General features: G+C 43.2%; 3 protein-coding genes, 1 long non-coding RNA gene and 1 pseudogene across 4 annotated transcripts; 3 read left to right on the top strand and 2 right to left on the bottom strand.

The window, feature by feature from the left end:
* Positions 1–19,981: 19,981 nt before the first annotated feature.
* Positions 19,982–93,623, bottom strand: LOC126100652 (polymerase delta-interacting protein 2). The gene is made up of 7 exons (XM_049911278.1): positions 93,365–93,623; positions 90,261–90,422; positions 74,237–74,333; positions 47,327–47,504; positions 33,919–34,082; positions 28,849–29,054; positions 19,982–20,904 (listed from the first exon to the last, which is right to left on the bottom strand). Exons 1-7 carry the CDS (start codon positions 93,457–93,459, stop codon positions 20,781–20,783), a joined length of 1,026 nt encoding a protein of 341 aa, XP_049767235.1. The 5' UTR covers positions 93,460–93,623; the 3' UTR covers positions 19,982–20,780.
* Positions 93,624–210,570: 116,947 nt separating this feature from the next.
* LOC126100483 (uncharacterized) lies at positions 210,571–742,886 on the top strand. Its single transcript, XR_007522182.1, has 3 exons — positions 210,571–210,940; positions 401,755–401,830; positions 742,802–742,886. It is a non-coding gene; the product is annotated as an uncharacterized LOC126100483 (long non-coding RNA).
* On the bottom strand, positions 715,141–715,259 carry LOC126102433 (5S ribosomal RNA; annotated as a pseudogene).
* Positions 742,887–742,946: 60 nt separating the features above from the next.
* On the top strand, positions 742,947–837,358 carry LOC126101251 (solute carrier family 35 member G1; the record flags this gene model as incomplete). Its single annotated transcript, XM_049911939.1, has 5 exons — positions 742,947–743,224; positions 778,869–779,068; positions 801,217–801,406; positions 812,833–813,009; positions 836,662–837,358. Coding segments are annotated over 5 exons (969 nt in total), but the record flags the coding sequence as incomplete, so codon positions are not given.
* An 89,882-nt stretch (positions 837,359–927,240) lies between these two features.
* Positions 927,241–1,046,321, top strand: LOC126101249 (brachyurin-like). Its single transcript, XM_049911936.1, has 7 exons — positions 927,241–927,358; positions 941,890–942,066; positions 985,530–985,698; positions 1,007,199–1,007,365; positions 1,015,980–1,016,078; positions 1,031,250–1,031,305; positions 1,046,154–1,046,321. The coding sequence occupies exons 1-7, from the start codon at positions 927,241–927,243 to the stop codon at positions 1,046,319–1,046,321; spliced, it is 954 nt and encodes a 317-aa protein (XP_049767893.1).
* Positions 1,046,322–1,057,644: the final 11,323 nt, after the last annotated feature.

Raw genomic sequence — 1,057,644 nt, 5'->3', positions numbered from 1 at the left:
TTGTCATTCCTTTTTGTAATAATATCTCCTCCTGCCCACTCTTTCATATATTGTGAAGAAGTAATCTGCCACTGTGAGTTGCACGAGGGGTCAAGGCTACCTGACATCCTTGAAACTCTTATTATGTTCAAGTGGTTCTTTCATTTACATCCATCAGATCAAGTTCACAGTGTTCTATTACACAAAATTCTTTAAAGAGCCATAGTTCAAGTGTCACAACTACAAAACTAATGTGCAGACTTTCATAGTTGGTTAAAATGCAATATGAAGTGCATAGTACATGAACGTAATGCAAACGGCTCTAACAGCACCACGGAAGGATAGAATAATTTATGGACAAACTCCTCAAATATAGTGCAGCATTGGCAACAAACTCCATTTTCTATTTTAGTAGTTTATTTGTATTGTCTCCATAGTCATACAGATTTTTTAAGGGGGGCTGTGCAGATTAATTGCTCTGCATCACCCATAATCATAGCTACTAATGCGTATCATGTTTCCTGTTTGTCAGTGCAAATATTAAATAAATTCTTTAGCGTGGGCAAAGGCCATGCCTTCTTCTTCTTCTTCTTCTTTTCCCAGGTATTGAAGGATTTTCAAACTCCTCCACACATTTATATTTGTAATACTTAGATTATAACAAAGGCAGAAAGCTTTAATTGTGTGAATCTTTTTATTGTGCCTGCCACGACTCAGCATCTCTGCTATATGGAGAGTAGCAACTTTCCTTCTCTGGTATTGTTACATTCCATCAAGGATTTTCCATTGTTTAATACTTAGATTAGATTAGATTCAGTTTGCATTCCATAGACCCAAAAATTGAGAAGATTCTCGTGGGTGTGGAACATGCCATAACATAAAAACACAAAACATTTGAATATAATACTTACTACCCTGATCATTTGTCAGGAGATTGTCAAAATAGGTGACTAAAATGCAGTAAACTGGAACAACTAATATTTACAGAATTAACATGCTGTCAGAATGAAACATTGTTATGCACTATTAATAAATTTATCATACAAAAAATACCTAATCTTGACTGTTGTGACCAAGTGCTGTCAAAACTGAAATCTGACAGATATTTTTACTTAAGCTGGCTTAACAGTCTCTGTTAAGATATTCATCTACAGAGTAGAAAGGGTTGCCTATCAAAAAGTCTTTGAAACTCTGTTTAAACTGTGCTTTATCTGAAACCAAGTTTTTAATGGTTGCTGGCAATTTATTTAAAATGTGTGTTTCTGAATAATGGATGCCTTTTTGGACCAAGGTAAGTGATTTTAGGTCTTTATGTAGATTATTCTTATTCCTAGTATTGATACTATGTATTGGGCTATTGGTTGGAAGGAGTGATGTATTACTTGCAACAAATTTCATTAAGGAATAAATATACTGAGAAACAGTGGTTAGAATACAAAGTTTCTTGAACAGGTTTCTACATGATGTTCTTGAATTTACACCACAAATGATTCTTATCACACACTTTTGCATCCTAAAGACTTTTGCTTCGTTTGATGAGTTGCCCCAGAATATGATCCCATGTGACATAATAGAAAGAAAGTAAGCAAGGTATGCAAGTTTTTTTTATATTTATATCTCCTACATCTGACATCATTCTCACTGCAAATAAAGACTTGTTTAGGTGCTTGAGCAATCCTGAATCCTGCCCTTCCCAAATGAATTTATTATCAAGTTGTAATCCCAGACATTTAACACTGTCAACCTCTTTCATCTGCATGTCTTCATATGTTAAACACATACTGGAAGGAAATCTCTCACAGGTTCTGAACTGCATATAGTGGGTCTTCTCAATGTTTAATGACAGTGAATTAGCTTTAAACCACTTATTAATATCAGTGAAAATTTGATTAGCAGTTATTTCTAAATCTGTACTTGACTTGCTACTTATTTCAATGTTTGTATCATCTGCAAACAAAATAAACTTAGCATCTGGCAATGTAACATATGAGAGGTCATTAATGTACGCAAGAAAGCAATGGACCCAAGATGGAACCTGGAGGAACACCACATGTAATTAATTCCTAGTCAGATGACTTACTGCTTACTGCACAGGTATTTTGCAATGACATCCTTTGTTTCCTGTTAGATAAGACTGAAACCATTTCACAGCATTGCCAGTGACACCATAATATTCTAATTTACTTAAGAGAATGCTGTGGTTCATCCAGTCAAAGGCTTTTGATAGGTCACAGAAAATGCCAGTAGGCTCTAATTTATTATCTAATGAATTAAATACATTCTCACTGTAAGCGTAAATAGCTTTCTCTATATCAGAACCCTTAAGAAATCCTAAATATATTATTTGCAGTCAGGTGCTTAAGGAGATGCTTGAACACAACCTTTTCAAATATTTTTGAGAAAGCCGGCAAAAGTGAAATTGGTTGATACAGAAAATTTTTTTTTTTGGTCTATCTTTGTTTACTTACCTGTTAATGTAACAAATGTTCCACGTGTAAAACTGGGGAGGGGAAAAAAAAACCACCCACCCACCCACCCACTCACCCACCCACACACACACACACACACACACACACACACACACACACACACACACACACATCATGTTTGGTACTTCATCAATAAATCAATAAGCTTTCCATTTTTAAGAGTAACTTACTTGCATGTGCACCCCCCTCCCCCCACTTCCCAGAGCGCTCTCTCTCTCTCTCTCTCTCTCTCTCTCACACACACACACACACACACACACACACTTTCGTTTGGTAAGTCACATCATCTTTATTTTTAGATATATTTTTCCCACGTGGAATGTTCTCCTCTAGATGATGTAACTTACCAAATGAAAGCGTTGGTATGTAGATAGACACACAAACACACACACAAAATTCAAGCTTTTGCAACCCATGGTTGCTTCATCAGGAAAGAGGGAAGGAGAGGGAAAGACGAAAGGATGTGGGTTTTAACGGAGAGGGTAAGGAGTCATTCCAATCCCGGGAGTGGAAAGACTTACCTTAGGGGGAAAACAGGACAGGTATACTCGCGCGCGCGCACACACACACACACACACACACACACACACACACACACACACACATATCCATCCGCACATATACAGACACAAGCAGACATTTGTAAAGGCAAAGAGTTTGGGCAGAGATGTCAGTCGAGGCGGAAGTACAGAGGCAAAGATGTTGTTGAATGACAGGTGAGGTATGAGCGGCGGCAACTTGAAATTAGCGGAGGTTGAGGCCTGGTGGGTAATGGGAAGAGAGGATATGCTGAAGGGCAAGTTCCCATCTCCGGAGTTCTGACATGTTGGTGTTAGTGGGAAGTATCCAGATAACCCGGACGGTGTAACACTGTGCCAAGATGTGCTGGCCGTGCACCAAGGCATGTTTAGCCACAGGGTGATCCTCATTACCAACAAACACTGTCTGCCTGTGTCCATTCATGCGAATGGACAGTTTGTTGCTGGTCATTCCCACATAGAAAGCTTCACAGTGTAGGCAGGTCAGTTGGCAAATCACGTGGGTGCTTTCACACGTGGCTCTGCCTTTGATCGTGTACACCTTCTGGGTTACAGGACGAGTAGGTGGTGGTGGGAGGGTGCATGGGACAGGTTTTACACCAGGGGCGGTTACAAGGGTAGGAGCCAGAGAGTAGGGAAGGTGGTTTGGGGATTTCATAGGGATGAACCAAGAGGTTACCAAGGTTAGGTGGATGGCGGAAAGACACTCTTGGTGGAGTGGGGAGGATTTCATGAAGGATGGATCTCATTTCAGGGCAGGATTTGAGGAAGTCGTATCCCTGCTGGAGAGCCACATTCAGAGTCTGATCCAGTCCCTGAAAGTATCCTGTCACATGTGGGGCACTTTTGGGGTTCTTCTGTGGGAGGTTCTGGGTTTGAGGGGATGAGGAAGTGGCTCTGGTTATTTGCTTCTGTACCAGGTCGGGAGGGTAGTTGTGGGATGCGAAAGCTGTTTTCAGGTTGTTGGTGTAATGCTTCAGGGATACAGGACTGGAGCAGATTCATTTGCCACGAAGACCTAGGCTGTAGGGAAGGGACCGTTTAATATGGAATGGGTGGCAGCTGTCATAATGTAGGTACTGTTGCTTATTGGTGGGTGTGATGTGAACGGATGCGTGAAGCTGGCCGGACAGATGGAGGTCAACATCAAGGAAAGTGACATGGGATTTGGAGTAGGACCAGGTGAATCTGATGGAACCAAAGGAGTTGAGGTTGGAGAGGAAATTCTGGAGTTCTTCTTCACTGTGAGTCCAGATCATGAAGATGTCATCAATGAATCTGTACCAAACTTTGGGTTGGCAGCAACCCATAAATAGGTTGGTGTACGAGGGGGCCATCCTGGTACCCATGGCTGTTCCCTTTAATTGTTGGTATGTCTGGCCTTCGAAACTGAAGAAGTTGTGAGTCAGGATGAAGTTGGCTAAGGTAATGAAGAAAGAGGTTTTAGGTAGGGTGGCGGATGATCGGCGTGAAAGGAAGTGCTCCATCGCAGCGAGGCCCTGGACGTGCAGAATATTTGTGTATAAGGAAGTGGCAACAATGGTTACAAGGATGGTTTTCAGGGGTAACAGGTTGGGTAAGGATTCCAGGCGTTCGAGAAAGTGGTTGGTGTCTTTGATGAAGGATGGGAGACTGCATGTAATGGGTTGAAGGTGTTGATCTACGTAGGCAGAGATACATTCTGTGGGGGCTTGGTAACCAGCTACAATGGGGCGGCCGGGATGATTGGGTTTGTGAATTTTAGGAAGTAGGTAGAAGGTAGGGGTGCGGGGTGTCAGTTGGGTCAGGAGGTTGATGGAGTCAGGTGCAAAAAAAAAAAAAAAAAAAAAAAAAAAAAATATATATATATATATATATATATATATATATATATATATATAATAGAAGGAAACATTCCACGAAGGAAAAATATACCTAAAAACAAAGATGATGTGACTTACCAAATGAAAGTGCTGGCAGGTCGACAGACACACAAACGAACAAAAAAATACACACAAAATTCAAGCTTTCGCAACAAACTGTTGCCTCATCAGGAAAGAGGGAAGGAGAGGGAAAGATGAAAGGATGTGGGTTTTAAGGGAGAGGGTAAGGAGTCATTCCAGTCCCGGGAGCGGAAAGACTTACCTTAGGGGGAAAAAAGGACAGGTATACACTCGCACACACACACATATCCATCCACACATATACAGACACAAGCAGACATATCTGCTTGTGTCTGTATATGTGTGGATGGATATGTGTGTGTGTGCGAGTGTTCGGTAATTTTCACACCTGTCAACACTTGCTTTCTGTGGGACTGCAATTATTATATTCTTCTTGAAGTCTGAGGGTATTTCGCCTGTCTCATATATCTTGCTCACCAGATGGTAGAGTTTTGTCAGGACTGGCTCTCCCAAGGCTATCAGTAGCTCTAATGGAATGTTGTCTACTCACAAGGCCTTGTTTCGTCTCAGGTCTTTTCAGTGCACTGTCACAATTCTTCATGCAGTATTGTATCTCCCATTTCATCTTCATCCTCTTCCATTTCTATAATATTGCCCTCAGGTACATCGCCCATGTATTGACACTGTTTATTCTCTTCCACCTTTCTGCTTTTCCTTCTTAGCTTTGAACTGGTATTCCATCTGAGCTTTTGATATTCATACAATTGGTTCTCTTTTTCTCCAAAGATCTCTCTAATTTTCCTGTAGGCAGTATCTGTCTTACCCCTAGTGATATATGCCTCCACATCCTTACATTTGTCCTCTAGCCATCCTTGCTTAGCCATTTTGCACTTCCTGCCGATATCATTTTTAAGAAGTTTGTATTCATTTTCACCTGTTTCATTTACTGAATTTTTATATTTTCTCCTTTCATCAGTTAAATTCAGTATCTCCTCTGTTATGTGAGGATTTCTACTAGCCCTTGTCTTTTTACCTACTTGATCCTCTGCTGCCTTCACTATTTCATCTCTCAAAGCTAACCATTCTTCTTCAACTGTTTTTCTTTCCCCCATTCTTGTCAGTTGTTCCCTAATGCTTTTTTTGAAACGCTCTACAGCCAACAACTTTGAAACTTGAGTTTCTCCCAGCGTATAAAATGTTCAAACAACTTACAGGAATGCAACTGGGTGAAAACTTAGACAGCTGCTGATATTTCAAAAGGTGATCACTCTGACACATTCAAGGAACAAATGCAATGAGAGAGCACTGTATAAGTAAATTTAAACCCGAGAGAGTGACACAACCAGTGTCCCACTCAACCAAAGATGACCTGTAAATTAATTACCACGTGGACAAGTAGCATCAATGCTGCCCCTCTGTTATTTGACCATAGACACAGCAGGACTACAAGCACAATTTAAGCCAAAGCTTATCCCTCTACTAATAAGGTAACTTGCTAATGTAATCTCAGCTGCTTCCTTAATAAACGATCCCAATAGCTGGAAATACACCCCAGAATCTCTGTGTTGCTATACTCCATAAGATGAACAGTGCCAGCGAAGTGTTCTGCATTAGCAGATTTGCTTGGTTGTGGTAAGCATGTGTAATGCTTATGCTCTATACACCAGCCCTCCATAGTCTGACAAATTATATGCCATAACTACAAGAGATACAGTAGATGTGGGCTTTACAAATACCGAGATCATCCTTTACAGATCCTGATCTTAGATGGTGATCAAAAAATGCACTTCACAATGCATTTCCACAGAATTTGACCAAGCTTGCTGGAAATTCTAACTGTGTAAGACTAAAAGGCCATGGGCTTAGATGTCACTTCATTATTTTCATCATTCGCCTGTTGCATGGAAGGTTGCTACTGCAACACACAAGTAATCTATCTTTCACTGTAACTATTCTGTGGAAATGTTTCTTTGAGGTGGGCTACCTCAGCTGGCAAACTTTTGAAATCAGAGATGATGTGAGCCCTATGAACCAAGGTAGAAAGTACTCCTTCACGCTGAGCTCAATGATGACAACTATCAGCTTGAAGTTACATATCAGTGTGAGTTGGCTCCCTTTAAATGGCATGTCCCGACATACTATCAAGCTTCCACCTGACCAATACGTCATGGAAGGGAAGGCAGCCACTCAGAGCACATTCCTCAAAATCTTCAATAAACAGATTGGTAATAATAGGTGACAAAGGGCTCCTTGACATAGCTCCATCTTTGTCTTCATAGAATTGTTCATTGAATGAAAAGTGGAAGTCAACACTTGTTGAAATAGGATAATTAGTTCAACCCCAATCCTATCCTCAATTAATTATAATGAATCAGACAGGAATGCAAGTGAAGAAACAGACCACAGCAAACTTACTAAAATGTACGATGTATTCACATGCAACTCATCTAACTGAGGTAAGAAGTTCTTAATGTGATGTACACACTGACCTACTAGTGAGATGAACTGAGTAGTGAGATATTTTGCTCCATAGTATGTCAGAGCAACAATGTTACTTGCAATAGATGAAAGAGGAATCTGTTCATGTGGATCTTTGGGAGGCAATATATCCTAGAAAAGACAGCATAATAAGAGCTAAGACTCTTGACAGTCTCTTGTGTCAAGAATACTTTCTTCTTTAATTGGTTAGTCTTCCTCTAAACCCCACCTTTTTTTTCCTGTCAGCACTGAGTTTGTGATATGCTGGATCATATAGTAAACATGGCATCTTTTGAAAATAATCCTCCTTGTCCACAGGTAAGATGACAATACTGGGATACAGCCCAAGTGAATGCAATGTACTTCTATCAGCTGCTGTTCAACAAATCTTACTAAATTGACAACTGGAAAATGCCTGGTTGTTAGTGCGAAGTTCAATCTTTTCCTTAGCATAGACAAAATGTGTCATCACAGATTTCTCCAAGATGTAATATCACACTCCAAGACAAGGAAATGTTCAAACTTAGCCAAATGCTGGGCAGTGACAAAACAAATTTCTCAGTCACTTTGCAACAAAGAAGCACCATATAGCCCACCCTGAGAAAATGCTGAAATTTTCAAAGCACCCATGAAACGAAGCTGAAATAATTCCTCAGAAACAAAATGCAACTTTCAGTGTGTATAACAGACCCTTCCACAAAAAAGTGTCAAACTAGCCCATTGCTTGAGGTGATTGGTGGCAGCAGAATTAATGTGACATGCAACTTTGGTAAACATTGGAATAACATTATGGTCTCAACACCACAACAAAAATGATAGTGTACATAGCAGTTGCACTCATCTACTGCACAGTTTATCTAACTTACACATGCAATGTCCATTTCCTCCCTGTAAAGGTAAACAATGTGCAATGTGTGTTTCTCCTGAAATGTAAAATGTTCAATCAATGTGAAGGAATGCAACTAGGTGATTTCTTCATCAACTGCCAATACTTCAACAGGTGAACACCTTGTCATTTTCAAGGAACAATACATAAGGAAGGCGGTCTTCTTAGACCTATTGTCAGTAACATTGGTGCTCTGACGTATCGTGGAGTAAGACACTTCACTACTCTGTTGAGCCCACTAGTAGGTTGGTTTGTTCATCCAGTAAGAACTCGGTGGGTTTCTTACACTGATTTAAGGGACTGCACTTGAATGAGTCTAATATTATAGTGAGTTTTGATGAGGTCTCTCTCTTCATTTACTTTCCTCTGTCTGATTCATTATAGTTAACTGAGGTTTGATTTGATATTTATTTAATTAGTGGCAAAGCTTTTGAGATTTAACCTAAGCAAAAATTTGAAGAAAACTTACAATTAGAGATTATAACAGTGCACTGGAAACAGTGTAAGTTTGTTTTGTATGTTACTACAGTTCCATTCGATCCATCAATGAGTTCAGAGTTCACTGCATCATGTGTGCTGTTCAGTTTAACATTTCCTTTTCTAGAAATAGTCTCATTTCCATGCAGCACCCAGAAGGGCAGCAATCAGTCAAGTGTCTCATAGGAGTGTGGCACTGAGCCTTGCCACAGCTGTGGAATTGTGTGTTATTTCACGCACTGTCCAGTCCTGATTTAACAAAACATCATGAATGCACGTGATTAACTGATTATATTATGGCTTGTGCAGAGGGAACACTTTCGCGAATTAGATGACAAACTATTTTTAAGCTGTACATATGAACAAAGCAGTCTTATAAAGATAAGTTATTCACACCACATTTCAACATTAAAATAGCTGATTGGAAACAAAACAGAAAAATTCAATTTCCTTAGTATAAAAAGTATCTTTGGCTTACAGGTTGTTCTGAGAAACTAATAAATTTTATTGTTGTCGTATTTTGTTTGGTGGGTCTGGTATTGAAAAAGAATGGGCATCAGCTTCTTTTGGAGTACTCTTAACAAAAAAATTGGACAGAATAGCTGAGAAACGCCAGAATTCAAGAAGGCACTTTCATAATCAAGAGAGTTTTAGTTGTTGGGTCATGGATGACTTGAATATTAAATTTCTGAATGAGCCAAACTTCTAAGTGTAGAACATAATGCAGCTGCAAAACAGAATATACTTGCAATCAAGATGCTAAAGTTTTTTTCTTGGGCAAGCAAGAGCTTGCATTCAGAGGACACTTTAAAGATGAAGGTTCTGACAACAAAGGGAATTACCTTGAATTATTGGAACTTTTGTCTAGACAGGAACAGTTTATTTGTTATCACTTTCAGAGCACTTCTGGATTCAAAGAAACATCAAACACAATTAAAAATGAATTAATTGAATCAGTAACCAATTTCATTAATGATCTTATTAAAGAAGAGTTACAGTCATGTGAGTTCATTGGAGTACATTCATATGAAACCCTGGATGTTTCTTGTAAGTCACAGATGAGGATTCTGCTCAGTTTTTGTACACAAGATGGTCCTACAGAAAGATTTATTGATTTTTATAATGTTTCTAGTGAAAAAGTTGCTCAGAAATTGTACTTGATGTTTGGGGAGTTGCCAACAAAACAGTGAGGTGAACAGATTATGGAGCCTCGGTTATAGCAGGTAAACACCGAGTGTCCAAAACTTTGTTAAACAAAAATGTCCGTGATATATATTTTTGCATTTTTGTGCTCATAAACTTAATCTACTGCTGTTACATTGTTCTAAAAAATCAAAGCAGTTGTGGTTTTATTTACAATCTTGCAGCACTCCAAGCATTTTCCAGCAAGTCCTCAAAGAGAACACAACTCATAGCAAATAAAGGATTCAGATTGCCTCAAACATGTACTAGATGCTAAATTTCAATTCAAAGCTGTTCAGACAGTATAAGAGGGGCGTTCAATAAGTAATGCAACCCTTTTTTCTCAAAGCAGGTTTTTTTTTTTCAGGATTTTAATACACCTTATTATTCCTCACTCTTTTGTGTACAAAACCCTAGTTTTCAACATAATCACCATTCAATGTGACAGCCTTGTCACCTTACTAGGAGGACATGTATGCTCGCTTGGTACCACTCTACTGGTTGACATTGGAGCCTATGTCTTGCTGTATCAATAGTCTCCCCATCATCCACATATTCCTTCCCACAGCGTGCATCCTTCATTGGACCAAACAGATAGGGATCAGAAGGTGCTAGATCCAGGCAATAGGGTGGATGAGAATGAACAGTCCAATGAAGTTTTGTAAGCTCCTCTTGGGTGCGCAGATGCGAGTGAGACCTTGCATTGTCATGGAGAAGGAGAAGTTCATTCACATTTTTGTGGCGATGAATATGCTAAAGTTGTTTCTTGAATTTCCTGAGGGCAGGACAACACACTTCAAAATTGATCGTTGCACCATGAGGGATGATATCAAAGAGAATAATCCCTTCAGAGTCCAAGAAGATATCACTATGACGTTACCAGCCGAGGGAGTGGCTTTGAACTTTTGCTTCAAATGAGAAGTGATGTGGTGCCGCTCCAAGCATTGGCATTTTGTTTCCAGTTGGACGGAACGAACCCACGTTTCATTGCCTGTGATGATGTTCAGCAAAAAAATTGTCACAATCAGCCTCATAACATGCAAGAAATTCTGCACATATAGTCCTTTGCTGCTCTTTATGATCTTCTGTTAGTTGGTGAGGAACCCAGGAGGCTCACACTGGTGGACGAATGTGTCAGCAGTACCGGCAGAGATATCCAGTTGTGCACTGAGGTGTTTGGTTGTGATCCATCAATCACTACAAATGAGACTGTCCACACACTCCAACATTGCAGGAGCCACAGCTGTGTGCACCCAGCCAGCACACAGGAGATCAGAAAGGTTTGCATGCTTGCTGCAATGATGACAGAGGCCTTGCCCAATGACTCGTTGTGCTTTTGCTCACTGCCAGGTCTCCACAGACATTTTGCAGGTGCTTATGAACATCTGCAATGCTCCTTTCTCTTCCAAAAGAAACTATGTGCTTGGGACACATCTCCATTACAGATGCCATTTTGAGGGCTACTTATAGTGCTGCCACCTATTGAAACTTCATGAAACTGAAGTGGCTGAAGCAGGAATATTCCACGATGTTCCCAATAAGATCTACCTTTTTTCAACCGAAACTGGCTGCATTACTTATTGAACACCTTTTGTTTCTTAAATACTATAAGTTTAAAGACATTTTCCAAAATATCACCACAGATGGTGAAAACTGAGATGTAGACTCATTCAGCAGTGCTTCTTGCTTGCTTGGCATTCTTAATAAAACTCAGTTCCTTTTCCTGCTTTGCCTTTAAAAAGACATATTTGTGTATGGTCACCATCTCTAAGCACTTCAACACAAAATGACATGCGATATTAGTATGTGCTATGCTGGAATCAAGAAGACCATCAGTTTGTTACAGGATATGAGATCAGCAAAAATTGTGATCTCACATGTTGAAAGCTGTAACAAGAAATTTCTCAGTGAAATAAGTTTTAGTGACTATGACTGTCAATCCCTTAAGATATTATCTTACGAGATTTTAGATAACATTATAGTGCAAATAAAAATGTTCAGACTATTTAGTTTGTAGAACTGCTTGATAAGAATCAGTTTGGAAATTACAATTCAAATTTTCCGACAACGAAACTGAACAGCCTTCTCATAGCTTATCCATTCTCCAACAAAGAACAAATGGAAAATGAGTTAGGAAACATTTGTATTGATAAACACAAATATCTACAGCCTGCAGATCATCTTAAATTTGTAATGAACAATGTTCTTCAAAATATTCATAAAGAGGTAACAAAGCTCACCAAATTGATTCTTACATTTCCTATTATTATAGCTTCTTCTGAAAGAAGTATAAGCGTCCTTAAAAGAACTAAAAATTGCCTTCACAATTCAATCACAAATGACAGGTTACATTCTCTCTGCACAATTACCATAAAAGCCTGTTCAAACAATTTACAAATGGGTTTTGGTGTTGCTGAGTAACAGTCATAAAATAATTTGTAAATGAACGAACCACCATTTGACAACATTATTGTCTATTTAATTATAACCCAGGTTTTGTCCTTTTATGTCACCTTTAACTGGTTGAGTTAATGTCATTAACATGAGCTCGATGTCCTGCAATATATGTCAATGACATAAACCCAATCACTTGAAAATAACATGAAAAGGGCTGAAACCTGGGTCATAATTAAATGAACAACAATACAGTCAAACGGCTACGTGCTCATTTGAAAACTTACAGATGATTAATTTAAAGATAATGTCATTGACAACTCTGCTACCAAGAAGAATTGATGCATAGATCTCCTTATAAAAAGAAATAAGGTAAGCCTACCCACAATTATTTCATTAGCTTCATCACTTGATTTAACTAACATATTTTGACATGTGTTGACTTCCACTTACTTTTTCTTCAATGACCAATTCTACAGACACAACATTGGATTTGTGATGAGGAGCTCTTTGTCACCTATTATTGCCAATATGTTTATGGAAGATTTTGAGGACTGTGTCCTGGAGTATGCACCATTGAAACCTGTATTTTTTTAGATATGCAGATGATACTTTTATTGTTTGGCTTTATTGTAGTGAGAACTGAAGCAGTTTTTTGGAACATCTCAATTCAATCTACATGAATATTTATTTTACTGTAAAGGCGGTAAGGATGTGTTGATCAGAAGGAAGCTTGATGATATGCTGGAATATCCTGCTTGTACGAAACCATCTCCCATTGGTTTGAATTTTCAGTCTGATAATTTTCACTGTCAGACTTAAAAAGGGGTACTTCTTACCTTGGTTCACATGGCCCATATCAACAACAAGCTACCTTTTGGTAGAAAATTGTAGTGAAAGACAGATTAGATGCACATTGTGCTATCAACAGCCTGTGAACCTCGTGAGTAATGAAAATTAATGAGGTGACACCTAAGTCTACAAGTCTACATAATTTCTAACAGGATGGGTTGTGTTCTGCGAAAACATGGTGCAATGCATGTTTTTCGACCACAATTTAAGATTAGGCTCTTTCAGGTCTGTAAAGGATGAACTTTGTTTGGGTAAGGCATCTGTCTACCACATCTCTTGCAGTTGTGGGATGTCATACATAGGCCAGACCATCAAGACTGTGGAAGAACAGTGTAGAGAACATACATGCAAGAGTCAAGGAAATCTGCTATTGCAGAACACTACTTTGGTACCAATCATTCTACAGAATATAAAAACTCAGAGCTTCTGGCATGCACTTCCAGTCATTGGGATGGTTTTTATTAAGGAAATGGTCAAAATTAAAGTAGCAAGTTACCTTCTTACTTACATTATGCCTGTAATCCTACTCTCCCTGTGGTTGTACAACAGTGTTTATGCTACTTCCTCACTTGGTAATTATTATTCACTATCAACAACTTCTCACTTTGTCACCCTTCAGTCAGTGTGAGTAGTTCTTTTTTTAATATTTCATGGTTGGCATAGCACTATCCAACAAGTGTTTAAATTAATTACAAGAAGAAGAAGAAGAAGAAGAAGAAGAAGAAGAAGAAGACCAAGGCTGGCATAACTTTGCAGGACAGAATTACATTCGAAGCAATAACATCACTGACAAAAAGAGTACAAGGAGAAAATAGCACTGCATAAGAATAAAGACAACGAGAAAAGAAGCTGATCCAAATAAATGTGGGCCTAATGTGGCTAAAACAAAACTAAGAGGAAGAAATAAAATATTGACACTTCTCAATGTCCATTGAAACTTAGTGGTACACTAAGCAAAAGTGTAGTTGTACAAAAAAGTATTGTGAGATAACAGATGAAATGAATTTTATCTAATCCTGTGGTATTACATGGTGGGCAATAACTGTACATGTAATATAGGCCATGTGAAAAATAGAAAACATTCATTATTATGGATTTCTAACCTCTTCAACATTCTAAAATTCCTTTTCCACCTCATAGTCTGAAGTTTGTAGGAAAGTTAGTGTCACGTTCACTGTCATGCAGGTTTTTATTTAGACTTGCTAGTGATCTGATACCCGAGTACCGAGGTCCATTTTTTCAAGCATTGTCAGTCAGTGGGGTTTCATTCGTACTTTCTCCGGTGTTGTGGATATGTACACTTGCATTTGTAATCCACTCTGTACTATATTTTGTGATGTGTATTATTGTTTTATATTTGTACAAAGATGTAGGAGTTAAGATGCCTAGATTTTTTCTGTGTGGTTCCAAAATCGTTCTCCTTAAAATTATCCTAATTACTTTTTTTCTATAATGTGAATACCATTTTTGTTTCTTGACTGTTTGAGTTTCCCCACAGTGTCACTCCATACTGCAGCAAGGTTCACAGGGCCCAAGGCATACCGTGCACAGAACCAATTTGTCTGCAAACTGCAAAGGTGCTTCATTATTAATATGACAGAGCTGAGTTTCTTACAGACAGAATTAATATGCTGTTTCGAAACAGCTTGTTATGTCACTGTAATATCTAAGATTCTAGTGGATTCTACTTCTTCCAGCTTTGTTTCATCCACCTCCAAACCCTTGTGCACAGCCTTCTCTCTATTTCTAAACACTGCATAAATAGTGTTTTTTAGGTTAATAACCAGTCCGATTTCCAAGCATCACTGAGCTGTGATATTTGTACTTCAGTTTCTGTACAGATTTTCTCAGTTTGTTTTCTGTGATAGGTTTCAGATTTTTTGATATGTTAGTAACCTTTTTGGATTATTTATTTCCAATTTTAAGTTCTCTACCACATTTATATAGTTATCATTGAATGTGTTAGCTGTTTCTCTACCCCCTTTAACCACTGTGTTGTCTTTTTTTATTGACCTGATCTGTTTTGTGTTTGATCCATTCTTTTCTTTTCTTTCAGCATAGATTACATTCCACGTTGCATTCATTCATTTTTGAGTTCATTATGGTGTTGTTAGTAGTTCTTGCTTTTGCCCCTCTATGATTTTTCTGTACCTCTCTTTTAATGTTTTACAGTTTTCAGCTTTGTCCATCTGTCTGTGCCTGCAGCTTCCTATGCAGATCTATTATTTCACTGGTAATCCACTGTGTGTAATCAACAGTGTTTCTCACCTCTTTACTTTGGGGAATGCTACATAAAAATTATACTTAATTGTTGTAAGAAATGCCTCATATTTATTTATGTTCTGTACTTGTAGCATTTCAGTCCAGGTCTCTCTACTTAATATTGTTCTAAAGATGTTACTATTTTGCTTACTGATGATTCTGATTTCTTTGGTTGTTCATTTTGATTCTGATACAATGTCATTATGTCTGCAGAAGCAGATCATGTGTCCATGATGATCAGATATTTCTGTTTGAACTACATTTGAGTCATAGTTATCCCTACTAATATTCTAAGAATATTGGTGGAAATACAGAGTTTGTATGAGAGAAAAATGAACAAGAGGTGGGACATGATTTGCTACATGAATGCAGAAACTGCATAAAATCACAGGTATTAACATGACTTTCTCACAACTTAACAAGTCAAAGTGTTTACAGTCTTAGAAAGGTAAGAAATGTATACAATAATGAATAGAACTACAGATTGTCCACAGCTGGAAGTGTAATTTCAAGCTATTTATAATGCTTTCTGGAAGCACAAGTTACACTCCTGTCACGTAAACTGACTGCTTATTTCACTTCATACCACATGTACAGAGAAGCCAGGTGAATAAGCTGGGACACTATAGAAGACTATATGTTCAGATTATAGCAAATGATGATGTAATTTGAGTACTTGAATCATGGAGAGACAAACAGATTAGAATATCAAAGTATTTGGGAATACAGTGTACAATTATATGTAGAGATAAGATGTTTACTGACAGAAGCATCTGTTGGTTACATCCTCACTGATCACTCCAGAACAACATTTCCTTCAAGAAGTATTGCATGTTGCAAATTCTGTTTACACTGCCTGCTGAAGAGCAGACAGACAGATGAGACAGACAGAGAGAGAGAGAGAGAGAGAGAGAGAGAGAGAGAGAGAGGTATGAAAAACTATAAAACTAAAAGAAAACGCAATAAGAGAATCCGTGGGAGTTATATCAAAATTTAAAGTGGAGAGGAGTGCAGTTAACAGAAAATTACCTTTTGAATATTTTTTTTTGCTTCATCTGTCTTCTAACTGCTCTGATGTAGCCCAACATGAATTCCTCTCCTGTGCCACCCTTGTTATCTCAGAGTAGCACTTGCAACTCATGTCCTCTATTTGCTGGATATTTCCCAATATCTGTCTTCCCCTGCAGTTTTTAACCTCAACAGCTCCCTCTAATACCATGAAAGTTATTCCTCGATGTCTTAGCAGATGTCCCTGTCATCCCGACTCTTCTTCTTGTCAGTGTTTACCATATATTCCTTCCCTCACCAACTCTGTGGGGAACCACCTCATTCCTTACAAGTACTGCAACACAAGGTGTTTGATGTTTTTGTGGTACCAGTCATCACTCCAAAGACCAGTTTGTTACCAATCTCCATTGTAGTCTATCTTGTACGAGTCTCTTCGCATTGTGTAACTACTGACTACTGCATCTATTTGAACCACTGTGCTATATTCCAGACTTTGTCTCCCTCTTCAATCCCCCCCTCCCTCAGTGCCTCTGGATGTGTCATGTCAACCTATCCCTTTGTTTAGTCAAGCTGTGTTATAAAGCTCTTTTTCTCCCCAGTTTGATTTGGTACATCTATTCATTAGTCTACCTGTCTAATTTCCAGCATTATTGTGACACCACAATTTGAAAGCTACTAGTCTCTTCTTGTCTGTGCTGTTTACTGTCAATGTTGCACTTCCATATAATGCTTCGCTCATTCTGTGCACACCTATGAATATCGGCGGTGCTCCGGTTTTCTGACAAAAGAAACTCAATGACACCTTAGTGCTTGGAATGCACCTCCGTTATAGATGCCATTTTGAAGGCTATGTGTACTGCCACCATGTAATGGAACTTCATTAAACTATAGAGACTGAAGCAGGAATGTTCCACCATGCCCTACAGCAAATCCACTTTTTTTCCCCCAACCAAAATTGGCAGCAAGAGGAAAAAATGTGTTGCTTTACTTATTGAAGGCCCGTTTAACACCACTGATGGTCCTTTTTTTCCACAATGCAAACTGATCTTCATAGCAGTGGCTTCTACAAGTCCTTCTGTTCTTGTATAAATAATTCATGTTAGCGTTTTGCAACCATGACTTGTTAAACAGATGGGGCAGTTAATAATCCTGTCAGCACCTGCCTTCTTTGGCATTAGGATGACAACATCACTCTTGAATTTCAAGGGTATTTCATCTCCAGGCATTCCTTACTTTTCCCCTAAGTGACTTCTGGATACCTATAGTCATCCATGGTTTTGCATTTATCTTCGAAGCCATTCCTAACCCTTCCTATCAGTTTCATTTTTCAGGCATCTATACTCCTCTTTGTCAGTTCATTTACTGCATTTTCTCCTGCCATCAACTAAATGTAATCTATCACATATTACTCAAGAATTTCTGTAGGGCCTTGTCTTGCCTAGTTTTTTTCCTCTACTGCCTTCACAATTTCATCTCTCAAAGCTACCAATTTGTCTTCTGTTTTATTCCATTCATGTTTCAGCCCAATGTTCCCTCTGAAACTCTCAACCTCTAATTCATTTAGCTTATCCAGGTCCAATCTAATAATTTACTATCTTTCTGTAATTACTTCAGTCTTAGTCTGACCTTCATTATCATTAGATTACAGTGTCTACATATCCCCCTAGAATGTTTTAAAATTTAAAATCTGGTTTCTAAAGCTGTCTTTCCATTATGAAATCAATCTCAGATGCTCTGTTGTCATCCACACATATAACCCACTTTCATGGTTCTTAGACCAAGTGATTGCAATGGTTAAACAGTGTTTTGTGTGAAATTCTCGGAGGCAGGGGGGTTACCCTCTTTTGTTACAGCCCTATGTTCCATGTTCTATTTTTTTCTTCTCTTCCTTTGCCCACTATCAAATTCCAGCTTCCCATTACAAAGTTCTATATCCCTTGACATAGTGAATAATTTCTTTTATCTCATCATACTTTTTTGTCTCTTCCTGACTTGTGGAGTTAGTAGGGATTTATACTTTTACTACTGTGTAGGACTGTACCTTCGCATCTAAATGTTTGGTATCTCATGCAAAACGGCACTACCTGGAGACCGGGGCAAGGGTGATCTGATCTGGGGCGGCTGAGAGGGAGAAGTATTTGATGGGGATGAGAATCAGGGCATGAAGTGGTTAGGAAAGATTGTGTAAATGAAGAACACCTGAGTTTGCCCTGTTCTTTTCTTAAATACAGTTGGAAAATCTTCCTGCAACACACCCCTCATTCCTGCAGCATCCCTGGCCATGATCTATGCTAAGCCCTGTTTAAAGAATAAGATTTAATATTACTTCTCAGTATACTTATCTCTTATTGAAATTTGTTTTAAACAATACAACCCTTTTTCCTAGCAACAGCTCAGTTAGACCAATTTACATTAAAACTTAAAGGCACTAACTTGGGTCCAAAAATGTGGACTTAATTTAGGGATACACAATACCTCAAGTTGGCAGAGTCAGTAAATAGTACAATAAAAATACAGTACAGTTAAGGAAAATCTGAAATACTTACTAGTGACAAACTCTCTCTTCCTCCATTGATGACTTCATTAGTGGGGAAAAAAAGTGTATTATGTCACCCCACCACCACCACCACCACCACCACCACCACCACCACAAAACGTTACTGCAGTAGCCCGGGAATTATTTTACATACTTTAGTATGTATATGCTTACTTGTCAATTACAATTTATTATTGTTATTCTGTAACTCAAAATTGAGTTTTTGTACTTGTTCCATATACTTGAGGATGATGTCAGTTTGATTTGTGGAACAAACATCAAGTTTAACCACTTAAGTTCCCATGTAAAATATACATTCTCAAAATTTTAACAACCATCTAAACGATTCCTGCAAGATGTGGCCAGTCTTCCTCAAGCAGCAAATACATTTTTCTTGAGGCACTGAGTTACTCTTTGTACTGGAAAAAAAACAGCACCACACAACTGATCATCCCCTCTTCTTTCTTCCATTGTGACAACCCATGACATAGCTAATCAACATCTGCAGCAAAAACTACTGAAAGGAGTTGCGTGCATGTCCTCTGTAAATATGCAACCTTTGTCAATAGGGTACAAACATTCGTTGAGCCTGACTCACTCACTCACTCAGCCTGTCATCACTTTCTCACAATCTCTTTTTTTCTCCCTATTTGCAACTCCACATCTCCGCTGTATGGTGAGTAGCAACTACCCTTTTCATAATACTGTTACATTGATATGAGCAGTAATATTTAAAAAACTGATGGTAAATACATTGAATATACTGGCTACAGAGTATCAATAATACTCTATTTCATCACCTTGACAAAAATAATAAATGAAAAATGAATGTTTTCACCTTCAATGGAAGTTAAACTGGATATAAGATTAAGCAATGCTGACAGCATAATTAGTTCACGATATAACACCTGTCACAAATGTTATGCGATAACTGAATGCAATGTGTGTCAGGTTTCAAAGGATAAAACTGTACTCCTCAAAACAAGGCATGTATGAGTAAGTGAATGCTGAGGTCATTAAAATTCAGTACAATTTTATTTACAAGAAAAAGTACAAAACATTACCATGATATGAACTTACATAAAATGTCACACTGCTTTTCTCATACCGTAATTACATTCGATGAGCAATTTATTCCAACTATGATGGAACTATTAAAAATGTTACCTATCAGGAACTGTGTACACTTTCATACTAATTATTAGTTGTAAATGTCTATAGCAGTCTCCACATTTATTCCTTAAAACAGAATAACAGTCACAAGAATTTCTGTAAAACTTAGGACATAAGCCTCTAGTTTCAGAAAAGCAGTTGTTTAAATGAATAAATTGGTGCAATCAAATTTTGCAGTTTTGAGAAACTGTAAAACATTTGACTCATCATTACCACTGGCATAAGAATTGTCACATTTTGAGAAATGGGTCAAAGCCATTGAGGATATCCACCCTCAGTCCTCCAATATCCTTCTATATATTCTATCCATTCAGGTCTTCATTTCTCCCGTTTCTTTTCTGATCTTTACTCCGTGATCTGAATTTCTCTCTCTTTAGTACCTTCTTCATTCTTCTTGCATCTCCAGAAGAATAAAATTACTTCCCCTTATTCTCCAGTAGAAAATGTTTCTTTTTCAGATTTCAGAAGATAAGGTTTTGTATTGTAGAATCAATAAAAGAGACCAACTTTCACAGGCTATCCACAGTTTCAATTCTTTAATTCACTTGCATCAGCAAGGACAGTTGAGAAATTACAACTTGCACAATTGTTTTTTCAAATAAATTACTGAAATCTGTACAATAAATACAATTAGTCTCTAATTCATTCTGCTCCCTGTGTAGGTGATGAGGCTGGTGGCTGCTCTTCTATTTTGCTCTCAAGTGGGAAGGGCGGGATGCGACAGTCGAACGAAAATCCATCTTCACGCTCCATACGGAAGGTGCCCCTAATAAAGAAAATTGCAGTATTCAATGCTTACACAGATATTCAACTTTCTTTTAAAAATTAACAGTATATAAGCCAAGCTCATGAATTTAATAACAAAGTCCCACAAAAGAGCCAGTAAATTTCATTGTGCTTTAATGCAAGTGGATTTTTTTGTCTAGTTATGCACACAAATTGCTTGGTAGGCAACCTGTTTAGCAATGCAATTAGTAATCCAAACATCTGGCATTTCATTCCAACTTTGTAAGAAAAGTCACCTCTTCCCCTCATCGGTACTAAATGTGGTTTTCCGGCAGAATTCTCTGCGTGCACATAGATATGTACATACATGTGTAATTCACTACATAGGGTCTTCATAAATAAACAGGCTGCGACTGTCCAGAGGTCGGTAGAAGAATGTATGGGCACACAAACTCATCCCCAAGTACCTCCCTCCCCATTAAATCAATGTGATGCTGAAACATTTCTTCATATTGATTATTTCCTTACTTTATTTTATTCACAAGAAATTAGCATATTCTACATAATAAATGTCAAAAGTAATCAGATGATAAAGGAAACAGTGCGATGGAAATAGTGAACAACGGGGACAGGCAACTACGCACGCACGCGCGCGCGCACACACACACGCGCACACACACAACCACCAACTCCAGCATATTGGGCCGGTATGCAACATCGCATGTGAAGCAAGCAGAGATCTGGTGGTGGTGGGGAAGGGCAATGGGAAGGGGTATTAGTGTACAGGTGGGGAGAGAGAAGAATGCTGCCTGGTGAATTGTTCAGGGACTAGAGTCAAACAGGGACAGTGTCAGGAGATTGTGGGGCAGGGAAGCGTGGGGGAAAAAAGGAACAAAATATCAGAGAAGTGGGGAAATATGGCTGGATGTGCTGGCAGAGGGCTGCAAATAAACTGTCATCTCACCATTCTCATCTCCCGAGTTGGCGGTGTGTGTGTGTGTGTGTGTGTGTGTGTGTGTGTGTGTGTGTGTGTGTGTGTGTGTGTGTGTGTGTGTGTGTGATGGAGTCTGTGGCCAAAAGCTACATATGAGTGAGTTCTCCTCCATCCAGTAAGTATAGAAGGATGGCTACACAGGATCTTGATACTTGGTACAATTTATTATATCAAGTATAAGTGGAGGAGTCTAAAATATATATCAGAATAAGGAAGATACGAGTGTAATTTTTCCATTTTTCTGCATTGGATACGAAATCTACCATCCCCTTGTTCCATGATCTTTACCGAGTCGTGCCACTTCTGCCTGACATGGTTGAGTAAGTAAACTCTGCTTGTGTGAGTGGTGAATATATGGAAGGGGGTGTGTGGTGTGGGATGAGGCAGGAATAACTAGCAGCCTCCAGGGTAATAGAGGACTGCTACAGGTATAAGCTCATTGAGAAAATACGGCAGGAGTATGGAGGAAGGTGGAAGTAACAAGAAGACAAAGAGGTAAGAGAATGTTCCACTTATGGAACTGAGAGTAGTACAAAAGTGTACTAAAACTCTTGTTGTTATTCTCTTACTGCTCTTATTGCTACCAAACCTGGCCTTGCTGACCTACAACACTTGCCACATAGCCAGATACATCATACAACATTCAAAGGAACACGAAATTATATAAAAAATCTGTAAAAAATATGTCGACCTGTTCTCTAAAACCATAGGTCCTGCAGAAATTTCAGTTACCTCCAAGTACATCACCACTGATCACAGGTGTGGAATGCAAAGTTCAGAAAAACAAAGAATTTCTGTGTAAAATGTATGTAGAATAAGACATGATTGGAAACTGTATAAGCAGTCACTAGCAAATGTTCAGCACCAGAAATATCTTGCACAAATCCTGAAGTATTGCAGTCCATATAGTCTTTAAGCCCATATTCTAAACTGTAGTATGGAGATACAAAGTATTTCTTTTTTGTGTAGGATATTGGGACAGCAGTGCAAAACAGTCTTCTGATAAAGCATTCAGTACAGCTTCGCAAGAATGTTTGTCCTTACCACTAATAAAAATGCACAGTTTTCACAGACAACAAAAGGTTAATGTAAGTCACCCCCTGACACTATCACGCGACTGGGTATCTCTGCACCGTCTGATTTAGGTTAGCTTTAGGTGACACTATTATGAGAGTGTTACAATCTTACATGAATATCTGAATACTGACTGAAGTCCACCACAGCTGCTTATTCTTACCTACATATCATTTACATTCTGCAAGCAGCCTTCAGAGTGTGGCTGATTGTACTTTTGGTACCACAACAATTTACTTTCTTCCCAATTGCAATCACTAACGATTTATGGATCGAATGACTGTTTATGGGCCTCTGTAAAAGCTTAAATCTCTCCGATTTTCCCATAATACTCACTCAAAGAGATGTACAAATTTGCAGTTAAAATTCATTTTGGGGCTCACTAGACCTAATGTTTCCATTCAATGCTATAAAGACACCACCGTTTAGGAAATATAAACTCTTTTTCCAATGCCCATTCTACTCAGCGAACATTTTATAACTTTCCACTTAATATTTCAATCAACTCTCAATTCCTAATATAGTATGGAGTGATTGCTTCCTAGCAGACACCCGAGACCGAGAACTAGGTCGCAAACATTATGACAGTTTAAACTTCCTGGCAGATTAAAACTGTGCCAGACACGACTCACGCCCCGTCCTCACAGCTTTACTTCTGCCAGTACCTCGTCTCCTACCTTCCAAACTTTACAGAACCTCTCCTGCGAGTTCTGCAAGATTCGCAGGAGAGGTTCTGTAAAATTTGGAAGGTAGGAGACGAGGTACTGGCAGAAGTAAAGCTGTGAGGACGGGGCGTGAGTCATGCTTGGGTAGCTCAGTTGGTAGAGCACTTGCCCGCGAAAGGCAAAGGTCCCGAGTTTGAGTCTCGGTCCGGCACACAGTTTTAATCTGCCAGGAAGTTTCATATCAGTGCACACTCCACTGCACAGTGAAAATCTCATTCTGGATTATGACAGTTAACAAGCAGTATTTTAATTTACTCTATAAACTGAGAGACTATTTCTGGCATATACTGAATATGTGACTTGTCAGGAGAGACTGTTACAAGTCTTCACAATGCACTGCAGATCAAGATATATCTATCGTCAAGACCATTGCAGAACTGATGAAGTGTCTGATTTAAACCCTCCATTCCAACTGTCCTGCGATTCTCATGAATGAAGCTAGCTATCCTTACCACTTCTAGCCATTTCCAAAATGAACTAATAATTGTCTCACACCCCAGGAAGCAGACAACATTGTCACTGTCATAAGCAATAATTTCCAGCCGACTATAACCTATTTGCAACTATGTCGAACAGTGACCCTCCCTACTCCAACCTAAGGGTATCCTGACAATCTTCAAAGAACTTCTCACCCCACCTTTCCTCCTCAAATCCCTGGCTTGATATTATGAACTCCACAACCACAGAGAGAAGTGCCATCCCTTACCACAAAAACTGATCCTTACTTCATCATCATCATCTCTATAGACTACGACTTGACCACTGCTACAGTGCTTGAGTTGCAGATTAAATTTGCCAACAGCGACACATATCTGTCCTTAAAGTCTGCTGCAGTGTCCGCATCACAGCAGTATGTCATCTCATCTCATATCACTGTCTTTTCCAAAATTGTTCTCTACAACTTCTCTCCTCATTCCTCAACTATTCAGTATATGGGCATCTTAAGATCTGTACGCCGGAACATATGGGATTCAACACTGTGGCTGGTTAATGGGTCCACTGAAAGTGGCTACACTTCAGAAGACCAACATCTTCAACCTAATGCCTGCAGCCTACCCTTGTATATCGAAGGCACTAACCACTTCCTCTCCACAGTTCCTATCCATTTCTAACCAGTGCTCTGTTTCTCACTGTCTGTGGCACCTCTCCTTAGATCAACATCCCAATCATTCTTAGTCTGACCACCATAGAACACATCTCTCCCAACACCTTCTCGATTGCAAATGCACAGCACCATTCTTGCTAACCATGGTTAATTACACCCTCATCCACAATTATTTCTCTTTTGAAAACAATGTCATGGACACTCAGATGAATGCATCATGTAACAACCTGTTGATAAACTACTTGGTAAAATCATTTCAAGCCACTTACAATTCTAAATCTCTTACTGGTTAGGATTCACTGAGGACATACACTGAAGGAAAAAACCAAAACACCAAAATATAATTAATGTACAGTAATGAAAATTCATGAACACATTTGTCTAGGCAATATATTTAAATTATTAACACTGCATGATCACAAGTTACACATGTTAATGTGTGGTTTCAGTTCTCTGAGACTGCAGACGTGTATGCAAGTTGCGTTTACGTGAGAGTGTGTGTGTGTGTGTGTGTGTGTGTGTGTGTGTGTGTGTGTGTGTGTGTACTGCTGACAAAGGCCTTTATGGCCAAAAGCTACAATTGTGTGAATCTTTTTGTTGTGCCTATTGCAACTCAGCATCTCCGCTATATGGTGAGTAGCAACTTTCCTTCTCTGGTATTGTTAAGTTAATGTATCAGTGAGTTAAGCCATTGCAAATGTGAAATGCTGGTACATTAATAGCTGGTGTAACCACCAGAATGTCAAGTGCAAACATGCAAATTTGCATTCATTGTGTTGTCAGAGGCTCTCAACAGACCTCTCCTAAAAAATACATGGCCATCACTGGCACTGAGGCAGAACCAGCTTTTATAAGGAAACAAAACAGACTTCCACCCCAACATCCAATGAGCTCTCACTTGACACCACTGATGACAGCAGTTTGGAATCAGTTGAATGTGTGCTACAGGGCATCTGGTGCAGAGTTGTCCTTGAAGTAACCCGATTTTTTAATAATTCTTTGTGTCACTGCAGTGCTAATTGCTGCTGCAAATGCAGTACAATGTGCAAGAGCCACACAACAAACATGATGGGCTTGATCTCAGCAATGCCACGTGGCCCTCTGGAGTCGTCCTTCAACCACACGTTCTTATGACCACTGTTGCCGCCAATCATGTATTGTGGCTACATTCCTGCCAAGTCTTTCTGCAATATCACATAAGCAACATCCAGCTTTTCGTAGTCCTATTACACGACATTGTTCAACCTAAGAGAGGTGTTAATAGTCGCATCTGTCACCTTATAAAGGCATTTTTGACTATCAACAACTCACTAAATCCAATCACAACTAACACAACTATTATAGCATGTATTTAAACCAAAGCTGATTGCATCCTCATAGTGTCACTATTAGCACAATTCTTATGAGACTGGTGTGAAATTTGAATAGAGATCATCTTTCAGATGTAGAAACATGCCTAGCAACTTTTGTACATGTTGCATAGCTGCTTCTTGGTGCTGCCATTTTTTTTTGTCAGTGTATTAATGATCTGAACACATGAGCACTTCCTATTTCTTTCTTCTAGAATCTCAGCGTCTTTGACCCCAAACAATTGAAAATCCAGGATAGAATAGTGACAATATTATGACTGCTACTCACCATATAATGGAAATGTTGAGTGGAAGACAGGCCCAACAAACACACTGCTCTTTCAGTCAAAAAGCCTTCTTCTGAATTAGAAAAACACAAACATAAAACACATTCACACAAATGTAACCCTCACACACATGACCACTGTCTAGAGACTGGCTTCAGCAGCCAGAGACAGCTTTGCCTAGGCAAAGGTCCAAGAATTCGAGACTCAGTCCGGCACACAGTTTTAATCTGCCAGAAGATTTTTTGGCCGAGAGCTTACTTATTCGGCAGTCTTTTTGTTGTGCATGTCTGCAACTCAACATTTCCACTATACCATGAGTAGTAATGTTGTCATCTTTGACCTCATTCATTTCAAATGAGCTCGTTCGTTACGTTCTGTGCTGAGGCTTCTTTTGTTGTGGTTGTATTGCTCTTCAAATGTTGGTGCCGGTGCTGAGAGAGAGCATTCCAGCCGATATAAAAACTTTGCATACAATTTTCTGAAAACTATTTGGTGAAAAAAAAAATTGATTTTGCGCATCTTACAGCCCAATATTTTCACTCTAAGAAGAACTGAATTTCTTTTCATTATCCACCATACTTACTGTGCTGCATCAAATTAAATAAATGACTGCACTAAATTTTAAAGAGGTGAAAATGCATTGGGCAAACTTTGTGCTAGGTTGATTTTAGTTCATACATTGCAGTAAATGAGATGCAGGTAAGATTTCAAAATTTTACTTAAAATTGAAAGCAGAATAATATCTGATTTCATTCTTGAGTTATTGGGTTTTATATCTGAAGGATGTTCGCGCACAATATGCCTATTCATGCCCTTGAACATCATAGATCAAGTGCTCATAAAAACTGTCATATCTCAAATGATTCAAGATATCAAAACAAGGTTTTCTGCAAATGACAGCACATGATGAGACATGTTCTATGATAAATACTCCAAACTTTTTTTATTCACTGAGATATGCAAGTTACTCAACTGCAGCAGTGAGAGGTCTGCAGCTCACGATGCATTTCGACATCTATAGCACTGTCGGAAAATCCAAGCGGTCATGCATATACACATCCACAACACCTGTGGAACAGTGGGGCAAGATGTATAAACATGCCCACAGCATTCAAAGGGTTAAACTAGTCACCTCAGTTCAGTAAGCCACTTCTCTGAGTGTTCACTTTCTCTTTGCTACTGGATCCCTGTGAATCTCTGTTCACATCAAACCTTCCATTTACCAATATCATCTCAACATTAACATCTGCAACCCACTGTATATCAGGAAGTTCCTACCATAAAACTGAGGCACCTACAGATGCCTCATTTGTAGCAGCTAAAGGTTTTGCCAAAATCTTTCCAGACCAGAATTATTCTCTCAATCTTGTCTTGTGCCCTACCTCTGAATACATTTAACACACTCCCCACACCTGTTGGCAAATCAGAACTTTAATGAGTTGATTCCTCTCTCTACATAGGCTTCAGTTAAGTTATGTCATGCTCTGAAATGAGGATATTCCTCATGGGACTCATTCATAAAAGTTGTTGTCCCCAAATATCCTACCTGCACAACAACCAATCTTGTCCTAAGGGCAATGTCCTTATGGAAGATCATGGTACGCGCGCGCCCGCCCGCCCGCACGCACACTTTGTTTGAGTGATACACATGTAATCTCCCCCCCCCCCCCCCCCCCCCACACACACACTTTTTCCCCAATCCCAGACTCCATTAGATCCTGTCTTACACTTATTTCTTCTTACCTTTCTGTCCCCCCCCCCCCTTCCACATTTCACAACCCATGCCAGATTCTCCCCCATCAGCTTAATGTTTTCTCCACTTGAGATGCCACAAGTGAAACCATCATACTCCCTCTCCCACTTTGAATATTTCACCTTCTCCCTCATACTCTTTCTTTTTCTTCCAATGTTCTTCTGGACAAACACCTGATCTGCCTCCACACAAAACAACTTTTGCATGGTAGCATAATTTTCTTCAACATCCCCTTAACTTTCACTTCATCACCCATTTTACATTCCTTCCATTTCTCCACCTACCACCCCGGCCATGACTGTATGTATTAGACATGTTTTAGTGTGATGGGGCAACAGAGACTGGTTTAAGAATAATTTTGGGGAGCGGAAGCCAAATAATTTTCAGCCTTTTCTACCTGCATGTCTACTGCTTAGTGTCTGTTTGGTATGTAGTGACCTGTTGTAATATATACTGTATTTAATCCTCGATTTTCTTTTAATGGAAAGTTACCAACTCCGTCCATATTTATCATTTTCTTCAGAGGATGGATACTGTGTTTTCTGAACTATGAAAGTAAAAGAAATAAAATTTTAAATTTTGTAAGTTATCCTATGTAACACTTCAAAATGGAGTACTTCCATCCTAAGCTTTAACTTATTGGAACTGAGTCTATGAAGCATTTTTTTAAAATTTAAGTTTTACTGCATAAACCTACCACATGTGGCCTGATGGTGCCTGCAAACTGACATGGCTGCTGTACTGGAAAGCTGGCGAAGTCCGAGAGAGGACAGGTTCCTGGCCAACCACTCCACGTCCACGCACTGTCTCCAGTGTACCCGACAGGCTGAAGATTCGCCAGTGCCGCTCCCGCAGCTGAACTGATAATTTTCCAAGATTCTCAAGACGTATGCAGTATCGCCACTGTGACAAGTAAATAAAATAATCAGTTGACTCTTAACTCATATACTCAAGAAAGATATTACCACCTTAAAAATCCTTAGAAGCCTAGATACAATTTGCCACTAGAAAATGGTTATTATTTTACATTCAAATCAGGTTTTCAATGTACTAAGAATTTCCCAGAGTCAAATTCTGGCTCTTACTTATAATTTATATAAAATTCAACATATGAATATTCATGCTACATATCACAAAACCAACCAATCTGAATCAATTTTTGAAGCTATACATGTAATTCCTGTACTCCCCCAATATATCACTTCAGAGCAACACTCTGAAGGATCTTTGAAATCTGAAACTAGCTCCTCCATCAGTGTACATAACTGCAACCTCACTTATTGCAGTTTTGCCTTCAAACAATACACCTCCAAAACAGACACTGGTATTTATGGGTCAGCTGTAGATGTCCTTACTTTTGTACCTATCAAACCTCACCCACTTTCTGGATAATGTGAACACTTACAAAGCTGTTTCTTCTGTTCTGTGAGACATTCATTCCTGCCTACCTGCTGGAAGATTTGTCATGCCATATCCTGAAAATATTGGGGGGGGGGGGGGGGGGACACAGTATAAATATCACTTTGCCATGGAAACTCTTAAAGGTACCCCACCCTATTTGTTTTTATTCCACTCCTGTCAGTAATATAATTTGTTTTATTTTATCTCATCTTGTGAAGAGCATATGCGCTACCGTAGTACAAAACAGCTTATTTTTATTCATGCCCTATTTCAATGAATTTTATTATAATAGTACATTTGATTTTCCTGGAAATATTTTATCTACAAGAATGTTCTTAACAAATGAAGAGTAAACACATGGATGTGAATTTTGCAGTTAGCAAAGATGTCTGCCTTTAAATGAGGGTTTTTTTTTTTTTTTTAAAAAAAAAAGTTCTAATGCTCCTTCTCAACAAACACATTTTTCTCAAAACTTTTTAAGTAATAAAGTTACTCATATTCAGATTTTTTTCCCGATTCCAAAAATGTCCACTTTCACTGGAATAAGTTGTTGGTTTGTTAATTATTCAATTTGTAAAATTTCGGCAAGCTTTGGGATTCCCCACAGAAGTCATTTTGATTAAATAGTGCTTATAATTTTACATTTTTCTGGGCATTCAACTCTCAGATCAATACATTTGGCCTTTTGCCTATTTTAATTTTATGACCTCTAAATTGGCTGTCTTGTGTTAATATTATGAAGGTAATAATAAAACAATGAAAACAATCAATTTTTGACAGAATAATTTAATTGGATAGATAAAAGATCTACCGTATTTACTCGAATCTAAGCTGCACTTGAATCTAAGCTGCACCTGAAATTTGAGACTCGAAATTCAAGGGGAGAGAAAAGTTTTAGGCCACACCTCCAAATCGAAACAAATTTAGTCCATTCTAATATGAGATACAATTTAGGTCGAATGAATGACGATACAGTACAGTAGTTTGGTTCGAGTCGTAAGCTTAGCAGTTAAGCTTTATCAGGTAGCCATTGCTATGCGCCAGGCGCTCCGTCCATATTTATTCGGGTACCCTTCCTTTTTCACGTGCTTCGTCTGGTTTGAATAGATTGCTTATGTTTCTTTGATCTGACAAGTGGCGTTTTCTTTGTTACAGGTGTTTACATCACTCTAAGCTGAAAATGCATTATTGTACTGTCATGCATTGTTTGTCGCATTCTGATACTGTGTGTTTACGAGCTGTCATCGCTCGCGGCATGGCTTGCTTCTGTGCGCACTACCGCCGCTTACAATAAAAGAAGAAAGGAATTATCTCATTAGCGAAACAATGGCAAGAGACTGCTATTTGTTGTTACTTACACTGCTGCTTTCTTTGATAATAATCAACAAGAACCAAATAATAGACTGCGTATGATAGAAGATGTTCTGAACGAGAGTTTAGCTAAAATTCTTCTCTGTTTGAAAATCTTTGTGCACAGAAATAAGAGTCATCTTAGATTTAAAAATTTAGTCATTTGCCGTGCTTCATTTCTGACTGTATCACTATTAGGCATAAGAATAATACGAATATAAACATGACATGATACGTACATTCTTCCGCGTTTGCTGTTGTCTCACACTAGTTTCGTAGTTTATTAGGCAGACAGGATTTAAATGAAATAGCAGCAAACACGAAAGAATACATGGCAAAATGTTCATATTCATATTATTCTTATGGTGAAGAGAATACTGCATGTGATTCACAGTTCATAAAAGTTCCTATTAGCAACCATCTCTTCTCACAGGTAGGAAAAAATTCAGAACGTAGAGTTGGCCATATTGACAAACATCCCAAACAGTCTTTCCAGTCGGATTTTCGTAGTACATTGAAATGCTGCTACATTCGAAGATTAACAATACGGAATTTGTATTTACTTCGTTGGATAATGTATGAAAATGCAGTGGTCGAAACTCGAGGCGGAGAAAAAAAGCTCGTCTTCCACCTTTTTTTTAATTTATTTACTGACACAGAGGTTTTGGCACCAGTATTTATCTTTGTGCCTGCAAAGCATGCCTGTGTATCGCTACGTATATTCGACGGCAGAAGTTGGTTGTGGCGGCACCTACCAACATTTTTCAGAACTTCCGCTTACTTTGCACTCGATCCTAAGCCGCAGGCGGTTTTTTGGATTACAAAAACCGGAAAAAAAGTGCGGCTTAGATTCGAGTAAATACCATAATACCATACTCACCAAGCGGCGGCAGTACACACACATAAAAGAAGGTTATAATTAGACAAGCTTTCGGAGCTAGTGGCTCCTCCTTCAGGCAGAAGGGTTTAAGGGGAAGGAAGAAGGGTGAAGGCAAAGGGCTGGAGAGGTCTAGGAAAATGCATAGATTTAGGGAAAATCACCCAGAAACATGGGTCAGGGGAGACTTACTGCAGGCTGAGAAGAAAAGACTGATTGTTGTGGACTGCATCAGATGAGATTTGAAAACCTGAGATCTTAAAGGTGGAAGACAGGGTAATATGCAGGACAGAGATTACTGCTTAATCATCATGCACAAATTAATAAGAGTGACAAGCTAAATGCATTGTACATAACAGATTTGGGAGAGAGGGGGAGGGGGGGGGTTGAAAAATAGATGGGCAAGACACTGAAAGATGTAAAGAATTAAAACAGAGTGAAGAGAAGAGTACTTATTGTGAAGAAATGCTGAGATGGAAGAAATTAACATAACAGAATGTATTAATCAGCTACTTCGACAGGTCCGTGACTTCCTAAAATCATGCCCTGAAACAAGATCCATCCTGTCTGAAACTTTGCCCACCACACCTAGAATAGTTTTTCGTCGCCCTCCCAATCTCCGCAGTATTTTTGTCAGATCCTATGCTCCTTCTGCACCCATCTCCCAACCCTATGGGCCCTACCCCTGAGACCGTCCTCACTGCAAGACTTGCCCTATGCACCCTCCTACCACCACCTATAGCAGTCCTGTAGCTGGCAAAACAATACTATCAAAGGGAGAGCCACCTGTGAAATGACACATGTCATATACCAGCTGTTATGTAAACACTGTTCGGCCTTTTAGATTGGCATGACTACCACCAAATTATCAATTAGGACGAATGGGCATAGGTAGAGGGTGTATACAAGCAACACACAATATTCTGTAGCAGAGCATGCTCTACAACATGACAATTGTGACCTCAGTGCCTGTTTCACCACACACACCACCTGGATCCTTCCCCCAGACACCAGTTTCTCAGAACTACACAGGTGGGAACTAGAGTTACAACATTTCCTTGGTTCTTGCTACCCACCTGGCCTTAATTTACGTCAATTTCTTCGATCTCAGCATTTCTTCTCTTCACTCCATTTTAGTTTTCTACATCTTTCATTATCTTACCCGTCTATTTTTCACCCCCCCCTCCCCCCTTCCACCTCTGTCATGTGCAATGCACTCAGCTTGTCACTCTTATTAACTCATGCAAGATGTTTAAGCAGTAATCTCTGTTCTGCACATTACCCTGTCTTTCATGTTTAAGCTCTCAGGTTTTCAAATTTTGTCCGATGCAGTTTCCAACACTCAGTCTTTCCTTCTCATCCCATGTGGTAAGTCTTCCCTGACCTGAGGTTCTGGGCGACTTTTCCAAAATCTACCACTTTTCCTAAACCTCTCCAGTCCTCTTCCTTCACCCTCTTCCTCCCCCTTCAACCCCTCTGCCTGAAGGAGGAGCCACTGGCTCCCGAAGCTTGCCTAGTTACAATCTTCTTTTATGCTTGTGTTCTGCCATTGCCTGGTGAGTAGATTTTATATTGAAGGTAATAATAAAATTGATTTTTAATCTTACAGGGATCTATAAGCAGGTGTGAAGGACAATGATTGAGCCCGTTGGAGGCTAGCATTCATTTAGCCACCATCATGTATACAGTATTTAAGATAGCCCATGTTAAGTGGCTTCTCTCCATTGCTGTTAGTCAGTTCTCACTTAACTATCAAAATGTGCATTATTCACTTTGTGTAAGTCAGTCAATTCATTAACATCTTGTAATCACACCATCTATTTATGTGCCCCTACCAGCCAGTCAAATCTTACTACGCTACCACTAGTAAACTCTGTCATACTGTAACAGCCCACTTGTTTTATGTGCTAAAATTAATGCTTGTAACAAAACCGATTATCATACAATGGGATTTATTATAAATAAACAAGTAGAAATATAAAGTTGATTACTGCAGTGTGGCATACATTATTTGGTGAACGTCTAAATTGTTTTCACTATGAGTATCAGTGCAGCTACCAAATGCAGTCTATCAGGTGGGGCATTGCTATGGTGTCTTACTGAACTTTGTTATCAACAATATCATTTACAGTTACTTACCCAATAAACAGAAGCAGTCTGAAATTCTCTAGAACCCATATAGAAAGGTATGACTGTCACACGAACATTTTCTGTTGTTTCCTTGTGAACATCTGACAATTCAAGCCATGGATGATTTTTTCTTTGCCATGCATCTAAAGTTTCTAGTCCTACAAATGGTGGATCTGAAACACGACCAGCAATAACCCTGTAACATCATTAATCAATATACTATTATAAAAATTTCATTACAGAACGTGCACACTGTCCCTGAATTATCATTCACCTTTGAATTAATCAAAGCAAAGAACACAAACTACTGTTGTTAGCTACGTAAACTGCAAAATAAATAATTCTTTTTTTTTTTTAAACCCAACCTACAGCCTCTAGTTTTTAATATGAACACAGGATAACAGGGTAAGTAATATAAGTTAATATAAGTTCATAAAGTATTGTTAGAATAATGTCTCAATAATAATGACCCAAACAATAAAAATTACTGAATTTTACTCCTTAGTTGTATTTGTTGCTAAAGATAAATTTACCAGGACATGAGTACAGAAATTCCATCTTTTAAGTGGCTTCAACCAAATGTATAGTTATCTACTTTATACAAGTATTTTCACACTGATCTAAAAGATAATTCTAATTCTATAAAGCAACGAGTATTGAAAGTATAAAATGTGCTACAGTAGGGAACGGTGAAAGTGGTGGCTGAAGGGGCAAGTAATGAAGGTTACACAGACAATTTCCTGACTGTTCATAGGAACACAAGTGAACAGAGTGACTGCACAGTAACATACTAATACCTTAGATTAGGACTGCTACTGCATTCCAGTACTCATGACGTAGAGGCATCCCTTCATCATGGCATATATCTAGAGACAATATCTGGGTTGGGTTGTTTGGGGAAGGACACCAGACAGCGAGGTCATCAGTCTCATCGGATTAGGGAAGGACGGGGAAGGAAGTCAGCTGTGCCCTTTCAAAGGAACCATCCTGGCATTTGTCTCAAGCGATTTAGGGAAATCACAGGAAACTGAAATCAGGATGGTCGGACGCACGATTGAACCGTCGTCCTCCCGAATGAGAGTCCAGTGTGCTAGCCACTGCGCCACCTCGCTCGGTGAACAACACATCGCAATGGAAAATTCTATATATTTATAAAACTTTGCAGATAAAATAATGAACAGCCAAGGTGGAAACAATAACAAAGATTCTTAGAATGTAGCAACATTAACCCAAAACAACAAAAAAGCACATAATATGTACATATGCACAAAAAACTAAATATCTACCGTATTTACTCGAATCTAAGCCGCACTCGAATCTAAGCCGCACCTGAAAAATGAGACTCGAAATAAAGGAAAAAAAAATTTCCCGAATCTAAGCCGCACCTGAAATTTGAGACTCGAAATTCAAGGGGAGAGAAAAGTTTTAGGCCGCACCTCCAAATCGAAACAAAGTTGGTCCATTGTAATATGAGACAATTTAGGTCGAATGAATGACGATACAGCTACAGTAGTTTGGTTCGAGTCTTAAGCTTTACCACGTAGCCATTGCTATGCGTCAGGCGCTCCATCCATATTTATACGGGTACCCTTCCTTTTTCACGGGTTTCGTCTGGTTTGAATCGATTGCTTATTTTGCTTTGATCTGATAAGTGCCGTTTTCTTTGTTATAGGTGTTTGCGTCACTCTTAAGCTGAAAATGCATTACTGCACTGTGTCATGCATTGTTTGTCGCATTCTGATAGCACGTGTTTACGGCCTGTCGCGGCTCGCGGCATGGCTTGCTTTTGTGCGCACTACCGCCGCGTAAAAAAAAAAGAGAGAGAGAGAGAGAGAGAGAGAGAGAGAGAGAGAGGAATCGTCTCATTAGCGAAACAATGGCAAGAGACTGCTATTTGTTGTTACTTACACTGCTGCTTTCTTTGATAATGATCAACAAGAATAAAATAATAGACTGCGTATGATAGAACATGTTCTGAACGAGAGTTAGGCGAAAATTTTTCTCCGTTTGAAAATCTTTGCGGCCGCTTCTTTATTACATCAAATGCTGCACAGAAATTAGACATCTTAGATTTAAAAATCTAGTCACTTGCCGTGCTTCATTTCTGACTGCATCACTATTAGGCATAAGAATAATACGAAATACGAATATAAACATGACACGATACGTATATTCTTCCGCGTTTGCTGTTGTCTCACTCTAGTTTCGTAGTTTATTAGGCAGACAGGGTTTTAATGAAATAGCAGCAAACACGAAAGAATACATGGCAAAATGTTTATATTCGTATTATTCTTATGGTGAAGAGAATACTGTATGTGATTCAAATTTCATCAGGTTCCTATTAGCAACCATCTCTTCTCACAGATAGGAAAAAATTCACAATGTAGAGTTGGCCATATTGACAAACATCCCAAACAGTCTTGCCAGTCAGATTTTCGTAGTACACTGAAATTGTGCTACATTTGAAGATGAACAATACAGAATTTGTATTTACTTCGTTGGATAATGTATGAAAATGCAGTGGTCGAAACTCGCGGCGGAGAAAAAAAGCTCGTCTTCCACTTTTTTTTTTAAATTTATTTACTGATGCAGAGGTTTTGGCGCCAGTATTTATCTTTGTGCCTACAAAGCATGCCCGCGTAGCGCTACATATATTCGACGGCAGAAAATTTTTCATAACTTCCTCTTGCTTTGCACTCGATTCTAAGCCGCAGGCGGTTTTTTGGATTACGAAAACCGGAAAAAAAAGTGCGGCTTAGATTCGAGTAAATACGGTATATTTTTTAAAAAGATAACAATTGAAAATGGTCACTGCAGAAAAGGCAAATAGGAGTGGCAAAAAAGTGCAGTTAGCAGCTTTGTGAATCAAGTACATAATGCTACACCAAGGCATTTTATATGAATCTATGTGGCAGCTGTTTCCTTCAAATACTACCTGGGCAGCAGCCACAGTAGAAATGACACTGTGGCAGCTGTTTCATGGATGAGCTACAGAGTTCTGATTCTCAATTCCAAGAGAAGGGAACACGAGAGGTAGGTGGACCAATCTTCTTCTGCTGCTTCCAAATGATGAACATGTCTCTTCATGACGACACAATGTGTAATACAAATCCATCTGTGAAAACTGTCTGATTACACTGTTTAAACAATGGAAAATCAGTGATTAGAATTTTGTGGCCCGCCTATTCAAAGGCATTGCTGAAGTCATAAATTATATGACCAGGGTGAACTTTGCAGCTTAGTTCCACTGCTAACTTTTATCAAAATAATATATGTCAACTTCCTCTGTAAAGTATACTTAATGAAAATCAAAATAAGGGGCAGCTAACTTTTATGCTGTCAAAAATGAATAACATTTTGCACAGCATCTCCTTCCCAAAATGTAAGATTTGAAGTAGTGAAAATTATCTATGATTAAATATGTATACACTGAAAATATCACAAATTCAGTGAAGAATTGTCAGAAGACAATTTTTAATGTGATTAACAATTTATGGGAACTGAGAAATGTTCACATAGGCAATTTACAATGCAAGTCTAATGGTGACATTTCACGAACAATGCAGGCCTGTGGGCATTATGTGGTCCCTCAGACAAGCATTGTTAAAGTTTTGAAAAGTACCTGTTTCTGAGCATACTAGTAACTTCACCAAACTGATAAATTGCAAAAGTTGGTAGATTTAATTCATTTGAAATGCATGTACAATCCATGTGGGGAAAATTATGAATCAAATAAACAGTTATTTCATTACATCTAATGTTCATTATCTAGTGTGAAAAGAACACGAGCGTTGATCAGACATGCACAGGACACTATATGGATGTCACATTAAATAGCAATGAAGAGGTATGAATTATGATTATCTATAAATGGTGAATCACAGCTCATCGAAAAGAGACTGTGAGGAGCAGTCTACAGGCATGAAGAACTTTCCAAGTAACAACCTATACATGTATCTGCAGTCATACAGGTACTTATGACACCTCAGATGAAGGCTGAATGAGCCTACAAGTGGTTCATAACTAACAGTTTATGCAGTTACAAACAAGGAATAATGACCTGGCATCAGAAGTAGATATAGTCATATATTGAATGACACACAGTTTCTGTAATTCCTCGTGGTCCAGCTGGTTAACAAGTTTCAATCGTACCAAAACATGGGTAAACTAATCAAAATGTTCAGCTTTGCCTGTTGTCCCCTAAGAGGCCTCTGTCATTGTGTCAATCTGAAGACAACAATGGTGGTTAATTTCGTATATTTTCATTCCCTGTGTGGGAGTGAATTCTGTGGAATTATCTTTCAGGACACTGCACCTGAAGTAAAAGTGCTTAGTCAGCACAAGTGAACAGTAAGAATATTGTGTAAAGCAGATAACCATACATCTTGCTGAAGCCTTTTAAAGGATCTTTGATTTCTTACATTTACTTCTCAATAAATTTACTCCTTAATGGGTTTTGTAACTGACAAAAAAACCTTTTCAGCTGAACTTACATGTACACAAGCACAATAAAAGACACAAAAAGTCTTCATATAGACTTTGCCTCCTTGTCTACAGTTCACTTAAGAACTGAATTATACGAGGGCCGTTCAGAAAGTAACATCCGGTTGATTTAAAAAAAAAACACCAAGTTAAATAAAAATATTTTAATATATACATCTTACAACTACATCTTTGCACTATTTTTCTACATAGTCTCCATAGCGATTGAGGCACTTATCATATCTCTTCACAAGCTTTGAAATTCCTTCTGCATAAAAATCACCCGCTTGTGCCTGGAGCCAGCCTGTGACCGCATCTTTGAGCTCTTCGTTGTCATCAAACCGCTGTGACCCGAGCCATTTCTTCAAATGCATGAAGAGGTGATAATCACTTGGCGCCAGGTCTGGGCTGTAAGGTGGATGGTTGATAATGTCCCACTTGAAGGACTCGAGAAGGGCTGCTGTTCTGCGAGCAGAGTGAGGACGGGCGTTATCGTGCAAAAAAACGATACCGGAAGTCAGCATACCACGGCGTTTGTTCTGTATAGCCCGTCTTAACTTTTTTATTGTTTCACAGTACACGTCTTGATTAATGGTCGTACCACGTTCCATGAATTCAACCAACAACACCCCTTTGGCATCCCAAAACACCGGTGCCATCAGTTTTCTGGCAGAAAAATCTTGCGAGGCTTTTCTTGGTTTGGTAGGCGAATTTAGATGTGCCCACATCTTTGATTGTTCTTTTGTCTCAGGGTTCACGTACGTAATCCATGTTTCGTCACCGGTCACGATTCTGTTTAACAATGGTTCTCCTTCGTCCTCATAACGTGACAGAAAGTCTAATGCAGAGGCCATTCTTTGAGTTTTGTGGTGGTCGGTAAGAATTTTGGGCACCCATCGTGCACAGAACTTACGGTAACCCAATCTTGCTGTCACCATCTCATACAAGAGAGTCTTAGAAATCTGTGGAAAACCAGTAGACAACTCCGACATTGAGAAACGTCGATTTTCACGAACTTTTGCATCAACTGTCTGAACAAGTTCGTCAGTCACCAATGATGGTCTACCACTCCTCTCTTCATCATGAACGTTTTCTCGTCCACTTTTAAATAAACGTACCCATTCACGGACAACTCCTTCACTCATAACTCTTGGTCCGTACACGGCACAAAGCTCATGATGAATAGCTGCTGCACAATATCCTTTGGCTGTAAAAAACCTTATGACAGCACGCACTTCACATTTGGCGGGGTTTTCTATTGCAGCACACATTTCAAACTGCCACAAAAACTAAACTAGCGCAGGTACAACGTTCACTCGACCACGGCTTGATGCCGACTGACCTGTTGAGTGCGTGAACGCACAGATGGCGTCGCTACTCCCCCCACAACCCGCACTGTGACCGATCGGAGGTTACTTTCTGAACCGCCCTCGTATGATCGAGTGCAACTGTGTTCAAAATTCTCCCTCCAACCTATATAACAGAATTAATGACCTCACTACTCACTCCTTCTACAAAGTAACTGAATATTTAGATATAAGTCATTCTGAAGATGCCTGCCAAGGATAGACTAGCATGGGGAGTTATCTCAAACTAGTCTTTGGTCTGAAGATCAGCAGCACATTTTAAAAAATCTGATTTTGGATACTTTTGGTTGTTGTTTACAGTAGTACAACTAAATAATTCTGCCTACAAGTCTAATAAGTAAAACTGTGGATTTCCATTAAACATGCCAGATATTTTGTTCATAACTTCTATATCACTCGTCTGTCATTTGATGTTCTGTGTAAGGAAGACAATAGATACCAGTTCTTTTACAAAAACTATACACATTATCTTGAAACAGAAGGACACAAATATTACTATAGTGTGTGTTGATTACAATGAAAGGGCAGTACATTCTAAGATAGCAGACATCAGCATCAAATGAGATGCAAGCCACTGTCATTAGCATCATTAGTGTCAACAGGACAGCATGGAACTACATTATAGTTACCTGTGATAACACAGACATTCTTTTTTATGCAGCAGAGGATCATTTTTCGAACAATGGAAAATCCAGGATGAAGTAATTATGATATTATGGAAAGAATAGATTACTATTCACCATACAGAGAAGACGTTTAATTGCACACCAGCAAAACAAAAAGACTGCTACACATTTGAGCTTTAGACCACAAGGCTTTCTTCTAAGGTAGAAGAGGTGCACGCACGCACACAAACAATGTGTCCAGTGGCTGACGTGACAGTGTATAGAGCAACTGCACCTGATGGGAAAGTAATCTGTGGTGGTGTGGGTATGGAGGAGGCTGGTGTGGGGAGGGATAACAGGATAGGAATGGAGAAGGCGTAGTGCTGCTTGTGGGAGCATGCAGGCACATGATGGGGGCAGGGTAGCGCCCCTAAGTGCAGTCGGGAACTTTGAAGGAAGGAGAGAAGTGAGGGGGGAGGCTAGTGGGTGTGTTGGTGGTGTAGAAGGCTGTGGTGTTGGAATGGGAGCAGGGAGGCAACAGCACTTGAGGGACAGAGAGTAGTGAACGTCCAGGCCGGGGGTGTTACAACAGCATAGAATATACTGCAGGGAAAGTTCCCACCTGCACAATTCAGAAAAGATTGTGTCAGTAGGAAGGATTCATATGACGCATGCTGTGAAGCAGTCACTGATGTGAAGACTTCTGTATTAGGCAGCATGCTCAGCAACTCCGTAGTCCAGCTGTCTCTTAGCCACAGTTTGGCAGTGACCACTCATGTGGACGGACAGCTTGTCTGTTGTCATGCCTACACAGAAAGCAGCACAATGGTTGCAGCTTTTGTAGATCACCTGATTACTTTCAAAGGTGGCCCTGCGTTTGATGGGATACGAGGTGCCGGTGACAGGACTGGAATAGCTAGTGAGGGGAGGTTGTATGGCACAGGTCGTGCATCTATATCTATTGCAGGGATATGAGCAATGAGGCAAAGAGTTGGAAGCAGGGGTGAAATAAGGGTTGACGAGGATCAAGAATATTGCACAGGTTCAGTGGACAGTGGAACACCACTGTGGGAGGGATGGGTGGATGTTTTTGTTGTGGTCTTCAGTCCTGAGACTGGTTTCATGCAGCCCTCCATGCTAGTCTATCTTGTGCAAGCTTCTTCATCTCCCAGTACCTACTGCAACTTACATCCTTCTGAATCTGCTTGGAATATTCATTTCTTGGTCTCCCTCTACGATTTTTACCCTCCACGCTGACCTCCAATACTAAATTGGTGATCCCTTGATACCTCAGAACATGTCCTACCAATCGATCCCTTCTTCTAGTCAAGTTGCACCACAAACTCCTCCCCAATTCTATTCAATACCTCCTCATTAGTTATGTGATCTACCCACCTAATCCTCAGCATTTTTCTGTAGCACCACATTTCGAAAGCTTCTATTCTCTTCTTGTCCAAAGTATTTATTGTCCATGTTTCACTTCCATACATGGTTCACTCCATACAAATATTTTCAGAAACAACTTCCTGACACTTAAATCTATATTCAATGTTATCAAATTTCTCTTCTTCAGAAACGCTTTCCTTGCCATTGCCATTCTACATTTTATACCCTCTCTACTTCGAACATCAGTTATTTTGCTCCCCAAATAACAAAACTCTTACTACTTTAAGCGTCTCATTTCCTAATCTAATTCCATCAGCATCACCAGACTTAATTCGACTACATTCCATTATCCCATTATCCTCGTTTTGCTTTTGTTGATGTTCATCTTATACCCTCCTTTCAAGACACTGTCCATTCCGTTCAACTGCTCTTCCAAGTCCTTTGCTGTCTCTGATAGAATTACAATGTCATCAGCGAACCTCAAAGTTTTTATTTCTTCTCCATGGATTTTAATACCTACTCCGAATTTTTCCTTTTCTTTCCTTTACTGCTTCCTCGATACACAGATTGAATAACATTGGGGATAGGCTACAACCCTGTCTCACTCCCTTCCCAACCACTGCTTCCCTTCGTGTCCCTCGACTCTTATAACTGCCATCTGGTTTCTGTACAAATTGTAAATAGCCTTTCGCCCCCTGTATTTCACCCCTGCCACCTTCAGAATTTGAAAGAGTATTCAAGTCAACATTGTCGAAAGCTTTCTCTAAGTCTACAAATGCTAGAAACGTAGGTTTGCCTTCCCTTAATCTAGCTTCTAAGATAAGTCATAGGGTCAGTATTGCCTCACGTGTTCCAATATTTCTACGGAATCCAAACTGATCTTCCCCGAGGTTGGCTTCTACCAGTCTTTCCATTCGTCTGTAAAGAATTCGCGTTAGTATTTTGCAGCTGTGACTTATTAAATTGATAGTTCGGTAATTTTCACATCTGTCAACACCTGCTTTCTTTGGGATTGGAATTATTATATTATTCTTGAAATCTGAGGGTATTTCGCCTGTCTCGTACATCTTGCTCACCAGATGGTAGAGTTTTGTCAGGACTGGCTCTCCCAAGGCTGTTAGTAGTTCTAATGGAATGTTGTCTACTCCCGGGGCCTTGTTTCGACTCATGTCTTTCAGTGCTCCATCAAACTCTTCATGCAGTATCGTATCTCCCATTTCATCTTCATCTACATCCTCTTCCATTTCCATAATATTGTCCTCAAGTACATCGCCCTTGTATGGACCCTCCATATACTCCTTCCACCTTTCTGCTTTCCTATCTTTGCTTAGAACTGGGTTTCCATCTGAGCTCTTGATATTCATGCAAGTGGTTCTTTTTTCTCCAAAGGTCCTGTAGGCAGTATCTATCTTACCCCTTGTGAGAAAAGCCTCTACATATTTACATTTATCCTCTAGCCATCTCTGCATAGCCATTTTGCACTTCCTGTCGATCTCATTTTTGAGACGTTTGTATTTCTTTTTGCCTGCTTCGTTTACTGCATTTTTATATTTTCTCCTTTCACCAATTAAATTCAATATTTCTTCTTTTAACCAAGGATTTCTACTAGCCCTTTTTACCTATTTGATCCTCTGCTGCCTTCACTACTTCATCTCTCCAAGCTAACCATTCTTCTTCTACTGAATTTCTTTCCACCATTCTTGTCAATTGTTCCCTAATGCTCTCCCTGAAACTCTGTACAATCTCTGGTTTAGTCAGTTTACCCAGGCCCCATCTCCTTAAATTCCCACCTTTTTGCAGTTTCTTCAGCTTTAATCTACAGTTCATAATCAACAGATTGTGGTCAGAGTCCACATGTGCCCCTGGAAATGTCTTACAATTTAAAACCTGGTTCCTAAATCTATCTCTAACCATTATATAATCTATCTGATACCTTCTGGTTTCTCCAGGCTTCTTCCATGTATACAACCTTCTTTCATGATTCTTGAACTAAGTGTTAGCTATGATTAAGTTATGCTCTGTGCAAAATTCTACCAGGCAGCTTCCTCTTTCATTTCTTACCCCCAATCCACATTCACCTACTATGTTTCCTTCTCTTCCTTTTCCTACTACCGAATTCCAGTCACCCACGACTATTAAATTTGTGTCTCCCTTCACTATCTGAATAATTTCTTTTATCTCATCATACATTTCTTCAATTTCTTTGTCATCTGCAGAGCTAGTTGGCATATAAACTTGTACTACTGTAGTAGGTGTGGGCTTCGTGTCTATCTTGGCCACAATAATGTGTTCACTATGCTGTTTGTAGTAGCTTACCCACACTCCTATTTTTTTATTCATTATTAAACCTACTCCTGCATTACCCCTATTTGATTTTGTATTTATAACCCTGTATTCACCTGACCAAAAGTCTTGTTCCTCCTGCCACTGAACTTCACTAATTTCCACTATAACTTTAACCTATCCATTTCGCTTCTTAAATTTTCTAACCGACCTGTCAGATTAAGGGATTGACATTCCATGCTCCAATCCGTAGAACGTCAGTTTTATTTCTCCTGATAACGATGTCCTCCTGAGTAGTCCCCGCCCGGAGATCCGAATAGGGGACTATTTTACCTCCGGAATATTTTACTCACGAGGACGCCATCATCATTTAAGCATACAGTAAAGCTGCATGCCCTCGGGAAAAATTACGGCTGTAGTTTCCCCTTGATTTCAGCCGTTCACAGTACCAGCACAGCAAGGCCGTTTTGGTTAGTGTTACAAGGCCAGATCAGTCAATCATCCAGACTGTTGCCCCTGCAACTACTGAAAAGGCTGCTGCCCCTCTTCAGGAACCACACGTTTGTCTGGCCTCTCAACAGATTCCCCTCCGTTGTGGTTGCACCTACGGTATGGCTATCTGTATCGCTGAGGCATGCAAACCTCCCCACCAATGGCAAGATCCACAGTTCATGGAGGGGGGGGGGGGGGCGTTGAGTGGATAGTAGGCCCTTATTTCGGGACATGACAAGATGTAGTTGAAACCCTGACAGACAATGTGATTCAGTTGTTCCAGTCCTGGTCAGTACTGAGTTATGAGGTGAGTGCTTCTTTGTGGCCGAACACTGGGTATGTGGGAGGTGGCAAATGACTAGAGTGACAAGGCACAGAAGATCTGTTTTTGTACAAAGCTGGGAGGGTAATTTCAGTCTGTGAAGGCCTCAGTGAGACCCTTGGTATATTTGGCTAGGCTGTATGGAAGGGGCTTCTTGGTGTGAAATGGGTGGCAGCCGAAAAAGTGGAGGTACTGCTGATGGTTTGTAGGTTTGATATGGATGGAGGTACTAATGTAGCCATCCTTAAGGTGGAGGTCAATGTTGAGGAGGTGGCTTGTTGGGCTGAGGAGGACCACATGAAGTGAATGGGGGAGAAGGTGTAGAGGTTCTGGAGACATGTAGATAGCGTTCCCTTACCGTAAGTCGAGAACGCAAAGTGTTATCAATGAATCTGAATCAGGAGAGGAGTTTGGCATTCTGGGTGGTTAAGGAGAATTCCTCCAGATGGCATTATTTCCATTTATCTCCAGTGTCAGTAACCTAAAAACTGAAAATAAAAATAAATGATTTCCGCATAGGAACTCAACCCCACAAGCCTCACGTTACCGTTCTGTACTCTTTCCATTGTCTGGAAGCTAAGCTAACCTAAATGGCTCAAGCTTCACCCGAGCTGTCAAAAATGCTATTTTTTTCTAAACTCTGTGCCATCTGGAGCTCCCACTTCTGTCATTTTCATTTCTGGTCAACCCCTGTTTTGAAATCTGAAGAGTAGATACGGTCCCCTTGTAAGTTAAAAAAAGAAACAACAGATTAATGTTCTCTAGCACGTTCTCAACGAAATTTGATTTATATATAAAACTGGAATGATCTAAGTGTCCATGTAGTCTGATGAGTCAACTTAGAAAATTTTCATCAAGCAACATATGGTATCAGCTTAACCAGAACACAGTAACTCACAACTCAACAACAAATCAAATAATAATATATAGTGTGTCACGCATCAAAAATTCTAATAAGAATAATTTTGAAAAGAGTTGAAAACCAATTGAATAGCACTCTAAGTGAAGACCAATTCGGTTTTAGAAGCGGTGTAGGGACGAGGGAAGCAATCTTATCTTTAAGACTAATAATTGAGAAACAAATTTCCAAAAACAAACAAGTATTTATAGCCTTCGTAGACCTCGAAAAGGCATTTGACAATGTTGTATGGCCAGAAATGTTTAGAATTCTGAAGAAGGCTGGTCTGAAATATAATGATAGAAGGATAATCTTTAAAATATACCAAAATGAAACAGCCTTAGTTAAGAAGGAAAACAAAGAAGAAACAGCAAGAATAAGGAAAGGAGTGAGACAGGGATGCCCACTATCTCCAGTAATTTTCAACGCATATATCCAAGAAGCAATAGACAAAATAAGAGAGAATATTGAAGTAGGAATAAAACTTAACGGAATGAAAATAGATATGTTGCGATATGCAGATGATATCGCCATAATTACAGAAAGGAAAGAAGATTTAGAAGCCGCACTCAATGAAATGGAAAACACCTTAAAAGAACAGTATGGAATGAAAATAAATAAGAAAAAGACTAAAGTGATGGTGAGTGGCGCCCTGAACTACAATGAACCCATACGAATAACAATAAAGGGAGAGAAACTAGGGCAGGTTACAGAATTTAACTACTTAGGTAGCAAAATAACAGCAGATGGAAGGAGCAAAAGTGACATTAAAAACAGAATACAACTTGCCAAAATAGCATTCAATGGAAAAAGAAACTTACTGACGAGTAGAAATGTTAGTTTAGACGTAAGAAAGAGAGTCATGAAAACCTATGTGTGGAGTACAGCCCTTTACGGATGTGAAACTTGGACTTGTGGAAAAGAAGAAAAGAGAAGATTAGAGGCATTCGAAATGTGGTGCTACCGGAGAATGGAAAAAATCAGCTGGCGAGACAAGGCTACAAACGAAGATGTCCTCAGAAGAGTGAAAGAAAACAGATCTCTTTGGCGAAATATACAGAAAAGAAGAATAACCTTCATAGGTCACATTTTACGGCATAACAATTTCATTAAGAGAATATTAGAAGGAATCATTGAAGGAAGAACTCGCCGAGGACGACCTAGATTAACCTACATTCAACAAGTAATAAATGACATCGGGTGCCAGACCTATGCAGATATGAAGAAGAAAGTTGACAAAAGAACGGAATGGCGTGCTGCTGCCAACCAACCTGTGGGTTGATAACCGAAGAAGAAGAAGAGTGTGTCACATGTCACTTTTGTAAGTACAGCAAGCTTACAGGAGTTTAATCACTGGTTGCAAAATTTAACATGATCTTAATTTATAATAAAGGCAAGTTGCAGTTGCTTTTAAGAATCAAGAAAGGTATTATTCTAAATCATTATTGTTTACCACAATGGAACAGTGCATTTCAAAAACTAACATTCCATCTCAATGCCAGAACCTGTATAAGTGCAACCAGAAACAATGTAATACTTCAAACAGACCTTCAAACTTATTCACATAATTAATATAATTTACCTCTGTCTGGCACATGAGACAAGAATTTGTCCACCAGTTCATGATGCAGTGGCTGCTTTTCAGTAGTTGTATATGGCAGTACATCCTCATGGGCTACATAGTCCAAGCCTGGTATAGCATACAAGCTACGACTGCTGTCTTGGTTACCAAGAAACGTAACTGCCTCTGTTTGTGCTCGCTGAAACAAACCAGTGACATATTATTAAACTGAAAATAAACCATGTCTGTGAACTCAAATGACAATCTGTTACCAATTCACAATCATAATCAACTAAACAGTGAGCCAACTGCATCTGCGAACATGCTCCACTATAATGACAAAGTCTGAATAAAAACACATTAACTGACACCTGTGGGCTAGATAATAAAGTACTGGGGTTTTCTTGACCTTGGAATTTCTTCCTTTGGGACTAGTAAGCCTTACAGAGAAAAGCAAGGACAGGGAAGTAATGCATAATGGAAAATTTCAGATGTGTGACAGCAGTTAATGGGACCATTTGGTGCACCATGTGTCACCCTGTTTACAATAACCAAAACTGATTAAGTCTATCAAAAATCTGTTGTTATAACCAAAATGCTGAAATACAGAAGCATTGAAAAAAGTAGAGGCATTAGACCTGCAGCTGTCAAAACATAGTAATATAGCTTAAGTATAAAGAAGCAAATTATGTCATTTTTGTGATTTTACAAAGCTCAACAAATTGGAAACCTTGTAGATGATCAGACTGTGTGATTATTATTTGTATTTATCATTTCCTATACCAATCTGCAAGAATTATTTTTAAATTAACACATTTTAAAAAATCCTTACTTTTAGTGAATTAGTATGTCTTCTTATCTAACTTCTGAGAAGATACTAAATACTGCATCATCTCTAATTGTTATATGGCATAGGTTACAAGCAAATTTTAGGGATGGGGAAATTGCACTCATTCGCATAATAATTGAGATCAATGAGACCCAAAACAAATATAAAAATGGTGAACAAATTTGCAATTTGAAGTTAAATTATAGACACCCAAGTTTTACATGTGCAAGTGCAGTTTTGAGAGCTATATGACTCCAAATTGAGAATGCCTGTACACATCGTCACATACATTTTACAGCTGTGGATTTTGCGTGGTCAGGGAGCTTTTTCTTAAATGTTTGCCTCTATAGATGCTGCATGCTGCTATGCTTAGAAGTACAGAATGACATTTGGAAAAACACAGGCACTGGGAACCTGCTAGAGATTATTCAGTGAGAAAAATAATCACATGCAAGAGGTTTTGTTGTCTGTTGTTCAACATAATCCTCAATTATCCCAACACATGGGAATTTGCATAGGAGACCAAAAGCTGTCACATTGCTTTATGAATGCTGAATTTTAACAGAAAATAGAATTATATTAACACCGATCACCCTCAATAATCAAGTCACTGGTCTCCACAACATACACTTTTAGACTATAAAGAATCTTCCTTTGATATGTCAGATGGATTTCAGAGAAAGTATGGTATAAATGCTCTGTGTGGCACCTCATCAGTTCCAGTTGCTTTCACAGGCATCTGACTCTTGCACACACTTGTAGGTGCTCCAGCATACATTCCTACCATAGCTGGAAACTGTACCGCTGCAGAATGTGACTACAACATGACAGAGCCTATCGCATTTGGCAGTGGCAATTTGCTGTAATCCGCAGGCTGCATTTTCTGGCAAATGGATAAAGAGAGAAAATTTTCTCTGGATCCTGTTGGAGGTGCCGGATGTTGCATACTTTTAATCATCTGTGTTGCATTCCATATCACTACCCCACCCAGGTAGTCTGCCGCTCTGGTATGGTGGTGTATCAGTGTAGCCTAAATCTAGGTGAAGCCAAGAGTGGTGAGGATTTCAGCAGGGATCCACAGATATCACCAGTGCCAGTCCCACTGTTTTTCCATGCCTTCTCATGGGTACCAATAGGGCAATGTACCCCCTGGAGTGACCAACAAGCAAGTCATAGGTTATCAACATAGGTCTCAGCCATCGAGCAGATTAGTTGTATCAATCCGTATGGCTTTGTAACTGATGGCCCAGCAAGTCAGCTGCAGCAACGGTGTTCATCAAGGATGTATCAACTAAGCAGTCCAGAGTCAGCACTTAGCAGCAGTCTGAAGCAAGAAGTCACCATTCTAGAAGCAGCGGTCTATTGTAAACATCTCACAAGGATAGGAACTGCCACTGCTCTTAGTGGTAATTGGTAATGGACATAGTCTCTGGACAGGTTTTTATTTCTGGAAGTGATTGTAGTGTTCTGCCAGTTATCAGCATGGACAGATTCATGTACATGTCTAACCTGGAACATATGTTTTTGTTTGCATGTGTGTTACAATGAATAAGCATTCAATTACACTATATTAATTATGTACTGGTGTTCCAGAATCCAGTCACAACTGAGGTTATCACTGACATAAGTGATGGGATGCCGTTTACCAAGCCCCTTAATTGCATATCGTAGTATTTGTGGCCTACTGTCCCAGCTCCACAACATATGACATGGCAAAAATGACCCTTCTCAGGGCCAAATAAACAAATCAGCCTTTGGAAATTAATATGCAACCTAACCTCGGGCTAGGTAATGTGCAATGATGACGATTAATGATGTAAGAAAGCCTATAACCCCATCCCCTTTTTTTGTCAGCTACTTTGTTTCTTATTGTCCTTCACTCTGCCCTGCCCCCCCCCCCCCCCCACACACACACACAAAAGCGTGTAATAAAATCATCCTTCAATTACTGCAATTACTGTCAGTTTTACAGAGAGAAAGAGGAGGGGATATTACATTCAATGGAAACATCATCTGATACCAAAACGACATTTACTGTTAACTGAGTGTTTCTATAAGAATTACAAAATTGGAAAACAATTACCTGCCAATCATTTCAAAGCACGATATTTACAATGTACACCCACAATGCCCAAGATATAATAGAAGCTGTGTGATTTATCATTACAAATCCTACTCATTCAGTTCTGCATTATGCTACTATGTTGGAAGGAATGCCGGTGACTCATTTATTCCATTAACACATGTATCCTTTCAAAGCGTTAGAATTTAAGTTCCATGATAATAAATGGAGTCTTGTTTGGCCAGATTATGTACTGTCATTCAACAAAAGGAAAAAAAAAAAACAGAAAACAAGGAAACAATTTGAGATAGCTTAATTCTTTATGGATGTCACTTTGTTAAAATAGCATGAGTTTTCATTTTAACAGACACTTTTGATACTCACTACCAGAGACAGATCATTACCATAAAATAATATAAGCAGACTGTGTTTTTCAGATAACGCTGACTGACGCTCTATTAAAACATTAGTTTAGTGTTCTAACAATGGAAAATCTGGGATGGAATAACAACATACAAAAATTGTCGAACAGTCCACTGGTGTACTGCTGGTACGCAGTGTCCATGGGCACAATATGTCAGCGATTACAACATGTCACTGTCATCAGGTGTGCTGATGAACTGAGCTCCTGAGGACTTGCAGCCAACTAATATCCCTGCCCTCAGGAACCTTTTCCCCCCTCAGGAGACACCGCCTTAACGAAACAATGTCCGTGTGGGCGAGGGGGTTTGTGTGATCCAATGAAGTGGAGGGCTATGCCGGCGGTGGTGTAACTACCGGCAGGGCCTCCCAAGCCGGACAGGTCTCCATAGAGGATCCAGACAAAGTGTGTCTCACAACGTCCTGTCTAGTGTCCTGTCCTATCCTATTCTGTTCTGTCCCATCCTATACATTCCTTTCATTTCCTTTTCCTCCTTGTGATTGTGTGGCAGCAGACAGTCCCCTAATGTGGACAGCGGGAGATCCTTGGAAACCAGAACAACGTTGATGCACATAGGCCTTACTGCGAAGGGATGGATAGCGTTCTGTAGTCGTGGTGAAGACAAGCTATCTAAGGGGTAAGGCCTTGAAATAAAACCTTGGCAGGTGTCCAGGCCATGAGGTGGCAGCCCCACCAGGACACTCGGGGGCTGTGGGCTGATAACCCGCACCACCAAAAAACACATATCACAGAAACTAAAAGGAGAAACAGCCGGATGGATCTTAAGGATATGACCTTTGGCCTGAAAAGGAAAACCCGTATCAGTTTTTGGAATGTAAGGACGTTGAGAGAGGCAGGAAGGCTAAGACAAGTTGAAAAATAGATGGAGAACTATCGACTAGATATATTGGGACTAAGTGAAGTAAGGTGGCCAGAATCTGGGGAATTCCAAACACAAAATGGTGGAGTGTTGCTGTATGCGGGTCAGACCAGTGAGGACGCGATGCACAAGAATGGTATAGGGCTCTTACTATCTAAAAGCAGCAAGAAGAGCTTACTGGAGTGGAAACCAGTCTCAGAACGGATAATAACCGCACGCTTTAAAACAGATGTGCGATATGTCACTGTAATTCAATGCTATGCACCTACTGAAATAGCTAAAGGAGAATTAAAAGATGCATTTTATACAGAGCTTAACGGAGTTCTTAGACAGATAAATTCTAGGGACATAAACATTTTAATGGGTGACTTGAACGCAAAAATTGGTTCAGAAAATGAAGGGCTTGAACATATCATGGGCGTGCATGGCATGGGGATCAGGAATGTAAATGGTGAACTGTTGATAGATACATGCGCTCAACATGACCTAGTCATTGGAGGCACATTGTTTCCACATTTTAACTGCCATAAGATAACATGGGTTTCTCCAGACCATGTTACTGAAAATCAGATAGACCACATAGTCATAAGCCGCAAGTTCCGACACTCTCTGTTAGATGTCAGAAATAGAAGAGGAGCAGACGTTGGAAGTGACCACCACCTAGTTTTGGCGGAATTCAGACTGAAGATAGTGGCAAATAGAACCAAGCTCAATCATAGGTGCAAGAAAATAGAGGTGGCAAGATTAAAAGACCAATAGATCAAAGAAACATTTGCACTTGAACTACAAAACAGATTCCAGGTCCTCTCTGAAGAAAACTTTATGGAAGAGGGAATTGAAACGTGCTGGCAAAAAATCAAGAACTGTTATTTAGATGTGGGAGAAAAAATCCTAGGATTTAAGGCACATCAAAGGAAGGAATGGATCTCTGATGCCACGTGGAATGAAATCAGCCACAGGAAAGAACTAAAACTTAAGTTAAATTTTTGTAAGACAAGAGCACAGAAGAGCGAAGCGCACAAAGAATACATGGAGGCAAACAAAAAAGTGAAAACATTGCTACGTCGAGATAAAAGGAAATGGATAGATGAGCAAGCAAAATTAGCAGAAGAGGCAGCAAGACAAGGAAATATGAAAGACCTCTACAACATTACCAAACGGTTGTCAATGAAGAACTTCAGACATGAAGGACCAGTTAAGAACAAGAATGGTGTGATGCTTACAACTCAACAGGCACAGTTACAGAGATGGGAGGAGCACTTCAGGGAACTGTTAAATTGTGAAGACAACCAAGAGAAACAAGTAGGAGATGTTCCAGAGGAAATCGAAGAAGACCAAAATATAAATTTGCAGTGCCCCACAATGTACGAAATTAGGATTACCTTGAAAACACTAAAAAATACAAAGGCCCCAGGCCTAGACAACATAGCACTGGACCTCTTAAAAGCTGATACTGAAAGTTCTGTTAAAATGCTCCATCCTTTGCTGAAGCATATTTGGCTTGAAGAGAAATCTCCAAAGGAGTGGAAAAATGGCTTGGTGGTAAAGCTCCCAAAAAAGGGAAATTTGTCAGACTGTAACTGGTGTGGTATTACATTGTTGTCAGTGCCCAGTAAGGTCCTCACCAGAATTATTTTAAACAGAATTAAAGAATCTCTTGGAAAGCGACTGCGTAAAGAACAGGCCGGTTTTAGGGCACAACGCAGCTGTGTTGATCTTATTAACACTCTTAGGATCATCTTAGAGCAAAGCAAAGAATTCCAAGCAACCATGTACCTGGCATTCATTGATTTTCAAAAGGCCTTCGATTCCGTGAAACATAAAGTGCTCTGGCAGGTGTTGCGGAAGTATGGCATACCACAGAAGATCTTAAACATCATAAAAGATCTATATGATGGCTATGAATGCTGCACACTCCACAAGGGAAATATGACAGAGCCCATAAAAGTAACAACTGGAGTCCGGCAGGGTTGCATTTTGTCACCAACACTTTTTCTACTCATTCTAGACTCTGTTATGAGAAGAGTCACAGCAGGCAGGAGACGAGGAATCCAGTGGGGGATCCACGAACGTCTGGAGGATTTGGATTTTGCAGATGACATAGTTTTATTAGCTCCAAGGCTGACTGATATGCAAGCTAAATTAAGCTTGCTGAAAGAAGAAGCAGAGACTGCTGGCCTCAAGATAAATATAGGCAAAACAAAGGAAATGAGAGTAAATTCAGGTAACATGGAGATGCCCCTGTTAATAGGTGAGCAGCGAGTGGAGACTGTCAACTCATTCCTGTATCTGGGTAGTATAGTGGTGGAAGATGGTGAAGCTGGAGATGACGTGAAAAACCGCATTAAAAAGGCAAATGCTGCCTTCATACAATTGTATCCAATATGGAAAAATAGAAATATCACATACAAAACAAAAATCCGTATTTTTAATACAAATGTGAAGGCTGTCCTTCTGTACGCCAGTGAAAGCTGGAAAATGGATAAAAAGATAACAACCCAGTTACAAAGCTTCATAAATAGATGTCTTCGACGCATCATGAATATCTGGTGGCCAGAAAAAATATGTAATGAGGAGCTCTGGCGAATAACAAACCAGATACCTATAGAAGACCAGATACGAGAGAGAAAGTGGGGCTGGTTGGGGCACACCTTGAGAAAACCAGATGGAGCCATCGAGAAAAAAGCATTGGAATGGAATCCCCAGGGAACAAGGAAGAGAGGAAGACCAAGGGGCACATGGAAGAGGACAGTGGAAGGGGAAGCAAAAAGAGTTGGCAAGACCTGGGCAGAATTGAGGCAAATGGCCAAAGACAGAGACGGATGGCGAGTTCTCCTGGATGCCCTATGCCCCCATAGGGGCCAAAGGAATTAAGTCAAGTAAGTCAAAGTCAGGAACCTTTTACTCCAGAGTCCACACCCACCGCCACGTGACTTTAGCATTCTACATCTAAATCTACATACATACTCCGCAATCCACCATACAGTGTGTGGCGGAGGGTACCTCGTACCACAACTAGCATCATCTCTCCCTGTTCCACTCCCAAACAGAACGAGGGAAAAATGACTGCCTATATGCCTCTGTACGAGCCCTAATCTCTCTTATCTTATCTTTGTGGTCTTTCCACGAAATGTAAGTTGGTGGCAGTAAAATTGTACTGCAGTCAGCCTCAAATGCTGGTTCTCTAAATTGCCTCAGTAGCGATTCACGTAAAGAACGCCTCCTTTCCTCTAGAGACTCCCACGCGAGTTCCTGAAGCGTTTTCCATACCACTTGCATGATGATCAAACCTACCAGTAACAAATCTAGCAGCCCGCCTCTGAATTGCTTCTATGTCCTCCCTCAATCCGACCTGATAGGGATCCCAAACACTTGAGCAGTACTCAAGAATAGGTCGTATTAGTGTTTTACAAGCGGTCTCCTTTACAGATGAACCACATCTTCCCAAAATTCTACCAATGAACCGAAGACTACTATCCGCCTTCCCCACAACTGCCATTACATGCTTGTCCCACTTCATATCGCTCTGCAATGTTACACCCAAATATTTAATCGACGGGACTGTGTCAAGCGCTACACTACTAATGGAGTATTCAAACATTACAGGATTCTTTTTTCTATTCATCTGCATTAATTTACATTTATCTATATTTAGAGTTAGCTGCCATTCTTTACACCAATCACAAATCCTGTACAAGTCATCTTGTATCCTTCTACAGTCACTCAACAACGACACCTTCCCGTATACCACAGCATCATCATCAAACAGCCGCACATTGCTATCCACCCTATCCAAAAGTTCATTTATGCAGATAGAAAACAACAGCGGACCTACCACACTTCCCTGGGGCACTCCAGACGATACCCTCACCTCCGATGAACACTCACCATCAAGGACAACGTACTGGATTCTATTACTTTAAGAAGTCTTCGAGCCACTCACATACTTGGGAACCAATCCCATATGCCCGTACCTTAGTTAGGAGTCTGCAGTGGGGCACCGAGTCAAACGCTTTCCGGAAGTCAAGGAATATGGCACCCGTCTTCATCCATGGTTCGCAAGATATAATGTGAAAAAAGGACAAGTTGCATTCACAGGAGCGATGCTTTCTAAAGCCGTGCTGATACACGGACAACAACTTCTCTGTCTCAAGGAATTTAATTTTATTCAAACTGAGAATATGTTCGAGAATCCTGCAACAAACCGATGTTAAGGATATTGGTCTGTAATTTTGAGGATCCGTCCTTCTACCCTTCTTATATACAGGCATCACCTGCGCTTTTTTCCAGTTGTTCGGGACTTTACATTGGGCAAGAGATTCGCGATAAATGAAAGCTAAGTAAGGAGCCAATGCAGTAGAGTAGTCTCTGTAAAACCGAATTGGAATCCCATCAGGGCCTGGCGATTTATTTATTTTCAACCCATTCAGCTGCTTCACAACCCCAGGGATGTCTATCACTATATCCTCCATACAGGAATCTGTACGAGACTCAAACGGCGGTATGTTTGTATGATCCTCCTGCGTGAAAGATTTCTCAAATGCTAAATTTAAAATTTCAGCTTTCATTTTGCTGTCTTCCATTGCCAGGCCAGATTGATCAGTGAGCGACTGGATGGAAGCCTTCGACCCACTTACCGATTTTACGTAAGACCAGAATTTCCTTGGGTTTTCAGCAAGATCTTTTGCTAAGGTATGACGGTGGTAGTGCTTGAATGCTTCGCGCATCGCTCTTTTTACAGCAGCACAAATCTCTACTAACTTTTGCCTGTCCTCATTCTCCCAATCTGTCTTGTACCACGAGTGCAACTGCCTTTGCTTCCTGAGCATTCTCCAAATTGCGCTGTTAAACCACGGTAGGTCTTTTCCGTCCGTAACCCACTTTTTCGGAACATACTTGTCCAATGTGCGATTTACAATGTGTTTAAAATTTGCCCATAATTCTTCCACAACCATCGTACCAGAAGTAAATGAAGTCGATTCATTTACTAAGTGGTATGCTAAGAACTGCTTATCTGCTCTTTCTAGTAAGAATACTCTCCTAGCCTTCTTGACCGACTTTTTAACTTTCGTAAACACAGTCATAATGACAACATCATGATCACTAATCCCTGTCTCAATACTGACACCGTCAATGAGGTCTGGTCTGTTCATGGCTACCAGATCTAAAATATTTCCATTACGCATTGGCTGTCGATTTAGCTGCTCAAGACAGTTTTTGGATAATGTGTTAAAAGTAATTCACACGACGGTTTGTCTGTACCACCTGTAATGAATCCATAGACATCCCAGTCTATACTAGGAAGGTTGAAGTCGCCTCCGACTAATATAGCATGATCCGGGTACTTCCGCGATACAGAATATAGACTCCCTTTGAATGACTCTAGAACTGTCACGGTGGAACCTGGTGGCCGGTAATAACACCCCACAATTTACTTTATTCCCCCTAGCCCTGTTAAACGTGTCCAGATAACTTCACAATCACACTCTACTTCGACCTCAGTAGACAAAATTTTTGTCAACTGCAATGAAGACACCACCTCCTACAGTGTCTAATCTGTCTTTCCGATACATGTTCCAACACTCACTAAATATTTCAGAACTTCCTATCTCAGGGTTCAGCCAGGTCTCAGTCCCAAGAATAATTTGCGCGCCACACGCTTCCTGGAGGGCAATAAATTCTGGAACTTTATTCCAAACACTCTGAGAATTTACTGCTAATATCTTGGTAGCTGAAGAGTCTTTACACCGAGCGTGCCCTGATTCCCCTGCCTGCACGTCGACTGGTGAGTGTTCATCAGGACACCTCGCACTACTGCCTAGCCTAAAAAACTCCCATGTGCATGCCACAAGTACTCTGCTACCCGAGTAGCCGCTTCCTTTGTGTAGTGCACCCCTGACCTGTCTAGGAGCGTCCTACAATTCCCCACTCAATAGTGCAAGTCTAGAAATCTGCAGCCAAGACCGTCACAGAGTCGACGAACCTCTGGTTGAGACCCTCCACTCAGCTCCAAACCAAAGGACCCCGATCCACTCTGTGAACAATGCTGCAAATAGAGAGCTCTGCTTGCACCCCGCGTGCGAGTCCAGCAGTCTTCACCAAATCTGCGAGCCGCCTGTACAAACTGAGGATCGCCTCAGAACCCAAGTGACAGGCATCACTGGTGCAGATGTGAGCAACTACTTGCAGACGACTGCACCCCGTACGCTCAATAGCCACAGGCAAGGCCGCCTCCACATCTAAGATGCAGACAAACCGAGTGCACGTTGGATTTCTTTCCAGCCTGTATGCTATTTCCCTAAGGGGCTCCATCACCCGCCTAACATTAGAGCTCCCAATAACCAGCAAGCCTTTGCCCCCGTGTGCCTGCTCGGGCCCTGCTGAAGGAGCGGCCACCTGCCCACTGACATGGCGAACAGGCGAGGTCAGCCGGACAGCCTCCATATTGACCCTCCGCCTCGAGTGAAGCGAACGTGTTGCAGCCCGCCACTCACCCTGAGGGGAGGGCGGCCCCAATGCGCCGGGTACATTTAGAAGGTGCCTCGGCAGCTGAGTCAGCGGACGTAGCAAGCGACACCTGGGGTGTCGCTAGCGATGCGCCAGACCCTCCGCCGTCGCTGCACCTTGAGGCAGCAGCCTGAAGGTGGCCAACCGCACGCTGAGCTGCTTGCGAACCGTGGCCAGCTCCTCCTGCGCCCGCACACAGCACGCACACACCCTATCCATCCTGCTGCTAATATCTAACGACTCTGCGAATTTATACTCTACAGCTATCAATAAGCAATATTACTCCTCTGAAATACGAGAATACGCAAGGATTTTATGTAATTAAATATGCAAGCGCACAAACACTCAGAAAGAAATTAAGAATTAAACTACAAAACAAATATGAAAGCTAAATACGTGACTCGCTACTGCACTGATACTTCACTAGCGGCTGCTCAAGGCTCACTCATTGGTGTCGGTGGTAGCATTGATGAAGGTGCTCTGTTCGCCCTGTTCACCAGATCATTTTGTTTGCTGAGAGTCTTCTTAATTAAACTCAGTGCTGGTTCCCAAACCTTACTAACATTATAGCTGGAATCTCCGTTGATGAGATAGTCTCTGGTACGAGTTCCTATGGCCTCTCTAATGACACTGTTAAAGTACATGGAAGTCTGTGCTAAGAGCCTCGCCCGTTCACACTTCATCACATAATTCTCGAATAAACAGTGCTCTGCAACTGCTGACTTGTTGGGATACATCAGTCGGTGTGACTCTTGTGTTCTCAGCAACGATCTTCAATGGCGTGCACTGTCTGCCCTCTATGTCTTTCCACACTGACATGCAATATGGTATATGCCAGCCTTCTGCAAACCAAGATCATCATTAACGCTCGTGTTTTATTGGGCGGGCAAAACACTTTTACTTGGTGGTTTTTCAATAGGTGTCCAATTTTTCAAGATGGTGCACCACTGTATGGTATAAAGGTTGTGTCTGCGTTTTTCTTCATGATTTCTATTGTTTGCAATAGAAATTGCAAATTGGGTGGAGAGCGTGCAAATGTGCCATTCTGGATGCCCACTGTGTTTATTTTATTTTATTTTATTTATTTATTTTAGTACAATTCCAAGGTGTTCCCGCTCCTGGGGCAGGCTCTTTGCATCTGAAATGGTGCGCACACTGTGTACTAATGTTTCTGGTACCCTATTCCTCTCCAATGTTGGACTTCATAGGCTTGGTTCTTGTCAGAACACAGCAGGTTTCACAACATTTTTCTTCATCTGCCTCAGGAGGTAGTCATGCCATAACCTGGTCAGAGCAAACTTAAGTCCCTTCTCCAGAACTGAAACTGCATCATGAACCAGTTCTATGTCAGTCAGATTAATACCATATTGTGTGGTGCCTCCAGTGATGGTTTGTCAAAGAGACATGAGAATTTTGATATCTGATGTCTTGTGGCCTTCCTAAGGGCAGAATTGGCTGCATGCAGGTAACACCATCAATCTGGTTCCAGTTCCAGGAATTAAAATGATTGGCCAGTTGTGAAGGTAGTCTAAATAGTTCCTGGGAGTTTTTCTTGGGCCTTGTCTTGGTATGTGAGAGAGTGAGCTTTATGCGCTGGAGCATTGAGTACAACTCCTAGGAACTACTGAGACTACACTTTTACACTTGGACCCCAGGGAAGTGTATGTGATCTCTTATATTCTTAACGTACATAAATTAATTATCAAATAATATCAAGTATACTGATCGTTTGGAACTGAGGAAGAGAACTACATATGTACACTGACAGCCCAAGTATGTACAAAACGGAAGAGTGGGAAATATTTGAATAATAGAATCCAGTATTAACTAGCCAATCATTTTAATTCCTGCTGTGCTCTGACGAGAACTAAGCCTACGAAGTCTACCATTACAAGCAGAAATTTGTCGAGAAGACCACCAATTTTTTCATGCCTGTCCTGAGCTCCATCTACATTCTGTTCAATGGAGAATACTATTGTGGACCTGATAGAATGCCCCAAGTGTCTTTCCTGCTGACAAAGGCAATGCTACAGTTATTCTTTCCCACAAGGACTACGATGAAGATGCAGAGCATGCCAGATAATGAATCCTACAGAAAGATCAAAGCTGATAACCACAAAGAAGGCGGAGAGAAAGACTAGGGCTCTTCTCAAGGATGCGGATTTACCAGAGGGGGTTGCCAAGAAACTGTATCCTCAAGGATCTGTACTACCAAAACTTTATTGTCTTCCTAGAGTGCAACAAAGATGGGATGCTGTTACACCCCACTCTCAGCAACATTAGGGCACATATGTATTTGCTGGCAGAATATCTGATGGATATACTAAGCCCTCATGCAGGTAAATACACTCATCACATCCGTAATTCTGTGGATTTGTAAAATGCCTCGACAACTTGAAGGTGAAAGACTCACATATCTTGGTGAGCTTTGATGTTGTCTTGTTACTCACCAGTGTACTTCTGAAAGAATTACTAGAGATTATTGGTCAGAAATTTGTCAAGAAGACCACCGATTTTTTCATGCATGTCCTGAGCTCCATCTACATTCTGTTCAATGGAGAATACTATGAACAAACAGACGGAATCACAAATGCCAGCCCACTCTTGCTTGTGGTCATGAATCTGTATATGAGTACTTTGAAGAGAAAGCCCTGTTATCATAATGGAAACCTAACTTTTCCATTATATGAATTACCCATTTATCATCTGGCCCTATGAAAGGGACAAATTCCTTGCCTCCCTTACCCATTTGAACTCCATAAATTCCAAAATCAAATTCACTATGGAGACTGAAGCAAAAGGAAGATTACCATTCCTGGATGTCATGATGAAGAGAAGAGCTGATGGCACCCTGGGTCACAATGTGAACTGGAAGAAAACTCACACTTACCTGTATTTGCCTGCAGACAACAGCCACCACCCTTTGCAGAGGAAAGGGTTACTAAAAACACTAGTACTCAGGGTGCACTCCATTTCAGACACACAAACTGCTCCAGGAGCTGGAACAACTAAGAACTGTATTAAAAAAAAAATTGGTACCCAGAATGGCAGATTAGGCGTGTGTTATGCCCCATAACAACAATACAACCTGTGGAGATCAAAGAAGTCATGGACATAGTATTAGCCACTGTCTTTATACTGTACATTGGCGCAACATCAGGAAAAATTGGACAAATAATTGAAGAAGCACTGAGTAAAAACTGTCTTTTTCCTGTCCAATAAAACATGGGCATTATTGGGAAGCATCAAAGATGATCTCAGTTTGTGGAAGGTAGGTATATACCAGGTTCCATGTTAATGTGGAAAAAAATACTGAACAGACAGTGCACACCAACTAAGATCATTGCTGAAGACACCAGAGGCACATACTTGACTGATGTATCCCAACAATTCAGCAGTTACTGAGCACTGTTTATCCGAGAATTATGGGGTGGAGAATGAATGGACCAGGGTCTTGGCACAGACTTCCATATACTGGGGCAGTGTCATTAGAGAGGCCATAGAAATTCATACCAGGGATGGTCTCAAGCTGTGACTGCAGCTATAATCTTAGCAAGACTTGGGAACCAGCACTGAGTTCAATTACGAAAACTCTCAGCAAACAAAACGATCTGGTGACCAAGTCGAACAGAACTCCTATATTAACACTATCACAGCCTCTTAGCCCGGAATTTTCAAGTAATGAAGACACCAGCCCTGAAAGCCGACACGTTATGACTACTACAGAAGCCAATACTAGCAACTCCTCAAACACCTATGCACAGCCACGAGTATGGACTGTGGAGGGAACAGCTTGTGGGATCACGGGATAATAGATGGCCGCACGGCCTCTGGAGCTCAGTTTGTCAGCTCACGTTCGATCAACAAATACGCCATGAGAAATTGAAGAATCACATCATACAAAAGATTGACTGCTACTTAACACACAGAGGCTGCATTCAGTGGCAGACAGGCATACAGTGGTGCATGCATACACACATGTACACTGGAGACAACAAGTGTGTGTGTGTGTGTGTGTGTGTGTGTGTGTGTGTGTGTGTGTTGCCTGTCTGCCAATCAACACCTGAACTATGTGGTGAGTTGCAATCTATCATTTTTCTTCAGCAGAGCATTGGGAATACAAATTTTTTTATTTTTATTTTTTTATTTTTGCTTTGTTGTGATGAAGCCATGAAAAACTTTATGGTCTAATAATCACACACACTAAGCTCTGCCCTCCTTATGGAAATATCCGCTTGGCTGACAGCTATTACAGTTTGTTGCGAGGCATTTGTTTGTTGTTACTTTAGGGCACAAAACAGCTGAGCTCATAAGTGCCCATGTAATAATTTAAAACGGTCAATTTTTTTTTGGTCATTAGTCTTCTGACTGGTTTGATGCGGCCCACCACGATTTCCTCTCCACCTGCAACCTACATTCTCAATTATTTGCTGAATGTATTCCAATCTCTGTCTTGCTCTACAGGTTTTGCCCTCCACAGCTCCCTCTAGTACCATGGAAGTCATTGCCTCATGTCTTAACAGATGTCCTATCCTCCTGTCCCTTCTCCTTATCAGTGTTTTCCCCATGTTCCTTTCCTCTCTGATTCTGCACGGAACCCCCTCATTCCTTATGTTATCAGTCCATCTAATTTTCAACATTCGTCTGCAGCACCACATCTCAAATGCTTCGATTCTCTTTCGGTCAATTATCGAATGAATTTGAAGTCAATAATACTCAGAGCCTAACTGAGTGAAGTAGAGGGATAGCTAAAGTTGATTACTTCGCCTTTGAGAAGGTTCCTCAAACAGTTGAAAATTAAATTTCCTTCATCATATCACCACAATGAATAAAAAGTAAAACTTGATCTACAGCCTGTGCTGTATCTACTAAAATATCTTATAACTCAGATGGGAAACATTTATTAAAATGTAAACAGTTATAAAATCGGCATTGGGTCAGAAAATGGCACACTGTCAATAGCTGGTTGCAGTAAGCAGAGTGGCATAGAGTCTCCACACAGAGGCTCTGGAGGGCATTAAGCGAACTGGAACATAACACACAACTGAGAAGCCTATATTGTCACATGTACTGGGTGGTCTGATAGAAGATGTAAAGTTCTGCAGTAAAGATCAAGCACTGTTTTGAAGCCAATATTGAAAATGCTTATTGCCAATGACAAAAATGCATCCGACATCGTGGTTGGACTCAGATGTATCAGTAGACAAAGGAACTGTATCCAAGTTGCAAGCAAAGCTCAAGAAACTTACAATGATAGGTTGAACCTAGAGTTGTGTCTTTGGGAAGTGAACTAAATCCAAGACGAATGTCAATCTCTGCACAAAGCCCAGGTGCTGAAGCACTCTCATCCACCGGGAAGGTTGCAGGCAACTTAACTTTAAGTTTCTGTAGCAGTATACAAAAGCGAACTCTGGGAGGCAACAAAGAAGTTGCACATCCCAAACTGATGGTCAAGGGAGTCATCAAAAAGGACCCATAGGATTAATAGTTGGGCATAGAGGACAGATGGCACACATATCTGCTGAGGAGAACAAACATCACGTTGATCTGACAGTGGTAGTTCCACAGAGTCTGCACAGAGACAGAGTCATAACTGGGCTAATGTAGAAAGCTCCAGTGGCCAAACTTATGCCTCAGAAGTGGACTGTGTTGCGATGGCATAAAAGAGACTGTCAAACAGATGAGTAAATGAGACACCCATAGTCCATTTTTGATCTGACAAGGGAGAGGTATAAGCAGAGGATGATTTTCTGATCTGCTCCCCATGAATAACAATTTAAAATACAATGGATATTTAGAGATCAAGTACAGTGTACTACCAAGTAAAAGATGTGGGAGAACCAACAGAGCTTCCTATTGAGCTTAAGCCCCAAAGATTTTGTGGTTTCAACGAAGAGCAACAGGACTGAGATGTAAGAATGATGGAAGAAACTCCTTATGCCACCAGAAGTTCAGACAGACAGTTTTCTCAGTGGAAAAGTGGCAGCCGTTGTCGATGCTCCACAAATAAAGACAACCGAGACATCACTGAATTTGTCGCTCAAGTAAACAGGTTCACTGAGAGCTGCTAGATCACAAAGTCGTCTATTTCTTTATTTATTTATTATGCCATCCATAGACATTTTAAAATGTGTGGATGTTGTCAGTTTGTGTACATTTACATACTTACACAATTTTTCATTACATGTAGTTAATCATTGTGAGATAAGTTATTTACAATCATTTTTACTAAGGAATTCACTTATAGTGTAAAAACAGTGTTCCAGCAAATAAAATTTAAGATTTTTCCTAAAGCAGTACATGTTATCTGTTTCTTTTATTTTCTGCGGCAGTTTATTATGCAGTTTTACATCTTCATACAAGAAACTATTTTGAGTCTTTATGTTTATTTTTCCTGTCTAGGTGAAGACCGACTTTTACTATAGTTATGAAAACTGCTATTTGTACTATAATTTTCTATATTCTTCTTGATATACACTATGGTTTGACATATAAATTCACAAGGCACAGTTACAGATTCTAACATTTTGAAAATTTCTCTGCAATGGGCCCACTTACTGATTTCCATTATAATTCTTACTGCTCTCTTTTGCATTTTAAATAATGTTCGTAAATTCCGAGCACTGTTTCCCCAGAACATTATACCACAACTGATTGCTGAATGAACAACTAAAGTATACAGTTCTCAGACATTCACCACTGCATGCTGACGCAAGGACTCTGAAGTGCATAACATTTCGTTGATATCTTTTTTGAGAGTTTCAGAACATGTTCATTCCACTTCATTTGGCTGTCAATGTGCAACCCTAACAATTTTGTTGTAGGTACATCATCTATGAATATGTTATCTAGGTTTATATTTAAGAGACTGTTTCCTATTCATCCTAAAGCATACTGTATTTGTTTCTTTATGTTGAGGGTTACTTTGTTTTCCTGTGACCATTTGTAGACATCCCTCAGCACTTCAGTACAACTTTCCAGCATTTGTGCTGGTGTCTTACTGGTGATTAATATGCTACTGTCATCAGCAAACAATATCTTCTCTCCATGGCTGATACATCGTGGGAAATCTTTTATATATACCAGAAACAAAACCGCGGCTAGCACTGTTCCTTGAGCGGCCCAATATATTGTGGCTCCAATATATGTTTCCTAATGTACTTTGATCCACTAAAGACGTGTGTGATATCTACTGACTGTACTTATCTAAAATATGAATGAAACCATTTGTTAACCAATCCCCTTACTCCTAGTGCCTCTAACTTGCGCAACAGTTTCTGGTGACTGACTGTCAAATACCTTCAACAGGTCTAGGAAAAGGTCAGTTACATAGCTGTTCGCATCTAATGCTTCTCAAACTGTTTCTATGAATTGTGCTATTGCAGATTCTGTGCCTCTGCCAGGCCTGAAACCATACTGGTCTTTGCAGAGGAGGTCGAATTAGCTTAGATAGCTCATAAGCCTGCTTTTCATTATTGTCTCTATCACTTTGGAAAAGGACGACAATAGGACTATTGGTATGCAGTTTTCAATGTTTTCTACATTATCTTTCTTGTGAACTGGTAAAATTTTTGCATGTTTCAGATAGTTAGGAAAGCAACCAGTTTTGAAGTATTCATTTATGATTTCTGTTAGTGGAACTTTGATACCATTTATGCATTTTTTCAGCACACACACTGGGATTTCATCTAAACCTGTTGAGTTTTTTGGTCTTAATTGCCTTACAACATTCCTTACTTCCTCCTCAGTGGCTGGAAGCAATACCATTGAGTTAGCTATATGCTTCTGTGTTGGTTGATTAACACCTTTTGGAAAATTTTTCTGTAACTTTGTTGCAATGCTGCTGTCTGAATTAAGACTGAACCGCTTCCCATACTTCTTCATACTTATCCTCAACATGTTCAACAACAAACTGATGCTTCGTAGGTAGAAAGGAATCCCCGTCCATTCTGCTACAGACTAAATACCGAGGCGAATATGGCTCTTCTTTCTGTAGCCCTACATTCCTCTCATAGTGTAGCAGGGGAGGGAAACAATTTACGGTCATATCTGTCAGCATTGTACTCGATCTTGCACTTTTTAGAGGCTGCTGGCACAGTATGGTCACCAGCAAGACATGACCTAGTCCGCTTCAATGTTGGTCATCCACCCTGATGACACCCACTCCCATCAGGGGCTGTCCACACACGTGCCACCCAGCCACACCAAAAGCCACCTGGCATGATGGCCGTTGCCTGGAGTCCTGATGCCCCAGGAAGACAGGCATCTAATCGTTGGCATCAGCAGTGCGATTGCTGTGTTGTCAGAGGTCTACCACCAAACAGGTACACGACAGCCCCACCACAATGGACTGGCTGCCGTACTGGATATTGGGCACAGAGAAATCCAATATTGAAATGGGGGTGAAAGAGGACAGGGGATGATGGAAGAAGATGACATACCCCGGAAAGTGTCCTTGCCCAAATACTTTAATTGCAGGTGGAGATGCATAGCCATGACAAGAAGTTCTGGAAATCAAATCTAAGGGCACTATGGATAACTCGTGCACCACATAAGGCGACCTTCCCCATATGACCCGCACTTCTGTAGAATTTGGAAAGTGGCAGGTCAAACCATAAAATGGGACTTAGTTGCCTCTTACGACAGGCAGGGATACCTCGGACCTATTTTAACCCCCGGAACCGCAGAGGGAGGGGTGGGAAGGGGGTAGGAAGGAACAGGAGTGGCCCCAACACTGATCCCTGGGGCACTTACATTTGACCGTACGCCACTCAAACCCCTCATCACAGCCATTCTCAACACTGTGAATAATGACCTTTTGCTGTCTGTTACTAAAGTGAGCTACTCCCCATATTCCGTAATGGTCCAACTTCTGGAGTAATATTTTGTGGTTAACACAATCAAACGCCTTAGTGTGATCAAAAAAATGTATCTAGCATGAAACTTCCTGGCAGATTAAAACTGTGTGCCCAACCGAGACTCGAACTCGGGACCTTTGCCTTTCGCGGGCAAGCGCTCTACCATCTGAGCTACCGAAGCACGACTCACGCCCGGTACTCACAGCTTTACTTCTGCCAGTATCTCGTCTCCTACCTTCCAAAAGGTCCCGAGTTCGAGTCTCGGTCGGGCACACAGTTTTAATCTGCTAGGAAGTTTCATATCAGCGCACACTCCGCTGCAGAGTGAAAATCTCATTCTGGAAATGTATCTAGCGTTCGAAACTTTTTATTTAACCCATACAGTACCTCACAGAAAAAATAGAATATAGTATTTTCAGATTTTAAACAACTTCTAAAACCGAAACGTACATTTGATAGCAAATTATGATCAATTATCCTTACATACACAGCCTTTTCAATAACTTTAGCGAACACTGATGGTATAGAAATACATCTAAAATTGTCTACATTACCCTTCTCTTCCTTTTTATAAAGCAGCATTACTATTGACTACTTTAATCGTTCAGGAAACTGACCATTCCTACAGGAAAAATTACAAATATGGCTAAATGCAGGGTTAAGACATGCAGCACACTACTTTAATATTCTGCTAGGCAATCCATTACATCAATTAGTCATCCTTGTCTGTATCACAGAGGAGTATTTCAGATATCAATCTCAGAAATGGATTTGGCAAGACAGTTATATGATTCCCTGTAGAAACTAAATTTATATTTAATTCACCAGCAATGCTCAGAAAATAATTGTTAAATACTGTACATGTATCTGATTTATCAGTGACAGAAATATTTTTACTATGAACTGACTTTATTTCATCGACCTTGTGCTGCTGACTAGACACTTCCTTCACAACTGACCATATGGTTTTAATTTTATCCTGTGAATAAGCTATTTTATTTGCATACCACATACTCTTTGCCTTCCTAATAACATTTTTAAGCACCTTACAACACTTTGTAATGGGCTACAGTAGCTTGATTGTGACTACTTCAAACATTCTGATATAATTCCTGCTTCGTTCTACATGATACCCCTATCCCACTTGTCAGCCACCTAGGCTGCTTATTACTGCTAGTATCCCATTCAGGATGTTCCAATGGAAAGCAATTCTCAAAGAGCATGAGAAATGTGTTAAGGAAAGTATTATATTTATCATCTATGTTGTTGCACTATAAACATCCTGACATTCTTGTTCCTTGACAAGGTTTAAAAAACTTTCTATTGCTGTTGGATTAACTTTACTAAATAGTTTGTAATTATATGTTACAGTTGTTCGAGTCCAAAACCTTTTAGTGTCAAAATTTGTGCATCATGGTCTGAAAGGCCATTCACCCTTGTACTAACAGAATGCCCATCTAGTAATGAAGGATGAATAGAAATATTATCTGCAGCTGTGCTACTGTTCCCCTGCACCCTAGTTGGAAAAAAATGCATCAGATCATATGAATTTAGGAGATCTACCAACATCCTTTTTCTTGCACCATCATGCACAAAATTTATATTGAAGTCACCACATATAAATCACCACATATAACTAATTTCTGGTACTTCCTACAAAGTGAATCAAGAACCCTCTCTAGCTTGAGCAGAAGTGCACTGAAGTTAGAGTTGGGGGACCTATAAACAACAACAATTAAAAGTTTAGTTTCACTAAATTCAACTGCCCCTGCACAACATTCAAATATCTGTTCAGTGCAGTGTCACGATACGTCTATGGACTCTAAAGGAATACTGCTTTTTATGCACATTGCCATTCCCCCACTCTGCAAGGAACTCTTTGAAAAACAGCATGCGATGAATCAAAATGCCATCATTTTCGAACAAACAGAAGCTAGATTCACCTGAAAACACTATCTGATGCCATTCCTGTCCCCAGTGACATTGTTCCATACACTACTGCCATCTAGCACATTTCTGCACATTTGTCAAAGGTAGACGGAGAAGTGGATGACGCGCATGTAACCCATGCCGTAATAAATGGCTAAGGACTGTCACCTGTGATAGTGTATGGTATGTTCCACTGTTGCACCAGAGCCAAGGAGGACACACATCTGTCCTGCAATGCCATTCGGATGTGGTGTCTATCTTTTCGGGGGTGGGAGGGGGGGGGGGGCGGGGCGGGACTGGTGTCGTGGCCTGATTGATCTCGTCGTTTTCTATAGGCCTTCCATGAACCATTCTGCACACATCCACTGCACTGCTGCAACACTTCACCACACACTAGCAGCAATGTCCCAGATGGATGCATCACATTCTCTCATGCCAGTAACACGTTCTCTTTCAAACACACTGATCTGACAGTACAGTTCGTAAATACATCTGCGAGGCACCCTGCACATCTGCTCAAGTCACAATGATCCATTACCTTTGGTTTATAGTGACAACAAGAGCCGCAGACACATTTTACCAGTAGGTGGTGTTGCACCGTGATATTAATGTCGATCTTGAACCCGCCAGTTCACGGTTCAAATGCTAATCATTTTTGCAGAACATACTAATGTATACGTTCTGCGAATATGAACGTCTGGTTGTTCAAGATGTTCTGGTTTTTTCTGAACATGTGTGTATTATCCACACACAAAGTGTGTCCTTTACTTAGTCCTGACTTCGATAACTCCATCTCAACAGCTTCAGACACATTGCAATCAAAATCTGTTTTGTTGTTTTGTGAATGTATTTCAAAGTTATAGCAACACTCCAATGCTAACTCATATTTTATAGAAGTTTAGGCCTATATCAAATCTCCCCTTAAATTTCATCAAAGACTCATAAATCACAGTGCTCTCTTTCATTACATACACTACTTTGAAGATTTTATTATAATAGTTTATCACAGATGTGACTTTACATAATTTATCATGTCTTGTCAGACATATCGTTATTTGTAGATAAATAAAAACCTAGTCATTTGCAAATATTTTCAGTGGCATAGCTTTCCTAAATATTGGTGTTGTTATGCTGGCTGTTGCTTATCAGTAAATGTGAATTTTTTTGTGTTTTTACTGAGCCATTATTATGCATAACGCAAAAGTACATTTTAATTTCATTACAATGTACAGGGATCCATGTTTTATCTGTTTTCTTTTGGGCCTTTTTCACTGATTATTGTTCTGTGCACCAAGACAATATTCGAAAACACACTGCCTAATAGTATGTAAAAAAATCTAACTGTCTTGTACTTCTGCCTAACAACTCTAAAACCGGTGCTCTTGTGCCAGGAGTCTGCGTATACATTCATTTTTGGCTAGTTATTTTCTTCTTTCAAAACAAACTGCTTCAGTGACTGATAATGTCTTCATCATCGGTGTCATTTTCAATGATTTAATCTTCTGAAATGTTTTCATACGGGAAAAACAATACTGCTCCCATCATTATCGACAGGAGCTACTGAAGAATTGTCTACAATACCAACATACTTTTCACCATCATCAGTATTCTTTTTAACTGATATGACAGGTGTATGGGTTGTTTAATTCTTTTGAGGAATTTCAACCAATACATGTGAATACCATGAAGGAGCACATATTACTGGGGTGAGAGAATACTGAGAACTGTTTAACCACGAGTCCAGTTCATGTTGCTGTCGTTTGTCTCTCTTGTTTACGTGTGGTCCACACAAAATATCACAAGGCATATTCATGCTCCTTAGTTAAGGCCCAAGTCCATTCCTGTAAGTCTCACACATTGTTGTAGGCCAAGGGGTTAACCCTTAACAGTTTACACCTTTTTTTTTTCACACATACTTAATTAGACCTCAAGATCAGGAAAGACACTTTCAGCAAACCTGTTCTATCTAGCCATACCTTAGGTGCAACCACAACGGAGGAGTATTGTTGTGAGGCCACACAAACATACGGTTCCTAAAGGGGGCAGCAGCCTTTTCAGTAGTTGCAGGGCCTACAGTCTGGACAGTAGACTGATCTGGCCTTGTAGTATCAACTAAACAGCCTTGCTGTGCTGGTATTGTGAATGGCTGAAAGCAAGGGGAAACAGTAGCCGTAATTTTTCCTGAGGGCATGCAGCTCAACTATATGGTTAAATGACAATGGCATCCTATTGGGTAAAATATTCTGGAGGTAAAATAGTACCCCATTCAGGTCTCCAGGCAGGGGCTACTCAGGAGGGTGTGTTCAGGAGAAAAAACTGGTATTCTACTCATCAGAGTGTGGAACGTTAGCTCCCTTAATCGGGCAGAAGGTTAGAAAATTTAAAAAGGGAAATGGGCAGGTTCCCGTTAGATATTCTGGGAGTTAGTAAAGTTCAGTGGCAGGTGGAACAGAACTTCTGGTCAGTGGAATACAGGGTTATAAACGCAAAATCAAATAAGGGTAATGCAGGAGTAGGTTTAATAATGAATAAGAAAATAGGAATGCAGGTAAGTTGTTATGAACAGCATAGTAAACGCATTATTGTGGCCAAGATAGACATGAAGCCCCACACCCACCACAACAGTACGAGTTTCTAAGCCAATAAGCTCCTCCAATGATTGAAAGATGGAAGAAATGTATGATGAGATAAAAGAAATTATTCAGATAGTTAAAAAAGATGAAAACTTAATAGTGATGGGAATTCGATAGCATGAAAAGGAAGATAAGGGAAAATAGTAGATGAATATGGACCGGGAGAAATGAATGAAAGAGGAAGCCACCTGGTAGAGTTTTGCACAGAGCAGAGATTAATTATTGCTAACACCTGGTTTAAGAATAAAGACAGACATGTGGAAGAGACCCAAAGACACCGGAAGGTTTCAGATCGATTTATATAATGCTAGGACAGAAATTTAGGAACCAGATTTTAAATTTTAAAACATTTCCAAGGGCAGATGTGGACTGACTTATTTGTTATGAACTCTACATTACAACTGCAGAAATTTCAAAAAGCTAGGATATATTGACAGAAATAGATGTTGGTGAGAATTTCAGAGGAACCATTAGGCAACGTTTGAGAAGAACGGGGGAAGGAATACAGTAGAAGATGAATTGGTAGCTTTAAGAGATGTAGTAGAAAGGGCCACAGAGGATCAAATAGGTAAAAAGACAAGGCCAAGTAGAAATCCTTGAATAACACATAAGATGTTGAATTTAACTGACAAAAGGAGAAAATATAAACATGCAGTAAATGAATTAAGCAAAAGGGAATACAAATGTCTAAAAAAGGGTGTGACAGGAAGTGCAAAATGGCTAAACAGGAGTAGCTACAGGACAAATTTAAGGATTTAGAAGCATATTTCACTACGGGAAAGATAGATACTTCTTATCGGAAAATTAAACAGGCCTTTGGAGAAAAGAGAAGAAGGTATATGAACAACAAGAACTCAAACGAAAAACTAGACATGAGAAAAGACAAGAAAGATGGAAGGTGGAAGGAATACATAGAGGTCTATATAAGGGAGCTGAACTTGCATGCAACATTATAGGAACAGGAAAGGACACAGATGAAGATAACATGGGAGACACAATACTGAAAGTAGAATTTGACAACACACTGCAACACCCAAATCTAAACAAGGCCCAGGAGTAGCCGACGTTCCGTCAGAAATACTGTTAGCCCTGGGAGAGCCAGCCATGACAAATCTCCTCTATCTGGTGTGCAAGATGTATGAGATGTGTGAAATACCCTCAGACTTCAAGAAAAATATAATAATTCAAATTCCAAAGAAGTCAGGTGCTGACACATGCGAATATTACCAAACTATCAGTTTAATAAGGCACGGTTGCAAACTACTAATATGAATTATTTACAGAAGAATGTAAATACTGGCAGAATCCGACCTTCAGGAAGATCAGTTTGTGTTCCAGAGAAATGTAGGAACACATGAGGCAATACTGACCCTATGACTTCTCTTAGAAGATAGGTTATAGTATTTGTAGCCTTTGAGAAAGCTTTTGGCAATGACGACTGGAAAACTCTTTGAAACTCTGAAGGAAGCAGAGATAAAATACAGGGAGCAAAGGTTATTTACAACTTGTACAGAAATCCGACAGTAGTAGCAAGGCTCAAGAGGCATGAAAGGGAAGCAGTATTTGAGATGGAGTGACACGGGGTTGTAGCTTATCCCCTATGTTATTCAATATGTACACTGAACAAGCAGAGAAGGAAACCAAAGAAAAATTTGAAGTAGGAATTAAAGTCCAGGGAGGAGAAACACAAACTTTGAGGTTTGCTGATGACATAAAATTCTGTCACAGACAGCAAAGAACTTAAAATAGTTTAACGGAATGGACTTTGTCTTGAAAGGAGTATATAAGATGAACATCAACAAAAGATAAACCAGGCTAATGGTTGAATTAAATAAGGTGATGCTGTAGAAATTAGATTAGGAAATGAGACACTGGAAGTAGTAGACAAGTTTTGTGATATCGGCAGCAAAATAACTAGTGATGGCTGTTGTAGACAAGATATAAAATGTAGACTGGCAATGGCAAGAACAGCATTTCTGAATAAGAAAAATTTATTAAAACTGAATATAGATTTAAGTGTCAGGAATTTTTTCCTGAAAGTATTTGTAAGCCCTGTAGCTATGTATGGAAGTGAAACATGGACGATAAATAGTTTAGACAAGAAGAGAATAGAAGTTTTTGAAGTGTTGTGCTTCAGAAGTATGCTGAAGATTAGATAGGTAGCTCATGTAACTAACAAGGAGGTACTGAGGAGAAAAATTTGTAGAGCAACGTAATTAGGAGAAAGGATAGGACACATTCTAAGACACCTTAGGATAACCAATTTAGCACTGGAGGGGAGTGTGGGGAGTAAAAATCAGAGGGAGACCAGGAGATGCATACAGTATGAGAATTCAGAAGGATATAAGTTTTAGTAGTCATTCGGAGATGAAGATGCTAGTACAGAGTAGAGTAGCATGGACAATTGCATCGAACCAACCTTAGAACTGAAAATCACAACTAGCAGTTACAGAATCAAAAGCTACATTAAACAAGTGATTGCATTCAAACCATAGGGTTAAAGATGACATCCTAAACTGAATTTTAACAAAACATGAAGAATGGAAAGGTTGAAACTGAAATGGCCAAAGTTTTATTTTGTCAAGATATGGATTCACACACATTAAACTGTGAATAAATGCTAGAAAACTGACAGTGTGAAAGTGTTGTTGAACAAATACATTGATCAGTGGCACCTGTTGCTAAGTGTTTAATGCATATCCGTGTTCCATTTCTACAAGTGAATCCTCTATTTTTTTTTAAATAGTTATACTGAAAAATCAAAAAAGCCAAACAATAGTTATCTTTCATGTACTATCTGTTATGTACTCACAATGAATGGGCAATCCCTGGAGTCAATTAGAACTTGATAGAAGGTCTGTGTCTGACCTTTTACATCTGAAGATGGCGATCCAGGAGATGGCACACTCCTGTATAGACAAAAAATTACTTTATTACATAAGCGCCCATGAAATTACTTCTTGAACTATATTAACCCACTAAAGAAGAGTGTAATGGATACATCACAGCAAACATGTGCTGGCTTACTGCTGCATGTGGATGTTTCACTGATTTCTATTGTTGCCTTTAGTGGAAGGTTCTGCTTGTTCAGTTCAGCAATATTTGATTCACAAAAGATAGACTTACAATTTTATGCATTCTTCTAAAAGCAAATAATACTGTCAATGAAACCTTAATATGAAACAGATCTAAAAGCCATTGGAGTATTTTAAATAATGATATAGTTGATTTTTCCTACAGGCTGCACATCATTCTTTAAGATGGCCTAGCGGTAGTGGAAATAGTCCACTTATTTAAGGAGGGCATTGAGTGGTACTAGTCAGTAATGACTCTTTCTGAATGTTGTGGTAAGTAGTGCCTGGCAGGCTTATAAGATGATGGATAGGAAAATGAAAAAACTTTACTACAGGAGAGAAATAGTTCTGAAATACCTCACTATGTACAATACTTGTGTAAAATCTGCGAGATCGATGATGATGATGATGATGATGATGATGATGATGATGATGATGATATATTTGATTTGTGGGGCACTCAACTGTGGGATTATCAGTGTCCATACAAATTCCCAGTCTTTACACAGTCGACTCGCCACTTTCTTGAATGATGATGAAATGATGCAGACAACACACACATCCAGTCCCCGAGCAGAGAAAATACCCGACCCGGCTGGGAATCGAACCCGGGACCCCATGATCCAGAGGCAGCAACACTAGCCACTAGACCATGAGCTACGGACAGTGAAACCAATGGTGCTGTGACAAATAGATCAAAGACTCAGGATGGCATGCACTGCGATCAAAGTGGTAATCTCCTCACAGAGGTTAAAAATAAGAAGAGAAGGGGATTGCAAATGAAGGTTGTGAAAGCACTGATGTATGCTCCTGATGGAGGCTTGTGTATGAAAAGTAATATTCCTTCAAAAACAATAATTATTTATTATCATGTAACTACAATTGTCATGTTTCAACTTTCATATCTACTGTGCTGTAAAAGTGTGGTGTTGTTGTTGTTGTTGAAGCGTGTTACTGAATACTTATATTCACATACTAGCCATAAATTTACACTTGATCATACAAAAGTGTTTATGGTTGAAATTTAAGTTGTGATTCTTGAGTTTCTCCCAGCGTATTTGATAATCAAAATATCCACGGGTGCACTGCTGGTCTACAGTGTCCAACGGGCACAATGTTTCGGCTATCATACATGTCGCCATCATCAGGTGAACTGACGGATTCTTGAGTTTCTCCTGGCGTATTTGATAATCAAAATATCCACGTGTGTACTGCCGGTCTACAGTGTCCAACGGGCACAATATTTCGGCGATCATACATGTTGCCATCATCATCAGGTGAACTGATGGCGACATGTATGATCGCCGAAATATTGTGCCCGTTGGACACTGTAGACCGGCAGTACACCCGTGGATATTTTGATTATGAAATTTAAGTTGTCCACCATGTTATGCTGGAGTCAATCGTATTACTGCTCACAAAAATAAAGGACACTTTCAGTGAGAGTGTAACTGAGCAACGTACATCTTACTAACACTCAGTACATGCCTAAAACCACACAAGAAAATGTGCTCTATGTTATTCCTAGGATTTCAGATGTGGAAGAGGCACTCTAAGCTATGATGTTGAGTTAAGGGCAGACCACAAGTAAGAAATACCTAAATATTGCAGTTCTTTGTATAGTGACTTCATAGTATAGTGGCTCAAGCAACTGCATGATGGCTTTTTTTTTTAGTATTTTTATTTGCTTAAGCTATCCATTTAATATCTGCCTATATACCTCCAAAGGAGCTGAGGTGTCATACAGAATGAGGTCAGCTGAAAAGAGAAATCTCACTCTGTTCTGTATACCACTCGTGCACCATAAATGACGTGTACTGGAAATTGATCCTGCTAGAAATATTGATCCCTCACGACGTGAATGCTGCACTGATGGGATCATAATGTTACCCAGGATAGTGAATGCTGCACTGATGGGATCATAATGTTACCTAGGATATAAGTATGCAGGGCAGCATCATGTCAGCCATCTATCCTGTGAAGCAACCTGAGTCCCCAGGAACACACGCAGTCCAAACTGACAGAGACGCATGGCCAATATGAGATGACTTGCACAAAAAATTGTGTTTGAAATGGACACTGTGCAGCCTATACACTCCTACTGGACAATTATTCACTAAGGGAATATATTTATTTGTTAACAAATATTTCATTACACTAGTCATTATAGTTATTTTCTTCAGAAAATGCTGATCAGTAGAGTCTATAATCATCATCATTGTGGAGTTTCCCCTATGATGGCCACATGTTTTCTTTGTAGTCTAGCCTCCTGACGCAGACACTAAACATTGTCAACTGACCCATGAACTGGAGCAGGCTTTCAAGTGTGCCACATTTAAAAAAGGATTCTGCTGCAAAGTGTTTACAAATTCGTTAGACTGGACTGGTGGCTTCACATGGCAACATCCAGTTTACTCATGTCCATTGTATTCACTAGGCTCACAGTGCACTTAGGAAAACCATACTGTGCCTCTGTCTCTAACACTACCACATTTCCTTACTTCACTAGAGCAAAGACGCACTCACAAAAAGCCTGCTGACAAGGCACAGCTCATGAATAAAGCAGCTGTGCTCAAAGCGAGACAGTTTGGGCATCTAATCTGGAACTGAGTACTATCAATGGCTATTGTAGAACAAATGATGTTATGACAGACATAATTCACTACATCTGACTGTTATTCAGTGCAGTAATGTGATAAATTACTCCATAATGACACTACCCTACAGGTAATGTAATCCTATGAAGCAGTTAAGCAGTCTAGTCTCTAAATGTGTCCCTATATAGGGAACATATAACTGGGCACTGGTGTTTTTAAAATTTGAGCACTATTACCTTCAACTGGTGAATTGGCACAGCAACTAGAACAATAACTTATTTACTAGGATGTCAAGGGTTCGACTGCCTCCACTCTTGTTTTTTATTTGGATAATTACAATTATTTAATAAAACTGAGGATTGACTTTACCATGTGTAATAATTACAGGATTGGTTGGTTGGATTAAAAGAGGAGGAAAGGGACCAAATTACGAGGTCATCAGCTCCTTGTTCCAAATAAAACAATGACAAGTGTGAGAATAAAACAAACGAGACTGACAACTCGAAACGGAATGAAAAGAACGATGAAGGACAACAAACATGTAAATGGACAAAAGGAGACAAGAAAACCACAGAAACAGGATGAAGAGATTAAAACAACAAAGCAGATTATCATGGTTGGGTGACCATGAGAATAAAAAAAAGGAGAAGACTGTCACTCTACAACACATTAAAACCTCCACCCTAGAAGCACTAGGGTAGAGGACACAGAGGGACAAAGGACATGGGTTAAAACTTAGATCAAATCATAAAAACTCACACTCACGAATAAAACGTAAAACTAAATAAGCGACGAGGTGGTGTCAGATAAAATTAGCGGCAACGAGTACGGTAACCCAAGATTTCGTCGCTGGGCAGTCTAAGTGGGACAGTGCACTAGAATATGGGCCACTGTCAACCGTGCTGCACCGACACTCAGGCGGGTCTTCACGGCGCAGGAGGTAACCGTAGGTCGCCCAAGCGCGACCAATGTGGAGCTGGCAGAGGACAACTGATTCTCTGCAAGAAGCCCACATGGAAGTCGTCCACACGTTCATTGTCTCCTTAATAACACGCAGTTTGTTGTGTGTACTATTATGCCATTCCATTTCCCAAAGCACAAAAACCCTACAGCATAAGCCACTATGCAGGTGATGTTCAGAGATTCCCATCTCCAGAAGTGGTTTCAACGTAGCCTGCTTGGCCAGCCTGTCAGCAAGTTCGTTGCCTGTGATGCCGACGTGCCTGAGGTCCACGCAAACACCACCAAATGACGGGACTGGTCCAGGGCAGAGATGGACTCCTGGATGGGTGCCAACAAAAGATGGCGAGTGTAGCGCTGGTCGATAGCTTGTAGGCTGCTCAAGGAGTCAGTACACAGAAGAAACGATTTCCCAGGGCATGAACTGATAAATTGAAGTGCACGAGAGATGGCCACCAGCTCTGCAGTTAATACACTGCAGCCATCGGGCAAGGAATGCTGTTCAAGACAGCCTCTGTGGACGTGGGCGAAGCCAACATGACCATCAGCCACTGAGCCGTCGGTATTTTCACTTCAGAGCCCCAGAACACATCAGGAATCAAGAGGAAGTGACAGCAGAGAGCAGCATGAGTAACTGAGTCCTTAGGGTCATGTGGAAGATCCAGATGAATCTGCGGCCTAGGTGTACACCATGGAGGTGTATGTGGACAGACCTGGATGGGAGGTGACAAAGGGAAGGACTCCAATTCAGACAGAAGGGATCACACGCAAATTGCAATTTTTAGCCTTGATCTGAGCCGCCGATGCAGGAGATTAACTGCCACGGGTAGAAAAAGGAGACGGTAATTCGGATCCTCAGAAGAACTACGAATGTGTGCAACATAACTGGCCAGCAGTTGTGCACGTCTGATCTGCAATGGAGGGACTCTGGCCTCCACCGGGACACTGGTCACCGGATTCATTCTAAAAGCTCCCGTCACTAGGCAGACGCCACAGTGGTGCACTGGGTTGAGTACATGCACTGCTGAGGGCACCGCTGAAGCATAAACCAGACTCCCATAGTCAAGGCGGGATTGAACAAGGGTTTTGTAGAGCTGCAGCAGAGCAGAGCGATCTGCATGCCAGTTGGTGCTGCTCAGGCAGCGGAGGGCATTGAGGTGCTGCCAGCACTTCTGCTTAAGCTGACGAAGGTGAGGAAGCCTAGTCAATCGGGCATCGGAAACCAGTCCTAAGAATCGATATGTCTCCACTACAGTGAGTGGATCATCATTAAGCAACATATGACTTAGCGGCCGAAAACTGGAAGCCGTGGGTGAGAGCCCATGAATGCGTGTTGTGGATGGCTCCCTGTAGGTGCCGCTCGGTAACACCAGCACTGGTGGAGCAGTACGAAATGCAGAAGTCGTCTGCATACAGTGAGGGGAGACGTATGACCCTACAGCTGCTGCTAGACTGTTAATGACCACTAAAAATGGTGATACACTCAATACAGAGCCCTGTGGGACCCCATTCTCCTGGATATGGCGGGAACTATGGGAGGCACCAACTTGGACACGGAAAGTATGGAGCAACAGGAAATTCTGAATAAAAATCTGGAGTGGGCCACAGAGACCCCATCCGCATAATGTGCCAAGGATATGATGTTGCCAGGTGGTGTTATACGCTTTGCGTGGATAAAAAAAAAAAAAAAAAAAAAAAGGAGACAGCAACAAGGTGTTGGCGTCTGGAAAAAGCTGTTCGGATGGCAGACTCAAGGGACACAACATTATCAGTGGTAGCAGTGGTAGAGCGCCCCTGGCAGAAGCCGCCCTGACATGGAGCCAGTAGGCCACATGACTCCAGGACCCAATCCAACCGCCAACACACCATACGTTCCAGCAGCTTACAAACACCGTTGGCGAGGCTGATGCGCTGATAGCTATCCACATCAAGTGGGTTTTTTACCAGGTTTGAGCACCGGAATGATGGTGCTCTCCTGCCATTGCGATGGAAAGAAGATATTGCACCAGATCTGGTTGAAGATGACGAGGAGATGGCGCTTGTAGTCAGACGAGATGTTTAATCATCTGACTGTGGATCTGTTCCGGCCCATGAGATGTGTCAGGTCAATGTGCAAGTGCCCTGAGGAGCTCCCACCTCGTAAATGGGGCATCATAGGATTCACTGTCATATGTAGTGAACAAGAGAACTTTCCTTTCCATCTGCCGTTGAGGGTACGAAAGGCTGGAGGGTATTTCTCCAATGCAGAGGCTCAAGCATAGTGCTCAGCAATCGCTTTTGTATCAGTACATAGCACGCCATTGATGGTAACGCCAGGGACACCTGTTGGTGTCTGGTACCCAAAAAGATGTCTGATCTTTGTCCAGACTTGGGAAGGTGACATATGGCACCCAATGGCTGACACACCTCTCCCAACACTCCTGTTTCCATCATTTTATAAGCTGGCATACATGGGCACGGAGCCACTTCAAGGCTATCAGAGGGTGCCACTTATGTCACAATAGAGCTCGCAGACGATCTGTAATTACCTCAGTGCTTTCTGGCGACCACCAAGCGACTGTCTTTCGCAAGGGGTGCCACATCAATGTTACCATGTGGGGGACAGTGAACAGTGACATCACAGGTGAAAGTTTCCCAGTACGCCTTGTTTAAAGCCCATCTGGGCAGGCGTGTTTGGGCCTGATGCTGCGGCAGTGACAGAAAGATGGGTAAGTGGTCACTATCATACAGGTCATCATGTGCTCTTCAGTGGATAGATGGGAGAAGTCCTAGGCTGCAAATTGATAAATCAATGGCTGAGTAACTACCTCGAGCCACAATAAAATGTGTGGCGACCCCAGTACTTAAGAGGGTGACGTCGAACTGAGACAGTAGAGTTTCAACATTTTTGCCTTGGCCAGTAAGCACAGTGTCAACCCACAAGGGGGTTATGGACATTAAAATCTCCCAAAAGTAGGAAAGGTTTAGGGAGTTCATCAATCAGAGCAGCTAATACATTCAGGGGTACTGCACTATCTGAAGGAAGATATACATTGCAGACAGTTATTTCCTATGTCATCCGTATTCTGACAACCACAGCTTCAAGAGGGGTTTGAAGGGGCACAGTTTCACAACAGACAGTTTAGGACATAAAAGCAAACTCCACCTGACACTAGTATAGTTGCTACGGTTCCTGTGATATCCATTATAGCACGGAGGGCAGGTCTGCATTGCTGGGAACCAGGTTTCCTGGAGGGCAATGCAGAAAGCAGGTGTAAAGCTTAACAGTTTCCGTAGCTCAGCCAGGTGGTGGAAAGAACCGCCACAATTCCACTGGAAGACATCATTATGAGACGGGGAAAGTATGGAACATTCACTGATGCAGTTTACACTGTAGGGTCACCTGCTGCTGACCTTTTGCCTGAGCAGTCTATATCCATTGAATCTGAGGGTCCCACAAGATCCAGGTCCTCAGCGGATGACAGAATCTCCACCCCATCCTCAGACGCAGAGCTCGTAGGTAGCAGTTGTGTGGGTGCCACCGCAAGTTCCTCGTTCTTGGGGGGTCTTCTTTTTCAATTTCTCACACTGTTCCTTGGGTTTCCCTGGCTGGGAGGCCTTCACTGAATCCGTCTCCGGGACTGAAGCCCTACGACCAGTTGCTTTTGGGCTCTTCAGCCACTGGCAGGTGTCATCTTTCCCACTAGTAGAAACCTGGGAAGGGAGTGACTCAAGAGACCCCTTTCTAGTGAGAGGAGCTGAAGAATACTTATGCTTCTCTGGTTCAGAAGTGGGGACTTTTCATTTATTATTTAAGTTAAAAGTATCATCAAAGATAAAAGTGTCATCATCAGTATTAACAAATCCTAACGTCATCTGATAATCTGAGAATTTCTCATTCTAATTCTTTGGAATTTAAGCCAAACAAACCCTTCTTCAACTAACAAAGTATCTGCGCCATCGTTGAATTCATCAAGATGATTGACTTAGATCTCCTCCTGTAGATTACTGTATGGAAATGCTGGCTTTACATCACAGGTAGTTGTTTGCATATTTGTAGGGCAAGAATAAGAATCAGTCCAATTGATTTATAACGTGCTACAGAACTAAAAGTTTCTGAATAGTCTTGCCATTCTTCTTGTTCAAATCCTGTTGCAACTAGTCTGGCTTTTAAAAAGCCAGACTAGTTGCCTGGTGACAAGTTATAAAGGTTTTACATTCTTTAGAAGTTCTACAAGACAGTGTTCAATTTTACTAGCAATTTGTATTTCTCTATAGTTATTGTCTTTCAAGGCATCTCAAAGAAAAACGTCTTATCACCACCTACTATGCCAAAGTTTGCATCATTACTATGTTTCACAGGATCCATGTCTTTGTAAATCTGACAGGCTGCCTAAGGTTTCATTATCACATAGTTTTAGAGGTGAGCTTCTCTTTTGTATTATATAATCAGAAGACATAACGCAATTTTAAGGAACATTATAGAGTGAATCATCAGATATATGTTTCTCCTTTTGTCTAGTGAAAGTCTGAACTAAGCAGCTTCTGCTTTATTTCCTATTCTTTTGTCAAATATGATGTTATCAGAGGTAGACACTTTCCTTGGGTAGGTAGACTCTGTAGGAGGGTGAATCCAAATTGTATTTGACAACAATTCCTTTCTTTGATTTATTTTCAGTCTTTCTTTATTTGTCATCCTCAGTCAGAACATACCAATCATATCCAAAATACCTGAACTATTTTTTGTCCAAACATCAATTCAAGAGGACTTTTTCCTTTGATTTAGAGTAAAGACTATATAATTTACTGCTTGAGCCCACAGTTTCTCACTCAGGTTTCATGCACATATTGCTGACCATCCCAACTAGATAACTGTGCGTGTTTCTCTTTCAATTCTTCCATTTTGTTGAGATGTGTACATTTTAGTCTTGATGTGAAGAATTGCAACTTCATCTAGAAGCTTTTTAGTGAGAATTTTCTCCATTTTGGTCCTGTTGTCTGACTTTTAAACATCTTACTTTCTTCCCAAAATGGTATAGAATCATTTTTATTGCAGTTTCTAATTTAGAAACAGTTTAATCTTCACTTTTGAACAATAAAAAATCTTGCTGCTTCTAATGACAAGATTCATTTCACACAAATCAACTCTAATTACATCCAGAGTATTTTTCAACAAAATTCTAATTTTTTGGATGGTATTTGCCACAAAAACAGCCATCACATACATATTCATTCCCATTATCAATAAAATCAATGGTATTTCCTTTTAAGTACATGTCTGACAAATGTGGCTTTTTGATGTGATAACTTCGCAACACATGTTAATTGAGATTGCTGTCATACATTTATTGGACTTTTTTGTATGAAAAAACATTTTGTGCAGCTGTCGTTGGCTTCCTACAGTTTCCAGATTGTCAGCGGTTTTGAAAACAGATGCTCACATTTGCAATCTGAACACAGCCTTTATTTAAGACTTGATTAAAGAAAATAATTTGAAGTTTATATTTAATGCATATACTGTAAAACACCCTCCAGAACTATGTTGTACCACTGTTTCCCATAAAAAGCCTCTAATTTGACATTTCCCATTCCAAGTTATTCTAATTCAGTAGCATCATAAATCAACACTTTCGTACAAAGATTTAATTTTACTCAATTTATTATCTGTCCCACCTAAATGTCACCTGTTCTGTGGTGCCGCAATTGTTGTACCAAAGATTTTCTTGATCAGATTGCAAATTTATGTCCATTTACATTGGCAACAGATAATCCAACAGTGACCAGTGCTTTACATTTAAAATCTTTCAGTTCTCTACTGTATGGCTTTTCACTTGTCTTTCATACAACTGAAGTTGCATTTGGACATTCCCTGGCAAAATTACACTTTTGTTTGCAGTTGTTACATAAAAAATTTTCTCTACAATATGCTAAACATTTAGCATGTGGTTTATTTCTGCAATGTTTCTTTACAGACATGTTCTTGCTACTTTTGAAAGACTGAATTGTACAGTTTTACTGCTGAACTGCTCTGACATAGTCTATTTTGATCTGAAATTAAAGCATTTTGAAATATGTTTGACTGCTCTAACCATGTAATTTAGTCACTTTCAGATGCAACCTTTCTTATAACATGTCGAGATTTTTGCTGGCTGCTGCTATGTTATCCCATGCAGTACAGAAGCGGTGAAGTTTAGCAGTAACACTCCACGAATTCGCAATACAATTCAACTCTGACAGCATCACCTTCTACTGCTAAATTTTCCACGTACTGTATCTGCAATCAGTTTTGAATACTGTAGCTGACTTACTAGTATCACATTTTAACTGAAGAAATTTCTCTGCAAACCTTTTGTCAAATCTGGTTTCTTGTCATACAGTTTTTCTAATTTTTGAAGCATCTGATTGGTCAACTTGCAATTTTCTATTTCCCTGTGTGTTGTTGCTTACATTCAAATCTATAACAATTTGTGCCTTAAGATCTTTCTCAATCCAGGATTTTACAGTTTGATTAGTATCTCTTCCTCTTTGTTTACTTTCTTGTTGTGTTGTTACTCAATAAAACTTTTCTTACTTAATATCTAAGTTTAGTTTAAATTGCCAAGACACACTGGTAGTTTCATGAAGATCTTCTGATGCAAGGTGCAACTGTTGCTCAACAAAAATCTACTATCTGTGAAAATAAAGCATGTAACTGAATTTTTTGACTGTACTTTGACAATGATCGAAACAATTCCACAACTTTCATTTACTGACACTAACTTGCTGGCAGAAGCTAGTTATGACTCTCTTCTGATATGAACTACATCATGAACTTGTTTGTGTGCTCCTTTATAATAGCTGGCAAATATTTATGTATCCAGTGTTCTACTAGTGTGTACCTGGGCCCATAACCTCTTTATAAAGATTCTAATTTCAATGCTAATTAACTATTTTGTAATGTTTAAAGGAGTATACTTTAACATAACTTTTCACAAACAACATATTTTGATGTAATAAGTGATTGACTAACATCTGTCATCATTCATTAGAGTCTGAAAGGATTCAAACCATTATATATTCCTGGTCCTCCGGTAACTTACACCATTTACATTCTTGCCTTAGGATGCAAAGTTTCAATTTATCTCCCCCCTCCTCCCTTCACTGAAAATTAAGGTATAGTGACCACAAATTTTTTATAAGAGCTACTTCAGAATGGCCCCCAATCAGCATGTTAAAGTGCATAACAATTAATGGGTCATCAGGTGTAGCCTCCCCTTGTCAGAATTCAGTACTATAATCCTGAGAAAAGTGTTAATGCTGTTGCTGCTATGTAAACTGAACAATCAGCTTTGGGTAATTTTCACTCTTCTCCTGGATTGTGATGGTATCATCATCATCATCATCATCATCATCATCTGCAGAAGTCAAAGCCATTGTATGCTGGTGGGCTAGCATCCTATGTGGCTGTCAGTCTTATTGTACTTCCCACCACAAGTGTCTCTCATTGATGTAAAGCCTCAGAACTGTCACATCTATTGTGATAAATGAACTGTGTAACATTGGAATAAAAGGATGTATTCCATATCACACATGTAATAAAAACTGTTGCAACTTAACACAGAATTTAACCCCTCCAACTTTAGAAATAAACCCTAAATAAGAACTGTAATCAACATACCGAAAGATACTTTCTTTAAAGCAAAACTGTTCATGACAAACTGTACTTAAGCAATCAGCAGTTGTCATGCACTTTAAAATATCTTTTCAAAATCTGAACACAGTTTCTCCTCAGGGAAAAATATCTATGCTGATGGAATGACGCGCTCTAATGCAGTGGCAGCCAGTGGTATCTGACAGTGCATGTTGCACTGAAGTTTCAACATAGCATTTTTATATGAGATGCTTACAAGGGAGACAATTCTTTATTGTTGTGCCTGGCTTCCTGGCATTGGTTACAATGTACACTCCCCTAGAATTTCTGCTTCATGAATGTCACAAAATTCAAATTTTTAAATCCGATTTAGTATCCTGCAAGCTACTAAAAAAACTATTAACGAGATTACATAACAAGTTATATTCCTAGTACAACTGAAATACATTTGTCACATAAAAGTCTGGAAATAAGAGACAAATTATACACTATAAGTACTCTTATTCTTGCCTTACTTATTTTGAAAGTTTGCCCTCCCATTTTTCAGTGATGCAAAAATATCTGACAATCGCTGGTTGAATCACGAGAACTTTTCCAGTGGAAAACATCACCAAGGCCGACAATCCTTCCTGGTTCATAGTCGCAGAAGAAAGATTTTATTTGTTTCATAGCTGAAAAGCACCTTTCTGCTTCTACCCACGGTCATGGGAATTGTGAGAATTAGCTTCAACCATTTAGAGCACTAAATGAACGTCTTCCCTGTATTCTTCATCATTATAAACTCCACTAGACCAACAGCAGCATAAAAAAATAGTAGTCATCAATCCAAAGATTGTTTTGAACACCACAGTGCTTTACTAGGCATGGTCCTCTTGGAGGTGGTATGCTGTTGCCTACCTTTGACCTTTGAATGACCAGTTATTGGGGGAACTACAGTTTAATGTGGATTCCGAACAACTGTGCAATTTGGAATTTTTCACAGCAAACAAACATTGCCAGAAATGAAAGAAGTGACAAGTGACAGATAAATATCCTAGGATTGGCCAGGAATCAAAACCCACACATTTGGATTCTTAGCCTTGCACTTTACCACGGAACCAAAAAGCTACAACAGAACCACACAATAATTTAAATTCTTACGTTAGGTAGATATAAGCAGTTTCGGCTTATCCAAAAATGTATACATTGAATACTCTTCCTTTAAGATAACTTCAGGATACTTAGAACAGTACAAGTGTAACTTTTCTGGAATAGACAATGAAGAAGCTTTCAACATGACCCGAGAAATTAAATCAGTCTTTCATCTCCAACATTATGGCACTGCACACCTCATTTGCTTCTCTTTTCCATTCAGTCTTGTCCTAGTTCCTTTTCTTCACTGAGCAACCAATAGATTCAGTCAGTTTCTTCTCGGATCATGATAATAGTTTCTTTAATTGTTGAAATAGCCTTATGGGCAGAGCACGAATTAGTGTCTATGCTGTAGCTGATTGAAGAAATGGTTCAAATAGCTCTGAGTACTATGGGACTCAACTTCTCAGGTAATTAGTCCCCTAGAACTTAGAACTACTTAAACCTAACTAACCTAAGGACATCACACACATCCATGCCCGAGGCAGGATTCGAACCTGCGACCGTAGCGGTCACGCGGTTCCAGACTGTAGCGCATAGAACCGCTCGGCCACCCTGACTGGCAGCTGACTGAAGAGAACTGCAACTAATGGTATAATTTTCTGATGAATTCTAACTAATAATTAAAGATACAACTAGAAAGAATTTAGTTTATGACCAAGAGTATGGCAAATTATATTTTCACTTATTATTTTAGTCACCTTTCTGTAAGCAATTCTTACACGCAATGATTTCTTTCTTGCAGTCATGAACTGTGTTTATGGATCGAGATTGAAAATTCCATCTTTGAGCATACCATTGCAGCAAATGCTTTCTCATCACCTGATTAGGGATCACAGTCCGCTGTGGGGTGCTTAAGAAGAATGCACATATTCCCTAAAAACTTGAAAAAAATATTTTCACATCACAGTTGACCAATGCTGCCTTCATCACTTGATAGGCATATCAGTGTACATACTCTGTATTTCGGCAAATTTTTTTCACAATAGCTTGTTCTTCATCAAAGGAGCCAGTCATAATGGAGGCCCCATTTTAAGTCTATGCAATTAATTTTTGGTGAGTCTCATTCACTTTTTTGTGTCTAACTCTTCTAGCAAACTCTCCGCTAACATCTGTGTGTCGTGTCTGGAACTGTACCACCTTTCTATTGGTTTACCTCTACATATGCTATGCTACACAACAGCTGTCTAAAATACACTTGCTGTGTCACTAGTTTCATCTGCTATAACACCTAAAAAATCTTATTTACTTCGTGATGTTTAGCATATCTCTCACATAATTCTCAGAAGTTCATTTCGAACTGTTTTGGATGTTCTTTTGAAAACAGCTGCCTTATACAAATAATCTTTTAGTGCTTGATCCATTTGAGTGCTAAAATTAATCCATCCCCTGAGAACACCAGGGTTTAATGATGATTCACTTTCATCATGCCCCTTAAGGCCAATTCAAAGGACTGACAAAGTAATATAATTTACCAAAATAGTTAACACAGACCTATTATGCCCAACTTCTTTACTACACTCCATTATTTTCCTTCTTTATGCTCTATTTAATTGTTCAGCTATGTTGACAGTTCCAGAAAGTGCAAATATCAAACAATTTTGTGTGTGTGACCATGCTTCTTCACCTCGGTATTAAGATTACTTGCCCAATTCTTGAGTATTGTTCATCTATCTGGGATCCCTATCAGGTAGGACTGATAGATGAGAGAGAAGATCCAACGAAGGGCGGCTTGTTTTGTCACGGGATCATTTAGCTGGCAAGAGCGTTACGGAAATACTACAAACTTCACTGGCAGACATTACAAGAGAGGCATTGTGCACCATGGAGATGATTTACTATTGAAATTTTGGAACAGCACTTTTCAGGACGAGCCAGATGACATATTACCTCCCCCCCCCCCCTCCCCCACACACATATCTATCTAGTGTATTGACCACGAGGAGAAAATTCAAGAAATTAGAGCCAATACAGATGCTTACCGACAATCATTCCTCCCACACACTATTAGTGAATGGAACAGGGTTGGAGGGATCAGATAGTGGTCCTGAAAGTACTCTCCGCCACACATCAATAGGTGGCTTGCAGAGTAGATGTAGATGCACATAATTTATGTCTGCAGCTCCCAGTTTCATCCACGAGGGTTCCCCATCAAATAATAGGTATACAAAGCAGAATAATGCATGTTTAACTTCACAGCCTTTATAAATATCCATTTTAAATGCCCTCTTAAACCATCGATTTCCAGTTTTAATATTGATGGTAGGAAATGAAAACCTCGTAACTCCGTTTTCTACATTTTACAGGATATGCAAAAACAGTTTCTTAAAAATAATATAAAGTGATACAGATAAAGTTGCTACATATGTAACTACACAGAAGAAGCCTAGTTATTGATAGATTAGACAAAAGAGGTTTTCACACACAGATTGAATCACGAAGTTTTCATTGCCTACCATCGATACTCTGCTTCATATTTGAAATTGGTACCAACAATCTTAATCTCTTTACACCAAAATTTAAAGAAGTGAGAAACATGTGTACCTTGTAAATTATTTGCATTATTTATGTGCACTCACATTCCACAAACCAGAAACTATGTGACAAGCTAGTTCTCACTGTACAGGACATACCTGATACAGAACACACAGAAAATCAAGAGCCAAAACACTCCATCACCTTGAAACATATATAGACATGGTTCTTAGAAATAACATTAACACACTTGATAAATACATACATTAAAGCCGCAGTAACACCAATAATCACAATATACTAGCCACTTTCCCATTTGCCACAATGTTACCATTAAATATGACTGATGTGTTCATGACTGAAATAAATAAATAAAAATGCAGTTACGCTGATGAGAAAATATTTCCTCCATATTTTTACCCTCAAAACTAATTTGTGAATGAAACAAAATTATTATGATTGCAGCTGAAATGTCAATATTGATGATATTGTGGGTGGCAGAATGGCGTATCCTTGTGGCTTGGATAAAAAATTCAAATTGGTGGAGAGGAAAAAGCTTAGAGAATCATCCTCTCCCTGGAGAGGAGCCGTTTCTAGTCAGGGAGTTTGCACATTTACTATAACACACTGTAATGACAGGGGGGGAGCACGACACCTACTGCTATTGACAGACATTGAATCTTTGATGGTTTATGAATGATGGGCCAACTTCCTCCAGGGAGTTGCCTTAGGTGTACAAACCCCACTTCTGTTTGAAGCCTGCGAGCATTTTTTGTACTCTTATGAGGCAAACGGATGTTGTATGACCAAAGATAGTCGACTGTATGGTATCTCATTGTGTGTATCGTAGACTCCCTAAACCAAAAGATATGAGAAAACGGAGGCATATGAAGTTTAAAATTACTGGGAATTGTGCAACACTGCAATTATACCACACATTGCCAATATTACATCTACATACTTTTTATTGACAAAACCACATGAACAAACCTGTTTCCTCTCTTCCTGACAGACTCATCTCTATCGTATACTCTGGCAAGCCATGGAAAAAGAACGACGCCACGGTAGCCAAATACTCTGTGAAGAAACAGTTGTCCTGTGTCATATTTTCCATCAGACTTTGGTTCTTCTAAGCGGCCAACCTCAGCTAGCCTGCAAAATTAATTAAATGATTATTACACCTCAACTCTCTGGTTTAAGATAAATAGGCATGTCACTACAACAAAAAAACCAACCAAGGTAGCAAATTTAACTGTTTTTATTTACTCAACCACTAGTTCAAGCCGGCACCCATTTTACAAACATTATAATAGATAGTTGAAAAAGTCTGTCCAAAACTGTACAAACTCTGTCAAAAATATTTACATATTATGAATTGCAAATGAACAGTTACAGTGCATACATACATACACACATACATACATTTGCATTTTTGCATCATTTTGACTACCTGCTACGATGATTTGAAAATGGATCCCAGTATGAAACTGGTCACTGAGTAAATAAAGTGAGGTTTGCAACGTGTGTGTGTGTGTGTGTGTGTGTGTGTGTGTGTGTGTGTGTGTTCCTATAACTTCATAATTTTTATACTTCTTACAGAATAATTTCTAAACTCTATGTACACATGATGTGTCCAAGTGTCCAATACCACTGTACAGAGTAGGTCCATGGAGAAATAAAAATATTACTATTCCTACCTGAATGGCCCCACTGTTGTTTATCATAGAAAGTTACAGTATTTATAACACCACTGGCCTGTTAACAGTTAACATTTCTCGTATCCTGTAGCTTACTGGATGCTACTATGACACTTTAATTTAGATAACACAATAATTTACAAACATACTGGTTAACTGAGTATGTTTCCAAATTTCTTTTCAGCTTATAGAATTGCCAATGTCTTTAGGTCTGCAGGAAGTCACTGAATATTTTTACAACAGATTACTGGACCTCATCTGAAACCTGGCAAGACACCTGAATTCTGTGTGTTTTGTAGTGGTTGGGAAAAGAAGGAAAATTCAACTGGAACATTTTTCCCCCATCACACACACCAACAAATAAATGCAATGGGTACATAAGAACTGTAAATATTTTAAAAATGCTTCAGCAAGATACACAGTTATTTACTTTGCAAAATATTCTCACTGTTCCCTTTCACTACATGAATACTTTTCAGTTAAGGAGACATCCCATAGATTTTTGGGACTCATACCAAATATGACTAATATGGAATAATGAACACACAAATGAAGGACAGCAAAAATTGCCTCAGGTTTATCTGCCCACAACAGAGCCTCAATGAAATGCTCAACAACCAAAACTGGCAGATGCTTGAAGACAGATGTCAACTATCCTGCAAAAAAACTATGGGCTAAGTTGGCTGATTGATTTGTATATTTATTCATCCGTAGAATGATACAAATTGTTTGGATGTCATCAACTGCTGTTTCTTATCACATAAATGTACATAGATTCTTATAGTTTTTGCAGTTATTATAATTAGCCTTACAACATTTACAATTGTGCCATACAGTGTTAGCTAATACATGAAGTATTCATGAACATTAAGTAGCTAGCCTATCTATAATTATATTAAATATTCATTTACAGTGCAACACCTTTTACTTAACAGATATGTTTTTAGCTTTCGGATAAAGATATGAAGTGCATTTACACCTGCCTACGGCAGCCTTTATACAGTTTTAGGCCACTGTCTACCACACTACTCGGAATTTTTTATTTTTTTCTCATTTTTGTATAAGTCTTAACAATATCTAGTTCCATGGTCATGTAGTGAACTGTATGTTGTATACATATGTAAATTTGTTAAAACTTCAGGATCAATATCACAAGAAGAATCTAGAAACACACTACAGCCGTCTTCTTATAACACCCACAGCGACCGCAAAAACCAGATCAGATTAATCGCAATGTGCATTTAAGCAGCCACTTATTCCATGCTCTATGAATGAAGCAGGAAGAAGCCCTAATACAAGGTATCATGGGAAGCACTATCTGCCATGCACTTTCTAGTTGTTTGCAGAGTATCATTGTATGCATAGAGTAATATTTAAGACAACACAGAATGAAAGTACGCCTATACTAATAACACACGTCTCGAAGACAAAATAAGAGAGAGGTAAACCTCAATGAAAAACATGGCAAACTGATCTTATTGATTGGTTTATCTATGCGTTTCTGCTTCTTATGCCTCAAAATCTCAAGGAACTTCAACATACTGTGTTTCACTTCGTGTATGACCATTTAAATATGTTTGTGGTTCCAGATCGTTAGTTTTATTTGATTCAACCTGTATCTATGAGTGATTCCGGTCTAGGCAGCAGAATTACTGCCAGAATGCAGTAATGTGGTCAGAAACATTAATATTAAAATTTAACAAAATGAGCCTTCAAAATAAGCCCCACATCATGTGGAGTTCTTGTGTTATTAATTACATAGCTGTCACCATAATCGAAATAGGAAAGTATGAATACTCTTTGAGCTCTAGAAGAAGCAAAAGTGATTTGTGTATGGCTACGTATTGGAATCTGAAATTCTCTGGGAACCGGGGGCCATTTCGTACTCTATGAGCAATAAAAATTCACCGCGTTTTACATGTATTGTTTTTCAGACCAAAGAAATTTCTGTGCCGTATAAACGCGAAAAAATAAGGGTTGGCATAGGTTATAAGTGTCCTCCAGTTAATCACTCACATGAAATGTATTTTATTACATAAAAGAGTATGTTTTCTTCAGTCAGACCAACACACATTACTTAGATTAATTAAAAATGCAATGCAAAGTACAGCGACATTCACTATTACCGGTATCTCATGGTAAAAGGTCTTACCATCCAAATTTATATATCAAACGAAGTTATTTTACTGCCGATTTACGTAAAAGCTTTTAACCAAAATAATAATATCAACAGAAAACTTAGAAGCCGATAATCTTTTGAGGTTATTTTAAACCGCCTTTACGTCGCTCGCATTTTTGTAGTCAGAAAGCAACAGCAACACTAATGCGCAACTGTGGCAAAGTCGAATCTCTATAATTACCAGCAAAAATATAAATTAAACAATTGCGTTCACGTACCTTGTGTAGTTCACGCAATGTAAAGTTACAACACGTACAGGAACTTCTAAAACCTTTCGCCGCAAATACCTTGACAGCCCTACCATTACTTCCATTATGCTCTTTAGTGTTTGCGCTGCCAACTACACGTACTAAATCACATTTTTGCAGTTAATTTACTTGGAAAAGTCATATTTTTACTGGAATTTTGATGAAGGTTGATCAAAACATTGCATTAAAAATTTACTCTTTGGGCTTCATGCCAATTTTGTCAGCTTTCCGAAATTGCCCTCACACGTCATTAATTTACCTGTTACATGTACAGTGTTGGTTAAAAATTGCAGAACTTTTCTGTAGTAAATTGCTGCTAATTTCAGTTACTCATTAACGATATTTTCACTCAATAAGCGTACCATTTATTTTGGTGTAATACAGCACCCTTTCACATAGATTCTAGAGTTTCCGTGCACTCTTATAAATTAATTACGAAATAATAAAGACATTTCTAATTTCTCCGTACTGAAGGATTCAGTATCTCATGATTAAATCATTGTAGTGGTAATATTTAAGGGTTCTCAACATTAGCATGAGAAATAGATTTTTAAATCCCGAATTTTGGTGGGCTGCCACATCGTGAATCAGAATGTGGTAAAACTGCAGAAGGTTTCGGGTAGGGTTAACCGTAATGGTTCAAGACAATGCGCATGCTGCAGAAACTCTGCGTGAAACAAATACTCCAGAAATAAATTTCCAGCAGTCAAAATTGTACACAAGTATCGTATGTTATTGAAATGTTTGTGGGGGTGCAAGGAAGCACAAAGTTGTTCATGTAATGTCCAAATTGGCTATGAATTAACAGATGGGTTGAGAGAAGCCAGATGAAGAGAATGATTTATTGCAGGAATACCAACAGTAGTACAAAAAAGATTAATGTATATTAAATACGGTGTGGTTCATTATATTTCCATGCCATTGTACCTTGTCTGTACAGTACGTTTAATTGCCAGATTTTGGTCTAAATCGTGTTGACAATACGCTATCATGCACAGGTATTTCTGTTTGTTATTTTTATTTGTCTCACAATAGCCGTTGACATGACTGATTACAGCATTTTGCTGCAAGTGATTTATTCCCATGGAATAAGAGTACTGCTCATGGCTGGTTTAAAATTTATCTCAAAGACCGAGAACAATATGATCAAACAAATGAGATCAAGCCTTCAGGAAGTGCCAGTACTAAACATTCTTCCATAAATATCATTTAAAAAATATGAATGTCTCAAACCTCAGTCTTGATTTCCATATTGTTCTTATTTCACACAAATGAAATTGTTTTAAGCCTATTCAACAACAAAACATTTCTTTTCGCTGATGACGCCACAATTCTAATATATGACACACAAAAAACAGTCTTGACAACGGTGGGTTAAAATCAAATAGACAGTTCGTTAACACAAATAAAACAGTCGGATAGACTTCTTGCATTCGCTGAATAAAACTCCACTGGTCACCACTGTATCACTGAGTAATGCTAATGGCGATGCTGAATCTGTTGATGAAACCATGTTCCTGGGGTTTTCAGCACTCACGCAGTTGCGTGGAAATGTCATATTGACATAATAAACGCTAAACAGGATAAAGCACATGAACACACGCGTTCAATATTTGTACAAGAGGAATCAAGCATGCAACTTCTAAAACTCTCAGTTGACTGCGAGACACAAGAAATAATATACACATCTCAGCAAAAGTATCCAGACAGCTATTAATTTTGAAGAGATATATAATTGACTGAATATATATGGAGTATATAGAGGGTCTGTACAAGGGCGATGTTCTTGAGGATAATATTAGAGAAATGGAAGAAAATGTAGATGAAGATAAAATAGGAGATATGATAGTGAAGAATTTGACAGAGCACTGTAAGACCCAAGTCGAAACTAGGCCTTAGGAGTATACAACATTCCATTAGAACTACTGACAGCCTTGAAACTTCCTGGCAGATTAAAACTGTGTGCCCGACCGAGACTCGAACTCGGGACCTTTGCCTTTCGCGGGCAAGTGCTCTACCAACTGAGCTACCGAAGCACGACTCACGCCCGCTACTCACAGCCTTACTTCTGCCAGTATCTCGTCTCCTACCTTCCAAACTTTACTGACAGCCTTGGTAGAGCCAGGCCTAACAAAACTCTACCATCTTGCGAGCAAAATGCATGAGACAGGCGAAATACCCTCAGACTTCAAGAAGAATATAATAATTCCAATCCCAAAGAAAGCAGGTGTTGACAGATGTGAAAATTACCGAACTATCAGTTTAAGAAGCCACGGCTGCAAAATACTAACACGAATTCTTAACAGACGAATGGAAAAACTGGTAGAAGCCAACCTCGGGGAAGATCAGTTTGAATTCCGTAGAAATGTTGGAACACGTGAGGCAATACTGACGCTACGAATTATCTTAGAAAATAGATTATAAAAAGGCAAACCCACGTTTCTAGCGTTTGTAGGCTTAGAGAAAGCGTTTGACAAAGTTGACTGGAATACTCTCTTTCAAATTCTGAAGGTGGCAGGGGTAAAATACAGGGAGCGACAGGATACTTACAATTTGTACAGAAACCAGATGGCAGTTACAAGAATCGAGGGACATGAAAGAGAAGCAGTGGTTGGGAAGGAAGTGAGACAAGGTTGTAGTCTATCTCCGATGTTATTCAATCTGTATATTGAGCAAGCAGTGAAGCACACAAAAGAAAAATTCGGAGTAGGAATTAAAATCCAAGGAGAAGAAATAAAAACTTTGAGGGTCGCCGATGACATTGTAATTGCGCCAGAGACAGCAAAGGACTTGGAAGAGCAGCTGAACGGAATGGACAGTGTCTTGAAAGGAGGATATAAGATGAACATCAACAAAAGCAAAACGAAGATAATGGAATGTAGTCGAATTAAATCGGGTGATGCTGCGGGAATTAGATTAGGAAATGAGACGCTTAAAGTAGTATAGGAGTTTTGCTATTTGGGGAGCAAAATAACTGATGATGATCGAAGTAGAGAGGATATAAAATGTAGACTGGCAATAGCAAGGAAGGCGTTTCTGAAGATGAGAAATTTGTTAACATCGAGCATAGATTTAAGTGTGAGAAAGCCGTTTCTGAAAGTATTTGTATGGAGTGTAGCCATGTATGGAAGTGAAACGATAAATAGTTTAGACAAGAAGAGAATAGAAGCTTTCAAAATGTTGTGCTACTGAAGAATGCTGAAGATTAGATGGTTAGATCACATAACTAATGAGGAGGTATTGAATAGAATTGGAGAGACGAGAAGTTTGTGGCACAACTTGACTAGAAGACAGGATCGGTTGGTAGGACATGTTCTGAGGTATCAAGTGATCACCAATTTAGTATTGGAGGGCAGCGTGGAGGGTAAAAATCGTAGAGGAAGACCAGGAGATGAATGCACTAAACAGATTCAGAAGGATGTGGGTTGCAGTAGGTACTGGGAGATGAAGTAGCTTGCACAGGATAGAATAGCATGGAGAGCTGCATCAAACCAGTCTCAGGACTGAAGACCACAACACATATATTGAAAGCTCTTTTTTTTAGACATCAGTCTTCTGGCCGAACTGATGCCGCCTATCATGAATTCCTCTCCTGGGCCAACTTCTTGATTTCTTGATCTCGGACTAGCACTTGACTGCACCCTACATCCTCTGTTATTTGTTGGATGTATCCCAATCTTTGAATCTTTGACTTCCCATTTAGCTTTTACCTCTGTAGCTCCCTTTAGTACTATGGTGTTTATTCCATGTTCTATCACCTTTTCCTTTGTTCTTGTTAGTGTTTTCCACGAATTCCTTTCTTCGCCGATTCTGCAGAGAATCCTCACATTGCTTATCAGTCCACCTAATTCTCAATACTGCTAAGTAGCATGACTTTCAAACACTTTAATTCCCTTCTGTTCCATTTTTCCACTGTCGGTGAATCACTACCATACAGTACTGTGTTCCAAATGTACATTACTAGAAATGTCTTCCTCAAATTAAGTCCTAAATTACACTTCTCTTGGCCAGGAATGCCCCCCTTGTCTATGCTATTTTGCTTTTTATGTCCTCTTTGCCTCGTGTGCCATAGATTACTTTGCTTCCAAGGTAACAGAATTCCTCAGCTTTGTCTAAAATCATGATCACCAATTACAATGTTAGGTTTCTCGCTGTTCTCATTTCTGTTACTTCTCAATCCTTTTGTCATTTTCGTTGCAGGATGTGCATAATGACAGCGATAGCGGCATATGATTTACCCTGTATGTGTTTAAGGTTTCTTGTGGTACATTTCTTTTGGCCATCTTTTCTTTGCACCATTCTGTTTTTCGACACTGACTTTTGCGTACCATACCAGTACCGAAAATACAAAACTTATACAAGTATGAGAAAAAGTTCAAGCAGTTGACAAATTCGATAAGTATTTACAACAAGATGCCAGAAACTGCTTCCATTAACTTGTAGAAGCTACTTCTGCAAGCTGACAAAACTTGCAGACGACGACTTGCTGAGGGTGCTTCCACATGAAACAACTCGCAGAAATTTACTTTCTAGTGGACATTCGTCTTAATGTCCAATTGAGGAATATTGAAATTCGTGTGTCGATTTTTTTAGATTTGTTTTTGGAACTAAAGAAAAATATCAAAGTCCACGCTCCAGTTGTTTTCCCGAATATTCTATCCGAATTTTCTAAACACATGCACACATTCTTCAACAGCAGACGCTCCTTCACTAACAAGCATCGCTACATGCTGAGTGTCATGCTGCAGTAGGTCTACGATGTTTACACAATTTCCTGCATCTTCAAAGAATGAGATGTAAAGAAAAACGTAGCGAATTTAAATTAATTTTCCTCTCTTAATTTCAGTTCCAACCTCCTACAAAGTTGTTTATTACCCTAGTTGATTTTCTGACTCATTTTACATACGAGGTGCATTCAAGTTCTAAGGCCTCCGATTTTTTTCTAATTAACTACTCACCCGAAGTCGATGAAACTGGCGTTACTTCTCGACGTAATCGCCCTGCAGACGTACACATTTTTCACAACGCTGACGCCATGATTCCATGGCAGCGGCGAAGGCTTCTTTAGGAGTCTGTTTTGACCACTGGAAAATCGCTGAGGCAATAGCAGCACGACTGGTGAATGGGCGGCCACGGAGAGTGTCTTTCATTGTTGGAAAAAGCCAAAAGTCACTAGGAGCCAGGTCAGGTGAGTAGGGAGCATGAGGAATCACTTCAAAGTTGTTATCACGAAGAAACTGTTGCGTAACGTTAGCTCGATGTGCGGGTGCTTTGTCTTGGTGAAACAGCACACGCGCAGCCCTTCCCGGACGTTTTCGTTGCAGTGCAGGAAGGAATTTGTTCTTCAAAACATTTTCATAGGATGCACCTGTTACCGTAGTGCCCTTTGGAACGCAATGGGTAAGGATTACGCCCTCGCTGTCCCAGAACATGGACACCATCATTTTTTCAGCACTGGCGGTTACCCAAAATTTTTTTGGTGGCGGTGAATCTGTGTGCTTCCATTGAGCTGACTGGCGCTTTGTTTCTGGATTGAAAAATGGCACCCACATCTCATCCATTGTCACAACCGACGGAAAGAAAGTCCCATTCATGCTGTCGTTGCACGTCAACATTGCTTGGCAACATGCCACACGGGCAGCCGTGTGGTCATCCGTCAGCATTCGTGGCATCCACCTGGATGCCACTTTTCGCATTTTCAGGTCGTCACGCAGGATTGTGTGCACAGAACCCACAGAAATGCCAACTCTGGAGGCGATCCCCCAAAACAATTCTCTCCACTTTCTCGATCATGTCGTCAGACCGGCTTGTGCGAGCCCGAGGTTGTTTCGGTTTGTTGTCACACGATGTTCTGCCTTCATTAAACTGTCGCACCCACGAACGCACTTTCGACACATCCATAACTCCATCACCACATGTCTCCTTCAACTGTCGATGAATTTCAGTTGGTTTCACTCCATGCAAATTCAGAAAACGAATGATTGCACGCTGTTCAAGTAAGGAAAACGTCGCCAATTTAAGTATTTAAAACAGTTCTCATTCTCACCGCTGGCGGTAAAATTCCATCTGCCGTACGGTGCTGCCATCTCTGGGACGTATTGACAATGAACGCGGCCTCATTTTAAAACAATGTGCATGTTTCTATCTCTTTCAAGTCCAGAGAAAAAAAATCGGAGGCCTTAGAACTTGAATGCACCTCGTATGTTTTATACCATTTTTACGTTGTTTTATCGATGTTTTCAGGTAGTTCTAGTGATAATTTCTTAGTTATGTTGTTTTATAAAAATCCAGACCTTGTGGTTAAATGTTCTGTTTCGTTCTCGTAAAGTAAAATACGAGTAATTCTCACTAGGGACAACTGATCTCACAAGACATGTCTGAAAGAACAGACACCACTCATATCTATAATTCTATGTTGTGACGGCTTTTGATGAAAAAGTTTCAGTGTCGTTGCACAATCAACATCCAGAGTCCTCCGGGAATCAGAAATCTGTGAGAAGGGGGTTAATAGATGGAGGTCATTACGGTGCAGCGAGTGGGAAGCTGGGAATTTGGGACTGATGGAAAGTGTGTTCAGATGGCCTAGGCGGTTAAGGAAAATGTTAGAGAGAAGCAGACCATCTTGGTTCGATTCTTGATCTGGCACAAATTTTCAACTCTCTCTGTTGCATTGTTGCAATGCTGTGTGCGGCTGGAAGTCATTATTTCCTTCCTATAATTTTCCCATCCCATTTCCTTTCCGTCCCTTTCACCTGAATTATTCATTTCAGGTACACTATGTGATCAAAAGTATCCGGACACCACCCAAAACAAACGTTTTTTCGTATTAGGTGCGTTGTGCTGCCACGTACTGCTAGGTACTCGATATCAGCGACTTCAGTAGTTATTAGACATCGTGACAGAGCAGAATGGGGTGCTCTTCGATCACACGGACTTCGAACATGATCAGGTGCTTGGGTGTCACTTGTGTCATCATACGTCTGTGCGGAGATTTCCACACTCCTAAACGTCCCTAGGTCCACTGTTTCCGATGTGATAGTGAAATGGAAACGTGAGGGACACGTACAGAACAAAAGCGTACAGGCCGACCTCGTCTGTTGACTAACAGAGACCGCCGACAGTTGAAGAGGGTCGTGATGTGTAATAGGCAGACACCTATCCAGACCATCACACAGGAATTCCAAACTACATCGGGATCCACTGCAAATACTATGACACTTATGTGGGAGGTGAGAAAACTTGACTTTCATGGTCGAACTGCTGCTCATAAGCCACACATCACGCCGGTAAATGCCAAACGACGCCTCGCTTGCTGTAATAAGCGTAAACACTGGACGATTAAACAGTGGAAAAACGTTGTGTGGGGTGATGAATCACGGTACACAATTAGCGATCCGATGGCAGGGTGTGGGTATGACGAATGCCCGGTAAAAGTCATCTGCCAGCGTGTATACTGCCAACAGTACAATTGGGGGCGGTGTAGTTATGGTGTGGTCGTGTTTTCCATGGAGGGGGCTTACGCCCCTTGTTGTTTAGCGTGGCACTATCACAGCACAGGTCTACATTGATGTCTGAAGCACCTTGTAGCTTCCCACTGCTGAAGAGGAATTCGAGGATGGCGACTGCATCTTCCAATATGATCGATCACCTGTTCATAATGCACGGCCTGTGGCGGAGTGGTTACACGACAATAACATCCCTGTAATGAATTGGCCTGCACAGAATAAGAGGACTAGAGCAAAAAAAAAAACAACATACACCTCCTCCTCCTCCGTAATTTCCGTAATTATAGTTGTCACTCACTACCGTAATATATTGATTATTCCTTGCTACTGTAGTGTTATCTTGAAGCTTTGAGAAAGGAGGACAGGCGTTACAAGGCGCGGATGCACAGACGATGCTCAGGGCAGACGAAACTAGGAGAGATATTGTTACTTGAAGTAAACAGTAAGGGGAGAGCCTTGCGAAAATGCAGACGCCCCCAGACGCGTTCCCAGGGCGTTAGTTACTCTTCAAGGAATTAACGTGTAATTTCATATGTCGTCTAGACGCTGTAGTAGGTTGTCACAGTAGAACTTTGTAACCAACAGGCATGTACTATTGTATAAAGCCAGCTTTATACCAGCCCTGAGAACAGAAACGTCAGTAGACTCACAAGGGTTAGAAAGAGAGTGAAAACACCAAAAAACTGTTGACCTAGCAGTCCCTACTCCGGGGAGCCCTAGGAGCGGAGCTAAATGACGTATAACAATAATGTTACAAGCCTTATTTGACAGAGCAGTTACATTTAGCTTTCAGCTGAACAAAGTTGATACCAAATATGGACTTAGTGCAACTGCACCAACATCCCCGCCTTAGGAGCAGTAGAGGGGACCTAAGTAATCCATGAGTGGCAGTCACCTGCAAGAGACCTACGGGATTGACTGGGAGGCTTTAAGTGGGAAAAACAGTGCCCCCACTCGACTCTTTAAAACCCCTAGATTCCGCATTTTGGCGGAGTTCTCAGTCAGACGATCAGGGCGCCGAATCCGCGTCCGTCGACTCCAGCCTCGGTCCAGCTCCGCGTAAGTCTGCTCTCTCTCTCTCTCTTGGAGCGCCTCAGTGAACAGTGTCACATTCATTATGCTTTGTTTTGCAACTAAGTTGTTGCCTTACGAAGCTGCTAGTGTTTGCTACTGTGGTTAGGATCCACTCCTGGGACTTCTGCACTGGATTCTGTTGTAATAGTGTTTTTCATGCTTTTTCTAACCCTAGAACTAGCCTCCAGTGTATTAGTCAGTCCAGTCTGGAATAAACAACTATTTCAAAACCCTGTTTATCCAAGAGTCTCCACAACGAGTTGCCTACCGAGTCTCACCACCTGCATTTCTAGTAAATGCGTGTACCAGTGTTGGCTCAGAAAGAAGAAAACAATCAAATGCCTTCACTGTGAATCGTTCTTCTGCCTTCTACTCTGTACCGCTCGGGAGCACAGATTGACCAGTAACCCCTTTTTCCCTCTCCCACCTATGTCAGGACATGACACTGCATATTACGGCAGGTAACATTCTCCATGCATCCACCAAACCCAAATCCTTCCATTTGGTTGACACAGGGCATAGCTTGATCATCACTCCAAATCGTTCGTTACTGGTCGTCTACTGTACCTTCAGCGTCGCTTAATACTGACTACAGAGATATGTGGATTATGAGCTGCTTGACTATTGTACCCCATTATTTTTAACTTCCTACGCACAGGAAGAGTGCCGCTCGTGGTCTCGCGGTAGCGTTCTCGCTTCCCGAGCATGAACTCCCGGGCTCGCATCCCGGCAGGGTCAGGGATTTTCATCTGCCCCGAGATGACTGACAGTTGTTGTGTCGTCTTCACCATGATCATTCATCCCATTACGGTCGGAGGAAGGCAACGGCAAACCATCTCCATTAGGATCTTCCTAGCATGGCGGTGCGGACCTCCTGCATCGTTCCCTTATGCTCTGTCAAGAAGCATACTTCATTTCCATGCTCAGTAACTGTGCAAGCTTGACTGCTGGTAGCATTTGGGAACTTACAAGTGATTGCTCCAGCTTATTTCATGGAATTTATTATAGCCACCCTCAGCAATACTGGATGGTCCCTGTGTAGCAATAAATGATGTCTGTTTGGTCTAGGTTTAGCTTTGATTGTTTCTTTGCATTTCCAGTTCATAATCACATCACTAACAGTTGACTTCAGCAGCTTTTTACCCTTCTGGTAGAAATGTTCCTGAGAGATGTGTTAATAGGGTGACAGCCAATGACTGCCCCACATTCGAAGTCACTGAGCCCTCCTTGACGGACCCATTCTGCTGTTAATGCTCTGTAACAGATAACGCAGCTCCCTCCACCTCCATTTTTACTGGTTGGTCTATTTCTTGTGACATCTGCTGCACAAATTCCTCATTACATAGGGGTGTACATATACTTTTGATCAAACAGTGTACCTTTACTTGAAACTAATGTAAAAATGTACTGGTTTCTACTTAACACCCATCTCGTACAATGGAAGAACTTTCACTGGTAGAAAATAAAACCTTTTATATGATGCTCTCTTGTAATCCACTAAATTGAAAATTCCTGTTAATTATGGTCCATTATATATATATTTTAATGTTAAGTAACAAATAAAAAATACTGAAGAACACACAAATGTTTGTTAACTGGCCGGCCGGAGTGGCCGAGCAGTTAAAGGCGCTACAGTCTGGAACCGCACGACCGCTACGGTCGCAGGTTCGAATCCTGCCTCGGGCATGGATGTGTGTGATGTCCTTAGGTTAGTTAGGTTTAAGTAGTTCTAAGTTCTAGGGGACTTATGACCACAGCAGTTGAGTCCCATAGTGCTCAGAGCCATTTTGTTTGTTAACTTTTTTCACCACTGCTGCATTGTTATTATTATTGCATTCTTTGTCCATATTTATATTTATATGCCATTCATTACATTGTGTGGATTGATATTAACAATTCATGCATTGATTCGTTTCACATCAAAGTGACTTACTCACATGTATGAAGCTACAGAACAAGTCTAGCACAAATAAAATAATAACAGAATAAAAATATTTGTTTTATGATTAAATCAATAAGAAATCTAGTAAATATCAATACCGAGACATCAATGGCGTTTGATCTCTTTTATTCAATACTTTGAGCCCAAAATTGAGTACATTTAGGCTCCTATGCCACTATTTACTGGAATTACTGTTTTACAAAGAAAAAGTCATCAAACTAGACATGAAATCAGATTGTGACCACTATGACAAAAACAGAAAACCATTACAGCTAAGTTTTAAATGTAATGGAATAAAATTGTACAATGATCTCCCAACAGAAATAAAGAACACATCACTTCAGAATAAATCTGTCACTTCTAAAAGGTTACTGTATTTACAGTATACAAAAATTCCTAAACCCTGACCTGCCAAGTTTGAACAACATGAGTCATACAGGGTGTTTCAAAAATGACCGGTATATTTGAAATGGCAATAAAAACTAAATGAGCAGCGATAGAACTACACCGTTTGTTGCAATATGCTTGGGACAACAGTACATTTTCAGGCGGACAAACTTTCGAAATTACAGTAGTTACAATTTTCAACAACAGATGGCGCTGCAAGTGATGTGAAAGATATAGAAGACAACACAGTCTGTGGGTGCGCCATTCTGTACATCGTCTTTCTGCTGTAAGCGTGTGCTGTTCACAACGTGCAAGTGTGCTGTAGACAACATGGTTTATTCCTTAGAACAGAGGATTTTTCTGGTGTTGGAATTCCACCGCCTAGAACACAGTGTTGTTGCAACAAGACGAAGTTTTCAACGGAGGTTTAATGTAACCAAAGGACCGAAAAGCGATACAATAAAGGATCTGTTTGAAAAATTTCAACGGACTGGGAACGTGATGGATGAAAGTGCTGGAAAGGTAGGGTGACCGCGTACGGCAACCACAGAGGGCAACGCGCAGCTAGTGCAGCAGGTGATCCAACAGCGGCCTCGGGTTTCCGTTCGCCGTGTTGCAGCTGCGGTCCAAATGACGCCAACGTCCACGTATCGTCTCATGCGCCAGAGTTTACACCTCTATCCATACAAAATTCAAACGCGGCAACCCCTCAGCGCCGCTACCATTGCTGCATGAGAGACATTCGCTAACGATATAGTGCACAGGATTGATGACGGCGATATGCATGTGGGCAGCATTTGGTTTACTGACGAAGCTTATTTTTACCTGGACGGCTTCGTCAATAAACAGAACTGGCGCATATTGGGAACCGAAAAGCCCCATGTTGCAGTCCCATCATCCCTGCATCCTCAAAAAGTACTGGTCTGGGCCGCCATTTCTTCCAAAGGAATCATTGGCCCATTTTTCAGATCCGAAACGATTACTGCATCACGCTATCTGGACATTCTTCGTGAATTTGTGGCGGTACAAACTGCCTTAGACGACACTGCGAACACCTCGTGGTTTATGCAAGATGGTGCCCGGCCACATCGCACGGCCGACGTCTTTAATTTCCTGAATGAATATTTCGATGATCGTGTGATTGCTTTGGGCTATCCGAAACATACAGGAGGCGGCGTGGATTGGCCTCCCTATTCGCCAGACATGAACCCCTGTGACTTCTTTCTGTGAAAGACCTGGTGACACTTGAAAGACCTGGTGTACCGCCAGAATCCAGAAACAATTGAACAGCTGAAGCACTACATCTCATCTGCATGTGAAGCCATTCCGCCAGACACGTTGTCAAAGGTTTCGGGTAATTTCATTCAGAGACTACGCCATATTATTGCTACGCATGGTGGATATGTGGAAAATATCGTACTATAGTGTTTCCCAGACCGCAGCTCCATCTGTTGTTGAAAATTGTAACTACTGTAATTTCGAAAGTTTGTCTGCCTGAAAATGTACTGTTGTCCCAGGCATATTGCAACAAACAGTGTATTTCTATCGCTGCTCGTTTAGTTTTTATTGCCGTTTCAAATATACCGGTCATTTTTGAAAAACCTGTATGTCCAAGCTGTGGATTTTGTGGACGGTGGTAATGTTTTTACGACAGAAAAACTGTTTTCTTCTGTTTTTCTGTCTACAGTAAGGGTGTGTTATTCTCCCCAATAGTAGGTCCTGCTGTCACTATTATTTCAGTCGTAGAACAGTTTCGTTGTTTCACCAATGATGCAGGATTGCAGGTACATTTATAGATGCAGGTTTTTGTGATCTGTTCAGCTGTCAATGACTGCGTGCCAGCAATAGTCTTTTGTTAAGCTAGCTTAAATTCTGAGGTAAATGATTTCATGAAAGTAGGTGGCTTTGTGGCTTTACTCCTGCCTCACCTCAGAGTTTGAGATACGTGGTGTAGCTTTTACCTCTTGTATTTCCTTCTCTTTCTGAAATATTGCACATTCGTTACCAGTACTTGAAGATGGATAGCTTTTGGAGCAATTGAAACACATGAGTGAGGCAGTGCATTGAGTACTAGCTTCATGGGAAGATGTGCTATTTCTTCCCCACGTAGCCTGACCTCTGAAAACAATTTTGGTGTAACCGAAGCGTTGGCATTCAAGGGAGCACGTTGGTATACGTGTATAGAGTCTAACTTTAAGTCGGATAAAGCCTGCTGCAATTTATTCAGGCTTAATTATTAACTTACAACACGTCTCTCTGGTGGACAGGAATGTTGGTAGCTCTAACCAACTTCTGCTTCTCCGAATCTCTAAGACACAGAACCATCACTTCAGTGACATTACTGTGAAAATTATACGCAATAAACTGCTCCTATTATTTCTCACTTAAGGGGCTCCGGAAAGGCTCAAAATCATGAAAAGTTCAATTTTTACTTTTTTGCGTTTTCTGAATCTGCAGACTATTACCTTTTAATAGATATATAATTTATTCAATTCCGAAGACTACAACTATTTTTAAATTTTTTTTTGAAATGTGTTCTACATGGGCGTGACCCACTGTGGCGCTGTTAAACTGCTGTCAAATGGTGTTATTATTAACGTCCGTGTTCATCAGGTACATTTTAGTGATGTGAGATAAAGTATGTGTTGTGGCTAACCTGTGATGGTTCAATATATATCGCTGGTGTGATTGTCGATTGTTTCATGTTTATTTACTCTGTCGTTATCTCGAAAATATTCGTAATTAGTTCTGTTTCTTGAGTCTCTGTTTTGTTGAAGTATAATAATGAGTAAAAGTAAAGTTGCTGTTGCGACTTTCAATGATGGCAACATTGTAAGGTGCAAGGTATTTAGAAATATGGGAATGAAGATAGGTTCTAACATGGTACGAGCGATGCTTGCTTTAGACAAGGAACGCCTTCGGGCTGCAGACAGGGCTGTAAAGAGTCTAGAAATACAAGCAAGAGTAAACAGGAGGAGGAACAAGAGGAAGCTGGAGGAGGAGTTTGCAGAGGATGAAGATAATCCATCCTATGGACCTGGAATGCACTAAAAAGTTAATCCAATCTTTGTCGCTCGATTCCCAAAACTTTTATTTTCTCATACTAATTACATGTTTTCTAAGGATCTTCCAAACATATTTGTTTCAAACTTTCAGTAAATGTTACACAGTACCTTCTGCATAATTTAACACAGCCGTTTTCCAAAAAACTGTATATTTTTGAATATATAAATAAAAAATTGCAAAAAAATGTTGTGAATTTTCATTACAATTGAAAAAAAATCATCTTTAATAACTGAACTAAAATTTTGTAAAATCCCTGTGTTAAGTTGTAGCCCATATTCCAATAAATAATCTGTAAAAAGTTCAACTTCCTACCTCAAATATTTTGTGAGGAAAGATGTAATTTATAAGCGTTATTTTAACATTGCAAGTATAGGGCGTTCCGGAGCCCCTTAAGAAAGTGATGTTATTAAAGGTGAACAAGATCTATTGTCTACTTGAATAACAGATAGAAAGCAATATCATGACAGATTTATGCATAAAAAAACATGAGTTAAACGGAATATACGCCAACTTAACACAATGATTGTATTTCCCCTTGTGTTCGTAAAGTAAGCTGTTCTAATAGAGAGTTGCCAGCGTTGAGCCACAGGTGGTGGCTCGACTTTAATTGTGACTGTAATAAATTGATAACGCGATCTGACGGTGGTTAATAAGTATGGCAGTGATTGTGAACTGAACTGTGAAACAAACTACCACAACGCGCTTCAATTGGACAAGAACTCCTGCTGCAGGGAGCACTCAGTAAAGTAAGAGAAATTCACTCGAAAACGGTGGTTGTCAACCTGGTCTCACTTTTCATGCTGATGGGTAGGCAGTAAAGTTTTTAAAAAATTCCATTAAGTTTTCATAACACTTTGACACAAAATATTTGGTACGCATTTATCATTGTATGTTTTAACCTGCTACAACTCTGCTTTAGAAATTTTATAAATTAAAATTACTTCCGTACTTTGTAAATAACTAGTACTATGGAACCGGTGAACAGTTAGAAAGTTTTGTATTAACAACATACAAAAATGGGCGATAGATAAAAAAGACTGACGACACTTTCTCTAAAAATACCTAGTGCCAGTGCTGTAAAATGTTCAGCATAAGCATGTAGAAAATTCGAGATGACGTACCCATTGCGCCTCGGCGTCGGGTCGGACAGCAGACTTCCAAAGAAAGTAATATGGCTGGATGAGTCTTCTGTCACATTCTTTCCAACTTGTGGCCGAGTTTACGTACCAAGAGTGAAACAAAAGAACACATTCGAGGATTTCGCTTTGACGCGGGGGAAAATTTAGCTGTTAGCCGTCCCTTGGCAAAGAAAAATATTTCCACCTCTCATTTCGACGTAAATGTACCACCAAGTAACTTAAATCTGTACGTAACTGAATACTGGGGTTACTGCTGCTGCTGCTAATAATAATAATAATAATAATAATAATAATAAATGTAAGCGTATTGAACTCATTTCACTCAAGTCAGACAAAACTATTTGTGGCGTGTTTTCTTAGTAACAAATTTGCCGATCACATCTTCATAGACTAGTTGTCGTGTTATTTTAGAATACACCGAGAGGACGGTAAGATTAGATTAGATTAGTACTTGTTCCATAGATTATAAATACGACACTTCGTAATGATGTGGAACGTGTCAGGTTAATAAAAGGTCTCTATACAAGATATTACATTACACAAAATATTACATGACATTTAATATTTTTATTTTTTTGGGGAAATTACCCACTTACTATATCCAAAAATTCATCTAATGAGTAGAAGGAGTTGCCATTAAGAAATTCTTTTAATTTCCATTTAAATGCTATATGGCTATCTGTCAGACTTTTGATGCTATTAGGTAAGTGACCAAAGACTTTCGTGGCAGCATAATTTACCCCCTTCTGAGACAAAGTTAGATTTAACCTTGAGTAGTGAAGATCATCCTTTCTCCAAGTGTTGTAGCCATGTACACTGCGATTACTTTAGAATTCATTCGGATTGTTAATAACAAATTTCATAAGTGAATATATATATATATATATATATATATATATATATATATATATATATATATTGTGAGGCAACAGTGAAGATCTCCAGCTCTTTAAATAAGTGTCTGCAGGATGATCTTGGATGAGCCCCAGCAATTATTCTGATTACACGCTTTTGTGCAATGAACACTCTTTTACTCAATGATGAGTTACCCAGAATATGACGCCATACGAAAGCAGAGAATGAAAATTGACATGGTAAGCTAATTTACTCAGATGTATATCGCCAAAATTTGCAATGACCCTAATAGCATAAGTAGCTGAACTCAAACGTTTCAGCAGATCCTCAGTGTGTTTTTTCCAGTTCAACCCCTCATCATTGCATACACCTAGAAATTTTGAATGTTCTACCTTAGCTACCAGTTTCTGATCGAAGTCTATATTTATTAATGGTGTCATTCCATTTGCTGCGTGGAACTGTAATTACTGTGTTTTGTCAGAATTTAATGAGAGCTCATTTGCAGAGAACCACTTAATGATTTTCTGAAAAACATCGTTTACAATTTCACCAGTTAATTCTTGCCTGTTGAGTGTGACAGCTATACTTGTATCATCGGCAAAAAGTACCAGCTTTGCATCTTCATGAATATAGAATGGCAAGTCATTAGTATTTTGAGGAGTGCAATCTGCAAATAAAGAAATTGAATTGAGTATTCAATGAACTGTGGATGAAGCCCGACCAACAGGCATTACATGCATTGAGCATAAATAATAGTGCCTTGACAATGGCTAGCTTCTAGCTGAAATCTAGACCTGCCAATAAAATTAAAAAAGGACGACTGATCGCTCAAATTTATAATTTACAAGCCAATATAACAGTCGCTGAGTGCAACAGCTTTCCCAATGGAAGGTAACCTGATGAGTCCAGTGTTGTCTCATCCAGGAAAATAACCTAGGAATTACAAATTGCTAAAGAACTCTTCCAACGATTATTATTTTCTCCAATGCAGATATCAATATGTCTACAAAGTCATGGGACAGCGATATGCACATATACAGACGGCGGTAGAATCGCGTACATAAGGTGGCAGTGCATTGGTGGAGCTGTCACGGTCACTCAGGTGATTCATGTGAAGTTTCCGATATGATTATGGCCGCACGACTGGAATTAATAGACTTTGAATCCGAAATGGTTGTTGGAGTCAGACGAATGGGACATTCAGTTTCGGAAGTCGATAGGGAATTCAGTATTCGGCAATCAACAGTGTTAAGAGTGTGCCGAGAATATAAAAATTCAGGCGTTACCTCTCAACACGTCCTCCTACCGTCCCATCAGCCATCAGCCTTACCTCGGTCTTCAACGAGGTCCTGGAATCCATCCTTACCCGACGCATCCACCAGCACCGCCTCCTTCACGCTACCCAGTGTGGCTTCCGACCGTCTCATTCACCTCACTCATCTCCTCTCTGAACAGCTCAACTCCCGTCGGTCTGCCATCTTCCTCTCCCTCGAGCTTGAGCATGCTTACGACCGTGTATGGCATTACGGTCTCCTCTTCAAGCTCCAAACCTTTGCCCCTCCTATCAACTACGTCCGTCTAATCGGGTCCTTTCTTTCCCAACGTCCTTCCCATGCCACCATACATAACATGGATTCCTACACCTTCTACCCTCCGCTGGTGTGCTCCAACAAGGTTCCGTCCTCTCCCCTTTTCCCTACCTTCTGTATACGGCGGACATTCCACTGCCTCCACCCCCCATCCACCTTCTCCAGTATGCCGATAACACCTCCTTCCTTGCCCTCGTCCCCACGCTGCAACGCTCCCAACACCTTCTCCAATCACATCTTGACTGGTTCACTACTTGGTGCAATCAGTGGTTGCTCAAGGTCAATCCTTCCAAGATACAGGGGATCATTGTAGGCAAAACAACCCCTTCCTTCCGTCTCCTCGACTTCTATATCGCCATTTATGGCCATCCTATCACCCTCACCTCCACCCTCAAGTACCTTGGCATCACCCTTGACCATTGCCTCTCCTGGACCCCCACCTACGGACAATCCAAGCCAAGGCACGCTCCCGCCTCCGTCTCCTCAAGCTCCTTTCTGGCCGTACATGGGGTCTGGACCCCACCACCATCCTCCACACCTATAAATCCCTCATCCCCCCTATCCTCTGCTACGTCCACTCTCCATGGATCTCCGCCCCTCCTACCTTTTACAAATCCCTTCAAATCCTAGAACGCCATGCGCTCTGCCTCGCCTATCACATCCGTCTCCCTTCCCCCATGCGGATCCTGTATGACCTTATTCCGTTCCCGCACCTCCTCCTTTTCCTCGAACAGATACAGATCCTCTACACCTCCCGTAAACTTGATCCCCCTCTCCTACTTGACTCTCCCATCCTCTCCCACCCCTGTCCGCTGCTATGCCTGTATTCCCACGTCCCACCTGCTCTCCATCTCTCCACTCTCCATACCCTCACCCAAGGTGGCTTCCACCAACTCCCCCTCCCTGATGATGCCCTAATCCCGTCCATCTACCCCTCCCCTTCCACACCCTGTGTTTTTTCCTTAGGGCACCCTCTCTCCCTTCTTTCCCTCCTCCCTTCCTCCCCCACCTCCCCCTGGGCTTCCCCTATCCCCCGTACCTTCTTTCCTTCCCCTCCCATCACCCCTGTCACTGGCGTCTACACTGCCCCTCTCCCTCCTCTCCCACCTTTTCCCCTTTTGGCAGGTCCCCGGACTCGTACACGTCAAGTGAAAATTCGCGCGCCGGAGATCATCGCCATCGGTTCTTTGTGTGTGCCGTCGTGTTAGTGCTTCAGTGTTTTCACCGCCCACGCTCCATCATTCACGTGTGTCATTTCAGTCTTCAGTGTTCGTGTACAAGTGCTGAACGTTTTTTATTTTACTACATCTGTGAATGGCTTCGTGTTTTTTACTCATGTGTCTACTGTTTTCTGTCCACCATTAATGTTTTGTTTTTCTGTATCTTCCTTGTTTCTAATTGTACTATCTGTGGTCGAAGAGCGGCGTAATATTGCCGCTGCAAGCTCGCCTTTTGTATAACAATAAAGAAAAAAAAAGACCTCTCACCACGAACAACGCAGTGGCAGACGGCCTTCCCTTAAATACCGAGAGCAGCGGCGTTTGTGTAGAGTTGTCAGTGCTAAAAGACAACTAATACCGCGTGAAATAACCGCAGAAATCAATGTGGGACGTACGACAAGTGTATCCATTAGGTCAGCGCGGCGAAATCTGGCGTTAATGGGCTATGGCAGCAGACGACTGACTGAGTCCCTTTGTTAACAGCATGGCATCGCCTGCAGGTCCCCTTCTGGGATAGTGAGCATATCGGTTGGACCCTAGACGAATGAAATACGGTGGCGTTATCTGATGACTCCCGATTTCAGTTGGTAGGCTGATGGTAGTGTAATAGAGTTCTGCAAACCCCACGAAGCCATGGACCCAAGTTGTCAACAAGGAACTGTGCAAGTTGATGGTGTTTCCATAACGGTGTAGGCTTCTTTTTTTTATAGGGTATGGATTGGGCGCTCTGGTCAAAATGAACCGATCATTTACTGGAAATGGCTATGTTCGGGAGCTTGGAGACCATCTGGAGCCATACATGGACTTCATGTTCCCGAACAACGATGCGCCATGTCACTGGGCCACACTTCTTTGCGATTGGTTTCAAGAACATTGTGAACAATTCGAGTTAATGACCTGGTCTCCCAAATCGACTGACATGACTCCCATAGAACATGTATGGGACATAATCGAGAGATCAGTCCGTGCAAAAATCCTATTACGGAACGCTACAGAGGCAGCGTGGCTCAGTGTTCCTGCACTGGACTTCCAGCCACTTGTTGTGTTCATACCCATACCACGTCGAGTTGCTGCGCTACGCCGGGCAAAAGGAGATTCGACACAATATTGGGAGGTATCCCGTGACTTTTGTCATCTCAGAGTGTAATAACCAGGAATGTATATATCTCCTTCCCTACAAAACTATAATCCGTTCATCACAAAAATAAACCTGATATAAACAAACACAAATGCGATGATTGGCCAAAAGTCGTAGCACACGTACACTGGTGTTATTACCCTCTTGGAAGTAGGTCCAACTTATGTATTACATATCTTATTACTAAGTTACGTTAAATGAAACTTTAAGACATTCAAATGTATTAGCCGTCAACACTTTTGTTAATTACGCTTTAGCAATGTAGTTTTTATTTCAAAAATCGTGTACAGTCGCATCCTCTGCAGCGTTGTGTTCTGATTGTCGCGCTGTTAATGCGCAGTATGAAAATGGTTAAGGCTGCTTTCTGTTCCGTAGTGAAACACGTGCCTGGAACACGGCTGAAAAGTGCAGAGAGATAGGCTGTTCTTAATGTTTTTCATAAATTTACGGAGATGATCGGCTTCGAAGTTTTCCCAGAGCGCTACACAATGCAGTTAAATACCATGTTCCGTTGATCGGGTAGCGTAGTTGGTAGCGTGGTGAACTGTTAGTGAACTATAGTTATTCGTGCGTTGGGTTCATCTCTCCACACTTTCAATTTTTTTTCTCGTTCAGTTTGAGATATCTACGACCCATAATTATAAAACTCATCATTTTTATGAATAATGCACGTCTTCTTGTTCCTAATTACATATTGGGCGCGAAATTCCTGTTTGCATTTCAAATACAAATTCTTAATTATCGATGTTTTATGAAAGATCGTTAATAAAAGTTGCTTAAATTAATTTTTAAGGCGAAAATGAAAAATCAAATCCTCTTTATTTGGACTATGTCCATTGTTTTCTACCACAGAGGTAATTAAGTATCGTAGAAACATGAAAAACAATCATTTTCACAGCATGGAGCACGTCATACAAATGCTGCATTTTTGCATGTGCTGCTGTACCACTACAATATGAATCCAACAGAACTGATCTGCACCCAAGCTGCGGAATTTGGCCCGAGAAGTAACAAATCTGTTAAGCTGCCAGTCGCAGTGGAACAGATGCACGCAGCTTTTTCACGCGTCACTGCCGAGCACTGGCGGGATGTAGAACGGTTCGTCATAAAAGAACAGAAAATGCTGCACCTGGTTGGCATCGTCGATTATGTTGTTGATAGGCTCGTTATCAACGTAGCAGGTGACACTTCCAGAGCTGAAATGTATTTCTCGGATTCGGAAAAGGAAGCAGTTAAGAGATTACCAGATGACTGACCGTAAGCAATACCTTCAGTGACTTCAATATTTAACTATGAGGGGGGGGGGGGGGGGGGGGAGCGCAAAAGAAACCGGATTGTTGTCATAAAAAATTTATTGATGAACCTTTTTACAAAATTACTTCAGTCACCAAAATACTCTCCATTACATGCGATGCACTTGTCAAGTCTCTTTTCCCACTGTTGGAAGCATGTTTGGAACTCTTCAAGTTTGATATTGTCCAGTGCCCTTTGAGAAGCTGTTTTCACCGCCTCCACATCGTCATAACGCTCCCCCTTTAGCGTTTTTTTCATTCGTGGAAATAGGAAAAAGTGGCACGGGGCTAGGTCCGGCGAATACGGAGCATGGGGAACGACAGACCACCTGTGAGATGCCAAATAGTGGGTCACTCGTAAGGCCTTGTGTGCTGCAGAGTTTTGATTCAGAAACCAGTCACCTGATCGCCAAAGTTCCGGGCGTTTCCTCCTCACATCCTCTCGCATACGCCTTAAAACATCCAAGTAAAAGTGCTGGTTAACAGTCTGGCCTGGGGGTACGAATTCCCGATGCACAATTCCACGAACATCAAAAAAGACAATGATCATCGTCTTCACATTTAACCTCACTTGCCTTGCTTTTTTTTGTCTGGGAAAGTTGGGAGTCCTCCACTGGCTTGACGCTTGCTTGGTTTCTGGGTCATACCCGTAACACCAACTCTCATCCCCCGTAATGACTTTGTTCAAGAAGTTTGGATCACGTGCAATCTCTGTTTTCAAGTCCTGACACACATTCGTGCGGATGGTTTTTTGCTCCTGTGTGAGAAGGCGCGGAACAAATTTAGCAGCAACACGTCTCATGTGCAAATCTTCACTCAAAATCCGCTGGCACAAGCGCCAACTGATTCCTGTCTCTGCTGAAATTTGGTTGATCGTTTGGCGACGATCCTCGTTGATCTTTTGGCGGATCTTTTCAATGTTCTCCACATTTCGCGATGTTGAAGGGCGTCTAGAACGAGCTTGGTCTTCAACACACATCTCACCACGTTTAAAGCGCCTAAAGCACTCGAAAACCAGTGTGCGGCTCATAGCGTCCTCCTGGAAAGCTTCCTGAAGCATTTGGTGTGTCTCCGTTGCAGTTTTTTAAGCAGGAAACAAAGTTTCACACACGCTCTTTGTTCTTTTAAAGTTTCCATAACGACTTCGCAGAAGCAACCCGCCAACAGTCAGAGAAACACAATACCACACTTCCACGTTCAGCTCTACATTAGCGCCGTCTGCACAGCTGTTTCATGAAGGTCTCTACTAACTCCATCTAGCATGAGAACCTTGCACTACGTCTACGAGTGGCTGCGACCTCGGAGTCCGGTTTCTTTTGGATCCCCCCTTGTATACGGCGAAATCCTTCAATACTCTCTTACTTTACCCACAGCTTTTGCAGGAAAATTACCCTGTGGTTAAGTCAGGAATTTTCATCATTCTTGTTTTTAAGTACAATAGTACGTTAGCTAAAAAAGATAACGTGTTGTGGATTTCAACTAGTCGTCTAAGGAGTGTATTGTGGTAGATTTGCAGTGTATTATTTAATTCTACTTAAAAATCAAATGACGTTTGAAGCTGTATTGCTCCTCTGCTCGTCTCGTTTTGCGTGTGTACTGCAGCTGGCCACGCCACTGCACGCTACCTGTACCAGCTGACCGTCCAGCGCCGTCCAACCTAAATGAACCAGTAAAGCTGTTTTCGTGTATTATCGCTAAGTCGGTGTGCGCGTAACGCACAGCACAAAACGTATCCTTATTATCGTACTTGACCTTACTCGAGACAGCTTGGCTGCAGTCCCACGTGAAACGGAAATCCAATGAGGTTCCAGCAAACGCGGAAGAATACATACTGCAATGTTTACATTAGGTTTATTCTTATGATGAACGTATTATAGTATCAAGCTCGACTGTTTCGTCCATTTTCAGTTTTCTTGACTTTTTCCCGTTTATGGCCGTTTTGAACATATTTGTCTCACCGTTTTCGATGCCAGCGTTTTCCTGTGTGCTGTAAATAGAGCGATTCTCTCGAAAGTATTCAAGTAAAGAATCGCGCAATTTTATTACAATCCAAGTATCGGTATCAACACTTTGCAATAATTTACTTGTTGCATTAAATCTCTTCAGTATCGGTGACCAAAAAATTGTTATTATTGCAATTTCCAGACTCTGCATACTGCCCAGAATTCCAGCCACCTCTCAGCTTACTGAACCTGTTTAAGTTTCATCATCCTGAACAACCTCCAAAGCTGATATTATTTCTAACTACACTCATGATCATAAATTAAGGATAATGCTGATACATGGTGAAACAACGCTCTGGTGGGAGGTTTGCGGGTTTAAATCACCTCAGGGTGTGACCATGCGGTGCATTTGATCTGCGGTCGTCGCGCGGTGGCGCTGGAAGCAATCCACATATGCAGAGGTGTGTTGGTGCATGACAGAGAACGGTGCAGCGGGTAAGTGAGCAGACGTTTTCAGACGTGCTAATGGTGACTGTGTGTTGAAAATGGCTCAAAGAACACATATTGATGACGTTATGAGGGGTAGAATACTAGGGCGACTGGAGGCTGGTCAAACACAGCAGGTCCTAGCATAGGCCCTCTATGTGCCACAAAGCGTGACCCCAAGATTATGGCAACGATTCAAGCAGACAGGAAACGTGTCCAGGCGCTACAATACGGGACGTCCACAGTGTACAATACCACAAGAAGACCGAAAGACCGATATCTCACCATCAGTGCTTGCAGACGGCCACGGAGTATTGAAGGTAGCCTTGCTCGGGACCTTACCGCAGCCACTGGAAGAATTGTCTCCAGACACACAGTCTACAGACGACTGAACAGACAATGTTTATTCGCCCGGAGACCTGCAAGGTGCATTCCACTGACCCCTGGTCACAGGAGAGTCCATAACGCCTGGTGTCAAGAACACAGTACATTGGTCATTGGAACAGTGATCCCAGGTTATGTTCACAGACAAGTCCAGGTATAGACTGAACAGTGATTCTTGTCGGGTTTTCATCTGGCGTGAACCATGAACCAGATACCAACCCTTTAATGTCCTTGAAAGTGACCTGTATGGAGGTCGTGGTTTGTTGGTGTGGTGTGGGATTATGATTGGTGCTCATACACCCCTGCATGTCTTTGACAGAGGAACTGTAACAGGTCAGGTGTACTGGGACGTCATTTTGCACTGGTATGTCCGTATTTGAGGGGTGCAGTGTGTCCCACCTTCCTCCTGATGGATCATAACGCATGGGCCCACCGAGCTACCATCGTAGAGGAGTACCTTGAAACAGAAGGTATCAGGCGAATGGAGTTGCCTGCTTGTTCTTCAGAGACAAATCCCATCGAGCACGTTTGGGATGCTCTCGATCGATGTATCGCTGAACGTCTTCAAACCCCTTGGGCTCTTCAGGAGCTCCGACAGGCACTGGTGCAAAAATGGGAGGCAGCTGCCCGACCACCTGATCCAGAGTATGCCAACCCATTGTGCGGACTGTGTAAGTGTGCATGGTGATCATCGATGTCAGGGAACATGCGCAGAAAACAGTGGAGTTTTGTAGCACATGTGTTTCGGGACGGTTTTCTCAACTTATCACCAATACCGTGGACTTACAGATCTGTGTTGTGTGTGTTCCCTATGTGCCTATGCTGTTAGCGCCAGTTTTGTGTCGTGCCACGTTGTGTGGCACCACATTCTGCAATTATCCTTAATCTATGAGCATGAGTGTAGTTAACATTGAGACTATACCAGACCTCATGACGCCCTGGCCTTCATGTTTCTGAAGATCGTTTTACAAACAACGAACTACACTCCTGGAAATTGAAATAAGAACACTGTGAATTCATTGTCCCAGGAAGAGGAAACTTTATTGACACATTCCTGGGGTCAGATACATCACATGATCACACTGACAGAACCACAGGCACATAGACACAGGCAACAGAGCGTGCACAATGTCGGCACTAGTACAGTGTATATCCACCTTTCGCAGCAATGCAGGCTGCTATTCTCCCATGGAGACGATCGTAGAGATGCTGGATGTAGTCCTGTGGAACGGCTTGCCATGCCATTTCCACCTGGCGCCTCAGTTGGACCAGCGTTCGTGCTGGACGTGCAGACCGCGTGAGACGACGCTTCATCCAGTCCCAAACATGCTCAATGGGGGACAGATCCGGAGATCTTGCTGGCCAGGGTAGTTGACTTACACCTTCTAGAGCACGTTGGGTGGCACGGGATACATGCGGACGTGCATTGTCCTGTTGGAACAGCAAGTTCCCTTGCCGGTCTAGGAATGGTAGAACGATGGGTTCGATGACGGTTTGGATGTACCGTGCACTATTCAGTGTCCCCTCGACGATCACCAGTGGTGTACGGCCAGTGTAGGAGATCGCTCCCCACACCATGATGCCGGGTGTTGGCCCTGTGTGCCTCGGTCGTATGCAGTCCTGATTGTGGCGCTCACCTGCACGGCGCCAAACACGCATACGACCATCATTGGCACCAAGGCAGAAGCTACTCTCATCGCTGAAGACGACACGTCTCCATTCGTCCCTCCATTCACGCCTGTCGCGACACCACTGGAGGCGGGCTGCACGATGTTGGGGCGTGAGCGGAAGACGGCCTAACGGTGTGCGGGACCGTAGCCCAGCTTCATGGAGACGGTTGCGAATGGTCCTCGCCGATACCCCAGGAGCTACAGTGTCCCTAATTTGCTGGGAAGTGGCGGTGCGGTCCCCTACGGCACTGCGTAGGATCCTACGGTCTTGGCGTGCATCCGTGCGTCGCTGCGGTCCGGTCCCAGGTCGACGGGCACGTGCACCTTCCGCCGACCACTGGCGACAACATCAATGTACTGTGGAGACCTCACGCCCCACGTGTTGAGCAATTCGGCGGTACGTCCACCCGGCCTCCCGCATGCCCACTATACGCCCTCGCTCAAAGTCCGTCAACTGCACATACGGTTCACGTCCACGCTGTCGCGGCATGCTACCAGTGTTAAAGACTGCGATGGAGCTCCGTATGCCACGGCAAACTGGCTGACACTGACGGTGGCGGTGCACAAATGCTGCGCAGCTAGCGCCATTCGACGGCCAACACCGCGGTTCCTGGTGTGTCCGCTGTGCCGTGCGTGTGATCATTGCTTGTACAGCCCTCTCGCAGTGTCCGGAGCAAGTATGGTGGGTCTGACACACCGGTGTCAATGTGTTCTGTTTTCCATTTCCAGGAGTGTATTTAATTTTGACTGTAAAACACCCTCCAGCTCGCCGAATCAGAAAAGAAAGTGTAAATTTATTGCAACAAACGGAAAATGAAGCCGCTTGAGAACAACCCTCTGCTGCACACGATCTCACTAAGTTAAGTGATTGAGCCTCAAACGTAATATACACAGCAAGAGGTTTGATTTGTTTCATGGTGACCATATTGTTTGCATTGTCATATGACTAACCCCTACATAAGTGAATTTCCAAATCATATTTACTTAATAAATTTGTAGATGGATCAGCTAATTGTTCTGATATGTACCATGAATTTGGGGCAAGATGTAAACCTTTCAACAGGGAAACAATCTTTTGATAAATACCTTGTAACAAAAGACAGCTTATCCACATGTGGAATATTGCGGTTGGAGTCCAATATAGTGCAAAAATATCCCTTTTTTTTTCACTTCACTTGCAGTATACTTCACCATCCTTTCTGCCGGGATTGATATAAACTCTTCACACGTTTGAAAAGAAAGGTATGATGTGTTCCCTTTTCTTTTGTTTTCATAACGTTCAATATGTTTAGCTAGCAATGGATCGAATTCTGCAATTAGTGGTAGTATTATATGGGAATTTCCGCAATGTTTTGCTTGAAACCCTTAGTTGAGACTTTAAAAGATAGGCCTTGTGTGGGAAAGTTTTTGACCTCAGCAACAGGTCGTTTTAACACGTCCTTCTAATACTTTACTTCTGTCTCAAACTGAAATGTTAGTTTTTTATGTATTGTCTGCGTGATTGTCCCAGTTTTTAAAGGCGACACACATTTCCTATGTTCATCTGTATTTATATTGGCACTTAATCGGGACTGGCCATTTTCACTGTAATTAAATCCTTCATTAGGTTTTGCAAACTGTGATGTTCATTAAACAATAAACATGGGACACAAATTACACTACCCGTACTTTGAGAATATACCGAAAATAGAACTTGTTGTTCCTCGTCATTCCTCATGGTTTCGAAGAAAGTACCTCGTTAAGTCACTAAATCGCCTGCAGAAATGCTAAAATCACAATCCGTATTCGGTGATACAACACCTTGTTTAGCGATACGATCATGAAGGAATTCATTTGTTATCCAGTACAGAGAATCGTCAGTAGCTGAGTCAGTATCAACATTCGCTTTATTTTCGTCATGCTGGTCAACTCAAAAAAATGGTTCAAATGGCTCTGAGCACTATGGGAATTAACATCTGTGGTCATCAATCCCCTAGAACTTAGAACTACTTAAACCTAACTAACCTAAGGACATCACACACATCCATGCCCGATGCAGGATTCGAACCTGCGACCGTAGCGGCCACGCGGTTCCAGACTGAAGCACCTAGAACCGCACGGCCACACCGGCCGGCATTGGTCAACTGAAATGATAGTTTCTGCGCAGTTGTTATTGTTTCTAATATCTGAAACGTGTCACTCAGATAAACCTCCTGCTTCAGTATTTTCGATACTGTACACCGCATTATTACACTAACGTTATTGCGTTCTGGTGTTTCTAGACTCCAGCTAGAGCTGTAACTAGCTGTCTGTGTTTGATTTTTAAACAACTCGTCGATTTTTTCACTCATAGCAAGAATTTCATATTTCTTTATCGCCTCATTTTTCGCGAGTTTCGGTACCGAGAATCACTTTTCTTAACGACCGTCACTCAATTAATATTAAAATATAAATCACAGACTACCAACTAGACAGATGCATTCTTTCCCCAGTTTCAAATGAAACTGAACTGCCAGCCAAGCGGCCGGCTGTTAGAATGACAGGCGGTATTTTATTATTTGACTTTGAAGTTTGAATGGGCATCGTTGAGTATCGACACTGGCTACTCCTATGACGGTGTTGGCGGCGTTTCCCATCACAAAGCCTTATCGCGAGCAACGAGATTGCCTTCCTAACGTTTACCGCATTAGAAGGCACGACACTGAATAAAGCGAATAATGGTCACATCTTTACGGCATGACGTCATTATAAAAAAAAGTTCTTTTTCGTTGACTGACGAGACTGTTCATCGTCCATAAAATTTGAACTGATTGTTACTAATGTTATTCACATCCATGCCGTTGTAAATTAAGTTCGCATTCTCTTTTCAAGAATTGTGAATAAAATGTAAAAAAAAAAAAAAAAAAACAGTAAGAACTTATGAGCTGCCCCTTAAAATCCGCCACCCCTTGAAATCGGCCGCCTGGGTAACTGCGTAGTCTGAATAGGCCTAAATACGCCTCTGGAGTTTGGCGGGGACGCCAGCAGGTTTTCATGTCGGTAGGGGGAAAATATTTTCCTCGTATATCTGATTTATAAATTTTGGGGACGTTGTCATCTGCTTTTCAATAGTTTCGATCGGTTTCTACGTTTTTCTGTCGTGCGGTATGGTAACTTCAAATCTACTGAACCGATTGGCATGATTCTTTGTTTCCGACGAAGCTAACTAAATTGTCTAGGAGCTGTACCACTTTTATTCCGATCCATCAACTATAAATATTTTTACTTGGCCCACGAAGTCGAAAAATCGATGAAAAATACCCTATTTTTTCAAATGGTCGCCATTTTGTTTCCTATGGTCCAAAAAACTTAAGGGAAGTACAACTCCTAAAGAATCTTATATACTTCACTAATGTCAACTCAGTTTTGATTTCAGACTAGCTGGCTGGCGTGTGACATACCGCACGTGCAGGTCTATATCGAAATTTTGTTTCGTTCCCATGGCACTTTCGCCTTTGCTCTTCGACATTTCCGATTGAAAAAATTCCTGTTTGTAAAGGAAATATCAATAAACATTTTGACCAAATTTGACACTGATATCTATAACACATCCCGAAAAAAAATTCTCAAATAACATGCTTTTTCGGGCCAAAGATAGTAAACCTTCCCTTAAAAGCTCCAAAACTAGCGTGGCTCTCTTAGCAAGCATGGTTCCGGTCTGCGGTTCCAAACAGTAGCCAACTAGTCAGACATCAGGTGCGTTGTCATCCAGCCCTTTCCCTGACAGCGTTTTCCAAGACATTCAGCTGAATAATTTCTCGTGAGACAGGTATCCCACCCTTCCTCATATTTTGCACGTAGGAAAGAGCTTTAGCTTCAAGTTCCAGATACTGGCCACGTTTGGGTCCCCTGAATGATTTTCTCGTTGAACCTGCCTACTTCCATTCTTTCTTCTGAAGCAACCCAACAACGCACATTAGATTCGTCCAGTCCATAGTTTCTTCCGTTCTCTCTGTTGGTTGGGGTTTTGGCATAATGCACAACTGTAATTTTGAAGCTTGCACCGTATCTACGTCGAATTCCTTAGTTTGATGCTGTTTTTCCCTCTAAACGGTCATTCATATCGTCATAAATCAGACTTTCGTACCAGTATGTAATCGAAACTGAATTATAAGCTAATGAAACAATACTGGTACGTTATTTTCTTTTCATATTGAACTTGCCACTGATATGTCCACTGACCGATTATCGACGGCCATGCAATGCTTTGCAGGGCGTAGGAGCCTACCAGTCACTGTCTTCTCAGACAATGCTACAACATTCCATGCAGCCAACTCAGAACTATCAGAGCTTTTCAAAATCATGCAGCATACTGACGTACAGCTGTACTATGCCCACCATGGAATCACTTGGAAATTCATACCGTCACGTGTGGTTTGGTGGGAAGGCTGGTGGGAACGCATGATAGGATCTGTCAAGTTCTTGGTCGCTTCCAGGTGGATGAAGAGAGTTTTAACGCCACCTTGATCAGCATAGAAGCCGCAATAAACTCACAACCCACCACTCAAGGAGAGAGCGGCACTGCATTGACGCCAGACCACTTTCTACGCTACTGGCCATTAAAATTGCTACACCAAGAAGAAATGCAGATGATAAACGGGTATTCATTGGACAAACATATTATACTATAACTGACATGTGATTTCATTTTCACTCAATTTGGGTGCATAGATCCTGAGAATATCAGTACCCAGAACAACCACCTCTGGCCGTAATAATGGCCTTGATACGCCTCGGCATTGAGTCAAACGGAGCTTGGATGGAGTGTACAGGTACAGCTGCCGATGCAGCTTCAACACGACACCACAGTTCATCAAGAGTAGTGACTGGCGTGTTGTGACGAGCCAGTTGCTCGGCCACCATTGACCAGACGTTTTCAATTGGTGAGAGATCTGGAGAATGTGCTTTCCAGGGCAGCAGTCGAACAGGACCTGCAACATGCGGTCGTGCATTATCCTGCTGAAGTGTAGGGTTTCGCAGGGATCGAATGAAGGGTAGAGCCACGGGTCGTAACACATCTGAAATGTAACGTCCACTGTTCAAAGTGCCGTCAATGCGAACAAGAGGTGACCGAGACGTGTAACCAATGGCACCCCATACCATCACGCCGGGTGATACGCGAGTATGGCGATGGCGAATACACGCTTCCAATGTGTGTTCACCGCGATGTCGCCGTAAACACGGATGCGACCATCATGATGCTGTAAACAGAACCTGAATTCATCCGAAAAAATGACGTTTTGCCATTCGTGCACCCAGGTTCGTCGTCGAGTACACCATCTCAGGCGCTCCTGTCCGTGATGCAGCGTCAAGGGTAACCGCAGCCATGGTCTCTGAGCTGATAGTCCATGCTGCTGCAAACGTCGTCGAACTGTTCGTGCAGATGGTTGTTGTCTTGCGAACGTCCCTATCTGTTAACTCAGGGATCGAGACGTGGCTGCACGATCCGTTACAGCCATGCGGATAAGATGCCTGTCATCTCGACTGTAAGTGATACGAGGCCGTTGGGCTCCAGCAAGGCGTTCCGTATTACCCTCCTGAATCAACAGATTCCATATTCTGCTAACAGTCATTGGATCTCATCTAACGCGAGCAGCAATGTCGCGATACGATAAACCGCAATCGCGATAGGCTACAATCCGACCTTTATCAAAGTCGGAAACGTGATGGTACGCATTTCTCCTCCTTACACGAGGCGTCACAACAACGTTTCACCAAGCAACGCCGGTCAACTGCTGTTTGTGTATGAGAAATCGGTTGAAAACTTTCCTCATGTCAGCACATTGTAGGTGTCGCCACCGGCGACAGCCTTGTGTGAATGCTCTGAAAAGCTAATCATTTGCATATCATAGCATCTTCTTCCTGTCGGTTAAATTTCGGGTCTGTAGCACGTCATCTTCGTGGTGTAGCATTTTTAATGGCCAGTAGTGTAAATGGTGGGAAATTAGTAGCAATTCCATGTGGGCCAGAGTCAGCAACTAAAAGGGACTTTAGAAAGGAGTTCCGACTTAGACAAAGGGTCAATGAGGACATTTGGCGTAGGTGGAAGGCCGAATACCTCCTGCTGCTAAGACAATACCATGAGGGGAATGGATACCCTTCGCAAAGGAAACCGAGAATTGGAGAGGTTGTTCTGCTCCAAGCAGACAGCAAACCACGGCACTTGTGGAAGAGGACTGTGGTGGAAGAAGTGCGGCATGGCAGTGAGAATAAAATACGGTGCATCGTCCTCTGCCAGCCATGTGGTATGAAGATCTGTCGACTGGTCCAGATGGTTATCCCCTTCGAGATGGACCATGGTGGGAAGGATGTCGGGGAATAAAGACTCTTATGCCATCTGTTGATGTTGTGTTAAGATTGTAGATTGTGCTGCCCTCTGCAGCGGATGCATAACTTCTTCGCTGTAAATGGACATTGTGAAAATAAATATGGGTGAGCGGAAGTTTTACTGTGTCGATTGCTTGATTTCACTAGTGTGTAGCAACACCAATTGACAAGCTAATTGAATTAGAGGTCTGAAAACTCGACAATTCCAAGCAGAGCGGTAACTCGACCCCAAGTCCCTGCACATCGCACCCATATGAAGCCAGATGGCAGATGACGGCACTCTCCCCCCCCCCCCCCCCAATCCTGTTTTTCCACGCCTACCCTCTCTCTGCCTCCCTTCTCTCCCCCGAGACCTTTTGCGTTTCCTTCGTCTGCCTTTCCCCATTCCCTCTCGCGTCTGCCCTGCTCCCCCCTTCTGAGTCCTCTCCCTTCGTCGCCCCCCCCCCTTCCGCCTTTCGTTTTTCCTCTCCTCCCCCCCTTTTTCCCCCTCATCTGTCCAGGTCCCCCCTCCCATCTCCCTTGACTGTGGTGTCATATTCGTGCCGACTTTTTAGTGCAGTGTTCCCAGTGACTGTTAAGTGTTGTGCATCTTTTCCAAAGTGTTGTGAACAGACATCATGCTGTCGCAGGGTGTGATTTTTATATCTCTTGCGAACAGAATCCAGAATGTCGCCGTGTTTTTTAATTGTGTGTCTACTATTTTCCCTGTCTGTTTCCTGCCTGTGTATTTTATTATCATCGCCCACCATTTGTTTTATGTTTTAACTTTCCACAATTATTCGCCGTTTTACATTTTACCTCACCGTTTTATCGCCTGTTTTTTTTTATTTTTTCTTATGTTTTAAAAATTCTGTAGGCTGACGAGCGGCGTACTAAGCTGCTGCCAGCCCGCCCCCTTCAGGAGGGGGGGGGGGGGGGGGGAAATCGAAATTCAATAAAGGAAAAAAAAGAAGATGACGACACAGCGGCTGGTCGACATCGCGTGGTTTTATAGAGTTTAGTTTTCAGACAACGTTTTCAAGATTTTACTTCATTTAATACGTTTGTTTTTGACATCCATTTAGGGCACAGCAATTCATTCACTCAACGTTGGCAAAAAAGTGAAAATGGAACACTGTTTCTCAAGAATGTATTTCTACATGTGTAAAACAAAGTGATGGTCCATATGCTTGCAGTAATTGGCCCGTCACTTAGTGTTGCTGACTTGTACCAGGTGAGAGAGAAATATAGATACTGTACGAAATGTAGTTCAAAAATGGCTTTGAGCACTATGGGACTTAACTTCTGAGGTCATCAGTCCCCTAGAATTTAGACCTACTTAAACCTCACAAACCTAAGGACTTCACACACACCCATGCCCGAGGCAGGATTCGAACCTGCGACCGTAGCAGTTACGCGGTTCCAGACTGTAGCGCCTAGAACCCCTCGGCCACCACGGCTGGCCCGAAATGTAGTGTTCATTCGTTTTTGAAACTAAAGGAAAATATTGTAGTGTATGCGCTAGTCGTTTCAACATACGTTGAAGAAGATTTTGTAGCTATAAGCACAAATTGTCCAATAACAGATGTGCCCTCACTTTGGAAAGACTTTGCAATTTGTCATTCGCTAGAATAGCTCTGAAATGGTTGTAAAACATTTTTAGTACATCGTCAAAGAGTGAGATTCCTTGAAGTGAAACAATGCAATTTTAAACTAATTAATCTTTCTGCAGTTTCAGTTCCTATAAAGATTTTCATTATTTTGATTCATTTTATGACTCACTTTACATATGTTTTATATGACTTTTACGTAGTATTATCGATATCTTCAGGTCATTTTAGTGAACATTTTTCCAGGTTTTTAGCTCATAAAAATCTAGGCCCTGACCTTACAGACGCATTTTCATATTCGTTACTCGTAAACTAAATGCATTCCCACTGGAGGCAGTTGCCCCCACTGGCCGCCCTCTTTGGGAACCCCTGTTTCCACCACAACAAACACAGTACTCACGTCTCGACACACCCTTAGCAAGTTTTTAAACTGTCGCAACTTGTTCAGAAATGGGGAATTCAGTGACCCGTCAGAGACAGGAGACGTTTCGGAACGCTCCTCTGGTGCCGCTGTCTATCGCATGGCGATGAAACCAACAGCATGTTCGCGAGAGGATACAGAAATTAATACTACACTAACACAATCCGGCTCGGACACTCAATGTAGACACACAAAAAAAATAGGAGACACTATAGTTTCGGAATGATCCTCTCTTTGTGGGGGAGCGTTCGGAAAGAGAGATCAGTACTTTACATTTTCCTTACAGTCAGGCTAACGGAAGCCTCAATTTCCCAAACGTCTCATATTCTATTCTCGCCAGTTGTGTATTGCGTCAGAATAAGTTCTTAAATCTGACGGCAGATTAAAGCCATCTTTAGCGTCCAGTGCTGTCCTCCGGGACTCACACCTAGTGAGTACGTGGCTGGCAACCATGGGGCCCCGAGATGAGTCCTGGCATTGCTTCCACTTACTTATGCCAGGCTCCTCACTTTTATCTTTCCTATCTGGTCACCCTCGGCCAGCTCTTGTTCTTTTCCGACCCTGACGCTATTAGGTTTCGGGGGCTAGGGGTCTTTCATTTTCCAACCTATACTTCTCATGCAGCGTCTGACCCGGAGCGAGCGGCTGTGAAAGGCGTCTGTATCCCATGTTAGGGGCGGCCTCCAGAACTGCGGAAGGCAACGGAATACCACCAGATTATCTTCCCTGCATAATGCAGTCTTCATTTCATGCACAAAAATGGCTTCGTCTCATGTTAAATCAGTATCCGGTGGTAAAATAGTCCCCCATTCGGATCTTCGGAGGGGGACAACCTGAAAGGAGGCAAAAAATCAAAACGAGTATTGGTACCTGGAATGTAGGAGTTGCTGAGGTAAGATGGTATGGATGTGGAGAGCTGCAGTCAGATGAATATTTATTCTACCTCTCAGGAGGGAAAGTAAAAGGAATGAATGGAGTAGGAATGATTTGTGACAAAGGAATTGGCTGAATATGTGGAATATGTGGACTATTGAAATGACTGGGTTATTGATGTAAGACTGAAAGCAGCACAAAAAGATTTACTGATTTTCCAGGTGTATATGCCAACTTCAAAATATGATGACCAAATTATAGAGGAAATGTGCGAAGTAATAGAATAATGGATGAAAATAAAAAATGCTGAAAAATAGTAATGGGAGAATGGAACGCCATTGTGGGGAAAAGGCAAAGAGGGAAACATAGTAGGCAGTCATGGTCTTGGAACTAGAAATGATAGATATCTTATATGGATATGGTGTCTGTTCTTTCGGACATGTCCGAAAGAACAGATACCATATCCATATAAGTTTATAGTTCTGGCAATACCGGCCATGACCTTCTTCTTCTGTGTGGATGCACACATATTTCCTGAACTCTTACGGTACTTGGTGAGAATGTCTTCCACGAGTAATGAGTGTGTTGGGGTGGGACACTATGAATGTAGTGTGTGGACTTACAAGGTGAAAATGTGGGGCGTGCGCGAGATTGGCCCTGCAGTCGCACTATCTTCTGTGCCCTCGGTGGCTCAGATGGATAGAGCGTCTGCTATGTAAGCAGGAGATCCCGGGTTCGAGTCCCGATCGGAGCACACATTTTCACCTGTCCCTGTTGATATATATCAACGCCCGTCATCAGCTGAAGGTATTAATATAATTCTAATTTCAGAAACGGCTAATTGACTTCTGCAGGGAAAGGCAGCTGATAGTGGCAAATACATGGTTCAAGAACCACAAGAGGAGGCTCTACACTTGGAAATCACCAGGGGTTAAATACAGAAACCAAATCGATTTTATACTGGTAGAAGAAAGATACAGGAATGGAATCAAAAAGGTGCACACATTACCAGGTGCAGATATTAATAGCGACGACAACTTACTTATGGCAGAAATAGAAATAAGAATGAAAAAACTGAAGAAGGCGGCCATGGTGAAGAAGTGGGATCTAGAGAAGATAAGAACCAACAAAGAACAAATTACCGAAATGCTGTCACGTGAGTTTCTAAACACATTAAGAGACAAAAAACGACCTGATAATGCCAATGAGTACTGGAATATGCTGAACGAAGGAATCATTAAAGCAGGATAGCAAAATATAGGATATCTAAAAGGGAAAAGGGCAGAAAACCATGGGTCACACAAGAAATGATTTCCAAGATGGAGGAGAGAAGAAAATTTAGAAACAAGAACACTGAAGATGCAAGAAAGATGTACCGAAGGTTAAATAATGAACTGCGAAGAAAAACAAAGCAGGGTAGGTAAAAAATGGCTAAAAGAGGAATGTGATGAAATTGAAGAACTGGACAGGAAGGGGAGATACGACTTACTTTACAAAAGAGTAAAGACTGTGACATGGGATCAAAACAGAGCAGGAAGTGTGAAAGGTGGCTACACTGTATGAAAGGTGGCTACACTGAGCCACAGCGCCAAAAATCGCGCCAGAGAGAGTATTGTTCCGCCGCCTCCACTGGCAGTGCTCATTGAGAGGTAGCGGCAGGCAGTCCTTGCCGAGCAGTTGTGGTGGACACTGCTTGTATCTGAAGTTGGAATGAGATGGGGTAGTAGTGAGTGTTTGATCGATGTTTTATGCAGCTATGTGATGGGAGAGATAGTAGATGTTGTTCCAATGGAGATATTGTAATGACCTGAGTGCTTTTCGTCAATATAAATTAAGGTAACTAACTACTGTTCCTTATTTTCTTATTATTTGTGTGTCCTGAATAATGCTTCATTACAGGTTCAGTCAACAAAGCATCTGGCGTGTGTTCTTGTATTAGAGTGTAATTCTGGGTTTCTTGCACAATTATAGTATTTCCAATTTTCTTTTATCACGTCAGTATAAATGATATTTAAAAATTCTTGTCTTGTTGAAGAAGAACCGTGCCAGATGTGCGTTGAGTCACACTCCCACACACAGAACAGTTATACTTGTGCTTTGGTTTCGTAGGTTTTATAGTTGCTGGGGACTTAATTAATTAATTGTGTTAACGAAAATTTTCATTTCATTCTTTGTTGTCATTCTATGCAGTCAGATAGCGTAACAATTAGTTGTCAGGGCCAGCCGTTTACGAGACTTGCGTAATCGGACATACAGCGACAGGAAATTAAAAAAGTATTTGCATTTCATTTTATTAAGCCCCCATGCACGTGGCGACCGCTGCTTCGGATCGTCCCTTGGAATTCTTCTGATTGTAAAAATAGTAGACAGTAGTATTGTTGTAGTAATTTGTAGTTTAGTAATTGTAGTCTATTTTGCATGTGTAGATTTGGTAATTGTCATTCTTCTAATGGTATTTTTTTTCTCATAATTTTTTCTTTGTTGTCTTGTATACGCGTTTGACAATTTAGTGCAATTATTTCAATTGTTCGTTAATCGTGTTTGAGGGAAACATTTCGTGTGAATGATATTGTTGATGATAAAGTGTCATTGTGTGTAATTTTCATATAGTGACGAGTTTTGGATATTTTGTAAATGATTACGCGATCAATGAAAAAGGCAAAAATGATGAATAGTGAGAATGACGAAATTGTTGACATGGCGAACTCGCCAACACAGGACAACAGTATGATGGATAATGAAGTGGAAAACAATGTAATAAGTCGGGAAAATAGTCCGGAACCAGTTCAAGGTTTTTCTCAATCAGAAAATTCACAGAATACGAGAGTAACGATAGAAGATTCTGGAACAGTATCGAACACAGATAGCTTTACAGCTATGACGAGGGAAACTGGTTTTGTGGGAAATGTTAGGGGCGAAAAGAATTTCGAACCGGCTGATATGGAGCAGTTGATGGGTGCTATATTAAATTTGGGAGCACGAATGGAAACACAGTTTAGATCTGAATTAAAAACACAGATGGGAACAATGGAAGCACGGTTAGACTCACTGGGATCACAAATGGGAACAATGGAAACACGGTTAGACTCATTGGGATCACAGTTAGGATCTGAATTGAAAACGGTGGCAACACGGCTAGAAACAGAGATGGAAACAATGGAAACACGGTTAGATTCACGAATAGGGACATGTTTCAAAAATATGAAAGATGAATTAAAGAAAGAAATCAGAGAAGAAGTACAACCGATTTTGAATTCTCACAATAATAGATTAATTGCAGTAGAGATTAGACAAAGGGAACAGGATAGAGAACAGGAGGAAAGAGATCGCGTGATAGTACAGAAATTTTCAGAGTTAAATTTACAACGTGCAAAAGATAAGGAAGAAATATTTGAGAGAATCGAGGAATCTGTACCAAATGACAGATTAAATAACCTAACACAACAGTATGAACAGTTAACTACTAAATGTGACAATACTGAAACCCGAGTCGCGACACTTGCGGAAGACGTAAATAAACAGAAAGAACAAATAGGTGACTTATCGGAAAGAGTTGAGGAGATTTCAGATAAACTGACAAGTCTTAGTTTAAATGGGGACAAAGATTCAGATGATACAGCACCATTGCCATTTGCAGAAACCGAAGAGTACCAGAGCATAAATAAACATGTTGAAAATCAGGGAAAATTTAATGAACGCGTGAAAAGGGAAGTTGAGGCTTTAAAAAAGCAAGTCAAACAGATTGAAGGCGAAATCGTAGGAAAAGACGGCACAAGAAATTTAGAATCACAGATACCAGAGGGGTTTGAAGAAAATAATTTGTTTCATTTACGGGATGCAACAAGAGAGCGCCAGGCGCGCGAACTTGACAATAATCGACATTCGTACTGGGACAGACGCGGTAGGTCTTTGTCGCCACGAGGCGAAAACTTTGACTATAAACACTTTTTGACTGTTCGGAAATTTAAGATCTTTCGCAATACTAAGAATGACATACATCCATGTTCATGGTTACATCAATTTACGTACGTACTTCCGCCAAATGTGCCACTAAGTCACAAACTGAATCCGCTAAATTTGCCATTAAGCCACAAACTTGAAATTATGTGCGGCTATTAAAGTCCTCAGGGGATTCACTACTCTAAGTGAATATGTGCCGTAGCGAGCATAGGGCCCCGAGCTGTAGTGGTGCTATTTCTCTTTTAGTTTTCTGTACCGCTGCCTACTCTTTTACTATTCTTTGCATCTATCAAAACAACTCTTCGACTATCAGTCTATCTAGAGAGCGTATAAAAAATAACCGGGTATGACTATTTTACCCAAAAGTGACTTCAGAAATTACCGTTTGGACTTACTGTATTTTCAGCAGCATTCATTCGTAGTTTAAATGAAATTTTACCTGTTTATCTTCGTGACAATATTACTTCATATGTTGACGACATTCTTATTGCTAAACATTCTTGGAGTGAGCACAACAAAATTTTGGATTCATTGTTACGTATCTTTGCAAGAGTTGGCATTACTGTGAACTTGGAGAACTCTGAATTTGGTCGTTCACAGGTGAAATTTCTCGGTCACATTATTTCTACAGAAGGTATTCTTCCTGATCCAGAAAAACTTGACGCTATTCGTAATTATGCTGTTCCTACCACAAAACGTGATGTTCGTAGTTTCCTTGGTGTCTGTAATTTTCTTAGACGCTTTGTTAAATTGGACAATTTGGCCACACCTCGTTTATGTGAACTATCTGGAAAGATATCTAATTGGTGTTGGGATGAGGAAGCTCAGTCAGAATTTGAACAACTCCGTGATGCTTTAGTTGCTGCTCCACTTCTTTCACATCCAGATTTATCTAAAGATTTTTGTTTGGCGACGTACTCATCATACAAAGGGCTAGGTGCACATTTATTTCAAGAGATAGAAGAAAACGGCGTTGTAGTACAAAAGACGATTGCATTTGGAAGTCGTGTTCTCTCGAAATCAGAAAAGAATTATTCGATTACGGAACTTGAAGCTTTGGCTGTTGTTTGGGCTTTTACAAAACTTCGCACATTTTTGTTTGGCAGACATACTAAGGTTTACACCGATCATCGAGCTCTGGAATTTCTTATGTTAACAAAATTAACTCACGGCAGATTGTCACGATGGGCGTTGTACCTACAGGAGTTTGATTTTAGTATTGTTTACATACAGGGTTCTTCAAATATTGTTGCTGATGCTTTATCACGTGCACCTATGGGTTTGAAACAAAGTGCTGAAGAGGACTGCAAGGAAAACAATTATTGTTTGATGTATATTCAAGGTGTTGCGTTTGAGAACTTTATTTCGTCTTCGCTCCAGGACATCGCTAAGGAGCAAAATAAGGATCCAATCTGGAAGGACATTAAGGAGAAGTGGAGGAGAAAGGAAAGCGTAGCGATTAGACAGCATTATTTAATTCGCAATGACATTCTTTTCAAACGAAAATCGGTCGACAACTCTGTTTGGTTAGTTTGTATTCCTGATGAGTGGGTTAATAAGCTGATTTGGTATACGCATTTCAGTTATGCACACTTTGGTCCCAGAAAATGCTTTCATAAATTACGAGAAAATTGCTACTTCAATAATATGGAAAAACGTATTCGATTTGTTCTTGCCAAATGCAAATTATGTCAAAGGGCTAAGCCGCCGACAGTTTCTCACAGAGCACCGTTGTTTCCTATCATTCCAGCGAAATTAAAGGACATGGCTGCAGTTGATTTGTTCGGTCCAGTGGTTCGATCTACTAATGGTTTTGCGTACATTTTCGTAGCAGTGGAGTTGACATCAAAATATGTGTATTTTACACCGTTACGCAAAGCAACAGCTCGTTCAGTATCTAATGCTTTCATCAAACATTTTCTTAAAGAAGTGGGTCATGTTGATAAGGTTATATCAGATAATGGATCACAGTTTCGTTCTAAAATTTGGCTTCGTACTCTACGGCGTCGTAAAATTAAATCAATTTTCATTTCACTTTTTCACCCTCAATCTAACGCTTCAGAGAGATGGATGAAGGAAATCAATAAATTGTGTCGTCTTTATTGTCATCAGAATCACAGAACGTGGGATCAGTATCTTCATACTTTTCAAAACATTCTGAATGAACTTCCTAACGACTCAACTTCTTTACCACCTATACTGATATTAAAAAACAAAGCACCGACAAATCGCATTTCTGAAATCGTTCCTTTTCCGCCTTCACGGAAACTGCGGCAGTCTGAAGTTGTCAATCTGGCTCTACAAAATATTGCATCTGCGGCTGCTAGAAGAGTGAAATCAGCAAAGCGTCCTGGTCGTATAAAAATCTTGTCAGTTGGTCAGAAGGTGTTAATTAAGTCTCATCGATTGTCTCACAAAGGAAAAGGCTTGTGTCGCAAATTTTTTCTGCTTTATAACGGTCCATATAGAATTCGCAAAATTATTCATGATAACACTGTCGAAGTAGAAACTCTTAAATCACGACGCTCTAAGGGAATACATCATATATCTAACGTTAAAATTTTTGTGGAATGATATACTTTTGAAAAATTTTTTGTAGAATGACATACTTTTGAGGAACTAACAGCTACATATAAACATGCGGAGAGTACAAGGATACCGCGCTGTGTTTTGGCGGCGGCACATACTCAAAGCAACAGTCAAGTCTGCGCGCCGCACAGGGCAGTCGTTGACCGCAAACAATCACTTCCTACGTCACGCGCCTACAGCTGATCGAGCGCTCAGTGCGAATGCACTGACAGCCGTAAATAAATACACAGTCTAATTTCTCCGATTAAAATCAGTATAAAGCTATAGTGACTTGATGAATTCTGTTATTAACATTCAGTATTTTTCAGGATACGGTTCTGTAAAATATTTAAGAACTTCAGGTAAATTCTGTGCGTGTCCGACGTTAAGACGACTTGCTATCGAGAAAATTTCAGGAAAAATGTCATTTCGAAGAAGAAAGTAATAAACTAAAAAGGTAATTATTAATTGAGTTTATTTTTCAGGTAACATATTTCCACTTAGGTACGTACTTTAGACGTAATTTGCTGCTCGCGATTACGTGATTCATACTTTGTGCTAATTACATGTTCTATGAATTTGCTGGTGAAGCGACGTGCTTGCGTACGTTAACTGATTTTGACAATGATTATCCATGAATTGGGTTGTAACTTGTGTATATTATGCATCGCTTGGCTGCACTGCTTTTTCACTGATGTCATATTTTTAATTATGTGCCTGCTGTGCCTATTTATTTAAATTATAATTGTCACCTGATAAATTGTGCTGATGTGGTTAGGTATGTAAGTTATACTTTGTGATTTAATTGCTTGCGCCTTCATGTTTATTTATTAGATTACATATGAACATTTATTTGCTTACGGTTATACGATGCTGATGACCTGTTTAGTACGTAAGATATATGTTTACTGCTATGCGTATGGATTGCACATTTACACATTTCTGTTTGTTGTCACAACTACTCTTTAATTTTGTATATAGAAATGCTATTATACTGTGTATGAACATAGAGTTTAGGTTACACTATGGTACTATTTACAGATTGTTCGCTTGGCAGAGCCTCGTTGTAAGATTTGTGCTGCATCCACTTGTTGACATTCTGTTCTCTACTGGTATATTTACTCGCTGTTGCTTGTTTTGCTTACGCTCAGTGCTTTATATTTTAACATAAGAAAATGAACTGCAATAATTCGACGAACGACATTAGTACAAGAAACATCATAGAAGTCACATGAGCTGGAGGTTTTATGAAAGCTGTATAAATGTATGCCAATAGGAAGGAAGCTAACGACATGACATACCAACACAGTTATTACACTGCATTTTTCGTGAGCAATTGAAATAGGAAGTGACACTCGATACAAGAAATACTCCACATGTTTGCTTCTGTTTGCCATAATTCTTGAAGTGGTGTACACACTGTGAAATATTAGCATCATTCACACTCCGTAATCGTACTTAATTACTGAGAGTTATTCGAACTAAGTCTGTTAGAGGTCATGTATGTATTCTTTGTTTATAATTCATAATGAGTAGAAGATTTTGGTCAGATGGATTACACAGAGGTTGTGTGTTGACAGTGTGTCTTCGGATTGTATGGGATGAGGAGGTTTGCATTAGGATTTTATCTGTACTTGTTCGACGAAACTGACTTGAGGAAAGAGTTGTTATGGAAGTGAAATGATATTGGTAATATTGGAGTTTTTGTGGACAAGCGGTAAGGTAAATGATACTGGCAATAAGGTTTATATGTATCGACGTATTGAAAAGGTATTATGGAGGTATTGAGATTGTATGAAGTTGATTGGAGTATGGTGTATAAGAGGTAAAGTAAGTGAGGTGCATTTTTTTTTTTTTTTGTTGTTGGTCTATATGGAACAAGGAGGATGAAGATAGCAGACTAGAACACTAAAATGGAAGGAAGATTGTCTACACACACTTTGTTAAATCACTAAGCAGTAGGTAATTTTTTTTTTTGGAGAGAGGAAGTTGCATATCTTGGCACACTGACAGTTGTTCAGTAACAGTACATTTTGATCTGGCTTGGCAAACATTGGTCTTGACATGATGACTATGACGTTGACTTAACTATTATTGACTGTTATACATTGCTGCCACTACTACTTGATACACATGATGAACATGAAATTTGACAGAAGTGGATTCAGACAGTTAACACTATACAATTACACAGTAGTACTTAATGTGGATGAAAGATGAGTGAGTGTGTTTTGTGTGTTTTCCTTTCCTAATCCTACCCACCTATCTCCTAAATATTATTTTATTTGTTTGTAGTGGCTTGCACTGACACCCATAAATATTATAGGTTTACTGATGTTTGTGTATTTGTAATAGTAATATGACAATTATCTGATATCATTTGTGTGTTTGTTATGATTTGTATGTTTAGTGTAAGAACATTGTAAAAGCATTTGTATGTGCATTCAAACTATTGTTCATGCTTGAACTGTCTAATTAGTGATGATGAAATTATGGACTGTTACTTGTACTTTTTCTACATGATTGGTGCCACTAGGACATGTTTAATTTGTGCTGAGGAACAGTGTGATCAGTGATAGTTGTTTAATGTCATTTGTCGGTGTCTGCACCTACTCAACATTGCTGGGTGCCACTGATGGACTGCTTCTACTGCAATGATGTTACTTCTTGCTGTCTGCACCTACTCAACTTTGCTGGGTGCCACTGATGCACTGCATCTATTGAAATAATGTCACTTGTTGGTGTCTGCACCTGTTCAACATTGCTGGGTGCCACTGATGGAACTGCTTCTACTGAACTGGTGTCACTTGTTGCTGTAGTTCCTGTTCAACATTGCTGGGTGCCACTGATGGACTGCTTCTACTGAAATGAAGTCACTTCTTGGTGTCTGCACCTACTCAACATTGCTGGGTGCCACTGATGAACTGCTTCTACTGAAATGAAGTCACTTCTTGGTGTCTGCACCTACTCAACATTGCTGGGTGCCACTGATGAACTGCTTCTACTGAAATGATGTCACCTGTTGGAGTCTGAACCTACTCCACAATGCTGGGTACCATTGATGAACTGCTTCTACTGACATAATGTCACTTGATGGTGTCTGCACCTATTCAACATTGCTGGGTGCCATTGATGGACTGCTTCTACTGAAATGATGTCACCTGTTGGAGTCTGCACCTACTCAACATTGCTGGGTGCCACTGATGGACTGCTTCTACTGAAATGATGCCACCTGATGGTGTCTGCACCTACTCAACATTGCTGGGTGCCACTGATGGACTGCTTCTAATGAAATGATGTCACCTGTTGGAGTCTGCACCTGTTCCACAATGCTGGGTGTCACTGATGGACTGCTTCTACTGAGATGATGTCACTTATTGCTGTCAGCACCTATTCAACAGTGCTGGGTGCTACTGCTGGAACTGTGAACTATTTGTTGTGAATATTTGTATTAACTGATTTTTTGTGTATTACTGTTTGTGAAAAGTTATAAGACTCTTACCTGCTCATATTCGTCATTGCTGACGTTATCGATTGAATTGTTTAACCACATGATATTTCTGTAAACTATTATGTAAAGTCACATGTATGAAAGAATTTGTATTGCTTAGTGTATTTTATATATTAGGCTATTGAAAGGCCAGTGCAAAGCCAAAATTTTATCTAGTTATATGATATTTACGTATTAATATTATCTTTTATTTTTGTCTGTATTTTTTTTTGACGAATTTGGTGGTATTTTCACCACCAATGCTGGCAAAAATACCATCAAATTCTAGCCCGTGGAGGATGGGCATATGAAAGGTGGCTACACTGTATGAAAGGTGGCTACACTGAGCCACAGCGCCAAAAATCGCGCCAGAGAGAGTATTGTTCCGCCGCCTCCACTGGCAGTGCTCATTGAGAGGTAGCGGCAGGCAGTCCTTGCCGAGCAGTTGTGGTGGACACTGCTTGTATCTGAAGTTGGAATGAGATGGGGTAGTAGTGAGTGTTTGTTCGATGTTTTATGCAGCTATGTGATGGGAGAGATAGTAGATGTTGTTCCAATGGAGATATTGTAATGACCTGAGTGCTTTTCGTCAATATAAATTAAGGTAACTAACTACTGTTCCTTATTTTCTTATTATTTGTGTGTCCTGAATAATGCTTCATTACAGGTTCAGTCAACAAAGCATCTGGCGTGTGTTCTTGTATTAGAGTGTAATTCTGGGTTTCTTGCACAATTATAGTATTTCCAATTTTCTTTTATCACGTCAGTATAAATGATATTTAAAAATTCTTGTCTTGTTGAAGAAGAACCGTGCCAGATGTGCGTTGAGTCACACTCCCACACACAGAACAGTTATACTTGTGCTTTGGTTTCGTAGGTTTTATAGTTGCTGGGGACTTAATTAATTAATTGTGTTAACGAAAATTTTCATTTCATTCTTTGTTGTCATTCTATGCAGTCAGATAGCGTAACAATTAGTTGTCAGGGCCAGCCGTTTACGAGACTTGCGTAATCGGACATACAGCGACAGGAAATTAAAAAAGTATTTGCATTTCATTTTATTAAGCCCCCATGCAAGTGCTACTATGGAAATTTTAAATAAAGACGAAGAGGTAGTGTACAAAGATCGTGACGATGTTCTCCAGAATATCTAAAAGAGCTATGTGGCACAGATCGCAAACCAGAAACTCTGGAACTTGAATCACTCAACAGTGTAAGTGATGACGAGAAAGGACCAACCATTATCATGGAGGAAGTTAAGTCTGCCATAGCTGCAATGAAAAATGGCAAAGCGGAGGTACAGTGCGATACTGGGAGAAATATTAAAATTCTTGAACCAAGATGGAATAAGAGAAATACTGAGGTTATGTAATAAAATATATGACAGTGGTGAATGGCCTGAGGACTTTCTGACAACAGTAATGATTCCAATATCGAAAAAACAAGGAACTAAGAAATGCAGTGAGCACAGGACAATCAGCCTCATTTCACATGCAGCCAAAGTGATGTTAAGAATAATTAATAAGAGACTTGAAAAAGTAATGGAGGAGAAGCTTGGAGAGGAGCAGTTTGGCTTTAGACGGAATACGGGCACCAGAGATGCAATAGGGCTCCTACGAATCTTAAGAGAAAGGTTTATTGAAAAAGGAAGAGACCTATATATGTGTTTCATCGATCTAGAAAAGGCATTTGAAAATGTGGCTTGGGGCAAGCTGGCGACTATAATGAGGGAAAAGAGGGTGGACTGGAAAAGCAGAAGACTTGTAAACTCATTCTATCTTAATCAAATATTCTCAGTTAAAGTGAGAGGAGAAAGTACAAACTGGATCGAACTAGGAAAACGAGTAAGACAGGGATGCTGTCTATCACCTACCCTTTTCAACCTCTACTTGGAAAATATGATTGAGCAATGCTCATTAGATGACAAAGAAGTAGAAATAGGAGGAAGAAGAGTAGGGTGTTTGAGGTTTGCTGATGACATGGTCCTTTTCGCCACAGGGGAAAAAGAATTACAGGATTTAGTGAACGCCATTGAAGCTGACGGAAAAAATTATGGAATGAAAATTAACACAAAGAAAACAAAAGTATTGGCGAATGGTTCAAATGGCTCTGAGCACTAAGGGACTTAACTTCTAAGGTCATCAGTCCCTTAGAACTTAGAACTACTTAAACCTAAGGACATCACACACATCCATGCCCTAGGCAGGATTCGAACCTGCGACCGTAGTGGCGCGCGGTTCCAGACTGTAGCGCCTTTAACCGCTTGGCCAAAAGGTATTGGCACTAGGAGGAAATAAAGGAATAAAAATTATGCTGAACGGAGAAATATTAGTACAGGTACAAAATTTTAAGTATCTTGGAAGCAGGATAGACACCGACTGGAAGTGCAGCACAGAAATTAAAACAATTATAGCAATGGCAAAAGAGGCGTTTTATAAGAACGGGAGAATTTTCTGCAGCAGTCTGAACAGAGAATTCAGGAAAAGACTCATAAAATGTCTTGTCAGGGATGTTCCTCTGTATGGCGCTGAAATATGGACTTTGAGGAAGAAAGACAGAGAAATACTGAAGGCTTTTGAGAAGCGGAAAGAATAAGTTGGATGGACAGAGTAAAAATTGAAGAGGTACTGAGAAGAGTGGGAGAGAAATGACAGTTACCAGATTAATAAAAAGAAGAAAAAGTAATTCGATTGGGCATATATTAAGAGAGAATGACGGACTGTAAAAACAGTTTTAGAACGTTATGTAGAATGGAAAAGGAAGCGAGGAAAGAAGAGATCTCAGATACTGGATGACGTGATGGACGGTACAACACACAGCAGCCTTAAGGAGGAAGCAATGGATCGCAGAAAATGGAAAGGCAAAGGACCTGCTAATGTAGCAGAAAACTGATGATGATGATGTCCTGATGAGCTAACTTCTATTACAAATTCGTAGGGGAGAGTTTTGCGTCTGGGGGATAGTGCGCCTAGGAACACATGCCGTCCTCGTCGGTGTTTCAATCTAGCAACCGATTTTAGAATCACTTGAAGGAACAGGCACAAGACACCGCCATAAGCAGTCTCCGCCATTTTGTACTGTTTCTGTTGTGAGATACTAGGTTGTGTTTTGTGCAGCGTTTGTAAATGTTACAAGTTCTACATATTTGAGTTCTGTAGCGTATATTAAACCTATTTGGAGAATATTGTTAATTTTTCAGTTGCAGAGTTTTATGGTGAGTAAGATGTATATTTTTAAAACTACACTCCTGGAAATTGAAATAAGAACACCGTGAATTCATTGTCCCAGGAAGGGGAAACTTTATTGACACATTCCTGGGGTCAGATACATCACATGATCACACTGACAGAACCACAGGCACATAGACACAGGCAACAGAGCATGCACAATGTCGGCACTAGTACAGTGTATATCCACCTTTCGCAGCAATGCAGGCTGCTATTTTCCCATGGAGACGATCGTAGAGATGCTGGATGTAGTCCTGTGGAACGGCTTGCCATGCCATTTTCACCTGGCGCCTCAGTTGGACCAGCGCTCGTGCTGGACGTGCAGACCGCGTGAGACGACGCTTCATCCAGTCCCAAACATGCTCAATGGGGGACAGATCCGGAGATCTTGCTGGCCAGGGTAGTTGACTTACACCTTCTAGAGCATGTTGGGTGGCACGGGATACATGCGGACGTGCATTGTCCTGTTGGAACAGCAAGTTCCCTTGCCGGTCTAGGAATGGTAGAACGATGGGTTCGATGACGGTTTGGATGTACCGTGCGCTATTCAGTGTCCCCTCGACGATCACCAGTGGTGTACGGCCAGTGTAGGAGATCGCTCCCCACACCATGATGCCTGGTGTTGGCCCTGTGTGCCTCGGTCGTATGCAGTAGAGTTGGGCAACACGATTCTTTTTCCCGATTCGATTCCCACGATTCAATCTGACATTGCGAATCGATTCCTACGATTCGTTCACGATTCATTCTAGTCTGCGATGCTACGATTCCTACGGAATACAAAAAGTTCTACATCTTACTCACAGATGGCAGGACATGTCTGAAATTGACAATGGGGTTAGAATCGAACAGTGTCATGATAAGATACGACAGAAAAAGTTCATTTATGAGTAAACATGCGTATGACGTTACAAGTGTGATTCTCGATTTATACGTGTAATGCCTTAATTGATGAAAGGTCACGTTTGATTTGATTGCATCTATTGTTTTATTTCAGTATGCCAGGAAAGAGGAGTTGATTTGTGCGAAAGGTGGTGCAAAATTACGTGGTATGCCAGTTTGGTTGTGTGACTTGAACGTATCTAACTACAGACGTCTGTTTTATAGTAACAAAATCTAACAGTGAGGCAGACGTGGTTTGGCTCATATCGTCCTATGTTTTTCTGTGCTAAGATGTCTTTCCAAGTCCACATCACCCTTGTAATTCATGACGCAGCTAACAGCCCTCTCACAAGGCAAATTTAGCTTAACTTTCATTTCTTCTAAATTCAAAGCATAGGTATTTTGCTTTTAATTTGTCTGAGAACTTGCCGCTGTCACTACTATTTACGTGAGAAGACGACACCGCCAAGTGTCATCTTGATTTTCACGAGTAATATTACGGCCCACGAACTTCGTTTGCTCGTTCTGAGCTTCATTTGTTCACACGCATCCTCCACTTGACTGCCATCTGGCGGTCGTAATCATTCGGCACGACTCGGCATGATTCGGAAGTTGCCTTCGAAGCATAGCGTACCAACTTGTAAGAATCGATGAATCGTTGGAACTTGGAATTGTCACGGCTCGGAAACACACAATCGTTCTTACGATTCTTTTGAACGACGATTCGTCCGTATCACGATTCGATTCTTGCGATTCTTTATTTAGAGTCGTTCAAATGAACGACTCATTCACGAATCGCCACAACTCTAGTATGCAGTCCTGATTGTGGCGCTCACCTGCACGGCGCCAAACACGCATACGACCATCATTGGCACCAAGGCAGAAGCTACTCTCATCGCTGAAGACGACACGTCTCCATTCGTCCCTCCATTCACGCCTGTCGCGACACCACTGGAGGCGGGCTGCACGATGTTGGGGCGTGAGCGGAAGACGGCCTAACGGTGTGCGGGACCGTAGCCCAGCTTCATGGAGACGGTTGCGAATGGTCCTCGCCGATACCCCAGGAGCTACAGTGTCCCTAATTTGCTGGGAAGTGGCGGTGCGGTCCCCTACGGCACTGCGTAGGATCCTACGGTCTTGGCGTGCATCCGTGCGTCGCTGCGGTCCGGTCCCAGGTCGACGGGCACGTGCACCTTCCGCCGACCACTGGCGACAACATCGATGTTGACCTCACGCCCGACGTGTTGAGCAATTCGGCGGTACGTCCACCCGGCCTCCCGCATGCCCACTATACGCCCTCGCTCAAAGTCCGTCAACTGCACATACGGTTCACGTCCACGCTGTCGCGGCATGCTACCAGTGTTAAAGACTGCGATGGAGCTCCGTATGCCACGGCAAACTGGCTGACACTGACGGCGGCGGTGCACAAATGCTGCGCAGCTAGCGCCATTCGACGGCCAACACCGCGGTTCCTGGTGTGTCCGCTGTGCCGTGCGTGTGATCATTGCTTGTACAGCCCTCTCGCAGTGTCCGGAGCAAGTATGGTGGGTCTGACACACCGGTGTCAATGTGTTCTTTTTTCCATTTCCAGGAGTGTAGTTATGTAACTTCTGAACAGTTAAGCCACACTTCCACAGTCGTACGCTATCTTGTATCTTGAAACGAAAGGTTTTTAACCATGTAAAAAGTGATATTCCCAAATGAACTGAGGTTTTTAATGTCTTAATAGTTTCCCTGTCTTGAAAACGGAATGTGTGCTAGTTGCCAATACCTTCCAATTAAAAATCTTTTAAACTTGCAACTTGTTTTTAGTAATAATTCTTCTTAATTTTATTTTATTTACTGCCTGTGTGTGTGTGTGTGTGTGTGTGTGTATGTGAAGCAGAATAATAATGTAACGCATAGACTATTAAATACAGTATGGATAAGCTTTCCTCTACTGCAACACATTTCAATTTGAATAGAATTCTCTCTAAGACAAGAGAAAACGACTCACCTCGAAGGAATTATCCGAGTGAGACGTAAATCGGCAGATGTGATGTTCGTATAGAGATAATCAAATGATAAAAGTTTCAGAAAAGTTGGACGATGATTCATTCAAGAGAAAGAGCTTCACGGTTTGAGCAAGTCAATAACGCGTTGGTCCACCTCTGCCCCTTATGCAAGCAGTTACTCGTGTTAGCATTGACTGATGGAGTTACTGGATATTCTTATGAGGGATATTGTGCCAAATTCTGTCCAATTAAAGCGTTAGATCGTAAAAATCCAGAGATGGTTGGAGGGCCCTGCTCATAATGCTCCAACTGTTCTTACTAGGGGAGGCCACGACGTTTGGAACGCGGATTTGCTGCTAACTTTGTACACTCGTAGTACTCAACGAGGACGACGAAATGTGTAAGCAGTAGCGCGTACTTCTCAAGCGTTACTGAGAAAATAGCAAGATAATTTCGGTCGTCGAATATATTTCTGTGCATGGCCATTTTAACCATGAAGCGGCTGCAGCCGAGTGGTGACGGCACGGTAGCTCAGGGTGTTCGGTCAGAGCGTTAGCTTCCCTTTATAATAAAAAAAACTGAGCGAACGGATGAACGAAGAAACTGAACGGCTGTCATCGCACGTCCACCCTGAAGAATTTCAGCGAAGAGTATAGAACAAAATGTATTTTTAACAAAATTAAAAAAAGTGTTTGGCGTTCAAGCCGCTGGATCGCTGGATCGAGTTCCGTTCGTCAGCTTTTTTTTTTATTTTCAACGCAGTCGTTTTCTTTACTATTTATATTACAGTTGTAAAAATGGGAAAAATACGTGTTTTATTAAATTTACAATGTTACTTTGCAGTCTACTAATTTTTATTATCACAAATAATATAATATTCATAACTATTGACTAGTAAACGACCAAACGCATAAAGTGATACTGAAAATGTGTGCTTGTCCGTGTCTTCAAAACTGTTCGTATTTAATCGAAACTGCCGTCCGCTTCACATCTGCTGTGCAGCGAGCTACCTAAATTTAAGTATTAACTGTATTTTTCTTACTTGTCACTTCTTCTTCCGGGTGTTGTTACTTTTAGAAAGCTTTAATTGTCGAGTGCTTGTAATAGTGTTCCATAGATTTCGTGTTTGTTTTGAATACAGTCAGCGAGAGTCCCTTTAGTCAACCATAGTGTCAGTAGTGCTAGTGTTTGTTTTCAATACAGTCCAGAGACAGGTAGTGCCTTTTTTCATAGTTTTCTACAAGAAGTGGCTAGCAACTACAGTTTAGTCAGCCGCCTTTAGTGAATTAGCAGTCTAGTTAATAGTTGATTAACTCTCTACAGTAAACTGATTTCTTAGGATGGATAGGATGTGTGACTGCTGTGTACGGACGGAGGAGGAGCTGGCCACTGTTCGCGAACAGCTGAATGTGTTGATGGCCGCGGTCAGCCGTCTTCAGGCTGCTGCCTCGGAGTGTAGCGGCAGTGGGGAGTCTGGTGCGTCGCAAGGTACACCCCAGATGTTACATGCTTCACCCACTGTCCCTGCTGTCGAGACATCTTCGCGGGTACCGGGCGCGGTTGGGCCACCCTCTCCCCGAGGGGAGTGGCGAGTTCAGCTGCGTTCACGGCGCACGAGGCGGAGGGTCAATGTGGAGGCTGGCCGTGTGGCATCGCCCGCTCTGCCTGTGAGTGGACATGTGGCCGCTCCTTCAGCAAGGTCCGAGCAGGCACACGGGGGGAGGGGTTTATTAGTTATTGGGAGCTCCAACGTTAGGCGGGTGATGGAGCCCCTTAGGGAAATAGCGGGAAGGTCGGGGAAGAAGGCCAGTGTTCACTCTGTCTGCTTGCCGGGGGGTCTCATCCGAGATGTGGAGGAGGCCCTGCCGGCGGCGATAGAGAGCACTGGATGCACCCGACTGCAAATTGTTGCTCATGTCGGCACCAATGACTCCTGCCGTCTGGGTTCAGAGGTCATCCTCAGTTCGTACAGGCGGTTGGCGGAATTGGTGAAGGCGGAAAGCCTCGCTTGTGGGGTGGAATCGGAGCTAACTATTTGTAGTATCGTTCCCAGAATCGATCGCGGTCCTCTGGTTTGGAGTCGAGTGGAAGGCTTAAACCAGAGGCTCAGACGATTCTGCGGAGATCTGGGGTGCAAATTTCTCGACCTCCGCTATCGGGTGGAGAAATGTAGGGTCCCCCTGAATAGGTCAGGCGTGCACTACACGCCGGAAGCGGCTACAAGGGTAGCGGAGTACGTGTGGAGTGCACATGTGGGTTTTTTAGGTTAGAGAATTCCCTCCCTAGGCCCGACAAGACGCCTCCTGAGACGCGGCAAGGTAGGAGTAGGCAAAATGCAACAGGGAATAACAATATTAATGTGCTAATAGCAAACTGCAGGAGCGTCTATAGAAAGGTCCCAGAACTGCTTTCATTAATAAACGGTCACAACGCCCATATAGTACTAGGGACAGAAAGTTGGCTGAAACCAGACGTAAACAGTAATGAAATCCTAAACTCAGATTGGAATGTATACCGCAGAGACAGGCTGGACAGTGAAGGGGGAGGCGTGTTTATAGCGATAAGAAGTGCAATAGTATCGAAGGAAATTGACGGAGATCCGAAATGTGAAATGATTTGGGTGAAGGTCACGGTTAAAGCAGGCCCATACATGGTAATTGGATATCTCTATAGGCCCCCTGGCTCAGCAGCTGTTGTGGCTGAGCACCTGAAGCATAATTTGGAAAATATTTCGAGTAGATTTCCCCACCATGTTATAGTTCTGGGTGGAGATTTTAATTTGCCGGATATAGATTGTGAGACTCAAACGTTCATAACGGGTGGCAGGGACAAAGAATCCAGTGAAATTTTTTAAGTGCTTTATCTGAAAACTACCTTGAGCAGTTAAACAGAGAACCGACTCGTGGCGATAACATATTAGACCTTTTGGTGACAAACAGACCCGAACTATTTGAAACAGTTAAGGCAGAACAGGGAATCAGCGGTCATAAAGCGGTTACTGCATCGATGAAATAGAAATATTAAAAAAGGTAGGAAGATTTTTCTGTTTAGCAAAAGTGACGAAAGGCAGATTACAGAGTACCTGACGGCTCAACACAAAAGTTTTGTCTCAAGTACAGATAGTGTTGAGGATCAGTGGACAAAGCTCAAAACCATCGTACAATATGCGTTAGATGAGTATGTGCCAAGCAAGATCGTAAGAGATGGAAAAGAGCCACCGTGGTACAACAACCGAGTTAGGAAACTGCTGCGGAAGCAAAGGGAACTTCACAGCAAACATAAACATAGCCAAAGCCTTGCAGACAAACAAAAATTATGCGAAGCGAAATGTAGTGTAAGGAGGGCTATGCGAGAGGCGTTCAATGAATTCGAAAGTAAACTTCTATGTACTGACTTGGCAGAAAATCCTAAGAAATTTTGGTCTTATGTCAAAGCGGTAGGTGGCTCAAAACAAAATGTCCAGACGCTCTGTGACCAAAATGGTACTGAAACAGAGGATGACAGACTAAAGGCCGAAATACTAAATGTGTTTTTCCAAAGCTGTTTCACAGAGGAAGACTGTACTGTAGTTCCTTCTCTAGATTGTCGCACAGATGATAAAATGGTAGATATCGAAATAGACGACAGAGGGATAGAGAAATAATTAAAATCGCTCAAAAGAGGAAAGGCCGCTGGACCTGATGGGATACCAGTTCGATTTTACACAGAGTACGCGAAGGAACTTGCCCCTCTTCTTGCAGCGGTGTACCGTAGGTCTCTAGAAGAGCGTAGCGATCCAAAGGATTGGGAAAGGGCACAGGTCATCCCCGTTTTCAAGAAGGGACGTCTAACAGATGTGCAGAACTATAGACCTATATCTCTAACGTCGATCAGTTGTAGAATTTTGGAGCACGTATTATGTTCGAGTATAACGACTTTTCTGGAGACTAGAAATCTACTCTGTAGGAATCAGCATGGGTTTCGAAAAAGACGGTCGTGTGAAACCCAGCTCGCGCTATTCGTCCACGAGACTCAGAGAGCCATAGACACGGGTTCACAGGTAGATGACGTGTTTCTTGACTTCCGCAAGGCGTTCGATACAGTTCCCCACAGTCGTTTAATGAACAAAGTAAGAGCATATGGACTATCAGACCAATTGTGTGATTGGATTGAAGATTTCCTAGATAACAGAACGCAGCATGTCATTCTCAATGGAGAGAAGTCTTCCGAAGTAAGATTGATTTCAGGTGTGCCGCAGGGGAGTGTCATAGGACCGTTGCTATTCACAATATACATAAATGACCTTGTGGATGACATCGGAAGTTCACTGAGGCTTTTTGCAGATGATGCTGTGGTGTATCGAGAGGTTGTAACAATGGAAAATTGTACTGAAATGCAGGAGGATCTGCAGCGAATTGACGCATGGTGCAGGGAATGGCTATTGAATCTCAATGTAGACAAGTGTAATGTGCTGCGAATACAAAGAAAGATAGTTCCCTTATCATTTAACTACAAAATAGCAGGTGAGCAATTGGGAGCAGTTAATTCCATAAATTATCTGGGAGTACGCATTAGGAGTGACTTAAAATGGAATGATCATATAAAGTTGATCGTCGGTAAAGCAGATGCCAGACTCAGATTCATTGGAAGAATCCTAAGGAAATGCAAACCGAAAACAAAGGAAGTAGGTTACAGTAAGCTTGTTCGCCCACTGCTTGAATACTGCTCAACAGTGTGGGACCCGTACCAGATAGGGTTGATAGAAGAGATAGAGAAGATCCAACGGAGAGCAGCGCGCTTCGTTACAGGGTCATTTAGTAATCGCGAAAGCGTTACGGAGATGATAGATAAACTCCAGTGGAAGACTCTGCAGGAGAGACGCTCAGTAGCTCGGTATGGGCTTTTGTTAAAGTTTCGAGAACATACCTTCACCGAAGAGTCAAGCAGTGTATTGCTCCCTCCTACGTATATCTCGCGAAGAGACCATGAGGATAAAATCAGAGAGATTAGAGCCCACACAGAAGCATACCGACAATCCTTCTTTCCACAAACAATACGAGACTGAAATAGAAGGGAGAAGCGATAGAGGTACTCAGGGTACCCTACACCACACACCGTTAGGTGGCTTGCGGAGTATGGGTGTAGATGTACATGTAGATGTAGATGTAGAAAGAAAACGAGAAATTGCTTCTCGGAAGATTCTATTAAAATACTCTCGATACTGCATAACCAATTATCAGCCCCGATTTTTAAGGAAATACTTCGTTATGTATGGTTTGCTTCCAAGCTATTGTCTGAAAGAGAGGTTTCTGAAAATGTGAACAAGGTCGGTTTTTCCACAGAAAACGTCAAAAGACCTTGCGTATGCGGAAACATAGCATTTATTGAATGCAGCTTGTGCCGTTTAACTTTACGTTTTCCAATTTTTTACGAAAAATATCATCCTGCAGTTTGTACTCGTAATGTCTAAAGCGATGATTGATTGTACATCTTTCGAAAGCCGTCTGTGCCGGTCAAAACTTGGAGGTAACAAGTCGTTTCGGGCTGCTTCCAGGTATAAGGGATTTCTCAAATCACGGACAAGCATAGATGTTCAGTATGACTTTATGCATTTGGTCGTTTACTAGTCGATAGTTATGAATATTACATTATTTGTGATAATAAAAATTAGTAGACTGCCCAATAACACTGTAAATTTAATAAAATTTTATCCGATTCCACGTATTTTCCCCATTATATCAATTGTAATATAAATAGTAAAGAAAACGACTGCGTTGAAAATAAAAAAAAAAGCTGACGAATGGAACTCGATCCAGCGATCCAGCGGCTTGAACGCCAACCACTTTTTTTTATTTTGTTAAAAATATATTTTGTTCTATACTCTTCGATGAAATTCTTCAAGGTGGACGTGCTATGACACCCGTTCAGTTTCTTCGTTCATCCGTTCGCTCAGTTTTTTTTATTATAAAGGGAAGCTAACGCTCTGACCGAACACGCTGAGCTACCGTGCCGTCACCACTGGGCTGCAGCCGCTTCATGGTTAAAATGGCCACGCACAGATATACACTCCTGGAAATGGAAAAAAGAACACATTGTCACCGGTGTGTCAGACCCACCATACTTGCTCCGGACACTGCGAGAGGGCTGTACAAGCAATGATCACACGCACGGCACAGCGGACACACCAGGAACCGCGGTGTTGGCCGTCGAATGGCGCTAGCTGCGCAGCATTTGTGCACCGCCGCCGTCAGTGTCAGCCAGTTTGCCGTGGCATACGGAGCTCCATCGCAGTCTTTAACACTGCTAGCATGCCGCGACAGCGTGGACGTGAACCGTATGTGCAGTTGACGGACTTTGAGCGAGGGCGTATAGTAGGCATGCGGGAGGCCGGGTGGACGTACCGCCGAATTGCTCAACACGTGGGGCGTGAGGTCTCCACAGTACATCGATGTTGTCGCCAGTGGTCGGCGGAAGGTGCACGTGCCCGTCGACCTGGGACCGGACCGCAGCGACGCACGGATGCACGCCAAGACCGTAGGATCCTACGCAGTGCCGTAGGGGACCGCACCGCCACTTCCCAGCAAATTAGGGACACTGTTGCTCCTGGGGTATCGGCGAGGACCATTCACAACCGTCTCCATGAAGCTGGGCTACGGTCCCGCACACCGTTAGGCCGTCTTCCGCTCACGCCCCAACATCGTGCAGCCCACCTCCAGTGGTGTCGCGACAGGCGTGAATGGAGGGACGAATGGAGACGTGTCGTCTTCAGCGATGAGAGTCGCTTCTGCCTTGGTGCCAATGATGGTCGTATGCGTGTTTGGCGCCGTGCAGGTGAGCGCCACAATCAGGACTGCATACGACCGAGGCACACAGGGCCAACACCCGGCATCATGGTGTGGGGAGCGATCTCCTACATGGCCGTACACCACTGGTGATCGTCGCGGGACACTGAATAGTGCACGGTACATCCAAACCGTCATCGAACCCATCGTTCTACCATTCCTAGACCGGCAAGGGAACTTGCTGTTCCAACAGGACAATGCACGTCCGCATGTATCCCGTGCCACCCAACGTGCTCTAGAAGGTGTAAGTCAACTACCCTGGCCAGCAAGATCTCCGGATCTGTCCCACATTGAGCATGTTTGGGACTGGATGAAGCGTCGTCTCACGCGGTCTGCACGTCCAGCACGAACGCTGGTCCAACTGAGGCGCCAGGTGGAAATGGCATGGCAAGCCGTTCCACAGGACTACATCCAGCATCTCTACGATCGTCTCCATGGGAGAATAGCAGCCTGCATTGCTGCGAAAGGTGGATATACACTGTACTAGTGCCGACATTGTGCATGCTCTGTTGCCTGTGTCTATGTGCCTGTGGTTCTGTCAGTGTGATCATGTGATGTATATGACCCCAGGAATGTGTCAATAAAGTTTCCCCTTCCTGGGACAATGAATTCACGGTGTTCTTATTTCAATTTCCAGGAGTGTATATTCGACGACCGAAATTATCTTGCTATTTTCTCAGTAACGCTTGAGAAGTACGCGCTACTGCTTACACATTTTGTTGTCCTCATGGAGTACTACTAGTGTACGAAATTTGCAGTAAATCCGCGTTCCAAACGTCGTGGCCTCCCCTTGTTAGTTGTGGAGAGGTCCGGCGACATTGATCTCCATGGTAGAGTTTGGCAAGCACGACGATGAGCAGCAGAAACTCTCACCGCGTGCGTGTGTGCGTTATCTTGCTGAAATGTAAGCCCAGTATGGCTTCCCATGAACAGCAACAAAACGGGCAACTGTGCTGTAAGGGTGCTGCGGATGGCAACCAGAGGACCCTGCGGTGAAAAGAAATGGCATCTCAAATCATTACTCCTGGTTGGCGGGCCATAAAATGAGCGACAATCAGGCTGGTATCCTCCACAGTGTAACGCGCCAATTGGACAGAATTCGTTATGATATCCTCATGAGGGTATACAATAACCCTGCCAATCAATGCTAAGCCGGGGCGTATCCAGCCATATATTTTGCCTAGAATCTCACTGCCTGACGAATCCTGCTTCGAACGGAGCCTCGGCGACCATCAAAGACGTGTCTGGAGACGCAACGCACAGTGGAGTGGGATACAAAGCCGACTGTAGCCCTCCATACGGTCAGAGAACCTAGAGTGATGGCCTGCGGTGCCTATCTTGACCAGCAAGGTCTCCGTATCTATCCCCAAATTATCGGCAAGGCCGTCCAACCATCATCCTCAGAAGGATATCCAACAACTCTGTCCATCAATGCCAATCGGAATAACTGCTAACATAAGGGCCCTACTTGAACCACTGCTTTGTTGTTGTTGTGGTGGTATTCAGTCCAGAGACTGGTTTGATGCAGCTCTCCATGCTATCCTATCCTGTGCAAGCTTCTTCATCTCCCAGTACCTACATCTTTCTGAATCTGCTTAGTGTATTCATCTCTTGGTCTCCCTTTACGATTTTTACCCTCCACGCTGCCCTCCAATACTAAATTGGTGGTCCATTGATCCCTCAGAACGTGTCCTACCAACCAATCTCTTCTTCTATTCAAGGTGTGCCACAAATTTCTCTTCTCCCTAATTCTATTCAATATCTCCTCATTAGTTATGTGATCTACCCATCTAACCTTCAGCATTCTTCAGTAGCACCACATTTCAAAAGCTTCTATTCTCTTCTTGTCGAAACTATTTACCGCCCATGTTTCACGTTCACGCATCGCTACATTCCAAACAAATACTTTCATAAACGACTTCCTGACACTTAAATCCATACTTGATGTTAACAAATTTCTCTTCTTCAGAAACGCTTTCCTTGCCATTGCCGGACTACATTTTATGTCCTCTCTACTTCGACCATCATCAGTTATTTTGCTCCCCAAATAGCAAACCTCATTTACTACTTTAAGCGTCTCATTTCCTAATCTAATACCCTCAGCATCACCCGAATTAATTCGACTACATTCCATTATCCTCGATTTGCTTTTGTTGATGTTCATCTTATATCCTCCTTTCAAGACACTGTCCATTCCGTGCAGCTGCTCTTCCAGGACTTTTGCCGTCTCTGACAGAATTACAATGTCATCGGCGAACCTTCACCAGAAGTTTTTATTCCTTCTATATGGATTTTAATTCCTACTCCGAATTCTTCTTTTGTTTCCTCTACTGCTTGCTCAATATATAGATTGAATAACATCGGGGATAGACTACAACCCTGTCCCACTCCCTTCCCAACCACTGCTTCCCTTTCATGTCCCTCGACTCTTATAACTGCCATCTGGTTTCTGTACAAATTCTAAATAGCCTTTCGCTCCCTGTATTTTCCCGCTGCCACCTTCAGAATTTGAAAGAGTATTCCTGTCAACATTGTCAAAAGCTTTCTCTAAGTCTACAAACGCTAGAAACGTAGGTGTGCCTTTCCTTAATCTATTTTCTAAGATAAGTCGTAGGGTCAGTATTGCCTCACATGTTCCAACATTTCTACGTAATTCAAACTGATCTTCCTCAAGGTCGCCTTCTACCAGTTTTTCAATTCGTCTATAAAGAAATCGTGTTAGTGTTTTGCAGCCGTCGGTTATTAAACTGATAGTTCGGTAATTTTCACATCTGTCAACACCTGCTTTCTTTGGGATTGGAATTATTATATTCTTCTTGAAGTCTGAGGGTATTTCACCTGTCTCATACATCTTGCTCACCAGATGGTAGAGTTTTGTCAGGACTGGCTCTCCAAGGCTGTCAGAATTTCTAATGGAATGTTGTCTACTCCCAGGGCCTTGTTTCGACTTAGGACTTTCAGCGCCCTGTCAAACTCTTCACGGAATATCATATCTCCCATTTCATCTTCATCTACATCCTCTTCCATTTCCATAATATTGTCCTCAAGTACATCACACTTGTACAGACCCTCTATTTACTCCTTCCACCTTTCTGCTTTCTCTTCTTTGCTTAGAACTGGGTTTCCATCTGAGCTCTTAGTATTCATACAAGTGGTTCTCTTTTCTCCAAAAGTCTCTTTAATTTTCCTGTATGCAGTATATATCTTATCCCTAGTAGTATGCGCCTCTACATCCTTACATTTGTCCTCTAGCCATCCCTGCTTAGCCATTTTGCACTTCCCGTCGATCTCATTTTTGAGACGTTTGTATTCCTTTTTGCCTGCTTCATTTACTGCATTTTTATATTTTATCCTTTCAACAATTAAATTCAATATATCTTCTGTTACCCAAGGATTTCTACTAGCCCTCGTCTTTTTACCTACTTGATCCTCTGCTGCCTTCACTACTTCATCCCTCAAAGCTACCCATTCCTCTTCTACTGTATTTCTTTTCCCCATTCCTGTCAATTGTTCCCTTATGCTCTCCCTGAAACTCTGTACAACCTCTGGTTCTTTCAGTTTATCCAGGTCTCATCTCCTTAAATTCCCACCTTTTTGCGGTTTCTTTATGTTTAATCTACAGTTTATAACCAATATTGTGGTCAGAGTCCACATCTGCCGCAGGAAATGTCTTACAATTTAAAACCTGGTTCCTAAATCTCTGTCTTACCATTATATAATCTATCTGAAACCTTCTAGTATCTCCAGGGTTCTTCCATGTACCTTCTTTCGTGATTCCTGAACCAAGTGTTAGCTATGATTAAGTTATGTTCTGTGCAGAATTCTACCTGGCGGTTTCCTCTTTCATTTCTTACCCCCATTCCATATTCACCTACTACATTTGCTTCTCTTCCTTTTCAAAAATGGTTCAGATGGCTCTGAGCACTATGGGACTTAACATTCGAGGTCATCAGTCTCCTAGAACTTAGAACTACTTAGACCTAATTAACCTAAGGACATCACACACATCCATGCCCGAGGCAGGATTCGAATCTGCGACTGCAGCAGTCACGCGGTTCCGGACTGAAGCGCCTAGAAACGCTCGGCCACCGCGGCCGGCTCTTCCTTTTCCTACTATCGAATTCCAGTCACCCATGCCCATTAAATTTTCGTCTTACTTCACTATCTGAATAATTTCTTTTATCTCGTCATACATTTCATCAATCTCTTCGTTATCTGCGGAGCTAGTTGGCATATAAACTTGTACTACTGTGGTAGGCGTGGGCTTCGTGCCTATCTTGGCCACAACAATGCGTTCACTATGCTGTTTGTAGTGGCTTACCCGCACTCCTATTTTTTTATTCGTTTAACGCTTTATTGTCTTGAATTTGTGATGCTCTCTCTCGAATAAAGAATCCAGTTTTCCTGAAATTTTAATCATTTGTTTATCTGTACGTGCACATCACATCTATCGATTTCCGCTCCATTCAGATAATTGCTTCCTTTGTTTCTTGTCTTAGGGTGTATTTGCTCCTAGGTAAACGACCATGCTATACGTCAGAACAATTATTCACATACTTTTCCGAGGTCATTTTTGCAATTTCAGAAAACGAGTGAATGATTTTATTTCAAAATGGAATGTGAAAATATGTTTAACTCTTATTACATGAACGGGTAAAGGCGGAAATATGAAAGGTGTTCCAAGGCACAATACCCTAACCAAAATGTCAGGGGTTCAGCTTTTCTTATGGAGTGGACACAATTCTTCAGGCACCGACGTATGGATCGAAATTCTGGGGTGCACCTAAGATCATTTATGACCAAAGCCTCTGCCTATACTTAAATAAACGATATTTCGATTCCTAACGTGACATTGTAACCTCCCAAGAAATAATAAAAATGAAAATATTTAAATGTGAATACTCATCGTACTAAGTGTAACCTCCCCACAAAATTTTGAAAAGACAATAATTAAATGTTAATGGGAATCGTTTTCGCCAAGTGTAACCTCCCCAAAAAAAAAATAAAAATAAAAGGAAAGTATTTTAAATGTGAATAGCCATCGTGCTAAACGTAACCTCCCAGCAAATTCTTACAAGACAATACAAATGTTAATGTGAATAGAGCCAAGTGTGATTTCCCAGCAAAAAATAAAAAGAAAAGTCTATGATAATGAAAACGTGCCAAAAGTTATTTCCCCACAAGATTACTGAATAATAATTACCCAAATGTTGCTGAGCTCCCACAAAACATCGTTAAATTGCAATAAAAGCGACTGTATCTTCGCTACAAAAATATTGAAAAATAATGGCCCAATGTAAACTCGACACAAAAATTGAGAAATGAACATTCAGCTGTAATGATTTTCTTCTTTTTAATAACGATTGCTTTGAAAACAGAATTATTATTGGGGCATTTCTTGAACAAATTAATTACAATTACAATACATTATTAGCTGAGCGCAATGCTGCTTCATTACCTTATTTAACAATATACCTCGTCCTGAATCGTGACCAGAGACCCATGTCGACCCCCGCCGACTCCTCACACACTACTGTACTGACTGACTACTACTCTCCAACTGCTAACTCACAACTGAACTACATGCTCTCGCGATTCGCTATGTACCACAACTGTTCCTGCCGGCTCGCTACACGCAACAGAACTACATGCTCTCGCGACTCGCTACGTACAACTACTGCGTCCAACTCGGAACTGCACACTCGCGCGGTTAAGCGCAGACTAGCAACGATAAATAACTCTCTGGTCAGAGATTCTGTCATGCCTCGCCATCGCTGTACTGAATACACTGAACACATACGTGTTTCAACATCTGTGCATAAATTCCGTTTCAGTGTGAAGTTTCGTAAAAAGTACACAAGACGAGCAGAAATTGACATCAACGGAAATCTGTAGAAGTGAGGCAGTATCCAAGTTTTAGATTTCAACTTATATTGTAGAAAAGAAATGTACAGGGTGGCGCACGAAATGTGTTACCATTTTGTTTTTGAATATAAACTTTATTGTCAATACAATCTGAAAGGAACATATACTACAATGAAGAGCCGTCCGTGGAAATTTGTTCTAACTCAGCACATGCTCAATATGTCCACCATTTCGTTTCCTAACTTCCTTCAAACGAACACTGAAGTTAGTGAGTACCCTACGGCACACGTCTTCCGTAATTTCATAGCAAAACAATTTAATAGCAAAACAGAATTTCTTTGTCCTCAAGGCAGAATCTTACAAAACCTTTTTTATTGTTAAAGCTAGCACGGACACAGAAAGTGACATTTCAAAAAAGGAATACAATTTAAGATGAAAAGTTCTTACGTTCTCAAATCAGTCTGAAAAGTTAAGGAGGGAAACAGAACAACCTGGAACCAGCATATTGCAATCTATCAAACTAAATTTGCTAATCAGTCCCTTCTGTTCATACAATATGCCAAGAGACATTATAATATTTCGTCATTTGTCTGCTTTCTCGAAGTGTGTTTAGCTGAATTTTGTGAAAAATTTAAGTAATCTAAAGGAAATGAACAGTTTTACGTTTTGTTTGAGGACAATTATCGATAAAATGACTGTCAGTAAAAAGAACATCTTGTTTCGAGGGACAGGACACAATGTGCATTGTTATTTGATCATGGAGGTAAAAATAGAAGGGAGATGGCACTATAGACTTCGCTGCGCGTTGTTTTGAAGTCCAGAGTGAATGGGGCCTGCCGCCCTCTTAAATAGCCCAAAACATGAGACTACGATTTACAAATGCAACTTGTTCATTATTTCTGCCTTGTGGAAACAACAGCTGCTTTAAATACTAAAAATTACTGTGCTTACATGAATAACGTAGTGTCAGGAAGGTAACTTTGGAAGTTTTTCTGTTCTTAAATGAGTACATGTTTAAGTAATACAACAAATTTCACCTCGTTGATGTAACTTGGTTTTTGTTGATATGTTTCGAATAACCAAGCAGAGAAGGAAGTGATGTGAAAAGCATTATTTCGTAATCCACTTAATTCCACTTTTACTATATTTGTATCGACAGCAACTGGATCCGGCACTCCGAAACCAGTGCATGTTTGCGTACTGGTACTGCTTCTTGTTCATTACATTTTCAGCTTTCAGTTCGTACGCACAACATTTTTAGTGTTTATTTTTGCAGAAAATTTGGCTACGTGCACTTTGCTAGCCCATAAACGTGTGCAATTAGGAAAAACTCAAGGCAACAAAGTGAACGATTACTGTGATGTCAAAGAAAGAAAACAGGTGTACCTCCACGCAGAACAGAGCTGTTGTTTTATTAGAGTTTTCGCTGCTATAGTTCCACTGTAGTTTACACATATCCTTACTTTCAAGTCTTACCTATGACGCGTCATTCAGTGACTGACCAATAACAGTATTTTACAGGGTAAAAAATGATGTAAACTTTTTAAAGATGTTGCAGCGATACTATAAATACGGTTGGTTGGTTTGTGGGATTAAAGGGACCAGACTGCGATGGTTATCGGTCCCTCTATAAATACGCTTAGAACCCGCAAAATAGATATGTTGCTTTAACATGTATGTAAGGCATTTTTTTTAGTAATGATTGCCTAACTTGTGTAACAATTTGGCTTTCCTTTCCAATACTAGCCTGTTTGCTTCTCTTACCTGAATGTTTCTCGCCAGTAAATGTTAGTTTTTCAGGAATTAACAAACATATAACAACTGGAATGTACGTCTATTTTGATCATCTACTTCATTTTGCTTTTGATTTTCATTTTGAGGTTTTCAAAATGTAGAAGTCTGCACCAAGCTTTGTGATATACCAGTAGTTAGTTAATTTCATCTTCCACGTATCATTTGCACGATAAATCTGAATGATGTGGAACGAGTCATTTTCTGTATACATCATTTTTTTAATATGCCTTTTTCGTTTTTTAATTAAGGACAGAGAGATGCTAGTCAGTAATACCTAGTCATCACTATTTACACATTCAAATAATAGATAATCTTCTGTGGAATAAGAGGAGTTGTCAAAGAGAAACGTTTTCATAATTTCGAATTTTACATTGCTGTCTATCAAGCATTTTATATTACTGGGTAAGTGATGAAAAAAATGGCTCTGAGCACTATGGGACTTAACATCTATGGTCATCAGTCCCCTAGAACTTAGAACTACTTAAACCTAACTAACCTAAGGACATCACACAACACCCAGTCATCACGAGGCAGAGAAAATCCCTGACCCCGCCGGGAATCGAACCCGCGAACCCGGGCGTGGGAAGCGAGAACGCTACCGCAGTGAGAGATGGAACTTTTGGTGCAGCATTGTGCTACAGACTACCTCAATGTGGCGCAATGAATGTCCTTTTTCTCTTCATCATTGTTCCTGTTGAAGTCAAGGGTTATTTACAACAAACTTCACTAGAGAATAACTATAATTTGATGCTGTTAGATTGCTACACACACACACACACACACACACACACACACACACACATACACACACACCGAACTGTAGGCAGGCATGACGGAAAGTGTGTTCACAGCCAAAGCCGTCTTCAGAAAGGAAACAACGCACACACACACACACACACACACATTCCTATGTCAGAATCACTAGTGTCCCTAATATATCCAATGTATAATGCTTACGGCTTAGATACCTGAAAATGGCCTAATACCGAAATTGTATAACCGTACATGAAATAAATATAATGGCCGCTGTAGGCATCACGAGATTATTCAAAAAATCAGTCACACACACATGGACGCTATCTCCGGCCGTTCAGACAGAATCTTTTTTAAAGTGGAAGGAAACGTGAACCATGAATAATTATCGGCGGGAAGAATTTAAGGCGTGAGATACTGCACTAACGATCAGCTCGGTCACTTAGCTGTGTTTTGCGCAGGGACGAGGCCGTTGATGCGAGTGTGACTCGGATGTTTGGGCGTTTGCAGTTTGGAAGACAATGAAGAGCACAGCTAAGGATAAAAATAAACAGTGCAACCATAATTCATGTATACAAAAGAAAACATTGCTTGAACGGCTCCACTTACGAATGAAATGTGGTTCCTTTTAACATTAGATTACGATCGGATTGATTATTACACCAGTAAGCGATGCAAGCTGGCATTTTTGACGAAACAACTACGTCTCCACACAATCAAAGTGCCGGATTCTTTTTGGGATACGACCGCGAAAGTCAGCAGACACAGGAAAGTATCATCACTGTGAACCATCGAGGTACCAATGCGGTGAACCTAATGTTTTGGGCTATGTAAGATGGTGGACTTCGGCTTCAAGTTTGTGACGTAATGACAACTCCCTTCTTTTTTTACCTCCATGTATATAATCTATGAAAGATAGGCTTTGTATACTCTGTTTACAGAATCGTAGGTGACAAAACAACTGACATGTGTTCGGTAAAGTTCTGCGTTACTCTGTAGAATATGATTAAATGATGTTTTACTTACGATATTTTCATGTTTTCGGGATATCGGCTGTTTGATAACAGCGTAATCGTATTTCCGTTTCTACGTTTTCATGTCAATCTCCCCCTTGCGTTAAAGTGGTATTAGTTTTTTTTTACCATGCTGTTGTTGTTATGGAGGAAGCACTGTTCTTTCTTCCTGTTTATTCTCGTGAAACATTTTTTTCCTGTGACAGCAAGTAAAGTATCTTTTACTATTTATTTGTTTTTGTTTTCCTAGTTGTTTATCGTAAGTTTTACTAATAACGACTTACCACATTAATGTAAAACTATTGTTTTAGCAAGCTATTGCTACAATGGAACAGATTACTTCAGATGCGAGTTTTACCAAAGGTGTTGTGTCAACAACACCAGTTGCTGTGTGAAGTGAGTATTTAGACAGTACATAATTAGAATGATTTCGAGTTTTTCGCTGTTGTTAGTTGAATTTAAGCAGTAGTTGCTGGTAAAAGAGCCTTTCCTTGGCTAGCTACTGTTGATAACGGTTCCCGTGGTGAACTACGGGAAGTGCACACGACGAATCATTAATCGGAAGTGGATAGCCAGTCACATTGTTCTTCGTAATTTTCTGTGCTTCGTAAGGATGTTCGATTGTGTTTTAGTTCATTCACAGCTATTTAAGCTGTGCTTTACGTCCCATACTAGCCACAACCTCGGAAATCGCTATGCATTCGGGAAAAAAATTTGGTTACATTGAGCTACTCTCATTGGATACCGTATACTACCCCCTGTTGGCTACGACGAACGACAACGAGTTGTTAACAGCAGCATGTAACAGATGAGGTGCTGACACCTTTAAATGCAATTTAGGTTTAACTTTCGTTTCCGAAGTTCATCTTATTACTTTCAGCTATATGTACATTGTGTAATTAGACTACGTTAGATTTCGTGAGTTAATTTTCAGACCTTATTAACACGAATTACTTAAAATAAGCCTCATTCAAGTCTTGATATTTTGTTTAGTGTGTTGTTATCTATAACTGCACCTACTACAACTAAATGGTGTCTAAAAGATAACTATTCCAAAGTTACTGACGTAGACGTAGTAACAGATTTGATAATGTGTGCAGACTAATATAAAAAAATGTTCTTGAAATTAATTAGGGTTTGTACTAAGAACCACTACATGTTTTTAAGCTTACGTGTGTAATTTAAACTGTTAAATAAAATATAGACCAAAGATGAGTAGACAGCGAAAGTAGTCATTACGTGAAAACCAAAGTCCCGATCAGCTTACGGATAATTTCAGCAGCAAACTGCGTATGGAAAAACAATAATCTTCCTTGTTAGTGGTGTTTCCGGTCAAGATATTTTTGATCAAGTTGTGAATTCGGGTGCAGTTTTTGTTTACAAAGAAAAATATGCGAAATTTTGTGTTAAAAATACTAGAATTTGCCAAACACGTGCCTATCTCTGTTTAAGATTATGATTTTATTTATGTTAAATTTGTATTGATAAAAATCGTTTCATGTTTCTCTCATAAATATACGCGCAGAAATTTATGAAGTATTAATTACATTACCTCGCCTGCTACTGTTCATGATACGAACTTCGCAAGTTCTTACCGATAACAGTTTTTTCTCTGATGAAGTGCCAAGGAATCTTAAAACCTATGCCTTTAAAAGGAAGAATTTTTAGATGACGTCGACAGAAAACTAAATAGCCAACATTTTTTGACACTGAGGCCTTTGGTGTAGGAAGGAAAGTAAAGGTTGATGTTAGAGAAATACGCAGGACTTGTTCCCTGCAGGAGAAATGAGATAAAGAATGAATTTTATCTGTGCTGTTATCGATGATTTCAGCTTCTATTGCGTCCGTACACAAATGGTTTGTCTCAGTTTGTCAACAGCTCCTCATGAGGCTAAAAGTTATTTCCTGTGAGACGAATTAAGGGTTATAGTTTGCATGGCAGCGAAGAAGCGCTATTCACTTCCCACCACACTCTAGCTTAAAAAGCCCCGGGTTCTTCCTTGAGAAAAATACTGAACTGCAGACACTCTTCGAGCACCCAATCTTCATCGAGCCAAGTTTTTTGGAGAAGTCACTTTTAATAAGTCTAGGGCTGAGCACTGTTTCTTTGTGAATGAAAATGATTTGATAGCTTGGTACACGTTTTCTTCAAACTGAAAACGGCAGTCAAATAGCACGTTGCCGAGTGACAGGTCACTCCTCGTCTGAATGACTTAACATAGTCACGTGATCATCATTTACTAATCTCAATGCGACCGGGGGTGCCCACAGAACTATAAAAATGGGTTGTACAGTTCCAGACCGTTGAGTGCACATTTCTCAACTTAGCTCTCATCTGAATAAAAGCTGATTTTTAATTTCAGTTACGTTCACCCGACTGCCTCTTAAAACTCATGTAATGAGCAGACTATATTATCTGAAATATTAGTTGTTTTAGTGTTTATTGAACTTTTACTTATCCCAATATGGGTTAATCGCGAATCGGATATTCAATAGGAAAATCCTGCTAAAATAAGGATACGTGGCGACCCTGAAAAATAACTACAAACATAATATTTCATAATTTGATTATTACGCTTCTACCCGAGCGAATGTTGAAAACGATAACATCTACAGCTATCTACGTTTGTAGTCAACAAACCAGCCTGAGGTGAAAGGCAGAGGTTACAACTCATTGTACCAATTATCAGGGTTTCTTCCTGTTCAGTTCACGTATGGAGTGCGGGATGAATGATTGTCTGAATGCTTCTTGCGTGCACTAATTATTCTAATCTTATTCTCACGAACCCTATGTGAGCGATACCTAGGCGATTGTAGTATATTCTTAGAGTCGCCATTTAAAGCCTTTTCTTGAAACTTTGTTAATAGACTTTCTCAGGACAACTTCCTGGCAGATTAAAACTGTGTGCCCGACCGAGACTCGAACTCGGGACCTTTGCCTTTCGCGGGCAAGTGCTCTACCAACTGAGCTACCGAAGCACGACTCACGCCCGGTACTCACAGCTTTACTTCTGCCAGTACCTCGTCTCCTACCTTCCAAACTTTACAGAAGTCGCAGGAGAGCTTCTGTAAAGTTTGGAAGGTAGGAGACGAGGTACTGGCAGAAGTAAAGCTGTGAGTACCGGCCGTGAGTCGTGCTTCGGTAGCTCAGTTGGTAGAGCACTTGCCCGCGAAAGGCAAAGGTCCCGAGTTCGAGTCTCGGTCGGGCACACAGTTTTAATCTGCCAGGAAGTTTCATATCAGCGCACACTCCGCTGCAGAGTGGTAATCTCATTCTTTCTCAGGACAGTTTACGTCTATCTTCAAGAGTTTTCCAGTTCGGTTCCTTCAGTACCTCTGTGACACTATCCCACAGAATAAACAATCCTGTGACCATTCGTGCTGTATTTCTCTGTATACGTTCAATATCCCCTGTTAGTCCTATTTGGTACGGCTTGCATGCATTTGAGCAATATTCTAGAATGGGCTGCAAATAAATCTTATTTTTAGACTGATTGTACTTCCCCAATATACTACCAACAAACCGAAGGCTACCACCTCACTAACCATGACTGAGCCTATGTGATCATTCCATTTCATATCACTACAGAGTGCTATACACAGTTATTTGTATGAGTTGGCCGATTGCAGCAGTGACTCATTGATATTATAGTCATAGGATAGTATGGTTTTCGTTTTGTGAAGCGCACAGTGTTACATTTCTGATCATTTAAAGCAAGTTGTCAATCTTTGCACCACTTTGAAATCTTATCAAGAGCTGATTGAATATTTATGCAGCTTGTTTCAGATAGTACTTCATTATGCATAACTGCATCATCTGCAAAAAGCCTGGTGTTAATATTAACACTGCCTGCAAGGTCATTTATCCCATCACACTTCCCTGGAGTACACCCGAAGCTGCTACTACATCTGGCGAAGAATCTCCATCCAAAATAACGTGCAATGTCCTCCCTATCCATTCACAAATTTCACTTGATACGCCATATGATGGAACTTTCGACAATAATCGTAGATGTGGTACTGAGCCAAATGCTTTTCGGAAATCAAGAAATACTGCATCTACCTGATTGCCTTCATTCCAAGCTTTCAGTATGTCATGGGAGAAAAGTGCGAGTTGGGTTTCATATGATCGATGTTTCTGGAATTCATTCTGGTTGGCATTGGGGAGGTCGATCTGTTCAAAATACCTCATTACATTCAAGTTTAGAATATGTTCAAAGATTTCGCAACAAATCGATGTCAAGGATATTGGACGGTAGTTCTGCGAATCGCTTCTACTATCCATCTTATAGACAGGTACGATCTGAACTTTTTTCCAAGGACTGCGTACGGTTTTTTGTTCAAGGGATGTACGATAGACTATCCATCACGTTACTATCGTTGTGAATTTCCAAAAATGCTGTCAGTTTTAATGCTATACAAACATTTAACCGATTCTTTAAAGATTCGAACTCCCATGCGTAAAACAGCTTCCAACTACTGATTACTTTAGAAACGAGTTAATATGTTAATTATGTATGTAAGATAAAGTTTAGGAAAGGTTTGAAATTATACTTAAAGATTGCTGGAAGTTGCTAAGTGGTCTTATTATGAAACACTGGATGAATACAGTATGGGTAATTTGCTCTCAGTTTTAACCAAAACCAAGTCTTCTATGCATCTCAATGTTTATGACGTTATCTCAGCTTAACTGTGTATCGTACAATGATATAATTTTGCAAGTACATTTGGTGATGTATGCAGATACTCTCTGCAAAGTGTGTTGCTAACAAAGTTAGTAGTAAATAAGTAAAAAATTAAAATGTCGTGCCTGATGTTGAAGTTCAGCTACTCGCCATTTTAAACAGAAGGTAGTTTTTCACGTATCTAAATATCTATGACGTCATAGCTCCTGAACTACAGCTCGCAAAATGGTATAATTTTGCAGGTACATTCAGTGGTATATGTAGATATTGTCTGCAGACTATGTTCCGAACAGTAAAAAAGTAATAAATTAAAAAGTTATGTCTGATGCTGAAGTTTTACTGCATGAACAGCGAAAATGTAGTAAGCGATATTCTTTTTTTTCTTTCATCGTTTTTTGGAGGTGTCAGCGTGAAAAAGTTCTGTAGAGATTTGAAATTGAGTATAAGGTTTGCTAGAAGTAAGAACGTAGGCTTCCGCGACCGGTGTCATAGTGATATAAATTCTTCTGGCTATTATGCCACGTCATTGCAAAAAAGTAACAACAATAATAAACTAAAACCTACGTTTCGGCCGAATTGCAATGGCCTTCCTCAGGGCACGACTGGTTTTGCATCCCCGCACTCATCTTTTGCTTTCCCCTCTTTGGGGAAGTGTGAGGGGGAGTCTGTAGCCTTTAGGCTTTTACTCCCCTGCGAAAGTGTGTGTGTGATTTTTCTGTAGTTTTTGGTGTCTGTGATTTGTGATGATTGTTGTGAGTGTGTCTGGTACTTGCCTGAGGTGGGCGAGAAGTTTGTTGTTATATGGGAAGGAACAGGATGATGGATTTGGTGTAGGGATTTTCTCTTCGACTTAGTCGTCGAAGATCGTCATAGGGCGCTTGTGCTTATCGCGGGACATGTCATACCGACCTAGGGAGTGGATGAGTGTGTTTCTGGATCTGGAAGAACCCTCATAGAAGGCCCCTGCCAGATCCTGGAAACGCTCTCTCAGGAGTGGGATTTCGGCTGCGGCATGCAAGTCGTCTGTAGGGAATCCAAGAGGTAAGCGCAGTGCCCTTCTGAGGGCGCGGTTCTGCAGCCTCTGGAGTTTGTCCAGGTGCTGCTTCGCCGCGTATCCCCAGACAGGGCACGCATACTCCATTACTGGCCGGATCAGGGCCTGATACACATTTAATGCTAGTGGGCAGGGAAGGGAGCTTGTTGAGTTCAGGATAGGATATAGGATGGACATTCTGGCGCAGGCCTTCCTGTGGACCTCGTCTATGTGGGGTTTCCACGTAAGACGAGAGTCCAAGGTTACGCCAAGGTACTCGGCGGTTCTGCGCCAGGGGAGTTGCGTTCCATTTAGGTGAAGGTGGAGGGGGGGACGTTGAGGAGGATCGCGCCTTCCGAGCCTGCGGGTAATCAGCATTGCCTGCGTCTTCTCAGAGTTAATGGTGATGCGCCAGCGACGGGCCCAAGTTTCTGTGTTATCTAAAACCTTTTGTAGCCTACGGATGACCAGGTCCTTGTTCGCGTTTCTCGTGTAGAAGGCTGTATCGTCAGCGTACTGTGCGGTGTGCACCAGGGGGGCCGTTGGTGTGTCCGCAGTGTACAAACTGTACAATACGGGCCCCAGGACCGATCCCTGTGGCACCCCAGCACGAATACGCCTTCTGGTTTTGCATGGGGATGGGTGCTTCTATTTATTACAGACTATCGATGTCTGACGTCACTGTTGTAAAACTTTTAATTGGCCCTGTAATATGATTGGCTAGTCATGACGTAAGGGAAGATGGGAGGAGAGAGGCTATTCGTGGATGTCCATGTCGTCAACGATTGGTAGCTGTCCGCCAATCAGCGTTCGGCTTCTGGTCGGCAAGTTTTCCTCCTGGTATGCGCGGAAGTGGATTGACAGTTGCTCTACAGCTACACAACAAATAGAAGCACCCATCTCCATGCAAAACCAGTCGTGCCCTGAGGAAGGCCGTTGCAATTCGGCCGAAACGTCGGGTTTAGTTTATTATTGTTGTTAGTTTTTAGCAATGACGCGGCATAATACCCAGAAGAATTTTAATCACTTTGCTAGAAGTCTTTAAGAGCTCTCATTCTCAAATACTAGATGAATGAAGCCAGGTTATTTGCGTGCCGTCAGTTACACAGCGTCAAGACAAACACACAGTTTCTAAATATTATACCTGTCTTTTGTGTATCTTTTAACATAAGATAAGTATGTTATTACATTTTAAATTCAGCCAATAATTACTCGAAATACTGAAAATACGATTTTTGTTGACTCTGGAAGCCCTTATGAAGGCAAGCTGCAGCTCGCCTCGAGCTCCAGGGCAGTCGCTTAATAATGCAGTTATGTTTAGAGATATGCTATAATAATAGAAGAGACCGCTTCGTTGTTAAAATGAATGCTTGATTTCGGCTATGAATAATACAGCGGTTGTCATCAGCAGGTGCGGATCCTGGGAGAGGGGGGAGGGTAGGGAGGTCGCATTTATATTTTTACCAGAGACATTTCATAAATAATTCACAGGTTGGTATTACTGTGGATTGTATGGTACAACAACAATGAAAATTACGTCAGATGTAGTTGGGAGCTTGAGGAAGAAGCATGTGTTTTTGTTTTTTCGCTATATGCTCTAACATAAAGTTCCAAAGAGGAGAAATGGACTCTGCAGGGGTGTCGTGTACTGTGACTGTTTAAGGCCAGAAGTCGTACATCAAGATCGAAACTTAACGCGGCAAAAACCCGACAGAAAGCCACAGTGCGTTAAGTAAAGTTTGTAGTGAGTTTATAGTGGACCGTACTACAATTTCACGTTGGGGTTATCGTTTTCGTGGTGCGTATGAGCATGGACGATAATCCAAGACCCGGAAGGCCAAAACGTCCACAGATGAACGAAGTGTGAAACTTGTGACACATTCCCTTCAAGAATATCGCTGTGTGACTTGTGAGGAACTCTCTGAAGCGAAGGGAATTGCTCCAACATCAGTATTCCCTATTCTGACAAACGGTATGTAAAAGAGAAAAAAATCTGTGAGATGGGCCCCACACTGTTTGACTGCTGAAGAGAAACAGAAGCGCCTGGACATGGCAACCATGCTCAGATAACGATTCGACCGTGAAGGTCAGGGATTCTTGTGTCGAATTGTCGCTATTGGTGAAACGTGAATTAGAGACTCTGGACCCGAGTTAAAATCACAGTCCAGTGAGTGGAGAGCTTCAGATTCTCCACGTCAAAAAAAACGCCCTCACTCAAAGTGCAAGCAAATGATGATTTTAGCTTATGAGCACCAAGGAATCATCATGACAAATAGAGTAACATGTGTCAAAACAATGTATATCGTAACTTCGTGCAAAAGCTGCGAAGTAAAATACACGAAACCCGACCTGTTGCTCGATGCAGGGCCACTTATTCTCCCCGACAATGCTCACTCTCATATTGGCAATGCTGTAGCCCACAAACTGCGCGAATGCGGATGGGAAGTGTTGCCGCATCCTCCCTACAGCTCGGACGTGAGTCTACCAGTCTTCGACTTGTTCCACAAGTTGAAAAAAAAAAACATGCTTGTACGTCGTTATCTTCCTCTGGAAGAGGTTTCTACCACAGTTGCCCAAGCCATTCGACAGATAAACGGAAGTGGTGTCTTGGATGGAATAATAGGGCTTCCGAGACGTTGGGATTCAGCCACAGAGAAGCAGGGAGACTATACTGAAGGACTGTAAGAGATACGGAAAAAAAAACTGTAAGAAAAAATTTGTGTGCATTATTTATGAGATGTCCCTCGTACATATGTAAATCTCCAAATTTCACGACTAACTTTCGGAATAAAGTAGCGTAAAATCTAAGACTTTTAGAAATAACAAGGAATTCTAGAACTTAAAGCTACTTTTAGCACAGGTTTCTTTTCAGTTCCATGCATGAAGGCCTGTTCACATGGATGGGCTCGTGGCCTGACCGGTAACATTCCAGCCACGTAATGGTGTGTTTGTGTAGGCTCGCCTACATACCGTCAACAGCAACAACATACCTTGTTGAGCACGGAAAGACAGGAAGCCAAAGCCCCTCCACCTTCTTTTTTTAAAAATTTCTGCCTTCAAAAGCTAATTAATGATCACTTCGATTTTATATTGTTTAAATCATGACGTTATCAGAGTTGTGAAAGGTTTTTGCTATAAAGGGTGACCAAAAAGTTTCCGTTCAACGGCCGTATAGCCCGAATCGGTATGCCAATCAGGCAAAACCGCCATGAGCTTTTAGGCAATCATCCCACCGACACATCCAGGTTGAAGATAATGCTTTCATAAAACACCGTATCCTGCTGCGTCAAGAAGTTCGTAACTGTCTGCTGCACATCGTTGTCCGACAGGAATAGTAGACACCTTAAGGCCTTTTTCAAGGGACTGAACGCGTGGTAATCTCATAGGGAGAGATCAGGACTATAGGGCGGGTGCTCAAGTGTCTCCCACTAGAGTTGGCGTAACTTCTGCGTTACATTATTTGTTATATGGGGGCGTGCGTTATCATGAACTGAGCAGCACCCCTTGTCGCAGTTTTCCAGGACGTTTCGTCTTAATTGCACTCCGTAATTTCTCCAGCGTTGCACAGTACCGTTCCCCAGTGACTGTGGCACCATGTTCCTTGAAATCAATAAGCAATGGGCCCCAGTAATCAAAGAACAGGATCAGCGTCACCTTTCCAGCACATGGCTGGCTCTTGAACTACTTGGGGCGAGGGGACGATGGATGACACTACTGGTGCTACCAGCTTTCGTCGCTAGCAACAATGCGGTCAAGAAACGTGTTGCTTTTAACATTGAAGCGCATCAGGTGCTTCTGGAAAACAGCCAAACGCTTTGTTTTTTAGAATGAGATTTTCACTCTGCAGCGGAGTGTGCGCTGATATGAAACTTCCTGGCAGATTAAAACTGTGTGCCGGACCGAGACTCGAACTCGGGACCTTTGCCTTTCGCGGGCAAGTCCTCTACCAACTGAGCTACCCAAGCTCGACTCACGCCCCGTCCTCATAGATTTAATTCCGCCAGTACCTCGTCTCCTACCTTCCAAACTTTACAGAAGCTCCAGCGAACCTTACAGAACTAGCACTCCTGAAGGAAAAGATATAGCGGAGACACGGATTAGCCACAGCCTAGGGGATGTTTCCAGAATGAGGTTTTCACTCTGCAGCGGAGTGTGTGCTGATATGAAACTTTTGTTTTTTGTTCGGCATTCAACACCCTGGGTTTCCCCTGGCTGTAGACCTTACGAAACCCTGACTCCTGCCAGATAGCAAGCTACATGCTACCAACGCTGATGTCGAGATTCTTTGCTAGCGCACGAATGGTTGTGCGCCGGTCCGCGCTAATCGCATCTTCAAATGCCCTCTTGCTGTTAATCCTAATGGACGAAGCCGTCCTCCCAGATCGACCGGCATCTTGTGTCGAATTGCAACCAGCACGGGACTTGAAGCACCATTCCACAACGGTGCTTTTCGAGAGATATGCTGCCACATACACATTCTTCATTCTCCAACAGATGACTGCCAGTGTTTTTGGTCTTCGTCTGCCAAGAACAGAATTATAGCACGTTGGTCCTGTTCGGGCACATTTGGTAATAACATCGCCATATTTCACAGTTCCGCATTTACGTCAGAAAGACATGAATGCCACAGTATTCCCTTGCGTACGTGTACTGGCATCGGAGTCGCGCTATTTTACATATACGCTGCAGCAACACCCTCAAACAGAAATTTTTTGATTGCCCCTTATATTTCAGTTCTCAAATTTTCGGATGTATGCTTTCAAAAGACTATTTTTTCTGAAATGCATTTTCATGGGCGTTACGCTGAAGTAGTGCTAGTTAACCCGGTCCCTACCGCCCACTAATGGGTGTTCCAGCTTTCGTGGTGGGCAGTAAGCGATAGGGGTTTCAAAAACATTTTCATTAGGTTTTCATAAAATTTTGACATAAAACATTTCAAAATATATGGTTTGTAATTATTATTATATCTATTAACTTGCTATAATTTTGCTTTATAAATATCATAAACTTACTTCCCTGCTTTATGAATTACTCTGCTGTGGAACTGATGGGCAATTTCACAATTTTACTGCTAACAGAGATACAAAAAGCGTGTGGTAGGTAAAAAAGGTTGACTACACCTGTGAAAAACAATGTGCTATACACTGATGTAAATAAATTATTATTGTTACATTCGTATAATTTATAAGTCCGCTGGCAATAAAAGATGTGGCTTAGTGGCAAGGTGCAAGGCTTCAGATTCCCAAATCTTGGGTTCCATACCCGGTCAGTTCTAGGTTTTATATCTGATACTGAAGAAGAGAAATTTGTTAACATCGATTATAGATTTAAGTGTCAGGAAGTCGTTTCTGAAAGTATTTGTATGGAGTGTAGCCATGTATGGAAGTGAAACATGGACGATAAATAGTTTGGACAGGAAAAGAATAGAAGCTTTCGAAATGTGGTGCTACAGAAGAATGCTGAAGATTAGATGGGTAGATCACATAACTAATGGGGAGGTATTGAATATAATTGGGGAGAACAGGAGTTTGTGGCATAGCTTGACGAGAAGAAGGGACCGGTTGGTAGGACATGTTCTGAGGCATCAAGGGATCAAAAATTTAGCATTGAATGGCAGCGTGGAGGGTAAAAATCATAGAGGGAGACCAAGAGATGAATACACTAAGCAGATTCAGAACGATGTAGGTTGCAGTAGGAACTGGGAGATGAAGAAGCTTGCACAGGATGGGGTAGCATGGAGAGCTGCATCAAACCAGTCTCAGGACTGAAGACCACAACAACAACATCTGATACTTATCGCTTCTTTCGTCTAAGGCAATTTTTCTCGTTGTGAAAATTGCCGAGATCCACCATGGTTCGGGATCGGCGTTAAACTGTTGGTCCACCTATAACCGGCTGGGTAATTCAGCTCAGAGGTCGGAGGAAGGCTATGGCATACCACCTCCAACAAGGATCGTGCCTAAAGCACGTTCAAAACAATCTTCGGACTGATTACTATTTTACTTAAACATTTAATTATTAATATATTAAAACATATTACATATTTTATTCTTATTATAATTTACATCGTACACATGGTAAAAGGGGGAGGGTGACAGAGACAGTAAGAAACTGCAAATAATCCCCCCCCCCCTTCCACCGCACCGAACCCGGGATCTGCCCCTGGCCTTATTCTTTGCACGTCATGAGATTTTGAGAGAACATTGTTGCAGAGTTCAGTATAGCAGAAATAAGACATAAACGATCTGTATGCATCTGTGGTTATAATTAAACTTCCGCTACTTGCGCCAGTATAAACGGAAAACTAGTTACCATATGAGTACACGCTTTACAAGAATGATGTTCATACTGTGCGCTGCAGGATTTACGTTGTTAGTAGTGTTATGTTAGGACTTAATGTTAGGCGCCGATACTGGCACGGCGATGTAGGGTAGAAACACAAGCACCACTGTGCATTATAGTTGCAGACAGTCAACATAGGTCTGGACAAGGTCAGCAGGGCTTTACTAGTAAAGCTGTCTTATTAAAACAACAACAATAGCGTTGCTGCCATTCGTGAGTATTGGCGCATTAAAGGAATACGAAGAGGTCCTCTTTCCGCACCAGGGTTGAAGAACATGATTTGAATATTCGCATTAACTGGCGGTTTGGGAATTGCTTCTGGGGGGAAACTGACGGCCAATTGCGCTACGAATCGTTCAAGAAGTTATTGTTGCCCTGGCCTAAAATACTGAACGCAGTGTAAGACCTTCAAGCAATGCTCGAGCTATGTCGCGACAATTGAACTTCCATTGTCCACCGTTCGGAAAGTACTGCGAGCTGTTGTGAAGTGATATCACTAGTGCTGTTCCACGCTGTCGTTGATACACTTGGTCGTCACATTGAGCAACATTTGTAACCCGGAACGTAAACATGGTACGCAGTTAACAAATGTTACCCTCCCATGTGGAAATTAAAATGTGTTTCTTTCAATGGTTCATTCGTTATTTCTCTTCCGCGTATCATTGCAGATGTTTCCACAAACCTTCATTGTCCTACGATGACTCCTTCGGACCTTTTCAAGTAGCGAAAGTTTAAGTTAACCAACCTGTACTTTGAATATTTTTCGATATAGGTCAAGTTGATTAGACTACATACATAAAGTTGAGTTTATAAGACAGCCTCGCGAATATTTACTCATTTTTTCTTGTGAATACCATATTTTTCATGTTATGCTTGTCATATGAAGTTTACAATTCCTTCTTGGGAATGATCAGTAAAATTTTTTGATTTAGGTTCGATGTGGCAGATTCTTCAGTTAACCCGTTGGACTATCCTTTCAGCGCTACCAGATCATTAAACTTAGTTGCGTAGGGTTGCTGAATTCTACAGGGTGTTTCCGTAAGAGCGAGGAAAAATGTAACGGGGCAGGGAGAATGCTCCGCTGAATAATTTGAGGTAGAGAACCTGGGGCTGCAGAAGCCAGCTTAAGGAGATATGGAAGTAAACTTATCTACCACTTTGTCTAGCATTACTGTTTTCCTGCTTATTTACAACTAACATCCGCACAAGTTTAACGTACTGTTCTGTTTATTTACATGTAAATACTTAATTTCCTGAAAGGAAACAAAGAAGACGAGCCCGATTACTAGGAAGTCATAATGTAGGTTTTGTTTACTTCTCTTGTCCATAAGGTGAGTATTGTTCTATAGCGTTTACATTGTCCCATGACAGAACGTGATGTGAGTCAACGGCAGATCCATTCATTACTCAGTGTTATTCAGACACTTACAGTAAAATACAATGGAGCAGTACCTATACAGTGTCGCCGAACTCACTGACATGCACCTTGTGTATGGGGAAGTACGTTGCAATGCTCTCACTGCTGAAAGGCTGTACAGGGAATGATTTCCTAGCAGGCATCATCCGTCACGACGAGTGTTTATTTCTCTCGATCGACGAGGCCGGGACACTGGTTCATTGGAGAGAAGAAACGGGGGACCTGGCAACAAGAGGACCACTCGCACACCCGATTTTGAAGAGGAGGCGCTGCAACGTGTTGCAGCGGACCCCACTGTACTCGTCGTATTGCACTGAAATGGGCGCTACACATGCTAGCGTGTGGCGACTACTCCGCAAACAATTGCGCCCATATCACCCACAACCAGTCCACGCAGAGCTTGTGACTGACCATGGGTCGCTCTGTGTGAGTGGTTGCTCCAACAATGGATTGATCGACCAGATTTCTTCCAAATCGTGCTGTTTACTGACGAGGTCTCATTTGGTCGTGATGGTATTTTGAACAGCAGGAATAGCCATGTGTGGGATGAGGAAAACCCACACGCTTTAGTAGAGTCACACCACAAGTATGTTTTGCTGTGAATATCTGGGCCGGCACTGTAGGTGACAATCTCATTGGGCCATATCTTCTACCAGGCCCTCTGGATGACCACCAGTACTTGGGATTTGTGCAAATACACTCCTGGAAATTGAAATAAGAACACCGTGAATTCATTGTCCCAGGAAGGGGAAACTTTATTGACACATTCCTGGGGTCAGATACATCACATGATCACACTGACAGAACCACAGGCACATAGACACAGGCAACAGAGCATGCACAATGTCGGCACTAGTGCAGTGTATATCCACCTTTCGCAGCAATGCAGGCTGCTATTCTCCCATGGAGACGATCGTAGAGATGCTGGATGTAGTCCTGTGGAACGGCTTGCCATGCCATTTCCACCTGGCGCCTCAGTTGGACCAGCGTTCGTGCTGGACGTGCAGACCGCGTGAGACGACGCTTCATCCAGTCCCAAACATGCTCAATGGGGGACAGATCCGGAGATCTTGCTGGCCAGGGTAGTTGACTTACACCTTCTAGAGCACGTTGGGTGGCACGGGATATATGCGGACGTGCATTGTCCTGTTGGAACAGCAAGTTCCCTTGCCGGTCTAGGAATGGTAGAACGATGGGTTCGATGACGGTTTGGATGTACCGTGCACTATTCAGTGTCCCCTCGACGATCACCAGTGGTGTACGGCCAGTGTAGGAGATCGCTCCCCACACCATGATGCCGGGTGTTGGCCCTGTGTGCCTCGGTCGTATACAGTCCTGATTGTGGCGCTCACCTGCACGGCGCCAAACACGCATACGACCATCATTGGCACCAAGGCAGAAGCGACTCTCATCGCTGAAGACGACACGTCTCCATTCGTCCCTCCATTCACGCCTGTCGCGACACCACTGGAGGCGGGCTGCACGATGTTGGGGCGTGAGCAGAAGACGGCCTAAAGGTGTGCGGGACCGTAGCCCAGCTTCATGGAGACGGTTGCGAATGGTCCTCGCCGATACCCCAGGAGCAACAGTGTCCCTAATTTGCTGGGAAGTGGCGGTGCGGTCCCCTACGGCACTGCGTAGGATCCTACGGTCTTGGCGTGCATCCGTGGGTCGCTGCGGTCCGGTCCCAGGTCGACGGGCACGTGCACCTTCCGCCGACCACTGGCGTCAACATCGATGTACTGTGGAGACCTCACGCCCCACGTGTTGAGCAATTCGACGGTACGTCCACCCGGCCTCCCGCATGCCCACTATACGCCCTCGCTCAAAGTCCGTCAACTGCACATACGGTTTACGTCCACGCTGTCGCGGCATGCTACCAGTGTTAAAGACTGCGATGGAGCTCCGTATGCCACGGCAAACTGGCTGACACTGACGACGGCGGTGCACAAATGCTGCGCAGCTAGCGCCATTCGACGGCCAACACCGCGGTTCCTGGTGTGTCCGCTATGCCGTGCGTGTGATCATTGCTTGTACAGCCCTCTCGCAGTGTCCGGAGCAAGTATGGTGGGTCTGACACACCGGTGTCAATGTGTTCTTTTTTACATTTCCAGGAGTGTAGTTCTACCTGAATTGGAGAACGTACCCTTGGCTGTTCGTGAGAAGATGTGGAGACGTCATGACGGTGCACCGCCTCACTTCAGTGTGGGTGTCCGCAACTATCTCAGTACTGAATTTCCTTGTCGTTGGATTGCAACGGGAGGTCCTATTCCATGGCCTGCGAGTTCAGCTGACCTGAACCATCCTGATTATCTCCAATGGGGATATGCAAAGTCACTTCTGTATGAGATCCCAGTGGAAATGGAGATAGTATTAGTTGCCAGAATTGTAGTTGCTTGTGATGTGATTCGCAAAACACCAGGGATATATGTCAGGGTGCGTCAGTATCTTGTTCGCCGACGTCACGCTTGCATTGAGGTTGATGGCCGTCAATTTCAACACATCCTGTAAGATGTGGTACAAACGGTACGTTTATTGTGTCAATGATGGTATTTGCAAAAAGAGGGCTCTGAACACTATGGGACTTAACATCGGAGGTCATCAGTCCCCTTGAACTTAGAAATGCTTAAACCCAACCAACCTAAGGACATCACACACATCCACGCCCGAGGCAGGATGCGAACCTGCGACTGTGGCAGTCGCGCGGTTCCGATGGTATTTGCAGTTAACTAACTAATATAAATAAAAAGTATACAGTAATGTGATTTTATTCCTATTATCTCTGTAAGATGGTTTCTCCAATCCCAGGTTCCCTACCTCAAATTGTTCAGTGGAGCGTCCTCTATGCCCTGATAAATTTTTGCACGCTCTTACAGAAACATCGTGTATAACATAAGCCCACGAACTTGATACTTGATTAGATCTGCCTTAGATTATATTTTGCCCCCGTTACAATACTCAGATTTGCCGTGGCTGTCTAGTTAACTGGATGTGGATGAGTAAATACTTTACTGTTTACTTTATTTTTGTGATTTTTGTGCATTTGGGTAATTATGTTCTTATAAAAAACGCCATCATTCGGGCACTTGAACAGCGTAAATGCCGAACCTTCTGCCTTGTGCGTCAAGTGCGATTCTTGAGTGAGGTGACAAACTATGTCAGGTGTATGACATCATGTTTTTATGTTAACTAAAATGTTCTAACAACATTTCGCTGGCGTCTTTGGCCAGCGTAGAGTCTCCGCTTCTTATAAATCGCCGCACTTACTTGTCGCTTTCTCTGTTTGCTTTTCTCGGGTTTGTCAAAAAAGACACACATAGAGTTTAATTTTATCAACATTTTGGAGCAGCTCCTTTATAGTGTTGTTTCGTGTGCCGCGTCTTAAAGTATTTCGACGGAAATGTAAATGGCCATTAGAGCAGAGAGAATATTACATGCATTACCTCTGGTACTGTTTGTAAAGGCGAGTGTCCCCTAGCAAATAAACTTCCGCAAGTTGCTTCGTGAAGCTGCTTCTGCAAGTTCTTTCACGAATAAGCATGAGCAGCAAATCAGCTTCCGCAAGTTTCGTCAAGTTGCAGAAGTAGTGGAAACAGTTTCTTGCACATTCCTGCAAGTACGAGTAGTAGCCCAGCTTGCTACTTGTTGGAACTTTTTTTCAAACTTGCAGAAGTTACTGACACATTCACGCAGTACAGAGATTATTCACGACGTGGATCAAGAAAAGGAAAGAGGCTGCTGATGTGAGTCACAAATAAAACAAATTTGTCCTTACGTATCTTCTCCCTAAACAGAAGATAATAGCACAATAAAAGATAGCAGAAATCTAAGCTGCTAGGATGACTGCAAAGCAAAAAAAGTATAATAAATGATATTGATACGAAAATAAATTGAAACAGGACCCTTTAAACATATCCTGAATTTTTACGCGTACCTACTCTTCCAGAGTCGAATCCCGTTCATACTGTATGTTGAATACCATGTTTGCATAGAATTACTGCTTCATATCCGGTAACTTAACTAATTTTATAAGTGACTGCTTCCTGTGCCAGCATAGTTTCTATATTTGTCACGTAAAAATTTTGTTTGAAACATCTTACTTTCGTCTCCGGTCGTACTTTATTTATCATAGCACTTGCTATTTCATAATCTACTGTAGCTTCATTTGTTATACACTGTAGAATTTTCCTCAGGTTCATGTATCTACCGCCCAGTTTTCACTGGTGCGTCTCTGTTCATGTTTTCCATTAATTCTGGATCTTATCTTTCATTTCCATTTCTTCGTCCCAGCTGGACATTCTCGATTTTTTTTTTTTGCTCGTGAAGAGTTGTTCTATGTTCTTCTTTTGTTAGTATTTTCTCGGTTCCGTTTAATTGAACTTACAAGTCGTGTATTCCTCCTCCTCTGTCAGACTCCTTGCTTGTTTCTTGAAAATTGCTGGTTTGCGTTGTGGTCGTGAAGAAATCGTTAACGGTGACCACTGGATGTCCTGTGATCTGTATTCGGTCATTCCTTGCGTGTTATTCAGAGCTCCTTTTAGCTGTTTGTGCTCGTGTAGTCTTTCAGGTTCTCCCTGTCAGCCAGCTCCGGTAATAAATTGTTGTTCCGTGCTGTTCTATCCGTGGTTGGTTCCTCTGTTTACTTAATTGGGAATACCCTGATCTTGGTCATCAATCGTGATATGGTTCGGTTCCGTTTCATTGTCCGTTTCCTAACGGTTCGTTCATATTGATTATTAGAGTTTCCCTCAGTTTTGATGCATGTGTTGTATGTCCAATGAATCATGTCGCTATGTCCGTCTTCTGCAACCTCACTCCTGAGCTGAATGGCGCAACATCGCCGAACTACCCCGTGCTGGCAGCATGTATCCGAAATCTAAGGGATGTCGAAAGGGATGTATGTCACGCTGGCGCTCAGAAATCGATAGCGGTCTGTCTGTACAGGAAAATTTTTAAAGTGACCAACAAAGATACGCGGTTGGCACCAAAACTGTTGCCGAAATGGGGGTCTTAGAGGAAACCTTCGTCATTTTATTGACGCATGTTTCCATGTCACCCTCCTCGCCCTCTCCCTCCCACCCGTGCTCACGCCACAGGAAGACGCGAAACAGAAGGGCTGAAAAGCCATAACCACCCTTTGCTGTTTCGTATCACGTTCAAATTCGTCGATAGGTTTTGAACGGTCCTTAGTGGTTTCACTCTGTACACCACTGCAAAAATTGCTGTTGTGCTATTTTCCAAAGAGTTGCGATCACATTCAGTGGGGTTGCAGATGCACGATGCCCTTTCAGAAGGGATGAGTCATCCGGCAGCGTCAGTAGTGTCAAAGGTTGTCAAGAACGTTGTTCTGTCTCTCACTGTGCAGAGAAATATTGGTTTCGATCGCAAAATGTGTAGAAATCAACGCCTCAGGGGAGGAATGGTTTCAGTGACACCCTTCTGATATTGAGAAGGCTATCTACACTTCCAGTGAAAATGTGCTTAATTCATTAGATAAAAAATTGCAGGCAACTGGTATATTTTGTGATCTGTCAAAGGCATTTGACTGTGTAAATCACAATATCCTTTTAAGTAAATGAGAATATTATAGTGTAACAGGAAATGCTGCAAAATGGTTCAAATCTTATATCTCTGGCAGGAAACAAAGGGTGTTATTAGGAAAGAGACATGTATCGAGATATCAGGCATCATCCAAATGGGAACTAATTACATGTGGGGGGTCCTACTTTTTCTTGTTTATATCCAATGTCCTTCCATCAGTAACATTACCAGATGTCAAGTTCGTTTTGTTTGCCGATGATACAAACGTTGCAATAAATAGCAAATCAAGTGTAGTCTTAGAAAGATCAACTAATAAAATATTTGTGGACATTAATCACTGATTCCTAGCCAATTCCTTGTCATTAAACTTTGAAAAAACACACTACATGCAGTTCAGAACTTGTAAGGGGTGTCCCATGAGTATATGCCTGGCATATGATGACAAGCAGATAGAAGAAGTGGACAGTGTTAAATTCTTGGGATTACAGCTTGATAATAAATTCAACTGGGAAAAGCACACCACAGAACTGCTGAAGCGTCTTAACAAATCTCTATTTGCAATGGGAATTGTGTCTTACATAGAGGATATAAAAATGAAAAAGCTGGCATACTGTAGGCGCCCTGGTGGTCCGGGTCGCCTACAGTGGACTGGAAGCGGAGCGGTGACCTCTCCAGTTGTCAGGATGCTAGGAAATGACTGTGGACACGTCAGAAACGCCAAAGAAACATTATTAATTCATGACACTTTTATTCCTGCCAAGTACAATGTGGCCTGCGTAACACAGGCTGGCTGAGCTTGGTGATATCAACGACCTTCCCCGAGTTCTCGCTGACTCATAGCGATGACACCAGTTCCGAGCCGCACCGGTCTTGCTAGCACAGCGCCACGTGCTGTGACGTAGCGTGGAATGCCCTTACTTCGGCCGCGCGTGGCTGACAGCGTCGGCTGGCCAGCCAGCTCGGCGGCGGACAGCAGGCCGCTGCGCGTAGGAGGCTCCGGGTTGGAGTCCCAGTGCTGTCGGCTGGTTGGTTGGTTGTTTGGGGAAGGAGACCAGACAGCGTGGTCATCGGTCTCATCGGATTAGGGAAGGATGGGGAAGGAAGTCGGCTGTGCCCTTTTAGAGGAACCATCCCAGCATTTGCCTGGAGTGATTTAGGGAAATCACGGGAAACCTAAATCAGGATGGCCGGACCCGGGATTGAACCGTCGTCCATGGTGTTTCGAAAAAGCGGATTTTTAATTGTGTGCGCAGTGTACACTGATAATCCAAAACATTATGACCCCAGACCTACTATCGGTACAAACCTGTCCAGGTGATAGTTGCGCCAACTGGCGAGGAATGATTGCTAGCCAGACACACGCAAGGTCCATGTAATATCAGTGAGAGTGCAGTCCGTGTGTAGAAAAGGGGGAAAGCGCGCCATATATCTGAGTTCGACTGAGGGCAGATTGTGATGGCCTGGAGGCTCGGTACGAGCTTTTCGGAAACTGTGCGATTTGTCGGGTGTTCGAGGAATGCTGTGGTGAGTGTCTTCAACAAGTGGCGAAACGAAGGTGAAACCACGTCCAGACGTCGTGGGGTTGGGTGGCCACCCCTCATTACAGATGTCGGACATTGTAGAGAGGGCAGACTGGTAAAACTGGACAGGTGGAGAACTGTGGCGGAACTAACATCAGACTTTAATGCTGGGCAGAGTACAAGTGTGTCCGAACACACAGTGCACCGACTTCTCCTAACGATGGGCCTCCGCAGCCGACGACCCATGCATGTATTAATGTTACCACCATGGCATCGGCAACTACGACTGAAATGGGCACGTGGGCATCGGCACTGGACATTGGCGCAGTGGCAGAGCGTTGCATGGTCTGATGAACCCGTTACCTTCTTCATCACGGCGATGGGAGGGTGCGAGTCCGTCGTCTTCCAGGGGAACAGTACCTTGACGCCTGTACTGCAGAACAGAGATAACCTGGCGGCGGCTCCATTATGCTCTTGGGAACTTTCACGTGGGCATTCATGAGTCCAGGGAGCTCGTACAAGGCACCGTCACGGCCAAAGAATATCGTCACTGGTTGCGGACTACGTATACCCCTCCATGACGATCATGTTTACCGGCGGCAGTGGAATTTTTCAGCAAGATAACGCGCCATGTCACAAGGCCAGGATTGTGATGGAGTGGTTCGAGGAACACAGTGGCGGGTTCCAGTTGATGTGCTGGCCCTCAGCTTGCCAGATCCGAGCCCCATCGAACAGGACTGGGATGGGATTCGACGTGGCGTCAGAGCTCACCTTCCATGCCACGACGCGTCGCCACTGCTACTCGTGCCAAAAGTTCACATGCCGGGTATTAGGTAGGTGGTCGTAATTTTCTGGCTCATCAGTGTATATTGCTTTAGCATAACTTGCAAAGAAACTGCAGTTCGGAGAGGTACAGCTTGGGGAAAGCGTTCGTCCAAACATTTTAGAAGTACATGTTCCTTTCAGTTATTTTGAGAGAATTACGACAGCAACATTTTGACAGTATTAAACTGTGCACGATATAAAAGCAATGTGCACAACCACGGTTATCAGTATTTCACTTAGCACTTCGATTGTGAACAGTGGTGTGCTGACTATAGTTGTACGAGCGTGTGAGTGAGTGGGAATTCTGTTTCATTCGTTCTTTCCTGCGTGCGCCCGAGGGAGCCAGTCTTTCTGTGTTTTTTTTTTGTGGATGAATTTTTTCCGTTGTTTTCTTGGATTACTCAACTTCCTGTGGTTTGTCGATGCTACTCTCGAATCGTGTCGGATTTGTTGTTGACGCCTCTGCATGGGGCATCGTTTTCTAAATGGAATGTTCTCCACAGGCGGTAAGGAGACAAGCTAGTCGACGTAGATAAGAAACTGAAAAATACTCTGTCTTAAACATAGCTAGTAGCCTTCTTGAAGGGAAAACAGTTTTCATTGTTTGCATCAAAGCTGATAATTATTTATTGGCTGACTAGCCCCCTATTACATGAGTGGAGGACGACGGTTCAATCCCGCGTCCGGCCATCCTGATTTAGGTTTTCCGTGATTTCCCTAAATCACTCCAGGCAAATGCCGGGATGGTTCCTCTGAAAGGGCACGGCCGACTTCCTTCCCCATCCTTCCCTAATTCGATGAGACCGATGACCACGCTGTCTGGTCTCTTTCCCCAAACAACCAACCAACCAACATGAGTGGATGCGTTGCATGTGGATCACAAATGTATCAGTAATAACACGGATTTTTTATTTGGGGTATACTTGGTGTCAAAGTTATATTTAAATCATCAGACTTCAGATGTAGCTCAGATCTGCGTAAAATATGTCGCAATTTGTGGTACCTTCATTATCCAGCACAATCTGATCCATGTAGCAACGATATTGTATATGCAGGGTGGTTAGAAACAGTCTGAATAGCTTGTGAGGGTGTTGTAAGGGAGATTGTGCTGAAAAATAGTCGTTAAGAAAAATCTGATACGTTGCGCCGTTTTCGACTTATTTTGCTTTGAAGTTAGCCAATCAGGATGTCGCGAGCACAAATTATACAGCCTGCCAGATGCAGTGTCACCGAAAGTGTTTCTCGTTTGTTTTACTCTAACCGAAAGCACGTAGCTTAAATGTGTCACTTCGGAAAAAAGGCACATTTTAAGTGGTAATGAAGATTGGAACAAGTGGTTACTCATGGACCGACAAATAACTGAGCATTATCGCATTTTAGCACGGGGAGTTGCTTGAATTTGCGCGTGCAGCCACCTAATTGTCTAGCTTCGATGCTAATTAACTTGGAGACGATGCTACGTATGGGATTTTTTCTCAACAATTATTTTTGAGCACAACCTCTTCTGAAATATCCTTACAAGCTTTTCAGACTGTCTCTGACTACCCCGTGAATGGAGAGTTTATTCTCGTTCGAGTTCACTGTGAGCATGCTGACTGATTTCTGTAGGTGTTACCGCAATTTTAACTGATCGATGCACATAAAAATGTAAACAGTTTTAATACAATAATCCACAGAACACCCCCCCCCCCCCTCTCCCCTAACCCTTTAACCCTGTCTTGGAAGCGCGTCTGATAATAATTTAAAGTAGGGTTAGCCACGGTGTGCAAAACTGCACGCACGCACAACGTGCTGTTCGATGCTCGGCCTCTTTTTGCTTTGCTTTGCTTTTTTGGAAGTACGCGGAATAGTGTGACCTTTCATTTGGCAGCGCGGTGCAGCATTTTTCAGTTGGTACGACATTCATCACTTAGGCGGGATCGCGGTGTCGGTGCTGGTTGTCGTTCGCTATTTGTTTGTGGTCTAAAGGACATTCACAGGTTCAGTGGCTGTTTGCACAAAAATGGACAATCTAGTGATCTATGGTTGCAAACCATAAAAATGAATAGGAATGGAAAAAGAGAGGGATGAGACTTCTCAGTATCTATTACGCAGTTGCATGTCGACGGGTATCTCAAATTTGCCGTGGAATGACATTACAACACAACGAAGGAAGAATTTATGGATTTATTTGACAACGACAGGGCAAAAAATTACAGTGATCGATAGACAGGAGTCATCCGGAAGAACCCGTTCCACGTCTGGAATGACTCCACCCGGTATACACATGGAGTGCACAGTGGCTTTCTTCCCCTTCTGGGCAGCCATGTCCCTAAGGGGCCCCATAGCACGCCTTACATTGGAGCTCCCAACTACCAATAATCCCACCCTCTGGGATTGCCTGGATCTTGCAGGCTGAGCGGTTTCCTCTGAAACAGGACAGGCGACTGCATCTGGCTCAGCGACAGTGTCAGCCACAGACAGCAACTGGAACCTGTTTGTCAGACTAAGCGGGGAGGCCTTACGTGCGGTCCCTGGGAAGCCATTCGCTGTCTGCCACGCCCTGAAGCGACCTCCCACTCGACCACAGATGAAGGGTCAACCTCAGTGTGAGCAGTGACAGGGTTGGCCACCGGTGAGGACCGATCGGGGGACTCGGACGTGCTGGACGTCCATTGGATCCCTACGGAAAAAGTTACAGTCATGCGGATAAGATGCCTGTCATCTCGACTGCTAGTGATATTAGGCCGTTGGGATCCAGAATGGCGTTCCGTATTACCCTCCTGAACCCACCAGTTTCATATTCTGCTAACAGTCATTGTATCTCGAAGAACGCGAGCAGCAATGTCGCGATACGATAAACCGCAATCGCGATAGGCTACAATCCGACCTTTATCAAAGTGAAACGTGATGGTACGCATTTCTCCTCCTTACTCGAGGCATCACAACAACGTATCACCAGGCAACGCCGGTCAACTGCTGTTTGTGTATGAGAAATCGGTTGTAATCTTTCGTCATGTCAGCACGTTGTAGGTGTCGCCACCGGCGCCAGCCTTGTGTAAATGCTCTGAAAAGCTAATAATTTGCATATCACAGCATCTTCTTCCTGTCGGTTAAATTTCGCGTCTGTAGCACGTCATCTTCGTGGTGTAGAAATTTTTATGGCCAGTAGTGTATAAATCGAAAATACGTAGCTCTTGTCTTATTTATTTGTTTCACATTTTCTGTCAGTTTGCAGCCTTTGACTGCTCTGAGAAATTCCATCTCAGCTGACCTAATTCTCCTTCTGTCTTTTCACGAGAATAGCCACGACTGCCTTTCATATAATACTATAAGAACCGAAATTGTTTTATAAAACTTCAGTTTAGTTTCTTTTCATGTTCTATATTTCATAAATCTATGAAGTGTTCCAGTTTGAAAATTATTATTTTCTTGTGTTATTTTACAACGTTCACTCCACAAATCACATTTGGTTTCTCTTTTTTCCCTCAACGCATCAACGTATTCCCACACTACTTAACTCCACGAAAGCATGAACTGAATGAACAATGGAAGACATGTCTCCACACTTGGCTTCAACGATAGTCAATATTCCTGCCCAATATGTTCGAAAATATAAATGTGTTACACTCGTGTCATTATGAGATATGTTCTGAAAAAGATTCGTTTAAATGATTGAAGGAAATATTAACAGTGGTAAGAACTGACAAACCAATATCCTCAACACCAGTTTGCTGCAGATTTCCTAAGCATATTATGAGATCGAATGCAATAAATTTCTGTGAGACAGAAAAGAATCTGTCCACAAATCAGCACCGATTTAGAAAGGATGGCTCGCGCGAAAGTCAGCTTGCTCTGCTGTGCACATCTCTGTCCGGCACATTTTAACAGACTACATTTTATACCGTGATGCAAGGGCAGAAGCACAAGTTGATGGGGATCTGCCCTGTGTGTCTAGGGTTTTAAAGTTTTGTGATGTGTCTGGGTTCTGGCCTAAACTTTTAGGCTGGAGGTTTCAGTGTATTGCACAGTGGCTGCCTCCTCCCTTTTTCTTTGCGATCAGCCAGCCACTTCCATCTGCTATATTGTTTTAGCTCCCTCTACCACTTTCTTCCTGTGTTGTCCATGTTTTACTGCTGGCGACATGCTTCGTCCCACGCTTCGGTGTGGGTAGGCCCATATTTTTCCAAGCTTGTTACCTGTGTTTTACTTTCTGTTTTATCTTACTGTTCTGCGCCTTTTCTTGACACTCGTCTCTATCTGTTACTGAGCGGGCGCTGAAGACCTTGCCGTCGTGCGCCCATACAACCCTCTCCATCCATCCACATCTTTTCTCGCACGATATTCTGCGAACCATGGATCAAGTGCAACAGGCAGATTCGACGTTTCTAGATTTCCAGAAAGTGTTTGACACAGTGCCACACTGCAGACTGTTAACGAAGGTCCGAGCTTATGAGATAGGTACCCAGAAATGTAAGTGGCTACAAGACTTCTTAAGTGATATGTATGTTGTCCTCAGCGGCAAGAGTCCTTAAAAGACAAGTGTATCATTAGGAGTGTCGCAGCGATTTTTTTTTTAATTTGTGGTAAGTTTTTATGGGACGAAACTGCTGAGGTCAGCGGTCACTAGGCTTACATACTACTTAATCTAAATTAAACTAATCTACGCTAAGGACAACACACACGCTCATGCCCGAGGGAGGATTCGAACCTCCGACGGGGGCAGGTGCGCGAACAGTGGCAAGGCCCCCTAGACCGCGCGACTATCCCGCGCGGCCAGCGAAATGTGATACGACCGTTGGAGCTGAGTAGGAAAAACTGCCCCGTATTGTTCGAATTCAGAATTAGTAGGGTGGTGCTTGACCATGCACGTCGATGAAACATCTAGAAGTAACGTTGCAAACCGATATGGAAAGGACCGAGCACATACGGACAATAGTAGGGAAGGCGAATGGTCGGATTCGGTTTATTAGTAGTATTTTAGAAAGTTCAACTAATCTAAAAAGGAGACCGCTCGTAGAAAACTCGTGTGAACAACTCTTGAGTACTGCTTGAGTGTTCTGGATTCCCAACAAGTCGGATTAAAGGAAGAAATAGTGTTGCCGGGAGATTCGATCAACACGTGAATATTACGTTAATGCTTCGTGAACTCAATGGGACCCCCTGGAGGGAAGACTGCATTCCTTTCACGAAAGCTATATTGAGATAATTTAGAGGACCGGCATTTGCAGATGACGGTAGAAAGATTTTATTCCGACCAACGTACATTCCGTGCAAGTACCGCGAAGTCAAGATAACAGAAATTAACAGTCGTTTTTCCCTTGGTCCATTTGCGAGTGCAATAGGAAGGGGATACAAGGTACCCCTTCCGCATGAACCCTCTGGTGGCTTACGGAGTATGTATGACGGTAATACAATAAGTATCTGCAATTTTGCTCTGATTACCTTTAGGTCGGCTCTTCGCTTTTGTGTTCCCACCAGCCGGTAAACTGCATAGTTGTCTTTTGTCTGGCCGGCCGTAGTGGTCGAGCGGTTCTAGGCGCTACAGTCTGGAACTGAGCGACCGTTACGGTCGCAGGTTCGAATCCTGCCTCGGGCATGGGTGTGTGTAATGTCCTTAGGTTAGTTAGGTTTAAGTAGTTCTAAGTTCTAGGGGATTGATGACCTCAGAAGTTAAGTCCCATAGTGCTCAGAGCCATTTGAACCATTTGTCTTTTGTCTGTGGTGGGCTGCAACGTTACCACATCAGTACGCCTTCCACTGTTGCTACGTTGGCAGCACCACTCACTGATTGTACCACAAAAGAACACGGTTGTGTAAATTGTTTTTTTGTGGTCTGGGAGTATACCAAAAATTGGTAGTTCATAGAAGACTTCAAGCACAATACAGAGACAACGTTTGATCACAGTGAAGTGTTTACCAGTGTACTGAACAGTTCAAAAGTGACCCATCAAGCGTGTAGGATGAGGAAAGAGCGGTGCGGCCAACTACAGCCACAACTGATCCCAATATTGAACAAGTCCGTCAAACTATATGCAGATTAGGCGCGGTTCAGCATATCAAAACGTGCATAACAGGCTCAACCTTCACAAAATCTGTGCGAGATGGATTCCAAAACAAGTCATCAAAGAACACGAGAGCAAATTGTCAGGGACTGGAATGGAAAATCCTTGAAATCTCCAGTCAAACAGCAATGGAGATGTTAATTTTTTTTTGGAACATTACCTAGAAAAGGGGCCAACAGTAACCAGTGAATGTTGTTGTGAAATGCTGTTGAATCCTGCATCAGCAATAAATTCAGAGGTCGATTGTCGGAAGGCGTTCTTACTTAGCATGACAATGCGCGTTCACATACCTCCCCTCACACTCTTCAGACGCTGTTTTTCGAGGTGTTGGAGCATCGTGCATACAGTCCAGATCTCGCCCGTCGGATTACCATCTATTTGGCCCGCTTAAAGATGCTTTAAGAGACTGTCGAGTGAACTCAGATCAACGAATTCTCACGAAATTCCAATCACCAACTTTCTCCTCCCAATGCGAAAATATTTTGTTGACACCGATCAACATAGGGCGAAACGACCACCACGATAAAATAAGGGAAATCAGAGCTCGTACCGAAAGATCTAGGTGTTCATTCTTTCGCGCGCTATACGAGATTGGAATAATGGAGAATTGTGAAGGTGGTTCGATGAACCCTCTGCCAGGCAATTAAATGTGATTTGCAGAGTATCCATGTAGATGTAGAACAAGCGAAGGAAGGGGTGCTTACGTGGTTTACTGCGCAACCAATAACCTTTTTATCCTGAGTGTATTGGAAAGCTTGTGCAACGCTAGACCAAATGCACTGAAAAGCAGGGTGACCACGTTCATATATGGTACCAATAAAAAATTTGTACTCTTGTTATGACCAATACGCTTTATGGAAGTGAATGTATGTATGTGCGAAAGTGTGCTGATTAGTAATGCGTCCGAATTTATTATGGGAAAACTCTTAAAACTTTTTAAACAAAACATTCTATAAACCCTCATATGTACGTATACATCTATGTATGTTCCACATCTCCTCCTAAACCACTCTATGGATTCCAGCCAAACTTATTACACATACCACTTGCTTTCTGGAAAGAAGCACTGTGGGGGTAATAACCACATACCTCTCAAAGAGTAGTGTAACTCACAACATTCAAATTGCCAGACTTTATCCATCCAGTTTTTTAGAATGAGAGCACATAGTGACTTCCAACTTTACACAAAATTTCAAACGTTTACGAGATTTTCTCTTGCTGACATCTCCCCCCACCCCACGCCTCCACAACACAATCACACAAAATAACGAAAAAAGTTTGTAACTTACTACAGTTTTACTGTTCATGTAGTAAAATTGCTACATCAGGACGAATTTTAAGATTATTACTTCTTTGCTACTAATTCATTTCGCAGCGAATTTTGCAGATAATGTCCATTTGCCCTGGATCTATATATCCTGGCTGTAACTGCAACGTTATGTCACTGTACGACACACATTTCGGGAGATATGACGTCATAAATATTGAGCCGCGTGAAAACGACACTGCAGGGCAAAATTCGTTAGAGTTGCGGCTCAAATACGTATAGAAATACGTCTTAAATATAATAAATAGCTGTGACATGTGCATATGTGGCCATAATGATGGGCAAAAAGCTCTTCCTAATTCTTTTGGATCGATTTCAACCAAACCTAGTACACCTGTTGCTTACTGTCTGGAAAGAAATACTGTGGGATAAGAACCAGCAACCTGTTACTGGAGAGGAGATCATACCATGAAGAGAGAACCAGGTGGAGAAGATGTACATAGAGGGGATGGACAAATGAAGGGTAAGAGGGAAATGGACAGAAAGGTAAGAGGAGGGGATAGACAAAGAGAGGGGGAGAGAAGAGATTGACAGAAAGATGGGGAGGAGATGGAGAGAGGGGGGAGGAGGGAGTGGACAGAAGAAGGATAGAGGAGGTGATGGACAAGGAGAGGGTGAGGAGGAGATGAACAGAAAGCAATGAACAGTGAGACGGGGAGGAGGAGATGGATGCAGATAGGAGAGAGGAAGAGATGTCAGAGAGGAGGTGAGGAGAAGATGGAGAGAAAGGGAGGACGAGGAGATGGACAGAGAGAGCGGAAATGAGGAGATGGACAGAGAAAGGGGAGCAAGAGAGGAGTGGAAAGAGGGGGAGGAAGAGAAGGACAGAGAGAGGGCGATGTGTAGATGGGTAGAGAGATGAGGGAGGAGGAGATAGCCTTAGAATGGGTGAGGAGGAGATAGAGGGAAATGTGGAGATAGAGATGATGGACAGAGGGTGAAGGAGCAGATGGACAAAATGCAGACAATTAGATGGACTCAGAAAGGGACGGAAGCAGATGAACAGAGAGTGGAGGGTGGAGAAGCTGTGTAGAGAAAGGAGGGAGGATGTAGTATCGAAGGAAATTGACGGAGATCCGAAATGTGAAATAATTTGGGTGAAGGTCACGGTAATTGGATGTCTCTATAGGCCCCTGGCTCAGCAGCTGTTGTGGCTGAGCACCTGAAGGATAATTTGGAAAATATTTCGAGTAGATTTCCCCACCATGTTATAGTTCTGGGTGGAGATTTTAATGTGCCAGATATAGGCTGGGAGACTCAAACGTTCATAACGGGTGGCAGGGACAAAGAATCCAGTGAATTTTTTTTAAGTACTTTATCTGAAAACTACCTTGAGCAGTTAAACAGACAGCCGATTTGTGGCGATAACATATTAGACCTTCTGATGACAAACAGACCCGAACTATTTGAAAGAGTTAACGCAGAACAGGGAATCAGCGATCATAAAGCCGTTACTGCATCGATGATTTCAGCCCTAAATAGAAATATTAAAAAAGGTAGGAAGATTTTTCTGTATAGCAAAAGTGACAAAAAGCAGATTTCAGAGTACCTGATGGCTCAACACAAAAGTTTTGTCTCAAGTACTGATAGTGTTGAGGATCAGTGGACAAAGTTCAAAACCATCGTCCAATATGTGTTAGATGAGTATGTGCCAAGCAAGATCGTGAGAGATGGAAAGGCGCCACCGTGGTACAACAACCGAGTTAGAAAACTGCTGCGGAAGCAAAGGGAACTTCACAGCAAACATAAACATAGCCAAAGCCTTGCAGACAAACAAAAATTACGCGAAGCGAAATGTAGTGTGAGGAGGGCTATGCGAGAGGCGTTCAATGAATTCGAAAGTAAAGTTCTATGTACTGACTTGGCAGAAATTCCTAAGAAATTTCGATCTTATGTCAAAGCGGTAGGTGGATCAAAACAAAATGTCCAGACACTCTGTGACCAAAATGGTACTGAAACAGAGGATGACAGACTAAAGGTCGAAATACTAAATGTCTTTTTCCAAAGCTGTTTCACAGAGGAAGACTGCACTGTAGTTCCTTCTCTAGATTGTCTCACAGATGACAAAATGGTAGATATAGAAATAGACGACAGAGGGATAGAGAAACAATTAAAATCGCTCAAAGGAGGAAAGGCCGCTGGACCTGATGGGATACCAGTTCGATTTTACACAGAGTACGCGAAGGAATTGCCCCCCTTCTTGCAGCGGTGTACCGTAGGTCTCTAGAAGAGCGTAGCGTTCCAAAGGATTGGGAAAGGGCACAGGTCATCCCCGTTTTCAAGAAGGGACGTCGAACAGATGTGCAGAACTATAGACCTATATCTCTAACGTCGATCAGTTGTAGAATTTTGGAACACGTATTATGTTCGAGTATAATGACTTTTCTGGAGACTAGAAATCTACTCTGTAGGAATCAGCATGGGTTTCGAAAAAGACGGTCGTGTGAAACCCAGCTCGCGCTATTCGTCCACGAGACTTAGAGAGCCATAGACACGGGTTCCCAGGTAGATGCCGTGTTTCTTGACTTCCGCAAGGCGTTCGATACAGTTCCCCACAGTCGTTTAATGAACAAAGTAAGAGCATATGGACTATCAGACCAATTGTGTGATTGGATTGAAGAGTTCCTAGATAACAGAACGCAGCATGTCATTCTCAATGGAGAGAAGTCTTCCGAAGTAAGAGTGATTTCAGGTGTGCCGCAGGGGAGTGTCATAGGACCGTTGCTATTCACAATATACATAAATGACCTGGTGGATGACATCGGAAGTTCACTGAGGCTTTTTGCAGATGATGCTGTGGTGTATCGAGAGGTTGTAACAATGGAAAATTGTACTGAAATGCAGGAGGATCTGCAGCGAATAGACGCATGGTGCAGGGGATGGCAATTGAATCTCAATGTAGACAAGTGTAATGTGCTGCGAATACATAGAAGGAAAGATCTTTATCATTTAGCTACAATATAGCAGGTCAACAGCTGAAAGCAATTAATTCCGTAAATTATCTGGGAGTACGCATTAAGAGTGATTTAAAATGGAATGATCATATAAAGTTGATCGTCGGTAAAGCAGATGCCAGACTGAGATTCATTGGAAGAATCCTAATGAAATGCAATCCGAAAACAAAGGAAGTAGGTTACAGTACGCTTGTTCGCCCACTGCTTGAATACTGCTCAGCAGTGTGGGATCCATACCAGATAGGGTTGATAGAAGAGATAGAGAAGATCCAACGGAGAGCAGCGCGCTTCGTTACAGGATCATTTAGTAATCGCGAAAGCGTTACGGAGATGATAGATAAACTCCAGTGGAAGACTCTGCAGGAGAGACGCTCAGTAGCTCGGTACGGGCTTTTGTTAAAGTTTCGAGAACATACCTTCACCGAAGAGTCAAGCAGTGTATTGCTCCCTCCTCCGTATATCTCGCGAAGAGACCATGAGGATAAAATCAGAGAGATTAGAGCCCACACAGAAGCATACCGACAATCCTTCTTTCCACGAACAATAAGAGACTGGAATAGAAGGGAGAACCGATAGAGGTACTCAAGGTACCCTCCGCCACACTCCGTCAGGTGGCTTGCGGAGTATGGATGTAGATGTAGATGTAGATGTAGGAGGAGATTGAGAGAGGGGGGGGGGGGTGAAGGAGGATATGGATTAACAGACGATAGGAATGAATACATACGGGGGCAACACCAGGTTCTCTGCTAGTAGCTTACAGATACTTATTCACTTACCCTCGTTTATAAACGTAGGCGTAGAAGTACCTTGTTCTTTTGCCAACAATGAATCTTGACGATTGATCTTTAACATCGATGTTGCAATGTTTCTAAGCTATCAGCATAGATATAGCAACGTCGATGATTAAATTCGCAACATCTACGTCTTGTAAATAACTGCGGTCAACAAACACCCGTAACCAGAAGCGCCTCTGTAGACCAAAGAGTAGCGCGAGAGCTGTCACTTTCCGGGCTGGCATCTGCGCAGGGTCGGGACGGTGGCGTGGTGCGTGGGCGGCGTGACGGCGCTGCTGGTGGTGCTGACGGTGTGGTGCCGGCGGCGGCACCAGGCGGCGCTGCAGGGGCAGCTGAAGCGCGCGCAGCCCGCCATCCAGCGCCACGAGCGCTGCTGCCCGCTGCGAGCCAAGGACCCCTCCATAGACGCCGAATGCTGTTGCCGCCGGCGGAGGGAGGCGCAGGCGTGGCTGGCCGCCCGACGGCCCACCGCCGTGCTCCCTTGAAGCTCCACGCAATAAAGCTGTACACCTTTTCATCGTCTATTCATTTCTGTCCCACTGGATCTCTACATCTGTGTCAACCGATCACAGAACACGTCATTACTCACCGACAGCTTTTTCTAAAGGAAATACACTGCCGGAAAAAATTAGTACACCTGCAAAGACGTCGTATGGCATAGCTACCAGAGCGTCAGATGTGTCTACCCTTTAATAGGGACTGCGCACAGCTAGAAGGCTCAGTGTGGTGCAAACGTGTGAAGCAAGCAGTCATCCAGGCCACAGAGACGTACTCGTGCTTCCTACAACCAACTGAGTGAGTTTGAAAAAGATAGAACTGTGGCCCTCCGACTGGTGAGATGGTCCTTTTTGAGAACTGTCTCACAAGTTAAACATGCTGCGTCAGTTGTGCAACGATGGTGGTGTCAGTTGTCGCGCGGACATTGTCACACCCGTAGACGAGGTTGTGGATATCCACGCACCGCAGACACCTGTCATGATCGTCGTATGGTAAGGTCAGCAATGACAGATCACATGGCCACCACAACATACACTCCTGGAAATTGAAATAAGAACACCGTGAATTCATTGTCCCAGGAAGGGGAAACTTTATTGACACATTCCTGGGGTCAGATACATCACATGATCACACTGACAGAACCACAGGCACATAGACACAGGCAACAGAGCATGCACAATGTCGGCACTAGTACAGTGTATATCCACCTTTCGCAGCAATGCAGGCTGCTATTCTCCCATGGAGACGATCGTAGAGATGCTGGATGTAGTCCTGTGGAACGGCTTGCCATGCCATTTCCACCTGGCGCCTCAGTTGGACCAGCGTTCGTGCTGGACGTGCAGACCGCGTGAGACGACGCTTCATCCAGTCCCAAACATGCTCAATGGGGGACAGATCCGGAGATCTTGCTGGCCACGGTAGTTGACTTACACCTTCTAGAGCACGTTGGGTGGCACGGGATACATGCGGACGTGCATTGTCCTGTTGGAACAGCAAGTTCCCTTGCCGGTCTAGAAATGGTAGAACGATGGGTTCGATGACGGTTTGGATGTACCGTGCACTATTCAGTGTCCCCTCGACGATCACCAGTGGTGTACGGCCAGTGTAGGAGATCGTTCCCCACACCATGATGCCGGGTGTTGGCCCTGTGTGCCTCGGTCGTATGCAGTCCTGATTGTGGCGCTCACCTGCACGGCGCCAAACACGCATACGACCATCATTGGCACCAAGGCAGAAGCGACTCTCATCGCTGAAGACGACACGTCTCCATTCGTCCCTCCATTCACGCCTGTCGCGACACTACTGGAGGCGGGCTGCACGATGTTGGGGCGTGAGCGGAAGACGGCCTAACGGTGTGCGGGACCGTAGCCCAGCTTTATGGAGACGGTTGCGAATGGTCCTCGCCGATACCCCAGGAGCAACAGTGTCCCTAATTTGCTGGGAAGTGGCGGTGCGGTCCCCTACGGCACTGCGTAGGATCCTACGGTCTTGGCGTGCATCCGTGCGTCGCTGCGGTCCGGTCCCAGGTCGACGGGCACGTGCACCTTCCGCCGACCACTGGCGGCAACATCGATGTACTGTGGAGACCTCACGCCCCACGTGTTGAGCAATTCGGCGGTACGTCCACCCGGCCTCCCGCATGCCTACTATACGCCCTCGCTCAAAGTCCGTCAACTGCACATACGGTTCACGTCCACGCTGTCGCGGCATGCCTCCAGTGTTAAAGACTGCGATGGAGCTCCGTATGCCACGGCAAACTGGCTGACACTGACGGCGGCGGTGCACAAATGCTGCGCAGCTAGCGCCATTCGACGGCCAACACCGCGGTTCCTGGTGTGTCCGCTGTGCCGTGCGTGTGATCATTGCTTGTACAGCCCTCTCGCAGTGTCCGGAGCAAGTATGGTGGGTCTGACACACCGGTGTCAATGTGTTCTTTTTTCCATTTCCAGGAGTGTAGATATGAGGGCTTGTGAGCCCGGACATGTCAACACTAACTGTTGCGATCGGTTATTATCAGTGGGACTACGATGAATGCAGATACCTGCTGCATCCTATTGATGGTCGTTTGCGCATACGACGTGGACTTGGTGAGCATGTCTCGTACAGTGCATTTGTCCAAGGCCCACTGGCCCCTCCTCGGGCCTTATGAACGGAGTGCGATAAGCTACAACTCTCATTCACTTTTGGTGTTTCTGGAGGGGACTCAACCAGTGCTCAGTATATGCAGAATGTTGTTAGAGTCGTTCACATGCGACACTCACTGCCTGTGAAACTTGACGCGCTCTGCAAGATGGATAGGAATTTTCCTGACCAGCACTGTTTCCAGACTGTCTGCATTCGAGCACGTGTGGGATATGATGAGACACACAAAGTATCCCAGGACAGTATCACCATCTGTATGATCGACTGGATGCTGGAGTCAGCGCCTGCATTGCAACCCGTGGTGGCTACACCGTATACTACCATGGGTATTACACTATAGGTCGATATTTGGAACCTCAGAACCGCTTGTGTTATTGATCTGTAAATGTAATCATTTCATGCACTCCACATGCACAGTTACAACAATAAAGCTTCAGTGAACTGGAAACCCCAGTGTAAAGGCGCGTACTAATTTTTCCGGCAGTGTAATTCAAAATATCAGACTATAGAACAATAAAACGTCAAAACGAAAATGAAAGTGACGATAACAATAGTACACTCGTGCCCACAAGGATGCGGTCGCAGTCGCACTGGCATTGGGAGATTCCTCTTACTGCCGATCTTTTCAAATCAGTACACCAGTATGAACTGCAGATTCCATTGCAATCGATACCAACGCCTAAACACACAGACTTTATACGACAATCGATGGACTTCAAATCAATACATGTTTTGTAAATAAAATTGCTTTTTCCTGCTGCTGCCAGTTACTTTATTTATCCCAAGTCAAGTAAAGTAACTAGCAGCAGGAAAAGACAGTTTTATTTACAAAACAAGTATTTATATGGCCACACAAACAAACTTGACTTCAAATCAGTTCGTTTTAATCAGTCGAATTGGTCGACGTCCCCACACGCAAAAGGTGGATTGAGAGAAATATGTAAGTTTAGCACAAGAAGGAGCAGCTAGTGGCGCCCTGAGGGTGAGAAAGATAATAACAGGAATATGCCTCGGAATCTATGGTCTGAAAAAGCTGATTTATTGGAAACCACAAATTTAGAACAACCTAAAAATATAATAATAAATTGTCTAAATGATGGAACCATTTTAAATATCACAGGCTGTTACTTTTATTCCTGAATACATCAAGCATATAAATTACATTACTGGTCAGTTTCGGAGTTAGTCCATTTTCAAATGTATGATTTTGGTGATGTGCTTGTCACAGTTGTGTTTTAAGCTGATTAGTATGTGCATGACTGTAATTGTAACATTCGACATAAACATGTTGAATATTACAATTATAGTCTTGTATGTAGCAATCAGGTTAAAGCACAACTTCCATAACACGTCATGTAGGCAAAAAGCTTACCACAAGATAGCTTACTAATCCTTGGACATTTGTTTGACAGCATACCATCTACTTTTCCGCACTCATACATAAACGTAACTGTTACAAACCGCAGGAAGAGAGATACGTGTTTCCCGCAGTATGATACATCTACTACCTTCTGTGCGGATGGACATTTACGTTCGACCTCCAGCGGGAACCTAAAATTAGCGAGTATGGAGGACACGGACGTGGACTGCCGATAGGTGGCGGTAGGTGGGAATGTGTCGGCCGGCGAGTGTGCCGTGATAGATCGGGAATTTGAGATAGACATCGTATCCCGGTGGCGCAGTGGTTAACGCAGCTGCATAGTAAGTGATAGGACACAGGTTCGAGTCCTTGTCAGGCACACGTTTCCAACCGTCGCTGCTGATTCCTCACGAACTCCTTTTGCCGCTGATATCATTAGTTCCATCCCTTTCCTTTACTTTTCCCCCTCCCTTTAAATTTACATAGTATTTAATAATAGACGCATTACACTTTTCAAGACGGCGACCACAAGATAGACCATTAAGTAGAAAACAAATGTAAAAACAGGGCTTGTTTTTCAGCCAGCAAATGAAATTAATTTAATGGGACAACTGCGGGAATGAGAGTGTTTTTTGTGGAGAAAACTTAAAAAAAAAACAAAAAACAAAACTCATTCTAGAGCAACCAAAAAACCGAAAAAATTGGACACCCGAATTCAACTAGGAAGAACAATACGAAACTATGTGGAAAATACATAATTGGAATCGAATAATTTGCTTGACATGAAGAAGTAAGTTTGGGTTAAGGTGTTATGAGATGTGTTGAGAAAAAAAATTGATTCAAAGATCTTTTCCACCGTCACGCTGATGAGGGGGTGGGAAAAGGTCTCCCCACTTCATTTGTTGGATTCAAGGGAGGGTAGAAGTCAGGTTTTTCACAGCTGCAGAAGAACCCTACTGATGTTCAAGGTTTAAAGAAAAGTATATTTTAAGTGTCCGGTATTGTTGTAGGCACTCTCGACGTCTATGTACGTACATAGCACTTCAGGTGTATTGAGAATGTCGCCTCGCCCCCTCCCAGAAAATAGTGGCTCATGGATTGGACATTCAGTAGAGAACACCTAACATCCACCGTAAGAATGCGCTTCCATCATAGAAATATAAATTCAATATCTCCAAAGATAGGCATCAGAGACACCACAACTTATTTCTATTGCTAAACATCAGAAGGTTAAATAAATATACTACGAGTAATTCACAAAACGAGAAGAAACACTATTTCTTACTGCTGTCACCAGAACCCCAGAAAATACAATAACTTGCAAATTCAGCATAAACTTTTTAAAGGCCGATTGTATAAAACAGGGTGGCCAACTGGTCGATCGCGATCGACTGGTCGATAACTGCTGTTAGTCCAGTCGATCGTTGCAAGGCCAAGAACATGGAAGTTTAATGTACCTAATGAAAAAATGAAATCCTTCAGTTGACAACAGGGACTAACGGAGTTACATCATCTAAATTTAGATAGTATTTTTAATATTATATGACCCGGTGGATCAAGCGAAGTGCCTACCTACCAAGTCAAAAATGGTGATTTCGTACGGTTTTGAGATTATTTTCACCATAACTTTCGCATTTGTTGTTGGACTGCATTGTTTGTTACAGAAGTAATAGCGTATAATGAAATCACCCCACATGGTACACAATTTTGTAAATACCTTTGTTATTTTATAACATTACATGAAAATCTTGAAAACTTGTACAGCAGTTGTCACAATGTCGTTGGCTACTGACCTAGTTGACAACTGCAGCTACCCTTCCACCGGCTGAACTATAGAAAGCTTCCGCTTCATAATATTGCGTGAACTCTCAACAGTTAGACTGTTCGTTAGATAAATACGAAGTAAACAATCGAGCCAACATACAACACGCTTCAAATTAGCAGCGCGCGGAGGCGACAGAGCAATTCGCTGCTATACAGCGGGAGAGAGGAGACAAACCATACTGTCCGAAATTCCCCCCCACCCCACCCCCCACCCTCTCCCACCGGTGTCCGAAATTATCCCAGTTGACCAAAAGTCTAAATAAATGATAACTTAGAAATAATGTTCACTTCCGTATTTTTTGTCATCATTAAGAAAATAAATTTAATGCATATTTAGTGGTAGGATATCTCTACTTTTATTATTGAAAGAATTATGTTCCTGACATTTTGATTTTATTTTTGTAGATTCTCGAAAACTGTGCTCCAAAGACACCTAAAACTTATCACTTTCATCAAGAATGGGAACGTGACTACTTCTTTACTACGGTGAAAGAGAACTGTTGCTGCTTAATATGCAATACGTCCGTGGTAATACAGAAAAAAGGAAAATCAGGGCGACGTTTTAACACAATTCATAGTACATATCAGACAGACTTTTCACCAACAGTGAAATAAGAAAGAGTAAATTGCAGGCATTGAAATCGCAACTAACAATCCAAGAAAAACTCGTATAGGTCTATTGAGAAAAGTAAGGCTGCAACAGAAGCTTCTTTCCGAGTAAGTTACAAAATTGCACTAAATAAATCAAGGAAATTTTCGAAGAAGTGCAGATTCGCTGTTGGTCAATTTAAAAAATAAAAATGTAATTAAAAAAGCTATTCATGGTTTACAGCTGTCTCGAAATACGTGATACGCCGCATCGAAACGATGAGTGAAAACATAAGCGAACAACTACAAAGGATATCGTCCGCTGCATTGCTTGTTAGCTACAGCTTGACGAGTCAACAGGTATCACTGATACGGCGCAATTATTTATTTTTATTCGGATGGTCTTTGAAGGTTTGATGACGAAAGAAGAGCTGCTAAGTATGATTTCCTTAAAAGAAAAAACTTGTGGCTCTGATCCATTCACGGAATTCAAAGCATATATTAGCAAGATTAAGGTATCTTTGTACAAACTCGCATCAGTGACAACTGATGGAGCTGCTGCAATGACAGGTATTCATAATGGTGTTATTTGTCACAATTGCGAAGACTTTCCAGACTTCATTAGCTATCACTGCATAATTAATCAATAATTAGTGGCTAGTAAGAGACTAAACACAAAACATGTAATCGTCATTTGTTTCAAGACTGTAAATTACATAAAAGGAAAGTCTCTCCAAACGCGGCTCTTTAAGCAGAAATGAGATGAGAAGGAACCAGATTTGACATTGCGCACTGCCGTGACGTGGGTTGAGTCGAAGCAAGTTTTGCAAAGATTTCGAGATCTACTGGACAAAATAATAAAATTTCTTGAAGAGAGAAGTGATGATTATCAGCAACTGTGTGATCTAGACTAGTGATGTGATTTAGCATTTTTTGCGGATTTTACCGGAAAACTGAGTACATTAAATCTGACATTACAAGGCAAGAATAAAACAGTAACAGAAGTGATGAGTTCTATTGCAGCATTACAAAGTCAAACAGCGCCTATGATTCTTGAGACTGAAAAGAAAATACTTCAGAAATTTGTGAACATCAAGGATTGTATGGAAAAACATCCTATCTACAATTTCATTCCTGTCAAGTACATGGCAGAAATTAAGGCAGTTGTATCAGACATCTAAATGCGCTTTAGTGATTTGAAAAACAAATTGAGAAGTTGGTGGAAGTCATCATTTATCCGTTTAATAGTTCCATTAATAATGTGACATCTGTGAAAGGCCTGAAAAATTTGCAGATACATTTCTAATGGACCACGTGGCAGTCATTACTCTGCGCTGCGATATATTTCTAAAGGCAAGGACATCTTTTGGTCTATATTTCTGAGCATTAGTTTTCAACGAGGAATATCCAAATTTGAAGAAATCTGTTGAACAACTGCATTCAAGTTTTGGTTCAAAATACTTATATGAATCGGCATTTTCCTACTCAAAATAAACAAAAAGTAAACACCGTTCTCAACTGACTAACGCTCATATATTGGATTCTCTAAGGCTGGCAATTTCCAACTACAAACTTGACTTTGCTAATCTAGCAAAAGGTGCTCAAAAATGGTTCAATGGCTCTGAGCACTATGCGACTTAACTTCTGAGGTCATCAGTCGCCTACAACTTAGAACTAATTAAACCTAACTAACCTAAGGACATTACACACATCCATGCCCGAGGCAGGATTCGAACCTGCGACCGTAGCGGTCGCTCGGCTCCAGTCTGTAGCGCCTAGTACCGCACGGCCACTCCGGCCGGCAAAAGGCGCTCAGACACAGAAAGTTTCTACTTCCTCTTCGGCATTGGTCGTAAAGATAATTATAACAGCATTACCATGCCATTCTATACCACTGAAACCATACCATACCCCCCATTTTCCGAGCGTTCTGGACCACTATTGGGCAAAATTCTGTGTGCAGTAACCCTACACGATGTGAATGACATGCATTCAGATGTATCCACAGAGGAAGACAATGACGAGATCCAACGAGCTCCCCACTCATTCTGTGAAAGGGTGAATTCACCCTTAGAGTTAAATAACACGTCATATAACCTGAGATTTCATTTGGAGAATACTGGAGAGCATTTGGAACTGAGGCTCAGAATCGGTCTGATGAAACCAATCAAAAGAAACCAACCACTATCTGCAATGTGCATTTTGCTATTAACCTTAAGATTTTAGGCCACAGGAACCTTCCAAATAGTGGTTGGTGATCTGTTTAAAGCAGACATAACAACAGCTTGTGACGTCACAAGTTATTACGGGATAACATTTATTGCAATAAGATACCTATACGTGGAGCTCGGTGAACGTACAGGAGGTTGCAAACTTGTGTTTCAGCCATGACTCATAGAATATCTGTCGCTACTAGCCAGCGTGAGAACGGGCTTCTGTGTCACTTAGAATGACCATACATTCATACCCCATATGAATCTAAATAAAAAAATAAATATTAACCGATTATTTTCCAACTTGGTATACTATTTTTTGTTATTCAGAAGAAGATCTCCTCCAAATTTCAAAGCTGTACATATTCAGAAAATTACCTAAAACCCACCAAACCGACCTCGGGTGAAAAATTCAGTTAGGAACGATTACAGTTTGTCTTTTGTTACCATTTGAAATCATTCACAGAGGTCTCAATATATCAAATCAATTAATTTGGATTTTTATTTTCAAAACTTTAATTATTCTTCATTTTGTAGTATAAAAATTCAGAAAAAAATAGTATCTGTTTATTATGTTGTTGCGTGAATAAACGAGAATGAGTGAGTGTGTGTATGTTGGACACACGGAAAAGTTCAATATTATATTATGTACAACATTACGTTATTGAAATGTGGGAAAGATGTAATTTACCCACATTGCTGATAACGTATTTCTAGGGGTGATTGCTTTTGTAAGAAGGCACCCAGAATATTAGTTTAAAATGCAATTTGCATTTTGGGATGATGTAAATTACTTTCTGAACAGTGATTGGCTTAGGCGAATTTTGCCGCGAGAATGATCTCGAAGGATTGTTCTGATTGGTCCGTCAGACTGATCAGTCAATAAGGATTAAGTAGTTCCTGCACAGCTAGTTAGATATGCTGTGAGTGAGCCAGTATCGGGAGAGTCGCTCCCCAGCTCCGGACGCGTATGGACATGTTAAATGTGATGATTCTCATTATGTTTAAAATGAAGGAATATTGAGTTCTTCGCGTTTAATACGTGTCGTGACTAACTCTGATGTAGTTACGAACAGTTTGATGAAAGTTTGAAGTTTCCGGAGGGTTTTGTTGGAAAGTTGATCGCCTGTGAACTTTCGGCCTTTATGAAAATTCCACGTGGCTTATTCTGTATTCAGTTATGGAATATTTGGCGGGCAGTTTCTTTTAAAGAAACCCACTGAAAAGGACCGAATGTGAAACTCATTTATAGTAGCTGATCTGTGACTGTGAGATCGCGTCATCAATCGGATCCGACTTGGCTGAAATTGGTTGTATGAACTGTGAACAGAGAACTATAGATACATTAGTTAGGTAAATGCGAACATGATAGCCCATTTTCATGTGAGCTAGAAGCAATAAAAAGTCTTATCTACAAATTTTTTGAACATTTACTGTGAGAAAAAAATGCACCGTATCACTGCCCGAAATCTTGATATATGTCAGATTGCAGGAAGTGAAATACTACTAGAGTTTACGCGGACTTTGCAGGTCAGATATTGGGCGGCATGTTCTTCAACACTGCGTTTTTCGCAGCCTAGTAAGTAGCCAGGCTTGCAGAGTGAAGGGACGTCGAGCAGAAAACCCTACTGAGGTAGGTGGACGTTTATTTTGAACAGTACGACGAACGATATTTTTTTTAACCGGCCCCTCCTCAAGTTTGCAGAGCTGCCCATAAGGTATTGGCCTTCCGAGAGAATTAAAGTCAACAGCAACTTCTCTCCATGCCTTTACCGTGTTGGTCACAGTTACTTTATCTGTTTCTTTTTTTTTTTTTTTCAAAATGGCTCTGAGCACTATGGGACTTAACATCAGTCCCCTAGAACTTAGAACTACTTAAACCTAACTAACCTAAGGACACCACACACATCCATGCCCGAGGCACGATTCGAACCTGCGACCGTAGCGGTCGCGCGGTTCCAGACTGAGGCGCCTAGAACCGCTCGGTCACAACGGCCGGCTTTTTTTTCACCCAATTATATCTTTATATTAGTCCTACACAGTTTCAAGCACCAAACCTTTCTCGTATTGAAAAAAGTTTGGCGATACTTCCTTTTCCTGCTTACTTGCTCCCATGGTTCGATGGTAAATACCGCGTATCTACGATGTACGATAAACATCTGTGGTGGAAAGCACAATAATCGTGTCGATAGCCGTTTTTAGCCTTGATGACAAGCATGAACCTGCTTCGGAGGATCCAAGTTTAGCGTTATACAATGGAGCTGAGTTCTTAACTTGCCCGCGAAAGGCAAAGGTGCCGAGTTCGAGTCTCGGTCCAGCACACAGTTTTAATCTGTCAGGAAGTTTCATATCAGCGCACACTCTACTGCAGAGTTCAAATCTCGTTCTGGAAACATCCCCCAGGCTGTGGCTAAGCCATCTCTACACAATATCCTTTATTCCAGGAGAGCTAGTTCTGCAAGTTTCACAGAAGAGCTTCTGTGAAGTTTGGGAGGTAGGAGACGAGGTACTGGCAGAATTGAAGCTGTGGGGACGGGTCGTGAGTCGTGCGTGAGTAGCTCAGTTGGTAGAGCACTTGCCCGCAAAAGTAAAAGGTCCCGAGTTCGAGTCTCGGTCCGGCACACAGTTTTAATCTGTCAGGAAGTTTCATATCAGCGCACACTCCACTGGAGAGTGAAAACCTCATTCTGGAAACATACCCCAGGCTGTGGCTAAGCCATGTCTCCATAATATCCTTTCTTCCAGGAGAGCTAGTTCTGCAAGTTTGGCAGAAGACTTCTTTGACGTTTGAAAGGTAGGAGACGAGGTACTGGCAGAATTGAAACTGTGGGGACGGGTCGTGAGTCGTGCTTGGGTAGCTCAGTTGGGAGAGCCCTTGCTCGCGAAAGGCAAAGGTGCCGAGTTCGAGTCTCGGTCCGTCACACAGTTTTAATGTCAGGAAGTTTCATAGTTCACGTTTCTGATCTAATGTCAATTTTGATCTCCAGTCAGCGATGTTTATACAATCGGCCCTAAGATTTAAAATTGCTCAAGTAACTGAGTGTATTTCTTCGGAGAGCTTCTGTATCAGTCCTAGTACTGCCAGGCGGTATTGCTGTGTCTACGTACTGCATGATCTTTACCTTACGGAAGCCATCACATTACCTGGATTTCAGTATTACAACATACACACTAGCTGCTGTGAAAATTGCTACCTTCTGACAGTGGGAACGATGCTAGCGCCCCTAGTGACGAGGAAGCCGGCTATAAGATTAATGTTGGTTTTCAATTACTATTCTAGTTAATCAATGAAATAGTTATTACATTTTTGGTTCCAAGCATTAGTAAATTATCATGAGACGTGAATGATCGTGAAATAAATGAAAAAAAAACAAGCTGTATCTCAGTGGTTCAGTGACATAAATTATGACATATTCACGAAGTAATACATCAGAATATGTGAATAACAGCAATTTAACCCGCTGAAAGCAAGAGTATATAAACACAAATTTTATCAAGGAATCATATACTACTATTGTCTGTTCTTATTATGATAGCCACTTCCCTTGACAAGTAACAATTTTCTGTGAAGTCTAATGATTCGCACACACTAACACTTCACTCAATTTTATAATGTAATTACATTTGCATCAGAAGCGAATATGCTGGAAGATTCTTGCAGTTGGTGGGTCTGATGTAGCATTTTTCTTTTAACGTTTTATTGTTACGTCTGTGCGGTTTTCCTTTCGGCTGTAGTTGTGGATTATTTGATACATTACATAATGTAGATGTTGCATTCCACACAAGTTTTCTAGGTTCCAAATTTACAGATTTGACTGGAACTGTGCTGAAGTAAACTTTACTTTGTTGAGTAGGTAGACTACACCTTTCTGCAAAAGGTCAGGTCTTCTGCTGTTTACTACAAATTTTTGTCTGAAAAGAAAACAACTTTCTTCAGTAAATAACGATAAATTACAAGAAAACCGTAGATAAGCCGTCCTATAATGCACGGTTTCATGCCCGCCTCCCCCCCCCCCCAGCATCCTTCGGAAATTAACGAGAGACAAACATGGTGTCATTTTTTGGTTAGTGAAAATGTTTGTGGCGATACGTACGGTCCCTATTGTAAAAACTGTGTTACAAACCAACGTAAACGATCCTAATCGCAGTTATCCGGTTTTGTACTCACAAGTGTACCTTTCTGTCCGCTCACAGCGTTGCTGTCTCAGTGTATCACTTACACGAGGAAAGAGAGAGAGACAGAGAGAGAGAGAGAGAGAGAGAGAGAGAGAGAGAGAGGTGATACATGTGTTAGGGTGTGGTATTACTTTGGAACAAATTAGTGCTTTTGTCTTGTTCTCTACCTTTTTCCCACTATGTAATCTAAAAGAATTGTAGATAATTCTTGCCAGTTATCACGATCTGATATGATTGTTATCAACTAGAATAAATGTCCTCTGTAAGTCGTTATACAATTATTTTTGGTCAAGAAGAATTTTCGATACTAGCTCTCAGCTTAGGGCAGTGATGTAATGATGATGGTTGTTATGATGTAACTTCTTGGTGCATATTTTGAGTTTATTTTATGTACAGCGTTATTTGTCGCCATTTATTGGGAAAATTTTTTTTTACTCTCGACTGTGTATGAGAGAAAATGTTAATTCTTCTTTGGTTTCAAGGAAAGTTATTTTTTACTCTCTACTGTGTATGAAAGAAAAAAAAAATTGGTCACGAATTTCAATATTCATCAACTAATCAGTCTTTTTTTCTTTACGATAATTATATTCTTTCATTCATGCTGTATATTTGGTCTACAGCTGGAGAGCTTTTGTTAATGATACTTGATCCCTTTTATTTTAGACAAATAAGTACCCAATGTACACCTCTTCTGATAACCAAATCGATGTACTCCTGATACATACATAATTCATAACTGCGTATTCCTCTTTCCAGCTGAGCTATAACTTTTTGCGATACTAGCTTCGAATTCATGACAATAAATGTGTTTTTTTTTCTACGGTGTGTCGTGATATCTATTACAACTGCCCGGCTTTAATGATAGTCGATTTGTTTTTTTCCCAATAAAAGCTTTCTTTATTAATCTATGGCTGAACATTTTAGTTGTCACTCGAAATATTTCTTTCCTCGCTGCAGCAAATACTTCTGATCAAACTGGTTTTTATTTACGTTCGAAAAATGTCCAAAGATATGGCACTGAGGCCACCGAATACGAACAAACTTGTTTGTCATATTCGCTCTTTCCTGTGCACGGGTCTCTCAAAAAAACCCTTACACGTACGAGCAATGTTTGTCAATTTAACCTCAAATTTTGTAGAAGACACTGCATCAAGAGGTATTCTGACACAATTGGGAATGTCTACCAATGCAGACAAAGCATTTCATGCATTCATGCATTCAGGACTGTGTATGAAGAAATATGGAAAAACAGGACGCTGGTCCAGGGAATGGTTGTAATCGAGAAAGAAATACGAGGGAATTCTGAAAAGTAACGCTTCCGAATTGTTTATGTGTAAACTCTTCATATTTTTAAATAAAACAAACGTTATTAGCATTCTACATTTTATTCTTCATGTCAATATACACTACTAGCCATTAAAATTGCTACACCAAGAAGAATTGCAGATGATAAACGGGTATTCATTGGACAAATATATTATACTAGAACTCACATGTGATTACATTTTCACGCAATAACGGCCTGGATACGCCAGTATGGAGATGACGAATACACGCTTCCAATGTGCGTTCACCGCGATGTCGCCAAACACGGATGCGACCATCATGATGCCGTAAACAGAACCTGGATTCATCCGAAAAAATGACGTTTTGTCATTCGTGCACCCAGGTTCGTCGTCGAGTACACCATCGCAGGCGCTCCTGTCTGTGATGCAGCGTTAAGGGTACCGGTAGCCATGGTCTCCGAGGTGATAGTCCATGCTGCTGCAAACGTCGTCGAACTGTTCGTGCAGATGGTTGGCTTGCAAACGTCCCCGTCTGTTGACTCATGGATCAAGACGTGGCTGCACGATCCGTTACAGCCATGCGAATAAGATGCCTGTCATCTCGACTGCTAGTGATACCAGGCCGTTGGGATCCAGCACGGCGTTCCGCATTACCCTCCTGAACCCACAGATTCCATATTCTTCTAACAGTCATTGGATCTCGAAGAACGCGAGCAGCAATGTCGCGATACGATAAACCGCAATCGCGATAGGCTGCAATCTGACCTATATCAAAGTCGGAAACGTGATGGTACGCATTTCTGCCCCTTACACGAGGCATCACAACAACGTTTCAGCAGGCAACGCCGGTCAACTGCTGTTTGTGTATGATAATTCGGTTGGAAACTTTCGTCATGTCAGCACGTTGTAGGTGTCGCCACCGGCGCCAAACTTGTGTGAATGATCTGAAAAGCTAATCGTTTGCATATAACAGCATCTTCTTCCTGTCGGTTAAATTTCGCGTCTGTAGCACGTCATCTTCGTGGTGTAGCAATTTTAATGGCCAGTAGTGTATTTACAGCCCTCTGCCGCTAAAGAGCTCCGAAGCGTGTAACATGGCAGTGTGTAACGTAACTATTTCGGCGCATGAGAAACAGTGCTGTAGTCGAATTCTGATTTTGAAAAGTTCGGCCACGCAATGTGGAATCTCTTCTTCAACTTGTCAATGCCAGAGCACGCTCACGAGCCCAGCGACATGTGCGACAATCCAACGTCTTTGGTTCGCTGTCATCAATAATCCTCCATACAGTCCCGACTTGACTCCATTCGATTTTCATCTGTTCCCAAAACTTAAATAACACTTTCGAGCACTTAACTTTGATAGAGATGACACGGTGCAAACAAATGCGAGGTTGTGGCTCCGTCAAGACGTCAAACATTCTATAGTGATGGTATCAAGAATCTGACCTCTAATTGGGAGCAATGTGTTCATCTCCAAGGTGACTGTGTTCAGTAATAAAAGTTAGACAAGAAGAATAAAGTTGTTGAATCTTAACGAAGATTGTTTTACCGAAGGAGGTTAGGACGGCAAACGGGCCGACTTGGAGCAGGAGAGCCACCACAGGCCATTTAATTTTCGCTGTCTATACTTTTACAAATAAATTCATAAACGTCGTCAGCATGGCCAGGAAGGATTCAGGATTCACACTCACAACAGTGGAAGTTCAAAAACATAACAAAATAATTTTTTTACATGTGTAATTTCATCATTTTTACGCGTACTGTTGGCTGCATTTGTTGCTATAGATACACTTTTCTTCATAAGTAAGAAGGATTCTTTGATGAAGTTTGCACAGCATGCGAACCGTACTTACAGGTGTATGAACTTTAGTATTTTCCATATCTATTAAAAACTGTGGTAATAATTGAGATAATTAACTATAAAATTTGAGTTTTCTCTAAACATGAAGTTTAAAATGTAACAGCTCATCCATTTATTCATAAATTAAATAAATTCTACAGTTTCATACACCCATAAGTGTGGTTTGTATGATGTGCAAAATTCATCGAAGAATCTCTCTTACTTATGAAGAAAAGTGTACCTACAGCTAACAAATGCAGCAGTAAGTGAAAAAATGATGAAATTTCACGTGTAAAAAAAATTAATTTTGCTATGTTTTCGAACTTCCACTGCTATGAGTGTCAATCCTGAGCCCTTCCTGGTCATTCTGAGAAAGTTTTATGAATTTATTTGTTAAAGTATAGAAAGTTGCAATTAAAATGTCCTGTGGTGCCTCTCGTGCTCCAAGTCGGCTCGTTTGACGTCCTACCCCACTTAAAAAGCTTTAAGAGTTTTCAGATAAAAAATACTTTTCAGCACGCCCTTAGCCAAGAAAATCTGCTAAAGGGAATATTAAACCCAGAACCTGATGATTATATCAACTTTCTCAGAATGCACAGTCAGACTTTTAATAGCAGTTACTTCGCACTCACATTGAAAAAGAAGATATTAGTACAGGAAAATTTATTCTCTTCTTCTTGGTCCCATAATAGCAGTTAAATACAATTTCAGAACGTGGGAATACATACGTGATCTAAGGAAGAACCGGAGAGCTTCGTGTTTTTTAATTTTATTGCACTCCTGCTTGTACACTGTGCGCAGAACACCGATTTTCTTCTTGACCTTTTCCTTCCTATTGGTAATATACAGCTGGGAAATGTGGCGTACCTCTACCGTTTTCAGTGCTATTTTGTTTTAATCCTTGATCGTAGTTGCGTAGTTGTGCAAACTCACGATACAATGAGATAAATTGTAATGAAACTCTTTTTTTTGCTAAATATGTGCAGAGAAAAATCAACGCAAACAATGTCCATCAGTTTGCCAAATTCCTCTCAAAATTGCTCTAAATTTAATTTAACAATGAGTCAAACAGCGCCATACGTGGTTTAATATTTGACGAACATCGTAAAGTTTGCCAAATTGCTTGTTCGTGTACAACCGCCTATATAGTCGCTATGTTGTTTACGTCCTCTGATATATTTCTGTCACTGGTCAAAGCCGATAGCCAGTATCGCTATTTGTACTTTACATAACAGTTGCACATCAAAATACTGGCTATATAGTGCGACACTGGACACCAATAAAAAGAATCAGAATAAACGTCGCTGTGGTCTATGGATGCTAAAAAGCTTTTGATTGCTAATAGTGGGCGCTTATCTTTTGTTTGAAAATAAGTCTCGCTGTAGAGGCGGCGGTGAATCGCAGAGGGCTCACTGGCGCTGCCGCCTGCTGGGCATTCAGCGAACTACGGTCATAGAGATGCGGCAGTCACTGCTTCGTCTGCGGTGATCGATACAGCCCGCAGCTGGCCATGTGACGGCCGACAAAAGCAGGCGAGCCGCAGTCTCCGGTTTTCAGCGTCCGCGGGGAGGCGGCGGTAAACACACGACTGACAACCTGATCGAAATAACGCTTGATCCCGTAATACACGTGAGTAGGGCGCTAGCGCGTCTGTCGTGACGAAGGTAACGGTCTTTTGAAGTATTCGATCGTACGAGGTGGGCAGAGATATGAGGAGCTGTTTTTAACCTACAAAAGTAGTGTCGTGAAGTTTCATTTACCGACCGACGTCTGCTATATGTGATTAGGAACAAACAAACACTGGGCTCTGACAGCTCCAATTTTTTATTGGCTCCCTGCAGCTGTCTGTCCTGAGGTAAGTAACGTAGCTGCGGGAAGGAGCCTGTTTCTGTAATTAACTGCGTGCGGCAATGTTGCTGTTAGAGCAATGCAGACTTGCACAGAAACTTAGACTAATGTTTGGGTGGTGCTTCACAAAAATTCACCTCCCCTGTGCGCTGTCAATGCTGTGAATGTATTATTGGTAAGGTATGCAGATGCCCGTGTTTCACGCCATACATAGCTGGAGCGCAGTTGGCTTCTGATATTCTGTTTTATTAACTCGTGTTGTAGACAAAAAAATTCGCCATTGCCTTACAAAGGGAATTACCGTACCATTCTGTCACAGAGGTGGGGACAAATAACAGAACACGTTAAGGGCTGGTCTTGGATTTGAACTCACTTCCCCTGCCTTCAGCTGTGTATCAAGTTTGGTACGTATATGTCGACGTCAGTATTGAAAGACCGTATTGCAGGACACATGTAATTATCCTGATGCTGGTGAGAAATGAGTGTGTACGCGTGTCATTCACCGCACTATTTAGTATCAAAATAGTGAACATTTATGGTATTTAGACGACTAAATGTATACTAATACGCTACAAGCTGTTGTCGGAGGATGACTGCTACAGCGTTATTTGCTTTCCTTGCATTCCACTCGCATGTGCCCCGATGGAAGGATCGAATTCACAAGCTCGTGACATCTTCTGTTAGCTAATTATCTCGTTGTTTGCCACTTAAGGTTGCTAAAGAGGCAACGTGACACGTGAGTAAAAATAAATGTTACCTTATTTTAGTTTACTAACGTAATACAAACTTCGTTTCATATAGTGAAGTGCCCAAGAATGTTGACTGCAACCTGTCAACAATATAGTAAATTACAGAAAACCACATTACCTGTTACCGTATTTAAAAAGTGGGAAACAGTAATATTTGATTCAGTGCGAAACTTCTTGAAAGAATGTTTATGCGAAGTAACGCAAACAGAACACGCCTTACGTTGGGAATGCAAATGTAAGGCTCCAGCAAGCCAATCCTCTGCACCTCGCTCTGATCTTTTTTTAGCACAAGCCGTTTCTGGCACCTGGGAAGCGTGTACACGAGGCGGCAGTTTATATTCCGCTAGACTTTCCCTTGCGGTTGACATAGACGACACTCAGCAACTATTTTGACTTGTATGGTTCTTGCCAAGTTTCGATAGAGGAATCATTATTGTCGCCCTTCGAGTGTTAGGATACTGTCTTTGAGTCCAGAATTTAAACAGTCTAAGGCTACAAAACTCAGTTATATATTTTGGCCAGTGAGGTTTTAGTTGATTTAGTTTTGCTTTTCTGTTGTTCTTTTCTTTCATCCTATTCCTCTACTTCACTTTCCGAATTTACTGTGATGGTGATTCTTTTTCCAGAATGAAACAAAATATTATTGGAAATATAGGTTTGGCCTAAACTGGCTGTTAGTTGTTTATACACGGTTACAATTGTTGAACTATATGAAAAAAACGTAAATTAGTTACAAACTACGGCGTGCATTCAACATGCAAATGTTACTTCAGATATTCGGATTTAGGTTATGACATGTTCGATGTGCCTGCTATCATTGGCGCCGATATGGCGCGCAGACGAATAGCGAAATTCTGCATGACTCACCGAAGTGTCGGGATATCGATGCTGTCGATGACCTTCTGAATGGCTGTTTTCAGCTCAGCAATGGTTTTGAGTTTACTGTTGTACACGTTGTCTTTATTATAGCCCCACAAAAAAGGGGTCGCACGTGTTCAGAGCCGGAGAATACGGCGGCCAATCCAGGCCTATGCCTGTGGCCTCTGGGTACCCAAGAGTCAGAATGCGGTCCCCAAAGTTCTCCTCCAGGGCTTTCCTGCTTCGAAGGGGTCGAGCTCCGTCTTGCATGAGCCACATCTTGTCGAAATGAGGGTCACTTTGGATAATGGAGATGAAGTTATCTTCCAAAACCTTCACGTACCGTTCGGTAGTCACCGTGCCATCAAGGAAAATCGCATCGATTATTCCGTGACTGTTCGCCCCCGGTAGCTGAGTGGTCAGCGCGACAAAATGTCAATCCTAAGGACCCGGGTTCGATTTCCGGCTGGGTCGGAGGTATTCTCCTTCAGGGACTGGGTGTTGTGTTGTCCTAATCATCATTATTTCATCCCCATTGACGCGCAAGTCGCCACAGTGGCGTCAAATCGAAAGACTTGCACCCGACGAACGGTCTACCCGACGGGAGGCCCTAGTCACACGACATTTACATTTTATTCGGTGACTGTACACTGCACACCACACAGTCACCCGTAGAGGGTGAAGAGATTTCTTGATCGCGAAATGCGGATTCTCAGTCCCCCAAATTCGCCAGTTTTGCTTATTGACGAACCCATCCAAATGCAAGTAGGCTTCGTCGCTAAGCCAGACCATGTATGCATATACTAATTCCCATCACGTCCCGCGACCAACAGTTCAGTTTGAACGTTCAGTTGTTACGATGATTTTATTTCATACAGTTCAATAATTGTCGCCCTGTAGGTCTGTGAAATGTGGTAGCTGAGATCCAATGCGTCAAACATTATACATACATGAAACTTCCTGGCAGATAAAACTGTGTGACGGACCGAGACTCGAACTCGGGACCTTTGCCTTTCGCGGGCAAGTGCTCTACCAGAGTGAAAATCTCATTCTCCATTATACAACCAGTAATACGGAGTTCTGAGGGAGTAATATAAAAATTCACTTGATTTACTTTGGTGGAATTGGGCTCAAGGAACAGTTAACATTTTAGAATTCTTTCAGAAGAAAACCTTTACTGCACAGCTCAGAAACCGATTGTTACTAGTTGCTCCTGAGAACTGTCGGTTGTTCTGAGAATGAGAACAACTGCGATGGTCGTTCTTCATAGTGTAGTCGGCATTCATATGATGTACGGCCCATGGATAAAAATCGACTACAAATGAGGGAAACTGCGCAAGAGACGGGCAAACCTATTTCTGTGCACAGTTCCTAACACTTCGGATTGGCTGAAAACTTGCCAGTTCTGAATGTTACCGTCTACATCACTGCCAATAAATTTTAAATGAATAGCTAACAGTTTTGAGCAATACTCGCCCAGTTTAGTTTTCAGTGTTAAAGTGTTGACAGAGATTGTTTAAGAAAATGTTCCCTATTCCTACAGAAGACAATACATGTCAAAATGAAATAAAATCTCTGAATAATAAAATCTCCGTTTATTTCCAATTTGTTGTGTCCGCACTTTGTCTTTTTACAATGATTATGACATTCATCATACTCAAACGTGCAACAGTACGCTGAAGCCTCCATTCATTGCGCATTCACAAATCTGTATTCTTGTAGATAATGAACGAAACTCTTTGCTTTTCCGCGATTCGAAACGTAAAATGAATTAGCACGAGGACAAGCGATAATATATCACAGCTGTATGTGTGTTTATGAGTCTATCTAATAACATGTCACTCACGAATGTAAACAAATACTGATAACTCGTGCAATGTCAGTCCAAAGTCCGGAATAATAGGAGAGAGGAAATAAATATCAATGCAGTGCCAGAGGCGTTTAGCCCCAAGAAGCAAGACTACCACGTATCATCCACAGCAGGCAAAATTGTAAATAAGTGAAACTAATGTGCGGATCTCGATGTCTGATCGCACTTTGCTAGTATACGTAATGATGCCCCATTCACGTTGCTAATTGACTGGTACAAAATGGTTCAAATGGCTCAGCACTATGGGACTTAACATCTGAGGTCATCAGTCCCCTAGAACTTAGAACTAGGTAAATCTAACTAACGTAAGGATATCACACACATCCATGCCCGAGGCAGGATTCGAACCTGCGACCGTAGCGGTCGCGCGGTTCCAGACTGAAGCGCCTGGAACCGCTCGGCCACACCGGCCGGCGATTGGTACATTCATTGTAAATTTAAATATTCAGTATGATGTGAATGTCTTCGCAATTCGTCTTAACTGTCGAAGTTTTGCTTTAGGGCTACAGTCGGCATAAATGCCTGAACATTGTCCACAAAAGACAATGTTCTTATTCGTAATAAAATTATAAAATTTCAGAAGCGTATTCCTACAGCAATGATAGTATTTCAATGGCAGTGAGTTAATTCCTTTATGACTTGCACCGTGTGTAACGAATCGAGACTGCGTGTTAACAGCGCCATGGACTTTGTATTAATGAATAAACTTTACGAAAACACAGTCGAGTATCGACCTGAAATTCTGACAGGGAGTAGTGATGGAGTTTTTCGTCTTACAATTTAAGTTTTCAGTCGAAATTTGTTGTTCGTCTGCCTCATTACTAACTACTTCAATTTATGAACGATCTTTTGAATAATTCTAATGGGTGGACTTTCATATATGCCGGTGTTTTCCGGCTTCGAACATTAAATAAATACTTTTCCTTTATTGTGAAGACACGTTATACAAAAATGGAAAATGAGCGGCTTGAAACAGTGATGTTGCATGAATGAAATTTTATTCGCTGGCATGCAGGTACAATTGCGCATTTTCACATAGCCAGTTAATGAAGAAGATATCGAGAACGTCTGGAATTAACTCAGCTCCAATTTGTGAAATATACAATCGCATGTAGTTAACAATAAGTAATGAAGTATGTCTGGAGTAATGGAATTTACCTGGAATACAATACAAAAAAATCATGTACAGAGATTAAAAACTGGCGATGCAGGAAATGGAGATTTTAACAGAAAACAGAGTTAAATTTACGGAAAAGTGCAGTGCTTCCTTTACGTTTAGTTTATATTTGTGTCACAGAATCTGGCAGAAAAGGATAAGAACTACATTCACAGTGTACGTATCGCTACATACATGGCTGCTTTATGAGCTCATGACCAAGTAATAATTACTGATAGTGTGCAATAATCATAAAGCCGCTGATGGGCCCCAGGGCACATCCTTAGTATTGGTTGGACATAAGCAAATAGAGTAAATTCGTTCACCTTCTTAGGATGCGCCTTAGGATTCCGAGAAGAAAATGACTCTGTAAGTAATGTAGAAAGATTTACTTACATTAATGTTTCACTTTGCAGAAATTATAAAAAAGAAGAAGTATGGAGAGAGACCACGAAATTTTACAATAATACACTCCTGGAAATTGAAATAAGAACACCGTGAATTCATTGTCCCAGGAAGGGGAAACTTTATTGACACATTCCTGAGGTCAGATACATCACATGATCACACTGACAGAACCACAGGCACATAGACACAGGCAACAGAGCATGCACAATGTCGGCACTAGTACAGTGTATATCCACCTTTCGCAGCAATGCAGGCTGCTATTCTCCCATGGAGACGATCGTAGAGATGCTGGATGTAGTCCTGTGGAACGGCTTGCCATGCCATTTCCACCTGGCGAATCAGTTGGACCAGCGTTCGTGCTGGACGTGCAGACCGCGTGAGACGACGCTTCATCCAGTCCCAAACATGCTCAATGGGGGACTGATCCCGAGATCTTGCTGGCCAGGGTAGTTGACTTACACCTTCTAGAGCACGTTGGGTGGCACGGGATACATGCGGACGTGCATTGTCCTGTTGGAACAGCAAGTTCCCTTGCCGGTCTAGGAATGGTAGAACGATGGGTTCGATGACGGTTTGGATGTACCGTGCACTATTCAGTGTCCCCTCGACGATCACCAGTGGTGTACGGCCAGTGTAGGAGATCGCTCCCCACACCACGATGCCGGGTGTTGGCCCTGTGTGCCTCGGTCGTATGCAGTCCTGATTGTGGCGCTCACCTACACGGCGCCAAACACGCATACGACCATCATTGGCACCAAGGCAGAAGCGACTCTCATCGCTGAAGACGACACGTCTCCATTCGTCCCTCCATTCACGCCTGTCGCGACACCACTGGAGGCGGGCTGCACGATGTTGGGGCGTGAGCGGAAGACGGCCTAACGGTGTGCGGGACCGTAGCCCAGCTTCATGGAGACGGTTGCGAATGGTCCTCGCCGATACCCCAGGAGCAACAGTGTCCCTAATTTGCTGGGAAGTAGCGGTGCGGTCCCCTACGGCACTGCGTAGGATCCTACGGTCTTGGCGTGCATCTGTGCGTCGCTGCGGTCCGGTCCCAGGTCAACGGGCACGTGCACCTTCCGCCGACCACTGGCGACAACATCGATGTACTGTGGAGACCTCACGCCCCACGTGTTGAGCAATTCGGCGGTACGTCCACCCGGCCTCCCGCATGCCCACTATACGCCCTCGCTCAAAGTCCGTCAACTGCACATACGGTTCACGTCCACGCTGTCGCGGCATGCTACCAGTGTTAAAGACTGCGATGGAGCTCCGTATGCCACGGCAAACTGGCTGACACTGACGGCGGCGGTGCACAAATGCTGCGCAGCTAGCGCCATTCGACGGCCAACACCGCGGTTCCTGGAGTGTCCGCTGTGCCGTGCGTGTGATCATTGCTTGTACAGTCCTCTCGCAGTGTCCGGAGCAAGTATGGTGGGTCTGACACACCGGTGTCAATGTGTTCTTTTTTCCATTTCCAGGAGTGTATATGGCTATCTCAACATAACTGTAAAAAAGTGTATCGATTTTAACGTAAGAGAGAGAAGATTATAGGCAACAGAAATGAACTTTATTGAGACGGGCAGGGAGTAATCAGGAAGAAAATAGTGCAGCCCAACTGTCAGCGCAGCGAGAATAAAACTTTGTAACAACGGTTCAACACAAAACATATGCAGCATCCACACCCCCACCCCTCCTTTTCATGGGACTCAAAGTTGTTTTGTGGTTACGTGCCTGGCGAGCAAGGGACTACTGTAGAATTTCTCCCCTTTCCGTTGTTTCAATTTAACTCTCTGACTATATGTTTTCTCAGATTTATTCTCCAGGACAGATTCCCTGTTGATAAGACGTCGAGTATGGATTTTCCTACTTCGTTGCCTTTATTTTATGAAACCATATTTCGGTTAATTATGTTCTGTGCCACGTATGGGTTTGACTTCCTCCATTTCAAAATTTGTTTACAGAATTTGCGTAGGATGCGGGGAATGTCGCCCAGTAACTAGCATGGTAGCCAGTCCATGTAGGTGGACGTCAGATACCCGTCCGTTTGTAGCCCTCTGACCACTCAGGGATCACATTATTGTTGTCCGAGATGTCACCGCCCTACGTGTGCCGAGGAGTTGGTGCCTGCCTCCTTGGGGGCACCCGAAACTCTGGGCACTGGCCAAGACGCCAGGTGGTCTTTGGCTGCGTGTCCCCTGTCGGGAGAAACCTCGTTCGGAGCAGGGGTATCGTGGCGGATACCTGGCACCATGAAACGACATCAAGCTCTTCAGAAGGATCACAATTCAGTGCAGATCGTTACGACCCAAGGAACTTCCCTCAATTAGTCGCACCATAGGAAGAAAACAAAACCAGAGACTTCCAGACACTTACTCCCCTCAATTTCTGATTTCTGCCCAAACAGATAGAGGATCCTTTCTCTCTTCTAAGTCAAAGTTCTTTGTAGTCTCTACAAAGAAACTTTGGCGAACTCTCTTCCCTTAGTAAATGAAGAATTGGTTCCATCTTAATTAAGACAAATCCTACCAAGTCCAGGTGCTACTCTCTCATATACAACTTGGTGATGTACCTGTAACTGTAACACCCCATAAGATCTTCTACATGGTTCGGCAATTAATTTTTGACCGAGACCTAAGGTTGCAGATGGATGAAGAACTACGCGAACACACAGAGAGGACGGGTCCTCTTCACACATTGTGTACATCGCGACCAACCAGACAACAAGGTTGACGCGGGCGCATTCATCCTTGCTTTTGAGGGGCATTCGCTTCTAGAGGAGGTCAAAAGCATAGTTTATCACTACGAGCTGCAACTACTACTTTGCCTATTGTTCTGCGATCTGTGTTGCTCTCCAAGAAACTCACTTTACTGATAACCATTTTCCAACTCTTTGAGGTTACCGTGCATTCCTTCAGAATCATGCTGACTCCAAGGGTGTGTCTGGAGGGATGTGTGCATTTTAGCACAGTTGTCGTCACTGAGCGGACATACTTGGAAGCAATAGCAGTGCGAGTGCAAACGACCCCGCCAATAACCATTTTTAATATTTATTTACTTCCAGGCAGGGCATTTACTTATCTTGAGGTAACCACTTTAATCCAAACACCTTCTCCACCCCGATCTTCCTTACTTGGGAATTTCATTGTGCGCTAAGCTCTGTGGGTATGTACCATTTCATGTGGTATGGGTCTTCTGACTGCCCAGCTTGTTTCTGATCTTGATCTGTGTCTCCTCAGTTACATCGCTGCTACAGACTTTGGTGCCGCCCTGGCACCTTTTCGGTTATCAGCCATATGATCTTTTCCCCCAGTCTCGTGGCTTCATTACAATGGCCACTGAACGACAATATTTGTGACAGTGTCCTCTTTCTGGTGACCCTATCATTTCCTTGTCACCATCCAACAGGCCATTTACTATGTTGGGCTCTTCGAAGAGCTGACATGCAGTTGTATACCTCTGCCATCACCGCCATCCCCTGTCTGTCAGACGGCATCGACAACGTAATGGGAGACGTTTCGAACGCAATCATCCACGCTGCTGGAACTGCTATCCCTCTTTCTATGGGACCACTCTGTTTCTGGCCAGTGCCATGGTGGACCAAAGACATTGTAACAGTTATTTAGGATCGACGAAGCGCCCTGCAAAGTCTCAAGCGATACCTTTTAGAGACCACACTCATCATTTTTAAGCGATCCGAGCTAAGGCTCACTTTTAACTGAACGCGGTAAGGAGTGCTGGGGGCACTACGTCTACCTCTTCGGTATGTGTGCTTCTTGATCCCGGGTGGGGGCTAAGCTCCATATTCTACTGAACTGGCAAAGATCAACAACTGCCCCAGGTCTCCACCTTCATGGTGGTGCATCTACCAATGTGTCCATTCTTACTAAACGACACGTGTGTCACTACGTGACAGCATCAGTAGTCTCCTCTTACCTGGTTACCTTAAAGACCACGTATATGCAATGGCGGGAAGAAATCGCAACACCAAGAAGGAGTTGTGCGACATAAAAAGAAAGTTGGTGTGATTTTGTTTTTACATCTGAAACATGGTGTCAATTCCAGTTTAGCGCCAGTCGCACAAGTGTGCCGCTACTAGCATCACAAGAGGATGTAGATCAAGTTTGCTTTAAATACACGCTGTAACAGTCAAAAGCGGTAATTACCTTTGATACTGGACGTGGTGAGTTGGTGTTAATCAGGAATGCCTTTAAAGTGACAAAGACGCCATTATCACTACATCACTGAATTTGAACGAGGTCGTGTAACTGGCTACGAGAAGCTGGATGTTCCTTCTGCAGTACTGCAGAGAGACTTGGCAGGAATGTAACCACTATACATGACTGGTGGCAGCGGTGGTCACGAGAATGTTTGGTCGCAAGAAGACCGGGCTCTAGACGGCCATGTGGCACTACCGAGACGGAAGACCACCGTGTTCGGCATATGACTCAGGCGCATTGTACTGCATCCGCAGCAGGAATTTGAGCAGCAGTTGGCATCACAGTGACAAAAACTGTTAAAAATCGGTTACTTCAAGGACAGCTCTGAGCCAGACGCCCTGTAAAGTGTATTCCACTGACCCAAAACACCGCCGTGCCAAGGGAGAGCTCTCTGGAGCGCAGGGTGAAGGCCTGTTGTGTTTTCTGATGAAAACTGGTTCTGTCTTGGCACCAATGATGGCCGTGTGTTGGTTAGAAGGAGGCCAATTGAGGGCACCCAAAAATCCTCTCTGCATACTAGATACACCATATCTACACCTTGAGTAATGGTCTGGGGTGCGATTTGGTGTGATAGGAGGAGTACTCGCGTGCTAATCCCACCCACTCTGGCTGCAAATTTCTACTTCAGTCTGGTACTCGACCTGTTGTGCTACCATTCAGGAACAGCATTCCAGGGGATGTTTTCAACAGGACAATATTCTCTATATACCGCTTCTGTATCCCAGCATGCTCATTCACCAGATTTGTCTCCAATTAAGCACATGTGGGACATCATCGGGCGACAACTCCAGCATCATCCATAAACAGTATAACCATCCCTGTATCAACGGATCAATTGCAACAGGCATGGAACTCCATCCCACAAAATGACATCTGATACCTGTACAATGCAATGAATGCACGTTTGCATGCTTGCATGCGCGTGTAGGACATTATTGGGCGACAACTCCAGCATCATCCACAAACAGCATAACCATGCCTGTATCAACGGATCAATTGCAACAGGCATGAAACTCCATCCCACAAAATGACATCCGATACCTATACAACGCAATGAGTGCACGTTTGCATGCTTGCATGCACATGTGGGACATCATCGGGCGACAATCCAGCATCATCCACAAACAGTATAACCATCCCTGTATCAACGGATCAATTGCAACAGACATGGAACTCCATCCCACAAAATGACATCTGATACCTGTACAATGCAATGAATGCACGTTTGCATGCTTGCATGCACGTGTGGGACATCATCGGGCGACAACTCCAGCATCATCCACAAACAGCATAACCATCCCTGTATTAACGGATCAATTGCAACAGGCATGGAACTCCATGCCACAAAATGACATCCGATACTTGTACAACGCAATGAATGCACGTTTGCATGCTTGCATGCGCGTGTAGGACATTATTGGGCGACAACTCCAGCATCATCCACAAACAGCATAACCATGCCTGTATCAACGGATCAATTGCAACAGGCATGAAACTCCATCCCACAAAATGACATCCGATACCTATACAACGCAATGAGTGCACGTTTGCATGCTTGCATGCACATGTGGGACATCATCGGGCGACAATCCAGCATCATCCACAAACAGTATAACCATCCCTGTATCAACGGATCAATTGCAACAGACATGGAACTCCATCCCACAAAATGACATCTGATACCTGTAAAATGCAATGAATGCACGTTTGCATGCACGTGTGGGACATCATCGGGCGACAACTCCAGCGTCATCCACAAACAGCATAACCATCCCTGTATTGACGGATCAGTTGCAACAGGCAAGGAACTCCATCCCACAAAATGACATCCGATACCTGTGCAACGCAATGAATGCACGTTTGCATGCTTGCATGCACATGTGGGACATGTGGGACATCATCGGGCGACAATCCAGCATCATCCACAAACAATGAATGGGGCATCATTACGTACACTAGCAAAGTGTGATCAGACATCGAGATCCGCACATTAGTTTCACTTATTTACAATTTTGCCTGCTGTGGATGATACGTGGTAGTCTTGCTTCTTGAGGCTAAACGCAATGAATGTACGTTTGGATGCTTGCTTTCAACATTCTCGCAGTTACACCTGTTGCCGGCCGTGGTGGCCAAGCAGTTAAAGGCGCTACAGTCCGGAACCGCGCGGCCGCTACGGTCGCAGGTTCGAATCCTGCCTCGGGCATGGATGTGTGTGATGTCCTTAGGTTAGTTAGGTTTAAGTAGTTCTAAGTTCTAGGGGACTGATGACCTTCGAAGTTAAGTCCCATAGTGCTCAGAGCCATTTGAACCATTTGAAGCCAGTTACACCTGTTTTTATTGTACCACCATTTTACATTTGCAATTGGTTGTCTCGCGCTTATATTACCCTGTGTGTTTGCAATGTTAATCGCTGAAATATGTTACCTAGACATTTGTACTCCTGAAATTTCATTAGTTTACATCTTTACGTTAATTATTTATTGCATTTTTTTCCGTCAGTGTATTTGAGTGGTGTCTGACACGTCCGACGTGTTCGACAGAATACATCACCCAAATATACAGCTATACATCTAGCTACTTGACGTTTGTTTCAGTGCGGATGCACAAATATCCGAACACCTACAGGAATCAATTATTTGAGAGTAGGGGGTCAATGGACAAGGGGCGCTGCATTGCACTGGGGGATAAGTTGGAAATTTGAGACGGATCATGTCCGGACGGCCGAAGCAGTTGATGCAACCTCTCATGAGCAGCAGTAAATCTGATTTCGAGTCCGGGTCCAGCACAAATTTTCAACTTTCGCCATTGTATTAGCACAATGGCCTGTGCTGCTGGAGGTCACAAATTTCCACCCATCCCTTCCATTTCTTTCTTCATTCTCTGTTTCTTATAAAGATAAGAGACAAGTCGAAGACGTCCCCCTATCCTTTAAACCCCTTCACACCGAATTTTATAATGACTGTTAACTGTTTCAGGTTCTTGACTCGTCACACGGTTCTACCTCAGGCCCTGACTCGATTCATGATCGGATTATCCAGTGTCTAGTCAAAGACTCCGTCTACTCAGGGTATTCAACTGTAGTTGGCTAGAAGGTGTTTTTCCTTTGCAGAGGCAGAAAGTATCATAGACGCAGTCCTTAAACCAGACAAGACGCAACGTCCATCGACAGCTACCGATCAATTAGCCTCACCATCGTGCTCGTCAAGGAAAAAGTATGCACTGCACAAAAGCGAGTAATTAGAACTGTGTGTGTTTACACTCACAAATCTTGCAGATGTGAGATTTAAAACTTTCCCGGCGTACAGTTCGTTCCATAAAACTCCGGGCGAACTGCCAGATGTCTGCAACTTATTGCCGTGATATTTCGGCTCAGAGTCTTCCGGCCATCTTCAGGTGAATACTGACAGGAAGGGCGCCGAACCCACGTATTTAACCCCGCCGGCACATGCGTGGTGTGTAGAGTTGGCGTTGCGCATGCGCTGTTTGTCTGCAAGTGTGTGCGCTGTGCCGCGCGCCATGCGTGGTGAAAGCTGGCTTCATCGATATCAGATCGATTGCCTTCGCATGGCAAACGACGTCGACTACGCAGGGCACGAAGTTTTTCTATGACGGAATTCTGTGCAGAATTTAACTGGAAACCGCCGACTCGATTAATAAAGGACTCAGACATTCGTATTTCCACTGATTCATTGACGTTGGAGCTCCAAAGGTTTGACGTATGGGCCACAATTTTCGTTTGGTCGTGTTTCATCAAGAGACCAGTGATAATACAATGTTCGGCGATAGCTTCCTTCTTGGGTTGGAGGAGGCGAGTATGCCGCTGATGTTCTATGATGCATTTTTGCTCTGTACATAACGTTGTCCTACGCAAGATTTGCCGTACTCGCAGGGAATTCTGTAAACATCTGCCTTGAGTAACTCTAAGTCGACTGTAACAGATCCCAATAGCGCCGAGATTTTAAAAGAAGAATAAGCAGTCGTTTTGAAGGCCTCATCCTCTCGTTTATACTTTCGTTCGTACGTCTGTAGCGCTCTCTGTGCTTGCTGGGACAAATATCCATTGTTCTGGAACAGCTTGCAGGCGGTCCAGTTCCGTTTGCAGAGTTTCTGCATCCGAAATGCTATGAGTTCGTTAGGTTAAGGTCACAAACGCCCATCATTTTTAGCGGATGGTGACAACTAGTAGCTTGCAGATACAAGTTTGTATGAGTGGACTTTCGAAACACCGAATACCCAGGTGTGCCGTCGCTCTTCCGTCGCACCAAGACGTCTAAAAATGGAAGAAACCATCTTTCTCCATCTCCATAGTAAATCTTATGTTTTCATGTACGGAGCTCGAATGTTGCAGAAACTCTCTGAGACTGTCCAAACCATGTCCGACAGATAACAGAAGTCTTTTCTTATGCACTTCCTTAGCAACTCTTTCTATTCCATAGAGGAACTCTTGATCAGAGAAAATTAGTCACAAAGAACCTGTAAATGACTGGCATGGAGCAACAGACACTGAGGTGACAGAAGTCACGAGATATCTCCTAATATCGTGTCGGATACCCTTTTTCCCGGCATAGTGCAGCAACTCAACCTAGTATGGACTCAGGGAGTTGTCGGAAGACCATTGGAGAAATATTGGGCCGTGCTGCCTCTATAATTGCGAAAGTGTTGACGGTGCAAGATTTTGTGCACGAACTGACCTCTTGATTATGTCCCATAAATGTTCGACGGGATTGACATCGGGCGATTTGGGTGATCAAATCATTTGCTCGAATGGCCCAGAATGTTCTTCAAACCTATCGCGAACAATTGTAGCTCGGTGACATGGCGCATTGTCACCGATAAAAATTCCGTGGTTGTATAGGAACATGAAGCCCACGAATGGCTGCAGAGCGTCTCTAAGTAGCCGAACATAACCATTTCCAATCTGTGATGACCAGAGGACCTAGTCCATTTCATGTAAACGCAGCCCACACCATTACAGAGGCACCACCAGCTGGCACACAACTCGCGTCCATGGCTTCTTGGGATCTGCGCCATTCTCGAACCCCACCATCAGCTCTTACCAACAGAAATCGGGACTCTTCTGACCAGGCCACGGTTTCCCAGTCGTCTAGGGTCCAGCCGATATCGTCACGAGCTCAGAATAGAGGCGAGAGGCGATGTGTGCTGTTAGCAAAGACACTCGCGTCGGTCGTCTGCTGCCACAGCCAGCTGACGCCAAATTTCACCGCAGTTTCCGAACGGATGCGTTCGTCGTACGTCCTACATTGATTTCTGCAGTTATTTCACTCAGTGTTGCTTGTCTGTTAGCGCTGACTACTGTATGCAAACGCCGCTCCTCTGGGCCGCTAAGTGAAGGCCGTCGGCCACACCTTTGTGTGTGGTGAGAGGTAATGCCTGAGATTTGGTATTCTCGGCACATTCTTGACACTGTGGATCTCTGAATATTGAATTCCCTAACGATTTCCGAAATGGAATGTCCCATGCGTCTAGCTCCTACTGCAATTCCGCACTGCCTGTTAATTCCCGTCGTGCGGCCTTAACAATATATCTGAAACCTTCTCACATGGATCATCAGAGTACAAAAAGACAGCTCGGCCATTGCACTGCCATTTTATGCCTTGTGTGGACGATTGTACCGCCATCTGTGTATGTGCACATCTTTATGCCATGACTGTTGGCTCCTCAGTATAAAAGATACTAAAACAGTCTAAAAGAGGATTGGGCGAGGCAGCTGGCAGAGTTAGGGGCGGAGGTCCCCTAGACTCAGCATGCGGCGGGAGATGCCCCACTCCCGTCCCTACCCTGAAACTACTTGAAAACGTTATATCTGAGAACAAAGGAGAAGGAGAGGCCATTCTACAAGAATATGAGCTACTGTGTGTAAGGCGTCACAACTACAACGTACCGAGCGAGATTGCGCAGTGGTTAGCACACTAGACTCGCATTCGGGAGGACGACGGTTCAAACCCGCGACCGACCATCCTGATTTAAGTTTTCTGTGATTTCCCCTCAATCGCTTCACGCAAATGTCAGCATGGTTCCTTTGAAATGGCATGGCCGATTTCCTTCCCCATCCTTCCCTAAATCGATGGGACCGATGACCTCGCTGTTTGGTCCCCTCCCCCTAATCAACCAACCAACTACAACGTGGGGGTGGCTCATTACTTAAGATAAAACTATGGGCTAATCTGGTATGACTGTAGCAGAGGCGACACGGGAAAGTGGCTTCATTCTGAGAGAAATTGAAGGAGCAGTACCATGCAAAATACACTCCTGGAAATGGAAAAAAGAACACATTGACACCGGTGTGTCAGACCCACCATACTTGCTCCGGACACTGCGAGAGGGCTGTACAAGCAATGATCACACGCACGGCACAGCGGACACACCAGGAACCGCGGTGTTGGCCGTCGAATGGCGCTAGCTGCGCAGCATTTGTGCACCGCCGCCGTCAGTGTCAGCCAGTTTGCCGTGGCATACGGAGCTCCATCGCAGTCTTTAACACTGGTAGCATGCCGCGACAGCGTGGACGTGAACCGTATGTGCAGTTGATGGACTTTGAGCGAGGGCGTATAGTGGGCATGCGGGAGGCCGGGTGGACGTACCGCCGAATTGCTCAACACGTGGGGCGTGAGGTCTCCACAGTACATCGATGTTGTCGCCAGTGGTCGGCGGAAGGTGCACGTGCCCGTCGACCTGGGACCGGACCGCAGCGACGCACGGATGCACGCCAAGACCGTAGGATCATACGCAGTGCCGTAGGGGACCGCACCGCCACTTCCCAGCAAATTAGGGACACTGTTGCTCCTGGGGTATCGGCGAGGACCATTCGCAACCGTCTCCATGAAGCTGGGCTACGGTCCCGCACACCGTTAGGCCGTCTTCCGCTCACGCCCCAACATCGTGCAGCCCGCCTCCAGTGGTGTCGCGACAGGCGTGAATGGAGGGACGAATGGAGACGTGTCGTCTTCAGCGATGAGAGTCGCTTCTGCCTTGGTGCCAATTATGGTCGTATGCGTGTTTGGCGCCGTGCAGGTGAGCGCCATAATCAGGACTGCATACGACCGAGGCACACAGGGCCAACACCCGGCATCATGGTGTGGGGAGCGATCTCCTACACTGGCCGTACACCACTGGTGATCGTCGAGGGGACACTGAATAGTGCACGGTACATCCAAACCGTCATCGAACCCATCGTTCTACCATTCCTAGACCGGCAAGGGAACTTGCTGTTCCAACAGGACAATGCACGTCCGCATGTATCCCGTGCCACCCAACGTGCTCTAGAAGGTGTAAGTCAACTACCCCGGCCAGCAAGATCTCCGGATCAGTCCCCCATTGAGCATGTTTGGGACTGGATGAAGCGTCGTCTCACGCGGTCTGCACGTCCAGCACGAACGCTGGTCCAACTGAGGCGCCAGGTGGAAATGGCATGGCAAGCCGTTCCACAGGACTACATCCAGCATCTCTACGATCGTCTCCATGGGAGAATAGCAGCCTGCATTGCTGCGAAAGGTGGATATACACTGTACTAGTGCCGACATTGTGCATGGTCTGTTGCCTGTGTCTATGTGCCTGTGGTTCTGTCAGTGTGATCATGTGATGTATCTGACCCCAGGAATGTGTCAATAAAGTTTCCCCTTCCTGGGACAATGAATTCACGGTGTTCTTATTTCAATTTCCAGGAGTGTACTTGAAAACGTTATATCTGAGAACAAAGGAGAAGGAGAGGCCATTCTACAAGAATATGAGCTACTGTGTGTAAGGCGTCACAACTACAACGTACCGAGCGAGATTGCGCAGTGGTTAGCACACTAGACTCGCATTCGGGAGGACGACGGTTCAAACCGGCGACCGACCATCCTGATTTTTCTGTGATCGCTTCACGCAAATGTCGGCATGGTTCCTTTGAAATGGCATGGCCGATTTCCTTCCCCATCCTTCCCTAAATCGATGGGACCGATGACCTCGCTGTTTGGTCCCCTCCCCCAAATCAACCAACCAACTACAACGTGGGGGTGGCTCATTACTTAAGATAAAACTATGGGCTAATCTGGTATGACTGTAGCGGAGGCGACACGGGAAAGTGGCTTCATTCTGAGAGAAATTGAAGTAGCAGTACCATGCAAAATAGTCTCCTTGATAGTGTGGAGTTTATCAGAGGGGATAGTGGCCTATCAAATGCTGTTCCAAGTAAGGAGAGTATTGTAACCGGGATCTGACACGACAGGGAGTCGCTGGCCGTCAATGCGAGGGCGTCGACGGTGAGTCGCTGAGAAACACCAAAGACAACAGCGATGAACGAACAGCAAGGCAACACGACAGAAGTCCAGAGCGTAAACCAAATCGAGAGCCTAGACTTAGGAATACGTGAAACCGAGCAATGCTGCATACGAGGAACGATACGAGAGTGCAGTTGGAACACGACTGAGGTCCAGACCCCTGCCCTGCTAGCTTTCTAGCGCGGCCGCGTGCGCCAATAGGCTGGGACGTGGCTGAGGCGGCGACAGCTGCGATGTCAATTATTAGGAGCGCCCCTTAGCGGCTCTCATCTAGGTCTACGCTTTCTGACGGACATTCGAACTCGTCTGACTCGGATACCAGAGACAGGTGTTGTTTGTACCCGCAAACCTGATCTGGGTTCATCAAAACGAATGTTGTGGGACGTACAACGAACGTATGCTTCACGACAGTGCAGTGAAATCTGATGTCAGTTGGCTATGGCAGCAGGGATCAATGCGAATGCCTATGCTAACAGCACGACATCGCCTGCAGCGCCTCTCATGAGCTCGTGACCATATCGGTTGGACCGTAGACGACTAGAAAACAGTGGCCTGTTCAAACGAGGCCCGATTTCAGTTGGTAAGAGCTGATGGTAGGGTTCGAGTTTGGTGCAGACCTCACCATGGCATGAACTCAGGTTGTCAACAAGGCACTACGCAAGCTGGTGTTGGCTCCATTATGGAATAAACTGGGTTCTCTTGTCCAACTGAACCGATCATTTACTGGAAAAGGTTATGTTCGGTTATTTGGAGACCATCTGCAGCCATTCATAGACTTCATGTTTCCAAACGACGGCGGAATTTTCGTAGACGACAATGAGCCATGTCACTGGACCACAATTCTTCGCCATAGAATTGAAGAACATTCTGGACAATTCGAACGAATGATTTTGCCACCCACCAAAAATTTATGCGACATTATCGAGAGGTCAGCTCGGGCACAAAATCCTGCGCCGTCAGCACTTTCGCAATTGTGGACGGCTATAGAGGTACATGGCTCAAATGTTTCTGCAGGGGACCTCCAACGACTTGTTGAGTTCATGTAAGGTCGATTTGCTGCACTACGCCGGGCAAAGCAGGTCCGACACGATATTAGGAAGTATCCCATAAATTTCGCCACCTCAGTACAGATGCAGGTAGCCTCTTTTACGGCCACATTCTATTTTACCTTTAAGAAGTAGCAGTCTAATAAAGCCAAGTGCTTAAGGATTCATTATCCTTGATAGTAGTTGATGACGAAAGGACAGTTGAACAGGTTTTTATACTTCATCTTAGGTAGTGGATGCTGTTCCCATCGTTAACACTTTGACTGTAATGGATTGGGAGCGGGATCGTTTGGGGGTAGGGCTGAGCCTTCAACACACCGCTGTGGCTGTCAGAATGACCAACATCAGTTGGACTGACAGACAGTTAGATCGCTCGCCGCGGGCTCACATGCGTTTAATAAAAAGGGTGTTGCACAGCGGATAAGTTACGGGACAGGGGTAGCCCTAGCGAGCACGAGACATGGATACTGTACCTCACAAAAGATTAGAAATAGAGTGTTCATCTAACTATGAGATGAAACAGTTTTTTCTGTTCGTTATAAAGTTCTCTAATGACATGCATGAATAACAGTTTATAACAGAATCATTTCGATCACAAGCTGTGCACGGAATAACAAAACAATTCGTAAATGAGGGAATATAAATGTAACGCAGGAATACCTAGGTAAAGTCTGTATAATTTAGGTGTATGGGAAAAGAGTATAATACATGATCTATCGAGATGTAAGTCTGTGATGATCGCGCACTGATTGCCTGTGTTCCACCAGAATAATGAAAAACTCTACATGGAACTAACATTTCCAATTGATTCGTAATAGTCTGCAGACACTCGCTGAATTATGGGATTCCGAAATGTGACTAGCCTAACAGCGTGCTGATAAATGCAGTCGAATTCTTATACCATGCTCGTCAATTTTGTAGTCTCTCATCATACTTAGTTCTCAGATGCGAGAACCAAGCCGGCCATTGTGGCCGAGGGGTCTAGGAGCTTCAGTCCGGAACCGCGCTGCTGCTACGGCCGCAGGTTCGAATCCTGCCTCGGGCATGGATGTGTGTCATGTCCTTAGGTTAGTTAGGTTTAAGTAGTTCTAAGTCTAGGGGACTGATGACCTAAAATGATAAGTCCCATAGTGCTCAGAATATCGTACCAAAGTCCTCTCTCCCATGCCTGCAACAGAAGTGCGGAAGTTTTCTCTCTATAGAGAAATGAGTTCTTTCTGCACTCTGGCTGTCTGTGCAATTCTCGTTCACCAATGGTTTCGCAACATTAATCAGACTTTACATAGACTCAGGCTCGCAGCTCTTAATCAGTTCTTAGGTACCGTTTTACTCTTCGATCAGTTTGAATGTTTGATCCAATAAGGTCACCTATAAGTACGCAGTTCTTGCAAGTTGGCGTCTTGACTTCCCCTAGTTTGCTATTAGTTTAGGTTAGCCAATAGGAAGGCGTCTTACAGCTTTTTAGGTCACCCACCTCGCGTAAAATGACGACAGAGAATGGACTCTGTGTTCTACAAAAGAAAAGTAATTTCTGTTCACAAAGCAGGCCAGCTGCTTCTCACGACACACTAAGGTCTTCACACGAGGGACGTACAAATAATGCAACACTTTTTTTTTCTGAAAGCTGGTTGATTTTATTCAGAATTCCAATACACCATATTATGCCCCACCCTTTATCGTACAACAATATATTTTTCAACGCAAACTCCGTTCAATGCGACGGCCTTACGCCACCTTACTAGAAGGTTCTGTGTTCCCGCTTGCTATCACTCTACTGGTCGCTTTCGGAGCCAGCGTCCTGCTGCATCGATAACCTTCCTATCATCCGCACACGGTGTGCGTTCTTCATGGGCCAAAGAGATGAAAGTAGGGAAGTGCAGGATCCGGGCTGTGAGGAGGATGAGTTACACTACTGGCCATTGAAATTGATACACCACGAAGATGGCGTGCTACAGACGCGAAATTTAACCGACAGGAAGAAGATGCTGTGATATGCAAATGATTAGCTTTTCAGAACATTCACACAAGGTTGGGGCCGGTGGTGACACCTACAACGAGCTGACATGAGGAAAGTTTCCAACCGGTTTCTCATACACAAACAGCAGTTGACCGGCGTTCCCTGGTGAAACGTTGTTGTGATGCCTCGTATAAGGAGGAGTAATGTGTACCATCAGTTTTTCCGACTTTGATAATGGTCGGATGGTAGCCTATCGCGATTGCGGTTTATGAGATCGCGACATTGCTGCTCGCGTTGGTCGAGACCCAATGACTGTTAGCAGAATATGGAATCGGTGGGTTCAGGAGGATAGTACGGAACGCCGTGCTGGATCCCAATGGCCTCGTATCAATAGCAGTCGAGATGACAGGCATCTTACCCGCATGGCCGCAACGGATCGTGCAGCCACGTCTCGATCCCTGAGTCAACAGATGGGGACGTTTGCAAGACAACAACCATCTGCAGGAACAGTTCGACGACGTTTGCATCAGCATGGACTATCAGCTGAGAGACCATGGCTGCGGTTACCCTTGACGCTGCATCACAGACAGGAGCGCCTGCGATGGTGTACTCAACGACGAACCTGGGTGCACGAATGGCAAAACGTCATTTTTTCGGATGAATCCAGGTTCTGTTTACAGCATCGTGATGGTCGCATCCGTGTTTGGCGACATCGCGGTGAACGCACATTTGAAGCGTGTATTCGTCATCGCCATACTGGCGTATCACCCGGCGTGATGGTATGGGGTGCCATTAGTTACACGTCTGGGTCACCTCTTGTTCGCATTGACGGCACTTTGAACAGTGGACGTTACATTTCAGATGTGTTACGACCCGTAGGTCTACCCTTCGTTCGATCCCTGCGAAACCCTACATTTCAGCAGGATAATGCACGACCGCATGTTGCAGGTCCTGTATGGGCCTTTCTGGATACAGAAAATGTTCGACTGCTGTCCTGGCCAGCACATTCTCCAGATATCTCAAAATTGAAAAAAGTCTGGTCAATGGTGGCCGAGCAACTGGCTTGTCAGAATACGCCAGTCACTACTCTTGATTAACTGTGGTATCGTGTTGAAGCTGCATGGGCAGCTGTATCTGTACACGCCATCTAAGCTCTGACTCAATGCCCAGGCGCATCAAGGCCGTTATTACGGCCAGAGGTGGTTGTTCTGGGTACTGATTTCTCAGGATCTATGCACCCAAATTGCTTGCAATTGTAATCACTTGTGAGTTCTAGTATAATATATTTGTACAATGAATGCCCTTTTATCATCTGCATTTCTTATTGGTGTAGCAGTTTTAATGGCCATTAGTGTAGAATCGTCCAGAGAAGTTTTATGAGCTCCTCTCTCGTGCGCAGACTTGTGTGAAGCCTTATTGTCATGGAGAAGGAGAAGTTCGTTTGCATTATCGTGCGACGAACACGCTGAAATCATTTTTTTCCTATTTCCTCTGGGTAGAAGCGTCGCGGAGTGGCCGCGCGGTTTAAGGCGTCATGTCACAGACTGCGCGGCCTCTCCCTCCGGAGCTTCGAGTCCTCCCTCGGGCATGGGTGTGTGTGTTGTTCTTAGCATAAGTTAGTTTAAGGAGTGTGTAAGTCTAGGGGCCGATGACCTAAGTAGTTTGGTCCCTCAGGAACTCACACACTTTTGAACGTTTTTTGAGGGTTGCTCAGTGCACATCAGACTTGATCGTTTCACCACGGCAAAGGGCGTCAGATAGAATGACGCCTTCAGAGTCCCAGATGACCGTCGCCATGAGTTTACCGGCTGAGGGTGCGACTCTGATGAGGAGAGGTGTGTGTGGCGCCACTCCATGGGTTGCCGTTTTGTTCCTGGTCGAAGTCATGGACCAGTGTTTCATCACCTGCGACGACGTTCGACAAAAAATTGATACGTCTATCTCTTCATGGATACTCTTCAAATCACATTTAAGTGCCTGGCAGAGGGTTCACCGAACCATCTTCACACTTCTCTGTTATTCCAATCTCGTATAGCGCGCGGAAAGAATGAACACCTCTATCTTTCCGTACGAGCTCTGATTTCCGTTATTTTATCGTGGCGATCGTTCCTCCCTATGTAGGTTTGTGTCAACAAAATATTTTCTCATTCGGAGGAGAAATTTGGTGATTTTAATTTCGTGAGAAGATTCCGTCGCAACGAAAAACGACTTTCTTTTAATCATGTCCAGCTCAAATCCTGTATCATTTCTGTGACAATCTCCCCCATATTTCACGATAATACAAAACGTGCTGCCCTTCTTTGAACTTTTTCGATGTACTCCGTCATTCCCATCTGGTAAGGATCCCACACCGCGCAGCAATATCCTAAAAGAGGACGGACAAGCGTAGTGTAGGCAGTCTCCTTAGTAGGTCTGTTACATTTTCTAAGTGTCCTGCCAATAAACCGCAGCCTTTGTTTAGCCTTCCCCACAACATTTTCTGTGTGTTCCTTCAAATTTAAGTTGCTCGTAATTGTAATACCTAGGTATTTAGTTGAATTTACGCCTTTTAGATTAGACTGATTTATCGTGTAACCAAAGTTTAACGAGTTCCTTTCACGACTCATGTGGATGACCTCACACTTTTCGTTATTTAGGGTCAACTGCCACTTTTCTCACCATTCAGATATCTTTTCTAAATCGTTTTGCAGCTTGTTTTGGTCTTCTGATGACTTTATTAGTCGATAAACGGCAGCATCATCTGCAAACAACCGAAGACGGCTGCTCAAATTGTCTCCCAAATCGTTTATATAGATAAGGAACAGCAAAGGGCCTATAACACTACCTTGGGGAACGCCAGAAATCACTTCTGTTTTACTCGATGACTTTCGGTCAGTTACTACGAGCTGTGACCTCTCTGACAGGAAATAACAAATCCAGTCACATAACTGAGACGATGTTCCATAAGCACGCAATTTCACTACGAGCCGCTTGTGTGGTACAGTGTCAAAAGCCTTCCGGAAATCCAGAAATACCGAATCGATCTGAAATCCCTTGTCAATAGCACTGAACACTTCATGCGAATAAAGAGCTAGTTGTGTTCTACAGGAACGATGTTTTCTAAACCAATGTTGACTGTGTCTCAATAGACCGTTTCCTTCGAGGTAATACATAATGTTCGAACACAATATATGTTCTAAAATCCTGCTGCATATCGACGTTAACGATATGGACCTGTAATTTAGTGGATGACTCCTACTACCTTTCTTGAATATTGGTGTGACCTGTGCAACTTTCCAGTCTTTGGGTACGCATCTTTCGTCGAGCGAACGGTTGTATATGATTGTTAAGTATGCAGCTAATGCATCAGCATACTCCGAAAGGAACCTAATTGGTAAACAGTCTGGACCAGAAGACTTCCTTTTATTAAGTGATTTAAGTTGCTTCACCACTCCTAGGATATCTACTTCTACGTTAGTCATACGATCAGCCTCGTAAAGCGCAAGGAATTCCTCAGTGATTTCGTTGCTCTTTATGGTTTACTGTTATGCGGTGAGCAACCCAGCGGGGACACATCTCTGAGTACCTCAACTGATGGATTAATTTGTCAGCACTATCAACAGAGACGAGAAGTTGAGCAGCGAGACGTTTGATTGTGATCTGTCGATCCTCGAATGAAAGTGTCCGCTCGTTTCAATAGTTGCAGGAGTCACAGCTGTGTGCGGCCGTCTGGCACGCGGGAAATCAGACAAAATTGTGCGAACTTGTTGTGATTATGACAGACGCCCCGCCCAACCACTCACCGTGCTTTTGTTCACTACCAGGTCTCCATAGTCATTCTTGCAAGCGCCTGTGTATATCTGCGATGCTCTCAGCTCAATGACAGTTCTGTGCTTGACACGCACTTCCGTTATAGACGCCATTTTGAAGAGTACGTATAGCCATATTGGGGTTGAAGCTCTTTTCTTCTGTGTTTGCTTTAACAATATGTTTTTACGCCATCAACTGTTCTACTGTCCCCATGTTTGTTTTACAGTGAAACAGTGACTGACAGTGACAGTGGCAACTCTCTCTCTCTCTCTCTCTCTCTCTCTCTCTCTCTCTCTCTCACACACACACACACACACACACATATATATATATATATATATATATATATATATATATATATATATATATATATATGGTATAGAAATAACAAGTTTTCATATCGTAATTTTGGCTTAAAAAATTTATCTACTTTGAGGTATAAGTGGTTGCAGATGACAAAAAATGGTTCAGATGGCCCTGAGCACTATGCGACTTAAATTCTGAGGTCATCAGTCCCCTAGAACTTAGAACTACTTAAACCTAACTTACCTAAGGACATCACACACATTCATGCCCGAGGCAGCATTCGAACCTGCGACTGTAGCGGTCGCGCGGTTGCAGACTGTAGCGCCTAGAACCGCTCGGCCACACAGGCCGGCTTGAACATGACAAACTGTGGAACAAAACGTTCACTGTAGAAACACAACACATCAGAAAGACTACACCATTTGGTAAAAAGGTATGAATTCATAATTTATGTGTTTTTTCAAATATATGTAATTACGATTTAAAAATCAATAGCTACACGTATACAAACAACAAAGAACACTCTTTGTCTTTAACAGATGAAAAATAAAAGCCCACTGAAGATGCTGCAACTGCAATGAAACATGTTTGGGTTAAAAAACAAAATTGTGTTTTGCTAAAGGCGGACCCTATCCAAAAACAAGCACGTATAGCGCCGCCAGCCATCGGAACTTTATAAAACTATAGGAGCTGAAGTGGGAATATTCCACGATGTCTTACAACAAATTCCGCAGTTTTTCAATCGAAACTTCCCGAGAAAATAGAAGTGTTGCCTTACTTACTGAACGCCCGTCGTATATCACTGATTGTTCCTCGCACAACATTCCCATAAAGCGAGTTTGTCGTGCGAAACAAAGTTCTTTCGAAGTGTGTTTGGCTCGGATGTCCCTGCTTGTACAAATTGCAACTCTCTCCTGAGTGAAGAAGTTCATCATGTCGCGTTAACTATTTCTGTAAACACAGCCCTAGACCCATATCACATAGTGCAAAGCGTTATGCAAATCTGGGAGGAAGGCGACTGTCTGTGGCCAGCACTGACAATAGCATGTCAGCACCCAGTACCTGCGGGTTGCAGTCGCTGAGGCTTGGGCTGTCCACTGAAAAGGCAGCTGGCAGCCCCCAAAAGAGGTCGTTCCTGACACTGGGTCACTGGCCTCACCTGTCTAGTTTGGTTCATCACAAACCCAACTGAGCTACAGAACAGAGAACTACATGTAAAACCCCCACCTGGAAAATAAGGAATTGGTGTAGAGGTGTCCGCCCCGATAGCTGAGTGGTCAGCGTGACTGATTGGCGTCCTACGGGCCCGGGTTCGATTCCCGGCTGGGTCGGAGGTTTTCTCCACTCAGGGACTGGGTGTTGTGTTGTCTTCATCATCATTTCATCCCCATCCGGTGCGCAGGTCTCCCAATGTGGCGTCGAATGTAATAAGACCTGCACCGAGGCGGCCGGACCTGCCCCGCAAGGAGCCTCCCGGCCAATGACGCCAAACGCTCATTTCCATTCAGTGCAGAGGTAGAAACGGCTTCTTGTGACCACTACTGGCATTAATCACAACAACCGTTAAATCCTTTCTTAACTGACTGGAATTGAATTCTGATATTAATGATTATAAATCAGATTATGTTTAGCACGTGACACATGCAGGCGAGCAATAGACTGCTGCGTGTCACTGGCTGTGGGCTGGTCAGCCACGGACATATGCTGAGTCCTGGGAGACATGTGCCTTGCCCACCCCACCTCTCACCTCACCTCATTTTATTGTCGTCTGTCCAACTGACGTTACATGCTTTAGTCCATAACTGTCTTAGCTCTTGATCGGTTTGGTGGGAGACAAATGCAGGTGAGATTTCTCACACCACATTTGAGACCTGGGGCAGCCCTAATGAGCCTGTGCCTTGCATTGTATACTTCTACCTCACGTAATTATTTATCATCTCTGGCTTCAATATTGCTTTCAATGCCTCGATCCGACCACTCCTACAAACAGTACTGGCCATTAAAATAGCTACACCAAGAAGAAATGCAGATGATAAACGGGTATTCATTGGACGAATATATTATAATAGAACTCACACGTGATTACATTTTCACGCGATTTGGGTGCATAGATCCTGAGAAATCAGTATCCGGAACAACCACCTCTGCCCATAATAACGGCCTTGATACGCATGGGCATTGAGTCAAACAGAGTTTGGATGGCGTGTACAGGTACAGCTACCCATGCAGCTTCAACACGATACCACAGTTCATCAAGACTAGTGACTGGCGTATTGTGACGAGACAGTTGCTCGGCCACCATTGACCAGACGTTTTCAATTGGTGAGAGATCTGGAGAATATGCTGGCCAGGGCAGCAGTCGAACATTTTCTTTATCCAGAAAGGCCCGTACAGGACCTGAAATATGCGGTCGTGCATTATCCTGCTGAAAAGTAGGATTTCGCTGGGATCGAATGAAGGGTAGAGCCACGGGTCGTAACACATCTGAAATGTAACGTCCACTGTTCAAAGTGCCGCAAATGAGAACAAGAGGTGACCGAGACGTGTAACCAATGGCACCCCATACCATCACGCTGGGTGATACACCAGTATGGCGATGACGAATACACGCGTCCAATGTGCGTTCACCGCGATGTCGCCAAACACGGATGCGACCATCATGATGCTGTAAACAGAACCTGGATTCATCCGAAAAAATGACGTTTCGCCATTCGTGCACCCAGGTTCGTCATTGAGTACACCATCTCAGGCGCTCCTGTCTGTGATGCAGCGTCGAGGGTAACCGCAGCCGTGGTCTCCGAGCTGATAGTCGAGACTGCTGCAAACGTCGTCGAACTGTTCGTGCAGATGGTTGTTGTCTTGCAAACGTCCCCATCTCTTGACTCAGGGATCGAGACGTGGTGCACGATCCGTTACAGCCATGCGGATAAGATGCCTGTCATCTCGACTGCTAGTGATACGAGGCCGTTGGGATCCAGCACGGCGTTCCGTATTATCCTCCTGAACGCACCGATTCCGTATTCCGCTAACAGTCTTTGGATCTCGACCAACGCGAGCAGCAATGTCGCGATATAATAAACCGCAATCGCGATAGGCTACAATCCGACGTTTATCAATGTCGGAAACGTGATGGTACGCATTTCTCCTCCTTACACGAGGTATCACAACAACGTTTCACCAGGCAACGCCGGTCAACTGCTGTTTGTGTATGAGAAATCGGTTGGAAACTTTCCTCATGTCAGCACGTTGTAGGTGTCGCCATCGGCGCCAACCTTGCGTCAATTCTCTGAAAATCTAAACGTTTGCATATCACAGCATCTTCTTCCTGTCGGTTAAATTTCGCGTCTGTAGCACGTCATCTTTGTGGTGTAGCAATATTAATGGCCAGTAGTGTACTATCACAATTCGATCAAGTATCTGATAGTCACCACTAACTGAAGATGATCTGTCTCTTAACTGAGCGACTGATGAGCTCTCTGTTCAGTCCCTTAATCCTTTAACCAACCACGCAACCAACGTAACACATGCAGGAAGAAGAAAAGAATGATGCCGATGATTTTTCTGGCACTGATGGTTTTTCTTTTCCTTTCACCAAGTAAATGTCAGATGACAAAGTGAGACGTTCTGGACTCTACCGGATTTCGCTCTAATGGTTTTCGTAAAACTTGGAGTGAGTTTGATGTCTCCTGATGCTTTTTGTATGAAAAAATTGCAACTTATACCATATTTGACACTCTGTGTTAAGCTCAAGGGTCCCATTATAGCTGACTGGTTCTCAGATAGGAGGAAGACAAGAGCACACCAACTGCTATAGGAGTACGCCGAGTATAGCACGGTACAGCATATAAGCCAGCGGTACAGTATGATGCTGTACAGAAATGCGATATGCGGATGGGTTAGTACAACGCATTAGCTCGACAGTGTAGTCCAGTGCTGTATTTGGTGTGTGGATGTGTATAATAAACACATGAATATTGCTTATCGTTGCTGGATCCACTCCCTCACCATACCCATAGCACTGAGCAGTCCATGATGCAGCACACTCAGAGTAGTGTAACTGGACTAGAGTTCACTACTGCATACCAAATAGAAGCAGGTTTAGAGGGTATGACGGAAATATCACATGGCCAGAAGGGTTACCATCAGGTTCTTTATCCAGAGGTTTTTGCTTCTGATATAAATAATGATGAACAACAAAAAAGGATTTGCTTTTGGTAGGTATTCCGATCACATTTTTATGCTAAAACATTTCATTTGTCCTACACACATGAATATACTAAGGTAGAACCATATAGGATCTAAACCAGCGTCTACAGGAGAATTAAAGTAAATACGTACAGGTTGGTGGTTGACTTGTGTAGAATTACAAGCATTCCAGGCAATCAGGAATGTAAATGGGCTCTGTATATCTATAGTATTAATTATTTAACGTGGAAATCGATTACACAAACTATTAAACAGCAATACTGACAGTTGTATTATAGAGTCTTGGTGGAATTCTCGGTTGCACATCTGGATGACTATACAGGGTTATTACAAATGATTGAAGCGATTTCACAGCTCTACAATAACGTTATTATTTGAGATATTTTCCAAATACTTTGCACACACATAGAAAAACTCAAAAAGTTTTTTTAGGCATTCACAAATGTTGGATATGTGCCCTTTTAGTGATTCGGCAGACATCAAGCCGATAATCAAGTTCCTCCCACACTCGGCGCAGCATGTCTCCATCAATGAGTTCGAAAGCATCGTTGATGCGAGCTCGCAGTTCTGGCACGTTTCTTGATAGAGGAGGTTTAAACACTGAATCTTTCACATAACCCCACAGAAAGAAATCGCATGAGGTTAAGTCGGGAGAGCGTGGAGGCCATGACATGAATTGCTGATCATGATCTCCACCACGACCGATACATCGGTTTTCCAATCTCCTGTTTAAGAAATGCCGAACATCATGATGGAAGTGCGGTGGAGCACCATCCTGTTGAAAGATGAAGTCGGTGCTGTCGGTCTCCAGTTGTGGCATGAGCGAATTTTCCGCGGGCTACGCGTGAAACTTGCCCGCACGCGTTCAACCGTTTCTTCGCTCACTGCAGGCCGACCCGTTGATTTCCCCTTACAGAGGCATACCATCGCCGAATGGAGTTAGCAGTTGGTGGATCTTTGTTGAACTTCGTCCTGAAGTGTCGTTGCACTGTTATCACTGACTGATGTGAGTGCATTTCAAGCTCGACATACGCTTTCTCGGCTCCTGTCGCCATTTTGTCTCACTGCGCTCTCGAGCGCTCTGACGGCAGAAACCTGAAGTGCGGCTTCAGCCGAACAAAACTTAATGAGTTTTTCTACGTATCTGTAGTGTGTCGTGACCATATGTCAATGAATGGAGCTACAGTGAATTTATGAAATCGCTTCAATCATTTGTAATAGCCCTGTATAGTCGGTCTAAGTAAATTTCATTTCAAAATCAATGTGGTACGCACAGGCATTACAAAAAAAGTAGGTTTAATGGAACATTTGTTATGGAAATGTGTGGATGACTTGCTATTTGTCTACGTGGAAATCGATTCATCAGCCAAATTACTGGGACCGCATGATTGCAATAAAACCAAGACTGGGTAAAATAATGATACTGGGAAACATTTATTATTTACGGTTACCCACTTAAAACCGTTGCTGGTAAAAGCTCCACTTTCCCAGAGGCTTTTGCTGGTGTTATGGATATGAAAAAAATTTGGTGCAAGTTATTCTCTCCGTGACAGAAGATTCGAAAATTCACAAAACAGCTTACTACTCTGTAGCAAAGGAGAGGCCCGACTGTCTTTCTGCAAAGATATAGAAGAAATATTCTCTTCTAATTCCTAAAGGGACCAGTTTGTCGAGCAGACTTAAGACTACCTATACATATGTATACATATCTGCAACCTGACTACAGGCAATTAATTCGAGATTGTAAGCTGGACACGTGATCTTGACGCCACTTCCAGTCGTGATTCCAAAAATTAGAAATCGTATTAACACTACAGATAAAATTCGCGTAATGTGGTGCACGTTCGTGATGTTTTTGATTTGTGCTAGGCGCTGCTAGCCTAATACCCTAACGCTACAACAAATAACATTATATGTGTAAATGTGTTACAGTTTCACCATGCTAATATCAATATGCACTCGCAAAGTATCCACCATAACCTATCACGTTTGATCTAATCTATAATTATCATTTTCACAACAGCATTCAGTAATGATTCGGATTTTCAAACGCGTTTTTCGTGGTGTATTATGTAAAAAACACACGTCAGGTTGTAGGATCTGCTAGTTAGCTTGAGACCCTTACCATATTGGATTAATAGACTTGTTACGTAATTATCGCACAACCTACCTCAAAAGTATACCCATAAACAAATTACACAGTTGATTTTCGCGAGAACGATGTTGTTGCGCTTCCACTGTGTTAACGAGAAAAACAGTCCAGGATTTACATGCGCAAACACTGATCAGCCAGAACATTAGGGCAACCGACCTACTATCGATATAAATCCGTCTAGGAGACAGCAACGTCACCTAGAGAGGAATCACTGCTAGTCAGACACATGCGTGGTGCAGGTATACTACTGGCCATTAAAATTGCTACACCAAGAAGAATTGCAGATGATGAACGGGTATTCATTGGACAAATATATTATAATAGAACTCACACGTGATTACATTTTCACGCGATTTGGGTGCATACATCCTGAGAAATCAGTACCCAGAATAACCATCTCTGACCGAAATAACAGCCTTGATACACCTGGGATTGAGTCAAACAGAGTTTGGATGGCGTGTACAGGTACAGCTACACATGCAGCTTCAACACGATACCACAGTTCATCAAGAGTAGTGACTGGAGTATTGTGACGAGCCAGTTGCTAGGCCACCATTGACCAGACGTTTTCAATTGGTGAGAGATCTGGACAATATGCTGACCAGGGCAGCAGTCGAACATTTTCTTTATCCAGAAAGGCCCGTACAGGACCTGCAACATGCATTCGTGCATTATCCTGCTCAAAAGTAGGGTTTCGCAGGGATCGAATGAAGAGTAGAGCCACGGGTCGTAACAAATCTGAAACGTAACATCCACTTTCAAAGTGCCGTCAATGCGAACAAGAGGTGCCGAGACGTGTAACCAGTGGCACCCCACATCATCACGCCAGGTGATAAGCCAGTATGAGGATGACGAATACACGCGTCCAATGTGCGTTCACCGCGATGTCGCCAAACACCGATGCGACCATCATGATGCTGTAAACAGAACCCGGATTCATCCGAAAAAACGACGTATCGCCATTCGTGCACCCAGGTTCGTCGTTGAGTACACCATCGCAGGCGCTCCTGTCTGTGATGCAGCGTCAAGGGTAACCGCAGCCATGGTCTCCGAGCTGATAGTCCACGCTGCTGCAAACGTCGTCGATCTGTTCGTGCAGATGGTTGTTGTCTTGTAAACGTTCCCATCTGTTGACTCAGGGATCGAGACGCGGCTGCACGATCCGTTACAGCCATGCGGGTAAGATGCCTGTCATCTCGACTGCTAGTGATACGAGGCCGTTGGGATCCAGCACGGCATTCCGTACTATCCTCCTGAACCGACCTATTCCATATTCGGCTAACAGTCATTGGATCTCGACCAACGCGAGCAGCAATGTCGCGATACACCGCCACACACCGTCAGGTGGCTTGCGGAGTATGGATGTAGATGCAGATGAAGATACGATAAACCACAATCGCGATAGGCTACAATCCGACCTTTATCAAAGTCGGAAACGTGATGGTGCACATTTCTCCTCCTTACACGAGGCATCACAACAATGTTTCACCAGGCAACGCCGGTCAACTGCTGTTTGTGTATGAGAAATCAGTTGGAAACTTTCCTCATGACAGCTCGTTTTAGGTGTCGCCACCGGCTCCAACCTGGTGTGAATGCTCTGAAAAACTAATCATTTGCATATCACAGCATCTTCTTCCTGTCGGTTAAATTTCGCGTCTGTAGCACCTCATCTTCGTGGTGTACCAATTTTAATGGCCAGTAGTGTAGTATCAGTGAGCGTGCTGCCTGTGTCAAGAATGGGGAAGGGCCGCGATCTCTCTGAGTTTGGCCGAGGGCAGATTGTGACGGCCCGGTGGCTGGGTAGGAGCATTTCGGAAACTGCACAATTTGTCGTGTATACGAGGAGTGCCGTGGTGAATGTCTTCAACAAGTGGTGAAACCAAGGTGAAACCACGTACAGATGTTGTGGGGTTGGGTGATCACCCTCCATTACAGATGTTGGACGTTGTAGACTGGGCAGACTGGTAAAACAGGACGGGCAACGAACTGTGGCGGGACTAACATCAGATTTTAATGCCAGGCAGAGTAAAAGTGTACCTCAACACACAGTGAACCGAAGACTCCTAATGAAAAGTGGAAATGAGCGTTTGGGGTCACTGGCCGGGAGGCCCCTTGTGGGGCAGGTCCGGCCTCCTTGGTGCCGGTCTTACTACATTCGAAGCCACATTCGGCGACCTGCGCGCCGGATTGGGATGAAGGTATGAAGAAGACAACACAACACCCAGCACCTGAGCGGAGAAAATCTCCGACCCAGCCGGGAGTGGAACCCGGGCCCGTAGGATGGCTATCCATCACGCTGACCACTCAGCTATCGGGGCGGACGAAGACTCCTAATGATAGCAGCCGACGGTCCGTGCATCTACCAATGTTAACACCACGACAACGGCAAATACGACTGAAATGGGCACATGACCATCGGCACAGAGCGTTAGCGCAGTTGCAGAGCGTCGCATGGTCTGATGAATCCCGATACCTTCTTCATCACGTCAGTGGGAAGACGCGATCCCTTCGTCTTCCAGGGGAACAGCTCTTTGACGCCTGTGCTGCGGAACGGAGATAAGCGGGCGGCGGCTCCATTATGCTGTTGGGAACATTCACGTAGGCATCCATGGGCCCAGTGCAGCACGTGCGAGGCACACTGACGGCCAAGGAGTATGGCACACTGGTTGCAGACAATGTGTACCCCTTCGTGACGACCATGTTTCCCGATGGCAGTGGCATTTCTCAACAAAATAATGTGCCAGGTCACAAGGGCAGGAATGTGATGGAGTGATTCGAGGAACACAGTGGCGAGTTCCAGTTGATTTGCTGGTCCCCAAACTCGTCCGATCTGAACCCGATCGAACACATTTGGGATGTGATTGAATTAAGCGTCAGAGCTTATCGCCCCCCTTCCCGGAAGTTACGGGTATAAGATGAATTGCGTGTTGCAGATGTCGTGGCAGCTCCCTACAGCGACCTACCGACACCTCACTGCTTCCATGCCACGACGCTCCGCCGCTGTTGTCAGTGCGAGAGGTGGACATACCGGCTATTATGTAGGTGGTCATAATGTTCTGACTGATCAGTGTATGTCCGAACAACTATCGGACTGAATCGCGAAGGAGACAGATGCTTGCTAATCCCGCACATCTCCTCTGATTATCTCTCTGAAATTTTTAGAACATTTCTAGGTATATACTCCACAAGTTATCGTGTGTTACGTGGTGGTGGGTATCTTGTGCAACTCACAGAGTGGGGGAAAGAAGACTGTCTATATGCCTCTGTACGAGCCATAGTCCTCTTATCTTCATGATCCTTGTGCGAAATGTATGTTGGTCGTAGAATCATTCTGTACTCAGCTACAATGCCAGTTCTCCAAATTTTCGCGATAGTGTTTTCACGGAAAGAATGTCGTCTTCTCTACAGGGATTCACATTTAAGTTCACGAATCATCCCCATAATACCCACATATTGATCGAATTATCTCTAACAGATATAACTGACATATCATTACGTGATTGATTTCCAGAAACCCTTCTATAAAGTTAGTCATCAGTGCCTAAAGAGTGTGTTACACATCTCCGCAAGCAACGAAACATTTAGTGCCAGCAAATAGTTTCCAAAGTGCAGATTATAGATGGATGCCAGAGTAATCTTACGAACCACAAACTAACATAAACATCAAAAAATTGGTTCTAAGCACTATGGGACTTAACATCTGAGGTCATCAGTCCCCTAGACTTAGAACTACTTAAACCTAACTAACCTAAGGACATCACATACAGCCATGCGAGGCAGGATTAGAACCAGCGACCGTAGCAGCAGCGCGGTTCTGGACTGAAGCGCCTAGAACCGCTCGGCCACAACGACCGGCTAACATAAACATCAGCAAGTTTATTATTATAAACGAGGGTAAACGAAATAAAAACGAGAAAATAGGGGCTTCCGGCCTCCTGGACGACAGCATTTTCATAACTTCCGTAGACTTAGGAAGGTAAATAACAAAGAACGTTTAACACAGCTTTAATTTTACTATGCTGCAGCATTCTTCGCTTGGCCGAGTACAGGCCGCCTTGTCAAGTCTCTGCTTACGATGATCAAAGGTGCTGGTTGTGTTTGGGCGTTCATTGCTATGTTAACAAAATTACATTGTCTTGTGCAAACGTCACAGATTTTATTTATTCTCATTGGACTATAATTCCCTTTCCAAATTTCTCCTTGATCTCCTTTACTGCTTGCTCATTGTACACACTGAAAAACCTCGGAGATATGTTAACCTTTTTTCTCGACTACTGCTTCCCTTTCACGTCCTTTGATTTTCATAACTGCAATCTGTTTTCTGTACAAGTTAAAGATAACCTTCGCTCCTCATATTTTATCCCTGCTAGTTTCAGAATTTCGAAGAGAATATTCCAATCAAAACAGTTCTCAAAATCTAGAAATACTATAAACAGAGGTTTGTTTTCTCTAATTACCTTCTAAGATTAGTCGTAGGGTCGGTGGCCGAGCTGTTCTAGGCGCTGCAGTCCGGAACCGCGCGAGTGCTACGATCGCAGGTTCGAATCCTGCCTCAGGCGTGGATGCGTGTGATGTCCTTAGGTTAGTTAGGTTTAAGTAGTTCTAAATTCTAGGGGACTGATGACCTCAGATGTTGTCATATAGTGCTTGGAGCCTTTTGAACCTCAGGTGCCAAGCAGGTCTTCCAGGAGGGCGCCTTCTACCACTTCTTCTACTCTCTTGAAAATAATTTTTGTTGGTATTTTGCAACCAAGAAGTATTAATTAATGGTTCTGTTCAAAAATGGCTTCCCGCCTCCCGCCTACACCTCCACCCCCCACCCCCACCCCCACCCCCTACCCTCCGTCTCACACAATATTCGTAGTTTAATTGGACCGAGGAACGGCGTGAATTGTAGGGCTACCAGAAGCAGTTTTCGTTACAACGAACAACAAAGTTTCGTGATGTTTTTTCTGAGATATGTCACAATTTTAGAGATGCGCTGCACTGCTGGTTTTTTACATGTGTGTGTGAGGGACACTGCTGCACCCTCTGGCTGCTTGGCCGTGACCTTGTAGCGCCGGCGCAATTCACCCCCTCTCCCTGCCCCCTTACTCTCGCAGCCTGGCACGCCCTGCAGACTGCTCCGCCACCCCCACTTCCCGTCTGTATTGATTCACCGGCTCCACCCCCGCCACCTGTGTGCCCGCACACCAGCCCCTGTGCAGCGTGAGTCCAGCTCTCACGTCTGCCGCTGCAGGCTAGGGACGGGAAAAACCGACCAGTTAAAACCGATACCGGTATTTTAGTTCTGAATAATCCGTATATTTCGGTATTTGTTGGTCTCGGTTATGACAGATTATTTTTACTTTTTACTAATAACTGGGGAAAAACGAAATATGAATCAGCCATAGCAGCAGTGCTAAAATTTTTCGTTTTAAAATAAACCATTTTTGAAGAACGAATAAATTTTAATCGTAAAATTTGCATTGCTTCGAAATGTTGCATTATTATAGAAAACGCTAGAAGCGATCACTACTGTTTTAATAACAATTACGACAGAAACGAGCAGCAAACACATGCCATAAGAACTTGTAACTTTCCATATAAATAAAAAAAAAATATATAAATAATGATGTGTAAGCTTTCCTGTATAAATAAAAAAATGAAATTTGCGTAATTAAGTTTGTAACATCCCCTCAGTAAAATAATATAAATAATATTCACATTTAGTGTAACCTCCCAAAAAATAAATTGCGTAATCTATCAACAATAAAATGTGACTAATCTCTCAATAAAAAATTATGGTTCACTTATAACCTTTCAATAATTGACTGTGAATTTAAACTGGTAAATTTTGGACGTCAGCAGCGCTGCGTCATGGCCCTGAAAGATCATTTCGAATAAAAAAATGAAATTTCTTACCTCAATTAGGTCGCAGGACAACGCATATATATCTGCTCCTATAAGAAATTTTTCTGGCACAGCCCAGTGCAATGCTGGCCGATAGATCTGTCATGTATAAAGAGAACAACTGATTTTTTTTTTTTTTGCAATGATCGGGATGACCATGGATTGGAGAAATTAGTAAATTCTTTAAATTGAGATGAATAATTGTCAAAAGTTAATTTTTATAAGAAAGATTATTATTAAGAGATTTCTTTTTAAAAGCATTTACATGGGACTTAATATAACAATACTACATATGCGCGAGGCTGCTTTTACCTTATATTATATCGCTCAGGCTCCGCCATGGCTCCCCACGACCAGCCCAGCTAACTCGACACACACGACTGCTCGGAGTGCGCTAGCAACAAATTCTTTAATGCTGGGCCTCTTACAAGTTCTGACGTATGAAAACTGATAAATCTTAATTCATAAAAAACTGATAAATTTTGACGTAAGCAGCGCTATGTCATGGCCCTGTGAAATCAATCAGAAATTGTCCGTGAGAATGAAACTGAAAAATTCTTACCTCGTGATGGTGTCGCCGGATAAAGCTGTCTATATATCAGTTCGTAAATGGCACAGCTTAGTGCAGTGCTGGCCTATCTACTAACACTGGATAACATTCGTCTGAGATCTGAATTACTAGAAAAACTGATATTTACTTAGTGACGCAGCTGCACAGCTGGTCGTCGGATTACTAAAGAGCTCATGACTATGATATGACAAAAATTCTGGACTATTTTAATTTAAATAAATGACTGGATCGGGACCGGCAATGACTTAAGGGGAAATAACACTATTATAGTTGACCGGTAATAACAATTACACTCTGAAAATTTTTTACGTTATTGATAAAGATCTACAATCCATTACATGTGAAAATTGAATATATTACAAATCTGGGTCAACTGCTGACGAATCACAAAAGAAAAGATTGAAGCTAATTCATATTAACATCTCAGACAAGTGAGTTAACTACGCGCATGCCAATAAAAATAATAAAATTTACTTTACGATAGATGGTTGACTTAATTACACTGTTGATTTTTCATTATATTAACAATTATTCATTTGTTCATCATCATCTCATTCCATGGTATCATTTAGCTCTGCGGCTGATCACAATTATTATTCAGTTCAATATTAAAAAAAATTACACTTTGGTCTGCACTGTGACTTTAACAACTACTAACTACAAACTGCGCTGTACGAGCGACAGACTACAACTACACCGTAGCAGCGAGCGACTGCAACTACGGAAGAGACTGCTCTCGGCGGTCACTGTGGCCGAGCGGTTCTAGGCGCTTCAGCCCGGATCCACGCGGCAGCTACGGTCGCCGGTTCGAATCCTGCCTCGGGCATGGGTGTGTGTAATGTCCTTAGGTTAGTTAGGTTTACGTAGTTCTAAGTCTAGGGAACTGATGACCTCCGGTGTTAAGTCCCATAGTGCTCAGAGCCATTTGAACCATTTGAAGACTGCTCTCACCTGCGACGCTATTGCAGCTCTCTTTTAACAGGGGCAAAGATATTTTATGTCTTAGGCAGCGCCTGTGAATTGTCGTTCTAGCAAGTGAGCAATACATCGAGATTACGTTTGCTCCAGCAGGGTGGTGAACCCCTTACAAACTGGTACAGCAATGCTGAGATAATATTTTACCTGTTACCATGTGGCGTGGCCTATTAAATGGCACGCGTATACATGCAGGGTACAAGACTTGCTCCCTTCTGCTATATACTGATGAGCAAAAACATTACGACCAGTGCCCACCGCGAGGATGAATGCCTCTTGGTGGTGTTGCGGGCAGCTGACGCAGTAAGAAAAGAATGTGGACGAATGAGTAGTCATTATGGCGAAGATACGGGCAGCAAATGAGAAAATCCACTGATATAAACGGTTTTGACAAAGGGCACATTTACATAATGAAAATTTCACTCTGCAGCGGAGTGCAGAACAGTTCTGCAAGGTCCGCAGAAGAGCTTCTGTGAAGTTTGGAAGATAGGAGACGAGGTACTGGCAGAATTAAAGCTGTTAGGACGGGGTGTGAGTCGTGCTTGGTTAGCTCAGTTGGTAGAGCGCGCACACTCCGCTGTAGAGTGAAAGTTTCATTCTAGAAACATCCCCTAGGCTCTGGCTAACCCATGTCTCCGCAATATCCTTTCTTCCAGGAGTGCTAGTTCTGCGCCGGCCGGCGTGGCTGAGCGGTTCTAGGCGCTTCAGTCTGGAACCGCGCGACCGCTACGGTCGCAGGTTCGAATCCTGCCTCGGGCATGGATGTGTGTGATGGTCTTAGGTTAGTTAGGTTTACATAGTTCTAAGTCTAGGGGACTGATGACCTCAGATGTTAAGTCCCATAGTGCTCAGAGCAATTTGAACCATTTGCTAGTTCTGCAAGGTTCGCGGAAGAGCTTCTGTGAAGTTTGGAAGGTAGGAGACGAGGTACTGGCGGAATTAAAGCTGTGAGGACGGGGCGTGAGTCGTGCTTGGGTAGCTCAGTTGGTAGAGCACTTGCCCGCGAAAGGCAAAGGTCCCGAATTCGAGTCTCGGTCCGGCACACAGTTCTAATCTGCCAGGAAGTTTCAAAGGGCACATTGTTGTGGCACTGCGGCTGGAAACGAGAATCTGTGGAATGGATAAGTTGGTTGCCTGTTGGCGTACTACTGTAGTGAGAATGTAAGAAAAGTGGTTGTGGGATGCTGAAATAACGAATAGGCCATATGGTATTGGACGAAGACGTCTCGTCACAGAACGTAGAGGTTGGCGGATCTCCCACTGTGTCATCCAGGATAGGAAGCGATCTGTGGCAGACCTGACGACAGAAAACAATCCTGGTGCAGGCACAAGTGTTTCGAGGCACACAATTCAAAGGAATTTGTTGAACAGAGAGCTCCCCATCACACGACCCCTACGTGTTTCTGTGTTGACCCACCGACATCGTCAGATATGATTGCATTGGGCACAGCATCACTGAGTTTGAAACCTTCCCGTCTCCTCTATATCTCTTTTGTTACGCAACCTTCCCTTCTACAATAACCTATGAAATCTTCCCTTAGGATTTCTATCTCTTGTTTAATAATAACAAATGAAATCTTCCCTTTGAAATTAATTCTCTTTCCCAATCTTCGCATACAAATTTAAATGCTGCTTATTAAAAGTGATTTTCTGACGAAACATAGAATGTGTCGTCGTCGTGGGCCTCAGTCATTAGCTGCAATAACTCAAAACTGTTCCTTACCTCTTTTAATTACTGGATCGCCATCTGACTGCTACATCGAACTGCGACATGAATATACTTACTCTGTTCTACTATACTCTATTAGCTGCTGGTGGGCTGTCATAATAAGTGGTTGTATTTATTACCAAATCTGACGTTAATCTTTAATAGCAAAGCTGACGTTATTCTTTAATTAATTTGACTGAATTTACGTAATTTATAGTTAAACTTTTTCTTGACAACAATAAAGTTTTGCAAAGTTTTACGTTGATGGTTTTTGGAATGGATTATAATCATTAATGCAATATTGCTGTTAAAAATTAATTATATTCTGAATGAAATGATTTTACAAACTTTCAAATGGGACTTACTTTTTACAATAATCTTACAACTAGCATTGCGCAAACATACCTTCAGTAGCGTTGAGTTTCTCAAAAAAAAAAAAAAAATTCAATAATATTAGTTCCTCTTATGATAATAGCTGATGTCTCTGTGCATCCGTTTATAATCTCTTGTAAATCATAGCTAGTGGCTGGCAGGCACACCGCTCCTCTCTGTCTCTCGCTTCAGACCTGCTACCGACTCGCTTCACTTCTCGCTTACTACTGACTTCCTACGAACGCTAAAGTGCCGTCTCTCCCGCCAATAATGCTTTCTGGTGCAGACAATCCCTGCTACCATTACAAAATGTATCAATGCGCGGTCTTCCTGCTCTTTTCTTAAAATGTATCCATACGCGGTCTCTCCCGCCCTTTTTAAAATTATGTCAATGTGTAGTCTCTCCTGCCAACAATACTTTGGTGCAGACATTCCCTGCTACCACAATTATTTCCAACATGACAAATATTAATTATTCCTACTTAATCCTATCAATAAAATATTAACATCTTTCATAAATTGTGGTTTGACAATAGCAATATACACGTCTTACAAGTTTTCACCGTGGATTAATAGAAACTTGTCGCCTGTGGAACGAATCGCATTTCTTGTCAGACCAGGTCGATGAGTCGGTCCTTAAAAAGCCGTCATCCTGGGGAATGGCTGCACGAAACAGGCATCGCGCCACAGATTCATGTCAATGAGTGCAGAATTATGATGTGGGGTACACTGGGTGGGGCTTCCGTGGGATCTGTCGTCGTTATTGAAGGCATCATGACAGCAATGAACCACGTGAACATCACTGCAGACCACCTGCATTGCTTCATCTTGAAGTCTCCTCATATTTCGCCGCTCGGAATGGCCGCGCGGTTTGAGGTGTTATGTCACGGACTGCGCGACCCCTCCCGTCGGAGATTCGAGTCCTCCCTCGGGCATGGGTGTGTGTGTTTTCTTAGCATAAGTTTAGTTTAAGTAGTGTGTAAGTCTAGGGACCGCTGACCTAAGCAGTTTGAACATTCTCCTATTTCGAAGACATCTTCCAGCAGGATAACTGTCCGTGTTGCAAGGTCAGAATCGTGCTACAGTGGTTTGAGGGGCATTATAGTGACCTCGCATTGATGTCTTGGTCAGAATATGTGCCCGATCTGTACCCGTTCGCCGGCCTGTGTGGCCGAGCGGTTCTAGGCGCTACAGTCTGGAACCGCGTGACTGCTACGGTCGCAGGTTCGAATCCTGCCTCGGGCATGGATGTGTGTAATGTCCTTAGGTTGGTTAGGTTTAAGTAGTTCTAAGTTCTAGGGGACTGATGACCTCAGAAGTTAAGTCCCATAGTGCTCAGAGCCGTTTGAACCAATCAGCACGTTGTGTGAATGCTCTGAAAAGCTATCATTTGCATATCAGAGCATCTTCTTCCTGTCGGTTAAATTTCACGTCTGTAGCACGTCATCTTCGTGGTGTAGCAATTTTAATGGCCAGTAGTGTATATTACATTGATGTAGCAAATGTCATGGGATAGTGATATGCAGTTATAGAGATAACAGGTGTATCGCTTACACAAGATATAAAACGGCAGTGCGTTCATGGAGCTGTCATTCATACACAGGTGATATATGTGAAAAGGCTTCCGACGTGTTTATGGCCGCACGACGATAATTAACACACATTGAACGTGGGAGGGTAGTTGCAGCTGGACGCATGAGACATTCCATTTCGGGAATCGTTAAGGGAATTCTGTATTCCGAGACTCACAGTGTCAAGAGTGTGGCGAGAATACCAAATTTCAGGCTTTGCCTCTCACCACGGACAACGCAGTGGACGACGGCATTCACTTAACGACCGAGAGCAGCAGCGTTAGCCTAGAGTTGTCAGTGCTAATAGGCGAGCAACACTGCATGAGATAGCCGCAGAAATCAGTATAAAACGTGCGATGAACGTATCCGTTAGGTCAGTGCGGCGAAGTTCGTCGTTAATGGGCTATGGCAGCAGACGACCGACGCGAGTGCCTTTACTAACAGAATCACATCACCAGCAGCGCCTCTCCTGGGGTCGTGACCGTATCAGTTGGGTCTTAGACACCTGGAAAACCGTGGCCTGGCCAGATGAGTCCTGATTTCAGTTGGTAAGAGCTGATGGAAAGGTTCGAGTGTGCAGCAGACCCCACGAAGCCATTGACCCAAGTTACCAGCAAGGCCCCATAATGATGTGGACTATGTTTACATGCTATGGATTGGGTTCTCTGGTCCAACTGAATCAGTTATTGACTCGAAATGGTTATGTTCGGCTACTCGGAGACCATTTTCAGCAATTGATGGACTTCGTGAGCTCAAACAACGACCGTATTTTATGGATGACAATGCAACATATCGATGGACCACATCCGTTCGCAGACTCGCGGATCGCGCGAGGGAAAAACGACTGTGTGAACGCTTCAGTACGAGCTCTAATTTCCCTTATCTTTGAATGGTGATCATTGCGCGATTTGAAAGTTGGTGGTAATAATATATGCTCTACATCCTCGGCGAAGATCGGATTTCGGAATTTAGTGAGCAGTCCCTTACGTTTAGCGCGCAGTCTGTGCACGTGTGTCCCACTTCAAACATTCTATGAGATTTGTAACGCTTTCACCATGGTTAAATGTACCAGTCACGAATCTTGCCGCTCTTCTTTGGACATTCTCAATCTCTTGAATCAGACCCAAGTGGTAAGGGTCCCATAGAGACGAACGGTACTCTCAGACTGGACGAACTAACGTATTGTAAGCAATTAACTTTCTTGAAGGAGTGCATCGCTTCAGGACTCTACCAATAAACATCAATCCAGAGTTCGCATTGCCCGTTACTTGTGTAATCTGATCATTCCATTTGAGATCATTTCGAATAGTCACACCCAGATACTTGACTGATGTTACCTCTTCCAAAGACTGGGCATCTATTTTGTACTCTTTGTTATACGTAGTAGGTTACACTTACTAATATTGAGAGATAACTGCCAGTCATTACACCACGACTTTATTTTCTGCAAATCCTCATTGATTTGTTCACAATTTTCGTGTGATACTACTTTCCTGTAGACAACAACATCATCGGAAAACAGTCTAATGCCGCCGTCAATACCATCAACCAGATCTTTTATGTAAATCGTAAAAAGCAGCGGACCTATTACACTGTCCTGGGGCACACCTGAAGCTACGCTTTTTTTCTGTTGAAGTCACTCCATTCAGGACGACATACTGCTCTCCGTCTGTTAGAAAATTTCTATCCAACCGCATATGTCATCGGATAGACCGTAAGCGCGCACTTTTAGGAGCAAGCGACAGTGCGGAACTGAGTTGAACACCTTTCGAAAGTCGAGAAATATGGCATCAACCTGGGAGCCGGTATCTAGAGCCTGTTGCATATCATGCACAAAGAGGGCCAGCTGTGTCTGGCACAATCGCTGTTTCCTAAAACCGTGCTGGTTTCTGCGAGTGAGTTTTCTCTGTTAAGATTATAATGGAATTCATGAGTAGGTGAGAGCCAGTGTAATGGGATATTCGTAGCCATCAAGATAGTTAGCCAATGTTCCACTTCGATCTCCATGCTTCCTCCGAATTTAAGGGTCTGACACTTCAACAGATCATAATCTCTCGTGGGTTGTGACACTTCTGGTCAGACTGCACACGGTACTGTTCTTTGACATGAGGTATAAATCAAAGTGGGAAAGGCTAATCGTGACCCAGAAGCCTATGGGTAAGATGTCTCGATGGACAGAGCATTTGCCACTTAAGCGATCGACAGGCCTGCCCGTTCCCCCGACTTAAATCCCATCTAGGACGTGTGGGGTGCGTTGTGGAGACCCATTGCAGCAAGTCCACATGCACCAACGACCATCTAGCTGTAGCTTACCAGCACAACAACTGCTCATCAACCTTGTGGTCGGCATGGGAGCACATTGCAGAACATATATTGCCTCCTGTGGTGAGCACACACTACATTAAGAACCAAGTCCCGCCTTTTGTAATGTCCTGAATCGCGGTGACTACAGTGTAATTATTGAATTTAAATAAAATGGTCATTTGGGTTCGTCTCATTGCGTATTTCTCTCAATTACTTTCTGTACTATACTGTAGCTGTTCTTTCTATGCGTGGTGGAACTTCATCGAGATATGTTACTTGGCAGTAACACATCGTGCGGAAGTTACTTCGTCCTTAAGTTTTTCACACAGTGAATATTGAGAATATTAGAGGCCCTATTACTATTTCTTGAGGAACCTCCGATGTTACTTTCGTTTCTGTTGTAGATTCGCCGTCCAGAATAACAAAATTGGTTGTGTAAGTCACATACCTTCTGGGTTCTCCGTTCTATGGTATCATGGTTAGCAGTGCACCATGTGGTACGGCATTAAACGTTCTCGGAGATCTAGCTGTAAACTGTTCAGCGGCTGGCCGGCTGGGGTGGCTACAGTCTGGAACCGCGCGACCGCTGCCGTCGTAGGTTCGAATCCTGCCTCGGGCATGGATGTGTGTGATGTCCTTAGGTTAGTTAGGTTTAAGTAGTTCTAAGTTCTAGGGGACTGATGACCTCAGAAGTTAAGTCCCATAGTGCTCAGACCCATTTGAACCATTTGTTCGGCGGCTGCATTAGCCGCATGCGAGCCCGCTTGATACGAGCCTGCCAAACAGACGCCACGGACGGCAGCAGCACGGCGCTTGGGTACGTGTAACAGCTATCCGATGGATGTGTGGAGAGAGGGCAAACGCTGGGTCTGCGGAGTATCAATAGCTAGCGCTATCCAGTATGATATGTGTGGTAGAGAGATTTTGGCAGCACTAATCTTGTTACATTCTCTAACGGCGACCACTTCACGTATCAAATCTGCAAGAAAATGGAGCCAAGGTTCTATTACAAACTTTTTTAGCCTTCAAGTCAGAATGCAGAGTGACAAATTTAGGTAAACATCTATCGTTTTAGTGCATCACTGCACAATATTTTGCTGAAAATTAGGTATCTGCTGCGGCAAGTTATTAAGCGCACGAGACAAAAAATTCGTGAGGAAACATCATACTAAGACCCTGTAACGCCGCATCTTGGCCATGCAATGAGTGGCTTAAGCAACTGAAGCTACTCATTGATTTCAAGAAGGCATCAACACCGTTCCGCACTGCCGTTTAGTGAAAATAAAAAATTACGAGCTTACCGGGTATGGGGGAAGATCTGCTACTGGATTCAAGACTTCCTTGCAGATAGAATTCAATACGTCGCTCTTAACGGAACAAAATCTACAGATGTAAAATTAATTCCCGGAATACCCCATGGAAGAGTGATAAGACTGTAACGTCCCCTTAGAAGAATTGTATACGAGACTGTGCTTAAAACTGACACACAATATTTTTAGCGCAACGCAATCTGACTTTCAAAAATCCCTGCAAAAGAATGGCCCTGACTAACATTAATCTATACCTTTCAGAAATCACTTACCTCACCAAAATCTTCGTTACTCGAACTACTGCAATACAGCGAGCGCCACTACTGCCAGCTAAATAAAAGATTCAAACTACGGAAGGCACTAACTACTGATAGGCATAGTTAGCAAATGAAAGATTCTGATAGAGAACAAACAATGTATTTACCTTAATAGTGTTGAAAAAGCATAATATACATAGCAGTTCATAATATCCATTCTGTACTCAAAAATCCGCCATCTCATTTCCCACATCCACCACTGCTGGCGGCTCACCTCCAACTGCGCAACGCTACGCGCTGTTCACATCCAGCTGCCGCTGCCAAACAATGCAAACTAACCACAGACTGCACACAGCACAGCCAGTGATTTTCATACAGAGCGCTACGTGGCGTTACCAATAAGAAAACATAAACAGCCTACTTACAAGACCGTTAGTGTTTTAAATAAATGATCTAGTAGAAAGCGTCGGATACACTTTGAGGCTGTTCGAAGATGATGCGATTGTCTACACCAAAGTAGCAACGCCATAAGGCAGTAATGCTTTGCAGAATGACCTCCAAAGAATAGATGAATGGTGCAGCCTTTAGCAGTTGACCCTGAAAGTACCGGGTGATCAAAAAGTCAGTATAAATTTGAAAACTTAATAAACCACGGAATAATATAGATAGAGAGGTAAAAATTGACACACATGCTTGGAATGACATGGAGGTAAAAATTGACACACATGCTTGGAATGACATGGAATATTAGAACAAAAAAAAAGAAAGTTCACAAAATGTCCGACAGATGGCGCTGGACAGCAGGTAACTGCTACCGTGACGGGTGAGAGGTACGCCGATATGTTACAGAATCGCATCATCCCTAGCCTAGCTGATAAACACCTGCTGGAACGTACGATGTTTATGCAGGATGGCGCTCAACCCCATATTGCTAGCCGCGTGAAAGATCTCTTGCGCGCGTCGTTTGGTGATGATCGTGTGCTCAGCCACCAGTTTCGTCATGCTTGGCCTCCCAGGTCCCCAGACCTCAGTCCGTGCGATTATTGGCCTTGGGGTTACCTGAAGTCGCAAGGTTATCGTGATCGATCGACATCTCTAGGGATGCTAAAAGGCCACATCCGACGCCCAATGCCTCACCATAACTCCGGACATGCTTTACAGTGCTGTTCACAACATTATTCCTCGACTACAGCTATGAATGTTGGTGGACATATTGAGCATTTCCTGTAAATAACATCATCTTTGCCTTGTCTTACTTTGTTATGCTAATTATTGCTATTCTGATCAGATGAAGCGCCATCTGTCGGACATTTTCTGAACTTTTTTATTTTTTTGGTTCTGATAAAGCCCCATGTCATTCCAAGCATGAGTGTCAATTTGTACCTCTCTATCTACATTATTTCGTGATTTATTCAGTTTTCAAATTTATACTGACTTTTTAATCACTCGGTAAATAAATGTAGCATATTGCGCATACATAGGAAAAGAAATCCACTAAGCTTGCTACTGATGACAAGCCGATGGAAACGGTATCTGCCGTAAAATGGGAGTAACTATCCAGAGCGACCTTAGGTGGAATAAACACGCGAAACAAACAATGGGAAAAGCAGTTGCCAGACTCAAATTCACAGGAAGAATCTTAAGGAAATGTAACTCATCCACGAATGAACCGGCTTAAAAGGCGCTTGTTCGACCGATTCTTGAGTGCCGTTCACGTGCCAGGGATTCCTACCAGTTAGGACTCAGAGCTGAGATAGAGAAGATCCAGCGAAGCGCGGCGCGTTTCGTCACAGGATCGTATAGCCGGAGCGAGAGTGTTGCGGAGATGCTCAACAAACTTCGTTGACAGACCTTATGAGAGAGGCGTTGTGCATCACGGAGAAATTTACTACTGAAATTTCGAGAGAGCAATTTCCTGAAGAGTCGGACAGCATATTACTTCCCCCCACACACGTCTCGCGTAATGACCACGAAGAGAAAATTCGAGAAATTAGAACCAGTACAAAGGCTTACAGACAATCATTCTTTCCATGCGCTCTTCGCGAGTGGAACACGGTTGGAGGGCTCACTTAGTGGTACAAAAAGTACACTCCGCCACACACCATTGGTTGGCTCGCATTGCATTATGTAGATGTAGGTGATTGTATCCTGTAGAGCTGGCAAATTATGGGGATGCAAATTGCTACGTTTCAGCCGCTGTTCTAAATGCTGGTAGATATTTTATGTAGGATTAATACTTGGTGATTCAGTGGGCTCGTCAAGGTGCGGTCGGGTATCTGAGTGTTCGTCGAACCAGGAACGTATGTGTGCATCTGTGCGAACACGACTAATGTCATTTTGGAAGATAGGAGTGTCCACAGAACACTAATAATGAATATTTAGAAGAAAGAACGCTAAAATGGACATCCTGTTCCATGCTCGCGGTAACCTGAATGAGCGGCCCCAGGCCATGATACGAAAAACACCCGCAAAACTTGACAGTGCCTCCTCTGGCCACATCCGACACCTTGCATCATTTGAAAAGAGGTAAAATAGCGACTCGTCGGACCACAGTACACTCCTCTACTTAGCTACCGTCCTCTTTCCGTGCTGTCTGACCCACAGAAGGCGCACAGCGTTATGTGGCGCTGTCAGCATTGGCTATTTGCGAGGTACCCGAATCCAGATGGTCACTGCATGCAGTTCCCTCGTGATATTCGTTTGTAAGCTGGTTGAGATGGACCTGCATTCTCCGATAAAATTTCGTCTCATTTTAGAAACTGATTCTCACTGACAGGGCGTGATACTCGTCTCTGATTAGAATCATTTTACGATGACCGTTCTTTCCCTGTGAATGATACACAATTCCTTGTAGATGCGTTGAACAGCCCACGTGGATTGTTGTTGTTGTGGTCTTCAGTCCAGAGACTGGTTTGATGCAGCTCTTCATGCTACTCTATTCTGTGCAAGCTTCTTCATCTCCCAGTACCTACTGCAACCTACATCCTTCTGAATCTGCTTACTGTATTCATCTATTGGTCTCCCTCCACAATTTTTACCCTCCATGCTGTCCTAAATTGGTCATCCCTTGATGCCTCAGAACATTTCCTACCAACCCTCTCCCTTCTTCTAGTCAAGTTGTGCCACAAATTACTCTTCTCCCCAATTCTGTTCAGTACATATTCATTAGTTATGTGATCTACCCATCTAATCTTCAGCATTCTTCTGTAGCACCACATTTCGAAAGCTTCTATTCTCTTCTTGTCCAAACTATTTACCGTCCGTGTTTCACTTCCATATATGGCTACACTACATACAAATACTTTCAGAAACGACTTCCTGACACTTAAATCTATACTCGATGTTATCAAATTTCTCTTCTTCAGAAAAGCTTTCCTTGCCATTGCCAGTCTACATTTTATATTCTCTCTACTTCGACCATCATCAGTTATTTTGCTCCCCAAAAAGCAAAACTCATTTACTACTTTGAGTGTCTCATTTCCTAATCTAATTCCCTCAGCGTCACCCGATTTAATTCGACTACATTCCATTATCCTCGTTTTGCTTTTGTTGATGTTCATCTTATATCCTCCTTTCAAGACACTGTCGATTCCGTTCAGCTGCTCTTCCAGGTCCTTTGCTGTCTCTGACAGAATTACAATGTCATCGGCGAACCTCAAAAGTTTTTATTTCTTCTCCATGGATTTTAATTCCTACTCCGAATTTTTCTTTTGTTTCCTATACTGCTTGCTCAGTATACAGATTGAATGACATCGGTGAGAGGCTACAACCCTGTCTCACTCCCTTCCGAACCACTGCTTCCCTTTCATGTCCCTCGACTCTTATAACTGCCATCTGGTTTCTGTACAAATTGTAAATAGCCTTTCGCTCCCTGTATTTTACCCCAGCCACTTTCAGAATTTGAAAGGTAGTATTCCAGTCAACATTGTCGAAAGCTTTCTCTAAGCCTACAAATGCTAGAAACGTAGGTTTGCCTTTCATTAATCTATCTTCTAAGATAAGTCGTAGGGTCAGTACTGCCTCACGTGTTCTAATATTTCTACAGAATCCAAACTGATCTTCCCCGAGGTCGGCTTCCCACGTTGATACGCAGTCAAATAGGGTAAATTCACTCACGGCGTGGTTATAGTCAGTCCAAAAACCGTAGCGTCTTTCCGACATTCTGCCGGTCTCCACGTCGTTCCATATTACTGTACTGGCTCCGTACAACCGACTGCCACATACATACTACTTCACTGCCATAAGCGGAGGGTCACGTGACAGCGTAGTACCGGCTCTATAGAGCCTAGCAGCCAGTTTGGTCTCTTAAGAGGATGACTAATAAAATCTCACAATCGTGCCCGATGCCTCGTATCTGCGTATGGTTCTCAGTCTCTTTTTTTTTCTTTTTTTCTATGTGTTTATCGGCCTCCGCTTGCACCCATACAGCCAGTTCTAACATACAACATCTTAGCGCAATACTGAAATAAATGCATCTGACCTATGGCGTATCGTCTCAGTCGCGCAGCTGGATCCGTGAGTTCATGTCAGAAAGGTCAAAGTTCGTAATAACTGATGAAAAGTCATCGAGTAAAACTCTCAGCCGCACAACTGGATTCGTGAGTTTCTGTCAGAAAGATCAAAGTTCGTAATAACTCACGGAAAGTTGTCTAGTAAAACTGAAGAAATTTCTCAAAACTAGACATAGTTGCCGTTCTCCGAGGAAATGTTATAGGCTCTCTGCTGTTGCTGATCGACATAAACGATTTAGGAGACTATCTGAGTAGCACTCTTAGACTGATTGTAGATGATGCTGTCATTTACCGTCTTACAAAATCATCAGATGACAAAATCAACTGCAAAACTTATAGATATCTGCATGATGCGAAAAGTGCCAATTGACTGATTTATCACGAATGGTGTGTAGTCATCCACATGAGCTCTAGAAAGAATTTGTTAAATTTCTGTTACACGATAAATCGTACAGATCTTAAGTCTGACAGTTCAGTTAAATACTTAGGGATTAGGGCTACAGATAACTTAAACTGGAACTATCACATAGATAATGTGGAGAAAGCAAACCGAAGACTCTGACTTATTGGTAGACCACTTAGGAAATGCAACAGATCTTCTAAAGATACTGCTTACACTACGCTTGTCTGCCCTCTTCTGGAGGGAGTATTGCTATGCGGTGTGGGATGCCCAGCAGATGGAATTCACTAAGGATGTCGAAAAAGTTCAAAGAAAGCTCGTTTTCTATTCTCTCGAAACAGGGGAACGAGTGACACGGATATGATACGCCAATTCGTGTGGCAATCATTAAAACAAAGATGTTTTCCGGTGCAGCAGGATCTTATCATGAAATTTTAATCACCAATTTCATCCTCATAGAGTGAAAATATTTTATTGGCGCCAACCTACATAGCGAGGAATGATCATCATAATAAAACAAGAGAAATCAGAGCTCACACGGAAAGATTGAAGTGTTCCGTTTTTTCCCGCTCGCTGTTCGACAGTGGAACGGAAGATAAATACACTACTGGTCATTGAAATTGGTACAGCAAGAAGGAATGCAGATGATAAACGGGTATTCATTGGACAAATGTATTACACTAGAACTGACATGTGATTACATTTTCAAGTAATTTGGGTGCATAGATCCTGAGAAATCAGTACCCAGAACAACCACCTCTGGCCGCAATAACGGCCTTGATACGCCTGGGCATTGAGTCAAACACAGCTTGGATGGCGTGTACAGATAGAGTTGCCCATGCAGCTTCAACACGATAACACAGTTCATCAAGAGTAGTGATTGACGTATTGTGACGAGACAGTTGCTCGGCCACCATTGGCCAGCAGACGTTTACAATTGGTGAGAGATCTGGAGAATGTGCTGGCCAGGGCAGCAGTCGAACATTTTCTGTATCCAGAAAGGCCCGTACAGGACCTGCAACATGCGGTCGTGCATTATACTGCTGAAATGTAGGGTATCGCAGGGATCGAATAAAGGGTAGAGCCAGGGGTCGTAACACATCTCAAATGTAACGTCCATTGTTCAAAATGCCGTCAACGCGAACAAGAGGTGACCGAGACGTGTAACCAATGGCGCCCCATACAATCACGCGGGGTGATACGCCAGTATGGCGATGACGAATACACGCTTCCAATGTGCGTTCACCGCGATGTCGCCAAACACGGATGCGACCATCATGATGCTGTAAACAGAACCTGAATTCATCCAAAAAATTACGTTTTGCCATTCGTACACCCAGGTTCGTCGTTGAGTACACCATCGCAGGCGCTCCTGTCTGTGATGCAGCGTCAAGAGTAACCGCAGCAATGGTCTCCGAGCTGATACTCCATGCTGCTGCAGACGTCGTCGAGGAGGAGGAGATTGGTGTTTAACGTCTCGTCGACAACGAGGTCATTAGAGACGGAGCACAAACTCGGATTAGGGAAGGATGGGAAAGGAAGTCGACCGTGCCCTTTCAAAGGAACCATCCCGGCATTTGCCTGGTGTGATCTAGGGAAATCACGGAAAACCTAAATCAGGATGGCCGGACGCGGGATTGAACCGTCGGCCTCCCGAATGCGAGTCCAGTGTGCTAACGCGTCGTCGAACTTCTCATGCAGATGGTTGTTGTCTTGCAAACGTCCCCATCTGTTGACTCAGGGATTGAGACGTGGCTGCACGATCCGTTACAGCCATGCGGATAAGATGCCTGTCATCTCGTCTGCTAGTGATACGAGGCCGTTGGGATCCAGCACGGCGTTCCGTATTACCCTACTGAACCCACCGATTCCACATTCTGTTAACAGTCATTGGATCTCGACCAACGCGAGCAACAATGTCGCGATACGATAAACCGCAATCGCGATAGGCTACAATCCGACCTTTATTACAGTCGGCTCCTCCTTACACGAGGCATCACAACAACGTTTCAGCAGGCAAAGGCGGTCAACTGCTGTTTGTGTATCAGATATCGGTTGGAAACTTTCCTCATGTCAGCACGTTGTAGGTGTCGCCACCGGTGCCAACCTTGTGTGAATGGTATGAAAAGCTAATCTTTTGCATATCACAGCAGCTTCTTCCTGTTGGTTAAATTTCGCGTCTGTAGCACGTCATCTTCGCGGTATAGCAAATTTAATTGCCAGTAGTGTAGCTTGAAGGTCATTCGATGCACCATTTACCATGTTCTTAATTGTGAAATACAGAGAAATCATGTAGATGTACAATAAAGTGAACAATCAGATTTCAAATGGGGTGAAAGAACGCCTTTATCGGCGCACATACACACACACACACACACACACACACGCGCGCGTGCGCGCGCGCGCGACACAAGCCAAAACTCAACGGTTATAATTTGATTCCAACTTTGAAATCAGATTCCACTAATAATTTGTATATATCTTAAGTCTTCTAGAGGAGAAGATTAACACATGGGAAGGAAGTGGTTGACGCATGCGAATCAGCTCTGTAATGAGCCAGTCGGTTTCCCTTCTGTATCGAGGGCAGCCGAAGAAGATGTGATTAATGTTCTGGAGCTCCGCACAGCCGCCATATGGTGAACCCTATAGAGGTGGTGACGGTGCCGGCCGTGGTTAAATTTAATGCTGGCAGTGGTCCTCACAAACTGTATCGCTATATCGAGTCCAGGTTAAGATGCAGTTCAGGCCCATCTTTGCAGCATGCCGTTGGACTTTCGATAAATGCGGAAGGAATCGCTTGCCCCAGGTGCCTTTGGGTATTTGTTCAGTCTCCCATGCCTCGTTCCAGTCACTGTTAGTCGAGCTTCTAACCGCAGCAATGAGGCTTCTACGGAAATGCTTAGATCTTGTACGCCAGTCGTCTTCGGGTCCTTAGCCAATTGGTCGTCATTTCGTTCCACACAATCCCGGCATGGCCTTTCATTCACACAAATGAAATCCCCTTACCGGTTCGGTACAACTACGACACAGCAGCAGTTTTTCGATACGTAAAACCCGACTTGGTCGTTACAAGGTCATCTCACCGTGGAGAAAGCGAGTCCGCTAGATAAAATATAGACAGCTGCTACCGTTGTAAGTAGGCTGTTCAGGTTGTTATATTGGTAACGCCACGTAGCGCTCTGTATGAAAATTACTGGCTGTGCTGTGTGCAGTCTGTGGCTAGTTTGCATTGTTGTCTGCCATTGTAGTGTTGGGCAGCTGGATGTGAACAGCGCGTAGCGTTGCGCAGTTGGAGGTGAGCCGCCAGCAGTGGTGGATATGAGGAGAGAGATGGCGGAGTTTTGAAATTTGTAATACTGGATATCATGAACTGCTATATACATTATGACCTTTGAACACTATTGAGGTAAATACATTGTTTGTTATCTATTAAAGTCTTTCATTTGCTAACTATGCCTATCAGTAGTTAGTGCCTTCCGTAGTTTGAATCTTTTATTTAGCTGGCAGTAGTGGCGCTCGCTGTATTGCAGTAGTTCGAGTAATGAAGATTTTTGTGAAGTAAGTGATTTGTGAAAGGTATAGGTTAATGCTAGTCAGGGCTATTCTTTTGTAGGGATTTTTGAAAGTCAGATTGCGTTGCGCTAAAAATATTGTGTGTCAGTTTAAATACAGTCATGTATAATTGTTCTAAGGGGACGTTTCACCATCATAACTTGCTGTTCTGTGAACTGCTGGGAGTTCTGATGAGTAAATTGACGCCTCTTTCGGAAGACGAAATAGTTCACTTTTGTTATTTTTAATATCAAAATAGGCAAAGCCGATGAAGTCCTTGTATTTAGACCCGTCGGTATATACACCCATGGCAACTGGCTATTTCTGGAGAAGGCTTTTTAAATTTCTGTTAGTGATTAATGGTTTCTCAGAGTAGTCTAGATTATAGTGTACGTCGAGTACCTGGTTGGTAAGTTTGTACTCCAGTTCGAAATAGGGTAGCAGTTGCGTTCTCTGAATGTAATGTTCGTATTTGCTTAGCGATGAAATGCCTCCACAAGTGGTTGTGTTGATTTATGCATTCAATAACGGTCTGTGTAGCATCTTGCTGTAAGGCCGCAGATTTTGTTTGTTAACAAGTTTATTTTTGCCAATTTCTTTGCCTCGTTGTTTGTGATATTTAGTTTTGAACATCTGGCACTAAGTAACAACTACACAAGCTGTGTGCTGTACGCGCGGTCTGAAGGCGTATAAATTTGGGGCCAAGCTTCGTATTTTGAGGCAGCGGTTCTCAGCCGTGCTGTTAATGAGGCGAGGTCACGGCGAGTAGGCGGGGCTTAGCACTGTGGCAGCTGGTAGGGCCCTGTTGCTGCTGGATGAGGGTTGAGGGGAGAGGGCTGAGAACTGAGGGCTGAGGGTTACCTCAGACCGCAGAGCGCCCCGGGCCCGCTCATAACGAGCCACTTTGCAGCAGTCAGCCTTTGCAAGAGGACACGCCATTTTGTGAGATACTAGGGGCGTGCCTCCTGGACGCGTGATGTTAGGTAGCGTGCACTGTAAAGCATTAAACACTCTCACAGTGAAAGAGCAGGGCAGACTATTACAAGATATACCATATGCTTACTTTCACAATGACGCAAACTGTAGAGCTGTTGTAAGCTCTCGACTACCTGTTTATTACATCTGTATTACTAAACGGCTAAAACGTCACGTGGTCTCAGTTGCAGGTTGCCTCTCTAACGGCGTCTGGATGCAACAAAAACTTGATTTTCAATATTTCGTATAATTATTGACTGAATTTAAAAATTCAAACTTCTGTCCTATTCTGGTCATTAAGAGGTGTAATTGAGCCGTGGCTGGCTCATACTATGCGTTGGATTAAACCTTGGTTGCTATTGTGTGTTTAGTCTCTCACGGTTATCGCGATTTTGCTGTTATCCTCTTTCTCCGCGGGTGGCAGCAGCGGTGTGTATCGATATTCGCACCTTGGACTATCTTTTCCCTGGCTCTTACAGTTTCCGGCTGGGCTGTGTGCGGGCAGTTGGTCGGTTGGCGTGGAGCAGCGAGGAAATCTCTGCAGTGCGTATTTTGGCCAGGCCCGCTGGCGCTCTCTATGCGGTGTCGGAGTGTGTGGTGCTGTTCCCATTGCTACGAGGTTCACGGATCACCGATCCTGGACATGAAAGTTGAGTTTTGACTTAATCTACCAGCAAGTCACGACTGTTCACATTGTGTCGTTTGGAGTTCGTTGTCGGCTGTTGAGATATTCCCGCGAGCAACAACGTGTGTTTTCAAGTTGGCGAATTTTAGCCACCCTCCAGTAATTTGAGTTGAAGTGCACCAGCGGAATCTTCTGCCTTGTGGCCGTTAAAGTTCCGGTTACCTGCCCTGGCCGTTGACGTAAATTCAGGTAGTGTAATTTTCTCATCTTGTTGTCGCTGTCCAGCACAGTGTGTAATTTGACAGCTCAATGTATAATTGGTTGTGGGCGCCAATACCTTCTACATTGTTCGATTGAACTCCCTGTTGTGTGCTGGTCGGGTGAAACGGAGGTTATCTTGTCGGTGGGTCCGTTGACTGTCTGTCGGTTGGGTTGTCGTCGGATCGACAATGGTTGGGCCGACTGCCTGTCTCACCTAAGCGAGCGTTTGAATTCCAGGCCGACCCTCGGAACTTCTGTTCGCCCTTGGGTGTATTGCCTTTTCTTGTTTGTTCTTGTTTTTTGTACTTGTATGGCTTCTAGCCGATTTTTAGATTAAGGTTGTTTTGCGCTTAAGGCGTCAGATGGTTTGGGCCTTCAGCCTAATTTAAGAACTGTTGTACGTAAAGCCTCTGGCATTTTTAAAATTAATGTTATTGAGTCTTAAGTGTTGGGCGTTCAGCCGATTTTGAATTTATGTTGTTTGCTCTTAAAGTGTCACATTCTTTGGGCCTTCAGCCTAATGAAGGAACTGTTTTAAGATAAAGCTTTGCCTTTTAAATTTCTGATTTTGTTGAGCTTTAAGTTATTGGCTTTCAGCCATTTTCAAATTAAAGTGGTCTTGGCCTTAAAGGCATGAGATTGTACGGCGCATTCAGCCGCTAATTAAGTTCCAAAACTAACGCTGTGGTTTTTTTTTAATTTCTTGGCTCTTGTAATGTTTGATCAAATAAAAGGTTGTATGTTCGAGTGTAATTGACAGCCGCTTATTTTGGCCCCTTTCCACAACTTAAACTAACTGTCCTGTCCTGTGGGTTTAGCAGGGCATCTCAATAATCTTACGTAAGAGATTTGAGATTTAACACAATAAACCAGTGTTAAAGTTAGAAGTCTGTTTTCATCCAGTGTGTTGGAAGGCAGTTTTCATGTGACTGTCACATTGATCTACGATTACTTAATTTAAAAAAATTAACATTAGATACTATTGATACATTTATCAACGTAATAGTACTGCTTTGACAAAGCCTAAAATAAATTATTTGACGCTAGGCACTATTTTCCAAAAAATTCTTACCTGAACATGTATTGTCCAGTCATATCCACCTGTCAAGCGCCTGAATAACCACCTTTCGCAGTGCGAGAAGTGCATGTAAAGAGTCAGTGAAGTTGTGGAAGGTACTCACAGGGATGTAGAGCCATGCCGATTCCAGTCCCGTGACCAGCTGTGCGACGTTCCTCGGTTGAGGATCCATGGTACGAACGGCTCGATCGAGATCGTCCCACGGATTCTCAATTACGTTTAAATACAGGTCGTTTGGGGTCTGTGGAGTACGGTAAAGTGATTGTGGTGCTCTTCGAACTACGCATGTACAGGGCGACCTGCTAGATGCCATTTTGCCAACGAAAGACAAACTGCTTGTAGGGGTGGACATGGACCCCAAGGATAGATGCACACTTGTGTTGATTCTTTGTGCCTTCCAGAATGACGCTATCACACAGGGAATGCCACGAAAGCATTCCTCAGACAATAACGCTCCCATCTCCCGCCTTGGCCCTTCCGACGACTGTTGCAGGGCCTTATACGCCAAGGACCATCTGTCTGATGGAACATGGAACGTGATTCATTTGAGAAGTCCTCCTGCCGCCACTAGTGGACGTCCAGTTGTGACAATGGCACGCAAATTCCAGTCCGTCGCCAATGAACAGTAGTTAGCGTGGGCGCATGAACCACACGCCATATGCGAAGACCCAAATGTTCGCTGAACGGTCGTTGAGAAGCCGCTGTTGGTAGCCGCTTGGTTCATCTGGGCGGTCAGCTGCTCAACAGTTGCACATCTGTTCGCCCGTACGCCGGCCGGGGTGGCCGAGCGGTTCTAGGCGCTACAGTCTGGAACCGCGCGAGCGCTGCGGTCGCAGGTTCGAATCCTGCCTCGGGCATGGATGTGTGTGATATCCTTAGGTTAGTTAGGTTTAAGTAGTTCTAAGTTCTAGATTGTCTGATTTTTTATTTTTATTTATTTATTTATACAGGAGTGCTAGTAGATCTACTGGTCGTCACTAGATGGCAAACACACTTTTTGAATACCAAAGAGAAATTGAGTGGAAAATATGTTCTGCGCTAATTTAGACGTTCGAATGGCGTCATTTCGTCATACATGAAATAGTGTTGATTTCTAAAGTTGTGAATGTGTATTTGTTGTTTGTTTTAATTCCGTCAATGTTCGCCAGTACTGTTTTTGATTGCCTGCCGTTGTGGCCGAACGGTTCTAGGCGCTTCAGTCCGGAACCGCGCTGCTGCTACTGTCGCAGGTTCGAATCCTACCTCGGGCATGGATGTGTTTGCTGCCCTTAGGTTAGTTAGGTTTAAGTAGTTCTAAGTTCTAGGGGTCTGATGACCTCAGAAGTTAAGTCCCATAGTGCTCAGAGCCATCTGAACCATTTTGGTTTTGATTCTGATGCGTATTTAGGAAATATGACGTGATAGAGAAAATCTGATTTTACCAATGAATTCAGCACCACAAATTACGCAAATCCACCCAATTACAAACTGCTCACAGAACAAAGTTTAAACATGTTTACTAGTGTTATTAGTACCGAAATGCTAATTTTAGATTTGTCGTATATGTAAACTTCGGTCCATTGTATTCGTTATGCGGCGCACAAAATTTCTTGGTGTATATGTTGTTTTTGTTTTAGTTGTCGGTCCTTTTTTCAGTGTTAAATCCTCATGTGTGGCCTCTATTTTAGGTTCAGTTTGATGGTTGTACATACTGAACACTATACAGGGTGTTACAAAAAGGTACGGCCAAACTTTCAGGAAATATTCCTCACACAGAAATAAAGAAAAGATGTTATGCGCACATGTGTCCGGAAACGCTTAATTTTCATGTTAGAGCTCATTTTAGTTTCGTCAGTATGTACTGTACTTCCTCGATTCACCGCCAGTTGGCCCAATTGAAGGAAGGTAATGTTGACTTCGGTGCTTGTGTTGGCATGCGACTCATTGTTCTACAGTACTAGCATCAAGCACATCAGTACGTAGCATCAACAGGTTAATGTTCATCACGAACGTGGTTTTGCAGTCAGTGTAATGTTTACAAATGCGGAGTTGGCAGGTGCCCATTTGATGTATGGATTAGCACGGGGCAATAGCCGTGGCGCGGTACGTCTGTATCGAGACAGATTTCGAGAACGAAGGTGTACCGACAGGAAGACGTTCGAAGCAATTGATCGGCGTCTTAGGGAGCACGGAACATTCCAGCCCATGACTCGCGACTGGGGAAGACCTAGAACGATTAGGACACCTGCAATGGAGGAGTCAATTCTTCGTGCAGTTGACGATAACCCTAATGTCAGCGTCAGAGAAGTTGCTGCTGTACGAGGCAACGTTGACCACGTCACTGTATGGAGAGTGCTACGGGAGAACCAGTTGTTTCCGTACCATATACAGCGTGTGCAGGCACTATCAGCAGCTGATTGGCCTCCACGGGTACACTTCTGCCAATGGTTCATCCAACAATGTGTCAATCCTCATTTCAGTGCAAATGTTCTCTTTACGGATGAGGCTTCATTCCAACGTGATCAAATTGCAAATTTTCACAATCAACATGTGTGGGTTGATGAGAATCCGCACGCAATTGTGCAATCACGTCATCAACACAGATTTTCTGTGAACGTTTGGGCAGGCATTGTTGGTGACGTCTTGATTGGGCCCCACGTTCTTCCACCTACGCTCAATGGAACATGTTATCATGATTTCATACGGGATACTCTATCTGTGCTGCTAGAACATGTGCCTTTACAAGTACGACACAACATGTGGTTCATGCACGATGGAGCTCCTGCACATTTCAGTGGAAGTGTTCGTACGCTTCTCAACAACAGATTCGGTGACCGATGGATTGGTAGAGGCGGACCAATTCCATGGCCTCCACGCTCTCCTGACCTCAACGCTCTCGACTTTCATTTATGGGGGCATTTGAAAGCTCTTGTCTACGGAACCCCGGTACCAAATGTAGAGACTCTTCGTGCTCGTATTGTGGACGGCTGTGATACAATACGCCTTCCTCCAGGGCTGCATCAGCGCATCAGGGATTCCATGCGACGGAGGGTGGATGCATGTATCCTCGCTAACGGAGGACAGTTTGAACATTTCCTGTAACAAAGTGTTTGAAGTCACGTTAGTACGTTCTGTTGCTGTGTGTTTCCATTCCATGATTAATGTGATTTGAAGAGAAGTAATAAAATGAGTTCTAACATGGAAAGTAAACGTTTCCGGACACATGTCCACATAACATATTTTCTTTCTTTGTGTGTGAGGAATGTTTCCTGAAAGTTTGGCCGTACCTTTTTGTAACATCCTGTATACGAGCGGAAATTATTTTTCTGTGCTATGTATTGTAGTGGTTTTTTTCGTATTGGATGCTGCTCTATGAGCAGATTTACAATGCTGTTGATCACTGTTGCGCATTCGCTTGTATTCACGTCGGTGCAAAAGGGGCTTAATATGAATGAAACAAAGGCTGCGGGAGAAAAGACGTGTTTCAAGACAAGGTATCGATAATTCTCTTTCGGTGGTTTGAGTACCGTACTTTTTTTACGATACTATTCACGAGAAAAAGTATCGACACTTTTCGTTCGATACTGTGTCGTACACGCACGGCCAGCTACTTTCTGCAAGTGTGTACATGTAGGACGGAACCGGCGCGGTGCGACCGCAGGCACGGAGCGGTTGTCGACCGCGCTCTCCTATCGACGCTGCGGACCTGACCTAGGCAGCGGGCCGGGCCGCGCGCCGTCTGGCGCAGCGTCGCGCCGGCGCGCCGCCGCGACGCCGGCGGGCGTCCTGTTGCGTGGCCGCCCCTGGAACTACCCCCTGGCGTGACCGCTTAGCCGCCGGGGCACCGTCCCCTCCGACAGGCACTCGCAGGGCTTCCATCACCTCCAAAAGAGGGCATCTGTTCTGCGTTACCAAAACTCTCCACACACCGGACGGAACATGTGCTGTGACTTCAAGCAGCCCACGATGTACGGGACGAAGAGTCTATAACGCCTTCACCTCAGATAACAACATCAACTTTATGACCGTGTTACACAATTCTGCTATGATGTTCTCAACGGCAGAACGCGGCGTTTTGGCTAACATACACTACTGGCCATTAAAATTGCTACACCACGACGATGACGTGCTTCAGACGCGAAATTTAACCGACAGGAAGATGCTGTGATATGCAGATTTCAGAGCATTCACACAAGGTTGGCGCCGGTGCGCGACACCTATAACGTGCTGACACGAGGAAAGTTTCCAAAAGATTTCTCATACACAAACAGCAGTTGACCGGCGTTGCCTGGTGAAACGTTGTTGTGATGCCTCGTGTAAGGAGTTTCCGACTTTGATAAAGGTCGGATTGTAGCCTATCGCGATTGCGGTTTATCGTATCGCGACATTGCTGCTCGCGTTGGTCGAGATCCAATGACTGTTAACATAATGTGGAATCGGTGGGCTCAGGTGGGTAATACGGAACGCCGTGCTGGATGCCAACGGCCTCGTATCACTAGCAGTCGAGATGACAGGTATCTTATCCGCATGGCTGTAACGGATCGTGCAGCCACGTCTCGATCCCTGAGTCAACAGACGGGGACGTTCGCAAGACAACAACCACCTGCACGAACAGTTCGACGACGTTTGCAGCAACATGGTCTATCAGCTCGGAGACCATGGCTGCGGTTACCCTTGACGCTGCATCACAGACGGGAGCGCCTGCGATGGTGTATTCAACGACGAACCTGGGTGCACGAATGGCAAAATGTCATTTTTTCGTATGAATCCAGGTTCTGTTTACAGCATCATGATGGTCGCATCCGTGGTTGGCGACATCTCACCTCTTCTTCGCATTGACGGAACTTTAACACTGGACGTTACATTTCAGATGTGTTACGACCCGTGGCTCTACCCTTCATTCGATCCCTGCGATACCCTACATTTCAGCAGGATAATGCACGACCGTATGTTGCAGGTCCTGTACGGGCCTTTCTGGCTACAGAAAATGTTCGACAGCTGCCCTGGCCAGCACATTCTCCAGATCTCTCACCAATTGAAAACGTCTGGTCAACAGTGGCCGAGCAACTGGATCGTCACAATACACCAGTCACTAGTCTTGATGAACTATGGTGTCGTGTTGAAGCTGCATGGGCAACTGTACCTGTACACGCCAACTAAGCTCTGTTTGACTCTATGCCCAGCCGTATCAAGGCCGTTATTACGGCCAGAGGTGGTTGTTGTTGGTACCGATTTCTCAGGATCTATGCACTCAAATTGCGTGAAAATGTAATCACATGTCAGTTCTAGTATAATATATTTATCCAATGAATACCCGTTTATCATCTGCATTTCTTCTTGATGTAGCAATTTTAATGGCCAGTAGTGTATCTTGTAAATCAAATCATTAGAAGAAGTCGAGAGCCAATACATTTTCAGCGGTAGATGACTTCACATGAAAGACAAGAAAACGGTGTGTGGAATATGGCACACGTACTGCTGTGCCGTAAGAATGTCTCGGATGACAACCAAAGTGTTCCTGCTATGAAAGGAATTGACATCCCAGAACCATCACAACCGTCTGTCGGGCAGCAGGGCTGGTGGCAGTCAGGTTCGTATACCACCACAGTCTGGGGTGTCTCCAGACAAATCTTCTTCCTGGAATCTCATTGCCTGGAGTAGAATTGTCTTCAGTGATGAGTTCCGCTTTGAAATGAGCCCCGATGTCCAGCGAAGACGCATCTGGAGTCAACCCTGTCTGTGGTGGTGTAACTATGCTTAGATCTTGCACAGAGTCTGCACTATCAACATGACCTAGGACCCGTGGATCGGTATGCTGCTTTTAGTACCTTGGGGCATTCAGATTTACAATTACGAGTAATATGATAGAATTTCAGGGTCGCCACCAACCTGAGCCGACACTTAAGACAAGAGAGACGACCGAGCTGGAAATTGTTTACAAAAAAGGGATCAACAATTGTTTCCCCCTTTTTCCTTGATCATTTAATTAAATTGCTCTGGTGATTTTCACCTTCTCTTTTATTACTGCCCTTATGCAATGACTCGTCGAAAGATATAAAAATGAACAGAGCATTCATATTGATTTTACAATTGCTGCCGGGTGTCAACCTAACGATTGGGAAATAATACGCAGGATTGATAGTGTACGGCTTATCACTGGTTTATTCAATTAATAGTGCTCAATAATGGAGGGAATCAATTACATTTTAAGAGAAAAACGGTTGCCTGTTCTTGGAACAAAATAACCTTCTTCTCTTTAATGGGAAGATCGTAGCACTTGTAAAATTCAACGGAAGGACAAGGACATGTAGAGATAAGGAAATGGGCACACACTCAGTGACTCAGTTCGGACTCAGAAGATGGACTCAAGCAAGAAACCACCACCAGCACTCGCATGCAAAGGAGGAAAAGTGGACAGAGAGAGTGCATTTCCACCACAGAATAGCAGGCGTATAAACGAAATGGATGAGGAATGATCTGGTCCGGCTGAAGGCCTCCACCTATTCCTCACCCACGTCGTTCTCACACAATAGATTTGTTCCGCCAGATTTCCGCACTTGCATGAAAACTCCGAGAATTCACAAATAATATCATAAACTTAATTACTTAAAGTCACACCGAAAGAAATTTATTGTACATGAAAGGTTGAGTAGGTGACTTCAAATAACGACAGCCATTACAGTTGGAATAAAAGGTACGACGATCAGTTTAAAAATCAAAGGTGTAAAGAAATTGAAAAACGCATACGCATGAAGAAATAATCACCCTTACTTTTCACACGAAGCATGGGAAAGTTATCCTGACTTAAGCACGCTGGAAAGTTCTGCGGTGTGTGAATTGCACCACGTTATTCTACTGGAACAAAGCCAAGTCCGATGAGTGCAAAAATTGCTCATAATCGTCAGCTGTTACTGCTACCTCACAGCACAAAGGCACTGGGAGATCCATAGCGTTTCATATGAAGCGAACTTAAATATTTAAGGCTGTTTACAACGGATAAAACGCGAACTTCGGAAGTTCCTAGCAGAGCAACATAGGACTACGTCTGTAGTCATCAGTAACCAGTAGCAAATTGCCTTCCTCTCCACAAAGGTTTCCCCAGCTACAACGTGAGAACGGAAACCAGAGAGAGCGTCTGTCACCAACCTGACAAACCAATAATACCACCTCTAGAAAGAATAGACCTCTCTGCCCAGGTACTGGGATCCTTAGTTGGTCATCCTGCTCTCCCCTCCAAGCAGGGAGCACCCAGCCCTCGCTCTAGCAGACGACGACCAACTCAACTTCCACCACAAATTGATAGAAAAGACATTCAAATGCTCATTTGTTCACGTTCACACACATACAAGACGAATCAGGGAAAGGAATGGTTATACAGGGTGGTCCATTGATAGCGACCGGGCCAAATATCTCACGAAATAAGCATAAAAAGAAAAAACTACAAAGAACGAAACTCGTCTAGCTTGAAGGGAGAAACTAGATGGTGCTATGGTTGGCCCGCTAGATGGCGCTGCCATAGGTTCAAATGGTTCAAATGGCTCTGAGCACTATGGGACAACTGCTGTGGTCATAGGTCCCCTAGAACTTAGAACTACTTAAACCTAACTAGCCTAAGGACAGCACACAACACCCAGCCATCACGAGGCAGAGAAAATCCCTGACCCCGCCGGGAATCGAACCCGGGAACCCGGGCGTGGGAAGCGAGAACGCTACCGCACGACCACGAGATGCGGGCGCTGCCATAGGTCAAACGGATATCAACTGCGTTTTTTTTAAAGTAGGAACCCCCATTTTTATTACTTATTCGTATAGTACGTAAAGAAATATGAATGTTTTAGTTGGACCACTTTCTTCGCTTTGTGACAGATGGCGCTGTAATAGTCACAAACGTATAAGTACGTGGTACCACGTAACATTCCGCCAGTGCGGACGGTATTTGCTTCGTGATACATTACCCGTGTTAAAGTGGACAGTTTACCAATTGCGGAAAATGTCGATATCTATTAATTTATGGCTACCGTGATCAAAATGCCCAACGGGCGTGTGCTATGTATGCTGCTCGGTATCCTGGACGACATCATCCAAGTTTCCGGACCGTTCGCCGGATAGTTACGTTATTTAAGGAAACAGGAAGTGTTCAGCCACATGTGAAACGTCAACCACGACCTGCAACAAATGATGATGCCCAAGCAGGTGTTTTAGCTACTGTCGCGGCAAATCCGCACATCAGTAGCAGACAAATAGCGCGAGAATCGGGAACCTCAAAAACGTCGGTGTTGAGAATGCTACATCAACATCGATTGCACCCGTTCCATATTACTTTGCACCAGGGATTGCATGGCGACGACTTTGAACGTCGTGTACAGTTCTGCCATTGAGCACAAGAGAAATTGCGTGACGATGACAGATGTTTTCCACGCGTTCTATGTAGCGACGAAGCGTCATTCACCAACAGCGGTAACGTAAACCGGCATAATGTGCACTATTTGGCAACGAAAAATCGACGATGGCTTCGACAAGTGGAACATCAGCGACCTTGTCGGGTTAATGTATGGTGCGGCATTATGGGAGGAAGGATAACTGGCCCCCATTTTATCGGTGGCAATCAAAGTGGTGCAATGTATGCTTATTTCCTACGTAATGTTCTACCGATGTTACTACAAGATGTTTCACTGCATGACAGAAAGCGATATACTCCCAACATGATGGATGTCCAGCACATAGCTTGCGTGCGGTTGAAGCGGTATTGAAGAGCATATTTCATGACAGGTGGATTGGTCGTCGAAGCCCATACCATGGCCCGCACGTTCACCGCATCTGACGTCCCCGGATTTCTTTCTGTGGGGAAAGTTGAAGGATATTTGCTATCGTGATCCACCGACAACGCCTGACAACATGCGTCAGCGCATTGTCAATGCATGTGCGAACATTACGGAAGGCGAACTACTCGCTGTTGAGAGGAATGTCGTTACACGTATTGCCAAATGGATTGAGGTTGGCCCGCATCTCGTGGTCGTGCGGTAGCGTTCTCGCTTCCCACGCCCGGGTTCCCGGGTTCCCGGGTTCGATTCTCGGCGGGGTCAGGGATTTTCTCTGCCTCGTGATGGCTGGGTGTTGTGTGCTGTCCTTAGGTTAGTTAGGTTTAAGTAGCTCTAAGTTCTAGGGGACTGATGACCATAGATGTTAAGTCCCATAGTGCTCAGAGCCATTTGACCCATTTCATTGAGGTTGACGGACATCATTTTGAGCATTTATTGCATCAATGTGGTATTTACAAGTGATTGCCGGCCGAAGTGGCCGTGCGGTTCTAGGCGCTGCAGTCTGGAACCGTGAGACCGCTACGGTCGCAGGTTCGAATCCTGCCTCGGGCATGGATGTGTGTGATGTCCTTAGGTTAGTTAGGTTTAACTAGTTCTAAGTTCTGGTGGCCTAATGACCTCAGAAGTTGAGTCCCATAGTGCTCAGAGCCATTTGAATCATTTGAACAAGTGATCACGCTGTAACAGCATGCGTTCTCAGAAATGATAAATTCACAAAGGTACATGTATCGCATTGGAACAACCGAAATAAAATGTTCAAACATACCTACGTTCTGTATTTTGATTTAAAAAACCTACCTGTTACCAAATGTTCGTCTAAAATTGTGCGACATATGTTTGTGACTATTACAGGGCCATCTATCACAAAGCGAAAAAAGTGGTCCATCTAAATCATTCATATTTCTTTACGTAGTACACGAATATGTAATTAAAAAATGGGGGTTCCTATTTAAAGAAACGCAGTTGATATCCGTTTGACCTATGGCAGCGCCATCTAGCGGGCCAACCATAGCGCCATCTAGTTTCCCCCATCCAGCTAGACGAGTTTCGTTCTTTGTAGTTTTTTTCATTTGACGCTTATTTCTTGAGATATTTGGCCTGGTCACGATCAATGGACCACCCTGTATATGTGGAAACGTGGAACATAATAAATTACATGATATAATCAAACACTGATGACCTTTTGCAAAATACTTGCTTTTGTGGCAAGAAAAACCACTTTTCTGCCGTCAGTCCACCTACTCAGGCCTTCTGGGGCGGTTCATAAGCTCAACCACAGTTACACAGTGGGCCACATAACACATAATCGGAAGTTCTTATGGAACATCTCTGTTGAGACGTTTCAGTGGGTTGCCAGCCTGACTGGCGCCTGCCAAACGGTCCTGCAACCAGGAGTGCCACTCCATTTCATAGCAAGATCCGTTTGGTTGTCATCCGTGACACCCTTACAGCACAGCGGTACGTCGACGATATTCTACGCCCTGCTTTGTTGTCCTGCATGGGAAACCACCCTGGGCTTATATTTCAGTAAGATAACGGCCGCACGCGAGAGTTTCTACTGCCTGCCTTTGTGCTCGCCAAACCCTACCTTGGACAGCAACGTCGCCGGATCTCTCCTCAATGGAGAACGTTTGGAGCATTATGGGTAGGCCCGTCTGACCATCTCGAGGCTTGGACGATGTAACTCGCCAGTTGGACAGAATTTGACACGATATCCCGCAGGAGGACCTCCAACAAGTGTATCAATCAGTGCCCAAGCTGAATAACTGCTTGCTTAATGGGTAGAGGTGGACCAAGAAATTCAGCACTAACTCTGAAATCTGTCGCTATTCAGTTCTTTCTGTTATAGGCATTATTTTGTATTTATCTACCTTTAAAAGTAGCTACCATTCATTATAACAAATGGAAGTTTTGTCCAAGTCTATCTGAAATTCCTTACGAAAGTTGAATGACGATACTTTCTTGTAGACAACAGCATCCAGAGAGAACCTTTCTACATTATTGTTGAATTTGTTTGATAAACCGTGTACATATATTGAAAATGTTAGATATACTGTTATGCCTGTTTGAGGCACAGCCGATGTTACCTTTCATTCCGTACAATATTCGCTGTCCACTACAACGTACTGGGTTCTATTAACCAAGTGCTAATCCATCCTATTCAATAACTATGATCCTGTACACTAATAAGTAGTTCGTGCTTCACACGAGTGGTATTTCCTGAAACCGTTCTTGTTCTTTAAGAGAAGTTTGTTTTCCTTCGAAAACATCAAAATATTGCTCTTAGAATGCGCCCTTGGATCTTGCAACAGACGTATGTCAGCAACTTTGGTGTGTAATTTTACGCATCCTGTATCTTACCTTTTTCTTTGTAACATCAGTGACTATCTTTTTTGCCGTCACGTGGGACTATTCATTGCGCCAGACGTTCTCGATAAATGCGAGCAACTACACGTAACAGGTCATAACCACGAGAAAGTGATTTAATGAGTCGGAAGATACCAGTTTTATACTAGATTCAAACGAGATACAGGATTCACGAAGCTATTTTCAAAATTACGTAAATTTCAGGTTTGTTTATGAATTCCGACAACAGTACATAAATTGAAAATACAGTAGCCATCCTAATAATTATGTTTATTTTCAAAGAAAATCAGCAATATTTTATTATTCATTAGTTAACATTTGATTACTTAATTGTAAAACTGTACGTAACTTCACTGAAAATTTAGTCACATGCATAAAAATTACAATTTGGTAAAACATAAACAACATTTCCGAGTCAAATATTTTGTCTATAAATGTCATAAAAATTTGTTTTTTTACTGTTATGTGACAGTATGCTTCATTTCTAATTATCATCGACAAGTACCATTGCTTTTAATGCCACCAAACGACCGCATTGTGTTATTTAAGGCAGGCTGCCTGACTGAACACGTGTAACTGACGAGGTACAGTGTATCGAGTTTTTAAACAATGTGTTGTTGAAAATTATTCTAGAAATATTACTTTCCAATCGTTCTGTTTATCTGACAGATTCTGATGATGGTGCTGGTCGAAAGGCAACAAAGTGCAATTCTTTAAACAAATAAACATATAATAGCGATCAAGACGAACAATTATTTGGCTCAAACATTTTACAACTATTTATTCTTGTTATGGTATTATTTAAACTTTTTACCATCACAAGCATGATTTGTAGACTTTTTAAGAAGCAGTAGTGCCTTGGTTCATGTATATTCACAGTTTGGAAGTACTGGATATTAAATATGTAAATTAATTTGATAGGGCTACTCCAGAATGTTCTGAAACAATGCAAATTATTATAAATACTAACGCTTGGCGCCAAAGGTATCTTTTTCGTATTCCCCATTTATCCGAGTGACAAAATATGCGCTATACTGTGTTGTTATTGACTTTTTGTTATGCAATTGTTTTCGAGAGTGAAAAGCTTTCAAATTGCAATGGAAAGAGGTTCTGTAAAATGGTGGACGACGAAATGCTGTTTAACTATGTTTTCATCTGCGTACCTCAATAAATTCTGAAAAAGATCAATTACCAGTTTTCTCATTCTCTATAAAACAATCCAGGACCCCAAGAATCACCCTGAAGGCGGTGAGTGTCACAAACGGATTCGAAAGGTGAGTATTTCATTTCCTACATTGATATGATGCTCTTCCCCGTGTCAAAAAATTGTTCAAATGGCTATAAGCGCTATGGGACTTAACATCTGAGGTCATCACTCCCCTAGACTTAGAAGTACTTAAACCTGACTAACTTAAGGACATCACACACATTCATGCCGGAGGCAGGATTCGAACCTGCGACCGTAGCAGCAGCTCGGTTCCAGACTGAAGCGCCTAGAACCACTCGGTCACAGCTGCCGGCTCTTCTCCGTGTCCATAAGTGTGTGTGTGTGTGTGTGTGTGTGTGTGTGTGTGTGTGAGGAAGGACTCGAACCTCCGCCGGGATCAGCCGCACAGTGTCCATAAGTGTACAAAATCTTAGATGATATACTGAGGGAGTGTATAAGAGTCAACGATTTAACTGACTTAATTTAAACTACTGGTTAAGGGCCCATTTCACACATGAGATACATGTGACAGACGACCAGAATGCGTGGCTCTTCAGTACCGTTCCGCATCTAAGGAACAAGGAAACCAATCTGAACTGAAAACCGTTTCATACAATCCGTGCCATCTTCATATAATATATCTTTTCATGAACAAGTCACGCTATGGAGATTGCCATTTTTGTAAATGACAGTGGCGGATCACGAGATTCTCCGCATGTATCACTGATATCATTATCGAGTGAAGGTTACACAAATTTGCATGTAGGTATTTAATATCAAGAGGAATAACATTCTATTTGAAAATCACTCCAAGCAGTGTTACTCTCATTTCCATAACTCCACAAATTTTTTTTCCAAAAGATTACAGTATGTTTTATACGCCACTTGCATATAGACCCGCTATCTCTCTGGAATATCCTTTCACAGTTGTCTATCGAAGCACACGTGCTTTACACTCTACATTAATTTTGGGGATATGGGATGTTGAGTAATTAGCGTCTATCCATCCATTCGCGGTGTTAGGCCCAGTGCTACAGAATAGCACTGCTATGTCTTGCAAGAGTTTGATGTATTAAAACAACGAGTCTATTCCATGAAATGCGTGCACGTCCAGCCTAGACGACCATGAGACACGCCAAGTACTCAAAATATTCTCTCCTCGCGTGCAGTGAAATGCACCGACAATTTCCTGACGAACTGATGCCGTCTGGCGATATGTGGGAATACCCAGCTTACGTCACTCAGTAATCAGACAAGTCACGGACAGCTACCAGATGTTTGCAAGGGAAGCAAGAGTTAATCATGATGCCCTTCAGGGTCGCGTTTTTTTGTGAACTTACCAATTCGTAAAAACATTGCAGTCCCTTTTTGCTGGAGCTGTCATCTTCGCTCTCGTTTGATAAGTCGTAATCGTTGCAACAAAGCTTGTTTTTGTTCACCACTGCTAAATTAAAACATAAATTGCCGTCAGTAGGCCTATATACACTCCTGGAAATTGAAATAAGAACACCGTGAATTCATTGTCCCAGGAAGGGGAAACTTTATTGACACATTCCTGGGGTCAGATACATCACATGATCACACTGACAGAACCACAGGCACATAGACACAGGCAACAGAGCATGCACAATGTCGGCACTAGTACAGTGTATATCCACCTTTCGCAGCAATGCAGGCTGCTATTCTCCCATGGAGACATCGTAGAGATGCTGGATGTAGTCCTGTGGAACGGCTTGCCATGCCATTTCCACCTGGCGCCTCAGTTGGACCAGCGTTCGTGCTGGACGTGCAGACCGCGTGAGACGACGCTTCATCCAGTCCCAAACATGCTCAATGGGGGACAGATCCGGAGATCTTGCTGGCCAGGGTAGTTGACTTACACCTTCTAGAGCACGTTGGGTGGCACGGGATACATGCGGACGTGCATTGTCCTGTTGGAACAGCAAGTTCCCTTGCCGGTCTAGGAATGGTAGAACGATGGGTTCGATGACGGTTTGGATGTACCGTGCACTATTCAGTGTCTCCTCGACGATCACCAGTGGTGTACGGCCAGTGTAGGAGATCGCTCCCCACACCATGATGCCGGGTGTTGGCCCTGTGTGCCTCGGTCGTATGCAGTCCTGATTGTGGCGCTCACCTGCACGGCGCCAAACACGCATACGACCATCATTGGCACCAAGACAGAAGCGACTCTCATCGCTGAAGACGACACGTCTCCATTCGTCCCTCCATTCACGCCTGTCGCGACACCACTGGAGGCGGGCTGCACGATGTTGGGGCGTGAGCGGAAGACGGCCTAACGGTGTGTGGGACCGTAGCCCAGCTTCATGGAGACGGTTGCGAATGGTCCTCGCCGATACCCCAGGAGCAACAGTGTCCCTAATTTGCTGGGAAGTGGCGGTGCGGTCCCGTACGGCACTGCGTAGGATCCTACGGTCTTGGCGTGCATCCGTGCGTCGCTGCGGTCCGGTCCCAGGTCGACGGGCACGTGCACCTTCCGCCGACCACTGGCGACAACATCGATGTACTGTGGAGACCTCACGCCCCACGTGTTGAGCAATTCGGCGGTACGTCCACCCGGCCTCCCGCATGCCCACTATACGCCCTCGCTCAAAGTCCGTCAACTGCACATACGGTTCACGTCCACGCTGTCGCGGCATGCTACCAGTGTTAAAGACTGCGATGGAGCTCCGTATGCCACGGCAAACTGGCTGACACTGACGGCGGCGGTGCACAAATGCTGCGCAGCTAGCGCCATTCGACGGCCAACACCGCGGTTCCTGGTGTGTCCGCTGTGCCGTGCGTGTGATCATTGCTTGTACAGCCCTCTCGCAGTGTCCGGAGCAAGTATGGTGGGTCTGACACACCGGTGTCAATGTGTTCTTTTTTCCATTTCAAGGAGTGTATTTTGACAGGACTTTGCACAAACTCCAAAAGGTTATGTAAGCATATTACAAGTAATGTATTCATAACGTGAGGTTCAGCAGCCGTAAAATATTTTATAAAATGCATTTTAACTGTCAGCTGTTTCTTTGTCCCATTAATCAGCTGCTACCGGTATCGATTATTAACTATCATCCAGGGCGTACGGTACAACAGACTAGTTAAAAGCATTTCATGTTCCTTTGAATTTCGATATTGCTCAGCTTCAAAGGAATATGATATGCTTTTAACTAATCTGTTGTACCCTACATCCTGGATGATGGTTAATAACCGAAACCATTAAATGACTAATGGAACGAATAAACAGCTGATGGTTAAGACGCATTTTATAAAACATATTGCAAGTGTTCCATTCGGCCAGCCGGACTGGCCGAGCGCTTCTAGGCGCTACAGTCTGGACCTGCGCGATCGCTATGGTCGCAGGTTCGAATCCTGCCTCGGGCATGGATGTGTGTGATGTCTTTTGGTTAGTTAGGTTAAAGTAGTTCTAAGTTCTAGGGGACTGATGACCAAAGAAGTCCCATAGTGCTCAGAACCATTTGAATTTGTTCCGTTCGTGCCCGCTGCTCATTCTGCAGATATCAAGTCGATAACCAAGTTCTTCCCACGTTCGGCGCAGCATGTTCCGATCAGGCTATTCAAAAGCACTGTTGATGCGAGCCCGCAGTTCTGGTCCGCCTATTAGTGAAGGAGGCATAAACACTGAATCTTTCACATAACCCCGCACAAAAAAACTCGCATGGTGTTAGTTCGGGAGAGCGTGAAGACTGTGAGACGAATTGCTGATCATCAACCTCGCCACGACCGGTTCATCGTTTTCTTAGTTTCCTGTTTAAGAATTTACGAACATCATGATGGAAGTGGGGATGGAGAACCATCTTACTGGTAGATGAAGTCCACGGTGTCGGTCTCTAATTGAGGTCTTCTCGTAGAAGAAAACTGGACCGTAAACTTTAAATCGTCAGACTGCACAGAGCACATTAGCTTTTGGTGTTCTGGATTGTGCTGTATAATAATGTGGGGACACACTGTCCCCCAAAATTCCTACACTGTGCCTGTTCACTGCGCCATTTGCAAAAAGATGTTGCTTCATCCCTGAAGATGAGTTTCTCACAAACCCATCCCCTTCCATAAGCTGTTACAACAGGGCGAAAATTCAAAGCGACTGACTTCGTCATTGCCAGTCAAGGCTTATACCGACAACAAGCGGAAAGGCTTAAGTTTCAGTCGTTTCCTTTACCTCTTCAGTCCCACGTAATGTATTTGGTACATCGAAATTTTATTTTTTCTAGCTCAGGGAATAAAACAAACTTTCTGTGCATAATTGTAACACATACTTTACACCATGAAATTTCACTACGTCACCTGTTTTCGGTCTCTGCATGTTCACAGTAGGTTGCATCATATGCCTGACAAAGCTGTTCATAGCAGTGTCAGCACGGTTTCGAAAAGCAAAGGTAACCTCCGTTCATTTTTAGTCATTTTGCAGTAGAATGATTTTAGACCCTGCTGTAATATGCTAACAGACTCTATAGTACCGAAAAAGCGATGGTTTGTTTCGTCACAACAATATAGCAACCGAGCGAGGCGGCGCAGAGGTTTGCACACCGGACTCGAATTCAGGAAGACGACGTTTAAACCCGCGTCCGGCCATCCTGATTTAGGTTTTCCGTGATTTCCATAAATCGCTTCAGGCGAACGCCGGAATAGTTCCTTTGAAACGGGACGGCCGATTTCATTCCCCATCCTTCCCTCATCCGATAGGACCGATGATCTCGCTGTTTGGTCCCTCTCCCAAATCAGTCGACCAACCAACAATGTAGCGAGATATTGTTTCCGTTGTATCTCTGGGATTACAATGGGCAACTACTTATATTTTCGTATTCCAGTGACGCTGTTTTCCTAACCTTCAGTCGTTTATTATAGAATTTTCCGGATACTGCACAGGTTTTAATTGTTTTCTGACATATTTGTGAAGCAGACTAATTTTTTAGTTGGAATATTTCAATCTTATTTTTAAGTGTCAGGAAGTCGTTTCTGAGGATATTTGTATGGAGTGTAGCCGCTGAAGATTAGATGGGTAGATCACATAACTAATGAGGAGGTATTGAACAGAATTGGGGAGAAGAGGAGTTTGTGGCACTACTTGACAAGAAGGACGGACCGGTTGGTAGGACATGTTCTGAGGCATCAGGGGATCACAAATTTAGCATTGGAGGGCAGTGTGGAGGGTAAAAATCGTAGAGGGAGACCAAGAGATGAATACACTAAGCATATTCAGAAGGATGTAGGTTGCAGTAAGTACTGGGAGATGAGGAAGCTTGCACAGGATAGAGTAGCATGGAGAGCTGCATCAAACCAGTCTCAGGACTGAAGACCACAACAACAACAACAACAACAACATTTTGTCCAAGAACGATGGAGTGAACAGCAATATAAACTTACGTTCACAAAGTCTAAGCTCAGGACTGAAGAGGTTAAGACCTTCCAAGCGGTCGATTGTCGTAGTTCACCTGTCTGCTTTCCCTGTTCGTCGACTTCTGTGGGCTACGGGAGAAACCAGCCCCCACGCGGTCAACCGTGTCTTCTTTCTCTGCAGGCCGATCCGTTGATTTTCTCTTGCGGAAACATCCTGAAGCTTTAAACTACACAGATCATCACCGAATGGATTTTGTAGTTGGTGGATCTTTGTTGAACTTGGTTCTGAAGTGTCGTTGCGCTGAAGAAATGAAATGATCGCATAACACCGATGGCCGGGAATCCGTACCTGGGGAAGTTCGGCAGCCGAGTTTCACGTCTTTTGAGGTGACGCCACACTGTGGCTTGCGTGTCGATGATGATGATGTAATAATCAGGACAACACAACACCCAGTCTCCGAGCGGAAAAAAATCTCTACGTCGGCCGGGAATCGACCCCAGGCCCAGTGCACGGCAGTCCACTTTTTTGTGTGTGTTTGGTCGTAGCGGACGTTACATGACATCCGTTGAAGTTCGTTGTTCATCCCTTGTAACCTCCCCACAAAAATTTCGTATGACTATTATTTAATAGAAATGGAGCCAAGTCAAACTTTCCCACAAAATGTTGAAAAACTATAATTTGAATGTTAACAAGAATACAACCTAACGTAATCTCCCAGCAAATAAATTTACTGACAATGACAATTAAACAAAAATTAGCAATCTGACTCACAAATAAAAAATGAAAAACAATTCAGTGCTAATGAAATCAGTGGCAGTGAAAATTCAATTAAACCGAAATATCGGTCTTTGGCCCTGTACAAAAATCAGAATTAAATTCTTACCTCATTGTAACTGCTAGTCACATTTCTGCTCTTATTCTTGCGCACAGCTTGGAGGAACTGCATTGCAAATAATAATATTCCTTTTTTTTTTTTTAAATTTAACTGAGACTTTTGTTTAAGGGAAGTGGAACTTCAATTAAATAAATTTTTCTTTGTAAAATTGCTTTTGAAATCAAAATTATTATTGGGGCACTTGTTGGAAATTAATTACAATAAATAAACTTTACATTATCTGATGATTACCTTAATTAACAATATACCTCATTCAGCATCTTGACCAGTGTTGCCCACAGACTGCTCTGCATGACGACTACTAGCGTACTCCACGACGACTACCACTGAACTGCTCTCAACGACTACTAACAGAGTACTGCTCGCAACTAGACAGAGCTACAGACTCGCAACGACTGACCGACAGACTGAAAACCGCTCGCAACACTCGCGCGGTCAAGCGCATACTCTCTGGTCACAGATGCTACAATGCCTCGCCATCGCTGCTATGTTACATACGTGTTTCATAACCCTCCACTGGGGGGGCAAAAATTTGGCAGCGATGGTGAGTCATTTGGACTTGCCAAGCGCGGCAAAATTTTTCTTTAATTAACAAACTTCTACAACTTACAGAATATTTAGATGTAGTACATGAATTAAATGTTGTGCACACGCACTAAGTACAAAATATATCAGACAAAGACAAAATGTGAGTACAAAACATAGTAGCAAATCAGAAAAATGTATATACAAATTATTTGACAGATAACAAAGTGCACAGGCACTGAAAAAATTCTTTAGCATATTCAGAACAAATAAACAGACTGGCAAAAAATATTATGTTGACAAGTGACATGAGTGCACATGCACTGCAGTTGAGAACATATCAGTAAATGATGAAATGTATATACAATTAGTAACAAATGACATAAGTGCATACGCATTGAAGTATTGAATATACAGAATAGTACAAATCATATTGAAAAATGAGAAAAGTGCACAGGCACTGGAGTTCAGTAGAAAACATATTAACACACAACATAAGTGCACATGCACTGTAGTTCAGAACATATCATTAAAATAAAATACTAAAAAATTGTATATACAATATAAAAGACAAGAGTGCACATACTGTACTTGAGAACAAATCGAAAAAATGTCTTAGGTATTTTTGCAATAAATAAACATAATGGCAAAAATCATATCGACAAGTGACATAACTGTACTCGTACTGGAGTTCAGCGAATCAAAAAAAAATGTATAGTCATGAACATAAATAATGTTAGCAAAAAATTATTTTCACTATGTGACAAGAATTAGGATAGGAAAGGGAAGGATTGCATCATGGTTGTAGCACTTTAGATTGCACACAGCTGTTCTGAAAGTCCATATCTTTCCACAGAAGTACAACACCAAGTGACACAATTTGCAGTTCTTTTCCCATCAGAATTCATCAGTGTAGCCAAGACACTGAACTCTCGTAGTAATATTTCATGTTCTCATTTTGGCAGTACATTAGGTACACCAAACAGTGGGACCATAATAACGTCTTCATCGCTCATGGTGGTGGACAGCATGTCGTGTCAACACCACGCTTTTACAAGGCACACCAACGTAGAAGTAGTGCAAACCCAAAGGTAGTGCTCCATGATCACTAGGATAGACAGGACAAATGGACATTGCAGTAATTCAGGGTAGTTAGCTCATGAGGTGAAGGACATTAAGTCACATAATATTGACAATTACAGTTTTCATTTGCGGCATTCATAGCCCAGTGTTGAACATTTCTGTACCATGAATGTAGTATTACAGAAAATGTTCATTAATTGTTTTACATAGAATCAGTAACCTTCTTTTCCTAGTTACAAAGCATTATTAAATAATCGCATTCTTTTCCAGTTACAAAGTATAGCATAGTTAATTAATTGTGTGTCATTCCAATATAGTAATAATCATTAGCCTTCTCCTAATTACAAAGTATTATTAAACAGTCACATTCTTTCCCAATTATAAAGCATAGTTAATCATTTGTCATTTCAATATAGTAAGAATCATATTCTTTTCCAGTTACAAAGTATGGCATAGTTAATTAATCATTTGTCATTTCAATATAGTAAGAATAATTAGCCTTTTCCTAATTACAAAACATTATGAAACAATCATATTCTTTTCCTGTTACAAAGTATCAACATTGAAAACAAGAGCTAATTAATGGCATAATTAATAACCTAATTCATTGATTGTCATTAATTATTGGCACTCAGTGGCCATCAAGTATTGAATAGAATAAAACATTGTTCATCATTCAGTATTATTCAGATCATTAAGAAGTAATAACAATCCATTGAGTCACATTCAGATCATTATGAAGTCATTATTAAAAATCAGCTAATTACAGTCATAGCATTAATAATCATACACATTATAAGTAGTCTCATTACAATAAACAGAGGCAGTTATTAGCCAGTTATAAAGTATTATTTTATATATATATATATTTTGTATCATTACGAAGTCATTACTGAAGTGACATACTATTCAGAGTTGATCAGTATTATTCAGAACTTTCTCAAACTGGTATCACTATTTGGGACTGGTAATACATTTTTTTGTTAGCAATGCATTGCGTTTGGTAATTATAAGAGAAAGCCAGAAGAGAAAAAGAGAGAAAAAAAAATAATTGGTAGTGGGTTGTTCCTGTAAATGAAAAATGTGTAACGTCATTCGTCATGAGTCAGCTGTAGCAAGATTGTGAAACAAGGCAGTAATGTGATCACATGTATAAATGATAGACACAAATGGGTAAAAAAAATAAATGCAAGTACTAGAACAGGTATAATAAGTAATAGGTTTAGTATGTATCATGAAGAACTTCTCCTGGAAAAAATACAAAATGGATTATTGACCTGAAAGAAGAAACGCACACTATGCTGAAAAGTAGTGAACTTCGAATTAACAAGTAGTGAAATGTGTATAAAATGTGCTCCATAGCTGTCCTTTCCAAAACTTTCCGTCATCCTACTATGCAATATAACACCTGCTGTCAAAACAAACTGCAACAAATACTTAAATAACTACGTAGCATAAATACATAACTTCAACATTATCCTCATCTGTAAAGAAAAAACTTCATTGTCAATCACTTCATTATTCATAACTCCATCATTATCATTACCTGTAAAGAAAAACTTCATTATTCATAATAGCATATTCTTCATCATTGTTCATCAGTATTCATTATCATCTGCAAAAATATCACTTCATTACTCATTATACAACTATTCCTTATCTCTAGCATATTTCATCACTAAAACTAAGACGTGCAGTTCAGTCTGACAGCCTGCATCAATCACCTTGTATTCTGAAAGAAAAAATTAGTTAAGACTGCTATTCTACGATAAGTATAGTATATTCTTGTTAATGCTTGTTAATCCTGATCCATTTACTCTTCCTCATAAGGTTATTGCATCTTCTATCGTTTATTCCGTAGGTGAAATTCCCATTTCTGTTTAATTTATTTTCTTTACACGTTATTTCTTTCTGAAAATGATGAACAAAGATTAATGTCTTGCATTTAAATCATATACCCACTAAATAATTACTGATTAACGGTAACAGAATCAAGCATACAGCATAACGTGACAGAAAACGTAATATGTCAAAAGCATAGACAGTGTTCAAAGGCAAAAAATGTACACGGAATATCACAATGCAGCAGCAAAAAAAAAAATGTAAAAGTCACGATGTTGAGATGTCATAAGCCCAAAAAATGTCAAAGTCGACTGGTGTGTGTTATATCTTAACTATTTCACAGTGCATATAGACAAAACTGGAATACAATCGTACATAAAAAGTGGAAAATGTGCATGGTCTGATTTGTAACGACAAGAAAAGCGACCTGCTAACCTTACCTTGCCGGGCACTTGCCAAGAAAAAATACGATAATCATCAGTAAGTATTCATGAGAGTATAATTGCATACGTGATCATAAAATTAGCAAATGGCATTATAGCTTGTTAAATCATAAAGTGATTTCATTCAATAAACGGTTTAATGTTTGAGATATGGTGGTTGCCTTTCGATTTTCTGGTTCTCAAAGTTTCGACGTGTACAACATTGGGGTGAGGGATGCTGCGAATCCGATATGGACCTGCGTATAGAAGTTCAAATTTACTGCACTTACCTTTTAATTTGCTGGATAAATAGTGTGTACGTACTAATATTTTCTGTCCAACGTGAAAGTCTCGGCGTGTACAAACCTGTTTTTGCTGTCTTCTCCGGCGCTCTGCGGCACGTTTGATGTTGTTCAGCGCAATGTCAATTATTTCGTGGTGTCGTAAGCGACGAGATGTAGGGAAATTTATTAATTCTTTAATTTTGTTTGGTGGTTCAACGTTTTTCAGTATAACAGACGGAGATAGCATAGTGGATTCATTTGGAATGGAATTAATTACATCTTGGAATGAGAGTATGTGTGTGTCCCAATCAATATGTCTTTTGTGGCAGTATATTCGGCACAGCTTACCAATTTCTTTCATTAATCTTTCACAGGGGTTCGAAGAAGCGTGGTACTTGGATATATAGATCGGAGAATTGTTTCTGGCTTGTAACATGCGTGTCCATATGCTACTACGAAATTGAGATCCATTGTCAGAAATTACTTTCATCACATGCCCTACATGAAATAGAAAATGTTTTACAAATGCTTTTGAAACAGTTTTAGCAGTAGCTTTGCGTAACGGAGTGAAAGTAACAAATTTTGAAGTGAGCTCAACAGCGACAAAGATGTAGCAAAAACCTCTGTTAGTTCTCGGAATCGGACCAAAAATATCTACTGCGGCCATGTGTCTTAATTTAACAGGTACAATCGGATATAATGGAGGAATATGTGAAGTGGTGTCTGATTTAGCTTTCTGGCAAATTTTACAAGACGCTAAAACTCGTCGTATACGTTTCTCCATGTTGTTAAAATAACAGTTCTGTCTCAGTATAAGAAAACATTTTCGTGCTCCGTAATGTGCGTAACTTAAATGAGTGTACCAGATCAATTTGTTAACAAGTTCGTCAGGGATGCATAATAACCAATTGTTGCTGTCAGGATGAGAGCGGCGAAACAGAATGTCATTGCGTACAGTGTAGTGGTTCCTAATCGTAACATTTTTCTTATCTTGCCAAAGGCGTTTAATTTCTTTCCACACGTTGTCTTTACTTTGCTCTTTTGCTATGTCCTGTAATGACGACGAAATAAAATTTTCAAATGCAACTTGTTGGATGTACATGACGCTGAAATTTGCTTTGCAGAAGTTGGTTGCGATGTCTTGCTGATTGTTGCAAAGAGAACGGGATAATGCGTCTGCTACAACATTTTGTGTGCCGGGAATGTGAACTATTGTAAAATTAAATTCCTGTAAATATAGTTTCCATCTACTTAATCTGTCGTGCGTGAATTTGGCCGAAAGTAAAAATTGTATCGCTCTGTGGTCTGTGTAAACAGTGGTATGTCTGCCATAAAGAAAGTGCCGAAATCTCGTGAAAGCCCAAACAACACATAATGTTTCCAGTTCTGTGACGGAATAATTTCGTTCAGCGGGTGACAAAATGCGGCTTGCAAATGCGATGTTTTTAATTACTGTAGAACCATCTTCTTCAATTTCCTGAAAAATATGTACGCCTAAAGCTGTGTTGGAACTGTCGGTGGCAATGGAAAAATTTCTGGTAAGATCTGGGTGCGATAAAAGTGGTGCACTCAACAAAGCGTATTTCAAATAACATTTTCGTGGACAAGATTCTGTGATTCAAAAGTATTGCTTACATTATTGGAATATGCAACCTGTACTGTATTTAATCATATTCTATCTGACGTGTTATTGAATGTACGCTGAAAATTATGCTAATTAATTTTACGTATGTCGTGATAGTCATTTCCATACGGCGCATTGCGATAGAGATTGAAATACTGTTTTTTTTTTTTTTTTGTACGTAGTTATTTCCTCGTGGCTATGCGTTACTATTTGTTGTAGCTGGGACTATACGTGCACGCGGCGAAACATTAAAGCTTGGTTGACCTTGTAGACTGCATTGTTGGTTACGTCTGCTAAGCGGCTGACTTTCATGCTGTTGTGGTGGAAAACGTCTATTGTTACTAAAATGTGTTTACTGTTAATGATAATTTTACACATACTGATGATTAAAATTTTGTCAGTCATTAAAATTACGCTGGTAGTTGTGGAGTGCCTAATGAAAATTGTCACTTTCGGTATAAAATTGTCTTATCGGGTTTTCATTATTCATTCTTCTTAATTCTAGGTAGAGCAATAGTTAAAGAGCGGTTTTGACAGATATAAAGGATAGTAGAAGAGAAGGCAGCAGTGCAGAAAACTAAAGATGAAACAGCACTACTACAGCTCGGGGCCCTATGCTCGCTACGGCACATATTCATTAAAGTGTAATGAATCCCCTGAGGTCTATTACGCACTGCAAATACTTTTCAGCTTTTGCCTTACAGGCAATGCCGGTAAAAATTCAGAAATAAATTGCTGTATCCATACTAATTCAAGTTTTTGCATTACACGAAATGTTGGTAAAAATTCAAGAGCAAATTGTCGTATCCAGTTCAAAGCTAGTTTCTGCGTTACAGGTAATAGCGGTGAAACTACAAAAATAAATCGACGTATCCAGTTCAAATCGTGTATCTGTGCTCTGTCATTATTAAGTTCCTTAGTTTTTCTTACGGATAAAAACTGCTCGTAATCAACGTTATCGTCTCTGAATTTGTGAACACGTTCAGGTTTGTGCGAGAATCTGTTTTTCTGTGTCAGTTCGGATTTCAAGTTGCGTAGCTTTTCAGATTTTAAATCGCGTAGCTTTTCGGATTTTAATTCGCGTAGTCTCTGTAAATTGCTCATATTATACGCGTTGCGCGAGTCTGACAAATGCTCATAAAGTGGCGTCTGTTGTGGTATGTTATTAACTGAAATGTTTTTCATCTCTGTTACTTCTTGTTGCAAACTCGACAATTTTCTACGCAACGTGTTGTTAGACGAGTCGATCTCATTAATTGTCTGCTGCAAATTTTGAAATTCAGGTGTTTGGTTAAATGAAATCGGTGAAGTATCGTCTGATTTATTGTCATTAGCACTTTCGATAGCATCAATACGACTGGCCAATTCATCATATTTTTCAGTCAGTATTTTTGCCTGATCATCGGTTTTAGAATCGGACGCATTAATCTGTTTTTGCAACTTACGCGTAGTTTCGCTCAGTTTTTTAACATCAGCTTTGATGACATCGCAATCCTGTGTCAGTTCTAATTGTTCGAATCTGTCTGTTACTGTTTGAATATCTACTGTGTGTGTATCTGTTTTTGATTTAAGATCAGAGATTTCATCCCGTAATTCCGCGTTCAACTGTTCTATGGTATTAATTTTGTCGGACACTGTAGTAATATTATTGTCTACATACGTCTTCGCTTTCGCGAACATTTTACGTTTGTCTTCTTGTCTTTGTGCAGTGATTGTTTCCATGACCTGACGTTTGACTTTATTTTGATCCTGAATAAATTTGCGGAAACGCGTATTATTGTTTTCTATGTGCTGATTAAAGCGCTCGTTAATCTGAGTGTTCTGTTGTTCGAATTTCGCGTCGATCTTTTCATCCATTGTGCGCGAAAGTTCTGCTGTCATTGCTTTAAACTCGTCGCGTAATTGTGTAGCTTTTTCAGAGCATTGTTTAGCGACTGTACTAATTTCCGCTCTAAGTGTTTCTGTTGTGGCTGTTTGCATTTCCCTTAATTCCTGAGCGACAGACCTAATTTCTTCGCTGCTTTTCTTTGAACTAGCCTCAATTTCCACGCGCAACTGTTCCTTAGTGTCATGGCACTGCGCGGCAACGGCTCTAATTTGTTCACTAAGCTGTCTGGAATTGTCGTCTAATTTTTTATTTAACTGTCTGGAATTGTCGTCTAATTTTTCATTCTGTTGTCTGACCTGTTCACTAAGTTGTTTGAGATTTTCGTCATTATTGTCAAGTTTTTCATTTAAGTGTTTGTTATCTTCCCTCTGTTGTTTAAAATTTTCATTAAACTGTTTGAAATTTTGCTGCAAAAATGCCATAATTGGATCCGATTCAAAATTAGCATTTCTATTCTCTGTGCTATTCAATGGTCGATCTGGAATTGTCTCGTTTTGCGTGACCATTTGGTCATTCTGTATTTTACAAAAAGGTTTGCCAGTTAAACATACACTGTCAGTCCCTATTTCGGAATTAAATAAATCCGTCGTACTTTCAGTATCCTGTTCATTTTCATTAGACAAATTTGTCTGTACGTTACTTGAATTTTCCAAATCGGGTATGTTAGGCTGGCCATCGCTCATTACAATAGAGCGTTCCGCATCATCGATTGTCGTCAAATCAACAGAAGACACAATCGAGTTCGTTCGTTCATCATTAAGACAAAAGTCATCATTACTGTTTGGAATGCACTCATTGTTAGTGAACGCAGGACTGTCATCATTACACTGCGTGTCACAATTTCTATCGGTTAAGTTGTTTGAGTCAGTAATTTCGTTCACAATACCTCGCGATACACTATTCACAGTCTTTCGCGGCATTTTTGCAATAGTCACAATTATTCACAAAACAATAAACAAATGCAAAAACAACACACAAATACAACAGAGCAACGAATTGCCGTTGACCTGTAGAAAGAAAGTCACAAGATTAGTAAAAGCGTAGCGCCAAATCCTAATTATATCTAAGCAAATAAGAGCAGATATCTGACTGTTTTTCGGAAGACTCCCACGAAATACGATCCTGGACTGGGTGTCGCCAAGTGTAACCTCCCCACAAAAATTTCGTATGACTATTATTTAATAGAAATGGAGCCAAGTCAAACTTTCCCACAAAATGTTGAAAAACTATAATTTGAATGTTAACAAGAATACAACCTAACGTAATCTCCCAGCAAATAAATTTACTGACAATGACAATTAAACAAAAATTAGCAATCTGACTCACAAATAAAAAATGAAAAACAATTCAGTGCTAATGAAATCAGTGGCAGTGAAAATTCAATTAAACCGAAATATCGGTCTTTGGCCCTGTACAAAAATCAGAATTAAATTCTTACCTCATTGTAACTGCTAGTCACATTTCTGCTCTTATTCTTGCGCACAGCTTGGAGGAACTGCATTGCAAATAATAATATTCCTTTTTTTTTTTTAAATTTAACTGAGACTTTTGTTTAAGGGAAGTGGAACTTCAATTAAATAAATTTTTCTTTGTAAAATTGCTTTTGAAATCAAAATTATTATTGGGGCACTTGTTGGAAATTAATTACAATAAATAAACTTTACATTATCTGATGATTACCTTAATTAACAATATACCTCATTCAGCATCTTGACCAGTGTTGCCCACAGACTGCTCTGCATGACGACTACTAGCGTACTCCACGACGACTACCACTGAACTGCTCTCAACGACTACTAACAGAGTACTGCTCGCAACTAGACAGAGCTACAGACTCGCAACGACTGACCGACAGACTGAAAACCGCTCGCAACACTCGCGCGGTCAAGCGCATACTCTCTGGTCACAGATGCTACAATGCCTCGCCATCGCTGCTATGTTACATACGTGTTTCACCCTTCAATCAGTTTTTTTACTACAGAGAGCAGCCAGCAATATGTCAGCTATTGTAAGTACAGTAGGTTTATGTAATCGCTTCAATCGTTTATAATGAGCTTGTAACGTTCATACAGTCCGCCACTGGTTCGTTACACAGTTATTGCACTTCGTTTGGCTTCTCGCCCCAGTTAGCTTTGTATCTGTATTGTACTGAAAATAGTGCGCAGCAATGCAAATGACGGTTTGCGTTGTGGGTCTTGTTTCCATTCGCTCATGGTTCCTGTTGTTGACAACCTCATTCTACTCACATTTGCATTTATTACTGGTCGGTTCAGCTTAGGGTTTTGTTTTCTGGCAGTGTTAGTTGTGGGTTTACGGTGATACACAGGAGTTCTATGGATAAGTTTATTGATGAATAGTTGATCGATATGCACCTCGTGCACAAATAGTCATACCAACAATTGATTGAGAGGAGGTCAGTAATAGGGTAGAATGCTCCAAATTTGTGAGTGTCCATATTCACGGAAGGATCATGTTACTGATCTTCTTAAACATTTAAGTTCAGATATTTTTGCTCTTCGTATAAGTGCTAATCCTGGAAACAAGGAATCAACCTCCTGACATATTTTGCATATTTCCACTCAATAACGTCGTGTGGAATAATTTTCTAGGGTAACTCATCACTCAGAAACAAAATACTGTACTGATAGCATAAAAGACAACAGTAAGAATAATATGTGGTGTTCAGCCATGGACGTCAGGTAGGCATGCGCCGCCGCAATACATATATTCGCAAACGAAATTCGTCGTAAACAATCCATCATGACTGGAGAAGTACAGTGAAAAAAAAATGGTTCATATGGCTCTGAGCACTATGGGACTTAACTGCTCAGGTCATCAGTCCCCTATAACTTAGAACTACTTAAACCTAACTAACCTAAGGACATCACACACATCCATGCCCGAGGCAGGATTCGAACCTGCGACCGTAGCGGCCGCGCGGTTCCAGACTGAAGCGCCTAGAACCGCATGGCCACCTCGGCCGGCGCTAATTAACGGGTAATTCGTAGAGTACTCTCTTGAACCGAATTAGGATTCCATCCGAACCTAGCGACTTATTCGTTTTCAGTTCTTTCAGCTGCTTCTCTGCGCCAGGGATGTCTATTACTATGTCCTACGTGAGGGAACTTATGCGATGATCAAATGACGTTATCTTTGTACAGCCCTCTTGCGTGAATGATTTCTAAATGCGAAATTTAATAATTCAGCATTCCTTTTGTTGCCTTCTATTGCCACACTGGGCTGGTGAACGAGTAACTGCACAGAAGCCTTCGACCAGCTTAGCGATTTTATGTATGACCAGAATTTTCTAACGTTTTCGGCAATAGCTTTTGCTATGGTACGACGGCAGATAGCGAAAAGTAATTTACTGGATGCGAGTTCCGTTCCAGCACACAGTTTTAAACTGCCACATACTGTCAGTGTCCGTGTATTGTCGAGTAAGACACGAATGACTCGGAGCATTTGCCAGTACCACGCGTAATTCGCAGCGGACTGGAGTTTCTGCGACTGTCCGAAGCCAAGGGCGTCGCGACGCGGCAATCGATGTCAATAAATAGTTAACGAGCCGGCGGTGGCGGCGGCGGCGGCGGGTGTCGCTCGATACGGAGGCTGCGGCTGCGGTGTGCCCTGCGGCTGCGTGGGCGGCTGCCAGGCTGTGGGGCGGCTCTGCGAGACAATCTGGGCAAGGGGACAAGTGGCTCTCGCCTGGGACGTCCCATGCTGGATCATCATCACTGAAATCGCTAATTTTTGCTCTTTCTGAGCTGAATTGTGGAGGGATTCCATAATGATATATAATAAGAGGTTCTCAAGGTACCCTCCGCCACCCACCGTCAGGTGGCTTGCGGAGTATGGATGTAGATGTAGATGTAGATAGGGATGCTGACTCAGTTTTTCAGGATAGAAGATGGGAAGCTGCGGTACAGAAAATGGCCTAGAGATCACCTGTGTGTGTGTGTGTGTGTGTGTGTGTGTGTGTGTGTATGTGAGTAATGAGTGAAGAGTTATGAAACAATGTCTGTATAGTGTGTGCAGTGACTCATAGTGAGATATGAGTGAACAATGTGGCATTACATTATTTAATAAGTTATTTTTAAAAATAAGTATTGTATACCACGAGTGAATCTAATGATTGTCCCTAACCAGAAGTCTGTAAATATATGTGTAAACGACAAAGCTTATTTGAAATTGATCTGAACTTGTAAATACTTTGACATGTCCTATATCCTTGTAAAAAGAGATCTACGGATTAATGAAGCTACTACTATTACTACTGCTGCTGTCGTCGACGTCGAAAAACCGATGGTAATTAAAAATTAATCCGAAAATACACTGACATGCAAAGAAATTGCAACACGAAGAAGGAGCTGTGCGGCGTAAAGCGAAAGTCGGTAGGGGAGTTTCTACACCTGAAAGATGACGCCTATTCATTCGAATGAGAGTGACGGCAATAGCGCCACTACGAGAATGCAAATCAGGTCTGCTTTAAATCCGGTCGTGAGCGTTAGTTACTCTTGAGATTGGACGTGGTGAGTTGATTGTTAGACAGGAATGCTTATAAGGCAACAAAGATGCCGTTATCAACACCTCACTGATTTTGAACGAGGTCGTGTAGTAGGATTACGAGAATCTGGATGTTTCAAAAAATGGTTCAAATGGCTCTAAGCACTATGGGACTTAACGTCTGAGGTCATCAGTCCCCTAGACTTAGAACTACTTAAACCTAACTAAGCTAAGGACGTTACACACCTCCATGCCCGAGGCAGGATTCGAACCTGCGACCGTAGCAGCAGCGCGGTTCCGGACTCAAGCGCCTAGAACCGCTCGGCCACAGCGGCCGGTTCTGGATGTTTCTTCTGCAATATTGTTGAAAGACATGGCAGGAATGTAACCACTGTACATGACTGCTCGCAGCGGTGGTCACGTGCATGTCGGTCGGAAGAATACCTGGCTCCGAATGGCCACGTCATACTACCGAGAGAAGACCATAGTGTTCGGCGTATCGATCTAGAGCATCGTCCTAACAGCTTCCGAAGTAATTTGAGCCGGAGTTGCCACCACAGTGACACAATGAACTGTTACAAATCCATTACTTCAAGGACAGCTCCGAGCCAGATCCCTGTAGGGCGAATTCTACTGACCCCAAACCAACGCCATTTGCTACTTCGGTGGTGTCAAGAAGGGTGAAGGACTGTTGTGTTTTCTGATGAAAGCTGGTTCTGCCACTGTGCCAGTAATGGCCGTGTGTTGATTCGAAGGTGGTCAGTTGAAGGTCTGCAATCAACTTGCCTGTCTGCTAGACATACACTCAACAGAGGAAAGTCCACTGGACCTGACGGGATACCAATTCGATTCTACACAGGGTACGCGAAAGAACTTGCCCCCCTTCTAACAGCCGTGTACCGCAAGTCTCTAGAGGAACGGAAGGTTCCAAATGATTGGAAAAGAGCACAGGTAGTCCCAGTCTTCAAGAAGGGTCGTCGAGCAGATGCGCAAAACTATAGACCTATATCTCTGACGTCGATCTGTTGTAGAATTTTAGAACATTTTTTTTGCTCGAGTATCATGTCGTTTATGGAAACCCAGAATCTACTATGTAGGAATCAACATGGATTCCGGAAACAGCGATCGTGTGAGACCCAACTCGCTTTATTTGTTCATGAGACCCAGAAAATATTAGATACAGGCTCCCAGGTAGATGCTATTTTCCTTGACTTCCGGAAGGCGTTCGATACAGTTCCGCACTGTCGCCTGATAAACAAAGTAAGAGCCTACGGAATATCAGACCAGCTGTGTGGCTGGATTGAAGAGTTTTTAGCAAACAGAACACAGCATGTTGTTATCAATGGAGAGACGTCTACAGACGTTAAAGTAACCTCTGGCGTGCCACAGGGGAATGTTATGGGACCATTGCTTTTCACAATATATGTAAATGACCTAGTAGATAGTGTCTGAAGTTCCATGCGGCTTTTCGCGGATGATGCTGTAATATACAGAGAAGTTGCAGCATTAGAGAATTGTAGCGAAATGCAGGAAGATCTGCAGCGGATAGGCACTTGGTGCAGGGAGTGGCAACTGACCCTTAACATAGACAAATGTAATGTATTGCGAATACATAGAAAGAAGGATCCTTTATTGTATGATTATATGATAGCAGAAGAAACACTGGTAGCAGTTACTTCTGTAAAATATCTGTGAGTATGCGTGCGGAACGATTTGAAGTGGAATGATTATATAAAATTAATTGTTGGTAAGGCGGGTACCAGGTTGAGATTCATTGGGAGAGTCCTTAGAAAATGTAGTCCATCAACAAAGGAGGTGGCTTACAAAACACTCGTTCGACCTATACTTGAGTATTGCGCATCAGTGTGGGATCCGTACCAGATCGGGTTGACGGAGGAGATAGAGAAGATCCAAAGAAGAGCGGCCCGTTTCGTCACAGGGTTATTTGGTAACCGTGATAGCGTTACGGAGATGTTTAACAAACTCAAGTGGTAGACTCTGCAAGAGAGGCGCTCTGCATCGCGGTGTAGCTTGCTCGCCGGGTTTCGAGAGGGTGCGTTTCTGGATGAGGTATCGAATATATTGCTTCCCCCTACTTATACCTCCCGAGGAGATCACGAATGTAAAATTAGAGAGATTAGAGCGCGCACGGAGGCTTTCAGACAGTCGTTCTTCCCGCGAACCATACGCGACTGGAACAGGAAAGGGAGGTAATGACAGTGGCACGTAAAGTGCCCTCCGCCACACACCGTTGGGTGGCTTGCGGAGTATAAATGTAGATGTAGATACTGGACCTACACGTTGAGTCACGGTCTGGGATACAGTTTCGTATGACAGTAGAAGCACTCTCGCGGTTATCGCACTCACCCTGACTCCAAAATTCTACGCCAATTTGCTATTCGACCTGTTGTGCTGCCATTCAAAAATTGCATTCCAGGGGATATTTTCCAATAGAATAACGGCCGTCCACATACCGCTGTTGTAACACAATGTGCTCTACAGAGTGCCGACATGTTGCCTTGGCCTGCTCGATCACCAGATCTCTCTCCAATCGAGCACATATGGGACGTCATCGGACGACAACTCCAGCGTCATCCATAAAGAGCATTAACCATCCCTGTACTGACCGACCAATTGCAACAGGCATAGAGCTCCATCCCACAAAGTTGCATCCATCACCTGTACAACACAATTAATACACGTTTACATGCTTACATTCAATACGCTGGCTGTTACACCAGCATTTCACATTTGCAATGACTTGTATCACGCTTAAATTAACCTGTTACCTTGCAATGTTATTCACTTCAATATGTTACCTAGACAAATGTACTCCCGAAATGATTGATCTACACTAATTACTTTTTGCTGTTGGGTTTTTTGCTTCAGTGTATAAAATACAGGGTTATTACAAATGATTGAAGCGATTTCACAGCTCTACAATAACTTTATTATTTGAGATATTTTCAAAATGCTTTGCACACACATACAAAAACTCAAAAAGTTTTTTTAGGCATTCACAAATGTTCGACACGTGCCCCTTTAGTGATTCGGCAGACATCAAGCCGATAATCAAGTTCCTCCCACACTCGGCGCAGCATGTCCCCATCAATGAGTTCGAAAGCATCGTTGATGCGAGCTCGCAGTTCTGGCACGTTTCTTGGTAGAGGAGGTTTAAACACTGAATCTTTCACATAACCCCACAGAAAGAAATCGCATGGGGTTAAGTCGGGTGAGCGTGGAAGCCGTGACATGAATTGCTGATCATGATCTCCACCACGACCGATCCATCGGTTTTCCAATCTCCTGTTTAAGAAATGTCGAACATCATGATGGAAGTGCGGTGGAGAACCATCCTGTTGAAAGATGAAGTCGGCGCTGTCGGTCTCCAGTTGTGGCATGAGCCAATTTTACGCGGGCTACGCGTGTAACTTGCCCGCACGCGTTCAACCGTTTCTTCGCTCACTGCAGGCCGACCCGTTGATTTCCCCTTACAGAGGCATCCAGAAGCTTTAAACTGCGCATACCATCGCCGAATGGAGTTAGCAGTTGGTGGATCTTTGTTCACTTCGTCCTGAAGTGTCGTTGCACTGTTATGACTGACTGATGTGAGTGCATTTCAAGCACGACATACGCTTTCTCGGCTCCTGTCGCCATTTTGTCTCACTGCGCTCTCGAGCGCTCTGACGGCAGAAACCTGAAGTGCGGCGTCAGCCGAACAAAACTTTATGAGTGTTTCTACGTATCTGTAGTGTGTCGTGACCATATGTCAGTGAATGGAGCTACAGTGAATTTATGAAATCGCTTCAATCATTTGTAATAGCCCTGTATCTGCTCAAAAGTATTCGAACACCCTATTTAATGCGTATTTGACCACTAACGCCACTATCGGACACTAGTAGCGCCACTCGTGGAGTCACAAAGCGCTTATGCAACAGTTCGCCTGCTTAGCTGGGTGGTAACGTCCCATGCAAGTGGGTCCGGGTTCGATTTTCTCCGTTCGGGGACTGGGTGTTGTGTTGCCTTCATCATCATTTCATCCGCATCACCGGCGCACAAGTCGCCCAGTGTGGCGTCGAATGAAATAAGACTTGCACTTGGCGACCAAACTTCCCCGAAACGGGGCCTCCCGGCCGACAATGTCATACGCTCATTTCCATTTTTTTCTTATGAAACTTGCAACTTGTGGCGCCACTTTTTAATTGCAGCTCAATTCTCATCGGGAAATAATCAGATGAGACAATGACGTCGTAAACAGAACTACTCCTCACTATTCTATCAAAAAGGAAAAGCCGAGAGGGTAGGAAAATCAGAAAATATTCAATGTATGTTGGTTGCTCGATTGACCAGAGTATTGTATTACACACTTGAGATTTAAGTGCGGACGACACTATATTTTTCAGCTGTCTTCGAACGTCTAAATAGTCGTTTAACGAGTTGTTTGGCTATATAAAAGATGATATAACTGGAATCGATAGAGAAATAAACAAGTGTTTTCCAGTAGATGGGGAATTGGTCCTCACAGTGAGGAAAGTAATGCTGTAGTCGTTACTTTGTTTCTCATGATATACCATCAGAAATTTTCTGTAATTCTAAAAAGCAATTTCTGTCACCAGTAACAGTAGTAAACTTGTGGTAAATAAGGAAGGCAGAAGCAAACAACTAAATAAATCTTTGAACATCTGAATTTATTTATAAATCAAGAAACAGTTAACATTTATGTGGTAACAGTATCACTGAAACTGAACATAGTTACTTGTTACAGAAGTCAATACTTTTGAGAAACAAAAGTCAATACTGAAAGATTTTTTCTTAAATTTAATATTCGTATTCTCTTGTAAAAATTTAAAAAGATATAATAAATAGTTTTCATGGTCTACAATTCAACTAATTAAAACATTACTGCTGTATTTCTGTACTCGCATTGTTAGAAATAGAACATAGTGCCTCAGTGTTAATGGCACATGAAACAAACAGTTTCTTATTGGCGCTTAGAAGCAATCAGTTCCCTGATATGGCACTTATAACGTTCTTCATAAATAATCTATTTCGAAATTTGCCTTTCTTGCGCTTATGAAGAGAACAGCATAATTCTGTGATATCAGGACACTTTTCAATTTCTAGATACAAATAAGTCAGTTACTAAAAGAGATACATCGTTTTTGATTCTCGTGGCCAACGTGAGTTTTGGCATTTAGAACTTTTGACACTTCCATTCTTCAGTCATCCTCATTGCCGATAAGTAAAAGGATACGGAAAACGTCGTCAGAACACTTCAAAACATCAACATTCATTTGCTCGAGAAGAAATATATCAGTAAAAAGACATGAAACGATATTCAGAAGGCAATGCGTAGGGCGTTGTTAATGATTAATTATTTAAACCAGTATATACAGGCACACAGATACATGCCGTGTTCCTTGACTTCCTTAAGGTGTTCCATACAGTTTTGCACTGGCGCCTGATGAACAAAATACGAGCGTACGAAAGACAGACCAACTGCATAATTGGACTGAAGAGTCGCTAACAAAAAGAATCCAGCATCCCATTCTCAACGGAGAGAAGTCTTCAGACGTAAAAGTGACTTCGGGCGAACCTCAAGAGAGTGTTAAAGGATCTTTGCTTTTCACAATATGTACAAAATACCTTGTAGGTATGTCGAAAGTCCCGTGAGGCTTTTCGCGGATGAATTTGTTATACTACAAGTTGATTCCAAAAGAACGAACAGATTTTAATTGTTTATTACAGACAAACTATGAAAGATAGAAGCACATTGCGCATGTTACTGGATAGAGAAAGAGTCAAAGTCTTATGTTCGGACAGACACTGTACCATACGCTAAACATGAGCACCATGCGTTGCTCGAGAAATATGGAAACGGTAGTCCATTTCATTACACACACAAGTCAACAGGTCCCTGTTTAGTGAATAGACAGCTTCAACGATTTCTCAACTCTTGAAGAGTAGCTGCCACAGGTGGGGCAAAGACTCTGTCTTTTATATATCTTCACAGAAAAAAAACCGCAAGGTGTGACGTCTGATGACCTGTGAAGCCAAAAGCAATGAACAAGATCCTTTTTTCTACCTCTTGCAGTCCAGCGCTTTGGGATGGTGTTGTTAAGATGTCGCATCTCCAGGTGAAAATCAGGCGGGGCGCCGTCATGAGTAAAAATGAAATTATTGGAATCTTCTTGAAGTTGAGGAGACAAGCAATTTTTCAGCATGTCCATGTATGACAGTCATGTCATGTCACAATTTCCTCTGCAAAAAACGGCAGAAAACACATTCAGTTTCAGTGGGTCTCTTTCATGTTCGTAGACGACGCAACGAGTTTGTGACCCTCAAATTTTTGTATTACGGCGGTTTACTTTACACGTTGGATGAAACGTCGATTCCTCCGAAAAGATGAGTCGTTCGGAAAAAGTGTCCTCTGCCATATCCTGGAGAACTGACATGAAAAATTCGTATCTTCTTTTCTGGTCCCCAGGATGAAATTGCTGCAACGACTGCAATTTGTAAGGCATCATATGCAGGCGTCATTTCAGAACACGCCACACCGTTGTTTGAGGAAGTTGAAGTCCCTGGCCCGTCCACCTTCACCAGTGCTCTTCCCTTTGCATGTGCAACCAACTTCGTGGAATTTTGTATGCCAGTCATAAATCTTCTTTTGCAGAAGCGGCTTCTTGCTGAATCGACGGCGGAATGGATCGCTTGAACAATGGGCTGACTTCGCACGGATTCCAACAAACAGAACGCTCTCTCTTGTGATGTAGTCGTCATGTTGCTACAAACATGCTGTCTTTTCTAGTTTATCTGTAATAAACAACTGAAAAGATGTTCTTCCATATTGTATCAGCCGGTGCAGAGAAGTCGCAGCGATGGAGGACTGTAGCGAAATGCGGGAGGAGCTGCAGAGGATCGACGTAATGTGCAGCAGGTGGCACCTGTCCCTCAATATAAATAAATGTATTGCGTATACATAGACCTTAAGACCCATTACCGTATGATTACTCAACTGCGTACCAATCGTAGGAAGCAGATACTTCCATAAAATATGTAGCAGTATGCGCACGGAGCAGCAAACATACGCTGATGATGCACTACCCCGTGCAACAGTGTTTAGGTGGTTGAAGGACTTCAAAAAAGGTCGACTTGTCTGTGTGAAGCAAGGTGGGCCTGGTGTTTCTGATTCTGCTGTGAATGAAGTCAGCTGCTCTGATTGTCCGTGAGGATCGTCGGATAACATTACGTAACCCCAGTGAAGTGTTGAGAATTTCACGTGCCAGTGTCTTTACGATTATGTGTGATCAGTCCGCCCCGGTAGCTGAGTGGTCAGCGTGACAGACTGTCAATCCTAAGGGCCCGGGTTCGATTCCCGGCTGGGTCGGAAATTTTCTCCGCTCAGGGACTGGGTGTTGTGTTGTCCTAATCATCATCATTTCGTCCCCATCGACGCGCAGGTCGCCGAAGTGGCGTCAAATCGAAAGACCTGTACCAGGCGAACGGTCTACCCGACGGGAGGCCCTAGCCACACGACATTTCCATTTTACCTCCACATGACCAGTGTTTGCACCACTTGAGTGCCATGTGCGAATGGAGACAAGCCGTGGGCTCCTGCGTGTCTTTGCTAATGAAGGGGATGCGTTTCTGGAATAGATTATCACCGGTGACGAGTTATGGGTGCTCCATTACATGTTGAAGGAAAACGAGGCAGTACAGTGTGGAAATCGCCATGTTGTCCAGCATAAAAAAAGACGAAAGTTGTTCCATCTGCAAGGAAATTGGTGGTGATCACATTTTTGAACTCTCAAGCAATGATTTACCAGCACGTAGTTCCCCCTCACACCAATGTTACAGCAGCATACTGCACCTCGGTATTGGCTAAGCACATTATAAGGAAACGACCAGAACTTCCTCGAATTGTGTGGCAACTTCATCATGACAATGCGCGGCCTCTCGTCGCAAATCAAATCATGTAGTTTCTGGCTCAGTCCAACATTACCTGTTCACCGCATCTGTCAGTCTGCCGCCGGCAGTGCTGCGAGGCGGTCACGCGCCAGAGCGCTGCGGGCGAGGCGCGCGCGGTGTGTTTGTGTTTACTTCGGCCGCTGTAAGTGATGTTTTCCTTCTAGACCACCATGGCGCACAACTATCGGAAGAAGACATTACGTTTCAACTTTTGTTCCGACTTCGCCCGACTCAAGGCCCTGGAGGTAGAACGATTTATACGCGATGAAGTTAAAATACCACCAACGGGTCTAATTGGTATCCGCTTGTCCATAGTTAGCAGTACCGTCTGTGTCAAAATGATCAACGATGCGGCGTGCGACAAGGTGCTTCAAGAGGCAAAACGTGGACTGCGCTTCTGTCATTCCGACGGCAACGTCGGACCCGTTACCGTCGATCACGCAGGTCTCGGCACACGGACGATAAGGATCTTCGAACTGCCGTTCGAACTACCTGCAGACGTCGTCATCGAGGCGCTCCGTCCCTATGGCAACGTTCTGGAACATGTTGCCGAACGATGGGTCCAATTTCAGACCTATCCAGTTTTAAACGGTGCTAGACAGGTCCGCATCGAGCTGCAGAAACACATCTACATCTACATCTACATCTATACTCCGCGAGCCACCTTACGGTGTGTGGCGGAGGGTACTTATTGTACCACTATCTGATCCCCCCTTCCCTGTTCCATTCACGAATTGTGCGTGGGAAGAACGACTGCTTGTAAGTCTCCGTATTTGCTCTAATTTCTCGGATCTTTTCGTTGTGATCATTACGCGAGATATATGTGGGCGGTAGTAATTTGTTGCCCATCTCTTCCCGGAATGTGCTCTCTCGTAATTTCGATAATAAACCTCTCCGTATTGCGTAACGCCTTTCTTGAAGTGTCCGCCACTGGAGCTTGTTCAGCATCTCCGTAACGCTCTCGCGCTGACTAAATGTCCCCATGACGAATCGCGCTGCTTTTCGCTGGATCATGTCTATCTCTTCTATTAATCCAACCTGGTAAGGGTCCCATACTGATGAGCAATACTCAAGAATCGGACGAGCAAGCGTTTTGTAAGCTACTTCTTTCGTCGATGAGTCACATTTTCTTAGAATTCTTCCTATGAATCTCAACCTGGCGCCTGCTTTTCCCACTATTTGTTTTATGTGATCATTCCACTTCAGATCGCTCCGGATAGTAACTCCTAAGTATTTTACGGTCGTTACCGCTTCCAATTATTTACCACCTATGGCATAATCGTACTGGAATGGATTTCTGCCCCTATGTATGCGCATTATATTACATTTATCTACGTTTAGGGAAAGCTGCCAGCTGTCGCACCATGCATTAATCCTCTGCAGGTCTTCCTGGAGTACGTACGAGTCTTCTGATGTTGCTACTTTCTTGTAGACAACCGTGTCATCTGCAAATAGCCTCACGGAGCTACCGATGTTGTCAACTAAGTCATTTATGTATATTGTAAACAATAAAGGTCCTATCACGCTTCCTTGCGGTACTCCCGAAATTACCTCTACATCTGCAGATTTTGAACCGTTAAGAATGACATGTTGTGTTCTTTCTTCTAGGAAATCCTGAATCCAATCACAAACCTGATCCGATATTCCGTAAGCTCGTATTTTTTTCACTAAACGTAAGTGCGGAACCGTATCAAATGCCTTCCTGAAGTCCAGGAATACGGCATCAATCTGCTCGCCAGTGTCTACGGCACTGTGAATTTCTTGGGCAAATAGGGCGAGCTGAGTTTCACATGATCTCTGTTTGCGGAATCCATGTTGGTTATGATGAAGGAGATTTGTATTATCTAAGAACGTCATAATACGAGAACACAAAATATGTTCCATTATTCTACAACAGATTGACGTAAGCGAAATAGGCCTATAATTATTCGCATCTGATTTATGACCCTTCTTGAAAATGGGAACGACCTGCGCTTTCTTCCAGTCGCTAGGTACTTTACGTTCTTCCAGCGATCTACGATAAATTGCTGATAGAAAGGGGGCAAGTTCTTTAGCATAATCACTGTAGAATCTTAAGGGTATCTCGTCTGGTCCGGATGCTTTTCCGCTACTAAGTGATAGCAGTTGTTTTTCAATTCCGATATCGTTTATTTCAATATTTTCCATTTTGGCGTCCGTGCGACGGCTGAAGTCAGGGACCGTGTTACGATTTTCCGCAGTGAAACAGTTTCGGAACACTGAATTCAGTATTTCTGCCTTTCTTCGGTCGTCCTCTGTTTCGGTGCCATCGTGGTCAACGAGTGACTGAATAGGGGATTTAGATCCGCTTACCGATTTTACATATGACCAAAACTTTTTAGGGTTCTTGTTTAGATTGTTTGCCAATGTTTTATGTTCGAATTCGTTGAATGCTTCTCTCATTGCTCTCTTTACGCTCTTTTTCGCTTCGTTCAGCTTTTCCTTATCAGCTATGATTCGACTACTCTTAAACCTATGATGAAGCTTTCTTTGTTTCCGTAGTACCTTTCGTACATGATTGTTATACCACGGTGGATCTTTCCCCTCGCTTTGGACCTTAGTCGGTACGAACTTATCTAAGGCGTACTGGACGATGTTTCTGAATTTTTTCCATTTTTGTTCCACATCCTCTTCCTCAGAAATGAACGTTTGATGGTGGTCACTCAGATATTCTGCGATTTGTGCCCTATCACTCTTGTTAAGCAAATATATTTTCCTTCCTTTCTTGGCATTTCTTATTACACTTGTAGTCATTGATGCAACCACTGACTTATGATCACTGATACCCTCTTCTACATTCACGGAGTCGAAAAGTTCCGGTCTATTTGTTGCTATGAGGTCTAAAACGTTAGCTTCACGAGTTGGTTCTCTAACTATCTGCTCGAAGTAATTCTCGGACAAGGCAGTCAGGATAATGTCACAAGAGTCTCTGTCCCTGGCTCCAGTTCTGATTGTGTGACTATCCCATTCTATACCTGGTAGATTGAAGTCTCCCCCTATTACAATAGTATGATCACGAAACTTCTTCACGACGTTCTGCAGGTTCTCTCTGAGGCGCTCAACTACTACGGTTGCTGATGCAGGTGGTCTATAGAAGCATCCGACTATCATATCTGACCCACCTTTGATACTTAGCTTAACCCAGATTATTTCACATTCGCATTCGCTAATAACTTCACTGGATATTATTGAATTCTTTACTGCTATAAATACTCCTCCACCATTGGCGTTTATCCTATCCTTGCGGTATATATTCCATTCTGTGTCTAGGATTTCGTTACTGTTCACTTCCGGTTTTAACCAACTTTCCGTTCCTAATACTATATGCGCACTATTTCCTTCAATAAGAGATACTAATTCAGGAACCTTGCCCTGGATACTCCTGCAGTTTACCAATATTACGTTAACTTTTCCTGTTTTTGGTCTCTGAGGACGGACGTTCTTTATCAACGATGATAATGTCCTCTCTGGTAAGCCGTCAGGTATTTTATCGTTTCGCCCAAGGGGGGGTCCCTCTAACCTAAAAAACCCCCGTGTGCACGCCACACGTACTCTGCTACCCTAGTAGCTGCTTCCGGTGTGTAGTGCACGCCTGACCTGTCTAGGGGGGCCCTACAGTTCTCCACCCAATAACGGAGGTCGATGAATTTGCAACCATTATAGTCGCAGAGTCGTCTGAGCCTCTGGTTTAGACCCTCCACACGGCTCCAAACCAGAGGACCGCGATCGACTCTGGGCACTATGCTGCAGATATTAAGCTCAGCTTGCACTCCGCGTGCGATGCTGGTTGTCTTCACCAAATCAGCCAGCCGCCGGAAGGAACCAAGGATGGCCTCAGAACCCAAGCGGCAGGCGTCATTCGTTCCGACATGTGCTACTATCTGCAGCCGGTCACACCCAGTGCGTTCAATAGCTGCCGGAAGGGCCTCCTCCACATTACGGACGAGACCCCCCGGCAAGCACACCGAGTGCACACTGGCATTCTTCCCCGACCTACCCGCTATTTTCCTGAGGGGCTCCATAACCCGCCTAACGTTGGAGCTCCCTATAACTAATAGGCCCGCCCTCTGTGACTGTCGGGACCTTGCCAGAGAATCGGCCACTGGCCCAACAGGCGAGGCATCCTGTGGTGGCTCGGAAACGATGTCATCACCACTAGGAAGCACCCCGTACCTGTTGGAAAGGGGTAAGGCAGCTGCCACGCGGCCAGATCCCACCTTCGCCTTTCGGCCAGGCACGCGCGAGCCCACCACTGTCCGCCATTCACCCTGGAGTGATGGCTGACCGGTAAGATGCTCACTGCCGGAAGACGCAGCGACATCAGGGGCTCCATGTGATTCCAAGGCCACCGAAGTAGGCATAGGTCTCACCACAGTTGCCCCAACGCCACTACGAGCCGACGCCTGCGCCTCGAGCTCGATGAGCCTAACAGACAAAGCCTCCACCTGCCCCCGAAGAGTGGCCAATTCTCCTTGCGTCCGCTCACAACAACCACAGTCCCTACACATGACTATGTTTACCCTACCCTATACGGTGACAAATTCCCAAGATAATCTTCTGATGAGCTACTCTGATAATCAAGAAACACTCACTGAAATACGAGACGCGAAAACTACGCTAGGTTTTCCCAGAAAAACTATTTAAAAGCTAAGCGCAGCAAATAAGTACAAAAACGCTTTATACAAACACTACTCGCTGCTGCTGGTGCTCTCGCTCTGGCTGTCACAAGACAACTGCTGATTCAAGTGACTAGTGGCTAACGGCCGCGAAACAAACAAAGACGGTTTTAGAGCGCTTTCTGTTCTAAACGATCAAGAAAACACTAAGAAATCTAACACGAAAACTACGTAAAGTTTTATCAAGAAATGTTAGTTACTATGCAGAGCAGATAAACACAAATAGAATCCCTTCCTTAGTGGAAGGTCGTAAACAAAATGCAAAATAAACGCTTTATACAAACAGTACTCGCTGCTGCTGGTGCTCTCGCTCTGGCTGTCACAAGACAACTGCTGATTCAAGTGACTAGTGGCTAACGGCCGCGAAACAAACAAAAGACGGTTTTAGGGCGCTTTCTGTTCTAAACGATCAAGAAAACACTAAGAAATCTAACACGAAAACTACGTAAAGTTTTATCAAGAACTGTTAGTTACTATGCAGAGCAGATAAACACAAATAGAATCCCTTCCTTAGTGGAAGGTCGTAAACAAAATGCAAAATAAACGCTTTATACAAACAGTACTCGCTGCTGCTGGTGCTCTCGCTCTGGCTGTCACAAGACAACACGTGCCTTCCTATCTACGTATCGGAGGCTGCCGTGCCATTATAATGTACGACGGCCAACCTCGGACCTGTTCCGGTTGCGGGAAAGAAGGTCACCTACGGTCCGAATGCATTCAACGACGTGTCGCGCAGCTCCCGTTGTCGGAAGCGTCCGTCACACCCACGATGACCGCCCTACCGGTCACTTACGCAGCGGCTCTCGCCACGTCTACAGTTTCGTCCAGTCCGTCGCCCGGTCCTTCCGATCGGCACGTCCCACCGTCCCAGTCACCAACGGAAGGTGCAGACGTCCCACCTGACACCCTTGCCGCCGAACAGGCTCCCGCACCGGACGCTGAGGAGACCAGTACATCTTCACAACACCTGTTTGACAATTTCATTGTACCCACCGACGCCTTCGAACCAGGTCGACGCTCCTCCTTGCCGTCGTCCGACACTGAGGAACACGTGCGCAAACAACGCTCGCCACGTAGGCGCAAACGCCGTCGCCGTTCACCCACGGGCTCTCAGAGCGTTGCCACCCGCGACGACGAAGACGACACCCAAGCAGCCGACATTTCCACGCAGAGGTCGGCGGACAACTTTCACGATGAACAAGACGTTTCGCAGGACGGGACCACTATGGAGGTCGCCACGCACAATGTAACGATCGGTGCGCCGGTTGAGACGCCTGTCTCCCCGCCGACAACTCCAGATCTCTCTCACCACGACGCAATTCCCATGGACATTGGACAGACCCACGGCACAGGAGCATGGGCCGACGACATTGAGGAAGGTACGCCCCCTCCTCCGGATGAGTTACCTCCGCCGGACGAGGCTGCCTGTTAACATCAAAAGCGAGGAATTGCAGCTGATGGGACGGGACTTCCGGTCGGTGCCCTCCTCTTACTTCCCTTGGTGATGGTAGATGCGCGTCCACCACCACTGAAACAAACATACCGGTTTGCCACACTGAACATCAACATGATCGGCACTGCACCCAAGCTGCAACTCCTATGTGACATGCTTCGGGCCTCCGACGTCGACGTCGCCCTTCTTCAGGAAGTACGCGTTGCCACACTACCACCAGTCTACGGCTACGACTCATACACGTCCACATGTGATCAATCAGGGCGTGGAGTGGCTTTCTACATACGCGAAGGAATCCCACTCACGGACACGACAATCCTTCCCTGTGGAAGAGGCATGGCTGTTACCATCTTCGACACGCGCGTCATCAATATCTACGCTCCGTCTGGCTCCACGAACCGTCGGCAGCGGTCCACTTTCTTCGGGCATGACGTGGCGCCCCTGTTTTCTGGACGCTATGATCGCCTTATCATGGGAGGCGATTTCAACTGTGTCCTCCATCCGCAGGACCAAGTGCCTGGTTATTCGCCATGCCCGGCGCTGCTAACCTTAATCGAAGATTTTCATCTAGTGGACGTTTGGGAGAAAATTCATGGCAATACCCCCGGTTTTACCCATTACACAGCACATTCTGCGAGCAGACTGGACCGGTTTTATGTCTCTGCTCACCTCGGCAATGAAGTCGCCCAAGCTGAACGATGGCCCCTTGCATTTTCGGACCATTGCGCCGTCATTTGCTCCCTGGCTCTGCCACCTCAATCAGTGTGGCGCAGCAGAGGTTACTGGAAGCTTAATACCTCCCTCCTTAATGATCCACACTGCCGACAATGTATTGCCACTACATGGGCGTCTTGCGAAAGACGCCTTCCGCAGTACACATCCACGTTCCATTGGTGGCTCAAATGTGCCAAACCTGCGATCAGAAAGGCCTTCATACAATGTGGCAAGGAAGCAGCAGCATGGCATCGAGACACCACAAATTTTCACTACGCCGTCCTCCGTGAGCTCGAAGCGCTCCCTCCATCACTTGACACCCACAGGGAACGACAACGTACTAAAGCTCGTCTCCTCTCTCTTCAGCGTGCACGACTGCATGGTGTCGTGGTGCGTTCCCGACGACAAGACCTCCTCCACGACGAAACCCCATCCACAATCCATGCCGCATCCGACCATAGTCGTCGACGTCGGCTTTTCGTCCCCAACATCACGACCTCCGATGGTGTTCACCACACAACACAGGCGGCAGTCGTGTCCGCCTTCGCTGAACATTATCGCCAATTTTATGACGATGAACCGATGGCGACGCCCATTCCTGATGATCTCCGTCCTTCCCCTGCTCGGACCCTCACCGTAGCGGAGTCAACGTCCATGATGTCTGCAATCACCGCAGAAGAGGTGGTAGATGCGATCAACAAAGGGGCCAAGAACAAATCACCCGGACCAGATGGTCTCCCAGTGGAGTTTTACCGGGCGTTCACCACGTTAATGCTTCCTCGCTGGACGAAAATGATTCAGGAACTCTTTACTCCGTCCTTCCCAATTCCACCTGAATTCGTCACTGGCATTCTTCTACCTGTGCCTACACCGAAGGGAGGGTCTCATGTCTCTGCATATCGCCCCCTTACACTACTGAATGCAGACTATAAAATCTATGCACGCCTCTTAGCAGCGCGCATACGCACCGTCTTACCTACGGTCCTTTCACCTGAGCAGACTGCACGTGGTTGTGGGGCCACCTTACAAACAGCCCTAGGGGAATGCCGTGACCTCATTGCACTGGCGTCGGTTTGTCGCCTTCGTGCAGCACTGGTATCCGTCGATTTCGCGAGTGCCTTTGATCGCGTTCGACACCCATTTCTTCTCATGGTGGCGACACGTATGGGGTTCCCATTGCTTTTTGTCGATGCCATTCGCCGGTTACTACTTCCCGCGGTCTCGATGGTACAAGTCAATGGGAGGCTTGTAGGACCGATTCCTATACGCCGCTCTGTGCGTCAAGGATGCCCTATGTCTACTTTGCTATATGCCATTGCACTTGAGCCCCTCATCACTGGACTTACCTCTAGACTGCAGGGCCTCACTTTGCGTGACCACACCTTCTACTGTAGGGCTTATGCGGACGATCTCCTCTTTCTCACCTGCTCCTCCACGGAACTCAATGACGCCATCCAATGGATCCACCAGTATGGACGTCTTTCTGGTAGCATTCTTAATGTCCGTAAATCGACTATGATGCACAATGGGCGCGGCCTCCCGGCTATGGTGCCGACCCCACTCCCAGTCAGTGCCACCCATCGTTACTTGGGTATCGAATTTACGAGCTCCACACACCGCACAGTGGCCCTGGCTTACCGGCGGCTTTTGCAGTCGATTCGGCATTATGTCCGCGGTCAAGTGCACCGTAACTTAAACCAACTCCAACGTGTGTCCTATGTCAACATCTATGTCGCCCCTAAACTGGTACACGTCGCCCAGATCCTCCCAATGCCGTTACTCCTTGGCCGCCGCATCCAATCAGCCTTTGGATATTTCGTGTCAGCAGGGGCACTTTTCAAAGTCCGCTACAACACTCTAACACTGCCTCCTGCAAAAGGTGGCCTCGGACTCATCAACGTGCGGGCACGCTCTTCTGCACTCTTTGTCCACACTCTGTTGCGGCACTGGCAGGGGCCGGTCCCGTCCTTAACACGCAGTCTCTTAGATATCCTCCGACCAGCTCCTCTCGATCCACCGATCAATGTGGCACCTATTTCTCCATTATTGTACTACGTCGCCAATTGTTTCATAGAAATCAGCTACGTTCGGGCCGATCTTCCAGTCACCCGTCCTCCCCGTACAAAAGATTACTATCGTTTGTTTATGCTGTCCAACCCTTGCGACCCAATGGTGCTACAGCATCCTGACATTAACTGGCGCACGGTTTGGGGGTGTGTGCATGCACCCTTTTTACCGTCGTCTGTGTCTGCACTCTGGTATGTTTTAGTCTATGGAAAATTCCCGACTACTAGTCGACTTTATCGCATAGGACTGGCCACCTCCCCACTCTGCCCTAACTGTCAGCTCGAAGACACCGACGAGCACCGTCTTACGTGCCCCCTGAAACAAAACGTATGGCTCCTCATCCAAAGAATCGTGGGCTTTTACCTCCGTGCCCCGCCAACGACGGTAACCCCGGATTTCCTGTTGTTGCCCCCAGACATTTCACTACCCTCTTGCTAAGCACCATACCCTAATCTGGTTTCGAGGACAGGCTTTAGAATATCTCTTTCAGAGTGGTCCGCATACAGTCCTTGACTTCTGGTACAAAGTTGTGACCGCGCATAGCACCCTCACTAGAAAACCATCTTACCGACAAACTTTTGCCGGTTATCTCCGCAGCGTCTTCCTTGACCCCCCTCAAAGTTGGGGTGTATCATGCCCACCTGTCACATGATGCAACACCCTTATCCGCGTTCTTATGCATCGACCAAAAACAACAAACACAAATTTAAAAAAAAAAACAAAAAAAACAAGGAAGAAGACAGAATATGTTATATTTTGTTGTATTTACTGTTTTTCTTTTTTAATATTTTTTTGTTTAACTAACAGTCATTTGTATATTTTTTAAATGGTACCTTGAAGAACTCTTGCATAGTGAATATATATGTACTTTTATTTTGTTCAATACAAATTTTTAAACAAAAACAAAAAAAAAGGAACACAGGATATGTTCTATTTTGTTGTATTTCATGTTATCCTAATAATTTGTTTACCTAACACTCATTTGTATATGTTTAACTGGTACCTTGAAGAACTTTTGCTTTGTGTATATATATATGTACTCTCCGTTTGTTCAATAATAAAAAAAAAGTGGATACACCGGTTCCAAAAAAAAAAAAAAGAAAAGATGGGAAAAAAAAGTGGTCAGCGTGACAGACTGTCAATCCTAAGGGCCCGGGTTCGATTCCCGGCTGGGTCGGAAATTTTCTCCGCTCAGGGACTGGGTGTTGTGTTGTCCTAATCATCATCATTTCGTCCCCATCGACGCGCAGGTCGCCGAAGTGGCGTCAAATCGAAAGACCTGTACCAGGCGAACGGTACACGACATTTCCATTTTACCTCCACATGACCAGTGTTTGCACCACTTGAGTGCCATGTGCGAATGGAGACAAGCCGTGGGCTCCTGCGTGTCTTTGCTAATGAAGGGGATGCGTCTCTGGAATAGATTATCACCGGTGACGAGTTATGGGTGCTCCATTACATCTTGAAGGAAAACGAGGCAGTACAGTGTGGAAATCGCCATGTTGTCCAGCATAAAAAAAAGACTAAAGTTGTTCCATCTGCAAGGAAATTGGTGGTGATCACATTTTTGAACTCTCATGCAATGATTTACCAGCACTTAGTTCCCCCTCACACCAATGGTACAGCAGCATACTGCACCTCGGTATTGGCTAAGCACATTATAAGGAAACGACCAGAACTTCCTCGAACTGTGTGGCAACTTCATCATGACAATGCGCGGCCTCTCGTCGCAAATCAAATCATGTAGTTTCTGGCTCAGCATCTGCTCTATAGAACCGATCTTGCGCCCTGTGAGTTTTTTATTCCCATAAGTAAAGCAAAGCTAGGGGGCGTTCGATTTGAGAACCGATTATAGAACCGATCTTGCGCCCTGTGAGTTTTTTATTCCCATAACTAAAGCAAAGCTAGGGGGCGTTCGATTTGAGAACTCTGAAGCAGTGCTCAGGAAAAGTGAGAGCATTCTCAAGGACCTGACGAAGAACGGCCTGCGCCATGTGTTCTTGGGCTGACAAAGACGATATAAAAATTGCTTTGAACAAGGAGGGGAGTACTCCGATAAAGATCGTGTAAAGACTGAAATAGAGTAATAAAATCTTTGTTGACCAGCCCCCGAAGTAAGTGCGGAAGGATCACCGAGATGATCAATCAACTCCAATGGTAGGCCGTTCAAGAAACGCGTTCTGCTTCGCGTCGTGGTTTACTGTTAAAGTTCCGAGAGCGAACATTCTTAGAATAATCAAACAAGATATTCTTGCGAAAACACTATCAAGATAAACTCAGAAAGATTCGAGTTCATAGGGAAGCTTGCGAGCAAACGCTCTTCCCGCGAACCGTCGCAGCTGGAATAGGAAAAGGGGGAAGAGGCATTGGCAGGTACACAAAGTACCCTCCATCACACACAGTGAAGTGGCTTTCGAAGTACAGATGTAGATGCAGATGTTTTGATTTCTTTCTCGGAACTAAATAACGTCCAGACCAATCGCATTTTCCTTCTTCAGTAGGCGCATTCGGCAGGACTTCGAATAAAATCCCCGCCGAGCCATCCAGATTTAGGTTTTATGTGACTTCCCTAAATCGCTTAAAGCAAATGCTGGGATGGCTCCTTTGAAAGGGCTCGGCCGATTTCCCTCGCTATCCTGCCGTAACCCGAGCCTGTGCGCCGTCTCTAACGACTTCGTCGTCGACAGGACGTTAAACTCTAATCTTCCTTCCTTCTCTCCTTCGTTTCTTCCTTCCCTCCTCCTTTCCTTCAATCGAAATGACGTTTATCTTGTTTAAAAAAAGTTATTTTAGTGAAAACTGTTTCGTTTAGTGGTTTTTACCTCTATCATTGTTTCTAGCTGCGTGATCGGGCCCTGTGCAGCACAGAGCTGCAAGTATTGTGTTTAAGTTGGTTCAATGGAGGAGAAAATAAAGAACAGCTGGTCGATTCGTCACGGATTTGTTTAGTGGGCGCGAGAGCGCCGCATAAATACTCGGCAAATTGCAGAAAGAAATGTTACTACAAAGGCGCTGTGCATCGCGCAGAACCTGACAAAATTCTGAGAGCAATCCCGAATTATGAAAAATACTACTACCTCCGGATTACGTCTCTCTATAAGACCACGCGGGTAAAATTACCAAACTACTGGTTTATAGAGAGGAGCAACGATAGCCTTTCTGCCTGCTCACCGTCCTCGAATGAAGCAGGAAGGAGAGAAAATAATTCTGATCTAAAGTGAACCCTCCGCTACACATCGTACTTGTAGGTTAGCCTGCAGGAATGCAGATGCAGAGCAACACTTAAAACATTAATATCATAGCCATAGTTCATAACAAATGCTAGCAATAATACGTTATTGTTTTCTGTGGTTTTCATTCCGAAGACCAGTTTGATACAGCTCTCCATGCTAGTCTGCATGTTTCTTCATCTCTGAATAACTGCTGCAACCAACATCCACATTAGCCTGCATACTGTATTCATTCCCTTGGTCTCCCTCCACAGCTTTAATCTCCCCCACCCTACCCAACCCACACTTCTTCCATTGCCAAATTGACGATTCCTTGATGCCTCAGGATGTGTCCTGTCAAGCTATCTCTTCTATTACACAAATTACGCCACAAATTTTTTTCAATCCCAGTTTGATTCAATACCTCCTCATTAATTACTCGCTCTACTCATCCAATCTTCAGCGTTCTTCTGTAATGTCAGCATTATCCAAGACTTTAGAGTAGGTAATTCACGAACAGCTTACTAATTATTTAACATCAAATAACCTTTTAGAAGAATACCAATCCGGTTTCAGGCAAGAATGCAGCACGACGACTGCTCTTATAAAAATGTTTGACGTCCTTAAACAAGCAAAGGATCAACAACAGGCGACTATTATGTCCTTCCCGTATTTCAGCGAAGCTTTCAGCTTCGACATTCTACTTGCAAAATTCTCAAGTAAAATTTGTTTTTCATGTGCTGTGCTGTGGTTCCACTCATACCTTACATCTCGCCAACAGAGTGTAATTATTGGAATAAAAAGTTCATAATGAGGGGATATAATTTCAGGGATCCCACAAGGATCAGCGTCGGGCCCATTAATCGCATTATATGTAAAGGAGTGTCAAATATTTTATCCCACTGCAAATATCACATATACACTGACGACAATCAGTTACATCTAAGTGCAAGTCTAATAAACGTGTACACAGTCATCTTGCATGTAAATGCAGATTTACTTGCCCTATCAGTGTGAGCTTGGAACGTAGGTTTGAAACTTAACCATCTAAAACCCAAGCAATCGTAGTCGCTCAGATAATACTTATTACTTCTCAATCCAAAAAATTTATTCCACCTTTTAGGCACAGAAATAACCTTTTCTTGTTCCGCAAATAACTGGGGATATTTCTAGACCATCATTTAGACTGGAATAAACACACCACTGCAGTCTGTGGGAAAGTGTCACCCACTACAGAAATATGAAAAAAGTATTTCCTTTCGAGACTAAAAAGAAGCTCCCCATACTAGACTATGGTAATGCCACTCTACAAGGAATTTCGTATGAGAGCACACGTCTGCTGGAACTGGCGATGAATGCCTGTGTACGATACATTTGTTAGTTTGCTTTTTCGACCACATCGCACTAACCTACGGACAATTGTCATGGCTACGTACCAATAATCGTAGAGACTGTCATACTGATTGTACTCCTTAGAATTTGTCTCCAATTCTTACTATAGTATCTGAACAGCACTGCAGCAATGCTCTTTCTCAAGAAAATAAAATTCTCTCTATACAATAACGTAGGACTGGCATGTTCTCTAAATCATTTTCCGAATAAGGCATCCGAATTTGGAACAATCTTCCTTAAAATATTAGAGAAATTAAATTCCTTCGAAACTTCAAAATACAGCTAATGGTCCATCTTCTATCACAACAGCCGCTTTAAGACCCTAATCTGGTCAGGCTAAATAAGCAATAAATAAATACTTTCTAAAGCTTCTATTCTCTTCTTGTATGAATTGCTTACAGACCACGCTTCGCTTCCGTAAACGGCTGCACTGCATTAAAGTACTTTCGAAGAAGGCTTTCTCACAACTAAATTTATATTCTATGATAACAACTTTTTTTCACGAATACCTATCTTGCTATGCCCAATATATCCCCATCATAACATATACTCTCTTTTTCGGCCATCGACAATTATTTTCTGCCCAAATACCTAGACACATTTACTACTTCTAGCGTACCATCTCCTAATCCTCTTAGTATAGCTTGATTTAATTTGACTGCATTCCACTATTCTTATTTTCTTTTTATTAATCTTCATCATATGATCTTTTTTCTCAAGACGCCATCTTTTAGTTTCCTCTCTCTGAACTTTATTTCCCTTTCCAAATTTATCCTTGGTTTCCTTTCCTGCTTGCTCAATGTACAACTTGAATAACATCGGGTTTAGGCTACAAAGCTAACTCCCTTCTCAACCACTGCTTCGTCTCCACTGCTCTTCGACTACAATTACTACAGCAGGGATTCTTTGTTTTATCCCTGCTACCTTCAGAATTAAAAGAGTGTATTCCATTCAGCATTGTGAAAGATGCTAAAGACGTGGGTTTGCTTTTCTTTTAACACTTTTTAAAATGCGTATTTACTAGTTCTGCGCAGAAAGCGAACAAATAACTGTATTATGTCACTTTTATATAATGACACCTGTGTTTGACAGATGATTCTTGAACCTCAGTTATCTATGCCGGGTGACAGCCAAATTTTTTCGATGTCGATCGTGCGACAGTAGTTTGTTTTCGTACTAAATACTGAGTTCTTTGTTGGCTAAGCTATCGTTGAGGAGAAATATAGAGACCTCTGTCTTTGTGGCGCTTAGAACTTGCAACAATATCTGGCTGTAGCTTGCTGGCATTTCGTGGGGATCTTCAGGCCTCATGCAACGGACTTAGCATTAGATCTGGCGTATCCGGTAGCGCAATACTGTGCACTAATTTGGGCCAACAGCACTCACACTAGTCGCGTCGATATCCAACTATATCACACTCAACGCATTACGATAAGCACAGTAAAGGTGACTCGAATCTACTGACTACACACACTAAGCAATATCGATCTTGCTGTCTGCAACGTCACTCGTTAGAGAACTCAAAAAGACCGAGAACAACGCTCTTCTACAAATCCATCAGACATCGACAGTGGGGGGACCAGATTACGCTCTAGAGATCCACCCTAAGTAGAGCAAGAATTTTGGATGAAAACGGATTCAGCCTAGTGGATCGCTGGAAACAGGTACCTCCTGCATTTCATAATATGCCTTGCCTCACAACCACATCACCTGACTTCATCAAGCCTCGTAACATCATGTCTACCCTAAACAGAACACGAACAAAGCGTGATAGAAATGCTGATTCGTTGTGCAGATGGGGAAAATAGCTTCTCGCAGATTGCGATTAGGCGAACTGTAAAACGTGTGCCGGCCGCGGTGGTCTCGCGGTTCTAGGCGCTCAGTCCGGAACCGTGTAACTGCTACGGTCGCAGGTTCGAATCGTGCCTCGGGCATGGATGTGTGTGATGTCCTTAGGTTGGGTTTAAGTAGTTCTAAGTTCTAGGGGACTGATGACCATAGATGTTAAGTCCCATAGTGCTCAGAGCCATTTGAACCATTTGTAAAACGTGTAGTTGAAGATCGCTCATTGATAGCCTTCAGTGGTGGCCACCCAGCATTTTTGCAATCCACCGCAAAGGCGGCGGAATACATTCGGCTGTAGTTGTGTTCCCGTAAACAAGAGGTGGACGAAAGTATGGAAACGTCAAAAAACGCAACACTGTACCCTGACTATTGAGGTGTAGGATAACCGTTGTCTTCAAAGACAGCTTCCAGTCGTCTCGGAATGGGTAAATACAGGTCCTGTATAGTTTTCATGGGAATCCTATACCATTCTTCTTGCGAAATAGTGGCAAGTTCAGGTAACGGTGATGGAAGTGAATAGTGATCACCACCCTTCACTCCAAAGTAGACTTCATCGGCTTAATAATATTGAGTTCTGTTGACTCTGGCGACCAGGGTAGATGCGACAATTCACCCTGGTGCTCACAAAACCAGTCCTGGACGATGCGAACTGTGTGAACAGGGAGCCCTATCGTCTTGGAGCACAGCATCGCCTTTGAGGAACAAACATTGTGCCGTGATATGGACCTGATCAGTCAAAATGGTCACGCAATCCTTGGCAGTAATGCGACCTTGTACAGTTAACATGGAATACCACTGTATGGCTATCCAAATCAACACCGAACTTGCAACGTACTGAGTTCATTGCACAGGTGCCGCCCGTGGTCAAATACAACAGCGCACCTGCAGGCTTGACTAGCATCTACGGACACTTTCCGCGGCGTTCCCATATTTTTCCCAATCCCTGTGTTCTTTGGTTTTATACACTCCTGGAAATTGAAATAAGAACACCGTGAATTCATTGTCCCAGGAAGGGGAAACTTTATTGACACATTCCTGGGGTCAGATACATCACATGATCACACTGACAGAACCACAGGCACATAGACACAGGCAACAGAGCATGCACAATGTCGGCACTAGTACAGTGTATATCCACCTTTCGCAGCAATGCAGGCTGCTATTCTCCCATGGAGACGATCGTAGAGATGCTGGATGTAGTCCTGTGGAACGGCTTGCCATGCCATTTCCACCTGGCGCCTCAGTTGGACCAGCGTTCGTGCTGGACGTGCAGACCGCGTGAGACGACGCTTCATCCAGTCCCAAACATGCTCAATGGGGGACAGATCCGGAGATCTTGCTGGCCAGGGTAGTTGACTTACACCTTCTAGAGCACGTTGGGTGGCACGGGATACATGCGGACGTGCATTGTCCTGTTGGAACAGCAAGTTCCCTTGCCGGTCTAGGAATGGTAGAACGATGGGTTCGATGACGGTTTGGATGTACCGTGCACTATTCAGTGTCCCCTCGACGACCACCAGTGGTGTACGGCCAGTGTAGGAGATCGCTCCCCACACCATGGTGGCGGGTGTTGGCCCTGTGTGCCTCGGTCGTATGCAGTCCTGATTGTGGCGCTCACCTGCACGGCGCCAAACACGCATACGACCATCATTGGCACCAAGGCAGAAGCGACTCTCATCGCTGAAGACGACACGTCTCCATTCGTCCCTCCATTCACGCCTGTCGCGACACCACTGGAGGCGGGCTGCACGATGTTGGGGCGTGAGCGGAAGACGGCCTAACGGTGTGCGGGGCTATAGCCCAGCTTCATGGAGACGGTTGCGAATGGTCCTCGCCGATACCCCAGGAGCAACAGTGTCCCTAATTTGCTGGGAAGTGGCGGTGCGGTCCCCTACGGCACTGCGTAGGATCCTACAGTCTTGGCGTGCATCCGTGCGTCGCTGCGGTCCGGTCCCAGGTCGACGGGCACGTGCACCTTCCGCCGACCACTGGCGACAACATCGATGTACTGTGGAGACCTCACGCCCCACGTGTTGAGCAATTCGGCGGTACGTCCACCCGGCCTCCCGCATGCCCACTATACGCCCTCGCTCAAAGTCCGTCAACTGCACATACGGTTCACGTCCACGCTGTCGCGGTATGCTACCAGTGTTAAAAACTGCGATGGAGCTCCGTATGCCACGGCAAACTGGCTGACACTGACGGCGGCGGTGCACAAATGCTGCGCAGCTAGCGCCATTCGACGGCCAACACCGCGGTTCCTGGTGTGTCCGCTGTGCCGTGCGTGTGATCATTGCTTGTATAGCCCTCTCGCAGTGTCCGGAGCAAGTATGGTGGGTCTGACACACCGGTGTCAATGTGTTCTTTTTTCCATTTCCAGGAGTGTATATATTTATACAGGTGAGTCATGTAAGACGTAACACCCCTTTTATTTTGTGAACGGTTACACATAACGAAACGCCGTTTTCGGAAAATACTAGAGCGTCGAGGAGCACGTTTCATTTTTTTTTTTTTTTGCTTGGTTACTTTTTTAGCACTGGAATCAACAGATATATTGAAGAAAGTACGTTTTTTTAAAAATCGAAACGTATAATTTTTATAACTATATTCGATCGCACTTGAGAAGACGATTACAGTGATACAGCGTTCGTTTAGTATTGACGTTGAAACCTGTGGTAAAAAAAAAAAAAATCGAGAAATGTCGTAGGATGTGAGAGCACAGTGGCTGGTAACGGTTTCTGCGGTGCAGACACTGCCATGCAGGCGTCAAGGACCAGGCTGCGTAGTTGTATACCGGTAAGGTAGGCCTCCGCTACGAGAATAAAGCTTTATTACCCCTTGAACCAACTTACGACCTAGATGCAGGTTCACCTACGAATGTTGTATATGGAAACACGACACAGGCTAGAATCTAGCGTATCACAAAGGGCTTAGGAAAACTACTTCACGCTTGTTTATCTTCCCAGATTTACGTGAGATGAGACAGAGAAACCAGCTGTTCATTCTTCAAAAATAAAGAAGTCTTATACGCTGCAAAAAGCGAGTACTGTATTAAATATCTAAATGTTAGAAGGAAGATTTGACCTATCTTTTCCTGTACGTGGTTGTGTGTGCTTCATAGAGGTCAAATACATGCTGTTGGACAACTGACTCTATCTACATTCCTCTAAATTATATTACATTAGATACATTCGTTGAACTAAACATTCTATTATAGATACTTCGGTGACCACCTGTACAACGCAAAGTAAATATTCTTCTTAACGAAACGTTGTTTCCTGCTGAACGTCAGCGCGTAATGGCAGTGTACCAGCTACGTGCAATACACGATGTCGACTTATTTGAGATTGGAATTCAATTCCGTACACACGTATAGGAAATAAACAGTTTACTAACAATGATTTGGTAACAACCTAAATCATATAGCATACAATATGTCTTTCAAAAAATAACTTCATCCTTTATTTAAGTATATGTTCAAAATGTTGACGATGGACTGACAGGCATATTTGGCTCAAATGGTTCAAATGGCTCTGAGCACTATGGGACTTAACTTCTGAGGTCATCAGTCCCCTACACTTAGAACTACATAAGCCTAACTAACCTAAGGACATCACACACATGCCCGAGGCAGGCTTCAAACCTGCGACCGTAGTGGTCGCGCGGTTCCAGAACGTAGTGCCTACAACCGCTCGGCCACCCCGGCCGGCCAGCATATTTGCAATTGCCGTTCGAAAGAACGATGAACAGATCTAATTACTGTGGATGATATGGTACAGCATGCACTGGCGATTCGACGAGGCATATCGTCTGGCGTATTTGGGGCTTCGTCAAATACTATGTGATCAAAAGTATACGGACACCGTCAAAAACATACGCCTTTCATATTAGGTGCATTGTGCTGCCACCTACTGACAGGTACTCCATATCAGCGACCTCAATAGTCATTAGACATCGTGAGAGGGCAGAATGGGGCTCTCCGCGGAACTCACGGACTTCGAGCGTGGTCAGATGATTGGGTGTCACTTGTGTCATACGTCTGTTCGTGAGATTTCCACATTCCTAAACATCCCTAGGTCCACTGTTTCCGATATGATAGTGAAGTGGAAAAGTGAAGCGACACGTACAGCACAAAAGCGTACAGGCCGACCTCGTCTGTTGACTGACAGACCGCCGACAGTTGAAGAGGGTCGTAATATGTAATAGGCAGACATCTATCCACACCATCACACAAGAATTCCAAACTGCACTGCAAGTACTATGACAGTTTGGCAGGAGGTGAGAAAACTTGGATTTCATGGTCGAGTGGCTGTTCATAAGCCACACATCACGCCGGTAAATGCCAAACGACGCTTCGCTTGGTGTAGGGAGCGTAATCAGTGGACATTTGAACACTGGAAAAACGTTGTGTGGAGTGACGAGTCACGGTACACAATATGGCGATCAGATGGCAGTGTGTGGGAATGGCGAATGCACACTGGACGTCATCTGCCAGCGTGTGTAATGCCAACAGTAAAATTCGGAGGCGGTGGTGTTATGGTGTGGTCGTGTTTTTCATGGAGGGGGCTTGCACCCCTTGTTGTTTTGTGTGGCACTATCACAGCACAAGCCTACGTTGATGTTTTAAGCACTTTCTTGTTTCGCACTGTTAAAGATCAATCCGGAGATGGCGTTTGCATCTTTCAACACAATCGAGTACCTGTTCATAATGGACTACCTGTGTCGGAGTGGTTACACGTCGATAACATCCCCGTAATGGACTAGCCTGCATTGAGTCCTGATCTGAATCCTACAGAACACTTTTTGGGATTTTTTGGAACGCAGACTTCGAGGCAGGCCTCACCGACCGACATACCTCCCCTCAGTGCAACACTCCATGAAGAATGGGCTGCCATTCCCCAAGAAACCTTCCAGCACCTGATTGAACGGATGCCTGAGAGAGTGGAAGCTGTCATCAAGGCTAAGGGTGGGCCAACACCGTATTGAATTCCAGCATTACCGGTAGAGGGCACCACGAACTTGTAAGTCATTTTCAGCCAGATGTCCGGATACTTGTGATCACATAGTGTAAACTGCATCTTTGAGTGCTATCCAAAGAAAGGAATCATGAGGAGTCAAATCGAGGGATTCGCAAGCTAGGCCATTTAACAACAGAATTTCGTCCTATCCAACGTCCATGAAAGTTCTCATTCAGTATTTGCGTTGGAACACGGGACGAGTTATCTGGTCAACCGTCTTGTTGCAGCTACATACATTGTCGAATATCCAGTGGTACGTCTTCTAGAAGAACCGGTAGAAAGTTCGTCAGAAAGTGTGATTACGAATTTCCATTTAGGACACTCGAGATGAAGTAGGGCCCAACAGTGTAATTTCCTATGATGCCGCACCATAAGATTACGCTTCAGGGCCATTGATGTTCCACCTGACGAAGCCAATGTGGACTTTTGGCTGCCCGGTAGTGCTTGTCATGCAAATTTACATTATCGTGGTTAGTAAATGCTGCTTTATCGGTAAAGAGCACACGCTGGTAAAACGTAGGGTCGTCACTCAGTTGCTGAAGGACAAACGAACAATACTCTGTGCGGCGTTCGAAATCGAGGTCGTCGAGTGCCTGATGTAGTGACAAATGATAGGCGTGGAAATTCTGTCGATGTGGGATGCGAATGACACTCGTCTGGTTGATTCCGTATTTCTTGGCAACATGTTTAAAAAACTGGCTCTAAGCACTATGGGACTTAACAACTGAGGTCATCAGTTCAGTAGTTGTAAGTCAGACTTAGAACTACTTAAACCTGACTAAGCTAAGGACATCACACACATCCATGCCCGAGGCGGGATTCGGACCTGCGACCGTAGCAGCAGCGCGGTTCCGGACTGAAGTGCCTAGAACCGCTCGGCCACAGCGGATGTCCGATATGTTTCGTACCACTGTGTGGATTCATTATCGTCCTAGCCAGAACAGCTTTTTCGTGATCTCTGTCAGCTGCAGTCTTTTTTCCCGTCCTCTTTTTGACGTTCAAGCAGCCTGTCCGCACTAGCGCCTTAGTAATTCGTGCATTTGCCAGGCGCGTGGGACACTGGCGATCCGGATAGGTAACTGTAATATATTTGTGACATTTCTTTCACATTCTCCATATAAAAACTAGTATATCCAACTTCTCCTCATTTGTGTACATGTCTGGACGTAACGAATGTTGAAGCAGAAACGAGTGGCCTGCAGAGCAAATAAGTAACCACGCAAATGTGTTGACATTCTCACACAGCGCAGCACTAGAGCTCTGTTTGGCGGTGTTTACACCGCTAATGACGATTCCGGGAAAATGTGCTCTCAAATTCTAGGACTTTTCTCGAATTTCGTACGACAGGTTTCAACGTTAACATTAACTTACGCTATATCACTGTAATTGTCTTCAAAAGAGCAATCGAATGCAGTTATAAAAAGTACACAGTTCCATTAAAAAAACGTACTTGCTTCAATGTCTCCGTTGACACTAGCGCAAAAATCATTAAACAAACAGAAAAATACGTGCCCCTCGACGGTCTAACATTGGTGGAAAACTGCATTTCCATAAGTGTAATCGTTCACGAGATAAAAGCGGTGTCACATCTTGCATGTCTCACTCTGTATATTTTTGTACGTATTCTTTTCTCTCTTTAAATAACCTATACGTTTCATATGCGTACTTAATGTTTGTATTGTAGACTATTTATATGTTATTAATTCATGTGATGTACTGCACCATACGCTAAATAAATAAGTATAAACGGTGTTCATAAACAGACAGAAGAGCTTATAAGGGGATCGGAGGGTAGGTTGTGCTGTGAAATTGTAAGTAGGCTGTTTATATTTTCTTATTGGCAACGTTACGTAGCGCTCTGTGTGAAAATCACTGGCTGTGCTGTGTGCAGCCTGTGGCTAGTTTGCATTGTTGTCTGCCATAGTAGTGTTAGGCAGCGGCAGCTGGATGTGAACAGCGCGTAGCGTTGCGCATAGAGATGGGTCGAACTCGTTCATTCCAGTGAACTACTTCATTCATTTCACTCTTTGCCGTGAAGCGTTCAAATGAAGTAGTTCATTCGTGAAGTACGGAAGCCTGCCCAGTTGCCCAGTTCGCCGCTCAGCCGCTGCTACGCTCGCTTCGCCTCGCTCGTACAATGAAGCTTCGTAATACTTCATAATTTTACCAACAGATGGCCGAACTATGCAGTAACATGCACGCAACGTTTTACGCTCTTACAGCGTCTGAGTTAACTTAAATAGAGCATAGTCGAAGGGGACAAAGGAAAGATAAACAGAGAAGCCTGTCACATATAAAGAAGGTATTACATTTAATCTTACTCGAAATTTTCTCATGAAGCGTCCAAAAAAGTCTTTATCTGCCAAGTGAAATATTATTTGTTGTATTCATGAACTGAAAAATAGGACTACCAACGAAATGCAGTCCAATTTTAATGTTCCTTGTACAATTTAATCCAAAATAGAATGAGTATGTTTACCACTGTCACAGTCTATATACCTACGTTAAGTAATTATTCAGAAGTTTTCCTGTAGATTTTATTTTTGTTGAGAATTATAACCCTCCAGATTCAAAACGTAAACTGTCACCTGTAGTCATTGGTACGATTTCACGTAAAGTCCATCTTTCAGTGTTATTAACAAACCTTTTATTTTCATGTTGGCTGTGCGTGCTCACACAGCCAGCCCCTTCGTTTATATCATGGAGGTAGAATAACCTCCATGGTTTATATCTTTACTATTCATTTGTCTGCAAGCGCTGCCAACGGTAGGCTACCCGTAGACGCGAAGTATAACTCCACAAATAGTCACGAGTAATGTCAGCACTGCACCTAGCAGCTGACGCTGCCTTCCCCTCGCCCCTCACCACCCCAATCCCTAATAAACCTATCGTTCCCCACAAACACCGCGCGATTCGTCGACAGGCAGCAGAGGGAGGACTGAAGTGAAGGGAGGATGAGTGACGTAACGCCGATGTAGTGGGGGAGGGAGAGGGGAAGAGAGTGAGTGAACTAGGAAAAAGTGTGGAGTGTGCTATCTGTGAAGAGTTTGAAGTACCAGTTCATTGAAATTGAGTGGTTAGTTCACACTTCACTGAAGTGAAGCGTTCATTTGAACGACTCATTCACGAGCTCCCCATCACTAGTTGCGCAGTTAGAGGTGAGCCGCCAGCAGTGGTGGATGTGGGGAGAGAGATGGCGGAAGTTTTGAAATTGAACTGCTATATATATTATGACTATTAAGGTAAATACATTGTTTGTTCTCTATTAATATCTTTCATTTGCTAACTATCCCTATCAGTAGTTAGTGCCTTCCGTAGTTTGAATCTTTTATTTAGCTGGCAGTAGTGGCGCTCGCTGTATTGCAGTAGTTCGAGTAATGAAGATTTTTGTGAGGTAAGTTATTTGTGAAAGGTATAGTTTAAAGTTAGTCAGGGCCATTGTTTTGTAGGGATTATTGAAAGTCAGACTGCGTTGCGCTAAATAATATTGTGTGTCAGGTTAAGCACAGTCTCGTGTAAATTTTTCTAAGGGGACGTTTCAAAATAGTCGTTAAAAATTGGGTTCCTTACACCATTTCCGAGTTAATTAGCATTGAAGTTGGCCGGAGCCATTGCGCGCGCAGATTCTAGTGGCCCGGCAGAGACAGTGTCGCCAAACGTGTTCTTCGTTTGGTTCCCTAATCAAAAACAAGAGATCGATATCAAAATTGGTCTTGGGACGGTAGTAAGAATCGAATCCAAGACAAAGGCTGAGCAGTCTCTTGCCCTGTTGTCTACGCTGACACTTAATGTATCTGGTGGGTCGCTTGAATTAGCGCACTCAGCTGCCAGATTGTCTAACTTCAGTGCTAATTAACTCGGAAACGGCGCAACGTATGGGAATTTTTTTCTTAAAAGTTGCTTCTCAGCACAAACTACCGTTACAAGCTTTTCAGACTGTTTCTGACCACCCAGTATAATGACCTAATAAAAAATCTGTGATTACATTTTGTAATAGTCTCCAGTGTCAACAGGGGGACTTACTACCATGTTGACGAGTAGACTTGGGGAGCCTCATTCGAAGCCGTTTGAAACTGTGTGTGCAGGAATGTTTGGGCAGCTGCTGTTGGTGGAGCCGGGTCAGCACATACAGTAGTAACCAAGTACACTAATTAGAGTGCTGCAGACGCCATTCCTGCGTACGTAGTACTGACAGAGATCTGCTGTCAGTATACATGCAAGCAGTGTTGAAATCCACTTTGTAAGCACGCGCCTCCGTCCCTGTAGTTATTGCCTTATATTTGCCTGGATGTTATGTGTGTGCTCTGAGTACTCATTTGTAACGTGTAAACCACCGTGCGCTGTTTGGCGACTGGTGCCCGACAGGAGAACAGACTGATTCTGTGCATGTTCCGCTTCTGAACTGGAACGCATGCTTCACTGATGAAGCAAAGCACTATGGCCTCTGCGTAGTGCGAGACTGGATACTGCCTCGTGCCTTTTACGGTCGCGTAACGCGATAAGGAAAGTATGTAAACGGAGCAGAAGCGAATCGTGAATCATTACAACGACGAAACGAGCCGTAAATCGGGAACTCCAGTGACAGAAGGGCAGAGAGCTACGGGCCGTCGCGGCTGTTTGCGCGCTGCTGTCGTCAGTATCTTTGGAAAGTGGTTGGAGGACGGCGAAACTACGAAAAGCCACGACTCATCACAGAACTTCAATGTCGGAGACTTTCCCGCTCTGTAAAGCAGGATAGGCGGCGATCTGTGACAGATCTGAAGACAGAGTACGAACCTGTTATAGCCACAGGGGTCCACAGTAATTTTTCCAAGAAAGGACAATATTCTGAAACTTCCATTTCTTATGTAACTAATGCGGTGAGTTCGAAAACGTGTCGTATCCTTGAAACTAAATTTGGCAAGGGCTACAAAAAGTTACGAGGACCTGCTGAAAAATAATGCCTCAGAATCCTTTATGTGAAAGCTCCTACAAATTTTTAAATAAAACACACTGTATTAACATTTTACACCTTTATTCTTCCTGTTCACATACACTACTGGCCATTAAAATTGCTACACCAAGAAGAAATGCAGATGATAAACAGGTATTCATTGGACAAATATATTATACTAGAACTGACATGTGATTACATTTTCACACAATTTGGGTGCATAGATCCTGAGAAATCAGTACCTAGAACAACCACCTCTAGCCGTAATAACAACCTTGATACGCCTGGGCATTGAGTCAAACACAGTGTGGATGGCGTGTACAGGTACAGCTGCCCATGCAGCTTCAACACGATACCACAGATCATCAATAGTAGTGACTGGCGTATTGTGACGAACCAGTTGCTCGGCCACCATTGACAACACTTTTCAGTTGGTGAGAGATCTGGAGAATGTGCTGGCCAGGGCAGCAGTCGAACATTTTCTGTATCCAGAAAGGCCCGTACAGCAACATGCGGTAGTGCATTATCCTGCTGAAATGTAGGGTTTCGCACGGCTCGAATGAAGGGTAGAGCCACGGGTCGTAACACATCTGAAATGTAACGTCCACTGTTCAAAGTGCCGTCAATGCGAATAGGAAGTGAGCGAGACGCGTAACCAATGGCACCCCATACCATCACGCCGGGTGATACGCCAGTATGGCGATGACAAATACACGCTTCCAATGTGCGTTCACCGCGATGTCCTCCGAAAAAATGGCGTTTTGCCGTTCGTGCACCCAGGTTCGTCGTCGAGTACACCATCGCAGGCGCTCCTGTCTGTGATGCAGCGTCAAGGGTAACCGCAGCCATGGTCTCCGAACTGATATTCCATACTGCTGCAAACGTCGTCGAACTGTTCGTGCAGATGGTTGTTGCCTTGCAAACGTCCCCATCTGTTGACTCAGGGATTGAGACGTGGCTGCACGATCCGTTACAGCCATGCGGATAAGATGCCTGTCATCTCGACTGCTAGTGATACGACGCCGTTGGGATCCAGCACGGCGTTCCGTAGTACCCTCCTGAACCCACCGATTTCATATTCTGCTAACAGTCATTGGATCTCGACCAACGCGGGCAGCAATGTCGCGATACGATAAACCGCAATCGCGATAGGCTACAATCCGACCTTTATCAAAGTCGGGAACGTGATGGTACGCATTTCTCGTCCTTACACGAGGCATCACAACAACGTTTCACCAGGCAACGCCGGTCAACTGCTGTTTGTGTATGAGATATCGGTTGGAAACTTTCCTCATGTCAGCACGTTGTAGGTGTCGCCCCTGGCGCCAACCTTGTGTGAATGCTCTGAAAAGCTAATCATTTTCATATCACAGCATCTTCTTCCTGTCGGGTAATTTTGCGTGTGTAGCACGTCATCTTCGTGGTGTAGCAACTTTAATGGCCAGTAGTGTATTTATTTCTCAATATCATCACCCTGGGGACGAATACATTTCTCCCAACGACAGACCAGTTTGTTGGTACCATCGCTATTGAGTGTTTGAGTTTGTTGACGGATCCACAACCACACTTCCGTTAGGACCGCTTGATCACTATCCAAACGATCGCAGAAGGTGTTCTTTAAGTTTTGTAAACAGATATAAATCGGATGGGGACCAAGTCGGAACTGCATGGAGGACGATCGACGACTGTGAACCCAAGGCGTCGGTTTCTTGCAGATACCGCTGCACTCGTGTGTGTTCTGGCATCGTGATGCTGAAGGACGTGCTCCGGGTGTGGACGAACTGTTCGAATTTTTCTAATGGTCTCGCAATAACCTGAAGCGTTTATGGACGTGCGTTTAAGCATGAATTCCAAATGCACCACACTTTGGACACCCCAGAACACTGTGAATATGACTTTGCCTGCTGTTGGCGTGGTCTGCAACTTTTTTACATACATACTTACATACAGTAACCCTTGTTCCACAGATCATGAATTCGACATTTCGTAATGATGTGGAACGTGTCACTTTAACATAAGTTTTCTTTACACAGAATAATTAATCTATTAATTAATTTTTTTTACAGTTACTACTTCATATCTAAGAATTCATCTATTGAGTACAATGCGTTATCATTCAGAACTTCTTTTAATTTGCTTTTAAATATTGGTTGGCTATCTGTCAGACTTTTAATACTATTTGGCAAATGACCAAAGATTTTTGTGGCAGCATAATTCACCCCTTTCTGTGCCAAAGTGAGATGTAATCCAGAATAGTGAATATCATCCTTTCTTCTACTGTTGTAGCTATGCACTTCGCTGTTGTTTTTGAATTGGGATGGGTTATTAATAACAAATTTCATAAGTGAATATATGCATTGTGAAGTTACTGTGAATATCCCAAGTTCCTCAAATACGTGTCTGCAAGATGATCTTAGGTGGGCTCCAGCTATTATTCTGATTACACGCTTTTCTGCAATGAATACTTTCTCTCTTAATGACGAATTGCCCCAAAATATGATGCCATATTAAAGCAGTGAATGAAAAAAGGCAGAGTAGGCTAATTTACTGATATGTTTATCACCAAAATTTGCAATAACCCTAATAGCATAAGTAGCTGAACCTAACCGTTTCAGCAGATCATCGATGTGTTTCTTCCAATTCAATTTCTCATCAATGCACACACCCAGAAATTTTGAGTATTCCGCCTTAGCAGCACACTTCCGTTCATAGTCGATGTTTATCAATGGTGTTATACCATTTACTATACAGAATTGTAAAAGCTACGTTTTTTCAAAATTTAGTGAGAGTCCATTTGCAGAGAACCACTTAAGGATTTTCTGAAAGACATTATTTGCAATTTTCTCAGCTGATTCTTGCTCCTTGGATGTGACTGCTATACTTGTATCATCAGCAAAAAGAACTAGCTTTGCATCTTCATGAATATAGAGTGGTAAGTCGTTAATATACATTAAGAACAACAAGGGATCCAAGACTGAACCCTCTGGGACACCATTCTTTATACCTCCCCAGTTAGAGGACTCTGCTGGTTTTTGCAGACTCTCTGTACTGTTAATTTCAACCTTCTGAATTCTTCCAGTTAAGTTATTTTGGCGTCAGTGTTCCTTTGTGGTGGAACTCCATTGATGATCACTTGTTTTCTGGGTCAAAATGTTGAAACGAGCCTTCACCACCTGTTACAATGTTGTTAAGAAACCCATCACCCTCACGCCGAAAACGCAAAAGGAGTTATTGACAGATCTTCCCTGTTTCAAGTCAGGAATGGGCATTCGAGACACCCCACCTCAAGCACCGACATAGTTGCCTTACACGCCGCCATGTTGCATGGCGCACTTCGGAGTCCTCCAGTGGCAGAGGGCTGCATCTTGTCTTAGCGAAACGGGGAAAAAATGGTTCAAATGGCTCTGAGCACTATGGGACTTAACGTCTGAGGTCGTCTGTCCCCTAGACTTAGAACTACTGAAACTTAACTAACCTAAGGTCATCACACACATCCATGCTCAAGGCAGGATTTCAACCTGAGACCGTTGTAGCAGTGCGGTTCCGGACTGAAGCGCCTAGGACCACTCGGCCACAGCGGCCGGTTGAAACGGGAAACTCGACTGAGTAATATGCGTGACATGTAATACATCAACTGATAATGAAAACAGAATAAAAAATTCGGAGGCAACACTTTTCAGCATACCCTCAAACGATTGATGGCTACCCTCTCAATATTTTTGAGATTATTATTGTAATACCTAAATGGTAAGCATATTCACTTTTATATGCAAAGCATATCTTTTTATGTCATTAATATAAATACGAAAGCAATCTTTTCGGATCCAGTGATCTAAAATTTCATCCTCATATAATTAAATCGAGCGTTTGCACCGAGCTACGAAATAAAGCTAGAAATTATTTATAAAATATTATGTATAGCCTCATTTACATGATATGAAATTAAAATTAAAAATTTGAAACAGAAAAAAAGCCAGAAACGTTTAGAAAATTCTGTTGCATATCAAAAAAAGGTAATCAACATTAATAACAGGATTTAAAACTTGAAAAATGTTAGATTTTCAGCCATCTACAATACTTCCTTTGCTTACAAGACACATCTGACCGTGTTAATGGATTTTTTCATTAATTTCGTTGTTATCTCCTGGTAGCTGAATGGTCAGCGCGACGGAATGTCATACCTAACGGCCCGGGTTCGATTCTCGTCTGGGTCGGAGATTTTCTCTGCTCAGGGACTGGGTGTTGTGTTGTCCCTATCATCATTATTTCACCCCCATCGACACGCAAGTCGCGGAAGTGTCGTCAACTCGAAAGACTTGCACCAGGCGTCTACGTGACGGGAGGCCCTAGCCACACGGCATTTCCATCACTTTCGTTCTTTTTATTATTTTTTGTTCACGAGCGTAATTAAAATTATTGCGTATAATCCAAACGGGTAGATAAATGTACGAAATCTCAAATTGTCCGGTAGAACAGACTTTTGACCGTCTAAGACTGAACCAGGTCAGTCCTCGTCTCTGCAGTTTGTCACATTATTGTGGAGCCATACTAACGCGACTGCTGAATTCGTAGCCCTATGACTGCATGTGGTGGTGTTTACACCGCATGAAGTTGAGAAGGTTCCAATCCCTGGCGCGGGCATCTTTCGGACCTTGAAAATTTCACACACAGTCTTGCTTTGTTCTAGAGCGTATAATGAGACTTTTCTGTTTCGACTGAAGCTTCTGGACTCATAGGTTAAGTACAGACGGCTGTGTTATTGAGAATCTAATGCTTATAGCTCTGCCATGTAAATCTCGATGCGGAATTTGCAGGCCGTCGTGGATCTTCTTTGTCCACATGTAAACGGTAAATTACTATTGAGATTGCGTCAGGTTAGTTTAAATAGTGTGTAAGTCTAGGGACCGATGACGTCAGCAGTTTGGTCCCTTAGGAATTCACTCACATTTGAACATTTTCTGAGACTGCGTTGTGCAGCAAGGGGACGGGGCCTTCTTGAAGAAACTGGGAACGGTCGAAGGGCACGTGTATACTGCTGCCACGTTGTTGTGCCAGGAATCCGCGCGCCAGGCTGGTTGGGTTAGTGGTGTTTAACGTCCCGTCGACAACGAGGTCATTAGAGACGGAGCGAAAGCTCGGGTTAGGGAAGGATGGGGAAGGAAATCGGCCGTGCCCTTTCAAAGGAACCATCCCGGCATTTGCCTGAAACGATTTAGGAAAATCACGGAAAACCTAAATCAGGATGGCCGGAGACGGGATTGAACCGTCGTCCTCCCGAATGCGAGTCCAGTGTGCTAACCACTGCGCCACCTCGCTCGGTGCGCGCGCCAGGCTGTTGGACCGGTCCCTTTCTTCAGCCTTGTAAAGGCTGTACGAGGAAGACATAGAGAAAAGATTGAGTACACTATATCAGCACTATTCTGTAAATGTTCACGTCCATCTTGACTGCAAAATAGCACTGGAAGTGTCACAGCGCCACGGATCAGTATAATTTCTCGTGAACGGCACGAAAACCAAAAAAAATCCCAAGACAGGCAATCATCGCTAAGGTATTAGTATTACCCGTCGCGCAAGGCAATGTTAATCTGTAGTTTAGTAGCGTCACAGGAAATCATTGCTAGAAATTCGAGAGAATTCTGAAATGAATAACAAGCTACACCCAGGTTCCAGGAGCAGGCAAGTGTCCCCTCCTGCACTCCTTCCTTCTGCTGTTGTAGGTACAAGTGTTTCCGAGACCACTGAAGGGAGGACATGGGACTCCATAAGAGACAACCCCTATGTGGTCTCATGTTAACCTAAAGATGTCGTCAGTTACGTTGCTGGGACTGGTCCGTGGATCAATGAAAACATGTCTCCAGGTCGAATGGATCCGCCACGGACGCAGGCCGGTGGGGGCAGTATTTTGCTGTGGGAGACATTCACCTTTCATTCCATGACGTCTGCGGCAGTAGTCAATGGCACCAATATACACTCCTGGAAATTGAAATAAGAACACCGTGAAGTCATTGTCCCAGGAAGGGGAAACTTTATTGACACATTCCTGGGGTCAGATACATCACATGATCACACTGACAGAACCACAGGCACATAGACACAGGCAACAGAGCATGCACAATGTCGGCACTAGTACAGTGTATATCCACCTTTCGCAGCAATGCAGGCTGCTATTCTCCCATGGAGACGATCGTAGAGATGCTGGATGTAGTCCTGTGGAACGGCTTGCCATGCCATTTCCACCTGGCGCCTCAGTTGGACCAGCGTTCGTGCTGGACGTGCAGACCGCGTGAGACGACGCTTCATCCAGTCCCAAACATGCTCAATGGGGGACAGATCCGGAGATCTTGCTGGCCAGGGTAGTTGACTTACACCTTCTAGAGCACGTTGGGTGGCACGGGATACATGCGGACGTGCATTGTCCTGTTGGAACAGCAAGTTCCCTTGCCGGTCTAGGAATGGTAGAACGATGGGTTCGATGACGGTTTGGATGTACCGTGCACTATTCAGTGTCCCCTCGACGATCACCAGTGGTGTACGGCCAGTGTAGGAGATCGCTCCCCACACCATGATGCCGGGTGTTGGCCCTGTGTGCCTCGGTCGTATGCAGTCCTGATTGTGGCGCTCACCTGCACGGCGCCAAACACGCATACGACCATCATTGGCACCAAGGCAGAAGCGACTCTCATCGCTGAAGACGACACGTCTCCATTCGTCCCTCCATTCACGCCTGTCGCGACACCACTGGAGGCGGGCTGCACGATGTTGGGGCGTGAGCGGAAGACGGCCTAACGGTGTGCGGGACCGTAGCCCAGCTTCATGGAGACGGTTGCGAATGGTCCTCGCCGATACCCCAGGAGCAACAGCGTCCCTAATTTGCTGGGAAGTGGCGGTGCGGTCCCCTACGGCACTGCGTAGGATCCTACAGTCTTGGCGTGCATCCGTGCGTCGCTGCGGTCCGGTCCCAGGTAGACGGGCACGTGCACCTTCCGCCGACCACTGGCGACAACATCGATGTACTGTGGAGACCTCACGCCCCACGTGTTGAGCAATTCGGCGGTACGTCCACCCGGCCTCTCGCATGCCCACTATACGCCCTCGCTCAAAGTCCGTCAACTGCACATACGGTTCACTTCCACGCTGTCGCGGCATGCTACCAGTGTTAAAGACTGCGATGGAGCTCCGTATGCCACGGCAAACTGGCTGACACTGACGGCGGCGGTGCACAAATACTGCGCAGCTAGCGCCATTCGACGGCCAACACCGCGGTTCCTGGTGTGTCCGCTGTGCCGTGCGTGTGATCATTGCTTGTACAGCCCTCTCGCAGTGTCCGGAGCAAGTATGGTGGGTCTGACACACCGGTGTCAATGTGTTCTTTTTTCCATTTCCAGGAGTGTACATAAATGACCTGGTGGATGACATCGGAAGTTCACTGAGGCTTTTTGCAGATGATGCTGTGGTGTATCGAGAGGTTGTAACAATGGAAAATTGTACTGAAATGCAGGAGGATCTGCAGCGAATTGACGCATAGTGCAGGGAATGGCAATTGAATCTCAATGTAGACAAGTGTAATGTGCTGCGAATACACAGAAAGATTGATCCTTTATCATTTAGCTACAATATAGCAGGTCAGCAACTGGAAGCAGTTAATACCATAAATTATCTGGGAGTACGCTTTAGGAGTGATTTAAAATGGAATGATCATATAATGTTGATCGTCGGTAAAGCAGATGCCAGACTGAGATTGATTGGAAGAATCCTAAGGAAATGCAATCCGAAAACAAAGGAAGTAGGTTACAGTACGCTTGTTCGCCCACTGCTTGAATACTGCTCAGCAGTGTGGGATCCGTACCAGATAGGGTTGATAGAAGATATAGAGAAGATCCAACGGAGAGCAGCGCGCTTCGTTACAGGATCATTTAGTAATCCCGAAAGCGTTACGGAGATGATAGATAAACTCCAGTGGAAGACTCTGCAGGAGGGACGCTCAGTAGCTCGGTACGGGCTTTTGTCAAAGTTTCGAGAACATACTTTCACCGAGGAGTCAAGCAGTATGTTGCTCCCTCCTACGTATATCTCGCGAAGAGACCATAAAGATAAAATCAGAGAGATTAGAGCCCACACAGAAGCATACCGACAATCCTTCTTTCCACGAACAATAAGAGACTGGAATAGAAGGGAGAACCGATAGAGGTACTCAAGGTACCCTCCGCCACACACCGTCAGGTGGCTTGCGGAGTATGGATGTAGATGTAGATGTAGATGACAGCCGAGGAGTTTGTGAACATTATTATGGACCACATTGTAACACTAATCGGCCCTGCTCACTGCGAAAATCTCGTCGATGTATGCAGTTAACTTGTTAGTTTTCTAGGGGTTATCACTTATTTCCTTGACAGTTAAAAACGGTGGCTCGTTTTATTTTACTGGTTACTGTCCCTTGCGGTAGGGGCTGTAATTTTGATACTTTTTCTAAACCAGTAAGGTAACAGAGGACACTACTTCCACTACGCCGGTCGGTGTGGCCGAGCGGTTCTAGGCGCTCCAGTTTGGAACCGCGCGACTGTACGGTCGCAGGTTCGAATCCTGCCTCGGGCATGGATGTCTGTGATGTCCTTAGGTTAGTTACATTTAAGTAGTTCTAAGTTCTAGGGGACTGATGACCTCAGATGTTAAGTCCCATAGTGCTCAGAGCCATTTTTTTTTAACTTCCACAACATGAAGTGGATTTAGTGCTCACGTACTCACACTGAGCCGTGAACACTTCCCAGTTTATCAATGGGGGATGATTCAAAATTATTATTACTATTATCGGTATCATGCATGCAATGGTCGTGCCAGGCTCGCGATATTGAGTCTTTATCCTATCATTCAAGGCGCGAGACCTGCACGACCTTATAGCAACCGTTATAGTTCTGCATTATTCTACTGTGTCACTAAGGGTGATTTCACGTAATGAAAGAGAGAATGTAAAGATTAAAGCACTCATTTATTTAACAATTGAAAATTGAATAATAAGACAATCAAATGGGGGTGAGGGAAGAAAGAAATGAGTTCAGCAGCCTGCCCCAACGTACGTTCATAATAAGTCACGATGGCAGGAGAAAAGGAAGGAACGATCGCCGTATTATCAAATGGAGTTCAATTTACTAAAGGAAGGGGTTGCAGGTATGCAACGAACACCACCATAAATCACCCTAAGAAAGATGCTGCTGGGGATGAATCGCTAGGTAGCCTCCTGTACTAAAGGAATAAAACCAGCAAGACGTGAAACTATTCATACAGGCGATACTATATAGCTTTGGCTCGCGGTCCGACTACGTTAACGAACATGAAGGGGCGCCAGACACCACGTAGCGTAGGACAAAGGGCACAAGTTTTCAAGCTAGGAAGACCTAAATTCTGAGTCAAATTTTGCACGGGAGAACTGAAAGAGCTACGGCCAGATATTGCGGAGAAGTGAACATGAAAGTATACACTTTAATGCCGAACTGCAAGCTACTGTGACTAACCAACACATCGCGCACATTATGCCCAACTGTGCAAGGAAAACCTACAGTCTTATAACACGGAAAAATTGCGTAAACCGTAATTTAAGGGACGCACATCAGTAAAATGACCTATAAGGGTTCCTCTGGGCCGCGGGGCTCGAAGCTACAGTGCACGTCGGCGCTCATGCTTACCGAAACTTCATCTCCTGGAAGCAGCACCTCCAGTATCAGGCACGGTCACACTAGAACTGACTTACTGCCCCTTTGTCCACTATCCACCCGCGGAGGGCGGTTGGCGCCCACCCGCGAAAAACGGGCGCGCACCTGAACTGGCCAATCAGAGGGCCGGAATCTCACTGGGAGGCGACCTCGCGACGTTAAAATCGAGCAGAAACAGTAGTTACAAGGTTGGTAAGGCAGGTTGGGGAACTGAGAACAGGAGAAACTTTGGCCACTACTGAACGTTCAAACGACACCACATGCTACCCTGGCGATCGGAAAAAGAATGGGAAACAGGAAGCCATCATGGCTGCTAGGAAGAGTGCTGCCCTCGCCCATAAATAAAGAAAATTCCTAGCGCCAAGCAGTTCTCACAGATCAGTATGAGACAAACTGTAAACGTAGTCAAATAAATTAGGCAACCCATAGAAATTATTAACAGGGCCTGAACTATTATATTACCGAATACCGGAATGCTGGGATTAGAAATATGAAATACGAGCACTGAATGGTGAATGAAGTGCACTCTTTCACAGTATTAGCGTTATTTAACTATTTTTTTTAATGAATGCAGCTGGTTGAGCCGAATAAAATCACAATTTAAGACACATATTTCTTTATTCCAGTCAGGGTTCACATCCACACTACAGCACTGTCGCAACGGGAAAGACCCCTAACCACTTTCGTTGCTTCCTCCACGTTGCCGTTGTACAAAGTAGTCTCTCCAAAGTAACAACAGTAACCACAACTTTCGCACATTCTGGCATTCTGAGATTATTGTTTTATGCTAAATTTCACTGTTCTTAAGAAAATATCCTTACTTTGTCTTACTGCTATTCACAATCTCTTCAAGGCATGTGGCGCATAGTTACAGCATCTGAGAATAGAGATTGCCGCCGAATACAACCGACTTGTGGAAATAATATTTCTGAATTATTTACAAAAACTTTCGAGGATGTCGTCTGCCACTAACCATCGATGTTATTGTAATGTTATACCATCTACATCTACGTCTACATGACATGCAATTCACACTTAAGGGGAGGTTCTAGTCAAGAGACACCACAACGGATCGGGCTCAGAACTTTTATCAGGATTGAAAAAATAGGGTACCTAATTCAGAACCAGAGTATATCTGAGGAAGAAGAAGGATGCCTCTATGGTTCTTGGATCGCAGATTAACCATAAGTTTTGAAACAATGTTGTTTCTGTGACTCAAAACTTTAAACGCATTTTTCTCGAAACAAAATTTTTCAGCGCGCGAAGCGCACTAGAGCCTCGACATCTCATCGAGTTGTTTGCGTTCTTTTAAATGAAAGACAGTTAAACGTAGGGGGCCTTAGCGAAAGCTTTTTTTTAATTCGAATTTTAAATATTTTTTAAACATTTGAACTTAGAAAAACATGCCAAGAAATGACGTATCTTTCAAGCAGCTGCCGTTTTTCTTCGAAGTATTTTTCAAAACCTCATCGTGATGGCCCCCAAAATTCATTCCAATTTAAGAATTTCCTATTTTTATGGGTTTCAGAACAACGCATCGGCGAACCAGTACGTGCCGCTCCATGCCTACTTTGAGAAGGCATGCAGCCACTGTTTTTGTTATGAGACGATTTTTCTTATGCACGGGTGCGTGTACACCGAAGAGCCAAAGAAACTGGTACATCTGCCTAATATTGGCAGGGCCTCCGCGAGCACGCAGAAGTGCCGCAGCTCGACGTGACACGGACTCGACTAATGTTTGAAAAAGGGCTAGAGGGAATTAACACCATGAATCCTGCTGGACTGTCCATAAATCCGTAAGAGTACGAGCAGATAGAAATCTCTTCTGCAGGGCATCTCTGATATGCTCAATGATGTTCATGTCTGGGGAGTTTGGTGGCCAGCGGAAGTTTTTAAACTCAGAAGAGTGTTCCTGGAGCCACTCTGTAGCTATTCAGAACGTGTGATGTGTCGCATTGTGCTGCTGGACTTCCCCAAGTCCGTCGGAATGGACAATGGACATTAATGGATGCAGGTGACCATACAGGATGCTTACGTACGTGTCACCTGTCAGAGTCGTAGCTAGACTTGTTAGGTGTCCGATAGCACTCCAACTGCACACGCCCCACACCATTACAGAGCCTTCACCAGCTTGAATAGTCCTCTGCTGATATGCAGGGTCCATGGATTCATGAGGTTGTTTCCATACCCGTACACATCCATCCGCTCGATACAGTTTTAAACGAGACTCGTCCGACCAGGCAACATGTTTCCAGTCATCAACAGTACAATGTCGATGTTGACGCGCCCAGGCGAGGCTCAAATGATCAAATGGCTCTGAGCACTATGGGACTCAACTGCTAAGGTCATTAGTCCCCTAGAACTTAGAACTAGTTAAACCTAACTAACCTAAGGACATCACAAACATCCATGCCCGAGGCAGGATTCGAACCTGCGACCGTAGCGGTCTTGCGGTTCCAGACTGCAGCGCCTTTAACCGCACGGCCACTTCGGCCGGCCCAGGCGAGGCGTAAAGCTTTGTGTCATGCAGTCATCAAAGAGTACATGAGTGGGACTTCGGCTCCGAAAGTCCATATCGACGGTATTTCGTTGAATGGTTCGCTCGCTGACACTTGTTGATGGCCCAGTTTGAAATCTGCAGCGATTTGCGGAAGGGTTGCACTTCTGTCACGTTGAACGATTCTCTTCAGTCGTCGTTGGTACTGTTCTTGCTGGATCTTTTTCCGCCAGCAGCGATGTCGAAGATTTGATGTTTTATTGGATTCCTGATATTCACGGTACACCCGTGAAATGTCCGTACGGGAAAATCCGGACTTCATCGCTACCTCGGAGATGCTGTGTCCCATCGCTCGCGCGCCGACTGTAACATCACGTTCAAACTTACTTAAATCTTGATAACCTGCCATTGTAGCAGCAGTAACCGATCTAACAAGTGCGCCATACACTTGTCTCATATAGGCGTTGCCGGCAGCAGCGCCGTATTCTGACTGTTTACATATCTCTGTATCTGAAAACGCATGCCGATACCAGTTTCTTTGGAGCTTCAGTGTATAATGAAGTGATGATCTCTATTTTAACAAAAACAAGGCAATGAGACATTCGTTTCTCCGTGGTAGCAATACGAAGTTTTCGCTGTTCGTCCCTATGACGATCCCTAACACGTTCAGAGTAGATAAATAACCTTCGTTACGTATACCTGCAGCTACATATACTTCTATTTTATCAGTTTTTGTATCACAATGAAGATGTTCCCGTATCAGTGTCAAAATTCACTCGTTGAAGCTCTGATTGTCATTTTGTGTGTTTCCACCGGTACATCTTTTAAGCAATCCTTCATTGGACATAAATTCGTGTACTGGTAGAATCGTTTTTTGAAATAATTCGTTGAGCGCGTACTGCCCTATATTTCTGTCGGCGCATGGTACCATTCAACACACTGTAGCTCCTAAAAATACTTTCACAACCGAAAAATCCTTTACGGGCATAATCTATATACTTCAAGAATGCTAATTATGTAAAAAAAAAATCTGTTCATTGGTCTGGAGCAGGACCTCCCATTAAGCGCTTGGCAGACGGTTCATCAAGCCACCTTCAGACTGAAACTTCGTGCCAGATTAAAACTGTGTGCCGGAACGAAACTCGAACTCGGGACCATTGCCTTTCGCGGGCAACTGCTCTACCATCTGAGCTACCCAAGCAGGACTCGCACCCCGTCCTCACAGCTTCTATTCTGCCAGTACCTGGTCTCCTACTAGCCAAACTTCACAGACGCTCTCATGCGAAACTGTGAAGTTTGAAAAGCAGGAGACGAGGTACTGGCAGAATAGAAGCTGTGAGGACGGGCTGCGAGTCCTGCTTGGGTAGCTCAGATGGTAGAGAGAGCACATGCCCGCGAAAGGCAAAGGTCCCGAGTTCTAGTCTCGGTCCGGCACACAGTTTCAATCTGCCAGGAAGTTTCATAACACCGCAAACTCCGCTGCATAGTGAAAATCTCATTCTGGCACTTTCAGACTCTTTCTCTACTGTTCCATCCTCGAACAGCACGCGAGAAAAACAAAGTCAAAATTTCCGTGCGAGCTCTGTTTCTCTTATGTTATTACGATGATCATTTCTCTCCATGAGTCTCTTCAAGACGGCGATGACATCTTTAAGCAGGACGGTTGTTGGTGTCTCAAGACTAGAATCGTGCCACTGTGGTTTGAGGGACACCATAGTGAACTCACATTAATTTTTTGGCCGTCAAATTGGACTGATCTGAACTCGATGGTCAGGTCTGGGACGCAGTCTGGAAGCAGCTGTACGTCCGCGAACCTCCGACTCGTAATTTACGGGTATTGTGTGGCCTGTGCGTTGATAGTTGGTGCTACATACCTGCGGATACTAGCTAAGGACTTGATGAATAAATGCCGCGCAGAGCTGCAGTGTACTGCGTTTCAAAGGGGACCCACATGGTATTTAGCGGGTGCTGATAACGTTTTGGCTCACCCAGCAGGGTAGCCGCGCCTGTTAACGTGATAGCTTTCGAGACGGTGGGGTAAACCGGCGCCCCGTCTAATCTGCCCGGCGGGTTAACGACAAAGGGTCCCAGTGCCGGAGGACGTCGGTTCAATCCCGCCTCCGGCCATCCTGATTTAGCTTTTCCGTGATTTCCCTAAATCGCTCCAGGCAAATGCCGGGATGGATCCTTTGGAAGGGCACGGCCGACTTCCTTCCCTGTCCTTCCCTAATCCGATGAGACCGGTGACCTCGCTGTCTCGTCACCTCCCTCAGACCAATCTAATCCGAGTGCCGGCCGGACTGGACGCGGGTTTTAGGCGGTTTAGGTGAATACCGCGCTGGTTCCCATGTTCCAGCTGAAGCACACGCTACGCAATCATTTAGTACACTTTCTCACATTTCCACGCAGAATTTGCTCTGCACACACGTATGTTGAGGTTTACTGCTTTTGTCCAGGGGGTGAATAGGAGACTGTTGACCTTCGTTGTTTGGTCTCCTCAAATACTTACTCAGAATCCGCTTGTTCGGCTCATCAATCTAGCTAACGCCTGTAATATTCGCATAAGATACGAGCAAGAGACGGACATGGTCGACACGACAATTTTGTAGAGGTGGACGAATTTCACTATTTCGAAAACAAACTTATAGAGAAGGCTACATGCCAAACATAATAACAGTTATTGTGATGGTCCAATACAGTTACCTGCTAACACCCAAAAATATAAACCGACAAGAAACAAATTCATAAAACGGAGTCTTATGCAGTCCAGGTCAGCATGGGTGTCAAAGGAGGATAAACTGATCCAAGAATGGACCCCATAATATTTGGACAAGCCATTTTGATGTCATAGTTCTTCGTACCGACATAGATTACAAAGAAAGTTGTGCCGTATAGATCAGTGTGAAGTTATTTAGATATGCATTTCCGACTGGAGTTATTGAAATGTTTATCGAACAGTTTCGTGATAACTAAAAAGCTAATTACTGATCTCTCAGCTTTCTGGACAGAAATTCTTAAAAGAGGTTTCTTCCTCTGGAGGCTGAAACTTCTCCTTCAAAAATTAAGAATGACTGTGCTGGTAAACTTCTACGTTATTTGATTTTCAAACAGCTGAGCAAAACTGAACGTACCCAGACAGTTCTCTCTCTACTTATTCTGATCATGAGTAAACTGACAGACAATATTTTTTAGCGCAACGCTATCTGACTTTCAATAATCTCTACAAATAATGGTCCTCACTAACAATAACCTATACCTTTCATGAATCGCTTACCTCACAAAAATCTTCGTCACTCGAACTACTGCAGTACAGCGAGCGCCAATACCGTCAGCTAAATAAAAGATTCCAACTACTGAAGGCACTAACTACTGATAGAGAACAAACAATGTATTTAACTTAATAGTGTTCAAAAGTCATCATATGACATCCATCTTTATAAAATTCCTCTTTCTGACGGACACACGTCCAGGTCGTCCGCTATAGAAACTCTGGCATCTCTCTTCCCACATCCACAACTGCTGGCGGCTCACCTCCAACTGCCCAACGCTACGCGCTGTTCACATCGAACTGCCCAACACTAAACAAGCGAATATTTCAGTGCAGTCTGTGATTTTCATACAGAGCACTACGTGGCGTTAACAACGTAGAAACCTAAACAGTCTGCTTACAAATTCACAGGATAAATCGCATCCCACTACAGTATTCATGTGTTTGCCACGTGTCACATATAAAACTCGTCTCTAGGTTAATAGTGGTTTGACTAACTCTATCAAACTTATAGGCAATGGTGTACTCGGACGACATTGTCGTTTCTTGAATAATTATACTTGTTATGGAATCAGTGCAAACGTTAGTTAGGGATAACAGACAATAATCAGAGAGAATGGAAATTTACATTACTGCAGGAAATGGGAAGGATAATAACCTGTAGAGCCTGCTTTAAAGGACTTCTGCTGAAACTACTGTAGCAAGACATCAAATAGCATTTTACTATAGTCATGTTTTACTATATGTCATAAGCATTTGATTTAAGCATATCAGCCGGCCGGTGTGGCCGATTGGTTCTAGGCGCTTCAGTCTGGAATCGCACGACCGCTACGGTCGCAGGTTCTAATCCTGCCTTGGGCATGGATGTGTGTGATGTCGTTAGGTTAGTTAAGTTTAAGTAGTTCTAAGTTCTAGGGGACTGATAACCTCAGATGTTAAGTCCCATAGTGCTCAGAGCCATTTGAACCATTTCATTAAGCATATCATGATGTTTCCTCAGAAAAGTCTTTAACTTTTATGTAAGTATTGGCTCCTACAAAATTCATTAATAGTTCATAGAAAGACTCTAAAAAGTGGCGACAAATCGTGTAAACAATGCAGGAAGGAGAAAAAATTTTGTGATCAGTGAGCAGTGGTCACTCGAGAAGCACCTCGTGTTTCTTTGTTTCTTCAGTCAGTGGTTTCGATAAACTAAGTCGAAACGCTTATGACAAAACATGGGTGCATTTATTCAGCTGCTCACACAAATAACCTCCACATCAGTAATGGTGTATTTACTAGCAATTGAGGACAGGCTGTTTCTTTCGTAGATGATACAAGTGTCACAATGAATGCTGTTGGAGGGGCAGTAACAGAACAAACTGTCAATAATGTTTTCAAGGAATAATTAAAGGATTCTCTGCAAATGGACCCTGCCTTATCTGTGTCTAAGAAAACGTAGCCCATGATGAGCAGAGATCGGTGAAGAGGGTACTGCATTATTAGGCGTACAAATACTGGAACACGTGAGGCAATACTGACCTTACGACGTATCTTAGAAGAATGATTAAGGAAAGGCAAACCTACGTTTCTAGCATTTGTAGACTTAGAGAAAGCTTTTGACAATGTTGACTGGAATACTCTCTTTCAAATTCTAAAGGTGGCAGGGGTAAATTACAGGGAGCGAAAGGCTATTTACAATTTGTACAAAAACCAGATGGCAGTTATAAGAGTCGAGGGACATGAAAGGGAAGCAGTGGTTGGGAAGGGAGTAAGACGGGGTTGTAGCCTCTCCCCGATGTTATTCAATCTGTATATTGAGCAAGCAGTAAAGGAAACAAAAGAAAAATTAGGAGTAGGTATTAAAATCCATGGAGAAGAAATAAAAACTTTGAGGTTCGCCGATCACATTGTAATTCGTCAGAGACAGCAAAGGACTTGGAAGAGCAGTTGAACGGAATGGATGGTGTCTTGAAGGGAGGATATAAGATGAACATCAACAAAAGCAAAACGAGGATAATGGAATGTAGTCGAATTAAGTCGGGTGATGTTGAGGGTATTAGATTAGGAAATGAGACACTTAAAGTAGTAAATGAGTTTTGCTATTTGGGGAGCAAAATAACTGATGATGGTCGAAGTAGAGAGGTTATAAAATGTAGACTGGCAATGGCAAGGAAAGCGTTTCTGAAGAAGATAAATTTGTTAACATCGAGTATAGATTTAAGTGTCAGGAAGTCATTTAGAAAGTATTTGTATGGAGTGTAGCCATATATGGAAGTGAAACATGGACGGTAAATAGTTTGGACAAGAAGAGAATAGAAGCTTTCGAAATGTGGTGCTACAGAAGAATGCTGAAGATTAGATGGGTAGGTCACATAACTAATGAGGAGGTATTGAATAGGATTGGGGAGAAGAGAAGTTTGTGGCACAACTTGACCAGAAGAAGGGATCGGTTGGTAGGACATGTTCTGAGGCATCAAGGGATCACCAATTTGGTATTGGAGGGCAGCTGGAGGGTAAAAATCGTAGGGGAAGACCAAGAGATGAATACACTAAGCAGATTCAGAAGGATGTAGGTTGCAGTAGGTACTGGGAGATGAAGAAGCTTGCACAGGATAGAGTAGCATGGAGAGCTGCATCAAACCAGTCTCAGGACTGAAGACCACAACAACAACAACAACAATTCTTGAAAATTGAAGAAAACTGTTATTAAAGTTCTCGAACAGCTCAGTTTCGAAACATTTGCTCTATTTATTCTTGGAACTCTCGGATACAAACAAATCGATATCCTGATGTATTTTGCAGATTTGGCTCATTAATGCTTTAAATACATTCTTTGAGGGCATCGCAACACTGTTAGAAGAAAAATATTTCTCGGACAAAGGAGATCAATGAAATCAATATGCACTTTTCGCTCACCGTCGTCGTATAGACATCTTTTCACTGACTCAAACGCTGTCTTCATACACAATAAATCAATTGAAACGTGTTGTAATTCTCACAGTACAATATTACAAGAGTAAGATCTGCGTTTCACGTAACATGCAGCTACAAAAATATTTGGCCATTTACCTAATAAACTACACGACAAGTAGTAAAGGAAATAGAAAATACCAGTAAACGCCTGATTCCTTAAAGAATCGAACTCCCACGTAAAAAAAAGGGGGGGGAGGCTTCAAAAGTCTGTTGCTTTACGGATGGGTTAATGTAATTTATGTCAACGATTTAGGAGACAATCTGAGCAGCTCTCTGAGATTATGATGCTGTCATTTACAGTCTAGTAAACTCGTCGGAAGATGAAAACCAGTTGCAAAATTACTCAGACACGAAATAGGTATGGTGTGAAGAGTGACAATTGACTCTAAAGAAAGAAAAGTGTGAAGTCGTCCACATGGGTACTAAAAGAAATCCGCTAAATTTTGCTTACACGATAAGTCACACAAATGTAAAGGCTGTAAATTACAGTCACGAATATCTTAAATTGTTACGGTTACGTAGATAATGAGGAATGCAAACAAAAGACCGTTTTATTCGCGAACATTTAGAGGATGCAACAGGTCTACGAAAAACGCTGTTGTTTTAGTTATTGCCACCCCGATTCGATTATCACACTAGTGACACTGTATCTTAATAAAATAAGAGAAATCAGAGCTAGGCCGAGGCTAGAACTTTTCACGAAATTTCAATCACCAACATTCTCCTCCGAATGCGACGATATTTTACAGTCGCCAACCAACATAGGAAGAAACGATAATCGTAATAAAATAAGAGAAAATAAGAGAAATCAGAGCTCTGATATAAATATTCAAGTATTCATTTTTCCCACACGCTGCTGAAGAGTGGAACGGTAGAGAAATAGTCTGAAGGTCTGCCAGGCATCTAAATATGAATTACAGAGTAGTCATTTAGATGTGTTAAATACTTACCTTTAAGCATCTAAGATTGAAAAAGTTTAAAAAAGATTTGAAACTGCGAGTCTGGGAAGTCGTGTTCTATTTTTAGCTTTTCACCCATCATAGTGTTTATGAAAACATATCTTCAGAATTATGTATCGTACAATGATATAACTTTGCTGGTACATTCAGTGATATATGCAGGTACTGTCTCAAAATGCGTTGCGAACAGTTAGTTGTAAAGAAGTAATAAATAAAAACGTCGTGCCTGATGAAGAAGATTTACTGTGTACCATTTTAAGTGAAAGCTAGTTTTTCACGCATCTAAAAGTTTACAACGATATATACTTGACTGAACAGTACGGTTAGGCACAGATTTGCGAACCAAATACTGTACGGCACACAAATAGGCGCGGTGGTGTATTCAAATATTAAGATTGGCAGGTACTGGCAGAATTGAAACTGTGAGGACGTGTGAGTCGCGCTCCGATGATGCCGGCTCGGTAGCTCAGCGTGTTCGGTCAGAGGGTTAACGGCCGTCTCTAATAAGAAAACTGATTCAACGGATCAACTATAAACTTGAACAGGTGTCATGGGACGTCCCCCCCCCCTTGAACAAATGCAACGAACAAAACGAAATCAGCACAAAAAAGATGGTAGAGCATTTGCCCGCGAAAGGCAAAGGTCCCGAGTTCGAGACTCGATCCGGCACACAGTTTTAATCTGTCAGGAAGTTTCAGGTAATTCATGTTTCACGGATATCTTTCGCGTTTTCTATTTTAATGATGAGAGCTAGTCATTTTAAAGACTACGCGTTCGTGTTTTGGTAGTGCTTACGGCTACCCTCTGACCATTTACATGTTATCGACTACCAGAATGGCTTATATTTAATAACACAAATGACTGCACTATTTATCGTCATTACACAGGCTATTAATGAAACATGCGTAAAAACAAATATAAATTTATTGCTTTGTTACATTACATAAATTAGTAGATTTTACATCGTGTGTAGAAAAGGAGCATTTGACCAGAAGATATGACTTTAGTTAATGATTTCACTTGTTACGAAATGATATAGTTTGTTTTGGTTTGTTACTTGTCGGACGGTTTATATTGCAATTGAGCGAAGTTTTTTGTTGGCGCAGTTTTGCTCCCATTACTGAGCCATAGCCAGCTTTAGTGATACGTAATTGAGGAATTCTCTCTTGCAATGTTATAGCCATATACAGTACAGCTTTTTCAAGTACAGAATGGTTGTTTATTATCGCCTAACTTTTTGAAGACGCATTCTCGAGGTATCTGTGAGTGAACAATAGTTATCGTTTTGACTGTTTACGTAGAAACGGTCTTTGCAGCTTTTCTAGAGGGACCCGACCTGTTACAGCCGTTTCCCATTCTTTTTATTCGCTTTTCTTTGGAAGCTACCTGGATGAATATAATTCGTCAACATCCAGTCAGTATTTGGTATTTGCCTAGCTTGACAGACGCTCTTCAAGAAATATCTGTGGCTTGAAATCTCCATGTGACGGGATGGTTGGCGAGTTCCTCAGTGGACCATCTGCGTCTGCTCTCGGGCGTGCTCTCTTCTGTCCTGGGGTCAGCTGCCTTGGCAACACGCCGTCCCCTCTCCTCCCCCCCCCCCCCCAAATCCATCCTCACGAACCTCTCCTCCCCACACCACGTAGTATTTCTGAGAGATGCTCTATTTTGGGACAGGCTCTCTAGCGGCCAGCCAATATTTACAGGTTGTGTCTCTTGCTACAAGTGAACAAATTTACTGAGCCCGCCACTGCACGCAGCATAATCGGTACACATTATTCTAGCATCTAGAAGCAGCTACAGGACACTCTCAAAACTTCCGTTCCGGTCAAAAAGTCAATTTAGTTCAAATGGTTCAAATGGCTCTGAGCACTGTGGGACTTAACTTCTGAGGTCATCAGTCCCCTAGAACTTAGAACTACTTAAACCTAACTAAACCTAAGGACATCACACACATCCATGCCCGAGGCAGGATTTGAACCTGCGACCGTAGCGGTCGCGCGGTTCCATACTGTACCGCCTAGAACCGCTCGGCCACTCCGGCCGGCGTCAATTTACTCCTGACGTTTCAGTCGGTCCCATGACCTTTCAGTACTTGTTCCTTTCAGTTGGTGTTATAGTCATCTATATTGACAGATCTAAAACCATGGCTAAGACGAGATATCGTTTTCTCTTTCCTGCGGGTCACGTGTGGTGTTTTCGTGCCGGGAACGCCAGGGAAACACCACATGTCACATGTAACCGGTGGTGTTTTCACGGAGAACCTGACAGCGATTAACGAAGCCCTAAATTTTATCTAACAGACCTCCTACGAACGCATTTTAATTCGTAGTGACTCAGTGCTTCGGTAGCTCAGTTGGTAGAGCACTTGCCCGCGAAAGGCAAAGGTCCCGAGTTCGAGTCTCGGTCGGGCACACAGTTTTAATCTGCCAGGATGTTTCATATCAGCGCACACTCCGCTGCAGAGTGAAAATCTCATTCTGGAAACATCCCCCAGGCTGTGGCTAAGCCATGTCTTCGCAATATCCTTTCTTTCAGGAGTGCTAGTTCTGCAAGGTTCGCAGGAGAGCTTCTGTAAAGTTTGGAAGGTAGGAGACGAGATACTGGCAGCAGTAAAGCTGTGAGACCGGGCGTGAGTCGTGCTTCGGTAGCTCAGTTGGTAGAGCACTTGCCCGCGAAAGGCAAAGGTCCCGAGTTCGAGTCTCGGTCGGGCACACAGTTTTAATCTGCCAGGAAGTTTCATATCAGCGCACACTCCGCTGCAGAGTGAAAATCTCATTCTGGAAACATCCCCCAGGCTGTGGCTAAGCCATGTCTCCGCAATATCCTTTCTTTCAGGAGTGCTAGTACTGCAAGGTTCGCAGGAGAGCTTCTGTAAAGTTTGGAAGGTAGGAGACGAGATACTGGCAGAAGTAAAGCTGTGAGACCGGGCGTGAGTCGTGCTTCGGTAGCTCAGTTGGTAGAGCACTTGCCCGCGAAAGGCAAAGGTCCCGAGTTCGAGTCTCGGTCGGGCACACAGTTTTAATCTGCCAGGAAGTTTCATATCAGCGCACACTCCGCTGCAGAGTGAAAATCTCATTCTGGAAACATCCCCCAGGCTGTGGCTAAGCCATGTCTCCGCAATATCCTTTCTTTCAGGAGTGCTAGTTCTGCAAGGTTCGCAGGAGAGCTTCTGTAAAGTTTGGAAGGTAGGAGACGAGATACTGGCAGAAGTAAAGCTGTGAGACCGGGCGTGAGTCGTGCTTCGGTAGCTCAGTTGGTAGAGCACTTGCCCGCGAAAGGCAAAGGTCCCGAGTTCGAGTCTCGGTCGGGCACACAGTTTTAATCTGCCAGGAAGTTTCATCCCGTACTCTTCAAACAACGCACATAGATTGAGGGCTACACGACATGTTTCATCGTCCTTCTGGTAGATGAAATCGTGTTGAGGAAAAAAAACTGCATGTAGTGTGTGGTGACGCTGACGGTGCCCAAGGACAAATGCATACTTGTATTGACCTACTGTACCTTCCAGAATGACGAAATCACCAATGGAATGCCACGAAAACACTCCCCAGGCCATAACATTCCCTCCTTCGGCTTTCGTGTTTACATCTACATGGATACTCTGCAAATCACATTCAAGTACCTAGCAGAGGGTTCATCGAACCACCTTCACAATTCTCTATTATTCCAATCTCGTATAGCGCGCGGAAAGAACGAACACGTATATCTTTCCGTACAAGCTCTGATTTTCCTTATTTTATCGTGGTGATCGTTCCTCCCTATGTAGGTCGGTGTCAATAAAATATTTCGAATTCGGAGGAGAAAGTTGGTGATTGGAATTCCGTAAGAAATTTCCGTGGCAACGAAAAACGCCTTTCTTTTAATGATGTCCAGCCCAAACCCTGTCTCATTTCTGTGACGCTCTCTCCCATATTTAGCGATAATACAAAACGTGCTGCCTTTCTTTGAACTTTTTCGATGTATTCCTATCTGGTAAGGATCCCACACTGCGCGGCAGTATTCTAAAAGAGGACGGACAAGCGTAGTGTAGGCAGTCTCCTTGGTAGTTATGTTACACTTTTCTAAGTGTCCTGCCAATAAAACGCAGTCTTTGGTTAGCCTTCCCCTCAACATTTTCCAAGTGTTCTTTCCAATTTAAGTTGTTCTAGTTGTAGTACCTAGGTATTTAGTTGAATTTACGGCTTTTAGATTAGACTGATTCATCGTGTAACCAAAGTTTAACGAGTTCCTTTTAGCACTCATGTGGATGACCTCACACTTTTCGTTATTTAGGGTCAACTGCCAGTTTTCACACCATTCAGATATCTTTTCTAAATTGTTTTGCAGTTTGTTTTGATCTTCTGATGTCTGTCCTAGACGATAAACGACAGCGTCATCTGCAAACAACCGAAGACGGCTGCTCAGATTGTCTCCCAAATCGTTGATATAGATAAGGAAGAGCAAAGGGCCTGTAACACTACCTTGGGGAACGCAAGAAATCAGTTTCGTTTTACTCTATGACTTTCCGTCAATTACTACGAACAGTGACCTCTGACAGGAAATCACAAATCCAGTCACATAACTGAGACGATATTCCATAATCACGCAATTTCACTACGAGCCGCTTGTGTGGTACGTGTCAAAAGCCTTCCGGAAATCCAGAAATGCGGAATCGATCTGAAATCCCTTGTCAATAGCACTCAGCACTTCATGTGAATAAAGAGCTAGTTGTGTTTCACAGGAGCGAAGTTTTCTCAACCCCTGTTGACTGTGTGTCAGTAGACAGTTATCTTTGAGGTAATTAATAATGTTTGAACACAATATATGCTCTAGAATCCTGCTGCATATCGACCTTAACGATATGGGCCTGTAATTTAGTGGACTACTCCTACTACCTTTCTTGAATATTGGTGTGACCTGTGCAACTTTCCAGTCTTTGGGTACGGATCTTTGCGATCGGTTGCACATGATTGTTAAGTATCGAGCTACTGCATCAGCATACTCCGAAGCCGGCCGAATCCTGCCTCGGGCATGGATGTGTGTGATGTCCTTAGGTTAGTTAGGTTTAAGTAGTTCTAAGTTCTAGGGGACTGATGACCTTAGAAGTTAAGCCCCACAGTGCTCAGAGTCATTTGAACCATACTCCGAAAGGAACCTAATTGGTATACAGTCTGGACCAGAAGATGGCTTTTATTAAGTGAATTAAGTTGCTTCGCTACTCCGAGGATATTTAGTTCTATGTTATTCATATTGACAGCTGTTCTTGATTCGAAGTCTGGAATATTTACTTCGTCTTCTTTTTTGAAGGCATTTCGGAAGGCTGTGTTTAGTAACTCTGCTTTGGCAGCACTGTCGTCGATAGTATTTGCCTTCATCAGACGTTTGACACAATACACGTCAATGGAGAATAAAACTTGATTAATCTGAGAAGGCCACCTGTCGCCACTCAGTGGATGCCCAGCAGCGGTATTGGCGTGCAAATTCCAGCCTTCGTCGGCGATGAACAGCAGTCAGAGGCCTATACGCAGCAACATTCACTAAACGCTCGTTCAGGAGACAGTAAATGTTCAAATGCGTGTAAAATATTATGGGACTTAACTGCTAGGTCATCAGTCCCTACGCTTACACACTACTTAACCTAAACTACCCTAAGGTCAAACACAGCGCCTGAGACCGCTCTGCTAATCCCGCGCGGCGAGGACACACTGTTGGTAGACCTTTGATTCATCTGGGCGGTCAGTTGCTGAACAGTTTCACGCCTATTCACCCGAACGCGACTCTGCATTCTGACGTTCACCGCTGTCACCTACAGTCCGTGGTTCACCACAGCAGCCTCGGCGCCGGTTTTGGACAGCGCAATTTTGCCATGCATAGAATACGTTATCCACCGCGGCTCACGAACAGTTTAGCCGTTCCGGAAATGCTTCCTCCCTTGACTCTTAGGCCAAAGAGTATGCCCCTTTGGACGTCAGATATTGCCTCCCGTTTCCGCACTGCGACAACGACTGCTCTGTTTCCCACGTCTTCCCGACATTCTTTACATACCCTTTACAGCTACTGGTGCCACCGTGCGTCTGTGAGTAGTTATAGGACGATGACGAGGAACATAGGCGGTGGTAACATTAATGTGTCCATGTCCGCCGCTCGTGGTCTCGCGGTAGCGTTCTCGCTTCCCGAGCACGGGGTCCCGGGTTCGATTCCCGGCGGGGTCAGGGATTTTCACCTGCCTCGAGATGACTGGGTGTTTGTGTTGTCCTCGTCATTTCATCATCATCCAGGAAAGTGGCGAAATTGGACTGAGCAAAGATTGGGAAATTGTACGGGCGCTGATAACCACGCAGTTGAGCGCCCCACAAACCAAACATCATCATCTCATTAATGTGTCCAGCCCGCGAAGTCTTTCTGCCCCCTCGATTCTCACACTCCGGCTCCCAGATGAAGTGGGTTTGAACGAGCCAACCGTTCGTCTAGAGAAGAGAAATGGTTCAAATGGCTCTGAGAACTTTTTTTTTTTCACTAGCTGCTTATCTTTTATGACCCACCGTCTAATTTCTTATGGTGGGTCGTATATTGCCACTTAGCCGCTGTGACTGGATCCGGGGTCCGCAGTGACTGAAAGTAACACCACACCGGCTCCCGTCCCCACTCACACCGTTGCCCGTGTCCCGCCACGTGGAGGCGGGCTCTGTTTAGATCCATTTGATATCTTTTTTTTTTGTGCAGCATTAGAAAAACGTATAACTAATACAAAATCAAGTAAGATATTAATAAACAAAACGAAATTACATATTAGAAAGAAGGAAGGAAGAGAACTGAATAGAGAAGTTATAGGTATAATATTGCCCGTCACCTGGTTGTAGGCGGCGGCCCGGGTCTTGGAATGAACCTCAAGACGCTGGCCGTTGCTCACCATGCCTTTAACATCTACTATCCTAAAAACTACCTTAACTAGAAGAGATTAGGGTACGTTAAAGCTAGAAACTAAGACTAAGACCTCCATGTCCAGCCTACTAAACTATTTACGATATACAATAGAGAGGTAACTGATTTTGTGCTTGGCTCAAAGTTGCTAATGAAAGGGTACTCGTAGTAAAAGTAATAAGGTAATGACGCTAACAGCATCTCCATGTTCAATAAGAGCTTAAAGCTAGGTGCCTCTTCAAGGGACCTACGCCTTCCGTTAAGAGGCAGCGCACAGTCTGAGAACTATAGGACTTAACATCTGAGGTCATCAGCATCTAGACTTACAACTACTTAAACCTAACTAACCTAAGAACATCACACACATCCGTGGCCGAGGCAGGATTCGAACCTGCGACCGTAGCAGCAGCGCGGTTCCAGACTGAAGCGCCTAGAGAAGAGATTACTCGCACAGCATTCATTTTGACGACCCGATGTGCGGAACTGCAGGGCACAATAAGACCTCTCTTCACTCGGAGATGTAACAACGTTTGGTGGGCTGCTGCGCCCTCTAATAAACTCCACAGTGTCGAGGAGACTACGGCTGCACGGCTCTCCTTCCGTTCTTTCCGAAAGGAATCCACCGAGTTTTGTCGCCTCCCCATCGTCATACTAGAGTACTACTACTACTACGAGATCAGTCCCAGTGGACCGCACGCATCTACAAGTTTCGTTCTCCACTGTTTTCTGTCCATTGCTGCTATCCGCCATCCGATCACATCTATTGACACTTGGTTTAAATCTTCATGGATTCCACCCGTCCAACGCTCCTTGGGTCTCCCTGGTGGTCTCTTTCCTGTAGGTGTGAAATCCAGGAGTTTCCGAGACCATCTGTGATCCTCCATCCGGCCACATGGCCGGCCCACTGCATTCGTTTGCCTTTGACAGTTCCCGCTATGTTGGGCTGCTGGTATAGTTCCTCGAGCTCTTGGTTGTATCTGATCCTCCATTCCCCTATATCTGCATCCAGAACCGGACCGAAGATCTTCCGAAGCACTTTTCTCTCAAAAACAAGGAGCTTGTGGAAGTCGTGTTTCCGGATACTCCATGTCTCACAGCCATATAGAACAACAGGGTTTTGTACAGTCGAATGTTGAACTGTCTGGAGAGATATCTGGACCGAAGAAGTTGTGCTAGGCTGTGGTAAGATCGGTTTCCTGCTTGTATTCTGGCATTGATCTCTGCTTCTAAACTAACCTTTATTTTTATTTTATGTAGCGAGTCATCCCAACATTATCGTTGCGAAACCTTACAGACTATGTCTACTATCCTGGTGCAATATCTACATATAACTACACTCCTGGAAATTGAAATAAGAACACCGTGAATTCATTGTCCCAGGAAGGGGAAACTTTATTGACACATTCCTGGGGTCAGATACATCACATGATCACACAGACAGAACCACAGGCACATAGACACAGGCAACAGATCATGCACAATGTCGGCACTAGTACAGTGTATATCCACCTTTCGCAGCAATACAGGCTGCTATTCTCCCATGGAGACGATCGTAGAGATGCTGGATGTAGTCCTGTGGAACGGCTTGCCATGCCATTTCCACCTGGCGCCTCAGTTGGACCAGCGTTCGTGCTGGACGTGCAGACCGCGTGAGACGACGCTTCATCCAGTCCCAAACATGCTCAATGGGGGACAGATCCGGAGACCTTGCTGGCCAGGGTAGTTGACTTACACCTTCTAGAGCACGTTGGGTGGCACGGGATACATGCGGACGTGCATTGTCCTGTTGGAACAGCAAGTTCCCTTGCCGGTCTAGGAATGGTAGAACGATGGGTTCGATGACGGTTTGGATGTACCGTGCACTATTCAGTGTCCCCTCGACGATCACCAGTGGTGTACGGCCAGTGTAGGAGATCGCTCCCCACACCATGATGCCGGGTGTTGGCCCTGTGTGCCTCGGTCGTATGCAGTCCTGATTGTGGCGCTCACCTGCACGGCGCCAAACACGCATACGACCATCATTGGCACCAAGGCAGAAGCGACTCTCATCGCTGAAGACGACACGTCTCCATTCGTCCCTCCATTCACGCCTGTCGCGACACCACTGGAGGCGGGCTGCACGATGTTGGGGCGTGAGCGGAAGACGGCCTAACGGTGTGCGGGACCGTAGCCCAGCTTCATGGAGACGGTTGCGAATGGTCCTCGCCGATACCCCAGGAGCAACAGTGTCCCTAATTTGCTGGGAAGTGGCGGTGCGGTCCCCTACGGCACTGCGTAAGATCCTACGGTCTTGGCGTGCATCCGTGCGTCGCTGCGGTCCGGTGCCAGGTCGACGGGCACGTGCACCTTCCGCTGACCACTGGCGACAACATCGATGTACTGTGGAGACCTCACGCCCCACGTGTTGAGCAATTCGGCGGTACGTTCACCCGGCCTCCCGCATGCCCACTATACGCCCTCGCTCAAAGTCCGTCAACTGCACATACGGTTCACGTCCACGCTGTCGCGGCATGCTACCAGTGTTTGCGATGGAGCTCCGTATGCCACGGCAAACTGGCTGACACTGACGGCGGCGGTGCACAAATGCTGCGCAGCTAGCGCCATTCGACGGCCAACACCGCGGTTCCTGGTGTGTCCGCTGTGCCGTGCGTGTGATCATTGCTTGTACAGCCCTCTCGCAGTGTCCGGAGCAAGTATGGTGGGTCTGACACACCGGTGTCAATGTGTTCTTTTTTCCATTTCCAGGAGTGTACATACTCCGCAAGCCACTGTGCGGTCTGCAGCGGAGGGTATCATCCTTCTGGTTCCCCGCAGTAAGCAAGGTCTTTTGTTTGCTCCGTGAAAGTGGTTTTTACTCTCAGCTATAACATTTTAAGCCACCTTCGGGACGGGGGTGGGGTAGTTGGGTTTGGGGCGACTTCCTTCGCATACTGGGTCTGGGAAACCCTCGACGCTACCTCTTTCACCAGTTGCTTCTGACTTCCCTCATTTGCTCTGTTTTAATCGCTTTTCGATGTAATAGGACCCTTTTTCTTCCGCGTCCTGTTTTCTGTCTTAGGAGTAACATTATGTTGAAAAGTGGTTGCTGTTCCCCTCTTCAACGTTTTCATTATAACAGAACGAGTCTGACACGGCTGTGGGATGGGCAGCCCTCGTCTCATGCGGAGCCACTGGGGACAAAATTGTTCAAATGGTTCTGAGCACTATGGGACTTAACATCAGAGGTTATCAGTGCCCTACAACTTATAACTACTTAAACCTAACTAAGGACATCACACACATGCATGCCCGAAGCAGGATTCGAACCTGCTACCGTAGCGGTCGCGCGGTTTCCAGACTAAAGCGCCTAGAACCGCTCGGCCACAATGGCCGACACTGGGGACACTGGAAAAGATGCAATGCTGGTTCTTTATTTAAATGGTTTTTAATTTTTTAAGATACTTATATGCTTTTTAACATTATTGCTTTTCTGCTTTAGGGTTCTAAAACTTACTGATTTTATTCCATCTGTGTAAAAATGATCGGAACGGCCTGTTGGGACCGATGTCAAATGTAAAAAACAGTTTCTGGAGAAAGGCTGTCAGGTCGAGGCCTTTCTGTTTATCAGTTACTCCCAGAGGATTTTGGAATAAATCAAACGTTCTAATTTAACCTGTCAGTGGAAGCCTATTGGAATTAACTTCTTCCTTGAGCCTTTTAATTGAGATTTCAATGTTAAACTATTCTGAATTATTATTGACACCTTTAAAATTATCTTTGAACTATGTATATACTTAATTTAACTACTGGTATTTTTAAAGTTGTGATGCTCAGTGTCTTTTAATTTAATGCTTAGTTCCTTTCAATTATTTTTCAATCATGTTTGGAAGTGCATTGTCTCTGACTTACTTTTTATGGCGCTTTTATATGCCTTTTGATGTGACTTTGTTTAATTAAATCCTTAACGCCCTTAATCTATTTTGGAAATTCATAACTTTCATTTATCTCTGTAGCGCTTTCAATTAATATTTCGTGACCTTATGTAATTGTAGTATGAGTTTTTTACTTAGAGATTAAATGTGTTCAAATTATCAGCGTATGCCTTGTGTAAACTGTTTTGTGAGGCAATAAAGTTCTCAGTGCTGACAATGAGTATGGGTTCGCTTGTTTACAACTCCCAGATCCCCGCATCCTGTACCATTTCAGTGACTGATTTTTCAGAATATCTTAGTGTGAGGGGTTGTATAATAAGAGGTGGGCAATCAGAGTTGTTGTGCGTCAAGTTACGTAGCCAGATCATAAACTGCTACATATGCTGCAGTTGACAAGACAATTGAGCAAACGTCGGTGGAACACGTGAGATGTGTGGAGAGGGGGAGGGTGCTTATTAGAGGTGGGAATACGTAACATTGACTAATGCGGTACACTCACCGATCGATTTTATTGTAACACTGCATTTCCTCCTCATGTCCGTCTTTTGAGGAGTGCATTCTGTCCTGACTTCATTTCTATAGAATTTTCGTGGATTGCGCGACCACATTGATCACCACAGGCGGAAGAGATCTTGGACCGAAAGAACATTCGGCCAATGGGCTGGTCTGCCCGTTCTCCCGATTTACGTCCCACCGAACACGTGTGGGAGGCGTTGGGAAGACGTACTGCTGCGTGGCATCCAGCAGTGGTCATCCGCGCTGCCGGAGGAATGGAAAGCCCTACCACTTGAACTCCTCACCATCCTCGTTGGAACACGTTACAGAGCATTCACTGGCGTCCGTAGTGATCACACATCCTATTGCGAAATATACTCTTCTTTTATGATGTCCAGAGGACCACCAAACAGCGCGGTGCCTGCAAGTTAATTATTGTGTTTGGTTAAAAGTGTCATTTATCTTCGTCTCATTGCGTATTTCTTTCAATTACCTTCAGTACTGTACTGTGCTGTAGCAGTTCACTCCATGTACGGTGAAGGTTTCATCGAGTTATTTTACTTGGCTGTGACACATCATGCAAATGTATTAATTTACAATGCGTAGTACATATATGCTCACGGAAAAGACGAATTCGCAGGTGTAACGAAACGTAATTGAGCATTAACGAACAATAACATCGATACCACCGGTCCTCCTAGAGTGAAGAACGAGCTGGATGTGGGAAGGGCCGGCCGGGGTGGCCGAGCGGTTCTAGACGCTACAGTCTGGAACCGCGCGACTGCTACTGTCGCAGGTTCGAATCCTGCCTCGGGCATGGATGTGTGTGATGTCCTTAGGTTAGTTAGGTTTAAGTAGTTCTAAGTTCTAGGCGACTGATGGCCTCAGAAGTTAAGTCCCATAGTGCTCAGAGCCATTTTTTGTGGGAAGGAAATATTCCTAAACGGTGCTAAAGATAGTACGCTAAAGACGTCTATTATTGTTTGTACATGTCATTATAACACTTCACGGATACAAATTAAATGACATATCTAAGTTGGTAAGTACATTTGTTGTTGTTTTGCTCTACAGTCTGGCTTGATTCCGTTCTCTACGCCGGGCGTTGTGGCCGAGCGGTTCTAGGCGCTTCAGTCCGGAACCGCGCGACTGCTACGGTCGCAGGTTCGAATCCTGCCTCGGGCATGGATGTGTGTGATGCCCTTAGGTTAGTTAGGTTTAAGTAGTTCTGAGTCCTAGGGGACTGATGACCTCCGATGTTGAGTCCCATAGTGCTCAGAGCCATTTGAACCATTCTGAACCGTTCTCTACGCTAATCTCTCCTATCCAGACCTCTTCAACTTTGCACAAATACTGCAAACGATATCCATTTGAATGTGCTTCCGGTAGTCAAACCTAGGTTTTCCCCCCGATTCTTGTACCCTCCCATCCCCTCCCGCCACAAACTACACTTCTCTCAGTTGCCAAACTGACGATTACGTGATGCACTCTGTTAATTGACTCGTTCCTTCTTTTCTATCCTCCCTAATTATTTTTAGTACCTCTTTATTAACTACTCCATCTACCCACAAAATCTTCAACAGTCTTTTTTTCTTGTCTGCACTGTTTATCATCCACATTCCACTATCCCAGGAAAATACTTTCACAAAATACATGAAAACGCTTACATTTTCCTTTGTATTAGATTTTCGAGCAGCTCCAGCTTCGTGCGGGTATAAGCACTAAGTACCTACGGTCGGACGACATGTTGGCAGTAATGAATTACATACACAAACCTTCCTCCTGATCAGCCGAACTATTAGTGAAAAGTCTATCAAAATCGCTACAGTAGTTCCCGATATTAGCCTTCTCACGCAGACAAAGAAACGCGGCGGGGAACTTTATATACACGTGTATAGACATTGCATGATGTATAGGACAGGCGAAATACCATTAGACTTCAATAAAAATGTAAAAGCTTGAATATTGCAGAATTATCAGTTCAAAGTCATGGCTGTTAAACGACGACACGAATTCCTTACAGAAGCATGGAAAAACTGGTAGAAGCCGATATCGGGCAAGATCAGTTTGGATTCCGGGGAAGTTCTCGGGGCATCAGGGGTAAAATACAGCGAGCGAAGGCTATTTAAAACAGAAACCAGGCTGCAGTGATAAGAGTCGAGGACCACGGAAGGGAGTGAGAGAGAGTTATAGCTTATCCCCGATTTTACTCAATCTGCACAGTGAGCAAGCAGTAAAGGAAACGAAAGAAAAATTTGAAGTAGGAATTAGAATTGGGGGAGAAGAAATAAAAACTTCGAGGTTTGCCGATGACATTGCAATTCTGTTAAAGAATCCAAAGGACGCGGAAGAGCAATTGAACGGGATGGACAACTTCTCGAAAAGAGGATATCAAGCCGGCCGCTGTGGCCGAGCGGTTCTAGGGGCTTCAGTCCGGAACTACGGTGCTGGTACGGTCGCAGGTTCGAATCCTGCCTCGGGCATGGATGTGTGTGATGTCGTTAGGTTAGTCAGGTTTAAGTAGTTCTAAGTCTAGGGGACTGATGACCTCAGATGTTGTCTCATAGTGCTTACAGCCATTTGAACCATTTTTTGGGGATATGAGATGAACATCAACAACAGCAAAAGAAAGATAATGGAATGTAATCGAATTATATAAGATGATGGTGATGGAACTAGATTAGAAAACGAGACACTAAAAGTAGTAGATGAGTTTTGCTACTTGGGCAGCAAAACAACTGATGATGGCCGAAGCAGAGAATATATAAAATGTAGGCTGGCAATGGCAAGAAAAGTGTCTCTGAAAAATAGAAATTTGTTAATTGGACTATAAATTAAGTTTTAGGGAGTCTTTGCTGAAGGCTTTTGTCTGGCTTGTAGCCTTTTACGGACGTGAAACGTGGGCGATAAGCAGTTCAGACAAGAAGAGAATAAATGTTTTTGAAGTATGGTGCTACAGAAGAAATCTGAAGATTATATTGGTAGATCACGTAACTAATGAGGAGGTACTGAACAGAATTGAGGAGGCAAGAAATGTGTGACACAGCTTGACTAAAAGAATGTAACGGTTGATAGGACGCATTCTGAGAAACAGGAGATCACCAATTTAGTACTGGAGCGAAGTGTGAGAGTTAAAAGTTGTAGAGGGAGACCAAGAGATGAATACAGTAAACGGATGCAGAAGGATGTAAATTATTCGGAGATGAAGAGGCTGGCACAGGATAGAGTAGATGGAGAGCTACTTTGGGCAACGTTTGCTAATTTTGCTGCCTAGATGGCAAAACTCATCTACTACTTTTGATTCATATTTGACTAAAAAAAAGTAATTCCCTCAGAATCGACTGATTAATTTCGACTTCACTCCATCACTGTTGTTTTACTTCAATGATTTAAGTTATCTTATGTAAGAGGTGATCAAAAATATCCGTTTGAGGGCGTTGATATAGTGTATATGCAACGAAACGTGAATGCAGGTTATAAGCACTAACATGTAGGCAAGGAATTAGTGTGGCATTCTTGTCTCTCTGACGTGCATGTGGTAAATGCGGAACTGTGAACTATGGGGCTGTTATTACCAAATGCGTCCAAACAGGACCGACGTGCAGTTATTCTTTTCTTGGCTGCCAAAGCACACGCACCTGTAGACATCCATTGGAGAATGAAGAATGTTTTTAGGCTGCATGTCTGTCGAAATCGCCATTGTGGAATGGTGCGCCAAGTTCCGTGCTGCTCGAGAATCGACATAAGAAGCCGGTCGACATGGTAGGCCAGCCAACTCAAGTGAGATACACTCGAGCACCCGCCCTGATCTCTCCCCACACGATTATCACGCCTTCGGTCCCTTGAAAAACGTCTTGAAGGGCTGAAAAATTCTGTCGGACGAGTAAGTGCAGCAGGCAGTTCTGGTCTTCATCACACAGCAAGACATGGTGTTCTATCAAACGGGTATGTTCAACCTGGTGCATCAGTGGGACGATTGGCTCAACGTTCAAGGCGATTCTATGTCATTGGCATATTGATTCTGGACTGGACGGAAGCTTTCTCATTGCCCCTTATAAATTGTTTTCAAGAGGTATTGATTCCTTTCATGTTATCTTTCAAGTCGTTTCCCGTCTCTGACAGAATTACAATGTCATCAACAGGCCTTAAACTTTTTATTTCTTTTTCCTGAAATTTAACTCCATTTCCTAAATTCCCCATGGTTTCCTTTACTACTTGCTTGATACACAAAATCAATAATTTCTGGGGTAGAGTCCAACACTGTCTTCTCAATTACTGCTCATTCGACTCTTATTAACGCAATCTATTTTCTTTGCTAGTTGCAGACAGTCTTTCACTCCCTGAATTTTACCTCTGCTACCTTCCCAAAGGTCTATTATAGTTAACATTGTCAAAAGCCTTCTCCAGATCTACAAATGAAAACATTACCGTTAACACATTGATGTTGTTGTTATTTACAGGATAACAATAGCAGATGCTATCGATCCTCGAATAAATTTTTACTACAAGAAATACCGTATCATAACAAATAATTAATATTTTTACGTCCTCTAGATATAATATCTAATTGAAAATGGAGAGGCAAGACCGGTAGATTTTAAGCAAAGGAAATAAGTGCTATAACTTTTCGTGTCATATGTTAACGAAAATTAGATTAATTCTAACTGAGAAATGAGCGCCCATTTGACTCGAAACAGCTTAAGTCAAGAATACGTTTATCACTAAAGGGTCGAGTACTGTTTTGCATTAGAGACATCTTACTGCTTACTGAACCCCGTGTTAACTATCCTGAAATTCACCTGTCTCTCCCAAACCCACACTCGATGCTTCGCGCAGCACACCATTCTTACCGTGGCTCTACCTGCGGCTGATGCAGCGGACGGTGTACTGAAACTGCAAACTGCACCCACCGATGGTCAACGAGCAACATACGGAAATCGCTCGCTAGGTGTGTCCATCTCCACGTGTCCTCGGTGATGCGAGGTGGAGTCCGTAGCTCTTCGCAACGGAAACGACAAACTTTGGCTCCAAACATGACAAGTTAGAGTTCACTCAAAACTCCTCTCAAGCAAAGAAATGCTCGAACTTGAAGTGTTCGAGACAAGTGTTAACTTGCAGAAGCCCAATTGGAGAGATCTCTCTGCAAACTGAGGAAAAGTGACCTTTAAAAAGTTCGGAAGCAAAGGGATCTATCATGAAACATTGGCTATCCTCGTAACCTCGGGGCACAGCCTTAAGCCTTAAGTGGTGTCCTAATTCCGCGAGGCTGGGAATGCATTTATTTCGGCCGAGAGTTCTACACTATTGGCCATTAAAATTGCTACACCAAGAAGAAATGCAGATGATAAACGGGTATTCCTTGGATAAATACACGGTTATTACAAATGACTGAAGCGATTTCACAGCTCTACAATAACTTTATTATTTGAGATATTTTCACAATGCTTTGCACACACATACAAAAACTCAAAAAGTTTTTTTAGGCATTCACAAATGTTCGATATGTGCCCCTTTAGTGATTCGGCAGACATCAAGCCGATAATCAAGTTCCTCCCACACTCGGCGCAGCATGTCCCCATCAATGAGTTCGAAAGCATCGTTGATGCGAGCTCGCAGTTCTGGCACGTTTCTTGGTAGAGGAGGTTTAAACACTGAATCTTTCACATAACCCCACAGAAAGAAATCGCAAGGGGTTAAGTCGGGAGAGCGTGGAAGCCATGACATGAATTGCTGATCATGATCTCCACCACGACCGATCCATCGGTTTTCCAATCTCCTGTGTAAGAAATGCGGAACATCTTGATGGAAGTGCGGTGGAGCACCATCCTGTTGAAAGATGAAGTCGGCGCTGTCGGTCTCCAGTTGTGGCATGAGCCAATTTTCCAGCATGTCCGGATACATGTGTTCAACCGTTTCTTCGCTCGCTGCAGGCCGACCCGTTGATTTCCCCTTACAGAGGCATCCAGAAGCTTTAAACTGCGCATACAATCGCCGAATGGAGTTAGCAGTTGGTGGATCTTTGTTGAACATCGTCCTGAAGTGTCGTTGCACTGTTATGACTGACTGATGTGAGTGCATTTCAAGCACGGCATACGCTTTCTCGGCTCCTGTCGCCATTTTGTCTCACTGCGCTCTCGAGCGCTCTGGCGACAGAAACCTGAAGTGCGGCTTCAGCCGAACAAAACTTTATGAGTTTTTCTACGTATCTGTAGTGTGTCGTGACCATATGTCAATGAATGGAGCTACAGTGAATTTATGAAATCGCTTCAATCATTTGTAATAGCCCTGTATATTATACTAGAACTGACATGTGATTGCATCGTCAGTGGGAACAAGAGGTGACCGAGAGGTGTAACAAATGGCACCCGATACCATCAAGCCGGGTGATACGCCAGTATGGCCATGACGAATACACAATTCCAATGTGCGCTCATCGCGATGTCGCCATGCGCTCATCATGATGCAGTAAACAGAACCTGGATTCAACCGAAAAAATGACGTTTTGCCATTCTTGCACCCAGGTTCGTCGTTGAGTACACCATCGCAGGCGCTCCTGTCTGTGATGCAGCGTCATGGTTTACCGCAGCCACTGTCTCCGAGCTAATAGTCCATGCTGCTGCAGACGTCGTCGAACTGTTCCTGCAGATGGTTGTTGTCTTGCAAACGTCCCCATCTGTTGACTCAGGGATCGAGACGTGGCTGCACGATCCGTTACAGCCATGCGGATAAGATGCCTGTCATCTCGTCTGCTAGCGATACGAGGCCATTGGGATCCAGCACGGCGTCCCGTATTACCCTCCTGAACCCACCGATTCCATATTCTGCTAACAGTCATTGGATCTCGACCAACGCGAGCAGCAATGTCGCGATACGATAAACCGCAATCGCGATAGGCTACAATCCGACCTTTATCAAAGTCGGGAACGTGATGGTACGCATTTCTCCCCCTTACGCGAGGCATCACAACAACGTTTCACCAGGTAACGCCGGTCAACTGCTGTTTGTGTATGAGATATCGGTTGTAAACTTTCCTCATGTCAGCACGTTGTAGGTGTCGCCACTGGCGCCAACATTGTGTGAGTGCTCTGAAAAGCTAATCATTTGCATATCACAGCATTTTCTTCCTGTCGGTTAAATTTCGCGTCTGTAGCACGTCATCTTCGTGGTGTAGCAATTTTAATGGCCAGTAGCGTATTTTCTCATTCTTTTGCGAGACGGCACCTACCGGCGCCAGGCTGCCGAAAGTCCCAAGTGAGGAGCCCAGTCTGATTACGTGCTGGTCAGCATGGCACTGTTGTCCGCTATCTCCCGAACACAGGCGCCCAAGCAAAGAGATTGGACCCGTCAGAAAAGGTCCTATCGCAGAGAGCGAAAATTGTCTTCACCTCCTTCGGTCTACCAAAGCTACCTGCCTGTCCTACGGCCTTTCCTCGTCTGACAGCCCACCCACAAGAGGCTCGTAACGTTCTCCCTTTATACCAGCCCAAGAGAAGACTTGAACTTCTACCCAGAATAACAGGAACTCATGCGACGCAGTAAATTCCAAACACCTAGGGAAATAAGAAATAAAAAATCACCCTAACATTCCACTATGTCAGTCTCTTTGACACTCATTGTGCGGTACGTAAGCAATATTATATCAAAAATTAGCATAAAAAACCATAAATCGAGTACAGTTTATGTGGCACTTGATATAAAACTGGGAGGAGGAGGTCGCAAATGGATTAATGCCTCACAAAGTCACGGTAATTGTGATATGTATCTGACAGTAACTGACGGAACTACGTTACCTTACCATTTCTCCAAGAGACGGATACCAACCGTGTTTGGGAAGGAAAACGGTGGATACCTGATGCTCTGAGTAACCACTGACAAATTAGGTTCAAAATGGTTCAAATGGCTCTGAGCACTATGGGACTTAACATCTGAGGTCATCAGTCCCCTAGAACTTAGAACTACTTAATCCTAACTAACCTAAGGACATCACACACATCCATGCCCGAGGCAGGATTTGAACCTGCGACCGTAGCGGTCGCGCGACAAATTAGGATCAAACTGCGATTGGCGAAGAACACATGTATCGAAATACCTCGTCTTGCTCGTGAGTTCCGACACATCGATACTCCAGTGTTCATCCGCAGCTGTTTACTGCATGTTTTTAAAATATAATGTTCTAATTGCTCATTGCTCTCGTTTAATTCACCTGAAGTTTACGAATCATTCTCAAGTGTGCAGTATATCTATTTAACACAGATTACTGGCAGCTGGAGCGCTTTATCTTAAGAAACGTGTTAGGAATTGCTGATTCGATAATTACACCCAGTGGAACAGCACTACTTAGGAACGGCAGCTGTACGTGTCTGCTGACTGTTTTGGTGCAACCTGCCACGAATTTCTCTCCCGCGCCAACGACTTCATCTCAGAATAGCACTTGCACCTGACGTCCTCAGTTATTTCCTGCATGTATTCGATCTCTGTCTCCCCCCGACAGTTTCTGCTCTCTTCAGCTCCCTATAGTACAGTGGAGGTCAGTCCCTGATGTCTCAACACATATCCCATCATCTTGCCCCTTCTACCTGATGTTTTCTATGTGTTTCTTGTTCGCCTATTCTACTGAGACTCTCCTCATTTCATATCTTATCAGTCTGACTAATTTTCAACATTCTTCTGTAGCACCATATCACAAACGCTTCGATCCTCTTCTGTTCCGGTTTTTCTACTTTCCTTGATTCACTGCCATACTATGCTGTACAGAAGTTTCTTCCTCAAATTAGCGCCTATATTTGACACTAGAACATTGACGACTGCTGTGGAAGAGTACAACAATACGTGAACACTCTAACTTTTGACATCTTACGGATTTTCTGGTTGTTTTTCTTTGAATACTGTTAAATATAACGTAGCTGCAGTAATCTGAAATACACGGCACTTAATCTACTACTCTACCCAGCATTGCTACTCCGTTCGTCATCATTAGTCGTTTTACTCATTGCTGAGTCTCGTGACCTCACTTCCTCATTCATTCTTACGTAGTTGAAACTTCAGATGTCTCCATCCACAGCGATCTTCGGCCTTTCTTAATATGACGTGAAGCGGCAGGCTGGTAATCTTCTTCGCTTGATCCAACCATCTGTTTGCTGCTCTCCCGCGTGGTCTTCTGCCCTCAATTTTTCCCTGCACTGTGGTCTTCTCTAAATTATCCCCTTTCCTTCTCAAGATGAGCCCAAGGAACTGAAGGTATCTTTGATTGACACGATAAGATAACCTTCTTGTGATTTTAAGTTCTTCTATTATTGAAACATTTGTTCTTTTTTGTGTCCACGGTACACATAGCATCCTCCACCAACACCACGTCTCGAAGGCATCAATGCGGCTCTTATCACTACCTTTCACAGTGCAGGTCTCGCATCCGTATAAGAATACAGGAAACACCAAAGCTTCTACCAAGCGCATTTTCGTTGTCTTGGATATTGCCCGACTCTGCCATATCTTAGAGAGTTTGACCATTGCGGCTCGGCCAAGAATGATTCGTTGTCTTATCTCTTTATCACACTTTCCTTTGCAATTGATCAGAGAGCCTCGATGTACATAATCACTCACTATCTCCAGATTCCTTAAGCATCCTGTAAGTTGGTTTTGATCGATGCCTTAGCAATTTATAACCATTAGTTTTTTTTTCATGTTTATCTCTAGGCCAAGGTTTAGACTAGTATCTTTCAGTGTTGAGAACAGATTACCAAGTTCTTCCTCATTCCTGCTATGAGTGTAGCATCATCTGCGAAGCGTAGATTGTTGATTTTCCTGCCGCCAATTGAAATCCCACCGTCCCAGTCATCTAGCACTTTCCTGATTACACACTCTGCATAGATATTGTAGAGCTGAGGTGACAGTACGCAACCTTGAAGTTTCAGTATGCAACCCTGGCTGAGGCCATTTGTCACATCGAAAAATTCCGAGTATTCACCATCTACTTTTATGGTTGCAGTATGGCTATTATAAAGACCTTTTAATAAGGATACCAGGTGTTTTGGAACCCCAGACTCGTTGAGCACATGCCACAACTTGTCCCACATGACACAATCAAAGGCCTTTTTATAATCTAGGAAGCAAATGTAGGCAGGAACACAGAACTCATAACATTTTTCAGTTATCTGCCTTAAATTCAAGACTGCCTCTCGAGTACCTTTACCTGACACGAAACGCGGTTGTTCTGCGGAAATCTGAGACTTAGTGAAATTTGGCATGTGGATCGTGACCACACCTACAGTTGTGCACGTTTTAAGCAGCTTTTGCGCATGCGCGACTGGCGATACGTAATAGCCTTATGGGCCAAATACCTAGACATTTAATAAATAATGTGCATGGTTCAAGGCGTGCACAGCTAGCCCTTACCACTCAACTACAATTTACGTCAATGCCAACAGGTGGTAACACACTTGGCATAAACTCCGCTAGACAGTAGCACACTTCTCAGATATGCCGATTCACTCACTATATAGTAAAATTAGTTCGGATGTCTGTATACGCTACAGTTATACTAACAGAAAAACCTGTTTTGTGGGTTTCTGAATGAGGTATAGCATATTAAGTTTTGAATTTTATCATACAGTAATTAAGTTGAGACGCTGAGAACCATGAAGCATATCATCGTCGATTGTGAGATCGTAGCATTTATTCATGGTTCTGAAATCTCTTTTATCTTATGGCGAGTCAGGTTTATCTGTGCTGTGGGCCCACACTGTATATATAAACATTCACGAAAAGCAGTCTCACTGATTCGTCAGATATTCACTGAAATGTTGGATCGACGACGGGTCCATTTGATCCTTACGGTTTTCAGCGCCTCATTTTTATTCTAGTAAAGAGACCAGGGTGTTAGACATCACAAATGCAAGTTTGTTTGAAATTGGTTGTTTACTGTGCTGGAATCAGCTTTCGTGTGCAGTGTCAACGTGAACTCTGCTGAATCTGTTTTAAAGAACGAGAAAATTAAGAGGATAAATTAGTTGCAAAGGAGCTAAGGTCTTCCAGACCAGATACATTGACTCAGAAAGTGGCGAAATCAAATAAGCGTGCCTATAAGCGAACATTTAACAAAGAAGAGTATAATAAGCATTAGTTGTTGAGTAGGTGCAACGGAAGAATATTCCAGAGGTTAATGCGTGGACTAATACGCCTGTGAAGGATCTTGTACATTTGTCCGAAAAAATAAAAAAAGCAAAATATCTTTCCTTACACAAAAATGTGAAATGGGGAGTACGGGGAGCTTCAACATTATTTCGTTCTTGCCCTAAACTGTACTTATTTATGTACAAAACATGAAAATTCCACGAAAACAGCCGGCCGCTGTGACCGAGCGGCTCTAGGCGCTTCAGTCCGGAACCACACGGCTGCTACGGTCGCAGGTTCGAATCCTGCCTCGGGCATGGATTTGTGTGATGTCCTTAGGTTAGTTAGGTCTGAGTAGTTCTAAGTCTAGGGGACTAATGACCTCAGATGTTAAGCCCCACAGCGCTTAGAGCCATTTGAACCATTTTTGAACCATAAAAACAATTTTTTCTTTTTAATTATTATTATTATTATTATTATATGCATAACTTGCCTTAAAAAGAAAAAATTGTTTTGTTCCGAATCTAAACATGTGTGAACACTCACAATGTACTCTGAAGAGCCAAAGAAAGAGGCACACCTACCTAATATCGTGACGTGCCCCCGCGAGCTCGTAGAAGTGCCGCAACACGACGTCGTATGCACACGTCTAATGTCTGAAGTAGTGCTGGAGGCAACTGACACCGTGGATCCTGCAGGGCTGTTCATAAATCCGTAAGAGTGCAAGGTGGTGGAGATCTCTTCTGAACAGCACGTTGCAAAGCATCTCACATATGCTCAATAATGTTCATGTATGGGGAGTTTGGTGGCCAGCGGAAGTGCTTAAACTCAGAAGAGTGTTCCTGGAGCCACTCTGTAGCTATTCAGGACGTGTGGTGTGTCGCATTGTCCTCCTGGACTTGCCCAAGTCCGTCGGAATGCACAATGGACATTAATGCATGCAGGTGACCAGACAGGATGCTTACGTACATGTCACCTGTCAGAGTCGCATATAGACGTATCAGGGGCCCCATTTCACTCCAACTGCATACGCTCCACACCATTACAGAGCCTTCACCAGCTTGAATAGTCCTCTCCGTGCATTAATGAGGTTGTCTCCATACCCGTATACATCCATCCGCTCGATACAATTTGAAACTAGACTCGTCCGACCAGGCAACATGTTTCCAGTCATCAACAGTCCAATGTCTGTGTTGACGGGCCCAGGCGAGACGTAAGGCTTTGTGTCGTGCCGTCATCAAGGGTACACGAGTGGGCCTTCGGCTTCGAAACCCATATCGATCATGTTTCGTTGAATTGTTCGCACGCTGACACTTGTCGATGACCCAGCATTAAATCTGCAGCAATTTGCGCAAGGGTTGCCGTTCTGTAACGTTGAACGATTCTCTTCAGTTGTCGTTGATCGTGTTCTTACAGGATCTTTCTCCGGCCCCAGCGATGTCGGTAATTTGATGTTTGAAAGGATTCCTGATACTCACGGTACACTCGTGAAATGGTCATACGGGAAAATCTCCACTTCATCGCTACCTCGGAAACGCTGGGTCCCATCGTTCGTGCGCCGACTATAACGCCACGTTCAAACTCTTTAAAATCTTGATAACCTGCAGTTGTGGCAGCAGTAACCGATCTAAAAACTGCGCCAGAGACTTGTCTTATATAGGCATTGTCTACCGCAGCGCCGATTTCTGCCTGTTTACATATCTCTGTATTTGAATACGCATGCCTATACCAGTTTCTTTGGAGCTTCAGTGTATAGTCACAACCCGCCACTGCACTAGTAGCACTAGTAGGCTTCTCTTGGCCCCGGACACCTTCTTTGCCAATGATAGTCTGCTTCTTATATGTTTCTTGCTTCGTTCGTCATGGGTTACTTTCGTTCCAAGGTAGCAGAAATCCTCGATTTTGTCTACTTCATGAGCACCAATTTTGATGTTAAGTTTCATGCTAATCTCATTTCTGCTGCTTCTCATTACTGTCGTCTTTATCCAGTCTACTCTCAGTCCATATTCTGTACTCATTAGACTGTTCATTCTATTCAACAGATGCTGTAATTTTTCTTCACTTTCACTGAGGACAGCAATGCCATCATTGGTGTCCTTTCGCCCTAAATTTTATTCCCACCATTGAATCTTTCTTTTATTTCCATCACTGCTTCTTCGATGTATAGGTTGAACAATAGAAGCGAAAGGCTGTATTTCTGCCTTACACCCTTTTTAATCCGGGCACTCCGTTCTTAGTCATCCAATGTTATTGTACTTTTTTGGTTCTTGTACATGCTGTTCGTTTCCCGTCTTTCTCTGTGCCTTACTTCTTTTGTTCTCAGAAGTTTGCCCATTTTGAACTATTGTACATTGTCGAACGCTTTTTCTTCGTTGACAAATCCTATGAGCGTGATTTGATTTTTCTTCTGTCTTGCTTCAGTTATGAAAGAAAACGTCAGAACGATCTCTTGTGCCTTTATCTTTTCTAAAGCCAAACTGATACTCAACTAACTGATCCTCAATTTGACTTTAATACTGGACCCACCGTGTCTTCCATATCGACTCCAATTTCTTCTTTTATCACATCGCAGACAGGTCCCCTCCCTCATACAGACCTCCAGTGTAATCTTTCCACCTATCCGCTCTCTACTCTGCGATTAACAGTGGAATTCGCATTGCATTCTTAATTCTACCAATTTTCTTTTTAATTTCGCAGAAGGTTATTTTGACTTTTCTATATGCTGACTCAATCCTTCCGACAGTCATTTCATTTTCGATTCCTTCTAGTTTTTTCTGCAGCCATACAGCTTTGGCTTCCCTGCGCTTCCTATTTATTTCATTGCACGTGATTTATGTGATGTACACCTGTCTAACCCTGAACATTTTTGTACTTCCTTCCCTCATCGATCAGTCGAAGTATTTCTTCTGTTGCCCTAGGTTTCTTCGCAGTTACCTTCTTTGTTCCTATGTTTGTCTGTCCATCATCTGTGATTGTTCATTTTAGAGATGTCCACTCCACTTCAGCTGAAGTGCCTACTCTGGTGTTAGTTATCGCAGTATCCGCAGCTTTAGCGAACTTCAAATGCGCCTCATCGTCAGTACCTCAGTACCTACTTCCTTCCACATCGATTGTTCCTTATGATTCTGTTAAACTTCAGTTTACTCTTCATCATTGCTAAATTGTGATCTGAATCTGTATCTGCACCTGGATATATCTTACAGTCCAGTATCTGATTTCGGAATCTCTGTCTAACCATGATGTAATTCTTCTGGAATCTTCCTGTGTCTCCAGATCTTTTCCAGGTATATCTTCTCCTCTCGCGATTCTTGAGCAGAGTATTTGCTATTACGCTCTGAAATTTATTGCAGAACTCAATCCGTCTTTCTCCTCTCACATTACTCGAGCCAGTCCGACCCGGTAGCTGAGCGCGACGGCATGTCATGCCAAGGGGCCCGGGTTCGATTCCCGGCTGGGTCGCAGATTTTCTCCGCTCAGGGTCCTACCCCCATGAACCATGGACCTTGCCGTTGGTGGGGAGGCTTGCGTGCCTCAGCGATACAGATGGCCGTACCGTAGCTGCAACCACAACGGAGGGGTATCTGTTGAGAGGCCAGACAAACGTGTGGTTCCTGAAGAGGGGCAGCAGCCTTTTCAGTAGTTGCAGGGGCAACAGTCTGGATGATTGACTGATCTGGCCTTGTGACACTAACCAAAACGGCCTTGCTGTGCTGGTACTGCGAACGGCTGAAAGAAAGGGGAAACTACAGCCGTAATTTTTCCCGAGGGCATGCAGCTTTACTGAATGGATAAATGATGATGGCGTCCTCTTGGGTAAAATATTCCGGAGGTAAAATAGTCCCCCATTTGGATCACCGGGCGGGGACTACTCAAGAGGACGTCGTTAACAGGAGAAAGAAAACTGGCGTTCTACGGATTGGAGCGTGGAATGTCAGATCCCTTAATCGGGCAGGTAGGTTAGAAAATTTAAAAAGGGAAATGGGTAAGTTGAATTGTGGGAATTAGTGAACTTCGATGGCAGGAGGAACAAGACTCTTGGTCAGGTGAATACAGGGTTATAAATACAAAATCAAATAGGGGTAATGCAGGAGTAGGTTTAATAAGGAATAAAAAATAGGAATGAGGGTAAGCTACTACAAACAGCATAGTGAACGCATTATTGTGGCCAAGATGGACACGAAGCCCGTGCCTACTACAGTAGTACAACTTTATATTCCAACTAGCTCTGCAGATGATGAAGAAATTGATGAAATCTATGATGAGATAAAAGAAATTATTCAGGTAGTGAAGGGAGACGAAAATTTAATAGTCATGGCTGACTGGAATTCGAGAGTAGGAAAAGGAAGAGAAGGAAACATAGTGGGTGAATATGGATTGGGGGATAGAAATGAAAGAGGAAACCGTCTGGTAGAATTTTGCACAGAGCATAACTTAATCATAGTTAACACTTGGTTCGAGAATCATAAAAGAAGGTTGTATACATGGAAGAATCCTGGAGATACTACAAAGTATCAGATAGATTATATAATGGCAAGACAGAGATTTAGGAACCAGGTTTTAAATAGTAAGACATTTCCAGCGGCAGATGTCGACTCTGACCACAATCTACTGGTTATGAACTGTAGATTAAAACTGAAGAAACTGCAAAAAGGTGGGAATTCAAGGAGATGGGACTGGATAAACTGACTAAACCAGAGGTTGTACAGAGTTTCAGGGAGAGCATAAGTGAACAACTGACAGGAATGGAGGAAAGAAATACAGTAGAAGAAGAATGGATAGCTCTGAGGGATGAAGTAGTGAAGGCAGCAGAGGATCAAGTAGGTAAAAAGACGAGGGCTAGTAGATATCCTTGGGCAACAGAAGAAATATTGAATTTAATTGATGAAAGGACAAAATATAACAATGCAGTAAATGAAGCAGTCAAAAAGGAATACAAGCGTCTCAAAAATGAAATCAACAGGAAGTGCAAAATGGCTAAGCAGGGATGGCTAGAGGACAAATGTAAGGATGTAGAGGCTTATCTCACTAGGGATAAGATAGATACTGCCTACAGGAAAATTAAAGAGACCTTTGGAGAAAAGAGAACCACTTGTATGAATATCAAGAGCTCAGATGGAAACCCAGTTCTAAGCAAAGAAGGGAAAGCAGAAAGGTGGAAGGAGTATATAGAGGGTCTATACAAGGGCGATGTACTTGAGGACAATATTATGGAAATGGAAGAGGATGTAGATGAAGATGAATTGAGAGATACAATACTGCGTGAAGAGTTTGACAGAGCACTGAAACACCTGAGCCGAAACAAGGCCCCGGGAGTAGACAACATTCCATTTGAACTACTGACGGCCTTGGGAGAGCCAGTCCTGACAAAAACTCTATCATCTGGTGAGCAAGATGTATGAGACAGGCAAAATACCCTCAGTCTTCAAGAAGAATATAATAATTCCAATCCCAAAGAAAGCAGGTGTTGACAGATGTGAAAATTACCGAACTGTCAGTTTAATAAGTCACAGCTGCAAAATACTAACGCGAATTCTTTACAGACGAATGGAAAAACTGGTAGAAGCCGACCTCGGCGAAGATCAGCTTGGATTCCGTAGAAATGTTGGAACACGTGAGGCAATACTTACCCTACGACTTACCTTAGAAGAAAGATTAAGGAAAGGCAAACCTACGTTTCCAGCATTTGTAGACTTAGAGAAAGCTTTTGACAATGTTGACTGGAATACTCTCTTTAAAATTCTAAAGGTGGCAGGGGTAAAATACAGGGAGTAAAAGGCTATTTACAATTTCTACAGAAACCAGATGGCAGTTATAAGAGTCGAGGGACATGAAAGGGAAGCAGTGGTTGGGAAGGGAGTGAGACAGGGTTGTAGCCTGTCCCCGATGTTATTCAATCTGTATATTGAGCAAGCAGTAAAGGAAACAAAAGAAAAGTTTGGAGTAGGTATTAAAGTCCATGGAGAAGAAATAAAAACATTGAGGTTCGCCGATGACATTGTAATTCTATCAGAGACAGCAAAGGACTTGGAAGAGCAGTTGAACGGAATGGACAGTGTCTTGAAAGGAGGATATAAGATGAACACCAACAAAAGCAAAACGAGGATAATGGAATGTAGTCGAATTAAGTCGGGTGATGCTGAGGGAATTAGATTAGCAAATGAGACGCTTAAAGTAGTAAAGGAGTTTTGCTATTTGTGGAGCAAAATAACTGATGATGGTCGAAGTAGAGAGAATATAAAATGTAGACTGGCAATGTCAAGGAAAGCGTTTCTGAAGAAGAGAAATTTGTTAACATCGAGTATGGATTTAAGTGTCAGGAAGTCGTTTCTGAAAGTATGTGTATGGAGTGTAGCCATGTATGGAAGTGAGACATGGGTGATAAATAGTTTAGACAAGAAGAGAATAGAAGCTTTCGAAATGTGGTGCTTCAGAAGAACGCTGAAGATTAGATGGGTAAATCACATAACTAATGAGGAGGTATTAAATAGAACAGGGGAGAAGAGGAGTTTGTGGCACAACTTGACAAGAAGAAGGGACCGATTGGTAGGACATGTTCTGAGGCATCAAGGGATCACAAATTTAGCATTAGAGGGCAGCGTGGAGGGTAAAAATTGTAGAGGGAGACCAAGAGATGAATACACTAAGCAGATTCAGAAGGCTGTAGGTTGCAGTAAGTACTGGGAGATGAAGATGCTTGCACAGGGTAGAGTAGCATGGAGAGCTGCATCAAACCAGTCTCAGGACTGAAGACAACAACAACAACAGACAACAACAACAGGGTCTGGGTGTTGTGCTGTCATCATCATCTCATCCACATCGACACGCAAGTCGCCGAAGTGACATCAACTCAAAAGACTTGCACCAGGCGAACGTCTACCCGACTGGAGGCCCTAGCCACACGACATTACATTCATTTCACTAGAGCCAAGCCCATATTCTCCTGTGACCCTATCATCTACTCCTTCCGCTACAAAGGCGATCCAATCCGTCATGGTTGTCAATGTTTCATCTCCCTGCACATGCTAAGTTACCAGTTCAGTTCCCTCATATACTTTATCTCTTCATCCTCGGCTTGCGATATCGGCAACTGTACGTGAACTATCGTCGGCGTATGGTTGGTATCGAATCTGATGAGAACGACCCTATCACTGAACTACTCTCAGTAGCTCACTATCTGCCTTACTTTACTATTTATAACGAATCTCACTCCGGTTATACTATTTTCTGCTGCTGTTTATATTACCCTACACTCGTCTGACCAAAAATCCTTATTTACTTTTCATTTCCTTTCACAGACCCCCGCTGAGCTTTTGAATTTTACCAAGAGAGGTGGCGCACTAGTTGGCACGCCGGACTCGCATTCGTGAGGATGACAGTTCAGACTCGCTTCCGGCCATCCTGATTGAGGTTTTCCGTAATTTCCCTAAGTCATTTCAGGTAAATGCCGGGAATGGTTCCTTTTAAAGGGTACGGTCGATATCCTTCCCAATCTTCCCTAATCCGATTGGAACCGGTGACCTCGCTTTTTGGTCCCCTTTCAGAAATCAACCAACCAACATTTGTATTTTTTTCAGATTTTCTAGCTTTCCTGCTACCATTTACACACTTCTAACCCTGCCACAATGATAAATGAACTTACATTTAGGTTCAGCGTAGTGCATGGCAACAGCGAGTACACTGCTGCCATTAAAATTCCAATACCATGACGAAGACTTGAAACAAATGTCAAATACGCGTGCTAGAATATGCAAATGATTAGAATTTCAGCGTGAGAAGAGAAAATCGTGTTGTCTCATATAACAAGAAGCAACTTATACGACTACGTAATGGAATTGAACAATGGTAAGGTAGTGACCTGTGATACTGCTGCTCACTTTTGTCAGGATCCCATGACTGTATGCCAATACGATATTAGTTGTTCCAGGATGGCCATCGTCAACACGATGTAAGATCTCGATGGCCCCATCAGACTGCCACTTAAGACAACACAGTAGTTATTCCCTCAGCAGCGAAAGAGCGTACAGCCAGTTGAGGTACCTTGAAAATCTTCGGGTGCCTGGCCTCTTTGTATTCCGGCGATACGTTATTATGCTAATTGGCCACATTTCAGATGTAAATTAGTGTCAATCTGGTATGCAAATCAATTGCATTAAAACTGATTACAGTCGAAATCGGAGAGATTGTGGAAACGCACGTTTCTTTTCAATTGCAATACAACAGCCGCGCCTATCACGCCTTGTCACGGTCCGGGCGGGTCCCCCCCCCCCCCCCCCCCGGTCGGAGTTTCGAGTCCTCCATCGGGCATGGGTGTGTGTGTGTTGTCCACAGCGTAAGTTAGTTTTAGTTAGATTAAGTAGTGTGTAGGCTTAGGGACCGATGACCTCAGCAATTTGGTCCCATAAGACCTTACCACAAAATTAAATGCAATACAACAACAGTGATTGCGTAGGTGATTTCTTCCTTTTCTTCCTTCTGGACACTTGTAGATGTTCCACTTTGCATACTGGGTGCAGACTAAGAAGATTTCTGTGACCTGTGCCAGCCACGGAGCAACAAGGATGCGTCAACAGAACAATAGTTCGAACCCCCAAGCTGCTGGCAGGGAGGTAGGCGTCAGCCACTGGTGGCGAACTCAGGGGGAGAGAGGACGGATGCTGGAGCTAGCTGTGCATTGTGCTCTGTCTGCTTCCTTCAGAGACTTTGTCCGCCAGGTGCACTCTGCAACATTTTCGTGCTAAGAACACCTGTGAAGAGTTTCGCTGTTGGAACGAGGATTTGTTCAATAATATGGCCAGTTTTTTGTGCCATTCTTAAGGGAAAATTTTCAAGGAGGATACCGATCTCGATAGTTTTCTAACAAATACGGGCAGTCCTTGGAAATGACGGTCACATGCTTCGACCACCTGTTCGTCATCTATCCCAACATTTTTCGCTTTTCTTTTCTTTTTCTCTTTTTATGTTCCCACGTTAGAAAACAGCGCATAAAGGGCACCATATATAAGACATCTGAATTAGCTGCAGCATCGAGACGAAAAATTTTTAGGCATAAGTTTCCGGAAGAGGGGTTCTCGTACACTTGATTGGAAGGTCCGAATTTTTGCTATTATGGTGGGAGAATAATGGCATCTGCTTAATATTTTCATTGCCGGACTTTTTGCTAGACGGTCCCTAGTTTTTGAAAAAATCAAAATCAAAGTTGATGACAGAAAATCATATTTACAGTGCTGTACATCGAGAGATCGTCTAAAACCAAACGTTCTTTTATTAACATAATATGGCGTCCAAAGGTGATAATGTTCGGTTTATTAACGTGTTTGTGTTTTCATGCTATAGCTTGGGTATCCATCATTCTAGGCGTCTAGCGATGTGAGGTCGGCGAACGAGCAGTTCAGTCGGCTCACAGCCGTAACACGAGGCGCACGTGCTCGGAGCTCAAAAATATGGTTCAAATGGCTCTGAGCACTATGGGACTTAAGTTCTGAGGTCAACAGTCCCCTAGAACATTTTTTTTAAATTCTTTATTTCCAAAAACATATAAATTATACAATGTAGCCCACTGCCTTACGTGATTAGTGGGCCAAAGGTACTTATACATTTATGTAGGTTGCAGCTATTCTAAGTGTGATTAGTAACTAGTTAGTAGGCAAACTATGTGAATACTACAATGGGCAAATTAGTATGTTAAATGAGTACCAAGTAGTAACCTAACTAATTAACTATAAACTAGTCACTAAGGCCTGCAGCTTACAAATGTGTCAGCTGAAAGTATAAACCTACTATAAGGCCTTGCTCATTGAGCTAACCCCAATGAGCGTGCCCCTGACACTGGGCAGGCCATGGAGCTAGTCGCTGCAGGTTTCTAAGGTTAGTACTTAGAACTTAGAACTACTTAAACCTAACTAACCTAAGGACATCACACACATCCACGCCCGAGGCAGGATTCGAACCTGCTACCGTAGCGGTCTCGCGGTTCCAGACTGAAGCGCCTAGAACCACTCGGCCACCACGGTTTAAGTAGTTCTAAGTTCTAGGGGACTGATGACCTCAGAAGTTAAGTCCCATAGTGCTCAGAGCCATTTGAACCATTTTTGACCGAGACGTGTACCAATGGCACACCATACCATCACGCCGGGTGATACGCCAGCATGGCGATGTGAACATACGCTTCCAATGTGCGTTCACCGCGATGTCGCCAAACACGGATGCGACCATCATGATGCTGTATACAGAACCTGGATTCATCCGAAAAAAATGACGTTTTGCCATTCGTGCGCCCAGGTTCATCGTTGAGTAGACCATCGCAGGCGCTCCTGTCTGTGATGCAGCGTCAAGGGTACCCGCAGCCATGAGCTCCGAGCTGGTAGTCCATGCTGCTGCAAACGTCGTCGAACTGTTCGTGCAGATGGTTGTTGTCTTGCAAACGTCCCCAACTGTTGACACAGGGATCAAGGCGTGGCTACACGATCCGTTACAGCCATGTGGATAAGATGCCTGTCATCTCGACTGCTAGTGATACGAGGCCGTTGGGATCCAGCACGGCGTTCCGTATTACCCTCCTGAACCCACCGATTCCATATTCTTCTAACAGTCATTGGATCGCGACCAACGCGAGCAGCAATGTCGCGATACGATAAACCGCAATCGCTATAGGCTGCAATCCGACATTTATCAAAGTCTGCATCGTGATGGTACACATTTCTCCTCCTTACACGAGGCATCACAACAACGTTTCACTAGGCATCGCCGGTCAACTACTGTTTGTGTATGAGAAATCAGTTGGAAACTTTTCTCATGTCACCGCGTTGTAGGTGTCGCAACCGGCGCCAACCTTGTGTGAATGCTCTGAAAACCTAATCATTTGCATATCACAGCAACTTCTTCCTGTCGGTTAATTTTCGCGTCTGTAGCACGTCATCTTCGTGGTGTAGCAATTTTAATTGCCAGTAGTGTATAGTGTATATTTAGAACAACAGTGACAGCTGATATCTCCGGAAGAATTTATGGAGTTAGATATTGACAAGTACGTGATATGAAAAGAAAAGTACTTCATAACAACTGAGTTTAGCCACTTCTACGCTACAGATCATTACGACTATTGGATGGTACAAATTGGTCAAGTAATATACGTTATTTATTTTCGCTCGATTATATCCTACTGAACTGTACTGTGCTGCAACTCGTTTTTAAGAAAGAAGAAATCATCTTGCACACTACTGTTATAGGCGTACATGTATTTTCACAACCACAGAACCTATATTATCCCAATTTGTTATAAACCCTCGATTGTAGTTTAGAAGGAACGAAAATACTCAAGATAAAAGTTACCAACAAGAACAAAGTGTCCTTCATTGTTCTTAATTAAAACTCAATTTATTTCAAAGTGGTAGAACTACTGATGTTACAGAAAATATTCTACGGAATTTAGGCGATTAGGAAACATTTGCTGGTTATGGTTTTTTAGATGTTCCACAGGTCATTTCTAAAAGTTATGTAAATTCTGATATATAACTGATGACAAACAGGCTGACCGATACCATACTCAGATCTAAAGACGACTGGGAAAATATCTTCTGTGACATCCTTTCAATTAAATAGAACAGTTTTTATTGAAGAAGGTGAACCTTTCGTAGTGCAACAGAGTTGCAAATATACTTTTGTTACTAGACCAATTTTTATGTTATCGAAACTCGTCTGTAATTGGTGTGTGTGTTACAAACTTCATTAAGAGCCTGTAAACTGAAATTACATAACTTTTAGAAATGACCTGTGGAACATCTAAAAAACCATAACCAGCAAATGTTTCCTAATCGCCTAAATTCCGTAGAATATTTTCTGTAACACAACAAGACAACCGTACGTCGAAAAAGTCTTGAGTGCAGCCGCCACCATTTCATAAGGAAAACTTACGTTCAGAGTGAAGCTTACACGGCAGTCAACCTCGTAAAAGCAAAGATGAGTCTTCGAATATTCTACAAACAATTATTTTCTAATGTTTCTATAAGAATAAAGCATTTTAATTTATTTGTCATTTCTGTTCTCTGACTGTACTGATAGCATTTGCACAGTTATGATAATATCGACAAACAGTGCCATCGAAATGTGGTATGCGCAGAGGCACTAGTTCTTCGGTTCTCTTTCATTTGTAGATAAATGACTTCCAAAAGAAGGCATTTTTCTAATAAGGATGAATCTCTGATGTGAAAATATGGAAAAATTAAGATAGAGACCGACAGTTTAAAAATAACTGATTAACCATATGTTGATGACACCTTTTTGTCCTTATCTCCAAACAGAATGGTCATACTACCTCTTAATATCACGTCGGTATGTACCACAGAGGCAGCAGCCGTTATGCAAGCTCTTCAGTTTGACAGCGTGCTTAGCCTTAACATTATCATAATAGTACAGCGCATTTTACTTGTATTACAGTGAGTTGGTGTTCAAGAACTGTAGTACATAATAAGTAGACAAACTGTTTTATATTTTCCTGACAGTTACTTTCAAAAATAGGAAACAAAAATAGGTTATTGATTTAGTTGTGAAAATAATTAAAATATGAAATAAAGTCAACTGGAGTGTAATGCTAGCATGTGTTTTCAATGCCCCCAAGGTCTATACACTTAGGTTTAGAAGCATACTGTTTACAACAGCTATATCCAAAACAGAAATCGAACAAGATCAGTCAATAATATCCTCTCAAACTGGTCATAGTATAATGTCCCAGCATTTTAATGTGCCCAGGGCGTGGAAAACGAAAGAATGTTGACAATGGCGTAAATATGTCTCACGCCATGCATATATTGTCGAATTACGAACACCGATCGAGATTGATTTTATATCCATCCATCTTTGCCGCAAGAAGTTCTTGGATTGGTATGTTTCCAAAACCGCGGCCGTGACTCAATGAAAAGTGAGAAATATGACTGGACAGTAAAATACTGAACTGTGACTGGGCTCTCTGACTTGCCTGTTTCTGAAAGAAGGGGACTGGCTTAGGTAGGAGAGAGAGAGAGAGAGAGAGAGAGAGAGAGAGAGATGAGAGAGAGAGAGAGAGAGAGAGAGAGAGAGAGAGAGAGGCGTGGTTTAGGAAGAGGGTGTGGCTGAAGAGAGCGGTGAGATATGATGACGTCATGTGCTTGCTCTGATTCTGCTTGTAGGCAACCTGATGGTCGGAGACGAAATTTTATTCCTGCTAGTACTCCACAAACTTAAATAACTTCTTCATATGTATGTAACCAGTTCACTAAATTTCATAATAGATACAACTGAAATTATCTACTTCTGTGGCGTACCGTATAAGGTAGTAGGCATCATTCAAAGAATATCAGTTATTTTACATGTAACACTTCCATATGGTTTATTTCCATCATCGTTATACAAATGTTGGTTACCTAATAAAATATCATAAATCACTCCATAAAAACAACTTGATTCGAGAGTGGCTAGGCTGTCGTTACTCAACTCATGCGCAGCTTGAAGATCGCACATTGCGTCCAGTGTTCTCAGCCATGGCAACAGTAACTTCTATAATCTATGGTCAGTTGACCTTTGGCCTCTCCAAGGAGCAATTCCCAAATCGCCTGGTCATTCGAACTTCCGAATCACATTCTTCAACCCCAGTGCGGAAAGAGGACCTCTTCGTATTCCTTTAATGAAAAGGTTCTCAACCTTTGTTAGACCACTACCCCTGAGTGCAATCAGACGTTAGCTAGTATCTCCGCCCATCCTCTGCTGTCTGTTGCCCCCCCCCCTCCCCCTCCCCCCCAACATTATCACCAGCTTAAGCACCTACCTAAACTGTAGAATGAAAGACTTTTATTGGAATACTTTTACTTTCAAAATTGTGAAAGATGAATGGTATTTACTTCTTTGTGTGTGTGTGTGTGTGTGTGTGTGTGTGTGTGTATTAGTGTATTAGAATGGAGGATGAAGGAAACTTCCTGTCAGATTAAGACAGTGTGCCGGACGGTGACACGAACTCTGGACGGGCCTTTGCCTTTCGCGGGCAAGTGCTCTACCAACTGAGCTACCCAAGCACGACTCACTATCCGTCCTCTAAGCTTCAATTTCGTCAGTACAAGCCAGAATTGAAGAGGTGAGTAAGGTTCGTGAGTCGTGCTTGGGTAGCTCAGTTGGTAGAGCACTTTCCCGCGAAAGGCAAAGGTTCCGCGTACGAATCTCGGCCGAGCACACAGTTTTAACCCGCCAGGAAGTTTCATATCAACGCACACTCCGTTGCAGAGTGAAAATTTCATTCTGGAAGGATGAAGGAATTCGTGGTGCATCGTAAGTGCTGCTCACAATTCCTTCTCAGATAAGAACGCTATCTACAGTGAAGACAGACACTTGTTACTAGACATACTTATCCTTTATTACTCCTCTCTATTGCGGCGTTTCTTCGACCTGCCTCTGCATCCCCATTTAGAACCAAACAAGTTCAGATGTGTGCACTATACCGCCTGTTTGTAAATCGCTTGATTGCTGCGCTCCTTAGTTCTGAACTGGCAGAAATTGGACGACTTCAGGTTGTTAATCTTTTGTGTCTAACCACTCTAACAACAACAACAACAACAACAACAACAATAATAATAATAATAATAATAATAATAATAATAATACTATGTACAGCACTATAGTAGCCCTTATGCAGTTATTGTTGTGTTGTGCTGTCAATTAATTCATTTATATTTTTCGAAGCTTGTAATGAAGCTATTTCTGAACAACTGCAGGTACTGCCTACAACTTATGGAAGACGTTTATTTGAGTTGTTTAGCATTGTTACGTATATGCCTCACTTTTATAATGAGTGATGTATGGGACAAAGCACATGTATGTAGTTGGTGGACTATGTGACGAACCTGTAACCTCCACTGCATTAATGCCAGTAATTGAGAAAAAGTAATTATTGATAACTTACATAATCGAAATTAGTCTTACAAAATTGTGATAATAGTAATGATCTTTTGATAACAATTGCCAGAAACACAATCGAATCGCTTAGTTTTTCCCCCTCAGAAAATTTCATTTTACCCCTCCGGTTGGGAACCACAGGTTTAATGCGTCGATTGCCGCGAAGAGTAGCAGCGCTATTTTGTGTTTTGATACAACAGCTTTAGGATTAAAGCCCTGCCTAAGTTGCCCAGACCCATCTTGACTGTCTGCAAATGCACTGACGCCTATGTTTCCGCATCTCGTGGTCGTGCGGTAGCGTTCTCGCTTCCCACGCCCGGGTTCCCGGGTTCGATTCCCGGCGGGGTCAGGGATTTTCTCTGCCTCGTGATGGCTGGGTGTTGTGTGCTGTCCTTAGGTTAGTTAGGTTTAAGTAGTTCTAAGTTCTAGGGGACTGATGACCATAGATGTTGAGTCCCATAGTGCTCAGAGCCAATGCAATGCCAATGCCTATGTTTCAACCTTGCGTCGCGGCAGCAGTGCCGGTGCCTAAAAGTAAGTCATAACAGTAGACTACTAACAACGCAAATCTAACAACGCTCAGTCTGAACATCATCCCGATGAAATCTATACTAGCTCAAGGAGTGAAAGTTTTATTGTAACCGTTCTTTATAGCCATCAGCGTTCGTCAAACCTCTGCGCCGTACAAAACAAAATACTTCGTGGTTTACATTAAACAATAATACTATTATAATAAACTCATTAGCTTAATTATATACAGAATCATACATCGTGAACGCTGCACAACTGCGGTATCACTTCATTCGACATCACCTAGGTTTATGGACTCAATTTCATAACAGAGCTGCCTGTCCCTTATAAATATTTAATTTTAATTGCATACATGATTCACTAAAGCTCTTTTTCTCCACAAATCGCTTAAGTGCATAACAACATATGTCAGTAAATCTCTCAGAATTTTCGTGCATGAAGTATGAACTACAAAATTTTCAGTGAATTAATTATTGTAATTCTTAAATTACTTCATAAAAAATTGTTTTAAAGCTGGTTTAATAATAAAAAAATCCTGCTAATTAACATTGTAATTATTTCATGTCATGTCATAATTAAAATCTTTATTGATAGAATTTGGTCGTTTTGGCATTTTTGTAAGGTAATGTATCAGCAATGTATTTTATTACTTTTATTCAGTGAACTAATCGGTTAAGAGAAATACAACAGAAAATCTGGGCTTTGCTCCTAGACTTTTTGTAAGCGTTACAGCCTCTGTCTTACTGCTTTCACTATCTTCCCATTTAGTTTCCAGCTGCTGTCCGCTGGGTTTAAATTCCATTATCCTTCCTGATTCATAAGTTAGCGAGTGACGCTGTTTCATCGCTTACTGCCATAATGAGTAGGAATAGCTATATAGTACGCCTAAATGAAAGAGTCACATCGAATTTGGAGCTGTGAAATGCAAATTAGCGATTTACCATCGCGTACATTGAAATATTTGTAGGGGAAATTTTTTTCCGTTTTTACTATGTGGTGCCAAATCGCAGACATCTGAACACGTTCGCACTGTTGCATGGATTACACTAGTCACAGACAGCAGGGGTTCACTAATTCCGTCCCGGGGGGTACGGGGTGGCGGCAGGAAGGGCATCCGGCCACCCCTTTCCACTAACCTTGCCAAATCCGTTCCTATCAATGCCGACCCTGCGCCAGCGCGGGACGGTGTGCAGACATTTGCGACGCCGGACATTTGCCACGATTTTACCTGCTCCGAAGGGCTGGGTCCCGTGTCTCCCCCGCCCCCTCCTCCTCCTCCTCCACGCCCGTCGCCCGACCCGCAGTAAAGGTAATTACTGAGCCTTTCCGCTGGTTTACTTAAAATAGGACCAGAATCTCTATGGATTTTCCGCCACATTCCTAGAGAGAGTTTCGTTGTGGAAACTATTAAATTCATCTCCCATTGAAATCAGCACCAAATTTCGAGCCTCAGTAAAACTTCGCCAATCTTGGAGATTTTGCATTCGTCTAAATTATACGTGTCTTTTTCAGTGCTCCTGCAGCAGCTTTCTGTCGTGTTTTGTGTTCCATGGGGGATAAGTGCCGTCTGTTATTAATTTATTTGGTATGAATCTCTTGAGTGCTGTTGATGCTATTTCTTTGAACTTAAGCCACATATGGTCTTCACTTACGTAGTTTGGTTCAAAATGGCTCTGAGCACTATGGGACTTAACATCTATGGTCATCAGTCCCCTAGAACTTAGAACTACTTAAACCTAACTAACCTAAGGACATCACACACATCCATGCCCGAGGCAGGATTCGAACCTGCGACCGTAGCAGTCGCGCGGCTCCGGACTGAGCGCCTAGAACCGCTAGACCACCGCGGCCGGCTTACATAGTTTGGAAGGATTGGAGACTGTCTCTTAGAAAGACGTCAACGGAATTTTTAGTTGCTTGTGTAAATAGATATATTTCGCGTTTAGTTTTAGTGAATTTGTTTGTTACGGAATTGAGCCTCACTATGAGTGTGTGTTCACTAATCCACGTATCCGTCGTGATGCTCAGGATTATTTGTGGCTAAGAGGTCAAGTGTCTTTTCGTAACCATTTACAGTTTGAATGGCCTCGTTAACTAATTGTTCAAAATAATTTAGAAAAAAGCACTTAGAACAATTACGGAAGTTCTTTTCTATCACAATAGGGTCTGAAAATGTATTTTTGTCAACATACGAAAGGCAGATTGAAGTCACTGCCAACTATAATTCTATGAGTAGGGTACCTATTTGCGATGAGACTCTAGTTTTCTTTGAAATGTTGAACAACTGTTTCATCTGAGACCGGGGGTCGGTAAAAGGAGCCAGTTATTAATTTATTCCGGTTGTCGAATATAACCTCTGTCCACACTAAGTCACAGGAACTACCTGCTTCAATGTTGCTTGTGAGCTGAAACACACATTACAGTATTTTTCCTTAAGTTGTGCTTCTTGTTTCTGTTGTAGTGCAGATCATTACATTTACGGCTTTTCCCTCCAAAACCTAGGATGCTTTCTCTGTGACCCTGTAAATACCAGAGCTAAACAATGTAGAACAACAACGTACGTTATAAGCACAGCATTCTGTATTACTTCATTTCCGTATTTCTAACATTTTAAAATTGTACGTCGACTTTAGATGACATGTCAGTCATAGATGTTCTTATCTCTATTTACGAACGTACTTTCAGGTATGCTTTGAACATTGTCCCGCTACACTTTATTAACTAATGTTTCGCCGCAAGGGATATCGGATTTTATAGAGTACATTAATATGGAGTATGTCGTTCTTCTTTTCAAACATTCACTTACCCAATTCTTCTTTCCTTATTGTCTTCCGGGCATGCAGTTGTAGTGATTAAAATAGGCACAAACGCAGTGATCAAAAAGAAATGATTAATGTACATTCGCATTCTCTTTAGATCGTTCCTTTCTTGTTGCTCTCATGGCGGTGGACTGTTTCTATCGCAATCAGTAAGCGCGACAGCAAGCTGCCGTACAGACAGAGGGATCTATATTTATACTTGGCAGAACTAATTACATACTGACATAATCGTCGGAATTGCTTTTGTTTCCCAAAAGTTATAAATATTTCGATTTCGGAAAAGAAGCTCTGTATTTCGTCAAGATGTCGAAGAAGAAGGTCCTTTACGCACTGGTTGTATCGGGTAAGATGTGGAGACGGCGGTTAGAAGCGGACAGAAGTACGAGGAAGGGTGTCCCTTATCTGAAGGATCGCTACTCAAGCTACCTGGCGAAGGGGCAAGTGTGGCAAATGTCCACCGTGGCAAATGTCCTTAGGGGTAAATGTCCGGCATTCGCACAGGACGTGGCACCAGTGAAAGAAAGAAAGAAAGACTATGTAATTCCAAATGTTTAATATTCGTTCGTCTTTGGAGATCTACAAGGGAGAACTAAAAAGTAATGCCTCCGAATTTTCTATATTAAAATACTTAAAGCTCTTTTAATATTCTAAATTTTTATTCTACATGTCTACATACTTACAGCCGCTGCCTCCAGAGGCATCCGAATTGTAGCGCGTAACATGGCGGTGTGTAACGACCCATGTCGGGGCGTGAGAAGCAGAGTGCTGTAATGGAATTTAGAACTCGAAGAGTTGGTCCACACATGTAGCCCCCTCTTCTTCAACATGACAATGCCAGACCACACGACGAGCGCTGTGACATCTGCAAACAATCCGACGCCTTCTATTGACTTTTAACTTTCTTGGAGCGAAAGGTTTTACGTTATATTCAGATTCGAAAAGGTCCAAATAAAGTAGGATTTGTAGGGATTCCGTGATCATCCTCGATATAGTTCCGACTTGGCCCCATCTGACTTCGTCTGTTTGCAAAACTCAAGGAACAACAGCGAGGACTCCACTTTGATAGTGTGATGATGATGATGATGTTTGGTTTGTGGGGCGCTCAACTGCGTGGTTATCAGCGCCCGTACAATTATCCAATCTTTGCTCAGTCCAATTTCGCCACTTTCCTGGATGATGATGAAATGATGAGGACAACACAAACACCCAGTCATCTCGAGGCAGGTGAAAATCCCTGACCCCGCCGGGAATCGAACCCGGGACCCCGTGCTCGAAAAGCGAGAACGCTACCGCGAGACCACGAGCGGCGGACACTTTGATAGTGATGGAGCGGCGCAAGCAGGGACGAGGTTGTAGCACTGTCAACAAAGTCAGACATGAAACTTCCTGGCAGATTAAAACTGGTTGACGGACCGAGACTCGAACTCGGGACCTTTGCCTTTCGCGGACAAGTGCTCTACCATCTGAGCTACCCAAGCACAACTCACGCCCCCTCCTCACAGCTTTACTTCCGCCAGTACCTCGTCTCCTACTTCGCAAAATTCACAGAAGCTCTCCTGCGAACCTTGACGAACTAGCACTCGTGAAAGAAAGGATATTGCGGAGACATGGCTTAGCCACAGCCTGGAGGATGTTTCCAGAATGCCTCCAGGCATGTTGAGTCCCATAGTGCTCAGAGCCATTTGAACCATTTGAACACTTGCAGTGTCTCTTGCTGCCTTAATATTTCTGAAAACTGCAGCTCCAGGAAGGACATATATGGCGTATGGTGGTGCCCGCAGGATGTGTATTGCCTCCGGTGCCAAAACCTCCTGATATAACGATTGCAGTTAAGACTGTACTCCATACATAGGAAGCGAGATTGCGTATTATAGGCAATGGTTCCCTAAATGATCTCACTTGACGTTTGTTCGCAGTCACTTTAAATAATGCACTCTGCTGATTGAATCCAATACGGTAACGTCTAAAATGTATGCGGTCAGCACTGTAGGACAAGATGAAGCGGGACTCGTCCAAAGTCTTAACATTTTACCACTCATGAAGCCAGTGACGGCGTTCACAAACGCATTGCAGTGTGAGGCGTTGTTGATTTCTTTTCAATAGAAACCGACGCAGTGGTGTACGTGCCACCAGTCCAACTAGCAACAGATTTCCTAACGCCGGAGTTTCGAGTCCTCCCTCGGGCATGGATGTGTGTGTTGTTCTTAGCACAAGTTAGTTTGAGTAGTGTGTAAATCTAGGGACCGATGACCTCAGCAGTTTGGTCCCTTAGGCCGGTATTAATCAGATTTCTTTGTCAAATATCTTTGTCCAATATCTTTGTCAAAGATATTTGATAGTGTAATAGGGAACTTTGTCAAATGTCGTCCAATATTTGATCAAATCTAGGGCCTCGCTGTAGATTTGATCAAAGAAATCGCTTGTCTTCTGTTCACTGCAATGTGACATGTTACCACATGGAACGCTAGCATCGCTGCAGCATTCTGTCGTCTGTAGTGTTTTTATAAACATTGCCAGTAAATAAAATTGGCGTATGCCGACAACTACAAAATTAATAGAGATTAATGAAGCTGATGAGGCACTTTACAACGTGAGGCACGCTGAATACAAAAATAGATTAAGAAGATTGCAGACCTGACCTAACCTAACCTAACCTAACATAACCTAACCAAACTCTCTCCTGTAGCAAGGAATCGGAGTGTTACAGTGAGCCTGTCTTCTGCAAATGCAGCAGTTCTTAAGTGAGTATTGTGCTTTGTGATATGAGGATACACTTCACTGAGCACATATAGGAATGTATGCTCATCCATTCTTAAGTAATTGACGTACGACTTGACGTCCTCCACTATAAGCTCACGTAACAAGTTTTGTTGAATGCTTTTATCGTGTCGTCGTAAAACCCACGGCTTCATCCAGGTATGTTTCCTTTTTTTCCCCTCGCTTCTCTTCCATATGAGCACACAGTGCAATTGTGGTACATGCAACTGCTGCGGTTAATAACAAGTTGTTGTTGTTGTTGTTGTCAGCCATCTTGAACTTTGACGAAAAATATGATGACAGTGTAATACCCCTTCTAGCGTTACGTCAAAGATCTTTGTCAAATATATTTGACGGAATATTTGATCACATCTTTGATCAAATCTTTGACAAAGAAATTTGATAGTGTAATACCGGCTTAGGAATTCACACACATTTGAACCCCCTTACGGTGCATGGATGCAACCCTCTGGACAAAGCTGTTCTGTCGATTACAGCCTTGTGAGCAAGATGGAAATCATTGCGGCCTGTTGTCGTGTCGTGTTGTGTGGTCCATTATCCGCAAGTCGCTGCGTTCAACACTATCGGTTCTACACACACACCACTTTTGTAGCGGCGTGTCCTGTATGAACCGCAACGTCACAACTCGACAAACCTGTTTCCCGGATACCAATCCTTCTGAGCCATTCGAACCCAGTAACATACTGCTGTTGTGCTCTGTAACGTCGACGAGGCATTCTGGTGCTTGCTGACACGTTTCCACCTTGTCTGACGGGTCTGCACACGTGGCACGTGGCGTAACACAGATCTGCCCAGACACACAAAAGTGGGCACTGCTGAATCTGTGTGTACATCACGTCTCTGCAAACTTTACCACTTAATATGGTTCCACTGCTCTACATATCCCCTGATTTTGGAGTGATTCAGTCCATTCCTTCTGGGTGTTGTAATTTTCACAAACAGTAACCTAGTATTATAACTGTACGTCGACCATTTTTCGTATTTATCAATGAAAAATAAAATGTCTTCCTTTGACGAATATCGATTTGCATCGTAGGAACAACACTTCAGAGCCATTGCTATTTCTAATACCTAAATATTTGAAAACAGGGCAAACACGTGTAACACAGTGGTTAAAATAAATGGAAATACACTGAAGAGCCAAATAAACTGATACACCTGCCTAATATTGTGTGGGCCCCAGTGAACACGCAGAAGTGCCGCTACACGACGTGGAATGGACTCCACTAATGTCTGAAGTAGTGCTCGACGGAATTCACTCCATGAATCCTGCAGGGCCGTCCATAAATCCCTAAGAGTACGAGGGGCGAAGACCTCTTCTGAACAGTACGTTGAAAAGTATCGCAGATACGCTCAATAATGTTCATGTCTGGGGAGTTTGGACGCCAGCGGAAGTATTTAAACTCAGAAGAGTGTTCCTGGAGTGACTCTGTAGCAATTCTGATGTGTGGGATGTCGCATTGTCCTACTGGAATTGCCCATGTCCGTCGGAATGCACAATGGACATGAATGGATGCAGGAGATTAGACAGGATGCTTACGTACGTGTCACCTGTCAGAATCCTGTCTACACGTATTAAGGGTCCCATATCACTCCAACTGCACACGCCCCACGCCATTACAGAACCTCCACCAGCTTGAATAATCCTCCGCTGACATGCAGGGTCCATGGATTCATGAGGTTGTCTCCATTCCCAGGCATACCAGGCAATGTTTCCAGTCATCAACAGTCCAGTGTCGGTGCTGATGGGCCAAGGCGAGGCGTAAAGCTTTGTGTCATGCAGTCATCAAGGGTACACGAGTGGGCCTTCGGCTACGAAAGCCCATATCGATGATGTTTCGTTGAATGGTTCGCTCACTGACACTTGTTGATGGCCTATTACTGAAATCTGCAACAGTGCCGTGTTCTAACTGTTTACACATCTCTGTATTTGAATACGCATGCCTTTACCAGTTTCTTTGGCGCTTCAGTGTAATAGGAAATAAAACTGATTTTGCTCTATGTACACTCATGCTCATAAATTGAGGATAATGCTGATACATGGTGAAACAACTCTCTGGTGGGCGGTTTGCGTGTTTAAGTCACCTCACGGTATGACCATACCGTTGCGTTTGACCTGCGGTCGTCGTACAGTGGCGCTGGTAGCAGTCCACGTACGCAGAGGTGTGTTAGTGCGTGTCAGAGAACGGTGCAACGAGTAAGTTTGCAGACATTTTCAGAAGTGCTAACGGTGACTGTGTTTTGAAAATGGCTCAAAGAACACATATTAATGACGTTATGAGGTGTAGAATATTAGGCCGACTAGAGGCTGGTCAAACACAGCAGGTCGTAGCACGGGCCCTCCGTGTGCCACGAAGTGTGATCTCAAGATTATGGCAACGATACCAGCAGACAGTAAACGTGTCCATGCGCTACAGTTCGGGAAGTCCACAGTGTACAACACCTCAAGAAGATCAATATCTCACCATCTGTGCCCGCAGACGGCTTCGGAGTACTGCAGGTAGCCTTGCTCGGGACCTTACCGCAGCCACTGGAACAGTTGTCTCCAGACACACAGTCTACAGACGATTGAACAGACATGGTTTATTCGCCCGGAGACCTACAAGGTGCATTCCACTGACCCCTGGTCATAGGAGAGCCCGTAAAGCCTGGTGCTAAGAACACAGAACATGGTCATTGGAACAGTGGTCCCAGGTTATGTTCACGGACGAGTCCAGGTATAGTCTGAACAGTGATTCTCGCTCGGTTTTCATCTGGCGTGAACCAGGAATCCGATACCAACCCGTTAATGTCCTTGAAAGGGACCTGTATGGAGGTCGTGGTTTGATGGTGTGGGGTGGGATTATGATTGGTGCACGTACATCCCTGCATGTCTTTTACAGAGGAACTGTAACAGGTCAGGTGTATCGGGACGTCATTTAGCATCAGCACGTCCGCCTTCTCAGGGGTGCAACGGGCCCCACCCTCCTCCTGATGGACGGTAATGTACGGCCCCACCGAGCCGCCATCGTGAAGGAGTACCTTGAAACAAAAGATATCAGGCGAATGGAGTGGCCTGCATGTTCTCCAGACCTAAACCCCATCGAGCACGTCTGGGATGCTCTCGGCCGACGTATCGCTGCACGTCTTCAAACCACTACGACACTTCGGGAGCTCCGACAGGCACTGGTGCAAGATTGGGAGGCTGTACCCCAGCAGCTGCTCGACCACCTGATCCAGAGTGCATGTGCATGGTGATCATACCCCATATTGATATCGGGGTAAATGCGCAGGAATCAGTGGCGTTTTGTAGCACATGTGTTTCTGGACCGTTTTCTCAACTTATCACCAATACCGTGGACTTATAGATCTGTGTCGTGTGTGTTCCCTACATGCCTATGCTAGTAGAGCCAGTTTTGTGCAGTGCCACGTTGTGTGGCACCACATTATGCAATTATCATTAATTTACGAGAATGAGTGTATTACAGCCTTGTAAAAACAAAAATAAAAGATATAAACACAAAAAGAATGAAAATAAAAGCACACAAAAGATTCCACTGCAAACACTACAGTTTCTTCTCACAGGCATTTTGCGTAACACATTGTTTGTGAACCAACTGGTCTTCCGCATAACTGGATATACTTTTAAATGTGGATTGGTGTACTCCTTACCAGATTATTCAGATAAGGGATAAGCCTGTGAGATATTGTGCCATTCCTCCGCAGCGGCCTCTATTTTGCACTGTAAAGTGTCTGGTGAGACATAACGATTGAAAACTGCTCGTTTTAGCATGGTCCATGCGTTGACAATGCAACTGAGGTATGAAGAATATGGAGGCCATTCCATCCAACTGATTCTATGCTCCACTTGGAAGATGTTCAGAAGATTGTGATGATGGGGGCGTGCATTGACATCCATCAGCGTGAATCCCATTCCAATATGTTCAACAAATAGTGCCAGAATGCCATACATGATTCCATCCGGAAGCATGACTGAACCGTCTTGACAAGGGTAGCAGTCGACTATACGGTTAGGATGTAAACTTTGCCTCCACACACGAATGTCAATGTTGTCAGGCTGGAGACTGATTACGGTCTCATCAGAAAAGAGGACTGTGTCCAGCTGTTGTCTGTTCCACAAAGAGTGGTTTTGTACCCATGCGACATGAGTACACTCTTGTAGGTGTTCGTAACTTCCGCCTTAGACGTGTAGTATTGTGTTGAAGCTTTCTGCTTGGTGTTATACGCAGGTATCGATGCTCCACATGTGTTATTTTTCTCCTGTGGAAACTTCTGTGACGGTTATCAAGTGATACTGTCGCTACGAGCTTGTTACAGATTCTAGAGACATTGCAAATGGCTAATTAGTTTTTGTTGTATGGTAATGTATAGTCATATTTACTGGTATTTTGTCTGTATGGAATGTGAAGCTGAACTCGTGATTAGAGAAACAGCTAAGCTCGCATTTAAATTCGTAAGTAATCTCGTAATTCTTCAAAAGTGATCAGCAGTGCGAAAGTTAATCAGAAATGCAACATTAAACCGTGTATTGCATCGCTCGTGTCGAGACTACAGTATATTCTGTTAATTTTAAGAGAACTGTCCTGTTGGCAATAACACAAGCAATCTGACTGCGAGAAAAATATGAATATAAATAACTGCGACACATGTTTTGCCTAAAAAGTATGCCACTGCTGAAACGCTAAATGTATGACATGTAAATTATAAATGGCCTACCTGTTTGCGCAGTGAATAATTGCTGTGCCGCTGCTGTCTGCAAACTACTGCGGCTGCTGCTGCTATGCTGGTTAAAAAATAAAAATTCAAACTACTAGCAACGCGACATGCACTGCATGCTTTAAACTACAGAAACATCCTCAAAACGTGTGTGCTAATAAATCTCATTACTGCAATGATCATTGTCAATTAAAATTCTGTTACTGAGAAACTTGGGAAAGCAATATTGTATATGTGACACTAGAAATAAAGAGACGAATGGTGTTTGATGGGAAAACAATAAAGCAACTTTATTAACAAAACTTTACATGACTAAGACAAAATATTTTAACACTTGAAATATAATAATTCACTTTATATTAATAGTGGAAAAACCTGAACAAATTCTCTTTACTTTCTTACAAAGACGTTTGCTATCCATCTTTGAAGAAAGATCAATAAGTCACACAACGTTACGTTATCATAAGAATCTCCAATTCCAAATCCCTGACCAAATTAATTATTATGCTTGGATGTCTCAGAAAATGCGCTATTACAGTACCTTTTGAAGTCTTCTGAATGAATTTACAAAACATCTCTCCATAAATGAAAAATGATATAAGAAAATTATTGTCGGCAAACTGCACGACGTGTACACATGTTACTCCATCACGAGACACACCTCAACTCCTCTCTCTTCACAAACAAAGGATCTACTAACAGTCTCTCGCACAGCAACCACTTTGGCAGAGAGACTGCCGATTATTACTCAGATGCTATTGTTACTACTCTTTTACGCGCTTCCGTAGCGTAGCGGCAGCATTTCCGCCTACCACGCAGGGGGCCCGGGTTCGATTTCCGGCAGGGGACTTGGTATGGTGTGTCCTTCATCATCATTTTCATCATTGACCCTCAAGTCGCCGAAGTGGCGTCAACTATAAAGGACTTGCAATAGGGCGACCGAACTCCCCCGCATGGGGCCTCCCGGCCAACAATGCCATACTATCACTTCCATTTTTTTACCAAAATAACAATTTTCTGTATAAAATAAAACCATTATAATATCACTTTCACTAACAGCGACATTTGTTGCGACATCCACCTGTCTTATTCCCTGCTCCATTAGAGTGACTACACGGAGCCTCTGATATTGTCGTCTGAACCAACCTACAGCAACATGACTCTTGTAATGACACCTAACGTACGTACTCCAGTGTCTACATGTGACACGACTCCATACACTGCACATACTGCCCCCTCAAGGTAAAAGCATGGACTGTTTTCGCTATAGTTACATTACAAACAAACCAGTGTATTGATATAACGTACTTCTGGATCACAATGTTTAATATTAAAGTTTCTGCAGTGTGCAACATTTATTGTGACAAATGTATTAAAGTATCGGTCTTAACTTAAAATGTGAACGACATCGTCGTCCCAGCGTCAAGTGACAACTTCGATTTGACGTTGGCAACATGCGTAGTACGGCGAGCACCCTCTACTATGTATATTGCTTCGCTGTGGCCGCCGTGATATTCGAGTTACGAATTTCTGACACGTGTCTGTCAATTCTTGGCGCGCCATTGTGAAGTATTGTCCCGTAAGCATTCTTTATTCTTAATTAGTGTAATTGAAATTTTGCTACCATCTTCGGTCACCTTTGCGTGCGATGATGATGATTTAGTCACCTGCCCCTGTACTGCACATTCTCATCTCAGATTGTAGACCTACGCATTACTTGTAATACTTGTGCAGCATGGTTACCCCTTTATTTGTGAATGTTTATAATTGATACTGGAATTTGGAGCAGGAAGTAAGAAAAATGGTGGACTGTTGCAGGTATCTGACGATGCAAGGGCACTAGGACCGGAGTCTCGTCCGTGGAGCGCTGTGTTGGTATCGGCCGTCTCACGAGGTGAGTATTGTTTTGGACTGTCGTCACGACGACGACATTAAAGTAGTTCTTAATAACGAGGAGCCCGTACCGTCACAGTGAATCTGTTCCCGTTTATCGTGTATGCTTTCGTAACGGAAAGGCGCAGCTTCTCAATTCTTCATCCAAAGAATAGCCTACGACAGATATAATACTTGACTAACCAAGCGATTACTGCCTATAGCAGTTCATAAGTTTTATCAAATTCTATGAATGTTGGTACAGAAGCACTCTGTCTGTTCTTGGGGCACTACGCACTGACCAGCCAGCAGATAGCCGAACAGTATCACTTGAAACCCGGTCAGTTGGACCTCGGCAGGATTACAGAAACCTAATGTGCCGGACGATAAGAAGGTCGTGACATATGTTCACGGGCTAGTCACGCACCTGGGGGTACTACAAAAGACCGACCCGAAATCATCGTGGACTCCAGCAGTCCTATGATTTTTTACAAGCGACAGAAAGTACATCAAATGAAGACAAAAACTGTGAACGAGTCCGCGATCGTTTGGCAATTTATTCATAAATGTCAGTCTTCATCGGATATAAATATGTAATTTACAGTGATTACTATCTAGTTACTACCATCGTTAGATCTTTAAAAGTATTTGATAAGTCTCACAGTGACATAATTTGTAAACACAGGCACTTAAATACTCTTTATTCACCTGCGGTACAGATTACCTGACGTTGATATTATATCAGAATGATGTTAATCGTCTGATGATGGGTTCAAATGGTTCGAGATTTTAAACATGGCTGAAACAGCAACTGTTGAAATTCTTCACGGTAAATGATGACAGCCAAAACAGTTGCAGGATAAAGATTTATTAAAATTCTTGATCAAGGTTTCAGTATATATAAATATACCTTCATCAGAAGTAAAAAATCCTGAACAGGAAGGCACTTTCATTAGCAAAAACTTAGCATCGGAAATGAGAAAGAAAAAACACTAAAGCTTAAGTAACCTTGAAATTACCAGAGTAATACAGGCACAAAATCTTTTAGTTACTTACTAAAATTACATACTGCAATGGAGATTAATAAAAACAATTGTGCCAAAGGCGTCGTCAATAGTTAAGACATCATCTCCTTTAGTACAACATGATTATGGACACAGGGTCAAAGAGAATACAGTTTAGCACCAGTACTTCGCCTATGAACTATCGTGACGAGAGTGTGAAAGCACTAGGGCAGATGGTTTCGCCGAGAGAGAGCACTTGTGGTATGTGCCAGACACTCGCGCATATTAAAATCTATTGATACATACACAAGCGCATCAAAATTATTAAGAGTTCTACTAATTCAAACCTTCTGTCTTAATAAGTAAAACATACCAGACCATTTAAAAACATCTATGTAAAATAGAAAATATGGAACCAGTTTACCTGTGTCCTAGTGTCAAACAGATGAAGCTTTCTTTCTCATTTCCGATGCTAAGGTTTTTCTAATGAAAGTGTCTTCCTGTTCAGGATTTTTTACTTCTGATGAAGGTATGTTTATATATAGCGAAACCTTGGTCAAGAATTTTAATAAATCTTTATCCTGTAACTGTTTTGGCTGTCATCATTTACCGTGTCAAATGGTAGAAATGGCTCTGAGCACTATGGGACTTAACATCTGAGGTTGTCAGTCCCCTAGAACTTAGAACTACTTAAACCCAAGGACATCACACACATACATACCCGAGGCAAGATTCGAACCTGCGACCGTAGCGGTCGCGCGGTTCCGGACTGAAGCACCTAGAACCGCTCGGTCACCTCGGCCGGCCCTCTGATGACGGGAGTAAGCCGAAATCGGCTACTATGAATTGCATCTACAACTACATCCATACACCATAAATCACTGCCAAGTGTATGGTAGAGGGCACATCCCGCTTTATCAGTTATTAGGGCTTTCTCCCGTTCCATTCACGTACGGATTGCAGGAAGGAAGATTGCTTAAATGCCTCTGTACATTATACATAGTTCAGTCACATTAATGTGACCACCGCCTGTGTTCGACATCAACGTGCAGTAACTACTCACAGACGGCAGTTGGCAGAACTAACAGTGGAGGGTATATAAAGCGTGTCGTGGAACGCGAAAAACAATGCAGGCGTTTTTGTAGCGCCGAAACGAAGCGATTTATCTGACGTCCAAAAAGAAAAATCATTGACATTCAGGCCAAGGATGGAAGCATTTCCGAAACGACTAAGTCTGTAAACTGTTCGCATGCCTCCATGGTTAAAGTATACCGTGCAAGGCAAAATGGCGCTCTCCATATCCGGCGCCGAGACAACTGCGGGCAACACGGGCCATAGATGATTGTGGTGAACGACGGCTTTGGAGATCTATCTGTCGAGCAACTGACAGCCCTAATGAACCAATGTGCTACCAACCGTGCCTCCTCAACGACCGTTGAGCGAACGGTGCTGCGTATAGGGCTCCGCAGCAGGTGCACGGTTCATGCACCCACGCTGACTGCTGTTAATCGGCGTCGAAGGCCGGAATTTGCACTCCAGTACCATAACTGGACTTCCACTTTTGGCGACAGGTGGCCTTTTCAGATGTATCACTGTGGTGTGCGTACTGTAAGACCTTCGGTACACACACCATCAGATTATTTGACTTGTCGCTCTAACGAAGTAGGCGAGTGTCAGCAATATGTCTCGTGGTCGTATCGTGGCGTGTTCATCTTCTGCCGTTCGGTCAGACGATAGAAATGCCACTTGCATGCTTAGAGTAACAGACTGACGGTGACCAACTTTAAACAGAACTTGATTAATTTTCACACATATTTATTAGAATAATAACAAACATAAATATTACTTAACTTGGTTCTGGATGCTATTGACAATTGACAATCTGAAGTTCCTTTGGTATTGGTACGTTAATCTTATTCTCACATATATCTCTGATACTTGACAAAAGTGCCTATGCATTTATCTTCATGGCGATGTACAGGAATATGGTAATCTTATTAAGCACAGACTGAAACTTGACTATAGACTGGTACAGACTAATGCAGACTGGTACAGACTGGTGCAGACAAATGCAGACTGACTAATAGGAGGTCTGTACACTTGTTATAATACCTCGCGCGTTCATGTATCCTGCGCGAGTGTGATCTGCGAGGAGAAAAGGTTCTATGTTAGCAGCAATCTCATTGGCTGCGTTACATATTAATACGCGGGTAGGTGGAAGCAGAATTTGGTCCGTCTCTATGGCAGCGCCATCTCGTAGTGCGGAGACAGACGAGCGCTGCGCCTGCGCTGTTGTGCTTAGCGGGGCACGCTCTAGTGGGAAAGTTGAGTACGCACTGACTACGCGGAACTATGTACACAACAATCACATTATGTGCTCCGTCAGACAAATGGCCGTTGGTGTGTACGGCGTGAAACGTCTGAGAGCAAACACCCTGCAACAATCGAGAGAGCTTTATGGTCGGGGGATTATTTTCGCGGCTTTCCCTGGGTGATCTCGTTATTCTGGAAGCCACAATGGATCAACACAAATATGCATATATCACTGGGGGCATATTCCGGCCCCACTACATGTAGTTATTTTTTCCTCGCCACGATGGCATCTACCAGCAGGACAATGCAACATGTCACACAGTTAGCAGCGTACGTGCATGGTTCGAAGAGCACCAGGATGAGATTACAGTGCTTGTCTGACCACCAAACTCCCTGGATTTAAACTCAATCGAGAATCTGTGGGATCACCTCGATCGGGCTGTTGGCACCATGGATCCTCAACCGAGAAACCTAGGGCAGCTAGCCACGGAACTCAAGTCAGCTTGGCTCGACTTCCCTGTCACAACCTTCCAGAACATCACTGACTCTCTTCCTGCGCTTCTGGCAGTGGTCTGCGCTTCGAAAGATGGTTACTCAGGCTTTTAAAAGGTGGTCACATTAATGTGACAGGACAGTGTAGTTCTACTGGATCAAGACGAATATTTTGGATAAAGTGGAAAGACAATCCCAAGGCGCAATTCTTTAATATCCGTCTGTTTGTAACGGAGATGAACACAAATATGAATGGAAAAAGTTTATGTACTTCCCACCATTTTAATAAAATCTTGGTTTTCATGACATTGTCAAGATAGCGATATTATTGATCTTGCAGTTGATAGTTCAGCAATTCAAAATTGTAACAATATGAGTAATTACACTTTGCACTAAAGAAAGCATAGGCAAATTTGAATTTTCAGATTGAGAAATAATGTTCCAGTTTAGAATAAAATGCTTGACAACAAAAGTGAAGTAACCAGAAGACATGATCGGATGTCAGCGTAACTTCGTACATGTACACACCATCGGCGAGTATGTAAATGATCTCTACATCTACATCTACATCCATACTCCGCAAGCCACCTGACGGTGTGTGGCGGAGGGTACCCTGAGTACCTCTATCGGTTCTCCCTTCTATTCCAGTCTCGTATTGTTCGTGGAAAGAAGGATTGTCGGTATGCTTCTGTGTGGGCTCTAATCTCTCTGATTTTATCCTCATGGTCTTTTCGCTAGATATACGTAGGAGGGAGCAATATACTGCTTGACTCTTCGGTGAAGGTATGTTCTCGAAACTTTAACAAAAGCCCGTACCGAGTTACTGAACGTCTCTCCTGCAGAGTCTTCCACTGGAGTTTATCTATCATCTCCGTAACGCTTTCGCGATTACTAAATGATCTTGTAACGAAGCGCGCTGCTCTCCGTTGGATCTTCTCTATCTCTTCTATCAACCCTATCTGGTACGGGTCCCACACTGCTGAGCAGTTTCAAGCAGTGGGCGACAAGCGTACAGTAACCTACTTCATTTGTTTTCGGATTGCATTTCCTTAGGAAATGGTCTCCTGTTTGAGAGGCAGAACGATCACCAAAGTGCGTTACTGTTGTTCGTGTTTAACGTTTCTAGGATTGATAGGATATATGATTCGTCTGAGCAGCGTCAGATGTAGAGTGATCACTGTGAAGTATACGGAGATACCGCGTACGGGGACATACTGTTTAGTACAGCAGTCTCGACAAGTTTTAAAATGTGGGAACTGATACACTTGCAAGACGTAAGTGAGTGTGCCCCTATTCACGCTGTCATAAGCTTCTTTGAAGTCAACAGAACTCCAAGTGAATGTCAATATTACGTTTCCAATCTTTCCCGGTTGTCTGCCTGAGCGTAAGAAACTGATCTATTGTTGATCTGTTGCTTCTGAAACCACGTTGATAGTCCCCTACACTTCCTTCTGCATTTGAGATGATTCTGTTCAGTAGCCTCTGAAAGAGAATTTTGGAACTTACGTTAAGGAGTTTAATCCCTCTACAACTGAACACACATCTTTTTGTGCATGGCAAGTAACAGATATTTTCCAGTCGTCAGACAATCTCTCTTATTCCCAGACATTCGTTGACAGTTTCGTAATTATTTTCATGATTAACGGTTCTCCATTCCTTATTGGCTGTCTTGCATATTGGGTCTCTTGCAATTTGTTCTTCGTCGAAAGTTCTTATTATTTTTTTTAGGTTTTTATTGTTTATAGTAATTCTTTTTCTTATTAGGAAATTCAAAGTGGATGGGTGAGAAAGGAAAGGAAAGGGAAGGAACTCATGACGGCAGTTGCATCTGGACTTTATATGGATTCAGCGGCGCCGAGTGACAATGTGTCCCGGACCGGGATTCGAACCCGGGATCTCCTGCGTACCGAGATAGTTTGCGAAATTACGACAAACACTGAGTCCAGGTGGCGCATTGGTTAACGGAACTGTCTAGTGAGCAGGAGATCCCGGGTTCGCATCCCGGTCCGGCACACATTTTCACTCGTCATCGATGATTTCGTATGATGCAGCTGACATCAATAATCCCTTCCCTTTCCTTTCTCCCCCCTCCACTTTCAGTTTACGTAATATGTATCACAGCTGCGGATTTAGCGTGGTGTCTCTTGTACTGGACATGTCAGAAAGAACAGACACCACGCATTCATACATTTCCTTTTCATTGGGAGTCTCTACTTTGCTGTCTACGGTGCCTGGTACCTCACATGGAAGAGACACAATGGAGTCATCACAGTTCAGTAATTCTGCTAAATAAATACTGGCAGCCTGGGAAAAAAAACCTTGTTTGTAAGCGTAGTTGCATGAGTATGACTATAAAATAATGTGATCACTAATATACACGCTATTCATGTGTATATACCCTGTTAACTGACTCATTCCACATCATTTCGTTAAAGGAATCGTTCAAATGATGCGTGGAACATGTAACTAACTAACTCTTCCCGTAACCGTTAATCGTGAGAATCTTCCAGGTGCGTCTTTAATAAATGCCTCCCTTTCCTTATATTTCTGTGTTACTTGTTTTATTTTTTCAGTACATTCGTCTTCTCCTGTGATCGATACAGAGCTCTTCGGTTTTTTCTATTAGGTGCTTGTAATACTTCTGTTTCTCCTCCCGTAACATAGTTACCGTTTCCTTTCTTATTCAGACGTACTTGTCTTTTAACACCAGAGCCCTCATATTTTCTAACCACCTCTTCCTAGCCAGACTTCTCTCTTCAGTTCTTGGCTGGCACACTTGATTTAGTCACGCCTTACTTTAATTCTTCCGTCTGTCTAGAATTTCGGATGCTACTCTGTTTACAGTTTCCTTAATTTGAGACCAGCCTTAGTCGATACCACAGTCTCCTACCTTTTCCTCACATTTGTTTAGGTTTTCTGCTGGTGTTGACTCGTATTTTCTATTAATCTCTGACCGTTTTTGTATTTTATAACATAAAATGTGGTCTGTTCAACTTTTCCACACGCCTTCTTACATTTAATATTCATCTTACTTATCACCAATAAGTGCTGAAGGTCACAGACTGCTCTTCTATAGGCCCGCGTATCTTTGAAGCTGTTTGCATACTACTTCTGGATACATACATGGTCTATATGGTTTGCGGTTTGCCTTCTGGTGCGATCCCTGCTCCTTTGTACTCATGTTGTAGATATTATTATCAACTGTGAAATTGCTCAAATGAGTGCAATTATCACTGCTCCCTTGATACAGACTTGCATCACCAGTCACCAATTTGTAGATGTCTTCTTTACCCCTTTGGCGTTAAAATCATCCAATACTATTTTAACATTATGGTTTGGCAACGAGCTACACACACAGTCCAATTCGGTGTAAAATTACCCCTTTAGGAATTCCTCCGTATCCTCGCAGGGTGTTTGTGCATTAAACAAGGATACGTCACTATTAGGGAAAGATACTGTAGTGAAGAAGATTCTGTTGTTAATGGATTTAAACTGCTTTTATTACTGAGTCATGTACAGAAAAGCAGTACCTAATTCACGGTTGGTGATGAGGAACACTGAAGGAAATGGCTGTTAGTCTGCTAAACGACACACTGGCAAAGAACTGAGTCCACAGAGAAACACCAAGTCCGCAGGTTGGTCTTTCATCTCGATGTGTTTGATCGTAATCTATTGAGAGACCTCCATATTGACCACTTCTCCGAATGTCCAGGGGGAAGTTCTTCCTTTGGAGCCATCCATTCTCCCAGACACCGACATTTCTCACGCCATCGCGAGATCCTTGCCGCATGTGGATTCTCGATGAGAGCCTCAGTAGTTGTCAAGAAACTCTTTCTTGGTTTCAGCCTAGGATGTGGGGGCTGACGACCATATAGTGGATGGGCTTCCTTCGCTGTGGCCATACTTTTCTCATATCTCGCAGCTACCTCACGTCTGATTTGAGGAGGAGCTGTGCCAGCGAGATGATGATGATGATGTTTGGTTTGTGGGGCGCTCAACTGCGTGGTTATCAGCGCCCGTACAATTTCCCAACCTTTGCTCAGTCCAATTTCGCCACTTTCCTGGATGATGATGAAATGATAAGGACAGCACAAACACCCAGTCATCTCGAGGCAGGTGAAAAGCCCTGACCCCGCCGGGAATCGAACCCGGGACCCCGTGCTCGGGAAGCGAGAACGTGTGCCAGCGAGGCAACGAAGTTTGTCCACAGGAGTAGGTCTTAAGCAACCCGTGATAATCCGGCAAGACTTATTTAGAGCCACCTCTACGTTCCTGGCATGACAGGACTTGTACCATACCGAACATGCATATTCAGCAGTGGAATAACATAGAGCATGGACGCTTGAGCGCATAGTGCATGGATTAGCACCCCATGATGTACCTAGCACTATGCTATTTCTGGCTGCCATTTTCTGTTTGGTGTTTAGGCAATGCTTTTTATATGTTAGCGCGCGATCCAGAGTTACTCCAAGATATTTAGTAGTAGGATTACGTTCGAGTACGATGCCTCCCCAGGATATATTTAAGGATATATTTGCCAGTTTATTGTTCAGGTGGAAAGCGCAGGTCTGAGTCTTGGCAGGATTAGGTTTAAAGTAATTCCCATGATAGTAAACAGTTGCTATTATTAAAGAGTTACGATTCAGTATTTGCTAGCTACCATTTCCGTTTAATAATAAATATAGATGTCACATGAAAATTAAAAAAAAGTTGGTGTTAGCAAGATTCAAGCCAGCAACATCTTGATCACGAGAGTTGTACGTTACGCACTCGGCTGACGATAGCTCTGTTAAATGACATTGAAATGTTTCCTTACTTAACAGCGCTCGGAAGCCTTCAGATCTTGAGATGTGATTTTTTTGATATTTCTGAGAATTGCATGGTAGGGGACAGTGTTGTACCCTGAGGACAGTCTACCTAGGTGTTTCTTGGTCGCTGTTTCGATCTAGTGACACCGATTTCGGAGTCGATTGAAGGAACACGCGCTAGAGACTGCGAAGCTCCATATTCAGCAATGCACGCTGAAGCAACAGCGGAAGCATCTCGCTCCTAGATCGCTATCGTGATCCACGAACAAACACTGTGTTCTTTCAGTTACGACCGAACGTCTGCTATGAATGATCTCTACAGATAATTCCTGAACCGGAACACTGCTTGCTCTGTTTGTTCATAAGATCCAGGAGACGGTAAAGAGCAAAGCTCGGATTGGTGCTGAGTTCCCTGACTTCAAGCAAACGTTCGAGCAGTTCCGCACAAACTATGTTCATACGGAATATCCTAATAGGTATTCGATTGGCAACGAAGCCTGTCATGACAGAGTCCCAATAGTGGAGACATCACCGGAGGCTAGGAAGACTCAAACAGCAGCTTCAAACTTAAACGAACTCAGCATGCCGAACTGTTTATACTCTTATGAATCCGTACAACGCTTGGGTTGTGATGTCATCAGACCGCAGCCTAAAATTTGAAGTCGCGCTGACGTGTGTATGAAGCTTGTAGTGAGAAAGAGTTGGCACTGTTTGTTTTATTTAGCACTAAGGTCCACAACTTGGCTAATTTCAAACCTCTTCCTTTTCTGTTAGAGTTGTTTTAGTGCTTCTGAAGGATTTTTTTTCTGCTAGAAGATTTTTGCTGTTCAGTTTTGTTTTCGTGGTGTTTGGGGGACCGAAATTAGGTAAGCTGTGGGCGTTAGAGCTACATAAAGCAAACCACTAACCATTCACCAGTACGAACTGTGTAACACGCGTTGGTGAGACTGTGCGAGCTTAAACATTACGCTTGTTGAGCTTGTTTCAGTTTGAAACTGGAATCTGAGTCTTTATAGTCTCTGATGATGTCTCCAGCACTAGGACAGGAAACGTCCGTCACAGAAAACACGATCTAAATAAAATCAATAATTCATACTCTTTCATTTTCCAATATTCTGCATATTTAATTTGCGAATCGCTATAAACTTCGTAGCAGAGTATACGGTGTAAAAATAAAGTCTGCTTCCGGTCCATTCGAGAATAGAGCTTGTGAAGTATACTGTCCAGTCACAGTAATGTGATCAACAGCCAGAAGCCTGAATAACCACCTCTCACAGCTTGGACCACTGCGAGACGTGCAGGAAGAGTCAGTGAAGCACTGGAAGGTACCAATAGGTATCAGGAGCCATGGCGACTTCAGTGCCATGGCCAGCTTGCGCTAGGTTTGTCGGTTGCGGGTCCATGGCGTGAACAACCCGATCGAGGTGGTCCCACAGATTATTGGGTTTAAATCTGGGAAGTCTGGTGGTCAGGGGAGTATTGTAAACTCATCATGGTGTTCTTCGAACCACGCACGTACACTGCGATCTGTGTGACACGTTGCAGTGTCCAGCTCATAGATTCCATTGTGCGGAAGAAAAATAAACTGCAGGTAGTGGTGGACATAGCCCCACAGATAGGTTCATATTTGTGTTGAACCATTGTACCTTCCAGAATGACGAGATTAACCAATGAATGCCACGGAAACAATCCCCAGACCATAACGCTCCATCCTCCAGCTTGAACCCTATGCTTTCAGACGTTTCACGCCATACACGCCAACGGCCATGTGTCCGCGAGAGCATAAAAAGTGATTTATCTGTAAAACCCCACCTATCGACGATATTGGCGAGCAAATTCCAGCCTTCGTCACCGCTGACAGCAGTCAACAAGGGTGCATGAACCAGACGCCTGTTGCAGAGGCCTATACGCAGCGACGTTCGCTCAACGCTGGAAAAACTGACAGCCCCTTGGTTCATCTGGGCGGTCAGTTGTTCAACATTGCACGTCTATTCGCCCGCAGTCGTGGTTCATACATCTCATCTGTGGCCCATGGTGCTACATAGTTGCCTCGCCACCGGTTTTGGATAGCGCCATTTTGCCGTGCGCGATATACGAGGCGATATACGGTACGTTTTGCCACACAGCGGACGCAGCGCTGAGGTCGGCGTTCTGAGCATGCGCACTGGGTACCTACGTCTGTTGTCTACGCACTGACGCCATTACAGTCTGATTCTTCCTTGTTTACGTTGTGTATTGAGTGTTTAAGATGCCTCCGATAATCGTGAGCCCCGCCGACTGTGAAGTACGGGCTGTTATAAGATTTCTTAGTGCTAAAGGCCTAAAAGCGATCGATATTCATCGTGAGATCTGTGCAGTTTACGGAGGAAACATTATGAGTGATGGAATGGTAAGAAAGTGGGTGAGAGCATTTAAAGATGGCCGCACAAATGTGCATGATGAACAACAGAGTGGGCGTCTTTCGGTCATTAATTAAAGTTTGGTGCAGGAAGTGGATAATAAGGTGAGAGAAAACAGACGCTTTACGATTTCCTCCTTGTGAGATGACTTTCCTGATGATTCTCGTAGTGTTTTGTATGGCATTGTGACCGAACACTTGAATTACCGAAAATTGTGTGCACGTTGGGTACCGAAAATGTTGATGGATGTGCACAAAACCAAATGTTTAGACAGTGCATTGACTTTCCTTGAGCGGTACCACAACGACGGTGATGATTTCTTAAGCCAAATTGTTATGGGCGATGAAACATAGGTGACCTATGTCACACCAGAATCAAAGCAACAGTCCATGGAATGGTGGCATCCAGATTCACCCAGAAAAGTTAAGTTCAAGGAAACAATTTTGCCCGGAAAATTGTGTGCACAGCTTTTTGGGACAGAAAAGGAGTATTGCTTGCGGAATTTCTGCCTCGTTATGAGACAATCAATGCAGCAGCTTACTGTAAGACATTGCACAATGTGCACCGTTCAATTCAGAACAAAAGACATGGCAAGTTGAGCAAGGGCATCGTTTTGCTGCACAACAATGCCTGTCCGCATGTGGCAGTCCTCATCACATATTTTCGATGGGAAACTATAGATCATCCTCCGTATAGCCCTGATCTTGCGCCCAGTGACTACCATCTGTTCCTGCACGTGAAGAAACACCTGGGTTGTCAGCGTCTTCAAGACGATTTCGAAGTCAAAACAGTGGTGATGCAGTGGTTAACAAGTCAGGTGGCAGACTTCTATGAGGAGGGTATTCAAAAACTGGTACAACGTTATGACAAGTGCCTCAATATTTACTGAAATTGTGTAGAAAAGTAAATTAAGGTATAGGCTTTCATGTAAAAATAAAATTATTGAGATATCTTAGCACATATTTTTTTTAATTTCAAAACGGTACTTACTTGAAAAACACGCCTCGTACTTTAACAAAGGCTGCTCACGAACAGTTTACAAAGTTAGCCATGGCCCGAAAACCAACGATCATCTCCTTTTGGATGTCAGATAAAATGCTCCGTTTCCGCATTATGACAACGACTGCACTGTTTACCGCTTCCTTCGACGTGCTTTATATACCCTCTTCTGGCAGTGCTGCCACCTGTCGTCTGTGAGTGGTTATTCCACGTTGACGTCTAACTTTGGCAGTGGTCACTTTAATGTGACTGGACCGTGTATGACCGCTTCTACGACTCTGCGAGAGCTTAATTTCATCTGCACAGTCTCTACGACACAGATATATAGGTACTGACCATTCGTGGTCTCTGCGCTGAATGATGGTTCTTCGGGTTTTCCAAGCACCTACCTGAGAGACGCATGGCGCCTCACTTCGAGCTCTGCCAGTTAAGATTGTTCATTATTTCCGTTACACTCTGTCACCAGTCAAACAAGCCTGCGACCATTCGCGCCGCCCTTCTCCTATTGATAGTACTGCAAAAAACCGGATAATCATACCTGATTCCTTGAAGAACATAGATATACAGGGTGAGCACGAAGTCTTGCCCTGATTACAACAATTTATTACAGAATAACCGTTTGACATAATAATTTACATTTGATGCCGTTACATAGGTTAGTGTTACTAGTTTTTTTAAGACCACTTACGTTAGTAAACCTCAACGTGTGCTCCCTTGGTAGCTCGGAGAATGTCGAGGCGGTATTCCAGTTCCTGCCAGGTGTTTCTTAACATGCGTTCTGTCACAGTACCCACAGCAGCTTGTATCCTAGCCTTCAGTTCGTCGACGTCAGCAACTGGTGTCACGAAGACTCTGTCCTTGATATAGCCCCAGAAGCAAAAGTCAAGGGGCGTAATGTCTGGAGAGCGGGGTGGCCAGGACGTTGGACCGTTCCTTCCAATCCACCGATCCGGAAATGTTTCATCCAGGAAATCACGCACTATCAAAGCCCAGTGGGAGGGGGGAGTTGCTCCATCTTGCTGGAAAAGTATCCATGGTTGATAATCTTCTAACTGTGGGGCAATGAACTGCAGCAAAACGTCTACGTAAATGTTAGCGGTAATGGATTTTTCCGCGAAGAAAAACTGTCCAAAAACCTTGTTATGCATGAGGCCACACCAAACATTCACTATTTCGCTGTCTCGCTGTTAACTGTACAGTAGCATGTGGAGACTCCGAACCCCATATACGGACATTATGCCTATTTACCATTCCACTGACATTAAAGGTGGAGTCATCGGTAAAGCATATGCGATTTAAGTAATCGTTAGCGCCATCAGTCCTGTTGAGAATCTCAGTTGCAAATTCAGTACGTGTCAACAAATCATTCGGTTACAAGGCTTGCACGATTTGCACTTTGTAAGCATGCAACCTAAGCAATTCATGAAGAATCTTCACCACACTTGCTTGCGGTATTTGAAGTTCACGTGAGGCTTGAGGAGTTGATTTATACGGGCTCCGTTGAAACGGTTGCCGAACACTATCAACAGTTGCATCACTCACACGAGGCCTGCCACTTCGAGGACGATCTTCAACGCTGCCTGTTTCGTTAAACTTTGCATTCCATCGCTTTTTTGATCTAACGTCAGGAGGGCTTCGTCCATAAGAAGCCCAAAATTTACGCTGAACACTGATGGGCGATTTAGTTTCGTGAAACCAAAGCACACATTGAGCTTTCTCCTGCTTTGACGCCATTTCGCCAGCAACTAAAGTGACCTCAGAGATCACGTCGGTGTTCTGGAGCACTGGCGCCATCTGTTTGTCACAACGATTAGTAACACGAACCTATGTAACGGCATCAAATGTAAAAAAATAAAATAAAATAAAATAAAATAAATAAAAATGGTTCTGAGCACTATGGGACTTAACTTCTGAGGTCATCAGTCCCCTAGAACTTAGAACTACTTAAACCGAACTAACCTACGGACATCACTCACATCCATCCCTGAGGCAGGATTCGAATCTGCGTCCGTAGCGGTCACGCGGTTCCAGACTTTAGCGCCTAGAACCGCTTAACTTATTACGTCAAACGGTTATTCTGTTATAAATTTTTATAATCAGGGCAAGACTTTGTGCTCACCCTCTATTTTAAAAATATTTTTAGGTTAGAAAGAGGACTCTCAGTTTTATCCATAGCCGTAGCTTTTGTTAGGTACGTTAGGATGGCTGTGCGTACGTCTAGGTAATTGAACGACAGCAGTGTTCAGTCTTGTACACCGTACGTCTTTTATATACGTACTTTAGATAAAGCTCCTATCAAGAGTAATTATGTTCGAAACAGAAGAGAAACGTCATGAGGAAATCTCATTGAAGAAATTAAGTACTTGTTTTTCACAACCTTCGTCAGAAGCAGTAGATATAGTTAATATTGAACTGCTACATATGTGCCAATAAAATACATCATTCCTAAAATCCAAGACTCCAGTTGCCAGTAAATGTTGTCAATCACTGTATAAAAAGTGTTACTTTAAGCCCAGTACAGGCTCTGTCAGCCTCTAGCCCTCGCAAATGTCGTCGAAATGCTTCTATACTGCTTCAATTCATTTGTTACACAACTTACACATGATACGTTGAAAGTTTCGTCAAGAAGTTTCCCCAATATCCTCTGATGCTAGCTATTTCCGAGAGTAACCGAGGGATATGTCGCAGTGTTAAGACACTGGACTCGCTCTCCGCAGGACGGCGATTCAAATCCCCGTCCGCCAGTCCAGAGTGAGGTTTTCCGTAATTTCCTTCCAGAACGCTTGAGACAGATGCGATGATTCCTTTAAAAAAGACGCGACCGATTTTCTTACCCACCACTCCCCTATCCGAATCTGCGTCCGTCTCTCATCACCTCGTGGTCGAAGGGTCGTTAAACCACCATTTTCCACCTTTAAGATTACGACGCCCTCGTAAGACATCGTCCATACTCTCGGACAGCAAGGTGTTACGTATTGGTTTACATTATAATCTGAAGAAGGTAAGATTATGTTTTCAAGACTTATTGCTACACTTTGTTCGTTGCATTTATTAGTCTTACGAATTACGTTTGTCAGAGCCTTGAGAAACTGAATGAATCTGTGATTATGAATAGATAGTTTCTTACCGGCCAGTGCAACGTGTTGGATTTGGTGTTTTAAGCGTTACCTAGGAAGTACTCACGGAATGAGTTTTAAATCCTGCCACCCCACCGTAACATGCAGTGACCAAGACATTTATAGATGTCCTCAGTTGTTTCGAAATACGGAGTTGTTTCTTGATTAGCCTTTTCAGCACCTTTAAAGACTGAATTTAAATTATGGCTTGATTCTTTTTGCACACCATTGTACACGCTACTCATGACGGATTCTCCGTGATGCCCACGGCCGAAACAATTGCTTACACTAGTCCCTTTCGATCTATATATTCAGTTGACTGAAGTTCGTCTCCTAAACGGAGATTCATCTTTGACGTGGGTAAGTAATTCGTTTATTCATACAGAAGGGGCAGTCAAATGAAACGAGACAGATGAAAAAGGAATAGAATTATTATTTCAAAATTAATAAATGTATCCCAGGAGAGACAAGACGGTCAATGCCTTCATGGAAAAATGTCTACGGAACCATGAATGTACCCAGGCGTACACCCTTTGGTCAGAAGTAAATCAACGGGCACCAGTGTCTTTCTTCGGGGCTCGATGAATATGGGAATCGCCTACGGAGAGTTCGTGACTGTACGGAGAATGTGTAAGAGATTATCAGTGAAACTTCTGCAGCGTAATCGAAACACCTAGACAATAAATGGGCGGGCATTATCCTGCAACAGACTGATGCTGTCCATCAATGTTGCTGGACCTTTGGACTTGATAGCACGCTTCAGTTTTTGCATTGTCCTCGTAGCGCTGTGCGTTAATTGTGGCGCCGTTCCCAGAAAGGCAATGAGCGGCGGGCCCTTTCAATGAAAGCAAGAGGTCGTCATAACTATCCCAGAGCTGGTGTGCCCGTTGCTTCTATTACGCTATGGAAATTTCGCGGGGAAGCCCTCCCTTAGACACCCTCAATACAGTTCCGATTTCTCCCTATGCAATTTCCATATTTTTGGAGCCCTGAAGAAAGACATTCGTATCTGTCAGTTTGCTTCGGATGAAGAGGAGTACGCCTAGGTACAATCAAGGTTCCGTAAGCAACCGCAGACATTTTTCTATGACGGTACTGACTGTCTTGTCTCACAATGAGATAGCTAAACCTACCTAATTTCGTGATGTTAAGGCTTGTAAACGAGAAATCGACACAATTACTCAGTCTAAAAACTATATCCACTACTAGCCATTAAAATTGCTACATCAAGAAGAAATACAGATGATAAACGGGTATTCATTGAACAAATATCTTCTTCTTCAGTAGCTCTACAGCCATTGGTGAGCCTTGGCTTCTTCGACAATCTTCCTCCACACTTCTCGGTTATTTGCTGCTCTTTTCCACCCCTGGACTCCCATATTGCTGATATCCATTATTACCTCATCGATCCATCTTCTTCTAAGTCTCCCTTTTCGCCTAACTGAATGGATTATACCTTTCATCATTTTCTTTGGAATTCTATCCTCTCCCATTCTCTCCAAATGTCCTAGCCATCGTATTCGCTGTGATTTCACAAATTTTACTATGTCCCTGCCTTGTATTAACTCTTGTAATTCGGCATTGTAGCGTATTCTCCAGCTTCTTTCTCCCTTATTGGCCCATAGATTTTGCGTAGTATTTTCCGCTCAATGCTTCTTAGAGCATTTTTATCGTGTTCTCTGAGCCGTATGTGATAACTGGACAGACTAGGGAATTATATATTAGCAATTTAGTTTTTCTTGTAACAAGGCTACTTTTGAAAAGCTGCATATTTGCAAAGTAAGCTCTGTTTCCTGCTTGTATTCTTTCCCTTATAGCCTTTCCAATACTGTTATCATTTGTTATTAGGGCTCCCAAGTAGTTAAAGAGGACACTCCATTGAAGCATTTCCCATTGATGTTTAGGTTTTTAGGGGTTCTTCTGGCCTCAGATTGTGACATTGCCATATATTTTGTTTTGTTTTCATTTACTATGAGGCCAATTTTTAAGGCTTCTGTTTCCATTGCCCGGTATGTTTCTAGGAGTGTATTGGTATTTCTTCCTACTATAGCAATGTCATCAGCGTATGCACATATCTGGCTAGTTTTCATAAATATGGTGCCTCTTTTGTTGATTTTCTTTACTGCACTATGCAGGGCTATGTTGAATAGGAGGGGGGGGGGGGATGAAAGGGACCAGACTGCGACGGTCATCGGTCCGTTGAATAGGACAGTGGAGAGACTATCCCCTTGCTTCACACCTTTATTAAAGTCAAAGCTTTCACTTATTCTGCTAAGGACCTTTACTTTTGCTCTTGTCTCTGTCATTGTCATTCTGATTAGTCTTATTAATTTAGCACATATACCAACTTCTTTCAGTACTCTGTATAGTTCTTGCCGATTTATGCTGTCCAAGACGTGTTTGAAGTCGATGAATAAGAAATGTAGATCTATATCATATTCATAGAACTTTTCCATCATTTGTCATATCACAAATATTTGATCAGTTGTTCCTCTGCCCGGTCGAAAGCCACACTGATATTCCCCTAGTATGCCTTCTGCACATTTCCGTATCCTTTCGTTTAATATACTTGTGAAGATCTTATAAGCTGTACTTAGGAGTGTTACACCTCTATAGTTTTCACGTGCTGTTCTGTCCCCTTTCTTATAAATGGGGACTATTATTCCAATTATCTGGCATAGTTTCTGTTTCCCATATATCTGATATTAATGTGTGCAGTTCCTTTATTACAGCCTCACCACCAGTTTTTATTAATTCAGCAATTATGCTGTCTTCCGCAGGGGCTCGATTGTTTTTTGACTTGTGCACAGCCTGGGAGACCTCTTGTAGTGTTGGCTTTCTTGCCTCATTGGTTTCATTGTCTACTTCCAGCTCCACTCTTCCCTCCTGTGCAGTTGTCTCTTCATCTTCTAGGCTGGTGCTTAGTGTATCTTTGAAATACTCTGCCCATCTTCCCACTATCTGTTCTTCCTCCCTTATCATTTTCCCGTTTTACTGGAACAGGCCATTGTTTTTGGTTGGAATCTATTCTTCATTTTGCCTATGGCATGATAGAACTTTCTTATTTCACTCTGTTCCTTTAGTTCTTCTATTTCTTGAAATTTCTTCTTATTCCACTCTCTTTTCTTTCTCTTGCACAGTCTGTTAGCTCTTCTCCTTAATTCTCTATATTGTTCCACATTATTTCTGGTTTCTCTCTGTAGCATTTTTGTTCTTGCCCTGTTCTTTTCCTCTATTGCTGACCTGAAATCCTCATCAAACCACTCCTGGGTTCTTCTGTTCCTTCTTATACCTATTATTTCCTCTGCAGGATCCTTAATGGCTTTTTTAAACCTGTTCCACCTTTCATCTACCCCTACTGTGGTCTCTTCATTGCTCAACTTTCTGCTTAGTGTTACTTGGTATTTTCTTACTTCATCAGGGATGGTTCGTCACAATACGCCAGTCACTACTCTCCATGAACTGTGAGTCAAACACAGCTTCGATGACGTGTACAGGTACAGCTGGCCATGCAGCTTAAACACAATACCACAGTTCATCGAGAGTAGTGACTGGCGTATTGTGACGAGCCAGTTGGTCGGCCACCATTCACCAGACGTTTTCAATTGGTGAGAGATATGGAGAATGTGCTGGCCAGGGCAGCAGTCGAACATTTTCTGTATCCAGAAAGGCTCGTACAGGACCTGCAACATGCGGTCGTGCATTATCCTGCTGAAATGGAGGGTTTCGCAAGGATCGAACGAAGTGTAGAGACACGGGTCGTAACACATCTGAAATGTAACATCCACTGTTCAAAGTGCCGTCAATGCGAACAAGAGGTAACCGAGACATGTGACCAATGGCACCCCATACCATCACGCCAGGTGATACGCCTGTATGGCGATGACGAATACACGCTTCCAATGTGCGTTCACCGCGATGTCGCCAAACACGGATGCGACCATCACGATGCTGTAAACAGAACCTGGATTCATCCGAAAAAATGACGTTTTGCTTTTCGTGCGCCCAGTTTCGTCGTTGAGTACACCATCGCAGGCGCTCCTGTCTGTGATGCGGCGTCAAGGGTAACCGCTGCCACGGTCTCCGAGCTGATAGTCCATGCTGCTGCAAACGTCGTCGAACTGTTCGTGCAGGTGGTTGTTGTCTTGAAAACGTCCCCATCTGTTGACTCAGGGATCGAGATGTGGCTGCACGATCCGTTACAGCCATGCGGATAAATGCCTGTCGTCTCGACTGCTACTGATACGAGGCCGTTGGGATCCAGCATGGCGTTCCGTATTACCCTCCTGAACCCACCGATTCCATATTTTGCTAACAGTCATTGGATCTCGACCAACGCGAGCAGCAATGTCGAGATACGATAAACCGCAATCGCGATAGGCTACAATCCGACCTTTATCAAAGTCGGAAACGTGATGGTACGCATTTCTCCTTACACGAGGCATCACAACAGCGTTCCACCAGGCAACGCCGGTCAACTGCTGTTTGTGTATGAGATATCGGTTGGAAACTTTCCTCATGTCAGCACGTTGTAGGTGTCGCCACTGGCGCCAACCTTGTGTGAGTGCTCTGAAAAGCTAATCATTTGCATATTACAGCATCTTCTTCCTGTCGGTTAAATTTCGCGTCTGCGGCACGTCATCGTCGTGGTGCAGCAATTTTAATGGCCAGTATTTTACGTATAAGAAAGCAATACATTGTTCAACTAACGCACGATGAAGAAAAACAAGAAATGCAAAAACGTTGACTTTATTAAACGCAGGGAACTAAGTTTGAGTGCTACTTAATTTCGTAATAGCGCACTTAACTTCATGCTTAATTCTGTGATAATTGTCCTTGGCAATGTTTCAGTTCACTTAACAAACTTTTCACTCACTTTCAGCATCTGTATCATTGAAACTAACATATGAACATATATTGCACTTAAATTCAGTAGCATCAGGTAATCGAAACCTGACAACTTTCGTGGAACCATTTCAGACAGAAACAACACAAAATCCAAGTACCTTTATTCTTCCTACAGCTGTAGCTGTTGTTACTCGTTACAGGTGGAGCAGATGTGACCGCTTATCTTATTCTTTTACTTAGTTTTTCTCTTTTCTATTCATCAGCAGGTGAGGGCGTTATCTTCTCAGGGAAATTTAAAAGTGGCACCTTATAAAATGACTTTTATCTTAATAATATGAATATTTATATATGTGTTTGGAGAGATAGAGAGAGGAAGACTGATTTTTGATTGAGATTTTTACTTTAAGTCGTAACTGGTACCTGAATTTTGGTTGCTGCCTCCTTGAATGATCAGCTTCTGCACCAGTTGGCGACGTATTACAATTTGGAGGAAGTTATTGTTCTTTAAGGTTTAAAATACAACTCTGTCAGTTACTTGGCTGTATTGCGGATAGCTTTGAGCCCAACTTTTCGTAGCTTTTCATACCTAAGGGACCACTGTTGTAAATAAATAAGACCAAACAGCATTCTGCTTTTCGTGAGAAAAGGAGATTGCTTGGCACACAAACTTACTTCAGACTACACGTCATGCTACATCAAAATTGGTCAGTGGAGTTCAGCACCATACTACTGTACAAGAACATAATCCAATTACTATAATTAACAAATTATGAGAGGTTGTAACTTATTGAATGAAAACAATAGAGAATGCATTTCTTTTCCTGTATTTTAGTGAACTTTGTACACTTACAATTCTGTCCATTGATAGACGGCGACGACAATGAAGTTCACCTCCTTTTCCAAAAACAAGATATTTCTATTCTTCACTTCCAGAAAATTTGTATACATAAATGTATACACATACTTTACTCGGTTTTATCACTAAAATATCAATTTTCATTAAATGTAACAATACCTTCTGAGCCACGGCCTAGCAACACGTCCTCTTTCCACAAGATACGGATTAACAGATCTCTTTTTTTTTTAATAAATCAATTGTCTTTTTTTTAAGAATCAATACTCAAAGATACACAACTACTATCGTTGCGGGGATTGCGCGCTAAAGAGTTTGTTGCTGTCCACCTGCGCTTCACCTCCCTTCAAGTACTTTTTGAATCAAATTTACATTTACGGTATTTACATACATTACTCAGCTTCTCAGAATAAAATCACACACAAATTAGTTAAAAAAAGGGGGCAGGGAGGCTCACATAACATTACAACCTATTAAACACTATAAGTAGCGTCGTGAAGCTTCTTGGTGCAACGGACGGCTTATTCCTTTCATCCATAGACCTATAGCCTGTTCCACAGAAGAATTGTGATATTTTGGAGCTATTGTGTGAGATTCATCGGGCACTTGGTACTCAGGAAAAACTAGCATTTAATAGAATCCAGTTATGATGTTCCCCAACAAAACTGGCTTCAGAAAATCTGTGCTGAGTAATGGACGAAAATCATATGGACCACATCTGAGGAAGGGATTACTATCCTGAACGTACTTTTTCTTGCTACGCCTGTTTCGGGGACTGAAACATACAGTGTAGCAGAATACAGTTGTTATGTGGTGGTTGGTATTGTAGCATTGATAACGTCACATAAGGGAATCCATTAGCAAAATAAATGTTCTTTCTGCACCAAGACCCTGAACAAATCCACTGAACGAAGTTTCAAAAGATTCATTGTTAATCCATTCGTTCTACTACAGGGCCATTGTGAAGTTAAAGGAGGGTACCACGATCACAAAACCCCTTTTTTTTCTGCTGCTTGGACTGCTGAAATGGCCACAAAACGTAAGAGTCGTTGTCGTTTCCCTCAGCGGTTATATCAGTAATAATATATTTAAATCCTACTCTGATGTCTTACCTGTGTGAAGACATTCCTACCATTTGTCGAGTGCTGCTGGAAGTCAGTGTAGAGCACCTATCTTACGAATATGTCTGATATCACGAAGTATGCCACGGAGTTAGATACGTTTCCCGTAAATCTAGTAACAGTTACGACGATTACTTTTGAAGTAATAAACAGTTTTCTTCCTTTATTTTCATCTGTCTCGTTTTGTTTTCACTACCTCTTAATTTATTTCAGAATGATTTTAAAAAAAACTTTCATTATTTTTACATGTTGAAAAACTTCTCTTGAGTTATTTTTAAATTAGAGAAGCGCCTTATACCCAGGGGCATTACTCCCCTACTATTATCGCCCAATAGTTTCCTTAGTTATGTTGTGGTTAATTTCCGCGTATCCTCTACGAGTAAACAACACATCGCGACATGACTGACGCAGTTTCCAACAATACAGAGATCCCTGCAGCGGACCAGGCCGTTGCTTAGCATCAGTTTGAGACAAGGCAACTGGGGGACAACGTGAGCGTGCCCGTATGCAGTCAGCAAAATTTTAAGAAAACCATGAAATGCCGTATGAGCACGGAACGTCGATAGCAGCCAGAAGGTACGTCATCAACAAACATCTGAGTTCCGTCAATAACTGGTAACCAAAATGTAGGCATGAAATCGATTGCATCTTTCTGAGGACACATAACACAGGCGTGTACGTATATTTAATGAACATGGATATCTTCGAGATTGAAGACAGATACAGGGTAATTTAATTTTACGAACCTGTTTTTTTTCCAATGCATGTCTGAGGCAGTTTGTGTTGCAAAAGCATGAAATTTTATAAACACTTTAATTACAAGGAAATCTAAAATATTCATACTAATTGTGCATGCGCTTGTGAAGCTTGCTGGCAAAGTGATCTCCGTATTCACTAGTACAGACAATGTTTGACAAGTCGAATGTGTCTCCGTAATGTCCTGAAACACACGTTTCCCATGCACATATCGTAAGAGATTTCAGATTTTTATAAGAATTTCGAAAATTTATAGACGAATTTCTAGTCTTAATACGTATGAGGATCATTTGGAGCCGGCCGCTGTGGCCGAGCGGTTCTGGGCGCTTCAGTCTGGATCCGCGCTGCCGCTACGGTCGCAGGTTCGAATCCTGCCAAGGGCATGGATGTGTGTGATGTCCTTAGGTTAGTTATGTTTAAGTAGTTCTAAGTCTAGGGGATTAATGACCTCAGATGTTAAGTCCCATAGTGCTTAGAGCCATTTGAACCATTTGATCATTCGGAAAGTAAAGAATATTTTTTTAACACAGAAGTTTTTATTTGTGTAGTAAACGGAACTGTATTTCACATACAATTTGATACCCAAGCTACTTATCTACGTAGCCACTGTTCAAATTTAGGCACTTGTAGTTCCAATTTACCAGCTTTTCTAGGCTTTCTATACACTCAGTTGCCGCCAAGTTCTTGAACCACTGATTAACGGTAACTGTAAGTTCATCATCATTTCCGTAGGGTTGTCAACTCAAAAACAAAAAAACAAAAAAAAATCCATTTGAGGAATAAGTAATAATCACTTGGGGCTAAGAGCGGACTGTTCGGTGGATGTTGAAACATTTCCCAATGAAACCGCTGAAACAAGTCCTGCTTCACTCCCGCAGCATGCTGTTGTGCATTATCGCGAAAGAGTACGCCTCCACTGGTTCGCATTCCCCGCCGGTTGTTTTTAATGACGCAGCTGTTGTTGAAGCGTCTGAAAGTAGGCCGCTGCATTCCATTATTTGTGAAACGACCATTTTTTTTTTTTTTTTTTCACAGCCTTCTTTGAGTCTGTCAGTCGAAACTGAGGGCCGGCCCGAGCTATCTTCGTCGTGAACATTCTTCCTTCTGCCATTAAAACATGATACATCCCTTCCGAACTGACGCTTCTATCATCACATTACCGTAAACCTCAGTTATCTGTCTACCAGTTCGAAGGGCCGGACATTGTGCGCGTTTAACAAGCGGTTAACGCAACGCACCTCACACTTGGCAGGATCGTCAATTTTGTCACACATTTTAAAGTCGCACAGCTGAGCAGTAACCAATCGCAGCTGCCGCAAAAATGAATAGGATGAGTATCAAGGGTTAGTGGTCGGTCGGTGGTGGTGGTGGTGGGGGGCACGCGGTCACGTGTCAGAACAAAACGTTATTTACTTTCCGAATGACCCTCGTATTTTTCTCAGTAAATAATTTGCAGGTGTTTCATAAACGGAATGAAATTCGATTTGAAGTGGTTGCTTCTGCTTACATGTGATTAAATAAGGTGGGTCAGCTTCGTCTTTGTCCCAGTGCAGTTCGTATCGTCTACATGCGCCCACATTTTTTTGCCCTCTCGTCTCGATATTCATGAATTGATATAATATCTCACTGTAATTCGGGCTGTTAATTTGTTGATTCTTCTCGCTCTCATCTTTTATGGTGAAATGATGCCGTGCGAATACTTTATTCATCACTGTTTAATGCTGTGTTTCATTACAGTCATAAGTAATTTGCAACAGTGAGTATTATTTTTACTTGACTACTTAAGGGGGGTAGGACGTCAAACTGGCCGACTTGGAGCAGGAGAGGCACCACAGGACATTTTAATTTCCACTGTCTATACTTTTACAAATAAATTCATAAAACTTTGTCAGCATGACCAGGAAGGGTTCAAAATTCAAAAAGTGGAACTTCAAAAATATAACAAAATATATTTTTTTTACATGTGGAATGTCATCATTTTTTCACTCACTATTGGCTGCATTCGTTGCTATAGGTACACTTTTCTTCATAAGTAAGGGAGATTCTTCGATGAATTTTGCACAGCATACAAACCATACTTACAGGTGTATGAAACTCTAGAATTTATTTAATTAATGAAAAAATGAATGAGCTGTTACATGTTAAACTTCATGTTTAGAAAAAACTCAAATTTTATGGTTAATTATCTCAATTTTTAGCACAGTTATTAATAGATTTGGAACATTCTAGAGTTTCATTCACCTGTAAGTATGGTTTGTATGCTGTGCAAAATTCATCGAAGAATCTCCCTTACTTATGAAGAAAAGTGTAAATATAGCAACGAATGCAGCCAATAGTAAGTGAAAAAATGATGAAATTTCACACTTAAAAAATTTATTTTGTTATACTTTTGAACTTACATTGCTATGAGTTTGAATCCTGAATCCTTCCTGGTCGTGTTGACAAAGTTTTATGAATTTATTTGTAAAAGTATAGATAGTGGAAATTAAAATGTCGCGTGGTGCCTCTCCTGCTCCAAGTCGGATCGTTTGACGTCCTACCCCCCCCCCCCCCCCCCTCAAAGCCACATGTACCCATGGTCTGACACAAGAATTAAGCAATCGCTATGTGAACACACTCGAAGCAGTCGTTAATGGGAGTAGCTGTTTGAACAGAAGTCAGAAGTCTGTGTGTGACTTGGGACCGGTATTCACTCCTTTACTGTCACTACAACCTTAGCAATCAATATTGTGTGCAAAGAGTGTCTTCACTGACAGTTTCAATAAATTTAAACCATTTCAAATTCAATTACTTAAAACATTCGGTGAACTTTAACTACAGGTGCAACGTCTGATTCCGTTTACGAGTACATCGTTACTAAATGATTTCCTAGTCTTTACGTCAGGGTGATTTCCAAAACAGAGTGCAATTATTTTAATACAGTGAAATATTTCATTTGACGATCGATTGTACGAATTGTTACATTCTTTTTTTCATTTGGACTCCTCGGGAAGGGTAGGGGCCGCAATACCCTGCTTGCCCCAGCCTAATTAGGCCTACTCGCCCGCTAAAAATGTGAACATAGACAGTATTTACATGTCTCTGAACGTTATCAACCTTCCAGAAAAATAACATGAACAGATTTCGTATAAACTATATTCTCTCCGTTAAGTACGTCGTAGCTTGTAAGCCACTGTTACAAAGTAGTAGCGTTAGTGTGCTTGGTGACTAGTGCGCTCAGGTTTAAGTATTATTTTGTAAGAAATAGTGCTTTGTTCATTTAACTCTCCTTCTTCCACGAAACTAATGTAATGTCTCCTCTCCCAGCCAAATCCGGGTTCCACGCCTGTAGCTACTATTTCGCAATGATGCAGTAGTAGAGAAAGAACAGAAGACAGAGTTAGGGTCCAGTCACAGATATGTGGACAGTGTCCGTCCCAAGACACATCTGAGTATCAGCCGTCACCCGGAGGACTAAATGTACCATTAAAATAAATGCAGCCCAGACGACTGGGCCGTGCTCGAGGCAAGTCAGTGGGATGAGAGCATGCATGGCGGAATTGGTTCTGTTTTAATTTTTCACATCACGGGCGGATGGACGGCGCGGCGGTAGGATTGTTTTGCAGGCTGTGCGACTCTGCTAGACGAGGAGGGACTAACAGAAATTCGTAATTTTTTCGCAACTTCTTCTTTGTTTACCTTCTGTTTACTCCTTTTTGAGCCCACCTTTAAAAAAAAGAAGCCAGGAGTTCTTTGGGTGAAACTCATAGTCTCCAGGAAGTGTCTTTTTTCTCAATTGCGGTTCCAGTTTGTTTAAATGTACTGTGTCGTCTTAAAATATTCATGACACTTCGTCTCAGCGACCATGAGACAAGGAAATAATGTTCGAAACTCTCCCTGTACTAATCTTGTTTTCCAGACTCTGTGGATCCACAAATTCTCTTCTTCTTTTTTTTTTTTTGCCTTACTTCACACGTGCGACGTTCGGTCGTGACACGGCCTGGACGTGTGTGACCGGACCTTGATAGGAGAGTACGGCTCAGCAGCAGCAGTGAGAGAGGAGTAATACGCCTTGAGTTCACCAATAAATTTCAGATAATAACAGCAGATACACTATTCAAGAATCACAAGAGGGAAAGGTAAATTTGGAAAACGCTTGGAGACACGGAAAGATACCAACTGGATAACATTATGTTGATTCAAAAATCAGATGACGCTGATATAGAGGCTCAGGCGTATTGAAGTTCAAGAGAACCATCAGAAAGGATTAGTGTGTAAAAAAGAGTGACACTGATATACTGAGGAATGATGATATGCGTTTGAAATTCTCCGAGGTTGTAAAGATTGCGATAATGCATACCGCGCTTGACAGTTCATTTACAGGGTAATTGATATTTCTGAATGGACAATCAGAGACGTTGGGCAGCTAAATATAGGTACAAGGGAGGTATCAGCGAAGAGATCTTAGGTAACAGAAGAAATACATCAACTGATCGATGAAAGAAGGAAATACGAAATTGTTTAGGAAACGACATGAATACATGTGAACCATTTCGTATTTTAGGTCACTTATGTTTCGATCTAATTTCCAGTAAAGAACACATCTATCTCGTCTCATTTCTGCCTTTCTTATGCAACCTGATATCCATTCTTCATTATCAAGTGCGAGCTTCTTTCATCCTTACTTTGTGATGCTGTAAAATATTGTGCCACGGTTCTGAGCCAAACGACAAAAAACAAAAAAGATATTGTGAGAACCAGTTGGATCGCCTGAATCAAAGTTTTATTTTTTGAGTACTGATTAGAAGTCCTCCTTTCGTTTCTAAGCTACAGTGGTTTTCATTATCGCAGAGCTCACTGCAGTCTACAGCGACAATGAGTAGAAAGCTAACTCACATAAAGTTAACGTAGTATTGTTATGTCCATAGAGGTAAAAAAAGATGGGAGTTCTCATTACGTCATAAACTGGAAGCCGATGTCCGTCATCTTATGTAGCCGAAAACCATTAGGTTAACTACATTTATACCTCCATGGTTCACCGTGGTGATACTTGCCTGCGACGTCACTCTGACGTGCAAATGCTCAGTTTCGACCGTTCGGTAAACCTACTAACGTTCGTGGTTGTATCTCAAATAGCATCTGATGCTTTGATTGTATGGAGATGTAGTTGTCTCATCAAAAATGCCAGATTGCGACGTTTACGGGTGTACTAATCGATCCCATCGTAATCATTCGTAAGTGGAGCCGTTCGAGCAATATTTTATTTCGTGTACATGAATTATGGTTGCGCTATTTACTTTTATTCTAGTGGTTTTATTTCTGCCACTTGACGTTATATTTCCTGTCAACAGCAATGCAGTTCTGTTTCGTTGACATTTCAGTAATCGTTCGCTTTGTTGATATGCATAAGATACGATAGCATATCTTGCTTCTTTCATCATAGCACACGTTTATGAGCTAACAAAGAACACGTAGGTGAGCTTTTTTTGCAAACGTGATCATTGAAATTGTTGTGGATACGAGTATGACGAACAAGAAGCGGTACCAGTAAGAAAATAAGCATTGGTTTTAGAGTTCAGCTACATTTGCTATCAATACAGATAAAGCAGATACGCAACTAAAAGGATTAGGAAAGCATCCTTTTCACATCACACCCTTCTCTTCTTCATTTTTCGGAATATATCAATGAAAAACAAGTTACATTAATGAGGCGAAATGTATTGTATTTCTAGAACAGACACACACATTCAAGAACAGAGAAAGTTCGAAATTGCCTTCGAGATACTATGTTATTCACGTAATCACTGTAATTCTTAGTATTTAAAACAGCTGTTGTGTGCACACAACCGTAAACAGTAGTCTGCTAATGTTTGGGGCTACTTAAAATGGCGGCAGGCCCCGCCCACTCTGAATTCAGATTTTCAGCGGAAATCTATAGCGCCATCTCCCTTCTTTTTTTTACCTCCATGGCTACATTAGTCGCATATGAAATACTACTCCTAAAATAGTGTCCAAAGAGTCAATTTAAAACTGATGACAGGCACGCCAATTTATAATCAGTCTAGTACCTATGTTCGCGACACACTGATGCGAAAGTTGTCACTGCTTGGCAACTGTAGCTACATTAGCGCTCCAAGCGGTGAGAAAGCACGCAGTCACATGCGTCGTAAGGATAATGTTCGTTTTTAGTTATTTTCTACTTAATTAACGTAACAGTTATTATATTTCTGCATTCCATGTATTAGTAAATTACCAAGAGACGTGAATTATCCTGAAACACATGTAAAAACAGGCGAATCATACTGACTCAATGACAAAAGTTACAACTTATTCATGAAGTAATATTGTCAAATATATGTATATTTTTAGGTTTCTCCACTGAAAGAAAGTTAATAAAACACTTATTGCATGCTTGAGAATCATATATTCCTGTAGCTTTCTGTTATTACCATAGACACTTTCCTTGCCACTTAAAAAAAGAAATAGAGACTAATGATTCGCCCATTTTTACACTTCACTCGATTTTCTAATACACGAATATCTTATTAAATGTTATTAACTATGCTTCGGATCGAGCGAGGTGACGCAGTGGCTAGAACACTGGACTCGCGTTCCGAAGGACGACGGTTCAATCCCGCGTCCGGCCATCCCGATTTAGGTTTTCCGTTATTTCCCTAAATCGCTCCAGGCAAATGCCGGGATGGTTTCCCTGAAAGGGCACGGCCGACTTCCTTCCCCGTCCTTCCCTAATCCGATGAGACCGATGACTTCGCTGTCAGGTCTCCTCCCCCAAACAACCTAACCCCCAACCCCTTTGCTTCGGAAGCGAATGTGTTGGAGAACACTCTTGCCATTTGCGGCTCAGATTTGCTAAGAATTGTAAATCTTATTTCCTCTGTGTTGGGAACCAGTTTTATCGCTTTTGACGATTCATTATCAAGTCTTTGTTGTTTTCTCTTGAGTTACAGGTGTGGTGGCTTATTTGGTACGTTAAATAATGTTGGTATTATATTCTATACAGGTTTCCAACGTTCCACATTCACTGATTTGGCTGAAAGTGGAGCAAACATATCTCCACTTTGTTGGGTAGGTATACGACGTCTTCCCGCAAAAGATCAGGTCCTCTGGTGTTTATTTCCATTTTTTCTTAATAAAGAAAAAGGAGCGTGGAATGTCAGATCCCTTAATCGGGCAGGTAGGTTAGAAAATTTAAAAAGGGAAATGGATAGGTTAAAGTTAGATATAGTGGGAATTAGTAAAGTTCGGTGGCAGGAGGAACAAGACTTTTGGTCAGGTGACTACAGGGTTATAAACACAAAATCAAATAGAGGTAATGCAGGAGTAGGTTTAAAAAATGAATAAAAAAATAGGAGTGCGGGTTAGCTACTACAAACAGCATAGTGAACGCATTATTGTGGCCAAGATAGACACAAAGCCCATGCCTACTACAGTAGTACAAGTTTATATGCCAACTACCTCTGCAGATGATGAAGAAATAGATGAAATGTATGACGAGATAAAAGAAATTACTCAGGTAGTGAACGGAGGCGAAAATTTAATAGTCATGGATGAGTGGAATTCGTCAGTAGGAAAAGGGAGAGAAGGAAACATAGTAGGTGAATATGGATTGGGGGAAGGAATGAAAGAGGAAGCCGCCTTGTAGAATTTTGCACAGAGCATAACTTAATCATAGCCAACACTTGGTTCAAGAATCATAAAAGAAGGTTGTATACCTGGAAGAATCCTGGAGATACTAAAAGGTATCAGATAGATTATATAATGGTAAGACAGAGATTTAGGAACCAGGTTTTAAATTGTAAGACATTTCCTGGGGCAGATGTGGATTCTGACCACAATCTATTGGTTATGAACTGCAGATTGAAACTGAAGAAACTGCAAAAAGGTGGGAATTTAAGGAGATGGGACCTGGATAAACTGAAAGAACCAGAGGTTGTAGAGAGTTTCAGGGAGAGCATAAGGGAACAATTGACAGGAATGGGGGAAAGAAATACAGTAGAAGAAGAATGGGTAGCTCTGAGGGATGAAGTAGTGAAGGCAGCAGAGGATCAAGTAGGTAAAAAGACGAGGGCTAATAGAAATCCTTGGGTAACAGAAGAAATATTGAATTTAATTGATGAAAGGAGAAAATATAAAAATGCAGCAAATGAAGCAGGCAAAAAGGAATACAAACGTCTCGAAAATGATATCGACAGGAAGTGCAAAATGGCTAAGCAGGGATGGCTAGAGGACAAATGTAAGGATGTAGAGGCTTGTCTCACTAGGGGTAAGATAGATACTGCCTACAGGAAAATTAAAGAGACCTTTGGAGAGAAGAGAACCACTTGTATGAATATCAAGAGCTCAGATGGCAACCCAGTTCTAAGCAAAGAAGGGAAGGCAGAAAGGTGGGAGGAGTATATAGAGGGTCTATACAAGGGCGATGTACTTGAGGACAATATTATGGAAATGGAAGAGGATGTAGATGAAGACGAAATGGGAGATAAGATACTGCGTGAAGAGTTTGACAGAGCACTGAAAGACCTGAGTCGAAACAAGGCCCCGGGAGTAGACAACATTCCATTTGAACTACTGATGGCCTCGGGAGAGCCAGTCATGACAAAACTCTACCATCTGGTGAGCACGATGTATGAGACAGGCGAAATACCCTCAGACTTCAAGAAGAATATAATAATTCCAATCCCAAAGAAAGCAGGTGTTGACAGATGTGAAAATTACCGAGCTATCAGTTTAATAAGTCACAGCTGCAAAATACTAACGCGAATTCTTTACAGATGAATGGAAAAACTGGTAGAAGCCGACCTCGGGGAAGATCAGTTTGGATTCCGTAGAAATGTTGGAACACGTGAGGCAATACTGACCTTACGACTTATCTTAGAAGAAAGATTAAGAAAGGCAAACCTACGTTTCTAGCATTTGTAGACTTAGAGAAAGCTTTTGACAATGTTAACTGGAATACTCTCTTTCAAATTCTGAAGGTGGCAGGGGTAAAATACAGGGAGCGAAAGGCTATTTACAGTTTGTACAGAAACCAGATGGCAGTTATAAGAGTCGAGGGGCATGAAAGGGAAGCAGTGGTTGGGAAAGGAGTAAGACAGGGTTGTAGCCTGTCCCCGATGTTATTCAATCTGTATATTGAGCAAGCAGTAAAGGAAACAAAAGAAAAAATCGGTGTAGGTATTAAAATTCATGGAGAAGAAGTAAAAACTTTGAGGTTCGCCGATGACATTGTAATTCTGTCAGAGACAGCAAAAGACTTGGGAGAGCAGTTGAACGGAATGGACAGTGTCTTGAAAGGAGGATATAAGATGAACATCAACAAAAGCAAAACGAGGATAATGGAATGTAGTCAAATTAAGTCGGGTGATGCTGAGGGTATTAGATTAGGAAATGAGGCACTTAAAGTAGTAAAGGAGTTTTGCTATTTAGGGAGTAAAATAACCGATGATGGTCGAAGTAGAGAGGATATAAAATGTAGACTGGCAATGGCAAGGAAAGCGTTTCTCAAGAAGAGGAATTTGTTAACATCGAGTATAGATTTAAGTGTCAGGAAGTCATTTCTGAAAGTATTTATATGGAGTGTAGTCATGTATGGAAGTGAAACATGGACGATGACTAGTTTGGACAAGAAGAGAATAGAAGCTTTCGAAATGTGGTGGTACAGAAGAATGCTGAAGATAAGGTGGGTAGATCACGTAACTAATGAGGAGGTATTGAATAGGATTGGGGAGAAGTTTGTGGCACAACTTGACTAGAAGAAGGGATCGGTTGGTAGGACATGTTTTTAGGCATCAAGGGATCACAAATTTAGCATTGGAGGGCAGTGTGGAGGGTAAAAATCGTAGAGGGAGACCAAGAGATGAATACACTAAGCAGATTCAGAAGGATGTAGGTTGCAGTAGATACTGGGAGATGAAGAAGCTTGCACAGGATAGAGTAGCATGGAGAGCTGCATCAAACCAGTCTCAGGACTGAAGACCACAACAACAACAACAAAGAAAAAGGACATTATTTCGTAAATATGTGTACATTACGAGAGAATCGTAAATCAAGTTTACTGTGATGTACAGTTTCGTACCTCCCAGGGTCCTTAGGACGATAAAGAATGACAAATGTAGTGTCATTTTACGGTAATTGGCGATTTTTATGGCGCTATGTACACCCCCTACTGTAAAAACTGTTACAAATCGATATAAACGTTGGTATTCGCACTCATTCGATATTGTATTTAGAAGTGTTGCTTGATGACCTCTTGGGGCACTGCTGTCGTGGGTAACAAAAATGAGACGTAGTGTCGCGACTGTTATGGTGGAATGTGTCATAATCTCCTTCGATGTGTCTTCACTGTTCCACGACTTTTTTTAATTCTTTGCTATAATGCTTTTTCAAATTTATAGTGTCTTCGTAAGCACGTCTACAGTCATTGCAGCACTGACTACCTATTTCCATTTGTAGTGTTTACTGATACACATAAAGTACATAACAGTGAAATTGTGAGGTCGAAATATTGTGGAAATATCGAAAAAAAATTAATGAACCATGAAATCAGTGTGCGACACCTTGGTTTGGCCAGAATTTCTTTAGCATTTATTGAATAGATCAGTAACGTCTCAAGGGGGAAAAAAAATGTTTTTGGTTACTCATATGACATGGAGCGGTATTCGATTCAGTGTTTAGTCACAGTCTAATGTAACAGTCGAGACACTCCGTCTCGTTTTCGTCATCCCCAGTAACAGCAGAGCCCCAAGCGGCAAGCAAGCGACACTTCGGAATACGGTATTGGATGAATGCGAATCCTAACGTTTATATTGATTTGTAACGTAGTTTTGACAATAGGGAGTGTATGTAGGGCCATAAAAATCGACCACAACCAAACCAATTACACCACATTTGTGATTATTTAGTTTCCTAAGGATCCTGGGAGATAGGAAACTAGGAAACGGTGCATTACAAGAGAATTTATTTACGATTACCTTGTAAAGTACAGACATTTACTGAACAATGTCATTTTCCTTTAATAACAAAAAATTGGTAGTAAACACGGAAGACCTGTCGCATATCTGTCCAACAAAGCAGCGTTTTGTTCTCTACACTCTCAGCCAAATCAGTGAATGTGGAACGTAGGAAACCTATATGGAATGCAATACCTACCTACATTATTTAACGTATCAAATAAGCCACCACAACTGTAGCACAAGACAAAACCTCAGGGACGTGATAGTAAATCGTCAAAATAAGTTTCCCAACGCAGCAGGAACCAATTCCACAATTGTTGCTAAATCTGAGCCACAAATGGCAAGAATCTTCAACTCATTTGCTTTGAAGCAAAAGCAATTATATGCACAAAAATATTTGTGTATTTGAAAGTCGAGTAAGTGTAAAAAAGGGCGAATCAATGGACGCCATAAATTTTTTTTTAAGTTAACGGGAAGTGCCTATGATAATAACAGAAATATATGCTTTTCGTGCATGAAATGTGTTTATATTCTGTTGATGTCAGAGGAATAAGCTCCAAACACAGACATACACTAAGTGATCAAAAGTATCCGGATACCCCCAAAAACATACGTCTTTCATATCTGGTGCGTTGTGCTGCCACCAATTGCCAGGTACTCTATATCAGCTACCTCAGTAGTCATTAGACATCGTGAGAATGGGGCACTCCGCGGAACTCGCGGAGTTCGAAAGTGGTCCGGTGATTGGATGTCACTTGTGTCATAACATCTATAAGCGAGATTTCCACAGTCCTAAACATCCCTAGGTCCACTGCTTCCGATGTGATAGTGAAGTGGAAACGTGAAAGGACACGTACAGCACAAAAGCGTACAGGCCGACCTCGTCTCTTGACTGGCAGAGACCGCTGACAGTTGAAGAGGGTCGTAATGCGTGATAGGCAGACATCTATCCAGACCATCACACAGGAATTCCAAATTGCATAAGGGTCCACTGCAAGTACTATGCTGTCGCAGGTGGGAGGTGAGAAAACTTGGCTTTCATGGTCGAGCGGCTGCTCATAAGTCACCCATCACGCCGGTAAATGCCAAACGACGCCTCGCTTCGTGTAAATAGCGTAAACAATGGACTATTGAACAGTGGAAAAACGTTGTGTGAAGTGACGAATCACGGTACACAATGTGGCGATCCGATGGCAGAGTGTGGGTATGGCGAATGCCCGGCGAACGTCATCTGCCAACGTTTGTAGTGCCATCATTAAAATTCGGAGACTGTGGTGTCTGGTGCGGTCGTGTTTTTCATGGAGGGGGCTTGCACCCCTTGTTGTGTTGTTTGGCACTGACACAACACAAGCCTACATTGATGTTTAAAGCACTTTCTTGCTTTCCACTATTGAAGAGCAATCCGGGGATGGCGATTGCATCTTTCAACACGATCGATCATCTGTTCATAATGCACGGCCTGTGTCGGAGTGGTTACACGAGAATAACATCCCTGTAATAGACGGGCCTGCACAGAGTCCTGATCTGAATCCTATAGAACACCTTTGGGATGTTTTGGAACGCCTACTTCGTGCCAGGCCTTATCGATCGACATCGATACTTCTCCTCACTGCAGCACTCTTTGAAGAATGCGCTGCCACTACCCAAGAAACCTTCCAGCACCTGATTGAACGTATGCCTGCGAGCGTGAAAGCTGTCATCAGGGTTAAGGGTGGGCCAACACCATATTGAATTCCAGAATTCCAGCATTACCGATGGAGGGCGCCACGAACTGGAAGTCATTTTCAGCCAGGCGTCCGGATACTTTTGATCACATAGTATACTAAAAGTATATCTTCATGAGTGAGTTGTAGCTTATGTCTGAATCATGTGAGGCCGGCTATTTGTACATGTATTTCACGATAATTCATGTCTCTTGGTAACTTACTAACGCATGAAACGCTAAAGTGTAACAATTATTTCGTTAATTAAAAATATGTATTATCCTTACGACGCATGTGACTGCTTTCTCACCACTTGGAGCGCTAGTGTCACTCCAACTGTCAAACGATAACAACTTTCGCACCTGAGAGTGTCACGACTATTAGACTACGGCTTAGTTTTGATAATGAAGAACAAACAAAAGAAAAGCTGAACCTTGCTGAGATGTAAACTGAATTCTGACATATCTAAATTCTTTGGAATTCAAAGAACTGATTACGTGTTTACTGAATAAACTGCAAATCACACACATACATTTTTCAGTAAGTAAACAACGTTTGCACGTCCTTTGCGCTCGCTGCCGTGTTGTGATTCTGAAGTCCTTGCTTCAGTGACACCAGTGATAGTAGCCGGCCGGAGTGGCCGAGTGGTTCTAGACGCTACAGTCTGGAACCGCGCGACCGCTAAGGTCTCAGCTTCGAATCCTGCCTCGGGCATGGATGTGTGTGATGTCCTTAGGTTGGTTAGGTGTAAGTAGTTCTAAGTTCTAGGGGAGTGACGACCTCAGAAGTTAAGTCCCATAGTGCTCAGAGCCATTTGAACCATTTTTTTGAACCAGTGATAGTGTATATCGTATTGCCAATTCAGCAATGTACGTCTATGCTACAAATACCCTGCTGTCGTAATATTTTAAATCGTTTTACAAGCAATTTCTTTTAAATTTTGTGTAAAATGGAATACTGAATCATGATCGAAAAATATTTGGAGTACTTACTTTTCGGAAAACTTGATTTTACAATTATCCTTTTAGTCCTTTGCAAGTGCTCTTATTATATCACCTTTTACAACAGACTTCAGGCACGATTCCATATTGCGTTTTCATAATAATTCCACCAAATTCGCATTTTTAAGTATACTGTCGGAAAAAATTCATCACCCTCAAGGACGGTGTTTACTGGCACCAGGGTGTGGTATTGTACACTGAGAGGGTGCAGTGTTGTTGATTTATTTGTTACAGTCATCGGCGATCAGACTGCACTCGGGAGGCCTGTGTATGAATCCTGTTTTGACTCTGCAGGCAATAACTGTATTGAGTTTAGAGGTAAACAGGGTCTGCAAAATTCATTGTAGAATATAACCACGACCCACCGACGAGTACGTAGCCCTCTCGAACAGCTACAGCCATATGACCGTGGTTGTGTTATAGGCTTGCGAGAAGTTGGATAAACTTATCGACGGTTGGCGTATCGGCGATGTGTCGCTGCTTTCAATGACGGTTTGTAGGCCACTCCCAAGCCTATAAAAACAGGCTCTGGACGTCCGCATAGTACAGATCTCCATCAAGGTGGACGCATTGCGCAAGCAGCTGCGGTCGATCGAATATCGTCCAGGGACGTTAACAAAGGTACGAGCATATGGAATAAGTTCACAGATATGTGAGTGGGTCGAAGACTTCTTAAATAACAGAATCCAGTACGTAGTCCTCGACGGCGAGTGTTGTTCAGAGACAAGGAGTGCCCCAGGGAAGTGTGTCGTTGTGGGTAACAAAAACGAGACGGAGTATCGCCACTGTTATGGTGGACTGTGTTATATGGTTCAAATGGTTCTGAGCACTATGGGACTTAACTTCTGAGGTCATCAGTTCCCTATAACTTAGAACTACTTAAACCTAGCTAACCTAAGGACATCGCATCCATGCCCGAGGCAGGATTCGAACCTGCGACCGTAGCGGTCGCGTGGTTCCAGACTGAAGCGCCTAGAACCGCTCGGCCACACCGGTCGGCAGTGCTGTAGAACAATCCCTTGAAAAATACAGTGCTGCGATGGAGACATACGATGTCCTGGTGAACGCCGCGGTATATAGGCGACGGTTTCAAACACTCGTATCTCCCCCACCACAATAGCTACCACGGCACAACTATAATAGGACACAACAGGGTAGCCGAGAGTAACACCATACACAAAAACAAGTGATTGACAGAGACTGATTTTGGAGCTACCGTCAACTTCCTTTCAAGTTAACACATTTAACCATTTCCAGTCACTATATATTTACTATGTTTTCAGTGTTGGATGCGAGTCACGACAGGTACTGCCACATCGAGATCGTTTTGTGTCTTAATCGCTTCGTTGAAAGCAAAAGAAAAAGAGCCTCAAGGCCGTCATATTCAGCGACAGAGTTCTCTGTTTCTTCTACCAACGACTACACAGCATTTTTCGTTTCTGGACGTACGAAATAACTGCGTCTGCGTCGGCTACTCTCGCAAATGAAGGAACGCATCGCTTTTATTGGGGCCTTTTCTTTTATATATACCGAATCTATTTAGCGGAATTGTTAGAAATATTGATTGCTGCTGTGAAAACATTTCGCTGTTAGTTGTTTGTGTTTTCGCGACTCATGGGTTAAACAGACTAGAGCCACTGGCCAAGGTTAACAACACTCGTTGAAACAGCAGTCGGGCGGCGATATGAACCTGTCTAGTTTCGATAGACTCGCGTAGTATCGATAGTCGACTGCACGCTGCTGGTAGTTGCGCCAAGTGGCCGCAGTACGTCGCTGCCGTCTCTCGAGACAACATGCGACGGAACTACAAGTACTTCAGGTGAGTCAGCGCGAGGCGAGTGTGGTGCTTCATGTAGTGGTGACGAAGTCATGAACTACAAAATGTAACACTTGTTGCTGCATTTTCGTACTATGATATCTTGTCGCTATAATATTCAATTTCTTTGCATTTTTTACTACGCACTGCGGTTATTCACATTGTTGCAGTCAATTCGGCGCCGAAGTTTATAAAATTGTCGAGGATACGGCGCTTTTTCGGACACAGTGGATCCGACAAGAGTGTAGATTGTTGTTTAGATCGGCAAATGGTATATATATCCTTCTGCGCCTACAGCAAAACACTGTGTACTGCTGAAACATTGTTTTACATTTATCATCGTACAAAAAAATGACATACTTCATTTGTTATGTTAAGAACATAAATGTGTGATTATCTGGTAAAACACGATTTCTCTTAGGCCTTTCGATTGTTTGGTCTATTTTCTGAGTGTTTCTCAAATAGGCTGCTGAACGAATAACGAGATAACCAACCTCGTTCGTTGTTCTGAAGAGGCAAGACTGCATCAGTTCAAATATGTTTTTAGAGTTCGAAATTTTACGCAAAGTTTACAGCACATAAATGTACATGTAACCTTTCAAAGACAAAACTATTTTGTGTGTAGATTGCTAATGTGCACACGTATTTAACATTTCACTATATTTCAGGCACAGTAAGCGAGAGAAATATTGTTTCTTTGAATTATAAAGTTTTCTGACAATCATCGCAATGACGAGCTATGTTTTACTGGCCGAAGGGGCTTATCTTCGTTTATTGGGTTGACGGTAGTGTGACATTTCCTGACGCTTGTTAGCACACGCTATCAGTGTAAATTTATCGTTTAATTAGCTCTGCATTACTTTACCAAGCAAACATTTCTTATTTACATTCTAGGTAAATAAAATCGTAGAGAACAAAAAGAAATTCGGGTAATAAATAAATTACCTGAAGTTGCTAAACTTATTTTGAAGATTACTGAAACAAAAATGGTAAGAGTGAAATTAAGGTCTTAAACTTTCCCCGCCAGTTTCGCAGACAGACATGACCTTATCCACTGAAGCCTTCCTTTAAATAGATTCACCTGATCTTCCCAGTTCTACATTGTAAAGACAAGGATATTCACCTATCCGTGTGTGTGTGTGTGCAAACTTTTGCGCCATGCATCTCTTTGAATAAACTCTTACCAACGGTCATGCAGCGTAAGAAAATTTCTCGTCATTTCGTAGACATCTGTGAAGCTTATCGATGCTACTGGATTTTGTGGACTAAGTACATGATGTATCACAGATTTATGGTATTCAAAAAGGCTGCCACAACTCCATTCATTAATCAGCTGATAGCGTTTTGTCACAATGTGTGCAACCGGAGGAAGTAAATAATACTGATATTGGATTCCCCCTCTCCCCTCTGGTTGTGCCCCCCCCCCCCCCCTGCCCCCGATTGCGGTAAAAAATGGAAATGTCGTGTGGCTAGGGCCTCCCGTCGGGTAGACCGTTCGCCTGGTGCAGGTCTTTCGATTTGACGCCACTTCGGCGACCTGCGCGTCGATGGGGATGAAATGATGATGATTAGGACAACACAACACCCAGTCCCTGAGCGGAGAAAATCTCCGACCCAGCCGGGAATCGAACCCGGGCCCTTCGGATTGACAGTCTGTCACGCAGACCATTTTTTTTTTTTTTTTTTTTTTTTTTGCGGTGCCAGACTGACAAGTGAGATAAGGGATAGGTCGAGATCTAGGTTAGGTTGAGTATGAGAGTTGGCGAAGGCGAACCCAACGAATGCGAATGCCAAATTGAAATTGTGATAACAGATTGACCTGTGACGTAGCCTAATGTTTACGTTCACGCGTTATTTAAATGCACTTTGTCAGTCTTTTTCATCATAAAAAGTAAACCTAAAAGGTAAATTCAAGAAACAGAAATCTTTTAATGGGCAAATATACGGCTCTGTAGGTGCATATTATTTATATGTACGCAAATTGCGAAACATATAAGGGAAGGGCGCTACTACGTATCTTTTACCTCACTTCATACTTAAAGCAGTTTTCAAATGTAAGCGTAAGTACAATCCACTTCATCAGAATGTTACGAGCGTAGAAAATAGAGTAAGGATCACAGTAGTTGGAAATTTACTGATGTCATTTGCTTGGGCACCATTAAACCGCCAGGACAGCAGATATTATTTAACTGCATATTCGCGTAGATCCCATATGGATAAGAGTGTTTTCACGTTCATAAAAATTAATACAATTTCAAAAATATAAAAAAAAAAATAAAAGCTGTGTTTGATGCCACATATGACCGTTAGTCGTGTTACACAACTTAATTACATGTAGTCTGTAAATACTCATAAAAATGAGGAAGATTAATGGCAAATCAACGGAAGCTTGTAGAAAAAGCTTAAAAACCATTGACTGGGCTTAAGTCCTTAATGAGACTTACGTCATTTCTAAATTCAACAAATGACATGGTAAGTTTGTATCTACTAGTACTTTGAAAACAGCTTTCCCAAAACTTGATTAACTGCTAAAAACTGCAGAGAACAGAGTAATCAATAACTAGTTCAAACAACTGGATAATACTGTGCTACATCAAGTTGTTGGCATATCTTTGACTGTGTGTCAGATAATGTGGTTAGACTCCTAGCATTACATTATTTGAACCGAGTTTTTGGACTTGGGGCCCAAGTATGGCTACTCTGGTGAACTGTTTTAGGCATTCATTTGAAAATTGTTTCAAAATGGAAATCGTACAATAATGGAAACAAAACAAAGGGAAGTTTTACTTCACTCATTCTATTTATTTTGATAGTCGGTCATCAAAAAATCACGACAAACTTAACATCGATTGTAACAGTATAGTCTCCTTTTTTGTGGCACTATACTCTGCTTTTTTGTTTTCCTTATTTATTTATTCACCCATCCATCTGTCCTGGGATCATATTACAATAATGTACATGGTGCCCCGGGAGGACTGGTCAGTATTCAGTGATGTGACAGGAACGATCATTCAGAGCAAAACAGTATAATAAATATAGGTTCTAAAAATAAATACCGTAAGTGCTGTGAGCATTTGCTCAGTAGATGACGTGTTTTTCACTAGCAAAGGTCAAAAAGGAGTCATAGCTCTCAAGGTACGCACTTTGGAACTCATGTTTACTGAACTTTTTTTCTTGTTTTGGTTCATAGTAACACCTCGCAAAATATGGGAAGTACAGAGCGGCTTGTAATAGAAGAGATTTGTTTCACAGTATTGAAGACGAAGACCTGCTCATGGATCTCAAGATACGCGTTGCATAGTCAACCTTTACTATACTTTTTTGCTGCAAATGATCGTTCCTGTCATCTCTCTGTATACTGAACATTCCTCCTGGGATACCCAGTGGTAACTAACTTCATAGTAACATGAAAGTAAATAGTTCAAAATGTACATACACACAGAATTTGTTAGTAAGCTTTTATGAGGATAGGGCAGGTGGTCAGCCGTGACCTTGGTGAAGAAACCATACCGGAATTTTAATTCCATCCTCCCGAATATCGGGTCAGTGTCTTTAACAACAGCACTGCCTCTTTTTACGTGGTCGTAAACCGAAATCTGCGGTTGATCATTATGCCCGGTGCTTCTTTTAGAGTATATTATTGTTTCGTTTCTTTGTGTGGAACCTGTTATAATTTGAGCCTAGTGTATTAAGATCTCTATTCTGTCTACTTCAGCTAGCTATATAAACATCTATAAAAAGGGAAAGGCGTCAGACAGGGACAAACAATTCAAGTTTGGCAGGTTGCTTGTGTACCACCTAAAAAGGAGGATTCATAAAATATTTTGGCTCACTACCCCTCCCAGTTTTTGTGAAAACCACCACCCCAAATAAACGATTTCAAATGGCTCTAACCACTATGGAACTTTTAACATCTGAGGTCATCAGTCCCCTAGCCTTAGAACTACTTAAACCTAACTAACCTAAAGACATCACACACATCCATTCCCAAGGCAGGATTCGAACCGGCGACCGTAGCAGCAGCGCGGTTCCAGACTGAAGCGCCTAGAGCCGTTCGGCCACGGTGGCCGGCAAATAAACCACAGAATGTGTGTAGGAATCCTCTGCTCCCCACCCAGTTTCTTTGGCAGTTCGTTCACCGCCGCTTTCGTTGAAGGGTGTTAACTATAGCTACAAAGCATCAGTCGCAATGTTTCTTTTTCGGATTTTTTTTTTCGAAAAATAAGCGTTTGCGGCGACCATATGTGATGGTGGCAAAAATGCTCACTTTTTAAATTATCTGTCGATCCCGTCACTTTTGAGTCTATTATGCGTCACGAACTTTAGGGGTGTTTCTCAAAAGCAGGTTGGGGTAGGAGTATTGCTGCCAATCAAACTCGGACCTCTTCGGGACACTCTGAGATGGGCTTGTGGAAACGAAGTAAAAAATTTTATTTAATGTAATTACTTTTTACTTAGAACGCAATTACATGGAACTTTTTGCGACAAAGAGTTGGTACACCACTTTTTACGGAAGGTTTCATTTTTTAGCAAGACTTTTTACCATTTTATGTATTTATAAAACTCCATGTAAGCCGGTCAGCCGCGTGATTCGGGGCGCTGTGTCACGGATTGCGCAGCCTCCCCCGCCGGAGGTTCGCGTCCTCCCTCGGGCATGGGTGTGGGCATGGGTGTGGGCATGGGTGTGTGTGTGTGGGTGTGTGTGTGTGGGTGTGTGTGTGTGGGTGTGTGTGTGTGTGTGTGTGTGTGTGTGTGTGTGTTGTTCTTAGCATAAGTTAGTGTAAGTTAGTTTATGTAGTGTGTAAGTCTAGGGACCGATGACCTCAGCAGTTTGGTCCCTTAGGAGTTCACACACGCAAGTCAGTCTGTAGTTAAACTGGCCCTGTAAGACTGATTCCACAGTCCGTAGCAGCAGTCAGATTTCTTTCATCAGCCCCTGGGCCGGCATCAGCGAAAATACTCTTTCCACAGTGGCGTTGTGTGCGGGAATAGAAAACACACTCGTATAATTTTAGCAGTTGGCATTTGCGTTCAGGATATTGGGTTTCCTTAAGAAAGTAAATCCACCTCTCTTCCACGGAGTGTTTAGCCTTCCATTCTTCCGAGTCATGCTTGGTTTCTAAAAAACTCTTCAGATACATATTTTCCTGAAAACTATTGTCACCTGAAATCTTCACATCATTTTTAATCAGGTATAAGTGTTTTTGGTCATCACCCAATCTGGGGTTTCAGATTGCATCATCAAATACTTGATATTTATTAAAAGAAATAGCCCATTTATGTAAGTAATCAAATACAATGGTGTAGGAAGCCATTGTCTCTTCCTCAAATTTCGAAACCAAATTGTTCCTTTGTTAGGTTTCCGACTCTTTAATTTATTCAGATTCGTCTTGGTTTCCTTTCATTCAGATGTCTCTGAGTATCGCTTAATGTATTTCTTATTTTAATTATCGATACTTTATTCTTCTCCACGCTTTTTATATTTTTCTCAAACAAAGCCAAGTTTGACTGTAGAAAAATGAAGTAAATTTCACTTATAAGACTACTGAAAAAATCTGAAAATATTTTAAGAGGCCTGTCTTCAGCGTCAAAAAATTTTTTTCATAGAATACGAAGCTTAAGAATCCCCTCAACTGCGGACATTAACGACAGCCATCTTGTTTTTGAGTGATACAGAAGCGTCTGATGAATAATATCAACGTATAAGCACAACTCTCTCAGCTTCTCTGTCCTTACCGTGTATGTTGAAAAATAATTGAATATTTTCATGGCGATTATTTCAATGTCGACAGCTAAAACTCCAGCAGCGCTTGATACAGTATTGTGGAGAATATGGGCAGAGCGTGGAATTTCTTCTACATTATTTACTGATTCTTCTTTAATTTGGTGAAACACATTCCGCTGCCCGCGTAGATGGTTGGTATTGGTATTTTCTCCACAAAACGATTAATTTATCTAAAGGGATTACAGTTGTCTTTACAGTGTCTGGACAAAGCTTTGCAATTGTTTCTTTACATAGCGAATCAAATTTCAGCAATTTCTGTTGAACTCCATCAGTTCCAGTAAAGTATTGAACAATCAAAGGAAACATCTTTCAGTCTTATGTTTCGATGCGTCGGTGCCTACGCCGCAAAATTAAATTTCTTGCAATTGTTTTATGCGTTCTGACACGGAGTGTGGTTCGAGCATACTTTCAACAATCGCTGTAGCTTTGGTCCTGGCTGTATGCTGCTTTGCGGCGACTTTGTAGTCGGTATACACCGCGGCATTCAGTTTTTGACTAAGAGAACTGAAGGACTGGTGATGCTAGACAACTTTTTAAGCTTTTGTTAATTCTGCATCAGCAACAAGCAGCTCTTCCTGGGTGTCTTTTTTAATCATGAATGTAATAAATAGGCTTTAATGTCGATGCCACCGCGAATTTATTTGTATGATTATTAGTAGAAATGTGACTGACGCCTCACGTCTGCCTTATCTCCATGAGTTACTGAGATGAAACAGCTACAAATCTTACACAACGCTTCCTTATCCGTACGCCCTTCCTTGACAAAAGACCACTCCTTTGTGTGATCAGCCGAAAATTGCCACTTTCTCTTTCCACCTTACCGTTTTCGTAAGCTATGATGGGATAAAAATGTGAATGTCGTGTGACTAAGGCCTCCCGTCGGGTAGACCGTTCGCCGGGTACAAGTCTTTCGATTCGATGCCACTTCGGCGTCAATGGGGATGAAATAATGATTAACGTTACTTCAGTACTTGAGCCAAGCTCGTAACAGTATTTTGCAAAATCAGGACAAAATTGGGCCTTGTCAGGATGTCTGGACAAGAAGGTCCATAATGGTGACGTTCCCTATAACTTGGAACGAATGGCAAGTCTAGGTGGGGGGGGGGGGGGGGGAGGTGTACTTAGTCCACCATTTTAGTGGTACACAAGCGATGTGCCAATTATTAACCAAATCGGCTTCCTGTATCTGAGGCCTTCCCCTTGTAAGAGATAAGATTTTTCAAATGCATTCTAGTTCTTGGATTTTTTACGAAGCTGTAATGATTAATTTTGGTGTTTATGAAATACACGTTTTGTTGTTAATGTTTCGTGTGATCTGGAATGCTATACCCACTTTTCTGGCTTTGCGTTCAAGGCTCTTTATCTACCTCACTGGCTGTGATACCTCTGGCCAGATATTTAGTTTTCACACGTTGTATATCTTATGGTTAGCAGGTTTGTTCTTCATATTCCCCAATACTTCCTTTTTTTTCCTGTGTGAGTGGTGTGGTTCAAACAGCTGGTGGTTGCTGTCGACTCTACTGCGACCATAATCAGTCGGTTAACATTACTCGTAGACGTCAATTTATCTGTTTTTGTTTATTATTATACAAGGTGTCCCTCATAGGAGTCGCCAGCAGAATCTTCTCTGGTGTTTCCGTAGATATTTGCAGTTCGTTTTTGCAATGTGTAGCTGTAGCCTGCCCACACAATTGCTGCTAGTCACGTCTTTCATGCGACGCCTATTTTTGTCGGAAGGCGTCGGTTTGTTTTTGGCAGCGCCCTATCACAGAGACATGGAAAATTCCACCTTAAAAATAATTTTATCTATAACAGGAAACAAACCGACGCTTTCCGTCGAAACTGCCCGTCGCATTCAAGACTTCGTGGGCTGATTCCAGTTACACATTGAAAGAACGAAACTACAGGTATCTGCGCTCAAACAACAGAGAAAACGCGCCAGACGAGTCTTAGAAGAGAGACACTATACTTATCTGCCTTACGTCATTCACATGGTATCATTTCGACTTATCAGAGTCACCATCAGACGATAGAAGAGATAAAAATGTGTACTAAAATACCAGGAAACTAAATTTCAAGTCAATTTGCTGCAGACAACTATTGAATACATGACGTAATAACGCGTCAACAGAACATGTATGTAGAGGATGTTAATAATGTAAACATGCCTCTGCTGTGATTGTTGCAATAGAAGGCTACGTACCTACGTCGTAAAAAGTGGATGATTCTTGAATCACAAATGTAATTTAAAGAGAGTCTCAACGTAAAATTGATTTTGAGAGAACGCCGCCTCAAAGTGGAAAAATAAACAAAAAATACTTAACTATTGATGCTGATTAAGTTAGACGTGTACTATAAACATAAGACAAACATTTTTCCATGAAAATACGGAACACTTGGAAAGGTTTTGATCAACTGATAAATGATTTCTGAATTGCGGTGTTCATGGAACATTAAGAAGGCAGAAACATGATACTGAATTAGTGGACTTTGCATCAGAATAATGTTTATTAATACCCTATGTATTTTTCACCTCACTGAATTTGCTCACATAATTGCTTATTGCGTAGCAATACGTCGTAGAAACCTGAACATGAAATGCTTAGATTACATTTCAGAATCACCGGACTGGCAGTTGCACCATCTAAAACATCTCAATTACTACGTTCGATCCTGGGACGCACAGAGCAAGCTCTACAATTTTAGGCAGGACATTCAGATTCAGGCACTTTCTCTTTAAAATTTTAAACATTCCTGCCCATCTGCTACGCACTTCTGGAATCGTTGCAGTCGTTTTGACAATACAATATTCACGAGACAGTTCTGCACTATCAGTTTATACACTTGCGTGCTTTCTGAATCAGTGGTATACCTGAGTCTATATCACTTCATTTTAGCTCCTTTTTCAAACTGGCTCAACAAAATGTACTACAATCTGAAAACTGCTTTCCCCATGAAACCAAATACTGAAGTGCTACGCTATAGACGGAATTTATATAGGAATAAAACATACTGTTGCAGCTTCGTCACCGTCATACAATGTCGTCAACATACAGGGTGTCCGAAAAGTCTTTCCCTGATTACATAAATTGATAACTCAGGCTAGAAGTAAGATACAAATATGAAACTGGTGTCTAATTGTTCAGACTATCAAAGTTTTTTTTTTCACACATCAGTAAACTTCCACATGAGCACCCTTGGTAGCACGTAGCACACCTAGGCGATATTCAATTTCCGTCCACACATTAGCCAACATCACTGGGGGGATTGATTCAACGACTGTGGTTATCCGTTGCCGCAGGGTTTCAAGATCTGGTACACGTGTTCGGTAGACCTCGTCCTTGACATAACCTCGTAAAAAGAAGTCTAATGGGGTTATGTCAGGAGAGCGTGGAGGCCAAATAGTTGGCCCATCACGACCAATCAATCGCCCAGGAAAGGTCATATCGAAATAGGCACGGACGTACAAACCCCAATGAGGCAGTGCACCGTTTTGCTGAAACAAGACATCGAGGTGATACTGAAGCAGCTGAGGAACAGCATACAGTTGCAACATGTCCAGATACGCTTCAGATGTGATGGTAGCCTCAGCGAAGACGAATGGCCCGATAATTCGATCGTGCAAAAGCGCTCATCAAACATTCACCTTTGGACTGCCTCTGGCGCACTCCATGACCTCGCCAGGTGGTTGTGAACCCCAAATGCGCACATTATGGCGATTCACTACTCCACTGACAAAAAAGATCGCTTCGTCGGAAAAGGCAATTCGTCTGAGATAACCATCATCGTCCTCAATACGTGATAGCATTTCGACCACAAAGTCATATCGACGTGCACTGTCATTGGGCAACAAGGCCTGAACGATTTGCACTTCGTATGTACGAAACAATAAACCTTTGTGTAAAATCTCATGGAGAGAGCTTTTAGGCATCTGTAATTCACGTGAGGCCCTGCGCACCGTTTTCTTCGGACTTAGCAGAAAAGACTGCCTTACAGCTTCCACCCTGTCTGCTGAGGTTCTTGGTCGACCAGACCTCGGAAGATCAGCAACCGATCCTGTGTTCTTGAACTTCTCATACCAGGGTTTAATGCTTTTGACATCTGGTGGGTTCCTTCCAAATGTTGCCTGGAAGTGTCTCTGCGCTGTGGTTGGTGATCGTGTCTCATGGTACCACAGGGCACACTGTGCCTTCTCCTGATTAGTTAACATGGCTTCATGGGCACTGCACCTCATCCACTACTTATGTACTGCGAACCTAAAACAGGAAAAAATATAGTTGTAAACAATTCGACACAAGTTTCATATTAGTATCTTACTTCTAACCTGAGTTATCAATTTATGTAATCAGGGAAAGACTTTTCGGACACCCTGTAGATTTAATATTAAAAACTCGCAAAATTATTTTCTATCATTTTTATCTTGTTATAAGTACTTCAGTCATTCTCTTAGACTTCTCGAATGCTTGTTTCAAAAGGAACGACCTGACTATGAGCAAACAACAACCATTATCCAGATTTCTCATTGTTGAAAACTAATTGCAACGATAAAGGACATCCTGATGCAGAGAGGAAAATAGATTTTACAGCAGGATATAAATTCAAAATTCTTTCAAGAGCAAGAAGCAATGCCAACCATCTTGTACTGTTGTAACCTAGCAATTGACTGTAACTGACATTTGCAAAATCACAGAACTGAGTTTTTTCATCCTTACAGCAAAAACATGAAATACTTGTAAAGTTTACAAACGATGCTCTCTATTTTAATTTGCAAAGCATGCTTGTAATTTAGCAAAAATGTTTTCTCTGCCACTTCTGTTTACTCCACCTCGCATTATGTTCACACAGGACGCACATTTGTTGATTTGTGGTATCTGTGTATATAAACTTAACAAAGTTTACGTGGCGAAGATGTTCTTCAATAAGTTGTTTCACTGAGCAATTAATGCATTTCTAGCAATGCCTTCATCTTGGGTTGCTTCACCATTAAACTTGACATCACAGAGTGTGCAAATAACATTTGCTATGCAGTCCATGGAACTGTAGCTATGATTATGAAACACGGTATAGTATTCAAAAGTTCCATCAGCTGCAGCCAATGTAGCCCCTTCATTTCCTGGAATCTCACAAATCACATCTTAATTATTACCTTTGCTATCTTGATGCGCATTAAAGCTCATAATCGTAAATTGTATGGTTCTGGAACACCTGCTAAACCTTCATCTATAATATTATATCTTTCCTTATTGTAATTAACGTTAAAGCACTGTGATCCTTAATATCAGGGATTTAATTTCATGGTACTCTTTTTGATAAAGCATTTTTATGCCGGTAAAGTTTTTAATTTTTAACGAAAGAAGAATTTCGTAGGATGTGTGAAACAAACTTACCTATTACTTTTTAGGTGAAAAAGTCATTGATTTTGTTTTAGAAGTTTTTGCAACAACAGCAGAAGAAGCCATCTTAACGTTTGTTTGATTTATCGTGCTGAATGATATGAGTTCCCACCAAGTACATTACAAATTGAAGAGTGAACTTCATAGCATAGCTTTATCTCTTCTAGGAAATGATATTTTTCCTTTAAGTTGGAAGAAAGGGTGCATTTGCGTTAAGGTATAATAGCATAGTTCACGAAAATCACAGCACCACACATCAGCTGCCAACAGTAGACTAAGCAAACAACGCCTGTCATCGTTGTTCACAGAACGCGTCAATTACAACGGTAAGTGAGGTAAGCATCGATTCAACATTTCTCACAAGAAATGGCAAAAAACATTTCGGTTTTTAATTTACGAAGACCACGTCAAGAGAGTACGAGACCTATTCGCGTCCCAACAAAAATGCTGTGAATTCGGGACATACGCAAAAAAGTGCGACTACAAAGAGATGGGGTCCCTCCACGCCCGCACCAACGAAGTGACCAAACCAAAAGTTCTACTGTCACCTCCTTTAAGATGTTAGTTATCTAGGAAGTGGATCACAGGATGCTGGGCTGTGATGTTATCCGTGCGTCTGGGTAAGACTACGCATTAACACGGTCCATCAGGTGATAGTGGACGAAACGGGAATGAGGGTAGCAATTTGAAGAGCAGAGGGAAAAAAGTGCCAAGGCTCGTGCCGTGGGAAAAAACCTCTGCGACAGTGGGATGGGTAGTAAGAGCAGTAGTGGCTTACTAGCTGCGATAGTTCATGCAGGGTTGGATTTGTTAGTATGGGTATCATGCATCATTACCGTGGCAAGCGATGGCGATGTATCCCAGTTGCTGCAGCCGCTACATTCCTGGAACAATCAAGATCGTTATACAGTAGTGGGAGATCGGCCATAGATCATTGGACCACTTCGGTCATTCCATGTTCACTTTCTCTTTGAAGATTGGACTACTTGCTTCTTGCGTTCAGCCAGTACTTTTTCATTCGTTTCGAACGCAGTTTTCTGAACTCGTCTGAAATTTCTACCAGTCTTCTGTGCGTCATTTCTGCAGAAAATTTGATTCATAAGGAGAGTGTTAGTTTTGTTTTTGTTCTCTGCGTCAGTAATTCTGTGTCCGACTGCTTCAAGGTCTTGCTGAAATTCTTTGACCCACTGACCTTCTGTGTTCTTTCAAAAATTTTTCATCACTAGATGTTTTAAAATCCTGTTGTCAGGTAGTCGTAAGACATGAGATATGAGATTCTTTTCTTCTTAATTGTGCTGGTGACTGTGTCAATCTCGCAATAGACAATTTCATTAGGGAGGAATCTCCAGACTTCATCAACCTGGTATTTTTTATTGATGCATGTTCTGATAATTCTTCGTTCAATCTTGAGGATTTGATCGGTTCTTCTTTCATTTTTAATTTGGAACAGAGTTTCACAAGCATGAGTTGCTTCCGGGAGAGTTACAGTTTTGTAATGTTGGATCTTAGAGTCTATTGCCAGCCATTTCTTATTATATCTTGAGAAGATTAGAAATTGTGCCTTTTTTCATGTTGTTGGTTCTGTTTATCGCGGTTGCTTTCTCATCCAAGTTGTGCAAAATAAATTCTCCAGGATATTTAAATTGTAGAGTTATGTTAATTGCTTGATCATTTATGAAGATTTTTATCTATGTGAAGAGGTTTCATGGGTATGATTACAGTTTTCTTAAGATATTTGTAATCCTATTTTTGAAGCAATTTTCTAGTGCTTGTTATCTGAGCACAACATCTTCCATATCAAGGGCTAAGAGGGCTAAATCGTCAGCTAACCTAAGGCAATTTGCTCTTATTGCTGGTTTTCCTCCAATTATGATTTTACATGGATTTTCTTCTTGCCAGATTGTTATGATGTAATCGAGGGCCACATTGAAAAGCAATCACCTTGTCTGAGTCATGTATTTGTGAAAGCTTTTGACATTTGTCCCCTAAACTTGACCTTTGAATTTTTATGTTAGTTACAGTTAGCTGAATGAATTGGGATGGAGGCCATATGATCTAAGGATTTCTAGAAGTGTGGGTCTGTGAACACTATCATATACTTTTTTAACATCTATGAATGAGATGAATAACTGTTCGTTTCTATACTTGTAATACATTATTAGTTTCAGGCTAAGAATTATGTCTGAGCAGCTTCTGTATGGTCGAAATCCTCCTTCATATTCTCTAAGTTGTGGTTCCAGAATGTTGTTGATCCTATTGTAAATTATGCTGGAGAAAATTTTTATGTGCAGCCCAGAAGGGTTATTCCTCTGTAATTATCTGTGTTGGTTCTATCTCCTTTTTTAAGTAATGGTTGGATTATTCCTGAGGTCCAGCGCTCTGGCATTTTCTCTGTGATTCACATTTCTATTAGATGTTCGCGGAGATTTATGCTGCAGGTTTTCCAGCATTCTTCCAGATTTCTTTACCATATGCCTTGTAATTTGTTAGTTCCTGAATTGCGACCTCTCCCTCATTGATTGTTGGAGGGTCTATTAGGTCTGAGGTGGTAAAAATACGTGCTTTAGTGTCTACTTGAAATGTTTCCAGAGGGTCATCACAATTTAAAAGTTTGTTGAAAGTCTCTGCAAGGATCTCTGCATTTTCTTGATTACTATGCGCGCCAACTTCCCTGAATTATCTCTCACAAGGGAACATCCACATCGCACTCCCCTCCGATTTAGTTATAAGTTGGCACAGTGGATAGGCCTTGAAAAACTGAACACAGATCAATCGAGAAAACAGGAAGAAGTTATGTGGAACTATGAAAAAAATAAGCAAAATATACAAACTGAGTAGTCCATGCGCAAGACAGGCAACATCAAGGAGAGAGTGCGCTCAGGAGCGCCGTGATCCCGTGGTTAGCGTGAGCAGCTGCGGAACGAGAGGTCCTTGGTTCAAGTCTTCCCTCGAATGAAAAGTTTAATTTTTTATTTTCAGACAATTATTATCTGTCCGTCCGTCCGATGCGAGGTAACTGCGCCGTAGTATGATGACGCTACACTTAAACGAACATCGAAACACATGACGTCAGTCGACTACAACGCACGGAAGAGAGAGGATTCCTGCTAACGAGGCTCCCTGGCTGGCAGTTGACTGTTCGCTACTTTGGACGAGAGTGCATTAAATACGTGAGATGCATTCCGTGGGCAATATGAATCCAGCAAATATAGCTCGCGACTTCAATATCAATGCCAATGAATATTTTCCGAACTGTAAGGCATCGGAAAGTTCCTTAAGGGATCGAACGATTGTCGAACATTTGTATGATTATTTCCTACATTTGTTGATAAACAGTACGTGTGGTGATAATTGTCTGAAAATAAAAAATTAAACTACTCACTCGAGGGAAGACTTGAACCAAGGACCTCTCATTCCGCAGCTGCTCACGCTAACCACGCGACCACGGCGCTCCCGAGCTCACACTATCCTTGATTTTGCTTATTTTTTTCCTAGTTCCACACAACTTCTTCCTGTTTTCTCGATTGATCTGTGTTCAGTTTTTCAAGGCTTATCCACTGTGCCAACTTATAACTAAATCTGAGGGGGATGCGATGGGGAGGTTCCTTGTCAGCATCAGTGTTGGCGACTCATACTTTTTAAGTTATCTCCCAAAGGTTTGGTAATAATCTCTTGACTGTTTCTTCCGGAAGTTCTATCTTTTATAGGGTATTTTTAAGGTGTTTGCGTTTTGTCTGTCTGATGATTTTATAGTTGACTTTCTTTGCTTAGTTAGTGCTAGATGTGATTCTTCAAACTTTTGGGCTTGATGCTTTATCCAAGCTTGGTGTCTTCTTTCTAATGCCTGATCACATTCTTCATTCCACCACTCATGTTTCTTCCTGGGACTTATTGGAGCCAACTCTTCTGCTGTGGATTTTAATTTAGTTGTTAATTCTTCTAGCGTATTATAGTTTATAGATCTTTCACCTTATTTCCTAGTGTATTCCTAATTTTTTGTTAAGATGGTAGGGCCGAATTTCCTTCTAGTTTTTTCTGAAATCTTTTCTTTACTATTGGTGTTAAATTTTATTTGGGTCTTCACAAAATAGTGATCTGACCCTGAGTCTTCACCCCTTAAAACTTTGACATTGTAGATTTCGCGATGGTGAAATTTATCCCTGCATACATGGTCAAGTTGCCATTCGCCCTTCCGGAAATCAGGATGTTTCCAGGTTTTTAATTTGTGAGGTTTCCTTTTAAAACATGTTGATTTTGAGATCAGAATATGGTTTCTACAAGTTTCAATTAATCTTTGACCGTTTTTGTTGGTCCATTTATGTGCTGGCCATTGCCCAATGATGTCGCCTCAGGCGCCTTGCCACAGTTCGCGCGGTCACCCCCGCCCCCCCTCCATCAGAGGTTCGAGTCCTCCCTTGGGCAGGAGTGTGTGTGTTGTCCTTAGCGTAAGTTAGTTTAAGTTATATTAAGTACCGTTTAAGCTTAGGGACCGATGACCTCAGCAGTTTGGTCTCATAGAACTTATCACAAATTTCCAATTTCTTTCTTGTCCCAGTTGAGCACTGAAGTCGCCAAGGAGAATTTGTGCGTTTGATGGAGGAATGTTGATTAAAACGTGATCCAGGAGATCCCAAAATTCCTATGTTTGTTCTTTGTCCTTCAGAGTATTATTTTTCTGATTGGTGAGAGCATGTGCATCGGAATTGTTATGTCTTACTTGCAGATTTCAAAGTTAGAGTTGCAAGTCAGGCGGGAATGAGATTTGATTTCTATGATAGTCGATAATTTTGAGATCTATAAGAAATCCATTGCCAAATTGCGTACAGTTTTTCATGACTCTCTTTCCAGGGATTCCTCTCTAGAGTCGGTGTCCCTGTGATTCCGTAGGGTCTTGATCACTGTTTCTGATTTCTTGAAGAGCCATGATTACAATTTTGTGTTTCTTCGTGATATCAATGACGGATTTTTAATTTTCCAGCTTGGTACAAGGAGTTAACATTGTGTGTCGAGAAGAAAGATTATTACAGAAGAGCGAGACAAAGTAAAACAAAGTAAAGACATAAAACAGGCAGTGGAGACAAAAAAAATAAGAAAATGCTTAGAAAAGGGCTTTGGACGTAAATTTGTTAGACAACTATTGCTAATTTTTTCTTAATTAGTAAAAATTTCAGGTTCTCCGTGTATGTATATTCAGGAACATAACGACACATAAGATGTTGATCTAAGCGTCCTATTTTGCACAGATCAACACCTTGATATCCATTATTATGTATCCTAAAGGATGCCATTTGGGCACACTTGAAGAGCTTGAAATTTTTATCAATTTTTAAAAAGTTACCCATGTTGTTGTTGTTGTGGTCTTCAGTCCTGAGACTGGTTTGATGCAGCTCTCCATGTTACTCTATCCTGTGCAAGCTTCTTCATCTCCCAGTACCTACTGCAACCTACATCCTTCTGAATCTGCTTAGTGTATTCATCTCTTGGTCTCCCCCTACGATTTTTACCCTCCACGCTGCCCTCCAATACTAAATTGGTGATCCCTTGATGCCTCAGAACATGTCCTACCAACCGATCCCTTCTTCTGGTCAAGTTGTGCCACAGACTTCTCTTCTCCCCAATCCTATCCAATACTTCCTCATTAGTTATGTGATCTACCCCTCTAATCTTCAGCATTCTTCTGTAGCACCACATTTCGAAAGCTTCTATTCTCTTCTTGTCCAAACTATTTACCGTCCATGTTTCACTTCCATACATGGCTACACTCCATACAAATACTTTCAGAAATGTCTTCCTGACATTTAAATCTATACTCGATGTTAACAAATTTCTCTTCTTCAGAAACGCTTTCATTGCCATTGCCAGTCTACATTTTATACCCTCTCTACTTCGACCATCATCAGTTATTTTGCTCCCCAAATAGCAAAACTCCTTTACTACTGTAAGTGTCTCATTTCCTAATCTAATACCCTCAACATCACCCGACTTATTTCGACTACATTCCATTATCCTCGTTTTGTTTTTGTTGATGTTCATCTTATATCCTCCCTTCAAGACACCATCCATTCCGTTCAACTGCTCTTCCTAGTCCTTTACTGTCCCTGACAGAATTACAATGTCATCGGCGAACCTCAAAGTTTTTATTTCTTCTCCATGGATTTTAATACCTACTCCGAATTTTTCTTTTGTTTCCTTTACTGCTTGCTCAATATACAGATTGAATAACATCGGGGAGAGGCTACAACCCTGTCTCACTCCCTTCCCAACCACTGCTTCCCTTTCATGTCCCTCGACTCTTATAACTGCCATCTGGTTTCTGTACAAATTATAAATAGCCTTTCGCTCCCTGTATTTTACCCCTGCCACCTTTAGAATTTGAAAGAGAGTATTCCAGTCAACATTGTCAAAAGCTTTCTCTAAGTCTACAAATGCTAGAAACGTAAGTTTGCCTTTCCTTAATCTTTCTTCTAAGATAAGTCGTAAGGTCAGTATTGCCTCACGTGTTCCAGTATTTCTACGGAATCCAAACTGATCTTCCCCGAGGTCGGCTTCTACTAGTTTTTCCATTTGTCTGTAAAGAATTCGTGTTAGTATTTTGCAGCTGTGGCTTATTAAACTGATTGTTCGGTAATTTTCACATCTGTCAACACCTGCTTTCTTTGGGATTAGAATTATTATATTCTTCTTGAAGTCTGACGGTATTTCGCCCGTTTCATACATATTGCTCACCAGATGGTAGAGTTTTGTCAGGACTGGCTCTCCCAAGGCCGTCAGTAGTTCCAATGGAATGTTGTCTACTCCAGGGGCCTTGTTTCGACTCAGGTCTTTCAGTGCTCTGTCAAACTCTTCACGCAGTATCGTATCTCCCATTTCATCTTCATCTACATCCTCTTCCATTTCCATAATATTGTCCTCAAGTGCATCGCCCTTGTATAGACCCTCTATATACTCCTTCCACCTTTCTGCTTTCCCTTCTTTGCTTAGAACTGGGTTTCCATCTGAGCTCTTGATGTTCATACAAGTGGTTCTCTTATCTCCAAAGGTCTCTTTAATTTTCCTGTAAGCAGTATCTATCTTACCCCTAGTGAGATACGCCTCTACATCCTTACATTTGTCCTCTAGCCATCCCTGCTTAGCCGTTTTGCACTTCCTGTCGATCTCATTTTTGAGACATTTGTATTCCTTTTTGCCTGCTTCATTTACTGCATTTTTATATTTTCTCCTTTCATCAATTAAATTCAATATTTCTTCTGTTACCCAAGGATTTCTACTAGCCCTCGTCTTTTTACCAACTTGATCCTCTGCTGCCTTCACTACTTCATCCCTCAAAGCTACCTGTTCTTCTTCTACTGTATTTCTTTCCCCCATTCCTGTCAATTGTTCCCTTATGCTCTCCCTGAAACTCTGTACAACCTCTGGTTCTTTCAGTTTATCCAGGTCCCATCTCCTTAAGTTCCCACTTTTTTGCAGTTTCTTCAGTTTTAATCTACAGGTCATAACCAATAGATTGTGGTCAGAGTCCACATCTGCCCCTGGAAATGTCTTACAATTTAAAACCTGGTTCCTAAATCTCTGTCTCACCATTATATAATCTATTTGATACCTTTTAGTGCCTCCAGGGTTCTTCTATGTATACAACCTTCTATCATGATTCTTAAACCAAGTGTTAGCTATGATTAAGTTGTGCTCTGTGCAAAATTCTACCAGGCGGCTTCCTCTTTCATTTCTTAGCCCCAATCCATATTCACCTACTACGTTTCCTTCTCTCCCTTTTCCTACACTCGAATTCCAGTCACCAATGACTATTAAATTTTCGTCTCCCTTCACTGTCTGAATAATTTCTTTTACTTCATCATACATTTCTTCAATTTCTTCGTCATAAGATCCATATCAGCTGGTAAAGGAGCGAAGCGATATCTGTAACAAATCTTACTTCGAAGTAATTTCTGACTTATGATATCTCTTACCCTTGTTTTCCGTCTTTTTATTATGCTGGGTTCCATTCTCTGGTGGCTCACTCTTGTGTAATAGTAGCTTGATTTCTCAGTTCTTTCATACTGGCTGTTCGGTGTACACTTGCGACTGCTGTATAATAAGTTTCCTCTTTGGGGATGGCCTTTGCAGGTGAAAGTTCTATATCTTGCTTGTAGAACACATCTAGCATTTCTACACCAGTACTTAATTTTTACTGGTCTTCGCTTTGAGAAACTTTTTCCCTCTCCATCAGCATTAATTTTTTAATATTGTTATCCCATATTTGCAATTTAAGACTTACTAACCATATACTGTATCATTACTATGTAATTGCAGTTTTCATTTCCAACGCTCGGAGGGCAGATACACTATCTGATCAAAAGTGTCCAGATACCCCTATGTAATGAGGAACTGGCCGGTAGATTTCACCAGAGACGGACACAGAAGCAGTAACAGCAAAATCGAACGGTCCAGAGAGCTATGTGACTTGGGTTAAGGACCAGTTACTGGCTGTCACCTGAGTAGCAAATCCACCAGGGCCAATTTCAGCTCTTCTAGAGCTGCTCAAGTCGACTGTCGGTGGTGTGACTGTGACGTGGAAATGCGTGTAAGCAACCACAGCTGTACCAAGATCACATATAAATCATGTACTGAGGGACGGGGGCTGTATGACACTGCGTAATATGGTCTTAAAAGTGGCAGGATGGTCATAAAAATGGCATGAAATCAGCGTAAGGAATCATTTAGGAGTACCAAATTACTACCAGGAGGCCATCTAGCATAGTGGTGGTACGTAGGCAATTAAAAAGAATGGGGACAACGGTCGAGCAGCTCCTCACAAGCTCCACATTTCCGTCGTCAGCGCTAAGCAGAGTTTGCGACGGTGTTATGAGCGATGCTACACGACACTGGAAGACTGGAAACGAATGATCTGCAGTGATGAATCACGCTATTCCATGTGGCAATCCGATGCAAGGGTTTGGGTGTGGTGAATGCCCAGAGAACGTTACCAGCCACTATTTTATCTTGAAACTCTTCCATTGGTCCGCGTTTGCATGAAAACAATAACAAACAAAAAAACAAGTGTTCTGCATCAAGACGGATTCACAATCCCATATTGTTGTAACCAGCAATAATGTGTAGTGCCAACAGTGGAGGCATTGTTGAGGTATGGAGGTGCTTTTCGTGTTTATTGTGTAAAACGCTAAGTGCGGAAGGATATGAACACACTCTTACAGTTCGGAAATTATGATTGTTTGTATGAGCATGAAACTGGATCCTGTCATAAAGCAGCGTCCGTGAGGCAATGGTTTGTGGACAGGCATTCCTGAAATGGACTGGCTTACCCAAAGTTACGATCTGAACCCAACAGAAGACGTTTGAGCTAGAACGTCGACTTCCCTTCAAACGCCAGTGTCCAACATCACTATATATTCTGGTTTCGGCTCTTGACGAAAGATGTACTTCCATTCTTCCACAGACATTCAGACACGTCAACGAAAGTGGCGCCGACAGAGCAAAAGCCTTGATTAGACGAAGTGTGGACACAGCCCATATTAATATACTTATATGAATATAGTGTCTGTTCTTTCGGGCAGACTCCATATCCATATAAGTATATAGTTCTGGCAATACCAGCCATGACCTCATTCTTCTGTGCGGATGCACACACATCCCTCGAACTCTTATGGGACTAGGTAAGAATGTTTTCCACGAGTAATGAGTGTCTTGGGGTGGGACACTACGAATGTAGTGTGTGGACATATAAGGTGAGAATGTGGGTCTCGCGGGAGGCGTGTGCGAGGTAGTACCTGCAATCGCGCTATCCTCTGTGCCCTCGGTGGTTCAGATGGATAGAGCATGTGCTATGTAAGCAGGAGATGACGGGTTCGAGTCCCGGTCGGGGGACACATTTTTCACCTGTCCCCGTTGATATATATCAACGCCCGTAAGCAGATGGAGGTATTAATATAATTCTAGTTTCAGGCCATATTAATGTCCACTAAGAGAGATCTGGGTACTTTTGATCAGATAACGTGTACACCTTCCGACCATCAAAATGGTTGAAATGGCTCTGAGTACTATGGGACTTAACTTCTGAGTCCCCTAGAACTTAGAACTAATTAACCTAAGGACATCACACACATCCATGCCCGAGACAGGATTCGAACCTGCGACCGTAGCGGTCGCGCGGTTCCAGACTGTAGCGCCTAGAACCGCTCGGCCACTCCGGCCGGCTCCGACCATCATGTATTGTGTTCTAGTACGTGCAGTTATGTAGATAAATTTGATTCGTAATTTAGTTTTATGGTATTTGGATGTCCCCCTCTTTATGTACTTAAACAGCTCATCTGATGATGACTAAGTAACAAATAAAGGTTTGGAGATCAGTACGTCCGTACAAAAAATGCCTCCCAACACTATAATACCTAGACCACCAAAACGCCCATGTTCGGCAATGTTTCATTGTGCATTACGTGTACCCACTTACCGCCACAGGTGGATACGTCCAGAATCACTACTCAGGCTCAGTTTGCCCTCAGCCGAGAAGAGCACGCGATCCCAATCCTCAGTAGTCCAGCCCCTATGCTCTTGGTACCACCGCAAACGGCGCCGCCGATGTGCGGCAGTCAACAGAACACAACGTACTGGCCGTAGGGCAAAGATACAGCCATCATCTAGTCGCCGTGCCACTGTGAGAGCGACATTGCGTGCCCTTGCAGTCGTCCTAAATGTGATTGCAATTGCAGCCGCTTTACGATATTGCTCCCTTTTTGCCTGCTGCACAGTGTAGGGTCATCTGCTGCTGTAGTTGTCTGGTCGACCGCCTCCTCTCTAGGCAGCAGCGCCTGTGGTTCGGAATGCTCCCCATGCACGTTAGTTAATGCTGTGTACCATACCAAACGCCTGGGCTACAAACACTTTGCCCTTTCTTCAAGTTTCCCGATGGTTCTTGCTCGTGTGGAGTCATTCGTATGTTGTCTCCTGACTATGTTGTAATGAAGATCACCACAGTGCACCGCAACTGCTCGTTGATTGACACACAGTCTTTTCCCATTCCTTCAACTACTACGTTTTGCGGGGCCAGTCCCATTTGGCGCTATAATCACGCTGATCTGACAGCATGAGACGATCAGCTTTCTGCGTAAGACTGGGATACTTCTGGCAACATTCTCTCGTACTTCCATTTATTTCCACCGAGTTATTAATGTGTTACGTTACTTTATCCATCTCACCAGTAAGTTCTGCAGAGCAAAGTGTGTATTAAAACTTATTTTTGCACAACAGCCAATTTGTTTCCTTAAAGTACGAGGGCAGTTCAATAAGTAATGCAACACATTTTTTTTCTCGGCCAATTTTGATTGAAAAAACCGGAAATTTCTTGTGGAATATTTTCAAACATTCCCGCTTCGTCTCGTATAGTTTCATTGACTTCCGACAGGTGGCAGCGCTGTACGGAGCTGTTAAAGTGGCGTCTGTAACGGATGTGCGTTGCAAACAATGGGCAGTGATCGAGTTTCTTTTGGCGGAAAACCAGGGCATCTCAGATATTCATAGGCGCTTGCAGAATGTCTACGGTGATCTGGCAGTGGACAAAAGCCCGGTGAGTCGTTGGGCAAAGCGTGTGTCATCATCGCCGCAAGGTCAAGCAAGACTGTCTGATCTCCCGCGTGCGGGCCGGCCGTGCACAGCTGTGACTCCTGCAATGGCGGAGCGTGCGAACACACTCGTTCGAGATGATCGACGGATCACCATCACACAACTCAGTGCTCAACTTGACATCTCTGTTGGTAGTGCTGTCACAATTGTTCACCAGTTGGGATATTCAAAGGTTTGTTGCCGCTGGGTCCCTCGTTGTCTAACCGAACACCATAAAGAGCAAAGGAGAACAATCTGTGCGGAATTGCTTGCTCGTCATGTGGCTGAGGGTGACAATTTCTTGTCAAAGATTGTTACAGGCGATGAAACATGGGTTCATCACTTCGAACCTGAAACAAAACGGCAATCAATGGAGTGGCGCCACACCCACTCCCCTACCAAGAAAAAGTTTAAAGCCATACCCTCAGCCGGTAAAGTCATGGTTACAGTCTTCTGGGACGCTGAAGGGGTTATTCTGTTCGATGTCCTTCCCCATGGTCAAACGATCAACTCTGAAGTGTATTGTGCTACTCTTCAAAAAATTGAAGAAACGACTTCAGCGTGTTCGTAGGCACAAAAATCTGCACGAACTTCTCCTTCTTCATGACAACGCAAGACCTCACACAAGTCTTCGCACCCGAGAGGAGCTCACAAAACTTCAGTGGACTGTTCTTCCTCATGCACCCTACAGCCCCGATCTCGCACCGTCGGATTTCCATATGTTTGGCCCAATGAAGGACGCAATCCGTAGGAGGCACTACGCGGATGATGAAGAAGTTATTGATGCAGTACGACGTTGGCTCCGACATCGACCAGTGGAATGGTACCGTGCAGGCATACAGGCCCTCATTTCAAGGTGGCGTAAGGCCGTAGCATTGAATGGAGATTACGTTGAAAAATAGTGTTGTGTAGCTAAAAGATTGGGGAATAACCTGGTGTATTTCAGTGCTGAATAAAACAACCCCTGTTTCAGAAAAAAAAAATGTGTTGCATTACTTATTGAACTGCCCTCGTAGTATGCCTAGTCTATGTAACTCTCTCCCTCTTCCTCTCGATCTCCCTCTCTCTACGACTCTGTGTCTCTACAATCACACACAGTCCTAATTTTTAGTGCACCTAGATTTTTAAGCTACTGTTCCTTCTATGACACACTGCCCTATCTGTCCTTACCCACATACGTTAAATTAACACGGTCACATAAAACAGACGCCTGGTTTCCCGCAGCCAGCGGCGGTACTGCGGTTCCCTTTACGGCGAGCTGCGCTATGGCAGCACTTTTGTTTACTGGGGTTGTTTGCCAGCGACCGAGCAACGCTCGCAGACCCCGCCTAGCCACATGGGCCGGCAGAGGTCGTAAAAAAAGGACGTCAACGTGATTGTGGCGGCTCTGCTTTCCTGACTGTGCCTCGCTGGCTGTGCCAAGCTCCAGCGCTACTCTAGAAATCGGCGTGCAACTCCGTTACTCAGTTAAATGTTCAGTAGATCATTTGAACGATTCGGTTACCGAAATGACGTGGAACTAGTCAGTTTACAGGGCATGTATACATAATTAGAGTTATCATTAATGAATACATTATTATTTTAGTTCTACTAATGCAGCTACACTTAGTTTTTTTCTGGCTGCCACTTTTTAAGTAGAAAATAGTCAGTCGAATCGTAGTTGTCCAGGAGAAATGATTTTAGGTTAAATTTGTCATTTGATTTGCTACCTGTCAGACATTTTCTGTTATTTGGAGTCAATCATATCTGTTAAGGATCCCACACTGCACACCAATACTCTAGCAGAGGACGGACAAGTATATCATAGTCACTTCCTTTACTAGATCTATTACATATTCTAAGTGTTGTGCCAATAAAATGCAGTCTTTGGTTCGCCTTTCTCAGAACATTTTCCGTACGATTGTTCCAATTTATTTCGAAGTTGTAATTGCTAGGTTCAAAAGTGGTTCAAATGGCTCTGAACACTATGGGACTTAAAATCTGAGGCCATCAGTCCCAGTCCCCTAGAACTTAGAACTACTTAAACATAACTAACCTAAGGACATCTCACACATTCATGCCCGAGGCAGGATTCGAACCTGCGACCGTAGCGGTCGCGCGGTTCCAGACTGAAGCGCCTAGAACCGCTCGGTCATACCGGCCGGCAATTGCTAGGTATTTAGTTGATTCGACAACCTATAAATTATGTGATTTATGGTGTAACCGAAATGTAACGCATTCTTGTTAGTACTTAGGTGTACAACCTCACAATTTTTATTGTTTAGCGTCAATTGTCACTTTTTGCACCTTACAGATATCTCGCCTGTGCCATTCTGTAAATGGCTTTGATGTTTTGATGGCGTTACTACACGGTAAACGACAGCATCATCTCCGAACAATCTAAGAAGCCTGTTTAGATTGTCTCCTAAATGGTTTATATAGATTAGGAACAGCAGACAGCTCGTAACGCTCCCTAGAAGAACCCCGCTTATGATTTCTAGATGACTTTCCATCAGTTTCTACGAACTGAAACTTGCATAACAGGAAATAACGAATCCAGTTACGCATCTGTCGAGGAGAACACAAGTGTCATGACCCGATTCCTCAGAAACTTTGCTCAGTACTTCACGTGAAATCAGCGGCGATGAGTGAAAATGTGTGCCGGACCAGGATTCGAACCCAGGATCTCCTGCTTACTAGGCAGTTGCGATAACCACCTGGACTCATTGTCTGTGTTAACTGTGCAGACTATCTCGGCACGCCACTCGGCAGTCCACATTCCCACTTCGCACTATCTATCCACAGCCCCTGTCCGTGCCCTCCATGCTATATTCCGTTCATCACAAGAATAAACCTGATGTAAACATTGCACTGTGTATTCTTCCGCGTTTTCTGGAACCTCATTGGATTTCAGTTCCACGTGGGACTGCAGCCAAGCTGTCTCGAGTACGGTCAAGTACGATTATAAGGGTACGTTTTCTGCTGTGCGTTACGCGCACATCGACTTAGCGATTATACGTGACAACAGCTTTACCGGCGCATTTAACTTGGACAGCACTGGCCGGTCATCTGGTACAGCTAACCTGCAGTGGCGTGGCCAGCTGCAATACACACGTAAAAAGAGACGAGCAGAGGAGCAATACAGCTTCGAATGTCATTTAATTTTTAAGTAGAATGAAATAATACAGTGCAAATCTCCCACAATACACTCCTTAGACGACTAGACGAAAACCACAATACGTTATCGTTTTTGGCTAACGTACTATTGTAGTTGAAAACAAGAATGATTGGATAATTTTTCTGCATAAGCTGTTTGTAACGAAGAGAGTATTGAAGGATTTCACCGTATAGTTAAATATTGAAACCACTGAAGGTATTACTTACAGTCAGTCGTCCGGTAATCTCTTAGCTCGTTCCTCATCCGAATCCGAGAAATACATTTCAGTTCTGGAAGTTACCATCTGCTACGTGGGTAAGGAGCCTATCAACAACAGAATCCACGAAGCCAACCATGCGCAGCATTTTCTCTTCTTCTTTTATGACGAGCCGTTCTATATCCCACCAGCGTTCGACAGTGACGTGTGAAAAAAATGCGTGCGTTAGTTCCAGTACGTCTGGCAGCTTAACAGTCTTGTTACTTCTCGGGCCAAATCCCGCAGCTTGGCTACAGATCAGTCTAGTAAAGTTGTAATGGTACAGTAGCAAATGTAAAAATACAGCATTTGTATAGTGTGCTAGATGCTGCGAAAATGATTGTTTTTTTTCATGTTTCTAAGACACTCTGTGGTATTAGACGATAGACATAGTCCAAATAAAGAGGATTTAGTATTTCATTTTGCCTTAATAATTAAATTGTTATGTTAATTTAAACAACTTTCATGAACAGTGTTTCATAAAACATAACATAGTTAAGAATTTGTATTTGAAATGGAAACAGGATTTCGCATCCAATATGTAATTAGAAAACACGAAGACGTGTATTATTAAAAAGAAATGTTGAGTTTTATAACTACGAGAGATAGGCATTTCAAATTGAAAGAGGAAAAAGAAGTGATACTGGGCAGATTTCACCCAACGTACGCATAACTGCAGGAGGATCACATTCCAATACGCTACCGACTGCGCTATACATTCAACGTGGGTTCATGTGTCAACTACAGTATATACAACGCTGGGAACACTTCAAAGCCTATTATCTCCGTTAATTTACAAGAAAAAACCATTAAGAACAGCCTATTTCTCGGCACTTTTTAACCATGTTCCACGTGCGTGTTTCACTACGGAACTGAAACCAGCCGTAGTCATTTTCATACTGCACATTAACAGCGCGACAGTCAGAGCTTAACGCTGCAGAGTGTGTGACTGTACACGGTTTTTGAAATGAAAACTACGTAGCTAAAACGTATTAAGAAAAACTTTGATGGCTGTTAATACATTTCACTATCTTCAAGTTTCATGTAACGTAACGTAGTAATCAGATATCTAATACATAAGTAGAACGTACTTCCAAGAGCGTAACAACACCAGTGTGTGTGTGCTACGGCTTCTGGCCAATCATACCGTTTGTGTTTGTTTACATCAGGTTTATTCTTATGATGAACGGATTATAGCTACTGTGAATGTCCACAGAGTTCTGACGTAATTGTGTATGTGCACTGAAGACGGTTAATTCGTTGACCATCGAGGCGAATCATTTATATGAGTGTGTGGTATAAAATTTTTTACGAGAAATACAGGCCCCGCAATGAACTTGTGACGTCAAACTAGTCGCCTTGCTTGCATACATCGCCAATGCTCGTCTTCGTTCATAGCCCGCACGAATTCATTGTGTCAATAAAATAGCACCGACCAAATGTCTTAACTGTGTTGTGTGTTATCGAGAGCTTCCACGTACGATATTCACCCAGAAAGTAAATTCCCCCCCCCTTTTTTATAAAAAAGCAACGACATCATAGTTATATGAAAAACTTTATTGGCAACAGTCACAGTAATGATTGATCTATTTTACGACATAGTCATCAAAAGAATTGACACTTTTCATATCTTGGGATCAGCTTTTGTATTCTTGTGTCGTAGAAATCTGCCACCTGTGAATGGAACCAGTGTGTGACAGTCGTCTTTAGCTCTTCGTCGTTGTCAAAACGCTGGCCGGAGGACAGGAAATTATTGACACGCAAGAAAAGATGGAAATCACTAGGAGCAAGATCAGGGTTGGATGCCGGATGAACAAACAGCTCCCAGCTGAACTTCTGCAAAACATTTCCTGTGCGCAGAGCCGTAGGGGGACGAGCATTGTTAATAGAGCAGCAAAACACCTACATTGAGCGTTCAACCTCGCCTCTTGCTCTGAATGGCACGTCACCGTTTCCGCATTGTTTCACAGTAACGGTCAGCGTGCACTGTTTCGTCTCTGGGCAGAAAGTCAATGTCCCAGAACACCGCGCACATCACTTTCTGCTCTGACACAGTCTGTTTGAATTTCATATCGACCAGAGATCCATTGTGATGCCAGTGCATTGACTGCTGCTCGGTTTCTGTGGTCAAGTGAGAAATCCACGTTTCCTCGGCCATGACGACCCTGCCGAGGAACTATAGGGTTATTACAAATGATTGAAGCGATTTCACAGCTCTACAATAACTTTATTATTTGAGATATTTTCACAATGCTTTGCACACACATACAAAAACTCAAAGTTTTTTTAGGCATTCACAAATGTTCGATAGGTGCCCCTTTAGTGATTCGGCAGACATCAAGCCGATAATCAAGTTCCTCCCACACTCGGCGCAGCTTGTCCCCATCAATGAGTTCGAAAGCATCGTTGATGCGAGCTCGCAGTTCTGGCACGTATCTAGGTAGATGAGGTTTAAACACAATCTTTCACATAACCCCACAGAAAGAAATCGCATGGGGTTAAGTCGGGAGAGCGTGGAGGCCATGACATGAATTGCTGATCATGATCTCCACCATGACCGATCCATCGCTTTTCCAATCTCCTGTTTAAGAAATGCCGAATATCATGATGGAAGTGCGGTGGAGCACCATCCTTGAAAGATGAAGTCGGCGCTGTCGGTCTCCAGTTGTGGCATGAGCCAATTTTCCGCGGGCTACGCGTGTAACTTGCCCGCACGCGTTCAACCGTTTCTTCGCTCACTGCAGGCCGACCCGTTGATTTCCCCTTACAGAGGCATCCAGAAGCTTTAAACTGCGCATACCATCGCCGAATGGAGTTAGCAGTTGGTGGATCTTTGTTGAACTTCGTCCTGAAGTGTCGTTGCACTGTTATGACTGACTGATGTGAGTGCTCTTCAAGCACGACATACGCTTTCTCGGCTCCTGTCACCATTTTGTCTCACTGCGCTCTCGAGCGCTCTGACGGCAGAAACCTGAAGTGCGGCTTCAGCCGAACAAAACTTTATGAGTTTTTCTACGTATCTGTAGTGTGCCGTGACCATACGTCAATGAATGGAGCTACAGTGAATTTATGAAATCGCTTCAATCATTTGTAATAGCCCTGTATAATCTGTTCATCGTAAGAATAAATCTGAAGTAAACATTGCACTATGTATTCATACGCTTTTGCTGGAACCTCATTGGATTTCCGTTTCACGCGGGACTGCAGCCAAACTGTCTCGAGTACTGTCAAGTACAATAATATCGGTATGTTTAGTGCTGTGTGTTACGCGCACATCGACTTGGCGACAATACGGGACAACAGCTTTACCGGCGCATTGAACTTGGAGAGCACTAGCCTGTCAGCTGGTACATCTAGCCTGCAGTGGCGTGGCTAGCTGCAGTTGACACGTAAAAAGAGACGAGCAGAGGAGCAATACAGTTTGGAACGTCATTTAATTTTTAAGCAGGATGACATGATACGCTGCAAATTTCTCACAATACGCTCCTTAGACGACTAGACGAAATCCGCAACAGGTTATCGTTTGTAGCTAACATACTATTGTAGTTAAAAACAAGGATGATGAAAATTCTTGACTTAACCACAGGGTAATATTTCTGCATAAGCTGTGTGTAAAGTAAGTATAGTTAAATATTGAAGCCGCTGAAGGTGTTACTTAGTCAGTCGTCAGGTAATCCCTTAGCTCCTTACTTATGCGAATCTGAGAAATACATTTTAGTTCTGTAAGTGTCACCTGCTACATTGATAACGAGCCTATCAACAACAGAATCCACGAAGCCAACCAGAAGTAACATTTTCGCTTCTTCTTTTATGACGAGCCGTTCTACATCCCACCAGCGTTCGTCAGTGACGTGTGAAAAAACTGCGAGCGTTTAGTTCCAGTACGTCTGGTAGCTTGGCGCCAGATCAGTTCTGTTGGGTTCATAATGTTCAAATGGCTCTGAGCACTGTGGAACTTAACATCTGAGGTCATCAGTCCCCTAGAACTTAGAACTACTTAAAACCTAACTAACCTAAGGACATCACACACATCCGTGCCCAAGGCAGGATTCGAACCTGCGACCGTAGCGGCCGCGCGGTTCCAGACTGAAGCGCCTAGAACCGCTCGGCCATAACGGCAAATTCTTAATTTAAACAACTTTTATGAATAATCTTCCATAAAACATCGATAATTAAGGATTTGTATTTGAAATGGAAACAGGAATTTGGCGTCCAATATGTAATTAGGAACAAGAAAACGTGCATTATTCATAAAAATGACGAGTTTTATATTTTATAGATGTAGGTATTTCAAATTGAACGAGGAAAAAAAGATGGGGGAGAGATCTGAACCAACGCACGAAGTACCGCATACATATCACATTCCATTATGCTTCCGACTGCGCTTCCTATTCAGCATCATAAGGTTTTCCACACTGAATTATATACAACACTGGTAATACCAAAGCTGAATATCCCCGTAAATTTATGAAAAACATTAAGAACAGCTTATTTCTCGGCACTTTTTAACCGTGTTCCACTAAGGAACAGAAAGCAGCCACACCCATTTTCATACTGCACATTAACAGCGCGACAATCACAGCAGCCGGCCAGGTTGGCCAAGCGGTTCTAGGCGCTACAGTATCGACCCGGCGCGACCGCTACGATCGCAGGTTAGAATCCTGCCTCGGGCATGGATGTGTGTGATGTCCTTAGGTTAGTTAGGTTTAAGTAGTTCTAAGTTCTAGGGAACTGATGACATCAGCAGTTACGTCCCATAGTGCTCTCCAATGGGTGAAATAGTAACTCGCTCCCCACAGAGATGGCCGCTGGCACTGGTTAAGATCTTCAGTGTCACGTGCTGTGATACACACTGGAGGGCCCGTATATCATGTTGGCCTCGGTCCGTAGAGATCGCCATCAGACCCTATCGTCACATAGGACTGCGGGACCGCAAGGGCAGGTTCGTATGGAGCATTAGTAATGTACGCAGTACTAGACGTCAATGTGCAATATCTCAGTAAATACCCATTTAAGGATACACATGCATATCTCCTGTGTGTACTGAACCTCGCTCTGAAGTATTACCGTTTATTTTTGGAACACCTTATATGCAACAACATCGTCAGCGAAGAGCATCACGAAGCCTCCAGTGTTATCCGCTAGATCATTAATATGTGTACATTGTAAACGGTATCGGTCTCGTAACACTCCTCTGGGCTACTCCCAAATTATCTTTACATTTATTGATTCTGTTGCGTTAAGAAAGTCACGTGAGGCAATACTGAACCTGCGACTTTTCTTGGAAAATAGATTAAGGAAAGGCGAACCTACGTTTCTAGTATTTGTATACTTAGAGAAAGCTTTTGACAATGTTGAATACTCTCTTTCAAATTCTGAAGGTGGCAGGGGTAAAATACAGGGAGCGTAAGGCTATTTACCATTTGTACAGAAACCAGATGGCAGTTATAAGAGTCGAGGGGCACGAAAGGGAAGCAGTGGTTGGGAAGCGAGTGAGACAGGGATGCAGACTATCCCCGATGTTATTCAATCTGTATATTGAGCAAGCAGTAAAGGAAACAAAAGAAAAGTTCGAAGTAGGTATTAAAGTCCATGGAGAAGAAATAAAAACTTCGAGGTTCGCCGATGACATTGTAATTCTGTCAAAGACAGCAAAGGACCTGGAAGAGCAGCTGAATGGAATGGACAGAGTCTTGAAAAAAAGGATATAAGATGAACATCAACAAAAGCAAAACGAGGATAATGGAATGTAGTCGAATTAAATCGCGTGATGCTGAGGGTATTAGGTTAGGAAATGAGACGCTTAAAGTAGTAAAGGAGTTTTGCTATTTGGGGAGCAAAATCACTCGTGATGGTCGAAGTAGAGAGGATATAAAATATAGACTGGCAATGGCAAGGAAAGCGTTGCTGAAGAAGAGAAATTTGTTAACATCGAGTATAGATTTTGTCAGGAAGTCGTTTCTGAAAGTATTTGTATGGAGTGTAGCCATGTGTGGAAGTGAAACGTGGACGATAAATAGTTTGGATTTGAATAGAATTGGGGAGAACAGGAGTTTGTGGCACAACTTGACAAGAAGAAGAATCAGTTGGTAGGACATGTTCTGAGACACCAAGGTATCACCAATTTAGTATTGGAGTGCAGCGTGGGGGTAAAAATCGTAGAGGGAGACCATGAGATGAATTCATTAAGCAGATTCAGAAGGATGTAGGTTGCACTAGGTACTGGGAGATGAAACAGCTTGCACAGGACAGAGTAGCATGGAGAGCTGCATCAAACCAGTCTCTGGACTGAAGACCACAAGAACAACAACAACAACAAAGTCGTGTTCAATCTGCAAATCTCATCCTATACGCGGTAAGAAGCACTGTATCGAATGTCTTCCTGAAGTCAAGGAAGACGGCATCAACGCGAGCGCCTTTGTGTACGACGCCGTGAATTTCACGGAAGAGCACAGCGGCCTGAGTTTAACAAGATCTCTGCCTGCAGGAAGTGTTCATTTTTATAGGAGAGATTTTCTTCCTACAAGAGCGTCGTCATGGGTGAGCATAAAAGATGTCCCACAATTCTACGTGGATTATGCGCATCTGTCTATCAGCTTTTCTTGAAAACGGGAATGACCTTCATTTTTTGCAATCGGTAGGTTCCTTTCTTCGCTCCAGTGACCTACGATAAAATGCTGCTACAAGCAGAGCAAACTCTTTCGTATAATCGCTGTAGAACTTCACAGGTATCTCTTCTGGTCCAGCTGGCTTTCTGCCGTCGAGCAGTTCTGGTCCATTTTCTATTCCGCGATCGATTATCTCAGTACCTGCCATTTTGATATTCGTACGACAATTAAAAGGAGGGACCGTATTACGTTCCTCCGCGGTGAAAGATTTTCTGAAGACCGAAGTGAGTATTTTTACCTTCTGTCTGTCATCTTCTGGTCGGCCGCGGTGGCCGTGCGGTTCTAGGCGCTCCAGTCCGGAGCCGCGCTGCTGCTGCGGTCGCAGGTTCGTATCCTGCCTCGGGCATGGGTGTGTGTGATGTCCTTAGGTTAGTTAGGTTTAAGTAATTCTAGGTTCTAGGGGACTGATGACCACAGCAGTTGAGTCCCATAGTGCTCAGAGCCCTTTGAACCATTTTGTCATATTCTGTTTCGGTGCTAGTATGGACACAGAGCGACAGAATAGATATTTCGATCCGCTTACTGACTTTGCATAAAACCAAAACTTCTTAGGATTTTTAGTTAGAGGAACGATGTCAAAAGCTTTCTGTAAACCTAGAAATGTAGCCCAACTTGAGATCCCCAGGGATGCAGACTTGATTCTGTTGCGTTAAGAAAGTCACGTGAGGCAATACTGACCCTGCGACTTTTCTTGGAAAATAGATCAAGTCACTTGTTTCACAAGAGTATTTTCTGCTCTTGAGGTGTCAAAAAGCATCTGTGCTGTTTAAGTGTCAACAAATAGTTTTCCTCGAGGTATTTCATACTGTTCGAAGACAGTGTTTTTAATGTCAGTGAAATGCGTTTATAATTCAGCAGACTACTACTGTTTATTTTCATAGGTATTAGTTTATTTTCAGTATTTGGGTACCGATTTTTGCAACAGACTGCAGAAAGATTGTACTGCCTCCAGCATCAGCTCTCGCAAGGGATATTAAATTTTCGTACGGAGGCATACAACCAACAACTTTTCCCTCGCTGCCTTTGCTACTGGAATGGGAAACGGATTACTAGCTGTTGTACCAAGTACCCCCCAATAGGCGCTGTGCAGTAGCTTGTTCAAAAAGTATTTCATATTTTCAGAGGTGGTAGTATGGGCCAAAACAAGAACAAAATATCCAGGGATCATGCGCACTAAAATTCACAGTTCAGGAGCTGTGAGCACTTCATCTTCATTACTGTGAAACACATTTCCTCTACACCTACATCTGCGTGACTACTCTGCTATTCACAATAAAGTGCCTGGCAGAGGGTTTAATGAATTTAATGACGGTAGCTGTCTCTACCGTTCCACTCTCGACCGGCGCGCGGGAAAAACGATCACTTAAATTTTTCTGCACAAGCCCTGATTTCTCTTATTTTATCGTGATGATCATTTCTGCCTATGTAGATGGGTGCCAACAGAATGTTTTCGCAATCGGAGGAGAAAACTGGTGATTGAAATTTCATGAGAATATATCGTCGCAACGAAAAACGCCTTTGTTTTAATGATTGCCCCTCTAATTCACGTATCATGTCTGTGGCACTATCTCTCCTATTTCGCGATAATACAAAACGAGCCTCCCTTCTTTGTACTTTCTCGATATCATCCGTCAGTCCCACCTGATGCGCATCCTACACCGCGCAGCAATCCTCCAGAGTAGGGTGGATTTGCTCTACCCACAACATTATCTATGCGTTCGTTCCAATTTAGGTTATTTGTAATTGTAGCCCCTAAGTATTTAGTTGAATTTGCAGCCTTCAGATTTTTGTGACTTATCGTGTAATCGAAATTTAGTGGATTTCTTTTAGTACTCATGTGAATAACTCACACTTTTCTTTATTCAGTGTTAATTGCCACTTTTAGAACCATACATATATCTAAATCATTTTGCGATTCGTTTTGGTCATCTGATGTCTTTAGAAGACGGTACATGAACGCATCATCTGCAAACAATCCAGGGCGGCTACTGAGATTGTCTCCTGTGTCGTTAATATACACTCCTGGAAATTGAAATAAGAACACCGTGAATTCATTGTCCCAGGAATGGGAAACTTTATTGACACATTCCTGGAGTCAGATACATCACATGATCACACTGACAGAACCACAGGCACATAGACACAGGCAACAGAGCATGCACAATGCCGGCACTAGTACAGTGTATATCCACCTTTCGCAGCAATGCAGGCTGCTATTCTCCCATGGAGACGATCGTAGAGATGCTGGATGTAGTCCTGTGGAACGGCTTGCCATGCCATTTCCACCTGGCGCCTCAGTTGGACCAGAGTTCGTGCTGGACGTGCAGACCGCGTGAGACGACGCTTCATCCAGTCCCAAACATGCTCAATGGGGGACAGATCCGGAGATCTTGCTGGCCAGGGTAGTTGACTTACACCTTCTAGAGCACGTTGGGTGGCACGGGATACATGCGGACGTGCATTGTCCTGTTGGAACAGCAAGTTCCCTTGCCGGTCTAGGAATGGTAGAACGATGGGTTCGATGACGGTTTGGATGTACCGTGCACTATTCAGTGTCCCCTCGACGATCACCAGTGGTGTACGGCCAGTGTAGGAGATCGCTCCCCACACCATGATGCCGGGTGTTGGCCCTGTGTGCCTCGGTCGTATGCAGTCCTGATTGTGGCGCTCACCTGCACGGCGCCAAACACGCATACGACCATCATTGGCACCAAGGCAGAAGCGACTCTCATCGCTGAAGACGACACGTCTCCATTCGTCCCTCCATTCACGCCTGTCGCGACACCACTGGAGGCGGGCTGCACGATGTTGGGGCGTGGGCGGAAGACGGCCTAACGGTGTGCGGGACCGTAGCCCAGCTTCATAGAGACGGTTGCGAATGGTCCTCGCCGATACCCCAGGAGCAACAGTGTCCCTAATTTGCTGGGAAGTGGCGGTGCGGTCCCCTACGGCACTGCGTAGGATCCTACGGTCTTGGCGTGCATCCGTGCGTCGCTGCGGTCCGGTCCCAGGTCGACGGGCACGTGCACCTTCCGCCGACCACATCGATGTACTGTGGAGACCTCACGCCCCACGTGTTGAGCAATTCGGCGGTACGTCCACCCGGCCTCCCGCATGCCCACTATACGCCCTCGCTCAAAGTCCGTCAACTGCACATACGGTTCACGTCCACGCTGTCGCGGCATGCTACCAGTGTTAAAGACTGCGATGGAGCTCCGTATGCCACGGCAAACTGGCTGACACTGACGGCGGCGGTGCACAAATGCTGCGTAGCTAGCGCCATTCGACGGCCAACACCGCGGTTCCTGGTGTGTCCGCTGTGCCGTGCGTGTGATCATTGCTTGTACAGCCCTCTCGCAGTGTCCGGAGCAGGTATGGTGGGTCTGACACACCGGTGTCAATGTGTTCTTTTTTCCATTTCCAGGAGTGTTGATCAGGAACAATAGAGGGCCTACAACACTTCCTTGGGTAACGCCGGATATTACTTCTGCTCTTCTCGATGACTTTCCGTCTATTACTACGGACTGTGACCTTTCTGACAGAAAATCACGATTCCAGTCGTACAACTGAGGCGAATTCCATAGGCACGCAGTTTGGTTAGGAGACGATTGTGAAGAACAGTGTCGAAAGCCTTCTGGAAATCTAAAAATACGGAATCAATTTGACATCCCCTGTCGGTAGCACTCATTACTTCATGAGTATAAAGAGCTAGTTGTGTTTCGCAAGAACTATATTTTCTGAATCCGTGCTGACTGTGTGTCAATAAATCGTTTTCTTTTAGGTACTTCACAATGTTCGAATACAGTATACGTTCCAAAACCCTCCTACAAATCGATGTTAGTGATATGGGCCTGTAGTTCAACGGATTACTCCTACTTCCCTTTTTGGGTATTGGTGTGACATGAGCAATTTTCCAATCTTTAGGTACGGATCTTTCTGTGAGCGAGCGGTTGTATATAATTGTTAAATATGGAGCTATCGCATCAGCACACTCTGAGAGGAACCTGATTTGTGTACAATCTGGACCGGAAGCCTTGCTTTTATTAAATGATTTAAGCTGCTTTGCGACACCGAGAATATCTACTTCTGTATTTCTCATCTTGGCAGTTGTTCTTGGTTGGAATTCAGGAATATTTACTTCGTCTTCTTTGGTGAAAGAGTTTCGGAAAATCGTGTTTAATAGCTCTGCTTTAGTGGCACTGTCATCAGTGACTTCACCGTTGTTATGGCGCAGTGAAGGTATTGATTGCGTCTTGCCACTGGTGTGCTTTATGTATGACCAGAATCTCTTTGGGTTTTCTTCCAGATTTCGAGACAGAGTTTCGTTATGGAAATTATTAAAAGCATTTCTTATTGAAGTATGTGCTATATTTCGAACATCTGTAAAACAATGCTAGTCTTGGGGATTTTGCGTTCTTTTAAATTTGGCATGTTTTTTTCGCTGCTTCTGCAACAACTATCTGACTCGTTTTCTGTACCATGGGGACCAGTACCATTAATTATTAGTTTATGTGATATATATCTCTCAATTGCCGTCGGTACTATCTCTTTGATATCATTCCACAACTTTCGTACGCTTACATGATCAGATGGGAAGGAGTGAAGACTGTCTCTTAAAACGGCGTTAAGAGCATTTTTATCAGCTTTTTTAATTAGATGTACTTTGCGTTTCTTTTTTATGGTTGTAGGTGTTACGGTATTCAGCCTAGAAGCAACTCCCTTGTTCTCACTAATCCCTGCATTCTACACGATACTCACTCTTTGTCCAGGATTATTTGTTGCTAAGAGGTCAAGTACGCTTTCGCAACCATTTACGCTTCGACTAGGTTCATGAATTAACGGTTGAAAGTAATTTTCTGAGAAAGCATTCAGTACAATTTCAGATGACGTTTTATGCCTGCCGCTGGCTTTAAACGTGTAATTTTTCCAGCATATCGAGGGTAGATTGGAGTCACCACCAACTGTAATTGTATGAGTGGGGTACCTGTTTGAAATGAGACTCAAGTTTTCTTTGAACCGTTCAGCAACAGCGTTACATGGCACACAAAAGAAAAACACAGCCATGCCTTATTTCCATGGTGGACGTACAACCCTTCAAAACGCTCAATGGAAAGTTTAATATAAAAAATGCGACTTTTTACAACAATTTGTGGATTCAATTGACGAGAAACATTTTTATCTTTATTGGCTGGAAAGATGTGAATCAGTAGTCAAAATCGAACAGATTGTAACAACCCTATATTCTCCATAGTTGGCTAGTTTGTAACTTCTTCACTCAAAATTACTATTTTACTGGCGAAGTTTTTCGTACACAATGAATGGCTGGTGCAACACAATCGCTAATCATGAGCACACGAGTTGGAACATGACTAAACTCATTCAGACGTTTTCTAGCAATTCGCAACCTCAAAAATGTCGGTAAACGGTAATGTTCGACGACTGATCACTTCATATCTTTTCCATGACGTGCGTGATGTAGGTGAATGCGATGATACACTTTCATAGCATTAACTGAAGTGGTTAAGATTTTTAAATGTCTCTCATGGGACCGTCTTCTTAGCGAGTTTCCTGACAGTCTTAATAAATGTCGCTCTCTCTCTCTCTCTTCTTAATGAAAAACAGTACTAAGGTGCCGATAAATTCACTTCATCGACCAGAACAGCTTATTTACAGACACGATTCGTGTAAAACAAGTTGCGATAGGAAAATCGGTATTTCATCGGCGTAACAAAATCGACTCAGACCCACGATGTACACGCGACGGCGATAATCTGTTTCCGAAGTTCAATTTGCCTCTTTTACAGATTTTGTGAACGTCGTAAACGACCCACTATGGATTCTCAGCAGCGGGACTGATAATGAAGTTCGACTTGACCCGATTTCGTTTGCCTACCTGTCATATTCTTGTGCAGCAACCGAGGCCTCTCGTACGCCACAGTGAGAATCATTCTGCTCTACCCTGGGCCCTTGTCCCCGTGTGTGTGTGTGTGTGTGTGTGTGTGTGTGTGTGTGTGTGTGTGTGTGTGTGTGTGCGGGCGTGCCCCTTTGCTGCGGCCGCTAACCAGACGTGGGCAGAGTTAATGAGACCGCAGACCACTTCTGGCAGAACCACCGCCGGAGGGCGCAGCCTTCCCTCCGCTGTTCGCAGTTCTCATCAGGCCACTGGCATGGAGATGGGACATGGCGTGTGTGGGCATCAAAGGCCGCAGCGGGGCTGCCGCTAGCCGCACCCAGGCGAAGGGCGTCAGTGAAAGCACCACAGTGGACACACCACTGCACTGGTTCTAAAGGAAAATAATATTGTGATGGGTCTGTTTACGAATCGTGCCTCAATCGTTTTGTTTGATCTGGAAGGTGGCACACAATTTGATCGATTAAAGGTATTGATATTTTCAGTGACATAGGAATTTGAAGTCTCGTCTTTGCTCAAGTGGCGTGTGCATAAATGAGAGAAGTGAGTATATGATTTTTTTTTACATTTTTACTCATATGTTGGATCAGTGCTGGTAGTGGCATAAGATATACAAATTCTACTGTGCTGGTAAGCGCCTTGAGAGCTTATGTCAGTCCTGCCATGGTCGCCAAACATACACTGTCTGATCAAAGTACACTACTGGCCATTAAAATTGCTACACCAAGAAGAAATGCAGATGATAAACGGGTATTCATTGGACAAATATATTATACTAGAACTGACATGTGATTACATTTTCACGCAATTTGCGTGCATAGATACTGAGAAATCAGTACCCAGAACAACCACCTCTGGCCGTAATAACGGTCTTGATACCCATGGGCATTGAGTCAAACAGAGCTTGGATGGCGTGTACAGGTACGGCTGCCCATGCAGCTTCAACGCGATACCACAGTTCATCAAGAGTAGTGACTGGCGAATTGTGATGAGCCAGTTTGCTCGGCCACCATTGACCAGACGTTTTCAACTGGTGAGAGATCTAGAGAATGTGCTGGCCAGAGCAGCAGTCGAACATTCTCTGTATCCAGATAGGCCCGTACAGGACCTGCATCATGCGGTCGTGCATTATCCTGCTGAAATGTAGGGTTTCGCAGGGATCGAATAAATGGTAGAGCAACGGGGTGGTAACACATCTGAAATGTAACGTCAACTGTTCAAAGTGCCGTCAATGCGAACAAGAGGTGACCGACACGAGTAACCAGTGGCACACAATTCCATCACGCCGGGTGATACGCCAGTATGGCGATGACGAATAGACGCTTCAAATGTGCGTTCGCAATGTCACCAAACACGGATGCGACCATCATGATGCTGTAAACAGAACCTGGATTCGTCCGAAAAAATGACGTTTTGCCATTCGTGCACTCAGGTTCGTCGTTGAGCACACCACCGCAGGCGCTCCTGTCTGTGATGCAGCGTCAAGGGTAACTGCAGCCATGGTCTCCGAGCTGATAGTCCATGCTGCTGAAAATGTCGTCGAACTGTTTGTGCAGATGGTTGTTGTCTTGCAAACGTCCCCATCTGTTGAAACAGGGATCGGGACGTGGCTGCACGATCCGTTACAGCCATGCGGATAAGATGCCTGTCATCTCGACTGCTAGTGATACCAGGCCATTGGGATCCAGCACGGCGTTCCATATTAGCCTCCTGAACCCACCGATTCCATATTCTGCTAACAGTCATTGGATCTCGACCAACGCAAGCAGCCACGTCGCGATACGATAAACCGCAATCGCGATAGGCTGCAATCTGACCTATATCAAAGTCGGAAACGTGATGGTACGCATTTCTCCTCCTTACACGAGGCATCACAACAACGTTCCACCAGGCAACGCCGGACAACTGCTGTTTGTGTATGAGAAATCGTTTGGAATCTTTCCTCATATCAGCACGTTGTAGGTGTCGCCACCGGGCGCCCACCTTGTGTGAATGCTCTGAAAAGCTAATCATTTGCATACCACAGCATCTTCTTCCTGTTGATTAAATTTCACGTCTGTAGCACGTGATATTTGTGGTGTAGCAATTTTAATGGCCAGTAGTGTATCTGGACACCTATTAGTGGAGATTACTGTTGGGTGTGTTTCTATCTTTCGCCTTTGTAACAGCTTGAATTTTGCTGAGACCCTTTCAATGAGTTGTCTAAATGTCTGGAGGAATGGCAGACCATCTTCCTCAAGAGCTGTAACCAGAAATTAGTGATGTTGAACGATGGAGTCTGTAGCGAAGTTGACTTTCAGCTCATCCCAAAGATGATCCATTGGGTTCAGGTCGGGACTATGGGCTGGTCAGGCATTTCAGGAATGTTGTTGTTCACAAACCATTACCTCAAAGATGCTGCTTTACGACAGGGTGCATTCTCATGCTGATACTGAGAATCATTGTCTCCGAACTGTAACCACGAAAAACACTCCCATACTGTAACACCACCAACGCTTCTCCTCCGGCCTGCACACTTCCGACGATTGTTCCAGGGTATTTGCTTTGATACATTTCACACCGTAACGCAAACGGCCATGTCTTCGATGGAGCATAAAACTTGATTAATCTGAAAAGGCCACCTTTCGTCACTCAGTGGACATCCAGCTGCGGTATTAGCGTGCAAATCCAGCCTTCGTCGCCGATCAAAAGCAGTCAGCATTGTGCGGCAAGAAAGGAAGAATGAATTGATTGTTGGTGTTGATAACGATCATCCTCCTCTACCTCCTCTGCATTACTGCAGATGGCGTGTCACTGAGCACATTTGTTCTGTGCATGCAGTACACGTGAGGCGCCAAGTTGTTTCCACTGCACTGTGTGGAATACGAAGATTCTGTTATAGTTCACTAACCTGCTGTCTTCAAGTTGATGTCCCCAGCGCAGAAAACAGCCCGCAGGTCGTAGGTTCTGTATCTTGAGGCTGAAACTGACTTTTAGCGAGGTTCTGTTCTGAAATAATGTATCACTTCTTTGGGATGCCACTGTCGTATTTTAATATAGCCACACGAGAAGACTACATGATCTTAATACACCACCTTCTGATACAGCAAAGTACATGATCAAACACAATGTTTACGAAAGTGTATCTTTACACTATTTGTGGCACGTGTCTGTGCCTCATGACTACCGGAGTGAATCTTTTAATACTGAATACTGGCAAACACATCCTGCCACAGACAACATGACTGTACATCTCGACTTCCTAATCCAGAGTGACGAACAGTTCGAAACACTACGCGCGCCATACCAGAAAATGCGTAACCCGAACGCTTCCGAAGTGCTTCGTCTGCAGTTCCGTCAGTCTTTTGTTTTTGATTTAAATTGTTTGCAATAATTCTAAAATGGCTGATCGATAGTCAGCTGTTGAGAGATATTAAAATGAAGTCATTCAAGTGAGTAGTTTAACTAATAATAATAACTATACTTAAACGTTTAGGCGCCCTTGCTCCGAACACAGCAGCCAATCACAGAGCAGTAGCATTATGCAGGCGGTCTTTCTCACGGGAATGGTACCGAATCTAACATCTGCCACAGGTACCTCACACCACATTTCGTCATCTATATACTTCTGAAGGGAGACGAAAATTTAATAGTCATGGGTGACCGGAACTCGACAGTATGAAAAGGGAGACAAGGAAACATAGTAGGTGAATATGGATTGGGGCTAAGAAATGAGAGGAAGCCACCTGTCAGAATTTTCCACAGAGCATAACTTAATCATAGCCTACACTTGGTTCAAGAATCATAAAAGAAGGTTGTATACATGGAAGAATCCTGGACTGGAATACTCTCTTTCAAATTCTAAAGGTGGCAGGGGTAAAATACAGGGAGCGAAAGGCTATTTACAATTTGTACAGAAACCAGATTGCAGTTATATGAGTCGAGGGGCATGAAAGGGAAGCAGTGGTTGGGAAGGGAGTGAGACAGGGTTGTAGCCTCTCCCCGGTGTTATTCAATCTGTATATTGAGCAAGCAGTAAAGGAAACAAAAGAAAAATTTGGAGTAGGTATTAAAATCCAGGAAGAAGAAATAAAAACTTTGAGGTTCGCCGATGACATTGTAAATCTGTCAGAGACAGCAAAGGACTTGGAAGAGCAGTTGAATGGAATGGACAGTGTCTTGAAAGGAGGATATAAGATGAACATCAACAAAAGCAAAACAAGGATAATGGAATGTAGTCGAATTAAGTCGGGTGATGCTGAGGGAATTAGATTAGGAAATGAGACACTTAAAGTAGTAAAGGAGTTTTGCTATTTGGGGAGCAAAATAACTGATGATGGTCGAAGTAGAGAGGATATAAAATGTAGACTGGCAATGGCAAGGAAAGCGTTTCTGAAGAAAAGAAATTTGTTAACATCGGGTATAGATTTAAGTGTAAGGAAGTCTTTTCTGAAAGTATTTGTATGGAGTGTAGCCATGTATGGAAGTGAAACGTGGACGATAAATAATTTGGACAAGAAGAGAATAGAAGCTTTCGAAATGTGGTGCTACAGAAGAATGTTGAAGATTAGCTGCGTAGATCACGTAACTAATGAGGAGGTATTGAATAGAATTGGGGAGAAGAGAAGTTTGTGGCACAACTTGAGTAGAAGAAGGGATCGGTTGGTAGGACATGTCCTGAGGCATCAAGGGATCACAAATTTAGCATTGGAGGGCAGCGTGGAGGGTAAAAATCGTAGAGGGAGACCAAGAGATGAGTACACTAAGCAGATTCAGAAGGATGTAGGTTGCAGTAGGTACTGGGAGATGATGGAGCTTGCACAGGATGGATTAGCATGGAGAGCTGCATCAAACCAGTCTCAGGACTGAAGACCACAACAACAACAACAACATATACTTCTGGCATCTCCACTGCTCTGGGAACAGCTTCTTGGAGCCTAATGTGACGGATGTCTAAGCCATAAATATTACAATTTGTGCACGTACCAGACGTCTGCTGCGGGGGCCCATAGGCAGCAACACCTGAAAGATCATTGAAGAGGTTCTTTTGATAGTTCGCTCGTTTTTCTCGGCTGTCAGTTGCTCAACAGTGGCAGGTCTATTAGCCCGTGCATACCCTCCCAGCAGTCGTTCGTCCCTGTTACCTATGGCTCATGGAGCAGCACATATGCCTTGGTGCTGGATTTTGAATAATGCCATTTTTCCATGCACGGTATACTAAAAGGGTGGCAGCACGCAAACGGTTTACAACCTTAGCCGTTTCGGAAATGCTTCTTCCCCCCCCCCCCCTCCCTTGCCCCAAAAGCCAATGATCATGCCCTTTTGGCCGTCAGACGCTCTGTTTTTACATTCAAATGGTTCAAATGGCTCTGAGCACTATGGGACTTAACTGCTGAGGTCGTCAGTCTCTTAGAACTTAGAACTACTTAAACCTAACTAACCTAAGGACATCACACACATCCGTGCCCGAGGCAGGATTCGAACCTGCGACCGTAGCGGTAGCGCCGTTCCAGGCTGTAGCGCCTAGAACCGCTCGGCCACTCCGGCCGGCTGTTTTTACATTACGACGACGACTGCACAGTTTTCCGCGTCCCACCGACACGCTTTTTTATACCCTCCACTGCTAGTGTTGCCACCTACCGTGTGTTAGTGGTTATTGCACGTTGGTGAACATAGACGGTGGTCAAATTAATGTGAGTGATAACTAAAATCAACAATATGACAGACACTCCTGGATAAAGGTCCTCTCTAGACGTACCATGCCTTACTGTTTTATCTATAGGCAACCAATTTGTCCCTGCATGATGTCTTATGTCATCTAGCCTGCATCCGCTACTTCGTCGTTTCAGTCTTGTCTCACTTCTTGGAATCCAGCAAAAAGCTTCTTCATCTATAGACCACTTTCCCTCTGTCTTCACGTCCAGCCCACCTCCGTTTCGTGTTCATTACTGTCATAACCACATCTTCCATTCCACCTCATTGTAATCTCTGATCCAATGGTTTCGTTTGCTTTTGTAATGGTTTTGCTACATTTTGACGTATTTTTTCTGAATGTTATCAAATATAGCATAATGTTCTTCGAGGTTAAAACATGGATCCCTTCGAGTCTTTTATGCAGCAAAATAAGAGATAGTCCTGTGACCGTCACTAAGATCAAGCAACAAGCCTCTCATTGGCGAAAAATCTGAGAAGAAAATTCGGGGCCGGCCGGTGTGGCCGAGCGGTTCTAGGCGCTTCAGTCTGGAACCGCGTGACCGCTACGGTCGCAGGTTCGAATCCTGCCTCGGGCATGGATGTGTGTGATGTCCTTAGGTTAGTTAGGTTTAAGTAGCTCTAAGTTATAGGGGACTGATGACCTCAGCAGTTAAGTCCCATAGTGCTCACAGCCAAGAAAATTCAAAGACATTTCCTTATATTAGTTAACTCTTGTACTGACACATTTATTACTAAATAACATTGTGATATTTTAGATCAGATAAAAAACAAATACTGAATTTTCGTTCTTTTCTTTTAATTTAACAAAGTATGGTGAAGCGTGGGGCCACCAGAGTGAGGGAGAGAGACGAGAGTGGGTTCTTTGTGACAGGACCAGGCAGAAGGTTCCACGGTGTGTGGTCGAGATACGGAACGGAATTATCAGACGGCAAGGGGTCATTGCCACGGTCCGGCAAAAAGACTTTGCACGTTGTCATCGTAAGCGACACATCCGCTGTTGTTCTGGAGACTCCATCCAGAATTACGGTCTAGCACAGTTCATAGCCCCTGGGCTGCAAAGATTGGGTGGGTACTAACCTCGAAAGTGAAGATTTCTGCAGTTTGCTGTGCCTCATAGAGGAAGCTACCGTCACTGGGTGTATCAAAAGGTATGTTACAAGGCGTCACTGTTGGTATATGAGTACCGTCTGAGCATAATGTGCTAATAAACTTGCGTTCGAAAACGCTTCGTTTGCGTGCCTGAAATGTAAAGGACGATGTAAGCAGTTTGGACCACACAAACAAGGCAAGGAGTAAAGGAGACAGTATGAATTGCTGTTAGAAAACACTAGTTTAATTCATTTACAGAATGTACTCAGTATGACCACCACCAACTCTCACACATTTTGTGTATACCCTGATTCTGTCTTGTCGAACCCTTGGAAGGATTTCTGACGTATCACGGATGACTCCAGCTGCTACTTGTTCTCGTGCCACAAGATCTTGTGGTGACTCCACGGGCGTATCATACATCAGGATTCTCATGTAATCCCAGAAATGAAAATGCAGTGGTGTCACGTCCTTTGAGTGAGGCGGCGGGGCCTTCACGTCCATCCAATCTATTGCCAATGGTGTCATTCAAGTGGCCACATACATTTTCACAGTGTCCTTGAACGCCGTCCTGCTGGAACCACATGGCATGATGAATGTCCAAAGACACATCGTCCAACCCAGGTTACACCTGTCGCAGAAATATGAGTTAACTGGGTCTGTCAACATGCACGGGTCATGGTCATCAATGAGATCTGCCGACACATTGACAGCAAAGCGACGTTGGTAGTCTCTGATGTGATGTGTAGCCTGTGAGGATTTTTTCTCCATCCAAACATGGCTGTTTCTAGTGTTGAATGTGCCGTCCATAGCAAACGTAGGAAGTGAGGATCCTATCTACTTTGTTCTAGCAGCCATCGACAAAAGTTGACACGACGAGGAAAGTCAGTGTGAGTCATCACATTAACATTCTGGAGTTTGTAGAAATGGAGGTGCGCATCGTGTAGAGCGTGCCACAGAGTCATGTGGTTACCGTGCATGGTGTGTGGTACAAAAATGGTTCAAATGGCTCTGAGCACTACGGGACTTAACTTCTGAGGTCATCAGTCCCCTAGAACTTAGAACTATTTAAACCTAACTAACCTAAGTGTTGTGGGTTGGCAGGAGAGCCAACACCGTGTCACTAGAGGAAGCCGAAAGGCACGCGTTTTAGCTCATGCAGGCTGGCGTGAGGTCTGGAACAGGACAAGGAAATTAGAATTTAGAAAAAACGGGCGGCCGGCCGAAGTGGCCGTGCGGTTAAAGGCGCTGCAGTCTGGAACCGCAAGACCGCTACGGTCGCAGGTTCGAATCCTGCCTCGGGCATGGATGTTTGTGATGTCCTTAGGTTAGTTAGGTTTAACTAGTTCAAAGTTCTAGGGGACTAATGACCTCAGAAGTTGAGTCCCATAGTGCTCAGAGCCATTTGAACCATTTTTGAAAAACGGACGTAGCTGGTGGAATACTTAACTTTAATCCATTAATGGTGAAAGCCTCTATTGACGGTACATGATTCAGTATCAATAGTAACTGGTAATGGCGCCTTGCTAGGTCGTAGCAAATGACGTAGCTGAAGGCTATGCTAACTATCGTCTCCGCAAATGAGAGCGTATTTTGTCAGTGTACCATCGCTAGCAAAGTCGGTTGTACAACTGGGGCGAGTGCTAGGAAGTCTCTCTAGACCTGCCGTGTGGCGGCGCTCGGTCTGCAATCGCTGATAGTGGCGACACGCGGGTCCGACGTATACTAACGGACCGCGGCCGATTTAAATGCTACCACCTAGTAAGTGTGGTGTCTGGCGGTGACACCACACTAAGGACATCACACACATCCACGCCCGAGGCAGGATTCGAACCTGCGACTGTAGCTGTCGCTCGGTTACAGATTGTAGCGCCTAGAACCGCTCGGCCACTCTGGCCGGCCGGTGTGTGCTACAGCTCCGTTGATCGTGAAAGGCTGCTCCACAAAACGCTGACGTACAGCTTCTTCCAACTCTGGTGTACGGCGTGTCCGCGGCGACTAATATGATGACTGCTAGGAAGTAAACTGCCCGTTTCATGTAAACGCTTCTTCAGTCCTGCAAACGTGGGGTGGGTTGGATGGCGACTGTTGGGGCAACGTTCTTCATAGAGCCAGCAAGCGTGGCTTGCATTCCTTGGAGCTTCTTCTTAGATGAGAAGCATGTCGGTGTACTCTTCAATTGTGTACAAGACGGCCATTGTTTATTCCCGCATAACTATTGGCAGAGGAATGACTGAAAACTATGTATAGTATGAAACTAGAGAACACAAGACATTACTGTGCTCTACCGTTCTCTACGTTACACTGTGGAGTGCTGTGTGTGTTATGTAAGAAATGAAGCAGTATAACACCCCGACCTCACAACACATACAGTATTGTTGCTCGTGTGTGTTGGTTTGTTTACCTCTAGTTGCGTTTACGAGACAATAACACGTCAAGTCTCAGAGCGACTGCAATTTACCTTGTCTCCTTTACTTCTTGCCTAGCTTGTGTGGCCCAAACTGCCTACATCCTACTCTACGCTACGGAAATGCTATCATCCAAACAAAGCGTTATCGAACATACGTTTATTAGGAAAATACGCTCACATGCTACCCGTCTACCAACCACCACGCCTTGTAAATTCCCTCTTGATATACCCTGTATATCTACCTAAGTCGTATATTGCTGTTCATGTCTCCATTGCAAACTTCCTTCAGGAAAATTTAGCAGGGAGTAATATCAGAAGAGGTAGGGAGCTACCTGGTATCATCTTGCTGAACTCAGTGCCACGAAAACTTCGTAAGTAAATGACCTTGCCGACTACATAGAGCTATGACCAGCATATTTCAACAATATACACGATGAGTCAGGAGAAGAGGGTACATTCTTGAAGGAGTAGTAATGTTAGTGATAGTGAACAAGAAACGTCATGTGGACATATGCCCTGTTCCGAATGGTTTCCGAGATGAACACATTTGATGTGTATTGTTATTTATTTTCCATATTATCAAACACTGTCATTGTTTACAATGTATCACAGTAGTGTAGAGGAACTTCGCAAGTAAATAACCTTCCCTACTACATAGAACTATAACCAGCATATTTCAACGATATACACGATGAGTCATATTTCAACGATATACACGATGAGTCAGGAGAAGAGGTACATTCTTGAAGGGGTGGTAATGTTAGTGATACTGGTCAAAAAAGCGTCATGTGGACGTAGGCCCTGTTCCAAATGGTTTACGAGATGATGTGTATTGTTATTTATTTTCCATATTATCAAACATTGTCATTGTTTACAACGTATCACAGTAGTGTAGAGGAAGTTGAGACGAAGAGTTTGATACAGGACACTAGTGATCTATCAAGTCGGAAAAGTACCTCAAATTCGCCTACAAAAGCTACCTAAGCTACAGCGCACGCGCGTTGCGCAAATTTTTCAATATTCTCGCGCACTCTTCTCGGAAACTAATAGTCCTAGAGAAAAAAATAGGACATTTTTTGTAGGAAATTTAATTTGGTTAAATTTTATAGTGCAACACAAAGTGATGTTACATGTTTTCTGTTACGAAAACCATTCGGAATAGGGCATACTTCCATATAAAATTTTTTGTTCAGAATCTCTGATATTATTATCCCTCAAAGTATGTACCTTTCTTTCTAACTCACCCTGTATTTAACTGTTTCGATTATATTTTGTCTGATTAACTCTGTCACTGTTTCAACTTTCTACTGGAATGCATGCTTAATTGTCTTTCAAATTATTTCTGTACTAAAATTAGTAGGAAATATTTCTTTTTCACTTTATCTATGTATATCTTGGGGTCGGCTGCTTCCATGAAATTCAGAGTTGCTTTTCAGTATTGTTGGCCAAACCATTGTATTCAGAGTTAAGGTTAATTTGGAGTAGTGGCACTGATGTAGCAGATTTTACTTTGCGATAAGACAGTTCCTTCCGCTACGACACATGTGAGGAAGGGTTGGGGAGGCCGAAGAGCCGGAAAGAGAACGTGGCTGCTGGCCTACCTGATGCCAGGGGCGGAAAGTTCTTTTGTACGGGCGTTTACGACACCGGAGTAACATGAACAGTGTATGCCAGCTGTCTACGTAGAACGTGCATTTCTATCGCCAGTATCTTCTGTTTCACCCTGCAGATATTGTATTATTGACCCTGACTCAATACTGTAGCCAAAACGAAGTGTGCTAGCAGAAAAATTGTTGCAATCTGAAGGTAAAGGCAATTTTGTGACAGTTAACGCTTGGGGCATTATAGGATCGTGATTTAAGTATCCCAAGCTTTAGCGAACGTTACGCGGGCTCTTGTTGTAATTCACAACGTACGTCACACTGTTCCTCGCTAATAGATCCTCAGTCTGTGAATTAATTCGCATTGAAAGTTCGTATCTCTCTAGGTACGTCGAAACTGGTAATAATTTATGAGGAGGTTGGCATTGTCAGTGATTTGCCCGTACCATTCCACATTGAAAAAAAAAAAAAATTGGAAAAATTACTTTTGACTCTTGACACATTAAAACCATTGCAATTCTGAAGTGTTCACAGAATCTCTCGACGCCATCCGCTGCAAGAAAAATGTGCCAGTGTTTGCTGGAAACATTCGCAGGCTCACCCCGTCGTCTTGTTTTGTTGCATTCCGTGCTGCGCCTTCCTCTCCCACGCAATCTCTTTGTTTCATCTCTGGTTCCATCTGATAAGTGTTCCACATGACGGAGATTGCGTTCGGTCATTCCAGGCTCTTGGCTAAAAACTTACATAGTCTAGTTGCGACTTTCCTTTCTCCATATCATTTCTGAGTCTGTTCTTCCGGTTACAGATAAACAGTAGTGACAAGGGGGAGGTCGCAGACATGGCGAACCGATTCGGCTCATATTTGGAAGGTCGCTGGTGTACAAACTAAAATGAATGATTATATGAATGCGTCGTGTCTATTCTTTCAGACATGTCCGAAAGAACAGACACCACGTATTGATAAGCCTAGCTAGGCAATGGATCCACCTCCATTTCGAATGCACACATACGTCCGACCGCCTATGGGAATCTCTGAATAGCGAATGGGAGAACAATGGACACGGACTGCGGATAGGTGGCGCTTGGCGGTAATGTGGATCGGCCGTGAGGCGTGACAAGATGATCCGTGCAGTTGCGATTACCCTGTGTCCCGGATTGGGCAGTGTTACCGCGGGTTCGATCCTGGTCCAGTACACATTTTCGCTCGTCGCCGCTGATTCCGCTTAACGTCCTGCTGCAGCTGCCACCAGTTATTCCCCCTCAATTTACATAAAATGAAAGTATCTAAAGTATTTCGGCGCAACACTCTCCCGTTTCTGAGAAAACCACCCCTGAAGCTCGTGAAGTGAAATGGAGCCAAAATTGACGTGATCGATAAGGCAATTGGAAACGACTTTTTTTCATCATCAAGTACGAGAGACGTCCAGAAAGTAACGCAGCACATTTTCTTTCTCGGCCAATTACAGTTAAAATAATGCGGAATTTGTTGTTGGACGTCGTCAATATTCCCGCTTCAGCTCTACAGCTTCATGAACTTCCGGTAGGTGGCGGCGCTCTACGTAGCCTTCAATGTGTGTGTGTGTGTGTGTGTGTGTGGGCCTAGGCCTCAAAATGGCGTCTGTAACGGAGGTGCATTCCAAGCCGAGTGCTGTCACTGGGTTTCTTTTGGAGAAAAACCGGAGCATGGCAGATATTCGTAGGCGCTTGCAGAATGTCTACGGGGACATGGAAGTGTGAACAGAAGCACGGTGAGTCGTGGGGCGGCGCGTCTGTCATCACCGCAACATGGTCGTGCAAACCTGTCCGATCTCCCGTTGCCGCCCGGCTCTCAAGAAATTGAAGAAACGACTTGAGCGTCTTTGTCGCCACGGAAGTGGAAACGAACTTCTACTTTTACATGACAACGCAACACCTCACACAACTCTTTACAACCGAGAGGAGCTCACAAAACTTCTCCGGACTGTTCTCACCCAACCATCCTTCCGCCCGGATCTCGCACATTCCGACTTCCATCTGTCTGGCCCAATGAAGGATGCACTACGCGGGAAGCAGTACGTGGATCACGTGGAGGTTGCTGATACGAGGGGCGTTTGAAAAGTCCGTGCAAAGTCCGAGAGATGGCACCACCGGCGCGTATCGAAGTCATGTTTAGTTAGTAGCATCTTTGGAAAGAACACACACCAAGTTTCAGCCATATTGGTCTATGTCTTTGTGTTTGGCATTCGTGTGAATCAAGGAAGTCGAGTGATTGTCAAAATATGGACGAAGAATAATTTCGTGTGGCAATTAAACATTACTTTATGAAAGGCAAAACGCCTCAGGGGACTAAAAAGAATCTTGATAAACATTACAGTGACTCTGCACCTTCGGTTAGAACAGTTTATAAGTGGTTTCAAAATTTTCGGAGTGGCCATATGGGCACAAGTGATGCTCGACGTTCTGGGTGCCCTGTGGAGGTTACAACTCCATAAATCATTGATAAAATCTATGATATGGTGATGGATGACAGAACAGTTAAGGTGCGTGAGATTGCTAGTGCTGTGGGCATCTCGAATGAACGGTTACATAATGCAATTTTGTCATATGATGACATGTTGGAGACCGTGGCTGTTTTTGAAGAAAAATGTTGATGGTGTTAGGACAGCAACCAGCCACAAAATTTACTTTGAGTTCCTTTATTCAAAGGAAACCGTTACCGGTTTCGAATCGTTGCGATTCATCATCGGACGGTTTTACACGCTTTCTTTCTGACATTTGGTGTATTTTTTATAGATTAATTGTCCTAAAATATAAATAAAACATAATTACAAACACGCCACACACAGATGGTTGCGTTGCAGATTTTCGTTGCATGTGACTTACGTGAAACGTCGGTTTCGAGTGATTGTTTCCATAACGTTCATCCAATCGATGTAAATGCATTTCCACTGCATCCTCGTTGTTGCACACGTAATAGTTCTCACTGTACACTTTAGATTTGTCGCTGAGATCATTCCAACCACACACCACATGTTTTGGCACATACAAAGAGTTTACAAACATATGGGTGTCACAGATGCTATGATATATCGTAACATTTGACAATGATGTCCTATGTTTGGAAAGGATCATATATTCTTTTACAAAACTGTAATGTCTTTTACATTAGTACAGAGAGAGATTAAAATTTTTTTTATCTGTTATTGCTAATTTAATTATAAAGTTTTTTATATATATTTAGAACTGTATAGGTAAAATAGTATATTATTTTATTACATTTGGCAGCATGAGAATTATAGTGACATATAAATTTTCTACTTGATCTGCAGATAGGTGTATTAATATTATTTGCTTTGGAGGCTGGAAAGTAATTTTTGGAAATTTTTCAGGAAAGGGGTGTTAGCCAACTCTGTTTGTTCGTTAAGGATATAGTCTGGGGTGCTGTTTTTGTGTGTGTGTATTTCTAATTCTTCTAGTATATTCATAGTGGCTCCTTTTTCTGTTAGATGCAAAATCTTTAAGTTGTCCTCAATGTTTCCCACTGAATGGCTTTCTTCAGCAATATGGGCTGCAAATGCTGATTTGTTCAAGTTACCAAGTCTTAGAGCGTCAATATGTTCTTTGTATCTAATTTCAAAACTTCTGCCTGTCTGTCCAATGTAGAATTTTGGGCATGTATCACATTTGAGTTTGTATATAATTAAAACAGTTGCTCATAATAATGAATATAAACCCACAATAATAGAAAAACTCCACAACAAAATGCAGAGAAAACCCACAGATCCACTTCACAGCAGTCACTTCAAGCCAAATCAGTGTGCCACTGAAGCCAAACCTAAATATGCTACTCTCCCATACATAGGCCCACTTTCATACCAAATAGCAAACTTATTTAAAAAGAAGAAAAATATCAGAATCAGCTTTTCCACAAATAATAAATTACAACAAAAAGTAATCCATGATGTAAACACCTCCAAGAGTCCCTACCGTAAGTCACATGCAACGAAAATCTGCAACGCAACCATCTGTGTGTGGCGTGTTTGTAATTATGTTTTATTTATATTTTAGGACAATTAATCTATAAAAAATACACCAAATGTCAGAAAGAAAGCGTGTAAAACCGTCTGATGATGAATCGCAACGATTCGAAACCGGTAACGGTTTCCTTTGAATAAAGGAACTCAAAGTAAATTTTGTGGCTGGTTGCTGTCCTAACACCATCAACGGTTACATAATATTTTGCATAAACATTTGGACATGAGAAAGCTATCCGCGAGATGGGTTCCGCGATTGCTCACGTGTGACCAAAAACGGAATCGTGTGAAGTGTTGCAAAGATGGTTTGCAGCTGTTCAGGAGGAATTCGCAGGTCTTTAAGCGTCGTTTCGTCACTGTGGGTGAAACAGGGATAGATTACTATACTCCTGAGACCAAACAACAATCTAAACAATGAGTTACCAAGGGAGAATCTGCACCAAAAAAGGCGAAGACAAGTCCTTCGGCCAGAAAGGTTGTGGCGACTGTCTCTTGGGATTCACAAGGGATAATCCTCATCGACTATCTGGAAAAGGGCAAAACTATTACAAGTGCATATTATTCATCGTTATTGGACCGTTTGAAAACCGAGCTGCAAGGAAAACGCCGGCGATAGGATAGCAAAAAAGTCCTTTTCCATCACGACAATGCACCAGCACACACCTCAGCAGTTGTGGTCACAAAACCAATGGAATTAGGATTCCAACTCGCTTCACATCCCCCCCCCCCCCCCCCCCCCCCCTGTTCTCCAGACTTGGCTCCCTCGGACTACTATTTGTTCCCCAATTTGAAGAAATTGCTGGCGGGACAAAGATTTTATTCAAACGAGGAGATGATTGCAGCAACTAATAGCTATTTTGCAGATTTGGGCAATTCCTATTATTCGGAAGGAATCAGCAAATTAGAACGGCGTTGAACGAAGTGTATAAGTTTAAAAGACTATGTCGAAAAATAAAAAAGGTTTACCCCAAACACGTAAGAAGTTTTATTTTTGCACGGACTTTTCAAACGCCCTTCGTACAGCAAGACAAGTAGAGAGGTACCATGCTGGTATACAGGTTCTCCCAATAAGGTGGCGTAAAGCCGTCGCATTGAACGGAGATTATGTTGAAAAGTACGGTTTTTTGGCCAAAAACGTGTGGAATAATATGGTGTACTGGAATCGTGGATAAACCAGCCTGCTTTCAGAAAAAAATGTGTTGCATTCCGGATTGAACGCCTCTTGTAAATGTCCGCAAACTAATCTTTTCCTGGAAATCGAGAACACAAACATTTACGACTGCTCCTTGTGTACCCATAAGGCAAACGCTGCTCAACGAAAACACCACTTATGTGACGACCGAGATCTGACTGTGGAGCGGAGAACATGTGTTCCATTCGCAAAGGAAATTTGCGATTTTTTTTTTATCATGTTTTGTCTGATATTGGATTTCTGGCGTGCACAAACCAATACCGTCATATTGTAGATTTGCGTATCGCAGCAAATATTCAACTTCATGTCAGATGTTTATTACATGCCCCCTTCATGGCGTTGCAATGTTAATTACTAATAGTGTACATGAGGGTAGTCTTCCTTACGTTTGTCTTCAAGGCAGCCAAAGCGCGCGCGCGTGCCCACACACACACACACACACACACACACACACACACACACACACAGAGAGAGAGAGAGAGAGAGAGAGAGAGAGAGAGAGAGAGAGAAACGGAAAATAGTCTGTCAGACGGACGCACGCGACCATGCAGAAACTCGCGTCGTATGACGACAGCAACCGGATATCACCTGTCCGGGCGAATATCCGGGCCGCGTGAAAAAGCACACGCCGTCCCCAGCGGAGCCTCACCGCCTTTTCTAGCGCTCAGTCCCCTGCGTGTACTCCGTATACCAGCGTCCAAAAACTGAACACGACCGAGAAAACATAAAAGTGGAAAGAAGGAAGATGAAGAGCAAGTGTTGAAAATCGCGACCAGTATTTTCGCACCTGCGTAGGAGATGAGTTCTCCCTACTTCACATGGGCACAAAGTTAAAATACCATGAAAAGCTGAACATGAGACCAACATTGTTTCTGTGGAACCTCCACCATTGTTGTGCGCAGTGTCTCTCATGTTGGAGACTACAACATAGTCACAGAATGTGAGTTTACACCCTGTTTTGTTTGTCGAATCGGACGCCTTGCTGCCGCAGTCTTGCCAACGTTGAATGCGCCACAAACTGTCATTGCACGGCTGTCGTGACGGATCAAAGCAAAAAAATGCCGACTCTAGAACAGAGTGGAATCGCGTCAAAGACTCGATGCAATTTGGAAGGTTTCGTTTCCTGTCCTTGACAGTGGCGGGTAACCATCTTATCTATCCTTCACTATCTTAATTTTTTTCTGTCCTAAATAGCTAACATATTTACTTAACCCCTTCCGTTTCATTTAAATAATTTGTAGCTTATATTTTGCTTAACAAAGTACCTCAGGGGTTTCAGGAGACGACTGTGCGAATTCGCGAATGCCTTACGTACGGTTCATTCCACGTGGTCAGTCCCCTTTAAATCGCTCCCTGCGCTCACTCCCAGATATTTAATTGGTGTGGCTGTTTGCAGTCATTCTTCGGCAATCATGTAATCTCCCAATAAATGTTCTTTCCATCTAATTAACCATATGTTACATTTCTTTATGCTGAGGGGCATCTGCCAATTGCTACCCGAAGTGTCTGTCCTCTTCATGTCTTCCCGCATTATGCTAATTATTTATCGTTGTGACTTCTCTGTGCACGGTGATTCACCTACGCGACCGACGTCGTTCTATGCAATCCACAATGTTGTCTCTGGACTTCAAAACCAGGCGCAAGATTTTCGTATTCTCCCGCTCGTTATGCGCCAACAGTTAGTCCTACAGAGAAACGAACTTGACCATTTCGTAGGAAATTTAATGTAAGTAAGTTTTGTCCTGGGATACGTTTTCGCCAGACGCCATACTTTTCAATTTGTTAAAAAATATGTACAAAAGTGACCTTGAGACGCATCTCCACTCCCACAGTCAGCACCCACCGGTCAGGATTTCCAGTATTTTCTTCGCGGCACTCTCTCTTACCACTGTACAAGAATTTGCGACTGCACGAATTATTTCCCACATTCGAATTTTTTGGACCTCATTGACCGGCTTTATTGCGCCATCGGCTTAGTCGAGCACTTACAAATTGTAAAATTGACGTTTGTGTGAATTTTATCCATCAATTTAATAAATTTTAACAGCATAAATTAACAATTACATCGTTGTATTCGTCAGGCCGTCAGACCATGAAACTTCTGGGCTTGTAAGGGCTAAGTTAGGATCGAATAGTCAACGTGATTAGTTTGAGTGCAACTTTTAGGAAAGTCGTTTTTCTTTCATTAGCCTCACGGACACGTTTAAATTAATAATGGTAACGAAATAGCCGACTATCTGGGAGGCGAAGTAGCCGAATCAATAGAGATCTAAAAAGGTCGAATACCGAGAATAGTGTTGTGTCGGCAGATTAGCCAACACAACGCACACTAATTTAGAGGAGGCAGAAATGCACGCGTCAACTCACGCAGGCTGGCGTTAGGTCTGAAACAGGATACGTAATGAATGCTATAAAGAAAAGTACGTAGCTGCTGGAATACTTAACTTTAATCCATCATTTGTATACAGCGTTCTTGATGATACAAGTGAGACTCTCTCTAGAAATGGTTAATGGCGCCTTGCTAGATCGTAGCCATGGACTTAGCTAAAGGCTATTCTAACTATCTCTCGGCAAATGAGAGAAAGGCTTCGTCAGTGTAGTCGCTAGCAAAGTCGTCCGTACAACTGGGGGGAGTGCTAGTACGTATCTCGAGACCTGCCGTGTGGTGGCGCTCGGTCTGCTATCACTGACAGTGGGACACGCGGGTCCGACATGTACTAATGGACCGCGGCCGATTTAAAGCTACCACCTAGCAAGTGTGGTGTCTGGCGGTGACACCACAGTTAGTTTAGCTGGAAATTTTTCCAGTGGTGGGAGGGAGTGCTGCGAAAAACATACCAGAAATCATGACCGTTGAGGGATGAGTGTGGGGGTGGGGTTGCGTTTGGAGGTCACTTTTGTACGTTTTTCTTGAATAATTCGAAAACTGTGGCCTCCAGCAAAAACGTATCCTGATACAAGATTTAACTAAATTAAATTTTCTACAAAAACGTCCTCTTCATTTTTTTCTGTAGAACTAATAGCTTGCGCGCAGCGAGCGAGAGAATATGAAAATCTCGCTTGTGGTTTTTGCAAGTCAGATACAACATTGCGGGTTGCATAAAACAACATCGGCAGGGGCAGCTGAATCATCTTGTATTCAATAGTGGCATCTACGGAAAGCCTAGCGAAGATTCTTTCGTTATGCACCACGTTATTTATGCATTCGCGTATCAGAGTGACTGTACAGTTGCATTTGACGCATGACATGCAATGCCTCAACCGACATCGATAACAGGATTTTATAGAAATGGAGGCAACACTTTTCAGCACTCCGTCGTAGACATATACAGGGTGTTACATTTATTTTGACCACCCTAAATAACTGTTTCTTCAGATGCAAATTACAAAATTTTTAAAGCAAATGTTCTTCAGGCCGTCTGCGGCAATCAATCAGCATGATTGCCTTCGTTGTAGCTTTGTTTTTTACAAAGATATGAACAGCGGTATGACTTTTTAAATGGAACTATGTATTTTTTATTCGGCAATTCATTTCTTCTCCTAAAGACCTATTCAAAAATGTATCACACTGTACCATTCACTGAAACACAATGTTATTAATTACATAACACAACATTGACTTTGAGCCCGGTATCATAAACTCGTCCACTTGCTGGAGTTGTCAGAATATAAATGAAAACCAGGTAAAAACATAACACAAAATCGACTTTGACTCTCATGTACCCTTGCCCAGGAGTAGAACATTCAAAGGTGCTCAAAGTGGTGACCCTGGACACCGATACACTGGTGCACTCGTTGAAAGAAAGAATTATTTCGGTCGCAGGTTCGAATCCTGCCTCGGGCATGGATGTGTGTGGTGTCCTTAGGTTAGTTAGGTTTATGTAGTTCTAAGTTCTAGGGGGCTGATGACCATAGATGTTAAGCCCCATAGTGCTCAGAGCCATTTGAACCATTTTTTTTTTTTTTAAACAAGAGACCTAGCAGGCCAAGTAACTGTTCCTCCTCGACCAATCCATCTGGCAGGATACCTTCGGTTCAGAACACGACGTGCACGCAAGATATTATGTGCAGGACAACCATCGTGTTGATACCACATAAGCATTCAGGCTCATAGCGGCACTTCATCCAAAAGAGGAGGAAGAATTCGTCTGAGGAAGTTCGCATACGCTGTGCCGTTTAGACTACCATTGATGAAATAAGGGCCAATAATTGCAGTACCAAGCATCCCACACCAGACGTTAACTGTCCATTGACGCTGATGTTCTACCTGTCGAAGCCACCGTGGGTTGTCGCTGGACCAATAATACATGTTCCTTGAATTTACCTGTCCTTTGTTTGAGAAGGGACATTCATCGATTAATAGAACACTGGAGAGGCAGTTCTGGTTGGCACCGATTTGCTGCTGTGCCTACTGACAGAACTGTGCACGATTCTGGAAATCATTCCCATGCAATTCTTGATGTAGGTGTATATGGTAAGGATGGAACCGGTGACTTGTAAGAATACGATGTACACTGGTTTTAGGAATGCCAATCTTGTGTTCAAGCTGCCGTGTGCTCACATGTGGATTCATAACAACGGAAGCGAGGACAGTAACTTCGGCAGCATTGTCTTTGCGAGTGCTACGACGATTGCGTTGTCGTGGGTTGAAACTTCCCGTTTCCTGAAACATCGCAACAAGACGAGAAAACATCCGTCGCGAAGGTGGGTTCTTGTCAGGATATCGCTCTCTGTACAGTTTCGCTGCCTGCGTAGCATTTCGCCTACCTTCAACAACAACAACAAAAGAAACGTTATGTCGATGCAGTTTGTAGGAAGGACAACCTTTACTGATGTCTACTGTGCACAACAGTATTTAAAAGGACTAAACTACTGTACTAAATGTACCCGTACATAAGAAAACAGTATTGCAATTACTGTTCTGCTACTTAAAATCCTCATAGATGAATAGCATCTCTACCTACTCTTCGTTGGTGTACTTTCTACTCACACAACTCTTCAGCTGACGATTGTTGACGGAATGACGGGTGTGCATTCTACTTATGTTTACATTCGTCCTCTGTCAACGTCAGAACGTGGATGTGTTCCATTCCCCCAAGTAACTGCACTAAGCGCTGGAAGCGTCAACGTCAGTGTTGTGTTATGTAATTAATAACGCTGTTTCAGTGAATGGTACACTGAGATACATTTTTGAATAGGTCTTTAGGAGAGGAAATGAATTACCGAATAAAAAATACATGGTGCCATGTAAAAAAGTCATACCACTGTTCATATCTTTGTAAAAAACAAAGCTACAACGAAGGCAATCATGCTGATTGATGTCCTCCTGACGGCTAAACAACATTTGCTTCAAATATTTTGTAATTTGCATCTGGACAAACAGCTATATAGGGTGGTCAAGATAAATGGGACACCCTGTGCTGTATACAGGGTGCTTCGCTCCGGAGATTCAGTTCACGCAGCATTTCCGCAATACAGAGCGTTTCAAAATGAATATATGGATTTTAAGGCTTTGTGGCACGTATTACATTCACCTTACAACTGTAAATAATACACAGAATGAAAGACCAACTCAAACAGTTTTGATTTGTATACCTGTGCGCGATGGGAAGAGCATGTAATGACAAAGTGTGACTGAAAAACGTGTTGAACGAGTGCGGGTCTTTCACGCTTAGCCCCAAGATATATCCCCGCGGAAAGTTTATGGGCCTTTCTTTATCGGTGAATCAACTGTAACTGATGTTTCTTATCTTGATGTGCTACAGCTATGGCCCGTGCCGCAAAGGGAAGAAGCTGAACAACACATCTTTATTTGGGAGCAATATGGTGCACCGCCTCACTGGCATAACTCAGTACGCGACTGGTTAAACGACGTTGTGTTTGACCGCTGGATTTTGCGCGAAGGGGACCGTTGGACACAGCATTTTATGCATGACCCACACGTTCACACACGATCTGACGCGATCATTTGGATGTGCCTCCGATACCGGCCTATCTATCCTACTTTAGAGACAGTGTTACTGCAACAGTTACTCCTGACACATTGATCAAGGTTTCGGAACAACTCGCCCATCAATTCGATTGATCGGTGTTCACACTGAATAATTGTAAGAAAAACTGTTTGTGTTTCTCTTTCATTTGGTGTATTATTTATGATTGTAAGGTGGATGTAATATGTGCTACGAAGCCTTAAAACCCATATATTCGTTTTGAAACACCGTACATTACGGATATGCTGCGTGAATTCAATCTCTGGAGCGAAGAAGACGTCCTATTGACGAAACGCTTATGATAAAGTTTAGAGAACCGGCATTTGCGACGAACTGCTGAAGGAATCTACTGCCACCAACATACATCTCGCATAAAAGCAAAACGAGGATAATGGAATGTAGTCGAATTAAATCGGGTGATGCTGCGGGAATTAGATTAGGAAATGAGACGCTTAAAGTAGTAAATGAGTTTTGCTATTTGGGGAGCAAAATAACTCAGGGTGGTCGAAGTAGAGAGGATATAAAATGTAGACTGGCAATGGCAAGGAAAGCGTTTCTCAAGAAGAGGAATTTGCTAACAGCGAGTATAGACTTAAGTGTAAGGAAGTCGTTGCTGAAAGTATTTGTATGGAGTGTGGCCATGTATGGAAGTGAAACATGGACGGTAAATTGTTTGGACAAGAAGAGAATAGAAGCTTTCGAAATGTGGTGCTACAGAAGAATGCTGAAGATTAGATGGGTAGATCACATAACTAATGAGGAGGTATTGAATAGAATTGGGGAGAAGAGGAGTTTGTGGCACAACTTGACAAGGAGATGGGACCGGTTGGTAGGACATTTACTGAGGCATCAAGGGATCACCAATTTAGTATTGGAGGGTATCGTGGAGGGTAAAAATAGTAGAGGTAGACCAGGAGATGAATACACTACGCAGATTCAGAAGGATGTAGGTTGCAGTAGGTACTGGGAGATGTAGAAGCGTGCACAGGGTAGAGTAGCATGGAGAGCTGCATCAAACCAGTGTGTGGACTGAAGACCACAACAACGACAACGTGTAGAAGGTAAGAGTATCCCTTTGCAGTACGTTCGCACCGTCGCACGCTGTAAGCCTGCTTGCCGCGTACTCACGGGTGAGTGCACATCGACTGTCGGGAAGGTAACAAAAGTTGTTCTGATAGCATGTATAAATAATTGAGCACACGTGTAAACTAACAATAAGAGAGGAAGTGCTGTTCTATTCCCAGAAAGGGTCGATTAACGCCTGCGGGAAATGTTGCTCTCGAGTTAAGCTTACGCAATACGGGAGTGCACTTTTTTTAGTCTTCGTTTAACACAGCAGCTGCCCAACTTTTATCCAGCTTTGTGATAATTTCTGTGTAACTTCCACGTGAACTTTTTCTAGCGCGCAGGCAGCGTGGAATATTTCTGTCTCTCGACGAGGCGCCAACTTCCGCGGCCGTGGAACTACGTCCGCCTCCAACTCGTGTCGTTTCGTGCAGCAACTGCGCCGGCATCCAGTGCGCTCAGAGAACTCGGCAGTTAATCGTCCCTCACGGCGCTCAACTTCGTCAGGCTCCGGCGACCGTCATGGTTTGCGAGTCCGCTGCGATGGCGCATCTACTAAGGTGTGAGGCAGGACGTGTTGGCCAGTGGGAAAACACCAGAATTATAGTGCAAGGACGTTCCCACCCATTGTGATGTTTCCACTTTTTTTTTCCGGATTCATTTATTAGTTTCACTCGAAAACCACACAGAATAGTAGCATCACAACCACATCCTGGAAACAAATATACAGGGTGTTTATAAATGATTGTCGGTGTTTTAACGCTTTATAATATTTATTATATCAAAGTTACAGTTATAGGCTCTGAGCACTATGGGCCTCAACATCTTAGGTCATAAGTCCCCTAGAACTCAGAACTACTTAAACCTAACTAACCTAAGGACATCACAGACACTCATGCTCGAGGCAGGATTCGAACCTGCGACCGTAGCAGTCCCGCGGTTCCGGACTGCAGCGCCAGAACCGCACGGCCACCGCGGCCGGCAAAGTTACAGTTATAAATGATATGTCATATTAAAGAGCAACTCAAACAGTTTTGGTGAATCATATAAATGTTCAATGTAAGCACCATTTGTCACAAGGCACACATCAAGTCTATTGCCGAGTTCTTCCCAAACATTGATAAGTGTGTCTTCAGTGATTGCAGCAACAGCTGCTTCAGTCTGGTTTCTTAATTCAGGGAGGTCTGCTGGTAGCGGAGGCACGTACACACGATCCTTGATGAAACCCCAAAGGAAAAAAATCGCATGGCGTTAGGTCGGGTGAACGTGGAGGCCATGCAAAGCAAGCTCTGTCATTGGGGCCCTTGCGACCTATCCAGCGCTTGGGTACAGTGAAGTTCAACCAATCGCGTACTTCGCTGTGCCATTGAGGTGGCGCACCATCTTGCTGGCAAATGAAGTTCTGTGGCTCATCTTCTTCCAACTGAGGGCAGAGCCATTGCTCTAGTGTATCAAGGCAATAAGTGCCAGTTACAGTAGGTTCACCAAAAAAGAAAGGCCCATAAACTTTCCGCCAGGATACGGTACAGAAAACAGTCACTTTAGGGGAATCTAGTGAGGATTTTCTGAGCCCCAGATGCGCACATTGTGAAAATCTTCATCGTCCTGAAACAACATTTCGTTTGCGAAGTTGGCATGTAATCCATGGTCTGCCGGCTTTAGAGCCTGTAATAACTGTAAGGACATAGTTGTACGCGTTTTCTTAAAACTTCCCAAACAGTCGACACGGGAATTTGTAATTCAGGACTAGCCTTCCAGACTGATTTCTTTGGGCTACAAGTGAACGAATCTCTCACTCGCTCAACAGTCTCGAACGCAGGGTGCACAGTAACTGCAGATTCGGTCTTCGCAAACTGCGAAACACAAAACGCTTTCTGTTCACTAGTCGCCATCTTTGCTCTACCTGTTTTCTAGCGGATTGCGGTGGAAACATTGCGCGTTGCGCATGCACGCTGGTGCCAAACACAACTGTTTGAGCTGCTCTTTCGTTTGACATATCATTAAAACTGTAAGTTTAATGTAATAAATATTGTAAAGCGTTAAAACCCCGAAATTCATTTATAAACACCCTGTACTTAACTTTCGCACGTTTGGTTAGCTTGAAAATGATCATGAGATTCTCTTGAATGATTTAGGGATATGATATCAATAAATGCAACAGATAAAATCTAAACGAGTCATTTTGACGTAGAGTACTATGTCACGTGCGCACACTTCACTAGTGTCAGTACGGTACGTGTGACTGTCAATATGGCTGCCAGGATGGCATGCGTCAACCCGTCTATACGAGGACAAAATCACAAATAGACGTGAGGCATCCGTGATACGTTACCTTTCAGTTCCTGCAACATACTGGCCCTGATACAGTCTGTGCTGATTGTCTGTAAGCAAGCCCATCTACCTCACGAATTGTAAGTTCGTTGTTTGGTTGGTTGATTTTGGGGAGGCAACCAAACCGTAAGTCATCGGTCCCATCGGGTTGGGGAAGGATGGGGAAGGAAGTTGGCCGTGTCTTTTCAAAGGAACCACACCGGCATAACCCCAATTCGATTTCGGAAAATCACGGAAAACCTAACCAGGATAGTCGGAGGCGGGTTTGAACCATCGACCTCCCGAATGCAACTCCAGTGTGCTAACCACTGCGCCAGCTCTCTCTGTAATTGTGAGTCAAGTCAATGTTTTAAATAAGGTAAATGTGTGATAATGCCCAATTTAGAATATAAATAAAACTGGTATAATGAAGGAAATCCGTCGTAGAGTGCTGTTTGTTCACGAGTTGAATAACCGTTACAGTAACTTCACATGCAGGTTCCCGCGTTTACTCGTGTTTCGCGCACCATCCGTTACTGACAGACCTCCAGATAACTCGCGTTTTCTATATCCTGTCTGTAGATGCCAACTGATGTGATATACAGGGCTATTACAAATGATTGAAGCGATTTCATAAATTCACTGTAGCTCCATTCATTGACATATGGTCACGACACACTACAGATACGTAGAAAAACTCAAAGTTTTTTTCGGCTGAAGCCACACTTCAGGTTTCTGCCGCCAGAGCGCTTGAGAGTGCAGTGAGACAAAATGGCGACAGGAGCCGAGAAAGCGTATGTCGTGCTTGAAATGCACTCACATCAGTCAATCAGAACAGTGCAACGACACTTCAGGACGAAGTTCAACAAAGATCCACCAACTGCTAACTCCATTCGGCGATGGTATGCGCAGTTTAAAGGTTCTGGATGCCTCTGTAAGGGGAACTCAACGGGTCGGCCTGCAGTGAGCGAAGAAACGGTTGAACGCGTGCGGGCAAGTTTCACGCGTAGGCCGTGGAAGTCGACGAATAAAGCAAGCAGGGAGCTAAACGTACCACAGCCGACGGTTTGGAAAATCTTACGGAAAAGGCTAAAGCAGAAGCATTTCTTAAACAGGAGATTGGAAAACCAATGGATCGGTCGTGGTGGAGATCATGATCAACAATTCATGTCATGGCCTCCACGCTCTCCCGACTTAACCCCATGCGATTTCTTTCTGTTGGGTTATGTGAAAGATTCAGTGTTTAAACCTCCTCTACCAAGAAACGTGCCAGAACTACGAGCTCGAATCAACGATGCTTTCGAACTCATTGATGGGGACATGCTGCGCCGAGTGTGGGAGGAACTTGATTATCGGCTTGATGTCTGCCGAATCACTAAAGGGCCACATATCGAACATTTGTGAATGCCTAAAAAAACTTTCTGAGTTTTTGTATGTGTGTGCAAAGCATTGTGAAAATATCTCAAATAATAAAGTTATTGTAGAGCTGTGAAATCGCTTCAATCATTTGTAATAACCCTGTATGTTAACCACTTCATCTATTTACGAGTTTTACACCGGTAGTCTATGTATCAAACTTGATTGCCTTCATGTGCTTTTTAATTTCGTAGCATTTTGACTGTATTGTATTTCAAATAGTTACTATTTTCGACTTGAAGTTCCTCTTGCTTCTAGAGATGGGCCTATTCTGAAAACGGAAAGAAATGAACGAATCTGAAATACTGTCGGAGGGCTTTTTGATTATTCTTTTATTCGCAGTGAGAATGAAGAGCCGGATGACCGTGCGAATGATTGTTTCTTTGATTCTGAGGATGATTACAGTGACTATGACATCATTGGCCCTGCGAAGAAGCGTAAGATGCCAATGTTTCGAAATGATTCCGACAGTACGACAAAGATGATTCAGTTCTTCGGAATGATTCGTTTAACTCTTTCGAGAAGGCACTCGAGTCTACGCCAGCGCCCGCGTGAGACTCGAGTGCGGTGTCGGATGTATTGATTGATTCAGGATATTTCGAGAAGACACTGTAGAAAACACTCAAGCATACACATAGCTAAAGTATATCCAACTTCGTCAAATGTATGTGAAACAACTTCTAATTTCTGTGCATTAAATGTGGAAAATTTCGTTCCCGTCCTTTAAAGTGCCTAGAGTAAATTGTATTTTAAGTTACTGGTGTCTTCATCCAGTTATGTTAATTTAGTATGCAACAGAACAATTTACTCTCGTGTATGAGATACACAGTTTTCGAAGATAAAAGTTTGGAGCAGCATCGCATAACTAAATGGATATTTTAGTTATTGAAAGACGATAAATAACTTAAATTTTAGACAATCACTACAGTTCTTTTTTAAAATGTATCTCATTGCTCTGTGCAAAAACTAATAAGATAGTCTTTTGTTTCTCCAGGTTTAAATTAAATAGGAAAATTTGTATTATCGGTGCTGGAAACAAAACATATGAGAATGACTGAACAATTAGCATGGTTGCATACTGGACTGTGTCCTAGATTGTCGTCTACGAATACAATACGTAATAACTATTTACTGTCTTGAAATGCTAACAGTTGTTCTTTAAACACTGAACCTGCATACGTAACCAGGTTGGAAGCTGTGAGACAGGAAGTGATTGGTAGGAATGAATTGTAAAATCATCTTAGCTACATTGTATGTACCACGGTATTCTTTTCCTGAGAGCAGTTGCACAAAATATGAACGCAGTTTTCAAACTTCAGAAAAGTGCCATAAGAATAATAACCAAAAATAATATTCCAGCTCACTTTGAACATCTGTGCAAAACACGGGATTTTTAACTGCATCGTGTGAATACATTTACCATACAGTTGCACACATCAAAACTAACATTGGCAACTACTGCAGAAACATTTCTGTCCATGACGATAGAACAAGATCTTGACTGTATTTACATTTATCAAGACAGAGTACACGTAATATTAAAAAAAAAGAATGTTCTATCAAGAAATAAAACTGTAAAGTAAATTAACAAAAGAGGTTAAAGAACCAGCTAAAAGAACGTTTAGGTGGGAAGTCACACGGTACGTTTTAAACGAAACAGTCTAACATTGAATCAATTGCTTAATTTTCTTTTTCCTGAGTGAAAAAAATTTACTCCAAAAGCTATGCAATGTTTAATGCGAACACGTTATCGCCTTTTTGAGCTCAGCGTCTTACTCGTTATAGACGGATGCTGGCTCAGTTTTTCAGGCTAGCAAATGGGAAGTTGCCGTGCACAAAATGGTCCTGACATCGATGATAGTGTGTGTAGTGGCCGGAGAGAGAAATGAATGAATTGTAGCTGATTTAGATTTCCCGTGGTTTGCTTAAATTATTTCAGGAAAACCCCAGGATGGTTCCTACTATAAGGCCAAGACCGATTATCTGTCCCATCCTTGTTATTCTAGACCCACAAGTATGTAAATGTGTGTATATCTCGTGCACTTTAATGTTGTTATTAAGACATGTCCAGTATCTTTGTGAAAGAGATCTACAGATAAATATTGGGTGGTTATAATTAAAGTCCCCCCCATGAACCATGGACCTTGCCGCTGGTGGGGAGGCTTGCGTGCCTCAGCGATACAGATGGCCGTACCGTAGGTGCAACCACAACGGAGGGGTATCTGTTGAGAGGCCAGACAAACATGTGGTTCCTGAAGAGGGGCAGCAGCCTTTTCAGTAGTTGCAGGGGCAACAGTCTGGATGATTGACTGATCTGGCCTTGTAACATAACCAAAACGGCCTTGCTGTGCTGGTACTGCGAACGGCTGAAAGCAAGGGGAAACTACAGCCGTAATTTTTCCCGAGGACATGCAGCTCTACTGTATGATTAAATGATGATGGCGTCCTCTTGGGTAAAATATTCCGGAGGTAAAATAGTCCCCCATTCGGATCTCCGGGCGGGGACTACTCAGGAGGACGTCGTTATCAGGAGAAAGAAAACTGGCGTTCTACGGATCGGAGCGTGGAATGTCAGATCCCTTAATCGGGCAGGTAGGTTAGAAAATTTAAAAAGGGAAATGGATAGGTTAAAGTTAGATATAGTGGGAATTAGTGAAGTTCGGTGGCAGGAGGAACAAGACTTTTGGTCAGGTGATTACAGGGTTATAAATACAAAATCAAATAGGGGTAATGCAGGAGTAGGTTTAATAATGAATAAAAAAATAGGAGTGCGGATAAGCTACTACAAACAGCATAGTGAACGCATTATTGTGGCCAAGATAGACACAAAGCCCATGCCTACTACAGTAGTACAAGTTTATATGCCAACTACCTCTGCAGATGATGAAGAAATAGATGAAATGTATGACGAGATAAAAGAAATTATTCAGGTAGTGAAAGGAGACGAAAATTTAATAGTCATGGGTGACTGGAATTCGTCAGTAGGAAAAGGGAGAGAAGGAAACATAGTAGGTGAATATGGATTGGGGGGAAGGAATGAAAGAGGAAGCCGCCTTGTAGAATTTTGCACAGAGCATAACTTAATCATAGCCAACACTTGGTTCAAGAATCATAAAAGAAGGTTGTATACCTGGAAGAATCCTGGAGATACTAGTAGGTATCAGATAGATTATATAATGGTAAGACAGAGATTTAGGAACCAGGTTTTAAATTGTAAGACATTTCCTGGGGCAGATGTGGATTCTGACCACAATCTATTGGTTATGAACTGCAGATTGAAACTGAAGAAACTGCAAAAAGGTGGGAATTTAAGGAGATGGGACCTGGATAAACTGAAAGAACCAGAGGTTGTACAGAGTTTCAGGGAGAGCATAAGGGAACAATTGACAGGAATGGGGGAAAGAAATACAGTAGAAGAAGAATGGGTAGCTCTGAGGGATGAAGTAGTGAAGGCAGCAGAGGATCAAGTAGGTAAAAAGACGAGGGCTAATAGAAATCCTTGGGTAACAGAAGAAATATTGAATTTAATTGATGAAAGGAGAAAATACAAAAATGCAGTAAATGAAGCAGGCAAAAAGGAATACAGACGTCTCAAAAATGATATCGACAGGAAGTGCAAAATGGCTAAGCAGGGATGGCTAGAGGACAAATGTAAGGATGTAGAGGCTTGTCTCACTAGTGGTAAGATAGATACTGCCTACAGGAAAATTAAAGAGACCTTTGGAGAGAAGAGAACCACTTGTATGAATATCAAGAGCTCAGATGGCAACCCAGTTCTAAGCAAAGAAGGGAAGGCAGAAAGGTGGAAGGAGTATATAGAGGGTTTATACAAGGGCGATGTACTTGAGGACAATATTATGGAAATGGAAGAGGATGTAGATGAAGACGAAATGGGAGATAAGATACTGCGTGAAGAGTTTGACAGAGCACTGAAAGACCTGAGTCGAAACAAGGCCCCGGGAGTAGACAACATTCCATTTGAACTACTGATGGCCTCGGGAGAGCCAGTCCTGACAAAACTCTACCATCTGGTGAGCACGATGTATGAGACAGGCGAAATACCCTCAGACTTTAAGAAGAATATAATAATTCCAATCCCAAAGAAAGCAGGTGTTGACAGATGCGAAAATTACCGAACTATCAGTTTAATAAGTCACAGCTGCAAAATACTAACGCGAATTATTTACAGACGAATGGAAAAACTGGTAGAAGCCGACCTCGGGGAAGATCAGTTTGGATTCCGTAGAAATGTTGGAACACGCGAGGCAATACTGACCTTACGACTTATCTTGGAAGGAAGATTAAGAAAAGGCAAACCTACGTTTCTAGCATTTGTAGACTTAGAGAAAGCTTTTGACAATGTTAACTGGAATACTCTCTTTCAAATTCTGAAGGTGGCAGGGGTAAAATACAGGGAGCGAAAGGCTATTTACAGTTTGTACAGAAACCAGATGGCAGTTATAAGAGTCGAGGGGCATGAAAGGGAAGCAGTGGTTGGGAAAGGAGTAAGACAGGGTTGTAGCCTCTCCCCGATGTTATTCAATCTGTATATTGAGCAAGCAGTAAAGGAAACAAAAGAAAAATTCGGAGTAGGTATTAAAATTCATGGAGAAGTAGTAAAAACTTTGAGGTTCGCCGATGACATTGTAATTCTGTCAGAGACAGCAAAGGACTTGGAAGAGCAGTTGAACGGAATGGACAGTGTCTTGAAAGGAGGATATAAGATGAACATCAACAAAAGCAAAACGAGGATAATGGAATGTAGTCAAATTAAGTCGGGTGATGCTGAGGGAATTAGATTAGGAAATGAGACACTTAAAGTAGTAAAGGAGTTTTGCTATTTAGGGAGTAAAATAACCGATGATGGTCGAAGTAGAGAGGATATAAAATGTAGACTGGCAATGGCAAGGAAAGCGTTTCTCAAGAAGAGGAATTTGTTAAAATCGAGTATAGATTTAAGTGTCAGGAAGTCGTTTCTGAAAGTATTTGTATGGAGTGTAGCCATGTATGGAAGTGAATCATGGACGATAACTAGTTTGGACAAGAAGAGAATAGAAGCTTTCGAAATGTGGTGCTACAGAAGAATGCTGAAGATAAGGTGGGTAGATCACGTAACTAATGAGGAGGTATTGAATAGGATTGGGGAGAAGAGAAGTTTGTGGCACAACTTGACTAGAAGAAGGGATCGGTTGGTAGGACATGTTCTGAGGCATCAAGGGATCACAAATTTAGCATTGGAGGGCAGTGTGGAGGGTAAAAATCGTAGAGGGAGACCAAGAGATCAATACACTAAGCAGATTCAGAAGGATGTAGGTTGCAGTAGATACTGGGAGATGAAGAAGCTTGCACAGGATAGAGTAGCATGGAGAGCTGCATCAAACCAGTCTCAGGACTGAAGACCACAACAACAACACATAATTAAAGTGCAGTACTCACAGAGGTCTAGTGCGGGCTGTAATTGTCGTATGGCGGCGAAACTTGGTAGACATGCTACGGAACTGATTTATGCTGGGAAAAAAAATACTTCCGATTTTGGCCACCAGGTGCAAATCTGGCTGCGTACAGCATCTCATCGACGTCTCCAGTGCTCGTATTGACAGATTGTGTAAGCGGTGATTAATAATAAAATCAACATTAAGCCTTTATCACTTGTTTCACCTTTTCTGCCCACATCCCCTTCATAAACCATTACATATGGGAACATTTCTGTACGTCTTTCTTGCATTCACAGCACCAGATTTGCACCTTGTGGTCAGAATTGCAACTAATTTTTACCAGCGTAAATCAGTTGCACATGAAAGCGCTAGAATATCTGAATATCTACAAAGTTTCACTGTAAACGAAAATTACAGCCCACACTGTACCTCTGTGAGTAGCTGCTCATTAATTATAACTACCTGGTAAAAATATGAGTACTAGTAATAGTGGTACAGGTTTGTCTTTACATTTGTTGCACAACTTGTTTAGCTTTTTCCTTATTCTGCGACATTCGTTAGCTACCTGAAAGACTCCGGCTTGCTTCATGGGCCGCTATTCACACAATTTCCACTGTAGAGCTCACGCAAAATCATGTAGCACCGAGGCAGAAACGCTTTCTCGCCATGAGCACTGGACGATTCCTTCCTGTTGTTCCGAAGGCACTAAAATCCGTTCATCATAAGAATAATTCTGCTGTAAATAAACATAAACGCGATGATTGGTCAGGAGCCATAGCACACGTACATTGGTGTTGTTACACTCTTGGAAGTAGGTCCTACCAGTAGTATATTATTATTAAGTCACGTTAAATAAAACTTAACAGCCATGAACGTTTTTCTTAATTACGGTTTAGCTACGGAATTTTTACTTAAAAAATCGTGTACAGTCACAGCCTCTGCAATTTACGGAGATAATCGTCTTTGAAGTTTTCCCAGCGTTGTGTATAATGTAATTGGTAAACTTACATTGAACGTGTAGCGCAGTCGGTAGCGTAATGGAATGTGAAGAAAATGCTGTTATTCGTGCGTTTGTTCAAATTTCCCCAGTATCATTTTTTCTTCTCGTTTAATTTGAAATACCTACACCTCGTAATTGTGAAATTCATCATCATTTTTTATGAATATTGCACGACTTCTTACTTCTGATTACATATTGGACGCAAAATTTCTTTTTCCACTTCAAAAACAAATTCTTACTTATCGGTGTTTTATGAAAGACTGTTCATAAAAGTTGTTTAAGAAAAATCACAATTTAATTTTTAAGGCACATCATACAGATACTGCATTTTTTCATTTGCTACTGTACCATTACAATATGAACCCAACTAAACTGAGCTGGGGCCAAGCAACAAGATTTGGCCCAAGAAGTAACAAGACTGTTAAGCTGCCAGACGTACTGGAACTAAACGCACGCAGTTTTTTCATACGTCACTGCCGAACGCTGGTGGGATATAGAAGTGCTCGTCATAAAATAATAAGAGAAACTGCTGCGCCTGGTTGGCTTTGTGGATTTGTTGTTGATAGGCTTGTTATCCACGTAGCAGGCGAAACTTCCAGAATTGAAATGTATTTCTCGGATTCGGATAAGGAAAAAGCTAAGAGATTACCAGACGACTGTCTGTAAGTAATACCTTCAGTGGCTTCAATATTTAACTGTACGGTGAAATCCTTCAATACTCTCTTACGTTACATACAGCTTCTGCAGAAAAATTACCCTGTGGTTAAGCCAGGAATTTTCATCATTATTGTTTTTAGTTACAATAGTACGTTAGCTAAAAACGATAACGTGTTGCGGTTTTCATTGAGTCGTCTAAGGAGCATATTGTGGGAGATTTCCAGTGTATTATTTCATCCTGCTTAAAAATTAAATGACGTTCGTAACTGTATTGCTGCTCTGCTTGTCTTTTTTTACGTGTGAACTGCAGCTGGCCACTTCACTGCGAGCCAGTTGTATCAGCTGACCGGCCAGTGCTGTCCAAGTTAAATGCGCCGGAAAAGCTGTTGTCCCCATTATTGCTAAGTCAATGTGCTCGTAACGCAAAGCACAAAACGTACCCTTATTACCTTACTTGACAGTACTCCAGACAGCTTGGCTGCAGTCCCAAGTGAAACGGACATCCAATGAGGTTCCAGCAAACGCGGAAGAATACATAATGCAATGTTTACATCAGGTTTATTCTTACGATGAACGGATTATAGCACGACACTGCAGTTGTACACTATGTGATCAAAAGTATCCGGACACCTGGCTGAAAAAGACTTTAAAAGTTCGTGGCGCCCTCCATCGGTAATTCAGTATGGTGCTGGCCCACCCTTAGCCTTGACGAGAGCTTCCACTCTCGCAGACATACGTTCAGTTAGGTGCTGGAAGGTTTCTTTGGGAATGGCACTCCATTCTTCACGGAGTGCCGCACTGAGGAGAGGTATCGTATCGTGTCGGTCGGTGAGGCCTGGCACGAAGTTGGCATTCCAAAACATCCCAAAGGTGTTCTTCAGGATTCAGGTCAGGACTGTGCAGGCCAATCCATTACAAGAAGGTTATTGTCATCTAAGCTCTGCGCCACAGGCCGTGCATTATGAACAGGAGCTCGATCGTGTTGAAAGATGCAGTCGTCATCCCCGGAATTGTTCTTCAACAGTATGAACTAAGAAGGTGCTTAAAACATCAATGTAGGCCTGTGCTGTGATAGAGCCACGCAAAACAAAAAGGGGTGCTAGCCCGTTCCATGAAAAACAACACAACACCACACCACAACACCACCGCCTCCGAATTTCACTTTTGGCCCTACACACCCTGGGAGATGACGTTCACCGGGCATTCGCCATACCCACACCCTAACTCCGGATCGACACATTGTGTACCGTGATTCGTCACTCCACACAACGTTTTTCCACTGTTCAATAGTCCAATGTTTACGCTACTTACACCAAGCCGGCCGGAGTGGCCGTTCTGTTCTAGGCGCTACAGTCTGTAACCGAGCCACCGCTACGGTCGCAGGTTCGAATCCTGCCTCGGGCATGGATGTGTGTGATGTCCTTATGTTAGTTAGGTTTAATTGGTTCTAAGTTCTAGGCGACTGATGGCCTCAGAAGTTAAGTCACATAGTGCTCAGAGCCATTTGAACCATTTGAACCAAGCGAGGTGTCGTTTGGCATTTATCAGCATGATGTGTGGCTTATGACCATGGCCGCTGGACCATGAAATCCAAGTTTTCTCACCTCCCGCCTAACTGACATAGTACTTGCAGTGGATTCTGATGCAGTTTGCAATTCCTGTGTGATGGTCTGGATAGATGTCTGCCTATTACACATTACGACCCTCTTCAACTGTCGGCGGTCCATGTCAGTCAACAGACGAGGTCGGCCTGTACGCTTTTGTGCTTTACGTGTCCCTTCACGTTTGCACTTCACTATCTGATCGGAAACAGCGGACCTAGGGATGTTTAGGAGTGTGGAAATATCGCGTACAGACTTATGACACAAGTGACACCCAATCACCTGACCACGTTTGAAGTCCGTGAGTTCCGCAGAGCACCCCATTCTCCTCTCTCACGATGCCTAACGACTACTGAGGTCGGTGATAAGGAGTAGCTGGCAGTATGATAAGGAGTAGCTGGCAGCAGGTGGCAGCAAAATGCACCTGATATGAAAAAACGTATATTTTTGGGGTTGTCTGGATACTTTTGATCACTTAATGTAACTTTGTGGGTAGAGGCCAACGAGGAAACAAAAGGCATATTAAAAGCTGTGCTTGAGCGGTTGCACGTAACAGTAGCTATTCCAGTTACTTAATAAAGTAAATGAAGGATAGGGGAAACAGCTACAAATGCTTACCTAGGATTCAATATTTTGGAAGGCAGCGGAAGAATAGGTAATATTGGTGAATAGTATATCAGGGATCTAACACATAATTTCTTCGTGACACATGTTCTTCATATTGGTGCAAAGCAAAATACATGCAAAGCAAGCTCTGTCATAGGGCCCCTTGCGACCTATCCAGCGCTTGGGTACAGTGAAGTTCAACTAGTCGCGTACTTCGCTGTGCCAGTGAGGTGCGCACCATCTTGCTGGAAAATGAAGTTCTGTGGCTCATCTTCTTCCAACTGAGGGCAGAGCCATTGCTCTAGTGTATCAAGGTAATGAGTGCCAGTTACAGTAGGTTCACCAAAAAAGAAAGGCCCACAAACTTTCCGCCAGGATACGGTACAAAAAACAGTCACTTTAGGGGAATCTAGTGAGGATTTTCAGAGCCCCAGATGCGCACATTGTGAAAATCTTCATCGTCCTGAAACAACATTTCGTTTGCGAAGTTGGCATGTAATCCATGGTCTGCCGGCTTTAGAGCGTGTAATAACTGTAAGGACATAGTTGTACGCGTTTTCTTAAAACTTTCCAAACCGTCGACACGGGAATTTGTAATTCAGGACTAGCCTTCCAGACTGATTTCTTTGGGCTCCTTCTCACTCGCTCAACAGTCTCGAACGCAGGGTGCACAGTAACTGCAGATTCGGTCTTCGCAAACTGCGAAACACAAAACGCTTTCTGTTCACTAGTCGCCATCTTTGGTCCTACCTGTTTTCTAGCGGATTGTGGTGGAAACATTGCGCGTTGCGCATGCACGCTGGTGCCAAACACAACTGTTTGAGTTGCTCTTTCGTTTGATATATCATTTATAACTGTAAGTTTAATGTAATAAATATTATAAAGCGTTAAAACCCCGAAATTCATTTATAAACCACCCTGTACTTAACTTTCGCACGTTTGGTTAGCTTGAAAATGATCATGAGATTCTCTTGCATGATTTAGGGATATGATATCAATAAATGCAACAGATAAAATCTAAACGAGTCATTTTGACGTAGAGTACTATGTCACGTGCGCACACTTCACTAGTGTCAGTACGGTACGTGTGACTGTCAATACGGCTGCCAGGATGGCATGCGTCAACCCGTCTATACGAGGACAAAATCACAAATAGAAGTGAGGCATCCGTGATACGTTACCTTTCAGTTCCTGCAACATACTGGCCCTGATACAGTCTGTGCTGATTGTCTGTATATTGTAGGTGGGTGCACCTATGGTCTATGGTTAGCGTCTTTGATTAGTAGTCTAAAGTCCTCTGACCCGGGCTCGAGCCCGCCACCAACTAAATTTTGATTAATAATCAGCACTGGCGGCCGAAGACTTTTGGCACAAGAAGTCACACTCAGTCTGCAAATTGGAAATTTGTGGTAAGGTCCTGCCAAGCTCTTCGGTCCCTAATCTTACGCACTACTTAATATAACTTAAACTAACTTGCGCTAAGGATAACACACACACACACACACACACACACACACACACACATGCCTGAGGGAGGACTCGAACCTCCGACGGCTGGAGCCGCGCGGACAGTGACAAGACGCCTCAGACTATGTGGCTAACCCAAGCGGCTCAGAGAGAGAGAGAGGAGAAAGACTAATTGAGTTCTGTAATAAATTTAAGGTATTAATAGCTAATACTCTGTTCAAGAATCACGAGAGGAGGTGGTATACTTGGAAATGGTCGGATGGTACAGGAAGGTATCAGATTACAACATGGCTAGCAGAGATTCCGAAATCAGATTCTGGATTGTAAGGCTTTCCCAGGAACAGATATAGACACAGATCACAATATAGAAGCGATTAATAGTAGGTTGAAGTTTAAGAGATTAGTCAGAAAGTACCACAAGCAAAGAAGTGGGATAGGGAAGTACTAAGGAATGACGAGATACACTACAAGTTCTCTGAGGCTATAGATACGGTAATAAGGAATAGCTCTGTAGGCAGTACAGTTGAAGAGGAATGGGCTTCTCTAAAAAGGACGTCACAGACGTTGGAAATTAAAACATAGGTACAAAGAAGGTAACAACAAAGAAACGGTGGGTAACAGTAAAAAAATTCAGTTGATCGATGAAAGGAGGAAGTACAAAAATGTTCTGGGAAACTCAGGAATACAGAACTTCAAGTCTCTGAGGAATGAAATAAATAAGTGCAGGGAAGCTAAGAAGAAATGGCTATATGAAAAATTTGAAGAAATCGAAAAATTACCGGAGGGACAGACTCAGCGTTCAGGGTAGTCAAAACAACCTTCGGTGACATTAAAAGAAACGATGGTAACAGTAAGAGTGCAACGGTAATTCCACTGTTAAATCCGGAGGAAGATCGAGTAGGTGGAAAGAATACACTGAAAGCCTCTATGATGGAGACTTGTCTGGTGTGATAGAAGAAGAAACTGGAGTCGATTTACAAGAGATAGGGGATCCAGCATTAAAATCAAAATTTAAGAGAGCTTTGGAGGACTTAAGATCAAATGAGACAGAAGGGATGGATAATATTCCATCATGATTTCTAAAATCGTTGGGTGAGTGGCAACAAAACGACCATTCAGATGGTGTGCAGAGTATGAGTCAGGCAACATACCATCAGACTTCCGGAAAAATATCATCCATATAATTCCGAAGACTGCAAGAGCTGACAAGTGCAAGAACTATCGCACAGTCAGCTCAACAGCTCATGCATCCAAGTTCCTTACAAGAATAATATACAGAAGAATGGAAAAGAAAATTGAGGATGTGCTAGATGACGATCGGTTTGGTTTTAGGAAAGGTAAAGGCACGAGAGAGGCAATTCTGACGTTGCGGTTGATAGTGGAACCAAGACTAAAGAAAAATCAAGATACGTTCATAGGATATGTCGAGCTGGAAAAAACATTCGACAATGTAATATGGTACAAGATGTTCGAAATTCTGAGAAAGAGGGGTAAGCTTTATGGAGAGACAGGTAATATACAATAGGTACAAGAGCTAAGAGGGAATAATAAGAGTGGACGACCAAGAACGAAGTGCTCAGACTAAAAAGGGTGCAAGACAGAGATGTAGTCTTTCGCCCCTACTGTTCAATCTGTACAACGAAGAAGCAATGATGGAAATAAAAGAAAGGTGCAGGAGCGGAATTAAAATTAAAGGTAAAAGCATATCAGTGATCGATTCGCTGATGACATTGCTATCCTGAGTGAAAGTGAAGAGTAATTACATACATGATCTGCTGAATGGAATGAACAATCTAATGACTACAGAATATGGATTGAGAGTAAATCGAAGAAAGACGAAAGTAATGAGAAGTAGCAGAAATGAGAAGAGCGAGAAATTTAAAATCAGGATTGATGGTCACGAAGTAAATGATGTTAAGGAATTCTGCTACCTAGGCAGTAAAATAACCAATGACGAACAGAGGAATGATGACATCAAAAGCAGACTGGCAAAGGCAAAAGGGCATTCCTGGCCAAAAGAAGTCTAATAGTATCAAACATTAGGCCTTAATTTCAGGAAGAAATTTCTGAGAATGTACGTCTGGAGTACAGCATTGTATGGTTGTGAAACATGGACTGTGGGAAAACCAGAAGAGAAGAGAATCGAAGCATTTGAGATGTGGTGCTACAGACGAATGTTGAAAACTACACTCATGCTCATAAATTAACGATAATTGCAGAATGTGGTGCCACACAACGTGGCACTACACAAACATAAAGTTCACGGTATTTCAAAATGTCACTGTTTCCTGCGCTTGTACCCCGATATCAATATGGGATATGATCACCGTGCACACGTACACAGGCCGCACAACGGGTTGGCATACTCTGGATCAGGTGGTCGAGCAGCTGTTGGGGTATAGCCTCCCATTCTTGCACCAGTGCCTGTCGGAGCTCCTGAAGTGTCGTAGGGGTTTGAAGACGTGCAGCGATACGTCGACCGAGAGCATCCTGGACGTGCTCGATAGTTTTCAGGTCTGGAGAACAGGCAGGCCACTCCATTCACCTGATATCTTCTGTTTGAAGGTACTCCTCCACGATGGCAGCTCGGTGGGGCCGTGCTATATCATCCATCACTAGGAAGGTGGGACCCACGGCACCCCTGAAAAGGGCAGACATACTGGTGCAAAATGACATCCCGATACACCTGACCTGTTACAGTTCCTCTGTCAAAGACATGCAGGGGTGTACATGCACCAAACATAATTCCATCCCACACCATCAAAACCACGACCTCCATACAGGTCCCTTTCAAGGACATTAAGGGGTTGGTATCTGGCTGCTGGTTCACGCCACATGAGAACCCGGCTAGAATCACTGTTCAGACTATACCTGGACTCGTCCGTGGTCATAACCAGCGACCACTGTTACAATGACCATGTACTGTGTTCTTAAAACCAGGCTTTACGGGCTCTCCTGTGACCAGGGGTCAGTGGAATGCACCTTGCAGGTCTCCGGGCGAACAAACCATGTCTATTTAGTCGTCTGTAGACTGTGTGTCTGGAGACAACTATTCCAGTGGCTGCGGTAAGGTCCTGAGCAAGGTTACCTGCAGTACTCCGTGGCCGTCTGCGGGCACTGATGGTGATATATCGGTCTTCTTGTAGAGTTGTACACTGTGTACGTCCCGTACTGTAGCGCCTGGACACGTTTCCTTTCTGTTGGAATCGTTGCCATAATCTTGAGATCACACTTTGTGCCACAAGGAGGGCCCGTGCTACGACCTGCTGTGTTTGACCAGCCCCCAGTCGCCCTAGTATTCTACCCCTCATAACGTCATCAATATGTGTTCTTTGAGCCATTTTCAACACACAGTCACCATCAGCACATCTGAAAACTTCTGCACACTTACTCGCTGCACCGTACTCTGACATGCACCAACACACCTCTGCGTATGCGGACTACTGCCAGCGCCACAGTGGGACGACCGCAGGTCAAATGCACCGCATGGTCATACATCGAGGTAATTTAAACCCCCAAACCGCCCACCAGAGCGTTGTTCACCATGTATCAGCATTATCCTTAATTTATGGGCATGAGTGTAGATGAACTGATAAGGTAAGGGATGAGATTCTACACAGAATGGGAGAGGAAAAGAATATGCGGAAAACACTGATAAGGAGAAGTGACAGCGCGACTGATTTTTTTACGTGCGTGCGTGCGATGCACCAATTGCGACGGATTATACGTTGCTGCTGCAATGCAATTTCTTTAATAATTTTTGTTCACCTACCTCTTTACAGCGGTATATCTTCGCACGCAAAACTCCTGACTGCAGCTACTTATGAGATCACAGAAAAGCAGTGTTGAGGAAACTGTAACCTCATAGCTACACGCCGGAGGCCGCTATAAGTAAAATTTGCTGAACATTTTCTATGTACTTTAAAGAAATGATTCGGAAAGGGGATGTCACTTGTACTTTAAACATGAAGTTCAAATTTAAACCTTCCATAGATCTTTATTGCCGTTAAGCAAGATCATCAACCCACATTTACGAAAATTACTAAAGTTTCTGCTCACAGTTATCACCATACCTAAAACTGCCAGAACTTCTACCTTCCCAAATTCCGAAACCAATTACTTGTAACACAGTCAATGATCGGCCAATTACTTCTGCACACGATATTCAGTGGTTGTCTTTAGTAAAAGTTTATGCTCGCCATAAAATACTCAGTAAGAATATACTCAGTACCGCCTCGCTATATAATTCAAAGCTCACTCGCGATTTTCGTAGGAACGAATTATCACAACACTATAAAGTTTTCATAAACAGTTTTTGCTCACTACCAGATACCATTAACGCTGGAACATAACGCGGAAGTCATCCCAAGACTTCATCTTACACATAATGCGAAAAGTCACATCCAGCATACCGCCTCCAATCAAAGCTAGCTCGCGACTCCCTTTCTCAGTCTCCCACTACTCAAAACTATATCTCCTCGTTAGGCGGCCAACCGTCTCGCTTCTCATTGGCTGTCAGCACTTACGACCAATGAGAACTCACTTCTAGGGCGCGGCTCACGCCAAAATCAAGCAAGCACCAACCAATTCTCTAGGCTCATTGACGTCATCAAATTAAGTAACACAAAACTCTCTAATTAAATAAACAAAACAAAATGAACTGTAAGCTTTACTCTACATCTGGAAATTTATTATGTAGTCGCGAATGTTCTGGCTGTCTTGTACATAAGCATACATACTTGGACATCCGACATTCACTAGTAGGGGAACCACTAGTGGATTCGTTCCCAAGTTGGAACACTTGTCAGGTCTTGTAGAGAATTACATTAATGATTTTTAATAATGCCGAACGTCCCACATATTCTCACGCACGCATTCTCATTCGCATGCACCCTAACACACAATACACATATTTACTTAGAATTCTTGATATTATTATTATAGAAAAGTCGCAGAGGTTTGCTGAAACTAAAAACTTTCCAAATTTATATATGAACACTGAAAGTTTTATCAGATCATCGTACATAGTCACTGAAGGTGAACTATTACATCACTGTATTTATTTAAATTCTTGACTGTTGGAAAATTACGTTTTTTTAATGGAATTTTACTAACTTCCAAAATACAACTATTTTTGATCTCAGACTTTGACATATTATTTGTTTTCGCAACAGAAGGTTGTACATCAAATATGACGTTTCTCAGGTTATTCCTTTATTAGTTATTAATATTTTTAGTTTCGTATAATGTAAGTGGCCTGCCAGCGCTACTCCACTGCTTTCACACGCGCAGCTGCAACAGAGGGTTGTGATAGTCTGCAGGACACAACTCGTCCGTTACTGACCCTATAATACTCTACCGGCTTACATTGCAGCCCACATACATTCTGAAGTAAAGCTTTTAATAGACAAATGGGCGATCGCGCACTAGTTGCGACGCCACAACAGGATGGTAGGACATCAGTTAAAGACACGAGGGAATGATTTGCATGGTATTAGAGGGAGCTGTAGACAGAGATACATTCAGCAAATAATTGAAGACTTAGATTGCTAGTGCTACTCTGAGATTAAGAGGTTGGCATAGGAGAGGAATCCAAGTTGGATCGCATCATACCAGTCAATAGACTGATGATAACATCACTCACCTACGTTTTTTTTTATCTCCTACGCTACATTTTTTCTTCCATTTTGCTGTATGAGATTTTTTCTGGCAACTCGTAGTCTACCTTGATTTACTTTGGTTCATTCTTTGTTTATGTGACTGTTCTTTTATATGTGTGCTCTAGTGAAAAAACTATTAATTTCGAACGCCCAAATTTGTCGAATTATTGCTCGTACTGACATAACCTGTTAATACGATCGATTGCAGACTCGCAAGCTGTAGCTTACTAGTTATGCGAGATACTGATATGTGCATCATGTTCCTGCTGTCTAACTGCACCTCCTTAACATCGGAGCTCCCACCACTACCGTTTCCAACCCACCCCCACGTCCCTCTGCCCACCTAGCCAACGCCCCTGCAGCGCTGTCTGCGCAGCTACGGACCAAGATATTTTGTATCAGTGGTGTCCATACTATCTGGATGTGAAACACCAGCTTTTTGAGCGTGTCGACCAAAAATGCTTATATTTCGTTTCTTCGTTAATTGCAGCATAACTGCAAAGAAAATCCATTAGAACGCAAAATGAAAATATTTTTCGATTCTGCTCCCAAATCAACCTCTTACATCACAAGTTAATATATAGTTAAAGGTCAGAAATGAGTAAAAATTCTGTATCACATGCAGACCTATGAAAATTTCATTACCGAACTACAACATGGCGGTTGATGGAGATGAAGGGAATCTGCCCATACAGCAAAGTCCCAGTCTCTGAAATCAGAGTTATACATTCAGATAGTGTGGAGATCACTGTTTCGTATGCAGTATGAAACATCATCGCTGTTAAGGCGGAATCTGAATTTTCTACCAGTTGGATGGCGTGACGCGTTCTAATTAACGTAATTTTTGGAACACTGAGTTAGCGGAAAACGACCAACAGTTTAGTGTACATGTAACACTTAATTTGTTACTATATGACCAAAATAACTTCCATCAGCTGACTTGTAAATATATTATTGAAAGTACATGTAACGCTTTAGTTAATGCACATTGTATATTTTGTTGTCGTGAATGCTGAGGTTTTAGAATTCGGCATGTTACAATCGCATTTTTTTTTTGTGTGTTTGAGAGTGAAATAATTTTGTAAATTAATTTTTATCCTACACATACAAATTTTCTCACTTGTAAAGTAAATAATTTTCTAAATTCACTTAAAAAGAGAGTAGAAAAAGTTTTGCAGACTATTTACTTACTGCCGGCCGTTGTGGCCCAGTGGTTCTAGGCGCTTCAGTCCGGAACCGCGTTGCTGCTACGGTCGCAGGTTCGAATCGGGCATGGATGTGTGTGCTGTCCTTAGGTTAGTTAGGTTTAAGTAGTTCTAAGTCTAGGGAACTGATGACCTCAGATGTTAAGTCCCATAGTGCACAGAACCATTTGAATAATTTTGTTATTTTCTCCGCAGATAAGCGTGTAAATCGTCGGTGTCAAGAGTCGCAGTCTGCGAAGAATATTTTTGCTATGTGGACTTAGTCATCAAGTTGTGTGTTTTTCGTGTATGTAGATATAGAAATAAGCGTATGTTAAAACTGTGACTTCAACATTCATTGACTATTTAGTCAGTGAATACCACAGTTACTTTCGTTGTTGTATCTCTTGACATAGGACAATGATTTTCGCGGCTTTGTCTTTGAAATACATTTTAAAGTGACGGTAACAATACTGCAAGCAGCTGGCAAAAAAACAGCACTTGTTTTCTGCTGGTTTGACTGATTTTTGTTAACACGAAACTGCTGCTCTGTGATCTCGAGAACTAAGCTTACTGCACTTAATCTGCCAACCAACACGAATGCTTCGTTTTGCGTTGAGGTGTCTGATGTTTGTTAAGAGGAAGCGTTTCGTTTCTGGTGAACAAGAAAGATATTTACTTTCTGCTGACCAATTTGTGCAGTTATTAAATGTGCAGTATTTTAATGTCAAAGAGTACTGTTTTGTGTTACGCAATGATTAGTAACTTCTTTAGCCATTGGCGTTAACAATAAGTGAATAGCACACATGAAGTTGATGTTTCCCAAGAAAAGTGGGAAATTTAGTATTTCTACTATTAACTTTAGAAATAAAGTAATCTGCGTAGTATGTAATAATGTTATTAGTGTACCGAAGTTATACTGTATTACTCGTCGCTATGAATAACATACAGCAGAATATGTCAATTACGTGGGATTAATAAGACAAAGTTCAAAGAACACAGGTTTGAGCTGAAAAACCAAAGGGTCATGTTTACTAAAATTCAAAAAAAAGTGCAGCAGCAGCGCTGTGTGTTCTCAGATTTCGTAGCTAAACATACGAAATCTTATAGAGAAAATGAAAATATTAGCAACGTGTAATGAAAACGAGAGATTATTGTCGTGAAAAGTGGTTACTTCTCAATTTCTTCGACACGAAATAAAGTTGCGGAATAAATTACTGATTTGGCTGAAAATTTGAGCATTCCGATGACAGCTGTATCATCAAGTCTCGAAAAATTTTTGCTCTGACTGTGACGTGTGTACAGACATTGGGGGTCGAGCCCAGATGGCTGAGATTTTTCATGCTTATGATACAGATTGTTACAATACTGAAGGATTATAGAAAGAGCTACATCTTCATACATTGCAAACCACTGTTAAACACATGACAAAGAGTATTAGTATTGCATCACGTGTTAGGGTTTCTCTCCATTCCAGCCGCGCGTGGGCCACGGGATGAATGACTACTCAAATGCATCTGTGAGCGTTTTGATCAGTCTTCGTGGTCCCTGTGAGATCATTCCGCAGGAGATCGAGAAAATTTCTTCAGTTGATATTGTTTGTTGAAACACTTTAAGAAAGCTTTCGCCAATTCAAGATTTTGAACATTTGTGAAACGCTCTCCTGCGAGTCAAACAAATCGTGGCTATTCGTGCCGTCCTCCTTTGTACATGTTCAGTATCCCCTGTTTTTCCTATGTGGTATGGGTCCCAGACACTTCAGCAATACTCTAGGATGGATCACACGAGTGGTTTCCTTTGTAGATCATTATATTTTCGCAGTAGTCTGCCAATGAAAGGAAGCCTGCCACGTGCTTCACCCAAGACTAAGCCAATATGATCATTCAATGTGATATCGCTACAGATTACTGCACTTACTTATTTGGATGGCCGGCCGGTGTGGCCGAGCGGTTCTAGGCGTTTCAGTCTGGAACCGCGCGATCGCTACGGTCACAGGTTCGAATCCTGCCTCGGGCATGGATGTGTGTGATGTCCTTAGGTTAGTTAGGTTTAAGTAGTTATACGTTCTAGGGGACTGATGACCTCAGATGTTAAGGCCCGTAGTGCTCAGAGCCATTTGAACCATTTATTTGGATGAAGTTGCCAGTCATTGTACCAGTTTGAAATCTTACCAATATCTGACTATATATCTGTGCAGCATTTTCCAGGCGGTACTTCATTGTAGATAACTGCATAATTTGAGAAATTCTGAGATGGCATCTAATATTAGCTGTGAAACCTTAGGCAACAATTTCCAACTTTAAAAAGAATTGTTCCCTAATTTAGTGTGCATTCACATGAAAAAGTATATTTTTGAGTTTTTTCGGAGGCCTCCATATGTTACGCGTAACGTATACTGCAGTCAATGGTGACCTCCTGCAGTATGTGCTCTGTAAACTTCCGCGCAGCAGTATTTTCGTAGAAAATCCTTTTCTCAGTGTTGCAGTGAAGGTACTTGGGTAAATAGTACAAAATTTCTTCTTTTTGAGTCCATTGACGTCTTTCTTTTAACCATAAGTCGATATTGGAAATTTTACAATCGCAATGTGTACTTATCCATTACGAATTCAGTCTGTGTTATGTTTTGCACTTATCATAACTGTCGTACTGTGCTTCATTTAGTTTCCAACGTTACGAGCAATTAAGATTGTCAGTATTTGTCTTAGATTAACATTGTTTTCGACATTGTTACACGAGTTTCTTAGTTAGCATGACACCAAATAATGTTCGAGAAACAAAGCTATCTTCGTGAAATCTTGAACTTTTATCCCACGTTTTTCTGTTTGTTATTTATACGAACCACTTTCTCAGGCGTTGTAGTTCCAGATCTTACAGGGAACCTCCAGTACATGAAACTTAACAGATTCTGAAGTGAATACAAATAAATTTTCTAAAAGGCAAAAGTCGAGTTCCACATGATTTCCCTCTCCCTCTCTCTCTCGCCCTCCCTCTCCCTCCCCCTATCTCCCTCCCCCACCTCTCTCCCCCTCCCCCACCTCTCTCCCCGCTCCCCCACCTCTCTCGGCCCTCTCCCCTCCCCCACCTCTCTCCCCCTCCCTACTGAGCGAGGTGGCGCAGTGGTTAGCACACTGGACTCGCATTCGGGAGGACGACGGTTCAATCCCGTCTCCGGCCATCCTGATTTAGGTTTTCCGTGATTTCCCTAAATCGCTTCAGGCAAATGCCGGGATGGTTCCTTTGAAAGGGCACGGCCGATTTCCTTCCCCATCCTTCCCTCACCCGAGCTTGTGCTCCGTCTCTAATGACCTCGTTGTCGACGGGACGTTAAACAGTAATCTCCTCCCCCACCTCTCTCCCCCTCCCCCACCTCTCTCCCCCTCCCCCATCTCTCTCCCCCTCCCCCTCTCCCTTTCACCCCTCTCCCCCACCTCTTTCCCCCTCCCCCTCTCCCTCCCCCCTCTCTCCCCCACCTCTCTCCCCCTCCCCCCTCTCTCCCCCCTCCCCCTGCCACTTTTTTGTCATCGACAATAATTTGAAATTCAGTGTTCAGATAAACATTTCTCCATTAAGAACCAGCCCCATGGTATGAAGAATCAGAAATTCTAGCTCGTACTGAGGCATACCGGCAGTTATGCTTCCTGCACACCATTCGCGAATCTAACCAAACAGGGAGACATAATAATGATGTCCGGAGTACCCTCAGCTACACATTGGAGTCTCAGTGTAGGTGTAAACAGCATTGTACACATTATCTTACATTTATCCACGTTTAAAGAGCTGCTATCTATTACACCGAATTGGTAATTTCGCTTAACTCTCTCTGCATCTCCTTACTATTGTCCAACCACAATATCTTCTTGTAGACAACAGCATTGTCAGTGAGCAATATGATGATGCTGCTAACTGTATCTCATAAATCATTAATTTATATTGAGAACATGAGTGGTGCTACTATTGTTTCTTGAGACTTGGTGCTCTTCATTACCAGATCCTGCGACAGGCAGGCGAAATTCGGAAGAAGAAAAATATCGTCATCGTGTTCGTCATCATGCTCACTCAGGTGTTAGGTTAATTAGCCCTGCAGGTTCCCGCCGTTCCCTCGGTCTTCTACAGGGTGCGGCAGCGTTCATAGTAGAATATTAAAAACACACCATCGGGCAGTAACTGTAATTTATTTATTACCTCTTATGTCAGTTAATAGTTAAAGGTATGACATTTACTAATGTGTAAGTCATTGTCCATTGCGTGGATTACTTTTTGAATATGACGCCTGTAAAATGATGCCCCCTCTGCATGACACATTCATCTAGGCGGCGTTGGAAGCTTTCCATAACTCGGCGTAACGTATTGCCTAGGACGTTGCCGACGGCAGTTCTGATGAGATCCTTCAACTGAGGAATGGCGGCACAACGTGTTCGGAACACTTCTTGCTTCAGGTAGCCCCAAAGGAGAAAGTCTGCACATGAAAGTTCAGTTGAGCGAGGCGGCCAGGAAACGTCACCAAAACGGGAAATTGCTCTACCGGGAAATACCTGTTACAAGAAATCCGTGGAAATTCTGGCTGTATGCTAGGTCGCTGTCTTGTTGAAACCATAACTGTTTCACATCCACATCGACTATACCTAATTGGGAAGAACGAGGTCTTGCAGCATCTTTAGGTAGCGTTCACTGGTGACAGTTACAGCCACACCGCTGTCATCCTCAAAGAAGTAAGGGCCAATAACCCCCAGGAAAGCAACTCCACACCACACTGTGACATGGGAGTTGTGCAAGGGCTTGATGTGCAGTTCATGCGGGTTTACATCATTCCAATAACACACATCCTGTTTATTCACGGAACCACATAACTCGAAATGAGCTTCATCTGACCTCAGGATGGTACGCAACATTTGTGGATTTTGGCGAAGGAGATCACGCATGATTAAGCAGAATGTTTCGCTTGAAACCCAATCGCGAGGCCTAATTTCCTGAACAATCTGCAGCTTCTGCGGGTGAAAATGGAGATCCTCGTGCAATATTCTCCTGAATGAGCAATCGGACATATGCACAGTTTGCGCATGACGACGAGCAGATCTCTTTTGGCTACGCAGTAGTGGAGCACGAACATTTTCCACGGCTTCTGGTGTCCGCACAATTCTTTCACTTCTTCCCGGTTTGACACTGCAAACAGAACCTATTGTACGAAATGCACGTACCCACCTCACAATGGTCCGTCCATCTGGAACTTTCCCATGAAGTCCCAAGTTGAAATGTTGCCGAAATAGACGCTGGGTAGCAGTAACAGAGTCGTTATTCTTCAAATAACTTTCAACAACAAAGGCACGATGCTGTGCACTCCACCGCTCCATATCACTGTCACACTCGAAATGGCAGCTCATTAGTACACGAATGCGGCACTAGCTGGCGCGCATTCCTGCAGTACGTCATTGTACTACGCAAGTCAAATTACGCTATGAACACTGCCGCACCCTTTATGATGGTCTCTCCTTCCGTGAGTCGGTATTATTACACACAGCTGGTTGGGGGACATACGTGTGGGATGACTGACAAGAACGTTTGTTGAAGTCCATTACTTAATAGGCAGTGTATTTTTAGATCCTTGGATATGACGTCGTTTACAACTGTGTCAGCTCTTTACAACTCTAAGGAAGCTCTTTTTGGCCGAGCGGTTCTAGGCGCTTCAGTTTGGAACCGCGCGACCGCTACGGTCGCAGATTAGAATCCTGCCTCAGGCATAGATGTGTGTGATGTCCTTAGGTTAGTTAGGTTTAAGTAGTTCTAAGTTCTAGGGGACTGATGACTTCAGATGTTAAGTCCCATAATGCTCAGAGCCATTTGAACCATTTGAAACTCATTTCAGTAGGATATACCTCGAATACCACTTGTTTCGTAAATTCTTACATCTCACTTCCATGTATCATGGGCAGAATTACTATTGTTCTATAAGATGTTATCTTTCTTTTCTTTTTTGTCTAGGTGGTCAGTAATTTTTGTATCGTACATGATATCTAATTGAACTGGGTGACTTTCATTTTTTGTCAGTAACTTTGTTAACGAAGTACATCTTACATTTTTTAAAATATGACACTTGCTTGAACGTGTAGTGTTCTAGCACTATTTTCGGTCGCAGGAAGTTATCCCCAGATAGATAAGTTTTGCCTTATGGTACTGATAGTTCATTGCCTTGATAAGTTAATTTCAGTATCCTGTTCCAACAAATTATCGTCGGCATTGAAAGGTAAGTTAAGATCGTTTCAGCGTTCAAATATAATTTGGAAGATTAGATATGAAATAACATAAGAATAAAAACGCAGATCACTGAGGAGGCAAAGGGAGATGAGCCATGGCGAGGATAGGGGCACACCGGCCTTTGCAGAAACAGTGGGAGAAGAAATAGCAGGAAGGGTTCCGACCTCCTGCGCGGGGATGGAAGTAGCTTTGCCACACGTAGAGCATACAGACAGGCCATTGTTTCATTTATGGGGTGGCCTATGGGTGGCCAAGATAAAAAGCCTTTATTCTATAAGGAGAAACTCTGTCACTGGGTGGTAGGCGCTAGGACTTAGGCAGATAAACGTCTCCTGGCTTTCCTAAACAGCGACCTACTAAACGGACGGATGCTGGAGCAGTTGGCCACTAGCCTCATAGAAAACTTTTTAACATTAACATTTAACATTATATGGGACATTTAATACGAGGATTGCTGGTGACTGAATGAGCGCCGATTGGAACGTTAGTAGTGTCATCAAGCAGACATTAACTCTTGGCTGGAACCTTTTTAGAAAAAGGAAGAAGTTTCATTCGTTGGCTTGTTGACGTTTCACCTTGTCTGAGCACAAAATACTATCAAAGAAACAATTACGCATTGGCATAGCGTAGCAACTTTTATGAGGATAGATGGTCGTGTTTTGTTGGTGGGAAGACAGGCGAAAGCTGCTGCAAGCATGAGGCGTAGCGCCGTATACCGACCCTGATAGCTCTCGTATCCCTCCCCCATATCTCCAAGCTGTAACAGACTAGTGGAGCTGTTAGCCACAGTATGCGAGAGGCATTCACTCACAATAGTATACGGCACAGGCTCTTTTGTTTATGGTCACACTAGTCAATACGCTGTTAGATTTGTGAAAGTGAGCACATGCGTATAGTATTGTGAACCTATATTTCAAATATTGAATATGTGGGAGATGAGTCTCAGAGCTGGATAGTGACAGATGGTGACGCGAGACTGGACGCGCACGTAGTTTATGTATCAGCCGATAGAGGACAGTATTGGATAGGGGACTGATTTAGTTTAGAGTGTGCCCACTAGAGTGCACTAAAGTAATACAATGTTTTTCATAAACTGTTCTAGTATTTTCATAAAATGTTGTTATGTCTTTTTGTGTAGGTAAAACTTTATAAATGTGTTTTAGCAGTATGAATGATGCGTGAGTGTGGTTAAAGGTTAATATGAAGATAATTGTTTAACGAGTTATGTAGCGGGATTTAGTGTGGGAACATTTCGATGAAATTTGGACGTGGACAAAGGGGATTTTTGTAGATTAGATTTGTAAAGTAAGTTTATGGTAAAGGGAAAGTTAATTCAGGTATAAATAACAATAGTAAATAACTTTATGCACAAACAAAAACTTCAGCATATTACATAATTATGTCGGTAAAAAGTGCAGTCGTTAGGTTTATATTTGACAATTGGTTATTGATGAAAAGCGCGGACTGTCGCGGGAGAATGTTGTTTTGCTATTGGCTGTTGAGTATTGAGTGAACTGACCAATGATAAAGCAATATTCTTCGCGCGCCTTTCTCTGATTAAATTTCAGAAAATGTACAATTTTTATCGCTGGCTCATAAATTTAGTAGAAGTTACATAAGTGAAACTAAATGACGCTATAGTTTGACCAAAAACAAAAAAGACTCGTCGCAAAATAGCTCTCGTATCCCTCCCCCATATCTCCAAGCTGTAACAGACTAGTGGAGCTGTTAGCCACAGTATGCGAGAGGCATTCACTCACAATAGTATACGGCACAGGCTCTTTTGTTTATGGTCACACTAGTCAGTACGCTGTTAGATTTGTGAAAGTGAGCACATGCGTATAGTATTGTGAACCTATATTTCAAATATTGAATATGTTCTTAGCTATTTGCTGAATCTGAACATGGGCTTCATAGAATCTATTGTAAATGAAAAACATCCTCTGTGTTTATTGTGTCTTAAAACATTATCACATCTCTCACCACACCAGCCACCCGTAATAGAAAAGCAGAGCTAGTAGCCGGCGCTGCGCCCACCCCAAACCCAATTCACAGTGTGCGAGAGGGATGCACAGACGAGGTACGACACAGGCTCTTTCGTTTACAGTCACATTGGTTAGTACACTGTTAGATTTATGGCAGTAATTACATGCTTACAGTTTTGTGAGCCCACGTTTTTAAAAGTGAAATATGTTCAAAAATGGTTCAAATGGCTCTGAGCACTATGGGACTTAACATCTTAGGTCATCAGTCCCCTAGAACTTAGAACTACTTAAACCTAACTAACCTAAGGACATCACACTCATCCATGCCCGAGGCAGGATTCGAATCTGCGACCGTAGCAGTCCCGCAGTTCCGGACTGTAGCGCCGGCCACCGCGGCCGGCTGAAGTATGTTATTGGCTATCTGCCAGTATTCTGAAAGTGGGTTTCATACAATCTGTTGTAAATAAAAAAACATTCAGTGTGTTTATTGTGTCATAAAACATTACCCAATGAGGCAATGATACCAAGTCAGTTGCAACATCTTTCAACAAAGCATCCAAATGATAAGGACAACCTCTTCGAATATTTTCAGGAAATATATAAAAATTTCATAATCTTCCAAAAATATTGCTGCATCATTTAAGAAAAGACATTCAGTGAACGAAGATGGAGTAATTGCCACTTATTGCATATTATAATTAACTGCAAATTCGAGAAACTCTAATAATACCATGTATAAAAGAATTTATCTCAACATTAATGCAGCAGGATACAGCTGACGTTTTAAAAACGTTGCTCCTGACCGATATTACGGTAAAGGAACGAATTGAAGAAATGCCAGTTAATGTTGAAAAAACAAGAAACTTGTAAGAATTCCTCAGAATTCTTTATTATCCACTCAACTGGACGAATCGGCGATTGCGGATAATAAGGTTTTATTGATGGCACATGTATGTCATTTCGACTAAAACAGTGCATTTCAAGAAGAAACGCTATTCGTAATAAATCTCATCACGCACACAAAATGATTATTTCTAATACTGTGAAATCATATTTTACGAAAAAAAAGATGTTGCATTGAGTAATATTGTTGCATCCATCAACAGTGGTAGGCTCCTATCATGGATTTGTTTCTTTTTTTGAAGGAAGAAGTGCCAAATGTTTTATGTATTCATTGTGGAGTGTACAGACATCTTGTAGGAAAACATCGAATTACAAGTCTCCATTCTACATTAATTATAATAATTCGAGCAGTGAACAAGATCAAATCCAGTTTAAAAAACGATAGTATGTTTCAACAGCTTTGCCAGACACTAATGAAGAACTTATTAGGCTACTTTTCGGAGAGCAGTTCGTTGGCTGCCAAAGGGTACTTCTTTGACCCGTTTTGTGAGAAAACTCTCATAGCTTGCCAAAGTATTGTGTCATTATATATTGACAACTTGAACTACTTCGTTATAATTTACTGAAAAGAGAATTTTATCACTTTTTATGACTTTCCTGAATTCTACATAAAAGATGATATAACTCCAGAGGATACTGACAAATTCAGTAGCTCCCTCAACAAACTTAGACAGGGAAAAATGATTTGAAGACATTTTAACATTGGAGGAATGGTTATGACTGGTTGAACGAAACCCTTTGCTGCAAATGTTGAAGTGGCTGGTAAAACTTTCCAAAAAGAACTGTTGGAAATTATGTTTGTTAAAGAAAGTAAACATAATTTTTTTATAGTGGAGGATATGAAAACCTATAGAAAAAATAAAAGGATGCCTGTTTTATACCAAAAACTTGTTTATTTTATTGAGACCTTCCCTATTTCGTATCATCATCAGAGTTTATTGTTGTTAATCATGTTAGGACCAAAGAAAGAAACTCTTTGCCTGTTTCCAAAACAGAAATATTTCGTTTGCTCCTTAAAGAAATTGATGCAGGTAGGTAGTATTTAGTTATGTAGCATCAGCCTAAGGGATATCATTCGTTATATAATTTCCTTAATGTAATTTCGTTAGACTTCATGCGCCTATGTATGAAAAATACAGGGCTATTACAAATGATTGAAGCGATTTCATAAATTCACTGTAGCTCCATTCATTGACATATGGTCACGACACACTACAGATACGCAGAAAAACTAAAAGTTTTGTTCGGCTGAAGCCGCACGTCAGGTTTCTGCCGCCAGAGCGCTCGAGAGCGCAGTGAGACAAAATGGCGACAGGAGCCGAGAAAGCGTATGTCGTGCTTGAAATGCACGCACATCAGTCAGTCATAACAGTGCAACGACACTTCAGGACGAAGTTCAACAAAGATCCACCAACTGCTAACTCCATTCGGCGATGGTATGCCCAGTTTAAAGCTTCTGGATGCCTCTGTAAGGGGAAATCAACGGGTCGGCCTGCAGTGAGCGAAGAAACGGTTGAACGCGTGCGGGCAAGTTTCACGCGTAGCCCGCGGAAGTCGACGAATAAAGCAAGCAGGGAGCTAAACGTACCACAGCCGACGGTTTGGAAAATCTTACGGAAAAGGCTAAAGCAGAAGCCTTACCGTTTACAATTGCTACAAGCCCTGACACCCGATGACAAAGTCAAACGCTTTGAATTTGCGGCGCGGTTGCAACAGCTCATGGAAGAGGGTGCGTTCAGTGCGAAACTTGTTTTCAGTGATGAAGCAACATTTTTTCTTAATGGTGAAGTGAACAGACACAATGTGCGAATCTGGGCTGTAGAGAATCCTCACGCATTCGTGCTACAAATTCGCAATTCACCAAAAGTTAACGTGTTTTGTGCAATCTCACGGTTTAAAGTTCACGGACCCTTTTTCTTCTGCGAAAAAAACGTTACAGGACACGTGTATCTGGACATGCTGGAAAATTGGCTCATGCCACAACTGGAGACCGACAGCGCCGACTTCATCTTTCAACAGGATGGTGCTCCACCGCACTTCCATCATGATGTTCGGCATTTCTTAAACAGGAGATTGGAAAACCGATGGATCGGTCGTGGTGGAGATCATGATCAGCAATTCATGTCATGGCATCCACGCTCTCCCGACTTAACCCCATGCGATTCCTTTCTGTGGGGTTATGTGAAAGATTCAGTGTTTAAACCACCGCTACCAAGAAACGTGCCAGAACTGCGAGCTCGCATCAACGATGCTTTCGAACTCATTGATGGGGACATGCTGCGCCGAGTGTGGGAGGAACTTGATTATCGGCTTGATGTCTGCCGAATCACTAAAGGGGCACATATCGAACATTTGTGATTGCCTAAAAAAACTTTTTGAGTTTTTGTATGTGTGTGCAAAGCATTGTGAAAATATCTCAAATAATGAAGTTATTGTAGAGCTGTGAAATCGCTTCAATCATTTGTAATAACCCTGTAATAACAAAAAGATAGATTTAACTACAGTAAGCGTTTTTTTATGCCAAACTTAGCTCAAGTTCGGCATAAAGTATTTAGTAAGTAATTACTGTTCTATGCTTCGACTCGCTGTAATCCTGCTCAATATATTTTATGACATAAATTTACTTCCTTATTCTCTAAATCATCATTACTATGGAACCGGTGGACAGTTACAAAATTTTACTACTAACAGATATACAAAAGTGAGCAGTGAGTATAAAAAGCTTGATTGCACCTGATCTGCAGCGTTCTAAGGCAACCATTGTGTTCTTTAATGAAGACCTCACCGGTCACTGGCTGTTCAGTTATTAACTGGCGCAATGGAAGGTGTACACAGTAACAAAACGCACTTAGCAATTTGCTGTCTCATGAGAGACTGATGTATTAGGGAGAGTTCCGACGTGCAGCGAAGCCTCGTCTTCAGGTGGGACGCTCTGGCGCGCATTGTCTGCTGGCGCTTTGTGCTTTTTATGGCGCCAGCTGCTTCAGCCGCCCCGCTTGAGGAAATCCTTTGTCTGCCGGGGCCGGCAAATTCCCAGCAGCGCGCCGTGCTGCCACAGTTGTCCTGCTGAAGGAAGGAAAAGGCCCTCGCTAGGCGAGAAGGGGCGTGCACGCCAGTCTCCAAGGCGCTGTCGCCACAGCGGATTGTACACGACTACAAAAGTCAGGGGGAGCAACAATTATAAAACTTAGAGCACAGCCCTTCTGACGCTACTTTAAAAGCACGCCGTTGCCGATATTAGGACTGCATACATGCTTTAATGGTTACTGGACGTCACACGTCAAAAATATTCCACAGTGCTGATTTGTCGATGAAGTTGTTGAGCTCTGAGGGGGCGGATTACATTACTTGAAATAGTACAGTAAACCAGCCACTATTTATAATTTAAAGAAATTAATTAGATGGATCAATTTTGATCCTTGTTTCGCAAATCTCATTATTACTGAACGACCTAGGTTTCGTGTTATAAGCCCATTTTCTAGTGCATGCCTGACCCCAAAGAAGAAAAGTAAGCAGAGATAAACGTGACCACTTTTCAAATCTATCGATTCCTTTATTAAACTATAAATGTTGACAAATTACATGTGGATTTATAAAATTGGTAAGGACAGCATTCACAGAATTAATTAATATGGCATTTACATCAACAGTGATTAAAAATACATTAGAGTAGAGCTATGCAGAGGAATGGAATTTATTTATGTGAGTGAAGGCACCAAGACTCTTCTTCTATGTAGGAGTGCAGTATTGTCTGAAAGGGGTGAACAGCTGAATTGAGTTTGTTAATTCAGTAATGTGAGGATGCGTGCACCTGTTCCGTAATTTCTAAGATTTCTAACTGAGTGGGCATTGTACCCTTTCCATTTGTGTGTAGGACTTGTATACCTATTATGTATTTGTGGTTTTCAGTTACTCAAGAATGTATCTGGCTTTAATCCCCAACTTTGATGACGTTCTCTGGGTCTAGTGCAGATTGGGCTCTCAGCCTGCCCAGTATAGCAACACTGACGCTCTCACAGATGAACTTACAAGCGCCCCCCCCCCCTTTTCATGTTTGGTTGTTTATCTTTTGAATTGAAGAGATATGTACCTTCTTTCTGCGGACTAGAAAAGCACAGAGAAACACTCTGCTTTTGAAATGTAGTTTATTCCATTTGAAGTTTTACCTATAAAAGGTAAATTGGATTTCTTTTTCGGTTTGTCTATATTGTTCACTCAGTACAGTATAAATAGGGTTTCCTTCTTCAGGTTTTTAGTGAGAAGTTTATAAATGGGCTCATCCTTATCACCCTTACTAGCAGAAATGTTGATGGACAAGGGGGAGACTGATTTTTGTGGTTGTGAACCATTGGAAGAACATGTTGTATATTGGTACACATACATTGAAGATATTTTCTGTATGTGGATGGGTTCTACTGCACAGCTTCACAAGTCCATGGAAAATATGAATTAGGGGTACACTAGCATAAAGGTCAGTATGGAGTTTGGGAGTTCTAGCGTTAATTTTCTAGACATCAGCTTGCAGACAGAAAAAAGCAATCATAAATTTAAAATCTGATAAAAAGACTCCTTTACTGACACATTCATCAAAGCTGCCTCTCGATATGCTACAGCCTCCAATCAGGCAGCATTTCACCACATGATCCACCATCTCCTCTCCAGCCCAACGTCCCAGGAAGACTATGACCAGGAAGTCAATATAATAGAAACAATAGTCACAAGTAATGAATTTGATTGCAACATTCTTGACGAAATACAAAATAAAGTACAGAAGATGCAAGCCAGATCTGTACTGTGGCCAATAAACAACACAGATAGACCGTAAAAGAAATGGCACAGTTTACCTCTTACAGGTATAGCTTCAAGTAGTATAATCAACACTTTAAAAGCAAAGGTTTTGTCTGTGCTTTTCCATGCCCCGCAGGTAGTAGGTAGAATTCTCTTCAGTTCAAAAGATAAACAACAACTAATCATGAAAAATGGAGTTTATAAGATGGTCTGCCAAGAGAATCAGTGTTGCTATATTGGACAGGCTAGGATGTAAAAGCTCAGAGCACAACATGGAAACTGATCTGAAGATTAAAAAAGCCAGATTCATCCTTGCTGAACACTGCATAAATGAAAACTAAAAATGTTTAACAGATATAGAAGTCCTATAATTAGAAGGAAAGGGTGCAAAGCTCACTCAGTTAGAAATTAAGAAATACACTCCTGGAAATGGAAAAAAGAACACATTGACACCGGTGTGTCAGACCCACCATACTTGCTCCGGACACTGCGAGAGGGCTGTACAAGCAATGATCACACGCACGGCACAGCGGACACACCAGGAACCGCGGTGTTGGCCGTCGAATGGCGCTAGCTGCGCAGCATTTGTGCACCGCCGCCGTCAGTGTCAGCCAGTTTGCCGTGGCATACGGAGCTCCATCGCAGTCTTTAACACTGGTAGCATGCCGCGACAGCATGGACGTGAACCGTATGTGCAGTTGACGGACTTTGAGCGAGGGCGTATAGTGGGCATGCGGGAGGCCGGGTGGACGTACCGCCTAATTGCTCAACACGTGGGGCGTGAGGTCTCCACAGTACATCGATGTTGTCGCCAGTGGTCGGCGGAAGGTGCACGTGCCCGTCGACCTGGGACCGGACCGCAGCGACGCACGGATGCACGCCAAGACCGTAGGATCCTACGCAGTGCCGTAGGGGACCGCACCGCCACTTCCCAGCAAATTAGGGACACTGTTGCTCCTGGGGTATCGGCGAGGACCATTCGCAACCGTCTCCATGAAGCTGGGCTACGGTCCCGCACACCGTTAGGCCGTCTTCCGCTCACTCCCCAACATCGTGCAGCCCGCCTCCAGTGGTGTCGCGACAGGCGTGAATGGAGGGACGAATGGAGACGTGTCGTCTTCAGCGATGAGAGTCGCTTCTGCCTTGGTGCCAATGATGGTCGTATGCGTGTTTGGCGCCGTGCAGGTGAGCGCCACAATCAGGACTGCATACGACCGAGGCACACAGGGCCAACACCCGGCATCATGGTGTGGGCAGCGATCTCCTACACTGGCCGTACACCACTGGTGATCGTCTAGGGGACACTGAATAGTGCACGGTACATCCAAACCGTCATCGAACCCATCGTTCTACCATTCCTAGACCGGCAAGGGAACTTGCTGTTCCAACAGGACAATGCACGTCCGCATGTATCCCGTGCCACCCAACGTGCTCTAGAAGGTGTAAGTCAACTACCCTGGCCAGCAAGATCTCCGGATCTGTCCCCCATTGAGCATGTTTGGGACTGGATGAAGCGTCGTCTCACGCGGTCTGCACGTCCAGCACGAACGCTGGTCCAACTGAGGCGCCAGGTGGAAATGGCATGGCAAGCCGTTCCACAGGACTACATCCAGCATCTCTACGATCGTCTCCATGGGAGAATAGCAGCCTGCATTGCTGCGAAAGGTGGATATACACTGTACTAGTGCCGACATTGTGCATGCTCTGTTGCCTGTGTCTATGTGCCTGTGGTTCTGTCAGTGTGATCATGTGATGTATCTGACCCCAGGAATGTGTCAATAAAGTTTCCCCTTCCTGGGACAATGAATTCACGGTGTTCTTATTTCAATTTCCAGGAGTGTAGATGTGCGGCTCCTCACATTTATTGCAGAATAAACAAACTAATTTGAATTATTCACCCTTTTTAGACAATACTACAACTCCTACACAGAAGAACCACCTTGATGCCTACATTCACATAAAAAAAATCAATTCCTGTGCATAGGTCTACTCCAATGTATGTTTGGTCCTGTTGTTGTTGTCTTCAGTCCTGAGACTGGTTTGATGCAGCTCTCCATGCTACTCTATCCTGTGCAACCTTCTTCATCTCCCAGTACTTACTGCAATCTACATCCTTCTGAATCTGCTTAGTGTGTTCATCTCTTGGTCTCCCTCTACGATTTTTACCCTCCACGCTGCCCTCCAATGCTAAATTTGTGATCCCTTGATGCCTCAGTAAATGTCCTACCAACCGGTCCCATCTTCTTGTCAAGTTGTGCCACAAACTCCTCTTCTCCCCAATTCTATTCAATACCTCCTCATTAGTTATGTGATCTACCCATCTAATCTTCAGCATTCTTCTGTAGCACCACATTTCGAAAGCTTCTATTCTCTTTTTGTCCAAACTATTTATCGCCCACGATTCACTTCCATACATGGCTACACTCCATACAAATACTTTCAGAAAAGACTTCCTGACAATTAAATCTATACTCGATGTTAACAAATTTCTCTTCTTCAGAAACGCTTTCCTTGCCATTGCCAGTCTACATTTTATATCCTCTCTACTTCGACCATCATCAGTTATTTTGCTCCCCAAGTAGCGAAACTCCTTTACTACTTTAAGTGTCTCATTTCCTAATCTAATTCCCTCAGCATCACCCGACTTAATTCGACTACATTCCATTATCCTCGTTTTGCTTTTGTTGATGTTCATCTTATATCCTCCTTTCAAGACACTGTCCATTCCGTTCAACAGCTCTTCCAAGTCCTTTGCTGTCTCTGACAGAATTACAATGTCATCGGCGAACCTCAAAGTTTTTACTTCTTCTCCACGGACTTTAATACTTACTCCGTATTTTTCTTTTGTTTCCTTTATTGCTTGCTCAATATACAGATTGAATAACATCGGGGAGAGGCTACAACCCTGTCTCACTCCCTTCCCAACCACTGCTTCCCTTTCATGTCCCTCTACTCTTATAACTGCCGTCTGGTTTCTGTACAAATTGTAAATAGCCTTTCGCTCCCTGTATTTTACCCCTGCCACCTTTAGAATTTGAAAGAGAGTATTCCAGTCAACATTGTCAAAAGCTTTCTCTAAGTCTACAAATGCTAGAAATGTAGGTTTGCCTTTCCTTAATCTATTTTCTAAGATAAGTCGTAGGGTCAGTATTGCCTCACGTGTTCCAACATTTCTACCAGTTTTTCCATTCGTCTGTAAAGAATTCGCGTTAGTATTTTGCAACTGTGACTTATTAAACTGATAGTTCGGTAATTTTCACATCTGTTAACACCTGCTTTCTTTGGGATTGGAATTATTATATTCTTCTTGAAGTCTGAGGGTATTTCGCCTGTCTCATACATCTTGCTCACCAGATGGTAGAGCTTTGTCAGGACTGGTTCTCCCAAGGCTGTCAGTAGTTCTAATGGAATGTTGTCTACTCCCAGGGCCTTGTTTAGACTTAGGTCTTTCAGTACTCTGTCAAACTCTTCACGCAGTATCGTATCTCCCATTTCATCTTCATCTACATCCTCTTCCATTTCCATAATACTGTCCTCAAGTACATCGCCCTTTTATAGACCCTCTATATACTCCTTCCACTTTTCTGCTTTCCATTCTTTGCGTAGAACTGGGTTTCCATCTGAGCTCTTGATATTCATACAAGTGGCTCTCTTTTCTCCAAAGGTCTCTTTAATTTTCCTGTAGGCAGTATCTATCTTACCCCTAGTGAGATAAGCCTCTACATCCTTACATTTGTCCTCCAGCCATCCCTGCTTAGCCATTTTGCACTTCCTGTCGATATCATTTTTGAGATGTTTGTATTCCCATTTGCCTGCTTCATTTACTGCGTTTTTATATTTTCTCTTTTCATCAATTAAATTCAATATTTCTTCTGTTACCCAAGGATTTCTACTAGCCCTCGTCTTTTTACCTACTTGATCCTCTGCTGCCTTCACTACTTCATCCCTCAGAGCTATCCATTCTTCTTCTACTGTATTTCTTTCCCCCATTCCTGTCAAATGTTCCCTTATGCTCTCACTGAAACTCTGTACAACCTCTGGTTCTTTCAGTTTATCCAGGTCCCATCTCCTTAACTTCCCACCTTTTTGCAGTTTCTTCAGTTTTAATCTACAGTTCATAACCAATAGATTGTGGTCAGAGTCCACATCTGCCCCTGGAAATGTCTTAAAATTTAAATCCTGGTTCCTAAATATCTGTCTTACCATTATATAATCTATCTGATACCTTCTAGTATCTCCAGGATTCTTCCATGTATACAACCTTCTTTTATGATTCTTGAACCAAGTGTTAGCTATCATTAAGTTATGCTCTGTGCAAAATTCTACCAGACGGCTTCCTCTTTTATTTCTTACCCCCAATCCATATTCACGTACGATGTTTCCTTCTCTCCCTTTTTCTACTCTCGAATTCCAGTCACCCATGACTATTAAATTTTCGTCTACCTTCACTACCTGAATAATTTCTTTTATCTCATCATACATTTCATCAATTTCTTCATCATCTGCAGAGCTAGTTGGCCTATAAACTTGTACTACTGTAGTAAGCGTGGGCTTCGTGTCTATCTTGGCCACAATAATGCGTTCACTATGCTGTTGGTAGTAGCTTACGCGCACTCCTTTTTTTATTCATTGTTAAACCTACTCCTGCATTACCCCTATTTGATTTTGTATATATAACCCTGTATTCACCTGACCAAAAGTCTTGTTCCTCCTGCCACTGAACTTCACTAATTCCCACTATATCTAACTTCAACCTATCCATTTCCCTTTTTAAATTTTCTAACCTACCTTGCGGATTAAGGGATCTGACATTCCACGCTCCGATCCGTTAGAACGCCAGTTTTCTTTCTCCTGATAACGACGTCCCCTTGAGTAGTCCCCGCCCGGAGATCTGAATTGGGGGACTATTTTACCTCCGGAATATTTTACCCAAGGGGACGCTATCATCATTTAACCATACAGTAAAGCTGCATACCCTCAGGAAAAATTACGGCTTTAGCTTCCCCTTACTTTCAGCCGTTCGCAGTACCAGCACAGCAAGGCCGTTTTGGTTAATGTTGCAAGGCCAGAACAGTCAATCATCCAGACTGTTGCCCCTGCATTTACTGAAAAGGCTGCTGCCCCTCTTCAGGAACCACACGTTTGTCTGGCCTCTCAACAGATACCCCTCCGTTGTGGTTGCACCTACGGTACGGCCATCTGTATCGCTGAGGCACGCAAGCCTCCCCACCAACGGCAAGGTCCATGGTTCATGGGGGTAAGTGTTTGGTCCTAGATATCGTAAATGCTGTACTATTGATTTTTGTAAATGCTGTACCAATTAATTTTGTAAATCCATAAGTGATTGGTCAAAATTTTCAAGGAAGTTAAATTTAACAGTTTAAGTCAAGAATCGATAGAATTTAAAAGTGGACATGGTTATCTTTTTTCCCTGGTTCTCATCCTTGGGGCTTATAACCCAAAACCTAGGTCGTGCACCAATAATAAAGTTTGTGAAACTGGACTAAAATATGTTTCGTTTAGTTCATACAACATACAGTGTTTCGCCAAGAATCCATAGCTGAATCAATTAAAATGTCCAAAGAAATTATTGAATGGCATCTGGGCGGAAACTCTTTCGCGAGCTACATCTGTTTAGTAACCTGGGTCATTAACGCCTTTTATTCTTCGTGTTAACTTTGAGTGCCAAGTCAGATTATGTTGGTGTGATATTAATTAAAAATTTTCTCAACAGTGTCCTGTTGATTTCGTTGTCTTGCGACATAAAGCGCACTGGAATGTTCAAAAATTATGTCTGACATCTATGTGCGCTTAAAGCAGAGATATGTTATTAAATTCCTCAGTGCCGAACAAATTGTGCCAGCTGTCGGGAGTGACACTTTAGTACCAGGCGTCGCTTCCCCAATGTAAAACTCCATCCACAGTGATTGGACGTTGGCCATGAGGAGTACCTGGCTCTTCACTGTGCATTGAGTGACAACGTCCATTCTGCTGCAGGCCGCAGGTGACCTGGATTCTGCACCTGGATTCTGCGTTTTTGCTACTCGTCATTACTCGGGCGTATGGCAGGAACGATCATCTGGAGCAAAATAAACATATCCTTTATTCCGAATGGTTTCCGAGATAGAACACATTTAATTGCATTTGTTTCTGGCTAGTGGCATGCTCATATGTCTCTTACCTTTGACGCCTTATTCTACACCAACTTACTTCTTCGCCTTCAAGCTCTTTGCTCAGGACGTTTTTCTCTCATCACACCGTCCCCTTTGTATGCGCTGTTATCCCTGGTGTGTTGTGAGTGAAGTAATGCAAGGGGCTGAGAGTGTATCAGAGAGAAGTATAGGTTAACAGTGTTCCTATGTGCGCTGGCTAAAATGCCACACATCTACACTAACTAACAATATGTAGACATGGTGTATGCTTACGGCTCCTGCGACGGTAGTGTCCTTCCGCTCCAGTAAAATACTATCGGCGCTATCCGACACGTCGAATTCCTGATCATAGGAAATGCATATTGTGTTCTATCTCAGAAACCATCTGGGATGGAGAATATGTCCTTATGGAGGTTTTGCTTCAAACGATCGTCCCTGCCATACTGCTGAATTTTGACCATTCCTCCTGGGACACCCTGCGTAACTCAGAGTTGCCCACATACAGCGTGACCTGAATGCGTTGTCCTGTCGACAAATCCTCTGTGTGCTGAGTATAGAAGAAGGAACCGACCATTGAAACTTATGGGATTCCCACTGGGAACCGGCGCTGTTTGGACAGCTTTACAAAATTATTCCCTCATGGTGGGATTTCGGGAAACATATGTGAATACATGTCAGTCGTCTAAGAGCACCACCCAAAAGTACTAGACTCTAAGGTCTAGCCACTGGTGGAGGCTGTACACCCTGACTCAGCCGATGGCTTTAATGCAATCTGCGGCGCCTTCAAAAACCACACGTGAGATTTTCCTAATCTCTCGCTCACTAGTCATAGAGAAAAAATGCGCAGTACCTTTTTGTAGGAAACTTCACATACATTACTGGCCATTAAAATTGCAGATGATAAACGGGTATTCATTGGACAAATATATTATACTAGAACTGACATGTGATTACATTTTCACGCAATTTGGGTGCATAGATCGTGAGAAATCAGTACCCAGAACAATCACCTCTGGCCGTAATAACAGCCTTGATACGCCTGGGCGTTGAGTCAAACCGAGCTTGGATGGCATGTACAGATACAGCTGCCCATGCAGCTTCAACACGATACCATAGTTCAGCAAGAGTAATGACAGACGTATTGTGTCGAGCCAGTTCCTCGGACATCATTGACCAGACGTTTTCAGTTGGTGAGAGATCTGGAGAATGTGCTGGCTAGGGCAGCAGTCGAACATTTTCTGTTTGCAGAAAGGCCCGTACAGGACCTGCAACATGCGGTCATACATTATCCTGCTGAAATGTAGGGTTTCGCAGGGATCGAATGAAGGGTAGAGCCACGGGTCATAACACATCTGAAATGTAACGTCCACTGTTCAAAGTGCCGTCAAAGCGAACAAGAGGTGACCGAGACGTGTAACCAGTGGCACTCCATACCATCACACCGGGTGATACGCCAGTATGGTGGTGACGAATACACGGTTCCAATGTGCGTTCACCGCGATGTCGCCAAACACAGATGCGACCCTCATGATGGTGTAAACAGAACCTGGATTCATCCGAAAAAATGATGTTTTGCCATTCGTGCATCCAGGTTCGTCATTGAGTACACCATCGCAGACCCTCCTGTCTGTGATGCAGCATAAAGGGTAACCGCAGCCACGGTCTCCGAGCTGATAGTCCATGCTACTGCAAACGTCGTCGAACTGTTCGTGCAAATGGTTGTTGTCTTGCAAACGCCCCCATCTGTTGACTCAGCGATCGAGACGTGGCTGCGCGATCTATCACAACCATGCGGATAAGATGCCTGTCATCTCGACTGCTAGTGATGCAGGGTGTTGGGATCCAGCAGGGCGTTCCGAATTACCCTCCTGAACCCATCCATTCCATATTCTGCTAACAGTCATTGTATCTCGACCAACGCGAGCAGCAGTGTCGCGATACGATAAACCGCAATCGCGACAGGCTACAATCCGACGTTTATCAAAGTCGGAAAGGTGATTGTACGCATTTCTCCTCCTTACACGCGGCATCACAACAAGCGTTTCACCAGACAGCGTCGGTCAACTGCTGTTTGTGTATGAGAAATCGGTTGGAAACTTTCCTCCTGTCAGCACGTTGTATGTGTCGCCACCGGCGCCAATCTTGTGTGAATGCTCTGAAAAGCTAATTATTTGCATATCACAGCATCTTCTTCCTGTCGGTTAAATTTCGCGTCTGTAGCACGTCATCTTCGTGGTGTAGCAATTTTAATGGCCAGTAGTATAGTTAAATAGTCTACTGTTTTCTCTTTGGTGGAACTCACTGTCTTCGAGTTATAAAAGAGAAACGCGTTTGAAGGTCACTTGTTCAAGTTTTTCCTGAATAATTCGAAAATTACTGCCTTTAAATAAAACGTATCCCAGAACAAAATTTAACTAAACTAAATTTCTTGCCAAAAGATGCTGTTTCTTTTTTTGTAGAACTCACAGTTTTGCACTAGCGAGTTACATAAAACCCATAGTTAGGGGCAGCTGAATCGCGCTGTATATACACTATCTGATTTAATGCATCCGGACACCCCTATGTAACATGGAATTGACCACTAGATGTCACGAGAGGCAGGCTTGCCAGTATAAAAGGAGGTGGGGAATATTGTGGTGTCAGTAGAAAAGCTGTAACAGCACAGTAGGTCAGTCAGTAGATCTCGATGACTTTGAACATAGACTAGTCATTGGCTGTCACCTGAATAACAGATCCATTAACGACATTTCAGCCTTTTTAAAGCTTCCCAAGTCGACTAAAGGGGTGTAACTGCGAAGTGGAAACACGAAACCACAGCCACAGCTGAACCAAAACCGAGCAGACATGATGTACTGTCGTACAGGGACAATCGAGCATTGCATTAGGTAGCTGTGAAAAGTCTTTTGAACTCAACAGAAGGAATCACTCATGAGTTACAAAGAGCTTCCAGTATTCTTGCTAGCACAACTAGTGGCTGTAGGGAGTTGGCTTATACATAGAAGAAATCCACAACTGTAGAACTACACCTTTCTTTATTTCTCGTGCCTTTGTCCCGCTCCAACGCGGGGTCGGCTTTGTTATGACGGATTTGGCAGTGTTAATTGCAGGGGGGTGGCCGGATGCCCTTCCTGCCGCCATCCCGAACCCTCCCAGGGCAGAAGTAGTGTACCCCAGCTGTCAGCGTCTAGTTAAGTCATGAAATAGTGCGAACGTTTTCAAATGTCTGCGAGTTGTGTAACTGAGGCGGAACTTGGGGACCAGCCCGGTATTCACCTAGCGGGTTGTGGAAAACCGCCTAAAAACCGCATCCAAGCTGACCGGCATACTGGCCCTCGTCGTTAATCCGCCAGGCTGATTCGATCCGGGGCCGGCGCACCTACCAGAGTCCAGGAAGCAGCACATTAGCACTTTCGGCTAGCCTGGCGGGTCAACTGTAGAACTACACCATTGATGATAAATTGCTTGAAACAATTTCTACCGTAAAAAACCTAGAAGTAACTGTTGTAACCATGACGGTAACGGTCGCGGGGTGACCACTAATGAACATGCGGTGGGTCCGAACGGGAGCGGCCCGTGAACAAACAAGACAGACGAATGGGAATGGAAGGACAAGAAAGATGACAGACAACCGAGCAAGACACCAAGATCAACAACAAAATATTAAGTAACGGGGTCACAAGAGATAATTTCACGAAATCAAAGCATCTACTCATAAACGGAAAGCAAGCACATGCAATGTAAACATGATGTCTTTAAGTGAGGTATCAACCGACTCAACGGGAATACCAGACTCACTCGCTGAGTGTTTTTTTTTTTTTTCTCCTTTATTGTATTTCAATTCCCCATTGGGGCGGTCTGGCAGCAGCATGTGCTGCTATTCAGCCGAAAGACATAGAACAAACAATAGAAGACATTTAAAAATAACAAAGGAGAAAACATGGTGAACATAGATATAAAAAAGGGGAACATCATGGAAGACAATAGACAAAAAGGGGGCGACTGTAAAATGGAGATAAAAACGTAAAAAAAGTAGTGCACACAAAAACCACACACTGGGACAGTTAAAAGAACACAAGGCGCAGTATGACCAGAGCATAAAAATATCGATGGATGGCGTAGCACATAAAAAACACTGGCAGTAACACTAAGTGTTGTGTCTAGACAAGACAGTCTAGACACAAGGCGGAGATACCGAAAGGGCACGCGTCAACTCACGCCGACTGGCGTGAATTCTGGAACAGGATACGTAATTAATGCTATAAAGAAAAATACGTAGCTTGTATAATACTTATCTTTAATCCATCATTGTGGTACATCGCTCTTGACGATACAAATGAGACTTTAATTACAAGCACTGTAAGGCTAATGGCGCCTTGCTAGGTCGAAGCCATGGACTTAGCTGAAGGCTATTCTAACTGTCTCTCGGCAAATGAGAGAAAGGCTTCGTCAGTGTAGTCGCTAGCAAAGTCGTCGTACAACTGGGCTGAGTGCTAGTCCGTCTTTCTAGACCTGCCGTGTGGTGGCGCTTGGTCTGCAATTACTGACAGTGGCGACACGCGGGTCCGACATGTACTAATGGACTGCGGCCGATTAAAAGCTACCACCTAGTAAGTGTGGTGTCTGGCGGTGACACCACACTAAGTACAAGGCCAGCACACACAATCACACCTCTCGACGTACAGGAGAAACAGCACTAAACACAGCACTGACATGGCACACTGACGATGATCAAAACGGTGGATCTGCCATGTGCAAGGAGATGAGGGATAAGGGAAGGAGGGGGGGAGATGGGCGGGGGATGCGTCGAAGAGGGCCAGGTAGGGAGGGATGTGGGAGGGAAAGAGGCAAGGTTGGGGTGCAGGGTCTCAGGGGGGGGGGGGAGGAGGAAAATCCGCTCTGGGAGAAGGAGGGGAGAGGAAAAAGGGGGCCCTGGGGAGGGTGGGAACAATGCCAGGTTATAGTTGGAAGGAAGTTTACATGTCACAGCGAAGTTCATCATCCGGGAGGTGGAGGCGCTGGAAATTGCCCTGATGATCGCTGAGTGAGAGACCAGCCGCCTAAATACACGACAGGGTATGTCGCTATTGGCCGCTGGGACCACGTGCTCCACTGTGGCGCCATCACATTAGATTCGGGGCCAGGAGCGCGCGCAGCTACGACTTATGGCGCGACTGCTGCAGAGAGATCTCTAGTGGTCATCGAGTTCCATGCCGTCTGGCGCGTCTTCGAAACCAGCGGCGCTCGGTGCCAGAGTTAACCATCCGGATTGACCTTAAGTGGAATGACCACGTAAAACAAATACCAGGAAAAGCAGGTGGTAGAGTGAGATTCACAGAAAGAATCTTACCGTAACGTAACTCGTCCATGAAAGGAGTGACTTAAAAAACACTTGTTCGACCTATTGTTGAGTATTGCTCATCACTCTGGGACTCTCTATCAGGTAGGACTAATAGAAACAATAGAGAAGATTCAACGAAGAGCAGTGCGTTTTGTCACAGGGCCGTTGAGTCAGGGCGAGAGCGTTGCAGAGGCGTTCGACAACTCCAGTGGCATACGCTACAGGAGAGATGTGCATCGCGGAATTGTTTACTATTGAAATGAAATGAACTGATCGTATCGCATTTATTGGCCGGGATATCCTCTTCGGGATTCGTCCGCCATATTGCAAGTTTTTTTTCTGGTTGACGCCACTTCGGCGACTTGAGTGTCAATGATGATGAAAATGATGATGGACACACGACACCCAGTCCCCTGCCGGGAATCGAACCCAGGCCCTCTCACGTGGTAACCAGCAACACTACCGCTGCGCTACGGAGGCAGACATTTACTATTGAAATTCCGAGAGATTACATTCCGCGAAGAGTTGGAGAAAATATTACATCCTCCTACATATATGAAATGACCTCAACGTGGAAATTCGAGAAAAAGAGCCAATACAGAGGTTTACCAACAATCATACTTCCCTCGCGCCATTCCTGGCTGGAATAAGGAATCAGATAATGCTAACAGAAGTGTCAACCACCAAGTGACCTGCACAATATTGATGTAGATGTATAGTCACATAATGGAGATAACTATACTTCAGTCTTATTCAGAATGAGAACTGGAAATTTTCTATAATTTCATCCTATGCACATAAACGGCAAGTACTGTTTGCTTCTGCTCCAGTTCTGAAGCAATGGTCTATGAGTCTTTTTTCTTCTTTTTTTATTGGTAGTAGATATTAATGCACCCCTATAATCTTTGATGAACGTAACTGCCAGTCATTCATAGCATTATAATTAACTGTATTTAGTAGGCTGTACATCTGGTGGTAAGGCAGTCGGTCATTAGTACTTCTAGTTATATTGTTCGTCACTACCTGTCCACTGATACAATGTCGTGATAATAACAATTGTCATTATATACGGGGTGGTCAGAAACGGGGTGTTGCAGAGTAGCCTGTGCTAGGAAATAATTGTAAAGGAAAATATTGTTTACGTTGCGTCGTTGATTAGCAGTAAAGTTAGCCAATCAGGGCGTTGCACGCGCAGATTCATGCGGCCCGCCAGATACAATTAGTATCGGTTCTTCTCAGTAGAAGACAGCGCACGAAACTGCTCAACCTTTGGCTCGGGTTCGATCCTTGCTACCGTCCCAAGTCCAATTTTTGCATCGCTCTCTTGTTCGGTTTTAAGAAACCAAACGAAGAAAATGTTTGACAATATCGTCTCTGGCAGGCCGCTTGAATTTGCGCGCGCAATCGCCTGATTGGCTTAACTCAATGCTAGTTAACTCAGGTATGACACAACGTATAGAATTCTTTTCTTAACAATTATTTCTCAACGCAACCCACCCTGCAATATTCTTACAAACTTTTCACACTGTTCGTGACCACCCTGTATAAATCTGTCAAAACACAAGCCTGAGCCGAAATCCTTTCTTCTCAATGTCCTACCTGAGAGGGTAGAGGGAGTGGTGTCGCTGGAGTCGAGAGGTGTGTATAACAACATTCCGCAGACAACCAGTTTTTATTAAACAACAGAAAAACCCGTGCGTTAAAACGAATACCGAATCAACATGAGCCAAAAAATTACAATTTTGCTTAGACCATATAGAGCAACCTTCACAATGTAGAATCATTTAAAACAATACAAACAGCATCCCTTCGGAATTTTATAATGACCATATATAATGACCCCCGAAAATGAAAAATAATTTACACAGTACATAATATCATTATTTAGGAAGTTGAGCAACCTTTTCAAAATTTATTGGTTCAATGGCTCTGAGCAGTATGGGACTTAAAACATCTGAGATCATCAGTCCCCTAGAACTTAGAGCTACTTAAACCTAGCTAACCTAAGGACATCACACAAATCCATGCCCGAGGCAAGATTCGCACCTGCGACCGTAGCAGTCGCGCGGTTCCGGACTGAAGCGCCTAGAATCGCTCGGCCACCGTGGCCGGCCAAAATTTATTAAACAAGATCAAGGTTAGAACCAAATTAAAGAACTAACCTGACGTCCCCTCACCGCTTATAACAACTACTTTAAGTAACACTCTCACACAGTTTAAATATCAGTTAATAATTAACCCATCACTTCAAATCGGCGCCACGTTAAATGTGAAACAAACACCGTTTAAATAAAACGGCCCAGCAAAATATACAGCGAACAAAATGAATCTTAAAAATAACAGATACTACTGAATGTTCTTGAATTAACGCACACTGATGGCCATCCAACAAGCCGTGCAAAATAACACGTCTCCTTACTGTAAGTTAATAATAAATGGCCACAGTCTGTAGTGTACATCTTTCACCTCGTATAAATAAATGACGGCACCAGTAACACCGTGCAGATTGCCACTGTACAACCTTCCAGGAAGCCAAACATTCACACGGACAAGAGAAACAGAGAACAGACCAATGTCGCGGCATCTTATGCTGACTGAAGGATCCGTCAGCGATTTCCAGTTCGCGTGTGGTCGGCACATCCAGGGAGACGTGCCCACGCAGTCGATGTCGTCTCTCGGTGTTCTCTCGATGGCTGACAAACAGGAACTGAGAGCACACGGGAAGGCGGCAGCACCGAAGCGGTCGCAGAGCGCCCTCTCCACACGCGCGGCCTCCCGGACAGCTCTGTGGCAGCGCCGCGCACTTGATTTAATTTGAGTTCTTTATTAATCCGTTGGTTGGTTGGTTGGTTTGGGGAAGGAGACCAGACAGCGTGGTCATCGGTCTCATCGGATTAGGGAAGATTGGGAAGGAAGTCGGCCGTGCCCTTTCAGAGGAACCATCCCGGCATTTGCCTGGAGTGATTTAGGGAAATCACGGAAAACCTAAATCAGGATGGCCGGACGCGGGACTGAACCGTCGTCCTCCCGAATGCGAGTCCAGTGTCTAACCACTGCGCCACCCCGCTCGGTTTTATTAATCCGTGAAACAATTTACATTGTATGGATTTCGTCATTGAATAATTGACCATTTAACAGTTTAAATTTGTTTCTTACACAATAGTTGTCAGTGAAGTTTTCTTATTATCTAATTTACATTTTTCAGTCTTATATAATTATTGTTTCTCCATATAGTTTAACACAGAACTTTCAGATTTTAAGTGTGGTGTCACCGCCAGACACCAGGTGGTAGCTTGAAATCGGCCGCGGTCCATTAGTACATGTCTGACCCCGCGTGTCGCCACTGTCAGTAGTTGCAGACCGAGCGCCACCACACGGCAGGTCTAGAGAGACGTACTAGCACTCGGCCCCAGTTGTACGACGACTTTGCTAGCGACTACACTGACGAAGCCTTTCTCTCATTTGCCGAGAGACAGTTAGAATAGCCTTCAGCTAAGTCCATGGCTACGACCTAGCAAGGCGCCATTAACCATATCTGGAGAGAGTCTCACTTGTATTAACAATAGCGATGTACCACAATGATGGAATAAAAGTTAAGTATAACCTCAGCTACGTACTTTTCAGTATAGCATTAATTACGTATCCTGTTCCAGACTTCACGCCCGTCTGCGTTAGATAGCGTGCATTTCGGCCTCCTCTATCTACAAGGTGTTGACACATTTGCCAACACAACATTAAGTAACCTTTTTTTTAATTCATGTACTCCATTACTGTATAGTAACTTTTATTTTGCAAATTATTTTTAAATTTTTGTTTGAAGGAGGAGATTGTCTCTATGTCTTTTATGTTTTGCGGTATAATTTAATGGCATTGTGCATTAGATTTTGTTGCGTTTTAATTTCATTTCTTCTATCCAGATGCAAATTATCGCAGTTCCTAGTTTCGTAACCATGTACAGAACCATTGTTAACATAGTGTCAACTATTTTTTTTAATGTACATAACTTTTGAAAAATATATTCACATGGGACAGTTAAGATTTCCAGCATTTTAAAAAGTTCAAGGCAGTGAGCCATGCTGCCACTCTTTGTCATTATACGTGCTGCTCTTTTCTGCAGTTTGAATATAGCTTCGATATTTTTCCTGTTCACTCCCCAGAATATTATCCCATAACTAATAACAGAATGGATATACGCAAAGTATACTGATCTAATACATGAAATGGCCGAGTGGTTCTAGGCACTACAGTCTGGAACCGCGCGACCGCTACGATCGCAGGTTCGAATCCTGCGTCGGGCATGGATGTGTGTGATGTCCCTAGTTAGGTTTAAGCAGTGCTAAGTTCTAGCGGACTGATGACTTTAGAAGTTAAGTCCCATAGTGCTCAGAGCCATTTGAACCATTTAATACATGAAATATCGCATGCTAAATTAAGAACTCTGAGGGCATAGCATGTTGTAGAGATTCTGTTACGAAGTTACATGGTCTTCCCACTTCAACTGACTATCAACTTGCATGCCAAGAACTTTTGTGCTTTCCACCCATTTTATCAGAACAGAACAGGTTATTATAATATGTTTTTTTGTTTATGTAAAAGTTCATAGCACTTGTTTTCTTAATATTAAGCGTCACTTTGTTGTTAGCTGCCCACTCATATACTTTTTAGTGTTTCTTCAGCTTTCTCTCTTAGATCTACATGTGATGTGTCACTGATTAGCACATTAGAGTCATCTGAAAACAATATTGTATGCCCATGCTTTATACTTTGTGCGAAATCATTAATATAAATTAGAAATAGTACTGGACCTAGGACACTACCCTGTGGTACACCTATATTTATATGTTTGGGGTCAGAAATATGTTTGTCAATACAGTTGCAGTTACATGATAAATGTGTTATTTCAGTCATCTGTATTCTATTTTCTAGATATGACTGGAACCATTTTTTTTTATAATCCCCCTTATTCCCAGTTCATCTAGCTTAACCAACAGTGTTTTCTGACCCACTGTGTCAAAAGCTTTGGTTAGACCGTGAAATATACCTGTTGTATAGTTTCCTTTATCGAGTGCTCCTGACCGCGACGGCGCGGTGGGACCGACGTTCAGATCTGCTCACGGCCGGCCGTGACGCAGGTGAACCGCCACACTATCCCTCGAGTTTCCATTAGTTTTAGGAAACATATACATTCCCTCAGAGCAGCCACTACGCCATATCCTCTGCAACGTCTGATTTTTTCTTTGCATATTTCCTTCAATGATAATTTTTTGCAGACAGTTTCACCTTTGAGTGTGTGTTTCCCAATGTCTTCTCCTCTTTCTGATGTACAGGGTGGGAAAATAAAACTAGCCCGAAAAATACAGACTCAGACAAGGGAAAATACAAAAGGAAATGAGACGCGCCACTAAAGCAGAGGTTGAAAATACCGCTTCAGTTGTAAATTTCTTTATTTTCACACGACCGGCTTCGGCCTGTTACAAGTCCATCCTCATCCTCAGGTGTCGTAGCTGTGCAGTGGTGCCCGAGCGCCGCGTGTACCAGTCGCGGAGTGCTGCCTACGAGAGTCCCTGTTCGGCGTCTGGTACACGCGGCGCTCGGGCACCACAGCACAGCTACGACACCTGAGGATGAGGATGGGCTTATAACAGGCCGAAGCCGGTCGTGTGAAAATAAAGAAATTTACAACTGAAGCGGCATTTTCAACCTATGTTACGAGGGCAGTTCAATAAGTAATACAACACATTTTTTTCCGAAACAGGGGTTGTTTTATTCAGCATTGAAATACACCAGGTTATTCCCCAATCTTTTAGCTATACAACACTATTTTTCAACGTAATCTCCATTCAGTGCTACGGCCTTACGCCACCTTGAAATGAGGGCCTGTATGCCTGCACGGTACCATTCCACTGGTCGATGTCGGAGCCAACGTCGTACTGCATCAATAACTTCTTCATCATCCGCGTAGTGCCTCCCACGGATTGCGTCCTTCATTGGGCCAAACATATGGAAATCCGACGGTGCGAGATCGGGGCTGTAGGGTGCATGAGGAAGAACAGTCCACTGAAGTTTTGTGAGCTCCTCTCGGGTACGAAGACTTGTGTGAGGTCTTGCGTTGTCATGAAGAAGGAGAAGTTCGTTCAGATTTTTGTGCCTACGAACACGCTGAAGTCGTTTCTTCAATTTCTGAAGAGTAGCACGAGTGTGTTCGCACGCTCCGCCATTGCAGGAGTCACAGCTGTGCACGGCCGGCCCGCACGCGGGAGATCAGACAGTCTTGCTTGACCTTGGGGCGATGATGACACACGCTTTGCCCAACGACTCACCGTGCTTTTGTCCACTGCCAGATCACCGTAGACATTCTGCAAGTGCCTATGAATATCTGAGATGCCCTGGTTTTCCGCCAAAAGAAACTCGATCACTGTCCGTTGTATGCAACGCACATCCGTTACAGACGCCATTTTAACAGCTCCGTACAGCGCTGCCACCTGTCGGCAGTCAATGAAACTATACGAGACGAAGCGGGAATGTTTGAAAATATTCCACACGAAATTTCCGGTTTTTTCAGTCAAAATTGGCCGAGAAAAAAAATGTGTTGCATTACTTATTGAACTGCCCTCGTATAATGCTCAGTTGCTGATGTCCTGCCAACAGGATTGTTTGCACCACTAAAGAATTGTCAAAATAGGGCGGAAATCGGTAGATGTACAAGCACCGGTAAACAAATGATTACAATTTCATAAAACGTGGATGATTTATTCAAGAGAAAGAGCTTCACAAATTGAGCAAGTCAATAACACATCGATCCACCTCTCGCCCTTACGCAAGCAGTTATTCGTCGCCGCACTGATTTGTAGAATACAGTAAGTGTATAGCTGTAGAATGGAATGACGACTCAAACCCGGATTCCCCCGTTATCGTGAGCGGTCGCCTTACGATTTGGCTATCCGTGCACGACTCACTTCCATATGTTGTCAACCATGTGTCTACAACCTGTGCATTAATTATGATATTCCCGTACAGGCGAGACATCGTACTTTGAAGTGCCTTGCCTGGTGTTGGCAGATAAATACGGTATTGCGTTGCCTTTGCCATTCCGGATTACGACGCAAAGTTCCTTTGGACATACACACAGACACCGCAATTATCGGATTTATATAGCTGTTTGTAATATCTCTTTATATTCGATGAATTATTCTACCCTTGAATGACGTTTACAAATTTTCTATCTTCATACTCGCAGAATCCATGCGCAAAATAGTTTCATACAATAGCTATGCCATGAGCGCATAAGTATTCTTTGTAGTGGTTGGTTGTCAGAGAAAAAAGAAAGGGAGCTTCCGAGATTGTCTTCGTGCCGATTAGCCTGAGCTTGGTTTGGAAGAACTGTAATCTGATTATTGAGATTTATCACAGAAGATAACTGATACGAACTGTACGATTAAAAAGGAAATATATATATTGCTCCTTCAAAAAAAAAAAAAAAAGGTGTGTATGTGACATTTGGGAATTAATGATATTTATCGATATATTGCGTAGTTGTTAATCAGAAGGGACTTCCGAAAGACTGGATACGAACCTGCATTTAATAATCCAAGAGCTCCATTACTTCTTCGGAAGGTTAAACTTCATCAAAGCCAAATATCCGCTTGATCTGAGGTTTCCCGACTGATTATACAACGCTCCCAAAATTACGAGGCATTTTATTTGTACAGATTAGCAGACTGCCGCAAAGCACGAACCTGCAGAGAAGAAGAATCATCGCCTGATTTCATCTTAACAAGTAAAATTTCAGAATCATTTTGAGTGACTGAGCTATGACTGCGTTTCCTATCATGAATTATTGATTGCTCGAACGAATTGAGAGCTACAGAATTACGTAGATAGAAGGAAAAATTACATGTTGGATGGCCTCCTGATGGATATCCTCCCAAATTCTGTTTAATTGGCGGGTCAGATCATCAAAGTCGCTAGCTGCGTGGAGGGCATTGTCCACAAAGCTCGAAATGTTGTGGCCTTGATGGTCAAGGTGGGGTTTGGCAAGCACGAAAACACACAGTGAAAACTCACGCCATGCGTGCGGGCATTATCTTGCCGAAATGGAAGCCCAAAATGGCTTATCGCGAAGGGGAACAAAATATTGATGGGTTACCGTTGTGCTGTAAGGATGTCACGGATGACAATCAAACGGGTCCTGCTGTGAAAAGGAATGCGACGCTAGAATAATACTCATGGTTGCCGGGCCGTTTGGTAGGCGACAGTCATATTGATATCCCAGCGCAGTTCGGGGCGTCTTCATACACATCGCCGGGCTGACATCTCATTGACCAGAGTGCAGTTGTCTTCAATGATTAGTCCTGCTTCGAATTTGGCCTCGATGACCAGCGAAGACGTGTCTGGAGATGCCTGGGACAGCTGTAGTACACTAACATGGCTGTCGGCCGCTGTACTGCCCGCCTACCAGGAGTGTTGGTCTGGGGTGCCATCTTTACATTTACATCTACATGGATACTCTGCCAATCACACTTAAGTGCCTGGCAGAGGGTTCATCGAACCACTTTCACAATTCTCTATTACTCCAATCTCGTACACCGCGCGGAAAGAACGAACACATATATCTTTCCCTATAGGACTCTGGTTTCCATAATTTTATCGTGGTGATCGTTTCTCCCTATGTAGGTCGGTGTCAACAAAATGTTTTCGCATTCGGAGGAGAAAGTTGGTGATTGGAATTTCGTGAGAAGATTCCGTCGCAACGAAAAACGCCTTTCTTTTAATGATGTCCATCCCAAATCCTGTATCATTTCAGTGACACTCTCTCCCATATTTCGCGATAATACAAAACGTGCTGCCCTTCTTTGAACTTTTTCGTGGTACTCCGTCAGTCCTATCTGGTAAGGATCCCACACCGCGCAGCAGTATTGTAAGAGAGGACGGATAAGCGTAGTGTAGGCAGTCTCCTTAGTACGTCAGTTACATTTTCTATGTGTTCCTTCCAATTTAGGTTGTTCATAATTGTAATTCCTAGGTATTTAGTTGAATTTACGGCCTTTATATTTGACTGATTTATTGTGTAACCGAAGTTTAACGGATTCCTTTTAGAACTCATGTGGATGACCTCACACTTTTCGTTATTTAGGGTCAACTGTCAATTTTCGCACCTTTCAGATATCTTTTCTAAATCATTTTGCAGTTTTTTTTATTTCTGATGACTTTATTAGTCGATAAACGACAGCGTCATCTGCAAACAATCAAAGACGGCTGCTCAGATTGTCTCTCAAATCGTTTATATAGATAAGGAACAGCAAAGGTGAGAGGCACCCACATGCCTTGCTCATACTGTGGCATCAAGCAGTCAGGCCTGCAACATGAGTGGTCTGCCAAGCGAGTGGATTCATTCTTATTTATCAAGTAACATGAGCTCTAGTACTCACAATTACGTTACAAATTACTCTCCTATTTGAATATTACGCAACGGATAACGCACATCTGACTATTAGTAATTTACACAACTCTGACTGTTCACTACGCACTGGCAATAACACATTTTCTTACTTACCCAACGGCTTTGATCAACACGTGGCCATCGCACTGAATATGAATGGCGCACACTTGATTAATTCTGGATATCATGACAACATACTATTCGAAGGAAAAGGCCACCAATCTTTTTCTTTTCACTATCTTTTTTATTCCGATAAATTCTATAACCTAAACACACCATTACATTTTCTACAACAATTACACATGAGAAACTCCGCCCAGAGGGCATGGCTTTACATTGGTGCTTCTCTCTTATGGTCTCGTAATTATCTAACACTACAGTGCACTTTCTGGATAGGATGGTGGATCTTTTGCTATATCTCACACTTCGACTCTAACACCCATCATCGAAAATTTCCTACTGACCGAGCGGTACAAAAGGAACATGCATAACCCACTGCCTCTGTACCTATCGTCTTCCTGTGCAATGCAAGCCGAGTGGCGTTGCTGGCTAGACGGCTGACTCACCTTGCTTCACTCTCAGAGTATTAAAGTTCGAATCAAGCGTCACACGGAAACATAACACGCAAAGTAATATTAAGAACATATTCGTCACACACGCGAGTCCTTAACTGATACCATGGACGAGTACTTCTCTTTATCCTTTGTCCCACACACAGATTGAGACTTACACAGTACTCACCACATGGAAGTACTCGTCTCTAATTTCAAGTCCTGCACACGCCATTTCTTAAATATTTCCAACTTATAGTACACACGCCAGTAATTCAGCTTAACTTTATCACTCTGAAGTATTTCAACTTATTGCTACACGTAGTTTCATTGTGCCCGTTGGTCACTTCCGAAGATTACTACGATCCCCTTAATATTACCTGCCTGACATTTAATTCTCCCCACAAAAGTTCCTGAAATAGTGAAATTATTATTCCAAACTACTCTTAAGTATTCCACATGCATACCATTCTATCCACTCTTTTGTCTTTACGGAGCACACCTAAGACAGGTCTTACAACACAAGATCCAGCGCCAGAAAATGCTGAAACATGGCAGTTCTTCAGGTCAGCTCGCATCTGCGTCGAGGTGGGGGAAGACCATGCTACCCATTGGTCAGCCACATTTCAGGCGCCCAAAGCTCAGGTAAATTTCATCTCTTTGGTTCCAAAGGGCCGTCTCAAAGATGATCATATATTACACATTCACTGTCTGTGGTTATCAGACGACCATACATTCATTCATTTCGCAGATCTCACCAAATTGGATGTAGGGATTTATTTTGTGGGAGTGCACATGAAATCAATTAAATAAATAGTCATTCTTTCCTAGACTGGTATCCGGCTTCGCTGTATTAATTGAAATTGAGTTATTATTAGAAAAAAATATGTTGTTATGACAGGAATAACGAAGAATGTTGTACCTATTTTTAATGTCGGGCGGTACTGTACCCATTCAAAGGGCCTATAACACTACCTAGGGGAACGCTAGAAATCACATCTGTTTTACTCGATGACTTTCCGTCATTTACTACGAACTGTGACCTCTCTGACGGGAAATCACAAATCCAGTCACATAACTGAGACGAACTTCCATAAGCACGCAATTTCACTACGAGCCGCTTGTGTGGTACAGTGTCAAAAGCCTTCCGGAAATCCAGAAATACGGAATCGATCTGAAATCCCTTGTCAGTAGCACTCAGCAATTCATGTGAATAAAGAACTGGTTGTGTTTCACAGGAACGATGTTTTCTAAATCCATGTTGACTGTGTGTCAATAGACCGTTTTCTTAGAGGTAATTCATGATGTTCAAACACAATATATGTTCCAAAATCCTGCTGCATATCGACGTTAACGATATGGGTCTGTAATTTAATGGATTACTCCTACTACCTTTCTTGAATATTGGTGTGACCTGTGCAACTTTCCAGTCTTTGGGTGCAGATCTTTCGTCGAGCGAACGGTTATATATGATTGTTAAGTATGGGGCTATTGCATCAGGATAATCTGAAACGAATCTAATTGGTATACAATCTGGACCACAAGACTTGCTTTTATTAAGTGATTAAAGTTGCTTCACTACTCCGAGGATATTTACTTCTACCTTACTCATGTTGGTAGCTTGATTAGAATTCTGGAATATTTACTTCGTCTGCTTTTGTGAAGGCATTTCTGAAGGCTGTGTTCAGTAACTCTGCTTTGGCAGCACTGTCTTCGATTGTATCTCCATTGGTATCGCGCATTTATTTTCATAGCGGAATTCCTTTGGTTATCGTCCGCAGCACCCCTACAACACAGCAGTACGTCGACGACATTCTACGCCCCGTTTTGTTGCCCTTCATGGCAAGCGATTCTGGGCTTTCATTTCAGCAAGACAACGCCCGTCCGCACACGGCAAGAGTTTCTACTGCTTGTCTTCGTGCTTTTCAAACCCTGCCTTGACTACCAAGGTAACCGGATCTCTCCCCATTGGAGAACGTTTGTAGCATCGTGGTCAGGGCCCGCCAACCATCACGGGATTTTGATGATCTAAAGCGCCAGGTGGACAGGATTTGGCACGATATCTCTCAGGAGGATATCCAACAACTCTGTCAATCAATGCCAAGACGAATGACTGCTTCCATAAGAGCGTTACTGGCTTGATCAAACTGTGAAGCTCATTCTCTTGAATAAGTAATCCTCGTTTTCTGAAGTTGTAATTTTTTTTTTACTGTACTTGTACTTCTCATCTACCGGTTTCCGTCCCTTTCGGATAATTTCTTCATTTCTTCGTGGTACATCGATTTTTTAAAGTCACCGCTGACGTAAAGGCAGCGCCGCGCTCGTTTTGTCAAACTGAGACACACGAGTAACATCTCTGATTGAAGGACACCAGCAATAGTGACTTCGAATTTCTGCTGTAGCTCTCCCAGTGTGTGAGGGTTCTTTGAGTACATCTGACCCTTGCCCCACAGGTAAAACGCCGGGGAGAGAGACTAGGCGATCGAGTTGGCCAGGAGACTACACTGCCTCTGCTGATCGTTGTCTACTCACCGATCACCTCATGCGCTCGTGACAACGTTGTCGAGGCGGTGTATGCTGATGTCCTGTCTTGTTGATAATACACACGCTGTCGGTCATATTCATTGAGCTGATCCACATTGGGATTAAACAGTTTTTGGACGTATCACTTAGCTATTAACAGTTTGGTGAAAGAATCCATTTTACGATTCGGAGGCCAAACATTGTGCCCCAAACACCGAACTTGAGATTATGCAATGACTCTTCAAAGTACTGATGGCGATTTTCTGATCCATAATGGCGCATGTGCTGTGACCTCACATACCCTGACTGGCTGAACCAGGCTTCATCTGAAGGAATTAAAAACTGTGGACCCAAAAGTTCTGATTCTACTTTTCATTGGAAAACTACCAGCAGAACTCAACATGCGCAGAACTCAATACGCGAAAGTTGGCCTTGACGCTTTAATCAGTGTATTACAGTAAATTTGTAAGGATACAAATGCGGCTTCTTTTTGACAAAGTTTCGACACGACGATCTCTCACTTCTTACCTCCACAGATAAACGTCGCTGACATTTCGTTGGACTGTGTTCCAGGCTTTCCTTCGCTCGAGCAAAGTTTTCTGGTGTTCGAAACCCTTTTTCGATAGTTGCGGTTTATACGAGGTGCATTCAAGTTCTAAGGCCTCCGATTTTTTTTCGCCAGACTGGAAAGAGATAGAAACATGCACATTATTTTAAAATGAGGCCGCGTTCATTGTCAATATGTCCCAGAGATGGCAGCACCGTACGGCAGATGGAATTTTACCGCCAGCGGCGAGAATGAGAACTGTTTTAAATACTTAAAATGGCGACGTTTTCCTTACTTGAACAGCGTGCAATCATTCGTTTCCTGAATTTGCGTGGTGTGAAACCAATTGAAATTCATCGACAGTTGAAGGAGACATGTGGTGATGGAGTTATGGATGTGTCGAAAGTGCGTTCGTGGGTGCGACAGTTTAATGAAGGCAGAACATTGTGTGACAACAAACCGAAACAACCTCGGGCTCGCACAACATGATCGAGAAAGTGGAGAGAATGGTTTTGGGGGATCGCCGAATGACTGTTGAACAGACCGCCTCCAGAGTTGGAATTTGTGACAACAAACCGAAACAACCTCGGGCTCGCAGAACATGATCGAGAAAGTGGAGAGAATGGTTTTGGGGGATCGCCGAATGACTGTTGAACAGATCGCCTCCAGAGTTGGAATTTCTGTGGGTTCTGTGCACACAATCCTGCATGACGACCTGAAAATGCGAAAAGTGTCATCCAGGTGGGTGCCACGAATGCTGACGGACGACCACATGGCTGCCCGTGTGGCATGTTGCCAAGCAATGTTGACGCGCAATGACAGCATGAATGGGACTTTCTTTTCGTCGGTTGTGACAACGGATGAGACGTGGATGCCATTTTTCAATCCAGAAACAAAGCGCCAGTCAGCTCAATGGAGGCACACAGATTCACCGCCACCAAAAAAATTTCGGGTAACCGCCAGTGCTGAAAAAATGATGAGGTCCATGTTTTGGGAAGGCGTAATCCTTACCCATTGCGTTCCAAAGGGCACTACGGTAACAGGTGTATCCTACGAAAATGTTTTGAAGAACAAATTCCTTCCTGCACTGCAACAAAAACGTCCGGAAAGGGCTGCGCGTGTGCTGTTTCACCAAGACAACGCACCCGCACATCGAGCTAACGTTACGCAACAGTTTCTTCGTGATAACAACTTTGAAGTGATTCCTCATGCTCCCTACTCACCTGACCTGGCTCCTAGTGACTTTTGGCTTTTTCCAACAATGAAAGACACTCTCCGTGGCCGCACATTCACCAGCCGTGCTGCTATTGCCTCAGCGATTTTCCAGTGGTCAAAACAGACTCCTAAAGAAGCCTTCGCCGCTGCCATGGAATCATGGCGTCAGCGATGTGAAAAATGTGTACGTCTGCAGGGCGATTACGTCAAGAAGTAACGCCAGTTTCATCGATTTCGGGTGAGTAGTTAATTAGAAAAAAAATCGGAGGCGTTAGAACTTGAATGCACCTCGTATTAGCAGCAGGACCCGTTTCGTGCCATTCTGCCACTAAGTTCTACATTGTAGACGGAAGGTTTTCTCCAAAACATTTGTAGTCTTAAGCGCTTGTACGAACAGTTCCGTGCATGCTTTCCACGAATTGTACCTCGCTTAAAACACGAAAATTAGCATACGCTGTTGTATCGGGAGTATAATCTAGTGTCGTATTCAACTTGTGCCTAAACACGTCTACTCCTCTCAATCACTTAAACGTAGTGACACAGCGAAATACTCGGGACAAAGCGTGTAACAGACGTGCGGGCAGCTGACAGCAACCGATTGGTCCATCGAAATCAGAATTCCAGCGTTTTCTGTGATTTTCAGTTCTCCTAGTCATTAAGGGAAGGTTTACTATCTTTTGGTTCAAGAAATCTTTTTTTTTTAAATGCATTTTCGGATCTATGGAAGTGTTTAGAATCCACCCCCGAAACGGCTTTTCCGAATACGAAACGGCAATGTTTGTTATTCGCGGTTGAACAAAAAATGCACCTGACTGAAATCGGCCTTTTTCACGCACCAGTTTTTTTCTTTCGGAGGACGAGTTATTTTACCGGTGCTTGGGAGGAAACACACAAAATTCAAATGAAAGTTTGAACGCGTGTGTTTGAAAGTTAGCCCCCAAGCATTTGCATTCTGGTGCGAAGACTGTGGAGATAGCGACTTCCTGGCACTGAGCAGCTTCAACGAAGGGTATTCATCAACTCTAAAGACCATGACAACGATGGACGTCACAGTGGGACTCTATTCGACGCAGTTCGCCAAGCATTCGGACGACCACCGGATTCAAACGGCCGAAAACCGCTCGTCACCGGCCGTACGAGCGGCTCTGGAGCAGCGCAGGATGACTCAGATCGAGCAGAACGCCCTCTATGAGGAAGAGGAAGGACTAGTTTATGGACCCGGAATAGCTGATTGAACGTACGTTGCATAATATTGCATTTATATGTAGTCAATACTTCAAACGCGTTTTTCTCGAAATTACGTTTTCTTTATCGCGCGGTATGGTAACTTCAAATCTAGCTAACCGTTTGGCATGAGTCTTTGTTTCCGTCGAAGCTAACTAAATTGTCTAGGAGTTGTACCACTTTTATTCCGATCCATCAACTACAAAGATTTTTACTTGGCCGACGAAGTCGAAACATCGATGAAAAAAAAACATTTTTTCAAATGGCCGCCATTTTGTTTCCTATGGTCCAAATAACGTAAGCGAGGTACAGCTCCTAAAGAATCCCATATACTTCGCTAACGTCAACTCAATTTTGATTTCGGACGAGGCGGCTGACCTGTGACATACCACGCGTGGAGGTCTACATCGAAATTTTGTTTCGTTCCGGCGGCACTTCTCCCTGTGCTCTGTGACACTTCCGGTCGAAAAATTTCCAGTTTGTATAGGAAATATCAACAAACATTTTGACCAAATTTGACAACGATATCCATAACACATTCCGAGAAAAAAATTCTCGAAGAACATGCTTTTTTCGAGCCAAAGATAGTAAACCTCCCCTTAACAAGGATCAGTTCCAGATCACTCTCACAAATATTTGTTGTAGCTGATTTTAGTTTTCTCGCCTTGTACTTCAGGAGAATTACTGTTTTCTTTACTGTTTCGAACTTTGCCTCGTTCCTTATACTGTTTACCCATTTCACTGTCCTCATTCTCTTCAATTTCAAAGCTTCCAAATATTGCTCTTCTGTTTTCTTTAAATATTCAAGTTTGTGAGCCACATTTAACAATACTTCAAATAAATAATTTTGCAAATACTAGGGGCATTCAATAATTAATATAACACATTACTTCTCTGAAAGCTGGTTGGTTTTATTCAGGATTTCTAACACCATATTATTCCCCACTATTTTGGCTACAAAACCCTATTGTTCAATACGATCTACGATCAATGCAACGGATTTTCGCCACCTTATTGAGAGAGCCTGTATACGAGCGTGGTAACTGTCTACGGGTCGACGTCGGAGCAACAGTGTTGCCGCATCAATAATCTCTCCATCATCCACCTACTACCTCACACGGAGTTCGTCCTTCATTGGGCAAGGCAGATGGAAATCGAAAGTTGTGAGATCCAGGCTGCAGGGTGAATGAGGAAGAACACTTAGAAGACGCAACAGGTCTACTAAAGAGACTGCATACACCACGCTTGTCCGCCCTATTCCGGAATATTGCTGTGCGGTGTGGGATCCGCATCAGATGGTACTGACGGATGACATCGAAAAAGTACAAAGAAGGGCAGCTCGTTTTGTATGATCGCGAAGTGGGGGAGATAGTGCCACAGACATGATACGTTAATTGGAGTGGCAATCATTAAAACAAAATCGTTTTTCGTTGCGACGGGATTTTCTCATGAAATTTCAATCACCAGTTTTCTCCTCCGATTGCGAAAACATTGTGTTAGCACCCACCTACATAGGGAGAGATGATAATTACGATAAAATAAGGGAAATCAGGGCTCGCACAGAAAAATTTAAGAGCTCGTTTTTCCTCGTTTTCGAGAGTGGAACGGTAGAGAGACAGCTTGAATGTGGTTCATTGAACCCTCTGCAAGGCAATTTATTGTGAATAGTAGAGTAATCACGTAGCTGAAGATGTAGACAGTCCAGTGACGTTCTGTGAGCTGCTCCCGGCTGCGCCGACTTGTGTGAAGCCTTGGATTGTCGTGGAGAAGGAAAAGTTGGTTTGCAGTTTAGTGGCTACGAACACGCTGAAGTTGTTTCTTCAATTTCCTTTGGGTAGCACAACACGCAGTTTATGATTGAACCATGAGGGAGGACATAAAACAGAATAACCCCTTCAGAACTACAGGAGACCATCGCCATGAGTATTCCGACTAAGGACGCGGCTTTGAACTTTTTCTTCGGAGGAGAGATGGTGTAGCGCCACTGCATGGATTGCCGGTTCGAAGTGATGAACCATGTCTCATCGCCTGTGACAGTGTTGTCACTATGAGCCTGCATCAGCGAGCATGCATGTCCGCAGGATCATTGCTTCGTAATTCAGAATACCACAGACACTTCAGTATACACTACTGGCCATTAAAATTGCTACTCCAAGAAGAAATGCAGACGATAAACGGGTATTCATTGGACAAATATACACTCCTTGAAATTGAAATAAGAACACCGTGAATTCATTGTCCCAGGAAGGGGAAACTTTATTGACACATTCCTGGGGTCAGATACATCACATGATCACACTGACAGAACCACAGGCACATAGACACAGGCAACAGAGCATGCACAATGTCGGCACTAGTACAGTGTATATCCACCTTTCGCAGCAATGCAGGCTGCTATTCTCCCATGGAGACGATCGTAGAGATGCTGGATGTAGTCCTGTGGAACGGCTTGCCATGCCATTTCCACCTGGCGCCTCAGTTGGACCAGCGTTCGTGCTGGACGTGCAGACCGCGTGAGACGACGCTTCATCCAGTCCCAAACATGCTCAATGGGGGACAGATCCGGAGATCTTGCTGGCCAGGGTAGTTGACTTACACCTTCTAGAGCACGTTGGGTGGCACGGGATACATGCGGACGTGCATTGTCCTGTTGGAACAGCAAGTTCCCTTGCCGGTCTAGGAATGGTAGAACGATGGGTTCGATGACGGTTTGGATGTACCGTACACTATTCAGTGTCCCCTCGACGATCACCAGTGGTGTACGGCCAGTGTAGGAGATCGCTCCCCACACCATGATGCCGGGTGTTGGCCCTGTGTGCCTCGGTCGTATGCAGTCCTGATTGTGGCGCTCACCTGCACGGCGCCAAACACGCATACGACCATCATTGGCACCAAGGCAGAAGCGACTCTCATCGCTGAAGACGACACGTCTCCATTCGTCCCTCCATTCACGCCTGTCGCGACACCACTGGAGGCGGGCTGCACGATGTTGGGGCGTGAGCGGAAGACGGCCTAACGGTGTGCGGGACCGTAGCCCAGCTTCATGGAGACGGTTGCGAATGGTCCTCGCCGATACCCCAGGAGCAACAGTGTCCCTAATTTGCTGGGAAGTGGCGGTGCGGTCCCCTACGGCACTGCGTAGGATCCTACGGTCTTGGCGTGCATCCGTGCGTCGCTGCGGTCCGGTCCCAGGTCGACGGGCACGTGCACCTTCCGCCGACCACTGGCGACAACATCGATGTACTGTGGAGACCTCACGCCCCACGTGTTGAGCAATTCGGCGGTACGTCCACCCGGCCTCCCGCATGCCCACTATACGCCCTCGCTCAAAGTCCGTCAACTGCACATACGGTTCACGTCCACGCTGTCGCGGCTTACTACCAGTGTTAAAGACTGCGATGGAGCTCCGTATGCCACGGCAAACTGGCTGACACTGACGGCGGCGGTGCACAAATGCTGCGCAGCTAGCGCCATTCGACGGCCAACACCGCGGTTCCTGGTGTGTCCGCTGTGCCGTGCGTGTGATCATTGCTTGTACAGCCCTCTCGCAGTGTCCGGAGCAAGTATGGTGGGTCTGACACACCGGTGTCAATGTGTTCTTTTTTCCATTTCCAGGAGTGTATTATACTAGAACTGACATGTGATAACATTTTCACGCAATTTGGGTGCATAGATTGTGAGAAATCAGTATCCAGAACAACCACGTCTGGCCGTAATAACGGCCTTGATACGCCTGGGCATAGAGTCAAACAGAGCTTCGATGGCGTGTACAGGTACAGCTGCCCATGCAGCTTCAACACGATACCACGTTTCATCAAGAGTAGTGACTGGCGTATTGTGACGAGCCAGTTGCTCGGCCAGCATTGACCAGACGTTTTCAGTTGGTGAGATGTGCTGGCCAGGGCAGCAGTTGAACATTTTCTGTATCCAGAAAGGCCCGTACAGGACCTGCATCATGCGGTCGTGCATTTTCCTGCTGAAATGTAGGGTTTCGCAGGGATCGAATAAATGGTAGAGCAACGGGGTCGTAACACATCTGAAATGTAACGTCAACTGTCCAAAGTGCCGTCAATGCGAACAAGAGGTGACCGAGACGAGTAACCATTGGCACACCATATCACCACGCCGGGTGATACGCCAGTATGGCGATGACGAATATACGCTTCCAATGTGCGTTCACCGCAATGTCGCCAAACACGGATGCGACCATCATGATGCTGTAAACAGAACCTGGATTCATCCGAAAAAATGTTTTGCCGTTCGTGCACCCAGGTTTGTCGTTGAGTACACCAACGCAGGCGCTCCTGTCTGTGAAGCAGCGTCAAGGGTAACCGCATTCATGGTCTCCGAGCTGATAGTCCATGCTGCTGCAAATGTCGTCGAACTGTTCATGCAGGTGGTTGTTGTCTTGCAAACGTCCCCAACTGTTGACAAAGGGGTCGAGACGTGGCTGCACGATCCGTTGCAGCCATGCGGATAAGATGCCTGTCATCTCGACTGCTATAGTTCAATTCTTTTATCTTGGCGGCTCGCGCTGTGCGCGATTTTGTCACTGCACTGCTCCCCTGTGCAGACACATTGTGTTCCGACTGCTTTGACCCCCTTATCAATCGATTCCACAAAAACTATTTGGCCCAAAAATTAGATTTTTACACATCATCTTGACTGATACCTTCCCCCCATAAATGACTTAATTTTGTTTCGATGTTCAACGCAGTTATTATGCAGCATTACATATAGTAAACCATTGCACGAAATTTGGAAGAGTTTGCAGAGGTAAAAGTCCATAGAGTATATTTTCCGTATGGTCGATTTTAGTTGCCACTATGTTGTGAATGAAATGTGGGCAAGATACCTAAATTTCATATAAAATTTATTGTATAATAATAGCTCATTTAAGTACCACATAGGTGTCGTATGTAATATTGAGAAATATTCCGTCTTTCGCGACTGTAACAAAAGTTTTATTTACACTGAGCACGTTTGGCTTTATTTTAAAGCACTTCAATCAATCAAAAGGAAGTAGACAAAATACATTAAACAAAACTGTGGAGTTACAAAAACATTAGGACTTGAATATACCGTCTATCAGTGAAGTGCTCTGAGCTATGTCAAATATAATTTTTGTATGTGGCACACACGAACATCATTTATTTGCTAAAAGACTGATCTCCCAACACAAACGTTGAATATTGTGTTACCGCAGCACAAAACTACGAGAGGTGACTTGGCAATGGAGGAGACAAAATACTGTCCACTGAACATGCTTCAAAAGAGAAACTCGTCTGGTCTACATAAGCCCCTTATTACAGTTGCAGAAGAGGAATATATTTCAGTACCATTGGTAAAAGTGCGACTGTGGAACAAAAACAAGAAAGAGAACATGAGTACCATTGTGTATGTGCCATACCTTTCCTTGACTGAAGTGCTTTAAAATAAAGCCAAACGCGTTCGGTGTAAATAATACTTTTATTACAGTCGCGAAAGACGGAATTTTTCTCAATATTACATACGACACCTATGTCGTACTTAAATTAAATGAGATATTGTTATACAGTAAATTTTATATGAAATTTAGGTATCTTGTCCACATTTCATTCTCAACATTGTGGCAACTAAAATCGACCATACGGAAAGTATACGCTATGGACTTCTACCTCTGCAAACTCTTCGAAATTTCATGCAATGGTTTACTACATTTAATGCTGCATAATAACTGCGTTGAACATCGAAACAAAATTAAGTCATTAATGGGGGGAAGGTATCAGTCAAGAAGACGTGTAAAAATCAAATTTTTTGGCCAAACAGTTTTTGTGAAATCGAATGATAAGTGTGTCAAAGCCGTGGGAACACCATGTGTCTGCACAGGCGAGCAGTGCAGTGATGACAAAATCGCGCACAGCGCGGAATGCGGCGAGCACGTGTCTGCAGCAACGAAAGGGTTAATGAAGAGACAACAGCACTAGATATTTCAAAAAATTGCATTCAAACGAATATAGTTCGTGAAGTAAGGCACTTCGATATTGTTTTTAAATAATGAAAATGTTAAGCATCGCACAAGGTTTGAACTCATAACCTTTCGCTTACTAACTCAACACCTTAACCGTTACGCTAACGCACCTCGCCTGACTGCATACCGCCATGAGGGAGGACTATAACATGTCACGCAAAATACTGACAAACACTGTTGGTATGACCATGAATTACTCACGCTTCGTCGAAGTATAATAGGAAATAAACAATTACCGCTGTTCTTTATTGCGAAAAAGCTGTTCGTGAGAGTGATACAAAAACCTTTCCTTGCTATCGCCTGAATTAGGAGTCTTATTGCTTGTTTGGTTTAATTAATTAATAGAATATGAAGCAATTGGTATAAAGAATGCTTTTTCCAAACTTTCTATAAAAGAATGTCTGCTATCAAGACATTGCTTTTGTTCTATTACTTTATTTATGACTGAACGTTTCTAAAACTGAAGACACTCGTCCATGCTCTGCACTGCAGTCGAGATGTGGCAACGTCGTTCTCTGTTCATTGGCTGACTGTGCTTTGTGACATCAGACGCGCAGAACGAACCTAAACTCAGCCGCCAACATAAATGACGCGCACTTTAGTGATTCGAGGCCGTTGATCCAGGACGGCGTTCCGTATTACCCACCTGAACCCACCGATTCCATATTCTGCTAACAGTCAGTGGATCTCGACCAACGCGAGCAGCATTGTCGCGATACGATAAACCGCAATCGCGATAGGCTACAATTCGACCTTTATCAAAGTCGGAAACGTGGTGGTACGCATTTCTCCTCCTTACACGAGGCATCACAACAACGTTTCACCAGGCAACGCCGGACAACTGCTGTTTGTGTATGAGAAATCGGTTGGAAGCGTTCCTCATGTCTTCACGTTGTAGGTGTCGCCACCGGCGCCTACCTTGTGTGAATGCTCTGAAAAGCTAATTATTTGCATTTCACAACATCTTCTTCCTGTCGGTTAAATTTCGCGTCTGTAGCTCGTCATCTTCGTGGTGTAGCAATTGTAATGGCCAGTAGTGTACTAATTATCCGCCGACACCGGATAAGCGACTTTCAAGTTAAATGCCTCCCCTGTACGGGAATACACCTAATGGATGTACGAGGGCAGGTTGTAGACACATGGTTGACGTGGTATGGAAGCTTGGGTCCGGCCGTGATTTGTGCTCAGATAGCCTAATTTTAGTGCGACTGCTCGCGGCAAACGGGAAATCCGTATTCTGTTATACGGCTGGAGATGGTCCATATTCGCAACTGCGAATACTTTGCACGTATCGAATGAGAGTGTACGCACGTTCCGACACTGCAGGAGTCAACGGCCGTGCGCGGACGGCGTATACGCTGAAGACCGGGCAGGTCTGCGCGACCTTGTTGCGCCCCGCCCAAGGGTTTACCGTGCTTTCGTTCTCTGCCAGGTCTCCGTAGACATTCTGCAAGCGCCTCTGAATCTCTGCGATGCTCTGGTTTACTGCCAAAGGAAAGTCGGTGACAGCTCTCTGCTTGGAACGCACTTCCGTTACGGACGCCATTTTGAAGGATACGTATAGCGCCGCCACATATTAGAACATCATGAAATTATAGACGCTGATGTGGGAATATTCCTCGATATCCCGCAACAAATTCCGAATTTTTTCGAGTGAAATTGGCCGAGAAAAACATTTACTGAACGCTCGTCGTATCTTTCTGAGATCAGTTACTATTGCTCCTGTTGTCAGTATTTCTTGTATTTGTCTAAATACTTCCTTTCCATATTCCAGCATTTTTTCAATTTTTCCGGTATTGCCTCAACTGCATTAACCAGCCTTCCTAAGTATGTGAAGGACTTAATTTGTTTTAGTTGCTTTCTCTTTGCGTTCTATATACTGGACTGTGTGTCTCTCAAACGTTTATTAATTTTTCGTTTCCATTATGTTGATACACATTTCAAAATTGTCCTGTGTTTTTGTTTTTGCCTCCATTATTACCTGAGGAGCTACTTGACTTTCTATCAGAACTCCTTAGTCGTCTGTATATTAAATAATTTTGGCTCGTCTCCTACTTTTGTTCCGCCCAAAAGCCACCCAGCAATCTAGTCTCACAATCCTCTTAACAGCTAATTAATTCGTTTCCTCCTCCTGACCTCTCACAACAGCTCTTACATATTCGCCTCGGCAGGTACAGTGAGACAACTGAAAACTGCAATACCTGGGAAAAAATCAACTTAAAGAATTATATACAACTCCTATTGAAATACTGTAAGCTTCCTTTTAATTTCAAGTAAATATTTTTGGCGCCAGATTGCATTACCTTCTTTACAACAGTAATATGGACTTGTATTCCTGTTCTCGTAGTCGATTTTTCTCAAGTATTTCATTTTTGAGTTGTGTCATTGTTCTTGCCGGGGTGCGAATTGTGTTAGTCAGAGAAAACTTTTGGATGCTCATTTCAGTTTGATGTTCCACAGTACACGCCAACAGTAACTGTCCACCACATGTTCCACGAAATCAAACAAAGAACGCCCTTCTCGTCCCAAGAAACGATAGCCATCACTTCTAATTGCGTATACGAAGACTGCTCGGAATATTTTGGCTTTGGCGAAGTAGAATGGCGCTACTCCGTTGACTGTTGTTTTGATTTTAGCTGGGTGAAGGATATCCTTGTCGTGTGTTCTATAACAGCATGGGGAAACAAATCATCTCTGTATGGTCGATAGTCGTCTAAAAGGGTTCGTCCGCTTAACATTCTTCGCCCATTGTATACGTCGGTAAGTAATTTCGGTACCCACCTTGCACACAGTTTACGGTATAACGATGCATTTCCGTGATAGTCGTGTAAATAGCGGTGCTCTTACGCTAGGTAATTCATCACTCAGAATAAAAATCATCAGTCGTCGATATATCGCAATTTTTGGTCCACTTGTTGCACGATTTCTCTGGCCTGTATACTGGGCCTGTCACACCGGTCTTCACAAGCATATTTGTGCCGCCACATTTTCAGTCTCGAATCCTTTTCTTCACTCATTGCTGTAGATCCATAAACTAAGCACAGCTAGTGATGTTCCATTGGCACACACAATCCGAAGTACTGCACATGTTTTGCAACTGACCGAAGGAACCATATTCATAGTTTGATCCACATTCGAACTACTACTAAATCAAAAACTAACTTACGTGGAACTTTGAACATAGCTGCTAAGGTTCAGTGAACGTGTCAGAATTATATTAGAACAAATAAGCCCTCGGTCGCAAATATTAAGTCAAAATTGACCAGGTTTCGACGCTACTATGAGCGTCGTCTTCAGAATTAAACTAACTGTTCTAAAACATATTAGGTATATAATACATTAATAAAATATACATTAAAAACGTTTATCTAGTCCTTTCGTAGGAGCCATTTCCTATCAGATTCAGCGCATGCTTCGCAACAAATGCGAGTGCAATGTTGCCTTCTCTATTAATAATAATCTGAAGAGAAACTTCATTGATAATTAGAAATCCATTCGCTCCCCTATAGAAAGTTCTGGCTTTTATAAGATCATCTGTGATACCTGTTCCTCCTATTATATAGGGCAAACTGGACGTGCTTTCACCTTCAGATATAAAGAACATCTTTTGAGTAAGAACGGCACCAGTCCCCTAAATTCATCATTTGCCGATTATCCCCTAATTACTTGACACGTGCGTAAAGCCATAGGCGACAGCAATATTCTGCATACCGAAAAGAAGGGACGTAGGTTAGATGTTTTAGAGGAATTGGAGATTTTCAAACATCTCTCTCGTCATGATGGCCTCATTCTCGACGAACAGCTGCAGCTGCGAAATAAAAACTTTTTCGACTGAATAAAGCCATTGCTTGATCTTTGATACGGATTTACTCGTGCAGTTTGCCGAAATGTTGTTTTCCTGTTACATCTTTGCTGTTTTCTTGTGTGTCATAACGACGTTTTTTTACGTTACAAATTGTATCTCTGTTTAAAGCAGATAAATATGTAACTTCATCCTATTATTATTAGTGCTTACGTTATGCCTGAATCAACTTCATCACAATTTCGTATGCCTCATTTTGAATGTACAGTATCCTAGTTGTTTTTGCGGCTACTAGATGGCGCTCGTAGCAACATCATGTTTACTTGCCCACACTTTCTAACGTGGGCATCTCAGTCTTGTTGCAACCCTTGTTCACTCAAGTGCGAGCAGCCCTTAGCGGCTCGCCATCTTATTCATGACGTCGCCTTTCCGGCTTAGATTTTTTAAAATGTGACTTGTAAGTACTGCATCTCTTTCCAGTCAGTACAAACATTAATTTTATTAATGTATTATATACCTAATATGTTTTAGAACAGTTAGTTTAATGCTGAAGACGACGCTCATAGTAGCGTCGAAACCTGGTCAATTTTGACTTAATATTTGTGACCGAGGGCTTATTTGTTCTAATAACTTACGTGGCTTCCTAACAATCAACATATGGCGCTGCATCGTGCGACTTTGTTCCGAGCTGCCAAGATTTTAATATAAGCAAACTGTCCTAACTTTTCGAACATGCCTCGTAGATCTCTAATCAGTACCCTGTCCTTCCACTGTATTCCTATGTTGTTGTTGTGGTCTTCAGTCCTGAGACTGGTTTGATGCAGCTCTCCATGCTACTCTATCCTGTGCAAGCTTCTTCATCTCCCAGTACCTGCTGCAACCTACATCCTTCTGAATCTGCTTAGTGTATTCATCTCTTGGTCTCCCCCTACGATTTTTACCCTCCACGCTGCCCTCCAATACTAATTTGGTGATCCCTTGATGCCTCAGAACATGTCCTACCAACCGATCTCTTCTTCTGGTCAAGTTGTGCCACAAACTTCTCTTCTCCCCAATCCTGTTCAATACTTCCTCATTAGTTATGTGATCTACCCATCTAATCTTCGGCATTCTTCTGGAGCACCACATTTCGAAAGCTTCTATTCTCTTCTTGTCCAAACAATTTACCGTCCATGTTTCACTTCCATACATGGCTACACTCCATACAAATACTTTCAGAAATGATTTCCTGACACTTAACTCTATACTCTATGTCAACAAATTTCTCTTCTTCAGAAACGCTTTCCTTGCCATTGCCAGTCTACATTTTATATCCTCTCTACTTCGACCATCATCAGTTATTTTGCTCCCCAAATAGCAAAACTCGTTTACTACTTTAAGTGTCTCATTTCCTAATCTAATTCCCTCAGCATCACCCGACTTAATTCGACTACATTCCATTATCCTCGTTTTGCTTTTGTTGATGTTCATCCTATTTCTTCCTTTCAAGACACTGTCCATTCCGTTCAACTGCTCTTCCAGGTCCTTTGCTGTCTCTGACAGAATTACAATGTCATCGGCAAACCTCAAGGTTTTTATTTCTTCTCCATGGATTTTAATACCTACTCCGAATTTTTCTTTTGTTTCCTTTACTGCTTGCTCAATATACAGATTGAATAACATCGGGGAGAGGCTACAACCCTGTCTTACTCCCTTCCCAACCACTGCTTCCCTTTCATGTCCCTCGACTCTTATAACTGCCATCTGGTTTCTGTACAAATTGTAAATAGCCTTTCGCTCCCTGTATTTTACCCCTGCCACGTTCAGAATTTGAAAGAGAGTATCCCAGTCAACATTGTCAAAAGCTTTCTCTAAGTCTACAATGTATTCATATGTATGTCAGTATTTCAAATTTCCATTTTACTTGCTCAAAAGATTTTTCGCAGTCTATATTAAATCTTGGTAAGAGAAGCCCACTGTAGCGTTCCACTTGCCTACCAGGTCCCCACTCTGAATGGCAGAATCTAATATTTTGGAGAGATTTTGAGTACAGGCTGAATGTAGCACAAGCTTTTTATAGCGACGGCTCTACAAACAAGCAGAAAAAGAAATTCGCGAGTGGGGTCAGCGTAAAGCGTTGGAGGTGTAGCGGTTCCGCAGGCGACAGAGTCGCACAAGTGTGTGTGTGTGTGTGTGTGTGTGTGTGTGTGTACGTGTGTGTGCGTGCGTGGGTGCAGCACCAGATTGGCTTCGGCCGGTTGAGCACTTAATTGCGTGCAAAGGCTTGTTTGTCGCCTAATTGCGCCCTAGCAGAGCCGTGACTAGCTTTACTCGCGAGCTTTCGGGACGCACGAAGCATCTGTCCGTGTCGGGTCGCTGCTCTAGAAAATTACGACGTTCATTTTTCTGTAAGCGCGCACGTCATTTGCAGTTGTACTAGGATTGATCTTTACGTAATGCCTGCTTTGTTCTCAGTGGTGCAATATACTATCCCCCACTCACCTCTGAGCATTTGTTGCTATTACGCTTTATGAAAAACAAACCTTCTCATGATTTCATTTTTTAGATCTGTTTGTTGGAGTGATTAATATTTTTTCTGACTCTTCCTGGAACGTACGCTCTCGGAATATTGCGGGTGAACCTCTTCTTCGTGCATAACGCCTTTGCCGGTCCCAGCCAAACGGTAGCACTTGCTTCCAATGTGCGACTGACGAGCAAAAGATCGTCATGAATATGTTGGCGTCTTTGGAGATGGCATTGCAATCCATTGTTGTTCTAGGCGCCAATTAATCAAGAAAATATGGTTCAAATGGTTCAAATGGCTCTGAGCACTATGGGACTTAACATCTATGGTCATCAGTCCCCTAGAACTTAGAACTACTTAAACATAACTAACCTAAGGACATCACACAACACCCAGTCATCACGAGGCAGAGAACATCCCTGACCCCGCCGGGAATCGAACCCGGGAACCCGGGCGTGGGAAGCGAGAACGCTGCCGCAAGAAAATATGTTCCGATTAAGAACCAAGATGTAGTTCATACAGTTACGGTACGGTAATGTGACGCCATTGATGGGAGCAATTTCTGCGTTGCCCTTATAAACGATCGGAAGCGCTTGTCTACGATGATAGGTCGGACCTAGGTCCAAGGTGTTCAGAGCTCTTTCCATATTCTTACTAGAAATCAAGACACTCATCGAACAAAAAATTTAATATTTTATACCACTGTATTCTAAACGTGATTTTAATTATTCCTGTAGAATAACATCGCGCCGGCCGAAGTGGCCGTGCGGTTAAAGGCGCTGCAGTCTGGAACCGCAAGTCCGCTACGGTCGCAGGTTCGAATCCTGCCTCGGGCATGGATATTTGTGATGTCCTTAGGTTAGTTAGGTTTAACTAGTTCTAAGTTCTAGGGGAATAATGACCTCAGAAGTTGAGTCCCATAGTGCTCAGAGCCATTTGAACCATTTTTTGAATAACATCGCCCCCTACGACAATTAACATCTTACTATCGTTGTCAAAGAATTTTTTATACATTTTAAAGTATTTCGTACCTGAAACTTGTACTTGTCAGAGGTCATGTGTACATGTGACATCTAGTATTATTTTATGGCAGCTATCGGCACTACGTGTATTTTTTTCCTTATTTTGTACAGAAGTTGTTATCTGTTTAATGTATTATTGTAAGCAGCTGAATAATCATGTTCTTCGAAGCCAAATTTGAGAAAGAAATAGGAACCGCGACATTCCCGGCAGAGATATTGAGATAAAATGTTAAAGGAAACCTGTCTTAAAGCAAGTAACGTGCATTATGGCCGTAAGTTAATTCTGGTTTAGATTTATATTCGTTACTAAGATTGCTAGGGCTACCGTACGATGTCCTTGGGCTTTTTACCTAGGATCAACATCTACTCAGAATATCATCAATGCGAACCTCGGTATGTTGATGTGCCTTTAGATACTGGAAGTTGTCGAATTGACCTCGCGCAAAATAACACAGCACCCTAGTCGTAAGCGCTGGACTATTCCATCCTGTTATTCTAAAGAGGCGGCTGCTTGAGTTGACTGTCGCTTGCTGCCCTGCGCACTTCGAGCGTTCTCGTTACTACTTGTGCCGTGCATAGTACGGCATCGCAGTCTACGTGTACCGTAGCCCCAGGGAAAATTCGTCGTAGTTTGGCACGTGGGATTATATGCAGAGCTCATTAAAGACTGTGCTGAGTTGGTTGCAGCAACCGTTAGCTACCGGTATTCCAATAGCTTAATAAAGTGGACAGCGGCAAAGAGGGAACACAGCTACAAGTACAAGATTTCACTACTTCGATGAGACGCGGAAAAAGGCAAAGAAAATTTTATTTTTAGGCGAGACTAGCCTTTTACCCAAGGCTACGGCTGAGAACATGTACTCAACATACACCGGTTCCCAAAAACACCGCGACGTTGCAAGCTGCCTGGTGGCGTTGCGGGCACTGCACACGGTATCAAAAGTACGCTACTGGCCAATAAAATTGCTACACCACGAAGATGACGTGCTACAGACGCGAAATTTAACCGACAAGAAGAATACGCTGTGATATGCAAATGATTAGCTTTTCAGAGCATTCACACGAGGTTGGCGCCGGTGGTGACGCCTACAACGTGCTGAGATGAGGAAAGTCTCCTACTGATTTCTCATACACAAACAGCAGTTGACCGGCGTTGCCTGGTGAAACGTTGTTGTGATGCCTCGTGTAAGGAGGAGAAATGCGTACCATCACGTTTCCGACTTTGATAAAGGTCGGATTGTAGCCTATCGCGATTGCGGTTTATCGTATCGCGCCATTGCTGCTCGCGTTGGTCGAGGTCCAATGACTGTTAGCAGAATATGGAATCAGTGGCTCAGGAGGGTAATACGGAACGCCGTGCTGGATCCCAGTTGTCTCGTATCACTAGCAGTCGAGCCGACCGGAGTGGCCGAGCGGTTCTAGGCGGTACAGTCTGGAACCGCGTGAATGCCATGATCAAAGGTTCGAATCCTGTCTCAGCAATGGATGTATGTGATGTCCATAGGTTAGTTAGGTTTAAGTAGTTCTAAGTTCTAGCTGACTGATGACCTCAGCAGTTAAGTCCCATAATGCTCAGAGCCATCTGAACCATTTGAACTAGCAGTTGAGATGACAGGCATCTTATCTGAATGGCTGTATCAGATCGTGCAGCCACGTCTTGATCCCTGAGTCAGCAGGAGGGGACGTTTGCAAGACAACAACCATCTGCACGAACAGTTGGCCGACGTTTGTAGTAGCATGGACTATCCGCTCGGAGACCATGGCTGCGGTTACCCTTGACGCTGCATCACAGACAGGAGCGCCTGCGATGGTGTACTCAACGACGAACCTGGGTGTACGAATGGCAAAACGTCATTTTTTCGGAGGAATCCAGGTTCTGTTTACAGCATCATGATGGTCGCATCCGTGTCTGGCGACATCGTGGTGAACGCACATTGCAAGCGTGTATTCGTCACCGCCATACTGGTTAATCACCCAGCATGATGGTATGGGGTGCCGTTGGTTACACGTCTCGGTCACCTCTTGTTCGCATTGACGGCACTTTGATCAGTGGACGTTACATTTCAGATGTGTTACGACCCGTGGCTCCACCCTTTATTCGATCCCTGCGAAACCCTACATTTCAGCAGGATAATGCACGACCGCATGTAGCACGTCCTGTACGGGCCTTTCTAGGTACAGAAAATGTTCGACTACTTCCGTGGCCAGCACATTCTCCAGATCTCTCACCAATTGAAAACGTCTGGTCAATGGTGGTCGAGCAACTGGCTCGTCACAATACGCCAGTCACTACTCTTGATGAACTGTGGTATCGCGTTGAAGCTGCATAGGGGGCTGTACCTGTACACGCCATCCAACCTCTGTTTGATTCAATGCCCAGGCGTGTGAAGGCCGTTATTACGGCCAGAGGTGGTTGTTCTGGGTACTGGTTTCCCAGGATGTATGCACCCAAATTGCGTGAAAATGTAATCACATGCCAGTTGTAGTATATTTGTCCAATGAATACTCGTTTATCATGTGCATTTCTTCTTGGTGTACCAATTTTAATGGCCAGTAGTGTATGGAAGAGGAGCAGACACGGACAGGGCATCACTCTAGCGAAGATATGGCCTGGAAATGAGGAAATCCATTGAGATAAGCGACTTTGAGAAAGGGCAGATTATTGTTACGCAGAGCCTGTGAATGAGTATCTCGAAAATGGCGAAGTTGGTCGAATGTTCTCATGCTACTGTCGTATCTACGGAACGAGGTAGAGGACAGTGAAACTTCCACTGGACGCTAAATGGTTGGACGTCCACGATTCTTCACAGAACGTGGGGTTCGGAGACTTGTCTGCTCTGAAAAGTTGGACAGATGGTAGTCTGTGGCATCTCTGGTGAAAGAGCACAATGCTGGTGCACGCACGAGTGTTTTGAAGCATACCGTTCACCATATATTGTTGAACGCGGAGTTCTGCAGCAGACCACCGCTACCTGTTCATATGTTGATCCAACGACATCGCCAGTTACGATTGCAGTGGGCACGGGACCATCGGGATTCGGACATCGATCAATGGAAACGTCGGTTCTTCGGGAGAATCACATTTTTGCTACAGTAGGTCGATGGTCGTCTCCACAACGCCATCATCGAGGTGGACGGCGGCTCGAAAAAGTGCAGTGCGCCACGGAGGCAGGCTGGTGGGAGCGGTATTAGGCTATGGAAGACATTTTCCTCCGCTTTCATGGAATCTGCGGTAGTAATCGTAGACACGCTGACAGCTGCGAACCACTTGCATCCGTTCATGTTTGGTGTGTTCCCTGACTGCGATGTCATCTTTCAGCAGAGTAATTGTCTATGTCTCGGAGCCAGAACCGTGCTAAAGTGGTTTGCGGAGCATTATAGTGAACTGACGTTGATGTCTCGGGGACCAAATTCCCCTGATGTAAATCCTGTGGAAGTCATCCGGGTCGCTATCGGGCGCCATTACCGCATATGCAAATAAGCGGCCCGTTATTTACGCGAATTACATGACCTGTGCGTATACATCTAATGCCACATACCTTCCCAAACCTACTAATAAATTGTCGGATCTCTAATACGCTGAATCCGCGATGTATTTCATTCGAAAGACCGACAGACGAGCTATTAAGGTAGTGATCATAATATTATGGCTCATCAGGGTATATTATACGAATTCCCTCCTCTTCCCCCTCTCTCTGTCGATCTCCTTCCCCCTCTCACACCAATCACCTCTTCCTTTCGCGTCTCTCTGTCAGTCTTCTCCTGCCCCCTCTCTCTATCCATCTACTCGTCCTCCCTCTCTCTGTTCAGCCATGCACATCCACACATACACACCCTGGAACACATTCCCAGACTACGTGCACAACGCATCAGTCATGAAGGACAGCGTAGATGTTAGGTGTTACCAACTGTTCTCAGGTCCGTCCCCATGGGAGCTATGTGCTTTTAACTCCACAGTACTTTCCAGAGAAGTTAGCTTGAAATCTCTCTCTCTCTCTCTCTCTCTCTCTCTCTCTCTCTCTCTCTCACACACACACACACACACACACACACACACACACACATACAGGCGCGCGCGGCTCTGCACCTGTGTGGAGCTTCAAAAACTGGGAAACAACCTGAAGGTCTAAAAAACGATTATAAGGAAAAACGAAGCAAGAAAAAAACTGAATAGAAATAGAGAAATTGTCTAATTTGGCAGCAACTTGTAGAATACAAACATGGAAATTTTATGGGCACGTTCAAAGAGTGCAAATACGAGACTTACACGTAAGATCAGAAGATACGCTGCAGAACTAAAGAATATACCTCGGATCCAACGATTTAAATAGGACGTGGCGAAAGCCCAGATGAAAGCAGTGCAATAACAGAAAGTAACATATTCAGTCAAAAGGCAAACTGCTGGGTGATACGGCCAGAGAAGGCGATTTTAGAGGGACCAGGAACCAGAGGACTAGAAAAAGAATGATAGTCCCCAGAGAGAAAATGAGAGCTATATGGATTATGAGAAACAAAAATAAAAAGCACACTGCGTGATCCAATAGGATCGAGACGACAATGGTGTAAAGCATTAACATTGGTAGTAACCTAGCAAATGCGTAGCAGTGGATTATTTTTGGTTGTTGTTGTTGTGGTCTTCAGTCCTGAGACTGGTTTGATGCAGCTCTCCATGCTACTCTATCCTGTGCAAGCTTCTTCATCTCCCAGTATCTACTGCAGCCTACATCCTTCTGAATCTGCTTAGTGTAATCATCTCTTGGTCTCCCTCTACGATTTTTACCCTCCACGCTGCCCTCCAGTACTAAATTGATGATCCCTTGATGCCTCAGAATATGTCCTACCAACCGATCCCTTCTTCTTGTCAAGTTGTGCCACAAACTCCCCTTCTCCCCAATCCTATCCAATACTGCCTCATTAGTTATGTGATCTACCCATCTAATCTTCAGCATTCTTCTGTAGCACCACATTTCGAAAGCTTCTATTCTCTTCTTGTCTAAACTATTTATCGTCCATGTTTCACTTTTGGTATCTAGACCTTATCTTGCAAGCAGGTAGGTTCCACCCTCGTAGATTTCCGAAAAGCCTTCGAAACTTTAGAAGTAGTCCCCACTTCCGATAAAAGAGCATCACTTCGCCTTATAACAAAGATTATGGGTAGGTGAGCGCAAACTGTGCACAAACACTGTAGTTAACATTATTTATTCGACTCTGAGGGCCAAGCTGCCTGAAGTTCCATTAACATTTAATTTGTTATTAGCGCTACTCCCTCTCCTAAAGATACAACTGCTAAACGGAATTTTCATTACTGAAGTGCAGAACGACCGACCAGGGATCACACTTTGCTCACACGTTAAGTGTTTTTCTCTCACGAGGTACAGGAAGCTAAATAGTACAGGTAAAGGGGAAGTGTGCTGGTGGGCACTTTGAGGAGGACTGTAACGAACTTAGAAGTTGCTGATTAACATTTATTTAACAAATGGATCGCACTCCTGAGACTACATCTACATGGAACACACTTAAAAATACTAAAACCATTACTCAATACGAATGGCTAATACAGGGTTATTACAAATGATTGAAGCGATTTCACAGATCTACAATAACTTTATTATTTGAGATATTTTCACAATGCTTTGCACACACATACAAAAACTCAAAAAGTTTTTTTAGGCATTCACAAATGTTCGATATGTGCCCCTTTAGTGATTCGGCAGACATCAAGCCGATAATCAAGTTCCTCCCACACTCGTCGCAGCATGTCCCCATCAATGAGTTCGAAAGCATCGTTGATGCGAGCTCGCAGTTCTGGCACGTTTCTTGGTAGAGGAGGTTTAAACACTGAATCTTTCACATAACCCAGCAGAAAGAAATCGCATGGGGTTAAGTCGGGAGAGCGTGGAGGCCATGACATGAATTGCTGATCATGATCTGCACTACGAACGATCCATCGGTTTTCCAATCTCCTGTTTAAGAAATGCCGAACATCATAATAGAAGTGCGGTGGAGCACCATCCTGTTGAAAGATGAAGTCGGCGCTGTCGGTCTCCAGTTGTGGCATTAGCCAATTTTCCAGCATGTCCAGGTACACGTGTCCTGTAACGTTTTTTTCGCAGAAGAAAAAGGGGCTGTAAACTTTAAACCGTGAGATTGCACGAAACACGTTAACTTTTGGTGAATTGCAAATTTGCTGCACGAATGCGTGAGGATTCTCTACCGCCCAGATTCGCACATTGTGTCTGTTCACTTCACCATTAAGAAAAAATGTTGCTTCATCACTGAAAACAAGTTTCGCACTGAACGCATCCTCTTTCATGAGCTGTTGCAACCGCGCCGAAAATTCAAAGCGTTTGACTTTGTCATCGGGTGTCAGGGCTTGTAGCAATTGTAAACGGTAAGGCTTCTGCTTTAGCCTTTTCCGTAAGATTTTCCAAACCGTCGGCTGTGGTACGTTTAGCTCCCTGCTTGCTTTATTCGTTGACTTCCGCGGGCTACGCGTGAAACTTGCCCGCACGCGTTCAACCGTTTCTTCGCTCACTGCAGGCCGACCCGTTGATTTCCCCTTATAGAGGCATCCAGAAGCTTTAAACTGTGCATACCATCGCCGAATGGAGTTAGCAGTTGGTGGATCTTTGTTGAACTTCGTCCTGAAGTGTCATTGCACTGTTATGACTGACTGATGTGAGTGCATTTCAAGCACGACATACGCTTTCTCGGCTTCTGTCGCCATTTTGTCTCACTGCGCTCTCGAGCGCTCTGGCGGCAGAAACCTGAAGTGCGGCTTCAGCCGAACAAAACTTTGAGTTTTTCTACGTATCTGTAGTGTGTCGTGACCATATGTCAATGAATGGAGCTACAGTGAATTTATGAAATCGCTTCAATCATTTGTAATAGCCCTGTACTACGGTTCCCGATCATTCACAGCGAAAAGAACCACAGTAATCAACTGGGCGTGCATTGATGAAGTGCTTCGTGATCGATCGGACATTTAATTTGCTTCCTTCTGAATTTACGTAAAAATGATTTTGAAACCACCACTCGTGAGAATTCCGCACTGTTCCTAACGATGAACTTTCTTCGTTACGGAGAAACCTAATTCCAAATCGATATAATTACCATCCAGAAATAACTAGTTAATGATAACGGAGCAGTGATTCCTTGCTACGACTGCTCTAGCCCACGTGCTGGCAACTTATCAACTTATCTCTAAAATTTTATCTTCCTCGCCTCTGCATACAGAAAGCGACAAAACTCGTGGGGTGGGGGAGGGGGAAGGGAGGGGGGCATATTGACCAATCCGCAGGCTGATTCTTCTAGAAATAGAAGGCGTTTTCTCCAGTCAGACAGGAGAGCAAACATCTTCTCCTCTTGGCCTAAAATTTTCCATCTCGTTCAACGGCTGAAATTTGAGGACGGCATCCCAACGTCCGGATACGAACGAACAACCACGCCGCTCCACGACTATATATGTACGCGCGGCCGCTTCTGCGACAGAGTCGTGCCGACCCATCCCCGCCGGAGCAGACGTCGAAAATAACATTCATCTGCCTGCCCAGGCTGCTGCTGCAAAACTACATTGAGGACCTCAACCTGAATTTGTCCAGTCGCATGCACTTTTTATTACGCCAACAAATTATTCGAAGTGAACGAGCATCCATGTTTGGGACAAGTGGTAAATGGCACATTTTGTGATGACTGTCAACTGCAATTAAGGTGAGAATAAAGACACATAAATAAAGGTTTCCAGTGTGATCGTCCTCGCTGGTAAGGGAAGTATGACCTAAGTTGATAAGGCAAATCCAACAGGCTTGTATCAGAGGCGGAATGACTGACGTCGTTGCACTCTACCGCACAATATACTAATAACCAAGGTGGATCATATGGAATATCTTCTCCAGTACTGCGACTGGTAGGTGAATATTCGACTAATAGAGCGCATTACGTTATACTGGACAGTAAATGTTACACAGAAGCGAAAGTAACATCGTACGTGGCACAAGGAAACGTAACAGGGTCTTTAGTTTTCTCTTTATGCATAAGAAATTTACCTCACAAGATCAGCAGCAATGATGTTTGCAGAAGATGTTCTCCACAGGAAAGTATCGTTGTTGGACGATCGTAAGAAAATGCAGAGTAGCTTTGGCAAAAATTGTCAGTTGGCGTAATGAATATCAGCTATATTTAAATGTGGACGAATGCTAGTTAATGCCTGTAACAGAGGAAGAACCGGATTACAGGATTAGTGATGAACATCTGGTGCACATCGCATAAGCGTTTAGAGGTAATAAGAGGTAATACACTCGTGTGCAAAAATTGCAGACATAAGTAACTTTCGCAGTAACACTTCTCGGTGAAACTTGTACCATACATAGAAAGAACTGCTACAGTATAACACAGAAGGTAGCTGAAAGAAATACGCAGCAGGCGAACATACATAACACTTTCATTCAAAGATTCAGTTACATTGAAGTCACCGCGATTTACACTACTGGCCATTAAACCAAGAAGAAATGCAGATGATAAACGGGTATTCATTGGACAAATATATTATACTAGAACTGACATGTGATTACATTTTCACGCAATTTTGGTGCATAGATCCTGAGAAATCAGTACCCAGAACAACCACCTCTGGCCGTAATAACGGCCTTGATACGCTTGGGCATTGACTCAAACAGAGCTTGGATGGCGTGTACAGGTATAGCTGCCCATGCAGCTTCAACACGATACCATAGTTCATCAAGAGTAGTGACTGGCGTATTGTGACGAGCCAGTTGCTCGGCCACCATTGACCAGGCGTTTTCAATTGGTGACAGATTTGGAGAATGTGCTGGCCAGGGCAGCAGTCGAACATTTTCTGTTTCCAGGAAGGCCCGTACAGGACCTGCATCATGCGGTCGTGCATTATCCTGTTGAAATGTAGGGTTTCGCAGGGATCGAATGAGGGGTAGAGCCACGGGTCGTACACACACCTGAAATGTAACGTCCACTGTTCAAAGTGCCGTCAATGCGAACAAGAGGTGACCGAGACGTGTAACCAATGGCACCCCATACCATCACGCCGGGTGATACGCCAGTATGGCGATGGCGAATACACGCTTCCAATGTGCTTTCACCGCGATGTCGCCAAACACGGATACGACCATCATCATGCTGTAAACAGAACTTGGATTCATCCGGAAAAGTGACGCTTTGCAATTCGTGCACCTAGCTTCGTCGTTGTGTACACCATCGCAGGCGCTCCTGTCTGTGATGCAGCTTCAAGGGTAACCGCAGGCATGGTCTCCGAGCTGATAGTCCATGCTGCTGCAAACGTCGTCGAACTGTTCGTGCAGTTGGTTGTTATCTTGCAAACGTCCCCATCTGTTGACTCAGGAATAGAGACGTGGCTGCACGATCCGTTACAGCCATGCGGATAAGATGCCTGTCATTTCGACTGCTAGTGATACGAGGCAGTTGGGATCCAGCACGGCGTTCGATATTACCCACCTGAACCCACCGATTCCATGTTCTGCTAACAGTCATTGGATCTTGACCAACGCGAGCAGCAATGTCGCCATACGATAAACCGCATTCGCGATAGGCTACAATCCGACCTTTATTGAAGTCGGAAACGTGATGGTACGCATTTCTCCTCCTTACACGAGGCATCACAACAACGTTTCACCAGGCAACGTCGGTCAACTGCTGTTTGTGTATGAGAAATCGGTTGGAAACTTTCCTTCTGTCAGCACGTTTTAGGTGTCGCCACCGGCGCCAACCCTGTGCTCTGAAAAGCTAATCATTTGCATATCACAGCATCCTGTCGGTTAAATTTCGCGTCTGTAGCACGTCATCTTTGCGGTATAGCAATTTCAATGGCCGGTAATGTATGATGGTCACCTGGACATGGTTCTTAATAAGCTGTGTGATCACGACAGGCGGCAATGCATGCACTGCAACGTGGTCCCATGCTGGCCACAAGGTAGGTGAGAAGTTCTTGCGTTATGCCGTTCCATTCCACCATCAGCACGGTTGACAACAGTTGGATGGTCGTTGGCGCATTTGGACTTGCTACAGGACGTCTCCCCACCACATTCCACACGTGCTCGATGCCGTTTGATCGGATGATTGGCCAGTCCAATCCATTCGCCTTATGTCCTCGTTCCGAGAGCTCCTCTACCTGCGTTGTTGGATGTGGTCTTGCATTGTCGTCCGTAGACATGGCCGAATTCCCCCCTCCCCTCCCCCCCCCCCCCCCAAAACAACACGCATGGTGCAAGCGACGGATGAGTGTACCGTGTTCAAAGATTTGGAGGTCAGTGCACCCATACAACAATGTATCTCCCCACACCAAAACACCCGGACCATCGGAAGAGCCATGTTCGACAAGGTTTCGAGGTGCATTGCCTGTTGTCACCTTTCGTCATATGAGGGTACGTCCAACATTGTCGAATATGATCGTTTTTGTGGTCCAGATATTATAATGTGGAGAAGCATAATGTTGCATGGGCGTACTGACCTCCAAATTTTTGTACACACATCGAAAAAAGTTTTGCATCACCTCGCTTCTGAGAGTTCCGGAACTTGTAGAGAAAATTGGAATAGAGATCAACATAAACATAATTTCCGTTCTTTTTATTGATCATGAAAACCACACATTGCATTTTGTACCACCATACAGCGAGACCCTCAGAGGTGGTGGTCCAGATTGCTGTACACACTGGTACCTCTAATACCCAGCAGCACGTCCTCTTGCATTGATGCATGCATTCGTCATGGCATACTTTTTTATGTTAGATAGGATTCATGTCTGGAGAACATGCTGGCACTCTTTTCGAGGGATGTCGTTATGCCGAAGGAAGTCATTCACGAGATGTGCACGATGGGGGCGCGAATTGTCGTCCATGAAGACGAATGCCTCGCCATTATGCAACCGATACGGTTGCACTATCGGTCGGAGGATGGCATTCGCGTATCGTACAACCGTTACGTCACCTTCCCTGACCACCAGCGGCGTACGTCGGCCCCACATAACTGCGGCCACCCCAAAACAGCAGGGAAACTCCACCTTGCTGCACTCTCCGACGATTGACTGGTTGAAGTCATATGCGACACTCATCGGTGACGAGAACGTGGTGCCAATCCTGAGCGGTCCATTCGGCATGTTGTTGGGCCCATCTGTACCACGCTGCATGGTGTCGTGGTTGCAAAGATGGACCTCGCCATGGACATCGGGAGTGAAGTTGCGCATCATGCAGCCTATTGCGCATAGTCTGAGTCATAACACGACGTGCTGTGGCTGCACGAAAAGCATTATTCAACGTGGTGGCGTTGCTGTCCGTAGGTAGAGGACATCCACTACAGGAATAGCCCTTAGGCGGTCTGAGCGAGCCGTCGTCAACAGTTCCTCTCTCTCTGTACCTCCTCCATGTACGAACATCATTGCTTTGGTTCACTCCGAGACGCCTGGACACTTCTCTTATTGAGAGCCCTTCCTGGCACAAAGTAACAATGCAGACGCGATCGAACCGCGGTAATGACCGTCTAGGCATGGCTAACTACTGACAACAAGAGCCGTGTACTTCCTTCCTGGAGGAATGACTGGAACTAATCATCTGTCAGACCTCCTCCGCCGAATAGGCGCTGCTCATACATGGTTGTTTAGATCTTTGAGCGGGTTTAGTGACATCTCTGAACAGTCTAAGGGACTGTGTCTGTGATACAATATCCAAAGTCAACGTCTATCGTAAGGAGTTCTAGAAACCGAGGTGATGCAAAACTTTTTTTGATGCACTGTTTTGACAATGTGCCCCTTCTCCATGAGCGTCTTTTGAGGATTGCCCTGGACCCAGACGTAATTTTTATGGATGACAATGCGTGACCGCTTTGAACTATGCAGGTGGAGAATGTCTTGGAACGAGAGGATATTCGGCAAATGGACTGTTCCGCCCATTCTCCCGACTTAAATCCCATGGAGCAGACCTGGGTTGCTTTGGGGACTAGTAGCACGTCCACACGGACCAGCAACCATCCACCAGCTGTCAACGGCACTGGTGGGCGAATGGAACACCATGCTGTAACAACTGTACCAGTCCCGTAAGCCATCCGTGGTGATCGCAAGCCCTATTTAAAACCGCGTCCCACCTTTTGTAGAATCCAGGGGACCATCATAAATCGCTGTGACTTAAGTGTAATTATTGTCTTTGAATAGAAGTGTAATTTCTGTTTATTTCATTGCTCATTTCTTTCGGTTATCTTCTGTACTATACTGCAGCAATACTTCATACCTGTAGCCTACGTTTCATCGAACTAGAACAAGAAAAGAGAGGTAACGCAGCATAGAGAACTGTACAGACCGTTATTTCTCACTCGCTCGATACACAAATAGAACAGGATAGCTAACAGCTAATATTGGTGCGATATATCCTCCTCCATGCGGAGAATATATTCTTATGTACATTACTTTAATTTGTGATGGTATTTAAAATTACACTACTGGCCATTAAAATTGCTACACCAAGGAGAAATGCAGATTAGAAACGGGTATTCATTGGACAAATTTATTACAATAGAATTGACATGTGATTACATTTGCATGCAATTTTGGTGCATAGATCCTGAGAAATCTGTACCCAGAACAACCACCTCTGGCCGTAATAACGGCGTTGATACGCCTGGGCATTAAGTCAAACAGAGCTTGGATGCCGTGTACAGGTACAGCTGCCCATGCAGCTTCAACACGATACCACAGTTCATCAAGGGTAGTGACTGGCGTATTGTGACGAGCCAGTTGCTCGGCCACCATTGACCAGACGTTTTCAATTGGAGAGAGATCTGGAGAACGTGCTGGCCAGGGCAGCAGTCGAACATTTTCTGTATCGAGAAAGGCCCGTACAGGACCTTCAACATGCGGTCGTGCATTATCCTGCTGAAATGTGGGGTTTCGCAGGGATCGAATGAAGGGTAGAGCCACGGGTCGTAACACATCTGAAATGTAACGTTCACTGTTCAAAGTGCCGTCAATGCGAACAAGAGGTGACCGAGACGTGTAACCATTGGCACCCCATACCATCACGCAAGGTTATACGCCAGTATGGCGTTGACGAATACACGCTTCCAATGTGCGTTCACCGCGATGTCGCCAAACACGGATTCAACCATCATGATGCTGTAAACAGAACCTGGATTCATCTGGAAAAAATGACGTTTTGCCATTCGTGCACCCAGGTTCGTCGTTGAGTACACCATCACAGGCGCTCCTGTCTGTGATGCAGCGTCAAGGGTAACCGCAGCCATATTCTCCTAGCTGATAGTCCATGCTGCTGCAAACGTCGGCGAACTGTTCGTGCAAATGAGTGTTGTCTTGCACACGTCCCCAACTGTTGACTCAGGAATCGAGACGTGGCTGCACGATCCGTTACAGCAATCCGGATAAGATGCCTGTTATCTCGACTGCTAGTGATACGAGGCCGTTGGGATCCAGCACGGCGTTCGATATTACCCTCCTGAACCCACCGATTCCATATTCTGCTAACAGTCCTTGGATATCGACCAACGCGAGCAACAATGTCGAGATAAAATAATCAGCAATCGCGATAGGCTACAAACCGACCTTTATTGAAGTCGGAAACGTGATGGTACGCATTTCCCCTCCTTACACGAGGCATCACAACAACGTTTCACCAGGCAACGCTGGTCAACTGTGTAAGTGGCGTGAATATAAGTAGCGTGAATAAAAGGACGGTAGGTGCAAGAAGCATGAAGCGCCCTTCGAATGTATCCTGATAGCTAAAAGAGCCACGCACACTTTGAATAAGAAAATGCTACTTGACACTGAAATCAATATAAAAGATAGGGTCGCCACCGACTCTAGCCACACGACAAGAAGAGGTAGCACTGAGTCGGAAAATTACTTAATTTATTAATAAGAAAAACTCACAAAAGAACATTCATTGTACAGTCATTGATAATGAATGGGATGTAGTTATTACGTAATATGATCCAGGCATTCTTCCCGTGAATCAAATATTGAGTAAAGTAAAGAGGTCGTGAACACCATGCGTAAGTGCAGCCTGCAGCAAGATTCGTGAAAACACGATCTATTCCAGAGCATTTGTTTCAGATAAAAAAAGGGACACTAATCACTACACCTGTGCACATGGAAACGCTATAGGTGGGCCAACAAGGAAAACTATAAGGTAAATGGCGAAGGTAACGGCGACGTAACATCGGTACACAAGATAAGATTGAAGGCAAAATTATTTATTCCTTAAAAGATTGATGTAGTGCATCTATAGACTGCTGTTGCATGCTAACTATGTGTCACATGAGACAAAGAAAATTCACAAATACACAAAAATTACCAAGATCCGGAAAAGATTAGAAGCATACATACACAGATGTAGGCACATAAACATTCACACTGAACCGAGGGCACTTCAACATATGCAACTCCCTTGTGCTGCGTTCCTCTCACGGATCAAAGTCAAGACTGCATTGGGAATCAAACTGAAAGTCTACAAAAGCCTTGCATTCCCTGCTGCAACCCAGCAAGTAAATCTTTATAAGACGAAATTCGAGACCGAAAGCTAAAAGCTCCCCTCTCTATGTGAAAACGCGCCACGCGGTCAGTCCAACTCACCCTTCTTCGACTGGAGCACAGCTGTGTACGCTTCCTGTACCGGCGGCAGACTGCCTCCCGCTTCTCCAGCCTCTTCCACGCTCCGCGTGGACCGGAAAACCCCAGGATGCCATTTCCGCCACCAACCTAACGCAGGTGGATTTCTCCCAAGTAGCGGAAACCTCTTTGCCGACTTGACCACTACGAGAGTTGGCAATGAAAGGTGGCTACAGGACCCTTTCATCACCCCAAACGTCCCGGAGAAGACTGTGCCGCGAATTTTCTCGCCATGCTAGGAGATTCGCCAACAGTCTTCGAAACAAACATACCCTAACGAGTAACAATTGCAACAGTAAACAGCAGCACAAAGGAGTTGATTAATCTCTTATATCCAAGTGAGCTTTATCTGACCTTAGTCAATAATTGTGACCTCATGCGGTCCGCAAAGCAAACAGAACAAATTAAATTAAGCGTGATATACTACGCTAACATCATGTCATCTGACCTATTACGACCACAACCATGAGATATTATTTTAAAATTGCTTTAACCAACTATCAAAAGTTAACATAGATACATAGGTGAACAGGTACATAATATATATAACTATATAAACAAATACAATGATGCAAAATCATTATCACGAACCAAAGCAGTATCATCTGGTGCTGACATATATAAAAACATGCAAGTGAAAGTGCAAAATACAATATTCACAACAAATACCGTGATACAAAATCATTAATGAACCCAGTGGTATGACAGCTGGTATATAATCACATATGGAAAATAAGACATGAGTACAAAAACACATCCAGAAATCAACTCGTTGACACGCTGTCATTTTTCAGTTTCGCCACATGGTTGTTTCACAGGGTATTCTCTTTAGGTGCTGGGGTGGGCGTCTCTTCCAAAGGCGACTTGGAGGATAAGCTACTAGGGGACCACAACACTGAACTGGGGAGTTCGCAGCGGCGTTGATTGTAACGTCCGTTGTAACCCAGGTTGTTCATCCTAGACAGCACCCCGCGACGTTGCCTCGTGCCCGTTTCCACCCTCTGCGTCCATACTGTGGGATGGTTCGGCGTTGCAGATTTGCAGGACATCGCCACTTGTGGGCCCTGCCTCATCATCGAGAAGGCGGCTTGGCGGTCGTCGTCCATGTGTTGTGGAGGAATGTGTTTTACCGACACACGCCCCCGTCTCCTGTCGTGTCAACGGGGAGACACGCGCTCTTCTGCGTCGCATCGAGGTCGACGTAAACTCGTGCGGGTGTCGGGCTTGAGACCCGCTTATCACCTCTTTGCACCGTCTCAGCTGATGCGTCAGTGGTGGGACCCGCGTCCCTCCGGGCAGTGGGCGTTACCTCACCGCAGCAGCCGTCTGGACTAGCGGCGCTCTGGGATCGGCGGCCTCGCCTGGTGTGCGTCATACTTTCCCTTTCGCTTGTCAGATGACTAGCGCATGGGGTGGAACGCCGGCCATCAGCTGGCGCTGCCGTGGTGACACGCCTGCGGACTCCGGTGTGAGCCTGCGCCTGGGGGAAGACCAGCATCCCTTCCCCTCTGACGGGGAAACAGCTGTGACCGCTCGCCGCATCACTGCTTCGCCGTTGATACCAGGGTTCGGCAACGCCTGCCGGTGGACCAAGCCCTGTGCTTTCTGATGCGGAGGCTGCCTAGGCGGCCTTGCACCCACTTAAGAACTGCGCTCACATGGATCGTTACAAAATATCATGTGTACAGATTACCACAAAATCTTCGGAGTTTCTCACTCCTGATCAATACATGGAATAGTGCCCAAAATTAACTTGACAAAAAGGGCCTTCTTAACATTACTAATAAAAAAAAACAATGAAGAAAATTAAATAACCAATATTCACACAAACAAAAAATCCTTTTTATAAAATATAGTTCCAGCATTACATCTGCTGTCAATCATTCAGGGTAGATCTTGTACAAGGTTTGGTCAGGATTTGGATAGGATTTGGCGCCGCTGCTAGCTACAGACACAAAACTCTACCTGCTCCTAACTACGCTCTCACACACAATCTACACAGCTCGTACTAGTCACCATCACCATATAGCCCGACTACAATTCCCACATATAAACAAAATATTCCTTTCAACACCAATACCCATATCGTTGTTCATTGACTGCTCCTCCAAGGTTTGCAGAACATGTTTGCTGATCTGTGAAAAATTCCGAGACTTCTTTTCTATGGACATTGCATAATAAAAGTTATGATTAATGAGACACAGAAGGTTCATTCAAGTCACATCTGGAATAGTTAATGTTTCAACATCTATTCATCAGACTAATGCAAAAGGTCAGTGGGCATAAAAATGAAAATAAAAATCATCCTATCCTATTAGCAAACACATGAACACTTCGTCCTATAAGTACATAAAAAAATATTGTCAAAAGAAATCCATTGTCCAGGGCCATGAGTACCCAACTTACTGCTATCATAAGATACTCATAATGATTACACACTTACTCACCACATGCCCCCAGGGGTCCTCACCTACCGTCATGTTATTTTAGCTTGGAGGTAGTCGCATTGATTCTCTATTAAATATGAAGCTGCTTGAGTTTATAAGCTGTTTCCATATACGTCTTCTGGGGTTTCACACCCTGGTGTCCTCAACCGTACCTAGTAGTATGTGACGGCAAGTTACACTTTCCAAATGTCTTATAAGATGGCAACTCTGAAAATCAAACACTATTAATCTCCTTTCATACACAAATCCTTCACCTACAAGTCACCAAGTCGCTTCATCAACATCGCAGTACATTCGAAAAGTCTCACTGAATCTTGCTCACCTAAGGGGAATAAGAACACTAAAACTGTAATTTATCATCAAGAATTACCTTACGACCATTGACTCGCCACACCAACACACCCGATACCTTTTTAGTCATCAACAAACGAAAGCCATCTTACTGTAACAGGAAACACTTCATATGAGCCTCATGATCATTCACATTCAGACGTTTTGAAGCTGCACAACACTACTCCTTTCTGCTGAGAAGAAGAAATAACTACACACATATTGGGAGACCCTTTACAATTCATAGAAAATATAAACCTTAATTTCAATCACACCAGAGTGAATCAAAACATTGGAAAATATACACTGTAATTTTACGAAACAGAGGCGACTGGGTTTACCGCCGGCACACCAATACTGTGGCCCTCTCTCAACAAATCTTCCCTAATATCGTCTTCCTTTATTCAAATGCACATCAATATCATCAATAGCACCGGTCCTCATTAAGTTTGACGCCAACCGAGCCAGCCAACAGTCATTGATCCCTTTGATTAGAGGCATTTGTCGGATTGTGCCGCGGGTTTGCGGGACGAATTTCAACACCCACTGGCAGGCCACCCGTACTGTTTACGGCACCCCTGTTGTTGCTTGTTCGATAATTATTCTGGGGTCGGTCACGACTACCGTTCCTAGGTCCGCTGTAATTGCGCCTAAATCTCTGCTCATTACCATATCTTCTAAACTCCCAGGGGTGTCTTTGATTTCCTCTAGTCGAATGATGACCATTGGCATAGTTCGTTCTGCCCGCGTTCCGTGAGGAGTCGCGACGCTGCCAACGCCCGTGCGCCCTGTAACTCTGAGGCGACCCGTTACGTCTGGAGTGCCACCTGTCTCTACGGATGCGGCTTCGCTCGCGCGGCCGCTGCTCGTAGGCGCTCTGACCGTAATTCTGCGTGGTGCCATTCGCATCGCACTCAAGCTCTAAAAGGAAATTGCGAAACCCCTCTACGTCATCCTTACATCGTCCTGCAAGGATAACGTGCCGCAACTGCATTGGAAACTTTCCCAGGCAAATACGAATAATTTCTGCAGGTCCATAAGGATCGTCAAGATGTTCATTCGCCTGCAGCATGTGCTCGAACATCTGCACAGGGCTGGAGAATTTTGACCTGTTTAACTCTGGTAGCATAATGAGTCCGTGTTTTACACGACTTTGCGCTGCCACTGACCAATATATCGACAGGAAGTGTTGACGAAACTCCCCAACAGTGTAGCAATTGCGTGCAATTGACCTCATCCGCGCCGCTGGCTCACCTTCGAGGTAGCCGCACATATACTCTATTTTGTGCGCACTGGGCCACGTAGGAGGGAGGGAGAACTCGAACTGCTGTAACCAAGCCCGCGGGTGAATCCCCGTAGCCGAGTTACGGAAGACTTCAAACTTCCTCACGGTCAGAAAATGTTTAAAGTCAAATTCGTGAGTTTCCCTTGGCGAACGTTCCTGAGGGGATCCGCGCCGTTCCCACCTGGTACGAGATCCGTGATCATGACTATGATCAAATTCGCCATCGTTCCCGGAATCATCGTCGGAATAATGGCCCTTTCGTTCATTTCTTTCAACTTCATGGGCCTTTAACCCTTTTAGGTGAAGTTCTAAACGGGCAATGCGCTCACATATTCCCTCGGTAACCCCTCCTTGTTGTATGTTTATTTCACACTGTCCACGCCGACATTTCGTTATCGACCGTATTTCGTCTGCATCCGCTGATGACGAGGTAATCGTTTCCCTATTATTGTCAGACTTACGCGCCACTGCGTCTGAGATCCTGGCTATTTCTTCTCGCATCTCTCGGTGGGCCGTGTCTTGCTTTGTTTGCGTAAGCCCTTGCTCTCGCTCGAGAGCTATTATCGCCTGGCTGAGGGTTTCTACCTGCGCGCTAAGGTGGACCGGACACTTAGCCGCAGTGTCCTCTATTCGGGACACAAGAGCCGCGTGGTCACTCTGGCATTGTTCTGCTAACGCGCGGAGATCCCTGGCGGAATTTCGTCCTACTCGGGACTCAAGAGCCGCTTGTTCACTCTGGCATTGTTCTGCTAGTACACGTATATTCCCAGCGAACCTTTCTTCTTGCTCCATCAGCCGCTTGCTAATGACTTGGTGCCCCTCTTCTAAGGCGGAGATGCGTTGGCCAATGATCGCCAGTTTCTCCCCAACACCCTGTACTATTTCACTAGTCAATATTTTATTCGCTTCCTCGATATGCCTCCTATTTTCTTCTGCTTGTTTTTTATTACTGTCTAGTAATTGTCGTAGCATAGCCTGTAATGAATTTGCATCTATCAAATGATTCGAAATCACTACAGCGGGCTCAGGATGGACAACACTTGTATTTGCGTTTTCCGCGTTTCGTTCCTGGTCGGACTCGACGTTTTGACCTCGTCCTTGTTCAGGGTTATTGTCTGGCAGGTTTTTCCGATCGCGGCTCCCTGAACAGCTACGCGTCTCCATCATAAGGATAGTTAATCCGTGCTCCAAAATACAACAAGAATAATGCCAAAGTCTCCTAATGGACTCACAGTCCCCACAAAGCACCCAAGATTTACTATATGAATCCGATACACGCCACAGGACAAGAGTCAACCCACACTTGTAACACAATTGAATACTAAATCACAATATCTATACAGCAATACATATACAAGATAAAACATGTAAGAAAATGCACACCTATATCATAAATTCACGTAAATTCTGTATCACAGAAAGACAATATACCAATTAGCACATCCAACCGAAAATAACTAATCCTCACTGCGCATCAGAAGATCTCTGGTTTACCGAAATCCTGGCAGGGTCGCCATGTGTAAGTGGCGTGAATATAAGTAGCGTGAATAAAAGGACGGTAGGTGCAAGAAGCATGAAGCGCCCTTCGAATGTATCCTGATAGCTAAAAGAGCCACGCACACTTTGAATAAGAAAATGCTACTTGACACTGAAATCAATATAAAAGATAGGGTCGCCACCGACTCTAGCCACACGACAAGAAGAGGTAGCACTGAGTCGGAAAATTACTTAATTTATTAATAAGAAAAACTCACAAAAGAACATTCATTGTACAGTCATTGATAATGAATGGGATGTAGTTATTACGTAATATGATCCAGGCATTCTTCCCGTGAATCAAATATTGAGTAAAGTAAAGAGGTCGTGAACACCATGCGTAAGTGCAGCCTGCAGCAAGATTCGTGAAAACACGATCTATTCCAGAGCATTTGTTTCAGATAAAAAAAGGGACACTAATCACTACACCTGTGCACATGGAAACGCTATAGGTGGGCCAACAAGGAAAACTATAAGGTAAATGGCGAAGGTAACGGCGACGTAACATCGGTACACAAGATAAGATTGAAGGCAAAATTATTTATTCCTTAAAACATTGATGTAGTGCATCTATAGACTGCTGTTGCATGCTAACTATGTGTCACATGAAACAAAGAAAATTCACAAATACACAAAAATTACCAAGATCCGGAAAAGATTAGAAGCATACATACACAGATGTAGGCACATAAACATTCACACTGAACCGAGGGCACTTCAACATATGCAACTCCCTTGTGCTGCGTTCCTCTCACGGATCAAAGTCAAGACTGCATTGGGAATCAAACTGAAAGTCTACAAAAGCCTTGCATTCCCTGCTGCAACCCAGCAAGTAAATCTTTATAAGACGAAATTCGAGACCGAAAGCTAAAAGCTCCCCTCTCTATGTGAAAACGCGCCACGCGGTCAGTCCAACTCACCCTTCTTCGACTGGAGCACAGCTGTGTACGCTTCCTGTACCGGCGGCAGACTGCCTCCCGCTTCTCCAGCCTCTTCCACGCTCCGCGTGGACCGGAAAACCCCAGGATGCCATTTCCGCCACCAACCTAACGCAGGTGGATTTCTCCCAAGTAGCGGAAACCTCTTTGCCGACTTGACCACTACGAGAGTTGGCAATGAAAGGTGGCTACAGGACCCTTTCAACTGCTGTTTGTGTATGAGAAATCGATTGGAAACTTTCCTCATGTCATCACGTTGTAGGTGTCGCCACCGGCGCCAACCTTGTGTGAATGGTCTGAAAAGCTAATCATTTGCATATCACAGCATCTTCTTCCTGTCGGTTAAATTTCGCATCTGTAGCACGTAATCTTCGTGGTGTAGCAATTTTAAGGGCCAGTAGTGTATTTTTCATTTCTTTTTTACGTGTATCAACCTTTAAATATATGTTAGATGTACGATGGTTGCGTACGCTGAAGTTGTGCTTGATGTAGATTACATACTGTTAATTACATACAAAATCAATTTTACCAACACCAAGCCAAGCAGCTTGTATATAGCGTGTTATTGGTATAATTCAACTGTGTAATAATGCTTGTACACTATGCGTATTCCGCGGAGTTTGCAGCGGGCATACCATTGCGACCGTTGGACAATGGAAATGTGTTTCAGCACAAAGCGCATTGCAGAGTAATTAATGGTTTAATGTGATTTAATAACAGCGAAGCGTCGCATAATTTCCCTGGAGAGTACTTGTTTGTTCTGTCAGTGGACTCCCAACGCCGCACGGGATGAACTGCGTTCATTTATCTTATGTTACTGAGCTTTTGCCATCACAAAGAATTAGATAACTACGAGGATCATAAATGTTCCTCAAAACATATTTGGTCTGGTACGTAAAGGCAGTGATCAATTATCTAGCTATTGTACGTACGCCGGCCGTTGTGGCCGAGTGGTTCTAGGCGCTTCACTCTGGAACGGCGCTGTTGCTCGCAAGTGTACTCGGGCTCGTTCACTACCTATTTTTCACTTGGCTCATCTGCAAAGGTGGTTGGTAGTGAACGGTTGCATTTGCGCCCCTAATACTGTGTCATACATTGGCCAGCCTTTGAACAGCAGTGAATTAAATACACAATTGTCCATACCACAACCTTCCGCAAAATGAGGTACACTATACACGTTCAGAATGAAACTTATTTATTTAAAAAACACTAACTTTGAGGCCATGCACAATAAAGTTCACAAACCCGATGTGGATAAATAATAATCGGTGCAGTTCATACACATGGTTTATTGTCTCACACCTACACACTTTCGCGTTGTTCTTTCACAGTTTATTCAAATACACTGGCGTCCATGCTTACACTCGCGGCACTTTGCCGCTCCGAACTTACCACCACAGCGGACAACGACCATAAGACCTCCTTTTCCCGCTCCTATCCCCAGTCCTGAGTCGGGTCACGTGACACTACATTAATCAAAATAATTCCTAAACATGCCCACGCCCTGCCATCGGATTGCCACATTGTGCACCGTGATTCGTCACTCCACACAACGTTTTTCCACTGTTCTATCTCCACGCCTTACACCAAGAGAGGTGTCGTTTGGCATTTATCGGCGTGATGTGTGGCTTATGACCAGCCGCTGGACCATGAAATCCAAGTTTTCTCACCTCCCGCCTAACTGTCATAGTACTTGCAGTGGATCCTGATGCAGTTCGTTATTCCTCTGTGATGGTTTCGATAGATGTCTGCCTATTACACATTACGATCCTCTTCAACTGTCGGCGGTCCATGTCAGTCAACAGACGAGGTCGGCCTGTACGCTTTTGTGCTGTACGTGTCCCTTCACGTTTCCACTTCACTATCACATCGGAAACAATGGTCCTAGGGATGTTTAGGAGTGTGGAAATATCGCGTTCAGAGATACGACACAAGTGACACCCAATCACCTGACCACGTTCGAAGTCCGCGAGTTCCGCGGAGCGCCTCATTCTGATCTCTCACGATGTCTAATGACTACTGAGGTTGCTGATGTGGCGTACCTGAGAGTTGGTGACCTAATATGAAAATCCTATGTTTTTGGGGGTGTCCGGATACTTTCCGGCCGGCCGCGGTGGTCTAGCGGTTCTAGGCGCTCAGTCCGGAGCCGCGCGACTGCTAATTACATGCATCATTTAACACTGTGTAATTCTGCCAGTGGACTTGTTAACCCGCTGGATTAGGTCAGGAAGTACGACCACGCGGTTGTGCAGGTACGTCGCACGCAGCGTAAGCCTCTCGCTGAGCATCTGATCACGCCGTTCCAGAAAACTGTGAGGATGCTGATGTCCATGTTTTACGCGATGTCGCGTAAATTTTATATGAGGATCAAACCAGGTGCTTTTACAGTCGAGACGTAATAAGGTGGGTAGTGTCACAAATTCTTTCAGCCCGATGAACTTCGCTGTTGCCTTCTTTATGTGCCTATGTGAGCAATGGTCTCTTGCGAGGTGACCAACTCCTAATGTTCATTGCATGTAGCTCCAATCGCAATGTTCCCTCGCTAACAGGTTAGGCTGGGTCTCCATTCACTGCCTGCGGCAATTCCCGTTGCGTGTCGAAGCGATTTTGATTCGTAAGCCGTAAAACGCATCTCGGTCTGTCCTAGTCAGGATGCTTATTTCGACGACAGTTCTGACTTCATGTTTCGTAGGCACGTCGGTTACACCACTGCCTATAGACACGTTGAACAGTCGACCACGAAACACCAACAAATCCAGGAACGTCACACACCACATGACTATAGGGACACTAAATATGATTGCTTCTTTTTGTCAGCCTGTTACATCTACATACATACTCCGTAAGCCATCGTACGGTTCGCGGCTGAGGGTACGGTGTAATACTAATAGTCATTTCCTTTCGTGTTACACTCGCAAATAGAGCGAGGGAAAAACGACTATCAATATGCCTCCGTAAGAGCCCTAATTTCTCGTGTTTCGTCTTCTTTGTCCTTACATGAAATGTACACTCATGCTCATAAATTAAGGATAATTGCAGAATGTGGTGCCACACAACGTGGCACTACAAAAACTGACGCTAATAGCATAGGCACATAGGGAACACGCACGACACAGATCTGTAAGTTCCCGGTATTGGTGATAAGCTGAGAAAACCGTTCCGAAACACATGTGCTACAAAATGCCACTGTTTCCTGCGCATGTACCCCGACATGAATATGAGATATAATCACCATGAACACGTGCACAGGCCGCACAACGGGTTGGCATACTCTGGATCAGGTGGTCGAGCACCTACTGGGGAATAGCCTTCCATTCTTGCACCAGTGCCTGTCGGAGCTCCTGAAGTGTCGTAGGGGTTTGAAGACGTCGACCGAGAGCATCCCAGAGGTGCTTTAAGGGGTTTAGGTCTGGAGAACAGGCAGGCCACTTCATTCACCTGATATCTTCTGTTTCAAAGTACTCCTCCACGATGGCAGCTCGGTGGGGCCGTTCGTTATCATCCATCAGGAGGAAGGTGGGACCCACTGCACCGCTGAAAAGGCAGACATACTGGTGCAAAATGACGTCCCGATACACCTCACCCGTTACGGTTCCTCTGTCAAAGACATGCAGGGGTGTACGTGCACCAATCATAATCCCACCCCACACCATCAAACCACGACCTCCATACAGGTCCCTTTCAAGGACATTAAGGGATTGGTATCTGGTTCTTGGTTCGCGCCAGATGAAAACCCGACGAGAATCACTGTTGTCAGACTATATCTGGACTCGTCCGTGAATATAACCTGGGACAACTGTTCCAATGACCATGTTCTTCGTTCTTGGCACCAGGCTTTACGGGCTCTCCTGTGACCAGGGGTCAGTGGAATGCACCTTGTAGGTCTCCGGGTGAATAAACCGTGTCTGTTCAGTCGTCTGTAGACTTTGTGTCCGGAGACAACTCTTCCAGTGGCTGCGGTAAGCTCCCGAACAAGGCTACCTGCAGTACTCCGTGGTCATCTGCGGACAGTGATAGTGAGATATCGGTCTTCTTGTGGTGTTGTACACTGTGGACGTCCCGTAATGTAGCGCCTGGACACGTTTCCTGTCTGTTGGAATCGTTGCCATAATCTTGAGATCACACTATGTGGCACACGGGACCTTGCTACGACCTGCTGTGTTTGACCAGGCCCCAGTCGCCCTAGTATTCTACCCCATCATCAATATGTGTTCTTTGAGCCATTTTCAACACACAGTCACCATTAGCACGTCTGAAGACTTCTGCGCACTTACTCGCTGCACCGTACTCTAACATGCACCAACACACCTCTGCGTATGTGGACTGCTGCCAGCGCCACCGTGCGACGACTGCAGGTTAAATACACTGCATGGTCATACCTCGAGGTGATTTAAATCCGCAAACCGCCCACCAGAGCGTTGATTCACCATGTATCAGCATTATCCTTAATTTATGAGCATGAGTGTATGTTTGCGGTAGTAGGACCGTGCTGCAACCAGTAGAATCGTGCAGCAGTCAACTTCAAATGCTGGTTCTCTAAATTTTCTCAATAACGTTCCTTGAAAAGAACGTTGCCTTCCCCTCCAGGGATTCCCATTACTCATGTTTACGTACCATGTCCGCGTGAAACATAAATGTCTCACAGATAGCTACTGTGTTATCCTCAGTTCGTGCGCGATTGGGCAGAGGACAAAGACATTACAACAAGTGTTCCCCACGGCCAGCGTTCATGTGAAGACAAGCTTCAGCACGTCTCCTCATAGATGCCTGTACAAGCCCGAAAACACCAGGCGTATACCGAATGCTTTAATAACCATCCAAAATGCGTTTCCGGACTTCATCAACACTGTCAACAGGGCTGGGATACACCGAATCTGTTAACCATTCCCCAACAAAAAATTTCTAACAAGTTCAAGTCAGAGGACTGGGAGGTCATGCTGCTAGATAGCGAAGACCGACACACTCGTCGAAGATTTGTCTTACGTGCATTCTAAGGAAGAAAGGGGGAAAAAAACCGATGCACCACGAAGGAATAATCCAAGTGGGACATCAGTTTACAGCTTGAACATTTAGCTATTTTTCGACTTAATCACCATTTCTGTCGATGTATTTTCGTTGACGCTGTGGCAGTTTTTCTATGCCCATGTCATATCAGCTCGCCGCCATGCTGTTCACAAAGCTATGAACCTCTTCTTTCACCTCGTTGTCGGAGCTGAATCGCTTTCCGGCCAAGTGTTCTTTTAACAGTAACCGCCGGCCGGGGTGGCCGAGCGGTTCTAGGCGCTACAGTCTTGAACCGCGAGACCGCTACGGTCGCAGGTTCGAGTCCTGCCTCGGGCATGGATGTGTGTGATGTCCTTAGGTTAGTTAGATTTAAGTAGTTCTAAGTTCTAGGGGACTGATGACATCAGAAGTTAAGTCCCATAGTGCTCAGAGCAATTTGAACAGTAACCTAGGGAACAGGTGACAGTCACTGCGCGCCAAGTCAGGACTATAGGCCGGGTGGGTGATTATGTTCCACTGGAACTGTTGCAGGAGAGCAACGATTTGCCGAGCGATTTGTGGGCGAGCGTTGTCATGGAGAATGTGTACGCCCTTGCTCAACATTCCTCTTCTCCGGTTCTGAATTACCCGTTCGAGTTTTTTCAGAGTCTCACAGGACCTGTCAGCGTTAATTGTGGTTCCAGTGGGCATAAAGTCGACCAATGATACCCCTTTCCGATCCCGAAAAACGGTTGTCATGACTTTACTGGCAGACTGTGTTTGTTTGAATTTCCGCGTCTATGGCGAAGGAGGATGCCGCCACTGGCGTGATTGTTGCTTGGTCTCAGATGTTAATTGGTATGTTCAGGTTTCGTCACCCTTGACAAGTGAGTCCAGAAAGTTGCCCTTTTCCGCAGCAAGGCGGTGAGGAAATGCGCGGGAAGCATCTACACGTTGCCGCATGTGGTCCTCAGTCAGCATGCGTAGCACCCATCTTGTGCACACCTTCCGGTGGTTCAATGTTTCCGTTAAAATTGTGCGGGCGGTGCTTCGGGAAACCTCAGGAAGTAACGTGCGGAGGTCATCCAGGATGATTGATCCTCCGATCTTCATGCATGCTTTACTCAATATTCAACACTGTCTCCTCAGAAATTAACGGTCTCCCGCTCCTTTGTTCGTCGTGAATTTCAGTCCGACCAGTTGCAAACTCTCTACATCACTTACGATCGTCAAAATTCCGAAATGGCTGGAGAACCATGACCATAATGCTCCAAACAATCGGAATTGGAGAGATCTGGCGACTTTGCTGGCCAAGGTAGGTTCTGTTAAGTACGACAGACAAGCAGTGTGTTGTCTTGCTGAAATTTAATCCCAGGATGAAGGGGGGAAAACCCGGTACGTAAGATATCATCGACATACCGCTGTGCTGTAAGAGCGCCGCGGATGACAACCAGAGGCGTCCTGGTATGAATACACTCCTGGAAATGGAAAAAAGAACACATTGACACCGGTGTGTCAGACCCACCATACTTGCTCCGGACACTGCGAGAGGGCTGTACAAGCAATGATCACACGCACGGCACAGCGGACACATCAGGAACCGCGGTGTTGGCCGTCGAATGGCGCTAGCTGCGCAGCATTTGTGCACCGCCGCCGTCAGTGTCAGCCAGTTTGCCGTGGCATACGGAGCTCCATCGCAGTCTTTAACACTGGTAGCATGCCGCGACAGCGTGGACGTGAACCGTATGTGCAGTTGACGGACTTTGAGCGAGGGCGTATAGTGGGCATGCGGGAGGCCGGGTGGACGTACCGCCGAATTGCTCAACACGTGGGGCGTGAGGTCTCCACAGTACATCGATGTTGTCGCCAGTGGTCGGCGGAAGGTGCACGTGCCCGTCGACCTGGGACCGGACCGCAGCGACGCACGGATGCACGCCAAGACCGTAGGATCCTACGCAGTGCCGTAGGGGACCGCACCGCCACTTCCCAGCAAATTAGGGACACTGTTGCTCCTGGGGTATCGGCGAGGACCATTCGCAACCGTCTCCATGAAGCTGGGCTACGGTCCCGCACACCGTTAGGCCGTCTTCCGCTCACGCCCCAACATCGTGCAGCCCGCCTCCAGTGGTGTCGCGACAGGCGTGAATGGAGGGACGAATGGAGACGTGTCGTCTTCAGCGATGAGAGTCGCTTCTGCCTTGGTGCCAATGATGGTCGTATCCGTGTTTGGCGCCGTGCAGGTGAGCGCCACAATCAGGACTGCATACGACCGAGGCACACAGGGCCAACACCCGGCAACATGGTGTGGGGAGCGATCTCCTACACTGGCCGTACACCACTGGTGATCGTCGAGGGGACACTGAATAGTGCACGGTACATCCAAACCGTCATCGAACCCATCGTTCTACCATTCCTAGACCGGCAAGGAACTTGCTGTTCCAACAGGACAATGCACGTCCGCATGTATCCCGTGCCACCCAACGTGCTCTAGAAGGTGTAAGTCAACTACCCTGGCCAGCAAGATCTCCGGATCTGTCCCCCATTGAGCATGTTTGGGACTGGATGAAGCGTCGTCTCACGCGGTCTGCACGTCCAGCACGAACGCTGGTCCAACTGAGGCGCCAGGTGGAAATGGCATGGCAAGCCGTTCCACAGGACTACATCCAGCATCTCTACGATCGTCTCCATGGGAGAATAGCAGCCTGTTGCCTGTGTCTAAGTGCCTGTGGTTCTGTCAGTGTGATCATGTGATGTATCTGACCCCAGGAATGTGTCAATAAAGTTTCCCTTTCCTGGGACAATGAATTCACGGTGTTCTTATTTCAATTTCCAGGAGTGTAGATATGCCTCCCCAGACCATTTCTCTTGGTTGTTGGGCCGTATGGCGGGCGACAGGCGGGTTGGTATTCCACCGCTGTCCAGGGCGTCTCCAGTCACAGCTTTGGCCTGGAATCTTATTCACTGGAGTAGAACTGTCTTCAGTGACGAGCTCCGATTCTGATTGGGCCCCGATGAACATACTTAAACATCCAATTTCTCTGAAATTGTAATCTTTTGTTTATCTGTAGATATACATCACATCCACCGACATCCTTTCCATTTGGATAATACCTTCGTGATGCGTCCGTTTTTTCTTTTCTTTTGTCTTAGAGTGCATTTCCGAACAGCCACATGAAAGTGTGCCATTACACCACATCCATATACAACACACTCTTCATTTCACCGTAGGGAACATCATCCAGTTTGTCGACTAGCCTTTACATTTTTATTTGTTTCTCATTTTTTGTCTTCGTGCAGCAATGACCAGACAGCCAGCAATAATTACATCACTGCCAAGTTAACGTAATTGCAAATTCACAGTAGAACAACAATGAAAGTTTCATGTACAAACACGAGTTCTTGATGTAAAATAAAAACTGAAAATAAGGAACACCATACGTCCAACAGCGGTTGCAGTAGGGGAAAGTTACCATTATTGTAAATTTCACAGTAGGATAATCATAAATCACAAATAAGATAAGAGAAATCGCGCAGCCTGAGCATTGTGGGAGTTAACATCTAAGGTCATCCGTCCCCTAGACTTAGAACTACTTAAACCTAACTAACCTAAGCACATCACACACATCCATGCTCGAGGCAGGATTCGAACCTGCGACCGTAGCAGCAGCGCGGTTCCGGACTGAAGCGCCTAGAACCGCTCGGCCACAGATTAGGATAATCTCAAATCACAAATAAGAGAAATTGTGGAGCCTGAAAAGGCAATCAAAACTTGGTAGTGAAAATGAAATGTCAGTGATACTATTATGGACGAAAGAAAGGAAGCCAACCGGTAATCAAAATTGTGACTAAAATCAATCCGCACATTTTCCATCCGTTATGATTGTCTTTTTCTGTGGGGGATTAACTCAAGCACCTCTAAATTACAGAGCACATGACCCTTAGGTGCTACTACATTAGTATCAAGTGTATTTAAGTTAAATGTTTCGTACAGCCATTTTCGCTTGCTGATGACTTTATACCTCGAAACATGCTACAGTATCGACATAATTTAAGCAAAGTAACAAACAATTGCGACCGCTAGCGGTATCTCTATAACCTATTTAAAACATCAATTAACAGTTCTGTTCGAATAACTGCCAGTGTGGCTCTAATTTATTGCAAATTTTGCTTGATAATATTATTCCGTTGGTTGAAATATGGGACTCCGCTTAGGATTGAGAACAGTCACGTATAGTTAAATTGCGTGCCCTTTTGGGAATTTTTCATGACGAAAGAAATTTCCAGGTTTACTGCATTAGGGCATTGATAAGACTTAGTGGCGAGAGACGAAAATCTGTGGCGGACCGGGTTCGAACCCCGATTTACCGCTTTAGGCGAGTAGTCACCTTAACCGCTTGAGCGATCCGAGAGCGTTTCCCGTCCGATCCAAATCTCCATTTGACGCGCACTTAAGAGTCCTGTCTCCTGTTCAATATACATCTTTGCTCGCAGCCCTACTTTTCGTGACTTTTAAAACTTCTGTCACAGGGCCCGGCATATTATATGCTTCCATTTGAAAAGACGATTTGTGGTACCTTAAAAATACAGCCCAACATGTGCTGCAGAAACTGATTCTGATGCGTCGTCTGAATCACGTATGTGCGAGTGGGCAGCGTAGTACAGGAACAGAGAGGTGGTCGCCCTATGAAGAATTGATGCGGGGCTAAAAGCATTCCCTGATTCTGCTGCCAGCACTCTGGGCCACTGGGGGTCCTGCTACAAATCTTTCTACGGACTGCACTCAAGCGAGACAGACGCGTAGGAGCTGAATCCCCACACAACTACCTTTCTTTACGTAGTCAGTATTGACAGGTGTCATGAGTTTACTTCATCAAACATCCTGAATAATCAATTTCTGAAACAAATTCTAATTACTGTGGTCCTTGCAATTCTGTACTTTCTACTGTTTCTTCTAGACCCAGGATAGATGTCAAAGCAATTTTTTCCCTATAACCAGCCTTTTGTTCTGAGGGTAGTTTTCCATAAACGTTAAAGAATGCGAGAACACATAGAAAAAATGATGTGGTTCGCAGTCTGTGCTGACCAGTTGCCCGAACTTCGTTGGAGCCGCTGACAGCAGACATGTCGTTGTGATGATGGTCTGCTAACTGAAGACTGATTTGACGCAGCTCTCCGCTCCAGTCTTATCTTATGCATGACTCTTCATAATTCCACAACTACTGCAAACAACAATTATTTGGAGCCTTGTTCTCCTTCCACAATTTTTATCCTCCCCCACCGCCACACACACACACACACACACACACACACACACACACACACACACACACAACTCACTCTTTTCCACCATCAGCAAATTAGCTATTTTCATTGATCGCTCAGGTGTGTCCTCTCGACCGATCCCTTCTTTTAGTCAAGATATCCGTAAATTTCTTTCCTTCCCATTTCGATTCAGTACCTTCTCATTAATTACTCGGCCTATCCAGCTAATCTTCAACGTTCTTCTGTAGTTTTTTTTTTTTTTTTTTTTTTTTTTTTTTTTTTTTTTTTTTTTTTTTTTTTTTTGCTGTGAACACATAGTGTGTAGTGGGGCGATTACTCTGTTGTAGAAATAATTTAAAACCAAGATCGCTTAAGTACTGTTTACTGGATAACCATTTTCAACACAGTAAAGGTCCCATCATTGGATCTTATTGTAGATTAACATTTATAAACCATTTGGATATAACAATACATGAGGCAGACCAGCTGTTATAAAGTCACAAAAATTAATAACAACTGCTCTCCTGGTCATTCTTTTCCATGAAATATGTAAAACCTAAGTCACAAGTTAAAACTATTTGGTGACAATGATTTTATAACAGCTGGCCTGCCTCGTGTATCGTTATATCCAAATGGTCTATAAATGTTAATCTACTATCAGATCCGATGATGGCACCTTTACTGTGTTGAAACTGGTTGTCCAGTAAACAGTATTTAGGCGATCTTGACTTTTAAATTATTTCTACAACAGTGTGATCGCGCCACTACACACTATGTGTTCACTGCAAAAAAACTGCAGAAGAGAACGTTGAAGATTAGCTGGATAGACCGAGTAAATAATGAACTCCAAAAAATACTGCGAATGTTGTGTTGAAGACATTGTGTCGAGTGTGTCGACCACAGTGTACTTTTACTAAAATGAAACATTATGGGATTTGGCGAAAAATTGAACAGTGGTTCATCTCATATCCAGAAGCTGTGGAACATGAGGTTGTCCTGCAGTGTCAAGAAACAACGAATGTCAAGAAACAAGGATAAGATTTGAAGCTAACGGCAGTACCGTCAAATGTGGGTTGCCACAGCGTCCTGTTCTGGGTTCAATTGTTTTTATTGATAATTACTGATGACACAAAACAGTACGACTACCCACAGCAACATTGAATGCCGCCTGGTGGGAGTGTGTTCGCTCGGCACGGAAAGAAAACCATACAGCGTGTTTCAGCTGCCCCTACCGCTGTTGTTTTATGCAACTCACAATTCTATATCCGACCTTCAAAAGCCACGTCTGAGATTTTCATGTACACTCTTACGCTACGAGCAAACTATGTAGGCCTAAAAAAATGAACAGGATCTTTTTGTTGGAAATTTAAGTAGCAAAATTTTTTTCTGGGGTACGCTTTCGCTGGAGTCCACGGTTTTCCAGTTACTGAAGAGAAACGTTAGCAAAGAGACTTTCAAACGCACTCCCACCCCTAACTCCACACTCATCCCTCACCAGTCAGGATTTCTAGTATGTTGTTCGTGGGACTCCCTCCCGCTATTGTACGAAATTTTTCGACTGCATGAATTGTTCCCGATATTCGAACTTTTTTCGTCTCTATTGATTGGGCTATTATGCCTCCCGTATAGTCGGCTATTTCATTCACATTATTAACTTAAGCGTGTCCATGAGGTTCAAATTAAAATGGCTCTAAGCACTATGGGACTTAACATCTGAGGTAATCAGTCCCCTAGACTTAGAACTACTTAAACCGAACTAGCCTGAGGACATCACACATCCATGCCCGAGGCAGGATTCGAACCTGCGACCGTAGCAGCAGCGCGGTTTCGGACTGAAGCGGCTAGAACCGCTCGGGCACAGCGACCGGCTGCCCATGAGGGTAATGAAAGAAAAAGACTCGTTAATGTTACGCTAAAACTAATTAGGTTTGCAGTTCGATCCAAACTTAACCCTTACAAGGACAGTAGTTTCGTAATCAGAATACCTGCCGAACACAACGACGTAATTTTTTAATCATAATATCCACGGGTGTACTGCCGGTCTACAGTGTCCAACGGGCACAATATTTCGGCAATCATACATGTCGCCATCATCAGGTGAACTGACGGACTGAGCTCGGCACGGAAAGAAAACCATACAGCGTAAACATCTAAACTCCATACACCCCAACATCAAATTCACTGTGGAGACTGAAACGGAGGGTAAATTACCTTTCCTTGACGTCTTGTTCAAGAGAAGGGCTGACGGCACCCTAGGTCATGGGATGTATCGGAAGACAACGCACACTGATCTTTATTTGCACGCAGACAGCTGCCACCACCCTTCACAGAGGAATGGGGTACTTAAAACTCCAGTACATAGGGCGCGCACTATCTCTGATGCAGAGAGTCTACCCCAGGAATTGGAATATCTGAGAACAGTATTTCGAAAAAATGGGTACTCAAAGTGGCAGATTCAACGTGCTCTCCGCCCAACCACTACAGCACAACCTGTGGAGATGGATGAAATCACGAGGGAGGAGGTAGGCACTGCGTTTATTCCATATACAGGCGCACTCTCGGGGAAAATCGCCCGCATTTTGAAGAAACACCGGGTCGGAACTGTGTTTTGTTCTCCGAATAAAACTCGTGCACTGGTGGGGAGCGCCAAAGATGACCTCGGTTTGAGGAAGGCCGGCGTGTACCAGATTCCGTGTCAACGTGGCAAGTCGTATATTGGTCAGACGATGCGTACCGTCGAGGATCGATGCCGTGAACACCAGAGGCACACTCTACTGATGTATCCGAGCAAGTCGGCGGTCGCTGAACATTGTTTGTCGGAAAATCACGCTATGGAGTATGAACGCACGAGGATTCTGGTACAGACGTCGAGATACTGGGACAGCGTTGTTAGAGAGGCCTTGGAAATTCGCACCAATGACGACCTCATAAACCGTGACTGTGGCTATAATCTTAGCAAGGCTTGGGAACCAGCGATTGGGTTAATCAAGAGTAAATCGAGCAAACGTATAGTTGTGACGACCACGACGGACAGAGCCATCACTCCGACGTCATCTCAGACGCCGTCGCAATCTGTTCCACCGCGCGACCGCGGCGCGGGGCGCGGACGGCGTAGGGAGCGTGCTGCGGGCGGAGGGTATTTAAATCGGCCGCCGCTGCGACCGAACCCAGTTCCCTCTGAGCAGCCATAGCGTACGGATCTCCGTGCCGGCACGTTCACAGGAGCTCAGTCCGTCAGTTCACCTGATGATGGCGACATGTATGATCGTCGAAATATTGTGCCCGTTGGACACTGTAGACCGGCAGTACACCCGTGGATATTTTGATTATCAAATAGACCGGGAGAAACTCAAGAATCACATGTGATTTTTTGTTTTACGCTGCTAAAATCCACAAAATTGTTTGACAAAATTTATACAAACGTCAATTTTACAGTTTGTAAGCGCTCGACTAAGCCGGTGGCGTAATGAGGCCAGTCATCGAAGACCAAAAAGGTTCTAATGTGAGTCGGAGATTTTTGTACGGTGGTAGGAGAGAGTGTCATCAACCACATACTAGAAACCCCGACATCGTATCTCGGCCACAAAATTTAACTGCTTTAAATTTTTCTAGGAAAAGGCCCTGTCCATTTTTTCTGCAGAATGAGTAGTTTTCGCGTAGCAAGCGAGTGGATATGAAAATCTCACACATAGTTTTTGGAGACCAGATATAGAATTGAGGATTGCATAAAACGACATCGGTAGGAACAGCTGAATATCCCTGTATAAGCAGAGCAGAGACGAATGACAGTCTAGCGTCTGTACGGGCTGAAAGTGGGGGAATCCTCTGACATAAGCGACTTTGACAAAGAGCATATTGTTATAGCCTGGCAACTGGCGATAAGCTTATCAGAAACGGCGAACCTGATGCTTGTTCGCGTGCTACTGTCATGAGCATCCACGGAAATTAGTTGAAGGACTGTGAAACCACGAGTAGGAGTCAAGGTTTCGGATGTCAGCGCCTCGTCGCAGCACGTTGTAATGGTCGCCTGGTAGTAGATATAGCTAATTGCTATAATCGCACTATTTCATTCCCATTTACGGAGCTTGTTAGCACTTGATGTTAGGTTGGCGCCATTAAAATGCATTGTGTTGTGGTAATTGCTGCTACTTGCTGGATCGCTGCTGTGTCTCGATGCTGATGCTGGCTCTAAATCTGGTTGTCTAGGGTTAAAAACATGAGGTCCCGTGTTTTTTATGTGCTTTTGATGATAAAGAACGAGCGAAACAAACAAATATGTAAACTTCAAATATTTATTACTCTGGTGGTCATCTTAATTCCACTGTCCACCAAAGACCATGACTCAACACGAAGTAGTACTTCCGTTACATGTTCTTTGCATTGTTTATCCACCTCAAACAATAACACACAAACACACTTTACCAAAGTGACATTCCGACTGCCCCCCGACCCTTCTTGCAGCTTGTGTTTATAACATTGTCAAAGAACTACTAAAAAGAGATATAGTTTACAAGTCACATGTACATCTGTTATCATAATTTGTGCAGAAAAGTTATTAATTTGCATCGAGTGACATAATTTAACATGTTATTAAAATGACAAACAGATTTGTTGACTTGACAGAATAATTCTTTGTTACAAAAAGGCCGTTTTTAGAAGTTTGTCGATTGACTTCTCTAATTTGCATAAATAAGTAAATAACATGAATTATTAAGAATTACATTGGTTTTCGTCTAAAATAGGATTGCTTACGTGAATACTGAGTGAAAACGCTCCTAGTGAACAAATAGGTTTCACTGGGTGATTTTTATTTAAGGAGATCCAAAATACCTAAGTTGTCCACTATTTTTCGTACTTCATATTAATTATTTAAGATGAACTCGGTGTTTTTACATGATGACATTTGCTGTATCAGTGATCAAGTGATATTAACTTTTGTGTGGGTCAGTTATTCAGTATAATTTAATGGGTTGACTGTTTATGGAGACATGTTATGCAATCATTGTTAACATACACAATACCTTTGCTATAATCATAAATACTCATTAAACTGGTTGAATTTGGAGGGTATCGCATACTTCGGTACAGTAAAGCCTTTAATATATTCCGTTACAACGTAAAGATAGGAGACTTACTTTCCCTGTGTCTCGGAGCACACCCACACTGTCTAACGCACATTGTTGAACATGGGGCTTCTCAGCAGACGAGATTTTTGTGTGTCCCTCTGTTACGACTGCAGTGGGCACGATACCATGGATTAATGAAAATACATGGCCTGGTTGAATGAATCACTTAATGCAACCCCAGTGTCGTGAAAAACAATCTCTGTCGGAACTAACTGTGAGAGATAGATTCACCCTTAATCCATTCGTAACCAGCGAGACATATGCTCCCACAAAGAATTTTTTTCCCCTGAATTCACAGGGATATGAAAGCCCCATATCTGTGTGGTGTGCGATTTAGCGTTGAATGTGTCAACTGTTTGGCGCGAACAGGCTCATTGTTTGCCACCTAATGCGTGAGAGATCCCTTAAATGTATCGAGTGCGTAATGTGCCTTGTGGCGGCTTTATGTAATTTTTTTCGTGTCTGCAATAGATAAGCTCAGTAAAGGTATTTATTATCTTTCTCACATTGTTCGCTAGTAATATCAGATTTGTAAACTTATTCATTGATGATACTCTTTTAAATTAGTTTAACGGTTTTGCCTTATGGATAGTGTGAGTGGAGAATTTCTGTGTGTACTTTTCCTAATGTTTAATTTTTCTTCTTTCATATACAGGGTTATTCTAAATGATGGACCCATTTTCAATCGTATTTATTCAAGCACAAATCCAAAATGAACAAGATTTATATAAATGAAAAGAGGAAGTTTCAAAGTTTTTTATCATAATGTTTGATATCACTTTAATAATCTGTAATAATTTATAATTAATTAGTTTTAATAATAACCCACCCATGAACCATGGACCTAATTTATAATTAATTAGTTTTAATAATAACCCCCCCATGAACCATGGACCTTGCCGTTGGTGGGGAGGCTTGCGTGCCTCAGCGATACAGATGGCCGTACCGTAGGTGCAACCACAACGAAGGGGTATCTGTTGAGAGGCCAGACAAACATGTGGTTCCTGAAGAGGGGCAGCAGCCTTTTCAGTAGTTGCAGGGGCAACAGTCTGGATGATTGACTGATCTGGCCTTGTAACATTAACCAAAACGGCCTTGCTGTGCTGGTACTGCGAACGGCTGAAAGCAAGGGGAAACTACAGCCGTAATTTTTCCCGAGGACATGCAGCTCTACTGTATGATTAAATGATGATGGCGTCCTCTTGGGTAAAATATTCCGGAGGTAAAATAGTCCCCCATTCGAATCTCCGGGCGGGGACTACTCAAGAGGACGTCGTTATCAGGAGAAAGAAAACTGGCGTTCTACGGATCGGAGCGTGGAATGTCAGATCACTTAATCGGGCAGGTAGGTTAGAAAATTTAAAAAGGGAGATGGATAGGTTAAAGTTAGATATAGTGGGAATTAGTGAAGTTCGGTGGCAGGAGGAACAAGACTTTTGGACAGGTGATTACAGGGTTATAAATACAAAATCAAATAGGGGTAATGCAGGAGTAGGTTTAATAATGAATAAAAAAATAGGAGTGCGGGTTAGCTACTACAAACAGCATAGTGAACGCATTATTGTGGCCAAGATAGACACAAAGCCTATGCCTACTACAGTAGTACAAGTTTATATGCCAACTAGCTCTGCAGATGATGAAGAAATAGATGAAATGTATGACGAGGTAAAAGAAGTTATTCAGGTAGTGAAGGGAGACGAAAATTTAATAGTGATGGGTGACTGGAATTCGTCAGTAGGAAAAGGGAGAGAAGGAAACATAGTAGGTGAATATGGATTGGGGGGAAGGAATGAAAGAGGAAGCCGCCTTGTAGAATTTTGCACAGAGCATAACTTAATCATAGCTAACACTTGGTTCAAGAATCATGAAAGGAGGCTGTATACATGGAAGAAGCCTGGAGATACTGACAGGTTTCAGATAGATTATATAATGGTAAGACAGAGATTTAGGACCCAGGTATTAAATTGTAAGACATTTCCTGGGGCAGATGTAGATTCTGACCACAATCTATTGGTTATGAACTGCAGATTGAAACTGAAGAAACTGCAAAAAGATGGGAATTTAAGGAGATGGGACCTGGATAAACTGAAAGAACCAGAGGTTGTAGAGAGTTTCAGGGAGAGCATTAGGGAACAATTGACAGGAATGGGGGAAAGAAATACAGTAGAAGAAGAATGGGTAGCTCTGAGGGATGAAGTGGTGAAGGCAGCAGACGATCAAGTAGGTAAAAAGACGCGGGCTAATAGAAATCCTTGGGTAACAGAAGAAATATTGAATTTAATTGATGAAAGGAGAAAATATAAAAATGCAGTAAATGAAGCAGGCAAAAAGGAATATAAACGTCTCAAAATCGACAGGAAGTGCAAAATGGCTAAGCAGGGATGGCTGGAGGACAAATGTAAGGATGTAGAGGCTTGTCTCACTAGGGGTAAGATAGATACTGCCTACAGGAAAATTAAAGAGACCTTTGGAGAGAAGAGAACCACTTGTATGAATATCAAGAGCTCAGATGGCAACCCAGTTCTAAGCAAAGAAGGGAAAGCAGAAAGGTGGAAGGAGTATATAGAGGGTTTATACAAGGGCGATGTACTTGAGGACAATATTATGGAAATGGAAGAGGATGTAGATGAAGATGAAATGGGAGATAAGATACTGCGTGAAGAGTTTGACAGAGCACTGAAAGACCTGAGTCAAAACAAGGCCCCGGGAGTAGACAACATTCCATTAGAACTACTGATGGCCTCAGGAGAGCCAGTCATGACAAAACTCTACCATCTGGTGAGCACGATGTATGAGACAGGTGAAATACCCTCAGACTTTAAGAAGAATATAATAATTCCAATCCCAAAGAAAGCAGGTGTTGACAGATGTGAAAGTTACCGAACTATCAGTTTAATAAGTCACAGCTGCAAAATACTAACGCGAATTCTTTACAGACGAATGGAAAAACTGGTAGAAGCCGACCTCGGGGAAGATCAGTTTGGATTCCGTAGAAATGTTGGAACACGTGAGGCAATACTGACCTTACGACTTACCTTGGAAGAAAGATTAAGAAAAGGCAAACCTACGTTTCTAGCATTTGTAGACTTAGAGAAAGCTTTTGACAATGTTGACTGGAATACTCTCTTTCAAATTCTGAAGGTGGCAGGGGTAAAATACAGGGAGCGAAAGGCTATTTACAATTTGTACAGAAACCAGATGGCAGTTATAAGAGTCGAGGGGCATGAAAGGGAAGCAGTGGTTGGGAAAGGAGTGAGACAGGGTTGTAGCCTCTCCCCGATGTTATTCAATCTGTATATTGAGCAAGCAGTAAAGGAAACAAAAGAAAAATTCGGAGTAGGTATTAAAATTCATGGAGAAGAAGTAAAAACTTTGAGGTTCGCCGATGACATTGTAATTCTGTCAGAGACAGCAAAGGACTTGGAAGAGCAGTTGAACGGAATGGATAGTGTCTTGAAAGGAGGATATAAGATGAACATCAACAAAAGCAAAACGAGGATAATGGAATGTAGTCAAATTAAGTCGGGTGATGCTGAGGGAATTAGATTAGGAAATGAGACACTTAAAGTAGTAAAGGAGTTCTGCTATTTAGGGAGTAAAATAACCGATGATGGTCGAAGTAGAGAGGATATAAAATGTAGACTGGCAATGGCAAGGGAAGCGTTTCTCAAGAAGAGAAATTTGTTAACATCGAATATAGATTTAGGTGTCAGGAAGTCGTTTCTGAAAGTATTTGTATGGAGTGTAGCCATGTATGGAAGTGAAACATGGACGATAACTAGTTTGGACAAGAAGAGAATAGAAGCTTTCGAAATGTGGTGCTACAGAAGAATGCTGAAGATAAGGTGGGTAGATCACGTAACTAATGAGGAGGTATTGAATAGGATTGGGGAGAAGAGAAGTTTGTGGCACAACTTGACTAGAAGAAGGGATCGGTTGATAGGACATGTTCTGAGGCATCGAGGGATCACAAATTTAGCATTGGAGGGCAGCGTGGAGGGTAAAAATCGTAGAGGGAGACCAAGAGATCAATACACTAAGCAGATTCAGAAGGATGTAGGTTGCAGTAGGTACTGGGAGATGAAGAAGCTTGCACAGGATAGAGTAGCATGGAGAGCTGCATCAAACCAGTCTCAGGACTGAAGACCACAACAACACAGTTTTAATAATTATTTATAATTACAAATGTGATAAATTTTCAATATGGCCACCGTTGGCTGCACAGTAAACAAGGACGCGGTATCCAAACTCGTCCCACACACGCGAAAGTATATCTGCTATTACTGAGTGCACGGCAGCAGGGATTCGGTTCCGCAGATCGTTCTGAGTGGTTGGTAGAGGCGGAACGTAAACAACTTCCTTCACATAACCCCAGCAGAAATAGTCACAGGGTGTGAGATCAGGAGATCTCGGTGGCCAGAAGTGCAGAGCCAGGTCCTAAAGTCCCCTGCGACCGATCCAGCACTGAGGAAGGGAGTCATTCAAAAAGCTTCACACATTACGGTGCCAATGCGGCGGAGCTCCATCCTGTTGAAAAATGAAGTCCTGGGAAACTTGCATAACTTGAGGGAACAGCCATTGTTCCAACACGTCCAGGTATGAGAGTCCCGTTACAGTTCTTTCTGCAACGAAAAATGGTACATAAAGCTTTATAAAGGATATGACACAGAACACGTTGACCTTCAGTGAGTCTTTCGTGTTGGAATGGTGAATGTGGGTTTTCCAAACCCCATATACGAATATTGTGTCTGTTGACTTTTCCACTTAAAAGTGGAACGTCGCTTCATCGCTAAAAATTGTACGCTGCAGAAATGCATCATCCTCAATCTTGCTAGCACATAACCACAAAATGCGAGACGCTTCCCTTTGTCAATGGGGTTGAGAGCCTGCACAAGTTGTAATCGGTGTGACTTGTATAGCAAACGCAGTCTCAGAACTTTCCATACACTTAGTTGGGGTATTCCAAGTTCTCGACTTGCTCTATTTGTAGACTTACTGGGACTACGCAAAAGCCGGCCGGAGTGGCCGTGCGGTTCTAGGCGCTACAGTCTGGAGCCGCGCGACCGCTACGGCCGCAGGTTCGAATCCTGCCTCGGGCATGGATGTGTGTGATGTCCTTAGGTTAGTTAGGTTTAATTAGTTCTAAGTTCTAGGCGACTGATGACCTCAGAAGTTAAGTCGCATAGTGCTCAGAGCCATTTGTACCATTTTTGAACTACGGAAAAAACTTTCGCGAAGCCGTCGGACATCATCCTCTGACCCATGCAGTCGGCCTGTTCTTTTTCCTTTGCACACACTCCCAGTCTGCTTAAATTGCGTAAACCAAAGGCTAATGTTTTAGCGGGTTGGTGATTGAACACCGAATTTGGTACGAAATGTCCGCTACTCTGCAATTTGCGATTCACTTTTCGCGAACTCAAGAACGCAGGAAACCTCGCACTCCACAGTCGCCGTCTCACTCACAACTGACAGTGAAAACAGTGAAACGGAATGATGGCCCTGTTTCCGCGCGAACTCTACCGGCTGCTTTTGAAACCATCACCTCTGCCCTCCGCCACTCACCAAAAACTTTGAAACTTCCTCTTTTCATTGGCATAAAGCTGGTTCATTTGGGTTTGTACTTAAAAACAAACGAAGTTTTGAAATTGGGTCCATCATATATAATAATCCTATATTTTATACGGTGCTGTAATCTTCTTTTATTTCCCTTGATTTGATATGAAACGGAAAATCTTCCAAACGTCTGGTTTGTTTTCTGTTATGCATGCTTGATTTCCACTTCTCTTTATATTTCTCCAAGTTGAAAGTTGCATTACAAATGCATGTCAAAAAGAAGTTGGTAACGTTTTCATCCATTAGTGTTGTTCCACATGATGTAACTGTTTACAATTGCAACGTACAAAGGTAAATAAAGAAGATGATTCCACCATTTGAATGATCTGCTGCGCCATTAGTACTGTTCCACATGATTTAACCGTTTACTATTTCAACGTACAAAAGTAAATAAAGGAGATGATTCCACTGTTTTAGTGATCTGCTGCCAACAGCATATCTTTCTGTCCGCTGTTCGAACCGCTCTACAGCTCCCATTACAGTTGTCTACTGTGGTATGGATGCATGGCAGGATATAGCTGATGTTGTTCCATCTCTGTTTCTTTTCTAGTGATCAGTGTTATATCTTCTGGGTAGCGAGAAGTTGATCAAACTGTAACTGTTTTATTATCTTGCCATTTTATAGGAGATACGCAACCTTTTGTACATATGATAATCTGCGATTATGTGCAATTGGAAAACAGGAGGCGGTGCAGACAATGCAGCACATGGAAGCAAGAAATAAGGAATAAATTCGTATTTACTGATGCAAAGTACTACAATGTATTCAGCAATACTTTGAAAAATTTCATAAAAGTGTTAAGCAGTGAATAAATACACTTTTTGACATAATAATGGTACTTGCTTTCTGCTTTTTGAAGTTCCTAAGCCCTTGTAAAAAAAATTATTTTGTGTCCCGCTGGACTCGATGAGGAATAAATTTAGGGAACCATTTATTCCTGTTCGAGTCCAGGGGATTGTAAACAAGTCCCACTGAAAATAATTGAAAACAAGAAACAACTATCGAAATTAAGAAAAATGGGCTGATTCAGTATCCATTTCAAGAGCAGGAAACGAATTTCATAGGTAATACGGGAATTTTAATTCATTTGGCAACGAAAGGGTTAAGAAACAGTGTTGGATTAAATGTGCAGAACGGATTAAATCAACGCTTCAGAAGTTTTTCGCCCTAGCAGTCAAGTTGGTGTATTCATAATTCTTTTATTCAAAAACATAGATGATAGAGGATTTGCTAACTACGTTATTCAAAAGCATTATTTGCGTGACTGAAAGTTGAAATGCACAAAAAATGAAAAAGACATAACACGAAATTACACAGTGCACAGTCAAATACTCATTATGATGAAACTGAGATAATTCAAATAACAGTTGCTAAAGAATTAGTGAGGAACTGGAATTTGCTAAACACCATCTCCCTTCCATAATGAATTTACCGCAGCCGGCCTGCACGTTAGTAACATTGATTGTGTGGTTCGAAAGAGAAAATGAAGTTGTCCTTGCAACTGTGACTATACTGCATGGGAAGGGTAAACCGAAAATGATGGCGAGTTCGGTTTATTGCGAAAATTTTAGGAAAATGTGGTTCCTCCGTAATGGAGATCCATATTGGACTCTAGTGAACCCATTGTTGAGTACAGTTTGAGTGCGTGTATCCGCCCCAGGTCGGTTAAAGGAAGGTATTGAAGCAATTCAGACGCCGGCTGCTACATTTTTTTTACCGGTAGGTTCGAACAACAGCAAATATTACGGAGATCCTTCGCGAACTTAAATGGGAGTCGCTAGCGGGAAGGTGACGTCGTTTCCGAGGAGCACTATTAAGAAAATTTTGATAATCGGAATTTGAGGCTGACAGCAGAGTGATTGTACCGCCGCCAGCGTACATTTCACGTCAAGACCACGAAGATACGATATCGAGATTTGGGCTCGTACGAAGGCGTATAGAGTGTCCTTTTTCCCTCGCTCTATTTGAGAGTGGAAAAGGAAAGGGATTGACTAGTAGTGGTACAGGGCACACCTCTCCACGCACCTCACGGTGGCTTGCGGAGTATGTATTATGTACAGGGTGTTTCAAAAATGACCGGTATATTTGAAACGGCAATAAAAACTAAACGAGCAGCGATAGAAATACACCGGTTGTTGCAATATGCTTGGGACAACAGTTCATTTTCAGGCAGACAAACTTTCGAAATTACAGTAGTTACAATTTTCAACAACAGATGGCGCTGCGGTCTGGGAAACTCTATAGTACGATATTTTCCACATATCCACCATGCGTAGCAATAATATGGCGTAGTCTCTGAATGAAATTACCCGAAACCTTTGACAACGTGTCTGGCGGAATGGCTTCACATACAGATGAGATGTACTGCTTCAGCTGTTCAATTGTTTCTGGATTCTGGCGGTACACGTGGTCTTTCAAGTGTCCCCGCAGAAAGAAGTCACAGGGGTTCATGTCTGGCGAATAGGGAGGCCAATCCACGCCGCCTCCTGTATGTTTCGGATAGCCCAAAGCAATCACACGATCATCGAAATATTCATTCAGGAAATTAAAGACGTCGGCCGTGCGATGTGGCCGGGCACCATCTTGCATAAACCATGAGGTGTTCGCAGTGTCGTCTAAGGCAGTTTGTACCGCCACAAATTCACGAAGAATGTCCAGATAGCGTGATGCAGTAATCGTTTCGGATCTGAAAAATGGGCCAATGATTCCTTTGGAAGAAATGGCGGCCCAGACCAGTACTTTTGAGGATGCAGGGACGATGGGACTGCAACATGGGGCTTTTCGGTTCCCCATATGCGCCAGTTCTGTTTATTGACGAAGCCGTCCAGGTAAAAATAAGCTTCGTCAGTAAACCAAATGCTGCCCACATGCATATCGCCGTCATCAATCCTGTGCACTATATCGTTAGCGAATGTCTCTCGTGCAGCAATGGTAGCGGCGCTGAGGGGTTGCCGCATTTGAATTTTGTATGGATAGAGGTGTAAACTCTGGCGCATGAGACGATACGTGGACGTTGGCGTCATTTGGACCGCAGCTGCAACACGGCGAACGGAAACCCGAGGCCGCTGTTGGATCACCTGCTGCACTAGCTGCACGTTGCCCTCTGTGGTTGCCGTACGCGGTCGCCCTACCTTTCCAGCACGTTCATCCGTCACGTTCCCAGTCCGTTGAAATTTTTCAAACAGATCCTTTATTGAATCGCTTTTCGGTCCTTTGGTTACATTAAACCTCCGTTGAAAACTTCATCTTGTTGCAACAACATTGTGTTCTAGGCGGTGAAATTCCAACACCAGAAAAGTCCTCTGTTCTAAGGAATAAACCATGTTGTCTACAGCACACTTGCACGTTGTGAACAGCACACGCTTACAGCAGAAAGACGACGTACAGAATGGAGCACCCACAGACTGCGTTGTCTTCTGTATCTTTCACATCACTTGCAGCGCCATCTGTTGTTGAAAATTGTAACTACTGTAATTTCGAAAGTTTGTCCGCCTGAAAATGTACTGTTGTCCCAAGCATATTGCAACAAACGGTGTATTTCTATCGCTGCTCGTTTAGTTTTTATTGCCGTTCCAAATATACCGGTCATTTTTGAAACACCCTGTAGATGTAGACGTTGATTCGCTAAGTTCCGTTCGTGCAAATATACCAGTGCTGCAAGTTGTTCTCACCATACTAGCCGATGTAACGGGAGCAGACCAGCTAAACGCACACCTAGAAGAGTTTTGCTGTGAATTCGAACACTGGACTCCGTCACTCTCCACAGCGGAGAAGAGTAGTTTCCGAAGTCTGCCGTTCCATCTGAGAGGAGAGCCAGCCGTCTTCTATCGCCTCAGAAGCCAGACTCCTCTTCTCGTTCCGCGTCCCAGGCCTAACACCTTTCCTAGAACGAAGATTTATGCATTTTATGCCTAAAAAATGTCGTCTACCAGTCGTTCAGTAGTTACATTTCCTCCACCAATGGCGTAATTTGTTTGTTGTTAAAAATCTCCCACCAGAAAATGGCACAAACGTGAAGTCCAATAAACTCGCTATGTGCCCCCCCCCCCCCCCCCCCATGTTCTGAAAAAAAAAAACAACCCAGAAACTACATCATATTACCGTCTCACTACAGACATTAATCAGTGGTCTTTTCAGCTGCTAGGGCAGTTTTCTCTCGCCGCGAGTAAAGAATTAAGAGAAAAAAGTAACTTCGTTCCCTTGCGACCCCTGCCAGCCAGGTGCAAACTACAATTTTTTTAGAGTGCTCGTTTTAAGATGGTTAAGCAATGTTTACCTCACAGAATGTATCTTCGACACTCAAAATGTGGCTCCCTGCTTCACCGAATACCTCACTGTAGTACTAAAGCTTCCAGGATGCTTTCCTCTAACATGACACAGGCCGTTCATTTTCCCAGCTGGACTTTGACCTTTTTTAATGTGTGTGCCGCCTTGGCTCATTGTTCGAGAACGGCATGTGGCATGTTAGAGAAAGGTGCCCTGAAAGCTTTAGTACTACAGAGAGGTATTCGGTGAAGCAGGGAGAGACCGTTTTGGTGTCAAAAGATGCATTCTATGAGGTAGACATCTCAGCCATTTTAAAATACTTGGTAACAGGACTCTAAAAGAAATTGTAGTTTGCACTTGGCTGGCAGGTGGTCACCACAATTCGCAGAAAGCTGATAAGAGAATTTAAAAACAGAAAAATATTTACATTAATACATACAATAAATTATGCGGAAATGTAAACCATAATACTACTGCAGACAACTGTACAGAAGAGGAATGCGCAAAATGCAGTCTTTCAACTTAGATTAGAAAATGTGACATTTAACACTCAATTTTTGTTCGAGCTGTAACTGATGCATACTGATAATCAAAAACCCTTTCGATTAGTGGCCACCTCTCTGAGGCCGGCCGAGGTGGCCGAGAGGTTCTAGGCACTACAGTCTGGAACCGCGCGGCCGCTACGGTCGCAGGTTCGAATCCTGCCTCGGGCATGGATATGTGTGATGTCCTTAGGTTAGTTAGGTTTAAGTAGTTCTAAGTTCTAGGGGACTGATGACGTTAGAAGTTAAGTCGCATAGTGCTCAGAGCCATTTGGACCACCTCTCTGTAAGGTGGTTAAAGAAATTTTATCCGTATATGAATTGTGTTTACCATCTAGTGTTCACTGAATTACTGCATCAGTTCATTTGGAATGATTTCGTATTACTGATCACAAAACCGACGGAGCAGTAGAAGCTTTTGTATTTAATTACTAGAGACAGCGAAAATTATTCTTAAAATAAAGATAGTAACATTTAGTTTGTGCAGACGTCCTCAGCGTAATACTTCTAAAAGCGCTTCTCATCTCCGTCCAAACAGGCGTCGAAAGGCCCAACGGTACCAACCTACCGCCCGTCTAACTGAACTCGGCATACGTCTTGTCCTCTTTCATGCAGACGATGCGTAGGAGTCCAACCTCTTATATTTTTGCCGGCCACTTGCTGATTCTCAGAACTTCTTGTCCATATTAGTGGATATCAGTTAATTGCCACTAAATATGGTTGCCGCGCGGGGTAGCCGCGCGGTCTATGGGCGCCTTGTCACGGTCATGTTAGTTTAAATAGTGTGTAGGTTTTAGGGACCGATAACCTCAGCAAAAAAAAAGTGTGTGAAATCTTATGAGACTTAACTGCTAAGGTCATTAGCCCCTAAGCTTACACACTACTTAACCTAAATTATCCTAAGGACAAACACACACACCCATGCCCTAGGGAGGTCTCGAACATCCGCCGGGACCAGCTGCACAGTCCATGACTGCAGCTCCTTAGACCCGCTGGCTAATCCCGCGCGGCCGATGACCTCAGCAGTTTGGTCCCATAAGACCTTATCACAAATTTCCAAAAACATTTCCACTAAATATTGCAGGTGATTTTGTTTCTAATTGCAGACGTCATAAATATCACTGTGGAAGACATAGTGAGGAATATAAATAATTTGGAAAATGTTATAGTGGGTATTATTGGGTAGCTTTTTAACAGATAGTATTCATTGTTCACTACAACGTGTGAGTTAACGAGCATTGCGCTCTCGTTTAAGTATATGGCCGAAAGAGTCAGCCTACAGAAATTGTGAAACGAAACCTGTCGTCCAGGACGGTATGCCACGAAAGGCGCAGATTCACCACGAGGTGGGGAAACTCACAGATGTCTATTGGCTATTTAGTTCTAAGCGCTGTAGCGTGCGAGTGGACGAGAACCTGCATCATAGGGAAACCCAGTAGAAGACTTTTGTGGCCGAGGAGACGTAGCAGTGTTGAATATGGTGGACCTAAGATCGGCCATAAAGGGAGACATTTATAGAAACTATTTAATTCTGTAGTAATGTAAGGAATCAAGCCACAGTAATCTTAATCTGCCATCCTCCATAAATGTTCATGGTGATTCCAATAAAAAAAAATGGTTCAAATGGCTCTGAGCACTATGGGACTTAACAGCTGTGGTCATCAGTCCCCTAGAACCTAGAACTACTTAAACCTAACTAACCTAAGGACATCACACACATCGATGCCCGAGGCAGGATTCGAACCTGCGACCGTAACGGACTGCGCGCCTAGAACCGCGAGACCACCGCGGCCGGCGATTCCAATAAAACTTGGATATTGATCATATCTATAATAGTTTAGGATTTGCTGTTAAAGTGAAATTAACAACTTTTATTACAAAGACCCGAATTCTAAAACCTGAACGCTTTGGTCGCTCTTAACGATCGACATTTCATATAGAAGCGCATCATTAAAATGACAAACGTTGCAAATATCAACTCTGTAACTTTGTTTGTTTAAAAGATATAGTAAATTTAAATTATAGTATTTTCAATTAAGCATCAGATCATCATTTCCTCCACACAAAACGCATTGAACGATGACAGCATGTCACCGAATAGAATCATTAGGTAATATAATATTTCTCGTAAAGTTTGGTGCATAATACACTCCTGGAAATTGAAATAAGAACACCGTGAATTCATTGTCCCAGGAAGGGGAAACTTTATTGACACATTCCTGGGGTCAGATACATCACATGATCACACTGACAGAACCACAGGCACATAGACACAGGCAACAGAGCATGCACAATGTCGGCACTAGTACAGTGTATATCCACCTTTCGCAGCAATGCAGGCTGCTATTCTCCCATGGAGACGATCGTAGAGATGCTGGATGTAGTCCTGTGGAACGGCTTGCCATGCCATTTCCACCTGGCGCCTCAGTTGGACCAGCGTTCGTGCTGGACGTGCAGACCGTGTGAGACGACGCTTCATCCAGTCCCATACATGCTCAATGGGGGACAGATGCGGAGATCTTGCTGGCCAGGGTAGTTGACTTACACCTTCTAGAGCACGTTGGGTGGCACGGGATACATGCGGACGTGCATTGTCCTGTTGGAACAGCAAGTTCCCTTGCCGGTCTAGGAATGGTAGAACGATGGGTTCGATGACGGTTTGGATGTACCGTGCACTATTCAGTGTCCCCTCGACGATCACCAGTGGTGTACGGCCAGTGTAGGAGATCGCTCCCCACACCATGATGCCGGGTGTTGGCCTTGTGTGCCTCGGTCGTATGCAGTCCTGATTGTGGCGCTCACCTGGACGGCGCCAAACACGCATACGACCATCATTGGCACCAAGGCAGAAGCGACTCTCATCGCTGAAGACGACACGTCTCCATTCGTCCCTCCATTCACGCCTGTCGCGACACCACTGGAGGCGGGCTGCACGATGTTGGGGCGTGAGCGGAAGACGGCCTAACGGTGTGCGGGACCGTAGCCCAGCTTCATGGAGACGGTTGCGAATGGTCCTCGCCGATACCCCAGGAGCAACAGTGTCCCTAATTTGCTGGGAAGTGGCGGTGCGGTCCCCTACGGCACTGCGTAGGATCCTACGGTCTTGGCGTGCATCCGTGCGTCGCTGCGGTCCGGTCCCAGGTCGACGGGCACGTGCACCTTCCGCCGACCACTGGCGACAACATCGATGTACTGTGGAGACCTCACGCCCCACGTGTTGAGCAATTCGGCGGTACGTCCACCCGGCCTCCCGCATGCCCACTATACGCCCTCGCTCAAAGTCCGTCAACTGCACATACGGTTCACGTCCACGCTGTCACGGCATGCTACCAGTGTTAAAGACTGCGATGGAGCTCCGTATGCCACGGCAAACTGGCTGACACTGACGGCGGCGGTGCACAAATGCTGCGCAGCTAGCGCCATTCGACGGCCAACACCGCGGTTCCTGGTGTGTCCTCTGTGCCGTGCGTGTGATCATTGCTTGTACAGCCCTCTCGCAGTGTCCGGAGCAAGTATGGTGGGTCTGACACACCGGTGTCAATGTGTTCTTTTTTCCATTTCCAGGAGTGTAGTTACTTTTGTTCTTTATTTATTTATCAGAAAGCACTTTGGTGCAAGGCTACTTGCCGTGACAGTCAAAGTTAAGAAGGAAATTGTATTGGTTTTCTGTAAAATAATTTAACATTTATTATGTCATGGATATTATTGTTTCTTTATTAAGAACGTGAAGGTGGGCTAGCTTTGATTATTTAAACATGTTAAAATGTAAAATAACGTAGAGTAAGCTGGAGCCAATCAGATGGGCGGCTTTAGGGAAGGGAACTGCCCTAGTCAGTTGAGCGACGATGCTCGGCACGGGAGAGACGCGGCCGGACACAGGCAGGGGGGGACAGTTCTGGTCTAGACACCAGAGAGGACAGTTCGGCTGGAGGCACCGAAGCGTACAGTTCGGATTGAGACGCGAAAGCAGACAGTTGGTCTTAGGCAGCCAGGAAACGAAACGACTTAGAAAATTTTGCGGCACTTAGTCTATAAGCGGTGAGCAGCCGCGCGCCTGGTGTGAACTCAAACTTTTCACATAGTTAACGATGTGGAGTAGTGAACCTGTATTTCGCGATGAGATTGTAAATGATCGGACTGTGACAGATGGATATGCGCTCGACTGTAACAGTAACTCTAAATACGACCACTCTCGCGACTAGTTTGCTTTGTGAATAAACATTATCCTAACCAAATCTCAACTGTGTAGCTTACATCATTTATGGGTCGTTGATATAGTTCCCATATTACTATTACTGTTATTATATGTCATATTAACTTCATACAATTTCGCAAACTTGCCGTCAGCCAGACAATTTAACCAAAGGGTCACATATGTCTAATTTAAGGCGTGTAATGCGACACGTGCGGTTCAACCCTAGACCGGTTTGAGCCAAGACATTTCGACGAAGAACAGCAGCATGTGAGCCCGAACATCGTTGGGATGTTAGCTCGGAAAAGAAATGCAGTGCCTACTGTTTTTGAGACGGAATTATCATAGAAACGAAATTTTACTGTCACCATATGATGAACTAATCTGTAAAGTCAAACATTTTAAATTACTCATCGTGAAGGCAGACGAAAATCCCGCCAGCGGCCTTGCCGCACTGGTAACGCTGGTCCCGTCGGATCAAATGGCTCTGAGCACTATGGGACTTGACATCTATGGTCATCAGTCCCCTAGAACTTAAGAACTACTTAAACCTAACTAACCTAAGGACATCACACAACACCCAGTCATCACGAGGCAGAGAAAATCCCTGACCCCGCCGGGAATCGAACCCGGGAACCCGGGCCCCCGTCGGATCACCGAAGTTAAGCTCTGTCGGGCTTGGCTAGCACTTGGATGGATGACCGTCCGAGTATAGACCTACCGAGCACAGTTGGCAAGTAGGCTGTACTCAGCCCTTGTGAGGTCAATTGAGGAGCTGCCTGATTGGTAAGCAGCGACTCCACTCACGAAAAGTGGGAACGGACAGGAGGGTTGTGTACTTGAGTATTGCTCATCAGTGTGGGATCCGTACCAGATCGGGTTGACGGAGGAGATAGAGAAGATCCAAAGAAGAGCGGCGCGTTTCGTCACAGGGTTATTTGGTAACCGTGATAGCGTTACGGAGATGTTTAACAAACTCAAGTGGCAGACACTGCAAGAGAAGCGCTCTGCATCGCGGTGTAGCTTGCTCGTCAGGTTTCGAGAGGGTGCGTTTCTGGATGAGGTATCGAATATATTGCTTCCCCCTACTTATATCTCCCGAGGAGATCACGAATGTAAAATTAGAGAGATTAGAGCACGCACGGAGGCTTTCAGACAGTCGTTCTTCCCGCGAACCATACGCGACTGGAACAGGAAAGGGAGGTAATGACAGTGGCACGTAAAGTGCCCTCCGCCACACACCGTTGGGTGGCTTGCGGAGTATAAATGTAGATGTAGATGCTGACCACATGCCCTTCTACTGTATATCCGCATCCTGTGACGCCTGTCGGCTGAGGTTGACAAGGTGGTTGGTCGGTACCGTTGGGCCTTTCGAGGCCTGTTTGGACGGAGATGAAAAGCGCTCTTTGAGGTATTACTTTCAGGACCCTCAAAACTAAATGTTCCTATCTTTATTTTAAGAGTAATTTTCTCTGTGTCGAGTAATTAAATGCAAAAGCTTAGTCCAAGGGACTTGTGATCAGTAATGCGAAATCATTCAAAATGAACTGATGCAGTAATTCAGTGAACAATAGATGGTGAAAACGATTCACATACGGATAACATTTCTTTAATCACCTTACAGAGAGGTGGCGACTTCGATAGGTTTTTTGATTATCAGTGTGCATCAGTTATGTTGTTGTTGTTGTGACCTTCAGTCCTGAGACTGGTTTGATGCAGGTGCAGTAAAGCTGCATGCCCTCGGGAAAAATTACGGCTGTAGTTTCCCCTTGCTTTCAGCCGTTCGCAGTACCACAACAGCAAGACCGTTTTTGTTAGCGTTACAAGGCCAGATCAGTCAATCATCCAGACTATTGCCCCAGTAACTACTGAAAAGGCTGCTGCCCCTCTTCAGGAACCACACGTTTGTCTGGCCTCTCAACAGATACCCCTCCGTTGTGGTTGCACATACGGTACGGCTATCTGTATCGTTGAGACACGCAAGCGGACCACCAACGGCATGGTCCATGGTTCGTGGGGGGAGGGCATCAGATATACACTCCTGGAAATTGAAATAAGAACACCGTGAATTCATTGTCCCAGGAAGGGGAAACTTTATTGACACATTCCTAGGGTCAGATACATCACATGATCACACTGACAGAACCACAGGCACATAGACACAGGCAACAGAGCATGCACAATGTCGGCACTAGTACAGTGTATATCCACATTTCGCAGCAATGCAGGCTGCTATTCTCCCATGGAGACGATCGTAGAGATGCTGGATGTAGTCCTGTGGAACGGCTTGCCATGCCATTTCCACCTGGCGCCTCAGTTGGACCAACGTTCGTGCTGGACGTGCAGACCGCGTGAGACAACGCTTCATCCAGTCCCAAACATGCTCAATGGGGGACAGATGCGGAGATCTTGCTGGCCAGGGTAGTTGACTTACACCTTCTAGAGCACGTTGGGTGGCACGGGATACATGCGGACGTGCATTGTCCTGTTGGAACAGCAAGTTCCCTTGCCGGTCTAGGAATGGTAGAACGATGGGTTCGATGACGGTTTGGATGTACCGTGTACTATTCAGTGTCCCCTCGACGATCACCAGTGGTGTACGGCCAGTGTAGGAGATCGCTCCCCACACCATGATGCCGGGTGTTGGCCCTGTGTGCCTCGGTCGTATGCAGTCCTGATTGCGGCGCTCACCTGCACGGCGCCAAACACGCATACGACCATCATTGGCACCAAGGCAGAAGCGACTCTCATCGCTGAAGACGACACGTCTCCATTCGTCCCTCCATTCACGCCTGTCGCGACACCACTGGAGGCGGGCTGCACGATGTTGGGGCGTGAGCGGAAGACGGCCTAACGGTGTGCGGGACCGTAGCCCAGCTTCATGGAGACGGTTGCGAATGGTCCTCGCCAATACCCCAGGAGCAACAGTGTCCCTAATTTGCTGGGAAGTGGCGGTGCGGTCCCCTACGGCACTGTGTAGGATCCTACGGTCTTGGCGTGCATCCGTGCGTCGCTGCGGTCCGGTCCCAGGTCGACGGGCACGTGCACCTTCCGCCGACCACTGGCGACAACATCGATGTACTGTGGAGACCTCACGCCCCATGTGTTGAGCAATTCGGCGGTACGTCCACCCGGCCTCCCGCATGCCCACTATACGCCCTCGCTCAAAGTCTGTCAACTGCACATACGGTTCACGTCCACGCTGTCGCGGCATGCTACCAGTGTTAAAGACTGCGATGAAGCTCCGTATGCCACGGCAAACTGGCTAACACTGACGGCGGCGGTGCACAAATGCTGCGCAGCTAGCGCCATTCGACGGCCAACACCGCGGTTCCTGGTGTGTCCGCTGTGCCGTGCGTGTGATCATTGCTTGTACAGCCCTCTCGCAGTGTCCGGAGCAAGTATGGTGGGTCTGACACACACTTTTTTCCATTTCCAGGAGTGTAGCTGAAACAAAATTTGAGTGTTATATGTCAGTTTTCAAATTTACTTGAAAGGCTGCATTTTGCACATTCCTATTCTGTCGATTTGTCTCCAATAGTATTGTGGCTTACACTTCGCATTATTTATTGCATGTACGAATGTAATATTTTTCTGTTTTTAAATTCTCTTGTCAGCTTTCTATGAAATGTAGTGTAATATGCTCCATGACCAAGAAGCTGTGACTCACATTGTCCAGCGGAACGTGATGAATTAAATTAAATTCTAATTAAGATAAAGGAGAGATGCAAAATACGCATTCCATAAAGTAGGTCTAGGAAGAGGTACAACAAAACAGCTAAACTGCAACGTGTGGAACATTAACATCAGGAAACATAGATTCTCATATTTAAGCCCTTTACGGAGAGTACTTCACTTATCGATCATAAGTATGGGCTGTCAGTACTAAATTCAGTGAAGAATGAGAAGTATAGAAAATGGCTTTTTGGGACGATGTTGCAGGGTGACTTCACGAAATGAAATTACGAGCAGAGAAAAAAAAGTGTACTGAAAAAACCTTTGTGAGGCTATAGAGAAGAGAAAGAAATGCGGTGTACCAAAGAAAAGATGACAATTTGATGCTGAAAAAAAATGTCACTCCATAGGTAGAAAGATACAAAACTAAGGTGCTGAAGGATTCGCGGTGTATTCTACACATTATCGAATTTACTACCTGTAGATGAAAATTCCTCAACATGCCCCGTTTTTAAGATCAGCAGTAATAGGAATGATTGAAGTATACCCATGTGAATTTCCTGTTCGAGGATCGCCTTGTACCCAGGTGAATTTTCTGCTCGAGCATCATCTTCCTTCCTAGAAGCTTATATTTGGGACGAGTGTTCTCTGTAACCAGGACGCAGTGGTATGTCGTTTGCAGAGCTGTTGGAATCTAGGGCTGTACCCCGAACTACTTGGCAGTAATCCACAGAAAGCCTGCCCCACTCCAGAACAGCCTGGCGTATTCCAGAGTCCCTGAACTGACTGTAGGCTCACAAGTTGGTCGCAACGAAGTTTGTGTGGACAAGAGGGGCCAATGCGCACTTCTGCTTCTGCGCAGAACTTTTGGCCTTAGCGCGCTTTCCGGCGTACCGCTCTACTCAGGGCTGCCAGCCAACGATCGTGGGGACATAACGCAGGCAGACTTAGGGATTTTAGTGTGCATTCAACATTAATTTATTCATTGATCCATTCACACATCGAGTCTTGTAAACCTTAACATGGGGAACCTTCAAGGATGTTCAAGGAATCAAGACAAACGCAGCAACTTCAGGCCTCTTCTGTAAAGTGCATTAACAACAAATTGTGACTAGTGTTAATCTGCTCACGTTGAGAACCATGGTAATTAACTACACATCGAGCTCTTATATTTTTTACGAGGAAAGCAATTTCAAAAATAACTAGCGATTCCGGCAATGCGTCGCAATTGCCGGATATGCCTGGGAATTGGATATACGTCCATATCTCTTTCTCCCCACTCTCTGTTCAGTTCCCCTCCTCCTCCTCCCACCGCTCTTTGTTCATCTACAGTTTCTCCCTCGCTATGGCCATTCCCCCCCCCCCTCTCTGTCTATCTTCCCTTGACCCCCCCCCCCTCTCTTGACCCTTAGCCTTATTTACTTTTATTGCCAACTAAACTTTGATTGGTAACTGAAGTCACTTAAGTATTCTGATCATAAGCCGACACAATTATCCTGTTCAAAACCAGCTGCGACGAAGCAAACAGATCAGGACATAGTTGTGTATACAGTTTTTGTTGAAAATTATAAGGAGAAAGAATATATACAGGAGAAACAGTTTATCTAATGGCTTAAATGCCCTTCTATCATAATTAGACCTGACTACGAGAAAGAAAACGAAACCACACATTTTCACAACTCAGCATAGCCTAGCATTTTCTTTCTTGTAGTCGGATTTTACAAAAAACCTGTACATTGTTGACTAAAAATACAACCTATTCCGTCCGAATGTTTATATAAGTATCATGTAAAAAATTGAAGTAAATCGGTCAAATATTTTTCCATGTTCTTGATAATAATGTCAAACAATAATTTGTCTATATAATTATAGTACTATACATTATTTAAACAAAATTTAATTTTAATATAACACTTTCTTACAACGGGCTGCAAAGTATAAAATAATTTCTCCTAGCCCTGTACAGATTTATAACCCCATATGGAAAAACCTGGAATTTTGTGAGTGTGAATTCTTAATAGTTGTGACAATGTTTGTAAAATTTAAAACGAAGTTGTTGGTACACATGCAATATATAACTGTTGATTGAATAGTTCACCTTCTTACTGTTATCTGTTGCATGTTCCCCACGTTTGTCGATTTAGATATTGCAAAAGTATCGTCATAGCTATTAAAAATTCACTGTCACATGTTTTCAGCATTCTCTCTATGGAGGTAGGAACTTATATTGGGCTTGGAGAAATTATTGTATACTTATGAGTCTCATTTAAAAATTCATTTTCATTTAAACAATTATTTTCTGATTTTTAGTCTTAAGTGCATGAAATTTGTCAATCTTGCAGACATTTTGATAAGATTACAGCAAACACATGTGGTAAATTTTAGCTTTATTTCAGTTCCTCTCAACGTGACTCAACCATTATGTAGCTCCATGCTGTGTACAGGGTAATTATGATTAAAGTTAAACTTTCAAACCGCTGTGGAAACAACACCACTGGTCAGAATGACGTCAAATAGCAACGGAATATCATCAGAGAAGGGGAAAAACGTATGGCAGAAGAAAAATAAATAATTACAAAATGTAGAAATAGATGACGCTGTAAGCATCATAATTTAATAGTGGTCGACTACAATTCATGGGTGTACAGATGCGATGCTGTTAGTTACGTAAGCCCATCCACCATGGCAAGGTCATATCACACCGGATGGGAAAAATCGTTTTTTAAAATGTCCTGAAGCCAAAAACCGCATAAAAAGCATCAATAAAAATCAAATCGGATTATTAATTTCCGCGTGACTGGTGCAAAACATGTTCAATATGTTGTCCACCGTTTTCTGCAACAAGTTGGAGTGCGGAAACAGCATGTTCCACAACTGATCAAAGCGTTTCCGAGGTCACGTTCAGAATGTGTTGCGCAATGCTTGCCTTCAATGCAGCTAAGTTTGGAATCGGAATACTGAACACAACATCTTTCAGATAGCTTCCATCCACACGGATTAGCCCGCATCTCGTGGTCGAGCGGTAGCGTTCTCGCTTCCCACGCCCGGGTTCCCGGGTTCGATTCCCGGCGGGGTCAGGGATTTTCTCTGCCTCGTGATGGCTGGGTGTTGTGTGCTGTCCTTAGGTTAGTTAGGTTTAAGTAGTTCTAAGTTCTAGGGGACTGATGACCATAGATGTTAAGTCCCATTGTGCTCAGAGCCATTCAATCCACACGGATTAAGATTAGGTGATCGGGACGGCCAGGATGTAGGGAAATGGCGGCCGATAATTCTAGCATTTCCGAAATGGCGCTTCATCAATGTGCGGAGGTGCGCCATCTTGCATAAAAATGTTCCCATCTACACATCCACGCTGTTGGAGAGCTGGAATGACGTGGCTGCGCAAAACACACTCATAGCGCTTACCAATGACGGTACAGAACCGGAAGCACAGTGACGCTACGGGTAACAGAACCGGAAGCACCTATCTCTTCGAAAAAAAGCACAGTACCCTCCACCACAAACCAAACAAGATGGTCCGTTAATACTGCATTGTCATCCAGTTCTGAATTTTATTTCAAGTCTGTAGTTAATCGGGAAGTTAGTTTAAAATCAATATGCAGCATATATTATGTGATAGGACATTATGCAGAGAATTGCTGCTCGATATTATACACTCCTGGAAATGGAAAAAAGAACACATTGACACCGGTGTGTCAGACCCACTATACTTGCTCCGGACACTGCGAGAGGGCTGTACAAGCAATGATCACACGCACGGCACAGCGGACACACCAGGAACCGCGGTGTTGGCCGTCGAATGGCGCTAGCTGCGCAGCATTTGTGCACCGCCGCCGTCAGTGTCAGCCAGTTTGCCGTGGCATACGGAGCTCCATCGCAGTCTTTAACACTAGCATGCCGCGACAGCGTGGACGTGAACCGTATGTGCAGTTGACGGACTTTGAGCGAGGGCGTATAGTGGGCATGCGGGAGGCCGGGTGGACGTACCGCCGAATTGCCCAACACGTGGGGCGTGAGGTCTCCACAGTACATCGATGTTGTCGCCAGTGGTCGGCGGAAGGTGCACGTGCCCGTCGACCAGGGACCGGACCGCAGCGACGCACGGATGCACGCCAAGACCGTAGGATCCTACGCAGTGCCGTAGGGGACCGCACCGCCACTTCCCAGCAAATTAGGGACACTGTTGCTCCTGGGGTATCGGCGAGGACCATTCGCAACCGTCTCCATGAAGCTGGGCTACGGTCCCGCACACCGTTAGGCCGTCTTCCGCTCACGCCCCAACATCGTGCAGCCCGCCTCCAGTAGTGTCGCGACAGGCGTGAATGGAGGGACGAATGGAGACGTGTCGTCTTCAGCGATGAGAGTCGCTTCTGCCTTGGTGCCAATGATGGTCGTATGCGTATTTGGCGCCGTGCAGGTGAGCGCCACAATCAGGACTGCATACGACCGAGGCACACAGGGCCAACACCCGGCATCATGGTGTGGGGAACGATCTCCTACACTGGCCGTACACCACTGGTGATCGTCGAGGGGACACTGAATAGTGCACGGTACATCCAAACCGTCATCGAACCCATCGTTCTACCATTCCTAGACCGGCAAGGGAACTTGCTGTTCCAACAGGAGAATGCACGTCCGCATGTATCCCGTGCCACCCAACGTGCTGTAGAAGGTGTAAGTCAACTACCCTGGCCAGCAAGATCTCCGGATCTGTCCCCCATTGAGCATGTTTGGGACTGGATGAAGCGTCGTCTCACGCGGTCTGCACGTCCAGCACGAACGCTGGTCCAACTGAGGCGCCAGGTGGAAATGGCATGGCAAGCCGTTCCACAGGACTACATCCAGCATCTCTACGATCGTCTCCATGGGAGAATAGCAGCCTGCATTGCTGCGAAAGGTGGATATACACTGTACTAGTGCCGACATTGTGCATGCTCTGTTGCCTGTGTCTATGTGCCTGTGGTTCTGTCAGTGTGATCATGTGATGTATCTGACCCCAGGAATGTGTCAATAAAGTTTCCCCTTCCTGGGACAATGAATTCACGGTGTTCTTATTTCAATTTCCAGGAGTGTATTTTAGTCTATAAGGTTGTTTAGATTTTATTGCCTTGATTGGTGCATGTCCTGACGTTGTAGATGGACATTTGGCAACACCGAGTAAACCATTATTGCTGTCTTTAATTGTTGATTGCAATATTATTTTCATCAACGTTTCATAGTTGTTCGATAATTTGGTGCTGCACGTATATTATAATACGTTTTTTACTATCTGACAGCTGTAAATTCAAGTTTTGTAGCTGGCTGTTTACTCAAAGATGTAATATTACAACCAACAACTTGCAAGAAGACCAAATTTTTAGGCCTCACAGAAAATTGAAAAAGTTCAATCTGTAATTAAATTTACGTAAACGGTATTTTATGGAATTTTTTCCCCAATCGTGTGATACATGCTCGCTTCTTAAGGCCGCATTAATTCTTGCTTCGGGTCGCGTGCGGCGGATTGGACATCTCTGATCTACACAGTTACCACAGAGGAACTCAAGGATTTCTGTGGATTTGTTTGTATTACTTACCAACAGCTGTTGAGTTCCTGATGATTGGGCTTATTTCATGATCTAGAGGGTGACTAAAAATATTCCCTGCTGGAAAGTGTTTTCTGTGTCAACCATTTAAAGTCATTCTTTGAAATGAGAAGTTGAAAAGAACAACCAATTCTGTTGTGGAAGTACGTAATACAGGTTTGAATGTCGTTGTTTCTCTGAATGATAGACTGAAAAATTAACTCTTACCACTAAAAGTAAAAAAATGTGCACAAATTCTATGATACTTGGATTGTTTATCTAAAAGCAAATAAAGCATATTGAAAACGTAACAAACATTAAGTTTGACAAAAGTTTTGCCTTGTATAGAAAATCTGAAATCTGATGATAGTAGTATTGTTGAGTCTAAGGTTTCGAGCAGTTCTGCAGTTTACATCGTTACGTCGTCCAGGCAATTTTGGCGCAGAAACAGATTTAACTTAAGATAAAAAAAAATGGTAAAAATATTTCAGCTGCCGGAAGTCTGCATCCACCGGTTGCATTCTTCAAGTCCAAACCACAATGCGAACGTTGAAAGATCCGTTTGCTTAATAAGATGTCATTGGACTAAGGAAACAAACCGCCTCATGCCTCAAATTGTTACGGGGATCATAATGGCGAAATCTCGAAGAAAGCAGGGGTTGACAGATGTGAAAATTACCTAACTATCAGTTTAATAAGTCACAGCTGCAAAATACTAACGCGAATTCTTTACAGACGAATGGAAAAACTGGTAGAAGCGGACCTTGGGGAAGATCAGTTTGGATTCCGTAGAAATATTGGAACACGTGAGGCAATACTGACCTTACGACTCACCTTAGAAGTAAGATTAAGGAAAGGCAAACCTACGTTCCTAGCATTTGTAGACTTACAGAAAGCTTTTGACAATGTTGACTGGAATACTCTCTTTCAAATTCTAAAGGTGGCAGGGGTAAAATACAGGGAGCGAAAGGCTGTTTACAATTTGTACAGAAACCAGATGGCAGTTACAAGAATCGAGGGGCATGAAAGGGAATCAGTGGTTGGGAAGGGAGTGAGACAGGGTTGTAGCCTCTCCCTGATGTTATTCAATCTATATATTGAGCAAGCAGTAAAGGAAACAAAAGAAAAATTCGGAGTAGGTATTAAAATCCATGGAGAAGAAATAAAAACTTTGAGGTTCGCCGTTGACATTGTAATTCTGTCAGAGACAGCAAAGGACTTGGAAGAGCAGTTGAACGGAATGGACAGTGTCTTGAAAGGAGGATATAGGATGAACATCAACAAAAGCAAAACGAGGATAATGGAATGTAGTCGAATTAAATCGGGTGATACTGAGGGAATTATATTAGGAAATGAGACACTTAAAGTAGTAAAGGAGTTTTGCTATTTGGGGAGCAAAGTAACTGATGATGGTCGAAGTAGAGAGGATATATAATGTAGACTGGCAATGGCAAGGAAAACGTTTCTGAAGAAGAGGAATTTGTTAATATCGAGTATAGATTTAAGTGTCAGGAAGTCGTTTCTGAAAGTATTTGTATGGAAGGTAGCCATGTATGGAAGTGAAACGTGGACGATAAATAAAAAACCAGTCTCAGGACTGAAGACCACAACAACAACAACCGTGGCGAAATACAATTTCAAAAAGCCACTTCAACTATCATTGAGTGTCTCGGCTAAAAGCAGATAAGCGTTTTTTTTTTCTTTTAAGCAGATATGCTAATAATGGGCTGATGGGCTTGCATCTATTTTCAAATGCCTCTTCCTGTTATAAAATTGTCCTTTCCATTATTAAATATCCTCTTTTAAAATTTGTCACCTTTTAACCTTAAGAATAAGTAATACATAAAACACAAAATAAAGATCACGTCTAAATATTACGTGTGAGGGTACACGGCCTTTATAACCTAACCAGATTTGAACCAGCGACATACCGGTCCTACTTTTTCCCCCTCAGTAAGCAAATGGGTTTCCAACTCAATAATCACAGAGGTGGCTTTTTCATCTAACGAAAATTTCTTCTTTCCATGGTAATTTATGAGAATAGAAAGTAGGAAAAAATTCACTTGGGAGTGGACTAGCGAGGAGCGGTTTTCCAGTCCAATTTGTTTTCATCGTAACAGCCAATGTGTGCAGGCACGTTTTCCCTTTGGCAAACGGACGCGTTAAACCTGGTTTCTACTGCTCCAGCTCCGTGCAGACGGTCTAGTGACGTTGAGTTAGGAGAGACTTTCAACGTCTTACCCTGTTCAGTAATCACGTCATGAAGATAACCTTTGAGAAAAAAAAGACGTCATTGCTACACCAGCCTACAAAACGATTGTCACTTTCTTTCGGCGCACGTTCCCCTTCCCTCGTCCACTCTTTTGACTGCAGTTGGTCTCCAAGGTGTCATGGTGAGGCCATGTTTTAGTATGACGTCGATATAAGTCCTTCGGACTATGCATTAACTTTTCCAAATTCGACTTTGATATGGGAACGAATGGGATTGGAATAACTGGAGGTTGCTGAGCACGTACAAATATCTTGTCCCACGCCTCAACCCAGTGGTACTCTGGGAGATCAGAATGTGCAACAATAATTTTACAGCCAGGACAGAGACTTCACTCTTGATGGTGCGTGAAAGCGGGCAAAAATTCGCCGAGTTTTTGTACAGTAATAGCGGTGGCGCTACTAGCTTTCCCCTATAGCGGATATCGACACGATTCCTTTTTACATAACGTCACGCTGACGCAGTTTGACCAATGAAAAGTCGATTATTGATTAGGAAAGGGCACCTAGGCACCAATCACTACTACATTTTTCTGTCCTTACTCATTCTTACAGTTCTGTCATTTGCCCCATCCCAACTATGCCAATGTTATCTTTCTCTCCACTCTTCCCAATAATCTACAAATTCCTCCACCTCGCCTTCCGCATCTGCTTGTCTTCCCCAACTCGCACCTTGTATTACTTCATTCATTTTCCACACCTGTTCTTGCAGCATTTCGAACCCAGTTCATTAACAGAGAAACCTAATCCCAGCACCCAATATCGGATACTCAAGTCACACCGATATTTCACCTTATTGCTTGTCCATCCTCCTCCGCCAGAATATTTACCTTAACAACAAAATCTGTCCCGCCATGTATCCTTCTTGTCAGCTATAGCTAAAACGAAGTCCACCCCTACACTTACATCACTCTGTTCCTTCGCCGCTTCGTTGGATCTTCTCCCTCTCTCTCTTCTATCAATCCCAACCGGTAAGCGTCCCAGATAAGCCAACAACGCTCAACAATCGCTCAAACAAGCCCCTTGTAAACCTGTTCTTTCGTGGATGAGTTATATTTCTTTAAGATCTTCCTATGAATCTAAGTCTGGCAGCTGCTTTTCCTACTGCGTATTTGCTTGTGTGGCCATTCCACTTGAGGTCACTCTGGTAGTTACTCCTAGATATTTCACTGTTGTTACCGTTTCCAGTAATTTGTCATCAGTAGCTTGGCTTTCTTTTCCTATATATGCGCAATATATTATATTTATTTACGTTCATCTGCCAGCCCGTGCACCAATCACCAGTCCTCTGCAGGTCATTTTGCAAATCGATACTGTCTTCTGGCGTTGCTACTTCCTTCTAGATAACCACATCATGTACGAACAGTCTTGAAGAGATACCAATTCTTTCTACTAGCTCATTTGTATACATTGTAAACAGTAACGGTCCCATCGTACTTCGTTGGGGTCCGGAAATTACCTTTACATCTGACAATTTCGTTCCGTTAAGACTGATGTGGGGTGTTCAGTCTGCACAGAAGTTCTGATCCAGTCGCGAATCTTGTCCGATACTCGGTAAGCTCGTTTTTTAAAATACTAAACGGTAGTGCGTGACGGTGTTAAATTGCCTCCTGAAATCAAGAAACGTATTATGAACCTGAGCGGCGTTATTTACGAGGTGCATTCAAGTTCTAAGGCCTCCGATTTTTTTTCTAATTAACTACTCACCCGAAGTCGATGAAACTGGCGTTACTTCTCGACGTAATCGCCCTGCAGACGTACACATTTTTCACAATGCTGACGCCATGATTCCATGGCAGCGGCGAAGGCTTCTTTAGGAGTCTGTTTTGACCACTGGAAAATCGCTGAGGCAATAGCAGCACGGCTGGTGAATGTGCGGCCACGGAGAGTGTCTTTCATTGTTGGAAAAAGCCAAAAGTCACTAGGAGCCAGGTCAAGTGAGTAGGGAGCATGAGGAATCACTTCAAAGTTGTTATCACGAAGAAACTGTTGCGTAACGTTAGCTCGATGTGCGGGTGCGTTGTCTTGGTGAAACAGCACACGCGCTCCCTTCCCGGACGTTTTTGTTGCAGTGCAGGAAGGAATTTGTTCTTCAAAACATTTTCGTAGGATGCACCTGTTACCGTAGTGTCCTTTGCAACGCAATGGGTAAGGATTACGCCCTCGCTGTCCCAGAACATGGACCTCATCATTTTTTCAGCACTGGCGGTTACCCGAAATTTTTTTGGTGGCGGTGAATCTGTGTGCTTCCATTGAGCTGACTGGCGTTTTGTTTCTGGATTGAAAAATGGCATCCACGTCTCATCCATTGTCACAACCGACGAAAAGAAAGTCCCGTTCATGCTGTCGTTGCGCGTCAACATTGCTTGGCAACATGCCACACGGGCAGCCATGTGGTCGTCCGTCAGCATTCGTGGCACCCACCTGGATGACACTTTTCGGAAGACCGAATTCAGTATTTCGGCCTTTACTCTGTTACATTTCGTTTCGGTGCCTGTATGATTATTGAAAGAATGAATAGAGGATTTCAAACCGCTTACTGATATTACCGAAGTCCAAAACCTCTTAGGGTATTTAGTCAGATCGATTGACAAAATTTTCCTTTCAAAATCAATGAACATTTCTCTCATTGTTCTCCTTATGCTCATTTTCGCTTCGTTCAGCTTTTGTTTGTCAGCTAGGTTTTGACTTCCCTTGAATCTGTGATGAAGCTCTCTTCGATTACGTAGAAATTTTCTAACACGTCAATTAAACCATGGTGGGTCTTTCCCATCCCTGGCTCTGAACATACTTGTCTAACGCATCTTGAACGATGCTTTTGAATTTTTACCATTTGTGCTCGGCGTATTTGTCTTCAGCACTCAATATTTGATTTTGACTAAACATATACTCTGTAATTTGTATACTGTCACTCTTGCTAAGCCAAAAATGTTACCCTACATCTCTTAACGTTCCTTGTAATACCCGTAATCATAGTTGCTATCACAGCCTTATGATCACTACCTTCCACTACATTAACTGATTCCATAATTTCAGCTCTGTCTGTTGCAAAGAGACCTAAGACGTTACCTTCACGACTTACTTCTCTAGTTATGGGCTCGAAGTAATTTTTGGAGAAGACATTCAGTGTCACACGAATCCCTTTCTTTGGCACCAGTTTTGATAGCATGACTCTCCCAGTCTAAACTTGGTATGCTGAAGTCACCCCTTTTACAACGTCATGGTAAGGGAATTATTAAAGATATTGTGCAAGTTCTCTCTGATTCGCTCTGCCATTGCAGAGACGATCATTCGAAGCAAAAAAGTCTAGTAAACGCGGATTCTAAAATGCATAGCTTAAGAACTATGGCGCACTTGTTCAGTGAAAGAGATGTAGATGAAGAGCTAATAGCTCTTGAGACACGTACATTAGAGCCCATATTTACTAGGCCTTTTTGCTTCGAATGATCGTTTCTCTCTTATTCCTTAATTGCGACCATGCATCCTGCGGCAGCCTATATTTGCAGCATTCTTAAATTTGACGTTATTATTAATACGAGGGGCGTTCAATACGGAACGCAACACTTACTTTTTTGAAAGCAGTCACATTTATTAAGGATTCAAGTACACCATAATTACACTACTGGCCATTAAAATTGCTGCAACACGAAGATGACGTGCTACAGACGCGAAATTTAACCGGCAAGAAGAAGATGCTGTGTATGCAAATAATTAGCTTTTCAGAGCATTCACACAAGGCTGGCGTCGGTGGCGACACCTACAACGTGCTGACATGAGGAAAGTTTCCAACCGATTTCTCATACACAAACAGCAGTTGACCCGCGTTGCCCGGTGAAACGTTGTTGTGATGCCTCGTGTAAGGAGGAGAAATGCGTACCATCACGTTTCCGACTTTGATAAAGGTCAGATTGTGGCCTATCGCGATTGCGGTTTATCGTATCGCGACATTGCTGCTCGCGTTGGTCAAGATCCAATGACTGTTACCAGAATATGGAATCAGTGGTTCAGGACGGTAATACGGAACGCCGTTCTGGATCCCAACGGCCTGTATCACTAGTAGTCGACATGACAGGCATTTTATCCGCATGGTTTTAACGGATGGTGCAGCCACGTCTCGATCCCTGATTCAACAGATGTGGACGTTTGCAAGACAACAACAATCTGCACGAACAGTTCGACGACGTTTGCAGCAGCGTGGACTATCAGCTCGGAGACCATGGCCACAGTTACCCTTGACGCTGCATCACAAACAGGAGTGACTGCGATGGTGTACTCAACGACGAACCTGGGTGCACGAATGGCAAAACGTCATTTTTCGGATGAATCCAGGTTCTGTTTACAGCATCATGGTGGTCGCAACCGTGTTTGGCGACATCGCGGTGAACGCACATTGGAAGCGTGTATTCGTCACCGCCATACTGGCGTATCACCGGGCGTGATGGTATGGGGTGCCATTGGTTACACGTCTCGATCACCTCATAGACGGCACTTTGAACTGTGGACGTTACATTTCAGATGTGTTACGACCAGTGGCTCTACCCTTCATTCGATCCTTGCGAAACCCTAAATTTCGGCAGGATAATGCACGACCGCATGTTCCAGGTCCTGTGCGGGCCTTTCTGGATACAGAAAATGTTCGACTGCTGTTCTGGCCAGCACATTCTCCAGATCTCTCACCAGTTGAAAACGTCTGGTCAATGGTGGCGGAGCAACTGGCTCGTCACAATACGCCAGTCACTACTCTTGATGAACTGTGGTATCGTGTTGAAGCTGCATGGGCAGCTGTACCTGTACATGCCATCCAAGCTCTGTTTGACTCAGTGCCCAGGCGTATCAAGGCTGTTATTACGGCCAGAGGTGGTTGTTCTGGGTACTGATTTCTCAGGATCTATGCACCCAAATTGCGTGAAAATGTAATCACAAGTCAGTTCTTTGTCCAATGAATACCCGTTTATCATCTGCATTTCTTCTTGGTGTAGCAATTTTAATGGCCAGTAGCGTATTATTCCCCACTCTTTTGGCTAAAAACTCGTTTACTGCGAAGGCCTGTACACCCACATGGAAGCAATCCATTGGTCGATGCCTTGCTGCAACAGTAACCTCCTTATCATCTACGTACTGCTGGCCGCGGAGTGCATCCTTCATCGGGCCAAACAGATACGAGATACGGGCTGTAGGTTGGAGGAGGAAGAACAGTCCAATGAAGTTTTGTGATTCCTCTCGGGTGTGAGAACTTGTGTGACGCCTCGAGTTGTCATGGATAAGTTCATTTGCATGCTGGTGACGGCGAACACGCTGAAGTCGTATCTTCAATTTACTGAGGGTGTGCGCCCAGCCGGCACGCGGGAGTCCGGACAGGTTTCAGATGTTCAAATGTGTGTCAGATCTTATGGGACTTAACTGCTCAGGTCATCAGTCCCCAAGCTTACACACTACTTAACCTAAATTATCCTGAGGACAATCGCACACACCCATGCCCGAGGGAGGACTCGAACCTCCGCCGGGACCGTCCATGACTGCAGCCGGACAGGTTTACGCGACCTTTTTGTGACGATGCCAGTCGCCTCGCTCAGCGACTCACTGTGCTTTTGTTCACTGCCAGGTCTCTGTGGACGTTCTACAAACGCCTGTTAGTATCTGGGATGCTCTGGTTTTCCGCCAAAATAAACTCAATGACAGCTCTATAGTTGGAATGCACCTCCGGTGCAGACGCCATTTTGAAGGCTACGTACAGCGCCACCACCTTTCGGAATGTAATATCTTTTTATATTCGATGATTTATTCTGATACAATTCTACCCTTGAATGACGTTTACTAATTTTCTATCTTCATACTCGCAAAATCCATGCGCAAAGTAGTTTCATACAATAGCTATGCCATGAGCGCATAATTATTCTTTGTAGTACTCTCTCTGGTGGTTGTTAGAAAAAAGCTTCCGAGATTGTCTTCGTGCCGATTAGCCTGAGCATTGTTTGAAGAATTGTAATCTGAATATTGAGATTTATGACAAAAGATAACTGATGCGAAATTTACGATTAAAAGGGAAATATATATATTGCTCTTTCATACAAAAGGTGTGTATTTGACATTTGAGAATTAATGATATTCATCGATATATTGCGTAGTTGTTAATCAGAAGGGAACTTCTGAAAGACTGGATACAAACCTGCATTTAATAATCCAAGAGCTCCAATACTTCTTCGGAAGGTTAAACTTCATTACAGCCAAATATCCATTTTATCTGAGGTTTCCCGACTGATTATGCAACGCTCCGAAAATTACGAGGCATTTTATTTGTACAGATTAGCGGACTGCCGCAAAGCACGAGCCTGCAGAGAAGAATCATCGCCTGATTTCATTCTAACAAGTAAAATTTCTGAATCATTTTGAGTGACTGAGTTATGATTGTGTTTCCTATTATGAATGATTGATTGCTCGAACGAATTGAGAACTACATAATTACGTAGATAGGAGGAAAAATTACAGGAACTTCATAAAACTGTAGGGTCTGAAGCGGGAATATTCTGCGATGTCCAACAACAAATTCCGCATTTTTCAACCGAAACTGGTAGTGAAAAAGACGCTTTGCAGTATTTATTGAATCCCCTTCGTACATCACTGTCCAGGTTTCGCCTCAGGTAAATGCAAGGTTGAAATTTTCTTCTTCTCCCTCGTAACTTAAAAATATGATATGGAAATATCCTCTTTATTTCGTTTAATACGTTTGAAGACAAAAAGTCTAGCATGCTGGTGCAGCTGCACGCTTAGCGAAGCCCATTCGCCTGCAACATCCCTGCGCCCGCATTTCTGCTGACTGCTTCTGCTGCTGCTGTTGCAGGTATTATCAAATCCTACGTCAGCGGGCACCGTATGATGGAGTACCGCGGTTTGCTGCGGGCTGCATTTACATTTTTGTTTATCTACGGAACAATGGACCTCAGATGTGCCCAGAGGGAATTTTACGGTGCAGCCAACCACATGGCTTTCACATATGACCCGATCTCTTTCTTTAGCGGGCAGTGTTCTACAAAGTAAAATAAATAAAAGCAGATAACACACGCTGGATTTAAACTTTGCTTTTTAGATTTAACAGAAACTCAATTTCAAGAACGCTGTTTAGTTTACGAAACAAACTTCAAACAGTACAATCTTTCCTTTTCAGTTTGTTTCGTTAGCTGTATATCCAGGCACTACTAACGCCATATGCAGGCTGAGGAAGCTAAGGCAGGCACCCAAAATATGTCAAGAAAGAGTGAATATATCGAGTGCAGTTTTCGTTGGATTTTAGCGGACGGTGTATCGAATTATCTGACGTACACGAGGAATTTTTCACGATTTAGAGCTGCAGAATTGTGATAGCTACTTTTTCTAATGGCACTATAGAACTTCCTCCGCGGCATTGGAAAGAACTTACAAACAGGACTTTAACGACCCGACATGTGTGTAACTTGATAAAAAAAGAACAAAAACTGAAACATCCCCTTAGAAAAATCAGTGAATTACTGTGCTGATAAACCTCTTACGTTATTTAATTTTCAAACAGATGAGCAAACTGAACGTACTCAGACATTTCTCTCTTTACTTATTCTGATCATCCCTAAACTCACACACAATATTTTTAGCACAACGCAATCTGACTTTCAATAACCCCTACAAAAGAATGGCCCTCACTAACAATAACCTATACCTTTCATGAATCACTTACCTCACAAAAATCTTCGTTACTCGAACTACTGCAATACAGCGAGCGCCAATACTGCCAGCTAAATAAAAGATTCTAACTACTGAAGGCACTAACTACTGATAGGCATAGTTAGCAAGTGAAAGATTTTGATAGAGAACAAACAATGTATTTACCTTAATGATATACAAAAGTCATCGTATATATATCGGTTCATGATATACAGTATTACAAATTTACTCTTTCTGATGGAAACACGTCCAGATCGTCCGCTCTCAAAACTCTGCCATCTCTCTCCCCACATCCACCACTGCTGGCGCCTCACCTCCAACTGCGCAACGCTACGCGCTGTTCACATCCAATTGCCCAACACTACAATAGCAAAAATTCCAACAATGCAAACCAGCCACAGACTGCACACAGCACTCAGTGATTTTCATACAGAGCGCTACGTGGCGTTACCAACAAAAAAACCTAAACGGCGTACCTACAAAACAACAGCGCCTCATGCCACTGTACCGTCGTCAGGATTCGACATTCCACAAACATCTGCCCAACTGTACCAAATGTAAATAAACACATACCTCTCGTAGGTTCAAATTGGCTCTAAGCACTATGGGACTTTACGTCTGAGGTCATCTGTCCCCTAGACTTAGAACTACTTAAACCTGACTAACCTAAGGACATCACGCACATACATGCCCGACGCAGGATTCGAACCTGCGACCGTAGCAGCAGCGCGGTTCCGGACTGAAGCGCCTAGAACCGCTCGGCCCTCACGAAGGGTTAGTGTCTTTACCTATACACTACATTCACTATAAAAAATTGGAAAAGTAAGAATAAAATGTTGTTGTGGTCTTCCGAAAACAGATTTCGTGCAGCTCTTCATCACTTCTTTTAGTAAAGTTCTTCCACAGTTTTTTCCCCACTACGATTCAGTACCTCCTATTTGTTATGCAATCTAACTATGCAATCTTCATCATTATTCTGTAGTATAATGTTTCAAAGGCTTTTAGTCTCAACTTGTCTGAACTATTTATCGTTCACGTTTCACTTTCCGACAAGGCTACGCTTCAGACGAGTACCTTCAGAAAAGACTTCCAAACACTTTAATATATTAGATGCTAACAAAGTCCTCCTTTTCAGGAATAGTTTCCGTCCTACAGTCAGTCCACATTTTACATCCTCTCTGCTTCGGCCCTCAGCAGTTATTTTGCTGCCCAAATAGCAAAAGTTTTCTATTAAATTTAGTGTCTCATTTCTTAATGTAATTCCTTAAGCATCGTCTAGCTTAATTAGATTACATTCCGTTACCATTATTTTACTTTTGTTTAGTTTTAGTCTATAACCTATATTCAAGACATTTTCATTCCGTTCCGCTGAATTTCTATGTCCTTCGCAATCTCTGACAGAATTGCATTGTCATCCGCAAGCCTCCAAGTTCTTATATCTTCTTCCTGAATTTTAATTCTCTTTCCAAATTTCTCCTTGTTATCCTCTTCTCCCTGCTCAGTGTACAGATTGAATAACGTAGGTGGTACACTACAGCCCTGTCTCACTCATTTCTGAACCACTGCTCCCTTCTGATGTCCTTCGACCTGTGCAACTGCGTTCTAGTCTACGCAAGTTTTAAAGAAACTTTCGATCCCTGTACTTTATCCAAGCTATCTTCAAAATTTAAACGAGTGTAGTTCAGTTAACGCTGTCAAAATGTTTCTTTTAGTCTAAAAATGATATAAATGTGGATTTTTTTCCTTCTTCAGACTATCTTCTAATATAAGACGTAGGGTCAGTAATGCCTCTCCATAACCCAAACTGATCTTCCCCAATGTCTGCTTCTGTTTCACTATCCTTTTGTAAATAATTCGTGTCAATATTTTGAAACCAAGACTACCTAAACTGTTGTTTCTATGGTATTCATACCAGTCAGCACCTGCCATCCTTGGAACTGGAGTCATCACATTCTTAATTTTCCTCATATATCTTACAGCCCAGATGGAGTAGTTTTGTCGAGACTGCCTCTTCTGAGGATCTCAGTAATACTAATGGAAGTCGTCTGTTCCAGGGGTTTTCATAAAACTGGGAAGCGGGGATGAAAATACTCTATATTGTTAATGATATTTCTATCGTGGAGCGACCACAATCTTGTAGACTTTTTGAAGGAAATCTCCGCCATTTGACTGTTAATCGTTCATTCGTCTCACAGTCTTCATTTCGGCTTTATAACGGTTCCCAAGTGCACGTTGGAACTTTATTATGTACCTAACCGTCTGCGTGATATTCAGAGACTGTATGATCAATCAGTGGATGGGAAATCCTAGCAACCTCTTGAAATGTGGATTGTTTTTATCCATCGACAGAGGACCATGAATGCTCTCGAAAGGTGGCATAGGAAACCAAGCGCCTCAATAAAACATCCGAACATACACTTTCTGATAAATAAGCTGAATGAGGAAGCAGCGAATGCTATATTTAAAATTTAAAAATATTCCATTGTCCAGTCCCTTGAAAAAAGAAGAAAAAGATATAGATTTTGGCAAAAGTTTAAAAGCTGTTTTAAGAATATGCAACGACTCGAGGGATTTAAGAAGATATTTGAAATTTCTAGCTTTCTTACAAAAAATTAAGTGAGAAATTAAAATTCATAAAATACGATAAGCAGTTTAAAATGCTGCAGTAATACTGTGAAAGAGAAAAAGGAAAAAATAAAAAACAATCAAAAATAGCCGTCCTAAGCCTCAATGATATGTGAAGGGATGTACTTGTTACAAAACGCCTTCCCACTGTTGGGGTATTTGCTGTTGGAAACATCACGTTTACGTCGCTGATCGCAAAACCCACATCATATACCATAAAGTGTTACCATTGTCTCCGAAGGATGTTCTCCAGGTATAATATGTAAAGTTTTTTTTTTTTTTTTTTTTTTTGCGACCAGTCCGGGTGTTGCAGTTTCAGTGACCAGCAGTGTACGCAGCAGACCGTTGGAATGCAGCATGCGTTAACACTGTCTCAGCCGGAAGTGCGTTATCGAAGTGCGGGCACCGTGTCTTGCCCCACTGCTGCTCGCACATATGCTTTTTTAAGTTTCTTCAATCAGTTTCATTCTTGCTTTTCGACATAGTTGTTGTGCAGTTAAAAAGCCACCACCCATATTCCATGATCCTCTATCTATTCTTAATTCACTACTGGATGAAGACTTCTTACAGACTTTTCATCCAGCTTTTTTCTCCGTGTTGCTATACTCAATCTCCATCCATTAGGTCGACGTCTGCGTAGTTTATAACAAAGACCACTGGAAAAAAAGTTACTAGTGAGTCCGCAGCAACTTGATTGGCTGGTTTAGCGGGTGAAGTGGTATTGTATTAAGAAAAAAATGGTTCAAATGGCTCTGAGCACTACGGGACTTAACATCTACGGTCATCAGTCCCCCAGAACTTAGAACTACTTAAACCTAACTAACCTAAGGACATCACACAACACCCAGTCATCACGAGGCAGAGAAACATTGTATTAAGACAGCGGCCGCTTATTCGGAAGGACACTCGTTCTAACCCACCTATGCTCACCCAGATATAGATTTTTGAGATTTCGTTAAATCGCTTAAAGAAAATATCAGCTACTTTGCTTCCCCAGTCCGAACTAGTGCTCTGTCTTCTAATGAACTGTCTCCAATGGGATTTTTAATCCGAATCTTCTTTTCTTCGTGTGTATATGAGCGTCACCCATTTCCGTAACAATTTGGTAAGACTCGCTACGCTATCCATACACCTAACTTTTAGTACATACTTACAGTAGAACCCCTCTAATCCGTCACCTTCGGGACCGGGACCATGGTCGGAACGAAAAAAAGGTCGGATTATCCGAAAAATCTAATATTTATTGCAAAAAATATAAAAAGACATTTAGTACAAAAAATTAAACGATTTAAGAACTAAAAGACTTCTGCGGTAATATAAAATGATGATTTTTTACACACTGCTAAACAATATACTAACGAAAAAACGTCTACACACACTATAATATGTGTTGGTTTTAAAAGGAAAAACGACAAACAAATTACAGTATTGTACTGTACTTCATAACGTATAAACGATATATACTGTAAACTAAAAAATGTTTATAGCACTGTATATAAAAAAGAAATTTTTTGCAAAGAAATAAACTACTGTACGTACAAACTAAGAAATGATTATACTGTATGCATTGTTTTTACAGTAAAAACTAAAACAAATTACTTGGAGAAAATAGTCAGTGATACATTTTTGTTTAGCAGATGTTATTCTATATTTACCTGCAGTGTCCCCCCATTTTTTTTTATCCACAAAACGTCCATTGGAGTTGAAGTTGGTTTCTGATCGGTGTCAAAAGGGTTTTTTGCATTGTTGTGTGAAATCTGGGTGGGGGGTTCGTCTTCGCCGTCCGAGTCCTCATTCACAGTTTCCTGGCTAACAGCGGCAACAGTCAGGTCGTCATTGAGCTCTTCAAAAGTGTCACAGTCATTGTCACATTCGTTGATCCACTCTCCAACTTCATTGGCAGGGACGTTCGGCTCCAGAGTTTGTAGATGTTTAACGATTTCCAGTGCGTCGTTGTTTTTCTCATCTTCGGTATGCTCATTTTCAGTCATAACTTGTGGCCAAAGCTTACGCCACAATTTCCGCAATGTCACGTTTCAGTTCATCCCATGCTGCAGCGATTGTGTAGATAGCATCTTTGATGTTCAGGGATTTCATTGCCTCAAATAAGTTATGACCTCTTTCAGACTGAGCTGATATACTTTCTGCGAAATCTCCTTTTTAACCATTGGATAACCTCCTGATCCATTGGTTGGATGAGTGAGAGCACATTCGGAGGCAGAAAGAGAGCTTTTACGTCCCCTTTCACCAAATCTTCCTCAGATGGATGTGATGGTGCGTTATCCAACAGCAGTAGAGCACGAACACGCAGATTTTATTTTATTTTTTTTTTTTTTTGCTGCAAGTCTTTTTCGACCGATGGCACAAACTCGTCGAAAAACCAGGATTTAAAAAGATTGCAGTCCATCCAAGTAGATTTTTGATTGCGGTAATAAACCGGCAAGCAAGATGAGTTTATATTTTTGAATGCCCTTGGCTTCTTAGATTTGCCAATTACGAACAAGGGGAGTTTGTGGGTATCATCTGCGATGCTACAAGGAATGACTGTTAGAATTCATAAGTTTCCTTCCTACCACGGATTCATTTGAAGCTGCGAGCATTTTTGTTGGCAACATTTTAAAGTTCAGCCCTGTTTCGCCGATGTTATACACTTGGCAGGGTAACAGTTCGTTTTCTTCTACAGTTTCTTGAAACTTAACAGAAAACTCCATAGCAACTGCGGCATCGGCAGATAGTAGTTTTTCACCGGAAATAGAAACAAATCGGACACCATGACTAGTTTTCCAACGATCAATTCAGCCTTCAGTGGCAGCAAGTTTACTTTCGGCTTCCAGTTTTTTGTGCAAAACTATCGCATTTTCTTTAAGAATTGGCCCAGATATTGGAGCTCCTTTCCTTCTTTCTTGACAAAACCACATCCACAATGCGTTATCAAAATGTTCAAATGTGTGTGAAATCTTGTGGGACTTAACTGCTAAGGTCATCAGTCCCTAAGCTTACACACTACTTAACTTAAATTATCCTAAGGACAAACACACCCAACCATGCCCGAGGGAGGACTCGAACCTCCGCCGGTACCAGCCGCACAGTCCATGACTGCAGCGCCATAGACCGCTCGGCTAATCTTGCGCGGCAATTCGTTATTAAGCAGTTCAAGTTTAGGCTTTTTTAATGTTTTGCGATTCTTCAGTGTGTTTTCACCACCAGTCGTAACTGTATAGGATTCAATGTCTTTCCGATTCTTCCTCCAATCCTTAATTGTCGTAACACTTACATTCAGTTCCTTTGCAATTTTTTGGAGCGATTCTCCTCCGTCCAGTCTTTGTAGCACTGCTAATTTTTCATTTAGTGAAAGAGTTACGTGTTTACGTTTGAATCCAGACATGTTGAAAAACAGATAACTCTACACACTGCACAATAACGTACAGTACAACAATATGCACAGCGATAGACACCGCAACAATGGCCCGACAGGCGTCCAGTCAGTGACAAGTCGGCACAGGCTCGCGAGCCTCAGCATGGTCGGACTAACCGGAGTGACGGACCATCCAAGGTCGAATTAGAGGGGTCCTACTGTATTGCTGTTTCACCGGCCGCTGTGGCCGAACGGTTCTAGGCGCTTCGATCCGGAACCGCGCTGCTGCTACGGTCGCAGGTTCGAATCCTGCCACGGGCATGCATGTGTGTGCTGTCTTTAGATTAGTTAGGTATAAGTAGTTCTAAGTTTAGGGGACTGATGACCTCAGATGCTAAGTCCCGTAGTGCTTAGAGCCATTTGAACCATTTTTTTTATTGCTGTTTCTGTCACTACTCGTTACTCTAACATGAACCTTTCCATTAGCCGATGACCCACTTAGTTCATGGACACGTTGTGGATTTGATACTGAACATGCGTAAAATGTAGATGTCCATTGCTGATTGGTTCTAAGTAAATAGTTTACCAGTTAACTTAGGGGAAAAACCCAGCTCATTCAGTTCTGTACGACACAGGATATGTAATCATAAATGGAAATAGGAAAAGGAAAAATGTAAAACTGTATGTTTAAATTTAGTACGCAAGCATACTGATCAGAATTTGAACTGGAAATCAGGTCTAACAGAGCATCTTAAATGCTTGACCTCAGCAGCGCTCGCTTTGTGTGTGTGATTGCTGATTGTTCTAGTGAAACCATTAAGAAGGACTAGCTAAGCATACTTTTATTCATTGTCATATGGAATACCTTGCCTCGTCACATAGTATTCGTTGAGAGGAAACCTGCCGTAAGGATGATTGCGATTTCCATCTTCGATCTTAATCGAGGCAATTATTACAATAAGGTTTAGGGTAACTAAAAAATACTTCACACAACATTTACTGTTAACAGTCTGTCACATTCTGAAAATATTAGCGTTCGTAAATGTAGAACTAATATTAGCGTTCGTAAATGTAGAACTAATAAGTCAAATTGCCCAACTAATCTACAACCTAACCCCATCCTTGCACAGAATAAAGCAAGATGTGCAACCATGAAAATATTTTACCAACTCCTTTGTCAGTCGAAGTTGCTGGCACATAATGAAACAGATTTAAAAATAAAATTAAACCATCTCTGCATGACAATTCCTTCTATCCAAAAGGAGCATTTATGCATAGGCAACATCTGTGTGCGGCTGGATTAGGTTTAATTAAATGTTATTGTAAATTATGACCAAATCAAAAATCCAGTTACGAAAATGGTGATCATGTAGACACGTTTTTATCGTGTAAACGTGTAATACTTGTACACTTATTGACACGTGTCTGTATTATTGAACAGAAAATTGAATTTCGCGTATGTAATCCAATTTATCGCAGGACATTTAATGAAAATAGCCGTATTTACTTTTTATACTATCTGGCTGTACAGTGCGTAGCGAGGTATTTCGGGTGAAAAAAACCTGCCATCTGGTTAAGATGCTGCACAAATTATTTCTACACGCATGTACTTCACATTAGAGACGCTTCTATTGAGCAGGTGGACAATAGTGTCACGGCAGACTAAAATGGTCAATTTACAATTACATTTAACTTTTTTGATGACTGCGTCAAATAATTAACCGCTTGCTATGTCAGACGGAACATAATCACAATTGTTCTGTTCCTTACAATGACGTCTCTGCTGTTAAAATACTTGCCGCTTCATTCTACCTTGTCGTGGTTAACTACAAAAAATTCAGTTTTAACTGTGAATTTGCTTTCAAATCGTTCCATTGAGACATTTATTTTACGGAACAAAAACAAGTTTCACTGCATTCGATCACACCAACAAACTTATTAAGCCTCTGTGTGTTTAGTAACTGTATTATTGCAAACGTACTGACGAAAAATCTGCATCCTATTATAAGTACATTGAACGGTTTGTCGAAAAGCAACACACCATATACTGCAATCGTAAAAACGACGCATATGAGATTTTATGGTTACACCCATTGTGCTACAACTTAACCTATAGCATTGTTTTTGTTTCCTACTGTTTCAGGTAAGCCACATGATGAATGGTGCAGTTTCTCCACAATCCGCAGCATCAGCATCGAGTAATAGTAAGTTGTTGGTAGTTTACGAGGATAACACAGTGAACTGAACTGATGTAATGTGTAACATTCTAGCAGATGAAAACTGTGTGCCTAGACGAGACTCGAACTCGAGACCTTGTCTTTTGCGAGCCGGTGCTCTACCGACCGAGCTAACCAAGCGCGACTCACGACCACTCCTCACAGCTCTGCTTCCGCCATTGCCTCACCTCCTACTTTCCAAAATTCACAGAAGTCCTCCCGCGTAACTTCCGTGATTAGCACTCCTGGAAGAAGAGATGTCGCGAAGACATGGCTTAGCCATAGCGTGGGAGAATGACGAAGGTCACGAGTTCGAATCTCGGTTGAGCACACAGTTTTAATCTGCCAGGAACTTTGATATTAGCGCACACTCCGCCGTAAAGTGAAAAATTCATCCTAATGTAATTTTTTTCCTGAAGGATGCAGAAACAGCCACGTTAAAAGCAGACAGTCGCTGAAAAGATCAGTTGATTACGAATTAATCAAAATGAGATATGATCACCAGGAAACCAATTATGGACAACAAACGTGTGGCTGAAGGAACTGTGTTAACTCTAGACAAACGATTGAGACACAGGAAAATCTGTACTCGCTTGAAAAGGTGATCGTAAAATCTGGAGGAACCTATGCCAATTCTGAAGAAATGCTTTCGCGATTACAGAGATTCTTTTTTCCGATACGGTATGAGTAAAAGTGAACACCCAAAAGAAACGAGAATTTTTTCGTTTCAAATTTAGTGTTTAAGAAAACGTTTGTAGAACAGTCCATCGAACTTAATACTCCCATCCCAGCGTTTCAGCCTCTGATTTCAGCATTTCCTAAAGTCATTTCAAGCTGTGCTTAAATTTGTTTCACCTGTCTGCACTGTCCAGTCACATTGTGACCACCTGTCAAAAGCCTGAATAGCTACCCTTTGCTGCGCGGATCGGAGAATCAGTGAGGTTTTCTAATTTTTTTAATTTTTATTTTATTTTTTAATAGAGGTGGAGCCCCTCCACGCCCACACAGGCATGATGGGCAACACAATAGGTCTACTGCCATCTCTGCATAAGGGTTAGTATTCACTAAAGTGAGGTGTCGCAGGATGTGGGTACTGCGATGTTTGCGTACGTCTGGTTAAGGTTAACCATTAATGCGCGCTCATCTGGAGATAGATTGGGTCGAAATCGGACGAAGGGTAGCGGTTTGAAGGGAGGAAAAAAAGTGCCAAGGCAAGAGCCAAGGGAAAAAAACCTCTGCGATGGTTAGGTCGGGTGGTAAGAGCGGTAGCGGATGTCTTGCTGCCTGCGATAGGTTATGAAAGGATAGGCTTTGTTAGTAGTGGGGATCGTGCAAGTCAATACCTTGACGTCGTGCTGTTGTGTTGCTCGGAGGCTGGCGCTGGGTGCCGGTGTAGAGTCCTCGTTCAGCGTCAGCAACCTGCAACAGTTAGGTTTGTTATCGTATATGTGTCCGATGGCTCATAAGTCGGTAGCACAGTGTAGGGTAATGTTGGCGGTTTGTTTGTGCGTCAATGGGCGAGCTCGTCGGTGTCCTTGCTGTGGCCTGTTGGTCGGCTCTAATAGCAGCTGATAATTACCAGTCAGTGTTGCTGATATTCAGGGGCTTGCCAACGTTTGTCGCTTGTTTGCGTATGTTAGTTTACCATAGGTGCTATGCCCTAGCTAGCAGTGTCTTTGGCCGCTTGTCCTTCCACCTATGGTTGTGATCGTAGTTTCCCAGAGTGAGGATGAAAGGATTGTTCGAGTGTCTCGAGTTCCTGTATAGTCGTGTGGCGTGTTTTTTGAATACTTCCTTGAGGGTATCAAGGCGGTATTCATGGTGAAGATCCACGGTGCGTGTGTAGCGTTGCTAATAATTCGTAGCACTTTGTTCTCTATGATCTGCAGGCGGCGCAGTCATGTAGGAGCTGCATATCCCCAGACGGAAGCTGCGTACGTCATCAGAGGTCTAATCAGTGTCATGTATATGGACCTCGACACCCTCCTATTCAGTGTGCTTTCCCTGTTGAGCAATTGGGTAGAGCTGTTTGAGCCTCGCGTGCGCTCGGTTGGCAACGTACTCAGTGTGGTCCCCCCATGTAAGTTTCCGATCCAGCCAACCACCTAGGTATGTGACTTTCTCTCGGAAACGTATTGGGCGTGTTTGTAGTGTTATCGGTCTACAGTGTTGATGTTTGCGCAGTAGTTTCGGTCTCCGTGTGAACAGAACTGCTTCGCACTTGTCGACGTTTACTTTAATACGCCATCGCTCCAACCAAGGCTCAGCTATTTGGAGTGCTGTCTGTATTCGTGAATTGATGTTCGACAGTTTCCAATCTTGCGCAAGGATGACGGTGTCATCCGCGTAGATGGCTAACGTCGTGTTTTGTGTTGCTGGGACGTCATTAATGTAAAGGTTAAACAAGATGGGCCCTAGGATGCTTCCTTGGGGTACTCCAGCTTGGATACCATGGTGTGTTGATTGTTTATCCTGCACGTTAGTGTTGAAACACCTGTTCGTGAGATATGAATTGTATGAGACGTACGAGTCCGTCCGGGAAACCAGCTTCGCTTAGTTTGCGTATGAGTGCCAGAGACGGTCGAAAGCCTTTTCGATGTCCAGGAACACGGCCCCTGTGGCTTTGTTCATGTTGTAGCCGTGTGTTATATGTTCGACTACGAGTTGTTGTGTTGTCGAGTGGTGATTCCTAAAGCCGAATTGCTCCGGTCTTAGGGTGTCAGGGAAGTGGAGACATACCGACTCCAGTGCCGTGGCTAGCTGCGCTCGGTTTCTCGGTTGAAGATCCATGGGGCCGAGGTGGCCCCTCAGATTGTCGACTGGGTTTAAATTCGGAACGTTTCGTAGCCAGGGAGTCCGGTAAACTCGTCGTGGTGCTTCGTGGACCACGCGTGTACATTGCAAGCTGTGTGACATGTTGAATCGCCCTGCTGGTCGATGCTATCGTGCCGAGGAAAAATAAAAGGCGTGTGGGGGTGGATGTGGTCCCCAAGGATAGAGGCACCCTTGTCATTCTGGAGGACACAGTGTATCAGCACGAGATCATCCAGGAAATGCCACGAAAACGTCCTCAAGAATACGAGGTATGACAATAAAGTAATGAGATTGATGTGAAAAAAAATGTTGCTTACCCTTTTAGTCAAGTTTAGTGTAGTCTCCTTCATAGTAGTTCCCTTCTGACCGCACACACTTTTTCCAGCGCTTCTACCATTGATGGTAACATTTCTGGAACTCATCTTCTGTAATATCCTCCAAGACACTCGTCACAGCTTTTTGGATATCTCGTGTTGTTTGAAAATGGTGTCCCTCGACTGCCATTTTGACTGTTGGAAATAGAAAAAAGTCGCACAGAGCGATATCTGGTGAATAAGGTGGCTGTGGTAGTACTGAAATTTGTTTTGAGGTTACAAATTGCTGTACTGACAGAGCAGTATGGGATGGCGCATTATCGTGATGCAGAATCCAATTATCAGCAATGTCAGCACGGACACGAGGAACTCTTTTACGAAGTCTTTCAAAAATTGCTTTGTAGTAATATTGGTTAACTCTTTGTCCAGGAGGCACCCACTCTTTATGAACAATTCTCTTGGAATCAAAGAAGCACACAAGCACGCATTTCACTTTTGACTTCGACATGTGAGCTTTTTTTGGTCTGGGTGATCCCTTTGAGCACCATTGCGCACTTTGGAGTTTTGTCTCTGGATCGTACTGAAAAAACAACTTTCATCACCAGTGATAACACGGCTCAACAATTCTGGATTGATTTCCGTTTGCTCCAACAAATCGGCTGCCACATTTCTGTGACGAGAGACACAAACCCTTGTTAACTCATTACAGCACAACTCACAATTGAGCAGTTGCATCGATGTGCCGCGTGGACTAGAAGCAGCTTGTAGACCGAGCTCAAAGATACTGTGCCTACGCAAGCCTGCAGGGTTGCCACATCTAGCAAAGGAAATCAGTTACTTTATTGTCGCACCTCATATTTCTCCGACGATTGTTGCAGGGCGTCTGCTTTCAGACGTTTCATGCCGTATGCGTCGAATGGCCAACTGTCCGATGGAGCACAAAACGTCATGCGTCTGTAGTCCACCTGTCGGACGTCCAGTTACAGTACTGGCTTGTAAATTCCAGCCTTCGTTGCCGACGAACAGCAGTTTGTATGAGTGCAAGAACCGGGCGCCTGCTGTGGGGGCCCATACGCAGCTACGTTCGCCGAACCGTCGTTGGGGGAGACACTGTTTTTCATGTGGGCAGTATGTTGCCCAGCACTTGCTCGTCTATTCGCCTATACACGCCTCCGCAGCCGTCGTTCCCCTGTCATCTACGGCCCGCGGTGCACCCAAGCCCCTACCACGCCGTAGCGGAGAAGCGAGGCAACTGTCCCCCAATTGAAGCAGCTGATCGCCGCCATTTGCAGGGATGAATCCCTGGGGTTGTGATTTGAAGTATATGAGACGCAACAAGAGCAAATTGAAGCACAAATTAAACACATGTCTGTTTAAAAAAATACTGAGTATCCGAGTCTATTTTAAAAGTATACTTAAATGAGTGAAGTTTCCTAGTTTCCGAAATACGTCTGCATAGAGACGCGAAATTTAACAATGTAAGGCTCTTTCCTGACAAGGTGGAGCGAGTTTACATCGAGTTATTTGCATTACATAATTACATGAAACTTTTAAAGTAGCAGCCAGTACGATTATTATTTAATTTACATAATTTTCCTGTCAGGTCCTGTTTGCTTTTTGCCGACTACTGTGTACATTTTGCACGCTTACTTTTGCTTAGCACAGTATTGTCTAAAGTTATAGCAAAAGCTTTTAACCTATCCGAATATTGCTGTGATCTGTTTTTGCTTCTATCTAGGACCTCCAATAACATGTCACTGTGAGTAGCGTTAATAAGCGAGATTACTTTATCGTTTACTAAGTTTTTAGGTTTTAGTTCTTCTAAAATATTTGCTAATTTGCAAATCTTCTGCGTCTGTCTTTTGCACTTTTTTTCGTTGTATTCAACTTAGTCTTATATTGCACAATTTTTACTTCCTTCCTTTCTTCAATTTTCTCGAACTTTTCCTTCAGCTTACTTGGACTTGATGGAAATGAATAATTGTGGTCTCCAGTGTAACCAGAAACGTGCACATCCACACACACGTTTTGTGGTGTCTCAACATTTCTTGGCTTTGGCTTTGGAGGTTTCCTTGCCTTGGTAACTTGGAAAAGGAACATTCAAAATTACACACACTGACAGTATTTCCACACTATTTAACCTAGGCCTATATTGCACGATTTCCATGACACTACGCCTTTTTCAAATGAGTTGGAAATCCAAATACTGTCGGTATAACATCGTCCTTCAGTTGACATCTATTTACATAATTTTCCATGTAACAATTCTCTTCAAAATGAAGAGAGCACAGCAAATGATTTGCTGTCGGTTAGAAGTTCTCTCTCCGAGTAGCAACCAACCATTTCCGATTTAGAAAATCATTTGTAAGGGGAAACCTAAATAAAAACAAACGCTCATGATGTATTATTTCTCCATGAAAATAATATATATAAGTAATAGAAAGTAACAAACAACCAGAAATGACTGACCTGTGAAGAATAACATTGTTTCCGTCTTCGTCTTTGCTTCCATTCTTATTGTTACAATTAAAAGCAGCACACGAACGAACCATGTTTACGCACTGTTTCCCTGCAAATGGCGGCTTCTGTCACGTTCAATGTGGGGACGCGACACTAGCGCCAATGCGCGGTCTAGTTTTTATTTAGTAAGTCTATGGGTGCACCACAGTTGCTTCGGCGCTGGTTTTGGATAGCGCCATTTTTATCCATTCGCGGTATAGTCTAACCACGGCAACACGCGAACAGTTTACAAACTTAGCTGTCCCCATTACGACAACGAGTACATTGCTTTTCGTGTTCTCCCGGCACGGTTTATATACATTCCACTGCCAGTGCTGCCACCTACCATCTGTTAGTAAATACTGTGCGTCGACGTCGAACGTAGGCGGTGGTCACATTAATGTGACTGGATGTCCTGGAAGAGAGTCCACTTTCGCTTTCTTTCATTGTAGCGAACAGGAAAATACTCTACTGGCCATTAAAATTGCTACACCACGAAGAAATATAGATGAAATGGGTATTCATTGGACAAATATATTATACTAGAACTGACATGTGCTTACATCTTCACGCAATTTGGGTGCATAGATCCTGAGAAATCAGTACCCAGAACAACCATATCTGGCCGTAATAACGGCCTAGATACGCCTGGGCATTGAGTCCTGTACAGGTACAGCTGCCCATGCAGCTTCAACAGGATACCACAGTTCATCAACAGTAGTGACTGGCTTATTGTGACGAGCCAGTTGCTCGGCCACATTTGACCAGACGTTTTCAGTTGGTGAGAGATCTGGAGAATGTGCTGGCCAGGGCATCAGTTAAACATTTTCTGTATCCAGAAAGGCCCGTACAGGATCTGCAACATGCGGTTGTGCATTATCCTGCCGAAATGTAGGGTTTCGCAAGGATCGACTGAAGGGTAGAGCCACTGGTCGTAACACATCTGAAATGTAACGTCCACTATTCAAAGTGCCGTCAATGCGAACAAGAGGTGACCGAGGCGTGTCACCAATGGCACCACATACCATCACTCCGGGTGATACGCCAATATGGCGATGACAAATACACGCTTCTAATGTGCGTTCACCGCGATGTCGCCAAACACGGATGCGACCATCATGATGCTGTAAACAGAACCTGGATTCATCCGAAAAAATGACGTTTTGCCATTCGTGCACCCAGGTTCGTCGTTGAGTACACCATCGCAGGCACTCGTGTCTGTGATGCAGCGTCAAGGGTAACCACAGCCACGGTCTCCGAGCTGATAGTTCATGCTGCTGCAAACGTCGTCGAACTGTTCGTGCAGATGGTTCTTGTCTTGCAAACATCCCCATCTGTTGACTCAGGGATCGACACGTGGCTGCGCTATACGTTACAGTCATGCGGGTAAGATGCCTGTCATCTCGACTGCTAGTGATACGAGGCCGTTGGGATGCAGCACGGCGTTCCGTATTACCTTCCTGAACTCACCGCTTCGATATTCACTAACAGTGATTGGATCTCGACCAACGCGAGCAGCAATGTCGCGATACGATAAACCGCAATAGGCTGCAATCCGACCTTTATCGAAGTCGGAAACGTGATGGTATGGATTTCTCCTTCTTGCACGAGGCATCACAACAACGTTTCACCAGGCAACGCCGGTCAACTGCTGTCTGTGTATGAGAAATCGGTTGGAAACTATCCTCATGTCAGCACGTTGTAGGTGTCGCCACCAGCGCCAACCTTGTGTGAATGCTCTGAAAACCTAATCATTTGCTTATCACAGCATCTTCTTCCTGTCGGTTAAATTTCGCGTCTGTAGCACGTCATCTTCGTGGTGTAGCAGTTTTAATGGCCAGTAGTGTACCTTAAGCTGCCGGTGGTGCCACCTGCCATCTGTTAGTGGTTACTTCGCGTCGACGTCGACATTAATGTGACCGGACCGTGTATGTCCTGAAAGAGCTTCCGCTTTCGCTTTCTTTCATTGTAGCGAGCAGGAAAATATATCTGCGGCCGGAGTGGACGCAAAATCCGCTGTAATCATTTTCATTTTACTTTGTTTTTGGCCAAAAATGGACTTGCGGTTCTCCGCGCAATCTGACCGAAAACTTGGTTGCGGAGAAGACGCTTGCTGCAGTGCAGGCTCTCTGTTTTCTACAGAACAGCACTCGGCCGTTCTTGCACTTGCAGGTAGTAATGCTACTTAACAGCCGCAGCTTGAGGAACAAATTTGTAGCAGAATATCCCCTCCAAGTTAAAAAAAAGAGCATTGTCTGCACGTTAGTTCTCTCCTGTTTTGCTTTCTTTAGTCGCGGCGGTGAAGTAGAGAACTCAACATTTCCGCTTCGTACGTCTGTCGAAGCAGCTTGACGGTTTTTGCTGCCAGTTTTCCTGACCGGAAGCACAATGTCATGGTAGTTCTTGGTTCGCATTCATCCGTAACTGTAAAATCGCAAAACACTTGAAACAGCTGATACAAAAACAAGCACTAGGATGTAACTGATGCTCGACACGGATGACGGTTGGTTAACCGATCTACAGAAACGGACAGACAAATGCGAGTAGGCCTCGCGCTTTGAGGGTTCCGTACAAACTTAGTTATGTATATAGACGGCTCAACAGTAGGTTTCGATGAGTGAGTTTGCGAGTATCAAAATATATGACATTAATGGCTGTATCTTTTGACTGTATTGACTTAGATGCTTAGTCGTACAATGAGGTGACAAAAGTCATATGGTACCTCGTAATATCGTGTCGGACCTCCTTTTGACAGAAGTCCTCTGCAGAAATATTGAGCTTTGCTGTCTCTATAGCTGTCCATAATTGCGAACGTATTGCCGGTGCAGGATTTTCTACATGAACTGACCTCCCGATTGTGTCCCATAAATGTTCGATGGAATTCATGTCGGACGATCGGGGGGCGGATGCTCTGGGGGGCCAAAGTATTCGCTCGAATTGTCTGGGACGTTCTCCAAACCAATTACGAACAGCTGTGCCCCGGTGACATGGCACATTGTATCCATAAGAATGCCATCGTTGTTTGGAAACATGAAGTCCATGAGTGGCTGTAAGTAGTCTCCAAGCAGCCGAACATGACCCTTTCCAGTCAACGATTGGTTCAGTTGGACCAGAGGACCCAGTCTATTCGATGTAAACACAGCCCACACCATTAGGTGCCACTACCAGCTTGCAAAGTGCCTTGTTGAGAATTGGGTCCATGGCTTCGTGGGATCTGTGCCACACTCAAACGGTACCATCAGCTCTTACCAATTGAGATCGGGACTCAAGTGGCCAGGCTACAGTTTTCCAGTCATCTAGGGTCCACGCACTGTCGTAACGGATACGTTCGTCGTACGTCCCACATTGATTTCTGCGGTTATTTCACGCAGTGTTGCTCGTCTGTTAGCACTGACAACTGTACGCAAATCCAGCTGCTCGGTGGTGAGAGGTAATGCCTGAAATTTGGTTTCCCGCCACACTCTTGACACTGTTGGTCTCAGAATATTGAACTCACTAACGATTTCCGAAATGGAATGTCCAATGCGTCTAGGTCCAACTACCATTCCGCATTCAGAGTCGGTTAATTCCCGTCGTGCGGACCCGTCTCGAGGTGAGCGGGTGTTTGTGTTGTCCTTATAATCACTCCTGAAAGTGGCGACATTGGACTGAGCACTGGTTGGGAATTTGTACTGGCGCTGATAACCGCGCAGCTGAGCGCCACACAAACCAAACATCACCGTCGTGCGGCCATAATCACGTAGGAAACTTCTTCACGTGAATCACCTGAGTACAGAAGCCAGCTCCGCCAATGCCCTGCCCGTTTATACGTTGTGTACCCCATGCTACAGCCATATGTATATTTGCATATCGCTGTCCCATGACTTTTTGTCACGTCAGTGTAAAATTCAACTTGATACCTCTACCAGTCCCTGAGAAGAAGGGGTCTTAATCGTAGGACAACAAAGTGATCCGATAAGGGTTCCGTTTTTACCGATAGGGCTACTGGACCCTAAAATTGTACAAGAGAGATACTTAGAGGCAGAAACGGACGTTACTGCCACACCACCTACAGAAAAGAACTTCCAACTGTTTGTGGGTCCCCTCCTCTAAACGTAACACACACATCCACGATCTCCATATTGTAGAAAACCACAGGTGCCAGGTCGCGCGACACGTTGGTGGGCACATTCTTTTGGGATAATGGAGGAATAGGCTGATGTAATATTTTCACGAAAATAGAATGACCTGAACAAAAATTTAAAAAAATAGTAATGTTCTTCCTCGAACAAGTTACATCGCTGCATTAGCCCATCACTCGCAGTGCTGTCCTTGTAAATTGTCTTCTTAAGCCCCACTACTTCCTCCTTCTTGCTGCCGACACAGGGGCTCCTCATCTACATGCTACTTACACTTTTAACCTCATTGTCCATTGATCTGTCTTTTTTTTATCCGCTTCTTATCGCAAAGTTTCCGGATACAGACCTCTAGATATACTGCAAAAGGAAAAGCAACTTCATCGGGGACAATATCAGAGGTGCACAAATAACAATTCAGATCTAATAAGATTTCAATAAGTGGTAAAGACGGTCAACTTTCTTTAAATATTCAGAAATTTAAAATTGCGTCCTTCAAAATACGGAGAAAAGTTTTCTGGCCTTTATCCCGTATCCACCGGGGGCCGAACCGCACAATAACCCTGTGTTCGGTGTGGGGCGGCGGAGGGATGAAGTGGACTGCGGTAGTCGTCGTGGGGTTGTGGACCACTGCGGTTGTGGCGGGGACGGAGCCTCTCCGTCGTTTCTAGGTCCTCGGTTAACATACAATGCAATACAATACAATACCACTTGTTTCTATCAGAAGCGAGTAAATTGTCATACAAGGGACGATCAAAAAGTTCCGAGTTCGAAGGCCTTACAGTCCAGAAAAAGTGTGCCAACCCCAAGCAAAGTCGCATGAGTATCGAGGCAGTCATCCCATCGACGCACCAGGTCGAAGATACTAGGCGCTTCAGTCCGGAACCGCGCCGCTGCTACGGTCGCAGGTTCGAATCCTGCCTGGGGCATGGATGTGTGTGATGTCCTTAGGTTAGTTAGGTTTACGTAGTTCTAAGTCTAGGGGACTGACGACCTCAGATGTTGAGTCCCATAGTGCTTAGAGCCATTTCAACCATTTTGAAGATACACACCGTGTCCTGTTGCGTGAAGAAGTCCATAGCTGCCTGCGCCACAAGCTCATCCGACAGGAATCATCGAATCTTCGAGGCCTTGTGTATGGGGCCGAAGACGTGATAATCGCACGGACAGAGATCAAGACTATGAGGCGGGTGCTCTAGCGTCTCGTCCGCAGCTCGTGGTCTAGGGGCTACCGTTGGTGCTTTGGATCACGCGATCTCGGGTTCAATTCTCGGGCTGGTCGGTGACTTTCTCCGCTTGAGGACTGGTTGTTTGTGTTGTTCTCATCATTTCATCATCATTCAGGAAAGTGGCGACACTGGACAGTGAAAAGATTGGGAATTTATACGAGCGCTGATAACCACGAAGTTGAGTGCCCCACGCACCAAATATCACCATCACTGAGTGTGTCTCAGTACGACATTTGCGGTACGGGAACATTCGTTATCATGAACCAGCAGCATCCTTTGTCTCATTTTTCCACAACTTTCGTTTTCGACAGACATGCTGCTCCATACAAATTCTCCATTCTGCAATTTATGTCTACCAGTGTTTTTCCTTCGACAGCCAAAAAAAGAATAACACCACCTTGGTCCTTTTTGGACACATTTCGCAATAACGTCGCCATACTTCACGTTTCCGCATTTACTGCAGGCACCTCGGAAAGACATGAATGCCACACTAATCACTTCCCTCCGCCCGCATCGGGGTCGTGCTACATTGCAGCGAAGCCCTAAAGCGCAGTCTTTTTGACCGCCTCTTATATCGTCAGTGCTTTTGCGAACTGTATACAATTCATTTCATCATCGCTAGCGATTTAGAATCGACTGCTAGGTAAAGGCATCCTATGGGAAGACTTCCACATGTTTCTCGGTGCTTAAGCTATTCGCACCCATGCTACGTGTGCATGTTTATGACGTCACCTGTTCAGCTTCCATTTGGTAGATGTTTCACTGTTTTCTTGCCTCATGAAATCCAACAAAGAAGTCCCTTGATCCATCTGCCATCCCTACACCATCTCGCTCACCGCCATGACGGTCATAATATCTCCGAGACGTTTTGTTTGTTTTCTTGTCTCTTCATTGTTTGCCGAGCAATCCTCAGACTTCGATGGGTTTTCGCGTTAAAAGTCCATACATCACTGTCATAAGACGAAACTGAATAGGGAAGTTTACAATCATTTTGTACTAGCAGACACATTGGAAAATCTGTTTGAAAACCCAGTTTTTACGCTGGAGGTGTGGAGCAGATACTGGAGCAGATACTCAAACGGATAAACTAAATCGCATGAGTATTTTTGAAATATGGGTTTGTCATATCTGCCGATTTGCAGACTTAATAAAGAGAGAGCTTTCTCTCCACAATAGTGGGCAATAAATATTTAACTTCAAATGAAATGCACGTGCAGCGTCACCCATCATGAGGCAACCACTTCAATTAATATGCAGATTTCAGCAAAGCGAACGGGTGTTCTGTTTTGACAAGAAATACCCAACAAGCCCTCTATAATAGCACTTGAAGGACTTTTATACTACTACTGGCACAAGAAAAGAAACCCGAATTCATACGGACGTCGGAATTTTAAAGCAGTTCTGAACACTTACGTGCAATGTGGTTGTGCGACATAATGAGATGTGTATACTTTCACAATCTCACCCATAAACGCATTTCTCATTATAGCGAAGTTTCTCGTTGCATTAGTACTGTTCAGGGCCTTTATGCTGAAAAACGCCATTTGAACGTCCACCAACACTAATTTCAGCCACGCCAAACAAAATTCTGTACATACTTCCAGAAAAACAGTTCGTTAAATAGTGAAAATAGTTTTGAATCTGGAGGAATAAACAGGCAAATCGCTGGAAATAACATTACAATACATCGTTGAATAGAATTCCAATGAAAAATTTATCCCTCGCTAAATAATAACAAGATCGTTCCCACAACAATTTCTTCCTATTTAATAACAAAAGTTTGACAAACCTTACTTGATGAATCTTACAGTGAATTATAGAAAGGCCAATAACGACAGTACGTCACTTAAACATTGTAGTAACAATTTCACCTAATTAAAATTTAATCCGCCGGCCGGGGTGGCCGAGCGGTTCTAGGCGCTACAGTCTGGAACCGCGCGATTGCTATGGTCGCAGGTTCGAATCCTGCCTCGGGTATGGATGTGTGTGATCTCCTTAGGATAGTTAGGTTTAAGTAGTTCTAAGTTCTAGGGGACTGATGAACTCAGAAGTTAAGTCCCATAGTGCTCAGAGCCATTTGAACCATTTGACCCAATTTCATCTAATTAGGAAAATAAATAATGTTCAACGAACTCATTTCTTAGCTTGTACAGTGACAAAGTATTTCATTTCATAAAGAGACACTTCAGTTACAGACTTTACGTATTCAGTATCTGACCAGAGAGAGAGAGAGAGAGAGAGAGAGAGAGAGAGAGAGAGAGAAGAGGGGGGCGAAGTTAATTTCTGCAGCGGTTTTGTATGTTTCCACAGATGAAACTACATATCACTCTGCCTCTGGGATTCCAGAAGGCGTGCCGCCCGGCGGCTTAACAAGATGGGCCAGTGTGGTTTTTAGGCTGTTTCCCACATCTGAGTAGGTGAATACTGGGCTGGCAGTAATGTCCCCCCTCAGCTACACGATTCACAAACATTTAGAAACCGTTCTCACATTTTCACGTGGAGTAACGTTTGTCTGGAACACAGTTTAACATTAGATAAGAAAAATTAACATACTTAATTTTAAATTGACAAATGTTTGAAATACTTGTTAATGTTCATGTAAGTGAAAAATCACATGGTTGCTACGTTTTCAACTAAACACAGTAATAATTGGTCAGTGCGGTGTCTAGTTACGCTTATTTCTGATGATTCTGTTTTGTATTTGGTTTGGTGTCCTCCATTGCACGCAATAAATCACGTGCAAAGTTCATTTAGTTCACTACTTTTGTTTTCATTGCTACCATAGCCGAAGGTCTACTGCTGCAAGTGTAGGTTTTGGAGAATAAAACAGGTATTCTTAAGAGTTCTTCCAATAATAATAGCACCAAATCTTTCACTAAAAAGTTCCATTTCTGTTTCATGATTATCTGTTTATTACTGTATAACCTTTGGAGGTCCGCCAAATAGTACTTTCGCTCGAATTTCATTATCTGAAGATGTTACCATTTACAAAAACTGGTTTTAGAACCCATGTACTAACTTGTCAATTTTCCAAGCCTGGGAAGTATTTGCTATTAGAATTTGTTATTGATGACAAGTGATAACCACTAGCTCTGAAAGAACAGCAAAAGAAATTAATAGAAAAGTAAAAATAGCCTCGAGTGCTCCAGATAAATAAATAAAGTTTCGGAATGAAGCTTTTGTTGTGCATGAATCTGAACATTTAGAAACAGTTCTTATCACCCGTGTCTAGTCACGACAGTAGTTGGGTGTTTTAACATGAAGACCATTCACAATTATAGGGCGGCTCAACGACCAGTGGAGAGATGCGATGTTGCAAACTACTGCCAGAGACAAGAGAGCAAATTAATGGACTATAATAGGAGACGCAACTATGATAGTGATGATCTTAGCGTAGGTGAGTTTGACAATAGGCAGTTACATGGAAGGTGAATCGCCTGAAGAATTTTTTTTCTGGATCCAAAGAAATAACATAAGACTGAGAAACAATCTAGTGGAATGTAGGTAGGTGACGTTAAAAATATTCAGGAAGAGCAGGGTTTAGTATCGCTGAATGCATGAAAATATCTAGAGGCCACTTTTATCCAGCAGTGGATGTCAAATAACTGGTTAATATGAGTCTACAGAATTAGTGATAACAGTGATTGTTTAAAAAAATATAATTTAGAGTAGTCACTAATTCGTTAAATAGCCCATTTGGTTTTTACCCCCAAGAAAATTTAATTTTACCACTCAGAAAATAATTACCCTCATTATCTCCAGGTTGGAAACTACTGCACTAAATGCGGGCAGTTTTATGTCCCTTGTAGCGGGAGGGGGGGGGCACCAACCGCCCTCTATAATTAACATTAGCAACTCCAATAATTAAGGCCAGAAGATACGAGATGAAGGCCATGAAAAAGAAAATTTCCTCCCTTCATACCTCGAATGTTGCATTTACTAACAGTCATGTCACATGACACCGGCCTACTGTCGCCACTTTTAACGGCTTGGGAGATAGTCGAGTCGGGCCATGTTGCCAGTGTCAAAAGCGAAAGCAACTTCCGGTGTTCTCCAAGGAAGTATGATAGGGTCGTTACCTTTCACGATGCATACAAGCGAACGGGCGGTGTTTATCTGTCTCAGGCTGTTCACAAACAACGTACTTGTTCCAGAATCAGCTTCCAATTATTTACAAACGGCGAGAAGAGGGCGCTGTTGAGGTGTGGCGTTACTGTTGTATTAAAATTTGTCATTTGTAACTGACACGAGGGATGGCAGTTCAAAAATTGTGGGCGTACATTAATTGCAGTGAATGTCTATAGAAACAGAGTTGTGAAAAAATAGAAATTTGACTTCAAAGTTTTAGAATGAAACATTAAGTTTACTGTTGCTAGTTACAGTTTAGCTCCACAGTGCGTTTCGTAGGTTTAAACCTCCAACATCAGATGGATTTATGTGGGTTTATATGGCACGTATATGTGTGGTGTTACGACTTTGGAGTAACCAGTGGTACTGTCTAGTAGAGAAAAACAAAACACTTTTTCAGAAAATGACTCGTAGTTTTGGGGAAGACTCTGACTGACAGGAACCAAGAAAATATAAATGCGAAATAGAAATGCTTCCAGCAGTCATAGATTCCATTCCCCGTCGTGTTACATCACATATACCAATACGCTTTGTAAACACTGGTGGAACAAATTGTAAAGAACATTAAAGCAAAACAAAGCCCAGTGCAAATCTGTTTGCTTACTTAAACGCAAATGTAAGAGTTAATATCTTCAGTGTTCACAAAGTAGCATGGTACGTGTGATGTAACACAGTAGAGACGGTAGCCTGTGACCAGTGGAAGTATTTTATCTCCTTTATTTTAATTTCACCTTTATATCTTCTTTCGTTCTTCCTTCCAGTTAAAGACATGCAGTCATAACTCAGCACATGATGCCACATAAATCCACCTGATTATGGAGGCATACCTTCGATATCCTTTATGGAAATAAACAAACAGTGATTGGTCACAGTAAACTTGTTAATTCATTCGGTAACGGGAAAGCCTAATGGAAAAAGTTCGCATTTGAAGGTTTTCGTTAGATGAACTTCTTTACGATTTTTGTGAATGCCTAACTCGGTAACAGTACCTGGAAGCACTCCGTCCGACTTGTGATAATCAAGCACATTCAGAAGAGACTGTTTACAGCTGGCTTACAGACTTTTGTTGCTGTCGTTCTTCCGTCAGTAATCAGTGTCGAAAAAGTCAACAAAAATCCCTTGTTGTTCCAAAACAATCAGTGCTGTGTGAGACGAGATGGATACGTGACTTATTGTGATACGCAGAGAAGCATTCTCAGGCTTATCGAAGACTGCAGTACTCGAAAGTACTGAAAGTTCTCGAAAGTACTGAAAGACGTTTTGCATCATGATGTAGCTGTGGAAAAGATGTCCGCCCCGATCGCTGAGTGGTCAGCGTGACGGATTGCCGTCCTACGAGCCCAGGTTCTATTCCCGGCTGGGTCGGGGATTTTCTCCGCTCAGGGACTGGGTGTTGTGCTGTCTCCATCATCATTTCATCCCCATCCGGTGCGCAGGTCGCCCAATGTGGCGTCGAATGTAATAAGACCTGCACCAAGGCGGCCGGACCTGCCCGCAAGGGGCTTCCCGGCCAATGACGCCAAACACTCATTTCCATTTGTGGAAAAGATCTGTTTCCGATGGAATTTGCAATGTGTGATCAAAGCTGAAAAACAAACTCGTATCGGTTGGTGTACGTGAATGTTTTGAGATGCCAACTTAAAAAGAAAACTTCTAGAAGACATACAATTGGTATGTGTTTTAGAGGCGATTGTTTTGAGAAATAGTAAAACTACTACTTCTTTCTTCTTCTTCTTCTTCTTCTTCTTGTTCTTCTTATTCGCCTTTCCCGTTTCTTTGCGGTAGGTGTTCTCAAACTTTTTCTCTGGCCAAACACTGTGAAAATCCTGGTCCTTGTTTACTTTGAAGGTTCATAAAATTGAAAACAAATTAGAAAACTTGTTTTAGTCAGTGAATAGTCCGATTTTAATCAATAACTAATATCACAGAACTCATTATTGAACTTTAATTATAATTAGTACCGTCAAAATGTCGAACAAAACGCCGTATTAGTAACAATTTGCCACGCAGCACTTATTCTCTCACCACGGCACACAGTTTGGGAAACCTTGCTGTACGGCGTCGGCGTTGTTAAATGGAATATGACAACGACAGTGGCAGTTCGCGGACGGGTGCTCTTCCTGACACTGACACTTCCTCCTCGGACGAAATCTGTGCACCCCATCTGCCTGCGTATAACGTAAATCTCATGTGCCAAGTATGAAACGGTTTTGTAAAAGTCTGCGCGTCTACGTACTGCCTAGTTGTTTTGTTGGTTGGTTGTTTGTTGTTGTGAGTTTTTTGTGTATAGCAATAGAGAAGTGGACAAACGAGAGAACTACGAATTCCATAAATGCGCTTGTGCAAGAGCTATGAGTCGTCTAAAGTAATGTACAAGGGGCACTTAAACGGAAACAAAACAGATGGAAAAAAGTATGTAGACTGTTCAGAAATTCAAAAATATCGCCATAACTGTTAATACATTTCTCGCACTGTGAGACAAAAAGGACGGAAAGCGCTTACACATCCTTCATATGCTATTGAATGGTATTTCCATTATTTTTCTTTTAATCCCTATAGAAAGACATTTGTGGCAGACAATTTGCTTCGGTGTAAGAGTTGGTTGCTTGGGTACAATCATGATTCCATAGGCAACATCAAACTGTTGACGGTGAAGGCATTGACTGTATTGGCTCACTGTGGGATAAATGTATTAACAGTTATGGCGATTACTTTTCAAATAATAAACTGCTTATGTGGCCGAGCGGTTCTAGGCGCTACAGTCTGGAACTGCGTGACGCTACGGTCGCAGGTTCGAATCCTGCCTCGGGCATGGATGTGTGTGATGTCCTTAGGTTAGTTAGGTTTAAGTAGTTCTAAGTTCTAGGGGACTGATGACCTTAGAACTTGAGTCCCATAGCGCTCAGAGCCATTTGAACCAATAAACTGCTTACTCTCTTCTTCTCGTCTATCTCGTTCTTATTTGACTGCCCCTTATAGAGAAAGGCCGCATCTCAAGAAGCACAGTTGGGAGCGGTATCGGCTGCAATCCAGTCGGACATATTTTCAAATACGCGCGGCCCCAGTTTTTTTTTCCTTTATTGTAATTCTCATTCCCCATCAGGAGTGGGCTGCCATTTGAACCATTTGAATGATATTCTTCACTAGTTCTACCAGAGCATTGCTTACCTGTGGTACTATGAGGCTCATTGCTGATTTTCTTTTTTTTTTTTCTTTTTTGAGTCATCAGTCTTCTGACTCGTTTGATGCGGTGCGCCACAAATCCCTCTCCTGTGGCAGCCTCTTCATCTCAGAGTAGCACTTGCACCTACGTCCTCAATTACTTGCTGGATGTATTACAATCTCTGTCTTCCTCTACACTTTTTTTATCCCTACAGCTCCCTCCAGTACCATCGAAGTCATTCCCTGATATCTTAACAAATGTCCTATCATCCTCTCCCTTCTCTAGTCAGTGTTTTCCACATATTCCTTTCCTCTCCGATTCTGCACAGAAACCACCTCATTCCTTAGTTACCAGTCCACAAAATTTTCAACATTAGTTAGTAGCACTACATCTCACTATTTTCAACATTAGTTAGTAGCACTACATCTCTGCACTGGAATACATAATGAGAGAATGGTACAAGGACAATCCAAAGATGATAAGAATTGGAAGTGCAAAATATGATATTAGCTTAAACTGCTCGGGATTCGGTGATGATCTTGCTCTCCTAGCCAACACCGTTGAAGAAGCCAGGCAACAAGTGAAATCACTGCAAGAAATAGCAGAGAAAGTAGGCCTTAGAATATCATTTGAAAAACGGAGATTATGCTAACTGATCCACCACTTGCAAACAAAATTACAATAGGACAACAGGAAATCAAAGTTGTTGATAAATTTAAATATTTAGGCGAAATAATAACATACAATCTAAATGAGAAGCCATCATGGCAGAATAGAATAAAAAAATGAACTACGCAAATTACATTACCAATACTACATACATAAAAAAACCTATCTATAGATGCAAAATTAAAACACTATAAAACAGTTACACAACCATAAATAACGTATGCAGCCGAAACTATCTTCAAAACAACTAATACTGCAGTAATTGACAGAATACTAAAAATAGAAAGAAGAATAATTAGGACATGTATAAATAAACAGTATAAAATAAATGGACATTGGAGAATAGCATCAAATGAAACAGTATATAAGAAAATAGAACCAGTCATGAGCACAATCAGGAAGAAACGCATCTCATTCTTTAGACATCTGATGAGAACTCCAGAAAACAGAATTAGTAAAAAAATAATACAAAAATTGTGGAATAGCAAGAACGACATTAAATGGATCACAGACATTAAGGAAGATATAAAAGAACTTCAAATTACAGTAGATGACCTAAAGAACAAGACAGAGAAAACCCGAATACTGCAAGACCCGCAAACCAGACTACAAATGAAAATCAATAAAAGGAGTACAGGAAGAGTGGTCTCAGATGAAGAAAGAAAGAAAACATCTCAAAGAATGAAGAAATATTGGGCAGACAGAAGAGCAAAACACCTTTCATTTAAGAATAGACTCTAATAATTATATTACCTAAATATCATATTAAGTTATTGTTGAACCAAATTGTATCCCTGTGTAAAAACTTGTTTACAACTTTGTATTTTTGACTAGAGTGGTTCAATGAAGGCCATAAAATAAATAAATAATAATGATAATAAAAAAGCACTACATCTCAAATGCTTTGATTCTCTTCTGTTCCGGTTTTCCCACAGTCTACGTTTCACTACTATACAATACTGTACTCCAGACGTACATTCTCAGAAATACCTTCTTCAAATTAAGGCCGATGTTTGATACTAGTAGTCTGCTTTTGACGTCGTCCTTGCTCCGCCCGTCATTGGTTATTTTACTGCCTAGGTAGCAGAATTCCTTAATTTCATGTACTTCGTAACCATCAAACCTTATGTTAAGTTTTTCGCTGTTCTCATTTCTGCTACTTCTCATTATTTTCATCTTTCTTCGATTTACTCTCAATCCATAATCTGAACTCATTAGCTTGTTCATTCCATTCAGCAGATCATGTAATTCTTCTTCACTTTCACTCAAGATAGCAATGTCATCAGCGAATCGTATTATTGATATCTTTTCACCTGTTTTACACTCTTATTAATCCTAGCACGTCGACCTTGGTCGTCCACTCTTATTGTTCCCCCTTGGCTCTTGTGCATATTGTATATTATCCATCTGTCACTATAGCTTACCCCTATTTTCTTCAGAATTTCGAACATCTTGCACCATTTTACATTGTCGAACGCCCATTTCAGGTCGACAAATCCAATGAATATATCTCGATTTTTCTTTAGTTTTGCTTCCATGATCAATCGCAACGTCTGAATTGCCTCTCTCGTGCCTTTACCTTTTCTAAAGCCAAACTGATCGTTATCTAGCACATCCTCAGTTTTCTTTTCCATTTTTGTACATTATTCTTGTAGCAACTTCGATGCACGAGCTGTTAGATGATTGTGCTATAATTCTCGCACTTGTCAGCACTTCCAGTCTTCGGAATTTTGTGGGTGATATTTTTCCGAAAGTCAGATGGTATGTCGCCAGACTCGTACATTCTACACTCCAACTTGAATTTGCCCCAATGATTTTAGAAATTCTGATGGTATATTGTCTATTCTTCTGCCTTGTTTGATCTTAAGTCCTCCAAAGCTCTCTTAAATTCTGATTCTAATACTGGATCCCCTATCTCTCCCCTGTAGACTCCTTTTTGTTCTATCACATCACTCAAATCTTTTCCCTCATAGAGTTCTTCAGTGTACTCTTTTCATCTATCCGCTCTCTCCTCTGCATTTAACAGAGGAATTCCCGTTGCACTCTTAATGTTACTACCCTTGCTTTTAATTTCACCGAAGGTTGCTTTGACTTTCCTATATGCTGAGTCAGTCCTACCGACAATCAATTCTTTTTCGATTTCTTCTCATTTTTCATGCAGCCATTTCGTCTTAACTTCCCTGCACTTCCTATTTATTTCATTCCTCAGCGACTTGTATTTCTGTATTCCTGAATTTCCCTGAGCGTTTTTGTACTTCCTTCTTTCGTCGATCAACTGAAATATTTCTTCTGTTACCCATGGTTTCTTCACAGTTACGTCCTTTGTACCTATGTTTTTCTTTCCAACTTCTCTGACTGCCGTTTTTAGAGATGTCCATTCCTCTTCAACTGTACTGGCTACAGATGTATTACTTATTGCTGTATCTGTAGCCTTAGAGAGCTTGCAGAGTATCTGGTCCTTCCTTATTACTTCCGCATCCCACTTCTTTGCGTAGTGATTCTTCCTGACTAATATCTTAAACTTCAGCCCACTCTTCATCACTACTACATTGTGATCTGAGTCTATATCAGCTCCTGGGTAAGCCTTACAATCCGGTATCTGATTTCGAAATCTCTGTCTCACTGCGATGTAATCTAATTGAAATCTTCCCGTGTCAGTAGCGGACTTTAAAGAGAGGTACATTAAACTTCTGTACGAATCACCAATATCTAAAAACCGGAGTGTGGTCGCCAATCAGGTTGTAACAACTGGCACACACTCTCTTATATTTGTATGGGACTCAGCAGTTCTCGGACCAGTTACTGATAGTAGATATTCGAAATCGTTTTCCGACATTCTGGTAAAATTCTGGAAAAGTTATGTATGGAGCATCCGTTCACGAGTTAAGTTTTCTGATGCTTTCCGCTTACTTATCCATAAAGCCTTAATTCTCTTTTTCTTTTTTGATTCCCTGTGCGATGTAAAAGCGGAAAAGGCCCTCTCACGTCCATTAGCTCGCGTTCGCCCATTTTGTGGCAATACGTGACACAACGTAAAAACTTCTGGTCCAGGAATGTATCGCCGCAAACGTTGCCAGGCAACAGTGACGATAATGTAGTACATGAGGGTGCAATTCGTGCTAGCCTCATTGTTGCCACACAACATTTTCAGGATACGTTGTCGGCAATATGCAGCTTTTATGTCGTACCTTTAGCACCCTCATGTGGTCTGCGTGGAGTCTTGCGCAGTCGAGCACGTACCACGTACCACTCTCTCTGTCCTGCCTTCTCAGCAAGCGTGGACATCTGCTGCACCAGCTGCGGCTCAGCGTAATCTGAGTTCGTGCATTCCACAGTAGGAAGCTGAGGACTGAAGAGCACAACTCAGTCGCTCTCCTCATGGAATACATCGATATTGTACAAAGTTGTGTCTAAAAAGTTCAGAGAAAGAGTGCATCACACAGTAAAATAGATGTATTCTGCTTACAACCACTGGCCTCGGAGCTCTTTCAGCGACATTCATACAGCTACCAGAGGCTGTGTAAGTAAAGATTTATGGCGTTCCGCGTTTCCTGCATACTACTTCCCCTAACTTATATGACCCATGAAAAACTAAGTTCCTGCAGATTTAGTCCAAAGGCGTCGTGCACGATCCTACTTAAATGTGTGGCGACCTTACTTACAGGCGTGAATGGAACAATGGATTCTTAATTAATAAGTGTTAATAACTGGGATTTGAAGGGACAGGAAAGAAAGGTACCAAAAACAAAACACCGGAAAAGTCGAGGGTTTGAATAGATAGTTTAGCGTAACTGATAAATATTTTGTGCTGAAATCAGGGGAAAATAGTGAACTGATAATGATCATGTAGCCTGATAGGTTAAATAATACATCAGTTTAGAAAAGATACGAAATGAATTTCTGAGGATACTGGAAGGTTTCCATTCTCTTATTCAACCATCTATACTTTGCTTCATTGCGTCACCTTCCTTGTCAGGTGCGTTACTGATTAGGACGAAAGAACAAATAAACAAGGCCAAAATAATCGTTTACCTAATGCCGCACACATTCAAACCCGTGGTGGAAAGGGTCCTTGCCGGCCGGTGTGGCCGTGCGGTTCTAAGCGCGTCAGTTTGGAACCGCGTGACCGCTCCGGTCGCAGGTTCGAATCCTGCCTCGGGCATGGATGTGTGTGATGTCCTTAGGTTAGTTACGTTTAAGTAGTTCTAAGTTCTAGGGGACTTATGACCACAGCAGTTGAGTCCCATAGTGCTCAGAGCCATTTGAACCATTTTTTTTTTTGAAAGGGTCCTAACAGAGCTCACACAATATTTGAACGTACTCAACATAATTTCGACGTGGTTGGACACCGAGAGGCCATTTCCACGCAGCCTGTTTACTTCTTCTAATTAGGAAAGTTCAGGTTTCGGTAAAATTTTCGGAATGCTCGGGATACATTTACATAAACAGTGAAATGCATCTGTAATTTTCAACAACTACTTTTTATTTCCCTTTCTTACATAAAGGATATTGGGTTCAACACGTTTTTACATTAAAAATCGGAACATTTAAAATAAACACCAGCTGTTCCTCTAATTCAAAATGGTTCGAATTTACTTGCACAGTAATTTAAAATGATAGTATGTGCGCTCATCACAAAGGTAATCGTTCCAGATGATGGGCAGGAGTCTTATTCTCTCGCATTCATTTAAGGAAGCATGTTTATTATATTACATTATGTACTGCTCGTCGTCTTGCGATAGCGTTCTCGTGTCCCGCGCACGGGGTCCCGGGTTCGATTCCCGGCAGGGTCAGGGATATTCCCTGCCTCGAGATGAATGGGTGTTGTGTCGTCTTCATCATCATCATTCATCCCCATTACTGTTGGAGGAAGGCAACGCCAAACCACCTCCGCTAGTACCTTGCCTAGTCAGCGGTACGTGTCTCCCGCATCGTCCCCTTCGCTCCTCGGAGTATGGGACCTCATCATCATGTACTGTTCACTACAGTAATACAATAACAAGAGTTGGAATTTAACATTACCCGAGAAGAGGAACTAGAGTTCTACGAAACTGCTAAAAATTCCGAAAATCACTGTTACGCCGAAATATTTGCAGCACACACGTACTCAGTCTGTTCGACATCCTACGAGCCATGAACTGCATTGTGATAATAACTATAATCCGTTCATCATAAGAATACCCCTGATGTAAACATTGCACTATGTATTCTTCCGCGTTTGCTGGAACCTCATTGGATTTCTGTTTCACTTGGGACTGCAGCCAAGCTGTCTCGAGTACGGTCAAGTACGATTATAAGGGTACGTTTTTTGCTGTGCGTTACGCGCACATCGACTTAGCGATAATACGGGACCAACAGCCTTACCGGCGCATTTAACTTGGACAGCACTGGCCGGTCAGCTGGTGCAGCTAGCCTGCAGCTACGTGGCCAGCTGCAATACACACGTAAAAAAAGAGATGAGCAGAGGAGCAATACAGTCTCGAACGTCATTTAATTTTTAAACAGAATGGAATGATACACTGCAAATATCCCACAATACGTTCCTTAGACGACTAGATGAAAACCGCAACACGTTATCATTTTTAGCTAACGTACTATTGTAATTAAAAATAAGAATGATGAAAATTCCTGACTTAACTACAGGGTAATTTTTAGGCATAAGCTGAGTATAAAGTAAGAGATTATTGAAGGATTTCTCTGTATAGTTAAAGATTGAAGCCACTGAAACTATTAGTTACAGTCAGTCGTCTGGTAATCTCTTAGCTCGTTCCTTATCCGAAGCCGAGAAATACGTTTCAATTCTGAGTGTCACCTGCTATGTGGATAACGAGCCTATCAACAACAGAATCCACGAAGCCAACCAGGCGCAGAATTTTCGCTTATTCTTTTATGACGAGCCTTTCTACACTCCTGGAAATGGAAAAAAGAACACATTGACACCGGTGTGTCAGACCCACCATACTTGCTCCGGACACTGCGAGAGGGCTGTACAAGCAATGATCACACGCACGGCACAGCGGACACACCAGGAACCGCGGTGTCGGCCGTCGAATGGCGCTAGCTGCGCAGCATTTGTGCACCGCCGCCGTCAGTGTCAGCCAGTTTGCCGTGGCATACGGAGCTCCATCGCAGTCTTTAACACTGGTAGCATGCCGCGACAGCGTGGACGTGAACCGTATGTGCAGTTGACGGACTTTGAGCGAGGGCGTATAGTGGGCATGCGGGAGGCCGGGTGGACGTACCGCCGAATTGCTCAACATGTGGGGCGTGAGGTCTCCACAGTACATCGATGTTGTCGCCAGTGGTCGGCGGAAGGTGCACGTGCCCGTCGACCTGGGACCGGACCGGAGCAACGCACGGATGCACGCCAAGACCGTAGGATCCTACGCAGTGCCGTAGGGGACCGCACCGCCACTTCCCAGCAAATTAGGGACACTGTTGCTCCTGGGATATCGGCGAGGTCCATTCGCAACCGTCTCCATGAAGCTGGGCTACGGTCCCGCACACCGTTAGGCCGTCTTCCGCTCACGCCCCAACATCGTGCAGCCCGCCTCCAGTGGTGTCGCGACAGGCGTGAATGGAGGGACGAATGGAGACGTGTCATCTTCAGCGATGAGAGTCGCTTCTGCCTTGGTGCCAATGATGGTCGTATGCGTGTTTGGCGCCGTGCAGGTGAGCGCCGCAATCAGGACTGCATACGACCGAGGCACACAGGGCCAACACCCGGCATCATGGTGTGGGGAGCGATCTCCTACACTGGCCGTACACCACTGGTGATCGTCGAGGGGACACTGAATAGTGCACGGTACATCCAAACCGTCATCGAACCCATCGTTCTACCATTCCTAGACCGGCAAGGGAACTTGCTGTTCCAACAGGACAATGCACGTCCGCATGTGTCCCGTGCCACCCAACGTGCTCTAGAAGGTGTAAGTCAACTACCCTGGCCAGCAAGATCTCCGGATCTGTCCCCCATTGAGCATGTTTGGGACTGGATGAAGCGTCGTCTCACGCGGCCTGCACGTCCAGCACGAACGCTGGTCCAACTGAGGCGCCAGGTGGAAATGGCATGGCAAGCCGTTCCACAGGACTACATCCAGCATCTCTACGATCGTCTCCATGGGAGAATAGCAGCCTGCATTGCTGCGAAAGGTGGATATACACTGTACTAGTGCCGACATTGTGCATGCTCTGTTGCCTGTGTCTATGTGCCTGTGGTTCTGTCAGTGTGATCATGTGATGTATCTGACCCCAGGAATGTGTCAATAAAGTTTCCCCTTCCTGGGACAATGAATTCACGGTGTTCTTATTTCAATTTCCAGGAGTGTATATCCCGTCAGCGTTCGGCAGTGACATGTGAAAAAGCTGCGTGCCGTAGTTCCAGTACGTCTGGCAGCGTAACAGTCTTGTTACTTCTCGGGCCAAATCCCGCACCTTGGCTCCAGATCAGTTCTGTTGGGTTCATATTGTAATGGTACAGTAGGAAATGTAAAAATGCAGCATTTGTATGATGTGCTCGGTGCTGTGAAAATGATAGTTTTTCGTCTTTCTACGATACTTACCTACTTCTGTGGTATAAAACAATGGACATAGTCCAAATAAAAAGAATTTGGTTTTTCATTTTTGCCTTAAAAATTAAATTGTTGTGTTTTCTAAATTTAAACAATTTTTATGAACAGTCTTTTATAAAACATCTTTAATTAAGAATTAGTATTTGAAATGGAAACAGGAATTTCGCGTCCAGTATGTAATTAGGAACAAGAAGACGTACATTATTCAGAAAGGATGATGAGTTTTATATTACGAGATGTAGGTATTTTAAATTGAACGAGAAAAAAAATGATCGTGGGGAGATTTGAACATACGCACGAATAACTGCATTTCATTCCCCTTCCGTTACGCTACCGACTGCACTACACGTTCCATGTAGTTCAAGTTTTTAACTGCACTGTGTACAACGCTGGGAACATTTCAAAGCCGCTTACCTCCGTCAATTTATGAAAAACATTATCAACATCGTTTTTCTCGGCACTTTTGTAACCGTGTTCCACGCGCGTGTTTCACTACGGAACAGAAAGCAGCCTCAGCCATTTTCATACTGCGCATTAACAGCGCGACAATCAGAGCACAACGTTGCAGAAGCTGTGACTGTACACGATTTTCAAATAAAAACTATGTAGCTAAAGCGTAATTAAGAAAAACGGTGATGCCTGTTAATACACTTGAATATCTTAAGGTTTTATTTAACGTTAACTTGGTAATAAGTAGGACCTATTTCCAAGAGCGCAACAACACCAGTGTACGTGTGCTACAGCTTCTGACCAATCATCGCGTTTGTGTTTGTTTACATCAGGTTTATTCTTAGGATGAACGGATTAGAGTACCACGAGAATCCCCTACAACAACGATTAATGGCGCCAACGCAGAAACTCGTTACAGTGATCAACAGAAAACACATCGAAAGGAAATCAGCCTAAGCGTTTTCACACTCACGATGCTTAATTTCAACAGAAGTTGTCATAAGGAATCTCATGCAATAATCAACTACTAGAGAGGTACCCACCTGCAACTGGCTAGTGCGATGATCTAAGTTCACCTCATTACATCTTGCAACACACGTAGAAATACCGCAAAAAATGTATCATAATTCCATTTCATAGTTAGGCACAAAAGGAGCTGAACACAATAAATAACAAAATTAACACATTATGATACCTTTCTCCCAAGATCAGACAGAACTGTGCAAGAAAGGACGTGTGTCCGCTTACCGAGCAAGCCAAGAAGTGTCAGAAAACGACCCCCACTAGCGAACTGGTTCCTGTGCTTAAAAAAGGTGGTGGGGGAAGATACGTTGAGTTTGAAATGTCCAACCAGCTTTCTCGTGCCGATCTTAGTTTTTCTGGCCACGTCATGGCCCATCGCCTTCTCTGTCTCATATATTTTCTTGTTTAAACACCCACACAGTTGGCCAACGACACTCATGGAATATAGGATAAAGGAAAAATTTTATCCACTAGGACAAGTGATTCGAAACAAATTGCTTGGTCCATCATTTCTACAGAGATTTGGTACAGTGTTGCCAGGATGAAGGCTAGCATGTTAGACTCGTCAAAGGCGCGACTAATTTAATTTTAATCGCATGAAGTATGTTTAGTTTATAGCTTTCTCTGTAATGGCGCCTGCGTGAAAAAATAGCGTACTCGACATCAGTGGCCCAGTAAGGCAAGATTTGCATCAGAAAATGAATATAATGACTGAGATACTTTATTGCTTTCATAGAGGCATAAACTAAACACGTTATCAGATATGCAAGAGTCCTAATTACCAAAAATAGTTGTACCGATCGTAATGACGGACAAGTAGAGGGTAAGATTGCAACCGATAACACTTTTATTAACTGCAGGGAAGGACATAGTCCTTCTACAAATAAAATATGGTTTCAGTAGTAACAAATAACATTTTAGATAAATTAACAATTATTACACTCATCACAGACCTCTTAGTATGGAACGTAGAGTGCGTCCTGCTAGGTCAGCGGTGCTACTCGAAAAGGTCCAATGTGTTCTCTTTCCTCAGATAAAAGAAAATTACCAGAGTATATATTGTCTCCTTTAGTCATTGTCTACACAGATAATAAATCATACTTATTGTCTTTGGCCTTTTCACTCGATTTACGTCACATGAAAAAATGTCAATGTTTTTTTCACATATTACAGAAAAATATTAAAGCATTTTTTCAAGTATATTCACAGGGAAAAATACGCCAGGAGACGGTACAGGGCCAAAGGACTCGTTTCAATATTCACAAAGGAGCCATGAGGTCGGGTCGAGACAAGCTATGTACACATAGGGTGGTCAGAAACAGTTTGAAGCACTTGTAAGAGCGTTGCAGGTGAGGTTGTGCTAAGAAATAATTGTCAAAGAATATTTGATACGTTGCGCCGTTTCCGAGTTATTTAGCACTGAAGTTAGCCAATCAGGTCGTCGCATGCTTAAATTCAATCAGCCTTTGAGAGGCATTCTCGCCAACGTGCTCTTCATTTGGTTTCCTCAGACAGAACAAATGTAGCTTTTGCTCATCCAGCTTAAATTTGTCACTTCCAAAAAAATGGCACATTGTAACTGATAATGAGAGTTTCAACAGGTGGCAACGCACAGACCCACAGATGTCTTTGCGCTGCTGTATTTTAATGCGTGCTACTGCTTGACTTTGCGCACACAACGACATGACGGCTAACTTCAGTGCTAAAAACGAAGTGACGCCTAACTTCAGTGCTAAATAATTCGGAAACGGCGCAAATATTTTCTTATTTCTCAGCACAACTTCCCCGGCAACACCCTTAGAAGCTTTTCAGACTGTTCCTGACCATCCTGTATGAGGCACAGTCACATGAAAACAAGACAGATGGAAAGAAGTAAGTCACCTGTTTATTATTTCCAAAGTAATCGTCATGACTGTCAACATATTTATCGCACTGTTAAACAGGACGGTCAGTGGCTTCATGGAAAAATGTTTTCGGTTGCCTAAGGGACAACATTCCATTGGAACTACTGACAACCTTGGGAGAGCCAGTCCTGACAAAACTCTACCATCTGGTGAGCAAGATGTTTGAAACAGGTGAAATACCCTCAGACTTCAAGAAGAATATAATAATTCCAATCCCAAAGAAAGCAGGTGTTGACAGATGTGAAAATTACCGAACAATCAGTTTAATAAGCCACAACTGCAAAATACTAACACGAATTCTTTACAGACGAATGGAAAAACTAGTAGAAGCCGACCTCGGGGAAGATCAGTTTGGATTCCGTAGAAATACTGGAACACGTGAGGCAATACTGACCTTACGACTTATCTTAGAAGAAAGATTAAGGAAAGGCAAACCTACGTTTCTAGCATTTGTAGACTTAGAGAAAGCTTTTGACAATGTTGACTGGAATACTCTCTTTCAAATTCTAAAGGTGGCAGGGGTAAAATACAGGGAGCGAAAGGCTATTTACAATTTGTACAGAAACCAGATGGCAGTTAAGAGTCGAGGGACATGAAAGGGAAGCAGCGGTTGGGAAGGGAGTAAGACAGGGTTGTAGCCTCTCCCCCATGTTATTCAATCTGTATATTGAGCAAGCAGTAAAGGAAACAAAAGAAAAGTTCGGAGTAGGTATTAAAATCCATGGAGAAGAAATAAAAACTTTGAGGTTCGCCGATGACATTGTAATTCTGTCAGAGACAGCAAAGGACTTGGAAGAGCAGTTGAACGGAATGGATGGTGTCTTCAAGGGAGGATATAAGATGAACATCAACAAAAGCAAAACGAGGATAATGGAATGTAGTCGAATTAAGTCAGGTGATGTTGAGGGTATTAGATTAGGAAATGAGACACTTAAAGTAGTAAAGGAGTTTTGCTATTTGGGGAGCAAAATAACTGATGATGGTCGAAGTAGAGAGGATATAAAGTGTAGACTGGTAATGGCAAGGAAAGTGTTTCTGAAGAAGAGAAATTTGTTAACATCGAGTATACATTTAAGTGTCAGGAAGTCATTTCTGAAAGTATTTGTATGGAGTGTAGCCATGTATGGAAGTGAAACATGGACGGTAAATAGTTTGGACAAGAAGAAAATAGAAGCTTTCGAAATGTGGTGCTACAGAAGAATGCTGAAGATTAGATGGGTAGATCACATAACTAATGAGGAAGTATTGAATAGGATTGGGGAGAAGAGAAGTTTGTGGGACAACTTGACCAGAAGAAGGGATCGGTTGGTAGGACATGTTCTGAGGCATCAAGGGATCACCAATTTAGTATTGGAGGGCAGCGTGGAGGGTAAAAACCGTAGGGGGAGACCAAGAGATGAATACACTAAGCAGATTCAGAAGGATGTAGGTTGCAGTAGGTACTGGGAGATGATTAAGCTTGCACAGGATAGAGTAGCATGGAGAGCTGCATCAAACCAGTCTCAGGACTGAAGACCACAACAACAACAACAACAAGGAACCATGACTGCACCTCTTCGCCCGAAGCAAATCGACGGGCACGAATGTCTTTTTTTCAGGGCTCCAAAAATATGGAAATCGCACGGGGAGAGATAAAGACTGTGTGGAGGATGTGTAAGGGTTTCCCAGCGAATGTTCTGCAGCATAGTCGAAACAACCTTGGCAACATGTGGTCCGCTTGGGTACAATCGTGGTTTCGTAGGCAACCGCAAACATTTTTTGGTGAGGGCATTGACCGTCTTGTCTCACAGTGGAATAATGTGTTACCATTCATGGCAATTAAGTTTGAAACAATAAACAGTTACAAGGTAGCATTTTTTCGCGTGTATATTTTCACGCGAATTTCGTTGACAATGTTCTTTCTGTACCTCGTTAATTTCACGTAATTTCTTGCATCACACAAATGGAGTATAAATTAAGTAAAATGTTTTAAATTATGTAGACAAAGGCGACGTAGTAGTTAAAATGGAAGTATTTATATGTGTTGTTTCTGTTCTTATCCAAGAGAAGAGACATAATTTGAATAATCAGCAGCCATATATATATATATAATCATCATTTAAGACTGATTATGCCTCTCAGCGTTCAGTCTGGATCATAGCCCCCCTTATACAGTTCCTCCATGATCCCTTATTCAGTGCTAACATTAGTGCCTCTTCTAATGTTAAACCTATTACTTCAAAATCATTCTTAACCGAATCCAGGTACCTTCTTCTCGGTCTGCCCCGACTCCTCCTACCCTCTACTGCTGAATCCATGAGTCTCTTGGGTAACCTTCCTTCTCCCATGCGTGTAACATGACCCCACCATCTAAGCCTGTTCGCCCTGACTGCTACATCTATAGAGTTCATTCCCAGTTTCTCTTTGATTTCCTCATTGTGGACACCCTCCTGCCATTGTTCCCATCTACTAGTACCTGCAATCATCCTAGCTACTTTCATATCCGTAACCTCAACCTTGTTGATAAGGTAACCTGAATCCACCCAGCTTTCGCTCCCATACAACAAAGTTGGTCGAAAGATTGAACGGTGCACAGATAACTTAGTCTTGGTACTGACTTCCTTCTTGCAGAAGAGAGTAGATCGTAGCTGAGCGCTTACTGCATGAGCTTTGCTACACCTCGCTTCCAGTTCTTTCACTATGTTGCCATCCTGTGAGAATATGCATCCTAAGTACTTGAAACCGTCCACCTGTTCTAACTTTGTTCCTCCTATTTGGCACTCAACCCGTTTATATTTCTTTCCCACTGACATTACTTTCGTTTTGGAGATGCTAATCTTCATACCGTAGTCCTTACATTTCTGATCTAGCTCTGAAATATTACTTTGCAAACTTTCAATCGAATCTGCCATCACAACTAAGTCATCCGCATATGCAAGACTGCTTATTTTGTGTTCACATGTCTTAATCTCACCCAGCCAGTCTATTGTTTTCAACATATGATCCATAAATAATATGAACAACAGTGGAGACAGGTTGCAGCCTTGTCTTACCCCTGAAACTACTCTGAACCATGAACTCCATTTACCGTCAACTCTAACTGCTGCCTGACTATCCATGTAAAGACCTTTAATTGCTTGCAAAAGTTTATATATATATATAGAAAAAGAAAAATTTTCAGACCTCAGCTGCATACGGGCATTGCATTACATGCGACGGCAATATGTGAAGATTTGTGCCGGACCAGAACTGGAACCTGGATACTCCGCATGTCTAGAACAGTTTCCTTAACCGCCTAGGTCATCCGAACACGTTATTAGAGTCGCGCAAGGCTTGAGAAGAGTGAGTGCATCTGCTCAGCGGATATCATTTCGCCGTCAAGGCGAGTATACACTCATCAGCTCCATTACACTACTGGCCATTAAATTGCTACACCAAGAAGAAATGCAGATGATAAACGGGTACTCGTTGGACAAATATACTATACTAGAACAGATATGTGACTACATTTTCACGCAATATGGGTGCATAGATCATGAGAAATCAGTACCCAGAACAACCCCCTCTGGTCGTAATAACGGCCTTGATACGCCTGGGCATTGAGTCAAAGAGAGCTTGGATGGCGTGTACAAGTACAGCTGCCCATGCAGCTTCAACACGATACCACAGTTCATCAAGAATAGTGACTGGCGTACTGTGACGAGCCAGTTGCTCGGCCACCATTGACCAGACGTTTCCAGTTGGTGAGAGATCTGGAAAATGTGCTGGCCAGGGCAGCAGTCGAACATTATCTGTATCCAGAAAGGCCCGTACAGGACCTGCAACATGCGGTCGTGCATTATCGTACTGAAATGTAGGGTTTCACAGGGATCGAATGAAGGGTAGAGCCACGGGTCGTAACACATCTGTAAATGTAACGTCCACTGTTCAAAGTGCCGTCAATGCAAACAAGAGGCGACCGAGACGTGTAACCCATAGCTCCCCATACCATCACGCCGGGTGATACGCCAGTATGGCGATGACGAATACACGCTTCCAATGTGCGTTCACCGCGATGTCGCCAAACACGGGTACGATCATCATGATGCTGTAAACAGAACCTGGATTCATCCGAAAAAATGACTTTTTGCCATTCGTGCACCCAGGTTCGTCGTTGAGTACACCACCGCAGGCGCTTCTGTCTGTGATGCAGCGTCAAGGGTAACAGCAGCCATGGTCTCCGAGCTGATAATCCATGCTGCTGCAAACGTCGTCGAACTGTTCGTGCAGATGGTTGTTGTCTTGCAAACGTCCCAATCTGTTGACTCAAGGATCGACACGTGGCTGCACGATCCGTTACGTCTGTGCGGATGAGATGCCTGTCATCTCGTCTGCTAGCGATACGAGGCCGTTGGGATGCACCAAGGCGTTCCTTATTACCCTCTTGAACCCACCGATTCCATATTCTGCTAACAGTCATTGGATCTCGACCAACGCGAGCAGCAATGTCGCGATACGATAAACCGCAATCGCGATAGGCTACAATCCGACCTTTATCAAAGTCGGAAACGTGATGGTACGCATTTCTCCTCCTTACACGAGGCATCACAACAACGTTTCACTAGGCAACGCCGGTCAACTGCTGTTTGTGTATGAGAAATCGGCTGGAAACTTCCCTCTTGTCAGTACGTTGTAGGTGTCGCCAACTTTGTGTGAATGCTCTGAAAAGCTAAACATTTGCACATCACAGCAACTTCTTCCTGTCGGTTAAGTTTCGCGTCTGTAGCTCGTCATCTTCGTGGTGTAGCAATTTTAATGGGCAGTAGTGTATTATAACCATCAACTTAATAGCTGTTATGTCCACCTTTGGCACGGATAACAGCTGCGACGTGCAGTGGCACAGAAGCAATGAGGCCTTAGTACGTGACTGGAGATGTCTGCACACACAAGTCACCATTGCCGTAATTTCCGGGGAGGGGGGCGATGAGCTCTGACGCCACGTTCAATCAGATCCCAGATGTGTTCGATCGGGTTCAGATCTGGTGAGCTGGGTAGTCAGCACATCGATAGGAACTCGCCACGTTGTTCCTCTAACTACTCCATCACACTCCTGGCCTTGTGACATGAAACATTATCTTGTTGAAAAATGCCACTGGTGTCGAGAAACATGATCGTCATGAAGGGGTGTAGGTGGTCTGTAGCCACCGTACTATACTCCTTGGTCGTCGTGGTGTCTTGCTCGAGCTCCACTGGACCTGTCGATTCCCACGTGAATGTTCCCTAGAGCATAATGGAGCTGCCACCAGCTTGTCTCCGTCCCGTAGTAGAGGTGTCAAGGAGTCCTGGAAGACGACGGATTTGCGCCCTCCCATAGACACGATTAAGAAGGTGCTGGGGTCCATCAGACCATGCAACCCTCTGCCACTGCACCAATCTCCAGTGCCGATTGTCACCTGCCCATCTGAGTCGTAGTTTCCGATGTCGTGGTGTGAACGTTGGTACATGCATGGGTCGTTGGCTGCGGAGGCTCGTCGATAGAAGTATTCGGTACACTGTGTGTTCAGACACACTTCTACTCAGCCCAGCATTAAAGTCTGATGTTAGTTCTGCCACAGTTCGCCACCTGTCCAGTTTTACCATTCTGCTCAGCCTACGACGTCCAATGGGTGTAGTGATGGGTGGCCGCCCGACCCCAAGACTTCTGTATGTGGTTTCACCTTGGTTTCGTCAGGTGTTGAAGACCCTCACCACAGCACTCCTCGAACACACAACAAGCCTTGCATTTTCCGAAAGCTCGGCCGGCCGCGGTGGCCGTGCAGTTCTAGGCACTTCAGTCTGGAACCGCGTGACTGCTACGGTCGCAAGTTCGAATCCTGCCTCGGGCATGAATGTGTGTGATGTCCTTAGGTTAGTTAGGTTTAAGCATTTCTAAGTTCTTGGGGACTGATGACCTCGGATGTTGAGTCCCATAGTGCTCATAGCCATTTGAACCATTTGAACCGAAAGCTCGTGCCGAGCCTCCGGGCCATCACAATCCATCCTCGGTTAAACTCAGACAGATCGCGCACCCTCCCTAGCCTACACACCAACAGGGCGCTCACTGTTACTACATACACCTTGCGTGTGTCTGACTAGCAGTCATTCCTCGCCAGGTGACGCTGCTGTTGCCTTGTCGGGTTTATATCGATAGTAGGCCGGTGGTCATAATGTTCTGGGATCAGTGTAAATACATATTATGATGTGTAATGTCTGTTCTTGTGGATGGAATTGAAGGCCAAGAGGGAAATGCTCTGATAAAAAGGGTGCAAGGCAAGTATGCTTTTCTCTCTCCCTTACTGTTGAACCTCTACATCGAAGAAGCAGTGACGAAAATAGAAGAAACGTTTAGGAGTAGAATTAAAATCCAGAGTGAGAGGATTCGATGATGACATTCCTATCTTAAGTGGGAGGAGGAAAAATCACAGGACCCTTTGAATGGAATGGATAGTATAATGAGCCCATTATGATAATCTATGGATCGAGAGTAAATCGAAGAAAGACAAAAATATAAAGGAATTGACATTAGCAGTAAATTTAACATCTAATTTTGGGTCAACTATGTAGACGATGTGATGGAATTCTGCAATCTTGGAAACAAAATTACGCATGGCGGACGAAAGTAGGGCAGTCTAAAATGCAGAGCAGCACAGGTAACGATGGCATTCCTTATTTCTACTAGTCTACTAGTATCAAATATATGCCAAAGGCCTCGCCGCAGTAGTAACAGCGGTTCCCGTCAGATTACCGAAGTTACACGCTGTCGGGCTGGGCTAGCACTTGAATGGGTGACCATACGGTTAGCCGAGCGCTGTTGACCAGCGTGGTGCATGCAGTCCTTATGAGGCAAACTGAGCAGCGACTTGATTGAGAAGTAGCGGGTCCGGACTCGTAATCTGACATACGGCCGGGAGAGCGGTGTGCTGACCACATGCCCCTCCGTATCCACATCCAGTGATGCCTTTGGGGTGATGACGACACGGCGGCCGGTCGGTACCGTTGGGCCTTCATGGCTTTTTCGGGCGGAGATTAGTTTCAGTATCAAATATATACCTTAATTTCTGGGAGAAATCTACGTTGTATGGAAGTGAATCCTGGAAAACAAAGAAGAGAATCGAAGCTTTTAAAATGTGGTGCAATATACGGAAACTCAAAATTACGTGGTCTGAGAATATAGAAAATGACGAGGTTCTCTGCAGAAGTGGATAGGAGAGGAACGTGTGGAGAACATTGACAAGAAGAAAGAATAGGATGGTAGGATATGCGTTCAGACATCAAGGAATAACTTCCAAGGTACTTGAGGGAGCTGTAGTGGCTAAAAACTTTAGGGAAGGACAGAGGTTGGAATATATCCAACTAATAGCTGAGGACGTCGTGTGCAAGAGCTACCTGAGGTAAAGAGGTCCGCACGGGAGAGGAATTGGTCAAAGAAGACCCTTGACTGCACCCTGGATCTACCTTCTGCTTTACGCGACAGAGCTATTGCAGTAGAATTTGAAGAACACTTCCGCCATGAACTTTACGTGTGTTCACCTATGTATCTAAAGAAATCAGTCGCAAGGTGAGGAATAAAAGGGTGAAATTCCATAGTCGAGAAGATATCATATACAGGAACTGACCGTCTCCAACGCTGTAGCGTGCAACACAGGGTAATATGTAATCATAGAGTTACGGGCTGCACAATGATGTGTCAACCTGTACAGAAAAAGACCGCCTAGATTTAGTCCTAGCCTATTAAAAGTAGATTCTGCAGCCCAGTTTGAGGGTGGCTTTGGGTTTCCTTTATGTACCTAATCGAGTACTGGCTGTTGGTTACACTTGACCGAAACAAATCTACGATAACCATAGATGGAATGAAAAGTTTTGTAAGCAAACAGATTGTTATAGATAATATCACAGCTGAGAAACTTTTTTTAAAGCTGGTTTTCCGTTTCTCCATTTCGTGGAGATTAATGGGGAATTTTTGCTGGTTTCTTTTGTTGCCACTCAATTGGGAGTTTCTCAGTCATACTGATTTTTTTCGGGTTTTTAATTTTCAATGTAAACGTAACGTTACTGGTATCCGACTGAACATATTTTTCTTAGTTACTCATTGGATAGCGTGAATATAATCATAAAAGTATTGGGCTTTTCCAGTAATTGAATCAAAATACTTCACAGATATTAATAAAATAAAACCATCGAATTAGGATATACTACTGAAATAGTAGGTATCAGAGTAATCTTAACTTATGGGTGACTTCCGTTTACTAGGAGAATTTTATGATCATGTGGTTTATCTGTAAATGGGATCGCGTATGGAACGCTAGTGACTCGTTCTTGTGTACTGCTGAAGTGTTTGGGATACCCACCAGGCTGCGTTAAAGCAAGACAGCGGAGCAATTCAGAGACGGGCTGTTCGATTTGTTATTGGTATCTTTGTCCAACACTGGAGTGTTACGGAGATGCTTTGTGAATTCAAATGGGAATCCCTGGAGGGAAGATGACTTTCTTTTCGCGAAACACTGTTGAGCAAATTTAGAGAGCCGGCATCTGAAGCCGAGTAACGATTCTACTGCTGCTAATATACATTTCCCGTAAGAACCACGAAGATATGAGAAATGAGGGCTCGTGCAGAAGCATACATAGGTTTTTTTTCGTCGCTTCATTTGCGAGTGAAACAGGAAAAGGAATGAGTAGTTGTACAAGGAACCCTCCGACACTCACCATACGGTGGGCTGCCGAGTATTGATGCAGATGTATAAACATTTAGTGGATACCTGTTAGACAAAGTTTTTTGAACTTCCCGTCGAATTTAGTTTTTCGGAGATGCGATGCGTTCTCAAACGCATCGGAACAGTCACACACTGAAGAGCCAAAGAAAGTGGTTAATATCATGTAAGGCCCCCGCGAGCACGCAGAAGTGCCGAAAAACGACGTGGCATGCTCTCGACTAATGTCTGAAGTAGTGTTGGAGGGAACTGACACTAAGAATCCTGCAGGGCTGTCCATAAATCCGTTAGAGTACGAGAGGGTGGAGATCTCTTCTCAACAGCACGTTGCAAGGCATCCCAGACATGCTCAATAATGTTCATGTCTGGGGAGTTTGGTAGCGAGCGGGAGTGTTTAAACGCAGAAGAATGTTCCTGGAGCCAGTCTGTAGCATTTCTGGACGTGTGGGGTGTCGGCTGCTGGAATTGCCCAAGTCCGTCGGAATGCACAATGGATATGAATGGATACAGGTGACCAGACAGGATACTTACGTACATGTCGCTTATCAGAGTCGTATATAGACATATCAGGGGTCCCAGATCACTCCAACTGCACACGTCCCACACCATTACAGAGCCTCCAACAGCTTGAACAGTCCTGCTGACATGCAGGGCCCATGAATTCGTGAGGTTGTCTCCTTACCCGTACACGTCCATCCGCTCGATAGAATTTGAAACAATACTCGTACGATCAAGCAACATATTTCCCATCATCGACAGTCCAATGTCGGTGCTGACGGGCCCAGGCGAGGCGTAATGCTTTGTGTCGTGCAGTCATCAACGGTACACGAGTGGACCTTCGGCTCCGAAAGCCCATATCGATGACGTTTCATTGAATGGTTCGCACGCTGACACTTGTTGATGGCCCAGCATTAAAATCTGCAGCAATTTGCGGAAGGGGTGCACTTCTGTCTCGTTGAACGATTCTCGTCAGCCGTCGTTGGTCCTGTTCTTGCAGGATCTTTTTCCGGCCGCAGCGATATCGGGGATTTGATGTTTCACCGGATTCCTGGTATTCACGGTACATTCGTGAAATGGTCGTACGGGAAAATTCGCACTTAATCGTTGCCTCGGAGAGGCTGTGTCCCATCGCTCGTGCGCCGTCTATAACACCACGTTCAAACTCACTTAAATCTTGATAACAACTGCGCGAGACACTTGTTGTCTTACATAGCCGTTGCCGGGCGCAGCGCAGTATTTTACCTGCTTACATATCTCTCTATTTGAATACGCTTGTCTGTAGCAGTTTCTTTGTGCGCTTCAGTGTATACAAATGGCGATTTTGAAACCTTGCTCCCTCTTTGATAAATTTCTGCTTACACAGAGCACTTATTTCATGATTTCCAGTTATCTAACGGTATAAAATTTTGTTTTTAAATTTAACTGAGATCTTATTTGCTTAGGGTACGTGATGGTTGTTAAGATCAAGTGTGACCTATTAATGTGAAACCCAGCTACGTGGCCAGTCAGCCCGCCCTCCCATAGCACAGTCGGTGAAGCCATGGGCCATACGGCACCCACCCTCTTGGTCCGCTCATCTCTCTTATACCATCCCCCTCCCCCCCCTCTCCCCCTGCTTACCGAGATAAGACGTCGCTGCGCCCTCTAAACGCCTGCGCCACCCCCCTCCACCTTCCCCTTCAATCCACTTCTGCCGCCGGGGTGCAGAGCTTGGCGCACGTATTCGATGACGTCGCTTCACTCACGAAATTCAAAAGGCTACTCTGGCCTTACGTCGACATTTTAGCGACTTGGAGCACAAGCAAATATCTCGTCCTGGAATTTTTCTTAAATTTCGTGACAAAGCGTCCAGTGAATCCTAAAAGAATTAGCCCGGTAATCAGTATATTCCAGTATTCGAGGCACCAAGTTTGGCGATTATTTCATCTGTTCACGTTTTGAAATGGGTATTTGTGGAAGATACCAATAGCTGAAAACTTTTTCTTCTTCTCGGATTGGCCAACGAGGACGACGTGCCGGTTTCAGTTCCGTATTTGTTGTTCTGTTCTTCCAGTACTTTCATCTGCTCACTATGTTTTTTTTTCCTGTCTTCTGACCACTTCAGACCAGTTTGTCTCTCTCTCTCTCTCGTACCTTGGAGTCTTCAGTAGTTTTTCCCTAAACGCTTCTCTGCCAGTAGTTTCTTGAGCCATTATATTATTTTTTTCCAAACTAAATGTTGCTAACTCCTCATCCCACAGATACTTGAAGACCATTTTGGTTAATATATGGTCCTGCACGGGCCATTTGGCCACCCTGGAAATAGCACGTTACGTTAGGATGAGAAAACGTGAGAGGTGCCATCTGGACAACAAAATTTTGTCGTTGACCCTGATATCGATGTTCAATCGAAAGACGTTGTGGACCATTCAAGAACGTGTTGTTGCTGTGAAGGTAGCACAAACGACGACACCTGTGTGGCCGCGTAGCGTGTTTTTAGTGGTCATTACAATTTTGCACGTCATGCCCCCGTTTCATCTGCACATGCTATCAAAATGTGGGTATAGAACTTTGAGGAAACGGGTGATTTGGTGCGTAAGAGATGTGGAAACAGGAAATACGTGGCAATCCGAAGAATGTTAAAAGTGTGGAAGACGCTTCCAGCCGAAGTCCCAGGCATTCTACGCACAAGCATGCGCTGCAACTTGAAATACCGGATCGCAGTGTACGGCGTATATTGCCCAAGGAATTGCAATACCATCCACACAGAATACACACAGCCAGTGCAAAAATTGAATGCAGACGTTCTGCCAAAGAGACTATGCTTTTCCCAGGAATTATTGGAATTCGTGAATGATAACCCAGGCCTGCGTGACAATATGAATATGAGCGATGACACTAATTTATGTGCTGGCCGATATGGCCGAACGGTTCTAGGCGCTTCAGTCCGGAACCGCGCTGCAGCTGCGGTCGCAGGTTCGAATCCTGCCTCGGCCATGGATGTGTGTGATGTCCTTAGGTTACTTAGGTTTAAGTAGTGTAGGGGACTGATGACCTCAGATGTTAAGTCCCATAGTGCTTAGAGCCATTTGAACCATTTGAACTAATTTTTGTCTGTGTCAGGCTTTGTAAACAACCAAAACGTTAGATACTGGTCACGTGAAAAATCCTGAAATGCCTCTTCAGTGCCCCAGAAGAGGGTCGCCATGACTGGACGGGCTGAGGGTGCGGCTTTGAACTTTTTCTTCGGAGGAGAAGTGATGTGGCGCTTACTGTTTCGTTTCCGGTTCGAAGTGACGAATGAATCCATGTTTCACTGCCTGTGACGATATTCGACAAAAATTGTCACCATCAGCTTCGTAACGCGCAAACAATTCCACAGAGATGGTCCTTCGTTGCTCTTCATTATCTTTTTTTCAGACGGCGACGAATCCAGCAGCACATACCTTTGAGTATCCCAACTGGTGGACACGCGGCAGCACTACCAAATAGAGACGCCCAGATGCGCAGCGAGGGGTTTGATTGTGATCTGTCGATCACCATGAATGAGAGTGTCCGCACGTTCCAAGATTGCAGTTGCTCTCGCATGTCGGCCGGCCGCACACAGCTGTGACTTGGCTTTGTACGGCCGGAAGACACGCGGGAGATAGGACAGGTTTGCGCGACGTTGTTGCGATGGTGATCGACTCCTCACCCAACCACTCGCGGCGCTTTTATTTACTGCCAGGTCCCCGTAGACGTTCTGAAAGCGCCTACGAATATCTACGATGTTCTGTTTTTACCTCAGAAGAAACTTAATGATAGCTCTCTGCTGTGAAGTCACCTCAGTTAAGGTCGAGCGGTTCCAGGAGCGTCAGTCCGGAGCCGCGCTGCTGCTACAGTCGCATGTTCGAATCCTGCCTCGGGCATGGATGCGTGTGATGATCTTAGGTTAGGTAGGTTTAAGTAGTTCTAAGTCTAGGGGACTGATGACCGAAGATGTTAAGTCCCATTGTGCTCAGATCCATTTGAACCATCACCTCCGTTACAGACGCCACTTTGAAGGCTACATATAGAACGGCCTCCTTCCTGAACTACATGAAACAATAGTGGCTGAAGCGGGAATACACCAACATGTCCTACAATAAATTACGCATCGTTTGAACCGAAGTAAAGTATTGCCCTACTTATTAAACTCCCCTCGTAAAATAAGGTGTACCTCACTCGTTATGGTCAGACGTGGTCGAGCGAAACCTTTGCGGTATGTGTGCCAGCCCTCACGTACCCATGCAGTCGAAAACCGGGGCTTGCCACATCCGAATGCCCCCTCAAATGTGCGGACTGCATGATTCGAGAAATCGGCCAAATCTGTACCCGCAGTGAGGCCCGTTTCAAACTCTGTCAGGCACTGATAAATCTGTCGCACACGGGTTCGCCTCTTCGTGTCCTTCTCAGTAATCACTCAACATATGACGCCGTTACAACACTTACACGACCTATCAGGCCTGCTAACTACACTAAACAGTGTGCGGTTTGCAGGTGGATAGTTTCTCCTCTTCAGTATCAAAACAAGCCATCCTCAGATTTTACACTACTGGCCATTAAAATTGCTACACCAAGAAGAAACGCAGATGGTAAACAGGTATTCATTGGACAAATACATTATACTAGAACTGACATCTGATCACATTTTCACGCAACTTGGGTGCATAGATCCTGAGAAATCAGTACACAGAACAACCACTTCTGGTCGTAATAACGGCCTTGATACGCCTGGGCATTGAATCAAACAGAGCTTGGATGGCGTGTACAAGTACAGCTGCCCATGCAGCTTCAACACGATACCACAGTTCATCAAGAGTAATGACTGGCGTATTGTGACGAGCCAGTTGCTCGGCCACTATTGACCAGACGTTCTCAGTTGGTGAGAGATCTGGAGAATGTGCTGGCCAGGGGAGCAGTCGAACATTTTCTGTATCCAGAAAGGCCTGTACAGGACCTGCAACATGTGGTCGCGCATTATCCTGCTGAGCGCTTCAGTCTGGAACCGCGTGACCGCTACGGTCGCAGGTTCGAATCCTGCCTCGGGCATGGATATGTGTGATGTCCTTAGGTTTGTTAGGTTTAAGTAGTTCTACGTTCTAGGGGACTGATGACCACAGATGTTAAGTACTATAGTGCTCAGAGCCATTTGAACCATTTGAACCATTATCCTGCTGAAATGTAGGCTTTCGCAGGGATCGAATGAACGGTAGAGCCACGGGTCGTAACACATCAGAAATGTAGCGTCCACTGTTCAAAGTGCCGTCTGTGAGAATAAGAGGTGACTGAGACGTGTAACCAATGGCACCCCATACCATCAAGCTGGGTGATACGCCAGTATAGCGATGACGAATACACGCTTCCACTGTGCGTTCACCGCGATGTCGCCAAACACGGATGCGACCATCATGTTGCTGTACACAGAACCTGGATTCATCCGAAAAATGACGTTTTGCCATTCGTCTACCCAGGTTCGTCCTTGAGTACACCATCACGGGCGCTCCTCTCTGTGATGCAGTGTCAAGGGTAACTGCAGCCATGGTCTCCGAGCTGATAGTCCATGCTGCTGCAAACGTCGTCCAACTGTTGGTGCAGATGGTTGTCGTCTTGCAAACGTCCCCATCTGTTGACTCAGGGATCGAGACGTGACTGCACGATCCGTTACAGCCATGCGGATAAGATGTCTGTCATCTCGACTGCTAGTGATACGAGGCCGTTGGGATCCAGCACGGCGTTCTGTATTACCCTCCTGAACCCACCGATTCCATATTCTGCTAACAGTCATTGGATCTCGACCAACGCGAGCAGCAATGTCGCGATACGATAAACCCCAATCGCGTAGGTTACATCCGACCTTTATCAAAGTCGGAAACGTGATGGTACGCCTCCTTACACGAGGCATCACAACAACGTTTCACCAGGCAACGCCGGTCAACTGCTGTTTGTGTATGAGAAATCGGTTGGAAACTTTCCTCATGTCAGCACGTTGTAGGTGTCGCCACCGGCGGCAACGTTGTGTGGATGCTCTGAAAAGCTAATCATTTGCATATCACAGCATCTTCTTCCTGTCGGTTAAATTTCGCGTCTGTAGCACGTCATCTTCGTGGTGTAGAAATTGTAATGGCCAGTAGTGTAAATTACCCATCCTAAGTGGGGATGTTTGTTTTACGCTCACTGGTTACGTGAAACTCAACGTTTATTTAAATTTGTGGAGCCGTACTCAGGAAGTACTAATCCACTGTTAGTATTTTATTGTAATTATGTTTCTTATTAATTTTAGAAATAGCGTTATGTATTTAAACATTTAAAGCTGAGTCGCCATTCTCGTGCTGTAGTTGTTGCTTTAATCTGAGCTGCAACATCTATTACTTGCGAGCTTGCGAGGCAAGTAGCATTGTTAGTGATCTTAGTGCGTGCAGGCCTTCAGAAAATACGGAATTTCAGCATATGTTTCAAACAAAGCAAAATTTGGCTATTCCTTAGAGCAGTGCATTACGGGATACGTGTGCAAACATTGATTGTCAGGATACTAACAGTAGTTTTGCAAGAGTTAAAATAGGCTGTGACTCTAAAAACCAAAACGATAAATGTGGTGGTAACAAAGTGAAAGATTGCGAAACGTCGGTCACGGAAATCTGCGAGAAGTCTCAAGGTATGAATTGGAGTAACTGTAGGCTTGAAATTATCGTGGGGAAATAGTGATACTTTATTATGGAAAAAGATAAGCTGCGCCTACTTGCAAATAAAAAAAAAATAAAGCATGGATCGTGTGTGTATGGATAACGCGGTTTTAGCTAGTGTTTCTGTTAATTATTCCAAAAAAATAAATGATAAAATCGATGATCATTCAAAGTGCAAATCACATAAGTGCGTAGAAATAATACGTAGCAAAGAAAAACGAAGTACGGAAAAATCAGTGAGTGAAAGTGAGAAGTTGTGAGGAAAGTAGCATCAAGGAAAAAATAATCAAAACTGCTTTGCTGTTCAGATCTGCATATGTAATAGCTAAACAGATACTATCATTCAAATCATATCCCGTAGTAATCGAACTACAAATCTTTAATTATTTATTGGTCGCCAAATGCTTCATTCTGGCCATGCATGCCGAAATATCACTATGTTTGTGGGGGAAGAAATAAAAAATAATCGTGCTTACTTCCTTATAATATCGGGTACATGTTGGTCGAAAGTACAACTATTTCTTAAAATCTGTTTAATAATGTATGTACTGTACGTTTGTCCGTCGAGGTAGTTGCTTGCAATTATTTTTTTCGATGCTTTCGAATTAGGAAGTGGGACAAGAGCAGGTATTTTCAGTACAGTGTTAGCAGCTGTTGAAAAGTATAACATTAAATACGATGTACGAAAAACCATCTTGTAGGTATCGTAACAGATGTGTGCATCATCAGTGCTTGCACCTTACAAAGATTTAGCTCATGTCTTGCGTACTCTTTGACATGAGGACTTGATTGTCGTGCATTGTATGCCCCACAAAATGGAACGAGCTATCCATGATGTTAAGAATGTGGTGGCAGATGTGTACAGCATACAGACTTTTTAGATTCCTTATAATTTGTCTTTTATCACACTCCCAAACGTCAGAGACTACTACAGGCACGTACGTTGGGTTGCTTCGTCATTTCACGCTGTTCCAGTTCTTCCTGAAAGTCACAGTTCTCTTGTCCATCTTTTTGAAAAACTGAGACATGATGGTTATCGATCAGCTTGTGAGAAATCTAAATCTGAAGGATTGTTAAATGCCTCACAAAGTGGTTGCTTGTATTAGAGTTAGTTGCTCTTTATGAGGCCGTAAAAGTTCTGCAAGTATTATCATTCCCTATGCAAAACAGAAATTCTTCAGTCCTTCAAACGAAACAATAAATTGACGTGGCTATAAAAACCCTTGAAAAACTGAAAACATACGACTCACCTTGAATAAAAACTGAAAACATACGACTCACCTTGAATTACGATGATAGCGCAAGAGTTGGAGGAAAAGCGCATATTGAATGGAGTCATATCAAGGAACTATTTTTCGATGAATATCACAAACTTCAAACAATTTCGGAAGATTTTTTCAGTCTGTGATAGACAATATGAAAAAACGCCCTGAAGACTTGTATTTCTTTTCGGATGCAGCCGTATTAAATTCAGACACATGGCCTTCAGGCGAATATGAACGTGTATTTGATGGTGACATGTCAATTCCTCGTTTATCTAACACGGTGGGTTTTTAAGAAGTCAAAGCATGTGCGTGTCACTAATTAAAAGGTTTTCCCACTTCAGTGAAAGAACTTGAATGTGAACGCAGATTTAGTGAAACCAATCTAAAACTGGCTGATAAAAGGAATCGTTTACAAGTTCCGACACACTCAGATCTCAATATTTGGCCCTCCGCTGCATTGCTTTAATGCAGAAAAATTTGCAGCAACATGTTGTGAATGTTCTGACAGATGTATAGCTTATAGACCCTACAGACTTTTTAACATTCCTTGTGTACTGTTCTTTCTCAAAGTCCTAAAAGGGTTAAAATGATGTGCTACACCTACTAGCACTCTCTTGCTTTTTCAAACGGGAATAGCTGTTCTTTCTCGGAGCTTTCTGCAACGGATTGTGTCTCGTCTGTATTGACATCCGGCAACAAAGAAAGACACTCGAGCCTGAATAGAAGTTGGAATATGGAGGTGAGGGGTTAGGGGAGGCTGTCGCCTTTTGTCTCTGGCTCTCCCCTTGCGGATGGTGTGCTGTTATAAGTCTCACAGGACGGTCGTATCTCCTTCGCTCTGAAGAACGGTTCCCGTGGGATGGCCACTTACTGCCTCCTCGTATCTCTGTGTTAGACCGATGTGTCGAGAGAAACGTTCTCTCAGCTCTCAACGGAACGCTTCATTCGGGATGTATAGTTGGCCTTTCCCCAAACTCGTTCTTATCTTTCTTTTTATATTACCCTGTCCGAAAAAGTACCAACTACTTCTCATGCGGCAATGAAAAGTCTTAGCCACCGACCGATCGACCAACTGAACGACATGGAGGGTCCAAGATCCGATTGCGGTTAATTTTCCGCACAGGCCCAAAGTAAGCCAGATCTGGCCCTGAGGTAGATCTCGTCAGGCCCTTTGCCTGAACTACAAGAGGTACTCCAGGTTTTGTCTAACTTTTTTACACTGTTGAAATAGGCTCAGAAACATTAATTCTGCCAAACGAATCTTCGTTTCTTTGATAGTGTGCCATTTGAATATAACAATACGATTGACACAACATGCCTGATCGTTAATAATATTAGAGGAGAGGAAGGGTTGAAGACAGAACCTTAAAGAACCTCAGTGCTAAGTTTAACTGATAGGGAAAGACTATTTGTGATTGAGACATGCTCTCTTTTGTTATCTAAATAGGAAGCAGTTACTGACAGCGTGGAATTATGTGTGCGCCAGTTTTCTCAGCATCCTCAGAGGTTATCACTCAGTACCGAGAAAGATCCCTTCTTTTTGGACCTTAAAAGATCATTGGTTGTGCATTCTCAGATGGTCACACGGACCATTTCTGGAGCCACAAGCTTGACAGATATTTACGTGACATGCAGCTTGCTGAGTTGAGAGCTGCTTAATCGAGTGGCCATGCGTTCCTTCATTGCCTCCCAATTATTCACTTCAGGTTTTCGGCAGCAGCGTAAGAAGTTTCGCAGGCCTTCACTAGCAATTCTACGCCATGCTAGTCGATTACATACTGTAACCCCCAGTTTTCAACAGTGATCAGAGTTTAACATTTCTGCATATAGAATCTCAGGGCGTCTTTATACCATTTGCGCCGTCCTTCATGTGTACGTTCTCCACCCGCAAAAGGAGCGTACGTGACTTACTGAGGGAGACGGGAGTATAGCATAATGGACCACATGATCAGTCCACCGAAATTTATGATTGATAGTTGTTGCCTCAGTGCTACTAGCATTTTCTTCTTAGAGGATAGTGATGTTGATATGCCAGCCTTGATATTTTAGGTATTCCCCTCAGGCAGCTCAGGTGAAGGTCAAGTTTCACAACCGTAAGCTAGCCTCAGAATTACCGTAGGCGGATTCTCGTACACTATTTGACCAAAAGTGTCAGTACACCTATTATGTGCATTAATATGGGCTGTGTCTACACTTCCCCTTTATGACGGCTTGAACTCTGCTATGGACACTTGTAGATAAAGTGTTCGAATGTCTATAGAGGAGTGGCAGCCCATTCTTCCTCAAGAGCTGAAATCAGATGAGGTAGTGATGCTGGACGACGAGACCTGGAGCGAAGTCGATATTGTAACTCATCCCAAAGATGTTCCATTCAGTTCAGATCGGGACTCTGGGCAGTCCAGTCCATTTCGGGAATGTTATTATCCACAAACCGTTGCCTCACATATACTGCTGTATGACAGGGTGCGTTGTCATGCAAATACAGTCTGTCATCGTCTCCGAACTGTTTGTCAGTGCAGGGGTTCCCAACCTGGGGATAATTACACCCTTAGGGGTACAACGAAATTTTCTGAGAGGTAAAAACCAAACGATTCGATTCGATTCTGTTTCAGTCACGAAACTAATTATTTACAGAAGTTCGTTACCATTATCACAATTTTGTAAGACTCAAATACTGATTATATAAGTTATCAAGGATTACCTTTTCTGGATCAGTAGCATTAATGCAGCGGAGGTTACAGGTTCCTAACATAGTCCACCCGCTACACACATATGTTGTGCTACGTCCCATACATCGCTGATGATAAAAAGTGAGACGTATACGTAACAAGTGCTAAATATTTCAAGAAAATGTCTTCTCCAAGCTGTAAATAGTATCTGCAGTAGTCCTGAAATTGCATCATACTCGCTTCGAAATACATAAATGAATTACTTGACAGCACGACACATCAATAACTGCATAAGGGCTACTATATTGCTGTACACAGACTTATTATTATTATTATTATTATTATTATTATTATTATTATTATTCTTTCCTTTCTCAGACGTTATGTCTGGTTAAAAATGGAAAGTGACGCGGATTTTGATCAAGCGTGACTTCCTTTTAACTGTATGGTATATGTTACACTGCATTTAGGAACTTACGGGTAATTGAACATGTATCAGTAATTACAGATTTCTTTAGTTGTATATACACGTTTGGATGTAGCTGTATTGCGTTGATGTACTGGTGGATATTGTGTGGTATGACTCCTGTAGTTGATAGTGTAATTGGTATAATGTCAACTTTATCCTGATACCACATGTCCTTGACTTCTTCAGCCAGTTGGATGTATTTTTCAATTTTTTCTCCTGTTTTCTTTTGTATATTTGTTGTATTGGGTATGGATATTTCGAGTAGTTGTGTTAATTTCTTCTTTTTATTGGTGAGTATGATGTCATGTTTGTTATGTGGTGTTGTTTTATCTGTTATAATGGTTCTGTTCCAGTAATATTTGTATTCATCATTCTCCAGTAGATTTTGTGGTGCATGCTTGTATGTGGGAACGTGTTGTTTTATTAGTTTATGTTGTATGGCAAGTTGTTGATGTAATATTTTTGCTACATTGTCATGTCTTCTGGGGTATTTTGTATTTGCTAGTATTGTACATCCGCTTGTGATGTGATCTACTGTTTCTATTTGTTGTTTGCAAAGTCTGCATTTATCTGTTGTGGTATTGGATTTTTAATAATATTCTTGCTGTAATATCTGGTGTTTATTGTTTGATCCTGTATTGCAATCATGAATCCTTCCGTCTCACTGTATATATTGCCTTTTCTTAGCCATGTGTTGGATGCGTCTTGATCGATGTGTGGCTGTGTTAGTTGATACGGGTGCTTGCCATGTAGTGTTTTCTTTTTCCAATTTACTTTCTTCGTATCTGTTGATGTTATGTGATCTAAAGGGTTGGAGAAGTGGTTATGAAATTGCAGTGGTATAGCCGATGTATTTATATGAGTGATTGCTTTGTGTATTTTGCTAGTTTCTGCTCGTTCTAGAAAGAATTTTCTTAAATTGTCTACCTGTCCATAATGTAGGTTTTTATGTCGATAAATCCCCTTCCTCCTTCCTTTCTGCTTAATGTGAATCTTTCTGTTGCTGAATGTATGTGATGTATTCTATATTTGTGGCATTGTGATCGTGTAAGTGTATTGAGTGCTTCTAGGTCTGTGTTACTCCATTTCACTACCCCAAATGAGTAGGTCAATATTGGTATAGCATAAGTATTTATAGCTTTTGTCTTGTTTCTTGGTGTCAATTCTGTTTTCAGTATTTTTGTTAGTCTTTGTCTATATTTTTCTTTTAGTTCTTCTTTAATATTTGTATTATCTATTCCTATTTTTTGTCTGTATCCTAGATATTTATAGGCATCTGTTTTTTCCATCGCTTCTATGCCTTCGCTGTGGTTATCCAATTTGTAATCTTCTTGTTTAGTGTGTTTTCCCTTGACTATGCTATTTTTCTTACATTTGTCTGTTCCAAAAGCCATATTTATATCATTGCTGAATACTTCTGTTATCTTTAGTAATTGGTTGAGTTGTTGACTTGTTGCTGCTAGTAGTTTTAGATCATCCATGTATAGCAAATGTGTGATTTTGTGTGGGTATGTTCCAGTAATATTGTATCCATAATTTGTATTATTTAGCATGTTGGATAGTGGGTTCAGAGCAAGACAGAACCAGAAAGGACTTAATGAGTCTCCTTGGTATATTCCACGCTTAATCTGTATTGGCTGTGATGTGATATTATTAGAATTTGTTTGGATATTATGTGTGGTTTTCCAGCTTTTCATTACTATATTTAGGAACTGTATCAATTTAGGATCTACTTTGTATATTTCCAATATTTGTTGTAACCATGAGTGGGGTACACTATCAAAAGCTTTTTGGTAATCAATGTATGCGTAGTGTAGCGACCTTCGTTTAGTTTTAGCTTGATATGTCACCTCTGCATCTATTATCAGTTGCTCTTTACATCCTCGTGCTCCTTTGTTCTTCATTTATAATTTTGTTCTGTGTAGTATGTGTCATTAAGTTCTGTGTAATGACAGAAGTTAATATTTTGTATATTGTTGATAGACATGTTATGGGGCGATATTTAGCTGGGTTTGCTGTGTCTGATTGATCTTTACGTTTCAGATAAGTTATTTCATGTGTAAGTGTATCAGGGAATGTGTATGGGTCTGCAGTGTAAGTGTTAAATAATTTAGTTGGATGTGAATGTGTTGAGGTGAACTTCTTTAGCCAGAAATTTGCTATTTTATCTTTTCCAGGGGCTTTCCAACTGTGAGTAGAATTAATTGCTTGGGTGACTTCAAGTTGCAAAATTATCACTTGAGGCATTTGTGGTATCATCTTGTATGTGTCTGTTTCTGCTTGTATCCACCATGCATGCCTGTTATGTTGTACCGGGTTTGACCATATGTTGCTCCAGAAGTGTTCGATGTCTGTTATGTTTGGTGGATTGTCTATTTTAATGTGTGTGTTATCTATTGTCTGGTAAAATTTATTTTGTTTTGTGTTGAATGTTTGGTTTTGTTTCCTTCTATTTTCACTTTTTTGTATCTTCTAAGTCGTTTGGCCAATGCTTGTAATTTCTGCTTCTTTTCATCTAATTGCTCTATCGCTTCTTGTTGTGAGATTTTACCCAACCTTTTTCGTTTTTTTTCTGACATTTCATTTCTTATAAATTGTGTTAGCTGTCCGATGTCTTTTCTCAGTTTTTGTATTCTGATCCGTAGGCTGTGTTGCCATGCTGGTTTTGTGGGTTCTTCTGTGTGTTGGCTGGTTCTGATCTCTGCCTAGTGTGTATATTTAGTGTAGTGAGTGCTCCTATATAAACCAGTAGTTGTAACTCTTCCATAGTTGTGTTTTCATTTATTTTGTTGTGTATGATTGTGTTGGTAGTTTTTATTGTTGTTTCGACTTGTGGGTTATTTGGCGGTCTATGCAAGAATGGTCTAATGTCTGTATTTGTGTCTTTGTATTCTATATATGTTAGCTGAAATTTCTCTTCTACATCTAACATGTGTGTCTCTTCGTGTTCTATTTGTGCTTGTTCTGGTGGCTGTCTTAAGATTTCGTTTTCCTCTGATTGTTTAAATGACGCGTGTTGTTCTTTGTTTGTTTGCTCTGGGATGTTTGAGTCCATTACTGTATTTTCTTCTTCTTCTGATTGCGCATTATTTTGTTCCAGTATTTGTTGTACTTGTTGTTTGATGTTTTCTAATTCTGACTGGGGTATCCTGTTATTTTTGATTATTACACGAATCTGATCAGCTAGACATTGTTCTGTTAAAAATTTTAATTCTGGGTATCTGGTGATAAATGTTGTGTATACTTGTGATCTGTATCCAGTTGTGTTGGTTCCTAGGTTTGTTGATTGGTAATAACAGAACATGAGGTGTCGATTAACTTCATCTGACCATCTCATCCTCTGTCTTTGATTTCCTTCTAGGGTGGTTGCAGGAAGAATATCCTGCAAAACACCTCTATTTGGATTTAAATCATTTTCCAGTTGGCTAGCAGTGTCGTTACCATTGTGGGCGGGCATAGGGTTCAAGCGTCGTCCCCGACCATGACGGCGCTTGTCCGAGGCTTCTTTAGTTCTGTCCTGAACCAACTAATCACAATAAAAGGGGGGTTAGCCCTATTAGTGATTTGTTCTTTTCGTCGCCTTTTACGACTGGCAGAACATACCGGAGGCCTATTCTTTTCCCGGGCCTCCACGGGGATTATTATTATTATTATTATTATTATTATTTTATTATTATTATAACGATTGTTCCCCTTTAGGAGAGCGATTGAACTTGAATTCATAATTTCATCTTCGGATGTTTTTCTTCTTTGCTTCCCAAAACCTCCTCATCTTCTCAGAATGCTCCTTCCTCCGTTCCTCTGTCCATTTTTTACTAGGCTGACGCGATGTTCCTTCCCCAAACTTCACACTCGGTGCGATCTTCGAGATTTTTTATGTTGATCTGCTGTAGATCCCTCTAGACTTCTTTCAGGCATTCTGTGCCACATTTACTCCTTGTTATAATATTGAATAATTTCTTTGCTGTTCTGGAGTCTTCCATCCTGTAGATGTGTGTATAAAATTTGGCTCGGCGCTTTCTGATTTCATCTGTTACTATGTTGATCTTTCTATAGAGTTCGTTTTGTGGTCTCTTCATCCAAATGCCATTTTTGTTGATTGGACCGTAAATCTTCCTGAGAATTTTTCTTTCCTGCTTTTCTATTTCCTTAATTTTTGAATGACCATCAATCACCATTATTTCAGCTGCATAGATTGCTTCTGGAAGAATCACTGTTGTATAGTGCCTTAATTTTGCGTCTGTCGAAATGCACTTCTTGTTGTAATGCGTCCATGTTAGCTTGTAGGCCTTCTGGGGCGTGGTGATTCTTTGTTCATTGGCAATTCGGTTTAATCCTGAGGACTGTATAGTTTCACCGAGGTATTTAAAATGGCAGACTTGTGCAATTTTACCATATTTTGTTATTAAAGGGGATTTATTTTCTGGCTGCCTTTCCATATATTGTTTTTTTTCATAAGATATCTATAGTCCGGTTTTTTGTGAAATTTCATGTAGTTTTTCCACTGCGTGAATCGCTTCTGTTCTGTTATTGGTGATAATTGCAATATCGTCAGCGAAAGCAAGGCACTTGACTTTAATTCGGTTCTCTTTCTTGATACCAATTTGGATACCCTTTACGTGAGGTTCCCATTCCCTGATTATCTTTTCTAGAACAATATTGAAACGGATTGGGGATAGTCCGTCCCCCTGTCGGACTCCAGATTTGATTTCGAAGGGTTCTGATACTTCGCCCATGAATTTCACTTTGGCCGTTGTTCCTGTAAGTGTCTGTTCTGTGATTTTTCGTGTCTTTCGGTCGATCCCAAATTCTTCCATGATTTTAAACAGGGTTCCACGGTCCACTGAATCATATGCTTTCCTGAAGTCGATGAATGTAACTACTGTGTTTCTGCATTTCCTCATTTGTAATATTGTCTGTAAGCACCAGATCTGTTCCGCACATGAGCGTCCTTTTCTGAATCCGGCCTGATATTCACCAATTAGTGTATCTGCTTGGGATTCTATCCTGTTTAAAAGCGCTTTGGAAAGGATTTTGTAAGCGACTGGGAGCAGGGAAATTCCTCTGTAATTGTTCATGTCTGTCTTGTCGCCCTTTTTGTGTAGCGGGTGAATTAGAGCGCATTTCCAGTCCTCTGGTATCTGCTCCGTTATCCATATGTCTGACATTATATGGTGTAATTTCTGCATAAGCATAGGATCGTTTAGTTTCCAGAACTCAGCAATGATCCCATCTTCTCCTGGTGCTTTGTTATTTTTCAACTGCTTGACTATCTCCATAATTTCTTCAAGATCCGGGGCATGTGAGTCTGGGTATGTGAATACTGGAGAAGAGAAGACAAGTTTTTCTTGGGGTGGTTCGCAGTTGAGGAGGGAACTGAAACATTGGGCTAAGATTTTGCAGTTATTTTTCGTGTTGGTTTCCAAAGAGCCATCGGGTTTCTTGAAGCACAAGCTAGGCGCTTGGTATCCCTGTAAGTTCTCTCTGAAAGTCTTATAAAAATGTCTTGTATTATTTTTGATGAAATCCTGCTGGATTTCAGAGAGTCTGCTGTTGTCATATCCCCGTTTTTCTTTTCTAATTATTTTTGAGGTCTGTTTCTGGGTTTTAAGAAAGTTCTCCCAGTTTTCTTCAGTTTTGTGACTGCTAAATTTTTTCCATGCAGTTATTCGGTTGTCGACTGCCTCATCACAGGTTGCATTCCACCAGCGATGTTTCCTGTTGCGAGGGGGTTGTCCTAATTTGAGGGCTTCCTGAATTTTCTCTGTTAGTTTCTTCCAGTCTGTTGATTTTTCCTGATTAATTTGCATGATGATTTTTTCTTTGTAGAGTTGCAGATATTCCGGATCTGGTTTGGTACTTTTAGGTGGCCTTTTTAGCATTCTGTTGGGTTGGAATTTTGTTTTTATTTGGAGAAGATGATGATCTGATTCAAAGACACCTTTGCGGGTTCTGATGTTTTGTATTATTATTGTTATTATTATTATTATTATTATTACTACTATTATTATTATTAATGGCTGTGGTCAGACACAAAGCGGCAGACGTTGCAAGAGAGGCGTTTTACTTCAAGAAGTAGTCTGGTATTTAAATTTGCGGGAAGAGTCGGACAAGATTCCTCCCACATACATCTCGCGTAATAACCACGACGGGGAAATTCGAGAAATTAGAGCCAATACAGAAGCTTACCGACAATCATTCTTCTTTCGCGCATTTCGCGAGTCGAACAAGGTACGGGGGGATAAGTTGGCGGTACAGAAGTGCCACCCCCCGCCACACAACATTAGGTGGCTTCCGGAGTATGATATAGACGAAGGTGAAGAAATACCAAACACACACAAAATACGTCTGGTCGCGACGGAAAAGCGCGATCAGCTGCACAGCACGCGGGTGTCACCTACCTTTCTAACCGCGTGGATATTTCTTTCTGTGAACGCTGCATCGACACGCGTTCGCATGATCGGTTGTAAGTTGGACGTTATGTGTTTAAACGCGTGGTCTGAAAATATGCGTCAGATCTGCATCGTATGAACTTAGCCAGCGTCTCGCCGTGGACAATGTTCAGTATGTTTTGACACATCATTGTAGACTTAGGGGACTGCTTCTAGCTGACGCGTTACGGCGATTCGTCATGACCGAAGTAGGCTATGCATTCTACTCGCTTCGTTAGTATCTTTGTGCCGAACATTGAGCATTCTGGACGTACAAATAAATCTGCTAATTCGTATTTCTATGTTTGTGGGCCTTTTTTCCTTACCTTTTCTCTCAAATCCTTCTTGGCGATTGATTCCGTTCGCTTTTTTTAAATCGTTATATCCGTTTTACGCATCTCTGTCGCTTTCCGGGTTTCAGGGTATTTAGTGCCGTCCAAAAGAATCCGATATTAAAGTACTGCACAATTACGGCTTTTTCATCTCGCAGAAATCAGCCGCTAACGATAACATCCAGTCGAGTGAGAATAGCTTTCTGTGCGTAATGACCCACTCACCCACCGGTTCCATCGGGTGGACTCTTTGCTGTGCAATTTAATGCCGAGTTTTCATTACGGAATGGGTTAAACGGAACAGGCTGGGTTTTAATTAATATTTTATAACTGTCAGTTGGCGGGAAGTGCCGCACTCGACTGTTCAGGATAATAACTTTGCTGCTGACGTAACCATGATTGTAACAAAGAGAATGACACACACACACACACACACACACACACACACACACACACACACACACACACACACACACCATGAATCAGTCATGAGGGGGGCGGGGGGAACTGTATAGGCAGATATGTGTCATTTTTGTTACAGCTTTAATTACGGCGTTTTTCTGCCTCGTTGTTTTCAGGAGAAATATTTTAGAAGTAGAGAGGATATGAAATGCTGACTGACAATGCCAAGAAAAGGCTAATTGAAAAAGGGAAATTTTTAACATCAAGTATAGATTTAACTGTATGGGAGTCTTTTCCCAAAGTATTTGTATGGAGTGTGAAACATGAACGATAAACAGTTTAGACAAGGAGAGAATAGAAGATTTTGAAAAGTGGTGCTACAGAAGAATGCTGAATATTAAATGCATAGATCACGTAACTAATGAGGAGGTACTGAACAGAATTGGGGAGACAAAACATTGTGGCACAGCTTGACCAAAACAAGGGATCGGTTGGTAGGACAAGTTCTGACACATCAAAGGATCACCAATTTGATACTGGAAGGAAATGTGAGTGGTGTGAGTCGTAGAGGGAGACCAAGAAATGAATTGAGTAAGCAGACTCAGAAAGACGTAGGTTGCCTGTAGTTCCCTCTGAGATGAAAGAGGCTCGCGCAGGATAGAGTAGCATGGAGACCTGCATCAAAACAGCCTTCAGACTGAAGACCACAACAACAAAGTTATAGAATAGTCGTAGGGTCCAGGATAGGAATCCGCTTTTAGTCTTTTGTGTCTCCTAACATGAATCTAAGACTGTACAAGTATTCTATAAGCATCAGACAAACGTAGTAATGAGCAATTTATTGAATGTCCTGTAGATATTTATAGGACTGCCCATCATGACAAAAAGTTGAAATTTGGAAATTTGTGGTAGGATCTTATAGGACCAAACTGCTGAGGTCATCGGTCCCAAAGTTTACACACTACTTAACCTAACTTAAACTAACTTACGCTAAGGACAACACACATACCCACGCCCGAGGAGGGACTCGAACCTCCGACGGGGTGAGCTGTGAGCACCGTGAAAAGACGCCCTAGGCCGCGTGGCTACCCGCGCGGCGTTGACAGAAAAAGCGTGATACACTACTGCCCATTAAAATTGCTACGCCAAGAATAAATGCAGATGATAGAAGGGGATTTATTGGACAAACATATTACTAGAACGGACATGTGATTACATTTTCACGCAATTTCGATGCATAGATCCTGAGAAATCAGTACCCAGAACAACCACCTCTGGCCGTAATAACGGCCTCGATATGCCTGGGCATTGAGTCGAACAGAGCTTGGATGGCGTGTACAGGTACAGCTGCCCATTCAGCTTCAACACGAAACCACAGTTCTTCAAGAGTAGTGACTGGCGTATTGTGACGAGCCAGTTGCTCGCCCACCATTGACCAGACGTTTTCAGTTGCTGAGAGATCTGGTGAATATGCTGGCCAGGGGAGCAGTGGAATATTTTCTGTATCCATAAAGGCCCTTACAGGACCTGCAACATGCGGTCGTGCATTATCCTGCTGAAATGTAGGGTTCTGCAGGGATCGAATGAAGGGTAAAGCCACGGGTCGTAACACATCTGAAATGTAACGTCCATTGTTCAAAGTGCCGTCAATGCGAACAAGAGGTGACCGAGACGTGTAACCAATGGCACCCCATACCATCACGCTGCCTGATACGCCAGTATGGCGATGACGAATACACGCTTCCAATATGCGTTCACCGCGATGTCGCCAAACACGGATGCGTCCATCATGATGCTTTAAACAGAACCTGGATTCATCCAAAAAAAGGCTTTTTGCCATTCGTGCACCCAGGTTCGTCGTTGAGTACACCATCGCAGGCGCTCCTGTCTGTGATGCAGCGTCAAGGGTAACCGCGGCCACGGTCTCCGAGCTGATAGCCCATGCTGCTGCAAACGTCGTCGAACTGTTCGTGCAGATGGTTGTTGTCTTGCAAACGTCCCCATCTGTTGACTCAGGGATCGAGACGTGACTGCACGATCCGTTACAGCCTTGCGGGTAAGATGCCTGTCAACTAGACTGCTAGTGATACGAGGTCGTTGGGATCCACCACGGCGTTCCGTATTACCCTCCTGAACCCACCGATTCCATATTCTGCTAGCAGTCATTGGATCTCGACCAACGCGAGTAGCAATGTCGCGATACGATAAACCTTTATCAAAGTCGGAAACGTGATGGTACGCATTTCTCCTCCTTACACGAGGCATCACAACAACGTCTCACCAGGCAACGCCGGTCAACTGCTGTTTTGTATGAGAAATCGGTTGGAAAATTTGCACATGTCAGCACGTTGGAGGTGTCGCCACCGGCGTCAACATTGTGCGAATGCTCTGAAAAGCTAATCATTTGCATATTGCAGCATCTTCTTCCTGTCGGTTAAATTTCGCATCTGTAACAGGTAAACTTCGTGGTGTAGCAATTTTAAGGCCAGCAGTGTATATTGGCAGTAGAATAGCCTGATATATTCTCACACATTCAACGGTACCATATCATTTAGGTCCCGTACACATATTTCTATTAATGGATCGTGACTTCCAAATTCTTTTTCATGGGCAAGATTTGGTATATATCCATTGGTATTGACTGTGAGATAAATATATTGAATTTAATATTAAATATACAAATTATGAATAAAATATGTATTGAATTAAATAGATAAGAACCAAAAAATATTCCATGGGGCAGCAATCTGTGGCATATAAAGGTACTGCTAATAATAATAATAATGTGTGGCACACCAGCCTCGTGCATGTCTTTCAATTACACTCCACTTCGGCGTGTTGCGTGTGCGTTAGCCGACCGCACCCGGATTTCCCTGACGGTCACCCATCCAACAACTAACCGAGCCCAACGTTGCGTAACTTCGGTGATCGGCAGGTAACCGGTGTTACCAACGCGGCAAGGCCGTTGGCTTGGGGCCGTTGGTGTGTCAAATTGGCGTTGTTTGCGCAGTTCTTTGACCAAAATTAAACCAGTGCCGTCAATTTTTAATTCCTAACAAAACTTCCATATTTAAAACAGGATATCGCCACTAGAGCAGAATTATTTTCGGGAGGTATACATGAGATCTGAATCTGTTAACTGAATCAAATAGTTTATTACAGAAAATCCAAAGAGCAATTGAAAAATAAACTATCATGTAGCGGACGTTGTACGAGTATATGATACAGTGGAAAATAATGGTAGGGGAATAGCGTCAGCTTTTTTTGGATTTGATGCTCATGCAGGATTATAGTTTTTATTCAGCAAGTCGACCATTTGGCAGAATACGGCTGAAGTGTAGTTTTTTGAGTTGAAAAATAAAGTTCGGTAACGTTGGAAAAAATTGAAAAAATAGGACGGACTCTAGTGCTATTTTGCAAGTGGTATGCCACTGTCCAGCGAGAGATCCCTCTAAAACCTAGATTTTCCAGTCACAGTAGTAATGAGATAAATTGTTACAAGCGTAACAAAAATATTTTATTCGACCACGGTAGTTACATATCCAGCATCGGTGTCGTTAACAGCCCTTGATGCAACCCCAAATCTACTGGAGAGCTAAACCAGAGTGGACCACGGCGTGCCAAACTTCACGGAGCCCGATGTGTGGGCCTCTTGCGGACGGAGGCTCGGCGAGAGGTGATGAAATTGGTGGTATGAATAGTAAATTTTCTGAAGTTTCACGCTGTATTGCACGGGCAGTTGCAACAGTTTCGGATTAAATTGAACGAAGTGTGTGGAGACATTACGTATTACTGAAAAATACAGTGGTTAAGTCAGGGGATAGATTTGGAATAATTTTTCCTTTTAAATCCGTTATTGTTGAATTTATGAAGAAAGAAGGAAGGCGGGAACACAAATTAGAACATCCGGGATGGATTGCAGACTTCGTATTTTAAACTGACTTGACTGCATACTGCCCACAGTAACACATTGCAAGGTGAGCAACAGTTTATTTCTGATTTGCTGTGGATACATTTAAAAAGAAAATTGTCTGACAAAAAACACCGTCCATTTATCTAATGACGTTGAAGAAAATGCCAGTCTTGAAGAATTAATTGTAGCGTTGAAAGAATTACAAGAATAATGTAGAATATCAATCTTACATCTGTTTTCGTGCTTTTTACGAGACCATTTGCCATTCAGCTGGAAGTGCACCTGTGCTTGTGCAGATGGAACACAGTGATGTGCAGAGTAATTCCCGTTTAAAATACAAAAACTCTTACGTTGAAACTGTCTAGGACAACTGCATAGTTCTTCTCGGGAAGAGAAAAGATGTTGCAAACGTAGGTGTAGGAAGGGCTTTTTTCGATTATGAAAGTAAGTACTTCACGATCACATGGCAACCTGAGTGCGCAAATCTGTGAATTGTCTGCATCTATCCTTCGGCCGACAAAAAGAAAAAAAAAAAAAACTGGATCACGTCTTCAGCGTGCCAAAAATAAAAAAATACTGTAAAATTGTTTTGTACGTGATATATGTTGTTGCTAAATAAGAGATAAAAAAATCCAAGTCATATGCAGTTCGACTGCGTTACCATCTACAGGGTGTTTAAAAAATGACCGGTATATATCGCAGACAGGAGCGCCTGCGATGGTGTACTCAACGACGAACCTGGCTGCACGAATGGCAAAACGTCATATTTTCGGATGAATCCAGGTTCTGTATGCAGCATCATGATAGTCGTACCCGTGTTTGGCGACATCGCGGTGAACACATATTGGAAGCGTGTATTCGTCAAACGCCATACCGGCGTATCACACAGCGTGATGGTATGGGGTGCCACTGGTTACACGTCTCGGTCACCTCTTGCTCGCATTGACGGCACTTTGAACAGTGAACGTTACATTTCAGATGTGTTACGACCCGTGGCTCTACCCTTTATTCGAACCCTGCGAAACCCTACATTTCAGCAGGATAATGCACGACCGCATGTTGCAGGTCCTGTACGGGCCTTTCTGGATATAGAAAGATATATGTTCGACAGCTTCCCTGGTCAGCACATTCTCCAGATCTCTCACCAATTGAAAACGTCTGGTCAATGGTGGCCGAGGAACTGGCTCGTCACAATACACCAGTCTTCATGAACTGTGGTATCGTGTTGAAGCTGCATGGGCAGCTGTACCTGTACACGCCATCCAAGCTCAATGCCCAGGCGTATCAAGGCCGTTATTACGGCCAGACGTGGTTGTTCTGGGTACTGATTTCTCAGGATATATGCAGCCAAATTGCGTGAAAATATAATCACATGTCAGTTGTAGTATAATATATTTGTCCAATGAATACCCGTTTATCATCTGCATTTCTTCTTGCTGTAGCAATTTTAATGGCCAGTAGTGTATATTGCCCGACTCTTCCCGTAATTCAGCTCTCGTACCTGTACTGTATATTACCGTTAATAGTAAGCAGGTCAGCCAGATAATGGAGATTTCAAGAATTTTAATACATGTGCTGCTAAAACTGAAATAAAATGACGAACAAGTTGCATTAACTTTTCCTTTTTCTGTCTTGAAATTCAATATGGAAAGCGCAAAGAAACACAGATGGACTGCTCAGCATTTGCAGACGACGTTGTGATCTTGATGGAATCGTCACAAGATGCAACTAAATCAACTTGACACTCAAGACGCTAGTGGCCACAGAATTATTAAAGATCTCCATCCAGAGGACACAGTATTTGAGGAACACCAGTACGGCTCATGAATGGATGACGTGATACACAGGAAACACCCAGAGAAACAACAAGGTTTGACTTCGAAAATCAGTAAAATTAATATTGCATGCAAATAAATGCAGAGAAAAAATATTGATGCTCCATTTGCATTTAATGATCGGATAAATCAACAATTGTTTACGCCCCAATTAGCTATATATAATGTACATGACTTATTAAAAAGAAAAACATTACCAGTATATGAACCAACCCATCTTTCCGCAGAAGGAAGTTCAAAAATGGTTCAAATGGCTCTGAGCACTATGGGACTCAACTTCTGAGGTCATTAGTCCCCTAGAACTTAGAACTAATTAAACCTAACTAACCTAAGGACATCACACACATCCATGCCCGAGGCAGGATTCGAACCTGCGACCGTAGCGGTCTCGCGGTTCCAGACTGCAGCGCCTAGAACCGCACGGCCACTTTGGCCGGCGCAGAAGGAAGTCTGAACCTTTTAAGGACAGGATTAATTAGCAGACTAGAAATTTGTGGAACAAAAGATTATCAGAAAGATGCTCGAACGACAATGATTAGGAGTAGGTACATACAGAAGACTAGTGAACAAGAATAAAAACCGAAATAAAATAAGCTGATCAGAAATTAACGTACTCTACAAAACATTAAAAGGTCGCGACTTGTTCTTGTATTGGAATAACGGAACTGAAAATAATTTTAGCTTGTTTATAAACGACAGAACAGATAATCAAGAAAACTGAGAGCAAACAACGCTGTCAAGCTTAACAAGAAATTCTTTAATCTTCAGATTTATTGTTATTGAACATTCATTGTAGTTCTTGTGCGTGTCTACAGTAGCATCAGTAGGAAGTTATGTTTTATTTCATACCATTTCGTATTTTCCCATACTTGCATCCTTTGTTTCTTATGCCCTAAACGCAAGTTCTTTTCTCTGTATTATTTAATAAGTTTTCCCTGCATCTAAACGTCACACCCCATAGGCCTTAAAACATAGCTGAGGACTAGAACACCACCCTGAAAAAGGTTGCTTCTTTTTTTTTGTGGAATAACTTATCATGGTAGTGTGTGAAGTACAGGTACTTTGAGTGTTCCTAGTTTCAGGGAATTACAGTAAATATGAACAATAAGTTTCTAAATTTCAAGTACGAAGTGACCACTCTGATTTGCAGCATTGTTTGGCAGCTATATTTCTTAGCAGTTCCCGGGCAACGGACGTTCTATAAAAGATGCTCTCTCAGTTTGCGCTCGTATAGCTTTGAATCATTTTACTCAATCTAGATACTTTTTTCTCAGTTCTGCCATGTTCATGTTCGAGAAGTGGTCTAATGCTTATCGTTCACTGGTATGGTCCGCTATCACGTTTTATGCTTGATATTTTATATTTTCCTGGTGACAGACATACCTGATCAGTCTTGTAAGTATGTAAACTTTTCTTCGTGTCAGGGATGGGCGAGGACTGTACACTGAGTAACACCACGTGGCGTGTTTTGTACCGCAGACTATAACAACATGGATGCGCTGATCCGGAAATCCTGTTGGCCACCATCCTAGGGAAGTGGCCAAAGGTCAACCAAATAAACGGCAACGTGAAAACGACTAGAATCCACAGTTGCTCTACATGATAGAAAATTGCCACAAGTATCGACCTGTCAATCTACAAGAGAGACGCTGCTGTCCTGTACCGGATAACAACGTATTATCAGCAACGCTCCGGATACAAATAAGCGTCCCGTCAACCAGCACGATATGCAGGGAGGGTGAACGGACACCTAGATAAATCCGGAAATGTCCCTCCTTTTCTCTCTTTGTCCGGATTTGGGTCTAATTTTTACACTGTCCTCCTTTTTCGCACAGTTGACCATAATAAAACAATATTTCCAATTATTCCCGTTCGCCTGCCGCTGTGACCGAGCGGTTATAGGCACTTCAGTCGGGAACCGCGCGACTGCTACGGTCGCAGGTTCGAATCCTGCCTCGAGCATGGATGTGTGTGATGTCCTTAGGTTAATTAGGTTTAAGTAGTTTTAAGTTGTGGGGAACTGATGACCTCAGATGTTAAGTCCCGTAGTGCTCACAGCCATTTTTGAGCCCATTATTCCAGTTCTATTGCTCTTTTCTTATACCTCATGTATAGTTGGCAGCAAGATCGTCGATTTTATCGAGTTTTCACTTGTGATCATGGATCGATCCACAAGCGTGTTTAAATATCGATTATTTAAAATTTCCGTTCTGTATTTTCCGTTTCGGATTGATACTTTCTCCGCTTCGCATTACAGGTTTCATGTCGTGTACTCTGTACTCACGTATGAGTGTGATTTGGTGTCTATTGTAACCGTGTGAGTTTTATAAAATATCTCGCAATGCCTAAACGTAAGTGTACCTTTTCAGATGTTCTTTCTTACAAATACCCTGTTTTCAGGAGGGGGAGAAGTGAATCCGAAGTAGAACGTTAAGTATGAGGAGATGGAACTTCCGTCTCAGTCGTTAATAAAGGAAAGAAGTTAAGGAATGTATGTGATGTGCATTAATTAATTTACTTATTAAATTTGAACGTATGTTTCCGTGTGTCTTCTTTCTTTGTAACTTTATCCTCCTTTTTGAAGCATCAATCTTGTTGTGCAACATTAAATATAAGTACAACAGTGATTTGCTAATTACGTCAAAGAATGTTGGGCATGACATGAAATGATATCAGCGCAAACCGTTATGATAAGCTGAACACTCAATGTAATAAAAAAGGTGGTGACATTTTCAATCTGTACCACAGTGAGACTCGAGCCAAGATTTCCTGATTTTGCGAGGAGTCATTTTAAACATTTTTTGATTGCTTATTTTTCTCTTGCGCTGTAGATCATTCTTGTAAGTTCATATGCTCTCGATGTTTGGAATTCTTCCGTCTCTACCATCTTCTTTGCAAATCTCCGAATTGTGCACCGTCTTTCAAAACTAACATTTTCTGGTCGTCTACAACCTTCTTGTAACCCTAAAACCTTATGACGAATTCTGATCCTCTGGTGAAAACTAAATTTTCAGCTGATATTTTCTCTCAGTCCTATCTGGTACGGATCCCATATTCCACATGCCTCTGTAATTTCTGACTGCGTTTGTAATTCATTGGGTAGCACATTCAGAGTACAAAAGGAGCTGTACTTCCATTGACATAGTGTGATAAACGTGCATAATATTTTGTGTATACTCATTGTTTCCGAGTAACAACCGCGACGGGCCACAAAGTTATGGATTCCTGATTGCATCAAATGGTGCATTAGCTTTTTTTCCCTTTGATCTTCATGTTTAAACATGCAAATAATATACGGTTTAGGACAGTGATGTCAAATATTTTGGCACATGAGCGTTGCACTGGCACAAGTGCCATAGATCTCTTGCCTGGCTTCGCACATCCCCCCACTTGCGCACCGTGCTGTCTGAACGTGGAGGGGAACTGCAAACGTGCCGCATTTACAGGGTGTTTCAAAAATGACCGGTGTATTTGAAACGGCAATAAAAACTAAACGAGCAGCGATAGAAATACACCGTTTGTTGCAATATGCTTGAGACAACAGTACATTTTCAGGCAGACAAACTTTCGAAATTACAGTAGTTACAATTTTCAACAACAGATGGCGCTGCGGTCTGGGAAACTCTATAGTACGATATTTTCCACATATCCACCATGCGTAGCAATAATATGGCGTAGTCTCTGAATGAAATTACCCGAAACCTTTGACAACGTGTCTGACGGAATGGCTTCACATGCAGATGAGATGTACTGCTTCCGATGTTCAATTGTTTCTGGATTCTGACGGTACATCTGGTCTTTCAAGTGTCCCCACAGAAAGAAGTCACAGGGGTTCATGTCTGGCGAATAGGGAGGTCAATCCACGCCGCCTCCTGTATGTTTCTGATAGCCCAAAGCAATCACACGATCATCGAAATATTCATTCAGGAAATTAAAGACGTCGGCCGTGCGATGTGGCCGGGCACAATCTTGCATAAACCACGAGGTGTTCGCAGTGTCGTCTAAGGCAGTTTGTACCGCCACAAATTCACGAAGAATGTCCAGATAGCGTGATGCAGTAATCGTTCCGGTTCTGAAAAACGGGCCAATGATTCCTTTGGAAGAAATGGCGGCCCAGACCAGTACTTTTTGAGGATGCAGGGACGATGGGACTGCAACATGGGGCTTTTCGGTTCCCCATATGCGCCAGTTCTGTTTATTGACGAAGCCGTCCAGGTAAAAATAAGCTTCGTCAGTAAACCAAATGCTGCCCACATGCAAATCGCCGTCATCAATCCTGTGCACTGTATCGTTAGCGAATGTCTCTCGTGCAGCAATGGTAGCGGCGCTGAGGGGTTGCCGCGTTTGAATTTTGTATGGATAGAGGTGTAAACTCTGGCGCATGAGACGATACGTGGACGTTGGCGTCATTTGGACCGCAGCTGCAACACAGCGAACGGAAACCCGAGGCCGCTGTTGGATCACCTGTTGGACTAGCTGCGCGTTGCACAATGGTTGCCGTACGCGGTCGCCCTACCTTTCCAGCACGTTCATCCGTCACGTTCCCAGTCCGTTGAAATTTTTCAAACAGATCCTTTATTGTATCGCTTTTCGGTCCTTTGGTTACATTAAACCTCCGTTGAAAACTTCGTCTTGTTGCAACAACACTGTGTTCTAGGCGGTGGAATTCCAACACCAGAAAAATCCTCTGTTCTAAGGAATAAACCATGTTGTCTACAGCACACTTGCACATTGTGAACAGCACACGCTTACAGCAGAAAGACGACGTACAGAATGGCGCACCCACAGACTGCGTTGTCTTCTATATCTTTCACATCACTTGCAGCGCCATCTGTTGTTGAAAATTGTAACTACTGTAATTTAGAAAGTTTGTCCGCCTGAAAACGTACTGTTGTCCCAAGCATATATTTGAAATAAATCTGGCAGATCTCATGTACTGACGGGCAACGATCACTGAGCTGTCCGAAGCGCGGTTGTGGAAAATCGCGTGAAATCAACAGAAGAAATCACTCGTGAGTTCCAAATTGCTACCAGCAGCCCAGCTAGGTCAGTGACTATACGTAGCGTCTAAAAAAATAATGGGGTACAATTAGTCTAACAGCTGGTCGCAAGCCACAAATTAAACGATGATTGAGGTGGCCCAAAGAGCAATCCGAGCAGACAGTGAATGATTGGAAACGAGCGATTTGGAATGATGGATCACGCTACGCCTTGTGACAGTCCGATGACAGGTTTTGGCTTTGAAGTATTCCTGGACAACTCTGTCTGCCATCATGTGTGGTGCAGGCAGTGAAGTACGAAGGATCTTGTGTTGCGGTATTGGGGCATTTTTAGTGGTAAGGGTGTGGTCCCTTTATTACGCTTAAGAAAACGGTAAATGCGTAAGGTTTTGAATACTGTGTACACTAGAGGAACCGTTCAGAGAAGATGATTGATGGTATTAGCACGGCAGTGCACCCTGTCATAAAACAGCGTATTTGAGGCAATGGTTTGTGGACCGTTACATTCCTGATGTGGACTGGTCCCCCTGAGTCCAAACCGGCACCCAGTGGAACAACTTTGGCGTGAGTTAGAACTTTGAATTCTCTTCAGACGCCAGTGTCTAACATCACGGACATTGACACCTCACTAAATGTGTCCCTGGCAGAGTTCAGGGCGTCATGGACGCGAAGAATTGACTCGCCCCATATTAATATCCACTAGCAGTAGTCCGCATACTTTTGACCAGATAGTGTAGCTGCAGTAATGAATGATGTGGCGCATTGCCAAATGCACTAGACCGAATTCAAGAGGACAGGGTTTCAAGTCTCCGACCAGCCTTAGAGCGTTATAGTCTGAGTGGTTTCTATAAATCGATGAAGACCAACACCCGGACAGTTCCTTTGAAAAGGGCACAGTAGTTTTTAATCCCTATCCTTTGCAACTGAGCAGATGTTACGTCTCTAATAGCATTGTGATCGACGGGCCTTTAAGCCTTAATCTCTTTTATGTATTTTCTAATCGCGGACAGTGTTTAGTGGTAAAACTTTTGTAATGGATACAGTTAGATAGAATGATTTTTCAGACATAAAAATACCTATGGGAAACAATTTAAGGCGTTGTAAACCTGCGTGCGTTTGTAATATATTCGATAAACCACATACGCCCTGGAGGAAGTAAGAGACACATCACTAAATTCAGCACCGTACTTTAGGATAGCTTCGGCGACAGCGCTATCGTACACGGTAAACACCAACCCAACGACAAAAATGCGGACCTTTTTCAGAGATACTTTCTGAATATTTAATCGTAAGGGATCCGTGGCCTTCGAATGCTCCTTGCGGAGTAATTGCGTTTCGTTTGAATTCCTACCGCCAGCTATTTTTGTATCTGATTTGTCCAAAAATAATCTGCTCAACAGTGCAAATGTCTATGGTATGAGCTGTATATCTTGTATGCAAACAAACTTGTTCCATTCACTCACAGTACCTACAGCAGTGCGTCCTTCAGTGTTCGCATTCAAGCTTGCGTGCAATACTGCTAGTTTTTTTTCCCAGCAGGGTTAGTTCCACGTTAACCCTTAACAGACTGAGCGGGGTCCTCTAGGGATACTGCAGCAACAATAAGAACCAATTTATCCTTGCTCTTTTATCTGTATCCTGCATCTGTTTAATATCTATATTACATCACTAGATTTATGATACTTTCCTTAAAAAATTTAAAACATACTTGGCAGGATGCCACTTGGTATACTACGTCACATATTTTGATGGATTTTTTTGTTATTTTTCATAATGTGAACGTCATAAATTTTCAAAAGTGGCCCGCAAGCGAATTTCAGACGATGACATTCCTCGGATGGATGTGATCCCAGTACCCGGAAGACGTCTTGAGCGAAGCAGATGAGGACTTTATTTCAGAATGAAATGCGTTAGAATTGGAAAATAACCTTGAAGTGAATTCAGAAAAAAGTTGCATTGCCGGCGAAAATTCTGATGTTGATTCCGATGAAGGAGATTCGTTTATTGCAAAGTCAGGACTAAAGTGGACAAGTTCAGTGTCGCTGGTAACTCGTTTTCATAAATACAGCATTGTCAAATCATCTCCCGGGCCACGCACGCAAGTGGTCTTGCACACACAATGTCCAAAGTTTTCAGAATGTTCTTATAAAAGGACACTACATTGGCGGAGCTATCATTTGTACTCAGGTAATTCATGTGAAAAGGTTTCCGAGCCGGCCAAGGTGGCCGAGCGGTTCTAGGCGCTTCAGTCCTGAACCGCGAGACTGCTACGGTCGCAGGTTCGAATCATGCCTCGGGCATGGATGTGTGTGATGTCCTTAGGTTAGTTAGGTTTAAGAAGTTCTAAGTTCTAGGGGACTTATGACCTCAGCTGTTGAGTCCCATGTGCTCAGAGCCATTTTTTTTTGAAAAGGTTTCCGGCATGATTTTGCCGCACGTCGGGAATTAAGACTTCGAACGTGGAGCTGAACGCATGGGACGTTCCATTTCGGAAGACGTTAGGGAATTCTTTATTCCGAGATCCACACTGTCAAGAGTGTGCCGAGAACACCGAGTTTCAGGCTTTACCTCTCACGACGGACGGAGCAGTGGCCGACGGCCTTCACTTAAAGGCCAAGAGCAGCGGCGTTTGCGTAGAATTGTCAGTGCTAACAGACAAGCAACACTGCGTGACATAACCGGAGAAGTTAATGTGGGACGTAGGACGAAGGTATCCGTTATTACAGCGAGGCGAAACGTGGCTCTATGGGCTTTGGCAGCAGACGACCGACGCGAGTGCGTTTGCTAACAGCACGTCTCCGTCTGCAGAGCATCACTTGGGCTCGTAACCATATCGATTGGACCCTAGACGGCTGGAAAAGTGTCTCCTGGTCAGGTGAGTCCCGATTTGAGTCGATAAGAGCTGATAGAAGGGTTCGAATTTGGCGCTGATCCCACGAAGCCATAGACCCAAGTTGCCAACAAGGCGCAGTGCAAGCTGGCGGTGGTTCCATAATAGTGTGGTCTGCGTTTACGTATATCATTGACTGGATGTGGTTATGTTCTGCTACTTGGAGAACATTTGTAGCCATGGAATTTTTATGGTTGACAATGCGCCATGTCACCGGGTCACAATTGTTCGTGATTGCTTTGAAGAACATTCTGGACAAGTCGAACGAATGATTTTGCCACCTCGATCGCAAGACATGAATCCGATTGAAGAGTTATGGGACATAATCAGGAGGTCAGTTCGTGCACCGGCAGCGCTTTCTCAATTACGGACGGCTATAGAGGGCATGGCTGAATATTTCTGCAGGGAACTTCGAACGACTTGTCGAGTACATGCCTTGTGCTGCTGGGCAAAAGAAGCTCCGATACGATATTAGGAGGCGTCGCACGGCTTTTGTCACCTAGTTGTATATTACTCAACAGTTAACCCGGCACATAGTATCAGACGGAGGTTGCCCAGGACAACAAAAATTTGATTTTCAGTACTTCACGTAGTTATTGACCGAATTTAAAGATTTAAAATGGTGTCATCATCTACTCATTATGACGTAAAACTTTGTTACAAGTTTTACACAACAGGAAAATTGTTATAGTTAGGAACTGTAATACGGCGCGCCAACGCCTCTCCTATATGCATCCAGTATTTGAGAGTGGTAGCGCTTACCGGCATCCAGTAACCTTTCCACATAACCCCCTACAGGTCCAGGGGTTTGAATAGGCCTGAGGTATTCCTGCCTGTCGTATGAGGCGACTAAAAAGAGTCTCTCACGTTTCGACCTTTATGTGATGGTCCCCTGTAGGGATTGACCCCAATATTTCCTAATTTTCCTTAAGAACGAGCCAGTTGGGGAAGGATGCCTTACATGGTGTATCATGTCCATCGTGCATTGAGATCTTTAACCCACTTTCTCGTTGTCGCATTGCTATCCCGCCCACTCTCCATATCTTGGGCGAGGACACCTTCCTGGGTGCGTTTTCCACCATGCACCGTGCAGTGTCACTTCCTGTGCTGACAATGACCATGAACTTCTTTGCATCTCATATCCAGCACGGTAGCCAGTCCGTTATGGTGGGGCCGCCATGTACTCCTGACAACACAGGGATCGTTCTGCTGATGCTTGTGTTGTTAACTCCCCATGTATGCCAAGGAGTAGATGCCTGTCACCCTGGGGCATCGGGACTCCCGGCAGTGGCCATCCTGCCAGGTGGCCTTGGCTGCGGCTGGGTGGCGCCCGTGGGAAGGGCCCCTGGTCAGAGTGGGTGGCATCAGGGCAGATGATATGCCATGAAGCGTAGTACGTCATCTCTTGCTGGTGGTCTGCCGCCATCAGTCTGTAAGCGGGCAAAATCTAACTATAATGCTAAGAAATTGACCCCAAGTCGTTCCTCTCCCTGGCCACACCATGGGAGGAACGCCAGGCTAAGAATGGCAGTGAAGCTTATTTGCCCCGGTACCTCATATGTACAAAAGTTGATGGGGAATCTTTCATGTCCATGAAACCTCAGTTTTTTGTGAAACATTTGGAGGACAAGTTTGTGGAGGTGGAGGTCTTCTCCAAAAGGCGCTCTGGGTCATGTTCCAGGGTATTATATTCCATGGGGACCTTCTTTTGCAGACTGACGACGAGCTGCACGTCAATTTAGAGCATCAAGGTGCTAATTTTGTCTGACGTGTCCATTTGGGTCCTAGGGATAACCAGGTTGCCACCGGTGTCCATTTGGGTCCTAGGGATAACCAGATTGGCCTTAGAGGGTGATACATTGCCCAAGAAGGTCAAAGTGATTGTCTACCGCTGAGATCTACCGCTGAGACCTCAAGCCATATATCCCTCCCAGAATGTGGTGCTTTAAGTGCTGAAAGTTCGGCCATATGTATTCCCTCTGTACTTCCAGCCCACCCTGTCGAGATTATGGGCGTCCATCGCATCCCAATACTTCATGTGCCCCGCCTCCCACCTGTGTCAACAGCGGAGAGCATCATTCACCTTGCTCGCCAGACTGCAGGATTTTACAGAAAGAGAGGAAAATCGTGGAATTTAAGACCCTGGACCGACTGACCCACACTGAGGCTGAGAGGGAATTTGAGCGTCTACATCCTGTGGGTATGACCTCCTCATATGCTGCCGCTATGAGAACAGTTGTAGCCCCATCAGTTCCTCGAATTCCTGTCGCCTCTCAGAACCAGGAGACTACGCCTGCTCCCATTATGGTGGGGGTCACTTCCCTCTCTGTTGCTCCCACACCATCTACTTTGGGAGCAACCCCCCCCCCCCCCCAACCATTCGGGATTTCAGTCCCCACTTCTGCGCCAGAGAAATGTAAGTCTTCTTCGGCTCCTGTCGCTAGGATGGGGTCCCTTGGGTCACTCCCTTCCCAGGTTTCTGGAAGTGGGGAAGATGACACCCACCAGTGGCTGAAGAGCCCAAAACCAGGTGGTAGCTGGTTGTAGGGCTTCATGCTCATTCTCAGTCCTGGAGGCTGATTCAGCGAAGTCCTCCCAGCCAAGGAAACCCTAGGAACAGTGCGAGAAATTCAAAAAGAAGACTCCCAAGAACAAGGAACTTGAGGTGGCAACCACACCACCACTACCTAAAAGCTCTGCATCTGAGGATGGGTTGGAGATTCTGGCGTCTGCTGAGGACCTGGATCTCGCTGGTCTCTCAGACACAATGGATATAGTCCGCTCAGGCCAAAAGTCGGTGGCAGCAGGTGACCCTGAGGTGTAAACTGCCTCATTGAATGTTCCATGCCTTTCCAGTCTCACGATGATGTCATCCTCCAGCGAAATTGCGGCGGTTTTTTCCACCACCTGGCTGAGCTACGGCAATTGTTAACCTTTATACCTGCTTTCTGCATTGCCCTCCAGGAAACCTGGTTCCAGGCAATGCGGACCCTTGCCCTCCGCAGCTATAAAGGATATTACAGGAACTATAGCAACTTTGAGTGTCAGATGGAGTTTGTGTTTATGTCCTAAACTCAGTCTGTAGTGAAACTGTGCCCCTTCAAACCCCTCTGGAAGCTGTGGCTGTACGAATGTGCATGATGCAGGAAATAACAGTGTGCAATGTATATCTTCCTCCAGATGGTGCAGTACCCCAGAATGTATATTGGCTGCACTGACTGATCAACTCCCTAAACCTTTCCTACTTCTGGGAGATTTTAATGCCCATAACCCCTTGTGGGATGACACCATGCTTACTGGCCGAGGCAGAGATGTCGGCACTTTACTGTCTCAGTTCGACCTCTGCCTCTTAAATCCTGGGTCCACCACACATTTCAGTGTGGCTCATGGTAGTTACTTGGCCATTGATATATCAATTTACAGCCCAGGACTTCTCCCATCTATCCACAGGGTAGCACATGATGACTTGTGTGGTAGTGACCATTTCCCCATCTTCCTGTCACTGCCCCGGCGTCAGACCCATGGACGTCTGCCCAGATGAGCTTTAAAAAAGGTGGACTGTGAAACTTTCACCTCTGATGTCACCATTGACCCTCCCGAACGTGGTAACGTCGATGTTATGGTTGAGCAGGTGACTACCACAATTGTTTCTGCGGCAGAAAACGCTCTCTAGGGTGCCCCTGACGAAAGATGGTCCCTTCATGGTCGCTGGAAGTCGCTGAGGCAATTACAGAGCGTCGGCGAGCTCTACAGTGACATAAGTGGCACCTGTCCCTAGAGCATCTGATAGCCTTTAAGCAGCTCTGTGCCTGTGTGCGCCAGCTTATAAAACGACGGAAACAGGAGTGCTGGGAAAGGTACGTGTCAACCGTTGGGTGCCATACGTCACCTTCCCAAGTCTGGACGAAGATCAGACGTGTTTTTGGGTACCAGAACCCAACAGGTGTCCCTGGCCCCATCGATTGCCGAGCACTTTGCTGAGCACAATGCTTGAGCCTCTGCATCGGAGAACTAGCATTTCACACCCTGAAACGGCGGATGGAAACGAAAGTCCTCCCGTTCACTACATGCTGCAGTGAACCCTATAACGCCCCATTTACGGAGTGGGACCTCCTCAGCACACTTGCACATTGCTTCGACACAACTCCTGGGCCGGATCGGACCCACAGTCAGATGATTAAATATATCTCGTCTGACTAAAAGCACCATCTCCTCGTCATCTTCAACCGTATTTGGTGCGATGACGTCTTTCATCGCAATGGTGGGAGAGCACCATCGTTCCGGTGCTCAAACCCGGTAAAAACCCGCTTTGTGTGGATAGCTATCGGCCCATCAGCCTCAGCAACGTTGTTTGTAAGCTGCTGGAACATATGGTGAGTCGGCGGTTGGGTTGGGTCCTGGAGTCACGTGGTGTACTGGCTCCATGTCAGAGCGGCTTCCGCCAGGGTCGCTCTACCACTGATCTCGTGTCCCTCAAGTCTGCCATCCGAACAACCTTTTCCAGACGCCAACACCTTGTAGCCGTCTTTTTTCATCTACGCAAAGTGTATACCACCACCTGGCGACATCATGTCCTTGCCACATTATACAGGTGGGGTCTCTGAGGCTCACTCTTGATTTTTATCCAAAATTTTTTGTCGTTCCGTACTTTCCGTGTCTGAGTTGGTGCCTCCCATGATTCCCCCCATAGCCAGGATAATGGGGCCCCACAGGGCTCTGTATTGAGTGTATCACTATTTTTAGTGGCCATCAACGGTCTAGCAGCAGCCGTAGGGCCGTCCGTCTCACCCTCTCTGTATACAGACGACTTCTGCATTTCATACTGCTCCACCAGTACTGGTGTTGCTGAGTGGCGCGTACAGGGAGCGATCCACAAGTTGCAGTCATGGGCTCTGGCCCACAGCTTCCAGTTTTCGGCTGCTAAGTCATGTGTCATGCACTTCTGTTGGCGTCATACTGTTTATCCGGAACCAGAACTTTACCTTCATGACGATGCACTAACTGTGGTGTAGACATATCGATTCTTAGGACTGGTTTTCGACGCCTGACTGACGGCTACCTCACCTTCGTCAGCTTAAGCGGAAGTGCTGGCACCACCTCAATGCTCTGCGCTGCCTGAGCAGCGGTGCAGATCGTTCTACTCTGCTGCAGTTCTACAAAGTCCTTGTTCAATGCCGCCTTGACTATGGGAGTCTGGTTTATGGTTCGGCGACATCCTCAGCATTGCTTGTACTCGACCCAGTACACCAATGGTGTCTGGTGACCAGTGCCCTGGTGGAGGCGGGAGTCCCTCCATTGCGGATCCGACGTGCACAACTGCTGGCCAGTTATGTTACACACATTAGTAGTTCTCCTGAGCATCCGAATTGCCGTCTCCTTTTTCACCCACGGCAGTTCATCTCCCGCATCGGCGGCTCACGTCAGGGCTAACGATTGCGGTTCACATGCGACCCCTTCTGTCTGAACTGGAGTCCTTCCCTTTACCACTTCCCATCCAGGTCCGTCCGCATACACTTTCATGGTGTACACCGAGGCCGCAGATTTGTCTGGACCTTTCGCATGACCCTAAGGGCTCAGTTACTCCTGCCGTTCTCTGCTGTCACTTCCTCTCGATTCTTGACGTTTTCCGGGGCTCTGGAGTGGTTTACACCGTCAACCCGATGGCTGATGGTCATGCTGCCCTCGCCTACGTCCACAGAAGCCATTTTGAACAGCATTCCCTGCCCGATGGCTGCAGTGAATTCACTTCAGAGCTGGTGGCCATCTCTCGTGCACTTCAGTAGATCCGTTCATGCCCCAGGGAATCGTTTCTTCTGTGTACTGACTCCTTGAGTAGCCTTCAAGCTATCGACCAGTGATACCCTCGCCGTCCTTTGGCAGCGTCCATCCAGGAGTCCATCTATGCTCTGGACCAGTCCCATCGTTCAGTGGTGTTTGTGTGGACCCCAGGACACATCAGCATCCCAGGCAATCAACTTGGTTACGGGCTGGCCAAACAGGTCACGTGGAAACTGCTTCATTGGCTGATTTAGTTTTATGTTTTATTCGTGAGGGTGGGTTTTATCATTTGATCTAAGTTTCAAAAATGGTTCAAATGGTTCTGAGCACTATGGGACTCAACTGCTGTGGTCATAAGTCCCCTAGAACTTAGAACTACTTAAACCTAACTAACCTAAAGACAGCACACAACACCCAGCCATCACGAGGCAGAGAAAATCCCTGACCCCGCCGGGAATCGAACCCGGGAACCCGGGCGTGGGAAGCGAGAACGCTACCGCACGACCACGAGATGCGGGCGATCTAAGTTTCAGTGCATGTCCTTTGTCCCTCGCCGGCTGGAGTGGCCGAGCGGTTCTAGGCGCTACAGTCTGGAACCGCGCGACCGCTATGGATGCAGGTTCGAATCCTGCCTCGAGCATGGATGTGTGTGATGTCCTTAGGTTAGTTAGGTTTAAGTAGTTCTAAGTTCTAGGGGCTGATGACCTTAGCGGTTAAGTCCCATAGTGCTCAGAGCCATTTGAACCATTTTTTTTTTGTCCCTCTGTGTCCTCCACTCTAGTGCTTCTAGAGTGGAGGTTTTAACGTGTTGCAGAGTGGCTGGCTTCTCCTTTTTTATTCTCATGGTTAGCCAGTCATGGTAATCGGCTTTGTTGTTTTAATCTCTTCATCCCTATTTCTTGCGTTTCTGTGGTTTTCTTGTCCCTTTTGCCCATTAGCATGTTTGTTGCCCTTCATCGTTCTTGTGATTTTTCCTTTCATTCTGTTTTGAGTTGTCAGTCTCGTTTGTTTTATTCTCTCACTTGTGGCATTGTTTTATTCGGAACAAGGGGCTGATAACCTCGTTGTTTGGTTCCTTTCCCCCTCTTTTAATCCAGCCAACCAAACTTAACGCATAATTTCAAAGCGTTATGGAACTTTTTTTCGTATGTGTGCTTAAAGTCTACTGTAATCAGACATTTGTAATGTAATCAGTCATTTTATATGTTATACATGAGAATGCTATTCTTCAATGGATCGGGGATTTCCTGGTAATTGCACGGTATCGCCTACATTGGAGGAAAGGCGTGCACACGACGGCTGTGCTGCAACTTATCTCATATAATTTTAAAGAAACTATTGGGTAAAAAAAATTAATCTCATGTCTCTCGTAACCTCATTCGTCAGCCTCATTGCCTGTTAATTTGTTAATGGTCATAGTTATCATGCTGTATCTTCGTTTAGTGAGCTACTGCGCGAATTTCGAATAGTTTGCAATGAAAAATAGGGCTATGCGTTGGCGTTTGGTTGATGTTGGATCACATTTTCCTGTATACGAACTGGAGCTAACATATTGTGACTTTTTTGGTATGTCCTGCTTAGTTGTCAAAGATGGGTTGTCCATGAAACCTGCTTCTCGGATCGCTAGACAACAATTCAGACAAATCGTATTAATGAGTTTGTTACAGAAAATAAATACTTAACTTCGAGAAGTACATAGATGTGTCGCAAGAAAAGACTGACATGCAATATAATCAATGACCGTCAGTATAACGATTCGTAAGTCAAGTGAAGTAATACAGTGGATGCTTCTTCTATCCAGGTTGCTGGTCTTTAGCTTATGTTCTCTTTGCCTAGAGGCCGATGCTGTGGCGTTGTCGTCCTAGAAAGGGATCGGTCGGCGTGCTGGTGGCTGACGACGTCTTCACAGCTCTCTCTATCCTAACGTTCCCGACTGGCGTGCCGGCGCTCGACTTTACGCCGGAACACTTTTCTTTAAACTTGAGAGAAGATCAATATCTGTCGCTAGTCTCGAGAAAATGGTCTGTATGCAGTACATTCACTTCCAAACGTATGTGCAAGCGATAGAGTGGAAGTGAAATATTCATACCATTCTCACACATCTCATAAACGGTTCGAGATACCAAAGTGAATATTTGGTATATGATAGCATGCAAAGCGGAGAGTTTTTTGCCACATATACAACATTTTAAACTTCCTTATCTACTGCAATATACGAGTGATTACATATTTTTTCAATGAAATAATGTAATTCTCTAAAGGGCATCGACAGCTGGTTGAATGAGAATTAGTATGATTCTGCAACAACATAAATGATGGAATTACACTTCTATTTTTATACTGAACATGAGCTTTTCATATGCTATTGACCTTACTTGTTTTCACTTGATTGATTAATGGTAAACTGTTTCAGGATTCTATCGCAGTTGCTACTGCGTTAGCATGTTAGTGAGGTGAAATTGTATAACACTGCTGTGTTATGGGAAAAGAAGATAATTTTAACATGGCAACAAGCGAAAGAACGAGAAGTGTACTGCCGCGGCGAAGTTCCTTCCGTCCCTTTACGACGAACCTGCACCTACCTGTGAACATTGTCTCAGCAGATCATCAGTAGGGAAGCCGAGTGAAACCTACTGTACTTCGACGTGAACCAGGCTGCAATTAAAGTCACTAATCTACGTTTCAGGAGAAAGTTTTCACACGAAATGAAAGGTTGGAAATTTTGTCTTTAATTAATATATTCTGAAACTTAGGTGAACAAGTATCACTGCCAAGCCCGTGCTAGTCTTAACACAGTCACTCACAATCCCTTTCACTCACGTTAGCAAGTTTATGGTATTGCATTTCCCGAAAACGTAATAGCTACAAAAATACGGATTGTTTTTTACTAAGAATGCTCGACAAATATTAAGTCTGTCGGTACCTAATGCAGTCAGTTTTTAGCCACCGACCTGCTCAATAGCCACGCGGAATTTATGTCTTTTCTCGTCACAAAATTCACTTAAAAATTCCGAAATTTCTACACATCCATCGGAATTATTACGCCGTCACTTTACAACACTTTTGATGTATGAAACACTGCTGGATCCGGCAACTTATCATATCCATCGGAACTACTACTACACACGTCCGAACTGTTTCATGGCTAGGCTCCGACTCCTCTATAGAATACTCTGTCTTCTCTACCAACAGAGAAAAGCGCGCAAAGAATATTGCTTTACCATTGGTTAGTTTACTCAAAAGCCAATAGCAAAACAACATTCTCCCGCGTCAATCCGCGCTTTTCATCAATAACCAATCGCAAAATAGTAAACCTAACGATTGCACTTTTTACCGACGTAATTATCTAATATGCTGAAGTTTGGTTTATGCATAAAGTTATTTACTATTGTTATTTATACCTGAATTAACTTTCCCTTTACCATAATCTTACTTTACAAATCGATTCTACAAAGATCCCCTTTGTCCACATCCTTACTTCTTCGAAATGTTCCCACACTAAATCCCACTACATAACACGTTAAACAGTTATCTTTATATTAACCTTAAACCACACTCACGCATCATTAATGCTGCTAAAACACATTTATAACATTTTACCTACACAAAAAGGCCTAACAACACTTTATGAAAATACTAGAACAGTTTATGAAAAACATTCTATTATTTTAGTGCACTCTAGTGGTCACAATCGAAACTAAATCTCAGTCCCCTATCCAATACTGTCCTCTATCGGCTGATTCATAAACTACGTGCGCGTCCAGTCTCGCGTCACCATCTGTCACTATCCAGCTCTGAGACACATCTCCCACATAACCTCCTGCAAGGCAGGATCGGTATACGGCTCTACGCCTCAGTACACAACAGGCGAAAAAAGTGCCCCCCCCCTCCCCTGTGTTGCAATTTCAGCGTAATCGCCTACTCATCGTGTTTTCTATAGTAAACGGTTGACGTGTCGAGGTATTTGCTGTACTCGCATAACTTATTAATGCGATCGTTTATAGATTCGCTTACTGTAGCTTTCAAGATGTGTTAGATACGCGTTTGTATGAAGGCTTAAGCTATGGAACTACTACTCCCCTACCGCGCTGTCCCCCAGCAATCGACCCCCACCACTATCGTTGTCCCCTCTCCCTCCACGCTTTGTACGCAGCTAGAGACCATGTAACATTGCATGCACTCTGCTGGTCTGCGTTACGATGTGTGGCTATAAAATAACGAGACCGGTGTTTTCACAGATTAAGAACACTTACGCCAAAGACGAACCACCAATTGCTGAGAGGAGTGAATCCTTCTCAGTTAATGCAGCATCTTTGGGGTCTGCAGACAAATCAGTGTTGCCGTGGCCTTCGTTTGTGTAAGAGCGGTATATTTTGTTTTGCCGGTAAAATGGTAAGTACAATAATGGAACAACGAATTGTCGTGAAGTTTCACATGAAACCTGGAAAAACCTGCTACTCAAACCTATCTTTTTTTTAAAAAAGTAAGTAATTTGCTTCGACCTGATCACCGGTTGATTATTCTGTCGATTGCTGAAACTGTAGGAATTGACAAACAATGTGTGAATCAAATTTTACATAAACGATTTAACCTGAGAAAAACGTGCGCGACACTGGTGCCGAAAATTCTCACCATCGAATAAAAAGCTCTTGAAAATTTTTGTACTGGCACTTTGAACACTATTGAAAATGATGCTAATTTCCTGGTAATAGTGAGACACGTGACCAGTCTTGGTTCTTTACTTACGCTCCAGAAACTAAGCGCCAACCCGTGCATTGAAAGGGCCCAACTTCACTGTGAACGAAACAGCTCAAATGAGCAAATCAATATCGAAGGGATTGATGATTAGATGTTTTCGATATTCATTGATATGTCTATCTTCAGTCGGTTCGTTAAAGTCAGACTATTAATCAATATTATTAACTTGAGGATCTTGCTCCACTGTGAGAAAATATGAAGAAACCGAGCTGAACGTTGAAGAAAAAGTTACGGATTCTGGTTCAAGACAGCGCACCGGCTCATACGGCGCTGTCTGGGAAGCGGTTTAGCAACACGTGACCTTTATCTATTGCCCAGGGGCAGATCTCCGTTAAAAGCAAAAAGATTTCAGTCCGTTGAAGCAATGAAAGAAAAAGCGGCACGCGTCATCAAGGAGGTCACAGAGAAAGGTTTCCATCACTGTTTCCATCAGTGGAAAACTCGCATGGTGGATAGAAGAGGGGAGTATGTTGAGGGTGACAATAACTAAGTATATTTTTGAAAAAATATGTTTAACCGCAGTAATCGAGTTATTTGTTAGTTTCCAAGAGGCCTTGGGTATTGAAGTGGCGCTCAGAATGCGAGCGATATGTAGCGAACGTTCGACTGTCGTGGCGATAGGTTTGGATATTGTTTTGCGCGTTGACAACTCAGACGATAAATGACGAACGTGGCGGTGAAAACTTAGACGATAAACGACGAACGTGGCTAAAATGAATGTAATGAACAAATAAACCGTAATATCACACACATCAAAAAATGTTTTGCACCACCCCGGTTCCCAGAACTCTTGAAGATAGAAGTTAACTGTGGATATTGTAATACAGACACAGTCCCTTTGACTGTTCAGTGATGTCACTAAATGCGCACAAAGATGTAAAGAATCACGTATGAGCAGCGCCTATTAGACGGAGGGGGTCCGACAGCCGATCACGTCCAGTCATTCCACCAGGAAGGAGGTACACGGCTCATGTGGTCTGTAGTTCAACCTTGCCTAGACGGTCAATCCCGTGGTTTGATCGCGTCCGCATTGTTACTTTGTGCCAGGAAGGGCTCTCAACAAGGGAAGTTTCCAGGCGTCTCGTAGTGAACCAAAGCGATGTTATTCGGACATGGAGGAGATGAGTGCAGCAAGGTGGAGGTCCTCTGATCTTTTGGGGTGACATTATTTCGGGCTGACGTACGCCGCTGGTAGTCATGGAAGGCGTCGTAACGGTTATACGATACGTGAATGCCGTCCTCCGACCAATAGTGCAACCGTATCGGCAGCATACTGGCGAGGCAATCGTCTTCATGGGCGATAGATTGCACCACCATCGTGCACATCTTGTGAATGACTTCCTGCAGGATAACACTCGACTAGTGTGGCCACCATGTTCTCCAGACATTAACCCAATCGAACATGTCTGCGATAGATTGAAAAGGGCTGTTTATGGACGACGTGACCCACCAACCACTGTGGTGGATCTATGCCGATTCGCTGTTGAGAAGTGGGACAGTCTGGACCTACAGATCCTTTATGAACTTGTGGATTGTATGCCAGGATGAATACAGGCGTGCATCAATGCAAGAGGACGTGCTACTATTATGGTGGTACAACATGCAATATGTGGTTTTCATGAGCAATAAAAGGGCGGAAATGATGTTTATGTTGATTTCTATTCCAGTTTTCTGTACAGGTTCCGGAACTCTCGGAACCGAGGTGATGCAAAACGTTTTTTGATGTGTGTACTACTGTCACTTTTAGCAGCGTAATGAAGGAGTTAGTAATCGCCAACGACATCCTCAGCGTGGGTGATGTCACGTAAGGTGTGGGCAGCTGGGAGCATCCCATTCTTTCCGTTTCCGGGGGCAAACGCATGAAATGTCTCTTAATATAGGGAGAGTGTCACACGGATGGGATTTTCCTGATAGTCGTAAATTAGGAAAATACAGCTGTTGGAAAATGTATAGTTCATCTGTCTCCTCCAGTTGGCCCTCTCTCTTAAAAAGTGATTTTAATGATTTCCACAATCGCTCAGTTTTTTTGCTGTCTGAAGATACAAAGTCTATTGAGCGATTCTCAAACTCGTAATCGACAGCCTCATTCTTCAATTTTTGATACTATTTGAAGCCGTCAGTTATCATAGTTGTACCTAGAAGAACGAAATGCTTACCAAATGGCAGTATCGTTGTCTTACCCCGAGAGCAAACTCGAAGTATAAAACACTTTCTTGCTTCCCTTTCGACCTCACACAGACATGTTCTGCCTCATTTTTAAGGCTATTTACGAATAGCTATGTGCGACGCGTCATTTTCTACCATCTAGTTGACCCTGTCGACGGGAACATTTTTGTTATTTACAGTTACTTAGAACAGTCCCCTATAAGATCCATAATGGTCATAGACGGTATTCGCTGACAGTTCACTTTGTGAAGCAGTTCTTGCAACGTATAATCTGTTATCCAGCGTGAGACGATAATTACGGTTTTATCAATGCTGAAATTAGTGTTTTCGAACAGAGTATTTCTTCCAATCGAGGTCCATTTTTAGCGTTTCGTGCAGTACAGCTTGAATGGGAAGTCTACGGTATATTAGAGTTTCGCACATGATTCACCGCAACAATCCACGTAATCTCTCTGATCTTGGTTCGGCAGTAGACCATATTTCCAACAGAGCAGTAAGTTTTTATCTACTGTACATAAACTGGAATTAAATTGCTCCACGTAAGAGTGTTAGAGCTCGCTGTTACAAAAGATGCGCTCGTGGTTCTTCACAGCATTCCCTTGTCAACAAGCAAAACAGTGCCCAAAGCTGCCGCTACGAGAGTCGAACGGTCGACATACACTGAGGTGACGAAGTCATGGGACACCTCTCATTATCGTGTCGGGCCTCATTTTGTCCGGCACAGTGCAGCAGCTCGACGTCGTATGAACCCTACAAGTCGTAGGAAGCTCCCTGCGGAAGTGCTGAGCCATGCTGCCCCTATAACCTCAACAACTGCGATAGTGTCACCGGCGCACAATTTTGTGCACGAATTGATCTGTCGATTATGTTCCGTAAATGTTCGACAGGATTCATGTCGGACTATCTGGGTGGCCAAAACATTCGGTTAAAATGTCCAGAATGTTGTTCAAAGAAGTAGCGAACAACTGTGACCCGGTGACAGTTCCATCTTTGTTTGGGAACATGAAGTCCATGAATGACTGCAGACGGTCACCAAGCAGCCGAACGCAACCATTTCCTGCCAGTGATCGGCTCAGTTGGACAGGAGGACTCAGTCCATTCCACGTAAAAACAGCCTACATCATTAGGCTAGCGTCCAACCGATATGATCGCAAGCCCAGGAGAGGCGCTGCAGGCGATGTAGTGCTGTTAGCAAAGGCACTTGCTCGGTCGTCTGCTGCCATAGTCCATTAACGAGAAATTTTGCCCCGTTCATCGTACGTCCCGCATTCATCTCTGCGGTTATTTCACGCAGTGTTGCTTGTATGTTAGCACTGAGAGCTCTACGCCGCTGCTCTCGGTCGTTAAGTGAAGGCCGTCGGCCACTGCGTCGTTTGTGATGAGGAGTAACACCTGAAATTAGTATTCGCAGCACACTTTTGACACTGTGGATCTGGGAATATTGAATTCCCTAACGGTATCCGAAACGGAATATCCCATGCTTCTAGCTCCAACTACCATTCCGCGTTCAAAGTCTGTTAATTCCCATCGTGCGACCATAATCTCGTCGGAAACATTTTCACATGACTCACCGGAGTACGAATGACAGCTCCGCTAATTATTTGCCCTTTTATATCTTGTGTACGCGTAGGTACCGCTATCTATATCAACATCTACATGGTTACTCTGCAATTCACACCTAAGTGCCTGGCAGAGGATGCATCGAACCATTATCATACTACTTCTCTACCATTCCACTCACGAATGGCGCGTGGGAAAAAGGAACACCTAAATCTTTCTGTTCGAGCTCTGATTTCTCTTATTTTATTATGTTGATCATTTCTCCCTACGTAGGTGGCTGTCAGCAAAATATTTTCGCATTCGGAAGATAAAGTTGGTGATAGAAATTTCGTAAATAGATCTCGTCGCAAAGAAAACCGCCTTTGTTTCAGTGAATGCCACCTCAACTCGCGTGTCAATCCAGTGACACTCTCACCCCTATTCCGCGATAACACGAAACGAGCTGCCCTTCCTTGCACTTTTTCGATGTCCTCCGTCAATCCTACCTGGTAAGTATCCCATACTGCGTAGCAGTATTCCAGCAGAGGACTACCAAGTGTAATGTAGGTTATCTCTTTAGTGAGTTTGTCCCATGTAAGTCTACTGCCAACAAAGTTCAGTCTTTGTTTCCTCTTCCCCACAATATTATCTATGTGGTCTTTCCAATTTAAGTTGCTCGTAATTGTAAGTCGTAGGTATTTTGTCGAAATGACAGCCGTTAGGTTTGTGCGATATATCGTATACTCAACAGTTGTCGGATTTCCTTTAGTACCCATGTGGATGACCTCACACTTTTCTTTGTTTAGTGCCAATTGCCACTTTTCGCACCATACAGAAATTCTCTCTAGATCATTTTGTTATTGGAATTGATCGTCTGATGATTTTACTAGACGGTAAATTACAGCGTCATCTGCAAACAATCCAGATTATCACCTAGATGATTTATGTAAATCAGGAACAGCAGAGGGCCAATGACACTACCTCGCGGAACGCCAGATATCACTTCTGTTCTACTTGGTGATTTACCGTCTATCACTACGAACTGTGACCTCTCTGAGAGATGCATGTGCGTATTGTTATCCCATTAGTTTTATCACATCAGTATCGCTGGTGTGGGCGCAACTCCGATACACAACGCCGCAGCTTTGAGACTCAAGGTTTCTTAGAAATTATGCGTTATTTTATAGCCGAACCTGGTATATACACTACTGGCCATTACAATTGCTACACCACGAAGATGACATGCTACAGACGCGATGAAGACGATGCTATGATATGAAAATGATTAACTTTTCAGAGCGTTCACACAAGGTTGGCGACACCTACAGCGTGCTGACATGAGGAAAGTTTCCAACCGATTTCTCATACACAAACAGCATTTGACCGGCGTTGCTGGTGAAACGTTATTGTGATACCTCGTGTAAGGAGTAGAAATACGTTCCATCACGTTTCCGACTTTGGTAAATGTCCGATTGTAGCCTATCGCGATTGGGGTTCGGATCCAATGACTGTTAGCAGAATATGGAATCGGTGAATTCAGCAGGGTAATACGGAACGCCGTACTGGATCCCAACGGCCTCGTATCACTAGGAGCCGAGATGACAGGCATCTTATCCGCATGGCTGTAACGGATCGTGCAGCCTCGTCTCGATCCCTGAGTCAACAGATGAGGACGTTTGCAAGACAACAACCATCTGCACGAACAGTTCGACGACGTTTGCAGCAGCATGGACTATCAGCTCGGGAACCATGGCTGCGGTTACCCTTGACGCTGCATCACAGACATGAGCGCCTGCGATGGTGTACTCAACGACAAACCTGGCTGCACGAATGGCAAAACGTCATTTTTTCAGATGAATCCAGGTTCTGTTTACAGCATCATGATGGTAGCATCCGTGTTTGGCGACATCGCGGTGAAAGCAGATTGGAAGCGTGTATTCGTCAACGCCATACTGGCGTATCACCTTGCGTGATGGTATGGGGTGCCAGTGGTTACACGTCTCGGTCACCTCTTGTTCGCATTGACGGCACTTTGAACAGTGAACGTTACATTTCAGATGTGTTACGACCCGTGGCTCTACCCTTCATTCGATCCCTGCGAAACCCCACATTTCAGCAGGATAATGCACGACCACTTGTTGCAGATCATGTACGGGCCTTTCTGGATACAGAAAATGTTCGACTGCTACCCTGGCCAGCACATTCTCCAGATCTCTCACCAATTGAAAACGTCTGGTCAATGGTGGCCGAGCAACTGGCTCGTCACAATACGCCAGCCACTACTCTTGATGAACTGTGGTATCGTGTTGAAGTTGCATGGCCACCTGTACCTGTACACGCCATCCAAGTTCTGTTTGATTCAATGCCTAGGCGTATCAAGGGCGTTATTACGGCCAGAGGAGGTTGTTCTGGGTACCGATTTCTCAGGATCTATGCACCCAAATTGCATGAAAATGTAATCACATGTCAGTTCCAGTATAATATATTTGTCCAATGAATACCCGTTTATCATCTGCATTTCTTCTTGGCGTGGCAATTGTAATGGCCAGTAGTGTATAGCGCGTGAGGGAACACGCCGATTCGCTGCCGCATAGGTGACAGTGCTGAGAGGTGCCCCCCTTGTCGGTGCGCAGGCTGAGGGCGCGGCCGCAGGAGTGCGCCGGCATGCCCGAGCAGCTGGAGCTGCAGCAGCTGGTGGAGGCGGACGACGAGGCGGCCGGGCGCGGCCCGGGGGCGGGCGGGCAGACGCCGCCCTCGCCGTCGCCGTCGGCGTCGCAGTCGTCGGGGCCGGGCGCGGCGCGCTGCCCCTACCTGGGGCTGGTGCTGGCCACGCTGTCGTCGCTGCTCTTCTCGCTGTGCAGCGTGATCGTCAAGTGGCTGGTCGAGGTGCACCCCATGCAGCTGGCCGCGTGCCGCTTCGCCGGCGTGCTGCTGCCCGCGCTGCCCATCCTGCTGTGGCGCGCGGAGCCCGTGTTCCCGCGCGGCCGCCGCCTCATGCTGCTGCTGCGCTCCTTCGTCGGCACCACCGGCCTCATGCTCAGCTTCTACGCCTTCAGGTAGGCCTGCACCGCAAGCAACACCACCCTTCAAATTGGCCGCTGTAGTTCAATTCCTTTATCTTGGCGGCTCGCGCACGCCCGCCCAGACCGACACCGAGTCAAAGGAAGCCGCGGCGCTTGTTCGTGACGTCACGTCAGCTAGGCACGGCGAACGCCAGGTCTGTCGCAGGCATACTCGTAATGGTGATGTCTCCTTCTCTGACACAGGAAAATGTGAAACTATTGGCGGTAGCTGACCAGCACACATTGTTCTGACAAGGGAACCTCCCCATCGCACCCCCCTCCGATTTAGTTATAAGGTGGCACAGTGGATAGGCCTTGAAAAACTGAACACAGATCAGTCGAGAAAACAGGAAGAAGTTGTGTGGAACTATGAAAAAAATAAGCAAAATATACAAACTGAGTAGTCCATGCGCAACATAGGCAACATCAAGGAGAGCGTGGTTAACTTGAGCAGCTGCGGAACGAGAGGTCCTAGGTTCAAGTTGTAACGGAACATATTAAAGGCTTTACTGTACCGAAGTATGCGATACCCTCCAAAATCAACCAGTTTAACGAGTATTTATGATTATAGAAAAGTTATTGTGTATGTTAACAATGATTGCGTAACATGTCTCCATAAACAGTCAACCCATTAAATTATACTGAATTACTAACCCACACAAAAGTTAATATCACTTGATCACTGATACAGCAAATGTCATCATGTAAAAACACTGAATTCATCTTAAATAATTAATATGAAGTACGAAAAATAGTGTACAACTTAGGTATTTTGGATCTCCTTAAATAAAAATCACCCAGTGAAACCTATTTGTTCACTAGGAGCGGTTTCACTTAGTATTCACGAAATCAATCCTGTTTTAGACGAAAACCAATGTATTTCTTAATAATTCATGTTAATTACTTATTTATGCAAATTAGAGAAGTCAATTGACAAACTTCTAAAAAACCGACTTTTTGTAACAAAGAATTATTCTGTCAAGTCAACAAATCTGTCTGTCATTTTAATAACATGTTAAATTATGTCACTCGATGCAAATTAATAACTTTTCTGCACAAATTATGATAACAGATGTACATGTGACTTGTAAACTATATCTCTTTTTAGTAGTTCTTTGACAATGTTATAAATACGAGCAGCAAGAAGGGTCGAAAGGCAGTCGGAATGTCACTTTGGTACAGTGTGTTTGTGTGTTATTGTTTGAGGTGGATAAACAATCCAAAGAACATGTAAAGGAAGTTGTGTTGTGTCATAGTCTTTGGTGGGCAGTGGAATTAAGATGGCCACCAGAGAAATAAATATTTGAAGTTTACATATTTGTTGGTTTCGTTCATTCTTTATCGTCAAAAGCACATAAAAAAAAACACGGGACCTCATGTTTTTAACCCTAGACAACCAGATTTAGAGCCAGCATCAACATCGAGACACAGCAGCGATCCAGCAAGCAGCAGTGAGTACTACAATGCATTGTAATGGCGCCAACCTAACATCAAGTGCTAACAAGCTCCGTAAAGGGGAGTGAAATAGTGCGATTATAGCAATTAGCAATATCTACGACCAGGCGACCATTACAAAGTCTTCCCTCGACTGAAAAGTTTATTTTCAGACAATTATTATCTGACGAACTCTTATGTTTTCATCACTTTTTTGGGAGTGATTATCGCATCCACAAGAAAACCTAAATCGAGCAAGGTAGAAGAATCTTTTTACCCATTCACCAAGTGTACAAGTTAGGTGGGTCGACAACATATTCCTGTCACGTGACGCACATGCCGTCACCAGAGTCGTATAGAATATATCAGACGTGTTTAACTGTGGAGGAATCGGTTGACCTATGACCTTGCGATCAAATGTTTTCGGTTCCCATTGGAGAGGCACGTCCTTTCGTCTACTAATCGCACGGTTTTGCGGTGCGGTCCCAAAACACAGACACTAAACGTATTATAGTGTACAGAGACGTCAATTTACGAACGGACAGTTCATAACTTTGCGAAAACAAAGAAAGTAAACTTTTCACTCGAGGGAAGACTTGAACCAAGGACCTCTCATTCCTCAGCCGCTCACGCTAACTACGGGACCACAGCGGTCCTGAGCTCACACTATCCTTGATGTTGCATATCTTGAGCATGGACTACTCAGTTTGTATATTTTGCTTATTTTTTTCATAGTTCCACACAACTTCTTCCTGTTTTTTCGATTGATCTGTTTTCAGTTTTTCAAGGCCTATCCACTGTGCCAACTTATAACTAAATCTGAGGGGGGTGCGATGGGAAGGTTCACTTGTGAGAGATTTCTGCAATCAATTAATTGTGCAATTCATTACACTTCTTAACAAAAAGTGTACTCCTGAACTTAAATTTCCACCTGTTTTAAGGATTGACATACAAAAACAACTTCATGGTCCAGCAGCAACAGAATTCGTGCTTCTTTACCTTATTTGTAAATCTGAGGAAGTTACGTTTGTACTGGGTTGCTTTTACAAGAAACTGTGAACATATTGGTGCTCTTCTTTATGTATCTTGCTTGACTATGCAGTGAGGAGCACTGAATGTTAATGAAATATCTTGCGATTGTACACTTTAGGGGAGGGGGTGGGGGACAGAAGAAGAGACAAAAGAGAGATACTTGTTTTATCAAATAATTTTTTTTTATCTTATAAAGTCTCTCCTTTCAGTTGCTAGAGGGGAATATTTATCTTTTCGAATGTGCATGTTTAAAAAATTTTAAGCTCAGCAGTATTTTCAATGTATGAAGCTATTTTGTTTCCTGTTTAGAATTCCTTTCGTTGAAAACGAATGTAATCTAATGACTGGCAACAGTTGGACATTTACACATGTAAATTAGTTCACATTTCCAGTGACGATGTCAAACGAATGGTCTAGCGGTTCCAGGCGCTCAGTCGGGAACCGCGCGACTGCTACGGTCGCAGGTTCGAATCCTGCCTCGGGCATGGATGTGTGTGATGTCCTTAGGTTAGTTAGGTTTAAGTAGTTCTAAGTTCTAGGGGACTGATGACCATAGATGTTAAGTCCCATAGTGCTCAGAGCCATGTCAAACGAAAATAAATAAATAAATAAAAGAAACGAGTTAATTGTAAGGGGGTTGGGGTAAGTTTCGATAACAAAATGGATCAAGTAAATATAGTTACCTCATTGTAAAATTTCCGAATCTTGCAATGGGGCAAAGCATCTTGATCTACGTTTGTTTCGACAGGATTCAGTAATACAGAACTATGATCGTCATTTGTTGCTTTACGATAGTAAGAAAATCTTTCATCTAAATAGAACTGCAGAATCCAAAACAATACCAAACATTTTGTCCAAAAATAAGAAATTTATAGTGATAAGCACGCCCAGGCGTTTCTGCCTGCAACAGACCTGGCGTTCACCGCGCCTAGCTGACGTGACGTCACCGACAAGCGCCGAGGCCTTCCTTTGAATCGGTGCTGCCCAGACGCGGGAGATTTCAGTTGCAAACGACGCACGCGCCAAGCGAAGCAGCGCCATAGTATAGTATAGTATAGTTCGCAAACTTACCCGCAGTTTATGAAGTAAAGCCACCACGGCCGCATTAACCCTTTCGTTGCTACAGAGACGTCCTCCCCGCCTGCTTTGACACACTTATCATTCGATTTCACAAAAACTGTTTGGCCCAAAAAATTTGATTTTTACACACCTTCTTGACTGATACCTTCCGTCCACAAATGACGTACTTTTGTTTCGATGTTCAACGCAGTTATTGTGCAGCATTAAATGTAGTAAACCATTGAACGAAATTTTGAAGAGTTTGCAGAGGTAAAAGTCCATAGCGTGTATTTTCCGTTTGGTCGATTTTAGTTGCCACAATGTTGAGAATGAAATGTGGAGAAGATACCTAAATTTCATATAAAATTTACTGTATAACAATATCTCATTTAATTTAAGTACCAGATAGGTGTCGTATATAATACTGAGAAATATTCCGTCTTTCGCCACTGTAATAAAACTTTTATTTATACCAGAGTCATTTCGCTTTTTTCTAAAACGTTCTGATTAAAACACAGTTGGCGAAGTACGCAAAACTGAATTGTTGACGTAATAAAACATAGAAACTAATATATATTGTCAGTGAGGCGCAGTGCGCAAACAATTTGTGTTTGTCACAACGGACAGCAAATACTTGCCGAAACATAGGTCGACGAAAACATTGAATATGATGTTGTCAAAGCAGAGAAGCAAAGAATTGCGTCAAACAATGAAGTAGCTCGACAACGAACGAGCCGAAATTCTGCTCTAAATAATACTTTTAATTCTGTCGCAAAAGAATATATCTCAATATGAATAGTAAAACAGCGACTGCGGAAGAGAAGATATACAAACAAAACAGATAACATGAATATTGTATGTGTGCCTTTTCATTGCTTTTAACTGCTGTGAAAAAAAATATTGGAGGACAAAGTTAGAAAAACCGGAAATTTATTATGATTATAATGAAGAGACAAAGCACTACAAATTTCAAAAAATTACATTCGAACGAATAAAATTCATGATGTAAGACATTTCGACATTGCTTTTAAATAAAGAAAATATTAAGCAGCACCGAACAAGGTTTGAACTCTGTACCTTGCACTTTATATTTATTTATTTATTTTATTTTTAGGGCCTCGCACTTGAGCTGGCCGCGGTGGTCTCGCGGTTCTAGTTGCTCAGTCCGGAACCGCGCGACTGCTACGGTCGCAGGTTCGAATCCTGTCTCGGGCATGGATGTGTGTGATGTCCTTAGGTTAGTTAGGTTTAAGTAGTTCCAAGTTCTAGGGGACTGATGACCACAGATGTTAAGTCCCATAGTGCTCAGAGCCATTTGAACCATTTTTTTGAGCCTCGCACTTGACAGCCAAACACCTTAACCAGTTCGTTAGTCAGTGAACTCCAGGAGGACTATAACACATCACGCAAAATACCGACAAACACTGTTCGTACGACTATGAATTACTGAAGTTTCCTCAAAGTACAATAGGAAATAAACAGTTACGGCTGTTCTTTATTGCGAAAAAGCGATTTGTGAGAATGATAGAAACACCTTTCCATGCTATCGCCTGAATTAGGAGGCTTATTGTTTGTTTGGTTTAATTAATTAATAGAATATGATGCAACTGGTACAAAGAATGCTTTTTCCAAACTTTCTATAAAAGAAAGTCTGCTATCAAGACATTGCTTTTGTTCAATTACTTTATTTATGACTGAACGTTTCTAAAACTGAAGACACTCGTCCGTACTCTGCACTGCAGTCGAGCTCTGGCAACGTCGTCCTCTGTTCATTGGCTGACTGCTTTTTGTGACGTCAGATGCGCAGAACGAACCTAAACTCGGCCGCCGTCGTAAATCACGCGCACTATAACAGGCCATCTCTTGCTATTGGCATTCCGGAAATAGACCTTTACTCGGCATTACGTCATCAGGGTTTGGGCCTTCGGGGTGCAAAATGGCACACTCTTTCTTCGCCGAACAAGCTCGGGGCGATTCAGGATTCTACAACTCCGTGGCGGTCCTCCTTACGGCCGATCTTAAGGCCTCTGTCGTCCTTTGGCGGCTCCGCTTCAGGCCTACTTGGCTGACCCACGGTTATCTCCTCCGTTGTGAGGACCCTCCTCTCTGTCGTTGTGGATCGATGTTGACTGTGGCTCACATCTTACTGGACTGTCCATTTCAGCTGCCCTGACTTGCTACCCCTGGTGTTGGCTGACAGTACCTCAGCGGCGAATCTCGTTTTACGTTTTATTCGTGATGGGGGTTTCTATCGCTTTATTTAAGGGAGCGACCTTCCACCTTATCGGCGAGTGGAGGGGATGGCAGGCCCTCTTGCTGCCTCCTTCGCCCCGATTGGATTGGCTTCAATTGGGCTCGGTGGTCCACCCCAGCCCTCTGCCTTACCACTCATTTCCTTACTGCGTCTGTCATTTCTTGAGCGTCTCTCGTGTCTACCTGTGCTTCTTCCTTCACGCCTCTGTCATTAGTCACTTTCTTTCCTTCCCCTCTTCTTCCGCCCTTTTATTTCCTTCCCTGTCTAACAATACCACCACTCACAAAGTAGATTAGAAATCAGGTTAATAATATTGCTCACGCAGCATATGTTCGCTTTATCGGGCAACAACAAAGTTATTGACTGTGGATGGTATCGTCAGAATGGAAGTAATGAAGTCACTGTGAAAAAAGTCATTAATTTTGGCACTTATCTTGAATGGATTCCCACGTAGATTTCGTCGAAGTTGTTATGGATCATCTTGCTGATTCTAGGGCGATTCCACTTTGACTGCTAGAAGGTCCAGATCTGTATTTTAGCAATATTTGAAGACTTAACAAATACGTTTTTCAGGAAATTTTTAATGATCAAACAATCCCAGATCAGAACAATGCTATGGTAGAAATAATATTTGACTTGGTGTTCACGATCCACGAACTTCTTGTAAATTCACATATACTTCTTCTTAATTGTCACATCATCAAGAAAACAGTTTTGTATCAATCTTCATATATTTAATTTCCACTTTAACCAAATGCAAGACTTGACTGTTCTTTTACAAAGCGAAAAAAAAAACAACTTCTGCAAAGTGAAACAAAGATTGCTCTGTGCGCATTCGCGCCAAAACGGTTACAAGTAAGTCAAAGATTATGACAGTCTCAGAGAAATGAATACACGCAAGAACCATATCACTGTAATATATCGATAAATCGGAGTACCTATACATTAATAAAACCAAATGTGAATATTGTCACAAAAATATGTCTGTTACTTCGCAGAACGGTAGTACGATATTACTGGTATCGAGAACTGGGGTTGGAGTGCCGTAATGGTCACATAAATAAAGAACCATTACAGCTGTCAATAATTTGTCATTTATGGCCATTCTAGTTCCCTCTTCTAATATGGTATTTTTATCGGTTTTAGTTATTCCAAGGTCGGACGGGCTGATGACCGCGTAGTCTGGTCCCTTCTCTACCCAACCAACCAACACCATCCTTAACACCATCATCATCAGTGCTCTGTGTTACGGCAGGTCTTCACGTATAGCTTTCCAAGCAGTCGTCTCATTTGATGCCCTCTTAGTTTTCTTCTAATCGTTGTTATCCTTATGCAGGATGAGTCGAAACGACTTTACCACTTTGTAACGATACAGAATCGGTAGGTGTGTCATTTTGTAGCAAACAACCGCAAGTTTGATTCACGTAGTATATCAGTACCCCAATGCGCCACCATTAGCGCCAGATTAGTGCACGGTTAAAATGGCTACTTTCACTGATGCGGAGCATGCACGCTATGTGTTTTGGTTCCATGAAACGAACTCTGCAACAGCTGTTCGGCATAAATTTCACACTGGCATTCCACAAAAGTGTGTTTGGCGAGTAATGCATGTTATGTTATGTTATGTTAACCGGGGACCTAGAAACGATGGAGAGGCTCCGTCCCCGCCGCAGGCGCAGTGATCCACAACCCCACGACGACTACCGCAGTCCACTTCACCTCTCCTCCGCCCCACACCGAACCCAGGGTTATTGTGCGGTTCGGCCCCCAGTGGACCCCCCAGGGAACGTCTCTCACCAGACGAGTGTAACCCCTATGTTTGCGTGGTAGAGTAATGGTGGCGTACGCGTACGTGGAGAACTTGTTTGCGCAACAATCGCGGACATAGTGTAGCTGAGGCGGAATATGGGGAACCAGCCCGCATTTGCCGAGGCAGATAGAAAACCGCCCGGCGGATTCGTGCCGGAGACCGGCGCTCCTTCCCTCCCGGAAAGCCGTGCGTTGGACCGCACGGCCAACCGGGCGGGCTTAAGAGTAATCCATAGACATGTACACTTTAAACCATACTGATTCACAATAGCACAGCGCTTTTGTGATACAGATAGGTTGCTCGTGGGAAATTCTATGCAGAAATCCTCCCTCGAACAGAGGCCGACAAGACATTCTTGAACACAATAATCTTCACCAACGAGTGAACATTTCATAACAGTGGCATGGTGAACACCTACAACTGTAGAATATGGGTCAGCGAAAATCCACATGCAACATTGGAGCCCGTTCATGACAGCCCCAAAGTTAATGTGTTTTGTGCCCTTAGCTATGGCCCTTTCTTCTTCATCGAGAAAAACTGTCACTGGTATTGTGTATGTAGATATGTTTGAAAACTTTTTAACTAGACAAATCGGTGAAGATGAAGATGACCGAGATGGGATGGGTTACTACCAGCAAGATGGTGCACCACCTTATTTCCTTACAGAAGTACGAGGTTTCCTTGCTAACCATTTCCCAAGTCGATGGACTGGCCGTGAAGCGCCAATTGCATGGCCGCCCCGTTCCTCAGACTTGATACCACCGCATTTCTTTCTCTGGGGGGTTTCATTCAAGACTGTGTGTATGTTCCTCCCCAACCAAACAATTTAGACGACCTGAAAAATAGAATCTAGGCTGCCATTGCACAATTTAAGCCCGATTTTCTGCAACAAGTGTGGGAAGAAACTTATTACTGTTGAGATGTTTAGCGCATCACAAATGGTAGTCATATCGAACCAAAAAGACACTTGACACTTTTATATGAAACATGAGGGTGTTTGCTACAAAATAACGCATCTACCGATTCTGTAAGTTATCTGAATAAATTTCTACATCACTCCAAATTTGTAAAGCCCCTTTTCACTCACCCTGTACTCTCCATCATCTTGTACCTTATGCGTCTACTCCTTCCTCCGTTCACCGTTCCTTCCACAGCATCTGCCAGTAAACAATCTCTTCTCATCTAGTGTCCGAGCCAATTGTGTTTCCTGATTACCTTTAAAACTTTTCTCTCTTCCTCCACTCTTCTCAACACCACCTCATTTCTCACTCTGTCCACCCAATTTATCCCTTCCATCTTCCTCCAAATCCACACCCCAAATGCTTTTATTTTTCTTTATTCCTCTTTTCTCAATGCCCATGTCTCAGCTTGTGGTGTACTGAGATACGATATAAGAAGAGTTTGTGACAGTTCGTAGCGAAGTACTGTGGACGTCCGTTCGCTGCACGAACAATGCTACGTGCAAACCAATCACGCTGCCAACGACAATCACGCCCCTTTGAGCGCCAGTTTTATCAGGAAGCCACACGGGCATTTAAGTGACGTGCACTGGCAAAAGTTGTGAGTTGCAAGGTGCAAGTTGTAAGTCAATCCGATTTTTGCTAGGGAATTCCTGCAGAACGTTCGTCGTGTCTTCAAGTTTTCAACTCGTCGAGTGTGTCGTAAACAGTGACCGATAGATGGACAGTAGTTGGTTTTCAGTACAAACAGAACAGTGAATAGAATTATCGTGTATGGACGGAGACCGCCTGCCTAGAAATTTAACTGAGTACTGTTACTTTGGAATTGTTCTTCAACTAGTATGTCAAAACAGAAAATTAGTTTTCTTCCGGCTTTATTTCAGAGATCATTATTTAGTTTGTGTTAACGGAACTGTAGTTAGTGCAGGAGAGACAAAATTTGCATTCTACAATTGCTGTAACCAGCGTTGGCACAGTTGAGTAATTTGTTTTGCTATTCACTGTCCTGTGTTACTTTCATTGTGTATGCTGCTCTAGAACCGATACATCCGTCACACCAGGAAATCTTTATTAGTCTTTTTCAGCGGGAGTGAGATTTTAACCAAAGAGAACGCCACCGGTCCACAACGCAGCTCTGTATAATGTAGCGCTCCATATGAAAAACTGCACTAGTCTCTTCCTCAGGTCTCTGTCCATGCACCAATATAGAACCGATACATCAGTCATACCAGGAAATCTTTATTAGTCTTTTTCAGCGGGAGTGAGATTTTAACCAAAGAGAACGCCTCCAGTCCACAACACATCTCAGTATAATGCAGCGCTCCGTATGAGAAACTGCACTAGTCTCTTCCTCAGGTCGCTGTCCATGCACCAATATAGAAGCCTCCTCCTCTTGTTAAATGCGTCCTTGGCCACTGCTATATGTGTTTTTACCTCATTATTGCATCTCATGTCGTCTTTCGCTCTCTGCCAGTAACACCATGTCATCCGCAAATTGAATAAATTCTATCCTCCTGACACCAACCAACACGCCTCTCTTTTATTTCATGCATTACTTAATAACATGCTTCAAATTTAGCCTATGTTCAACAGTATTGGGAGAGGCAGCAGCCGTGCCTCACCCCAATTCCAGTTGTGCTTTCCTCTATAATCTTATTCCCAGTCTGTACTCATATTTTCTGTTGTAGGTAGCATACTTAAGACTTATTAAACTACGCCTTTTTAAGCTGAATAGGTTACCTGAGTCGTGGAAGATAGATATTACTGTAATGGTTAAAAAATCGACCTACAAACTCTCTTCAGAACCGAAATACAACAGGCCAGCATGTCTTTTCTCTAGTTAGGGTGCAGGAATAGCTTCTGTACAACCGCCCACGGGCGCACAGAGCTCTACGGCCTTGGCCCACGTCAGTACGGATTCAGAGGAGGTAAATCAATCGAAAACACAAGAAACAAAATCTTCCAGATTACAGGGCACACCCCATGCAATTAGGCATTTTAATTGACATTATAGGCGCCTTCTGGTATTGTACAAACAGGGTAGCAGATTGGCAGGTGGGCTTCGGCAGAGTATTCAAAAAGATTACAAAGGATTGCCCCCAAGGCTTGCGTTGGGATCACATCTTCTGGGATATCACATTCAAACTACTCCTACATCTGACTGAGGGGACGAGCGCACAGGTGGAGCCGTAGGCTATGCTGATGACTTGCTCGTAGAGGTATCAGCAGACACAAGATCGGCAGTAGAGAGCAAAGCCAGTGATGTCCTGAACACAATATAACGTTGGTGCAATAAAAACAAATTAACAATCGCAGCACACAAAATAGCTTACATGCTAACGACAGGCACACTACAAAGACATCCAACGATAAAAATAAACAGCAGTACCGAAGCACATACTCGCTCAAAGAGCAAACACTTTCACCAACACGTACCACAAACAACCTTACACAACAGCTAAAATAATTAAACTGTATCAGAATAAACGGTGTAATGCAATCAACCCTGTAAACCTGTGTTCTAGCTTAAGTGTACACAACAGGCATATTCATCTCGCGATCATTACACCGCTTTTGGGATGTAACATTCGCAATTGAACACTTAATACATAAGCAACGTAACAGGTAAAATTCAAGACACACAATATAGGAAATGGAGGTTAATTAATAACCCTAAGAAATAACATACTTTGCCTCAGACATCACTGCGCTTTCCACAATGTATATAGTAGTTACAGTGATTTTGTAAGTAGCGTTTAGAAATATTAGTCCGTAAATTAAACTGTAGCGAACAGGGACTGCAAGGCTCGAAGTAGTTCCGAAGCTTTCGGACCAGGCTGGCTCAGATAGGGTAACATTTTTTCTCCCCCCCCCCCCCTCTCTCTCTCTCTAAGTCTTTCCTATCATCATATCTTCTTCAAATATGAATATTTTTGTGTTTTTTCCTTTCAATTCCTTGTGTATTTTTAATTTATTATTACTTCCATTGTAATTACTGAAAACAATAATTGCTGTTTGTAATATGGAATACATTTTGTAACCTACATGAAAAGCTTTAAAATGAACAACCTGTTATAAAATGTAAGGCAGCAGGTCTCTGAATGAGAAATAAATCAAATCAAATCCACATAACAGGAGGCTAATTCCAGATGTATGGTAAGCCTAACTATAAAGGATTGTCGAACATAAACGAGACAGATGGGCAAAAGTAAGTAAACTATTATTTTAAAAGTAATCGCTATGACTGTTAGTACATTTATTCCACTGTGAGATAAGACGGTCAAAGCCTTCATGGAAAAATTTTTGTGGTTGCCTACAGAACCAAGATCGCACCCAGGCGTACACTTCTTCGTCCGAAGAAAAATATGTAGAGGAGAGAGATCGGGACTATATGGAGACTGTATAAGGGCTTCCCAGCGAAATTTCTGCATCGCAGTCGAAACAACCTTGGCAACATGTGGGCGGCCAGTATCCAGCAACAGAATGATACCGTCCGTCAACATTCCTGGGCGTTTGGACCTGATCGCGCTCTTCAGTTTTTGTAAAGTGGCCACGTACCGCTGTGCGTTAATTGTGGCGACGTATTCCATAAAGTAAATGAGCAGTGAGCCCTTTCAGCCAACGAAAAAGATCATCGTGACTTTCCCGGAGACGGCGTGCCAGTTGTTTCAACTGCGCTGCAGAAGTTTCGCTGGGAAACCCTTATACAGCGTCCATACGGTCCCGATCTCTCCCCATACGATTTCCATAGTTTTGGAGATCTGAGAAATACATTCGTGGCAATCGATGTACTTCGGACGAAGAGGAGCTCGCCTGAGTACAACCATGGTTCCGTAGGCAACCGCAAACATTGTCCCATAAAGCCATTGACGGTTTTGTCTCACGTTCGAAAAAAGGTTTCAACAGTTATTGTGATTACTTTTGAAACAATAGTGTTTCTTTCTGCCTCGTTTTCATTTGACTGCCTCTTACACACTGTGTGATCAAAAGGTTGTATACATGGAAGAACCCTGGAGATACTAAAAGGTATCAGATAGATTATATAATGGTAAGACAGAGATTTAGGAACCAGGTTTTAAATTGTAAGACATTTCCAGGGGCAGATGTGGACTCTGACCACAATCTATTGCTTATGAACTGTAGATTAAAACTGAAGAAACTGCAAAAAGGTGGGAATTTAAGGAGATGGGACCTAGATAAACTGAAAGAACCAGAGATTGTACAGAGTTTCAGGGAGAGCATAAGGGAACAATTGACAGGAATGGGGGAAGGAAATACAGTAGAAGAAGAATGGGTAGCTTTGAGGGATGAAATAGTGAAGGCAGCAGAGGATCAAATAGGTAAAAAGACGAGGGCTAGTAGGAACCCTTGGGTAACAGAAGAAATATTGAATTTAATTGATGAAAGGAGAAAATATAAAAACGCAGTAAATGAAGCAGACAAAAAGGAATACAAACGTCTCAAAAATGATATCGACAGGAAGTGCAAAATGGCTAAGCAGGAATGGCTAGAGGACAAATGTAAGGATGTAGAGGCTTATCTCACTAGGGGTAAGATATATACTGCCTACAGGAAAATTAGAGAGACCTTTGGAGAAAGAAGAACCACTTGCATGAATATCAAGAGCTTTGATGGAAACCCAGTTCTAAGCAAAGAAGGGAAAGCAGAAAGGTGGAAGAAGTATATAGAGGGCCTATACAAGGGCGATGTACTTGAGGACAATATTATGGAAATGGAAGAGGATGTAGATGAAGATGAAATGGGAGATATGATATTGCGTGAAGAGTTTGACAGAGCACTGAAAGACCTGAATCGAAACAAGGCCCCCGGAGTAGACAACATTCCATTAGAACTACTGACGGCCTTGGGAGAGCCAGTCCTGACAAAATTCTACCATCTGGTGAGCAAGATGTATGAGACAGGCGAAATACCCTCAGACTTCAAGAAGAATATAATAATTCCAATCCCAAAGAAAGCAGCTGTTGACAGATGTGAAAATTACCGAACTATCACTTTAATAAGTCACAGCTGCAAAATACTAACGCGAATTCTTTACAGACGAATGGAAAAACTGATAGAATCCGACCTCGGGGAAGATCAGTTTGGATTCCGTAGAAACGTTGGAAGGCGTGAGGCAATACTGACCCTACGACTTATCTTAGAAGAAAGATTAAGGAAAGGCAAACCTACGTTTCTAGCATTTGTAGACTTAGAGAAAGCTTTTGACAATGTTGATTGGAATACTCTCTTTCAAATTCTAAAGGTGGCAGGGGTAAAATACAGAGAGCGAAAGGCTATTTACAATTTGTACAGAAACCAGATGGCATTTATAAGAGTCGAGGGGCATGAAAGGGAAGCAGCGGTTGGGAAGGGAGTGAGACAGGGTTGTAGCCTGTCGCCGATGTTATTCAATCTGTATATTGAGCAAGCAGTAACGGAAACAAAAGAAAAATTTGGAGTAGGTATTAAAGTCCATGGAGAAGAAATAAAAACTTTGAGGTTCGCCGATGACATTGTAGTTCTGTCAGAGACAGCAAAGGACTTGGAAGAGCAGTTGAACGGAATAGACAGTGTCTTGAAAGGAGGGTATAAGATGAACATCAACAAAAACAAAACAAGGATAATGGAATGTAGTCGAATTAAGTCGAGTGATGCTGAGGGAATTAGATTAGGAAATGAGACACTTAAAGTAGTAAAGGAGTTTTGATATTTGGGGAGCAAAATAACTGATGATGGTCGAAGTAGAGAGGATATAAAATGTAGACTGGCAATGGCAAAGAAAGCGTTTCTGAAGAAGAAAAATTTGTTAACATCGAGTATAGATTTAAATGTCAGGAAGTCGTTTCTGAAAGTATTTGTATGGACTGTAGCCATGTATGGAAGTGAAACGTGGACGATAAATAGCTTAGACAAGAAGAGAATAGAAGCTTTCGAAATGTGGTGCTACAGAAGAATGCTGAAGATTAGATGGGTTGATCACATAACTAATGAGGAGGTATTGAATAGAATTGGGGAGAAGAGGAGCTTGTGGCACAACTTGACTAGAAGAAGGGATCGGTTGGTAGGACATGTTCTGAGACATCGAGGGATCACCAATTAAGTATTGGAGGGCAGCGTGGAGGGTAAAAATCGTAGAGGGAGACCAAGAGATGAATACACTAAGCAGATTCAGAAAGATGTAGGCTGCAGTAGGTACTGGGAGATGAAGAAGTTTGCACAGGATAGAGTAGCATGGAGAGCTGAATCAAACCAGTCTCAGGACTGAAGACCACAACAACAACAACGATCAGAAGTATCCGGACACCTGGCTGAAAATGTCTTAAAAATGCGCGGCACCCTTTATCAGTAATGCTGGATTTCAGGATGGTGTCGGCCCGACCTTTGCCTTGATGACAGCTTCCACTCTCGCAGGCATACGTTCAATCAGGTGCTGGAAGGTTTCTTGGGGAATGGCAGCCCATTCTTCACGGAGTTGTGCACTGAGGAGATGTATCGATGTGTATCGGTGAGGCCTGGCACGAAGTCGGCGTTCCATCTCAAAGGTGTTCGGTAGGATTCAGGTCAGTACTCCGTGCAGGCCAGTCCATTACAGGGATGTTATTGACGTGTAACCACTCCGCCACAGGCCGTGCATTATGAACAGGTGCTCGATCGTGTTGAAAGATGCAATCGCCATCCCAGAATTGCTCTTCAACAGTGGGAAGCAAGAAGGTGCTTAAAACATCAATGTAGGCCTGTGCTGTGATAGTACCACGGAAAACAACGAGGGCTGCAAGCCCCCTCCTTGGGTAACACCACAACACCACAGCCTCCGATTTTTACTGTTGGCACTACACACACTGGCAGATGACGTTCACCGGGTATTCGCCATACCCACACCCGGCCATCAGATTGCCACATTGTATACCATGATTCTTCACTCCACACAACGTTTTTCCGCTGTTCAGTAGTCCCTACATCAAGCGAGGCGTCGTTTGGCATTTACCTGCGTGATTTTTGGCTTATGAGCAGCCGCTCGACCATGAAATCCAAGTTTTCTACCTCCCGCATAACTGCCATAGTACTTGCAGTGGATACTGATGCAGATTGGAATTCCTGTGTGATGGTCTGGATAGGCGTCTGCCTGTTACACATTATAACTCTCTTCAACTGTCGGCGATTTCTGTCAGTCAACAGACGAGGTCGGGCTGTACGCTTTTGTGCTGTACGTGTCCCTTCACGTTTCCACTTCACTATCACATCGGAAACAGTGGACTTAGGGATGTTTAGGACTGTCGAAATCTCACGTACAGACGTATGGCACAAGTGACACCCAATCACCTGCCCACGTTCGGAGTCCGTGAGTTCCGTGGAGTGCCCCATTCTGTTCTCTCACGATGTGTAATGACTACTGAGGTCGCTGATATGGAGTACCTGGCAGTAGGTGGCAGCACAATGCACCTAATATGAAAAACGTATGTTTTGGGGGTGTCCGGATGATTTTGATCGCATAGTGTGTAAAGGAAGCAAACATAACCAAAATTAATATTTTTCAAGTGTTTGTGTTTTGCCAGTGCTCGAACAATTTACTGTTTTTGTTTGGCACTTTGATAGAAAATTGTCACGAATGACAAACACTAACTCTTTCACTTTCACTCCGTCTGTGTTGATATTAAAGATGGGTAAGAAATTACGTGGCGGTGTCGTATTTGCCGAGGAGTGATTCAGCGAGTTGCTGATACCTAATTTTTTTACCCTTACGCTGTTACAAAACGCACTACAATACTAGATAATAATTCTGTGTTACATTTTTGTGAAACCTCGAACCAGTAGTAAAAAAGCATTACAACCAGTAAATCTAATTGTTCTGCATTTCTTGATGAATGTACGTGAATTAGATATATTTGTACATTGCTGTTTACGCTAAGCTTTATATTCGTAATTTAACATAGTCGTTAGAAACAATGATATTTTGGTGTCGGCTGTTATTGGCCATCGATGTTTAGACTTCGAGGATGAGTCTAAATCAGCATCGATGATTTACCGACCTTGCACATCCTTACCTCTGTACGTTTCCGTACAGACCTGATTTCTCTAGTCTTCGCGGATTTTAAGCGAATTGTACGTTGATGGTGGGGGCATCATAATTTAGTGTGTCGCAAATATGTCTGCCTTCGTAGAGTAGCGGTAGCGTTACCGCCTACCGCGCAGAGGTCCCCGCGTTCGCTTCCCGGCAGGGCACTGGGTGCTGTGTGTCCTTCATCATCATTTTCTTCATCATTGACTTGCAAGTCGCCGAAGTGGCGTCAACTAAAAAGGAGTTGCAATACGGCGGCCGATCTCCCCGAATGGGGCCTCCCGCCCAGCAATGCCACACGAGCATTTTCATTTACCTGTTCTCCAAACTTTGTCCACATTGTTCCGCGAAAAGTACGACGGCTTCCCTCCAGGGAACCTCATTTGAAAAAATGGTTCAAATGGCTCTGAGCACTATGGGACTCAACTGCTGTGGTCACAAGTCCCCTAGAACTTAGAGCTACTTAAATCTAACTAACCTAAGGACATCACACACATCCATGCCCGAGGCAGGATTCGAACCTGCGACCGTAGCGGTCGTGCGGTTCCAGACTGTAGCGCCTTTAACCGCTCGGCCACTCCGGCCGGCGAACCTCATTTGAGTTCTTGGATCAATTCCGTAATACTCGGTAGTCGAACGAACCTACAGGTGAGAAATCTAGCAGCAGGCTTCTGAATTGGTTCGATATGTTCCGTCAATATGACACGTTGTGAACCCTAGAAACTCGAGCGTCGACAACACAAATCGACCATTCGTCTTCACTACGATCGACTGTAAGTGTTCGTTCGATTTCATGTCACTTTGAAGTGTCACGCGTAGCAATTTAATCAACGTGATAGTATCAAGCAGCACACCACTAACAGTATATTAGAACATCACAGTACTGTTTTTCCAACTCATCTGCACTGAGTTACATTTTTCCACATTTAGAGCAACCCAACATTCGTCAAATCAAATAGAAATTTGAATCTAATCCTATAGTCATCCAGCGTCGACATTTTCGAGTACACTACGGAAGATCGTGAGGCCGTCAGGTTGGTAATGGATGAAAGTGTGGAGAGTAAATATCGTAGAGGAGACCAATGCATGAATGCAGTAAGTCAGACCAAATGGATGTAGGTTGCAGTCGTTATGCAGAGAGGAAAAGATGTGCACAGGATAGACTTGACTGGAGACCTGCAGCAAATGAGTATTCGGAATGAAGGCCATAACAACAACATCGAGAATTTGGTTTGTTTCTATGTAAATAATTGTGTTCTACGATCATGATGTAATCCAGGTGGAAAGGAAGTCAGCATCGGTCGTAATATAATCTGTATCTTATTGCAGATATAGATTTCAGCTAACAGCGTAGCAATGGCGAGTATCTTATAGGTAGTCATGGAGACTGTGGTGTCACCGCCAGACACCACACTTGCTAGGTGGTAGCTTTAAATCGGCCGCGGTCCATTAGTACAAGTCGGACCCGCGTGTCGCCACTGTCAGTAATTGCAGACCGAGCGCCACCACACGGCAGGTCTAGAGAGACGTACTAGGACTCGTCCCAGTTGTACGGACGACTTTGCTAGCGACTACACTGACGAAGCCTTTCTCTCATTTGCCGAGAGATAGTTAGAATAGCCTTCAGCTAAGTCCATGGCTACGACCTAGCAAGGCGCCATTAACCATTTCTAGAGAGAGTCTCACTTGTATCATCCAGAATGCTGTATACAAATGATGGATTAAAGTTAAGTATTCCAGCCGCTACGTACTTTTCTTTATAGCATTCATTACGTATCCTGTTTCAGACCTAACGCCAGCCGGCGTGTGTAAACGCGTGCCTTTCGGTTACCCGTCACTGTGGACTGGCTGTCTTGTCAGTCCACCACAGAGACTCAGCATAGTTATAACGACACATATTACAATACAACTTTGGCATGTACAAGCATCAGTCATCTAGATATGCAGTGACATACAGATGATATTACAACCGATGCTGACCTTCTTTTCCTACTAGAACATAGAGAGTGTTTGTTCAAGTCGACGTCTGCCAAGGCGGACGACTGCCGTTCCTGCTGGCAAGTAATTCGAGAGATGACGAAACCTGGAACAGTGATTATCTCACCCTTCCAACTAGGTGAACACGAGAGAAATAACAGTCTGGTCAGTTGGTCTCGTACTCGGCCTAAACAGGTAGTGGACCAGTTATTTCATTTTGACTTTACGAGGGGGAGTTGGAAAATAAGTTTCCCCTGCCAACTGTGGGCCGAGTTGTGTGATATGGGTGAAAGACGACACGGCAGGTGAACGCGCACGTGCAAGACACCTATACACCATTGGGTAGAGGTCGACCGCAATCAAGGAGATGGCGCGGTTGCAGTGCCTGCGCAAAGCGGAGGCCAGCCTCTCAGTCTTTTCCCGGAGCTATGGAGAGAAGGTGCGTTTTGTAGTTGTGGTCAGATTCGGAAGTCAGAGCTGTTATCCGCTATGAATGGGCACGTGGAATATCAGGCACAGAAACTCATAATCGCCTTGTTGAGGTGTATGGGTCAGGTGTGATGTCGAGGCAAATAGTGCCGAGATGGTGCCAGTGATTCAGTGATGGACGTCAGCAGGTGCAGGACATACTGAGACCTGGACGGACGCGCTCGGCCACTACAGATGCAAATGTCTGGAAGGTGGATGACATGATTAAAGCGAAGCGGCGTGTCACCATTGATGCAGTAGCGGCATAACTTGGAATCGGACATGAGCGAGTTCACAAGATAATCCACGACATTCTTCGATACAGGAAGGCGTCCTCACGATGGGTGCCCCGCCAACTGACCCCGACACACATGGAACAACGTTTGGCGTTCAGATTGGAACAGCTCGTGTGTTACCATGAATCTGGAAATGACCTTCTGTTTCGGATTGTGACGAGGCACGAAACGTGGGTCCGCCATTACACGCCCGAATCGAAGACCGCATCCATGGAGTGGAAACATCCGTCATCACCTGTGCGTCTGCAGGTAAAGTGCTACTCACCGTTTTCTGGGACGCCAAAGGAGTTTTGCTGCTGGTCTTTCTGGAGGATGCAACCATCAATGCTGCGCGGTGCAGTGCCACTCTGTAGAAACTGAAAGAGGTGATTCGGAAAACGCGGCCTGGCCTTCTCAGCTCTGGCGTTCTGCTGTTGGGTGACAATGCGAGACCACACACGGCGACGGCAACGGAAAACCATATTGCAACTGTTGGTTGGGAGCGCCTACACCATCCGCCTTACAGTCCGTATCTCGCACCAAGTGACTTCCATCTGTTTCCTGCTTTGAAGAAGACTCTCGGCGGAAGGCGCTTTGGCAGCAATGCTGACGTCAAACAAGCCGTTCAACGATTCTTCTGTATGCGACGCCCTAATTTTTTCCTGGAAGGCTTTTTCAAGCTTATAAAGCGGTATGACAAATGTCTCAATGTACCGGTACTTGGAAATTATGTAGAAAAATAAAGATATGTCTCATCTTTAATGCCTCATTCTCTTTTTTTTTTTTTTCTTTCACACACAACTCTGACCACAGACCATACAGGAAACTTATTTTCCAACTCCCCCACTTAATAGGTAGGCTGGTACTTAAATTTGCGAAATAAAATTTTGTTGAACGTTCTCATCACATTTTACGGCGGGCGTTCAATAAGTACTCTAACACGTTTTTTCTGAAAACAGGTCAGTTGTATTTAAGATTCCAAGACACAATATTATTCCCCACTTTTTTGGCTACAAAACCCTATATTTCAACATAATCTCCGCTCAGAGCGACGGCCTTACATCACCTCACTGGAAGGGCGTGTATGACTGTACGGTACTACGCTACTGGTCGACGCCGGAGCGAGCGTCTTACTGCATCAGTAACCCCATCGTCCACGTCCTGCTACCCTACTGGTCGACGACGGAGCGAGCGTCTTACTGCATCAGTAACCCCATCATCCACGTCCTACTACCCTACTAGTCGACGACGGAGCGAGCGTCTTACAGCATCAGTAACCCCATCATCCACATCCTACTACCTTACTGGTCGACGACGGAGCGAGCGTCTTACTGCATCATTAACCCCATCATCCACGTCCTACTACCCTACTGGTCGACGACGGAGCGAGCGTCTTTCTGCATCAGTAACCCCATCATCCACGTCCTACTACCCTACTGGTCGACGACGGAGCGAGCGTCTTACTGCATCAGTAACCCCATCATCCACGTCCTACTACCCTACTGGTCGACGACGGAGCGAGCGTCTTTCTGCATCAGTAACCCCATCATCCACGTCCTACTACCCTACTGGTCGACGACGGAGCGAGCGTCTTACTGCATCAGTAACCCCATCATCCACGTCCTACTACCCTACTGGTCGACGACAGAGCGAGCGTTTTACTGCATCAGTAACCCCATCATCCACGTCCTACTACCCTACTGGTCGACGACGGAGCGAGCGTCTTACTGCATCAGTAACCCCATCATCCACGTCCTACTACCCTACTGGTCGACGACGGAGCGAGCGTCTTACAGCATCAGTAACCCCATCATCCACGTCCTACTACCCTACTGGTCGATGACGGAGCGAGCGTCTTACAGCATCAGTAACCCCATCATCCACATCCTACTACCTTACTGGTCGACGACGGAGCGAGTGTCTTACTGCATCAGTAACCCCATCATCCACGTCCTACTACCCTACTGGTCAACGACGGAGCGAGCGTCTTTCTGCATCAGTAACCCCATCATCCACGTCCTACTACCCTACTGGTCGACGACGGAGCGAGCGTCTTACTGCATCAGTAACCCCATCATCCACGTCCTACTACCCTACTGGTCGACGACGGAGCGAGCGTCTTACTGCATCAGTAACCCCATCATCCACGTCCTACTACCCTACTGGTCGACGACGGAGCGAGAGTGTTACTGCATCAGTAACCCCATCATCCACGTCCTACTACCCTACTGGTCGACGACGGAGCGAGCGTCTTACTGCATCAGTAACCCCATCATCCACGTCCTACTACCCTACTGGTCGACGACAGAGCGAGCGTTTTACTGCATCAGTAACCCCATCATCCACGTCCTACTACCCTACTGGTCGACGACGGAGCGAGCGTCTTACTGCATCAGTAACCCCATCATCCACGTCCTACTACCCTACTGGTCGACGACGGAGCGAGCGTCTTACAGCATCAGTAACCCCATCATCCACGTCCTACTACCCTACTGGTCGATGACGGAGCGAGCGTCTTACAGCATCAGTAACCCCATCATCCACATCCTACTACCTTACTGGTCGACGACGGAGCGAGTGTCTTACTGCATCAGTAACCCCATCATCCACGTCCTACTACCCTACTGGTCAACGACGGAGCGAGCGTCTTTCTGCATCAGTAACCCCATCATCCACGTCCTACTACCCTACTGGTCGACGACGGAGCGAGCGTCTTACTGCATCAGTAACCCCATCATCCACGTCCTACTACCCTACTGGTCGACGACGGAGCGAGCGTCTTACTGCATCAGTAACCCCATCATCCACGTCCTACTACCCTACTGGTCGACGACGGAGCGAGAGTGTTACTGCATCAGTAACCCCATCATCCACGTCCTGCTTCCCACGGAGAGCATCCTTCATTGGGCCAAACAGATGGAAGTCGGAGGGTGTGAGATCCGGGCTTCAGGGTGGATGAGGAAGAACAGGCCAGTGCAGTTTTGTGAGCTACTCTTGGGTGTGCCGTCTTGTGTGAGGCCGTGCTTTGTTATGTAGGAAACGAAGTTCGTTCGCATTTTTGTGGCGCTGAATTCGTTTTTCAGTTCCGTGAGGGTTCAAATGGGTCAAATAGCTCTAAGCACTATGGAACTTAACATCTGAGGTCATCAGTCCCCTAGACTTACACTACTGGCCATTAAAATTGCTGTACCAAGAAGAAATGCAGATGATAAACGGGTATTGATTGGACAAATTTATTATACTGCAACTGACATGTAATTACATTTACACGCAATTTGGGTGCGTAGATCGTGAGAAATCAGTACCCAGAACAACCACCTCTGTCCGCAATAACGGCCTTGATACGCCTGGGCGTTGAGTCAAACAGAGTTTGGATGGCGTGTACAGGTACAGCTGCCCATGCAGCTTCAACACGATACCACAGTTCATCAAGAGTAGTGACTGGCGTATTATGACAAGCCAGTTGCTGGGCCACCATTGACCAGACATTTTCAGTTGGTGAGAGATCTGGAGAATGTGTTGGCCAGGGCATCAGTCGAACATTTTCTGTATCCAGAAAGGCCCGTACGGGACCTGCAACATGCGGTCGTGCATTATCCTGCTGAAATGTAGGGTTTCGCAGGGATCGAATGAAGGGTGGCGCCACGCGTGGTAACACATTTGAAATGTAACGTCCACTGTTCAAAGTGCCGTCAATGAGCACAAGAGGTGACCGAGACGTGTAACCAACGGCACCCCATACCATCACACCGGTTGATACGCTGCCAATGTGCGTTCACCGCGATGTCGCCAAACACGGATGCGACCATCATGATACTGTAAACAGAAGCTGGATTCATCCGAAAAAATGACATTTAGCCATTCGTGCAGCCAGGTTCGTCGTTGAGTACACCATCGTAGGCGCTCTTGTCTGTGATGCAGCATCAATAGTAACCGGAGCCATGGTCTCCGAGCTGATGGTCCATGCTGCTGCAAACGTCGTCGAACTGTTCTTGCAGATGGTTGTTGTCTTGCAAACGTCCCTGTCTGTTGACTCAGGGATCGAGACGTGGCTGCACGATCCGTTACAGCCATGCGGATAAGACGCCTGTCATTTCGACTGCTAGTGATACGAGGCCGTTGGGATCCAGCACGGCATTCCGTATTACCCTCCCGAACCCACCGATTCCATATTCTGCTAACAGTCATTTGATCTCGACCAACACGAGCAACAATGTCGCGTTACGATAAACCGCAATCGCGATAGGCTACAATCCGACCTTTACCAAAGTCGGAAACATGGTGGTACACATTTCTCCTCCTTACACGAGGCATCACAACAACGTTTCACCAGGCAACGCCAGTCAACTGCTGTTTGTGTATGAGAAATCGATTGGAAACTTTCCTCATGTCAGTACGTTGTAGGTGTCGCCACCGGCGCCAACCTTGTGTGAATGCTCTGAAAAGCTAATCATTTACATATCACACCATTTTCTTCCCGTCGGTTAAATTTCGCGTCTGTAGCACGTCATCTTCGTGGTGTAGCAATTTTAATGGCCAGTAGTGTAGAACTACTTAAACCTAACTAACCTGAGGACATCACACACATCTATGCCCGAGGCAGGATTCGTACCTGCGACCGTAGCAGCAGCGCGGTTCCCGACTGAAGCGCCTAGAGCCGCTCGGCCACGGCGACCGGCTTCCTTGAGGGCAGGGCAATACATGTCAGAGTTGAGGGCTGCGCTATGATGTAAGACAATAAACTCTTCAGAGATCCAGAAGGCCGTCTCCTTGACTTTTCCGCCTGAGGTGCCGCTTTGAACTTTTTCTACGGAGGAGAGGCGGTGGCGCCACTCCACGAATTGCCGTTTCGTTTGCAGTTTGAAGCGGTGAACCCAAGTTCCATCATCTGTGACGATGTCCGATGAAAACTTGTCACGATGAGCCTCGTAACGCTCAAGCAATTCGGCAGATATGGCCGTCTGTTGCTCTTTATAGTTTTCTGTTAGGCGGCGATGAACTCGCGGGACACACGCCGTCCCACCGGATACACGTCGCTGAGTACCACAAAATGGTGGGCGAGTGTGTCAGCACTAACAAAAGAGGCGTCGAGTGTGCAGCGAGGTGTTAACTTGTGATCAGTCGATCACAGTGACTGCACTTTCCAACATTCCAGGAGCCACAGCTGTTCGCGGCCGGCCGCCACGAGGAGATCGGACAGGTTTGCACGACCTTGTTGCGATGATGACAGACGCCTCTCCCAACAACTCGCCGTGCTTTTGTTGACTACGAGTTCTCAGTAGACGTTCCCCAAGCGCCTATGAGTACCTGTGATAAAAAATATTCAATAACAAATCACTGCTTGGAAAGCACCTCCGTTAAGTCGTCGGCACACGGACCGTGCTGTCGAACGTTAACGTTGAGTGTGCCAAGTTCAACGTGCTGCTGAGCGCTCAGGAACGATGCGACTTCTGCATACGGTACGTGGGCCCCAACGTGGTATACGCGATCGCAACGCACTCCAGCGGCAGTTGAGGGATGTTTCTAGTTCGTAAATCACACTGTTTACTCAACGGGCGCGCGTAAAATTCCCACGTTAGCTCTATTAAAACGCACGTTTCCTCTATCGTCCATGAAAGGGAAGGTACCATGTCCAATCAATAAGGACATAGGCTTATAAAAGTTCCATTGCAAACAATGCGGTACAAATTTGGAATACTTCTCCGCATAAGATAAACATTATTTCATCATTCCCACATTTTAGTAAAACCCCAATGTCAGTCTTACTTGATCTCTGTTCCTACCCAGTAGCATAATCTTTGCAACATGTGAATTACGAAGCGTAAAAGAAAAACGAGCAAAATATCTTTGTACAACTAGCGCAAGCTGTCCTGTAGATTAAGCCAGTTAAAAAAAAATAAAAAATAAAAAAAAGTGAACTTATATTTACGCAACATCAAATATTATAGTATATACTTATATCAAACTAATAATAAAGTATGAGAACCTAATAAAAACGTGAATGTTTGGGAAAAATTTAGAAGTGTCAAGACGCGAGCCACCGCCCCAACAAACAATTCTATATAGGACAGTGACACTATTGATTACGCTTTTTTTTACTCATTTTGTTCGATTTGTTCGTTGCATCTGCTCGTGGCGGACGTCGTAAGACATCCGTTTAAGTTCGTTGTTTATCGATTAACTCAGTTTTTTTATTACAGAGGGAGCTAACCCTCTGACCAAACACGCTTTTTTTTACCAACTTTTTTTTAATTTATTTTGTTACCAACTTTTTTTTGTTACCAACTTTTTTTTTGAAAGCCCCTTAATGAAATGGAACAAAAAAAAAGAGCTAAGTGCCACCGCCACTTATCATCCTATAACAAAAAAAAAAACTGGTCCACTTCAGGCGTTGGCTCCTGGCTAAACCTACTCCAGAGAGCTGCCTATATACCGGGGGAAATATGGGAAATCAAGGTTAGGGCTATCCTTACAAACAACAAAATCTTCCTTTTTTTATTTATTTTTTATTTTTTTATAATTTTATTTTTATTGTTTTTTTTGTGTAGTTTTGTTGCGTATTTGATCAGAGGCCTTCTGCGCCCCGCTGGTAATATGTTGAGTCACGTCTTCTCGAAATTGATGTGTTCCGTTGAATTGTTCAGAAATGTTCATTGGTTCAAACAGGAAACCTTCTTCTCTCTTGGCTTAACACATTCCAGCTGCGAGGCGGGTCGTGGAAAGCACTCCCAAGGAAGTTCGAGAAAAATTGTCTGTATTTTGGGTGACGGACAACGACATAATGATTGTCATTGAGGTATGTCCAAAAATCGAGTACAGAGTCTACAGTTTGTCCAAATAGGTAGTGAATGGCATGTCCTCGAATCCAATTCACAGCATTGGTCTTTGTCCGAGGAAAATAGTCATGTTCCGGAAATAATAACGAAAGGGGAGTAATCCGATCCGGAATGTCCCGCGTTAGAAAAGCCACAATACGTCGAACCAAGTGCCAAACCTCCGCCGCCGGTCCGCAAACAAACCGATGTTCATCATTGTCTGGCACTCCACACGTGGAACATAGAGGTGATTGGGCGAGGTGGATACGATGAAGGCGAAATTGGTTGATTTGCTTACCATTGACAGTTAGGTACCAGACACACTGAACATTCGTGTCAAGGTAACAGGCGAACACCGCGCGCCATACATGACGCCAGTCAACCTGGGGGAACTTTTGTTCAATCGCGTTAGGTGGACGACCTAATTGGAGGACATTGTAGACTTCCTTTGTCTTGAGTAAAAGCGGTCTTGGTAAGGTGAGGCGTAGATAACTGAGTTCAAGAAAGAAGTACCGTATATAATGGAACTGGGCCGGAACATCCGAGATCATCGCTGGGGCTGACAGTGAGACCGGCGAATATGCTGACAGGAGGAGACCAGTGAGGCTCGTTAGGCAACGTGTCCATACCGTCATCTGGGAGCTGACAAATAGGGCGCGAGCTCTATCCGGCACGTGAAACAGACCGATCCCACCTCGTTCACGGGGAAGAGTAAGGGTTGCATAGTTAACTTTGAACAACAACCCAGAGCTGACGAAAGATGCCATCGCTGCCAACATGCGACGTGCCACAGTAAGCGGGAAAGGTAGAACTTGTGCTACATGACGAACTCGGGATGCGATATATATATTGACATATCGAGCTCGTTGGAGAATATCTAGGGATCGAAGGCGATGGTCCATAAGACCTGCTCTGATCATTAAAAGGAGGCGTCGGCAGTTGATGGTGGCTGAACGCCGGAGATCAGATGAAAAATCTATTCCCAAACAGCGAATGGTATCAACGGTGGTGAGAGGTGTAACGCACTCCACGGGAAGTCCCGTGCCAATGAACATAACTTGTGACTTACGTACGTTTAAAGAGCTGCCCGACGCCTCACCATAAGTCGCTACCCACGTCAAAACAGCTCGAACCTCGTCGGCATTACGTAAACAGATGACTACATCGTCAGTATAGGCCGTGCAACAGAATCGGTAGCGATCTATGGACAACCCTACCAAACGTTGTCTTAGTCCACATAGCAAGGATTCCAAGGAAAAGGCGTACAAAATCGCTGATAGAGGGCAACCTTGACGTACGGATCGACCTATTTTTATCGGTGGAGTGAGTCTGCCATTGTACATAATCCTGGACGAGGCACCCCGCAGAAGGCGCATCACTACCGTGATAACGGCGACTGGGAAACCCATATGGTGGAGAACGGCCGTAAGGAACGAATGGTCAACCCTATCAAAAGCTTGACTAAAGTCCAAAGACGCAAGTGCCCCAGAGAGGCGTTGCGCTTGGGTAACGGCGATCATATCCCTGTAGCGGCATAAAGCCGTGCGGATATTATTATCCCCTCCCAAAGATGCTTGGTCTGGCGACACAACATATCGGGCAACGTTTTTAAGTCGTGCTGCCAAAAGGCGAGTGAAGATTTTCATATCACTATTAAGGAGGGTGAGGGGCCGATAATCACTGATATTGTTGCCACCATGCGGTTTATGTACAGGAATAATAATTCCTTCCATGAAAGCGTCCGGCACAGGTACTTCCGGAGACATCAGTTCCCGACAGATGGAGGTGAAGGTGGACTCTAACAAATCACGGAAGGTGCGATAAAATTCGAGGGGAAGACCGTCGGGTCCTGGGGAGCGATTGATGGTTCCTGCCCGGATCGCATCGCGGACTTCATCAGTCACCTCTGACATCAAGTCAATCGCCGCATCGCCTGGGATACCACCGAAGTTGAGCTGTGTGACTTCCTCGATCAACTCTGGGGAATGTGGAATTGCGGTGTATAGCTGCTGGTAGTGGGCGTGAAGCACATTCCCTATTGCAGATTGGGTTACGTAGCGACGCCCTTCTTGATCTGTTAGGACGTGAATCAATTTTCGGCGTCGATGTTGGCGTTCTTGGATGATATGGTACATCGACGGATGTTCATGAGGCATGCGATCAGCAGTACGAGATCGTACTATCGCTCCTTCCAAATGCCTTCGCATGAGATTGGAGATTTGGGCCTTAGCATGGTTCACCCTTGTATGGCGCTCAGGGGAGGCTGGCATCGTGGAGCATTCTCGGAGGATCCTGTAATAAAAGTCCATAGTGCTCTTCCTCCAGGCGACAACATCTTTGCCATACCGGATCAAAGTTTTTCGAAGAGCAGGTTTTGCACACTGGATCCACCAGGTTATGGTAGACGGATACGTGGGTCGGCGTCTATTACATGTGATCCAAGTGTCTTCTATTAGAAGTCGACAGTCAGGTGAATTAAGAAGTGCCGTGTTCAGTTTCCATAAACCACGTCCGTGCCATACTGCCTGTCTTGTGAGAACAACATCACAGAAGTAAGCCTCATGATCTGAGAAAGCAACAGGCCAGATTTCAGCCTGTCGAGTGTGTTGAATAAGGGGTCGCGAGATGTAGATGCGATCCAGTCGGCTAGAGGAATGCGCAGTGTAGTACGTAAAGCCCAAAAGATCACCGTGAACATGTCTCCACGTGTCAACAAATTGTAGCCGCGTGACGACTGTTTCCAGAGCTGCGCATGGTGAGTGACGCGGCAATTGATCCTGAGGTCGCTGGGTGCAATTGAAGTCTCCACCCATGACCCAGTCATCGTGTGGTCCCATAAAAAGGGGTGTAACTTCAGTCGCGAAGAAGGCATTGCGTTCACGACGGTAGCTGGAGCCCGACGGCGCATAAATGTTGACGATGCATACACCAAAGAGAGTAAGGGCCATACCTCTGCCGTTGGGGAGGTATAGGACATCTTCGGCTGGAAGACCTTCGCGTAAGATGATGGCAACACCACTACCGGTGTCCGAAGCGGGAGAAAGATGCGCCGTGAAGCCATGTGGTGGTGAAAAATCGGCGACACACACTTCCTGAAAAAGCGCAATATCTATGTCCGCATCATAAATCATATCGCGGAGCAGCGCTAGTTTGTGGGGCGCACGAATGGTCGCGAGGTTAATCGTCGCGACACGATAATGCTGGTGTTGGAGTCCCACAGGCACAGGTGGGGCTTCTTCTTCAGGAGCGAGAGGTCGCCGATCTTGCCGGTCCACTGAAGAGGCTGCTATTGTGGAGAGTTTGCGGGCGCGGGCGCAACCGATGGGGGCGCCCCATCATCAGCACCGTCCACCCCAGTCCCGTCGATCTCCACGTCGTCTGCCCAGGAGACTGATTCTGCGGTAGGGCATCGGCTGTGCACATCATCCACATGGAGAGGAGACGTAGTTTTCGGCTCAGCAGATAGGCTCTCTTCAACGTCGACCTGTGGGGGCGACGGCGCCAGTAAGGAGGGGTGGTCGTTGCCAGTGGTCGCCTGTGGCGGGTCGTTCGCATCAGACTTTTGGTCATCAAAGAGCGGTTTGCCGTCCATCTTCGGGTCTGCATCCCTGGTATCCATCCGTAGAATGGATTCATCAGGGGGTGTACGGCTACGTTTCTTTCTCTTTCGTGTCGTCCCTTGTTTTCGAACATGTCGTTCAGAGTCTGATTGCGGGTGGCTTTCGTTTGACTCCGGACCAGTCTGAAGGAAAGCAGAAGTAGGTACCACTCCCGGATCAACGTCCATCTCATTAGCATTTTCAGTCACATTACTGCGAAGATTCGGCAGGTCAGGATCTGGCGTCTGTGGCACCTCAGAAGGATTCTCAGTAGTGATTGCATCTACCTGATCAGACGACGGCAACGAAGCAGGAAGACCCTGTGGAGAGATGCTACCCTCCTTGGCAACCTTGGCATATGTGACAGGGATCTGAGTGATCACCGCTGGGGACGCTTCCTCTCCGACCGGCGTCTGGATCAGGCGGCGTCGCATGCAGGCGGATCTGACGTGGCCTTCTTGTCCACAACCCGCACATGTTCGGGGTTGGCCGTCGTACATGACAATGGCTCGCACCCCGCCAATTGTCAGATATGATGGTATATGTTTCTTCAGCTCAATTTTGACCTGACGCACACCATTAAGGACGTGGTAGGTCGTGAAGGTTTGCCATTTTTCCTCTACGTAACCGATGACGTTACCGTATGGTTGTAACGCAGAGACAACTTCGTCCTTCGGCACTTCAAAAGGTAGTTCAAACACCCTAATCGTACGTTGACCGTACTCTGCGAGTTCAAGTGTTACAGCTCCGACGTGACCATCAGAGTATTTGAACTTAAGTCCATTGGCATGGCGGCGAATAACATCTTCACACACCTCGGTGTTTGTCATTTTAATATAAACGACACTACTCATGATCGAAAAGTGGATTCCGATAACGTGGTTAGGATCTAAACGAACTTCTTCACGTATGAACGTTTCAACTTCATGTGCACGAGGTCGCGCATGTTCAGATGGGAAGGAAACTTTAAGGGTCGCACGGCGGTAAGCGCTCGACATGTTGTTCATGGTGGACGGACACAAGCCTTGAAGCTACGACGCGGAAGTAAACAACGCCTGCAGCGGAGCACTGGCCGACGCGTGGGGCCGTCCGCACGCTGCCACGGCTGAGAGCCGACTGAATCACGCTGAGCTGCCATGCCGGCTGACTAAAGCAACAACACAGTCTTAACATTTAATCATACTATGGTACCACGTGCTGAAAATCTTAATCGTAGATATATACTGAAATTTAATCGTAGATATATACTGAAATTTAATCGTAGATATAGATTGAAATTTCATTATAACAAATTGTACCAAGAACAATGCGTTTTGGGTGGATCTTCAGTGTGTCACTGCCTTCAAATACCTTATCTCATAATACGCAAGTTACAATTATTCTTTTGCCAAGAAAATGATGTTTCTCATTATTTTATTGGAACGAATCACAAAGTTAAAACGGGTTTTCCAGTGATTCTCAATTTGCTGGTGCTCAGAAACGGCATATATACATATAGGCTTAAAATGAAAGCCAATATGGCGCCTCGCAACTCTGTACTGAAGGGAGACGGCGTGCGTGTGACGTAGGTGGCGTTCTGCCATCTCATTGGTCAAATCTCAGACGCACGCTCAGAATATCTGAGATGCCAGATATTGCTCTGCACGTTCGGAAAGACTCCCGAGCGTGCTATTCCACGCTATGACGTCAGAAACTCGGCTCGCTCAACGTTCGGATTCACGGTCCGTGTGTCGACGGCTTTACAGACGTCATGATGAAGGCTGCGAAACAGCATATCCAGACACTCTGGGATGACGATGGCATTGAAACAGAGGATGACACGCGGAAAGCTGAAATACTAAACACCTTTTTCCAAAGCTGTTTCACAGAGCAAGACCGCACTGCAGTTCCTTCTCTAAATCCTCGCACAAACGAAAAAATGGCTGACATCGAAAGAAGTGTCCAAGGAATAGAAAAGCAACTGAAATCACTCAACAGAGGAAAGTCCACTGGACCTGACGGGATACCAATTCGATTCTACACAGAGTACGCGAAAGAACTTGCCCCCCTTCCAACAGCCGTGTACCGCAAGTCTCTAGAGGAACGGAAGGTTCCAAATGATTGGAAAAGAGCACAGGTAGTCCCAGTCTTCAAGAAGGGTCGTCAAGTAGATGCGCAAAACTATAGGCCTATATCTCTGACATCGATCTGTTGTAGAATTTTAGAACGTGTTTTTTGCTGGCGTTTTATGTCATTTCTGAAAACCCAGAATCTATTCTGTAGGAATCAACATGGATTCTGGAAAAAGCGATCGCGTGAGACCCAACTCGCTTTATTTGTTCATGAGACCCAGAAAATATTAGATACAGGCTCCCAGGTAGATGCCATTTTCTTTCACTTCCGGAAGGCGTTCGATACAGTTCCACACTGTCGCCTGATAAACAAAGTAAGAGCCTACGGAATATCAGACCAGCTCTGTGGCTGGATTGAAGAGTTTTTAGCAAACAGAACACAGCATGTTGTTCTCAATGGAGAGATGCCTACAGACGTTAAAGTAACCTCTGGCGTGCCTTTTCACAATATATATAAATGACCTAGTAGATAGTGTCGGAAGTTCCAAGCGGCTTTTCGCGGATGATGCTGTAGTATACAGAGAAGTTGCAGCATTAGAAAATTGCAGCGAAATTCAGGAAGATCTGCAGCAGATAGGCACTTGGTGCAGGGAGCGACAACTGACTCTTAACATGGTCAAATGTAATGTATTGCGAATACATAGAAAAAAGGATCCTTTATTGTATGATTATATGATAGCGGAACAAACACTGGTAGCAGTTACTTCTGTAAAATATCTGGGAGTATGCGTACGGTACGATTTGAAGTGGAATGATCATATAAAATTAATTGTTGGTAAGGCGGGTGCCAGGTTGAGATTCATTGGGAGAGTCCTTAGAAAATGTAGTCCATCAACAAAGGAGGTGGCTTACCAAACACTCTTTCGACCTATACTTGAGTATTGCTCATCAGTGTGGGATCCGTACCAGGTCGGGTTGACAGAGGAGATAGAGAAGATCCAAAGAAAAGCGGCGCGTTTCGTCATAGGGTTATTTGGTAAGCGTGATAGCGTTACAGTGAGGTTTAGCAAACTCAAGTGGCAGACTCTGCAAGAGAGGCGCTCTGCATCGCGGTGTAGCTTGCTGTCCAGGTTTCGAGAGGGTGCGTTTCTGGATGAGGTATCGAATACAGGGTGTTACAAAAGGGTACGGCCTAACTTTCAGGAAGCATTCCTCACATACAAAGAAGGAAAATATGTTATGTGGACATGTGTCCGGAAACGCTTACTTTCCATGTTAGAGCTCATTTTATTACTTCTCTTCAAATCACATTAATCATGGAATGGAAACACAGCAACAGAACGTACCAGCGTGACTTCAAACACTTTGTTACAGGAAATGTTCAAAATGTCCTCGGTTAGCGAGGATACATGCATCCACCCTCCGTCGCAAAAAGGAATCCCTGATGCGCTGATGCAGCCCTGGAGAATGGCGTATTGTATCACAGCCGTCCACAATACGAGCACGAAGAGTCTCTACATTTGGTACCAGGGTTGCGTAGACAAGAGCTTTCAAATGCCCCCCATAAATGAAAGTCAAGAGGGTTGAGGTCAGGAGAGCGTGGAGGCCATGGAATTGGTCCGCCTCTACCAATCCATCGCTCACCGAATCTGTTGTTGAGAAGCGTACGGACACTTCGACTGAAATGTGCAGGAGCTCCATCGTGTATGAACCACATGTTGTGTCGTACTTGTAAAGGCACATGTTCTAGCAGCACAGGTAGAGTATCCCGGATGAAAACATTATAACGTGCTCCAGTACAGTACAGTACATACTGACGAAACTAAAATGAGCTCTAACATGGAAATTAAGCGTTTCCGGACACATGTCCACATAACATTTTTTCTTTATTTGTATGTGACGAATGTTTCCTGAAAGTTTGACCATACCTTTTTGTAACACCCTGTATATTGCTTCCCCCTACTTATACCTCCTGAGGAGACCACGAATGTAAAATTAGAGAGATTGGAGCGCGCACGGAGGCTTTCCGGCAGTCGTTCTTCCCCCGAACCATACGTGACTGGAACAGGAATGGGAGGTAATGACAATGGCACGTAAAGTGCCCTTCGCCACACACCGTTGGGTGGCTTGCGGAGTATAGATTTAGATGTATGTATGGTGCCGCCATCTATAGGAGCTACATGAAAATATAGGAACAGAAGCGGAATATTTCACGAAGTCCTACAAAAAATTCTGCATTTTTTCAAATATACCAAGGAAAAAAATGTGTTACATGACTCATCGAATGTCACTCGTATATGAAATTAAATAAAGTGTTTACCATGGGTACGATTCCTGGATAGAGACCTAGCAGTTCTGTGGTGTGAATACTGTAAGACCTTCGGTACACACACCATCAGATTATTTGACTTGTCGCTCTAACTATGTAGGCGAGTGTCAGCAATATGTCTCGTGGTCTTATCGTGGCGTGTTTATCTTCTGCTGTTAGGTCATACGATAGAAACATCACTTGCACGCTTAGAGTAACAGATTGACGGTGACCAACTTTAAAACAGAACCTGATTAATTTTCACACACATTTATTAAAATAATAAAAAGCATAGACATTACGTAGCTTGATTCTGGATGCTGTTTACAACTGACAATTGTGAAGTTCCTTTGGTCTTGGTACGTTAATCTTATTCTCACATATCTCTGATACTTGACAAAAGTGTATATTCATTTCTCTTCATGGCTATGTACAGGAATATGATAACCTTATTAGGCGCAGACTGAAACTTGACTACAGACTGTTGCAGACTGATGCAGACTGAGTAATCGGAGGTCTGTACACTCGTTATAATACCTCGCACGTTCAGGCATCACTGCGCGAGTGTGATCCGCGAGGAGAAAAGGTTCTACGTTAGCAGCGATCGCATTGGCTGCGTTACATATTAATACGTGGATCGGCGGAAGCAGAATTTGGTCCAGAATGAAATTTTCACTCTGCAGCGGAGTGTGCGCTGATATGAAACTTTCTGGCATATTAAAACTGTGTGCCCGACCGAGACTCGAACTCGGGACCTTTGCCTTTCGCGGGCAAGTGCTCTACCATCTGAGCTACCGAAGCACGACTCATGTCCGGCACTCACAGCTGTACTTCTGGCAGTATCTCGTCTCCTACCTTCCAAACTTTACAGAAGCTCTCCTGTGAAACTTGTAGAACTAGGACCCCTAAAAGAAAGGATATTGCGGAGACATGGCTTAGCCACAGCCTGGGGCACACAGTTTTAATCTGCCAGGAAGTTTCATATCAGCGCACACTCCGCTGCAGAGTGAAAATTTCATTCTGGAAACATCACCCAGGCTGTGGCTAAGCCATGTCTTCGCAATATCCTTTCTTTCAGGAGTGCTAGTTCTGCAAGTTTCGCAGGAGAGCTTCTGTAAAGTTTGGAAGGTAGGAGACGAGATACTGGCAGAAGTAAAGCTGTGAGTGCCGGACGTGAGTCGTGCTTTGGTAGCGCAGATGGTAGAGCACTTGCCCGCGTAAGGCAAAGGTCCCGAGTTCGAGTCTCGGTCGGGCACACAGTTTTAATCTGCCAGGAAGTTTCAGAATTTGGTCCGTCTCTAAGGCAGCGCCATCTCGTAGTGCGGAGACGGACGAGTGCTGCGCCTGCGCTGTTGTGCTTAGCGGGGCGCGCTCTAGTGGGAAAGTTGTGAACGCACTGACTGCACGGAACTATGTACACAAGTTCATTCTTGTTGTGGACCCTGCTGGTATTATGGAAGAGCTCGCAGCAGTGGTTTATACATGTGGATGAATTGAGGTGAGGTGCTGTGACGTGACTTGGTACGGTGCTGTGTTGGCAGGCACATGCCGCTGGCGGACGCTTCGGTGGTGGTGTTCAGCGTGCCGGTGTTCGTCGCCATCTTCGCGCGGCTCTTCCTGAAGGAGCCGTGCGGCCCGTTCCACGCACTCACGATCGCGCTCACGCTGGTGGGCGTGGTGCTCATCACGCGGCCGCCGCTGCTCTTCGGCCACGCAGCCACGCCGCCGCTGGGCGCCGGAGGTGCGTACTGCGCGCAGAATCTCAGCTGCCATACCCGACTAGTTATTGGCGGTAAAATCTCATCACAAGGGAACCTCCGCATCGCACCCCCCTCAGATTTAGTTATAAGTTGGCACAGTGGATAGGCCTTGAAAAACTGAACACAGATCAATCGAGAAAACAGGAAGAAGTTGTGTGGAACTATGAAAAAAATAAGAAAAATATACAAACTGAGTAGTCCGTGGCAACATAGGCAACATCAAGGAGAGTGTGAGCTCAGGAGCGCCGCGGTCCCGTGGTTAACGTGAGCAGCTGTGGAACGAGAGGTCCTAGGTTCAAGTCTTCCCTCGAGTGAAAAGTTTATTTTTAGACAATTATTATCTGACGAACTCTTATGTTTTCATCACTTTTTTGGGAGTGATTATCACATCCACAAGAAAACCTAAATCGGGCAAGGTAGAAGAATCTTTTTACCCATCCGCCAAGTGTACAAGTTAGGTTGGTCGACAACATATTCCTGTCATGTGACGCACATGGCGTCACCAGTGTCGTATAGAATATATCAGACGTGTTTTCCTGTGGAGGAATCGGTTGACCTATGACCTAGGGATCAAATGTTTTCGGTTCCCATTGGAGAGGCACGTCCTTTCGTCTACTAATCGCACGGTTTTGCGGTGCGGTCCCAAAACACAGACACTAAACGTATTATAGTGTACAGAGACGTCAATTTACGAACGGACAGTTCATAACTTTGCGAAAACAAAGAAAGTAAACTTTTCACTCGAGGGAAGACTTGAACCAAGGACCTCTCATTCCTCAGCCGCTCACGCTAACTACGGGACCACGGCGCTCCTGAGCTCACACTATCCTTGATGTTGCATATGTTGCACATAGACTACTCAGCGTATATTTTGCTTATTTTTTCATAGTTCCACACAACTTCTTCCTGTTTTCTCGACTGATCTGTGTTCAGTTTTTCAAGGCCTATCCACTGTGCCAATTTATAACTAAATCTGAGGGGGGTGCGATGGGGAGGTTCCCTTGTCAGTCGTTAGGCGGCGTCATACACTAGTCTTCAAACTTTTTCAGTGCTCAACGTTTCAATCCCTCCGCTGCGATATTCTTCAGGACTCCTCTGGATCTAGGGTAGAGTCTCCATTCGTCCCGTTTTTCCCGGGACAGTCCCGTTTTTTACCAAAATGTCCTACAGTCCCGAAAGTTTTTTTGGAGACGCTCAAATGTCCCGTTTTTTTATGATTCCGCTCGGCTAGAGTATTTTACGCTACTGGTTGGTTGACTTGCTATTAACTGCGCAATCATTTACTCTAGGAAGCGTGTGATGACTTTCAGCATACCCCAAACATGTACCGAACTGTCAAAAATCGCAAGTAATTTTAAACGCACTATAGGTTACAAATAACAACGAAGATTCTTCTCTTCTAAATCGATCCACTGAATCCGTCCTTTCGGTCAAGAGATACTCTACACCACTGATACTTGCTCTCTGGCTTTCGTCACCACACTGTTAATGTTTTGCACTGTGCAATCACTGTTTCATTATGCCAAAACGAAAGTGTAATTTTAACTGCAATATAAAAAGCGAGTTTCCTTTTATCACTGGTGGTGGAGAAACTGTAGAATGTACGTTGCGCAGATCAAAATTTGCTATTGGTCGTGGTAGAAGGTCTGACATTGTGAATCACATTAAGACGAAGAAACATTGCATGAGTGATCAAACGAAAAGAGCAAATAAATGCGTGACTTAAACTTAAAATCAGTAACAGAAATGGATAGGCAGTTGGCAGCACAAGAAGCTACATTTGCATACCACAGCGCAATGCATAACCATAGCCTTAAGTCAATGGACTGTACTACAGCAGTTATTAAAAAAACTTTTCAGTCCTAAATTCATATGTGGACACACAAAATGTAATGCAATCATTTCAAATGTTATTGCACCGTTTGCAGCTCAGCAGATTTTAAATGAACTGAAAAGTGCTCGATTCATTTCCGTAATGACTGGTACATCGAATCATTTGGATTTGAAGTTGGTTCCTCTCCTTATCAGGTATTTTCACCCTGAAAATGACATCTCGGTGAAAGTGCTAGAATTGGTTAATTTAGTTGGAGAAACTTCAGATTTACTTCAGAATTATGTGCTGCAGGTTTTAAAGAAATATGATCTTGAGGGAAAGGTTATTGCAGTTTCTGCAGACAACACTAACACCAATTTTGGTGGTAAGCAGAGGAAAGGAAAAAACAATTTGTTCTATAAACTGCAATAGAACACAGTGAATAATGTAGTAGGTGTTGGCTGTCCAGCACATGTGGTGCACAATTCCTTACAAACTGGCTCAGATTGCCTACCCATCGAGCACCAATTAATTGTAAACAAAATCTACCAGCATTTCCACATATATACAGCAAGGGTTGAATCTCTGAAGTCATTCTGTAAATTTACTGAAACTGAATACAAAACTGTACTTGGGCACAGCAAGACAAGGTGGTTGTCTCTGCTACCAGCATTGGAAAGAATTGTAGAGATATTTCCTGCTTTGAAATCGTATTTAATTTCCCTTGATAAGTGTCCTGTTATCCTTCAACAATTCTTTGATAACACTGTGCCTATTGTTCTTCTACATTTTCTTGTTAGCCAGCTAAAACCTTTCTCCACAACAATTAAATGTATTGAGGAACAAGAAATCACAACAGTGGAAGTTTATCAAGAAATAAATTATTGGGCAAATTACAATGTAGAAAATCTGAAAGATTTCTCACATCCTTTGTACATGAAACTCTAAGAAAGCCGGAAGAAGAGGGTGAAATTACTGTAGAACAATTTCATATTTATGCTGAGATCCTCTATGACTCTTGCATTGAGTATATTAAAGAATGGTGTTTACCATTTCTCACACCTTTTAAAGCATTTGACTGGGTTAATACTGAAAAGGAGCAGCTAAAGTGGAAGGATATTCAGGACTGTTGTGTTTTTGTTAAAAGTATTGTACCAAATTTTCCTGTTGATGAAGACGAACTGTTCAATGAATTTTCATGCGCAAAAAAGTCGTAAAAAGTGAAGAAGGAGGCAAAGAAAGGCTTAGTGCAACGTGGTGTAAAATATTTACTTATTTCAAAAGTAAAAACATTAACATGAAAAACATGATTCATTTGGTGGAGTTTTATCTGACAATTCCTGGGTCAAATGCTGCTGTGTTTTCGTTAGTGAACTCTTAGTGGTCAGATGAAAAAAACAGAATGAAAGTTGAAACAGTGAGGGCCTTGCTCATTGTCAAAACACACTTTAATGGTGTATCGTGTACTGACTTTTATGATACAATTTCAAACGAAAATACACTTCTTGATTAAGTATATAATAGTGAAAAGTACGGCGATAGTGTGTCAGAATAATTGTAAAAGTGATTTGGGATCATCTGAGTGCACGTTGTAAAGGTAAACTTGTATGTGTATTAAATTTAGTCAATACAATATTTATATATTTATATTTTTTCTTCATTGTCCCAGTTTTTTCCTAATTTATTTTAAATGTCCCCTTTTTCAATGAAAGTGAAATGGACACCCTAATCTAGGGACGCAGTATCGAACGAAACATGTCAATACTTTCCTCTATAGTAGCATCGCGTGGCAAGTGTCGTTCTCATAAAAGTAAGCTAAGGGACCTAATAGCGTTCCCGCTCCTAATTTCGCCCCCCTAGAAATTTTCGTTGCCCACAATTGGTAAAAAATGCTTAGACGCGCGTACATGACTGACCTCTGTCCATTCTTTTCTTGAGAGAGTTTGTTGTGTGGAGCATGTGTGGCTTGCGTGTACGAAGGAATTCATTTTTTAATGCTGAGGTGAATTAGTGTAGCAGTCAAGTTAACAGACCGCAATTCCTAGTCTGAGCACTGTCTCGTCTTCACTTATTGGGCCGTATTTCAGTGTGTTGTAGTTTCTGGTGTGTAATCGTTATAGTCGAGGGTTTGATCTAGTATATTGCTGTAGCGGCCGATGTAGTAATTCTGTCGAAGTTCGTAATTTCGTCCCCCGTGTAGTTCCTACTTTCGCCCAGCGCACGAAGTTTGGAACTGTTATTACGCAGTGATTTTATTACCTATTTCTAAAGATTACAGTTTTGATACAGGAAAACTCGAGGGAAGAGAGATGGATTCGTTGCATGAAATGCTTAGTTTGTTACCAAGAAACATGCTGTTTGTCTGTCAACACAGACGTACAAATTCATGTGGTATACATCTTTGGAATGCTGAAAAAACTTGAAAAGATTGTTCGTTCGTGACGTTAAAGTGATTCACAGTAGTAAATTAAATGTACTGTCGAGAATTTCTGTGTGTGTGTGTGTGGGGGGGGGGGGCGGGGCGAAATTACGAACACTCTTTTTGATTTATGTTTTTGCAGTGTTGACGCCTATGGCTTTAGCATGTTACAACATTTCAGTTGTAACTTGGTTTCAATTGAAGCATAATTTCAGGAATATCTTCTAGCCCCATACGAATTTCCAACCATTAAGATAGTCCTGAAAATGTGTGCTTGTGAATTTTTAATAGCTGTGAGAATACTTGTAAAACTTTAAAACGAAACACGTGAGATGCATGCTATGGGTAACTAACGTATGAATAGTCAACGTCACTTTCATTGCAGTGCACGTGATATTAATTGTTGTGTGATTTTTGTCGACAACAGCTACTCCCCTCGTTACTATTAGCTACAAGGTCTGTTCGAAAAAATGCGGAATATTCGTAATTTTGCGCCAATTGTATTTTGGAGCGAAATGCGGTTGGCATCCCTGCACACGTCTGGGTTTAAGGTGTAAGTACCGGAAGTTTCGTTGTTGTATGTCAGTTCTGATTGAGTAGAACGTCGTGTCCCACAGTTTGCGAATTTCGAGATGGCGAGAGTTGGAGCAAGAACGCGTCTGCATCAAATTTTGCCTGAAACTCACGAAAACCTTTACAGAGACACACCTAATGATGCATGAAGTCTACGGTGATGAGTGCTTAAGGGGGTTGGACGTCAAACGGGCCGACTTGGAGCAGAAGAGTCACCACAGGACATTTTAATTTCTACTGTCTATACTTTTACAAATAAATTCATAAAACTTTGTCACCATGACCAGGAAGGATTGAGGACTCCTACTCATCGCAGTGGAAGTTCAAAAACGTAGCAAAATACCTTTTTTTACATGTGAAATTTCATCATTTTTTTACACTTATTACTGGCTGCATTTGTTGCTATAGGTACACATTTCTTCCTAAGTAAGAGAGATTCTTCGATGAATTTTTCATAGCATACAAACAGTAGTTACAGGTGTACGAAGCTCTAGAATTTTCCAAATCTATTCCAAAACTGTGGAATAAATTGGGAAAATTAACTATAAAACTTGAGTTTTTTTTCTAAATATGAAGTTTAAAATGTAGCAGTTCATTCATTTGTTCATAAATTAAATAACTTCTAGAGTTCCATACACCTGTAACTATGGTTTGTATGCTAAGCAAAAGTCATCGAAGAATCTCTCTTACTTAGGAAGAAATGTGTACCTATAGCAACAAATGCAGCCAGTAGTAAGCGAAGAAATGATGAAATTTCACATGTAAAAAATGTGTTTTGTTACATTTTTGAGCTTCCACTGCTATGAGTATGAATCGTGAATCCTTCCTGGTCATGGTGACAAAGTTTTATGAATTTATTTGCAAAAGTATACACAGTGGCGCCTCTCCTGTTCCAACTCGGCCCGTTTGACATCCTACCCCCCCTTAATCCGTACTCGTGTGATACGAATGGTTCACACAGTTTTAAAATGGCCGGATGGATGCTAAGGGGACCGTCGTTCAGGACACCCTCCAACGTGTACCGACGACGCTCGAATCAGGAACGTCAAAGATATTTTGCGTGCCAATCGAAGACTGACTGAAGACTGACTGAGAGAGATTGCAGAAGAATATTACATTTCAGTCTAATCGTGTCATGAAATCCTGACACAGCATGTTGGAATGCATCACGCTGCCGTTAAGTTCGTCCCACGTAATCTGTGAATAGCTTTTCGATCGCGCTGATGAGAACTACATGTTCATTAAGAGAATCATAATTGGTGATGAGACGTGGGTCTACGGTTATGATGTTGCATTCAAAGCTCGATTTTCACAGTGGGGCGGGGAAGGTTCTCCAAGTCCAAAAAAAGCTCGTCAGGTCATTTGTCAGAGCCTTGCTGATAGTTTCCTTTGAGGTTGAAGAATTAGTTCATCATAAATTCGTGCCACAAGGACAAACTGTTAATCGATGGTACTACCGGAACGTGTTGCGACGCCTGCGAGAAAATGTGAGAAGGAAACGGTCTGAAATGTGGCGAGACAATTCATGCCTCTTGTATCACGATAACGTACCCACGCATTAATCCCTGTTGGTGAGTGACTATTGCACAGAAAAACGAAATCACTGTGCTGCATAATCTTCTGTACTCCCCAGATCTGGTCCACGCGGACCTTTTTTTTATTTCCAAAGTTGAAAACCCCGTTGAAAGGACGAAGATTTGCAACGATAGACGACACAAAAGAAAATTCGTAGACGGTGCTTCGCGCGATCCAGCAAGAATACAGAACATTTGTGGATAAAGTTCCGGAATTTTTTTGAACAGACCTCGTATTCCATGCACCCCGCGTTTTAACTTTCTGCAACTGCTGTCATAGGTATTAACAATTCATACTCAAAAATGGTCACTTTTACTGCGTCTAATAGAAGTTGAAACTGTTGGAACTGAGTCTTGCAGCCAAAATTTCGAGTAAATAATAAAATAGATTAAGGAAAGGCAAACCTACGTTTCTAGCATTTGTAGACTTAGAGAAAGCTTTTCACAATGTTGACTGGAATACTCTCTTTCAAATTCTGAAGGTGGCAGGGGTCAAATACAGGGAGCGAAAGGCTATTTACAATTTGTACAGAAACCAGATGGCAGTTGTAAGAGTCGAGGGGCATGAAAGGGAAGCAGTGGTTGGGAAGGGAGTGAGACAGGGTTGTAGCCTATCCCCCATGTTATTCAATCTGTATATTGAGCAAGCAGTAAAGGAAACAAATGAAAAATTTGGAGTGGGTATTAAAATCCATGGAGAAGAAATAAAAACTTTGAGGTTCGCCAATGTCATTGTAATTCTGTCAGAGACAGCAAAGGACTTGGAAGAGCAGTTGAACGGAATGGACAGTGTCTTGAGAGGAAGATATAAGATGAACATCAACAAAAGCAAAACGAGGATAATGGAATGTAGTCGAATTAAGTCGGGTGATGCTGAGGGAATTAGATTAGGAACTGAGACACTTAAAGTAGTAAAGGAGTTTTGCTATTTTGGGAGCAAAATAACTGTTGATGGGGACCGATGACCTCTGAAGTTTGGTCCCTTTAATCCTTAAACCAACCAACCAACTGTTGATGGTCGAAGTAGAGAGGATATAAAGAGTAGATTGCCAAAGAGAAGGAAAGCGTTTCTGAAGAAGAGAAATTTGTTAACATCGATTATTGATTTAACTGTCAAGTAGTCGTTTCTGAAAGTATGTGTATGGAGTGTAGCCATGTATGGAAGTGAAACATGGAAGATAAATAGTTTGGACAAGAAGAGAATAGAGGCTTTCGAAATGTGGTGCTACAGAAGATGCTGAAGATTAGATGGGTAGATCACATAACTAATGAGGAGGTATTGAATAGAATTGGAGAGAAGAGAAATTTATGGCACAACTTGACTAGAAGAAGGGGCCGGTTGGTAGGGCATGTTCTGAGGCATCAGGGGATCACCAATTTAGCATTGGAGGGCAGCGTGTGGGGTAAAAATCGTAAAGGGAGACCAAGAGACGAATACACTAAGGAGATTCAGAAGGATGTAGGTTGCAGTTAAGTACTGGGAGATGAAGAAGCTTGCACAGAATAGAGTAGCATGAAGAGCTGCATCAAACCAGTCTCAGGTCTGAAGACCACAACAGCAACAAGGCAATTACGTCAACCCAGTCACGCATGCGCAAAAGCTCTTTAAAATGTGCACAACTGAATGTGTGCTCACGACCCTGATGCCACGCTTCACCGAGTCTAGAGGTGTCAAAAGGTGTCAAAAGCTAAGGTGTTCAAGTGTTCTTGTGCTCTTACACAACAGCCGCCACTGCTTATCACTCGACAGTGTGGTGTCGTCCAAGGACACCAGTAGGGACATAGAAGTACCGGTAATACTAAGTAACGAGTGCTTTCCTCTAGATGCCGTCTATTTTTTTTTTTTACTCTATGCCCTTCAACCGATAGTTTTACTCATATCAGTGTTTGTAGCAGGTATCGTATCGAATGATATTAGTAATAATTTATAACACATTTCAGTAACAGTTGTCGCAAACGTGTGATTTATTTACCACAACACGTGTGTAAGATTTTTGATGTTGTTGTTGTTGTTGTTGTTGTTGTTGTTGTGGTCTTTAGTCCAGAGACTGCTTTGATGCAGCTCTTCATGCTTCTCTATCCTGTGCAAGCTTCTTAATCTCCCAGTACCTACTGCAGCCTACATCCTTCAGAATCTGTTTAGTGTATTCATCTCTTGGTCTCCCTCTACGATTTTTACCCTCCGTGTTGCCCTCCAATACTAAATTGGTGATCCCTTTATGCCTCAGAATATGTCCTACCAACCGATTCCTTCTTCTAGTCAAGCTGTGCTATAAATTTCTCCCCAATTCTATTCAATACCTCCTCATTAGGTATGTGATCCACACAACTAATCTTCAGCATCCTTCTGTAGCATCATATTTCGAAAGCTTCTATTCTCTTCTTGTCTAAATTATTCATCGTCCACGTTTCACTTCCATACATGGCTACACTCCATACAAATACTTTCAGAAACGACTTCCTGACACTTAAATCTATACTCGATGTTAACAAATTTCTCTTCTTCAGAAACGCTTTCCTTGTCTTTGGCAATCTACTCTTTATATCCTCTCTACTTCGACCATCATCAGTTATTTTGCTCCCAAAATAGCAAAACTCCTTTACTACTTTAAGTGTCTCAGTTCCTAATCTAATTCCCTCAGCATCACCCGACTTAATTCGACTACATTCCATTATCCTCGTTTTGCTTTTGTTGATGTTCATCTTATATCTTCCTCTCAAGACACTGTCCATTCCGTTCAACTGCTCTTCCAAGTCCTTTGCTGTCTCTGACAGAATTACAATGTCATTGGCGAACCTCAAAGTTTTTATTTCTTCTCCATGGATTTTAATACCCACTCCAAATTTTTCATTTGTTTCCTTTACTGCTTGCTCAATATACAGATTGAATAACATGGGGGATAGGCTACAACCCTGTCTCACTCACTTCCCAACTACTACTTCCCTTTCGTGCCCCTCGACTGCCATCTGCTATCCGTACAAATTGTAAATAGCCTTTCGCTCCCTGTATTTTACCCCTGCCACCTTCAGAATTTGAAAGAGAGTATTCCAGTCAACATTGTCAAAAGCTTTCTCTAAGTCTACAAATGCTAGAAATGTAGGTTCGCCTTTCCTTAATCTTTCTTCTAAGATAAGTCGTAAGGTCAGTATTGCCTCACGTGTTCCAACATTTCTACGGAATCTAAGCTGATCTACCCCGGGGTCGGCTTCTACCAGTTTTTCCATTCCTCTGTAAAGAATTCACGTTAGTATTTTGCAGCTGTGACTTATTAAACTGATAGTTCGGTAATTTTCACATCTGTCAACAGCTTCTTTCTTTGCGATTGGAATTATTATATTCTTCTTGAAGTCTGAGGGTATTTCGCCTGTCTCATACATCTTGCTCACCAGATGGTAGAATTTTGTCAGGACTGGCTCTCCCAAGGCCGTCGGTAGTTCTAATGGAATGTTGTCTACTCCCGGGGCCTTGTTTCGACTCAGGTCTTTCAGTGCTCTGTCAAACTCTTGACGCAGTATCGTATCTCCCATTTCATCTTCATCTACATCCTCTTCCATTTCCATAATATTGTCCTCAAGTACACACCTTTGTATAGACCCTGTATTGCCTTACGGGTCAAATACACACGGATTTGATAAACAGTGTGCACTACTCAACTACAAGTTTACGTCAGTGCCACTATGTCTAGCACACTGGAGCACTTTTAGCCCTGTCCGCTTGGCATAAATGTTCAAACGTGTGTGAAATCTTAACTGCTACGGTCATCAGTCCCTAAGCTCACACACTACTTAACCTAAATTATACTAAGGACAACACACACACACCCATGCCCGAGGGAGGACTCGAACCTCCGCCGGGATCAGCCGCACAGTCCATGACTGCAGCGCTTGAGACCGCTCGGCTAATCCCGCGCGGCTTGGCATAAATCCCGATACACATTAGTACATTCCTCAAATATGCCAATTCGCTCACTATATAGCAAAATTAGATCGAACATCAGTGTGCGTTACAGTTACACTGATAGAAAACCTATTTTGTGGTATTCTGAATGATATACATTATATTAAGTTTCGAATCTCGTCGTGCTGTAATCGATTTGAGGCGCTGAGAACCATAAAGTACGTTACTGTCGATTGTGAGACTGTAGCGTTTATTCATGCATCCTTGATCTTCTGGTGGGTCAGGTTTATCTGAACTGTAGGCACACACTGTACGTATATATGAATGTTCACGAAAAGCTGTCTCGCTGATTTCTCTGATATTCACTTAAATGAGGAGTCGGAGACGGTGTTTCAGCGGTGTTCTAATCAAGTGGCCTTGTTGGTAGATAGTACTACTGGAATTTAATCATTGAGGTTGGTTGGTTTACTTTGCAGGAATCAGCATTCCTGTGCAGTGCCAACATCAACTCTGTTGAATCTATTTTAGGTGCTACCAGAAAAGAAAATTGCCAAGAAAAGTTAACCACAAAGGAACTAGGGTTCCCACACCAGATTCGTTGACTGAGAAAGTGACGAAATCAAATAAGCGTGACTACAATCGAACACTTAACAAAGAAGTGTATGATATGTGTAAATTGTGTGGGTGCAACGTAAGAATTTCTGATTTTCAGCCCGGACGTTAATTCGTTATCTAATACATGTATTAGAGGTCGTGACATTTGTCCGAAAAAATAAAAAATAAACCTTGAAAACTTCTACTTACACAAAAAATGCGAAACAGAGAATAGTGAATGGTTAAACATTATTTCGTTCTTGCCATAAACTTTACTTAATTCTGCACAAAGTTACGCTTATTATTGCTATTGACCGCGCCTGAAGTTGTATAAATATGGTATAAGCATAGCTGTTATACAGCAGATGCTATTAATTTCATACTCTCATATTCATCTGAATTTAAAAATTTGTGAACACCCAGAACGTATACTTACGAGCCGCCACTGCTGGTACGTGCATTGGGTAGATAAAACAGCCTTTTGCAAGTAAACACGCGCTGTATTTCTGCAGTGTTCATCCATCCAGGACACGGAACACCGGTAATACTGTGTGGAAGTACAGCTCGTCATGGAGGTCCAGTGTGGGGTGCTATTTTCGAATGATAGCGAAACTTGTTAGATATGCTAATATGTTAATTCGGAACAGATTTTCGCTGGAGAAAAAGTAATTCCAGTTTTTGCCGGTAGGTGCATATCTGGCGCTGTACAGCTACTCATGGTAAAGCTCTGTAGAGGAAAAGTATGGCCAACATGCCAATAGTCGCCATTTTAGGCCCACTGCGCCGCTAGTTATACAGTGGTAGTTTTATCCTAAAGATCTCTATTTTACAATTAAATTACCATTAAACCATCCTATTAGCTCTTCTGACATTTTTGCTGTTCGAATGGATTGGAAACCAACAGAAATGTAAAAAGGAGACAAAGACAAAAGGCCAAAAATTAATGAAGTTAACCGAATGGTTAAATCGAGTTCCTGCAACCTTTCTGCCATATTTTCCTCCTTGTTGCATCTCTCCCTTCGGAAGGAATTCTGTACTGTTTTCCTCCCTTTTCGCCTCTAAATGAACAGCCAATAGCTCAGCACTGAGGCATTATTCTACTTAAAACTTCGAAAATACACCACACTTCCTATTCTTCACATGTAACTGTTGGGCCCACAATGGCTGCTAATGTCAAATGACGCGGTTTCAGCCTTTCATGAACTGTGGGGGAAAGGATGGTAATACTATCCTTTATACAGAGCTTTAACTCATCTTCGTCTCCAGTGCTCATCTTGAACAAACTGTGTAAGCGGGCCGGCCGGGGTGGCCGAGCGGTTCTAGGTGCTACAGTCTGGAACCGCGCGACCGCTACGGTCGCAGGTTCGAATCCTGCCTCGGGCATGGATGTGTGTGATGTCCTTATATTAGTTAGGTTTAAGTAGTTCTCAGTTCTAGGGGACTGATGACCTCAGAAGTAAGTCCCATAGTGCTCTTACCCATTTATTGTGTGTGTGTGTGTGTGTGTGTGTGTGTGTGAGCGGCTATGAATAATAGAATCAGCATTGTGTCTTTCTCACTTGTTTGACGCTTTCTGCCCACCTCCCATTCTCCATACATTACATACAAAAACATTTATATACATCTTTATTGCAATCTCCGGACCAGAATTGCACCTGGTGGCCAAAATTGGAACTAATTATTTCTAGCATAAATCGGTCCTTCATTAACACATTAGAATATCTACAGAGTTCCGCTACTGTACGATAATTACAGCCCATACTGGACCTCTGTGAGTTGCTGCATTCTAATTACAACCACCCGGTAGTTAATGAGTGCTTTGCTCTTGAGTCGCCTGTGTAATCGAAGCGTCAGAGAAGACATAACCATCAGTGACAACACCCACGAAAGCCTGAAGACTTATGTATAATTACACTATTGGCCATTAAAATTGCTACACCAAGAAGAAATGCAGATGATAAGCGGGTATTCATTGGACAAATATATTATAGTAGAACTGACATGTGATTACATTTTCATGCAATTTGGGTGCATAGATAATGAGAAATCGGTACCCAGAACAACCACATCTGGCCGTAATAACGGCCTTGATACGCCTGGGCATTAAGTCAAACAGAGAGTGGATGGCGTGTACAGGTACAGCTGCCCATGCAGCTTCAACACGATACCACAGTTCATCAAGAGTAGTAATTGGCGTATTGTGACGAGCCAGTTGCTCGGCCACCATTGACCAGACGTTTTCAATTGGTGAGAGATCTGGAGAATGTGTTGGCCAGGGCAGCAGTCGAAAATTTTCTGTATCCAGAAAGGCCCGTACGGGACCTGCAACATACAGTCGTGCATTATCCTGCTGAAATGTGGGGTTTCGCAAGGATCGAATGATGGGTAGAGCCACGGGTCGTAACACATCTGAAATGTAACGTCCACTGTTCAAAGTGCCGTCAATGCGAACAAGAGGTGACCGACACGTGTAACCAATGGCACCCCATACCATCACGCCGGGTGATACGACAGTATGGCGATGACGAATACACGCTTCCAATGTGCGTTCACTGCGATGTCGCCAAACACGGATGCGACCATCATGATGCTGTAAACAGAGGCGGGATTCGTCCGAAAAAATGACGTTTTACCATTCATACACCCAGGTTCGTCGTTGAGTACACCATCGCAGGCGCCCCTGACTGTGATGCAGCGCCGAGGGTAACCGCAGGCATGGTCTCCGAGCTGATAGTCCATGCTGCTGCAAACGTCGTCGAACTGTTCGTGCAGATGGTTGTTGTATTGCAAACGTCCCCGTCTGTTGACTCAGGGATCGAGACGTGGCTGCACGATCCGTTACAGCCATGCGGATGAGATGCCTGTCATGTCGACTGCTAGTGATACGAGGCCGTTGGGATCCAGCACGGCGTTCCGTATTACCCTCCTGAACCCACCGATTCCATATTCTGCTAACAGTCACTGGATCTCGACCAACGCGAGCAGCAATGTCGCGATACGATAAACCGCAATCGCGATAGGCTACAATCCGACCTTTACCAAAGTCGGAAACGTGATGGTACGCATTTTTTCTCCTTACACGAGGCATCACAACAACGTTTCACACAGGCAACGCGGGTCACCTGCTGTTTGTGTATGCGAAATAGGTTGGAAACTTTCCTCATGTCAGCACGTTGTAGGTGTCGCCACCGGCGCCAACGTTGTGTGAAATGCTCTGAAAAGCTAATCGTTTGGATATCACAGCATCTTCTTCCTGTCGGTTAAATTTCGCGTCTGTAACACGTCATTATCTTTGTGTAGCAGTTTTAATGGCCAGTAGTGTAGTTATTATTCTTATAAAATATGTCCAAGATATAAGTGACAGTCAAATGAAAACGACACGGATGGCAAAAAGTAAATAAATTGTTGATTATTTCAAAACTAATCACCACAACTGTTATTGCATGTATCCAATTATGAGACAGAATGGTCAGTGCCTCCATGAAAACATATTGGCGGTTGCCTACGGATCCATTTTTGTATCCAGGCGGGCCTCTTCGCACTAAGCATATCGACGGCCGTGGATGTCTGAATTTAAATCGCATGGGTAGAGATCGCAGCAATATAGAGGATGTTAAGGGCTTCCCAGCGAAAGCCAGGTGCCCTCCACATGTCATCCACGCGATTTCCATATTTTCTCTACCCTGAAGAAAGGTATTCGTGGCAGTTGACTCGCTTCTGACCAAGAGGTGCAGGCCTGGGTACAATCATGATTCCGTAGGCAACCGCGAATATATTTTCATGAAACCATTGACCACTTTGTCTCACAGTGGAATAAAGCCATTAAAAGCTATACCGATTAATTTTGAAATAATCAATCGTTTAGTTACTTTTTTCCATGTCTCGTTTTCATTTGGGTGCCCATTACGAAAGCAGCCCTACTATACAAACAACATTTTGCGATTTTTACTGTTTTACGCTCGCCAGATCTTCCAAGCATGTTTAATATGTTACAGAATCAGTTGTTGCTTGAGAATGCTACGTGCGTCGTATTGAATGAGTCACAGGCTGTGTGTTCTTGATGCGTGCATATGTTTCCGTTCATTTAAGAAGAACCGTGAAAAGTTTCGTGAACAATCCCCGAACTCTAGTATTCCTGCCAAAAATTAGTGTTCATAAGTTTATAACAAAATTGCGGTACAATGGCGATGTCATCAATTCAGAGCGTAAGCGGAATTCGGGAAGCGGTTGCCAACATTTTGCAGAAAACTACTGCTGGTAGATAGAGGCTTTTGCAACAGATAAAGTGTTAAACGTATGTCTTATCGTTCCATATTTAAGACCTTACACTTAAAGCCTTACCTTTTCACGTGTTAAGCTACACTTCAAGTTGAAAAAGCATTAAGAGTGCTTCATTAACAAACTGTCGGTGACGAACTTAACCCGACAAGGTAGGCGTATTTTATGTGTAATGAAATATGAGTTCGCCTTTCTGACCAAGTGAAAACCAGACTAATCGGTAATGGTCCTTGGAAAACCCTTTCATTGGGCAACAAATTCCTGTTGACGATAAAGGAATTGGTGCGCGGTTTCTGGTACTCGAATTATTAGCCCAATAGCCTTTGAAACCACTTGCAATATAGACGTTTGTCTCCAAATCAGCATAGTTTCACCTGGGAAGATCTGTACTAAACAGGGCTAGCATATACAATTGCATTGCGACAGGAAGATCAAGTTGTAGTTTTAACTTTTTTTGCTGCTGCACCCTATGATGTGTCCATTCTTTTGTGCAATCTTTTGTTTCTTGCAAAGACGTTTTGTTTTACATTCAGACAGCGGTGCTTCAAAGTCAATACCAGGGAGTTACAGAGAAGCGCACACTCCTCTGCAGAGTGCAGATTCATTCTGTAAACCAATGTACGATAGCTACCAAAACCATTATGATGTAAATTTTGTTTTTATTTTCGGTTTCTTGTGGAATTATTGTACATTTAATTTATTTTGTGCAATATTTTACATCAGAATAGTTCATTTAAGGAAGATTTTTCGATAATGCTTCATTTTCATTAAGCCTACGCAAAAAATTGGCAAATATTGCGAAAAGTTAGTTTTGGCCGCACCTTAGGCAGTTCTGCCAGGGCTGGACGATCACCCACCTCGATATGGCTGTATAGAGCAGAAAAATCTCTGGAGTGAGCACTGTTTTCTGTGCATGTTGTTAACATTATCCTGGGATTGTCACGTAATCTTGGGATGCCGCTGTTGCTTTATACGTTCTGCAGAGTTCGAAACTAATTACATTACACGTATTTGTAGCGTTTTTACCATTTGTTTATCCGTAATAGCAATTTGGATTAAGTTGTTGGTACAGATACAAAGAGAGATAACATGGAGAAGCAAAAGTTTATATTGTATGAATATTTTGGCTTACTGCGCTGTCGGGTTGCATTTTGAATAAATGTTTTAAATCTACAATTATCTGTGCAAAATATGTGTCATTTCTTGTTACTGATACTCGTGAAAGGCTTTTTACGTCCACAGCTCGAAAAATGGTAATTTCTTTTTGTTGAACTTCAGAAAAGATGTATAAGTTAGGCATTTTTTCCTCTTTATACATTTCTGATAGCTCAGACCTGAGTAATTAATGGCCAGTTTGTTTGTTTTAAACTAAAATATACTACACGTGCGTTAGTATGTTAGATGTTAGTCTCGTGTTTTACTCAAAAGCAAAATGTTCATAAAATATTCCACTCTTTGTCGGCGACGATGTTTTGCAAAATAGAGAAGAATATGTGTGTGTGTGTGTGTGTGTGTGTGTGTGTGTGTGTGTGTGTGTGTGTGTGCGCGCTAATAGGAATGTGAAGATATGTGAAGTACACGAAAGTGGGAAAATTGACATGTTGCACTGAATGAAATTTCAGCATTTATCTTAAATACGTTTTGTGCACAAGTATGGTACTGTACAGAACAATTGCTTCGTTTATTTTTGTCATAACTCTGGCATCCTCAGACGTAGGTTGTATATTCTGATTTGGAGGTAAGTCAATAAGAAATAACAGACTGATAATAAAAAAATTGGATGTCCCCCAACTTTGCTGTCTTTAATAAGATGTCTTCATGACAATATGCGTGACTTTGTAATCTTCGATGGCAGTACATCTAAACCATTCAGTATGAACTGTCGCGTAAGACAAGGCTGTGTGTTGGCACCTACACTTTTTGGAATTTTCCTCTCGGGATTGCTCCAAGTGGCTTTTGAGAATTGCAATGTTGGAGTACATCTGCATACTAGGAAAGATGGAAGGCTTTTCAATGTCACTCTTCTGAAGAGTAAGACAAAGCGCTACGAGATAGTCGCTCGTGAACTCCTGTATGCTGATGATGCTGCAATTGTTGCGAACTCCGCAGAAGAGCTGCAAGAGCTAGTATCAAGATTTAGTCACGCATGCCACCTATTCTCGATGAGTGTAAACTGTAGTAAGACCGTAATAATGGTTCAGGGTACTAACACAAAGCCGAATATCACACTAGATGACACTACTCTGCAAGTCGTAGATAACTTCTGCTATCTTGGATCTTCTATAGAATCAAACATGTCTGTTGACAAGGAAATTGATGCTTGCATTGGAAGAGCTGCGACAACTTTTGGCAAACTCTCTACACGTGTTTGGGAAAACAACAAACTCTCTTTGACCACCAAAATTCTTGTATATCAAACTTGCGTCCTCAGCATCCTTTTGTATGCATCGGAAACGTGGACTACCTATGCCAAACAAGAACGTCGCCTTAATGCTTTCCACATTCGTTGCCTGAGATCCATCCTCGGAGTAACGTGGAAGGACCGAGTGACCAACGAAGCAGTGCTATCTAAAACTAACTGCAACAGTATTTCAGCTATCTTGAAGCAGAGACTACTCCGCTGGCTGGGACACGTCCACCGTATGGATCCTGACAGATTACCACGTGAGGTGATGCTTGGAGAGATCTCTGTAGCCAAAAGACCTGTAGGACGTCCTGTATTGAGGTTCAAGGACTCCTGTAAACGAGATATGGAGAGCTTTGGAATCGACACAAACAGATGGGAGGCACGGGCTAGCATGAGACCAGAGTGGCGTGATGATATACCATCTGGAATGTCGAAGCATGATGAAGGCTTGTTAGACAGAGTAAGGCAGAAAAAGCTTCGCAATGCTATCACTGCTCCTGCCTCAGCAGCCAGAAACACTTGTGACAATTGCGGCAAGAGATGCCGTGCTGCCATTGGCTTGACAAGTCATATGAAAAAATGCAACCCATAAACACACAGACACTTCAACAATCATCTACCAAGATGTCGTGGCCAATATATATAATAAAAAAAAGTATAATGAAAGTTTAAAGCCAGCAGCTTTGTTGAATTTTACTTTCAATTTATTTTATCATTTGATTAGCAGGCATTAATATTGTTACAAAAGATGCCATCATAGCCCTCCACGTATGTTATCCAATTCCCTTGGCGCTGTTAAATGGATTTGCACTCATGAGCTGAAATAAAATGTTAGAGGAGCAACAGTTTTGTAAGTTCATGCAGTGCACGGTGTAGTAAGAGGTGTGTGGGGGTGGGGTGGGGTGGGGAGCGAGAGAAGAGTGCAACGTGTCATATATACACTCCTGGAAATGGAAAAAAGAACACATTGACACCGGTGTGTCAGACCCACCATACTTGCTCCGGACACTGCGAGAGGGCTGTACAAGCAATGATCACACGCACGGCACAGCGGACACACCAGGAACCGCGGTGTTGGCCGTCGAATGGCGCTAGCTGCGCAGCATTTGTGCACCGCCGCCGTCAGTGTCAGCCAGTTTGCCGTGGCATACGGAGCTCCATCGCAGTCTTTAACACTGGTAGCATGCCGCGACAGCGTGGACGTGAACCGTATGTGCAGTTGACGGACTTTGAGCGAGGGCATATAGTGGGCATGCGGGAGGCCGGGTTGGACGTACTGCCGAATTGCTCAACATGTGGGGCGTGAGGTCTCCACAGTACATCGATGTTGTCGCCAGTGGTCGGCGGAAGGTGCACGTGCCCGTCGACCTGGAACCGGACCGCAGCGACGCACGGATGCACGCCAAGACCGTAGGATCCTACGCAGTGCCGTAGGGGACCGCACCGCCACTTCCCAGCAAATTAGGGACACTGTTGCTCCTGGGGTATCGGCGAGGACCATTCGCAACCGTCTCCATGAAGCTGGGCTACGGTCCCGCACACCGTTAGGCCGTCTTCCGCTCACGCCCCAACATCGTGCAGCCCGCCTCCAGTAGTGTCGCGACAGGCGTGAATGGAGGGACGAATGGAGACATGTCGTCTTCAGCGATGAGAGTCGCTTCTGCCTTGGTGCCAATGATGGTCGTATGCGTGTTTGGCGCCGTGCAGGTGAGCGCCACAATCAGGACTGCATACGACCGAGGCACACAGGGCCAACACCCGGCATCATGGTGTGGGGAGCGATCTCCTACACTGGCCGTACACCACTGGTGATCGTCGAGGGGACACTGAATAGTGGACGGTACATCCAAACTGTCATCGAACCCATCGTTCTACCATTCCTAGACCGGCAAGGGAACTTGCTGTTCCAACAGGACAATGCACGTCCGCATGTATCCCGTGCCACCCAACGTGCTCTAGAAGGTGTAAGTCAAATACCCTGACCAGCAAGATCTCCGGATCTGTCCCCCATTGAGCATGTTTGGGACTGGATGAAGCGTCGTCTCACGCGGTCTGCACGTCCAGCACGAACGCTGGTCCAACTGAGGCGCCAGGTGGAAATGGCATGGCAAGCCGTTCCACAGGACTACATCCAGCATCTCTACGATCGTCTCCATGGGAGAATAGCAGCCTGCATTGCTGCGAAAGGTGGATATACACTGTACTAGTGCCGACATTGTGCATGCTCTGTTGCCTGTGTCTATGTGCCTGTGGTTCTGTCAGTGTGATCATGTGATGTATCTGACCCCAGGAATGTGTCAATAAAGTTTCCCCTTCCTGGGACAATGAATTCACGGTGTTCTTATTTCAATTTCCAGGAGTGTATTTGTAATTGGTGGGATACACGTGGCCTTCTAGAGCATTTAACAAGTGATCATTCACTTATTACGTATTCTGTACTGTAGTGGGATCAATTGTGCTAAACAAATACGTCAAGATGTTTCCAGTAAGCAAAAATGTGCGTTAGCCAAAAAAGGGAGGAATATAAAAGAAAAAAACTGGAAAAATCGACGAAGTAGGTGCTATAATCGCTAATATTCGCAGATTCGGTGGTTTTCGGACACTTTCAAAGGCACTGGCTTGCTATCAAGTTCACTGGCAATACTACAACAGCAAAAATGTACTACAGCAAATTAGGCAATACGGTTAAGTGCGTGTAATATCGACAAATTGCGATGGCTGACACAGACACCTAAAAATGGGTGCAGCTGACCAGCTTTTCAAAGTTTCGACTTCTTGGTTTCCGTCATTTCTCTTCAAACCAGTCTATTCCAGATATCGAATGCAACTTGTTGTGAAGTTTACGATACGTCGATGCCAAATCCACGGCACCTACGATGAGAATCTGTCCGTACTAATGATACTGTGATGATATTCTAAATCGAGAAGGCGCTTTACGGACAAATCTCCGGCGTCCCGAGATCATGTGGCCAGACTGGCAGTGCATATTGACAACACAAAATCTGTTTTGCCCATCCAAATCCTCACTCTAAAGATATTTCTACACTACTGGTCATTAAAATTGCTACACCACGAAGGTGACGTGCCACAGACGCGAAATTTAACTGACAGGAAGAAGATGCTGTGATATGCAAATGATTATCTTTTCAGAGCATTCACACAAGGTTGGCGCCGGTGGCGACACCTACAACTTGCTGACATGAGGAAAGTTCCCAACCGATTTCTCATACACAAACAGCAGTTGACCGGCGTTGCCTGGTGAAACGTTGTTGTGATGTCTCGTGTAAGGAGGAGAAATGCGTACCATCGCGTTTCCGACTTTGATAAAGGTCGGATTGTAGCCTATGGCGGTTGCGGTTTATCGTATCGCGACATTGCTGCTCGCGTTGGTCGAGATCCAATGACTGTTAGCAGAATATGGAATCGGTGGGTTCAGGAGGGTAATACGGAACGCCGTGCTGGATCCCAACGGCCTCGTATCACTAGCAGTCGAGATGACAGGCATCTTACCCGCAAGGCTGTAACGGATCGTGCAGCCACGTCTCGATCCCTGAGTGAACAGATGGGGACGTTTGCAAGACAACAACCATCTGCACGAACAGTTCGACGACGTTTGCAGCAGCATGGACTATCAGCTCGGAGACCGTGGCTGCGGTTATCACTGACGCTGCATCACAGACAGGAGCACCTGCGATGGCGTACTCAACGACGAACCTGGGTACACGAATGGCAAAACGTCATTTTTTCGCATGAATCCAGGTTCTGTTTACAGCATCATGATGGTTGCATCCGTGTTTGGCGACATCGCGGTGAACGCACATTAGAAGCGTGTATTCGTCATCGTCATACTGGCGTATCACCCGGAGTGATGGTATGGGGTGCCATTGGTTACACGTCTCGTTCACCTCTTGTTCGCATTGACGGCACTTTGAACAGTGGACGTTACATTTCAGATGTTTTACGACCCGTGGCTCTACTCTTCATTCGATCCTTGCGAAACCCTACATTTCAGCAGGATAATGCACGACTGCATGTTGCAGGTCCTGTACGGTCCTTTCTGGATACAGAAAATGTTCAACTGCTGCCCTGGCCAGCACATTCTCCAGATCTCTCACCAATTGAAACCGTCTGGTCAGTGGTGGCCGAGCAGCTGGTTCGTCACAATACGCCAGTCACTACTCTTGATGAACTGTGGTATCGTGTTGAAACTGCATGGGCAGCAGCACCGGTACACGCCATCCAAGCTCTGTTTGACTCAATGCCCGGGCGTATCAAGGGCGTTACTACGGCCAGAGGTGGTTGTTCTGGGTACTGATTTCTCAGGATCTATGCATCCAGATTGCGTGAAAATGTCTGCTCTAGTATAATATATTTGTCCAATGAATACCCGTTTATCTTTTGCATTTCTTCTTGGTGTAGCAATTTTAATGGCCAGTAGTGTATGTGTACGGCTCTAGGTAGGTATGTGAAATTCATCTGCTCCCGAGTGTGGATGTGAATGGCCAAGCAGCTTGGTGAGGAGTTCCCGCGGCAGTGCTCCGTGACGTCATTGACTGCGGCGTGCTTTTTGCAGGGCCCGTTGAGAGCGACGCCTGGGGAGCGGCGGCGGCATTTGCAGCGACGCTGTTCGGCGCCAACGCGTACGTGCTGCTTCGCGCGCTCAAGGGGCTGCACTTCGCCGTCGTCATGTGCAACTTCGGCGCCTTCGCACTCGTGCAGACCACGCTGGTCGCTGCCGCGCTCGGCGCCCTCTGCATGCCCAGGTCAGTGAGGTGTGCCCAGTGTTTACTTCCGCTAAGTTAACGAGCTCCATGAATGTACATTGGCAAATTCTGAAATCTGCAACTTTTGTCGACATACTTACATATTTGATGTTTTGCACACAGGAATTCTGTAAGGCTTCTCGTTTTACACCTGAGGATTCTGTTAATCGGTATGCATGCGGCAGCATGTGTACCTAGTATGTTCCAAAGCGCCGGGTGCTCGTATCTCGCATTCTGTTGGTGATTGTTAGGGTCAAGTGAAGCTGAGGCGTAGTGCCGTAAAACGATCCTGCCTTGGAGGCGGTTAAGTGGGAGATGTGTCTCAGAGCTGAATAGTGACAGATGGTGACGCGAGACTGGACGCGCACGTAGTTTATGTATCAGCCGATAGAGGACAATATTGGATAGAGGGACTGTGATTTTAGTTTCGATTGTGCCCACTAGAGTGCACTAAAGTAATAGAATGTTTTTCATAAATTGTTATAGTATTTTCATAAAGTGTTAATATGTCTTTTTGTGTAGGTAGAATGTGTTTTAGCAGTATGAATGATGCGTGAGTGTGGTTTAAGGTTAATATGAAGATAATTGTTTAACGAGTTATGTACTGGGATTTAGTGTGGGAACATTTCGAAGAAGTATGAATATGGGCAAAGGGGATTTTTGTAGAATAGATTTGTAAAGTAAGTTTATGGTAAAGGGAAAGTTAATTTAGGTATAAATAGCAATAGTAAATAACTTTATGCATAAGCAAAACTTCAGCATATTAGATAATTACGTCGGTAAGAAGTGCAGTCGTTAGGTTTACTATTTTGCGATTGGTTATTGATGAAAAGCGCGGATTGACGCGGGAGAATGTTGTTTTGCTATTGGCTTTTGAGTAAACTAACCAATGGTAAAGCAATTCTTTGCGCGCTTTTCTCTGTTGGTAGAGAAGACAGAGTATTCTATAGAGGAGTCGGAGCCTAGCCATGAAACAGTTCGGACGTGTGTAGTAGTAGTTCCAATGGAAATGAGAAGTTGCCGGATCTAGCAGTGTTTCATACATCAAAAGTGTTGTAAAGTGACGGCATAATAATTCCGATGGGTGTGTAGAAATTTCGGAATTTTTAAGTGAATTTTGTGACGAGAAAAGACATAAATTCCGCGTGGCGTATTGAGCGGGTTGGTGGCTAAAAACTGTGACTGCATTTGGTACCGACAGACATAATATTTGGCGAGCATTCTCAATCAAAAACAATAAGTATTTTGTTGCTATTACGTTTTTGGGAAATGCAACACCATAAACTTGCTAACGTGAGTGAAAGGGATTGTGAGTGAGTGTGTTAAGACTAGCACGGGCTTGGCAGTGATACTTGTTCACCTAAGTTTCAGAATATATTAATTAAGGACAAAATTTCCAACCTTTCATTTCGTGTGAAAACTTTCTCCCGAAACGTAGATTAATTGCAGCCTGGTTGACGTCGAAGTACAGTAGGTTTCGCTCGGCTTCCCTACTGATGATCTGCTGAGACAATGCCCACAGGTAGGTGCAGGTTCGTCGTAAAGGGACGAAAGAACCGCGCCGCTGCAAAGCGTCCGATTCCTTCAGTCTGCTTTGACCCAAGACGTCATCAATATGACATAAACGCCTACTTATATCGTATACAAAACGGTAATGGTGTCACTACATGCACACGCCAACAAAGGCGAACAAAAATGAAATCGGCACAAGGCCCAACAATAAAATGACACTAACAGGACAACCGCGGGAAATGGGAGGTTTAGGGTGGGGACCAGCTAAATTCTATAATAATACAAAATATCAAATCAACCGAAAACAAATATAAGAAAAATTTAATTTACGACATGGCACTACAGCCACAAAACCAACAGGAACCGTACACTTCACTAGACCTCTATAGCTAAATTAACATCACGATACAAAAAAACATCTGCAGTTCCAAAAAGAGGAATTGGACATTTCTCTTGACGTATATATCTCAAACGAAGCACTCGATACCAAAAGACCAACACCTACAATGCTGAAAAGTGGAATCGGACATTTCCCTTGACCTACATAGCTCAAACGCAGCTCTCAGTACCAATTAGCAGACAACTAATAAAAAAATCACAATCACACACATCACACACACATACATAACGCACAAAACACCACTTAAACCAAAACAACTCGGAAAACCTAAAGCCCCACTATTTACTAGGTAAATTAAAACAAAGTACCATAAATATAAAGCAGACAGAACAACAGAATTACTACAGAATGAAACCAAAGTAAAAATTACTTACCAACAAAAGCCTCTGACAAAATCACCTAGGTTGCCTCCCCCCCCCCCCCCCCCCCCCCACACACACACGTTGACGACCACCAGTCACATAATCAAAAGAAAAACAACCATAATAATTTGCTGTAAACAAAGCAAACACTTTCAACAGCACTGACTACCCAGACTCAAATAAACCCAAGTGATAACCAAGACAGAAATGAAACCAATAACACACGCTAAACTCAACACATCAACATCCACCACCAGAGGGTCCCATCGAATACAAAAACACATCATCTCCAGACACAAAACAACTCGAAAACACTCTGATGTAATTATGTTAAACACCATTACATCACAGGTCAAAGCAGAAGGGTGGTATCGGATATTTCCAGTGATCCGTGTTTTGGATTGTGCTTGAGCAAGGGACCATTTGTATACCCAACAGAAGGATCAATGGCTCATCTGAGTGTCACTGTCCTATGGTACAGGGTCAAAGAATGAACGTTACAGATTTCCTCCTGTTTAGGCGTATTCAGAAAATTGGTTGTTTCTTTTTGCATTTGATTGGGTCTAAGGTGGAGTTGATGGGACTTATGGAGGTACGATTAGTTCATGGGCTGTTCCTCGTAAAACCCACAAAAAGGGTTTTTTTATACTATATTTTCGCTGTCACCAGAGGACGAAAACCCAGCCGAGGATTCCAAGAGGGCTATGCACAGCTAATAGCTGAAATTTTTACGGTATATTCCTAAGACCTCGATCCTGAAAAACTTTGAAAATTTTCTTGATATCTTTATATGATTATGTGATACAGTGGTTCAAAGTTGTCCTACTTGTAAACATAAAATCCGGTGTGAGACGAAAATGTACTTTATAAAGTGACGAACCATGGAGAGATATGCTGTTAAATGTCTCAGTTATTGTCAGGTAACCCCAAGTTGTAGTACCAAAGAACATGCAATTTTTTTTTTTTTTTTTGCGCGTAAATCCAATAGGAGGTATAAAATTAGTTCTGTATTATTTGAGTTTCACGTAAGTAGACAATCCAAATTTTACTGACCACTACATTTCATTTCATATGATTTGTACGCCCTGCTGCAGGAGGGAAAAAGGGAACCAGCAGGAAAACGTTCATATCAGAGAACAAGAAATGTGAAAGTGTACCTATTTATTTAAAAGACACTCGACTAAAAGTGGTGTACAAGCTGCCTCATTCGACCTTCCTCAGCTCTGTTAAACATTTTCCCAAAAATTTTGACACTCAATTTCATGCTTGTTTGTGCTGAAAGAGAAAACAGTGGCAGTGGCAAAGAGGCAGAAAAGTTATAAATACTGGAAGATAGTAGGTAGTATCTGTGTTATAGAAGGGCAAAGGAGACAATGGCAGTGTGAGAGAAAGAGAGGGAAACAGTGGCAGTGGAACATAGTTGAAGGTGACAGAACAGGGATACGAAAGGAGTGAAGGAGACAGCGCCAGGGGACATGGGAAGGAATAAAGAAAAAGAGAAAGTGGGAGTGAGTGAGTGCCAGTGATAATGAGAGACAGTATATGTCATTGACAATGAGGAAGAGAGAGACAGTGACAGTGAAAAGAGACAACAACAGTTGGAAGGAAGGAATGAGGTATTAGCAGTAAGAGAGATAGAGCAAGGGGGAGAAAGTGACAATGAGAGGAAACTGTAGTAGTAGAACAGAATGAAGGGGACTGCAGCGGTAATGTGGGAGACAATGACAGAGAGACACAAAGAGATAATGACAATGGGTTGGACTGAATGAGTGAGTGAGAAAGGGCAACTGAGGGTGGATGGGGATAAGTTACTGAATGTCCAGGGTCTATATGTGAGCCAGCTGCCATGCCTCTTCAGTCCTGGTGATGAGGTGTTTCATGTCGTCATCCTGAGTACCATCTGGTAGGAATGTGAACAGTGTATTCATTGTCGTTTCAGCCTTGTGGCTGTAAAGCAGAAAGAACAGTGTGAAGCTTGTAGTGTCTTGCTTTGCTGTGATGGATGTGAACATAATGATGAGCAATATTGTATCCCGATCTCTTTGTTTAGTATAAACATATATTGAGAGCATATCTGCCCATGTCTTATTAAAGCATTCTGTGGGGCAGTTCATTTGTGAGTGGTAAGCAGTTGTCATCCTGTGGGTGATAGAACATGAAATTCCCTCTGACTGCAAAACTTTTCCATGATCGGAGATCATCACTCAGGGTGCTCCATTCTTCAAAATTTTGTCTTTTACAAGGAACTTCGCAATTTCTGGAGTTCTGGCAGTTGTCACAGCTTTAGTGTTAGTATTGCAGATGAGGTAGTCAATGCAGATCATTTAACCATTGATTTGCCATTTGTTGACTTTGGAAACCTTCCAAAGAAGTCGATCCAAGTTATGTGGAAACGTTCTGTTGCTGGTGGAATTGACACCATCCACTCCAGAGATAATTTGTGGCAAGTGATTCTGTCACTGTCAACATAGTGTCGAACGGAGCAGTAGAGACTTGGCCAGTGATACCTGTGTCTGATTTTGTCTAGTGTCTTCATGAATTCTGAGTGATCAGATTGTGCAGCTTCTTGGAAATACTTCAGGTATTGGTGAGAAGTGATGATGAGCAACATTTCTGCCACATTGGATTGTAGATATTTGTATACAATGTTCTGTTTATTAATTGAAATTCTGCATATGTAAGTTGCTCCTCCTTCAAGGTTGTATGATTTTCAGCAGTGCTGGACCTTCCCTCTGTTCAGTAGCAATGTCATTAAATGCATTGATGAGTGAGTTTTCATCTACACTGCTGTGTTCCACCAAAGAATTTCTTGAAAGGCAGTCAGCATCCATGTGTTCAAGCTCACTATGAAGCCTCTACCCCCCCCCCCCCCCCCTCCTCACACACACACACACACGTTGCCAGTTAACTTGGTCCTTCAGGTTAGTCATCAAGCATAGAAAATAGTGGGGTGTACAATAGTGAATGGTTTGCCAAATAAATCTGGCTGGAACCTGAAAATGTCCCATACTACTGCAAGACACTCTTTCTTGGTTGGAGAGTACTTCGTAAACATAAGCTATAATTTTTTCAGTATTTTCCTGAATGTGCAGTTGAACTGCACCTATATCATATCTGCTAGTGTTGGTGAGAAGTTCTATCTCAATGTTCTCATTATAAAGTGATAGGATTGAAGATGATGTTAGCAACTATTTAAGACGAAGAAAAGATCTTTACTGCACCTCATTCCAGGAAAATTAGGCATGTAATTTTAATAGTTGTTTCCTTGTGGCAGTTATTGCAAGGGATGTGCCTTGGTACAGAAGTCCTTATGAACCACTAGTAGTATGAGCACATTTTGAGAAAATTCTCACATCATGAAAGTGTGAAGGAACTGGAAAATCTGTGACTGCTCCTTTTTTCTCTGGGGACAGACTCAATCATCATTCATTAGGTGCCCCAAGACTTTTGCTTCTTGTGTGGCAAATAACCACTTTTTTGGATTTAGGTGGAGGTCTGCAGCCTGAACATACTTCAGAACAGTTTTCATGTGGCTTAGAAGTTTTTCAAATATCTTCTTCAGAATAATGACAATGTCATCAAGATAACAAAGACACATGGTCTTTGCAAGGTGTCCATCAAATGCTCCAAGGTGATTGGAGCATTACATAGTCCACATTGTATATTTATTTATTTGGAGTCACACTTGTCAAATTTGATTTGCCAGTAACCTGCGTACATGTCCATACTTGAGAAATACTTTGGTACTTTCAAGTAGTAGCCAACAGCGTCATCAGCTTGCAACAATGGATAGAAAATCTTTTTTCATAATTTTTAAAATTTTGTTCAGCTGTCAGTAATCAACACAAAAACACCGTCTGCCATCCTTCTTCTTAAGGATCACAAGAGAGGACGAAAGGTTCTCGGAAGGTTCAATGATGTCATCTTGCACCATCATTTCTTATACTGACACAGTGTATTACCATGGTGCTTTCTACCTGCGCATCTGCATTTGTTCCTTCCACTGTTCAAACCATTTCTGTATGTCATTGTCTGTGAAGCTAAACAGGAACTCTGTCTTTTTGCCATCCAAGATTGTGGAAAATTGTGTCTGTAGCAAACTGCCCATTTACTGGAACCAGATGGATATGTTTCGATTACACTTGTTAGAGCATAAGCAAATTGCCTCATTTCCGAAGATGTTTATGCAGTTATATATCATGACAAACATTTTCTTTTGATTACACTTGCAATAGCATAAGCAAATTGTCTTGTTTCCAAATATGTTTATGCAGTTATATACCATGACAATCAGTTTCTTAGTAATGTGAATAGTTCTTTTTTTCTTTTTGTTGTGTACATAGTTCCGCGTAGTCAGCACGTACACAACTTTCCCACTAGAGCGCGCCCTACTAAGCACAACATGCGCTAAGCACAACATGGCATTTCTATCGTCTGACCTAACGGCAGAAGATAAACATGCCACGATAAGACCACGAGACATATTGCTGACACTCGCCTACTTCGCTAGAGCGACAAGTCAAATAATCTGATGGTGTGTGTACTGAAGGTCTTGCAGTATGCACACCACACTATTCTTTTTGTGTTGAAGTTGAATGCTTATGGTCATTAGATGCACTTAAATGTATGAAAACACAAGTGCATTACATCATAATATTTGTGAGCAAATGGCTTGAAAGAAAGACATCAGTTTATGTATAGTTACTGTAAATTTTTAAGTATTATTATTATTATTGTTATTATTGTAATATTTTCATTAGATCATTGCAGCAATGGACAATGTCAAAGTTCTCAAACTGGGCACTCAGTGGTGGTGTGGTGCACTAGAGTGCACAGATGGCACTGTGCTATGGTAATTTTCCCTTAGTCTCTCATCCCAGCTAGAGACAGTTAATGGTACTGACTGTAAGCACAATTATAGTTGTTGTTATTGTTGTGATGGTGATTTCACTGTGTGCATTGGAGCTTGAGTGTAATGCAGTTGGAACAATAGGCCATCATCAAATTCTGCCAGAAATTAGACAAAACTATTACCAAAACATTTCAGATTTCAAATGACGAAGTAAATTTGTGGTGTTGCTGCATTGAATTGTAGTGTTTTGTGTAGATGGCACCACCATTTTTGACAAGGGAGAGACAGTTTGGAGGATGATGTGAATACTGGTCAGCCAAAAATGGTTTTAACTGAGTGGAAGAGTGAAGAAGTTGCAATATTGTTGCACTTAAGCAGCTCCCAAATGGTAGATGAGCTTGCAGCAGCAGCAGCAGCAGCAGCAGGAACCAACCATTTATGTGCTACAAAGTTCTGACTGATAACCTGAACATGTCATCTGTTACCCAGCACAGCATGCCACTCATCCACACACAAGACCAGTGTGATAATCACATGACAATTTGTGGGGACCTGTTAGGCAGTACTGATGATGATGTGATATTTCACAACCGGATAGTAATTGCAGATGAACCATGGTGTTTCCTGTATGATCTGCAACTGAAGTGACCATCTGCCACCAGGAAAACACCAGCATTGTCACAGCAGAAAAAAACATGCCAAGACAAGTTAAAAGGCAACTGTGTTTTGATTTAACTGGAATTGTTCACATGGAATTCATCACTATCTACAAGGAGATCTTTGCAGTTTATATGATTCAATTCATCACAAGATTCCTCACCTTTTGTGTGGGAAGAACTGGCTTTTGCATCATGACAGTGCCCCTGCACGTAGCTCTTTCCTCATCAAAGAGGAACTTGCAATGCAACAGGTCACTATTTTGCCACACCCTGTGTACTCATCTGATTTCACATATGTGATTTCTGTCTCTTTTCTTGCATGAAAGCATGCCTACACGAGTGTAAACTTCATTAAGCTGAAGAGGTCATGACTGCACAAGAGAAATTGTATGGAACATTCCTGGAAAAGTGTTTCAGCAGTGCTTCCAGCAGCTATATGGACATTGGTGGAAGTGAATAGTGGCCAACAGTGACTATTTTGGTAGAGGATATGGATATGTTCAAGTGTACACCTCGGCCATATGGCTTTCAGCCCAAAAGCCATTCATACAAAAAGTACACCATGTTACACAGTGTCGAGACATAAAGGTTCTTATTGGTGTCGACTGTCCAGCCATCTCTCACAAAAGTTAATGAGTGTATTATTATACACATTGAAACACTGGGTTAGCTACTGAAATTACCTCACTGTATGTTACAATTAATTAATTCCTTAATGTCAAAAAATGGTTGGCCAACTAAGCAGTCATATATTGTATTCCATCATCTTTCTGCCATCCACCCAGGATAGTGTTATTTTTTTCATTAAATGCAAAATATTTTTTGTTAGTCTTTATTGTAACTGTTATTGATATCAAATGAAACAATAGGGTTACTGTTATCAGTAGCTATATGTGACTAGTGATATATAACAGTGTACTTCATGTTTAATTTATTTATTTTGAATGATACCCATACAACCATCTTCAGGGTGAGTCAGCGACAGGGTTAAAACAACTTGACTCCATTTCTGTTGAGTGTATACACATGTTAGAGATAACAATGAGAGGATCAGTCATAGATAAAACTGTGCCTCTAAGAATAAAAAATTGCAAGTGCCAAGATAAGAAATGTGCAGTGCTTACAAATTATGTAGTGAATTATTAGAATGGATGTCATGAAGATCACTCATTTCACATTTGCACTCCCAGAGGATGTATTGTTCTGAGTCTTAGCTAGCCGTCATTCAGATGCATGCCACCCATTATAATAATTAATCATGTAATTCATAAACACCATAGAAGCTGACTCAGTTTTTGCTACGTTTTGTTCTTAGACATATTGCTTAATCTATTGCCTGACATTCTCATTGCCGGCAGTATTGTCCCTGTAGCATGTGCTGTTTCTTAACATATTGTGTCAAGTGGGTTTGATTCTGTCACTTACTCACCCTGAAGATGGTTGTATGATTATCAACTGAAATATCAAAATAAGAAGTAATGCTATTCCTTATTCATAACCAAAAGATGATAAAATATTGTATCTGCTGGAAAAACTTCAAGATGTCTGTTCGATTTTGTATTTTAACAATTCGTGTTTTCTTCCAGCATTGTACTTCTGGAAACTTCTTCTTTGTACAAGTTACACATAAACATATATTAGTGTATTACAAGCATGATCTTGTGTTGAAGAAGTAAAAGTTTATGGGGTACTGTATAGGAAGATCCAGTAATACTGTAATGGCCTTCTCTACAATAACAAAATAACATGGACATAATTAGATTCGTCCCATCAGATAATAGCACATGACATAATGTTCTGATAAAATGTAAGGTAACATGTTGTAACACAGACTTCTGGTGCATAGTTAATAAGATTACTTGACAATAAATTACACTAGACAGCTTACCAGTAATGAATTTTACATTCTATCCCCATGACAATTTATCATCTAAATATACACCAAAGAACTTGCCACAACTGAGGGCATCAAAAAGAAATTAATTTTTTAAACCAAAAATCATCAGTTTTGTTTACATTAAAGCATCTATTAACTCTAAACCAACAAAAGGCTTGGATAATTTTATTATCAACAAACTTTTTCAGCCATAGAGATCAGAATTACAGCAGAGAACAGTATTTTATCTGCATCCAGCATTATAAGTTATGGCAGATTTTATAAATCATTGTTGAAAATGGAAAATCCCAACACAGATCCCTGTTGAATGCCTACATTGATTTGGTCTATGCCAGGTCTTTCTGTGCCTACATAGACAATTTGTTTATAGTTCTCTAAATAAGATTTTAAAATTTTAGGCTTTTGTTTCTACAAACATAGAAGTTTTGACTAGGAGCCGTATATTTTAAGCACCATCAAACACTGTACTTAGATCATAAAAAAGTTGCCTGACTGAAGCCTTTGTCCTTGATAACCAATAGTATGTATGAAAAACTCTGTGGAAAGAACTGCTGATAATTTTTTACTAAAATTCTATTGTACTCTAGTAATTATACCTGGGTTTTAAATATAAACATATCACAAATTGTGAGTGCTGACTCCCAAATTTTGGAAAATTCTTTATGTATGGATCTATTCTGGGAAAAAGAGATTGAAGGAGAATCTTTACCTCCTTTTTTGCATCTGAGATTTAGTCTAGATGATTTGTTTTCACCAAGCGCATCTAGCAGTTAGAAAAGGTACATGGAAAATTACTAAGTTTTAGTGCAAAGTCCATATTTAAAGCTAACAACAATACAAAATTTACACTCACATAGCCATAAATTACAGTGAGTTGTGATCATTCCTCATGTATATAGTTCCATTTTAGGTCTTCCACCAAGGTATCTCTGAAATGTCATATGCAACTGACTTTTAGTAAGCATGTGGTAATTTATTTGTGGAGCATACATATGCAATGTCTTTTGTAATATCTGTAAATAATAATCACTTAATGGGAATTTTTGTCCTTGTAGATACAATACCAGAAAGAAAACAGAAAATGCATAGCATAAAATATAACAATACTTGAGAAGGAAAGTTGTTGCTCTTCATGTAGCGGAGATGCTGAGTCGCGATAGGCGCAACAAAAAAATTCACGCAATTATAGCTTTTGACCATTAAGGCCTTTGTCAGCTGTACACACACACACACACACACACACACACACACACACACACACACACACACACACAAATGCAGCTTGCACATAATCTTTTTGTTGTACCTATCGGGACCAGCATCTCCGTTATATGGTGAGTAGCAACTTTCCTTCTCTGGTATTGTTACATCCCATCCTGGATTTTCCATTGTTTGATAGCATAAAATATTATATCCATTAGCATGGATCATAAGAAGGATACTGGATAATCGACTAGAAAGAAGATTAAATGTATAGTAATATCAAAATAGGCAAAGATAACACAATATTTAAAAAAAAATAATCTATTCCAAATCATTAACTTGAAGGACATCTATAGTTTGTAAGCCACTTTACTGTGTCTGTAGGAGAGTACTTCTTATGTATATGATGTTTGAGAGGGTAAAGAAACATGTTCTGGTTATGGTGCACTTTGCAGTATGCAATGCACTTATTCTAACTATGTATATTCACCATTGTTTGGGGCCTGTAGAACTAAATCTATACACATGTTTGTCTTCACAGGTGTGGCTTCGACAGGTTCCTGGTTGTGGCCCTGGCACTGCTCAGCTTTGGAGGGCAGATCCTGCTCACAATGTCTCTCCAACTGGAGCAGGCTGGCCCTGTAGCCATTGCTCGCTCAGCAGATATTGTTTTTGCTTTCATATGGCAGCTCCTTTTCTTCAAAGAAGTGCCAAACAGGTACAGACAGTTACAGTTATTTCATTTTCATCTTCCAGAACTATTAGCTGCATATATTACTCAGAGTTAGTTTTATGGAAGCAAGAAAGCATAGTGACAAATGCTTCTCACAAAGTTGTTTGTATGAAGTTTGACATGCAGTATATTTTCAAAATTTTTGTGTAACATTTTTAAGCAGGCTGAATGAAATGGAAAAACATAGAATATTTTGACAGGGCTGACTATTAGTACATATTACATTACACACTGAAAGAAGGATGGCCATATTGATTGCAGACAAGCGGATTACTAGTCAGTGAGCAGCTATTCCTGGAGCATACACTCCGAGTTTTAACAGTGATACTCTCGGTGGTGCACAAATGCTCTTGTATAGTGTCTGGCATAGGCATTGGGCAAATAACTCCATAATACCCTTGTACAAGAGCTGTGCCTGCTCTCTCTTCTAACAATTCCTTCTGGATTCTTAAGGCTTTCACGACCACTTATTGACAAACTACCTGTTGGCTTCTGTCTCGGGTTCTTTGATCGATGTTTGTTTGATGACTTTCCTGACATTTCATCAACAAATGGTCATTGTCAAAGATTTGCTGGCATGCCAACATCTGAGGGCTTTTCCGTGGTCATTACCAGTGTTCCACTGCAGTGTGGGAATCCAGGATCCATTCACCTTGAGGCTTTTTTCTCTTTCTAGTTGACGCTATTGTCATGTTTACAGATTTATATATATTTGCTAAACAAGTGGTGTGATAGCTCATCTCTTCAACAAGAACTTCCACGTCGGCCAATTTTATAACGTTGTTGGTCTTACAGAGTCACATCTGCAGCTCGTGGTCTAATGGCTAGTGTTGCTGCCTCTGGTGGATCACAGGGTCCTGGGTTTGATTCCCGGCTGGGTTGGGGATTTTATCTGCCCAAGAACTGGGTGTTTGTGTTGTCCTCACCATTTCATCATCATCATTCATGACAGTGGCTAGATTGGACTGTTTAAAAAATGGGACTTTGTGTGGGTGCTGATGACTGCGCAGTTGAGTGCCCCACAAACTAAATATCGTCATCATCAGCATCATCATCATCATCATCATCATCATAATCATCATCACAGAGTCACACAGCATATGCTACACCATGGTTGCTTTCTCCAGTAGTCCCAACCTGCAATACTGCTTGTGTTCAGTGATACTGATGTTGATTGATTGTCCAGTCATTCCAGCATACACTTTTACACATGTACATGGTATGTGGAATATTCCTTACATTGAAAGTGGGTCTCTTTGATCTTCTTTGTTGGTTTATAAATAGCCTTTATGCTGCATTAACGCAATCACATACCACTGCACTGAACAACAGAAGAAAAAGTTTGCAAGAGGTGGGAAGCATTTTGATAGCTAAAATCGTGATGTGTCACGCACAGTGGTCAACCTCAATGAATGACCATTCATCAAAGAGGAACAGTCTAGGAGGGAATTTCATCATCATCTTGAGAACCATACCTATGGAAGATATAACTGCTAATACTGAAGTGGCCATGTGGGCCCTTCCTTGTGAAAGTGGTGAGCAAATATGCACTGAAACTGCCAGGATACTGTGCCGAGCAAAACTACCAGCTCACAATCTGAAGAAAGAGTTACTGCCTGATGACACAGGAAACGTGAATGTTGTAATGTAGAATGAAGATCATTAGTGGAAGATCCAGGATCTATTAGTTCTGACAGTGCCAGAAGCAAAGCATTCCAATGCAGTAGATCACATGGAGTACCAGTCAGTTAATCGAAGTATCTTCTTTCTCAGTGGTCATACAGAGGAACCTGTGTGCAAAACAGAAGCCTTACCATCTCTGCTGTATGAATTACCAAAAGGCAATAAAGATAATGTTCCATTAAGACTGTAAGTGCTCCTGGCTCACTGATGTACAAACTGGTGAAACACTTGACCTCTTTGCATCAGCTGCACATGGGAAAGACCAACACATACATAAAGGACTTGGGACATTCTATTGAGAAGTTGAGAAAACTAAAACTTGAACCAAATGACAGCCTGGTGAGCTTTAATGTTCTTTCTTTGTTTAATAAAGTGCCACTCAGTGATTCTCTGGAGTATATCACTTCCATTTTCCTGCAAGACATCAGCAGGCTCTTCATACATGTCTAACCATGAGGCATTTCATGTGGAATGGCAACTTCTGTAATGCATCACCACAGATAATCTACTTGGTCCAGTGGTATCCAATTTCTTCACGAAACATTTCAAAGTATAAGTGCTGGACTTGGTATCTTCTAAATTTAAGGTGTGGTACGGACACACAAACAATACCTTTTTTGTGTGGAGCCATGGTGAGAAACAGCCTGGTGATCCCCTAGGACACCTCAGCAAACTCCATGACAACATAAAATTTACCATAGAGATAGAAAAGTACCGACAGTTACTCTAGATTGATGTGCTAGTTATGAGGGATGGTAAATTCCTGAGACACAGCATGTATCGCAAACCAAAACACACCATCCAATACCTACAGAAACAGTCAAATCACCACCTGAACCAGAAAAGAGGCATAATAAATACACGTGTAATGGATGCAAGACAAATATGTGAACTGCAGCACCCCGGACATGGGATGCAACACCTAGAAAGCATTGTGAGAAGCAATGGGTAAACCACCAGTTACATAAGAAGTGTCACAGAATCAAGCATTGTCGGGTGTGGCCTTTCTGCCATATGTTCCCAGAGTGACAGACAGAATTGGATGTATATTGTGCAGACAGAGTGTAAAGACTATTTATAAACCAACAAAGATTATCAAAGAACATCTCAGATCGGCAAAGGTGAAAAGGAACCCACTTGAAATGTCGGAAATATCCTGTACACCATGTACATGTGGAAAAGTTTATGTTGGAATGACTGGACCATCAGTCAACACCAGGATCACCAAACATAAGTGGAATTGCAGGTTGGGACAAGTGGAGAAATCTGCCTTGGTGGAGCGTGCACATCTGAGATTGACCACATAATAAAATTTGCTGACATGGAAAATCTTGCTGTAGAGAAGAGCTGTCACACTTGCTTGTTCAGAAACGCTATAGAAATCCACAAATGTGAAAATAGCTTCAGGAAGAAAGAGGAAAGTCTCAAGGTAAACAGATCTTGGATTCCTGTGCTGCTCCAAATCACCATTGCGGGGAGCAATGGAAGAACCACAGTGGTAATGTCCACAGAAATGCCTTCAGACATTGGTGCGCCAGGTGCATATAATCTGTGGCCACGAGGTAAACTTCAGTCTGCCACCAGCAATGGAGTGTGAAGCTTTGACAGTGCCACATGCTCATGCTGGTGAAATGTCAGAAAAATCATCAAGCGAATATCAGTTGAAGAACCAGAGACAGAAGCCAACAGGCAATTTGTCAGTTCCTTCTTGATCTCTTTGCTAAACAAACCCATGTCAAAATGTGCTGTAATTCTTTGAATCTTCTCTGTTAATCCTACATAGTAAGTGTCCCAAATTCATAAACAATACCTGAGAATCAGTTGAACAGGTGTTTTGTGAGACATTTGTTTTGAGAATGAGCTACATTGACCTACGTTTCTTCAACTGAACTGCACCTTATGTCTCACCAGATGGTTAATGTCAAACTTTTTTGGTTACTGTCAAATGTTTTATGGTAGTTACTGTCTGGTGCATTAACAGATTTTTCCATATATGCATGAGAAATACATTACTTTTACTCGTAACGCGAGTCAACTCAAACTCTGCTCCATGTGTTGACCCTTTGCAGGTTTTCCTGGATTTTGCTACTGTTTTCTGTATGCAACAACACTGTCCACCCACAGAGCTGTTATGTTATCCAACAGATAAATTATGCATGTCTTTAACATTAATGGCCCCATAACTCTTTTTGTGTGCTCTTGAAGTTACTTTCACATTGTTGTTGTGGTCTTCATGATGCAGCTCTCCATGCTACTCTATCCTTTGCAAGCATCTTCATCCCTGAGTAACTACTGCAACCTACATCCTTCTGAATCTGCTTAGTGTATTAATCTCTTGGTCTCCCTCTATGATTTTTACCCTCCACACTTCACTCCAGTACTAAATTGGATTCCTCGATGCCTCAGAACAAGTCCTACCAAATGTGTCCTCCTTCTAGTCAAGTTGTGCAACAAATTCTTCTACTCCCCAATTCTGTTCAGTACCTCATTGTTAGTTACATGGTCTACCCACCTAATCTTCAGAATTCTTCTCTAGCTCAACATTTTGAAAGCTTCTATTCCCTTTTTGTCTAAACTATTTTTTGTCCATGTTTCACTTCCATACATAGCTACGCTCCATACAAATACTTTCAGAAAGGACTTCCTGACATTTAAATCTATACTAGATGTTAACAAATTTCTCTTCTTCAGAAACACTTCCTTTGTATAGCCAGTCTCCATTTTATATCTTCTCTACTTTGACCATCATCACTTATTTTGCTTCCCAGATAGAAAAACTCATGTACTACTTTAAGTGTGTTATTTCCTAATCTAATTCCCTCAGCATCACCTGATTTAATTTAACTACATTCCATTGCTTTTGTTGATGTCCATCTTATATCGTCCTTTCAGGACACTGTCCATTATGTTCAATTGCTCTTCCAGGTCCTTGATTATCTGTGACAGAATTACAATGTTGTTGGCAAACCTCAAAGTTTTATTTCTTCTCCATGGATTTTAATTCTTACTCCAAATTTTTCTTTTATTTTCTTCACTGCTTGCTCAATATCATTTCTTTCACATCTGACAATGTTGTTCTGTTAAAAACAATGGATTTAATTCTACATGTTAGACATTCTTGCATCCACTCAGGAAACTAGTTCAACTTCCAATAATCTCATGTTTTGTATACTAAGTGACAATACAGAACTGTACTGAATACCTTCTAGAAGGTGAGGAACACTTCATTAACCAGGGTGCCATTATAATTTAATAGGAGCTATCTGCTTTGTTTGTCATGTGATACCTTGCTTATTCCTTGATCTTCACAAAATTATTTTGCTTCTTAATCAGTATGTGGTATCTTATGGAGGCAACATCATTTATTCGTAGGGTATTACTCTTATCATTCTTGTGTGTGCTTTTCAGTTGTTTCATTCACTGAAGAGAGCTATAGTTCATTATTTCTTATTTGGTCTGAATGTTTCCAGCCTGCTACAGCCATTACTTTCTCTCACAAACTTTCTTCCTGCAGTTGGAGTTGATCACTTCAAGGACTGTGGCTCCCATCCTTACAGAACAACTGTGCATTCATTTGCTTCAAACAGCTCCTCCTGGGTCTGTGTGGCAATATGTTGACAAGTGTTTGCTACACTTTTGTACACTTTTGAGAATTTATGAGACTTAATTAAACCATCTATAAAATGTAATCTTTTAGAGATTTAAAACTAAACTTTCTTAAAGACGTGTTTCATGTTAACCTATTTAAAACTCAAGTTTGCTTCTCATTAGAGGAATACTCAGCTGCAGAATAGCAGGCGAATAGGACAGCCAACCAGTTGCAATAAATGGTGGTTTTAAGTTAACCTTAACCGTGGTTTCAACAGATTTAAACCCATATTCTTCAGAAGGACAAGAAGTAAATTTCACATTAGCAAATAGTCAGTTAGTAAAGTGATCTATCTCCACATGAAATGTGTCAGCAATGATGTGTACATCCATTTGTAAAAACTAAGGCCCCTAAAATCAAAGGCTTGCCACATCAGTAAAATCAGTCACATAAAATGCCAGACCATGTTAAGAGCTACATGGTCTTAGAACTTAACATGCTCTGGCATTTTGTGTGATTGATTTTACTGATGTGACAAGACCTTGATTTTAGGGGCCTTAACTTTTACAGATGGGTGTACAGATCATTTCCTACACATCTCATGTAACTAACTGACTATTTGCTAATGTGAAATGTGTTTCTTGCCCTTCTGAAGAATATGGGTTTAAATCTGTTGAAACCATGGTTAAGATTAACTGAAGACCATCATGCGGCTCTTCGCGGATGATGCTGTAGTATACAGAGAAGTTGCAGCATTAGAAAATTGTAGCGAAATGCAGGAAGATCTGCAGCGGATAGGCACTTGGTGCAGGGAGTGGCAACTGACCCTCAACATAGACAAATGTAATGTATTGCGAATACATAGAAAGAAGGATCCTTTATTGTATGATTATATGATAGCGGAACAAACACTGGTAGCATTTACTTCTGTAAAATATCTGGGAGTATGCGTGCGGAATGATTTGAAGTGGAATGATCATATAAAATTAATTGTTGGTAAGGCGGGTACCAGGTTGAGATTCATTGGGAGAGTCCTTAGAAAATGTAGTCCATCAACAAAGGAGGTGGCTTACAAAACACTCGTTCGACCTATACTTGAGTATTGCTCATCAGTGTGGGATCCGTACCAGGTCGGGTTGACAGAGGAGATAGAGAAGATCCAAAGAAGAGCAGCGCATTTCGTCACAGGGTTATTTGGTAACCGTGATAGCGTTACGGAGATGTTTAACAAACTCAAGTGGCAGACTCTGCAAGAGAGGCGCTCTGCATCGCGGTGTAGCTTGCTCGCCAGGTTTCGAGAGGGTGCGTTTCTGGATGAGGTATTGAATATATTGCTTCCCCCTACTTATACCTCCCGAGGAGATCACGAATGTAAAATTAGAGAGATTAGAGCGCGCACGGAGGCTTTCAGACAGTCGTTCTTTCCGCGAAGCATACGCGACTGGAACAGGAAAGGGAGGTAATGACAGTGGCACGTAAAGTGCCTTCCGCCACACACCGTTGGGTGGCTTGCGGAGTATAAATGTAGATGTAGATGTAGAGTTATTGCAACTGGTTGGCTGTCTTATTCACCGGCTAACAATACTTTAGTTCTCCTTTTGATTGCTTACATCTTCTTTTCTCACTTTGTTAGTAGATATGGCACCGATGAAGACTTATATTTTGATAATTTTGTTCTAAGAGACTTAATGTTTGGGTATCACACCTGATGAGGTAGGGTCACTGATCAACCAAGAGAGTAGCTACAAATAATGGTTGAACAATTAATAAAAATATATGTGGAGTATCATCGTGCAGGTAGCAGAAGACTTGGGAATATTTAGAGCAATATGTTTCCACAAAACACATGAAACAGATGTTGGTAAAGCCTGAGTTGTTGCTCTTTCTGAAGAATGTAATATGACTTAATGAGATGTCTTCAATAAGCATAATACTATTTCAGACAACAGGGAATGTTTGCATATTAAGAACATGAAATTATCATATGCACTACTCTGAGCAGTACTGAAGACAGTTTTTGACAACGTATTTGTGTTTCATGTTGTACTGGTCCTATTATTTCTATTTGGTTGGATAGTAACTGGGGGGGGGGGGCATAGGGGGAGGGGGTATAGGGGGGAGGGGGAGGGGCAGAGGAATTATTGCTGCTGTTTTTACATACAGGGTGGTCCATTGATCGTGACCGGGCCAAATATCTCACGAAATATGCGTCAAATGAAATATATGAATGTTTTAGTTGGACCACTTTTTTAAGGAACGAAACTTGTATAGCTTGAAGTGGGAAAGCAGATGGCGCTATGGTTGGCCCGCTAGATGGTGCTGCCATAGGTAAAACAGATATCAACTGCATTTTTTTAAAGAGGAACCCCCATTTTTTATTACATATTTGTGTAATACGTAAAGAAATATGAATGTTTTAGTTGGACCACTTTTTTTGCTTTGTGATAGATGGCGCTGTTGTAGTCACAAACATATGGCTCACAATTTTAGACAAACAGTTGGTAACAGGTAGGTTTTTTAAATTAAAATACAGAATGAAGGTACGTTTGAACATTTTATTTTGGTTGTTCCAATGTGATACATGTACCTCTGTGAACTTATCATTTCTGAGAACCGATGCTGTTACAGCGTGATTACATGTAAATACCACATTAATGCAGTAAATGCTCAAAATGATGTCCGTCAACATCAGTGCATTTGGCAATACGTGTAATGACATTCCTCTCGAAATCCGGGGACGTCAGGGCAATCCACTTGTCATGAAATATGCTATTCAATACCGCTTCAACCACGCACGAGCTATGTGCCAGACATCCATCATGTTGGAAGTACATCGCCATTCTGTCATGCAGTGAAACATCTTGTAGTAACATCGGTAGAACATTACACAGGAAATCAGCATACATTGCACCATTTACATTGCCATTGATAAAATGGGGGCCATTTATCCTTCCTTCCATAATGCCACACCATACATTAGCCCACCAAGGTCGCTGATGTTCTACTTGTCACAGCCATCGTGGATTTTCTGTTGCCCAATAGCGCATATTATGCCGGTTTACGTTACTGCTGCTGGTGAATGATGCTTCATTGCTAAATAGAATGTGTGCAAAAAATATGACATCATCCCGTAATTTCTCTTGTGCCCAGTGGCAGAACTGTACATGACGTTCAGAGTCATCGCCATGCAATTCCTGGTGCATAGAAATATGGTACGGATGCAATTGATGTTGATGTAGCATTCTCAACACCAACGTGTTTGAGATTCCCGATTCTCACACAGTTTGTCTGCTATTGATGTGTGGATTAGCCACTACAGCAGCTAAATCACATACCTGGGCGTCATCATTTGTTGCACGTCGTGGTTGACATTTCACATGTGGCTGAACACTTCCTGTTTCCTTAAGTAATGTAAGTATCCCACAAATGGTCTGGACACTTGGATGATCTCGTCCAGGATACCGAGCAGCATACATAGCACATGCCCATTGGGCATTTTGATCACAATAGCCATACATCAACAGAATATCGACCTTTTCTGCATTTGGTAAATGGTCCATTTTAACACGGGTAATGTATCACGAAGCAAATATCGTCCACACTGGCGGAATGTTATGTGATACCACGTACTTATACATTTGTGACTATTACAGTGCCATCTATCACAAAGCGAAAAAAATGGTCCAACTAGAACATCCATATTTCTTTACATACTACAAGAATATGTAATAAAAATCGGGGTTCCTGTTTAAAAAAAAAAAAACGCAGTTGATATCCGCTTGGCCTATGGCAGTGCCATCTAGCAGGCCAACCATAGGGCCATCTGGTTTCCCCCTTCAACCTAGATGAGTTTTGTTCTTTGTAGTTTTTTTCATTTGATGCTTATTTCGTGAGATATTTGGCCCGGTCACTATCAATGGACCACCCTGTATATGAAGCGCACAGTGGCAAAAACAGAAGAAAAGAATGCTCATCAAGGATCTTTGGAAAAATTTATATCCAGTATAGAAAATTATATACATGTTTGACAGGAAGTGGCCATTAAACTCACTTAAATAATTGACAATCAAGAAAAAGGTGCTGCAAGAATAAATATCACAGAAAAAGGGACTTGGATTAAACACTATGAAGAACTATGGACTAAAGATGATGACAAAGGGGAAGAAATAACAGCTACACAGGATGAAGGGGGCCTCATGTTGATTTAAGTGTTTGTGAGGCTTACATGCCATGTTGTTATTTTTTGTATTTATAGTTGCATATTTCAAAATGTCATTTTTTGTATGGTTTGTTGTGCTGAAGTTTTAAGAAATATGATGTCAATGGGTAAATGGGTTACCATGCAGGTACATTGCTCTGTTGAAATTTTGTATTTACTCATCCCTGGATTTTCACTGTTTTTGTTCCTGATTGATGTTTAGATTGGTTCTGGACATACCCAGTTTCTTCACTTTCACCCTAAGCTCATGTTCTAATTTTTTGCATAGTAAATTGCACATTGAATTTATGTTATGCTGTTTTCAGATTTGCAGAACATATCTCATGCACTTATTCCCTTTAATCATTTGTGAAACCTTTGCTAGGTAGTGCCACTTATGTTACCATATTTTAGTGCACTCTAGAGAGTCATTTAAGACTTAGCAAGCCTTTCCTGCAGTTATAGAACTGACAATGCCACAAAAAAAATAATGGACAAGTGCAAGTGGGGCTCACACACTGAGGGAAGGTTCCATAAAAACTTAATTGTGTATATAGGTAGTTCATCCATACCAGGAATCAAGAATCTCAAAGTTTTTTGCCCATTAGCATTATAAATACTGGCAGGATATTGGTCCTGAGAATTCAAAGTCATTGTCAAAATATTTATAGAAGTTCCTGGGACTAGCATGGACATACAAAAAGAAGTGACCAAGGGCTTCAGTTTATATATAGAGAGAAAGGCGATTTAATAAAACATTTTTATTTACTTACTGAAACATGACTACAACTTAGATTTTGTGTTTCCTGCAGTAATATTTTTTGATTATGCTGTTGATGGGTTTAGACTGGAGTATAAGTTCTAATGTTAAAAAGAGATTTTTTATATGATGTAATAACAGATTTTTCTCCCTTTACTTGTACTGTGAAACCTGGCTTCTTGCCAAATTTCATGATTCTAGGTCAGTGGGAAGTAGCCTACACATTTTGATGAATGAGTTTGCAAGTATTAAAATATGCAACATAATGCAGTAACTTAGAAGCTTACATTTATTAAACTACCATGAGATCTTTGACTGTAGTATGTGACATAAATTCCAACTTGTTATGCCTACCCACTCCTGAGAAAAAGGATTTTTAACAATCGGACAGACAGACAGGTGGAAGGCAATGTGTTCCTATAAGACTTATGCTTTTGCCAATTGAGGTACCTGTTGGCTCAACACAAAAGTTTTGTCTCAAGTACTGATAGTGTTGAGGATCAGTGGACAAAGTTCAAAACCATCGTACAATATGCGTTAGATGAGTATGTGCCAAGCAAGATCGTAAGAGATGGAAAAGAGCCACCGTGGTTCAACAACCGAGTTAGAAAACTGCTGCGGAAGCAAAGGGAACTTCACAGCAAACATAAACATAGCCAAAGCCTTGCAGACAAACAAAAATTACGCGAAGCAAAATGTAGTGTGAAGAGAGCTATGCGAGAGGCGTTCAATGAATTCGAAAGTAAAGTTCTATGTACTGACTTGGCAGAAAATCCTAAGAAATTTTGGTCTTATGTCAAAGCGGTAGGTGGATCAAAACAAAATGTCCAGACACTCTGTGACCAAAATGGTACTGAAACAGAGGATGACAGACTAAAGGGCGAAATACTAAATGTCTTTTTCCAAAGTTGTTTCACAGAGGAAGATTGCACTGTAGTTCCTTCTCTAGATTGTCGCACAGATGACAAAATGGTAGATATCGAAATAGACGACAGAGGGATAGAGAAACAATTAAAATCGCTTAAAAGAGGAAAGGCCTCTGGACCTGATGGGATACCAGTTCAATTTTACACAGAGTACGCGAAGGAACTTGCCCCCCTTCTTGCAGCGGTGTACCGTAGGTCTCTAGAAGAGCGTAGCGTTCCAAGGGATTGGAAAAGGGCACAGGTCATCCCCGTTTTCAAGAAGGGACGTCGAACAGATGTGCAGAACTATAGACCTATATCTCTAACGTCGATCAGTTGTAGAATTTTGGAACACGTATTTTGTTCGAGTATAATGACTTTTCTGGAGACTAGAAATCTACTCTGTAAGAATCAGCATGGGTTTCGAAAAAGACGGTCATGTGAAACCCAGCTCGCGCTATTCGTCCACGAGACTCAGAGGGCCATAGACACGGGTTCACAGGTAGATGCCGTGTTTCTTGACTTCCGCAAGGCGTTCGATACAGTTCCCCCCAGTCGTTTATTGAACAAAGTAAGAGCATATGGACTATCAGACCAATTGTGTGATTGGATTGAGGAGTTCCTAGATAACAGGACGCAGCATGTTATTCTCAATGGAGAGAAGTCTTCCGAAGTAAGAGTAATTTCAGGTGTGCCGCAGGGGACTGTCATAGGACCGTTGCTATTCACAATATACATAAATGACCTGGTGGATGACATCGGAAGTTCACTGAGGCTTTTTGCAGATGATGCTGTGGTGTATCGAGAGGTTGTAACAATGGAAAATTGTACTGAAATGCAGGAGGATCTGCAGCGAATTGACGCATGGTGCAGGGAATGGCAACTGAATCTCAATGTAGACAAGTGTAATGTGCTGCGAATACACAGAAAGACAGATCCTTTATCATTTAGCTACAAAATAGCAGGTCAGCAACTGGAAGCAGTTAATACCATAAATTATCTGGGAGTACGCATTAGGAGTGATTTAAAATGGAATGATCATATAATGTTGATTGTCGGTAAAGCAGATTCCAGACTGAGATTCATTGGAAGAATCCTAAGGAAATGCAATCCAAAAACAAAGGAAGTAGGTTACAGTACGCTTGTTCGCCCACTGCTTGAATACTGCTCAGCAGTGTGGGATCCGTACCAGATAGGGTTGATACAAGACATAGAGAAGATCCAACGGAGAGCAGCGCGCTTCGTTACAGGATCATTTAGTAATCGCGAAAGCGTTACGGAGATGATAGATAAACTCCAGTGGAAGACTCTGCAGGAGAGACGCTCAGTAGCTCGGTACGGGCTTTTGTCAAAGTTTCGAGAACATACCTTCACCGAAGAGTCAAACAGTATATTGCTCTCTCCTACGTATTTCTCACGAAGAGACCATGAGGATAAAATCAGAGAGATTAGAGCCCACACAGAGGCATACCGACAATCCTTCTTTCCACGAACAATACGAGACTGGAATAGAAGGGAGAACCGATAGAGGTACTGAAGGTACCCTCCGCCACACACCGTCAGGTGGCTTGCGGAGTATGGATGTAGATGTAGATGTAGATGAGGTATGGATCCCTAAAAACAAAACAACTATCTTCAACACTATCAAAATACTAATATTGAATGTTGCTTAATGATGCATCAAAGCATAATAAAGATCTAAACATCTACAGAGACAAGGATTCAATAGTGAAGGTTCAGTCACTCAGATGATTCCCTTTCATTGTGAGTACGGTAGTGAAATGTGAAAATCATGTGGAGATTTGTAGGACACCCGTTGGCTGAACAAGCTGAGTCTTTTAGGAGATCCATAAGAGCTGTCCTCCATAGAAATCATGCACTGAAACTTCTGCTACATGAAGCTAACTGGCATTTGAAGCTAGTTACTACCTGTTTGAAATATGTCGCTCAGTATCAACAGTTCCAGAAAGTAATTATGTAAATCTGTTTGCAAAAGATTGGGAATGTGTCCTGATAATTTAAATTCTGTAAACCATTATTAAGAAATATGTTTCAATAGGCTTCCAACATTCTTGATTGTACTGCCATATCCAGTCATTGAAGGCCAACGATATTTTGATGAATAACCATTCTGCCATCATCAGGTGGTGCTGAGGAGATGATGAGTCTTCTACTTGCTGGTGGTATTTATGCCTGCCAGTCCCAAGGTCTGGCTTCACCGGCCCCATGCTGTGCACAGTGGTGGGAGCAGGGGGTCTCAGTTGCTTTCTGACCATATTCTGCTTAGTTATTAGCCCTGATGCCTTGCTTAGTTAGAAGTCCATGTCCCTGTTGATTAAATTATCATAAATTTCAATTGCTTATTTGAAAATGGAGCCCCAGTGGACACGCTAAAAGCAGACTGATGCTTAGCCAAGGGCAGCCTCCTCTCACCAATTCTAGCAAATTTGTTCATGGGATACTTTGAGGACAGAATGCTGGAAACTACCAAATTAAAACTTATTTCTTTCTTTCTTTCATTGTGTTGATGATACTTTTGTTGTCTGGCCAGTTGGACCTGAAAACTACAGAAAATTTTAGGATATCTGAATTCCATCCATGAAAACATTCAGTTGACCCTAGAAACTTCTTCTCTTGACATCATAGCCCAGTGTAGGCCCAACAGCTTGCTTGCCCACAGCGTACACCATGAGCCAACACCTACAGATTCCCATCTCCCTGCCTCCAGCTGCCATCACCCCTTCCAGAAGAACAGCATGTTCAACTCTCTAGTACACAGGGCATACTCCATTCCAGATGAGCAAAGTCCGATGGAAGAGGTGTGACACCTGGAATCTGTCTTCCATGAGAATGGATACAGCAATTGACAGATTGACATAACCCTGCAATGCACAAGCACCAAAGAACAACATAGAGGCCAAAAACATGGAAGAAGACGATAGTAAGATGGCTTTCATATCATTTGCTGGCATCAAAAATTGACAAACTGCTGCAAAAACACCGCATAACACCAGTTTTCCACCCGCGAGCCAAAATAAGAGCTCTATTAGGGACAAGGAAGACATCCTAGGTCTCAAAATATGGGAGTGTAGCAAGTTCTATGCGAATTCAGAAAAATTTACATTGGACAAATGATCCACACAATCAAAGCTCAGTGTATAGAACATGAGCACTACACCTGCTTAATGCAGCCCAAAATGTCTACAGTAGCAAAACACTGCGTTGAAAATGTACAGAAAATGAATTACCTGCAAAAAAAGTCTTGGCTATCACTGACAGATTTTGGGACTCAACTTTCAAAGAAGCTATTGAAATCCAAATGGCTGATAATTTAATTGACAGGAACATGGGCTTTGAACTAAGAAGCCATGGGAGCCAGTGCTAAGCTCCATCAAAGCAGAATGCAACATCTGGATGTGAGATGTGAGTGGGGTGGCAGAGAGAACTGATACTCTTCTTCCCAACATGCAGCCGCATCCCCTCCCTCCTTCCCCCTCCCCCCTCTGTAAACACACACTCACAACACAGTACAGGGCCAGCAAAGCCTAAACTCTGGATAGGCAAGCATAAATGCACCAGTACACAGCAGACACATCATTCTATCTGCACCACCTGGTGACAATGGAACGGATATTCACCAAAATACCGTTCACCCTTGATGATTGGATCCGGTAGTACACTTGAGAACCTTGTAAGCAGTGTATATGTCAGGAAAGCTTCAGGTCCCGTGTTTTAGTATATATTTTGGGACGGCTTTGTGACAGGGGTTTCAACTACAAGATGTTCGTACATTCACTGCAAAAAAGCTCACTTGTACTTGTTATGTGCAAGTTTTGTCTAGCTCAGAAATAAACGTAGTCAAGATACTTCACATATAACTAGTCTGTGCCCTTCTCAGTCATCATAAGCATTAACCAGCAGGGTGCACATCAGATCCCAAGGTGCAAAGAAATGCTTTTTCATATCTCACTGAGAGGAAAATGCTGAAACATCTGATGATGATTGACTCTAAAAAATCAGTTAATTGTATGATGTAGATGGGAAGAGGATTATGTCAGATCACAGAACAACTCTAAACCTTTTACCCATTATTGAGAAAAACATTTGTTTCTTTCAATATGAAAATATTAAAGGTTAGTGATTTTAAAAGTTTGGGGTTTCTCTTGCTTCTGTAAGTGATGACATGGATTTATTTCTACAGAAAAGATTTATGGCATGAATGTTACGATGAAGTCATTCATTCATTCACACAGTGTGCTCTGTAACTCATATAATCTCTTCAAGGATGCGGAATGGATCAAGTTATGTATGCTAGCAATAACTGCAAGGTAATATTTTAAGCAATTCAACAATGAATTATGGCCAACACTAATGGTAATGATCTCAAACTAATAACTGTGGGAACCACCATCTAGATTGCTTTGTGAATGTGTGTGTATATTAGAAGAAAAACAGCTGCCTTGAAGAAAGACACCAGGGGGGCTGGTGCAGTGGTTAGCACACCGGACTTGCATTTGGGAGGACAATCTCAAATCCCCGTCCAGCCACCCAGATTTAGGTTTCCCGTGATTTCCCTAAGTCGCTCCAGGCAAATGCTGAGATGGTTCCTTGGAAAAGGGCACACTATTTTCTCATTCTCTTGAACTTGCATGCCATCTCTAATGACATGGCTATTGATGGGATGTTAAACTCTAATCTGCTCTTTTGTAGAAAGGCACTACTCCTCCTCTTACAATACTTAGCTGCTGTTTTTATCTGCTATTTCATACTAAGTAGTTATGTAACTTCACTGATTTCAGAGATCATTATCAGCTGTCTATGTACAGGGAAAGTTAAAAACCTATTTAATGTGACCAGTAGTGTTAAGCAGTATTGACTTCAGAATGCAAATATTATGTTGTATGGTGGAAGTGGGTAATAAGGTACTTTTTGTTTTTGTTTTGAATGTACAGAGTTTTTCAAATTTCTGCTTGATATCTACAAGAAACCAGTTACAGACTTTTGCACCAGAATATAAAACAACATTCTTAGCCCTTGACAGGGATACATAGTATGTATCAAAATAATTTTTATTTCTTCTGTTGTGGTAATGAATTTTACATTTAATCTTCGGTTCACTCTTAATTTTAATCATTACTGTAATACCATTATTGAGTAAATGTATTGCCATTTAAGTGTAAGAATCCCAAGGCATCTGAAAATACTTCTGCAAAGTATTTGATTATTTACTTTACATAATGTTCTCAGTGCAGACTTCTGCAGGAAAATACACACATCAAAAAAAGTTTTGCATTGCCTCAGTTCCGAAAGTTGCAGAACCTGTACAGAAAATTGGAATAGAGATCAATGTAAACATCATTTTGCCCTTTTTATTGCTCATGAAAACCACACATTGCATGTGCTACTACCATATAGCGAGACCTTCAGAGGTGGTGGTGCAGAGTGCTGTACACACTGTTACCTCTAATACCCAGTAGTATGTTCTCTTGCCTGTATTTGTTGTGGCATACTATCCACAAGTTCATCAAGGCACTGCCGGTCAAGATTGTCCCATTCCTCAAAGGCGATTCCGCATAGATCCCTCAGAGTGGTTGGTGGGTCATGTCATCCATGTTGTTGTTGTTGTGGTCTTCAGTCCTGAGACTGGTTTGATGCAGCTCTCCATGCTACTCTATCCTGTGCAAGCTTCTTCATCTCCCAGTACCTACTGCAAAATACATCCTTCTGAATCTGCTTAGTGTATTCGTCTCTTGGTCTCCCCCTACGATTATTACCCTCCACGCTGCCCTCCAATACTAAATTGGTGATCCCTTGATGCCTCAGAACATGACCTACCAACCGATCCCTTCTTCTGGTCAAGTTGTGCCACAAACTTCTCTTCTCCCCAATCCTATTCAATACTTCCTCATTAGTAATGTGATCTACCCATCTAATCTTCAGCATTCTTCTGTAGCACCACATTTCGAAAGCTTCTATTCTCTTCTTGTCCAAACTATTTACCGTCCATGTTTCACTTCCATACATGGCTACACTCCATACAAATACTTTCAGAAATGACTTCCTGACACTTAAATCAATAATCGATGTTAACAAATTTCTCTTCTTCAGAAACGCTTTCCTTGCCATTGCCAGTCTACATTTTATATCCTCTCTACTTCGACCATCATCAGTTATTTTGCTCCCCAAATAGCAAAACTCCTTCACTACTTTAAGTGTCTCATTTCCTAATCTAATACCCTCAACATCACCCGACTTAATTCGACTACATTTCATTATCCTCGTTTTGCTTTTGTTGATGTTCATCTTATATCCTCCCTTCAAGACACCATCCATTCCGTTCAACTGCTCCTCCAAGTCCTTTGCTGTCTCTGACAGAATTACAATGTCATCGGCGAACCTCAAAGTTTTTATTTCTTCTCCATGGATTTTAATACCTACTCCGAATTTTTCTTTTGTTTCCTTTACTGCTTGCTCAATATATAGATTGAATAACATCGGGGATAGACTACAACCCTGTCTCACTCCCTTCCCAACCACTGCTTCCCTTTCATGTCCCTCGACTCTTATAGCTGCCATCTGGTTTCTGTACAAATTGTAAATAGCCTTTCGCTCCCTGTATTTTACCCCTGCCACCTTCAGAATTTGAAAGAGAGTATTCCAGTCAACAATGTCAAAAGCTTTCTCTAAGTCTACAAATGCTAGAAAAGTAGGTTTGCCTTTCCTTAATCTTTCTTCTAAGATAAGTCGTAAGGTCAGTATTGCCTCACGTGTTCCAGTATTTCTACGGAATCCAAACTGATCTTCCCCGAGGTCGGCTTCTACTAGTTTTTCCATTCGTCTGTAAAGAATTCGTGTTAGTATTTTGCAGCTGTGTCTTATTAAACTGATTGTTCGGTAATTTTCACATCTGTCAACACCTGCTTTCTTTGGGATTGGAATTATTATATTCTTCTTGAAGTCTGAGGGTATTTCGCCTGTCTCATACATCTTGCTCACCAGATGGTAGAGTTTTGTCAGGACTGGCTCTCCCAAGGCCATCAGTAGTTCCAATGGAATGTTGTCTACTCCGGGGGCCTTGTTTCGACTCAGGTCTTTCAGTGCTCTGTCAAACTCTTCACGCAGTATCGTATCTCCCATTTCATCTTCATCTACATCCTCTTCCATTTCCATAATATTGTCCTCAAGTACATCGCCCTTGTATAGGCCCTCTATATACTCCTTCCACCTTTCTGCTTTCCCTTCTTTGCTTATAACTGGGTTTCCATCTGAGCTCTTGATGTTCATACAAATGGTTCTCTTATCTCCAAAGGTCTCTTTAATTTTCCTGTAGGCAGTATCTATCTTACCCCTAGTGAGATAAGCCTCTACATCCTTACATTTGTCCTCTAGCCATCCCTGCTGAGCCATTTTGCACTTCCTGTCGATCTCATTTTTGAGACGTTTGTATTTCTTTTTGCCTGCTTCATTTACTGCATTTTTATATTTTCTCCTTTCATCAATTAAATTCAATATTTCTTCTGTTACCCAAGGATTTCTACTAGCCCTCGTCATTTTACCTACTTGATCCTCTGCTGCCTTCACTACTTCATCCCTCAAAGCTACCCATTCTTCTTCTACTGTATTTCTTTCCCCCATTCCTGTCAATTGTTCCCTTATGCTCTCCCTTAAACTCTCTACAACCTCTGGTTCTTTCAGTTTATCCAGGTCCCATCTTCTTAAATTCCCACCTTTTTGCAGTTTCTTCAGTTTTAATCTACAGTTCATAACCAATAGATTGTGGTCAGAGTCCACATCTGCCCCTGGAAATGTCTTACAATTTAAAACCTGGTTCCTAAATCTGTGTCTTACCATTATATAATCTATCTGATACCTTTTAGTATCTCCAGGGTTCTTCCATGTATACAACCTTCTATCATGATTCTTAAACCAAGTGTTAGCTATGATTAAGTTGTGCTCTGTGCAAAATTCTATCAGGCGGCTTCCTCTTTCATTTCTTAGCCCCAATCCATAGTCACCTACTACGTTTCCTTCTCTCCATTTTCCTACACTCGAATTCCAGTCACCCATGACTATTAAATTTTCGTCTCCCTTCACTATCTGAATAATTTCTTTTATTTCACCATACATTTCTTCAATTTCTTCGTCATCTGCAGAGCTAGTTGGCATGTAAACTTGTACTACTGTAGTAGGTGTGGGCTTTGTATCTATCTTGGCCACAATAATGCGTTCACTATGCTGTTTGTAGTAGCTTACCCGCATTCCTATTTTCCTATTCATTATTAAACATACTCCTGCATTACCCCTATTTGACTTTGTGTTTATAACCCTGTAGTCACCTGACCAGAAGTCTTGTTCCTCCTGCCACCGAACTTCACTAATTCCCACTATATCTAACTTTAACCTATCCATTTCCCTTTTTAAATTTTCTAACCTACCTGCCCGATTAAGGGATCTGACATTCCACGCTCCGATCCGTAGAACGCCAGTTTTCTTTCTTCTGATAACGACATCCTCTTGAGTAGTCCCCGCCCGGAGATCCGAATGGAGGACTATTTTACCTCCGGAATATTTTACCCAAGAGGATGCCATCATCATTTAATCATACAGTAAAGCTGCATGCCCTCGGGAAAAATTACGGCTATAGTTTCCCCTTGCTTTCAGCCGTTCGCAGTACCAGCACAGCAAGGCCGTTTTGGTTATTGTTACAAGGCCAGATCAGTCAATCATCCAGACTGTTGCCCCTGCAACTACTGAAAAGGCTGCTGCCCCTCTTCAGGAACCACATGTTTGTCTGGCCTCTCAACAGATACCCCTCCGTTGTGGTTGTACCTACGGTACTGCAATCTGTATCGCTGAGGCACGCAAGCCTCCCCACCAACGGCAAGGTCCATGGTTCATGGGGGGATGTCATCCATAAACAGCACTTTTCCATCTATCCCAGGCATGTTCGAAATGGTTCATGTCCGGAGAACATGTTGGCCACTCTAGTCGAGCGCTATCATTATCCTGAAGGAAGTCATTCACAAGATGTGCATGATGGAGTGCAAATTGTCATCTATGAAGACGAATGCCTCGCCAGTATGCTGCCGATATGGTTGCACTATAGGTTGAAGGATGGCATTCACGTATTGTACAGCCGTTACGGCGCCTTTCAAGACATCAGCCCCACATAATGCCACACCAAAACATCAGAGGACCTCCACCTTGCAGCACTCACAGACCGGGTTGCCTCCAAACAAGTGTCTGACGATTGTCTGGTTGAAGGCATATGTGACACTCATGGGTGAAGAGAACATTATGCCAATCCTGAGCTGTCCATTCAGGGCTCATGTGTACCATGCTGCATGGTGTCATGGCTGCAAAGATGGACCTCACCATTGATGTCGGGATTGAAGTTGCACATCATGCAGCCTGTTGCACACAGTTTGAGTTGTAACATGACGTCCTGCGGCTGCATGAAAAGCATTATTCAACATGGTGGCGTTTCTGTCAGGGTTACTCCGAGCCATAATCCATAGTTAGTAATCATCCACTGCAGTAGTAGCCCCTGGGCCGCCTGAGCAAGGCATGTCATTGACAGTTCCTGTCTCTTGTATCTCCTCCATGTCCAAACAACATGGCTTTGGTTCACTCTGAGGTGCCTGGACACTTCCCTTGTTTAGCGCCCTTCCAAGTACAAAGTAATAATGCGGACATGATCGAAGTGTGGTATGGACCGTATAGGCATCGTTGAACTACAGACAACTCGAGCCGTGTACCTCCTTCCTGGTGGAATGACTGGAACTGATCGGCTGTCGGACCCCCTCTGTCTAATTGATACTGCTCATGCATGGTTTACATCGTTGGGTGGGTTTAGTGACATCTCTGAACAGTCTAAGGGATTGTGTCTGTTGCACAATATCCACAGTCAATGTCTATCTTCAGGAGTTCTGGGAACTGGGCTGATGCAAAACTTTTTTTGATGTGTGTATTTTCTTCAGCATTTGAGTATTTGCCCAAGAACGTTGTAACATGCGACAGGACTGAGTGAAAGTATGCTAAATATGCCAGAAATCTCATCTATATAATCACCACAATCAGAGATTCTTAGTTCTTAGAAGATGGAACTGTGCCTTTCAGTTGTCTTAGCCACATGGTGGGTGCCACCATCATCTGAATGCCTAGAAATTTAATGCCAGAAGTTCATTTAGTGAATGCATATTGATCTCTGCTTTGCTCTCTGTAAGATTGTGTTTTCGTAACTGCATAATATATGACTGTGTAACATTAATAGTTAAGCTTTTAGGGTGTTCAGCCAAGTTGATGATCCCATTATACACCCAATGTTTTGATGACTGACCCACTAATCTTCTCCAGGTCTACAGTTTGTGCTGTTATGTATAATCACTGTCTGAAGTCAAACAAAATTGCACAGTCTAGTTGTAGTCTGTCTCTTCCACATACAAGTGAACAGCAGTTGAAAACATACCAGATACCAACCCAGATACCAACACAAGCAGTTGCTACAATAACTAAGAACACAGTATGCCTGCTGAATAGTGCTTATAAGGAGGAGATCTCTGGTAGATGGTGCAGTGGATGCTGTGCTGTGTGCACAAGTCATGAGGCCCACCACAGGCAGCCTCTGGTGGCTGGCCCATGCAGATGCCATTGGCAAAGTTTTCAAAGTGGAGCATGCTGGTGGCCTGGTGCTGCAGCACGTATCCAAATATTATGTACAAGGTTACAGACCCCCTCCTCTTTGGATAGAAGCATTGGGACACCTGTTGCTACACCCATGGCCTCTGTGGCAGACATTGCAGGTGATGGCAGTGGCAGAAGCAGATTCTGGGCCGGGACTGATGAACAGTGGTGGAAGTGATGCAGCTGTGGGCACATGCGGCAGTCACTCCCTCAAGAAGTACCGTAAGAGAGGACTGGTGACAAGGGGTTTGGCTGCACATCAATGTCCCATTCCTCAACATGTTGGAACTATACTGATAGTGAAGGCATTAGCCAGTCAGTCAGGGGCACTGGGGGTGCCAGTGTGGAAGTACGTGGAGGCACTGGCCCAGCTAGTGGTGGAACTGCCAATGGCAGTGAAGCATTGCGAGAAGGACTGGCTGCAGGAGTAAGGGCTGGACCCCAGAGGAGAGTCAGGATGTGGCAACAACTACAAGGAGAGTGGATTTGCCCTCACAGAAGGGAAGTCCTGTGAGGTGGAACCAGTGCTGAGAGAGGAGGTGGAGGTGGAGTTGGAGATGGTATCAACAGTTTCAGTGTCAGATATGCAGCCCTCACCATGGCATGAGGATACAGCTGGTCATGGTAGCATGCCACCAACCTATCACTGGTGCACACCATACAGAAGTGGCGATCTCAGTAACTGTGGACCATGGTCAGAATCTTCTGCATTGGTGGCTGAACCTCTGAGCCCAGACCACAGAGCTAGGAATGATCCATAAGGAGAGCCATGTCATTGTGCATTGGTGGGATGGCATGAGCAGATGCAAGAGGGAGCATGGCTGGCTATCTTGGAGCATCTCAGCTGAATTCAGATCTTCCACTGGCATAAACCTATAGGAACTTGAGAAATGTGTTAAGAGTCATCCATGGAGGAGTTTGCGACATATTTCTTCATTTGAACCTTGAACATGCGGATGCGATGTTCTGCCTTACCATTAGATCGGGGGTGAAAAGGAGGTGCAGTAACATGGTAAATGCCTTGAGAGGGTGCAGAAATCATGGCATGTCTGACACAAACTGTCTACCATTATCTATCACAAGCAAATATGGCAGTCCTTCACTCAGTGTAATAGACTGTATGACCATGAATGATGTCAACCTGTCCAGGTGTACTTTCAGTTGATCATACCCAGCCATTGGAATAGGGCACTCATGGAAAAAATGCTGTTGTGCTTTATATCTCAGTGTGTGTGTCACTGCAGGCAGTCTGTGGTCACCAGATTGCACATATGCCCTTGGCAGAATATTCAAAGCCTAGTGCTGTGGTGCACATCAAAGTATTACATACAGGGTTATAGCAGAGTCCAGGCAGTGAGTACACATAACAGCACAACTCTGAAGATGACGACTGGGTTGGTCAGCAAAGTATTTTGCTAATATTGAGAATAACTGGGAATTAACAATTTGGCTGAACAGTCAAAAGCACACCACTGAACAAACCTGCTGAGAAAACCTGAGAGATTGCAGGAGATACTATGATAGACTTGCACCAGTTGCAGGTCTATTTCGCTGTTGTCTTTGGGGTCAGTGCTATAGATGTATTTGTGTCCTTTATTGGTATATTTGTACCATCCACAAACCTTACTGATCTTGAAGAGTTCCTGTAACGTCTTTGGTGAACAACTTTTGTAGTCAACAACAGGTGAGATATGAATGTGGAACCCCACACAATGAACCATTTACATTAATCTTACAGATAATTCAAAGGCAGTTATAAGAAAATGGACAATGTAGTCACATGAGCATAAATGGTAGGACCTTGTGCTACTTGTTGCAGATATAGTGTGATGGGTGCTGTGCTTGTAACATGCTCTGTGTTGCTCACTGGCTTACGCCGTTGGGCGCTGGCATTACCGGAAGCGTCACCTCTGCGACGACGCCTTGGGCTCCTTGCTAGGTGAGGCGAGTGCAGCTCACAAGCACAATAGAAGACTGGATTCGTGATGGATGTTAAAACGAGGGCATCAGTGTAACATTACACAGATGGCTGTTGATGGATTAGTGACATTTATAGTTGTGACACAAACAAACTATTCTACTATCCAGGATGTGATAGATGGTGATTGTGACTATCAGATGAACTATTCAAAGTGTGGATGTTGTTGCACCCTTCTACATTTATACTGGATTGTTGCTATGTTGTAAGTCTCCTGATAAAGTGATTACACTTTACCAAGTGTGCACAGTGTTCAGGCATTACCTATCTCTGTGTGCATGTTTAAAATAATAGTAACTTGTTCTGTATTGTAGCCTAAATAACCATGTTATTGTATTGTTGTACCATGAATGCATATTGATTTTTGGTGCTATTGTTTGGGAAACTACTTTCCAGCTTTTCATGAAAATACTAGGGAAACTACTTTCCAGCTTTTCATGAAAATACTATTAATACTTTACCCTCAAGTGTGTTTCAACTTTTTTGACACATCTGCTATTGATGGGCAACATTTTATATGAAGCTGGCATAACAAAGATATAAAAGATATAAACTATTCATTATACTGCTTCACAGTGCTGTGTGATTACATCTTCTGTTAACAGTTTTCGGGAAGCAATAAGTTTAATGACTGATGTTCTTTGATGTTGAGATAGTATAAAAGCTCAAGAAGCTGAATCATATTGTTTTAAACCTTTACCTGGTAAAATCATCTGACATTCAGCAATTTGTACAATGGCTATAAATAAACAATACTCAGTTCTCGTGATGAAACCTGAAGACTGAATGTAGAGACAATTAGGATGTCATATTAGGGTTATGCTGTTGGCTTTTCCCTGCAAATGAGGCATTTAATTGCCTTTAGAGTGTCTACTACAGTTCTTTGAAGGTATTATTTTGCAAGAAGGTCATTAAGAGGTGGAATTAAGTGTTATGTCTAGTTTATTATTTTGTGACAGCATCTACGCAGATATTTTTAATGGTTAAAAAGACTGATTTATTTCCTGTCTATTTTGGTGGTAGGTTAGACCAGAGATAGTAATCAGGAACTGGTCTTGTATATGAATTGATGAAGAGAACTGCAGTTTGCTATAACTTTTTAAGTATATGGGCTACTTCCAAACAAAAATGTACTCTTCCACATAGCACTATATTTGGTGGCAAACCATGGGAAGTATGAAGCATTGGATATATTTGGTTCAATTGTAAAAGAAAAAAAGGTAGTTAATACACTATATCTGTAAGACTAGATACTCTGAATAATTAAACTTGTTTGCGGCTTGCCTGATACATCTGAAAACTGCATGCGATTCTTCAATACTGGTAACCCGTTTTTGAAACAAAAACTGATTAAAATAAGTCAAAAGAAACGACAAAATAAGTAACAAATATTTTATGGAGTATGTATCTATTACAATCTCATAGAGAGTGCGACATTATTTCACAGTTTCAAATACTAGCTGGATAATGAGATTTGATTGCTCCATTATTTTTTAAATCATTAGGTGTGAATCCTAGTATTGTCCCTTTCAAAAGGCTGTGACCAGTTTCAGCTATCATTGTCCACTTCATGATTGTGCCCCATCTGTTGTGACCTCTGTGTCAGTGGGATATTAAACTTTATAATCTTATTTTCTTCCTCTTTAGTATGTACTCTTATAAAAGAGAATGGTGGAATGAAAACACTTCATCAGTCTCTGACTGCTCTGTTACCAACCTATATATGAGAAATCAGCAGATAAAGATCAACATGCTGTAAGCAGTATTGGTGCACATTCCTTTTGCGAGAGAGACAGATAAAACTCTGAGTTAATAACTGAATGATACGATTATGTAATACCTGTTTGACAAGCTCAGGATCCACCAGCAGACATAAAACTACTATCTTCATAGAGGATGATGAATACATTTTATTCCTCCCTATTTTTATATTTCTTTAGCCACGTAGCTTTATTTATAGATTATTTATGTGCAGTATATTTCTATATCATGTGGTTCTATTGTCTTGATCTGCTTTATGAGAATGCAAAATTGATCCAAGTCTGGAAGTTATGTCACCTTATGATAAATAACATAGCAGTCTTATATAAATGAAGTCCAAAGTACACCTCAACTAGTCAATGAAACTGAACTAGTTCCTTGATGAAGTCTTCATTAGATGACATCCGAACCATCTTCCCGTAGCAGGGAAGCTACAAGATTATCATTCAATATAATTATTATGTTGAAAATATCTTATCAAAGGCAATGTATGCTTACAGGAGGGGACCATTGCATACATTTATAAGTGTATTATTACGGTAAGGATACTGACTGAATTTACTGACAGTGAATAAGTCTCCAATCACTGATGTAATTCCTGTCAAGACATTGTCAAGTTTATGGAACATGAACAAGCAGTAGGTTCCACCTACAAAAAAGAAAGATAAGTGAGAAGTTGCACTCACTACAGAGATGAAGGGGTAGTACTGTGGCCTAAAAAGGTGCTTAGAAATAAATATTGACTGTCAGTTTAATGCAGTAAGCAGTTTCTTTGAGATAGAGAAGAGACCAACCAGGTGCATGGCAAAATAGACAGTAAATAAGAATATGGGAATAGGCAAACTTCTGATTTCATAGGGATTAATAATCTTATTTTGTAAGGAATGGGTGCAGGAAAGATGAGAGCCTATAAAAAGAACCATTGGATGAAAATGACTGAAACATAAGAATGAATACACAGAGACATGATGTTAATGTTAGAAATAATAAACATCATCTCATGTGGATGGAAGTGACAGGGGTCATTTATATTGAAAAGAAAGAATACACAGAGAAAGATACTAAGAAATATGCTCATTTAAATGACAGACTGAGAAAAATGAAACAAAGGAAAATCTAGGCTGGAATAACAATAATGCGAAAAGGATAGATTGCTATTGACCACATAGAGGCGGTGTTGAGTGGCAAAGAGACAACTTGAAAAAAGCCTCCTAGATATTATTATTAGTGATCAGACTAAGCCCTTCATCAGATGCAGCAGACACACAGACACACACACACACTCTCTCTCTCTCTCTCTCTCTCTCTCTCTCTCTCTCTCTCTCTCTCTCTCTGTCTCTAGCATATACGACACCAATATGTGTCTAGTATTTATTATGATTACTTTGCTTCACTACAATATTTATTCTTAGGTTCTTAAGATCCCATTGCCTCTTGATTTCTTCTCTCCATTTTTGTCAGTTTTATCATGAGGCCTATTGCCTCACTATTTTTTTGTTTCATACTCTATACTGAGTAGCTGACAATTATGTTATGGATGGTTGAGTGTGAAGATCACTGCTTCAGGATTCCAAAGTTCGATACTTTCTCTGAAGTATATACCTCTGTTTCCTCTGACTTGAAGCAATATTAGCAACTTTGCTATTCTCAGATTGCCATCCCATATTCTATTCATATCCAATTTTCATTAATATTCTTCATGTATTTGAATGAGTGTCTGTGTGAGTTATTGATACTGTTTGATTACTTTTATTTACTTACTCGCACTTCTGCTTGATTCACACTTCTATTTGTTTTTAGTCATCTCTGTCACCGTACATTATATTTTCATATTTTCTGAGCTCCTCCTATCAGTCTGTACCTTGTATTACCACCTGTCCTGTCTTTATTTATCTTTTTTCAACTGTGATTTATATTTGAGCTGTTACTTTCTTCCCTTATTTGTTGATTACCTGTTGCTCATTTGAGTACTACAGAACTCGAGTATAAAGTACTGTAACCCACTGTTATTTCAAATTCCTTTGTTGCACTTGTGTCCCTATATGATCTGAGCAATTGTTCCTATCCTTTTGCACTTTTACTTTTTTCTTCCAGTTTTTGATGTTTCTTATCTGCTTCTGGCTGATTTCTGCAAGTAAAAGAAATAGTAATTTTGGTTTTAGCAGTTCAGTGGTACAAAGTCATTTTATGTTTTATTTCATTTAACTTACTGCTCATAATGTGTATTACTATATGTATTTTTGAGCTGTTGGAGGATATTTCCATATATTTTGTTTGCACATAAAAGGTATAAAAACATTTTCATACTTTGAACTGAAGATTTTGTTGGCTAACCCTGTGAATGTACATTGAAAATGTAATCCATGAAGGTGAATGTCTGATTACATTGGAATTCTATTTTCAAGACAAATAAGCCAGCTATCCTGGCTGTGATAACTGTTAACTGATTTAGTCACTACTACAGCACTTCATTGCTATTAAAATCAGATCATATTAGGAAAGAGTGCTACAACTATGAGTAAGTTGCCTAAAATTTGGCTTATCTCACAGACAGAATCTTGTAGTATCTGATGAAACTCATGTACATAAGTCTTAATGGTTTCAGTTAACACCATGCATAAAATTTACAAGACATTAAAACTCTGTATCAAGCTCTGCAAATGCAGGTTGCTTCTCAGACTACTACTTCGAAAGAAGGCTTAACGTACTCCACATAAATTTTGCTACTATCATCAATTCAGGTGAATAACTGGCTTTCTTACATGGCTTTTCCCCATTGAACATTCCTCAAGCTTTATTAAATGCCAGTTTACTCGTATTTGGCAGTGAGCAGTAAGCAATGCATTATTGATTATTGTGTATTTGTTTTTCTTATCATTATTTCTGAAAGCTCTACATTGTAAAGGTATTTCCTTCAAACTAGAATATGGATATTAACAAAAACATATATTTTAAGGCTTCAATGAAAATCACATACAAAAAGAACAGTTTTTAATGTATACAGGTAAGAAGTATATAGTGGCCTGTAATGTTGAAAGTATTTTAATGTAAGGGAAATGTATTTTATAAATCATGTGATGCTGAAGGTGCTCATACATTATAGTAATAAAATAGCTTTTTAATATTTGTGTAATGCAGGGTGAATTTTTTGATGCTCAGCCAATTTGTTACCTACATACCATCTAACTTGTTACCACTTGAACTCAATCATTTTGTAACATCTGTAGTACATAAGAAACAGTGGTGTTGCATAAATTACAATCTCTCATTTAATTGTTATGTAGTTCGTCAGTTTTGAATGACTAAGAGTACTTAAAATTGTGTGATGCTAACTTGCACAATCATGCCACATTCTTAAAAAATCATTTCATGGTGCAGCATTTTTGGATACTTTGGTGTAATTTTTGATACTCAGTCACAGTTGTATTCTTCATGGCTATTCCATTTACTGCTGTGATTTTGTAGTTGTACTAATAACACAAATTATGGCAACTGAAGTTCATACTTTCAAAGCAAAGAATTTGCACATATGTGCAGAATCAAATCTGTGATGGTAAGCATTTATCATTTTTGTAAGAACATTGTTACAGATATTGTAATTTAGTATTTTTTTATTCTTGCTTATGTGCAAATAAATAGGGAGACAATAATAACTAATAAATAAGAAAAAATGTTCTTATCTTAAAAGAGATGGTACTTTGTTTTGTACATTGTCAGCGGTGTTTCTGCAGACTCCTGAAGCATTGAATCAGGTGACTGAAGTCTCTACAGCGTGTACAATTGTGATTGTACTGAAACAAGTGCCGAAGGTGAGATCTCAGTTCAAGAACATTATTTGTTGGTGTTCAGAGTTATGTTAATACTATGTTCATTATTTATTTTATTCAGTTAAAAGGAAATTTTATTGTTACATTTCAAGAACTCATTTTGTAAATTTCTTTCAGTAGCACTGGTAACTATGCAACAGCAACTGGACATTAAGCATGAGATAAAGTATTTGAAATTGCAAAATTTTTATTTCTTTGTTCTAAGATTGCAAAAAAAACTTGTTTACAAATACTTAAGAGTATTTTAATACAGTATGTAATAATTTTATATTCCTTCACAAAATATCTTTGAAAGATATTTTCCATTTTTTGTGACAACTAGGTAAAATCGGCCCAAGAAAAGGTGGCTCATAGGTTTTTTCATGCAACTCTCAGTCTAACTGTGAAAGCATTTTGCTTATCACTACAAACAAGATGTTGATCAAAGTATAGTTTTATGTACCGGATGAACAAAACAATTTCATATTAGCTTGGCACAATATTTAGTTCAGTCTAATGAAATGTAAATGGTCTCCCGACTCCTGCAGATTTTTTCAAGTACCATTATTAAATCCTCCAAACATAAATTAGCAGAAGGACTGATAAATGAAATTTTCACTAAAACAAATTGGTTACCTGAAGTTGGGTTGTCATTTAACTTAAAAAGATCTATTGTTATAATTCTGTCCAAGACAGGGTATTACTTTAACAGTAATAGTTCAACACAGAAAAGTTCCAACATTTCTGGGTTTTAACATGAATAAGAACATTATAATCAAAATCTTCTTACATGCTTAACTTGACCCCATTTTATTTTACAAGTAATTACTTGTTTTGGTGATAAAGAGGCAAGGAAGCTGATACTTTGTGGTTTTTCATTAATTGATGTTACAAAGAAGAATGTTCTAAACAGTTTTATTCCTACATGCATTCAATGAACAAAAATTTACAATGAGGATCACACATCTTCAAGCCTAATATTAACTATTGTTCCATCGACTATTCATACTAACAATAGCTTTGCAGTAAGTTCTTCATTTATGAAGTTTAAAATAACTATTAAAATACTGTTATGTTTACTGGTAATACAAGTGTAATGATTAAGTACTTGAATTCAAACAAACAAGACACAGCCCAAATTATAATTGTGGATAAACTGGCTCACAGGAGGTTTCACAGCATTGTATTATCATTTTTTAACAGGCAATAAAATCCTGTTGGTATTGTTAACAGCCAGTAATGAGCATGCAATGATTGAGACACTACGTGGAAAATTTTTCAGAACTCAGCTGGATGACAAGCTGTGATAGAGCCAAAACAAATCAATGCTGATGAAGAAAGTCATCTTAGCATATTTACAACTTAAGTTATTTTTAATTGTGTTGATTTGAAGACAAGAGTGCTAATGTATTTTGCATTCTATTACTCTTTGACGTCCTATGGAATTGTCTCTCAAGTAATAAAAGGATATAAGCAGTCAAAGTACTGGATACAGTGGATAACTGCATGCCTGCAGAGACCTCTTCAAAGCTCCTGGAATTCTAACCCTCCGTTAGTAACACTTTTTCTTTACAGTGGAATTTTTGACTAACTATAAAGCAGTTTCTGATAACCTGTGAGTAATGTAACCACAACACAAGACACTAAAACAGAATTTCAGTGTAGACCTTGTCTCCTTGTTGAGTGCTCTGTAACTGTGGGACGTATCCCAGTGATCAGTACACTGGACTCGCCTTCAGGAAGATGACAGTTCATATTGGCATCTGGCAATCCTGATTTGGGTTTCGTATGGTTTACTTAAAAGCCAGGGCAGTTCATTTTTAAAGGGCATGGCCAATTTACTTCCCCAACCTTCCTAAATCTGAGCTCATGTTCATCTTTAATGATCTAATAGGCAATGAGAAGTAAAACACTAAGCTAAGCTCCTCAAAAAGCCCTCATAAGGTGTGAAGTAGAAAACTGAGATTCACTATAAAATAAAAATAACGTATTCAAAAAATATATTTTACTATCTTCATGTACAAATTAGTTCCCTAGACTCATTCAAAAACTGAAAATTCTTGTTAGCTGTTTGTTTGTCAACAGTTCTCTATATTTACATTTATACTTTCTAAAGCATTATGAAGTGTATGGCACTGTGTAGTTTTTAGTGTACATTATATTTCTTCATATTATATTGCAGTACTGCAGACACACAAAAATAGATCACATTGCATCTAGATTTCCCTTGAGTTCGATACTCTTTCAGCTGGCTTTTGAGTGACCCCAACCTCATCCTCAGCTCTAAATCAATATATATCTGAAAGACAAGAGTGCTAAGATCCATTTTTATATGTTTAAACTCCACTCCTGTCCTCATTCTTCTCCACTTCACTCTGTCTACATTCTCGCTTTCTTCTCTGCCATCTTCCTGTTCCATTCTTCTGTCCCCAAGTTTCCAGGCCTCTTCTCCATGCCATAGTGAACCATGCACAACTCCCTCTGCCTGCACCAGAGCGAGCTCAATGTACCAAATTCTTATTACATGAACTTACTGCTATTCCCTCCCATCCACCTTTGCCTCCAGTCTAGCTCTCTCTCTGCACCTACTTATCCCTTTGCTCTCTGAACATGACAACTGCTCATCCCTGTCAAGATGTAGTTAGTTAACTAATTTCATGTTCCATGGATCATTTGCACAATTAATTGTAATCATGTGGAATGAGTCATTTTGCATTCACATTACATAGTTATGGTCGTTAATTAGTTACTTCTTTCTTTCTTTTTTTCAAATACAGATATGAGTTAGTATTTCACACCAACCACACATTATAAAAATATAAATTCTTCTAGGTAATAGGAGAAGTTGTCAACGAAAAACACTTTTGACTTTTCTGTCTACCATACATTTTATATAATGTGTATGTGGTCAACAATTTTTGCAGCAGTATTGTACATCCATTTTAGTGGTAAGTACTACCTTAATGTAGATTAATTAATATCATTTCTCCTTCTGGAATTGTGATTATGTATGTCATTGCCCCTACTGAACTGCAATGGATAGTTACAACAACTTTCTTAAGAGAATAAGTATATTATGAACTAGTAGTCAATATGTCTAACTCCTTAAATGGATGTCTACAAGATGATTGTAGATGAGTGTCACATATTATTCTTTCAGAAAGTTTTTGAGCCTTGTAGACTTTCTGTATTAATGAAGACTTAATTCAGAACATTATTCAGTATGACATTATTGATTGAAAATACACAAAAATGACAACTTCCTGATTTGTTTCTACCCAAGATTTGCACTGACTCAAAGTGGATTGGCTGGTTGGTTGATTTGGGGAGGGGACCAAACTGTGAGGTCATTGGTACCATCGTACTAGGGAAGGATGGGGAAGGAAATCGGCCATGCCCTTTCTAAGGAACCATCCTGGCATTTGCCTGAAGCAGTTTAGGGAAATCGTGGAAAACCTAAATCAGGATGGCCAAACCGTTGTCCTGAATGCGAGTCCAAAATGCTAACCATTGTGCCACTTCACTCGGTGACCCAAAGTGGAAATGCAGCTGAACTATAAGGGGTATTCAATAAACAATGCAACACATTTATTTTTCTGAGGGTGTGTTGGTTTTATTCAGGATTCCAATACACCATTCATTTGGCCAGAAAACCCTATTTTTCAACATAATCTCTGTTCAATGTGATGGCCTTATGCCACCTTACTGGGAGGGCCTGTATGCCCACATGGTTTTAATGGTCGATGTTGGAGTCAACATCTTGCTGCTTTAATGACCTTCCCATCATCCATATACTGCTTCGCATGCAGTGCATCCTTCATTGGGCCAAACAGATGCAAGTCGGAAGATGCAATATTGGGGCTGTAGGGTGGATGAGGAAGAACACTCCAATGAAGTTTCGTGAGCTGCTCTCGAGTGCGCAGATCTGTGTGAGGCCTTGTGCTGTCATAGAGGAGGAGAAGTTCATTTACATTTTTCTGGTGACGAACACACTTATTTCTTCAGTTTCCTGAGGGTAGCACAATATACTTCAGAGTGGATCATTGCATGACAATAGAGGATATCAAACAGAATAACCTCTTTAGAATCTTAGGAGGCTATTGCCATGACTTTGCCAGCTAAAGATGTGGCTTTTAACTTTTTCTTTGTCGAAGAGGTGGTGCGGCACAACTCCATGGATTGGAGTTATATTTTCAGATTCAAATGGTTCAAATGGCTCTGAGCACTATGGGACTTAACTTCTAAGGTCATCAGTCCCCTAGAACTTAGAACTACTTAAACCTAACTAACCTAAGGACATCACACACATCCATGCCCGAGGCAGGATTCGAACCTGCGACTGTAGCGGCCACGCGGTTCCAGACTGTAGCGCCTTTAACCGCTTGGCCACACCGGCCGGCTTTGAAGTGATGAATCCATGTTTCATCACCTGTGATCGGCAAAAAGTTGTCATGATCAGCCTTGTAACATGCAAGCAATTCTACAACAGATGGTCCTTCATTGCTCTTTATGGTCTTCTGTTCGGTGACTAAGAACCTAGCAGGCATACACCTTTGAGTACCCCAACTGGCAGACAAATGTATCAGCACTACCAACAGAGATGTCTAGTTGTGCAGTGAAGTGTTTGATTGTGATTCACTGACCACCTTGAACGAGAGTGTCCACTCATTCCAACAGAGCAGGAGTCACAGCTGGGTTCGGATGGCTGGCATACAGGAGGTCAGACAGGTTTGTGCAACCTTGTTATGATGATGACAGAAGCCTCACTGAATGACTCACTATGCTTTTGTTGACTGCCAGGTGTCCATAGACATTCTGCAAGAGTCTATGGATATCTGTGATGCTCTGGCTTTCTGTCAAAAACAAGTCCATGACAACTCTTTGCTTTGAATGCATCTCTGTTACAGAAGCCATTTTGAAGGATATGTTTAGTGCCACCACGTATTATAACTTCATGAAACTATCGGGGCTGAGTGGGAATATTCCACGATGTCCCACAACAAATTCTGCATTTTTTCAGCTGAAACTGGCTGAGAGAAAAAAAAAGTGTTGCATTAGTTAATGAATGCCTCTTGTAATTTGATTTAGGAGTTCCAAACAGGTTAAATTCTCATCAAAATGGACACCTAAGTTTCCACCTTAGTTATAATTTCCTCACCTTGTGTTACACTAACCATTAGTATAGCTCCACTAGATGTGCAGAACTGAATATGTTGTTTCTTTTTGGGTTTCCAGAAAACCACTGAATAATAATTTTAAGAACAGTATTTACTGTTTCTTCTGTTGCTGTATGTATGTTTATACTGATTACAACACTTGCATCATCCACAAGAAGAACTAATTCTTCTTGTTGTATATTAGGCAGAAGGGCATTTACATATATGTCTGAGTAAGTGGAGCTAAGACAGAGCCTTATGGAACCTCCTAAGTGATTTTCCCCCCAGTTGGAATACTCTCCCCTGCTTCTACTGGTTGAATTATCAAGTACAGCTATCTGCATTATTATGGTTAGATATTACATTATACGTTAGTTGGCTATACCAGCAGTTCCATGAAGCCTCAGTTCATGTAGGAGAATGTTGTGACTCACACAGTGAAATTTCTTTTGTAGGCCACAGAAAATACCAACAGGTGCTATTTTGTTATTTAATGTTTGTAAAATGCAGTGAATCAATGAATGTGTAGCTGGCATTCTCAGTTGAATGCTCTGGTATAATTTACTTGGCCTGGTCAGTGGTGTATGTGTGACCCTCTTAGCACAAAAGGAATTGCCAGAATGCTTAGCAGTGGTTTCAGTCTTATTTATATGCCTATCAACTGCCTGACACCTTAACTATATGGTGAGCTGTTTCCTGTACTCCTTTTGGCATACTGTTTTCCACTTAGAACTTTCCATTGTCTCTGTAATTCATATTGGATGAAAGGTTTTGAGTTTGCAGCTAATACCATCTACTGGCTCATTATTGTATAGTGAGAAAGTAATGACACTACAATACTTCCAGGGGCACAGCAGATATTGTTTCTGCTGACTACAATTACCTCTTATACCAAACCTAGCAGAAAAGCTTCAATCAATACACAGACTTATATATCTCATGTGAATGTATTTTCTTTAAAAGATGGCATTTTGATATAGGAACAAAAGCGTTGTGCAAGCCTGGATACATTAAATTCACACTGAGGATACCACATCTGAAGAATGTAAGTTGGGTATAGCATTATCAATATTTCTGGAATCTATACCAGTTTTCATTGAACAGCTAATTTTATTTTCGTTATATAATTATGTTTTAACTCAACATGTGTTCTCGAATTTTAGTACAAATAAGGTGAAAGATATAGGTTGGGTGTTAGTTCTGTAGATGAGTTCTGCCATCTCTTTTGGAGATGTGTACCACTTTTGCTCTTTTCCTTCTGCACAGGGGACGTTTGGTAAGTTATGGTCATGAATGGAACTGCTCCACCCACAAGTTCTGGACAGGAGCTGACACAGACTCCACAGGGTACTGGGGCCTTATCGAGTACTAGCATTTTCAGCTGTTTTTCTTCAGCAATATCACTGATTATCATGCCTGTTTGGCTTTTGATCAAACGCTCTCTCTGACTTGGAAAGTAAGTGCGTATGTGAAAGGAATCAAATACATGAGGCTAAAATGGCCAGTGGTAGAGTATTTCCACTGTGGAACTGAAGTCATTATCGAATTGGCATGAGTGCAGAAATCAAATGTTGTGACTCGCCGATCATTCAAAGTGCCGCCGCGCAATTACGCGCGCCCTCTACGTGCGGCGCTGTCTGCCAGCCATGCAGCAGCTGCGCCACCTAAGCGGCCAGCCGCGCAGCGGCCGCTGAACTGGGACTCAGTGCTCATTCGAATGCTAAAGTGTACACATGTCTTACTTGTCAACTTACTCTGTGACTTATATGTGTTGTTCCGAAATATATGTGTTAAACTTGAAGTTCTAACAATTGGCGACGAGGTAGTGGATTTTTCCTTTTCACCGTTGACTCACAGGGTTCCATGGCTACTGTCGAGCAACTATTGCAAAATCTCCTTGAACAGCAAACGCTTCTAACAGCGGCGATTCGCGATTTCGTCGCGGCGTCAAATGCGGGGCATTTCTCGTCGTTGGCTATACCTCCTTTTCCTCCTTACGACGAGACGGCGGAAGACTGGTCTGATTATGAAAAACGTCTTCGACAGCACTTCTTGGCATTTCATGTCGCGGACAAACAACCATGTAAGTCTCTATTCCTTTCCTGGATTTCACCTCAAATTTATCGGTTGTTGTCGCAATTGGCTCCTTTGAAGGATCCTGCATCTTTGTCCTTTGCTGAAATGTGCTCAGTTCTATTTTCAAAAGCAAACGCATGTGGTAGTCTCTCGTGTTGCCTTTTATCTTAAGTCCCATAGTGCTCAGAGCCATTGCCTTTTATCGTTGTCAAAAACAACCAAATCAATCCTATCGCGCTTGGGTTGCTGAACTTCACGGCCACAGTCGAAAGTGTCAATTTGTTACTGACGTTCACAAAGAATCCTATGCCGATTCCATGGTACGGGATGCTATTATCCGGTCGGCGCCTGACAAAGAAGTTCGGCAACGTGCCCTTCAGTTCGCGAATCCGACTCTAGATGTTCTCTCCATTGCGCAGTCTTTTGAAATTTCTCGTGCCGCTGGGGCGCAAATAGAGGCGTGGGGTGATGTAGGGGAAATACAACCTCTGTGCGCTGTTGACGACGCGTGCGGCGCATCCCCGCCGGCCGACGTGGCCGCAGTGCGCTCCCACGCGCAGCCTCGGCCTAGCCATAAACAACCCGCCAAGAAACTGCAGCAAAACCCCCGGCAACTTCCTGCATGTCCGCAGTGTTTTACGAAACATTCACGCTAGGATTGTCCCCAACGTTGGGCTGTGTGTCACAACTGCAAAAAGAAAGGTCGTGTGTCTTCCGTTTGCAAATCCGACCGCATACATCATGTTCATGAACATGACGCTGATTCTGATTCTGTGTTGTCTGTCAATTGCACTTCTGCCCTTTCAGGGAAGTTATTCCTCACTGTCCAAATCCTTAGTCGAGATGTTCGCATGCAAGTGGATACCGGTTCTGCTGCCACTATAATTAATTCTCAGACGTATCTTCAGCTGGGTTCTCCACTCCTGTCCCCTGTCACTCGGCAATTACGGACGTACAATAAAAAGATTTCTCTTCGGACAGTTTAATGCTGAGGTATCTTACAAATCCGTCGTTCGCACTGTTCCCATATTTGTGGTCGACCAGAGCAACGCAGAAAATCTTTTTGGTTTCGATGCCTTTCGCGTTTTTGGGTTCTCCATAGATGACTCTGTCAATATTGTCTCTGATGCTATTCCTTATGCTCAACTGGATTTTTTTTCGACGACATTTTAGTCCCTTTTTTCTCCTGGGTTAGGCTGTGCAAACGACTTTGAAGCTCATATCACGCTCAAACCCACTGCTCGGCCTAAGTTTTTTCGGGCTCGGCCCATTCCTGTGGCCCTTCGTGATCGGGTAAAACGAGAGTTGGATCGTCTCACTGCTTCAGGGGTCTTGCTTCCTGTCACTTCCAGTGAGTGGCCCTCTCCTGTCGTTGTAGTTGCTAAGCCAAATGGTGATATTCGTCTCTGTGGCGATTTCAAAGCCACTGTAAATGTTCAATGCCTCATCGACACTTACCCTATGCCCCGTCCTGAAGAACTGTTCACTAAACTCGCTGGAGGCCAGTATTTTTCTAAAATTGACCTGTCAGAAGCTTATCAACAACTTCCTCTCGACACTGCTTCCCGGCAGTTTCTGGTCCTTAACACACCTTTCGGTCTCTATCAATACCAACGCTTGCCATTCGGGGTTGCTAGCGCCCCTGCTCTCTTTCAGCTATTCTTGGAACAATTATTGCTCCCTGTCCCTGGGTGTATCAATTACATGGACGACATTGTTGTCACTGGCTCCACCACTGAAGAACATCTTCAAAATCTCCGCACACTTTTTCAGGTCTTACAGACTGCCGGTCGTAAGTGTAATCTTCAGAAATCACAATTTTTTCATGCATTTATCACGTATTTGGGGTTTTCTCGGGATGGTATTCGTCTGCTTCAACAAACTGTCGCTGCGATCGATGCCCTTCCTCGCCCTACATCTGTTAAGGAACTGCAGGCCTTCTTGGGGAAAATAGCATACTATCACAAGTTTTTACCGTCTGCATCTTCGGTGGCTCAGCCGTTGCATCGCCTGTTGCATAAAAACGTGCCTTTTCACTGGTCCGCGTCATGTGAAGCGGCTTTCCAGAAGTTGAAGACTATACTGAAGGCCCCGTGCCTGGCTAGTTATCGACCTGGCCAACATCTTGTTCTTGCCACAGACGCCTCTTAATACGGGGTCGGTGCAGTCCTTGCGCACCGTTTTTCTCACGGTTCGGAACAACCCATTGCTTATGCCTCCAAAATGCTCACGGATGCCCAACAGAAGTATTCTCAAATTTGGAAAGAAGCTTTGGCCATCATTTATGCTCTTCATAAGTTTGGTGTTTTTCACTATAGCTCAAAATTTCATCTTGTTACGGATCACAAACCACTTGTTTCCTTGTTTCATCCATCAACGTCACTTCCCGACAAGGCTGCACACCGCCTCCAGCGTTGGGCTCTTTACTTGTCCCGTTTCAATTATGAGATTCATTTCCGGCCAACGGCTCAACATGCGAATGCTGATGCTCTGTCTCGCCTTCCCATGGGTCCTGATCAGGCATTCGATAGGGACGATCTTTTGTGTTTCCACCTGGATGTTGCCAAGCAGCGGGTTGTGGACGGGTTCCCCATCACTGGGGACAGGCTGGCGGCTGCTACGGGTTCTGATCCTACCCTCTCCTGGGTTTTACGCTGTATTCAGAAGGGTTGGCCAGATCGCCCGTCCGCTAAGACTTCTGATCCATTGCGGAACTACTACACTTTGCGCTACCGCCTCACGGCTAGGGATGGTGTTATCCTCCTCTCCACTGACAATGCTTCGCCGCGTGTTGTGGTACCTGCGTCTTTGCGTGCTTCGGTCTTGCGCCTCCTTCACCAAGGGCACTGGGGTGTGTCTCGCACAAAATCTCTGGCACGCCGTCATGTGAACTGGCCTGGCATCGACTCTGAAATAGCATACATGGTCGCTGCCTGCGGCCCTTGTGTGTCACAGGCCGCTGCCCTGAAGTCATCTTTGTCACCGTGGCCTTCGCCTGAGAAGCACTGGGAACGCATTCATGCTGACTTTGCGGGACCCTTTTTAGGTACTTATTGGCTCCTCGTAATTGACGCCTACTCTAACTTTCCTTTCATTGTCCGTTGCACGTCACCTACCACCACGGCAACCACCAGTGCTCTCGCCCGCATTTTTTCTTTGGAAGGCCTCCCCTCTACTCTTGTTACTGATAATGGTCCGCAATTTGCCTCTTCCGAATTTGCGGATTTTTGTGCTCGTCACGGCGTTACGCATGTCACGGCCCCGCCGTTCCATCCACAATCCAACGGTGAGGCTGAAAGACTGGTCCGCACATTTAAGGCTCAGATGTGGAAACTTCTGAATTCTTCTTCTGCTGCTGATGATGCGCTTCTCCAGTTTCTGGCGTCTTACCGTTTCACCCCCATGGGCGACCACAGCCCGGCTGAGCTCGTACGTAGCAGACGGCCCTGCACGCTACTTAATCTTCTGCGGCCTCCCACCTCACGGCCGTGGGTGCCTTCACTTGGCCGGTTCGCCGCCGCCGACCTCATCTGGGTGCGGGGATATGGCAGGCGGCCAAAATGGAGCCCGGGCCGCATCTTAAGACACCGTGGCAGATGCCTGTATGAAATCCAGACGGACACGGGTATTGCAGTGCGTCATTCGGTCCAGCTTCGGCCTCGGGTGCCAGCAACGCCTGTTCCGAATGCTGCCACACCACCTTTGGCTCTACCTGACGCTCAGGATCTTGGCATCTCTCAATACTCACAACACAGCCCTCTCACCGTCATCGCGATGCCAGCACCAGAACGGATGCCACCAGGAGACGTGCCCATGCAGGAACCGGAGGACCATCCTCTGTCAGAGCAAATCTACTCGCCTCCTCCTCCAACGGACACTGACACATCGCCCATGTCTCCTGTCATATCAACTGGACTTGCCGCAACGGGCAGATTGGTGCATGGGGCCCCAGCAGATTCGACCCCTACGTCTGTCATCTCGACCCGTTATCATCGGGGACACTTCCGACCGTACGGGAAGCCTCCTCCTCGAGACTTTACGGCGAGTCAAACAACGCCTATGGACGTTAGCCCTCTCCAGGACACCTCCATCAAGACCAATGCAAGAATTTCAAAGGGGGGAAAAGTGTTGTGACTCGCCGATCATTCAAAGTGCCGCCGCGCAATTACGCGCGCCCTCTACGTGCGGCGCTGTCTGCCAGCCATGCAGCAGCTGCGCCACTTAAGTGGCCAGCCGAGCAGCGGCCACTAGACTGGGACTCAGTGCTCATTCGAATGCTAACGTGTACACGTCTTACGTGTCAACTTACTCTGTGACTTATATGTGTTGTTGTTGTCGTTCCGAAATATGTGTCAAACTTGAAGTTCTAACATCAAAGAATTTAGAATTGTCCTGCTAAAAGTGTAACAGGATGGGATAGATGATAGGAAAGTGTAACAGAGATTTCAGAAAATTTAAATGGGAATCTTTGGTAGAAATGTGATGTCATTCTCAAGAACATCTTCTGGGTAAATTAACAGATAGAATATGAGTATAACTGTGTGAGAAGTCTGCTGCCATCATCTTATTAATAATGTAGGGCTAATGAAAATAAAGCGAGAGAGATTAGCGTGCATGCAGAGCCACATAGATTGTCATTTTCCCATTGGTCAATATATGAATGGAACATGACAGAATTTCACAAAAATTATTAGAAATGACCCTCTGTTGTGCATTGAATGGTGGTTTATGGTGTTTACACAATGCCTGACAAAAACGTGAAGGACACAGAGGGGAGGAGAAATGAAATATCACAGGCTGTGATGTTGTTTCAGTGATTACAAAATCGAGTCAACTTTTAAAAAAATCTTTGCAGAGTGAGCTCACTTATCAGTACGATGTTAGCCTCTCTCTGTCCTGGATGCATCTGCTGATTCAGTTGGGACTGGTGTCATAAAACTTCTGTATTCTGTCCTGAGGCAACCTAACCCACAACTGTTGTGATTGGTCCATGATATCCTTGATACTGGGTCTGGGGTGAAGCTGATGTCTGAGGTGGGCCTCCCAAGTGTTTTATCAGGGACAGAGCTGAGGATCTTGCTGGTACGTCAACTTCACCCTGACAGTTCACAGAGACAAGTGTTTCGTTTTGAAGGGCATTTTCTTGTTGAAAAATGGGAACAAAACACTATTGCATGAAAGATAACGCATGAGGGTGCAGAGTATCCGTGACATACAGCTGTGCTGCCAGAATTCACTCTGTCACTATTGGCCAAGATTAGATGTCATACACAATGACTCCTCACACCATGATGCCAGGACTAACATCACTGCTGCTATCTAGAACAGTAGGAGAATGGGATCTCTCCTAGGTCACCACCATACCCACTAACGATGGTTATCCAAGGTAGCACAGACCTGGAATTCATCACTGAATACAGTGTGATGCCGTTCGTAAGCAGTCCATACATCCTGTTCTTGGCACCACTCCAAATACAGCCATTTGTGTTGTGGTGTCACTGGCAGCCTACGCATTAGACGCTAATTATCTAGTCCAGCTGCTGATAGTCTCTGACCATCAGTGCAAGTGACACTAAATGTTGCAGGAAGTCCATTACTTGTTCTCATATGGCATACACAAATGTGTAGGGGTTATGATGTGCTTGGTGAACAATATGGTAATCCTCCCTTGTAGTGGTCAGACGTGGTTGATTAGAACATTGATGATGAGTATGCCAGCCCTCACATTCCCATGCAGTCCAACATTGAACCACTTTGATATCCAAAAACTTCACTAACCTCCTGGTTAGAATTCAACAAATCAGCCCAATGGAGGGCCACAATAATGTCCCTTCCAAACTCTTGCAGGTGCTGCTAATACTGTATCAGATAACAACTCTGCATCTCAAAGTCCTTCACAGTGACCATTCAACATCTGATACTGTTCTTGCCACTTATATACACTACTAGGACTAGTAACAACACTACATTAATTAGTTCCATGTTCCATGTAACATTTGAATGGTTATTTTTTTGAAATGCTGTGCAATAAACCAGTTTACAGGATATGTATAGATGATTAGTGTTAACAGTAATGAACAAATTTTTAATACTACCCAAGGAACTACATTTAAAAACTACTTTTTTTTTTATTTACAGGCTATCATTTTTTAATAGACATTCAAATAAAAGGTATTGTCCATGAGAAATAATTTCAGGTTAGATTTAAAATTTGCTTCAGGACATGTCAGATATTTTATGCTATTGGAAAAACGATCAAAGAATTTTTTTGCTGCATATTGAACACCTTTCTGAGTCACTGAAATCTTTCATTATGCATAATAAAGGTCATGTTTCCCTTTAGTGGTGTGGGTATGGACCTCACTGATATTAAATTCTGATGGATTACTTATGGCGAATTTTACTAGGAATCAAAATACCCAGTGGTTTGAAGAGGTATGACATTTATGGATGAATATCACATATTATTCTTACTGCTTGCTTTTGTGGAATCAGTACCGCCTTTCTAAGTGGTGAGTTTCCCCAGGAAATTATTCCATAAGACATTATTGTGTGGAAATAGGCAAATATGTCAGGAGTTTAATTCATTTATTTGCATTATAATGTATATATAAAGAGAAAAAGTGGTTGAACTTAATCATTTGAGAAGCTCAGTAATATGCTTCTTCCAGTCAAGTTTTCATCAATATGTATACCCAAAAATTCTACACTATTTATCGACTCCTACTCATGTGCTACATCAGTTGTTGGTATGATCCTGATTTACAGAACTGAATAGAGTGTCTTTTTAAAAATTTAGGAAGTTCCAAAAATCACTTTATGATTCTTTGGAAAATAGTGGTTACAGTCTCTTTTGTTGTTCTCTCTCTCTCTCTCTCTCTCTCTCTCTCTCTCTCTCTCTCTCTCTCTCTCTAATGGGATTTATTATAACATTAATATCATCTGCAAGCAATAACAATTCTGCTTGTTGAAGGTTAAGTGGAAGGTCATTCACTGCCCAGTCACTAAAATTTTCTACTCTTTCAACATTGTTTAAATTATTCAGCACAGCTTTTTGCCTTCTGTTTGTGAATTATTATTCAAGTCAGCTGTGTGTAATTCCATAAAACTTGCGTTTTTCTAAGAGGGTAACATGCTGTACACAATCAAACACCTTGGAAAGATCACAGAAAATACCAACAGGCAATATTTTTTATTTAATGCTTGTACTGGAATCCAAACTGTAAATTGTTTCTACTTAAGCGTGAGACTACTCTTGAATACACATCTTCTTCAAATATTCTGGTAAAAATGTCACTATGGAAATTGGAAGATAATTGTTTGTCTGCCATGTCACCTTCCTTATGAAGAGCTTTAACAATTTGCTATTTTAACCTGTCTGGAAATATTCCTTGTGCTAGTGATGCATTACATATATCACTAAGGACATTGCTTATTAATTTGGAACAACTTTTCATAATAGTGTTGAAATACCATCAACACCACATGAGCTTTTGTTTTTTAGGATAGGTGGAAGTTTATTAATTTCAGCGAAGGATGCTGATACTACTTCTGGTTGCTAAAAATTTTGTGGAATGGCATCTATAATATATTCTATTGCTTCTTTGACTGAACAGTCCTATTTTTAATGCAACATTTAGATAGTGATTGTTAAAAACTACTTACTACTTGTGAACTACAACATTGTATTTCAGTTAAATTGTTATGAATGATTGTAAACTGTCTGGCTGTCCTCTTTCCTATTTCACAATATCCCATATAGTTTGTTTTATTATTTGCATTATTAGAAATGCCAGAATGTACATACTTCTTGATATTTTAAAGATTTTCCTAAAAATATTACAGTGTTGCGTGTAGCACACAAGTAATGCGGAATCTTGACTTATTCTGGTTGTCATATAAATGTCTCTCTTCCTATAAAGTGAGATTTTAATTTCCTTAGTTATCCATAGCTTATTTGTTGTTTTAATGGATCCTCTTTATACCACTTTAGGAAAGCAACTTTCAAATATTGACACAAATTTACTGCAGAATAAATGGAATCCAACATTAGCATTCTTTCTAAATGTAACTCAGCCCATACCAACTCTTTTTAACTACTCTTACAACAGTGTATCTTGTTCTCATTAATAAGCCTCACTGCTTTTTATGAACCTGTATCAGGGTTGTAAGGCACTATATTTTTTTTTTCACTTCCATCAATTTTGCAGCGTGATCAGTTAGCCCAATAACAATTTTATACATGTTTAATAGTTTAAGCCTGAGCAGTGTCTATAAAAATGTCATCAATAAGGGTCCTCCTATCTTGTTGCATTTGAGTTGGAAAATTTACTAAAGAATTTAGATCAAATAATGGTTCTGGTTCCTTTTTTTCTTGCCCATATTTTTTTTAAGAAACCAACATGGAATTGTGATTATTCAGTTTCTCGTGGCGTATTTATTGCTTGAGCAGTCCACAGGTGTCATGCCAGTCCATAGCGTCCAATGGGCCGTTGGACACTATGGACCGGCAGTACACCCGTGGACTGTTCGAGCTATATGGAATTGTCCACTAACTATTGCACACTAGTGGCCATTCCAGTCAGAGAAAATTGCAACTCTAATCACTCACATATTCAGCAGTACTATGTATGTGTACAAATTTACTTATATCTAGTTCTGTATGTTTCATTTTTTCTGTCAGGTAGTGTATGTATGTGCCATAAACCAGGGCTATTTTGCACCTACAGTGGTAATTTTGTGCCAACTTTGGAAAAAAAATTCAATCCTGCCTACCATCTTTTCTAATAAACATTTAAAAACAGTTCCAAAACTGACAGTTGACAGCACCTATCAGCTTATGTTTCAGTTACTCTGCCAACCACTATCTTGCATATTGTCTGCTACTAAATGTGTGCTGCTGTATTTTTGAGGTAATTTTTGTCAAGAAAAAGTGGTATTTTGCAACAATAAAGTACTTAAACAGAAGTGAATGCATTTATGTGTGTAGAAACTAGCTGTTGTCTAAACTGCAACCACAAAATCATAATCAACACAGTATTTACCACTGTATGATCAGTAGTAGCTGTGAAGGTTATTTTTCAGGGAAAAAAGGGCAACTTTATGCCCCAGAGCAAAGTAGTGCAGTAGTATTTTCATTACTTTGTTTCAGACTTACTTAGCTTGGCATGAACCTTATTATGATGAAATTGGATGTCGCTAATAGATTAATACTGTAGCATTTGGTACAAATGCAAATGAAAGCTAGGAGCTCACAGTATGCTGATTATAGCAATAGGTATATGGGAGATTACCTGGAATCCATATAAAGTGGAACATTTTGCTAGAAACATCACAAAAGCTTTTGAACTAGTACCTGGAACAAGAAAACAATGCAAGAAGAGAAAAATCCATACATTTCTTGATAATTTCAGTAATGAGAACCTGTCAGATGAACAAACCCTTGAGAAAAGTTTATAGGACTGAGAACTGTGCAGGGAAAATCAAATGGAAGAGTTAGCAGTATCTACTCAGAAGGAAGAAGTCAAAACCAGTCGGCAAGCAGATTGATGAATTTGTAGTTACATTGTATGAGAAAACATTACCACAGGTCACTGACAGCTTTAATGGCGTCACTGCAGACACCATGTACCATCTGTTAAAAACTGGAAATGGCCTGAAAATAAAAACACATACGTCTTTACAAATGGAAGTACACAATTAGAGGTATAACCCTCATCCTTCACCATACTATTGAGCAAATTTTTTCTACAATTAAATCATTTTGATAACAGTATAACAGCAGAATTTTCAATGTTTGCATCATAGCAAGTGATGAATAAATTTAATCCATAGTTACTTTTTGTGAAAGCCCCATGCTGCTAATTTTGCTTTACAAGTGATATCTGATTCTCTTGTAAAACCAATTTTATGTCAAGAAAATTTACATTCCCTGGTTTAATTACTAGTTTCCAAGTTTTGTATTTATTCAAATATTCAATTACCTTATTCACTTCTTGTTTTCAAACTTTTGACTCTTTGCTATTCATCACATCCTCAAATTTTCTGGGCTCTCATCACAACACCAGTTTATGTAAATGAATTTACTCATAACATAACCATTAACTCTATCAGGCTTTCTATGTTCGTGTGTGTGTGTGTGTGTGTGTGTGTGTGTGTGTGTGTGTGTGTGTGTGTGTGTGTGTGTGAGTGACAGTGACAGTGACAGTGACAAGTCTTTTTTGTTATGCCCACCTGTGACTCAGTGTCTCTGCATGTGGTGAGTAGCAACTATCCTTTTCATAACATTGTTACATTCCATCCTGAATTTCCCACTGTTTGATCTTGTTTATGATTGCTTGCATGGGAAATTGAACTAGGAGAAACACATTGATGATCTGCTAAAATGTTTACGTTCAGCTGTTTATGCTCTTACAGTTATTGCAAATTTTGTTGACAAATATATCAGTAAATTAACTTACTATCACTATTTCCATTCACTGCTTTCACATGGCATCATGTTTTGGGGTAATTCATCATTAGAAGAAAACCGTATTCATTGCTCAAAAAGGTGCAATCAGAATAATAGCTGGAGCCCACCAAAGATCACCTTGGAGAACTTGCTTAAGTAACTCAGCATATTCATAGAACCTCCGCAATACATATATTCACTTATGAAATTTGTTATTAATAACCTATCCCAGTTCAAAAATAACAGTAATGTGCATAGCTACAACACTAGAAGAAAGGATGATCTTTACTATTGTGTGTTAAATCTGACTTTGGCACAGAAAGTGGTGAATTATGCTGCCACAAAAATATTTGGTCATTTACCAAATAGCATTAAGAGTCTGACTGATAGCCAATCAGCATTTAAAGACAAATTAAAAGAATTTCTGAATGACATATCCTTCTGCTCAATAGATGAATTTTTAGATATGAACTATTTATTTATTTTATTTTGAACCAACATCAACTGATTACAAAAAAGGTTTTTTTTTTGTTCCTGTCTTCTAGATAAGTCAGAGCCTTACTTACTAGAGTTACATATTATTGCCTGGCACTTTTATCTACACAACTTTTCCTAAATTTAGTTGAGTGAACAATGTTACATACATCATGGACTATACATAAAAACAATTTGTTATTGTAGTACTTAGATGAAGGAATCTGTAGTTTGTGACACAGTATTCAGATCTGAGATTCAAATATTTACAGTCGGTAACACAGTCTAAGATCTGAGATTACATATATCTTTCTATACATGGTCTTCCATCATACAAGTGTACTAAATCTAGAAACTCATCTATTGAATATACAGGATTTGTAAAAAAAAAAAAAAAAAAAAAAAAAAAAAAAAAAAAAAAAAAAAAAAAAAATCATTTTGTGAAAAGAAAACTTACGTTAAACTGACATGTTCCACATCATTATGAAATGTCAAATTCATGATCTATGGAACATACACACATTAATGTTATGTAGTCTGCGGCTCGTGGTCTTGTGGTAGCATTCTCGCTTCCCGCACATGGGGTCCCGGGTTCGATTCCCAGCGGGGCCAGGGATTTTCTCTGCCTCAAGACGACTGGGTGTTGTGTGTCTTTCATCACCATTTCATCCTCATTCACTCGCAAGTCACCGTAGAGGCGTTAAAGAACTTGTGGAGCGGCGGCCGAACCGCACCGCGAGGGGTCCCCGGCCACCGATGCCGTATGCTCATTAAATATTATGTAGGGAGGCCACTTAAATCAGTATCAACAATCAAACAATGGAAAATCCAGGATGGAATAGCAACATTATTATGAAAAGGACAGATTGTTACTCATCATGTACAGGAAGCATTGAGTTAAAACAGTCATAACAGAAAGAATGCTAAAATTTAAGCTTTCAGCCAAGAGGCCTTCTTTGAAAGTAGAGAACATACACACATTTACAAAAGCACAACTCAAACATACATGGCCAGTGTAGTCACAGGTGTGGTGTGTGATGAGGTCTCTTGGCCGAAAGCTTAAATGTATATGTCTTCTCATTGTGTCTGTCTGCGATGCAACACTTCCTCTGTGTGGAGAGTTGCAATCTATACTTCATAATATGAATGATATCTAGTATTTCTTTTGATTAGCTTATATTATTTTCAAAACACAAATTGCACTTTTTATTTTCTATAGACATGTTGCACTTCGTAAATTCTGATTCTAAATTTGTTGATAATCTACGAGGGTTGTTTTTTAAGTAAGGGCAGTTCGCACGTATAGTCCCATAGTTCGAGTGGACGCCGCAACGAGCCGCCGCACCACTTGCCGGCACCCTTCCCGTTCACACTGATGCAAGTTGCAGCTCTGTAGCTGACGTGTACGCATCGCTGTGCTACTTTATAATGTTTATGATTATTGAGTCGCCCGCCTTGTGTGAGATACGGTCAGTGATTCATTTTTTGTCCGCGAGAAGCCTATCAGCTGCAGAAATTCATCGTCAGTTAACAGAAGTTTATGGCTTTAATGCAATGAGTGAAGGTAAAGTGCATCAACGGGTTAGAGTTTAAAAATGGCCATCAAATTGTCCGTGACGAAGAACCCTCAGGCCGGCCCTCTGTGATCACTGATAATTTGGTGGCTGCAGTCGAAACAAAGATTCGTGAGGACAGAAGATTCACAATTTCCACTCTTTCTTTAGAATTTCCACAAGTTTCAAGATCGGTTTTGTACAAAATTGTGTCTGAAAACCTAAACTTTAAGAAACTGTGTTCTCGGTGGGTACCCAGACTCCTCACAGAGGACCACAAAGGGAAGAGATTTGCCACTTCATTGGACTTTTTGATTCGTTACGAGGAAGAAGGGGATGACATGTTGAGCCAAATTGTCACTGGAGATGAAACATGGGTATCCCATATCACTCCTGAAAGCAAGTGACAATCGATGGAATGGCAACACACAACCTCACCTGTCAAGGTCAAAGCCAAACAGACGCTGTCAAAGCGCAAGATTATGGCAACTGTGTTCTGGGACCGGCGTGGTGTTTTGCTAGTGGACTTTATGCCACGAGGAACAACAATCAACTCAGATGCCTACTGTGCAACTCTAAAGAAGCTCCGCAGAGCAATTCAAAACAAAAGGCACGGCATGCTGAAAAAAGGAGTTTTGCTCCTGCACGATAACGCTAGGCCTCACACCTCTCAAAAGACTCGGGATTTGATTGATTCTTTTGGCTGGGAAGTTTTGGACCATGCACCATACAGCCCCGACCTTGCTCCTAGCGATTTTCACCCTTTCCGATACCTGAAACACCATCTTGGCGGGCAGCGCTTCAATGACGATGATGAAGTGAAAGCGGCCGTGAACTCTTGGCTGTTGGAGCAGGCGGCCGAATTCTTTGAAGAGGGAATTAAAAACTTAGTTGTACGGCGGTATGACAAGTGCTTAAATAAACAGGGCAACTATGTAGAAAAATAGGTAAAAGTGTGTAGAATCAGAAAATAAAAGTTTTTTTACAAAAGTATTTGTATCTTTTTTAAAAAATAAAAACGGCCCTTACTTAAAAAACAACCCTCGTATTTGTTAACTGATGTTTACACAACATATTCATATGATTAAAATTTACATGTACCAGTGTCAGTGTACAATGCAGTTTCTACTTTACTGACATACTATCCTTACTACTCACACTGTTTAAATTAATCTCTTTCTTATAAATTCTTTCAAACCAATCACAATTAAGATATTGTCTTTATTAAAAGCTTTTGACATATTATCTACAGATACAATTTTTTTGTTTTTATGTTAATCAAATTTATATTCATTCCTTTTACATAAAATACATTTTTCATATCAGTTTAAATCATGTCATCATAATGTCAAAAATAACTACTTATAGTTCATATTTTTAAAGTTATACAATCAGAAAAATAATTTTCATTATTAACAATATGAACCCTGCAAACACCATCAAGTAACCAATGTGACTCAAAATTATTACACATCTTCATGGATTGTGGTTCTATAATAAAGCTGAGCATGCTGTTTCAATTCTGTTGCTAACCTTATCACTACAAATAATGTTTTCCTCTTGAACTGTACTGCTCACTTTCACCACATGCCCAGTTTTTATTACCCCTATTACACTGATCATTTTGTCTTTGTTGCCAACTGCTGTGATGACCTCCTCATTGATGTCTGTCATGTGCCCATGAATCTGTGCTTGTTACTGACTGGTAACTGCCCCTCTTGAAATGTCCTGGTTTGTCACACCTGTAACACAAGTGCTCCTGGTAGCTCATAATTTTTTTCCCTGCATGAAATACATTGGGTTTTACACTTCCATTAATTTCACTTCCATCCTTACATTTTAAACTCACCATTTGAATTTTACTTTTAAAATATTCTAGTGTTTGATCTTCTTTCCAATTATTGATGAAGTCCCCAATATAGCTCAGAGACTCTGGCATGGTTCTCCTTTTCTGTGACTTTCATGCCTGCTAATTTTAATTCATTCACCCTATTTCCATAAATGTTGAAGAATGAATGCATATATACGCTCATTTTTGAGAATCCTCTTGACACAGTACCGATGCTCTTGATGTAACTGTACCTCATTCTAATAACTATCACACAGCCTGAGAGAATTGTATAATGAGACTCACTGCTTGTAACTAGTCTAACTGAACACTCTCCAGAACAGTCAACAACTTCCCAGATTCAGCTGGAGGGGCTTAATTTTATTTATGCCATCTTGTGACACTATCATACGAAGCCCTCTTTCAGAATTACTAAGTGTCTTATGAACCAAATCAATATTTCTACAATATACAATGACACTGAACGTCAATTTCCAGCATGAGTCACTGGATTGGAATAATATTCAGGAACCTCCACAGGTTGCCAGTTCTGTTTTCATGCAAACCTTTTTTTATGAAATATTGATTGAACCAGGCTGACATGGGATAGGAGGGCTAAATCCCACATAAACAAAAATTGCTATATATGTGGTCTTGGGTTGTATTTCATAAGTTATTGAAGCATTAGCATTGTTTTAATTAATTGGGATGAAAATCACCTGTATCAAAGTATTTCAGTCTTATTGTGTTGGCTGTGATACATATTTCAGTTACTTCAGAATGCTTTTCAAAGAAGCAGTCAAAAGGTCAGTTTCAGGCTTTCCAGGATCAGTTCACTAAAGATATCCCCCACATTACCTGTTATATCACTGTGAGTAGAGGTGGTTCTGACTTCCTATACATGTTCCAGATGCAGAGGATAAACTAAATATGAAAACTTGAATTACGTGAAGAAACTGATAAAATAAATGCAGGTAAAGTTATCAGTATGGAAAGAGATGGGTAATAGAGACGTATATTCACAAATGCCTGTTATCTTACATCGGAACCAACTTTCATTATGTGCAAATTATAGCTATGATGAATAAAGCAGCTTCCTTCTGAAGAAATAGATTACAAATAGATATAATGGTTGCAATCAATCTTTAGTTACAAAAAGAGTAGTGAATTTAATATAATTATATCAAAGTATGGAAAATGTTTCTGTTATCAGTAAACAAACTTCAGATGCCTGTAAATTACCTGTTTGCATCATTATCACGAATCAGGGATTTTGCCTCAGTGATGCAGATAGGTGAGCCATTGATGCAAGCATGATGGAAGTGTAAGTGCAAATATGTGGATATTGTTTCTAAAAAGGGGAAACAATGTTTTCAATGACTGCAGAGGCAACAGCTTGGATGACTGACTGATTTGTGTGTGTAACACTAGCCAATATGGCCTTGCTGTTTTGGTACTGCAGCATGGCTTGAGGTAAGGGGATACCTGCAGCCATTCTACACCATGAGAACATCCAGATCTGTCATGTGAGTAAATGATTATGAATTTCTCTGGATGAAACATTATGGAGGTAAAATAGTCTCCCATTCAGATCTCCAGGCAGGAAGTACTCAGGGAATGTCATCACAAGGATAATGAATCTGATGTTTCACTGACTGGCATATATAATGTTAAATTTATTAATCTGGTGCCTAAGTTAGGGAGCTTGAAAAGAGAAATGACTAGTTTAAAATTAGATAAAGTGGCAGTTAGTGAAGTACTCTACCAGGACAAGCAATAGTTTCTGGTTAGGTGAGTACAAGATTACCAAAGATAAATTCAAATAATGGTTCTACAAAAGCAACTCTAATGATGAAAGAGAAAATATGAATGCAAGGGGGAAGGAAATTTAATTGTGATGAAAACTAAAATTATATGGAAAATAAGAGAACTGAAAAGGAGAGGTGCCTAGCAGAACTTTGAACAGTGTTCTGTTGAATGATTATGAGCATTTGATTCAAGAATAGTGAAAGATTATATGTCACAGAGAAAAAGAACACTAGAAAATTTCGAGAAGATTATATAATGATAGGACAGAGACAGAAAGCAGACAACTGCAAAACCTCCCAGAAGCAGGCTGAACCTGAAAAGTGAGAGCAAAAAAGTGAAAACAAGGGTGGAACAGCTGGGCCTAAGGTAAACATCAACAGAACCCTTCAGATTGATTTTTAACTTATAAAACGATAAAATATAAAATACAGTAAATGAAACAGGAATAATGGATACAGAGAAAAAAATGAAATTAGTGGAAGGTACAAGCTGAAGACTGTTATGTGTAGAGATAAATGAAAAGCTAGGGAAGCATACTTGACTATAGTAAGAAATAAATGTTACATGTTTTTGGAAAATGAAAGAAATCTGTGGAGAAAAGAGAAGCAGCTTTATGAATATCAAGAACTCAGATGGTAAGTCAGTACTTAAGAAAGGGGGCAATGCAAAAAGATGGAAGGATATTACAGAAGAATTCAATGTCTCACTAAAACAAATAGATAACAGAAGGTTTTAAGAAGTCCTTCCAAACCACTAAGTACCTCAGTTCCATTAAATTGTATTGTATATTTATTGGTCTTGTGAATCATACACTGTACAGGGGTACATAATGATATAGGACAAGTCAAATAATTTGCAATAAAGTTTAACAGAAAAAAGCTGCTGTATGGTTTTCAGTATATAGCAATATAAATCTAACATATGGGAATAACATTTCACAAGTAAATTTTACACGCACACATTTCATACTTTTGGCCTTGATTATACAGACACACACATATATGTAATAGACCACATATAATATATCTAAAAAGAAAGATGATGAGATTTACCAAACAAAAGTGCTGGCAGGTCGATAGACACACAAACAAACACACAAAATTCTACCTTTCGCAACCAACGGTTGCCTCGTCAGGAAAGAGGGAAGGAGAGGGAAAGACGAAAGGATTTGGGTTTTAACCCTTTGTTTCCTGACACTTTTTAACATTTTCTTTGCAGAACTTATGCTATTGTGGCCTCAAATGACGGTAGGATTTTTTGTGAAATTTTATTTTATTTTTTACAACTTTTTTCACTCCTGGTACTCAGAAGTACCGTCAGACTCCATGGACAGAATCACAACATGCGCAGAAAAATGCTCCAATTTTTATAACTTGTACTTTATTCCACGTAAATATTAAGTATTTTTACATTAGAAAATTATACAAAAATACTATATTTCTGATTTCTTAAATTTCGCATAAATTTACCTTGTAGAGCAACTTTACAATACATAGTAACTTAGCTATACATTTTTGACAGTATATACATATCACATATTTAGTGATACCTCGTGAAATTGTAGGAAACAGTTCTTTTTCTCATTGCAGCACAAATACACTTTACATGTACTACATTGTGAATGTGGTCTCGACTGAATTTTATTTTTCGCACACATTTCGCATCGTCCTCTTTTACAACTGAACACTACAAAATGGTTTCCGCGGTTGCCAAGACGTACATCCTTAGGAACAGAAAAGTTATCTTTCCTTCTCTTTGGGGGAGTTATTTCATCTTTACCAGAGTTTATCTTTTTGAGATTTGGCACTTGCTGTTCATTCATTAGCCCTAGTGCCACAGCACGCCTGAATTCCAGCAGTGGCAGTGCCCCATGTAGATCACTGAAAATGACGTAAGCATTGACAAAAGAAATTTCTATTGCTCCCCAGAAGAGACGGTGCCACCATTTCTTTGATCGCCTGTCAAGACCATAAGCTGAACTTAATCTGTCTGCATGATCCACACCACCCATGTTTTTATTGTAATCACATACAATAGCTGGACATGGTATTGTCATACTAGTTCCATCTTTCTGTTTTCTTGACACTACGCTCTGTTCAGTGCCATGGAAGTTTGACGCAAAATACACTACTTTATTGTCCCTCCATTGAAATACTGTTAGGTCTAAAGATGACACTCTGTGATTTCATTCCCCACGCTTTAGACTTTTTCTTTAGGTAAATTCGCTGGCAAACCTTTCCTGTTTGTTCTAATTGTTCCACAGGCAAATGTATTTATGGATTTTAATTTCTCCAAAAGTGGAATAGAAGTAAAAAAATTGTCAAAGTACAATTTTCTGTACTGACCCCAATACGGTTTAGACAATTTCAGTACTACTCTCTCCCCTAAACCGTACCCTTCAAAGTCCTTCTCCAGTGTCTCATTTCTACCTTGATACACTTCAAAATTGAGTGTGTATCCTTTTTGATCACAAATTGCCCATAGTTTATAGCCTCTTTTGATTGGTTTTAATGGATTATATTGCTTTATGCTACTTCTTCCCTTGAAGACAATCATTGATTCATCAATACTGAGTTCTCTAGTGCCCCTGTATATGGACATAAATTGCTTATTCAAAGCAGTCAGAGGCGGGTGTATTTTATACAATTTGTCAGTGTTTCTTTCTGGAATTTTTGTGTTGTCGTTAAGATGTAAATTACTCAAAATAAAATAAAACCTGTCCCTACTCATGCATCGCCTTACAATAGAAATACCAAGGTCATCACACACAGACCAGTAGTGTTTCCACAACGGCAGCTTGTGGTAACCCATAAATAAATTAATTCCCAAAAAAGCAAACAGCTCATGTTCCTTCAGATTTAAAATTTTTCCCTTCTGTGTTGCGTAAAGATTGCTCTGGAAAATTATGTCTTCTACAATTGGCTTCAAAATGAAAATAAAAACATCAGTAGCTGTGAGGCAATCCTGAAATAATTCTTCCATAGGCCCTGCAAAACGAATACATGAATGGAAATAGTACTGCAGTTGTCACAGACAGAACAGGATTCTATAGTAATTCGTGAAATGAAAAAGAAGAAATTGACTAATGCTGAAAAAGAATTTATGATAATCTAAGTGTAAGAAGACACCTTCACTATATCTGTATTCACAGTTCCTTGTTTCAATGTGTTTGTCTCTCCACATTCTCTTTGTCCAATATTCACATTGAGGTGAAGATGTAAACAGCAAAGAACTCTCTGAGGTATCATTATCCAAACAAGTGGAGTTTGTTTCACAATCTGCCTCTTGCAAATTGCACGGAAAAGCTTTGTCAAAATTATTAACATTCTCGTCATCATCTTCGATGTCAGTATCCTCTGAAATATCAGAGGGAATGTCCTCATACAAAATTGCTTCAATCTCTGCATCACTCAAAGGTCGAAAGTAGCCACCAGTTTTACGATTTTCGTCCATCTGTGTGAGAAAAAGTGGAGGTAACGCACTGTTGCTACAATAAAGTGTTCGCACAACCTGGCGGTACTAATAAGTCCGCTTCATCTTTTCCACTTTATCTCACTCACTTGTAACGTAATGCTTCAAACTATTACAAAAAAAAACAAAGAAGGTAAGTACTTACAATGGAAAGCTCAACGGAAGTTTCAATAAATTGCGCACAAATTCAGGGCAACACCATGGAAACAAGCACATACAATCTTCTGTTTTCACAGCAGCGCGCGAATAACAATTTCAAGCTCTGACCACTAGAGAGGTCTATATATTGCACAATAACATCTCTGAAACAGTAGAGCAGAGTTACTGTTACGTACCGGCAGGCTCTCAGATCACGAAACTGCACCACAAGAAAATAATGAGAGTCAAAACTTACTGGTACTTTTAAGTAGCGTCAGGCAACAAAGGGTTAAGGGAGAGGGTAAGGAGTCATTCCAATCCCGGGAGCAGAAAGACTTACCTTAGGGGGAAAAAAGGACAGGTATACACTCGCACACACATACACATATCCATCCGCATATACACAGACACAAGCAGACATGATAGTGTTGCCTGGAATACTCGCTTTCAAATTCTGAAGGTGGCAGGGGTAAAATACAAGGAGCGTAAGGCCATTTACAATTTGTACAGAAACTAGATGGCAGTTACAAGAGTCTAGGGACACGAAAGGGAAGCAGCGGTTGAGAAGGGAGTGGGACAGGGTTGTAGCCTATCCCCAATGTTATTCAATCAGTATATTGAGCAAGCAGTAAAGGAAAAAAAAGAAAAACTCAGAGTAGGTATTAAAATCCATGGAGAAGAAATAAAAACTTTGAGGTTCACCGATGACATTGTAATTCTATTAGAGACAGCAAAGGACCTGGAAGAGCAGTTGAATGGAATGGACAGTGTCTTGTAAGGAGGATATAAGATGAACATCAACAAAAGCGAAACGAGGATAATGGAATGAATTCAAATTAAATCGGGTGATGGTGAGGGAATTAGATTAGGACATGAGACATTTAAAGTAGCAGATGAGTGTTGCTATTTGGGGAGCAAAATAACTGATGGTGGCCGAAATATAGAGGATATAAAATGTAGACTGGCAATGGCAAGGAAAGAGTTTTTGAAGAAGAGAAAATTGTTAACACTGAGTATAGATTTAAGTGTCAGGAAGTCGTTTCTGAAAGTATTTCTATCGAGTGTAGCCATGTATGGAAGTGAAATATGGATGAGAAATAGTTTAGACAAGAAGAGAATAGAAGTTTTCAAAATAAGGTGCTGCTGAAGAATGTTGAAGATTAGATGGGTATATTACGTAACTAATAAGGAGGGTTTTTTGAATGATTTCTTGAAGCCTTCTGCTGCCACTTTCTTTATTTCGTGTACAGTTATACAATTTCGACCTTAGGCCATTTTCAAGAATTTTACGGATGATTTTTTGGTAACAGATTATGTCATATATGTCGTTGCTCCTATGACACGAGGAGGTACTGAATAGAATTGGGGAGAAGAGAAATTTGTGGGACAACTTGATTAGAAGAAGGGATCGGTTGGTAGGACATGTTCTGAGGCATCAAGGGATCACCGATTTAGTATTTAGCTTGGTAGGGAAAAATCAACGAGGGAGACGAAGAGATGAATGCACTAAGCAGATTCAGAAGGCTGCAGGTTGCAGTAGGTACTGGGAGATGAAACAGCTTGCACAGGATAGAGTTGCATGGAGAGCCACATCAAACTAGTCTCTGGACTGAAGACCACAACGACAACAACAACAACACATGACCTGTCCAAAACAACAGACACTGTGCATTGATATAATTAATTTGCCTCAATGGATAATGAATCCATAATTTTTAATGTGGTTAGACAATTACATTCAACCTTCTGTGGGAATCTCAAAGTTGCTGTCAAGGAGGACATGATTGTGGACTGTGGATAGGTGGCACTAGGTGGAATGTGGGTTGACTCAGGGGCATACTGAGGTAGTGGAATAAATGCTGTGTCCAAGTGGCACAATGGTCAACCCAACTGCTTAGTAAGCAGGAGATGCTAGATTCGAATCCCGGTTTGGAACACATTTTCAGTCATCGCCTCTGATTGCGCATCAAGTACTGATGCAGATGACATCACTAGTTCCTTACCTTTCTTTCTTTTCTCCCTCCTTCACTTCAGATTTACATAATAATTATTATTATTACCAAATGCAAAATAAAGTGTAATTATTAAGTGATTTACATAAGTTATTTTAACTGCTTTTAACTGTAGGGGTGATGAAATATTTCATTTTGTCATGTGAATGAACATCATAGCATACTGAGAGATGAGGAGTTGGGTTTTGGTGGTAGTGAAATTGCGCTAACTTCAACATGCGTTGCACACCATACAGCTGTTCTGACAAATTTCATCCTCTTTGTTTTAGTTTGTTGAAAATTGTGTCATTTCCAATTTACAAGCAAAAAACCCTAAAAAAAGTCCTCTTTTTTGTTGTTTTTTCCAATTTTGAGCATTTCCAGTCCGAAACTTTTGTGGGACTTTGAAAATTTGGGTTCAGTGCTCTCAAAGACATGTAGAAAGCTTGTCCAAAAACAAAATTCTGCAGAGCTTTTCACTAAGAATGGACTAAAAAAATGAGTGCTCTGAATTACTAGAGCTACTAGTGGAATATACCAATGTTGCTGAGAAAAAGTCTGGAGCCATCTGTGGCTATGTGCATGAATGTCCAGCTATATTAAACTTTCTGTCACCATTCCTATTCTGTTCCATGATAAAAAAGGGCCAGCAATTGACAAAGAAATCAGAGAGAAGTTTAGGTGGGACAGTACAGGACCATCTGTCAGCGATTATAGCAGTATGCCTGCTGAAGTATTTACCTAGAAGCAAATGTTATTGAATAGATGTTTCAATAATGTGGTTAGTTCACAAGGACAGACTAAAGAAGGAAACAGATGCCTTGGGTGTTTCAGAAGGTAATGGAAAACAAGCAGCTGAACCTACTCCCAAGAAGTCCCAGGAAATTTGATTCTTAAGATGAAAAGGTTCAAGAGCTGGACATTACTTTGACAGAAAGAGTTTGTCCAAGGAAAAAACATTTCGACTGAAACTCCCTAAGGTACAAAAGTTTGAGGCACATATACTAGAATACCAGTGGTTTAAGGTTGGTGGTAAAGTGTTAATCACAAACTATCTTAGATTCTCTCTGTTAAATAAGAAAAATAAAATATTGCATTTGATGTAGACAGGTCCATTTACTATTACAAGAATTCCTCTTGAAGGAACTTATTTCTTCTGATATTCTGGTAGTCTCAAGATTAAAGTGCTATATCCACACCAGGACCTGAAAAGATATTTCCAGAGTGCGTGCCAAGTATATCAGTGAACTGTCGTGTATGGGAAAAACTTGTGTAGAAATGTACAAGGGTAAGTCAATTATTATCCACAATTTAGTTATATTTTTGTTTCTTTTGGTAACACTGTTGTTTTACATTCATGATGCATGCTTTGTTTATTTGTTATTATATCTTTGCAGTTTTCAAGCTGCTAGGTTAGTTTCATTATCTCTGCTGTGCTGTTAATCATGGCTGCTCCACTGTCTATTTGCACCAAAGAAAAGCAGTGTTCAGTGATCCATTTTTTGTGGTCAGAAGGCGTATCAGGGGCCGAAATTCATTGAAGACTTTCGGTATGGTATGGGAACAGTGTTTTGCCACAACGGAGTGTCTATGAATGGATTGAAAAATTCCGAAATGGTCACACAAGTGTTATGCACGATGAAGGAGCCAGACGACCGTTTACCACCACAAATGTAGAAGCCATTGAGTATTCATATGAAATGATTCTCTTAGGCAGACGATTAACTACTGAGAAAGTAGCACATTGTCTGCGAATTAGTCACAGTTCTGCCTACGAAATCATACATAACAGACTTGGGTTTCATAAAGTTTGTGCAAGATGGGTCCCAAAACAACTTACACAGTTGCATAAACAAACACACTTGGAAATCTGCAAAAACCATGTGGATTGCTATGGTGACAAAGGGGCAACTTCTTAGATTGGATCATTACTGGTGACGACGTGGATCCATCATTACGAGCTGGAGAGTAAATGGCAGAGTACGGAATGGAAAAATCCAAATTCGACGTGCAAGAGGAAGGTCAAGACACAACCGTCCACAGGAAAACCGATGCTTATGGTTTTTTGGGATGCAGAAGGTCCAGTACTAGAACACTGTGGGGAACGGGGCACAACAATAAACAATGTGCATTACAGTGAGATGCTTACTGCCAGGCTGAAGCCTGCAATTCGAAGCAAACGCCAAGGATTGCTGTCAAAAGGTGTTGTGTTGTTGCACAACAAAGCCCGTCCACATACTACTGCTCACACTGTTGAAATGTCCCAGAAACTCAAATCTGAAGTACTGGATCATCCTTGATATAGTCCTGACCTTGCCACTTCTGATTATCACTTGTTTGGTGAACTCAAACAGGCATTAAGGGGCCGTTGATTTGCCTGGGACGAAGCACTGAAAGGAGCGGTGCATTTCTGGCTCGCAGCTCAACCGAGAACCTTCTTTTATGAGGATATCAGGAAGCTTGTACGATGATGTACCAAGTGCATTGAAATGCAAGGAGACTATGTCGAAAAATGATGTTCTATAAGTTTCCTATTTGATTACAATAAAACTTTATAGCTACTTTACGGATAATAATTGACTTACCCTTGTGTAACTGATGGTGTTAAGTTACTGAAAGAGAAGAAAGCTTTACATAGTCTCTGGACAAACAAATTTTCATTGGGTTGTGTATGTAATGTAAAATTTATGCGCTTAAATATGTGAGGAGATTAATTTTGTAATTGTATAAATAATGTGTTTTTCCAACAGATAGTTATCAAGGAATATTTCTGTGAGATCAAGGAATATTTCTGTGAGATCAACAACAAGTGATTAATTCGTGGCTATAGTGTACCTTATATTATGATTTTGGTCTTTTCTGTGTATTAATAAGATAAAATCTCTTATTCAGAAGTTAGGATTTTTATATGCCTTGCTAATGGGTTAATTTATATGTTTAGCTGCATTGCAAGAAGAATGATATTAGCTGTAAATGGTTGGGTAAATAAACTCATAAGTCAGTGAGTACCAGGAAAAATTAATTCTCACCAGTAATGACTGAATTTTTAACAGTGAAATTCTTAGACTGTGTCACTTCAGTTAGTTTCTGTTCAGATGAGTTTGTGAATCTGTTTATATGGTGATTGTGTTTGGTTTAATGTTATGTGCTTTTGTTGTCCAATAGGTGGAACTTGGTACCAGCATCTGCAGTGTCCTTGGGGATAAGTAGAGCTAAGTGGTTACACTATGCCTCTGCATATTTTATTGCAAGAGTATGCTGAGCAGGAATGTCAGGCATGGGTGTGAATTGAAAGGTTTTTGGTTTTTGTATTTGACAACATTTTAACATCTCTATGGCATCAGATTTCCCTAGTACTAAGGTTTATTAAGTGGAGCTGAATTCGTGTGTGATTTTGGGGCAGTTTGGTCTGTTGTAAAAAATATGAGCAAGATAAACCAAATTGGCTCTGTATGTACAAAGACAATCACATGTGTGCAAAAATGAACTGAAGCAGTTATGCAGGTATGGTAGACTGAATGGACCAAACTGTGGTGGTCAGTCAATTCGAACTGGAAATCTAGTACGAGTGAAGTGGCTGTGATGAGTGTATAGTTCTTGCAGGTGAGGTATGATGTTGAACCATGAACACAGATAATGAAGTGACATGGAAAGACAGAAAGGTCTTTGTGCACATGGACTTCTGTCTGTGAGCTGACATATCCAGAGGATCCACCAATCGACAATATGTGATATGCAAAGCTGCTCATTGGCTGCGCATGTGGAAGCATGAACAGTTTTTCAGGAACTCGTTGGATGGGGCTTGTTCTGTATCTTTGTACAAACATGAGTCATCTGTTCATGAATGATACATAATATTTGCCAGTGATAATGTCACACTTCATTAACCTCAGAATTTTCAATCCCTAATTCTTCCCAATTCCAGTAATAGCGAAACTGATATTAACGCACTACTCCTCCTCAAATCTATTCATATAACGTGCATCACCAAGTTTCTTTTATGAAGTTTTTCCATGATTTTCTCTCATATTTTTGTTCGAATGTTTGATGTTGCTCTGCCACTGCTCTTGCTTTATGGCACTATCTGAGACATGTTTGCTGGCACTTGCTAGGCACTTCAGTCCGGAACCGCGCTGCTGCTATGGTTGCAGGTTCAAATCCTGCCTCAAGCATGGATGTGTGTGATGTCCTTAGGTTAGTTAGGTTTAAGTAGTTCTAAATCTAGGGGACTGATGACCTCAGATGTTAAGTCCCATAGTGCTTAGAGACATTTGAACCATTTTTGAGAGATGTTTCCAGTAATCTGACCAGTGTAGAAAAACAACAATCTTGTTTAACTTTCTTGCAAACCAAATTGCTAACATTGATGATATACTACCATACCCCATCCATATATATACCCACACAACTACTATCTGAAATATTTACGGCATACAAAACTCTTACTTGAAATGTTCCTGACATGAAGATTTAGGAATTTCACATCAGATGAACTTTATTACAAACTCTTTCTGCGCACTCACTGTGTCGCAGGCCAGGCCTAGGGCTGTGTCCAAACCACAGAGTCTCACTTCATATTTCCCCCACCGCCACACCTAGCTGCCTGAGCGCGGGGAGGGGGAAAAGGGTAAAACAGCGAAAGTGCCGCATTGAAATGGCAATGCAGTCACACAAAATACTACTTAGTTATATATTTTTACATTTCTCAAGAACATAAGTCACAAAAATACAAATTTTCAGTAACCATCTTGTGGAGCAGTTCTTCATCCCAAATTTTCAGTATTATTTAATTATTTTTGGCTCACTGAAAACATAATATGTATAATTTTTAGCTGATAGAAACTGTCAACCTGTGGACAGACACAGACAGCTCAGAGTTTCACTCTCAAGCTGCCATGTAATCGCCACTTATTTAGTTTCATAATCGAAAAAAGGTCTTTCACACAACTATGTCGATCGAAAAATTGCAGCATTTTTGCAACCTTGTTATGGAGTCTTGGAAACTCTAGTTGAGGAAAGCATTGTAGACGTCCTGGACAGTTTGGACATAAAATGATTTGTCATTAATTACCTTCCAGGTCAATCAGTTACATCTGCTCAAGCACATGGCACTTTCAACTGAAATGGTAAATGGTCTCAAAAACAGTTCGGAATTTGCTCTTTAATTGTCAACTAAATCTTTCAATTCTTTCTGCTTGGTATCATAATGTTTCATAGCAAATATGCAGTATGGGTACCTGTTGCTTATGCAAGTTGTGCATTCTCACCCCTCTCTTCTGTCATTCCTGTTAATTTTAAAGGATTGCAAACAGCTACTGGACCTGTAAAAGTCTTTCACACCATGAAGAAATAGCGCAGGTTAAACAGTGCTGAGCCAACGGCCATGCTGCAGTGATAACACTGGTTCCCGTCAGACCACAGAAGTAAATTGCTGTCGGGCTGGGTTAGCACTCGGATGAGTGATCATCCAGTCTGCCGAGTGCTGTTGGCACCCGGGGTTCACGCAGTCCTTGTGAGTCAAACTGAGGAGTTAGGAGCTACTTGATTGAGAAGTAGCAGCTCCGGTCTTGTAAACTGACATACGGCCGGGAGAGCGGTGTGCTGACCACATGCCCCTTCATATCGGCATCCAATGATGCCTGTGGGCATGTGACCTTAGCGCTAGGACTTTACCCGGAACAAGTCACACCCATTGACCCCCCTCCATGCCTATCCTTAGTGTAAGGCCCTCCCCTAAACATTCGCCGGTTCTGCGAACTGGAAGCTACATCAAAGTTGCTATTGTCACAAGCCAACACATATTAGACTGCGATGAAATTCAGTAATGATAAGAAGTTTTTCAGGATAGTAATATAATATGAATGTGTATTATTAAAGAAATAAAAATATTTATAGAGAATTGAAAGCATTGCCAGCAATAGAAAACAAAAAAATAATGTAATGTTATTTAAGGGCTATAATGACAAATTTTCATTAACTAATTCACTTATTATAATACATTCATTTGAGGGAAACAGCAAAGCAAACATACAATGTGAAGACAATAGTCTTGAATCTGTTATGTCAGTAGTAAAGCCACGGATGTAGTCGAATAACTCTACTGTCTAAAATCAAGTCATTTTGTTTAGGTAGGCCCTCATAGTGGCTCACAAAAATTAAAGAGTATAAGAATGCCGTAAAGTAGATATGCCTAATGAAAGCAGTAAGATATTTGCTTATATGACATATTTTGTTAGCATTTGCATGGGTAATGGGTGAATTTTAACTTCTAAATTCTTCCAGTGCCATCCCTGCACATTATAAACGAGGTTATAAAGAATTGTGGCTGTTTCTGTGTGATTAGTGTCCTATATGCCGTTGCAAACGTTTCAGGAACATAATGTGTCGTTATTCTCTGCCCTGTCTGGTTTTAACCAACAGATTTATTGATTTCGTAAATGTCATTCAAACCATTTTTTGAAAATAATAATGATGATGTCTATGTTTCTCACAGAGCAGTTATGGAGGAAATAAATGCTGCAGTGTTTCACGGCTGTAAAACGTCCTTCATGCTATGCTAGTTCTTCTTCCACCCCTAAAACTTTTCAGCAAAACTGTTCAGCGAATAACACGCAAAGGCAGCTTGGATCGATGTGGCAAGAACAAAGTAATTTTGATGCCCTTTGGCAGTATAGTGAACATTGGTGCTTGTTTCACATATATTGTCTGAGTTCTGAAACTGAAGTGTTAACTATACTGTGGTTCCACTTTCTCCAAGCATGTTATTCTTTGAGGGTAGATTTTTCCAGTTTTAGTTTTGGGTGCTTTTTCTTGCATAGAAGCATGCTTCTTCATAGACTGTTCATCCTAATACTGAGTTCTCATGTTTAAAGAATTCCATGTTAAATTGTTTTCTCTTATGTTTGCTGTGGAGGTACCTGGCACAGCTGAGACCAATTGTGCACAATTTTTGTAACACGTCTTCTAATTATCTGGCAAAATTTAACACCTAACAAGATATTAATTTAACATTCACTCCAAAAAGTCTGAAAGTTATGTCTGTTTGCATAAGCTTTAAATCTATTGTAATTTCACAATTGCATCTTGAAATCAATTTTTAATGTGCTGGAAAAACTTTTGAACTGTACATGTATACTTCACCACAATATGAGTAAAGAAGCACTTCCGTTTTTTAATTGTTTGTTATTATATGTTAACCAGTACCAGTGTCATTGTATATTCCAGAACTTAAATTAATTTCACTGGCAAAGTGCTGATAATAGGGTGTGAGGGAGAGGGGTCAATGGAAGCATCCGATGCCCCCGCTTGTGGTTTGTGACGTCATTATGGCACAGAGTTTATGATGTTTGACTTTTGAATTATTGAGGTGTTGTGATTTGTGGTTTTGTTTTTCGTAGTTGTAGGTGTTGGTTTTTTCGTATCAATAGTTGTGGTTGACCAATATAGGTCAAGGGAAATGACTGATTCAAATTTTGTAGTTTTATATGTAGATATTGGTGTTTTGGTATTGTCAGCTGTGGTCAAGGGAAATATCCGATTCCAATTTCCATACTTTTTGCTGTTGGCATTGTTAGCTGTGGTTTACCTCTTATTTATACGTATTTCCATGTTTGTTGCTGTGTGTATGAAGTCACATCATAGGCACCATTATGGAGATGCTTAGAATAGCCATTTCCGCCATATTGATGATGTCATGGGTCAAAGCAGATGGGTGGAATTGGACACTTCCGTAATGCCAGGGAGAGATAGGTGGTATACTATAAATTTTTTAAAACATCTGTGCAAAGTTCCATCCTTATTGACATAACATTTGTACAATTGAAAGTGAAGGAATAACATGAAAATAAAATCCATAAGCTACTTTGTTTTGTATGGAGATACCTTAATATGAGCAACATACAACCAAGATCTTATGAAGCACTCTGTACACATTTTCTCCTAAAAAAATAAAAAGTTAGTGTTAATATAGAATGAGGCAATTAAATAATACTATTGGCTCTGTTTTGGGCTCTTGGAACTCAGTATACGAAATGATGCAGATGTAACATGTTTAGTATAACTTATTGCGAAAGACTGGATTATATACTTGAAATGTTAAAATAATTGTGCAGTTTCATATTTATGACCAAATGAAGAGCATTGAGATAACAGATTTAATGTGAAAGATTTAATTTTGGTACTGAAAAATTTAATCTTTCCCAATATTCTGTGATAGGTTCTTGTCAACTTGTATCATCCTCTTTTGGTGATACAAATTTATTCCCCTTTCTGACAAGTGATTTAACTACATTTTTTTCGCATTGTTCCCTGGCATATTGTTCACCAAATTAGTGCTAATGTTCTCATTCAGAATCTGGTTTAATATTAACCCACTGCACATTAAATAATGAAAAGTTTTCACTATTGCAACAGGCAATGAAAGAATTTATGAATGTTTCTTCTTGAACAGTCTAGTTGCCGTTAGGTATAAACTGGAAGTCTGTGCCATTTCCAGACAACAATCTCATTTACTGTATATTTCCCGATGGTACAGAGACTGTGCACTTGAGTGTTTGGGAGAGACCTGGTATTATTCCAATGCAGCTGTACCTGGTCAGCGTAGGTTTTCACCTTCACCACTGGAACTTACATTATCATCAGTCCCCTAGAACTTAGAACTACTTAAACCTAACTGACCTAAGGACATCACACACATCTATGGCCGAGGCAGGATTCAAACCTGCGCCCATAGAGGTTGCGCGGTTACACCGGTCGGCTATTTATTTTACTGATGAAAAGGGAAGTGAAAGACATCATACACTCCTGCATGTTCTTCTATTAAAGGAAACCGCAGGAGAACAAACTGAAATTAACAGAGGTTGCACTGCACCCCTGGCCATCCTTATTCTTAGCCGATAAAAATCTTTAGTAGGGAGGGATACAGTGAAGGGTAACTGGAGTAAGTGAATCCATGTATAAAGCCCTGCAAATTTATTTTTCAGTAATGGAAGTTCCATTGCTGCAAATGGGTTATAATAGTAATTATAGTCATTTATTTTGAGATGTGCTAATTTGGAAACAAACTTTTAACTTTCCACAGAGTTGCCATATACTTCTACAGATTGTTAGTTTTTCATCACTAACCATGATCATTGAATGCAGCAACTGTGAAAGAAATCAGATATTTTAGTTGAAAATGTTTACCTTTTGTGTTGTTTTCATCAAGTGAACCATTAATCAATGTGCATTACATTTGTCAGGGAATTGACCAAATACACAGTTCCAACCCATCTGATATAAAATGATCCTCTGGAAGTGAAATATGTTGTCAATATGTGCTCTCATAGAAGCTGCCACTTTTGGAACAACTGCAGTCAAGGTAAATAATGAGTTATTGGAAGATGCTCTAGGTTGATATACATATACCAGTACATGCACGAGTAGGTACATACAAAAGAAATTCACTCTTCCTCTGATATTTACATAGTAACTCAGGATTAACATAGTCTTCTACAGATCGATAACTTTAAATGGTGGTTACTGAGTTATGCAGTTAGCTTGGTTTTAAATTATGTTGGTTCAAAACTAACTTTCAAGTGTATTGAAAGTTTATTGTGACACAACAAAAGCACTTCCCTAGAATTTGAATATGGGTGGGAAGTCTTATGTGTATTGCATATTGTAACTTGTAATGATTATATATTACATGATGTATCTGAAATTTGTTTTAACTAACAGAGACAAACATCACAAGTATTGCCGCTTCCCTTCAAAGGCCTTCTGCATAATGCTCCAAGAGTCAAAAAATTTTTGCTTGTTCGTGCCAAAGTAAAAGGTTTGGATATTATAGTACATATTAAAGTATTTTCAGCTAGTAAAATATTTTGAGAATATGAAAATTTATGATGTTCCAGATTACATCCAGTCCCACCTAGACCAAATAAACAGGCTCTTGTGTACACTTTCATTTCTCTGTAGCTAATGAGACTACTTTCTATACTTTAGGTGCACAGGAGCAAACACATCTGATAATTTAGTAATTTATAACTATGTTCTGAACATTAATTTCTCATCAATTTAATTTTTTTATACGACTGCACCTTGTGTTACAAAGATCGTGTGAAAAAGTCTGCTAGTAAGAATGGTTATGAAATTACTTGTCATCCAGAATAACAATACTGATCAAAATGAAAGTATCTTCAACTACTAGTGTCTTTTATGCAGAACAAAATCACAAAGCTATTACATTACTGTGATGTTTCAGCAGCACCACTTCAGATCTCCCACACAATTACTAGTTTGCAGCTATGTAAAATGAGCAAGGAAATAAAAAACACACACACACACACACACACACACACACACACACACACACACACACACACACACACAAATTCTAAAATGACATACTTTTATTGACTCAGTAAAATTTTTATAACAACTTAACACATCAGAATCAAACAAATGTGGAAACAAATTGTAAGTGGTATACAAGTGGACATCTGATAGGCCAAATAGTCAGTTGGTTTTGGTATTGTGATATGCACAACAGTAATGCTGAAGTACAACAGTCAGAAATAACTCCAGTATAAATGATTAAAAATATTTTCAGTGCTTACTACAATGAAACAACTCTGAATATTTCCAAAGGGACAGAAGCATGTGTCCCAGCTTCAACCAAAATAATAATCTTTCTTGAGTGTTCTGAAATAACTCAGAACGCCACTTAAGTTATGATTACTGTTGATTGAGGAACCCAAACATCATTACTGGCTCACTTCCCATTTTCCAAAAATATTGTGAGGCTTACGCAATGAAGACAATACTCATGAGTAAAATTATATAGAAGGACAAATAACTCCCAAAGGTCATTTAAAAAAAAAAGTAACAGACACTATTACAAATAAATTAGTGTATACATTAAATCATACCCTACAGTGTGGCAAAATGTAGTAAATTAGGATAGGTCCTTATATGGGCATTACACAATCAAACGAAAATGCTGGGCACCAATAAAATAGCAAATCTAGAATGAGATTTGCAAATTACACTGATCAAAATGTGAGAACCGAGAGATGACATAATATTTTTTTCATTTACACAGAAACATACATACATACATACATACATACATACTAGCTCACAGTGAGATCATACATGATACATCTATTTACAAAACAATAAATATGCTAACACATCATCCATCATCATTCTGTGTGAAGTGGTTTTCATGGACGTGAAGTAAATAAAGAAGTCTTAAACATATCTTCATTTAAGAAGTAATAATAAACTTTAAATACAATATGTAAATCCACAATATACTGGAGTATAAAAAATTCTTAACTTTTTGTAGCCACACACCATCAAACAGAAAATTAGTTTACCACACTTATTTACACAGAACATATTACTCATTTGAACATGCACAGAGGTAAAATTTTCCATAAAATTTATGTTATTTGGTACACCAGTTAGTTCTACAAATAAATTTGTGAATGGAGTAGAGGAAGTTGGCCACCAGTTAACCTTCTCTTAAATTGAATGTATTACTAGTAACACATTTTGAAGAGACAAGTTATTTAAATGGTGTGTTTTTGAACAATGAACACCTTCTACACCAAAGTAACTACATTTACGTCTTTACTGTAGATTAGTCTTATTTCTAGTATTGAAACGTGAACTAAGCTGTTGATTTAAAGACATACTGTACATTGTGGCTATTTTTACCACTTGTAGCTGTATGTTGTAATAGTGTTTTAAAATGACAGCTTTTAAATGTGAAGTTTGCGGAAACAAGTACAGTTACCGCAAGACTCTGAAGAGGTATATAGCCACAGTCCACCTACAGAAACTGAGGAAATGATGCCTCCTGTTACAAATGATTAATGTTCGTGTACCTACCACCGTTATTTATGCGACAAGGATATTACTTGTAAAGGTAGTTTAAAATGGCATCAACAAAATATTCATGGCGAACCACAACAGAAAAGGTTTAAGTGGATGATGTGTGCATTTGAAACCGATTCTAAAAAGTGCTGGATGGATCTTTCCAGTCTGCACAAGCGTTATGTGCACTCTCTCCAAATTAGAACTCTGCACAGTTTCTTGAATTTTTTGGAGGACAGTAGAAAATGAGATTCCTGCAGCAGTGTCTTCAGCTATCTTCATCCGTTCTTTTTCCGTCAGGTTGAGACGGCTTGGGTCCTGATCGTGACCAACATTAGTGGACACAAAAGTAACGTGGCATTTTCCTTCTTTGTATTGAACTTTAAACTCTTCAGGCACTTTCCATTGATTTTTGTTGCTTCCTGTTAATTTTAGATGTCGTCTTCCATCACCTTTGGAGGTAAACTGACCTGAGCGATGGCAAACATAATAACATGTGGGGCCGTCATCGTAACATTTAGTGCCACAGCTTTTAATGATTGAATGAGTTTGGAATTTGTAGCAAATTCCATTACTTCTCTCAATTTTAAAAATACTTCTTCAGGGCTTCTGGTTTCACACATAATGCACGTGCAGACTGGAAATGATCCATCCAGCACTTTTTATAATCGGTTTCAAATGCACATGTCGTAACTTAAACCTTTTCTGTTATGGTTCGCCATGAATATTTTGTTGGTGGCTTTTTAAACTACCGTTACAAGTAAAATCCTTGTCGCATAAGTAGCATTGGTATGTACACGAACATTCCTTACCTGTAACAGGAGGCATCATTTCGCTCAGCTTCCGTGAATGGGCTGTGGACATATGGCTCTTCAGAGTTTTGCGGTAACTGTACTCGTTTCCGCAAACTTTGGATTTAAAAGAATTCATTATAAAACACTGTTACAACACACGAAACGCTTTTCACACGCAAATAGTTCACGCACAAATGGTACATGACAAAACACTTTTCACACGCAAGTAGTTCATGCACAAATGGTACTGCAGTGTATTAAACCGAACGGGTAAAAAGACAATGCTAAACCGCAGCGGGCAGCCGAACGCGGAAACCACGTGGGTCAACTGAAACGATGCTTAGGCGACGAACAAAGACCGGGAAAACTGGGGGTGAACCGCGGTTGAATGGGCGGGACTTGTTCCGGAGGGGGTCGTGTCGTGTGACGAGGTTGAGTGGGTGGGACTTGTTCCGGGTGAAATCCTAGCGCTAACGATTCCTCCTGTGGGCTGAGGATGACACGGCGGCCGGTCGGTACGGTTGGGCCTTCATGGCCTGTTATGACGGAGTTTAGTTTGAACAGGGCTGATAGCTTGATTCTGCCGAACTGAGGACAGTTGCGGCGACCGAAAAATGCCACATCGCAGTGCTGAAGGAAATGTCGCGCTCCTCCTGGTACTTCCGAGAAGGACTGAGCAAAGCCGAGTGACAGCCTCGCCTTGGCCTCCCCGCGGCCCGCACAGGCTGCACGTGTGAAGTTAGGCCCGCTGTGGCTGTCACTGGTAGCCTATGCAAAAAACTTTGAATTTCAATCATTTTGTCTTGAGGTACAACATTAATCTGAATGTACAAAACCTTAAATACAAGGTTGAAAGCTCATCTTGTAGTTTTGCCCCAATTCTCCTAAAGATCTTCAACGGAGGAGCGTAAAAATGATAAACCAGGGATATCAAAATTTTTAAACGTTGAACGTATTAATAGCGGTAGCACTAATAATGTTAATGTAGATGAAACATGTGTACTATGGGCATAGACAGCAATAACACTAAGAATTGAAAACTTGAACAGAAAAACACAATCATCTCTCAATTGTGTGGTGATAAAAAATGGTACTTCGAAAGCAAAATATTGAACAATGACATAAGTGTGAAGTTCGCACTACTGCTTTTATACAAATATTGATAATGTTACACACACACACACACACACACACACACACACACACACACACACACACACACATATGTATGTAACAAATGTGCAGACCCATGAACACTTCCCTGTCTTTATAACAAAAATAAAAAATAAAATCTATGGAAAAATGGCCCTCAGCTCAAAAGTTGTCTAACTACTACAGCAGCAATAATATTTACTAGATAAGGATTTCTGCTCCCATTGGGGGCTTTGTGATAAACCTAGACAGTAATTATCCATGTGCAAACAATCAAAAGTGCTCGCACGCAAATACACACATCAAAGAAAGATTTGCATCACCTCTGTTCCGAGAGTTCCGGAACCTGTACAGAAAATTGGAATAGAGATCAACATAAACATAATTTCCGCTATTTTATTGTTCATGAAAACCACACATTGCTCACAAACAGCGAGACCTCCAGAGGTGGTGGTACACACCAGTACCTCTAATACTCACTAGCATGTCCTCTTGCAATGATGCATGCCTGTATTCGTCGTGGCATACTATTCACAAGTTCATCAAGGCACTGTTAGTCCAGATTGTCCCACTCCTGAATGGCGATTCGGGGTAGATCCCTCAGAGTGGTTGGTGGATCACGTCGTCCATAAACAGCACTTTTCAATCCATCCCAGTCATGTTCGATTCGGCATGTTGTTGGGCCCATCCGTACAGTGCTGCATGGTGTCGTGGTTGCAAAGGCGGACCTCGCCATGGAAGTCGAGAGTGAAGTTGCGCATTATGCAGCCTATTGCACACAGTTTGAGGCGTAACACGACGTCCTGTGGCTGCACGAAAAGCATTATTGAACATGGTGTCGTTGCTGTCAGGGTTTCTCCGAGCCATAATCCGTAGGTAGCAATCATCCACTGCAGTAGTAGCCCTTGGGCGGCCTGAGCGAGGCATGTCATCGACAGTTCTTGTCTCTCTGTATCTCCTCCATGTCCGAACAACATCGCTTTGGTTCTCTCCGGGACGCCTGGACACTTCCCTTGTTGACAGCCCTTCCTGATACGAAGTAACAACGCAGACGCGATCGAACCGCGGTATTGACCCTCTAGGCATGGCCGAACTACAGACAATACGAGCTGTCTACCTCCTTCCTGATGAAATGGTTGGAACTGATCGGCTGTCGGAGCCCCTCCGTCTAATAGGCTCTGGTCATGCATGACTGTTTACATCTGTGGGTGGATTTACTGACCTCTCTGAACAGTCAGGGGGACTGTGCCTGTGATACAATATCCACAGTCAATGTCTATCTTCAGGAGTTCTGGGAACCGGGGTGATGCAAAACTTTTTTTGATGTGTGTATTATCGCTGTTGCCCTTCGATTGTTTAACAAATTCTTGCCCAAAACGACATATTGTACATGATCTTGTAGCTATTGTCTTCCATAGGAAAAGGATGTAATTCGTTATTAGTATCGAATACGGCTATCCGTGCTCTGATAAAGGTATTAGAATAAGTAAAATTGATGTGCTCTGTTAAGTGTCATCAAGATATTATCGTACATTAAATTAATATTAAACATTAATACAATCTTACGTACTAATTTGTAGGTGATAGTGTACCCTGAATTAATCTCATTTACATTTGATGTAGCTCTTTTTTCTGGAAGCAGTATGTTATCATTGTCACACATTGACAAGTGTAACAGAGCCCTTGGAACTTCTGAAATTTTCAGCTGCTCAGTGAAATTAAATTAAAAAAAAAAGAAAATCTTGAGGTGACCATTACCAAACAACATGTACGTACACGCCTTGTACTGGGCGTGACACTACACCGACCACGGGATTAAGAGGCAGCTCAAGGATAACAAATAAAAATCAATATGTGTGAAAATATTAAGTTGCCTTCACATAAAAAACGGAAATGTTAATCTCTTGTTAATGTGCATTACTTCATGTTATCATAGTACGTGATTGCAAAGATATAAAAATTTCAAACAATTTACTAAAAGCATTGATTTAAATTCAGCTTATATTCAGCAAACAAAAAAGACGTATTCATTTAAAAATCTAATAGGCTTAGTCAATAAACTGTATAAAAAGTGTAGAAAAAATATTTTATCAAGATAAAAGTAAGTGAATGAAGTTTAAGTGATGCGACACCGCAAGTAGAATTTGACAAACCACTGAAATAGTACAGTAAGTGAAAATAACACACCTGGAGTAGATGACATTCGCTCGCAGTTATTAAGATCCTCGAGATAACCAAGAATGAAAAAAAATTCGTACCTGTTACACAGTGTATATGAAAGAGGCGAAATATTCCTAGGCTTAAAGAAGAACATAATAGTTCGGGAACCAAAGAAGACAGGGACTTGTACTGACTTTTCCATCAGAACCAACTCTTTCTTTTTATCAGAAGCTCTTGCATTGGGTCAAGGCACCTCCACAGTACTCGTTGTATTCCCCTTCCGGAGATCCAATTGAGAGGAAGCTTTACCTCCAGAATATTTTACAAAGAGGTCCATCCCATGAACGTCTATGGAAGTAATTCCAGTACTGGTTTTCCGTTGCCTTCCACTGTCCTACACATCCTGTCAGCTCGCTGACCTTGCACTGGGTTGTTCAGCTTAACAAGGGCACCACATGTAGGTAGGACTGTGGAGAAATGAAGTGCGAGAGGCTAAGAGAACTCCCTAGTTGAGCTCATATTCGCGTTTCACTCCCATTTTTTAGCCCGAGTCGCAAGGTTGTAGCAGCGACTCTCCCAGGTTTTCACCAGAGAGTGATAAAAAATTCGCGTTTGAAGATTAGGAGATTATCGAGTACCGTTAAACACAAAACATTTCTAACATATTAACTGAGTCTTTCGTAGGTCCGTGCATGGCATATATCTCATAATTATAAAGTCGCCTGTTCGATTCTCACAATTTTTTTGCATTCATTTAAATCTTTTATTTGTTATCAAATGCAACTGTTAACCAATCGGTATCATATTTTTAAGTAAAAACAACGTATTTTTATTTTTAGTTAAAATCACATAAAAATAAATAAAAAATAAGTATGGGCATATCGATACAAAACGCCTACCCTTTAAATTAGAGTTGTTATTGTTGTTGTTGTCTTCAGTCCTGAGACTGGTTTGATGCAGCTCTCCATGCTACTCTATCCTGTGCAAGCTTCTTCATCTCCCAATACTTACTGCAACCTACATCCTTCTGAATCTGCTTAGTGTATTCATCTCTTGGTCTCCCTCTACGATTTTTACCCTCCACACTGCCCTCAAATGCTAAATTTGTGATCCCTTGATGCCTCAGAACATGTCCTACCAACCGGTCCCTTCTTCTTGTCAAGTTGTGCCACAAACTCCTCTTCTCCCCAATTCTATTCAATACCTCCTCATTAGTTATGTAATCTACCCATCTAATCTTCAGCAGTCTTCTGTAGCACTACATTTCGAAAGCTTCTATTCTCTTCTTGTCCAAACTATTTATCATCCACGTTTCACTTCCATACATGGCTACACTCCATACAAATACTTTCAGAAACGACTTCCTCACACTTAAATCTATACCCGATGTTAACAAATTTCTCTTCTTGAGAAACGCTTTCCTTGCCGTTGCCAGTCTACACTTTATATCCTCTCTACTTCGACCATCATCAGTTATTTTGCTCCCCAAATAACAAAACTCCTTTACTACTTTAAATGTCTCATTTCCTAATCTAATTCCCTCAGCATCACCCGACTTAATTGGACTACATTCCATTATCCTCGTTTTGCTTTTGTTGATGTTCATCTTATATCCTCCTTTCAAGACACTGTCCATTCCGTTCAACAGCTCTTCCAAGTCCTTTGCTGTTCTGACAGAATTACAATGTCATCGGCGAACTTCAAAGTTTTTATTTCTTCTCCATGGACTTTAATACCTACTCCAAATTTTTCTTTTGTTTCCGTTACTGCTTGCTCAATATAGAGATTGAATAACATCGGGGACAGGCTACAACCCTGTCTCACTCCCTTCCCAACCGCTGCTTCCCTTTCACGCCCCTCGACTCTTATAACTGCCATCTGGTTTCTGTACAAATTGTAAATAGCCTTTCGCTCCCTGTATTTTACCCCTGCCACCTTCAGAATTTGAAAGAGAGTATTCCAGTCAACATTGTCAAAAGCTTTCTCTAAGTCTACAAATGCCAGAAATGTAGGTTTGCCTTTCCTTAATCTATTTTCTAAGATAATCGTAACCGAGGTCGGCTTCTACCAGTTTTTCCATTCGTCTGTAAAGAATTTGAGTTAGTATTTTGCAGCTGGGACTATTAAAGTGATAGTTCGGTAATTTTCACATCTGTTAACACCTGCTTTCTTTGGTATTGGAATTATTATATTCTTCTTGAAGTCTGAGGGTATTTCGCCTGTCTCATACATCTTGCTCACCAGATGGTAGAGTTTTGTCAGGACTGGCTCTCCCAAGGCCGGCAGTAGTTCTAATGGAATGTTGTCTACTCCTGGGGCCTTGTTTCGACTCAGGTCTTTCAGTGCTCTGTCAAACTCTTCACGCAGTAACGTATCTCCCATTTCATCTTCATCTACATCCCCTTCCATTTCCATAATATTGTCCTCAAGTACATCGCCCTTGTATAGACCCTCTATATACTCCTTCCACCTTTCTGCTTTCCCTTCTTTGCTTAGAACTGGGTTTCCATCTGAGCTCTTGATATTCATGCAAGTGGTTCTCCTTTCTCCAAAGGTCTCTTTAATTTTCCTGTAGGCAGTATCTATCTTACCCCTAGTGTGATAAGCCTCTACATCCTTACATTTGTCCTCTAGCCATCCCTGCTTAGCCATTTTGCACTTCCTGTCGATCTCATTTTTGAGACGTTTGTATTCCTTTTTGCCTGCTTCATTTACAGCATTTTTATATTTTCTCCTTTCATCAATTAAATTCAATATTTCTTCTGTTACCCAAGGATTTCTACTAGCCCTCGTCCTTTTACCTACTTGATCCTCTGCTGCCTTCACTACTTCATCCCTGAGAGCTACCCATTCATCTTATACTGTATTTCTTTGCCCCATTCCTGTCAATTGTTCCCTTATGCTCTCCCTGAAACTGTGCACAGCATCTGGTTTCGTCAGTCTATCCAGGTCCCATCTCCTTAAATTCCACCTTTTTGCAGTTTCTTCAGTTTTAATCTACAGTTCATAACCAATTGATTGTGGTCAGAGTCCACATCTGCCCCTGGAAATGTCTTACAATTTAAAACCTGGTTCCTAAATCTCTGTCTTACCATTATACACTCCTGGAAATTGAAATAAGAACACCGTGAATTCATTGTCCCAGGAAGGGGAAACTTTATTGACACATTCCTGGGGTCAGATACATCACATGATCACACTGACAGAACCACAGGCACATAGACACAGGCAACAGAGCATGCACAATGTCGGCACTAGTACAGTGTATATCCACCTTTCGCAGCAATGCAGGCTGCTATTCTCCCATGGAGACGATCGTACAGATGCTGGATGTAGTCCTGTGGAACGGCTTGCCATGCCATTTCCACCTGGCGCCTCAGTTGGACCAGCGTTCGTGCTGGACGTGCAGACCGCGTGAGACGACGCTTCATCCAGTCCCAAACATGCTCAATGGGGGACAGATTCGGAGATCTTGCTGGCCAGGGTACTTGACTTACACCTTCTAGAGCACGTTGGGTGACACGGGATACATGCGGACGTGCATTGTCCTGTTGGAACAGCAAGTTCCCTTGCCGGTCTAGGAATGGTAGAACGATGGGTTCGATGACGGTTTGGATGTACCGTGCACTATTCAGTGTCCCCTCGACGATCACCAGTGGTGTACGGCCAGTGTAGGAGATCGCTCCCCACACCATGATGCCGGGTATTGGCCCTGTGTGCCTCGGTCGTATGCAGTCCTGATTGTGGCGCTCACCTGCACGGCGCCAAACACGCATACGACCATCATTGGCACCAAGGCAGAAGAGACTCTCATCGCTGAAGACGACACGTCTCCATTCGTCCCTCCATTCACGCCTGTCGCGACACCACTGGCGGCGGGCTGCACGATGTTGGGGCGTGAGCGGAAGACGGCCTAACGGTGTGCGGGACCGTAGCCCAGCTTCATGGAGACGGTTGCGAATGGTCCTCGCCGATACCCCAGGAGCAACAGTGTCCCTAATTTTGCTGGGAAGTGGCGGTGCGGTCCCCTACGGCACTGCGTAGGATCCTACGGTCTTGGCGTGCATCCGTGCGTCGCTGCGGTCCGGTCCCAGGTCGACGGGCACGTGCACCTTCCGCCGACCGCTGGCGACAACATCGATGTACTGTGGAGACCTCACGCCCCACGTGTTGAGCAATTCGGCGGTACGTCCACCCGGCCTCCCGCATGCCCACTATACGCCCTCGCTCAAAGTCCGTCAACTGCACATACGGTTCACGTCCACGCTGTCGCGGCATGCTACCAGTGTTAAAGACTGCGATGGAGCTCCGTATGCCACGGCAAACTGGCTGACACTGACGGCGGCGGTGCACAAATGCTGCGCAGCTAGCGCCATTCGACGGCCAACACCGCGGTTCCTGGTGTGTCCGCTGTGCCGTGCGTGTGATCATTGCTTGTACAGCACTCTCGCAGTGTCCGGAGCAAGTATGGTGGGTCTGACACACCGGTGTCAATGTGTTCTTTTTTCCATTTCCAGGAGTGTATTTCTATCTTTCCCTGTCGCCCAACTTGTTTCAGCTTTATTATTATTATAATCATTAACCTCTTTGTGCGAAATTTACACGTGTTTTTAGACATTCATTTATAGACTGTAGCGATAAAAAGCAAATCATCTGAAAAATACGGAAGGAATAAACAGCATTTTTTTACTAGAAACACGAGACACTTTTGCCGAATTGTTTACACGTTTATCAGTAGCATCGCAGTAGATCCATGCAGGAATTTATCAGGAAATACTTTGCTCTGTACACGATTTTTGCACATTTATTACGCATAAATAAAATATTCATGGAAAATATTGTTTCCTCCAATCTGTGGATCCCGCGTGTATCCAAACAGGTGTTCGAAATCCACGCTGGTGATCAGGTGCGTCTGCGGGTGGCGAATGGCATACTAAATGTTAGGGACAGGCGAATCGTCACACATCGGAACTTGTAACAACAACAGTGTGTGGTGTGGGATCTCCGAATAACAACAAAATTTAGTAATGATCACAGGGGTGAAGGGAGTGCAGTGCGTCTTACAAATAAATAAAATAAACTTGAGTCGCGGAAAATATGGCAGTGGAGGACATGTTAAGTACTGACGCCATATTTCTGTGGCACTGTTTCCACGACGTCTACACAGCAGCCATTGCGTGAGGATTAGCAATCGCCGAACTTTGGTTTCTTTGCGCATAACTGCTTTTGTTTGCCAATAGCCGCTGATTGTTTTTTTCTTTGTTTTTTTTTCCCATCCGTTTGCACTGCAGAGGCGGAGCTAAAAGTGTCACTTGAAACTGGAAAGAGTGGACACAAATAGATATTGGCAAAATAGACGTGCTCACATCAGAGGCGGCTTCCACGGTGATGGCAGTGAAAGCCCCCACTCCTCCGGCGTGCCATGCGGCGTGCCTCGCACGGTTGTCAGTTTTCTTTCCCTAAGTCGAGGGCGGTGCATTTCTGTCGCCGTACTACGGTCCTTCCTGATACGGAGCTCTACTTCGACGCCCAACATCCGACCGTGGCCCCACAGTCCTGTTCCAGGGATTTTCTTTACAAGCTTACTCTGTTGCTCCGTATCCGCCATTTGAAAGCTGACTGTTTCCGTAAACTCAGTGTCTTTCGCTTCCTTGCCCACATCTTTTGGAGCGCAGATGGTTCGACCCTTCTCCGCCTTTACAGGGCATTAGCTCTGTCCCTTCTGAACTGCGTTTGTGAAGATCTCCGGATCTGTCCCCCATTGAGCATGTTTGGGACTGGATGAAGCGTCGTCTCACGCGGTCTGCACGTCCAGCACGAACGCTGGTCCAACTGAGGCGCCAGGTGGAAATGGCATGGCAAGCCGTTCCACAGGACTACATCCAGCATCTGTACGATCGTCTCCATGGGAGAATAGCAGCCTGCATTGCTGCGAAAGGTGGATATACACTGTACTAGTGCCGACATTGTGCATGCTCTGTTGCCTGTGTCTATGTGCCTGTGGTTCTGTCAGTGTGATCATGTGATGTATCTGACCCCAGGAATGTGTCAATAAAGTTTCCCCTTCCTGGGACAATGAATTCACGGTGTTCTTATTTCAATTTCCAGGAGTGTATAATCTATCTGATACCTTTTAGTATCTCCGGGATTCTTCCATGTATACAACCTTCTTTTATGATTCTTTACCAAGTGTTAGCTATGATTAAGTTATGCTCTGTGCAAAATTCTACCAGGCGGCTTTCTCATTCATTTCTTAGCCCCAATCCATATTCACCTACTATGTTTCCTTCTCTCTGTTTTCCTACTCTCGAATTCCAGTCACCCATAACTATTAAATTTTCGTCCCCCTTCACTAGCCGAATAATTTCTTTTATCTCATCATACATTTCATAAATTTCTTCATCATCTGCAGAGCTAGTTGGCATATAAACTTGTACTACTGTAGTAGGCATGGGCTTCGTGTCTATCTTGGCCACAATAATGCGTTCACTATACTGTTGGTAGTAGCTTACCCGCACTCCTATTTTTTTATTCATTATTAAACCTACTCCTGCATTGCCCCTATTTAATTTTGTATTTATAACCCTGTATTCACCTGACCAGAAGTCTTGTCAAATAAAGAATTTGAATAAAATGAAAATAATAATAAAACCAGCGACTTCGTGGTTACGAGACTTTTACGCAACGCACTCGGCTACCAGCGATTCTGTTACTATACTTCTAATGTTTTATTGAAAGTTCTAAAACTTTGCAACCTTTACTGCTGGTTTTTTCAATTTAATTACTTGTTCTGTATTTGCACCATTCTGTTTTAGGAAACTGATGCCCAGGCACTGACTTTTGAAACCTGGTAAGTATGAATAAAATCGAATATATCCGGTCTTGAGTTCGCTTTTTACGATCCCTCTCGACTGGGTATTCATACGAGTACCCCCTGCATTGTTCTTCTATTACTGGAGAGTTCCTTGATGTTTCAGAAAATATTACATATGGTAGTAGCACAACAACTTGTTAACACCACCTGGAGATGGTAAGTGTTCTAGCGTAGATAAGGTGACGCCATTTTGTTGCCATCTTTGCATCAAACCGTTCTGAACTTTTCAGTTTGTGCTGATAGCGTCCTTGCCAACATCTGTCTCAGAGGATTTTAGTTTTACCATCAGTTATACTTAAGCAGCTTCTCGCTTTCCTCGATAGTGTTAGTTGTTGGCTTCTACATTACTTAAACAAAGTTACGATATATGAATTCGCCAGTGGTGTAGATTTGTTAGTGTTTGATATGTTGGCAAATAAACACATTGTCTTAAAAGTAAAAGACGCTACAAATAGTAACAAAAATTATCACAACACCAACAACAACAGACCGCACTGTTCAACTTCTCACGTGCATAAATGAAACTGAGAGCTCCAGATCTGAAATCTGCACAAACGATTCACACACGACCCAAAGTGGACAGCTGCTCAGTCAGAGCAAAACCGAATTCCGATTCTCCAACAGTCTTGCAAATTCTCACTTCTTGGCTATACGTAACGTAACGTAATTTTGCTAGAAATTACTAATTTGCACATTGCATATCCTGCAATTGGCACAACATACTACGAGATTTCAAAAAAGTTGGAAATAAAACATTAGCTAATAAATAGTGCATTCATCTTTAGTTCGACCTGACATCATCTGGAGACGGATAAAAGTGATCTGACGTGTTTCTGAAACTATTATAAAATTTTAAATTTTCTCGATCGCAATAATACACTACTCTCAATCGATATCTAGTTTAGGTTGTCAAACAACCATCTCCAGATCTGTAAAAATAACAATAAATTACCTGTCGGTTAAAATGAATTTTACAGTCTTCAAGGAAACAGATAATTTCAACTTAACAAACAGTAGATAGTGAAACGTACAACTCCTGCTAGAGATTCTGTGCTTACATACACTATACGCTGCAACGCCGCCGCCCGAAAATGTTTCTGGGAACTACGCAAGTAAATTTAAAATTCCTATCAGCTAATGTAAACAATTAACAATTAAGATAAACATTACTTACATAGGTGTAAGAGCCGCAAAAATAAAAGTAATAAAAAATGTGTACCATGCTCAATTATGAGACAAGCTTTCAACACGACTTAGAAAGAGCAGTACTGAAACGTTTGGAGACAAATGGAAAATTATCATTTATCAAAAGTAACACACTAAACCAACTTGAAACACAAATTTTTCTTACAAAATACTAGAAAATGAAAAATGTAAAATATAATAAAAATATACCATGCTTACAACAAGTGTACCTGATTGCAATGTTGACGTACCCTGGTTTGAAATGTAACACGCCAATGATGCTAACATAAAAGTTGAAAGTTGGTCAAAGAATTGTAAAGACCATTTTCTCTTTATTATTTTTTACAGATCTGAAGATGATTGTTTAACATCCAAAACCAGTAATCAGTTGCCAAGTAATGTATTATCGCTATCATGAAACTTGAAAAGTTTTGTAATTTTTTTTACAATAATTTTAGAAGTACGTCAGATTGCTTATCTCCATATTCTGATGATGTCAGGTCTTACTAACAACATGCCTCGTCAGGCAAGTGGAGATGTGAACAAAACTGTTTAAAATTAAGCAGAAAGTTGCAAAAGAGCATACAAAAAAACTGTTTTTAACAAAAAGTGGATAGAACTAGGCATTTTTCTCAAGTATGCTAAAGTTAAGTTTGCTTATAAGTTCCCATTAGCCAGGGTGTCAGCGCTAAAATGAACTGCTGTGGTCGAAAATGCAGATACACGAATCGTATAAAACTGGAGACTTACTCTACAGAGGAGGTTCACGAATAGAGGCGCAACTAAATAATGTTTTGACTCGATCTCAACTTAACCGTATTCTGAAACATATACAGTGGTGTGTGGTGAGTTTTCTTGAACGTGTGAAACATACATGTACAGTATGAGATTTTCTTTCTGCAGAGAGCCGCGCTGGATTAGCCGAGCGGTCTAGGGCGCTGCAGTCGTGGACTGTGCGGATGGTCCCGGCGGAGGTTCGAGTCCTCCCTCGGGCATGGGTGTGTGTGTGTTTGTTTGTCCTTAGGATAATTTAGGTAAAAGTAGTATGTAAGCTTAGGGACTGATGACCTTAGCAGTTAAGTCCCATAATATTTCACACACATCTAAACATTTTCTCTCTGCAGCGGATTGTGCGCTGATACGAAACTTCCTGCTCTACCATCTGAGTTACCCAAGCTCGACTCACACCCCATCCTTACAGTTTGAAAGGTAGGAGACGAGGTACTGGCAGAAGTAAAGCTGTGAGGTCGGGGCGTGAGTCGTGCTTGGGTAGCTCAGTTGTGTGCCGGCACGGTACCTCAGCGTGTTCGGTCAGAGGGTTAGCAGCCCTCTGTAATAAAAAAAAACTGAGTTAATTGATCAACAACGAACTTAAACGGATGTCATACGACGTCCGTCCCGAGCAGATGCAACGAACGAAAGCGAACAAAATGAGATTAAAAAAAAACAAAAAAAAAAAATAAAAAGCCCGCGAAAGGCAAAGGTCCCGAGTTCGTGTCTCGGTCCGGCACACAGTTTTAATCTGTCAGGAAGTTTCATAGCAGCGCAGACTCCGCTGCAGAGTGAAAATCTCATTCTGGAGACATCCCCCAGGCTGTGGCTAAGCAATGTCTCCGCAATATCCTTTCTTTCAGGAGTGCTAGTTCTGCAAGGTTCGCAGGAGAGCTTCTGTAAAGTTTGGAAGGTAGGAGACGAGGTACTGGCAGAAGTAAAGCTGTGAGGAGGGGGCGTGAGTCATGCTTGGATAGCTCAGATGGTAGAGCACGTACCCGCGAAAGGCAAAGTTCCCGAGTTCGAGTCTCGGTTTGGCACACAGTTTTAATCTGCCAGGAAGTTTCATACATGTACAGTGCGCTGGGAAAGTAGCGAAACGTTTGAAAAAGAAGTCCAGAAATTACATAAGTTGTCAGGTGGCACTCGGTTAGGCAACGTGCAACACACTTCTTGTTCTGGAACGATTCAAAATACTTCTCAATAAAACGAACACGGGACCAGTTGTTAACAAGAAATGAATCGGTATAATCGATATATTCAGTACGTTCGGCCCATCGCCTTAATCTGACATTGAACGATAATGCTGATTCATTAACATTACATATTGGTTGTGAATCTGACTTTGTAATATAGATAAGGGCATTTCTCCTACTCCTAAGGTGGATTTGCCAATATTCGTGTCTCCATACAAATACAATTGCTTCTTACGTACCATTTTGGACCGAAAGGCCTCATTATACCACCGGACCACACGGCCCGCCCAGCCATTATATGTCAGGTGGCACTCGGTTAGGCAACGTGCAACACACTTCTTGTTCTGGAACGATTCAATATACTTCTCAATAAAACGAACACGGGACCAGTTGTTAACAAGAAATGAATCGGTATAATCGATATATTCAGTACGTTCGGCCCATCGCCTTAATCTGACATTGAACGATAATGCTGATTCATTAACATTACATATTGGTTGTGAATCTGACTTTGTAATATAGATAAGGGCATTTCTCCTACAGTAGTTAATCTTAAGTAGATTGCATTAACTAACGAGGAGCAAGAAATGTTAGATAAAGGCCTACAATACAGTGTTAGCCCTGAGCTTAAGCCGAGTCAAATTACTGACGAAACAAAAATAGCAACTGAAGAAGATGAGAAGAATAAATTCAACACAACTACAGGGGTAGGATAAATATGGAAAAGCAGCGAGAAACACATACTTAAAAATTAATGCAGATGTTAGCCACGCTCACAGGTTGCGCTGTTATATCTGATCACGAACAGCATCTGAGGGAATGTTCTCAAAAGGATGGAAGTGCCAGTCGCGGACGGAGCTAAGTGAATTCGAACGTGGGCAAATTGTTGGTACTCGTGTGAGGAGCGCTTCCGTAAACTAGGTGGTCAAAGAGTTTGGTATTTCATGGCACACCGTATCAAAGATTTATGCCGCATGCAGGGAAAGCGAAGAAACATCATCCGCTAGGACACAACGCGGACGAAAGTGTGTGTCGAATGATATTGACGGACGGTTGTTGAAGAGGACTGTGAGGAACAATTAGAGGAGACAGCTACAAGAGTCACTGCAGAAGGGAATGTTGCACTCGCGAACCCTTGTCAGCACCAAAACAACACGAATGGAACTCTGTAAACAGGGGCCTGCAGGGCGAGCTGCACTTCTAAAACAACTCATCGGCAATGCAAATGCCTTTTGCACGAAGCCGTGGTGTCAAAGCCATAATACCTGGCCTATGGAGCAATGGAAGAAAGTCAGTGTTGTTTCACACAGTTTCATATTTCTGACCGAGTTTACGTCCAAAGAGTGAGACATGTCTTGGATTCGGTTGTGATTTGTGCAGTCATATTGTGGTATTTCATGGGCCAGATGGGCCGTGTGCAAGGTCGCATTACTGTCAAGGATTGCGCGACCATTTTGGCTGATCTTATCTATTCCGTGGTATAATCAGTGCTGTTTTTCTGGGGGAACGCTGCGGGGTGCGTACCCCTAAACTTTTTCGTCGACAAAATAATTTTTTTACGATGTTGAGAAGTTGGTAATTGCAATACGAACGATACCAGTGCAGTTTTTGGTGGGAAAAGTGATGTCATTGACTGTTTCAAGCATTTCGAAGGTGCGGCAGCCCTTCTTGACAACTGAAGCCTTGGCAGCCAGTTCAACAAGTATGTAGTGCCCTAGCCCCCTAATAATGGGCGATGGTAGTGCTAAACAGATAAGCGTACGCTCAAACACCGAGCTACCGATAGATGTCTCTACGGTCCCGCTACGTGATGATGTTGATGACGTCATGGGTAAAAGCAGACGGGTGGTATCCAATGCTTCAGTTATAAGTAAATTTCGCTGCATTTTATCCAATATCGGAGTACCCTCAAACTTTTTTCTTTTTTTTCTTTTTTTTTTAGAAAAACAGCACTGGGTATAATAATATTTGTTCCACAACAGGGATTCTAACAAGGGAACCTCCCCATCGCACCCCGCTCAGATTTAGTTATAAGTTGGCACAGTGGATAGGCCTTGAAAAAGTAACCACAGATCAATCGAGAAAACAGGAAGAAGTTGTGTGGAACTATGAAGAAAATAAGCAAAATATACAAACTGAGTAGTCCATGTGCAACATAGGCAACATCAAGGAGATCTCTGGGCCCAGGAGCACCGTGGTCCCGTGGTCAGTGTGAGCACCTGCGGAACGAGAGGTCCTTGGTTCAAGTCTTCCCTCGAGTGAAAAGTTTATTTTTTTTATTTGCAGTTTATGTGACGAACTCTTATGATTTCATCACTTTTTTCGGAGTGATTATCACATCCACAAGAAAACCTAAATCGGGCAAGGTAGAAGAAACTTTTTACCCATTCGCCAAGTGTACAAGTTAGGTGGGTCGACAACATATTCCTGCCATGTGACGCACATGCCGTCACCAGTGTCGTACAGAATATATCAGACGTGTTTTCCTGTGGAGGAATCGGTTGACCTGTGACCTTGCGATGAAATGTTTTCGGTTCCCATTGGAGAGGCACGTCCTTTCGTCTACTAATCGCACGGGTTTGCGGTGCGGTCGCAAAGCACAGACACTAAACTTATTACAGTGAACAGAGACGTCAATGAACGAACGGACAAATCATAACTTTACGAAAATAAAGAAAGTAAACTTTTGACTCGAGGGAAGAGTTGAACCAAGGACCTCGTGTTTCGCAGCTGCTCACGCTAACCACGGGACCACGGTACTCCTGAGCTTACAGTATCCTTGATGTTGCCTATCTTGCGCATCGACTACTCAGTTTGTATATTTTGCTTATTTTTTCATAGTTCCACAAAACTTCTTCCTGTTTTCTCTATTGATCCGCGTTCAGTTTTTCAAGGCCTATCCACTGTGCCAACTTGTAACTAAATCTGAGGGGGGTGCGATGGGGAGGTTCCCTTGTAAGATCCGAGACGAAAGGCCCCGAGATCAACAGCTCGTATCCTCCAGGACTAGTTTTGTGAGCACGAGGATGAATTGTTGCACCTCCCCTCACAACAACGCACTCACCAGATCTCAATAATACTGAGCCATCGTGGTCTATTTTGCAAACAAGGGTTCGTGATCGCTATCCATCTCTATCATCATTACCTGAACTACCTACTGTTTTGGAGGAAAAATGGCATAAGATTCCCTTGAAAACTGTACAGAACCTTTATTTAACCATTCCGAGGCTACTGAAAACAGTTTCTGATGCCAACGGCTTTGCAGCATGGTATTAGGCAGGGTAATGTGTCGTGTTTGTGAAGTTTCCAAACTGTTGTCCAACCGTCGTAGATAAACCGTCTGTGGCAAGCAGAGGGACTCGTGCGGCAGGAGGATTTAAATTCGGGCCATTAAGAGACAGCACGCGAGAGGCTGGGAGGCAGTTAAGCGCGCGCTGCGCGGTGCAGCATCTGCGGCGTCGTTCGCCGTCAGTGTGCGACGGGCAGCGGAAGCGGCAACAGCGTTTGGGTATGACGGCCGCCCAGCTCCTGCTGCTTGTAATCCTGCAAACCGCCACAGGAAAAGGTAAGGCCACGCTTAGTGCCACCCTTGTGGCCCTCCTGAGCCTGTGTATGTCCTGGGCGCTGCCTGCAGCACACGTGCTGTATCGCGCGACCTTCTAAACCGGTCGTGGTCACACCCTTTTACTCAAAAACCAATACTGACATTGTGGAGCGCACGTCGGGTCGCATAAGTAACCGTTCTTATTATAAACAGGTAACCTGTACAAATTACACTACTGGCCATTAAAATTGCTACACCAAGAAGAAATGCAGATGATAAACGGGTATTTGGACAAATCTATTATACTAGAACTGACATGTGATTACATTTTCACGCAGTTTGGGTGCATAGATCCTGAGAAATCAGTACCCAGAACAACCACCTCTAGCCGTAATAACGGCCTTGATACGCCTGGACATTGAGTCAAACACAGCTTGGATGCCGTGAACAGGTACAGCTGCCAATGCAACTTCAACACGATACCACAGTTTATCAAGAGTAGTAACTGGCGTATTGTGACGAGCCAATTGCTCGGCCACCATTGACCAGACGTTTTCAATTGGTGAGAGATCTGGAGAATGTGCTGGCCACGGCAACAGTCGAACATTTTCTGTATCCAGAAAGGCCCGTACAGGAACTGCAACATGCGGTCGTACATTATCCTGCTGAAATGTAGGGATTCGCAGGGATCGAATGAAGGGTAGAGCCACGGGTCGTAACATAACTGAAATGTAACGTCCACAGTTCGAAGTGCCGCCAACGCGAACAAGAGGTGACCGAGACGTGTAACCAATGGCACCCCATACCATCACGACGGGTGATACACCGGTATGGCGATGACGAATACACGCTTCCAATGTGCGTTCACCGCGATGTCGCCAAACACGAATGCGACCATTATGATGCTGTAAACATAACCTGGATTCATCCGAAAAAATGACGTTTTGCCATTCGTGCACCCAGGTTCGTTGTTGAGTACACCGTCGCAGGCACTCCTGTCTGTGACGCAGCGTCAAGAGTAAACTCAGCCATGGTCTCCGAGCTGATAGTCCATGCTGCTGCAAACGTCATCGAACTGTTCGTGCAGATGGTTGTTGTCTTGCAAAAGTCCCCATATGTTGACTCAGGGATCGAGACGTGGCTGCACGATCCGTTACAGCCATGCGGATAAGATGCCAGTCATCTCGACTGCTAGTGATACGAGGCCTTTGGGATCCAGCACAGCATTCCGTATTACCCTCCTGAACACGCCGATTCCATATTCTACTAACAGTCACCAGATCTATACGAACGCGAGAAGCAATGTCGCGATATGATAAACTGCAATCGCGATAGGCTACAATCCGAACTTATTAAAGTTTGAAACGTGATGGTACGCATTTCTCCTCCTTACACGAGGCGTCACAACCACGTTTCATCAGGCAACGCGGGTCTCCTGCTGTTTGTGTATGAGAAATGGGTTGGAAACTTTCCTCATGTCAGCACGTTGTAGGTGTCGCCACCGGCGGCAACCTTGTGTGAATGCTCTGAAAAGATAATCATTTGCATATCACAGCATCGTCTTCCTGTCGGTTAAATTTCGCTTCTGTAGCACGTCATCCTCGTGGTGCAGGAATTTTAATGGCCAGTAGTGTAGGTACGTTTCAGTGGAACCACCTGGCGTCTATGGACCGAGGAGGCACATCACGGGACGTGGTTAGCTCCCTTTGGATCTGCGGAGATCGCGACCGATCACAGTACTTACAGCGAGACTGGCGCACTCGTGAACGCTGCTGAAGATTTTGTGGACTTGAGGCAAGCAATGGTCGGTGGTGGATTTGCTGACGTGTAAGCTGGCTAACGAGGATGACGCCTGATGTTTGGTACCCGAGGGAGACGAGTGTGTGACTGGTTGCTGATGGTAGGCACGTAGTTGCAGGTACAGTTGAGCCAGCACTCACCCCAAAGAACTCCATCGGACCAAATCACCACAGCTGAGTCAGAAATTACTACTCCACAGATATGGCCCAGTGGACACAAATTATCATAGCAAAACTGCTCGCGAGTAAAACACGAGAAACTGGAAGTTGACAGTTATGACACGAAACTTTCAACTTCATTCAATATTGGAATTTGCGAGTGACTAATATCCTAATATATCTGATCTGTGTGGCGGAGAATATGTGTGTTTTAATCATGATTTGTTTTGTTGTTTGTTCAAACAAATTTCGGGCTTGCAGCCGGTCGTCGTTCAATACTTCACACGATATTTCAACTGGGCACCTGCCAGTCATCTTCATGTGAGCCGTCGCAGACTGGCGAAAACGTTTTTTTTTTCTTTATTGTATTTCAATTCCCCACTGGGGCGGGCTGGCAGCAGCATATGCACTGCTCTTCAGCCGAAAGACATAGAACAAACAATAGAAGACATTTAAAAATAACAAAGGAGAGAATATGGTGAACATAGATATAAAAAAGGGGGGAGGAACATCATGGAAGGCAATAGCCAAAAAACGGGGTGACCGTAAAAATGGAGATAAAAAAACTGTGAAAACTGTTTAAAAGTAGCACACACAAAAAGCCACACACTGCGACAATTAAAAGAACACAAGGCACAGTATGACTGTAGCATAAAAGGTATCGACGGATGGCGTAGCACATAAACACTGACGGCGAACCTCAAGGCAGTACACAATTAAAATCACACCTCTTGACACACAGGAGAAACAGCACTAAACACAACACTGATGTGGCACACTGACGATGATCAAAACAGAGGATCTGCCAGGCGCAAGGAGATGAGGGAGACTGGAAGAAGGGAGGGAGGGGAAGAGATGGGGGAGATGAGCGGGGGGCGCACTGAAGAGGACCAGGTAGGGAGGGATGTGGGAAGGAAAGAGGCAAGTATAGGGTGCAGGGTCTCAAGGGAGGGGGGGGGGGGAAGGAGGAAAATCCGCTCTGGGAGAAGAAGAGGAAAAAAGGGGGCCCTGGGGAGAGGGGGGAGAAACAAGGTCAGGTTATAGTTGGGAGGAAGGGCGAAGTTCGTCATCTAGGAGGGGGAGGCGGTGGAAATTGCCCTGATGAAGGAGATGGAGGGTGTGGAGGTGGAGAGAGGGAGGGATACAGCGATAGAGGCGCGGCAACGGGCTGGGGGTGTAGAGGAATGAGGAAACCAGAGGGTGGGGCGGTGAAGCTTGCGGACAATGTAAAGGATGCAGAGATGTTGGAGGAACAGGAGGAGGTGGGGGAAGGGGATCAGTTCATACAGGAGCCATGTGGAGGAAGGAAGGCGGATACGGAAGGCAAGGCGGAGCGCATGGCGTTCAAGGATTTTGAGGGACTTGAAAATGTGGGTGGGAGCGGAGATCCAGGCAATGCTGGCATAACAGAGGATAGGACGGATGAGGGATTTGTAGGTGTGGAGGATGGTAGAAGGATGCAATCCCCATGTCCAGCCAGGCAGGAGTTTCAGAAGGTGGAGGCGGGAATGGGCTTTCTGCTGGACGGTCTGGAGATGATGGGTCCAGGTGAGGTGTCGGTCGAGGGTGAGGCCAAGGTATTTCAGGGTAGGGGTGAGCTGGATGGGATGACCATAAAGGGTGAGGTAGAAATCATGGAGGCGAAAGGAGCGAGTGGTGCGGCCTATGATGATTGCCTGGGTTTTGGAGGGGTTGAGACGGAGGAACCACTGGTTACACCAAGTGGTGAACTGGTTGAGGTGGGTTTGGAGGGTACGTTGTGACCGTTGAAGGATAGGATAGAGAGCCAGGAAGGCGGTGTCATCAGCATACTGGAGAAGGTGGACTGGGGGGGGGGTGGCTTGGGTATATCAGCTGTATATAAGAGATGAAGGAGATTGGAGAGGACAGAACCCTGAGGGACGCCAGCTGTGTGATAAAAGATACGGGAGTTGGTGTTGTGGAGGGTGACATAGGAAGAACGGTGGGAGAGGAAGGAAGCGACCAGACGGACAAAACTGATAGGCAGGGCGTAGGTTTGGAGTTTAAAGAGGAGACCAGGATGCCATACACGGTCATAGGCATTTTGGAGGTCAAGGGAAACAAAAATGGCGGAGCGATGGGAGTTGAGCTGGAGGGACAGAAGGTGAACAAGGTTGGGGAGTTGGTATTCAGCAGAGAAGGGGGGTCGGAAGCCACACTGGGTAAGGGGGAGGAGGTGGTGTTGAGCAAGGTGCTGATGGATACGGTGGGAGAGGATGGATTCAAGGACCTTACTGAAGACGGAGGTGAGGCAGATGGGACGATAGGAAGAGGTGGCAGAAGGGGGTTTGTTGGGTTTGAGGAATAAGAGGACGTGGGAGGTCTTCCACAGGTCAGGGTAGAAGACAGTAGAGAGGATGACATTATAGAGATGGGCGAGGACAGTCAGGAAGGAGTAGGGGCTTTCTCGAAGGTGACGGTAGGTGACACAGTCGTGACCAGGGGCCGTGTTGCGTTTGGATCGGAGGATAAGTTTAATGTCTTGTGCTGTGATGGGAGTATTTATGTTGGAGGGGGGTAACTGCCTCAAGTACTGGAGACTAGGAGCAAGTGAAGCGACCGAGGTATCGGCCCGTTCCATGACGTGGGGAAAAGAGAATAATCAAAGTGGGGATTATCGGGGATGGAGAAGACCTTGGAAAGATAGGAAGCGAAGTGGTTAGCCTTACTGAGGTTGTCAAGAAGGGGGCAATCGTTATGGAGAAGGGGGTAGTGGGGAGTGGAGAGGGAACCAGTAAGGCGATGGAAGGCGGACCAGTACTTGGAGGAGTTGATAGGGAGGGTGGCGCTGAGTCGTCTGCAGGTCTGGCGCCAGTCTCGGCGTTTCGTTGCTGTAATAAGGTTCCGTACGTGTCGCTGTATTTGCCGGTGGCATTGGAGTGTAACCCTGTCACGAGTGCGCAGGAAGGAGCGATAGAGGCGGCGGGATTCACGGAGGAGGAGGACAGCCCGCGGAGGGAGAGTGGGACGGTGTGGGTGGATGGTTTTAGTAGGAACATGGGCCTCCACGGCGTCAGTAATTACCTTCTGAAGGAAGGATGAGTCGTGGATGATGTCGTCAGGATGGTGATAGGTAAGAGGGTGGCTTTCGTCCTGGGTGGAGATGGAGTCCTCATAGGCATCCAAGCTGGCACAGTGATAGTCATGGACGACCTTGGGAGGGGGTGGAGGGTGCGGAGCTGAAGGGGAGCGGTGAGCAGACGTTATGGTGAGAAGGACAGGGAGGTGATCACTACCTGTGAGGTCAAGGACGGCGATAGCGATACGCCCAAGGAGGTTGGCGGAGGCAATGTCAACATCGGGGGTGGTGTCACTTTCGGGTCGGGTGTGCTGGGAGAGGGGAACAAGGTCACCTTGGATTGTGGAGAGGAACTGATGCCACTGCCGAAGGGCAGCAAGAGTGCGGCTATGGATGTTGACGTTGGCGGCAATCACATAGGTGGAGAAGGTGCGGTCAATGTGCAATATGAAGTCATAAGGAAGAGGAGCAGTGGAGTGGACATAGATGGTGGCACAGGTAATGGTGAGGGAGGGGAAGAAGACGCTAAGGATAAGGTGTTCAGTGGGGTCATTGAGGAGAGCTTGTGGCCGGACGGGGATATGCTTAAGGTGGCCAATCGTGACTCCACCCTGCCCGCGAGGACCAGGAGCGTCAGTGCGGTGGAGGACATAGGGAGAGGTGCGGATAGAATGGCGAGGCTGGAGAAAGGTTTCGTTCAAGAGGAAGGTGTCGACCTGGTGGTGGGAGAGGGTGTGCATGAGGAGGTATCTGTTGGAGCGGAAGGAGCGAATGTTCTGGAAGAGGATGCGATACTCGTGCCGCGCCATGGTGGGAAGGAGGGGGGGAAGAGAGGGAAGGGAAGACTCTTAAACTAGGGTGTCAAGGCGGGTGAAGGTGAAGTGGGCTTGGTTGTGGGAGTAGGTGGCGAATGTGTTCAGGTGGAAAACGGAGCGAGCAGCAAGGGAGATTTGTTGGAAGGTGTGGGGGCGCTGAAAAGGGTGAATGTTTTGGAGTACAACGGTAAGGAACCAGATGATGTCCTCGGCCGTGGGGGGTGGATGGAGGGAATTGTTGGGATGGACAGGGGGATCGACGGGATGAACTGGGACTGTATGCTCAGGGGTGGCTGGAGGGGGCTTAGCTTTACACTTGTGGGAGTAGGTGGGATGGGGGCCATTGCAGGTATTACAGGAAGGAGGAGCAGCGAGGTTGGGGCAGTTCTTAAGAAAGTGGGAGGCCTTGCAATGGGGTTAGGTGGGGGGGATTTTGCAGTTGGGAGTCAGGTGGTCATTGTACATCAGGCATCGCTGGCAACAGTAGGATTAGGGAGGGGATTTGGAGGATTCGACAGGGTGGCAACGGTGGTATATCAGGGCACCCTGGCTGTGGAGATGGTCAATGGATAAGCGGACTCAGAGAACACCCGCATGAGGTAGGTGGGACCAGAGGCATTGTGGATACGGCAGGCAGAGCTGATTTCTAAGTCTGGGTGGGAGTTCAGTTCTGCCAACACTTCATCCTCTGTGATCACCGGGCTGAGCTTGGTGATCACAGCGGTGTAGGTGGGGGGGCGACGGGGAGGCTGGGGCTGACGAGGAGTGGAAGTGGATAGGAAGGGTGTCAGAGAGGCGTGGGAATCAAACATAACTCGTGGGAATTTTCGCAGGAGGTCTGTGTGAAAGGATGGGGACGGGGACTTGATAAGGACTGAGTCCCTGTGGGAAATGAGTTGGGAAATGGGAGCACCAGGTAAGTACTTTCGTATCTCCACGGTGAGGGTATGAGCATCGAGGAACTTAGGATCGGGAGTTGACAGGACAAAGGTGTGGAGGGTGGGGGCCGATGTATGGGTGGCAGGAGGAGGGGTGGTGTCCATGGAGACGGCAGGGGGAGGGGGAGGTGGTGTTGAATTTTTGTGGGAAGTGGCGGGAGCAGAGTCGGTAATGACGCGTTTTTGGGGTTTTTTGGAGACTGGAGGCTGGGAGGAGGGGAGAGGAACGGGGAGGAGAGGGAGGTGGCGGGTGGCAGATACCTGTGGCGTAGCGGAGGCGCCGGGAGAAGCAGCCGGTTCAGTGGTGGCGATGGTGGCTCGGCGCGACGTGATGCGTGCGGGAGATGCAGATGACAAAGTGAGGGGGTGGGTGAGAGATGGGAAGCCGACCAACTGAGGGCGGCAGCAGAGGCGGCAACAGAAGCGTACGTGAGGGCGGGGGTAGTAGTGGGAGCTGTTGAGGGTGTGGCGGCTGGAGGAAGGGTGTAGAGGTGTGGGTATATAGCAGGGATGGAGATAGTGGGATGGGTAAGTGGGGGAAGGGGAGGGGAGATGGAAGGAGGAGGCCAGGGGCGGCACTCCAGGAAGTGACTGTGGGAGGGGGGAGGGGGAGGTGTAGATGTCAGTGGAGGTGGGGGTACTCATTGCAGACGAACGGCGGCGAACAGACGGACGGACAGCAGACAGCAGCGGCGGCGGCGGCAGCGGCTACGGTGAAGGCGATCGACAGCGAGCAAGCAGGCGGACGGACGAATAGCTACAGCAGCAAGCGGCGGGCGGGCGGACAGACAGACAGACACAATCTTCGAAGACGGAGATTCCACCCTGAGAGTAGCCCTGGCTTTGCAATCTGACGGTTTCGAAGGAGGGGATCCAACCCTCTAGATGTGCGAAAACGTCCTCCGTTCCACAATATATAGCGTACTGTAACTATTCTGCGCATGCGTCGAGAAATTGATAGTCGAACCACACTGCCCGCCGGCAGCGTCCTCGCTGGTGGGGTAGCGGAACTCAGTCGCCCTCTGCGTTGCTGTTTGCCACGGCCGTCGATGCACTCTGTCGTCTCCGATTTGAGCAAATCGTGGAGATGGGATTCCATGCACTGCCCAGCTGGTAGCCGCTGTCACAGTTTAACAGATTTTCCGCCAGTCGTATTTCTACGGATTTTTTAATAATGGAGTCCCAGAAAGACGTTGCTGTGGACAAAATTATTGTTTTCTCATACTCCATTGAATGTCCAGTAGAAATAGAATGTTCAGCAATAGCGGACTTGCTTGGCTGCAAAAGGCGGGTGTAACGATAATGTTCAGTGCAGCGTCTTTCACGGTACGTGTGGTTTGACCTATGTAAGCCATACCACATTGGCATGGTATCTTGTAAATTCCGGCCATTCGTAGTAACAGATTGTCCATAACTGATCCCACAAGGTCCGCAATCTTCGATGGTGGGCGGAAAACCACTTTTACCTGAAATTTTCGGCGGGTTCGTGTTATTTTAAACGAAGTGCTGCCAACGAAAGGAAGAAAAACTAAAGATTGTTCCGGCATGTTGTCCTCTTTATTCACTTCCTGCTTCTTAGTTTTAATTGTTGGTGCCCTGTTAATCTGCCGGATGGAATACCCATTTTCGCTGAATACTGTCTTTAGATGGGCGAGTTCTTGAGGTAAGCTATCTCGATCTGAGACAGTATGAGCTCTATGAACAAGTGTTCTAAGGTAACTAATGGTTTGCGATGGGTGATGGCAACTCGATGTTTGCAGGTACTAATCAGTATGAGTGGGTTTCCGGTAAACTGAATGCCCTAGAGAACCATCATTCTTCCTTCGAACCGGGACGTGATTTCTTTTAACGTCTTTCAAATTATATGTTACGACATGATATTTACAGGTCAAGTGAAAGTGAAGTGTTTCTAATTTACATGTGTATTCTTTCTCGAAAGTTGTAAATAACACACTATTCGGTATTTCTTTGCACTGGAAATACCTTTTCTATTTAAACAGATGTACTAAAACACAGAAATACTTATCCCAATGTGAATTTATTAAACTCTATCTTGTCCTTGAGAATGCATGTAACTCATTTTATAGAACAACAGTATTCATATACAGGTTACTCGAACAGCTGAATGACCAAGTAGTGTTTGTCCACTACAGGAAGAAATAATTTAGCTTTTGGTTATGGATAACAAAAATTAAGAGATGGATGTTATTGTGTAGTTATTTTACAAGTCATTTACTGCAATTCTACACCATGCGTATTTAATTTGACATAATAAAACCAGGATAAGGGTGGACACCATGCTTCACTATTGCAACCGTGTAGTCTCTCCGTGGCATTCTTTCTCTTTGGGTAAAACACTGTGACTTTGTGTAAAGAGAAACTGCTGAGAGACGCAGTAAGACTATTTAGGATCTACAGTGTTTGTTCTCTTTATAGGGGACATGGGCACCACGAGTGGACCTCATCACGGTAGCTTCGTCAACGGCATGTTCGATGGCGATGATGGCGAATATGGTGTCACTGAAGGCGGTGGTGACGATGGTTATTTTGATATTACAGGTGAGTGTTCACTTGTTTCTCCAGCATTTTATGAAAATGGTCCCAGGGAAAACTTGAGGCGCTGCATCTTGTGAAAAGACTCAAAAAAGACCAGTCTAACCCAATTTGGAAATATGCCCTGAAATTTTTTATGCCTGACGAATACACCAGAAGAAAAACAATGTGAAAGTTTTAGCTCGTAAGACATGCTGCGAATGGTTTTAGAAAAGGTTGAAAATTACCAGTTTTAGACAGCTGGAGAAATGTCCACCGCTGCTGTAGCTTAGCAGATAGCGCATGTGGAACACGGGAGGCACATATCCTTGGTTGACGGACAGGGGTAAACGGATAACACAACACAATGCGATCGTAAATTATAGAGTGGCTGAAGGCCCATTGGTGGATGTCACTCAAAGGTCCATATGTGATATACTGCAAGTAAAAGGGCGGAGCAGAGGAATGCCAGGGAGACAATGCTGCGCAGGAAGGAGCAGGCTCCAGCGCAATCACCCGGTGGCTGTGGAGATCCAGTATGTCGTCTGCGGCGTCTGCATGTTGTGCGCGAGAGATAGGAGTAGAACGCATGGTGGTGTCAATGACGAACATTCTCCAAAGAAAACAGAAAGTTTTCACACCAAGTTATAGAAAAGGAGTTGTTTTCTATGTGGTGAGTAGCGAAGAAGTTCAGAGCAATTTGACAAACTACTTTGCTACTAACTGAAGTGGGCTGAGATAATTGGAAAGTAGCCACTGCTAGGGATGACGCTTTGAAATCCGTGAAGGCGTCGCCAATGTTGTAACGGAGCTTGAAATCCTTGAAACCGTCTTCAGTGGTAAGCTCCAATTCGAATAGTTATAGTGGTGACGGAGCCGGTGAATTTATTTACCCTCATCGCCAACTGTTCTGGGACGAACGTTGAGTGGTGGCACTGGAAACAGCGGCGGCGCTGGAGCTGGTGAAAATAATTATCTTCATCGCCAGTTGTTGTAGCCAAACAACATGTTCGACATGGAAAATTGATGCGCAGTAGACTATGGATAAAAAGTTTTATTGACGAAAACATAAAAGCTTCTTTTCTCCTTCTTTAGAGCTTAATAACGCAAACACAAGAAATAGCGCTCAATTGAGTCTCTACATTGATGTACGTGAGAGCCAAAAACAAGGCGGATTGTCAGCCATGAAAAAGTGAATCAGAATTACTGAAATGGCATTTAATGTCTCACATGGTGCACTGTCCGTGATGGAGTGGACACTGCGACATGCGAATGTTCTGGAAGTCAGCGCTAACGGCTAAGTATTGGTGTCGCAGACTCCTGCAGCTTCAATTAGTGATGCAGGTGAAGATGCAACCCCAGTAGACTGGCTGGCGTCAGAGAGCAGGTTGCAAGAGGTTCCACTAGAGACTGGTAGATGGACCGAGGCAGCGGTTGACAAAGCCCAGAGGAAACGTCCTTGGAGTTCTCGGTGTGAATTGGCGTTTAGTGGTTGTGCCCTGGCATGAACATGGTAGCAGTACATGGATATAGTGCGACCTATTTGCAGGCACGTGACAGCCGGAGGTGCCACTGTTGTGAATGCGTGTGAGCTGTTAGCGGGACTGGCGCATCTCGCGATGGCCGCTGAACAGTTAGTGTACTTGAGGCAAGCACTGGTCGCTGGTGGAATTGCTGACGTGTAAGCTGGCTAAAGAGAATGACGCCTGATGTTTAGCCAGCTGTGGGACCTTCCCCCCCTCTCCCCCCCCAATATAAACACGTAAGTAACCCTAATATTGGTCTAACCAAACTATGCTACGATGGACCCAGTATTGCTTCCCGGTGCAATTGTCCTTAACCAGAAGATTAATAGGGCCTAAAATACGGATAACAGTATAGGGTCCGAGAAAACGGGGAGTGAATTTTCCGAGGTTTCCAACACGCACCTCCCTCCCGGGAAAATTACGGACATACACCTGGTCTCCTGGCTTACCCTTAAAGACTCGCCGATTACGGTTATAGCTCTCAGCCTATTTGTTGTGGGCCCTGAGAATATTGCGCCTGGCACTATTCCTGTTTTTCCTGACGATCTGAGGGGTAATATCCGTAGAGATTAGATCTCGAAATCCCCGTAAGTTCGAAAGGGAGGAATTAGCAGGATAAACAGAGACCAAGGAGGCCGGAGTAGCCTTCAGAGCCTCATGGCTGGCGGTATTGAAGGCGAGACTAAGCCAAGGGAGACTAGAATCCCACTTACTGGCCGTCTTCTGATGGAAAATAATCAATGCGGATTTGAGATTACGATTGACCCTCTCGGCCAGTGGGTAGTACGGCGTAGTGGTCATGTGCTTGACACCGTTTTGAAAACAGAAAGCCTTAAGGGGAGCCGAAAGGAAGGCCGGGACATTATCACTAACGATTTCCTTAGAGGGCCCAAAAACATTAAAAACGTTAGTTAAATACGGAACAGTGGGAGCAGCAGTTACGTTACGACTCGGAAGAAGCCAGGTAAACCTCGAAAACGCGTGAATAATAACCAGTACGTACCGATGGCCTCTCTTGGTGTGAGGTACAGGTCCCACATAATCGATATAAAGTTTGTGCATGGGGCAAGTTTCGCGTTCAGAACTCAAGAAATCCTGTTGAACAGTGTTATTAGGTTTGGCCACACGACACAACCGGCACCGAGAAACCATCTCTCGAACGTCCCAGCGCATGGATGGCCAAGTCAAATTGCCCTTAATTTTTGCAAGGTCTTATAGGTTCCTAAGTGCCCGCCAGTCAACGAATCGTGAAAGTAATGGAAAACCAGACGTACCAGGGTGCCTGGTAGACATATCTTCAACTCCTTAGCACGCCCCGCCCTTTTATACAAAATGCCTTTCCTGATAACGTATCTATCCAAAGATTTCCCAGCCGACAGGCGTGCCCTCACCGGTCCTCAAGTGGGGTCCTGGCCCTGATGCTCGGCGATATCACCAAACCAATGAGGGTTTTCGCCTAACACGATACAACTAAGATCGCCTTCCTCCGTTACTTGGACGCGCTCATCAGGTGGGTGTTCGGTGAACATACTGCTGAGGACGTCCGCGAGTATGTTCTCAGTCCCTTTTATGTGTTTATCCTCGAATTGAAACGCTGAAATGCGTACTGCCCACCTGGCGATACAACCAGTTTTGCGGTGCCTTGCTAATACCCAGCTTAATGCTTGATTATCAGTTTCTAAAAGCGATACTTCTCTAGCGCAAACAAGACCGCCAATGCCTCACATTCGTAAACCGAATATTTGAGTTCGGCACTGGTTAACCGACGAGACGCGTACGCTAATGGCTGCCTTTGACCTTCGAAATCTTGGAGGAGGACGGCCGAAATTCCTGCATTAGATGAGTCGGTTTGTACAATGAATTTTTTACTGAAATCCGAGACTCCGAGAACCGGAGGGTTGGCTATAGCTGCCTTAATGTGCTCAAACGCGGCCTCCTGGGCAGGTCCCCATTCAAAACGCACCCCTTTCCGGAGCAGTTCATTCAAATGGTTCAAATGGCTCTGAGCACTATGGGACTTAACATCTATGGTCATCAGTCCCCTAGAACTTAGAACTACTTAAACCTAAGGACACCACACAACGCCCAGTCATCACGAGGCAGAGAAAATCCCAGACCCCGCCGGGAATCGAACCCGGGAACCCCGAGCAGTTCATTCAAAGGAGGCGCCAGCTGCGCGAAATTGGGAACAAAACGCTTAAAATAATTTGCCATGCCTATAAACCTGGCGATCCCACGTTTATCAGTAGGCGGCGGGAGAGCTCTCAATGCCTTAGTCCGCTCCTGGTCAGTGCGAAAGCCCTGGCTTGATACAAGATGACCTAAGAAGGCTGCCTGTATAATGTCAACTTACTTTGTTTAACAGTTAAACCGGCACCACGCAATCTAGCAAAAACTTGCTGAATGTGATCCAAATGCACCTGGAACGAATGGCTGTAAATCACTAAGTCGTCCAAATAATTATAAACAAAGACTAATTTCAAGTCTCCAAGAATATTATCTAGCAAACGAGTAAGAAGGGCTGCGCCAGTGGCCAAGCCGAAGGGAACCCTGTTAAACTCAAACAGATTCCAATCAGTACAAAATGCAGTAACGTGCTTACATTCCTCAGTTAAGGGAATCTGATAACAGGCTTCATTCAAATCGAGCACAGTGAAACAATTAGCGCCGGCAAACCAAGTAAAAGAGTTATGAAGATCAGGTAGAGGAACTGATTCGAAGACGACCTTGGTGTTCAGACGCCGGTGGTCAACAACAGGCCTAAAGTCCCGCCCCTGATCCTTAGAAACAAGGAATATGGGGGAGGCATAAGCAGATGTAGAAAGCCTAATAATTCCTTGCTCAAGCATTTTAGGCCGTGAGAGACGATACGGGGACTGCCTGACTGTAATATCATCAGAGAGACGGATACGGTTGTTAAGAACACTAGTAACTCCCAGTCTATCGCAGAGTATCTCAGGGAACGCCCGCAGCAAATCGCCTAATTCAGAGGCCGGCTGTGACGACAAATGAGTGAGCTCAAACTTATTAGCATTAGCATCAACAGCTAACATGCCGCTATGCGCTGTACGTTTCGCACTTTCACCAAATCCAAACTTCTGAACAGAAATGAACTTGAAGAAGAAGATGAGCCCGGAATAATCCAAGACCAGACCGGTTTTATCGATACAGTCACATCCCAAAATCAAGTCAACCGGCAGCTTCTTAATCGAAGCCACAGACAAGAGCCAGCAGAAATCGCCAACTGAGATAATCCCTCCGACTCAACAGTCCAGAGGCAACACTTGGTCCTTGGCAACTCGACATCTCATCACTGGAGAAGGGAGAGACCGAAATCTCGCAAGATGACCAATTTCAAGAAACCATTCCAAGCTCAACAACGAAAAAGAGCTACCAGAATCCAAAAGGGCACAAATAGGTTCGCCACCTACCCGAGAACAAATATAAGGCAGAGGCGGTGATGATGGGGCGGCGACACCGGTACACCAATGCTTAAGCCGGCCGCGGTGGTCTTGCGGTTCTAGGCGCTGCAGTCCGGAACGGCGGGACTGCTACGGTCGCAGGTTCGAATCCTGCCTCGGGCATGGATGTGTGTGATGTCTTTAGGTTAGTTAGGTTTAAGTAGTTCTAAGTTCTAGGGGACTTATGACCTAAGATGTTGAGTCCCATAGTGCTCAGAGCCATTTGAACCATTTGAACCAATGCTTAAAGGTTCGATTCCGAAGTCGCTGCCCAGCCCGGCGTCAGTTATTGGCTCTGGGCGCGCCCGGCTGAAGGCAAGAACGAACTAAATGACCTGTCTGACCACACCTGAAACAACACCGCGGTTCCCTCGTAGCAGTCTCCACCCACGTCGGTAATTCCGAGTTTTCCTTGACAACGCCCGCGGGCTGAAACTTAGCTTATGGCATCCCTCGTCCGCGAGCGGTAACGCAGATGTCGCTGCAACAGCGGACGAAGTTCTTCCCAGGTTGAAGGACGATCACGAAAACAAAGCGGGACTTATCCACGGCGCGCATTCCTCTTAGGACAATAGAAACTAACTCCCTTTCCGGCAAATCGACGAACAAGGCCAAGCAGGCAGACTTGATTATGTCCACATATTCATGTAACTCCTCTTTCTCTTGTTGCATCTGCCAGATATAGCGACACCCGACCTGATGGTCAATCTTTCATTAATTACCGACTGCTGTTTGTGTATGAGAAATTGGTTGGAAACTCTCCTTATGTCAGCACTTTGTAGGTGTTGCCACCGGCGCCACCCTTGTGTGAATGCTCTAAAAAGCTAATTATTTGCATATCACAGTATCTTCTTCCTGTAGCTTAAATTTCGCGTCTTTAGCACGTCATCTTCGTGGTGTAGCAATATTAATGGCCAGTATATTTTACAAGTTTTTTACTGTAATTCTGGACCATGCGTATTTGATTTGATTTACTACAACCAGGATAAGGGTGGGCATACATGAGTCCGGAAGCACTTGAGAAACAGGAAGTTTACTCCTGGAGGGACTATATGCATACTAGAACACTCGAAAAGTATATAAGTGTGGAAGCATTTGAGAAATTTCAGTATCATGCCCGGAGCGTGTATATTCGTTCGAGAGCATTTCAAAAGTAGAAATGTAGTGTCCAGAGTGCATACATGAATGCGTGGGCATTTGGGATGGGAAATTTGATAAAGAGGGCGGATTAGTAGGGAGTCCTGGCATATCCCTAGTGACGCCTATACTGATCGAGCGGAGCACGAAAAAGTGCATTAAAATGATGCTCCAGAAGAGGGTTGACAGCTGAGGTCTCTTGATGACAGCATCAGGAACATCGGGCGAACAGCACCAATGACTAAAGGCCATTGATGGATATCAATCGAAGGTCCATACGTGATAAACTGCAGGAAGAAGCTCGGTGCAGAGGGCTACCATAGAGATAATGCTGCACCAAAATACACTACTGGCCATTAAAATTACTATACCAAGAAGAAATGCAGATGATAAACGGGTATTCATTGGACAAATGTATTATACTAGAACTGACATGTAATTACATTTTCACGCAATTTGAGTGCATAGATCCTGAGAAATCAGTACCCAGAACAACCACCTCTGGCCAGAATAACGGCCTTGATACGCCTGGGCATTGAGTCAAATAGAGCTTGGATGGCGTGTACAGGGACAGCTGCCTATACAGCTTCAACACAATACCACAGTTCATCACCAGTGGCGACTGGCGTATTGTGACGAGCCAGTTGCTCGGCCACCATAGACCAGACGTTTTCAATTGGTGAGACATCTGGAGAATGTGCTGGCCAGGGCAGCAGTCGAACATTCTCTGTATCCAGAAACGACCTACAAGACCTGCAACATGCGTTCGTGCATTATCCTGCTGAAATGTAGGGTTTCGCAGGGATCGAATGACGGGTAGAGCCACGGGTCGTAACACATCTTAAATGTAACGTTCACTGTTCAAAGTGCCGTCAATGCGAACAAGAGTTGACCGAGAAAGGTAACCAATGGCACCCCATACCATCACTCCGGGTGATACGCCGGTATGGCGATGACGAATACACGTTTCCAATGTGCGTTCACCGAGATGTCGTCAAACACACCATCATGATGCTGTAAACATAACCTGGATTCATCCGAAAAAATGACGTTTTGCCATTCGTGCACCCAGGTTCGTTGTTGAGTACACCGTCGCAGGCGCTCCTGTCTGTGACGCAGCGTCATGGGTAACTGCAGCCATGGTCTCCGAGCTGATAGTCCATGCTGCTGCAAACGTCATCGAACTGTTCGTGCAGATGGTTGTTGTCTTGCAAACGTCCCCATATGTTGACTCAGGGATCGAGACGTGGCGGCACGATCCGTTACAGCCATGCGGATAAGATGCCAGTCATCTCGACTGCTAGTCATACGAGGCCGTTGGGATCCAGCACGGCATTCCGTATTACCCTCCTGAACACGCCGATTCCATATTCTACTAACAGTCACTGGATCTATACGAACGCGAGAAGCAATGTCGCGATATGGTAAACCGCAATCGCGATAGGCTACAATCCGAACTTACACTCCTGGAAATTGAAATAAGAACACCGTGAATTCATTGTCCCAGGAAGGGGAAACTTTATTGACACATTCCTGGGGTCAGATACATCACATGATCACACTGACAGAACCACAGGCACATAGACACAGGCAACAGAGCATGCAGAATGTCGGCACTAGTACAGTGTATATCCACCTTTAGCAGCAATGCAGGCTGCTATTCTCCCATGGAGACGATCGTAGAGATGCTGGATGTAGTCCTGTGGAACGGCTTGCCATGCCATTTCCACCTGGCGCCTCAGTTGGACCAGCGTTCATGCTGGGCGTGCAGACCGCGTGAGACGACGCTTCATCCAGTCCCAAACATGCTCAATGGGGACAGATCCGGAGATCTTGCTGGCCAGGGTAGTTGACTTACACCTTCTAGAGCACGTTGGGTGGCACGGGATACATGCGGACGTGCATTGTCGTGTTGGAACAGCAAGTTCCCTTGCCGGTCTAGGAATGGTAGAACGATGGGTTCGATGACGGTTTGGATGTACCGTGCACTATTCAGTGTCCCCTCGACGATCACCAGTGGTGTACGGCCAGTGTAGGAGATCGCTCCCCACACCATGATGCCGGGTGTTGGCCCTGTGTGCCTCGGTCGTATGCAGTCCTGATTGTGGCGCTCACCTGCACGGCGCCAAACACGCATACGACCATCATTGACACCAAGGCAGAAGCGACTCTCATCGCTGAAGACGACACGTCTCCATTCGTCCCTCCATTCACGCCTGTCGCGACACCACTGGAGGCGGGCTGCACGATGTTGGGGCGTGAGCGGAAGACGGCCTAACGGTGTGCGGGACCGTAGCCCAGCATCATGGAGACGGTTGCGAATGGTCCTCGCCGATACCCCAGGAGCAACAGTGTCCCTAATTTGCTGGGAAGTGGCGGTGCGGTCCCCTACGGCACTGCGTAGGATCCTACGGTCTTGGCGTGCATCCGTGCGTCGCTGCGGTCCGGTCCCAGGTCGACGGGCACGTGCACCTTCCGCCGACCACTGGCGACAACATCGATGTACTGTGGAGACCTCACGCCCCACGTGTTGAGCAATTCGGCGGTACGTCCACCCGGCCTCCCGCATGCCCACTATACGCCCTCGCTCAAAGTCCGTCAACTGCACATACGGTTCACGTCCACGTGTTAAAGACTGCGATGGAGCTCCGTATGCCACGGCAAACTGGCTGACACTGACGGCGGCGGTGCACAAATGCTGCGCAGCTAGCGCCATTCGACGGCCAACACCGCGGTTCCTGGTGTGTCCGCTGTGCCGTGCGTGTGATCATTGCTTGTACAGCCCTCTCGCAGTGTCCGGAGCATGTATGGTGGGTCTGACACACCGGTGTCAATGTGTTCTTTTTTCCATTTCCAGGAGTGTATTAAAGTTTGAAGCATGATGGTACACATTTCTCCGGGTTACACGAGGCGTCACAACAACGTTTCATCAGGCAACGCGGGTCACCTGCTGTTTGTGTATGAGAAATGGGTTGGAAACTTTCCTCATGTCAGCACGTTGTAGGTGTCGCCACCGGCGGCAACCTTGTGTGAATGCTCTGAAAAGCTAATTATTTGCATATCACAGCATCGTCTTCCTGTCGGTTAAATTTCGCGTCTGTAGCACGTCATCCTCGTGGTGCAGGAATTTTAATGGCCAGTAGTGTAGGTAGGTTCCAGTGGAACCACGTGGCGTCTATGGACCGAGGAGGCACATTACGGGACGTGGTTAGGTCCCTTTGGATCTGTGGAGATCGCGACCGATCAAAGTACTTACGTGTGGGGCTGCGTTGATATAAAGCCTAGAGAAATCGTCCATGCAGTTCTCTGTATGAATGGCTTTCTGTACTTGTACTCTGGCATAGACATGATCGCAGCACATGGATATGGTGCGATCTATTTGCAGGCACGTGACACCCGTACGTAAAATATGGCCTGCGATGGCAGTGCCATGGTTGTGAATGCACGTGCAGCTGTCAGCGAGACTGGCGCATTCGTGAACGCTGCTGAAGATTTTGTGGACTTGAGGCAAGCAATGGTCGGTGGTGGATTTGCTGACGTGTAAGCTGGCTAAAGAGGATGACGCCTGATGTTTGGTACCTGAGGGAGACGAGTGTGTGACTGGTTGCTGATGGTAGGCACGTAGTTGCAGGTACAGTTGAGCCAGCGCTCACCCCAAAGAACTCCATCGGATCAAATCACCGCAGCTGAGTCAGGAATTACTACTCCACAGATATGGCCCAGTGGACTCAAATTATCATAGCAAAACTGCTCGCGAGTAAAACACGAGAAACTGGAAGTTGACAGTTATGACACGAAACCTTCAACTTCATTCAATATTGGAATTTGCGAGTGACTAATATCCTAATATATCTGATCTGTGTGCGGAGAATATGTGTTTTAATCATGATTTCTTTTGTTTTTTGTTCAAACAAATTTCGGGCTTGCAGCCGGTCGTCGTTCAATACTTCGCACGATATTTCAACTGGGCACCTGCCAGTCATCTTCAGGTGAGCCGTCGCAGACTGGCGAAAACGTTTTTTTTTTTCTTTATTGTACTTCAATTCCCCACCGGGTCGGGCTGGCAGCAGCATATGCACTGCTCTTCAGCCGAAAGACATAGAACAAACAATAGAAGACATTTAAAAATAACAAAGGCGAGAATATGGGGAACATATATATAAAAAAGGGGGGGGGAAATCATGGAAGGCAATAGCCAAAAAACGGGGTGACCGTAAAAATGGAGATAAAAAACTGTGAAAACTGTTTAAAAGTAGCACACACAAAAAGCCACACACAGCGACAATTAAAAGAACACAAGGCAGAGTATGACTGGAGCATAAAAGGTATCGACGGATGGCGTAGCACATAAACACTGACGGCGAACCTCAAGGCAGTACACAATTAAAATCACACCTCTTGACGGACAGTAGAAACAGCACTGAACACAACACTGATGTGGCACACTGACGACGATCAAAACAGAGGAACTGCCAGGCGCAAGGAGATGAGGGACACTGGAAGAAGGGAGGGAGGGGAAGAGATGGGGGAGATGAGTGGGGGGCGCACTGAAGAGGGCCACGTAGGGAGGGATGTGGGAAGGAAAGAGGCAAGTATGGGGTGCAGGGTCTCAGTGGTGGGGGGGGGGGGGAGGAGGGAAATCCGCTCTGGGAGAAGAAGGGAAGAGGAGAAAAGGGGGCCCTGGGAAGGGGGGGGGGGAACAAGGCCAGATTATAGTTGGAAGGAAGGGTAGATGTCACGGCGAAGTTCGTCATCTGGGAGGGGGAGGCGGTGGAAATTGCCCTGATGAAGGAGATGGAGGGTGTGGGGGTGGAGAGAGGGAGGGATACAGCGATAGAGGTGCGACAACAGGCAGGGGGTGTAGAGGAAGGAGGAAAACAGAGTGTGGGGGGGGGGGGGGGTCAAGCCTGCGGACAATGTAAAGGATGCGGAGATGTTGGAGGAACAAGAGGAGGTGGGGGAAGGGGATCAGTTCATACAGGATCTGTGTGGGGGAAGGAAGGGGGATACGGAAGGCAAGACGGGGCGCATGGCATTCAAAGATTTGGAGGGTCTTGTAAAATGGGGTGGGGGTGGAGATCCAGGCGTTGCTGGCATAACAGAGGATAGGATGGATGAGGGATTTGTAGGTGTGGAGGATGGTAGAAGGATGCAATCCCCATGTCCAGCCAGACAGGAGTTTCAGAAGGCGAAGGCGGGAATGGGCTTTTTGCTGGACGGTCTGGAGATGAGGGGTCCAGGTGAGGTGTTGGTCGAGGGTGAGGCCAAGGTATATCAGGGTGGGGGTGAGCTGGATGGAACGACCATAAAGGTGAGGTAGAAATCATGGAGGCGAAAGGAGCGAGTGGTGCGGCCTATGATGATTGCCTGGGTTTTGGAGGGGTTGAGACAGAGGAACCACTGGTTACACCAAGTGGTGAACTGGTTGAGGTGGGTTTGGAGGGTACATTGAGACCGTTGAAGGGTAGGATAGAGAGCCAGGAAGGCGGTGTCATCAGCATATTGGAGAAGGTGGACTGGGGGGGGGGGTTGGCTTGGGCATATCAGCTGTATACAAGAGATAAAGGAGAGGGGAGAGGACAGAACCCTGGGGGACGCCAGCTGTGGGATAAAAGATACGGGAGTTGGTGTTGTGGAGGGTGACAAAGGAAGGACGGTGCGAGAGGAAGGAAGCGACCAGATGGACAAAATTGATAAGCAGGGCGTAGGTTTGGAGTTTAAATAGGAGACCAGGATGCGATACATGGTCATAGGCATTTTGGAGGTCAAGGGAAACAAAAATGGCAGAGTGACGGGAGTTGAGCTGGAGGGACAGAAGGTGAACAAGGTTGAGGAGTTGGTCTTCAGCAGAGAAGGAGGGTTGGAAGCCACACTGGGTAAGGGGGAGGAGGTGGTGTTGAGCAAGGTGCTGATGGTTACGGTGGGAGAGGATGGATTCAAGGACCTTACTGAAGACGGAGGTGAGGCAGATGGGACGATAGGAAGAGGTGGCAGAAGGGGGTTTGTAGGGTTGGAGGAATAAGAGGACGTGGGAGGTCTTCCACAGGTCAGGGTAGAAGCCAGTAGAGAGGATGACATTATAGAGATGGGCAAGGACAGTCAGGAAGGAATAGGGGCTTCCTTGAAGGTGATGGTAGGTGACACAGTCGTGACCAGGGGCCGTGTTGCGTTTGGACTGGAGGATAAGATTAATGTCTTGTGCTGTAAAGGGAGTATTTATGTTGGAGGGGGGGCAACTGCCCCAAGTACTGGAGACTAGGAGCAAGTGGAGCGACAGAGGTATCAGCGCGTTCAATGACGGTGGGGAAAAGAGAATAATCAAAGTGGGGATCATCGAGATGGAGATGACCTCGGAAAGATGGGAAGCGAAGTGGTTGGCCTTTTGTCAAGAAGGGGGCGATCGTTATGGAGAAGGGGGTAGTGGGGAGTTGAAAGGGAACCAGTAAGGCGATGGAAGGCGGACCAGTACTTGGAGGAGTTGATAGGGAGGATGGCGCTGAGTCGTCTGCAGGTCTGGCGCCAGTCTCGGCGTTTCGTTGCTGTAATAAGGTTCCGTACTTGTCACTGTATTTGCCGGTGGCGTTGGAGTGTATCCCTGTCACGAATGCGCAGGAAGGAGCGATAGAGGCGGCGGGATTCACGGAAGAGGACAGCCTGCAAAAGAGAGTGGGACGGTGTGGGTGGATGGTTTTAGTAGGAACATGGGCCTCCACGATGTCAGTAACTACCTTCTGAAGGAAGGACGAGGCGTGGATGATGTCGTCAAGATGGTGTTAGGTAAGAGGGTGGCTTTCGACCTGGGTGGAGATGGAGTCCCGGTAGGTATCCCAGTTGGCACAGTGATAGTCATGGACGACCTTGGGACAGGGTGCAGGGTGCAGAGCTGGGGGGGGCGGTGAGCAGACGTTATGGTGAGAAGGACAGGGAGGTGATCGCTACCTGTGGGGTCAAGTACGGCGACAGCGATACGCCCAAGGAGGTTGGCGGAGGCAATGACAACATCGAGGGTGGTGTCACTTTCGGCTCGGGTGTGCTGGGGAAGGGGAAAAGGTCACCTTGGATTGTGGAGAGGAACTGATGCCACCACTGAAGGGCAGCAGGAGTGCGGCTATGGATGTTGAGGTCGGCGGCAATCACATAGGTGGAGAAGGTGCGGTCAATGTGCGAGATGAAGTCATAAGGAAGAGGAGCAGTGGAGTGGACATAGATGGTGGCACAGGTAATGGTGAGGGAGGGGAAGAAGACGCTAAGGATAAGGTGTTCAGTGGGGTCATTGAGGAGAGGTTGTTGCCAGACGGGGATATGCTTAAGGTGGCCTATCGCGACTCCACCCTGCGCACGAGGACCAGGAGCATCAGTGCGGTGGAGGATATAGGGAGAGGTGCGGATAGAATGGTGAGGCTGGAGAAAGGTTTCGTTCAAGAGAAGGTGTCGACCTGGTGGTGGGAGAGGGTGTGCATGAGGAGGTATTTGTTGGAGCGGAAGGAGCGAATGTTCTGGAAGAGGATGCGATACTCGTGCCGCGCCATGGCGGGAACGAGGGGGTGAAGAGAGGGAAAGGAAGACTCTTAAACTAGGGTGTCGAGGCGGGTGAAGGTGAAGTGGGCTTGGTTGAGGGAGTAGGTGGCGAATGTGTTCAGGTGGAAAACGGAGCGAGCGGCAAGGGAGATTTGTTGGAAGGTGTGGGGGCGCTGAAAAGGGTGAATGTTTTGGAGTACAACGGTAAGGAACCGGATGATGTCCTCAGCCATGGGGGGTGGACGGAGGGAATTGTTGGGATGGACAGGGGGATTGACGTGATGAACTGGGAATGTAAGTGCAGGGGTGGCTGGAGGGCTTTAGCTTTACACTTGTGGGAGTAGGTGGGATGGGGGCCATTGCAGGTGTTACAGGAAGGAGGAGCAGCGAGGTTGGTGCAGTTCTTAAGAAAGTGGGAGGCCTTGCAATGGGGACAGGTGGGGGGGGGTTATTGCAGTTGGGAGTCAGGTGGTCATTGTTCATCAGACACCGCTGGCAACAGTAGGATTAGGGAGGGGATTTGGAGGATTGGACAGGGTGGCGACGGTGGTATATCAGGGCACCCTGGCTGTGGAGATGGTCAATGGATGAGGCGGACTCAGAGAACACCCGCATGAGGTAGGTGGGACCAGAGGCATTGTGGATACGGCGGGCAGAGCGGATTTCTAAGTCCGGGTGGGAGTTCAGTTCTGCCAACACTTCATCCTCTGTGATCACCGGGCTGAGCTTGGTGATCACAGCAGTGTAGGTGTGAGGGTGGGGGGGGGGCGACAGGGAGGCTGGGGCTGACGAGGAGTGGAAGTGGAAAGGAAGGGTGTCAGAGAGGCGTGGGGGCCAAACATAACTCGTGGGAGTTTTCGCAGGAGGTCTGTGTGAAAGGATGGGGACGGGGACTTGATAAGGACTGAGTCCCTGTGGGGAATGAGTTGGGAAATGGGAGCACCGGGTAAGTACTTTCGTATCTCCATGGTGAGGGTACGAGCGTCGAGGAACTTAGGATCGGGAGTTGACAGGACAAAGGTGTGGAGGGTGGAGGCCGAGGTATGGGTTGCAAGAGGAGGGATGGTGTCCATGGAGATGGCAGGGGGAGCGGGAGGTGGTGTTGAATTTTTGTGGGAAGTGGTGGGAGCAGAGTCGGTAATGACGCGTTTTTCGGGTTTTTTGGAGACTGGTGGCTGGGAGGAGGGGAGAGGAATGGGGAGGAGAGGGAGGTGGCGGGTGGCAGATACCTGTGGCGTAGCGGAGGCGCCGGGAGAAGCAGCCGGTTCAGTGGTGGCGATGGTGGCTCGGCGCGACGTGATGCGTGCGGGAGATGCCGACGACAAAGTGAGGGGGTGGGTGAGAGAGGGGAAACCGACCACCTGAGGGGCGGCAGCAGAGGCGGCAACAGAAGCGTACGTGAGGGCGGGGGTAGTAGTGGGAGCTGTTGAGGGTGTGGCGGCTGGAGGAAGGGTGTAGAGGTGTGGGTATATAGCAGGGGAGGAGATAGGGGGATGGGTAAGTGGTGGAAGGGGTGGGGAGGTGGATGGAGGAGGCCAGGGGCGGCACTTCAGGAAGTGACTGTGGGAGAGGGGGAGGGGGAGGTGTAGATGACAGTGGAGGTGGGAGTACTCATTGCAGACGAACGGCGACGAACGGCGACGAACAGACGGACGGACAGCAGACACCAGACAGCAGCGGCGGCGGCGGCAGCGGCTACGGTGACGGCGATGGACAGCGAGCAAGCAGGCGGACGGACGAACAGCTACAGCGGCAAGCGGCGGGCGGGCGGACAGACAGACAGACAGACACAATCTTCGAAGACCGAGATTCCACCCTGAGAGTAGCCCAGGCTTTGCAATCAGACGCTTTCGAAGGAGGGGATCCAACCCTCTAGATGTGCGAAAACGTCCTCCGTTCCGCAATATATAGCGTACTGTAACTATTCTGCGCGTGCGTCGAAAACTTGATAGATACCACACTGCCCGCCGGCAGCGTCCTCGCTGGTGGAATAGCGGAACTCAGTCGCCCTCTGCGTTGCTGTTTGCCACGGCTGTTGATGCACTCTGTCGTCTTCGATTTGAGCAAATCGTGGAGATGATGGGATCCCATGCACTGCCCAGCTGGTAGCCACTGTCACGGTTTAACAGATTTTCCGCCAGTCGTAATTCTACGGATTTTTTTTTTTTTGGAGTCCCAGAAAGACGTTGCTGTGGACAAAATCATTGTTTTCTCATACTCCATTGAATGGCCAGTAGAAATAGAATGTTCAGCAATAGCGGACTTGCTTGGCTGCAAAAGGCGGGTGTAACGTTGATATTCAGTGCAGCGTTCTTTCACGGTACGTGTGGTTTGACCTATGTAAGCCATTCCACATTGGCATGGTATCTTGTAAATTCCGGCCATTCGTAGTAACAGATTGTCCTTAACTGATCCCACAAGGTCCGCAATCTTCGATGGTGGGCGGAAAACCACTTTTACCTGAAATTTTTGGAGGATTCTTGCTATTTTAAACGAAGTGTTGCCAACGAAAGGAAGAAAAACTGAAGATTGTTCCGGCATGTTGTCCTCTTTATTCAGTTCCTGCTTCTTAGTTTTAACTGTTAGTGCCCTGTTAATCTGCCGGATGGAATACCCATTTTCGCTGAATACTGTCTTTAGATGGGCGAGTTCTTGAGGTAAGCTATCTCGATCTGAGACAGTATGAGCTCTATGAACAAGTGTTCTAAGCTAACTCATGGTTTGCGATGGGTGATGGCAACTCGATGCTTGCAGGTACAAATCAGTATGAGTGGGTTTCCGGTAAACTGAATGCCCTAGAGAACCATCATTCTTCCTTCGAACCGGGACGTGATTTCTTTTAACATCTTTCAAATTATATGTTACGACATGATATTTACAGGTCAAGTGAAAGTGAAGTGTTTCTAATTTACATGTGTATTCTTTCTCGAAAGTTGTAAATAACACACTATTCGGTATTTCTTTGCACTGGAAATATCTTTCCTATTTAAACAGATATACTAAAACACAGAAACACTTATCCCAGTGTGAATTTATCAAACTCTACCTTGTCCTTGAGAATGCATGTAACTCATTTTATAGAAAAACAGTATTCATATACAGGTTACTCGAACAGCTGAATGACCAAGTCTATTACGTGTTTGTCCACTACAGGAAGAGATAATTTAGCTTTTGGTTATGGATAACAAAAATTAAGAGTTGGATGTTATTGTGTAGTTATTTTACAAGTCATTTACTGCAATTCTACACCATGCGTATTTGATTTGACATACTAAAACCAGGATAAGGGTGGACACCATGCTTCACTATTGCAACCGTGTAGTCTCTCCGTGTCATTCTTTCTCTTTGGGTAAAACACTGTGACTTTGTGTAAAGAGAAACTGCTGAGAGACGCAGTAAGACTATTTAGGATCTACAGTGTTTGTTCTCTTTATAGGGGACATGGGCACCACGAGTGGACCTCATCACGGTAGCTTCGTCAACGGCATGTTCGATGGCGATGATGGCGAATATGGTGTCACAGAAGGCGGTGGTGACGATGGTTATTTTGATATTACAGGTGAGTGTTCACTTGTTTCTCCAGCATTTTATGAAAATGGTCCCAGGGAAAACTTGAGGCGCTGCATCTTGTGAAAAGACTCACAAGGGACCAGTCTAACCCAATTAGGAAATATGCCCTGAAATTTTTTATGCCTGACAAATACACCGAAAGAAACACAATGTGAAAATTTTAGCTCGTAAGACATGCTGCGAATGGTTTTAGAAAAGGTTGAAAATTACCAGTTTTAGGCAGATGGAGAAATGTCCACCGCTGCTGTAGCTTAGCAGTTAGCGCATGTGGAACACGGGAGGCACATATCCTTGGTTGACGGACAGTGGTAAACGGATAACACAACACAATGCGATCGTAATTTGTAGAGTGGCTGAAGGCCCATTGGTGGATGTCACTCAAAGGTCCATATGTGATATACTGCAAGTAAAAGGGCGGAGCAGAGGAATACCAGGGAGACAATGCTGCGCAGGAAGGAGCAGGCTCCAGCGCAATCACCCGGTGGCTGTGGAGATCCAGTATGTCGTCTGCGGCGTCTGCATGTTGTGCGCGAGAGACAGGAGTAGAACGCATGGTGGTGTCAATGATGAACGTACTCCAAAGAAAACAGGAACTTATCACACCAAGTTATAGAAAAGGAGGTGTTTTCTATGTGGTGAGCAGCGTAGAAGTTCAGACTAATTTGGCAATCTACTTTGCTACTAACTGAAGTGGGCCGAGATAATTGGAAAGTAGCCACTGCTAGGGATGAAGCTTTGAAATCCGTGAAGGCGTCGCCAATGTTGTAACGGAGCTTGAAATCCTTGAAACAGTCTTCAGTGGTAAGCTCCAATCCGAATAGTTACGCTGAAGAGAGCTGTGGTGCTGGAGCCGTTGAATTTATTTACCCTCATCGACAACTGTTCTGGGACGAACGTTGAGTGGTGGCACTGGAACCAGCGGCGGCGCTGGAGCTGGTGAAAACAGTTATCTCATCGCCAGTTGTTGTAGCCAAACAACATGTTCGACATGGAAAATTGATGGCCAGTAGACTAAGAATAAAAAGTTGTATTGACGAAAAGAAACTGATGGAGTGGACACTGCGACATGCGAATGTTCTGGAAGTCAGTCCTAGCGGCTAAGTATTGGTGTCGCAGCTTCAATTAGTGATTTAGGCGAAGATCCATCCTCAGTAGACTGGCTGGCGTCAGAGAGCAGGTAGCAAGAGGTTGCACTAGAGAGTGGTAGATGGACCGAGGGTGCGGTTGACATAAAGCCCAGAGAAAACGTCATTGGAGTTCTCAGTGTGAATTGGCGTTTTGTGGTTGTGCCCTGGCATGAACATGGTCTCAGCACATAGATATGGTGCGACCTATTTGCAGGCACGTGACAGCCGGAGGTGCCACTGTTGTGAATGCGTGTGAGCTGTTAGCGGGACTGGCGTATCTCGCGATGGCTGCTGAAGAGTTAGTGTACTTGAGGCAAGCACTGGTCGCTGGTGGAATTGCTGACGTGTAAGCTGGCTAAAGAGAATGACGCCTGATGTTTGGCCAGCTGTGGGACCTGCCCCCCCCTCCCCCCCCCCCCCAAATATAAACACGTAGGTAACTCTACTATTGGTCCAACCAAACTATGCTACGATGGACCCAGTATTGCTTCCCGGTGCAATTGTCCTTAACCAGAAAGTTAATAGGGCCTAAAATACGGATAATAGTATAGGGCCCGAGAAAACGGGGAGTGAATTTTCCGACGTTTCCAACACGCACCTCCCTCCCAGGAAAATTACGGACATACACCTTGTCTCCTGGCTTACCCCTAAAGACTCGCCGATTACGGTTATAGCGCTCAGCCTATTTGTTGTGGGCCCTGAGAATATTGCGCCTGGCACTATTCCTGTTTTTCCTGACGATCTGAGGGGTAATATCCGTAGGGATTAGATCTCGAAATCCCCGTAAGTTCGAAAGGGAGGAATTAGCAGGATAAACAGAGGCCAAGGAGGCCGGAGTAGCCTTCAGAGCCTCATGGCTGGCGGTTTTGAAGGCGAGACTAAACCAAGGGAGACTAGAATCCCACTTACTGGCCGTCTTCTGATGGAAAATAATCAATGCGGATTTGAGATTACGAGTGACCCTCTCGGCCTGTGGGTAGTACGGCGTAGTGGTCATGTGCTTGACACCGTTTTGAAAACAGAAAGCCTTAAGGGGAGCTGAAAGCAAAGCCGGGCCATTATCACTAACGATTTGCTTAGGGGGCCCAAAAACACTGAAAACATTAGTTAAATACGAGACAGTGGGAGCAGCAGTTACGTTACGACTCGGAAGAAGCCAGGTAAACCTCGAAAACGCGTGAATAATAACCAGTACGTACCGATGGCCTCTCTTGGTGTGAGGTACAGGTCCCACATAATCGATATAAAGTTTGTGCATGGGGCAGGTTTCGCGTTCAGAACTCAAGAAATACTGTTGAACAGTGTTCTTAGGTTTGGTCACACGACACAACCGGCACCGAGGAACCTTCTCTCGAACGTCCCGGTGCATGGATGGCCAAGTCAAATGGCCCTTAATTTTTGCAAGGTCTTATAGGTTCCTAAGTGCCCGCCAGTCAACAAATCGTGAAAGTAATGGAAAACCAGACGTACCAGGGTGCCTAGTAGACATATCTTCAACTCCTTAGCACGCCCCGCCCTTTTGTACAAAATGCCTTTCCTGATAGCGTATCTATCCAAAGATTCCCCAGCCGACAGTCGAGCCCTCACCGGTCCCCAAGTGGGGTCCTGGCCCTGATGCTCGGCGACATCACCAAACCAATGAGGGTTTTCGCCTAACACGACACTACTAAGATCGCCTTCCTCCGTTACTTGGACGCGCTCATCAGGTGGGTGTTTGGTGAACATACTGCTGAGGACGTCCGCGAGTATGTTCTCAGTCCCTTTTATGTGTTTATCCTCGAATTGAAACGCTGAAATGCGTATTGCCCACCTGGCGATGCAACCAGTTTCGCGGTGCCTGGCTAATACCCAGCTTAATGCTTGATTATCAGTTTCTAAAAGCGATACTTCTCCAGCGCAAACAAGAGCGCTAGTGCCTCACATTTGTAAACCGAATATTTGAGTTCGGCACTGGTTAACCGACGAGACGCGTACGCTAATGGCTGCCTTTGACCTTCGAAATCTTGGAGGAGGACGTCCGAAATTCCCGCATTAGATGAGTCGGTTTGTACAATGAATTTTTTTACTGAAAACCGACACTCCGAGAACCGGAGGGTTGGCTATAGCTGCCTTAATGTGCTCAAACGCGGCCTCCTGGGCAGGTCCCCATTCAAAACGCACCCCTTTCCGGCGCAGTTCATTTAAATGGTTCAAATGGCTCTGAGCACTATGGGACTTAACATCTATGGTCATCAGTCCCCTAGAACTTAGAACTACTTAAACCTAAGGACACCACACAACGCCCAGTCATCACGAGGCAGAGAAAATCCCAGACCCTGCCGGGAATCGAACCCGGGAACCCCGAGCAGTTCATTCAAAGGAGGCGCCAGCTGCGCGAAATTGGGAACAAAACGCTTAAAATAATTTGCCATGCCTATAAACCTGGCGATCCCACGTTTATCAGTAGGCGGCGGGAGAGCTCTCAATGCCTTAGTCCGCTCCTGGTCAGTGCGAAAGCCCTGGCTTGATACAAGATGACCTAAGAAGGCTGCCTGTATAATGTCAACTTACTTTGTTTAACAGTTAAACCGGCACCACGCAATCTAGCAAAAACTTGCTGAATGTGATCCAAATGCACCTGGAACGAATGGCTGTAAATCACTAAGTCGTCCAAATAATTATAAACAAAGACTAATTTCAAGTCTCCAAGAATATTATCTAGCAAACGAGTAAGAAGGGCTGCGCCAATGGCCAAGCCAAAGGGAACCCTGTTAAACTCAAACAGATTCTAATCAGTACAAAATGCAGTAACGTGCTTACATTCCTCAGTTTAGGGAATCTGATAACAGGCTTCATTCAAATCGAGCACAGTGAAACAATTAGCGCCGGCAAACCAAGTAAAAGAGTTATGAAGACCAGGTAGAGGAACTGATTCGAAGACGACCTTGGTGATCAGACGCCGGTAGTCAACAACAGGCCTAAAGTCCCGCCCCTGATCCTTAGGAACAAGGAATATGGGGGAGGCATAAGCAGATGTAGGAAGCCTAATAATTCCTGCTCAAGCATTTTAGGCCGTGAGAGGCGATACGGGGACTGCCTGACTGTAATATCATCAGAGAGACGGATACGGTTGTTAAGAACACTAGTAACTCCCAGTCTATCACAGAGTATCTCAGGGAAAGCCCGCAGCAAATCGCCTAATTCAGAGGCCGGCTGTGACGACAAATGAGTGAGATCAAACTTATAAGCATTAGCGTCAACAGCTAACATGCCGCTATGCGCTGTACGTTTCGCACTTTCACCAAATCCAAACTTCTGAACAGAAGTGAACTTGAAGAAGAAGATGAGCCCGGAATAATCCAAGACCAGACCGGTTTTATCGATACAGTCACATCCCAAAATCAAGTCAACCGGCAGCTTCTTAATCGAAGCCACAGACAAGAGCCAGCAGAAATCGCCAACTGAGATAATCCCTCCGACTCAACAGTCCAGAGGCAACACTTGGTTCTTGGCTACTCGACAACTCATCACTGGAGAAGGGATAGACCGAAGTCTCGCAAGATGACCAATTTCAAGAAACCATTCCAAGCTCAACAACGAAAAAGAGCTACCAGAATCCAAAAGGGCACAAATAGGTTCGCCACCTACCCGAGAACAAATATAAGGCAGAGGCGGTGATGATGGGGCGGCGACACCGGTACACCAATGCTTAAAGGCTCGATTCTGAAGTCGCTGCCCAGCCCGGCGTCAGTTATTGGCTCTGGGCGCGCCCGGCTGAAGGCAAGAACGAACTAAATGACCTGTCTGACCACACCTGAAACAACACCGCGGTTCCCTCGTAGCAGTCTCCGCCCATGTCGCTAATTCCGAGTTTTCCTTGACAACGCCCGCGGGCTGAAACTTAGCTTATGGCATCCCTCGTCCGCGAGCGGTAAAGCAGATGTCGCTGCAACAGCGGACGAAGTTCTTCCCAGTTTGAAGGACGATCACGAAAACAAAGCGAGACTTATCCACGGCGCGCATTCCCCTTAGGACAATAAAAACTAACTCCCTTTCTGGCAAATCGATGAGTAAGGCCAAGCAGGCAGACTTGATTCTGTCCTCATATTCATGTAACTCCTCTTTCTCTTCTTGCATCAGCCAGATATAGCGACACCCGACCTGATGGTGAATCTTTCATTAATTACCGACTGCCTCAATTGCTGCAAAGGGAACCACTCTGCCATGGATCGGGTCATGGGGGTCCTCAATTCGCCTGTAGCTAACGGATAGAATAGCGACAAAACTACTTGTTGCGAAATGCCAAAGGCGAACCAACTACCAAAATAAGATTTCAGTTTTCTCGAGTCGTTCTATAACTAATTCTGTGATGTCACGAAGGAGGTGCACCAGAGGGTCAGGCTACTTAGCAAACGCTGCGTCTAACTTCTCGGAAGACAAATTTCAAATGGCTCTGACCACAATGGGACTTAACTTCTGAGGTCATCACTCCCCTCGAATTTAGAACTACTTAAACCTAACTAACCAAAGGACATCACACACACCCATGCCTGAGGCAGGATTCGAACCTGCGAACGTAGCGGTCGCGCGGTTCCAGACTGTAGCGACTAGAAGCGCTCGGCCACCCCGGTCGGCTTCTCGGAAGACGCAAAAGCATCACTCCCGGACTGGCTCCCACGCCACTTTGGAGATAGCGATTCCTGATCCTCAGTCCTTTTTCCACCAAGTTCTAAACATGTAAGCTTAAACTGAAAATCATTAACCAAGGACCCAATTCGATTGTTGATTTCTTATAACGCTGCTCCAACCTTAACGCCGCTAAATCGGCTACCCAGGTAGTTAAATGCATTAACTGTGTCCGCACCCTGTCTAACTGACTGCCACTGGGTGGAGTGCCTTTCAAAACGCCTATGGTGTCCTCAGGGCCCCTAATGGCCTTAAACAAAAACTCAATAGCTGCTTCTGTCTCATTCACAACATCTGGCATGACGTCAACCGGCTGAAGAACTGTAGCAACTAAACGGGCCGCTAAGTCAGGAACACACCCTCAATAGTCTGATGCCTTATCGCCAGCTCAGAAATGAGGCGGTCCTTCCTCAACAGGCCGATCCTGGGGCACTGCCTGACAGCCATTAGAGTTAGTCACCCAAAACAACAAAATACCAAAATAAATACCCAGTAACACTGTCAGAACTACAATTGTACCGAGAGTAACTGAAATGGGAATATCACAATCGTAAACACGCTGTGCTACCAGTTGAGAGCTGGTTTCTCAGGATGGGGCAGGATGCGGTTATGATTGCGGATGGCGCCGTGAATCAGTTATTCTTGGTTGCATCAGCAGTTAACTCTGCACTCAACCTGAACGTCCAGGGTTCGGTGTACAACGAATTCGTTGCCCTCGCAGCTACCTCTCCTCGATCCGGCAGTGCCAGCATTCCACCAGTGGTCCCGGCTTGCCCTCGCGCTGCACAGACCTGCCCGCTGCTGCGCCCCAACCGAACTGTTGTCCGTTCGCAATTCCCCGATACACACAACGCGACCCGCAAATACCAGCGATCGCTCCGAAGGTAATACCACTGTACTCGTATCGATAAGTGCTGCTGCTGCCACTCACGGGCAGGCAAGCCAGCATCGAATAAGAAACGAGATGCCATAACCGCAATGACAAGATGCCAAGCAATAAATGGCATGGACACGTGTGCGGCTCACTTTTTTTCTCCTTCCTTAGAGCTTAATTACACAAACACAAGAAATAGCGCTCAATCAAGTCTCTATATTAATGTGCGGGAAAGCTAAAACTATGGCGGATTGTCAGCCTTGAAAAAGTGAATCACAATTACTAAAATAGCATATTATGTATCGCATGGTGCACTCTCTATGATTGCGTGGACACTACGACATACGAATGTTCTGGAACTCAGCACTAGCGGCTATCTTGGTGTCGCAGACTCCTGCAGCTTCAGTTAGTGACGCAGGCGAAGATCCAACCTCAGTAGACTGACTGGCGTCAAAGAGCAGGTAGCAAGAGGTTACACAAAAGACTGGTCGATGGACCGAGACAGCGGTTGACATAAAGCCAAGAGAGGTCGTCCATGGAGTTCTCGGTGTGAATTGGCGTTTTGTGGTTGTGCTCTGGATTAAACATGGTCGGAGCACATGGGTATGGTGCGACCTGTTTGCAGGCACGTGACACCCGGTGGTGCCATGGTTGTGAAAGCATGTGCAACTGTCAACGAGAGTGGCACATCTTGCGATGGCTGCTGAAGAGTTAGTGTACTTGAGGCAAGCACTGGTCGGTAGTGGATTTGCTGACGTGTAAGCTGGCTACAGAGGATGATGTCTGATGTTTGACCAGCTGTGGAACGCCAGTGTATTACTGGTTGCTACGAGGTGCATTCAAGTTCTAAGGCCTCCGATTTTTTTTTCTAATTAACTACTCACCCGAAATCGATGAAACTGGCGTTACTTCTCGACGCAATCGCCCTGCAGACGCACACATTTTTTACAACGCTGACGCCATGATTCCATGGCAGCGGCGAAGGCTTCTTTAGGAGTCTGTTTTGACCAGTGGAAAATCGCTGAGGCAATAGCAGCACGGCTGGTGAATGTGCGGCCACGGAGAGTGTCTTTCATTGTTGGAAAAAGCCAAAAGTCACTAGGAGCCAGGTCAGGAAAGTAGGGAGCATGAGGAATCACTTCAAAGTTGTTATCACGAAGAAACTGTTGCGTAACGTTAGCTCGATGTGCGGGTGCGTAGTCTTGGTGAAACAACACACGCGCAGCCCTTCCCGGACGTTTTTGTTGCAGTGCAGGAAGGAATTTGTTCTTCAAAACATTTTCGTAGGATGCACCTGTTACCGTAGTGCCCTTTGGAACGCAATGGGTAAGGATTACGCCCTCGCTGTCCCAGAACATGGACACCATCATTTTTTCAGCACTGGCGGTTACCCGAAATTTTTTTGGTGGCGGTGAATCTGTGTGCTTCCATTGAGCTGACTGGCGCTTTGTTTCTGGATTGAAAAATGGCATCCACGTCTCATCCATTGTCACAACTGACGAAAAGAAAGTCCCATTCATGCTGTCGTTGCGCGTCAACATTGCTTGGCAACTTGCCACACGGGCAGCCATGTGGTCGTCCATCAGCATTCGTGGCACCCACCTGGATGACACTTTTCGCATTTTCAGGTCGCCATGCAGGATTCTGTGCACAGGACCCACAGAAATGTCAACTCTGGAGGCGATCTGTTCAACAATCATTCGGCGATATCAAAACAATTCTCTCCACTTTCTCGATCATGTCGTCAGACCGGCTTGTGCGAGCACGAGGTTGTTTCAGTTTGTTGTCACATGATGTTCTGCCTTCATTAAACTGTCGCACCCACGAACGCACTTTTGACACATCCATAACTCCATCACCACATGTCTCCTTCAACTGTCGATGAATTTCAATTGGTTTCACACCACGCAAATTCAGAAAACGAATGATTGCACGCTGTTCAAGTAAGGAAAACGTCGCCATTTTAAGTATTTAAAACAGTTCTCATTCTCGCCGCTGGCGGTAAAATTCCATCTACCATACGGTGCAGCCATCTCTGGGACGTATTGTCAATGAACGCGTCCTCATTTTAAAACAATGCACATGTTTCTATCTCTTTCCAGTCCGGAGAAAAAAAATCGGAGGCCTTAGAACTTGAATGCACCTCGTATTTGTAGGCACGTAGTTGTAGCCACCGTTAACGCCAAGAACGCCATCGGATGAAAACCACCACAGCTGAGACAGGAACAACTATTCCACAGATATGGCCAAGTGGGCAAAAATTATCATAGCAAAATTGCTCGCGTGTTCACAGAAGAGTAAAACTGGAGAATTTGGGAGCTGACAATTATGACTGAAAACTTTCAACTTCACTGCGTATTTGGCTTTGCGAGTGACTTACATCATAACTCATCTGATCTGTGAGGTGGAGAATCTACGTTTTAATCGTGATTTCTTTTTATGTCTTTCAAATGATATGTTACGACATGATACTTACAGGTCAAGTTAAGGTGTTTCTAATTCACATCTGTATTCTTTATCGAAAGTTGTCAGTAACACTTACACAAATCGGTATTTCTTTCCACTGGAAATATCTTTCCTATATAAAAAGATGTACTAAAACACAGAAACACTGATCCTGGTGTGAATTTATCAAATGCTATCTTGTCCTTGAAAATGCATATAGAACAACAGTATTCTTATACAGGTTACTCGAACAGCTGAATGAGCAAGTCTATGACGTGTTCGTCCACTACAGTAAGAGATAATTTAGCTTTTGGCTATGGATTGAAAAATTAAGAGTTGGATGTTATTGTGCACTTACACTACTGGTCATTACAATTGCTACACCAAGAAGAAATGCAGATGATAAACAGGTATTCATTGGACAAATATATTATACTAGAACTGACATGAGACTACATTTTCACGCAGTATGGGTGCATAGATCCTGAGAAATCAGTACCCAGAACAACCACCTCTGGCCGGAATAACGGCCTTGATACGCCTGGGTATTGAGTCAAACAGAGCTTGGATGGCGTGTACAGGTACAGCTGCCCATGCAGCTTCAACACGATACCACAGTTCATCCAGAGAAGTGATTTGAGTAATGTGACGAGCCAGTTGCTCGGCCACCATTGACCTGACGTTTGACATCTGGAGAATGTGCTGGCCAGGGCAGCAGTCGAACATTTTCTGAATCCAGAAAGTCCCATACAGGACCTGCAACATGCGATCGTTTCGCAGGGATCGAATGAAGGGTAGAGTCACGGGTCGTAACACATCTGAAATGTAACGTCCACTGTTCAAAGTGCCGTCAATGCGAACAAGAGGTGACCGAGACGTGTAACCAATGGCAACCCATACGATCACGCCGGGTGATACACCAGTATGGCGATGAAGAATACACCCTTCCAATGTGCGTTCACGGCGATGTCGCCAAACACGGATGCGACCATCATGATGCTGTAAACAGGACCTGGATTTATCCGAAAAAAATGACGTTTTGCCATTCGTGCACCCAGGTTCGCCGTTGAGTACACCATCGCAGGCACTCCTGTCTGTGTTGCAACGTCATGGGTATCTGCAGCCATGGTCTCCGAGCTGATAGTCCATGTTGCTGCAGACGTCGTCGAACTGTTCGTGCAGATGGTTGTTGTCTTGCAAACGTCCCCATCTGTTGACTAAGGGATCGTGACGTGGCTGCACGATCCGTTACAGCCATGCGGATAAGATGCCTGTCATCTCGACTGCTAGTGGTACGATGGTGTTGGGATCCAGCACGGCGTTCCGTATTACCCTCGTGAACCCACCGATTCCATATTCTGGTAACAGTCCTTGGATATCGACCAACGCGAGCGGCAATGTTGCGATACAATAAACCGCAATCGCGATGGGCTACAATCGGACCTTTATCAAAGTCGGAAACGTGATGTTATCCTTACACGATGCATCACAACAACGTTTCATGAGGCAACGCCGGTCAAGTGCTGTTTGTATATGAGAAATTGGTTGGAAACTTTTCTCATGTCAGCACGTTGTAGGTGTTGCCACCGGCGCCAACTTTGTGTGAATGCTCTGAAAAGCTAACTATTTGCATATCACAGCATCTTCTTCCTGTAGGTTAAATTTCGCGTCTTTAGCACGTCATCTTCGTGGTGTAGCAATTTTAATGGCCAGTAGTGTATTTTACAAGTTATTTACTGTAATTCTAGACCATGTGTATTTGATTTGATTTACTACAACCAGGATAAGGGTGGACACCATGGTTCATTATTGCAGCCATGTAGTCTCTCAGTGGTATTCTTTCTCTTTGTGTAACACATTGTGACTTTGTGTAAACGGAAATTCCTGAACGAAGCAGTAAAAAAGTTTTGGAAATTTGTGGTAAGGTTTTTGTAGCAACCAAAACCAATCGCGGGAACGCCTTGGGCCGCGGATCGGAGCCGCCGGCGATGGAGCACGCACCACCGGGTAAACACAAGGACGAGTCGGACGACAGACCAACGACAACTAGGACCGACACAACAAGGAATAGATAAACAACGGAGGCTTGTGGAAACCACAACACCAAACACCACCAGTAAAACCACTCGGAACCAGAACCAGGCAAATGTCAACAACGAGCAACGACCAGAACGAAGTACCGCCGAGATAGAAACGCAATCCAGAGCGAGTACCAGACTGCCTGGACAAGTTTTTTTTTATTGTTATTTTGAAACCTGTGTACAGGCAGGCTAGCAGCAGCATACTACGCCGCCCTTGGGCCTCAGAGAAACACAAAAGATACAAATGAAGACAGTTAGAGAAAAAAATACGGTGGACATATAAACGGAGACAAACACTTCTTAAAATACATGGAGCTGTTCACGGGTGTAGAGTCCAAGATAAAATTTGTTCAGACACTTCGACACATACATAGACGAAAATTGTCACACGTGAACGTAGGTGCACAAAACGAATAACACTGAACCACTTAAGCACAAAACGACGGCACACACAGAACACGAGGCGTTGATCTCCGGCGCGCGAATGTTCACTAACCGTGTACGAGTCCGGGGACCTGCCAAGAGAGGAGGAGGGGGGGTGGGAGAGGGAGAAGGGAGAGCATATGCCACGGGAAGGGGAGATAGGGGGAAGGGAGGAAGGGGGAGGGGAAGCCCGGGGGAAGAGGGGTGGAGGGAGGGGACAGGGGAAAAGGAAAGAGAAGGGAAGGAGGGTGCCTAAAGGAAAGGACACAGGAAGTGGGGGGGAGGATCAAAGTTGATAGGAGGGGTAGATGGAGGGGAGGAGGACATCATCAGGGAGGGGGAGCTGGCGGAAGCCACCTTGGGAGAGGGTAAGGAGGGTGGAGAGATGGAGAACGGGTGGGACGTGGGAATACAGGTGCGGCAGCGGGCGGGGGTGAGAGAAGATGGGTGAGACAAGCGGATGAGGAGGATCGAGTTTGCGGGAGGTGTACAGGATCCGTATCCTTTAAAGGAAAAGGAGGAGGTGGGGGAAGGGGATCAGATCGTACAGGATCCACGTGGGGGAGGGGAGACGGCTGCGATAGGCGAGGTGGAGAGCATGGCGTTCAAGGATTTGGAGGGATTTATAAAAGGTAGGGGGGACGGAGATCCAGGCCGGATGGGCGTAACAAAGGATAGGGCGGATGAGGGATTTATAGGTGTGGAGGATGTTGGAGGGGTCCAGACCCCACGTACGGCCGGAAAGGAGCTTGAGGAGACGGAGTCGGGAGCGTGCCTTGGCTTGGATTGTCCGGAGATGGGGAGTCCAGGAGAGGCGACGGTCGAGGGTGACGCCAAGGTACTTAAGGGTGGGAGTGAGGGCGATACGACGGCCATAGATGGTGAGATAGAAATCAAGGAGGCGGAAGGAAGGGGTGGTTTTGCCTACAATAATCGCATGGGTTTTGGAGGGATTGACCTTGAGCAACCACTGGTTGCACCAAGCGGTGAACCGGTCAAGATGGGATTGGAGAAGGTGTTGGGAGCGCTGCAGGGTGGGGGCAAGGGCAAGGAAGGCGATGTCATCAGCAAACAGGAGAAGGTGGACGGGGGGTGACGGCGGCGCCATGTCCGCCTTGTACAAAAGGTACAGAAGGGGGGAGAGGACGGAGCCTTGGAGCACACCGGCGGAGGGGAAGAAGGTGTAGGAATCTGTGTTATGGATGGTGACATAGGAAGGACGGCGGGAGAGAAAGGAGCCGATCAGACGGACGTAGTTAATGGGAAGGGCGAAGGTTTGGAGCTTGAATAGGAAACCGGAATGCCCTACGCGGTCATAAGCTCGTTCGAGGTCAAGGGAGAGGAAGATTGCGGAGCGACGGGAATTAAGCTGGTCAGAAAGGAGATGAGTGAGGTGAAGGAGAAGGTCGTTGGAAGAGAAGGACGGCCGAAAGCCACATTGGGTAATGGGAAGGAGGCGGTGCTGGCGGAGATGCTGGTGGATGCGGCGGGTGAGGAGAGATTCCAAGACCTTGCTGAAGACCGAGGTAAGGCTGATGGGATGGTAGGAGGAGACAGCGGACGGCGGTTTGCCAGGTTTAAGGAACATGAGGATACGGGAGGTTTTCCATAGGTCGGGGTAGTAACCGGTGGACAGGACTACATTATAGAGCCTGGCCAGGGTGGAGAGGAAAGAGACAGGAGCTTCACGAATGTGACGGTAAGTGACACGATCGTGACCAGGAGCGGTGTTGCGTTTTGTGCGGAGTATAGCAATGAGATCCTGTGTAGTGATAGGGGCATTGAGTTCCGTGTGTGCAACGTTGTCCAAGTACTGGAAATCAGGAGCGAGGGGAGGGACAGAGGTGTCAGTTCGATCACGGACATCTGGGAAGAGGGAGTAATCGAACTGGGGATCATCAGGGATGGAAAATATATCGGAGAGGTAGGAGGCAAAGTGATTGGCCTTACTAAGGGTGTCAGGGAAGGGGTGGTCATCATGGAGAAGAGGATAGTAGGGGGAGGGTTTAGTTCTGGTAAGGCGACGGAAGGCTGACCAGAACTTGGACGAGTTGATAGGTAGGGTAGCATTTAAATGGGTGCATGTCTGCCGCCAGTCCCGGCGTTTCTTAGCCGCGAGCAAATTACGAATGTGTCGCTGGAGTTGCCGGTGGCGTCGTAGTGTGTCCGGGTCACGCGTGCGGAGGAACGCACGGTAGAGACGGCGGGATTCACGGAGGAGGAGGACGGCCTGTGGGGGTAAGGTAGGACGGTGGGGGTGGATGGCGACAGTAGGGACGTGGGCCTCCACGGCCTCAGACAAAGGTCTGCTGGACAAAGGAGGCGGCATGGGTGACATCGTCAGGGTGGTGGTAGGTGAAGGGGTGGCTATCGACCTGGGTGGAAAGGGTATCCCGGTGGGCAGTCCAGTTGGCACGGGAATAGTCATGGACGTACTTAGGGGGAGGGTCAGTACGAGGGTCGGGGCGGGGGTGACGACCGTCTGAAATGGTGAGGAGGACTGGGCTAGGGCAGAACGGGTCCCTATATACGAAACCGGAGGGAGCGGCTATTGGCCGCTGTCTGCACGTGGCTTAGCGGTGGCGCCCTCGCTGCGCGAGAGCCGCTGCGCGGAATAGCCGCCGCGGAGGCTGACCACGTCCATTTGTTCTGGCGCGTATTCGACTTCCGCGGCGGAAGGTACTAGAGTTTTATGGGACCAAATTGCTGAGGTCATCGGTCGCTAAGCTTACACACTTCTTAATCTAACTTAAACTAACTTACGATGAGGACAAAACACACACGCATGCCCGAAGGAGGACTCGAACGTCCGACGGGCGAAGCCGCGCAGACCGTGATAAGGCGCCCCAGACCACGCGGCTACCCCGCCCGCATTTATGATTTACTGTCTTTCTATTCTTTATAGGGTACCTGGGCACCACGAGTGGACCTCATGATGGCAGCTTCGTCAACGGCATGGTCGATGGCGGCGATCAAGAATATGGTGACAGTGATCACGATGCTGATGTCGGTGTCACAGAAAGAGATGATGTCGGCGACGCGGGGCTACACAGAGTACCAGCCAGCGAATTTGATATTACAGGTGAGTGTTCACTTGTTACTCCAGCGCGTAATGAAAATGATCCCATTGAAAACTTGAGGCGCTGCATATTGTGAAGTGGCGGACAGGGGAGCAACCTGACCCAACTCGTCGAAACCTGCCCTGAAATTTTTTATGTGGGAAGAATACAACGAAGGCAACACAATGTGAACATTTTAGCTCTTAAGACACACTGCAGGTATTAGGAAAATTATTGAAAATTGCCAAATTTGTGTCTCTGCAGGCAGTCGTGCCGTAAGTGTAGCAGACGGCTTGTGTGGAACACGGCAGCAGATATCCTTGTCTGATGGACGTCGGTAAACGTTCAACACGACACAACGCTATCATAATTAGTAGAACGAATTCCAGTTTCCATTGACAGTTTCTGTGGCACAATTCTTCACAGTTGCCCTTCGCTCGAATTGGCAGCTCATTAAATATCCATAATAGTTAGAAGTGGTTGCTAATAACATGTGTCTTTTGTGCGAATTCCAAGTAATACTTTCAGCCTTGCAAAGACGAAATATGCAGAACTTTGTATGCAGTGAAATGCGTTACTGTTGCTGAATACATGTGTTCTTTATTAGTTAATTTCCAGAACATCAATTCGAATGATGTCGACATTTCGTTAGAAATCGTGGAAACATTAGCAGGCACAGGAAATAAGTAGGAAGATTCCGTGAACTGTGATTCGAATATGATTTTTTTTTGCTTATTAAGGCATAAAACAAAATTAAAGTAACATCCAAGCCCAAGTAAATTGCTTTCAGTGACAACAATCTTTTGGTTAAACGAAGGAGGGAGAATGCGCTTAAACGTGAGCAGTGTGAAAGGTAGGTTTCGTTTCGCAAAATCAGACCATGAATTGTGTAAATGGGAGAAAGATTTACATGAAGCACGAAATATGCGCCAAAATGAAACTCAAAAAAGTATGGAAAAAAACTGTTCGAAAGATTTAGAACTGCTCTTGAGAGTCAGAGCACTAGTACATAGGGAGATCTACGAAACTAGGCCCTCTGAATATGCAAGTGAGATGAACATTAATCGATGAATATCACTGACTGCTATTCGACTTGGTTTAGCCGAATCGGGAAATTATACGGAAAAGGAAGTCGCAAAATTACGAAGTTTACCTGAAGTAAACTTGTAGAGGAGATGCCATTAACAATTTATACTGTAGGGAGATTCGTAGCTGACGTGAAGGCGAAGATTCTTGTTAGCGCTTAAAATGCTATGTTTAAAGACAATAAGTCAGGTTACGTGCAAGAACTGCATGCAAACCGCACCTTATCATTTCGATCGAAAAGTAAGACAAAGTCACTTGTCCAGGCGATAAATGAAGTTGTACATTCGTATTGACAATGCCAGTGATTTGTGTCTACATCTACATCTGCATCTATATTCCACAAGCCACCCAACGATGTGTGGAGGAGGACACTTTACATGTCACTGTCATTATCTCCCTTTCCTGTTCCAGTCGCGTATGGTTCGCGGGAAGAACGACTGCCGGAAAGCCTCCGTGCGCGCTCGAATCTATCTAATTTTACATTCGTGATCTCCTCGGGAGGTATAAGTAGGGGGAAGCTATATATTCGATACCTCATCCAGAAACGCACCCTCTCGAAACCTGGACAGCAAGCTACACCGCGATGCAGAGCGCCTCTCTTGCAGAGTCTGCCATTTGAGTTTGCTAAACATCTCCGTAACGCTATCACGCTTACCAAACAACCCTGTGACGAAACGCGCCGCTCTTCTTTGGATCTTCTCTATCTCCCCTGTCAGTCCGACCTGGTACGGATCCCACACTGATGAGCAATACTCAAGTATAGGTCGAACGAGTGTTTTGTAAGCCACCTCCTTTTTTAATGGACTACATTTTCTACGGACTCTCCTAATGAATCTCAACCTGGCACCCGCCTTACCAACAATTAATTGTATATGATCATTCCACTTCAAATCGTTCCGTACGCATACTCTCAGATATTTTACAGAAGTAACTGCTACCAGTGTTTGTTCCGCTATCATATGGTTCAAATGGCTCTGAGCACTATGGGACTCAACTGCTGTGGTCATAAGTCCCCTAGAACTTAGAACTACTTAAACCTAACTAACCTAAGGACAGCACACAACACCCAGCCATCACGAGGCAGAGAAAATCCCTGACCCCGCCGGGAATCGAACCCGGGAACCCGGGCGTGGGAAGCGAGAACGCTACCGCACGACCACGAGATGCGGGCTCCGCTATCATATAATCATACAATAAAGGATCCTACTTTCTATGTATTCGCAATACATTACATTTGTCTATGTTAAGGGTCAGTTGCCACTCCCTGCACCATGTGCCTATCCGCTGCAGATCTTCTTGCATTTCGCTGAAATTTTCTAATGCTGCAACATCATCCGCGAAAAGCCGCATGGAACTTCCGACACTATCTACTAGGTCATTTATACATACTGCGAAAAGCAATAGTCCCATAACACTCCCTTGTGGCACGCCAGAGGTTACTTTAACGTCTGTGGACGTCTCTCCATTGAGAACAACATGCTGGTCTGATATTCCGTAGGTTCTTATTTTGTTTATCAGGCGACAGTGCGGAACTGTATCGAACGCCTTCCGGAAGTCAAGGAAAATGGCATCTACCTGAGAGCCTGCATATAATATTTTCTGGGTCTCATGAACAAATAAAGCGAGTTGGGTCTCACACGATCGCTGTTTCCGGAATCCATGTTGATTTCTAGAGAGTAGATTCTGGGTTTCCAGAAATGAAATGATACGCGAGCAAAAACCATGTTCTAAAATTCTACAGCAGATCGATGTTAGAGATACAGGCCTATAGTTTGCGCATCTGCTCGACGACCCTTCTTGACGACTGGGACTACCTGTGCTCTTTTCCAATCATTTGAAACCTTCCGTTCCTCTAGAAACTTGCGGTACACGGCTGTTAGAAGGGGGCAAGTTCTTTCGCGCACTCTGTGTAGAATCGAATTGGTATCCCGTGAGGTCCCGTGGGCTTTCCTCTGTTGAGTGATTCCAGTTGCTTTTTTATTCCTTGGACACTTATTTCGATGTCAGCCATTTTTTCGTTCGTGCGAGGATTTAAAGAAGGAACTGCAGCGCGGTGTTCCTCTGCGAAACAGTTTTGGAAAAAGGTGTTTAGTATTTCAGCTTTACGCGTGTCATCCTCTGTTTCAATGCCATTATCATCCCAAAGTGTCTGGATATGCTGTTTCGATCCACTAACTGATTTAACTTAAGACCAGAACTTCCTAGGATTTTCTGTCAAGTCGGTACATAGAATTTTACTTTCGAATTCACTGAACGCTTCACGCATAGCCCTCCTTACGCTAACTTTGACATCGTTTAGCTTCTGTTTATCTGAGAGGTTTTGGGTGCGTTTAAATTTGCAGTGAAGCTCTCTTTGCTTTCGAAGTTGTTTCCTAACTTTGCTGTTGAACCATGGTGAGTTTTTCCCGTCTCTCACAGTATCACTCGGCACGTACCTGTCTAAAACGCATTTTACGATTGCCTTGAACTTTTTCCATTAACACTCAACATTGTCAGTGTCGGAACAGAAATTTTCGTTTTGATCTGTTAGGTAGTCTGAAATCTGCCTCCTATTACTCTTGCTAAACAGATAAACCTTCCTCCCTTTGTTATATTCCTATTTACTTCCATATTCAGGGATGCTGCAACGGCCTTATGATCAATACTTTGTTCTGCGCTTACAGAGTAGAAAAGTTCGGGTCTGTTTGTTATCAGTAGGTCCAAGATGCTACGTCCACGAGCCGGTTCTCTGTTTAATTGCTCGAGGTAATTATCGGATAGTGCACTCAGTATAATGTCACTCGATGCTCTGTCCCTACCACCTGTCCTAAACATCTGAGTGTCTCAGTCTATATCTGGTAAATTGAAATCTCCACCTAAGACTGTAACATGCTGAGGAAATTTATGTGAAATGTATTCCAGATTTTCTCTTAGTTGTTCTGCCACTAATGCTGCTAAGTCGGGAGGTCGGTAAAAGGAGCCAATTATTAACCTAGCTCGGTTGTTGAGTATAGCCTCCACCCATAATAATTCACAGGAACTATCCACTTCTATTTCACTACAGAATAAACTACTACTAACAGCAACAAACACTCCACCACCGGTTGCATACAATCTATCCTTTCTAAACTCCGTCTGTGCCTTTGTAAAAATTTCGGCAGAATTTATCTCTTGCTTCAGCCACCTTTCCGTACCTATAACGATTTCAGCTTCGGTGCTTTCTATCAGTGCTTGAAGTTCCGGTATTTTACCATCGCAGCTTCGACAGTTTACAATTACAATACCGATTGCTGCTTGGACCCCACATGTCCTGACTTTGCCCCACACCCTTTGAGGCTGTTGCCCTGCCTGTACTTGCCTGAGGCCATCGAACCTAAGAAACCGCCCAGTCCCACCCAACCCCTGCTACCCATGTAGCCACTTGCTGTATGTAGTGGACTCCTATCCAGCGGAATCTGAAACCCCACCACCCTATGGCGCAAGTCGAGGGATCTGCAGCCCACACGGTCGCAGAACCGTCACAGCTTCTGATTCAGACCCTCCATCGGCTCTGTACCAAAGGTTCGCAGTCAGTCCTGTCGACGATTCTGCAGATGGTGAGCTCTGCTTTCATCCCGGTAGCGAGACTGGCAGTCTTCACCAAATCAGATAGCCACCGGAAGCCAGAGAGGATTTCCTCTGATCCATAGCGACACACATCATTGGTGCCAACATGAGCGACCACCTGCAGACGGGTGCACCCTGTACCCTTCATGGCATCCGGAAGGACCCTTTCCACATCTGGAATGCCCCCCCGGTATGCACACGGAGTGCACATTGGTTTTCTTCCCCTCCCTTGCAGCCATATCCCTAAGGGGCCCCATTACGTGCCTGACGTTGGGGCTCCCAACTACCAGTAAGCCCACTCTCTGCGACTGCTCGGATCTTGCAGACTGAGGAGCAACCTCTGGAACAGGACAAGCAGCCATGTCTGGGCGAAGATCAGTATCAGCCGGAGACAGAGCCTGAAACCGGTTCGTCAGACAAACTGGAGAGCCCTTCCGTTCAGCCCTCCAGAATTTCTTTCGCCCTTTGCCACACCTCGAGACGACCTCCCACACTACAACGGGTGAGAGGTCAGCCTCAATGTGACAGTATCTCGGGCAGCCACAGCCGTAGTATGATTGGGGGATGTGTGGGACGAGCTGGCCGTCCCCGACAAACCCTCGTCAGGACCCCCACAGTGATGCCCATTGGCAACAGCCTCAAGCTGTGTGACCGAATCCAACACTGCCTGAAACTGGGAGCGAAGGGATGGCAACGTAGCCCTCATCCGAACACAGCAGTCGCAGTCTCTATCCATGCTAAATACTGTTGTGCAAAGAACGTCTGAACTAATCTACAGAGAGCAAGATTTATCATAAGAACTGTGCTACAGGAATTGTCATAAAACATGTCATCGAATTGAAGTCCCGACTGATGGAAGTCGTCTGTAATGAAATCGTACACTGCCCTTATATTCTTTCCTGTGCTAGTAATTTGTGTAAAAATTACATTTGAAACAGTTTAGTAGTCGAATGAATGATTTCAAACATTTTTCGTATGGTTAAAAGGCTTAAAATTCACGTGTGTGCACATCGGACTTCGAGCTAAGTGGCGCTACGTTCTCTTGTCATGGACGTTGCAAGACAACACACACCAGAAAGAACCGTAGAGTGCAGTGCACCTCTGACTTCTCGCAACACAATAAATAACTTTCCGACCGATTTTCCATCCAGATTAACAGTCGGCATAATTGTATACGAATGCGTTAACTCATCGATGGTAGTAGATCTTGATGCATTTTTCTTGGTACCTCTTATGTCCGGGGCTCCTTTTACATGCATTTCCTCTTCAAATCCCATTTGGTCGGAATTGAAAACAAACTCCGTGCAGAATGATGGGATAAGTTTGTTTATCCCATCTATACATTTTCTAACCCATTCCGCAGTTTGCAATCGTCGAGTTGATACCTTGTTTGATATTTCCTTATCGTACATCTTCCATTTTTGTAGCAATGTTTGAAGTTTTACAACCATCGACTGCTTCCCTTGAAATCACTGTAATGTAGGTCGTGTGCAGTTTGATGTGCATAATGTGATAGGTCGCTATCATACACATCCTGTAAACTGCATCGAGCATCCTTGAAACGCGCAAATACCAGTTTTTGTAACAAGTGCATCTTCTCCTCCCTTGAATATCCGAAGGTTTTCTTAAACGCCGCAGGGTCATATTGCTCCGGACTTATTCGATGTCTATTCATAATTGTCTGTTTAATATGCTGCGGATGATCTTGCATGTACGTAATTGTGTTTAGTACCTTCTCCTTGGACAGCGGTGGGCCTTTACTGTTTCATTGGAGAGGGGGTTTGCGACCCCCTCTCCAAAAAGATGAACTACGTGGCTCGGCACATGCTTCAGTATCACCTTCACTTGTTAAGCACGTATCGTCATCATTTGACTCCTCATTTACATTGTCGGCATAGTCGAGCGTATACGATACCACTCATTCCACTGACTCATCTTTCAGAAACGTTGATGTTTCATCTCTCTCTTCTTCCTGACTCAACAAAATTTCTTGGTTTCGCTTTTGACGAAACGTCAACTTCGGCAACTGTTGTTGTACACTACTGGCCATTAAAATTGCTACACCAATAAGAAATGCAGATGATAAACGGGTATTCATTGGACAAATATATTATACTAGAACTGACATGTGATTACATTTTCACGCAGTTTGGGTGCATAGATCCTGAGAAATCAGTACCCACAACAACCACCTCTGGCCGTAATAACGGCCTTGATACGCCTGGGCATTGAGCCAAACAGAGCTTGGATGGCGTGTACAGGTACTGCTGCCCATGCAGCTTCAACACGGTACCACAGTTCATCATGAGTAGTGACTGGCGTATTGTGACGAGCCAGTTGCTCGGCCACTATTGACCATACGTTTTAAATTGGTGAGAGATCTGGAGAATGTGCTGGCCAGGGCAGAGGTCGAGCATTTTCTGAATCCAGAAAGACCCGTACAGGACCTGCAACATGCGGTCATGCATTATCTTGCTGAAATGTAGGGTTTCGCAGGGATCGAATGAAGGGTAGAGACACATCTGAAATCTAATGTCCACTGTTCAAAGTGCCGTCAGTGCGAACAAGAGGTGACGGAGAAATGTAACCAATGGCACCTCATACCATCACTACGGGTGATACACCAGTATGGCGATGACGAATACACGCTTCCAATGTGCGTTCACCGCGATGTCGCCAAACACGGATGCGACCATCATGATGCTGTAAACAGAACCTGGAGTCATCCGACAAAATGACGTTTTGTCATTCGTGTACCCAGGTTCGTCGTTTTAGTACACCATCGCAGGTGCTCCTGTCAGTGATGCAGCGCCAAGGGTAATCGCAGCCATGGTCTCCGAGCTGATAGTCCATGCTGCTGCAAAACGTCGTCGAACTGTTCGAGCAGATAGTTGTTGTCTTGCAAACGTCCCCATCTCTTGGCTCAGGGATCGAGACGTGTCTGCACGATCCGTTACAGCCATGCGGATAAAATGCCGTCATCTCTACTGCTAGTGATACGAGGCCGTTGGGATCCAGCACGGCGCTCCGTATTACCCTCCTGAACCCACCGATTCCATATTCTGCTAACAGTCATTGGGTCTCGACCAACGCGAGCAGCAATGTCGCGATACGATAAACCGCAATCGCGATAGGCTACAATCCGACCTTTATCAAAGTCGGAAACGTGATGGTACTCATTTCTCCTCCTTGCACGAGGTATCACAACAACGTTTCACCAGGCAACGCCGGTCAACTGCTGTTTGTGTATGAGAAATCGGTTAGAAACTTTCCTCATATCAGCAAGTTGTAGGTGTCGTCACCCGCGCCAACCTTGTGTGAATGCTCTGAAAAGCTAATCATTTGCATATCACAGCATCATCTCCCTGTCGGTTAAATTTCGCGTCTGTAGCGCGTCATCTTCGTGGTGTAGCAATTTTAATGGCCACTAGTGTATATTCGGTAAAACGAATATCACGATAGATTAGTTTGACAGCTAGACACAAAGGAAGACTTCAGCTGCCAGTGGGCATTGATCTATATCAGTGGGGCAAGTGGAAAATTTTAGAGGGACTGGGGTTCAAACCCGTGTCTTCTGGTTGTCAGACACATGCGTTGACCACAACGCCATTCGCACACAGTGTTCACCACAACGGCACGGACTACCCTAGCACGCCTCTCGTCAGACCAAAATTCTCAACTTGTAGCGCACACTACTGACGAAGTGGGCCTGCCCATTAGCCTCATTACTCGCGGCATCTCGGCGATTCCAGTAAGGGTCCGAGCCTGGTGTGCATCTGCACATGTCCGAAAGAACAGAGAGTCATTCAGTACGTATAGGACGATCCAAAAGTCATGTCCCATGGGAGAAATAGGTTGAATCAGAACACCACCGACAAATTTTCGGACTAAAAAAGACTATACAAGACTAAACAGACTAAAACAAGAGAAAAAAAATCTTGTAAATATGGGTTTTTAAAGCGCGTATCTTAAGAGCTATGTGTACTTGTTCATCTTCGATATCGTAATACACGTTTTTTGTACTGAACAAGTGCTTATAGCTCGTAAGGTTCGCATTTTAGAGCCGATATTTACTGGACCTTTCTATCTTATTTTGATCCTTACCATTACCTCTCAGAATATGGAAAGCAAAGAGCTTGCAATAGAAGAGATTTGTTTCACAGCATCGATGTTGTAGTTCTCGTAGCCCTTAAGGTACGCAATTTAGAAGTCGTATAAAAACTAAACTCCGTCCGAACAGACCTTGGAAGGCCCAACGGTACCGACCGGCCGCCGTGTCATCCACAGCCCCCGGGCGTCACTGGATGCGGATATGGAGGGCCATGTGGTGACCACACCGCTCTCCCGGCCGCATGTCACTTTACGAGACCGACAACCCATATTACTGGACTTTTTTCCTTGTTTTGGTTCATTATATCAGCTGTTTTATAACACGCTGCGTAGGGGTGTCGCTAATTCGTAATATGCCTTTTATTTCGTGAAACGATCAACATATCGAAACAGTGTCTCCGGCGTATGATAATATACAGAGGAGCTTGTATTTCTGTTGAACGTCTGATCCTTTTAACTCTTGTGTCACTTCGAAGGGAACCACCATACCCGTAAACTACTCATTTTGAGGAGTCTGAGCTATGTAGTAGAGGATCCTGTCTTCAGTACCTCACTAGCGTATTTTCATGAGACGGCACCTAGTCTCAGAGAAAATCAAGTTGAAGTCTTATGCTTATCTCCTATACCTGTAATTTCAGAGCTGTTGCAAGCAAGTGAGTAAGTGAGCGTAGTGCAACGGCTATATTTTACGGCTATCACGCTGGTGGTAAGAGTTCAGATCCCGCCCGTGTACGTTTCTTCAATTTCACCGTACAGAATTTTATTGAGTAGCAAATGTCATGCAAAATTATTCAAAAATAGGCATTTTCGCCGTAGTAATTTCATTAATAAATCAATCGTCACACCAAACATTCTGGGAATGGCTATTACGTTTGTTACAGGACAGATTACACAGCTGTCTTACTCGCTATCGATTCCACCGCTTGCTGTGTTAGATTTCCGGATGGAATTTGTAGCAGAAGCAGCCGAAACACAGATTAGTAGAACACCGCGCATATTTAATGAGCTACTACCTTGCAGGTACACGGATTTTTCGGGAGTTATATTCGAATTTTTAAACATTTTATTTGTTGAAATGGGATTTTCACTTTGCAGCGGAGTGTGCGCTGATATGAAACTTCCTGGCAGATTAAAACTGTGTGCCGGACCGAAACTTGAACTCGGGACCTTTGCTTTTCGCAGGAGAGCTTCTGTAAAGTTTGGAAGGTAGGAGACGAGGTACTGGCAGAAGTAAAGCTGTGAGGACGGGGAGTGAGTCGTGCTTGGGAAGCTCAGTCGGTAGAGCACTTGCCCGCGAAAGGAAAAGGTCCCGAGTTTGAGCCTCGGTCCTGCACACAGTTTTAATCTGCCAGAAAGTTTCATTTTATTTGCTATTTTCTTTTAGTTTGTTGTCTATATAAAAGAACAGACCAAATGTTGCACACGAATTGGCATGAATATAGCACATAGCATTTTAACATAATTTCAAATGTGGTAGTAGTAACTAGGAATTTATGGTATCGAAGAGAGAAAAAATCTAGACAGAATATCTTATAGAAAAAAATAATAATAACACCTTTATAAATGTCTACACACTATCATTCGGCCATTTGGCGCACAGATATCCATTCATCCGGAATCCTGAAGGCACACGCTACTCGTCTATTACACTATTCTGGACTACAATACTATGCAACACTACACTACACTACATTACACTACTGTACTTGCTATCAGAACCAAGCTGGATTTCTCATTTGTGTGGATGGTTAGCCCCCCGTGGGCTGAGGTGCAACTCAGCATTCGCAGGGACTGCGCTCTTGTCCCACCCAAGGTGCGGAGATAGGGAGATGCCTTGTCAGGGTCTCAGGAAATCCTTCCTGGGCCTCTCCGAGGCCCATCTGCTCACTGCTTCCAGAAAATTGTTGCAGATGTGTGTTCTGCCATGGCGCGACTCGTTACCGTCTCTTCTAGGTTGTCTCTCAACCACGTAAGCTTGCAGTTCATAGACTGATACTTCAGCTGACAGCGAGTTCAGCTTATGCCACAGTTTTTCATTCCTTATTATCTCATAGAGTGTTTCATTTCCAAATGCGTTCCATTTATGGTCTGTAACATCTCGTGTAACGGCACATTCCCATACCATGTGGTCCGCAATGCCGGTAGCACTACATTCACAAGTGTCTTTAGTGCGCTGTCGTATTTTTAGTAAGTAGCTGGGATACGGACCATGTCCCGACAGCTAGTGTATAGCTCCCTTGGTCGGAAGGAAGTATGTCATTCTTGTTCTTTCATGTATGTTAGGAAGGAACTGGAAGGTTCTCCACCCTGTTTCTGTCGTGTCCCAGATTTCTTGCCATTCTCTATCAATGCACCCCTTTATTTCCTTATGCCGAGAACCAGGCTGTTCTTAATGTTTTTCACAAATTTACTGGAAAAAATCGTCTTGGAAGTTTTCCGAGGAACTGCGTTCCCTACAGTTATGGCAACCCGCTGTAGTACATGGATCAAAGCTGCGTTATTACAGTTACCACTGTACCATTGCTGTATGAACCCAACAGAACTGATCATAAGCAGTGTTTTGGGATTTGTCACAAGAAATAATATTGAAGCCGCCAAACGTACTGGAACCAATGCACGAAGCTTTGTCACACGCCACTGCCGAACGCTGGCGGGGTACAGAACGCCATGTTAAAACACGGGAAGAAAATGTGGCAATTGAATGGCTTCGTGGATTCTGTTGATCACCGACTTGTTATCAACATAGCAGATCACAGTCCGCTATTGAAATGTATGTCTCGGATTCGGATATGGAAGGGTTCAGGGATTACTAGACGGCTGGCTGGAAGTAACAGCTTCAGTAGCTTCAGTATTTGCGGTGAAATCCCTGCAATACGCAATTGCGTCCCACATAGCTAGCTCAGAAAAATTCTTGTTTGTAATTGCAATAATATGTTAGCTAAGAACGAGAGCATGTTACACTTTCTGTCTGATCACCTAAGAAGCATGCGGTATTGCTGGAGTTTTACGAATATTATTACATTCTCTTCAATCGCTTTACAAATTACACGACATTCGGAGCTATATTGTTTCTGCGCTCGTCTCTTTTTACGTCTTAACTGCAGCTGCTCACATCACTGCAGGTTAACTGGGCCAGCTGGCTAGCCAGTGCTGTTCAAGGTAAAGCTATTGTGCCTTATTGTCGTTCAGTTGACGTGCGGGAACGCACAGCGTACAACGTATCCTTATTATCGTTCTTGAGTACACTCGAGACAGCTTGGCTTCCGCCCGACGTCAAACGAGATCCAATGAGATTCCAGCAAACGCGGAAGAATAATAGTGTAATGTTCACATGAGATTTATTTTTATGTTAAATACAGTATAGCCATTGGCTGTAACCAGAGTAACAATTCCATCGGGACATTTGAACCCTTGCACAGCTGCCCAAGTCAACAGCTGGTGATGTGACTGTGAAGTGGGAACGCCAAAGAACAACCACAGGAATACCACGAGAAGGCAGTCCTCAAGTATGTGTCGGACAGGAACCGTCGAACACTGTGGAGGATGGTTGTAAAACATTACGTGAAATCAACGAAAGAATCACTCCTGAGTTCCAAAGTGATGATGTTTGGTTTGTGAGGCGCACAATTGCGTGGTCATCAACACCCGTACAAGGTCCCAATTTGTATAGTCCAATTTGTTCATAGTCCAATGTAGCCACTGTCACGAATGATGATATGATGAGTACAACACAAACGCCCAATCCTCAGGGAGAGAGAATCCTCAACCCGGCCGGGAATCGAACCCGGGAGTCCGTGACCCAGTGGCAGGAACACTAGCCACTAGATTATAAGCTGCGGACTCAAGAGTTCCAAAGTGCTACCAGCGCTGATAGCTGTATGCAGGGAGTTAAAAGAATGTGGTTCAGTGGTCGAACAGCGCCTCCTGGGCTATACAGGTTGGTTCATTGATAGTGACCGGGCCAAATATCTCACGAAATAAGCGTCAAACGAAAAAACTACAAAGAACGAAACTCGTCTAGCTTCAAGGGGCGCTATGGTTGGCATGCTAGATGGCGCTGCCATAGGTCAAACGGATATCAACTGAGTTTTTTTTTAAATAGGAACACCCATTTTTATTACATATTCGTGTAGTACGTAGAGAAATATGAATGTTTTAGTTGGACCATTTTTTTCGCTTTCTGATAGATGGCGCTGTAATAGTCACAAACATATAAGTACGGGGTATCACGTAACATTCCGCCAGTGCGGACGGTATTTGCTTCGTGATACATTACCCGTGTTAAAATGAACCGTTTACCAATTGCGGAAAAGGTCGATATCGTGTTGATGTATGGCTATTGTGATCAAAATGCCCAACGGGCGTGTGCTATGTATGCAGCTCGGTATTCTGGACGACATCATCCAAGTGTCCCGACCGTTCGCCGGATAGTTACGTTATTTAAAGAAACAGGAAGTGTTCAAAAAATGGTTCAAATGGCTCTAAGCACTATGGGACTTAACATATGAGTTCATCAGTGCCCTAGAACTTAGAACTACTTAAACCTAACTAACCTAAGGACATCACACACATCCATGCCCGCGGCAGGATTCGAACCTGCGACCGTAGCAGCAGCGGGGTTCCGGACTGAAGCGCCTAGAACCGCTAGACTACAGCAGACGGCCAGGAAGGGTTCAGCCACATGTATTCCATACGGCTCTTGTGCCCATAATACCTATACCTTATCATATCCGCGCTTTTTGAGCCAATATAGTGCACCTTTCTTCCTTACTGCTAGGCCTAGATGTAGCAAACCACTAATATCAGCAGCAGCGCCTCAATCGGCGTTGTTATACACTCGCCTAACAGGCTCACGAGTACATTCGTCTGTGCTCACCGTAGAGCCTGTGCTGTCCTTACATTTATGGCTCTATGAACCCAAACACTCGACCCGTAGACCACAATACCAACAGCAGTAGCAAATATTGGAAAACACAGTTCGTTTCAATTCAAAACGATTGTGTTTTGTTCGAGCAGCTTGAGTGGATCTCTGATATCCCCATCTGGTGTGCTGGGAATTAAAGTCGCCGGCATAGAATGCTGGATGATTAGCCTGCGGTAAGATTCCTATAGGCCATTGCTGCGAAGGTGGTTTGTAGACATTGTAGATTGTCATCTCTCCCAGTTTAATGCCTATTGCGTGTGGAACCGATTCCACATTGTTCTCGAGGTTTCCTAGAAGCTCATTTTTCACCAGAGTCGCCATACCATGTTTGTCGTGTCCTGAGTATCCCACATTGGTGAATCCTGGTATGCATAGTCGTTCGAGGTTTTCATCCGTCAGGTGTGTCTCCTGCAAGAGTACGACACTTACTCTTTCTCTTGTTACAATTTTTTCAAGGATTTCTCCTTTCTTCCTTGTGTAGCCTTCTATATTGAAGTGGCACACTCTCACCATCTTCGTGGAATAATTCCGCTTCTGAATCGTTTGCCTTCTTGTGGGCCGGGAGGCATTTGAGCGTCCGGTCGCCGGAATTGTGTAGACTTTTTGACGTTACATTTTACTGCAGCGTTCGTTGCCCGGGGAGCACCATCTTGGAGATTGTCTACACGTCGCTCCCCAACAAAATACTGTTATGAGAGAGTAAATTTAGTAGGATAATTCTGTACCACCCCAGGAAATAAACGGCTACATAGCTGCCTACCGTATTATCCACTGTTTCGAATTCTCCACTAGACTCGCCACAGCCAGAAAACGTTCATTAGCCGAAGTGTTTCTTAAGCTAGCTAGCAATGGGAATGTTCGCACTTCTAAAACGCGGTGGCATTAATACTGGGATGTGAATTACCACGTGTATAGGCAAATGGATTCTATTTGCATTCCTGTAAACGTGATTTGGATCGAAAGCATAGCTACGATTAATATGCTGATGTATCGACTGAAGCTAGCACATCTCGAAAAAAGAGTAGGGGGTGTTGTTTATGCGGCCTTTGTCTTCAGTAGCTGTCGTAGCTGTTTTCGTTGTTTGGATTCCGTCACCTAAACCGGTAAAAACGGAACCCTACTAGTCTCACTTTATTGACCGTCTATCGGTTTACCCAACCTTTAAAACCCGTTTACCTCCAGAACGCGTAGACATAATAAACGGAAATGTATCGCACTTCTAGCGGTACCCGGTCCTTTGGTGGTGCAAAAAAGTGAGCTTCTATGTCAACGCAATCTAAAGATACGGCCGTTTATGTAAAGAAAAATTACGTGAAAGGTCAAAAAATGGCTCCAAGAACTATGCTTATGTCATTAGCCCCTAGACCTAGAACTACTTAAACCAACCTAACCTAACACACATCGATGCCCGGGGAAGGATTCGAACGGACGGCGGGCGTACAGTTTTAGACATAAAAACTGACCGCCGGCCGGCCGCCACAGAGACTGCGTCCGAGTCGTTCACTTAAGGTGGCTTATAAAACTGACCGCCCCGGCCATCTGCACAATCTGGCAGCAATGTTAGATGCGGAAGTGTTAGCAGGAAGTGTTGTCTACTTCCGATATGTTCTCGGATTGTGTGAACCTGCAGTCTAGTGGTAATCTTCGTGCATTCTAAACTTATGGTCGTCTTTTCGCGTCCAACTGTTTTTTTTTTAACCACATTTCGGTCTAAAGTTATGAGTCTGATTGAGCATCGAACGCAGGACAGCTCGTGGCTGCGTCGCGATCATAACAGCTTACGTTCGAGCTTTTCCTCGCGCTGCAGCGGCTACCGGCCACCGGCCAGATGCCACCCGCCGCCTGAAATCCGGCGCCGCCCATGTGAACGCGGCGCCACGCTGTCAGTGTATGTATCAACTGTCATTTTCGAATTTGAAGCTCTAGTTATCATCTTGCAGTTAAGCATTGGATTTTGCATGCTTGAAAATCATGAACTACAGTTAAGCATTGTAAAATTGAGTCGCAAGTGGAAAAAGGTGTAACATCTGCAACACAACGTTTACTTTTGGTATAACAGAGGGTTGAATGCAGAGGAGGCAGCTAGAAAGATTTGAATTGTGTTTGGAGCGAGTGCTTTTGGGAAAAATACGCCAGAAAAAGATATTCGTGTTTCAACAAAGATCGTTCTGGCATGAATGATTTTCCACATTAAGGAAGTCTCGCCTACTGATATATGTGATAGATTACCGTTTTACCATCATGCGACATTTGCATCCAACAGGCAAAGTTCAGAAGTCTGGTGTAGGAGTACCGCATGCTCTAATTCGAAACAACAAAAATCAACGGAGTGACTATTATTGAACGTCATCAGGTCACTCATCGAGCATTCCTATGCAGTACTGTTACTAGTGACGTGTTATGATGCCTTTATCGTTAACTTCCTAAGAAGAAATGAAAGGCTGAGCCCCACCAAAAGTCGTAAACTCGAGGAAAGAGTAGGGTGAACATAATATTTTACATCTGATAAATCCAAAAGTGTGTTTTGGGCTACGAATTCTGCCCCCAGTGTGTGTGCAACACAGCTGGAATTTGTTGCCAACAACTGAGACACCTTTCGGTCGCAGTGTATGAAAATCGAGCAACAAAACTACATCACCTGTGCTACTGCATGATAACGCACTATGTTGCTTTGCGAAACAAAACTATCCAGGAGATTGATAGGAAAGTCGTCTCTCAGGTACTTGTATTGATAGGGAAGTCCTCTCTCACTCAAGCACTTGTCCCTCTCGTCATATATTTGTAAAATTTTACCTTTCCCGCTCTTGATCGATCAACCGTCAAGGCAATTCATTTCTAGACGAAAATACTCTTAAAACTACTGTGGTTTAATGACATCGTTAGAACCAGTAGGTTTCTACAGGCGTAGAATTTGTAAACAACTTTAGCATTGTCAGATCGTTTTAGATATCGTGAAAGAAAATTCTGCTGATGATTAATTTCACTTTGATAATTACTGTTGCGTTTAGTAAACTAATGGAAAATGCAATTAAAATATTCACTGTACTAATACAAATTAAATTCACCTTACTACAGAAACATCACGACAGCAGTCTATCTTAATAAAGCATTAAGTGTCTGTGAGACGATTGAGCCTATTTTAACACGAATTAGTAGTATATTAACGAGTTTTGACTTCGAAAAGATCTGTATTTATTTCATTTCCTGTACCATTCGTAAGTATTATGAAAATGTGACATTTCATAGATAAAATCATGTATTCGCAACAACAAAAAATATGTCGGCAGAAAACAAAAGTGGCATTATGAATTTGGCGGTTCCGTAAGGTTTTCACTCTGACACTAAGGCTTACTGAAAGTAGCAAGACGAATTTTGCTGGCCCGCATCTCGTGGTCATGCGGTAGCGTTCTCGCTTCCCACACCCGGGTTCCCGGGTTCGATTCCCGGCGGGGTCAGGGATTTTCTCTGCCTCGTGATGGCTGGGTGTTGTGTGCTGTCCTTAGGTTAGTTAGGTTTAAGTAGTTCTAAGTTCTAGGGGACTGATGACCATAGATGTTAAGTCCCATAGTGCTCAGAGCCATTTGAACCATTTTTGAATTTTGCTCGAGCGTTGTCCTACAATATCCTTATTGAGTTTTTATCTGCCTGCTTGTAGCTGTGCTACAAAAGAATTAAAAATCTGGCTTTCAGCGAGTCTCGAAAGGCGAACGAAAGCAGCTTGCACCTGGTAGCTAAACATGTTACCTGGGAACTGGTTTTTTCCTAAAGTGGGAAGACATCCTTTTGTGGTTGAATTGTTGGCAAATGTCAGTCAGACGCGTGCCTTTGGTCTAAGCGTTTCGGTGTGCTGAAACTGTACCAATGATTTTTCTACAGGCTTTTTTCTGTCCCTAATAGAGAGTTGACGTCTCCCATTAGTATTTTCACGTCATCTTGGTGAATTTTGCTCACAGTATTTTCGAGTGTGTTCCAGAATTTTTCGACATTTTCGGTGTTTTTCTTATTTTCGATGTTGGTGGGGACACGTGCGTTGTTGAGTGTATATTTTTTACTGGGGCTCTGAATGAGCATAGTCATAAGTCGCTTGTTGATGGGCCGGCCGCAGTGGCCGAGCAGTTCTAGGCGCTTCAGCCGAAACCTCGCGACTGCTACGGTCGCAGGTTCGAATCCAGCCTCGGGCATGGATGTGTGTGATGTCCTTACGTTAATTAGGTTTAAGTAGTTCTATGTTCTAGGGGACTGATGACCTGCGCTGTTAAGTCCCATAGTTCTCAGGGCCATTTGAACCTTTTGATAGTTGATGGGTGTGATTTCTTTGACAGAGTTGATGATAGATCTGTGTTCGAGAAATGCAATGCCGAAGATTGGTACGCCTTTCGCTACCTTTTGTTGTATTTTACCCTTGAAGATGCAATGGTTTCCCTAATGCAAGATTTCATTGTCAGTTAGCCGTGGTTCTTGAAGAGCAAGGATGAGAATTTTTTGCCGGTCGATTTCTTTTGTGAGATTATTTAGTTTTCGTGTTTGGATCAATGTATCGATGTTTACTTTTAAATGCATGTTTTTTGCTTGTAGGGAAATTTACCAGAGATCTTCGATATTCTCTGCCGTGCTAACCTGGTCTCCCCAGAATCCGAAAATCCAACTGCCGCCTGTCGACAGCCGGGTTGTGTACCACCTGGGGTAAAGTTGACTTTGCTTGGATAGGTGATGTTTGCTTGTGTTTCAGTGGTTTGGCTTGGGTGATTCCAGGACCGGACAGGACCAGAGTGTGTTGAAGCCTTTGAAAGCAAATATTTTCAGCCGAGCTCATTGAGCTAACAGACGGTGATCAGAGTAGCGGTGATTTTCACTTAGACATGTCTGGATTTTGGTTCAATGGATTGAGTAGCCGTTCAGGATTGTGTTAGTATTTGGTTCGCCCCTAGTAACTGATTTCCTCGGTACCACCCATATGGGGGAGGGTTTCCCCTATCCGCCACGCGCGATTATTATTATTATTATTATTATTATTATTGTCATTATGTCATCAGCAAATCCGATATGGTCTATCTTCCCACCACTGAAATAGATGTGTATTGTTCGATTCAGTATTTCCATCACATAAATGTGGGCTATAATTACGTTACATTGCTGCTAGTAGACATATTTCTCACTTTTCTTAGACAGTTACTACCTGTTACTCCATCATAGGAATTTATGTGCGCAGCATTGTTGCAATACAGACGTTCAAATTATCCGATTTCTGTAATTCCATTTCGATACCAGATCGTTCTAATCGGATTCAGCCAGGCAGTCTTAATGTGGATATCCGACTACGACTGTCATCATATGATAGACTGGGTAAACCTCATTCTTATTCGGACTGTTGAATATAGATCACTTATCTACGACAGGGCATGAATTCGTAAACACTGTGGAAAATAATAATCCAATGTGCTTATTACAAATACGTTATTTAAATATAAATACATGAACTAACGAGATAACAGTTTATTTACAGGAGCAGAGCATCATCCATCATAGCAGAGCAGTGCGAGATTGGTTTCAGGGCCAAGAGAGGATAAAGCTGTTGCCGTTTGTTCCACGATCACCAAACATCAACCAGATAGAGAATGTGTGGGCAGAGGTAACAAGGCCATTGCCACGTGGATCTACAAAAGCAAGCGACCTTTGGACAGATATAGAAAACATATGTTGGGAAGTAAACCATCACGCTACACTGTCGAAGACTTAATGAAATCAATTCCCCTACGCATTCGAGAAATCTTACGTAATGATCGTGGGTGGGTTGGTTACTAAAAATATAAAAAAATGTTCAAATGTGTGTGAAATCTTATGGGACTCAACTGCTAAGGTCATCATTACCTAAGCTTACACACTACTTAACCTAAATTATCCTAAGGACAAACACACACACTCATGCCCGAGGGAGGACTCGAACCTCCGCCGGGATCAGCCACGCAGCCCATGACTGCAGCGCCCCAGACCGCTCGGCTAATCCCGTGCGGCTACTGGAAGTATACTCGTCCGCAAAACCCATGTGGACAATTATCTGAGAATCGGTCAAGCTTTGCTTTGTCTCAGCTCTTTAGCATACAAGTCCATTTACTTTCAGGCTCCTCCTTACAATTCTTGCAATGCAAGGTAATTGAAAAAACTCATCCACTCGACGCCAACTGAGGAACTGACTGGTGCATGTGTTGTTCAACAAACAGTAGTTGTCACCCTCACTGGAATCAATGACTGTGTGCGTGACTGTGTGTGTGTGTGTGTGTGTGTGTGTGTGTGTGTGTGTGTGTGTGTGTGTGTGTGTGTTTTCGTGTTCATGCACAGTCTGAATCAATACTATTAACATTAGAGAGACAACCAACAATAAATATTGCATCAAATATGACTGTAAAGTATTTTAATGCTATGGGAAGTTACAAACTGAATTTCCACCCAACCCACGTCCTGCATATTACGTTAAGTAAGATGTATTAACTCCATAGTATCGTTAGCAGAGACAGTGCGCTCTTGCTGTCGAAGCTCGCGACAAGCGCAGCGATCAGCAGTGCCCAATGCCACCGCGATTTGTTTATGTTGGCTGAGCGTGGACACTGCAGCAGACGCTTCGCCATAAACAGAAAGAAATCATCTTGGCTCTGACTGCAGTGAGCGGATATCACTGCCTGCGTGTTCTTATAGTAACCAACGTGGGACTTTACACACAGGTGCCATGGAGCAATTGCAACGGGTATCATGTCATTAGTCATCAGACTATTAACAAGTGATGAAATGTCCACTATATTTGAATCCCAAGAAAATAGGAACCTTCTCACAAAGGAATGTGAGGTGATATCAAAATTTATCCAACATACAAGAATTAATTGCGGGGCTTTCATGTGTGCAGTAGTAGCACACAAGGAAATATTATGTCTTGGAAGCGTATATTTCATTTCCTCTTCTCATATTAACGACCTTGTTTTAGTATGAAGTGGGAAAATAATCACGAAAAACTTAAATTCCTGAGAAGCATATAAGTTATTTCCTCTTCTCATATCATAACTTTTGTTTTAGTATGAGGTAAAAAAATAAACAGTTTAGGGTTCTGAAACATAATATGACACCAGACTCTTATCGTAGGCGCTATCGGAAACGCAAAAAGCAGGGAGCTATCCACTCTTTTGTTCAAAAGTCTGTTTCCTTTCATGCATTACTCACGCTAGGAGGTTCTTATTTAAGGACTTGTGGGCATCAAGTTCTTCAGCAGAACAAGCCTTATGTTATTGTGCTAATTACGGTATGGAAAAAATGCAACAAAGACGAGTTCCCCTAGAACAGTGAGGATATTTGCACATGTCTGTATTCAGCAATGACTGCCAGCTGCCATAGAATGTTGTGACTTGGCAAGACAGCCAGGCCACTATGATTGGTAGTCGAAAGGCACGCGTTAAGCTCACGCAGGCTGGCGTGAGGTCTGGAACATTTAAGGAAGTTAGACTTTAGCAAATAAGGTCGTAGCTGTTGGAATACTTAACTTTAATCCATAATTGGTCAACATCGGTCTCACGGTACATGCATCACAAGATAAATAGCAAATGATAATGGCGCCTTGCTAGGTCGTAGCGAATGACGTAGCTGAAGGCTATGCTAAATATCGTCTCGGCAAATGAGAGCGTAATTTGTCAGTGAACCATCTCTAGCAAAGTCGGCTGTACAACTGGGGCGAGTGCTAGGAAGTCTCTCTAGACCTGCCGTGTGGCGGCGCTCGGTCTGCAATCACTGATAGTGGCGACACGCGGATCCGACGTATACTAACGGACCGCGGCCGATTTAAAGGCTACCACCTAGCAAGTGTGGTGTCTGGCGGTGACACCACATTCCTCCCCCGCAAATCGGCGGACGGTTGTGGCATAAGGCTTCCACCCGCCGTGGAGAGGACCCCATGTTGGCGTATGCGACGAGGTGGGGAGCCTAACAACAGGCGAGGCTGTGCCACCCGCACCCTGCCATTCGGACCGAGTGGAGCTAGGAAACGCCTGAAAACCTGCTTCAGGGTGCACGCCAACATGCGGTGTATGCGCCCGTAGAGAGACAGGAGGGGCCGAAGGGTCGGTCTCCATCGGGCTGGGGCACCCGACGGGCGAAGACGACATATGGTCCGGAGCGGGCAAGAGTTCCATGTCGGATGACAACTGGTCACGGGAAGCGATCGGCGGCGCGTGACCCAGGGAGGCGCCCGGCGGTTGCAGCGACGCGTCCACTGCGGGCGTCGCCGGCGGGAGAACAGGCGGCGGCGGCGGCGCGTCGCCATGGGGCAAAATGGAAGGCAGCGTCGGTAACACCTGGGGCTGAGGCGAGCCTGTAGATGGGACCCCAGGGCGCTGACCGGACGGCACCGTCGCTGAAAGCAGACGGGGAGCGGCAGATCCCGTGCGACGACAGAGGCGCAGCTGATTGAGATGCCGACGCACCTCACCAGAGGCCCCAAAAACCAGATACATAGCGCGGCCGAGGCAGCGAAGAATGCGCCCTTCGAGCCAACGCCGTGAACCTCGATAGTTGCGGTAGTAGACAACGTCGCCTGGAGCAAAAGCAGGTGTCTGCCGCTGCACAGGAACCTGATGCGGCGGATGTAGCAAAGACATCAAGGTTCGATGAGGGCGACCGTGAAGCAACTCAGCCGGCGAGCGACCATCTCGAGGCTGAGAGCGATACGAGGACAAAAAGAGCAATAACGCGTCCTCCCGAGAATGCGACTCTTTCAGCTTCAACATCTGTGACTTGAAAGTCCTGACCAATCGTTCAGCGGCACCGTTTGACTGTGGCGAAAACGGCGCGGACGTCAGATGTTGAATACCATTGGCCTTGCAGAATGACTGAAATTCTGCGGTCATGAATTGTGGACCATTGTCGGAAGCAATAGTCTGTGGAAGACCTTCAATGCAAAAGATAGCAGATAACGCTTGGATGGTGGCAATTGATGTCGTAGAAGACATCCGGACAACAAAAGGAAAATTACTGAATGAATCTACCACAACCAACCATCGAGCCATCCAGAATGGACCAGCAAAATCGATGTGTAAGCGTTGCCAAGGGGAAGTGGCTTTTGGCCATGCAAAGAATTTCCACGGTGGTGCTGATTGTTGTTCGGCACACACCATGCAAGAAGAGCACATTTGTGTAATCGCAGCATCGATTCCGAACCAAGTACAGTGCTGACGAGCAAGTTGTTTCGTTCTCACTATACCCCAATGTCCTTGGTAAAGAAGCTAGAGGACTGTAACGAACGTGGGACCATGACCCTGGACTGATCATTATCAGAACGCAACAGCAAAACACCACGTCGTACAAAAAGTCTCTCCTTGTGATCAAAAACTCGACGAACCAACGGATCCTCGATCCGTGACTGTGACAAGGGTCATTGCGTAGCAACAAAACGCAGAACGGTAGCAAGGACAGGGTCGGCAGCTGTGGCTGTAGCTACACGACGAAAATCAATCGGAAACGATTCGACCACGTCATCGGTTTCCGAATCAATGAACATGCAAGCAAGTTCGGAGGAATCGAATGCTCTATCCTCAGCAACAGGCAAACGGGACAACGCATCGGCGTTTCCGTGCTGAGCAGTGGACCGATACAAGATATCGTAGCGGTACTGCGAGAGGAAAATAGACCAGCGAATGAATTTCTGCGCTGTACGTGGAAGTACAGGCTTGGTCGGATGAAAAAGCGATGTCAAAGGTTTGTGGTCTCTGATGATGGTAAAGTGACGACCATACAAGAATTCAGAAACTTTGTAACACCACATACGAGAGCCAATGCTTCTTTCTCGATCTGGGAATAATTTCGTTGCGCAGACGAGAGCAATTTGGATGCAAAGGCAATAGGGCGATCGTGCGAATCATCTTTGTGCGCAAGCACAGCACCCATCCCGAAATCCGATGCCTCCACCATCAACGAAAGGGGCTTCCGGGGATCGAATGGCGTAAGGCAAGTATTGGAAAGCAACGCCGATTGCAACTGGCGAAAGGCGCGTTCGCATTCCGTCGTCCAGACGAACGGAACACCTTTACGGCGTAAGCGATGAAGCGGAGCTGAAATGGAAGAGGCGTGGCGCACATAGCGATGACAATAATTAATTTTTCCCAGCACACTCTGTAGCTGCTTCAAATTCTGCGGCGAAGGCAAGTCTTGTATGGCACGGAGGTGCTCTGGACTGGGATGTATGCCTTGGGCATTGAGTACATGTCCCAGATAGGGTAAGTCACGAGCAAAAAACACACATTTGTCCTTCCGCAAGCGAAGACCATTTTGTCGCAAGGCCAGAAACAATGTTCTGAGATTGGCTAAATGTTCTTCTTCCGTCTTTGTGGAGATCACAATATCGTCCAGATAGTTTGCTGCAGTAGGGACCGACGCACAAACAGTTTGTAGATATCGCTGAAACAATGCAGGGGCGGATGCACACCCGAATGGCAGTCGTTTGAATCGGTACAAACCAAGATGCGTGTTAACCACCAAAACGCGCTGGGATTCTTCGTCTACTGGTATTTGCAAGTACGCATCTGCTAGGTCCAACTTCGAAAAATATTTACCCGGGCACAGTTTGTCAAAAATATCTTCCGGGCGGGGTAAAGGAAAAGTTGCAGTCACTAATTGTGGATTCACTGTTGCGTTGAAGTCCACGCAAAGTCTCAATTTTCCCTAAGGTTTTGGCAAAATTACTAAGGGTGATGCCCAGAGAGAAGCCTGCACACGTTCAATTACACCTTGAGATTCCAAATCGTGTAAAGTTCTTGCGACCTCATCACGAAATGCGTGGGGAACATTGCGCGCTCTGAAAAATTTCGATTGCGTGTTTACTTTCAATTCCAAATGTGCTTTATAGTTCTTAGCGCAACCAAGGCCCGGTGCAAAAATGTCTGCAAATTCTTCACATAGACGAGAAACACTGGCTGAAGGCACAGTCTGGTTCACTGATAGGACCTAATTTACTATAGACAAGTTAAACAACTGAGATAAATCTAAACCAAACGAGTTCACTGCAGCAGAAGAACGAAGGACATAAAATGATACAAGTTTTGTTTGTCCCTTGCATGTTGCAAGAAGGCTGCACTGTCCTAACACAGGGATATGCTGTTCTGAATAACTACTGAGCTTAACATTTGCGGCACGCAACGGAGGTGTGCCCAGCTGTTTGTACGTGTCGTGATTGATCAGTGAAACTGCAGCTCCGGTATCAAGCTGGAACGGTATCACTTTGCCTTTAATGTCCAAGTCGACAAAAAGTTTATTGTCCTGCTGACGACAAGACGACTGTCTCGTGCAACTTGAACTGACACTGGTACAAAATCACTTGCAACCTGATGGGATTTCCGTCGATGTCGATGCACACATCTTGTGGGACAAACACAGTCACTGTTAGAGAAATTGGCACTGGGCGGAGTGGAATGAACTACATGAATTTCCATGGGCGAATGTTCACGAGCCCGAGTATTCTGTGTTCGATTCTGATTCCGGCGCAAAGCAAAGGGCCTGGATTGGTTTTGAGCTTCCGATTTGAGCTTTTTCTGGCAAACACTCTGAACATGGCCTTTTTTATTACGGAAAAAGCAAATAGTCTGGCGTGATGGGCAATTCTCACGTGAATGTCTAGTAGCACACTGCGGGCATGATTTCACTACATTTGGGTGTTGGCGCGGGACACATGGCTGAGAGCCAGGCGGCTGTGGCGCGGCCGGGCGCGAGGACTGTTTACTGTTCCGTGCAGCTCGCCCGGCGGGCCGGTTAACCTGACACACGGGTGGTGAAGTAGCAAATGATTCCTGAGCAAAGTCAAGTGTGTCCTGCCTATCCAATACGTCCATAACTTGTTGAAGGGAGGGATTGACTAGTTTTAAAATCTGTTCCCATATACGAACATCAGAAACATTCTGTGCAATTGCATCAAGTACCATTGTATCGGAATAAGGGAGCCCATATTGACACTCAAAAGCATAATCCCTAGTAAGGTCTTGCAAGGTTGCAACCCACTCCCTATCAGTCTGACCTGCCGTACGTTTTGTACGAAAGAATGTATACCGTTTGGCAACTACATTGACAGATTCTTTGAAATATGCATCTAATGCAGAGAAAATTTCGTCCTAAGACAGAATTGCTGCGTCGCGTCAGGGAAATAATTTCTGTTGTGTCTAGACAAGACAGCCTAGACACAATGGGAGGAAGCCGAAAGGCACGCGCTTAAACTCACGCAGGCTGGCGTGAGGTCTGAAACAGGATACGTAATGAATGCTATAAAGAAAAGTACGTAGCTTCTGGAATACTTAACTTTAATCAACATTTGTAGAACATCACTCTTGATGATACATTAATAGAATCTCAATATCAATTGAATACGGCGCCTTGCTGGGTCGTAGCAAATGTAGCTGAAGGCTATGCTAACTATCGTCTCGGCAAATGACAGCGTAATTCTCAGTCAACCATGGCTAGCAACGTCGGCTGTACAACTGGGGTGAGTGCTAGTACGTCTCTCTAGACCTGCTGTGTGGTGGCGCTCGGTCTGCAATTACTGACAGTGGCGACACGCGGGTCCGTCGTATACTAGCGGACCGCGGCCGATTTAAATGCTACCACCTAGCAAGTGTGGTGTCTGGCGGTGACACCACAATTTCACTATCACACGGTACGTCTGGACGCCTACAGATGCTAACAAAAAAGGCTGCCGCTCATTACCTTGAATTCTGTAGGCGGCAAGATGGAATCCAAATTGGCGTGACCACTCCGTCCAGCTTTCCAGTGCCGCATCAAAAGGACGAAAAGGTGGTGCAACTGCGTGTTGTGGCTGCGTGAGCGGTGGAGCGGCGGCTGCCGCATCGTTTTGCATTGCACGTTGACCCTGGACGAGCTGTCCAAGGGCATCCAGTGATGCCTGCGTCTGCAGATTCTGCAAGCGATAAAATTCGGACAGTACATCTGGAGATTGTGGCGAAGCCATGACACAAGTAAATCAGGAAAATCAATACGAACGCAAAATTCTCGTCGCCAAACTGTTGTGACTTGGCAAGACAGCCAAGCCACTATGATTGGTAGCTGAAAGGCACGCGTTAAGCTTATGCAGGCTGGCGTGAGGTCTGGAACATTTAAGGAAGTTAGACTTTAGCAAAAATGGTCGTAGCTGTTGGAATACTTAACTTTAATCCATAATTGGTGAACATCAGTCTCACGGTACATGCATCACAAGATAAATAGCAAATGATAATGGCGCCTTGCTAGGTCGTAGCAAATGACGTAGCTGAAGGCTATGCTAAATATCGTCTCGGCAAATGAGAGCGTAATTTGTCAGTGAACCATCTCTAGCAAAGTCGGCTGTACAACTGGGGCGAGTGCTAGGAAGTCTCTCTAGACCTGCCGTGTGGCGGCGCTCGGTCTGCAATCACTGATAGTGGCGACACGCGGGTCCGACGTATACTAACGGACCGCGGCCGATTTAAAGGCTACCACCTAGCAAGTGTGGTGTCTGGCGGTGACACCACACAGAATCCTTGCGGCAGGCAACACAACTGTGCGTGCACTTCAGACTTCATTCAGTAAGACGTCAGGAGATGGATGGAAACGTCAAATTAACGTTGCTTTCCGAGTCGTATTTAATCCAGAATGAGATGTTATCAAGGTAGTTGAAGGTTCTAGCGATTACACTTCTGTAATTCCCATATGAGTATTCCGATAGCCAAAAGAACCCGTTAGTGTGAAACCATCTGGAACTGCATTAACATCAAAGTGCAAGAACTTGAGACAATACGTGGACTATTCTCTTCGCTAGGTGACCTATTACTGATATTTAGGATTCTCTCCGTCCTAGGCGTAATAGAAATGGAACTTCAGAGGCGCTTTCCGCTATTCTTGACAAACATGAGAAACTTGTAATCACTGCGAGTTACAACTGTGTGATGATAATGGTTCAGGTTGTCAGTAGTTGTGGTGGTGTTATGCTGTAAAACTGCTTACAGCAACGTTAATGGTGGCGCACATAATTTAGCGCTGACTACCTATTTAAGTAAACATAGTGTTGTGGCGTCGTCGCTTGTCTTTATTTGGCCTCAGCTTGAGTAATCCCATTTAACGAACATAGTACTACTTTCGCGGGCTGCTAATGATTAAGTATGACTACAGAGATCATCGTGCGGGTATTACATTAATTCTGCAATGAATTGCTTAAAACATATTACCCTCAGCTATGCAGCTGGAATGACTCATTACACAGGTACTCTATGTTGCACTTGATTAGGGGATCAGTTCGCTGCAATCCTGCTTCTACTGCTTGTAAATACTTGTATACTTCAAAAATGGTTCAAACGGATCGGAGCGCTAGGGCACTTAACGTATGAGGTCATCAGTCCCCTAGAACTTAGAACTAATTAAACCTAACTAACCTAAGGACATCAGACACATCCATGCCCGAGACTGGATTCGAACCTGCGACCATAGCAGTCGCGAGGTTTCGGCTGAAGGTCCTAGAACCGCTCGGCCACTGCGGCCGGCCCATCAACAAGCGACTTATGACTATGCTCATTCAGAGCCCCAGTAAAAAATATACACTCATCAATGCACGTGTCCCCACCAACATCGAAAATAAGAAAAACACCGAAAATGTCGAAAAATTCTGGAACACACTCGAAAATACTATGAGCAAAATTCACCAAGATGACGTGAAAATACTAATGGGAGACTTCAACTCTCTATTTGGGACGGAAAAAGCCTGTAGAAAAATCATTGGTACAGTTTCAACACACCGAAACGCTTAGACCAAAGAACGCGTCTGACTGACATTTGCCAACAATTCAACCACAAAGGATGTCTTCCCACTTTAGGAAAAAACCAGTTCCCAGGTAACATGCTTAGCTACCAGGTGCAAGCTGCTTTCGTTCGCCTTTCGAGACTCGCTGAAAGCCAGAATTTTAATTCTTTTGTAGCACAGCTACAAGCAGGCAGATAAAAACTCAATAAGGGTATCGTAAGACAACGCTCGAGCAAAATTCGTCTTGCTACTTTCAGTAACCCTTAGTGTCAGAGCGAAAACCTTACGGAACTGCCAAATTCATAATGCCACTTTTGTTTTCTGCCGACATATTTTTTGTTGTTGTGAATACATCATTTTATCTATGAAATGTCACATTTTCATAATACTTACAAATGGTACAGGAAATGAAATAAATACAGATCTTTTCGAAGTCAAAACTCGGTAATATACTACTAATTCGTGTTAAAATAGGCTCAATCGTCTCATAGACACTTAATGCTTTATTAAGATAGACTGCTGTCGTGATGTTTCTGTAGTAAGGTGAATTTAATTTGTATTAGTACAGTGAATATTTTAATTGCATTTTCCATTAGTTTACTAAACGCAACAGTAATTATCAAAGTGAAATTAATCATCAGCAGAATTTTCTTTCACGATATCTAAAACGATCTGACAATGCTAAAGTTGTTTACATATTCTACGCCTGTAGAAACCTACTGGTTCTAACGATGTCACTAAACCACAGTAGTTTTAAGAGTATTTTCGTCTAGAAATGAATTGCCTTGACGGTTGATCGATCATGAGCGGGAAAGGTAAAATTTTACAAATATATGACGAGAGGGACAAGTGCTTGAGTGAGAGAGGACTTCCCTGTCAATACAAGTACCTGAGAGACGACTTTCCTATCAATCTCCTGGATAGTTTTGTTTCGCAAAGCAACATAGTGCGTTATCATGCAGTAGCACAGGTGATGTAGTTTTGTTGCTCGATTTTCATACACTGCGACCGAAAGGAGTCTCAGTTGTTGGCAACAAATTCCAGCTGTGTTGCACACACACTGGGGGCAGAATTCGTAGCCCAAAACACACTTTTAGATTTACCAGATGTAAAATATTACGTTCACCCTACTCTTTCCTCGAGTTTACGACTTTTGGTGGGGCTCAGCCTTTCATTTCTTCTTAGGAAGTTAAGGATAAAGGCATCACAACACGTAACTAGTAACAGTACTGCATAGGAATGCTCGATGAGTGACCTGATGACGTTCAATAATAGTCACTCCGTTGATTTTTGTTGTTTCGAATTAGAGCATGCAGTACTCCTACACCAGACTTCTGAACTTTGCCTGTTGGATGCAAATGTCGCATGATGGTAAAACGGTAATCTATCACATATATCAGTAGGCGAGACTTCCTTAATGTGAAAAATCATTCATGCCAGAACGATCTTTGTTGAAACACGAATATCTTTTTCTGGCGTATTTTTCCCAAAAGCACTCGCTCCAAATACAATTCAAATCTTTCTAGCTGCCTCCTCTGCATTCAACCCTCTGTTATACCAAAAGTAAACGTTGTGTTGCAGATGTTACACCTTTTTCCACTTGCGACTCAATTTTACAATGCTGAACTGTAGTTCATGATTTTCAAGCATGCAAAATCCAATGCTTAACTGCAAGATGATAACTAGAGCTTCAAATTCGAAAATGACAGTTGATACATACACTGACAGCGTGGCGCCGCGTTCACATGGGCGGCGCCGGATTTCAGGCGGCGGGTGGCATCTGGCCGGTGGCCGGTAGCCGCTGCAGCGCGAGGAAACGCTCGAACGTAAGGTGTTATGATCGCGACGCAGCCACGAGCTGTCCTGAGTAGTTGTTTCTGAAATACTCGTTATTGCCGGCGGGTAGAATGTTAAGCGAATTATCTTCGATGCTAAATCAGACTCATAACTTTAGACCGAAATGTGGTTAAAAAAAAAACAGTTGGACGCGAACAGGCGACCATAAGTTTAGAATGCACGAAGATTACCACTTTTTTTTTCTCTCGTTTTTGTTCTTTGTATCTGCTCGGTGCGGACGTCGCAAGACACCCGTTTCAGTTAGTCGTTGATCCATTAACTCAGTTTTTTTATTACAGAGGGCATCTAACCCTCTGACCGAACACGCTGAGTTACCGTGCCAGCTACTAGACCACAGGCTTACACAATCCGAGAACATCTCGGAAGTAGACACCACTTCCTGCTAACACTTCCGCATCTAACAGTGTTGGCAGATTGTGCAGATGACCGGGGTGGTCAGTTTTATTGGCCACCTTAAGTGAACGACTCGGACTTAGTCTCTGTGGCGGCTGGCCGGCGGTCAGTTTTTATGTCTAAGACTGCACACTTGAGATATTTTGTTTCCCATGAAATTGTGGCAGACGATGCTGTGGCGTCTTCGAAGCGCGAGCTTCGTCAGTGCATGATATCTCAGCACAGCTGAGCGAACGTTTTCTTCCTGCTGATAGTCTAATGGACAATGGCAATACTGTAGAATAATTTTGACAACTATGTGACCACCGATTTATCTTCGTGAGTGGTTCATAATTATGTTAGTAAATTCACTCGATATGTTTATCTCCTTTAAATTACATTTGCTACATGATTCACATTGACGACGTAGGAAATGTATGTTATTTGGTCCAGGGAGCACGTTCCAACAGAAATTGATGCTTAAATTGACATTTATGTTGCGAATCAGTCGTCTTATCCATCACATGGATAACTAGGATGCTCCGTTTTGCTGCAGTTGTTTCATAGCTAACAAGGGAACCTCCCCATCGCACCCTCCACAGATTTACTTATAAGTTGGCACAGCAGATAGGCCTTGAAAAACTGAACACAGATCAATTGAGAAAACAGGAAGAAGTTGTGTTGAACTATGAAAAAAATAAGCAAAATATACAAACTGAGTAGTCCATGCACGAGATAATCAACATCAAGGAGGGTGTGAGCTCGGGAGCGCCGTGGTCGCCTGGTTAGCGTGAGCAGCTGCCGATGTAGAGGTCCTTGGTTCAAATCTTCCCTTGAGTGAGTCGATTAATTTTTTATTTGCAGACAATCATCACCACACGTACTGTTTATCAACAAATGTAGGAAATAATCATACAAATGTTCGACAATCGTTCGATCCCTTAAGGAACTTTCCGATGCCTTACAGTTTGGAAAATATTCATTGACATTGTGATTGAAGTCGCGAGCTATAGTTGCTGGATTCATATTGCCCACGAAATGCATCTCACGTATTTAATGCACTCTCGTCCAAAGTAGCGAACAGTCAACTGCCAGCCAGGGAGCCTCGTTAGCAGGAATACTCTCTCTTCCGTGCGCTGTAGTCGACTGACGTCATGTGTTTCGATGTTTGTTTATGTGTAGCGTCATCATACTAAGGCGCAGTTACCTCGAATCGAACGGACGGACGGACAAATAGTAATTGTCTGAAAATAAAAAATTAAACTTTTCACTTGAGGGAAGACTTGAACTAAGGACCTCTCGTTCCGCAGCTGGTCACGCTAACCACGGGATCGCCGGCCGAAGTGGCCGTGCGGTTCTAGGCGCTGCAGTCTGGAACCGCGAGACCGCTACGGTCGCAGGTTCAAATCCTGCCTCGGGCATGGATGTGTGTGATGTCCTTAGGTTAGTTCGGTTTAACTAGTTCTAAGTTGAAGTCTCATAGCGCTCAGAGCCATTTGAACCATTTTTTAACTACGGGATCACGGCGCTCTTGAGCTCACTTTATCCTCGTTGTTGCCTATGTTGCGCATTGACTACTCAGTTTGTATATTTTGCTTATTTTTTTCATAGTTCCACACAATTTCTTCCTGTTTTCTCGATTGGTCTGTGTTCGGATTTTCAAGGCCTATCCACTGTGCCAACTTTTTTCTAAATTTGAGGGGGGTGCGATGAGAATGTTCCCTTGTTAGTGGTATTGTGTGTTGGTGGCGTTGCCAGTTTACATACTGTGCGTGTAACACACAATAAATGCGTTGGATGCCTCCTGTGATCAGTTTACTTGAAAAACATTTGTTGTCATCGTAATTTATGTAACTGGCTCTCCGACCTCCAATTTGACAATTTGTGGAAAAATTGTTTACCTTGCTAGTCCTAGTTTCAAACATTGTCTGACAGAAAACGTAGGCATGAAGGAGTCAGTAAAAGCAATTATTCGCTATTATAGCATACTTTGAATCCACTGGACACTTGAATTCTCTATATTGATTCTGAGAGTTTTGTTATTTCTCTTGTTATTTACTGTCTCAATGTCATCCGTGAGAATAAAATTAAAGGCAATTGGATTACTTTCCTGATCTATTAACTATGATTTAATATTCTGCGCTGCTAAATAAATTTTGAAGGTTATATTCTTCATGTAAAATAAGGTATCGGTTTCAGTCCTAGGATTGACGATAAACTTCATAAATACAATTACAGAATAGTGGCATAAAGATTATGGCTCCTCACCATCAACAATAGTTGTTACCCATAGTTTCGTATTTGCTATTTTACCGTCGTTACACTTTAGAGACCAACCTGATCTTTCCACAATGCCATTTTTGACTTGCTTCTTAATATGTCCTATAACTACAGATTTGTTGAAAATATCAACTGTTATATACGCTATTCCACAAATTAAAAACTTCCAGTTATTCTTCATATCTTGAAACTTACTACCGTTGACTTACACCGAAGAAAAGATACACAATAATAAAATGAAATCAAAGATTACAATGTCAAAGCATAGTGTGAATGGTTAAAATGAAATGAACTAAAAATCATCTTCTTGTCTAAAACACGTTACTCTTCCAGAGAACTTCGGCACCTCTCAAAATTTTTTACACCTATGATGTTTAGCCACATGTGGACAAATAGTGGGTCTCATGATGCAGCACTGTTTAGCCGTTACAAAATAAAGCCTCAAAAATCAGTAAATAAAACTATTCTTCTACTGTTGCTCCGAATCGCATATACCAACCGCCCTCTGCTGCGACAACGACTCAGAGTCTATTGGGTATTTGATTTTTCTCTGCTTTTTCGGGCCTCCTTACCTCTCCTTCCAGCCCAACCTTTGTTCTCCAATTACGCCTTCATCGGCGAGCTTCTCCTCAATATTTTTTATTTGTGCTGAATTGTTTTGTACCCTTCTTGCATATACACGTGTGTCATGTATTTTTTAGAGACTGCATGAATATATAAGGTGTGTATTTCTTCTGTTATCAAATTAAATATTACATATCTTGCTGTGAATTAATTTGTTTGTCCACATTCCACTTACTGCGTTTCCTTGAAATTATGTAAAATATAGGTCTGAAAAAAAAACTTGAAACAGCTGTTGCAGTTGATTGGTGAAGGGTTGAAAAAAAAAAAGCACCTCTGCTGATGCTGCTTAGTATCGCGTATAGCCTCCTTCGGCTTCCACAACAGCTCGAAGTCTGTTGGGCATTGAGCCCACAACTCTAGCCACATAACTAGGATATTCAAGTAACTCATTCCAAGCGTCATGAATCACATCAGAAAGCTGTCGGCGAGTCGACGGTGACTGCCCCTTTTCTCGTATTACTCTGACCATTTCTGCCCAAATATTCTCAATGGGATACATGTCAGCTCCTTTAGGTGGCCATTCCATTGCAGTAATATTACTATGGTCGTCGAACCACCTCTTAACCATATGAATAGGCGAGCGATCTTGGTGGAACATGATCTGATCGTCGCCAAATCTTGCTGTCACAGAAGGCAACATCACGTTCTCCAGAATTGATATGTAATTGCGCGCATCGAATCTTCCTTCCACTTCCCACAGGAGCCCACACCCTTCGGCCGATATCCATGCCCATACCGTTACCGACTCCCTGCCACTCCTTCGGCAACTGTAAATATACACTCCTGGAAATGGAAAAAAGAACACATTGACACCGGTGTGTCAGACCCACCATACTTGCTCCGGACACTGCGAGAGGGCTATACAAGCAATGATCACACGCACGGCACAGCGGACACACCAGGAACCGCGGTGTTGGCCGTCGAATGGCGCTAGCTGCGCAGCATTTGTGCACCGCCGCCGTCAGTGTCAGCCAGTTTGCCGTGGCATACGGAGCTCCATCGCAGTCTTTAACACTGGTAGCATGCCGCGACAGCGTGGACGTGAACCGTATGTGCAGTTGACGGACTTTGAGCGAGGGCGTATAGTGGGCATGCGGGAGGCCGGGTGGACGTTCCGCCGAATTGCTCAACACGTGGGGCGTGAGGTCTCCACAGTACATCGATGTTGTCGCCAGTGGTCGGCGGAAGGTGCACGTGCCCGTCGACCTGGGACCGGACCGCAGCGACGCACGGATGCACGCCAAGACCGTAGGATCCTACGCAGTGCCGTAGGGGACCGCACCGCCACTTCCCAGCAAATTAGGGACACTGTTGCTCCTGGGGTATCGGCGAGGTCCATTCGCAACCGTCTCCATGAAGCTGGGCTACGGTCCCGCACACCGTTAGGCCGTCTTCCGCTCACGCCCCAACATCATGCAGTCCGCCTCCAGTGGTGTCGCGACAGGCGTGAATGGAGGGACGAATGGAGACGTGTCGTCTTCAGCGATGAGAGTCGCTTCTGCCTTGGTGCCAATGATGGTCGTATGCGTGTTTGGCGCCGTGCAGGTGAGCGCCACAATCAGGACTGCATACGACCGAGGCACACAGGGCCAACACCCGGCATCATGGTGTGGGGAGCGATCTCCTACACTGGCCGTACACCACTGGTGATCGTCGAGGGGACACTGAATAGTGCACGGTACATCCAAACCGTCATCGAACCCATCGTTCTACCATTCCTAGACTGGCAAGGGAACTTGCTGTTCCAACAGGACAATGCACGTCCGCATTATCCCGTGCCACCCAACGTGCTCTAGAAGGTGTAAGTCAACTACCCTGGCCAGCAAGATCTCCGGATCTGTCCCCCATTGAGCATGTTTGGGACTGGATGAAGCGTCGTCTCACGCGGTCTGCACGTCCAGCACGAACGCTGGTCCAACTGAGGCGCCAGGTGGAAATGGCAAGGCAAGCCGTTCTGTCAGTGTGATCATGTGATGTATCTGACCCCAGGAATGTGTCAATAAAGTTTCCCCTTCTTGGGCCAATGAATTCACGGTGTTCTTATTTCAATTTCCAGGAGTGTATTTTCGATTATACCTAGCACCTTTAGGCCGGTAAACAAGTACTTTTCCGGTTGATGCTATAGAGAAAACTTTTTCGTCCGTGAAAATCACTCGCCCAAAAACTGGAGAGGTTTGTCGACATTTCCAGCAGCTAAAGAAAGGCGAGCTCCTCTGTGGGAAACAGTCAATGTCTCTTTCACAGCAGCGCTTCTTGCTCTCAGTCCACCTTCCCTTAGACGACGAGTGACGGTCTTACTGCTAACATTGAGACCCAAAGTTAGCTGAATTTGTCGTGCGTTGACAAATGGGTGGTTGTCAGTGAAACGGCGTATCTGCTGATCGTGAGCTACTTTTGTTTTGCGGCGACGGCCATGAGGCCTCCCATTCAGGTTACCACTCTCTTCCTTTCGTCTGATCCACCTGGCTACCGTCTACTTGTGAAGACCCATAGTTCTTCCCATATAGCCATTTGAAAATCCCTCTGCATGGAGTGCTATTATAGCGCCCTTGTCTGCCTCAGCCAGATGGGCCATTTAGCGTTGACTGAATGATTTGTCGCGGTTAATATCTGCTGCGGAAACAGCGCTAGCAAGAAACAGACTGCCTCCTCCACGATGGCAGCCACAACGCAGTGGCCAAGTATGTGTAACACGGAAATCGATGGCATAAACGAGAGATCTCAAGCCCCTACCCGTGTCATTACATAGTGGAGCAACTTAGAATTTGTAATTTTTCTCAGAAGGGACTGGTCCACTCTTGTCATGTCTTATCCTGATAAATATTACATGAAATGAAACGTTTACGTTTTGCATATGCGGCAGGCCTAACGCAAGAAACATTTCTGACATATTTAAGGCAACCTGAAGAACACTTCGTGAATTTTAGCTGTAGAAGATTGCCTTATAAGAAGGAAATCGTGTTTATCCCCGCTTGCCGTGTTTCCAAGTGACGCAGTTTACTCTGAGGCGTACATAATTCTCGCCGGGCGTAAGAAGCGACTCGACTAACGAGGGGAACTCGCCAGGTGTCATAGGCTGATTGTCCGGAAACTTTGCTCAGTGAAGGAGAGGACAAAATAAGCGAACGTGTGTTTCGACTTATCTGCAGACACTCGACCGTTTCCGAGAAAACGACGGTCAAAGTTATCAACGCGCTGTTGCTATAGTGTAGATACCTTCTGCAGCCGAGAACGCAATTGAAGCGGTGGCTCAGTGGCTACCGTCGTTCCTGCTTAACTTTGATTCTCGTGTTCGAGACCATATTGGGTATTTTTATTATTATTTTTTCCTGCCTCTCTGTCAGAATTATCTACGAACGTTTTTTTCTCATTTATGTTGAAATAATGTTGTCATTATTCGCCAATTAACTTTATTTGTAATTAATGAATTAAAAAAATAATAAACGAATGAGACGAGCTGATCTAAAATCATCTAGTCTGCCTCATGTATCGTTATATCCAAATGGTTTATAAATGTTAATCTACATTCAGATCCGATGATGGCATACGTTGAAACCGGTTATCCAGTAAACAGTATTTAAGCGATCTTGGCTTCTGAATTATTTCTACAACAGAGTGATCGCCCCACTACGCACTATGTGTTCCATTTTTAACTGCCCGCATCTCGTGGTCGTGCGGTAGCGTTCTCGCTTCCCACGCCCGGGTTCCCGGGTTCGATTCCCGGCGGGGTCAGGGATTTTCTCTGCCTCGTGATGACTGGGTGTTGTGTGCTGTCCTTAGGTTAGTTAGGTTTAAGTAGTTCTAAGTTCTAGGGGACTTATGGCTACAGCAGTTGAGTCCCATAGTGCTCACAAGGGAACCTCCCCATAGCACCCCCCTCAGATTTAGTTATAAATTGACATAGTGGATAGGCCTTGAAAAACTGAACACACATCAATGGAGAAAACAGGAAGAAGTTGTGTGGAACTATGAAAAAATAAGCAAAATATACAAACTGAGTAGTCCATGTGCAACGTAGGCAACATCAAGGACTAAGTCAGCTGAGGAGCACCGTGGTCCCGTGGTTAGAGTGAGCAGCTGCGGAACAAGAGGTCCTAGGTTCGAGTCTTCCCTCGAGTGAAAATTTTACTTTCTTTATTTTAGCAAAGTTACGATCTGTCCGTTCATTCATTGACGTCTCTGTTCACTGTAATAAGTTCAGTTCTGTGTTTTGCGACCGCACCGCAAAACCGTGCGATTAGTAGACGACAGGACGTGCCCCTCAAATAGGAACAGAAAACATTTGATCGCAAGGTCATAGGTCAACCGATTGCTCCACAGGAAAACACGTCTGATATATTCTATACGACACTGGTGACGGCGTGTGCGTCACATGACAGGAATATGTTATCGACCCACCTATCTTGCACACTTGGCGAATGGGTAGAAAGATTCTTCTACCTTGCCCGATTTAGGTTTTCTTGTGGATGTGATAATCACTCCCAAAAAAGTGATGAAAACATAAGAGTTTGTCACATAAACTGCAACAAATGAATGCAACAGTTTCACAGTCGCACAGTTTTCCCTGTGCTCTGTCAAAACATATGTTTTTTACGTTTTCAAATGTTTCCGTGTGTAGTCCGTCAAATCCTGCATTTCGTCCAAGCAAATCTGACCATGTCCTGGAATTTTGGAGAGCGAAGTTGATTATGTGTGAGTGCCTGAACTTTGATAATTGTCTGAAAATAAAAAATTAAACTTTTCATTCGAGAGAAGTCTTGAACCAAGGACCTCTCGTTTTGTAGCTGCTCACGCTAACCACGGGACCACGACGCTCGTACGCTCATACTCTCCTTGATGTTGCCTAGATTGCACATGGACTACTCAGTTTGTATATTTTGCTTATTTTTTTCATAGTTCCACACAACTTCTTCCTGTTTTCTCGATTGATCTGTGTTCAGTTTTTCAAGGCCTATCCCTGTGCCAACTTGTAACTAAATCTGAAGGGGGTGCGATGGGGAGGTTCCCTTGTCAGAGCCATTTGAACCAACCTTTCTAACTTATTTCTGTACACAGTAAATTAACTGAACGACAACAGTGCTTCAACATAAATTGGAATAAACATTCGTAGATAATTCAGAGAGTGGGGGGGGGGGGGATGGAAAAACCGGGTTTCGAACTGGCAGCGCAAAGTTCCGAAGTCGCTATGGTAGCCGCAGTTGAATCCTTACCCGCTAAGAGGTATCTACACTATAGCAACAGCGCATTGAAAACTTTGACCGTCGTTTTCTCAGAAGCGGTAGAGTGTAAGCAGATAAGCCGAGACACGTGTTCGCTTATTTTTTCCCCTCTTTCACTGAGCGAAGTTTCAGCAAGATCGGGGTATGACACTTGGCGTGTCCCCTCTTAAGTGGCGTAGACAGAATGCGTCCACTTTCCTCGACTACCCATTGACATGTTTGGAAACTTTCTTTCTTGTAGTGGCACTTTGCATTATGAGGGCTGGTTTTCCTGATAACGATACACTAATGGACTTTGCTCCTAATTTACGTTACTGTGTAGTAGATCGACTGCAACTACTTAAACCGGAAATGTTTGTTTATTTGGATACTCGGCTTCTTAGTTGCTACATTTCGCTATAATATTTTCCTTTGCTTCAAAACGGCAAGTTAAGATGACCACTGCAACTTGGTAACACCAGTAACAATTTAATACTTTGAAACAGTTATGTGTGGTGTACGAGGAGTGTACTCTGTTGACTGAGGAATACATTAAACACGAAAGCTGCGTCCAATAACAATAATTAACTTTCGGTTACATGACAAAACACAAGTCGAAGCACTGTCAGTTCATCTCAGTACCAAGTAAAACTTAAACTGGACGGTCGAAAACATACTTTTGTGGGGAAGGCAAACGAATGACTGCGTTTTATTGGCCGCACACTAAGAATACGCAGCATGCCAACTGAAAACACTGCCTACACTACGTTTGTCCGTCCACTGCTATAATATCCTTGACAGACGCGATTGACTGTGCACGCAAAAACGTCCAAGGGACGGTAGCACGATTTGTAATGTCACGAAATAGGGGAGAGAGGGTCCCAGATTTGATAATCGAGTTGGGGTAACGTTCACGAAAAAAAAAAGCGTTTTTCGTTGCCGCGAGATCTTTATACGAAATTTCAATCACTAACATCTGTTCTGAATGCCAAAACATTATTTCCTCGGGAACTTACGCAGGAAGAAACCATAGTAATAACGTAATTCAAGGCTCGCATGAAAAGATTTAAGTGGTCCTTTTTCCCGCACACTGTTAATGAGTGGGACGGTAGAGAAATAGTCCGAACCTTCTGCCAAGCACGTAAGTCTGGGCCGGTCGAAGTGGCCGTGCGCTTCTAGGCGCTACAGTCTGGACCCGAGAGACCGCTACGGTCGCAGGTTCGAATCCTACCTCGGGCATGGATGTGTGTGAGGTCCTTAGGTTAGTTAGGTTTAATTAGTTCTAAGTTCCAGGGGACTGATGGCCTCAGAAGTTAAGTCGCATAGTGCTCAGAGCCATTTTTGAACCAACCACGTAAGTCTGGATTGCAAAGAAATCCTGTTGATGTAGATGTAGATGTAACAACGAAATTATGTTGTAATTGTGACATGTGAATTTCATTTGATTTGAACATCAAAGTTGTTTACTGTTTATTTACTTTTTGTTCATTACTTTCAGCCATATACGAACACCTAGGCGCGTTAAATTGATATTGAAATAAAGTGTCATGCATGCACCAATAACAATAAATTCTTGCCTTCTTGTTATGGTACTGCAGTATCTGCCAGCGTCTTCAGAAGTGGGTATCCCACACGACGTTCCTAGGGTGTTTATAAATGGATATTTCAGACGACTTAGAGCAAAGTTTGAATGTAGTTTCGTAAAAGTTCCGTGATCAAACGATCTGAGTTGCTGGCGAATACAGTTTATCCTCACTAGACAGTATAAATTATCATTATACATGAGGTGAATAGGGTTTCGCCGGGTGCGGTGGCCGAGCGGTTCCAGGCGCTTCAGTCACGAAGCGCGGCTGCTTCAGTCGCAGATTGGAATCCTACCTCGGGTATAGATGTCTGTGATCTCCTTAGGCTAGCTAGGTTTAAGTAGTTCTAGGTCTAGGGGCTGATGACATAAGCAGTTTGGTTGCATAGTTCTTGAAGCCATTTTTTGACGTTTCCCGTAAATTTTCTACATCTACATCTACATCCATACTCCGCAAGCCACCTGACGGTGTGTGGCGGAGGGTACCTTCAGTACCTCTATCGGTTCTCCCTTCTATTCCAGTCTCGTATTGTTCGTGGAAAGAAGGATTGTCGGTATGCCTCTGTGTGGGCTCTAATCTCTCTGATTTTATACTCATGGTCTCTTCGCGAGATATACGTAGGAGGGAGCAATATACTGCTTGACTCTTCGGTGAAGGTATGTTCTCGAAACTTTGACAAAAGCCCGTACCGAGCTACTGAGCGTCTCTCCTGCAGAGTCTTCCACTGGAGTTTATCTATCATCTCCGTAACGCTTTCGCGATTACTAAATGATCCTGTAACGAAGCGCGCTGCTCTGCGTTGGATCTTCTCTATGTCTTGTATCAACCCTATCTGGTACGGATCCCACACTGCTGAGCAATATTCAAGCAGTGGGCGAACAAGCGTACTGTAACCTACTTCCTTTGTTTTCGGATTGCATTTCCTTAGGATTCTTCCAATGAATCTCAGTCTGGCATCTGCTTTACCGACAGTCAACATTATATGATCATTCCATTTTAAATCACTCCTAATGCGTACTCCCAGATAATTTATGGTATTAACCGCTTCCAGTTGCTGACCTGCTATTTTGTAGCTAAATGATAAAGGATCTATCTTTCTGTGTATTCGCAGCACATTACACTTGTCTACATTGAGATTCAATTGCCATTCCCTGCACCATGCGTCAATTCGCTGCAGATCCTCCTGCATTTCAGTACAATTTTCCATTGTTACAACCTCTCGATACACCACAGCATCATCTGCAAAAAGCCTCAGTGAACTTCCGATGTCATCCACCAGGTCATTTATGTATATTGTGAATAGCAAATGTCCTATGACACTCCCCTGCGGCACACCTGAAATCACTCTTACTTCGGAAGACTTCTCTCCATTGAGAATAACATGCTGCGTCCTGTTATCTAGGAACTCTTCAATCCAATCACACAATTGGTCTGATAGTCCATATGCTCTTACTTTGTTTTTCTTTACATAAACGGCCGTATCTTTAGATTGCGTTGACATAGAAGCTCACTTTTTTACACCACCAAGGGACCGGTTACCGCAAGAAGTACGATACATTTACGCTTATTATGTCTACCCGTTCTGGAGGTAAACGGGTTTTAAGGGTTGGGTAGACCGATAGACGGTCAAGAAAGTGAGACTAGTAGGGTTCCGTTTTTATCGGTTTAGGTGACGAAACTCTAACAACGAAAACAAGCTACGACAGCTACTGAAAATCAGGGCCGCATAAATAACGCCCCCTACTCTTTATTCGAAATGTGCTAGTTGCAGGCGATACATCAGCATATTAATCGTAGCTACGCTTTCGATCCAAATCACGTTTACAGGAATGCAAATAGAATCCATTTGCCTATACACGTGGTAATTCACATCCCAGTATTAATGCCACCGCGTTTTAGAAGTGCGAACATTCCCATTGCTAGCTGGCTAGAGAAACACTTCGGCTAATGAACGTTTTCTGGTTGTGGCGAGTCTAGTGGAGAATTGTAAACAGTGTATAATACGGTTGGCAGCTATGTAGCCGTTTATTTCCTGGGGTGGTGCAGAATTATCCTACTAAATTTACTCTCTCATAACAGTATTTTGTTATTTCGATAAACATCCCGAATGATTGTCACATAAGCGGTGACATAAAGGAAGAAAATTCATGTTTTTGAGTCTAGAAAGCTCTATGCAACAGAAACTGCAGGTCATTTTGTCATTTTCATTGCGAAATTGCCGGCTTACTCATGTCTGGGTTAATAATAGAGGGCTGCTTGCCTGGGTTGTCTGCTAGCGTAGTGAAAGGAGGGTCTGGTTTGTTTCCGGTTCTAATCTCGATGGAGGCAGGTAGAATATCAGCAAAGCAATTTTAAGAAATTCTCGCGCCCCCAATACGTTTTATCGCTACCTTTATTCTGTACTGGCGCCCCGTGGATGTCAATATGACACTCTTGTAAAATTTCATACATGTTACTGCCTACTTTTTCCGCTTCTGTCAATAATGGAATTGACTTAAGTGTGGCACTGAATGATTTTTAACTGAATTTCATTATGAATCTTCACGCATTGCTAAATTTGCACACTTTCATGGTAGGCTAGCAACGGTAATCCAGTATGACAGGTCTGAACGTTGACACAGACCGTTTCGCGGCCGAATGGGGATAATATTTTGCTAATTCGTAACGATCTGGGGTTCTTTGCCTTACTAAAACAGTCATGTTATCTCGATAAGTTGAAATTCATTTTTTTTTTGGCACAATTCATACCAATTAGCGTTTCTTCTTTCAGTTCTGTCTTATATTTACGTGTTGTATTTAACACACTAATCAGCATTTATATAGTCTTACAAATGATTAAAAACAGCCTAAAAAGTTCAGATAGTTTGTCAGTTTCACGCCTGTGCATAGTATGTTGGTAGCACTTCGTCGCCTTGCCTCTTATGCTGTGTAGCAGACTTTAAAGCCGTGCAGATCGGCATCACGAAAAGGCGAGGGGTCTCGCTCGTTTTGTCCACGACTGTACATACCTGTTGCAACTGGCGTGTTTCACGACTTCCACGGTGGGACAGGAATGACTGTGGCGTGATGCGACGTCTTGTTTCAGGCAAGTTGCCTTCGACTGGAAAGCACGCGACCTACATAGTCAACGGGCAACAAGCGAAGCTCGGCCAATTCCCATACCAGGTTTCCGTCAAAGGCGACAGGAGGATGATATGCGGCGGATCCCTTATCTCCGAGAAGGCGGTCCTCACCGCTGCCCACTGCACCAACTCGTGAGTAGCAACAGCAGCCGGAGAACACTTGCACAAAGGTGTTCAAAAATTAACGCAAACTCTCGATACAATGGCCGAATTCGAGTGCTTCAGACGTATTGTTTGAATATATCGGGCCGTTCACGACTCTACGCGCTACCAACATGTTCCAAAAAGTCGAGCCGAAAATGTCTTTCTTGAGGGAGTCATATCTCTGGTTCAACTGATCTCAGAGACGAGAGATCAAGTGTTTTGGGAACCCTTGGCCAAGGGACTATTTGTACACCTATCGGAAGAACGGGCACACTGTATCTAACCTCCAGTACAGAGCCAAAATTTAAACGTTACCTACTTTTTCCAGCCCATGCTAATTGCTTCAATCGGTTGGTTCTTCTGCATTAGGTGAGTGTACAGTGGAACTTAGGCAGCTTGTAAAGGCACCATTTGTTCATGGGCAATTCCTGAGAAAACCCCCAAAACAGTAATTTTTCGGTAAGAGAAGCATCAGCTTTGGGGATGACCATTTCTTTAATTTCTTTTCATGACACTTCGATGAAATTATGAAGGATTTTTAAGATGATTTTATCTTCTTCTTAAGAAGATAAACTTCGGTAATTTTTTTGTATAATTATCCATTACCGAGGTTCAGAGGTTCAAAGATACCGTACTTATGCAAGTAAAATATGCTCTTAATATCCAGCATGAGGCATAAATATTCTTTTACGTGACATAGTGAACACTTGCTTAGGGTTCTGGGGTCTTAAAACTTTGTTTTTACTTGCGATTTTTACACCAGTAAAACTTTGAGACCCGCTGGTTCTGTGAAACGGGTAATTCACGCCTATACAGGCTGTCTTGTGTCTTGACATGGAATTTATTCGGTGGTGCCACCTAGCAGCATAGACACTTTTCAAAAATTTATTTGGATCCACGAAATTCTTTGTGCTTGAAAATCAAACGCCATATTTTTTGGTATACTGTAGCTGTAGCGTACAGATACCGTGCATTTTTATCCATGTATTGTAAGGCGGACTTGCGTTGGATGGGTGATGGTTTTGTGTTAAGCTTGTGTTATGCGTACTTATTTGTTTTTTATATGTGTCACAGTTTGTAAATGTTTAAGCGTATAAATAAATAGTGTAACAGGGGAAAAAATGAACCAGCTGAAAAATGCTCCCGTCAGAGCAGAAAATGGCGAAAGTGGTCGTCTTTAAAAGACTTTGACAGAGAGGTGGGGAACCAGCTGCCTCAGGCAAACACTTTAATGCCTTTTTGTGCTGAAAGAGGGCAGAGACATTAACAGTGGAAGAAAGAGGAGGCAGTGTCAATGGTAAAGAAAGAGAGAGGAGACTGTGATTGTGTGTGAGAGAGAATAACAATGAAAGATAAACAGAGATGGACGAATCCAGTAGCAGTGAAAGCCAAAGAGAGAGAAGATGGTGATGGCTAGTGAGAGACAGCGGCAGTAAAAGAGAAAGAGATATGGGCCGAGATAGTAGCAGTGGGAGCAAAGGAGAGGAGACAGTGTAAATGAAAAGAGAGATGAGTAGAGACCATATATAGACTTTCTTGGTGAGAAAAGGGGTTGGGGGGGGGGGGGGATCAGGATCCCACAGACTGGAGAACTTTCAAACGAAACAATTTGCCCTTTCCCTCATGCACTATATCCACGTGTTAAGGTTTCCATGTCTAGGGGTCAAAACATTGAGCAAGGACATGTCTGGAGAAGTGACAATAGTGGCTGAAGAAGAAGACAGCTGACTGTAAGCGAGAGAGAAAGAGACAGTGAGAGACGAAGAATGGTACAAAGACAATAACAATGGGACAGAGAGAGACAACGAAAGTGGCGGAGATACACACAGTGGTAACATAGAGCGAGAGAAAGAGATGGCGACAGTGACAGTGGTAGAGACTGACAGCGGAGAGTGCCAATGGGAGTAATAGGAAAAAGTGGGAGAGAGACACATATACACTAATAGTGAGAGGGAGATGCTGAGTATGAAGGCTTCACTACAAAGAGAGACTGACTAAAAGGATGTAGGATCTTCGGTGTTAAGTGATCGGGAATATGTTTGTTGTGTCTAGACGAGACAGCCTAGACGCAATGAGAGGAAGCCGAAAGGCACTCGCTTAAACTCACGCAGGCTGGCGTGAGGTCTGAAACAGGATACGTAATGAATGCTATAAAGAAAAGTACGTAGCTTCTGGAATACTTAACTTTAATCAACATTTGTAGAACATCGCTCTTGATGATACACTAATAGAATCTCAATATCTATACTGGTAATGGCGCCTTGCTAGGTCGTAGCAAATGTAGCTGAAGGCTATGCTAACTATCGTCTCGGCAAATGACAGCGTAATTCTCAGTGAACCATGGCTAGCAACGTCGGCTGCACAACTGGGACGAGTGCTAGTACGTCTCTCTAGACCTGCCGTGTGGTGGCGCTCGGTCTGCAATTACTGACAGTGGCGACACGCGGGTCCGTCGTATACTAGCGGACCGCGGCCGATTTGAAAACTACCACCTAGCAAGTGTGGTGTCTGGCGGTGACACCACAATGTTCACATGCCAAAATTTTTGGTGGGAGGCGGAATGAGAATCGAAGCAACTAGTTCCCCGCTTTCCTGTTAGTCTTTTAAAGAGGAGCATATTCGCATTTTAGGTGCTCTGGCAGGAACAATTTTCATCTGGTATCGATGTTAATGTATAAAATTTAGCAACATCCAACACTTGCAGCTATGATTCTGATAAACACGGTATTGCAATATTTCCTATTTCACCGTGAAACGTACATTGCATTGTATCTCACAGTTTTTATATATGAGCTGTTGTCGGGTCGATGTAAGTCTCCTCACGCAGTACCGTGCAGTTTGTTTGCATCACTGTTTCTGGCCTCTGATTTATGCAATGGTTCGCATTAAGATAATCATTAACACCAAACACACTAGCATATGGTAATCCTAGCGAATTGCCAGCATACTTGGTCTGAAAATTCCTTAAAGTAGCTTGAACAAGTAAGACTTGATTTTATAACTGAAAATTAAGTGCATGCTTATAACAAGGAGCTAGTTTTGCAGACCAAAGCAGCCGACTGGTAGAGTCAGTTTAACGTGTAGTAAGATAAGAATAAGATAAATAGTCTTACGTCTGCGGTTCGAAGCTTAGGAAGTGGCACTAATTGCAGATATGTATGTACATGCACAGCTAATCCAACTTTACTGATCCCCCTACCACCAAACACATCATCACCTACTTGTGCCAGTAGAAAACGCCTTCCTTCCAGCTCGATCTGCCACGATTTTGCCGGTTATCAGACGGCACACAGGGCTCTCTAGGCCTGGGCCAGGGTGACGGTGCCCTGGCCATACCCAAACTAGCTCTCTGGTGACTATTTAAACTTCGAAAAATGGTGAATTCTCAGTCTCACGAAATTTTACGCGTAATGGACGTTTGAGCGGCAAGCAGGGCTGAGATCCTTTACGTTCTGTTCTTCTGGCACGTCTCTTGTTACTGGCGGCTCTTGGAAGGAGTTACTAGGTTCCAGACAAGACCTGGGCATCTCCAAAGTGTCGATTGAACATCCTTTCGCCATCCATTCAACCCTGTGTAGTCTTTCCTACAGCCTTGCATTAGCTGAAACATTTCCCAGTACTTGAAAGTCTCTGGCCTCATTATTTCGTCAACCACTCCCTGCACACTTTGCTTACTGCTAACTTACACTGATCAGAGAAGAACATGACCACCTACCTAAGAGGCGGTATGTCCAAAATGCTTCAAATGGCTCTGAGCACTATAGGACTTAAGATCTGAGGTCATCAGTCCCCTAGAACTTAGAGCTACTAAAACCTAACTAACCTAAGGACATCACACATATATATGCCCGAGGCAGGATTCGAACCTGCGACCGTAGAAGTCCCGCGGTTCCGGACTGAAGCGCCTAGAACCGCTCGGCCACCAGGGTCAGTATGTCCATTTTGGCATAGATAACAGGACCGACTCGCCGTGGCATGGCAGCAATGAGGCCTTGGTACGTCACTGGAGGGAGTTGGCACCAGATACGCACACACAAGTCACCTAACTCCCGTAAATTACGGAGAGGGGGCGATAAGCTCTGACGCCGCATTCAGTCATATCGATGTGTTAGATCGGGTTCAGATCTGGCGACTTGTATATCTCGTAATATTAAGCTAATTTTGGAAAATCAGGGTGACCTTTCCTGCATTTACCGATTTCAGATTTTCGTCTTGTTCCCGTCTAAGATTTTTACAGATGCGCTTAATTGGTCCCTCTTCCTGCTGTTTAATGACCACAAACAAAATTTCATCACAATCCTGGTTCCTTAATGGATCTACCCCCTGCTCTTTTTCCATTACTCTTCTGGATAAAGCATCTGCCACAATGTTTTAAGAACCTTTTATACACATCATTTCATCAACAAATTGCTGTAAATACGTAGACCACCTCCTCAGTCTACTGTGTTTAAGTTGACAAATATTTAAATATATTAAAGCACTCTGATCAGTAAAAATTATAACTTTATGTCCCAAAAGAGATTGTTCAAATATTTTCAATTCGAAAATAACGGCTAATGCTTCCAATTCAGAAATACTATAATTCTTCTCTGCTTATTGCGACGATCGAATTGCAAATGCGATCGTTTTATGGACCTGCTCTTCTCGCACAGTTTCTATCTGGAATAATTCCATCCCCAAACCATAACCACATGCATCTGATCCCAGACAAAAAGATTCAGAAAAATCAGGATGGTTCAAAATTTGACTATTCATCAGTGCTTCTTTAAGTTCTACAAATGCTGTTTGACACACCTGGGTCCACTTATAGGGAATATTTTTCTTAAGTAATTCCCTCAAACAAGATGCATTAAATAACTGCCCAGACACAAATTCGCGATAAAACCAAAAAAGTCCAGTCATTCCTTTTAATTCTTTATGTGAGGTTGGTGCTTGATAATCTCTAATAGCCTTTATCTTTCCTAGATCGGGCATAATTCCATCACCACCCACAATATGTCCCAGGAATTTAATCTCTTTCTTAACAAATTCCGTTTTGTCCAGTTTCAGTTTCATTCGCCCCATTTTAATTGCATCTAACACCTTGTCTAACAACAGGCAGTGCTCTTTCCAAGTGGGAATCGAAATTAATACATCATCCACATAAACTGTGATTCTCCTTAAGAAATGGTCACCTAGAACCTGGGATATCGCCCTAACAAATGCACAGACATTGATGTTTAAACCAAAAAGGCACCACTTTGTATAATTGGTAACACCGTCCTTCAAACAGAAAAGCTGTGTACTTTCGAGATTCCTTAGCCAATGGCAGGTTCCAGTAACCACACGTTACACCCATAGATGTGAAAAATCTTGTCCCCTTAAATTTTTGTAAAAACTCCTCAATATTTTCAGACCTATCACTCTCTGGCAATGTGATTTTGCTCAATGCCGTAGCCTCTAAAGCAAGCCTAATAGACCCATCCTTTCTAGGTACAACAACCAATGGGTTATTATATACACTAATTGCTTTTTCTATTATTCCCCAATCGAGCATTTCCTGTATCAAGTCTCGAACTGCTTCCTTATGTACTTCCGGAACAGCAAATGGTTTTCGGAAAAAAATGTGCATTCTCTTTCACAGTCAAATAGCACTCATAATCCCTTACTAACCTGGATTGGTCTGAAAATACTTCACAATGCTTGTTCAAAATTTGTCTCAAATCTTGTTTTTGTACTTCCGTCAATTCCGTAAATTCCTTTAGTTTTTCCTCGATCCTAATCCTAACTTTTCCGTCTGAGAAGGAGCCAATTCCTTCCTTTCTCCAAATTCATTGTAGCCCTCAATCAATTTTTCCGCACTGGAGATCTTATCGAAATATCACTTTGTTCATTGTCTACACAATGTTTTATCCCTATAAAGAGAATAACTATCGGTTTTTCATTTACTCTAATAATCACATCATTTGTCCCAAAATTAACCCATCCTTCACATTTATGTAAGAAATCGGCACCTACCAACATTTCAACACTGAGTCCATTAATAATCAAAAAATTTAGTTCTATTTGTAATCCACTTACAATAATTGGTAACCACCTTCTTACTTTCCCCAGGGGCCACCATAATTTTCAGCCCACTCACTGCCATTATAACTAGTTGCTTACTTTCAGTGAGGGCATTAACAAAAAAAAAAAAAAAAAAATGGTTCAAATGGCTCTAAGCTCAACATCTGAGGTAATCAGTCGCCTAGACTTAGAACTGCTCAAAACTAACTAACCTAAGGACATCACACACATCCATGCCCGAGGTAGGATTCGAACCTACGACCAAAGCAGCAGAGTGGTTCCGGACTGAAGGACCTAGAACCGCTCAATCACACCGGCCGGCCATTTACAAAATTCTGGGACACTGCACAGACTTCAGAACCAGTATCTATTAAAGAAGGAACCTTTTCTTTAAACACAGTTACTTCAATGATACGTTGCCCAATATATTCTCTTTTGTCTACAGACTCAGGTTCTTCTAACAAATCCTGCACTACTTCGCACCTGTCAAAACCTACCCGTTCTGTGGAAAGTACATATACCTTAACTGGGTCCTCTTTCACTTCATTGGTAGTGGCGGCTTTTACTATCCTGTCCACTACAGATAAATCAAAACATCTCTCTAACTTCTCACCCTCCATAACAACTTTTGTTTCTGCAACCCTGTCCAAGGTGTTGTCAGAATTATTTAATTCATCTCCTTCTTCTTCCTCTTCTGATTCTTCTTCCTCCCTTTCTAAGATTACTTCATTTAATCTATTCACTACTGCTTCTACCTTATCATATTCTTCCCTCTGCACTTCTAACATTGCTTCACAAGTTAATATATTAGTTCCACAGTTTACGGGTAACTCAGCGTCTGCTTTGCAGTGCTAATTCTCCCTCACCTCCGGATCTGAGTCTTCACTTTCAGTATATACCTCCTTAACATGCTTCCTGCAATCTTTATCGGTAATTTTCTTTTCAAAAAATGATACGTAATTTCCCGAACAGCCAAACTGTTTTTCAGTGTCACTCTCCTCTGGCCTCCTGATTTCTATTACATTATTCCTATGATGTTCCGTAGGTACCGTTCTTACAAATGGTGTCACTAGCGGGTTTAACTTGTACTGCTTCAGTCTGCAAACGCTAGCGTTTTTTTTTTTTTTTTGGTCATCAGTCTACTGACTGGTTTGATGCGGCCCGCCACGAATTCCTTTCCTGTGCTAACCTCTTCATCTCAGAGTAGCACTTGCAACCTACGTCCTCAATTATTTGCTTGACATATTCCAATCTCTGTCTTCCTCTACAGTTTTTGCCCTCTACAGCTCCCTCTAGTACCATGGAAGTCATTCCCTCATGTCTTAGCAGATGTACTATCATCCTGTCCCTTCTCCTTATCAGTGTTTTCCACATATTCCTTTCCTCTCCGATTCTGCGTAGAACCTCCTCATTCATTACCTTATCAGTCCACCTAATTTTCAACATTCGTCTATAGCACCACATCTCGAATGCTTCGATTCTCTTCTGTTCCGGTTTTCCCACAGTCCATGTTTCACTACCATACAATGCTGTACTCAAGACGTACATCCTCAGAAATTTATTCCTCAAATTAAGGCCGGTATTTGATATTAGTAGACTTCTCTTGGCCAGAAATGCCTTTTTTGCTATAGCGAGTCTGCTCTTGATGTCCTCCTTGCTCCGTCCGTCATTGGTTATTTTACTGCCTAGGTAGCAGAATTCTTTAACTTCATTGACTTCATGGCCATCAATCCTGATGTTAAGTTTCTCGCTGTTCTCATTTCTACAGGACTATTACAGATGATTGAAGCGATTTCATAAATTCACTGTAGCTCCATTCATTGACATATGGTCACGACACACTACAGATACGTAGAAAAACTCATAAAGTTTTGTTCGGCTGAAGCCGCACTTCAGGTTTCTGCCGCCAGAGCGCACGAGAGCGCAGTGAGACAAAATGGCGACAGGAGCTGAGAAAGCGTATGTCGTGTTTGAAATGCACTCACGTCCGTCAGTGATAACAGTGCAACGACACTTCAGGACGAAGTTCAACAAAGATCCACCAACTGCTAACTCTATTCGGTGATGGTATGTGCAGTTTAAAGCTTCTGGATGCCTCTGTAAGGGGAAATCAACGGGTCGGTCTGCAGTGAGCGAAGAAACGGTTGAAGGCGTGCGGGCAAGTTTCACGCGTAGCCCGCGGATGTCGACGAACAAAGCAAGCAAGGAGCTAAACGTACCACATCCGACGGTTTGGAAAATCTTACGGAAAAGGCTAAAGCAGAAGCCTTACCGTTTACAATTGCTACAAGCCCTGACACCCGATGACAAAGTCAAACGCTTTGAATTTTCGGCGCGGTTGCATCAGCTCATGGAAGAGGATGCGTTCAGTGCGATGAAGCAACTTTTTTTCTTAATGGTGAAGTGAACAGACACAATGTGCGAATCTGGGCGGTAGAGAATCCTCACGCATTCGTGCAACAAATTCGCAATTCACCAGAAGTTAACGTGTTTTGTGCAATCTCACGGTTTAAAGTTTACGGCCCCTTTTTCTTCTGCGAAAAAAACGTTACAGGACACATGTATCTGGACATGCTGGAAAATTGGCTCATGCCACAACTGGAGACCGACAGCGCCGACTTCATCTTTCAACAGGATGGTGCTCCACGGCACTTCCATCATGATGATCGGCATTTCTTAAACAGGAGATTGGAAAACCGATGGATCGGTTCAAATGTTCAAATGGCTCCGAGCACTATGGGACTCAACTGCTGAGGTCATTAGTCCCCTAGAACTTAGAACTAGTTAAACCTAACTAACCTAAGGACATCACAAACATCCATGCCCGAGGCAGGATTCGAACCTGCGACCGTAGTGGTCTTGCGGTTCCAGACTGCAGCGCCTGTAACCGCACGGCCACTTCGGCCGGCAAATGGATCGGTCGTGGTGGAGATCATGATCAGCAATTCATGTCATGGCCTCCACGCTCTCCCGACTTAACCCCATGCGATTTCTTTCTGTGGCGTTATGTGAAAAATGCAGTGTTCAAACCTCCTCTACCAAGAAACGTGCCAGAACTGCAAGCTCGAATCAACGATGCTTTCGAACTCATTGATGGGGACATGCTGCGCCGAGTGTGGGAGGAACTTGATTATCGGCTTGATGTCTGCCGAATCACTAATGGAGCACATACCGAACATTTGTGAATGCCTAAAAAACTTTTTGAGTTTTTGTATGTGTGTGCAAAGCATTGTGAAAATATCTCAAATAATAAAGTTATTGTAGAGTTGTGAAATCGCTTCAATCATTTGTAATAACCCTGTACTACTTCTCATTACCTTCGTCTTTCTCCGATTTACTCTCAAACCATACTGTGTACTCATTAGACTGTTCGTTCCGTTCAGCAGATCATTTAATTCTTCTTCACTTTCACTCAGGATAGCAATGTCATCAGCGAATCGTACCATTGATATCCTTTCACCTTGTATTTTAATTCCACTCCTGAACCTTTCTTTTATTTCCATCATTGCTTCCTCGATGTACAGATTGAAGAGTAGGGGCGAAAGGCTACAGCCTTGTCTTACACCCTTCTTAATACGAGCACTTCGTTCTTGATCGTCCACTCTTATTATTCCCTCTTGTTTGTTGTACATATTGTATATGACCCGTCTCTCCCTATAGCTTACCCCTACTTTTTTCAGAATCTCGAACAGCTTGCACCATTTTATATTGTCGAACGCTTTTTCCAGGCCGACAGATCCTATGAAAGTGCCTTGATTTTTCTTAAGCCTTGCTTCCATTATTAGCCATAATGTCAGAATTGCCTCTCTCGTCCCTTTACTTTTCTTAAAGCCAAACTGATCGTCACCTAGCGCATTCTCAATTTTCTTTTCCATTCTTCTGTATATTATTCTTGTAAACAGCTTCCATGCATGAGCTGTTAAGCGGATTGTGCGATAATTCTCGCGCTTGTCACCTCTTACCGTCTTCGGAATTGTGTGGATGATGCTTTTCCGAAAGTCAGATTGTATATCGCCAGACTCATATATTCTACACACCAACGTGAATAGTCGTTTTGTTGCCACTTCCCCCAATGATTTTAGAAATTCTGATTGAATTTTATCTACCCCTTCTGCCTTATTTGACCGTAAGTCCTCCAAAGCTCTTTTAAATTCCGATTCTAATACTGGATCCCCTATCTCTTCTAAATCGACTCCTGTTTCTTCTTCTATCACATCAGACAAATCTTCACCCTCATAGAGGCTTTCAATGTATTCTTTCCACCTATCTGCTCTCTCCACTGCATTTAACAGTGGAATTCCCGTTGCACTCTTAATGTTACCACCGTTGCTTTTAATGTCAGCAAAGCTTTTTTTGACTTTCCTGTATGCTGAGTCTGTCCTTCCGACAATCATATCTTTTTCGATGTCATCACATTTTTCCTGCAGCCATTTCATCTTAGTTTCCCTGCACTTCCTATTTATTTCATTCCTCAGCGACTTGTATTTCTGTATTCCTGATTTTCCCGGAACATGTTTGTACTTCCTCCTTTCATCAGTCAACTGAAGTATTCTTTTGTTACCCATGGTTTCTTCGCAGCTACCTTCTTTGTACCTATGTTTTCCTTCCCAACTTCTGTGATGGCCCTTTTTAGAGATGTCCATTCCTCTTCAACTGTACTGCCTACTGCGCTATTCCTTATTGCTGTATCTATAGCGTTAGAGAACTTCAAACGTATCTCGTCATTCCTTAGTACTTCCGTATCCCATTTCTTTGCGTATTGATTCTTCCTGACTAATGTCTTGAACTTCAGCCTACTCTTCATCACTACTATTTTGTGATCTGAGTCTATATGTGCTCCTGGGTACGCCTTACAATCCAGTATCTGATTTCGGAATCTCTGTCGACCATGATGTAATCTAATTGAAATCTTCCCGTATCTCCAGGCCTTTTCCAAATATACCTCCTCCTCTTGTGATTCTTGAACAGGGTATTCGCTATTACTAGCTGAAACTTGTTACAGAACTCAATTAGTCTTTCTCCTCTTTCATTCCTTGTCCCAAGCCCATTTTCTCCTGTAACCATTTCTTCTACTCCTTCCCCTACAACTGCATTCCAGTCGCCTATGACTATTAGATTTTCGCCCTCCTTTGCATACTGCATTACCCTTTCAATATCCTCATACACTTTCTCTATCTGTTCATCTTCAGCTTGCGACGTCGGCATGTATACCTGACCTATCGTTGTCGGTGTTGGTTTGCTGTCGATTCTGATTAGAACAACCCAGTCACAGAACTGTTCACAGTAACACACCCTCTGCCCTACCTTCCTATTCATAACGAATCCTACACCTGTTATACCATTTTATGCTGCTATTGATATTACCCGATACTCATCTGACCAGAAATCCTTGTCTTCCTTCCACTTCACTTCACTGACCCCTACTATATTTAGATCGAGCCTTTGCATTTCCCTTTTCAGATTTTCTAGTTTCCCTACCACGTTCAAGCTTCTGACATTCCACGCCCCGACTTGTAGAACCTTATCCTTTCGTAGATTATTCAATCTTTTTCTCATGGTAACCTCCCCCTTGGCAGCCCCCTCCCGGAGATCCGAATGGGGGGCTATTCCGGAATCTTTTGCCAATGGAGAGATCATCATGACACTTCTTCAATTACAGGCCATATGTCCTGTGGATGCACGTTCCGTGTCTTTAATGCAGTGGTTTCCATTGCCTTCTGCATCCTCATGTCGTTGATTATTGCTGATTCGTCCGCCTTTAGGGGCAATTTCCCACCCCTAGGACAAGAGAGTGCCCTGTACCTCTACCCGCTCCTCCGCCCTCTTTGACAAGGCCGTTGGCAGAATGAGGCTGACTTCTTATGCCGAAAGTCTTCGGCCGCCAATGCTGATTATTTATCAAAATTTAGGCAGTGGCGGGGATCGAACCCGGGACCGAAGACGTTTTGATTATGAATCAAAGAGGCTACCCCTGGACCACGGGTCAACGTTCTATTACAGACTGCTATTCGTTTCCGTCCTGTATGACGCCATTCGCTCTGACACTCCGGTTACCGAGTGGGCTGCTCCTATCCGTTACATCAGGTGACTGCACCAGACCATTATCCCTTTGTATCCATATTCCGTTTACAGTAACTTCTGCTCTGTTGTCATTGAGTCTAGCGGAAGGCCTATAATCCCTTCTATCATTTTCCTCCTCTTTTTTAAAAGTTTTCCACTCTCTCAAGATGAGAATGAACCTATTGGTATCATCCTGAGGAGCTGATATGATCTTGTTCCTCCAATACAATGGTAGCTTGTTTTCAATTTCCATAGCAATTTGTGCTGTTTCAACCTTGGTATTTAAATATGACAAAGTAGTTACCCATTTCTGTACAAATATTTTAATGCCCTCTCTCTTGGGATCATACTTTTCCTGTGGCCAAAATTTATTTATAACCTCTATTTGTTTCCATTTTCCCCAGTGCTCTTCAAAAAAGGCCTGTTTAAAATCCACCAATCTATAATATTTATCTGAGGCCAAATTTCCCCAGATTCTTGCATCCCTCATTATATTTGAAGTAACAAACCCACTTTTTTGTTTGTCATTCCACACTTTAGGTAAAACGTCTTCAAAACAAAATTCTTTAGGGTGGATATTCTTACTTGGATCAAAGCGTAAAAATTATCTGTGGGTAACATATGCAATTTCAGATGATTCTATTACACCACTGGAAACAATACAACCACTACTGTTGTTAACATTTTGTTCTACTCGAGTTAGTCTACCTTCATGCTCGCACAATAGCTCATTCACACTAGTACTGAATTGCTGGATGTTAGTTTCAATGTTAGTAATTTTACTAGCACCTTGCAAACCAAACTTTGCACCCACATCTTTTCCTTCTTTAACTTAGACAACATGACTATCCTCACAGCATTTTTCTACACTTTGAATCTGTTCCTGAACTTTATTTATTTCTGAATGTAATTGTAGCTTTAACTGCTGGTTGTCCTCAGCAACTTGCTCAATCTGCAGAGGTAGTTCACATTTCGCTGTTACAATATCAGTAACACATTCGAATTTTACCTGATTAATATCACTTTTAATATTATAACTAGAAAGAGTCTCGTCATTTTTCCACGAATGTCTCAAATTCGAAATTTTATCTTCCATTTTGGATTCCATTTCAAATGACAAATTGTTAAATCGCGATCAACTTCAACATGCAATTCATTTGTTTCAGAACTTAATGATGTTATAATTTCCCTACCCATTTCTTTCATTTCTAACCCCATTTTACTCATATTAATATTCATCTGACCCATATGTTTTAAAATATTTGCTAACATTTCTGACATATTGTCCTTTGGTTCACAAGCAGCTGACAATGGTTCTTGCTTTATGTCTTTAACAGTAACAGGTATATTTCCAAATTCATCTCCCATCATGTTTTGTTCACTATCAGTCCCACAATTAACATACAGTGAATTTGGCAAACTATTACTAACATTTGCTTGTGACACCTCAAAACTGAAATTGCCAATCATGGAATCATCTTCGTAATTTACATTACCTAAATCTACCTTCAGTTTCTCATCTACTATCGCCTGATTATTTACAGCCATTGTGCAAAGTTTTTTGGCACACACACACACAAAACTCTAAGTAGAACACTACTTGTCTTTTTCTCCTTGTTGTTGACACGGCGAGATGGTACTGCGTGTCCGTACACCAGGCTCAGCCCACGTTGGTCCACAATACGAGTCACCGCTTCAGGCACGGCTACCAACTGCTCCGTCCGCCTAGCTGCTACTGTAGAACGCCGCCTCTCGAAGTTCATCAGTCACCGACATAGACTGCCACCTCATTCAACTTGCTGCCGTTTCCTGGCGAAAGTTCATTTAATTCACGCCTATTGTCCTACTACAGTTCCTTTACATATACATGTGACTTTTTCACTTCATGGGTTCACTTGACACTGCTGTTTTTATACAACTCCTACTCATCCCAACTTTACTATTGTTTTTTCTAGGCCGATAAAGCACCAATTGCAGTGGAGCGGGCTATAAATGGTTTACTCGTTTGTCGTACTGTTCACTGCAAATAGTTCCACCTACCTCAGTACCGTGACACATCACCAGCCCGTTTCTCTGCATACGTCTGTACTGCGCTGACGACGTAAAAGCACTGTTGAAGAAAACGCCGTCAATACTTACGTTACAAAGTCCGTGTAAACTCTGGTAGCAAGCTACACTGTCAACTCTTATAGTACTTTTCGGACGTAAATTGTTTGCTTCATTCTCTCATTAAAATGTCAAAAATCTGAAACGAGTCTTTTATTCCATTTCAGTTCAAAAAAAAAAAAAAAAGTCTGCCATCAGCCCACATGTAATTAGTGAACATCACTGTCCTCAGTTCACAGTTCATGCAACCCAGTACACACGCAAGGCAGCCAGAAATGTACTTAAGTCCGACCCAAAGAATTACGCAATTTCACAGTTAATACTCCGCTCCTATATCTGAGCTTCACATTCAGTCCTTTTCAGTGGATTTCTATTAAGGAAGTTGCTCACCAAAGATTTCCTATATGAAAACAGAACATGCCCCGTGGAATTCTTAAATAGGCCAAAAGTTCACACGCGGTTATCTTTCCAACAAAACAATTCCTAAACTTCCAAGTTTCACTAAACTGTCTGTAAATGCAACTGCATTCACGGTAACGCAATCTGGTTACGAGAAACCAATTACTTCTTCATTTTAGACATAATGAAGACTGAAACGTTCAATACCTGGCTATCGACTGTCTTGGATGCTGCTTCTGCTACCGCATGTCTATCTAGCAGTGCGCGGGAATTGCTTAACTCTGATTGGCCCATCATTTTGGCTGGCCAATCAGAAGAATTGTTCGAGATCACTCTCGCGCCAAACCTGACCTGCGCCAATCACTGTTCACAGATGCATTTACGTCATTTCAACATGAAAATACTAATATAAGATTTAATAAAACTAAACGAAAAGAAAATTGATCTTGGAATAATTTAGAATATGATTTTACTTTCAACTGTTATTCTAGTTGCCTCTCTACAAAAGAAAGTAAAATTACACATACGTCATCGGCAAAGTGGGCACAAACATCTTTTCCACGCTATGATTACCCTAATGTATTACATAAATTTAATCTTGAAATTTAACGTATGTTTCTCATATACTCTCACATTTACTCTCATTTATTCCCACAACAACAGAAGACACAAATAATAATTTTATTTGATTTTTATGTTACGAAGGTGAAAAGAAGTTAAATTTTTTAAATTAAAATCTCAATTAAATAATTCTGCTCATTGAGAGTTCTGGTTATGTTTTCAAATGATACCAAAAGATAAACTGTTATAGTTCATAACTGAATTTAATTTTTACTTTTTTTCTATCTCCGGAATGACAGTTAAATGGTTGAAATTTTTATACAATCTTCTCCTGAATAACAAAAGGTAGTGTACCGATTTTGAAAATGATTGAATAATATTTAATATAGTTTATGTAGGTTCACAGGTGGCATGAATATGAGCTCCTACTAAGTGACATGCTGGCTCGTTTACACACTGCAGTAGCAACAGGTGCACACCACTCATTGCTAGGACACAGCTTGCTGTCTCCTTCACAGCCAACGGCTCCAATACTGCAGGCTGTACTGAAATGCAGCTTAGGTCTACTGCATTAACTGTTATCACATAATAACTCGCGACGTCATACACTATCATCAACGCTATGAGAGCATCCGACATTAGTTTTATCTGGAACGCCACTTCAATTTGCGAGAGCAACGTCCTGCTTGACTAATTTCAAGGGTAATTAACTCAGAAACAGGACATCTCTGTCACATTTTTTCTTTACAATTATTTCTCAGCACAATCACCCCTGCAGAACCCTTACAAACTTATCAAACTGTTGCTGACGATGCTATACAGTACCTTTTGCCTTATACAATTCTTGCTGGTACTGTGTCTTTCTTGTACCTTCCTTCTTTTCCTTGTATCAATTTAAATTGGAAGGAACACACAGAAAATGTTGTGGGGAAGGCTTACCAAAGACTGCGTTTTATTGGCAGGACACTTAGAAAATGTAACAGACCTACTAAGGAGACTGCCTACACTACGCTTGTCCGTCCACTTTTAGAATACTGTTGTGCGGTGTGGGATCCTTACCAGATAGGGCTGACGGAGTACATCGAAAAAGTTCAAAGAAAGGCAGCACGTTGTGCATTATCGCGAAATATGGGAGAGAGTGTCACAGAAATGATACAGGATTTGGGAAGGACATCATTAAAAGGCGTTTTTCGATGCGACGGAATCTTCTCACGAAATTCCTATCACCAACTTTCTCCTCCGAATGCGAAAATATTTTGTTAACACAGGGAGGAACGATCACCAAGATAAAATAAGGGAAATAGGAGCTCGTACGGAAAGATATAGGTGTTCATTCTTCCCGCTTGCTATACGTGATTGGAATAATAGAGAATTGTGAAGGTGGTTAGATTAACCCTCTGCCAGGCACTTAATGTGATTTGCAGAGTATCCATGTAAATGTAGATGTAGATCTTCCTTCTTTACATGTTCTACACTGACTACCCTGTTACTACAGTGATTACGTAAACTCTCATGTCAGTAGTAACACTACTGACTACTATTTTATGTTTCCTCCCTCTTTCATTAATTTTACAATAATTTTCAATCTATGGTGAAAATATCACCTAAATACTCATGTAAGGAATATTATGTATCTACCTGCGACCGAAATTCATTGGTGGCTACACATTCCCCCCCACGGCAACGTTTGATAATACATTATAGTGTAATACAATGACAATTACGATGATCTATGAGAAAAGTATGACCAAACCAGGCGTACAGACTCTATTCATAGAAGTTATCTCACGAAAACAAATTTAAAAACGAACTTATATACTCATTCACAGCAAGGAAACAGCAGACTCTCAGGGTAAACACTGTCTGGTATTTCCGCCCTTAACGGCCATTCCTGCGGATGCTATGTCCGTCTTACAAGCCAGTTCTGAGGGAACTTTCCAGTTCTGCTACACTGCCATTACTTAGCTGGACCTATCTCCCAGAAAGTTGTCCATGCTCTCTTGTCGTTCTTTGTCTAACAAATGAGTTTCTCTTACGGTTACGCCATCTTGATGACCACCAACAAATACAGATTGAAAGGTATTTACTAAAATTAAACTGGTCCAAAAGTACTCATTTACACAGGCAATGCTGACATACAACTTTCTTCTCACTTTCGCCGCAGTGACACAGAGCAAATCAGACACAATGATGTTTTTAAATGATAACTTAAATCCCTAACAAAAAGAATGTAGTAAAGATTGACTTCACTGAATTACTTCTAATTCTAGCGGAAGAATGTTCATTGATACGGAAACATTGATTAACTACGGCTTTATACTAGCGTATACTTATAAGAAATATAAATTTATCTGACAATGCATTTCCTAAGCACACTTTGAATATATACCTGCAGCAGAACCATAACGTTGACAATAAGTAGGTACAAATATACGTGACAAATAGCATTAAACGAGATGATAATCCAGTCAGAAGACTGAGTGGTTTGATGTGGCACGCCACTAACTCCTCTCCTGTGCCAATCTCTTCATCTCAGAGTAGCACTTGCAACCTATGTTCTCAACTGTGTATTCCAATCTCTCCTGCTCCCTCTAGTGCCATGAAAGTTATTCCGTGATGTCTTAACAGGTGTCCTATCATCCTGTCCCTTCTCCTTGTCAGTGTTTTCATAGACTCTTTTCCTTGCTGATTCTCCAGAAACCGCTCAATACCTACCTTATCCCCCACCCATTTTTTAACATTCTTAGCACAACATCTCAATTCCTTCGATTCTCTCCTGTTCCGGTTTTCCCACAGTTTCACGATGATACAATGCTATTATCCTAAATTAAATTCTCAGGAACTTCTTTCGCAAATTAAGGCCTATGTTTGTTTCTAGTAGACTTCTTTTGGGCAGGAATGCCCTTTTTGTCAATGCTCTTCAGGTCCTTCTTGTTCCGTCTGCTTCCTAGACAGCAGAATTCCTTAACTTCATCTGGTTCTAGTTTCTCGCAATTCTCCCATCTGCTACTTCTCAATACTTTCGTCTTTCTCCGATTTACTCTCACTTTGTTTTCTATACTCATTAGTCTGTTCATTTCATTCAGCAGATCCAGCTATCACTGAAGACAGCAAAGTGATCTGTGAATCTTATCATTGATACCCTTTCACCTCAATTTTAATTCCATTCCGGAACCTTCCTTTTATTTCCATAATTGCTTCTTCGATGTATACATTAAACAGCAGGAGCGAAAGACTACGTCCCTGCCTTACATCCATTTTAATACTAGCACTTCGCTCATGGTCTTTCAGCCTTATTTTTCACTCTTGGCTCTTGTACATACTGTACATTACCACTCTTTCCTTATAGCTAACCCCTATTTATCTCACAGTTTCAAACATATTGCATTATTTAACATTGTCGAACTATCAGGACTATCATGAAAGTTTAGATCACCATTCAAGGGCATGGATCATTTTAGATGGCGAATGTACAGTTCGTTCCTTTCCTTTGGCGCCCCAGTATCTTTCTGTTTTCCTTAGAAAACTCTATATAAGTTTTTCCATTGTCGATCATCCTCAAAATATATCAACAAATAGCTTTTAGAAAATTCTATTTCAATTATTTTCAAGATATTTGTATCAAGTTTACTTCATAAAATCAACCAAATTTTATATACTCAGAATCAAAATACAACACAACCAAAAACAATATATCGCATACGTTTCGTTTGTGTTCCACTATGAATACAAAATAAATTAAGTAATGATTCGAACACACAAAACATTTACAATAAATATATGGCAAATGAAAGAAGTGATGTTGTGAAATGCTGAAGGAGTTCTAACAGATGGTCTCATATCATCACATACACAATTAGTGAACTTCTATAATCCTCAGTTAACCTAATGAAAATCAGCGTCTCCAAAATCCACGTTCCACTGCAACAGTAAACATCTTAGTCTTATAATTTTACAGGAAACTTTCACAGGAAGCTGCTATCTAGGAAGAATCATAAAGAGCATTTGGAAATGCATAAGTGGTAAGAGCAAATTATGTACAGCCATATACAAACAGGATAGTAGAAAAACGAAGATAAGTAATTCTGAACATAGTTTTTTCAGACGGTCGTACACGCCATTGCAGTGAACATGGCGTAACAATATTATCTTTACGCTTGCAGTAGAAGGTTGTCATTGGCAGTGCCAACATTTGTGTGTTTGTAGGATATTTTCATTTCCCTGTGAGTCACAGTAGTTTTGTGTTTCATGACACTGTTTTTCCTCATCGCACCATAGTTCCAGGTACCTACAATTACTATTCCTACATCTTATGGAATTTGGCTGGAATTTAAGATTAGAGCTTCTGTCGAAAGACAAATTACCCTTCAGGCAAATGTACGGGGTCGTATGAATCGTTATTAGCAATTTACTGTTTGTACACTATCTCGAAACCTGTTTTAACACGTCCTTCACTCTCGTTCCAATTTATCCCTTTTCTTTTCTTCTGAATTCTCCGGCCCCTTCAGCACGATTATTAGCAGGAGAATGTAATCAACCAAGTATGTGACATCTACTAATACTGGCAAGGGAAGAGTGGCTAATCCGCAGTAGCCTGGCCCACGTACGGAACCTTGGAGACAACACTTAAAGTGTCTGCCAATGCAGTTAATTTACTTGCAGATAGCTAATACAGTTTTATTCGGATTTTTGAGTTCTCACCTGCTTTTAAGGCACGATTCACACGGTGGGCAACGTCACGTCAACGTCAGTGGCGTCACGCACCGTCAAAAATCCACTTGCATTCACACTGGACGATGCAAAACGATGGCAAAACTTCAACCACGTTTTGGCGCGTTATTGGAAACTCGCAGAAATGTTCACGAGAGAGGATGGTGGACATTATATTTAGTCTTGATGAACTTGTTACGATTGTAATTGCTTTAGATGATGAGAAAAGAGAGCGGAAATTGGCAAGGCAATCAAAACGAACGTGGCTGAAGAAAATGATCTTGAAGAGAATGTGTGAAGGCGAATATCACACATTGTATAGAGAGCTGGAAGAAGAGGAGACGTCATTTTATAAATATTTACGAATGTCGAGACAGCAATTTTTTAATTTGCTGTCTTTGATAAGCAGCAGCATCAAGAAAGCAGACACAGACATGCGCCGTGCAATTTCTCCACGAGAAAAACTAATGGTTTGTTTGAGGTGAGTCTGATGCTTCAGCTTCACCAATTCCTTTGAGGGTTCCTGTTCTGTACCTTTACGTATTTTATAGAACAGAACATTTATTTAATACTGCACACTATCAACAAATTGATCTATAGGCTAAACATTCACAATTTATGGCCCGTTGTTGTGTAGATCTAAATCTGCTACAGTTCGTCCTGCATAAACTTTGGCACTGCAGAGAACCAATTGCACACTGTATATGAATGTGGAACATCGAACTTTTTACTGCAGTTGTACTTAAATAAGCTGTACCCATACGAAATATTGAGTGAGACTCAGTACCAGAAAGTATGTAAATAAATACTATCCATAAGTAAACTACTAGCCAAAATGACTATGTGACGTAGAATAGTCATATTTGCTTCGGAATGATAAGTATTACATATAAACATGTTCGAAATAAACTTTCACGACTCGCGAATAACTGTGAAATTGGAAAGCAGGAAGGCTCTAACCTATGCTAAGCGTTTTCACCTCCTAATCGTGAGTACATACATACATGAATACGTTGCATACAAAATAAATATTATCTGCAGTAGACCTACAATATTCATACAGTCAACGATAACCAATCCAATTTTCTTCCATATTTCTTCTTTAAACAAAGTGTCGCTGTATTTTTTGCAGCTCATGTCATACAACTCCACATTTTGGCGAGCAAGTTCGATTAACTTCTCGTCGTTCATGTTTATATAAAAGCATTTTATAACTAAAAATCCAGTAGATATTTTCGATGTGGAGAACACTGATAGCAGAATCAAACTCGTGACATGCGAGCAGCCGCAGAACAGACAGAAAAGTAACAGCCAATCGTAAGCAGTTCGCCAACCACGTGATCCCACCGTCAACGTCGAACTATTCTTTTGAAGTATACCGGTCGGCAGGTAAACTGACGTTGACGTGACGTTGCCCACCGTGTGAACCTCGCTATTTGAAAGCATTGGACGAATATTGTGACGTCACGTGACCCGCGTTGACGTTGACGTGACGTTGCCCACCGTGTGAATCGAGCCTAATGTCTCTAGTACAAAACCATAAATAAGAATAAGTATTGTCGCTAGTTCCTGCTTCGCAACTGCAAGTCGGAAATTTACTGCGGCAGGTTCAAAAGCTTCGACCTACGCATGGGAGGCATCCATATGGTAGAGTCCGAGTCCAGCGCATGGACTGCGGTCAGCAGTTCGGCCAAGAGGCACCCGCGGTACAACTCGACGGGCGACGTCAATAACGACGTGGCTATCTTCCTGCCCGAGGAAGCTCCTCTGAGCGGTGAGTAGCGCAAAAATAATGTAGCACCCTTGGTTCGTTGAGGAGAGAGACAGTGAGAGAGGGGGGGGGGGGGAGGGGAAGAGGGAGAGAGACGAGTGTAGGCATTGTGACAGACGACGAAGTGATTGAGCGTAAGTCTCGTGATGGAAGTCTGGGAAAGCGCTGTCGACTGCCCGAGGTTCACCGTTCAGATCCAACGATTCGGAGTCCGATGCCCTAATTCTTTATGTGGGAGCTGGATTCAGCACTTTTTGACGCTGGTGATACTGAGGATCGTGACGACCAAATTCGATACAGCATGCTATGGAGCTTGAAAACGGTGTCCAGTTATGTTCTCTTAAGTGCTTTAATTCCATATACCAGACAGGTTATTTTCCTAAATCGTGGAGGGAGGCAATTGTATACCTTTCCTCAAGCCCAAAAGGACCAAATATGTCCCAGTAGGTAGTAGAGCGTCGTCTTAACATTATTTGTAGAAAAGAACTTAATGCGTCTGGTTAACCATCATCTTGTCTGGACGTCAGAGACCAGGCAGCTTCTTAACCACTCTCAGCGTGGATTCACGAGATGACGAGCTACTTTCGACAACCTGACCCTGTTAGAGGCAGCTATCTAATAGGCGTCCCTACGTAAACAGCATTGTATTGGTGTATTCTTTGAAATCGGTAAAGCATATGACACTACTTGGATACGCAGTATTCTAGGGCAGCTCCACCAGTAGCCAATAGCGAATCTTCATTCGGGCCTTCTTACCTAAGCGCTCTTTTTCTTACCGAAATGGTGATGTGCAGTCACATATTTTTGAACAGGAGAATGGTGTCCCACAGGGCAGTGTTTTAAGTGTTACCCACTCTATCACAGCCATCAACAGTATCACGTCTACGGAAAGGACACCCGAATAATTCTCCTTGTTTGTGGACAATTTTGCAGTTTTCTGTTGCTCAACCAGCATCGCAGTAGCGAAGCGTCAGTTGCGAATTCAAGTGAAGAGGTTGGAGGAGAGGGCTTCAAAACAGGTTTTATATATATATATATATATATATATATATATATATATATATATATATATATATAATGTGTGTGTGTGTGTGTGTGTGTGTGTTCATTCTTATCGTTTTCATCGTATTTTTAATTTACCTGACTTGCATATTAAGGACGTCATTCTACTTTTTAAGGACCCTGTGATGTTGATGGGCCCCATTTTTGATTCCAAACCGTCGTGGTTACCACACGAAAAACATCTGAAGCCGAGGGCCCAGAAGACGCTGAATACCTGAGTCTTAGCCACAGGTCTTGGGGACCAGACAGGGCGTGTATGTTTCAGTTTTACAGAACATTCGTGAGATCTCAGCTGGACTACGGGTGCGCGGTATACGCATCAGAGTACCGATGCTATCTATGGATAGCCAATGGCCATTCTTACACGACCAGCCCCATACCCAGTCTCTCTGCTGACGTTGGCACATCGCCACATACCACCCGGCGGCAACTCCTCATGGTGCGCCAACCATATAAGATCCTCGCTGTTCCGAGTTCAGCAGCGCACCATCCTGTTGCAACGCCTTTTCTCCAGTCGTCAACTAGCAACGAGGAAGTTTGGAATTCTCGTAAACCTTGAGCCCCTACGTGGCAAGCACAGGCCCAAATCCGTGGTTGTAACTTACTGCGTCCTGGTTACTACACAGATCCAGAATAATTTTCGATTTAGTGCAGCACAGGAGTGTTTGCACCCTTCCTTGTGTTTTTAATACGACATTTTCCGACATTTTAAACCAACGTCACAATTTTTTTTGTTTCCTTTTGAGTCATCAGTCTTTGGTTTGATGTGTTTGCCACTTATTTCTCTCCTCTGCCAACCTCTTCATATCAGAAAATCACTTACAACCTAGATCCTCAATTATTTGCTGGATGTATTTAGATTTACGTTTTCCTCTACAGTTTTTATCCTCTCAGCTCCTTCTAGTACCACTGAAATTATTCCATGGTGTCTTAACAGATGTCCTGTCACCCTGTCACCTCTTCTTGTCAGTGTTTTCCATATAATCCTTTCCTCGTTTATTATTCAGAGAACCTCCGCATTCATTATTTCATCGGTCTACCTAATTTTCAACATTCTTCTGTAGCATCGCAACTCAAATACTTCGATTCTCTTCTGTTCCGGTTTTACCACTGTACAAGTTTAACCACCATACATGCTTTGCTCCAAACGTAGGTTTTCAGAAATTTCATACCCGCGTTAAGGCCTGTTTTTGATACTAGTAGACTTCTCTTGGCCAGGAATGCCGTTTTCTCCAGTATGCTTTTAATGTCCTCCTTGTTCCGTACGTCGTGGGATGTTTTGCTGCCTTGGTAGCAGAATTAAGTAACTTCATCTGCTTCGTGATCACCAGTACTGGTATCAGTTTTCTCATTGTTCTCATTTCTGATGCTTTTAATTACTTTCATCTTTCTTAGATTTACTCTCAGTCCACATTCTGTACTCATTAGACTGTTTATTCCGTTTACCAGATCCTGTATTTCTTCTTCACATTCACTGAGGATATCAATGTCGTCAGCGAATTTTATCATTGATATCCTTTCACCTTGAATTTTCATCCCACTCTTCAACTTTTCTTTTATTTCCGCCATTTGTTTCCTCGATCCATGATTGAACAGTAGGGGTAATGGGCAACATCCCTGTGTTACACTCATTTTCATCCTAGCATTTCTTTGTTGGTGTTCCACTATTATTGGTCCCTCTTGGCTCCTGTATATGTTGCGTATTAACCGTCGTTCCCTATTACCCCTATCTATTTTTCTCAGAATTTCGTACGTCTTGCACTATTCTACATTGTTGAACGATTTTTCCGAGTCGACAAAGCCTAAGAACGTATCTAGATTTTTCTCTAGTCCTGCTTCCATTATCAACCACAACGTCGGGATTGCCTCTCTGTGGCCTTTACCTTTCCTGAAGCCAAACTAATCGTCTTCTAACACATCCTCAATTTCCTTTTCAATTCTTGTCTATATTATTCTTGTCGACAACTTGAACGTATGAGCTCTTAAGCTGATTGTGTGATAATTGTCACACTTGTCGGCCCTTTGCAGTCTTTCGGAATTGGCATCACAGCTACGTGGCTGTATTCGTGGATGGGTTTAATCAAGGGGATTCCGATGCTTGCTCTGTCGTTTTCCCTGACCGGATCCTCAGGACTTGATTGCCTTCAGACTTCATTGTTATCGATGTCGAATTATAATCGATCTAGAGGGCGATGGAGCAAATGAGATATTATGTGCCTGCTAAATTCCTCGTTTCGTACGACTTCCTGAGTCCTCTTCTGTCTCTACATGTTCGTCCACAGCTCGTGGTCTTGCGGTAGCGTTCTCGCTTTCCGGACACGGGCTCCCGGGTTCGATTCCCGGCGGGGTCAGGGATTTTTCCTGCCTCGAGATGACTGGGTGTTGTGTCGTCTGCATCATCATCATTCATCCCCATTACGGTCGGCGGAAGGCAATGCAAACCACTTCCACTAGGACCTTGTTTAGTACGGCAGTGCGGGTCTCCGGCGTCGCTCCCTACGCTTCTCGGAGTATGGGACCTCCTCATCATCACACACGTTCCGAGCAGATAAATTAGTCCAGGACAGCCAGGATGCTCTTCTCCACTTACAAAGGCTGGGGAAGGAGATGAATTTCTGAAGCACACCAGGACACATGGGTCTAAGAGGAACGAAATGGCGGATGTAGCAACGAAGGAGGCGCGGCGCGACCCTCAGTTCGTCCAGTGTGTGGTGCCCCTGCATGCTATCGTGTCGTTGGTGAGGTACGAAGTAATGTGCCGTTGGGAAGAGGAATAGCTGAAAGTGATACACAACAAACTGCGTTTGGTAAAGGCCACACGTGGCCCTTGGCGTAGCCCCTTTCAGCCACGCAGACGGGATGAAGCCCTTCTCACTCATCTTCGCATAGGTCACAGCCCTCTGACTTATTGCTTCTTGCTCCGTCCAGAAGATCCTCCAATACATGGTCCTCGTGGCGTACAAATGACGTTGCACCACATTTTAGTAACCTGTATTTTGTATTCAAATAACAGGAGAGCAGTCACCCAATTTGCCCTATATTTTAAATGACGATGACACGAACGTGGAACACATTTTTAAGTTTTGTTCAGTGTCCGGCTTGTCCCATAAAATTTTTGGGGGACAGCTTTAACGCGTTTTCAGGGTGACTGACTCACCCGTGTCTTTTGTAAGTGATCAATCGACCACATACTCCTGCAATAAATTTTAGTTTTTCTCCTCTGTTATTTGTGTTTTAATTGACACTTTTAGAACATCTCACCATTTTTAACGTTATCTAACATGGTGCGAGCTAATGTGATTTTCATGGGTGAGACTGGAGGAGAGTGAGCGCGATTTTATCTCAGACTGCTTCCCATTTCTTTTATTGCATTTTCCACATTTTAGCCACATACATTTCTAGTGTTCTCACAAAAGAGCCGTTGACCTCCTCTACACCACAAATACTCTCTCTCTCTCTTTCTCCATCTCTCTCTTGTTGGATATCCTACGATTCTCGGTAACTTATTGTTCTCAAACTTATATTATATTGAGTTTTACACACAGTTTGTGGAACTTGATATAACTATCTTGGAGAAGTACTTGTACTGCCCTAAACTGTCAAGGATTTCCGTAATGTTGGTTAATGAAGTCAAGTAAATTCAGAGGTATGCGATACTGTTTTCGATACACAAGTGGTTCGTTTCTTGTGGGAATTTTATGACGCATTACGAACCAATGACGTAACTGTGGTTTCGAGGCAAATGATGGAACATACCCAGAGGTTGGGGGAAGTGTTTAAGAGATTATGTGCCGCACGTCCTATTTTAAGAATGGAAAAGTGTCGTTTTGCGCTGGAAGAAATCAGTTATTAGGAAAGGTTTAAAGATGAAATCCAGATCAACAGGCAGTGTGGGAAAGCAGGTTACAAAAATTTTCTTGCCAGTACACCTAGCATTTTTTTAAATTTACCTCCATCACCATCTGGGACCTTTAAATTTCCTGCCATCCGCCAACTTTGTCATTTAAATTACACGCCATTACACGTGTAATAACCAAGAAGGAACAATAGGAATGTAAGACCAAGAATGAAATGGCCGCATTAAGCAGTGACTAAGACATTGATGCAGTTATTTACCAATTGATCAATGTATACACAGAAATTTCAATGGCGGAAATAAACGAAAGGTTCGAGAGTGCGATTAAAATTCAGGGCGAAAGGATATCTGTGACAGTAATGATTTGCTAAGATAAAGAACTTGTACATAGTGCCAGAAGGTCATACCCTCGCCATGAGACAAATCAATAATTCATCACACGAAGGTTGGAACTTTAGTAGTGGCAACTACTTAATTACAGCTCATACGAAATAGATACGCTTTTCAAAGTTTTACTGACCTTGAAAGTAGTCACCAGCATTGTGTATAACCCGTTGCCAGCGACGTGGAAGTCGTAGGATACTCTTAGCAGTGCCAGTTGTGTTGACAGTTCGAGCGGCGCGGTCTATTGCCCGACGAATTTGTAGCAGTTCTGAAGCTGATGCCGTGAAGTGTTCCCTTCAGTTTAGAAATCGAGTTGAACTCACTAAGGCATAAGTCAGGGCAGTGCATTAGGTGGTACAGCAGTTACCAGCCCCATCGGTCAAACAAACAAACAGATCAGTAACAGCCTGCAATGTACAAGCTCCAGCATTGTCCTGCGAAATGATGCTCAGGTCCTGCAGAAAGTGTCATCACTTCTGCCTCTAAGCTGGTCGTAGGTTGTGTTCCAAAAATGAACAGCATAAGGAAAGAATTGGTGACACTTTCTGCTGGATCTGTACATCATTTTACAGGACAGTGTGTGGATGAAAGCTGTTACTCATTTGTTTTCAAATGGTTCAAATGGCTCTGAGCACTATGGGACTTAACATCTGAGGTCATCAGTCCCCTAGAACTTAGAACTATTTAAACCTAACTAACCTAAGGACACCACAAACATCCATGCCAGAGGCAGGATTCGAACCTGCGACCGTAGTGGTCGTGCGGTTCCAGACTGAAGCGCCTAGAACCGCTTGGCCACTCCGGCCGGCGATTTGTTTTCCTGATGAGGTTGCTAAGTGCTATGCCACCTACTACACTCCCCTGACTTCAGCCCTCGTGAGTTCAACTCGATTTCTAAACTAAAGGGAACACTTCACGGCATTCGCTTCAGAACTGGTACAAATTCGTCGGGCAATAGACAGCACAGCTCAAACTGTCAACACAACTGGCACTGCTAAGGGTGTCCTACGACTTCCACATCGCTGGCAACGGGTTATACACAATTCTGGTGACTACTCTGAAGGTCAGTAAAACTTTAAAACACGCATCTATTTTGTACGAGTTGTAAATAAATAGTTGCCACTATACTATTAAAGTTCCAATTCTCGTATATAGGCCTACCCCTATGTGACACTGTGTCTGTAACGCTGTCTCACTGACGTAAAATCCTAATCTTCCTTCCTTCATTCTGTCATAAATGTAAAAAATACTAAAATAGGGGAAAAATAAGGGAGATAACAAAACAAGTAATAAATTCTACAAAACATTGAACACTCCAGCTTCGCTAGACACTAGTGAAATTTGATACTAGCGGAAATGAAAGTTTCGTGATAGAAGTCCAGTGAAATGGTACTTCTTCGCTTTTTAACGTGTGTTTCTGGAAGGATTTATACTGATGACATACGTACGACAAGAATGAAATATATAGTGTGTAATAGATAAAGTAGGTGGTTACAGAACATTTACATCTACATCTACATCCATACTTCGCAAGCCACCTGACGGTGTGTGGCGGAGGGTACCCTGAGTACCCCTATCAGTTCTCCCTTCTATTCCAGTCTCGTATTGTTCATGGAAAGAAGGATTGTCGGTATGCTTCTGCGTGGGCTCCAACCTCTCTGATTGTATTCTCATGGTCTCTTCGCGAGATATACGTAGGAGGGAGCAATATACTGCTTGACTCTTCGGTGAAGGTATGTTCTCGAAACTTTAACAAAAGCCCGTACCGAGCTACTGAGCGTCTCTCCTGCAGAGTCTTCCACTGCAGTTTATCTATCATCTCCGTAACGCTTTCGCGATTACTAAATGATCCTGTAACGAAGCGCGCTGCTCTCCGTTGGATCTTCTCTATCTCTTCTATCAACCCTATCTGGTACGGATCCCACACTGCTGAGTAGTATTCAAGCAGTGGACGAACAAGCGTACTGTAACCTACTTCCTTTGTTTTCAGATTGCATTTCCTTAGGATTCTTCCAATGAATCTCAGTCTGGCATCTGCTTTACCGACGATCAACTTTATATGATCATTCCATTTTAAATCACTCCTAATGCGTACTCCCAGATAAATTATGGAATTAACTGCTCCCAGTTACTGACCTGCTATTTTGTAGCTAAATGATAAGGGATCTATCTTTCTATGTATTCGCAGCACATTACACTTGTCTACATTGAGATTGAATTGCCATTCCCTGCACCATGCGTCAATTCGCTGCAGATCCTCCTGCATTTCAGTACAATTTTCCATTGTTACAACGTCTCGATACACCACGGCATCATCTGCAAGAAGCCTCAGTGAACTTTGGATGTCATCCACAAGGTCATTTATGTATATTGTGAATAGCAACGGTCCTATGACACTCCCCTGCGGCACACCTGAAATCACTCTTACTTCGGAAGACTTCTCTCCATTGAGAATGACATGCTGCGTTCTGTTATCTAGGAAGTCTTCAATCCAATCACACAATTGGTCTGATAGTCCATATGCTCTTACTTTGTTCATTAAACAACTGTGGGGAACTGTATCGAACGCCTTGCGGAAGTCAAGAAACACGGCATCTACCTGTGAACCCGTGTCTATGGCAACACGTTGGAGTGACCATGTAATCTGTATGTTTCTGGACCGACTTAAGTGAAAAACTGCAGAACCAGGGATAAGGAAACCTGGAAAGTCACGCTCACGTGTTACTTGGATCCACTCTTTAATTCTGAAGACGATACGATGATGTCAAGGCTGATGATGACTATGAACAGAGCGATGATGACGGCGGCAACGACAACGACAAATAAGACGACAATAGCGGTAACGATTACAACGTTGGCGATTCCAGTGACGATGACTATTGCAATGACGATGACTACAACGATGACAATGACGAGGACGACTACAATGGCCTAGACGCTAACAATATGATGATGATGTTGACGCTAAAAATTAAGATGTTGGTAATGAATAAGTTGCTGATGATCCGGTTAAGCCAACAATGACGAAGAAGAGGTTCAGAAATAGGATTGAAGGCGACGGCACAATTTGTGCCAAGTCGTCGTCCTCTGGAAACTAACAAAAAAAAAGTCTCGTAAGAGCTGGTGTTACCATCATTCCGACAGAAGGCAGTATTATCATCTAACACTATTGCTGAGCAAGGTATATCAGAAAACTTACATAAAGATTACAAATGTAGTGATTCAGTAAAGAGATTTACTTAGATACAGAATTTACATGCAGATTATCCAGATACAGTATATTGTATGTATAACCTGTAATTTTCATCCTCTTAGAGTACATCAAGCTGGTGGCCTTACCTTCTTTTGCTGAGATCAACGAAACCTTCGTGGGACAAAATGCTCTGGTTAGTGGCTGGGGACTGACTGGCGACAGTAAGTGTTCTGTCTACAAACAGTACATAATAAATTTTGTTGCCAACAGTCTGAAAGTCTCTTACTGTTTCCCAGCACAGGATTTTTCATGCACATTGCAACAGCCCTCTATAAATTATTAATTATATTTTTTCTCTTAGTATCGTTATCGAGTGTTGAATATCCGCAGGTTTGTGCAGTTACTCGTTCATTAGACGTTATGACACTAATGTAAACAAAAACTGTCTGATAGACGTACGTTTTCTAAACTAAAACATTACGCTTGAAACATAATGAAACGTGCCTCACCTGTTATTAAAATTCAAATACTTAAAAAAACGTCTGCACACTCACATCTGACTCATACAGGAGTTCAACAACTTCCCTTCTTTATCGAGAGGTTCCACTCAAAGACAGCACAGTCAACAAAATAAATTAATAGATAATATTTCTCAGTTAAGATCTGACTGTAACACAAACTGACAGACTACAATTTTAATATGCATCCCTCGTAGTTTGAGGGCACTATTTATAAAAAATCAATTGAGCTGGATTTGGAAGGAGAACAATATTTGCATAACATTTAAAAATGAAATTAACTGCTTTCGTCGAATTATATCAAATTTTCAAAATAATTTTAAGGTGCATGTTATGCACATTAACCTTGTGTATAAAGGTTGCTTTTTTCGAATAAAAATCTCCCAGTGATATACAATTATGAAATTCTTGACGGTTCGACCTCAATATAATCAAAATAATGAAAGTCGAGCTGTGCCTTCACCACATCACCCGTATGGGTTAGTATGCATAGAGTACTGAAAATGAGAATTAGGCATTTATCGTCTCAATGTCGATACGAGTAAATGCATTATTACGTTTGGTATCAACTAAATCAACTGATATTATAAAAATTAAAATATTCTCAGAAAAATGGCCATCCACTGTGAGATATTTCTCATGAATGTAGAGTTCGCAGCCATGCAATTGGAACTACTCTGATGGAAGGGAAAGTATCACACAGCCTAGACGACGATTTTGCATTATTCAGCACTGTTCAATGGTGTGGTCTGCATAACTAATTCTTTGTATCGTGAGAACACAACAAAGTGCTGAATTAATGTTGTGTGGTACAATAGTTCACAAAATTTCTAAGATTGTTTGTTTCTGATACTTGCAGTTTTCTCTATGTGTTTCATGGGCACAATGTCTTTAGGAGTCTTTCAAGACAAGAGTACGAAGATCCTCACTATGGTTAACTCTGGAAATGATTTCTCGTGAATATTTCTATCTTTTAATACTCTGTTTCAAAGAACACATCATAACACAAAAAAATTTGAATTATAAAAAACTCTTCTATAGAGATGTCCACCTTGACATAACATTGGTTCAGAATGTACCTTTCTCAATAACGACTACTGAAAACGTGATAAAGAGGGAAACATACAAAGCTGTTGTTTGAAATCGGTCTGTGCAAGAAAGGTAATTTTACTTGTAATTTATAATTTTGATAATTTTTGTTATAAATATTAAAACTGATCATAAAAAACTATATATATATATATATATAGTGATAATATTAATCATTATGTATGTTTCTCAAAATCAGAAAATAAATTTGACCAATTTTTACTATTATGGACAGTCCTGTATACGAAACTTTCTTTCCATTACATCTTTTTGTATTCAGATATGAACTAATTATACTTTGCCATCTCTATGAATGTAACTGAAAACAAAAAGTTAGTGTTGTGTGAACAATGTCATCAGCCTGTACGCATTCAACAGCGACTGCTGAAATTAAGTTTTTTCAGGGCAACTCACTCAGTATGTTTCATTGACTAGTTTTGCTCTTTAATTTAACGAAGTATCATTAGAAATAGTGGCATTTACAGTTTAAAGTACAGTAATTGGCTGATTGCATTGCTGGGGCCAGACATTAAGTTGCTGTACAATGGCTGTATATTGTTAATTTATTCTACACATCTGCCTACTATTAATACAGCTTGTCTAATTTCATTGTTCAGTTTAGATTCTACTTGACACACTTCTGTTTCTACTGATCATACACTGATGTCAACATTATTTATCTTTCCTGCAGTGGTGAATTAGCATTGTGTGATATAATAATTCACAAAACCTGTAAACTTGATTATTATTTATCTTTGTCTCTTCTTTGCAAACTTCCCAATGTTTTTCAAGGTCACATTATTTCAAGGAGTATGTTTCCTGTCTGATGATGATAGATCTCAGATTGTGATTGATTTATACATCAGCTTTATTTATTGATTTGTTGAAAAATTCCTTCTCAAGATTGTTTCCATCTTTTAATATTTTATTTTGAAGAAAATGTCATAACACAGAAAAGCTTGAATTACAAAAATCTTCACTATAAAAATGTCTGCCTCAACACCACATCAGTTCACAATGTGCCCTTCTCAAATACAACCACTGAAAACATGTCAGAGAAATCAGTGATAATTTAGCTTTACATAAAGACTGTTTGATATATATATATATATATATATATATATATATATATATATATATATATATATATATATATATATGATAGAGATCAGCGATAATTTATCTGTACAAAAAGATTATTTGATATCTGTATATACAAGCAATTTTATGTGTAATTTATAAATTTGGTAACTGACAATATAAATGTTGTAAGAGATCATAAAAATTCTAGATTAATAATAATGCTAATCATTACAGATAGTTCACAACAACATAAAATATGTTTATTATGTTTTTTAATATTACTAACATCTATTCAAAACAACATTCTGTTACATATTTTTAAGTTTTAATGTGAAAAAAAGATACATTTTGGCTGAGTGAACTTAAAATGTAAATCAAAGAATTAGTTTTGTGTTAAAATATCATTGGGTAATGTGGTGAGTTTTGCACGTGTAGTTTACTAAAAAATAAATGTCGCTGACCTTGAAGAACCAACAAAACCGATATTTATAAGATTTTGCAGAGCAGTTCATCACATAATGGGTTTTAGATTATTAACCTTACATACCATTCAGAACTGATGTCCATAATTAATATCACCATGAAGGTTTTTTTTTTTACTGAGTGGCCTACTATACTTGTTTATTTTCATAACTAAAATACAAATAAATATGCCTCTGTAATATCAATATGTCATAAAAAAGATAATTGTCTTCTCGTCTGAATAACATCGCTCTTTTCTCGAAAAATATCTTCTAGGTTGTAGGAGCACATGATTTTATTCTTTAAATTTCTTCTAGTCAGTTGACGTTTCGCCTCCTGTGCTTGAAACTTCTGCTGTTCCCAGTTATTAGAACACTGAAACCAGTGTTTTGTTCACTTTTAAAAAGATATTATCCCACTTTTGCTCTGAAGAAGTGGGGTTACTGAGTGCAACTCTTCCAGTGTCTATTGGAAACTCTTCCACTGTCTATTGGTGTTTTGTTCACTTTTAAAAGATGTTTTCCCACTTATGTTCTGAAGAAATGGGGTTACAGAGCGAAACTCTTCCAGCGTCTATTGGTGGGCCGTAGGCATTGGATAGATAGCGAAACATGTAACCTAGAAGACGTAACATTGACAGAGAGTCCTCACAAAAGCCTGTAGACTTATAATGCTACTTTCATTAGTTTCGATTTTAGGTCTAGTTGAGATAATGTTCCACTGGTGGTATAAAAATGTAGCTTGCTTTACCTGTCGCCCTTTAGAAGTTTTTCAGGAACAGTGCACAGCTTCAATTCCTTAGGTGCAAAAATTGATAATTCACCATGTTTTACTAGAATAAATATAACTGGTGTTCTTGTCTAGCTAATATAGCCTTTTATTGTACTTTCATTAGTTTCAGTTGTAGGCTTTGAGAAAAGGTGCTCTCCAACAATCAATTGGCCTATCGTTCCAGTTGTGCGGCTGTATTCCAGATTTCTTGTCAGGAAGGTCACAGTTCGTACTAATTGTCGGGAAGTCATGGAGCAAGATAGAAGCAACATCTGGCGTCCCTCAAGGAAGTATTTAAGTCTCCCAGCTGTTCCTGAACTACATAAACGATTCAGACCACAATCTGAGTGACACTGTCAGACGTTTTGCAGATTACGATGTCATTTATCGTCTTACAAGGTCATCAGATGACCACAACAAATTCCAAAATGGTTTAGACAGGATATTTGTATGGCGTGAAGGTGTCAACTGACTCTAAGTAATGAAAAGTGTGAAGTCATCCACGTGAGTACCAAAAGAAATCCGCTAAATTTGGATAATGTTGTGAGTACAGAAACCAAAGTCTACTATTCGTTGCCAGTTCACTGAGAAAATGCAGCACGTCTACTAAAGGGTTTGCCCTTCTTACACTTGTACATGTTCTTCTGGAATACTGCTGTGCGGTGTGGGATCTGCATCAAATAGGATCGATGGAGGACATCGAAATGTTTGGAAGAAGAGCACCTCGGTTTGTACTATCGCGAAATATGGAATAAAAAAATAGTTCAAATGGCTCTGAGCACTATGGGACTTAACTTCTAAGGTCATCAGTCCCCTAGAACTTAGAACTACTTAAACCTAACTAACCTAAGGACATCACACACATCCATGCCCGAGGTAGGATTCGAACCTGCGACCGTAGCGGTCGCGCGGTGACAGACTGTAGCGCCTAGAACCGCTCGGCCACCCCGGCCGGCGAAATATGGAAGAGAGTGCCACATATATGATACGTGGAATTTGTGTGCAATCATTAAAAGAAAGGCGTATTTAGTTGCAGCAGGATTCTCTCATTAAACTTCAATCACCAAGTTTCTTCTCAGAGTGCGAAGATTTTTTGTTGGCGCCCACCTACATAGGGAGGAAGGATTATCATAATAAAACAAGAAAAATCAGAGCCCGCACGGAAAGATTTAAGTGATCGTCTTTCCCGTGCGCTTTCGAGAGTGGAACTGTTGAGAAATTACTTGAAGATCGTTCAATGAAACCGTGGAACGGTAGAGAAATAGCTTGAAGGTGGTTCACTGAACTCTCTGCCAGGCACTTAGTAGTGAATTGCAGAGTAATCATGTAGATGCAGATACAGGCGACGCTGTGTTCTGATTAATATAGGTTTCTAATCCATCACCACTAGTTCTGATTTTAGGCCTAGTTGATACTATTGCTAATAGATGGTTCAGACATGTCCGAAAGAACAAACACCACGCAGTAACTGACTGATTCGCCTTGATGGGCAATGAATACACAGTCTTCACTGCGGATGCACTTTTTAAGTTCTATCTCCAGCGGGAATCTAAAATTAGCTAGCATAGACAGGAACAGAGGATAGGTGGTGCTGCCGTACGGTTCTAGGCGCTACAGTCTGGAACCGAGCGACCGCTACGGTCGCAGGTTCGAATCCTGCCTCGGGCATGGATATGTGGGATGTCCTTAGGTTAGTTAGGTTTAATTAGTTCTAAGTTCTAGGTGACTGATGACCTCAGAAGTTAAGTCGCATAGTGATCAGAGCCATTTGAACCATTTGATAGGTGGCGACAGGTAGGAGTGTGGGTTTCCTGGCGAGCGTACTGAGGTAGTCCACGCTATTGCCATAAACATAGTGTCCAGGTGGCGTAGTGGTTTACGCAACTGCCGAGTAAGCAAAAGATCCCGAGTCTGAGGCCCAGTCGAGCAAACATTTTCACTCATCGTCGCTGATTCCGCAGAAAGTCACAATGCAGCTTATATCCTTACTTCCTTCTCTTTCCTCTTCTTTCTCCCCCTCCACCTTAAATTTATACACGGATGAGCCAACGAAACTAGTACACCTGCCTAATATCGTGTATTGCTCCCGCGAGCACGGAGACGTGCCGCATCATGACGTGGCATCGATTCGACTAATGTCTGGAGTAGTGCTTGGAGGGAACTGACACCATGAATCCTGCAGGGCTGTCCATAAATCCGTAAGAATACGAGAGGGTGGAGATCACTTCTGAACAGCACGTTGCAAGGCATCCCATATACGCTCTATAATGTTCATGTTTGGGGAGTCTTGTGGCCAGCGGAAGTGTTTAAACTCGGAAGAGTGTTGCTGGAGCCACTCTGCGATTCTGGATGCGTGTGGTGTAGCTTTGTCTTGCTGGAATTACCCAAGTCCGTCGGACAGACAGGATGCTTACGTGTGTGTCACCTGTCAGAGTCGTATCCAGACGTATGAGGAGTCCCAAATCACTCCAACTGCACACGTCCCACACCATTACAGAGCCTCACCAGCTCGAACAGTCCCCTGCTGACATGTGGGGTCCACGGATTCATGAGGTTGCTCGATGCCTTTACACGTCCATCCGCTCGATACCGTTTGAAACGAGACTCGTCCGATCAGGCAACATTTTTCCAGCCAGCAACATGCCAATGTCTGTGATGGCGGGCGCGGGCGAGGCGTAAATCTTTGTGTCGTGCAGTCATCTAAGGTACACTGGTGGACCTTCGGCTCCGAAAGCCCATATCGATGACGTTTCGTTGAACGGCTCGCACGCTGACACTCGGTGATGGCCCAGTATTGAAATCTGCAGCAATTTGCTTAAGGGTTGCACTTCTGTCACGTTTAACGATTCTTTCAGTCGTCGTTGGTCCGTTCTTGCAGGATCTTTCTCCGGCCGCAGCGATTTCAGAGATTTGATGTTTTACCGGATTCCTAATATTCACGGTACACTCGTGAAATGGTCGTACGGCAACATTCCCACTTCGTCACTACCACGGAAATGAGGTGTCCCATCGCTCCTTCGTCGACTATAATACCACATTCAAACTCACTTAAATCTTGATAACCTGCCATTGTTGCAGCAGTAACCGATGTAACAACTGCGCTAAACCCTTTTTATATAGACATTGCCGACCGCAGCGCCGTATTCTCCCAGTTTACACATTTATGTATTTGAATATGCAGGCCTACACCAGTTTTATTTGCATAACATCATGATTCTGCCCCCTATCTTCAAAGGTTCTTAAGATTTAAATACAAAGCCCAAGAATGCCCCAAATAACAGCATTTTACAAGTATAATATGATGGAAAAGTAGTTTTCAAAACACACAGGCAATAAACATCTCTCGAATGAGTTTGACTAAGACACAACAAATAACTCAGATTTACCTAAAAGGGAGTTCATTAAAAGGAAAGGAAAACAGTTAAAGCTGGGTCATATGAAAGCAAGACGCATAAGGGCAATGTGGTACGGACGAACGGCCCCGAAATTTCTGAGCAACCAGTGGGAACACGCCCCAAGGCACAGACCTACGATGATAGTCTGACGAGCAGAGAAGTAATTTTTAAGTAAAACAAATAAAAAATTAAGTCATCAGATTACACGCTGGCAGCATAGCCAAAACAGTTGTGATAAGGCGTTACGCCTGGCTGTAAAGTAGTTCGGTGGGTGAGCGAAGTCCAGTTTCACATCAGACCACGAGGCGGAAACCGAGAAACATAGGCGGGGTGGAAACCATAGGTGGAAGGAAGACACGAACAGTTGGCTGATGAACATCACCTGCCTTAAACATAGAATTGGTCTGGAACTGTAACAAACCAAAATACATGCAACAGGATTTGCTCACGTAAGACATACGAGCTTGCGGTCTCCGAATATATAAAGTGACCGATTTGGCGATTCAGTACACAAAGTACCAGGCAAAAATATTTTGGACGTCACGAGTAATGACACGTTGAACATAAAAATTTACAAAACCCTGATAATTTGAAACAAGCAGTCAAATCAGAACTCTATGACAGTTACCAAACTGAAGCTATTACGTTTTCAAGCGACACGCTCCTCAAATCGCCTGGCCAGACGCAGAAACAGGGAACAGTGACAACAACAGGAGGCTGAACCGAGTCCGATATAGACACAGCAAGGCAGACGCACCAGTGACAGTTATCACGCTCATAGTGCGGAGCGAGATCAGTCTCTACGAATACCGCAAGGTCTCGGCACCGCACAAACGAACTAGAAGTAGTTCACAGAGCATCCACAGCCGCTCTGCGTTGGCAAACAGTGAAGAAACTTGCAGCCGCCAGAAGATGTGTGGATGACGACGACCCACCGCACTCCTCCAAAGCTGGTCGGCGAAGGCATAATGTGTCCAGTTCCGTTTCCGGTACACATCCCTCGTGTGCGGAAGATGCTAAGCCAGACGAACTTGGAAGTACGACAGTCGAACAAACAGCCAGTCCATCAACCCGCAGGCCTACGCTGTCTGTGCTGCTTCGCTCACTCGCCTACCCGAAAATCGGCCTCTGTGTCACTATCGGCAAACGTGACACACAACACCACGCCAGGATCAGATGACATAAGGAATGAGAGAGAGTTCTAATTGCTGTTAATGGAATGTATACTCGATATAACGCTGTTAATTACTTATATCAGGAAATGCTATCACTCTTCATTTAATTTGTCCACGTATATCTTTTGGCGAAAGTTTTCGTTGTTACGTGATGTGAAACGAAACAGATACATTCACTTTTCTAACTTAGAGTCACCGCTGTTCCGAAGGAAGTTCTCTGGAGTCCGCGCTCCACTGTTCTTGAAGACCGTTGATCTGCAGCAAGATGGAGATGGCGATCTCGTTGATTAACAAACTAACTAACGAAACTGAAATATACAAGTTTTTGGCTTCTCTGACATATCGGACAGTAGCGAACCACACGAAAAGAGTATAAACTGTTTCCATAAGAATGGCGACTGGTTTGTATTGGGTCATTATTGTAGACATGGATTTCACATTCAGCAACTAACAACTACTTAACTGTGTATTTAAACTGCAAGTCATCAGTTTATTACTTCTCTTTTCAAATAAGTGATCAGCAGCTTGGCTCCCACTCTAAGAAACCACCCTCTGGAAAACAATCACAGATACGTTAAAGATCACGAAAAATATTTCACTTTGCTGCACGAATAAAACGCGGTGTAATTGCTCTCTCTTAAGGTGAGTGCTGTTGGTTCTGTAATTTTCGATCCCTCTTCGATATCTTTTTCCTCCCGGCAATTTCTGCGATGGTCTTGAAATAAATCTCATTTCTTGGGGTTCTTCTCATTTTTTGATATCTTTGACACTTGCAATTTACCCTTTTTAATCAATCTTCGAAAGTAAACCCTTTTCTTCAAGTATTAGCAAATTACAGCAACATTATGCAGCAACCATTTTCCAGAAACATCCAAGTTTGACTCGTTTTTCCTTGCAAATAATAACAGCATTATCTGTCTCAAGATGCCGTCCCCGTTATCCTCCAAACTTCTTCTCTTTCCACTAATACTAAAGCTACTCTTCTTTTCACAAACTGAATTAATTTTTCGCAAAATCACACCGCGCTCCTGCCATGTCGTGTTAACGTATCGCCAAGTCCCACTGTGAACGACGCACTCGTCATCTGTCTCTTCCTAACTCACAATTTTTTGCTACACAAATAAAACGTACAGAATATTACATATGTGTTTACACTAGAAGTAATAACATTACTAATTTACATAACAATTTCTTATTATATTATTCAAACTCTAAATCTCTGGGCGGTATTACATTGTCCTCTAACATTAACCATAACGTGTTGGTACCCCATCGGGCGCCTCCCCAGGCGGCGGATAAGGGAAAGTTTCCTAGATATAGGTGGTACTACGGAAATGAAATACCCAGGGCGGACCAAAAACCAACAAAAAACACAAACCCAATGGTGTCTGTTCAGTATCTGGTGGCCAGTGATCAGCGTCTGTTCCTCTAGTTGAGGCGGCTCTACTAAAAATTTCTCCTACTCAAAAATTGAGTCGTATACCTGTGGTCTCAACAGATATCACCATAAAAACAAAAATTCAACTTCAACACATGATGAAAAAGACGAATACAGTGTAACTACCCCAGGCACCAGTCGACAGACTGGATTCACTTGATCATCGGATTCTGGGGGATCAGGGATACCATGGGAAGAAGAATCGGAGCTTCTGAAAGACTTCTCACACTCTCAAAAAGAAGAAACGTAAGAACTTCATTGGCAACTTCATTGGCACAATCAATGTGAACACCCTCTCTAAAGCAGACAAATTAATGCAACTCACCAGCGCACTACAAAGACAAGTTTCATGGATGAAGGATACTTTAACACAGAGAATTACAGGATCTCCAAGGGAAAACCTGCCATAAAAGTAAGAGACAAACTACCACTTTTCGGAATTGGATTCACCGTACACACGTCCGTGTTCGACTCCCAATGAAACAGTCTACCTGCTTTCAGTAAAATCAGCTAATAAAGGCCACACTCTTATCAATGTGCACGCCCCCACAATAAAATCGACCCTGAAACAGTGGACAACTTGTGGGAGACACTAGAAGAAACAACAAATAAAATACCAAGGCATCCTGTGAAAATCTTATTAGGCGATTTTAACGTACAGTTAAGCAAGGAAAAAAATTACGAGTTAGCGCTGGTCCCCATACCAAACACAAACGTACCAACAAGAATGGTGAAAAAGTAATCGACTTCTGCAGAAACTTCGGACTTAAAATCATGAATACCCAATTTCAAAAACCTGCACATAAATTAACCACATGGAGATCACCCATCTCAGACAGGGTGAATACCAAATTGACATGTCGCAGTCTGCAAGGAAAACATAAAACAAATTCTAAACGTCAGAACCCGCAAAGGTGTCTTTGAATCAGATTATCTTCTTCTCCAACTAAAAACAAATTTCCAACCCAACAGAATGCTAAAAAGGCCACCCAAAAGTATCAAAACAGATCCGGAATATCTTAAACTCAACAAAGGTAGAATCGTCATGCAAATCAATCAGGAAAAATCCACAGACTGTAAGGAACTGACAGAGAAAATTCAGGAAGCCATCAAATTAGACGACCCCCTCGCACCAGGAAACATCGCTGGTGGAACGCAACTTGCGATCAGGCAGTCGACAACCGAATAACTGCGTGGAGAAAATTTAGCAGTCACAAAAATTGCACAAGTCTTCCATTTTAAATACCTCAGGGGAACTATATACAGTCCTCAGGATTAAACCGAATCGCCAATGCACAAAGAATCATCGAACTCCAGAAGGCCTACAAGCTAACACGAACGCATTACATCAAGAAGTGTATTTCGACAGAAGCAAAATTAAGGCACCATAGAACAGTGATTCTTCCAGAAGCAATCTACGAGGCTGAAACAATGCTGATTGATGGTCATTCACAAATTAGGGAAATAGAAAAGCAGAAAAGAAAAATTCTCACGAAGATTTGAGGGGGAAACAACAAAAACGGCATTTGGATGAAGAGACCACAAAACGAGCTGTATAGAAAGGCCATCACAGCAACAGACGAAGTCGGAAAACGCCGACCCAAATTTTGTACACATATCTACAGGATGGAAGTCTCCAGAACAGCAAAGAAACTTTTCAATATTACAACAAAGAATAAATGCGGCACAGAATGACTGAAAGAAGCTCAGAGGGATCTACAGTAGAGCAACATAACAAATCTCGAAGACCTCACTGAGTGCCGGAATAAAACCACAAGTGCGAAGTTTGAGGAAAGAACATCGCGCCAGCATAGTAAAAAATGGAGAGAAGAACGGAAGAAGGAGCATTCTGAGAGGATGAATAGTTTTTGGGAAACAAAGATAAAAAACGTTCAGAGATGAAATTATGAATTCAAGTTCAATCGCTCTCCTAAAGGGGAACAATCGTAGCGACGGTATTATATATATGCAGTGCGCTCCTCCAAAGTATTAAAATGGAGAGGATGTTCCTTAATAATTGAATTGATAACTCAGTTTTTCAAACAGGAAAGGCTAAGACATGATTTTATAATAGAGGCGTGACAGCATGATCGTGTTCCTAAGGTCATCTGCGAGTGTGTGTCTCATCAGTGAAAAGTTTGAAAAGCCTTAAGTGTTAAACTTAACTTCTTCCATGTTCATCTACAAATGTAAGGGAATTGAAAGTAGGTTTAACTACATTATTTACATTTGTAGGATAACAGCGACAGTATCTTGAGACAAGTAATGCTGTTATTATTTGCAAGGAAAGGTGAGTCGAACTTGGAACATTCTGGAAAACGGCTCTGCACTAGTGTTGCTGTAATCTGCTAATACAGTGTATTTCAAAAAGAATATACGTATTTCGAATGCATATATTTATTAAACTTTAAGACATACGAATATGAAACTTTACACACATATTTTTGAACCTCTCAAGTTCAGATTACAGACGTTCAATATGTCCTCCATCAGCGACACCGAACAATATCACATCGATACTCAAATACCTCCCACACTCGGACAAGCATGTCCTTTGTCACTGATGTTATGGGAGTATGGATCCGGTTCTTCAACTCTTCCAGGTTCTGTGGGAGTGGTGGTACATAAAGGTTGTCTTTAACGAAACCCCACAGGAAGAAGTCAGAGCGTGTCAAATCCGGTGACCGTGGAGCCCAGCTGAGACAAGCTAAGTCGCCAGTTCCTTGACGACCAGTCACGGTTCGGAAGAGTTTCATTCAAATATTAACGCACTTGGCGACTCTAGTGAGGGAGTGCCCCGTCTTATTGAAAAATAAAATTGTCTTCGTGCAGCCTCGGAAACAACCAGTTTTGCAACCCGAATGCCACGACGAGTTGGTTTTGGAGGACTAAGATGGAAAGCAGTTAGAATTCGTGGAACATTTGCTTCGGGAACACGAGGGCGGCCAGGACTCTTTCCTTTACATACACGTCCTGTATCTAGAAACTGTCGATACCATCTGCGAATGATGCACCTATTCGAAGGATCAATTTGGTTCCTCAACCTGAAACTTCTTTGCACTGTCATCACGGAGTGGCACTTCGCAAACTCGAGGATACAAAATGATTTCTGCTGCGGAGAAGCCCTTTTAAACATATGACGGTTACCAAGCAAAACAGAAGACAACTGACATCTAGCGGCTTTTAATATAGACTAGACTATGTATTCGTTTCCCCAGTAGCCGAGCCGAGGCGTAGCGATCGACAGTTTGGACAAAATAATACTTTGTAATAGTATATTCTTTTTGAAACACCCTGTAATTTATACGTCTGTTTATACAACAAATGGTTTCTTTGTATTTAGCTGATTATCTCTATAAAATTCCATAATAATCCTTTGAAAAACAAATTACTGAATGAAACTTCCTGGCAGATTAAAACTGTGTGCCCGACCGAGACTCGAACTCGGGACCTTTGCCTTTCGCGGGCAAGCGCTCTACCATTTTTTTTTTCCTTTTTGTTCGATTGTTTGGGCGGACGTCACAAGACATCCGTTCAAGTTGATCGTTGATTTCTTGACTCAGTTTTTTTATTACAGAGAGCACGCAGCCCTCTGACCGAACACGCTGAGCTACCGTGCCGGCAACCACTTTAGCTACCGAAGCACGACTCACGCCCGGTACTCACAGCTTTACTTCTGCCAGTATCTCGTCTCCTACCTTCCATACTTTACAGAAGCTCTCCTGCGAACCTTGCAGAACTAGCACTCCTGAAAGAAAGGATACTGCGGAGACATGGCTTAGCCACAGCCTGGGGGATGTTTCCAGAATGACATTTGCACTCTGCAGCGGAGTGTGCGCTGATATGAAACTTCCTAGCAGATTAAAACTGTGTGCCCGACCGAGACTCGAACTCTGGACCTTTGCCTTTCGCGGGCAAGTGCTCTACCATCTGAGCTACCGAAGCACGACTCATGCCCGGTACTCACAGCTTTACTTCTGCCATATCAGCGCACACTCCGCTGCAGAGTGAAAATTTCATTCTGGAAACATCCCCCAGGCTGTGGGTGAGCCATGTCTTCGCAGTATCCTTTCTTTCAGGAGTGCTAGTTCTGAAAGGCTCGCAGGAGAGCTTCTGTAAAGTTTGGAAGGTAGGAGACGAGATACTAGCAGAAGTAAAGCTGTGAGTACCGGGCGTGAGTCGTTCTTCAGTAGCTCAGATGGTAGAGCACTTGCCCACGAAAGGCAAAGGTCTCGAGTTCGAGTCTCGCTCGGGCACACAGTTTTAATCTGCTAGGAAGTTTCATATCAGCGCACACTCCGCTGCAGAGTGAAAATTTCATTCTGGAAATTACTGAATATTCGCAAACAAAAAGATATAGTTGCGTTAACTATATATCATTGTTCATCATGCAAAACATTATTCCGTTCTTATATTTTCATCATTTTGACACATTAGTGTATTTTGGTAATATATTCTTGTATAAGTGAGCTCTGAGGAAAAAAGAATGTATGTGGTAGAAATGGACAATGAGCTATTGCTACCTTAGCACTCTATACCATTGTTAGTCATGTAACAAATTATTGTATTGTAGTAGTTATATCGTTTACACTCACTTGAGCTCTTTGGTAAAATACTCTTTCGTGAATAACCGACGAAAAATCTATGTATGTTATAGAGATAGAGAATGAATTGTTCATTCATTACGATTATAGTTTCCTCTTCGGCAGGCAGTATAGTTTCTAATAAAGTTGGTCAAAATAATTCAACATAAATTAGTAATACTGACTATTACAAATATCAACTATAACATTCTATAGTAAACCTTTAATCAGTCTACAATACAGCGCTTAATAAAAGCAGAAACCAAATAACAGGAGTTACGTAAGACAATATTCAATTAGCCTGCAAGTGTTTACTCTGGGAAACTTCTTGCATTCCAGTGAAAAAAATTTAGAGTAAACTTGTGAAGTAGATTTACATTTTTACTTTCCTTCTTAAGGTTTGAGATGTGTTACTAGTATTAGGTGTCATGCAGGAGGCTAATATATGTTGTGATGTTAATGAAGTTAAATATGCGTCACTGTGGTACAAATTCGCATGTCAATTTCAGTATGTAGCTAGATACAAAAACAAATCTGATGTATTGATAGCATGAAGTGTGACTCGTTTTAGGGCATAACGAAATAACTTGTGAAAGACTGAATTCAGTAACTGACCTAAGCGAAATGAGTAATTATTGCAGTGATTGTTAATGTGACTCTTCATTTCATTAATCATAGATCATTCCAGATCGAATACTTTTGAGTCGATTTTATTAACTTATTTAGGATATAGTAAATGGATTCTCTTGTTGTTATGAAAACACTAATACGATATGATAAAAATATTTTGATTATAGGTTCAACCTGTTCTGAGATTCTAATGTGAACTGAGCTTGAAGTCGTATCGTATAAAACATGTTTTGGTTACTATTACCCAGGTGTTATTCTTAAAAGTACATTGTGCGCCAACAGCGAGGACTCTGACGTCTGCCAGGTGAGTAGAATGTGTGTTTCGTTCTGGTAACTTACTACTTATCAACACATTCTCTTATGAGTTCCTCAACATGGCATTAACTGTGAGATTGAAAAGCTGTTAACAATCAAACATGCAATTACTTAACATTACATACAGTTATTTCAAAGAATATTCAGTAATTCCTATTGTTAGCTGAGTCAAACTGTTCAGCTCCGCTTACTGTTACTCCTACTGACATGTCACAAAATGCAGCCCAGAGGTGCAGCTAGTTTCCTCAGGTTTTAGTTGTCATTGATCTGTAACTTTTAGGAGAAATCAATGAGAAAGAACTGAAGGGAGGTTAAACCGTTCAATACGGTTCCTCTATACATCTATTAAGTGATACAGTGGGAAGCAGTTTATATGGCTATGGAATAGCCTGACATCGTGATACTAATAAAAATTAACCGCAGCCTGCTAATTCTGTGACATTTACAACAAGTAACAGGAGTTAGTGCTCCAGCTTGGGGAACACAAAGAGATTGTTTTATACTCGTTTTATTTCCACAAAATATATCTCTTATGAATTATATATACTCATAGATTGACTGCAGCGGCCATTTACAAAGCTTACTGTCAAATCAATTAAAACTTCTCCATCACATGCTGTGATAAAAGAAGTAAATAGTAATATGCTCATTGTGTTGACAATTATTTCAGGACCACGTTCCTGGGCGTTAGTGATCCTAGACTTTTCACGGATGTGATGTAGCGCATTTCGCACCTACTCTCCATTGTGATGGTGAGTTGCGATTGTGAGGTTCATAGCGCTGTGCGCCTGTGGCAGCAGAATTTCTTGGCAGCAAATGTGAATGGAGTGGCATGGCCTCTGTGTCTGCCAGTGATGATTTTGACTGATTGAGGTCGCTTTCGCACAAATAAAATTGTAGCACCTACCAGCAGGCATCGCCGCACGGGATTACCCGAGCGGTCTAGGGTGCTGCAGTCATGGACTGTGCGGCTAGTCCGGGCGGAGGTTCGAGTCCTCCCTCGGGATGGGTGTGTGTCTGTTTGTCCTTAGGATAATTTACGTTAAGTAGTGTGTAAGCTTAGGGACTGATGACCTTATCAGTTAAGTCCCATAAGATGTCACACACATTTGAACATTTTTTTGAACCAGCAGGCATCCATGAGCCTCACCAAAGTAATCACAGCAAGCGTTCCATACAATGGGATGTCTCTCCACTTGCATTCTGCAGAATGTTCTCTCGGCGGGTATACTCATCTGACTGATCAGTTTGGATTGTTTGTCTTGCCAGTGAAATCATTTTGTAGAAACATTCGTTGCTCTGGCGTAAATCTCTCTTTGTCCGCATCTCCACTCGCCAACAATATACTCTCTCAACAGTATTCCAGTACAGTCCTGAATACTGGCTTGTTTGCCATCTTTCAAACTTCGCATTATGCTCGGTCGTAGTGTTTTTCTTGTCCTTACGCCAAATTATTTACCATCGTCGCCGACATATAGGGCAAAGCAAGCCTTGAGTCGGGTCCCTCGACCCTGTATCTAGAAACGCCACCTAGAAGTTATCCGGAGCTTGGTTGTCGAGCACTGAGCCATTCTAAACACCCTCATGCCTTGGAGCAAGCAAGTTCCCCTCCCATAAATCCACTACAACTAATGTCTGTTCCATGTTTTTTGGAAATGTATCCACTAACTGAAGTATTTTGCAGATATCATTTTACCTTAAACTACTGTGTCAAAAGCTACGTTTGAAAGGCGTCAATCGAGTCACCTCTCGTATAATTTTGGTGGTTTTTCTGTATCAAGTTGAGCACAGCATCTTTTCTCTGCCTGCATCTATTCATGTTTTTCATACTCATATGTTTGATGCCAATGAGGAAGATCACGCAGGAGAAACTGGCCTCAGAGGGCCATAGACACGGATTCACAGGTAGATGCCGTGTTTCTTGACTTCCGCAAAGCGTTCGATACAGTTCCCCACAGTCGTTTAATGAAGAAAGTAAGAGCATATGGACTATCAGACCAATTGTGTGATTGGATTGAAGAGTTCCTAGATAGCAGAACGCAGCATGTCATTCTCAATGGAGAGAAGTCTTCCGAAGTAAGAGTGATTTCAGGTGTGCCGCAGGGGAGTGTCATAGGACCGTTGCTATTCACAATATACATAAATGACCTTGTGGATGACATCGGAAGTTCACTGAGGCTTTTTGCAGATGATGCTGTGGTGTATCGAGAGGTTGTAACAATGGAAAATTGTACTGAAATGCAGGAGGATCTGCAGCGAATTGACGCATGGTGCAGGGAATGGCAATTGAATCTCAATGTAGACAAGTGTAATGTGCTGCGAATACACAGAAAGATAGATCCTTTATCATTTAGCTACAAAATAGCAGGTCAGCAACTGGAAGCAGTTAATACCATAATATACTGGGAGTACGCATTAGGAGTGATTTAAAATGGAATGATCATATAATGTTGATCGTCGGTAAAGCAGATGCCAGACTGAGATTCATTGGAAGAATGCTAAGGAAATGCAATCCGAAAACAAAGGAAGTAGGTTACAGTACGCTTGTTCGCCCACTGCTTGAATACTGCTCAGCAGTGTGGGATCCGTACCACATAGGATTGATGGAAGATATAGAGAAGATCCAACGGAGAACAGCGCGCTTCGTTACAGGATCATTTAGTAATGGCGAAAGCGTTACGGAGATGATAGATAAACTCCAGTGGAAGACTCTGCAGGAGAGACGCTCAGTAGCTCGGTACGGGCTTTTGTCAAAGTTTCGAGAACATACCTTCACCGAAGAGTCAAGCAGTATATTGCTCCCTCCTACGTATATCTCGCGAAGAGACCGTGAGTATAAAATCAGAGAGATTAGAGCCCACACAGAGGCATACCGACAATCCTTCTTTCTCCACGAACAATACGAGACTGGAATAGAAGGGAGAACCGATAGAGGTACTCAAGGTACCCTCCACCACACACCGTCAGGTGGCTTGCGGAGTATGGATGTAGATGTAGATGTAGATATGTGTATGTTTATTCTCATCTTAATTACAAGTGACAGTAACTACGTATCTATAACCACCTGCCACAAGCATGGGTACTGGCTCATTTTGAATGAATGTGGGTGTAATAACAAGTGCACGCAACTAGGCAAATTCAGGCGGTTGTTCTAGGTTTAGCTTTGCAGTAGGAGCCTGGGAAGACAGTTGGATGTTATTTTCGAATTTCGATGCCAGCTCTGGAGCGACAGGCTGACACTGTGTGGCCACACACGTCTGTGTGAGCCCAGGCACGCGGCCGTGCAGTTGGTCATTTCGAAAGCAAGCGATGGATTGCTGTCTTCAAAGCTTCAGCTATTGAAACAAGTAGAAAATTGTAGGTCGAAAGGACCAGGCGTTCCTCTCCGGTCTTCTGGTTGGTGAAAACGCCTGCTCATACTGATAAAAGCATTTCATTGTGCCCCCACCAAGTTAGTTAGCATCTCAGTGATTGGTCAGTGTCCCCATCTAGTTAGTTACGTGTTCTATTGATCAGTCTCACGGAAACCGTCATGTTGTGGAATGTGTCAAGTGGGTAAGAAATGCACACGTGAATCGAGGTTTCTTTTTAAAAATTAAATAAAAAATACCTTAATATTTTTGTTACCCACCTCGTTCCCTTAAATAGCACAAAACGCATATGTTATACCTATAGATTTTATTTATTCCTATTCAAGAATTCAGCTATGGTGTAGAAGGAGTAGTCAAGGAGATAAAGATTTGAATTTATTTTTGAAACTGTTATTGGTGTCTGTCAGATATTTTATTTCATCTAGTAATTTATCGAAAAGTCTTACAGCAGCATATTTTTCCCCTTTCTGCGCCAAAGACAGGTTATGTAGAGGATAGTGTAAGTCTTTCTTTCTTCTGGTATTATGATCATGAATGTCACTGTTGTTTTTAAACTGGTCCATGTTGTTAAGAACAAATTTCATTACTCAGTAAATGTACTGTGAGGCTGTCATAGCGATTCCTAACCTTTCACACAGATGCCTAGAAGATGTGCGTCTATAAGCCCTACATATTATTCTAACCACTTCCTTTCGAGCAGTGAATAATTTTTGCTCAAGTGTTGTGTCACCCCAAAACATTATTCCATATGACATCAGAGAGTAAATGTATGCAAAGTATATTAGCTTGCTAATTTCTATGTCCTCAAAATTAACAATTATTCTGATCGCAAAAGATGCTGAACCTAGTCACATTAGGAGATACAAAATATGAATTTTGCCATTAAGGTTCTCACTGGACTCGCATTCCCGAGGACGACCGTTCAATCCTGCTTTCGGCCATCCTGGTTTGTGTTTTTCCTTAAATCGCTCCAGGAAAATGCCGGGATGGTTGCTTTGAAAGGGCACAGCCGACTTCCTTCCCTAAACCGATCAGACTGATGACCTCGCTGCTTGGTCTCCTCCCCCAACCAACCCAACCCAATTAAGATGGTCATCTGTATGTGCATCCAAAAAGTTAGTATGCTCTACCCTGGCTATAGACTTCTGTTCATGTGTTATGTTTATTGAAGGAACTGTACTTTTTGCAGAAGAAAATTCGATGTACTGTGTGTTTTCAAAGTTCAGAGCAAGCCCATTTGCACAAAACCAATCAATAATTTTTCCAAAGACATTATTTGTATCATTTTCTATTGGAGTTTCTTTTACTGGATTAGTAATGATTCTTGTATCATCAACAAACAGTGTTAATTCAGCTTCTTGTTTCAGATAAGAAGGGAGGTCGTTCACATATATCTCAAACAGAAGGGCACCCATGATCGAACCCTGTGGAACATCTAATATAATTGCACCCCAGATAGATGAAGTGAGAAACTTCCTTAAATCACTTAAATCACGAAAAGAAACTTTTTGTTTCCTGTTCTGTAGATTTGACTTGAACCACTCATATGCTGAACCATTTATGCCATATAATTGTAATTTCTGTAACATAATGTCATGCTTCACACGATCAAATGCTTTGGATAAGTCACAGAAAATTCCGGTTGCTGACATATAATTGTATAATGACTAGATTATGTGGGCAGTGAAACTGTATAGTGCTGTTTCAGTAGAACAGAATTTTTGAAATCCAAACTGTGGTTTACTAACCCATTACTGTTGAGATGGCTAACCACCCTTGAGTACATTACTTTCTCAACAATTTTTGAAAATGTTGTAAGCAAGGATACTGGCCTGCAATTATTGACATCTGTGGTGTCCCCTTTTTTGCAGAGAGGCTTGACAGTGGCATATTTCAACCTATCTTGGAAAATACCGTGAGTTAGTGATGCATTACAGATGTGACAGAGCATCAGCTGTAACTGCTCCACATTGTTTTAATATCTTGTTAGAGATGGCACCTACCCCAACAGAACATTTATTTTACAAAGATTTAATGATTTTCCTTATTTCACAAAAGGCTGTTAGACGAAAATTAATCTGACAAGGAATTCCCAAAACTGACTCTTCCATGTACTGCTTGCCTCTTGCTTTTGAGCTATGTTCACAAATGTTTTCACCTACACTTAAGAAATGGTTGTTAAATACATTAGGTACTTGTGTACTGTTGGTTAAGATGGTCTAGTTCTCTTTAATAGTAATGCTACCTATGCCATTGGCTACTTTTCCGGTCTCTCTTCTAAAAACATTGCATACTGATTTGATTTTATTGATCGAATTGTTAATTTCATCTCTAATACACATATTTTTCGGTTTTCTAACAACTTTTCTTAGCATGTTACAATAAATTTATGGTGTAAAATTACTTCTGGGTCCTTATTAATTCTTGCTGTCTCGTACAATTTTCTTTTTCTCTCTGAAGATACTTTAATACCTGTAGTAATCCAAGGTATCTTTGAAAACTGTTTGGTGTTACATTTATTTTTTTTAGGCGAAAATGTTCAAAAAGGGATATAAATTTATCAAGAAATATGTTGCTTTTATCATTAGCATTTGGCTCATTATATACATCTCCCCAATTAACATTTCTTAAACTTTCTCTGAAGTTCTTTATAGATACCCGGTTGCCGATATCTGTATCCAGAGGTGAGCCAGTTCAGATTTGCAAATTGCTTACATGGCTTCAGAAGAAGTGAGACGCAGCCAGCAGTTGCCGCTCTGTGACCAAGTGGGTTGCGAGTTTTTAATGGGAATTAGTTCGATTTTGAGAGGTCTCTCTATAACTACGATTAAATTCAGTCGTTAGGGACAGTGTAGAATTCTAGCGAGTACTAGAATCATTTTACAAAAATTCATATGGAACCAAAGTCGCTCTTTAATCTGTCATTACTCACTTTATTTATCACGTGCCCAGTCAGTTATCATGATTCTTTCCACTGTGAGTCATGGGTAATCTTTGATGATTCGTTTATTAATGGAAATTGGCATATTTTTCTTCAAAATCTTTGTGTGTGAGTAATTGCAAGTCCGTTATGTTACCATCGTTAGTCCGCATGGAACCAGAGGTTTAGTGTCTCTCACGTGTGCTCCATGTAGCTGCTCTTCCAGGAGTATTTATTTATTTATTTTATTTATTTGTTGAACCCGATCTGATTAGGACCATAGCCCCCTCTCTGATATCGGATCATTGTTTCACACATACAGTACTTTTGTACATCATATTTACTTAAGAAATAACAATTTTGATATGACAACTAGTATTAAAATGATTTAATTGTCTGAAGAGGTAGTGTGACTACATTATACTGGCTATGAACTAATATCGTCAATACTATCACCCCTTGTACTACTGCAGATGCTGCTGCTAATACTGATAATAGTAATAATAATTGTGATATAATAACAATTATTATAGTGGCAGATACTCGTATAAGAGGAATTTATAGGTATACTAAATAGATGTTTTCTGATATAGCGAGTTCCGGGAACAGGAGATTTAAGATGAATACATCTGCTAAGAATATTGGGGAATGAGGAAGATCAAATTGGGAAGAGGGATGCACAAGGGGAACAAGAAGCACAGGGACAATGGTAGTCCTTATTGTTGCTTAATTAGGTATTTCATTACCTGTCTTTCAAGCTGGAGATTCTATTTAGTTCTCTAATTTTATGTAGGAGGATGTTCTAAAGTCAGGTTTCTGCTACTGAGAAGGACTACAGGATGATGGCTGAACTGAGTGTAGAATGAGTGTTTCTGCCGTGTTGTTCAGGTAAGAGCGTTAAAGTAGATGAGAGATATGAGAGACAGTGATCACGCATAAGGGTAGAGAGACAGTATGAAAATCTCTGCGAGTGTCTGAACGCAGCGTGGGTAGATGTGATGAAACACGATCAAAGTGTCGAATATCACAGATATAACGAACACAGACACCCATAACCAGTCCCAGAAGCAGTAAGCTTACTTTAAAAAGGTCTTGCAGGATAATATCACTCTAATCAACAGTTGGAAGTATAAGTGCTTGTAGAAGTTTCATTTTCAGATCAAGAGGGAAGAAATTTTTATATTTTTGTAGAGCATGGAGAGATGCTGATGCCTTTGTGCACGTTGCAGTTACGTGCTCAGACCAATTTAGATTTTCATCTGTTATTATTCCCAGACTATTTGATGAAAAAGGGAAGTTGATATTTGTCCCATTTAGGGTTAAAGATGATAGTGATTCCAGATATTCCCGGCTAATGAGCCTAGAATGACCAATTAGTACCGCTTGGGTTTTGGATGGGTTGAGCTTTAACGTTTCGGAGAAGCCTGATTCTAACTGTCTACTTTGTGACTTTATGGTCCCGAACATGATGGACTGCTGGCAAGAATCGAGAATGAGTGAAATCATTGCACAGTATTTAGCGAGAAATTTGGGCTGGTAAGTTCGGCAAGTAAAATGTCATGGTCGAACGCCATGCTGAAATCTAAGAAGCTCATAGTAGTTGCCTCTCGTGCATCAATGGGAAGCTTCTGTTGTCGGTTCATGTATGGGCGCGCCTGAGTTTTGCATTTCTCACAGCTTGACTGGCTCTGCTCCGTTTCCGTTTGTACGTACTACGATTTTCAGGCGTGGGACGCTGTTTATATGCCCGATGTGCAGCGTCTCTGAGATTCATGAGCTGTTTTATTTCTTCAATCAGCTGAGATATAGGTTTTCTTTTTTACTTTTCCGGTCTTTGAGAGGCATATTTGTCACATAGTTGAGAAAGTTTAACTCATGAAATATGCTTCATCTGTGATATAAATGTTCATAATGCAGCTGATTAGCTTTAAGCTTCACCCCAACGTACATGCCCATTTGCTTCCCATTTTCCTGTAATATCTAACCATCGGAGACTAGGACTAACAATCAATTAATATTCACTGAATCTCAGACGACTTGGCAGTCAGTTATTCATATTGCGTTATGAATGGTATTTGTCCAACAGTCACCTCGTTGTTAGAAGAATTTCTACCTGGCGACGCCTGGCAGGATTCGACACCGCAAATCTTTTGGTAAACATTAGACAGGAAATATTTAATGTTTAATATTCTCTTACAGGAATGTCCAATTTCTGTACTGCAAAGAGAGTGCAGTGTTGAAAAATTGCAACATTGTAGCGACGTCGTATTCTAGAAACTTGGCCGGCCGCTGTGGCCGAGCGGTTCTAGGCGCTTCAGTCTGGAACCGCGCGACCGCTACGGTCGCAGGTTCGAATCCTGCCTCGGGCATGGATGTGTGTGATGTCCTTAGGTTAGTTACGTTTAAGTAGTTCTAACTTCTAGGGGACTGATGACCCCAGATGTTAAGTCCAATACCGCTCAGAGCCATTTGAACCATTTTCTAGAAACTTGTAACGTGTTTTTGGAGAGGTGCTAATTTTTAATCAAAGTGAATAATAGGTGCGTGTGTGTGTGTGTGTGCAAAACAGAAGTGTTTTCGTCCAGTTATAAAGTAGTATCAGATTTTTTTGTGCTTCGTAATTCGTAAAAGAGTTTTCGGTTGCTCCTCTAGAATACGACGCCGCTAAAATGTCGCAATTTTTCAACTCTGCACTCTCTTTGCAGTACAGAAATTGCGACGTTCCTGTAAGAGAATATTACACATTAAATATTTCCTGTCTAATGTTTACCAAAAGATTCGCGGTGTCGAATCCTGGCTGCTCATGATATGTATGCGTGTACAGAATCGCAGGCACAAAAGTTTTTTGAAATGCAAAGCAACAGTACGCCACCTAAAAGTCAGGAGAGCTAGATAGCGGAGGCCAAGAGAACGGCGATGTTTGGTTAATGGAAAACGAGCACTTAAGAGTTACAGAAGCTCAATCTTTAGTTTGACGCTTATCTGATGTGCCGGGTACGAGGACCGGTATGAAATCAACAGATGGCAGGCAAAATGCGGTACAACGAATGCGTGCAATGGTTAAGCAGGTATCGTCGGAGGCCAAAGAAACTGTAAGCACACAAAATGAGGTCGTTTCAGGGACACGGGCTCGGTACACTTCAGTTCCCGATGCATTTTAGAATCTACTGCAGGTGCTGATTTAGGAACAAAGATCGACGAATTAGGAACGAGATACAATTCGCAATACATTACGTTTAACTGGATTTACAACAAGAATGCTCGCGCTTAGAGCAGAGATGAAGGGGCAGAATACAGAAATTAACCTTACATTCAACTGCCGTCAATACTGTTTCTTCAAATTTAAGTTACATCTGGTCCACGCTTACGTACTTAGCTTGGAAGAAATGGCGACAGTCAAGGAGTCCATGAAGCAGATTTTTTATCTGCTTTAAACAGAAAAAAAAGCCCGACACATTGGTCCAAAGGGAAGAAATCGACAGGCGCGGAAGTAACTTCGGATGTACCTCAGGGGAATGCTAGAGGGTCGTCACTGTCGTGTACTGCAATTTTTATGTTTCATCCACTTCTGTTATTAACCACAAATAGGATTAAGCATTTTAATGTAATGGTACTAGGTCCTTGAAGAGATTTCTGCAACATGTCTCGTTATCAGCTTTCCGTAACCAGAATGAATTTTCATTCTGCGGTGGAGTGTGCGGTGAAATGAAACTTTCTGACAGTTTAAAATTGTGCATTGCAAAGCCAAAGTTAGTAAGGAAGGCAATGAGGTACTGGCGGAAGTAAAACAGACAGGGACGGCTTTGAGTCGCCCTCGGATAGTTCAGTCAGTGGTGCGCTTTCCCCCCAAATAGCAAAGGTCCCACGACCGACTGCCGGACCAGCAACATAGTTCTAATCAGCCAGTATGTTTCAACTTATATTCCTACTGCACACTTCTGTAAAATAAAAACTCTCTTACCTCATCAGATCTGTTCCAATTGGTTATGCGATTAGTCAATAATGAACGGATGTACACAAAGTGTGATAGCAATCCCGGTTGCATTTCACTTCAGAGCGAAAGTGCTAGGTGCAAATCAAGCTGGAATGAGCTCTTTGGTTAACTTATCCACGAGTGGGCGAGAAATTAAAAAACTGCAAGATGACGAAGGCGAGAATTTTAAAACTGCAAGATGACGATGGCGAGAAATGTTTTCTTTTTAGCATTCGATAACAATGAAACAGCTAATCACAGCTCTTAGAAACGCAAGCTGGTGATGGTGGGAAAACTTTTTGGCCGTAATTAAAATAAAACAGCCACTGACAGCACAGTGCTTTTTTTATCTAAAACGATACAGGCCAATCAGAACGTATAGTCCGCCATATTCAAAAGTATCCATTTATACTACAATTTTGCGCATCAAAAATTTACGTACGTTTTCTCGCCTGAATTGACAACATATTCAAAAAAAGTATGTGAACAATCTGTTTTTTCTTTATCAAAATTATGTGAGCACACTTACACACACAGATTTAAAAATTCTTGGCAGATACAGTAGCCTAATACCTCTTATGCTTTCCTCCATCAATGAAAAATTTTAAGTGTGTGTTGCATCATTTCACACAGGACAGCTCAAGTACTTCTGAATGGATGATTTTTTTTTTGTTAAGACTGTAATTTATCAGATTAATGGTCAACCTCCTATGAAACTGACGAATCGTTCACATAAAATGAATTAAATTCATACAGTCTATGTTTTTATTATTTTTAGCACAGTGAAATAGTTAGAAAGCTCATTCAAAGTTTTTACACCTTCACACACACGATTCACATTTAACTTTCTCTTGCATTACAAATTCCATTTTCATGATACAATTAGTCATCATCTTTCTGGTGGTAATAACTCCAAGCTAAATTATTCACATTACCTGGATATACACTCCTGGAAATTGAAATAAGAACACCGTGAATTCATTGTCCCAGGAAGGGGAAACTTTATTGACACATTCCTGGGGACAGATACATCACATGATCACACTTACAGAACCACAGGCACATAGACACAGGCAACAGAGCATGCACAATGTCGGCACTAGTACAGTGTATATCCACCTTTCGCAGCAATGCAGGCTGCTATTCTCCCATGGAGACGATCGTAGAGATGCTGGATGTAGTCCTGTGGAACGGCTTGCCATGCCATTTCCACCTGGCGCCTCAGTTGGACCAGCGTTCGTGCTGGACGTGCAGGCCGCGTGAGACGACGCTTCATCCAGTCCCAAACATGCTCAATAGGGGACAGATCCGGAGATCCTGCTGGCCAGGGTAGTTGACTTACACCTTCTAGAGCACGTTGGGTGGCACGGGATACATGCGGACGTGCATTGTCCTGTTGGAACAGCAAGTTCCCTTGCCGGTCTAGGAATGGTAGAATGATGGGTTCGATGACGGTTTGGATGTACCGTGCACTATTCAGTGTCCCCTCGACGATCACCAGTGGTGTACGGCGAGTGTAGGAGATCGCTCTCCACACCATGATGCCGGGTGTTGCCCTGTGTGCCTCGGTCGTATGCAGTCCTGATTGTGGCGCTCACCTGCACGGCGCCAAACACGCATACGACCATCATTGGCATCAAGGCAGAAGCGACTCTCATCGCTGAAGGCGACACGTCTCCATTCGTCCCTCCATTCACGTCTGTCGCGACACCACTGGAGGCGGGCTGCACGATGTTGGGGCGTGAGCGGAAGACGGCCTAACGGTGTGCGGGACCGTAGCCCAGCTTCATGGAGACGGTTGCTAATGGTCCTCGCCGATACCCCAGGAGCAACAGTGTCCCTAATTTGCTGGGAAGTGGCGGTGCGGTCCCCTACGGCACTGCGTAGGATCCTACGGTCTTGGCGTGCATCCGTGCGTCGCTGCGGTCCGGTCCCAGGTCGACGGGCACGTGCACCTTCCGCCGACCACTGGCGACAACATCGATGTACTGTGGAGACCTCACGCCCCACGTGTTGAGCAATTCGGCGGTACGTCCACCCGGCCTCCCGCATGCCCACTATACGCCCTCGCTCAAAGTCCGTCAACTGCACATACGGTTCACGTCCACGCTGCCGCGGCATGCTACCAGTGTTAAAGACTGCGATGGAGCTCCGTATGCCACGGCAAACTGGCTGACACTGACGGCGGCGGTGCACAAATGCTGCGCAGCTAGCGCCATTCGACGGCCAACACCGCGGTTCCTGGTGTGTCCGCTGTGCCGTGCGTGTGATCATTGCTTGTACAGCCCTCTCGCAGTGTCCGGAGCAAGTATGGTGGGTCTGACACACCGGTGTCAATGTGTTCTTTTTTGCATTTCCAGGAGTGTATAAAACGTTTATCATCACTTGTCAGCTAACCTAATTTATGCAGTTTACCATGACTTCTGGAGTGATTAACGCACGTGCCGATACAGCTTGTCAGAAAGTAATTTAATGGAATGAGAAAGACTTTGTATACAAAATTTTTCATGTACTTGGATTATGTATCACTACTTGCAAGATTGTTTTTACGTTGCAGTAGTCTGCTGCTAAATAAACTACTGTACATCCAGCAATAGCCCTGTAACTGTGCTCACCGTCCCATATGATATGAGACATTTATCATCTACAGTCAAAAACATTTTTCTTTCGCATTCATGAACAATAGTGTGATTGGCAAAACTGTCCAGAATGAACGAAAAGTAAGAGACGTAAAACTACTTAAGGTAGAGATGATCAGATCAACATACATGCGTGAAAGCCTTTTTTCTGTTACAAACTTAAATAAGACAAAATAACGTGGCAACCTGAGTGGCGAAACTCTGCAAATGTATCTAGATCTGTCTGTATAGCGACAGTTTGCGCCAGATACAAATTTTACTATGTCTTCAGCAAGCCAAAAATAATAAACAACACTAAGAATTTGTTTTGTTTGTGAGCTAGTTTTTGAGAAATATGAGATATGAAACAAAGCCACATGCCACATACTTTGCCACTGCACTTTCGCTGTTCTTTCCACTTTCCCCTCTGCCGGTTCAAAGGCGTGTCAAATGTTCCTCAAATCTATTTCCTACTTTTATACAAACAGGCCCAAAAAATTTTACCGACAATTCTTTTAATTTTTTTTATATTCAAGTTTTGTTCAGAAAACATGATTTTAATGACGCCTCATTTGATTTACAAGCTCCTTCTGTCCTCAATGTAGTACTTTATTCGCAGGAAACCACTTTGATGTTTAAACAGCACATAAAAATAATTTTGTTATGTGCAAAATAGATAGATCTTGAAGAGATGAAGTTTTTTGAAACATTATGGACGTATCTAACAGAAAGCAGATGGCAGTTAGAAGAGTCGAGGGGCATGAAAGGGAAGCAGAGGTTGGGAAAGGAGTGAGACAGGGTTGTAGCCTATCCTCGATGTTATTCAATCTGTATATTGAGCAAGCAATAAAGGAAACAAAAGAAAAGTTCGGAGTAGATATTAAAATCCATGGAGAAGAAATAAAAACTTTGAGGTTCGCCGATGAGATTGTAACTCTGTCAGAGACAGCAAAGAACTTGGAAGAGCAGTTGAACGGAATGGACAGTGTCTTGAAAGGAGGATATAAGATGAACATCAACAAAAGCAAAACGAGGATAATGGAATGTAGTCGAATTAAGTCGGGTGATGCTGAGGGAATTAGATTAGGAAATGAGACCGTTAAGTAGTAAATCAGTTTTGCTATTTGGGGAGCAAAATAACTGATGATGGTCGAAGTAGAGAGGATATAAAATGTAGACTGGCAATGGCAAGGTACGCATTTCTGAAGAAGAAAAATTTGTTAACATCGGATATTGATTTAAGTGTCCGGAAGTCGTTTCTGAAAGTATTTGTATGGAGTGTAGCCATGTATGGAAGTGAAACGTGGACGATAAATAGTTTAGACAAGAAGAGAATAGAAGCTTTCGAAATGTGGTGCTACAGAAGAATGCTGAAGATTAGATGGGTAGATCACACAACTAATGAGGAGGTATTAAATAGGATTGGGGAGGAGTTTGTGGCACAACTTGACTAGAAGAAGGGATCGGTTGGTAGGACATGTTCTGAGACATCGAGGGATCACCAATTTAGTATTGGAGGGCAGCGTGGAGGGTAAAAATCGTAGAGGGAAACCAAGAGATGAATACACTAAGCAGATTCAGAAGGATGTAGGCTGCAGTAGGTACTGGGAGATGAAGAAGCTTGCAGAGGATAGTGTAGCATGGAGAGCTGCATCAAACCAGTCTCGGGAGTGAAGACCACAACAACAAACAACAACAACGGCAACTCTTCCCGAAATATTTCGATATTTCCTCAGATCACTAATGAAAGTTTTCTTAATCACCGTGATTTCTTCCAAGCAATTAAAGGTTTTTTTTTAAAGTAGACCTGATGGTGGACAATTTGAGACTTCATTTGTCCATTTTCCACTCTTCGTATGGCTACGAAACTTTAGCCAAACATTCATTGTTTAATTTGTAGGCAGGCTTGTTTTCACTGTGCTCAGACATTTGACTAAAATCTGTTTGCATTGCAGGGTGACAGCGGCGGGGCTCTTGTTCTCAAGACCGCCACAGGCTACAAGCAGATCGGTGTCTCGAGCTTTGGGTCACCTGCGGGATGCCACACACCGACGCCATCTGCTTTCGCCAGGGTGACCTCCTTTCTCGACTGGATCACCAAAACTGCCGAAATCAGTGTTTAGCGAGAAGCTAGCATTGCCTGCTAGACGGTTCGCTTGCGGCGCCATCTGGTAGTCTCTTCTAACATGAACTGAGTGAAGTTGTCACTCTGGCAGTGATCTGACGAAGTAATGTGTGTGCTTTGGGGAGAAAATTTTTATTGTGAAGTTACAACAAGTTACAAGTTTTCCCCTTATGATGTTCCGTGGATCAGAACAGTTAACATCTAGCTTATCTCCGTAGGTGTTTTAGATACTGTGTTTTCACAAATATAATGATGGAATTACTAAGGTGTGTCATGTATGGATCTTCGCTGAAATAACAGTAACTAGCAATCAACGCAGAACATTTAGTAATTGAACAAAACAACACGATCTAGGACTTCTAAATCGACATGTTAGCATCTGTCTTCACAGTTACATTTAAAAGGGGAAGTCTTTGAGAAGGACCATGTAACGCCGGAAATGCATATCCTCCTATTTCCATCTATTGTGCTATTATTTTCTTTCCTTGCTTTGTTACCTCAAGATATGACATTTCTGTCTCTTTGTATATTGTAATTGTTTTACTATTTGTATATTTATGCATTTATGTCGATGTATAATTGGTTTGTTTCGTAAATATTATTTGTATTTTTACGCTGGGTCTTGCCTAGGGAAAACTGCTATCGAACGATTACATCGATAGGTCGTGTGAAGAATCAAAGTGTGTAGGATCTTTGGTAGTGTTAACTCTGCCGCGTGGAGCGCGGGATGAGCAGAAGGAGTCTGGCTGGAGTAGCGAGTGGAGCAGGTGTGTTGTGTGACGCTCCCGCGAGTTGCCGCGCTTTCGGGGTTTGGCAGCATGTAATTGCGAACGACTTGCGATGATAGTTTCTGACATGGTGTCGCGGACGGGAAACATTAACTAGCGCACATCAAGAGCCCGTTTCGTCTGGTGACCGTGTCGAGAAGAAGGCGCGCCAACATCCAGCTTCTGCAACAGCGACGGCCGACAATGAGTGACTGTCGCCACCTCCTCGACCGACGGCTTCAAACCTTCAATCAACCGACGAGGAAGACTGGACGCACGTAAAGTTTTAGAACTGTATGGCAGACCTCAGCTTTTCAAACTGTTCCATTTTCGTCACTATAATTACAGCAACTTAACATGAACTTTTGTTGCTCATTGTCCCAATTGCATTACCAAGCAGAGTCCCTTCCTTTTCCGAAATGAACCCGAGTGTCGTTGAAATTCAAACGCCAGCATTAAAGTAATATAGCTAACTCGTTTTCACTGCTTTAATTTCAAAGTTCAATTATGGCATTAATAGCTGGCTACAATATTCAGATTACACAAGCACGAATTAAGAGTGCGAGCTTTGTTACCGTATTTTAGCTTACCTGTGACTGCAGCTCAGCTTGGTACGTACTAAATTTTACTATTGTTAATTGTTCAGAATCATTTAATTCAAGTTCAAAGTTAAATCTCTTATTTCTAAATTGCATAGATTCAAGTAGTTTTTGAAATGATTGTTGAGGTAGTCCAAGACTAACCGTATTTTACTGAATTTAGATGTGCTTCAGAAAGAAAGCTCACTATTAACTTCAGTTACTAAATTAACTTTCGATTTTCCGGTTTTATTAATTCTTTTGCTAAATTAAGTCAGGGTGTAGCGAAATTTATTACTTCTGACAAACTTTCAGTTTTCACACTACGCGTGTCAACCTTCAGTTGCCACGCTTCTAGTGCTAATTATATGTGTAATAACCTTTCATTTTCAGTTACTATAGTAATTGTCCTTAGGACTGGCGACCGTGATTTCCCCCAAATCTCAAATACCTAATTACCGCTAGTTAATTGTTAACGTAACGGCTGCACATTTACTTTCTTTATTAACTTTACCCCTTTTCAAAATTAATTTCCACCAGTTTCATTAGCACATTTCCTTTCATTTAGATGTAACCCTTTCCTCCCTCTTTACCGACAGGTTAACTTCGGTGACGATTGCTTTTCCAAAACTCCCATTAGGTACACGCGGTTTCATTTTCTCTGTCATTAAGGTCGGTAAGAGAGGGGGAGGTTACACGTGGCGACCTGGTGACAGGACAATCTTCGGATTTGAGGTTGTTCTGGACACGAATTTTGCATTGTGCAAATCTCGTAACAAAGTACTGGTTACTTACAGGCCGTTACGTCAGCGAGAATAAGTAGTGGGAGTAATCCTAATTATATTTGAGATTTGTCATTTATATTGAAAATTATTAAAATGAGTGAAGGCAACAATTACCAAAATTTGGTAGACTTGGATACGGAACAATCGGTAGAACAGTGGGAAACGCGCACGGCGGTTCCCATTGTTCAGGGGCAGGCGGCTAGCATGAAAGACGCGACCGCCGAAACGCAACAAAGAGCAGAAATGGAATTCCAAACTTTAGAAAATGTTTCGGAATCGGAAGCGAAAATCAAATCTGTACCCCTTGATGATGAATACGGGGGAACATATATAGAGGAACCAGCTACGGAAGTAAAACCGGTAGTCTCCGGGAATTTAACTGATTTATTGAATGTTTTGATTAATGAAATCAAGAGTCAATCGGCAGAAATTATAGCTCTGTCTGCCAAGCAAGAAGCTCAGTCTGCCAAGCAAGAAGCTCAGTCTGAAAAAATTGAACGAAAGCTAGACAATCAGAACAAAGCTATTAATGTTGTTAACAACAATGTTGGAGTTGTTAATACAAAAGTTGATAAAATCAAAGAAGATATTGTTGTAATTAATACCGAAATCGGTAATCTTAAACAGGAAATGATAGGCGTTCAGGCGGAAATTGCGAGCATAAATACTCGTTTTGATTCCGAAATTAGCAGAATCGAGAAAAGTGTAGGAGAAGCAGTTGCTCCGATCATCGAGAATAAGGTGACGGAACAAATTCAATTAGTGAAAAAAGAGGATCAACAGAAGGTGGAAACTTTAAAGGCTTTAGTGTCCGAAGTAGACACTAAAGTGAGGGAGCAGGCTAATACCTGCGAAGAGAAAAAGAGGGAAGTGGAAACGCTTGCGACAACCACTTGCCAAGTAATTACGAGAGTGTCGGAATTAGAAAAGAAACTTGACGAAAAACAGAGTTATGTGCCAATCTGTGCACATAGTTCGGAATTGTTGACGAAAGAGGAGCGGTTCGACCCCTTGAAAAAAGGCGGTATACACGCGACGGATTTCATTAAAAATTGTGAAAGAGTTTTACCCAGATCATGGACTAATGAGAGAAAAATTAATGCGGTTATTGATGTGCTGGCTGGTGATGCCAAGCGTTGGGGCTTAAACCTCAACGTTACGAACCTAACTTTTGACGAGTTTAAAAATTTGTTTCTGGCTGAATACTGGTCAGAGCAAAAACAGCAAAGTGTCTGGCGCGAATTTGTCGTATCGAGGCCTTTCGATGCGAATTCGCGCGGTTCGATGAAGGAGTTTTGTGAGGGCTGGATCCGCAAGTTGGAATATTTGCGTGATCGCCGCACGGAATCCGAAATAGTCTGGGAACTCTACAGGAAGCTTCCAGATGACACAAAACGCTACGTAGGAAGCAATCACAGGACAATCAATGATTTCCTGGACAGAGTTGAGGACGAGGACAATTGGCGCAATAATCGCGACAGTGGTAGAGGCCGTGGTAACAACAACGGGTACCACAGCAACCACAACAACGATAACCATGGAAATAATGCATACCGCAACCATGGCAGCAATAACAATAATGGTTCGGACCGTAATAACAATCGGTACAATGCAAATAATAACAGGAATGACGGAAACCAGTATCGTACTAACGTGATACGGGCCTCACAGAATAGTAATAACGCCAGAGGGTGTGATGAGCCGCCTCAGCAGCATCCGGGGACCGTATCTGCTGGGACGAGACAGGGAAACCATTAGCCGCGCCGGTGAGGGGCCGACCGGGCGTGGAGAAATTTTGGAGGCCCAATAACAGGAGAAAACCCAGGTGTCGCCGTTATGAAAATTCCGTGTGGAATAATCAACGGCGGGAGAGTGTGCCAGTGTTAGGAGAAAGGAGTGCGCCCACAAGTAGTAGATCAGCTGTATACACGGCAGTAGGAAGTACATTCACTGTCAGTGAGAACAATTTAAGTAGTGTTCCGGAAATCGATTATAAAGCGGCAGCTGTAATACCCACAGCGGAACTGGAGATTGAGTTTAAGAATGATTCGCAAGTGTTGAGAGAATATCAGATGTCGGATAAAACGTCCGTCATCGAGCGAGGGGATGCAGAGAGGGATGAGGTCTGGTTAAGGCAGTTCGGTCGCTTATACGACGAACTAAGAGATTATAGGGGTCTGTATGGGAGAAGCGTTCATGGGGAGCGCGGGCAGGATTTGCCGCGTCTCGTCCCGCAGGAAGATAGTGTTTGTGAAATGATAGAAATTTCTGGCCCTAACCGGCAGACTTTACCAGAAACAGTTGATGTTAATGGGGAGCACGAGCAAGATTCATCGTGTTTCGTCCCGCAAGAGTTGGATGTTGAGGTAGTAACGGAAAGTTCTGGCCCTAACCGGCAGACCTTACCGAAAGTTTCAGTGGTAGAAGTAGCCGACCCATCCGACGCAAACCTCCAGTTTAAACATTGCGAGAGTATTAAGGAGAAAGATTGCGAAAATTTTAGTGATAGCCGGACACGATTGGTAGAAAAGCACATAGATTACAGCGTGTGTGAGGTTAGAGCTGACATTATACGGTCAGACGATAGCAGTGTGGGTTGCGCAGACCTAGCGGAAGTAATTGCAGAAACTACTGGGCACATTCCTCCAGGTAGATTGGCAGATGAGATCAGTCTGACCAAAGAGGAATCAACGAAGGTGACAATTAATGAATTGGTAGCAAAGCAACACCCATCAGTTGACGAGTTACAGGAAAAGGTTTCGGTATTGGAGGCGAAGCTACAGACTAAGCCTCAGGACAAACGTGTTGAAATTAAAACTGTATGTGAACAGAGGCTGAAAAGGCCGCCAGATAAGCCGGATTTAGGATCAAAGCCGGATGGTTTTTTCTGGAATGACCTGGATATAGACGAGGATTTACTGTGGGAAAATAAAGATACAGTCGAGGACAAGAGTAGACAGATAGTAGTGTCTGTTAATATGCACGACCTACAACTAAACGTGTTGATTGACACCAGTGCAGAATTGAGTGCTGTATCTGGGAAAATATTTGAGTTACTGAAAGACAGACCTGGCATCGTAGTTATGCCAGTAACAGGAGTGAAAATTATCGGTGCTACTGGGAAGGCCAGTAAACCGGTCACAAAACAGATTTTTGTCAACTTCGATATATGTGGGGCACGATTTGAACAAGAGTTTGTCGTCGTGCCAAACTTAACTACGGAAGTAATTATTGGGTTAGATTGGCTATTAAGGTACCGTGCAGTGATTAATTGCGAAAGCAAAACTTTGACATGTATGTCACAAGATAAAACAATAGTAGTTAGTTTTGACGAGGCAGGAGACTGTGTGCATAGGCAATACCAGCCTATACACATTGTTAACTGGCCAGATGACATTGATGTAGGAATGAATTTGAACTGCCGTAACGTGAGGAATTTCGGCATTGACAAAAGTGTAGAAAGTGAATTGGAAGAGATAATCAAATTCCCTCCACGGATTGACATCAGTATTGGTGGGAAAAAAGATCGTTTGCGAGAAGTAATGAAGCTAAAAGCCGACGCACGCACACGTCGTCATGACGCTAAAGCGCGTTTTGCTAAGTTTGCAATCGGAGACTTAGTACGTGTAAAAGCTCATGAGAAATAGAGCGAGATAGACAATGAAATCTCTAAATTTAAGTCTGCTTATAATGGACCAAATAAAGTCATTGGTATACCTCACACAAATGCTTATTGCTTAGAGTATCCAAGCTCTGGAAAACGATTAGGTATACGGAATATTGTAGACTTGAAATTGTACCAACCTAGGATCCATTAATACCACAGAAAGGGTAATTTGTACAGTATGTAAATACAGAGTGTAAGATTTAAGGATGTGCCATGTTACGATGCTTTTGCCTGACCTAGAGGTCATTAAAGAAGTTGTAATTAATAAGTAATTAATTTTGACTAAATGATTTAAGAGTAACTGATTAGTAATCATCTGAAAAATCCAAGCTGCTAGTTTAAGTTTTCAGCTGAGTCACAGTAGATTGAGGAATGTAAATATGATATTGTAACTGGCTGTAATATTTCATGAATGTGTACTTTTATTAGTCATTGCCGATGTACTTAGACGCTGTTTTAAGTTTCAGGCTAGTACATGCGTGTCATGATGGACAGTGTTGAGTTATCCGCTGTGATAGTGTTTATGGACTCCTTGAGATTACTCGGGAGTGAGTTTTTCCGAAAGAATTCAGTGAAACGGACGTTCTGGAAACGCCGTTACAAGGGCGAGTGAGATCAAGCGTGCCGCACAGGCGGGCGCAACGATAGTGGCGAGGCGGAGCCGCTGTCGGCTCTTGTGCCGCTGTCGGCATCCTTTGTACTTGCGAGTACGGAAGGCGGAGTTGTTTTTCTTCCCGGACAGCTGATGTGAAAGAATTCTGCTGTCAATATTTATGTTTTATTTTATCTGCTGTATATTATTTTCTTGTTTAGCGTTAATTGGACATGACGAGAATATTAATTATGAAAAGGTTACATAAAAATGTGTATTCTATGTAATTAATTATTAGTTTGCGTATTTTGATATACCTGTTTTTTATGACCATGTACTCTGATCAATTTTGCAAATAGTATTCCATTTCTTAAAGTGATACGAATTTTAATGATTTTGGAATAGCTAAACCATTTTCTATGTTTTCTATGAATTTTGATATGTTGTCAACCTGTTTTATTTTGTGCAAGATGACAGAGTGGAATAAGATTAGGAGTGTCTCCACTCAATTATTATTGTCTAAAAATTGGTTTATGGTTAATTAGACGAATGCTAAATTTATTTGATGTTTTCAGCATATGCATTTCCGCTGTTTCTTTTTTGGGACATTTTCTGAGTCTGTTTACGTTACACGAACATCCTCAGACAATGTGGGGCACGTGTAACGCCGGAAATGCATATCCTCCTATTTCCATCTATTGTGCTATTATTTTCTTTCCTTGCTTTGTTACCTCAAGATATGACATTTCTGTCTCTTTGTATATTGTAATTGTTTTACTATTTGTATATTTATGCATTTATGTCGATGTATAATTGGTTTGTTTCGTAAATATTATTTGTATTTTTACGCTGGGTCTTGCCTAGGGAAAACTGCTATCGAATGATTACGTCGATAGGTCGTGTGAAGAATCAAAGTGTGTAGGATCTTTGGTAGTGTTAACTCTGCCGCGTGGAGCGCGGGATGAGCAGAAGGAGTCTGGCTGGAGTAGCGAGTGGAGCAGGTGTGTTGTGTGACGCTCCCGCGAGTTGCCGCACTTTCGGGGTTTGGCAGCATGTAATTGCGATCGACTTGCGATGATAGTTTCTGACATGGTGTCGCGGACGGGAAACATTAACTAGCGCACATCAAGAGCCCGTTTCGTCTGGTGACCGTGTCGAGAAGAAGGCGCGCCAACATCCAGCTTCTGCAACAGCGACGGCCGACAATGAGTGACTGTCGCCACCTCCTCGACCGACGGCTTCAAACCTTCAATCAACCGACGAGGAAGACTGGACGCACGTAAAGTTTTAGAACTGTATGGCAGACCTCAGCTTTTCAAACTGTTCCATTTTCGTCACTATAATTACAGCAACTTAACATGAACTTTTGTTACTCATTGTCCCAATTGCATTACCAAGCAGAGTCCCTTCCTTTTCCGAAATGAACCCGAGTGTCGTTGAAATTCAAACGCCAGCATTAAAGTAATATAGCTAACTCGTTTTCACTGCTTTAATTTCAAAGTTCAATTATGGCATTAATAGCTGGCTACAATATTCAGATTACACAAGCACGAATTAAGAGTGCGAGCTTTGTTACCGTATTTTAGCTTACCTGTGACTGCAGCTCAGCTTGGTACGTACTAAATTTTACTATTGTTAATTGTTCAGAATCATTTAATTCAAGTTCAAAGTTAAATCTCTTATTTCTAAATTGCGTAGATTCAAGTAGTTTTTGAAATGATTGTTGAGGTAGTCCAAGACTAACCGTATTTTACTGAATTTAGATGTGCTTCAGAAAGAAAGCTCACTATTAACTTCAGTCACTAAATTAACTTTCGATTTTCCGGTTTTATTAATTCTTTTGCTAAATTAAGTCAGGGTGTAGCGAAATTTATTACTTCTGACAAACTTTCAGTTTTCACACTACGCGTGTCAACCTTCAGTTGCCACGCTTCTAGTGCTAATTATATGTGTAATAACCTTTCATTTTCAGTTACTATAGTAATTGTCCTTAGGACTGGCGACCGTGATTTCCCCCAAATCTCAAATACCTAATTACCGCTAGTTAATTGTTAACGTAACGGCTGCACATTTACTTTCTTTATTAACTTTACCCCTTTTCAAAATTAATTTCCACGAGTTTCATTAGCACTTTTCCTTTCATTAAGATGTAACCCTTTCCTCCCTCTTTACCGACAGGTTAACTTCGGTGACGATTGCTTTTCCAAAACTCCCATTAGGTATACGCGGTTTCATTTTTCACTGTCATTAAGGTCGGTAAGTGAGGGGGAGGTTACAACCAGATTGTGGTGAAGACTATATCCCTATCAAAATAATAAAGTGATTCATAGCTGAGCAAACAAGTGGCTGGTATTGTTGGTTCGCATTTGTCTGCACGGGGCTGCAGAAGTAATGGCTCGGCGACTGTGTTCTCCGTTCGTTAAGGTACAGTTTTAGCTTTCCTCACAAGGTGGTAATAGTCACATCGCCCTACCGCACACTTTCACAGCTGTAGTCGAATCGGAGTAACAAAACCCATGAGAGTTGCATTGGTCTGGGCCGGAAGCTTCGCACACCTATCTGAACCAGTCACGTGACGCTAATTTGTAAATGTCTCTAAGGCAAAGCTACACTGTTGTCGCACTGCTACATTGCTACATTGTTGTTTGAGCCTGCCGCTGTTAGCACTGTGCAAGCTGACAACAGCACAGGCAGGGATCTTCTTACGTTGAATCGACTGTAGTTTAACATCTGCGCGGAGAAGCACAATGAAAGCAAACCACACTGCTACGCTACCGGCTGCAAGCGTCGTTTGCAACTGACTGTGGCAGCTGGCACCGGAGGTAGCAAAGCGATATGACAATGGAAGGCATGACCAGGCTCATTTTCTTGTTCAATATTGTTATGACAACTATCCTGTGAACAACTGACCACCAGTCACTTTGTTATTCTGATCCAGTAACTCGACTGAGTGTTTAGTGGAACTACGTAAAGCTGGAAGTGTGTGACATACCACCTTGGAATTCACTGTTACTTCACAGCTCATCATAAGTTTTTCCTGTACTGTTGTTTCATCCCCTTCAGCCCATATTGACGGGAGAGGGAGTGAGGATGAGGACGAACGGTTGGTAAGGGTACGAGTTTCGCGAATTTCAAGCTAATTCCCAGAATGAGATTTTCACTCTGCAGCGGAGTGTGCGCTGATATGAAACTTCCTGGCAGATTAAAACTGTGTGCCCGACCGAGACTCGAACTCGGGATCTTTGCCTTTCGCGGGCAAGTGCTCTATCATATGAGCTACCGAAGCACGACTCACGCCCGGCCCTCACAGCTTTACTTCTGCCAGTATCTCGTCTCCTACCTTCTGTAAAGTTTGGAAGGTAGGAGACAAGATACTGGCAGAAGTAAAGCTGTGAGGGCCGGGCGTGAGTCGTGCTTCGGTAGCTCAGATGGTAGAGCACTTGCCCGCGAAAGGCAAAGGTCCCGAGTTCAAGTCTCGGCCCGGCACACAGTTTTAATCTGCTAGGAAGTTTCATATCAGCGCACACCACGCTGCAGAGTGAAAATCTCATTCTGGAAACATCCCCCAGGCTGTGGCTAAGCCATATCTCTGCAGTATCCTTTCTCTCAGGAGTGCTAGTTCTGCAAGGCTCGCACAAGAGCTTCTGTAAAGTTTGGATGGTAGGAGACGAGATACTGGCAGAAGTAAAGCTGTGAGGGCCGGGAGTGAGGCGTGCTTCGGTAACTCAGATGGTAGCCGGCCGCGGTGGTCTCGCGGTTCTAGGCGCGCAGTCCGGAACCGCGGGACTGTTACGGTCGCAGGTTCGAATCCTGCCTCGGGCACGGATGTGTGTGACGTCCTTAGGTTAGTTAGGTTTAAGTAGTTCTAAGTTCTAGGGGACTGATGACCACAGCTGTTAAGTCCCATAGTGCTCAGAGCCATTTGAACCAGTCAACGTCGCAGTGGGCAGTAGTCTTAATATTGAAGCCGGCACGGTAGCTCAGCGTGTTCGGTCAGAGGGTTAGCTGCCCTCTGTAATAAAAAAAAAACTGAGTTAATGGATCAACAACGAACTTAAACGGATGTCTTACGACGTCCGCCCCGAGCAGATGCAACGAACAAAAGCGAACAAAATGAGATTAAAAAAAAGAAAGGATGGTAGAGCACTTGCCCGCGAAAGGCAAAGGTCCCGAGTTCGAGTCTCGGTCGGGCACACAGTTTTAATCTGCCAGAAAGTTTCAAGCTAATTGGTTTAAGATGCCTTCAAAAAACCGAAGCAGTGTCATTTCAAAAAGGAAAGACATATCTGGCGTTTTGCTACAATAATTTATTAAATTGCAGTAGCAGTTTTCGTCTTCTTTTGCCATCTTCAGGTGACAATCTACATCCACAGGTTAAGGTGTTAGTGACATATATATCACAAATATTTCTGTGAGTCACGCATAATTTTATCTGTGGCTGTTGTATTTAAATTATTTGTTTGCAGGATTAATATCCACGCATATCTGGAAATGAATTGCATTTCATCAATAAAGAAATAATTAATGGTACATTACATAACCCATTATATGGTGTTATTTTCTTCCTTGTTACAAAAGAAGTGATATTTATTTATTTGCTATTTTCTTTGATGTTGTTTATTGAAACACAACCAGTTTCGCCGCCTAAAGCCGAATTATCAGGTGTAACCTACATGGTAGGGAGCAACATACAGTGTCAGCACTCCGTGCGAATCAAAATTAATAAAACGCTGTCTAAAATATGCTCACTACGTTAAATAGTCATAGGCATACCCAATCCTCCTAGTCAAAATTTGTTATTCAGTGAATATTGTCAATACTACAGCGAACAAAAGGTAAGAAAGATGGTTCAAATTGGTCTGAGCACTATGTGACTTAACAGCTGAGGTCATCAGTCCCATAGAACTTAGAACTACTTGAACCTAACTAACC

Source organism: Schistocerca cancellata, chromosome 9 (genome assembly GCF_023864275.1).
Source record: "Schistocerca cancellata isolate TAMUIC-IGC-003103 chromosome 9, iqSchCanc2.1, whole genome shotgun sequence".
Lineage (NCBI taxonomy): Eukaryota > Metazoa > Arthropoda > Insecta > Orthoptera > Acrididae > Schistocerca > Schistocerca cancellata.
Note: the sequence above shows the minus strand (reverse complement) of the source record. Positions and strands in the feature narration are given on the sequence as shown.

Bases quoted from the DNA above. Each gene is read 5' to 3' on its own strand.
- LOC126100652 (XM_049911278.1), bottom strand. From the start codon at position 93,459: ATGGAAGTAATGGTAGGGCTGTCAAGGTATTTGCGGCGAAAGGTTTTA. The intron at 34,083-47,326 runs GTAAATTATATT...GTCGTGTTTCAG, and splicing joins GTCTCATGTGCCAGACAGAG to ATCCACCATTTGTAGGACTA. The intron at 20,905-28,848 runs GTAGGTTTATGC...TTTCTTTATTAG, and splicing joins GCACCATCAGGCCACATGTG to GGGCACCTTCCGTATGGAGC.
- LOC126101249 (XM_049911936.1), top strand. From the start codon at position 927,241: ATGGGCACCACGAGTGGACCTCATCACGGTAGCTTCGTCAACGGCATG. The intron at 942,067-985,529 runs GTGAGTGTTCAC...GTCTTGTTTCAG, and splicing joins CAGCGAATTTGATATTACAG to GCAAGTTGCCTTCGACTGGA. The intron at 1,007,366-1,015,979 runs GTGAGTAGCGCA...TCATCCTCTTAG, and splicing joins CGAGGAAGCTCCTCTGAGCG to AGTACATCAAGCTGGTGGCC.